At 42.2% G+C, this 1,153,433-nt stretch overlaps 3 protein-coding genes and 1 long non-coding RNA gene across 6 annotated transcripts; all 4 read right to left on the bottom strand.

The window, feature by feature from the left end:
* Positions 1-238,357: 238,357 nt before the first annotated feature.
* On the bottom strand, positions 238,358-850,922 carry LOC126458115 (uncharacterized). The gene is made up of 3 exons (XR_007585578.1): positions 850,856-850,922; positions 578,152-578,212; positions 238,358-238,420 (listed from the first exon to the last, which is right to left on the bottom strand). It is a non-coding gene; the product is annotated as an uncharacterized LOC126458115 (long non-coding RNA).
* A 46,071-nt stretch (positions 850,923-896,993) lies between these two features.
* Positions 896,994-922,093, bottom strand: LOC126458114 (NFU1 iron-sulfur cluster scaffold homolog, mitochondrial-like). The gene is made up of 7 exons (XM_050094945.1): positions 921,937-922,093; positions 921,645-921,804; positions 917,735-917,869; positions 915,630-915,747; positions 904,306-904,409; positions 901,319-901,435; positions 896,994-898,029 (listed from the first exon to the last, which is right to left on the bottom strand). The coding sequence occupies exons 1-7, from the start codon at positions 922,008-922,010 to the stop codon at positions 897,922-897,924; spliced, it is 816 nt and encodes a 271-aa protein (XP_049950902.1). The 5' UTR covers positions 922,011-922,093; the 3' UTR covers positions 896,994-897,921.
* A 29,700-nt stretch (positions 922,094-951,793) lies between these two features.
* LOC126458113 (uncharacterized) lies at positions 951,794-964,887 on the bottom strand. 2 transcript variants are annotated; one of them, XR_007585577.1, is made up of 3 exons: positions 964,194-964,887; positions 955,237-955,451; positions 951,794-951,944 (listed from the first exon to the last, which is right to left on the bottom strand). XR_007585577.1 is itself a non-coding variant. In XM_050094944.1 (2 exons), the coding sequence occupies exons 1-2, from the start codon at positions 964,479-964,481 to the stop codon at positions 960,278-960,280; spliced, it is 354 nt and encodes a 117-aa protein (XP_049950901.1). In that variant the 5' UTR covers positions 964,482-964,885; the 3' UTR covers positions 959,968-960,277. The 2 variants fall into 2 exon arrangements, 1 of the variants encoding a protein (XP_049950901.1); XM_050094944.1 differs by lacking the exons at positions 951,794-951,944; positions 955,237-955,451 and adding an exon at positions 959,968-960,343 and having other exon boundaries at positions 964,194-964,885.
* Positions 964,888-971,285: 6,398 nt separating this feature from the next.
* Positions 971,286-1,133,179, bottom strand: LOC126458112 (uncharacterized). 2 transcript variants are annotated; one of them, XM_050094941.1, is made up of 8 exons: positions 1,132,832-1,133,179; positions 1,117,276-1,117,327; positions 1,100,499-1,100,630; positions 1,089,624-1,089,854; positions 1,083,346-1,083,651; positions 1,028,222-1,028,332; positions 983,781-983,923; positions 971,286-972,993 (listed from the first exon to the last, which is right to left on the bottom strand). In XM_050094941.1, the coding sequence occupies exons 1-8, from the start codon at positions 1,132,970-1,132,972 to the stop codon at positions 972,259-972,261; spliced, it is 1,851 nt and encodes a 616-aa protein (XP_049950898.1). In that variant the 5' UTR covers positions 1,132,973-1,133,179; the 3' UTR covers positions 971,286-972,258. The 2 variants fall into 2 exon arrangements, with proteins under 2 accessions (XP_049950898.1, XP_049950899.1); XM_050094942.1 differs by having other exon boundaries at positions 1,083,346-1,083,648.
* Positions 1,133,180-1,153,433: the final 20,254 nt, after the last annotated feature.

Here is a 1,153,433-nt window from a genome sequence, read left to right as displayed (position 1 = left end):
AAAAGAGTTTTTATGCGGAGTACAGCTTTTGATTAGTCCCTTGTTGTGTTTTGAAAATAATAACAAATATACTTATCTAAATAATGTTCTTTCTGCGCATTGTCTTTCACATACAAATAATTCATAACATTTGCAGTACCGTAAAAGAAACAGTTTTCTGCATCTGTATTTCTTGGTATGGCGCTTACAAAGCTTTGAATATATGTCAAGGTGTCAGTGGGCTTCACGACAATAATATAAACAGTAATCTTGGCCACCCAGGTATATCTGTTAATTAAAATTTTTGTGCCGACAAGATTTACTGAAATCCATCTCCTGCATAGGGAAATGCAGGTGCGAAAACTGTACGACAGTTTAAATTGTGCCTCGTATTAACGCTTACAATATGTATATTTCTTATTCGTTTATCGCCAGGAGAAACTTTATATTTGCTGCATATTAACAACAAAGTGTTTGATCATGCAATGGACACTTTGACGAACGGTGTTGACTTCCTACGTGACGTATGGTTTTCTTGTCATAGTCAATGGTGTTGGACATAATTTCTTTCCTGCGCGAGACATAGTAAGGGACTCTACAGAGCTGAGTTAAAGTTCTCTTACGTAAAGTCCTTCGAGCGATTGTTGAGAGACAAAAGTCGTGAGATACCATCCAATACCGTGTCGGATATCTTTCGGTCCGACGTAGTGCAGCACCTCGACGTGGCGTGGACTGAATAAGTCGTTGGAGCCCTACTGCCTCTGCATTCATCCGTAACTGCGAAAGTATTTCTGTTGCACGATTTCATGCCCACACTGACTTCTCTATTATATCCCATAAATGTTCTATGGGGTTCATTTCGTGAGATTGTAACGCTACCGCCCTGCTCGGACGTACGTTAGCTCTGTAAAGCCTGTACTGTAATAAGTTCACGGGCTTCACCTTATAAACAAGGATTGTAGTACATTAGTTGACCGCGTGTACCTAATAGAAGCAAGATCGGACTTATATTCAGTCAATAACTACAGTGATGCATCAAGCAAATGTAAAGTATAATTACTCTTTCGCATGGACAAGAAGTACACACAGTAGATGCTAACAACGATTAATAATTCGGTCGCCTGCCTACTTAGGCAATGAGTAAGTTTTTCCTTGTACAAGTGGGTGCTTGTACAAGCATAGTAACACGTAGTAATGATGCGTTATATGGCAAAATTTGGAACCAGAAAAATCCACTGAACTAAAGTTTTCTCTTTTTGTACTAATTTGGACGAGCTAAATTTACACAACACCACACAGTAATGATTACTACGAACTGCATTTTGTATGTTGAGCAGATTGAAATCGGGCATAGATTGCCCTAGCATCGACTATCTTGAAAGTACACACACAATGTCACTATTAAGGATGGAAAAACACTAATACACTTAGGATTAATATAGAATTTAGCTTTACAGGTCAAATCTGGTCAGTACACATCAAGGTTTGAACGAATGGACAAGAGCAAAGGGGGGGGGGGGGGGGGCCCTGAAACTATTATGGTCGTTAATTAAGTACTGAAGGCAAATTAACACTCAAAATTATCAATCTATGGATAACTACTCTTTTGTCTTACTTCTGAATAATTTAACTGTCATTATTTCTGTCTCAAATTAATTAAATAACATCGCTAACTCAATTAAAAAAAAACTCTCTTTCAATTTAGTCATACTTTTGTTCTTTACCAACATTTGCAATAACACACAAAACTTTAGAATCCTTTATGGCATAGATTAATCTGCTGATAATTTTCATTAACACTAATATTAAACTTTCAGTTCAGGATACTCGGATTGCACAGTACGAGGTAAGGATCCTGTCTAGGTCAGTGATCAGGATCAGTAATGGCTAAGGCAATTCTGGTAAAAGTCACGTTATTATTGAACAGTTAGAAACAGTTTCGACACTGGTCCACACAGATACACTTCTAAAGATGAAATAAATGTTTGACCTGTGCAAGTCGGTGCGGCGGTTGGCGGGCAGCGAGATAGCGGGCAGCACGGCACACATACAAGCACGGCGAAGGCCCACACAACATCGGCACTTTCCATCTTCTTAGCGTCGTAATCTTTCCAATTTTGTGCCTCAGAATATAGCCATGCCAAGTAGTCGTCGGAATCGGTTCATCCGAGGCTCAATGGAATCCACTTTTCCTGGGTAGCCTCCTCGGTACAGTACATGTACTTCCGACTGTAGCTCGCCTCCCACTGTTATACTGTGCCCGTTGTGCCGAACCGCGCCAGTGTGCGTTTTCCCGCCTCGCCTGCCTCCACCTTTTCCCGCTCCCCTACAGGTAGGGTATTCACCACAGGTTTTCTACTACACATATCCTAATGCATTACCTACGTATGGACCAAGTGTATAAATTACAATTTTCACATCTTACAAGAGTTTTAACATTAAATACACTTTCCTTTGATTACCACATTATTTGAAATCTAACATAAATAATAATATTCATTTCAAAAGTTGCTCACAGTCTCTTAAACATAACGATACAAACCGAGAAAAAAGTTCAAAACATTGCTTACATCAATTTATCTAAATTCATAAAGAAAAAAATTATTATATGTACAGTTGTCGTTACACATGCCCCTGTTTCCAGAAAATTTTCTTATGTCCAAATTTTATGGGAACACTAAATCTTACAATTATACAGTGGTTCCGAATCTTTACTTAATTATCCAAAAAGATTTACACTACATATTTCCTTTTACTCACTGTATATAGGTTTACACTTTTTTAAAACATCAAGAATAATTACTTGTCATTTACTCAAGTGCCTTTTGCACAGTCCAATTTCCCATCATAACATCACTAAAATAGCAATTTAATCATTTTTTCTAAATTTCTCAAAGAAATAATTTAAAATTCTGGAATACAAACATTTAACTACAAAAACAATTGCATATTTTGTATACACTATAATTTGTCGCTGCTTGCTTTGAATAGCAGTCCATTTCCTTACTTACTAAACAAAACACACACACATATATTCAGAAAATTAACTACACATATTTGCTGCCTATTATGCGGATTTGGGCAGTCCTTTTCACTTCATATTGTCACATCTCCTGGATCACATTCACAATTTTCCATCGATTATTTATCTGCCCTCATTGGTATTTGGCAGTCCTTCATATTATGGTTCATACACTGCCCATTTTCATTTTTGACAGTCCCATCTTTTATCTGGCTGATAGCATTTATCCTTTCTTTTCAGTCCTTTTCTCCATACATTTTTACAGTTACAGTACAATTGGTAATCTGAAACTCACATAACTACATTAGCACACTTTCAAGGGTATACAGACATTTACAAAGATTAGATACATTTAGAATAACTTGGGTTCAGCATAAGATACAGCACATTTACTCGTTCGTAGGAACATACAGTTTCAGGTCCACAATATTTCTTACACCTAAAGGTCTTTTGGATTTTGGGTAGATCAGGTAGTAAGCATTGTCGTGTGGAATATTCTGTATTATATATGGTCCATTATAAATATATTTAAATTTTGAAATTTCATGGTTTAGTTCACTAGACTTTTCGTGGGTTTTTAAAAGAACATAATCTCCAATTTTAAATTTTGAAACTTTTAAATTTTTTTTGTGTCTTTTAGATCTAGATTCAGCTTTTTGTTTTGCCCTTTTTATCACCAATTCTTTCTTTTGATCCAATCCCAAACTTGTACAAGGTGGAAACTCTAGTTTTTCTTCAATTAAACTTTAACTACTGCTGCCTAACAAAATTTCTTCCGTTGGGAACCCAGTAGATTCATGATGTAGGGTGTTCATGACAGTCTCAAAATCCGATATAAACCTGCCCCAGGCTCTAAATCATGCCCCTTCCTGTCTTTTCCACAACGCACCTTGGTCGACTGTGACATCGTCCCAAGATACGTTCCTGACCTGTGAACCAATTATATCTGGCGGTTTTTTCGGTTTCTGGAGTTCAAAGTCTTTGCTTACTTGAACTCGTTGCAAAATAAACATTGAGTCGTCCGGCGGCTCTTTCTTTCTTTGTTCAGTCTCAACATCTGGATTTTGTTTTGATACGTCGTCATCGTTAGGTACAATATCGCAATTAACTGCATCCCCTTTATTTTCACTGATTTTCTCATACCCTCTTTCAGTAAAAGTATATTCATTTTCCTCTACACCTGAAAACTCATCTTCACTAGAGTCATCACTACTCTCTTCCTCAACATCAGATTCACTTAAGTACGCTACTTTTGCACAATAGGGAGCGTTAGTACATTCATTTTCGTCTGTACTTGCGTATCTTTCATCACCTGAACTATCGTCGGAATCCGACCATTCCGGATCGCTTTCAGGTTCTAACATAAAAGCTTTTCTGAAACAGGCACTAAGTTCTTCCTCTGTATTGTCGTCAGGCTTGGATTTTAATTCAATCTCCTCTTTTGGCAAAACGGCCTCATCATCAGCTTTATTTACATCTACTGTGACTTCATATTTAGTGTAATCCTCGTGGACTTTAATTACTTTCAGATAATCATCTATCCCTTCTCCACGGTGCCTCTCGGTAGCAGCTTGTACTATTGGCGGACTGTTAGCAGAAGTTATTTCTTCGTCAATGCTGAGGATTTCATCTTCCAAATCCTTCCTATCATTAATCTGCGTCCTATTGGCGGCACGCGTACTTCGCGCGCCGCTATTTATTCTCCCCTCTTCAAATTTGGGCCATGTCACTTTATGGACGTCCCTACTATCTCTCTTTCCACCAACTAATCTCTTCGCCTCATACTCCCTTTTAAAATCCTCCCACTCACATTGCTTTAGGCCCTTGTACAGATAGTCGATCTGCACACGCCAATCAGTTACTTCTGCTAATTCATTATCGCCTTTTATCTTATCGCAAACACTGCTAACCGCACCTCTCTGTGTATTCACAGTTTCATTTATTGTTTCCTTTGCCACGGAATTATCACTCGTAAAATTTTCCTCAGCTCTTACGGCTACGTTCGTACCTACTGCTGCCGTATTGCTAGCGGCTTCTTTCCGAACAGATGTTCTGCTAGGCTGGGCCGTTGCCCTCTGATGCTCTACTCGCCTGTTAACATGTAGCGCTCTGTGCGTCAGAGATGACTCATTCTGGCTCGCACCTGACGCTTGTTTCGCTACACCACTTTGCGGCGTTCCATGTCCGACCCTAGCCTGTCTCATTACATTACGGTCGGTCCGGTATCTTTTCTTAAGTCGGGGCCGGTATGTATTGTCCGCTTCCGTTTGGCCCGCAACGTTCGCGAAAATTAGTTTCCCGTGTCGTTATTATTTTGCGCGGTATACCCTCTACCGCGACCTGGATTATTTCCTCTGCCTCTTCCTCTCTGTATTACATTGACGCGAAATCTATCGCCGTCGTTTCTTTCGTCATTGTTTCGGTTATTACGGTTACCAAAATTTAGATAATTGGCACGACTTTCGCGCCAATGGTCTTCGTCTTCGACCCTTTCTAGAAATGCTTGGAAGCTGCGATGATTGCTTCCTACATACCTCTTTGAATCCTCCGGAAGCTTTTTATATAGTTCCCAGATAATTTCCGAATCTGATCTTGTACCTCTTAAGTGTGTCAATTTTCGGTACCAATACTCACAGAAATCTTTCAAAGAATTTCTGCCCCGGTTATCATGCTGTTTGGCCATCATAAACTCGCGCCATAAATGGCCCTGCTATTGTTCAGACCAATATTCTTCCGTAAATCTTTGCCTAAATTCTTTGAACGTCATTCGTTCGGTATTTAAATTTATTCCCCAGCACTTAGCATCACCCGCTAAGGCGCTAATTACAACGTTTATCTTTTCCTGATCAGACAAGTGCTCAGGAAATACTCTCTCGCAATTTTTAATAAAATCTAACGGATGCCACGCGTTATGTTTCTTGGCTGAATCGAAGCGTTCCTCGCCTTCTAATAGCTTCGTAATTGGTGTGCCATTACAGACAACACCAGGCTTATCTTTAATTTTGCTCTCCAGATCGAAAATTCTGCCTTGAACTTTCGTAGTATTTTGTTCACAATTTTGAACACATCCGGATACTTTTTTACTTAAATCCCTTTCAGTGTCTAAAACTACCTTTTTCAATTGTGATATCCCGTGTTGACATTCGTTTACGATCTCACTTTTAAGACCGAAAACTTTTTCGTCTACCGTAGTTTCAACCAGAGGTTCTACTTTCTCTTGAATGTTGAGAATTTCAACATCAAATCTACTATTAATGTTACCAATTTCCTCCTGCATAATGTCCATATTTTTGTTAGTAACATCAATTTCAAATTTCAGAGTATTTACCACAGAACTTAAATTACCCCCTTTTTGTTCTACCTGTTCTATTTGTTTACTAATTTTGATTCCCTGTCCTTCGACCTGTGCTTTAATTTGATCCACCTGTGTTTTGAGCTGCTCGTCAACGTGTGTTTTGAGCTGATTAACCTGATTGCCGACTTGTTTTTGAAGTTGCTCATTTTGTGTTTTGAGTTGCTCGTCAACGTGTGTTTTGAGCTGATTAACCTGACTACCGACTTGTTTTTGAAGCTGATCATTCTGTGTTTTGATCTGCTCACTCTGTCCTGAAATTTGTTTGGTTAATTGTTCAAATAAATCGTTTATGCTTAAAATTTTCACACTGTTTTGTTCTACGGAATCGGTGTGTTCCGATCCTACTTCAAAAGTTTCTTTCGGTTCTTTCTTTATCTGTGGAGAATCAAACACGTCAGTGGATTCATTCACATACCCACTATCATCTACAAAGCCACCCTCTGCTTCCTGTTTTGTCCCTTGCTGTGTTCGAGGCGATCTCAACCTTTCAATCTGTTCATTGACGTGTTCGTGGTATTGTAAGTACGCCAATTGTCTTCCGCTAACGCCATCTGTTATCTGGCCGCGTAAACTCCGGCTACTGCCAGCCGCATTCTCCATTTCACTTGGCGCATCTACCCTGCCTACGTTCCTGTCCATATTGAATGCCAACTATACCACACTATTATACTTGAATCACACTGCAGTTTATTTTGCTGAACTTTATTGCAATTCGTGCCACTGAACATCCACTGTTCAATCTTTACGTTAATTTGTAACTGACAACAACTGGATGTCCTGTCACCGGGAAACCACTTGTAACGCTACCGCCCTGCTCGGACGTACGTTAGCTCTATAAAGCCTGTACTGTAATAAGTTCACGGGCTTCACCTTATAAACAAGGACTGTAGTACATTAGTTGACCGCGTGTACCTAATAGAAGCAAGATCGGACTTATATTCAGTCAATAACTACAGTGATGCATCAAGCAAATGTAAAGTATAATTACTCTTTCGCATGGACAAGAAGTACACACAGTAGATGCTAACAACGATTAATAATTCGGTCGCCAGCCTACTTAGGCAATGAGTAAGTTTTTCCTTGTACAAGTGGGTGCATGTCAAGCATAGTAACACGTAGTAATGATGCGTTATATGGCAAAATTTGGAACCAGAAAAATCCACTGAACTAAAGTTTTCTCTTTTTGTACTAATTTGGACGAGCTAAATTTACACAACACCACACAGTAATGATTACTACGAACTGCATTTTGTATGTTGAGCAGATTGAAATCGGGCATAGATTGCCCTAGCATCGACTATCTTGAAAGTACACACACAATGTCACTATTAAGGATGGAAAAACACTAATACACTTAGGATTAATATAGAATTTAGCTTTACAGGTCAAATCTGGTCAGTACACATCAAGGTTTGAACGAATGGACAAGAGCAAAGGGGGGGGGGGGGGGGCCTGAAACTATTATGGTCGTTAATTAAGTACTGAAGACAAATTAACACTCAAAATTATCAATCTATGGATAACTACTCTTTTGTCTTACTTCTGAATAATTTAACTGTCATTATTTCTGTCTCAAATTAATTAAATAACATCGCTAACTCAATTAAAAAAAAAAACTCTCTTTCAATTTAGTCATACTTTTGTTCTTTACCAACATTTGCAATAACACACAATACTTTAGAATCCTTTATGGCATAGATTAATCTGCTGATAATTTTCATTAACACTAATATTAAACTTTCAGTTCAGGATACTAGGATTGCACAGTACGAGGTAAGGATCCTGTCTAGGTCAGTGATCAGGATCAGTAATGGCTATGGCAATTCTGGTAAAAGTCACGTTATTATTGAACAGTTAGAAACAGTTTCGACACTGGTCCACACAGATACACTTCTAAAGATGAAATAAATGTTTGACCTGTGCAAGTCGGTGCGGCGGTTGGCGGGCAGCGAGATAGCGGGCAGCACGGCACACATACAAGCACGGCTAAGGCCCACACAACATCGGCACTTTCCATCTTCTTAGCGTCGTAATCTTTCCAATTTTGTGCCTCAGAATATAGCCATGCCAAGTAGTCGTCGGAATCGGTTCATCCGAGGCTCAATGGAATCCACTTTTCCTGGGTAGCCTCCTCGGTACAGTACGTGTACTTCCGACTGTAGCTCGCCTCCCACTGTTATACTGTGCCCGTTGTGCCGAACCGCGCCAGTGTGCGTTTTCCCGCCTCGCCTGCCTCCACCTTTTCCCGCTCCCCTACAGGTAGGGTATTCACCACAGGTTTTCTACTACACATATCCTAATGCATTACCTACGTATGGACCAAGTGTATAAATTACAATTTTCACATCTTACAAGAGTTTTAACATTGAATACACTTTCCTTTGATTACCACATTATTTGAAATCTAACATAAATAATAATATTCATTTCAAAAGTTGCTCACAGTCTCTTAAACATAACGATACAAACCGAAAAAAAAGTTCAAAACATTGCTCACATCAATTTATCTAAATTCATAAAGAAAAAAAATATATGTACAGTTGTCGTTACAAGATGTGAACAAGTGTGAACAAATCATTTTCCCGAGTTATCCGCAAGGTTCCGCCATGGCAGATCGTTATCCAACAATTCCAGTGTTGTTTGAGAACAAGAAGTCCATAAATGACTGCAAATAGTCTCCAAGTAGAATAACACAACCATATCCAATCAGTGATCGGGGTTCAGTTGGACCAGAGGATTCAGCCCATTCCATGTAAAAACAGCCCACACCATTATGGAGCCACCAACAGCTTGCCTTGTTGACGACTTGGATCCATGGCTTCGTTGGGTCTGCGCCACACTCGAACCATGTCTTCAGCTCTTACCATCTGAAACCGGGAGTCATCTCACCAGGTCACAGTTTTCAGTCGTCTAGGGTGCAAATCCAGGAGAGAGACTGCAGGCGATTTCGTACTGTTATCAAAGGAACTCGCGTCGGTCGCCTGCTGCCATAGCCCATTAACGGCAAATCTCGCCGCACTGTTCTAACAGAAACATTCGTCGTACGTCCCACGTTGATTTCTGCTGTTCTTTCATATAGTGTTTTTCTATGCCAGCACTGACAAACCTACGCAAACGCAACTGGTCGCGGTCGTGAACTGAAGGCCGTCGGCCAATACGTTGTCCGCTGTGAGAGGTAATACCTGGAATTTGGTATTCTCGGTACATTCTTGACACTGTGGATCTCTGTATATTGAATTCCCTAACGATTTCCGAAATAGAATGTCCCGTGCGTCTAGATCCAACTACCGTTCGCGTTCGAAGTATGTAATTCCCTCTGTGCGGACACAATCACGTCGGAAACCTTTTGACATGAATCATCTGAGTAGAAATGTTAACTCCGTCAGTGCACTGCCCTTTTATACCTAGTGTACGCGATACTACCGCCATCTCTATGTGTGCATCCTCAGCGTAGTCAGTGGACTCACGCAGACCGCAGGTCAAATCCTTGCCTGGTCACCCAAAGTAAAGGTTTCCGTTGTTTTCGTAAATCGGTGAAGGTAATCCTAATCCTTCACATTGAAGTGGTAACTTCAGTGTCACGTCTACATCGAAGTCATAAAATTGCCAAGAATAATGCAGGGATGCGTCCTTGATGTTATTCAAACAGTCATCCTGGTTTTGGTGTACGAGATTTAAATGAACTTTGAAGAACCTAGATCTGAATGACCTTTCAGCGTAAAGAACCCATTTGTTCCCAAGCTCCAGTGTATTAACCAATGCGTCATCTAGCTAAAGTTAATGAACAGCTCACATACTACATTTATGCGTCCTCCAGTTGTTTATTATTCTCACCAACCTCATTGTACGGATTTGTGTGTTTCACTCAGGGTGATGAAGAAAATGCTGTAAAGTTCTCATTCTTTGTCCTGTCCGGTACTCTTCCCATTTCTGGTCTTTGCCTTGCCAAGTTAGCTTACTTATGACGCTTGTGAATGTCTCAGCAAACCTCCCACGAAACTCTCTTTCTTCTAACAGATTTTGTTTGCATGTACTTACCTGCCTCGTGTAGCACTTCTTTATTAGCTTTATTTTTTTATCAGTCTAGCTAAATATTGATTCCCCTCATGCTTCTTCGTAGATGATTCGTACTGCCAACTTTCTCCCTTCCTTACAATACTATCTCTCTCAAGTGGAATCACGTACGATTGCAGGTTGTAACCTCCCCACAAAAATTTTACACGACATAAATATTATTTAGGAATGCCAATGGACATTGCGCTAAGTGTAACCTCTCCACTGAAATTTTAAAGACAGAAATAATAAATGAATAGGAGCCAAACGTAACCTCCCTAGCAATTAAATTTAATGACAATAAAAGTGAGAATCGCAATCTGACTCAAGTATAAGTTCTTCATAAAAAATTAAGGTCCATTCAGTGATAAGAAAATCTCAGAAAAATGATAATAATGATTCAATTAAACCGAAATATCGGTCTTTGGCCCTGTGCAAAAAATCAAAATTAAAATTCTTACCTCATTACAACACCTAATCAAATTTCTGCTCTTGTTCTTGCGCACCGCTTGGAGGAACTGCATTGCAAATAATAATATTCACTTTTTTTTTTTTGTAATCTAATTGAAAACTGAAACTTTTGTTTAAGGGAAGTGGAAAGAAATATTTACTTCAATTAAATGAAAATTTTATATAAAAATTGCTTTTGAAATCAAAGTTATTATTGGGGGCACTTGTTGAAAATTGGTTACAATAGTTAAACTTTACATTATCCGATGATTATCTTAATTAACAGTATACCTCATTCAGCATCTTGACCAGTGTTGTCGCCAGACCACATCACGCAATCCCACTGGACTGCTACCACTGACCGAGTGCTCTGCATGACGACTACTAGCGTACTGCACGCGACGACTACTGACAGAGTACTGTACCCAACTAGACAGAGCTACAGACTCGCAACGACTACTGACAGAGTACTGCCCTCAACTAGACAGAGCTACAGACTCGCAACGACTAACAGAGTACTGCCCTCAACTAGACAGAGCTACAGACTCGCAACGACTGACTGACAGACTGAGAACCGCTCGCAACACTCGCGCGGTCAAGCGCATACTCTCTGGTCACAGATGCTACAATGCCTCGCCATCGCTGCTATGTTACATACGTGTTTCAAGGTTCGAATCCTGCCTCGGGCATGGGTGTGTGATGTCCTTAGGTTAGTTAGGTTTAAGTAGTTCTAAGTTCTAGGGGACTGATGACCTCAGAAGTGCCATAGTGTTCAGAGCCATTTTAACCATTTTTTGGAATCACGTAAACTGCATTCTCGAATATACACTGCTGTTCAGAACTTGAGGGCTTTTTAGGGAGAAATTAAGAATAAGATTACTCATTCTTTACTAGGGTGTTCCTTAAGCTGTGAAGGGGCGTCGTGAGTTACGTTTGAATAGCTTAGTCGGTAGAGCAATCGGCCACGAAAGACCAAGTTTCACAGTTCGAGTCTCCGATCAGCGGAGACTGCCAAGAATTTTGAGATTCTACGTTGTGATCAAATTATTTACTTTACAGTTGTGCTGTTTGGCTCAGTTTCATGAATCAGTAATATAAATTCAGTGCTGTGGTGTCACTTCTAAGCACCGGTAATTTTTATCCCTTAATCTACGACATATTAAGCATGCTAAACAATCAAACACAGTGTACAATAATTTGAAAATAATTAAGCGAATTTGATACTGAGGGTGATGTTTCATCATTAAAGTACGCCTACATGAAGTATTTCAAATCTATACCCTGTATTTTCAAAAGGTTTCAAAGGTAAAATTTTACCTTATAACTGAAAAACTAGCGGTGGAAACGCATTAAACATCACACAACATCTGTTCTACTCTCTCGCTATAATATGAGGGGCAGTAAAATGAAAACTGAACACACGACCCAAAGGAACCATTGAATGGTTCCAGTCAGAGGTGATCACCACACACATTAGGACATTTATCCCACTGGGAGATAAGACGATAAATTCCTGTTGTGTAGAACGCGGTCGGCCGCTGACGGACCCACAAGTGCGCCCAATTTTGCATTTCCTCGTCCAGTTGAAACTGAAGTCCACACGTGTCTTTCTTCGGGTCGTCAAAGATGTGAAAACCACACGATGAATGACCCTGGTTGCAGGGACACTGTTGCAGTGTTTCCCAACCAAATCGCCAAAGCATAGCCTTCGGCCGATTGGCAGTGAGGGGCGGGAGTTATAACGAACTCCTTTTTTGACTGGTGGAGCCCTCTGCTCGACAAGTTCCAAGAGCGCGCAACCACAATCAATGCGCAGCGCTATAACAAACACTTTGCAGAAACAGCGATGCGCCATGAAGTGAAAACGCTGAGGAATGCTGTCGGACGGAATCATCCCGTTGCACGATAACGTCCGCCCCCACACAGCCAATCTTCAGCAGTGAAGAAATCACATCCAGATTCGGTACTTCTCAATTGTTAAGTATGACAGTAAATGACAAATATATTTAGAAATAAATGAATAATTTACTCAATTTCGCTCTGCCTGCGTAGTGTAAAAGAATATTTACGAGTAATATATCGATTATTTACCAGTGGTACCTCCGATTCTACCTTCCCATACAGCTATTTCACACCGTTAAATAGTTTGTATCAGCTAAAATGTCTTGAATACATTCAAAAATTTCGACCGATATTCCTTAAGCTTGTATCTTGCTCACTAGTGCGGAAGAGTATCGAATGCCTTCAAGACGTCAAAGATAACGGGATCAACTTGCTTTATGAATTTGATGGGCGAATCAAGTTAGTCGAGTTTCGTAAAGGCACGTCGCTCCATATCGAAGTTGATTTCCATCGAGAAGATAAAAAGGGTTCTATAACTGTGCAACAGACTGACATCAGTGATGTAAACTTATGCGAGCCACTGTCCAACGATTCTTCTTGAAAAGAGAAGTATCTACACATTCTCGCAACACTAACGCTTCGTTGCTTCTGTGTCCAACGATAAGATGCTGTTAAATCGGGTGCAAGTTGCTTCGCACAATCTATACAGAATTGTTCAGGTGTCCCATTGAGTCCTGCCTTTCGTCGATTGAGTGATATTCGCTGTTTTCCTCATCCTTATCATCCATTTCAATAGTGAGAAACGATATATTTGAGCAATGTTTGAGATAACAGAAGCTGCTATGATGTTTCGTAGCCTTCGCTTGACGAGTAATCGTGTAATGCAATCCACGTGACGAAGGCACTGGTAGCATACCTGGTCTGAAACTGTACGTGCGCTCTAACGACGGAGCTGCGAACACACACAACGTCATAAACGGAATGGAGGCTTGCTGCAGCAATCTGAGCTCTCCTGTCTGTCCACGCCTGGGGACACTGAGCGCGGCAAGTGATGGATTGCGCGAGCGCCGGCGCCGAAGCGAAGTAGGAAACCATAAACTAGGGAACCGTCACTTGTACAGTGAAACAGTTGCTCTGCCGAGTCATAGACAAAACTTACCGTAAAATCCTAGAGTACGCAGTATTTGAACAAAAGGCGGTATCCAGATGGCAGCATGTGTAGAAGAGTGTTTTAGGTTGAGCATAATGTGAATGGCCTTTAGGATAGTTCTGCTACTTGCTGAAGTATAACTTAACAAACTGCGCTCGCTCTTCTGGAGGAGTGTGATAGGGATCGTGACGTAAACGTCCTTTCCCTAAGTTAACTTATGTCATTGTTAGATTATGCCATCAAACCGATTCCCTGGTTAGCGCCATTTTTTTCGGATTTGGAATGACCATTCGAGCCGAAGCTACTCAGTGAGCGACCTATTCACTAAATGCAAATTTCATATTCTTTGCCGTGGCTCACCAGCGAGAAGTCCGAGCAACATAAGCGAACTAACACGAAAAAAAGTAATCCAAGTATTGCAAGCAGCTGTTTCGCACAGACGCAGGAGTTTGGTCGAAACCACACGAATAGCCAATAGTGAACAACCAAACACACGGTCGTATCTTTGAAAACTCCGTATTTTCTCCAGGCTTAGCGAATATCGTCGAGCAAATTTGACATGCATTTCTACGTATCCGTCACCTATTGTTAACACGAATCAGGGAGTGTCCTTTGCAGCTGGTCTGCACGCAGCAGCCGGTGGAAAAATTCACAGAATGTTCATTATAAAAAAAGGTATGAAAATATACACTCCTGGAAATTGAAATAAGAACACCGTGAATTCATTGTCCCAGGAAGGGGAAACTTTATTGACACATTCCTGGGGTCAGATACATCACATGATCACACTGACAGAACCACAGCCACATAGACACAGGCAACAGAGCATGCACAATGTCGGCACTAGTACAGTGTATATCCACCTTTCGCAGCAATGCAGACTGCTATTCTCCCATGGAGACGATCGTAGAGATGCTGGATGTAGTCCTGTGGAACGGCTTGCCATGCCATTTCCACCTGGCGCCTCAGTTGGACCAGCGTTCGTGCTGGACGTGCAGACCGCGTGAGACGACGCTTCATCCAGTCCCAAACATGCTCAATGGGGGACAGATCCGGAGATCTTGCTGGCCAGGGTAGTTGACTTACACCTTCTAGAGCACGTTTGGTGGCACGGGATACATGCGGACGTGCATTGTCCTGTTGGAACAGCAAGTTTCCTTGCCGGTCTAGGAATGATAGAACGATGGGTTCGATGACGGTTTGGATGTACCGTGCACTATTCAGTGTCCCCTCGACGATCACCAGTGGTGTACGGCCAGTGTAGGAGATCGCTCCCCACACCATGATGCCGGGTGTTGGCCCTGTGTGCCTCGGTCGTATGCAGTCCTGATTGTGGCGCTCACCTGCACGGCGCCAAACACGCATACGACCATCATTGGCACCAAGGCAGAAGCGACTCTCATCGCTGAAGACGACACGTCTCCATTCGTCCCTCCATTCACGCCTGTCGCGACACCACTGGAGGCGGGCTGCACGATGTTGGGGCGTGAGCGGAAGACGGCCTAACGGTGTGCGGGACCGTAGCCCAGCTTCATGGAGACGGTTGCGAATGGTCCTCGCCGATACCCCAGGAGCAACAGTGTCCCTAATTTGCTGGGAAGTGGCGGTGCAGTCCCCTACGGCACTACGTAGGATCCTACGGTCCTGGCGTGCATCCGTGCGTCGCTGCGGTCCGGTCCCAGGTCGACGGGCACGTGCACCTTCCGCCGACCACTGGCGACAACATCGATGTACTGTGGAGACCTCACGCCCCACGTGTTGAGCAATTCGGCGGTACGTCCACCCGGCCTCCCGCATGCCCACTATACGCCCTCGCTCAAAGTCCGTCAACTGCACATACGGTTCACGTCCACGCTGTCGCGGCATGCTACCAGTGTTAAAGACTGCGATGGAGCTCCGTATGCCACGGCAAACTGGCTGACACTGACGGCGGCGGTGCGCAAATGCTGCGCAGCTAGCGCCATTCGACGGCCAACACCGCGGTTCCTGGTGTGTCCGCTGTGCCGTGCGTGTGATCATTGCTTGTACAGCCCTCTCGCAGTGTCCGGAGCAAGTATGGTGGGTCTGACACACCGGTGTCAATGTGTTCTTTTTTCCATTTCCATAAGTGTATGTATGTATATTGCGAGCCACAGAACACTAGTGATGCTTGTGCAAATATTGCGTTACCTGAAAAATTGTTCGTCAGATTTCGACACCATTCGGCGATACCTCATCCACATGACTACCTTGCAACTCACACTTAAGTGCCTGGCAAAGGGTTCTTCAAACAACTTTCATGCTATTTTTCTACCGTTCCACTCTTTAGCAGCGCGTGGGAAAAAATGAACACTTAAATATTTCTGTGCGAGCTCGATCTCTCTTATTTTATTATTATGATCATTTCTCCCTATATGGGTTGCTGTCAATAAAATACGGTGGAGAAATTTGGTGTGTGAAATTTTGTGAAAAGATCTCGCTGCAACGCAAAAGGCCATTTTAACTAGCTTATTAGATCTTTGGCAAAAATTACCAATTCTGCTTTTTGAATGGTGAGTGAAAGGTCATTCACATATATAAGAAATATGAGAGTAGCCGAAATTGGACCCTTTGGGACTCTATTTGTAATTTCTCCCCAGTCGCTAAAATTTTCTACCCTTCCAACATTGTCTGAATTACTCAGCACAACTTTTTACATTCTCTTTGTTAAGTATAACTTAAACCAGTATTGTGTAAAGCCATCGATTACATAAAACAAGTTTTCCTAAGAGTGTTACATGATACAAGCAATCAGACACCTTGGAAAGATCAAGACCCACCAATTGGTGATATTTGATAATTTAATGTTTGTAATATTTGGTTAGTGAACGTATAAGTGGGATTCTCAGTCGAGCAACCCTACTGGTGTCCAAACTGTGTTCTGCTAAGTAAATTGTTTCTACTTAAATGTGAGACTACTCTGAAGAAACTGGATGATAATTACTTGTCCTCTTGTCATATTTCTTATGCCTGGAAAAATTTCAATTTCCTGTGAACCATTACACATATGACTAAGAACGTTACTTACTAATTTAGAATATATCTTTAAAATTCTATTTGAAATTTAATCAACACCAAATGAACCTTTACTTCTTATTATTTGTATAATTCTATTAATTTGATTGTACACTCCTGGAAATGGAAAAAAGAACACATTGACACCGGTGTGTCAGACCCACCATACTTGCTCCGGACACTGCGAGAGGGCTGTACAAGCAATGATCACACGCACGGCACAGCGGACACACCAGGAACCGCGGTGTTGGCCGTCGAGTGGCGCTAGCTGCGCAGCATTTGTGCACCGCCGCCGTCAGTGTCAGCCAGTTTGCCGTGGCATACGGAGCTCCATCGCAGTCTTTAACACTGGTAGCATGCCGCGACAGCGTGGACGTGAACCGTATGTGCAGTTGACGGACTTTGAGCGAGGGCGTATAGTGGGCATGCGGGAGGCCGGGTGGACGTACCGCCGAATTGCTCAACACGTGGGGCGTGAGGTCTCCACAGTACATCGATGTTGTCGCCAGTGGTCGGCGGAAGGTGCACGTGCCCGTCGACCTGGGACCGGACCGCAGCGACGCACGGATGCACGCCAAGACCGTAGGATCCTACGCAGTGCCGTAGGGGACCGCACCGCCACTTCCCAGCAAATTAGGGACACTGTTGCTCCTGGGGTATCGGCGAGGACCATTCGCAACCGTCTCCATGAAGCTGGGCTACGGTCCCGCACACCGTTAGGCCGTCTTCCGCTCACGCCCCAACACTGTGCAGCCCGCCTCCAGTGGTGTCGCGACAGGCGTGAATGGAGGGACGAATGGAGACGTGTCGTCTTCAGCGATGCGAGTCGCTTCTGCCTTGGTGCCAATGATGGTCGTATGCGTGTTTGGCGCCGTGCAGGTGAGCGCCACAATCAGGACTGCATACGACCGAGGCACACAGGGCCAACACCCGGCATCATGGTGTGGGGAGCGATCTCCTACACTGGCCGTACACCACTGGTGATCGTCGAGGGGACACTGAATAGTGCACGGTACATCCAAACCGTCATCGAACCCATCGTTCTACCATTCCTAGACCGGCAAGGGAACTTGCTGTTCCAACAGGACAATGCACGTCCACATGTATCCCGTGCCACCCAACGTGCTCTAGAAGATGTACGTCAACTACCCTGGCCAGCAAGATCTCCGGACCTGTCCCCCATTGAGCATGTTTGGGACTGGATGAAGCGTCGTCTCACGCGGTCTGCACGTCCAGCACGAACGCTGGTCCAACTGAGGCGCCAGGTGGAAATGGCATGGCAAGCCGTTCCACAGGACTACATCCAGCATCTCTACGATCGTCTCCATGGGAGAATAGCAGCCTGCATTGCTGCGAAAGGTGGATATACACTGTACTAGTGCCGACATTGTGCATGCTCTGTTGCCTGTGTCTATGTGGCTGTGGTTCTGTCAGTGTGATCATGTGATGTATCTGACCCCAGGAATGTGTCAATAAAGTTTCCCCTTCCTGGGACAATGAATTCACGGTGTTCTTATTTCAATTTCCAGGAGTGTAGGATGTTGGTGCTAATTCTACTTCATTAAAGTTTTGTGGTATGACATTTTTAATATATTCTCTTCGTTCAACTGTACGATTTAAATTGGCGATTTATTACAGAATAAAGATGCAACCAATCGCTTTTCTAGGATTCTAATACGATTTATTGTACCACTAACATGTTTTCCAGCCACATGTTACAGTCATGGACCAAATGTAGCTATAGGCTGTAGTGATGGAAGTGGCAAAAATGACGGAAATTTTGTTACCGGTAAAGAAAGGTTTATGAAATGCGTATGTTATTACGTTTTCGGTACTTACAGCGCATGGCAAATACGTTCTCATAATGTATATTATCAGGAAGTACTCGCAGCTTGTGAATTATCAGTCACAGCACTGTCTTTTAGTGTTACTGTTGTGGTGTATTGTACACTGACTTTTTGACCTGTCACATATTTGACAATATACGACATAATTTTAATCTTAAGACCTGCATTATTAATTTCTGTCAGGAAGTAGATATTTTGTCACTTTAATGACTTCCTAAAAATATAACATTAATTTCTTGTAATGTGTAAGTCACGTCGGATCTTGACTTATTGTAGCCTTTATATAAATTTCCCTCTTCGCTTTGCATGAGATTTTCATTCCCTTAACTATCCATGGCTGTCTTGTTTTTAATGGATAGTCTGAATAGCTTTTTAATAATACAACTTCAAAATAGTGACTCAAATTTACTACGGTCTTTCTAGATATTCCTCATCCCAAACCACCTCTTCTGACTTGTTCTTAAACCATTGTATCATGTTCTCATTCATAAGCCTCATTACTTTGTGTGATCCAGCCTCAGAGCTGCAAGGTGCTATATTGTTTATTTCCACTGATCGTGGATCGTGATCAAGCCTTTAACAGTTGGGTACCCATTAATTGTTTCTGCTTCAGCACTCTCTACATAAATATTATCAGTAAGGGTCCTACTGCCTTCATGCACATTAGTTGGAAAACTGACTACTGAAATTAGATTGAAACTCCCTAATAATGATTCCATTTCATTTTTCCTGTTTGTCTCCTTTAAGAACTCTCCACAAAATACTGACTGTTTCTTCTTACCTGACAGGTAGATCAGCAATGCATCTAGATTTCTCGTAAATATCTGAAAGTTTCCTAAATGGTATCTTTAGACTGTTACTACTACCAGAGAAGTATTCTGGAGTAATGGTTCAAATGGCTCTGATCACTGAAGGACTTAACTTCTGAGGTCATCAGTCCTCTATAACTTAGAACTACTTAAACCTAACTACCCTAAGGAAATCACACACATCCGTGCCAGAGGCAGGATTCGAACCTGCGACCGTAGCGGTCGCGCGGTTCCAGACTGTAGCGCCTAGAACCGCGCGGCCACCCCGGCCGGCATTCTGGAGTAATACTTTACAATTACATGCGTCTAAGTTCTGACCTACACAAAAACTAATCTGTGTCCCACGTATTTAAGTTTTCCTTCCATGTGGTTAAATATAGTTCAGAGACACACATAACAACTATTACTTGAGAATTTTACTTATTTTCTGTACATACATCTTGTTTTTCAACCCCTAATGTCCTGATGAAACAAGTTAACTGTATATTTCTGGAAACTGTTCCATATAATACGGTCCTGCTCTGTTCTAATTTCTTCCAAAACTCTCTGCCTTTGACCTGGTTCTACCTTAAAAAAAAAAAAAAAATGTGACCCTTTGACTTGTGTACTTGTGGCCTCCTTACACTTCCTGCAAGATTCTCAGCTAATATACCGTGCCCCCCCCCCCCTCTCCACCCTAATCAAGAGCAGGTCATGATTTGTGTATCCCCATCAATCCAATTACAGCAACAGGCGCGGCTGAGATATGAGACTTTGTTTCCGTCAAAAGCAATCCACAAACTGACACATATGAAACTGGTGTAATTTGTATTCTTCTAGTGGCAAAGAAACTGTGTTAGGGACTCCTTACTAGTTTGGAGGTTGCGGGGAGTGGGTCTGCTTCGCTTCCCTCCACTGTGTTATGACAAATTGCACAGCACTCCCGGAGTTGCGTTGCGGAGGGCATGCAAGTTTAAGCATGCCGCCGGGGACTGCGTGCGGTTTCTCCTGGCAGTCCGAGGTGCCGCAATTCCCGACACATTTGGTCCCCTACATCTCGTGACGATTCACGTATTTAAGGACGGTAAACAACGGAACCGCAAAACTACATACCTACAACCTTAAAGTAGGTCTGTTGCAGAAATACTGAGGACATTCCACGTTCGGTTATAGTTAATTTACTCGTCTACATCTACAATACTACTCTGTAGTTAACAATTAAGCGCCTGGCAGAGAGTTCATCGAACCATTTTCATAGTAATTCTTTACCATTCCACACTCGAAGAGCGCGCGGGAGATACGAACACTTAAATACTTCCGTGTAAGCTCTCATTTCTCGTATTTTATTACGATGATCATTTCTCCCTACGAACGTGAGCGCCAACAAAAAATTTTCACAGTAGGGAGAAAAAAATTGGAAGATTGAAATTTCGTTAAAAAATCCGGTCGCATCGAGAATGCCTTTGTTTTAACGATTGCTACGCCAACTCTCTTCTCTATTTCAAGATAGTACAAAACGAACCATCTTTCCTTCAATTTCTTCGATGTCCTCCGTCAAACCTATCTGGTAAGGATTCCATACCAATAGCAGTACTCTAGCAGAGGAAGGACAAGAGTGGTGTAGGCAGTCTCTTTGGTGGATTTGTTGTGTCTTCTAAATATTATGACATGAAACGCAGTCTTTGGTTCACATTGACCATAACATTATTTATGTGATCGTTCCCATTTAGGTTCTTCTTAATTCCAGAATGAGATTTTCACTCTGCAGCGGAGTGTCCGCTGATATGAAATTTCCTGGCAGATTAAAACTGTGTGGCGGGCCGAGACTCAAAGGTCCCGAGTTCGAGTCTTAGTCCGGCACATACTTTTAATCTGCCACGAAGTTTTCTTTTTAATTGTTATTACTGAGTATTTAGTTGAACTGGCAGCCTTTAGATTTGTGTGGTTTATCGTGTCACCGAAATTTAAATGATTCTCGACAAAAAAAAGCTTTCTCTAGCTACAAATCAGAAAGGATTTACAAAGAAACGCTCGTGTGACACTTAGCTTGCTCTTTTGTCGTACAGTATCCTGCGAACCATGGATGAAGCGCAACGTATGGCTTCCACATTCCTAGATTTCCGGAAACCGTCTGACAGAGCACCACATGGCGGAGTATGACAAAGGTCCGAACATATCGAGTAGGTTCTCAAATATGTGAGCGGTTCTAAGACCTTTGTGTTACTAAAACCCACTACGTTGTCCTGGACGGTGAGTGTTTATCAGACACAAGGCTATCGTCAGGAGAGCCCGAGGGAAGTGTTACAGGACCGCTATTGTTGCCTATAAGCAAAAATTATAGGTTAATCAGCCAATCCTGAACTGTCTGCTGATGACGCTGTGGTGTACTGTTAGTGTCGTCTTTGGTTGACAGAAGGAGGATACAGGATGAATTGCACATAATTTCTATTTAGTATGATGAACAGCAACTTGCTCTAAATGTAAGTCCGTGCAGATGACTTCGACGACGAATCCCGTAATGCGCCAATACGGTATTAGTGAAGTGCTGCTTGGCGCAACCACGTCGTTTAAATATCGAGGCGTAGCGCTTCAAAGCGATGTGTAATGGAAGGACCGCGTAAGATCAGTTGTACGGAAAGTAACTGGTCGACTTTGGTTTGGTGGAAGAGCTCTAGGAAAGTGTAAGTCATCTACAAACGGCACCACGTACGAAGCAGTTCTGTGACCCATTCTCGATTACTACTTGAGTGTGTGGGGATTCTAGCCACGTCATATTAAAGGGAAACAATGGAGAAATTCGTAGGTGTGTTGTTAGATTTGTTGCCGGTAGGTCCGATCAACAAGTGGGAATTACGGAGATGTTTCTTAAACTGAAACGGGAAATACTGGAAAGAAGAAGACTTTGCCTTCGCGAAACGCTAATACGAAAGTTTATAGAATCAGCATTCGTGATAAACTGAATAAGTATACTACCGTCATGAAACATGCTTGTTACTTAGGGGACCTGAACACAAGATAAGACAAGTCACGGCTCGTACGAAAGCGTATAGACAATCGTTTTTCCCTCGCTCCATTTCCTAGTAAAAATTTTGGAATTTTGTAGTAGGTTCCTATGGGACCAAACTGTTGAGGTCATCAGTCCCTAGGCTTACAAAATAGTTAATATAACTTAAACTACCTTACGCCAAGGACAACACACACACACACACACACACACACACACACACACACACACACACACACACACACACACGCCCATGGCCGATGAAGGACTCGAACCTCCGACTGGGGGAGCCGGGCGAATCGTGCCAAGACGCCTGAGAACTCGCGGCTACCCCTTGCGGCCATCCACTAGTGGAACAGAAAAGGGTGTGACTAGCGTACCCTTTGCCATGCACCATATTGCGGCTTTCAGTGTACGTACAGTATGCAGACGGAGATATACTAGTAATTAGCTATATTTTACAAATCGATACTAAATTAGAGGCTACTGGCATTTTCTGTCAGCTGTCCAAAGCCTTTGACTGTGTGAACCACACCATTCTCATAAGTAAATTAGTATATTATGGTGTCACCGGCAATGCTACGAAATGGTTCGAGTCTTATGTATTTAACAGGAAACAAGGGGTGTTGTTGCAAAATACCTGTACAGTAAGCAGTCAGTCTTCATCTGATTGGGAATTAAATACATGTGGTGTTCCTCGAGGTTCCATCTCGAGTCCATTGCTTGTTCTTGTGTACATTAATAACCTCTCATCTGTTACATTTCCAGATTCTAAGTTGATTTTGTTTGCAGACGATACAAACATTGCAATAAGTAACGAGTACATATTTAGAAATAGCTGCTAATCAAATTGTCACTGATATAAAAAAATGGTTTAAAGCTAATTCACTATCAGCAAACTTTGAAAAGACCCACTATATGCAGTTCAGAACCTGTAAGAGATTTCCTTCCAGCACGTGTACAACATATGACGACATGCAGATCGAGGAGGTTGACAGTGTTAAATTTCTGGGATTACAACACAATAAAACATTCAGTTGGGAAGGGCATACTACAGAATTGCTTAAGCACCTAACAAGTCTATATTTGCAGTGAGAATGATGTCAGATGTAGGAAATATAAATATAAAAAACTTGCATATTTTGCTTACTTACATTCTATTATGTCATATAGGATCATATTCTGGGGTAACTCATCAAACTGAGCAATAGTTTTTAGGGTGCAAAAGCGTGCGATAAGAATCATTTGCTACGTAAATTCAAGAACATCATGTAGAAACCCGTTCAAAGAACTTTGTATTCTAACCAATGCTTCTCAGTGTATTTATTCCTTAATGAAATTTGTTGCGAGTAATACATCTCTATTTCCAACCAATATCTCAATACATATTATCAATACCAGGAATAAGAACAATCTACATAAATACCTAAAATCACTTACCTTAGTCCAAAAAGGGGTCCAATATTCAGGAACATATATTTTCAATAAATTGCCAGCAACCATTAAATACTTGGTTTCACTCTATCTCAATTTCTGAAGTTTGTCAGGGCACAATACATGGAGCCAAAGGTTATTCACAATTTGTGCAGAAACCAGATGGCAGTTATAAGAGTCGAGGTGCAAGAAAGGGAAGCGGTGGTTGAGAAGACAGTGAGACAGGGTTCTAGCGTATTCCGGATGTTATTTGATCTGTAAATTGAGCAAGCAGTAAGGGAAACCAAAGAAAAATTTGGAGTAGGAAATAAAATTCAGGGTAAATAAATAAAAACTTGCCGATGGGGGTGTAATTCTCTAAGAGACAGCAAACGACTTGGAAGAGCAGTTAGACGGAAAGGACAGCGTCTTGAAAGGAGAATATAAGATTAACATCAACAAAAGCAAAACACGGATAATTGAATGCTGGCAAATTAAATCAGACGAAGCTGAGGGTGTTTAATTAGGAAATGAGACACTTAAATTGAACAAAATTGGGGATACAAGAAATTTGTGGCACAAATAGACCAAAAGAAGGGATTGGTGACAGGACATATTGCGAGACATCAAGGTATCACCACAATTCAGTATTGGAGGGAAGTGTGTGTGAATGGCGGAGGGGGGGGGGGGGGAGGGCACGGAGGGGAGAATGGGTTAAAAGTCGTAGAGGGAGACCAAGAGGATGTAGGTTGCATTAGTTGTTGGGAAACCACAACAACGACGACAAGTAATTTTATTACCACTGTACGGAAAAAAATGCATTATTCCAAAAGCAAGCTAAAGTTGAGTGAGTCATTATCACAAAGATGAGATGTACGCAGACATGACCCTGCATATTGTAGTAATCCGGATGTCGCTTTTTGGCTGAATAAATGTTAATATTTTTGACCTCATTGGGATGAAGATTGAATGAACTACCTTTGCCAGTAATACAGACACCTAGAGAAATCTGACAAATTCATGTCGTACACCAATCGCTGACACAGAATTGTTTATGAAATCTAAGAGTTGTTCACTTGGTTTAGACAAACATTAATACAACATTATTGTACTTTATGGGCCTAGAGTAGTAATTATGCTTAAAACATCTGCACAAAAGTAGTTAAAGCAATGCCCAACGTGCCAGTGGCCTGTTGTATAGTCTTGTATTAATTTTCCGAGAAAAGCTTCAATACAGTAAAACATTTCTCATTATATAATGGACAATGATAACTCGCTTGACCATGTACTTACAACAAATATTGACTAATGTTTAATCTTGAGTCTGCTTCTACAACGCGGCCACAAACATGTGACAAAAATTGCTATCAGACGGTTTCTTCCTGTCAGACAAAAGTTCTTAAGCACAATTGAACCGTAATTAGCACCGTATTTTTCCCTTTAATAGCAATCTGCCATTTCCGTATAATCGCTAATGTGCTTAATCATTAGTGTATATGGATAACTGAGGGGTCAAAAATCAGGGAAAGTTCACGAATTTATTGCTACTAATCACATTCCAATCGAGTGTGAGTTTCACGTCAGCTGCTCACCTGTTGTTACAGACATGTGTGTACAGCAGCTAGTCACGTGACGCTGGTTTCCGGTACTAAACATCAACGCAACCCGCAGTTTTACTGGCGCTAGACACTCCCTCCAGGGGACAACCTCCGAAGATCCACCTAACGATCAAGAGGAAATATGTCTTACTCATCACAAGCTTAATGAAAAAAAGAAAAAAAGGAAGCACGCCACTTTTGAATTTTGTGTTTACGTTACTCATTATTTGTATTGCGTGAGGATCGGCTGATAAACTTCTCAAACTCTGTGAAGTATTGAGAATTGCATACGGTAATGTCTTTACGATTATGCGTGATGATATTCATATGACCGTGTTTGCGTCCGTTGGCTGCCACGTCTGTTGACTTCTGAACAAAACATTGTGCGAATGGAGACAAGCCACGAGAAACTACGTCTCTTTGCTGATGGAGATGATGCGTTTCGGGACTCGATTATCACCGATGATGAGTCATGGCTGCAAGCTTATGATCCTGAAAGCAAACGAGCCAGCACACTATGGAAATTGCCAGGTTCTCCAACACCAAAAATTGGTGAATGCTGTTCGTCTGCAGGGAAGTGATGGTGATCACATTTTTTTTCGAGTCTCCTGGAAGGATTTACCACCATGCAATTCCCCTTACGCTACTGTTACAGTAGCTCACGAAACGTCAGTATTGGCTGAAAGCACATTGGAAGGAAACAACCAGAACTTTCTCGACTTGGTGGCGACTTCATCACGACAATACACCTCCCCACGTCGTGAATTAAGTCATACAGTTTTTGGCTGAATTCAACATTAGCCTGTGTATTGCATTCCCATTCTAGAGCTGATCTCGCGCCCTATGATTTTTTTTATTCCCATCACTAAAGGCCAACGCTTCAGTGCACATAGGAGAACTCTGAAGTAGTGCTCAATAAAAGTGAGGCGATTCTCGAGGCACGACAAAGAATGTCCTGCACCACGTGTTAAGAGGACTGGCAGAGACGTTATAAGAAGTGCATTCACATAGGAGGGGAGTACTTTGGAAAAATCATGTAAACATTGAAATGGAGTAATAAATGAATGTATAATTCTTTGTATATCAGCTCTCGCAGTATCGAATCCATAGTTCTCGGAGTCGCTAGGGTCATTGGTGATAATCGTCATGACGTTTCACACCTTGGAGGGAGCCGGTGGGGGAGGGGAAGGGCAGCGGGCAGGAAAATGACATAGAAGGATACCTGTGTAACTCCTGAAGCAATTTCTGTCAAACTTGGCATCCATACCAGCTGGTGTCCGGAAAAATTTACTGTCACAGTAATACGCCCCTATAGGTGAGACCGGGGGTGAGAAAGTCTATCACAAAAGCATAACATAGAAACACCTCGAGAAAATTTCAACCAGTTTGGTATATACAAGAGTCATTATTTGTACAGTCACACTGTGAGAATAAGATACGTCTACTAAACATAGCAGTGGCGGTGAGTACGAGATGGGGTGACATGTAAAAATGTTCGAAAACGACCTGTTGGAATTTCTTTCTTGTACTCAGATGATCTGAAACATTTAAATGTATGAAACGTGATTTGTCTCTTATATGTGTTGTTCAATGCGTCAATCAAGTCTAAAGAAAGAATACTGCAGCAAGATAATAATTCTGTCAGCGTGTTTCAGGCCGAAGATAATGGCACACTGACCAGTACAGCATATACATTTAACGTTCTGTCTGGCGTCACATGGTGTACAACAGCGTAGAATGCAGTTGTCAGATCCAAATACATGTGACATACACGTACCCTGACGAAGCCGCGGGAAGAAGGCTAGTTATAAAATAAGTATTTCCAGTCTGTCATTCGTCTACAAAGGGCGACGAAACTTCCGTACATATCCCTTTCTTGTTTGACATGGAATGTGAATAATTCCCTTCATCCGAACTTAGCTTTCTCTAAATCGTGCAGAAAAATAACGTAAATTCCACAGGGCGGCAGACTTCCCAAGCACAGGATTTCTCAAATTTACGAATACCAATGCAGGCCACTATGCCTCTTTGGTTCGGGTATTAAGGTTTGTCGGTCATCTAGTTTGCAGCGGTAACAATATTTTAATGTTTGGTTCCGTGTTCACTCAAAGTAACTTCTGTAAAGAGAACACTGATCGCAACTCCTCAGTTGTGCTGGACTGCTTAGGTGGTGATTCAGCTTTCTGCGATACGAACGGGAATTAAATTTGTAATCCTTTCAAAGAAGGGGGCTGCTGCACAAATCCCAAGACAATCTGCATAAAGGCGGTATCTTCGTCTCGGCTTCTCCGATGGCTCACCAGGATCCGGCAAAGCTCAAACCATTATCGCTGGGGAGCTTTGCAACTCTTCAGAATTTTAATGATGAGAGAAAGGCACGGAAACCAGTTAGTCTTTCATCGGCCGAAGTATTTATTTAGTTGCAATCTCTTTCAGAGTCAGCTCAGATTTAAATGGAGTCCTACGCTGCTCATGTAGATTATGCATCTTTCGTATATTACAAATAATAAAAATAGTACACAAGCTTTCTTAGGCTGCACTTTCTTGGTGTTGATTATTCCTACACTCTATGTTACCCATTTAGAAGTATACAGTGCATAATCAGATGTATATGTACACAACAAAAGCAAAATAAGGAAGCCCAGGAAACACAGTATTTCCTTTAAAAGTGTTCGAAAAAACCTAATACAAAGTTGACAAGAAGAACACTTCATTACCATATATGCTATACATATAAAAAAATCATAAATACACACTCATAGCTATGACAGAAAATCAGTCTAGGAAAAGTTAAATCAACAACGTGAAAACTTCCTGTCAGGAAGGTCGCAGTTCGTAGTAATAGACGGCAAATCATCGAGTAAAACTGAAGTGATATCAGGTGTTCCCCAGGGAAGCGTCCTGGGACCTCTGCTGTTCCTGATCTATATAAATGACCTGGGTGACAATCTGAGCAGTTCTCTTATGTTGTTCGCAGATGATGCTGTAATTTACCGTCTAGTAAGGTCATCCGAAGACCGGTATCAGTTGCAAAGCGATTTAGAAAAGATTGCTGTATGGTGTGGCAGGTGGCAGTTGACGCTAAATAACGAAAAGTGTGAGGTGATGCACATGAGTTCCAAAAGAAATCCGTTGGAATTCGATTACTCGATAAATAGTACAATTCTCAAGGCTGTCAATTCAACTAAGTACCTGGGTGTTAAAATTACGAACAACTTCAGTTGGAAAGACCACATAGGTAATATTGTGGGGAAGGGGAGCCAAAGGTTGCGTTTCATTGGCAGGACACTTAGAAGATGCAACAAGTCCACTAAAGAGACAGCTTACACTACACTCGTACGTCCTCTTTCAGAATACTACTGCGCGGTGTGGGATCCTTACCAGTTGGGATTGACGGAGGACATCGAAAGGGTGCAAAAAAGGGCAGCTTGTTTTGTATTATCACGTAATAGGGGAGAGAGTGTGGCAGATATGATACGCGAGTTGGGATGGAAGTCATTAAAGCAAAGACGTTTTTCGTCGCGGCGAGATCTATTTACGAAATTTCAGTCACCAACTTTCTCTTCCGAATGCGAAAATATTCTCTTGAGCCCAACCTACATAGGTAGGAATGACCATCAAAATAAAATAAGAGAAATCAGAGCTCGAACAGAAAGGTTTAGGTGTTCGTTTTTCCCGCGCTGTTCGGGAGTGGCATGGTAGAGAGATAGTATGATTGTGGTTCGATGAACCCTCTGCCAAGCACTTAAATATGAATTGCAGAGTAATCATGTAGATGTAGATGTAGATATGAATGGTGGGCTCCATGTGGTTCCGAAGCTTTGCAGCGACCGTAAACCGTCAAATCACCAAATAAGCAGCAACCAGTCGCAAACTCGTGTTTCATTTACTCACTTTTGCAAAATCGATTTCAACTGGTTAACAGCCATCATCGGTGCCTTCAACGAATACGTACCCTGAGTAATAACACTGCCCTGAGTAGTAATACTGCTTAAGACAGTATTACTACTCGGGGCACATATTCTTGAAAGTACCGATGATGGCTGTTAATGAATTGAAATCGATTTGCAAAAGTGAGTAAATAAAACATGAGTTTGTGACTGGTTGCTGCTTATTTGGTGATTTTACATAAATTAAAAGTATTCAAACTTTCTGATTCATTAAAACTGTATCCAGGACAGTGATTTGAACCCCGAAACTTGTCCTTCGCAGGCCAGAACTCTCTCCTACTTCATAAACTCTTCTACCTAAGAAGAAAATAACTGCATGGTTCGAGTCCCGGTCCGGCACACATTTCAGCCCGTCAGCAAGTTTCACTGTACTGATACACATGAAAACAATTACAGAATTTGCATGAGAAACATTGCAACGTAAACTTACGACATCTACATCTTACGCATGCAACGAAATTTTATGAGAGACGTTACCATTGTAATAAGGGAATGTGTTAGATAAAGACAAAAGTTACAGTTTTGTGACTTACTGACGACTGTGAAAAATGCTGCACTGGTTATGGCGTGGGGCTGGTCGCAGACTGTATGCTGGATTTGCGCCGTACATGAAGAGAAAATACTGGATGCGTTTCGTTGTGACCTACTGAACCGGCTACTATCGACAGCGTTATGTGATATTAATTGCCCACAGCGATATGCTCAAAAATTTATTGCTTTGAATTCCAGTCCATATTTTGCATGGATTACGCTGTTCTGAGTTACGACTGTTACTAATGGCACGCCGACCGTTAGAGCTGCAACAGCGAAGCCACCCGTTTTCATTCGAGCGGCATTAAGCGACAAGTGGCACAGCTCGCACGTGGGCGTGGTTTGTAAGTTATAAAGTGGCACACCGACCTCACCAAGCCCACCACTACGGGATTAAGCAGTCACAAATCAACAATGTTTCGTCTTTTTTCTTTTTTTTTTTTTTTTTTTTAGTGAACTACACTTTCGCGTCGGTGATTGGTAAGGGGCAAATAATTTAGCGGAGAGAACAAGTTCGCACTTTTGTAACTTCCTAAACGCAATGAAACCACATGTACACTCTTCTTGTACAAAAATCTAGCTGAGTACCCGGTGTTGTCCGGGTATGTATCTATTTCATCTGCTCCTTCCTCTCTATTTGCCCATCTCTTTCCCCATTCTCTCTATCCACCTGCCGCACCCACACTGTCTCTCTCTAACCGTCCCTCCCTCTCTCTGTCAATCTTACCCTCCTCTCTCTCTCTCTCTCTCTCTCTCTCTCTCTCTCTCTCTCTCTCTCTCTCTCTCCGTCCAATTCCTCTTCCATTTCTCTGTTTACTTCTTCCTGTACCCTCCCTGTCCAACTCTACCTCCAGCCTCTGCCTCTGCCATCTCCTTTGCTTTCCTTTCTCTGTTCATTCTCACCTCCTCCTCACTGTGATGATCTCCTCTCCCTTATATCCGTGCCCATGATCTCCTTCCCCCTCTCCGCCTGTTTATGTCCTCTTTCTGTCTGTCCGAGTCTTCCTGCGCCCTTTTCTGTCCACGTTACACCTGCTATCCGGCTAGAGGTTGCTGGTAGTTACCCCACACTATTTTTTCCAGGTACAGCTGTGTACCACGTTAGACTGAAAACGAGCCAGGGAATTAGGTGGAATTTTTTAGCCGCAACTTTGCTTAATGACACAAATACTTCATACACTTTTAATACATTTAATACATATTTGTACACATATTTTATCTGTATCTGTGGCGAATTTCGTCCTGCAGTTTCCATTTCATTCAACTCAATCTCTATGGTGTTGCAATTTCTGAACAATGTGTCGTACAATGGTATTATTTTGCAGGTATATTTTTATACTGTGTGCGAAACTTGTTGCGAATGGAGTTAGTCGCAAAGACGTAATAAATTGAAATGTCGTGCGTGATGCAGCAGATCTTCACGCATCTTGGTGTTTATGGCGTCGTATCTCCTGGACTCTATGTCGTACTATGATATGATGTTGTCAGTGGTTTATGTGGATGCTATGCACAAAACGTGTCGTGAATACAGTAAGTAGTAAAGAAGTAATAAATTAAAACGTCATACCTGAGATGAGGTAGTTTCATTGCGTCAACAGCAAAATGTTGTAAACGATAAACTTTTTTCCTCTAAACATTTCCTGCGGGTTGTCAATGATAAAAGGTTTCGTAACGGTCTGAAATTATGTGTAAAGTTTGTTGCAAGTCACTGAGAGCTGTCATTCTCAAATAATACATGAATAAAGTCTGCGAATTTGCGAGTCGTGAGGCACACTTCTTTTTTCACAACCACCCCCACCAATTCGATAGGTAGATAGTTCTTACCCGCACAGCGGTTCTTTACAGACAGTAAGTGATACGTGTAACAATTTGAATTGACATCGGTCCACTGGTTCAGTTAATGATACGTACATAAATATAAATGTGCATCAATTTTTATAATAGTTGTGGATAAAGGAGTCATTAAACAAAAGATTGGTTCACACACCACTGTGTTTTACTATGTATGGTCCTGTACCTACAACCACATACTGTGTGCATGGCAGAGGGTACTACAAATTAGTGTTTCTTTCCGTGCCGAACGTGTATGGAACGCTGGAGGAATGAATGTTTAAATGTCTCTAGTGACACTGCAATTAGCCCAGTCTTGTGTACGTAGTCCTTACAGAGAACGGTACTTTAAATGCTGTTGGTGTATTCCTAGATTCCGCACATAATACAGCTCTCTGAAATTTTGTAAGTACTCCTTCGTGGGATACGTGGCGCCCATCTTCAAGAACGTCTGTGACACTCTCTCATAGGTGGAACTAACCTATGACTAATCATTCTTCTCTTTTTTGTATACGTTATGATATCGCCTTTTAGTCCTGTTATATATGGGTCACACACACTTGACCAATATTCTAGGGTGCGTTGCACAACTGTTTTGCAAGACGTCTCCTTCGTACAGTAACGTAAGTTTCAAAGCATCCTACAAATTACTTAATTTATAGGCTATTATTTCAGTTACTATAGTACATATTTCAGAATAAAATTCAGTCTTAAGAAATACTGTACATGTAGAACATCATTCTTTGTGAAAAACAGGAAGGAGATTATCAACACTAAAAAAAAAAGAAAAAAAAGACATTTTTCCTCCTGTCCATATACTCGCATTTTTGGGTATTAAGATTCGAACAGACGAAATGATCCGTATAACTGACGACAGTTTCGCTAACCACAATAAACTGAAATGATATGAAAATAAAGAATTTGTATGATTCCTGAGAGTCCAATTACTTCAGTTTGAATGATCAGCTGTATCAATAAGATGAAGATCTTGCTATGGGGAAGTGCCTCGCTGGATTTTTAACTGGCATCTTCAGCAATAATTTTGCAATACTTTTTTTTTAAATTCCCATCCCGCTTTAGCTAACAGAATTTCTTTCAGATGGTTCAAATGGCTCTGAGCACTATGGCACTTAACATCTGAGGTCATCAGTCCCCTAGAACTTAGAACTACATAAACCTAATAACCTAAGGACATCACACTCATCCACGCCCTAAGCAGGATTCGAACCTGCGACCGTACTAGTCGCGCGGTTCCAGACTAAAGCGCCTAGAACCGCTCGGCCATAACGGCCGGCTAAAATTTCTTTCTACAGACTATATGTTGATGATACCATCATTATGTTAAAATGAGGTGTGAGCGACGTCACATCAGTTAGTGAGTCCGTAAACTGCTCGGACCCAAAATTAAATTTACATATGAAACAGAAAATCAGCATAATGAAATTAGCTTTCTGGACCTGAAAGAGCGTTTAGTAGGTTATAAAATTAACTGCGGCATTTACAGGAAACCAAACACAACAGATAACATCATTCAAGCATCTTCTTGTAACCCCTTTAACCACAAATTGGCGTTTTTCACGCTATGATCGGCCGTATTACTGAGCTGTCCATAACCCCGTCTGTTGTTGCTAGCCAACTTAATAATTTAAAATATGCAGCACTCGAAAACGGATGTCAAGCAAGCCTTGTACACAAATCTTATAAAAATAAAACCACCAAGAATATAAATTCCTTTACACTTAATGAAAATGCCTTACTGCTAAGAAATACTCTACAATCCCATTTATAGATGACATTTCATGTCGTACTGATAATTTGTTTAAAAAATATGACATCACTATGTCCTTTAGCACAATTAACATCCCTAAGTGGCCTTTCATACATAATGAGAAACCTACAACTGACAAAGTTCTCAAATCTGGGGAATATAAAATTCAATGTAATATATATCCAAGTTTTCACAAAGGATAGACAGGAAGGGTTTTTAGCTCCCGCTTTCGTGAGCCGTTGCTATACAATGATGGAGAAAATTCGTATAAGTCAACTTTTGCAGAACATTTCAAAATTCCTTGCCTAACATGCAAATTTAGCATGTAGTTGACAAGCGCTGCAAGATGGATCTTTTAGAAGCTTTTGAAATACGTAGAAATTTCTAGCTAAATCCAAAAGATTTGTTGAATGATCAGCTTGCACTGAAAAAACAGTCAATATTCTGATTGTAGGTAAAATGTGAAAATTAGTTCATTCCTTTAACATATTAGATGTGCCAAATATTTTCAAATTTATGATATAAAACTTATATGCAACATAGTTCGACGTTTTATGTTTTTATTTGTTCCTTGTTAGTAGCTCAATAGCTTGTTGTGTGCATAGGTGCGATTCATTTGCTATAAATTGTCAATCTGTGCTTACAGTAATCACATACAACAGGCATTGTTTCGGATATGTCAGGGCATTTTGCTTGTGTGAAGAAGATATTGTCATTTGCGAAAACAATACTTAGTAAGTTTCTCTAATACACTTCTTATACTCTACATAGCTCTATGGCCAAGGACTAATGATTTATAATATCCATAATTTTGCAGGCTTCTTAAGATGACAAATTAATCCGTTGAAATCGACAAGGCGAAATGAAAATTTATATGCGCAACCTACAATTGAATTTTATTCTGAAATATCCTACAAACGAGTCTGCCAACTGTTTTACCTACAGCTGAGACTACGTGATCATACCATTTAATAGCCTTACAAAGTGTTACATCAAAGTTTCTGTACGATTTGATATAGTTCAACTGTGACTCACAGATATTGCAGTCAAAGCAGCATTAGCGTTTTGTGAAGTTCACAGTTTTCGATTTCTGAACGTTTTAAGCTTACAAGCCTTATTTCAGAAAGAATTTAGTTATTAATAACTACATCATCTTCAAAAGTTTGGCGTTCATATTAATACTGTCTGGCAGATCATTAATGTAAAAGGGAATAGAAATGATCTCGAAACACTTCGCAGTGGCATGCCTGAAGTTACTTCTAAATCTGTCGATAACTCTCTTATGTCTTCCCTATCAAGATATACTATATCAAAATCCAAATTTCGTTTGACTGTCCGTTAGCGGGCACTGTATACTTAGGTTCTGGAAACGTTTCTTCTTCGATTTTAGTAGGTATTCGCCATGCAGCTTCGCTACCTTAGTTCCATCAAACTATACACCACGTAATACTCATGACCTGGCGCCCTCTTTTCTCTATGGACATTGTACACAGAAAATTGCTTTGAACCCACTACGGTGTGTACCTGTTAGCTTACAAATTGAACGCAGCCGCTGGGGTGCACAAATCTCGAGATTTGTGCACCCCAGCGGCACTAATATATCACCATACCTATTCTGCATAACAGTATTTTTTGTGGGTGACTTTTCACAGTAAATTCCACCTTTCTCATCATGAAGACTACCCGTTAGCCAATCTCATAAGTTTCATTTTGATCACTTATTCCAATTACGTGTATCATCGCCAACGTTCCTGGCTCAAAAACCACACACTATACTTCATACTTCAGTCCCAGAAGAATACTCGTCATACGACACTATCGGGATTCTTAATTTTATCCCGACTGTCTTATCATTCGCACCCCAATGGATATGAAAGGAATGTTAATACTGCCTTCTAGCTCATTATTATTATTATTTCTCTTTCCTGTCTCAGACGTTATGTCTGGTTAAAAATGGAAAGTGATGCGGACCTTGGTCAAGCGTGACTTCCTTTTAACTGTACGGTATATGATACATTGCATTTAGGAACTTTCAGGTAATTGAACATGTATCAATAATTACAGATTTCTGTAGTTGTATATATATGTTTGGATGTAGCTGTATTGCATTGATGTACTGGTGGATATTGTGTGGTATGACTCCTGTAGTTGATAGTATAATTGGTATAATGTCAACTTCATCCTGATCCCACATGTCCTTGACTTCCTCAGCCAGTTGGATGCATTTTTCAATTTTTTCTCCTGTTTTCTTCTGTATATTTGTTGTATTGGGTATGGATATTTCGATTAGTTGTGTTAATTTCTTCTTTTTATTGGTGAGTATGATGTCAGGTTTGTTATGGGGTGCTGTTTTATGTGTTATAATGGTTCCGTTCCAGTACAATTTTTATTCATCATTCTCCAGTACATTTTGTGGTGCATACTTGTAAGTGGGAACGTGTTGTTTTATTAGTTTATGTTGTTTGGCAAGTTGTTAATGTATTATTTTTGCTACATTGTCATGTCTTCCGGGGTATTCTGTATTTGCTAGTATTGTACATCCGCTTGTGATGTGATCTACTGTTTCTATTTGTTGTTTGCAAGGTCTGCATTTATCTGTTGTGGTATTGGGATCTTTAATAACATGCTTGCTGTAATATCTGGTGTTTATTGTTTGATCCTGTGTTGCAATCATGAATCCTTCCGTCTCACTGTATATATTGCCTTTTCTTAGCAATGTGTTGGATGCGTCTTGATCGATGTGTGGCTGTGTTAGATGATACGGGTGCTTGCCATGTAGTGTTTTCTTTTTCCAATTTACTTTCTTCGTATCTGTTGATGTTATGTGATCTAAAGGGTTGTAGAAATGGTTATGAAACTGCAATGGTGTAGCCGATGTATTTATATGAGTGATTGCTTTGTGTATTTTGCTAGTTTCTGCTCGTTCTAGAAAGAATTTTCTTAAATTTTCTACCTGTCCATAATGTAGGTTTTTTATGTCGATAAATCCCCTTCCTCCTTCCTTTCTGTTTAATGTAATTCTTTCTGTTGCTGAATGTATGTGATGTATTCTATATTTGTGGCATTGTGATCATGTAAGTGTATTGAGTGCTCCATTTCACTACTCCAAATGAGTAGGTCAATATTGGTATAGCATAGGTATTTAAAGCTTGTGTCTTGTTTCTTGCTGTCAATTCTGTTTTCAGTATTTTTGTTAGTCTTTGTCTATATTTTTCTTTTAGTTCTTCATTAATATTTGTATTATCTATTCCTATTTTTTGTCCGTATCCTAGGTATTTATAAGCATCTGTTTTTTCCATCGCTTCTATGTAGTCGCTGTTGTTATCCAATATGTAATCTTCTTGTTTAGTGTGTTTTCCCTTGACTATGCTATTTTTCTTACTTTTGTCTGTTCCAAAAGCCATATTTATATCATTGCTGACTACTTCTTTTATCTTTAGTAATTGGTTGAGTTGTTGATTTGTTGCTGCCAGTAGTTTTAGATCATCCATGTATAGCAGATGTGTGATTTTGTGTGGGTATGTTCCAGTAATATTGTATCCATAATTTGTTTTATTTAGCATGTTGGATAGTGGGTTCAGAGCAAGGCAGAACCAGAAAGGACTCAATGAATCTCCTTAGTATATTCCACGCTTAATCTGTATTGGCTGTGATGTGATATTATTTGAATTTGTTTGGATATTAAGTGTGGTTTTCCAATTTTTCATTACTATGTTTAGGAACTGTATCAGTTCAGGATCTACTTCGTATATTTCCAATATTTGTAGTAACCATGAGTGGGGTACACTATCAAAAGCTTTTTGGTAATCAATGTATGCATAGTGTCGCGACATTTGTTTAGTTTTAGCCTGATATATCACCTCTGCATCTATTATCAGTTGCTCTTTACATCCTCATGATCGTTTGCAACAGCCTTTTTGTTCTTCATTCATAGATTTGTTCTGTGTTGTATGTGTCTTTAATTTCTATGTAATGACTGAAGTTCATATTTTGTATATTGTTGGTAGGCATATTATGGCGCGACATTTTGCTGGGTTTGCTGTGTCTGCTTGATCTTTAGGTTTCAGATAAGTTATTCCATGTGTAAGTGTATCAGAGAATGTGTATGGTTCTGCAGTGTAACTGTTAAATAATTTATTTAGATGTGAATGTGTTGAGGTGAACTTCTTTAGCCATAAATTTGCTATTTTATCTTTTCCAGGGGCTTTCCAATTGTGCATAGAATTAATTGCTCAGGTGATTTCATGTTGCAAAATTATCACTTCAGGCATTTGTGGTATCATCTTGTATGTGTCTGTTTCTGCTTGTATCCACTGTGCATGCCTGTTATATTGTACCGGGTTTGACCATATGTTGCTCCAGAAGTGTTCCATGTCTGTTATGTTTGGTGGGTTGTCTATTTTAATGTGTGAGTTATCTATTGTCTGATAAAATTTATTTTGGTTTCTGTTGAATGTTTGGTTTTGTTTCCTTCTATTTTCACATTTTTTGTATCTTCTAAGTCGTTTGGCCAATCCTTGTAATTTCTGCCCCTTTTCATCTAATTGCTCTATCGCTTCTTGTTGTGATATTTTACCTAACCTTTTTCGTTTTTTGTCTCATATTTCATTTCTTATAAATTGTGTTAGCTGTCCGATGTCTTTTCTCAGTTTTTCTATTCCGATCTGTAGCCTGTGCTGCCATCCTGGTTTTGTGGGTTTCTTCTGTGTGTTGGTTCGTTCTGATCTCTGCCTAGTGTGTATATTTAGTGTAGTGAGTGCTCCTATATAAACCAGTAGTTGTAACTCTTGCATAGTTGTATTTTCATTTATTTTTTTGTGTATGATTGTGTTGATAGCTGTTATTGTTGTTTCGACTTGTGGGTTATTTGGTGGTCTATGCAAGAATGGTCAAATGCAGGGCTTCCCAACGTGTGGTCCGTCGGCTCTTTCTAGGGGGTCCGCGGCCACCTTTCACCAAATATTGTAAAATATTGAGTTAAATTATTGAATAAAAATGTGAAAATCAAATTCATCACTTTTTTTTTCGTGTGAAAAACGTGTACTTTTACTTCAGGTCGTATTCCAAGCAGCCTTTGCGGTTCCTAAGTGAGAACGCATACACAGTTTAGTGCCGGAGAATGCGGCTTCTCTGATCGACTGTTTCGCAACAATACGGGGGTCGTTTGTGCGCCGGCTCACGGCGCTAGATGCGCTGAAACCTTTTACATATGAGCGGAGCGAACTTTGTCGACCAATCACAGCGCTCGCTGGCATGTATGCGGCCCCAGACATCATTAAATGTTAAACTTGCATTGTCAGTGCCATACCTATTTCATAAGTCGATTTTTGATCAGTTTATTACTTCTAACATGGATCGGTGGCTGAAGTCAGGATCATTGAAGAAGGGTGCAGTTTCTCCATCGCCTTCACAACAAGGGAAGTTTCCACTTGAAATGATGATGTTCATATGTGTGTGAAATCTTATGGGACTTAACTGCTAAGGTCATCAGTCCCTAAGGTTACACACTACTTAACGTAAATTATCGTAAAGACAAACACACACACACCCATGCCCGAGGGAGGACTCGAACCACTTGAAATGAATGAAGAGGGAGGACGACCAAAGGAAGAACAATCACAAGAAGCTCCACAGCCGGATTTATTATGTGAAAACGCTGCAAGTACTCCACTGGTTGCAATATCCTGTGGAAGTGGAATAACCAAGAAGCGTAAGAACAACGAAAGCTATTTAGAAATGGGCTTTATGGAGACAAAGGAGGGAAAACTCAGTGTGTAATTTGTGCGCGAGTCCTTCCGAACAGTTCAATGGTTCCAGTTAAATTGCGTCGTCATTTTGAAGGTACTCACCCGGATTTCCAGGCTTAAGACATCGATTTTTTTCAAAAGGAAGAGTGCTCAACTAGCTGCTTCTCAGCATTGCATGAAAACTCATGCAAAAACAATTAATGCATATTCATTAAAAGCTTCTTTCTTGGTTAGTTATCGAGTGGCAAAAACAGGCAAAGCTCATACCATTGCAGAAAATCTCATAAAGCCGTGCGTTAATGATATTGTTTCTTGCTTGCTAGACGAAATGGTAGTAAAACTTGTTTCTTCGATGCCATTATCAAACAATAGTGTCAAGAGACGCATTGTTGACATGTCAAATGATGTAAAAGACACTCTTGTTTCTAGCATCCAGCACAATTCATTTTCTCTGCAGATAGATGAATCCACTGATGTCGCAGGATTAGCGATTTTATTGGCTTTTGTCCGTTATGAATATTCTGGATGTTTTGAGGAGGACCTCTTATTGTGCAGACCACTACCTGCCAACAAAACAGGTGCTGAAATATTCCGTCTATTGGATGATTTTTTAAGGACTAACGAAGTTTCATGGGCTAATTGCATAGATGTGTGTATATGGTGCAAAAGCTATGATGGGTCCTACACTCGGAGCAATAACGAAAATAAAAGAAAACGCCAAGAATTGTAGCAGTAGTCATTGTGCTCTTCACAGATACGCTTTAGTTACGAAACAAATGCCTGTTTCGTTCAAGAAAGTTTTAGACGAATCCATTCAAATCATGAACTACATAAAATCAAGGCCGTTGAAGCCAATACTTTTCACAATACTGAGTGAAGATATGGGAAGCCTTCATCCTTCCTTGCTTCTCCACACAGAAGTGAGGTGGCTCTCACATGGGAATGCACTCTCTCGGTTGTACGAATTAAGATTGGAAGTGTTAGCTTTCCTTTTGGAGCATAACACCAAATTAGCAGACCTTATGACACAAATTGGCAGTGTATTCTTGCCTATTTGTCAGATATTTTCTCCAAAATGAAAGAAGCGAATATTTCAATCCAAGGGCAAAGTGAAACAAAGGTCACTGGTATCGACAAAGTTCGAGCATTCAAGAGGAAAATCAATTTTTGGGCAGAGAGTGTCGAGGAGGGGGAGGTCGAGTATTTTCCTCTTCTCAAGGAGTTTTTAACAACAAAACATTGGCGCTTGGGAGGAATTTGTTTCATCAAATCCTGGAACATCTCCGGAGCTTGATGTCATTGTTGGAGCATTATTTCCCAACAGCTGAAGATGAGAAGCTGCAGAAATACGAATGGGTGGTCAACCCATTCACTGCATCCAAAAAGCCGAACAATCTATTATCAGATGAATATGAGTTGTTGATAGATATTGGCACAGACCGTACCTTGAAATCAAGTTTTGACATTCACAGTTACTCACACTTTTGGATCCATTTGGAAAACAAGAAATACTACCCCCATGTTGAAAAGGCAAAACGTGTACTTCCTCCGTTTGCTACAACATACATGTGTGAATCTGGATTCTCGATCTATGCTGCCCACAAAACTAAGTACCGAAGCTGTCTAGATGCGGAACCAGACATCCGTCTCCAGTTGTCAAGAACTGAACCCAACTTTTCAAAATTGTGTCAGCAGAAGCACCCTCAACCATCACATTAGGATTCCATTATTATTCCTACAGACTCATCTGTAGCAAAGAAGAAAGCATTTTTCTTCGTCGATGCTCAGTTAACATATCTGAAATATAAATCTGTAGCAATTTTGTTTATGCCTTCTATCATTTACAAAATAATTTTTAATTGAATTCTGTTGGCACTGATATTTTTGTTACGAAAATTAAAATGATCTCTGAAGCTAATTTCGTTTCTTTATAATATATTCCGTCCTCTCTGTTAAAAATATGGCCTGCCTATACTTCAATTACAATTACTTGCTATTACTCTGACACTATATTGTGGCAGCTGGTTGCGAGCGTTAACAAATGAGGACTTTTCAAGTGCCACCTTGTAAAAGGTAAACCTCTTCTGCCAGAATTGTTTCCTTTGAGAAAAAAAGTCTTACGTTCTGTGAAATGCTTTGTCTTCTTATATAGAAATAAGAGTGTCTGTTTGTTTGTTTTCCTAACTTGCTTACAATCGAGGCTGACTGCCACGGTATAGTGTCCAAGTATAGTTGAAGTTGTCAGCTGTGGCTAAACTGTTGCCACGCTGCCTGCCAGTTGCCAACTGCCAACTGACAGTACAATGGTGCAACGCCGTCTGCTAGCTGACGGCTATGGACTGACAGCTGCCGTTCAGTAGATACGCAAAGACGTAAAAATAACTAGACTTTCCGAGCTGTTTACATGGGCACGAAAATCGATTGTGGAACTGGAAAACGGCTTCATAAAAGCAGATTTACAGAATCTGACCAACCAAAAGCGGAAGTGGAACATCGGCTTACAAAATCCGGTTTTGGAAACTCATGTAAACTGGGTGAATTTATTCCCACACATTGCACAACAGATGTCACAATAGTCCTTTAAAGGCAATTCCTTGGCCTCTTTTCTTTCGTGATGTGTTTGTATCCCGAATAATGGGTCTGCCAATTTTCTTCACAGCCGTGCGGAATGGCCGCGCAGTCTTAAGGCGCCATGTCGTCGTGGATTGCGCGGCCGCTCCCGCCGGAGGTTCGAGTCCTGTGTGTGTGTGTGTGTGTGTGTGTGTGTATGTGTGTGTGTGTGTGTGTTGTCCTCAGCGGAAGCTAAACTTAGGTTACTGTGTAAGACAAGGGACTGATGATCTCAGCAGTTAAGTCCCATATTTACATTCATTTGAACATTTTTCTTCGGATTTCACGAAAAACCACACACACACACTACTGTTACGAAATTTGCATGCTCCTTACACAACAGTAGCCAAACAGTGGAAGTGAACAGACCACAAGCGGCAGCTTGTCAACAGCGAACAGTTTGGACGTGACGTTGATTGCTCTTGGAGGAAGGTAGCTCCAACGTGTGAAATGTCAATTACCAAGTAATTTTAATTAGGCTGTAGTGTGTTGAACAGAGGGAGTAAATCCACTAGTAAGTGTCTGGACACAGTGGGAATTCAAATTGGATCGTTAATTTCAAGATGTTTTCATTCATCTCTAAACCAAAGACTATTGATACTTCGGTAGGGGGGGGGGGGGGGGAGGGTCATTGGGAACATGGCACTTGCATTAAGCAGCTTTCAGTTCCCATGGGTTTCGCTCTGAAATTTAAAATTACTGTGCTCTTGATTGACTAGAGGTCCGCCATGGATTTTCGACTGAAGAAGGGGTCCGCCAGCTGAAAATGTTGGGAAGCCCTGGTCTAATGTCTGTATTTGTGTCTTTGTATTCTATATATGTCAGCTGAAATTTTTCTTCTATATCTAACATGTGTGTCACTTCATATTCTATTTGTGCTTGTTCTGGTGGCTGTCTTAAGATTTTTTTTTTCTCTGATTGTTTAATTGATGCGTGGTGTTCTTTGTTTGTTTGCTCTGGGATGTTTGAGTCCATTACTGTATTTTCTTCTTCTGATTGCACATTATTTTGTTCCAGTATTTGTTGTACTTGTTGTTTGATGTTTTCTAATTCTGACTGGGGTATCTTGTTATTTTTTATTATTACACAGATCTGATCAGCTAGTCACTGTTCTGTTAAAAATTTTAATTCTGGGTATCTGGTAATAAATTTTGTGTATACTTGTGATCTGTATGCAGTTGTGTTGGTTCCTAAGTTTGTTGCTTGGTAATAACAAAACATGAGGTGTCGGTTAACTTCATCTGACCATCTCATCCTCTGTCTTTGTTTTCCTTCTACAGTGGTTGCAGGAAGCATATCCTGCAAAACACCTCTATTTGGATTTAAATCATTTTCCGTGTGGTTAGCAGTGTCGTTACCATTGTGGACGGGCATAGGGTTCAAGCGTCGTCCCCGACCATGACAGCGCTTGTCCGAGGCTTCATTAGTTCTGTCCTGAACCAACTAATCACACTGAAAGGGGGGTTAGCCCTATTAGTGGTTTGTTCCTTTCATCGCCTTTTACGACTGGCAGAACAAACCGAAGGCCTATTCTTTTCCCGGGCCTCCACGGGGTTTATTATTATTACTACTACTATATGCGGGAATTTAAAGAGATTACACTCATTTACCACGCAGAAACTGAATGAAAGAACGCTGTTTGTTCCTCGCGTCAGTTGATTGCGCAGTGGGCATTTCTAAACTTTGCCAGTGACAGTGTTCGTGTTTTTTCAAGATGCTACTTTACTGCACGGACTTACGATACGTGGCACCTATTAGCCATCGTAAGGCTGTACCTCCTTCACAAGAACTTCTGCAGTCACCTCTACCGGACAGGTGTAAAGGATTCCGTAACCTGTTCGTGCTGCACAGCACCAGATTTATTTATTTTGGGTTATATGAGACCATGCGAACCAAATATACTTGGGCACGGAACGAGTCAGTACACAGTTTACATTCTGATTAGAAAATTTATAATGAAAGACATCACGAATTAATTAAACGCGAATAAACAGAATATCCGAATAAATAATAATTTCAGAGAATAGTTCTCAACTACTATGGGGATCTCTTGTGCGGAGCAGAATGAGTGTGCAACATGGGAAACTTTCAACACTTATCAGAAGACATGGAGTTCATCACTTTTTTTTAGTTTAATGGAAGCCTATTGAAAATAAGGCATGGTTTAAATAACACATTCTTTACATGTCGGCAGTATCAGAGAGTCGGTCTGTGTGAGACGCTGAGGAAGCTGAAGCAGCAATTTACCACCACGTTCTCCTTATAAAATCCAACAGTTACAGAACCTGCTACGGTCGCAGGTTCAAATCCTCTCTTGGGCATGGATGTGTGTGATGTCCTTAGGTTAGTTAGGTTTAACTAGTTCTACGTTCTAGGGGACTGATGACCTCAGATGTTAAGTCCCATAGTGCTCAGACCCATTTGAACCATTTGAAGAGAACCATTATGGATTTTTGTCATATTGCAACCTCCACATCCAGCTGAATTTTTATTGACACGGAGACATTCTCTATCACCACATCGACTATGCCTCAGACATGAGCGCCATTATGTAGGTATTATTATTTACCTTGTGGAAACGATTGTAATACGATAATATTACGCAGCAATTTAATGTAACAACAAATTAGTGTTCTTTACATACGTCTCTCTCAGTAATCTAAAATAACTGTTTTACTGCCAGTCATTGTCTCCTCTAGATGCCCTTAAGAAATTACAGGCTCATCATAAGATGTACCACTTATCTAAATAAATGTTGACCATCTGGAAGGTTTATGAAAGCTCAATAAAAAATAAAATCCTAACAAAGCTGTCGCCTAGTGAATATGTCACTTTACAACAAGTGTACTTCGCGTCTTACACGCTACAGGAGCCAGTTCCCGACAGTTTTATTACACAACTACGATTTCATTTGAATGAACTCCGTAGTGATACCACCTAATAACAAAACTCGGAAAGTATCCCCATATACTCTTCACTAATTACCAAAGGGTGACTACTATTTGGCAAAGTTTCTCTACGTTATACCGAAGAAAGAAAGTAGATTCAGATGTGCGAATTATCTGTTCCAGCGTTCAGCGCACTCGACGTTACCGCTCGCGGCTTTTAAACAGCTAATCTGAGAAATTCACTCGATATTGTCCACGTTTCTGTTTCTTCAGCTTTTCAATGTTTCTCCTGAAATATCCATAACACCTAACAGATGATGATAGAATAGGTGATTCTAATGAGTACGTTCAGGCACTCTCTGGAGTGTAGTCCTCAGGAACCACTTACCAATTATTGTCTTTACTTCTAAGAAGACACAAAATATGTCTATTGTTCGTGTGTTGCTAGACTGAGCAGTACTGAATACGATTTAGCTTCTGCCTCATGAATAGTTGTGCTCCGATTATGTTCGCAACTTCTAACTTATATATGTTTTGCAAGAAAGTACTGTAATGATCTACGTAGCTGAAGTAACAGTAATTTCTCGTCTTCATTTTTAGTTTCCTCGAAAACTTTACTGAAATAATTCTCGTCAAAGCGTTAAAAGACGTTATTTGAACTGACTTTAATGTGGGCACTAGATTGAAAACCATAATGACTACCATGACAAGCGTTTTTTTTTTTTCCTGTAAGTTTTATTTCTTTTAAGATCTAGTTTTGGGCTGTAATTCATTCTCTGGTGCAACGAATTTGCAATCAAATACGTCAACTTTGAATGTAGTGGTTAAAATGAAAGTTGTCTCCACCTAAAGAAGTAAGTTCGTTGTATTATGCAAGTTAAATACATTGGTTTGTAACAGTACATTACATTACTTTATCTGTAATAAGTCATTCTGCACTTTGCAAAATATACTCCTGAAAACTGTACTCAATTTATATTATTCTAGCAGTAGTTATCGAAACTACATCTACAAGGCATCTATTTTGGAATTCATTTTTAAGGGGATTGCTTCTCCTCTTGCAAAACTTTAAAAAAATCTTTTCTTTTCACTTAAAATGTCTACTTTGTTGTAATGTTCATCCCAAGCTGACCACGAACTCTGTTATGGAGTTACAAGGCAATTTGTGAGAAGGTACCTTGTAGAACCATCCACAGCGGGAAAAAATAGTCGACATCACGGCCAATGTGACAGCATATACTTTCAGTGACGGTCTAACAGGCATACGAAAGTGCTCGAACTTGATATCGGACCAGCCTGTTAAAACTTCTGCACAAAAGCCGATGAAAAGCGTATTGAGCGAGCAGAGTAGCTGATGAAACAAACTGACCACCATGTCCATGAAGAAGGTGGACAGGGAGCTGCTTTTGGATCGGTAGGATTGCTGTATGGCCCAGGGATCACTGACTAAAAGTCTGTTTAACTACGAAAAATGCAACTCCAAATTTTAAACGTGTTTTTGTCAAAAATATATTCTTCAAATTCGCGGGGAACATAACTTTTGATCGGAAGTTGATGCTGACATTCTAAACTGAATTCGCTTTCAGTGAAAGTAGCCGTTTTGGAATTTCTTTAGAAGGCTGTTTTCGGTTCACCCTTTTGTCACGATTGTTTTGAGCGAAAGCAATGACATGTTTTTCAACACGTCGTCATTTTGTTGGAACTTAATATTTTTCAATTACTCTAAGTATGCTGATAGAAAATGCATTGAAAAATTACTTACACATATTTATTTTGTTACAGGTCCAATAGGAGAACTTCGAGAATTTACGCCGTTGAGCAATACTCTGGCTGCAAGGTACACTTGCACGTTTTATACATCCACATTCATCTCGTGTAGTCTGTTTTGATTGCGAGGAATGACATATAAATACAAAAACAAAACTGAAGACGATCGCGTTATGTGCAGTCGAAACAAACTGCAAAAGGTGAATGTGGATACATAAAAAAATGCAAATGAGAAAATAATGTGTGTCAATGCAGTGCAGTTGGCTAAAACCTGAATTCCTGTGGAACTAATGTAGAAGCTAAAAATACTGAGTAATTGATTTTAAACATAAGAACTGTTCATAATCTCGTTAAACTGATCTATAAAAAAACAGTTGTTATTGTGACCACTAAAGATGTTTTAAGTGAAGTTAGGAGTGTGGGGTCCAAATAAAACTTTATACAGTCACAAAAGACATTATCTCTCCCATATTACTTGTAAAATAAGAAAACCAAAAGAATTAGTATACATGTATAAATAAAATGAACCTGTCGCACAGAATGAAGACAATGTTGAAGACAAAAAATTTGCCATTATGTGTAGATCCAAGATACAATGCAAAATATTAGAAGAACAATGTCTTTATCAAAATAAAGAATCTGAAACTGTCGCCTCAAAAGACTGTGGTAGGCATATCAACGTAATTTGATTTACAATCAGTCCAGAAAGGAATTACAAATAATCGCATAGAGCTTAGAACGTCTCATTGACGTAGGTAAATTGTCCAAAATTCGGAAAAATAAAACAGTAATGTTGAATAACTAGACACAACGTAGCTGATGAACAAACAGGTGGGGGAAACCGGGGGGGGGGGGGGGGGCGTTACAATATATGCTAAGTCAGATATCTTACATAAGTGTGTTGCCAGTGTCCTAAGTGTTCCTGCCAACAGACAGCTGCTGGCAAAACATTTGGTTTGCCCTCTGTTTGCATTAGCCCCGGCTGACTTGATTTCGTCTTGCTGCCTCGACCAGAAACATCAGCAAACGCGGCGCCCGGTGGCAGCTGTTTGATTCAGTTAACGCCTGCATCGGCGCGTCACTAATTCGCTAGCCAAACAGAAAGGTAATTGCACTTCTCGCCAGCGCTTTTAATTTTGCAACCCGTTGGCTCTTTTGAAAGTCGCCTGCAGCAGAGGCACCACCGGTATATTACACTTGGGAAGAAAAACAGTGTCTAGCGTAACGAATGAAACCAGGATTTTGTCCGAAATTGTTATAAAAAAACTACTGTTTATTTTGACGACAATTGTTTTACACCCCTATGTTTACCTTGTAAACCATGCTGCTTCTCTTAGGTTCTCTGTAATTGTAAATCTTTAACGTTTTTTTTTTTCACTTTTTGTAACGTATTTGCACACGAGCTTCAGGTTAAGCGTTACTTACTTCAATTACTAATGCGTCGCATGCCAGACCAGGGCTTGAATGTCGAACCCTTGCTTTCCGTTAGCTATGCTCTTCCTGACAGAGCCGCGCACTACTTGCGTGTCCTCTAGACATTTCATTGTGTCAGTTCTTCTTAAGTCCACCACCCCGTTTTAATAGGTCAAGAAGTTTGGTAACACCATCGCTCCATAGTTTAATGAAAGAGCTATCGAGTAATCGATAAATTCGTCTATATCTATACTACTATATAAAGACAAGTAGTAGTTTGTTGTTTTACCAAAAATCTCGACAAGTTCTTGACCGATGTACTTCAGATATTTACACTTTACTCTGATAAACGCTCGGGCAGACACAGGCTACACAGCACACACACAAAACAGAAAAGGGAAAAAGATTTGACCAACACTCTCTCAAGGTTATTGACCGAGTTATTTGGAATTTTTACACGACACTCTAAAAAATATTCGGATACATATAGGCTACATATATCTGTAATTTATATTGTGTATAAAAATGTATGTAAAATCTATACTTTTAAATGAAGACAAGTCATAGTTTATATTTGTTACCAAAAGTCTGTACAAGTTCTTGACCGATTTACTTCAAATTAATACATGCTACCGTAATAAACGCTCGGATGGACGTATGCTACATATATTTTTAATATATGTTTTATACAAATATACGCTGTATAAAAGAGCCTCGAAAAGTTCTTGACCAATTTTTTTTCAGTTTCTTACTCAAAACTCCACAAAACGTTCAGACGGACATGGATTACATATTTTGAATACATGATGCGTGTTAGTATCTATATACTATATACAGAGGGTAAATCAATGGCAAAAATCTCCAGAAGTTCTTTACATGTTTGCTTCAAATTTTAACACCATACTCTAATAAAATTTGGACGGCCATAGACTATAATTTTTTTAATTTATGTCGTATATAAATGTATATGAGGTACAATAGGCAACAGGAAAAAATCTCGAAAAGTGCTTGATCGATTTACTTCAAATTTTAGGACAGTACGCTAATAAACAGCCACACCAACGCAGGATATTTTTTAAAACAAAAAAATTGTACAGCTTTTTCCGTTAAAACAGATTGCGAGTGCAAAAAATGTGCTGTGAAAATGTGTGGTCTAGTTTCTTATTCGCAGCTAATTTTAACTGCGACATTAGAGCATTTATAACATTAAAAAAATTGTTTCTCCTACATATATTATTTCTCCCTATGTATAATTTATACCAAATTTGCGTGCATAACAATGCAGTGTTTTGTTTTATTCCTCGCAGTCGATTTTACCAGAAAACAGGAAGATAGTTGTATTAATAACTTATCGGGTTATGATTACAACCCTACGACGAAATCTCAATTGTCTGACACTTTGTAAATCTACCCGTTTGCAGATTAAAACCGTGCCAAATGCTGTCATTGAAGCGACTATGCGCACAGATCCAGCACTTGGAGAGGTCTTTCTCGTACCCCATATACCAATGGTTCCAACCAATTTAACCATTCGTTTCAAACGGCTTCAATTTCCAATCAATACCAATCAACAAGTCTCGAAGTTAGAAAACTGGGGTAAAATAATGTGGACAGAAAGAGGGGAGGAAATGAGCAAAGAGAAGGAGGAGGAGGAGGAGATGAGCACAGAAGGGAGGGAAGGGGAAGACGACAGAGAGAGGGAGGAGGTGGTGACAGACAGAGGAATGTGGGAGGAAGAGGAGATTGACACAAATAGAGGAGCAGAGATTAGGACGTTACGTCCAATTCCCATACATATTTAGCAATTTCCTAGCTTTGTCGGGTTCACTAGTATATGTGTAAAGAAATAGATGCGATCATTTCTGAAGTATGCTGAGCTATAGGAGGTTATGTAGATGACGAGCAACTATACTATAGACAGACAAACAGACAGCTGCCCTGTCAGTGTGTGTGTGTGTGTGTGTGTGTGTGTGTGTGTGTGTGTGAGAGAGAGAGAGAGAGAGAGAGAGAGAGAGAGAGAGAGAGAGAGAGAGAGCGGAGAGAATGAGGAGGGGCGGGAGAGAATGAGGGGGAGGGAGAAACAGCGGGGATGAGGGAGAGGTTGAGGTAGACAGTGAGAATGAGTGAGAAAGAAACACACCGAGCAAGGAAGAGTCAGACATAGGAAGTGAAGGAGTGGCTGAGAGGAAGAGGGAGCGAGGGGAAGGGAGAATGTTCAGAGTCTAGTTGGAGGCCTGTGCCTTCATTAGGATAGTTTCCATCCATGTTTCCAGTATGTGTCACACTAGTTCGAAAAATGATTCGCGGACACTTTGTTTCATGCCTCGTAGACTAGATCACCCAGTCTCAATACGACATGCACCCTGATTCTAATCCACTTGTAGGTTGCTGTCAGTGGTCTTTTCCAAACGAATCTATTACCGTGTGGGTTCAATGTTATGAGACGCGACGACTGCCTGGTGAGATCATACAGCTGTTGAACCGTGGATTTAGGATGGATGAATTTCATATCAGAGCTCAACCATCTCAATGCAGATTTTCCGCAAGTTCGATAAGTTACTTTATGTCCTTAAATAAACCACCACGAATTTCTTCCCCGTAACCTTTCCTACATGACTAGATCTCCTCCTTCAATGATCTCGATTACGATAAGACGTTTAGCTCTAACCTTCCTTTCTGTGATCTACATGTAACCTTCCGTGTACTGTCGTCTTCGCAATGAAATTAGGGCAAGGATTTCTATTCTGCACGACCAGGATCAAAACCAGCTACGCCCACGGCGGGGATTGCTGCGTCAGCGTGATTTAGCGACAGCGGCCACGCATGCCGTATCGACGTTGATGATAACGGGATAATATCTGTCGGTGTCATACAGCCAGAATAGGAGAAGCAACGTCGCACAATCGAACGCACTAATTCATCACCTATAGTGCTACGCCACACTAACGGATCGACGAGGACCGCGCAGTGTGATACCGTTTGTAAAACTGTTTTCTAGCGCAAAAATTGTGCTTCAGTGCTCGTCACACGATGATTGTGTTAAGTGTGTTGTGAATTTTAAACTTATACATATTTGAAAAATAAAAGACCGAAGACCAAATTTATGCTTTCACAAACAAATTTGTTTTTGAAGTCGTCCAAAATCAAAAATCACTGAGGTAGAATAAATGAGTCCAACGAACCTAACTAGGACCAAGTTTTGTAGTAACCAAGTATTTTCAAAGCTAGACTTTTATTTGCAGCGAGACATTGTCAGGATGCTAAATACTAAAAAAGTACAAAAAAACTTTCATACTCTGAAAGTGCAAAACGTGACATATCACATACAAATTTTCAACATAATATTCGAAGATGTCTTCCTCGTATCAGATACCAACGTCTTTTTAGCTACACTGAGGTTAGCAGGGAGATATACGTCCTCAAAACTACAAATAAGGTACCCTCTTCGGTCCTGAGCACATATTAAAAGTGCAGGTGAGTTACGTTTCCGTTAATTGCTATGTGTTACAGCTGGTTAACAATGAATGAACCTCAAAAAAATTCTGAAAGCATAGTGAATTTTCATTATAGACGGTGTACATGACACCTCGTGAATTAAACACGGCAATTATATACACAACTAGGAAGTTTCATGTTAATTATTTCTTTTAAAAAAGCAGTCATACGTATTAATAATATCTATTTTTTCAGAGTGAATCTCTTCCGTTTCCATTCTTACATACGGAAATCGAGAGGTATTGCATTAGGTGAGGTCATTACAAAGTTCTTCAAATCTTCAAATCTTCACCTACTGTTCCATTTTCACTTGTCATCGATAGAAATTTCTTCTGCCGGATGGGTTTCTAAATATCCCATCTCACAGTCACGAAAATTAGTTTGACTTCCAAAAGGTCGTTTTTCTTTTCTGTTCACTAACAGGACACTAACGAGGTGTCTACGAACTACTGGAATGTTTGTATTGCAATTTGTTTGGGCAAAATATTTTTCATGTATATAAACAGACTTTACGATTTTATTGATTTTTATTTGATGACTTATATTGTTAACAAATGGATCCATTACACGGTTATGTAATTCAAACTGTGATATAAGCTTTCGTTATTGTGGATTCATTGCTCTGTAAGAGAACTTTTCTTCTGGCAGGAATGAAAAATAATTGTTATCGATCAACTTCTTAATTTTAACGAAATTTCGTAATTTTAATTTGAAACTTAGCAGCTGAATCTTTAGTAATGTCAATGATGTCATTTTCATTGAAAAATTTATATGTTCGTCCTGTCTACCGATCACAAGGGTATTCCCCTTATTTCCCTCAGTAAAAATGCCGTTACCTATTGTCAATTTATTATTTACATTTTTATATACGAAATCAGTATTTAATTTTGTTTGCTTATTCCTAGTAAGTACTTTAGTCATAATAATATTTCACATACATCAGACTTACTAAGTTTTGTAGATTTGGTTGCAACTTTATCTTTAGATTTTATATTTGTCTGGTTTAACGATGGTATTAAAATATATTTAAGGCCTTTATTCAACAGAGCAGATTCAGCTTTACTAGATGGTATCTCGGTAGTATTAATGCCACTAGGATCAAATTTGTATTCATTATCTGTACATTCTTGGATAGCCTTACTCTGTTTATCAAAGTGTTCAAATGGTTCAAATGGCTCTGAGCACTGTGGGACTTAACATCTGAGGCTATCAGTCCCCTAGACTTAGAACTACTTAAACCTAACTAACCTAAGGACTTCACACACATCCATGCCCGAGGCAGGACTCGAACCTTCGACCACAGCGGTCGCGCGGTTCCAGACTGTAGCACCTAGAACCGCTCGACCACTCCGGCCGGTGATCAAAGTGTTACTTTCCCTATGGTGCCTATCTGCAATAGCATCTCACAAGGATTTATCTTTTCGTCCATAAATTTGAGGAACATAGAAAAAATTTGTGGAGAAACCTCATTACTAAGAAGTAACTGCACGTTATACATTTCTTTATTAAGACTTTTTTTTTTTTTACTTGGAAGCCACTCTAAATTAGGAATTAATTCAATGTATGCTGCTGTCTTGTCGGACATGAAGAGCAACAGGCGAATTTGTCTCAATATTGCCTTTGCATATTTTGGAATCACATGCTGAGCTTTTTAAATCTAATTCATAATGAACTTCACGATTTTCGTCCTGATCCTTCTGAACTATTTAAAATTTCCAAAATCCTAACAAGGCAATACATCGATGCTTTTTGATAATATTATTGATAACACAGAGTGAATTTTTGTAACATACTTTTGCGTTTAATTATTTCTGTCCCAAAAAAAAAGGCTTACTATTAAGTAAATATCCCAACAGTGGGAAATTTTCTAGCTGAAACTTTAGCAGACACTTTTATTAATTACATTGAAAATAAATTCTGTTAAGAAAATCCCGATATTACCAGTAAAATTATTTATTGTTGGAAAGATGTAGCTGATACACTGCTGCTCTATGAAGCTTCAAAAGTTGAAACATGCTTTAACTGAGGTTTTAAGTAATGGTCATCCAAAGCTGTCATTTGATATAAAACATGAACATAGCAAAAACGTTAAATCCCTTGACCTCCCTATCACTAACCTTAATGACAAACAATATTTTTTTTATTTTTAGAAAATCTACTGCAACAGGTGTTGATTTAAATGCTGCATAATGTCATCCACAGAAATACCAAAGAGCATCTTTTTCTCAGCTATTCATAGGATGCTAAAATTCGCACTAGATACAGGTGAAACTCAAAAGAAATTGATATTCTGAAACAGACAGCTAAGGGTAGTCATTGTAAGCAGATGATGTTGATGCAGAGATCAATAAGTAATAACAATGATCTTCAGGATCTCCTGTTACAACTACTTCAAATTTTGTTAAAATGAACTATTTTGGCAATTGTCTCATACAGTAAACAAACTGTTGAAAAATACAGGCACAGATTTATTTACTACAAATGAAATCATCCAAAAGAGACTCAAACATACAGCCAAGATAGAAACTATTGGAACCCTGTTATCAAGAAGTTCTCTGTAACGACTGTGACACATAATATATTCGACACACAGGTCGTAACTTCCTCATCAGTTTCAAAGTGCATGCAACTGATGCTGCTTGTAATAAATCATTGTCTAGTAAGCCCCTGAAACACAACAATCATTCTGAAGGGCCGACCCTAGACAGTTTAAAATTTGTCATAATGCCCCTAAAAATTACCTATTAAGTACATTTGAAGAAACTGGAAGTTATGCACATCCTCTTAAAAACGGTAGGCATTTACCTTAATAAACAAACAACTGGAATTTAGAGAGACACATTTCTACGACCTGCTGGATTATTTTACTACTCTTTCGTTCTTTTATCGCTGTTCTAAACATTTCAAATACTTCGATCATTGTCTCTTTATTTTAAACAATTACTTGTCAGGCATTAAGCCTGTATATTTTATTTTTATCTTATTATATTTTAAACCCTGTTATGTACACTACGGTCAACTTTTTGTTATCTCAGTGCCTAATGTAATAAGTCATATGCTTGTAACTGGGCATATGATCTAATATCTGGCTAAAAGGTAACTTATACAATACTATTCATCCTAACAGCCTCTGTTGTGAATGTCTGGCGCTGATACACTATTGTAATCGAGTTCTAGGCCGACCACTTATGACGCTACAGACGTTAGCCAGCTCATCGAGGTTCTTGTCTCTATGGTGGCCGATGGTGTCCTTTGTCTGTACACCTCCAGTCCATTGATTTTCTTGCCTCCATGGCGACTTATGGCGCCTTTTACTGATACCTCACTGACATGTCATCCATCTTACAACAGAGTTGCTTTATCGATACGCTCCACAACACCTGTCTCCATGACAACTGATGGCATCGTCTACATTCATATTTGTGTCGATCACGGTTCTAGGAATTTGTTGTTACTTCCGTGTGTTGGAAATAGGTGGCAGTTAAGGTTCCTATAACCGACTTTTAGGGGTCGGTTCTGTATTTTTAATTATATTATTTTTACAAATGTAACTAATGTTTATAGCCGTAATCTTAATGTATGTCCTCGAAATTGTTCGTGGCGGCATGTCTGAATAAAATCTGCGTGGTTAACAAGCCGCGTCAGTTTGAATAAAATTCGAAAGAAAATTTTATACGAATTGACGCGGGATGAAAACCGAGAGGTTTTATTCAATTTTGATGCATTTCAACCTGCTATTTTATGATTTCCCTTTTATAATTCACCGAGAGTGATTATTTTATTTTTTAGCCTTGTTGACTTGTTCCATGGTCAGCAGTAACCTATGGGTGGTGCTTCACCTATCGAACGCATAGGAAACACACGCTACTGAGCGTTCGACGAATATATTTCTTCACAATTACTGGCGGAAAAAAAATCGGAACGATAACAATAATTAACGCAGAGTAATGACATTTCGGAAATAGATATGTCTAGGTAACATATTTAAGTGATAAGCCATTGCAGATGTGAAATGTTGGTCATATTAATTGATGTAACTGACAGAATGTTGAATTCAAGCCTGCAGACGAGCGTGCATTGTGTTGTATAGGTGCCTAATGTCGGCTTGAGGGATGGAAAGTCATGCCTGTTGCACTTGGTCCGACAATACCGGGATGGTTAATACCGGTTGCGAATACTGCTGCGGTTGTCGTCCTATGATGTCCCGAGTGTGCTCGATGAGAGACAGGTTTGGTGATCGAACAAGCCCAGGCAACATGTCGACACTCTGCTAGCATGTTGAGTTAAACAGAGGCATGTGGGCGACTGTTATCTTCGTGTAGAACATCTTCTGGATACTTTTCATCAATAGGAAGACAACCGGTCAAATCACCAGATTGAAGTACAAATTTGCAGCGAACGTGCTTCTGCTGTCATATGAAATTGCACCCAACATCAAAACTTCAGGTGTAGGTTCATAGTCTCTAGCATGCGGACAGGTTGGTTGCAGGCCTTAACTCGCCCCCTTCCAACCAATTCACGGCCATCACTGGCACTGATGCACAACCATCTTTCATCAGAAGACACAACTGACTTCCGGACTGGCCTCCAATGAGTTCTCGCTTGGCGCAAATGTAGTCACAAACGGCTGTAGTTTGGGGTTAGTGTAATGCAAGTTATTGGAGCTATTTTTGAATTAACCGTTTTTTATCAGTCCGTTGTGACACTGTGGAGCCAACTGCTGTTCAAATTGCTGATGTAGATGCAGTATACGATGCATCAGAGCCATACGCCAAACACGATGGTCTTTCCTATCGGTATTGCCACGTGGCCGTCCGATGTCCGGTCTTGTTGTGACGGTACATCCTCCCTAAAACCGCTGCCAGCAGCCAAGTGTGTCACTGTGGTGCCACCTACTGCTTAAATTTCTGCTGCACATGCTGTACCACGCGCCAGAGCCAAACTCCAAAAACGGTTGTCTTCCCTCTCGGTAGTGTCACGTGACCGTTCGGCGCCTGGTCCTCTTGCGACTTCACATTCTCATGAGCAGCCGAGTCAACAATCATGTACAGTGGATGCATTCTGCATTATCGACGAAGGAGCATCCAGCTTCTCGTAGCCCTATTACACGATCTCATTCAGATACAGTGAGCTGCTAAGAGTGGTGTCTTTCACGCCTTAAACGCGTTATTGACTATAACTCGCTACGTCCAATCTCAAAAGTAACAAACGCTCACGCTCTTACAATGTGTATTTAAAGCAAAACCTGATTTGTATCCTCATAGTGGCACTAATAGCGCCACTTTTATGCGATTAGTGCGAAATCTGAATAGACATCATCTTTCGGATGCAGAAGCACATCTACCAGCTTTCGTTTATGTCGCAGAACTCTTTCTTGGTCTCGTGATTTTTTTTTCCATCAGTGCATGTTCGTAGTCCATTCGGTGTCTCTTCATACCACCTAACGGTGTAAGGATATGAGTTTGTAATTGTTATTTTTTCTTTTTGTTCCTGAGTCCATCTAAAGAAAATTATTATTTATATTTTAGAAACATACAACGTCTGGTGATGATCGTCAAGTTTGGGTACCATTGAAATAAAGTAACTACAAATATTTCGTGATAAGGACTGATTATCTCATTTAAAGAGCGCAGGAAAATTACCCAATATTGTCTCTATTGTATAAGGCAACACAATTGTTCAGTTCAGGCCGTATTGGAACGAAGTGAATTGATTTTTCATTAACCAAATAGACTGTACCAGCTACAAACACACATTGTCTCGCTTACTCGGCCTAATCCTCCTATACATCTAGCTAATAACCTCTTGTGTTTTTCTTTGGATTCCAAAAGCTACTCTCGAATGGCAGTACCAGACAGAGCTGGAATGTTGGCGTATCAAGTCTCTAAACTGTCTATTACCTTAGTGTAGGCTCTTCCAACACTGCCCCATGGGGTTCGGTCACTGCTGAGTGACCCTCAGTTCACTCGCTGGCAAGCCGCATCTACTATAGGCTCCCTGCCAGGTGGTCCTTTTACATGCATTCTGCCCACGCGCAAACCACGTGACCAAGCTCCACTTAAAACTTCCGGGTTGACAGGTCGTGGTCGATGTATAAAACTCTCCCGGAGACGAAATGTTAGGGGAGAGTTTTATACATCGACCACGACCTGTCAGACAGGAAGTTGTAAGTGAAGACCATACCGGCCGTGAAAGCCTACATTGTATGATCACGTGACCAACCCTTTCTCACTTGCAATTGCTGGTGCGAAAATGTCGCGTATGCCCAGTCACAGCTGTCCAATTGAAGGCTAAGAATTTTATTTACTTTCTTCTCCAACAAATGTGTTTGTGACCAATTCCTGCTGTAACGTGCGGGGAGAAAATTACGTTTAATCATATCAATATCTCGGTATGTTTCTGATCGGTGGGACAGAATCAATGAAGATTCAATCAATTGAAATTGTATCAGTGCTAAACCTGTATTTTAATGAATTTTTAATGACAAATGGAAATTTACGTTACGCTGTAACTGAGTCGGCATGAGCTGATCACTGACAGTTGCAGTGGCCTGGTCACGGCAGCTTCGCGGGTCTACCTCCACCAATAATGTAACGCGATTTGTAAAAGTCTTTATGCCAACGTCTCAGTGTTGTCACAGCTCTGTAGACGACTCTTGTCTTCACCTGCAGCCGTGAGCGCTTCGCAGTTGAAGGCTGGCAACAGCGCTATCAGCTGTCACGGATTTTCTTACGCCGAATCGACTACAGTACTCGAAGCGAGATATACTCCATATGCAGACCAGTCTGTTTAACTATTGAGCCATTGGAGCATGCCCCTATGAAATTTTCATTTCAATTAATTAATTTCATATAAATCGCTTGCACCAAAGTGAGCCGTGGTTCTACACAGACCCCGTTCCTGCAGTGGTGGTACTCTTGAGTACCCATTGGAAAATTGTGGTATTAGGTTCGGAAGTCATTAATGAGAACATCAATGACAGTAAAAATTTCAGTCAGCTATGAGAGAGTGCTAATACCTCCTAATGCGTAAGAAGGCTTCTCATGATAAGCAGAAAATTCGTGTTCCAATCCTGGTCATGTACATATATTCAACTGTAACGGTCTGTTCATTAAACTAAATAAAGTTTTGGAGACGGACCTTCCAATGTCTCTAAAACGTAAGATTTCCAATTAAAGTGTACTACCAGTTTAACGCTGTATAAATGAGATATGGAATTTTAAAGGGAAAATCATTCCAAATTTGACAGCTGCTCAGCGAACAGTCGATGGGTGCATATTTATGATTACAAGACAGGAAAACTAACAAAATCACTACAGGGAAGATTTTAGAGGGAGACGTAGTAATGACTGTAATGAAAATTAAATGGAGGAGGGAGGGACTTGTAACCATCTGAATCGATTTCAGGCACGCCAAGGGAGCTATCTACTGTGTTCCAAGAGAGACCGAAGCTATAACCGAATTGAATGTTGGTAATGAAATGAGGAAAAAATGTAGAAACAACATGGATACGAATAACGAAACACGATAGTGAATGGAAGAGTCCGAAGGAGGCCTTTAACCCATAATGACTATCGAATGAATGACGATGCTGATCATGATGATGACATCAATGTTTATGTTCTTCTCCGGTCTGTTCGTGAATGGAACATGAATGGTTATATAACTGTGCATGTGTTTATCAACCTACTGCTATTTTCAAGTCTGTAGCGGGGCTTTACATAATAGGCTGAATAAATTTGTAGGTCCACTCCAAGCTTAAAAACTGTATCTACTATTTTTTAAATAATTTTTGTCGAGAGTTTAGGCAACCGCTGCTCTTCGTCAGTACAAGAATCCAGCATTCTTTAAATACACTGAAGAGCCAAAGAAACTGGTATACCTGGCTAATATCGTGTAGGGCCCCGGAAAGCACGAAGAAGTGCCGCAACACGACGAGGCATGGACTCGACAAATGTCTGAAGTAATGCTGGAGAGAAGTGACACCACGAATCCTGAAGGGCTGTCCATAAATAAGAATACGAGGCAGTGGAGATCTCTTCTGAACAGCACGTTGCAAGGCATCAATAATGTTCATATCTGGGGAGTTTGGTGGTTAGCGGAAGTGTTGAAGCTGAGAAGAGTGTTTCTGGAGCCACTCTGTAGCAATGCTGGACGTGTGTAATGTCGCATTGTCCTGCTGAAATTGCCCACGTGCTACTTGCTACTGTACAAGTGTTCTGTTGGCAGCGTTTTGTTGGATGAACTTTAGGTGCCTGTATCTCACCTATGAGTCTAGTTATTTCAGTTTATTGAGCTATAAAGAAACATTTCAACTTGGTAAAGCCGTAAACAATTCGTATCCGTCGAAACGACTGAAGGATAGCACTAGGTCCCACCTTAGGGTGTTAGAGGGCCTTTGAGAGTTATTGGCATATCGATCATTTATATAGCCTCTGCAGCTATCACGGCCTGTGAAAATAATATGTAAACAGTTGAACGAGACTTGATAATCCTTGATGCAGCAAGTCTACCTTTCACCTCTGTCGTTTGCTCGGAGCTACTCCAATCAACCCACCAAACGCGTTACAGGGTGTATGTCTCTGATTCATCCCGGAGACTATCTGATGCGTTTTCTTCAAGAATCAGTTCGGCAGCACGTTCATCAGTTAGGTATCTCATTTCTTGTTACTTTCCCGTCTTTGTTAACTAAAAATATATGATTTTTCTGTTCTGTGTAGAGGAATGCTATCCGTGAATAACATGTATTTACAATGCCGGAGTTGGTTTTACAAACTGTGTATTTTAGTTTGATACAGTGGTGAATAATGATTGTTAACGGACGGGTAAGAGGGAGGCAGTAATGGGGTCACAGCTTTCGGTGCTAATGGACAGGTAAGAGGGAGGCAGTAGGGGGTCATAGCGTTCGGGTAAAACAATATTCACAGACTCACCAGCGACAGATTACTGAAGTCACAGAAAGCATTGTTGAGATCTGGTGGACCGGTACCGGAACCCCCCCACCCTTACCTAAATAAATAGTCTCACATTTCATTACTTCAGCTCTTTGTCCGATGGATGCAACTGTAGCGTTACATTACTGAAACGATGTGTAAATTCTGCCGCATATAGGAACAATTCACGTCAAGCATGAACAATAATTTGCGAAGTTCCATATCGAGAATCATACTTTTTCGCTTGTACGTTTAATGTTTCCTCACTGAACTGACCTGAATTTTCCTCGAAAGCTCGGTACACGTGTCTCATTAACATTTCAGATGACCTGTCAGCGAAATGGGTCGCCACCTATTGTTGAAATATTCATACTGTTTGACTTTGTTTCGTTTATTTGCAAGTCATATTCGATACCTTTTGTAACGGGGCTCGGTAGTAGTTACCATTCCTCCCTCCACAGATGTCCTTCCTCCTTTTACTGTACTGCTTTAATTTTTAAGCAGGTGAGTCCTATGGAATTTCTGTCTTTAACGTTAAAACAGTACACAAATAAATAGCACCAAGTGACAATGTTTAATTTTAGTTTTTCCCATTTTGAGAAATCTATTGTTTCCAACAGAAACTCGCGCTTATTTCTTTCGAATGTACTTTCAACATCTCTCAAACTAAACTATCAACGTGATACCTGAGAGCAATATAAATAAAAGTTTGCAACGCTTCGAAATTGTATCATAAGAATGTATCCCGCTAAAGGTGTATCTTGTTGCAAGTATGTGCGTACCAGTCATAACACATGTTCTGGTGTCTCAGAACATGTGCAGTTATTGTAGTACAAAAAGCTGAAGCCAAATAATAAAACCAGCTTCGGAAATTAAATGCCTAAAATACTTCATTTGTCCCGGAAGAGTAGGAAATAATGCAGTACAATGGACAAAAGAAACCTGTGGTCACTCTTTGTACGATGTCAGTAACATTACTCTATTTGCTCGTCAAATTCTGATATATACAGGAGTGTTAATGTTCTTATACTCTCTTACAGAAGAAAACGTACATTTTACCCTGCTTGACATCAAAGTTTAATAACGCATTAGAATTATGCTGTCTTTGCTATGAAAAATTATGTACTTTCTACGCTAAATAATAGGTGCAGTAGGTTGAAGAATAGAAAAGGCCTTAGCCGAAAAAGAAAATTACATTAGCCTGTAGTTTCCTATCTCCAGCAGTTAAATTGTGTTACTGGGAAATGGTGGAAAGGAAGATGACTTTAAAAGGAAATCAAATTACGACTCAGCTACAGTGCAGCACAAATTTCAACTTGTCACTACGTATTCCTTAACTTACAGGTTCCGCACTCATACCATTTCAATTTATTGAATCTTCATTGATTCCAACCCATCGACGAGAAAGCTTCCCAGATAATGGTAAGCTTAAATGTAATTTTCTGACTGGACTCGGTTAGCGTCGTCCGCCTTCATATGACTCGTCATAGTTGCAGAGCAACCAGTCTTAACGGAACTTTCATCTTCACTGTTATATACAGAATCTGGTACTTCCGAAGACAGGTTACTCTGTAGCTACAAGAAATGATATAAATGGTGAGTTTGCAATAGTAACAAAGCAATCGACAGACGGAAAATAAGATTCATCAATAACTCCTTGTGACAAGTATGTCTAGTAACGATAAAATATTCCACTTTTGCAGTCCTTAAACAGAAAGAAGACGGAAGAGATACTGATCGCTACTGACTGACACGTTGCTAAATTTTTAAAATGTTTAAGATACTTAATTTACAGAGTGGAGCCCTGCCACGGTACAAATAACAATGACAATACATTTACAAAATCAAAAACCTGTAAAAAAAGCGAAACAGCAGTAATTTGTATGTTTTGTGACCTATCCTACGTGTGTGAGTGCGCAAATATTGTGTATCAGTTCCAGCCATCAAAGAATACACAAAGAGCACAGAACTAACAGTAAATTTGAAGTACATACGAGAGTTAATTAGAAAGGCATATATATATATATATATATATATATATATATATATATATATATATATATGTGTGTGTGTGTGTGTGTATGTGTGTGTGTGTGTGCAATTTAAATAAAAAACAAAAAAAATTATGGGTCTCTTAATCTACTCAGTTCAGTCAAGTCCATGTTTTGTGTCACTGAAAGAAAGGCAAGTGAGTAGATTTACGACCTTACATTCATTCAATAACGCCAGACTGAATTATGTAGTCAACATTAAAAAAGAAAGATTCACTGTTAAAATCACATCCATTATTGCCTTTTAAGGAAGTGTTTGAAACACATAATTCACACGTCGTCACAATAAATATGGTCTCTCTTGAAAAATTTTAAAGCAGTTGAGTACCCAGCGTTACCTAGGTATATGCATGTATTTCAATTCTATTAGTCATCCTCCTCCTTCCGCCTCTCTATGTCCATCTCCTCCGCCCCTTCCCTCTCTCTTCACGTCCTCCATCCCCCGATTCTCTGGCGTTTTCTCCTGGTGCTCTCTCCCTCACTCTCACTCACTCACTCACTCTCGCTCTCTCTCTCTCTCTCTGCGCCGTACAATGATAAAATTTTGTAGGTACATTCATTAGCATATGTGGATACTGTTTGCTAAATTTGTTGCGAATAGAGTTTGCATCAAAGAAGTAATAATGTCAAACGTCATGCACGACGTGCCAGTTATCTCAGCTTTTATGATGTCATATATCCTGAATTATATGACGTAAAAGATATAGTTTTGTGAACTCTGTGTACAAAATTTATTCCAAAATACTGTTGGTAGTAAAGAAATAGTAAATTAAAACGCCATGCTGGATGTGAAAATGCACAGCTAAAACGTAGTAAGCGAAAAACTTGTTTCCTTTCATCATTACGTGGAGGTACCTGTGAGAAAAAGTTTCATACAGGTTTGAAAATGTGTGTTAAGTGTGATGCATGTCACTAAGTACTATTGTTCTCAAACACCAGATAGATAAAATCTGGTTATTCGCACGTCGTGGCTCACACTTTGTAAGTAGGCTGTTTATGTCTTCTTATTGGCAACGTTACGTAGCGCTCTGTATGAAAATCACTGGCTGTACTGTGTGCAATCTGTGGCTAGTTTGCATTGTTGTCTGCCATTGTAGTGTTGGGCAGCGGCAGCTGGATGTGAACAGCGCGTAGCGTTGCGCAGTTGGAGGTGACATGACGACAGACGATATAATCATAACAGCAGACCTGAATTTCATCAGAACTGGCGGGATTTAAACAGGGCAGGGCCCTCTCGACAAGGTGAATTTGTAGAAGTTAGACCTCCAAATCCCAATAACGACGCGCGCCGACAAAGAAACAGACAATGACTCGCACCGCAGGCAGCCACGTGCGCCGGCTGGCTCAGGGAAAAATTACATAGACGCTAACCTTGAGAAAAATTCCAGTATTCTTTACCGACGTATACCACATGATAATTGCGTCGAAGTTGAAACACTGCGTACTAGGAAGAGTAAAGGTTTACACCACATTTTACATGTAAAACCATTTATTGAGAGAATCTGTTTTTTAACTTAATTTTTGCTACAAAATTTTTCACTTTACATTACTTTGTCAGACTTAGAATCTCTTACCATGCAACAATGTTTGAAGTTAAATATCCAGTCAAGAACCAAGAGAACTTATTTAAACAGAAATTACGAATGCATTGTTATAGTGAACAGACATCACAGTGTTATTGTGTGTGTACATTCTTGCTTGTTAGTTGCATGATTATTTAATAACCATAAGGCTTACATACTTAGAACATTTACCAGTACTGCTAATGAGATTTTAATGCAACATTTTGGGTTACTTGAAAATACATTCTGGATTTAAAGTACTTTCTGTGAGATACCAGATGACACAGTGGTTGGTTTATGTGACAACTACACGATTTTATCACGACGCTACTAATGAGTGACAATATACAATGTTGCTTTTGCAGTGTTTCTGTTTTATTTCTGCACAGTTTTTCTGTATTATTCTGGAAAGTAAAACATGTTTTAGTAGTAACTTTTGTGGTATAGCTACAATGAGACAGCCTTTATCGTAGCACAACAATACGTTACATTATAGTACTTTCTTGATCATGGTAAGGTACGTAATAACTACGGTATCCATACGCAAAGCATTTCACTTTCGTTTATGATGAGGTAAGTATATTGACTTCAGCAGAACTTTGCTTACAGAGGACGATAACTACGACACTTCCACAGAATTATTTTACAGCAAGACGCACATTTAGCACTACAGGACACGCATTTGAGATATTAATTTTGTACTTCAGCCATTTATTTTTCAAGATTTTTGAATTACAAAGAAAGTTTTCCATGATACATTTCATTCCATTGCTGTAATCTGTAACACCTGAGGGTATAATTACATTAATTCTCAGGGGGGTACGCGTTTACTTTGTGTACCATGTGTTTGGCAAGCACAAGGAGCCCTAGCTAATATGGTATTTGTTTATACATCGGTACCATATTTCTCTAACACACAAATTACACAGCTATCTGATCATTTAACTGAGAGATAAACATTTTTTTTACTACATCAGTGACACATGTTTACGCAATTACACAGTTGGATAATTTCATACTTACGAAATTGTATTTTGTCTGTACTTTGTGAACTGTTCGTATTTTTTCGGAACCATTGTGATACTATGAGAGCTCTGAATAATGTATTTGGTATGGGATCATGATTTTAAAGTACATTTGAGTTAGATGACACTATTGAAATGAGCAGAGAATATTTTTTAGGTTTTGACATTATTGCAGAAAGCTACGACGTTTTTGAGATTTGACTGGGGTGTTATGACATTATTACGACGATGATGTGTATTATGATGTAGAGGTATGTTTATGATCAATAAGCTGATGCTATATGAGGAATTTGATTATGCTACGTATTTATTATGATGAAATATTGAAGTGTCGACGAATAAGGTAAGGAATAATGAGTAGTGGTTCGGGACTCTGGTTTGTGAAAAGGGTTGTTGGAAACCAAGAATCATACTTTAAGAGTTATGAAATGTATGTAAATGCGTGAATGTATTACAATGCCAACGAAAATTTTTTGGACACTGTTATATTCATAAGATTTTGTATCTACACATTTGCAACGCAAATTCTCGACCCGTGAAATTTTGTATATGAGACTGCCTCTGTAGTGGAAACTGGTGTTGTAAATATTTTGGTAAGAAAGTTAAGTGACCACCTGCACGTAATGCATCGTGGGCACCCAGCTGGGCGACAGTCGCCTGGAAAAAAGCCATTAGTGTGTGCCTTTCAGAGGCACAGGTGGAGAAAAAGAAAAGGGGGCCATTATCCTCGCTATTGACATTCCTTTGTAGAAAGCATCGCAAATACGACACGCCCAAACTTGAAAACATATCATTACACTGTGGAGCTCTTAATTTACGATATTTACTGAAATGCCTAATGAAATGACGAGAAATATTTTATGTCTATACACCTGATTATGACTACTGTCTTTCTAGTTGAGAGATTTTTTTACTATCTTATGAAATGCCATATGGCTAATGAATGATGTTTCATGCCTTCATTTGTACATATTTGCTCATTTTGTTTAGTACCTAGTTTCTAGCTGCACTTCAGCATTGGTTAAAATAAAATTTTATAGATGTACTAATATAAATATTTTCTGTCTACAGATCGAATAAATAATAATTTTTTTCAAAAAAAATGAGGTAGCACAAAGACATTTACCTTCACAGGAATTTTCAAGTACTTGGTAATTTATTTTGTAGAATAAGTTGTGGTGTACCACTTTAATGACATAGATATTAAGATGTGAATATACATTTCCCTTATCTGCATTGTTGTCTTTAGTGTACTATTTTTTCTGTTTGAGCTTTGTCATTTTTAGGTATAAGTTATTGAATTTGCTGCTGCTGTGTGCCAGGCATAGTTCTACTAAATTTAACTTTGTATTACTCTGTTAAGCCAGTTTTACTACTGATTTATTTTTCTTGTTGCTGCACATTGGCTCATATTAGTTGTAATATTGCATTGCTTGGTAATTTAGATTTACTGTAGCTTGCTTTGCAATTTTCCATTTTTTTTGTCATTGCTGTTTGTGTTAATTGTTTTGTGCTGCTGCATTGCCTCGTCCCTTAGTTTAGCATCTGAGCTCAGTAGATTTAAGTTAGCTTAAGAGGGGGTAGACTATATAAGAAACTGGCTATGGACAATAGGGACAGAATGCATTGAGAAGTCATACGAAAAAGATTTGGGCCAAAATGAGAATTGTACACTGAGAAATAATTATTTTGAAAGAAATATGAATAGAATACAGAAAGCAGGTACAGATAGGACTTTTTGGGAATAATGATGAATGAAGGGAGATCTCTGAGAAGTAAAGAAAGTTTTGTTTGCAAAATACTGCAGTAAAACAAACCCTGTCCTTTCCTTTTGTCTTATCCCTCTATGTGTTTATGTACCCTTGTGTATTTATCTTTTTCCTGTCTTTATGTGTTTAGCTAATAAGATTTATGTTGTAGAATTTTTCAAATACTATATTATTTTCTTTGTAAAGATGTTTAGACATTATTTATTCTGTTTTGTTTTAATGCTCATGTGTGAAGTTGATGTTTCAAAAGTTATTCTGATCTTTTATGTATGAACTTATGTCATAATTCCTGTAACACTGATGTATATGTTATTTCGATTCTTTTGTAAAGCCTGTACTACAAATGTTATCTGTATTGTTACGTTCTTTAATGATATATTTTGTACCTTTGTTATTGTATTCTAATGCTATAATATTGTAATTGACACCAGTTCAGCAAATTGAGTAACTTGTAAGCATTCATTTCACTGCACACATTTCTGTTGGTCATAGTATATGCACAATATGTAAAAAAAAAAAGAGGACTGTTAGTGCTCCCATGTGTGTTGATAAGTCAGCAAGGGACTGGTTAACAGCATTGCTGGTTCTAAGGACAATTCCAAAAACTTTGTGAGTACACAAGTGGTGGTTTATGGACTTGCTATATTCTCTGCATGACTCTTCGATGGTGATTGTGTACCTGCACAGTCGCAACAGTTGGCTGCTGGCCATCTCTACAAGGACTACAGTGGGTTTGCATCTTTGATGACTCACCAATACCATTATTTCTACAAGGACTGCACTGGGTCTGCACCTTTGATGACTCACCAATACCATACTCTCTACCAGGACTACACTGGGTCTGCACCTTTGATGACTCACCAATACCATACTCTCTACCAGGACTACACTGGGTCTGCTCTGTGATGACCTACCTACCAATATTCTTCAACTTCGACTGACTCTGCTGTGGGTTTGCTCTGTTGTGGCCCATTACCTGTCTGCATTTCAAGAGTCAGCACTGTATTTCCATTGGAAGGACAACACTACTTGTTCAATACTGCATGGAAATCCACTACTTCCGTGTGCATTTTCTTCTACTGCTCAGACTTTGAGAAAAACACTGCTATTTTACTGTGATGAACGATCAGGACTGTCTTTATGGACTGTGAGAAAATTTTAGCTTTTGACCAACATTGTATCAATAAGTGTGTGCCTTTGATTTCTTTGTTATTATAATTATGAAAAATTTTATCAAATCATTATTGGCCACTGCCCAAAACAATTTGTAAAATTTTTTGTTGGGGCTGTTTATGTTTTCTTATTGGCAACGTTACGTAGCGCTCTGTATGAAAATCACTGGCTGTGCTGTGTGCAGTCTGTGGCTAGTTTGCATTGTTGTCTGCCATTGTAGTGTTGGGCAGCGGCAGCTGGATGTGAACAGCGCGCAGCGTTGCGCAGTTGGAGGTGAGCCACCAGCAGTGGTGGATGTGGGGAGAGAGATGGCGGAGTTTTGAAATTTGCAAGACTGGATGTCATGAACTGCTATGTATATTATGAGTTTTCAACACTATTAAGGGAAATACATTGTTTGTTCTCTATTAAAATCTTTCATTTGCTAACTATGCCTATCAGTAGTTAGTGCCTTCCGTAGTTTGAATATTTTATTTGGCTGGCTGTAGTGACGCTCGCTGTATTGCAGTAGTTCGAGTAACCAAGATTTTTGTGAGGTAAGTGATTTGTGAAACGTATAGGTTAACGTTAGTCAGGGTCATTCATTTGTAGGGATTTTTGAAAGTCAGATTGCGTTGCGCTAAAAATATTGTGTGTCAGTTTAAACACAGTCATGTATAATTGTTCTAAGGGGACGTTTCAACTTCTTCTCACGCCCGGCCTTACCCATTTGATAGGTAAGTGGTTCGCCCCACAGCGATTTTGTGTGTGTGTGTGTGTGTGTGTGTGTGTGTGTGTGTGTGTGTGTGTCCTTAGGATAATTTAGGTTAAGTAGTGTTTAAGCTTAGGGACTGATGACCTTAGCAGTTAAGTCCCATAAGATTTCACACACATTTGAACATTTTTTTGAAGTGATATGCGTACCACGTCAGGATAAATTCGGAGGAGATATGGAACGTACATACATTCTTATAATATGGCTGCATGAATATCTTTTATGTGCGTGACCCGATTTTAATGAAATATTCTATGCCGTACCACCAGACACGCTGAAGTACCAGCGAAAACTCATAAAAATCCGTCTAATAGTTTTGGAAATCAGCGTGTTGAAAGACAGACAGACACGAGGGTTTTACAGATTTCTTATTATTACTATTATTATTATATATTGTTTGCTGTAATTCGGAAGGAATAAGGCACAATATTAGAACATGGAGAAGACACCCAATAACCTTCTTTTTAACTGACTGTAGACCAAGAAGGATACATACTACTGATACCATGCTCTATGGTCACTCTGTTAATGGTATAGAATATTTGATATACAGGGAAAAGGGACTGCAAATTGTTTAAAAGGAGTCCTTATCAGAAGCTCGTATTTTGAAGAAGTGAGATAAAAAGTCAATAATGCTGCTTTGACGCACGTTTTTAGGAAATGTTTGTTGTGTTTTTAAGGAGACGAAACAGCTAAAATCATCAGTCTCCTATTCATCCCCCCCCCCTCCCCCGCTCCTCCACAACGAATGCAGTGTACCCATTCTATTTGCGTAAGGAGTAGATTGTTTGTATGTATCTAAGGCGGAACAAGGGAACAAGCCCAGTATTCACCTAGTGGGATGGGACATGGGAAACCACCTAAAAACCACATTCAGGCTGGCACGCACACCGACTACTCGTCATTAATCCGGCGGACGGATTAGATCTTGGATCGGCACATCTCCCCATCCCGGGAGCAGTCGCGTTAACACGTAGGCTAACCAGAGCTTCTTTTGCTACTTTTAGAGTCCGATCACTGGTCTGACCATTGTCTATGAGAAGACGCTTCGGATGAAAGAAAAGACGCACACACGTTCTTCGAGATGCCACGGGCTCTTACCACTGAGAGCTCAGACGCAATTCGATTTCAGAAATCTGTAACTAACTTCTGAGCTAGTGAAGGAAACGCTAGTGTAACATCCGTCGTACAGTTTGGGCAATACGCATTGTAGTTACTGCTGCTGGACATTTAAAGATCGATCACATTTTTCTAGCCAGGCTCCTAATCATTTCAACAAGAGGATCTTGTGGAGGAGGAAGAGAAAAAGAAGAAGAAAGTCAAACAATGATCTTCAAACGAAAGAGGTTAAAGTGATAATATCGTGGATAAATACGGAACGAATCCTTTAGCTTAATTCGTCATTTCCTGGTTTGGAACTAAGAAATTATAAATGAGTGACATCATAGAAGAAAAGTTACTAAGAGAATTGAAATACCTCCCGGATATATTTTACACATCGACAACCGACGGATGCGAGCTACAGAGAAGTAGTGTAATCAACATTGATTTGTGATTGTCTATTAAGGAATCTAGAATGGATGATTTAGCGTCTTACATTTCGCAATCCAGTTTGATCGAACACAGGATGTAATGTGTTTTTCTCAAAAAAAGCATTTCTTTACTCGCTTATTTCAATTTTGCTCCTGTCAATGTTGTTTCTATGAAATATACTTAATATAAGCATGGAAAAAGTCTCAAAAATAATTTTCTAGACGGTGCTATACTTCTTCAGGATTTTCGCATTCTCAAAGCGTCCTTTCACTGCTCTTTTTAACCATCGGGGGTAGGGAAAAGTTTTGTGTGGGATATTCGACTAACATTGGGACCAAAGCATCTAAAGTTTATCGTTTGAAGACTAAATAGTGGAATGTCAGCAACTTTTTATTGAGGAAAATTCCAAGAGTGGTCTAGTCCGAAATAGGTCTTTTTTTTCTAATCACTTGGCACAAACTGTGTATAACTTCCACGGTACGGATCCTTACTGACGTATAACAGGATGAAAGGAAAGGCAAACCTACGTTTCTAGCATTTGTAGACTTAGAGAAAGCTTTTGACAATGTTGACTGGAATACTCTCTTTCAAATTCTAAAGGTGGCAGGGGGAAAAAGTCTCAAAAATAATTTTCTAGACGGTGCTATACTTCTTCAGGATTTTCGCATTCTCAAAGCGTCCTTTCACTGCTCTTTTTAACCATCGGGGGTAGGGAAAAGTTTTGTGTGGGATATTCGACTAACATTGGGACCAAAGCATCTAAAGTTTATCGTTTGAAGACTAAATAGTGGAATGTCAGCAACTTTTTATTGAGGAAAATTCCAAGAGTGGTCTAGTCCGAAATAGGTCTTTTTTTTCTAATCACTTGGCACAAACTGTGTATAACTTCCACGGTACGGATCCTTACTGACGTATAACAGGATGAAAGGAAAGGCAAACCTACGTTTCTAGCATTTGTAGACTTAGAGAAAGCTTTTGACAATGTTGACTGGAATACTCTCTTTCAAATTCTAAAGGTGGCAGGGGTAAAATACAGGGAGCGAAAGGCTATTTACAATTTGTACAGAAACCAGATGGCAGTTATAAGAGTCGAGGGGCATGAAATGGAAGCAGTGGTTGGGAAGGGAGTGAGACAGGGTTGTAGCCTGTCCCCGATGTTATTCAATCTGTATATTGAGCAAGCAGTAAAGGAAACAAAAGAAAAATTCGGAGTAGGTATTAAAATCCGTGGAGAAGAAATAAAAACTTCGAGGCTCGCCGATGACATTGTAATTCTATCATAGACAGCAAAGGACTTGAAAGAGTAGTTGAACGGAATGGATAGTGTCTTGAAAGAATGATATAAGATGAACATCAACAAAAGCAAAACGAGGATAATGGAATGTAGTCGAATTAAATAGGGTGATGCTGAGGGAATTAGATTAGGAAGTGAGACACTTAAAGTAGTAAAGGAGTTTTGCTATTTGAGGAGCAAAGTAACTGATGATGGTCGAAGTAGAGAAGATATAAAATGTAGACTGGCAATGGCAAGGAAAGCGTTTCTGAAGAAGAGAAATTTGTTAACATCGAGTATAGATTTAAGTGTCAGGAAGTTGTTTCAGAAAGTATTTGTATGGAGTGTAGCCATGAATGGAAGTGAAACATGGACGATAAATAGTTTGGACAAGAAGAGAATAGAAGCTTTCGAAATGTGGTGCTACAGAAGAATGCTGAAGATTAGATGGGTAGATCACATAACTAATGATGAAGTATTGAATAGAATTGGGGAGAAGAGGAGTATGTGGCACAACTTGACTAGAAGAAGGGATCGGTTGGTAGGACATGTTTTGAGGCATCAAGGGATCACAAATTTAGCGTTGGAGGGCAGCGTGGAGGGTAAAAATCGTAGAGGGAGACCAAGAGATGAATACACTAAGCAGATTCAGTAGGATGTGGGTTGCAGTAGGTACTGGGAGATGAAGAAGCTTGCACAGGATAGGGTAGCATGGAGAGCTGCATCAAACCAGTCTCAGGACTGAAGACCACAACAACAACAACAACAACAACAACAACAACAACAGGATGACAGCTAGTCGTGGGTCACTGAGCCACTGACATCGAAGAACGTAGCGAGCAGAATCCCCTATTACATCGAAAGTTGTGAATATTCTCTTGTTTTCCATTTCGGTCCTTCGATAAGCTCTCATTGAGTAGACTGTTTTTTTTTTAAATACCACAACAGCCTCTAATCATAAACATTTGTTTATTCAGTTACCTTTTACAATCATTATGGTCATCCCAAGATTGTTCTAAAAAGAGAAAACGTGAATATTCATTAAGAAATGTACATAATAATAGGCTGTCGATTATTAGAAGTAAAACTTAAAATACATAGTATGGAATGTTAGTAAACATACCTGTCTTCATGAAGTTAACAGAGCAAGCAAATAAAATATCTAGCTGTAAAGATAATAGTCATATAGAGTAAAATCATGATAATATAGTGAACAGTCATGATCCGTGAGGTCGGGTCGTCGCTGTCGTTCTGTGCTTACAACTACGGTGCTAATAGCTGAGGGGCTGTGGCCGCGGACAGTTTTCAACGGCTTGATATAAAGCCAGAAATATAATCTTAGATATTCTCCATGAAACTACATCGGATATATTAAAATACGCTTTAAGGAAGAGCTAGTTTCAACATGGGTCCAAAAACGTTAGTATAAGCAACGAAAGTTAGCTGCAAATAAATGCCTGTGAAATAAGCGGTATATATAGAGTTGGTGCGTCAGTTCATAGCGTTCTCCGTAAGTTTAATAAACATAACAGATACCGATAACAGTCATCAATAATATATTCTCCTTCACTATTTACAACAGTCTGCTAACGCTGGATAACTTTTCGATTCCACGACTGTAAAAGTCACGTGGTTTTGAGGCGAAGAATTCATTGAGCCATTTTCGGAGCGCATTTTTATCCGGGAAGGAAATTCCTTGAACGAAGTTCAATAGAGAGCGGATAACGTGAACATCTGAGGGCACAAGATCAGGTGCGGAATGACTTCCCCCTGGGCATTGTTTTTTGTTAGTCTAGCAGTATACGGGTGGGCGTAATCGTGGAGTAGCATAACTTCATGCTCCCTTCCTGGTCGTTATTTTTCAACTGCGTGCGCGAGACATCTCAGCTGTTGACAATAAACGTCAGCGATTCGGGGAAGCAATTCGTAGTATCTCACACCGACGCTGCTCCACCAGATGCATGACATTATGTTTTGTGTATGCGCACATTCCTTTCTTTTTTTTAACGTTAGAATAAAGATACCATTTATCGTCACCAGTGACGGTATGAGATAGGAATGGTCGGTGTTGTTCACGAGGAAATTGTTGAAGAGCAATCAGAGATGCACATGGCCACCCACTGACTTTTGTGATTTTGGCTTAGAGCATGAATTAGCCATACACCCGATTGTTAAACCCTACCCATTGCATGCACAGGTCGGACGATGACGTAATGAGCGCAGTTTGTCGCATTTGTCAGTTCTCGAGTACAATGACGTGCGTCATAGTTTACTAAGGCACTTAAACTATCTTAATCAAACAGCGGAAGTCTTCCGTAACATTTCAGAATGATACTTCTTAAAACGAGAAAACCATGTAACGTAGTTAAATTTTGTAGCGGGATGTTATTCCGCTAGACGCCACGGTTTTCGATTTACGCAGGAAAAAGGCGTTTGAAGGTCACTATTATACGTTATTCTTGAATAATTCGAAAACTATGGCTTCTAGAGAAAACATATTCCAGTGCGAAATTTAACTGCATTAAATTTACTACAAAAAGGTCCTGTTCATTTTTCTGTAGGATTAATAGTTTGCATATAGCGAGCGATCTCATATGAAAAACATGCGCGTGGTATTTGAAAATGTTGCGGGTTGCATAAAGCCCATAGGTGGGGGTAGCTGAATCACATGTATCATATAATATTACATCACTTGTACAGTATTTCATTATTCAAACTAGAGACGCTAAAAGCAACGTTAAAATTTTCACTATGGCGCAGCATATTATTCCAGTTGCATATCAAAACTGAATATAAATTCTTTGTCCGTTTCTCTCTTTTCCCACGAGATAAAAAATGTGTAACCTTTTCAATAACCAAAGATACTGTCGATGCAAATAACGAAGAATCTGTTAGACAAGTGCAACAGAACTACGTAAATTTGTTACAATTTGACTTCAGTAAATCTGCGTATTATTTTACCATACCTAGTGTAAAAACATTTCCGTGACTTCCACTATATATTGGACCTCAGAGAGATTTTTTGAGCGACACTACCTGAGGGGAAGAGAAGCGTAAATGGCGAAGCTCTCCACTGTGGAACCTTGTGACCTTTGTGGCATAAGCGTTAGGGTTATGCCCGGCCATCTCTGCTGTAAGAGCCACATAGGAGCAAAGGAGCCAGAGCAAGCCTCAGGAAACGGCTATGTCGCAGGAAAGAGAATGTCGCCCCCAAGGAATGTGCTGTACTTAGGTGGAACGACTCGCTCAGGAGGAAGGGGGCGCGGGGGCTGGCGTAACGGCAGCCTGCCATTGGCTGCCCGGGAAGTTGCGCCACTGGCGGCGACACGTGCGCACAAGTGGCGAACTCGCCGCGCCAGACAACAGAAATCCGTTCCGCGTGTGCGACCTAAAGAAAAGATCCAGTTACAATGTTTTACGTTTATCTTCCTCTTGTTTTCCTTAATGTCTTATCTGGAAACAAGACCGCAGTTACTACACTGCGCATTCTGGTCTGTAAGGGGCACCCACAGAAATGTACCCATTAGGGGGCAAGAGTCTAAACATTTGCCAATTTGACCGTAACTGATTCGGTGAGTCTGTTCCCCAAAAACGAATTCTCACAAGACGATCACAAAACTTACTCTACCTGAAACGATCTCGATGTAGTGTTTTGAAGAAGATTGGTTTGATATCTAAATCGCGTGCAGTAACATATCACTTTGGCGAAGTGATGTGTTGCATAATGTATATAGTAACGTCGAATGATGTTAATTGCCACCATGAAAATATTCTTTCGTTTGAATAGTAGGTTTTTACTTTTATTATGCTTCGGAGATTTATCTCCTTTGCGGATGAGTTCTCAAGTGGCTAGACGCAGTATTTCTGCAAGGCAGGAGGTCGATAACTGCTTTACCGCGCTTCACAGTGTAATGACCGTATCATGTGGGGTTGCCAGAATAAAAAAGGAAAATCATCAAGTATGAATATTAGCTGTAAGTCTTGTAACCTACGTAGAGACGTACAGTGCAAGGCAATTTCGTCAGCCCATTAAGAGGCCACCTACATTGAGAAACTGTCAAATCATGCTCACTGGTTGCGAATCGGAGGAAAAAAGCGTCGCAGTCACGTACCATCTGTAACCATACAGCTTCAAATACCGTATAAAGGAGTCCTCAAACGTCAGGGAAGGCAGAGTTCCAGACCGAGGCTAATTCCAGTGAGCAGAAGAGTTCCAGCGAACAGAAGAATTCCAGGAGCCTTGGATAAACGAGTATAAAGCAGATACTATGTGAATGAGCATTATCTTCAGTCAGGGTTGTTGTACACTAAGAGGGAATTGCAGAGCTTGCCTTTACGTACGTCTGGACTAGGCCTATTGGTTTCGATCGTCCATTTGCCTACATACACCTATCTGTGTATGTTACTTAGGTTGAGGCGAATACTTAAATCGAAGCGTTCGATTAGAACAATAGAATCTGGCACTTTCAAGACTCGTGGTCTGTAGTAGCATACAAAACTGTATATACCTGAGTCTTAACAAAGCTATAGCTTGCGTGGCCATTTGTTCTGGTAATTGATTGGGGAATCTAGTAAGCCTCATCTACGTTTTTGTAGACTAGTGTCGTTCCTTCTCTGCATGTTCTTTGCAAACATGTGAAAAAGCAATAAAAAGCGGACCAGTAAACCAACCCAGAGTGCCGGCCGCTGTGGTCGAGCCGTTCTAGCCGTTTCAGTCCGGAACCGCCCTGCTGCTACGGTCGCAGGTTCGAATCCAGCCTCGAAGATGGATGTGTGTGATGTCCTTATGTTAGTTATGTTTAACTAGTTCTAAGTCTAGGGGACTGATGACCTCAGACGTTAAGTCCCATAGTGCTTAGAGCCATTTTTTGAAACCAACCCAGAGTCTTATCTTCCTATCATTACCATATCTATCTCCGTAGCCTAACATCCAAATAATTTTGCATTGTCAGCAACCACACAGAACTGAAGAATCTCAGCTTGGCCTCGTCGCCATTCCACTCTTGTACGTAGCCGCCCGTGTACCAAGAAACGGAAGCATCAAATCCCGCATCATCTCTGATCTGAGCTTGAACTTCCAAGTAAGTGTGTTGCGACCCACGTCGGGTAACAACAGGGTGGTTTTATACGCAGTCTCGTAACCGCTCAGAAATAGGCCGCGTGTCATAGAGTGTCGTGTACCATGACGTCGTGGGAACAAGAAACGAAGATGACCTGTCATTAAAACTGGAGAGATCTGTCATTCATGTCGTGCCATACAGTGGCTGAGTACTAGAAGTCCACATGGCATGTGGAGCACGTATTGGTCTCACCGCGGTACTCAGCCACACACAATTGATGTCATCAAAGTGTACGGGCCTGAAGATGGCGTTGACGCAATGTGGTTTCTTTTTCATCACAGATCCAGTACTTCTAAACACTGCAACCAATCGGCGTACAGTATTTCGATCAGGCACTGCACCTCGACGTCCAATTCTAAAATTTTGATGGAAAAGACGTTGCACTGTAACTACGGAATCATCATTTCTAAAGTACTGCTCGACAACGAACACACGATGCTCTACGCTCCAACGCTCTATAGCGACTGAAACTGCATTGTATGGGCAGTCTGCCAACATTCATTCAAGGTCAATACCCCTTCTCGTCGCCGCGTACTAGCGGTTCAAAAACATGCGTTTCTTCCGCTCCACCTTACTGATATTCAAAGAATGTATGGGAAGCATCCAAGTATAACAGGTTAGAGGGTTTTACTCAAATGAGCTAATATATTGTGTGTGTGGTAGCAACCTCTCGGCCTCCTCCTTAAGTAAATCTAAGACTACGATACACAGAACGTTTCCTTATTTTAACACTGATGTTCATACTGATACTTTCTCAAATTAAACGCAGTTCCGGGCTACTATATTCTGTCCACAATATCGTTCTAGCTTCTACCAGCCCTTGTGTTCCTGCTTCTCAAACAGGTGAATTCCTTTATCACTTCTAATTATTAAAGTTACGTAATTATTTTTTGGTTTATTTACAGGTATATTTCGTTTTGCCTCCTCTTGCGGCGTCCTGCGATAAAGTGGTGCGGAGATTATCATGTCTGCCAAATCTGTAGAACTAAATGCAAACAATCAAAAAATACGTAATTTTATTTTCAAGGTTATAACTAAACGATTATGGCGCTCCCTCCTTCAGGTATTTATTCTACGTCTTGTTCTCAGTTCACTTCTTAAACGGCAGCGGCTTCAAATGAAACAACTAATCCAGCCGTGTTTGTGTACTGTTCTGCAAGATCTCCTTCCATATTGATATTACGGCTGCTACAACCGAAATGAAAAAATTATTATTTTTATTTCTCATTTAGGTAATGGAAACTTCATCAAGTGTTGTCGAAGTAAGATCATCGTTCTAGAACTTAAGCCTATTTTAAAACGGTTTTATTAGGTCACTTTCTTGTCTTCTTGTCAGTTCGATACAAATCTTGCAACTGATTTTAAGCTAACCTTCAGACTGAAACTTTAAACATAGCTCAGACATGGAAGACAATGTAATATAAACCCTCAGTTGTGTCTGCTGTATGGCAGAGGGGTACTTTGTTTGTCTGTCTGTCTGTTTGGGTACAAATTCTGTAACTTTTTCAAACTAACTTTCGGATGAGCTAGAGACCTGAAACTTTTAACATAGCTCCAATCGGCTTCACAATGCTGTATCAAATCATTTGTCAGGTGTGCGGCGGAGAGTACGTTGCATGCCACTACTGTTTCACCCTTTACCTGTTCCAGTAGCAAGTGTTTCGCGGTAAAAGCTATTGCTGGTAAGCCTGCGTGAGATATTTGTGGGAGAACGCAATATACTGTTTGACTCAGGTGAAGAGAAACTGGAATAAACCTGAAATGAACCAAATGTTTGAAATCGATTGAATTATTTCCACACACAAGGCTAAAGAGATGAAAATAATTATTGAAACAAAAAACTTTTTCATCTTTGTTGATCCATTATGGATCGTGGGACAGCGGCTGGCATGAACCTCTTGATGCAATAATTTACCAGCAGCCGTAGGTATTGTAGAAATGTATTTTATCTTATGCACTTCTATGTGCTACCAGTTTCGGCATTACATTGATGCCATCTTCAGGCCCCACTCGTCATAGACTGTGTCGCCTGGCCACCAAGAGTTGTTGCAGGACGATTTGATTCACGGATCCAGTTATAAGGCTACTTCCGTGTATAGCGATTTTACCACTATGACGAGTGGGGCCTGAAGATGGCATCAATGTAATGCCGAAACTGGTAGCACATAGAAGTTCATAAAATAAAATAAATTTCTACAATACATACGGCTGTTGGTAAATTATTGCATCAAAAACTTTTTAATCGCGCCTTTTTTATTGGTGTTTTTTTTTTTTTTTTTTTTTGCTGTTTGACTTTACAGTTTTGTCATTGGAAGTAGTGAGAGGAGCTGTGGACGTTAGAAAATAGAGTGCCAAATGGAGAAATCAGAAGATTTCCGACATATCTCATGTCTGAGTTCAATAGAGGGGTAGCAGCAGGGGGACAGCCAAAACCATTTGCGCCGTGTATGGGGATAATGCATTGGACAGAGTACGGCAAGAGAATAGTTTCTCGTTTTAAGGAGGATCGTTTTGACAGTGACTCTCCATTTTAAACAACATCTTCGGGGTCTGATACGTATAGTTTCAACACATTAAACCTTAATTATCCATGTCAGCGTTCTCGAGACCTGCAAAATGTGATGAAATGTGAGCATTCCCTTGTGCGAATTTGCTTGCGATGGGGAAGTTTCAAATATCGGGTCTATGGGTACCGCAAGCTCAAACCCAAAATCACCAAAAACTGCGGTTGGCCATACTTACATCTCTGCTTGCTCCTCGTCAATTGGCACGCGAACAACATCCACCATTCCCACCCTGTATCGTTACTAGTAACGAGAAATGGTGCCTTTATGACAGCATAAAGAAAAGAAAACAACGGTTGAGCCAAAACAAAACAGAAACTACGTGTACAAAGATCTGCGGGCATCCACAAAAGATAATGTTATGCTTCTGGTGGAACAGCGACACTGTGGTGTGCTATGAATTGCTTCCCCGAGATGTAACCACCACTGTTATCATTTATTGTCAGCAACTGAGACGTCTTGCAGACACAATCCAACAACAACGACCAGGAAGACTGTGTGAAGTGATGCTACTCGACGATAACGTCCGCCCGCATTCTGCTAGACTCACAAAAAACTTAATACAGGAGATGGGTTGGGAAGTCATTCCGTACCGACCTTATTCGCCTGATCTTGCGCTCTCAGATTTTTACATTTTCCGCTCTCTATCGAATAACCGTCAAGGAACTTCCTTCCCGGATGAATATGCACTCCGAACATGGCTCAACGAGTTCTTCACCTCAAAACCACGTTATTTCTACAGTCGCGGAATAGAAAAGTTACCCCAGCGTTGGCACACTGTTGTATACAGGGTGTTACAAAAAGGTACGGTCAAACTTTCAGGAAACATTCCTCAGACACAAATAAAGAAAAGATGTTATGTGGACATGTGTCCGGAAACGCTTAATTTCCATGTTAGAGCTAATTTTTAGTTTCGTTCTTCCACCTACGCTCAATGGAGCACGTTATCATGATTTCATACGGGATACTTTACCTGTGCTGCTAGAACATGTGCCTTTACAAGCACGACACAACATGTGGTTCATGCACGATGGAGCTCTTGCACATTTCAGTCGAAGTGTTCGTACGCTTCTCAACAACAGATTCGGTGACCGATGGATTGGTAGAGGCGAACCAATTCCATGGCCTCCACGCTCTCCTGACCTTAACCCTTTTGACTTTCATTTATGGGGGCATTTGAAAGCTCTTGTCTATGCAACCACGGTACCGAATGTAGAGACTCTTCGTGCTCGTATTGTGGACGGCTGTGATACAATACGCCATACTCCAGGGCTGCATCAGCGCATCAGGGATTCCATGCGATGGAGGGTGGATGCATGTATCCTCGCTAACGGAGGACATTTTGAACATTTCCTGTAACAAAGTGTTTGAAGTCACGCTGATACGTTCTGTTGCTGTGTTTCCATTCCATGATTAATGTGATTTGAAGAGAAGTAATAAAATGAGCTCTAACATGGAAAGTAAGCGTTTCCGGACACATGTCCACATAACATATTTTCTTTCTTTGTGTGTGACGAATGTTTCCTGAAAGTTTGGCCGTACCTTTTTGTAACACCCTGTATAGTAACTGAAGAAGAATATATTGTTGATGTCTGAAGTTTCTGTTACGTGTACCGGTTGTGTTTATTAGACATATGGAAAAGCGCAACGAACCTATGCACCAACCTAACAATTCAATTTCTGTATGTCCCTAAGTCACGATAAGGCACCGTCTGGAACCAAATCTGTTTCCCTTGGCGAGGCGTGATCACACAGCCGAGTTGTTAATCTGATTGCTCGGGTCTGACATAAAATTTTCGATTAGCGACGACAAGCTCTTGCGTAGCTCTGTTGTCTGTATCAGCCTTCCCCCCCCCCCCCCCCCCCTCCAGTTGATGTAGGAGGGGCTCAACTGATCATTTGGCTGAGGACCCCCGTGCGAACGGGGTGATAGCATACGTAAATGACTTTCCGGTGGTGGTCTCTGACGACACAAGAGCGCAGCTCGAACACCTGTCAACACAGCTACTCACAATCATCAGGCAGTGGTGCAAACATAACCAACTTCAGATGACTCTACACAAAACAATTTATATACTACTCAAAGAAAAACTGCAAAGTAATCCAACCATAAAACTACACGACATTGGCCTACGCTGAGAATGGAAAACACGATGTCTTGGTGCGCAGCTCGACGAACGACTCTCTTTTGACGAGCACATCATGACAAAACGACTGACAGGGCAGCCAAGATCATGCTCAAGTTGGCCACACTCAACATAACACACTACAGGGTACCATGACACAAAAAATGGTTCAAATGGCTCTGAGCACTATGGGACTTAACAGCTATGGTCATCAGTCCCCTAGAACTTAGAACTACTTAAACCTAACTAACCTAAGGACAGCACACAACACCCAGCCATCACGAGGCAGAGAAAATCCCTGACCCCGCCGGGAATCGAACCCGGGAACCCGGGCGTGGGAAGCGAGAACGCTACCGCACGACCACGAGATGCGGGCACCATGACACACACCGAGAACTTACTATCGTGCGCTCTTTGAGTCTGGGTAGTGATCTTTGGTTTGTGGGCGCTCAACTGCGCAGCCATCAGCGCCCGTACAAAGTCCCGATTGTTCCACAGTCCACTTTGTTCCACAGTCCACTTTGTTTCACAGTCCACTCTAGCCACTGCCATAAATGATGATGAAATGTTGAGGACAACACAAACACCCAGTCGCCGGGCAGAGAAAATCCCCAACCCAGCCGGGAATCGACCCCGGAACCCCGTGATCCAGAGGCGGCAACGCTAGCAACTAGACCACGAGCTGCGGACCTCTCAGAGTCTGTGGTCTGTTTTGCAGCCAGTGCATTGGCTCACCGAGTACGTCTGGTGACGAATCGGAACATCGTGCGGCGAGGTCGGAGAAGTGCCCTGGTAAGGCTGTCAGGAGCTTTCAACACCACGTCAGTGGAATCACTCTGCGTGGTGCTTGGAACCTTCGCTATCGACGTAACCATTCGGTTTCTGGCTGTAATGTACTAGCTGTGGAGGGTGAGACAGGAGTAGGTAATCGAGATTACCGGACAGGACATTACCGAGAAGCACCAACTCGTTAAATGGCCGGTCGATACCTGGCATTGGGAATGAAAATTAAACGATAAAGTGCCATAGGGTATATCAGTTTTTCCTGGACATCAGGGAACACCTGAGCCTGAGCCATAGCAATTCCAGCGTGGGTGTGGTTCACTTTCTGACAGATCACGGCCCTTACCCTACGCACTTACACCGCGTAGGCCGCAGCTAGAGTGCTACTTGTACATGTGGAGAACATGGAACCATAGTGCATATGCTTTTTCACTGTCACCGATACAGAGCAGCACACCAGACACACACTCAGTAGAACAATGACATGATACGGGCTTTAAGAGACAAAGACGAATGGGAAATAGTAAAAAAAAATACCTGATGATGTCTCAAGGACATTACATGACGAATACAGACAGACACTGCCGTGTAACAGAACACTGCTACACACACGAAGCATGTACGACAAGAGCTCCAACTCGCGCACCAACACAGATAGCATCACCGAAACACATACTGAATCAAACACATAACACTTTAACACGTACAGTAGAGTGTCCATTATCCGAACGTCGGTCAACCGAACGACCGCTTAACCGAACTGTGTACTCGCTCGCACCTGTTACTATCCCACCCTACCGGTAATCATCTCCCTCACTCCCAAACCAAGTTTCCCACAGTAGTCGCCGCACTGGGCCACCGCTGGCGGAACATTGCTTCTAATGGGGCTTTCACAAGGCGCTCCTGACCGGCCAAGCAGCCAGTCGCTTCGTTTCAACAATCAGCGCAGTTCTGTCGGCTTGGCACTGGCAGTAGTAGTAGCGGCAGTATCAAAGCTGTTCACAGCAACAGCTGCGCCAGCTTAGAGTTGAGGCGTGCCGCTCCGCGCAGTTTGAAGGATTGCGCGCTCCCAAGAAGAGTATTACTTTGTAATACTAAAAGAGATGCCTGTTTTTATGAATAAATTTACTGTACAGTACTTCTTTTTGGCAAATAAACATGTACAGTTTGATTATCCGAACAAACCAGTTTTCCGAACACCCATGTCCCCCAATTACTTCAGAAAATCGACGCTCTACTGTACTTTGTAATACTAGAATAGATGCCTGTTTTTATGAATAAATTTACTGTACAGTACTTCTTTTTGGCAAATAAACATGTACAGTTCGATTATCCGAACAAACCAGTTTTCCGAACACCCATGTCCCCCAATTACTTCGGAAAATCGGCGCTCTACTGTACTACAAACAATCTTACACAACGTCTAAAATAATTAAACTGTATCAGGAAATACAGTTCAATGCAGTCAACTCTGTAAACCTGTTCAAGCTTAAGTACAAACGGCAGGCATATCCATCCCGCCGTCATTATACCGCTGTTGGTATGTTAACATTTGTAACTGAACACTTAGTACATAAGCAACATAACAGGTAAAATTCAAGACACATAATATAGGAAATGAAGGTTAATTACTAACCTCAAGAAATAACATACTTTACTTCCACACACCACTGCATTTTCTGCGATGTACATAATAGTCACAGTGTTTAGAAATATTAATCCGTAAATTAAACTGTAGCGAACCGGGACTGTAAGGCCTGAAGTAGTTCCGAGTCTGTCAGAGCAGGCTGGCTCAGGTAGAATAACATTTCTCTCCATCTCTTACTGTCCAAGCCTCCTTAAAATCTGAATATTTTTTGTGTTTTTTCCTTTAAATTTCTAATGTATTTTTAACTTTTTATTACTTCTATTTTAATTGCTAAAAACAATCATTGCTGTTTGTAATATGGAATATGTTTTGTAATCTACATGAAAAACTGTAAAATGAACGACGTGTTATAAAATGTAAGGCATCATGTCTGTAAATGACCAATAAATCAAATCAAAATCAATCTCGCCCCCCCCCCCCCCCACACACACACAAATGCGCGCTCAAACATAGTCGTAACGAACTGACAAATTGCAGTTGCTGCGCTTATATTTAAATGAAAATAATAACTGACAAAAATATGCTCTGGTATTCGAGCATATGTAATAATGTCAATTTTCGCACCGTGTTTTAAATATTCGCGACACTCGAGCCTGTAATGGAACACCCCGCGGCCGGAGAACCGCCGGCATTTTAAGCGCAACTCGTGAATAAAACAGCGGAGTTTGTTTCAGTTTTACAGTTTTACACCGAAACATGGAGTAGTCCTCGAGTTTGTCGGCCTGTAGGCAGAGAGCGGCGGGTAGCCTTCTATATTATGCATGAGCTCTAAATGTACCCGACATTTAATGTATTTCTGCTCCGCTTGTGCGCATTTATATGAAAAGTTGGGACAGGGCATCATGCAGGCAGGGTCCCGCTGGCGTCACGTTGCGAGCTCTATACAGGCAATGGCCCGCCTAAAGCTGCCGTACAATTGCTTCGAAACACTTCCCAAACTCGTCTTGAATTGCGACCGCAGGCTGTGGGTGGTGTACCAGTATGGCACGCATAGAATTATCTCCTTATATTCTACTGTTTCCGCAGCGAGCGAAATACGATCGCAGCAGAACGCGATCCACCAAACAGTCCCTGGGTTACGGGAAACTGCAAACGTATTCCATTCCACATCGTTTCGCTGCTCTCGGAGGGAACTTATCTGATTTACGTACGTCACTAAATCCTACAAAAGCTAAAATATGCAGCTCGGTCGAAATTCCAGATTAGAGGCAGACCAACATCACAGCATCCGAATTGCAACAAAGGTGGAACAAACTTCAGAGATAACCATTAAACCGTGTATTCAGTTGTAGAAGGAAATATATAACTAAATGTTATTCTTACAGACTGCTCTTATTTTCTATTGCAAGCATATTTACGATATGAGCCTTCACAGTGAATTTTTGCTTCTGGAATAAACGTAAATTAATTCACTACTAATGTTCAATTAAATCTCTTTTGAACAGCTCAAACTACCAAATTACGTACCAATGGGAATTTTTAAACAGTTGGGAATGCAGGATTATTGTAGGTGTGACTTGGAAACATGCTTGTATAATTTGAAATTAATACAAAATTTGCTTCGTGGAATTGGTTTTAATTACGGTTACAGTATATTTCAATAAAAATAACAAAACGGTGTTTTATTTGCTATAGATTTTGCCAGCTGCGTAGCTATTTAATGATTTCTGGGCAAAAATTAGGTTTATAATAAAATATTTTTTAAGTCAGGCGCCGGTCATGAAACAATTATTTTGGTTTTAAAATCGAAACATTGTTTCTTACAAACACTGAGGTGCGGAACTTAGAACAAAAGTAACTTTCGCAAGATTTGCCAAGTAACACAGCTCGATGAAGTTTGTGCCATCTATTAAAAGAACTTATAATATTCGCTTGCTGTGACACAAACTAATATTACGCTATGGGTGGATTTTTAATTTTGACCGTGTCTGTGTCTAGTGGGTGAAGGTTTCTGATAGTAATTTTGAATATATTGTAATTAATAGAAAAACTAAACAGGCTTTTACTTTGGCGATAATGAAAGTAGTAAAGTTCATATACGAATGAAAAATCGAACTTTCGACAGCCCAATTAGGCACATTAATTTGAAATATTGTGTTTAAGAAAATTGAATATTAGTAGTTGAAGTGACTTTGAGATTCCCTTTGAACAGCACACTGGAAACACACGAATACCGTGCTATCTAAGTTGTGGATAGCAGTAGTTACCATTAATGTACAAACCAGTTATCATGGAAAGCAAAATCGTACCCAACTCATAATAATAACAATAATTACAATCAGTATCATTACGTGACTCAGTGTTGAGATGTTACTTCAGGAAGCACCGAACTAAACTTCGACATGAAAATGTTTCTGGCTTAACTAACATAAATACCACAAATAAAATTAAATAATACCATAATCACACTGTTTATACTGCCATTTATAGAAACGTATCAGATTTCTTTAGTAGCCATAATATTCCAGTTATCTTTCTAATTTGACAAAAATGTGGTGGGGGACCCATAAACTGATACTGTATGACTAGTCAAACTCTATGACTTTTTCAGTAGTAAAATTCATTTCAATTACGTTTCAATTTTTTGCCTTACTTGGGAGTAGTTTATGGTTTTAATATTCACGGCAAATTATTCAACACTGAGCTCGATTAACTTTAAAAAAGTCGTTCATGATAGTAATCAAGGTTACATTATGTTTCCAATAAGTATGACACAATTGCCTTTTTATCACCTGTGAAGCAGATATTTTAGACAGCAATATTTACATAGTCTGGCACTGAATTTTTGCACATTTAAAACACAGAAATAACTTACTAGTTTGTTTGAAACAGGATACTCGGTTTTCTGAACACATAGGAGGGGATCCTACATAGGTTCATGATTAGGATAAAAGATACGATTCTAAACACAAGTTTATAACACTTGGATTATTATTGAAAACACTCACACAACTTAACTGGTCCATGCACTGATACATATCTGCATGCATGAAGTTGGTGGCGCAGTGGCGAAGTAGTGGTGGCAAGCGGCGTGGCGGCTTACTGTACTCACGGCTCTTGATGTTTGAATGTTCTTTACAATTTTTTCCTGGCGAGGAATTTTTAGCGTGTTACAGCCATTCCTTATTGCCGAAAGTACCATGCAACAGCCAAACTCACATCCGAGGCAAAAGCCCTTCCAAAACGGCTTCCAAATGCCTCCCTTGGCACCCTCGATTTGTACCATGCAACGCCTAGCCACTGACTGTGTACCGTTCCCACCAATGAGCCGCCCATTTCGACCGCCAAAACCACCTTTTACATCGCTCCAATCCATTTCCGTTGCGGAGGGATTTCTCTACATCTTTTACGTTATACAAGTGTCCTAAGCATGAACCAGTTTCCAATATACAATATTTCCTTTATTAACATACATACGCATAAAATTTCATTATTTTAAAAATTATTTAGTTTCTTCCATACGTACAATAAAAACTTAAAATTTCCTGTTACAAATCAATGACCTTAAGTAATAAAGAACAAACACGTCATAATAACAGGTACACAGTTACATAGTATAAACCTACTTCTAATCGATATAGGTGTTACAAACTGGTACAGTATAGTACAGAAGGTAACTGAAAGAAATACACAATGATACGAAGAGAAATGACACTTTTATTCATAGTTAATAATTACACTGATGTCACCGTAACTTAAGATGTTCCGCTGTACATTGCAAAAGGTGGGTGATAGTACTTAATAGGGTGTGTCATCACCATGAAGGTAACGCATGCTCTGCGACACGCTGCCATGCTGGTCACAAGGCTGACAAGGAGTTCTTGTGGTAGTTGGTGACATTCCTCCACCAGGGCTGTTGACAATTGGTTCGAGCAGACTAGCTGCAATACCTTTGCCCAGCGCATCCAATAAGTCCTTGATGGAAATTAAGTTGAGGGAACGGACAGGCCATTCCATTCGCCGAATATCTTCTCGTTCCACGAGGTCCTACACGTGCACTCTTCGATGCGGTTGCGCACTGTCATCCATAAAAATGATGTTAAGGTGGAATACACTTCTGAAAGGACCACATGAGGAAGGAGTAAAATGTCACAAAAACTTTGCTGGTGAGTGTGCCTCTTTTCAAAAATTTGCGGATCAGACGGCCAAGCAACATTATGCCTCCCCATATCTTAAAACCTGGACCACCATAACGATAATGTTAGACTATGTTCCTAGGTGAATTGCTTGGTCCCATCTCTCGCCATATAATGGTACGTCCAGAAATATTACTCAGGCTGAACCTGTGCTCCGAGTAGAGCGTATTGTCATATCGCTGGCTTGGTTGCGGAGTATTTTTGCGAACGGCTGCATTGCAGATTCGAGCACAGGAAACGGAGCTGGTATGTTGTGGGTAGCTCTGCATGGGAAAGGTATTATTATGGAAGTTCAAGTGTGGCTGCAAGTACTATTATTGTGAAGTAATGAGATATGGAAGTGGATTTAGTGGAAAGTGCGTAAAGAAGTAACTAAGCATGAGCAAAGCCGCCGATAACGTATTTGAGTATCTGCCCGTATGTTTGTCGTACGGTACAAAAAAAAAAAAAAAAAAAAAAAAAAAATGGCTCTGAGCACTATGGGACTTAACTTCTGAGGTCATCAGTCCCCTAGAACTTCGAACTAGCTAAGGACATCACACACATCCATGCCCGAGGCAGGATTCGAACCTGCGACCGTAGCGGTCGCGCGGGTCCAGGCTGTAGTGCACAGAACCGCTCGGCCACCCCGGCGGCGCGTACCGTACAACATCAATCATCCGCGCGGTGTTCGGCCTCCCAGAATGAAACTAATGTGGACCAGTAAGATAGTTTACCACAAAGGAGAGCAGTCAAGCGCCATTGTCTTGTTGCGAGCCTGAGAACATGCGTTCGGTCATCGCGATTCCGCATCATCAACAATCAGCCGCGTCGCGACGGTTACGCGCACTCTCGTACAAGTGACAAATGTGAATTGTAAATTAACTTTTATGAACAGTGTTGTATTATTACAAGTGTCAGGAAGGACTGGTACCAGATATCTGTGTGTACGTGACGAGCGTAAGGACTTTCGTTCGACCATTCGGCTTCCGCATCATCAACAATCCCTGCGTCGTGTCGGTTACGCGTACGCTCATCCAAGTGATAACTGTGGACAGATAATCATCATTGCCTGTGTGTCTATCACCGAAGGTTCGGCCAGCGTAAGACTGTGAAATACGTGTGACGACGTAAAGTACAACAGTGACAGACATCAACATCTTCAAGAATACTGTACAACAATAGGGGAATGATAATTGTGACCTCTCATCAAATTAGCAAGAATGTTAATTGGCATTAATATTTAGTGTGAACAGTGCAGCCTGCGATTTTCTTATCGTCTCAGAATATAAATGTTCATACCAGACGTAGGACACTTGTGTTTAGTATTGACGGGCTCCCCTAAACCCGCCTGCATATTTATGTACATAATTTCAGGCAAACCGGCAACAGTGTGGAACAAAAATAATACGACCGCCGCGGGGGTACCAGGTACGTGGTGTGGACAGGGCGCATGGTAAAACCGAGAACAGTTTAAGGGTTGGGTTGTTTAGGGGAGACGACCAAACACCGCGGTCCTTGGTCTCATCGGAATAGGGAAGGATGGGAAGGAAGTCGACCGTGCCCTTTTCAAAGGAACCATCCCGGAATTTACATGAAGCAATTTAGGGAAATCACGGAAAACCTACATCAGGATGACCGGACGCGGGACTGAACCGTCGTCCACCCGAATGCGAGTCCAGTGTGCTAACCACTGCGCCACCTCGCTCGGCGTTTAAGGGTTCCCCAGCAGTTGCACCCCAGAGCGAGTTACAAGCGTGTGACACCACTTCTCGTTGATCCAGTCCCTATATTATTGGCATCATCGCAGACTGTGTTGCCGATGTACGGATGTCAGCGAAACAGAACATACTGGTAGTCGGGCAACGAGACCACCCCCATGCAGTCACTATGTCACTGTAAAGCGTGAGACTGCCGGCATCATAGTGCTGTTAAATAGGGTTGCAGCTGCTCCCACTGTCTGACGTAGGTCCCTTTTGCTTGTTGCCCAACGTAGCGGTCATCTGATGGTGTAGTTGACAGTGATCGACCACCTCTTCTCCTTAGCTGTGCCTGCGATTTGGGACGCTCCCCATGCACGTGAAGCAATACTGTGAGCAATACCAAACTGCAGGGCTTCAAGCGTCACACTTCGCCGTTCTTTCCCGATAATTTTTTCTCGTTCAGAATGTTGTCTGCGGGCCTTGTTGTAATGAAGAATACCGCCACAGCGCACCGAAACGGCTTGCCGACTGACACACACTTTGTTTTTCCGTTCCTTCAACTGCCTCGTGCTGAGGTACCAGCCCCATATGGCGCTCTAGTGACGATGACCTCACGCCATGTGACGTCCATCTTACTGTTCACGACAAGGAAACATCTGGCTATATGTTCCCGCACTTTCATTCACTTCCATTACTGCGTTATATGACTTTATCTATTTCACTCTCAAGCTTTTCAGAGTAGCGTATATTACAGCATTTTGATTTTACTATACTGATCAGCCACAACATTATGACTACCTACCCAACAGCCGGTATGTCCACCTTTGGTACGGATAACAGTGGCAACGCGTCGTTGAATGGATGCAATGAGGCCTCGGTAGGTCGCTGGAGGGATTTGGCACAGCATCACAGACAAGTCAGTTGTTGTTGTTGTTGTTGTTGTTGGGGTCTTCAGTCCAGAGACTGGTTTGATGCAGCTCTCCACGCTACTCTATCCTGTGCAACCTTCTTCATCTCCCAGTACCTACTGCAACCTACATCCTTCTGGATCTGCTTAGTGTATTCATCTCTTGGTCTCCCTCTACGATTTTTACCCTTCACGCTGACCTCCAGTACTAAATTGGTGATCCCTTGATGCCTCAGAACATGTCCTACCAACCGATCCCTTCTTCTAGTCAAGTTGTGCCACAAACTCCTCTTCTCTCCAATTTTATACAATACCTCCTCATTAGCTATGTGATCCACCCATCTTATCTTCATCATTCTTTTGTAGCACCACATTCCGAAATCTTCTATTCTCTTCTTGCCTAAACTATTTGTCGTCCATGTTTCACTTCCATCCTCCTACACTCCATACAAATACTTTCAGAAACGACTTCCTGACACAAATCTATACTCAAAGTTAACAAATTTCTCTTCTTCCGAAACGTTTTCCTTGCCTTGCCGGTCTACATTTTATATTCTCTCTACTTCGACCATCATCAGTTACTTTTCTCCCCAAATACCAAAACTCATTTACTACTTTAAGTGTCTCACTTCCTAATATAATTCCCTCAGCATCACCTGCCTCAATTCGACTACATTCCACTATCCTCGTTTTGCTTTTGTTGATGTTTATCTTATATCCTCCTTTCAATACACTGCTCTTCCAGGTCCTTTCCCGTCTGTGATAGAATTACAGTGTCATCGGCGAATCTGAATTTCTTCTCCACGGATTTTAATACCCACTTCAAATTTTTCTTTTGTTTCCTTTACTGCTTGCTCAATATACAGATTGAATAACGTCGGGGATAAGCTACTAACCTGTCTCACTCCCTTCCCAATCACTGCTTCCCTATCTTGCCCCTCGACTGTTATACCTGCTATCTGGTTTCTGTAAAAATTGTAAATAGCCTTTCGCTCCGTCTATTTTACCCCTGTCACCTTCAGAATTTGACAGGGAGTATTCCAGTCAGCATTGCCAAAAGCTTTCTCTATACAAACGCTAGAAACGTAGGTTTGGCTTTCCTTAATCAATCTTCTAAGGTAAGTCGTAGGGTCAGTATTGCCTCACGTGTTCCAACATTTCTACGGAATCCAAACTGATCCTCACCGTAAATTCCGGGGAGGGGCCCGGTGAGCTCTCACCCCATGTTCAGTCACATCCTGGATGTGTTCTACCAGGTTCAGATCTGGCGATTTGAGGGCCTAGCGCATCAATTGGAACTCCCCACTGTGTTCCTCGAATCTCTCCAGCACACACGCCGCTGGCCTTTTGACATGGCGCATTATCTTGTTGAAAAATGCCACTGCCGTCGTGAAATATGATCGTCATGAAGCGATGTACGTAGAATGCAACAAGTGTACGATACTCCTCGGCCGTCGTTGTGCCCTGCACTAAGTCCACTGTACCCACAGACGCTGACGTGAATGTTCCCCAGAGCCTAATGGAGCCGCCGCAGTACAGTGTGAAGGAGCTGTTCACCCGGAAGAAGGCGGATTCGCACCCTCCCATCAGCAAGATGAAGAAATTATGGAGATTCATCAGATCATGCAACGCTCTGCCACCGTGCCAACGTCCAGTGCCAACGTCCAGTGGCGATGGTCACATGCCCATTTCAGTCGTAGTTGTACAGGTGATGATGTTCAAAAAATGGTTCAAATGGCTCTGAGCACTATGGGACTTAACTACTTTGGTCATCAGTCCCCTAAAACTTAGAACTAGTTAAACCTAACTAACCTAAGGACACCACACACATCCATGCCCGAGGCAGGATTCGAACCTGCGACCGTAGCGGTCTCGCGGTTCCAGACTGCATATTGATAAAAGGAAATGTTTTAATACAGGATGGTAAAAACCAACTGCGTTCAACAAAAATGTGAACGAATATTCCCTGAAAGGGTTTCCAAGTTCTACAATGGATCGAAGGATGACCTACGCCATATCACATCTATACTCTAGGTTTAAATTAAGTTTCACAAAAGAGAAAACTATCAAAATGGTCTACAGTGACCCTCAATTATCTTTAATTACTTATCTAACTTCTTGTAAATTACAGTGGCTGATGTGGCTTCTCAATAACTATATAACAGAAAAATCATCGCGTTTCAGGTTTTTGCTTCAAGTGGCAAATGTGAACACCATGAGCTTTAATTGACGATCGACACTAGTATTACGCAAAAAGGGGGTGTAACAGATGAGACTTCTGCAGTTCTGAGTGAAGCCTTATGCGCTCAAAAATGCGTCATCGCGTGCGTTCATTACCTTGTCAGTGTTCGTCAGGGGGCGGCGGGCAGCACAGCTCCGTTCAACTCGCCGTCGCGGAAGCAACTCTCCCCTAACTTCTCCTTACTACAATTTACCGAAGTTGGTTTAAAAAAACTATCTGGCTGTGTTTTCATCTGACCAATCAGGGTCTCAATGTTAACCTTAAGCTCCTCCTACAAAAATTCTGTCTATCCAATGAGAAACGTTATACTTTTCGTGGTGGGGCAATGTTTTTAACGTTTGCAACGAAACAGAGACGCGAAAAAGTCTCACGCTAATAACACTTGCAGCTGGTGTGGTCCTTTTAGCGTTATCGTAAGATCTATACTGTTCTTCTCGAGGGCTCTAGCTTTTAACATGTGCTGGGGGGTGGTCCTAGCGGTTAGCTGGAGACGTGGGTGTCCGTCCCTTATCGTAGGGCCTTCAGCTTAACACGGTTCTGCTCTCGGCTTCTGTTCTCGTTTCTCGCCTCGGAACTGCGTCTGTCTCACGGTGGGAAGGTACGACATGCATTTAGGCATTCTTGTGATAGTCTGTGGTATTCCATTTGCTCACTTGTTACTCGTATTACTTTGGTTAATTTAAGGTCACGATTTATTCGGAGCTATGTGACATACTACTGGATTTGCTTATCATGTCAGGGTTTTCATGGAAGGTGTTAATTTGCCTGACACCTTACACCTTTCGCGTGTAATTTGTCGCTAATGACACGTTGGTTGGAAACATTGTGAGAGATACATCAAAAGATTCTCTCTTTCGGTCTTTTTATTTATTCAGTGAAATTAGAAAGCCAAGTGTGACAAGTTTCGAAAATGGTTCTCATCACCAAACGATGCAGCTTTACGATAATACGTAAAAAGGGACGTAGACTGAATTTTATACTATGTGGGTTGCAAACTGCGTAAGAGTTATTCAATTTATTTCCCAACTTTCGAACAGCGGAGCACTTCACTCACACAATAACATCATCATCTCAATGACAATTAAAGACCACTGCTGCTTGAAACAGAGAGAGATCTGCATATGATCAGTACAGCAACCGCCATTGCAGAGAACACACCTACCCTGAGAAAGTTAATCACAACCATTTGTCTGCATAGTAACAGAACACATATGCAAGACCACACCGTGACAAGAACAACTAGGGAAACCACAGGTAAATAAGGGCTCTAAAGCATGTCAGTTCTCAACAACTGTTGCTTTAAAAATGTTTAAGTAAAAAGAAACCTGAAACTGTATTAGGTTACCTGTTTGTTCCATCGCGTAGAGAGCATATAGAAAGCTGAAATTAACATTTTGGAGGAAGGGCATGAAACACCCTGCTAAACCCGCAGGACAGGACAAGTAGTTGGAATTGTGGAAAGGGGCCAAAATGAGCGGCTGTCAGTTACACTCGAACACATATAACTTTATTTATTTGATCAAACATTACAGTACAAATTCTTGAACTTAGTTATCAGCTGAATACGCCACATGCCTTAAGGGCACAACCACTTTAACTTTAAAAAACGGCTAAAAGCAATTAACTCAAAATTCAGACGCCAAAAAGAATATTTAGAAGGCAGAAGGCCACAGGTTAAGTAAGTTCTAGAATTTGGCTAAAGATCCAAAAAATCTAACACTTGAAAAGCAACAACCTTAATTTAAAGACGGCTAAGGCCGATGATTTAAGACTCAAGGTAAAATTAAATAAAAACACAAGGCAGAAGGCCTTATTTTCAGTTAGGCTGAAGGCCGCAAATAGTCTGATGCTCGAAAGACAAATGCCCCATTACTTAAAATTCAATGTAAAATAAATTTGAACAACAAAGCCTTATCTTAAATTAGGCTGAAGGCGCCAAACAATCTAACACTTGACAAGCAAGGAATTTTAATTTTAAAACGGCTGTAGGCCCATAACTAGAAGCAACTAAATAATTTTAGTAAGCAGAAGGCTCAAGGCTTTATCTTTAAACAAAATTTTAATCTGGCTGAAGGCCCAAACAATCTAATACTTGAAAAGCAAGGAACTTTAATTTTAAAGCGGCTGCAGGCCCATGACTTAAAACACCACTAAAAACAATTCAACTTTAATTCAAAACCATTGCATATGAGCCATACAAATACGCACAACAGAAAATAAGAAAACTCAGTGCAGCTAACAGCGCTCAGAAGTTTCGGAGGGGTCCGCCAGCACTTGAAATAGTAACGTTCACTTAAGTGAGACAGGCAGTCGGCCCAGCCATTCTCGATCCGTCGACAACCGAACCAACAGACAGTCAACGGACCCACCGACAAGATAACTTGCGCTCCACTCGACCAGCACACAACCGGGAGTTCAATGCAAACGTAAAAGGCATGGACGCCCACAACCAAGCATACATTAAGCTGTCGAACTACACACCATGCTGGACAGCGACAACACGGTGAGGAAAGGACACTGCCTAAATTTACGTCAACGGCCAGGGTAGGTAACCGGAAAGTTAATGGCCACAAGGCAGAAAATTCCGCTGGTGCACTTCAATTGCAGATAACGAAATACAGTTAGACTCCACCAGACGGTGGCTAAACCTTCGCCAACTCGAACACATACGTTGTTGCTCGCAGGAATGTCCCAACAGCCAACAACGAGAACCAAACGGCACAATGTGAACAGTCTTGACTTGCTGGTAAATTAAATCCAAACTCAACTTTCGTGTCCAGGGTCGGTGAGCCACAGACCTCGTAGCAATGGGAACAGCACCACACACTCCGACACTGCGTAGAGACCGCCAGCGGGCCCGGCCAAACTTCCCCCACGTGGAGATTTCCTCGCTGCTCCATGCCAACCGACCGACACACATCAGTACGGAGACAGCACTAAAATAATTGAGCAGTCGACATCACAAGCTACACACAGTTTCACTAACACTTGCACGAAGGACTAGACAATGCTAACGACTGTGCAATAACAAGGACGAATCACGAGTCGGCACACTCAGGCAACCCATAAGCGATCGCCGGCCAACTTACACATCGTCCGACAAGACGACCGACCGAATACCAACCAAGGTGGTCCGCACTCAAGTGATATGTATCGGCAACCGTCGGGCGAGTCATGGCTGTCTGGATCACACTTCAGCAGCGCCCCGACTGAACTTCTGCCGCGTCCTAAGTCAGACACTGCCAGGTCCGAACTGCACTGCTAGCGCCTCCCAACTCACCGGTAGATCCGAACTAACTAAAAACGCACGACAGCTGGGAAGTAACAGCAGTCAGCAAAGATAATACGCCAGGGCATACATCTTGAAACGTCCCCTTTGAACAATTTATATATGGCTGTGCTTAACCTGACACACAATATTTTGTTAGCGCAACGCAATCTGACTTTCAAAATTCCCTACAAAAGAATGGCCCTGACTAACATTAAACTATACCTTTCACAAATCACTTACCTCACAAAAATCTTCGCTGCTCAAGCTACTGCAATACAGCGAGCGCCACTACTGCTAGCTAAATAAAAGATTCAAACTATGGAAGGCACTAACTACTGATAGGGATAGTTAGCAAATGAAACATATTAATAGAGAACAAACAATGTATTTACCTTGATATCATCATATATAAATATAGCAGTTCATGACAAATTTCAAAACTCCGCCATCTCTCTCTCCACATCCACCACTGCTGGCGGCTCACCTCCAACTGCGCAACGCTACGCGCTGTTCACATCCAGCTGCCTAACACTACAATGGCGAGAATTACAACAATGCAAAGCAGCCACAGACTGCACACAGCACAGCCAGTGATTTTCATATTGAGCGCTACGTAACGTTGCCAATAAGAAAACATAAACAGCCTACTTACATAGAGAAAACATAAACAGCCCACTTACAATCTATAAGCGCCGCTGCTGCCACACACAGGGAGGCAAAGCAGCAACTCACTTACAACAGAAATTGAAACTAACATAACGAGGTGGCAGTATGGTGGTAAAGAAAAGAAAATAAAAAACTAAAAAAAAAAAGTTTGTAAAATAAGAGATGGCGCGAACACGAGCCACGCACGGCTCAGGGTATTCAGTATTAAATACCAACATCCATTTAGTGGTTTATAACATCACCTCTGAGGGGAATAATAAAGTAGACAGGCATTTCGGTGGGTGCATTATTTCGTTGATTTCCTAAAGCAGCCGATAAATAAGTGTATCTTATTTTCTGACGTGGACCATGTCCATTTTAGTAGTTGAAAGGAATGATGACAGTAGGTGAATCATTTGGATTTGGATATGTCCAGTTTCACAGAGCGCTAACTCCAACTCTTGCCCATTAGCACCAGTCATTCGGAGGATCACCTCCAAATATTTGTCTATACTCCACAGTCTAAGTAGTCCTTGCCTGAAATGGTTATTGCTTCTGTACGATTGAAGATAACAAAAACAGATCGAAGTGATGTCACTGAAACATTATTCTGTATACGTCAGTCGCCAGTTTGAGATGAACATAGAACTTTTATTTACCGTGCATGGGTTCTCCGCTTTCGTTTACCGCTAGAGGTACAATGTCAATGGTACTATGAAATATGGTCACTGGCTCATCACTCTTTTTGTCACGTGTTATTCCTGTTTTAGTCTTTAGTTCGCAGACTGGTGAGAAGCAACTCTCCATTCTGCTGTATCCTGTGCAAGCGTCATCATCTCCAAGTAACTACTGCAACCCAAATTTTTCCGAACCTGCTTACCATATTCATCTCTTGGTCTCTCCTCAGATTTCTACTCCCCACACTTCCCTTCAAAACTAAATTTGTGAACCATTTATGCCTCAGAACGTGTTTTGCAAACCAAACCCTTCTTCTAGTCAGGTTATGCCACAAACACACTATGTGATCGAAAGTATCCGGGCACCCCCAAAAAACATACGTTTTTCATATCAGGTACATTGTGCTGCTACCTACTGCCAGGTACTCCATATCAGCGACCTCAGTAGACATCGAGGGAGAGAAGAGTGGGGTGTTCCGCGGAACTCACGGACTTCGAACGTTGTCAGGTGATTGGGTGTCACTTGTGTCATACGTCTGTACGCGCGATTTCCACACTCCTTAACGTCCATAGGTCCACTGTTTCCGATGTGATAGTGAAGTGGAAACGTGAAGGGACACGTAGAGCACAAAAGCGTACAGGCCGACCTCGTCTGTTGACTGACAGGGACTGCCGACAGTTGAAAAGTGTCGTAATGTGTAATAGGCAGACATCTATCCAGACCATCACACTGGAATTCCAAACTGCATCAGGATCCACTGCAAGTACTATGACAGTTAGGTGGGAGGTGAGAAAACTTGGATTTCATGGTCGAGCGGCTGCTCATAAGCCACACGTAACGCCGGTAAATGCCAAAAGACGCCTCGCTTGGTATAAGGAGCGTACGGAGCGTAAACATTGGGCGATTGAACAGCGGAAAAATGTGTGGAGTGACGAATCACAGTGCACAATGTGGCGATTCGGTGGCAGGGTGTGGGTACGGCGAATGTCCGGTCAACGTCATCTGCCAGCACGTGTAGTGCCAACAGTAAAATTCGGATGCGATGGTATTACGGTGTTGTATTTTTCATGGAGTGGGCTTGCGCCCCTTGTTGTTTTGCGTGGCACTATCACAGCACATGTCTACATTGATGTTTTATGCACCTTCTTGCTTCCCACTCTTGAAGAGCAATTCGGGGATGGCGACTGCATCTTTCAACACGATAGAGCTCCTGTTCATAATGAACGGTTTTTGGCGGAGTGGTTACTCGACAATAACATCCCTGTAAAGGACTGGCCTGCACAGAGTCCTAACCTGAATCCTATAGAACACCTTTGGGATGTTTTGGAACGCCGACGTCGTAACATGCCTCACCGACCGACATCGAACCTCTTCTTCGTGCAGCACTCCGTGAAGAATGGGCTATCATGCCCCAAGAAACCCTCCAGCACTTGATTGAACGTATGCCTGCGAGAGTGGCAGCTGTCATCAAGTTTAAGGGTAGGCCAACACCATACTGAATTCCAGCATTCCCGATGGAGGGCGCCACGAACTTGTAAGTCATTTTCAGCCAGGTGTCCGGATACTTTTGATAACATAGTGTATCTTTTCTCCCCAATAATATTCAGTACCTCATCTTTAGTTACGTGATCTACCCATATAATCTTTAGCATCCTTCTATAGCATCACATTTCAAAAGCTCCAATTCTCTTCTTGTCTAAACTGTTTATCGTCCAAGTTTTACTTCCACACTTGTCTACACACTAGATAGATAAATTCAGAAAAAACTTCCATATACTTAAAACTACATTCGGTGTTAACAAATTTATCTTCTTCAGAAACACATTTCTTGCCCTTACCAGTCTACAGATTATTTTCTCTTTACTTCAGCCATCGTTAGTTATTTTGCTGACGAAACCGCAAAGCTCATCTATTATGTAAGTATGCAGGCTTTCGTGGTCGTTGTCACTGAAGTTAAAATCTTCTGTGTTATTAGGCGGCGTCATATTTCCTCTAAAATGATCACCGTTTAGACCCCTCTGCTGGGATCTTCCTCAGGATCTTCCGGTGTCCACTACTGATAGAACACTGTCAGAGGCGAGGGTCGTGTCCTCTTACAAAGGAGAGTTTTCTCGCGTTCGTGCTGGAGAAGTGGTAGTATTGGTTAAAATTATTATGGCTACCATTGGTGGTCCATAGCCATAGGCTAATATTTCCTCACTGATGCAGAAGAAGGGCTGTTGTTAGCTTAAGTCCTGTGGATACTATTGGTGGCATTGGATAGAAAGGCAGTATTCCACAGGGTTATTGGTTGAAATTCCTCCTACTGCTATAAGGGGGTCGTCGTCATTGGCTAGATTCGAAACGGACAGGGCAAAAGAGGGGGAATGTTACAATAATACATACACGGCCACAGTACTATAAGGACACTCTGAAAGTATCTCATAAGGTTTTGGAAACGATCACTGGGCTACGCTACAGATCAGTCTGTCACCACATCCAGTTTTTCTCCAGTAACATTTGTAGGCTTCGCCACTCACGACCAAACTGTAACATTGGCATACGAAACAATACTCTTAGAAATCCTTTCATTTCCCGAGAGAGAGAGAGAGAGAGAGAGAACAAAAAGTAAATAAAAACTACATTAAATACGAAAACCAGGAAGCAACTTAATAAACCATCATAGCTAAATCAACAATCGTCGATCTCACGCCCTCCATGTCGAAAACACAAGCAGCCAATTCGTACTTTTCACTAAAACAAGGCGATTCAGCGATTCTCATTGGCTACGATATACACACATCAAAAAAATGTTTGTATCACCTCGGTTCCGATAGTTCTGGAACCTGTACAGAAAAATGGAATAGAGATCAACATAAACATCATTTCCGCCATTTTTATTGCTCATGAAAACCACAAAATGCATTTTGTACCACCATACAGCGAGACCTTCAGAGGTGGTGATCCAGATTGCTGTACACACCGGTACCTCTAATACCTTGTAACACTGTCCTCTTGCATTGATGCATGCCTGTATTCGTCGTGGCATACTATCCACAAGTTCATCAAGGCACTGTTGGTCCAGACTGTCCTCATCAGCGTTTCGGCGTAGATAGAGTAGTTGGTGGGTGACGTCGTCCATAAACAGTCCTTTTCAATCCACCCCAGGCACGTTCGATAGGGGTCATGTCTAGAGAACATGGAGGTCACTCTAGTCGAGCGATGTCGCTATCCTGAAGGAAGTCATTCAGAAGATGTGCACGATGGGGGCGCGAATTGTCGTCCATGAAGACGAATGCCTCTGCAATATGTTGCCGATATGGTTTCACCATAGGTAGGAGGATGGCATTCACGTATCTACAGCCGTTACGACGCCTTCCATGACCACCACCGGCGTACGTCGGCCCCACATAAAGCCACCCCAGAACATCAGGGAACCTCCACCTTGTTGCACTCGCTGGACAGTGTATCTAAGGCGTTCAGCCTGACCGGGTTGCCTCCAAACACGACTCTGACGATTGCCTGGTTCATGACATATGCGACACTCATCGGTGAAGAGAACGTGATGCCAATCCTGAGCGGTCCATGCAGCATGTTGTTGGGCCCATCTGTACCGCACTGCATGGTATCGTGGTTACAAAGATTAACATCGCCACTGACGCCGAGAGTGAAGTTGCGCATCAAGCAGCCTATTGCACACAGTTTGAGTCGTAAAACTACGTCCTGTGGCTGCACGAAAAGCATTACTCAACATGGCGGCGTTGCTCTCAGGGTTCCTCCGAGCCATAATCCGTAGGTAGCGGTCATCCAATGCAGTAGTAGCCGCGGGCCACCTGAGCGAGGCATGTCATCGACAGTTCCTGTCTCTCTGTATCTCCTCCATGTCCGAACAACATCGCTTTGGGTCACTGCGAGACGCCTGGACACTTCCCTAGTTGAGAGCCCTTCCTGGCACAAAGTAACATTGCGAACACGATCGAACCGCGGTGTTGACCGTCTAGGCATGGTTGAACTACAGTCCCGTCTCATCACCATCTCTTACCAATCCTCAGTCCATATCACTGTCTTACCTCCATCCATACATACATTTCTTCTCATCAACAATCTCCTTTCCCGGTGCAGGTCCTTCTCCAGTTTTAGAGAAAGCGTACAGTGCTCCTTTTTTAATTATTAGTGTCTCTTCTGTCGTGTCCAGTGTTTTTCAAGTGTTTTTGTAGTGTTTAATGTTCTTCAAGTCTTTTTAACTGTGCTTTCTGTCCACATTGTTATCACTGTTTTTGAAATATTTAAGGAGACAGCCTTATTTCTTACATGCTCCCATTAACAGCACCTTTTAAAATAATTTAAAATTCATTACAAATGTGTCTCCTTGATTTGTGTTTAGCGTTTAAGTTGGAGACTAATATCTACTGGCTGAAGTGTGGGTTAACTGCATCGCTGCCAACCCGCTCTCGCCCACATGTGGCGAAGGGGGATGAAATAACACTAAAAGAATAAAAAGCTGAGAAAATAAAACACAAATCCCTCTAGTTCTGCATGTACGCACAGTCCACATTCAGTATCACCTCTAGTTCAACAAACTGACTCTCCAAGAAAATGAGATCCGTCCCGATATTTATACCTCGTATCGACTTTAACTCTTCCCCACCTTGCCTACTCCACATCAGGGCTCATGTCTCCTTTTCGCTTTCCATCTATCCCTATTCATTTTCTCTTGTAACCACTATCCTACCCACACATCATGCTACTACTCACCTTCTACCTTTCCCATCGTCCATATTACCACTATCCTCCTCAACTCCTCATCATAGTTTTCCTATCTATCGGATCCCTATCGTTTTGCACTCACTCCTCAATAATATGGAACATACTCTGTCCTGCAATACTTCCCACACGCCGGCCGGGGTGGCCGAGCGGTTCTAGGCACTGCAGTCTGGAACCGCGCGACCACTACGGTCGCAGGTTCGAATCCTGCCTCGGGCATGGACGTGTGTGACGTCGTTAGGTTAGTTTGGTTTAAGTAGTTCTAAGTTATAGGGGAATGATGACGTCAGAAGTTAAGTTCCATAGTGCTCAGAGCCATTTGAGCCATTTTTGAACTTCCCACACAGTGCAGGTCCTTCAGATTTTCAGGGAAAGTGCAGAGCTTCAGTGCTTTTTCATAGAATCTCACCACGGTGCAGCTGAGTTTTTAAGCTGTAAATATTTGTTGCCCTTTCAGTATTCCATCTGTGACGTTTTTAATTTAAAAATGAAAAACAGTCTTCTTATTTTTCTTTGCTATATTTTTAAGAACGCTCTTCGCTGATGAGCGGCATATTGTAAAGTTGACAGCACACACCCCCTCCCACATAGGACGAAGGGTTGGAAAAACTGTGAAAACTAATTTATTGATAAAGAGATTCTATAAGGTTTCATTTTTATCTACTGGGTCATGAAACACTAAAACGCGAAGGTATGCAAAAGTCCTCCTTAACTTCCGCTTCGAATAACGGGTTTATAGCTACTTAGTGTCCGTCCCGATAGCTGTCAGCGCGACGAATTGCCGTCCTGCGGGCCCGGGTTCGATTCCTGGCTGGGATGGGGATTTTCTCCGCTCAGGCACTGGGTGTTGTGTTGTCTTCATCATCATTTCATCCCCATCAGGCGCGCAGGTGGCACAATATGGCGTCGAATGTAATAAGACCTGCACCAAGGCGCCTGGACCTGCCCCGTAAGGGGCCTCCCGGCCAATGACGCCAGACGTTCATTTCCATAGCTAATTAGTGAAATAATACCAAACTTCGTCCCGCTTGTGACTGGAGATTACTCCGTCGGTTCACTTCATGGCAGACGTGATATTTGAGACGTGTCTTGTCGAGGCGCACCGGAAGCGCTGGAAGCGCGCCACTGCCGTCTCTGCTGCCTCTGTGGCTGTCGCCGAGCGGCGGCCGGCCATATCGGGTTATTACGGGGGTGGTGAGGGCCCTCGGGGGTGGCGGGGGTGGCGAGTGGCCGCCTCCGCAAACAGCCGGCGGGGCGGCCGTGTTTTTGTTCCTGCCTGGACAGCGGCCCTCGTGTCGTGAGAACCGCCAGCCGGGGGCCGGCGCGGCGCTGCGTGTATCTACAGCGAGTCCCACAAACACTCTGCCGAGGGCCCTCCAGCGCCGCGCTGCGCCCACTCCAGCCCGCCCGTCTAGAACAAGGCCGCGGCCACTCGCCACTCGCCATCGCTCAGTCCAATTCTGGCCCTACACTCGGAACCATTGTGCGCCATTAGCAGACCGGCTGGACACGTTCACCCTCACAGTGCGACTGCCGCACATCGGAAAGCAACCGACATCACCACAACTCTCAGACTCACACTAACCAACCCAAATCCTTTATTAATTACACCACTTATGTTTTTATTATGACTACAAGTATCTATATAGACTGTAAATCAACTATTAGCGTTCTTCTTTAATTATATGTGGCGTTAGTTCTTTCGGGCATTTCCGAAAGAAGCGACGCTATTTAGATGCTGAAGTCACTATAAATTACTGACATTAGCTTCTAAATGGGCATCCATTTAAATCTATGGCTAAGTTGGAAGTTTGTGTCAAACTAGGGTCTAGGGGTAGCGTCTTTCATTCATAATCAAAACGTCTTCGGTCCCGGGTTCGATCCCCGCCACTGCCTAAATTTTGATAAATAATCAGCATTGGCGGCCGAAGACTTCCGGCATAAGAAGTCAGCCTCATTCTGCCAACGGCCTTGTCAAAGAGGGCGGAGGAGCGGATAGAGGTTCAGGGCACTCTCTTGTCCTAGAGGTGGGAAATTGCCCCTAAAGGCGGAAGAATCAGCAATGATCAACGACATGAGAATGCAGAAGGCAATGGAAACCATTGCATTAAAGACACGTGTATCCACATGACATGTGGCCTGTAACTGAAGAAGTGTCATGATGATCTCTCCATTGGCAAAAGATTCCGGAATAGTCCCCCATTCGGATCTCCGGGAGGGGACTGCCAACGGGGAGGTTACCATGAGAAAAAGATTGAATAATCAACGAAAGGATAAAGTTCTACGAGTCGGGGCGTGGAATGTCAGAAGCGTGAACGTGGTAGGGAAACTAGAAAATCTGAAAAGGGAAATGCAAAGGCTCAATCTCGATATAGTAGGGGTCAGTGAAGTGAAGTGGAAGGAAGACAAGGATTTCTGGTCAGATGAGTATCGGGAAATATCAACAGCAGCAGAAAATGGTATAACAGGTGTAGGATTCGTTATGAATAGGAAGGTACGGCAGAGGGTGTGTTACTGTAAACAGTTCAGTGACTGGGTTGTTCTAATCATAATCGACAGCAGACCAACACCGACAACGATAGTTCAGGTATACATGCCGACGTCGCAAGCTGAAGATGAACAGATAGAAAAAGTGTATGAGGATATTGAAAGGGTAATGCAGTATGTAAAGGGGGACGAAAATCTAATAGTCATGGACGACTGGAGTGCAGTTGTAGGGGAAGGAGTAGCAGAAAAGGTTACTGGAGAATATGGGCTTGGGACGAGGAATGAAAGAGGAGAAAGACTAATTGAGTTCTGTAACAAGTTTCAGCTAGTAATAGCGAATACCCTGTTCAAGAATCACAAGAGGTATACTTGGAAAAGGCCGGAAGATACGGGAAGATTTCAATTAGATTACATCATGGTCAGACAGAGATTCCGAAATCAGATACTGGATTGTAAGACGTACCGAGGAGCAGATATAGACTCAGATCACAATATAGTAGTGATGAAGAGTAGGCTCAAGTTCAAGACATAAGTCAGGAAGAATCAATACGCAAAGAAGTCGGATACGGAAGTACTAAGGAATGACGAGATACGTTTGAAGTTCTCTAACGCTATAGATACAGCAATAAGGAATAGCGCAGTAGGCAGTACAGTTGAAGAGGAATGGACATCTCTAAAAAGGGCCATCACAGAAGTTGGGAAGGAAAACATAGGCACAAAGAAGGTAGCTACGAAGAAACCATGGGTAACAGAAGAAATACTTCTGTTGATTGATGAAAGGAGGAAGTACAAACATGTTCCGGGAAAATCAGGAATACAGAAATACAAGACGCTGAGGAATGAAATAAATTGGAAGTGCAGGGAAGCTAAGACGAAATGGCTGCAGGAAAAATGAGAAGACATCGAAAAAGATATGATTGTCGGAAGGACAGACTCAGCATACAGGAAAGTCAAAACAGCCTTTGGTGACATTAAAAGCAACGGTGGTAACATTAAGAGTGCAACGGGAATTCCACTGTTAAATGCAGAGGAGAAAGCAGATAGGTGGAAAGAATACATTGAAAGCCTCTATGAGGGTGAAGATTTGTCTGATGTGATAGAAGAAGAAACAGGAGTCGATTTAGAAGAGATAGGGGATCCAGTATTAGAATCGGAATTTAAAAGAGCTTTGGAGGACTTACGGTCAAATAAGGCAGAAGGGATAGATAACATTCCATCAGAATTTCTGAAATCATTGGGGAAAGTGGCAACAAAACGACTATTCACGTTGGTGAGTAGAATATATGCGTCTGGCGACATATCATCTGACTTTCCGAAAAGCATCACCCACACAATTCCGAAAACGGCAAGAGCTGAAAAGTGCGAGAATTATCGCACAATCAGCTTAACAGCTCATACATCGAAGCTGCTTACAATAATAATATACAGAAGAATGGAAAAGAAAATTGAGAATGCGCTAGGTGACGATCAGTTTGGCTTTAGGAAAAGTAAAGGGACGAGAGAGGCAATTCTGACGTTACGGCTAATAATGGAAGCAAGGCTAAAGAAAAATCAAGACACTTCATAGGATTTGTCGACCTGGAAAAAGCGTTCGACAATATAAAATGGTGCAAGCTGTTCGAGATTCTGAAAAAAGTAGGGGTAAGCTATAGTGAGAGACGGGTCATATACAATATGTACAACAACCAAGAGGGAATAATAAGAGTGGACGATCAAGAACGAAGTGCTCGTATTAAGAAGGGCGTAAGACAAGGCTGTAGCCTTTCGCCCCTACTCTTCAGTCTGTACATCGGGGAAGCAATGATGGAAATAAAAGAAAGGTTCATGAGTGGAATTAAAATACAAGGTGAAAGGATATCAATGATACGATTCTCTGATGACATTGCTATCCTGAGTGAAAGTGAAGAAGAATTAAATGATCTACTGAACGGAATGAACAGTCTAATGAGTACACAGTATGGTTTGAGAGTAAATCGGAGAAAGACGAAGGTAATGAGAAGTAGTAGAAATGAGAACAGCGAGAAACTTAACATCAGGATTGATGGTCACGAAGTCAATGGAGTTAAGGAATTCTGCTACCTAGGCAGTAAAATAACCAATGACGGACGGAGCAAGGAGGACATCAATAGGAGACTCGCTATGGCAAAAAAGGCATTTCTGGCCAAGAGACGTCTACTAATATCAAATACCGGCCTTAATTTGAGGAAGAAATTTCTGAGGATGTACGTCTCGAGTACAGTATTGTATGGTAGTGAAACATGGTCTGTGGGAAAACCGGAACAGAAGAGAATCGAAGCATTTGAGATGTGGTGCTATAGACGAATGTTGAAAATTAGGTGGACTGATAAGGTAAGGAATGAGGAGGTTCTACGCAGAATCGGAGAGGAAAGGAATATGTGGAAAACACTGATAAAGAGAAGGGACAGGATGATAGGACATCTGCTAAGACATGAGGGAATGACTTCCATGGTACTAGAAGGAGCTGTAGAGGGCAAAAACTGTAGAGGAAGACAGAGATTGGAATACGTCAAGCAAATAATTGAGGGTGTAGGTTGCAAGTGCTACTCTGAGATGAAGAGGTTAGCACAGGAAAGGAATTCGTGGCGGGCCGCATCAAACCAGTCAGTAGACTGATGACAAAAAAAAGGATTTGAACCCAGGTCTCCTGCTTACTAGACAGATACTGTGACCACTGTGCCATGCGGACGCAGTGGTCATCGCAGCTACAGAGAATACCTTAGCATACTTCTCGTCAGACCCAAATTCTCAACGTATGCACACACAACTAATGTAATGCCCCCTACTCATTATCCTCTATTCGTGGCATTTCGCCGATTCCCATTAAGAATTAAAGCGCTGCGTGCACCCACACTGATGTGATCACTGGTAATCCTCGCTTTAATTAGGTACACTGACGGGAAAAAAAGAAAAACATAGAAGAAGGTGTGCGACATAAACGAATGGTGGTGGGGGTCTTTCCACATCTGAAAGATGGTGTCATACTAATTGTGCGACAATTCTATAAGGTTGCCTCTAGTAGCACCGCTATGAGGATGCAAATCAGGTTTGCTTAAAATACGCGATGTTACGGCCATGAGCGTTAATTAATTTTGAGATCGGACGTGGTGAGTTGGTGTTAGTCAAGAATGTCTTTATAGTGACAAAGACACCATTCTTAACTACTGCCGGCCGGAGTGGCCAAGCGGCTGTGATGTACGGGACAGTGTCCTGGACGAGTGACTGCATGAGGATCCAACGTAAAAAAAAAAAAAAAAAAAAAAAAAAGGGCTCTGAGCACTATGCGACTTAACTTCTGAGGTCATCAGTCGCCTAGAAGCTAGAACTAATTAAACGTAACTAACCTAAGGACATCACACACATCGATGCCCGAGGCAGGATTCGAACTTCCGACCATAGCGGTCGCTCGGCTCCAGACTGTAGCTCCTAGAACCACAGGGCCACTCCGGCCGGCGATATAAGGTCACTTACACAGAATTTCTAGTTTGTGTGATAGTGGCAGCTGGCGGAAAATGTAGAAGAATGTAAGTTAATGAGTGGGCGGGGGGGGGGGGGGGGGGAGGGAGCCTCTGATGCTCGAACGCAGCATTAGTAGTGTACAGCTTCATACAGTCAAGTAAATTAAATATCCAGGCGTACCGTTGCAAAGCGATATGAAATGGAACGAGGTCATAAGAACGGTAGTAGAGAAGATGACTGGTTCATTTCTGTTTACTGGGACAATATTAGAAAAGTATAGCTCATCTACAGGGTGTCCATTGATCGTGACGGGGTCAAATATCTCACGAAATAAGCGTCAAACGAAAAAACTACAAAGAACGAAACTTGTCTAGCTTGAAGGCGGAAAACAGATGGCGCTATGGTTGGCCCGCTAGATGGCGCTGCCAGAGGTCAAACGGATATCAACTGCGTTTTTTAAAATAGGAATCCCAATTTTTTATTACATATTCGTGTAGTACGTAAAGAAATACGAATGGTTTAGTTGAACCACTTTTTTCGCTTTGTGATACATGGCGGTGTAATAGTCACGTAGAAACAGAAAATAAGAACTAGTTTCCCACGACCATCGATTTACCGTTCTGAAGTATCTCCGTTGCGCCAGTCGCCATCTGGAGACTACGCTAACATAAATGCCTCATATCCCACCAGACCCACGCTAAAAGTGCTCCTTTATTTTTTTATTATCGTTTGGCCGTACGTCACGTTCATTCCTCACCAAGGCCAACATATACCATAAATTTGGACGAAATCAGTAATGCCGAGAAGGCGCTTTCTCCTTGTAATTTGTTGCAAATCAAACGAGGAAACACTCTAGAAATACTTTAATACTACTCTAAAGCTGATATTAGTGTTGTGACTTGGCAAGACAGCCAAGCCACTACGAGGTGAAGCCGAAAGGCACCCGTTTAAGCTCACGCAGGATGGCGTGAGGTCTGGAACAGGACAAGTAATGAAGACTAGCAAATAAGGTACGTAGCTTCTGGAATACTTAACTTTAATCCATAATTGGTGAACATCGGTCTGACGGTACATGCATCACAAGATAAATAGCAAATGATAATGGCGCCTTGCTAGGTCGTAGCAAATGACGTAGCTGAAGGCTATGCTAACTATCGTCTTGGCAAATGAGAGCTTATTTGTCAGTGAACCATCGCTAGCAAAGTCGGCTGTACAACTGGGGCGAGTGCTAGGAAGTCTCTCTAGACCTGCCGTGTGGCGGCGCTCGGTCTGCAATCACTGATAGTGGCGACACGCGGGTCCGACGTATACTAACGGACCGCGGCCGATTTAAAGGCTACCACCTAGCAAGTGTGGTGTCTGGTGGTGACACCACATTTAGTACTGATCATTCATTTTTTATTAATTTTATTCTGCCTTAAACGTTTCGACCTTACACCATGCTCAGACGCTCTCCAATAGAATGCATGAAAAGGTATCACTGAAAAAACATTGCTACAGTTACGTAAAATGTACGTCGTAAAAACGGAAGAAGCAAACGCGCAGTAAAAAAATATTGATAAAATTACATAAAATGCACGTCGTGAGAAACAAAGAAAGCTAGAACTTACCAAATACATTTAACACATTTATAAGTAAAACGTGAACTGGACTTGTAAAACATAGATTGAAAGTGTATTGTCCTGACTACATGATAACATTTGAGTGCAAACTAACTAACTGTACACGTCAAAGTACTAGGTAAAGAAGACCGCCAGATGTCAGTACCATATGGCGGTTATGAGAGTCATATGTTCTGAAATCTTCATACATTGTACACTGAAGAGCCAAAGAAACTGACACAACTGCCTAATATCGTGTAGGGACCCTCGAGAACGCAGAAGTGCCGCAACACGACGTGGCATTGACTCGACTAATGTCTGAAGTAGTGCTGGAGAAACTGGCACCATGAATCCTGCAGGGATGTCCATAAATCCGTAAGAGTACGGGGGAGAGGAGATCTCTTCCGAACAGAACGTTGCAAGGCATCCCAGATATGTTCAGTCATGTTCATGTATGGGACGTTTGGTTCAAAATGTTCAAATGTGTGTGAAATCTTATGGGACTTAACTACTAAGGTCAATAGTCCCTAAGCTTACATACTACTTAACCGAAATCATCCTAAGGACAAACACACACACCCATGCCCGAGGGAGGACTCGAACCTCCGACGGGACCAGCCGCACAGTCCATGTCTGCAGCGCCGTAGAGCGCTCGGCTAATCCCACGCGGCGTAATTATTGTATGACAGCGAAACTTGGTACATATTCTAATGCGTTAATGCGGAACCGATTTACGCTGCAAAATTTAGTTCCAATTTTGACCATGCAAGAAAGACACATACAAATATTTGCATATATAATGAATTAGGAACGGGACATGGGTAGAAATGGTGAAAAAGGCATAATGTTGATTTTATCGCTAACCGCGACTTGCACAGTTTGTTCAGTATGAGCACTGGAGAGGTCGACGAAATGCCGCATCCATAAAACGACCTGATCAACAGTTGCTCGCACCAGTTTCGCTGATCGGGTAGAGACCGAATGTGTCCAGTGTAAACGCGTTCTCTTAGACATCCCCAGAGGCAAAACTCACATTAATTCAGATCAGGTGTTCTTGCAGGTTACGCATCTGTAAAATGTGTGGTGATAATACAGTTTTAGAAGGTTTCATTAGGCATGTCCTCCACTGGGCGAGCGAAATGAAGTGTTGCTCCACATCGCACGAAAACAGTTGTTTCCACACAGTTACGCCTCCCCCCCATGAACCATGGACCTTGCCGTTGGTGGGAAGGCTTGCATGCCTCAAAGATAGAGATAGCCGTACCGTAGGTGCAACCACAACGGAGGGGTATCTGTTGAGAGGCCAGACAAACGTGTGGTTCCTGAAGAGGGGCAGCAGCCCTTTCAGTAGTTGCAGGGGCAACAGTCTGGATGATTGACTGATCTGGCCTTGTAACACTAACCAAAACGGCCTTGCTGTGCTGCTACTGCGAACGGCTGAAAGCAAGGGGAAACTACAGCCGTAATTTTTCCCGAGGGCATGCAGCTTTACTGTATGGTTAAATGATGATGGCGTCCTTTTGTGTAAAATATTCCGGAGGTAAAATAGTCCCCCATTCGGATCTCCGGGCGGGAACTACTCAAGAGGACGTCTTTATCAGGAGAAAGAAAACTGGCATTCTACGCATCGGAGCGTGGAATGTCAGATCCCTTAATCGAACAGGTAGGTTAGAAAATTTAAAAAGGGAAATGGATAGGTTAAAGTTAGATATAGTGGGAATTAGTGAAGTTCGATGGCAGGAGGAATAAGACTTCTGGTCAGGTGAATACAGGGTTATAAATACAAAATCAAATAGGGGTAATGCAGGAGTAGGCTTAATAATGAATAAAAAATAGGAGTGCGGGTAAGCTACTAGAAACAGCATAGTGAACATATTATAGTGGCTAAGATAGACACGAAGCCCATGCCTGCTACACTAGTACAAGTTTATATGCCAACTAGTTCTGCAGATGACGAAGAAATTGAAGAAATGTATGATGAGATAAAAGAAATTATTCAGGTAGTGAAGGGAGACGAAAATTTAATAGTCATGGGTGACTGGAATTCGACAGTAGGAAAAGGGAGAGAAGGAAACATAGTAGGTGAATATGGATTGGGGCTAAGAAATGAAAGAGGAAGCCCCCAGAGCATAACTTAATCATAGCTAACACTTGGTTCAAGAATCATAAAAGAAGGTTGTACACATGGAAGAATCCTGGGGATACTAAAAGGTATCAGATAGATTATATAATGGTAAGACAGAGATTTAGGAACCAGGTTTTAAATTGTAGGACATTTCCAGGGGCAGATGTGGACTCTGACCACAATCTATTGGTTATGAACTGTAGATTAAAACTGAAGAAATTGCAAAAAGGTGGGAATTTAAGGAGATGGGACCTGGATAAACTGACTAAACCAGAGGTTGTACAGAGTTTCAGGGACAACATAAGGGAACAAGTGACAGGAATGGGGGAAAGAAATACAGTAGAAGACGAATGGGTAACTTTGAGGGATGATGTAGTGAAGGCAGCAGAGGATCAAGTAGGTAAAAAGACGAGGGCTAGTAGAAATCCTTGGGTAACAGAAGAAATATTGAATTTAATTGATGAAAGGAGAAAATATAAAAATGCAGTAAGTGAAGCAGGCAAAAAGGAATACAAACGTCTCAAAAACGAGATCGACAGGAAGTGCAAAATGGCTAAGCAGGCATGGCTAGAGGACAAATGTAAGGATGTAGAGGATTATCTCACTAGGGGTAAGATAGATACAGCCTACAGGAAAATTAAAGAGACCTTTGGAGAAAAGAGAACCACTTGTATGAATATCAAGAGCTCAGATGGAAACCCAGTTCTAAGCAAAGAGGGGAAAGCAGAAAGGTGGAAGGAGTATATAGAGGGTCTATACAAGGGCGATGTACTTGAGGACAATATTATGGAAATGGTAGAGGATGTAGATGAAGATGAAATGGGAGATACGATACTGCGTGAAGAGTTTGACAGAGCACTGAAAGACCTGAATCGAAACAAGGACCCGGGAGTAGACAACATTCCATTAGAACTACTGACGGCATTGGGAGAGCTAGTCCTGACAAAAATCTACCATCTGGTGAGCAAGATGTACGAGACAGGCGAAATACCCTCAGACTTCAAGAAGAATATAATAATTCCAATCCCAAAGAAAGCAGGTGTTGACAGAAGTGAAAATTACTGAACTATCAGTTTAATAAGCAACAGCTGCAAAATACTAACGCGAATTCTTTACAGACGAATGGAAAAATGGTAGAAGCCGACCTCGGGGAAGATCAGTTTGGATTCCGTAGAAATGTTGGAACACGTGAGGCAATACTGACCTTACGACTTATCTTAGGAGAAAGATTAAGGAAAGGCAAACCTACGTTTCTAGCATTTGTAGACTTAGAGGAAGCTTTTGACAATGTTGACTGGAATACTCTCTTTCAAATTCTAAAGGTGGCAGGGGTAAAATACAGGGATCGAAAGGCTATTTACAATTTGTACAGAAACCAGATGGCAGTTATAAGAGTCGAGAGGCGTGAAAGGGAAGCAGTGGTTGGGAAGGGAGTGAGACAGGGTTGTAGCCTCTCCCCGATGTTATTCAATCTGTATATTGAGCAAGCAGTAAAGAAAACAAAAGAAAAATTCGGAGTAGGTATTAAAATCCAGGAAGAAGACATAAAAACTTTGAGGTTCGCCGATGACATTGTAATTCTGTCAGAGACAGCAAAGGACTTGGAAGAGCAGTTGAACGGAATGGACAGTGTCTTGAAAGGAGGATATAAGATGAACATCAACAAAAGTAAAACGGGGATAATGGAATGTAGTCGAATTAAGTCGGGTGATGCTGAGGGAATTAGATTAGGAAATGAGACACTTAAAGTAGGAAAGGAGTTTTGCTATTTGGGGAGCAAAATAACTGATGATGGTCGAAGCAGAGAGGATATAAAATGTAGATTGGCAATGGCAAGGAAAGAGTTTCTGAAGAAGAGAAATTTGTTGACGTCGACTATAGATTTAAGTGTCAGGAAGTCGTTTCTGAAAGTATTTGTATGGAGTGTAGCCATGTATGGAAGTGAAACATGGACGATAAATAGTTTCGACAAGAAGAGAATAGAAGCTTTCGAAATGTGGTGCTACAGAAAAATGTTGAAGATTAGGTGGGTAGATCACGTAAATAATGAGGAGGTATTGAATAGGATTGGGAAGAAGAGAAGTTTGTGGCACAACTTGACTAGAAGAAGGGATCGGTTGGTAGGACATGTCCTGAGGCATCAAGGGATCACAAATTTAGCATTGGAGGGCAGCGTGGAGGGTAAAAATCGTAGAGGGAGACCAAGAGATGAATACACTAAGCAGATTCAGAAGGATGTAGGTTGCAGTAGGTACTGGGAGATGAAGAAGCTTGCACAGGATAGAGTAGCATGGAGAGCTGCATCAAACCAGTGTCAGGACTGAAGACCACAACAACAACAAAGCTCTTCGAAAGTAGGAATCACATGATGTACAAGGAGGATTCGATAACGCGCAAACATCATGGTACACCTGATAGGCCCTGTGCTTGTATTCTCTTCAAAGAAGAACGGACCGAGAGTAAAAATGTTTGTGAATTCTCACCAGACAGTCACAGGTGGCGAGTACAGTGGGTCTTCGTCCACAACACGGTGTTTAACAGTCCCCAAATTTGCCAGTTCTGTATTTTCACTGCACCCTGTAGCGTAAAAAGTGCCTCGTCATTCCATAGAATATTGCCCGGCAGCGTGTCATGAACTTCGGTCTCTGCCAGAAACCGAAGCGCAAATTCAGAAAGTTATCGCGGATCATGAGGTTTCAGTTGCTGCACTGTCTGGTTTCCTACGAAAATCAGTGTAAAATAGGCCGCAAAACTCTCCGTACTGTGGACCATAGAATGGTCAATTCTCTTGACACTGTACGAGCACTAGCACTTCCAGGAGCGTATGCTGTGTGGTCAGCTACAGCAACAGCAACCTCATCGGTAACTTCCACCGGAACAGAACGTCGCCCTCTCCCTGGTGCCACGCCAAACTGACCCCTGTTTTCTAATTTCATTATCATCTTCTTCAAAACATTTAATGTCATCAGGCCTTTCTTCAGACTTTTCAGTCGGCGATACTCTCTCACTGCAGCACTGTAATTGCTGCCGTTTGCACAAAACAGTTTCACTAACAGTGCACGGTCTCTTTTCTCGGTAGCGATACTGTTCTCTCACGTTACGATTTGTCAAATGACAGCGTAGATGTCATACCATCATACAAACGTATACAGCGCCACATATGCTGCTAGTGGTCACAACTGAAACCAATTTTTTCGCAGAGTAAATTGGTTCCGCAGTGACGCAAGAGCGTATCCACCAAGCTCCGCTGCCAAACGAAAATTCCAGTCCACACTGGACCATCGTGAGTAGCTGCATCTTAATTATAACCACCCAGTATTTCTCTTTATTACGGTATGATCATCACTGAAAACAAAACATTGCTTGGGCTGAAAAAAGATGGCTTCCACTAGCAGAAGAGTTTTGACACAGTATTGAATAAAAAATACAGAACACAATAGAATGTGAACGTGACAAAGGACCAGTAAAGCTATATAATCTCCCACCCAGACAGACAGAGTATAGGCGAAGGAAGGCGTCCGTGTCACGTCTCCGATAATGGCTGTCCCAGGCCACCCGCCTACACGTGGGCGAGAACAGCAAACAACTGGAGGTCTGTTGCAGCTAGGATTTCACTACTAATGGGAGAGAGATGGCTTCCGCGTTCGCTTCCCGTACCGGTGGCACATTCGGCAATTTCTTGATACCCGAGACGCTGAGACCAATGGCGCAGAACTGGGTGTACAAGTTGGTGCACTTTAGTCAAAGCTGCATATTGGACGTTTTATTTCAAAGAAAATTCCGCACTGGCTGTATGAATGATTCTTATTAAATCTGCGACCGGTTTCGCACCACTGATCGGCGCATCCTCAGGCAACCTGTACAAAAAATAATATAATAAGAGCTCATATAAACTATTCGATCGTCCAATTCAGAGGTGTAAATTAAACTTTTAAATAGCCAGTTTTTTTAATGAAACAGGAAAGTACTCACATACGCTATTTTATAACATAGTAATGTTGAACATTGCCCTGTAGCCACTCCCCACCATCCACGTCCAATATACCGTCATCTGGTGAAAACGGTAGTTAAAATTAAAAAATCTTTTTAAAAATTTTTTTAATCATGGGAGCCGCAATGACCTAGAAAGTAAAAATAAAATACGATGTTGATAAATCTCCCCTATCCCCTAAACACGAACGACGAAGAGCAGAACATAAGCACGAACAAACATCGAAATTAGGGCCATGTAAACACATCAGAACATACCGTGCAAGTTGAGAAGAGCCGCGTGGCAGTGGACACGGCCTGACTGACTGACTGACTGACTGACTTGTCGAAACGCGGAAAGCGCTCACGCAGTGGCGCGAGAGTTGCTAGAGGTCGGATGACGTGTACAAGGTGTGAAGAGTGGGGGTTGCTGTACATTTGATAAACAATTCCTTATGTCCATTTTTTAAAAATAGTCTAATACTATACTAGGTGCCCAATATAAATTTTTTTAAATTTTAACTACCGCTCTCACCAGATGACGGTATATTGGACGTGGATGGTGGGGAGTGGCTACAGGGCAATGTTCAACGTTACTATGTTATAAACAGCGTATGTGAGTACTTTCTTGTTTCATTAAAAAAACTGGCTATTTAAAAGTTTAATTTACACCTCAGAATTAGGGGATAGAATACTTTATATGAGCACTTAATATATTATTTTTTGTACAGATTGCCTGAGGATGTTCCGATAAGTGGTGCGAAACCGGTCGCAGATTTAATAAAAATCATTCATACAGCCAGTGCGGAGTTTTCTTTGAAAAAATGTCGTAGTTTGGCTGTGGTTGTCCGCCCTACAAAACAACATATTGGACGTTTCTGTTTAAGGAATCAAATCATTTCCGGATAGGTGACTGGTTAAGACAAAGCACTCGGAATTGCTTGCGTAACTGAGTGCATCAACGCCCAGGATGTATATCTACATTTCTGCCGGCCGGAGTGGCCAAGCGGTTCTAGGCGCTACAGTCTGGAACCGCGCGCGACCGCTACGGTCGCAGGTTCGAATCCTGCCTCGGGTATGGATGTGTGTGATGTCCTTAGGTTAGTTAGGTTTAAGTTGTTCTAAGTTGTAGGGGACTAATGACCTCCGAAGTTAAGTCCCATAGTGCTCAGAGCCATTTGAACCTACATTTCTGTTTGTCTGATTAAATCAAATAAATTTGCGTGGCAACAACTCAGTCAGAGGAATTCTTTTCTGTGATCAAGTTGCCTTGAACCTTCGTTAAGTAACATATGTGCTGGTACCTGATTTCCCACGTCTCAATGTCCGGTGACATTAATGTGACAATCTGTCGAAAGACTGCATAACCACCTTAGGCGGATGGACTGCTGCAAGACGTCCAGCAAGAGAGTCAGTGAGGTTCTGGAAGCTACCGGCATGGATGTGCAGCCATGCAGACTCCAGTGCTGTGGCCAGCTGCGCCAGATTTCTCGCGTATCCACGGATCATACAGCCCGGTCCAGATGGTCCCACATATTGTCGATTAGATTCAAATCCAGGTAGTCTGGCAGCCAGGTGAGTACGGCTAACTCATCCTGGTGCTCTCCGAACCATGGACGTACACTGTAACACGTTTCTCTGTCCTGCTGGTAGATGCGATCGTGCCGAGTGAAAAAAAGACTGCATGTAGGGATGAGCACAGTTCACAAAGACACATGCGTACTTGTGTTGATACATCGTGCCTTCCAGAATGAGGATATCAACTTAGAGCTCCTCACGAAAACATTCCCCAGACCATTAAGCTCCCTCCTCCAGCCTGGACCCTTCCGACGATTGTTGCAAGGTGTTTCAATTTCAGACGTTCCACGCGGTATGCGCCAAGGGCCATCTGTCCGATGGAGCATCAACCGGGATTCATCTGAAAAGGACACCTGTCACCACTCACTGGACGCTCAGTTGAGGTACTGCAGTGCAAATTCCAGGCTTCGTCGCCGCAGTTACCACGGGTGCATCAACTAGGCGCCCGCTACGGCCGTGCATGAGCAACAACGTCCGCTCAACGGTCACTGAGTAGACCCCGTTGGTAACCTATTCGTTCATCTGGGCAGTCAATTACCCAAAAGTTCCACGTCGATTCGCCCGAACACATATCCGTAGCTGTCGTTCTGCCCCATGTTCTGTGGCCCGTGGTGCATCACATTTGCCGGCCGCTGTGCCCGAGTGGTTCTAGGCGCTTCAGTCCGGAACCGAATTCTGCCTCGGGTATGGATGTGTGCGATGTCCTAAGGTTAACTTAGGTTTAAGTAGTTCTATGTCTAGGGAACTGATGACCTCAGATGTTAAGTCCCACAGTTCTTAGAGCCATTTGAACCATTTTTTGCATCACAGTTGCCTCGGCGCTGGCTTTGGAGAGTGCCATTTTGCCAGGTAGTTTATACTGTAACCACGGCGGCGCACGAACAGTTTAGAAACTTTGACGTTTCGGAAGTGCTTCCACCCTTGGCCCGAAAGTCAATATCACGCCCTTCTATACGTGAGACAATTCGCTTCGTTTCCGCATTAGAGCGACTGCACTTTGTTCTGCGTTCCCTTCTACGCGCTTTATATACCCTACACTGTTAGTGCTGCCATCTGTCGTCTGTGAGCGTTTATTGCCCGTTGACGTCGAACATAGACGATGGTCACATTAACGTGACTGGACCGTGTATATTCCAAACGCCGAAGCACTTTGTAATAATAGTTCATTTAACGGAGCCATCTGCAGCGAAACTGAATAAATAAATGTTCATACATTACGTGAACGTTCTGTATAGTTGTAAATAGTAGATTGCGTGACTGATGCTACCATCTGATCCCAGTGACCGTCAATTCATGACGAGTATGCTAAGGGCAGCGTCGATGCACAGCGCTGTTAAAATTGTGCTTCTTCCAGGAACTGACTGACACAGTACCAGTCTTACAGGCACCCACGGCATACCAGAAGTCTGTTAGAGATCAGTGACGCCTCACATGGAGGCGCCAGTGTGATGATTTGCTCTACGGAACACCATGTACAAGTATTTCAACACATATTAGCAAGCTAAACTTTAGACAGAAGCGGAAAATTTTTAGAAACGAACGTTCTTGGCGATTGTGAGTAATTAATCTTGGGGAAGGAAAGCAACATCTGTTAGCAATGGAATTTGGCAAGAAATAATTGTATGTATTGTATTGTATGGTAACCGGGGACCTAGAAACGACGGAGAGGCTCCGTCCCCGCCGCAGCCGCAGTGGTCCACAACCGCACGACGACTACCGCAGTCCACTGCACCCCTCCGCCGCCCCACACCGAACCCAGGGTTATTGTGCGGTTCGGCCCCCATTGGACCCCCCAGGGAACGTCTCACACCAGACGAGCGTAACCCCTATGTTTGCGTGTTAGAGTAATGGTGCTGTACGCGTATGTGGAGAACTTGTTTGTGCAGCAATCGCCGACATAGTGTAAGTGAGGCGGAATAAGGGGAACCAGCCCGCATTCGCCGAGGTAGATGGAAAACCGCCTAAAAACCATCCACAGACTGGCCGGTTCACCGGACCTCGACACAAATCCGCTGGGCGGATTCGTGTCGGGGACCAGGCGCACCTTCCCGCCCAGAAAGAAATAATTAGAATGGCGAGAAGTCGAATCTGAGCTGTATGCCATCCCCATTTTGCTTACCTCGTGTGTGATTTAAAGGAAATAATTTTCCTATGCATTTTATCAAATGCTTGAAAACAATTTTAAATACTGTAATATAACAGGGCGCTGCGAGCTAGTGAACCGCCGGCGATGACACAACACCGAATCGAATGCAGCAGTGCTATCCGCTCTCCGACAGTATCAAAATTTCGATGAAGGAGATACCCTTGTGACATACATTTTGTCTGAGTTGTGAATCTGTAAAGAAGCACAGATTTTTTGATCTGCCATAGTTATTCAGTGTTGCGAAAGCCATCCAAATAATTTTGTGAATAACGAATTTCACGTCCGCCTATGGACGAGCTTGGTACAGATTCTTATTGCAAATGACAGGGAACACTCATTTTAACTAATGAAGAATATACATGGATTAAGGTTAAGGCACATTTCAACTACTTAATTAGGATAACCTGGTCCTCAATATTTCATATACTGCGAACAATCTCTCTGTAAGTCGTGGGAATGTGTGTAGGATCACTGGATAGATCGAACCTGCAGCGAAGTCTTTGCCGTCTTGGGTAACTCATTGTTTAATTTGAATTTCAGTTGAAAGCGCAGCCGGCCTCTAATCTGTCAACCTATGCGCAATAAGTCGCATGAGTACATATGTGGACTTCCGTCTACTTATAAATACGCAAAGAGACTCAGCGTTATCCGCAAGTGCCCAGAGGTAATGCACTGCTAGCAGCTCATAGAATAACTATGCCTAACCGAAGTAAAAATCACTTGCTGTTATTTTGTTAGAACGACTGCGAATAGAAAATAATAAATTCATTTAAATTCACAGAGAATAAAGTTAAACCTACGTTACAGAAGTTTCTGCACCGATGAGTGCTCACTTTTGTGATAGGATTTAATTATATTGATACACGAGGATAATACACTTCGATTTCAGATTTCAACCGTTATTTCCATCACAGTAATGTTCTTTATTTATAATTAATAGAGATAAAATTTTAGCCACCTAATCAGATGTGAGTATATACCCAAAGAGAATGTTGATTAAAACCAAGGGGGAGTGAAATTTCAAGTTCAGAACACAGTGCTGTTACACCTGATGTGTGGCATATCAGTATCTGGTTCGAGGTCGCTAAAGACTTTGGGCATGAAGCAAACGGAAACAGTCAATTGGAGTCATTGCCAAATGACTTCAGGATCGGTCAATATGGCCACTACCCTATAGCCGCAATTGTTTTTCTTCTTTTTCTGACGTGCTTCATGGGCATCACACGATGGTCAACACATCAATCGCCAACCAAAAATGAGATACACCCAAGAGCTGCAGTAAAAGTCCGTTTATAAATGATTCTCGTGTCTCAAAGTAATAACAGACACCTTGCAAATCACCCCTGAAATATCTGTTGATCCAAGCGTATTATTGTCTGCTCTTTTAATCTAGATATTTGAAAAATCAATTGATGAAAGGAAGGAAGAGTAGGGTTTAATATACCATCGTCATCAAGTTCATAGGAGCACAAATTCACATTTGGAAATGAATTTGACCACGTCCTTTCACAGAAATCATCCTGTTTTGTGTTAATTGATTTACGTAAATCACAGAAAACCTGAAACTGGATGCCCAGACAGGATTTAAATTGCAGAGCTCATGAGTACGAGTCCTTTCTTAGCACTGCACCACTTCACACGGTGTAATTAGTGTAATAGGGCCCAAAATAATATACATAATGTGTGTGTCTTCTTTCAGTTTTAGTTTGTGACCGTCCCACAGACTCCCATATATATATAGAAGTAGGCATACCTGGCGGTCAGAAGTGACTGAAACAGTTGGAAAGAAATGAGTCACGAGCTCCAAATGGAATCCCAGTACCTTACTTGCATCTGTAGCGAAACTCTCGCCCAGCGCAAAGTTAGAAGTGCCTGTATATAGGAAGGGCTGAAAGATTAGATTAGATTAGATTAGTACTTGTTCCATAGATCATGAATACGACACTTCGTAACGATGTGGAACGTGTCAGGTTAATAAAAGGTGTCTATACAAGATATTACATTACACAAAATATTACATGACACTTGATATTTTTATTTATTTATTTATTTATTTACTTTGTGGGGATTGGGGAAATTACCCGCTTACTATATCCAAAAATTCATCTAATGAGTAGAATGAGTTGCAATTAAGAAATTCTTTTAATTTCCTTTTAAATGCTATATGGCTATCTGTCAGACTTTTGATGTTATTAGGTAAGTGACTTTTGTGGCAGCATAATTTACCCCCTTCTGAGCCAAAGTTAGATTTAACCTTTCTCCTAGTGTTGTAGCCATGTATACGATATCATTAACGTCGGTTTGCTGCAGAATTCTTGATCATATTCTAAGTTTGAAAATAAGAATTTTGCTTGAGAAAAAATAGCTTTAGTCTACAAATTCGCAAGGATTTAGAAAGCATCACTTGTGCGAAACTCAGCAAGCCCTTTCTCGGATGATATCCTGCGGGCTGTGGATGAAGGGCAACAGGCATATTCCATGTTCCTAGAATTCTGGGAAGCGTTCGATTCAGGGGCCCACTACAGACCGTTAACGAAGGTAATAACAAAAAGAATAGGTTCTCAGATTATTAACCTCCTCGAAGACTTTCTAAAAAATGGAACCCAGTATCCTTCCCCGGATGACGATGCCTCAGCAGAGACAGAAGTATCGTCAAGGGAAGTATGATATGACCGGTCTTGTTCTCTACAGTACATACGCAAATGATCTGATAGACACAAAGAGCCACAGTATGCCACGGTTTCGTGATGAAGCAGTAATATACAGGAAAGTATCGTCGTTGAGTGCCTTCAGAAGGCTAGAGCATAATTTGACAGAATTTTCTGTTTTATTTGATGAATGGCAGCTTGCTCTAAATGTAGAAAAATGTAAGTCAATGCAGATGAGTAGGAAAACAATCCTATAACGTTCGAATGCACTATTAGTGGCGTACTGCTTGAAACAGCCACGTCGATTAAGTATATACGCGTAACATGGCAAAGCGATATGAAATGCAACGGCGATATAAGAAAGGCTTTAGGAAGCCAAATAGGCGACTTTACTGGGCGAATTCTAAGAAGATGTAGCTCACATATCTACATCTACATCTACATGATTACTCTGCAGTTCACATTTAAGTGCTTGGCAGAGGGTTCATCGAAACACAATCATACTATCTCTCTACCATTCCACTCCCGAACAGCGCGCGGGAAAAACGAACGCCTAAACCTTTCTGTTCGAGCTCTGATTTCTCTTATTTTATTTTGATGATCATTCCTACCTATGTAGGTTGGGCTCAACAAAATATTTTCGCATTCGGAAGAGAAAGTTGGTGACTGAAATTTCGTAAATAGATCTCGCCACGACGAAAAACGTCTTTGCTATAATGACTTCCATCCCAACTCGCGTATCGTATCCGCCACACTCTCTCCACTATTACGTGATAATACAAAACGAGCTGCCCTTTTTGCACCCTCTCGATGTCCTCCGTAAATCCCACCTGGTAAGGATCCCACATCGCGCAACAATATTCTAACAGGACAGTGTAGTGTAAGCTGTCTCTTTAGTGAACTTGTTGCATCTTCTAAGTGTCCTGCCAACGAAACGAAACTTTTGGCTCGCCTTCCCCACAATATAATCTATGTGGTCTTTCCAACTGAAGTTGTTCGTAATTTTAACACCCAGGTACTTAATTGAGTTGACAGCCTTGAGTATTGTACTATTTATCGAGTAATCGAATTCCAACGGATTTCTTTTGGAACTCATGTGGATCACCTCACACTTTTCGTTATTTAGCGTCAACTGCCACCCGCCACACCGTACAGCAATCTTTTCTAAATCGCTTTACAACTGATACCGGTCTTCGGATGACCTTACTAGACGGTAAATTACAGCATCATCTGCGAACAACCTAAGAACTGCTCAGATTGTCACCCAGGTCATTTATATAGATCAGGAACAGCAGAGGTCCCATGACGCTTCCCTGGGGAACACCTGATATCACTTCAATTTTACTCAATGATTTGCCCTCTATTACTACGAACTGCGACCTTCCTGACAAGAAATCACGAACCAGTCGCACAACTGAGACGATACCCCGTAGGCCCTCAGCTTGATTAGAAGTCGCTTGTGAGGAACGGTGTCTAAAGCTTTCCGGAAATCTAGAAATACGGAATCAACTTGAGATCCCCTGTCGATAGCGGCCATTACTTCGTGCGAATAAAGAGCTAGCTGCGTTGCACAAGAACGATGTTTTCTGAAACCATGCTGATTACGTATCAATAGATCGTTCCCTTCGAGGTGATTCATAATGTCTGAATACGGTATATGCTCCAAAACCCTACTGCAAACCGACGTCAGTGATATAGGTCTGTAGTTCGGTGGATTACTCCTACTACCCTTCTTAAACACTGGTGCGACCTGCGCAATTTTCCAATCTGTAGGTACAGATCTATCGGTGAGCGATCGGTTGTATATGATTGCTAAGTAGGGAGCTATTGTATCAGCGTAATCTGAAAGGAACCGAATCGGTATACAATCTGGACCTGAAGACTTGCCCATATCAAGCGATTTGAGTTGCTTCGCAATCACTAAGGTATCTACTTCTAAGAAACTCATGCTAGCAGCTGTTCGTGTTTCAAATTCTGGAATATTCCATTCGTCTTCCCTAGTGAAGGAATTTCGGAAAACTGCGTTCAATAACTCCGCTTTAGCGGCACAGTCGTCAGTAACAGTACCATCGGCACTGCGCAGCGAAGGTATTGACTGCGTTTGCCGCTTGTGTACATCACGTACGACCAGAATTTCAGAAGAACTTACATATAAAGGAGAGCTAACATATAGAGACTAGTGCGACCCATTCTTGGGCACTGCTCGAGTCCTTAAGACACCCAATACGTCGGACTAAAGAGACACATCGAAGCAATTCAGAGGCGGACTGCTAGATTTGTTACCGACACGTTCGATCAACACGCGAATGTTACGGAAATGCTCTGTCAATTCAATGGGAATCCCTGGAGTGTCTTCGAGACACACTTTTGAAGAAGTTTAGAGAACCGACATTTGCGACAGACTGCAGAATGGTTCTACTGCCAGTTATGTGCATCTCGAGTAAGAACGACGACAGTAAAAAAGAAGAAATCAGGCGTCGTACGGAGGCATGCCGATAGTCATGTCTGCCTTGCTCCGTTTGGGAGTGGAAATGGAAACAATCGTGAAAATCCGATGAAGCTTTGTACAGATTTGCTGGGCAGTGTCTCTAGAATGCCCACCAATCGTGTTAGTTCGCTCTTTTCAGTTCTGAGCGCACTCAGCACCTAAAGATGCCTAGGAAATAGTGTCTCCCGCCATGTACGAGGACATGGTGAGGGATTTCGCCTGATGACATGCAGTCCACATAACACAACCGTCATACGTTTCCTTGTTCTTGACAATTCTCGGCCGCACTCTGCAGGGCAATGAAGATGCTCCTGCAGCGTTTTCTACGGAAAAGTATTCCCAATAATGCGTCACACAATAAAACAACGCAATAGATGAAATTGCACCTAACCTGAGTCTTGCAAGAGACTGCGAACTAAAAGACCGTTTTTAACAGGTGAAATTGTCGGGAGGAGAACATCACTTACTCTTTGACAGGCTGCTCTAGTCATTTATCGAAGTCACACGCAGGTTATAATTCACCCGGGTAACACTGACGCTACCGGAAGAACCCCCGCTCGACCCCTTCCCCTTTTACAGATTTATTCTTGTTTGTCAAGAAGTTTCTACCAGGGGCATAAAATAGCTGCTGCGCTTCAAAAGCTTGGCGTTTTGCTTCACTTAAGAAAGGAAAACGGCTCTTACAGGCGAATGAATAAGAAATGGCCAACGGCGTGGGATCCATTAGGCTCGGAAATGTATCAGCGGGATATTCATGAGCGTGTTCGCTCGCCTTCGAAGTTTTGCCGCTTCGCAAGTCTCAAACTGTGCTTTTTACGTATGCAGCACCAAGTATAAAAAAAGAACCGAGAAGGTAAGAGATAATACTAACGTTCTATGACCGGAGAGAGCATTACGTATAAGGGCAATAATCATAGCTTACCTCTCAATACTGACCCATAATTTATGCCAGTTAAGCATAACTACGGCAATAAATTAGGAAGAAATAAACCTGGAGATACAGTTGTGTGCCTTCATATACTGTTGTGTGCATAGCGTAAATTTCCAAAATTTTAGGGAAGCATCACTTTTCAGAACTACAACGCAGTGCGCCGTGTTAATTTTGATTTGTAATTTATGGTCAAACTATTGAGGTAAACGCAATATTATCTGCTTTCTTACATTTCAGATGTGTGGTGAGAAAGTCTCACCAGTTATGGCTACCCCACTGCGTGTGTGGCGGTTTCCCCTGGGAAAGCAGGTAAGGGTGGTGTGTGTGTGTGTGTGTGTGTGTGTGTGTGTGTGTTTGTGTGTGTGTTTTTCTTCTGCTACCTTTATTCGTCGCCAACTGTTTGCTAGAGAGAGAACGCTGCTCAAGAGAAGTACACATCCCGTAACCAGTAAAACATTGCCTGTGCGATGCTATTCGCATGCTATTAAATTTTAAAAACAAATTTAATTTTACGAAAGCATTAGGTTGAAATTAATTTTCACCATTGCTACTGAAATATGTAATACTTTTTGTGTATTTTGTGTGTTCCGAGTTGAATGGATTGTTAGGGAGTCTGCGTCGACTGCCAATATATCAGTGACTAATTGATCCTCCAATGCGAACGAATGTGCTATTTCGCAGTTCATACGTGATAGCGAGTAGGCACACAGTGGAAACTAATACGCCATTGGGATCAAAATGAACTGCAGAATAACTATTTTAAAACCGAGAACTGCTCAACGATTTGTTAGATATCGATAAGTATCTGAAATAGATCGGTACACTTACCAGGGACAGCATGCACCCACTTACACTGAATTAATAGTACAACGTAACTTCTGCGCAAATTCCGTGCAATAATGCGATCAATGTAAATACTCGTTGTAAAATGATGTTTCTATTTGATAATGCGTGGCAGCAATTGTATAAGAAGTATCACATGTACCACACTGTAGTGAACATTTACATCTTTCCTGATAAGTCTGTAATTGCTTTTTAAACTGAAATACGTTAAAGCTTTTTTGACTTATTTCCTAGCCATGGATATTATGTCATTTGGTGTCTGTTGAAAGTACGCTGACATATCTTGTTTCCTTGGTAAATACACTCCTGGAAATGGAAAAAAGAACACATTGACACGGGTGTGTCAGACCCACCATACTTGCTCCGGACACTGCGAGAGGGCTGTACAAGCAATGATCACACGCACGGCACAGCGGACACACCAGGAACCTCGGTGTTGGTCGTCGAATGGCGCTAGCTGCGCAGCATTTGTGCACCGCCGCCGTCAGTGTCAGCCAGTTTGCCGTGGCATACGGAGCTCCATCGCAGTCTTTAACACTGGTAGCATGCCGCGACAGCGTGGACGTGAACCGTATGTGCAGTTGACGGACTTTGAGCGAGGGCGTATAGTGGGCATGCGGGAGGCCGGGTGGACGTACCGCCGAATTGCTCAACACGTGGGGCGTGAGGTCTCCACAGTACATCGATGTTGTCGCCAGTGGTCGGCGGAAGGTGCACGTGCCCGTCGACCTGGGACCGGACCGCAGCGACGCACGGATGCACGCCAAGACCGTAGGATCCTACGCAGTGCCGTAGGGGACCGCACCGCCACTTGCCAGCAAATTAGGGACACTGTTGCTCCTGGGGTATCGGCGAGGACCATTCGCAACCGTCTCCATGAAGCTGGGCTACGGTCCCGCACACCGTTAGGCCGTCTTCCGCTCACGCCCCAACATCGTGCAGCCCGCCTCCAGTGGTGTCGCGACAGGCGTGAATGGAGGGACGAATGGAGACGTGTCGTCTTCAGCGATGAGAGTCGCTTCTGCCTTGGTGCCAATGATGGTCGTATGCGTGTTTGGCGCCGTACAGGTGAGCGCCACAATCAGGACTGCATACGACCGAGGCACACAGGGCCAACACCCGGCATCATGGTGTGGGGAGCGATCTCCTACACTGGCCGTACACCACTGGTGATCGTCGAGGGGACACTGAATAGTGCACGGTACATCCAAACCGTCATCGAACCCATCGTTCTACCATTCCTAGACCGGCAAGGGAACTTGCTGTTCCAACAGGACAATGCACGTCCGCATGTATCCCGTGCCACCCAACGTGCTCTAGAAGGCGTAAGTCAACTACCCTGGCCAGCAAGATCTCTGGATCTGTCCCCCATTGAGCATGTTTGGGACTGGATGAAGCGTCGTCTCACGCGGTCTGCACGTCCAGCACGAACGCTGGTCCAACTGAGGCGCCAGGTGGAAATGGCATGGCAAGCCGTTCCACAGGACTACATCCAGCATCTCTACGATCGTCTCCATAGGAGAATAGCAGCCTGCATTGCTGCGAAAGGTGGATATACACTGTACTAGTGCCGACATTGTGCATGCTCTGTTGCCTGTGTCTATGTGCCTGTGGTTCTGTCAGTGTGATCATGTGATGTATCTGACCCCAGGAATGTGTCAATAAAGTTTCCCCTTCCTGGGACAATGAATTCACGGTGTTCTTATTTCAATTTCCAGGAGTGTATTTGTTGTGTGTTCTTGTTTCGTCACATGTTTCGTCTCCTGGAACACGCCCACGCCGTAGATCAATAGGAACGAAACGTGTGTCTAATCTTAATAGTACGTATCCGCTGCCGCTATCTGTTGCGATTAACAGCAACCAGAGAAAGTTATATGATATTCAGTTGTAAGTAATACGTGGATTATCAGTTCACACCCTTGATCACACGATATATTTTCGACACCTTTTCAGAAAACTGGGATATGCCATTCCCTTACTTGAATACGGTGACAACATCATAAAATCTCTTGTTAGTTGTCTGTGCCAGTGCCTAATTAGAAGAAGACGATTACCAAACTACTACCGGTCTACACTCTACAGGGAACTTCAAGTGATACTGATGTTTTTGAAATTCTAAACTTTGTTCCTGTTTTTCTTAAGATAGCAAAATTTTTCTTTGATTCAATTATTCAGGAATCGTATCATTCGAAAAATGTTCAACATGTTTGCAGCTCGAGTCATGAAATACGTCACTGTCTACGTACAACATTCGTATGTGGAATGTCGCTCTGAGTACACTAACTCAATATTTGTTTTCATAATATCAACTATTCATATAGTTAAACATAAATATATTCTATTTATTTAAATTCTTTAAAATGTATTAGGCTCTCAGGTGCAAGTTCGTTTCTCTTGGTACCGCCAACTTTAGACGGAGAAAATGGCAGTTGCAGTGCTACATTTGATAAACAGTGATCGCAAGCAGAACTGCAAGCTTTGAACGAGTTCACCACATGGGAGAAAGCTGTTTGGCTTACAAATAATGAATTAGACGCTAATCTGTAAATATCTTTCCATTTTATTATAAAAACTTGAATGAACTGCTTTAATTGAATGACTTGAATGTGCAAACGATAACCTATATGTGCAAATGGTAACCTATATGTGCAAACGATAACCTATATGTGCAAACGATAACCTATATGTGCAAACGAGAAAATCGTGTAATATTTTAGGACAGGCACTGAACGTGCTTCGTAAATAAGGTGAAACGCGTGAGGGTGCGTAAGTTAAATAAAAATTTAATGTGCAACATGCAGAAGGCGTTATTCTATTAAACTACTTCAATTTATATACAGCTGCTGCGAAATGGCCACCACTAACAACTTATGTTAACACTTGTGTGTTAATATAGAAGTGATGAGAGTTACTATTTAAATAACGTAGTTTGTTAACTCTGATGGTTATAAAAATAAATATATTTATCCAGAGTATCGGTCGTCCAGCTGATAGCGCTTCGCAAGTTCCATCTAGAGACACCTTGCTGGTGATTGTATCTGCCTTAGTTCAGCAGTAGTAATTTTAGCCACATAGATCATTATATAAGCGAGAATATTAAGAGAAACTTTTAAAATAAGGGGGGTAGAGAGTGGTTGGAATTTTTTTACATTAATCAGCGTAAAGTTACCTATAAAACAATGCTTCTGGTTTCTCCATATTACGGCTGGATATCAAGTTATTGTCGATTTCATACTAACGTTATTTGTCGCTGTTCAAATAACTTACATCCGAAACGCCCAGGCACACAACAGATGTGTTGTTGAAGCCGTTAAATTTTTATTTCGAATTGTTTTCAGGGTTCCGTATCTCAGTCGGCATAAATGGAACCCTGAAGGTTCACTTTGTTTGTCTGTTCGCCTGTCTGTCCAATTGCTTAAAACCCTTTTTCTCAGGAAAAGACGCATCAGTTGAAAATTATGCCACGTAATAAAGTATACGGTTCCTTGTCCCAGTAAAACAGTGAAGCTTGTAAGTCAACAGAGTCAAAAGATATCTCCATTTATGTCGCATATTTTGATGCACGCAAACTCACTCATCAAAACCTAGTTGGTACTTGCCATTGACCCAGAATCATGAAATTCGCCAAGAAGCAAGGTTTCGCAGAATAACTACAGGAAAAAAATCCGGATTCGTTAATTCGTAATTATTCCACAAGAGAAAAATAATTTTTGTCATTTGTTATCAGACTATCCGTCCGTGCGTCTGTTAATACTACTTTTTCTCAGGAATTGGTAAATGTATCAGGTTGAAATTTGCGTCACGTACTGGGATGTACAATATTTTAGCAGTGCAAGAAAGTTAAGCTTCTAAGTCAATGCAATTGAAAGATACGGCCATTTATGTCACATATTTTGATATTCGAAAACTCGCTAGTTAAAACTTATAGGGTTCATCCATTGACGTAGTCACGAAATTTGGCTAGAGGAAAGGTTTAATAGTACAAGTAAAGGAAAAGAATCAGAAAATTTTTTACTTGTAGTTACATTAGACGAGAAAGATATTTCTTTTGTGATTTGTTATCCGATTTCAAACTTGAAACTGAAACATTCTCGAAAGTCTTTGATACTGGGAAGATAACAATCCCAGGGATTCCATGTGAATAACAGGCAAAAATCGTTCGGATACTCGAATGGATGAACTGTCTGTATACTCTGAATACATAACTAAGTTTGTACGGAATCTTCAGTGTGGGAATCCTACTCAAACCTGGCCTTTTTTCTCTTCTCTCTCTCTCTCTCTCTCTCTCTCTCTCCCCTTCTTCTTCTTCTTCTTCTTTTTTTTTTTTTTTTTTTTGCAGTTTAATCAAAAATTGCAGACCATAAGGAGCTCCTGATACTGAGTAACGACTGAATCTCTCTGGCCAGAGCCAACCCTATAACCGACACTGCCGTAGTTACGTAGGCACTCTGGCTAACAGTACCACCCTTGAAGCGTGCGGACTATGTCAGTCCAGAGGTGCTTGTGAGTGCCCTTGCCCTTTGCAGCCAGTGACCCTTGACCGACGAACAAATGGCTTGTGGGCAAGACCCGTAAATTTCGCTCTTGTGGGCGGTGGTGTTTAACATGTCCACATACTGAATACCCCGTCTGACAAGAAATAAACATTTTTCGCTTGCTTTATTAACAAGAAACCCTTCGTCGCAGCGTATTAGTGCGCGACTCTTTAAATCATTCGGCTCTGTACCACGTTTAATCACAATCGATCAGCTCAGTGTCAGTAGTCGAGTAGTTGAACTCAGTCGTATTGCTGCGCAAGCTGGTTGGGTTGAGCATAATATCGTCCACGTCCGTAGCTGATGGATCAGCATGTCTGACTGTCATTTGAAGGCTGTGGGTTCAACTCGCGGAGTTGTCAGGGATTTTTTCCTCGATGGCACAAAGTCCACAAAATCTGCTGTGCTGACTAAGGAGCTACGTTGTAAGGTGTCAGGCAAATCCAACACCTTCCATGAAAACCCTGACATGATAAGCAAATCCGGCAGTATGTCACATAGCTCCAAATAAATCCTGACATTAAATTAACCAAAGTAATACGATCAACGAGTGAGCAAATGGAGTACCACAGACTAACACAAGAATGCCTAAATGCATGTCATACCTTCCCACGGTGAGACAGACGCAGTTACGAGGGGAGAAACGAGAGCAGAACCGAGTTAAGCTAGAAGGCCCTACGATAAGGGACGGACACCCACGTCGCCAGCTAACCGCTAGGACCACCCCCCAGCCAGTGTTAAAAGCTAGAGCCCTCCAGAAGAACAGTATAGATCTTACGATAACACTAAAAGGATCACACCAGCTGCAAGTTTTAGCGTGAGACTTTTTCGCGTCTCTGTTACGTTGCAAACTTTAAAAACATTGCCCCACCACGAAAAGTATAACGTTTCTCATTGGATAGACAGAATTTTTGTAGGCAGAGCTTAAGGTTAACAGTGAGACCCTGATTGGTCAGATGAAAACACAGCCAGATAGTTTTTTTAAACCAACTTCGGTAAATTGTAATAAGGAGACGTTAGGAGAGAGTTGCTTCCGAGACGGCGAGGTGAGCGGAGCTGTGCTGCGCGCCGCCCCCTGACGAACACCGACAAGGTAATGAACGCACGCGTTGCCTCATTTTTGAGCGCCTAAGGCTTCACTCAGAACTGCAGAAGTCTCATCTGTTACACCCCCTTTTTACGTAATACTAGTGTCGATCGTCAATTAAATCTCATGGTATTTACATTTGCTACGTGAAGTTAAAATCTGAAACGCGATGATTTTTCTGTTATATAATTATTGAGAAGCCACATCAGCCACTGTAATTTACGACAAGTTAGATAAGTAATTAAAGATAATTGAGGGTCACTGGAGACCATTTTGATAGCTTTCTCTTTTATGAAACGTAACTTAAATCTAGATTATAGATGTGATATGGCATAGGTCATCCTTAGATCCATTGTAGAACTTGGAAACCCATTCAGGGAATATTCGTTCACATTTTTGTTGAACGCAGTTGGTTTTTATCATCCTGTATTAAAATATTTCCTTTTATCAATAGAGGAATTTATAAACAATGTTTTATGAGTATAATAAAATTTCCAATGATAAACTTAACTGCTTTTTCGACGTTATTTTACCAGCTAACTAAAAATAGGAAAGCCTTGAACCCCTTCCACTAAATTTAGTTAGTATTAAGATTCTTTTACAGGGAGTGCAGCGGAGCTGACGGTGAAATCATTAAGTATTTGATTATATCATCGCTAGTCTCACTGAACTCTTCTGAACTCTACATGTCATGTGTGGTCTGGCGTCTCCTTACCAGCAACAGGTCTCAGGTTCAAACTAGCCAATTCCCTAAAAAACACGCTCAGAGCGTCGTTGCGCGAAAGTGGTAGGGAGACACGACATAGAACAGACAGACACCACGCAGAATGTTAGAACGTGAATGAGGAGTGGTGACTCTAAAATCTGGGAAGTCGATAGCAGCCGGGAGAGCAGTGTGCTGACGCCACGCCCCTCCAAACCGCTTAACGATGTCGCCGTCTGGCGTCTCTTAGCACCACTTACACCTAACATCCTCATTTATTTGTTCGATGTATTCCGATTTCTATCCTTCCCTACAGATTTAACCCCCCACAGCTCCCTCTAGGAATTAGAAGTTATTCCCTGATGTCTTAACACGTGTCGTATCATACCTCTGCTTTTTGTTGTCAATGTTTTCCACGAGTTCATCTCCTCGCTAGTTCTGCGAAGAACCTCCTTATTTATCTTATCTTATCAGGGCACCTGATTTTCTCCATCCTTCTATAGCACCACACCCCACACGTATCGATCATATTCTTTTCGGGTTTCCCATAAACCGTCCGCAGCTCGTGGTCGTGCGGTAGCGTTCTCGCTTCCCACGCCCGGGTTCCCGGGTTAGATTCCCGGCGGGGTCAGGGATTTTCTCTGCCTCGTGATGACTGGGTGTTTTGTGCTGTCCTTAGGTTAGTTAGGTTTAAGTAGTTCTAAGTTCTAGGGGACTGATGACCATAGATGTTAAGTCCGATAGTGCTCAGAGCCATCCCATAAACCCACGATCCATTCATTATTGTGGAAGACCAAGAACGAAATGCTCCGATTAAAAAGAGTGTAGTCTTTCGTACCTACTGTTCAATCTTCACATCAAAGAAGCAATGACTGAAATAAAGCAAAACCTAACGAGTGGGATTAAAATACAAAGCGAAAGGATATCAATGATAAGATTCGCTGGCGACGTTCCTATCCCGAATAGAAGTGAAGCAGAATTACAGCATCTGTTGAATGGAATGAACAGTGCAATGAGCACGGAATGTGAACTGAGAGTAAATCGAAGAAAGAGGAAAGTATTGAGAACTAGTAGGAATGAGAACAACGAGAAACTCTGCGTCAGAATAATGGATCACGAAGTACGTGGAGTCAAGGAATCCTGCTACCTAGCCAGCGAAACAACCGAAGACAGACGGAGCAAGGAGGACTTAAAATGCAGATTAGCACCGGAAAAAATGGCAATCCTGGCCAAGAGAATTCTACTAGTATCAAACACAATTTTTTAGTTTGAGGAAGAAATTTTTGAGAATGTACGGTTGGAGCGCAGCATTGTATGGTAGTGAAACTTGGACTCTGGGAAAACCGGAACAGCAGAGAATCGTGCAACAGAACAATGTCGAGAATTGGGTGTACTGATGATAATGAATGAGGACGTTCTCTGCAGAATCAGGGAAGAAGGAAATATATGGGAAACGCTGACAGGAAAATGGGGCAGGACCATAGGACATCTGTTAATACATCAAGGAATAACTTCCATTGTATAGAGCGTAAAAACAGTAGAAAAAGACGGAGATTGGAATACACCCAGTACATAACTGAGGATGTAGTTTGCAATTGCTACTCTGAGGTAAAATGATTGGTGCATAAGAAGAAGTCATAGCGGACCGCTTCAAACCAACCAGGAAAGTGACGTAAAAAAAAAAAAAAAAAAAAAAAAAAAAAAAAAAAAAAAAATTCTGTTCCACAAAACGTACAGTCTCCGGAATTTCTTCCACAAAGTAAGACCTATTCTTGATACTAATAGACTTCTTTTGGACAGGAATGGTATCTCATCTCCGCATGTGCTAGTCTGCTATTTGTGTCCTTGCACCATGGGCCGTGGGTTACTTTTCTGCGTAGGTAGCAGAATTCCATAACTTGATATACTTCGTAATTCCCAGCTCCGATGTTCGGTTTCTCGCTGTCACTGTCCCGATACTTCTCATTAGTTTCGTCTTTCTTCGATTTACTATCAGTCCATATTCGGCACTCATCAGATTGTTCATTTCGTCTAACAGCGGGATAACAATGTCATCAGCGAATCTTATCGCCGATTTCCTTCCACTTTTAATTTTAACCCCACTCTTGAACCTTTCTTTCGTGTCCCTCATTGCTTCTTCAATATATCGTTTCCACCAGGCCATAATAATAATAATAATAATAATATCGACATCTATACACAGATAATTTATTTTGTAAAGAACCCTCAGAGTGCATATCTTACTCGCACAAGGCCGTTTTTTTCCTTTATCTTAATTAAGTAGGAATATAGCCTTTTGATATTATATGAATTGTAAGTAGGCTGTCTAGGTTTTTATGTTGGTAACGCCACGTAGCGCTCTGAATGAAAATCAAATGGCTCAAATGGCTCTGAGCACTATGGGACTCAACTTCTGAGGTCATTAGTCCCCTAGAACTTAGAACTAGTTAAACCTAACTAACCTAAGGACATCACAAACATCCATGCCCGAGGCAGGATTCGAACCTGCGACCGTAGCGGTCTTGCGGTTCCAGACTGCAGCGCCTTTAACCGCACGGCCACTTCGGCCGGCTCTGTATGAAAATCACTGACTGTGCTGTGTGAAGTCTGTGGCTGGTTGGAATAGTTGGAATATTCGCTATTGTAGTGTTGGGCAGTTGGATGTGAGCCGCCAGCAGTGGTGGATGTGGGGAGTGAGATGGCAGAATTTTAAGAGCGGACGATCTGGACGTCTGTCCGCCAGAAAGAGTAAATTTGTAATACTGGATGTCATGAACTGATATATATATATTATGACTTTTGAACACTATCAAGGTAAATACATTGTTTGTCCTCTATAGAAATCTTTCATTTGCTAACTATGCCTATCAGTAGTTAGTGCCTTCAGTAGTTAGAATCTTTTATTTAGCTGGCAGTATGGGCGCTCGCTGTACTGCAGTATTTCGGGTAACGAAGATTTTTGTGAGGTAAGTGATTCATGAAAGGTGTAGGTTATTGTTAGTCAGGGCCATTCTTTTGTAGGTATTATTGGAAGTCAGATTGCGTTGTGCTAAAAATATTGTGTATCAGGTTAAGGATAGTCATTTATAATTTTTCTACGGGGACGTTTCAGAATCTCTCTGAAACATTAGACCTTGAATAGCACTCTCCTCCATGAGGGTAAAAAAGAAGGGAGGTGGCACTATGTCACAAACTTGAAGCCGACGTCAGCCATCTTAACTATCCCTAAACATTAGGTTCACCATTTCACCTATTCATACCCCAATAATTCACCGCTGTGACATTTCCCCGTGACGTCGCTCTGACTGTGTCGGATTACTAGACCAAATACGTATTAAAGAACAGGAAAACGTTCGAAATTGTCTTCCTGACACTATGTTATTCACGTAAGCTCTATAATTTTTAGTATTTAAAACAGCTGTTGCGCGCACACGAGAGAAATAATGAACAAGAAGCACTCGTCAACAGTAGTCTGCTAATGTTTTGCGCTGCTTAAAATGGCGGCAGATCCCGTTCACTCTGGCTTCAAAATAATGTACTGCGTAAGTCTACAGTGCCACCTCCCTTCTTCTTTTTAGCTCCATGTTCATCTCACAAGACTTTCTGCAAACGTTCCGTCATTTTGACGTCAAGTGCTATATCGACAATCGATGCGGCGGACGCCATATTTGTTTTGGCATATTTCTATTCTTTTTATTATAACTTGCAGTGTGCCATTTCAGGGCAATGGTGCAATGAAAATTTATCACGTCACTATTTTCATTAAATATCAATTAATACAGCGTTAACTATATAAGTCTTCAAGAGTTACCACAATAACCGAGACACAGAATAAATTCAGATGACAAAGGGCGTAGTGATAACGTCGTGGTATGTGTGTGTTTGTGTGTGTGTGTGTGTGTGTGTGTGTGTGTGTGTGTGTGTGTGTGTGTGTTGGGGCTTATGGGCGCCCAACGTCGAGGTCATCAGCGCCCTGACACACATTAAAGGGAACGAATTTGGACAGACCTAATAATACTGAAACACACACGCAAAGAAAGCAGAAAAAGAAGGAAAATGCTACATAAGAAAGTAGAACGTAAGGAAAGGGAAAACGTAGCAACAAGAATGCCACAGTAAATTGTCATTGGCTGGCCACTTACGTAAAATATGGGCGAGCTTGTCACACTAAGGAATCCAAGGTTGAAGGTTCATATCCCGCTATATGTTAATATTTCTTTTTTCTCATCTTAGCCTTGTTATCATATTGCGGGTCTTTCTCATGAATTTTTATACATGTATGTTCTGCAGTATTCGATGTTATTTACGCCGGCCGCTGTGGCCGAGCGGTTCTAGGCTCTTCAGTCCGGAACCGCGCTGCTGTTACGGTCGCAGGTTCGAATCCTGCCTCGGGCATCGATGTGTATGATGTCCTTAGGTTAGTTAGGTTTTAGTCGTTCTAAGTATAGGGGACTGATGACCTCAGATGTTAAATCCCATAGTGCTTAGAGCCATTTTTGATGTTATTCACATTTCCGTTGTAACGGTACTTTGACTACCGCGCCTCCACCAGAGCAAAGATGTGATTTACGATCGCGCTTGCAGAAGAGCGCTGCGCCAGCGACAGATTTTCATAAGTAATTTTGATCTTGTTTTACTTTTGCGTAGGTGCTTGTTTTAACAACTAGTTCATTACTCTCTTGGTATCTTGTCTTCATACGTTTAAGACGAGTATTTTTTGGCGCTGATGTTAAAGAACGACTGTAAGTGGAAATTGAAACTATATTATGAAACGAACACACGGCGTCTTCAAGTTATTTCAGTAGTGATTCGCAATGGTGATCGCCAAATTTATAAATTAATCCAGACAGTGAGAACTTCAAGAAATTTTCATCAGACGGAGAACAAGAGGACCAGCGATCAATGATAAAAGGACATCCTACAAGAAAATCAAGAAATATTCCAAATGCAGCCTCGAAGACTATATTATAATAGATACTACGTTTCTGACAGAATTATAAGGTAAATTTCAACTTATTGCTGATGCTACTTCCTTACAGTCGCTTTTGTAGTGTTGCCGACCCGGTCTGCCATTCACGGTCAAATTACAGCACTATCTCAATCAGTAATACGACGTCCGCCTTATCCGTAACTTATTCCATCAAAATTCAAACCCCAATCAGATTTTCTATTTTGTATTTTCACAGCAGTACCCCGAAGAAAGGAAACACTATACCGTCTGACTAGAGAACGAAGGTTGAAATAAGTATTTCGCGATTTCCGAGTGAGTGGTCAGACAGGAGCCTAACAGCTTAAACAGCTGCGAATGAAACGAGGAACAGTAACATGCATATTATTCTATGTCACAAGGTCGATGGCAATTCCTGTTTTTGTTGATATTACGTGTGACGTCAAAATGACGTCACGTTTGCTGAAATTCTTGTGAGAGGAGTGTTACCCTTCTTTAAGAAAACAATTTATCACTGTTGAACTGTTCATAACAATCTGAACGATATTACTGTGGAAGCATTTTCTTGCTTTGTGAGGGACAGAAAGGATACAAGTAATGTTGACAATTGACTGTCATCTGTGAGTCATCTGACTTAGCTCGTCTCAAACATATGGTCCAAAAATTTATTACCTACACCGCTAATTTCATACGATCTTTAACTGTACATTAGTGAATCCGCACAGATCCTTTTGCAAATGTGCCACAAAACGTCGAGCTGAAGTGAACTTTTCTCACACCCTTTCCGCATAACTGAACTTCGATCCGGATACAGAGTCCTTTCAGAGACTTTAATGCGCCTCCGAGCGGCGCGGTGCGACACTCTCCTCGCAATTAATTCGCGGCAGACCTCCAAATGAAGCCGTCTTCCCTCATTCTGTGAATAATTAAACGTTTCCGTGGCAATTCCCGAGCCTTTACCACCCACTCACTTGACATGGCGAGCGTTGCTCACTCCGGAAGCAAATGAGACGTCACTGAAGTTGGACTGGAAAAGCGCGAGAGTGAGCTGTACACTCACAGAGTTACGATGTAAACATTATTAATTACGCCAGCTTTTTACTTCTTGCATGCTGTAAGCGCTTTAAGCAGACACGATTCATTCTTACTGAAGCTTCATTTACAGTCTTCTTTTTAGTTAGTCCAAAGAATGAATCACAAATTCGATCTAACATACAATGCCTGACAAAAGTAGTGAAGTGCCCAGAAGGAGAGCAGGAAACCAAATGAAACTTCACGGGTTAAGAGGGTCTATAGTGTCATTTCAGTGATTACCAATACGATTCAAACTTACCCCACTTATTAGTAAGATGTTGCGCTCCGTCTGCTCTGGATGCAAGCACTGATTCGATTGGGAAGGGTGTCATGAAGCCGTTGTGTGCCCTTCGAAGGCAAGCTGACCTACAACTGCTGTAACTGGTCCTTGCTATACTGGCACTGGGACGGGGTTTCCGTCCGAAATGGTCCAAAACATGTTCAATCAGGGACTGATCTGTGATCACACTAGGTACGGGAATAACTCAACATCAAGCAGACAGTTCTCAGTGACGTGTCCCGTGTGTGGACGTGCATTTTCCTGTTGAAAAACGCAGTACGGTACCGTTGCATGAGAGGTAACACGTGAGGATCCAGGATATTCGTGGAGTACCATTCTGCCCTCAGAGTTCCATTAGTCACCACCAGTGGCACATAAAATAATATCCAATGACTCCCCACGCCATGAAGCCACGAGTACCACCGCTGCGCCTCTCCAAAACATTAGAAAAGTGAGACCTGCCTCCAGATCACCTCTATCTCCATCAACGATGGTCAGCATCGGTAGTTAAAAGCCGTGATTCATCGGCGAACACAATGCGACGCCATTTACCAGCAGCCCATGCTTCTATGTCGCGGCACCACTCTAATCGCAGCCCTTTGTGTTGTAGTATTAACGGCATCCTATTCTTGAGGCAGTAATTCCACAGACCGGCTGCTGCTTATCACCGACCAATAGTGTGGAATGTCGCAGAATTTTGCAGAGTGTGCATTATTTGTTCTCGGATGGCAGACGCCGACGTGAAGGGAGTATGATGTGCTTGATGTACAGTACGCCGATCTTCCCTAGTGGTGGTCAGACGTGGTTGACCGGAAGCTTGGAAGACGAGTATTTCTGCCCTCACGTTCCCGCGCAGTCCAACATCGACCGACTGTCACGTCCTAGAACCAAATAAAACTAGGTATTCTAGATACTGTACGGTTCAACCGGCGGCCCAATGGAGACCAACAGTGAAGTCCCTTTCAGGTAAACGCTGTCTCACAAGAGTATGCGGCATTTCCGCGTCCTCTACGGTGATAAATGATCATCTAACCCTGTTCACGCCCGTTATATTCCCTACAACGCCTGCTAACAACACTAACCACGAATTACATTAATACACTTTGGTGACCGTTCTACCTGGCACGAAGAATTGCAACTATAATCATTTACATAACCGCCGATGGTGCGTACATGTACGAAGTTATGTTGACATCTAATTATGTCTTCTAGATGCTTCACTCATTTTGTCACATAGTTTATATATTTCCACAACTAAGGCTAAGCAGGGACATACACTGTTGTCGAGCAAAGGAGTAGCTCTACAAAGCTTTCCTCTGTGTGTGTGTGTGTGTGTGTGTGTGTGTGTGTGGTTTTTTTTTCTTTCATGAAATAATAAAATAAGATCACTGTCATTACTCTCGACGTCATGTCGCTGTCCGTTAAAGGAATTACTTCAGTCAGCTTCAAATTTTTGTCACCTATGGTGTCATCTTGCACTCACCGACATGCGTACTTATTTACTTCTTGTAAAGTGCATTGTGTTTTTCTGTGTTGTTTGAATTCCCAACAAGTTCCAGCCTTTCATTTTCTCCTACTGTCAATGTAGTCTAGTTGCTGAACAAGGTATAGACAACATTTTGCACAATGTCTTTTATCTGTGATAACTCCAGGTTTTGAAGGGCAAGTGTCTGTCAGAAGCTTCAATAGAAATCTGCTCAATATCTCGACCCTCTCCTTGCTGCAACGTAAGGCAGTCCGTTTAATGATGTGGTTGTACTGTAGCGTTTCTATAATGCTACCTGAAATCAACCAGTTGTCCGATTCTCGATATTCCAGATTTTAAATAATTTTAGTACATTTACGGCAGTAATTCCCGCCATGAAAAATCCCATATAAATTACTTTTAAGCCTGTCGTTTCTGACTTAGTAATTTTTAAAATTTGCGATAGCGTGCAGTTTATGTCACGTTTTAAAACCTTAAAACAACCATATCGGAAAACTATTTTGGCCTACAGACCTTAAATTTGTACCATTATACTAAATTTCTCATAAGCTTTAGGATTTGTGCTAGCAACGTGTATTGATAAAAACGCCTAATTTTCCCAAGCAATCATTTTAAATTCTAAAAATTTAAACACAGAAACTTTTATTATAAAAAATGTATGTATGTCTTATACTACTTGTTAATTTGTATGCCAAGTATTAATGATGGGATGCCAGAGGAAATATATTAAAGTAAATTTTATTTGATTGGTAAATGCACCACCCAGCATGTATTCTACATGGCTTGATTTATTACCAAGTTGTAATGGAAATATTAAGTGGCAAAAACAGTTTTTTTATTCTTTAACAATCAAGTTATTATTAGAATTATACATTTAATTCACATTTAATTTACCCATGTCAATTGTGAAAACATGTTAACATACTCAGTAATAACACATGACCAATACAGACTAAGAAATATTTGCTTAACTGTACCCTTATTTTACAGATACATCAAAAGTAATATCATTAGTTTAACATTGGTGTAGCTTTTACTGCTTAACAAGAGTTATTTGAGAACCTTATAATGAGAAACGTTCTATTTGTCTACAGCATGGGAAACATTACAGTGATCCAATTACAATCATCTTTGAATTTAAGATTACACGCTATTGTCACCTCTTGAAAGACTTGTCACAGATTGTTTAATCAGTAATGACAGTTTATTGACATGTTTTTTGCCAAATCATCTATGAGACGTTTTTGCATCTCTTCATCTGATAGTCTGTATGTTATTCCACTGGCAGCTGTGAGGCTACAAGGTATGAAGTTTTAGCTAGTCATTCGATCTTGTCTTCTTGGGCATTAAAAATGAGCTGGACCACAAGGATACATAAATGAAATGTTTACTTCTCCATCTTCTTCATCTCTTTATAGTTTAGAATCCATTCACCTCAAGTGACAAATACTGCAATTTGTTCAAAAGACATGCTATCTGCTTACGGATCCATTTTAATTTTATGAATATCAGAAATCTTAAAATCAACAACAAATTTTGCCTTATTTTTGGCTCTCTGAAAGAAACAATTGCATCATCCTTCTGAGTTTAAGTGAGTGCTATGGCTTCATAAAATCTTTTTAGAATTCCTTTCTTCTGCTGCATTCTCATCATTTGGCACATACAAAAAAGTAACTGTTTAGTCAATAGCTCTACCCCACTCAAACAACTGAAGGGGATTTAATATTTGGTTTTACAGACTATCTTCGGCTGCAAGTCTTTTTACAAAATAATACCTGGGTTTCATGTGAAGTAGCATGAAAATGCATTTCTGCTTCAATTCCTACAAAATCTTTAACATGATGACACAGGTTAGAAAATATTTTCTGGTTCTTACGAGTGTATTGTGCTAGCGGGTCATTATTCAAACATTTACAAATTTAGTAATGTAGTATAGTGGTGTTTAGTGCTATATATACCAAAGTGTGCTGTAAATTATTGCATTCTGTGTAAAATGCCACCACTACTATTTCAGAAAGGTTGCTTCAAGCATGCATCAGTGAAGGATGACATATGCTTTGTGACTTACAGATGCATGTAGCAACATGATTCTCATCTGACTCCAGTGCTTCACTAATTGTATCTCAACAATTCATCTGTTCTGAAATAAATTACTGTCTAAAAGGAAATAAATATATATTTATTGTGATATGTTGGAAATACCTATTTTCTATTGCACTACAAACGTAAAAACCTAAGTTAAATGTTACATAAAATGAAAGAGACATAATATCACTTAACCATATATGTTAATTGTTGTATGGAATAGTTTACTCCAGTGTTCAAATGATAAAAGAAAGTGTGCTTAATTAGTATGCCACAATTTCTTTTCAACTTTAGTTTCATGAATCAGCCTGTAAACCATGTATTATGGAATACCACCATGAAATTTGGCACACACACTAACATATAATGTATGACTACCATTTTTCAGAATGTGAAAAAATCTACTATTCAAATTTCAATAAATTAAAGAAAAAGATTTGAAAAAATTTAAAAACTTTACAAATATGGCCATGGAAGCAAATATATTCAAAGCTCATAAAAAATTGAATATATGGTCGTATTTCTTTCCTGTAAGTCAAGCAGTTTTTAATTTGTGACTATTTTGATGTTTCAAAATGTGACAAAAGTCGCACAATCTTGATAACTTTAAAAATTAATAAGTCAAAACCGAAATCACCAAAAATATAAATAATTTTGGATGTTACATTATTTTCATAGCTCGAATAAAATGACAATATATTATAAATTCTGAATCATCTGGGTTGAAATTTATTTTTTATATTGGCTAGTTTCACATGGAATGACCCAATTGGTGTATTACATTTTCTCATTCGTGCTTCTTTTTATATCTATCAGGGATGGCAAGAGCAAATATACCTGTTCTGCAGATTCATTTTTATTTGTCATCAACGTCGGAAAAATACCAAAGCATGACACTCGCCCATCTTGTTCTGGTAACAGTCGTAGCAACCGGACGCAAGCTAGAAGCGTGCCCACGTTTGTGAAGTATTTTGCTCCAGATAGCGGTGAGTTGCTAAATAGCGTTAGGTCTTATCTACACGAATTCAAATATAATCTTGTTAAAAATTTGTGTTACGAGCTTATCCAGATGGCATAAACGAGATCTGGAGAGCAGATTGCAGATCACGGAGGATTGAAGCTCGTGATTTCGAGAGAGGAAGAATTTTTTATCGCGTTGTACTTGGTAATGTTGCTAATATTTGCAGCCAGTTTCCTCAGTTCCTAATAGTAAGTTTAATTGTCTTTTAGCAGAAAGATAAGAAAATATCCGTCCTCTGCAGCTGAAATTTATTCTTGAGTATCAGACATGTTCTGCTTACTCATGTTAGGCAGCTGCAGTGGTATAAAACACATATAAATTGTTTATAAAATTTAACAAATATTGAACAACAAATGGCTGGATGAACATGTCACAAAAATGAATGTAAGTAAAAAACACAAACATATAACCGTAAATAAAAATAACTAGATCTAACCAAACTGCCAAAGAATCACTGCAAATCTCACATCCAAACATGTGTAATTCAATAAATTTATATGTGTTTTCGACCACTAAAGATACTTAATATGAATAGGCGAAACATCTCCGGTACTCAAGAATACATTTCAGTTGCACAAGACGAAATTTTTCTCTCCTTATGTTAAAACAAAACTGAAGATACTTGGTAATGTTTTATCTGCTGAGATGGACTGATGGATAAATTGGAGGGTCCAGCTGGCGTGTCCGCAGGCGGCAGCTCCACCCCCCTTCCCGTCGCCCGCTCACCATCCTCCAACGTGGCGGGGGCGGGGGTGGACTCCGTGAAGCGGCCACTTGCGCAGGCGAGCAGCCGAGCCAGTGGCGAGCACAGCTCAGCGCGTTTAGCGGGTCGGCAGTGGGTCAGGCGGCGGCATCGACCCGGTCTCCATGGCGACGGCTGCTGGCTGCTGGGCGCCTAGCCGCGCCGCGCCCCACCCGCCCGGGGCTCTGGCATGGCATCGATCAGCCGCAAAGTGGCGCGCGCCCGCGGACACAGCCCACTCCGGAGGGAAGCGGCGGCCTCACTTGCTGCAAGTCACCTTCGCCAAGCAAACTTCTTGCGTGGGCAGCACACCCGTGGAGACAAAATTTTTCCCACTATAGCTCCAAATTAGCCCTGGCGTGTCATCCTTTTGGAATCTGTGTGTGTCCTGTACAGCTGAACATATACTCCGCAAGCACCTTTAAGGTGTGCAATGGATTACACAATGTGTACATATACGACTTCACCGTGTAGTGGTACCTGGGACGGATCTAGGAGAATACCTAGGTAGGACGAGAGGAGCGTTTGTAGGAAGCCAAGTAGTAGAGTGTGTACGCTTTGCTGATAATTTGGTGGTGTTACCGAAAACCTGTAATGTGCTTAATGTTATTGTCTAAGACATAAATAGGAAATATGAAAAACTGAAAACGAAAATAAATAATAAAAACACCAACAGCATGAATCTGGTGCGGAAAGGAGTGAGAGCCAAAGGTAAGAGAGACGGACAACAAATATAACAGAATCTTCCTGCCAGATTAAAACTATCTGCCAGACCGAGACTCGAACTAGGGACCTTTGCTTTTCGTGGGAAAGTGTTCAGGAGTGCTAGTCTTGCAAATTTCTCAGGATAGCTCCTGTGAAATTTGGAAAGTAGGACGTCAGGAACCGGCGGAAATAAAGCTGTGAGAACGGGTCGTGAATCGTGCTTGGGCAGCTCGGTCGTTGCGCACTTGTCCGTGAAAGGCAAAGGTCCCGTGTTCGAGTTCCGGTGCAGCACACAGTATTAATCTGGCAGGGAGTTTCATATCAGCGCACTCTACATTGCAGAGTGAAAATTTCATTCTAAAAGTAGAACAAGTTTCAAATTTCAGGTGCTTGGAAAATATTGTAAGGGATGGTCTAAAATATGGCGCAGAAATAAGATAGAGAATAATTACAGCTAAAGTAGCATCCAACAAAGAGAAAAAATTTGTACAAGCATCACTGAATGAAAACCGTAGGAAAAGATTAGACACGTGCTGATACAGAGCACATTTTTTAAACCTGGTCATTGTGAAAAGAAGAGGAAAGAAGTCTGAAGAAACTGGAAACGTTGTTGTGGTGGAATGTAGAGGATGTGGACTGGAAAGACAGGATGAGATTCGAGATTTTGAGAAAAGTTGGGGAGAAGAAAGATCTCTAACACAACATGAGAAAAAGAAGGGAAAACTAGGTAGACGCTGATGCATACTCTAGAAAGGTACTGAAGGGATGATAGTGGAGAGAGAGGATAAAGTACCAACTAATGGCCTGTGCCAGGAAGGAAAGGGATGACTAAGCTGATCTGAAGAAGGAAATGTAGGACAGGGAGAGCTGGGCAAGTACCATGCCTGAAGGTTACCGCAAGGCTGAACAACTACTGATTACATAGTACTAATACCTTCTCAGAGCCTCACTATAGAAATAGCGGGATCCGTTATTTGCATACAATTAATAAATCTCATTTATTAAAGTAAATTAAACTAACATAATAGAATCAGTTGATTGTGTTTCCAGCGAAATTCGTTCACAGGTTTTAAGAAGCTGACAGCGGCTTGTGTGCATCCATTGCAAGTATTATGCCAACGTGTTTTAATGGGTTAGGTATGATGGTACGGGTACTTTTTCCACACGTTTGTAATGGTCTTCTGCTCCTTACAAAGATTAGTTGGATCTGAAAGAATGAGCTAACAAAATAGTGATTACTATTAAGCCTGGGGTGAGATCGAATCCGATTTAGCCTGTATGCCCGCAGTGTAATTACATCTTGTGTTTTATCATGGCCGCGAAGAAAAGACAGAAATTTTATTAAGTAACATTGTTAAAAAACGCACAGGCGTGGTGTTGGGAATACACCATGCGTGTAAAGCAGAGCGGGTGGAAAGTGTAGCATACGTAACAGTGTTCTCACACAAAGGCGAAAGCGGTGCGTTCACAACCACTGCAGAGCAATATCATGTCTGCATGCAATGGCTATAACGGCGGCCAGACAGCCGAGGCAAAGACTAAACGGTAACACCGTCGCCCGTGTTTGAGAATCATTTCAATCGACGTTAGACGTTACCAGACTCTAGCGAAGAGTCAGGAGAAAGCGACACTACGAGAGAAACTCTTCGAAGAGCCATGAAAAGCCAGTATACCAGCAGCCAACTCAGGGAGCTAAGTCGCTCAGTGCCACGAGTTAGAAAGCAATCATTACCAGAAAGCAGTCGAAGCAGTTAAGAGTGAACGAGTCGTCAGGAGTTTTTGCCACAATCAAGCCTCGAAGTCACTACAGAGTTACACTTCGATGCTGCTGCAGTAAAACTACGAGAAGACTGTACGTATTCATGGGAGGACAACTGACTTTCTCATAAGTATCCAGCAACAGTTATTATCTTGAGTTTTCTACCTGATAGTAGGGAACAAATTCCGTTTCGACACAGAAGGGGACTTACAGTCACACAATGTGGACCCGTTTGTGCTATTCAAGAGGAATAGAACATACACTGGCTCAATATTTCAATTTCACAGTTGTCTCTCATCATCAGTTATAAATCTAGCACAGTAACACATACTTCCCACATAACTGTAATCCATGTACTCCAAGCAATAAAACTTGACACACAAGCTGTCAAGTAGTTTACATTGGTGTTTCCCTTTTCAAAGGAACCATTACGTTATTTGCTTTACGTGGTATGGAAAAACCAGGAGAAATCTAAATAGAGATGGCAGGAAGGAGTTCTAAACCCAGTCCTCTCGACTGAAAGTGCAATGTCTTATCAAAGTGCCACTTCACTCACATCAAGAGGTATGATTTCTAGTAATACCTGCTACTAGACTGTCAGCCAGTTTAGGTTTGATATTTACACGTACATAGTGAGTCAGTAATCATCTAATTACCGCCATTTAGTGAAGTTAGTCAAAGAGACAGATAGTAAGTATGTTCGTTCAAACACAAACAGTACTGCAAGTGAACCCTATTAGCTAACTTCATCAATTGTGAAGGAAACTGAACCGGAATGTGACAGTGAAATGTGTGGACACTGCTGAGACACTAATAACGTAGTGGATAAAGTGCAGGGATAGGAAACTGCCGACTAATGCTATGGCTGGCTGGACAACTGAAGCATCAGAGACGAGATAGTATGGGCAACGTAATGGGCACTTCCAGACTAGAGATAACGAATCCAGAGACGACGCCTCGCGCCCTCGACTCTGCTCGGCTATCGAGGGGCTAATGCTCACAGCTTAATTTCCGTTCCACGTCCGCGAAGCGCTGGTACAAAACTTCTTCACGGTTAAAAGTAAATCGCTGTGGAGCAAGGCTGCAGCACTGCAGACTTACAGGAGCTAAAAAAAGGCAATGCCTATTTTGTGGCAGCAGATGTAATCACACTTTCGCTACTTGAACACAATGGTCAGAGGAAGATTAGAGTTCAAAGCCGCGTCGACGACGACGTCATTAGAGATGCGCGGATTAACAAAGGGCCAGTAAACCCCGATTTTTTATGGAATCGAATTCCCATATGTAAAACAGCCTCAAATTTCTTATTACTTAAAAATGAGTTAACGTCTTAAATACTGCTGTTTAAGCATGTCAGCGAGAAAGCTTTGAAATTACCCTTCAAGTTTGTTGGAGGTTCCTCTGCGCTCCCATTATCAAACAATAGATGAATATAGCGTGGGCAATTTGCGCTCTATTTGAAGCATAGCCAGCTTTTATGTGCCGCAATGTTAATGACGTCGTATATCCTGATCTCTATTTTGTACAATGACATAATTTTCCCTGTACTTTCGGTGACATATGTAGATACTGTCGGCAATGTGTGTTGCTAACAGATAGGTTGGTTGTTTGGTTCGTTTAATGTTTAAAGAGACAAAACTACGAGGTTATCCGTCGTTCTTACTTGTAACAGACAACAGAATTACACACCAAAGAAGGGCCTAGTGTGTGAAACCCAATGAAAGAAAACGCCAAGATCTGGCGAAGGTCAACAAAGCCTAGAGAAAGGAACAAGGATGAAGGGGGAAAGAAAGAAAGGCTGGCGAGGTGCCCGTCCAGGGAGCAGCTGGAGGATCTCAAAGGCAGAAACTGCGATGGGGGACATACCCCCGCCACTTACCAGAGGCACCCGACCCAACAATACCCAGGAAACACAAGTGACATAGACAGCGCGAGAGAAGCACAAGAAAACAGAGGAAGAACACCAAGTCAAACAGAATACGTGTCTTGCGTGATGAAATTTATTGTGTCATTGTAATGGAGAGCTGATTTTTCACGCACCTAAATGTTTATGACATTATACCGCCTGTACACTGACACAATTTTGCAGTTACATTCACTGGTATATGTACATATCATCTGAAAACTGTATAGCGAATAGAGTGGGTAGTAAAGAAGTAATAAATTAAATTATACTCCAGTCAATGAGATTCCAGGCCGAAGACGAGTCTGGAGATGTCCCGGATAGGCAACTGGACAGTATTTGGCACGATATCGCTCAGGAGGACATCCAGTAACTCTGTCAATCAGTGCCAGCCCAGTAAATGCTTGCGGAAGGGCCAGATATGAACCAACACGTTACTAAATTTAAGAAACTCTTTTTCTTGAATGAATCATCTAGCTTTTCTGAAACTGTAATCGTTTGTATGTCCAAACAATTTACATGTACATCGCGTCTGTCGAGTTACGACCCATTCAGATAATTCCTTCGTGGTGATTCTTTTTTTCTCCTCTGAATCTACAGAAATCTACTGCATTTTGTACGTGGGAATAATGTCATCACCGGCAGCGGTGGCCGAGCGGTTCTAGGCGCTCAGTCCGGAACCGCGAGACTGCTGCGGTCGCAGGTTCGAATCGTACCTCGGGCATGGATGTGTGTGATGTCCTTAGGTTAGTTAGGTTTAAGTAGTTCTAAGTTCTGGGGGAATGATGACCTCAGATGTTAAGTCCCACAGTGCTCAGAGCCATTTGAACCTATAATGTCATCTGCTGAACTAATAGCAAACTCTAAATTTTGGTATTTGTAGGCAGAAAGCGCCGATACCGAACTTCTCGACTATGCATGCAAACACCGTGTTTAGGGTTCAGGTCAAACGAAAAGTTGCAACGACTGTCTAGAAGAAGCGCTGCCATCAAAAACACCACTTGTTCCATACCAGACAAACGCAGCAAGGGTACTCTGGCGCTGATCTGTTGTAGTAGTCGATCGAACATTGGGCAGGTCGTACTTGGACTGCTGCGGCAGACCACGGAATTCTGACGAACAGACGGGATACTAAGCCGAATGTTACACAGGAAGGCGGCGAGCTAAGTTGGGTATTCAGGTGGTCGGTGGAGAATCCTACTGGCCGCGACCGCAATTGCCGGCTTAAAGCATAGCAGTTCGCGGCAGACGGACCCCGGAGATCATCCAAATCTCGGTCGGTTCGATTGGGTTTCAGAGAACGGAATGGAACGGACCGCCACAACATTCCACATTTCGCATTGCGGCATTCACACTGACAGCGGAAGTGAGAGCGTTATCAAGGTCAAGGACTCACACAGGGGAAACTCCCCATTGCAACCCCTTCAGATTTTGTGGTAATGGCACTCATTGGACAGCCCGTGAAAAAAACATAGATCAAGCATGAAAGCAGGAAGAGGGTGTACCGAATTGTGGAAAAAAGCAAAACAAAAACAGTGAACGGTCTAAGAACAAGAACTGCAACATGGAGCAGCCTGTAAGAGTAACTGCCAAGCGGGCGAGCCTTGTCCAAGGCTCCGTCGTGCCAGATTTTTTTTTTTTTTTATTTTTCGCCGCATTCAAATTAGTGTCTGTTCTGTGTAATGGTGCAACGTCCGTTTGCAATAGCGAGGTGTAAGGAAAGACCCTATAGTAAAAGCTGATACTGCACAGCTACTGGCTTTCGAATGGGAATCGCAAACGTTTGATGACAAGAGGACAAGTCAACAGAATCCTCCACCGGGAAACACGTCTAGGGTGTCATACATGGCATTAGTGACATTACGTGTGTCATATGAATCTCCTATCGAAGCACCTAATTTGTACGCTTGGTGAGTGAGTGACGTACTCCTCGCCCTACTTAGGGGTGATCACTCTCAAGGAAACGATGAAAACGTAATAATTTGTCACATAAGCTGCAACAAATCAACGCAACAGTTTCACAATCGCACAGTTTCTCTGTGCTCTGTCAAAACATATGTTTTTAACATTTCTGAAGTTGCGATCCGTTTTGGAAGTATTGACTCTTGAATCCCTTTGCTGTAAAATGGTTCGCACCATTTTCAAATGATTCAAATGGCTCTGAGCACTATGGGACTTAACATCTGTGGTCATCAGTCCCCAAGAACTTATAACTACTTAAACCTAACTAACCTAAGGAAATCGAGGTACGATTCGAACCTGCGACCGTAGCACTCGCGCGGTTCCGGACTGAAGCGCCTAGAACCGCTCGGCCACCGCGGCCGGCTCGCACCATTTTATTCGTTGTTTTCACTTCTGTGTGAAGCCTATGTGGTATCTCGCCTGCTCTCACTATTCACCACATTTACTTGCGATGGTAATTTATTCTTACCACTTGACTCATATTCTGTACCCAATGTATAGTATGACAACTGCGAAGACTTCAGAAAGCGAACAAACATTTCAATGACTGGACGGACAGTTCGAAATGTTGTGAATAAATAAACAAATAAAAACAATCGGCACGAGGGAGATTTGAAAACGGTTCGTCAATTTGGCAGTCCAACATCGAGACCACTTAACCACGATGCCATTGCTCTTCCACTTCGCTCGATGTTGCACTTGTTAAGCTTGGACCTGTAATTGTTTCTATTTTGCTTCCATTTTTACAGTTCATTACACTTTCTTCCTGTTTTCATGCTTGATCTGTGTTCAGTTTTTGACACGGTATCCACTGGGCTATGTTACCAATAAATCTGAGGGGGAGCGATGGGCCGCTTCCCTTGTCGAGAAGAGAGTTTTAACGCTGACATTGGTGGAGAGAGAATGCTCTCATCTCCTAACCTCGGAATTTAACCTCTTCTCACCGCTCCAACACATGTCATAGCAGTGTATTTTGTACTTTTTGTATTCTTAATCCATATATTATAGTTTGCTTTTGCTTCGTGACACTTCATGAACGTTACACGAGGAACGTAGAAATATCGAAGAGAGAAAAATATTGAAGTTAATATCTTCTGGGTTATTAGGCCGCCTCATGTTTCTTCTAAAATGGTCGACGCTTTGACCCCTCTTCTGGGATCTTCCTCAGGATCTTTTGGTGTCCACTACTGCCAGAACACGCCAGTGTTCTAATAGTAGTGGGCACCAAAAGATCCTGAGGAAGATCCCAGAGGAGGAGTCGAAACGTCGAACATTTTAGAAGAAACATGACGCTGCCTAAGAACCAAGAAGATTTTAACTTCAGTGACAACGGCCACGAAAGCCTGCCGACATACATAGAGAAAAATATCTTACGTTTACGCTATCTCGACAAAGAAAAAGCCAGCATTGTACACTGAAAAGAACAATTCAATCAAACAGTTTTCAATTTCATGAAACCGTTTTTATTAAAAGCTACTTTTAGCAGTTCCGTTGAAGGCGTAAAATACTGTTCTTTGACGTTGTTTCATATTTAGAAAAAAGAAAATCGACAAGGCAAAAACACTCTAAGTATTCTGTTCTATTTTTTTGTGTGTTTGAATGTATATATTTTCACAATTAAATGAATTCCGATTTTTGAAAAGCGCGGACGTGTTTTTAGGGTTCTGTACCTCAATCGGTAAGAACGGAGCCTTTATAGGATCGCTTGTCGATGTGTGTCCCCTCTACCTCAGCAACACGTAGACGCATTAAGTTGTAATGTGTCACACACAAAGGCCTGTGGGTCCTCGGCGGTGTAAACTTTCTAAGCCACTGCAATCAAAATATACGGTCAATTACGTCACGTACTATGCTACTCGCAGTCTGACTCATCAAAACATATAGGGTACTTCCTGCTGACCTTGAATCATGAAATTTGGCAAAAAGCAAGCTTTCGCAGTACAAGAAAATGGGGAAAAATCAGAAAATTATTAATTTTTAATTACTACACACGAAAAAATATACCTTTTGTCATTTGTTATCCAACTGTCAGTCTGTCCCTGTCTCAAGTCTCTTTTTCTTAGGAATTACAATCGAAAATGCCAAAGTACACAATGTATTTAAACACAAGTACCGATAACGATAAGAGAGGCAAAAATCGTAGATATTCTTGATTCCCATGATGGATGAACTGCCTACATGTATAACAAAGTTTGTACGGAACCCTCAACGCGCGAGTCCTTCTAGCACCCCGCCCGGTATTTGCCTACTCTTTCGCTTCACAGTAGTTTCGAAAGTTTACCATTCAACGTTTGCTTCCGTTTTCAAAAATGGTTCAAATGGCTCTCAGCACTATGGGACTTAACAGCTAAGGTCATCAGTCCCCCAAAACTTAGAACTACTTAGCCGGCCGGGGTGGCCGAGCGGTTCTAGGCGCTACAGTCTGGAACAGCGCGACCGCTACGGTCGCAGGTTCGAATCCTGCCTCGGGCATGGGTGTGTGTGATGTATTAGGTTAGTTAGGTTTAAGTAGTTCTAAGTTCTAGGGGACTGATGACATCAGATGTTAAGTCCCATAGTGCTCAGAGCCATTTGAACCATCTTGAACTACTTAAACCTAACTAACCTAAGGATATAACACACATCCATGCCCGAGGCAGGATTCGAACCTGCGACCGTAGCGGTCTTGCGGTTCCAGACTGACGCGCCTAGAACCGCTCGGCCACCCCGGGCGGCCTTCCGTTTTCAATTTTGGTTTGGCCATTCATAAATTTCATCACTGTCAGCTCCTTATCAAACATTTTGCATAGCGGATGGTGTCTGATAAGCTAATTTTCACCATTAGGTGCAGTGGAGTTTTGCTGAAATTCTGTGTAGTGCGAGCGCACCACAATTTGGCGCTGACGTTGGTTTCTTCCCCGCTGACACGCAGTGTGAATCAACCGACCATGAAAGGTAAACTGTGATAAGAAACGTAGTATGAAGGACTTCAAACACGGCTGCACATCAAGTTCCATCGAATAACAAGGACTTCAATTCTCATTTTTAACATAGCTGAAGATGACATATCGAGGAAAGAAGGCCGATAAGAAAATTTAGCAGCGAGAAGATACTGCGTGTGTACTGTAGATGCACAATTTTTGGGACAGGAGCTTGTAACCTCCCCCCTCACTTATCGACCTTAATGACAGTGAAAAATTAAACCGCGTGTACCTAATGGAAATTTGGGAAAAGCAATCGTCACCGAAGTTAATCTATCGGTAAAGAGGGAGGAAAGGGTTACATCTAAATGAAAGGAAAAATGCAAATGAAACTGGTGGAAATTAATTTTGAAAAGGGGTAAAGTTAATAAAGAAAGTAAATGTGCGGCCGTTACGTTAGCAATTAACTAGCGGTAATTAGATATTTGAGATTTGGGGAAATCACGGTCGCCAGTCCTAAGGACAATTACTATAGTAACTGAAAAAGAAAGGTTATTACACATATAATTAACACTAGAAGCGTGGCAACTGAAGGTTGACACGTATAGTGTGAAAACTGAAAGTTTGTCAGAAGTAATAAATTTCGCTACACTCTGACTTTATTTAGCAAAAGAATTAATAAAACTGGAAAATCGAAAGTTAATTTAGTGACTGAAGTTAATAGTGAGCTTTCTTTCTGAAGCACATCGACATTAAGTAAAATAAGGTTAGTCTTGGACTACCTCAACAATCATTTCAAAAGCTACTTGAATCTACGCAATTCAGAAATAAGAGAATTAACTTTGAACTTGAATTAAATGATTCTGAACAATTAACAATAGTAAAATTTAGTACGTACCAAGCTGAGCTGCAGTCACAGGTAACTAAAATACGGTAACAAAACTCGCACTCTTAATTCGTGCTTGTGCAATCTAAATATTGTAGCCAGCTGAACTTTGAAATTAAAGCAGTGAAATCGAATGATGCTGGCGTTTGAATTTCAACGACCCTCGGGCTCATTTCGGAAAAGGAAGGGACCCTGCTTGGCAATGCAATTGGGACAATGAGCAACAAAGGTTCATGCTAAGTTGCTGTAATTTTGCGAGGCAAATGGAACAATTTGAAAAGCTGAGGTCTGCCATACAGTTCTGAAACTTTACGTGCTTTTAGTCTTCCTTGTTGGTTGATTGAAGGTTTGAAGCCGTCGATCGAGGAGGTGGCGACAGTCACTCATTGTCGGCCGTCGCTGTTGCAGAAGCTGGATGTTGGCGCGCCTTCTTCTCGACACGGTCACCAGGCGAAACGGGCTCTTGATGTGCGCCAGCTAATGCTTCCCGTCCGCGACACCATGTCAGAAACTATCATCGCGAGTCGAGCGCAATTACATGCTGCCAAACCCCGAAAGCGCGGCAACTCGCGGGAGCGTCACACAACACCTGCTCCACTCGCTACTCCCGCCAGACTCTCCCTGCCCGCGCCCCACGCGGCAGAGTTAACACTCCCAAAGATCCTACACACTTTGATTCTTCACACGACCTATCGATGTAATCGTTCGATAGCAGTTTTCCCTAGGCAAGACCCAGCGTAAAAATACAAATAATCTTTACACAACAAACCAATTATACATCGACATAAGTGCATAAATATATATATCCAAACAGTAAAGCAATTACAATATATAAAGAGACAGAAATGTCATATCTTGAGGTAACAAACAAGGAAAAAAATAATAGTACAATAGATGGAAATAGGGGGATATGCATTTCCGGCGTTACACGTGCCCCACATTGTCTGAGGATGTTCGTGTAACGTAAACAGACTCAGAAAATGTCCCAAAAAAGAAACAGCGGAAATGCATATGCCCAAAACATCAACAAAATTTAGCATTCATCTAATTAACCATAAATCAATTTTTAGACCATAATAACTGAGTGGAGACACTCCTAATCTTATTCCACTCTGTCATCTTGCACAAAAGAAAACAGGTTGACAACATATTAAAATTCATAGAAGATACAGAAAATGGTTTAGCTATTCCAAAATCGTCAAAATTCCTAACAGTATCAAGAAATGGAATACTATTTACAAAATTAATCAGAGTACATGGTCATAAAAACAGGTAGATCAAAATACGCAAATTAATAATTAATTACATAGAATACACATTTTTACATAACCCTTTCATAATTAATATTCTCGTCATGGGAGTCCATTAAACGCTAAACAAGAAAATAACACACATCAGATCGAAAAAAACATAAATATTGACAGTAGAATTCTTTCAGCTGTCCAGGAAGAAAAACTATTCCGCCTTTCGTACCCGCAAGTACAAAGAATGCCGACAGCGGCCCAAGAGCCGTCAGCGGCTCGCCTCGCCAGTATTGTTGCGCCCGCGTGTGCGGCACGCTTGATCTCACTCGCCCTGTGTAACGGCATTTCCAGAACGTCCGTTTCACTGAATTCTTTCGGAAAAACTCACTCCCGAGTAATCTCAAGGAGTCCATAAACACTATCACAGTGGATAACTCAACACTGTCCATCATCACACATGTACAAGCCTGAAACTTAAAACAGCGTCTAAGTACATCGGCAATGACTAGTAAAACACATATTCATGGGATCTCACAGCTAGTTACAAAATCATATTTACATTGCTTAATCTACTGTGACTCAGCTGAAAACTTAAACTAGCAGCTTGGATTTTTAAATTGATTAATATTCAGTAACTCTTAAATCATTTAATCAACATAAATTACTTATTAATTACAACTTCTTTAATGTCCTCTTGGTCAGGCAAAAGCATAGCAATCTAGCAAACCTTAAATCTTACACTCTATATTTACATATTGTACAAATTACGCATTGTGTGGTATTAATCGATTCTAGGTTGGTACAATTTCAAGTCTACTATATTCCGTATACCTAATCGTTTTCCAGAGCTTGGATACTCTAAGCAACAAGCATTTGTGTGAGGTATACCAATGACTTTATATGGTCCATTATAAACAAACTTAAATTTAGAGATTTCATTGTCTATCTCGCTCGATTTCTCATGAGCTTTTACAAGTACTAAGTCTCCGATTGCAAACTTAGCAAAACGCGCTTTAGCGTCATGACGCCGTATGCGAGCATCGGCTTTCAGCTTCATTACTTCTCGCAAACGATCCTTTTTCACACCAATACTAATGTCAATCCGTGGAGGGAATTTGATTATCTCTTCCAATTCACTTTCTACACCTTTGTCAGTGCCGAAATTCCTCATGTTACGGCAGTTCAAACTCATTCCTACGTCAATGTCATCCGGCCAGTTAACAATGTGTATAGGCTGGTATTGCCTACGCACACCGTCTCCTGCCTCGTCAAAACTAACTACTATTGTTTTATCTTGTGACGTACACGTCAAAGTTTTGCTTTCGCAATTAATCACTGCACGGTACTTTAATAGCCAATCTAACCCGATAATTACTTCCGTAGTCAAGTCTGGCACGACGACAAACTCTTGTTCAAATCTTGCCCCACATATCTCGCAGTGGACAAAAATCTGTTTTGTGACCGGTTTACTGGCCTTCCCAGTAGCACCGATAATTTTCACTCCTGTTACTGGCATAACTACGATGCCAGGTCTATCTTTCAGTAACTCAAATATTTTCCCAGATACAGCACTCAATTCTGCACCGGTGTCAATCAATACGTTTAGTTGTAGGTCGTGCATATTAACAGACACTACTATCTGTCTACACTTGTCCTCGACTGTTTCTTTATTTTCCCAAAGTAAATCCTCGTCTATATCCAGGTCATTCCAGAAAAAACCATCCGGCTTTGGTCCTAAATCCGGTTTATCTGGCGGCTTTTTCAGCCTCTGTTCACATACAGTTTTAATTTCAACACGTCTGTCCTGAGGCTTAGTCTGTAGCTTCGCCTCCAATACCGAAACCTTTTCCTGTAACTCGTCAACTAGTGAGTGTTGCTTTGCTATCAATTCACTAATTGTCTCCTTCGTTGATTCCTCTTTAGCCAGATTGATCTCATCTGCCAATCTACCTGGAGGAATATGCCCAGTAGTATCTGCAATTACTTCCTCTAGATCTGCGCAACCCACACTGTTATCGTCTGACTGTATAATGTCAGCTCTAACCTCATACACGCTGTAATCTATGTGCTTTTCTACCAATTGTGTCCGGCTATCACTAAAATTTTCGTAATCTTTCTCCTTAATACTCTCGCAATGTTTAAACTGGAGGTTTGCGTCGGATGGGTCGGCTACTTCTACCACTATAACTTTCGGTAAAGTCTGCCGGTTAGGGCCAGAACTTTCCGTTACTACTTCAACATTCAACTCCTGCGGGACGAAACACGACGCATCTTGCTCGTGCTCCCCGTTAACATCAACTATTTCTAGTAAAGTCTGCCGGTTAGGGCCAGAACTTTCTATCACTTCACAATCACTATCTTCATGCGGGACGAGACGCGGCAAATACTGCCCGCGCTCCCCATAAACACTTCTCCCGTACAGGCCCCTATAATCTCTTAGTTCGTCGTATAAGCGACCGAACTGCCTTAACCAGACCTCATCCCTCTCTGCATCCCCTCGCTCGATGACGGACGTTTTATCCGACATCTGATCTTCTTTCAACACTTGCGAATCATTCTTAAACTCAATCTCCAGTTCCACTGTGGGTGTTACAGCTGCCACTTTATAATCTATTTCCGGAACACTACTTACATTGTTCTCACTAACAGTGAATGTATTTTCTACTGCCGTGTATACAGCTGATCTACTACTTGTGGGCGCACTCCTTTCTCCTAACACTGGCACACTCTCCCGCCGTTGATTATTCCATACGGAATTTTCATAACGACGACACCTCAGTTTTCTCCTGTTATTGGGCCGCCAAAATTTCTCCACGCCCGGTCGGCCCCTCACCGGCGCGGCTAATGGTTTCCCTGTCTCGTCCCAGCCGATCTACTCCCCGAATGCTGCTGAGGCGGCTTACCGCACCCTCTGGCGTTATTACTACCCTGTGAAGCCCGTATCACGTTAGTGTGATACTGGTTTCCGTCATTCCTGTTATTATTTGCATTGTACCGATTGTTATTACGGTCCGAACCACTATTCTTATTGCTGCCAAAGTTACGGTATGCATTATTCCCATGGTTATCGTTGTTGTGGTTGCTGTGGTACCCGTTGTTGTTACCACGGCCTCTACCACTGTCGCGATTATTGCGCCAATTGTCCTCGTCCTCAACTCTTTCCAGGAAATCATTGATTGTCCTGTAATTGCTTCCTACGTATCGTTTTGTATCATCTGGAAGCTTCTTGTAGAGTTCCCAGACTATTTCGGATTCCGAGCGGCGATCACGCAAATATTCCAACTTGCGGATCCAGCCCTCACAAAACTCCTTCATCGAGCCGCGCGAATTCGCATCGAAAGGCCTCGATACGACAAATTCGCGCCAGACACCTTGCTGTTTCTGCTCTGACCAGTATTCAGCCAGAAACAAATTTTTAAACTCGTCAAAAGTCAGGTTCGTAATGTTGAGGTTTAAGCCCCAACGCTTGGCATCACCAGCCAACACATCAATAACCGCATTAATTTTTCTCTCATTAGTCCATGATTTGGGTAAAACTCTTTCACAATTTTTAATGAAATCCGTCGCATGTATACCGCCTTTTTTCAAGGGGTCGAACCGCTCCTCTTTCGTCAACAATTCCGACCTACGTGCACAGATTGGCACATAGCTCTGTTTTTCGTCAAGTTTCCTTTCTAATTCCGACACTCTCGTAATTACTTGGCAAGTGGTTGTCGCAAGCGTTTCTACTTCCTTTTTTTGTTCTTCGCAGGTATTAGCCTGCTTCGTCACTTTGGTACCTACTTCGGATACTAAAGCCTTTAAAGTTTCCACCTTCTTTTGATCCTCTTTTTTCACTAATTGAATTTGTTCCGTCACCTTATTCTCGATGATCGGAGCAGCTGCTTCTCCTACACTTTTTTCGATTCTGCTAATTTCGGAATTAAAATGCATATTTATGCTCGCAATTTCCGCCTGAACGCCTATCATTTCCTGTTTAAGATTACCGATTTCGGTATTAATTACAACAATATCTTCTTTGATTTTATCAACTTTTGTGTTAACAACTCCAACATTGTTGTTAACAACGTTAATAGCTTTGTTCTGATTGTCTAGCATTCGTTCAAATTTTTCAGAGTGAGCTTCTTGCTTGGCAGCCCGAGCTTCTTGCTTGGCAGCCTGATCTTCTTGCTTGACCGATTGACTCTTGATTTCGTTAATCAAAACATTCAATAAATCAGTTAAATTCCCGGAAACTACCGGTTTTACTTCCGCAGCGGCTTCCTCTTTAATTGTCCCCCCGTATTCTTCATCAAGGGATTCAGATTCGATTTTCACTTCCGATTCCGAAACAAGTTCTAAAGTTTGGAATTCCATTTCTGCTCTTTGTTGCGTTTCGGCGGTCGCGTCTTTCATGCTAGCCGCCTGCCCCTGAACAATGGGTACCGCGGTGCGCGTTTCCCACTGTTCGACCGATTGTTCCGTATCTAAGTCTACCAAATTTTGGTAATTGTTGCCTTCACTCATTTTAATAATTTTCAATATAACTGCCAAATCTCAAATCTAATTAGGATTCCTCACACTAATATTCTCGCCGAAGTATCGACCATTTCGTAACCAGTACTTTGTTACGAGATTTGCACAATGCAAAATTCGTGTCCAGAACAACCTCAAATCTGAAGATTGACCTGTCACGGTCGCCACGTGTAACCTCCCCCCTCACTTATCGACCTTAATGACAGTGAAAAATTAAACCGCGTGTACCTAATGGAAATTTGGGAAAAGCAATCGTCACCGAAGTTAATCTATCGGTAAAGAGGGAGGAAAGGGTTACATCTAAATGAAAGGAAAAATGCAAATGAAACTGGTGGAAATTAATTTTGAAAAGGGGTAAAGTTAATAAAGAAAGTAAATGTGCGGCCGTTACGTTAGCAATTAACTAGCGGTAATTAGATATTTGAGATTTGGGGAAATCACGGTCGCCAGTCCTAAGGACAATTACTATAGTAACTGAAAAAGAAAGGTTATTACACATATAATTAACACTAGAAGCGTGGCAACTGAAGGTTGACACGTATAGTGTGAAAACTGAAAGTTTGTCAGAAGTAATAAATTTCGCTACACTCTGACTTTATTTAGCAAAAGAATTAATAAAACTGGAAAATCGAAAGTTAATTTAGTGACTGAAGTTAATAGTGAGCTTTCTTTCTGAAGCACATCGACATTAAGTAAAATAAGGTTAGTCTTGGACTACCTCAACAATCATTTCAAAAGCTACTTGAATCTACGCAATTCAGAAATAAGAGAATTAACTTTGAACTTGAATTAAATGATTCTGAACAATTAACAATAGTAAAATTTAGTACGTACCAAGCTGAGCTGCAGTCACAGGTAACTAAAATACGGTAACAAAACTCGCACTCTTAATTCGTGCTTGTGCAATCTAAATATTGTAGCCAGCTGAACTTTGAAATTAAAGCAGTGAAATCGAATGATGCTGGCGTTTGAATTTCAACGACCCTCGGGCTCATTTCGGAAAAGGAAGGGACCCTGCTTGGCAATGCAATTGGGACAATGAGCAACAAAGGTTCATGCTAAGTTGCTGTAATTTTGCGAGGCAAATGGAACAATTTGAAAAGCTGAGGTCTGCCATACAGTTCTGAAACTTTACGTGCTTTTAGTCTTCCTTGTTGGTTGATTGAAGGTTTGAAGCCGTCGATCGAGGAGGTGGCGACAGTCACTCATTGTCGGCCGTCGCTGTTGCAGAAGCTGGATGTTGGCGCGCCTTCTTCTCGACACGGTCACCAGGCGAAACGGGCTCTTGATGTGCGCCAGCTAATGCTTCCCGTCCGCGACACCATGTCAGAAACTATCATCGCGAGTCGAGCGCAATTACATGCTGCCAAACCCCGAAAGCGCGGCAACTCGCGGGAGCGTCACACAACACCTGCTCCACTCGCTACTCCCGCCAGACTCTCCCTGCCCGCGCCCCACGCGGCAGAGTTAACACTCCCAAAGATCCTACACACTTTGATTCTTCACACGACCTATCGATGTAATCGTTCGATAGCAGTTTTCCCTAGGCAAGACCCAGCGTAAAAATACAAATAATCTTTACACAACAAACCAATTATACATCGACATAAGTGCATAAATATATATATCCAAACAGTAAAGCAATTACAATATATAAAGAGACAGAAATGTCATATCTTGAGGTAACAAACAAGGAAAAAAATAATAGTACAATAGATGGAAATAGGGGGATATGCATTTCCGGCGTTACAAGCTATTTTCCACAAATCACAAAAAAATGACGCCTCAGTACCGTGAAGACATCTCGGATATATTTTATCAGACTGACAAAACCAGACACAAATCTAGGCGTTCGGTTCCAGAAGTAAGGGGGAGGGGAGGGATACTACGTTCTTGATACAGGGTGATCTTTCAGAATTGTTGCATCTTCGGCTTTTCTGTCGAGAGAAAGGATGTGCCAGGAGGATAGTGATGCCTACAACAATCTCTGAGATAACAATCTCCTTCAGCATACAGGCTAATTTTTATTGTCAATGTTTCCCAAATGTAACTACGGTAGCAAGCCTCCCTGCCTTCGCATATATAGAATTATGTATTTACGGACAGATGACTTGTCTAGCTTAGCAGTAATACATTATACGCACATATGTTCCTCGTGAATGTCTCTCTGTTAGTAAGAACGGTATCAAAACCTCTACAATAGTTTCCAAAATTATTCTTCACATACAGACAGAAAATCACGGATGAAGACGTTAATTTATAAGGTGTAGTGACGGTTTTCATGTGTCACAAATGACTAGGATTTTAATAGCAACATCACATTTTTGAAATGGTTTAGTAAGAATATTTATTTACAGCAGTGCTCAATAATCACTGTAACACAAATTCTAAAAGACTGTAGAACCGAGTAACTCATCATTCTAACAGCATCTGACCGAGAAGTGCATTGCCATGTCATCGGGTTAGCAGTTATAGTAGCAACAAACTCTCGCAACTTTGCCAAATTCAGTATTTTCAATAACACTACGATTGTGACGACAAGTCGCAGATTATAGCTAGGGAAGCGTTTAACTTGGGGACTGCTTCAGCGTACTTTATTTGCCTATTCTACCTCTCAAATTGTCAAGGCGTCGTATTTGTCTACAGCAATAGGCAGGGTGTGGCCGACTTGTGAACGCGCTCCTCTTCCCCGCTGTAACACTTTCTGCTGGCGGTCAGGTCGCAAGAAACTATTCAGTGTTAAGCATGCATGCATGCATGCATGCATGCATACATATATACATACATACATATCCGGTGGTGACAGGCCCTGCAGACCAAGCGCTTCTTCCACGAATTTCCTGCATTCCTTTCTGTTTTGTGCTCGGTTCCTCCAGGTGCCTTCGATCCCCAGGCCTGCCGGATCCTTCGCCAGGTCGTCCATCCAACACTGTCTTGGTCGACCTATGCGGCGTCTGGTATTTATTTTCCCCTCAAATACTTTCTTCACCTGTCTTTCTTCTGGCTTACGGGCTACATGACCTGCCCACTGGATTCTTTTGCTCTTCAATTTCTGTAGTATTATCGGTTGTTGCATCAAGAGGTACATTTCCGAATTTTTTTCTCCTTCTCCATTCTCTTTATCTAATATCTGTCCCCACATGCTTTCCATTATTCGTCTCTCAAACATTAATAGTTTTTCCTTTTCTCGTTTAGTCACGCTCCAGGTCTCTGAACCATACATGACTGCTGCACATATCACTGTCTTATGTATTCTCATCATAATATTCGCTGATACTGACCTGGGTGTCTCCCTGAGCGAATACGTGCATTTCACCCTCACTGCTGTTGTTTCCTTGACATCTATTTTTACGCTGTTGTTGCTCATAAACCAAGCATTTGAACTAGAGAACTCTCTTGAACCTAATGCTGTCTATCTCGAAAAGTTCTTCCTGCTCTTCTCTTCTGACTAATTACATGAACTCCGTTTTGTCTCAGTTCATATTTATCCCAAACTCCCGGGCGTAGTTGTCCATTTCCTGGTACCTTTCTCTCAACTATCGGTCTCATTCAGTTAGCAGTACTTTATCATCTGCATATGCGAGGAAATTGAAATTGCCATACTTCTGTACTCCAGTTCATTCCTGTTCCCTTCATTCCCTTACTAATTTATCTAAGATGACACTGAACCGAACACATGAGAGAATGTCCGCTTGTCTGAGACCTGTCTCAGTCTCTGACATTTCTGACGTGACCCCTCGGAAACGGACTTGAAAATCGGCGAACGAACTATTGATACCTTTATATTCCCAGTGTTTATCAAACATTTGTCTAAGGGTGAAAATGTGATCCATTGTTCATCCGTTTGTTCGAAAGCCAGCTTGGTATTCCTGTATGTTTTTGTAAGAGTGGATGTAATTTTCTAAAGATAATGATAAAGAGTAGCTTGTAGGTTACATTCAGCAAGCCGATGCCTCTACAGTCACCACATTCCATTTTGCTTCTCTTCTTGTTTATAGGGCATATTATGCCCAGTATCAATTCTTCTGGCGATGTTCCATTTTTGCATATCAGATGGGTCAGTTTATACATTTCTAAGTGCAAGTTCTCACCTCCCTCTTCGATTAACCCTCCTATTATTACGTCTTCCTCTGTGACTTGTTGCTGACTCTTATGATTGCAATCACCATATCTTTCTCAGTCACTTCCCATTATTCTTTATTCTTCCTTTTCTCCGTGGTGTCTGCAGGGAGCATATCATCTTGTTAAATATTGCTTGTAATTTTCCACAATTATTGCCATATCAGAGGTCCTTATTTCACATGCTATTTTATTCTCGGAAAGTTGGCTGCCACATTTAGAAATAACTACGAGGTGTGTTCAACTTTTGCTTCTTGCACAATATTTTAAGTACTGTCCCCTTCAAAATAGTCCCCTGTACTGGCAATACACCGTTCCCATCGTTTCCTCCCGCTCTGGAATGCCTTCTGGAAAACATTTTGTGGGACGCGCGCGCAGGATTCTCCTCGCATTATTCTGCATCTCCCCTACGGTTTGGAAACGACGTTCTTTCAACGTCTTTTTCAGTGTGGGAAACAGGAAAAAGTCTGCTGGGGCTAGGTATGGAGAATACGGTGGACGGAACACAACGGAAATGGGGTGTTTTGCTAGATAGGTGCAGACAAGGAGTGACTCATGAGCTGGCGCATTCTCACGATGCAACATCCAACTCTGATTTTCCTTCGCATAGCTTCCCTCATGCGCACTATGATTCCTGGTCGACTTCCTTGGTCTGACCACCTGGCACGAATTCATGAAGTATAATGCCTTTGTAGCGAAAAAAAAAACACAATCAGCATCACCTTCATCTTTGACCGACTTATGCTTGCTTTTTTTGGACGAGGTGACCCTTTCTCCACCCACTTCGTTTCAGCATGATAGCCGTACACTCATGTCTCGTCGGCTGTTATGATGTTCTTAAGAAAGTTTTCATTGTCATTAACAGCGGCAAGCAGTTCCTGGCACATTTCAACACCAGTCTGTTTCTGATCCTCAGTCAACAAACGCGGTATGAATTTTGCACTGACACAACGTATCTCAAGCTTCTCACTCAAAAATTTATAGCATGATACTATGCTAAAGCCCACCTCCTCTAAGCAACTTCCCAAACAGTTAAACGACGATTTTCGCGAATCACAGCACGAACGCTATCTACACGGCATCATCTGTTGATGTGGAAGGACGACCATACTTGTAATCGTCAGAAATTCTGTTGAAAACGGTTAAACCGTTCGTAGCACTGCGTGCGACTCATACAGTCCTCCGTGTATGCTTGGCTAGCATTTGAAAGGCCTCTGTGAAAGTTTTGCCAAACGTTTGTCGTAGAACTTCACACACACACACACACACACACACACACACACACACACGTTGTTCTTCAAGCTCCTTCATTGCACTAATCCCACGAGCAGGCTGTACATGCGTTTACTTCAGCGTCTGTGGTTGGCTTGCTAATTGTTCGAGCGACACGAGGCAAATGTCAGTTTGTTGTCTAAGCCTGCCGCTAGGTGCGCTCAGTAGCCGCAGCGCGCTCTCTCCTGTTTGGCGCGCTACTTCACAAGTTCAGGTTCTTTTTGAACGCACCTCGTATACACTGATCGAAGGTATACGGATACCTATTAGTGGACATTAATATGGGGGGTGTTGATCCTTCATCTTTATGACAGCTTGAATGTTGGTGACACTTTCAGCAAAGTATCTGAATACCTCTGGAGGAATGGCAGCCCATCCTTCCTCAAAAGCCGTGAACAACGAAGTAGTGGTGTTGCACGCTAGGGTCGGGAACAAAGTCGACATTCTAACTCATGCGAGAGCTGTTCACTGGGGTCAAGTCGGGACTTCAGGCAACCAGTCCATTTCAGAAATGTATCTGTCAACAAATCGTTGCCTTATGTATGCCGTTTTATGGCATGGCGGATTGTAACACTGCCTTACGTACGCTGCTTTATGGCATGGTGCACTGTTATAATGATACAACGATCGTATCCGCACTGTCCGTCAACTGTACGTTGTACACAATGCTGTAATGTATCTTCCTATCCTTGAGCACAATAAGGGGACTTCACCCTAAGCACGTAAAACTCTCCCACACCGCCACATCACTGAGCCGTGAGTGGCTCATGTTCGTGTCATCTATTATTTAACATCTTGTTTTTACCGTACTGCCGCCTCGACATTTTAATTTCAATTACTGGTGTTACTGAATTGCTGTTTTGTCTGCCTGTGAGTGGCAGTAGCAGCGCGTATCGATATTAGCCCTGCCGTATTATCTTTGCTGCATGGTTATTACTTCCCCGTCGTCGTGTGTCGTCAGGGAGATCGCATCTGGCAGTCGTTGAGTTCGAACGAAGCAGAGTGCAGTCGGGACGTAGCAGCAGTCGGGGATGGAGCGCTAGGGAGGCGTGTCGTTCAGTTGGCCGCCTCTTTTGGGTGACGTGTGTTTGGTCTTTTCACCGTTTCTGGGGCCTCGTCACTGGGTCACCTTGCTGGACGTGCCTCGGTTCCTTCTTGTGCGGAGACGCCGTGGCCTATGCGCAAGAGTTACCTCTGCATGATTGGGTCCGAGTCAGTGTGCCCGGATAGCCGTGTCCCCCAGTTCCCGACGGACAGCCGACACACATGATTTGAGTGCGAACGACCTTGGTTGGTTGTTGGTCGGTTGTCTGGTCAGACGACGTGTGTTTCGTCACCGACCGTCCTTCGGGTTTGTGTGTGTGTCCGACGGTGATTTGTTCCAGTTGTTCATCAGTGATTCGTTTTACGAGTGTTCGAGTTTCTTGTGGATGTGTTTCGTGCAACACTGTGTACCCTTTGTCAGTTCAACTGATCAATGCTTTAAATGCTGTAATGCTATCTGCGTATTGCAGTAGCCAGTTGGTCGGCTGCGACAGAGCAGCGAATGAGTGTTTTCTTACCGTGTAGCTCCACAGCCGTTGCGATGTTCATGTATGTCAGTAGTTATTGTGCCTTGGCTTATTAACACACCTATGTTTGAAGACGAGTGTTACTGGTCTCTTCGCCTCGCTGGCATTTTGGTTGTAGTGTCTTTGGTCTGGTGACCGGAATCACGTAGTCGGCTGGTTCGTCGGCTGTCTGTTGGTTGGGTTGCCTTCCGATTAAGAGATTGTTGGTCGGCCTGCCTGTCTCGCCTAAACGGGCGTTAGTGTTACAATTCCAGGCCGACCCTTGGAAACTTCTGAGCGTCGCTCCGTTGTGTGTTACACAGTAACTTCCCTGTTTGAGTTTTAGTTATTTGGTTCATGTGTGGCCTTCAGAGATTTTTAATATATCCTGAATTAATGTTCCTGCGTTTCCCTTAAGGTATACGATTGTGATGTCTTGTATGGGACCTTCAGCCGAATTTCCTTCAATTGTTTTAAGATAAGGCCTTCTGCCGTTTAACTGAAACACTTCTTATTGCTTAATATGCGGCCTCCAGCCGAATACCATTAAAATGAAAGTACTTAGGCCTTCAGCCTGTTTGGATTGAAGATTTAGAAAATATTTTTAGGTCACGCCTGCAGAAAAAACCTGTATGTCAATTTCTTACTTAGGATTTTGAGTGTGGCCTTCAGCCGATCTAATCAAAGGAGGTCGATTAAAACTTTGAGTGTTTTCCATTCTTGTTGTAATATTATGTGTATGGACAAATAAAGTTTGTATCTTGAGTGTAACTGACAGCAACTCATTTTGGCCCCTTTCCACAACCTAATTCGCTCTGGTCTGCTAGCTTAGGCGTTTCAATCACCTCTTCCGTATTTCACCATCAGCACTACACATGAAGCCAGACAATGTTCCCCAGGTCGGATAGCTGTTGGGTATAGAGTAATTGATCACTCCAAATCATTCGTTTCCTATTATCATCTGTCCCTTGGCATCACTCTTTGCACTATTTCAAGTGTCGCTTAGCTGTCAGACCACTGTACCCCCCCCCCCCCCCCCTTTTTAGCTCGCTGCACACACTCATTCCGCTAGATAGTCTGCTGGTATTACTTTGGAATTTACGAGTGAACGCTTCCACTGATTTCTTGCGTTATTTTAGAACTACCACCCGTAATGCTCAACGGTCCCTGTCCGTCAATAGATGACGCCTGCCTTGGATTAGCAGCGGTTGCTACTTTGCGTTTCCGCTTCAAAACAACAATAACAACAACAACAACAACAACAACACCCGTCCTAGGAACCTTTCGAAGGCCTTGAAATGTCCCCGCTGGGTTTGTTACTAAGATGGCGACATCCAACGACTAGCCCACGTTCAAAGTCTCTGACACCTCCTAGCCGACCTATTCCACTGTTAGTGCTACTCTGCTGACAATACTTCCCGTCCTGCTTTTTTACTGGCGATATTTTTCGCAATATCTAGTGGCCAATTTCACATTACAAAGGGGTTCCCGGATGCTTTTGATCAGATTCTGTATGTAAAAATGGAAACAAACGTTTTAGAATGTTGTTAATTTATTCAAAGTGTATGCTTGTTCGCAGATATTTTGAAGTTGATTCATATTTGAAATGTTACACACGAGTGATTGTTTTGTGTTTTTATATTATAATAAACTGCACGTAATAAAATCATTGCCGAATGACATACTAGCGATATTACAGTAAGTTAATGAAAACTGTCACGTTCCTTATTCACTGTTCAGTTCTCTACTTTCGAGAAGATAAACATATCTATTCATCGCATTTTCACACAAATACTCTGCAACGATACATTGCACAATTCTGGACTACATAAAAATCTGTAATAACAATTGGTCTGCTTTACAATTGTAACCGCTCTCTAAAGAGTGGTTATACAAAAACGAGTATTAGATTAAATTCTTTAATACGAAATGACCTAAGAGCCAAAAAACGGTAGTAGCATTTCGAAGTAATAGTTAGCTAAAATTTTTACAAAGAGTAGATATTCGAAATAGAATAACGCAACGTAGTACAAAGGAAATCCAAGGAAGACTTAACAGAGCTGCGTTTTGGTTTGAACGTAATACATAAACCAATGCGCAGCGTTGTTAGGTCTCCTCAGTTTTTGTTTCCAGCGGCGGCGAGAGTGTTCGCAGTTCTTCCGTGGCAGTCGGAATTTTGGGATTAGAAGCCTAATTAAATTGCATTCTTAGAACTGGATTAGACATTGGAGTGGTGAAGAACAGATTATTTTTGGATAAATTCAGAGACGGAGTCAATTAGAAGTGATTGGATGTACAAACATTGATATTCAAGTGAATGGTGATTGTAAGTGTTAAACGAAACGCTACGATCGTATACTTACGATTGTGAAGAGATTGACAACACGCCAACTTTTATGTTGAATTAGGACTTTATTCGCTGTATGCGAATTATTAAACAGTATTGGGACCGAAAATAGTTTGGGCCTTATCACACTAGTATCTTTGCCGTTCGTTGTCAAGACGATTCCGCTAAAAAACGAGAAGTGAAAAATTGTGTCCGTTAAAAGACTAAACTTGTGCTGAACAGACATTGAAAGAATTGGAACCCATAAGTAATATCGTGTCGTGAGAATTGAGAAGCGTAGACATTGTAACGCCCAGAGACATATTTATAATTTATCGGACATTAATTGCAAAGGACAATTTCATGGGAAAGTATATCTTTGCTGATAGGTACACGAAGGAATGTAGTACTGACTGACTGTTATCATACCGAAACAATACACACTAGGAACAACTGTCCTTTCATTGATCCCCCAGTGCCATCTCTCATTAATTTAAGAACTTAATTGTGTCAATAAAACAGAAATATACGAGACGTTCCCAGTGTTTACTAAATTCCATAATCAGCTAGTACATAGACAATAATATCTGTGAACATTCAAGGGTTGTTGAAGGACGCTGATCAACTTTTTACAAACATATTTAATAGGATTCAACGATACATACAGGCTGCTAAAGTAACTACATAAATTATCTCAAGGAAACAAATTAGTAAAAATAGACTGGAACTCAATTGATATCTTACTCCAGAGTAATAAAAAACAAAACTGTCTTTGGATCCGTCGTGGTTGAAAGTGTATGAATTAGTGTCTCTGGAAAAAACGATCAAATTTCAAGTGCTAGTTCACAAGACTAGACTCACAACGTGATTCAGAGACGTTTTATGCCCGACCCAAACGGCAGGGAATGGTTCGTAACTAGCCGGGACAATATATACACAAACTTTTGAGATCAGCTCCGCTAGGTGTGCGGGCATACAATGAAGTGTTATAATGAAACATGTTTAGTAAATGAAAATTTGGAAAGAAGTCGCTGTTTAAATAGTGAGATGGTGTTTAATATTTGGTGAGACAAAAGGAGCATTAATTCTAAATCATTCATCAGTAATGAGATCAATAGTTTGTATAAAAAGAAAGTAAAAACAGAAGCAGCAGTAATAGCTGAAGAAACGAGACCTTTCGAGATTCAGTACTTGCACCAAATTAGTGCGACTCGTATTATGCTCTCCATACGTCTCTTGAGAACCCTAGGCACACTGACACTCGTTTTGTTGCTGCACGTTTGCTAACTTTTATTATATTTTTTACCTTTTTTTATTCGTAACTGGCAGAGAAACTTTTCCGAGAACTCTGCAAAACTCTTTACCGGTTTTTGCTACACTTCCGCAGGACGTTAGGCTACTAAAAGTTTTCCTCCAGTCTCTTCTTCGAATGTGAAAGTCAGAAGTGCCTGTCGAATCCATTCTTGATCGGAAAACACGATGGTTTTTCTGCCAGAGCTGCTGTGTCACAAGACGAGCCGGTCGGTGATTTTTTGACGAATTTTTCATTTGACACCAAGTAAATATCGGCGAGCGCAGATTTTCTCCTAATATGATCAGCTGTTTCGCTACTGACCACGTCATTTCATTTGAAAATGAGTACTGCTTGTTGGTACTAGTTCAATTAACAGTAAAAACACCAATCCTAAATAAAATGTCTCACAATAACTGCTATGGAGATTTGGTATAAATGAGCAACAAAGAAGTGCCTTACTATGATATATCACAGACCTGTGTCACGAAATAAGAACGCTGCTTCCTTCAAATTTCTTTTAGAACCTGAAACGTCCCCTTTAAAAAATTATGAATGACAGCGCTGGAAAAACTCTTACATTATTTGATTTTCAAACAACTGAGCAAAACGCAACGTACTGAATTTTCTCTTTACTTATTCTGATCATCACTAAACTGAAACACAATATTTTTGCGCAACGCAATCTGACTTTGAAAAGAAAGGCCCTAACTAACAATAATCTATACCTTTCTTGAATCACTTACCCCACAAAAATCTTCGTTACTCAAATTACTGCAATACAACGAGCGCGAATACTGCCAGCTGAATAAAAGATTCTAACTACTGAAGGCACTAACTGCTGATAGGTATAGTTAGCAAATGAAATATTTCTATAGAGAACAAACAATGTATTTACGTTAATAGTGTTCAAAAATCATATATATATGACATCCATCTTTACAAATTTCTTTTTCCTGGCGGACACACGTCCAGATCGTCCGCTTATAGTAACTTCTCAAAACTCTGGCATCTCTCTCTCTCTACATCCACCACTGCTGGCGGCTCACCTCCAACTGCGGAACGCTACGCGCTGTTCCCATCCAACTGCCCAACACTACAATAGCAAATGTTCCAACAATGCCAACCAGCCACACACACACTGCACACATCACAGTAGGTGATTTTCATTTCGTGGCGTTACCAACATAAAAACCTAAAAAGCCTACTTACAAAGCCAGCACAATTTAATTTACATTCGTTACCATGTACGACAGATATTTGCTGAAAACCCGCCCCCCCTCCCACCCCAGATTTAAAAACGTATTACATCTAACGGAACATTGAGCAACCTCTTTACCGCCATAATAGTTATTTAAAAGACTTCATTGCTTTATGTACTTGTATCTGTTTTTGATGGCTTATATGTAAACAAAAGGATTTTTGAAAGGTGTGTAGATATCTCGCGAAATAACCTGACAGCAGATGGCAAATTTGGCCAAAATCTTCATAATTAAACAATCATATAAAAATAGACGGTCCAGTCATATTAATGCGACCACCTATCGGTCGAGGATCCATGGCACGAACATCCAGATAGCAGTGACCGCAGAGATTCTCGACTAGGTTTCAATCCGGGGAGTTTGATGCCCAGAGAAGTACTATGAGCTCGTCGTAGTGCTCTTTGAGCTACGCACGTGCACTGGAAGGTGTGCGACACGTTTTACTGTCCTCCTGGTAGATGCCTCAGTGGCAACGACAAAATTAATTTCATCTACGGCTGGACGTGATCCCCAAGGATATACGTATACTTTTGTTGATCCACAGTGCCTTCTAGAATGCCACGAAAGCATTGCCGTATCCATAAAGTTCCCTCTTCAGCGTGGATTCTTCCGACAACTGTTTCAGGGCCGTACTCGCCAATGGGCGTCTATCCAAAGGAGCATAAAACGTGATTCATCTAAAAGCCACCTGTCGTCCCCCAGTGGACGTCTAGTTCTGCTATTGGCGTGGAAATTATAGCAGTCGTCGCTGATGAACACTAGTCTTCATGGGCGTCTGAACCAGCAGCCTGCTGCAGAGACCCATTCGCAGCAATGTTTATTGAACAGTTGTTGAGGAGACACTGTTGGTTTGCTCTTTGTTCATTTGGGCCGTCAGTTGCTCACGTCTATTGTACGTCTATTCGGCCGAACACATCTCCGCAGCCATCGTTCACACTTGTCACATGTGGCCAGTGGTGCACCACAGTTGCCTTGGCGATAATTTTGGATAGTGCCATTTTGCCATGCACGGTGTACTTTAGCTACAGCGGCACACGAATAGTTCACTACCTTTGTCGATTCGTTAAGCTGCCACCCATGGCCCGAAAGCTAATCTTGATGCCCCTTTGGAAGTCAGATAAATCCTTCCGTTTCCGCGTTACGAAATGTAGTGCACCATTTTCCACATCCTCCAACACTCTTTTTTATAACTTCCACTGTAAAAGCGGCTACCTGCCGTCTGTGACTGGTTGTTCCACGTTGACATCGAACATAGGTTGTTGTCATATTACCGTGACTAGGCCATATGTACGCTTTACCATTGGGTTTTATGTAACCCGAAAAGCCTTGAAATACTACAAACAATATTTTCATATTCTTTCGCTCGCTATGCACAAACTGTTGGTTCTACAGAAATTATGAGCAGAACCTTTTTGCAGGAAATTTAATGTAGTTAAATTTTGCACCAGAGTACGTTTTCGCTAAGAGCCGTACTTTCCAAATTATTCAAGGAAAGCATTTAAAAGTTACCTTCAAGCACGTTTTTCTTAAATAACTCTAGAACCGCGATCTCTAGCGAATATGTATCCCAGTGAAAAGTGTAACTACTTCAAATTTCCTACAAAAAAGTTCTGCTCATTTTTTCCGTAGCGTTAACAGTTTGCGCACAGCGAGCCTGAAAATATGAAAATCTCGCGCGTGGTTCTTTCAGGGATTGCGGGTTGCATAAAACCAATCGGTAAGGACAGATGAATCCCCTGTGTGAATGCTACGTCGCACCATTATCCAGACACGAAAAATCAGTCAATAGGATGGAAAACGGCGGTGCTCCTTCAAAGGAAACATCCGGGCATTTGCCCGAAGCGATTTAGGGAAATAACGGAAGAATTAAACCTGGATGGCCGGACGCGGATCCGAACCGTTGTCGTCCCGAATGCGAGTCCAGTGTGCTAACCACTGCGCCAACTCGCTCGCGTTAACCGTTTCAGGAGGAGCGATGTTAATCACTTGAAAGTTGAGGAAGTTACCTAGCACTTAACATGAGGGATAGTGTCATACAGGTTGAATTATCACATTGAAAAATTAATGCTGCGACCATGAAATTTGTTGATACTGTTAATGCTCCTCTACATATTCACATTATTCCACACGATGAAGGACTTGGCAAGTGTCTTGGCTGTAGAAGTATGTACTTTGACTGTTGAGGATACGTTCTACTTCGAAAATCACCTTGTCACCATTCTCGAAATACCTGCCATGGAGGTGTTCCACAAAGTTTGATCATGGGCCCCCATGTTCTTGATATATGTGAATGACCTTCCTTGTTATGTGAGACAAGATGCTGAACTGACACTGTTTGCTGATGATAGAAGCATAATTATTAATCCGGTAAAAGAAAGTCCGATAGAAAATGATACAAATAAGGTCGTTGGAAAAGTTATTAATTGGTTTTCTGCGAATGGGCTTGCTCTGAACTTTGGAAAAAACAGTACATCCAATTTTCTGCTGCAAAAAGTATAATTCCTTCAGTAAACATAACACATCGAAAGAAGTCAGTAGGCAGGGTAGAAAATACTAAGTTTTTGGGTGTACATATAGATGAGAATATTAATTGGAAAATTCATTTTTGGACCTCCTAAAGCGACTAGGTTCAGCAACTTTTGGAATCAAAATAATTGCCAATATTGAGGATGTAGAAATTAGTAAGCTAACATACTTTGCATACTTCAACTCTCTGAATAATATTCTGGGGCAACTCAACGCTTCGGCAAAAGGTATTCACTGCTCAAAAGAAAGTGGGGTTCATAGTCGCACATCTTGTAGGCATCTGTTTAAAAGGTTACTGCTTCACAGTACATTTACTCAGTAATGAAATATTTTCTCAACAACCTGGACCAGTTTAAAACCAACAGCGACATTCATGATTACAATTCCAGAAAAAATAAAGACCTACACTATCCTTCACTTAACCTATCTTTGGCACAGAAAGGGGTAAAATATGTTGCTATGAAACTTTTTATAAATTATCGGATGAAATAAAATGTCTGACAGACAGCAGTAATAGTTTCAAAATCAAATTGAAATCATACCTCCTTGACAACTCCTTCTATACCATAGATGAATTCTTGAATGTGAGTAAATCTGGGGATATAATATATGCATTTTGTGCCATTTAAGGGAATGGGATAGGTAATAGAAATATTTAGGTATAACACTATAATATAAAAAAAGAAACCTCGTTTCCTGTGCGAATTTCTTGTGCGTTTGACTCGTTTCACATCATAACGGTTTTTCCGTGCTATTGGTCAATGGAACACGTAACTAAGTAACTAGCAATGGTTTCTCCACCTGAGGAAAGAGGAAGTAGTCGCCGGGTACTACTTAAAGAGGGTGATGGGGTGAATTTGATTGCTCAAAGAAAATATGGAAACACCAAAACACAACACATTACCAGTGTTAATACAGTGTAGGAAACCCGATGGCATTCAGAACAGCTTGCAGTCATCTTACAATGTTTAATATAATGGAATCTTATATCATTCTTCCTGCAAAATAGTGGCAACTTCAAGTAAGGATGATGGGCGTGGATATCGATAACGCAACCTTCTCTCCAAATTAGACAACAAAGGCTCAATAATATTCAGATCTGGTGGTGGTGGAGACCAGAGGGATGCGAAAATCCATCCATTTCATCGTTGTGATCACAAAGCTAGTCCTGGACGAATCGGCCAGTCTGAACAAGTACCCTGTTGTCTTGAAACACAGCATCACGACTGAGGAACAAAGACTGTACCGTGGGATGGACCTGATCAGCCAAAATAGTGACATAATCCTTGGAAGTGATGCGAGCTTGCAAGCTAACCAGGGAGCCCATGGAATATCACGATGAGGCTGCCCCAAATCATCATCGAACCTCCGCCATTTTCCTCTCTTGACTCGGCCACAAAAGGGAATCAGTTCGATAGCCACATAGTCCAGACGTTACAGCTCCGGCACCATGTTTTCCTATTACCAGAATTTGCATCACTGATGAGTCGCTTTGCAGTTCTAGCTCACCCTGCAATTCACTGCCTATGGAGTACACTTCGTGTTTTTTTCGTTCTGACATGGTTCGCTAGTGCGACATTGATCTGCAGTGACATTTTCTGTGGAAGAGGCTTAACCCATGACAAGACCTGACTTAAGGGAGAATACCATACTACTACTACTTGCTGCTGTCGTCCCCTTTTTTTCATTACAATCGTCTTTCATGGCCGTCTGTCACAATCACTCAACACATACCTTCGTCCGCGATGTGACTTAGCGGATTACGTTTTCCCGCTTTCCCGTATGCGGTGTAAATCTTCGATAAGATGCTTCTTGACACTTTGGTTCCCTTGGCTAGGCAAGCACCCACCATACTTGTGCCAACAATTTGCACACGTTCGAATTCACATACCTCCAACATAATGCACTCACAAGTACACAGAACACTTCTCTTACCACAACTGGCACTTGCAGCTTATTGAGGAGACTGAATAGGTCCCGTTCGTGGTCAAATGCAAGAATGCAAACTGCAGGCGTGACTAGTATCTGCATTTATGTAAAAAAAAAAAAAAAAAAAAAAGATTCAAATGTGTGTGAAATCTTATGGGACTTAACTGCTAAGGTCATCAGTCCCTAAGCTTACACACTACTTAACCTAAACTATCCTAAGGACAAACACACACACCCATGCCCGAGGGCCCGAGGGAGGACTCGAACTTCCGCCGGGCATTTATATTCATACACGCATTTCTAGCGGTTTTACACTATTTTACCCAACCTCTGTATCTACCGCGGTAGATATACCTACGACACAGCTATTACTAGAAGTCTGTGGTACTTACTTCTTTATGACTAGGGTACGACCAGTATCTATAAAATTACAATATGCAATTTAAAAACAGTGCACCTCGTTTTATGATGGCTCTGACTGTAGCTTATCGGTATAGTCAATATGCAGATAGGCACCCGAAGTTGTAACTGGTGGCTCTGAGCACTGTGGGAGTTAACAGCTATGGTCATCAGTCCCCTAGAACTTAGAACTACTCAAACCTAACTAACCTAAGGACAGCACACAACACCCAGCCATCACGAGGCAGAGAAAATCTCGGACCCCGCCGGGAATCGAACCCGGGAACCCGGGCGTGGGAAGCGAGAACGCTACCGCACAACCACGAGATGCGGGCTTGTAACTGGTAAGATGTGTAATTTCGACACCAGTACTAAAGGTCAATAAAATACCGTCATTGTCTCTTGTTAGCAAGGACACATATGTGAAAGGATGTCTACGATGTTAGTAGTCCGCGGTGAAGTGAAATGTCTATCTGCGCTGTAAGCCGACTCCATGGAAGAATTACGTCCGTGGTCATCGTTCTCACTTCTAATGCCTGCACCTCCCTATACGCCTCCAAATCAATGTAAGTTCTACCCCTAATGACATCGTCGTAGAGGGCACGCTAAATTTTAATCTACCTCCTAGCGGTAACAATATGATCCACTATCTGATAAGTGAGACCCTTTTGGAGACATAGCCTCGATATTCTTCCCTCCGAGTTGACAACTAAAAGGACGTGCGGTCTGAAGGAGGCGGCTTTCTAGAGAAGAGGATTCGGTTGCAAGAGGGGTCCTTTTTCTCTCTGAGTGCTGGGTCTTGTATCGAAGGAAACTTCTAGCGCCTTTAGACCACACGCGGGGTTCTGTTTTGTTATACGCGGCATCCAAGTTCTCTGCTGCATATCTTGCCACGTGAAACTACCAGACAGAACTTTTCATATTTCCGTTCTCGAAGGAAATGGGTTGGGAAGGCTCTTTTGGAAGATGTAGTGTGACATACCAAACGAGTCAACCCGTACAGAGAGGGGAGGTTTTCGTAATATTGTAAAGCTAGCCGTCACAATTTTATATACTTATAACTAAGGGGGTCAGAGTTAATGGTTTTTCATTACTGTGTATAAAACAAACTTGAATTTAAATTGTATGAAACACACTTTCACTTACCTGATATCATGAGTAACCACACACTATTTTTCTACACGGTGTAACAGAATTACAGGCTCACCATTTCGAAACCTCATAATTGTCTCCCGTTGAAGTTCGGTTCAAAAGTGGCTGCAGTCTTCCTCTGTACTGGTGCAAAAGCGTAGCCCCATGAGCTTCACACTCAGGCTGGACGACGCTTCAAAACACCAAGGTGTCGACACATGCAAAAAAAGAGGCCAGAGCTCAGACATTCATGTTACATGTAAATAAATGTAAATGTCTTGTGACTAGGGCCTTCCGTCCGGTAGACAGTTGCCGGGTGCAAGTCTTTCGCTTTGACGCCACTTCGGCGACTTGCGTGTCGATGGGAATGGAATGATGATCAGGACAACACAACACCCAGTCCCTGAGCGGAGAAACCTTAGGGTTGACATTCTGTCGCGCAGAACACTCAGCTGCGGGGGGGGGGCGGACATGTTACATGTTAAGTGGCCTAATGACGTCCCACTGGCACCAAATTCCACCAAAATTCTGCCCAACGCCGCCATGCACGTGTCACATGATGAAAATGTCGCCATACCGCCGTACTCACAGTTCACCCCTTCGTTTAATGGCTCTGCGATGCATATTAGAACCGCGACTCCCAGCTTTTTCTTCGAGTGGCCGAGAAAAACCTTTCAGGATCAACACGAAAAGGTCTCAGGTGATGGCATAAAGGGCGTCGATAAAATCACCCCCTTCCTTGGGACATCGATTTCTGCACACATTTCGCGGTCGAAAACGACAGTTTGCAGAGCGATTAGCAACATGCAAACGTTCTTGACAATCTTTGATATCGCTGGTTTCTCCCTGACTCTTTTACCCTTCTCTACGGACATCGTGGGCTAACAACCCCTTCCAATCTTACCTCATCCATTTACAGAACAGTGAGACCACAATTTTTGCTCTGGTTTACAGGGTGGAACCACTAGGAACTGTTCAACACCATGCGACGAAATATGAACGTGATCCAAAACAGCACCTGGGTTGTTATTCTTTCTCAGTGCTCAAAAAATGGCTCTGAGCACTATGGGACTTAACAGCTATGGTCATCAGTCCCCTAGAACTTAGAACTACTTAAACCTAACTAACCTAAGGACAGCACACAACACCCAGCCATCACGAGGCAGAGAAAATCCCTGACCCCGCCGTGAATCGAACCCGGGAACCCGGGCATAGGAAGCGAGAACGCTACCGCACGACCACGAGATGCGGGCCTTTCTCAGTGCTGCTGTGTCACGCCCTCCTGTAGTGTGGTTACGGAGGGGTCAAACATTGAAATATACGTGAATGAAACGGCTAACGTTCCGTCTAAGACCCCCAATTTGGCAATAACTTTAATAGCATCCCCGAACCCTCACGGACACACACACACTTATTGGGAATTTTAAAGACGGGCCTTTCCACAGAAAATCTTCAAAGAAATACTAGACTCTTCCAGGAAGGCAAGTGGCACACTTGGTTGATTAGCTACAGGAGCCTAGCACTACTAAGGAAGTCTTTTCCGTGACTGCACGTTTTTAAAATTCTCAATAAGTTGGCGTTCATTTCACGGAGATTACTGCATTACTGCGGGGTCTTCAGGGACCCTTCACCGTTTCATGTGTCAACGTCGCACCCCTCGGCAATCACGACACAGGAGGATGTGAAACAGGAGCACTGAAAAGCAAAAGAACCCTGTGGTGCTTCTGATCACGTCCAAATTTTGTCGAATGCTTCTGAACGATCTGTGGTGGTTCACAATGTACAAAAGAGTAAGAACTGCAGGTGCAATGCACTACAAAAGTGTGCGATCACGTTCAAAGGGGTTACTAGAATACTATATCCTTATTGAAGGATTGAAGTCTCACGGTGACGTCCACAGCATCAAAGATTATCAAGAATGTCTTCCTGTTGCTCATCACACAGCAGACTTTCGTTTTAGACGACGAAATGTGTGAGATTAAATGTCCTAGGCAAAAGGGAGGATTTATTGACCATCTCTATCCCACTAGCCGAGGCCTTTGTGTCGATTCTGATCGGGGGTGGGTCTGAAATGTTTTCCTCGGCCGTTCATAAGAGAATCGCGCGATTTGACGCTGGGAGCCGCGGTTCTGATCCCCATCGCAGAGCCGTGAAAGGAAGGGGTGAACTGTGAGTAAGAAGCCGTGTGACAGCTTTCCCATCGTGCAACACATCCACGGCGGCGTTGGGCAGAATTATGGTGAAATTTGGTGCCAATGGGGTTCGCAGTGAAATTACTAGATGAAGCTGGAGACCACTCTTGTAATTTCTCAGAACAGTTAAAATAAAGATATAAAAATGGTCTAAATTAAAACCTTATAGAGTCGCGAAAGACAGTATAACCTTCGTTTTACTTGTAACCACCGCAACTGCGGGAGTATGGGGTCGAAAACAAAAGAAAACTGTTTATTTACTGTATTTTCCCACTGCGTTCTTTATGTACCTAGTATTACGAGTATTTAGCTCGAGCTACACGACAAAGTACTTACTCTGCTGCTTTGATTGTTACAGATGCATATTAAGCTAGATCATCATATGTAACGTGTGTTGAGTCATAAACTAAGGGATCACAAATACAGTGAGCGAATATTTGCAAACTAACTGCGAAAAAAACATTTAATTGTAAACGTCATTTTGCGTTTAAAATGCACCCACTCGCACAGGGGTGTTTAATTTGTACTTTATATCACATAAACAATGATTTGCTTGTAATTTTTGGAACATATTTAATTCTTTAATTTTTCCGCTTTTCTAGAACTACATCTACTTACGTACTCCGCAAGCCACCGCACGACGCGTGGCTGAGGGCATCCTGTACCATTACCAGCCGTTTCCTTTCCTGTTCCACTCGTCCACTCGCAGACAGAGGGTGTAAAAATCGATTGTCTATATGAATATACTAATTCCAGTTTCTCTACTCTTATATCGTGGTAGTTACACGAAATGTATGTTGGTGGCAGTAGAATCGTTCTGCAGTCAGCTGCAAACGCCGGTTCTCTATTCTCGATAGTTCATACAATGTAAGCTTTCACAGTTGGTACTGATATCGCTTGAAACTTTTGGGCTATTAGGCCGTGGTTGATGTGTAAAACTTTCTCCTAACGTTTCCTCTCCGACTGCCGGAGACATCTTCAGAGGTCAGCCGTTTTAGGTAAAATGGCTAACCTCTGAAGATGTCTCCCGCAATCGGAGAGGAAACGTTAGGAGAAAGTTTTATACATCGACCATGGCCTAATAACCTGGAAGTTTTAAGTGGTTTCTCAACAGTGTACTTCAACAAGTGTGTCGCCTTCCCTCCAGGGATTCCAATATGAGTTCCCGAAGCATGTCTGTAATACTTGCCCGTTGTTCGAACCTACCGGTAACAAATCTAGCAGTCTTCGAGTAATTCGAACCGGCGCGGATCGCAAGCACTCGAGCACTACTCAAGAATGGATAGCGCTAATGTCTTATATATGGTCTCCTTTACAAATGAACCATACTTTCCCAAAATCCTTCCAAAGAACAAAGTCGACCATTTTCCTTCCCTACGACAATCCTTGCATGCTTGTCCCATGTCATATCGCTTTGCTAAATAAAGCCTAGATATTTAATCGACGTGGCTGTATCAAGTAGCAGACAACTGACGCTGTGTTCGAACATTACAGTTTTTTTTCATAATCATCTGCATTAACTTACATTTTTATACATTTAGAGCCAGCAGCCATTTATCACACCAACTAGAAATTTTGTCTAAGTAATCTCGTATCCTACAGTCTCTCTTCGACAAAACCGCAGATTACTGCTCACCCTGTACGCATTTCATTTATCTATAAAGAAAATAATAGCGTTCCTATCAAATTTCCAGGGGGCACTCCAGAGGACACCCTCCTCTGTGATGAACTCTCGCCGCCGATGACAACGCTCTGGGTTCTGTTGCTTAAGAAGTCTTCGAGCCACTCACATATTTGGGAAGCTATTCCGTATGCTCGTACTTCCATTAACAATCTGCAGTGGCGCATCGTGTCAAATGCTATTGCCTTGGTTTTACTCGAAATCAGAATATGTTCAATAATTCTGCAGCAAACTGATGTTAAGGCTGTTGGTGTGTAATCTTGCGGGTCTGTTGCTCTTTTATTATATACAGGGGCCACCTTCGCTTTTTTCCAGTCACTTTGGACTTTGCGCTGGGCGAGATATTAGCGATAAATGCAAGCTAAGTAAGATACGAATGTTGTTGAGTACCACTAGTAAAATCGAACTGGGATTCCATGCGGACATGACGACTTGTTTATTTCCTATTCCTTCACTTGTTTCTCTGCTCCATGGATACCAATTACTGTGTCCTCCATACTGCAGACTGTATGATGGTCAAACGATAACATGTTTCTATGATTCTCCTGCAGTACTCTTTGTAAAATGGAACTGGGATTCAATCCGAACCAGAGACTTGTTTGTTTTCAACATTTTTTAGTTGTATATCTACGCCGGGGATGTCTGTTAATATGTCCTCAGTACTGGAGTCTGTGCGACCCGAACAGATATGTTTGTACGATTCTTCTACGTGCACGATTTTCAAACGCGAAATAACCGTTTGCTATCTTCTGCGGCCACGAGTGGCTGGATAGAAGCCTAAGATACGCTTGGTGATATCTCGGGTTCTCTGAGAGATCTTTTGTTGATGTACGGCGGTGGCAGTTGTTGTATGCTTTACGCATAGATCGTTTTATAGACTAACTTTTGCCCTTCGTCAGTTGAGCGTTGTCTTTTGAACCGAGAGTGCAACAGCTCTGGTTTCAACATTTATCGAATTTCGTTGTTAAACCACGGTGGGTCTTTCCCGACCTTAAGTCACGTACGCGGTATATTCTTCTCCAGATCACGGTTTATAATTCGTTTAAACACTACACACAGTTTCTCTACGGGCATCATACTGGAAGTAAGTGATGTCAGTTCATTGTCTAAGTGGCATGAAAACAATTGTTTATCGGCTCTTTCTAGCAGAAATACTCTTCTTGTCTTAGTGATTGATTTGTTAATTTTAGTAACCATAGTCGCTGTGATGACATCATGATCAGTAATACTGTTTCTGTACTGACGACGTCCATAAGGTTAGGTCTTTTGTAATTCACCACGAAAGTATGTAACTCTGACGCATATGGTTTCGTGGAGGAACCACGAATCCTTTCAGCGGGTTTCCACGCTGCGTATCAACATAGGAATTATACGTATCAACATTTATTGCAAGCATGACTTTGTAATGGTATTCAGTAAGATGGGAACCGTTCAGAAGCCTTGTCCCGTTCTGGAAGTAGTTTTTATGTAATTATTAGCAGTTACAAATTGAAAAAAAAATTGCTTGCATTATTTACTCTACTTGCTCATAAGACAACCTGCTAATTTAGGATATTGTATATACATGGATCAGAGACCAAGTTTCAAACAGTGGCAATGCCCCATTTCTTCATTAGCACTCGTCAGATGTTAGATAAGGTTCTAAAGAAATGTTTGATTGAATATGTAACAGCTACGACTTTCCTACAGACGAACTAGGTCTGCTTGTCTGGATAGAATGGGTCGTGAGGGGTACCGAGGGCAACGTTCACGGTCACCTTATCACACTGAATGTTTTGTTCTTCTTTTTATGATGGTTTCTGATAGTCTCCATGTGCGTGACTCCTCTTCCAACAACTTCAGTTAAACTGCGTCACCGTACAGTATCATCAAAGAATGTTCAAGACATACTTGCAAAGGTATGACATTACTGTGCTTACTGTCTGGATATTTGTCGTGCGTCCGGTTGACGGCGAATTGAATAGGGATTCTGAATTGTACAAGGAATTCCAAAGTTGTATGTGTTTGCATGTAAGAGATTTACCTTTAAAAAATCACATGGCTTTTGAACCGTAATTTATCTCTGGAGGAGGTAGTATGTCGGCTCTTTATTGTGCCCGTGCTTTGCCGCGTTGCTATTGGTCGCGATAGCCTATTTAGGCGTGCCGAACGATTCGAATGAGAGATGGTGCGGCCGAAGTTCCGCTGGTTACCGAGCGAGGGCAGTGACGACCCTGTCAGTCGTCTTTGCAGTACTGGTCGTGTTGAAGTCGGTGGTGGGCCGTGCGACTCGAAGATTGTTTTGGCCGAGTACAGAAGCAACGTTCGTGAGTGGACGATGTGCCGTGAGACTAGTAGGGGAACTGGGGATTTGGTACCTCTGGGGGACAGTATAGCCCTGCAGAGGCCAGAATACAGCCGTCTGCATCCATCACCTTGCCAAGACTCCTGTCTGCTGCTGCCACCTTCAGCTATGTTAATGCAGGTGGGTGAGCTGCTTGCTCATCCAGGAGCATTCCTGTACGATTAACTGTTGGGTGGCTCTTCACGACTTTCGCATTGAGCTGTGGTACCTCAAGTGTGCTGTCACGTTTTGTGTGTGGGAGTTCTTCGCGCTGTATGTACCGTTTTGCTTACAAGTACTACTTTTATCTATTGCGTAGTTTACTGACCCTCACTTACGAAAGCTGTGCAAATTGTTCAAATTGTATAGAGCTTGTGTCCAGCGAATTTTGCTGGAGTAGTGTCTGTTTATCTGAAGCCCAATGCCTGCAAGTTATGTAAGTGCGACTGTGTAAAGTCTGTTACATTCTTTGAAATATGTAGTATTGAATAGCAGCGTGTGTAGTCTTAATTGTAAGTCAGTCAAATTGCTGGTAACTTGATTACGCACTGCTCACCTCTGCACAACTGTGTGCACAAGCAGCTCAAACTATACAATCTGTTTTAGTTGCAATTTTAAAGGTGTAATGTTAGCTTAACCCTATAATGAACTGTTGTTTTACTGCTTTGTGCCCCGCTAGAGTATTTTAATAAGCCGCTTCCTTAAATCATTAGATGGTTAAAGTGGAAATGAAAATGTCTTAATGCACTTTACAGTACTGCAACTTGCTTTAACAACTTTAGCCTTTTTGACTGTTTGCAGGGCTGTATACCAGTATCTGATTTAACTTCTTGCATGCGAAAGGTTAGCTGGCATCACGCTTGGCGTAAAACGCACCATGTTCTAATACCATGTTTAGTGTGTTATGGAAGGAACTTGTTTTCTAAACTGGCTGGGCTGCGCCTCACGTGTTGCAATCTGGCCAGTACAACTATTGGGACTACGACTGCAGAAGGTTGCTAAGTTTGAGCAGTACTGTAATTGATGCCTGTATTCTACCATAAGAAATATTTTGTGATTTAAAACTGTAGCTTGTAAATAATGTTTTTTGGTGTTTTAAACTATTCAAAAGATTACAAACTTTTTTGTAGCCGCCACGCTTGTTAGTTCTCTGTGAAATAATATTGTCTAAAGTATTTGCATTGCACAAGTAGGATATCTGTAAAGTCTTTTCTTAAAACTTCTGTTTTTTTTAAAAAAAAGCTATTTTGCAACCAGGTTTTGTCACACAAAAGCTTAAGTTCGAATCAAAATTAAGATATATACTCTTAAACATTATGCTTGTTGCTTTGAGAGATTGTACGGCACTCTCACTTCTGATACGGCATCATGCTGCTCAATGTTCTTAGGGAAGATAAGCTTTATTACTTGGTTGCTATACTGGATACAATCTGACTTTATTCATATGATGAAATGGTTGGCAGTAGTTAACGCTCCCGCTTGTGTGCTCTAGTTAAGGAATAGCGGTAAGCTTTACCTGTTTTCAAAGGAGGAGGGTGCCGAATTAATTGACTGCAGTAAAAGCGTAGGGTGGCTGAGGGACGAGGAGAGCGTTTTTTCTGTGGAACCTGGCTGAAAAAAAGTTTGTGGCCTGCCATGTCCCTCGGTCTCATTGTGCAGACACATTGGGTGCCGCCGGTCGGTCGGTGGCCGCATCCAGGTAGGTTGACTAGCGCCGAGGAGCCACTGCAACTATGAGCAGAGCATTTATGACCGGCAATAAGGCAGAGGATGGGCTCTTGTTAGGTAGGAAGCCAATAGGCGGCTGTGAGTTTTTGCGAATTTCCGTGGGACAGCACAGTGGCGCCCAGGCGTCCAGACTCTGCTACAAAACATATTTGTGAAGGCACGAGGCTTTTAGCGAGTTTGTGGCCTTTCTTTGGAAAGTTTGAAATGACGCAACAGGAGAGATAATGATCTTTTTATGGAAGGCTGTGGTTCCATCCATGAGATGCTTTTAGCAAAGACACGGCGTAAACGTGTGGGAAAGAGGCCACAAAGCTGAATCATTTTCCTTTTTTCCCAATTAATTTTTAAAGTCGCTGGTCGGTCAAATCTGTGTATGCAAAGCAGGGGGCAGTCTCGCAGCATCAAATGCCGAGCTCCAGATCGTGACTGACTTCGGTTAAAATGGGTATAATCTAAGCATGTAAATGTGCTATCCTACCGAGCTGGCGAGGAAAACTGAGAGAAAGAGAAGAGTCACTGTTGTACTGGCACTTCACTAGCAAAGAACGGTAAGACTTGTGTCCTTTGCTAGTGTGCCACTTACAGCCTGAGCCAGTCACCATCTGAACTGTCAGAGGTACTGCTTCTTGCATCACACAAACGAGCGATGCGTGGGTGTACTTATTTGTTTTGAGTCGGCTGTCTAAACATGTGACATATTCCATCATGCATAGTCGTGTCACAGAGTCAAATTGGTTTGGCAGATCAGCAAACGGGTCCATCTGCATAATGAGGTCCACCGGGGTTTCAGAGGCTGCATTCAAAATCAGCCGAACGCTGCCGGCACGGTAGCTCAGCGTGTTCGGCCAGAGAGCCGGTTGGCCCATGTAATAAAAAACTGAGTGGAAGGATCAACTACCGAACTTGAACAGGATGTCTTGCGACGTCCGCAACGTTCGAACACGACGATCAACAATGAACAAAATGCAAAAAAAACAAACAAAAAACAAAAAAAAACACGAGGCCGCGTATTTGCATACTTCCGGGCGCGCGCTTTTAATAATAGATTGTCACTGTCCATGACTTCAGTCGGCGACTGCGTCCTGCTGTCCCGCCCTCACATGCAGAAGGGTAAAGTATTCGCTGCTACGGCGTAGGACTCCAATATATGCTTCTCCGCGCCCTGTTCTTTGGAACATGTTTTTCTTTATGGAACAGTACAGCACAGATGCTTGATAGTAGCGTAGTTTTTGGGCCATACCACGGATTCACATTTATGAAGTCAGACAAAGCGATTAGTTCTGGTGTATTGATCCCCAGCTGATCAATCTGTTGACCATAGACCCATATTATTGAAAGCGTTTATCAAATAAAAAATGTTTGTATGGCATTTCCTTAGCTGTCTTTTGTCATATGATGTTAAGAATGAATAAATCAATTGTTATTTAGACCATATCTCCCTCCAGTGCTCTAATTAACATTGCCTTTGCCATATTTATTAAAGTCTTGATTGCAACTGAAAGAGTTGAACCTTGCACCTTTGCTGGAATTTTCTGAATTTTTGAACCTAAATATCATTGTGTGTGTGTGCTATTGCCACTGTTGGTTTTTTCGATGCCTGGTGAATATAGATTGTCGTTGAGAATTCTCTGTGGACTTGGTTCTTTCCTCCACACAACCTTGATATCTGCTAACAACATTCCAGCTCTTTTGCAAATAAAAGCTTTCTATGCCTAAATTAAAATTCACTCCAAGTTTCTACCTTCATTGATGTAGCTCATACAGTCTTGTTCAACTGGCTGAATATTTTCGAAAACACTTACTAGAGATAAGTAGCTCCAATCATTCTTTCAATGGATTGCGACATTATTCATTACAAAGTATATAAGACCATGAACCTAGCAGCAGGGAATGCAAACATCAAACGTTTTAGAGGTCTTCAGTATTCATTTCTGCCGCATAGGCTCGAGAACTGATATGTAAAGCGTAGATAGAATAATTACACTTGAATACATCATGGGAGTGAACAGTGATCAATGTTGTTGCAAATGTTTATTATCAAAAACAGTCTTGATCACAAATTATTTATTCCGGTGACTGTTTCGACAACAACTGTCTTCATCTTCAGACCAAAGAGCAAGAACCTGGTTACTACTGATTTACCACCAGAAGGAGGTTCTTACTCATTGGTCTGAAGATGAAGACAGTTGTTGTCGAAACAGTCACCGGAATAAATAATTTGTGATCAAGACTTTTTGATACTAAATATAAGTAGATAGAAGATCTGAACTGCCGGCCGGAGTGACCGAGCGGTTCCATGCGCTTCAGTCTGGAACCGCGCGATCTCTACGGTCGCAGGTTCAAATCCTGCCTCGGGCATGGGTGTGTGTGATGTCATTAGGTTAGTTAGGTTTGAGTAGTTCTACGTTCCAGAGGACTGATGACAGATGTTAAGTCCCATAGTGGTCAGAGCCATTTGAACCATTTGAATAGCTGAACTGTTAGTCTATGAGCCTTCTGCGCTGGATCAGAGTGTAGCAAAAGTCACTCATCACGATTCCGCATTAGTTGGTCAAGGTTCTGCCTCTTGAAAAAAAAGTAAAAAAACTTCCACACCTGCCAGTTCCCAATTTCTTAAAGGACCAAACCAAGAAAAAACATTAAAGGTAGTCCCTATTTGATCACGGTGAGCGCCAGAGTATTTTGGTATCCTGTACGCCCCCACGGGCTGATTGATGGTGGCAGCTGTCGCCTTCTGTCTGTCCCACTGCCCGTCAGTAGACAGAGATCAGTCTTCGTCACCCTTCAGTGCTGAGTAGGTTGACAGGCGCGCTGTCGGCTTCCGGGCCAAACCACACGACCTCATCTTGTAGACGCCACCCATGAAACCTTAAGAAATTAATAACATAGCAAACAACTGTGGAAACTTACTACTATGTATAACGGTAAACAAAAACGACAATGACCAGTTAGGCACGGAAGCTCTTCTTTCTGATGTATATTAAAAACCATTGGGATTCGGCTACTGTGAGCTGCTTTGAACTAAAGCGCTAATCTGATAGTAACTATCTATTTGTGATTACATTCCTTCTAGCTCACACATTAATATATAGTTCCTGTAGGTAAATATAATGTACCAGCCGGCCGGTGTGGCAGTGCGGTTCTGGGCGCTTCAGTCTGGAACCGCGTGACCGCTACGGTCGCAGGTTCGAATCCTGCCTCGGGCATGGATGTGTGTGATGTTCTTAGGTTAGTTAGGTTTAAGTAGTTCTAAGTTCTAGGGGACTGCTGACCACAGATGTTAAGTCCCATAGTGCCCAGAGCCATATAATGTACCTCCCATATTTACAAACGGTGAATCTGAAAGATCATTAATTTTAACACAGATCTGTGTAAATAATAATGTATTTTTATGTAAAATCTATGAGAAGTGATATTATAAAACAAATTATCTGGTCCTTTTGACATGTTGCTGGTACAATAGCTTATGACACCGTTTTTGCGTGTTCAGATTCCTTCAATTGTGCTTATAATTTAACACTGTTTTAATAAATTCTTTAGTTTAGGTCTTTTGGATAAGATTTACTGTGTAACAGTAAAATGTGTAACACTAACTGATGCCACCACCACGTATGCATAACTGTAAAAGATTGAACACTGTTTTTATTTATACCTTCCTTATTTGTTCATATCCGTAAGTTATTTAAAAGTCTTAAATAATAATTTTATTATTTCTCCATGCAGTGCGAAGCTATGTAACTATATCGTATTCTCACGGAGAAACTCTTAGTCAATATCAAAACCTGGTCATTGTAATTAAATTTGTTCAACTGGTTGGCTGTTTTTATCCTCCATCAACAATTAAAGGCGCTTGCTGAACGTCCGTCATGTTCAAGACTGTATATACAGTAATAAATAAAATGATAGAACATGCAAATTGTAAAATAAAGTTGATATATTTCATCAACGCATCACACATCTAAAGAGCTCTGTGTACAGGTATGTACTTCAGTGCTCTTTAGTAACTGTTTACAGCGCCTCATTATGAATTCGACCTCTGATATGGATAGTCCTCCTAGCACTATGTGTATATGTAAGTTTTAACTTAATTTTGTTGGTATGTATTTTATTATTGGCACACATGTAAAGCTTATACAACTGTGCATAAAGTCAGAATGCATGTTACCTTATTGTACCTGTTGTGTGTGCATATGTACCACTTGAGCCTTCAGTGTAGTGCGACGGAAGCGACTCGTTGTGGCGTTGACTCAACGGCATACCGAAAGCGTTTGAGATGCGTCCTGAACCCCTACCATTTTAGTGCCGGCCCCAACTCGTGGAAAATGACAGGAGCTATACACATCAAAAAAAGGTTTGCATCACCCCAGTTCCCAGAACTCGGGAAGATTGACGTTGACTGTGGAAACTATATCACAGGCACAGTCCCTTTGACTATTCAGAGATGTCACTAAACCCGCCCAAATATGTAAACAACCATGCATGAGCAGCGCCTATTACACGGAGGGGGTCCGACAGCCAATCAGTTCTAGTCATTCCACAAGATAGGAGGTACACGGCTCGTGTTGTCTGTAGTTCAACCACGACTAGACGGTCAATAGCGCAATTCGATCGTTTCCGCATTGTGCCAGGAAGGGCTCTAAACAAGGGAAGTGTCCAGGCGTCTCAGAGTGAAGACAAGCGATGTTGTTCGGACATGGAGAATATACAAAGAGATAGGAACTGTCGGTGGCAAGCCCCGTTCAGGCCGCCCACGGGCTACTACTGCAGTGGGATGACGGCTACCTATTGATTATGCCTCGGAGGAACCCTGACAGTAACGCCACCATGTTGAATAATGCTTATCGTGCAGCGACAGGACGTCATCTTACGACTCAAACTGTGCGCAATAGGCTGCCTGACGAGCAACTTCACTCCCGACGTCCATGGCGAGGTCCATCTTCGCAACCGCGACACCATGCAGCGCGGTACAGATGGGCCTAACAACATGCCGAATGGACCGCACACGATTGGCATTACGTTCCCTTCATCGATGGGTGTCGCATATGCCTTCAACCAGACAATCGTCGGAGTCGTGTTTGGAGGCAACCCGGTCAGGCTGAACGCCTTAGACACACTGTCCAGCGAGTGCAGCGAGGTGGAGGTTCCCTGCTGTTTTGGGATGGGCGACGTACGCCGTTGGCAGTCATGGAGGGTACCGTAACGGCTGCACGATACGTGAATGCCATCCTACGACCCATAGTGCAGCCATGTTGTTGTGGTCTTCAGTCCTGAGACTGGTTTGATGCAGCTCTCCATGCTACTCTATCCTGTGCAAGCTTTTTCATCTCCCAGTACCTACTGCAACCTACATCCCTCTGAATCTGCTTAGTGTATTCATCTCTTGGTCTCCCTCTACGATTTTTACCCTCCACGCTGCCCTCCAATACTAAATTGGTGATCCCTTGATTCCTCAGAACATGTCCTACCAACCGATCCCTTCTTCTGGTCAAGTTGTGCCACAAACTTCTCTTCTCCCCAATCCTATTCAATACTTCCTCATTAGTTATGTGATCTACCCATCTAATATTCAGCATTCTTCTGTAGCACCACATTTCGAAAGCTTCTATTCTCTTCTTGTCCAAACTATTTATTGATCATGTTTCACTTCCATACATGGGTACACTCCATGGCTACTTTCAGAAATGACTTCCTGACACTTAAATCAATACTGGATGTTAACAAATTTCTCTTCTTCAGAAACGCTTTCCTTGCCATTGCCAGCCTACATTTTATATCCTCTCTACTTCGACCATCACTAGTTATTTTGCTCCCCAAATAGCAAAACTCCTTTACTACTTTAAGTGCCTAATTTCCTAATCTAATTCCCTCAGCATCACCCGACTTAATTAGACTACATTCCATTATTCTTGTTTTGCTTTTGTTGATGTTCATCTTACATCCTCCTTTCAAGACACTGTCCATTCCGTTCAACTGCTCTTCCAAGTCCTTCGCTGTCTCTGACAGAATTACAATGTCATCGGCGAAGCTCAAAGTTTTTATTTCTTCTCCATGAATTTTAATACCTACTCCGAATTTTTCTTTTGTTTCCTTTACTGCTTGTTCAATATACAGATTGAACAACATCAGGGAGAGGCTACAACCCTGTCTTACTCCCTTCCCAACCACTGCTTCCCTTTCATGTCCCTCGACTCTTATAACTGCCATCTGGTTTCTGTACAAATTGTAAATAGCCTTTCGCTCCCTGTATTTTACCCCTGCCACCTTTAGAATTTGAAAGAGAGTATTCCAGTCAACATTGTCAAAAGCTTTCTCTAAGTCTACAAATGGTAGAAACGTAGGTTTGCCTTTCCTCAGTCTCTCTTCTAAGATAAGTCGTAAGGTCAGTATTGCCTCACGTGTTCCAGTGTTTCTACGGAATCCAAACTGATCTTCCCCGAGGTTGGCTTCTACTAGTTTTTCTATTCGTCAGTAAAGAATTCGTGTTAGTATTTTGCAGCTGTGACTTATTAAACTGATAGTTCGGTAATTTTCACATCTGTCAACACCTGCTTTCTTTGGGATTGGAATTATTATATTCTTCTTGAAGTCTGAGGGTATTTCGCCTGTTTCATACATCTTGCTCACCAGATGGTAGAATTTGTCAGGACTGGCTCTCCGAAGGCCGTCAGTAGTTCCAATGGAATGTTGTCTACTCCGGGGGCCTTGTTTCGACTCAGGTCTGTCAGTGCTCTGTCAAACTCTTCACGCAGTATCATATCTCCCATTTCATCTTCATCTACATCCTCTACCATTTCCATAATATTGTCCTCAAGTACATCGTCCTTGTATAGACCCTCTATATACTCCTTCCACCTTTCTGCTTTCCCTTCTTTGCTTAAAACTGGGTTTCCATCTGATCTCTTGATATTCATACAAGTCGTTCTCTTATCTCCAAAGGTCTCTTTAATTTTCCTGTAGGCAGTATCTATCTTACCCCTAGTGAGATAGGCCTCTACATCCTTATATTTGTCCTCTAGCCATCTCTGCTTAGCCATTTTGCACTTCCTGTCGATCTCATTTTTGAGACGTTTGAATTCCTTTTTGCCTGCTTCATTTACTGCATTTTTATATTTTCTCCTTTCATCAATTAAATTCAATATTTCTTCTGTTACCCAAGGATTTTTACTAGCCCTCGTCTTTTTACCTACTTGATCCTCTGCTGCCTTCGCTACTTCATCCCTCAAAGCTACCCATTCTTCTTCTACTGTATTTCTTTCCGCCATTCCTGTCAATTGTTCCCTTATGCTCTCCCTGAAACTCTGTACAACCTCTGGTTCTTTCAGTTTATCCAGGTCACATCTCCTTAAATTCCCACCTTTTTGCAGTTTCTTCAGTTTTAATCTACAGGTCATAACCAATAGATTGTGGTCAGAGTCCACATCTGCCCCTGGATATGTCTTACAATTTAAACCTGGTTCCTAAATCTCTGTCTTACCATTATGTAATCTATCTGATACCTTTTAGTGTCTCCAGGGTTCTTCCATGTATACAACCTTCTTTCATGATTCTTAAACCAAGTGTTAGTTATGATTATGTTGTGCTCTGTGCAAAATTCTACCAGGCCGCTTCCTCTTTCATTTCTGTCCCCCAATCCATATTCACCTACTATGTTTCCTTCTCTCCCTTTTCCTACACTCGAATTCCAGTCACCCATGACTATTAAATTTTCGTCTCCCTTCACAATCTGAATAATTTCTTTTATTTCATCATACATTTCTCAATTTCTTCGTCATCTGCAGAGCCAGTTGGCATATAAACTTGTACTACTGTAGTAGGTGTGGGCTTCGTATCTATCTTGGCCACAACAATGCGTTCACTATGCTGTTTGTAGCAGCTTACCCGCATTCCTATTTTCCTATTCATTATTAAACCTACTCCTGCAATACCCCTATTTGATTTTGTGTTTATAACCCTGTAGTCACCTGACCAGAAGTCTTGTTTCTCATGCCGCCGAACTTCACTAATTTCTACTATATCTAACTTCAACCTATCCATTTCCCTTTTTAAATTTTCTAACCTACCTGCCCGATTAAGGGATCTGACATTCCACGCTCCGATCCGTAGAACGCCTGTTTTCTTTCTCCTGATAACGACATCCTCTTGAGTAGTCCCCGCCCGGAGATCCGAATGGGGGACTATTTTACCTCCGGAATATTTTACCCAAGAGGACGCCATCATCATTTAATCATACAGTAAAGCTGCATGCCCTCGGGAAAAATTACGGCTTTAGTTTCCCCTTGCTTTCAGCCGTTCGCAGTACCAGCACAGCAAGGCCGTTTTGGTTATTGTTACAAGGCCAGATCAGTCAATCATCCAGACTGTTGCCCTTGCAACTACTGAAAAGGCTGTTGCCCCTTTTCAGGAACCACACGTTTGTCTGCCCTCTCAACAGATACCCCTCATTTATGGTCGCACTTACGGTACGGCTATCTGTATCGCTGAGGCACGCAAGCCTCCCCACCAACGGCAAGGTCCATGGTTCATGGGGGGGAGTGCAGCCATATCAGCAACATATTCGCGAGGCATTCGTCTTCATGGACGACAATTCGAGCCCCTATCGTGCACATTTTGTGAATGACTTCCTTCAGGATAACGACATCGCTCGACTAAAGTGGCCAGCATGTTCTCCAGACATTAACCCTATCGAACATGCATCGGGTAGACAGAAAAGGACTGTTTATGGACGACGTGACCCACCAACCACTCTGAGGGATCTACGCCGAATCGCCGTTGAGGAATGGGACAATCTGGACCAACAATGCCTTGATGAACTTGTGGATGGTATACCATGCCGAATACAGGCATGTATCAATGCAAGAGGACGTGCTACTAGGTATTAGATGTACCGGTGGTTACAGCAATCAGGACTACTACCTCTACAGATCTCGCTGTATGGTGGTAAAACATGCAATTTGTGATTTTCATGAGCAATAAAAAGCGCGGAAATTATGTTTATGTTGATATCTAGTCCAATTTTCTGTATAGGTTCCGGAACTCTCGGAACCGAGGTGATGCAAAACTTTTTTTGATATGTATAAAGTCAGCATATGTCACTTGACTACTTCCCTAGGGTGCTCATTACGGCTTATAGCTACACAATCGGTTATATACACATCTGATAGATACAGACCACCACAAGGTCCATGGCGGAGGCTATCCTGTACCACTCATAGTCATTCTCTTTTTCTCTTCCGCTCGCAAATATAGCGAGGCAAAACAGATGTCTACGTGATCCCGTACGAGCTCTGATTATTCTCGCCTTGTCGGCACCGTCCTTGTTCGGGATGCATGCTGGTGGCAGTGGAATCAGTCCGCAGTCTGTCGCAAATGCTGATTCTCTAAACTGTTTCAGTAGTATTTGTTTTGTAAATGAAAAACACCTTCTCTTGCTGCACTGTCTTTTAATCCGGCCTGGTGAGAATCTCAAAGTACTCAATATTGGGTCGCACTAGTCCTCTACAAGTGATCTCCTTTGTAGATGAGCTACACTTCCCTACAATTCTTCTATAAAACCAGAGAATCATCCGCGCTCGTCCCATTTCATGTATCTTTGCAACGTTACGCCCAGACACTTAATCGGCGAGACTGTGCCAAGCAACACACCACTTACCACTGTATTCGAACATTACAGGATTGTTACTCCAACTCATCTGCATTAACTTAGATTTTTTTGTTCAAATGTTCAAATGAGTGTGAAATCTTACAGGACTTGACTGCCAAGGTCATCAGTCCCTAAGCTTACACACTACTTAACCTAAACTATCCTAAGGACAAACACACATATACCCATGCCCGAGAGAGGACTCGAACCTCCGCCGGGATCAGCCGTACAATCCATGACTGCAGCGCCTTAGACCGCTAGGCTAATCCCGCGCGGCTTAGATTTTTTCTCACACTCAATAGAAATTATGTCGGTTTATCCTGTATTCTCCTACAGTCATTCAAAGATCACACTCCCGTACACTACGGCGTTATCAGCAAACAGTGTCAAATTGCTGCTCATCTATCAGTTAGAGTTTGTAAGTATGTAGAGAAGAAAAACGGTTCTGTCACACTTGCATGTGATACTCCCGACGGTACGTCTCCGATGAGCACTCTCCATCCAGAGCAATGTACTGCGTTCTACTACTTAAAAAGCGGTCGAGCCACTCACATATCTAAGAACTACGACACAGGAGGTAGTGAAACAGGAGCACTGAACGAGCGTAAGCAGCCTTTACTGTTTCAGATCACGTTCAAATTTCGTCAAATGGTTTTGAACTGTCCCCAGTGGTTCTACCCACTACACCACAGCTAAAATTGCGGTCGCATTCCACTCTAAAGGCGTGAGACGATGTTCACTGAGATCGCTAACCTACAATGTCCTTAAAGAAGGGTTGAAGCGTCAGAGAGATAGTCGCGGTGTCAAAGGTTGTTAAGAACGTCTTCCTGTTGGTCATCGCACAGCGAACTGTCGTTTCCGACCGCGAAATGCGTGGGAACCATTGCCCCAAGGGAGGAAGTGGTCACGTTGACGCCCTTCATGGCACCTCCTGGAGCCTTCTCCTATCCATTCTGAGCGGCGCTGTGTCTAAAATTCTTTCCTCAGCCTCTCGTAAGAAACCCGAGAGATTTCAACATGTGGCGGCGCCGTTCTTATTTCCATTGCAGAAGCGTGTTGGAGCGGCTGGGACGACCTCCCCAACGTGTGACACACCTACGACAGCGTTGGGGCGGAATTGTGGAGAAATCTAGTGCCAATGTGGCACCAATACCCCACCTTCACCGTCACATGGACTTCTGAGCTCTGGCCTTTTTTCGCTTGTGTCGATGCCTTGTTGCTGGAAGCATCGTCCAGCCTGCAGGACGCCATGCTTTTGGATCATTACAAAGGAAGGTTGCTGGCACCGCTGTTGCGCCTTATAAAACAAAAAGAACGCCGACGTTTTATTAGGACACTGTTTCTTATGATGTATCTCAGGGAGGGGATCGAAATTCTCAGAAAACCACACGTAAATAGACATTAAGACTTCAGATTTCTACACTTTTCGATTCACCTTTTCCTCCCGATTAAAAGCCTCTTACAGCGTGTGAGCGTTCGTTTCTTATACTGACGCCAGCCTTCATACGAAACTCTTGCGGAGACGTAATCTGGAAGTTAAACGGGAGACAAGAAGGAAAAGCCTTATAAAACAGTACGTTCCGTGCGTTACAATTATAAATACTCGACATTTCATAAATTCACTCTTTTGACACGGCAGCGATGATTTTAAGCAACAAATGGATACAAAATGAACCGTTAAAATCTGTAGAAACGAACATTTTATACCACTTGCAGTAAAATAATGCTAAAATGTGTTGCTGTTCGACAGATTTGAGCGACTCTGTGCGTCATTAACATTTTTATTCTGATCTCATTTCTTTTGAACTTAACTGTCAGCTTATGGTTCAATCAAACTGCTTCAGTTAATGCAGCACTTTTTACTAGCAGACTGGTGCTGCTAACGAAATCTTCATGTGTCCAACTGAATGGAAATGAAAATAAGCTAGATGTTCCAGCTAATTTACCAACTCAATAAAACGTTTTACGTAAATATTCAGTTAATTATCTACCATCCTGTTATACTTACAGTAGAATAAATCGGAAATATGTAATGAAATAAATTATGCTTCAATTCAAGTAACTAATTCATTTTCCAGGAGCTATTCGTTCACGTAAAAACACATACACGCCCTATTTCACATGAATGAAACATCGTAATGTAGCTACGCAATTTCTAATTATATTTTCAGAATTTACTTAAGCGAACCACACACATTTGCGTTTTTCAGCACTTCGTTAAATGAATTTTGCCATTGTACGTCAAGAAATTAAGAGAAGCAGCAAGGGTAAGAAGTTCGGTGTTAGCGTTCCGTCGACGACGAGATCATTAGAGCTGCACATACCTACACGAATGAATAGCAGATGGGTAGTAAAGACGCGGTAATGAACAAATTTGACCTAACACGTAATGTATGACGAAGCACGTGCGCTGTAAGTACACACGTTTCCTTGATATACACTATCTATTCACAGTAATAAAACCACTTGTCAAAAGCCTGAGCAACAACGTTTTGCAGCGCGTATCGGTGCGAGACGTGCAGGAAAAGCGTCAATGACGTTACGGAAGGTAGCGACAGGGAAGTGAAGCCGTGCTGACCCCAGTGTGCCGTGCCAGCTGCGATAAGTTTCATAGCTGAGGATCCATAGGGCGTGCAGCCCGATGAAGACAGTCCCGCAAATTCTCGATTGACTTTCAATCTCAGGTGTTTCGTGGCCAGTTGAGTATGGTAAACTAATACTGGTGTTCTTCGAGCTAAGTGACATGTCGCATTGTCCTGCTGGTAGATGCCATCGTGCCAAGCAGAAACAAACTGCATGTAGGGTTATACATGGTCTCCAAGAATATGGACATTGAGCCGTGCTGCGACTCGCGTTGGTGCAGTGTGTAGGTTTCTGCCAGACCGTATCGTTTAGTTGGCATGGTTGCGTTGATTGTCTTCTTCTCGTGTTTACTGGCGCCACTCGGATTCGTAAGCGTTGACTGTCCGCTAGTGGAAGCAGCGGCGCTTATCGATATGTAGTTGTGCTGCCCTATCTTTGGGGCGACCTCGTGCTTCTTCCGTGTGGTGTGAGTGGAGAGTGGGAAGTTCCGTTGGGGACGCAGGAGCAGCGAGGTCCACACAGAGCGACGACACGCCAGGACAGCTGGCGGCGTGTATAGACTGCCGGATCGAAGGTCAGTGGTCACGAGGGTGCACGACCTCGTCGAAACCGGATCCTGCATGTTTACATTGAGTGCATTGCAATTCGCGTAGAGGAACCTCCGCCACTGTGAAATCTCGCGACTCTCCAGTGACTTGGGTTCGTGTTGCTGCTCGTAGTGTCGCCGAGGCGAAAAGCAGCGAGTGGAGTACCTGGGGAAGGCGGATCTGATTAGCCTTCCTCAGTCTCTAATTACTATTTACTCTTTTCAGCTTCTTACAGTGTTAAGATCAACCAGCGATATTTTTCTGTCTAGTGGCCGCTAACGCCCCAGTTACCTGCCCTGGCGGTTAGTGTATGTAACGGCAGTGTACGTTTCCTCGCCTTGCCGCTGCTGTCCAGTGAGGTGAGTAAGTTTGACAGCTTCCTGATTGTAGGTTGGGTGGCGTTCTTCTGCCTTAGTGGTAGTCATTCCCTCTTGTTCTGGGCGCCCTAAGCATAGTATTCTGTGAGCAGAGCCCAGACCGCCGGTTCCGGCTTCGGCGTAATTTTACATCCTGCATTGGTTTGTTGGATGTCAGGTAGCCTCACCAAGATTATAATTAGTCGCTAGTTAGACTGCCACGAGTCCGAGTTACCATCTTGTGATCTGAATGCAACTCTTTGCTGCCTTTCTCTTCGCTCGCGAAAGTGTTTTTGGTGTGACCTACTCAGAAGTCGATACCTGGAGCACCGACTGTCACTGGCCATTGTGTTTTATTTTATTGTTGTATTGTTAAGTTACCATCATTTGTCTCACCTGTTTGGTGATCTGTTGTTTTTTTTAATTAACTTTTGCTATGCCATTCGCCATTTGACAGTATATTTGTTAAAAACTTTTGTAATTTGCAATTTAGGCGTTAAAGGCCTTCAGCCGTGATTCTGGATACTTGCTTTAAAATTCCGATTGCGACCACACTACCTTGTTTTCAAAAATTATTTGCTGTCTGTTTTATGTATTTGGTAAATTTTAAATAATTGCCATTTTTCGCGTTAAAGGCCTTCAGTGATTACGTGCCTTAACAGTCTGATTGTGACCTCACTGGCTTGTTTTCAAAAATTATTTATTAAAATAAATGAGTGAAATTGTAAAGAAAACCAACAGTAATTGATTCGGGCCCCGTCCACAATCGTAACCCAATTCTGCCTTCCTTAATTACCAGGTTTCAGACACGTTTGTGCTGATCCAGTGTGTCTTACAGAATAACAAGATAACCCAGGAAATGACACGAATACATTCCCCAGATCATTTCCCGTCCTCTTCCGATCTGAACTCCACCGACGATTATTGCAGAGTGTCTCCTTTTACATGTTTCACGCTCTAACGCCAACAGCCATTTGCCGATAGAACATAAAAGGTAATTCTTCTGAATAGATCACCTGTCGCCACACAGTGGACGCTCAGTTGCGATACTGGCGTGTAAATTCCAGCCTTCGTCGTCGTTGAACAATGACTGCATGAACCAGGCCCCTACTGCGGAGGTGCATACGTAGCAACGTTCGCTTAACGGTAGCTGAGGAGACACTGTTGATAGCCCTTTGGTTTATCTGGACAGTCACTTAATACCTGCACGTCTATTCATTATCTCCGCATCTGTCGTTCAACTTTGTCATTCCAAGGCCCGTGCCGCACCACAGTTGCCTCCGCGCCGACTGCGAATTGCACCATTTTCCCCATTTGTCACGGACAGTATAGTTTAACTACGGCGGCACGCGAACTGTTTACGAAGTTAGCCGTTACGGAAATGCTTGCACCCTTGTCTCTGAAGACAGTGATATGCTCTTTTGGACGTCAGATAAATCGTTACGTTTCCAAGAGTATCTGCCAAGAAATTTAAGAAACTTTCCGTTGAGGTGTAAGTAGACTTTTTTCCCTTCTTGTTGTTACATGCTTGTCATGTAGTATGAGCTGCCCGGTGGTCTAACAGCGATACAGAAGTCACGCTCTACAACCAGTTTCAAACTACTGGATATTCCCAAAAGATTGATCCGATTCAACTTTGGTTCCAGTTGTAAGTGGTTGGGCTCTTCTTAGACGGACTGCTTGATTGTTCGCTCATTCGTTCATTCATTACTCAATATGAATCGACTCCAGATGGCGATAACACTGTAGCAGAGGGCACTTCATGTTCTCCGTTTCTACAGATGCACCTCTGTGTCGAAAGCACGGCTTGTATTTAGACTAGAGTACGGCACTGTACCTCCAACAGAGTAAGGGGCGTATGGATCTCGCACTGCACGATTTGCCTTTTTTTGTGAGAATGGAGCGCTGCAGTGCATGGAGTAATTCTAGTGTTTAGTGTATCTGGGATTGTAAAAAAGTTAGGATCCTTAGACGCCAGAATGACATCTGGCACAGACGGTATCCCCTTTGTTGACTATGATACAAATATAGCACCATTCGTATCCGTCATCTGTCAGAGATCATTGGAACAGCGGAAACTTCCAAGGGACTGGAAGAAGACCCAGGTCATAGCAATCTATAAAAAGGGCAGAAAATCGGAAGCACATAATTACCGGCCAATTTCACTGACATTGATTTGTTGTAGAATCATGGAACATATTTTGTGTTCAGACATAATGACCTTTCTAGACTCTGGGAAGTTCATCTGCAGAAACCAGCACGGTTTTACGAAACAGCGGTCATGCGAGACACAGCTGGCCCTCTTTGTGAATGATTTACAACAGGCTCTAGATACCGGCTCCCAGGTTGATGCCATATTTCTCGACTTTCGAAAGGCTTTGGACTTAGTTCCGCACTGTCGCTTGCTACAAAAAGTGCGCGCTTACGGTCTATCCAATGACATACGCAGTTGGATATAAAGTTTTCTAACAGACAGGGAGCAGTATGTCGTCCTGAACGGGGTAACTTCAACAGAAACAAGAGTAACTTCAGGTGTGCCCCAGGGCAGCGTAATAGGTCCTCTGCTTTTTACGATTTACATAAACTATCTGGTTGATGGTATTGACAGCGGCCTTAGACTGTTTGCCGATGATGCTGTAGTCGACAGGAAAGTAGTATCACACGAAAGTTGTGAACAATTCAATGAGGATTTGCAGAAAATAAATGCGTGGTGTAAAGACTGGCAGTTATCTCTCACTATTAGTAAGTGTACCCTACTGCGTATAACAAGGCGAAAATTCCCATTAATGTATGAGTACAAAATAAATTATCAGTCTTTGGAAACGGTAACATCAGTCAAGTATCTCGGTGTGACTATTGGAAATGATCTCAAATGGAATGATCAGATTACACAAGTAACGGGTAAGGCGATCTCTACATTGCGGTTTATTAATAGAATCCTGAAGCGGTGCAGTTCTTCAACAAAGGAAATAGCTTACAATACGTTAGTTCGTCCAGTCTGAGAGTATTGTTCGTCGGTATGGGACCCTTACCAGTTGGGTCTGATTCAAGAAATTGAGAAGGTCCAAAGAAGAGCGGCAAGATTCGTGACTGGTACATTTAGCCACCGCGAGAGTGTTACAAATCTCATAGAAAGTTTGAAGTGGGACACACTTGCAGGCAGACGACGCGCTAAACAGAAGGGGCTGCTCACTAAATTCCGAAATCCCATCTTCACTGAGCATGTAGAGCATATATTATTACCACCAACTTTCAAATCGCGTAATGATCATCATTCAAAGATAAGAGAAATAAAAGCTCGTACTGAGGCGTTCAGACAGTCGTTTTTCCCTCGCCCGATCCGAGAATGGAACAAAGGGGGGGGGGGGGGGAGGAATATGACTACGGTTTGGCGCGAATTGTGCCCTGCGCCCCACACCGCTTGGTGGCTAGCGGAGTATGTATGTAGATGTAGACATGCTCTCAAAAGTAAGAGACGAGTTTTCATATCGGCTGCATATCAGTTGTGTGTGTATTGCAATACACATTGAGCATTTGTGAAAGATACATGAAAACCTTGATCATAAACGTTATCGTACAGAGTTCTCCTTCACTGATGAGCCAAAACATTATGACCACTGCCCACTGTGACGTTGAATTCTTCCTGGTGGTGTTGCGGGCACGTGACACAGTAAAGGAAGAATGTAAATAGAAGAGAGACGAATGGTCAGTCATTATAGCGAAGAGACGGGCCGCAAATGCGGAAATCCACTGATGTAAGTGGTTTTGACAAAGGGCACACTGTTGTAGCACTGCGGCTGGAAACGAAAACGGCGATCCTGGTCGCCTGTTGGCGTACTGCTATCGTGAGCACCTATGGAAAGTGGTCGAATGACAGTGAAATAACAAGCAGGCCGTATGGTCTTGCACGACCACGTCTCATTACAAAAAAAAAAATTACAAAACGTAGAGTTCTGTGCAGATCCGACGACCGAGTGGTGCAGTGCTGGAGCAGGCACAAGCCTTTCGGAGCACACCGTTCAAAGCCCATGGTTGAATATGGAACTCCAAATCATACGACCCGTACGCGTTGACACAACGACACCGTCAGTTATGATTGCAGTGGTCACAGCATCACTGAGTTTTCGCTGTGTTTCAATAGAGATGTGTCACCTTTCGCAATACACTAACTTTTCTCTGGGACGTTTGTTTCGAATTGTCAGCAGGTCAGTTAACAAACACATTATAAAGGTTTGGGTAAAAATTCATTTTGACGACAATAAAATACATTTGTGAATTAAGGATTGTCATGACTTTCTCAACTGATGTATGTGTATTCGGCCGCTCTAGGAGAGAACTTCTCAAATGAAATCTGGCACTTCCGTGGCAGGCCTTTCAGATCAGGGAACCTGCACATACAATGCATTCATTCAAAATCACAGTCTACATAAAGAGCAGAGCGTACTTTAATATTGTCTATGTTTGGGATTAATTTTATAAAACAAAATGTTATCTTTTATAGTAATGGGGGTATTCTGAATTAAAAAGTGAACGTTAGATTTTAATTGACAACTCCCTTTAGATGAGAATTGGTCAGGTTTTGCCGGACCAATTTCCTCCGTTTTGAGACTACTTAATAAATGGGCGTGGCGAAATTTCCTGATTTATACCATTTTAAATTGTTCAATAAAATCTGCTTTACTTGTTTCTTTGGAGTTTGGGCGATCGGTTCCAGCCACTTCGCGACCTGGCAGGCCGAATCCCGAAATTAGGGAAGGATCGGACAGCGGCCGGGAAATTTGGAGCGACATTGGCCACTTCGCGACTTGGCCAGCCAGTTCCCCCTTTGGCCATAACATACACATACATCTATCGGCACCGGCGCCTATCACTTTGACGATCTGTAGGATCGTTGGATGAAGTTTCTGGACATGGGCTGCTATGTAAAACTTCATCTACTACGTCGCCTGAACAATCTCTAGAAGTGAACATGAATTGTAAAACAACCTGTATACAAACTCGCAGCTGCTGCCTTTCACTTGTCGCTCTCTGTGCCTCTGTTTCCTTTCTTGTTCCTCATTGTCCCTGCCCGTTTCTCGGCTCTACGGCTCGCACTTTCGCCCACACTCCCCTCTCACTTTCTCCCTCCCGCTGCCACGCCGGGAAGTTTGCTCCCCGAGGATAACCAGCCGCTTGAGGGCTTCCGCGGCCAGACAAAGAGGCGCACACAATGGCCGACGTGACGTCAGCGGACACGCGTGGGCGGCCTTGCGTGATAACTTGCCGACACCGGCCGCTCCGGCCGATCAGCTTCCTGCGGTGCTTCAGCTCGTGTATTCTATATCGGCAACCAAATATGCCACCACAAAGGAAAGCCATTTTCCACTGGTAAGTCTGTAACACGGACAAATCGCAAGCTAACCACAACATTACGTAATTATTCTCTCTACTGTTCACGAAGTACTACTTCGCATTATGTTTCAGGCTTTCCTACTCATTTCTCTTTTCCTCCTCCGTTCATTTCCAGCGTAACTTTCGAGATGTACCTTGCATTATCACAATTCGCAGATTTCTACCTGTGCCAAACTTTTCAAACTCTCGTATTACAACAGTTACTATCATAGCCTGAGGCAAAGACGGTTAAGAAGTCATTCTTTTCATTGGTCACCTTTCCACTAGCCACACACAAATGATACTAAATTCTATTCACGACAATGTGATTGACATGTGTAATCACACCTCCATACTCATAAAGAGGGACACTTACTTGTCAATCACATCGCTATTACGGGCAGCATGGGGTTCACGCCTGAGCCTCTGGACGTGCGCTAGCAGTGCATGTCGGGTGTTTAAAGCGTCAACTTCGCGTCTCAATATCTCGGGATGTAATGGGAATATTGCGATGCAATCAACGCCATTGTGTATGTGCTTTGTCATGCTATGGATTGCTGAAGAAAAAATATAGGAGGTCCATTTAAAAAAACATAAGTTTGTGTTAAAAAACACATATGCTTTTGTTTTAGAATGTTTCCAAGTATGTACATTCGTGGGCCCCAGCCCTACATTGATACCGGTGAAAGTCGTTTTCCAATAGCTGTTATTGTTCCAGAGATATTTTGGGTGGACAAGATAGCTGGGACTACCTGTCTATGGGGAGTTAGAATTTTGTGTCCGACCAGAAATCAAACATAGATGCCCCAACTTCGATAGCATCGTGCCACGAAATACGATATTCATAGTGAAAAATGAACATTTCGAAGGCTGCATTTTTAACCTCGCTGTCATAAGGTGGTGTTTGATCCGACACGTCGTATTTGTTTTCGTTTGCACAGGAAACAGCGCTGGTGTTACGGGACTGCGACCTTGAATTACCCTATCAGGCAGTAGTTCGCAAATTAGCGGTGAGGAAAGACAAGCCATTGGCCTTGCCCCATAATTTAAATATTATTAGGGCAGACACTACCCCGGGGTCGGTTACGACATCCTCGTGTGATGCCCATTATCATTTTCCATCATGTTGCAAAAGCCTAAAGAGCTATTTCTTGATTATTTAACGTTGTTTTGCAGTTTACTGTGGCGGAATATCAACTGTTTACTAGGGAAGACGATATTCGTCAACAACTGTTACCGCAATAGACAGAAGATATCGACGACGAAAGCTGAAGGATCCACGACTGGTATAGTGAAACGAGTGATGTGATCTTACACAATGATAAGGATGTGGATGACACTGATTCACTCTCTGATAAAGTTAGGTCAGATTTTTTTGTAGGTGAGACTATTTCCATGACTAACATGGGAAATACATAACTTGGGCGAGATTTCGAAACTATTCGGTCAGAGAAGCGTGTTATATGTATATTTTAACGTATTCCACGATAAAACATAATTACACATCTGCCAGCTAGGGCAAAAGGCCCTGTCAAAGAGAGTAAAATACTTTCGCTATTTATTACTCATGGGATAATCGACCTGTTGTTGAAATACATCAACGAAGAAATTGACCGTATAGCAGAAAAATACAAGTCAACACAATGGTACATCGGTAGAATTGATTCAACAGAGGTCAGAGCTGTTATAGGCCTGTTGTTCATATTTGGGGTAGCGGACATGTTTTCTCGCATTTACTGTCCGCCTTTTGTTTCGATGCACGATGGCAAAAAATAGATTTGAATTTTTACTGAGTGCAGTCCGTTTTCATACAAAAACTACAAGGGATCTTAGAAAAGAAAACGATAGACGCTTTTGAGCTTTCGCTTTTTGTATTTATATATCCCAAAAAACAGATAAATATGACGTCAAGATGATTTCAATGTGTGATTCGTGAACTTTTTCCTATCTGAAGACAAATAAAACTGTAATCACCATATCATCCATGAATTCTACTGGCGAAATTGACCAAATCAGCTAAAAACCTGCTGTAGTTGAATTCTGCAATTTGACTAAAGGAGATGTGGATGTTTTCGATAAGATGCAAAATCCGTCAAAAGAATGACAGATCGGTGACCTATGAGGTACTTCTATGGAATTTCAGATGTAGCGGCAGTAAATTAGTAAGTAATCTACAATTAAGAAGGCCACAAGAATGTAAAAGGGACAACTGTCGGGCCGAATTTTTGAAGGAGCTTGTTTTTGCAATGGTTACACCAGACATGAAATGGTTGAAATGGCTCTGAGCACTATGGGACTTAACAGCTATGGTCATCAGTCCCCTAGAACTTAGAACTACTTAAACCTAACTAACCTAAGGACATCACACAACACTAGACATGAAGAACAAGGTGACTTTTCCCCCCATTAGTAAAAGATTGAGAGAAGAAACATGTAACATAGTAGAAATAGAAATTCCAAATATGCACCATCCCTAACTCATTCCACATCGGCAAGGCCAGGAGGATGTTGTTTTCTGTGGATGGAAAAAGAATCAAAGAATATAAAAATTGTTTAGCTAACCAGCCGCTAAAAGTCACCTTTTGCAACAAAAGTGTTAAGAACAACCGTCACCCTATGTATCTCGGAATGACACTGAATCGTTCACCGGCCGCAGTGGCCGAGCGGTCCTAGGCGCTTCAGTCTGGAGCCGCGTGAACGCTACGGTCGCAGGTTCGAATCTTGCCTCGGGCATGGATGTATGTGATGTCCTTAGGTTAGTTAGGTTTAAGTACTTCTACGTTCTAGGGGACTGATGACCTCAGACGTTAAGTCCCACAGTTCTCAGAGCCATTTGAACGATTTGAACACTGAATCGTTCACTATCATTCAGCGCTCACCTCACGTCACTTCCAGAAAAGTATAGATACAACATTATCCAGATATCAGCTGGAGCTCCAGCTGACACTCTCCGTACAGCGTCCTTGTGTCTTGCACATTCTGTGGCTGAATACTGCGCACCAGTATGGTACAAGAATGTGCTGTCAGTAAGGTGAATGTGCTTTTAAACGACTACGTGAGAATCATAAGGGGCACATTGAGATCAGCTCCTGTACCTTGGCTGTCTGCTCTCAGTAACAATGCTCCACCGCACTTGATATGACAAGGGGCAGTGATCTGTGAATGGGAAATGATTAATAACTTAGAGTTTTCCCAAAGGCTACCTGTCCAGGAAATTGTGCTCAGTCCACCTAACGTGCGCTCGAGTCAGGGAAACCATTCTCAGCAACTCATGAGATCCAGCCACTGAAGATCGAAGATGTGTGGAAGAAGATCAACATCAGCATACGTCAACATGACCTCGAAGCCCCCACACGTGTATCACGCTTGCAACTGCCTGTAGCGGCCTGATGTCAATAGAATCCGATGTAGACACGGAAGAACTGAGCCCTCCATGTACAAATGGGGACACTGTGACTCACGATGATGTAACGGTGAAGCTTCAGAGCTGACCATTGACCATATTGTAGAGGAATTCCAAAGAGATGTTTCAGTGGAGACTGGAACGGTATCTTCAGTGTCTCTCCAATGACACTGGATGGATAAACTCTCTTGATATCACTCTGCAAGGTCAACTCTGAGCTCTTGCATATTCCTTTTGTATTTAACTGTGTAAATTTTGCTATTGTGGGGTCACCACTATTCCTAATAGTAACTCCACGTATAAATCCCTCAGTATACATCAGTCAGAGAGTGTTTTTTTTTATTCTGCCCCAGTACTATGAAGTTAAACGAAACTAAGATGCATGATACGCAATCTCGGTTCATAGGAAGTCAGAGCTACAATACAGAGTATACGGTTCATTTATTTCACTTGAAGTTCCGACTAGAAGCCACGCCTCCATGTGGCGTTGCTAGAAGTAGCCTGAGAATACATGTCGGGAACCATAACTTGGCTGTGCGGCCGTGGGCTCAAGTCGGAAGCATGAAGGTGGCCCGGCCATATCAGCGCCTCCAGACACAATGCGCACCCGGACTCAGGTCCAAAACAAAGCTCGCTTCCCGAGTTTACTATAAGGAAATGCCCAAACTGGAAGACTGTCAGACGCTTAGGCGGCTTGAGAGAGCAGGTTGTCCCAAAAACATATGATTTAGCCACACGAAACCAGAATTTGGGGATTTTGCTGCATGCAACGGAAGCTTCCAATTCTTTAACAACAACCAACAGATGAGCAGAGAGCGCTGGAGATAGAGGGAAACGAAAATAGCTATAACGGAGAGAACTGGTGCTAGGGAGGGAAGTACATGTTAGCCGCGCAGGATTAGCCGAGCTGTCTAGGGCGCTGCAGTCATGGGCTGTGCGGATGGTCCCGGCGGAGGTTCAAGTCCTCCCTCGCGCCTGGGTGTATGTGTTTGTCCTTAGGATAATTTAGGTTAAGTGGTGTGTAAGCTTAGGGACTGATGACCTTAACAGTTAAGTCCCATAAGATTTCACACACATTTGAACTTTTTTTTTTTAAGTACATGTTATAACTTGAAACGAATCGCACCACTGACTGGAGACAGCAATGTTGAAGTTGAGTGGACATTTCCTCTCCCTGAAAAACTAGTCGTTAACCACAATATACTAAAGTACACGAAGGAGAATTTATAAAAGCAACAACAATTATGATTCGTTAACTGTACCCCACGTAACTTGAGGGGCAGATCGCCCCCACGAACCGAACCGAAAAGGTAAATCTCGTAAATTTAGAAATGACTCTTGTTGCTGCCGTCGGGTAAGACTTACGTTGCTGACCTCGCCCGAGAAGCGCCGATCTGCGACACCTGCCGTGCAGCCCTCGCGTTGTCGTAAGTTCAGATCAGACGGCATAACGCTTCACAACTTGCAGCAATCCCATGCTTCCGAATTTCAACAGATAGCAAAATGAGAGCAAACGATCAACAATTAGCGTGTAGGGAATTTTACTGGCAAGCAATGTTCAACAAGCTTCACTTATTCCAAATGGTTCAAATGGCTCTGAGCACTATGGGACTTAACATCTGAGGTCATCAGTCACCTAGAACTTAGAACCACTTAAACCTAACCAACCTAAGGACAGCACACACATCCATGCCAGAGGCAGGTTTCGAACCTGCGACCGTAGCGGTCACGCGGTTCCAGAATGAAGCGCCTAGAACCGCTCGGCCACACCGGCCGGCTCACTTATTCCAGATTAGTATTCAGATTCAGAATTGCTTTGATAATGACTCGATTTCAACTGCAGTTTGTTCAAAGCATTTTCATCACATTCATCGCTGAGTAGCGCATTAGATTCGATTATTTGCTTTCCACTGTTTTCAACGTCAATCGGATATGCCCATTTAACTTTATAGTCAGACAGTGTTTGATTTACTCTGAAGTCAGACTGAACTTCATGAATCTTTAACCTTTCAGTGTTAGATTGGACATCAGCAACCATTAATTATAAATTAAGGTCAGATTGCGTATTACGTGCCCTAACCCTTATGCCAAGCACATCTGAATACTCTGATAGCCTACAGTCTAGAGCCGCGCGACTGCTACGGTCGCAGGTTCGAATCCTGCCACGGGCATGGATGTGTGTGATGTAGTTAGGTTAGTTAGGTTTAAGTAGTTCTAAGTTCTATGGAACTGATGACCTCAGAAGTTAAGTGCCATAGTGCTCAGAGCCATTTTGAACCCTGATAGTAATATTTTAGGCAATTATCTTCTTGAATGAAATTAATGAATAAATTATATGTCAATTTAAAACCATTCTCCCATTCATTTACCTTCAAGCCACCCTACACTGTGAATTGTATGCCTACATCCATACGATTACTGATCGTAAAATTATTAAAGTTGTAGGTTATTTTGGGGCATACATGGTGCGGAACTCAGTGCACTGAAATGTAACCTGTGGAAGCACCATAGCCCTAACAGGGCTGTTTATCGACTCCAACTGAGCTTGGATAGAGAGACTCATACATCATTCTCAACCCTACACGAGAGTTCATCAGTCTTAGTGGCTGCCAGTCATCGACAATCCAGGACCAGAGGTTCTCAATGAGTGACAGATCTGGAGAACGTGCTAGCCAGGGCAACAGTCAATCACCATTCTCGCCAGAGATAGATCAAAACAGCGCAAGTAACGGGCATTCTTGTTGAAAGATAAGGTCTTGGAGTCCTCTTAGACTGTGCACAGACACCGAAATTACGCAACTCATCATAATTGTAACGGCTGAAGCACGAATTGCTGGCAATGCTACCCAAAGGTGACCACGTAGCGAATCCAATGGAGCCCAATATCGTCACGCCTATATGACACCGATGATTGCAATCTGTCGCCCTTCGTTTTCCTCAGAGTCTCGACACATGGATACGTCCTTCGTGATGCTGCACCCGGAGGAAGGGCTGGTATGAAACCCCACATGGGGCCAGTCATGTATCCAGTGTTGTTGTTGGTGCACGACCATAGTCACTTCTTTAGCTGCTGCCGCGTTAAGGAAAGACGCTACAATGGTCACCATTCTGACAGTCCTCCAGACGTCAGCACACCGTCGGTGTGGGTACTTGTAATGCTGGAAATATACTCGTTCCCTGGCACAAGGTATAGGATGTGGCTGCATAATCATTCAGTCGCGTGGGGTCGCTGATATCGCGCATAGCATTGGGTATGACTCTCCTGATCCCATAAGCCCCATATTCGCATGGCAATCATAGAATCCAGACGAACGGAAGCAGCAGTATTGCGTAACGATGTACAGCAGAGTAAACAGATTACGATCCTGCCGTATTCGAAAACCGCACTTAGAACAACCTCCATGCACAACAAAGTGCGCTGAGCGAAGGGCAACGAAACAATTTTGTCTGAAACTTTCTGGCAGATTAAAACTGAGTGGCGGACCGATACTCGAACTCGGGACCTGTGAGGACGGGTCGTAAGTCGTGCTTGGGTAGCTCAGATGTCCGCGAAAGGCAAAGGTCCCGAGTTCGAGTCTCGGTCCGGCACACAGTTTTAATCTGCCAGAAAGTTTCATATCCGCGCACACTCCGCTGCAGAGGGAAAATCTCATTCTGGAAATTTTGTCTGAACCAGCAATGTGTTGTCGTATATGCCATAGACTGCCGGCCATCCTGCTTTACCTAGCAGATCACCACATTCTGAGATGGGGCGTGGATGTCCTACAACTCCAACTTCTCGTCTACGCATTATTTCACTAAGTTCTACAGATTCCGACGATAGTAGCGTGCGAATACCCATCAGTTCCGCTGTTTTCGAGATGTTCGTTTCCAGACGTTGGAGCATAATTGTACCCCCTCCCATTTATGGTCACTATCGTCGCTAGCGTGCTTCACCTTCCTTCCTACGCACCTTATATATTGGGTGTTTAATAATAAACTTTCACTACTTGAGAGGGCCCCCATGAAACACGAATGATCGTAGGACAATGAAACTTTAAGGAAACACTTGTAAGGACATGCGCAAGAGAAATAACAAATAAACCATTTAAAGAAATACATCTGAATTTCCACATGAGATGGTCCAAATCCGGTGATTTGGTGGTTAAGCAGTTTGGAACACTTTGCTTCAGCCAGCCGGCGTGGCCGAACAGTTCTATACGCTACAGTCTGGAACAAAGCGACCGCTACGGTCGCAGTTTCGAATCCTGCCTCGGGCATGGATGTGTGTGATGTCCTTAGGTTAGATAGGTTTAAGTAGTTCTAAGTCTATGGGACTGATGACCTCAGAAGTTAAGTCCAATAGTGCTCAGAGCCATTTCAACTCTGCTTCATCTCTCCACAAAATGCACCAAGGCCACATGTCGTTAACTTCAACCCTTGCAAGAAACGTAAGAGCGAAGTCCATTCCAATGTGTGTGTCACGTGACAAATGTGGGTGAGTAATATGAAGTTTGTAAGGATACTATTTCACAACTGTTCGCAGCGTTTTTCGAACAGCTGACAATGGAATGCTCAGCTGTTGTGACAGCTGTTGTTTCCAGCAGTCTCAGCCATGGCAACAACAACATCTTCAACAATTTGTGGCCCAATTAGTCGTCGGCCTCTTCCAGCATCATACCCAATCATTGGCCGAATATTCTAAACTCGATAACAACCAAGATCATCAGATATGAACCGTCTCAAGCAGAAAATAAAATTTGTTTCTTTCAGTGGTTTACTCGTCATTCCTCTTCGGCATATCCTTACAAATGTTTCCACAATGTTTCATTGTCCTACGATCACTCGTTTTTCATGGGAGCCTGTCAAGTGGAGAAGGTTAATTATAATCAACCTGTACATTTCTTACTGCGTCACGTATCCGCTATTTCACCATACGGAATTTAGTGTCATGGTCGGTAGTGGTCACAATACTTTTGGTTGTCATTATATAAGTCGGTTTCTCGCGGATAAATAACACAATTCAGTTGTTTGAATGAGAACGCCACACGCCAAAGCTCATTACGTGAATGAGGATTGTAAAAAAAGGGGTGTAGCTGCCGTAAATTTTTGCGGAACTTACGTTAATCAAGCGTAATACCTAGCGTCAATAAGAACAACTTACGAACATTAAAACAAGAAATTTGTTTAGCTACAAATGATCCCCCTCTCAGGCTACTTCTAGAGGTCACCAACAATCATACTTGAAAGCACGATGCCTTACAAGACCACCCGCCTGCACGAGTTTCAAGACTGCTGATCGTTTTGGTTGGCTGGTGGTTGACACCATCTTGTGATGCATTCAGGCTGGGCAGCCAAATTCATAAAATATGTTCAAATAATATCGCAAGATATGCAACTGAATCGAATAAACAGGTTAGTATCACGATCGAGATGTCTTTTCAGTTTTGCTACCAAAGACATGTTTGCAACTGCTGCAACGTAAGTCCACTTCAACCTTCCTAGTTTAGCCTTGGTACCATCTACATGGCCCACATTTCCCTCAGTTAGCTAATTAACTACTCACTGATGCTACAGGATGCGTCCTATCAACCTATCCATTCTTTTAGTCAAGTTGTGCCACGAAGCTCCTTCCTCAGTTCGATTCACTAACTCTTCATTAGTTACGCTATCTAACACTCATGCGTTCAACTTTAGTCCGTAATATTACATTTTTTCACTACCAATCCGATCCGTAAGTATTACTGAGTAATTTGGATAGAAGTTTCAATTTGGATATAGTTTGGAGCCCCCTAGAAATTTATTGTGGCTATACAAGGCTCTCGATTAGGGAAAACGCAAACAGTTCTGTCCGTTATTATCTTATCATGTGACGAACAATATGGTAGAAAGAGACTGACAAATGTGACGGTGGTAAGGAAAGGTGGGGAGACCGGGTGGGGGGGGGAGAAAATGGTTCAAATGGCTCTGAGCACTATGGGACTCAACTGCTGAGGTCATTAGTCCCCTAGAACTTAGAACTAGTTAAACCTAACTAACCTAAGGACATCACAAACATCCATGCCCGAGGCAGGATTCGAACCTGCGACCGTAGGGGTCTTGCGGTTCCAAACTGCAGCGCCATTAACCGCACGGCCACTTCGGCCGGCAGGGGGGGGGGGGGAGAGTGGGGAGGGAGAGGAGGAGTGGGGAGGGAGAGGAGGAGTGGGGAGGGAGAGGAGGAGTGGGGAGGGAGAGGAGGAGTGGGGAGGGAGGGAGGGAGGTAGAGAGAACGGACTGAATGGTGAAGGTGTAAGAAATCTTATCCTAAAATCGTTCGCCATGGTTGGCCTTCTTTCAGGCGATATCATCCTCGGTAAACGGATGAAATGAATTTACCATCCCTTAAAATGGTGACGGTACGCTATGGGGCGTGAGTTAGATTCCCATTCAAAGAGAGTTTTGTTATCCTTGTGTGTTTCTTTATTCCTGCTCCTCCCTTTTTTATAACAGCTGTCATTTGGCTTCATTATGTTGTTCGCAACATAGATGACAGAGAAATGACACTCATGTTATTTAATATTCAGTATTCCATACAGGCATACTAATGTATTTATCATGATATGAATTACAATTCCAGAGTGATAGTCGTCAAGGAAACACTGTTGAATTGTTATTGTGTCACCAGCACTCTTTGAAGGACATCTAACCATGTAAGTAGGCTGTTTAGGTTTTTTTATTGGTAACGCCACCTCTGTATGAAAATCACTGGCTGTGCTGTGTGCAGTCTGTGGCTGCTTTGCATTGTTGTAATACTCGCCATTGTAGTGTTAGGCAGCTGGCTGTGAACAGCGCGTAGCGTTGCGCAGTTGGAGGTGAGCCGCCAGCAGTGGTGGATGTGGGGAGAGAGATGGCAGAGTTTTGTAATTTGTCATGAACTGCTATATTTATATATGATGATATCAAGGTAAATACATTGTTTGTTCTCTATTAATATCTTTCATTTGCTAACTATCCCTATCAGTAGTTAGTGCCTTCCATAGTTTGAATCTTTTATTTAGCTGGCAGTAGTGGCGCTCGCTGTATTGCAGTAGCTTGAGCAGCGAAGATTTTTGTGAGGTAAGTGATTTGTGAAAGGTATAGTTTAATGTTAGTCAGGGCCATTCTTTCGTAGGGATTTTTGAAAGTCAGATTGCGTTGCGCTAAAAATATTGTGTGTCAGTTTAAGCACAGTCCTGTATAATTGTTCAAAGGGGACGTTTCATATGGCGACCCTGCCAGGATACCTCACTGGAATCTTCTGATTTTTTTTCTTGTAGTTTGTGTAATTAGTGTAGCTATTGTTTATTGCTAGCGCGTAATTATAGAGAGAATTTCCTTTGTAGTTGTAGTTTTTCATTGTTGTACAGTAAAACAGTTGTGGCATGCATGTAGATTTGCACCAAGTATTTCGCAGCTGCGCTGGCAATTAAGTAGACATTATTTCCATTGCTATGTTATTTTATTTTGCTCTTCAAATTGCGCTTTTCTGTGTTATCGTGTGAAATACTGTGACAATAATGGCGTGTGAAAAACGTAATACTAGGCTCCAAAGTAAACTGAGAAATGACAGTGAAGACGAAGACAGTGTGTTAGCGCCGCAGAGTAATGAATTAACTAATGTTCAAAGTAGTAATTTGGTAATTGCGCATAGGGAAATGGAGCGGGCGGCAAACAATGGTGTAGACAGTGAAACAGGTAGTGAACAGGGAAGCGTTATCGATCGATTGGTCGGCAACAGCTCGCCTCAGGAATCGGGAATGACAGAACACAATATTGCAAATACTGCAGACTCAGGTTTTGCGTTCCCACCGTTTTCTCAAATGAGTCAAGACACATTTTCCACTTGTCAAAATGTGAATGTTTCCGGTGCAAATTCACTGCCGAAAAGCACTGAGGAACATGTTTCAGACACCAATGCATTGTTATTACAGTTAATACAACAAATGGGACAAACACAGCAAAAGCTTCAAAAGTTAGACTCAATGGAACAAAATCTCAAAAAGTTAGACACTACACTTGAACAAACACGTGAAGATTTAACCACTGAGTTACATAACATCGAATCGAAATGTCAAAAGGTCTGTAATGACGTAAAAACACAAATTTGTGAGCATTTCCAACCTATTTTTTCGCGTCATGAAAATGTATTACAGAATCACGAAGCAGCCATAAAAGAACTGCAGACTATTGTTCATGAAAATCATTAGAACTTGCAAGCTAAAATTGACTCAGTTGCATCTACCGATTCGGCTACGCAACTTGCAAGAACTCAGGAAAACTTAAAGGACACAGTAGATACCCTGAAAATTGGTTCAGAAAGACACATGGAGGAAATAAGTACACTATCGGAGAAAGTACAAGGTAGATGATGATCTGAATGACACAAGACCCGTAGCCTTCACTGACACAGAAGAGTATGAACAAATAAGAAAATTCAAACAAAATCAAAATCTACATCTACATCTACATCTATACTCCGCGAGCCACCTTACGGTGTGTGGCGGAGGGTACTTATTGTACCACTATCTGATCCCCCTTTCCCTGTTCCATTCACGAATTGTGCGTGGGAAGAACGACTGCTTGTAAGTCTCCGTATTTGCTCTAATTTCTCGGATCTTTTCGTTGTGATCATTACGCGAGATATATGTGGGCGGTAGTAATATGTTGCCCATCTCTTCCCGGAATGTGCTCTCTCGTAATTTCGATAATAAACCTCTCCGTATTGCGTAACGCCTTTCTTGAAGTGTCCGCCACTGGAGCTTGTTCAGCATCTCCGTAACGCTCTCGCGCTGACTAAATGTCCCCATGACGAATCGCGCTGCTTTTCGCTGGATCATGTCTATCTCTTCCATTAATCCAACCTAGTAAGGGTCCCATACTGATGAGCAATACTCAAGAATCGGACGAACAAGCGTTTTGTAAGCTACTTCTTTCGTCGATGAGTCACATTTTCTTAGAATTCTTCCTATGAATCTCAACCTGGCGCCTGCTTTTCCCACTATTTGTTTTATGTGATCATTCCACTTCAGATCGCTCCGGATAGTAACTCCTAAGTATTTTACGGTCGTTACCGCTTTCAATGATTTACCACCTATGGCATAATCGTACTGGAATGGATTTCTGCCCCTATGTATGCGCATTATATTACATTTATCTACGTTTAGGGAAAGCTGCCAGCTGTCGCACCATGCATTAATCCTCTGCAGGTCCTCCTGGAGTACGTACGAGTCTTCCGATGTTGCTACTTTCTTGTAGACAACCGTGTCATCTGCAAATAGCCTCACGGAGCTACCGATGTTGTCAACTAAGTCATTTATGTATATTGTAAACAATAAAAGTCCTATCACGCTTCCCTGCGGTACTCCCGAAATTACCTCTACATCTGCAGATTTTGAACCGTTAAGAATGACATGTTGTGTTCTTTCTTCTAGGAAATCCTGAATCCAATCACAAACCTGGTCCGATATTCCGTAAGCTCGTATTTTTTTCACTAAACGTAAGTGCGGAACCGTATCAAATGCCTTCCTGAAGTCCAGGAATACGGCATCAATCTGCTCACCAGTGTCTACGGCACTGTGAATTTCTCGGGCAAATAGGGCGAGCTGAGTTTCACATGATCTCTGTTTGCGGAATCCATGTTGGTTATGATGAAGGAGATTTGTGTTATCTAAGAACGTCATAATACGAGAACACAAAACATGTTCCATTATTCTACAACAGATTGACATAAGCGAAATAGGCCTATAATTATTCGCATCTGATTTATGACCCTTCTTGAAAATGGGAACGACCTGCGCTTTCTTCCAGTCGCTAGGTACTTTACGTTCTTCCAGCGATCTACGATAAATTGCTGATAGAAAGGGGGCAAGTTCTTTAGCATAATCACTGTAGAATCTTAAGGGTATCTCGTCTGGTCCGGATGCTTTTCCGCTACTAAGTGATAGCAGTTGTTTTTCAATTCCGATATCGTTTATTTCAATATTTTCCATTTTGGCGTCCGTGCGACGGCTGAAGTCAGGGACCGTGTTACGATTTTCCGCAGTGAAACAGTTTCGGAACACTGAATTCAGTATTTCTGCCTTTCTTCGGTCGTCCTCTGTTTCGGTGCCATCGTGGTCAACGAGTGACTGAATAGGGGATTTAGATCCGCTTACCGATTTTACATATGACCAAAACTTTTTAGGGTTCTTGTTTAGATTGTTTGCCAATGTTTTATGTTCGATCTCGTTGAATGCTTCTCTCATTGCTCTCTTTACGCTCTTTTTCGCTTCGTTCAGCTTTTCCTTATCAGCTATGATTCGACTACTCTTAAACCTATGATGAAGCTTTCTTTGTTTCCGTAGTACCTTTCGTACATGATTGTTATACCACGGTGGATCTTTCCCCTCGCTTTGGACCTTAGTCGGTACGAACTTATCTAAGGCGTACTGGACGATGTTTCTGAATTTTTTCCATTTTTGTTCCACATCCTCTTCCTCAGAAATGAACGTTTGATGGTGGTCACTCAGATATTCTGCGATTTGTGCCCTATCACTCTTGTTAAGCAAATATATTTTCCTTCCTTTCTTGGCATTTCTTATTACACTTGTAGTCATTGATGCAACCACTGACTTATGATCACTGATACCCTCTTCTACATTCACGGAGTCGAAAAGTTCCGGTCTATTTGTTGCTATGAGGTCTAAAACGTTAGCTTCACGAGTTGGTTGTCTAACTATCTGCTCGAAGTAATTCTCGGACAAGGCAGTCAGGATAACGTCACAAGAGTCTCTGTCCATGGCTCCAGTTCTGATTGTGTGACTATCCCATTCTATACCAGGTAGATTGAAGTCTCCCCCTATTACAATAGTATGATCACGAAACTTCTTCACGACGTTCTGCAGGTTCTCTCTGAGGCGCTCAACTACTACGGTTGCTGATGCAGGTGGTCTATAGAAGCATCCGACTATCATATCTGACCCACCTTTGATACTTAGCTTAACCCAAATTATTTCACATTCGCATTCGCTAATAACTTCACTGGATATTATTGAATTCTTTACTGCTATAAATACTCCTCCACCATTGGCGTTTATCCTATCCTTGCGGTATATATTCCATTCTGTGTCTAGGATTTCGTTACTGTTCACTTCCGGTTTTAACCAACTTTCCGTTCCTAATACTATATGCGCACTATTTCCTTCAATAAGAGATACTAATTCAGGAACCTTGCCCTGGATACTCCTGCAGTTTACCAATATTACGTTAACTTTTCCTGTTTTTGGTCTCTGAGGACGGACGTTCTTTATCAACGATGATAATGTCCTCTCTGGTAAGCCGTCAGGTATTTTATCGTTTCGCCCAAGGGGGGGGGTCCCTCTAACCTAAAAAACCCCCGTGTGCACGCCACACGTACTCTGCTACCCTAGTAGCTGCTTCCGGTGTGTAGTGCACGCCTGACCTGTCTAGGGGGGCCCTACAGTTCTCCACCCAATAACGGAGGTCGATGAATTTGCAACCATTATAGTCGCAGAGTCGTCTGAGCCTCTGGTTTAGACCCTCCCAAATCAATACACAGTACAAAAGAGAAATCCGGGAAGTACAAGATCAGTTGACGCAGGTAATACAAGAATTACGTATTTCAGAGGACACTCGCGCTCCAATATGGGAAGAGGGACATAGAAATACGGAACAACCACAAAATAATAACACATGACACTTCGGAAATTATGAAAGAAATTGGCAAGGCGCATTGGATTTTGAGATGGAACCGCCGAAACGAAGTAACAATGACCGACATGCGACTCGCCGACATGACGATTTTGATTATAAGCTGTTCATTACTACACGTAAATTCAAAACATTTAAGAATTCTGGCAACGACATTCATCCACAAGCATGGCTCCATCAATTCTCTCATTGTTTTCCTCCCAACTGGTCGTTAGAACACAGATTAGAATTCATGTGTGGCTATTTAGAGAATGAACCAGCTGTAAGAATGCGATCGGTCATTCACGATTGCCACAGTGAAGGAGAATTTTACCATGCCTTCCTCTCAGCGTATTGGTCTCAAGCCACACAAGACCGAGTAAAACATGGTATCATAATGATGAAACATTTCGAACAATCTGAATTCTCCAGTCTTGTGAAATATTTTGAAGACATGTTGCACAAGAATCAGTACCTGTCAAACCCATACAGCCCCTCAGAACTCATCCGCATTTGCTTAATCAAATTACCTGAACATTTACGACATATTATTTTAGCAGGACGTTGCAAAGACGACATTGAAGCTTTTCAGGGACTGTTACAAGAACTGGAAAGTGACACTGACAATCGTGGAACACAGGAGCACAACAATTACAGATCACATCAGTCGCAATTCCGCGATGAAAGAAATAATAACTGGACGCGACAAGGCTATTCTCACAACACAAATCGTGACCGAAACAGACACCACCCGTATTACAACCGTTGGCAGAGTAGTAATAGTTACAGAGAAAGATCGCACTTCCGTAACTATGAATATGACAGAGATAACCATAGGAACAGACAATATGGAACCAAAACAATTATCATCACGGGAGACAGAATAACTTCAGACGCAATAGTTCAGTGCGCAGCTACGATTCAGGAAGAAATTCTCCACCACATGACCGACAAGAAAGAAATTATGAAATCCACCGACATGACGACAGACGAGATAATCATAACGACAGACCTGAATTTCATCAGAACTGGCGGGATTCAAACAGAGCAGGGCACTTTCGACAACGTGAATTTGTAGAAGTTAGGTCTCCTAATCCCAATAACGACGCGCGCCAACAAAGAGACAGACAATGACTCGCACAGCAGGCAGCCGCGTGCGCCAGGTGGCTCAGAGAAAAATAACGTAGACGCTAACCTTGAGAAAAATTCCAGTATTCTTTACCGACGTATACCGCCTGACAATTGCATTCAAGTTCAAACTCTGAGTACTATGAAGAGTAAAGGTTTGCACCACACTTCACATGTAAAACCGTTTATTGAAAGATAATCTGCTTTTTAACTTTGTCTTTGCCATATAACTTTTCACTTTACATTACTAGTATGCTGTGTCAGACTTAAGAAACTGTTAACATACAACAATGTTTGAAGTTAAATATCCAGTTTAGAACCTAGGGAAATTTTTAAACAGAAATTACGAATGCATTGTTATAGTGAACAGACGTCACAGTGTTATTGTGTGTGTACATTCTTGCTTGTTAGTTGCATGATTATGGAACGACTATAAGGCTTACATACTTAGGACACATACTGGTACTGCTAATGAGATTTTAATGCAACATTTTGGTTTACTTGAAAATACATTCTGGGTTTAAAGTACTTTCTGTGAGATACCAGAGGACACAGTGGTTAGTTTATGTGACAGCTACACAATGTTATCACGACGCTACTAATGAGTGACAATTTACAATGTTGCTTTTGCAGTGTATCTGTTTTATATCTGCACAGTTTTCTGAATTCTTCTAGGAAGAAAAACATGTTTTAGTAGTAACTTTTGTGGTGTAGCAACAATGAGACAGCCTTTTTCGTGGCATAACAATACGTTACTGTACAGTACTTTCTTCACCATGGCAATAAGCGTAATAACTAAGATATCTAAACGCAAAGCATTTCACTTTTGTGTATCATGAGGTAAGTACATTGACTTTAGCAGAACTTTGCTTACAGAGGACGATAACTACGACAGTTCCACAGAATTATCTTACAGCAAGACGCGCATTTAGCGCTACAGGACACGCATTTGAGTGATTAATCTTATACTTAAAACACTTATTTTTAAAGATTTTTTAATTACAAAGAAAGTTTTCTGTGATACATTTCATCCCATTGCTGTAATTTGTAACACCTGAGGGTATAATTACATTTATCCTCAGGGGGGTACACGCTTACTTTGTGTACCATGTGTGTGGCAACCACAAGGAACCCTAGCTAATATGGTATTTGCTTATACAACTTTACACATCGGTACCATATTTCTCTAACACACAAATTACACAGCTATCTGATCATGTAACTGAGAGAGACAAACATTTATTTTACTGTATCAGTGACAGATGTTTACGTAATTACACAGTTGGATAACTTCACACTGATGAAATTGTATTTTTGTCTGTACTGTGTGAACTGTTCATATTTTTCGGAACCATTGTGATAGTATGAGAGCTTTGAATGATGTATTTGGTATGAGATCATGATTTTTAAAGTACGTTTGAGGCAGCTGACACTTTTGACATGAGCAGAGAATTTTTTTAGGCTTAGAAATTATTGGAGGAAGTTACGACGATTTTGAGATTTGACTGAGGTGTTATGATGTTATTATTACGAAGACGATGTGTATTATGTTGTTGAGGAATGTTTATTATGCTACGTATTTCTCATGATGAAATATTGAAGAAGTGTCGACGAATATGTATATGTATAATGAGGTAAGGAATAATGAGTAGTGTTTAGGGACTCTGATTTGTGGAAAAGGATGTTGGAAACCAAGAATCGTACTTTAAGAGTTATGAAATGTGCGTAAATGCGTGACTGTATCACAATGCAGACGAATATTTTATTTGGACACTTATATTTATAGAATTTTCTTTCTACAGATTTGCAACGCTAATTCTTGACCTGTGAAATATTTTTATGTGAGACTGTCACTGTAGCAGAAACTGCTGTCGTAAATATTTCCGTAAGAAAGTTAAGTGACCACCTGCACGTAATGCGTCGTGGGCACCCAGCTGTGTCGGACGCCTGGAGAGAGGGCCATTGGCGCGTGCCTTTCAGAGCACAGGAAGGAAAAAAAAAAAAGGGAGGCCATTATCCTGGCCATTGTCATTCCTTTAGAGAAAGCATCGCAAATTCGACACGCTAATTACTTGGAAACATATCGTACTTTCTGATATTTACTGAAATGCCTACTAAAATGACAAGAAATATTTTTACATCTGCACACCTGATTATGACAAGCGTCTTTCTATGAGAGTTGAGAGAATTTCTACTAACTTATGAAATGTCACATGACTACTGAATGATATTTTTATGCTTTGCTTTTCATAGTTGCTTATTTCATTTGATATCTGGTTTCCAGCTGTGTTGCAGCATTGCTTTTATAAAATGAAATGCATTTGCTAATGTGAACACTTTCTGTCAACAGATCTATTAAATAATTATTTTATGATCCACATTCTTTAAAAAAGGAGCACTTGGAAAGGAAAGAACAATAAGAAGGAACTAGTAACAGTAACACATAATTTTCTTTTCAAGTACATGGTAATATTTTTTTTACAATAAGTTGTTGTGGTGCACCACTTTAATTACACAGACATTAAGATGTGAATATACATTTCCCTTATCTGCATTGTTGTTTTTACTGTAATATTTTTTCTGCTTGAGCTATGTCATGTTTACGTATAAGTTACTGCTGTTTGCCAGGCATAGTGTTACTGAATTTGACTTTGTGTTACTCTGCTAAGCCAGTTTTACTACTCATTTATTTTTATTGTTGCTGCACATTGGCTCATATTAGTTGTAATTTTGCATTTTATCTGTTAATTTAGATTTGCTGCTGCTTGCTTTGCAAATTGGCATTTTTTTTGTCATTGCTGTTTGTGATAATTTGTTATCTGATGCTGCATTGCCTCGTCCCTTAGTTTAGCATCTGAGCTCAGTAGATTTAAGTTAGCTTAAGAGGGGTAGCCTATAAGAGAATGAGTTGCGATGAATTTGAAGAAATGCACTGAGAGGCTATACGAGAAAAGTACAGAAAGCAGGTATAGATAGGACTTTTGGAAATAATGAAGAACGAAGGGAGATCTCCGAGAAGTAAAGAAAGTTTTGTTTGCAAAATACTGCAGTAAAACAAACCCTGTCCTTTCCTTGTATTATTCCGCTATATGTTTGTGTACCCTTGGGTATTTATGTTTTTCCTGTATTTATATGTTTATCTGATAAGACTTATATTGTAGAATTTTTCTAATACTAAGCTACATTCACTATGATGAGGAATACTGTTATCCTCAAATATAATTTGCATTAATAATATGTTATTTACCTTGTAAATATGCTTAGACATTATTTATTCTGTTTTGTTTTAATGCTCATGTGTAAAGTTGATGTTCCAAAAGTTATTCTGATATTTTATGTATGTACTCATGTCATAATTCCTGTAACACTGACGTATATGTCTATTTCTATTCTTTTGTAACGCCTGTTTTACTACAAATGTTATCTGTATTGTTATGTTTTTAATGATGTATTTTGTACCTTTGTAATTGTATTCTCGTGTTATAAAATTGTAATTGACACCAGTTCATCTTATTATTAACTTGTAAGTTACATTTCACTGCACACGTTTCTGTTGGTCATAGTATATGGACAATATGTGAGATGTAGGGACTGTTAGTGTTTGCACGTGTGTTAATAATTCAGCAAGGGACTGGATAACAGCATTGTTGGTTCTAAGGACAATTCCAAAAACTTTGTGAGTGCACAAGTGGTGGTTTATGGACTTGCTATATTCTCCGCAAGACTCTTCGATGGTGAATGTGCACCTGCACAATCGCAACAGATGGCTGCTGGCCATCTCTACAAGGACTACAGTGGGTCTGCATCTTTGATGGCCCACCAATTGCTACAAGGACTGCAGTGGGTCTGCACCTCTGGTGGCCCACCAATACCATTATTTCTACAAGGACTGCAGTGGGTCTACACCTCTGGTGGCCCACCAATACCGTAATCTCTACCAGGACTACAGTGGGTCTGTTCTGTGATGACCTACCTACCAATATTCTTCAAAACGTCGAATGACTCTGCTGTGGGTTTGCTATGTTGTGGCCCATTACCTGTCTGCATGTCAAAAGTCAGCACTGTCTTTCCGTTGGAAGGACAACACTACTTCTTCAAGACTGCATGGAAATCCACTACTTCCGTGTGCATTTTCTTCTACTGGTCAGACTTTGAGAAAAACACTACTATTTTACTGTGATGAATGATCAGGACTGTCTTTATGGACTGTGAGAAAATTTTAGCTTTTGACCAACATTGTATCAATAAGTGTGTGTATTTGATATGTTTGTTATTGTAATTATGAAAAATTTTATCAAATCATTATTGGCCACTGCCCAAAAATATTTTGAAAAATTTTTTGTGGGGATCATGGGGGCTATGTAAGTAGGCTGTTTAGGTTTTTTTATTGGTAACGCCACCTCTGTATGAAAATCACTGGCTGTGCTGTGTGCAGTCTGTGGCTGCTTTGCATTGTTGTAATACTCGCCATTGTAGTGTTAGGCAGCTGGCTGTGAACAGCGCGTAGCGTTGCGCAGTTGGAGGTGAGCCGCCAGCAGTGGTGGATGTGGGGAGAGAGATGGCAGAGTTTTGTAATTTGTCATGAACTGCTATATTTATATACGATGATATCAAGGTAAATACATTGTTTGTTCTCTATTAATATCTTTCATTTGCTAACTATCCCTATCAGTAGTTAGTGCCTTCCATAGTTTGAATCTTTTATTTAGCTGGCAGCAGTGGCGCTCGCTGTATTGCAGTAGCTTGAGCAGCGAAGATTTTTGTGAGGTAAGTGATTTGTGAAAGGTATAGTTTAATGTTAGTCAGGGCCATTCTTTCGTAGGGATTTTTGAAAGTCAGATTGCGTTGCGCTAAAACTATTGTGTGTCAGTTTAAGCACAGTCCTGTATAATTGTTCAAAGGGGACGTTTCAACCACAATGAATTTTAGTTTTCAAAATGGTACTGTAATATAAAATGTATTCCCCTTACTATCCGTGGTTGCTATATGTAGGAAATAATGTTGTACGCTGTAGTCTTCGACGTAGCTGATTTACTGGGCATTCAAGTCGTACTCAGCATGCCAGTTAACACTTAGTCACACCCCAGCTTGATAACCAGTGCCTTCTGCACTATGATGATACTGGCAGTGCCGCTTCCACCGCGTTCTGAGCCCTTGAGATTACCATGTTCGCCTGTCATTGACGTCAGTCTTCACCACTTCTTCATCTGTTACCTTGGAAAGGGGCCCTTGAAGGGTACTATCATTAAGAACCTAATGAACGTAGATTTTTTTTGTCATTCCTCCGCCTCCTCCTTTTAATTGGGATTGGGGCTTGCCATATTGGGACGTCTAACCGAAATTCATTGATATTTATCTTTTTTTCGGTTTCATATACCAAAGCATTTTAATGCCAACATAAATAAAAGAAATTATAAACGTGGGTAAATTTGTCACGTCGGCTTTGTACTTAATGACGAGATACCAGCGTGAACAGCTTTGAGCCTTCTTGGTTTTGCAGTATGGGTGATCCATCCTGAGAAACTAGCTCTTGCACGATACATATCTAGCGTGGAAACACCACAGTTTGTTTGTGAAAGTGGATGGGCGCAAAGTATACAAGTAAGCTCTGTTATCGATCATTGGAGTTGAGTGGAGGAAATAACGAAGAAGATCGAAAGTGGATTGCTAGTCAAGGAAGATACTTTTATGTCGTCTCGTTGTCTCTGTAGAGCTGTACAACAGGAAGCAAGGAGAGGATGTTCGACAGCCGGTATCCTGTTTCTATAACCTAAACTACACGCATATATTAACTGGGTTCTTTCTTCATAAGGATAGAAAATTACTTAACTCAAGATGGTCATTGTGGTACAAGCTCTCTGTAATAGTCTACATTAGCCGCCATGTACTCTCTTCTGGTCACTAAGTGTTGCTTGTCTCTGAGCTAGCGGTGAAGCTAACTGCTACTGCGACTCCCACTCGACAGCGACTGATTACAGACTGGAAGTGACTCAGTGCGACAGACCATGACAGACTGGCCCTCCAGTCTGCAGCGGTGATCTAAATCCTGGGGGCTGAGAGGGCGTTGGCGGCGCGTTTTCTGAGAGTCTGTCGTTGGCCTCTATCGATCTTGTCGCAACCTCTTTGCTGTCTGGTGTGCTGGCGCCAGCTTACGCCAGCACAGATGCGTTTCCTTCCAGAACGTATTTTCCCTCTGCAGTAGAGTGTGTGTTGACTTAAAACTTCCTAGTAGGAAATTTGCGCTGCTCCAGGACTCAAACCCAGGCCCTTTGCTTTTCTCGGCAATTCGTGCTTATAACGTTATACGAACACTTTTCTATGTTCACTGAGACTTGAGGTCCTGCAATTTATGGTCCATGTTCACTGGCACATAATCGAACATACCCAATTCTGTATGGAGAGCCCACTTATACATATATAACATCGAAAGCCGCAGAACATACTTCTGTTGAATTAAAGCTCCAAAATCTTTTGGAAGAAATGAAGGTGAATAAAAATTGTGGAAGCAGGGTGTGAACTCGCATTTTTTCAGTTCACAACCATGTCTTTAGCCATTATAGGTCTTTCTTTACTGAACTAAATATCATTTATTGTGCTCAATACAGCGAACTACAACGTTAGAGAAATATTGGGGTAACAACTTATTAACAAATTCTTCACATTTTTACATTAGCAAGAAATCAATTAACTTTCACTCTGGAAGGAATTAATCATTTAAAAGATACAAATCAGTGTCCATTCTGTATCCATGAGGATATAATATTTTGTTAAACAACATATTTAATCTTAACCACTTCATGCTGAACATTTTCACTGTGCTGTGTCGATGTACTGTTTGAACTGATTTTAGATGTACATTAGAGAAATTAAACAGCAGAACTGATAAAATGAAACATAACATATGGTTTTTTTCTAAAATAAGAATTTCACTTCTATTACAAGAATGTGAACATACGACACTGCAAATCACATACATTAAATGAATCTACACTACCTGCTCAACACTGTCCAGACCCCCTCCCCCCACGTAAAGTGGAATTGACGACTAGATGTCATGTGAAGCGAACCTGCCTATTTTTAAAAAAGTGTGTGTGTGGGGGGGGGGAGTTCAGTGACTTCGAATGTGGACTAGTCACTTGATGTCACCTGAATAATAAATCCATCAGGAATATTTCAACCCAACAACAGCTACCCATGTCCTGCTGATCTGATTGTCAAGCGTAAGGCGAAGGAACAACTAACACGAAACCAAGATGAGGCAGGCCTCATGTAATGTGGGCTGGGACAGTGGAGCATTCCAGAGCGTCGTTGTAAAAAATCGCATGAGATCAGCTGAAGGAATCACTTTTGACTCTTCATCAAAAACAATGGGGAACAATGGTCGAGTAGTTCCTGTAGGCAATGCTAAGCGATGCTTGATGATGTGTAAAGAGCGACGACACTGGACAGTGGATGACTGGGAGTCATTTGGAGTGATGATATCACGCATTACCCTGTGGCAGTCCGATGGAAGGGGATGAGTTTGACGACTGCCTGAAGAACGTTACCCACCATCATGTGTGGTGACAACAGTAAAGTTGGGAGGAGATGGTGTTACAGTGTGGGAGTGTTGCTCATGCTTAGTATATGGTCCTATTATTCTGATGAAGAAAACGGTAAATGGGGAAGGATATTGACAATTTGTACAGCAGGGTGTACTGTGTACAGTGGAGGAACAGTTCGGGAATGGTGATTGCTTCTATTACCATGAGAATGTACCCTGTCATAAAGCAGCATGATTGAGCTCTGAGGCAATGGTATGGACAATGTTGTTATGGTCTTCAATCCGAAGACTCGTTTGATGCAGCTCTCCATGCTACTCTAACCTATGCAAGCATCTTCATCTCCGAATAACTCTGAATCTGTTTACTGTACCCATCTCTTGGACCCCCTCTACAATTTTTACACCCCACACCTTGCTCCACTACTGAACTGGTGTTACTTTGATGTCTCAGGAGGTATCCTGTCAACCGATCCCTTATTTTAGTCCTGATGCTCCGCAAATTTCTTGTCTGCTCAATCCCGTTCAGTTTCTCCTCATTAGTTAAGCGATCTGCCCATCTAATTAATCTGCTCAGTAACACTGTATTTCAAAAGCATCTATTCTCTTCTTGCTGAAACTGTGTATCAGGCATGTTTCTCTTCCATACAAGGCTAAACTCGAGACAAATATCTTCAGCAAAATCTTCGTAACACTTAAATCTATATTCGAAGTTAAAGAACTTCTCTTCTTCAGAAACGCTTTTCTTGCCATTAGCAGTCTACATTTTATATCCTCGCAACTTGGGCCACCATCAGTAATTTGGCTGCACAAACAGCAGAACTCGTCTTCTACTTTAAGCCTGTGGCTTACTAATATAATTCTATCATCATCGCTTGATTTAATTCGTTTACATTCTATCATCCTGGTTTTGCTTTGGCTGATGTACATCTTATGTCTTCCTTTAAAAACGTTGTCCATTCCATTCAACTGCTCTTACATGACCTTCGCTGTCTCTGGCAGAAATGCAATGTCAAAAGCAAACCTCAGAATTTTTACTTCTTATCCCTGAACTTCAATTCCTACTACCCATATTTCTTTGGTTTCCTTTACTGCTTGCTCAATGTACAGATTGAATAACATCAGGGATAGGCTACATAACCTCCCTTCTCAGCCACTTCTTTCCTTTCATGCCCCTCGGCTCTTGTAACTGCCGTCTGGATTCTTTACGAGTTATAAATACCCCTTCACTCCCTGTATTGTACCATATGAAAGACAGTGTTACAGTGAACATTGTCAAAAGCTTTGTCTAAGTCTACAAGTGCTGTAAACGTGGGTTTGCCTTTCCTTAACCTATCTTTTAAGTTAAGTCGTAAATATTGCCTCAGTTCTTGAAGAAGAATGGGCTGCCATTCCTGCACAGGCACCGGGACGCCTCACTAGAAGTGTTCTCAGCAGAGTTCGAACCGTCTCCGTATTAAGGTCCACTAATAGGTGTTCAGATACTTTTGATTAGATAGTGTATATTAAGTCAATCTGTATGTTTTATCTTTCGATATTTTAAGGGTTTTAATCAAAGATTTGTCATTACCTGCTTGAGAGACAGACAGTGATCTGAAAGGTCACGTTCTGTCTTTAACGTTAGAGGTTGCTCCACTTTGTAAAATTCCACGTCGTGGTGTCCCAAAACTCGGTCATCTCCATATTCACATATGCCTTCAGGTCGCGGGAGAGGGACGAAATACTGTACACCACCATTCAGTTTGTTCGTCGACCACCCGTCCCTACCCCGTGCCTTGTGTGAGTAGGAGCTCTTAGGCGGGTCTCCCTTGGTCTCGTCCACACGCGCGTCGCCGCGGAGCCGTCGTGTGTGGCAGCCTGGAGCGGGGATTAACGGCGAGGCGGACACCTGTTGCAGCTGCGGGCCGTGCATTATTTGTAGCGCCCCAGGCAGGGCAGGCGGAAGCGGTGGAGGAGGAAGGGAGGAGGGAGGAGCCCAAGGCGCCTCTGAGGAACGCTCGGGTCGCGCCCCACCAGAGCCACAAGGCTTGAGAGGCACACCCAGTTCAGGCCGGCTCGGCGTGGTTCTGCCTTAGTGTGACACCACGGTGACGGCCCGACCGCACTGGGACACACGGGTCTGCGGGTGTAAGACGCCAGGAGAGAAACCAGAGAAATTTCACTCAGTATCGAAATAGGCGTACAGGAGGCACTGGGTGGATGTAATTAAAGTGTGGCTACTCAAAGAAGTCCAGAGTCGACGTAATTATCGTATGGCAGCGAAACTGGATACATATTCCAACGTGACAGTGTGGAACCGATTTACGCTGGAAAAAATTTGTTCAGATTTTGGCCACCAGGTGCAAATCCATCGCTTTGCGTGCAAGTAAGACGTATAGAAATGTTGCGAGGTGCCGGGGCTAGCAGTGTATTAAGCACTAAATTCTTCTCGAATCTTCGTATGGAAATGATGCTCTAAGCCCCCCCTTTTCTACCTCCGACTTTTGCTGTTGCACATGGATTAAGAACAAATGCGAACTGACTGTAATCGACCCTGCAAGCGGAGTAAAAACGAGTTTGGCACCTGCAATAATTTAATTGGATAGAAAGTAATTAGATAAAGGAAAGTTTCATTAACATAGTGAGAAATGAAAGGGTTGCTCTACCGATTAACACAATGAAAATTCTGTCCAAAATAACAATTTGATTTACTGTGACTAAACTCAAAATAATAAACAAAACACATGAAACATTTACAATACATCAAATTGGATACTCAAATAAATGCTGTGAAGGTGAAGTTGTCCATAAACTAGATTGTGACATTTATGACCAAGTGGTATGTGGAGCCAATTCCTCGCAACTCAAATCTTAGGAGAAACACCCAACCAACCCAACATTAATCGCTGCTACAGTAGTGATAACTCAGGCAATGCTCTGCTGAGCTCTGATTATCACCTAGCAAAATTCCCTGATTTGCCAGTGCTGCAGATGTACATTACCAAGCTGTCTTCTTAACTGCAAGGACACGATCTGGCATACCGGAGGCATTGGCTGGTTACTTCGACATCCCATTGTGGTGGTGATAATGTTGTGAGTATAGCCCGAAACAAATTCTCCTGGTCTGGTTGTTTCAGAGTAAAGACTTCCTAGCAACACAAATACGCCTCTGAGGGAGACGAAGACGGCTCGCTACACAATCACTGACGGTACAGTGAGTGATTTTAACGAGAAAAGTCACACAGTAACTCCGGTACAGTCAACTTTAGCCAAAACTACTCAAGACGGACAACATAGGCCGCTTGTACGTAGAACGCTCAATTGCCAGCTGTACTCGGAAAGTTACGTTGAAGTCGAAACTTCAACAACTTTGGCAAACAGTTACCATTAAATGAAAGTATATTAGACAGCCAATGGAAAGCAGGCTGCCCAGAGCAGCGAGAGTTCAGTCTTGTAACCTACTCCGACTGAAAGGCGAGAGCCGACCCTCTCAAGAGCACCCATACAAGCCGAACACACAACATTCCCACCTCCATGACAGTGGTCATGGTTAAACGTTCCAATCAGCAACTCGAAAACCGGCGGAAAATTCCCCTCTATTGCCGACGCAGTATTATTCCTCCAATGGAGATACTTGGCGCCAATTTCTGCGCCGATTTTGCTACGTCACGGAGCTATTCTCTGAGCAGAAAATGCGGGAATTTGCCCGCCAAGACTGCCTGGGAACACAAGTCATTCCCACGCCTAGCTGGTAGCCCGCCAGAAACTGTTTTCACTAAGTTTCTGCGAAGTAACAGAATCTCTAGCCCAGCCGCTCCGTCAGGCCCCTGTGGGCGTGTCGCCCCCGCTCTTATGACAATGTCGGCGTCTAGAAAGCATCCATTCGACTCCCTCACACCGGTCGGCTTAACTCTTTCAAGATCAGCAGAACCCACCTGTCACTGGACCATCCAGGTGACCAGAAGCATTGCATGGGAAGTCCGTGTGTGAAGGAATAGTAACTTTTCACTGCATGCAATTAGAGAGGAAAATCGAATTCCTCGGAGTAAGATAGAAATATGAGAGGGGGCTCATGCCACCTCTCAATGTTTCTATGTTTAATGGAGCAGAAACAGGAAATGGGCAGAAAAGTCAAACGAATGGGAAAGGCATATTCTTGATTCATTATTAATTTTCCAATGACACGACTTGTTCAATATGACCACCGGAGACGTCATAGAGATGATGTACAGCACCACATATGCACCTGGTGGCCAAAACTTGAACTAATTATTTTTTTCCAGTGTAAATGTGTTCTGCATTAACGCATTAGCCAATCTACCAAGTTTCGCTGCCAAACTATAATTAAAGCCTAACTGCCTAAAAGTTAATTATAACCACCCGGTACTAGCTGTGCTTTGTATGTGATGTCGAAATAAAACTAGGATGTGGAAGAAGATGTAGCTCTGGGTATATTCCTACATTCCTGACCGTGACATAAAGGGGTTATTTAACGAATTATTTCACACACTGTACAACGATGTAAGAAATTAATGTGGTAAAATTTTTCGCTTATGTGAGACTGTCGGTAGTTTAATTCCAAGAGTTATTGGAGAGACGCTTAGATGAACTGAATAAAAATGACACTTTTAACGAAAATCAGCTTTTTTGCTGTGCTTTCTACAACTGCAGATGTAAGTGTAACGTAGACACAGTAGTGATTTTTCAGTTTTTATTTCAAAAGCATTCTATAATAAATACAAATTCTATAATAAACATATTTGAGACAAGAAGCACGCCTCATTTGTTTGCACATCTCATTTCTCAAGATAATTTTCTTACATCTGATGTATCGGATCAATTAGCAACACTCGCTACAGCATGAGACATAATTGCGCCATTTTGGTCTGGAAGTACGTTTTCAGACAAAGTCTCATATCCCAGATAGTAATGAGCTTGGTCTGTGTTACGACGTTCTTATTATTGGAGTGGCACACTAGGAACGAATTGTGAGGAAATTGAGGGACGATAATATCCACCTTATCCAAATGGTCATTGTGCTCAAACTGCGTTGTTATGAGAAGTTTGAATCCGACTGTAATGAGCAGGGACGTATTCTTCGAACTCAGCTTAGTTTATTACGCTCGTGATTCTAGTTTTAGCGGTCATTTCCTTTTCTTCGGGAAATCTTTGAAGTGTGTTTCGGAGAAGCAGTAAAAACATTTTGTCTTCTTCCTCTTATGCTTACCGCTCACGTAATTCCCTCTGCGGTAAACTTGCATTAAGCACCTTAGTTAACGGCCATCATCAACTTCTTTCTGTCTATTTTTTATTTCTTCGTAATGCAGCCACATGAGATACGTCTGTTTTTTCGTCTTCGCGATCATCATCGATTTGTTTTTGTTCTCTTACGCCGGCAACGGTCTGGTGAAACGACACGTAATTGAAACACGTGTATTCACTCTTCCATATCGATGCGCGGATTCTGACTTTAAGGATTTCCTGCGGTGTAGTTCGCAGCCAAAATAACACCGATGACCGTTCTTCCTCGTCTGTAACAAATAATGATTGCATTGGGTACTGAGGAAGAGGAGGGCGATCTGTGCTTGCAGTGAGAGACAGATCTGCAGAGTGTTTTGTTAAACATGATCACTTACAAAATACTCATGTTCACTGAAATGAAGTAAAACAAATAAATGTTTTTAAAACACGTATCTCTTGTTTTCCAAAGTCGATAGTTTTTTTTCTTTATTTTTCAAAAATTTACAGAATTTGTTCCCAACACTTTTTATTCCTGCAGTCCGCGGTTTGAATAGTATTTGGTGAAAGTTCACAGAAAGCAGCGATTTCCGAAACCGATTCCTTTCCATCCTGAACTAGTGCACTATTTGATACGGTAACAGGACAGACTCGGTAATTGTGTCAAATTTCTCGCCTCATGTGAATCTCGCAGTTAAAATTCTCCGTGTTAAAGCTATTCACATGACACATGGAATTCGAAGAAAAGTAGTGCCCGGTGTTCCTGCTGGCGTACAGGTGCGAGAGTCGCCATAAGCGGCAGTGTGGTCCAATGGCAGCGCTGCGGTGTTGGCAGACCTGCCGGCAGAATGTCGCAGCGGCAGCTCTGCTGACAGAGTCGTCACACTCAGGTAGACTCCACGTGCGGAAGACTCCATTGCGTCCCATTCACTGCGTCTGGCATTTCTGCTAACAGAACCTTCGGTGGCATCCCAGTGCGGTAGGGCTCATCCATTGTTGATCCAAACATTTCGGTTTAATTACACTTTTGAGGCGTGTCTACTTCGCTACATATTTACTCAGACAGCTTCAGAAGTGATCTCGTTCCACTGAGTGCATTCCAGCAGTAGCCTGACAAAGAAAATCACTTTGTATCAAGCAAGGGACCGACGCGTCCCTACCCAGCAAACGTAACCTCTTACTCAAGGAGGTGGTATCACCAAGTTAACTAACACGGATCAAAATGAAAAGTATTACACCATGGACACCTTGACCTAACAATATCAGACTAATACTGAAGTCTTTACAGTTACAATTTCATCTTTATGTGAGTTTATTTTCAGTGGATAAAAATGCCATTCCTACAGATGAAGAATGGGGTTAACACATGACGGAGCACTAGCGTTAGCTGAGCTTTTTAGGTTGCGTTTGATATACAACTTGAGCAGAGGATGCGCAGTTTATCGCCACATTGCGGACTTCGAAAATGGTCAAGTCAGTGGTATGGGAGATGGGATGGAATCGTGTGACTAGGGCCTCCCGTCGGGTAGACCGTTCGCCGGGTGCAAGTCTTTCGATTTGACGCCACTTCGGCGACTTGCGCGTCGATGGGGATTAAATGATGATGATTAAGACAACACAACACCCAGTCCCTGAGCGGAGAAAATCTCCGACCCAGCCGGGAATCGAACCCGGGCCCTTAGGATTGACATTCTGTCGCTCTGACCACTCAGCTACCGGGGGAGGGAAGTGGTATGGAAGATAGAGGAGTAACACACGGACAGATTGCACGGACATCTGGATGCTGCTGAATAAGTGGTGGCGAGACACACACAAACGCGCGCACACACACACACACACACACACACACACACACACACACACGCACAGGATAATTCTGTGGCAACAAGAGTAGTCCTTCCAGAAGGACTATACCACGTGAAGATCGTAGGACTTTTCCACTGTCTCTGACAAAAAGAGAGAGTGCAACAGCTGATACCTGGGCAGACGCTATAGAGTGTCACCACAAACCTGCGGAAACAGATTACCATATGCTGCTTCAGATCTCTAGTATCATACATCGTTTACCATTAACACCATGCCACAGAGAACAGAAGCTTGCACGCTGTGAGGCCAGAGCGAAGAGGAACACTGAGTGGCATTTTGCAGTGTTCAGCAATGAATTTACCAGCAGTTTAAAACTGTGAGCCGAACCTGGACTCCAACTTGAGACCTTGCCTTTCGCGGGTAAGTGCTCTACCGACTGAAGTATCCAAGCAGGACTCACGACCCGCCGTCACAGCTACCACAGTCAAACTTCCTACCTTCAAAACGTCACCGCAGTTCTACTGCATTCCTTGCGGGATTAGCGCACCTGGAGGTACTAAACGTAGGAGAATAAGTACTGGTGGGAACAGAGCTGCCAGGGCTGGTGTGAATCGACTTTGCATAGTTCAGCGACGAGAGCACTTGCCCGCCAAAGGCAAAGGGACTCTGTTCGGCACACAGTTTTAATCTGCCAGGAAGTTTCGAAATAAGCGCATCCTGTGCTGCGTAGTGAAAATTCATTCTGCAGTCAGTTTGTGTAGGCCAGACCAACGCCTGCATGTCCGTAATCGATCTTGTGAAAGTTCACAGGAAACAGCGAATTTCAAAACCCATACCTCTCCACTCCTGGCGGTGATCTATTTGATATGACTTACTGACTGCTGAAGGGAGACGGATACTTGCCAGTGTGTGCAATAATGATAGCCCTATTGCCATACCATGATACCAAATGCCGTTTTCCAGTAGGATAATGCAAGAACTCACACTGCAGTTCACATCACAGGTGCCTTGAGGAATGTATGGATCTCTGAGTGGCCTGGAAGGTGTGCTGATTTGTCATCCATAGAGCATGGCTGGGATGTGATGCGAAGACATATTCTTTCATACCAGGTGCCTGCCAGCAGTCTTCAAGAACTGACAGCATGGCAAAAAATTTGCCAATGTGACATTCGTAGGTTTGTTTTTCTTTCGTGCCACAAAGAATACACAAGAGTATTCTTGTCCATGTTTGCACATTGATCAAGCGATGTAGTCAATTATGACTGCAGTGGGCATGGTGTGGTATCACGCATTGGTACCGCCCCACTGGCGTTCTACAGTTAGTAACAGAATTGCAAGTTTCTGTTCAGTGTCAATAGTGGTCATGCGGGATCCGGCGGATCCAATGGAGAACGCCCACAGCCTTGCTCCCAGCGGCTCTGGACCACGAGCGCCCTCTGCTGCCACAAATAGGATGGGTGGCAGCAGGCACTTAGCCCACCCACACTCAGAGCCACTTCGCCATGACACCATCGATGGTGCCTACTACAGCGGGCCTCATTGTCGTTGACATTGTGAGAGCTGGGCTCATGGAGAAACACAAGCTAAGTAAATCTTCTGTTTACTGAGCTACCTTGTTCGGTCATCATTTCTGCTCCAGTACAGCTTTCCTGCGACGATAGTTGTCGCACCACTCTGAGGCCCATCTCTCGTTACTGTTGTGTACCAAGCCGTATACAAAACATGGGATCATGGAGACTGGACCCTGAATTAGAGCAAACGAATCGTCTGCTCGCATGAATCACGCTGCTTTTTACACCAGGGCGATAGTCATGTGCGGACAGATCGCCATCCAGGAGGACCTCTACTGGAGACACATACTGCCCAGGGGGAAAAGACCGATAGTGTGAGAATTACGGTGGACATTTACCTGGGCTTCCCTGGACTTCTTGTATTAATCGAGGCCAAGACGACACCTGCGGACTATGTGACACCAACATTGGTTGATGACTTTCCCGATGGTGGTAGTAGTGAACACCTGGTCACCAGATTCGTCTGATCTGAGCTAGACACTATCAGGCGCTAGTTTCAAGCCCACAAACAATCGGCCCCTAATCAACAAGAATTACGTGACCTGAACGTGTATATCTGGTAAAATCTACTAAGGACTTGTCAAAACTATACCACTCAGAAGGGCTGCTGTATTTCGTTCCAAAGATGAACCAGCGCGCTATTAAGAAGGTGCTCATATTGTCTTTAGGTCGTCACTGTAAGTTACAGTGCGAAAAATTACGTTGTTTTCTTTTCGACGCTTCATCTGTTAATTGTGATCTTGCTTTACTTTCGTTAGAGGGAGTTTTGCAGGTAATTAAATGTTGCGAAACAGTACACCACCAGTAACTTACTTTATGAGAATAAACTTACAGTGGAATGTAAGAGAACCCTGCCAGTAATAGACACAGTCACATGACTAACCAGCTCACCTGTAATTTTTTTACTGGAAAATAGAAGAAAACGAAATGAAACAGTAAATATTAAATGGAAATTGCAGAATTTTTTTGGATCTAATGCCATGTGAAGTATTTATGTCTTTTACGGTACGAATTGATGAACAAATGCCTTCTAAATTAAATAAAGGATGTTACACGTTCCGAACTTCTTTATTTTTAATAATGTTTTTAAAGATGATTGCTTACATTATCAAGGTGTTGTTTTCATATGAGCAGAATTAATTAAGAACAATGCTTTACACGCTGCACCACTTGTAAACTTACAGTTGAGGCAAATTGTAGCACAAACTGCCTGTACACATGAAGTGCATTATAACAACGGTAACGAACTAATGAAGCTGGCCTATTGGTAACAATTAGTTCGTGAAGGCAGCAAAAGGAATAATGGCGGGTGAAAGGACGCAGACAATATCGATGTCTATCATCGGTATCCCACACTGTCTGTGCTACAGCTCATGCTATCCGGAAGCATCTATGCTTTCAGAGAGAATCTGGCATCTGGCTAGGCGATGTATTTGTAATTAGAGGTTTGAGACGACTTACCTTTGTAGGCGCAGGAGACAGGCAACTCAGCAACTACCGACATCGTTGTTTCAGTCACTGATCTGCGAACAGAAAAATGGAGTTACTGTAGCACATAATATTGTTTCTAAGTCAACAACATCATAAAGATAAGGAGCTAATCTCCTTTTATGGCTCGACACGACAGAATCTAGAACACTCACTTTACTAAAGAAGCATTTGGCCCAAGTATTACTGTGCACCTATTTTCCTATCTCAAGCTGTGTACTTACGCTGCGGCGTGACAAAATTAATCATCTATGGTCAAGTCAATGACAGTGTATGCACAGATAAACACAAATGTGCTTTTATGCTCCCGCGGGAAGCACAACGATGAAGCCCTTGCGCAGAGCCGGCCGCTGTGGACGAGGGGTTCAATGCCTTTTAGTCCCGAATTGAGCTACTGCTACGGTCACAGGTTCGAATCCTGCATCGGGCATTGATGTGTGTGGTGTCCTTAGGTTAGTTAGGTTTAGGTAGTTCTGTGTCTAGGGGACTGACGACCTCAGAGGTTAAGACCCATAGTGAACCATTTTGAACCTTGCGCAGATTCTCAGAAAAGAGACGCAGTTTTTTTTTTTTAATACACACTGGTGTCCAAAATTGAAGCAACAAACCACTATTTCCCCGTCCTGTGTCTAATTCACTATATAATCATACAAACTGTAGACAGATGTCCGTACGATCGCGTCCCTCAGGGAAGGTGGCATTGTGGTAACGGACAGCCACGCATGCGATGACGTCAAGGCACCTGTCACATGGGGATAGTGTTTGGCGGGTAGTCAAATATCATCAACAGCTGTGTACACAGTCACAGACGGTGCAGTATGACATAGAAAAGACGCCTACCAGGCTCTCTGCGGTGGAGGGGAATGGAAGCAGGACCGTCACAAACTAATGTGCCCCGATTGCTTAATGTGACTCGTCCTGCTGGTTTTCAGCTGTGGCGGCAATTTATAGAGGCCGAAATTGTATTCGCAAGACCAGGACGGGGTCGACCACATGTAACTCAGAAAGAGAGAACCGTTATTTGGCTGTAAGTGCACGGCGCTGCCACCTTAGTACTGCACGGCAACTGGCATCTGACATCGCAGCATCAACTTCACGTGTTGTAGTGAGGCAAATGATGTACAGAATGTTTCGGCAGAGTGGTCCTTATTGTTGGAGACCTGCTGCACGTGTACTTCTGACGAGTCTTCACAGAGGTGAAGGTCCTGGATGGTCGAATATATTGTTCTTTTCACAGATGAGTCCCGATTTGGTCTGGACAATGATTCTCGGCGGATTCACATCTGGAGGGAACGTGCAACCACTGTGAAAAGGGACTGATATCGAGATGGTCCCTATCGGTGTGGGCAAGAATTATGTTGACCACTCGGACATCTCTTCACGAAATTGTACGGTTAAATCGCCAAGGTATACCTGCTGTGAGGCATCGTGACGAGATCTTGGGACCTGATGTGCGGTGTTGCGAGGTGCTGTGGCCGCAGACTTCATATTGCTGGACGATAATGCTCGACCTCATGATGCAAGCGTGATTCATGTTTTCTTGGAAACGGAAGATATTGCACACATGGCACTAGGGACAGGGGATGCATCACGTTAGTATCCACCAATCACTCTCGAAGACTTTCCAGGAGCACCGCAGGAAGAACGGGCGTTATCGCCTCAACGCGAGATTGATGGCGTCATTCACAGCATGTCCCGTCGTTTTTCACGCCTGTAATGCTGCCAGAGGTCGTCACATCCCATACTGAACGCATTAAGCAGATGTCGTAATGTGTGTGTAAATCCGTTAAGTTGGAAGAAAAAGAGCATTTTTGTCTACCGTTACGCATGATGCAGTTGTTTACGTTCTGTATTCATTACATTGTTTCTACTTTACTATCACAAAATTTCTGGTTGTTGCTTTAATTTTGCACACTAGTGTGTAAGTGGACAGAAAAAAGAAATACAGTAGCGCGTTAACTGAGCTGTGTTGTGCACCAGCCGCAGGCCGCGTGCGTCCACTATTCCGACGCATCCGCATTGCAGGGTTGCCTACTCGTCGCCCGCAAGTGTACTCGTCTCTCTTCCGGAGATTGTGTATTCATACAAGACGGGCATCACACGTCACAACACGGTGCTGTACACAAATAGCATGTTTATAAGCGGAAAAATTCGAATATGCTCCTGTTTATTTAAAATACTCTGAATGAAAACTGGGATACCAGCTGCCTCATTCTATCTTCCTCAGCGGCTTTAAAAATTGTCCCAAAAACTTTTGCATGCGAACATATCCGCGCTCTCCACTCCTACTAGCCTTACCACTTCACTCAATCTACCCAACTCAATTTCATCATTTCTCTGTGTCTCTCTAACTGTCATCGTCTCCTGTGTCAAAGGCACAGTCTCCTTCGTTCTGTACTACTACTATAGTCTCATCTCGTTCTCACTGTCTCCCTCTTTCTCTTACTGCTAATACCTCATCCCTACCTTCATACTGCGCTGTGTGTCCTCATTGTTACTATCTATCTCTTCCTCGTTTTCATTGTCATATACTCTGTCTCTCACTATCACTGACTCTCTCTCTCCCCCCCCCCCCCTCTCCCTCCCTCACGCTCCCTCCTTCATTCTTTTCCTAGCACTGTTACGTTAACACACACAGAGTCATTGTCTCCTCTTCACTTTTTCTTAATTGCCACTGCCCTGTACTATTCTCTCTCAGCATAGAAAATATGTTGCCTGCCAAAAATTTTTAAAGTGCTGAGGGAGGTACATCGAGGCAGCAACTACCCCACTTTTCCGCCAGTGTCTTTTAAATAAACAGGAACATATTCGCATTTTTTTGAGGTCTGATAGAAGCATTTTTCCGCTGGTTCCCTTCTTTTTCCGGCTGCAGCACGGCACGTAATTCACATTGAAAGAAATACATTTTTCAGTAAAAGTAGTTTACTTATGCCATACTGGGTAACGCAAAACTTATTCTGCACTTTAGACCGTATTTTATGTGGAATAACTTTTGCATGTTGTACTACAAAATGAGAGTCCGAAGTGATATAGCAGACACTCTGCAACATATTTTCCGTGCTAAGACACTTTATAAACTACGTTTTGCTTCACACTGGATTTTACGAAGTGGAATTTTACGTGTACGAGTTTGGTAAAGTTGATCCTCTGTACTTCGGAAACGGATAAAGATATGAAGAAAATTTTCAAATCTATTCGAGATCGGAATCTTCGAAATATATCGTACAAAATACAGCTGTGCATAGCCCTCTCAGAATCCGCGGCAGAGCTTTGGTACCCAAAAACCAAGTTTTGGGGTGTTTGTCGATAACGGAGATTGAAACGTCCCCTTTTAAACAATTATACAGATGACTGTGCTTAACCTGACACACAATATTTTTAGCGCAACGCAATCTGACTTTCAAAATTCCCTACAAAAGAATGGCCCTGACTAACATTAAACTATACCTTTCACAAATCACTTACAAAAATCTTCGCTGCTCAAGCTACTGCAATACAGCGAGTGCCACTACTGCCAGCTAAATAAAAGATTCAAACTACGGAAGGCACTAACTACTGATAGGGATAGTTAGCAAATGAAAGATATTAATAGAGAACAAACAATGTATTTACCTTGATATCATCATATATAAATATAGCAGTTCATGACAAATTTCAAAACTCCGCCATCTCTCTCCCCACATCCACCACTGCTGGCGGCTCACCTCCAACTGCGCAACGCTACGCGCTGTTCACATCCAGCTGCCTAACACTACAATGGCGAGTATTACAACAATGCAAAGCGGCCACAGACTGCACACAGCACAGCCAGTGATTTTCATACAGAGGTGGCGTTACCAATAAAAAAACCTAAACAGCCTACTTACAAGATGTCTCTTGTAGGTAAATACCTAAAGAACATACAGGTAAAATCTGAGCAATTTTCTGCGGGTATTTCTTATTCAGATTTCACCTCATACCTGACTATACTTGTAGAAGTAAATTTTTAACCTATCTTCGAAACGGTATCAGAAAATTTTTCGTCCGCTAGTGACGGTGAAAATACAGTAAAAATAATCTTTTGTGAGCCCGGAGAAACCGCCCATGAACGAATGGTACATCCGTAAGTCGTATCAAGCCCTCCGTAGACAACACAAAATGCAAGAAGAACCAACCGACTTGCTCAATTTCCAAAGCAGGAGGATATGTGTAATATTCATCCTTTGACCCGTACAGGAGGATAGTTACACTACGGTGATCATTCCATTAGGTACAAAACTGGTCTCCAGCCCAAAGGCTATGCAAAACACTTGACCCTAAGTAGTCAATGCATGTTATCGAAATGGTGAGAGTTAGATGAAAAGGGGAAGCACATTTCAGAGTCAAACTTATCACATAAACTGCCTCTTCCATCAACTATGCTATTCGAATGTGGGTAAAAAAAGCAAACGAAGTGATCGAGAAAAAAAGGTATGTGTAAAACCTTCCGGATTTCAGACCTATGAAAAAAGTCTCAGCTGTTCAACAGACGATGATCTGAAGTATATGCTAGATAACTTTTCCTACGCTTTGCAATGAACGACACGTTGGTGAAGGGAAGGACTTACTAACACCCTAGTTTTCACCCTTAGTCACTTCAGACTGTGTAGTCTCCTAATTCAGAGAATATGCTCAGGAATCTTGAAGAAAATGACGCCCAAAATGAACAACATGTACATCAGTGACAAGATGCACTCCCACTTCTCTGGTTTCGTCAATGAACAAAACATGTACTGAGTGGGAAAAACCTTTGTTCACAGAAGGAGCCTTTTCTTGCTCATAACGTCAAAGTATGGTGCCCAGAGTTCAGGTGACTAGCACGACTGATCCACTTCGTTTCGCAAATTAGACTGGTAATTAGGCTTAGCAATACGTTGAAATGGTGCATAACTTTCTCAGATCTCAATTTGCCCTTTTACCGGTCAATGATCCTACAATATTCTTATGGGAGTATGCGACAAGCTGTCCGAAAGAACATGCGTGAATTCTATGAGTGCTTTGCTTCTAGTCGTGTCATTTCTCATAGTGGGGTTATCTTGGGGCCCCCTCGCTTTTCCGACATGACTCTCTGCGACCTTTTACAAGCGGTTACCGGGAAACAAAAATGTTTCATGCCGATGCACCCATAACAATCCGAACCGTAGAAGAGCCTATTCGGGACAAGATTATGGCAGTACCTGTCAGCATTGTACGAAATGTCGCTCTAAACTTAAAGTTCAGTCTCTAACAATATTTACTTACAATGGAGGACATTTGCCAGACATAATATTCAGATAATTACTTTCTTCGTACTGTACCGCTAAAGGCCCTTCTTGTGCTTTAAATTTGTTTGTAATGAAATATTTAAAAAATAATTCCACAAAGTACAATTAGTTCTTGAAATGTTCCCGTTTCGTTGAAACGCTCTAGTTCCCAAGTAATGTTAACAGTCACGCTTTGCATTACGTCTAAATTTTTCGGTGAACGGACGGACGTCTAAAGGGTAAATACAGTCGCATAGATAGACAGATAGATAGATCGACAGACGGATAGAGAGACAGAGAGAGACAGAGAGAGAGAGAGAGAGAGAGAGAGAGAGAGAGAGAGAGAGAGAGAGAGAGAGAGAGAGAGAGAGAGAGAGGGGGGGGGTGGCGGGGGGGGGGGGGGAGGAGGACAGAGAGGGAGGGAATTACGGGGTAGTGGCGATATATATGAGTGTACCGAGAAAACTATTTCAGAGTCACATTGACTGCATAGCCATATCATCTTATTACTAGTTTCCATCCCATAATAGCAGTAACTCGTGGGTGTCATAGTAATATGGTACAGTGATTAATAAAGTCACTGACAAAACTAATAAAATGCTTTAAGTTTATTTCCATTAGGGAAATCACTGTTCATGAAGATGTTGTTGATGCAATCGTTTGGGTAGCCAGTTAACGAACGTAATGGCGTACTACGACAATGTGACAGATGCGGGCACAAAATCGGTTATTGTCCCTCAGATTCACACTGCCTGACAAAAAAAGTAAAGCACCCAGAAGAGTGGAGGCTATGTGATGTTACGTCGCTCATTACAGAGTCGAGTCAAATTAACGTAGAACTTGGCAGTATGAGCGCACTTATCATTATGACATTCTGCTCCCTCTGGCCTAGATCCTTGCGCTGATTCGCTTGAGAAGAGTGTCATAATTCCGTTCTATTCTTTACTCAGGCAAGATGTCTCACACCTGGTGTAACTGGCCCTTGATACTCTGCATTCAGACACTCGGACGAAGTTGGCATAAGAGTTGGTCTTTGCGTGCAGATTTTATTGAAACCATAACAAAGGGAAGGAGAACACATCGAGACTAAATAATAGCTAAAGAATTACAACCTACACACACACACACACACACACACACACACACACACACACACACACACGCGCGCGCGCGCGCGCACACACAAATTAGCGAGCGCGCGGAACGACCAAAACGGTATAGAACTATATACAGATACCACAACACATACAAAAGACGAATGAAAAACACAGAGCGACAGTTAGCAAAAAAAAATGGTTCAAATGGCTCTGAGCACTATGGGACTTAACATCTGTGGTCATCAGTCCCCTAGAACTTAGAACTACTTAAACCTAACTAACCTAAGGACATCACACACATCCATGCCCGAGGCAGGATTCGAACCTGCAACCGTAGCAGTCGCGCGGTTCCGGACTGAGCGCCTTAACCGCGAGACCACCGCGGCCGGTGACAGTTAGCAACATTATATACAATGAACAAACCAAACCAAAACACAGCGAACGCTCAAAATCGATCATCTAGTGTACACACACTATGTGTAAGTACACCTCCAAGACGCCACATATGCATTAATACAACCACAGATCGTAGAAACAAATAGTAAATTAACCTAGCGAAACATGTGCAACAAAGAAACAGTTTCTCACCTAAGAAAAAAATTGCTACAAAAAATTACGATGGAGTGCTGAAAAGTGCTGCCTCCGAATTTTTTTATTCTGTTCTCAGTATCGGTTGACGTATTACCTGTCGTGCATGTTACTCGGGCGACTTTCTTGCGTCTCTGACTCAAGTTGCAATCCTCTGCTGCTAGAGGGCTCCGAACTATAGCATGTGTCATGGCCGTGTGTAACGTAGCTGTGTCGGCACGTGAGAACCAGCGTACTGTAATCGAGTTTCGAATTCTAAGAGTTCTTCCACACATGGGGCACCCTCTCCTTGAGCATGACACTGCCAGACCACGTGCAAGTTCTGTGACATCTGAAACAATCCGACGCCTTGGGCTCACTATTTTGATCACCCTCCATACAGTTTTGGCTTGGCCCCATCCAGTTTTTATCTGTTTCCAAGACTTAAAGAATACATTCTAGGGCTTCACTTTGATAGTGATGAAACGGTGCAAGCAGAGGTGGTGATGTGTCTCCATTAACTTAGGAAACATTTGCAAGGACGGGTATCAACAAACCGGACTCTCGTTGGGAGAAGTGTCTTCGTCGCCATGCTGATTATGTTGAGAAATAAATATGAAAACATGAAGATGTAGAATGTTAATAAAGTTTATTTTATTTAAAGGCCGCGCGGGATTAGCCGAGCGGTCTAGGGCGCTGCAGCCATGGACTGTGCGGCTGGTCCCGGCGGAGGTTCGAGTCCTCCCTCGGGCATGGGTGTGTGTGTGTGTGTGTGTTTGTCCTTAGGATAATTTCGGTTAAGTAGTGTGTAAGCTTAGGGACTATGACCTTAGCAGATTAAGATTTCACACACATTTGAACATTTATTTAAAGCAAATGAGGATAATGGAATGTAGTCGAATTAAGTCGGGTGGTGCTGAGGGAATTAGATTAGGAACTGAGACACTTAAAGTAGTAAAGGAGTTTTGCTATTTGGGGAGCAAAATAACTGATGATGGTCGAAGTAGAGAGGATATAAAATGTAGACTGGCAATGGCAAGGAAAGCGTTTCTGAAGAAGAGAAATTTGTTAACATCGAGTATAAAGTGTCAAGAAGTCGTTCCTGAAAGTATTTGTATGGAGTTTAGCCATGTATGGAACTGAAACATGGACGATAAATAGTTTGGACAAGAAGAGAATAGAAGCTTTCGAAATGTGGTGCTACAGAAGAATGCTGATGATTAGATGGGTAGATCACACAACTAATGAGGAGGTATTGTACAGAAATGGGGAGAAGAGGAGTTTGTGGCACAACTTGACAAGAAGAAGGGACCGGTTGGTAGGACATGTTCTGAGGCATCAAGGGATCACAAATTTAGCATTGGAGGTCGGCGTGGAGGGTAGAAATCGTAAAAGGAGACCAAGAGATGAATACACTAAGCAGATTCAGAATGATGTAGGTTGCAGTAAGTACTGGGAGATGAAGAAGCTTGCACAGGATAGAGTAGCATGGAGAGCTGCATCAAACCAGTCTCAGGACTGAAGACCACAACAACAATTATTTAAAAAGCTTTGTCCGCAGCTCGTGGTCGTGCGGTAGCGTTCTCGCTTCCCGCGCCCGTGTTCCCGGGTTCGATTCACGGCGGGGTCAGGGATTTTCTCTGCCTCGTGATGACTGGGTGTTGTGTGATGTCCTTAGGTTAGTTAGGTTTAAGTAGTTCTAGGTTCTAGGGGACTGATGACCATAGATGTTAAGTCCCATAGTGCTCAGAGCCATTTAAAAAGCTTTAAGAGTTTACATATAAAAATTCGGGGGCATTACTTTTCAGCACTGCCTCGTTTAATGTGGTAGTAAATATGGTGGTGTTTCATAACGCAATCATTATAAACATAAACAAACAGGTATTACAGAGCACTGAATATCTTTCACAAATAAAAAAGAAGCGAAACGCATATGGTACAATGCGTTGTTTAAGACTGTATAACTTTCAAATACTCCCGCTTCCCGGCACGCACACAAACTGAAGAGAGGGAGCTGTCATCAGTCCCAGTTATAATTATAAAATCGCATGCCATTTTCGTTCCATTAGAACAATAGCTAAGAGAAAGTAGTTCGTTCACAACTAAGAGGGCTGGCTGTTGTGGTCCACGGACGGGCCGCACTATGGACTTTGAGGACGACGTCCTTCTTCACATACAGGACCCGACGTCGAGCACTGGGAACCCTGCCCATGCCATTGACTGCTGTGGAGCACGCAGGTCAGATAACATTGACTGTGCTAGGTGTGTGCTGTGAAGCTGGAGATCTGAAAGTGATCCGGTCATCAAACGAATTTTACTCCTAAACAGTAAATTTACGGACATAGGTTTATCTACTAAGGCCTCTGTACAAAACTGTAGAAGCCTGTAATAGTAATTGTGAACCACACTATACAATGAAACACACTAGTCAACGTAAGACTCTTTCTTGATTGTATTAAATATTTAAGCGTCATCTTATAAGGTCACCGGGAGCTGGTACACTGGTGTGTATGATCAAACAAATGACCACCTCTTTGTGACCCGCTGCTCGCGCCGAGAAGGTGCCACAGAGTGCATTTTGTTGTTGTGATCATGACATTTAGTGAGACGGGATTTTGCGCAGCTCCACCTGGGTGGCCGATACCGAGGGAGCCAGTCAGCATGTGCAACCGCCCACACCTTGGGAGCCTCAAAGAAAGGTCACCCCCCGTCAATAGGTCATATTGCGCGCAACCTGCCACAAGGGTCGACGCGTAGAGATAGGGAACTCTCGATGGTTGCAGTCGTGTATTGATTACGGTAAGTCCTCTCCGGCAGATCGTCCTCTGAATATCGCTTTGTTGGTACAGTAATTCGTGAAACAACCACCCCGTTAAAAATAGGAAATACGGAGTGTCCACAGGAAACCTTACTGATTTCCAAGAGCAATCAGAACAAATAAAACCTTGAGATACAGATATTTGCGGTGGGCGGCATCATGTAAAGCGACTCAAGAAGTTTTTTGTAGATTTTGTTTCTAAAAGTTGCCTTTTGTCTCGTTTCAGGCTCTACGTAATTATCAATGAATACACCTCAAGAGAGAGCCCAATTAGTGGTGTAGTACGCATAAATAAAGTCAGCCATGCAGTCCAAAGAAATTTTCGACGTGAATTTCAAAAACAGAACCGCCAGGCATAAAATGACAGTTAGAATATGGCAAAAAGCATCCATCTGATGAAATGGTATAGGAGATCAGAGAGACTTTCCAAAGATGCCTATCGAAGTCAGTTCGCCGATTATCACAAGAGCTAAACGACGCTGACGCAACAGTTCACAAAGTGCTGCATATATTACATCGCTTCCACGCTTACAGAGTTAGAATTACGCAAGTATAGAAGCGAAACGACTTGTTTCGCCATGAACTTCCTATTGAGGAAATATCGTTTTCTTCGATGGAGCTGCCTTCCACGCATGTAGCTTCGGAAAACTTCCGTGCGCTCATGAAAACATTTTGATTCATCGATAAAACAGTAACGGTTTATATGGACATCCTTGAATGTTTTCAGTCCCCCCTCTCCCTCCCTCCCCCCTTCCCCCCTCCCCCCCCTCCCCCCTCCCCCGCCCTCACCGGCGTCTTCCTCCACATCCAAATGCGATCTTATAATGACGAGGTGTAACACCGCACTGGCGTTTACATATTCGTGACTTCCTGCACCGAACATTTTCAGAGCGACAGATAGGACGTGACTGACCAACTAAGCGGCCATCGTGATCTTCGGAGGGCTGGCTCTGAGCACTATGGGACTTAACATCTATGGTCATCAGTCCCCTAGAACTTAGAACTACTTAAACCTAACTAACCTAAGGACAGCACACAACACCCAGCCATCACGAGGCAGAGAAAATCCCTGACCCCGCCGGGAATCGAACCCGGGAACCCGGGTGTGGGAAGCGAGAACGCTACCGCACGACCACGAGATGCGGGCCTGATCTTCGGACTTAAACCCTCTGGATTTCTTCGTATGGGGTTAGGTGAAAGACACTGTGTATGCCTCGCTTGTAAAGGACCTTGGAGATCCCCATAGAATAACTGGGAAACGCAATAGCCTTCATCGCCTCAGCAAGCTTGTGTAGATATGAGTTCAGACTTCAGACAGAGTAGCGCCTAAAATTTTTACAAGCTACGACAAAATGTAAAATGTATATTTATTTTTTTGCACATACCCTTTTGAGTAACTTTTTTTTAAATTACATTTGGAATTCAGGCAGGTTTCGTATGAACACACTGTATTTACGCTACATTTTCCATTAAAAGATATGCTTTGTAAGCTTCCACCCTCTTTCGCCATATTTCAATGGTCATAAGAGGTTTCAGATTAAATTACGGGCAATCGGATATTATTTAGCAGCTGAGTGAAAAACTGGTTCACAGATAAGCACAGGAAGGTTAATAGCTACGACTGTGTACCTGATACCAAATCCTTGCCACTGTTCGAGTTCAATGCAGTTTAGTTTTACTGAATTTCACAATTCCAGTATGCCCATGGTTTGTATTCAATCATTCTGATAAGCAGAACTTATATTTTTGCTGTTTATTACACAACAACTTCCATCTAACAATAGCTCCTTCCGCTCTAGCACTCAGCATCGCCTTTCCCATACTATTTCACTCGGATTAGTGGCATTCTGGAAATTTCCCAATGAAAATTACTGAAGCTTGGATGAAATCTAGTACAGGACATTTACTGATTCGCATTACCCGCTTGCGACTGTTGTTCTTAAACAGTTTAGCTACTGAAATCTGAACGTACCTTAAACATCTTCATACTCGCGTCTCCCCTGGATTTGTTAATTAATATCCTCCTTTTGACCACTCTTCCACTCCTTGCCTCCCGTTGACGTTTATCTCACTTTAGGTATTCACTACACTTTAATATATGTTTGTTTCACTCAAGTCTGCCTACCGAACCTCACGACGCAACGACCTACCTTATTCGACTACTCACTTTCAGGCTACTTGAAAAATCACACGAACTCGAATGGTAGAACTCGAATTGCCAGCACGATAATGCCCAACGAACTTTCGTCTCGCAAATAACTGGCATCCTGAAAATATATTGCTCTTACAGTCAGAAATAAAATACGTATTTTTGTGTTAGCAGAAGAGCCAACACCGTGTTCGAGTAGAGGCCGAAATGCACGCGTTTAGCTCACGGCTCTGAGCACTATGGGACTTAACTGCTGTGGTCATCAGTCCCCTAGAACTTAGAACTACTTAAACCAAACTAACCTAAAGACATCACACACACCCATGCCCTAGGCAGGATTCGAACCTGCGACCGTTTTAGCTCACGCAAGCTGGCGTGAGGAGGGAAGAAATATACTGACGTGAGGTCTGGAACATGACAAGGAATGAGAATTCAGAAATCGGACGTATTTAGTTTGATACTTAACTTTAATCCATTAATGATGAACGTACATGACGGTACATGATTCACAATATTATCTGTTCAGAATAAATTCTTGAAGATAGTAATCATACTAACTGAATATGGCGCCTTGCTAGGTCGTAGCAAATGACGTAGCTGAAGGCTATGCTAAAATGTCGTCTCTGCAAATGAGAGCGTATATAGACAGTGAACCATCGCTAGCAAAGTCGGCTGTACAACTGGGGCGAGTGCTAGGGAGTCTCTCTAGGCTAGACCTGCCGTGTGGCGGCGCTCGGTCTGCAATCACTGATAGTGGCGACACGCGGGTCCGACGTATACTAACGGACCGCGGCCGATTTAAAGGCTACCACCTAGCAAGTGTGGTGTCTGGCGGTGTCACCACATTTATCAAGTTTTTTTTCCATAGAAGGTTAAAGAAAACGGTGAGTCTAGCACGTACTACTGAGGAAGAACTTGGAGCGGTCACAATTTGTACATTTACTTAATTGTGTTTTACTGATGTGGGGTAATCTAAATCCACCTTGGAGGCTCCACCTTTAGATTCATCCTGGACAACGCGAATGAGAGCACTGGTGTTTCTCGTAGAATCCTTTATTATTTTACGTTTGGTTCCGGTAGTCATAACATTATGCACCCCTGACACTTTCTGTGTGTCTTCGAAGGAAATTACAGCACATGTTAACATACAGTAGTATCAGACAGCAACCGGTAGCTTCGAACTAATTTTATATTATTGGCTAGCGCAGTATTTATCGACGCGCCACGTTCATTTATGTGCATTACTATCTCTATGCGACTCATCAGCGCTACACATGTACCTCACATCAAACAATACATATAAATTACATTTTTAATTTCAATTGGCTGAGACAAACACAAATCTCTGACATATTTTATGACAATGACGATACCTTTCCCTGTACATAAAACTTTTATGCGGGTGATCGAAAATTTCATATTTTAACAGCTGTTGCGAAAGTATTACTGGTTTCATTGTCTAAGAGATAACTTCATACATGAGTAATATTAGTTATCAGTTATACTGGTAGTCGTGCACGCTATTCTATTAAATGACTTTTTTCCCAAGTTTTTACTGCAACTGACACTTTTTAACTCGTTATATTTACATCACAGAGAAATCGCTTCCACAATTTTTGCTATTTTCAAATGGTCCTGTAATAATGTTATATCTGTGTTAATGTTTGTGTGATATATTTTTAAATACAGTATAATGTAAAGCTATATGGCTTATGTTACTAGTTATTTGTTTTCAGTCTCAAGCGTTACGACTTTGATTACAACACTGCAACCTGGAGAGTCACTTTGATTAACACATAGTTTCTACATCTACATCTACATCTAAATGGATGCTGTACAAATCACATTTAAGAGCCTGGCAGAGGTTTCATCAAACCACCCTCACAATTCTCTAATATTCCAATCTCGTATAGAGCTCTGAAAGAACGAACACCTATATATTTCCGTACGAGCTCTCATTTCAGTTATTTTATCGTGGTGATCGTTTCTTTCTGTGTAGGTCGGTGTCAGCAAAATATCTTCGCATTCGGAGGAGAAAGTTGGTGATTGGAATTTCGTCGCAACGAAAAACGCCTTTCTTTTAATGATGTCCAGCCCAAATCCTGTATCATTTCTGTGACACACTCTCCCATATTTCGCGATAATACAAAACATACTGCAATTCTTTGAACTTTTTCGATGTACACCGTCAGTCCTATCTCATAAGGATTGTAAGTAGGCTGTTTAGGTTTTTATATTGGTAACGCCACGTAGCGCTCTGAAAATCACTGGCTGTGCTGTGTGCTGTCTGTGGGTGGTTTGCATTGTTGTTGGCTATTGTAGTGTTGGGCTGTTGGTTGTTAGCAGCGCGTAGCGTTGCGCAGTTGGAGGTGAGCCGCCAACAGTGGTGGATGTGGGGAGTGAGATGGCGGAGATTTGGACAGAGACAGTAAATTTGTAAGACTGGATCCCATGAACTGATATATATATTATGACTTTTGAACACTATCGAGGAAAATACATTGTTTTGTTCTCTATCAAAATCTTTCATTTGCTAACTATACCTATCAGTAGTTAGTGCCTTCAGTAGTTTGAATCTTTTATTTAGCTAGCAGTAGTGGCGCTCGCTGTATTGCAGTGGTTCGAGTAACAAAGATTTTTGTGAGGTAAGTGATTTGTGAAAGGTAAAGGTCAATGTTAGTCAGGGCCATTTTTTGTAGGGATTTTTGAAAGTCAGATTGCGTTGCGCCAAAAAATATTGTGTGTCAGTTTAAGCACAGTCATGTACAATTTTTCTAAGGGGACGTTTCAGGATCCCATACCGCACAGTAGTATTCTGAAAGAGGACAGACAAGCGTAGTGTAGGCAGTCTCCTTAGTAGATCTGTTACATTTTACAAGTCTTTGGTTAGCCTTTCCCACAGCATTTTCTATATGTTCCTTCCAATTTAAGTTATCCGTAATTGTAATACCTAGGTATTTAGTTGAATTTACAGCTTTTAGATTAGACTGATTTGTCGGGTAACCGATGTCTAACGAATTCCTTTTAGCACCCATGTGGATGACCGCACATTTTTCGTTATTTAAGGTCAACTGCCAATTTTCGCACCATTCATATATCTTTTCTAAATGGTTTTGCAATTTGTTTTGATCTTCTTATGAGTTTATTAGTCGATAAAAGAAAGCGACATATGCAAACAACCTAAGACGGCTGCTCAGATTGTCTCCCAAATCGTTTATATAGATAAGGAAGAGCAAAGGGCCTATAACACTACCTTGGGGAACTCCAGGAACCACTTCTGCTTCACTCGATGACATTCCGTCAATTACTACGATCTGTGACCTCGCTGACAGGAAATCACAAATCAAGTCACACAACGGAGACGTTATTCCATAAGCAAGCAATTTCACTACAAGCCGGTTGTGTGGTACAGTGTCAAAAGTCTTCCGGAAATCCAAAAATACGGAATCGATCTGCAATCCCTTGTCAATAGCACTCAACGCTTCATGTGAATAAAGAGCTAGTTGTGTTTAACAGAAACGATGTTTTCTAAACCCATGTTGACTGTGTGTCAATAAACAGTTTTCTTCGAGGTAATTCATAATCTTCGAACACAATATATGTTCTAACATCCTGCTGCATATCGACGTTAACGATATGGGCCTGTAATTTAGTGGATTACTCCTACTACCTTTCTTGAAGATTGGTGTGACCCGTCCAACTTTCCAGTCTTTGGGTACGGATCTTTCGTCGAGCAAACGGATGTATATGACGGTTAAGTATGGAGCAGCATACTCCAAAAGGAACCTAACTGGTGTACAGTCTGGACCAGAAGACTTGCTTTTATTAAGTGATTTAAGTTGCTTCACATCTCGAAGGAGCCGGACGCGGTGGCCGAGCGGTTCTAGGCGCTTCAGTCCGGAGCCGCAGGACTGCTACGGTCGCAGGTTCGAAACCTGCCTCGGGCATGTATGTGTGTGATGTCCTTAGGTTAGTTAGGTTTAAGTAGTTCTGAGTTCTAGGGGACTGATGACCTCAGATGTTCACAGTGCTCAGAGCCATTTTTGAACTCCTACGAGGATAATTACTTCTACGTTACTCATGTTGGCAGCTGTTCTCGATTCGAATTCTGGAATATTCACTTAGTCTTCTTCTGTGAAGGCATTTCGGAAGACTGTGTTTAGTAACTCTGCTTTGGCAGCACTGTCTTCCATAGTACCTCCATTGCTACCCCGCAGAGAAGGCATTGATTGTTTCTTGTCGCTAACATACTTCACATACGACCAGAATCTCTTTGGACTTTCTGACAGGTTTCCAGAAAAAGTTTCGTTGTGGAAACTGTTATAAGCATCTCGCATTGAAGTCCGCGCTAAATTTCGAGCTTCTGTAAAAGATCGCCAATCTTGGAAATTTTGCGTCTGTTTAAATTTGGCATGTTTGTTTCGTCGTTTCTGCAACAGTGTTCTAACCCGATTTGTGTACGAAGGAGGATCAGCTCCGCCGTTTGTTAATTTATTTGGTATAAATCTCTCAATTGCTGTCGATTCTATTTCTTTTACTTCGAGCCACATTTGGTTTACGCTTATTTTATTAATTTGCAATGAGGGGAGATTGTCTCTCAGAAAGGCGTCAAGTGAATTTTTATCTGCTTTTTGAATAGGTATATTTTTCGCTTAATTTTGGAGGATTTGGGGATTACAATACTCAATCTCGCTACGACAACCCTGTGTTCACTAATCCCTGTGTCGGTTTTGATGCTCGTTATTAACTCAGTATTATTTGTTGCTAAAAGGTCAAGGGTATTTTAACAACCGTTTACAACTCGCGTGTGCACATGAAATAACTGCTCGAAATAATTATCAGAGAATGCGTTTAGCACAATTTCGGATGATATTTTATGCGTACGTCCGGACTTAAACACGTATTTTCGCCAACATATCGAGGGTAAATTAAAGTCTCCACCAACTACACTACCGGCCATGAAAATTGTTACACCAAGAACAAATGCAGATGATAAACGGGTATTCATTGGACAAATATATTATACTGGAACTGACATGTGATTTCATTTTCACGCAATTTGGGTGCACAGATCTTGAGAAATCAGTACACAGAACAACCACCTCTGGCCGTAATAACGATCTTGATACGCTTGGGCATTGAGTCAAACTGAGCTTGGATGGCGTGTACAGGTGCAGCTGCCCGTGCAGCTTCAACACGATACCACAGTTCATCAAGAGTAGTGACTGGCGTATTGTGACGAGCCAGTTGCTCGGCCACCATTGACCAGACGTTTTCAATTGGTGAGAGATCTGGAGAATGTGCTGGCCAGGGCAGCAGTCGAACATTTTCTGTATCCAGAACGGCCCGTACAGGACCTACAACATGCGGTCGTGCATTATCCTGCTGAAATGTAAGGTTTCGCAGGGATCGAATGAAGGGTAGAGCCACGGGACGTAACGCATCTGAAATGTAACGTCCACTGTACAAAGTGCCGTCAATGCGAACAAGAGGTGACCGAGACGTGTAACCAATGGCACCCCATACCATCACGCCGGGTGATACGCCAGTATGGCGATGACGAATACTCGCTTTCAATGTGCGTTCACCGCTATGTGGCCAAACACGGATGCGTCCATCACGATGCTGTAAACAGAACCTGGATTCATCCGAAAGAATGACGTTTTGCCATTCGTGCACCCAGGTTCGTCGTTGAGTACACCATCGCAGGCGCTCCTGTCTGTGATGCAGCGTCAAGGGTATCCGCAGCCATGGTCTCCGAGCTGATAGTCCATGCTGCTGCAAACGTCGTCGAACTGTTCGTGCAGATGGTTGTTGTCTTGCAAACGTCCCCATCTGTTGACTCAGGGATCGAGTCTTTTCTGCACGATCCGCTACAGCCATGCGGATAAGATGCCTCTCATCTCAACTGCTAGTGACACGAGGCCGTTGGGATCCAGCACGTCGTTCCGTATTACCCTCCTGAACCCACCGATTCCATATTCTGCTAACAGTCATTGGATCCCGACCAACGCGAGCAGCAATGTCGCGATACGATAAACCGCAATCGCGATAGGCTACAATCCGACCTTTATCAAAGTCGGAAACGTGATGGTACGCATTTCTCCTCCTTACACAAGGTATCACACCAACATTTCACCAGGCAACGCCGGTCAACTGCTGTTTGTGTATGAGAAATCTGTTGGAAACTTTCTTCATGTCAGCACGTGTGTAGGTGTCGCCACCGGCGCCAACCTTGTGTGAATGCACTGAAAAGCTATTCATTTGCATACCACAGCATCTTCTCCGTGTCGGTTAAATTTCGCGTCTGTAGCACGTCACCTTCGTGGTGTAGCAATTTCAATGGCCAGTAGTGTATGTTCAGAATAGAGATTATGTGAATGACATGCGCTAGAAAGAGTCAATGACACCCAAACTGGTTATATACGATGTGATTCTGAGTTAGCATGCTTCACTACTCTTTTTTTGCTGCAGACACTTCCTGTATTTTTGCTTATTGTAATGTTACTATTGTTGTTTTACACAAAATGTCTTAATCTTGCTAATAGATACAATATCTTCCGTAGAGGACTGTTTTAAAGTCGTCGAAAACTTGATCAAGGTTTAATAAGCCTGTATTTTGCAACTGGTTGGCTGTTATTTCTAATGCAATGAAGTTCTGACGTCCGTTTTCTTGTATTTTCGAGCCCCCCTTAATGTTACCTTTCAACAAGATATTATTAGACCGTATATTTCCCATGCTCCCCTGTCCTAAAGAACGGATTAGACCGTTGGTCTGGATGTTACGTACTCCAGATCTCTGATTCACTTGAAACATTTCATCATGTGTTGCTGAGATACATTCCACCATTCACCACTAACTACGACTGACGAATTCTGCCACAGATTTGAAGCAGCATGAAGCGAGTCGTGGGGGTCTCCAGTCCGATGAGTGGTTTGATGCTTCTTGCTTCTGAATCTGCCTGCTCTATTCATCTCTTGGTCTGCGATGTTTACTGTCCGTACTTCCTTCGAGTAGTAAATTGGAGAGCCTTTGATGCCTCAGAAAGTGTCCTGTCAACCGATCCCCTCTTCTAGTGACGTTGTGCCTCAAATTTCTTTTCTCCCCGATTCTGTTCAGTACCTCCTCATTAATTATGTGTTCTACCCATCTAACCTTCAGCATTCTTCTGTAGCATCACATTTACAAGATTTTATTCTCTTCTTGTCTAAACTGTTTATCGTCCATGTTTCACTTCCATACGAGTACTTTCAGAAAAGACTTCCCAATATTTAAATCTGTATTCGATGTTAACAAATTTCTCTCCATTAGAAACGATTTTATTGCAGTTATCAGTCTAAGTTTTATATCCCATCTACTTTGGCCATCATCAGCTACTTTGCTGCGCAATTATGAAAACTCATTTACTAACCTGAGTGTGTCGTTTCCTAATCTAGTTCTCTCAGCATCACTTGATTTAATTCGATTACATTCCATTATTCTTCTTTCGCTTTTGTCTATGTTCGTTTCACATCCTCCATTCACGACACTGTCCACTGCTGTTCAACTGCTTTTCCAAGTCCTTTGCTGTCTTTGACTGAATTGCAATGTCATGGACAAAACTTAATTTCTTCTCCCTGGACTTCAATTCCTACTCCAAATTTTTCTTGGTTTTCCTTTACTGATGGTCAGTGTACAGATCGATTAACAACGGGGATAGACTACACCCCAGTCTGACTCCATTTTCAATCACTGCTTCCTTTTCATGCCCCTCGACTATTATAACTGCCGTCTGGTTACTGTACAACTTGTAAATAGATTTTCGCTTACTGTTTTCTTAACCCCGCCACCTTTAGAATTTCATAAACAGTATCCCAGTCAACGTAATGAACAGCTTTCTCTAAGTCTACAAATGCTATAAATGTAGGTTTGCCTTTCATTAATCTGTCTTCTGAGATACGTCATAGGGTCAGTATTGCCTCGGGCGTTCCAATATTTTTACGGAATCCAAACTGATCTTCCCCGAGGTCAGATTCTACCAGTTTTTTTTCCATTTTTCTGTACGGAATTTGTGTTAGTATTTTGCAACCACGACTTATTAAACGGATAATTCGTTAATATTCACACCTGCCACCACCTGCTTCCTTTGGAATTGGAAGTGTTGTTATATTCATACTGAAATCTGAGAGTATCTCGCCTTTCTCATACATCTTGAACAGGAGATGGATAGTTTCGTCACGGCCGGTTGTCCCAGGGCTATCAGTAGTTCTGATGGTATGTAGTCTGCTCCAGGTGGCTTGTTTCGACTTAGATTTTTGAGAGCTTTGTCAAATAATTCTCGCAGTATCATACCTCCCAGCTCATACTTATCCTCATCTTTCCTCTTCTCTTTCTATAATATTGCCATCGAGTTCATCTCCCTTGTGCCGACCATAGTGGCTGAGCGGTTCTAGGCGCTACAGTTTGGAACCGCGCGACTGCTACGGTCGCAGGTTCGAATCCTGCCTCTTCACAGTGATCTCGTCGATCGCCGATCGTTGCGAAGCAGCTGTCGTTGTTAGAGGACTGGGCATTGCATACATGTTCGCAACCCTAGCAACAGACATCCGTCAGCCTATCATGGGTACAGTCGGAATGCATGCGGACTGCACGGATTCAAGTGGGAGAAAATTGTTGCTGCGAAACTAGATGAGGACGGAAATGATACTGCAAATATCACTGTTTTACCTACTTTCTATTAGTTGTAGTGGTGCCGTTTTTGCTAGAATGTGATCTTTTAAAACTTGAACTATCTCTAACAGCCAAATTCTCTGCACCCTGGCAAGAAGTCTTTCACCTGAATGGATTCCGGAAACAGCTTTATTTGTTCCTGAGACCCAGAAAATATTATATAAAGGCTCCCAGGTATATGCCATGTTCCTTGACTTCCGGAAGGCGTTCGATACAGTTCCGCACTGTCGCCTGATAAACAAAGTAAGAACCTACGGAATATCAGACCAGCTGTATGGCTGGATTGAAGAGTTTTTAGCAAACAGAACACAGCATGTTGTTCTCAATGGAGAGACGCCTACAGACGTTAAAGTAACCTCTCGCGTGCTACAGGGGAGTGTTATGGGACCAATGCTTTTCACAATATACATAAATGACCTAGCAGATAGTGTCGCAAGTTCCATGTAGTATACAGAGAAGTTGCAGCATTAGAAAATTGTAGCGAAATGCAGGAAGATCTGCAGCGGATAGGCACTTGGTGCAGGGAGTGGCAACTGACCCTTAACATAGACAAATGTAATGTATTGCGAATACATAGAAAGAAGGATCCTTTATTGTATGATTATATGATAGCGGAACAAACACTGGTAGCAGTTACTTCTGTAAAATATCTGGGAGTGTGTGTGTGGAACGATTTGAAGTGAAATGATCATATAAAATTAATTGTTGGTAAGGTGAGTACCAGGTTGAGATTCATTGGGAGAGTCCTTAGAAAATGTAGTCCATCAACAAAGGAGGTGGCTTACAAAACACTCGTTCGACCTATACGTGAGTATTGCTCATCAGCGTGGGATCCGTACCGGATCGTGTTGACGCAGGAGATAGAGAAGATCCAAAGAACAGTGGCGCGTTTCGTCACAGGGTTATTTGGTAACCGTGATAGCGTTACGGAGATGTTTACAAACTCAAGTGGCGGACTCATCAAGAGAGGCGCTCTGCATCGCGGTGTGGCTTGCTGTCCAGGTTTCGAGAGGGTGCGTTTCTGGATGAGGTATCGAATATATTGCTTCCCCATACTTATAGCTCCCGAGGAGATCACGAATGTAAAATTAGAGAGATTCGAGAGCGCACGGAGGCTTTCCGGCAGTCGTTCTTCCCGCGAACCATACGCGACTGGAACAGGAAAGGGAGGTAATGACAGTGGCAGGTAAAGTGCCCTCCACCACACACCGTTGGGTGGCTTGCGGAGTATAAATGTAGATGTAGATGTGAATGCACAATCCTGAGTCAGTAACAGCAGACTAACTATATTCTGTTATTTCAGACGGTTAACTGTAATTACTGCTTTACTGTATAGCAGGTATCTGATAGCAGTGTAGCTACGTTCACACAAGTTGCCTGCCAATCTAGTACCGCTGTGTGATTATCTTTGCGATGTCGCCGTGTGCGTGGTGAAAATATATCGCGTTGAGAGCCAGCTGCGAGCACGCACGGCTCTTAAGGCGGCCGCACACATAACTACATGCTTGACAGGCATGCATGCACAAGCATGCTTGCCCAAGTACGCTTGATGGTGTGGAGAGTAAATCTGCGCAAGCATCGGGATTGCACAAGCACCTTGATGCTTGATCGAATTTCTATTATGATGCTTGTGCAAGAGTTCAAGTCGTACCAAGCATGTGCACCAAGGTTTGGGAGGCTTCTGCAAGTATTTGTCTGTGATTTCATTTCATGTAATTTTTATTTAGTCCTGTGAAATTACATTCTGTACAAAAATTGTACTGTAATGGATAACAACTAGAAGAATACTTTATTACACGAAGAAAAAGAGAAGAAAATCAGATGCGCGACGAATTTGTGCATGCATGCTAAGCAAGCGTGCGCATGCACGTTTGTTAATCATATACTGAAGAGACCATACTGAACGCACGTTGTAACCTGTGACCATATCCTATCAATCGTGCCAGAGCCACCGTTATCGTGTAACTGATCGTTCGTACCCTTTTAATGCAGCCACGCCACATTCCGACAGCTCACAGTCCCGTCTTTTCACCTGGTGGCATAAAGTGGAACTATTATTTTATTCAGCATACTTTGCGAGAAACCGATTAATTTAACATAACTACAATGCTTCAGTATCCTGCGATGTCTACAACCCGCACTGCAGCACACGGAACACTGTCAGTTTAATTATAACTACCAAGTAGTACGCCAAGGAGCTGCGGTTCTTGAGCGTCTAAGATAGTCGATGGTGTGTCGCTGAACACATTGTCGTGATCATCTTCGTCCGACAGTTTGAACGATACCTGTCTGGAAACAGTTCTCAATTTTTTAGATACTGTAGTGTGCGTGTTACATACTATATGGTGCACTGACGTAATAGATTGAACGCACTGCGCCGCAAGATTGTGTGTTTCCTCTGATGTGCGTCGTATTGCTCTGTGTTCTGCGTCTACATCTACATGGATATCCTGAAAACCACTCTTAAGTGTCTGCCAGAAGGTTCATCCGACCACCTTCTCAATAATTCTCTCTTGTTCTAATCTCCAACAGCGCGCGGAAAAGACGAACACCTACATAGTTTCATACGAGCTCTGATTTCCCTTTTTTTGTTGTGACGATCATTTCACTAATGTAGGTTGGCGCGAACAAAATATTTTCCCATTCGGAGGAGAAATTTGTTGACTGAAATTTCATGAGAAGATTCCGCCTCAACGAAAAACGCCTTTGTTTTAATAACGTCCATTCCACATCCTGTATAATGTCACTGACGATCTCTCCCCTATTTCGCGATTGTACATGTTACGGCGTAAACTCAAGAAACGGCACGACAGTGGGAACGGCAGGGAAGAGAAGGCTGTGAGAAGAGGTCAGCCAGTCGCACGCTGACCTGACCTCCCTCTAGGACGACAACGCGACAGCTGCGGCTGCCATGTGTAAAGGACATAAGCGCCACGACCGACAGGTAGCGGCACACTTCAATAGCAGCTTCAATATCAGCGAGTTCAATAGCAGGGTCAACGCTGGTCACTTCACTTGTTCTCTCTATGGAGCACAGATTTGGGATTGTCTATAATGACGAAGACTCATTATTTCATACACTACTGGCCATTAAAATCGCTACACCCCGAAGATGACGTGCTACAGACGCGAAATTTAACCGACACGAAGAAGATGCTGCGATATGCAAATCATTAGCTTTTCAGAGCATTCACACAAGGTTGGCGCCAGTGGCGACACCTACAACGTGCTAACATGAGGAAAGTTTCCAACCAATTTCTCATACACAAACAGCAGTTGACCGGCGTTGCCTGGTGAAACGTTGTTGTGATGCCTCCTGTAAGGAGGAGAAATGCGTACCATCACGTTCCCGACTTTGATAAAGTTCGGATTGTAGATTATCGCGATTGCGGTTTGTCGTATAGCGAAACTGCTGCTCGCGTTGGTCGAGATCCAATGACTGTTAGCAGTATATGGAATCGGTGGGTTCAGGAGGGTAATACGAAACGCCGTGCTGGATCCCAACGGCCTCGTATCACTAGCAGTCGAGATGACAGGCATCTTATCCACATGGCTGTAACGGATCGTGGAGTCACGTCTCGATCCCTGAGTCAACAGATGGGGACGTTTGCAAGACAACAGCCATCTGCACGAACAGTTCGACGACGTTTGCAGCAGCATGGACTATCAGCTCAGAGACCATGGCTGCGGTTACCCTTGACGCTGCATCACAGACAGGAGCGCCTGCGATGGTGTACTCATCGACGAACCTGGGTGCACGAATGGCAAAACGTCATTTTTTTCGGATGAATCCACGTTTTGTTTACAGCATCATGATGGTCGCATCCGTGTTCGGCGACATCGCGGTGAACGCAAATTGTAAGTGTGTATTCGTCGTCGCCATACTGGCGTATCACCCGGCTGGATGGTATGGGGTGCCATTGGTTACACGTCTCGGTCACCTCTTGTTCGGACTGACGGTACTTTGAACAGTGGACGTTACATTTCAGATGTGTTACGACCCGTGGCTCTACCCTTCATTCGATCCCTGCGAAACCCTACATTTCAGCAGGATAATGCACGACCGCATGTTGCAGGTCCTGTACGGTCCTTTCTGGATACAGAAAATGTTCGACTGCTGCCCCGGCCAGCACATTCTCCAGATCTCTCACCAATTGAAAACGTCTGGCCAATGGTGGCCGAGCAACTGGCTCGTCACAATACGCCAGTCACTAGTCTTGATGAACTGTGGTATCGTGTTGAAGCTGCATGGGCAGCTGTACCTGTAGACGCCATCAAAGCTCTGTTTGACTCAGTGCCGAGGCCTATCAAGGGCGTTATTAAGGCCAGCGGTGGTTGTTCTGGGGACTGATTTCTCAGGATCTGTGCACCCAAATTGCGTGAAAATGAAATCACATGTCAGTTCTAGTATAATATATTCGTCCAATGAATACCCGTTTATCATCTGCGTGTCTTCTTGGTGTAGCAATTTTAATGGCCAGTAGTGTATGTCGCCCTTTGCTTGCTACACTTCTGTGTATTTGTCAAAGTTAAGTAATGTAATTTTTTTTTCGTAATAAAACTCATTAATACGACTTCTTTGATTGATTGTCTAGCAAACTGAATATGAAGGCTTCCTAGACACTACAATGTAAAGCATGCTTCTCTTCTTTGAACTTTCTTGATGTACTCCGTTAGTGCTATTTGGTAAGAATTCAGACCACTCAGCAGTAATCCAAAAGCGGACCGACATGCGTAACGATGGCAGTCTCTTTAGTGGATCTGTTGCACCTTCTAAGTGTTCTGACAATAAATCGCAGTCTTAGGTTTGCCTTCCCCAGAACGTTTTATACGTTTTCTTTCAAATTAAAGTTGTTCGTAATTGTCATTTCTAGGTATTTAGTTGAATCTACCACCTTTAGATTTGACTGATTTGTTGTGTAACCGAAGTTTAACAAATTCCTTATGTCGATGACCACACATTTTTCGTTATTTTGAGTCAATTGCCAATTTTCGTACTTCACAGATATGTTTTCTAAACCGTTTTGCGATTTGTTTTGACCTTCTGATGACTTAACCAAGTGGTAAACTACAGTCAATCTGCAAACAACCTAAGACGGCTGCTTAGATTGTTTCCTAAATCGTTTATATAGATAAGGAACAGCAGAGGTCCTATAACACTACTCTTGTTTCAAACAGTTTCTGATGCTGTTGAGCAACACTCATACAATAGTTTTTTGAAGGAACACCCCGCCATTTGACGGTTTTATTGTTTATTTCAGTACAGCTCAGGTTTAGGCCTATTATGATATTTTCAAGTATTTTATTTTATGTCTTTAGCATATAGTGTAGGACACTTCTGTTTTACTCGATGACCTTCCATCAGTCACTACGAATTGTGAGTTCTCTGACAGGAGATCACGAATCCAGTCACATAACTGAGACGATATTCCATAAGCACGCAATTTCACTACAAGACACTTGTGCAGTGCAGTGTCAAAGGCCTTTTGGAAATCTAGAAATACAGAATCAATTTGAAATCTCTTGTCAATATCACTGAACACTTCGTGTGAGTAAAGAGCTAGTTGTGTTTCACAAGAACGATGTTTTCTAAATCACCGGCCAGGGTGGCCTAGCGGTTCTAGGCGCTACAGTCTGGAACCGCGCGACTGCTACGGTCGCAGGTTCGAATCCTGCCTCGGGCATGGATGTGTGTGATGTCCTTAGGTTAGTGAGGTTTAAGTAGTTCCAAGTTCTAGGGGACTGATGACCTCAGAAGTTAAGTCTCATAGTGCTCAGAGCCATTTGAACCATTTTCTGAATCCGTGTTGACTGTGTGTCAACAGACCGTTCTCTTGGAGGTAATTAATAATGTTCGAACACAATATATACACAGAAACAAAGTGTGGTGTGCGTACTGTAAGACCTTCAGTACACACACCATCAGATTATTTGACTTGTCGCTCTAACGAAGTAGGCGAGTGTCAGCAATATGTCTCGTGGTCTTATCGTGGCGGGTTTATCTTCTGCCGTTAGGTCAGACGATAGAAATGCCACTGGCACGTTTAGAGTAGCAGATTGACGGTGAGCAACTTTAAACAGGACTTGATTAATTTTCACACACATTTATTAAAATAATAACAAGCATAAAAATTACTTAAATTGGTTCTGGATGCTATTTACAATTAACAATCTGAAGTCCCTTTGGTATTGGTACGTTAATCGTATTCTCACATACATCTCTGATACTTGACAAAAGTGTCTATACATTTATCTTCATGGCTATGTACAGGAATATGGTAATCTTATTAGGCGCAGACTGAAACTTGACTATAGACTGGTACAGACAAATGTAGAACTCGTACAGACTGGTACAGACTAATGCAGACTGGAACAAACAAATGCAGACTGACTAATCGGAGGTCTGTACACTCGTTATAATACCTTGGGCGTTCATGTATCACTGCGCGAGTGTGATCCGCGAGGAGAAAAGGTTCTACGTTAGCAGCAATCTCGGAGTGCGGAGACGGACGAGCGCCGCGCCTGCGCTTTTGTGCTTAGCGGGGCGCGCTCTAGTGGGAAAGTTGTGTACGCGCTGACTACGCGGAACTATGTACACAACACGAAGATAAAGGAGGTAACCAAATAAATTGTAATTATATTGCCCTGGAACGAATCATCAAAGAACAAATTCATTACATCAAAGCGTTCAGATAATATCCCTGAACAACTCCCGACATTTTTTTTAGTGACGTTGGGTTAAGACTGTGCGCCCTTGGTTCAATATTATAGGGTTGCGGCCATGTTACAGTTCTGTGCGACACCATCACTACATCCGGCAGAACTATTCGCCATGATACTCATGGTCTGTGGGGTGCTTGGTTGCGATTTCCGCGTCTCCTGTTTGATTAACAAAGTGCAGAGGTCGTGGCATTCTGTGCGCACCCGTGTAGTCTACTGTTTTTGTTGAGGTGGCGCTCTGTGGCGGGACCGGAGCGAGCACTACGCGCACGCAGTATGTGGCCGCGCGCAGCCCCGCATTGCCGCACAGCAGGTAGCGCGCGCGCAGCCCGTCAAAGCGGCCGGCCTCAATGAGCGCTTAATTCCAGCTTTGTGCACGGAGCGCCTGAAAAATTACCCAGCCTCGCGAACACAACACAATATACAGTGCCCTGCCGAACCGGAGGCATTAGCACGGCGCGTGCAACTAGCGCGCACGGTAAACGTTTCATCTGCACAAAAAGCAGGGAACGCGCGCCCTGGGCGTGTTTGTAGCTTGATTTGTCCGCTGAACTCTCTAAATACATAATCCACCTAAAAAGCTGCAACTGGAATTCGTGTCGAATAGGAATATATATCGTCCCGCGCATTGCTACTGTTCATTTCTTTTTCTGCCTAATTATCAACCTTCTCTTTTTCCGATGTGTGATGTAATATTTACCAGTAGATTACAGCCAAGTGCCGCTAACACACAACTCTCAACATTTCATCTAAATAATAAGATGACCAACACTGAGCTCAATGAAAGAAATCATTTTTTGTCCCAACAACTATACATTTTTATTTTTGCTGTGTTGAGAGTGTATTTGGTTTTGTGTGCAACTGAGGCGTCCTTTTTTGGGTAATGCACCCTTGTCACCATTCACTACCAGACGCTATCTTAACTTGATGTTTATTCACTTTATCTGTGGTCAAAAAATAATACAGTAGATATACACGTAACACATAACTACAGCCTGATGTTCTTTGACGAACGTGTAATTTCTACTTTTTCCAATACCGGAATTTTATCTCTGAACTGTGTTTGACCTGTCTATTATGTATATTGATGGAAAGGTGTTCCCTTGTGTGGGTCTTGTTCTAACTGAACTTGTATTAATCATTTCATATTAAGTCTGTACATATAACCACACGTCGATTGTGTAACCGCCAGCCGCGGTGGTCTCGCGGTTCTAGGCGCGCAGTCCGGAACCGCGCGACTGCTACGGTCGCAGGTTCGAATCCTGCCTCGGGCATGGGTGGGTGTGATGTCCTTAGGTTAGTTAGGTTTAAGTAGTTCTAAGTTCTAGGGGACTTATGACCTAAGATGTTGAGTCCCATAGTGCTCAGAGCCATTTGAACCATTTGATTGTGTAACCCTACTATAGTGGAAATTTGTTGAAACAATCGTCGTGACAATTAGACACATTTTATACTTCATTTTGCCGTATTTGGCAGAGATGTATCTTAGAGTGGTGTTCAGTTGATCTGGTGGAAGAGACCAAACAGCAAGGTCATTGGTCTCATCGGATTCGGAATGGATGGGGAAGGAAGTCGGCCGTGTCCTTGCAAAGGAACCATCCCCGCATTTGCCTGAAGGAATTTAGGGAAATCACGGAAAACCTAAATCAGGATGGCCGGACCCGGGATTGAACCGTCGTCCTCCCGAATGCGAGTCCAGTGCTAACCACTGCGCCATGTATTTTAGACCAATTGTTGTATATTGCGTCAGTACTAAGATACCTCTAAATTTTTGTACCCACTTTCGTGTTGTAAGATTGTAGGAAATCACATACTTGTGTTATTCTTGTCTTGTACCTTGCAGTATCTCCTGTCAAGAGAGTAGCCAGTACCGAAACCGATAGAGAATATACATCTGCATCTGCGCTGATTACTCTGCAACTCACAATTAAGTGCCTTGCAGACGGTTCATCGAACCGCCTTCAAGCTACTTCTCTATCGTTCGACTCTGGAACACCGCACGGGAATAACGAACATTTTAATCTATCGTGAATGTTCTGATTTCTCTTATTTTACTATGATGATCATTGTTCCATTCGTACGTGAACACCAAAAAAATGTTTTCACACCGTGAGGACACAGTTGGTGACGGAAATTTCATGAGAACATCCCGCCGCAATTAAAATCGCCTTGCCGGCCCGTGTGGCCGAGCGGTTCTAGGCGCTTCAGTCTGGAACCGCACGACCGCTACGGTCGCAGGTTCGAATCCTGCCTCGGGCATGGATGTGTGTGATGTCCTTAGGTTAGTTAGGTTTAAGTAGTTCTAAGTTGTAGGGGACTGATGACGTCAGATGTTAAGTCCCATAGTGCTCAGAGCCATTTTTTTAAAATCGCCTTTTCTTTAACGATTGCCACCCCAATTCGCGTATCATATCTGCGACACTTTCTCCCTTTTTTTGTGACGATACAAAACGAGTTTCCCTTTTTTGAACATTTTCGATGTCCTCTGTGAACCCTACCTGACACGCATAGCACATCGCACAGCAATACTCCAATTGAGGGTGGACAAACGTAGTGTAAGCAGTCTCTTTAGCAGACCTGTTATATTTTGTAAGTGCCCTGCCAGTAAATCGCCGTCTTTAGTTTGCTTTACCCACAACATTACCTATGTGATCGTTCCAGTTTAAGTTACTTGTAATCGTAGTCCCTACGTATTCAGCTGAATTTACAGTCATTACATTTGTGTGTTTTATACCGTAACAGAAATGTAGTGGATTCCGTTCACTAATCATGTGGATCACTTCACACTTTTAATTATTTATATTGAATTGCCACTTCTCGCACAATACAGATATCTTATCGAAATTATTTTGCAATTTGTTTTGGTCATTGGATGACTTTATAAGACGGTAAATGACATCTGTAAACAATCTAACAGGGCTGCTCAAACTATCTCCTAAAGCGTTTATGTATATTAGCAACAACAGAGAACCCATACCAAATCCTTTCGGAACGTGAGACATTACTTACGTTTTATTCGATGACTTTCTGTCACTTACTACGAACCGTGGCCTTTCTGAAAGGAAATCACGAATCCAGTCACACAATGAGGCGATACATCGTAGATATGCAATTTGATTAGAAGATTCTTGTGAGAAACTGTGTCAAAAGCCTCCTGGAAATCTAAAAACATGTAATCAATCTGACATCCCCTGTCGACAGCCCTCATTACTTCGTGAGAATAAAGAGCTAGATTTCTTTCATGGGAACGATATTTTCTGTATCTGTGTTGCCTGTTTGTCAGTAAATCGTTTTCTGCGAGGTGTAACCCATAACGTTCGAAAGCAATAAATGTTACCAAACCCTACTGAAAATCGACGATAGCTATATGGGTCTGTAATTCAGCTGATTACTCATATTTCCCTTCTTGGGTATTGGTGTGAATTGAACAACTTCCTAGTCTTCGGGTGCGGATCTTACGACGAGCGAGCGGTTGTATACGATTGCTAAGTATGTTGCTAGTGTATCAGCACACTCTGAAAGTAACCTCACTGGTATTCAGACTGGACCGGGAGCATTGCCTTTATTAAGTAATTTAAGCTCCTTCGCTACATATAGGATATCTACTTACAAGTTACGCATGTTGCCAATTGTTCTTGGTCCCAATTAAGCAGTATTTACTTCATTTTCTTTGTTGAAGGAATTTCGGAAAACCATGTTTAGTAACTCTGCTTCAGTGGCACTGTCATCCATAACAGAACCATTGCTATCGTGCAATGAGGGTATTGATTGTGACTTTCCGCTGGTATACTTTCAATACGATCAGAATTCTTTGAATTTGCTTCCAGATTTCGAGACAGAGACTATTAAAAGCATCTCGCATTGACGTTCGCTTCCGTAAAACTTTGCCAATCTCGGAAGTTCTGCCTTATTTGAAATTAGCATGCGTTTTCGTTACTTCTGCGAGAGTGTTCTGACCTGTTTTGTGTACCATGGGGTTCAGCAGCATCTCTTCTTAGCTTACGTGATAAATAGCTCTGAACTACCGTCAATACTTTTTCTTTGAATTTAAACGAGATCTGGTCCATACTTAGATAATCAGACTGGAAGGAGTCGAGACTGCTTCTTAGGAAGGTGTCAAGCGAATTTTCAGTTGCCTTTTTAGAAAGATGTATTTTGCGTTTATTTCTGGTGGATGTTGATATTACGATGTTCAGTCTCGATAAAGCAAACTTGAGATCACTAATCCCTGTATCCGTCATGATGGACCCTATTTGCTCAGGATTGTTTGTTGTAAAGAGGTCGAGTGTGTTTTTGCAACCACTTCCACTCCGAGTGAGTTCCTGAACTAATTGTTCAAAATAATTATCCGAGAACATACCGACATTAAACATGTATTTTCGCCAACATATTGGGGTTTGATTGAAATCACCACCAATTATAACTGTATGTGTGGAATACATGTTTGAAATGAGACTCCAGTTTTCTCTGAACCATACTTAAATCACCTGAGTCGGGAGGTCGGTAAAAGAACTCAATTATTAATTTGTTTCGGTTTTCAATGTAACCTCCACCCATACAAACTCACAGGAACTGTGTACTTCAGTTTCACTACAAGGTAAACTACTTTAGACAACAACAGCCACTCCATCACTAACCGTATTTAATCTATTATTTCTGAACACGGTTTTGTCCTTTGTAAAAATTTCGGGTGAATTTATTTCCGGGTTTACCCAACTTTCCGTACCTATAATGACATGACTTTCAGTGCTTTCTGTTAGCGCTTGAAGATCAGATACTTTTCCAACACAGTTATGACAATTTACAAACACAATACCGATTATTTCTATGTCTTCCTTCCTGTGTTTGTCCTGCGCCCTTTTAGACTGACGTCCTTTCTGTAGTTTCCCGAGACCTTCTAACGTAAGTAGTCGCCAAGTCCATTCCACTCAGCCCCCACTACCCGTGTAGCCGCTTACTGTTTGTAGTGGACGCCTCATCTACTAATTAGTACCCGGAAACCCACCATCTTATAGCGCAGGTCGAGGAATATGCCGCCTACACGGTCCCAGAACCGCCTGAGCCTCTGATTCAGACCCTCCACACAGCTCTGTACCGAAGGACCACAGTCAGTTCTGTCGACGATGCTATAGATGGTGATATCCCTTCATCTCGCGAGAAAGACTGGCAGTCTTTATCGTTCCAGCAGCCAGCCGAAACCAGAGAGAATCTCTTCCAGTACAAAGCAACACGCATGGCTGGTACCGACAAGAGCCACCAACTACAGCTGGTTGCACACTGTGATCTTCATGGCATCGGAAAGCCGTCTTTCCGCATCTGAAATGGCTCATCCCGGTATGCCGGTATGAACACAGATTTCATACTGGATTCCTTCCCCTCCTCGGCAGTCATAACCCTAAAGGGCCCCATTACGACCCTAACATTGGAGCTCCCAGCTACCAGTAATCCCAGCCTCTGTGAATGCCGAGACCTTCCGGGCCGAGAAGCTTCCTCTGGAACAAGGCTAGCGACAGTATCTGGCTTAGGGACTTCATCAGCCAGAGACGGCGCTTAAAAACTGTTTGTCAGTCAAACTAGAGTGGTCCTCCGGTCGGCTCTCCAGAAAGTCTTTCGCCACCTGCCATGCCTTGGAGCGTCCTCCCATCGACCACGGGCGAGAGATCAACTTCAGTTTGGGCATTTCTCGGGGTAATCACAGTAGTTGACCGATCGGGGGACACGTGGGACGTGCTGGACGCTCCACAGATCCCCACGTCCGTCGCTCCACAGTGACGTCCACTGGCATCAGCCTCAAGCTGTGTGACCGAAGCCAATACGGCCTTGAGCTGTACGCGAAGAGTCACCAACTCAGCTCGCATATAAACACAGCAAATACCGTTCTTATCCATACCAAGGATGGTAAAACTGTACACTACACAGTTATGAAACGGAAGACTGCCTAGTAAGCACAAGAACATGCAAGAAATTAAAGAAACTAAACTAATAGTATCCAAAAAGGTAACTGAAAATATAATTCGCAAACGAACTGTGTACTCGCCTTTATCTGCAGGAGGAACACCTTGACGGTATAACCCACTAAACAAAACGGTACAGCTGTTGGCACAAAAATGATGTTTTCCAAATATTTATCAGCTGTAGATAACCACTTAAAGGAAGCCTTTAAAAATTCCTCTGTTCAACTTAAACCAAGATTACTGAGACATAGCAGAAACACAAAATATCTTCCGGTCACGCTTGGCAGAACGCTCAGTTACAGACAACATCCATTAAGACTAGTTGCCAAATTATAAACTCGAAATAACATCCTCCAGAAATTCTGTGGCAATCATGTGGCTCAACCACACCAACACTCCGTACTTCAGCTCTAGGATTGGTGTATCCTGTTGTGGAGTATTGCTCGCCAGTCTGGATTAATAGTGCTCACATAAAACTTGCTGACACAAAGTTCAACCATACCACGCGTCTTATAACCCGAATCATGAGGACCACACCTACTTCCTTGCCACCTGTACTTATGTACCTAGCGTGCTATTGTATGTGATGGAGACACTTAACATTTGTAATGTCATCTCTCTTGGACGCCTATGTGCTACTCGCGACAATTTTTAAGGCCTCCGTGTTACAGGCAACTATTAATATCACCATTGTGTGCCTTGTTGATGTAACCTGTATGTGTCCTAAGATCCGATGATAGCGGCTTTAATTTCGCAGAAACCGGTAATCATGGAATAAGAAGAATCCATGCCATCTTGGCTACCAGTTTATTGTGTTACAAGCATCTAGATCGCTCCCACATGAGCACAATGTGCTCCCCACAAAATTTACAAACAGATCCCCGACGAATCTCACTTTACAAAGAACCATAAGGAAAACGGTAACTTCCCTGGCGTAGTCTGCTAGATCCTTTCTGCCACAACATGTACTTGGTTGTATGAATGCCATTCCACTCCAGCTCACACAAACTCAAAGAAATGTCACAGTCTACCTTGAAACAACGGGAAACTATGGTCTCTAGCGCAGTCCGACACTACTGCAGCACTGTCCACTAGTCTTACACGCCGGCTATGCACCAACAAGGTACACCCATACGAAGTCTGCCACTATAAACAACACTAAAATGCAGTGAGCGGTTAGATTCGTAGAAACCGTATAAAGTAATCAGTCTACTGACGACGTGCACTGATACAGTCAGTCCCTACATAAAATCTCAAGAACACATTTCATAGCCATATCCGTAAACGCAATTAAAATACGCTCTACAGGCGCACTCTCTTTGAGTGGTAAGTAGTACAGCCACGTTAAATCACAGTACCTGGTTTTATTTGAAGTGGACACGCATCACGGTCAGAATTCACTGTGTGCGTCACATTCGATTACACACATTATATCACTACCCTAAATCCAGGCTGCCCCGCCTCCAGTATCCACGATTCAGCAGGTGGACGCGGCCCGTCTATTAAAAAACTGCACCCAGTACTTGCGGCAATGCTCCTCCAGAGCGAGTGAGTAACCGCCTTTTCTCGTTGCTTCATGCGGCGTGGCACAGAATATTACATGTCCCCAATGCGGCCAGATAAACATTTCTGCAACCACAGAGAGCATACCAAAAAGCACCAGGAGGAGAAGCCAACCTCTGTCTTACAAATAGAATATAAGACCTGTTAATCACACATTATTGGGAGTCATGGGTGTGTTGCACAGCATGCCAGACAACATGCGTGCCGGGTGAGGGGCCCAAGTCCTGTCCGAGACTCGGTCAGTATCGGCTTCTTACGTTCCTCTTCGGAAGTACCCGGTACAGCGCGACATTTCATTCTGTACATATATCAAGATGATATCTGTTCTTTCGGACATGTCCGAAAGAACAAATACCATCGGTGACCATGCAGCTCGTTATAATGAAAGTACAATGAAATGAATACGGGCGTTGACGTAAGTCAGCGGTGACGGTTGAAAATGTGTGCCCTGACCGGGACTCGAACCCGGGATCTCCTGATTACATGGCAGACGCTCTATCCATCTGAGCCACCGAGGGCACAGAGCATAGAGCGCCTGCAGGGACTTATCTCTGGCACGCCTACCGTGAGACCCACATTCGCAACTCATTGTCCCGCACTATATTCATAGTGCCCCTGCCCATTATACTCACTGCTCGCGGCTTTACTGCCGATTCCCGTAAGACTTCAGGCACTGTTTGTGCATCCGCACCGAAGAAGATGGTCAAACGCTGGTGAGCCTATATAAAGGCTTACCGGCCATTGTCCATCGCCTTCTGTGCGGATGCAGAAGAAGATGGTCAAACGCTGGTGAGCCTTATCACCGGCCAGTGTCCATCTTCTTCTGTGCGGATGCACAAACAGTGCCCGAAGTCTTACGGGAATGGGCAGTAAAGCCGCGAGTAATGAGTTTAATGGGCAGGGGCACTAAATATAGTGCGGGACAGTACGTTGCGAACGTGGGTCTCACGGGACGCGTGCCAGAGTGTGTTCGGTCAGAGGGCTGCGTGCTCACTGTTATAAAAAAAAAAAACTGAGTTGAAGAATCAACGACCAACTTGAACGGGTATCTTATGACGTCCGCCCAGACCAAACGCAACGAACTACGAGGCCTGTTCAGAAAGTAAGCTCCGATTGATTGCCAAATTGAAACCACAGTGAACATCAGAAATGTTTTACTTGTAACAATTAGCTACACCTTTCAGCTACTTCTCTACGTAGTCGCCGTTCTGACTTAGACTTTTGTCATAGCGTTGTACCAACTTTTCAATAGCCTCATCATAGAAGGCAGCCGCCAGTGCTTTCCGCCAATTCTCCACCCTGGCCTACACCTCGTTGTCTGTGTCGAAATGTTGTCTTCAAAGACAGTGGTTCATGTGACCAGAGATGAAACTCAGGGGTAGACAATTGCGGACTGTATTGTGGGTAATCTCACATTTCCATTTGAAAACTATGCAGGAGCAGCTTCATTGCCCCTGCAGAATGCGGCTGAGAATTGTCTTGAAGAAGAAACAGCACGACAGTTATGTAATGTTAGCTGCATAGCTTCAGGCCAAATTTCTCACCAGGCCCTCGTACTTGGCGGCAGACACTATTTTCTAGACATCTTTACGCACTCACTGCGAGCTCAGAAATGAGAAGAGCGACGTGATGCTAACTGGGGTTATACTAGAGACACTACCCAACACATCTGTGCAAAGCTTTATCGGATTTTCATAGTCGTTTCCATTTCGCGACCGATCGGAGCTTACTTTCTGAACGCCCCTCGTATGTCGAAAAGAAAAAAAAAGCGTGCGTTGTTTCTGTTTACAATGTATGGATCGAGAGCAGCTGAGCCGGCATGGTAGCTCAGCGTGTTCGGTCAGAGAGCTGGTTGGCCTCTGTAATAAAAAAAAATTGAGTGGAAGGATCAACAAAACGAACTTTAACGGATGTCATGTGACGTCCCTAAGGACCAAACATGATCAACAACAAAAATGCGAAAAAAAAGAAAAAAAATGGATAGGGCGCCTGCCATGTAAGCACGAGATCCCGGGTTCGAGTCCCGGTCGGGGCACACATTTTCAACCGTCGCCGTTGACATGTCAACGCCTGTGTGCAGTTAAGGGTATTCATTTCACTGTAATTTCATTTCATCCTGTATTGCGGTGTGGCATTTTTCGGTCGGCAGAACTCTCCTCAGTTCGGCAGAATAGTGGTGATAGCGCTGTTTATCCTTCGTTGTTTGTTCGCGATTTGAAAGACCTTCGAGTACAGTCCTTAGTATTTTATACATTAAAATTTGACAGGCGCCTTCAGTTGTTTATTATGAAGGGCTGGCGACAGAAATGGTATACGGTCTCTCTCTCTCTCTCTCTCTCTCTCTCTCTCTATCTCTCTTTCTCTTATGAAACGTCCCCTTTGAACAATTATACAGGACTGTGCTTAGCCTGACACACAATATTTTTAGCGCAACGCAATCTGACTTTCAAAACTCCCTACTAAAGAATGGCCCTGACAAACATTAAACTATACCTTTCACAAATCACTTACCTCACAAAAATCTTCGCTGCTCAAGCTACTGCAATACAGCGAGCGCCACTACTGCCAGCTAAATAAAAGATTCAAACTACTGAAGGCACTAACTACTGATAGGGATAGTTAGCAAATGAAAGATATTAATAGAGAACAAACAATGTATTTACCTTAATATCATCACAAGTCATAATATATATATCAGTTCATGACAAATTTCAAAACTCCGCCATCTCTCTCCCCACATCCACCACTGCTGGCGGCTCACCTCCAACTGCGCAACGCTACGCGCTGTTCACAGCCAGCTGCCTAACACTACAATGGCGAGTATTACAACAATGCAAAGCAGCCACAGACTGCACACAGCACAGCCAGTGATTGTCATACAGAGGTGGCGTTACCAATAAAAAACCTAAACAGCCTACTTACATAGAGAAAACATGAAAACATAAACAGCCTACTTACATAGAGAAAACATAAACAGCCTACTTACATAGCCCCCATGCTCCCCACAAAAATTTTGACAAATGGTGTTGGGCACTGGCCAATACAGATTTGACAAAAATTTTTCACAATTACAGTAACAATGATATAAAATGCACACACTTATTAATATTATGTAGGTCAAAAGATCAAAATTTCTCACAGTCCATAAAGACAGTCCACATTGTTCATCACAGTAAAAATGCAGATTTTTTCTCAAAGTCCAAGCAGTAAAAGAAAATGCACACGGAAGTAGTGGATTTCCATGCAGTCTTGAAGAAGTAGTGTTGTCCTTCCAATGGAAAGACAGTGCTGACTCTTGATATGCATACAGGTAATGGGCCACAACAGAGCAAACCCACAGCAGAGTCAGTCGAAATTTTGAAGAGTATTGGTAGGTAGGTCATCACAGAGCAGACCCACTGTAGTCCTGGTAGAGATTACGGTATTGGTGGGCCATCAGAGGCGCAGACCCACTGCAGTCCTTGTAGAAATAATGGTACTGATGGATCATCAAAGATGTAGACCCACTGTAGTCCTTGTAGAGATAATGGTATTGGTGGGCCACCAGAGGTGCAGACCCACTGTAGTCCTTGTAGAGATGACCAGCAGCCATCTGTTGCGATTGCGCAGGTGCACATTCACCATCGAAGAGTCTTGCGCAGAATATAGCAAGTCCATAAACCACCACTTGTGCACTCACAAAGTTTCTGGAATTGTCCTTAGAACCAGCAATGCTGTTATCCAGTCCCTTGCTGAATTATAAACACACGTGCAAACACTAACAGTCCCTACTTCTCACATATTGTCCATATACTATGACCAACAGAAACGTGTGCAGTGAAATGTAACTTAATTGGAAGAACTGGTAACAATTACAATTTGATAACATAAAAATACAATAACAAAGGTACAAAATACATCATTAAAAACATAATAATACAGATAACATCTGTAGTACAGGCTTTACAAAAGAATCGAACTAACATATACATCAGTGGAATTATGACATGAGTACATACATAAAAGATCACAATAATTTTTGAAACATCAACTTCACACATGAGCATTAAACAGAATAAATAATGTGTAAGCATATTTATAAGGTAAATAACATATTATTAATGCCAATTATATTCGAGGATAACAGTATTCCTCATCATAGTGAATGTAGCTTAATGTTAAAAGAAGAAAAAATTCTATGAAACTACACAGAGACAGGAAGAAAACAAATACTCAAGGGTACACAAACACATAGTTGGATAACACCAATAGGAAAGGACAGGGTTCGTTTTCAGTGTAACATTTGGTACTGCAGTCCAACCCAAAACTTCATATATCTTTCCTCTTATTTCATCCTTTGTTTCCACCAAAAAAAATTCTAACTAAGCATGCTTTCTGTGTTTATATGTTCACACATCTCTTACCTCATTTTTATTTTCCATTATCTTACCTCATCATTTATTTCCAAGAAAATCCTACCTAAAATACTTTTTTTTTTTCTTTTTTTTTTTTTTGGCCAAACCATTTTCTTATAGCGTCTAAATGCATTTCTTCCAATTCATCATAGTTAGTTTCTTATATAGTCTACCCCTCTTAAGCTAACTTAAATCTACTGAGCTCAGATGCTAAACTAAGGGACGAGGCAATGCAGCAGCACATAAAACAATTAATATAAACAGCAATGAAAAAAAAATGCCAATTTGCAAAGCTAGCAGCATAAATGAGCAAAAGTCAAATTCAATAACACTATGCCTGGCAAACAGCAGCAACTTATACCTAAACATGACATAGCGCAAGCAGAAAAAATATTACACTAAACAACAATGCAGATAAGGGAAATGTATATTCACATCTTAATGTCTATGTAATTAAAGTGGTGCACCACAACAACTGATTGTAAAAAGAAATATTACCATGTACTTGAAAAGAAAATTATGTGTTACTGTTACTAGATCCTTCTTATTGTTCTTTCCTTTCCAAGTGCTCCTTTTTTAAAGAATGTGGATCATAAAATAATTATTTAATAGATCTGTTGACAGAAAGTGTTCACATTAGCAAATGCATTTTATTTTATAAAAGCAATGCTGCAACACAGCTGGAAAACAGGTGTCAAATGAAATAAGCAACTATGAAAAGCAAAGCATAAAAATATCATTCAGTAGTCATGTGACATTTCATAAGTTAGTAGCTCTCAACTCTCGTAGAAAGACGCTTGTCGTAATCAGGTGTGCAGATGTACGAATATTTCCCATCAATTCATAAGCATTTCAGTAATTAGCACAAAGTGCGAGTAATCATATGTTTTCAAGTAACGAGGGTGTCGCATTAGCGATGAAAGGCACACCCTAATGGCTTGTTCTCCAGGTGTTTGACACGTCCCACGTCCCCCTTTTTTTTTCTACCTGTGCCGCTGAAAAGGGCTCGCAATAATGGCTTTTTCTCCAGGCGTCTGACACAGCTGGGTGCCCGCGACGCATTACGTGCAGGTGGTCACTTAACTTTCGTACGGAAATATTTACGACAGCAGTTTCTGCTACCGTTGCAGTCACATTTAAAAATATTTCACAGGTCAAGAATTAGCGTTGCAAATCTGTAGAAACAAAATCCTATAAATATAAGTGTCCAAAAAAAAATATTCGTCAGCATTGTGATACAGTCACACATTTCATAACTCTTAAAGTACGTTTCTTGGTTTCCAACATCCTTTTCATAAATCAGAGTCCCTAAACACTACTCATTATTCCTTACCTCATTATACATATACATATTCGTCGACACTTCTTCAATATTTCATCGTGAGAAATACGTAGCATAATAAACATTCCTCAACAACATAATACACATCGTCGTCGTACTAATAACATCATAACACTTCAGTCAAATCTCAAAATCGTCGTAGCTTCCTCCAATAATTAAAAAAAATTCTCTGCTCATGTCAAAAGTGTCATCTGCCTCAAACGTACTTTAAAAATCATAATCCCTTTACCAAATACATCATTCAAAGCTCTCATAGTATCACAATGGTTCCGAAAAAATATGAACAGTTTACAATGCACAGACAAAATACAGTTTCATAAGTGTGAAGTTATCCAGCTGTGTAATTACGTAAACATCTGTCACTGACGTAGTAAAAAAATGTTTATCTCTCAGTTAAATGATCAGATAGCTGTGTAATTTGTGTGTTAGAGAAATATGGTACCGATGTGTAAAGTTGTATAAGCAAATACCATATTAGCTAGGGTTCCTTGTGGTTGCCACACACATGGTACACAAAGTAGGCGTGTACCCCCCTGAGGATAAATGTAATTATGCCCTCAGGTGTTACAAATTACAGCAATGGAATGAAATGTCTCACGGAAAACTTTCTTTGTAATTCAAAAATCTTTAAAAATAAATGTTTTAAGTATAAAATTGATCACTGAAATGCGTGTCCTGTAGCGCTAAATGTGCATCTTGTTGTAAGATAATCTGTGTGGAAGTGTCGTAGTTATTTTCCTCCGAAAGCTAAGTTCTGCAGAAGCCAATGTACTTACCTCATGATAAACAAAAGTGAAATGCTTTGCGTAGAGATATCTTAGTTATTACGCTTATTGTTGTGATGATGAAAGTACTGTGCTGTAACGTATTGTTGTGCTATGGAAAAGGCTGTCTCCTTGTAGCTATACCACAAAAGTTACTAATAAAACATGTTTTGATTTCCAGAAGAATTCAGAAAACTGTGCAGATATAAAACAGATACACCGCAAAAGCAACATTGTAAATTGTCACTCATTAGTAGCGTCGTGATAAAAATCGTGTAGCTGTCACATAAACTAACCTCTGTGTCATCTGGTATCTCTCCGAAAGCACTTTAAATTCAGAATGTATTTTCAAATAAACCAAAATGTTGCATTAAAATCTCATTAGCAGTACTGGTAAATGTTCTAAGTATGTGAGCCTTATAGTCGTTACGTAATCGTGCAACAAACAAGCAAGAATGTACACACACAATAACACTGTGACGTCTGTTTACTATAACAATGCATTCGTCATTTCTGTTTAAATAAGTTCTCTTGGTTCTTGATTGGATATTTAACTTCAAACATTGTTGCATGGTAACAGTTTCTAAAGCATACTAGTAACGTGAAGTGAAACGTTTTATGGCAAAGACAAAGTTAAAAGGCAGATTATCTGTCAATAAATGGTTTTACATGTGAAATGTGGTGTAAACCTTTACTCTTCCTAGTACGCAGAGTTTCAACTTCAACGCAATTATCATGTGGTATACGTCGGATTCTGTAAGGTCCATTGTAAACTAGAAAGAATTTGTGACTCAAGTGTTTCTTCTTATGTGACAATGAATGAGCTTTAATGAGAACTTTCTGACCAATATACAACTTCTTTGCATTTGCTTTACCGTGTAGTTTTCTCCTTTTGTCTGCTGCAGATTTTATATTTTTAAGAGCCAAATCAATTATGTCTTTGTGTCGAAGTTTACGTGTATTTGGGAAAGGTACAAGCTCTCTGATTCTGTTCGGTGGTTCTTCATTCTTTAGTACAAGAGTAGGTGGTAAAGCAGTGGAATCATGAGGCATTTCATTCAGCACATTTTGAAATAAGTGTAAATATCTGTCCCAATGCTGATGCTTTCTGTGACAATAAAGTCTGCAAAGCTTATTGATTTCTTTCATAATCCGTTCAGACGGGTTACAATGTGGTGAGTACAATGAAATAAAAACAGGTTTGATTTTATGGTTGCGAAGCATGCGTGACCAAACAGCAGATCTGAATTGAGGTCCGTTATCTGAAATGACTTTGCTAACGTGTCCAACTTCACGTAAGAAATTTTTAACAAAGGCGTTGGATACAGACCGTCCAGTGGCTTTACGTAACGGTGTGAAAGAAACAAATTTTGAAGTAAGTTCAACAGCGACTAGAACGTACGAAAATCCATTAGATGTTCTGACAAGCGGTCCCAAGAGATCAACAGCCGCAAATTCTTTTAATTTAGAAGGAATAATAGGAAACAACGGAGCACGATGTGAGACAGTGGATGGTTTCGCCTTTTGACAAAGTTTACAAACAGACAAGACTCTTCGAATTCGCTTTTCCATATTGTTAAAATAACAAGTCGTTCGAAGAATATGATAACATTTTCGTGCGCCAAAATGTGCGTAGCTGAAATGAATGTACCAAATGAGCTTATTAACAAAATCGTCAGGAATGCAAAGTACCCATAGCTTGTCATCAACAGTGCAGCGTTTGAAGAGTATGTTGTTTCTAACCAGGTAATAATGCCGAATCTGTGTGTGTGTCTTTTCATGCCATTTGCTCTTGATGTCTTTCCAAATCGGATCTTTATCTTGTTCATGAGCAATGTCCTTTAAAGATGTGGTGATGAAGTTTTCAAAGGCGACTTTCTGAATGTAAAGAATACTGAAATTTTTCTCGAGGTTGCCTTCTGTGGTACTTTTCTCAAGCCCAGCCGGTGCGCGTGACAATGCGTCCGCAACAATGTTCTCCTTGCCGGGAATGTAGACTATTGTGAAGCGGAATTCTTGCAGAAACAATGCCCAACGTTTTAACCTGTCATGATTTAATTTTGAAGACATAAGAAATTGTAATGCACGATGATCACTGTACACTTTTACGTGCTTACCAGAAAGAAAGAAACGGAATTTGTTAAATGCCCAAACGATAGCTAAAGCTTCTAATTCAGTAACGGAATAATTTTTTTCAGATTTTGTTAGCACTCGGCTAGCAAAAGCAATGGTTTTCTGAATGGTAGTGTCATTTTCTATGCCTTCTTGAAATAAATGGGCACCAAGACCGACTTTAGAAGAATCCGTGCTAAGGCAGAAATCTTGTGACAGATCTGGATGAGCTAAGATTGGCGCGTGAAGTAAAGCTTCTTTCAAAGAATTGAATTCCAACTGTGCTTGTTCGTCCCAGTTCCAAATAGTATTTTTTCCAGTGAGAGAACAAAGTTTTGGTGTAACAAGAATTTGCATATTCAGAAAACGACGGTAAAAATTTACGAGACCTAGAAAACTGCGGACTTGTCTTTTTGTGGATGGCACTGGAATGGCTCTGATTGCTTCTAACTTTTCAGGATCCGGCTGAATCCCTTCAGAAGAAATAATATGTCCCAAAAACTTCACCTTTGTCCGACCGAATTCAGACTTTTCCAAGTTAACTGTAATTCCAGATTCTGCAAAATTACGTAACAAACTGTTGAGGATGCAATTATGTTGTTCCCATGAAGCTTCTGCTATCAGAATATCGTCTACATATAAGGTGATGTGACGTTTTAAGAATTCAGGTAATATGGAATTTAGCCCGCGAATGAATGCTGCTGAAGAAATGTTCAAACCAAAAGGAAGTTTCCGAAACTGATAACAAACGCCGAAACAAAGGAAAGCTGTATATTTTCTACATTCTGGATGAAGTTCGATCTGATAAAAGCTGGATCTGAGATCAATGGAAGACAACACTTTTACACCATTAAAATTTTGAAGAAGTTCTTCCATCGTCTGCGGCCTGTCTGTTTCAGGAATAATGATAGTATTGATTTGTCTCGAATCTAAGACAAGTCTGATCGATCCATTTTTCTTCTCAACAACATGTAACGGATTGTTGTATGAGCTTACTGCAGGCTCAATAATGCCCTCGTCAAGCATAGATTGTATTTCTGTTCTAACACGGTCCCTATAATGTGCTGGAATTACGTATGGTCTAACACAAAATTTAGTATGCTCACGAACACGAAATTGGTATTGAAATCCCTTGATTGTTCCTGTTTTATGAGTAAAAACTGTGGAATGTGCTTGTAAAATCTCAAAAAGGTCCTGCCTATCAGTGTCATTACAATTCTCAATTGTTTGAATTTTATTCTGAATTAACTCATTAATTTCAAACGCGCCGTCGATATCATCCCTGTCAGTACTTGCAGGGTGATTGTTAGTGTCTAGTTCCGTAGAAAACTCCGAACTGTTGTCTAACAGAAGGTAAAGCCGATTAATTTCCTCGTCGTGGTTTGAGAGCCAATCTTCAAATTTCAAAGCTACTGACTTACCTTCTTTTTCTAAAGTTATTTCAGCATCGTGAAAGTTTAAGATTGCTTTGTATTCATTCAAAAAGTCTACTCCCAGTATAATTTCCGTCGACAATAATGGAACAATAAGGAAGTTCGTAGAGAAGCTGTGGCTTTGACAAAAGAATTCTAAGTTGGTTTGTTGGCGTACATCTACACTTTTTCCAAAGATTGCACCTTGTAATTTAATCTTACGTAACGGAAGTGTGGGGCAATCGTTCGATTTGTTGCATTTGCTAAAGGCTGTTTCACTGATTACTGAAATGGGACTGCCAGAGTCAAGTACTGCCGTAAATTTTATGTCATTTACTGTAATGTGAATCACAGGATATGCAATGTTGTTATGTTTTATGTCGTGTTCCTGGAGTAAGATGTCCCTAATGTCTTCCATTTTTACGTAATTACTAGCTACGGCAGCTGCGTCGTCAGTTTCATAAGTATGTTTTGTGGCTGCCAGCGGTGTGAGTCATTGCCTATTGTCTCTTTGTTGGCGCGCGTCGTTATTGGGGTTTGGAGACCTAACTTCTACAAATTCACCGTGACGGGAGGGCCCTGCTCTGTTTGAATCCCGCCAGTTCTGATGCAATTCAGGTCTGTCGTTACGATCATATCGTCTGTCGTCATGTCGGTAGATTCCATAGTTTCTTTCTTGTCGGTCACATGGTGGAGAATTTCTCCCTGAATCGTAACTGCGCGCTGGTCCATTGCGTCTAAAGTTATTCTGTCTCCCTTGATAGTATTTATTTTGGTTCCCATATTGTCTGTTTCTCTGATTGTCTCTGTGATAGTCATTACCACGGAGAGGTGATCTTTCCCTGTAGTTATTACTACTCTGCCAACGGTTGTCATACGGGTGGTGTCTATTTTGGTCACGATTTGTGTTGTGAGAATAGCCTTGTCGTGTCCAGTTATTACTTCTTTCATCGCGGATTTGCGACGGATGTGACCTGTAATTGTTGTGTTCCTGGTTTCGCGTTCCGCAATTGTCAGTGTCAATTTCTAATTCTTGTAACAGTCCCTGAAAAGCTTCAATGTCGTCTTTGCAACGTCCTGCTAAAATAATATGTCGTAAATGTTCAGGCAGTTTGATTAAGCAAATGCGGATGAGTTCTGAGGGGCTGTATGGGTTTGACAGGTATTGATTCTTGTGCAACATGTCTTCAAAATATTTCACAAGACTGGAAAATTCAGATTGTTCGAAGTGTTTCATCATTATGATGTTATGTTTTACACGGTCTTGTGTAGCTTGAGACCAATATGCTGAGAGGAAGGCATGGTAAAATTCTCCTTCACTGTGGCAATCGTGAATGACCGATCGCATTCTTACAGCTGGTTCATTCTCCAAGTAGCCACACATAAATTCTAATCTGTGTTCCAACGACCAGTTGGGAGGAAAACAATGAGAGAATTGATGGAGCCATGCTTGTGGATGAATGTCGTTGCCAGAATTCTTAAATGTTTTGAATTTACGTGTAGTAATGAACAGCTTATAGTCAAAATCATCATGTCGGCGAGTAGCATATCGGTCATTGTTACGTCGTGTCGGCGGTTCCATATCGAAATTCGGTGCACATTGCCAGTTTCTTTCATAACTTCCGAAATGCCCTGTGTTATTATTTTGCGTCTTTTCCGTATTTCTAAGTCCCTCTTCCCGTGTTGGAGCGCGAGTGTCCTCTGAAATACGTAATTCTTGTATTACCTGTGTCAGCTGATCTTGTACTTCCCGGATTTCTCTTTGGTGTTGTGTATTAATTTGATTCTGATTTTGTTTGAATTTTCTTATTTGTTCATACTCTTCTGTGTCAGTGAAGGCTACAGGTGTTGTGTCATTCAGATCATCATCTACCTTTGTAGATAAGTTAGTGAACTGATCAGAAAGTTCGGCTACTTTATCCGATAGTGTACTTATTTCCTCAGTGTGTTTTTCTGAACCAAGTTTCAGAGTGTCCATTTGTGTTGAAATCGAATCTACTGTGTCCTTTAAGTTATCCTGAGTTTTTGCAAGTTGCGTAACCGAATCCGTAGATGCAACTGAGTCAAATTTAGCTTGCAAGGTCTCATGATTTTCATGAACAATAATTTGCAGTTCTTTTATGGCTGCTTCGTGATTCTGTAATGCATTTTCATGCCGCGAAAAAATAGGTTGGAAATGCTCACAAATTTGTGTTTTTACGTCATTACAGACTTTTTGACATTTCGTTTCAATGTGATGTAACTCAGTAGTTAAATCTTCACGCGTTTGTTCAAGAGTTTGTTCCAATGAGTCTAACTTTTGAAGCTGTTGCTGTGTTTGTCTCTGATTTTGTTCCATTGTGTCTAACTGTTGCTGTGTTTGTCTCTGGTGTTGTTCCATTGTGTCTAACTTTTCAAGCTTTTGCTGTGTTTGTCTCTGATTTTGTTCCATTTGTTGCATTAATTGCAATAATAATGTATTAGTGTCTGGAATCTGTTTCTCTACGCTTTTCGGCAGTGCATTTGCACCGGCAACATTCACATTTTGACAAGCAGAAAATGCGTCTTGACTTATTTGAGAAAACGGTGATAACCCAAAACCTGAATCTACAGTATTTGCGAAATTGTGTCCTGTCATTTCGGATTCCTGAGGCGAGCTGTTGCCGACCGATCGATCGATAATGCTTCCCTGTTCACTACCTGTTTCACTGTCTACACCATTGTTTGCAGCCCGCTCCATTTCCCTATTCACAATTACCAAATTACTACTTTGAACATCAGTTAATTCATTACTCTGCGGCGCTAACACACTGCCTTCGTCTTCACTGTCATTTCTCAGTTTACTTTGGAGCCTAGTATTACGTTTTTCACACGCCATTATTGTCACAGTATTTCACACGACAAGACAGAAAAACACAATTTGAAGAGCAAAAATAAGAGAACACATTAACATAGCACTGAAAATAATATCTAGTTAATTGCAGCTGCGAAATACTTGGTGCAAATCTACATGCATGCCACAACTGTTTTACTGTACAATAATGAAAGACTGCAACTACAAAGGAGATTCTCTCTACAATTACGCGCTAGCAATAAACAAAAGCTACACCAATTACACAAACTACAAGAAAAAAATCAGAAGATTCCAGTGAGGTATCCTCGGCTAAGGGTCGACATATGAAACGTCCCCTTTGAACAATTATACAGGACTGTGCTTAACCTGACACACAATATTTTTAGCGCAACGCAATCTGACTTTCAAAACTCCCTACTAAAGAATGGCCCTGACAAACATTAAACTATACCTTTCACAAATCACTTACCTCACAAAAATCTTCGCTGCTCAAGCTACTGCAATACAGCGAGCGCCGCTACTGCCAGCTAAATAAAAGATTCAAACTACTGAAGGCACTAACTACTGATAGGGATAGTTAGCAAATGAAAGATATTAATAGAGAACAAACAATGTATTTACCTTAATATCATCACAAGTCATAATATATATATCAGTTCATGACAAATTTCAAAACTCCGCCATCTCTCTCCCCACATCCACCACTGCTGGCGGCTCACCTCCAACTGCGCAACGCTACGCGCTGTTCACAGCCAGCTGCCTAACACTACAATGGCGAGTATTACAACAATGCAAAGCAGCCACAGACTGCACACAGCACAGCCAGTGATTGTCATACAGAGGTGGCGTTACCAATAAAAAACCTAAACAGCCTACTTACATAGAGAAAACATGAAAACATAAACAGCCTACTTACATAGAGAAAACATAAACAGCCTACTTACACTCTCTCTCTTTACCTCTGACATTGCCAAAACCGTACATTAATGTGACGACATAAAGGGTAGGGAAAAAGAAGTTGGAAGAAGAAGAAGAAGTAGTTCATCACTCTCTGGGTTAGATAGTGCTTGCCACAAATATTCAGACTTGATAGCTTCAAAGCCTGACTCATCATGAAATTATCCACCAATGCAATAAAAAGAGTGCACAGGCTGTGGCAGTGAATTTGTTTTGTTTGCGTTTGTAACATATAAACGTTCGTACAAAGTTATGGTTGTGAATAGATGTATCTTGAGAGTCTACATGTGTGAACACTTCGCTAATTGTATGTATTTAACACGTAACAGTTAATTAACTACTACATAAATTCTGTAAAATGAAACAACCAGATAAAACCGTCCAGGTAATTCGACGATGAAATACTGCACGCGTAGCACAGGGATTTTGCGCTTGGCGTCGACAGGGACAGTAATTGGAAAATCAGCAATGCGTGCGGGTGCGTGTTTACGCAGCGTGTTGCGCAGACGGCAATAACGAGGTCTGCCGCGCCGGGCAGGGGGAGAGCGCCACAGGCGAGGCAAAGAGGTAAACAAGCCCAGAAGCCTGCAGGCGGTTGCGAGTGCGGTGCTGCTGCTCAAGGGACGTCAGACCACCATTTCTGAGCGTCCAACACAGAGTGACTTTAAGATGTCTGCAGAAACTGAAATAATTTCCAGAAAACGCCGAAAGAAATCGAAAACTTACGAGTACATACCTTTATTTCGAAACATGGTGATTACGGACCTGTCGCCTCTTGTCCATAACTCACAAATAATAAATCGTAAGAATACAAAGCTAATTACTTTATATGTAAAATGAAGACGTTGTCAAGATTTCATGGCGGTAATTCGTCCAAGCGAAGGACCTTGCACGAGCAATTCAGTAGTGAATCAAGTAAAGGCGGGTCGCAGTTTTTCTAAAACTGTGCTTCCTCCGACAATGGTTGGAACAGCAACTTCGCAATTGTCGTCGAACGAGTTGTAACTTTACATGTAGGTAGATCAGCTAATCGGCCACCTACAGTTTTTTGTGAAGTTGTGCCAGTATCACATACAGGGAAACGTCAAGGAAGGGGCGCTAAAGATACACTACTGGCCATTGCAATTGCCACACCATGAAGATGACGTGCTACAGACGCGAAATTTAGTCGACAGAAAGAAGATACTGCGATATGCAAATGATTAGCTTTTCAGAGCATTCACACAAAGTTGGCACCGGTGGCGACATCTACTACGTGCTGACATGAGGAAAGTTTCCAACCGATTTCTCATACACAAACAGCAGTTGCCCGGCGTCGCCTGGTGAAACGTTGTTGTGATGCCTCCTGTAAGGAGGAGAAATGCGTACCATCACGTTTCCGACTTTGATAAAGGTCGGATTGTAGCCTATCGCGATTGCGGTTTATCGTATCGCGACATTGCTGCTCGCGTGGTCGAGATTCAATGACTGTTAGCAGAATATGGAATCCGTGGGTTGAGGAGGGTAATACGGAAAGCCGTGCTGGATCGCAACGACCTCGTATCACTAGCAGTCAAGATGACAGGCATCTTATCCGCATGGCTGTAACGGAATATGCAGCCACGTCTCGATCCGTGAGTCAACAGATGGGGACGTTTGCAACACAACAACCATCTGCACGAACAGTTCGACGACGTTTGCAGCAGCATGGATTATCAGCTCGGAGAACATGGCTGCGGTTACCCTTGACGCTGGATCACAGACAGGAGCGCCTGCGATGGTGTACTCATCGACGAACCTGGGTGCACGAATGGCAAAACGTCATTTTTTCGGATGAATCCAGGTTCTGTTTACAGCATCATGATGGTCGCATCCGTGTTTGGCGACATCGCGGTGAACGCACATTGGAAGCGTGTATTCGTCATCGCCATACTGGCGTATCACGCAGTGTGATGGTATGGGGTGCCATTGGTTACATGTCTCGGTCACCTGTAGTTCGGATTGACGGCACTTTGAACAGTGGACGTTACATTTCAGATGTGTTACGACCCGTGGCTCTACCCTTCATTCGATCCCTGCGAAACCCTACATTTCAGCAGGATACTGCACGACCGCATGTTGCAGGTCCTGTACGGGCCTTTGTGGATACAGAAAATGTTCGACTGCTGCGCTGGCCAGCACATTCTCCACTTCTCTCACCAATTGAAAACGTCTGGTCAATGGTGGCCGAGCAACTGGCTCGTCACAATACGCCAGTTACTGCTCTTGATGAACTGTGGTATCGTGTTGAAGCTGCATGGGCAGCTGTACCTGTACCTGTACACGCCATCCAAGCTCTGTTTGACTCAATGCCCAGGCGTATCTAGGCCGTTATTACGGCCAGAGGTGGTTGTTCTGGGTACTGATTTCTCAGGATCTATGCACCCAAATTGCGTGAAAATGTAATCACGTGTCAGTTCTAGTATAATATATTTGTCAAATGAATATCCGTTTATGATCTGCATTTCTTCTTGGTGTAGCAATTTTAATGGCCAGTAGTATATCTTTAGCTACCTTTACTTTTACTTTTCTCGTAGTGTATGTGTTAACTATCTAATGTGGCAGACAGGCACGTGTAAAGTACGATGAAGCGGACGCGCGTGTTACATTGGACAGTACAGCTAGTCGATAACTCGATACAGTCGAGTCGACTGACGAAAGAAACGAACGAATAGCGTGCGGGCTCACTGGCGTGGCCGGCGCGGGTGGAAATGCGGGTGGCCCCGAAAGGGGGGGGAGGAGGCGGGAGGGGGGGTCGGATCGCCCCCTGTGCCCCCATATTTATCCGCCTCTGAGAGGTGCGGCCCCAGGATACAGACCGAATCGTAGCCGGTGGGTCGCCGTGCGTCAGCAAAGGATCGGATGTGGGTTAACCCCAGTGCGGGTAATTTTGGCAACGGACGGTCACTTAGGAGGACAGACAATGCTCCAAGAAATGATGGAGTATCAAACAAGCTGAAAGATACCTCCATACAGCTCTCTGTGAATCTATATAACAGTTTAAACCCAATATTGATGCAAACCTGAATACACCACCGATGTTGGAAACTATAGAATTTAATACTTCGGAATTGTTGTAACTGCGACCAGAACGGCGGCGGGGTAGCAATGACGGAAGGTGCGGCGGGACCCGCGGAGAGGCCCGCGAACAACAACACAACGGAAGAGGACGGACACGACCAACGTAGGACAGAACGAAGACAACAAGCCGGAACAACACAGTCGCAAGGAAACAAATACATCCACTCGTACACGAGCCAGGGAGTAAGCAGTCTAGCGGAAAGCGAGGTGTAAACCAACGTAAGCGAGATTAGACTGACTGGCTGAGCTTTCTTTTTCCTTTTTTTTCCTTTATTGAATTTCGATCCCCCCCGAAGGGGGCGGGCTCGCAGCAGCTTAGTACGCTGCTCTGCAGCCTACAGACTTTTTAAAACGCAAGAAGAAGATAAGAAACAATAAAAACAGGCTATAAAACGGTGACTTAAATTGTAAAACGGCGGAAAATTGTGGAAAGTTAAAGCAAAGGGTTGGCAATGCTAATAAACTACACAGGAGGCAGACAGGTAACATAATACAAAGCCAATTAAAAAACATGGCGACAGTCTGGTTTCTGTTCGCAAGAGATATAAAAATCACACCCAGCAGCAGTATGATGTCCGTTCGCAACACTTCGGAAAAGACACACAACACTGAACACTCGCTGTAAACGCTGCACTAAAATGTCGGCACAAAGATGACACACCATAGCCAAGGGCAGATTGGGGGGGGGGGGGCTGGACAGATGAGGGGGATAACAAGCAGGGAGGAGAGGAAAAACGAAAGGGGGGGGGGGACCAAACGAGGGAGAGGACTCATAAACGGGGGGGGGGGGGGGGACCAAACGAGGGAGAGGACTCATAAGGGGGGGAGGGGCAGGGCAGACGCGAGAGGGAATGGGAAAAGGCAGAGGAGGGAAATGCAAAAGGACTTGGGGGAGAGAATGGGGGCAGAGAGGGTAGGTGGGGAAAAAAGAGGATGGAAGGGGGGGAAGAGGGAGCACAGGGAAAGGACAGAGGAAAGGAGGGGGGTGAGGATCAGAGTTGATAGGAGGGATCAATGGAGGGAGAGAGGCCATGATCCGGGAATGGGAGTTGGTGGAGGCCACCTTGGGAAAGGAGATGAAGGGTACTGGCTGAGCGAGAGGCCGGCGTCTCAGTACGCTCTCGGGGGCGCCGCTATTGGCCGCTCGGACCACGTGTTCCACCGTGGCGCCCCCACACTAAAAGCTGGCCAGAGGCGTGCGCCGCCACAGCGGTGGTGCAGAGACCCCTATGGGTCTTCGACATCCATGACGTCTGGCGCGGATTCAAATTCCGCGGCGGGCGGTACCAAAGGAATGAATAAACATTGGCACAATGAATGCCCGAATTAACAACTTTCTGTTGCTTCTTGCTATTTCTGCTGGCGGTATCTCAGATGATAGCGTTGCACTATAGCGGCCATTCACCACGCAGAATAAATTACCTATATGGCTGTCACACACATGTTACCAGAGGCACGTCTACCCTCTTCCAGCAATTAACATGAAGTGTCCACTATGTATTTTTATCTATTTTATTTATTGTTTTACGACGTCTTTTATATCTTTCTCATTACGGAAATGATTGTCAGAACATTGTATCCTGCACAGTAAAAGAAATCAGCGTCAATATCTCACATACTGCCATACTTGAGTAGTTATTCGACGAACAGGTAACAATTTTGCCAGTAATTTTATTTAAATGTTGATTGCTAATGCTATTAAAAATTGTGCTAATTTAAAAGTGGTCACTTGTATGTCTTAGTGGATGTCACAGTTGAAGAGACAACCAAAAGACACTTCTGTCAAGAAGGCATAAATAACTGTATAAACAAAATTTAATCATATTTCATTGTAGTTTATAGTGAGCGCCCTTGCACAAGAATATTAGCTTATTTATTTATGAACAAACCTCTGTTTCTAATTATTGTAAATTATAGAATTGTGACATCATGTTTAAAAAATGGCTCTGAGCACTATGGGACTCAACTGCTGTGGTCATAAGTCCCCTAGAACTTAGAACTACTTAAACCTAACTAACCTAAGGACATCACACACATCCATGCCCGAGGCAGGATTCGAACCTGCGACCGTAGCGGTCGTGCGGTTCCAGACTGTAGCGCCTTTAACCGCTCGGCCACTCCGGCCGGCGACATCATGTTTAAAATATTTCTTTGTTTACATATTGTTGTATTATATTAGTTTAGTTTGGAAAGCGACCAAGTGAGTCAGATCATGTCTGCAGAAAGTAAGAAAAATGTACTTTTCATCGAGATGGCCTTTAGCCAACCGAATAGCCGACCGTAACACAACACTGCGGGAGTCAGGTGGAGGTTGGGACTTTTCAAGTGAACATCTTAAGGGAGCGACTGTGGACACTTCATGCTGATTGCTGGAAGAGGGTAGACGTGCCTCTGGTAACATGTGTGACACAGCCATATAGGTAACTTATTCTGGGTGGTGAATGGCCGCTACATTACTCTAATTTTGGAGGAGACAAACATAGGAATCACACAGCCAGCCGTTTGCAAATATCTGTTTGGTACACTGACGTAGGTTTTGACATCTCTAAGGGTGTCTTAACCAGTGTGAAATTTTGAGAAACCGTAAAACTGCATTACGAGAATGTGCTCTTGAGCATATCTGCTCTTGACTCTGTGTATTCCATTCCGTACTGCCATTTTATGGTTTCTCAAAATTTCACTGTGATGAGGACATCCTTAGAGGTGTCGAGACCTAGGTCATCGTATCAATCAGTTATTTGCAACCGTCTGGCTGTGCGATTCCTATGTTCAGACTTATACACGGTCGCTGAGAAATATGCATGTTTAAAATTATTTTGAGTGGAGTTTACATTTCGACAGTTTTGAATCTGCTCCGAGTAAGTCTCTTAAGGTGTTCCGCTTTTGTTAAGGAACTGACAACAGACAGGGCATGAGTTACTGTTCTTTGTATTACATGACTCAATTTGTGAATCATCGTGATGAACTCTGAACTGTATTGACCTGATGAATATTTCACGTATTTTGATCGCAAAATGGGCTTAGTTTTCGCTTATCTTCGATGACTATTTAGTTTGGGGATTTTGCTACCATTCTCGTAACGCTCTCAACCTAGCTTTATTGCATATGATAAGGGTATTTTCTGTCTGTATCGTAACTGAATATCGTAGACCACTTACCGTTTACTTGGGATATCCTGTCTTGAATAAACATTATTCATCATAATTTTTCATTGTCTAAATTACTTACAGACATTAGAATAGAAACTTGGTTATTATATTATTCAATTATCTTTCTTTTGTATTTCTGTGTAATTCATTGATTCGCAATTATAGCCAAAGCATAGACTATTTGACTGCAGGATCACAGCTAAAGGTTATTATTTGCAGCGAACTAGCTGCCGGGCATGAAAGTAGACGCGTGCGGTTCAACACAATGACTATAGCGAGTTTATTATCCTTAAACAGAGCCGTGCATAGCCCAAGTACCTAAGGTACGAGTAACTACAAGTAAAGAAAGCTCTGGTTTGCTCGTATGGTCTACTACAGCAGTAACTGTAAGGTGCCGTCGCAGAGTGACACACAATTTTACTTGTGCGTATCCTGTGTGTTGTCAACACGAACCAGAGTGTTTCTCTCGTGTCTGCTTATTCCGGTATCAGTGCGGAGGTACTTGTTCCAACCTCCAGGTGATTTCTGAAGGTAATGATCAAAAATTTTAACGTTAATTATTGACTAAAACACTGTCCAAACAAAAGAGTGCATGAAGAATTTTGGTCTACAAATTATCTGTACGTTCTGCAGGTAGTATTTCTTTACTAATCGAGAAGTCACTCTGTGTTATCCCACATGGTCTCTGAGGTAAGAAAGCTACATGGGAAAGGCGAAAGAATATACGGGGTGGTAGGAAAAATTCTGAAAAGCTTTAAAGGGTGTCGCAGGGTAGATTTTGCTGAGAAATAATGGTTACGAATAACATTCGATGTGTTGCGCCGCTTTCTAAATAGTTAGCATTGAAGTTAGCCAATCAGGCCGTTGTATGCGCAAATTCAAGCGACTCGCCAGACACGGATATAACTAGTGTCGGTTGTTCTCATTGCGTAGAAAACAGCGCATGAGACTGCAAAGCCCGTGGCTCGGGTTCGATCCTTACTACCGTCCCACGTCCAGTTGTATTGCTCTCTTGTTTTGTTTTAGGAAACAAAACGAAGCACATGTTTGGCACACAGTCTGGCGAGCTGCTCGAATCTGCGCGAATAACATCCTGACTGGCTAACTTCAATACTAATTAACTTGGAAACGCAGCACCGTACCGAATTTTTTTCTGAACAATTATTTCTCAGGGCAACCTGCTCTGCAACACCCTTACAAGCTTTTCAGACTGTTTCTGACTAACATATATATGTTTAATCATACTGACAATATAGGTGTTTTAATTGAAAATGGAGGACGGCTTCAAGACATGTTAAACAGAATAGACGAAATAATGGGAAAAGAAAATAACTTGAAAATATATGAACATAAAACAAAGGTGGTGGTTTGTGACACTGGAGGGTAAGTCAGTGCTCCAATACATGTATGTGACCTGCCACCGCAACAAGTTGACGTTCAAATGGCTCTGAGCACTTTGGGACTTAACTTCTGAGGTCATCAGTCCCCTAGAACTTGGAACTACTTAAACCTAACTAATCTAAGGACATCACAAATATCCATGCCCGAGGCAGGATTCGAACCTGCGACCGTAGCGGTCGCGCGGTTCCGGACTGAAGGATCTAGAACCGCTCGGTCACAACGGCCGGCTGAAAAAGATTTATGAAAGCATCTATTTGAAGTATGAGTGTGAGAAACGGAACCTGGTCTTAGACAAGGAGAAAACTTATTTCTTTTGAGATGTGGTGTGACAGGTGCATCCTGAAAGTCAAATGGGCCGCAAAAGACGAATTTCTTATGAGTGGGGCAGAACGTAACTTTTTGTAACATTAATGTAAAAAAGAGGGGTTCGCATTATTGGTCATCTACTGAGGCAGGATAGGCTGCTAAAAACAATAATACAGGGATATGCCAGTGAAAAAAGGACTAGTGGACAACATCTAAAGTACATAAATGAAATTGTAGAAGATGCCTCCTGCTACTGCTACACAGGGATAAAAAGAGAGAAGAAAACCCGACGACTGGAGGTCTGTTCCCAATCAAACTCCTGTGAAATCCTCATATTAGTTTCTAAAGAAAGAAAGTAAAGACAGGTGGAAAAAATGAGGGAACGTAAAATATTGTCTTTATCGACTGATGCCTACCACAATCATCAGTGTTACTCATACAAGACGTTTACGATAATAAGTAAAATTGGCAGCTTAATGTTCTTACATGTGCTATAGGGAAATTCGAGGGTTGTCCAGAAAGTAAGTTCCGATCGCTCGCGAAATGGAAACCACACTGAAAACCAGAAACGTTTTATTTGCAACAGTTAGGTACACCTTTCACCTACTTCTCTAGATAGTCGCCGCTCCAACTTCGAGTGATGTCGTAGTGTTGTATCAACTTTCCTATGTCCTCGTCATAGAAAGTAGCCGCCTGTCCTTTCAGCCAGTTATCTGCACTGGTCTGCAGCTCGTTGTCTGTGGAAAAATTTTGTCTTCATAGCCAGCCGTTCTTGTGAGCAGAGATGAGACTCAGGGGGGGCCAATTACGGACTGTACTGTGGATGATCAAACATTTCTCATCGGAAACGCTGCAGGAGCTTCTCCATTTCCCCTGCAGTGTGCAGCCGAGAATTGGCATGAAGAAGGAACTGCTAGACAGTTGTGTTATGTGGGCTGCATGACACAGACGAAATCTCTAAGCAGGCCCTCATACTTACCGGGAGACGCTATTCCCTACGCATTTTTAAGTGCTCACTGTTCACTCAAAACTGAACAGAGCGACGCGACACGATCGACGGGCATACTAGAGACACTGCCCAACACATCTGTGCAAAGCTTTACCGAATTTTACCAGTGGTTTCCATTTCGCTACCGATAGGAACTTACTTTCTGGACAACCCTCATACACAGCGGCTTGTAGAATAAGATTTGTGAATTTTTTCGCCCCTGAAGCAATCCTGAGAATATATGCGAGAATCCTGGGTGGTCTCAACGCTTTGTATAAGAGATGGCTCAAGACCCCCTAGTGGGCTGCTGGTTCGCAGAAATATTGTGGCCACAAACTGACCAGTTTTCGTTGTGTGCTAGTCTGCACAGGCCTTGGAAGTTAGAGCAGAGGGACCACAAGTCCCTTGAGTATTGCTAGTTTAACAAATCTGCATTTATTGTCGGCCTTTGCAAACACGCAACACCGATATTTTTCCCTTTTCAGTGTGGGAAGGTTCCAGAATCTAACGTCCGGATGATGTCAGCCGATTAGACGCTTCATCAGCGTAGGTTGGGGCTGTGGTGTGGATGTCTGAACCAATGAACGGCGACGCAGCACAAATAGTGAACCAGTATCTTGCCAGTTTATGGGCATATGTGAAGCGATAGTCAAGAAGTTTCGGCAGGCTTCCCCTGCATTTTAGCGTGTTCAGATTATTGGTTATCTACTGAGATAGGACAGGCTGTTAAAAACAATAATACGGGGATAAGCCAGTGAAAAGAAGACCTCCCCCTCCAGGCAATTGTTTTCTGGGAGTGGTGACGAACGTTAGTAAGATTGAGACGGTATGGGGACAGAGGCGCCTCGTTCTAACCTGGCGCAGTTCTCGCTGAATCGTTCGAGTAAGTGTCGCGTTTAAGCACTAGCGCTGCCTTTGCTCTGAGCAGCTCGTAACTATCGAGGTCATTCCCGCAACTTTTGTTGCTTTTTCAGTATTGTTACTTATTTTGGATCTTCAGACCGGGTTTAACTTCCGTTGGCGACCTGCACAGATTTTGGAAGCCCAGTCGCCGTTCCATAGCAATATTCTGCTCAATTAGAAGCATCCACCACTCTACCACTCTCTGGCAGAACAATCTGTCCCAAGTGAGCTTCAATCAGGCAATCATTTATTGTACTTCTGAGGACAACAAGAAGCATTTCGTTGTGGAATCTAATTTCTTACAGTTCTACACAGAGACAATTTGTTTCTCATTAGAGCATCAAATAAGCAACTGTTCGCAGTTTCATTTTGAGTGAACATTTATCTAATTATGATAAACTTTGAAGAAAATAAACTCGTAGCTTAAAAGAATAAGTCTGGATTCCTTTTCTCCAGTCTTACAACAAATTAGATCAGACGACTCACATATAATAAATGGGATCAATTTCTTCTATATAGCTAACATGTGCATTCACTGTGAGGTCGTTCCATTGTAAAGCAGGAGCCGCTACTTGGAGCAATATACAGGGTGTAACAAAAATGTAAGGCACAAATTGCAGGGCACATATCTCACACGTAGACGAAGAAATTGTGTTATGTGAACATGGGTCTGGAAACGCTTTGTTTCTATGTTACAACTCATTTTCTCCAACTCATTAATCATGGGAAATACACACGAATAGAACGCACCAGCATACAACATGCAACTCTTTCTCACAGGAGATGTTCAATATGACCTCTGTGGGCACTGATATATGCATCAACCAGCCAATGTAGTGAGTCTCGGATGCCCTGATGTATCCCTGGAGTATTGCGAAGGTTTCGCAGGCTTCCATAACACGGGCGCGTAGACTCTGAACATCTCGTGCTGGTGTTCCATACACAAGAACTTTCAAATTCCCCCACAAATAAAAGTCCAGTGAGTTTAGGTACAGAAAGCGTGGAGGCCAAGCAATTGGTCCATCTCTACTTATCCATCTGTCACCGAATCTGTTATTTAGAAGCCGACGGACATTAACACTAAAGTGAGGAGGTGCTCCATCAAGTACATGTTTTGTCGCATAGCTAAAGGCACATCTGCTAACACATCAGGTAGAATATTCCCTACGAAATTATGATAACCTCGTCCGTTGAGCCTGGATGGAACAAAGTGAGACCCTACAGAACATTCAACAACAAAGACGGTCCAAAAATTGACAGAAAATGATAGTTGATGACTTGCTTCAAGAACTGCGCGAGGATAGACATCTGCCCACCCTGCAGATAGTCATGTGTTCAACATTGAATGTTACAGCTACATGTCTTGTACTGACAATAGGGTCGTTGTCAACTGCATTAAGAACTGTCTCCTCCCGTCGCGGTGTTCTCGTTCTTCTAAGCCTCGTCTGCTCCCAGATATCAGGCTTAAGGGGGGACGTTGATGAAACCGACCAAAAATGTCAATTTTCGATTTATTTTTTTATTTGTTAGTACAACTCAAGGACAATAAGTTCCCAAAGTTTCAATGTTGAAATTGCATCCGAAGTGCCTGAAAATTAATTAAAAGTGTGACGCGGCCTCCGTGCCACGTCCCCTTTTTGAAGCAGCACTTCAATACCAGCTCAGTGAACAACGATTCTGTGTATTACTTTCAACCAAACGTGTGCGGGATACGTCCAGAAGGCCGTGATACATGCTCTTTGGTTTTATAGATCATCTTTGACTCTGTTCCGTTTTCTATAAACTATATGGAAACGATGCCCTAAAAACACATTTGCATTTGCTACAGTTTTCAGAATTGCAATTTATAATGCAGTTATTGTATTCAATGACGGGAACGTCGGGAGGATGGAGGTATTAGAAAGAATGGGCTTCAAGATAGGAAATTTTACTCAAGGCATCATGAGAGAAATAGATTTACAGCGCGTCTCTGCAGCTGAAAAGTCAGTTGAAGATCTGGTAAAGGAATGAAGACAGACAACAAGAAACCAGAGGAGAAGCCTCGAAGGGAAACACGACCCAGAGAACAAATGTGGTGCCTTCTGAAGAAGTGACATAAGGAAAATGTTAGGTTGAACTTTAAATTGCGTTTCCTGAAAAGTTTGTTTTTTAAAGTTTATGTACCTTTTCTTCAGTTTCTATGAATGCTAGAATTGTGAAATTTTGTACACATATTTCTGTAAACCTAATAAACGTCTCAAGAGTAAATTTTGAAATTCTGATTGCAAGCTGAGATATGGGGAAAAATGCTTGGAATTTTACATGAATTTAAAATTGTAATTGTGGAATTATAATTAAAAATTATGAAAATTCTCCTATTTGATCTTTCCAAAAACCTCGTGAGACAAGCTTACAGCATATAAAGAGATGAAACAGAGAAATTTTTGTAGAAATCTCTTGAATACTTTCTCAGAAAAAGGAATTTATATGTAAATGTGTTACTTTCATGTAGAGCGTAATACAAAATTTCATTGCCATATCTCCAAAACTGTGGATTTCGTGCATTTTTCAAACAGTGTGTGTTTTTCATCAACGTCCCCCCTTAAATGCCCGTTGTTCCCTGAAATGACGATCAGTGGCTTCAAACGTTTTCCTGTCGGCTCACCTTTGTCCTGGAAATCTCTCCCGGTACAAACGTTGAGATTGAGCGCCACTGACCTCAGGTAAACCATTCATCAAATGGGCATCTGATATCTCTCCATTTGAGTACACTGCCATTGCAAGAGCCTAGTATGTGAAAACCTACGTAGTAACCCGTGTGTTCGCAACGCTCGTATTGGTCGCTGCAACAGTTGCTGTTGCCCGTAAACAAGCAGTGACGTACGTCGCATGGCAAAAGGGACATGTAATGCAAAACACTGGCGGTGAAGACGCTACGAAGAGTGGATGTTCCCCATGATTATAACGTTCTGTTCTTGTGGTTCCCATGATTAATGGGTTGGAGAAAATGAGCTGTAACATGGGAACAAAGCGCTTCCTGTTTCTTGATAAACATATAACATAATTTCTTCGTCCACATGCGAGGAATGTGTCATGTAATCTGTGCCGTACATTGTCGTTACACTCCGTATGTATGGTACGAAATTTAATTAATTTACATGCCTCACTGCTCTCACTTATACAGGGTAACTCAAAAGTAGGGGAAATTTTGGTAGCGTTATGGCAACAATACAACATGGAGCAATGGAACGGAATGCAGTGTGCTTTTGCGGTAAAAGCCTATTACAAAAATGGATGGGTGGAGGCTGCGCGTCGAGAATTTCGGCGTCGTTTCAACATAGGACTGCATCATCGTGGTCCATCAGCGCACACGATCAATAGCTACGTTCGCAATTTTGAAGCAACGGTTTCTGCACTGAAGAAGCAACCTGCAAGGAGACCCACGACTGCTCTGCCAACTGCTTTCATAAAACGCCTACAACGCTCTCTTCGACATCACGTAAAGTCTCGACAGATGCAGTGTTCGAGTGTTCAGGGAGTGCTCAGCGAAAACTGAAAGTGGATTTAAAGTTCCACTCGCACAAGCTGCAGTTCTTTCAATAACTTCTGGTGTGCTAACAAGCAGACAGTATGCCGAACGCATGTTAGCAAAAGCGCACGACGACGACAAATTCTTTAACAACCTGTGGATGACGGACGAAGCTCACTTCCACCTCAGTGGCTTTGTCAATGGACACAATTTTCGCGATTGGTCTCAGTAAACTCCACATCAGCTAAATGAGCGTCTACTGTTCAGCAGCATGGTGCACCATGTCATCGAGTGGTGTTCTAGGCCCCCACTTTTTTGAAGATGATGATGGGCGCACAACCACTGTAACATCTATTCGGTATGTTGCCATGATTAAAAGTTCTGCAGTGAATGAACTGCCCCATTTTTCTGCAAACAGTTTCAACATAACGGAGCAACGGCACATACTGTGCGGATATTGATGGGAGCCGTGCGACGATTGTTTGGTAAGCGTGGCATTTCAGTGTACGGTGACACTGCGTGGCCCCCAAGATATCGCCTAACCCGACACCATGCGACTTTTTTTTTTTCTGTGGGGTCACCTTACGAGCGCGGTTTACCGTACTCGACATGCTATCACCGAAGAACTTACAGCAAGAATACGAGATGAAATCTCCAGAATTCCTATTGAAATGTTAGGTCAAGCGATGCATAATGTCCCAATCATGCTGCAGCAATGCCTTCGTCCAGGGGGTCATACCGTGAGCTATACACCGAGGTAAATAAATATGTGTGAAGTAACTGTTGTAAGTAGGCTGTTGGCTGTGCTGTGTGCAGTCTGTGGCTGGTTTGCATTGTTGTTCGCTATTGTAGTGTTGGGCAGCTGGATGTTAACAGCGCGTAGCGTTGCGCAGTTGGAGGTGAGCCACCAGCAGTGGTGGATGTGGGGAGAGAAATGGTGGAGTTTTGAGAGCGGATGATCTGGACGTGTGTCCATCAGAGACAGTAAATTTGTAAGGCTGGATGTCATGAACTGCCATGAACTGCTATATATTATGACTTTTAAACACTATTAAGGTAAATACATTGTTTGTTCTTTATCAAAATCTTTCATTTGCTAACTATGCCTATCAGTAGTTAGTCCCTTCAGTAGTTAGAATCTTTTATTTAGCTGGCAGTAGTGGCGCTCGCTATATTGCAGTAGTTCGAGTAACGAAGATTTTTGTGACGTAAGTGATTTGTGAAAGGTATAGTTTAATGTTAGTCAGGCCCATAGGGATTATTGAAAGTCAGATTGCGTTGCGCTAAAAATATTGTGTGTCAGTTTAAGCACAGTCATTTATAATTTTTCTAAAGGGACGTTACATATGTCGACCCTTAGCCGAGGATACCTCACTGGAATCTTCTAATTTTTTCTTGTAGTTTCTGTAATTAGAGTAGCTATTGTTTATTGCTAGCGCGTAATTATAGAGAGAATTTCCTTTGTAGTTGTAGTTTGTCATTGTTGTACAGTAAAACAGTTGTGGCATGCATGTAGATTTGCACCAAGTAGAGGTATTTCGCAGCTGCGCTTGCAATTAACGAGATATTATTTTCAATGCTATGTTAATGTGTTTTCTTATTTTGCTCTTCAAATTGTGCTTTTCTGTGTTGTCGTGTGAAATATTGTGACAATAATGGGATGCGAAAAACGTAATACTAGGCTCCAAAGTGAACTGAGAATGACAGTGAAGACGAAAGCAGTGTGTTACCGCCACCGTGTAATGAATTAACTAATGTTCAAACTAGTAATTTGGTAGTTGTGCATAGGGAAATGGAGCGGGCTGCAAATAATAGTGTAGACAGTGAAACAATTAGTGAACAGGGAAGCATTATCGATCGATCGGTCGGCAACAGCTCGCCTCCGGATTCCGAAATGACAGGACACAATCTCGCAAATACTGTAGATTCAGGTTTTGGGTCCTCACCGTTTTCTCAAATAAGTCAAGACACATTTTCAGCTTGTCAAAATGTGAATGTTGCCGGTGCAAATTCACTGCCGAAAAGCACTGAAGAACATGTTTCAGACACCAGTGCATTGTTATTACAATTAATACAACAAATGGGACAAAAGCTTCAAAAGTTAGACACGATGGAACAAAATCAGAGACAAACACAGGCAACAGCCTACTTACACTGTGTTCATCGATTGATCTCCATTCCAGTGTTTCCCTTTCTTTTGAGTCACCCTGTATTTAAGAACTTTGGAATCAAAGAGCAGTTACTGTTATTAGTAATTTTCTGGTTCAAGGCAATATAAGGCTTACACCAGGTTCGATATTGTTTGTGTGTTGAGCACTAAAGTGCGGCAGGCAAACAGCACTCTCCACTGCTGATAGCAACGATGCTCACACAGTACATATTTCAAAGATATTCCATCGCCTGTTCCAAAATCTATTGTTTGTAGCTCGAAGAAGTTCTGAATTGAATTAACGGGTCATTGCAGCTCAAAGTGTGCATTCTGTAAACTTTCCATTAGCGCGCTGCAGGCAGAGAATACGCAGGACAGTAGAAACGTTGGGAAAGTGCAGTGATGTAAAAGGGTACTGTGTCGGAAACACAGGCCCTTTTTTCGTCGAACGGACAGAGTGTTTGTGTGCCAATCCGAGAGGTTTCCTCCTCTCTCACACAGAGCAGCAAATATTTGGAAGACGTATCGGTATGTGCAGCGGCCACTTGGCCAGCAGCCGGAGCTGATGACGGCGAGAGGGTCGCAGCGGGGCAGAGCTGTTTGTGACGCTGTGGGCAGAGCAGAGTGCCGTCACTAATTACCTGCCGTGGGAGGAAGGGGAAGGCGCAGGTAAACAGGAATGTTTGCGGTGGCCGTAAACAGAGGAACGGCGCACAGAGCGGTTGCGAAGCGAGCCAGCGGGCGGTCAGCCGGCAGCAGACTCCGGGAGCGCGCAAACCAGTTGTGGCACGGCGCGCCTGCTCTGCTTTTAATTAGACTACCCGTGGAACACCTGTGCTGGTTGGGCAACGGCGCTGTTCGGCGAATGTATGCCAGGCGCGCACGGTACCACCGGGGCACGCCGCGAGCTCAGCGCGTTGGAAGGCGAACCACAAGTAGAGATGGCAACAGTATACCAATATATCGAGATACCATAAATATTGATATTTTGTATAAATAAGTCAATACGTTCGCGATATTCCTATTGCTGTGGTTTCAGTCCACAGTTTGATGCAGATGCCCGCACTGGTCTCTCCTCTGCAAGCATCTTCCTCTCAACTACTGCAGTCTACATACAGTCGAAGCTGCTTACTGTATACAGGCCTCACTCACCCCATAAATTTTTTACGATCCCCACTTCACTCCAACTGACGATTTCTTGAAGCCTCAGTATGTGTCATATAAGCCATTCCAATCATTTTAGACGAGTTATATCACATTTTTATTTTCTCGACAATTCGCTTCTGTCTATATTCATTAGATATTCATTCTACTAACTAGTCATCAACATTATTCCTTAGCACCACTTCTCAAGAGCTTGTACACGTTGTATGTACTGTTTATCGTAAACGTATCGTCGATGTCGATGGTACACATGCATTTTCCTAATACATCGAGCTTCCATAACTCTATTGACTATGTGCTTTTACTGGCTATTAGATGTAAGTAACGACTATTTTTCATACACCACGTCAAATGTCGTCGCCGTCGTCGTTCCTTCTGGAGTCTGTCTTACGCTGATCTCCACGCTATTCTATCCTGTTCAAGTCTCCTCATCTCTGCATTACTACAGCAACACCCATCCACTTGAAACTGCTTCTCCGATTCAGCACTTAGTCCCCCTACAGTTTTTAAGCCCTCAACAATACCCCTCTATGTCACCACAGTAACGAATCACTGATCCATCACCGTTCGTTATGAACATATCCTTCATTTTACTTAATTTCGGCGAACTATTTTCTCTTTCTTACTTGCAGCAATAATGATTTGATGAAATTAAGCTACTCTATACATTTTGTTTCATTTGTAAACAATAAATATCCATTTTTTAATGAAAACTAAATAAATTTCTCGACAAAGCTGATGTATAAATGTGAATAGGGTGACTCGAGTTTGGCACTTGGAAAAAAAAGAAGCCTGCCGAAGTGGCCGTGCGGTTCTAGTCGCTGCAGTCTGGAACCGCGAGACCGCGAGCCCGCTACGGTCGCAGGTTCGAATCCTGCCTCGGGCATGGATGTGTGTGATGTCCTTAGGTTAGTTAGATTTAACTAGTTCTAAGTTCTAGGGGACTAATGACCTCAGAAGTTGAGTCCCATAGTGCTCACAACCATTTGAACCATTTGAACTTGGAAAAAGGAAAACAAAGTTACCTTTCTTGATGTATCGAGTATCTGATACATCGGTAACACTGCTGATGTTGTTGTAGCACAACTTACACCCAAATATCCAATGTCACACACTCAGATCTGTATCAAACGTATGTCAATAGAATATCAACCAAAACTCCGATTTAGTTCATACTATGTGCTCGTGTCCAGCAGAACGGGAGTAAAAGCTAATTAAAAGTAACATCAAATTTAGGAAGATCATGAAAAGCATTATTATGTATAGCTTTCTTGGTGAAATTGAGGGAGCGTTGGATCTTCGAGCAAAGGGTCCTCAGTTCAAATCCCAGTGACGACCTTTTTCTTTACTTTATTATACGTGAAAGCGTTATATGCGACAACATGTTTATGACATGTAAAAGGGCTGTTTGAAGTTTACATCAATTTTCTCTTAGCAGTCTGCTTTCGCTTTGTTTCTTTGAAAGTTGTAATTGTATAGTGTACATCTGTAGTTTCACAGGATATACAATCAGAAGAGAAAAACAAAGCAACAATTTCATCACACATGCAGAAGTAGTAATAGTAATAGTAATAGTAATAATAATAATAATAATAGTGTACCCCACTCATGGTTACTACAAATATTGGAAATATACAAAGTAGATCCTAAATTGATACAGTTCCTAAACATAGTAATGAAAAATTGGAAAACCACACTTAATATGCAAACAAATTCAAATAATATCACATCACAGCCAATACAGATTAAGCGTGGAATATACCAAGGAGACTCATTAAGTCCTTTCTGGTTCTGCCTTGCTCTGAACCCACTATCCAACATGCTAAATAATACAAATTATGGATACAATATTACTGGAACATACCCACACAAAATCACACATTTGCTATACATGGATGATCTAAAACTACTGGCAGCAACAAATCAACAACTCAACCAATTACTAAAGATAACAGAAGGATTCAGCAATGATATATATTGGAACAGACAAATGTAAGAAAAATAGCATAGTCAAGGGAAAACACACTAAACAAGAAGATTACATATTGGATAACCACAGCGACTGCATAGAAGCGATGGAAAAAACGGATGCCTATAAATATCTAGGATACAGACAAAAAATAGGAATAAATAATACAAATATTAAAGAAGAACTAAAAGAAAAATATAGACAAAGACTAACAAAAATACTGAAAACAGAATTGACAGCAAGAAACAAGACAAAAGCTATAAATACTTATGCCATACCAATATTGACCTACTCATTTGGAGTAGTGAAATGGAGTAACACAGACCTAGAAGCACTCTATACACTTACACGATCACAATGCCACAAATATAGAATACATCACATACATTCAGCAACAGAAAGATTCACATTAAGCAGAAAGGAAGGAGGAAAGGGATTTATCGACATAAAAAACCTACATTATGGACAGGTAGACAATTTAAGAAAATTCTTTCTAGAACGAGCAGAAACTAGCAAAATACACAAGGCAATCACTCATATAAATACATCGGCTACACCACTGCAATTTCATAACCACTTCTACAACCCTTTAGATCACATAACATCAACAGATACAAAGAAAGTAAATTGGAAAAAGAAAACACTTCATGGCAAGCACCCGTATCATCTAACACAGCCACACACCGATGAAGACGCATCCAACACATGGCTAAGAAAAGGCAATATATACAGTGAGACAGAAGGATTCATGATTGCAATACAGGATCAAACAATAAACACCAGGTATTACAGCAAGCATATTATTAAAGATCCCAATACCACAACGGATAAATGCAGACTTTGTAAACAACAAATAGAAACAGTAGATCACATCACAAGCGGATGTACAATACTAGCAAATACAAAATTCACCAGAAGACATGACAATGTACCAAAAATAATACATCAAAAACTTGCCATACAACATAAACTAATAAAACAACACGTTCCCACATACAAGTATACACCACAAAATGTACTGGAGAATGATGAATACAAATTATACTGGAACAGAACCATTATAATAGATAAAACAACGCCACATAACAAACCTGACATCATACTCACCAATAAAAAGAAGAAATTAACACAACTAATCGAAATATCCATACCCAACACAACAAATATACAAAAGAAAACAGGAGAAAAAATTGAAAAATACATCCAACTGGCTGAGGAAGTCAAAGACACGTGGCATCAGGATAAAGTTGACATCATACCAATTATACTATCAACTACAGGAGTCATACCACACAATATCCACCAGTACATCAATGCAATACAGCTACATCCAAACATATATATACAACTACAGAAATCCGTAATTATTGATACATGTTCAATTACCCGAAAGTTCCTAAATGCAATATAACATATACCGTACAGTTAAAAGGAAGTGACGCTTGATCAAGGTCCGCGTCACTCCATTTTTAACCGGACTTAACGTCTGAGAAAGTGAAGGAAATAATAATAATAAACAAATAATAAGCTCAATAATAAGTACATAACGTTCAATCAACGAAGCAAAAGAAGACTGTCAAAAGAATGTTGCTACAAAATCCAAAAAAGCCCTTCTAGGTGTCAGGAACATGTTTCCCTATGTAACAATTTCAAGCACGAACAGTTAAAAAACAAATTGTCACCAGTGCGGTTTGAACGCTGGACCTTCGTTACAAGGATCGCACGCTCTACCAAATCGCCCCTCAGAGATTTACGAGACAATCGCTGACATATACGGTTTCCCTTTCCTCCGTAGTTCTGGTGTTACTTTTAATTACCGTTTATGAATGTTCTGCTGGAGTATGTAACACCATACATCTAATGCTCTACTGATTTATTTTGCTTTTGTTTTATTTAATGTCACATCGTTGAGCTTCTGTAAATCTTGTTTGGTTGAATCGATAACACTAAATTGTATACTCCTTTCTTTGTTAAAACTTTGATGTCATGATTTGATTCTATGCAATGTAGTATATCTGTCATTTAAATTCTTTGTCTCGTTTGGAGGGAACAAAAACTTACTTTATACATTTGGAATTTGTTTAAATAATTTTTTGTAGAACTACCAATATATGCAAATGTTCTGTTTTATTGAAAATGTTTGTTTGCTGTTATGTAAATTGCTGACCTTCACTTAGGGTTCTTAGTTTGTATGTAAAAGGTGTAGTGGTTCCCCTCGGGAACGGAACTGTGTGGCGCGCGCAAATTGTGGTTGGTCTAGGTAGAAAAGGTGGAACAAGACTCAGTCGGGGACGAGCTACCAAACCGTGCACTGTCATGTAAAAGTGGCATATTGTCCTGGTTCCGAGAGAGGTTTTTTCTGCTACTTTCCAATGCCTCGGATGGATGGATAAATAGCTGGAACGATTCTGGAATTGGTATTCATCCTCGTCACCAAGAAGGGCCAAAGTCCAGCAATCCTGTCTGCAAATCCGCCTACCAACATGCAGTTGCCACCACATTGCGCAATCACTGTAAAGGAGTACTATAATAATGTACAGTGAAGGATCAGCTTATTGGGCGATTTAGTGTGCAGAAATATAAGGTAACTTATAACTGAATTTATGTACCTACCTTGATTTTTTCCTATCACAACACCTCTCAGGTTCCTCTCCATTTGAATTATGATTATCGAGTGTCCTATTTTGTGAAAAAAAATGAAAGCCTCGAAGTTAGACAGTTAATTACATAATGTTATTTGATCTTTGATTAGAAGGGCATATTCAGATTTAATGTGGATTTAGTGAAATTGTGGGAGGCAGTAAATGTAGTTTTGTGAAGTTTCAAAGTCACCTATTTAATCATTTACTTGAAAGTAAAATTTGCTGTTCCTTTTATAAATTAAAGTTCTTAAAATTGAGGTTTATAAAGTTTTGCTTAGAGTAGTAAACTCTAAAAGGTGAGTCAGTTTCTTGCAATTTTGTCAACATTGTGTTTCACTGTAGTAAAAGTGGAAAACTGCAATAGTAGAAAATTATATGTTCATGATTGCTAAGTGTTTATCTCTCTTGTGTATTGGCAGTGCATATTAATAATATAACAGGATCCACAGTTTGTCTATTATGCTGAAGATAGGTAACAAGTAACGGGAAGACCACTAATTATGAGAACCATAATTTCTTTATTCAAACGATAGTGAGAAGCAACATGTTAGTGGATTCCAATTAACTTTCATTTTAAATAGTAAAGTATTTAACTGAGAAGGACTTAACCTATGTCCCCTTTATGATCCTGCAGTGAATGTTAATAGTAATGTTATAAAGACCGTTCAGTTTGAACAAGCCCTGAAAGTAATATGTGTTTCGGTATCTGTTATACTTTTGCAAATAGTTTGTGCTGCTCTAGCTGTTAGCTTCAATCTTATCGTAAACATATGTATGTGTCAGAGTTCACTGCACTCGCGTGTGACAAAGTATAGGTTGCGTTTATCCATTAAAGTTACTCATACCTACTTTCTTAAATGAGAACGTTAATCTTTCTCTTGCCTAATTAGGCTGGTGACCGTTTTCCTTATTCTTTAAACAGTATAGCTAGCCAAAAATATTGTTTGTTACTATCCGGATATTTACGTAATTCTGACTTTCATTTCCGATAAGCCATTTCCGTTAGGTACAACTCGGTCAACATAACAAAATTCCTCTCAGAGGGTAACACTGCTCTGTTGCGTTATACCATAACTGCTTTAACAAGATAGTTTTATTTCACAACCCGTCTCCTGCTTTAAGGTTATGGTATAGCTGTAGCAGATGGAAGTCTTATAAGTACAGTACACAACACGAATTAAATCGGTGTTTTGGTTGATACTCTATCGACATACATCGTTTGGTACCGATTGTCTGACATCTGGACGTTTGGGTGTCAGTTTCTAAAGAAACTTCAAGTACATCTTCATTATTAGAAACTGTGTTAGCACCATGGAATATAAGTTACTTAAACTTCACGCTTTATTAAAACTGTGTGCCTGAGTTGGCTTCCGAGTCAAAACCATGCGTTTCGCAGGTTATTCTCTTGCCGGTGAGGCTACCTAGGGACAACGTAAGAGAGTCATCCTCAATTTCAAGACTGTCAGCGCTTCTCGCCAGCTTCCAACCCTCTCACACGCTCTCCCGCTTACCTGCAGACCTATCGAACAAATTGAAAACAGCTCACTCCCGGCTTCGCGTGAAAGGTTCACTGTCGAAACAATCACGGGCTACAGATAAGCTATTTCTACGAAATATTTCTTCCAGGATCGCTGATCCTGCAAGATTTGCGGGAGGGTTTCGGGAGACATGTACTACCATGAAGGCATCTTCTGAATAATGTCTGGATATCTGAGCCGAAATGAACATTTCCCGCGAAAATGCGGTCCTTGACACTATGATGATTCTTAACCTATGTTTACATTTCCAGAAAGTGAGAAAAAACTTAAAAAGCGCACTGGCCATTGCAGAGAGGTATTATCGGCTGATTGCTTAATTGTGTATTTTCTGTTGCTCACCCATGTCGTTGATGCCGTTTTATGTATAGTCGCTGCTTGGACTCCAACCGGAATGTTAACTAGTTGGTGTCACGCTGCTGTTAATAGCTCGACATCGCATCTACTGCTGTGCCCTTCGACGTTCACTTGTTTCTGCTATGCCCTTCGACGTTCACTTACACTGATATTCCGTGAAACGTACATTCTCTCAGCACTGCCCAGCTCCGTTGGATGTGACGGCCAGCTAGATCTTAATAAATTGAGCACCAGCACTACCCTTTTTTAAACTTAAGCCTGTGCCACGGTTTATTATGTTTCTGAGCATATTTATTTCGACAGAGTCCTGAGTTACGCTATCCCATAAGTTTGCGTTTGTGCCCCGATCCCTTCGCGTATTTCATTTCCTGATAATACAGCTGGCAGCGCTCGGTGGATGTTACAGTCGGGTGTGCCGCTTATGTTCCTTGAACCTCTCCTCGACTGTTTTAATAGTCTGTCCCATATAACATAAACCACATTACATAATAAATTGTGACTTTTGCAGACCTAGATCCTGTTTAGCATTATTAACGAAAGAAAGTGCTCTGGATGTCACGTTCCCGTTTGAGTCTATCGATTTTTCCGGATACAGGCTGGATAAGGCAGATAAAAGGGACTCTGGATTTCTCTTTTGCTTTTCCAACTTTACCTCTTGCCGAATTTGACTGAAACGTCCGCTCAATTTGTCGATCTGAGGATCCTTTCCTTCGCAACACTAATTTTATTTTTACTCATCAGTCTTCTGACTGGTTTTATGCAACCCACACGAATTCCTCTCCTCTAACATTCTCTTCATCTCAGAGTAGCACTTGCAAACTACGTTCTTAATTATTTGTCGAATGTATTCCAATCTCTGTCTTCCTCTACAGTTTATGCCCTATACAGCTCCCTCTATTACCATGGAAGTCATTCTCTCACGTCTTACAGATGTCCTATCATCCAGTCCCTTCTCCTTATCAGTGTTTTCCATATATTTCTTTCCTCTCCGATTCTGCGCAGAATCTCATTCCTTACTTTATCAGTCCACTTAATTTTCAACATCCGTCTGTAGCACCACATCATAAATGCTTCGATTCTCTTCTGTTCCGGTTTTCCCACAGTCCATGATTCACTATCATACAATGCTGTGCTCCTTAACTTCACCTACTTCGTGAACACCACTCCTGATGTTAAGTTTCTTTGTAGTTCTTCTTCGCTTCCACTCGGGATAGCAATGTCATCAGCGAATCGTATCATTGATATCCTTTCACCCTGAATTTTAATCTCATTCCTGAATCTTTCTTTTATTTCCATCATTCCTTATTCGATGTACAGATTGAAGAGTAGGGGCGAAAGACTACATCCCTGTCGTACACCCTTTCCAATCTGAGCACTTCCTTACTGGTCGTCCACTCTTATTATTTCCTCTTGGCTCTTATACATATAGTACATAACACGTCTCTCCGTATAGCTTACGCCTATTTTTCTCATAATTTTGGACATCTTGCACCATTTTACATTGTCGAACGCTTTTTCCAGGTCGACAAAACCTGTGAATGTGTCATTTTTCTCAAGTCTTGCTTCCATCATCAACCGCTATGGCAGAATTGCCTCTCTGGTGCCTTTACCTTTCCTAAAGCCAAACTGATCGTCATCTAACGCAGCCTCGGTTTTCTTTTCTATTCTTCTGTATATTATTCTTGGCAGCTAATTGGATGCATGAGCTGTTAATCTGACTGTGCGATAATTCTCGCACTTGTCAGCTCTTGCAGTCTTCGGAATTGTGTGGATGATATTTTTCCGAAATTTAGATGGTATGTCACCAGGCTCATACATTCTACAGACGAACGTGAATAGTCGTTTTGTTGCCACTTTTTTTTAGAAATTCTGATGGGATGTTATCTATCCCACCTGGCTTATTTGATCTTAAGTTCTGCAAAGCTCTCTTAAATTCTAATACTGGATCCCCTATCTCTTTTTCTATCACATCAGACAAATCTTCCCCCTCATAGAGGCTTTCAACGTACTGTTTTCACCTATCCGCTCTCTCATCTTCATTTTATAGCGGACTTCCCATGTTATCACCCTGGCTTATAATTCCACCAAAGGTTGTTTAGACTTTCCTACAAGCTGAGTCTGTCCTTCCGACAATCATTTCTTTTTCGATTTCTTCACGTTTTTCCTGCAGCCATTTCTTCTTAGCTTCCCTGCACTTCCTATTTATTTGATTCCTCAGCGACTTATGTTTCTGCATTCCTGAACTTCCCTGAACATTTTTGTAGTGCTTTATTTCATCCATTAGATGAAGTATTTCTTCTGTTACCCATGGTTTCTTGGCAATTACCTTCTTTGTACGTATGTTTTTCTTTCCATCTTCCGTGATTACACTTTTTAGAGATATCCATTCCTCTACTATTATACTGCTTACTGGGCTATTCCTTATTGATGCATCTATAGCCTTAGAGAACTTCAAGCGTGTCTCGTCATTCCTTATGACTTCCGTATCCCACTTCTTTGCGTATTGATTCTTCCCGACTAATCATTTAAACTTCAACCTACTCTTCATCAATACTAAATTGTGATATGAGCCTGTATCTGCTCCTGTGTAAGCCTTACAATCCAGGATCTGATGTCGGAATATCTGCCTGACGATGATGTAATCTAAGAGAAATCTTCCCTTATCACCCGGCCTTTTCCAAGTATACCTCCTCCTCTTGTGATTCGTGAACAGAGTATTCGCTGTTACTAGCTGAAACTCTTTACAGAACTCAGTTAGTCTTTCTCCTCTCTCCTTCCTTGTCCCAAGCCCATATCCTCCTATAACGTTTTCCTCTATTCCTTCCCCTACAACTGAATTCCAGTCTCCCATGACTATTAGATTTTCATCTTCACTTTCAGTATCCACATATACTGTCTCTCTCTCTCTCTCTTCATCTTCAGCTTGAGACGTCGGCATGACTCCCTGAACTATCGTCGTCGATGTTGCTTTGTTGTAGATTATGATGAAAACAACCATATCACTGAACAGTTCACAGAAACACACTCTCTGCCCTACCTTCCCATTCATAACGAATCCTGCTCCCATTATGCCAGAAATTCTTGTATCCTTGATTTCGCCGACCCCTACTATATCCAAATTGACCCTTTGCATTTTCCTTTTCAGATTTTCTATATTCCCTACCACGTTCAAGCTTCTGACATTCCACGCCCCTACTCGTACAAAGTTATCCTATCGTTGGCTATTCAATGTTTTTCTCATAGTCACCTCCCCCTTGGCAGTCCCCTCCTGGAGATCCGAATGGAAGACTATTCCGGAATCTTTTTCCAATGGTGAGATCATCATGACACTTTTCAATTACAGCCTACATGTCCTGTGAATACACGTTATGTGTCTTTAATACAGTGGCTTCAATTGCCTTCTGCATCCTTCTGCCGATGGTCATTACTGATTCTTCCGCCTTGAAGGGCAGTTTCCTACCCCAATGACAAGAGAGTGCCCTGAACCTCTGTCCGCTCCAGTATGAGCCCACTGATGAGTACGACGTTGCACACCTCTTACATAATGCATGAACTGCTTCGGTATGGAAAGTTATCATATGACCACTGCAAGCTCTCGTGTAAAAAGCTGCTACACAACTGTTGTAGCTGGTCCTTGATAACCTAGTTACTGAATCTGTGATGGAGCTGATGTCCGAGCTGGTTCCAAACACTTTTTATCAGGAATGATCTGAGACTATTGCTGTCCATGAGAGTATCCCAGCCTCACACAGAGAGCTCGTAGAGATGCGTGCCATATGTGGACGAGCATTGTCCTGTTGAAAAATGGCACCATGGTATTTCGCCTGAGAGTTAACTCATGAGGACGGAGGATATCCGTGACATACAATTATGCTGTCACAGTTCTCTCAATCAGTACCAGTCGAGACATGATGTCATATCAAATGGATCCATATCATGATGCAAAGAGCAACGTCGTCGTTCTATCCGAAACATGAGAAAAATGGGACCTCTTCTTAGGTCAGTTCCATACTCGCCGAGGACGGACGTCTTTGGTAATGTGGATCTCCAGTTCACTGCAGAGCACAAAGCAGTACTATTCCTCAGCAGTCCATGTTCCCCAGTCACGTCGTCTGTGTTGTAGTGTTAACTTCAGCATATGCATGGGACAGCAATTCCCATGTCCGGTTGCTGCTAGAGCTGGTGCGGGATGACACAGAATGTTGCCAGTGGCCTATTACTTGTTCTCGGATGGCAGGTATATATGTAAAGGGGTTACTATATGCTTGATGCACAGTACTGATGTACTGTTTGTTGCGTTTACTTAAACTTTTGTCTTGACTTTTTTTGGTTTCATAAACATTTTATTTTTATCTGTTATTTTTTATGTTGTCACTTCATTTACGGTCACGTTCCATGACCTTGTAGATATGCTCCTCAATTTGGTCCTACGAACATGTAAATAAATATATACAGTGATCCTTCCTTGTGGTGATTAAACTTTTTCGACCGAAATCTTCACGAAGATTATGTCTGCCCTCATGTTCCATATAGTTCAACACTGGACCACTGTGACACCCGAATGTACCAAAGATCTGGATATTGCACGATTCGACCGGCCCGCAAAATGGCGTCCCTTCCAGACTCTGTCATGTTCTGATAGTGCTGACTCACACAAGTATGCACCATGTCTGTGTCCTCGACAGTTATTACTCAACATTAGAGGCTGTTCACGAGCCCTAGATATCCAACCAGGCTTTGTAACAAGACTGAACACAAAAAACGATAATACGCTTTGGTGTTCGTTCTACCTGTCGTAGAGAAATGCATTTCTAATCATTTACATGCCCAGTGATGGTGCGTGAGGGTACGAAATAAAACTGACGTCCCACCATGTCTTCTGGGTGCTTCATTTTCTCTTTCTTTTCAGGCAGTGTATTTGAGCATAGTATAACCCGTATATAATAAGCTGCAACAGCAGTACAGTTATGCAGAACATAGTCGATTGTTGTGAACTGTTTGTGATCTGCATCGTCTCTATATGCTTGGGTTGCCTAGTTCTAGTGGAGGACACAGGTGCGAATGCTATAATGCTCGCTCAGTACAGGTGGCGCGAGCTGCCGGCTACTGTGCCGAACACATCCTGCAACCCCCTCTCCCCCTCCCCAATCACAGCCGCCTATCCTCCTCTTCCACGAGGACACACACTGTCCTCGTCTCCCTAACCCCTTTCTCTCTCTTCCACGCAGCGTTGCAGAAGCCGGAGCCGACCATAAGGGACGCAAATGCTTGCCGGTGCGGCACCGGAATTCGCAATTAGCCGATGACATGCGGCCATTGTCGGGGGGAGAGGAGAGGCGCGTAGAACGAAGGTAGATAATGGAAAGGGGATCTGTGAGGGAGGGAGGCGGCGGTGGAATGGTTTCCCACTGCTCTGTCCTCAGCCTGAGATGTAATCCTGCGGACTATATACCTGCATTCCGCGGCAGCGCCGTTGCGGCGGATAATACACTTTGTTTTGGCGCACGGTGGCTCTGGCATTCAGTGTACAGAAACACCTTGCGCTGTTGCTGATATGCACTGTGGGCTGGACCGCACAATAACCCTGGGTTCGGTGTGGGGCGGCGGTTGGGTGGGTCGACTGCTGTGGCCTGTTGTGGGGTTGTGAACCACTGAGGGCTACGGCGGGACGAAGCCTCTCCGTCGTTTCTAGATCCCCGGTTCAGTATATACAATACACAATGTAGTAATTTATTGATCTAGGAATTAGGACGTGAATTGTTTTCTATGCTACTAATATTGTACGAACAAATAAAACTACGTTTTTCCAAATTAAATCCACTGAAGATGCTTTACTGCAAATCATGAACTACGTCAGGAGCAAATAAAGTACACTGCAGCCGAAAATGCAACTTGTTTTATGTTCAGTCATGCATTTCTCACGGTTTTTTCTTACTTTTGTGCAACATTTGTACGGCCGTACGACTAGACTAGCATACCAGCAACTTTGTTTAGGGCGCTGATGACCACGCTGTTTAGCGCCCGTAAACCTAAAACACACACACACAACTTTGTTTATGTACCAATGCGCAGATTTATGAATAAAATCAAAATGGTTCGAATGTCTCTGAACATTATGGGACTTAACTTCTGAGGTCATCAGTCCCCTAGAAAATAGAACTACTTAAACCTAACTAACCTAAGGACATCACACACTTCCATGCCCGAGGCACGATTCGAACCTGCGACCGTAGCGGCAGCGACAACGTTAGGTAACAGAACATCACCACCATAAAAATTAAACAATGTGAACAGCGAACACCAGGAAAATTCTCAAGAGACGTGAGTGGTATCTGCGTCTGGAGCGATATGTTGTGGCATTGGTGGGTTCACATAATGATTTAAGTAATCTGTTTACTACCAATGTAAATATTACATGTGGGTCATTTGTTTGTTCGTGTGTGTGGGAGAGAGAGAGAGAGAGAGAGAGAGAGAGAGAGATAGAGAGAGAGAGAGATATTTGATATCTGTTTTAATTTGCACCGTATCATGTAACGGAGGCTATATGAGTGTATCGTGTCCAGACTCCATAAAGAAAAAAAACAAAAGAGGAAAGATCACGTGTAGCCCATGACAGCACTCCCCTTGTAAAGATTAGTACTTACAATTCACTGTACAGTCTAAGTACTGCAGTTCCTTGTCGGAGATCCCTTGTGGCAGACCTTTTCACCCCGTCATACATAAAACTGTGTCCGCATTTACGTTTGCTTCAAGAAAAATAGAAAACTGGAAGTTGAGTCACGTGCTATGCTCCTGAAAAACTGTCTTTACGTGAAACTAGCAAAGCTGCATCAATATTGAAGTAGTTTTTCGGATAAACTTTTATTTTTTGCATAAAAAGTTAAAAACACAGATTTTGAATTCACGTTTTTTCTTGCTATGCAGTTGTTCGCAAACGATTGCAGAGAAACTCAGCAAGAATTCGATTGTTTGGCATATTGTGGTGTTACATAGCAGCTCGATCATGAAGTGGTTATCTATTCGTTATTGCTCGTGAGTATTACGAAACTTTGAAGTTAAGTAACTGTTGTTCGAAGAATTTGATGGGAATTGTGATTGCAATCTTAGGAACCAGAAACTGGCAGTCTAAGATGGCTGTCTCTCTACGAAATGCGTCCACAAGCCATCCGTAGAAATCTTCCCAAAACTTCTGTAATCATCCACAAAGGATTTACGAATACCATTCCAACCCCTATTTTTAAGAAGATCATGCCCGTATCTGTTTCCTTGCTTAAGCAGCTCCACGAACATACATCAGCAGTGCTGCTACTTTTCTGTTGGTTCAGTTTGGGTTACACATTGCTGCAAATGAACTGTAGCTAATGCATTGAAATATTTTCTTTTCTTTATGACTGTGAAAGGCGTTTACCTCTTTCTCTTCTGTGGCGCTTGTTTACCACTCTTACGTATTATTTCAAAATGTCCGAGCAGATAATGTTTGGATACATTATGGCGCATCCACACTGAGTACGCCCTAGATAACATGTTCCACCAGTTGTCGATACATCAAAGGAAGCCGATCATTTGCAAACGCTCACTTTAATTGGGTATGGCCGCCCTCTATCATTGCCAGATGCGGAAGTTAACATGCGAAAGCCGTGAAGGTATGGGATAAACGCCATTAAAAAAGATTTTCGTTTAAATAGTGTTTAATGTTTGCTCTCTGCTCTCATGTTATCGTACGTTTACGGAATCTAAAGTTCGTAGGTGCTAGTGGCAGAGGATTTGTAATACACAATGTGTGTGTGTGTGTGTGTGTGTGTGTGTGTGTGTGTGTGTGTGCGCGCGCATGTGTTCAAATCGTTCAAATCGTTCAAATGGCTCTGAGCACTATGGGACTTCACTTCTGAGGTCATCAGTCCCCTCGAACTTAGAACTATTTAAACCTAACTAACCGAAGGACATCACACACATCCATGCCAGAGGCAGGATTCGAACCTGCGATCGTAGCAGCGGCGTGGTTTCGGACTGAAGCGCCGAAAACCGCTCGGCCACAACGGCCGGCCACCATGAGCATGTCTAGTTTTTCTGCATTGGTAAATCCCATCGTCCTCTCTGGACCTACTGTTTTGACTGGCATACACTAAAAACTCTTCAAGATACGGTATCTCGTAAACGAATCGCACTATAATCTTGCAACAAACACCAACGACATTCTAATTTACCCTACTTTTAGTTTATTAATATCAGTAGCCATTGTTCCACTATAAAGTGTATGTTTGCACAAAATGTGTTTTCTAAGTATTGTTACAATCTGTTTATCTCCTAACAATACGAGCCCCTGGCTACGAATCTATTCTGTGAGAAGCACACATCAATAGCACTTTCTATTTGCGCGATATTTACGGTGCCCGTTTCAGGCCATTCACCTTGGATAAGTAAGTCAGCCACGAACTGATTCTGTTAGGGTTTCGTGTAGTCATAGCTAATACTTTCAGTTTAAATGTAAGCTCGTTGCCTTTTCGAAACTATCACGGTTCTTGTATAGAGTGCGTTAAGTTACACGCTGGGCACGGAATGAAAAAGGAGTCCGGACCTGTTGCTCTCCTATTGCTTAACAACCTTTCACTTTCTGTAATGGATACAGCACCACAGCGTATTCGCCCAGGACACAGATTGGACTTGAGAAAATCCGATTTCGCTGGGCACAATAAGTATGTCAAGAGGATCCTCGAGCCCAAGATAAAAAATGGGGAGACAGCGGGGATTATAGCAGTATTATAAATGTCGTTGAAACTCTATTGAAGGAAATGTAAAAGAAAAGAAACCGTCCTTCAAAGCAGAAGCTATCTGCGAGAAGTTTATTCCCGAGCGTCAGGTAGCTGTGTCCCATAAATAGCAATCTCTTGGAGTACATAATATCATTAAACTATATATTCCAGACTTTCATTCTGGCTACACGAAAATAAATGCTGAGTAACGGAAAGAAGTGCAAATAACAAATTTTTCCCTTCAGTTGTAGATTCTACTAGTATACAGTATATCAAATTGTTCCTCCAGTACAGTGATGCAGTTTTTAAATTAATTGACAGTTAGTTTTTGGGTTACCACTAGATAAAAGTCTTTACAATCAATAAATCAGTGTTGGCCGAACTGCAAAATTCCACACCCTTCGTGTACAACAGAAGTAATCTCTCTTTTCAAAGAAATGAAACGTAATGACTGTACAAACGATTGTAGCATAAGTCTTCTACACACTGGCTACAAATTGTACTCAAAGATACCCAATAACCGCATTAAGAATATCACAGAAGCTATTATTTCTGAAGAACAAAATTGATTTAGATCAGACCGTTCATGCATAGACAATATGTCTGTAATTAAAAACACCCAGGGAAAACACAGAGAATTTAATACGGACACCCATATGGCCTTTATCGATCATGAGAAGGCCATTGACCGTGTGAGCCGTGATACCCTACAGAAGATTATATCTGAATGTGGATATACATATGATCTAATAGAGGTAGTAGAGTTTTTACGAAACTACGCGCATTGTAATAAACTCATGCAGGAATCGTTTAGAAAAAAATAATTATTTACCGCCGGTTCTGGGCGCTTCTGGGCGGTTCTGGGCGCTTCAGTCTGGAACCGCGTGATCGCTACGGTCGCAGGTTCGAATCCTGCCTCGGGCATTGATGTGTGTGATGTCCTTAGGTCAGTTAGGTTTAAGTTGTTCTAAGTTCTAGGGGACTGATGACCTCAGAAGTTAAGTCCCATAGTGCTCAGAGCCATTTGAACCAATTATTAACCAAGGTGTTAGAGAAGGATGTGGATTATCACCTATTCTTTTTAATATCTACATTGACTTCATTCTTCTCAAATGGAAATGGAAGATACCAGAACAGAATTAAATATTTTCAGCATGAATGAAAAAAATCGAAACTATCGTGAAGATTGGAAACAACAGTTCATGAGTGGGAAAGGAGATACTCCAAGACCCAGAAAAAGGTGGGAATGATTTTGTTTGAGAATTCGGGACAGGCAATAGCCTAATTCTTGAAAGAAAGATGATGATGATGATGATGATAATTTTAGATTTATTTAGTAAGTTTTACTGTGACATATATGTAAAGAAGCGCCTGATGTTAAGCAATATATGCTCGAAATGAAAGGTAAGGTATTAATTTAAAATAATGTGACTGGAAGCAACGCAAAGCAAATACTTTAAGGCTACAGAAGTTCAGAAATGGCCAATTTCTGTGTCAGGATCACATAGGTTTACAGAGAATGGTTTTTACTTAGAGTGTCATGTTCGGTGTTATAGTGTAACGTTGTGTATCTGGTGGTTTGTCAAAGATTGTACAAACACATTGAATCCGGCGGTTTACTAAAGTATGTCGATGTTCTGACAGCATATACGAGTAAAATTTTGACTCATACGCAAAACTTCGGTCCTGTACTGTCAATCAACTTTATGCAACTGACATTTCCATATTCATGTACAAATTCAAATGAATACTTCCTTCGTAAATAAAATAAAATTCTGTAATATAGCGTTAGTGAGAGAAATTTTGAATTTTGGTTTTTGTTATTAGTAGATGTGGCATAATCCGTTTTGTACTATTAAGTCGTTGAATTAAAACTGATTTGATTACTATACTGAAACGTAAACGTATGCGAGTTATTATGACTATAATGTTCGTCAAAACAAAATATGTAAAAAGAAATCAGGAATAACAACTGCAGAAAAATGAAAATTATTAATTCAAAATAATTTGCTATAATAAAATAACATAACTGTAATCAAAATCTACATATATTTTAGATTAATCTTTCTGTAAAGCCTTGAATTTATCAATACTCGCAAGGCGCAAGCCGGCACAACCTACTACTTGAAGAGGGCTTACAGTGTAAAAATGTGAGCCAGAGCTCATGGTTTATTTCCTTAATGTAGGGCTTAAAGTAAAAATTGTCTTAACTGGAAATGTGAAATTATTCGAGCACCAGATGTTGTAACTTTTGGCTGAATATTTTTCAGAAGAAACGAAATTTGAAGATTTCCGTAACATATATATTAATTTAAAAAATACAATTAGATCCTGTTTTTTCCCATTTTTGCATCTTTAGATAGTTACTGGGAAAATGGAGAAAATTGAACGTTTGTTTCGAGAATGTAGGTGATAGAATGATTGTAGAAGAGCGATCAAAAAGTTTCCGTTTGAGGATATTATTGCAGCGGATGTGCAACGTAGCGCGACTGCGATCGGGTATATAAGCACTGACATGTAGGTAAGAGATTATTTTAGCATTCGTGTGTTTCCGACGTGCGTGCAGTAAATGCGAAAACGCGAACTAGGTCAACGTTATTACCAAATACGTCGAAACGGGACCAACGTGCTGCTTTTGATTTCTTGGCTCCCGAAGTACAGACACCGGTGGAGAATGAAGACTGTGTACGGGGCAACATCTCTGTCGAAAACCATTGTTGTAGAGTAGAGCACCGAGGGGGGATGCAGCTTCATGATGACGCGCTTCCCGACACCGAAAGTGACGTAAGCCAGATATTGTGCCAACTCCAGTGGTACATACTCGAACATTTGTGTACGGGGCAGCATCTCTGTCGAAAACCATTGTTGTAGAGTAGAGCACCGAGGGGGGATGCAGCTTCATGATGACGCGCTTCCCGACACCGAAAGTGACGTAATCCAGATATTGTGCCAACTCCAGTGGTACACACTCGAACACTCGCCTTATGGTCCTGATCTCTCTCTTCAGTGCCTTAAAAATGGACTTGAAGGGCCGACGACTCCTGTCTGACGAGGATGTGCAGCAGGCAGTTACGGAGTTCTTCAAGCAGCAGGACACGCTGTTTTATCAAACGGGTATCTCCAATCTGGTATATCGCTGTGTGATTGTCTCAATGCTAATGGCGATTTTGCCTAATTGGCATACCGATTGTGGACTGTACAGCCTGCGAATGGAAACTTTTTGATCGCCCCTTATACACTCCTGGAAATGGAAAAAAGAACACATCGACACCGGTGTGTCAGACCCACCATACTTGCTCCGGACACTGCGAGAGGGCTGTACAAGCAATGATCACACGCACGGCACAGCGGACACACCAGGAACCGCGGTGTTGGCCGTCAAATGGCGCTAGCTGCGCAGCATTTGTGCAACGCCGCCGTCAGTGTCAGCCAGTTTGCCGTGGCATACGGAGCTCCATCGCAGTCTTTAACACTGGTAGCATGCCGCTACAGCGTGGACGTGAACCGTATGTGCAGTTGACGGACTTTGAGCGAGGGCGTATAGTGGGCATGCGGGAGGCTGGGTGGACGTACCGCCGAATTGCTCAGCACGTGGGGTGTGAGGTCTCCACAGTACATCGATGTTGTCGCCAGTGGTTGGCGGAAGGTGCACGTGCCCGTCGACCTGGGACCGGACCGCAGCGACGCACGGATGCACGCCAAGACCGTAGGATCCTACGCAGTGCCGTAGGGGACCGCACCGCCACTTCCCAGCAAATTAGGGACACTGTTGCTCCTGGGGTATCGGCGAGGACCATTCGCAACCGTCTCCATGAAGCTGGGCTACGGTCCCGCACACCGTTAGGCCGTCTTCCGCTCACGCCCCAACATTGTGCAGCCCGCCTCCAGTGGTGTCGCGACAGGCGTGAATGGAGGGACGAATGGAGACGTGTCGTCTTCAGCAATGAGAGTCGCTTCTGCCTTGGTGCCAATGATGGTCGTATGCGTGTTTGGCGCCGTGCAGGTGAGCGCCACAATCAGGACTGCATACGACCGAGGCACACAGGGCCAGCACCCGGCATCATGGTGTGGGGAGCGATCTCCTACACTGGCCGTACACCACTGGTGATCGTCGAGGGGACACTGAATAGTGCACGGTACATCCAAACCGTCATCGAACCCATCGTTCTACCATTCCTAGACCGGCAAGGGAACTTGCTGTTCCAACAGGACAATGCACGTCCGCATGTATCCCGTGCCACCCAACGTGCTCTAGAAGGTGTAAGTCAACTACCCTGGCCAGCAAGATCTCCGGATCTGTCCCCCATTGAGCATGTTTGGGACTGGATGAAGCGTCGTCTCACGCGGACTGCACGTCCAGCACGAACGCTGGTCCAACTGAGGCGCCAGGTGGAAATAGCATGGCAAGCCGTTCCACAGGACTACATCCAGCATCTCTACGATCGTCTCCATGGGAGAATAGCAGCCTGCACTGCTGCGAAAGGTGGATATACACTGTACTAGTGCCGACATTGTGCATGCTCTGTTGCCTGTGTCTATGTGCCTGTGGTTCTGTCAGTGTGATCATGTGATGTATCTGACCCCAGGAATGTGTCAATAAAGTTTCCCCTTCCTGGGACAATGAATTCCCGGTGTTCTTATTTCAATTTCCAGGAGTGTATTTTAACCTGAAGGAGTATTTTACTGGTATCCACCAAAATCAAATGAGAAGTTATGTGTCATTGCAGTGTATGTTCAAATGGCATATTTCGTGACCTATTAACATAAAACGATATTTTTGCCTTTGGATCGTCTTGTATGTTGGCATCAGTATACCTCGAAACGCAGAGTGCTAGTAAGTATGCAAGAAGGTGAGTCAGACCTGAGTAGAATCTGCTTGGTGGATCGGTGATCGTTGGTCTTATACAGGGGCCAACTTCAAAGTGGTTTTAGGCGGTTTTCCAAACTCGTTTAGGCAAATGCTGGGCTGGTCCCAATCTCTCCATCACAGAAACTATGATCCACAAATAGCTAAAACACGATCACACACGGAACTAAGTTTGCACGATTCACAGACAGGGAGTGCAGACGAGCACACGATTCCTCGCCCTTAGGTTACCTGACGACTGTGGACACAAGAACGGCATGCAGCCACAAATTTAAAAATAATATAAATGTGGCAAATGAAAAAAAGAAAAGACGAGAACCGACTCCCGTACGACGAGATGAACGCTGAGAGAGAGAGAGAGAGAGAGAGAGAGAGAGAGAGAGAGAGAGAGAGAACTGTTCCTTTTTAATACGGTACGTATTTACCTTTATTTTTTGTACTGTTACTGTTTGAGCGACTATCTATCTGGTCCTGAAGTGGCTTTCGGTATTTGTAATAGGCCTACGTTCATTTCTCCACAACTCTGTTATCATACGTCGAACGGGCATTTCAGTACGCATCTGTTGCTCATCATTGTTACGTTTCACGTTGATAGATCTTTAGAAAGTCGTTCACAACAATTTAAATTCAAACGCAGGTGGTGCGCTTTTAAATGTATTTTTTTTTTTTTTTTATTTCAGTTTGCACAGCAGTGCGAATTAACTACCACGCGATACAACAGAAGATATTTATCTATACACATGACTGACAAGCCGATTTACGCACGTAAATATCGCAGTCAATTTTTCTCTGAATGATACAAAATTGAAAGCGGAGTTTCCGATGGGTAGAACGTGGATGTGCGACCCAGAAAAACTTAATGAACATCGGCAGAGACGACGTACGGCTGAAGGCTTCAATGAAAGTCCTTGAATTAAATACTGTGCCAGACTAATTTGAATTTGTTTTGTGAATTGAACTCGTATAATTACACTTTCAACCACTTTCTCTATGTAACGAGAACATGTTCCTTTGGCATTGGAAGTCGCACAGGACAGCTACATGAAACGGAAGGAATATGACTAGAGCTTGATCTTCTCTGCCGGCTTGCAACTTTTCCAACTTGACAGCATGGGCTAAGGCAGTCCTCATATGAAAGTAGAATATTACACTGCGCTTTATCGTATTTGTAACTGTGGGAATGGAGCCTTCGTTTCCTTTTACAATTATTTCAGACATAGCGTGGAACGGTATTGCAGAATCGTGGAGTTTTGTGCCCTATACCATGCATTTAAAGGTATGGTTCTAATCTTAACCCATGTGGACCTACCGGGAGGTTGGATGACGGTATAAGTACATTAACGATGGGTAGTCAGTGACCACACAGAAACTATTAAGTGACGGAAACATTTCACTCAGTGCTCTGCATTTACATATACTGTCTGATTCATGTGGTCGTAATACATCAAAAAGAAAGCCTATTGTCACGGAATCTGCTTACAGAACAGCTCTTCAGCCTACCATCAGAGAATTAATAGGAATTATTTTCTAAGAAACAAATACTATTACATATACTGAATCTAAGGAGAGCACTAAACTGAAGTCAGTCCACGTGTTTTTCCATTCTGACGATTTTTACAAAAGTTGCGTGAAACTCTTAACCCTGTCCAAAGGCCCTGGCGTTATCGGGAATCGAACCTGTGTCCTCTGGGTGGTAGGCAGCCGCGCTGACCACTCAGCTAGTAAGGCAGACTGACAATCCTAAAGCATGTACACAAAAATAACCTGAATGAAAGTGACCTTTAACCCTGGAACGATCGACGCAGATGGATTTCTATCTGCTTTACTATACGTGACACCTATAACTGCCAAGTTATCGTGTATAGCGAGGTGACAGAATTCATGGGATAGCCATACGCAGATAAACAGCTGGCGGCAGAATCGCTTACGCAGGTATAAAAGGGCAATACATTGGAGGATTCACGTGAAAGGATTTCCGAAGTGATTATGACTGTACGACGGGAGCTAACAGTCTTTGAACGCGGAATCGTGGTTAGAGCTGGACGCATGGGACATTACATTTCGGTAATCGTTAGGGAATTCATCTTCCGAGATCGACAGTGTCAAGATTGTACCGAGAATACCAGATTTCAGGCATCACCTCTTACCATGGAGAACGCAGTGGCCGACGTACTCCACTAAACGACCAAGAGCAGTGACGTTTGCGTACAGTTGCCGGTGCTAACAGACAGCTTACACTGCATGAAATCATCTCAGAATTCAATGTAGGACGTAGGGCGAAATTTGTCGTTAATGGGCTACGGCAGCAGATGACCAACCCGAGTGCCTTTGCTAAAAGAAATTACGTCGGCTGCCGCGTCTCCTCTGGTCTCAAGAGTCCCGATTTCACTTGGTAAGAGCTGATAACAGGGTTCGAGTGTGGTTGTCAACAAGGTGCTGTGTAAACTCGTGGAGGCACCATAATAGTGTGTGCTGTGTTTACATGGAATGGACTGGATCCTCTGATCCAACTGAACAGACATTGACGGGAAACTTGGAGACCATTTGCTGCTATGTCCTTCGTGTTCCCGAGCAACGCAAGTATTTTTATGGACGACATAGCGCCATGTCAGAGGGGGCCACAATTGTTCACGGTTGGTCTGGGGAACATTCTGGACATTTATAACGAATGGTTTGGTCACGCAGGTCGCCCGACATGAATCCGGTCGATCATTTATGGGACACCATCGAGAGGTCGATCCGTGCACAAAATCCTGCACCGGCAAATGTTTCGCAATTATGGACGGATATAAAGGCAGCATGGCTCAATATTTCTGCTGGGGATTTCCAACTACTTGTGGAGTCCATGGCTCGTCGCACTGCTGAGCTACGCCAGGAAAAAGGAGATTCATCACGATGTTAGGAGGTGTCCTATTAATTTCTACACCTCATTTTATGTACCACATAGTATTTCGTCTTAACAAATTTTAAAAATAAATAATGAGGACATTCGTGACTCTTAACACCCACAGAAGACAACAAAATCTGTTTACGGGGCTTACAACCTCATATTATCCTACACCTATGAATGTCACACGGTGTGAACTCAATCAGCTCCCGGAAGGCGAATGTCCGATCACGCTGCTTACCCACTCAGACGCGCGATTCCTTTAAGAAGTTAGTGCTTCCTAGTGATGGTTCAAATGGCTCTGAGCACTATGCGACTTTACTTCTGAGGTCATCAGTCACCTAGAACTTAGAACTAATTAAACCTAACTAACCTAAGGACATCACACACATCCATGCCCGAGGCAGGATTCGAACCTGCGACCGTAGCGGTCGCTCGGCTCCAGACTGCAGCGCCTAGAACCGCACGGCCGCTTCCTAGTGACAAACTATATACATTGTCTTACAAACGGCTTGTCCCGGCGGAGGTTCGAGTCCTCCCTCGGGCATGGATGTGTGTGTTTGTCCTTAGGATAATTTAGGTTAAGTAGGGTGTAAGCTCTGGGACTGATGACCTTAGCAGTTAAGTCCCATAAGATTTCACACACATTTTTTTTTGTCTAATAAAAAAGTTAATCACCCATAAGACATGGTGGGATGTCAATATAACCTCATAAACGTACACACAGTTGGCGGGTATGCAAATGTGTAGTTACAATTCTCTGTAACAGGCAGAACGACCACCAGAGTTGCTGGTGTTGAGCATTGTTACCATGGGTGGTAGGCTATACTACTGTAAGGGGTGTGATCAGCAGCAGACATTGGATGATCATTGTCAAGGACACGGATACGCCGCGTACTTAATGTGACACAGCGTAATCGGCATCTGCCAGAATTTGAAAGCGGCCTCAATTGGTCGGATGCAATATATAGGTTCGTGGGGCATTATGCTGTGACACCGGTGCCATCTGTGTTGTACGGAAACGGGAGGCCAGGTACATTCGTCGTCAATGTTCCGATCGGCTACATCTGACCACCACAAGGTATGATTTCGGTATTGTGCACCAAGCATATCGTAACCATTTCACATCTGCGCCCGCCATCCCGGAGAAAGTAATGGACCCCCTGCAACGTCGTGTCTCTTCCCGCGCCATCGGTCGATGGCTAGCAGCAGCTGTAGAAGGGAATTAGCATCCCGTGTATAGGCTGCCGTTAACACAACGGAAACGGCTGCGCACAGAGTGTTTCCGTGACTGGGAATGCTGCTGATGAATGGCATCGCATTGTTTTCAGCGACGAATCGCGGACTGCACTGTCCTCGATGACCAACGTCGGCGCTTATTGCGGCCACCTTGACAGACGTCCCATTTTTCCCGTTTTGGAGAGGCACGGCAGTGTGACTCCTGGCACTTCAGAACATGGCTATTGGTGATTAGGTAAGTCTGTCGACAAAAATGTACGTCACGGATATCCTCTCACGCGACAGGATCGTGATGCCATTTTTCAGCAGGACAACGTTCGTCCACATATGTCATATGCCTACCCGATTCTGAGGTAAGTCAGTGGCCATAAAGATACCCAAACACGTCCGCGATGTACCATATATGGGACCTGTTCGAATAACTTCATCCCAGTGCCAGCATCCAGGTTTGCAAGGGCGAGCTACAACAGTTGTGGACCAGATTGCCTCAGGAGAGGATACCACGTCTTTTTGTAACCGTCCCCAATCGAATCACTGTATACATTCAGGCCAGAGGATGTGCAACGTCATAGTGGTAAGTGACTTCGTACTGCCCAGTTCTTCGTAAATGTGACTCGAGTTTGTAACCACTGAAATAACATCTCATACCCTCTCAACCAGTGAAGTTTCGTATCGTTTTCTCCTCCCCTTCTACGTACTTTACTTTTCTTGTCACGCAGTGTACTTGAGGCATCACTTAGCGAGGAAATAACCTATTAAGCATCAGTTTATGTGTGTTGTAAGCATTTGTGAAGCGATGAAAGGAGTGAAGAATAGACTGGACCCCATACACTACAATTTTCTCATAAGATTCCTTATTTCGATCTTAGGTAAAAAAGAATTTGACTTGTTTATCTGAACGTGTAAGTAATTTTTCACAGTCGCACAGGGGAAAGTGTTGTATCAGGAGGCTAACGTACCAAGAAAAATGTTACCTATTTATTTAAACTGATCCAGTTAGGGCCATCAGCCATTTCTTACATCAGGCTAGGGTTTCACACATAAGCAATTTGTTTTATATCATAGTTACCTAAGAAACAACAATTTTAATGTGACTAATAGTATTACAGTGATTTTAGCGCCTATAAAGACAATGTGAGTTCTCAGTACTGACTACGAATTAACAAAGTTAATACTGACAGTAGTTGTACTACTGCTGGTGCTGCCGCTAATAATAATAATAATAATAATAACTCGTAGTAGTAGTAGTCGTCATGACCATAATAATAATAATGATAGTGGTAGATCCTGTTTTCTGGTCGGTGACCAGTGACCCATTTTAGAATCGCGTGAAGAAACGCGCGCTAGAGACCACCGAAGCAGTTTACGTCATTTTCTACAGTTTTTTGCTGTTGAGTAGTTTTGTTTAGCGTTTTTCATATCTATACTTTTAAGTGCTATGTAATATATTAAATCTACTTGGAAAAAGATTGTTAGTTCTTTAGCTACGTAATTTTATGATTAGAAAAACTCTGTATATTTTTGAAACCAGTTACATACTTCGTTGCTCGTGCACCATGTTGTCCCCTGAAACAGAAGTAGGTCTTCTACAACGGAAAATGCGACATTTGCTGATTAACTAAGTTTCTTTAATGACTTAACAATTTTATCTGCCTTGTAACTAGAAACTTGTGTTGGTTTTCAATAGTTTCTACTTCAATTTGTATTTAACATGTAAATGCTTTTTAATAAAACTGGTAAGTAATTTGATTCACTTATTGATTGACGTAACAATCTAGTGAACACAGTATTAACAAAACTTTCTCGACTGCAACCCTTTTAAATTTCAATGGAATATTTATTGTTAGATACATGATCATGTTGTACACTGTAAATTTTTTCACGTTTGGAATAATTTTTGCGATTTCAAAAAAGACTGCAGTATCAATCGGTTAGCCGCAGGGAGTGGAGGCGTTTTTAGAGGAGCCATGTCACTGATTGCGCGGCCTCTCTCGCCGGAGGTTCGAGTCCCCCATAGGGGGCGCGCGCGTGTGTGTGTGTGTGTATGTGTGTGTGTGTGTGTGTGTGTGTGTGTGTGTGTGAGTATGTGTGTTTGTGTGTGTGTGTGTGTTGTTCTTAGCATAAGTTAATTTAAGTAGTGTGTAAATCTAGAGACGGATGACCTCAGCAGTTTGGTCCCTTAAGAATTCACACACATTTCAACATTTCATCAATTTGTTAATACCATCATGGTATAAGAAAGATTATTAAATTTCTGTGACAGGGATGGCTGGAGGCGAAGAGTGCCCCAAGATGCAATACACTGCCCTACATTAAACAACAGTGAGATTAGAAAGGTGCAGGTAACAATAGATGTTTAAATCCGAAGGTACGCATAAAATATCATCCGAATCTGTGCTAAACGCATTCTCTGAAAACTACTAAGAAAAGTTAGTTCATGAAGCCACTCGAACAGTAAACGGTTGCAACAAATGATCCTGTGGAATAACGAGCATCAAAACGGATACACGGATTAGCGAACAGTTGTCGTCGAGAGACTGAACATTGTAACTCCAAAATCTTCCAAAAATAAATGAAAAATATACCTATTCAAAGACGCAGATATAAATTCACTTGACGCCTTCCTGAGCGACAATCGTCACTCCTCCCAAATTAACAATGTAAGCGTAGAAGTATTTCATGATTTTTGTTGGCTCTGTGTATGTTTTCGCGAAAATATAAAAGGAGCTTCATTTCTTTGAATTTTTTCGATCTATTCCGTTAGTCGTACCTGGTAAGGATCCCATAGCGCGCAGCGGCGTTCTACTACAAGGCAGATGAGCGTAGTGTACTTAGTCTATTTCACATATTTGTTGCATCTTCTGAGTGTTCTTCAAATAAAAAGTAGTCTTTGGTTCGCATTCTTCATAACACTTTGTGTGTGACGATTGTAATTAAAGCTGTTCATAATTGCAATCTATAGGTACTTAGATGAAGTGACACTATTTAATTTTGTCTGACTTATCGTGTAGCAGAAATTTAACAGAAACGAGTTTTCATGTTGAGGCTGTCGCACATTTTATTATTTAGATTGAATTTCCATTTTTTGCATCATGCAGATATCTTGTATAAATCATTTTGCATTTTGTACTGGGCTTCTGATATCCACTAGATGGTAAACGACAATATCATCTACAGTCAATCGAACAGGGCTTCTCAGATTGTCTCCTAAATCATTTATATGAATCAGGTACAGCAGGTCTGTAACACTTCCTTGGGGAACCCCAAACACCACTAATGACTTCCCGACAATTACCGCTAACTCTGACCTTTCTGACAGGATATCACAATTCCAGTAGCAAAATTGAGGCGATACTCCATACGCACGCAATCTGATGAGAAGCTGCTCTTGAGAAACAGTGTCATAAATTGTACGGAATTCTAAAAACATGCCATGAACTTAAGGTCCACTGTCGATAACAATGCTTACTCCGTGTAAATACACTACTGGCCATAAAAATTGCTACACCAAGTAAAAATGCAGATGATAAACGGGTATTCATTCGACAAATATATTATACTAGAACTGACATGTGTTTACATTTTTACACAATTTGGGTGCATAGATCCCGAGAAATCAGTACTCAGAACAACCACCACTGGCCTTAATAATGCCCTTGATACGCCTCGGCACTGAGTCAAACAGAGCTTGGATGGCGTGTACAGGTACAGGTACAAATGCCCATGCAGCTTCAACACGATACCACAGTTCATCAAGACTAGTGACTGGCGTATTGTGACGAGCCAGTTGCTCAGCCACCATTGACCAGACGTTTTCAGTTGGTGAGAGATCTGGAAAATGTCCTGGCCAGGGCAGCAGTCGAACATTTTCTGTATCCAGAAAGACCTGTACAGGACCTGCAACATGCGGTCGTGCATTAACCTGATGAAGTAGGGTTTCGCAGGGTTCGGATGAAGGGTAGAGCCACGGGTCGTAACACATCTGAAATGTAACGTCCACTGTTCAAAGTTCCGTCAATGCGAACAAGAAGTGACCGAGACGTGTAACCAATGGCACCACATACAATCATGCCGGGTGATAGACCAGTATTGCGATTACGAATACAAGCTTCCAATGTGCGTTCACCGTGATGTCGCCAAACACGGATGCGACCATCATGATGCTGTAAACAGAACCTGGATTCATCCGAAAAAATGACGTCTTGCCATTCGTGCACCCAGGTTCGTCGTTGAGTACACCATCGCAGGCGCTCCTGTCTATGATGCAGCGTCAAGGATAACCGCAGCCGTGGTCTCCGAGCTGATAGCCGATGTTGCTGCAAACGTCGTCGGACTGTTCGTGCAGATGGTTGTTGTCTTGCAAACGTCCCCATCTGCTGACTCAGGGATCGAGACGTGGCTGCACGATCCTTTACAGCCATGCGCATAAGATGTCTGTCATCTCGACTGCTAGTGAGACGAGGCTGTTGGGATCCAGCACGGCGTTCCGTATTACCCTCCTGAACCCATCGATTCCATATTCTGCTTACAGTCATTGGATCTCGACCAACGCGAGCAGCAATGTAGCGATAAGATAAACCGCAATCGCGATAGGCAACGCCGGTCAACTGCTGTTTGTGTATTAGAAATCGGTTGGAAACTTTCCTCATGTCAGCACGTAGTAGATGTCGCCACCGGCGCCAACCTTGTGTGAATGCTCTAAAAAGCTAATCATTTGCATATCACAGTATCTCCCTGCTGTCGGTTAAACTACGCGTTTGTAGCACGTCATCTTCGTGGTGTAGCAATTTTAATGGCCAGTAGTATAGAATGCCATATGTGGCTCACAGGAATGATATTTTCTGACTCCGTGCTGTTTGTGTGTCAACAGATCGTTTACTTCGAGGTGTATCATGATGGTGGAAAACAATTTATGTTCCAAAACAGCACCGAATGGATGATTTAATTACGTGTTATAAATGGACCACTACATTACTGGCTGTTAGGGGATGCACGGACGCCTGCTGCCATTGCCCCTGTTAAGCATTTCCGTCACTGGTACAGCGTCGTTGGGCCTTTGGCAGTCGGAAGAGCGGCTAGGTGGGTCGGCTGTAGGGCTCTCGAAGAGGGCGATATCAGAGCGGCAGGAAGGCAGGGAGTCGTTACAGCGAAGCTCTCCACGCCGTCTGCCTAAACAAAACTTTGCTGAGGAATGGGGGGCGGGTGGGGGTGGCGTGGAATCTGCTGGAGGGCGCTACAGTCGAGAGCCCCGCCGTCAAAGGCTTGCGCTGGCGCCAGTGATTCACGCGCGCGCGGCCCACACAATACGAGCCGGGACGTGACGTGACACTAACAAATGACGGCGTTGTTCCTGCACAGCTGCTACGCGGGACGAGCCTTCGCAACCAGCCCCGCAGCTGCAGCACGTTTTGGCAGTGTAGCGGGGACTTCTATGGGATTCGAGAGGACGTGCAGAAAACACTGCCAACTGCTGGACTCGCTGGTCAATTAAACATCACCAATCACTATGTACATACCATTTTTTAGGGTTCCGTGCTTCAACCTGTAAAAACGGAAACCTTATATGATCGATTTAATGCCCGTGTGACTGTCTCTCCGACTGTTAAGAATTCTCTTCCTAAGGAACGAATAGACGTATCAAATTGAACTTGGTGTCACTTATTAAGGTCTGTGGCCGGTTGGCGGTGTTAAAATCTTAAGCTTCTAAGTCACTTCAATCAATGGACACAGCCATTCATGTCACATATTTTGGTACTCGAAAACTCACTCATCAAAAGCTAGAGGTGGTTCCTCGTTGACCTAGAATTTGGCAACAAGCAAGATTACATGGTACAAATAAAGGAAAAAAAATCAGAATATTGTTAATTTGTAATTTTTTAGCCACCTGTGTGTCTGTTCGTCTGTTAAGACCGCTTTTTCTCTCGCACAGTTTGGCTTATCAAGTGTCTATGGTCCCGTGGCGGTGTAGGGAAGCAGCCTACTCACGCCGTATAAAATTCACATCAGTCTTTCCATTGTGTGCCAGCCAGTCCGCTGTAACTATCTCTGACGTCATAAATGTTGCGCAATACTTTAAAAATCAAGTAAATAACCTGAAACGTTTCTAGCATGTCAGGAGTAATACTAAATCAATATGTGTTGAGTATCAGTTCAATAACTTTAACCATTTTTGAAATTTGGACGTTTTTCTATAAAAATCATTGACGCAACAGAAAAGAGCTAGAAACTTAAAAATTTATATTTAGATTCCTTTTTCATAATAATTTAGTAGAAACAGTATTCTGGATATCACAAATTAAAATTTTAGTTGAAATTCATGATTTTCTGATTTTTGTCTTAGAAATTAAGGAAGCAAGATAGATTAAGTAGATGAATAAATAAAGCTAGGATGTTTAAATTTAAGTGGAACGGAGATCCGCTATAATCATAAAGATGTGAGAAGTTTCAACTGAATAACTATAAAACTATAGCGATAGCGTATCTCCAAAGGGCAACTTCAGAGCTCGTCCACTGCGTGTAGTGTAATTAAATTAATTCTTTCGCCCAAAATATTTGACTTAGCCACGTCAGACTTTTATTATGATTACTTACCTGTGTGCTGATTGCACATTTAAATTGAGAGCTTCATTGGCCATCAGCAAAGAAAGCAACGATTTATTCGATAACTTAAAGTGGTGCATTACTAGCCCAGCGGCTAGTCGGGAGAGCGGATTTGATCAGGCGTTCCCTTAGCCGTCCGCACCGCGGCTTTATATATAAGAACGCTGCATGAGAAAGAAAGGCCCCAGTTCTCTCCAGACGCTGATTAGCGCACCACCTGTGCCGGGAGTCGCGTCGCGTCGGTATCATTGCTATAAACAGCCTCGGATGCCGTAATAAGTTACTAGGGATACGCGTAACCATGAAATCGTTTTCGAGTGAAGTGTTAATTCTGGGATGACTTTAATCACCTATCTATCCCGAGCCAGCACAGTGCGACAGCGTACTTGGTAACTGTGGGACGGCCATCGACTTGTGCCAACAACTTCAATGTAAGACGAGGACCCACAGTCCAATATACTTTTAATTTTGTTTTACTCTATGGACTTCCCAACTATTTGTGATGATATTTTGTCTTTTTAGTCCGTTTAATTTCATGACATAGACTTTACAACCTGATGATGAGAGCATTGTCTCTTGAAACGCGTTGTTAAAATCTATGTATAAGAATCGCGGTTGAATGCTAACAGTGATAACCAGTAATTGGCCCTTAATTTATCGAAGGCAATCTAAATGGTGCAAGGTTAATGTTTTGCCGGACGCGGTGGTCTCGCGGTTAAGGCGCTCAGTCCGGAACCGCGCGACTGCTACGGTCGCAGGTTCGAATCCTGCCTCCGGCATGGATGTGTGTGATGTCCTTAGGTTGGTTAGGTTTAAGTAGTTCTAAGCTCTAGGGGACTAATGACCACAGAAGTTAAGTCCAATAGTGCTCAGAGCCATTTTGTTAATAATGTTTTACCTATTCTACTACAAGATGTTTTACTTCATGACAGAATGGCGATGTACATGATGGATGTCCGGCACATAGCACGCGTGCAGTTGAAGTGGTATTAACTAGAATATTTAATGCCAGGTGGATTGGTCGTAGAAGCATCATACCATGGCGTGCACGTTCACCAGAACTTACATCTCTGGACTTCTTTCTTTGGCGAAAACTGAAAGATATTTGTTATCATGATCCACCGACAACGCCTGAAAACATGCGTCAGCGCATTGTCAATGCATGCGTGACAGTTACTGAAGGCGATGTACTCGCTGTTGAGAGGAATTTCGTTACGCGTATTGCCAAATGCACTGAAGTTGAAGGACATCATTTTGAGCATTTATTATATTAATGAGGTTATTCTGGTTGCGCAGTAACAGCATGCGTTCTCATAATTTATGTTAAGGTCACAAAAGTTTGTTAGAATAAAATTACAAGGAAATGAATACCCCTGGCTGCATACAGGCGTTGATATAAGTCAATGGGGACAGATGTGTGCCCCGGCAGAGACTCGAACCCGGGATCTCCTGCTTACATGGCAGACGCTCTATCCGCCTGACCCACCGAGAACACATAGGATAGTGCGACTGCAGGGACTTATCTCTGGCACGCTTCACGTGAGACCCACATTCGCAACTTATTGTTCCTCACTATATTCGTAGTGCCCCAGCCTATTATACTCATTAGTCGTAAGAGTTCGGGCACATGTCCTAAAGAACAGGTACCATCTTCATATACATATATATTTAAGGCTCACCGGCTATTTTACTGTGTTTTTCCAAACAGGTACCGTTAACCTGGTGCGTCGGTGGATTCATTAACCTCAATGCTCAATGTGATTTTGTCTGATCGGAATACCGATTCTGGACCGTATCGCCTTCGGACAGTAGCTTTTCGATCGCCCCTTATACCATTCAACTGGAGTTGCGCAGTATCAAAACTACGGCTCGTTACTTGTGGTACACTACATATGCTACATAGTAAATGGTAGAATTACCGGTGGTATTGGTAGCACTGGTAGGGAAATAAACTTAAATGAATGAGCAACGTAGAAAATGGGAGACGGTGACTTCTCTTTCCTTTTGGTTTGTTTGGTTGTTTGATTTCCACATAACTGGAACAGCATATCATTCAGTGTTAGTCTATTGTGTATTTTATATCTTCACAGAATATAAATTGCATTTTATAAGTAGTAAAGATTAATTGATCACTTAACTTCTGAGCCGTTATTTAACAAAGGCAATTACTTTTGATGCGAGTACATTTTATTTTGCGTCGTCTCGTTGTCGTTTTAGGCTTGTACCATAGGAAGCAAGGACAGGATGTTGGTTGGTGGCCGATATCCTCTTCCTATAACGCAAATTGCACGCATGAATTAAGAATAGAAAATTACTTAACCAAGATAGTCGAAGTGCTGTTGTACAAGCTCTCCGTAAGAGACCACGTTAGCCTTGTGTGTATTTAACCAGACACCTAGATATTTCAGAGAGGCTTCGATCCGCTGTATCCCTCAATGGTTCACAACCCCACAACAGGTCACAGCAGTCCACCCACTCCACCGCCATCCCACACCGAACCCAGAGTTATTGTGCGGTTCAACCCTTAAGTGCCCCCCGCCCCGCGTCTCATACCACGCGAGTGTAACACAAAATGTTTGCACGGTAGATTAATTACAGTGTACGCGTACATGGAGACAGTGTTTCCGCAGCAATCGCCGACGTAGTAAGGTGGAATAAGGGGAACCAGTCTGCATTCGCCGAGACGGATGGAAATCCGCCTTAAAACTATCCACAGGGTGGTCGGCACACCGGACCTCGACACTAATCCGCCCGGCGGGACCATCACGCCTTCCTGCTCGGGATGCAGCGCGTTAGACCGCGCGGCTAGTCCGGCAGTCACATTAGCCTTGCTACTGGTGAAGTACAAGTACCCTATGTACACTATTCTGGTCACTATGTGCTGCCTGCGGCTTTCTGTGACTACAGATGACTGGGCTGCGACAGATGTCTCGGTGACTCATCGGATGAAGGCCATCCAGTCCACAGCGGCGATCTAAATACTGGGGGCCGAGAGGGCGTTGGCGGCAAGTTTCTTGCGACTCTGCCTTTGGCCTCTGTCGATCTTCTCGCAACCTCTTTGCCGCATCGGGTGCTGGTGCCAGCTTATACCAGCACAGTTTACATGCACAAACATAAAAAATACATAATAATTCTTTTTAACTCAATACAACGTTCTTCATTATGGTCAAACGTTACGGAGATGACAGATAAACTCCAGTGGAAGACTCTGCAAAAGAGACGCTTAGTATCTCGGTACGGGCTTTTGTTGAAGTTTGAGAACATTCCTTCACCAAGGAGTCAAGCAGTATATTGCTCCCTCCTACGTATATCTTGCAAAGAGACCATGAGGGTAAAATCAGTGAGATTAGAGCCCAAACAGAGGCAAACCGACGATCTTCCTTTCCACGAACAATACGAGACTGGAATAGAAGGGAGAACCGATAGAGGTACTCAAAAAAGGTTCAATTGGCTCTGAGGACTATGGGACTCAACATGTGAGGTCATCAGTCCCCTAGAACTTAGAACTACTTAAACCTAACTAACCTAAGGACATCACATACATCCATGCCCGAGGCAGGATTCGAGCCTGCGACCGTAGCGGTCGCACGGTTCCAGACTGAAGCGCCTAGAACCGCTCGGCCACACTGGCCGGCCGATACAGGTACTCAAGGCACTCTCCGCCACACACCGTCAGGTGGTTTTCGGAGTATGGATGTTGACGTAGACAACAGTTTCCTGTTACTACTGACAAATGAGGAAGTTGTTTATGAATAACAGAAACATATTTTATACAAGTTTGAGGAAGTATTCAAGCGATATTTGATATATATTTTTGCATCTGTTTTTCATTTCATCTTTTTGCTGGGGTAATTTGTTTTTAGCACTATATAATAAATTTATATTGTTCACTACATCATCCCTTTGTTTCGCGTTTACAAATCAACAGCTTTCAAATGAAAAGTTAAACAACGACCGTTTCAGTATTGCTATAAATGCTGTTTATTCTTTAGTAAATGTTCCGTGGATTATCCTTTATATATCCTCACTCCATTTACAAACGGTTTTACCGATTTAGATTTTTAGAGGATTTAGTAAGACTGTGATTGTTATAACACCTTATAATTATGCAAGACATCCAACATATAGATAATGGAGTACTACCTTAAATGAACAGAGGCGCTAGGAAAACAACCAGCTCTACACTTGCTGCCCGCATCTCGTGATCGTGCAGTAGCGTTCTCGCTTCCCACGCCCGGGTTCCCGGGTTCGATTCCCGGCGGGGTCAGCGATTTTCTCTGCCTCGTGATGGCTGGGTGTTGTGTGCTGTCCTTAGGTTAGTTAGGTTTAAGTAGTTCTAAGTTCTAGGGGACTGATGACCATAGATGTTAAGTCCCATAGTGCTCAGAGCCATTTGAACCATTTCTACACTTGCTTATGGTAGTCCACAGCAGCCTTTGGTAGTTTTACAATTCCAGATACGATCGACTGTCACATCCACAGCTTCACGACCATGGTATACGTCAGCAGTGGAGTCTCACATGCATGCATGGGGCAAGCTCTACACAGTCCACAGAGAACCTAGGCGAGCAGTGTGCTCTTTCACGGAGGTGGCCGTATTTTGTCAGGGCAATTTATTATTTGTTGTTGTGTGCTAATCAGCGTACCCGAGAATGGTTGTCGACAACGATCTCTTGGAGTGCCTGGGATAAATTCTTTGTGCCATTACGTGCAGGACACAGAGGGGCTTAACAGTAATGTAACGCACGCGACAGGTCACTCGGTGGAGTGCGAAGCACAGCCGACAAGCGCGCGTATATTCCAAAGCAGCAGCCACTAACCCGGTTCATTTCCTGTATGTGGCGGTGTTTCCGCTGCAGCATTCAATGCGCCCGCGAATAGTTTCCGATGATTGGATGAGCAACGATAACGCTGTATAGCACTGCGCGGGCCGAGCAGTATCGGCGGCGCGTGCAATCCAGCAGTTACGAGCACTCAACAGCGGGCTGCTAAATCCGTCACCGAGCCCGCGCCGCGCGGGCGAGTCTGTGGCGGTGTCATACGCCGCGCGGTACGCTGGGGGAGTCGCTCTCAGCATTCGGAACAGGTGTTCTGTCATTCCGGAATGGGAGCCTGTAACAGTTAAGCAACCTACATTTGTCAGTAAATTGTGTCCATAAATTAGCCTTAAATTTTAATAAGTTTAAATTTAGACTAGATAATAACAACTGATTACCAACAGATGACGAGGTAACTCAAAGTTACTGCTCAAAAGAATAGGGAACATGACTCTGTGCGTCTGCCATACTCAACTGTGCAGTCACTGAGGACTGAGTGAGTTACCAAATTATACCCTTATCTTAATTGATGAAAGCAGAAAATACAAAAATGCAGTAAATGAAGCAGGCAAAAAGGAATACAGACGTCTCAAAAATGAGATCGACAGGAAGTGCAAAATGGCTGAACAGGGATGGCTAGAGGACAAATGTAGAGGCGTATATCACTAGGGGTAAGATAGATACTGCCTACAGGAAAATTGAAGAGACCTTTGGAGAAAAGAGTACCACTTGCATGAATGTCAAGGGCTCAGAGGGAAACCCAGTTCTAAGCAGAGAAGGGAAAGCAGAAGGGTGGAAGGAGTATATAGAGGGTCTATACAAGGGCGATGTTCTTGAGGACAATATCACGGAAATGAGAGAGAATGTAGATGAAGATGAAATGGGAGATATGATACTGCGTGAAGAGTTTGACAGAGCACTGAAAGACCTGAGTCGAAACAAGGCCCCGGGAGTAGACAACATTCCATTAAAACTCTACCATCTGGTGAGCAAGATGTATGAGATAGGCGAAACAGCCTCAGACTTCAAGAAGGATATAATATTCCAATTCCAAAAAAAGCAGGTGTTGACAGACGTGAAAATTACCGAACTATCAGTTTAATAAGTCACAGCTGCAAAATACTAACTCGATCCTTACAGACGAATGGAAAAACTGGTAGAAGCCGACCTCGGGGAAGATCAGTTTGGATTCCGTAGAAATGTTGAAACACGTGAGGCAATACTAACCCTACGACTTATCTTAGAAAATAGATTAAGGAAAGGCAAACATACGTTTCTAGCCTTTGTAAACTTAGAGAAAGCTTTTGACAATATTGACTGGAATACTCTCTTTCAAATTCTGAAAGTGGCAGGGGTAAAATACAGGGAGCCAAATGCTATTTACAATTTGTACAGAAACGAGATGGCAGTTATAAGAGTCGAGGGGCATGAGAGGGAAGCAGTGGTTGGGATGGGAGTAAGACAGGGTTGTAGCCTGTCCCAGATGTTATTCAATCTGTATATTGAACAAGCAGTGAAGGAAACAAAAGAAAAATTCGGAGTAGTTATTAAAGTCCATGGAGAAGAAATAAAAACGTTAAGGTTTGCCGATGAATTGTAATTCTGTCAGAGACAGCAAAGGACTTGGAAGAGCAGTTGAATGGAATGGACAGTGTCTTGAAAGGAGGATATAAGATGAACATCAACAAAAGCAAAACGAGGATAATGGAATGTAGTCGAATTAAGTCGGGTGATGCTGAGGGAATTTGATTAGGAAATGAGACACTTAAAGTAGAAAAGGAGTTTTGCTATTTGGGGAGTAAAATAACTGATGATGGTCGAAGTAGAGAGGATGTAAAATGTAGACTGGCAATGGCAAGGAAAGCGTTTCTGAAGAAGGGAAATTTGTTAACATCGAGTATAGATTTAGGTGTCAGGAAGTTGTTTCTGAAAGTATTTGTATGGAGTGTAGCCATGTATGGAAGTGAAACATGGACGGTAAATAGTTTGGACAAGAAGAGAATAGAATCTTTCGAAATGTGGTGCTACAGAAGAATGCTGAAGATTAGATGGGTAGATCACATAACTAATGAGGAGGTATTGAATAGAATTGGAGAGAAGAGGAGTTTGTGGCACAAATTGACTAGAAGGGATCGATTTGTAGAACATATACTGATGCATCAAGGGATCACCAATTTAGTATTGGAGGGCAGCGCGCAGGGTAAAAATCGTAGAGGGAGATCAAGAGATGGATACACTAAACAGATTCAGAAGGATGTGGGCTGCAGTAGGTACGAGGAGCTTGCACAGGATAGAGTAGCATGGAGAGCTGCATCAAGCCAGTCTCTGGACTGAATACCACAACAACAACAACATCTTTCAAAAATTAAGTGCACAACAAAACAACGTTACATCGTCGATCATTTATATGAAAAGAATTGAAATGTCGGACAGGTGTCGAAACCAAAGTGGAATCTATCAGTAACTGCGTCATCCTGGGTGTTTTTGTTGGCCTTTGAGAGCTTCAAAAAAGCGTTTGGCTTCTGTGAGTGTTTATCACCGCCTGACACATATGTGGCATGCTCCTTTTAAGTCTATGGAGGCTACCTTGAGGTATCCCTTCACATTCTTCAATGAGAGCCATTACAGTTCTTATAGGGTATGTGGTGGAACCGAACGACCACAAACACTTCCTTCAAGCATGTCCCAGGTATTCACAATGAGGTTTAGGTCAGGACTCACCACCAGCTGTTCCGTTCCTTCGTTGTCCAGGCCTCACAAGACTTCCCTGCTGACGTCCTCCCACATAGGCTCAGGCATTAGAAGGAAATCAATGGCGGTCACAGTATGCAGCAGCCACCACACGGTCCAACAGGATCTGTCCGATGACTACCTGGTGGTAAGGAGACCGTGGACGACGGCAAGATCCGTGTGTCTGTTGACACTGGGGTCTCCTCGCAACATCACAAAACCTTAGAAATCTGTCGATTTCTTGGACAACATTCGGCAGGTACCTCTCACCATGGGTCTCTGCAAAAGAAAGCGACCATCACTTTGCATCAGAGAATATCTGAACTTGTCAGTGAATAACACGTTTCGCCAGTTGTCATGGGAACGGTAGAACTGATGGCGAGCTGCAAGACGTTGTCGTCTAAAGCGGAATACTCAGAGAGGAGTCTGGATCGTAACGTCGTATCTCGTAACCTGTTCATTACCGTCTGATCGGACACAGCGGCTCCAGTGGCCCTGCTGATATCGTCTTGCAATGCTCTGGCGGTATGCGTCCGACGCCGCAGCTCATAAATGGTCGGATATCGGGCTTCACGTGGGGTTGTAAAGCGTCGGCGACCTCGTCCAGCTGCGTTGTGCACTGATCCGTCTCCCTGGGTGTCCACAACCTATGGCTGACACATAGAGAGGCATGGGATCTGCAACAACAAGACCGAAAGTCCATCCTTTCCGGGTCAAACAAATCGTCTTTGCAACTTAAACTGCATTAAGATGACCAATTACATATGCTTCGTTAAATATAACGTCCACAAATGACAACTGCCATCTGTGTACCGCACTAGAAAACACTGGGACACTGATACTTACTTCCCGTTGAGGGGTCACCTGGCACTGTAATACATTACACGGCTGATAGATGGAGACTGATTTTAATTGGTGCCTAAACTGAAAACGAAGATCTCAAGTCGTGCAATAAGACCACAGGTACCGCCTGTATCAAATCAGATTTAACATACCAGACGTTGAGACACCCCTAATTTTTTTTAACAGTGTCTTTCTTTCTCAGGTGTTGGAGAGGACGAAAAGTGTGAACGACACAAGAAAAATCTCAGTGTGTAGCCTGATAGATACAAACAAAGTCTGGCACCCAAGTATGAGGACACTTTCGGACACAGCATGGAAGAAACATTTCGGGCTTGGATACGCTATTTACAGGAACAGGTGGTGTTCTTCAAAAACACATGTCGGGCTGCCTGTCTGTTTCAGGCACCAATGTGGATTAGGTACGGCAGTGTTGGTAATGAGTTCGGCAAAATCAGTACTTACGGTAGCCAGATGCCATGATCGGCAATGTGTAAGGTCTTGTATGTTTTTGCCTACAAGCTGCAGCTGCTTCAGGGGCTCAACCCGACGAGCAAACACCACTGTGAACAGTTTTGCAGGGCCAAGACTGATATAAAAGGTGACTTTTCGCAAAAGAGTAGTTTCTCCCTTTCGTCAACTTTTTACGCCATACAAACACCATAAAGTTAGTACACGGAATTTACAGTGTCATGTTGTTCGTTAAATGGAAAGAGACAGAGTTGCGTCAGTGGTTCACTTTCACACAGCGAGTCTTCTGTCAACGCTGAAGTTTCGACAGAATTGTTACAAGAATTCGCTGTGTTACATTTGAAACACCTGCAGACTGACGTCATATTCCTGCAGGAGAGGACAGAGCACATTGGTTAAAATTTTAAGTCTTGTAGATAATTCACTGACACAGTGTGCAAGTGTATTCCGTTCTTTTCCGGTATTGCCCCACTTCTAATTGTCCGTAAATAATTGGGCGGCCCTGTCACTCATCTACCACTTTTTTTGAAACCTGATCACATGCACCGAGTGAGGAGGCGCAGAGGCTACCAAAATGTACTCGCATTTGGTAGGACAGCGATTCAACTCTGCATTTGACCATCCAGATTAACATTTTCTGTGATTTCCCAAACTCGTTCCAAGCAAATTCCGAGAAGTTTCCTTTGAAAGGGCACCTGATTTCCTTCCCAATCTTTGGAACTTTCCGAGCTTGTCTGCCGTCTCTAATGACCTTTGATGTCGACGGATCTTAAAACCCAAACAATCCATCCATCCATCCTTCCTTCCTTCCTTGGTACTCCATTTGATCTCAGGTCATGAAGAATCAGATCTGTACATTCGGGGATCGGGGGTCATTACCGAAGCCCGTCGCAGTATTCTACAGCACGTTATATGCTCGAGCGTTATGACGTTTGCTGAGGAATGGAAGTTTCTCTCAAAAGATTAAAATCGTTTCTCATAAAGAAACCGCTCTCTCTCTCTCTCTCTCTCTCTCTCTCTCTCTCTCTCTCTCTCCCCCCACACACACACACGCAATATATATATATATATGTATATATATACAGGGAGGTCCACTGATCGTGACCGGGCCAAATATCTCACGAAATAAGCTTCAAACGAAAAAACTATAAAGAACGAAACTTGTCTAGCTTGAAGCGGGAAACGGGTCAAACGGATATCAACTCCGTTTTTTAAATAGGAACCCCATTTTTTATTACATATTCGTGTAGTACGTAAAGAAATATAAATGTTTTAGTTGGACCACTTTTTCGCTTTGTGATAGATGGCGCTGTAATAGTCACAAACATATGGCTCACAATTTTAGACCAACAGTTGGTAACAGGTAGGTTTTTTTAAATTAAAATACAGAACTTAGGTACGTTTAAACATTCTATTTCGGTTGTTCCAATGTACCTTTGTGAACTTATCATTTCTGAGAACGCATGCTGTTACAGCGTGATTACCTGTAAGTACCACATTAATGCAATAAATGCTCAAAATGATGTCCGTCAACCTCAATGCATTTAGCAAGACATGTAACGACATTCCTCTCAACAGCGAGTAGTTCGCCTTCCGTAATGTTCGCACATGCATTGACAATGTGCTGACGCATGTTGTGAGGCGTTGTCGGTGGATCACGATGGCAAATATCCTTCAACTTCCCCCACAGAAAGAAATCCGGGGACGTCAGATCCGGTGAACGTGAGGGGCATGTTATGGTGCTTCGACGACCTATCCACCTGTCGTGAAATATGCTATTCAATACTGCTTCAACCGCACGCGAGCTATGTGCCGGACATCCATCATGTTGGAAGTGCATCGCCATTCTGTCATTCAGTGAAACATCTTGTAGTAACATCGGTAGAACATTACGTAGGAAATCAGCATACATTGCACCATTTAGATTGCCGTCGATAAAATGGAGGCCAATTACCCTTCCTCCCATAATGCCGCACCATACATTATCCCGCCAAGGTCGCTGATGTTCCACTTGTCGCAGCCATCGTGGATTTTCTGTTGCACAATAGTGCATATTATACTAGTTTACGTTACCGCTGTTGGTGAATGACGCTTCGTCACTAAATAAAACGCGTGCAAAAAATCTGTCATCATCCCGTAATTTCTATTGTGTCCAGTGGCAGAACTGTACACGACGTTCAAAGTAGTCGCCATGCAATTCCTGGTGCATAGAAATATGGTACGGGTGCAATCGATGTTGATATAGCATTCTCAACACCGATGTTTTTGAGATTCCTCATTCTCGCTCAGTTTGTCTGCTACTGATATGCAGATTAGCTGCGACAGCAGCTAAAACACCTACTTCGGCATCATCATTTGTTGCAGGTCGTGAGTGACGTTTCACATGTGGCTGAACACTTCCTGTTTCCTTAAATAACGTAACTATCCGGCGAAAGGTCCGGACATTTGGATGATGTCGTCAAGGATACCGAGCAGCATACATAGCACACGCCTCTGGGCATCTTGATCACAATAGGCATACATCAACACCATATCGAGAACCACAAACGAAGCAAATACCGTCTGCACTGGCAGAATGTTACGTGATACTACGTACTTATACGTTTGTGACTAATGCAGCGCCATCTGTCACAAAGCGAAAAAAGTGGTCCAACTGAAACATTCATATTTCTTTACGTACTACACGAATATGTAATAAAAATGGGGGCTCCTATTTAAAAAAACGCAGTTGATATCTATTTGACGTATGGCAGCGCCATCTAGCGGGCCAACCATAGCGCCATCTGGTTTCCCCCTTCAAGCTCAACGAGTTTCGTTCTTTGTAGTTTTTTCGTTTGATGCTTATTTCGTGAGATATTTGGCCCGGTCACTATCAATGGACCACCCTTAAGATCTCCACCAGCAGACACAACCACAACAACTTTTCTCCAAACGTGCAAATTTAGCGCTATAATGAACACAAACAAAACAATGAACAAAGAGCAAGCAAATGTTTAAATGTGTGTGAATTCCTAAGGGACCAAACTGCTGAGGTCATCGGTCCCTAGACTTACACACTACTTAAATTAATTTAAATTAACTTATGCTAAGAACACCACACACACCCATGACCGACGGAGGACTCGAATCTCCGGCGGGATGGGCCGTGCAATCCGTGACATGGCGCCTGTAACAGCGCGCCCACGCCCCGCCGGCGAAGAACAACCAAAAAACGTTTGAAAATTAGTGTACATAATACTTATTTGTACATAATACTTATTTGTACATAATACTTGTACTTTGTATATAATACTTTGTACATAATACTTCCTTCCCCCATTCCTGTTAATTTTTCCCTTATGCTCTCCCTGAAACTCTGTACAACCTCTGGTTTAGTCAGTTTATCGAGGTCCTATCTTCCTAAATTCCCACTGGATTAAAAATGTAGGTATAGAACTTACACAATCAGTACTCATGTAGAAGTGTTTTGGAAAACAAGCGAATTCTTTAACTAATTTGCAGATAACACGAGTAGCCGACCTTTAAAAATACACTTTCGCAAGCATTCGACACTAAATAAATACAGTGCTGGCTGATGTTATAGATTTGAGGCATAAAACGGAGAGACAACCATAAACTTTGTATGATGTTTCACAGTAATAAATCCAAGACCACAGAATGTGAGACATACGTGTCGAATGTATGGGTAAATAGAAAGAGAAGTACTTTGTGTTTTGCAGAACATGGAATTCAAAAATCCATATTTAATCGGCAAACACGGAGGAAAACGTCACCAGGAGCTTCCAAACAAAAAGCAAGACTATTATTAATTTATTCAGTATAATCAGTGAAAAAACGTGTCGAAACCTAAACAATTAACTTCCTACTGTCACAGCGCTATGTTTATGTAGGATGACACATTGTCCGTGTGTGTGTGTGTGTGTGTGTGTGTGTGTGTGTGTGTGTGTGTGTGTGTGTGTGTGGACGGGTGAGGACGCGCATTGCTCTTTGAGCTCTACGTTGGGGGTGGGGAGGTAAATTTCATACATTCGGTCTGCACAGATGTTGTAACGAAGTTCCACGTGTGTGCAAACCACACAAATGTTGAGAAGCGGCGCACTGTTTGCTGAGCAAGATATCCAATCAACGGCCATACATGACCTCTCCCCCCCCCCCCCCCCCCTCTTTTGCAACAGCATCACCCGCAGCATCCACCACGTGTCTGTACGTCGGCACAGAGGAAGCGAAGAACGCAGGGCAAATACGGCGTGTGTCGCTTGGAGAGCTGGCACAGACTGTTAATGGAAATGAGTTTACCCTGTAATGCAGCAGTGCGACACGGGCGACGTACAGACGACTGTCCCTAGCAACGCTCAGTAAATCTATTCCTAGTTCTGTGGCCACTGTTGGCGTACAACTAACATTGTGCGCAAAACCAACTCGAGACAGAATCGAATAATACTGATTGCAAGCACGAGACTGAAAAATGACATATCTCAGCATCAAGTACTGTGAGTGAGTGCAAGATTCCACCCCTCCCTCCCACACCGCTAACAAGACAAACAGTTTTCACTGCCTTGCAGATATTTTCAGGGCAAAGGCAATTAGAGGTAAGAACACTCCGTCTTCAGGCCACAAGTGGCCCATCGGGATCATCCGGCCGCCGTGTCACCCTCAGTTGAGGATGCGGATAGGAGGGGCGTGTGGTCAGCACACCGCTCTCCCGGTCGTTATGACGATTTTCTAATTAGAGGTAAGGGATCCAACGAAATCCGATTATTCTGTAACGAGCCACCAGACACAACAGTTCCCTAACACACAAATACTCAGAAAATATTTGTTCACAAACTCCGAAATTCTTGTCTATTAATTTATCTATGCTTTTATTTCACCTGCACTAGGTCCTGTAGGCCCAGTCATGCATCTGACCATACGCACTTAGTGAGTCAATATTACTATTTGTATACTACATTAGCCCTGACAAAACTCTAACATCTGGTGAGCAAGATGTATGAGACAGGCGAAATACCCTCAGACTTCAAGAGAGAATATAATAATTCCAACCCCAAAGAAAGCAGGTGTTGACAGATGTGTAAATTACCGAACTATCAGTTTAATAAGCCACGGCTGCAAAATACTAACACGAATTCTTTACAGACGAATGGAAAAACTGGTAGAAACCGACCTCGCGGAAGATCAGTTTGCATTCCGTGGAAATGTAGGCGGTACTGACCCTACGACTTATCTTAGAAAATAGATTAAGGAAAGGCAAACTTATGTATCTAGCATTTATAGACTTAGAGAAAGCTTTTAACAATGTTGGCTGGAATACTCTCTTTCAAATTCTGAAGGTGGCAGGGGTAAAATACAGGGAGCGAAAGGCTATTTACAATTTGTACAGAAACCAGATGTCAGTTATAAGAGTAGAGGGACATGAAAGGGAAGCACTGGTTGGGAAGGGAATGAGACAGGGTTGTAACCTCCCCCGATGTTATTCGATCTGTATATTGAGCAAGCAGTAAAGGAAACAAAACAAAAATTCGGAATCGGTATTAAAATCCACGGAGAAGAAATTAAAACTTTGAGGTTTGCCGATGACATCGGACCTGGAAGACCAGTTAAACGGAATGGATAGTGTCTTGAAAAGAGGGTATAAGACGAACATCAACAAAAGCAAAACGAGGATAATGGAATGTAGTCGAATTAAATCGGGTGATGCTGAGGGAATTAGATTAGAAAATAAGACAAAGTAGTAAAGGAGTTTTGCTATTTGGGGAGCAAAATAACTGATGATGGTCGAAGTAGAGACTGGCAATGGCAAGGAAGGCGTTTCTGAAGAATAGAAATTTGTTAACATCGAGTATAGATTTAAGTGTCAGGAAGTCGTTTCTGAAAGTATTTATGTGGAGTGTAGCCATGTATGGAAGTGAAATATGGACGATAAATAGTTTAGACAAGAAGAGAATAGAAGCTTTCGAAGTGTGGTGCTACAGAAGAACGCTGAAGATCAAATGGGTCGATCACATAAGTAATGAGGAGGTATTGAATAGAATTGGGGAGAAGAGAAATTTGTGGCACAATTTGACAAGAGAAAGGCCTCGGTTGGTAGGACATGTTCTGAGGCATCAAGACATCACCAATTTAGTATTGGAGGGCAGTGTGGAGGGTAGAAATTGTAGAGGGGGACCAAGAGATGAATACACTAAGCAGATTCAGAAGGATGTAGGGTGCAGTATGTACTGGGAGCTGAAGAAGCTTGCACAGGACAGAGTAGCATGGAGAGCTGCATCAAACCAGTCTCTTGACTGAAGACCAGAGCAACAAAAACTACATTAGCAGTTATGAAAATGGTTGAAACGTCTAATTACTTCACAAATGAGTTAATGTGTTAAATATTGGGCGTCAAGCACGTAAGCGAGAAAAATGTTTGAAATCATGTGGAAAGTTTGTCGAAAGTCGCTAAGTGTTCTCATTATGAAACACTGGATTAATATCGTTTGAGAAATTTTCGCTCCATTTTAATCATTACCTAGTTTTTCATATATCTCAGTGTTTATGATGTCTTATCTCCAGCACTATGTGTCGTGCAATTATATAATTTTACAGGTACATTGATTGGGATACGTGGATACGGTCTACAAAATGTGTTGCGAATATTATTAGTAGTAAAGAAGCAATAAATTAAAACGCCGCGTCTGAACCTGAAGTCGTAGTCCATGAACAGCGCAAATGTTGTAACGATAAACTTTTATCCTTTCATCAGTTTGTGGAGAGTATCAGCGATAAAGTGTTTCGTACAGGTTTGATACAGTTTGTAAAATTTCTCTTGAGCCACTAAGTGGCCTCATCCTCCCATACTGGATAAATAGTAACAGTAAGTAGTCCCATACTCAGCAAATGAGTGTAGGGGAAGCAGATGCAGGAACCCTGCCCAGCTACTTATGGCAAGGTCATACTTGAGGTTGCCTTTCTCCGACCTAATATGAAGTGTCAAGTGTAGATCTGTGTCGTGTGGGTGACTGAGATCATTCTTTTACGGTATGCTGTTGGGTTTCTGATACTATGAACGAAAGAAAGGTACACGGTAAAACTCGTTGCCGGCACGTAGCCCATCCCTCAAATATCCCTCTGAGCTTGGAACTTCTCATCCGACGGACGGATAACCATCAACTGTGTCACACGCCGTCACTTCACAAGACACTGCGGAGAGGTTTGACAGGCAACATATAACTGGTTTCAGGTCACGGTATAGTGACTTAGTATTATGGATGATAATAATAATAATAATAATAATGTGAACACATGAAGAACATTTGGGCTCAGAAAAAACATAAACAATCATCATAGAGGAATTCAAGTTCAAACGCTATCTTTAAATGGGAATAATCGAAAATAATAATAATAATAATAATAATAATAATAATAAGAGAACATTCTCACACAGGGAAGAAAAATCATTCGGAAAATGATTGGATCAAAATTCACGGACGAGGAATGTAGTCTTCACTCCAGGGACACCACAGAGAAGCTCTCCAACATCGCAGTGTACATTAGAAAGAGGCGACTAAAATTTTATGGACACATAAGCAGACTCCCACAGACCACACTCACCAACAGAATCCTCAGGTACATCCAGGGACTCAAGACCACTACATCCTGAATGACAAAAGTCAAAGTTGATCTGAAAAGATCTCAGACAGGTTTAGTGGACGTCATGGACAAAGGAGTCTATAGACACAAGGTATACAAGTGGGAAGTGATGTCAGAGAAAACAGCACCTAAAGCCCGAAGGACAAAGTGGACTGAAGAAAGGAAGAGAGCATTTAGTGAAAGAATGAAGGAGAGCAGGAAGAACAAGTAGTCATAAATGTTTCGCGTGGTCTGATAAAAGGCCTGTAACGTGTGTAATAATAATAATAATAATAATAATAATAATAATGAAAACGGTAGAATGAACAGGGTCCCGTACTTTAAATACTTCGGAGAACTCATCGAACCAACAGACCTTGAAAAAATCTCACAGCAAAATAGCTTCCAAAACGCTAAAAAAGCATCATGGTTAGCCGAAATCCTCTACAATAAAAACTCCATGTCAAGACAAACAAAAATTGGGCTCCACAACACAGTCATGAAACCAACAATCCTCAGCAAGCTATACTCAAGACGGTTACAGGGTACAGTCAATCAAAATAAAAGGAAAATTTTCAAACATAGAAATTGACATTAAGAAAAGGCGAATGAAGTCTTTAGTTCATCTCGACAGAATACCAGAAGACCGGCTGACAAAAAGGATAATAGACTATACAGTATCACTTAAGAACTCAACACCTAGGCTGAACGAAATTCGAAAGGATCTAAATAGCGTAAACATAAGATCAACCGACATTTTAGAAAGAGAGACCCTCTGACACAATATACACAAGTGTAAAGTTACATCAGAGCAACCAAAACAAAAACAGTTCATACCAAAATGGTCGAAAGAACGTAAACAAGCCTGCTCGGAAAGAATGAAAGCCTATTGGAGCAACAAAAAGGACGTAAAGTAAAGTTCATTCACTTATTTGCTTAACGTCTTCCACTTATTAAGGGAGTTCTCCAATAACAACAACAACAATAATAATAATAATGAATACATTAAATTTCAGTCTTCTAAACGCTGTGTTACGCAATTTCTTCATTATGTTCTTGTCGAATGTGAATAATGGTATCTCATAAAAAGGTATGGCACTGGTAGAGAAGGGATCGACGTGAAGAAGTAGTGAGAGGAAGAGCAGGAAATTATAGGTTAAGATTAGCGGATGACATGCAAGGAAGCAAAGAGGAAAGCAAGATCGCAGGGAAGAAATATAGTTGACTATGTTACAGAGTCCTTGTTGGAAAAAAATGAATACAGCGGCGATTCGACGATATGGAAGCTACACCGATGACAACAACAACGTATAATCTACCCTTAAATCCGGTGTTTTTGGATAACACGCAGGGCGCAGGGTAGTCTGTTCCGCATGGTTGAAATTAAGTAGGACATGAAGTCATATATTTAGTGTTATGTGAAGCTACAGGCAAGACTCTGGACTTACTCCGTCTGATAATGCAATTATGGAAAAATCTGAAAATTGAGGTGTGGTATTGACACCAGTGACTAAGAAAAAGATGAAGTAAACACACTTTGTGGAAATCACATCTCCTATCCGGAGTATCCACCCTAATTCTCTAAAGGGAGAACTGATTGATGAGGAACTATCTTACGGTTCACGCCTTATGCAATTCAACAAGAGTGTCACATGTCTAAACTGCTTACCGAACAATCACTTGAAAGCCGGGAACCACCTATGCATCGAATGGTCCTTATTAATTTAAGGTCTAAATACAAAGCCCAAAATTGTCAAATTACTTCCACAAATAACAAAAGATCTCGAGTGTTGGCATGTCATCGTAGATATTTTACATAAATTTTGTGGTGGATGATAGGTCAGATGTGGATAAGCAGAATGCATTACATTACCAGAACTGTCCGAAAACCATCCTAAACAACAAGTTTTTAGATACAATGACATGAGATGGGACATACCTGTTTTTTTTTAAACACGAGCGTTTCCACGGTTGGCGTCAATTTCATTAAAATCCTTCTCGCTGTTCATTCTTATCATTATATGAAACACGTACAAAAGTAAACAAAGTTTAGAGTCTCGAGAAATGCTCAGACGTGACACTTCGCAGCCATCCTCAGAGCGAATGATGGCGTTAAAGATTATGCGGCAGATGTCTCTAGTTCATCTGCTCCCTAGCAACTTAATAGCGTGACAAGCATTTCTGGGTGTCAGGAAATCCAGATCTAGAGACAATGTTCATACTCCATTGCACAGCAATATTAGTTTTCGGTGTGAGGAGTCTCATTTGCAGTCCATTTTGCGTCAGCTGCCAGTCTCACATTGATAATTGGTGAAGCCTGTATTGTTGTCTAGCACCATCGCAGGCCTGTGGAACAATTAGTCTCACAATAGAGCTACTTCATCTTTACATCATCATCTTTACATCATCTATTTAGCACTCGTTTCTGTCACTGGCAAGACTCATTCCTATCAATACAATATCACTTATTCCAGGCTGAAGAGATAGTCGTGTACCCCGTTTAGGCTTCATGAAATTTTAGTTGTGTACGGCGTCCTTGAGATCAGTCAGTAAGCGCCAAACTTGAAAGGGCTGGGATTCAAACTCCTGCCATCCGAGGATTTTTTCTGTCTATCATCGCTATGTTCAGTTCTCTTACAACGCGAAAAATGGCTCGTAGCACCGCGGTTCGAAGACCACATTAAACTGTGGTCCTCCTGTAACTGTCTGGGTAAGTCAGTTCACAGGTTAGGGCCATCTAAGATCATACTACCTTTAATAGAGGCATGATTAATAATGAACTGTGGTGTTCAAACTAATAACCAATTGAAGACCAGTTTACTATAATTGCCGGCCAGAGTGGCCATGCGGTTCTAGGCGCTGCAGTCCGGAAGGTTTAAATAGTTCTAAGTTCTAGGGGACTGATGACCTTAACTGTTAAGTCCCACAGTGCTCACAGCAATTTGAACCATTTTTACTATAATTATATATCCGTTGTTTGTGCGTTGTGGCACTGGGCAACTAGCAGAGCATTTGATTAGCCAGATGTGACAAAGTGACTAAAAATCACGTTCAGACTGGCCGTTGTACCAGACCTCTGACGATCACCTTCGCGTTAGTTGGGTCCACGTCTGACACACGACCCTTTCTAGCGAGTTAGTCCGCTACAAGTTGAGCGATACTGGCGGTCGATCAAGTGGCAGCGTAAAAAATGTTTTGTACAGCGATGCATCACGGTGAAGGTCTTAGCGTTCCAACTATACACTGAGGTGGCAAAATTCATGGAGTAGCTCCCGACATCGTGTCGGACCTGCTCTTTTCCAGCGTAGTGCAGCAGATCGACGTAACGTGGACTCAACAAGTCGTTGGAAGTCCTCTGCGGAAACATTGAGCCGTGCTGCCCCTATATCTGTCCATAAATTGCGAAAGTGTTGCCGGTGCACGAACTGACTTCTCAATTATGTACCATAAATGTTCGACTGTATTCACTTCGGGCGATCTGGGTGGGAAAATCATTCGCTCGAACTTTCTAGAATGTTCTTCAAACCAGTCGCGAACAACTGTGGCCCCGTGACATGACATCGCTGTTCTGGGAACAAGAAGTCCATAAATGCCTGCAAGTGGTCTCCATGTATTCGAACATAACAATTTCCAGTCAATGATCGGTTCAGTTGTACCACAGAACCCACTCCTTTACCGGCCGGGGTGGCCGAGCGGTGCTAGGCGCTACAGTCTGGAACCGCGCGACCGCTACGGGCGCAGGTTCGAATCCTGCCTCGGGCATAGATGTGTGTGATGTCTAGGGGACTCATGACCTTAGAAGTTAAGTCCCATAGTGCTCAGAGCCATTTTAACCTACTCCTATCCACGTAAACATGTCCTACATTGTTAAGGAGCCATCACCAGCTTGCACAGTTCCTTGTTTACAACTTGGGCCCATGGCTTCGTGGGGTGTGCTCCACATTCGAACCCTACCGTCATCTCTTACAAATTGAAATTGGACTCAAGACCAGGCCGCGGTTTTCAAGTCATTCAGGATCCAATCGAAATAATCAACAGCCTAGGATAGGCGCTGCAGGAGAAGTCGTTTTGTTAGCAAAGGCACTCGCGTCGGTCGTCTGTTGCCGTAGCCCATTAAGGCCAAATTTCGTCGCTCTGTTCTAACGGATACGTTCGTGGTACGTCCCACATTGATTTCTGCCGTTGTTTCATGTTGTGTTGCTGGTCTGTTATCACTGAAAACTCTCTTCAAGTGGCGCTACTCTCAGTCGGGCACTGCATTATCCTTGGAGAGAGGTGATGCCTGAAATTTGGCATTCTTTTGAAAATTTATGGTAAGTTCTATGGGACCAAACTACTGAGGTCATCGGTTCCTAGGCCAACACACTACTTACTCTAACTTAAACTAACTTACGCTAAGGACAACACACACACGCATGCCCGATGGAGGACTCGAACCTCCGACGGGGGAGAGTCGCGCAAACCGTGCCAGGACGCCTTAGACCGCGCGGCGCTTTGGCATTCTCGGCACACTTTTGGCACTGTGGTTCTCAGAGTATTGAATCCATAACGATTTCCGAAATTGAATGACCCATGCGTCTGTCTCCGGGTTCAAAGTCTGTTAATTCCGCTGATAAGAGTGCCCCAGCAAATCAACGACGACCGGAAGGGCGTTCCCCGCACCGGAAGCGAGCAATAACTGCGGATCGCGCTCTGTTAAAACTAGAGCGCGATCCGGCGCGGCATAGCGCCAGCGACTAAGTCCCTTTCAAGGTCAACCGCCTTTTCATATGAACCACCAGAGTACAAATAACAGCTCCGCCACTGCACTGCCCGCTGTCCTTTTATTCCTTGTGTATGCGATGCTACCACCACCTGTACATGTGCATATCGCTACCCTGTGTCCTGTGACTTGTCACCTCATTGTAGAGTGTGGTAACTACAATTAAATTTGCGGATGGGGGAGAGATTTGCTTCACGTGCAGAGTATTGTGGCCTCTCTTAGCTGCACGACTCAATACTGCGGTTGAAGATTACGATGATATCCTTTTTGCGATCAATAATCGAAAAGCACTTTGAAAATTAACAGTATGAGTACAAACAGGAGAGATTACTCTTACGTAGTGTAGTCCATAAAATAGGAACATTACACAGAAAGGGAGGTGGGATATATATATATATATATATATATATATATATATATATATATATATATATATATATATATATATGTGTGTGTGTGTGTGTGTGTGTGTGTGAGAGAGAGAGAGAGAGAGAGAGAGAGAGAGAGAGAACCTGAAACTGGAACGGTTCTCCACGTCAGAACGAGAATTTATGGCACGCCATCTTTGCGGCAGACCACAAATCGCTGCTGGCTGTTCTCATAGCAGTTCTCCAAGACTAATGGCCCGCAGTTCTGCGCGTAATGTTCCACCGGATAATGGCCGGTGTTCACGCGAGGGCGGAGGCGAAGTGTGGGCTAAATTCATATGAGACATCACGATAGGAATGGGTCGGTTGGGAAACTGGAAATGCCATTTCAGATTGGTTTCGCATCATTTCTTATCACGTAGTGAAGATGGCGGCTGAGACGTCGAATAACTAATCGTGACGTTCTATGGAGAAAGAAGCTGGCTTTCCTTGTCATGGTTTCTGAGACTGTAGTATTTATTTTTATAAGATGCTTTCATTTTACTGACTAGGCAATCCTTTGCTCATCTCCCTCTGTCCTAATCCATTCTCCTGTTCCTCTTTTGTGTTCTTATATTCCTTTACCTTTCTTCATTTGCTACACTGTTTATTTTACCCTACTCACATCTTAGAAGTTGTAGTAACAGTAAGTCACTTCTTATTGGATCCGCGTTTGAGAAGTCTGCCATGTACAAAAGAACATTAAATTTCCTTAGGATTACGGACAGTAAAAAGAAGCAGTTTCCAGGATGAAGCTCTACAGTAAAAATCGCAATACGCGATGGGTAGTCATAAAATGGAAACTATCACCTCGAAAATATCAAGTTGACCATGAAGCTCGCTGTTGGTGTTATTCCTCCTCTACACATTCACTTTTCAATACGGGACATTTTTGCCAACGATAGATGACACAGTGGAGACGCTGTTTGTCAGTTTATCCTGCTGAACCGAGAGAGGGTACTTCCAGGGTGCATCTCGATAAAGTTTCTTACTTCTTGAATGTTAAATATGAAATTGAGATATATTTGATGTCTTTCTAGAGTCTCGCTATTGGATTCTTAGGGATCTGTTATATTCTTGGCTTGCAAGAAGTCTGAAGTTCCCTTTATCTATGTTTCCCTCTTCATGACTGAAGTTGCATTGCCCTCTCGAATAGGAGCAAGGCGCACCACCACCGATACTGTCCCATGTCCTCACTGGTGCGGACAGCTTTGGAATGTAATCCAGAGCATTGGCATAAATGTTTGGTGATTAGATGTTTGCCACTCCCTCTTCTCACAACACCGGCTAAATACTGGCAGCGAAAATTTCTTACACCACAGGGATCGAACCAGCTACCTTCAAGTCAAGTGCGCTAACTATCACGGTAATGGAATTGGGTACAAAGTACAGAGATACTTATGTTTATCAGCACCTGAGAGTTAGATTGGCAGCTGACCAGAAAGATAAAGACATTCAACGTAAAGTAATGCGCCCAAATCATGAAAACATCTGCATCTACATCATACTCCGCAAGCCATTTAATGGTGTGTGGCGGAGGGTACTTTCGGTACCACTAGCTCACTCCTCCAACCCTGTTCCACTTGCAAATACTGCGTGGGAAGAATGATTGTTGGTAAACCTTTGTATTGCCTCTAATTTCTCGAATTTTCTCCTCGTTCTTAATACGCGAGAAGTATCTGGGGGGGGGGGGGGGGGGATAATACGTTTTCCGACTCCTCCTGAAGAGTGCTGTCACGAAATTTCAATAATAAATCTCTCCGTGATTCACAACACCTCTCTTGTAACGTCTGCCAGTGGAGTTTGTTTAGCACCTGGGTAACGCTCTCTCGCCAGCTAAACGGTCCCGTGACGAAACGCGTCGCTCTTCGCTGGATCTTCTCTATCTCCTCTACCAGTCCTACTTGATAGAGGAGATCCGATATCGGTGGCCTAGCGATGGGAAATCAGTGAATGCAATCACTCACAACCTTCAAGCATCTGGGAGTTTGTCAAGAGTGACTGAAGGCGGCACAACCATATAAATCCAGCGACCGGGAAGGCAGATGTCAGATTCAGATACGTAGATACAATTCTAAAGGAGTACATCTCAGGTAAGAAAGCCGTTGCTCCTGGACTTCGTAGAGATCTAAAGACATAACGCAGAATCCAATGAGTTTAACAGACTAGCTTCCCTGTAATTGATAGAGTTTTATTTTCCTGTCCCGTTCTTTCTTGGATAGGGAAAATTCCAGAAGATATTTGTCACTAGGTATCCCGAAGCTATGCTGAATTTGAAAACGTACTCTTGAATGCTTGGTGCTCCGCGGATTTAAGATACTTACAAAATGATATGTTCTGTACACCATGAGCTCCACTGAAATATTTATTTGGCAAAATCTACTTTCGGTTATAAAACACATCAGTGGCATCTGATACAGAGAACCGAACAACTGTAAGTACAGTTGTTTGTTCTTCCGTATCAGATGCCAATGATGATGGTTATAAAACGGAAATCCGGTTTTGGCACATAAAACATTTCTAGTGCAGCGTGTAGTGTATGGGAGATGTGTGGTGTCACCGCCAGACACCACACTTGCTAGGTGGTAGCTTTAAATCGGCCGCGGTCCATTAGTACATGTCGGACCCGCGTGTCGCCACTGTGTGATCGCAGACCGAGCGCCACCACAAGGCAGGTCTCGAGATACGGACTAGCACTCGCCCCAGTTGTAAGGACGACGTAGCTAGCGATGCACACTGACGAAGCCTCGCTCATTTGCAGAGCAGATAGTTAGAATAGCCTTCAGCTAAGTCAATGGCTACGACCTAGCAAGGCGCCATTAGCAGTATATTGTCTGAAACTAAAGAGTCTCACTTGTATCATCAAGAACGCTGTATACAAAAGATGGATTAAAGTATTCCAGAAGCTACGTACTTTTCATTATAGCATTCATTACGTATCCTGTTTCAGACCTCACGCCATCCTGCTTTAGCTTAGCGTGTGCCTTTCGGCTTCCTCTCATTGTGTCTAGGCTGTCTTGTCTAGACACAACAAGATGTCCTTTTGAAAATATATTCTTTATTTCACCGTCTCAGTTTATAACAATAAATGTTATGGTGCATCTAAATTTTTGTAATATTTGGCTTTAAAATTTTCTTATATTTATATTATATTTTCTGTATAAGCAAAGGAAAGTGTGCTGAACTGAAGTTTGCAGCTCTTTGCATTATATGTGAGTAATGTATGCAAAATACTAGGTAAATTGTTTATTAAGTTAAATAATTTTCCGATGGCATTTTGTATTTAAAAATATTTGTAAGTATAAATTGTTCATGTTGAGTAAATTTGACGATTTAAGAAATGGTCACGCTTAGGAACAATGTAAGAACTAGGTGTTATGTAAAAGCTAGTGTGCTTCTGTTTGAAACTGAAGTGGCTCTGGGGAGCGGTATAGGTGGCAAGGGCGAACTGGCGCGCTACCTAGAGCAAGGGCGGGAAGTAAGTCGCACAGTCTGTACGCAGCAGTGACTGATTCAACAGCTTTGTGGTGCAGGAGAAGCTTTGCCTGCAGATTTGCGCAAAAATGCCTCGGATGAAGACTGATAACGTTTTACGGCATACCTGCGAGTTTTTGGGCTACTGTATGTAAAATTGATGACGCCAAGAAGAGAAATTGAGCCCATACAGTAATATACTTGCAGGCCGTACTGTGGGTAGTGTAGCCGTCATAATTGTTCACCACACCCAAGCCTACAGCCACCACATAAGATTTCTTTTCTGTATTTTACTTTTGTACAAAGCGAATCATTAACTTAAACTGTGTTTTAATAATCATTCTTGAACTTTAAAGAAACCGGTTCACCCTGTTATTTCATCCTAATCATACTCCTATATAGGGTTCCTTCCTGGTGTTTTATTAATACGAGTAACCTGTTTTACAGACTTATGAAGTGCCAAGTTAATGTAAAGAGGCGCTATTAAAATTGTTTTTGTTTTTTCTTAACCATTGCAAAGTGTTATAGTAAAAGAATGTTTACATAAAATTCAGTCAGAATGTAGCTAAGTTACAAGAATCTGTTAAATGACTACACACAGTTAATTTAAGGAGTAATAGCTTTTGAAAGTAAATTCCAGTAAGAAAGGGGTTTTCTTGAAGTGCAATATACAGTATAAAAATGTATGCTTTAGTATCTAACTATTTTAGTATTTAAGTTTGTTGATAATGGAAAGTGCTTTTTTAAAGGTCCCCCCTGGTCAAATTTTTTTAACTTCCTTGAAGTTAGCTAATAGGCTTTCTCTCTTTTAGAAACGTAATGTATAAGGCCGTAGTCCAACATAGTTTAAGTAGAGTAATATTTATTTGAAGAACCAAACTAAACAGTAGCAAGAAAGTGGTGAAAATTCATGGTTCTGCTTTTCCAATACAACACTGTTTCATTGCCTGGATGGGCTGGCGACCATCAGTATACGTTTTAAACCACTAAATAAACTTGGACCTGAGTTGTCCTAGCTTCAGTATAATATTATCCATACTGCGTTTCTGTCTAACCGCGGGGTAAGATCTTAGGGAAAGAAGTGAATAGCCTGATTTACTTATCCATTAGACACAAAACACGGTCAAATTCCGTAAAAAGAGTAACTCTATTGATTAGCTTTTCCTATAAAAAGGACTATCCTTCCATAGTGTACTTTATTTCCAAACTAAAGTAAATTTTAGTAAGAGGGCTATACGTGGCAACATAGAGACAGGCTTTTGTTATTTAGGTAAAAGCATACTAAATTACCATAGTAGTGGTATGGTTATAAGTTGTGCACTTATTTGTATGATTCTTGATTTCGATCAGTATTCGATCATCTTCAGATCTAAAATTAGAACCAAGTGTATAAATAAGTTTCTTTTTCATTTTATTACTTTACAATAGGAAGAACATCACTGATTTTGCGTATCAGAGATCCGATAGAATCTTTGTAGGTTTGTGGAGGTATGTGGCGCTAGATGTTTACGCACAGGTCAAGTAATTAAATAATGGGCCGCTGATATGCATTAACGGTAATGGCGCCCGATGGCGATCCAGATGCATTCCACAGGATTTACATCAGGCGAATTTGGTGGCCGAGACATCAACGTGGCCGGCCGGAGAGGCCGAGCGGTTCTAGGCGCTACAGTCTGGAACAGCGCAACCGCTATGGTCGCAGGTTCGAATCCTGCCTCTTGCATGGATGTGTGTGATGTCCTTAGGTTAGTTAGGTTTAAGTAGTTCTAAGTTCTAGGGGACTGATGACCTCAGAAGTTAAGTCTCATAGTGCTCAGAGCCATTTGAACCATTTTGACATCAACGTGATTACACCGAAATGCTCCTCGAACCACTGTACCACGGTTCTGGCTCCGAGATACGGACATTAACACTGCTGAAAGATGACATCGCCGTCGGGGAAGACATTAGGTACGAAGGTATGCAGGGGCGTCCCAGTTGTCAATAGTCTTCGATTAATACCACAGCTTTACTGAGTTTTCGTAGTTGTTCATTGCGTCATATATAACTGAGGTGACAAAAGCATGGGATACCTCATAGTATCGTTGGCCTCCTTTTCCATGGTGTAGTGCAGCAACTCTATGTGGCATAGACTCAAAAAGTCGTTGGAAGTCATCTGCAGAAAAATTAACCTATGCGTAATTGCGAAGGTGCTGCCAGTGCAGGATTTTGTGCACGATCTGATCTCTCGATTATGTCCCATAAATGTTCGGTGGGATTCATGTCGGGCGATCTGCGTGGCCAGATCATTTTCCCGAATTCTCGAGAATGTTCTCCAAACCAATCGCGAACAACTGTGGCCTGGTGACAAGGCCTATTGTCTTCCATATAAATCCCGTCGCTGTATGGGAACATGAAGTCCCTGAATGGCTGAAAATGGTCTCAAAGTAGCTGAACATAATCATTTCCGGTTTAGCTGGACCAGAGGACCCACTCCATTCATATACCCACAGCTCACACCGTTATGGAGCCAACACTAGCTTGCACAGTGCGTGGTCTGTGCCTTCGTAGTGTGTGTGTGCCAAATGAAACCCGACCATCAGCTCCTATCAAGTGACGAGGCCACGGTTTTCCAGTCGTCTAGGGTCCAACTGATATGATCATGAGCTCAGGAGAGGCGCTGCAGGCGGTGTCGTGCTGTTAGCAAAGACACTTACGTCGGTCGTCTGCTGCCATAGCCCATCAAGGGCAAGTTTTGCCGCACTGTCCCAACGGTTACGCTAACCACTGCATTGCCCGTAGTGAGGCGTAATGACATTTTCGGCACTCTGTTGACATTGTGGATTTCATAATACTGAATTTCCGAAATGGAGTGTCCCATGCGTCTAGCTCCATCTACCATTCCGCGTCCGAAGTATGTTAATTCCCATCGTGCAGCCATGTTGTTGTTGTTGTTGTTGTTGTTGTGGTCTTCAGTCCTGAGACTGGTTTGATGCAGCTCTCCATGCTACTCTATCCTGTGCAAGCTTCTTCATGTCCCACTACCAACTGCAACCTACATCCTTCTAAATATGCTTAGTGTATTCATCTCTTGGTCTCCCTCTACGATTTTTACCCTCCACGCTGCCCTCCAATACTAAATTGGTGATCCCTTGATGCCTCAGAACATGTCCTACCAACCGATCCCTTCTTCTAGTCAGGTTGTACCACAAACTTCTCTTCTCCTCAATCCTATTCAATACTTCCTTATTAGTTACGTGATCTACACATCTAATATTCAGCATTCTTCTGTAGCACCACATTTCAAAAGCTTCTATTCTCTTCTTGTCCAAACTATGTATCATCCATGATTCACATCCATACACTCCATACAAATACTTTCAGAAATGACTTCCTGGCACTTAAATCTATACTCGATATTAACAAATTTCTCTTCTTCAGAAATGCTTTCCTTACCATTGCCGGTCTACATTTTATATCCTCTCTACTTCGACCACCATCAGTTATTTTGCTCCCCAAATAGCAAAACTCCTTTACTACTTTAAGTGTCTCAATTCCTAATCTAATTCCCTCCGCATCACCCGACTTAATTCGACTACATTCCATTATCCTCGTTTTGCTTTTGTTGATGTTCATCTTATATCCTCCTTTCAAGACACTATCCATTCCGTTCAACTGCTCTTCCAAGTCCTTTGCTGTCTCTGACAGAATTACAATGTCATCGGCGAACCTCAAAGTTTTTATTTCTTCTCCATGGATTTTAATAGCTATTCCAAATTTTTCTTTTGTTTCCTTCACTGCTTGTTCAATATACAGATTGAATAACATCGGGGAGAGGCTACAACCCTGTCTCACTCCCTTCCCAACCACTGCTTCCCTTCCACACCCCTCGACTCTTATAACTGCGATATGGTTTCTGTACAAATTGTAAATAGCCTTTCGCTCCCTGTATTTTACCCCTGCCACCTTCAGAATCTGAAAGAGAGTATTCCAGTCAACATTGTCAAAAGCGTTCTCTAAGTCTACAAATGCTATGAACTTAGGTTTGCCTTTCCTTAATCTTTCTTCTAAGATAAGTCGTAGGGTCAGTATTGCCTCATGTGTTCCAACATTTCTATGGAATCCAAACTGATCTTCCCCGAGGTCGGCTTCTACTAGTTTTTTCATTCGTCTGTAAAGAATTCGCGTTAGTATTTTGCAGCTGTGACTTATTAAACTGATAGTTTGGTAATTTTTCACATCTGTCAACACCTGCTTTCTTTGGGATGGGAATTATTATATTCTTCTTGAAGTCTGAGGGTATTTCGCCTGTTTCATACATCTTGCTCACCAGATGGTAGAGTTTTATCAGGACTGGCTCTTCCAAGGCCGTCATTAGTTCCAATTCAATGTTGTCTACTCCGGGGGCCTTGTTTCGACCCAGGTCTTTCAGTGCTCTGTCAAACTCTTCACGCAGTATCGTATCTCCCATTTCATCTTCATCTACATCCTCTTCCATTTCTATAATATTGTCCTGAAGTACATCGCCCTTATATAGACCCTCTATATACTCCTTCCACCTTTCTGCTTTCCCTTCTTTGCCTGGAACTGGGTTTCCATCTGAGCTCTTGATGTTCATACAAGTGGTTCTCTTTCCTCCAAAGGTCTCTTTAATTTTCCTATAGGCACTATCTATCTTACCCCTAGGGAGATAAATCTCTACATCCTTACATTTGTCCTCTAGCCACCCCTGCTTAGCCATTTTGCACTTCCTGTCGATCTCATTTTTGAAACATTTGTATTCCTTTTTGCCTGCTTCATTTACTGCATTTTTATATTTTCTCCTTTCATCAATTAAAATCAAAATTTCTTCTATTACTCAAGGATTTCTACTAGCCCTCGTCTTTTTACCTACTTGATCCTCTGCTGCCTTCACTACTTCATCCCTCAAAGCGACCCATTCTTCTTCTACGGTATTTCTTTCCCCCATTCCTGTCAATTGTTCCCTTCTGCTCTCCCTGAAACTCTGTACAACCTCTGGTTTAGTCAGTTTATCCAGGTCCCATCTCCTTAAATTCCCACCTTTTTGCAGTTTCTTCAGTTTTAATCTACAGGTCATAACCAATAGATTGTGGTCAGAGTCCACATCTGCCCCTGGAAATGTCTTACAATTTAAAACCTGGTTCCTAAATCTCTATCTTTCCATTATATAATCTATCTGATACCTTTTAGTATCTCCAGGCTGCTTCTTTGTATACAGCCTTCTTTTATGATTCTTGAACCAAGTGTTAGCTATGATTAAGTTGTGCTCTGTGCAAAATTCAACCAGACGACTTCCTCTTTCATTTCTTAGCCCCAATCCATATTCACCTACTACGTTTCCTTCTCTCCCTTTTCCTACTACTGCAGCTATAATCACGTTGAAAACCTTTCCACATGCATCACCTGAGTACAGATGACAGCTCTGCCAGTGCCTCTCCCTTTTATACCTTGTATACGCGATGCTACCGGACCTGTGTACTACCGCTATCCCATGACTTTTTGTCTCTCAGTGTATATATCAGTAATCCTGTAAAGATTTCCTTGCGTTACAAGTGAATTTACTTCTGCATATGAAGATCTGTCTGCATTATGAATGACATGCTGTGTTCCGTTTGCTACGAACACTTCGAAGATATTCCGTGCGCTCGTAATATGTTCATTAGGTGACGTTGTGGAAACACTATGAAACATCTTCCGGAGGTCAAGGAAAACCAGCCTGTGGGTCGGTATCTACTGCTGTCTGGGTCTCTGTTTTTGGAACTCTTTCTGATTTCTACCGAGGCCTACTCAAGTGTCATAAAACATGTTACAAAACTATGAAACCGACTGTAGTCAGTGAGATAGGCGAATGGTTTGACGACCTTTCTTGAAAACTGGAATAATCTGCTTGATTGAGTTAGATCTTAAGGGTAATTACACCTAAAAGTACGAGAATAAGCTGAAAGAGTTGTCACGGTAATCTTTAACCGGCGGGTGTTCATTTTAGGGGGGCTAATGCAGTGCAAAACAGGAAATCAAGAGAGCAGAGTTACATAGCCCGATGACATTAATGCCCCCACCGCCTTTTTTGGACGTCAGTGAGCAATAACCACTCACAGACGGTAGGTGGCAGCACTGGCAATGGAAGGTATATAAACCGTGTCGGAGGGACGCTGATACACAGTGCAGTCATTGTCGTAATGCGGAAAACGGAGCGATTTATCTGACATCCATAAGGGAATGATGATTGGCTGTCGGGCCAAGAGTGCAAGCATTCCCGAAACGGTTAAGTTTGTAAACTGTTCGCGTGCCGCCATTGTTAAAGTATGCCGTGCATGGAAAAACAGCGTTATTGAAACCTGGCGCGCAGACAGCCGTATTTCACCATGGGTGAATGACGGCTGTAGAGATGTGTCCGGACAAACAGACGTGAAACTCTTGAAGGAGTGACTGTGCAGATGAACCTGTGGGACACCAACAGGGCGTCCTGAACGACCGTTCAGCGAACATTGCTGCATATGGGCCTCCACAGCAGGCACCCATGTTGTCTGCTGTTCATTGGCTGGAATTCGCACTCCAAAACCGGAACTGGAAGTCCACTGACTGGCGACACGTGGCCTTTTTGAGATGAATCATGTTTTGTGCTCCATTGGGCTGAAAGCAAACAACTTTCAACAGTTATCAAAAGAGACCACGTCAGAGGGGGGAGCGTTTTGGTCTGGGGAATGTTTTCGTGGATTCCTCTGGGTGATCTCGTCATTCTGGAAGGCGCAGTGGGTCAAAACATATATGCATCTATCCTTGGGAACCATATCCACCCCTGCATGTAATTTCTGTTTTCTCGGCACGGTTGCATCTACCAGCAGCACAACGCACCTCACGCATCTCTCAATGTAAATGTGTGTTTTGAAGAGCACGAGGTTGGCTTCACCGTACTCTACTGACCAGAAAATCCGACAGATTTAATTCCAATCTAGAATCGATCCCTCTGTTCGCGCAATGGGTCCTCAGCACTGAAACCTTAGGCAGCTGGCCACGGCACCGGAGTCGTCAGTGGCTCCAAGTACGTGTCGGTACGTTCTAGAACCTCACTGACTGTCTTTCTCGACGTCTGCTCTGCTCTGCAAAATGTGGTTACTTACAAGGGAACCTCCCCATCGCACCCCCCTCAGATTTAGTTGTAAGTTGGCACAGTGGATAGGCCTTGGAAAACTGAACACAGATCAATCGAGAAAACAGGAAGAAGTTGTGTGGAACTATGAAAAAAAAACAAGCAAAATACACAAACTGAGTAGTCCATGCGCAATATAGGCAACATCAAGGATACTGTGAGCTCAGGAGCGCCGTGGTCCTGTGGTTAGCGTGAGCAGCTGCGGAACGAGAGGTCCTTGGTTCCAGTCTTCCCTCGAGTGAAAAGTTTATTTTCGCCAAGTTATGATCTTTCCGTTAGTTCATTGACGTCTCTGTTCACTGTAATAAGTTTAGTGTCTGTGTTTTGCGACCGCACATCAAAACCGTGCGATTAGTAGACGAAAGGACGTGCCTCTCCAATGGGAACCGAAAACATTTGATCGCAAGGTCATAGCTCAAACGATTCCTCCACACTAAAACACGTCTGATATATTCTATACGACACTGGTGACGGCATGTGCGTCACATAACAGGAATAATTTGTCGACCCACCTAACTTGTACACTTGTCGAATGGGTAAAAAGATTCTTCTACCTTGCCGATTTAGGTTTTCTTGTGGATGTGATAATGACTCCCAAAAAAGTGATGAAAACATAAGAGTTTGTCACATAAACTGCAACAAATGAATGCAACAGTTTCACAGTCGCACAGACACTAAACTTATTACAGTGAACAAAGACGTCAATGAACGAACGAACAGATCATAACTTTGCGAAAATAAAGAAAGTAAACTTTTCACTCGAGGGAAGACTTGAACCAAGGACCTCTCGTTGCGCAACTGCTCACGCTGACCACGGCGCTCCGGGGCTCACACTATCCTTCATGTTGCTTATCTTGCGCATGGACTACTCAGTTTGTACATTTTGCTTATTTTTTTCATAGTTCCACACAACTTTTTCCTGTTTTCTCGATTGATCTGCGTCCAGTTTTTCAAGGCCTATCCACTGTGCCAACTTATAACTAAATCTGAGAGGGGTGCGATGGGAAGGTTCCCTTGTTAGCTTTTCGACAGTTGGTTACATAAATGTGAGTGGATTATGTACAATGTCACACGAAGTTATTTGACACCACGTTACAGCCATCTAGTTTGTAGTAACGCCCATGAAGGCTGCGAGTGAAAAAAAAGGCTTACAAATGTTCAGCATATAGATACATTTACAAATTAATTTGCGATGTGAATGTGATATGACTCGTTTCACAGAATTACGATTTACCGTGCAAACGATCTATGGAACACGGAAGTACCTAACTAACTATGTTTTAATTACAGCGTGTACCTAAGCCGGTCTATAGGAGGTGAGAGGGGGCGGCTGCTCTGTGTTTGAAAGGCAAAGGCCGCAGCTCGATGCCAGGGGGCGGGGAACCCGAAGAGCGGGGTTGGAGAGGGGGATGGTGCGGGCCCAATTAGCGGCGGCGTTTAATTAGGCGTGGCGTGGTGCAGCAGGGGGGCTACTTGCCGTCCCCCCCCCCCCCCCTCAACCCTCTGGCCCATTGGCACACTGCACAGAGCGCCAGTCTACCCACAGTCGCGACACACACAAACTCAGTCAGAATCTCTTTTCCTCTCTTTCAAGGCGCTAATCCTGCTGTTTATGTGGCTTATGCGACGTACAACCTTATCTCCAAACTCGACTGCCTACATTCCTTCCCGTGGTGACAAACACTATACCTTCATGTGCATTACTGACGAGCAGAACACGGCAGCTGTCATTACCCGAATTCACAGAAACTTCGCTCAGTGAAAGAGGGGCCAAAGTAAGCGAACACGTGTCTCGGCTTATCCGTAGAAACTCGTCCGCTTCTGGAAAAACGACGGTCAAAGTTTTCGAAGGTACTTTCTACGCGCTTTGCGCCTTTTACATGCAGTAGGCTCAGGCGAAATTGTGACACACTGGTTAGCGTCGCGGCTTCTTAAAATCATGCACCGTGTTCGAAATCCGATGACTACACGATGTTTTCCAGTGTATAATAATACAATGTTGTCTTTATTCTCCTACCACCCGTGTGTCAGATGAGTGGGAAAAAATGAGAAAATTATTTGAAATTGTTTTCGGTGAAATTCCTGTAGGGTATCTTGGTTCACAATCAACTGCACGCGCCGGTTTACGAAAAAGTGATACGTCATGCGTGATCTGTCGCGAAATTATTGCCAACGTGCGAAATCTTCACCAATGTTACCGACGTCTTAGATTCACAAGAAGAAATGTCACTGCGGCGAGCCGGCCGAAGTGGCCGTGCGGTTAAAGGCGCTGCAGTCTGGAACCGCAAGACCACTACGGTCGCAGGTTCGAATCCTGCCTCGGGCATGGATGTTTGTGATGTCCTTAGGTTAGTTAGGTTTAACTAGTTCTAAGTTCTAGGGGACTAATGACCTTAGCAGTTGAGTCTCATAGTGCTCAGAGCCATTTGAACCACTGCGGCGAACCTGCCTTCGAGCAATGATCCCACGAGCATAGCTGTGTTCCGAATGTTTCCACGATCGGTAACAACCAAGGGAAAGCACCAAATCTTCCTGAAGAATAAACATAAGAATAAAAAAATACGGATTGTGTAACAGTTGATATGAGAATGAAATATAAAAATACGATAATTTAAAAAGATTGTAACCTCTCAACATACCATAACGCCCTTGTATCCCCTAACTTGATAAGAAACATTCGTTTAGTAACCTTCCACGGACATGGGTAGATAAAAAAAACGATAAAAATAAAATAAAACAATAATCAGATTTCGAAAACGGCGCGGGAAACTACAAAGCCATAACGCTAAACACTGAGCAACAATTTCGTCCTCGTATACCGTGCAGTAAAAGGCAACATTGACAGTCGTTCTTCCAGAAATGGTCGAACTATCTACGGATAAGCCGAGACACGTATTCGTTTACTTTAACTCCTCTTCCATTGAGCGAAGTTCCTGGGAAATCGGGAGGATACACTTGCTGTGTTCTCCTCGTGGTGGTTGTTAACGACGGATGCATAGGTAGTAATGAGGTACACAAGAGACTATTAAAAATGGTTCTAATGGCTCTAAGCACTATGGGACTTAACATCTGAGGACATCGGTCCCCTAGACGTAGAACTACTTAAACTTAACTAACCTAAGGACATCACACACATCCATGCCCGAGGCAGGATTCGAACCTGCGACCGTAGCAGTCGCGCGGTTCCAGACTGAAGCGCCTAGAACAGCTCGGCCACACCGGTCGGCTTTAAAGTATTTATTCTGTACGTAAGATCAAATGCAACTAGTTAAACACAGATTATAATTAGAAACAATTTGGTATATAGTTAATTAAAATGTACGTTGCAGTATTTGTTATGGAGAATGATGTAGTGGCTAATAGCTGCTTCACGCAATGATTAATCAGATAAACTGTTAACATTGCATTTAGTTTACTACAGTATTAAAATGGTTGTTTTTAAATTTCTTGAAGTCTATCTATTTTCCCGCATAGGCTGCTTTATTTTGAAACAACCCATTTATTTCATGATTCAGCTGTTAGTTAATTTCACCCCTCTACGGCATTTTCAAGCTACCTCTGTTACATGCAACGTAGTGATAATGTGTGCATTTAGCATCATATATACCACAGATCTGTGTTGAGAAAGCAAAGTGTGATAGCGCTCGTAGTAACGATTTCTAACAACCATAGCAGTTGCGGCTACAGCTGTCTCAGACGTGTAGGACATATGTAAAAAGAGGAAAATGAGATCCTTATGTGGAGGGAGGTTGTCAGTACAAGGCATTAAAATACTTTAATTCATTGTTTAAAATGAAACTACACGAAGCGTGGTAAAAAGAATTATAGCTTACGTCAGTTTGAATGTTAATAATGTATGGCGTAAAAATTTGATTTAAGTCGATAAAGCACTATTCGATATTTTTGTTAACAGTATTCCTTGTGTGTCTTAGGCTGTGTGAGTGACGCGGTGTACTGTAAGCAGCAAGAATGGCCCGGTATTTAGATCGGGAAAAGAAGAGATGGTATTTGTGTACGGCCAAGAAGATGGAAACGGTCGACAGGCAGCACGGCTATACCAGAACAAGTATCCTCTCAGACACCAACTAGACCAAACAACTTTTCAAGCAGTTTTTGGGCGTTTGTTTGATCTTGGGTCCTTTCAGACAAGACGGACGTGCTGGGAGGCGGCGGACTGTGCGTACACCAGATCTGGAGGATTCTACAGGATACTGAGACGAGCCCTAGTAGGAGTTCCAGACATGCGGTCCGCCAACATGGTGAAAGTCAAAATTTGATTATGTATATCCCATACGAACGAGTGCATTCTGTCCCATGGAGGCCACCTGAATGCGATGCATCTCAGTTACTTTGTTCAGGCACAATTTGTTGTCGTTGCTCGCGCACAGTCCATTTCCGGACACATGTTCAATCGGTCCCTGCGTTTGTCGGTTTATTAATGTGCATCCTATATGTATATATTAAAAATATGAAGTCTATGTCGACCCAAATGTTTGTTAGACTAACGTGTAAAATTAGTAAATTAAGTACTTTTTCGAGCGTTTTGTTGACACCATTTCCACATTACATATATATTAAAAAACATGTATCCTGCGCCCGTCGGAACGTTTATTGGAGTATCAATTAAGACTCTGAAGTAGATTGGTCGAGAACTTTTCGAGATTTTTGCTAACAATCTTTTCCTTATATATAAGATATGTCCGAACGGTTATTACAGCATCCCATAAAAATTTGAGGTTTTTGATAACATCTTGTCTTCGTAGAGTATTATACAGTGGTAGGAGAGTGGCTAGAGTTTAGTGTAGCGTGTGATAGGGTGGTCTGTGGGGGTGGGGAGGGTAGGAGAGAATTTGAGAAAGGTGACGGGGCAGTGTGCAGGAGGGGGGAGTGAACACAATTTTATGCACTTACCTCAAGACTCCCATGATTATATGTACACCTCTGTTGCAGACCTTATGCAAACCTCGCGAAAGGAAGACGATAGTGCAGTTTCAACCGAGTTAACAACAGACCTGTTTACTAATAGTGAAATAGTGTTACAATCTCATTAGCTCATCAAAAGTTACTGCACTTCTAGAGACGTTCTTCGAAACCCTCGCTATCCGCTGCACCCGATCCTAACTTTACACAGACCATCCGTTACTGCTTCCTGATGCATTTGTGTCTTTCGCAGTATTTGGAGTGGGCTTCTCCCTTCGTCTGGAAACTTTAATATTGTCTCTTAGTCCCAGTCTTTCCACCCGTTTTATTTCTGTTGTTTCCCAGAGTAATATAACAGACACAATACGGTACGCAGGTCTCGGCTGTACAGTTAATATCAGCCAAAGACGGACGAATATCTTCCGTTGTGAAATGTAATTGGCTTTGGGAGGATCACGAGGAACGGAAAATGAAGTAATTGTAATTTTCTGCTGATGTTAGATTATAGCATAGACTTCCAGGGCCATCATACAAACTAAATCTTCCAGTATCTTATCATTTCACTTGGAAAAACCTTTTGCCAATATTTCGACGCTTTCACACTAGTCTTCTTCTAGAGTCGTCTCTTTTTCACTGAGATGAGTTCAAATTATCACCCCAATTTTGAGGAAATCACTTTTCATAGCGACACGATGCGATTTCCTGAAAGGTTTTACTAGACGCACTGTTCTAAACTGTTTGGTATAAATACGAGATTCACTAGTAGTGTAGTGAAATTATCATATACCGGGGCATAGAGGTCTGATTTACAGAAGTTCATAAAACGTAATAGTCTCTTTATCACCAATTTGTCGCTAATCACTGTATCATTAATACTACTCTCTAGTAAACCTACTTTTATAATTACAGAAATATTGCCTGTCAGTGGACAAAAATACATTTTTAGCACAAATATGTTGTTCCATCTGACTCATCGTCAATTATTTGGGATGCTTGTGCTATGGAATTATGTTTTGATTACTGTCTACACATAGTCTCTGTGGTTAGACACTGGACTCGCATTCGGGAGGACGACGGTTCAATCCCGCGGCTGGCCATCCTGATTTAGGTTTTCCGTGATTTACCTAAATCGCTCTAGGCTAATGCCGGGATGGTTCCTTTCAAAGAGCACGGGCGACTTCCTTCCCCATCCTTTCCTAATCCGATGAGGCCGATGACCTCACTGTCTGGTCTCCTTCCCCAAACAAACCAACCCCACGGTCTCTGTACATCTACGTATAAACGCCACAAGCCACCATAGGTTACATGACGGAGGTTATTATGTACTGCTGTTAGTCACTCCCTTTCCTGTTTCACTCGCAAATGGAAGGAAGGAAAACCAATTGTCTATATGCCCATGTATGACTCCAAGACGTTCATTAACCATCCTCACACGAAATTTGCGCTGGCGGCAGTAGTATCGTTCTGCAGCCAGCTTCAAACGCCAGTTGTCTAAATTTCGTCAATACAGTTTCGCGAAAAGAACGTCGTCTTCCCTCCACAAATTCTCATTTAAATGATAATTAAATCAAGACCCTACGCTGTCGACAGGCGTTGATATACATCAACGGGGACAGTTGAAAATGTGTGCCGCAACCGGGACTCGAACCCGGTATCTCCTGCTTACATAGCAGACGCTCTCTCCATCTGAGCCACCGAGGGCACACAGGATAATGCGACTGCGGGAATTTATCCCTTGCACCCTCCCCGTGGGACCCACATTCCCAACTTAATGTCCACACACTATATTCGTAGTGCCCCTGCCCATTACACTCATTACTCGCGGCAGACAATCTTACCGAGTCCCATCAAACTTCGGGCAACACGTGTGCATCCGCACACGTTATCCTTCACTATATGAAGATGGTATCTGTTCTTTCGGACATATCCGAACAGATACCATCTTCATATAATTCCCATTTATGTTCATGGACCATTTCGTAGTACTCGCGTGTTGACCGAACATACTGGTAGCAAATCTAGAGACACTTTTCTGAACTGTCTTCCTTTAATCCGCCTTGAGCGGGTCCCAAATACTCGTGCGGACTGAAGAATGGAATGCACCAGTGTTCTGTACGCGGTCTCCACTGGAGTCGACCATTCGTCTTCCGTTCTGCCGTTCTTATGTGCTCGTTCCATTTCATAGCACTCTGCAACGTTAGAGCTGTATATTTAATAGACGTGGCTGTGTCAAGCAGCATACCACTAATGCACCATTCGATCACTATAGGGTTCTTTTTCCTACTCATCTTCATTAACTTATATTTTCCCATGCAGAGCATGCTGCCATTCATCATACCAAATAGAAATTATGTCCAATTCATCTTAAATTCTCCTACAGTCAGTCAAAAATGACATTTTGTCGTACACTATGGCGTCATCTGTTGCTGACTGCTCCTCACCCCATCCATCAGATCGTCTGTGTGTGTAGAGAACAATACAATCGTATTTCATTTCCCTCGGGCACTGCTGACGATAACTTGGTCTCTGATTAACACTCGCTTTCCAGGGCAACATACTGGTATCTATTACTTGAAACGTTTCTAGCCACTCACATATCTAAGTACATATGTTTGGACGTTCCGTAACGGTCTGCAGTGTGGCATTGTGTCAAACATTTTCCGGATATCTAGGAATATGTGACACGAGCCTCCACTATTGCTGGAACAGTGCACTTTAATTACAAGATAGGGCTTTTTCAACTTCCTGGATACTTTAATGACTATTAAAATGATCTAATACCACTGACGTCTGGCTCGCTCAGACAGCCTACGTATGTTCTCGTATTCGCATACATCTTTGTGTATGGTAAAAAAAATGATTCAAATGGCTGTGAGCACTATGGGACTTAACTTCTGAGGTCATCAGTCCCCTAGAACTTAGAACAACTTAAACGTAACTAACCTAAGGACATCACACAGAGCCACGCCCGAGGCAGGACTCGAACCTGCGACCGTAGCGTTCGGGCGGTTCCAGACTGTAGCGCCTAGAACCGCTCGGCCACCCCGATCAGGCTGTGTATGGTTCACTATAGAAATAAATGTATGAACCTTGTACAGAAGACACGCAATGAAAATAATTTTTCATTACCACACAGAATGGAGTGGATATAATACCATTTTAAATTCTTTGTTTCAAGCAACACACATATGAAGCCACAACAGATTTTTGATCTTCTGCTAGAGCGAAGGAAAGAGGAAAAAGATCATGGAGGAGAAGAGACACTTTCTGTTGTAATTATATCGTACATAAATTGTAACCGCAGATTGCTCAGTATTTCATTTCGTTAACCTCTGTTTGATGTGGTGAAATCACTGAACAAGCCTTAGTTGCTTCAACACACACAAGGCAAAGTAAATTCCAACAGCATGATCAGCTGGGAAGCCCTCAAGAGGGATGTTCAGCCACCTGCTTGTAAATTCTTTCTATTGGAGGCCACTTCGGTGACTTTCCCGCCTTAACATAACCCAGTAAAACACCCAGGAAAATGAGACCTACAGTTTAACACAGAATTCCAACCATGTGCCGCTCCTCATCTATCTTCCCATTAGCGAGAGGTGGAGGCTAGTGTAAAAGCATACTGAAAAATTCTGGTGGTTGACCGTGATTCTATCTCGCAACCTTCAGGTCTCCAACCTTGCACTTAGCGCTTTTTTTTTTCTTTCTTTCTGTCGAATTTTTCGTCGTTTTTCTTCTCAGATTTTGTGGGGATGTCGCATAAACTCTCTCAGACTTGTTCGATCAAAACTTACTCGTTGTTTATTACAGCGAGTGGCCAGCCCTCTGACCAGACATTCAAAGATAGGGTGCCGGCAAACCACTAGAACACTGACTCAGCTAAGACAGATCCTAAGATACTCGAGGTACACTTATCACTAAATTATAACGGACAATGTAGCAAATTTTCTAATGTACACAAGTAACTTTTAGCGTTTATGCCAGGGCTGTCCACCCTCTCTTACAGCAACCAGTCATACACCAGTATCAGGCAGGTGGCCTACACAGCAACGCACTAGCGGCACCCCAGACGACAGCTCGAATGTTCCACGCACACGGCGGGCCAGCAGGTGGCAGCAAGGATGGCCACAAGAGGTCACTGGTGAACTGGCTAGCTTGCTACGAATGTGGGGAATGTATTTGTAATAATCTTTCGGGAAAATACATTGCAGAAAGTTTTTAATTCAAACGTGATGCCGTATCCTGGGGAGCTGGAAGAGATAAAGGTATGCAGCTGAAGTAGCCTGAGCGGTGACAGCTGGATTACAATCAGCTGTCATGGAGTAGGGGCGTGAATGCGGAAATGTGAAAAAGTTAGAATAATGAATTCACAGCTTTAGTTCTCTTGTTGAATTTTATACTGAAAAGATAGATGGTCGAGGTAAAACACACGAAAATGTAGAAGTTTTAAATTTGGCTCAAAGCTATCTACAACTTTCCTCTGCAATGGTGAAAAAGTGTGGCACTCTCCAACGTTATCACTGGGCTCAGCGACGCTTCAGACAGCAAGGTGTTGATACGTGCGATAAAAAGGCCAGAGCTCGGACGTTGATGTGAGTTGAAAGGTGCAGTAATGACGTCATGTTCGCACAAAATTTCACCACAGTTCTGCCGATCGCCACCGTGGACATGCCACACGATGGGAAGGTTGTCGCACCCCCTCTCACCCACGTATCACCCTTTCTTTTGACGCCTCTGCGCTGGAGGTCAGAACCACTATATCCAGCACTGATATCAAGCGGTTTCCTTATCGTGAACAAGATAAACATTTCAGATACAACACCGCTCATAAGGGACATCAAAAGGTCTTAGGAGATGGAATAAAATCCGCCAATGAAATTACCCCTTTTTCCTGGGGTGTCGATAACCCACATATTTCGCACCCGCTATGGATAATTTGCAGTGCTATGAGCAACAGGGCGACGTTCTTCATAACCTTTGACGCTGCTGACACCTTCGGATATTTCAGTCTCTCTCTGAGGACAGGAGGGCCAGCCGGAGTGGCCGTGCGGTTCTAGGTGCTGCAGTCTGGAGCCGAGCGACCGCTACGGTCGCAGGTTCGAATCCTGCCACGTGCATTGATGTGTGTGATGTCCTTAGGTTAGTTAGGTTTCATTAGTTCTAAGTTCTAGGCGACTGATGACCTCAGAAGTTAAGTCGCATAGTGCTCAGAGCCATTTGAACCATTTTTTTCTAAGGACATTGTGGGACCACTGAATGTGGTCGCATCCGTTTCGAATGCCGCACAACCACAATTTTTGCTTTCGTGTACAGGTTGGAACTGCTAGGGACCATTCGAAACCACTCGATGGAATCTAAACGTGATCCGAATCAGCAAACGGTGTTTATGTTTTTTCAGCTCTCATATTTCGCGTCCTCCTGTGGCTTGATCACAGGTGGTGCGACATCGACGCATGCGTGAATACATCTGTATCTACATCTACATGGATACTCTGCAAATCACATTTAAGTGCTTGGCAGAGGGTCCACAGAACCACCTTCACAATACTCTATTATTCCAATCTCGTATAGCGCGCGGAAAGAACGAACACCTATATCGTTCCGTACGAGCTATGATTTCCCATACTTTATCGTGGTGATCGTTTCTCCCTTTGTAGGACGGTGTCAACAAAATATTTGCACATTCGGAGGAGAAAGTTGGTGACTGGAATTTCGTGATAAGATTCCGTCCCAACGGAAAACGCCTTTCTTTTAATGATTTCCAGCCCAAATCCTGTATCATTTCTGTGACACTCTCTTTCCCATATTTCGCGATAGTACAAAACGTGCTGCCCTTCTTTGAACTTTTTCGATGTACTCGTCAGTCCTATCTGGTAAGGATCCCACATCGCGCAGCAGTTGGAAAAAAAGAGGACGGACAAGCTAGTGTAGGCAGTCTCCTTAGTAGGTCTGTTACATTTTCCAAGTGTCCTGCCAATAAAACGCAGTCTTTGGTTAGCCTTCCCCACAACAATTTCTGTGTGTTCCTTCCAATTTTTGTTCGTAGTTGTAATTCCTAGGTATTTAATTGAATTTACGGCCTTTAGATGTGACTGATTTATCGTGTAACCGAAGTTTAACGAATTCCTTTTAGCACTCATGTGGATGACCTCACACTTTTCGTTATTTACGGTCAATAGCCAATTTTCGCACCATTCAGTTATCTTTTCTAAATCGTTTGGCAATTGTTTTGATCTTCTGATGACTTTATTAGTCGATAAACGACAGCATCATCTACAACAACCAAAGACGGCTGCTCATATTGTCTCTCAAATCGTTTATATAGATAAGGAACAGCAAAGGGCCTATAACACTACCTTGGGGAACGCCAGATATCACTTCTCTTATACGGAATCGATCTTAAATCCCTTATCAATAGCACTCAACACTTCACGTGAATAAAGAGCTAGTTGTGTTTCACAGGGACGATATTTTCTATACCCATGTTGGCTGTGTGTCAATAGACCGTTTTCTTCGAGGTAATTCACAATGTTGGAACACAATATATGTTCTAAAATCCTATTGCATATCGACGTTAACGATATGGGCTTGTAATTTAGTGGATTAGTCCTTGAATATTGGTGTGACCTGTGCAACTTTCCAGTCTTTGGGTACGGATCTTCCGTCCAGCGAACGGCTGTATATAATTGTTAAGTGTATGAATCAGCATACTCCGAAAGGAACCTAATTGGTATACAGTCTGTAGCAGAAGACTTGCTTTTATCAAGTGATTTAAGTTGCTTCACTACTCCGAGGATATTTACCTCTACGTTACTCATGTTGGCAGCTGTTCTCGAATCGAATTCTGGAATATTTACTTCTTCTTTTATGAAGGTATTTAGGAAGACTCTGATTTGGCAACACTATCTTCGATAGTATCTCCATCGCTATCGTGCAGAGAAGGCATTGATTGTTTCTTGCTTTTAACATGTTTCACTTATGACCAGAATCTCTTTGGATTTTCTGCCAGGTTTCAAGTTTGGTTTGGAAACTGTCATAGGCATCTCGCATTGAAGTCCGCTCTAAATTTCGAGCTTCTGTAAAAGATCGCCAATCTTGGGGATTTTGCGTCTGTTTAAATTTGGTTTGTTTGTTTCTGCAACAGTGTTCTAACCCGTTTTGTGTACCAAGGAGGATCAGCTCCGTCGTTTGTTAATTTATTTGGTATAAATCTCCCAATTGCTGCCGATACTATTTCTTTGAATTTAAGCCACATCTGTTCTACACTTATATTATTAATTTGGAATGAGTGGAGATTGTCTCTCAGGAAGGCGTCAAGTGAATTTTTATCTACTTTTTTGAATAGGTATATTTTTCGCTTATTTGGGGATTACGGTATTCAATCTCGCTACGACAACCCTGTGTTCACTAATCCCTGAATCGATTTTGATGCTCTTGAATAACTCAGTATTATTTGTTGCTAAGAGGTCAAACGTGTTTTCACAACCGTTTACTATTCCCGTGGGCTCATGGATTAACTGCTCGAAATAATTTTCAGAGAATGCGTTTAGCACAATTTCGGATGATATTTTATGCGTACCTCCGGAATCAAACATGTATTTTCGCCAACATATCGAGAGTAAATTAAAGTCACCACCAACTATTATCGTATGAGTCGGGTACGTGTTTGAAATCAGACTCAAGTTTTCTTTGAACCTTACAGCAACTGTATCATCTGAAGTGGGAGGTCGGTAAAAGGATCCAATTATTATTTTATTCCGGTTGCCAACAATGACCTCTGCCCATACTAACTCACAGGAAGTATCTACTTCAATTTCGTGACAAGTTAAACTACTTCTGACAGTAACAATTTCTTAATGCAATATCACAAACGTTAAGGCATCTGTAAATGTTAATAATTACTTGTGAACATATATTCCCCGTATGGTTTCACTGTCCGCAGTAACACAGCGAAAACCACACTTGGAAACTTTGCGATGGCATGTCTTCGTTACCCGCCCCCTTTCTATATTTTCTTCTACACTGACGGAAAAAAAAATTGCAAAACAAAGGAGGAGTTGTGCGACATACACGAAAGTTGGTAGGAGAGTTTCCACATCTAGCACATGATGTCTATTCAAATTTCGCTCCGGCCACATAAGAGTGGTTTTACGACTATCACGAGGATTCAAATCAAGTTTGCTTTAAATGTACGTTGTAACAATCGTGAGCGTTAGTTACCTTTGAGACTGGACGTTGTGAGTTGTTAGTCAAAAATGCCTTTAAGGCAACGAAGTCTCCAGTATCAGCACCTCACTGAGTTTGAACTAGGTCGTGTAATAGCGCTACTAGAAGTTGGATGTTCCTTCTGCAATAACGCAGAAAGACTTGATAGTAATGTAGCCACCGTACTTGGCTGCTGGAAGCGATGGTCGCGAGAACGTACAGTCGAAACAAGATCGGACCTCGGACGGTGACGTAGAACTACCGAGAGGAAAGACCATCGTGTTTGGCGTTTGGCTCTGGCGCATCGTATGCGGCATCCACATCAGCAATTTTGAACGGCAGTTGGCACCACAGTGACACAACGGACTGATGCAAAACGGTTATTCCGACGACAGATCCGATAGGGATGATCGGTAGCGTGCATTCCACTGACACCAAACCCCTGCCGATTGCGACGACAGTGGAGTTAAGTGAGAGCTCATTGGAGGGTAAGGTGGACGTTTTTTTTATGTTTTGAGATGAAAGCTGGTTCTGTCTCGCTCCATGTTACGGCCGTGTTTTGGTTAGGAGGAGGACAGTTGAATGCCTGCAGCCAACCTGTCTGCGTGCTGGACACACTGGACGTCCGCCTGGAGTTACGGTCCGGGCTGTGATTTCGTAGGGCAGCAGGAGCACTCTTGTGGTTATTCAAAAAAAATGGTTCAAATGGCTCTGAGCGCTATGGGACTCAACTGCTGAGGTCATTAGTCCCCTAGAACTTAGAACTAGTTAAACCTAAAGACATCACAAACATCCATGCCCGAGGCAGGATTCGAACCTGCGACCGTAGCGGTCTTGCGGTTCCAGACTGCAGCGCCTTTAACCGCACGGCCACTTCGGCCGGCCTGTGGTTATTCCATGCACCGTGATTGTGACCTTGCAATGTTAATCACTTAAATTTATTGCTTAGACCGATGTATTCCCGAAATTTCATTATTCTACATTAATTATCTTTCCATGTTGCAATTTCCATTTTCGTCAGTGTATTAGTGTCGTTAATGACATAGTTGGAAAATGAGATGAAATCAGAAAATTAAATAGGTCTATATGCTTCTTTACGTGTACTCATTAAAATTTACAGCGGTTGAAGCAGAATTTTCTCTTCGTTATCTCTTGCTGGCTTTCTATTACGTCCGTACGTCATATATTAGGTCTACAACTTTGCTTCTGCCGTTCTGCAATAAACGGCAGTAGCGTCAAGTGGGGTTCAGGTGCTTGGTCTTAGGTGTAATACAATAAGCTTAGGTATGTGTAAACATATTGCCATAAAAATATTAGTCCATTTGTGATTGCATCGTAATGTTTTTCTCGATTAAGTACATCAACTTACGTATCCATTTCTCGCCATTTGTGGGAAATTTTAATTTTCCGCTTTAACTTGAAGAACTCTGCGGCTGTGGCTCTTAAAATTCTGGGTAAGACCAATGGCGAGGGAACTATTTGTAGAAGAACGTGCAGGGAATGTTTTCAACGCCTTAAGAACGGTGATTTTCATGTCAAGGACCGGCATGTCGGTGGAAGACAGAACGTTTTTGCAGCTACTGAAAGAAACGAAGACAGTCACAGGATATCATTATCGAAAGCAACTGATGCGTTCCAGCTCAGCACTGAGACACAAACGGCCACAGTACAGCGATAGACACGTAAAAGTAATTTCGCAGCAGGTCAGTGCTCGACCCCATATAGCAAAACCCGTCAAAATACAAGTGGAAACGTTTAAATGAGAAGTCCTATCCCACCCGCCGTATTCTCCATACGTTTCTCTCTGTGACTACCACCTTTTTTGATCAGTGGCACACAGTCTGGCTGACCAGCACTTCCTATCATATGAACAAGTGAAGAACTGAATCGATTCATGGATCCCCACAAAAGGCGCCCAGTTCTTCCGCCACAGGATTCGTATGCTATCCGGAAGATGGGAGAATATAGTGGCCAGCGATGGGCAATACTATGAATCATAATTTTTTTGTACGCTTTTCACAATAAAGCCCCGATCTTCGAGAAAAAAAAAAGCAGAACCAAAGTTGTAGACCTAGTAATTAATCGTCATTTATTGTAAAGAGTCGGACGGAGACTGGAAGTAAACGTTGAAACGTATCCCTTACTATTAAAATATGCAAACGGGGGATAGATTAATACAGTTATTTCATTTTAGAGGTAACTCCTTTCCATTAAGGTTTAACTGAACGTCCACTCACAGCTTGTATCTCATAATCAATCAAAAAGAAATAAACGGATAACTACGCTTTACATCTAACTTGTTAACCAAGGAGACAGAACAGAGCTTCTTATTTATTAACGAGGTTTCCAATTCATTCTTTCACAAGTGTACTAGAAAAAAGGGGATGCGACTGCAGTATAGAAATTGTGAATTACTTTTCAACATATGTTCCGAATGATTTATTAAACAATTTGATTGAATGTGGGCCAATTATACACAAGACAGCAGGATCCACAAAATAAAAGGTTGTGTTGTCCTCTACTTTACACGAAGATTCAATGAAATACATAAGGGCACCAAATCGAACAATAACGTAGGTCGGTTGGGAAACCAAGGGGAACAGGAATTAGGAAAACGAATCTAACGCTCGTACACCCGCTCATATCATTATACTAACACACCGAAATAAACCCCGCATTGTTACTACCAAAACTCCTACAAATCACAATAACTACTCGGAGGAGAGTATCATGACTAGAGACGTGAGATAGAACGTGGGCCGATCAACACTTGGTCGCACGTGGCTCAATCCATACAAAGATAAGCCCGAGTTGTAGCTTCGACAAAATGTACAGAAATATAGTAAAAAAATGGAAATGCCGTGTGGCTAGGGCCTCCCGTCGGGTAGACCGTTCGCCTGGAGCAGGTCTTTCGATTTGACGCCACTTCGGCGACCTGCGTGTCGATGGGGATGAAATGATGATGATTAGGACAACAAAACACCCAGTCCCTGAGCGGAGAAAATTTCCGACCCAACCGGGAATCGAACCCGGGCCCTTGGGATTGACAGTCTGTCACGCTGACCACTCAGCTACCGGGGCGGACAGAAATATAGTAAAGCGTACAAGCGATCCAAGAATGTTGCAGACGTGAGCATTTGTTGGAAAAATAATAAAACAACGAACTAAATGCGATCAGGATCCACAAAAACGGAAGTACTCTGAAATGTTCAATTCTTGAATCACAGAATAACATGACTAACAGAATATATATTCCACCCCACAGATTTAAATCACTCCACTGACTGATTTTAAAGATGTAACACACTTTGTTCTGCTCACACGTGGTTGAGAAACCCAAATCGTCGCAATGAAAAGCCTCGATTTCAATAGCAAATTCAGTAGAAATTGGGAATGCTCTTCATACACACTCACGAAGTGAAAGTACACATATTTACTGTAGGTTGACGAAGTATGGGTTCAAACTCTGCCACAGACCAGGTAGCACTGTGGCTGCACAAAGCCACCAACTTCCTAGACCCAAAAAACTCATGAACGATCTAAAATTCAATCTCGCTCCTCTCGTTCTTTTGTTTGATAACCTTACAGTATACACTGAAAACGAATGCCCAGAAAGCTATTGGCTTCTCTCTTGAAAACTCAGATTAATTCGCTTCAGTCACACACCACAGGTTAAACGATGAAACAAGGATAAGGGATGATTCAGGTGCCCACTTATTTGTAACATAATAAAGAAAGGGAAAGATATAGTCATGGTAACGACACACTTCCTTCTGAGAGACTAGTGGCACACAAGCAGCAGATACCCTTGTACAGCGTGAACATTAATAAAACCGACGGACAGCGGTGACGGATTCCGGACTGGGAATGGAGGAAAGGAGGTCCTGTGAACATGCGTACGGAAATGCATCGTTGTCACGGTAGAGGGCGCTGACGATTGAGAGTTTCTCCGACCACGTGCGGTGTCAATGATGCCAGTTCTTGTAAGGGTTGCTTCGTCGGTAAAGAGGACTGATGACAGAAATCCCATAGCTGTGATGGTCTGGTGCAAAAACCATCGACAAAATCCTATCCGTAGAAGGAAATCCGCTTCTGATAACCCTCGCACTCGTTGCAGGTACTAGGGATAGTAGCAATTGTCATGCAGAATACACGCAATCGTACTTTGGTTTGCACCACGTTGGCGGGACACTTGTCTGGAGCTTGTACTACGGTTCATCTCAATATTGTGTAGAACCCAGTCCTCCAAAGCTGGTACACGCACAGCCAGTCGCCTCCCTCCACTTTCGTCTATCTGAGAAAATCTATAATGACAGAAATGGCAAAAAAGAGCTTGAAATGTCGTGTGGTGTGGCTGGTGTCTCTGAGGGTACTTGTTTTGGTATAGCCGTGCTGCCTCTCGACCGTTTCCATCTGCTTCGTCGTACACAGACACCATCTCCGCTTGTACTCGACCTGAATACCGGATCATTCTAATGTTACAATACGCTACGTCAATCACACAGCCTACAGCACACATGGAACACACGGCAAGTGGTCACAGGAACTTTTATTTGTTAGCACAATCTACCGTTGCAACTATCCATTTCTGAGTACGTATTCACAGGACTCTTTTTCCTCAATTTCCAGTCAGCAATCCGTCCCTGCAGTTTTACAGTTTTATTAATGTTCACCCTGTGTAGGTATAAAGATCTCTGTGTCTCTCTGTCTCTCTCTCTCTCTCTCTCTCTCTCTCTCTCTCTCTCTCTCTCTCTCTCTCTCTCTCATTACAGCTGACATATGCAACGTCTACGTTCAGAATGAACTAAACTGCGCCGAGTAATCACTGTTATTTCTATTATGCAGTGAGCGCGGTGCGGTCACGCTGCATATGTACTGTAGACGTGTGTGTGTGTGTGTGTGTGTGTGTATGTGTGTATGTGTGTGTGTGGGTGGGTGGGTGGGTGTGTGGATGGGTGGGTGAGAGAGAGGGGAGCGGGGGAAAAGAAATTAAGGAGAAGAATGAAAGCCCCATTCTCCATCGGACTATAACGGGATGTATTCAGCAGCAGAAAGATTGCAGCCGTCGTGTGGCGTCGACTGCATAAGCGACCTCTTCAGATGAAGCCTCCGAGCGTTACACTTTTATTCTGCTGGTCGCCTTAAAAGCGGACTGCAATTTCCAGAACTTCATGTCGGCATCTTTGTTCGTCGCTTATTCAAGGGAATTGTCCACATATCGGCCAGAAATGATTTAGAGAATCCTACAAACCTTAAATACGGATGACACACGAGTTTCATCCATACTGCTCCCGAAAGCAAGGCCAGTGTTACAATCTTCTAGCACCTAAGAGAGTTCAGAAACCTCGGGATCAATAATAAGAAGGTGACATTAATAAACGTAACAGTCAATCATCAATACGAATTGCACAGTGAAGAAACTGGGAGGTTAACGCTCTTAGCTAGTTTCTCAATTGTGAGAACATCCTTGTCACGTGAAAGATTTTCTGTGGGTATCAGATTCACTTCTTAAATCTCTTACGGTAACTCGTAGACTTTTACGAATAATGAAGTGCCCACTGAAGTTATTTCTAAATTAGCTGAGAAACTGGGTGTTACCCGAGACATCGTGTGCATGGAATTTATTTTTGATTTATAAAGGTTCTTTCTATACTACATTTGAAATAGTATGGTTGCAGACATGAACAAAGAGGTTGTTTGTTTCTCCAACAAGGGCCGTGCGAAAAGCAACTGACACTAAGGTCCACAGTTGCAACACTCAGAGTCTGACACTGTTCTTTGTTTATAATGTAAGGTCATCAGTTTCTGCACATGTGTAAAGTGTAATGGTAAACTGCTAGGAATAAGCGGGATTCGGGTATAAAGCCTTGCTCGCATGCACCACTTCACATCAGAGTTTTAGCTCCTATGATGTTACGTTGGAGAGAAATAACTTTACGCCTCTGTGATCGAAGGGTTCTAAGGCACGAGATAATGTACGGTGCTCACGATCACAGTCACGTAGCACCTCATGTTCGGAAGGAGTCTCCGAAGAGTGAGATAAAGTCTGATGTCTTCGGTCTGCAACAAGTCTCACCTCACGATTTTCATTGGTTTTTTGACAGTACATAGTCTTGTAACTGTTCTGGATGTATTCAGAGCGAATCGACCATTTTACAGGCATTCTTATTCGTAAACAAAAGGAAATTTAAATATAGAAAATAGGTAGCCTAATCACAAGACAAACACAATAAACACGTTTTTCCTACATAAGAATATAAATAAAACGTATCTAAAGAAGTACAGTGATGTCGTTAAGTTTTTAATATATAAGTAGTGCCATAGTCACGGAACGAGCGTAGGGGGAAGCAGATGCGACAATCCTGCACCACCAGTCATGGCAAGATCCTAGTTGAGGATGTTTGTGTTTCCTTCCTCCGATTTGTTCTGTAGCGTTCAGAGTGTATCTGTTTCGTGTGGCTGACAATGATGCTCGCTTGCGTAGTGCAGAGTTGGGTTTGTGTTGTCATGTATGAAGAGAAGGGAGAGGCTAATACTCAGCGTAGGCCCATAGCCTACTGCTTTCGAAAAGCACCAAGGAGGCCAGCGAGATTAACGTCCTCATACGGCTGACGGATCACCACCAACGGTGTCACACTTCATGAGACACTGCAGAGAGGTTTGGAATTTAATCCAGGACATCCGCGCAAAGACTAGTAATCTGAAACTTTTCACCACCATCACTCCTCCTCTTGCCAGCCAAATACTAGCAGAGAAAATTTCATCCACCACCAGGAATCGAATCTGCTTACCACCGAGTCAAGCGACCTCGGCTGTTGATGTGGGTAGGTTTTTACTGCACAAAGCGTATGTCGTAGCAAAGAAAATGTCAGTTTGCAATCGTAAAGGTAAGAGTGCAGCGCTCGCTGAGTTAAAACCACTAAAAGAGCTATTTATTGTTCAGGAGCATCTGTTGGTTCTTCGGTGTAAGATGCCGTGAAGACTGAACATCTGAACAACACTACTGGCCATTAAAATTGCTACATCACGAAGATGACGTGCTACAGACGTGAAATTTAGCCGATAGGAAGAAGATGCTTTGATATGCAAAAGATTAGATTTTCGGAGCATTCACACAAGGTTGGCGCCGGTGGCTACACCTACAACATACTGACATGAGGAAAGTTTCCAGCCAATTTCTCATACACAAACGCAGTTGACCGGCGTTGCCTGGTGAAACGTTGTTGTGATGCCTCGTGTAAGGAGGAGACATGCGTACCATCACGTTTCCGACTTTGATAAAGGTCGGATTGTAGGCTATCGCGATTGCGGTTTATCGTATCGCGACATTGCTGCTCGCGTTGGTCGAGATGCAATGACTGTTAGCAGAATATGGAATCGGTGGGTTCAGGAGTGTAATACGGAACGCCGTGCTGGATCCCAACGGCCTCGTATCACTAGCAGTCGAGATGACAGGCATCTTATGCGCACAGCTGTAACGGATCGTGCAGCCACGTCTCGATCCCTGAGTCAACAAATGGGGACGTTTGCAAGACAACAACCATCTGCACGAACAGTTCGACGACGTTTGCAGCAACATGGACTATCAGCTCGGAGACCATAACTGCGGTTATCCTTGACGCTGCATCACAGACAGGAGCGCCTGCGATGGTGTACTCAACGACGAACCTGGGTGCACGAATGGCAAAACGTCATTTTTTCGGATGAATCCAGGTTCTGTTTACAGCATCATGATGGTAGTATCCGTGTTTGGCGACATCGTGGTGAACGCACATTGGAAGAGTGTATTCGTCATCGCCATACTGGCGTATCACCGGCGTGATGGTATGGGGTGCCATTGGTTACACGTCTCGGTCACCTCTTTTTGGCGTTGACGGCACTTTGAACAGTGGACGTTACATTTCAGATGTGTTACTACCCGTGGCTCTACCCTTCATTCGATCCCTGCGAAACCCTACATTTCAGCAGGTTACTGCACGACCGCATGTTGCAGGTCGTGTACGGCCCTTTCTGGATACAGAAAATGTTCGACTGCTACCCTGGCCAGCACATTCTCCAGATCTCTCACCAATTGAAAACGTCTCGTCAATGGTGACCGAGCAAGTGGCTCGTCACAATACGCCAGTCACTACTATTTATGAACTGTGGTTCAAAATGGTTCAAATGGCTCTGCGCACTATGGGACTCAACTGCTGTGGTCATCAGTCCCCTAGAACTTAAGACTACTTGAACCTAACTAACCTAAGGACATCACACACATCCATGCCCGAGGCAGGATTCGAACCTGCGACCGTAGCAGTCGCACGGTTCCGGACTGCGCGCCTAGAACCGCGAGACCACCGCGGCCGGCTATGAACTGTGGTATAGTGTTGAAACTGCATGGGGAGCTGTACCTGTACAAGCCACCCAAGCTCTGTTTGACTCAATGCCCAGGCGTATAAAGGCCATTATTATGGCCAGAGGTGGTTGTTCTGGGTACTGATTTCTCAGGATCTATGCACCGAAATTGCGTGAAAATGTAATCAAATGGTTCAAATGGCTCTGAGCACTATGCGACTTAACTTCTGAGGTCATCAGTCGCCTAGAACTTAGAACTAATTAAACCTAACTAACCTAAGGACATCACACACATTCATGCCCGAGGCAGGATTCGAATCTGCGACCGTAGCGATCGCTCGATTCCGGACTGTAGCGCCTGGAACCGCACGGCCACTCCGGCCGGCAAAATGTAATCACATGCCAGTTCTAGTATAATATATTTGTCCAATGAATACCCGTTTATCATCTGCATTTCTTCCCGGTATAGCAATTTTAATGGCTAGTAGTGTACTAAACTGAGCAGAATACTTTAGTTAAAAATTTAAATTACGATATATTTTTTCTCGTTTTTCGAATTTGATGAAATTAAGCATCTACGTACCCCCTCCTCTCCCCCCCCCCCCCCTCGAGCTAATCTCAAGCTACTTGCGAAAACTACATGAAAATTTGTCTGGTAGTTTTGTAAATTAGGGTGTTCAAACAGACATGACGGTTTTGCAGTTTTATTATTAGTTTTAGTAAAGGAAATAATATTAGTCGTTGTATGATTAAACATTTCAACGAAGCGACAGCTGTTGATGAAAGGATATCTTGGAATGGTTTTAAAGTCCTTGCGCACGTAGTGTTTGTTTGCAATATACCACGCGCAACTGTATACAAGAGTCACCTTAATAAGTTATAATTTTCTTTTCCTTTTACGAAAATTCGATCTATTCTCCTTACTTCAAATCATTATATGCTGTACGTATAAAGAAAAAGATGTATGGTAGCATATATCGACTTTGATTTCTCGAAAAGAAAAGTTTAACGACGTAAATGTAGCACTTGGCAGATCTTATAGCTGTGTAAAAGATATCGTACAGCAAAATACTCATGGATTCACATAAAATATTCTTTAATAGAACCTGAAAATAAATAAATTACCGTAGGTAATTTTTATGAAAACTTGTATGTTAACTTAAAGACGGGGCTCCCATTACAGAGGGAACGACGGTGCATGCTGCTATCATAGAACCACTTCTTCTCCATCCCTCAAATATCATTCGATCAGAAAAATCTCAATCAGAAAGAGACAGGGTATCTGTAGTATATTAAATTAAAAGCACATTGCGGGTCACACAAGATAGGTCGGTCACATTTAAGGCACTTTATATTCGTCCCTCCAATGTTACTACATTAGAATGGACTCTTATACATTACGGTAAAGAAGATCTCTATGGCAAAATAGTCATTAAAAAATTTAGAAAAAGAATCAGTCAGCTGTCTGCCACTTCGCTACCGACACGTCTGCTCTTTGGAAAGTGCTTGGAAATTAACTGTGATTCGAGTATGAGCTGTGCAAGGACATCAAGGGAAATACCAGTGGCAATGTTACTTTCTGTGGCATAGAAAACAAGGCAGCTCTTCCCAGGCACGCTATCTTCTGCCTATTCAGTCTCTTCTGGAAACATTGTGCTCTTCGTGCTTTCTTGCCAGGGTTAACAAAGATCCTCGAAATGCTCACACGCAAAATTAATTTGAATTCACTACATCTATTATGAATATGATATTACTAAGCGCAACGCTTTGTTTACTACGGGAATCACACACGGGGTTTGCAACTGACGCCGTACACAGCACAAAACACATTGTCCGCTGTCTTCCTCTAGGCTTGTTGCGGAACAGGTGTTTATCTAAGGCTTACAATACACCGATATTGGCCTGCAGTGGTCCAATTAAGCCTAGCTTGTCTACCAACTGTCAAGTGTAATACAGCATTATTCAAATAAATTGTCTGTCATATAACACCAATGCAAGCTTTATTGTTTGTGTCTGTAGCTCGGTTTTGTGCCAAAAATCTTTTAGTATTTCGAATTTAATCTGTGCGTAGCATGAAGGGGAAGACTTCCATTCTTCACAGCATTCATTTCAAGGCATATCCTCCGTATCGGTAGTCATCTGAGGACGGCCTTCATCATTCCGACTGTACTTACAATTCGACTATGTGCCTACTTAGCGGTGCGATTAACGGCAAGGCGTTCTTCTATTCTGCAGATGCTATGTTGTGAACACGCTAGAGGGCTAGACAGCTGATTGTAGGCCAAACCCTATGTCTTGTGCGTGTAAGTTAAAGAACAGAGCTGTTTTGCTACGCATGACGATTGTCATCCCACGGGATGTTGGTTTAGCGTAATAAGATCACCGCCGTCGAAAACAGTAATTCTATATGAACACTTGTTTCAACGTTCTAAACTATCAAATTTTAGCTAATATGTGTTGATTTCTGCCTTGAAAATGTCAGAAATACAATACAATGCTGAAAATAAATAGAAAAATTAGATTTTCGGCATTTTGTAAGAAAGTAATCGAAAGTGAATCCTATAATAGAGAATTCAATATATGGTATAGCAATGGAAACAAAAGTCGATTTTCATCTTTTACGACATTTTGTGACTCATGGCTGTGGGCTAAAACAGAAAGTGAAAGGGAATCTTACCCAAGAAATAAGGAACGTGAGAAAAGATATCAAAATGTTGGAGGAGAAAATGAAATGCAGTTCAAAAGATTTTAAGGAAAAGAAGGAAAAACTCGAGTATAGAGTGGATTGAGGACACAAATAGCCGTAACATGGATGCAACCACAACGGAAGGGTATCTGTCGATAGGCCTGACTAAGATACGGACCTTGAAGAGGGGCAGCAGCCATTTCGTAGTTCCAAGGGCAGGATGACTAACTGACCTAAGCATCCAACATTAGCCAACAATGATATGGTATGTTGATACTGCGAAGGGCTCAAAGCAAGAAGGAAAATTACGCCTGCTACTTTTCTCGAGCGCATGCAGCTCTATTTTACAGCATCCTGTTGGGTAAAATATGTTGTCTTGAGAAAAGAAAAAAAACTTGGCCTCTACCGGATGGAGTAACATAGGAAATATTTAAGAAAAATTGAAGTTCTGTGCACGATTAGGCGGAATGACCCATTACTGTTTTATTACACGATGACTGGGCAGTCACGACAAACAGTCACATCATTTAAAGTCTGAGAGTATAGCTGCAGAGTGATTTGTGATGGAATGATACGCTACTAACTGCTAAGTCCTCAGAAGTACACTCACGCACCAAAGAAACTGACACAGGCATGTGTATTCAAATACATAGATATGTACACAGACAAAAAACGGCGCTGCGATCGGCAACGACTATGTAATACAAGTGTATGCCGTAGTTGTTAGAGCAGTTACTGCTGCTACAATTGCAAGTTACCAAGATTTAAGTGAGTTTCAACGTGGTGTTACAGTCGGCGCACGAGCCATGGGACACAGCATTTCCGGGGTAGCAGTGTAGTCGGTATTTTCCCGTACAACCATTTCACGAGTGTACCGTAAATATCATCAATCCGGTAAAACATCAAATCTCCGATATCGCTGCAGCCGGAAAAAGATTCTGCAAGAACGGGACCAACGACGACTGAAGAGAATCGTTCAACGTGACAGAAGTGCAAACTTTCCGCAAATTGCTGCAGATTTCAATGCTGGGCCATCAACAATTGTCAGCGTACGAACCATAACCATTCAACGAAACATGGTCGGTATGTGACTTCAGAGCCGAAGACCCACTCGTGTACCCTTGATGAGTGTACGACACAAAGCTTTACGGCTCTTCTGGGCTCGTCAACACCGACATTGGACTGTTGATGACTGGAAACAAGTTGCCTGGTCGGACGAGTCTCGTTTCAAATTGTACCGAGCGGATGGACGTGTACGGGTATGGAGACAACCTCATGAATCCATGGACCATGCTTGTCAGCAAGATACTGTTCAAGCTGATGGAGGCTCTGTAATGGTGAGGGGCGTGTGCAGTTGGAGTAATATGGGACCTCTGATACGTCTAGATACGTCTCCGACAGGTGTCACGTACGTAAGATGTTGTCTGATCACCTGCATCCATTCATGTCCACTGTGCATTCCGACGGACTTAGGCAATTCCAGCAGGACAATGCGACACCTCACACGACCAGAATTGCTGCAGGGTGGCTCCAGGAATTCTCTTGTGGACACCAAACTCCCCAGACATTACCATTACTGAAAATATCTGGAATCTCTTGCAACATGCTGTTCAGAAGAGATCTCCACCCCCTTCGTGCTCTTACGGATTTATGGACGGCCCTGCAGGATTCATGGTGTCAGTCCCCTCCAGCACTACTTCAGACATTAGTCGAATCCATGCCACGTCGTATTGCGGTACTTCTACGTGCTCACGGTAGCCCTACACGATATTATGTGGATATACCAGTTTCTTTGGCTCTTCAATGTATATAGCTTTATTACTCAGAACGCAAATACAATTACACAGTGCAGTTCATACAGTACGTATTATCTTGTTGTGACTAACGCACGCACAAGCTGGAAAAGGTGCCCAGGCAGCCAAGACCAATAGAACTTTATTATTAGAGAGAAATGCACAATAACGAGAGTAGCAGAGACATCTACGCAGTGAAGACAAACGTAATGATCGTCGTGATCTGCTGAAACAAAGTAACCAATACGATAATGTTCTGGAAGGTGCAGACTGAGCACTCAGTCTGTCACGATTGGGAAACACTGTCGCAGGAACGGTCGGTGTAAGCAGCGTTGGCGATTTCGAAGGTTTCTATTACGTGTGCTGCACCTGAAGGAATATAATCACAGCACTTCCGAAGTCAAAACGTCGATGTCCAGGCTGGGGCCTTCACTGATTGACGAGGCCCTGGTTGGCGTTCTATAAGGCCACCCGGCGGAGGAATGCTGGGAAATAGCCTCGTGTCACGTGGTTCGCGGATGCGACCTAGTGCCGGCTCATTGGATGACTTGCAGGTATCCTGACAAGGTGGCAACCTGCAATACTGTGTTGTGTGGCCTGTGGCTGAATCGTAATGCACCATCCGCACGCCATACTATATCCTGGCAAATCGTCCAAGAACAAGTCCCTAAACACTGCCAAAGTAGTCGTAAAAAAGCTACCGGCGGCAGCGCTGAGAGCTGCATTCGTTGGCTGTACCGGAGCGATCTCGCAGGCAATAAATGACGCAACGTGCACGCCGGCGCGGCGGCGTCGTGGCAGCGAACTTTCCGTCTTGCCGTGTCCTGCAGCGTCCTGCTCACGTGGTGCCACATTTGACCTCGACCGGGGTGCGACACTGACACGCCGGACCTCGCTTTCCAGATCCGCGTCGTCTTCAGATATATAAAAAAAAAAAAAAAAAAAAAAAAAGGGAAGGGCCTAGAAAGGAAGGAGGGAACGAAATGAAACTTCGCTGCTTGAGAGCGTATGTGATGTTATTTCAGTGATTACAAAAGCGAGCCAAATTTACAAAGAACTTTACAGTACAAGCTCACTTTCCACTATTACTTTTATTCACTACTGAAGAAATTAATTTATTTTCAATTTTTTGTTTTATTTATTTATTTATTTATTTATTGCTGTTTCGTCCGTCACCGTTGCATTAATTTACAATTGTAGCTGCAGTGGTTACCAGTTTCGGGGTGACACGCCTATTCTCAAACCACCACATGTACGACTAGCTACGGTTAATAACAATGTGTGTGGTGTGAGAACGGGCGTGTCAGTCCGAAACAGGTAACCTTTGAAGCAAAAATTATATATTAATGGAACAGAGACGGACGAAATAAAAAAATCATTCCTTCACAAATGTTCTCTGTAGGATGTATCTGTGGATCCTGCTGGCCATGAGATTAACTCAGTATCACGTAAACTGTTCAGAGATACCTTGCATGTGTGGACGAGCATTATCCTGTTGAAAATTGACACCACGATACTGCCACACGAGAGATGACACGTAAGGACGCAGGATGTCGATGACATTCCGTTGGGTTGTCACAGTTCCCTCACTCACTATCACCCGTGACCTGAAGTCAAACCTAACAGCTCCCCACACCACGACGGCTGTGCCTCTCCAGAACATTGTAAGAACTGAACCTCTTTCCGGATCCCCGCGGTCTCGCCGATGATCATCATCCAGGGTACTACAGAACCACGATTCATCACTGAATACGACGCGACGCCGTTCATCAGCAGCCTACGCTTACCTTTCACGGCACTATACCAAACGCAGCCATTTGTTTTGTAGTGTTACCAACAGCCTCTGAATGGGCTTCTGTTAATCTCTGATCAATAGTGCGGGATGAGGGATGACACAGAATGTTGTAGGAGGTCCATAAATTATTTTCCAATGGCGAGAGCAGATGTGAAGCGGTTACGTTGTGCTCGGTGGACAATACAGCGATCCTCCGTCGTGGTAGTGAGACGTGGTCGACCGGTACTTTGACGATGAGAACGTCTGCTCTCACGTACCCATGCTACCGAACATAGGTCACTGCCACTACCGTATGCCCCACGAAACTGATATTGTACGGCTAAAAGAGGTGACCAAATGGAGAGGCACAATGACGCCCCTTTTAAACTTTATCATGTGCTGATAAAGCTGTCTCATACGAGTACGCGCCATTTGCGTGTCCTCCACAGTGATTATTCAGTAAATGACGCTGTTCATGGCCCTTATATACCCTCCAAGGCCTGTCAGCAACGCTAAACATGTACGTTTACGAACACTTCACTAACATCCGACAATTTCTTCTGGGTGCTGCATTGGTGCATTTTTTTGTCAGACACTGTAATTCAAAAAAATAAAACCAATCGTAGGAACGTCAGATGACCGACTGAGATTCATTGGAAGAAACCTCATGATATGTAAATCATAATGATGAGGGCTTACAGAACCCTCTACTAATGCATTACGACTACACAACTTCAGAACGATCACTGGAAGCAGGCACAACAGTAAAATACATGGGAGTATGCGCACAGAGAAATTTTAGAGTGGAACAACTAAGTAAAAACTAATCGCAGGTAATGCGGAAACCAGACAGATTCATTGGAGGAAACTTCAAGAATTGTGATCCATCCACGAAGGAGGTAGCGTACACGACCCTCGCTGAACATAGCTCGTTAGTCTGGAATCTGGCTGGAGGCCGAAGATTTCCTAGCGATTGGAAGAAAGCGTATGTTACACCGGTTCTCAAGAAGGATCCAGGCTAGGCTCACGAAGTTATGACGTATAATGCTGTCGTTGGTATGATGTAAAATTATGGAACGCGTGTTATGCTGTCGTATTACGAGATTCCTACAGAGACAAAATCTGCACCTTAGGCATCAACATGGGTTCCGAAAACAACGACTATAAGAAACACAGCTTAATATGTTCGTCCACAAGACCCAGAAAGCAGTAGATACCGGCGCCCAGGTTGATTCCGTTTTGCTTTATTTTCGGAAGGCGTTCGAAAGGAACGCCGCCTACTGGGCAAACTAATAGCGTTCGGAATATCAGACCAACTGTGTGACTGGGCTGAAGCGTTTCTAGTGCGTGCCCCTTGCCTCTGTTAAAATTGTTGCTGTTTATTTTAATCTCGAGGGTCTCCTTAATAACGAAATCCCAATGTGGTGACGCATGATTCAAAATCCTCGTGTTCACAAATTATACGTTACATTTTCCAGGCAACGTTCATCTACGACCCACTTCTCAGTCGTTTGTTTAATAAGTCGCGTTTGCTCAAAAAAAAATGGTTCAAATGGCTCTGAGCACTATGGGACTTCACTTCTGAGGTCATCAGTCCCCTACAACTTAGAACTACTTAAACCTAACTAACCTAAGGACATCACACACATCCATGCCCGAGGCAGGATTCGAACCTGCGACCGTAGCAGCGCGTTTGCTCAACCCGACACTCAGCTACAGTGTATATACACTGAAGACCCATAGAAACTGATAACCGGCATAATATCTTGTAGGCCCCCGAGAGCACGCAGAAGTGCCGCAGCACAACGTGGATAGATTCGACTTACGTCTGAAGTAGTGCTGGAGGGAAATGACACCATGAATCCTGCAGTACTGTCCATAAATCCGTGAGAGTACGAGGGGGTGGAGATCTCTTCTGAGCAACATACACTCCTGGAAATGGAAAAAACAACACATTGACACCGGTGTGTCAGACCCACCATACTTGCTCCGGACACTGCGAGAGGGGTATACAAGCAATGATCACACGCACGGCACAGCGGACACACCAGGAACCGCGGTGTTGGCCGTCGAATGGCGCTAGCTGCGCAGCATTTGTGCACCGCCGCCGTCAGTGTCAGCCAGTTTGCCGTGGCATACGGAGCTCCATCGCAGTCTTTAACACTGGTAGCATGCCGCGACAGCGTGGACGTGAACCGTATTGTGCAGTTGACGGACTTTGAGCGAGGGCGTATTGTGGGCATGCGGGAGGCTGGGTGGACGTACCGCCGAATTGCTCAACACGTGGGGCGTGAGGTCTGCACAGTACATCGATGTTGTCGCCAGTGGTCGGCGGAAGGTGCACGTGCCCGTCGACCTGGGACTGGACCGCAGCGACGCACGGATGCACGCCAAGACCGTAGGATCCTACGCAGTGCCGTAGGGGACCGCACCGCCACTTCCCAGCAAATTAGGGACACTGTTGCTCCTGGGGTATCGGCGAGGACCATTCGCAACCGTCTCTATGAAGCTGGGCTACGGTCCCGCACACCGTTAGGCCGTCTTCCGCTCACGCCCCAACATCGTGCAGCCCGCCTCCAGTGGTGTCGCGACAGGCGTGAATGGAGGGACGAATGGAGACGTGTCGTCTTCAGCGATGAGAGTCGCTTCTGCCTTGGTGCCAATGATGGTCGTATACGTGTTTGGCGCCGTGCAGGTGAGCGCCACAATCAGGACTGCATACGACCGAGGCACACAGGGCCAACACCCGGCATCATGGTGTGGGGAGCGATCTCCTACACTGGCCGTACACCACTGGTGATCGTCGAGGGGACACTGAATAGTGCACGGTACATCCAAACCGTCATCGAACCCATCGTTCTACCATTCCTAGACCGGCAAGGGAACTTGCTGTTCCAACAGGACAATGCACGTCCGCATGTATCCCGTGCCACCCAACGTGCTCTAGAAGGTGTAAGTCAACTACCCTGGCCAACAAGATCTCCGGATCTGTCCCCCATTGAGCATGTTTGGGACTGGATGAAGCGTCGTCTCACGCGGTCTGCACGTCCAGCACGAACGCTGGTCCAACTGAGGCGCCAGGTGGAAATGGCATGGCAAGCCGTTCCACAGGACTACATCCAGCATCTCTACGATCGTCTCCATGGGAGAATAGCAGCCTGCATTGCTGCGAAAGGTGGATATACACTGTACTAGTGCCGACATTGTGCATGCTCTGTTGCCTGTGTCTATGTGCCTGTGGTTCTGTCAGTGTGATCATGTGATGTATCTGACCCCAGGAATGTGTCAATAAAGTTTCCCCTTCCTAGGACAATGAATTCACGGTGTTCTTATTTCAATTTCCAGGAGTGTATTTCAAGGCATCCCATATATGCTCAATAATGGGCATGTCTGGGGAGTCTGGTGGCCAGCCGAAATGTTTAAACTCAGAAGAGTGTTTGTGGGGCCACTCTGTAGCAACGCTGGACGGGTAGGATGTCGCATTGTCCTGCTGGAATTGCTCAAGTCCGTCGGAATGCACAATGGAGATGAACGGGTGTAGGTCATCAGACAGGATGCTTACGTACGTGTAACTTGTCATTGTCTTATCTAGACATAGCAGGGCTTCCACATCACTCCAATTGGAAACGCCCCACACCATTACAGAGCCTCCACCAGCTTGAACAGTACCCTACTGACATGCAGGTTCCATAGACTCATGAGTCTGTCCGCTCCATACGATTTGAAAAGAGACTCGTGCGACAAGGAAACGTGTTTCCAGTCATCATCAGTTAAATGTCGGTGCTGTCGGGCCCAAACGAGGCATAAAGCCTCGTACCGTGAAGTCATCAACGTTACACGAGTGGGCCTTCGGCTCCGAAAGCCTGTATCGATGATGTTTCGTTAAATGGTTCGCACGCTAACACTTGTTGATGGCCCAGCATTGAAGTCTGCAGCAATCTGCAGCATGGTTGCACTTCTGTCACGTTGAACGATTCTCTTCAGTCGTCGTTGGTCCAGTTCTTGCAGGATCTTTTTCTGGCCGCAGCGATGTCGGAGAGTTTATGTTTAACCGCTCTCTTGTTGATTCTAGGATGATTCAACTTTGACTGCTAGAAGGTCCAGATATGTATTTTAGCAATATTTGAAGACCTAACAAATGCGTTTTTCTGGAAATTCTCAATGATCATACAATCCCAGATCAGAACAATGATATGGTAGAAATAAGTTTTGACTTGGTGTTCACGATCCACATTTTTTTAAACTTCTGGTAAATTCACATACACTTCTTCTTAATTGACACATCACCAAGAAAACAGTTTTGTATCAATCTTCATATATTTATTTTCCACTTTAACCAAACACAAGACTTGACTGTTCTTTTACAAAGCGAAATAACAAGTTAATTTCTGCAAAGTGAAATAAAGCCTGCTCTGTGCGCATTCGCGCCAAAACGGTTACAAGTAAGTCAAAGATTATGACAGTCTCACAGAAATGAATACACACAAGAACCATATCACTAATCTATCGATACATAGGGGTGCCAATACATTAATAGAACCAAATGTGAATATTATCACAAAAATATGTCTGTTACTTCGCAGAAAAGTAGTACCATATTAGTGGTATCGAGAACTGGGGTTGGAGTGCTGTAATGATCACGTAAATAAAGAACCATTACACCGGATTCCTGATATTAGCGGTACACTCGTGAAATGGTCGTAAGGGGAAATCCCCAATTCATCGCTAGCGCGGAGATGCTGTGTCCCATGGCTCGTGCAACGACCGTAACACCACGTTCAAACTCACTTAAATCTTGATAACCTGCCATTGTAGCAGCAGTGACCGATTTATCAACTGCGCCAAACACTTTTTATATAGGTGTTGCCGACCGCAACGCGGTATTCTGCATGTTTAAATCTCTCTGTATTTGAATACGCATTGCCTATACCAGTTTCCTTAGCGCGTCAGTGTAGTTTGACCTATATAGATGCAGCTGCATTCGCAGGAGATACCATACACACCGGATACCGGAGCATCTCATGCTGGTGGCGGGTCGAAACACTGGATCATGTCTCTGCAATACGCGTCCTATCTCGCTGCTCGTTCCCCAAGCATGCAGCCGCCTTGGCCTCTTCCGCAGCTCTACAATCCACAAGGCGACCTTCGTCGGTGTCGTCCGAAAGAGGTTGCAGTGTCTCCATTGCTATAACCATTCTCTCAGAACGAGCGTCTCAAATCCTGCAGTTCAGACTGGAGGTGGTCGTCTTCGGAAATATTCTTCCGTTTATGTACTAAGGTATTCATGACCGCTTTATTGTGTACAGGGTAACGAAAACTATCATCGTTCATATATCGATCAGTGTACATTGGTTTGCTGTAAACTGAATTTCCAAGCCGACCTCCTGCTTTTCGCTCAACTAAAACATCGAAGTATGGTAACTTGCCATCCCTCTCCATTTCGTTAGTAAATTTAATGTTGGGATGAGCACCGTTCTTGTGATCGACGAACTGTTGCAATGGATTTTCACCGTGAGGGCATTTCAGGAAGGCGTCATCAACGTACCTAAGGAAGCAAGACGGATACAACGCCGCAGAGTTCACAAGTCACCGCCAGACGAGGGACAAAGTGGTTTGAAGAAAGAAACAGTATCTGCGGAGAAAAATGTGACCTCGGAAATACCAAAGACTGGAACACAGTAGCTCTGTGTGACCTGATAGGGTCCAATCACACGTATTAAATAAATAAATGACGTAGTAGATAACATCGGAAGTTCAATGAGTCTTTTCGTCGAGGATTTTGTTACATACCAAAAAGTCTCAACGCTACAAAATTGCAGCAAAGTGCAGGAAGACCAACAGAGGATAGATGCTTGCTGTTGGGATTGGCAGCTGACCCTCAACATAATAAATGTAGCTTATTGGGCGTATGTAGGCATCAAAAACCATTATTGATACTTCCACGATTGACGATTGCAGAAAAATCACTTGCAACATATTCATAAAATGTACTCAAGAACGAATTATCCGAATGGGACGGTGTTCGATAAACTGACGGACATGCACTGACGAACAAACAGTTATTCGCTTTGAAATTGATTGATAGAGTTGTTGGATGTCCTTCTGGGTGACCCTGTGCCAAATCCTACGCAATTTGCACGTTAGGTCTTGAGAATGACAAGATGATGTAGAACCCTTCCTGTAACACCATAAAACTCCAAAAGTTAGCAATTGGGGAGAGATTCGGCGACCTTTCTGGTGAATGTAGGGTTTGGCAAGCACGAAGACAAGCAATAGAAACTCTCACCATGTGCGGGTGGGTATTATGTTGCTAAAATGTATTTCCGGGATGGTTTGCCATGGATGATAACGAAACGGTGCGCAGAATATCGTCGACTTGCCGCTATATTGTAAGGGTACCGTAGATAAGAACATAAAGGTTTTCTGCTATGAAAGGAAATGGCACCCCAGACCATCACTCCTGACTGTCGGGCCGTATGGTGAGCAAAAGTAGGGTTGGTATCCAGCTTCCGTTTGGGGCGTCTCCAACCACGTCTTTGTTGGTCATCTGGGCACAGTTTGAAGCAAGATTTATCACTAAGGACAACTCCACTGCAGTGAATGAGATTCCAGACCGAAGAGGTGTCTGGAGACGCCCTGGACAGACCTGACTGTCACCCACCATATGGCCCAACATGATCTGTGGTACTATTTTATTTCATGGCAGGATCGTTTTGGTTGTCATCCACGACACCCTTACAACACAGCCGTACGTCGATGGTATTCTATACTTTGTTTTGTGGACCTTCGTAGCAAGCCATCCTGGGTTTGGATTTTAGCAAATTAATGTCCGCCCACATGGTGAGTCTTTCTACTGCTTGTCTTAGTGCGTGCTGAAATCTATCTTAACCAGCAAGGTCTCCGGATCCCTCCACAGTTCGGAACGTTTGGAGCATTACGGGCAGGGTCCTTCAAACAGCTCGGTATCTTGACGACCTAACGCGCCAGTTGGACCGAATGTGGAACAGTACCATCAAGATGACAACCAACAACCCTATCAATCAGTGCTTAGCCAAATAACTGCTTGCATAAGAGAGAGAAGTAGACCAACGCGCTACTCACATTTTCAATTTGTCAAGCTCTTACTCTTCAATAAATCATCAAATTTTTCAAAAGAATTGTAATTATTTGATTGTGTGTACAGGTGCGTCGCATATACGGATTTCTGTCCTATTCATCCCCCCCCCGCCCCCTCTCTCTCTCTAATTGAACAAAACCTGAGGAAATGTCCACCCACAAAGGAGGTAGATCAAAAACCCTCCTTCGACCAATACTTGGGTATTGCTTGTCAATCTGGTATCCGTACCATAGAGGGCTGATAGAGGAAACAGAGAAGATACAAAGAAGAGCAGCGCGTTTCGTCATGCGTTGGTGTGTTAAGCAAAAAGTGACACGGAGATTCCCGGCCAGCTGCAGTGCCAGGCTCTGCTAGAGGGGTGTTGTACGTCACGTTGTGGCTTACTGTGAAAATTCCAAGAGCAGAGGCTCCTACAATAGTCAATCAAAAATTTTGCTCCTACTCTGCACACTTTGTGAAAAGACCCTGAAGGTAAAATTAGGATTCGAACTCAAATGGCCGTTCTCCCAGCAAACTACTCGCGGTTGAATCAGGAAAGGAAGGTAGGTATAGTGTTCTGCACCACACATCCTCAGATGGTTTGAGCTGTGGATATCAGGATGAGCAAGGCCGAGAGTGATCAGTATGCTGTTTCGATATGAAAACGGAAACGCGATATAATATCTTTGCCCTTTGCTAAGCAACCGCCCTTTCGTGTCCCACCAGGAGGCAAGCGCCCTCCATGCTGCGCTAACTTAACGCCGGTCCGCCTGAGCTGGCTCTCAGTCGATTACCGCCGATAACTCGAAGATGCCCGTCCAATGGCAAGTGTGTGCAGTTGTGTCGGAGATGGACGTTATGGGCAACCGTAGAAATGGAATATCACTTTGAACGAGAGTGTGTGTTGCTGTCCTGTCAGCTTGGATGATAGAGAAGCACGGAACTCGGATTTGGTGGAAGATACGTTTAATAATTCGTGTGTTATACAGCAGCTACAAAAATCACAGGCAAAATAAGATTACTGAATGATTGATGTTCTTGTTTGATAAGTGCCCTAATGTGCAGATTGCACGAGTTGCTATTCAGAGCTATCAGGAGTGCTGTGCAGTAGCGTTCTTTATACACACATCGAAGTTTTGCATCACCCCAGTTCGTAGAACTTCTAAAGATAGACGTTGACTGTGGATATTTTATCACAGACGCAGTTGCTTTCACTGTTCAGAGATATCACTATAGCCGCCCAAAGATGTAAACAGCCATGCATAAGCAGCGCCTATTAGACGTAGGGGGTCCGACAGCCGATCAGTTGCAGTCATTCCACCAGGAATGAGGTACACGGCTCCTACTGTCTGTAGTTCAGCCATGCCTAGACGGTTAATACCGCGGTTCGATCGTGTCAGCATTGTTACTTTGTGCCAGGAAGGGCTCTCAACAAGGGAAGTACCCAGGCGTCTCGGAGTGAACAAAAGCGATGTTGTTCGGACATGGAGGAATAACAGAGAGACAGGAACTGTCGAAGAAACGTCTCGCTCAGGCCGCCCAAGGGCTACTACTGCAGTGGATCACCACTGCCTACGGATTATGGCTCGAAGGAATCCAGACAGCAACGCCACCATGTTGAATAATGCTTTTTGTGCAGCCACAGGACGTATCGTTACGATTCAAACTGTGCGCAATAGGCTGCAAGATGTGGAACTTCACTCCCGACGTCCATGGCGAGGTCCATCTTTGCAACCATGACACCATGCAGTGCTTTACAGATGGCCCAACAACATGCCGAATGGACCGCTCAGGATTGGCATCACGTTCTCTTCACCAAAGAGTGTCTCATATGCCTTCAACCAGACAATCGTCGGAGACGTGTTTGGAGGCAACACGGTCAGGCTGAATGGCTTAAACACATCGTCCACCCAGTGCAGCAAGGTGGAGGTTGACTGCTGTTTTGGGGGGCCGACAAAAGCCGCTGGTGGTCATGGAAGGTCCGTAACGGCTGTGCGATTCATGATTGCCATCCTCCGACCGATAGTGCAACCACATCGGCACCGTATTGGAGAGGCATTCGTCTTCATGGAAGACAATTCGCACCCCCATCGTGCACATCTGATGACTGACTTCCTTCAGAATAACGACATCGCCCGACTACAGTGGCCAGCATGTTCTCCAGACATGAACCCGATCGAAAATGCCTGGGAGAGATTGAAAAGGGCTGTTTATGGACGACGTGACCCACCAACCACTCTGAGGAAATTACGCCGAATCGCCGTTGAGGAGTGGGACAATCTGGACCAACAGTGCTTTGATGAACTTAGGGATAGTATGACACGACGAATACAGGCATGCACCGATGCAAGAGGACGTGCTATTGGGTATTAGTGGTACCGGTGTGTACAGCAATCTGGACCACCCCCTCTGAAGGTCTCGCTGTATGGTGGTACAACATGCAATGTGTGTTTTTCATGAGCAGTAAAAAGTGCGCAAATGAGTTTGTGTTGAACTCTATTCCAATCTTCTGTAGAGGTTCCGGAACTCTTGGAACCGAGGTGAGGCAAACTTTCTTTGATGTGTGTACTATGTGCTTTAGTCTTAAGTTAACGTAGGTGTTATTCAAAGATTTTTATCCTCTGGATTAACATACGTAGTAAGACACTCTATAGTATAGTTACTGCACTCTATTAGCTATAAGCTCTATTGATAATTTATGTTTATTATCTGAGTTGGCCTTGTAATTTATTATGTACTCAGGATTAACCTAAGTTCACTGTACTACGTTTTAGCTGAAGCACCGTTAGCATTCTCGTCCAATTTATTTTTAATCCGTTATGGAACTAGCCTTCGTTCAGTATTTTTTGTGTTGGTTTTGTGTAATTTATTTTTGTACTAAGGGTTGATTTTACTGGTTGTTGCTGTAGTCAGGTGTGCATTGTTCTGTAAATTTTATTTATACGCACGTTACCGTTGTCCATTTATTTCACACGTTTTTATAGCGGCTTGTTGCCTGTTCTGTCCGGATATATAATTATTTATTGAAGGTGGATGCATCTGTTACCTGAAATAATTTTCTCTGTGTTCTAGGAATACACGAGCTGCTACTGTGCTTTATTTAAGTTGTACTAAAACACAACCACCAAACTGGGATGAAGCTCTACCAAATGCTGTGATTTGCCATTACAACATAAGTTGTTCAATTTCTAATTCCAAATCTGCACTGTTGCTTTGGATATATTCATTTGAGTTTCTCAAACTTAACGTGTTAAAGCAGTACATAATAACTATTTGGGGTTCCTTTTGAAATAAATTTGCCTTTTTTCAGTTTAAGTGTTACGTTCTTTCTGACCTGGATTCTTACCAATCTCTTGCTCAAGTATTTCGTTGATACACCAAGAAGTATTCCAGTCAACAGTGTATTTGAAGCTCCTGCTTTCCAAGAGAGGGGGTACTCGTCAGTATTTATATGGTACTGTTTGCCTCTTACGTCACACAATGTCGAAACACGGAAGTGAAAACGTATCTGTTGCTTGTATCAGAATATAATCTCTCTCCAGCTCGTAGCTGACAGTTATTTCCCTCTTCCGAATGTTGGAGTACAAACAAAACAGAAATGAAAACTTATTGTTACGTGCGACAGGGATCCAGTGTCTATGTTACATAAATTCAGCGTGCGCTCAACAACACTGCTCCTCACACTCACACACACACACACACACACACACACACACACACACACACAAGTCCCTCATGAAGTGCAGCACCTCTGCTGTTCCACATACGCCAAGTGCCAGAGGCATTGGCTACTCGACGCGGCAGCCGTGGAATGCTCTCGCCACGTACATACACGCACACACACGCACACACACTTCTGCTGCTGCTGCTGCTGCTGCTGTGCGTGCGCCCGGCTTTTTTTAGAGGTACGCGTCACGCAGCGTGCTGGATTCACGCCGGCGCTCCTTTTGATGTCAATGGGACGCGTGCGGTGCAGCTGCGTGGGCAAACCGGCACTCGTCCGCTCGATACTTCGACGAGGAGAGAGCTGCCTACCGGCTCAGTGATACACCTGTCACTTCTTTCGTGTTGTGTCCACTGTCCACGAACAATTACAAAAAAGTAATCATTGCTCTCGTTTTAATCTCAAAACCAGGCACTAAATACCGATGGGATGAGATGACTGAAAAGATGCAGTATATCGTCGACGACGAGTGGTGGAAGGTGATATAACACGAACCTGCCGTGTAACACGCTAAAGTCACCCTCTGAGAGGATTCTGAAGTTCCAACGCGCGTGTATCTAATGAACAAGGGTATCGGACTATAATTTCGAATCTGGTGAAATAACAGAAAAACGGGCTTTAATGTTGGGAGTTAACGAAAGTGGCAAAAACAGAAATGAATAAAAAATGAACGGTCGCCAGCCCAATTAGTACATTAACTTGGAAATATACATTTGAGAAAATTAAATATTGGTTGTTGAAGTTACTTACGTTGAGATTTACCTTTGAATAGCAAACAGGATAGAAACTAATACAGTGCACTCTGTACCGTGTGTTGTAGCAGTTACCAAAAGCACACACACCAGTAAATTACGAGGAGAAAATTTGGACCAAACTCATATTAATGACAGCCACACTCGAGAGCATTACCTATTCAAATACTGAAATGTCACTGATGAAGTGCAGAACTAAATTTGGACATGAGAGGCTTCTATCTTGACTGACAAGAAAAACACAAATAAAGATGAATAACATCATAAATACACGGTTTAAGTTGTTCTATATACAGCAGTTTTCCTTAATAACGGTAATACTTCATACACTCGAGGTATGAATTAAAAAATGCTTTCAGTCACAACTTTTCGTGTGTTATTCAGTACACGATGCATTTCGGACCCTGTGGGTCCATCTTCATGTGTAATTCGTCTTAATACATGCTTCATTTGTTCTCTTGAATGAGGTGAAATGCTTATTCCTGTCACGAAAAGGTTTGATGTTAAGTTACGAATTTCGTAAGTCAATCGCGGAAAATATGTGCAAAAATTTTATTTGGCAAGTTTACACTGTTCATCTTTCCCGCTATTTCGCACGTATTTTGAGCGTTTGACTTACGAAATTCGTAACCTAAGATCAAACAGGAATATGTATTTCATCTCATTCAAGATAACAAATAAAGCATGTATTAAAACGAATTACTCCTGAAGATGGACCCACAGGGCCCGAAATGCATCGTGTACTGAATAACACACGAAAAGTTGTGACTGAAGGCGTTTTTTAATTCATGCCTCGAGTGTATTGGGTACAGTCACGTTTAAAGCTGCAAAATATGGATAAAATTAAGAAGTTTACTTCAATTTTTTCCCTAATAGGTGGAGAATATGATGGGGACCCATGAACTAGTATGGTTTCACTAGTCAAAACTCTTTGATTACTACAATAGTAAAGACTAACTCTAAAAGCTAATCATTCCCTTCACTTGGAGTAGTTCATAAGTTACTTTGCAAGACAATAAAATACACCACTGTGTTTAATTAACTTCAAAAAAGGAACCTTTCGTGATGGGTGTCAAAAATACACCTTCTTTAAATCGTGCATAATTTTTCTTCTTGCAATACTGTCTTAAATCTGTTCATTAAAGATTTATATGTACTTGAACGTAGATTACCTGTGAAGCAGGTATTCTTTGCAATAAGGTTTACACAATCTAGCACTGTAATCCTAAAATGTATTTTATAATAAACTAAGAATAATTTAGCAAAAGCCTATCTAACTTCAGTTTTGTGGCTTTAGCTTTAACTTTTACTACTGCTTTTACTTTAGACAAAAAATCACTTTTAAACACATGAGTGCAAGAATTGTTCATTTAAATCAGGATACTCGGTTTTAGTAACACTTAGGTGAGGACCCTGCATAGGTTAGTGATCAGGATTGAGAATATGATTGCAGATACGAATATATGTTTTAAGCGATTATTATTGACACAACACACAAATTAACTGATCCATACCCATATACATTACTTAACTGAATGTATGAATTTTGTGAAGCAGTGGAGGCAGGCGACATGGCGGCTAACTGTACTCAGGGCTCTTGATGTACGAAATCTCTATAAAATCTCTTCTTGGCGTCGGATTTTCAAAGTATTAGAGCTATTCCATTATGCCGTGATCACCAAATAATAGCCAGATCCACATCCGAGACAAATCCATTATAATGCAGCTTAGAATTGCCTCTCTTAGCACTGTCGAAGTGTACCGTGTTAGGGATAGCCAAACACTGCGTGTCGTGCACGCAAAGGAGCTGCTCAGTTCGATCATCAAACCCACCTTTTACATCGCGCCATGCCACTTCCGTTGCGGAGGGACTTCCCTACAGCGTTTACATGTTACAAAATACAAGTGCCCTAAGCATGAACCAGCTTTTAACGAACATTTTCTTTTTATAAACATATTCATATTATAATAATTTACCATTTCAACATATTCTTTTGCTTTTTTCATATATACATTACAAAACTCTATTTTCTTGCCACAGATCAAGGAGTTAAAAACAACACGGAATACATACTTCATAACTTGCAGATACTCAGTTACATATTTTAAACCTTCTTCTAATCGATGTATGTGTTATACATGCCCCATGTTTTATTGAGGTATCCGACAGGGATACATCAGTGAAACATCAATAACACTTCAAACAGTGTTGGGCGATTTTTTTTTTTTTTTTGCAAATATATTAAACAACATACACTTCATATAACTGTTTATACAAAACACTGTTTCATCAATTACTAAAACATGAATTTTTTTTTACATTCAGAACATATATACTATTGTATACATGTGTCCTTGATGTGAAAAAATATATGTATAGGAATTTACATATTGCTTACATTACACAGCTTACATTACACAGCCGGCCGATGAGGCCGAGCGGTTCCAGGCGCTTCAGTCTCTAACCGCGTGACCGCTATGGTCGCAGGTTCGAATCCTGCCTCGGGCATGGATGTGTGTGATGTTCTTAGGTTAGTTAGGCTTAAGTAGTTCTAAGTTCTAGGGGACATAACCACAGATGTTAAGTCCCATAGTACTCAGAGCCATTTGAACCACTTTACATTACACATGGTTAGTCCATACCTGTATGATCATTAAAAAACTATGTTTTTTCTCCTTTAAATATTCATGTAGTTCATCATGAAAAAGATAACACTCAATACATTACATAAACTTTTCATCACTGCCCCTTCAACATTCTTGGCAGTTCTCCTGATTATGCTATAAGTATTCAATCGATACAGTCATTATGTATGTCACAGCCTGGAGCTTACATATAATTTGTATATCCAATTATATAACACAGAATTTGAAACTTACAGACATGTATCAGTAGTCTCATTATAGAAAAGTTTTTCCCAACATATGAACTCTTGACAACACAACATCATGAACAAGAAAATATAGAGTAAAATACTATTACATCAATTTCGTATACACTTTTTAATGTTGCCCCTCATCACTCATTTCTGTTGACGTAATGTTTTAAATGTACAATGTTACGAACACCTAATGGATTCTTTGACTTAGGGTAAACAAGATAATAAGCGTTAGTGTGCGGAGTTCCTTGCACTTCAAAAGGACCATTACAAATATATTTGAACTTAGAAATTTCTTGGTTTATTTCACTAGATTTTTCGTTAGTTTTTATGAGAACAAAATCCCCAATTTTGAATTTGGTCACTTTAAGGCCCATATCGTGCCTCTTAGACCTGGCTTCCGCTTTTTCTTTCATTATTTTTCTTACTACGTCTTTTTTCTCCTTCAGTTCTAGTTTTGCATAGGGTGGAAACTGTAGGGTTTCTTCAATTATACTTTTGCTCTAATGATTAAGTAGAATTTCCTCGGGTGTAAATCCTGTAGTTTCATGGTGGAGTGTATTCATTACGATTTCAAAGTCTGCAATAAATCTGCCCCATGCCTTATGATTGTGGCAGCAGTAAGTTCGACACAATCTACCTAGTTCACGCATAAAGGCTGCACCGGATTACTTGCAGGATGCTATGCCGAAATATATTTCACTTGAATGCCATTCTGTTCCATCCCTTCCTTCCCTATTTTTGAAATGAATTGAGGTCGATTATCTGATAGTACTGCCTTTGGTTTTCCTATTGCATTGAAATATTCAGTCATTCTATTAAATACTGCTTTTGCGGTAGCTTTCCTAATGGGAAAGAGTTTGATAAACTTTGAAAATACTTCTAACATCACTAAAATATAGGTACAATTTCCGGAAGTTTTCGGGAGAGGCCCGTACAAATTCACTGATAAAAAGTCAAGAGTATCCTTCCAGTACATTGTTTTGCATGTTATCTTGGTTGGTTCGATTTGTGTCCTTAGTTCTCTGGCAAATATCACATGACGTCATTCGATCTGTTACTTTCTTTGTTGCACTGATATTTACTGTTATTACGTCAGAAAGTTTTTCGATACACTTTTTCGGACCACAGTGTTCTAAGGCGAGGTGAAAATAGTGCATTACTTCCTTCTCAGACTGAGATGACCAGCACACTTTCCACTCCTCTCTACTCACATCTTTTCGTTTGTATAGGATATCTTTTAAGATCTTATAATACTTACTAATTTGAGGATATTTGGTATTATTAACTAACTTAGTTAACTAACCTCCATTCTTCATCTTGATTTTGGTAGTACCGCATATTTTTGCAAATTTGTTCGATTTTCCTTTTTTCCTGTACCTCTTTGATAAATCTCACATGGAATGTTCCATCTTTGTTATTTTCCTTTGGCACATCGTCTATCCATTCAGGTAGTCAGGATAGAGCATCTACTACATGATTCTCTCTTCTTTTAACATAGAAAATTTCGTAGTCAAACTGCAGGAGGTAAAGTGCCCAACGGCTTAATCTGCCGGTAAATAAGCGGAAGTCTTTAAGAAATGTCAACGCTTTGTGATCAGTATGTACAGTTGTTTTATACCCTCACAAATAATTTTGTAACTTTTTCAAACCCCATATGATGGCTAGAGCTTCATTTTCTGAAATCGTGTAATTTCTTCCGTACTTAGTTCGAGTTCGACTAGCGAAAGCTGTTGTTCTACGTCTTGGTTCTATTGTATCTATGTTTTCTTGGAAAATTTATACGCCGATTCCATATGCACTGCGATCAGTACTCATATGAAATGGTTCACTCAAAACAGGACGATGCAATATATTGCTCCTTATTAATTCATTTTACAAATTTTCAAAATCTTGTTGGCATTCCTGTGTCCAAACGAATGCACTATTTTTCTTAAGTAACCCATTTAAATGAGGACTATTAAATGCTTGTCCCTTCAGAAATTTGCGGTAAAATCCGCAGAGACCGAGATACGCTTTTAACTGCTTTCGGTTCTTAGGTGGTGGGCATCTTTCAATGACATTTAACTTCTCTGTGTCCTTTCCAACCCAAGAAGTGGTAGTAGTATGTCCCAAGAATTTTATTTCCTGTCTTACGAATTCGCAAATCTTCAGTTCTAGTGTTATCCCTCCTGCTTGAAGAGCAGAAAAGATTTTGTCTAATAATTCGCAGTGTTCTGTCCAATTTTCCGTGGCGATCAACAAGTCGTCCATGTATATGGTCAACCTGGCAATTAGTTCCCTTCCTAACACCGAATCTAATGCCCTAATAAAGAGTGAGACGGATGTATTAAGACCAAAAGGAACAACTTTATATTGGTAACATTTTTCCGCAAATAGAAATACGGTGTACTTTCAGCAGCTCGGCGGTATTCCAGTACCATCCGAAAGTGAGATGAAAATAAAGATAGCCTAGCTGGAGTAAATATCATTCACATTCACGTGAAGCACAAAGAAAGTAAATCGCGAACACTAGAACAGTAATTTGAAGCTCCATTCACCCAGTTCATCTCTACACCATTTATTCCATGCATTAAACTCTCCAGACACTCATCCGCCTTGCTCCTGCATGTTAGCTAGTGTCATTTATCCCACTTCTCTTACACGATCGCCACTACCGTTTCCTGTCCTCTGCAGTCCATCAAACTATGCCCATCGTTCATTTGTTATATGTTCCCGTGCTGTACGTCCAAATGCAATCTAATTTTGTTTTCATTACAATCATAGTCACATCTTCCACTACTGTCTGACCGGTGATGCTTTCTTTTATTAATTTCCCATTCGCCCTTAGTAATTCACATCGCTGAGCGCCCGTCAGTGTTTAAATGCTTTTGAATTACGAGGTCCATGTCCCACTGCCATCAGTAAAAACACGTAGATTGTAAACTTACCCTTTCCGATAAACTGTAATCATCGTATTCACACTTCTGGACAGTTACAAAAAGACAAAAGGTCATCTTTACTCATATTATTATTAATCCTTCCATCTCACTGTATATATTGCCTTTCCTTAGCCCTGTGTTGGATACGTCTTGATCGATGTGTGGCTGTGTTAGATGATACGGGTGCTTGCCATGTAGTGTTTTCTTTTTCCAATTAACTTTCTTCGTATCTGTTGAGTTTATGTGATCTAAAGGGTTCTAGAAGTGGTTATGAAATTGCAATGATGTAGCCGATGTATTTATATGAGTGACTGCTTTGTGTATTTTGCTAGTTTCTGCTCGTTCTATAAAGAATTTTCTTAAATTGTCTACCTGTCCAGAATGTAGGTTTTTTATGTCGATAAATCCCCTTCCTCCTTCCTTTCCACTTAATGTGAATCTTTCTGTTGCTGAATGTATGTGATGTATTCTATATTTGTGGCATTGTGATCGTGTAAGTGTATTGAGGGCTTCTAGGTCTGTGTTACTCCATTTCACTACTCCAAATGAGTAGGTCAATATTGGTATAGCATAAGTATTTATAGCTTTTGTCTTGTTTCTTGCTTTCAATTCTGTTTTCAGTATTTTTGTTAGTCTTTGTCTATATTTTTCTTTTAGTTCTTCTTTAATATTTGTATTATCTATTCCTATTTTTTGTCTGTACCCTAGATATTTATGGCATCTGTTTTTTCCATCGCTTCTATGCAGTCACTGCGGTTATCCAATATGTAATCTTCTTGTTTAGTATGTTTTCCCTTTACTATGCTATTTTTCTTACATTTGTCTGTTCCGAAAGCCGTATTTATATCATTGCTAAATACTTCTGTTATCTTCAGTAATTGGTTGAGTTGTTGATTTGTTGCTGCCAGTAGTTTTAGATCATCTATGTATAGCAAATGTGTGATTTTGTGTTGGCATGTTCCAGTAATATTATATCCATAATTTGTATTATTTAGCATGTTGGATAGTGGGTTCAGAGCAAGACAGAACCAGAAAGGACTTAATGAGTCTCCTTGGTATATTCCACGCTTAATCTGTATTGGCTGTGATGTGATATTATTTGAATTTGTTTGGATATTAAGTGTGGTTTTCCAATTTTTCATTACTATGTTTAGGAACTGCATCAATTTAGGATCTACTTTGTATATTTCCAATATTTGTAGTAACCATGAGTGGGGTACACTATCAAAAGCTTTTTGGTAATAAATGTATGCGTAGTGTAGCGACCTTTGTTTAGTTTTAGCTTGATATGTCACTTCTCCATCTATTATCAGTTGCTCTTTACATCCTCGTGCTCCTTTGCAACAGCCTTTTTGTTCTTCATTTATAATTTTGTTCTGTGTTGTATGTGTCATTAATTTCTGTGTAATGACTGAAGTTAATATTTTGTATATTGTTGGTAGGCATGTTATGGGGCGATATTTAGCTGTGTTTGCTGTGTCTACTTGATCTTTAGGTTTCAGGTAGGTTACTGCATGTGTAAGTGTATCAGGGAATGTGTATGGGTCTGCAATTTAACTATTAAATAATTTAGTTAGATGTGAATGTGTTGAGGTGAACTTCTTTAGCCAGAAATTTGCTATTTTATCTTTTCCAGGGGCTTTCCAATTGTGCGTAGAATAAATTGCTCGGGTGACTTCATGTTGCAAAATTACCACTTGAGGTATTTGTGGTATCATCTTGTATGTGTCTGTTTCTACTTGTATCCACCGTGCATGTCTGTTATGTTGTACCGGGTTTGACCATATGTTGCTCCAGAAGTGTTCCATGTCTGTTATGTTTGGTGGATTGTCTATTTTAATGTGTGTGTTATCTATTGTCTGGTAAAATCTCTTTTGGTTTGTGTTGAATGTTTGGTTTTGTTTCCTTCTATTTTCACTTTTTTGTATCTTCTAAGTCGTTTGGCCAATGCTTGTAATTTTTGCTTCATTTCATCTAATTGCTCTATCGCTTCTTGTTGTGAGATTTTACCTAACCTTTTTCGTTTTTTGTGTGATATTTCATTTCTTATAAATTGTGTTAGCTGTCCGATGTCTTTTCTAAGTTTTTCTATTCTGATCTGTAGCTTGTGTTGCCATGCTGGTTTTGTGGGTTTCTTCTGTGTGTGGTTGGTTATGATCTCTGCCTAGTGTGTATATTTAGTGTATTATTATTATCATTATTATTTTATTCGTTTCTATCCAACCGTTGCCCTCAACTGCACTAAATACCGTATGCTTTTATTTAAACTTTCCATACTGTTGGCCATGGAATGGACAATTCTCCTGGCACTGCTGGAGCACTAGCATTATCCGGAACACGTGCTGCATAGTCACTCACAGCAACAGGAACCTCGTCAATAACTTCTACCGGGATAGGAAGCCTTCCTCTCCCTGGTGCCACACTAAGCTTACCCGTGCTTTCGAATTTCATTCTCATCGTCTTTCAACAGTTTAATGACATCGCGCATCTCCTCAAGCCTTCCAGTCGGCGATACTCTCTCACTGCGGCACTGTAACTGCTGCCGGTCACATGAAACAGTTTCACTAATAGCGCACGGGCTCTCTTCCTGATAATCACAGTGTCACTCACGTTATGGCTCGTCAAATGACAGCGAGGATGTCATACGAACAGTGTACAGCCCCAGATTTGCATCCGATGGCCACAATCGGAACCAATTTGTTTTCCCTTGTAAATCGTTTCCGCATTAACGGATTAGCATATCCATCAAGTTTTGCTGCCGTGCTATAATTACAGCTCACTCTGGATCTCCGTGAGCAGCTGCACTTTAATTATAACCATCCGGTACATAATTTCGTAAATTCCTTCTTTACCTTCTAAATGACGAAACCATTATAAAAATCACCAGACCCTGTCAGTTAACTACGGAAGATGCCTTTATTCCACCATGTTTATATAATGCCGCAAATTAAAAAATGGTTCAAATGGCTCTGAGCACTATGGGACTTAACACCTATGGTCATCAGTCCTCTAGAACTTAGAACTACTTGAACCTAACTAACCTAAGGACATCACACAACACCCAGTCATCACGAGGCAGAGGAAGTCCCTGACCCCGCCGGGAATCGAACCCGAGAACCCGGGTGCGGGAAGCGAGAACGCTACCGCACGACCACGAGCTGCGGATCCGCAAAGTAAAAATCCACCATCCTCAAGAACGTGGTCATTTCACTGACAAGTGACGTGGCAAGTAGTTCATCTTTATGAGAGTATATAGCGACAAATTCAGAACACACGTCACAGTAAAGGGGACCTAAAGAGTCGCTACAATATACAATGTACCCTGGTGGCGTCGCAGCCGTGTTCACCGCATGCAAACGATCGTACAAGACGTCAAATGGCATCCTGTAATCGATTGTCCCAAGCATCTTGCACCTTTTGCTGCTGTTCAGCTACGGTTCTTGCAGGAGCCGGCAAGGAGTAAGTTCCTGTTTCACCGTGTCGCATACGTGTTCAGGTGGCGAGAAATCTGGTCACCTGGCCTGGCCAGGGCAGTTACACACCATGAAGAGCATGTAACGTCCCGGCAGCCTACTGCGGACACACTGTCCTGCTGAAAAAGGGAAGAAAAAGAGAGGAAAAGAAAACGGGCCTGACGAATAAATAGCAGTTGCACGAGGATAACAGCCTGTGCAATGTAGGTATCTTTTTTTTTTCATTTTCCTCTCCTAGGAATGGAGCGTGCTGTTCGAGATCCAGCTTATACACATATACATGTTTCTGTTACTGAGCGTGTGCAACGTTTTTGACTCGTGCAAGGCAGAGGGCACTTGTTACTTCATTCCCCAGAGACCCCACCACACATACGCCAGGAAGCCTGGAGCGGGACCCTGTGTCGTGGGCGAATGCACTCCAGAACAGGCCACCCACCAGGTCACTCGCACGCATACAGAACGTGCTCTCGTCACTGAAGACAACTGAGCGCCATTCCAGTCTCCAGTCGACTCTTTCACGAAGCCAGTGTAGTCATACTTGTCGGTATTGTGTCCGATTGTTAGCCTGGACTGAGATAGACACGCGATCCTAGTCTCCCTGCAAGGGCAGATTGCCAATGGTCCTTGTTGACACAGCAGGTGCTACATGTGCCCGGATATCTTCCATCTCCCAAGGGTGATATTCGGTCGGTCACCGCTGTCGGCACGATACGTCGATATTGTTGTGCGTCCATACTACACGGACGTCCCAAACCTGGTCGACGGTTGTATGTAAGTTTCACAGGTCACAGTTGAAAGTAGTGACACACAGCGATATACTGTGCCGAACGCGTGAGCGCAGTCTGTCGATACGTCCACGCAGGTTCCTCTCGGACCCGTCCAAATGGCTGAAGTTGTTCAATAGAAGTACGTATATTGAGGTGGGGCATTGTTGTGTTCTAGAATAAATGTAGAAAACACTGTTCCAGCTCTAAACTCAGCACAGTTACTGCCTGCAGAGTCAAAAGAGAAGTTGCGCAGACAGGTCTCCTGACTGCCATCTGACCGCTGGTGATCATGACAAATCAATGACTAACACTACAACTGCTGAGTATCCATATACTATAGCGTGGTGTCACTGAACACTGTTCTTCAGTGTGTTGCATTTCTTTCTTCCGGCTATGCATATCACATCACTGACCAGTTCCGCCCTTTCGCTGTTTGTAAATTTCTGTGACTCTGTGACTACAATATCAGAGGGACAGTAAACAGGTAAGTCAACATTGGTAAACATCATTTTGAATGTATATTACAACTCTTGTTTAGTTGTTAAGATAGAGCTTGTGATTTAATGGTCACATTTAAAACCTGTTTCGTCCTATGTGGGGACAGACACTTCTTCCCACACATATTCGCTCTTGCACATCAAAACCTGCTTCCAAGTACACTTTACGCAACGCATCATGTACAGAAAGGCACTGCCAACACCTGGCTTAGTAAACCTTGAAAATTCACTTAAGGGCACAACGTGTCCTTTTGCTTCTTCATACACAAACTTACCTGTTACAGAAACGGGGGAAACATTCACTATCAAAAATGCTTCAAATGGCTCCAAGCACTATGGGACCTAACATCTGAGGTCATCAGTCCCCTAGACTTAGAACTACTCAAACCTGACTAACCTAAGGACATCACACACATCCATGCCCCAGGCAGGATTCGAACCTGCGACCGTAGCAGCAGTGTGGTTCCGGACTGAAACGCCTAGAACCGCTCGTCCACAGCGGCCGGCCATTCACTATCCAAGGATGGTATTTAGACATACCATTTTGCTGCGAGACAGAGTTTATCGATGGAGCGAACTATAGTCATGTAACCACAGTATTGTGTACTTGGGGTTAATTCTTAATTAAAAAAGCACCTGGTGGACTTCGTACTTGCTTACAACCTTTACTAGCATAATCAATTATTCCCAGTTACATAGATGCTTGGAGGCGTTATTAAACTTTGTTAAAAATTCAATTGTTTGTTTTACGCCATTGCTAAAAATTCTCTCTACAGTATAATTCATCTATATCTTCTTCTATCTACGATACTAATTAATCTGTAAAACTGTCATATTTTTCTGATTTAACACGCTTCTCCAAAGCTACTACACGAATTTTCGTGGTGTTTTCACAGGTAACTTGAGCAAAGCTTGGGAAACCGTGTAGAATTTATTTCATCAACATCAGATCACAAAAAAGTGTTCGTAATTGAACGTTTATTCATATTAATATTATAAATGAGAAAGTAACTCTGTTACGTTTTCACGGCCAACCTGCTGAATAGGTTCCGATGAAATTTGGTATGGAGATAGCTTGAACCCTGAGAAAGAAGACAGGCCACATTAGAAAGGCTGTAGCACAAGGTGCTTTATTGATTTGATGAGTATTACGCGAATTAGCGAAAAGTTATTTACACTTTGGAAAAGATGTTTAGCCTTTGACTTTTGATCTTTATCATATTTGTGGAAATCCATTTATTGGTCGATTTGCGCCGCGTGATATGATTTAAAGTAACGAATACAAGGTTTATGTAACCTTCGGCGTTTTTAATCCATTTTAGCGTGCCCAAATGTATTTGTCACGAACATTTCTATAGTTGTTGCGGATTAATGGAATGAGTGCCTTTAATAAAATAAACTCTGTACAATGTAATAACTAGTGAAAAAGAAAGTCAATGGACCTGGAATGTAAGACTTAATTCTACGAAATGTTACATTGGAGAAAAGCAGTGACAGTAGGGACTTGAGATAATGTGCTACGAAACAGTATACTTATTACTGTGACTCTTACAGTTTAGTAATATAGAAGCGCCATTGTGGCAGCATCTCTCTCCTTGACATTCTGTCTCCGGGGCTCTTTCTTTGAATCTGTCGTTGTTGTAAGATCGCACTGCGTCTTCCAGATCTGTAAAAAAAATTTGTTCAAATGGCTCTGAGCACTATGGGACTTAACATCTGAGGTCATCAGTCCCCTAAAACTTAGAACTACTTAAACCTAACTAACCTAAGGACATCACACACATCCATGCCCGAGGCAGGATTCGAACCTGCGACCGTAGCGGTCTCGCGGTTCCAGACAGACGTGCCTAGAACCGCTCGGCCACACCGGCCGGCCAGATCTGTACAACAGTACAATGTGTTATTAATTGCGAAATAGATTTTTAACTTAAACTATTATTTAATGCTTTCATTTTATGGTTTTAATCGCCCTGTGTCAAATAACGAAGCATTTATAGCAACTCTAAGCACGCTGGGCAGTCGAGACAACGTAGCATCGCTAGAGCTACAAGACAGCTGCCATTACGCGGCAAATTTGAACTGTAATACATCACGTTGAAGCGAACACATCAACGGGTACACAAGCAATGCGCGTGCAATGGATGTTGCTTCCAGCACCATCTGGTGTGTTCTGCATGAGCAACAACTACGTCCGTACCACCTCCTAAGAATAAAGTCACTAATGACTGCCAATTTTGCAATACGCATTGAGGACATACTCAGTGTCTGCACCGCTGCATCATCGAGCTCCTAGTACTTCCATGGCACAAACAGCCATGTCTGGATAGACTTAAACCCACATGCCACGCATGTCCAGGGCTTCCTACAAAGTTCTGGTATCAATGCGTGGGCAGGAATTCTGGATGGTCATGTAACTGGACCGTACATACTTCCGGGGTCGAATGAAGAGTTTAGTTTATGAAAGTCCTGTAGAGACAGAAGAAAATGTGGTAGCAGAGACACCAGGTGTGATACAGCGTGTGTACCGCATCATCTTTTGTACGTACAACGTGTGCATCGAAGTTGGTGTCACCCCGTTTTAACTGTGAACAACAGCGTTGGTGAAAATTGATCAAGTTTCCTTTTTATTTACTTGGTTACTAATGAGTGGGATTGTAAAACAAGTGACGTACTGGGTCACGCCTAGTAAATTACTTGTAAAAGTGGTCGCGTTACCAACATGTTTCCAAATGACTGTAGCACAGAAACGATACGTTTCGGACATGGATTCCAACTCAAGATGTTATGTACTCAGTCCTCTCGCAAAGTCCTAGAAGTTTGTAAGTGGAATTTTAGAGCACCCTGTGTAAAGCTTCATTTGAACAAAATAAAAAGTCGAGTTCGTTGAAGAAAACGCCACTGAGAAATTAAATGGGGGATTTGCAGTTCATTTGTGAAGTTTAACTGAATCTATTATTAATAAAATACAGGCACTGTGTTGTTGCCTTTTTTAAGTAAATAATTGTAAGACTTAAGACGGAAAAGAAAATATTTCTCCTCGCGTACTTCAAACTGAGTAATTAGGTGCTTTTGTAATTTCCCACCAGTCCCGTTAACCTTAAATAATCAAACCCATAAAACAAAATCATCACATATTTCAAATTGAGATGTTAGGGCTGTTATAATTTGCCTCCACACCCTCCAACAATGTCGTAAACCATAAGTAATGAAATTCATAGAGTTTCAAGTGTGTTGTTTTTCTTTTCACTCTACAATCCATAAGCACCGATTTTTATGTTTCCCACGATGAAATTCCCATCTCGTGTAACTGTTTCCATTTCGGGATTCATCCCCAATGCAGTGCAGAAGTGCTAACGAGAACTGCCTCCTACAGACAAGTACCTCAGGCACTAGCCAGCTCGGCAGTATGATAGGCACTGTTACAGGCTGTAACCGATATCCTGAAACTGCCATCACACTCTGAGTAAATAAACTCCTTTTGTAACCCAGTTGCGCTCTGTACTCCTATTTGCCAGCAACAGAGATTTCGTAAGCCACAGTGTGCCAGTGCGCTGCTACCGTAATGGGCCGTAAGACGCGGCCCGGTGTCTCGGGAGGCACAACCGCGGTCGTCGTAACGCGACGCAAGAGCGGCGGGCGACTGCGCAAAGCGGCGCGGTCGAGCCGCGAGGTGTCCCCGACTGGGCCAGTCAGCCAGCCGGCCGCGGCGGGCAGTAATTGGGGCCGCACCCGCTTTAATTAGGGCAGAGCTCCAGGCGCAGTCATTAGCTGCCGGTGCACTCCGGGCTACGGCACGCCGCTACTGCCCTACTGTCTCGCCACGGTGCTCCGCGACCAATCACTCGCTCCTGAGGCCCACCTCCACAGCGTCCCAATCAGCGACTACGAGCTCGTGGCATATCCACCGACAGCGTGTATATACGAGGTGCGACAATAAAGTAATGAGACTGATATGAAAAAAAATGTTGCCTACCGTTTTAGCTATAGTGTTGTCTCCTTCAAAGAGTTCCCTTCCACACACTTTTTCCAGCCCTTCTGCCACTGATGGTAACATTTCTGGAACTCATCTTCTGTAATATCCTCCAAGACCCTCGTTACAGTTTTTTTGACATCTTGTGTTGCTTGAAAATGGTGTCCTTTGATCGCCGTTTTGACTCTTGGAAATAGAAAAAAGTCGCACGGAGCGATATCTGGTGAATAAGGTGGCTGTGGTAGTACTGAAATTTGTTTTGAGGTTAAAAATTGCTGTACTGAGAGAGCAGAATAGGATGGCGCATTATCGTGATGCAGAATCCAAATCTTTCTCATACCAAGATCTTCAGTTATTATTAGACGAACCGTTTCTCGATTGATGTTCAGTTCTTCTCCAATCATTTTCACGGATAATCTTCGATCAGATCGTACGAGTCCACGCACCCTGGCCAAGTTGACAACCGTCCGTGAGGTTGATGGTCGTCCACTGCGGTCTTCATCTTCAACATTCGTTCTGCCTTCACTAAACATTTTAAGCCAACGAAAAACTTGAGCTCTTGACATAACCTCCTCTCCAAAAGCCTTCTGAAGCTTACCGTAAGTTGTCGTCGCGTTTTCACCCAATTTTACGCAAAAAGAAATGGCATACCGTTGCGTTATTATGCGCTTCCATTTCCGTGATGAGAGACACAAACTTATTACAACACAACTCACGACTGAGCAGTTGCACGAATGTACCGCTTGGACTAGAAGCAGCTCATAGACCGAGGTCAAAGATATTGTGCCTATGCAAGCCTGCAGGGTTGCCACATCTTGCAAAGAAAATCAGTCTCATTACTTTATTGTCGCACCTCGTATATATATATATATTTTCTCTGTGAATAAAAAAAGTGTCGAGTATTTACGACATAAAATGTGTGCCTCGTTGCGTGCTATCATTTACAAAAAACCTCTTTTTCATGTCTCGAATCGTTTATGAGATGTGACTATTTTTATGACCCATGATGTGCAAGGGCGTGCACGGACACGTCACGCGAGACCGTCCTTCGGATAGAAATCCCAATAACTTGAGAACAAATAAATATATTCTACTGTTTTCAATTTTTAATGAAACTTCGATATCTTATCTACATTTCATTACCTCAACGTATGAGATAAAATCAACCATATGCAATACTTACACAATGCGTTTTTACCCTTCATGCAATGTTTTAATTAATTTGATGTAGCGCAGTAAAAGGATAATGAAAAGAAATTCAGTTTTTTATCGTCTGTAGATATCAGACAGCAAGCTGCGCAAAAATCATTTTCAACCAATAGTTTTCAAAAATCTTATGCCAGAATGTCGACTCTTGGCTCAGGGACTAGCATTTGACGAGCAGTGCAGCCATAACAAAAGCCACGTCAGTACGAAATGCAAAGAGAACCTCTGTAGCAGTGAAAGTGTTACTCTGTACCCACTTCAGTGTGTTGTTTGTTTTTCTGTCTGCATCTAACCGTCTTTGCGCAAATGGTTCAAATGGTTCAAATGGCTCTGAGCACTATGGGACTTAACATCTATGGTCATCAGTCCCCTAGAACTCAGAACTACTTAAACCTAACTAACCTAAGGACAGCAAACAACACCCAGTCATCACATTTGCGCAAATACATCACATAATTTACTATCTGACGTTTTCGGCACAGTCGTTACTGCACCCTTGTCATTGTAGACTAACTATTTTGCATCCACACATACATATTTCAACACCTGACCTGCTGCCCAGCGTAAAATAGGCATTAATGGCCTACTCTTGCGACATTTACTTGAAGATACTAACCAACCTATAAACGTACTACCCCTAATCGCTATAGTCCCAGGAAGAATATTGAATATACAGGGATATGAAAGGAACGCTTATTTGAAGGAAAAAATTTCATACGGAAGTATGTCTTATTCCAAAGAGTTCCAATACATAGTATATTATTTATTGCACATTTTTGGGGGCTAGTAACGCTCACATATTTGCCTTACCCGGCTAAGCTCTTTGACGTTTTATTCCAGCCCAACATACCATATTACCTTAATCCTCTTCGGTCAGGACGTATTTCTGCCGTAGGAATAAGAGACCGACCAAGATGCCGCAGTGGTTAGCACACTGGACTCGCATTCTGGACGGCGACAGTTCAAACTCGCGTCCGACCATCGAGATTTAGGTTTTCCCTGATTTCCCTAAACCACTACAGGGAAATGCCTGGATGGTTCCTTTGGATTGGCACGGCCGATTTCCTTCCCCATCCTTGATAACATCCGCGCTTGTGCTCTGTCTCCAATGACCTCGATGTCGACGGGACGTTAAACCAAATCTCTCTCTTCTTCCTTATTTTATTTATTGTTTCCTTAGGAACAAGAGTGGGCCCAAAATTGAACCATGTTGGGACTCTGTGTGATTTTCTACATTTCTGACACTGTTTTAATTACTCAGCACAACTTTTTGTATTCTGTTTGTCAAGTAAGATTCAAACCAGGGGTATGTAAAGATACGTTTTCCATAAATATTTTCTGTCTCGGAAACCGTTCGGAATAAAGCGTATGTCCATATGAAGATCTTTGCTTCATCTATGCGTTTCTCACATATTTCTGAATATCGACTATTCCTCCTGGGACACACTGTTTAGGGTGTCAAGAAACTATGTACACAAAATTTTACATTGTTTACAGGCGCAGATATACACTCCTCTACCAAGGAATCCATGAAGTTTTGACGTTAGTGATGTTCACAGACAGTGTTGAAGCTATGGAGTGATTGATACTGTTTTAGAGATGTAACTGAAAGTATCATTCATTTGCATTAATCCACAACAACTATCTCCATGCTGATGCTTTCCTAACACGCTCGAAACAAGCAGGTATGGCGGAGGATACTTCCGGTACTACTAACTGATCCCTCCCACCCTGTTCCACTTGTGAATGGCGCGTGGGAAGAATGATTGTCGGTAAACATCTTTATTAGCTCCAGTTCTAAGAAATTTCCCGTCGTCGTCATTTCGCGATACGTATGTGTGTGTGTGTGTGTGTGTGTGTGTGTGTGTGTGTGTGTGTGTGTGTGTGTTTGGGGGGGGGGGGGAGTAGTATTTTGTTCGAGTCTTCCCGGAAAGTGCTCCCTCGACGTTTTAACAGTAAACCACTCCATGATGAACAACACCTCTCTTGCAACGTCTGACAATGGAGTCTGTTGAGCATCTCGGTAACACTCTTCACCGGCTAAACGATCCCGTGGCGAAGCGTGCCTCTCTCTCTCTCTCTCTCTCTCTCTCTCTCTCCCTATCAATCCTACCTGGTAAGAGTACGACACTGATGAACAATACAGGTACATTAATTCATAATACCTACAGAGGTGATTGTAGCGTTAATTTGTAGGGTAATACATCAAGTTTTGCCTCGAGTAGTTCGCTAGTGCCGAAACGCACCGCAAGGAGCGCTAGCGGCAGTTGCGTTATGGATGGCTGCCTTCTCTGGACCTGAGCGTCCTAGCTGTGTGTTTTGGTTTGAGGAATCGAAGTCGGCGACAACAGTTCAGCGTAATTTCCGCACCAAGTACGCTAAAGATCCTCCTAGTACGCCTACAATTTATGAGTGGCATAAATGTTTTGTAGAAACAGGGACGTCCAAGCAGACCTGACGACGTCGTTGAGCGAGTGAGACAACCACCAACGATATAGTTTATTTGAATATGTTACAACAATTTTTGATACCACAGATCGCTGAGGATGACCAAGAACGAAATGCAGGATGGTGCATCACCCTGCTAACTGGCTGACGTCCGGGATTTTCTCAGTGACCTCTTTCCAGCTCAATGGATTGGCCATGATGCGCCAATTGCATGGCCCCCACGTTCCCCAGAGCTGACACCACACGATTTTTTTTAATGGTGTTCATCAAGGATATCGTGTTTGCTCCTCCTGTGCCGGCTTCTGTACCCGAACTGAAAACAAAAACTTACGCCGCCACTGAGCAAGTTACACTTGCATTGCTTCAACTAGTTTGGGAAGAAATTGACTTCAGATGCGATGTGTGCAGGATAACCAACGGAAGCCACAAACAAGATTTTTAGTTTAAGGTAAAAAAAAAATTTGATGTGTTTACCTACAAACTAACACTAAACCCAGCTCTGTATCTTGTATCAACAAATTTATATGAATTTTTAAAGTTGGAAAGTCCTGTTTGAAACATCCTGTAATGAAAAGTCGGTCTAACGAGTGCCTTATACGCCTCTTCCTTCGTGGATGAATTACATTTCCTTAAAATTCTTCCTGTAAATTTCAGTGAAGCGTCTGCTTTTTCTACTATTTGTTTTATTTGGTCATTCCACCTGCTCCAGATAGTTACTCCAAGATATTTTACGACAGATACTGCTTCCAGTAGTTTCTCATCAATAGTGTAGTTGTACAGTAGTGGCTTTATTTTCCTTTGCGTAGTATGCGCAATAAGAATATGTTACTTTTCATGACGCTCAGAGACAAATGCCAGAGCCTGCACCCTTCATCAATCCTCTGCAGGTCATTCTGCCATTCAGTCTCCTCTTCTGGCGTTGGTACTTTGTTAAAGACAACGGCATCACCTGCAAATTGTCTTAAAGAGCATCCAACGCTTTCTACTAAACGATACATTATAGATAATAACGGTCCTACAGCACTTCCTAGGGGTTCTCCGCGAATCACCTTTATATATGTCAATCTTGTTCCGTTAAGACTGACGTGTTGAGTTCTATCGGAAAGGAAATTTTGAAAGCAGTCGTACATATGGTCCAATAATCGGTAAGCTTGTATTTTTGTTTTCTTTTTCCAGTAAACGGTAGTGCGCGACGATGTCAAAGGTCTCCCTGACGTCAAGCTACACGGCGGCAACCACAGCGCCGTTATCCACAGCTTTATAAAACTCGGAGGAACAGAGTGAGCTGAGTTTCGCAGTTTATCTGTTTCCGGAATCCATGTTGGTTTTTATAGAGGAGACTTTCATTTCCAAAAACGTCGTAATTCTTGAGTATAAAACATGTTCCATAATTTCACAACAGTGACATAACATGTTTTGTGTACGAGAGCTTTCATCAACTAATTCTGCAGAGCGTGATATTAGAGCACTGCTCATCTTAATCTTTACTCTTGCTTATCCCAGCCACAATAGGCCAAAATACCTCGATTCTGATAATTAGTTTTACTTAAAAGAGGATGTTTTCATTACTATCGAAACATATCTGTTAATTGTCAATAAGCAATCTTGGCAGTGTGGGCTAACTGAGCCGGCCGGAGTGACCGAGCGGTTCTAGGCGCTACAGTCTGGAACCGCGCGACCACTACGGTCGCAGGTTCGAATACTGCCTCGGGCAAGGGTGTGTGTCATGTCCTTAGGTTTAGGTAGTTCTAAGTTCTAGGTGACTGATGACCCCGGAAGTTAAGTCCCATAGTGCTCAGATCCATTTCAACCATTTGAAGCTAACTGAAGTGTATCTGTTGTTGGGGAGGGGGGGGGGGGGGGGAGGGACTATGAATGTAAGAGCTACCTTAGTATGGTAAACCAATTAAAACGCTGTCTGTTATTTGGGTAATAAAGTTCTACGAAACGAAATTGTCAGAGAAACATGTCCTCCATATATAAGCATTGCTTATGGCCCTGATTAATCCACGATCAAGAGTGAGAGAGGTTACTACAATATAAATAATAGCAGAAGGAATTCAGTTGCTGCACATTTATGTCATTTAATTTACGGACATTGAGGAAAACTAAACGTGACGAAAGTCTTCGTTCAAAATTAACAAAATACATACGAAGCATTAAACTGTCTCAGTTACACATAACTCACGCACGACTGGACGGCAACGTACTGGGAAACGTAGGATAAACTTCAGGGATCGCGACTGAATTGGCTTTCAACGATGCAGGAGAAATATTTGTTTTGCCATGGTACAAGGAGGGGTGGTAGTCAAACGTGCACAGGAACTAAAATGTGCACTTCACAAGTTAACGAGGAAGATTCACTGTCATGAGTATCAACTCCCAAAACGCGAAAGAATTGAAATAATGTAAATAAAAGTCATGAACACGGCGTTCAGTAAAATTCAACATTACCCTGACGCTCCTAGAATTCTGTAGGAGCCAGTCTGAGTTCAATTCAATCACCGAAGCGTGAACATATATCAGCCCTTACAGCACCAGAATTGTTACTCCACGGCCACGAAAAACTCAGCTTCTCTTAGCAGTCTGCATCTCGCCAAAGATGGAGCCTCAATCTATACTTCGCCAGCCTTGGAGCCTGAATGCATTCTGCAGCAATATCGAAACCTGAATACCCTCTAAACTTTTCGTTTGTCTAATTATGGCGTCCCATTGAAAAAAAAAAGATACAGCCAAAACACACGTCAGCTAACCAGGTTTCGTGTTTATTAGTTGATCTACGAGAGAAAGAAAATTTGTCGTCAGAACCGCCCTCCTCTCTTCTTGCAGTAGCCTAATATGTGAAGTTAGAAATCGTTACGAGAGTTAGGGACTATCTGGTCTCCGACACATTTTAAAGACCCACTGTTGATAAACTTAACACACCATGAGATTGCTATGAAATCAGTTACTAACTACATCATACAAACAATTCACAATGAAAATGAGAAGAAAGGAACACTGCCTACGTTAAATTAAATTGGAATCAAAATAAACTGGTGCTTTGTTGGATAAGTTCGTCTTCGAACACAAGAAAACCGACAGACTGACAATAAGTACATAACATGATAGATAGTTAATCAGCAGAAGTATGATGTCCGTGAAAGGGTAATGAATTAAGGCTGCACATTTCCTCGATGAAGTGAATAAACCCAACGAATCTAAATTTTATTGCGCAGTGGTTGGTTGTCCGAACTAAAATGAAAAGAATCTACCTTGGTAATTGGAATCTAACGGTACTGTAGCCTCGGAATATCCTTATAAAATGGTACACTTCCACCTAAAGAGTCTGTGCTGCACAATATTCTCAGTAATCTCTTGTGTCCATTGACTTGGAGATGTGGATCAACACTTGATCTGCATCAGTCCAGAATCTGCGGACCACGCGAAGTCGTCAGTACAACCTGACAGCGGTGAACACCAGAATTATGGCCTCCTCAGCGATCGAACACTTGAAGTCGCGTCTAAGACGACCGATCCAAGACCGTAAGCGATCATGTGTCTCTGCACCAGACTCCCCCGTTTGCGCTGGCATGGTAGCACGCACCAGTCACACAAAATGTTATTTACTTCCGTCCTATGGTGTGAAACTGGACAATCAACTAGTGGGCCAATCTGGACACATTCTCCTAGCAGAGTTTGTCGTGGAAATTCCTGTCTGACGTCAAGAGGCAATAGGCATCAGACCGTTGTTTATCCAACTTAGAATTTCCAACACACCAAGTGAACGGGACGGGAACTCCACTTGGTGCCGTTCTCATAGCATCAGGCCTAGCCTCTTCAAGAATGGTGAGTTCTCTCCAGATGTTATCCGGTCCCGTGTGTCTACTACCTGCGTAAGCCAGGGACATGATCCTCTGAGTGGCGAGCGGACTGCCCCGTATTTCCAGTGTTGTGTGCGTCGGTCGTTCTCCAACTCCTGAGGAAACGCACTGCAATGTTCCCCCGAGTTCCCTTGGCCGAAGCGACATAAGTTCTGACAGGCAACTCCTGCCTTTTTATCAAGAACAATTCTGAGAATCAAGTACGGTAGTCAAAGTCAAATGAAGTGATAAGGAAGATGTGCAGCGCATATCTCCAGTCATGCCAAGAAGCAAATAGTGTTAGCTTGTTAATAAACGGAGTCAAGTCAGACGGCTTTTAATCTTTCGTTCTAATGATTTCCAAAACAGTCTGCGGCATCACACTAGAGGCCCTTCAGAGCTGTTCCCTCGTCGTTAGCCAACGAGACAAGAGGATATACTCGCATCTGAGGCTTCCATTCGGAATAATTTCGAAGGATCTGAACTAGACCACTAAAAAGCGCGCGCAGTCCCACAGTGCAAAGTAACCGCCGCTGGAGCCGGTGATGTCATCATGGGCAGTACTCTAGCGTCAATCAGAAGGCTGTCTTCTCTACCTCATTTCTGCGAAATGTTAGTATGACGGACCCCTGTCTGGCCCAAATGGAGCGCGTTTGCGACCATCACACGCATTGTCGCCTGCATACATTTCGTGAAAGATTTCAGAAAAATTGGATCATTCACTCAAGAGAAAGATTTTCGGAAATGAGCAAGTCTATAACGTGTTGGTACACCTGTGTCCCACATCCAAGCAATTATCCGGATTGGTATCTATTGGCAGAGTTATTGAAAGTAATCTTGAGGGACAACGTGCCAAATTCTGTCCGATTGGCAAGATAGATCAAAACCCTGAGCTGGTTTTGAGGGCCCTGCCGAAAATGCTCCAAACGTCCTCAACTGGGGACTGATGCGATGATCTTGCTGGCAAAGGTAGAGTTTGGCAACCACGAAGACAGGTAGGAGAAACTCCATCCGTGAGCAGACGATCATTATCTTGCTCAGATGTAAGACCAGGATGGCTTGACACGAAGGGCAACAAAACGTGGCGTAGAATATCGCTGTTCTTTAAGGATGCCGCAGATGCCAACTAAAGAGGTCCTACTATGACTAGGCACGCCACACCACCACTCATGGTTGTCGGGCCTTATGACTGGCGACAATGAGAGTGGTATCCCGATGCTGTCTGCGGCGTCTCCAGACGCGTCTACTAGACTCATCGCGGCTCAGTTTAAAGGGGGATACATCACTGAAAACATTTCTACCCTGGTCAGTAAGATCCCGGCCGAACAAGTGTCTGGAGACACCTCGTACAGCGGTGGGGTACCAATCTGACTGTCGCCCGCCATACGGCCTGACAACCATGAGTGATGGTCTCGGATGCCATTTCATTTCATAGCAGGTTATCATCCGCGGCGCCCCTGCAGCACAGCGTTAGGTAGACGATATAAGCTCCGTTTTCTTGCCCTTCGTGCCAAGCCATCCTGGCACTGCATTTCAATGAGGTAATGGCCAGCTCGCAACAGCCAGAGTTTCTATTGCTTGTCTTCGTTCTTGCCAAACCTTAACTTGACCAGTGAGGTCGCCGGATCTCTCCCCAGCTGAAGCATTCTGGACGGGGTCCATCAACTATCTCTGGATTTTGACTATCAATCGCGTTAATCTGACAGAATTTGGAACATTATGCCACAGGAGTACCTCCAACAAATTTATCAATAAACGCCAAGCCGAATAACCACTTGTATAAGGGCCAGAGGTGGACCAATGCGTTAGTGACATGCTCAATTAGCAAGCTCCTTGTTTTAAGTAAATGATTGAGTTTTCCTGAAATTGTAATCATTTGTTTGTTTGTACATGTGCATCACAACTACCTACACTGTAGCGCTAAGAAACTGGTATACGCAAGCGTATTCAAATACAGAGATTTGTGAACAGGCAGGATACGGCGATAAGGTCGCAAACACCTACGTAAGACAACAAGTGCCTGTCGCAGTTGTCAGATCGATTACTGCTGCTACAATGGTAGGTTTTCAAGATTTATGTGAGTTTGAAAGTCGTGTTTTATTCGGCGCACGAGCGATGGGACACAGAATCTCCGAGATAGCAATGAAGTAGGGACTTCCCCGTACGACAATTTCACGAGTGTGCCGTGAATATCAGGAATCCGGTAAACATCAAATCTCTGACATCGCTGGGGCCGGAAAAAGATCCTGCAAGAATGGGACCAACGACGACTGAAGAGAATCGTTCAACGTGACAGAAGTGCAACCATTGTGCAAATTGCTGCAGATTTCAATGCCTGGCCATCAACAAGTGTGAGCGTGCGAACCATTCAGAGGAACATAATCGATATGGACTTTCAGAGCCGAAGGCCCACTAGTGTTCTCTTCATTACTACACAATAAAAAGCTTTACACCTTGCTTCGGTCCGTCAACACCGACATTTGACTGTTCATAACTGGAAACATGTTGACTGGTCGTACGAGTCTCGTTTCAAATTGTATCGAGTGGATGGACGTGTACGGGTATAGAGACAACCTCATGGGTCCATGGACCCTGCATGTCAGCAGCGACATGTTCAAGCTAGTGGAAGCTCTGTGATAGTGTGAGGCGCGTGCAGTTGGAGTCATACGGGACTCTGATACGTCAAGATACGACTCTGAAAGATGATACGTTCTTAAGCGTCCTATCTGATCTCCTTCATCCACTCATGTCCATTGTGCATTTCGACGCCCCACACGTTCAGAGTTGCTACAGAGTGGCTCCAGGAACACTCTTCTGAGTTTGAATCCTTCCGCTGGCCACTAGACTCCCCAGACATGAACATTATTGAACATATCTGGGACGCCTTGCAACGTGCTGTTCAGAAGAGATCTCTAACCCCTCGTACTCTTACGGATTTATGGAGAGCCCTGCAGGATTCATTATGTCAGTCCCCTCCAGCACTACTTCAGGCATTAGTCGAGTCCATGCCACGTCGTTTTGTGACACTTCTGCGTGCATGCGGCGGCCCTACACGACATTAAGCAGGTGTACCAGTTTCTTTGGCTCTTCAGTGTACCTCCGTTCCACTCAGATAATTTCTTATTGGTGAGTCGTTTTTTTATTTTCATATATATGGAACTTTAGATGATCTGGCGCTCAGGGGTAGATGGACAAGTCTACAACTGCTCAATAGGAAGCTCTTGGCTGCTAGAAGTCCCCGTCATAGGGTGAAAAATGGAACCACCACAGAATTATAAAGAATGGGGGGGGGGGGGGGGCGTCTTTCAATTAATTCTGGCAATCGCAACATATATATGAAGTGAACAGGTCTGATGTCTCCACGATTGGCGAAAAGAAGTTTGGCAGATCGGAATCCGTTTATCTACTAACTGGGAAAACCTGCCAAGCAGTACATCTGATTTCTTCCATTTATATCTGCAGACTTGATTATACCATGAGGACCACCGTATGTACGACATAGACAGCTTCCATAATACTTTGCCTAGGCAAAATCCAGTTCCATTTTCGTAATACTCCGATCAAACTGAATCGTTTGGTAATAATCTGGATAAGATTGTTTCATTTTTATTTTGTCATTTTTCTAGTGATTTTTCATGTTTTTACCTTTTCATCACCTTCCTACCCGTGTCAAAAGATATGATACGAAGATTACTCGCTTGCGAATTGGACCAGCAGTTTGTGAAGGATTCCCAGAGTCGTTATAAATGCACCGAATAACCATTATAATTAGCCATCTACATAAATTAAATTAACATGATTCTTAATTTTACTCGTAAGACTTCATAATTGTGACGTAGGGCTTGTGTGGCTCTATGGAAATGCAACTGGCCACGAGAATAAAATCAGCAACCGCAGCTGAAAGGGGGCGCGTGGCCAGTTGCGAGTCTTGACACGTCTCAGCGAGAACAACCACCGGACACTTTGCCGGCCAGAGATGAGTTTCCAAGATGGTGCTGCATTTTTTGCCACAGATGAAAGAGAGAACACTGAGGCAGTAACAGTTTTCAACGCATCGATCATTGTTATCGTTCATGTAAAGAACGAGACTAAAAGACATTATGATTTAAGTAATAAAACACTGCACCACTTACAGTTTTTATGCATAGCACAACACATTTCTGGAATTAATTTTAATACTCAAGTGCAAATATTTATATTGGTATTTAGTTTTTTGTTACTCATTTTTGTATACATGAAAAAATTATCTGTTACTGTCTTTTATTATTTAATATCATGAATGACACAGCTGCAGATTTTCAAGAAACAACGATTACGATGAATGAAACAAAAAATTAATATTTTCTGCTAGTTATTCAGAGAGTTAAAAGTAAAAACCATCTCAGTCAGCATTTGAAGCTGTGAGCATGCAATCCAGGGAAGCCAATAACCACACGATAAGTATGTACATGGGGGTTGTGGATTTGGAAATCTACGTTACAAGTGGAGGATCGAATTAATGCCATATAATGAACAAGTACCGAGTCGTTATAATTAATGTGCAGTTACTCACAGAGGTCCAATGTGGGATGTAATTATCGTATGGCAGCGAAACCTGATAGATTTCTATTGCGTTAATGCGGAAACGTTTTACCATGGAAAAAAAATAGTTCCAATTTTGGCCAACAGGTCAAGTCTGGTGCTGTGAATGAAAGAAAGAGGTATATAAATTTTTTTATGTGTAATGGATTGGGAACGGGATACGGTCAGAAAAGGTCAAACAAGTGAGAAAAAAATAATGTTGGTTCTTACTACTAACCGTCACGTACACAATTGTTTAATATGAGTTCAGGAGACGTCTGCGAGACGCTGTACAGTGCCAGATTTGCACTTTGTGGCCAAATTTGAAACTATTATTTTACTCCAGTGTGAATGGGTTCCGCATTAACACAGTAGCATATCTACCAAGTTTCGCTGCCATACAGTAATTGTAGTCCACAGTGGACCTCCGTGAGTAGCTGCACTTTAATTATAACCACCCGGTAGATCTCAAGATGGAACAACATTCGTGCCCGTTTGCAATGTTGGTCACAGCAGATGGCAGGACTTTTGGTAACTACAGCAGGGCTCGGGGTTCCATCGTGCGGTTCCTTATAACGTGGAGCCTGGCCACAATTGCGGAATATCGCGGCAGGAGCAGCCACTTGCTGCAACTCCCCCACCCATCGCCACCCCTTATCTCCCCCTCCCCCTCACTGCAGAGATGCGCCGGCTAGCCGGGAAATGAAGCCGGCGGCTGGGCTGGCGCTGTATATTTCTCTGCGGAAACTCCGCCAATATTTCAGCATCCGCCGGCCAGCTCCACGCGCTGGGAAATGAAGCCACCGTGGTGGCTTCTCCCCTCCCAGCTGGACGATCCAAACTCGGTTACGTCTGCTGCCAGGATAACGCAACATCTGCACGAGAGCACCAGCAGAGGCGCTGCCAATACCTCGCGAACAACACCAGAGTCAAACCACTTGGCACCGGCGACATACTTCATAACATGAATTTTCTTTGATTTCCCTTAACACGTCGGAACTGGGAGTGCAAATTCCATCTGTCAGAGGAAATAAATGGACTACGTAAAACATTTTGCCCTGACAGTGATATAGTGCAGCTTTTCCTTTTGGACATAAATGTCAGCTTTATCTCGATGGAGTTCTTTTTTTTAATTTATACAATGTGTAGGTTCCAGCTATGAAGTATGATTCTGGAAAATGTGCAAAATACTCATCCACTATTTTATGAAATTATGTTACTGGTTTGAACCGGACTAAACGTTCATTGTCAGACCAAAAGATAAAATGTTCGTATTATTCGTCAGTCTAACACATGGTACGTAAAATACATGACACACGGAATAACAGTGGTCTGTTCTCAGCGACAAGAGGGGTTTTTCGTCTTCGTTTTAATGATAACGACAAGCAACACGAAAACCGACTTCAGTATAAACAAATCATCAGTTCAAGAAGAAGCGATGAAGGATCTTGCCAAAACATCTTTAATAATTTCGTTGTGTTAATCACCGAAATGTAATCTATTTATCATTTGAGTAAAGAATTAGAACTCATGTGTTCCGTTTCTCATTTTATCAAAATTTTTAGCATTTGGTACAATTTCCTTACTTCATTCGGTTTTTAACTGGTCATATGGCGACCGTCAATACTTCGTTTTTATTCTCTCCGTTCTGCAATATCAAGTGCAGCAGGAGGACTCTCTTAGTTGGTGATAAGGCATCGTCCTAAAGGGGTTATGTCTACCGTGCTGCATATGAGTACGAGAATTTATTCAGCTCATTATTTTGTAATACTGACTATATTTTATATGTCAACTTATAAGACAGTTGGATACAGATTGGTTGGTTTTGGGGGAGGGGACCATCGGAAGGACAAAGCGAAAAAAGTGGCCAACTAAAAAAAAAATGGTTCAAATGGCTCTGAGCACTATGGGACTCAACTGCTGTGGTCATAAGTCCCCTAGAACTACTTAAACCTAACTAACCTAAGGACATCACACACATCCATGCCCGAGGCAGGATTCGAACCTGCGGCCGTAGCGGTCGTGCGGTTCCAGACTGTAGCGCCTTTAACCGCTCAGCCACTCCGGCCGGCCAGGCCAACTAAAACATTCATATTTCTTTACGTGCTACACGAATATGTAATACAAAATGGGGGTTCCTATTTTAAAAAAACGCATTTGATACTCGTTTGACCTATGGCAGGACAAACATAGCACCATCTGGTTTCCCCCTTCAAGCTAGAGAAGTTTCGTTCTTTGTAGCTTTTTCGTTTGACGCTTATTTCGTGAGATATTTGGCCCGGTCACGATCAATGGACCACCCTGTATACATTGAAGTAACTTGTCTCGTGAGGAATGTTAGAGAATAACGTGTGTATTAGTAATTTCGTCAGCGGGATTGAGAAAGTTTGAGGCTGCTTTCCGACTGGCTGTGATGTTTCTTTGCCAGTCAGGAATTATCAATTCGCGCGGGTTTTGGGAACCAGAAACTTCTTTTGTGTAGAGAGATGAGTAGAGTCGGGCCTTGGATCTCAGAGATCAGACCGTTGATGATTATTAATATTGTGATATTTCGGTACTAAAATGTTTGAAAAGTGCCGTAAAATGTGGAAGAGATTTAAATTTAATTCACGGCGTTAAATTTAGAACTTTTGGTGATATTTTAAATAACTAAATTCGGCGTGGCGAGTTGCTTTCTCGCGAACATGAACATTTTTTTACGTGAAATTGATTACATCAACACTTCTACGAGCTATCCTAAAAAAAAAAAAAACAATTCGTTCGTAAACGTTCGGTAAAGGATAATTAATAATTACCGTAAAATGGCTACGATTACGAATGATATGTGCGTGTGGACTTTTCAGAGTTTCTACAGCTTAGAACAAAGCTTGCTAGTAATTGCTGTATGCAAGATTATCGGAATAGAGTGAAATTATACACTTATAAGTACTTTCATTTAACTATCATTAACCTTCCTCCGACAGAACAATCTTTAGCGCAGAGTGTGGATACTAGGTGTGTAGCTGTTTTTTCTACAGCTTTTTACGGCTTTTCTGTACCTTCAAGGAGGTATGCGTGTGAGAAGAGATTTACCACAAGGTGCGTGGAACAGCAGTAAAGCACCGCACCGCCGCAACTGCAGTACATTTTTACATGGAATGCTTAACTTGTTCGGGCAGTGCTTGCTTGTATGAAACACAGAGTTAAATCAACTCCATCCCTTAGCCTTGCATTCCGCCGACACTTTCAACTCGTTCCGCTAAGAGAGTTAGTAACATTACGGCAAATAACGTCACGTGTATTTGCTGGCGATGAAGTTGCTGGCGGAGTTGAGTACTCTCTCTCAGCAGAGGGGCTGCATTAGAACTGGCTTGGTAACGCACCCACGAGCTGCCTGCGGTGGCAAATCAAGTTAAGCAGCGTTATAATAGGGAGCTGGTCTCAGAATTAGATTACTCGCGCATCTCCATGTTACATGGCGCTGCAAATGTCGTTAAGTGCACATACTCGAGGTACGAGGGCAAACATGAAATGTGTGTTACGGTCTGTTATCCGATTACGTTGTTTTTCAGGCTCTGGTGGACCAAAACACTATAGAGTTGAATCAACTACCACGCATATGGCAGTTCTGTTTAAAAGCACATTCATGTCATTAATAGTTGTATTGGAGATGTGTAGCACAAGGGAACACGAAATGAATGGTGGAAAACTACACACAATGTTAAATCAGAAACATGTTCAATGGACGAGCAAACAAATACGTCATACGACTATTAGTAAAATGGTAGACTTGTACTGCTGTACATATGTCAGATAAGAATTGTAACTAAGCTACGAAGAACACACAAGTATTTTTAACTGACGTCATGGTCGCCTATAATCGCCAAAATAACTTGTTCATAAATTCATTATTGTAATTACGGTCGTGTAGCCTTTATGACGTGGAGTACAGCAAAAATCATGTTTTGGTACATCTCAAAAAACAGATCGTAATTTGTACAGTAGTCTACTTGTTGATAGTCACACGGCCAAAAATGCTGTAACTGTTTTTATGAATAAATAATTTCTACACTCAAAGACGACCTTGACGTAATTTAAAAAAATTACATTAGTGCAGTCGCCAGCAGTGAAAAGTTAAAGATAAAAGTTTATTCCATCATGAAAATTGTTTTTATTGCTCTTCTCCTGATAAACTGAATTAGAAAGAAGTGGTGTGTTTGGGAGAGAGAGAGAGAGAGAGAGAGAGAGAGAGAGAGAGAGAGAGAGAGAGAGGGAGAGGGAGAGAGAGAGAGAGACTGTATTTCGTTGTGACTTCTAAGGTCCCTGTAAATGAGCATATTTATTTGTTAAAATCGCCCTTATCTAACCCCGGATGTGTCAAACAAGTCTGTACACGTACCAAAGATTGATTCTGGAATCTGAATCAAGTTGGAATGGCTACAAATTCAGATAAAGCATTTCTGTCATTGACTTTGGCACTGTGTTTAAGGAAGAAGGAAAGAATCCCAGACGCTGGCCCATGGAATGGTTTAAAATGAAAGATAAATATTTACATGAAAACCTGTTAAATGAAATGTTACAACACACTGATTACGACAACTTTCTGCGGATGGACAGTGAAACTTTTAATAGCTTGTTTACAGTTACTTCACCCTCATACTGAAAAGGGAGTATGCGAAAATTTATTCTGTTCTACTGGCTCCTCTAATAACAATTCTTTAAAATATCGCAATGTGGAAACATATACACTATCCGTCAATTATTTCATTGCACTCCCTCTTGTATGTTAGACGTAGAATGCTGATTATCCTCTTAATCTCTTCTTGCGTAATATATGGCTGAGAAAGATGCGACATTTTGTTATCATTTTGGTAACTGACATCGCTATTTTGTTTTTATTTTTTATCTGCGCGGCTGGTCCCGGCAGAGGTTCGACTCTTTCCTCGGGCATGGGTGTTTTTCCTTAGGATAATTTAGGTTAAGTAGTTTGTAAGCTTAGAGACTGATGACCTTAGCAGTTAAGTCCCATAATATTTCACACACATTTGATTTTTTTATCATCATAGTTTCCATAGTTTTGGAAACTCACAATATAGTGAGATAAATTGTAAAATCTATTTTTCAGTTTACATATGTGGCGAAACATCGACACAAGCAACATCCGCAACCTTGCCAAACTTTCTGTCAATGAAAATTTCTGGCAAATACGTCAGACACGCTTTATGTTTAACAAACACGTCAAACAGCGCAGTACACGGCGAAATGTTGGGCAAACACAGTAAAGTTAGACAAACTGCTTGATCGTATAAGCTGGAAAAGAAGTTGTGATAAGGTCTTATGGGACCAAACTGCTGTCATCGGTCCCTAAGCCTACACACTACTTAAACTAACTGAAACTAACTTACGCTATGAACAACACGCACATCCGTGCCCGAGGGAGGACTCGAACCTCCGACGAGGAGAGCCGCACGGACCGTGACAAGGCGCGGCTATCCCGCGCGGCGTATAAGTTGTCCTTTACTGTTTGCTGGCGCCCAAAATGAGCAAGACACGTTATACCAGGGCAACTTTGTGGTGCAAGGATCTAGGGCGCGCGACGCATTGAAAATTCATGCTAGCACTGGACAAAATTCAAATGCCCCTAAGCACTATGGGACTTAACATCTAAGGTCATCAGTCCCCTAGACTTAGAACTACTTAAACCTAACTAACCTAAGGACATCACACACAGCCATGTCCGAGGCAGGATTCGAACCTGCGACCGTAGCAGCAGCGAGGTTCCAGACTGAAGCACCTGGAACCGCTCGGCCACAGCGGCCGGCAGCACTGGACATTTCACCATGCCGAGGCTGTACCGGAAGTGTCTCGATTCGAGGAACACCACTGCCACAAGACTGAGCTGCCGCTTGCGACAGCGTGTTGATGAAATGATTCAAGCTTACTATCCTAGATCACAACAGTGGATAGACTGGACACAGTGCAGTAATACACTCGCCAGTTCAATAACGCGTAACATCATCTGATGAGCAGCCAACCCTAGATACTGTGTACCGGACTAGGATTGCTCTCATTCTCAAATACTGGACTGATGAAGTACGTGTATTTGCGCTCTGTCAGTCGCATTGCCACAAGCCAAACACACGGATTCTAACTGTAATATTTGTCTTATTTGTCAAACGTTTGACATAAGATTGCATTCTCAATGAGAAAATTATGACCATTTTAAACTTTTAAATTTGGTCAATAATTGTGCAAGGTAGTGGGAATCAATTTTTTGAACACGGCCAGCCCAACTGGCCGAGTGGTTCTAGGTGCTACAGTCTGGAGAGCCACGCGACCTCTACCGTCGCAGGTTCGAATCCTGCTCGGGATGTGTGTGATGTCCTTAGGTTAGTTAGGTTTAAGTACACTCCTGGAAATGGAAAAAAGAACACATTGACACCGGTGTGTCAGACCTACCATACTTGCTCCGGACACTGCGAGAGGGCTGTACAAGCAATGATCACACGCACGGCACAGCGGACACACCAGGAACCGCGGTGTTGGCCGTCGAATGGCTCTAGCTGCGCAGCATTTGTGCACCGCCGCCGTCAGTGTCAGCCAGTCTGCCGTGGCATACGGAGCTCCATCGCAGTCTTTAACACTGGTAGCATGCCGCGACAGCGTGGACGTGAACCGTATGTGCAGTTGACGGACTTTGAGCGAGGGCGTATAGTGGGCATGCGGGAGGCCGGGTGGACGTACCGCCGAATTGCTCAACACGTGGGGCGTGAGGTCTCCACAGTACATCGATGTTGTCGCCAGTGGTCGGCGGAAGGTGCACGTGCCCGTCGACCTGGGACCGGACCGCAGCGACGCACGGATGCACGCCAAGACCGTAGGATCCTACGCAGTGCCGTAGGGGACCGCACCGCCACTTCCCAGCAAATTAGGGACACTGTTGTTCCTGGGGTATCGGCGAGGACCATTCGCAACCGTCTCTATGAAGCTGGGCTACGGTCCCGCGCACCGTTAGGCCGTCTTCCGCTCACGCCCCAACATCGTGCAGCCCGCCTCCAGTGGTGTCGCGACAGGCGTGAATGGAGGGACGAATGGAGACGTGTCGTCTTCAGCAATGAGAGTCGCTTCTGCCTTGGTGCCAATGATGGTCGTATGCGTGTTTGGCGCCGTGCAGGTGAGCGCCACAATCAGGACTGCATACGACCGAGGCACACAGGGCCAACACCCGGCATCATGGTGTGGGGAGCGATCTCCTACACTGGCCGTACACCACTGGTGATCGTCGAGGGGACACTGAATAGTGCACGGTACATCCAAACCGTCATCGAACCCATCGTTCTACCATTCCTAGACCGGCAAGGGAACTTGCTGTTCCAACAGGACAATGCACGTCCGCATGTGTCCCTTGCCACCCAACGTGCTCTAGAAGGTGTACGTCAACTACCCTGGCCAGCAAGATCTCCGGATCTGTCCCCCATTGAGCATGTTTGGGACTGGATGAAGCGTCGTCTCACGCGGTCTGCACGTCCAGCACGAACGCTGGTCCAACTGAGGCGCCAGGTGGAAATGGCATGGCAAGCCGTTCCACAGGACTGCATCCAGCATCTCTACGATCGTCTCCATGGGAGAATAGCAGCCTGCATTGCTGCGAAAGGTGGATATTCACTGTGCTAGTGCCGACATTGTGTATGCTCTGTTGCCTGTGTCTATGTGCCTGTGGTTCTGTCAGTGTGATCATGTGATGTATCTGACCCCAGGAATGTGTCAATAAAGTTTCCCCTTCCTGGGACAATGAATTCAAGGTGTTCTTATTTCAATTTCCAGGAGTGTAGTTCTAAGTTCTAGGGGACTGATGACCTCAGCAGTTAAGTCCCATAGTGCTCAGAACACGGATGCCGTTAGATCAGAGGTGGCCAAGGTCTCGTCTCGCGGGCCGTGCCCGAGTGCCAAAGCACTCAGCCTCGCTTCACATTTCCCGCGCCGCCATCACGCCACGCTGTCTGAGTGTGAGGCGGGGGAAGAGGGAACAGCAGCGAAAGCGCCGCATGTAAATGGCAGTGCAGTGGTATTGTATACGACTCGGTTTCATATTTCACATTTCTCAACAACGTAGATCACAGGTTTTCAGTGTTAATTAATTATTTTTGGCGCGCTGAAGACATAATTTCTGATACAAACTGACGGCACACGGAGAGATGCTGACAATTTCACAGACTTTCGCACTCAGTTTACTCACTTAGTTTCATAATCAAAACATGGTCCTTCAGACAGATATGTCAATCGAAATACTGTAGCACTTCTGCAGCCTCATTATGGAGACTTGGAAAATATACCTGAGTAAAGTTATGTAGACATCCTGGACAGTTTTAACGTAAAAAGATTTGTCAGTGAAACTGGATTTACCTTGGAGGTCAATCAGCTTAGTTTTCACATGCACTTGGGCGCTTTGAGCTGAAACGCAAACGGTCTCGAAAACAGCTCAGAAAGAGATGTACGACTGACATTATCCTAAAAGTCTCTATAAAACTATTCTTTTGATCCTTGCGAGGCTACCATCGATTTGTCAAACTTCGTGTTTTTTTTTTACGCAGTGAATTTAGGGAAGTGGACTGTCTTTGTCAGAATGTGGCCCTTCTATAACGCGATTTTTCTTTAAAATTCATCCGCATCATATCAGAAGGAAGTTACCTTGAAATGTTTTACTGTGGGCAGTGTGCAGTCACATCCACTTAAGATACGAAGTCTGCAATCCATTCTGGACGTTCTAATTTTCGTTCCTGCACTGTTTTTTCCACCATTAATTCAACAATAGTGAGTTTTAAATCGGAAAATCTTTCCAAGCGTGCCACTTGACTTAACCAATGTACAGGGTGACCACAAAGTCTTGCCCTGATTATAAAAATTTATAACAGAATAATCGTTTGGCATAATAAGTTACATTTGTTGCTGTTACATAGGTTACTGTTACTAGTTGTTGTGACCAATAGATGGCGCTAGTGCTCCACAACACCAATGCGGTCTGTTAAGTGACGTTAGTTGCTGGCGAAATGGCGACGAAGCAGGAGAAAGCGCAATGTGTGCTTTGGTTTCACGAAACGACATCGCCCATCAGGCTTCTTATGGACGCAGCCCTGCTAACGTTAAACCAGTAAAGCGATGGTATGCAAAGTGTAAGGAAACAGGCAGCATTGAAGATCGTCCTCGAAGTGGCAGGCCTCGTGTGAGTGATGCAACTGTTGATCGTGTTCGGCAATCGTTTCAACGGAGTCCGTCTAAATCAACTCGTCAAGCATCACGTGTACTTCAAATACCGCAAGCTCTTCATGAAAGGCTTAGGTTGCATGCTTACAAAATGCAAATCGTGCAGGCCTTGCAACCAAATGATTTGCTGAACCGTGCTGAATTTCAACTGAGATTCTCAACAGGATTGATGGCGCTAACGATTACTTAAATCGCATATGCTTTACCGATAAATCCACCTTTCATGTCAGTGGAATGGTAAATAGGCATAATGTCCGTATATGGGGCTCAGAGTCTTCACATGCTACTGTACAGTTACAGCGAGACAGCGAAAAAGTGAATGTTTCGTGAGGCCTCAAGAATAACATGGTTTTTTGGACCGTTTTTCTTCGCGGAAAAATTCATTACCGCTAACATTTACTTAGACGTTTTGCAGCAGTTCATTGCCGCACAGTTAGAAGAATATCAACCATGGATACTTTTCCAGCAAGATGGAGTATCCCCCCCACCCCCCACCTCCTTAATTATGACAGGCAGAGAAACCTTCTGTTCAACTGAAACGTTCCATATCACTTGGACGTGTCGTATTCATGATCTATTGAACAAGTATTAACATAATCTAATCTAATCTATACAAAGTCTGCATACTCTTAGTTCATATCCACTGAAAACTGTTGAACCTGACAATGGAATGTCCGCAGCTCGTGGTCGTGTTGTAGCGTAATCGCTTCCCGCACCCGGGTTCCAGGGTTCGATTCCCTGCGGGGTCAGGGATTTTCTCTGCCTCGTGATGACTGGGTGTTGTGTGATGTCCTTAGGTTAGTTAGGTTTAAGTAGTTCTAAGTTCTAGGGGACTGATGACCATAGATGTTAAGTCCCATAGTGCTCAGAGCCATTTGACAATGGAATATTGTGTGCGACTTCAGGAATTTTACTATTCACATCACCAATTTCTTCAAGTGCTCCATAATTGTAAATTTAGTAAAATTCCACTTTTTTAAATTCTCTCTGCTTGGTACTGTAATGTCGTTTTGTACCAGGCTAGCAGTACCTATCGCTTATGCAAATTGTGAATTCTCATCCCTCTCTTCTGTCATTCCCATTCATTTTAAAAGATTGTGACGACGAATCGCTAGATTGTCTTTTTTTGCGCAGACAGCCAATGGATCTGTAAACGTCCTCCATATCACGAACAAAGAGCAAGGGGTAAATAGCCCTGACGCCACGATTCTGTCGAACTGAGAGAGTCGTGCCTATGGAATAATGCCACGCCTCAGTACTATAATCCGTTCATCATAAGAATAAACCTGATGTAAACAAACACAAACGCGACGATTAGTCAGAAGCCATAGCACACATACATTGGTGGTGTTACGCTCTTGGATGTAGGTCCTACTTACGAATTAGATATATTATTACCAAGTTACGTTAAATGAAACTTTAAGATATTCAAATATATTAACTGCCATCAACGCTTTTCTTAATCACGCTTTAGCAATGTAGTTTTTATTTCAAAAATCGTGTACAGCCACATCCTTTGCACTGTTGTGATCTGATTGTCGTTCTGTTAATACGCAGCACGAAAATAACTGAGTCTGCTTACTGTTCTGTAGTGAAACGCGCGTGTGGAACATAGTTAAAAAGTGCCCAGAAATAGGTTGTTCTTCATGCTTTTGATAAATTTACAGAGATAATCGGCTTTGACGTTCTCAGAGGGACTGTATTAGCTACAGTTGCGATTGAAATACGAGGTCGATGCATTTCGGAAATGGTAGCGTGGTAGACTTATACACTAACTCTAGTTCACGATACGCTGGTTCAAATCTCACTTCAGTCATTCTTTTGTCTCGTTCAATCTGAAGTACCTACATCTTGTACTTGTAAAATTCATCATCATTTTTATGAACAATGCAAGTCTTCTTATTTCTAAATACATACTGCACGCGAAACTCCTGTTTCCATTTCGAACACAAATTCATAACTATCGAAATTTTATGAAAGACTGTTAAAGGCTGCTTAAATTAAGAAAACTTAACAATTTAACTTCTTATGGCAAAAATGAAAATTCAAATACTCTTTATTTGAACTATGTCCATTGTTTTATACCACAAATGTAGCTAAGTGTTGTAGAAACCTAAAAAACAATCAGTTTCACACCATCGAACACATTGTACAAATTCTGCATTTTTACGTTTGCCACTTTACCATTACAATATGAACCCAACAGCACTGATCTGGAGCCAAGATAAGGGATTTGGCCCGAGAAATGACAGCTACTGGTACTAAAGTACGCAGTTTTTTCACATGTCACTGCCGAACGCTGGTGGAATATAGAACGGCACGTCTTAAAAGAAGAGGGGAAGTTGGCTTCGTGGATCCCACTACTGATCGTGTCGTTATCAACGTAGCGGATAACAGTTCCAGAACTGAATGTATATCTCGGATTTGGATAAGGAAGAAGCTAAGGTAAATGAAGAGGAGATGGATAGATGGAGATAAGGAGTACTATGTTAGGTGAGAACGAGAGCATTTTATATTCTCCGTCTGATCACTTAAGATGCGCGCGATGGTGCAGGGGTTTTGTCGATTATTATTTCATGCTGTGATTCTGCTGTTTCACCCGGCGTATTTCTTGCTCAAACAGTCCACGGGTGTACTGCCAGTCCATAGTGTCCAACGGGCACAATATTTCGGCGATCAGACATGTTGCCATCGTCAGGTGCGCTGACGAACTGAGCTCCTGAGGGTGGGCGGCCGTCTTAAATCCCCTTCCCCTACGAGGCGTTCTCTCCACGGTACGCGCCAGAGGCCGCGCGTCGGCGGTGGCTGAGACGCTGGCGTCGGTGTCTGTGGTGGCGTCGGTGTAATTGCCTCGTCCGACCTGGTCGCTCGTTCGTTTTCTTTGCTGAGCGTCTTTTTAATTAGACTCAATGCTGCTTCCCATGCCTTGTTATAGCCGCAATCTCGTTTGACGAGTTCGTCCATGGTACAAATTTTGATAGCCTCTCTAACGACGCTGTCCCAGTATTTAGACGCCTGTGCCAAGACCCTGGTATGTTGGTAGTCCAGTTCGTGATTTTCGGACAAACAGTGCTGTACGACTGCCGACTTGTTGGGATACCTAAGACGAGTGTGCCTCTGTTCTGGAGAAGGGAGTTATTTTGCTCCAACACCTAGGTTCACGCCGGTATCTGTCATCGTCAGTGCAGTTGTACAGGTTACTGTGTGACTACCACCTGAAACAGCTGAAGAAGTACTCCGGGAAGCCTCTCTGCTCGTTCGTCTGTCTGAAACGACTGATCACATAAATGCCCAAAAAGGGCTGCAAATGTTGTGCGATGTGGTTGGTGTCTGTGAGGGTACTTGTTTTCGTACAGCCGTGCTGCCTCTCGACCGTTTCCGTCTACTTGGCCGTACACTAACACCATCCCGGCTTGTTCCTGATATGAATACCGGGCCATTCTACCGCTTACAGTACGCCGAGTCAATCACACAGCCTGCAACACACAAGGAACACACGGCACGAGGTCAGAGGAACTGTCATTCATCAGCGCCATCTACAATGGCAACCATGTGTTTATCGCTACATTTTTATAGCACATTTCTTCATTTCAAGTCAGGAATCCGTCCATGCAGTTTCTTGGTTTTATGTGTGTGTGAAATATTATGGGACTTAACTGCTAAGGTCATGAGTCCCTAATCTTACACACTACTTATCCTAAATTATCCTAAGGACAAACACACACACCCATGCCCAAGGGAGGACTCGAACCTCCGCCGGGACCAGCCGCACAGTCCATGACTGCAGTGCCCTAGACCGCTCGGCTAATCCCGCGCGGCTTCTCGGTTTTATTTATGTTCACCCTGTAAATTCGATGTTGACAAATAACTCATTTTCAGAAGCTAGTGTTGCTATCGGCAGTATGCATTTGATATGATCTTTACTTCGGTTGTCGTCAGTTACTTTCATAATTGACGACTTGATGTCCGATAGTAGTGTGATCACTTTTCATAAGTTATAGCGAATAATGGCACTCTCTGGGTCGCATTTTATATTTACCTCCTCCCCTCTCCATGCATCCCTTTCCTCTCCCTGTCCCTCTCTAACTCTCCCTCTGACCCTCTACCACCTCATCAACCTCATTCCTCCATCCACACCCCTCTTCCTTCACCCACCTTCTTCTTATATATACACGATGAGTCGCTAACTGCTGCTACCAAGAAGAACTCCAAAAGTATCATAGGAGCTGAAAAGTTTTTAGGACAAATGTTGCATGGGACAACTGGGGCCACAATATGACGTTGGTTTTTTGTTGCTAGGTGGGGTGGCGTCAGAGATATGAAGGTCATCTTTGTTTTCTTAAAAGAGATGTTATAGTTTGGTACTTATTTTCCGATAGCGGCTATCGAGACGTGTAACAGTATGGTCTTTGAAGGTAAACGAATGTCAGAAAGGTGGCACGAACGTCCATTTACAGAAGGTGTTCGAAGTGATGTCCACTGGCATCAATGCAGTGCTGTAATATTCTTATCATAGATTGAGTGTTATTCCTTATCATATCGGTGCTTATCGAGGCACATTCTCTGACAATTCTCTCTCGCATATCTTCAGGTGTAGTTGGAACGTCTTTATAAACAAAGTCTTTTACGAATCCCCACAAGAAAAAGTCCAGAGCCGTCAAGCCTGGCGAACGAACCGGCCCGACACATCTCCTCCGCGTCAAATCCAACAGTTTGGGAACTGTCTCTGCAACTCATTTCTAGCCATCAGAGAAAAATATGCCGGACACCCATCGTGTTGGTACCACACTCTTCCAATCGCAGACATAATGTTTCTTGCAGGAATGTGGTGTACTTCTACCATTAAGATTTTCTTCGATGAAATAGGGACCTATAATTCTGTCCTCCAGAATCCCACACGACACATTCATCGACCACGGTTTTGGTGTGCAACTTGCCGCAGCCAACATGGATTTTCAGTTACCCAATAATGCATGTTATGTAAATTAACATTTCCATGGTTCGTGAATGTAGCCTCGTCAGTAAATAAAATCAAATCAGTAAATGTGGCATCCCTCTGAATCTGAAGTTGAGCCACTCGGCAGAATTCATTGCGACGCATACAATCTGTACTAGTTAATTCTTGCTGAGACTGATATGGTAAGGATGATATTTATGGCGATGCACAACACGAACAAAACTACTCTGGCTCATGACAGATTGCCTTGCGATTTGACGCGAACTAACACAAGGATCTCGAACCACGGTGGCAAAAGTACGAATTTCCGTTTCCTCGTGAGTAACTTTCCTTTGCCGGATATGTTTCCGATGCGTTAAAGATCCATTTGTTCTCAATTTATCATACACATATTTAAATGTACGACGTGTAGGGCGAGTACGTAGAGGATATCTTTCAGCGTGTAAGTCTCTAGCTCTCACTGACTTTCGTTGGCATTCTCCGTAAATGAGAAGCATATCGACTTGTTCTTCGAATGAATACATCATTCACGATACTCGTCTTATTACTGCTGTATTGCGAAACCGTCGAATGGTGTTTACACGTCAGTGGCACGTTAAATGGATACGCCGTATTCGGCGAATATTTACTATTTGCACAATATACGAGAGATAATTGTCAGAGCATGTGTTTCGATAAGTGCCGACGCGATATGGAATACCACTCAGTCCATGATAAGAAGATTGCAGCACCGCAATGACACCAATGGTCATCACTTTGAACACCTTCTGTAAATGGACGTTCATACCACCTTTTTGACCTTCGTTGACCTTCAAAGACCTTACTGTTATACATCATTGGATTCGTCTCAATAGCCGCTATCAGAAAATAAGTACCAAACTATAGCATCCCATATGAAAAACGAAGCTTACCTTCATATCCCTGAAGCGACCCCATCTAGCAACAAAAACCAACGTCATATTATGGCCCCTGTTGTCCCATGTAACTTTTGTCTCACAAACTTTTCAGTTACTATCATACTTTCGGAGTTATTCTAAGTGGTAATAGTTAGTGACTCACCCTGCCCCCTCCCTTAATACTGAGCCTCTTCTCCCCTCTGACGATCTCCTCATCCCCTTCTCTCTGACCACCACCACCACCACCACCACCACCACCACCACCACCACCACCACCACCCACTCTCTGTCCATATGTTACTCTCCTTTTCGATGTCTGCATACTCCTTATCTCCATCTATCCATCTCCTCTTCATTTACCTCTTAGTCCATCTCCGTCTCGACCCCTTTGTCCCCAACTCCTTCTTTCCCTCCAACTGTATATCTTCTCCTGTCCCCTCTCTCTTTGCCCATCCCCACTTCCCCATCTCTCCATCTTTCGTCCCCTTTCTCCCTCTCTCTGTCCATCCCTTCTGTCCATGAACTCTTGCACCACTCTTATCCACACCCGTCTGGACCACTCTCTGCTCATCGCCTCCTCTACCCGTATCGACTTCCCGCAGTGATGCTATCTACATGATTAGCTCATGTGAAGCAGCTTGTTAAAGTAGACCAGTACTAGTCCTGAAGCATGCCTATCGTGCAGGGGAGCGTATATTTCAGGCACTGAAAAACAGCTTCCTGCTCATGACATTCAGTCTGTCCTGCAAAGAATGTAGGTTGATCCTATTCCCACAAAAGAAACCTATCGTACAGGCAGCCGATATAGCAGGGGCTGAAGAAACACCTGTTAGCCAATACCATCATTCCTACAGGATCTAGGTGGTTAGAAATCCCACAGTACTGATACTCCTTGGTCCAGCTGTTGTTGTGTCGGATTTGTTCGAAATCGATCCAGGCGTTTGGTAGGGGATCCCAGACATATACAAATGCATTCTGCTTTCTCTGTATGTAACAGATATATACAACACAACAAAGATTAACATGTGTTTCTGAGGCAGGAGATCGGTCAGTTGTAAGGGAGAAGGGGCGGTAGGAATAACGAAGACTATAGAAGGCGTAAGAGGAAAGAGAAGCAAGTGTTCCAGACGAGATTTGGTCCCTGCCGGTGTGGCCATCCAGTGCCGTTCCGCTGCTCTCCACTTTGCAGTCGCCAATGGCTGGTGGCCAGTAACCAGTATCCAGTAGCCACCCCCGGTGTGTCCCGGGCTGGCGGCGGGACCCAGGGGCGGCAATCGATACAGGCGGGTCTGCCGCTGCCGCTGCCGCCGCCTGCTCCCTCGGCTTGTGCCCCCGCCGCCTCCACCTCGCCGCCCACGCTGCATTATTCAGACCCCCGGCCCGGCCCGACGTGGTCCACGTGGCCAGTCCAGTCCAGTCCCAGTGCCAGGTCGGCCGCGTCCCGCCTGCTCCATTCTTTAACAGAACGGCCTGCAGCCAGGCGGACAGTCTAGCATAAAAACAGCGAGGCTGGCCGAGTCCACCCGAGGGAGTTGCTTCCAGCCCGTGGGCGGCTGCTGCCGTCCGTCTTTTGTGGGCCCTCGGCGTCTCAGTCAGACACCGATACAGTAAACAGCCAGGCCGGGCACCGACGCAATGAATGCCGACAGGCGGAATACCGGCACGCTGAGAAACTAACGTACAGTGGACAGTTCCAGTGGGATGGGTCGCGTTTCAGAAGGATGTCTCAAGGACAAACGTTTAACTTCCATCCATATCGAGCGTTTTATTTTTTTTATTTTTTTGGCAAGGCAGTGGAGGAATGTGGTCGTCAGTGTACTCACCGGTTTCATGGGACCCACAACGATTTTCCCCACCGGTTCCAATTTCACCATCTCAGAGTAGCACTTGCTAACATACCTACATCCACATCCACACGAATATTCTGTTGTTCACAATTAAATGCCTTATCTATGTGTTATTTCAAATTAAGTTACACGTAATTGTAATCCCTAAATATTTAGTTGCATACATAGCCTTAAATTTGTTTATCTTGTAACCGAAATTAAGCAGATTGATTTTAATACCCATGAAGATCACTTCACATTTTTAGAGTCAACTGCCATTTTTCGCACCATACGGATACAGTGTCTAAATCATTTTTCAATTGGCTTTTATCATCTGATGTCTTTACGAGACGGTAAATGACAGTCGGCCGCTATGACAGAGCGGTTCTAGGCGCTTCAGTCCGGAACCGCGCTGTTGCTACGGTCGCAGGTTCGAATCCAGCCTCGGGCATGGCTGTGTGTGATGTCCTTACGTTAGTTAGGTTTAAGAAGTTCTAGGCCTAGGGGACTCATGACCTCAGATGTTAAGTCCCATAGTGCTTAGAGCCATTTGAACCATTTTTGGTAAATGACAGCATCATCTACGAACAGTCTAAGAGGGCTGCTCGGATTATCTCATATATCGTTTATATAGATCAGGAAAGCAGGGTGCCTATAAGACTTCTTGCGGCGACTTCTCCGTATGGACCAATTTAACTGTCGTTTGTGAGAAAGTGCGTCCAAAGCCTTCCGAAAATCTAAAAATATGGAATCAATTTGACATACCATGCCGATAGTACTCATTACTTCTTATGAATAAAGAACAAGTTATGTACCACAAGAACGATGTGCTCTGAATCTGTTTTGTGTATTTACCAATAAATCTTTTTTTTATGATGGGGTAATTCATAATGTCCGAACACTGTGTGTTTCAAAATCTTACTGAAAATCGACATCAATGATATTGGCTTGTAATTCAGTGGATACTCCTGTTTCGTTTGTTGAGTATTGTGACGTGCGCAACTTTCCAGTCGTTAGGTACAGATCTTTCATCGGGCGAGCGGTTTTGTATGATTGCTAAGGAAGGGGCTATTGTAACAGTATACTCTGGGAGGAATCTAGCTGGTATACTATCTGGACCGGAAGCCTTGCGTATATTAAATGATTTAAGCTGCTTCGCTACACTGAGGATATCTGCTTCTAAGTTACTCATGCTGAAAGTTGTTCTTGAGTGGAACTCTGGAATTTTTACTTCCTCTTCCGTGGTGAAGGAATTTCGGAAAACAGTGTATAGTAACTCCGCCGTAGTGGCACTGTCGTCAGTAACATTATCGTTGCTGTCGCGCAGTGAAGGTAGCGATTGTGCCTTGTCGGTGGTGTCCCTTCGTTCAGCCAGAACCGCTCGGGGTTTTCTGCCGGGTTCCAGAGGGAGTTTCCTTGTGGAAACTAATAAAAGCATCTGGCATTGAAGTCCGTGCGAAGTTTCGTGCTTCAGTAAAACATCGCCTGTTTTGGAGATTCTTTTAAAGTTGATATGCTTTTTTCGTTGCACCCGCAACAGTCCTCTAATCCCATGTACGTTTCCCCCTATGTCTCAGCACCCGTACTTCCATTCCAAATTCTAATTATCACCTCGATAAAATGAAGTTACGTAATTAATTTTTTGTGTGTTTGCTGGTACATCCCTGCAGCGCTGGTGCATACTGCAATCCCCGCGTCAGGAAACCGTAGCACGACGATAGAGGAGGCAAGACAACGTGGCACAGCTCGTAGTTGAAGCGTAGATGAGCTAGAGTGCCTCATTTCATGACACACAGACTTATTGGAATTTTCTGGGTCAATATGATAACAGTAACCCTTTTGTAAAAGAGTCTGTATTGACTGTTTGCGAAAAATTCCGTAATTTCTTTATTAACCACACGGCATCTTAGGTCAACGAATGAGTTACCCTCTTCCTATACTCAGATATCAACTTATGTCTGAATTTTACAGCATAACCAAGAATCTGCTGTAGTCATCTTTATGTGCATTTCACCTATTTATTAATGTAACAACAAAATTAAGAGAGAATCCAAATATAACACAAAAAGTAAATTAGTCAGTTACACATTTTAAGCGAAAAGAACATGAAACTTTTGGGACACGATGGTGTCGTTACTGAGTTTTTGAAGATGATAGATTGCATTTCAGTCGCTTAACTTGTCATATTTATACATAAAATCTTTATCCCTGCTATTATGGTTAGCTAATTAACAAAGAACACGACTGCAAAAAAAAATTATTGAGGAGATAGTTTGTGTTTTGTACTACGCCATACTGTAAAGCGTCCCTAGGGGAGTTAGTTAAGTGAAATTGTACAAAAAGTGTATCAAGTAAAGGTAATTTCTTCAGTCGGTGGAACATAATACTATGACAAACAAATAAGCTAATTCATCACGTGTGCTCCACAATCAAATCTATGGTGAACAATACGTCAGCAAGGCTTTTTTCCTATTTATCGTGAGTAGGTGGAGAGTTTTCACCGTGACAATGAATGTCGACGACTGTAATTTTGTCAATGGGTAGCTACAAATTGCCCATCTGTCCCATTCCTACTCTTCAGGATCTAAACCACAAACGTGTGTGAGGACAACAAAACCAGCCCTAACTTATTGGATGTGAGATACCTTCGTACAACATTGTGTAAAAGCGTTAGAGCTATGTTCGACGTAACAACTAAAATTTTACTTGGATCTTTGTTTGTGCAGCTTACAGCTTTTGGAGTGGTACATCCAAACTAATATTTGTGCATCTTTAACTTTTATTGCTTGTCCTCAGCTGCGTGTAATGTTATGTTGGTGATTATGACTATGGATCCGTCTAGTTACAACTATATAACACTAATTTTTCGTGCCGTAAGCGTTTCAAATGGTTCAAATGGCTCTGAGCACTATGGGACTCAACTGCTGAGGTCATCAGTCCCCTAGAACTTAGAACTACTTAAACCTAACTAACCTAAGGACATCACACACATCCATGCCCGAGGCAGGATTCGAACCTGCGACCGTAGCGGTCTCACGGTTCCAGACTGTAGCGCCTAGAACCGCACGGCCACGCCGGCCGGCGTAAGCGGTTCGCCATTATTATTTGAAACACATCTCCAGCGGCAAATTTTATACATGCTGCTCTACATCTGTTATTTTTTCGTTGTTTCGGCTGTTCTGATGCTTACTGCCAAACGAAGTTTCATTGGCACAGCATTAGGAAATGAACACTCATTTGCTTCACGTTCTGTCTTCGATGTTGTTGCTAAAAACCCGAAAAATAGGACATGCAGAGCATCATCTACAAAGTTTTCCACCGCCGGTACCTTTCAAATAATAAAGGCTGGTCCTTAACGACATAAATGTTGATGGGAGATTAGGGTTTAATCTGCTTTCTTCCTTCCTTCAAACAAACTCGAAACGCGGATGGAACGGAAAATTCGTTTTATTCAGTAAGAAATATGCGGAGGCTCTGTGATAAATGTATAAGAAAAGGCCACGCGCAGAATCGTGGTTAGGTGAGGGGGGAGGGAGTCTTGGTGCTCGGTTCCTATTTGAGCTAGGAACATAGGATAAAAAGTTCTTGGTTTATCCCGGAACATTGGTCATTTCTATAGCCATTCGAATATTTGTCTTACTGTAGCTACGTTACAGTATATTAAGCAAGGTTTGAAAGACAAACCGGAGCTGGTTTCCAGGCGAATTGTGCGAATCGATTAATTCCTTTTACAGAAGGTATTAACTGAGCTGAAATGAGTGCTCAGTTAAAGTCACCACTTGTATGTGCACCTTTCGGATTTTACGAGCACAAACGATCACCCTGTTTCGAATTTTATGTGCAAAAACAGTCATCTTTAAATAATTTCCGGACTGGAGCGACATTGATGGTTCAAATTTGCTCCACTGGTATGTCGGATCTTGGTCTTAGACCATAAATACTTATTACAATGCTCAAAATATCCACAGATATTAATATTAAATACTGTTCGAAGTTTACGATCATAATGTATGTAAATAGTTTATGTCACGTAGATAAATTCAGGATTTGAGCATGTTACGTAAATAAACTCACTTAAAAGCTTACTATATCGCAGGCTGACAAATCGTACAACAAATAATAAACTACTGAAAAGCTACCATCTTGTTATTATCCCTTATCATTGTTGTCATAGTTTATCTAAAGTATGCAATGGTAAAAATTGAAAATTAAAAAACCAACGCTAGAAAAACTCCCGTGAATAATTTTTGCCCGATATGTTGGAACAACCAGTTCGAATTAAGTACGAGTATGACTGGCTGAAACAAGCAGAAGAACTGAGAAACAATGTATGCACGACAAAATGATATCAACTTCTCCGTCCTATACAAAAATTGACTAACTTGAGCTTTCTTTGTCCGAAAATAAATTTTGTACAAGATAGCACCGTAGTTTATGAAGAAAACACAGTAAAACATTTTCTGTTGGTTGGAAATAATTTAACCTTATTCTGACAATTATTTTTATATTAATTTTCGGGTTACCTTAATGTTCTGCATGGTCATCGATAAAGCTTCAAATGCTCGGTCGAACAGTATATCCTTTTGTACAGAGCTGGGCTTTATTCTGGTTTGGAACATGCATTACTGTGCACGTCCAAATATTTTTCGATGATTTTAAGCCACTGGTGAATAAATATTTAATGTATGAACAATGAAACAATGATCACCTACAATAAACATCTTTTTGAATTATATCAAAATATCGCTCTTAAAGTGCAACGCATTTCTACAAAACGCAGTTTCATGTGCAAACGCGTGATTATTCGCACATAAAACCCGAACGAGGAAAGATTTTAGCAAATGCATCTTATAATATATACTTTATCATCATCCGTAGGACTTTAACCGTGTCACCAATTGCGATTCGAGTAAAACCGGATTTTACGTGCATTTTATGTGCCACTTAAGACCGCTGTATAGTAGCAACGGATAAAGCTTTCACAAAACAACTGTATGACCGTTAATTACGTAAATTTGTCTACCGTCAAACAAAATTTGAGAAATTTGAAAGATAGAAGTGAGGCGCGTAAAAAAAATACACAAAAAAGTTTTATTTGCATATAAAATCTGAATTAAGCTAGATTTTTCAATTTTATCCTAAGAATGCATTTTATATTTATTTGATTCCCTTTTAAATCGTTTCCACGCATTGATTTCACGTAAGAGCGAATTTTACGTGCTACATTTACCTTGACTTTAAATCATCGTATCTCGACCACGGATACAGATCATTGGATAAAAAAATTCGTTTCAACTTTATCCATTTATCTGTCTTCCTGCAAAGTTTGAACAGATTGTACGAGTTTAAAGTAAAGTATAGGCTGCCTTAAAAAAAAAAAAAAAAAAAAAAAAAAAAAACTCACAGAAAAAATGTTTTTGCACGTAACAATCAAACTCAGCAATTTTTCTTTCAAACGGTTTTTTCATACGTTAGTGTACCTAGTCTCATGTATATATGAATAAAATATGTGAAACCATAAAAGAAACAAAAATTAACCAAATATCAAAAAATTCAAAATATAAAACAAAATAATAAATAAGAATATGAAAAAATTTAAAAATAAAACAAAAACCTCCCATTGGTAGGTGACCTTGATATGGCGGTGAGGGCTTGTGTGCTCTGAAGACGCAGTTGGCTATACTGGACAGGTTTAACCATACCAGGCACGTAGCCGTAGAGGAGCCAGAGTAACTATGTCCAACTCAACCAACATGTCTCGAAAGACAGTTTAAAACTTATACCGAATCAGTCGTCGCCTGAGTCAACAACAATCAGAGTGAATTATGATGGGCTCATTGAATTAAAACTCAAATATCTCCTTAAAGGTTTAAACATGGCTGCGTTGTCAGCGACCGTTACAAGGTAAAATTAAAGCAATTGCATCAGAGTCTGGTGCTACCGCAGCTAGACATGTGGTGCCGTCCTTAGTGGCCTGCCTCTATGGGTTCTATTTTAATATTTCGTGACTAAAGTGTTATGGCTTCACAGTTATTTTATACGTCACATGCCAGTTTTAAATGTTTTATTTCTGATGAAGGCACAGTTACAAGTGGCCGAAACCTAGGTCAAAAAGACTTCATTTTCGCGACCGGCGGTTGAAATTTCTTTAATTTCATGTATCTCCACTATATACACTCTTACCATTATGCTGTTTTCGTCATTATTACTGTCAGAAGATACTGCATCAATTATCAGATTTTCCCACTAATTACTTTTCTCATTCATTATGCTTAATTGTTTAATCATCAGCTTGAGTGTATGCAGTGCTACGACAACACATTGCCAGGTCTCATACAGCAAACAATCACTTTTGCAGTTACCCGTATTTATTGGCCAGCAAACATTTATATCACTTAAATTATCAGATGCTTGTGTCTAGGAAAAATTAAAAATCTACAAAATAATAAATGAAGCAGAAAGAGCTGACACCTGAAGTCCCAGAAGTTCTGTCACAGGATTCAATTAGTGATACTCGATAATAACGCGGGTAAGTTCACAGTGTTCCACACGACCTAAGTAGGGTCACGATAGATTTCCAGAGGATTTGTTTCCTAGTCCATCACCTGTAGTCGAGCACTGCTGACACAGTGAAAGTCCCGTGGCAGTACGGTAGGGCTAGACGACAAATTCAGCAGAGTCTAGCAGAGCTAAGCGAAGCGATGTTACACTCAGAGAGTCCAGCGGCAGTGCCGGTGAGAAGCTGGTAGCGTAGCATAACTGTCGATGACCTGCTTAAGATGGCTGCCGGAAGAGAAACTGACTTCCGTTTGAACTATGCGGCCGATTGTACAGCTAGCTTCGTCGTTCTGCAGGCGGTCGACATGTGTGACCTGCAGTCACGTGGTGTAGTTACCGACACTTTTAGTAGAGCCGGTAAATCTATAATGTCCATGGTCTCTGCAATCGATATGTACTCGTCCACCAATGTCCAACATATAATACGATCTAATATACCTTTACTAAATAACTCCCATCAGATTTCCTCCTTACCCCAAAATTTTAGCTAAACGTTTTGTCAACAATAATAGTGCCAGAACGAAAAAAGGCGAATGTGTCCTGGGCAGAGTTAGGTATGTAAAAGAAGGGAGCTTGCTTTTCGACGTATCTGGCAGCTTCAGAGACATTTAAATCAAAACTATTTTACATATTCGCAGTTGAAATTTCATTATTTCACATGGTCGTACATTTACATGTTTTAAAATACATTCGTTTTGGATGGAAATATAACCTAACGAAATCAACCATTTTGTTATCAACTTTTGTTTTAAGGAATTGTTAACTGCAACTGCTATTAATCTGATGTTCGCGTTAATGTATATAACGAAATTTGTCATGAAGTACTGTTTCGCTAGTAATGCTACTACGGACTAGGGACAGATGTGCAAATGACAGCTACTAATTGTTACCTCATGAACAGGTGCGTTTCCATCCATTCATTTCATCCCGTCACCTGTCACAGACCACAAATCATTTTAATTGACTGGCGAGAGCAGGTGCGCCCTGCTAAACAAATACAAAACCATAAAGCATTGTCCCCACGTTCAGACTGCGCCACCCGCAAAGTAATGAAATTACACTACTTGCTCATGTGGATGTCAGGTAACTGCCATGAAACGAATGCAGAAATGTACTCGTTTGCAGAAAAAATGTTACAAATCAGTACATATGCCTCATAGCCTTTTAATTGCATGTCTAGAGACTGTTAAACCTTTTTACAACTACGAATAACGTTACTATCAGTATTAAAAGGGAAGAATACACGAATCCAGTAATGGGTAAGGGAAGGAGAAGACGCAGTATATCTGTTAAGGAAAGCGTATTCAAGAGTTCTGCTCCACTAATTATCGAATCAGTTTGACAGCAGCTGTCGCAAACATGTGATGACACACAGCATGCCCGGAAAGCAAGAGAACTGAGTCTCTGACGTTCAGACAACTCTTATTTCGATAAAGCTACCATCACTACGTTCAGGGACAAGGTTTGGTAGTACATCGCATGCTCTTTTTTGTGAGTCGGCTGAAAACTCCTAATGTCGTGTTAATGAGTTTCTGTATTACGAATCCCACAAGATGTGAGCTGAGAAACGTATCGGGCTGCCTCTTGCATAGGGAAACGCACCGTTCCGGATTTTTAACAAAACCAAAACTGTAACTCTTCAGGCTTCCCCGACGGATATGTTGTAAATAGTCTTCACGGGTGTGCCGCCGGATGATGTTGTGCAAACCCCACAATATTTCCTCGGAGCAACTGTTCCACATCATCAGGTGGGTGGACCTCGCTGGTGGCTAGGTACGACTGACAAGATCCGCATTTTTTTTTTTTTTTTCTTTATTGTGATTTTAACACCTTATACAAAGGCGGGCTGGCAGCAGCACAATACGCCGCTCTTCAGCCTTGAGTGTGACAACAAGTAGTACATAAAGGTGGCACAGAATAGACAGTAAAAACGGTGGGCAAAAAATGTAGACACTAAAAATCGATAAAACATGTAGCCGTTCACGCTAGACGAGAAACATCACTAACACTGGGCGACACGATGCACAGAACATGGATGATGGCGACGGCACGTGAACGGTGGGGGCGTGACGGCGAACAACACTACACACAAACGAAGGCACACACACGAAACACTGACGGTGATGATCCCCGGCGCGCGAATGTTCACTGAGCGTGTACGAGTCCGGGGACCTGCCAAGAGAGGAGGTGGAGGAGGAGGAATGGGAAGGGGAATGGGAGAGGGGGGAGCAGAGATGCCATGGGCAGAGGAGAGAGGGGGAGGGAGGAAGGAGGAGGGAAGCCCGGTGGAGAGGGGAGGAGGGAGGGGGGAAAGGAAAGAGGAGGGAAGGGCAGGGAGGGAGGGAGGGTGCCTAAAGGAGAGGACATAGGAGGTGGGGGGGAGGATCAAAGTTGATAGGAGGGGTAGATGGAGGGGACGAGGACATCATCAGGGAGGGGGAGCTGGCGGAAGCCACCTTGGGAGAGGGTAAGGAGGGTGGAGAGATGGAGACCGGGTGGGACGTGGGAATACAGGCGCGGCAGCGGGCGGGGGTGGGAGAGGATCGGGGAAACGAGCGGGTGAGGAGGATCAAGTTTACGTGAGGTGTACAGGAGACGTATCCTTTCAAGGAAAAGGAGGAGGTGGGGAAAGGGGATGAGATCATACAGGATCCGGGTGGGGGAGGGGAGACGGATGCGATAGGCAAGGCGGAGAGCATGGCGTTCCAGGATTTGGAGGGATTTATAGAAGGTAGGGGGGGCGGAGATCCACGCTGGATGGGCGTAACAAAGGATAGGGCGGATGAGGGATTTATAGGTGTGGAGGATTGTGGAGGGGTCCAGACCCCACGTGCGGCCGGAAAGGAGCTTGAGGAGACGGAGTCGGGAACGTGCCTTGGCTTGGATCATCTGGAGATGGGGAGTCCAGGAGAGGCGACGGTCGAGGGTGACGCCAAGGTACTTAAGGGTGGGAGTGAGGGCGATAGGACGGCCATAGACGGTGAGATAGAAATCAAGGAGGCGGAAGGAAGGGGTGGTTTTGCCTACAATGATCGCCTGGGTTTTGGAGGGATTGACCTTGAGCAACCACTGGTTGCACCAAGCGGTGAACCGGTCAAGATGGGATTGGAGAAGGCGTTGGGAGCGTTGCAGGGTGGGGGCAAGGGCGAGGAAGGCGGTGTCATCGGCAAACTGGAGGAGGTGGACGGGGGGCGACGGCGGCGGCATGTCCGCCGTGTACAAAAGGTACAGAAGGGGGGAGAGGACGGAGCCTTGGGGCACACCGGCGGAGGGGAAAAAGGTGTAGGAATCGGTGTTATGGATGGTGACATAGGAAGGACGGCAGGAGAGAAAGGAACCGATCAGACGGACGTAGTTAATGGGAAGGGCAAAGGTTTGGAGCTTGAAGAGGAGACCGGAATGCCAGACGCGGTCATAAGCGCGTTCGAGGTCAAGGGAGAGGAAGATGGCGGAGCGACGGGAATTAAGCTGTTCGGAAAGGAGATGAGTGAGGTGAAGGAGAAGATCGTCGGAAGAGAAGGATGGCCGAAAGCCACACTGGGTGACGGGAAGGAGGCGGTGCTGGCGGAGATGCTGGTGGATGCGGCGGGTGAGGATAGATTCCAGGACCTTGCTGAAGACCGAGGTAAGGCTGATGGGACGGTAGGAGGAGACGGCGGACGGCGGTTTGCCAGGTTTAAGGAACATGAGGATACGGGAGGTTTTCCACAGGTCGGGGTAGCAACCGGTGGACAGGACTACATTGTAGAGCCTGGCCAGGGTGGAGAGGAAAGAGACAGGAGCTTCACGAAGGTGACGGTAGGTGGCACGATCGTGACCAGGAGCGGTGTTGCGTTTGGTGCAGAGTGTATCAATGAGATCCTGTGTAGTGATAGGGGTATTGAGTTCCGTGTGTGTAATGTTGTCCAAGTACTGGAAACCAGGAGCGAGGGGAGGGACAGAGGTGTCAGTTCGATCGCGGATATCCAGGAAGAGGGAGTAATCGAACTGGGGATCGTCGGGGATGGAGAAAACATCAGAGAGGTAGGAGGCAAAGTGATTGGCCTTACTAAGGGTGTCAGGGAAGGGGTGATCATCGTGGAGAAGAGGATAGTAGGGGGAGGGTTTAGTTCCGGTAAGGCGACGGAAGGCTGACCAGAACTTGGACGAGTTGATTGGTAGGGTTGCATTTAAACGGGTGCATGTCTGTCGCCAGTCCCGGCGTTTCTTAGCCGCGAGCAAATTTCGAACGTGTCGCTGAAGTTGCCGGTGGCGTCGTAGTGTGTCCGGGTCACGCGTGCGGAGGAAGGCACGGTAGAGACGACGGGATTCACGGAGGAGGAGAACGGCCTGTGGGGGTAAGGTAGGACGGTGGGGGTGGATGGCGACAGTAGGAACGTGGGCCTCCACGGCCTCAGACAAGGTCTGCTGGAGAAAGGAGGCGGCATGGGTGACATCGTCAGGGTGGTGGTAGGTGAGAGGGTGGCTATTGACCTGGGTGGAAAGGGTATCCCGGTAGGCATTCCAGTCGGCTCGGGAATAGTCGTGGACATACTTAGGGGGAGGAGCAGTACGAGGGTCGGGGCGAGGGCGACGACCGTCTGAAATGGTGAGGAGGACAGGGAGATGGTCGCTACCAATAGGCTCCAGGACATCCACCGTTATGCGGCCAAGGAGGTTGGGGGAGGATAGGACAACATCAGGAGTGGAGTTGGATTCGGGACGGGTGTGCTGGGGGATGGGAATGAGGTCGCCTTGAAGGGAGGAGAGGAACCGATGCCACCGCCGTAACTGGGCGGCGGAATGACTATGGATGTTGAGGTCGGCGGCGATCACGTAGGAGGAGAAGGTACGGTCAATGTGGGAGAGGAAGTCGAAGGGAAGAGGAGCGTTGGGGCGAACATAGATGGTGGCGCAGGTAATGGTAAGGCCGGGGAAGAAGACACTAAGAATCAGGTGTTCGGTGGGGTCGGGAAGGAGAGGTTGGAGCCGAACGGGGATCTGGCGGTGGTGCCCAATGGCAACTCCGCCACGCGCAATCGGGAGGGGATTATCGGAGCGGTGGAGGAGGTAGGGCGAAGTGTGGACTGTGTGGTGGGGTTGCAGGAAGGTTTCATTGAGGAGGAAGGCATCCACGCGGTGGGTGGCAAGGGTGTGCATGAACAGGTTTTTGTTGGCGGGAAGGGAGCGTATGTTGTTGAAAAGGATACGTTGCTGTCGCGCCATGACTGGGATTTAAACGAGGGTGTCAAGACGGGAGAAGGTGAAATGGGCCTGGTTGTTGGAGTAGGTGGCGTACATCTTGAGTTGGAAGATGGAACGGGCAGCAAGGGAGATCTGCTGGAGGGTGTGAGGGCGCTGAAAGGGATGAACATTCTGGAGGACGATGGTGAGGAACCTGATGATGTCCTCAGCGGTGGGTGGGGGACGAAGGGAATTGCCAGGAGGGGTGGGGGCGTCCAGAGGACGGACAGGTACGGTGAGTTCAGGAGTGGTTGGAGGGGGTCAGGCTTTACATTTTTGGGAGTAGGTGGGATGAGGGAGATTGCAGGTATTACAGGAGGGAGGGGATTGGAGGTTAGGGCACTGCCGGAGGAAGTGCGCCTGCCGACAATGCGGGCAGGTGGGGGCCTCGCGGCACTCAGCTGTGGGGTGCGCATTATAGCGCAGACACCTCTGGCAGCGCAGGGATTGAGGAGGGGAACGGGAAGGGTCGACCTTGTACCGCTGGTGGAAGAGGAGGGCACCCTCCTTCAGGAGATGGTCAATGGAGGGGGTGTCCTCAGAGAAAACCCGCATAAGGCGGGTAGGGCCGGCCGAGTTGAAAATGCGGCGGACCGCCCGCACCTCCAGCATGGGATGGGCCTGGAGCTCCGCCAACACCTCCTCCTCCGTGATCGACGGACTGAGCCGCGTGATCACGGCGGTGAGGGTCGGCGGGCGACGCGGGGGTTGGGGTTGGCGGGTAGGAGATGGAGAAGGAGCAGGGGTAAGGGAGACGTTGGGACCAAAACGGGTGATGGGGAGACGGGAGAGGATGTCAGTATGGAGGGTTGGGCTGGGGGAGGAGATGAGAACAGAATCTCGGCGAGGAGTGAGGAGGGAGATGGGGGCACCAGGACAATGCTGGCGAAGGAAGAGGGTGAGGTTCCGGGCTTCAAGGAGAGAGGGATCAGGACGGGAGAGGAGGTAGCGGTAGGAGGAAGGGGGAGAGGAGGAGGATGAGGGGGCAGGGACAGGCGGGGAGACTTCCATGGCATCATGGGTGGGGGAAGGAGGACGAGGCGCAGCCTTTTTGGAAGCAGAGGAAGCAGGGGTGCCACCGGGGCGCTCGACGGCGGTGGAGGAGGTGTGGGGGATGGGAACAATGGGAATGTGGCGGGGAGGGGCAGGTCCCGGGGCCGGAGTCGGCGCCGGAGATGGTGACGGTGACGGTGAAGGCGAAGGCGACGGCGACGATGACGACGACGGCGGCAGTGGCGGCGGTGAAGGCGAAGGTGACGGGGAGAGCTGGGCGTGGGCAGTGGCCCGACGGGCCATCACCCGAGCCGGAGCTGCAGTGACAGGCTGGGGGAGTGGGGGGAAGGGATCAGAACGAGAGGAGCGGGAGGAAGAAGCAGGAGAGGGGGCGACAAAGATAGAGGGTGAAGGGAGAGTGAGGAGGGGTGGAATGGAAGGAGGGGGGTGGGACTGGGCACACCAAGTTATAGTGGTGGAGGCGGCGGAAGGGGAGGTATAGACAATGGCGGTGGTGGTAGTAGTGACAGTGGTGGTGGGGGCGGACATGACGGGAGAGAGAAACAAGAACGAACAGAACGAAGAGGAGAAGACAGAAACTGGGGACAGACAAAGACGAAGACGGATGAAGACGGCCGTAGACCAGGGTCAGGACGGCAGCGATGGTGGCGACCAGGCGGCACCGGATGGCGGCGGCGGCGGCGGCGGGCACCGGCGAGTCCCGGCAGGCGGCGGCGTCGGCGGCGATCAGCAGGCGGCGGCGTCGGCGGCGGCGGTGGCGGTGGCGGCGGCGGCGGCGGTGAGCACCGGCAGGCGGCGACCAGGCGGGGGCGGCGAGCCCCGGCAGGCGGCGACGGCGGCGGCGGCGGCGGTGAGCACCGGCAGGCGGCGACCAGGCGGGGGCGGCGAGCCCCGGCAGGCGGCGACGGCGGCGGCTGCGAGGACCGGAAGGCGGCGACCAAGCGGCGGCGGCGAGCACCGGCAGGCAGTATGGACGGCAAGCAGACGACACGGCAGGGATCTTCCACGTCGAAGATACACCCTGAGAGTAGCCCAGGCAGTGCGAGTCCTCGATGAGGAAGTGAGGGAATCCAACCCTCGAATGTGCAAGATCCGCATGTCGGCGCCGCTGTATATAGAGCACGCGTGTGAAGATTGCGCAGGCGCGGGAACCACGCATGCGCAAAAATTTGCAGATAGATGGCGCCAGACTCAAACGCCCTCTGCCGGGAAACGCAGAGCGGCCGTTCTGCGCGTACGCTGACGCTGTGTTTACTAACATGCTGCCAAAGTTATGACAGATCTATTATCGAAAGCTTTTTGCTTTCTCGTCGTGATTTAACAGCGGCCAATGCAGGGTTCTAGGCTGTACTCAATTGAAATCCCGCATCCCTGTTGATAAGGTTATCAGCTGTACGGATATGTATTGCTTCCTTAATGACGCAATCCCAGAAAGAGGATGCTCGGGATAAAACTTCCGTCTTTTCATAAATCATGTGATGTCCTGTGTTCAGACAGTGTTCTGCAATTGCCGACTTCTCCGGTTGGCGTAGGCAGAACACTGCGCTGCTACTCTGAGCATCCGCACTACCATGTCCTTATTCCAGTTAGGAAGATCCACTTCCCACAACAAAGGCCCAGGACCGGAGTCCAAGTCACAGTTCACATACAGTGTCTCTGTTCTGAACTCCAACTTCCTCCACATCTCCAAGGTATGTATCCCGTTCTCTAACGTCTCATGCTATCTTTCGGACCAAAAGTCTCTATTGACCCCACGGTTTTTCGCCATCTGTTCCTGTCAATTCTCGAGGCATTTCTGGGTTGAGAACTGGTATATATTGATGCCTTTATAGTCGATAGACCAAACGGTTTCGCCTATACACATGCGAGGTGCGGCGAACTATGCACCCTTCTAAACGAATGCGGTGTATTCACTGCAGAATTGGTCGTAATCGCTTGATTGTTTCCAAACATTCTGACATTTTTATGACTTTAAGACTGCATGATTTAGTTGCCCTCATGGTGCGACAGGGTGCCCAGTTACTACTGAAAATAGGTAAGTACGCATGCAGCCCTGTGAACACAGCTGCTGGCATCTTGCAGTATGGGAGTATCACAGCATACTCACCATGAAGATGTAGAAGAGAGGGTAAAAGCTGGTCACCGAGTGCGTTGAATTAAATTTTGTGTTTCGTCTTCATGGTAACCTGAATACGTAGGCCCAACTCATTATTCAAAAAACACTCAAAATATGACAGAAATATCTCTTTGCCTAAACTCCACACACTGCGGATAAACGCCTTGTTGGGCCGACACTCATTCGACACCTTGCATTTTAAATCAGACAAAATCGCGATGCGAAGGACCACATTACAGGATTCTAGTCTGCTGCTGTCCAGTTTCTGTGTTGTTTGTCCCACCGAAGAAGCGCAGCATTATGAACATACCTCTGTGAACAATGGCCTTTTCCGGGATACTGGAATACAAAGGTCCATTGTATGCATTTCTTTTCGCAATGTTCATTAACAAACTCATTGATATGGATCTGTACATATCCTATTGGGTTTTACAGTTATCATAAGCAACGACATCTCCAGTCCTTATTGCTTAGGATCTTTTTACGACCACTGTTCCTGCAGCGTGTTACATAGCTGGCAGTGGGACGCCATTCTTTTGTAGACATGTTGCAAAGTCAGCATTGATACACCAACATATTGTGCAAGGAGAGTGTGCCCAAGGGCACGCCCAAACACAACAGTTCCACTGTGTCACGTCAACACGTCGATCCATCTTCCTGAGCTGATTTCATGCAGTCAACTCGTGAACACGCCTTAATTACGTCGCCATTCGAGGGTCACATCACCACTTGGTATGAGCCCTGCATCATCTACAGCGCTCCAAAGCGTTTGTTTAGGGGATGACTAAGATTTCGTCGTGGAAGCTTCACCAGAATAACTAATGAAACAGTAAGCACAGAACGGTATTTGCAAGGCTCTCTACGTCTGACCATCACACTACCGTAAAGCTGTGGGACTCGGTCTGGCACGAAGCCCCAGCGAACAATTCATTTAGCGACACTAATTCCGGCGGCGGCGACTTTCGAGTTAGGTGGCAGCCATTAGCGCCGTAAAGCAAGTTAAGCGCCGTAACTCGGCTCTTTACGAGCCGCGTGAGCCGCACATCAGAGAGAGTCGGGCGCCGCCTTTATCGCCAGATCGAATTACCACCCACGGTTGAGGCGGTGGGTCTGCAAGCAGTGACAGCTGGCAGAAACAACCTAACAGTCGGTGCAGTCCTCACACTTGTAACGAAGAGGGTGATATATCATACACTGTGATACAGAAAGATTATTCATTCCAGGATCAAACAAAGGAAGTCACAGTTTGATAACAATGCACAACCATCGGCAACTGAAGTAGAAACGCTTGCCTGCCAGCGAGTAGCACTAACGACTGTGGCACAGCAACATCTGTGGGACACTGAACGCATTGGAGAGCCATCCAGTGTCATGAGTATCATAAATAAGATTTAACTACGCCGTCAACTCGATGGCGTCCATTATTTTGTTGATAGCCTTGAGGTAAGATGATCTGTAGTCCATCATGTCCGAGCGCTGTTTCTGAAACCATTCCAATACCATTCGATGATTTTGGGGTGGTGCATTGCCTTGGTGGCAGTACATGTTGCCTGTGGTTTGTTGTAGTTGAACAAATGGATTCATTTGGTTCGGTTGTAGGAAAGTAACATGGCGGCACATCATTTGCTGGACATGGCAGTGGGCAACATCGTTGGCTATTGTGAGCGACGCAGCTGGTTTCCAGTATCTCCGGTGGACAGGCACTCTTGTAAAGTGCGGAAATGAGAAATTGGTTTTTCAGTAATAAATCTAAATGGTTTATCGACCGGGATATCGAGGCTTGCTAAAGAGTTTAGGACTTCCCATGACGGCAGGTGTGTTCCAATATCTGATGAAAATACAATTCTGGAAGTCCTATTAGGATTGGATTGGACTGCTGGGGTTAAAGTGACCATCCTATGCATTTCGAACTAGGAAGAGTCCTCAGAGAGGAAGGACACAGAATACAAATCTTAAGGAAACCGATTGCAAACAAGAATCATTAAAACCAAGAGATAGAAACAAGCAGGCGTGAAAGAGGGGTAAGAATATGAGGGTGGGTGAGTTGTTCCACCCAGAAAGCAGTTGGAGGTCCCCAGGACAAGTTACGTGATGGGAGACGCACCCTCTGCATCTGACTGCTGTTTCTTCAGCCTCCAAAATTAGTGGCACAAGCAAGTTGATAAGGTGTCAGGAAAGGGAACGACGACGACGAGACAGTAAACCAATAACAGATGAAAAAAATAAGAATAATTAAAAAGGCATAAAGCGCGAGAGCAGGGCCAGAACACCGAGTAATGGCAGCCAACGGCCGCCTGAGAAGCTGCAGGTGATGGAGTATTCCTCCAATCCCTCAAACGACTGAAGAGAGGAACAGAAACCATCTTCATGGTTGAAACTTGAAACCAGCTCAGCTGCTTTGGCGTCGCCCACTGGCACCAGAGGCAGGGAGTCAGGAAGGTTTCGCCATATTGTGGCCAAAACAGGGCATCCAGATGGATGTGGGCCACCATTAGGTGCGCGCCACACCAACAGTGGGGTATATTCCAACGTCATAAGATGTGGACATGGGTTATCAAACTGTCGCCAGTGTGAAGCCATCAGAGAACGATAGATTCCCTGTGAGAAGCATGAAGGCTGAAGGGAAGACTGTCACATAGCCATAATCCTCCTTACTGGTCACAGTTTGTTCAGCAAAACCATGGCATGCCAATCCTTGTTCCTAAACTCCAACAGCTGACGACATAGAGTAGACCAAAGGTCCGCTTCCAGTATCCCTATCTCCAAAGTCGGTATTGGCGATCAGGAATACCCACAGTGGAGAAACAACAGCGAATGCAAAAATCATCAGCATGAAGGAAGAGTGATACTGCAGGCCACACATCTGCAGCTATATAACACACAGCCACATAGCCACTCAAAACAGAGCCCTGTAGGAACCCATTCTCTTGTGTATGGGTGTTCTGGAGAGAGCACCAATTTGAACCTGGAATGTATGGTGTAACGAGAAGTTCAAAGCAAAAATCAGGGGCGGACCATGGAGACCCAGCTCGTGTAAGATAACGAGGATGTGATAACGCTGTGCAGTATCATTAGCCTTTTGCAAGTCGAAGAAGACAGCGATAAGGTGTTGACGCTGGGTAAAAGCTGACTGTATGACAAACACCAAATGGTTCAAATGGCTCTGAGCACTATGGGACTCAACTGCTGTGGTCATAAGTCCCCTAAAACTTAGAACTACTTAAACCTAACTAACCTAAGGACATCACACACATCCATGCCCGAGGCAGGATTCGAACCTACGAACGTAGCGGTCGTGCGGTTCCAGACTGTAGCGCCTTTAACCAGACAAACACCAGGTAGACCAAATTGCCAGCAGTAAAATGGCACTGGTGAGAACCGCGTTGGGATTGAGCCAAGAGAACCCAAACTCACGATACCAACACAGCTGCCAGCTCACCACACATTTGAGCAACTTGCAGAGAACATTAGTGAGACTAATTGGGCGACAGCTGTCCACCTCAAGGAGCTGTTTATCCAGTTTCAGTACTAGTTCTATCATCCTTTCTGACAACTCATACGAGAACTCACCCCCTCACTAGACACTGCAGAAAATCCACTGCAGTGGAAATCCACTGGTGGATGTTTAAGCATCTGGCTGTGGGCTTGGCACGGTCCTGGAGGCACGTGAGGAAAAAAGGCTATGGCGCTTAGTAATTCCCACACACTAAACAGAGCATTATATAGTTGTAGGCGATGTCTAATGAAAGGTAAGTGAATTCTCTCCAGCCACTGTTTGAAGTCGCAAAATGCAGGCCAATAATTTTCACATGCAGAGGCTCAAGCAAAATGAAGAGCAAAATGTTTGGCGATAGCATATCGGTCGGTGAAGAGAACATGATACACGGAAATACAAGCTACACCTATGGAGTTCTGGTGTCTGTACAGGTGTCAAACACTTTCCTAAACCTATGAAGGATCGGACACTGTCCACTGTTTGTAACATAGCATTCCCGGCATTCCTGTGTCTTTCATTTTATAAGGTAGTGGACTCACGGAGGGAACTGTTTAAAGATTATGAGATTCTCCATTGATGAATGGAGCTTTTGGCAGAAGAGAGTCTGTCTGTGATTTCTTAATGGCCATAGTGATTTCTGAAGTCCATCAAGGCTCTATCTTCTGAGGGCAGGAGAAAGGGTGGGGAAGGAGGGGGGGGGGGTTGTGATCCTGAGGAATAGGGGGTCACCGGGTCTGCTGCTGATAGAATGGTTGTGGCTGTGCTCTGCCAGCTGCACTGTTAGATCCACATGGTGGGGTACCAAAGAGATGGCAGAGGCAAAGGCATCCCAGTCAGCACTGCTGAGAGCTCATTTGAATGGATTGGGACAAAGAAAAATGATAATTGTCACATAAGTTACCATAGTCTCCCCAATAGATCAAGACTGCAAATGGAAAGATATATACGTCCACATTGAAGTGTGTGGGGAAACCTGTATTCAAGAGACATGAGTTGTGTTGTGCGAGCGATGTTTCGATAAACATACTGTGGTTAGTGGTTGCAGCTCCAACCCACAAAGGGTTGTGAGCACTGACGTGCTCAAAATGAGGAAGGGTAATGGAAGCTGAGAAATCAGTCCAGACAACACAGTCTGAGACACTTCACTATCACGAGGGAGATACAGATTTCAAATGGTAAAATCCACAGATATCTCCACATGAACAGCCACACTCTCCAAAATGGCATCAAGTACTGAGGACCTGGCGGGGAATTATTAAACTTCAATTTACAGTGATGCTTTTATTGAAGGATGTTTGTGCCAATCACTTGAATGGGGATGGATCAGTTATGCTATACAACTTCGGGAGTTAATTCATATTAATTACTTTCGTCATTTACAAAAATTTCAGTGAATTACAATGACGCAGACTATTTAAGATAATGGACGCAACTGCAGCGCTTGTAGCCAACAGAAGTAAAACCATTACACGCACCAACTGTAGAAATAGAGGTACGTTACAGTTCGCCCTGGATATATCTTTTCCTTTGCTTGGCCAGGTCAGTTTGTCCGAATCGAATTATTTGTTGACAACTTGTTTGTGTTACGATCTCTCTTCTGACGCAAAGAACACACGTTTACCTAAAAAGGCCCCTCTAAAAGCATTTCCGAGTATCGCCTAGTCTGCAGGTATCTGTCTCAGAATCTGCACTTCGCCCAAGCTTGCGCATCCTGCAGGGTCATAAAGTTTTACGGTCCGTGGGCGGAGCTCTGGCTCTTCTCTCTCGCTGACCTGTAGACCGACAACAGCACTGAGGTCCCTCCAACAACTTCAGCAGAGCTTTTAGAAGTGCCTTGGGTGTCGTTACGTGGCGAGTTGCTTCTTTTCCTAATATCGGGTCCCCACTTCTGTTCAGACACACCCTTCGTTTAGTTGCCTTTCAGTGTTTCCAACGTTCGCTGCAACAATTAATTGACCGAAACTCTCATCTCGAGTTTGTTGTTTGACTTTATGCAGTGTCTTTTTACCAAGTCATGATGATTCTCAACGTTGTCCGACGTCTCTCACCTCCCACAAAGGAAATGCGTGTACCTGGTGCAGTAAATGTTATTAAAACAGCAATTAATATACGATCAGAAAGTATAACTTTAGACCAGACACCTCTACTTGTTTGATCTGCTCCCATTACAGCCCTACTTCTTCTTTCACTTCCAGTTTTAGCAGGAGCAATTACCATATTATTAACAGACCGAAACCTAAACACATCATTCTTCGACCCTGCAGAAGTAGGAGACCCAATTCTATATCAACATTTATTTTGATTCTTTGGACACCCAGAGGTTTATATTTTAATTTAATGGCAGGAATTTTCACCAAAACTCAAACGCTTCCATCGGATTGCCGCAGGGTATATCGTGATTCATCACTCCATCTTACTCTTTTCTAGTCATCCACTCTCCTTTGGCGGCGATCCTCGTACCACCTCAAGCATCGCCTATCACTGGCTACATAAAGTTTTGGCTTATGAGGAGCTGCTCTAGCATTATGCCCCAAGATCTGTATCGGGAGCCCTAATCGATAATCAGAGCACTCCCCACAGGAGCATCTGAATTTACTTACAGGTGTTGCGCAACGGATACTTTAATCAATTGAATTCATTAAAAAGGCGTCTCCCTAGAAAACGTGAAACATGAGTGCTCTCACTTAAAAGATGATAAAAATAGGAATTCATCAAACTACTGAAAGGAATACTGGTCACTATAAAGCCCTATTCACTGTAACTGTTCGCAGCTCGTGGTCGTGTGGTAGCGTTCTCGCTTCCCGCGCCCGGGTTCCCGGGTTCGATTCCCGGCGGGGTCAGGGATTTTCTCTGCCTCGTGATGACTGGGTGTTGTGTGCTATCCTTAGGTTAGTTAGGTTTAAGTAGTTCTATGTTCTAGGGGACTGATGACCATAGATGTTAAGTCCCATAGTGCTCAGAGCCATTTGAACCATTTGAATCACTGTAACTCCCTGTAGATTCCAAGTTAAACACAAACGGAGACAGACAGGAAACTGTTGCATTACTTAATTATTAACACAGGTTGTAATGGAACCAGAACATCCACATGAAACTATGGAACTTCCGTAGTTTTAGATACTGACATACCGGCACTGCTTGTAATTTCTGTCTTTAGACAATAATATATTTACCTGCTGCTTAGGGGAAGTTTAATGAGAAATACAAATACAAGATCGCAAAAAAAGCGAAATAGATTGTTTAGAATGTAGTGTTCGTTTCATACCATACCTGGTATCACTGAGGCCACAATAACCGCCGGCCGCTGTGGCCGAGCGGTTCTAGGCGCTTCAGTTTAAAAACCGCGTGACTGCTACGGTCGCAGGTTCGAATCCTGCCTCGGGCATGGATGTGTGTGACGTCCTTAGGTTAGTTAGGTTTAAGTAGTTCTAAGTTCTAGGGGATTGATGACCACAGATGTTAAGTCCCATAGTGCTCAGAGCCATTTGAACCATTTTTGAACCACAATAACCTCTAAATGTATTTTGAGATTTCACTTCCACTTCGTATTTTGTGTAAGTACGTTAGGCCGTTATAGCAATAGGTAAATAACAATTCAAGGTGACAATGACACATATGTTTGTCGTTTCGGCAAGTATATTCGTTTAGAAAAGTGAACTTGTACGAGGGGCAGAGATAATGCACTATCCCAACAGTGAATTATTATCTGTGACAATGATGCATAAAAATTATCCAGTTAATAAGTACTTTAAAAGAAATAAAATGGTATTTGTAATAAGGTAATATGAAAAGGGAGTCTCTTATGCGTGATTAGTAAGTTACCTTCGGAAAATATAGGTATGAAGCTGGTCATCCATGATGCCCTTTTATATTAAAATTTTCCGAAACCATTAGCGTTAAGTTAGTACGCAGTGTCAGAAGCCGATTAAAAAACCGTTCTAACGATACTTTATTCATCCCTTCACGACGAGTAGGTGTTGAGAAAAGGGGATGTTGACGTGAGATATAAAATGTCAGTAACTTGACAAAGATCAGGTGACTCGCCTGAGATGAATAGATTAAAGTCAACGTAACATTCTTTTGGAACAACAAAGTTTGCGGAAGTTTCGCTGTGATTGCGAAATGATAATCAGAGAGGAAAGAAAGAACTACAAGAAGAATCATGTATACACTACTATCTTCCTGAGCACGTGTTGAGATCGTAATTGCTAATAAACGTACTTGAATTAAAAATGTGAAAGATTTCATGTCAACCAGAAATATTTACATACACAACTTAGTCTGCGAACACTGCAGCTGGTCAGCATATTTAACGTTAGAGGTACATGTGGGAGGCTGCAGTAATGGCTGCCAAATTCTGAGTCATCCGACCTGCACTGAGGGCTGCTCTCTCTGCCCTCTCTCAGCTGAAGTGTTCCCTGGCAAGTCTCAGATGGAAGTAATTTATACGAACTGATTCCAGCAAAAAGCAGAATTTTGTGCGTGATTCTGGTCACTAATTACTGATTCTTGCGAGCGCCGACCAATCAGATCCTTTCTAATAAGGCAACAGTCTATCTTCCGTACTCAATTTTAACACAATTAACCAATCGTAGATGTTTTTAGTGTTGGAGCTCAGAAAGAGGCAATTTCTCACTCCCACTAGCTGTCCTACTCCGTGTTTCAGCCAATTAAGCCTTCATCATAAACACACAATCGAGTTATGTTTTCCACTCGAGAACTTATTTATATTATCCCATGGTAGCTGCCTTACTGTTTCTTAGCGGAGTCAACAACAATTCAGTTAACTTGGCGTCAGCCTGACGGCTACGGATGCCGTGCCATCGAGCACAAAAGAAACGGACGTTCTGCCCTCTCTCTCTCCACTTCACAGAATGGCCTAGTTGCCCCCCAGCCCCCCCACCCCCCACAATACGGGCTTCCTGCAGGGTGCCGTGCACTGTCATTCTGCGCGCACTTTCTTTGTTAGTTAGCGATGCACCTCCTTGGTGCCAGCAGACATGCTGTGATAAAACAGCACGCAGTACACTGATCAACCAGAATATTATAACCACCTACCGTATAGTCGGTACGTCCACTTTTGGCATGGATAACAGTGGCAACGGGTCTTGGCATGCCATGGTAGGTTGCCGGAGCGAGTTGGGACCACATCAGTACACACAAGTCACGTAAGTCTCGTAAATTCCGGGGAGCAGGGCGAAGAGCTCTGACAAATTCAATCACATCCAGATGTATTCGATCGGATTCGGATCTGGCGAGTTTGGCAGGAGGGGGGCCTTGGGGGGGGGGGAAGCAGAACATCAATTGGAACTCACCACTTCGTTCCACGAACCACTCCATCACACTTCTGGCCATGTGACATGGCGTATTATCTTGTTTAAAAAGGTTATTGTCCTCGAAACATGATCGTCATGAAGGGGTACACGTGGTCTGCACTTCTTGGCCGTCATGGTGCCTCGAACGAAGTCCACTGGGCCCATGGAAGTCCACTGGGCCCATATGAATGTTCTCCAAAAGGAGCTGTACCTTTGAAGACGACAGGTTCGCAACCTTCCATCGGTATGATTCATAAGACCGTGCTACCGCTCTGCCTCTGGGCCAACGTCCAATGCCCATTTCAGTCGTAGCTGCCGATTTCGTGCTGTCAACTTTGCCACATACATGGATCGTCGGCTGGGGAGGCCCATAATTATGAGTGTTCGGCGTACTGTGTGTTCACACACGTTTTAACTACGTCCAGCATTAAAGTCTGATGTTAGTTCCACCAGAGCTCGCCACCTGTCCTGTTTTATAAGTCTGCCAGCCTACGACGACAGACATCTGTAGTGAGGGGTGGCCACCCAACGCAATGACGTCTGGATGTGGTTCCACCTCGGTTTCGCCACGTGTTGAAGACACTCACCACAGCACTCCTCGTACACCCGACAACTTGTGCAGTTTCCGAAATGCTCGTGCGAAGCTCTCAGACTCTGCCCTCGGTCAGACTCATATAGATCACGCGCCTTTACCATTGTACATAAGCAGAGCACGCTTAATGATAGTACATGCACCGAGCGTATGAAACTTCCTGGCAGATTAAAACTGTGTGCCGGACCGAGACTCGAACTCGGAACCTTTGTCTTTCGCGGGCAAGTGCTCTACCAACTGAGCTACCCAAGCACGACTCACGACCCGTCCTCACAGCTTTAATTCTGCCAGTACCTCGTCTCCTACCTTCCAAACTTCACAGAAGCTCTTCTGCGAACCATGCAGAGCTAGCACTGGAAGAAAGGATATTGCGGAGACATGGCTTAGCCAAAGCCTAGGGGATGTTTCTAGAATGAGATTTTCACTCTGCAGCGGAGTGTGCATTGATATGAAACTTCCTGGCAGATTAAAATGTGTGTCGGACCGAGACTCGAAATCGGGACCTTTGCCTTTCTCGGGCAAGTGCTCTACCAACTGAGCTACCCCAACACGACTTACGACCCGTCCTCAGCTTTAATTCCGCTTTAATTCTGCACCGAGCGTATGTCTGACTACCAATCACTCCCCGCCAGATGACGCTGCTATTGCCGGGAGTGGTTTATATCGATAGTCGATCGGTGGTCATAATGTTCTGGTTGGTGAGTGTGGCTTTCCATCTTTAGGACGCAATCACGGATGTATGGCGCCTCTCCGGCAGAGCTTAGCCCTTAAGCAACATACTGGGCCCAGCTTTTACCTGACACCTCCTTCCCGTATCATGGTGGTGGTGAGTGTCCTCTGAAGAGGATTGTGGTCCCCGTAATGGCGTGAAACTGACTTCCACTATCCTGCCCCGCTGGCCTCTGCTCTACGGATGGTCAACAGGATTCCCGACTACGCGTTCATACAATCTGCCAGAATAAGAAATTAATATTTAGTAGTTAAATATGGCAATCACTGACATTAACTTTAACCGTACTCATACTCTTATTTCTAGTTGTGAATTAATTTAGATTGGCTGGGTTTATCAGTTGAATGGATATTAATTATGGTACGTGGCAGATTTGACAAAAAAGGTCGTGTAATGCTGCACACAGTCATTGTGCTAGCTGGACTACTGGTAGCACTTTGAAACTCATGAGTGACTCCTTCCGCTCATTTCACGCGATTTTTACAAGCCACCTCCACAAAACTGAACGGTGGGTGTAGGAGAGTACATGATGTTTCTCCGGTCTTAGTTTAACTGTTGTTGCTTCTTCCAATTTACTTTTGACAGTCACATAATGAATAGTCAACTTCGGGAGCTTTGGAAGGTTTTAAATGTCCCTGATGGATTTGTTACAAGTCGACGTTCGAAATCTTTGATCTGTCCTGACTAATCCATTCTACTGTTACTGCTTCTCTACTTATAACACAGTGCTCCAGGCCACATTTCATACTGACGGGTCCACGTCTCGTGATGTCCACTAGTCAGCCCCACATAGCATGGGGTTGCGCGGATAATTTTCGTCAAATAATGAGTTTGAAAGTGAAATTCTATTAGCGAGTTTCCATTAGTCTGTTTTTCAGACTTTATAGCGATGACAATAAATGAGTAGAGGTGCGGGCATGACAGCAAACTACAGTTGGAAAACGTGTTGATCAGGTAAAGTGAGTATTTGAAACTCGTCCAGAAATTGTCTGCAATTTTCCCAGTTCCGTTGACATGATCGCGTGTCCAATATACGATAAGAGCTTGAATTTTGGACGAGATATCCGAGTGGCGCTGTAAAATATATAAACAGGATGATTCGACAGAGTATAAAATCTGCATGCATTTCAGTGCTAAACATTCGATGGCTTCCAGTTCGGAAGGTAGCAGCAGCAGACAATTTAGCACAACGTAGTGTTCGCTCAATTTCCCGTGTTGATTTAAACTCCACGGGCTGCAGGTCATATGTGAACTGGAGGAGGAGCACCACTGTTTGTGATACGCAATGAGTAAACAAATGAATAGAGATGTAAATGAGCGTAGTGGGTTTATGCACAAGCTGCAGCCAACAGACACGGCCCATTTACATCTCACTCGTTACATAAGCAAATAGAACTATGGTTAGTGGGCCACATAATAACTTGAATGTAGTTCATGATTGGCTTTCGCACAGCTATAACCTGACGACGATTCGGAAACGCTACCATACCTTTTTACTTCAGAAATAAACGTTTGGGAATTGAGATTCTCATTTCGTATAAAGTATGTTAAGATGCTTAAATCTGTGATGGGACCTAAATTTCAAAATATTTAGTCACAAAATCGAACGTGTATATACGCTGACGGAAATGCAAGGGCTACAGCATGAAGCACCACTGCCATACTTATCAGCCTTCGAGGAAAGGTTCTTTGATTCTTTCCTAACCGTGCTAATCCAGCTTACAATCGGTCCCTGACCGACGAGCCAAACTCGAGATCTTCCCAAACAATTGCTTTGTAGACAGCGTACTTTGTAAGTGAAACACTCGTCCTTTGGATTCTTCCAGTAAATCTGTGTCTGGAATATGGCTTCGCCATAGTTACACTGATGTGGTCTTTCGGCCCTCAATCGTTTCGGACAGAAACTCTTATCACTTGAAGGCTGAGTCTGCTTTCAGGGAGCAATCGCCGAACGCGTAGTAAAATGAAATCAGATACTTAGGCTTCTTGCATTACTCGTGACATAGGCCAGGTTCAAACAGGTAGTGTTAAATGTTAGCCAGAAGGCTTGTGTGGTGTAGTGTACTTGGTTTGCGGGCCACTGCGTAGAGCTGTGAATCAATTTCAAAGAACAGCATTAAGTAACAGAATATCATCACTTTCATATCACTTACGTGATGTAAGCAGTGCACAGCAGGGAAGTTGTATGAAGGCACGAATATTACAACGAAGAGCCAAAGAAACTGCCTAATTTCGTCTCCGCAAGCGCGCAGAAGTGCTGCAACACGTCGTGGCATGGATTTGATAATTTCTGAAGTAGTGCTGGAGGGAACGGATACCACGAATCATTCAGGGCTGTCCAAAAATCCGTAAGAAGACGAGGGGTTAGATATCTCTTCTGAACAGCACGTTGCAAGGCATCCCAGATATGCTCAATAAAGTTCATGTTTGGGGAGTTTGGCGGCCAGTGAAAGTGTTTAAACTCAGGAGAGTGTTCCTGCAGCCACACTGTAGCAATTCTAGACTTGTAGAGTGTCGCACTTGCCTGCTGGAATTGCCCAAATCCGTCGGAATGCACAATGGACATGAATGGATGCAGGTGATCAGACAGGGAGCTTACGACGAATCACCTGTCAGAGTCGTATCCAGTCGTATCAGAGGTCCCACATCACTGTAACTGCACATGCCTCAAACCATTACAGAGCCTGCGCCAGCTGGAACAGTCCCAAGCTGACATGCAGGGTCCATGGATTCATGAGGTTGTCTTCATACCCGCACACGTCTATCCGCTCGATACAATCTGAAACGAGACTCGTCCGACCAGGCAACATCTTTCCAGTCATCAACAGTTCAATGTTGGTGTTGACGGATCCAGGCGAGAGGTAAAGCTTTGTCTCGTGCAGTGTACACGAGTAGGCCTTCGGCTCCGAAAGCCCATATCGATGATGTTTCGTTGAATGGTTCGCGCGCTGACACTTGTTGATGGCCCATGATTGAAATCTGCAGCAGTTTGCGGAAGAGTTGCATGCTGTATCCAATCGCTCGTGCACCAACACCATTCAAACTCATTTAAATCTTGATAACCATTGTAGCAGCAGTAACCGTTCTAACAACTGCTCTGGACACTTGTCTTATACAGGCGTTCCGACCGCAGCGCCATACTCCACTTGTTTACATATCTCTTTGTTTAAATACGCATGCCTGTATCAGTTTCTTTGGCGCTTCAGTGTATGTGTCATATACTGAATTGGCGTTGGAGTGACATCCCCAGCCAATTGTTGGAGCACATTATGACGTAACTAATATGTTAACAACAAATGTGAATACTGTATGCAAATAATGCGTGTGTGTGTGGGGGGGGGGGGGGGGTGCTCGATTCAGTATGTACTAGGGGGTGACTGAGTGGCACAAATAAAAAAAAATAAAAACAAACATGCCTGCTGTACAAGTTTAGCTCGTGTTATAACACTCCTCATGTGCAGATCAGTATGCACTGTGCTGCCTTGTTGATGCTCATCGCCTCAATTCTTTGGCGCACACTCACTAGAGCAGACTTCTTCGCCATGCCACGCGAAGAATCGCGTCTGCATCTATGTGTGATTCAAGAAAGGCAGAAAGCTGTTGGCTGAGTCGTCTGCTGCGACGCTGAAAGAACGTACTTTATGTGAGGCAAACAAAGTTCGTGCAGTAGTTTTTCGGAAAACGTTTTGCTTGCAACATAAAAAAAAAAACCACGTAGTTTGTATTCGCTTGTTTTTCCCTTTGCTACTGTTCTCAGGCGATTGCAGGAAACTACTGGTTAAATATATATGATTATTTCAAACTCTAAGTCTTACATCACAGCCTTATGATGAGGTGGTTATCTTTTTGCTATTAGCCATATTTATTACGATGCCTCAAAATCGAGTAACTCACTGCCTGTTTTTCGAATAATTTCCAGTGAAGTAAGAGTGCGAATAGCGATGGCTAATTTGAGAGAAGCAGAAAGTGGTAGTCTGCAACTGTCGTCATATTTATAAATGCGTATCTCCAAATAATTGGGACAGAGTGGAAAAAGTGACCCAGCCGGGATTCGATCCCATATACTTTCCAGCCACATACTTTAGCGCTGGATTATAACACCAGGTGCAAATTAGATCCCACTTGCTGTGTTCACGACGCACAGTTTTGTTGGCTGTTTGCTACGTGGCAATGATATCGTTTTCACAACTTAACTTTAGTTCATCACAATTCAGACAATTTGTACGAAATATTCATAAATCATATACGAATAAGTTTTAATTAATACCTAAAGAAATAAAGTAATCTAATTTTTTGTTTAGTTTTTTGCAGTTAAATGTCTGCAGTCATGATACACACTAAAAACCCAGCATTATAATGCAGCATCGTATAACGAAGGGGTTGGGTGGCACAGACGGTTCCAATCTCGTCAGACAAGCCTGAGGAAGAACGAAAGGACAAACAATTTCTCTGTGAATACTCAGAAATCGCAAAAGAAGTTGAAGGCCTTGCGCTCGGAGACCGACACATTACAATTAAGGCGATGTGATAAAAGTGAAAATCAGTGTACTTTCAGCATGTTACACTACATTTTGAGCATGTCAAAAGTCGCCGCTCGGTGGGTTACGTGACTGGTCATACCAGTTCAAAAAGCAAGCCGAACCGAGACAGCAGTGAAATAGTTCCAGTTGTGTCATGCCAGTCTAAATGACTTCTTTAGCCTCCTAATCACCACCGACGGGAACTGAATGTATGAGTGCGACATAAAAGACGGAAGCAAACATTGGAAACATGTGGATTCACCAACGCCGAGAAAGACGAAAAGCTGAACCAGATTTGGCCTGTTAACGCTGAATAGTTTTTAGGAGTGCCATGCTGTTCTGCTATTAGATTATGCTTCTAAATGATAAACCGTCCCCTGCACATACCGAATGGTTGTAATTAAACTGACGGTGTTTCGAGTGCTGCAATGCAAGGATCTTAGCTACGTTCATTAATCGATGTGCTCGTAGAGTGTGCTGAAAAAAAAAATAGTTCCACGAGGTGAAAAATACTAGGTAGCGTGTTGCTCCAACGTAGTTTGAATTGCGCGCCAAAAAGAAGACAACCAATCAGAGACTGTGCTCGACATCTATTGAGCAGCCCAGAGAGCGTCCCAGCGTGCCCCAGAGAGCATCCCAGAGTGCCCCAGAGAGCTAAAACACCAAGAAGAATCGCTTCTCGGCTTTTGGCAATATCAATGTGTAGTATTTGTGGCCCTGAAAAGGGCCGATTTTGAGAACTGCTTTCAATGATGTGGGGGTAAGAAGAGGGGAGGAACGATGAAACACGTGATAACGGCGGTTCTGGCACGTTAATTAGGATATGTCATAAGTTACAACAAGTTTTCAGTATGGTCTCCCAACTCAAAACGTGCTGCATCCGTAACACAGCATCGTCGGCAGTTGCTCACAGCATGTCCTGTGAAATGAGAGTGGTATGCCATGGTACGCTTTCCTTCAGATCAGGAAGAGTCCGGATACATCCCTGATAGAATCGATTTTTCAGATATCCCCACAGCTTGATGTCACATGGATTTAGGTTGAGGGATCTGGAAGGCCACACATCTCGAAACAGCCTAGAGGTCATGTGGTCGTTACGGAAAGTTTCTCGAAGGAAATCTTTCACCTGGCAAGCGACATGAGGGGTCGCTCCAATTTGCATGAAAATAATGGTGTGGACATAGTTGTGTTTTTGGTGCACATTCTGAATCTTAAAGGGATACTAGTCCAAAATGTACCGCATAATCGTTTGAACTGTTAACCAGAGAGAGAATTACCGTAAAACAGCTCGAGCACTAATGCAGAATTTGAATTGTGTGTTGCACGGTCGGCTATAGCTACAGCAACGCAGCACTGCCTAAGTAAGCTGTTTATTCGACTTATTGACATGGAGCCTCTTCGCAGCTGTTTCTGTCGTCCATATTCCCGCAATGCATGGCTGCTATTGCTGCCGTTCTGATTAAAAATAACTTTACCAGCAGTGGACGGTCTTTATTCTCAATAGACATTGCATTTCGTACGGAAACCTTCAACCTTCTTAACAAAAGAAATCAACTCGTGTAGCCAAGTGGCGAACACCATACTGACGACAAAATACGAGACATTCCACATTTTGACTGCTTGCAGCACCGTACTTTCATATAGTAGCAAAAGATGGAACTATTATTTTATCAGCAAACTGCGAGCACATCGGTTAATGAACGTATCTACTATGTTTCAACATCCTGCAATGTATACAACCCACAGTGCAACATTCGGAACATCGTCAGTTTAGTTATAACCAACCATACAATGAAGGCTTTCACGACCGTATGTTATAGTTCCTGATGAGTCTTTAAGACTGTATGCACGAGGCCAAAGAAACTTTTCGGTTCTCGACGTTTCGTCCAGAGTTGTGCTGGACATCATCTTCGAGGGTGCTCCTGACGACGCTGAATCTTGCTGGCTGAGTAGTCGGAGAGTGCGACTTAAATAGTGTGTAAAAGGTGTAGTTGAGTTAACAGATGATCAGTAGAGATACTTTTCGTCAGTGATAAACTTAACTATCGATTGTTTCCTGTCAAGGATAAAAACTTATCTATCGATTCTGCAGTGGGATTGTCCATATATCATTGAGTTTTGTGGAAACAAGAAACTATGTCGATGGTATCTGTTTGTTGATGATACATTCGAGCTGTGGTCACATGCTATAAAATCTTTAGAAGCATTCTTTTGTTATTTGAATGGTATAAATCCAAAAATCCAGTTTACCATGAAGCTGGAGAAAGACAACGCAATATCCTTCTTGGAAGTTTTAGTTATGAGACAGGTTGATGGAAGACCGAAACGTAAGGTATTTGGAAAGTAAGCAAAGGGTCAGATATCTGCGTAAGAACTCCAACCATCATCCGCAACAAAAGAGATTTGCCATTAAAAGTGCTATTGACACAGCCAAAAGATTTTGCGCACTGGAAAACCTGGACGCCGTATTAAAACATCTGAAGCCGGTATTCGAGAAGAATGACTATTCAGTCAAAGTAGTAAATAGTGTTCTGCGACCGAATAATAGTAGGAAAAAGGACAACGATAAAAGACAGCGATGGAAGAACATGCTTTCTCTCCTTTTCATGGAAATAGTAACTGATCAAGTCAGCAAGATTTTACAGAAACATTACGTCAGGTTTGTTTATAGAAGCTAAGAAAAATACGTCATCTATAAAGGACAACCCTTTTCTCTGTCAATAAGGGGAATACACAAGATTCTATGTACTTGTGGAAAGGTTCTCATGGGAGCTACCAAGATAAGCTTGAAGACGAGACTGAAAGGACATAAAAGTTTTTGCCCACTGGGGAAAACACAAAAATCTGCTGTACAAATCATGCTCTGCAGTACACAGCTATGAAGAGAATGCACCGATATATATGTTCATAGTGATAATTTTAAAATAAAAGCAGAAGCCGTGAAACTAGATGATATGGGCACTGGCTATGCAGAATCGATGGATAAGTTTTTACCTTCTGACAAACATTATCTGCGCTGATCACGTGTAAACTCGACAATGCCCACTTAACACAGTATTTATGTCCTTCTCCGACGTCCTACTCACCGTTGCAAGGAGCACCTCCAAAGAATGTCCAGCACAGTTCTGGACGAAACGTCGGTAACCGAAAATTTCCTTCGACCACAGCCATAGAGCCCGAAAGCCGCATCAGTAATTAATTATAACAACCCGTTACCACCGAAATTTCCTGATAAAGTTACAGAAGGCTGTCAAGACGAAGCGCCGTTGTAATTTCTCCGTGGGGATGTTCTGCTACTTGACAACGCAACAGCGCATTTTTCCCAGGGCACTATTACCTGCCACTATCAAATTTGGTCTCACCGTCTTTATTCTCCTAACGTGGTATCCTGCGGCTTCTTCCTGTTTTCCTGGAGAATTGCGTGGAAGGCATTTTGAGAACGACGACAAGATTGTTTTCAAATTTGAACTAACCCTAGACAGTAAAACTGTAGACTATTGCAATGTCATCTGTCATAGGACAAAATGTATAGCACTGAAGGGTGAATTTATGGAGGAGGAGATAATACCGTCGCCAAATTTCGTGTACGCAGCTAGATTTTTTCGAAGTGGTAACTAAAACATAATAAACAATCTTCGTATCTATGTACGTTGAGGTTCAGGTGCCATACCTTGCACCAGGAACTGATAGTCTTTCTGCATCTCGTAACAGATTTCTAACTTCATAATTATTCGCCTTCAGTGCTGAGTGCAACGTGTCACTGACCAGACTCCGACAATACTCTTCGATAACAAGAACGAAAGAAATATGCAAAACGTTACCTTATAGTACTTCAGTGGAAGGGGCTACGGTGCTGAAGAGGAGGGTAAGACGTATGCACACGTCAGACCAACACCTGCGGCTGGTTTCGTGCTAGATCAGAGTTTTCCTTCCTTTTTTGCCAGGGGACAGGGGCCGTGACGGAAATCTCATTCCAGCGAGAGTGCTGGTCCAGCAAGAGAGAGAGAAAGAGAAAGAGACAGAAAGGGGTGGCGAGGGGGAGGGGGGGGGGGGAATGTCTGCTGAGAGGATGAAGGTCAGAACGGAGGACGCTGTCGCCGTTTCAGCTTTCTTCCCGTCCATCCACTTCGTCTGAGTTTCGTAACGGAGGACCTGTTATCTGTTCCTTTGTCGCTTTTCCTCCTCCATGGCTAGATAAGGAGACGGCACACCTATCTCCCCGCAGACGACCTTCGATTTTTATACGAAAATTAAACTTGCTCCTTGAGCTCGACCTAAAAGCTCCTGCACAGCGAACCATATCAAACCTCTCAGGCCGCTGTTTAATTTAATTAAAGTAGGCAGCCCGGTGTTTCGTAGGATAGGCTCATAACGTAACACTTGAAATCTGATAACCGCAAAAGTTATTCCACAGCAGCTGTAAACTCTCAAGGAGCCTCAATTAAGGAAAAATTCTAAAAAAGAGGTTGAGTGAATGTGTCATTAACTTTTAACGTCTATGCTGTCTTCAGATACCTCGCCGCACGTTAAACCTCGGCCTTGATTCAACAATTGTAACCGTACAAAAGTTTGAATTGACCGTAGAATCATATCGATACTCGGAAGAATAAGCAAAACAAATTGTTCCGATCGAGCCACCGTGCACGTAGAGTTCATCAACCACATTAATCACAGAGTAGAACATTCGTCCCGGCCTATAAAAGAAGACAAAATGTTAGTCTCGTATTAGGTAACTGCCGGATCGTCCACTGCAAGGTCCTACAATCTGTCTAACGCATTGGCGATAACAACGCCCTGAATGTAATAGTAATATAAATATAGCTCAAGTCAGCAGATAACAACACCGAAATCTGATAATTAGAACAGAATAAACACTGATGAACCAAAACATTGTCACCTGTTCAATATCAAGTCCATGAAACTCTCTATCGCAATACCGCAGTGATTGTGTTTGGTTTCGACAAATATTTGTTATGTTTCCGGAGATATGTAGCAACGTAGTATGTTACACACAGGTAACGCAATCCTAGTAAATTACAGGCCGCTGGTTGTGGGTATGGAGGTGTTCTTTGACGAATGAAAACCAACTGGTCCCGTTTCTAGGGTTCCGTATCTTAATCGGTAGAAATTAAACTCTTACAGGATCGCTTTTTGTCCGTCTGTCCGTCTGTTTGTCTATCTGCCTGTCCGATTGTTAAGAACGCTGTTTTGTTAGCCACAGCTAGACGTTTCAAGTTCAAATTTACGTCGCATTCTAAGATTTATAGGCCCTTAGTGGCGTAGAAACGTTAAGTTTCAAAGTCACTTGACTCAAAACATACGGCCCTTTATCTCACATATTCTGATACTCGAAAACTGGCTCATCAAAACCTTTTGGTAGTTCCCATTGACCAAGAATCATGAAATTCGGCAAGATGCAAGGTTTCACAGTAGAAGTAAGTAAAAAATCCGAAACTTGTTAAATTGTAATTATATCACGTCAAAATATATTTTGCCATTTGAACATACATTACATTCATCATCCGTCAAAAGTGTAACAACCACTACTGCATGAAACCAATAAAATTTAAGCTGTAGTCATATTTTGGTAAGTAAATGCAAATGTTTTATTAACTATTCTCTCTCTACATATATAAACTGAAGTTCTCTGCTAGCTTCCTTTTGTATGTCCAGGCTAGCCTGAGGAACTGTCTTAGGAATTTTGATACGATCTTCGAATTCCTGGGATTGATATCTTGCCAATATCGACATCGATAACAGGCAAAAAACTGCTGAGATTCTCGATTACCAGGGCGGGCGATTTTTTATTTTTCCATCCGTCTCTCTGCCCGTCTATTAAGATTCCTTTTTCTCGGAAACGGGTAGGTGTATCAAGTAATGATTTGTGTCACAACTACGATCTACAGTCCCCTGGAGGTATAAAACATTTAAGATTGTAAATCAATGCTGTCAAAAGATACTAAAACTTATGACGCAAATTTCACGGTGCTAGCAAGGGAAAAACCTGAAAATTTTTAAGGTTTAATTATATCTAAAGAAATATCTTTTTGCCATCAGAACTTAAAATGCATTCATCATCGGTCAACAGCATAATACACTGAAGCGCCACAGAAACTGGTATAGACATGCCTATTCGAATACAGAGATTTGTAGACAGGCAGAATACGGTGTTACGGTCGCCAACGCCTATATAAGACAGCAAGTGTCTGGTGCAGTTATTAGATAGGTACTGAGGTTATAGTGGCAGTTTATCAAGATTTAAGTGATCTTGAATGTGGTTTTATAGTTGGCGCGCGAGCTATGGGACACAGCATCTCAGAGGTAGAGATGTAATGAATTTTCCCGTATGACCATTTAACGAGAAGGCCCACTCGTGTACCCCTGATGACTGCACGACACAAAGCTTTACGCCTCGCCTGCACCTGTCAACACCGACATTGGACTGTTTATGACTGGAAACATGTTGCTGGTCGGGCGAGTCTCGCTTCAAATTGTATCGAGAGTGTGGATGTGTAGGGGTATGGAGACAACCTCATGAATCCATAGACTCTACACGTCAGCAGGGGACTGTTCAAGCTGGTAGAGCCTCTGTAACGGTGTGGGGCATGTGCGGTTGGACTGATATGGGACCCCTGATACGTCTACATACGTCTCTGAGATGTGACACGTGTCTGATCACCTGCATCCATTCATGTCTATTGTGCATTCCGACGGACTTGGGCAATTCCAGCAGGACAATGTGACATGCTACACGTCCAGAATTGTTACAGAGTGGTTCCAGGAACATTCTTCTGAGTTTAAACACTTCCGCTGGCCACCAAACTCCCCAGGCACGAACATCATTGAGCATATCTGCGATGCCTTGCAAGGTGTTGTTCAGAAGACATCTCCACGGCGTCGTACTCTTACGGATTTACGGACAGGCCTGCAGGATTCATGGTGTCAGGTCCCTCCAGCACTACTTCAGACATTAGTCGAGTTCCTGCTACGTCGTGTTGCGGGACTTCTGGGTTCTCGCGGGGCGCAACACGATATTAGGCAGGTGTACCTCTTTCTTTGGCTCTGGAGTGTGGATTAATGTTACTGCATTCAAACAAGTTGTAGTTACATCTTAGTAAGTAAATGAAATTTTTTTATTGTTTGTCTGTCTCTACATACATACAGGATGCTCAGAAAGTCTGAGAAGCTTGAAAGCATATTGCAGGATACGTTGTGCTGAGAAATCTGAGATATAATTGAAGGGGTTGGAGAGATATAGTCATAAGCCACATTCAGCTACTTTTGAGATACAGCTATTTTAAAGTTTCATGGCAGTATAAAATGTTAAACAGAAAATAGACACTTTTTTGCTTTTAATTATACTTTAATACATTGGAAATCTTGTGTAAAAGACACGATCTGCTTCCTGTTACGTAATTTTAATTTGAGAGCCATTTTAATTACGATGTGGTCGAATATGGCTCATGACTGTGTCTCCCTGAAAATAATTTAGAACATAAAATACGTTTTTAAGTTTTATTTTGAAAATTATATAACAAATAGTAATTTTTAACAAATTTTACACTTTCACATATACACATACATAACATATAAGTCAATCAAATACTTTATTTTACACAGTAAATGTGAAATCAAAGAAATTCTTCTACATCATCATCGTTCACATTATTTCTAGCTGCAGGTATGTGTATCATAAGAGACAGTATGTCATCAATCTTTTTCTGATTAATTTGAATTGGTTTTCCATATTTCATTGACAGCCGAAATAGACATGGTTCGGCAGATGTTCCTTTCCTCTTGCTACGTACATCCACCGTCATGAAGGTTCCTTTATGTGAGTAGCAGCGCTTCACTCTTAGCGTGAAGGATCAACACCACCTAGACTACCGGCCTGCGCGCACACTTGTGATGTCACATGCTGATGGTGGGGTCTGTATCGGAACGCTCCTGTTAAGCACTCTGCAGCTATACGAACTTTACGAGATTTAGAGCTGAGACCGCATAGCGATACTCGTGCTTTCTTCTCCTACATGTCCTTGTAATGAAAGTATGGAGACTTATATCACTGCGTAAAGTAACTGAACAAAACTGCCTTATGTTATTTCAAGATGTAAAATTATTTTTACGATTTGCCTTAAATACACGTTTCTAGGCTTGAATACAAAATGTAACTTTAAATTCTGTCTTTTACCTCAGGAGCTACGCTTTCTTGCAGTAAAAAATCGGCAATATGCAACAACAAGCAGACGTTTTCGGTTTTAAATAAAGCAGCTGGAGCTCCTACAGAATTTAAGAATTTGTTTCCCTGGTTATTTTCGTAAATTTTCCTCTCCACTTCAAAATTTTCTGATCTCACACGAAACTCAAATCGTTGGACGAAATGGAGCACCTCCTGACATAATGTTTAATAAATCAAAAAACCCGAAAAATATTTTATTTCCCTGTTTCTCCAGAACTTTAGAACCTTAAACATGAAAAGATTGTTTCTCCTATACCCTTGATTGAAATTCGTGTCACAGAGTGCGGTTAATTTAATCATAATGCACTTAACTCGAACTTCTGCTTTCTGTACTGCTTAATCTGTCGAACACTAAATTCAAAAGCAATTTTCTAAGGTAGTTTACTCAAATTGAAATTATTTCCGAATAGCTGTATAAAACTGAACAAAATCATTCTGTAGCTCTTCCAAATAAAAATACTGGAAACTCAATAATCTGATAGGAATGATAAGGAATACTAAACATTTTCGAGTCACACTAATTAATATAACTATTCTGTGCAAATATGAGAGACATTTCACAGCCAGCTTCGTATTAATCTCGCAGCAATGGTCCAGAATTAAGAAACAAATGATACTGGTACGTGATACATAACTACTTTTAAAAACAATTGGCAAATGTGGTGCATGGAAACAAATAACACGCTAGAAATTTTTTTGTCGTTTACTTATCCTTGAATGATGTGTAGACACAAATTCCTGTCTGGGAATATCTGCAATCCAGCGATTTCTCAATTTCACACATTTGGGAAATCGAAACATGTTCACTTTCATGCCTTTTTGGGATTTATAATTTCCCTGGCAAAAGGGAACGCAGCGCTTGTATCCCATACTTCGAAGAACTGTAGGCGAATACTGTATGAAACACATGTAACTTTCACGTGTCACACACTTTCAACACAACATACACGCCAACAGGGCTGCCGACTGAAGAAAAGATTGCCAACAGTTTGTGACGTCACGTGCCAATATGGCATCTGTGCGTAGGCCTTGTATCTAGAAGACTTTGGAAGGATCCGTATACTCAAACATCAATTGAGTCGCTTTACTAAAACTAATGGGATCTCCAGATCTGAATAGAGTGGATATCGAGATTAATGACTTCAGATCGCCCAAGTTTCTGAAGTCTTGTCTGTGCCTTTTTGGACCAGTAGATTTGACTACTACTGCCCATTCATTTGGCATGTATACTATTGGACTTGGAAGAGCAGTTGAACGGAATGGATGGTGTCTTGAAGGGAGGATATAAGATGAACATCAACAAAAGCAAAACGAGGATAATGGAATGTAGTCGAGTTAAGTCGGGTGATGCTGAGGGTATTAGATTAGGAAATGAGACACTTAAAGTAGTAAAGGAGTTTTGCTATTTGGGGAGCAAAATAACTGATGATGGACGAAGTAGAGAGGATATAAAATGTAGACTGGCAATGGCAAGGAAAGCGTTTCTGAAGAAGAGAAATTTGTTAACATCGAGTATAGATTTAAGTGTCAGGAAGTTATTTCTGAAAGTATTTGTATGGAGTGTAGCCATGTATGGAAGTGAAACATGGACGGTAAATAGTTTGGACAAGAAGAGAATAGAAGCTTTTGAAATGTGGTGCTACAGAAGAATGCTGAAGATTAGATGGGTAGATCACATAACTAATGAGGAAGTATTGAATAGGATTGGGGAGAAGAGAAGTTTGTGGCACAACTTGACCAGAAGAAGGGATCGGTTGGTAGGACATGTTCTGAGGCATCAAGGGATCACCAATTTAGTATTGGAGGGCAGCGTGGAGGGTAAAAATCATAGGGGGAGACCAAGAGATGAATACACTAAGCAGATTCAGAAGGATGTAGGTTGCAGTAGGTACTGGGAGATGAAGAAGCTTGCACAGGATAGAGTAGCATGGAGAGCTGCATCAAACCAGTCTCAGGACTGAAGACCACAACACAACAACACTATTGGACGTCTGTTTCTCGCATAAATTTCAATGCGACTGATATCATGATTGCAAGGAAGTCTAGCATGACCTCCCATAGGGAAATACTGCTGCACAGATTCAAATCTTTTGGTGGCAAAGAGAGTCCTTTCCAGGGCAATAAGAGACCAATTCTTTGCCTGGCCCTCAGAGTTATCTCTGATTATGTGGAGATTTTTGGCTTGAGTGTTAGTTATCTCCAAGTATTTTAATGAATAGCTCCCAACTTCATCTGAACCCCTTCCTCCATTCTTCTCACTCCACAGAAACATGTATCCCTTATTTGACCCACAATCATGGATACCGTAGTTATACGTCCATACCTTTCCCTTGCAGAATGCTGGGACAACTGTTAGTTTTGGTGTGGGAAACGTTTGTTGCATGTCCATTGCTATTATGTGGTGCTCTTTCAGAGTCTCCTTAGCCAGAGAGGTTAAAGACACGATCATATCTTGCCCGCTATCGGCCTTTCTTAGATGTAACTCATGTTGGTTTTTTCCTTTGTGTTGTTCCTTCTCCACATAATTCTGGGGTTGTTAGAAAGGCATCATATGTTGAATAGCTGTCGCTTTTCGGCTGTTTGAAGCCTGTGTTAAATTCGGACACAAAAATTGCCCTTAATTTGCTTTGTGATACCGTAGGGACACCCTTTTCCTTGCAGTATTCAGAGTATTTGTCCCGAAATAAGGATACAATTGTGAGATCACATCCAAAATATACTTTGTTGAGGTTCTGCTTCCTGCTCTAGTGACTGTTATATTTTGGTATAGCATTGAGGAAGTCTCTGACACCTTTCACAGTTTCGTCTTGAAATTTATGTGGATGGGTGCCATGTTTGCCTGAAAGAAAAGAGCACATGAGTTGATACATTACTTCATGTTATTATTATATTTCAACATTATTTTATTTGGTTAAGATGGATACCTTACAGTAAAAAGTAATATACAAACCTCTTCCATCTTCTTTTGGAACTGCGCGAACCAACTTCATTTGTTGTTGCAAATTCCTCACTCTTCTTGTATGGTTCTGTAAGCCATGAACCCTGAGGAAAGCTTGCATACAAATCATGACTTCCATTTCTTTTACTTTCACATTGTATGAAAATGTCACAGCTCTGGATGAAATTTGCTCTGTAGCCTTTTTTGGATAGCTGTGAAAGAAAGAAATGTGAAGCACAACAAGATAAATTTGTGACAATTGGTCCATTCGTGTTTAAAAATGTGAAATGAAGCTTCTCTTTTTTGGTACCATTTTCATACAACACATTATGTAAGTATTCTGTGCATTAAAGGTTCCTATGTCCCAAAACGAGTGGAAAATATTTTCTTCTTCTCCAAGTAGTTTCGTAAAGTACTTATGTGAACGACCGCAGGAACTTGCCAAAGATGCTGCTTGAACAGTATTGTTAGTTTTAGAAGACACATACTGCGGACCCACGTTACATCGACGTCTGGCCTCATTTTTTTTCCTCTTATCAATATTACTCTTTCTTTTTCTTGAAGAGCTTGGTTTCTGGGGTGACTTCATTTGCTCTACGTATTTCAAGGTGTAATATGAATAGAAAAATAGTCACAGAACTTCCGTGAGATATAGTCACAAGCCACACATATCCTTATATGCCGCTGAAACGGTAATGATAATACAAATATTCTTACAAGTTTGTAGCTGTGAATACTATATTATTACCACAACCAGTGGTCATTACAATTAAGATCTGAAGGTTCCTCATTAACACAAAAGATGGCGATCAACAGTGAGAGCAATGTTATGAGAAACAAAGTCACAAGCCACTGAACAATGATCACTAGTAAATATTTTGGTATACTTCTGAGCTAGTACTGTTGCTTGATGGACACCAAGACTCACCACCATCACTGTCAAAATGATCAGAATCCTCATTTACACTACCGTTACTGGCATATACGCCTAGAATGTGCGAAGCACTTTCAGGTGTACATGAGTATTCAGCCATTTCGATGTGGCTTGTGACTATGCATCTCCTGAAAAAGACACCAGGTGACAGAGTATAGAACTACACTATTTCGTCACCTGCCAGCTGTTGGAGAAAGACCGGAGCTTCCTCAATCCAAGATGAGGAGGGCATCGTAAAGAATGTCATAGCGTGAATATCTCAATTTCTACAGAAGTGTGGCTTATGACTAAATCTCTCCAACCCCTTCAATTGTCAAGAAAAAAATCCGTTATTTTGAGTCGTTTTCCACTTAATTGGCATCGAAGTAAGCCCGTCAGGCCGTTGCAGCTGACAATTCAAGCTCCCCGACAGACACTGTGTCGCGGAACGTTTTATTCGTTTGATTTCCTAAAACCAAACAAGAAAGCGATATCAAGATTTTGATATGGGACGGTAGTAAGAATGGAACTCGAGCGGAAGGCTGAGAAGTATCGTGTGCTGTCATCTTACACTACGAGAACAACTGGCATTAATTTTATATGGCGGCCCGCTTGAATTTGCGCGCGCAGCGGCCCGATTGGCTTACTTCACAAGCTTTTCAGGCTGTTTGTGACCACACTGCATTATCTGAAGTCCCCTGCTAGCTTCTTCTTGTATGTTCGCGTAGTCTTGGGAACTAATGTAGAGATTTTGATACGGGTTTGGAATTCCCTTGATCGTATCGACGACGATAACAGGTAAAAACTGTTTGGATTCTCGATTCCCAGGATGGATGAACTATCTATATACATCATCAAGTTTGTACGGAACCTCATTGCAGGAGTCGTACTCGCCCTTGGACAGTTTTTACCAGTAGGTCGCTTTTTGTACACTCCGCCACTTCGTATTATATAAAATACGTCGATTACACTATCGTACATCAAAGTTTTGTGCGTTATTACAGAAAACTGAGTGCCAGGATAATACCATCCCCGTCTATAACACATTTTCTGTAAGAAATGTAATATTAACTATAATGACCGCATGAAATACATGACAGATACACTAGTGTCGACTGCTGTTACACTGTCTTGACAGTCCACACTAGCAAATCTTGTTCCGCGTACTCTGCAGCATATAATTTCCTGCGTTCTCCTAGCGTCGAAAGCCACTGGTAGCGTAGGTTATTTGAGAACAAGATTCCCGAGTGCACACCTAGATTTACATGTCAGCTCTCGAAAGCGAAACATGTTCACCAGACAGTACTGAGGGACGAAGCTGTCTTTCTTTCCCTCTACGAGACCATTTCAGACAGGCGCATTAGTCACCAGACTCCTTTAAATTAAAGATCTCATTTGGGTAAATTAAGAAAGTCATTATAAACGTCATCAATATCAGTTACACGAGACACTAGCTTCAAATTTCCTGCTACTTCTTTCTCACGTTCTCCACCGACGTTCATTCAAAGATTTTCTTGACGTTTCACCAGAACGAGTGACTGACTTGTCAAAAATTTAACAATTTTTGAGAATGTCCGCCATTCGTGTTGGTGGAACGCCAGAAAAATCATCAAACAAACGTCGTCCCAAGAATACGTCAACAAGTGAGCACGAAAGCCTCGACAGTTTTGTACAAATTTCACAATTGGCTTCCACCGCCGTCAGTCCCACGCTGTAAGTGGAACCATTCAATTACTGAAAGATTTCGTAGCGACACACAGTACAACGCAATAGGCGACAGGAAGAATCGCAACATCTATGATGCGTTATTTTTCTGGCCTAAGATGTGTTTATTCTTTATTTCATATTTTGAGGTATTTTTAGCTCGTACCTCTGTGGCTGGTGATGCGTCGCGATGTGGAACGGACGTAACTGATGCCCAGTTGACTGTTAGCAACAGAGATAGGCCTATTTATTATTTTGTAAGTTACTAATATGATGTTTAATTACGAGGACTATGGGTCCTGTTTGCTGCATCATCAGTTCGACAGACAATTACCATACTAATCGTAATAATTAATTCATGGAACAGAAATAATGAGGATGTGAATGGGCAGTTTAATGAAAATAATATTGACAATAACAATAATAATTTTTGTTGAAGTTGTCACCAATGACTTATTTACTCTCTTCAGACAGTGAAATAGTAAGGGCTATTACGATCTAGCTAGCAAGTTTATCAAATTATATGACACAAAATGGCTGACTTTGTCTCTCTCTATCTAATACACCCGCTGAATGTAAGCTTCCAATACCAGAGTGAGCGTTTAAGTCAAATGTTCAGTAGAAAGAAGCCGTGACATAATTGAACGGGTAGCGATATAAAATACGGGTGTTTACCCTCACTGACAGATAGAGTCTGCACAATAATTACTCGGGAACGCCAACATCGATTAATTCTTACGTGATCTTACAGTAATCATTTCTGTTTATGGAGAGATGGAGAGAGAGAGAGAGAGAGAGAGAGAGAGAGAGAGAGAGAGAGAGAGAGAGAAGCTATTAAGATTCGTTGTGCATTTAATGGACTGCAAAGCATCGACACAGTCATCAACGAATAACAGCAACCGATATGTTCCTGAGTGCCAATTAACATTTCTAATCAATGGAGATTAGTCTGCCGGAGTGGCTGTTGCAAGGCAAACGTACCAGGTGGCCGTAATGCTCAGAATGGAATTCGCCCTTTGTGGAGGGTAAACAGCACTTAGCCGTGATAGATGGATCGTCTGTATAATTGCCTAGTGTGTTCCAATAGGTGATCAATGCGTTAAGCGTGCGAGAAACCCCTTTATGGTCGTTGGATGCGGGAAGTGAGGGGACAGAGACATGGAGAGTGTAGGGGGATTTGGAGCGCTTACAGCTATTCGCACAATGAGAGCAGTAATTTTCGATTACGTGCGACATTTTAAAAATACGCGTAAATGCCACTATTATATTAACATAGATGTAGTTTTACAGCCTTCGTACGTTCTCGCATGTTAAATTGAGTATCCACCGAATCCACTGCGTGGAAAGGATAGGACTACATATCAAATAGACATAAGAATCGGATGCGAGGAACATTCTTATAATAAGAAGCCTGTGGTACGTCTTCTTAGCAGCAGACGTGCTCGGGAAAGTTGTACTAGATGGATGGTGGAAAAGACAAACTGCAATGATTCGCTGCGAAGAGAAATTTTCAATTGTTCTGCTGAATTTAAATATTAATATGCTGTTGTGGAGAGAGTGCCAACACATTCGCACAAGTAATAAAAAACAGATATCCCACAGTGTCAACCACGGGACTTTTTAAAACAACATATTTACGAAACCAAAGTGCGCAACAGAATTAAAGGGTGATTTTTTCGAAACCAAGTAATTTTCCTCCCATTGCGATGCGTAAGTTTGAAACTGAAATCAAATGAGGCTACAACCTTCCTCCGTGATGGTGCACACGCGTGCCGGTCTATGACATCACACTCGGACTCGACTACGTTTCAAAGGTGTCGACAAATGCGAAGAAAAGGCTGCAGCTCAGAAATTTACGTGAATTGTGAGATGGGTTTGTGATGTCCCATTGGCACCAAATTTCACCACAATTCTGCACAACCTCGTTGTGGACTCGTTTCTCGGTGGGAGGCTTGTCACACACCGTCTTACCCACTTTTCACCTCCTCTTACGACGCCTCTGCGGAAAGCATTTCAGACACACCGCCGCTCCGAATGGACACAAAAGGCGTCAGGAGGTGGCACAAAGGGCACCATTGAAACCACCTCTTTCCTTGGGACGCTGATTGACACACATTTGATGGTCTCAAACGACAATTTCAATACGATGGGCAACAGGAACACGCTCTCGACAATCTTTGACATCCTCCTGAAGTTTCAGTCCTTCTCGATCGTGGGCTAGCAACCCAACTGAACGCGATCTCACGCGTTTGGAGTGCAGTGTGCCTGCAGTTTTTGCTCTGGTGTACAGGGTGGAACCACTGGCAACAGTTCGAAACCATTCGACGAAATCTGAAAGAGGGCCGAAGCAGCACTGGGTTCTTATGCTTTTTCAGTGCTCCTGTTTTCACCAAGCAGCATCAGCGGAACAAGTCAAGACGCCCATAGGCACAATTAACAACAAATGCTTATCAAAATCAACTAAATATGTTATGTTAAATAAAAGCAAACCAGCTGTCGTTAGTAAATATTTGTAATGTAACAATACGCAAAAATGCATCACGATAAGGAAATATAAAATAACAAATACAATGCCTGAATACAGGACTAATCTCAGCTCTATTGACAAAATTTCGATGGTTGTTCTGGAATAATTTCTCAGTATTTTGGTGTAAGGGACCCGTGGTTGCTTAGAGAGCAACTGTATTTTGTTTGTTTTCTTACTTCCTTTTATAGCTGTAACTGCATTGCACTAAAAATATCAGCACTATAATGTAAATGTAGACGGTAACCACTGTCTTCTTTGGAAACAAACTTGTTCGATTCGCCCCGTTACTTCCGGTTGATAGCAGGAATACCCACTTCAGGCTTTGCCTCCAAAGCTTGAATTCAGTACTGCTCCGTTCTGTCTCGGGTTTGTTTACCCGGCAGTGTCAACTGTACGTCAACATTGATACACAGCTGTATGGATACATTTCATCTATATCTACATACACACTCCACAAGCCACAGAATGGTACACACCTGAGAGTACCTTGTATTGTCACTACTCATTTCCTTCCTGATCCACTCGCAAATGCACCGATGGAAGAAAGACTGTCTGTATGCCTTCACACGAATCCTAATTTATGTTATCTCCACAGTCCTTACTCGAAAAATACGGTGGAGGCAGTAGGGTCGTTATGCAATCAAATTCTTCGCGAAAAGAACGTCGTCTTTCCTCCAGAGACCGAGCGAGGTGGCGCAATGGTTAGCTCACTGGACTCTCATTCGAGAGGACGACGATTCAATCGCGCGCCCGGCTATCATGATTTATGTTTTCCGTGATTTCCCCAAATCGCTCCAGGCAAATGCAGGGATGGTTCCTATCAAAGGGCACGGCCGACTTCCTTCCCCGTCCTTCCCCAATCCGATGAGACCGATGACGTCGCTGACTGGTCTCCACCCCCAAAACAACCCACCCCTCCTCTTCAGAAACTTCACGAAACGTCTTCATAATACCAGCTTGTTGATCGAGCCTACTGCCTCTAAATTGCGTCGATGCCTTCCTTTAATCCTTACTGGTTGAAATCCCAAACACTCGAGGAGTACTCAAGAATCGGTTTACACTATTCTTCCACATGGTGTCTTCTCTACGAGTGAACGACACTTTCACAAAATTCACGTAATAAACCTAAGTCGAGCACTGGTCTTGCCTACTACCATCCATTTGTGCTCGTTCCATTTCGTGTAGCTTTGCAACATTACACCTACATTTTGAGTCGAAGCGACTGTGTCAACCAGCACACTACTAATGTAGTATTCGATTATGACGGGATTGTTTCTCCTACTCGTCTGCGTTAAATTACTTCTTTCTGCATTTAGAGCAAGCTGCAAGCTGTCATTCATCACATCAACTAGAAATGTTGTCTAAGTTATCTTGTATCCTCCTACAGTCATCAACTACGACACCTTACCGTACACCACAGCCTCATCAGCAAACAGCCATAGACTGCTGTGTCAGGTTATTTATGTATACAGAGAATAAGAGCACCCGTACCACACTTCCCTGCGGCACTTCTGACGATACCCTTGTCTCTGATGAAGACTCGCCGTCTAGGACAATGTACTGGCTTCTCTGACTATCTGGGGAACCTATGCCGTATGCTCGTATTTCCGTTGTCTGTAGTGGCGCACGTGTCGAACACTTTTCGAAGATCTGGAAATATGGAATCTCCCTGTTTCCCTTCGTCCATGGGTGGCAGGGTATCGCGCGTAGGATTTGTGGACAGAAGCTTTCCCGTCTCAAAGAAATCTTTTATTACAAAGTGTTTACCGATGAAGAGTTCGAAAATAAACGCCTAGTGTATGGATTCACCGACTTCAATGGAAGAGCGTCTCAATGACGCTAAGTTAAGCTGTTCCCCCCAGTGACAGAAAGCACATCACACTGCTTTTACATCTCTACGTAGACGAATACGGGAAACCGTTTTATCTTGTGCCTTTCGGCAATAGCATGATAAAAGCTATTTACTGTTGTTTATGTATTTTCACAGAAATAACGGTAACTGGAGTAACAAAACGAACAAATCATAATTACATTATCACTATGTAACGAGCCACTGAAGACCACAGACCACTGATACCAAAACACCCAGAAAATATGCCTGAACAACCTCCAACCTGGAGTTCAGGTTCACCCTGCACAAACTTGTGACAAATTAAATTAGAGGCAGTTGCCGTGTTACAGAACGGCTAAAGGGATAGTTTGGTGTGCGACGAAACTAGGACATCATCAGACATTGCAGAGGTCTTCGAGATGTCAGTTGGACGCAGGATGGACAACACTTGCAGTATCAATGCAGCTGCCAGCGGTCAGATCTTACGTGGCCCATTCATTGAACACCCGGTCTCCGACGTCGAATAGGCACTGAGCTTTTCTAATGCCACCATTTACCGCGACTAAGTCTTTACTGGGATACATGGTACTGACAAACTACAAAGAGCAACAATGTGTTGATGAAGGATTAAAAGCCGATTATTAGGAAATGCAACAGTGAATCGGTGGGTCACAGTGCATCAGGTAACTTTCCGATTCAACTCTGTATAACAATGGCCACACCATACACAACCACTCTCTCGCTGTGAGGTACAGGAGCCATTATTTCATCTGTGCGCCGCCGCTGACAGCTGATTCAAGTAGTGCTGATATTCTCATTTGTGGTGTGGAGTGGGGGAGGAAAAATGTCGTTGCTCGGGCGGTGAGGAGGTAGGGAGAAGGGTTATTACACGCTTGATATGTCTGCAAGAGTCTCCTAACAACGAGCTATTCGAGCACCATCTGTCCTATGAGTTCCATATATGTTTCTTCGACTGCAACACTCGGCAGACAACGTGACCTGCAGCAAGTATGGGTACAGCAACTGGATTCTCGTACTTCCATGTTTCATTAAAAGAAGAATTTTTAGATCACTGGAAAGTTCCACATCCCGAAAGGTATTTCGAATATTTTAAGGACACTACACTACCATTGTATGGTACAAGACTCTCTGTGTGCTCACCACACTCCCGCATCAGTCCTTTTCAAAAAATCAAGGACGTCACCAAGCTGCATGTGGGTGCCTTGGACACAAGAGCAGCGTCCTTAAGTTTTGGGATGTGGAAGAATGGTCATCAATCATAGATCATGATGTCACGACCAGTTCTGATCTGTAAGACTTCGCTGTCGTTTCGAATAATTGTGACATTACTGTGACGTATCACTATGCGACACGAAGTCGTTTTTTGTACACTACTTTGAAGATACATTTTTGGACACTGGAGAAGTATACCCGAAGAGGATGCCGCGCGACCTCCTAGTACAATAGCTGGGCCGCGGTATTGTCTCGGATCTCCTTATTCGGGAATTAGACTATGGCACAGCCAGCGTTGGTACGAGTGGTGAACATTGAATGGCGTTCCCTCCTTGCCACTCCCTGGTCATGACACCATAATCTATGATTGGTGACCATTCTTCCACATCCCAAATTTTAAGGACACTGCTCGTGTGTTCAAGGCATCCACATGCAGCTTGGTGACGTCTTTGATTTGTTGAAAAGCACTGATGCCTGGAGTGTGGTGACCACACAGGGAGTTTTGTACCATACAATAGTAGTGTAGTTTCCTTGAAACCGTCGAAATACCGCTCGGGATGTGTAACTTTCCAGTGATCTAAAAATTAGAGTAAACATTTCCAATGTATTGTTCCACTGGGAGCATGGTGCTCACGGACCGATCAATCAAAGAAACACTTCTTCAGCCTAGTGCAAACCTTGTACGCAAAGAATGGATGGTTTTCTGTCGTTTCCCCGATTTTTCGTAAATTTAGTTACACTTTTCGTCCGTCTGTTGGAAGTAGTTGGAGACGTCCTTCCAAAGCTGAATTTTTGAAAGGTTGTAAGTTGGGCAGGAGGAAGTAATTTTTGGGGGTTCAGGAATGAACGAAAAAAGAACAACGAGAGATTCGGGGACGGAGCGTAGGTGGAGACGGGAGCTGACGGCCATCTGGAGCTCCTTGGCACACTCTGCTGATTTTGAGGAGACGATTGTTTTCACTAACTGCGATAACACGATTCTTAGCCTGAGCAACTCGCTTCTCCTATGCTTCTGGTACGCAGCTCGCTGATTCAATTCGAATTTGTATTTTGTTTAGATAATTTTGTATCTGTGAGCTACACTGATAAGAATATATTCGTGCTTTTTCGCAATGCTGACTTCATTTCATTTGGTACCTCTCACAGTGTTAGCGTTAATTTTTGTCGACCTAATTTATAGTTGAATTAATCTTAATTCTTTGATTAACGTTTGAGGAACTTAAGAGTAAACATAATTCTGGTAAAAGCAGAAATGACTTCCATTTCAAGATCCTAAAATTGTCCTACGTCGTTTTCTGGTTAGGCACCCCATTAAATACAACTGTATATACAAGCAAGTTGTGCTTTCCTTTAATGCCGCTATCCTTGCATGCAGTGGCCAAGTACGAGGATAACTTATCTGTTATTTTGAGGAGTATTGCACACACTCGGATTGAGTGGAACGATCTTGCTCAATAGCACTTACAAGACTTTGAAACTTTCACAACGCAAAAAGTAATGCCACTCACTATGCTATTCACTACTAGATAAGTGTTTACAATTCAATGGCTCACGAGGGTGTGGTCACTGAACCTTATTATAAACGCGACATGGCAGCATGCCAGCTGTACACATATGAAAAGCGAGTACTAAATGGCAGATAATATATTGTTTCCGGACTCTGACAGTTTTTTCTTTTCTGTGTCTACCGTGTATGCCAAGGAAAGAGGTTTCCACCAGCCTGGAGCTAATGGGCCGGTCTTTCCAATAACCCCTTAAATGAAAAATGCTCTGGGCGCTCAAGTCCGGATCAGGATCGGGTGATCTCCTCATGACCACCGCTGTTTTCCGACGCCCATTTCAGACAATTTGTTAATGTTCTCGCAGGCGGCACTACTTAACAGTCGCTCTCCAACCAAGAGGAGGAAATGGCCAATGCAAATGCCTACATTATGATCCAGGTTCAGATTGGCTGGAAGGTCCAAATGTTAAATAATTTCGTTTAGCAGCCATCGTGAAGGTATGAGTCGTGTGCCCTTTGGGGCCGAGATGGTGCTCTAAAGTGTATTGCTGAAGTCAGTAGTTGCTGATTTAGAGTGATCAGCCAAGCTGTTTTTCCCCGTACGGAAGTCTGCAAGTATTGAAGTGCGTTCACGCTAGCCGGTGTGGTTTTCTGCTTAAGTTGTTTTCAGTGTCTAGATGACAGTACATGAGAGAGCATGTACCCATTAGACAGGGCCCTGACATCAGTTGGCAGAGCCAGAAGCTAGATGGACGGTATACACTGAACGATATGGAGATAGCGAGGTTTAATTGAAGCAAGAAGGTCTCATTGGTTTCCGAGGATAATGAACATTGTGTTTTTGTGAGACATTCCCTTTAGTGGCATTGAACTGTATTTCTGCTTCGCTACTTGGAAATTGGGGAGGGGGGGGGGGGACGAAGTTTATAGTAACCTGTTGTACGCGGTCCATTAAACAGTAAACGGTGAACGCAGTCCAGTCCAGTCACTGGATCCCGAAATAGCGCTATTAATATTACTGACGGTCTAGTGAGAGAAGTTTAACCCTGACCCGCAGGTCACAGCGAGGCTGCCAACCCTTACTGGGACTGATTTTACCAATGGAGCGGTGCAGAGAATTAATCCGGGTACACCAGTAAACGTTTCTGATTAAATCCGTGATGTAGTACGACGCTTAATTTGTCCTCCGTACCACACGTTGCTAAGTGTGTGTGACTTCTGCCTGCGGTCGCGAGTGTGATTTCCCATGAGGCAACGGAAGCTCCGAAACATGGACGAAGGATACCATTCAAGGGTTGCTACAACTTGTCAAGATCATCTAACGAGAACAGAGTACTCTCAATGCTGTTTCTCAACTACACTGATGTGCAAAACTTCAGGGCAAAAGTATTTTTCGGATGATGTGTCACTGACGAACAACATAGCTCGACGAGACGTGGACCATACATAGAAAGAACTGTAACAGTGTAGCACAGATGATAACTGAAAAAAATACGAAATGAGATGAACAGTAATGACGCTTTTACTCAAAGACAATAATTACATTGAAGTGACCGCGATACGCAATGGTCCCCTCGACATTACAAAAGGTGGAACATGGTTCTTAACAGGGTGTGTGGTCACCCCAGACAGAGATGCAGACTCCGCAACGTGCTCGCATGCTGACCACAAGGTAGGCAAGGAGTGCTTGTTGTAAGGCGTTCCATACTTCCACCAGCGCAGACGATAACTGGCAGATGGTCATTGGCGTATATGGACATGTTGCACGACGTCTCCCCAACGCATTCCGAACGTGCTCGGTGGGAAAAGTAGGGGGTATAGCGTCCCCACCGAAATAATAATAATAATAATAAAAGACTTAAAAACAGTATTTTTAAAGAAAAGACATTTAAAATTTGTATAATAAGTGGACACTAGCCGCTGAGGCGAACATAAATTTTTCTCTGTATTGTAATAATTTCTCTGTGTAAGTTTCGAGGGCAAAGAAATATAACAAAATGATCTAAAGAGACGACAAGATACGCTCTTTTGTTAATTTTTTAGTCGTCTTCACTTCTTCTCTTGTCTTGGTTGCGTGTAGACGGACATCTTGAGAGTGCTGGAAAATGTAAGCATATTTGTACTAATTAAGCAAATAATATATTGATTTAATATTATTGTTCACTTTTAATTTGTAAGAGGTGATCCCGATTTCATGTCCACCTTCCTTTGAATTAACCTGCATTCGAATAATTTACAGTTCAACAATCGCAGCGGCCGATGCAGCCAACGACGCCATTACGTGGCGATATTAACTTATAAAATTTAGCGGAAGCGAAATACTCGCCCGCTATTAACATAATATACATTTTTCTCCACAGCAGCCCGACGTTGCAGAAAATACGTAGCTTTAAGATTCTTATATTCAGTACCACAGCCGAGAGCCAGAGCCAGGACTCCGACTACAATGCAGTGGTTAACGGAGGTAAGATGAAACACTCTCGCGCGTGTGTGGGCCGCAATTATAATGAATAACTAAAGGATTTTTGCTTTAAAGTGAAATGACTATCCGAGGAAATTAATATGAAAAGTTTATTCCATTGTTCAACTTATATGCTCATGTTTTAAGATTCAGTGAGTGTAATGTTCATTAACGTAACAAATAATTTATACTGAAGATTAATATTGTTAAAAAAAAGGGAGAACTTCACAAAAGCTTTTGATTGTAAATCAAAATAAAATGAAATATCATTTTTATTAAGGCCCATCACGTAAGTCGGCAACAATCAAAATACACTCCTGGAAATTGAAATAAGAACACCGTGAATTCATTGTCCCAAGAAGGGTAAACTTTATTGACACATTCCTGGGGTCAGATACATCACATGATCACACTGACAGAACCACAGGCACATAGACACAGGCAACAGAGCATGCACAATGTCGGCACTAGTACAGTGTATATCCACCTTTCGCAGCAATGCAGGCTGCTATTCTCCCATGGAGACGATCGTAGAGATGCTGGATGTAGTCCTGTGGAACGGCTTGCCATGCCATTTCCACCTGGCGCCTCAGTTGGACCAGCGTTCGTGCTGGACGTGCAGACCGCGTGAGACGACGCTTCATCCAGTCCCAAACATGCTCAATGGGGGACAGATCCGGAGATCTTGCTGGCCAGGGTAGTTGACTTACACCTTCTAGAGCACGTTGGGTGGCACGGGATACATGCGGACGTGCATTGTCCAGTTGGAACAGCAAGTTCCCTTGCCGGTCTAGGAATGGTAGAACGATGGGTTCAATGACGGTTTGGATGTACCGTGCACTATTCAGTGTCCCCTCGACGATCACCAGTGGTGTACGGCCAGTGTAGGAGATCGCTCCCCACACCATGATGCCGGGTGTTGGCCCTGTGTGCCTCGGTCGTATGCAGTCCTGATTGTGGCGCTCACCTGCACGGCGCCAAACACGCATACGACCATCATTGGCACCAAGGCAGAAGTGACTCTCATCGCTGAAGACGACACGTCTCCATTCGTCCCTCCATTCACGTCTGTCGCGACACCACTGGAGGCGGGCTGCACGATGTTGGGGCGTGAGCGGAAGACGGCCTAACGGTGTGCGGGACCGTAGCCCAGCGTCATGGAGACGGTTGCGAATGGTCCTCGCCGATACCCCAGGAGCAACAGTGTCCCTAATTTGCTGGGAAGTGGCGGTGCGGTCCCCTACGGCACTGCGTAGGATCCTACGGTCTTGGCGTGCATCTGTGCGTCGCTATGGTACGGTCCCAGGTCGACGGGCACGTGCACCTTCCGCCGACCACTGGCGACAACATCGATGTACTGTGGAGAGCTCCCGCCCCACGTGTTGAGCAATGCGGCGGTACGTCCACCCGGCCTCCCGCATGCCCACTATATGCCCTCGCTCAAAGGCCGTCAACTGCACATACGGTTCACGTCCACGCTGTCGCGGCATGCTACCAGTGTTAAAGACTGCGATGGAGCTCCGTATGCCACGGAAAACTGGCTGACACTGACGGCGGCGGTGCACAAATTCTGCGCAGCTAGCGCCATTCGACGGCCAACACCGCGGTTCCTGGTGTGTCCGCTGTGCCGTGCGTGTGATCATTGCTTGTACAGCCCTCTCGCAGTGTCCGGAGCAAGTATGGTGGGTCTGACACACCGGTGTCAATGTGTTCTTTTTTCCATTTCCAGGAGTGTAATAATATATTAAATTACGACGGCCGACGGACGCGAGAGGGGAACGAGTGGGCCAGTCCATTTGGCGAAAATCCTCTCTTTCCAGGAATCCTTCCAGCTACGCTGTGGGAAACGGTAACCCATTGTCACCGTTAAAAATGAAGTCAGGGCCGAATGCATCCTTGAGAAGATGCACACGGGAGAGGAGTACAGTCTACAATAACGCTGACCGGTGAGAGGACCGAGTTCAGAGATTTGGGGGTCAGTACGCCCATGCACGTTCCACAGTGTTCCCAGATGCATTAGGTGTTCCTATCTCTCACTCACATGATACTTCTGGTGGTCCAAGTGTAATAATGTTGGGAGGCACAATGTTGTGAAGGGGTAGTGGCCTCCAAATCTTTTTTATCCTTTTTTATCACGACACTGTACTCCTTCCCTGCGTTCGTCTCTACAGCGGTGCATCTGATCCTGGCTTCATTTGTAAGAGGTTTTATTCCATGGGGAAACATATGTGACCTCTATGGGGATCCAGCGACTTTATTTCCTTCAAGTACTATAGTGTACAGCAATCAGTCGCAAATTACGTTTAAATAACTAATTGCGACTGATTGCTGTACCCTTTATTGCTTCATTTTTAAGGACGACAATCCGCAGTCGAATCGAAGTGGACATGTGGAGGAGCTCCAGAAACTAAAGACATGTGACGAATGAGCTGCCCTGCCGTTACCCCGACTTGAATCTCGTCGAGCACGTAGGGGATGCTTTTGGCAGATGCATTGCAGCCCATGCACATACTCTTAATAAACCAAAACATTATGACCAGTGCCCATCGTGAGGTTGGATGCCGTCTAGTGGCGTTGCGGGCAAATGACGCGTTAGCAAAGGTACGTAAGCGGAGCGGACACCGACAGGGAATCACCCCAGGGAAGACATGGACTGCAGATGGGGAAGTCCATAGAGATAAGAGACTTTGAAAAATGGCATATTATTATTATACAGAGCCGGTGACGAGTATCTCGAAAACGACGAAGCTGGACTAATGTTCATGTGCTACTGTCGTGAGCATCTAGGGAAAGAGGTAGGACAGTGAAACTACCACTAGATACTAAATGATTGGACGTCCACGACTCTTCACAAAACGTAGGGTTCGGAGGCTTGTCTGTTCTGCAAAATAGGTTCAAATGGCTCTGAGCACTATGCGACAACTTCTGAGGTCATCAGTCGCCTAGAACTTAGAACTAATTAAACCTAACTAACTTAAGGACATCACACACATCCATGCCGGAGGCAGGATTCGAACCTGCGACCGGAGCGTTCGCTCGGTTCCAGACTGTAGCGCCTAGAACCGCACGGCCACTCCGGCCGGCTCTGGAAAATAGGATAGATGGTGATCTGTGGCATATCTGCCGGAAGAGCACAATGCTGGTGCACGCACAAGTGTTTCGAAGCGCACCATTCATCGTAAGCTGGTGAACATGGAGCTCCACAGCAGATTACCGCTACGCGATCAGATGTTGACCCAACGTCATCGTCAATTAAGAGTGTAGTTGGCACGGGACCATCGAGATTCTACCTCGATCAATGGAAATGTGTCAGCTCTTCGGCTGAATCACCTGTTTGCTACACTAGGTCTATGGTCGTCTGCACAAACGCCGTCATCGAGATGAACGGCAGCTCGAAACGTGCAGTACGCCACGGACGCAGCCGGATGAGAGCAGCAGTATGCTTTGGGACACATTCTCCTGCGGTTACATGGGACCTGTGGTAGTGATCGAAAACACGCTGACAGCTGCAAACCACCTGCATCCCTTCGTGCTTGATGTCTTTCTCGAAGGTCATTCATATTTCAGCAGTGTAATTGTCCGTGTCTCTGAGAAAGAACCGTGCTGAGGTGGTTTGAGCAGCATTATAATGAACTCATGTTGAAGCCTCGCCGACCAAATTCGCTTGATGTAAATCCCATGGACCCTTATGGGTCGCTATCGGGCGCAATCACCGGTCCATTATTTACGCGAATTACATGACCTCTCCGTTGACATCTAACGTCGCATACCTCCACACACCTACCAACGAACTGTTGGATCACTGATACGCAGAATTAGTGATGTATTTTGTTCCGAAGACGGACAAACAAGCTGTTAAGCAGGTGGTCGTAATGTTTTGGCTCGTCAGTGTATACGAACTGCCAACCAGCAGCTGGCATGCACGCTGGTGGAGCGATAAAACGTCCTACCAGAAGAACTCCTTTCCTACCGCGTGGCCAGCATGGGAGCACGTTGCAGAGATGCATTACCGTCCGTGGTTATCACACACCATACCGTGCCCCTTGTAATGTCCACGTGGCCATCATGTATGGCGGTGACTTCAGTGTAATTATTGACGCGAAACGGAGGGGTGTTGTAGTAAAAACCAAGGAAAAGTACAAATTTATCATACAGCGCTATAAAACACGTCGCTTCTTTTCGTCTCATTGTGTATTTCTTTCAGTTATCTTCTGTTATATACCGTAACAGTTCTTTCTTTGTATGTCGAAGCTACATCGAAGCATGCTACTTGGCATTGACACGTTAGGCGAAAGTTACTCTCGTCATTATGTTTTGCACATCTGAGTAATAGAAGGTGCACAGGGTCTGTCACAATTAGTAGTGAAAACTGACATGAGTGAAGGTGTACGATAGCAGAAGCGAAAAAATTTCCGTAAACTTGGGTTTGCAAACGAGCCCAAATGTAATGTTACGACCCGCAACTGACTTCAATATGAAATCTTGCCCTAGTTACTAAAAATGGATCTTAAATGTAATCAGTGAAGTCTCAATGTGTTTGAACATGACGGAACAGTAGATACTGGAGTTGTAAAACTACTTTAGGCTACCGCCGACTACCTTAAGTAAGCGTAGTTTTCCTAGCAGGTTTGGTCAGTTAAGGTTGTACCTGCGTTAGTCGTACATAACGTGTGTTACATATACCTCAAGCGTTACCCCATAACGATCGCTTTCTCTACGTACGCTATCAGTGTCTTAGCAGGTTCCGTTAGAAATCAGAAGCACCAAATCCTCTACAAACTGAGTGAGGATATATAAAGGGCCGGTTAAGCTGTGGAACGTTTTTGTTTTACGTAGCTATCCTTCCGTCTGTCACCTAACAGTATTTATAGGAAACTTGAAATGGTTAATGTTTCATTTAACTTTTATCCAAAAATTGTTGATTTTTAATTCGAAACAGATAGATGTTGTAGTAAAAGCAACGGAAAAGTACAAATTTATCATAGAGTGCTAGAAAACGCAACTGCCTCCAAAAAAGGAAAATTAGAAAATGAAAAATATAAAATACCTCAAAAATTGCTTCAAAATTTCAGCAAACTTATGCAAACCATGTGTAAGTTATTCATAAATAAATTTCGCGTTTGTCAACAATAACACGAAACGCTTGCCTCTGATCTTGATGAAGAACGTTCTGCTGCGTAAAAAATAACAACAAAAATTATATATATTTTTATGTTTATACATGTAAACTGTACTGGTATCGAAAGTAATTGCTTTGGTTACATAAAAACCGCAGAAGTTACGCGATCAACTAATTTTTATTACTTATAAAATGCAGTACATATTCCGGAAGGATATGAGCGGTTCTAATTACATGCACAATAATTTACCAACCAAACGAAAAAAAAGGAAAGAAAATTCTTCGGTTCCCTCTACCTCTCTTATACAACATTTGTGTTTCTTTCCCTACCAGTGCTACCAACACTACTTGTGTTACTGCCATTTACTAACCCATTTATGGACAGTACCAAAGCTACCGAACCATAGCTTTCGTAGACCGCAACTCTAGTAGACATTTATTCTTTCACTCTTTCGCTGACTAGCACGAGTAGCAGACGTAGGTGTAGACAGGACACAACAAATTTTCAATAGGAAATTGAAAAAGAATGTAGGAAAATCATCGAAAAGGAAGAAAGTTTTGTTGTTAGGCAGTTCTCATGCCAGAGGTGTAGGCCAACTTCTGCAGGAGGAATTAGGACCAGAATACCAGGTCACAATTTTTTTCAAACCAAGTGCTAGTCTGGATCAGGTGACAGAGGATTTAGGTTCACTCTGCAAAGGATTTACCAGGGAAGACACCGTGGTTATTGTGGGAGGGCCAGGGAACAGCATCGACAGAGATCCTGGGTACAGTATAGTGTGTGACCTGGTAAAGATTGCGTCGGCATCGAGACACACCAATGTTGAATTTGTATCTGTCCTGAGACGCCATGACCGGCCTCATTTGAACTCTTCTGTTGGGAGAGTTAATTTGGAGTTGGAACTCCTGCTTGGGTCGGGTGCGGGGGCTCATATTGGTGTGGTTCCTGTTGATTCTCTCAGTAGGTGGGACTATACCAGGCACGGCCTACATCTCAACAGGAAAGGGAAGGGGAAACTGGCTGGGGTAATAGCAGGATATTTAAGGGGGCGAGGCACTGCCATGAATGGTAAAATACCAGTGGTTACAGGTGTTGGAGCAGCACCTTTTTTAGGATAGGTCAGACAGAAAGATGTCAAGTTCAACGAGAGGTCAGGATTGAAACAAATCTTCAGTTTAGGAAAGAAATTAAACAGCACAATTCTAGCACATTGGACCACCAATCACAGTTGTCAATTATAAATTTTCACCAATCACCAGAAATTTTATCTCCACCAAGTTGTATCTCAGTCCTAGGTAATTGCATTGATGAATTAAAGTCACCCAACCCAGTTGACATAACCTGCCTCTCTGAACACCATGTGACCACTGGTATAGGAACTAGGCCTAAGCACAATGAGAAACTCAGACGGGAGAGTACTGCAAATGTTAGAATAAGGAAAGCTTCTCATAAAAGTATAATTAAAAATAATGCAAGTATATTTCATCAAAATATTGGGAGTTTAAAGAATAAAATAGATGAGTTTCTGGTTTGTTTAGAAGATTTAGAAGCTGAGGATGAAACAGATATACTATGCCTGTCTGAGCATCACATTGTTACTGATATGGATAAGGTAAATGTAAGTGGATATAAGCTCTCTGCACACGTAATGAGGAAAATATGGAGACAGGAGGAGTTGCCATACATGTCAAAAGTTATCATTGTGCAAAAAGTATAGAAACTAAAAAGTTTTGTGTAGAGAAACATATAGAAGCATGTGCCTGTGAGCTTAAATTAAATAAAGGCACATTTATAATTGTAACTGTATATAGGTCCCCATCAGGAAATTTTCATCTATTTCTGAAAAATTTGGACTCCTTATTGTGCTATCTGTCAGACAGGGGGAAGCAAATTATTATTTGTGGGGGCTTCAATGTAGATTCTCTGAAAGAGGGTAATAGGAAAAATGACCTTGAAGTATTACTCGGTTCTTTCAATTTGACACCCGTTATTGATTTTCCTGCTCGGGTGGTAAAGGATAGCAGCTCACTGGTAGATAACTTATTTATAGACCAAGATAAGTTTAACCAGATAAATGCTCAGCCTGTTGAGAATGGTCTTTCTGATCATGGTGCACAGCTAGTTACAATATATGACATAGCTCCATTCAGCAGTACTAAACAGTCCTCAAAAGTAGTACGTTCAGTCAACGATTTAAAAATTGCAAATTTCAGGGAAAGCCTACAGCAGTTAGACTGGGATGAGGTGTACCGTGAACCTGATGCCAATTTAAAATATAATTTATTTCATGACATTTTTGTAAATGCATTTGAAAACTGCTTCCCCAAGAAAATTGTTAAATATACTCGTAAGAAACCTTGTAACAAACCATGGCTTAATAAGGGTATAAAAATATCTTGTAACCGGAAAAGGGAAATGTATCTGACAGCAAGAAGGAGTAGTGACCCAGAAACTATCAAACATTATACGAACTACTGTGTTATATTAAGAAAAGTTATTAAAAAATCCAGAAGTATGTGTATCATGTCTGAAATCAGGAACTCTGATAATAAAATTAAAACAATTTGGAATATTATTAAAAGAGAAACAGGTCGACCAAGAGCACAGGAAGACAGTATTACCATCAAATTGAATGAAAACTTTAGGAACAAAAAGCCAGAAGTTGAAAATATTTTTAATAATCATTTTCTAAATGTTGTGGATATAGTAGGATCCAGGTGTTCATTAGAAGATGCTAGGCTGTTAATGGAAGAGGCCATACCTATGCAATTTGATACAATTGAAATCTCACCCACTTCTCCCTCTGAAATTAGGAAAATAATAAACTTGCTTGAAAGCAAAAACTCACGTGGAATTGATGGCATTTCCAGCAAAATACTAAAAGCTTGTTCTCAACAGATAAGTAAGATTCTCAGCCACCTGTGTAATAGCTCTCTGGAACATGGCATTTTCCCTGATACACTGAAATATGCTATTGTTATACCATTGCATAAAAAGGGGGATAGATCAGATGTCAACAATTACCATCCAATCTCCCTTCTAACAGCTTTATCCAAAATTTTTGAGAAAGTAATGTATTCAAGAGTAGCTTCACATATCTGTAAAAATGAAGTACCAACAAAATGTCAGTTTGGTTTCCAGAAAGGTTTTTCAACAGAAAATGCCATATATGCTTTCACCAATGACATTTTGAATGATCTGAATAGCCGAACACCATCCATTGGGATTTTTTTGTGATCTCTCAAAGGCTTTTGATTGTGTAAATCATGAAATTCTGCTAGACAAGCTCGAGTATTGTGGTATGAGTGGGACAGTGGACAAATGGTTTAATTCGTACCTAACTGGAAAGGTGCAGAAAGTTGAAATAAGCAGTTCTCATAATATGCAAAGATCAGCACTTTCCTCAAACTGGGGAACTATCAAGAATGGGGTTCCACAAGGGTCAGTCTTGGGTCCTTTGTTGTTCTTAATATATATTAATGACTTGCCATTCTATATTCATGAAGAGGCAAAGTTAGTTCTCTTAGCTGATGATATAAGTATAGTAATGACATCTGACAAACAAGAATTAACTGATGAAATTCTCAATACTGTCTTTCAGAAAATTACTAAGTGGTTTCTTGTAAACGGACAGTACATACAGTTCCGTACAGTGAATGGTATGACGCCATTAATAAATATAGACCTTAATCAGAAGCATATAGCTAAGGTAGAATATTCCAAATTTTTAGGTGTGTCCATTGATGAGAGATTAAATTGGAAGAAACACATTGATGATCTGCTGAAACGTTTGAGTTCAGCTACTTATGTAATAAGGGTCATTGCAAATTTTGGTGATAAACATCTTAGTAAATTAGCTTACTACGCCTATTTTCACTCATTGCTTTCATATGGCATCATATTTTGGAGTAATTCATCACTGAGGAATGAAGTATTTATTGCACAAAAGCGTGTAACCAGAATTTTAGCTGGAGTCCACCCAAGATCACCCTGCAGACATTTATTTAAGGATCTAGGGATATTCACAGTAGCTTCTCAGTATATATACTCTCTTATGAAATTTGTTATTAACAACCAAACCCAATTCAAAAGTAATAGCAGTGTGCATAACTACAATACAAGGAGAAAGGATGATCTTCACTATTCAAGATTAAATCTAACTTTGGCACAGAAAGGGGTGAATTATACTGCCACTAAAGTCTTTGGTCACTTACCAAATAGTATCAAAAGTCTGGCAGATAACCAACAAGTATTTAAGACGAAATTAAAAGAATTTCTGAATGACAACTCCTTCTACTCCATAGAGGAATTTTTAGATATAAATTAAGAAAAAAAGGAAAAAATATAAAAAAATAAAAACTAAAAAAATAAAAAATAAAAAAGTTGTTATATTAACTTAAATATGTTGTTAAATTAACTTAATTATGTCATGTATTGGAAAATTTGACTCGTTCCACATCCTTACGAAATATCGTATTCATGATCCATGTAACTAGTATTAATCTAATCTAATCTAGCAAAAACTGTTACTACTGTGTTGCTACGCATTGTGTCTTACAGAATACGTACCTGCTAGGCTCGTTAACTGTGCCTTACATTAGTATTAGAAACAGATGTAGTTTCATTGTCCTACAATGAGACAGTGGGAAACTCTCGGCGAAAGGACCTCTTCCGGATAGCACCGTACCAAACTCGCAGCGTCCAATACAATGGGACTCAGCGGCCGGACTTTTAGCCGGACACTGCTGGAGTGGGCTGGAATCGCATTACAGCCAGAGTGCGAGTGCTGGGATGGACGGAGGAATCACGGCTGAAAGGTTGGTAGCAGTGAGGGGGTGTGGCGCGCCTCATGCATTTTCATGGGGCCGCCTACAGGCCCGGAGAGCCTCTAATGGAATTTCCGCAACCCGCAGTCGTTAGGCAGAGCCGCCCACCAGCACGCATCTTCCGTGGCTTGCTTTACATTTTTTCCAGTACGTCGGCGGAACATCCGTATTGCGTCCTGCCGCGGAGATACGTCACGTTGAGCACGATGCTGGATACCGGCTGCATTAGCTCCATTCGTCATTACTGTCAAAGTCGTGGCAGTGTGAGAAGGCCGAAACAGCCAGAAATCTCATGCAGGTACTGCATAAATTTTCTTTCCACTCGCCATGCGTCTTCGATAGTTCTGCCTCTTACGCAGAAGATCTCGCACCGTCGTAGGCGCCGGCCGGTGTGGCCGTGCGGTTAAAGGCGCTTCAGCCTAGAACCGCGTGACCGCTACGGTCGCAGGTTCGAATCCTGCCTCGGGCATGGATGTGTGTGATGTCCTTAGGTTAGTTAGGTTTAATTAGTTCTAAGTTCTAGGCGACTGATGACCTCAGTTGAGTCGCATAGTGCTCAGAGCCATTTGAACCGTCGTAGGCGTGTTGATACCACTCAACTATAACTAGAATCGCTACGAGTTCAAATACTTTCTGGCTAATGGTAATGCATTTTAAATAATTTTTTGAGGCTGTCATGATATTTTTAGGGTTCTATACCTCAATCGGTTAAAACGAAATCCTTATACCATCACTTTGTTGTCGGTCTGTCTGCATGTCTGTCTGTCTTTCTGTCCGACTGTTAAAAAACCCTTTTCTCAGGAATTAATAGAGCATCTGTATGTCCCTTGGCGGGGTTTCTAAGTCAAATCAGTCAAAATATATGGGCATTTGTGTCACATATTTTGATGCTTGCAAATTCATGTACCAAAACCAACTGGGTACTTCCCGTTGACCCAGCAGCATGACATTTAGCAAAAAGCATTTTATCACAATACAATCAAAGGAAAAAATTCCGAAAACTGTCAATCTATAATTACACAACTGGCCATTAAAATTGCTACACCGAGAAGAAATGCAGATGATAAACGGGTATTCATTGGACAAATATATTATACTAGAACTGATATGTGATTACATTTTCACGCAATTTGTGTGTATAGATAGAGTATTTACTGGCGTATTGTGACGAGCCAGTTGCTCGGCCACCATTTACCAAACGTTTTCAATTGGTGAGAGATCTGGAGAATGTGCTGGCCACGGAGCAGTCGATCATTTTCTGTATCCAGAAAGGCCCGTACAGGACCTGCAACATGTGGTCGTGCATTATCCTGCTGAAATGTAGGATTTCGCAGGGGTCGAATGAAGGGTAGAGCCACGGGTCGTAACACATCTGAAATGTAACGGCCACTGTTCAAAGTGCCGTCAATGCGAACAAGAGGTGAACGAGACGTGTAACCAATGGCACCCCATAGCATCACGCCGGGTGATACGCCAGTATGGCGATGACGAATACACGCTTCCAATGTGCGTTCACCACGATGTCTCCAAACACGGATGCGACCATCATGATGCTGTAAACAGAACCTGGATTCATCCGAAAAAATGACGTTTTGCCATTCGTGCACCCAGTTTCGTCGTTGATTACACCATCGCAGGCGCTCCTGTCTGTGATGCCGCGTCAAGGGTAGCCGCAGCCATGGTCTCCGAGCTGATAGACCACGCTGCTGCAGACGTCGTCGAACTGTTCATGCAGATGGTTGTTGTCTTGCAAACGTCCCCATCTGTTGACTCAAGGATCGAGACGTGGCTGCACGATCTGTTACAGCCATGCGGATAAGATGCCTGTCATCTCGACTCCTAGTGATACGAGGCCGTTGGGATCCAGCACGGCGTTCCGTACTACCCTCCTGAACCCACTGATTCCATATTCTGCTAACAGTCATTGGATCTGGACCAACGCGAGCAGCAATGTCGCGATACGATAAACCGCAATCGCGATAGTCTACAATCCGACCTTTATCAAAGTCGGAAACGTGATGGTGCGCATTTCTCTTCCTTACACGAGGCATCACAACGACGTTTCACCAGGCAACGTCGGTCAACTGCTGTTTGTGTATGAGAAATCGGTTGGAAACTTTCCTCATGTCAGCACGTTATAGGTGTCGCCTCCGGCGCCAAACTTGTGTGAATGCTCTGAAAAGCTAATCATTTGCATATCATAGCATCTTCTTCCTGTCGGTTAAATTTCGCGTCTGTAGCACGTCATCTTCGTGGTGTAGCAATTTTAATGGCCAGTAGTGTACCACGCTGGAATAACTGCCTCCAAGTAAACCAATATTGCATTTCACATTCACCAGATCCCATAAGAGGGACAATTAGCCAGAAACACCACATAACAGCACACGATGCATGCCTCAACAAATCAGTTTTTAGAGCTGAGGTGGTAGTTATTAAATTTAAATGTGGAAGTGTTATTCGTTTTAATATCTAATTAAATTAAATTCAATATCTTTTCATCATAACCCATTCGGTGTCAAATATGACAGAGGATTCTCCCATTGCCATTTGTTTATTTCTTACTTTTATTTTTCATTCGATATGATTACATATGGCAGGCAGATGGAGCTTTAGATCTGTCGCAGAGCCTAAATATTTCAAGCGAGATCGTTGGTAGCAGAAATACTAATGGGGATAGTATCTGGAAGAGGGGTTTCGCGTTAGGAGTTCTGTAATTGGAGGTACATCGAAGGGAATTAACAGTTATTTGTCTTATAAACAAGGAGAGTCTCCCTAAACCTCATTCACAACCAGGAAATTAAATTTTTCATTTACGAAGGCGTGTTGATATATAAAGTCTCCGATTTTGTATGTGAAAACGCTTAAATCGTCTTAAAGAAAACAAACCTTATTAATATTCTATATATTTATTATTCATGTTTACGTATTGATTTCTCGACATCGTCACCCTGTCGACGAACACATTTTTCCCAACGACAGATCTATTTATTGATAACGTCACTGTAGAATGTTTGACTCCGTTGACGGAGCCGCAACCTCAATTCCGCTTTCACCGCTTCATAACTATCAAAGTGAAGTCTTCGAAGGTGTTCTCTAAGTTATGGAAACAGATGAAAATCTAATGGAGCCAAGTCGGGACTGAATGGAGAGTGACTGATGTCAGTGAACCCAAGGCGTAGGAATGCTGCATGTGTGTCCGAACTCATCGAAATCGTGCTCTCAGTTCTCTGAGGATCTCGCATTACCGTATAGAGTTTATGGTGGGGCCTTTACGCATGAATTCCAAATGCACCCCATCTTGAATATCCCAGAACACTGTCTGAATGACTTAGTCTCCTGATGGCATGATCTTCAACTTTTTGACGTCGGTGGTACTTTGTGGTAAAATTCCATTGATGCTTTCTTGTTTTCAGGGTCGTATCTTCGTTCACGAGTTTCATTACACTTCGGATTTCAATTGGAAGCACGTATCCTGTGGAGAGAAACTCGATTACAGAACTTAGAGAACACCTTCGAAGACGTAGTTACGTTACACACAACCACATTACACGCTATAATTGGAGCCCTCTGGCTGCAGTGGGTTGCAACTGGCGTCAGTTCAGCGGGAAAGTCGACCGAGTAATAAGCATGACATGTAATACCTCACCCGCTATTGAGAACAGAATAAAAAATTAAGAGGCATTACTTTTCAGCACACCCTTGTGTATGAATGAGGTGCTGGATATAATCTTTATTGTCAGCCTCCCCTCAATCTATGTTGTTGTCCACAAGAAAGTGATTACTTAGACTTCAGGAATGCAGAGAGAGAATTTGCTTCACGGAGGAAATTACTCAAAATTTCGAGAGTCTGCATCCCAGAACTTGCCTAGAAACACATTCCTTCCTATACAAAAATTGCAGCTCGACATTTCTTCCTACGTCCCATTCTTGGATGGGAAAGGAACCGGTGGGGGAGGGGGGGATACTGTTTCAGTCTGTAGAGTCCACCATAAAACGTATGGTATCTTGTAGACAGCAGATGTAGTTATATATAATAGCTTACTACACTATCAGTTCGTTCGTTACTGTGATTTTTAACGTCCACGATAAAGCTAATCAAGCATCCAACAGCTATTTTGCTGAAATTAGGTACCCCACTGTTTCATGACGTATAAGAAGTCATAAACCTAAACTATAGCCTATTTCGTAAAAATTTCTCTTTCGAAAATACCGTTTCTTTACTTCAACCAAGAATATACTTTGTGCAAGTGATACCCTATTGCTCTTTAATACTTTAAGAAAGTCATGTTTTAGGAACCACCGAGAACTGGTAATGAAACAAACATTAAATTCTGCCAGTCTACAGCAAACATTATATTCTGTCGTCTACAGCAATATGCTTACGATGTGTTTAAACAGAGCAGTTCATACAGTAATTCGTAAGCTGTAACAAATAGACGTGTGACTACAGAATATCATGCAACATATAAAACAAAACCAAATGTGGAACTATTTACGCCACCCAATATTGCGGATGAGAGCAAACATTAAACAAAGTACGAGCAACATATTTACAAAGCAATTCAGAGTGCAATACACACAAGAAGATCGTAATCAGGAACATAATTTCCACTTAATAACAGCCACATAGTCTAAAATGCAATATTGGATTTTACAAATAAATATGCGTTACCTCTAGACTGTCAGACTCATCCATAAAGTACAAATCAAAATATTATCAGTTACTACTCAAATTTCGTAAAGCATAATAGAGGCTATCGCGCCGTATTTTCCCGAATTCGAAGTTCATTGCCGCGCGGGATTATCCGAGCGGTCTAGGGCGCTGCAGTCATGGACTGTGCGGCTGATCACGGCGGAGATTCGAGTCCTCCCTCGGGCATGGGTGTGTGTGTTTATCCTTAGGATGATTTAGGTTAAGTGGTGTGTAAGCTTAGGGACTGATGACCTTAGCAGGTAAGTCCCATAAAATTTCACACACATTTGAACATTTTCTAAGTTCATTGTCAGGCCACTCGGAACTCTCCCGTTTCCGTATTGTAACATCGACATTGCACTTGTTTAATTTGGTGCTCTGTGACCGGGAGTACCACCGAGCAAGGGAGCGGGTTGGATTCGACCGCTCGCGTGGATAGTACTGGTCTACTCGGCTGCCGAAAAAAAGTATTTGCTGGATTGTGGAAGTACGGAAGACTCGGTGTTGTTCACTATAGAGCAGTCTGTTCCTGTCGGTTACTAGAAAGCATGAAATGGAACAGCGTCTGGAGCCTTGAAATTCGGTTGCCGTACAGTTCTTCCCTAACTTCCTTGTGCAAGTTGTCGTTAACTGTGTCCCGTACACGATTAGTATTGTCCTTACAGGAGAAAGTAACAGTGTTTGCTTTGTACACAGCTTTTGGTCTGTGCTATTGCGTGGTAGTTAAGCATTCTATTATAAATCTCTCCTGTTTCAGGGTAAGTGATTGCAATCATTTAGTGCGGTTATACAGTAGTACTCAGTGAACCACTGAGTTACTTTATTGTATTGGTTGCAAGACAATGTGAGCTCGTCTAATTAAAGCAGAGTCTTGGTGTATGTGGGGTGCCTTTGATTTAGTGTTCTTTCTGATTCCTTTTGTAACGATTGAGTTGTGAAAGTTGCTTATCCTTCTTAATTCTTTTGCCGTAGCCCCGCTTTGAGTACAAGGACTAAACTTAGATCGAGAAGCATTTGAAAACGTTTTCTGATATTGTTATAATCCGAAATAGTTATAGTATTCACTACGCCTCGTTATATTTCTGAATTTTTTTCTCATTGTATTATTTGCTAGCTGTTGACACTATTAGTTATTGCAAGCTTTTATACACCTGCTCTCACGGCTTCAGTGGTGATTTGGTCTGGGTGCAGTAAATTTATTTTGAACTTTGCGTGCTCTTTTAAGTTGTACTTATTTCGTGGGTTATTGCAGTGTAATTTTATTACACTATTTGTTTTAATATTATGCTTGGCATCCTTGGTGCGTGTTACCTGATTCTGAATTTTAAATTATTTATTGCAGTGGTTTTGTATCTTGCCCTGATTGAGAGCTATCAGTCTGTTACTGAATGTAAGACTGGTAACTCCAAATTTCGTCGCAAGAATTTTAATTGAGCCCTAGCATCAGAATTCGCTGGACTACGCAACTGCCGCGCCCGTTCATTGTAGCGCTGCGGGCCTCCGAGCACCAGGAAAAAAGTATAAGCTACCCACGACGGCGCAGGAGCGAGACGTTATGAGGGTTCTGGAATCTAGGCGCAGGGATGCTGCTGGAAAAAAAAAATCAACAGTAATGTGCAGTCTGCGAGGGCAAATGTGACTTAGGAACATGCGACTGGATTAGTCTCAAGCCCTGAAGGCTGGGGGAAACAAAAGTAGTGCAAACTGGAGAAAAAATACGTTTCTGAGGAGATAGTATGGTTGTAAAATTATTTACCAGATAATTTGTACTGCAGGAACCTGGTTATAGCATTATCGTATCAAATTTGTATATATCAGGGAAAATGATGTCTCACACCACAAGCGGCAAAAAAGTGATAAATAGATGTTACAGGCCTTTGTTCGAGGCAAAACATGACGGACGATGGCTGAGGATAGATCTGTACCTGATGAAAATACCACCTCGGTGGTGCAATAAGCTCTCTGGCCGTCTTTCTCATGATGTCAAACTCTGATAGAAGAGTCGCGAATAAAGTAACTTTAACTGGTGTTCCGAAGTTTGTCTGTGACAATACCTGTAGTCTTAAGTGAACGAAGTTCATGTCACGCCGCTACCTCATCTCTCACATCGTTGATAGTAAGTAGGGCGATGCTTACTATCGTGTTCTTAACTTTCTCGTTGCTTTAAATATTTGCTAATGGTCATTTTCGTTGAGACTGGGGGAACCAATTTCAGTCGTCATAAAGAATATGGTGCATAGTTGCCAAGTAGATTCAGAACCGTACTGGCCTTTTCTTTTGAATGTCCTACCTGACTACAGTATTATTACGATTGCAGAAGTGAGTCGCCAGTCAGCTCAATGTGGAAGTGTTTCTTGTCTATTGGAATTAACGTCTGCTGTATAGGCTCCGGGAATTCTGCTGTATGAAAATTGTTTCTTTGTGTTTGTGTTGTTACTACCGTACACCAAACTATTTGGAGGATCTAGAGCCTCAACTCTATAGTGTGTTTTTACCAGAGTAGCGTATTATTTATTTGATGGTATACGACCCTATTCCTGAGTTGTGTCGGGTTAATGCAAAGAGTAACTAAACTACAAAATGACTGAAACCCATGTAAGGGCAGGGCAGGTAAGGTTTAACAGGCAGAGAACGTGTGGATGGACTCTGATAATACAGAATTATCAACTGAACATGTGCCACTGTTTTTACTCCACTTACGGGTGGAGACAATGCGCTTCAACACACGCTGCCTGTTATTCATTCTAAACTGATGCACTGATTAATCGTGACTATACAGCCTGAGACGTTTTAAAGTAGGGCGGTGCTAAATTAATGCTCTAAATAACAATGTATCAGAAGGTTTAATGTTGTAGAGTCATTTAGTTTTTAAGAAATAAACAACATTGCCATGGCTACTCATGTTCGTAGCGACTCAGAACGAAGTACAGAGGAGTCATATTATTCATAACAGCTACTTGTCTAACAAAAAAGCCTGAGTTGCAACAGTTTATTGACACCTGTCAGCAATATTTCTGGCTGCGAGGACACAAAGGGCTAGCGGCGCTTCACCCGCAATCTACGTCTCCGGTAACAGAGGAAAGGCGCCAGCACTCCATTATTTACTGTACCGTATGGCTGAAGTGAAAGGGAAACTGCTGTAGCGCTGCGGTGTATGCTGCACGTTCCTGCAGGTAGCGCCCATAAAAATACGCGGAGAGCCACCAGAAATCCCCCACAGGGTGTTGGGTGACGCAAAGAGTTGCTGGCATGTCCGTGGCCTGCGCTTCAACTAGTGTTAGCCTGAGTGCTGTGCTGCACCAGTGGTGACAGCAGGTGAGTGCAGATTTTCTCGCTGTAATGACACCAAGGTGCTATGCAGGTAACATGCTGAAACAGTGAACTCTGCGGTACTGCACAGACTCAGGCAGCAAGGGGGAACGCAGGTTTCCACATTGACTTTGGCAAGGACACGTGATTGGAAGCGGCTCATGTGTCCAAAAAGAGTACTGGACATTTTTTAACGAATTTATTCTCAGTCTCGCAGCTCTACCACGACGACAGGGCTGTGCCAAATGGGGTCGCCAAACGGACACAGCAGCAGAATTCACTGGTTTGGTGCCACAGGAGGGTAATAGCTCTTCGCACTAGGCTCAAAATGGCTCTGAGCACTATGAGACTTAACATCTGAGATCATCAATCCTCCATAACTTGCAACTACTTAAACCCAACTAACCTAAGGACATCACACACATCCATGCCCGAGGAAGGATTCGAACCTGCGACCGTAGCGGTCTCGTGGTTCAAGACTGTAGCGCCTAGAACCGCTCGGCCACCTCGGTCGGCCAAACAATTGAAAGAAATTCATTTTTATTTCTACATAAGAGGGTTCAAAAATCCCGTGATCCTGGTGGTTACGCAGGTTGGAACGATCGGCCAATGACTCTGTTTGCCCCTGGGAGAGTCCTACGGCCAAATTCGTCACAAATTATTAAAGAAGTTACTGTTGCCCTGCCTAAGAATGCTGGGCGCAAGGTGCGATCTTCAAGCAGTGCATGAGCTGCGTCACAACAGCTGAACATTCCATCATCCACCGACCGAAATGCGCTGCGAACATCTGGTATCCGTACAAATTTCACATTACTCATCGTTTCCCATGTGACGCAAACATTAGAGTAGACTTTGGTTTTAGGTTTCTTGCAAGGGTTGAAACTGACGACATGCTATGTTGGAATATTTTGTGGAGTCGTGAAGCACACTTTATATTCACTAGGGCAGTGGGCATTCACAACTGTCGCATTTGTGGATCGTCACCCCCAACAACAAGTTCCTCTGCATGGCGAACATGTCAGTGTGTAGTGCGGCTTTACAGCACAGTCCAAGATCAGTCCATTTTTCTTCGAGGAAATCGGAATCAAAGGACAAAGGACATACTGCTCTACGGGAGAGAGGTGTTTTGGAACCAAAGATTTTGATGCACGATGGAGCTCCATCTCACATTGCTTCAACTGCGTTACGACCAAGACCATCAGATTTGAACCTTGACAAGTGGAAATTAAAGTGTGTTTCTTTCAATTGTTTATCAGTTGTTTCCCTTCCGCGTGCCCTAACAAATGTTTCCACAAAATTTCATTGTTCTAAGAGCACTCGTTTTTCATGTGGTCATCTCAGGCGGCGGACGTTTAATTATAACCACCCTGCATAAACACACATTTCGTTATGTCTTTGTATTGTTGTTTGCTTCTCATCTAATTTTTTATACTTTCTATGCTATGTACTTCTCTAGATGTTGGTTCACCCGCACACTCTCAGACGGAGGCAGCCTGCAGGGGGAATTTAAACATCTCTGTTTTGTATTAATGGAAAACCGATAAACAGATAAGCAGGGTCCTGCAGAGGGATAAACGGCGATTCAATGAAGAGGCTGGAACTTGAAGGCGATAGCTTTCATTTCTCCGCTAGAATTGGTAGAGTATTGAGGAAAAATGAAAAACATCAAGCTGATGATCTTCGGCCCTTTTGGCTCTTCTAGCCTCAGGCAAAATCGATCTCGTGTGCTATTTAAAGTAGGGGTTCAGAGAACTCCGTACGAATATGGAAGGTCTTACACTGAGTAAACAACGAACTAATTAAGACGCACCAGTGGCAGGCTCGTCTTCTTAAGGCGAACAAATCAACTGCTGCAGGACATTAACAGTCAACAGATGTAATATAATGAAACAAAATTTATAGCCCTACATCCAACATTATGGATATCACTATCTACGAATTGATGGAAAGTCGGCAGCAGTCACACGAAAAATGACATCAAGAAATGTTTCAAAAGGTGTAAAGAACGAATGCAGACATGTGTGACTCAAATTGATTCTACCTGGAAGGCGACCAGCATTAATTGAACATATTTGATAAATACAATTACCAGAGGAAAATTGCTCCTATCGGAGCACAAAAAAGACTAATATGCTCTTGTTTAAAAGTTGGAAATTGGGGTACCAGTTGCCTCATTCTACCTTCCTCAGCACATTATAAAATTTTTCCCAAAAATTTCGCCATTCGAACGTATTCGCGCTCTTTTTAACATGCTTCTCACCTCTCACGGCCACAAGCTTCCCTAACTAACTCGCTCACACTCACTGCAAGTCACTCATGTCCATCCTCTTCCATTTGGCCATTCTTACGCATTCAGTTCAACTCACTGTCATCATCCCTTTGTGTCTCTCTAACTGCCACTGTCTCACAGCCACAGTCTCCTTTGTTCTGTCCTACTATTACGGTCTCCTCTCACTGCCACTATTTCCCTCTTGCTTTCCACTCATTAGTTTCTTCCCACCGCTGCTGTCTCTTCTCATTGTCTCTCTTCATCGTTGTCACTGTCATAAACTCTGTGTCTCACAATTACAGGTTTCACCAACTTCTGCTTCTCAGTCTCTTCATACCTCTCCCAAATTCTTTTCCTACCACTATTCTATCACTATTAACTACTTTCCAGTACCACTGTGTCCCTCACTTTCTCTCACACTGCCATTGTCTCCTTCGCTCTTTCTATACCACATCCACTGTCTACTATCTTTTAGTATTTGTTACTTTTCCGTGTCTTTCCTACTGCAACTATCTCCTCGTCTCTCCACATAATGAAGAGCGACTGTGTTGACAGGCTAAAAAAGATGTTGAAGAAGGTAGAATGAGGCAGCTGGTACCCCAGTCAGAGTCTTTTAAACAGAAGCATATTCGCATTTACGTGCTCCAAAATTAGCATTTTTCCGCTGGTTCCGTTCTTTTCCCTGCCACAGCATGGCATGTGACTCATGTGAATATAACTTTATGAGTTAGTAAAATTTTGAGTGCTTCAGTACTACAACGTGGGGTTCCCAGAGCTCTTCTGATGATAACGGAGACACTTTACAGCATATTTCTCCGCGCTACGTCACTTTATAAACTACGTATTTCGCCTCATGCGAGATTTTACGTGCGTATTTTACGGTGTACATGTAAGGTAACTTTGAATCTCTGCAACTCGGAAATGTTTTAATATAATGAAAGTTTCAAGGTTGTTCGAGATCTGAGCACTATGGGACTTAAAATCTGACGTCATCAGTCCCCTAGAACTTAGAACTACTTAAACCTAACTAACCTAAGGACATCACACACATCAATGCCCAAGGCAGGATTCGAACCTGCGACCGTAGCGGTCGCGCGGTTCAGACTAAAGCGCCTAGAACCGCGCGGCCACAGAGGCCGGCCCATCTGGGAATCCGTGGCACAATTTTTGGAACGCAAAAATAAGAGGAACTCTTTTTTGGAGGTTATTTAAGGAACAGCCCATGTGCTAATAACTTTGAACCTCTTTATCTCGGAAACGGATAAAGATACCACGAAAATTTTCAAAACTGTTTGTGATAGGAATCTTAGGAATACATGGTAAAAGTATCAGCCACTTGCTGCGCATATCCGCCTTGGCATCCGCAGCTCCTATTTGGTAAGAAAAAATAGTGAAAAACCTTTTCCGGTGTTTTCTGCGGAACTTCCCAGGAACTAATGGCTTCTTCATTAACCTGCTAAGGCCAACTGTCGACCACACAAAATCCAGAAAGAATGAAACGGCTTGCTCCATTTGTCTAAATGCGACGAAGTGTGTAATTTTCATACTTTGACCCTGTACTGTAGGAAAGTGAAACCGAGGTAGTCTTTGAAAACTTCTGTTGGCTATACAAATCTGTGATGTACTATCCTGACCCTCGCTCGGTCGCCGACCGAAGATCACTTTGGTTTCTAAGCTTTCCATCTACTGAGTTGGGCTAGTAATACAAACCCACATCTCTACGAGTTCTGGACTTACTGGAGGCGTATTTGAAATACAAGGTGCGATCACGAAGTTTACATTTGAAGGCGTTGCTGCAACGTAACGCGACTCTGATGTGGGTAAATAAGCACCGACATGTAGGCAAGGGATCAGTGTGGCGTTCCTGTCTTTCCAACATGGGTGATGTAAATACAGAAACGTGAACTATGGTAACGTTATTACCAAACGCGTCCAAACTGGAGCAATGTGCTGTTATTATTTTCTTGGCTGCCGAAGGACAAACAACGTGCCGAAAATCACCGTTGTGGAATGGTATGCCAAATTCTTTGTTCTGTGTTCTGTGCGCGCGTTGCCGCAGGCGACGAAAGCTGGTGCCGTCACTGACAACCGTAGCTGAAAGTGTCGACGATGCAGCGGTGTCGTCTATCGTCCCAAGAAGTTCAACAGCCAGCCATCTGCTGGAAAAGTGATGCTAACCTGTTCCTTGCTTACCCGGACCTACTGCTTATTGATTACAAGGAACCTGGTGTCGCCATCATTGTGGATTGGTACTGTGCAACGATGGAGACATTACGTCGTGAAACTAACGCGAAACGTCCGGTAAAACCGCAGTAAGAGGTACTGCTGCTTCATGATAACGCATATCCCCATATAACAAATGTTACGCAGAAGTTACGAAAACTCAATTGGGAGACACTCGAGTTCACGCCGTATATTCCTGACCAAATACACTAATTTACATGACAGAATGTATTGCTAGAGTTTCAAAGTTCACATTACACTTTCTTAGCTCAGCTACTCTCTGCCTTGCTTGCACGGTCGTGATTTTGAAGAAGCACTGAAATCTTAGTAACTTCACTATTTTCACCTGTCCTTAACGACTGTGCTAAGAAGCATGAACAGGTTCAGTGAGACATCATCCGGTGCGAAGACGATGACACAGCAAGTGATTCAACTCTATCTCGTTATTCAATTATACTCAAAAAATTATTCTAAAATGATGATTTGACTGTGTAACAATAGCTTGGCACTGATACGTTTCGCCACATTATTTCATGCATTTCTGAACTATACTTTAGTAATAATTAAGTAATAAATATGTGGCTTGGGGTTAACTTCTCCATCTTCTATCAAGGCAGCCAATCAGAGTACGAGACTATTCACTTAGCGCAATTTCTCACAAGTTTACTCGTAGTACTAGCTGTTTTTCGTACCTCACTCCACTTCATGTATCAGCTACTGCAATTTGTGAAGCGTGGGGATAAATCTTTCGTCTCGCAGACCAGGAACGTCACAACCTCTACCAGTGACGTGCTCCACCTCTATTTCATCAGTGTACAGTGTGCGCTGAAAGTCTCGAAAGGGTTATACACGTGAACAAACTTTTTATGTCACATTAGTTTCCACTGAATTTTCACGGACTTAAAGACCAAGAATAGTCAGTATCCCGGCCTTCCTCTGTCAGAAACTGAAAGGAAAGAAAGGTGAAACGAAAGAAAGGAGAAACGAGTAAATAGAAACGTTATTCACAGTTGTATCCACTTAGTGAGTTTCGTCCGAAGGTGCACTAGTTTTTATCGGTTGTACGTGATCGAGCGGGTTTCATTAAGTAACTACTTAGCATTTCTAGGGTAGAAAACAAATCCGGAGAAGTAACAGACGTGCTATCGTAAAATCGGGTCTTCAAGTTCCCAGAACATTAGTATCATATGCCTCATTACGGATTATTAACCGACTGTGTGACGTTACTAAATCGTTCTACATACAGACGTATACACCACAAAGCGCTGTTATGTAGTATATGAAGGAGTGTATTTCCCATTGTACCAGAAATTAAGGTTTCCCGCCGTTCCGTTCGTGCACGGAGCGCAAAAACAATGGCTACTTAAACGCCTTTGTACTGGCTGTAATTATTCTGATCCTGCATTCGCGGCCCACACGGGGGCGATGGAAAGGGCAGTTGTGGTGTATTCCAGAACTTCCCACTTAATACTGGAACTTGAAACTTTACAACAGGCTTTCGTGGGACTGTTGGCGTTCGTCTTCTAGCATATGTGAGTACAGCTTTTTCTTATTTCACTAACTCCTACAGGTCAAACATAAATGTAACCGTTGTTGCTTACCTTTCTTTGTGTACTTTTAAAAGCTCCTGTTATTCTTATACGGTCCAGTCACATTAATGTGACCACTGCCTGTGGGTGGTTCAAATGGCTCTGAGCACTATGGGACTTAACATCTGAGGTCATCAGTCCCCTAGAACTTAGAACTACTTAAACCTAACTAACCTAAGGACATCACACAGTTACATGCCCGAGGCAGGATTCGAAACTGCGACCGTAGCGGTCGCGCGGTTCCAGTCTGTAGCGCCTAGAACCGCTCGGTCACCACGCCTGTGGTTGACGTCAACGTTTAATAATTACTCAAAGACGGCAGGTGGCAGCACAAGCAGTGGAGGGTTTATAAAGTGTGTTTGTGGAACGCGGAAAACAGTGCAGTCGTTGTCGTATTGTGGAAACGGAGCGATTTATATGACGCCCAACAGGACATGGTCATTAGTTTTCTGGCCCAGGCTGGAAGCATTTGCGAAACGGCTAAGTCTTTAAACTGTTGGTATGTCGCCGAGTTTAAAGTGCACCGTGCACAGCAAAATGGCGCCAAACAATAGCCACGCCGATGCAACTGTGGTGCACCACTGGCCATAGATGACAGCGGCGAACGACGGCTGTGACGATGTGCACGGGCAAATAGAAGTTCAGTTGTTGCGCAGCTGACTGCCCCGGTGAACAAAGGGTCCATCAACAGTGTCTCCTCAACGGCCGTTCAGCTAATGTCGCTGTGTAAAGGCTTCCGCAGCAGGCTCCTGGTTCGTGCACCGATGCTTACTACTGATCATCGCCAAAGAAGGCTGGAATTTGCACGCCAGGCCGGCCGCTGTGGCCGAGCGGTTCTAGGCGCTGCAGCCCGGAACCGCGCTGCTGCTACGGTCGCAGGTTCGAATCCTGCCTCGGGCATGGATGTGTGTGATGTCCTTAGGTTAGTCAGGTTTAAGTCGTTCTAAATCTAGGGGACTGATGACCTCAGATGTTAAGTCCCATAGTGCTTACACCCATTTGAACCATTTGCACGCCAGTACCGAAATTGGACGTCCATTAAGCGGCGACTGGTGGTGTTTTCAGATGAATCGCGTTTTGTGCTCCATCGGGCAAATGGCTGTTGGCGTGTACGGAGTGAAACGTCTGCGAAATGTTTTTGAGGTATTCCCTGGGTGATCTCGCCATTCTGGAAGGCACAGTAGATCAACACGAGTGTGCATCTAATCTTGAGGACCATCCCTCTCCCCCCTACCTCCCCCTCCCTTCCCCGGCCCTTCCCCTTGAATGCAGTTTGTTCTCCCTCGGCACGATAACATCTATCAGCAACACAATGCAAATTGTCACTTAGCTCGCTGTGTACGTGCGCAATTCGGGGAGCACCACGATGCTTTTATCCTACTCCCTTGGCTACTAAACTCTCCCCTGATTTAAACCCATTTGTGGTACCATTTCAATCGCGCTGTTCGCGCCATGGATCTTCAGCCGAGAAAAGTAGCGCAGCTGGTCACGGCGCTTGAGTCGCCATGGCTCCACATCCCAGTCAGCACTTTCCAGAACCTCACTGACTCTCCCTCCTGCACGTCTCACAGCGGCCCACGCTGCAAAATGTGGTTATTCAGTCCTTTGACGGGTGGTCCAGTACCGTGACTGGACAGTGTATGTACACTCATGCTCATAAATTAAGGATAATGCTGATACATGGTGAAACAACGCTCTGGTGGGCGGTTTGCGAGTTTAAATCACTTCGGGGTATGACCATGCGGTGTATTTGACATGCGGTTGTCGCACTGTGGAGCGGCAGCAGTCCACATACACAGAGGTGTGTTGGTGAATGTCAGAGTACGGTGCAGCGAGTAAGTGTGCACACGTTTTAAGACGTGTTAATGGTGACTGTGTGTTGAAAATGGCTCAAAGAACACATATTGATGACGTTATGAGGGGTAGAATACTAGAGCGACCGTAGGCTGGTCAAACACAGCAGGTCGTAGCATGGGCCCTCCGTGTGCCACAAAGTGTGAGCTCAAGATTACGGCAACGATTCCAGCAGAGAGGAAACGTGTCCAGCCGCTACAGTACGGGACGTCCACAGTGTACAACATCGCAAGAAGACCGATATCTCACCATCAGTTCCCGCAGACGGCCACGGAGTACTGCAGGTAGCCTTGCTCGGGAGCTTTCCGCAGCCACTGGAACAGTTGTCTCCAGACACACAGTCTACAGACGACTGAACAGACGTGGTTTATTCGCCCGGAGACCTGCAAGGTGCATTCCGCTGATCCACTGACCCCTGGTCACAGAAGAGCCCGTAAACCCTGGTGTCAAGAACACAGTACATGGTCATTGGCGCAGTGGTCCCAGGTTATGTTCACGGACGAGTCCAGGCATAGTGTGAACAGTGATTCTCGCCGGGATTACATCTAGCATGACAAAGGAACCAGATACCAACCCCTTAATGTCCTTGAAAGGGACCTGTATGGAGTTCGTGGTTTGATGGTGTGGGGTGGGATTAGGATTGGTGCACGTACACCCCTGCATGTTCTTGACAGAGGAAATGTAATAGGTCAGGTGTGTCAGGACGTCATTTTGCATCAGTATGTCCGCCTTTCCAGAGATGCAGTGGGTTCCACCTTCCTCCTGATGGATGAGATGCCATCGAGGTGAGTACCTCGAAACAGAAGATATCAGGCGAATGGAGTGGCCTACCTGTTCTCCAGACCTAAACCCAATCGAGCTCGTCTGGGATGCTCGACGCTGCAAGTCTTCAAACCCCTAGGACACTTCAGGAGCTCCGACAGGCACTGGTGCAAGAATGGGAGGCTATACCCCAGCAGCTGCTCGACCACCTGGTCCAGAGTATGCCAACCCGTTTTGTGGCCTGTGTATGTGTGCATGGTGCTCATATCCCATATTAATGTCGGGGTACATGCGCAGGAAACAGTGGCGTTTTGTAACACATGTGTTTCGCGACGGTTTTCTCAACTTATCACCAACACCGTGGACTTACAGATCTGTGTCGTGTGTGTTCCCTATATCTCTATGCTATTAGTGCCAGTTTTGTGTAGTGCCACGTTGTGTGGCACCACATTCTATAATTATCCTTAATTTATGAGCATGAGTGTAGTATGTCTGCCACACACTTCTGCAATATTCTATGGCGGGTGGAAGGAGTGTTTTGTGAGCAATCTTCTGTGTAGATTGACTGCATTTTCCCAGTATCCTGCCAATGGATCCCAGTCTGACACCTTCTGTACCTACACTGAGACCACACGTTCGTTTCATATCATAGCCTCACACACTGTTACCCTCAGATAACTGTATGAGTTGAGCCTTTGCAACGGTGACTCATTGATATTGCAGTCACAAGATGCTACAGTCCTGGCTTTTGTGAAAAGTACAATGTTACATTTGTTCTAAGATTCTGCAACTGTAGGTTCTCTATGATACTGGACGATAGTTTTGTACATCACCTTCACTACCCTTCATGTAGATTGTTGTGAGCAGTGCTTTGTTCCAGCTACTGGGCACGGTATTTTCGTTAGCCGGATCTACAGTATGTTATGTTTCAGACAGAGGCTACCTCAGATGCAAATTCGGTAAACTATCTGACACTAATTCCTTTGGGCTTCGAAGCTGTTCAGTTTTAATTATTTCAGCTATTTCTCGACTCCAATGACAATAACAACTGTATCATTCATCTTTGCAGATTGGACCGTTCACCTGCATCTTTATTTACAAAAGAACATTTGTAAACGAAATTCAGCATTTTTCTTTGTTACGCTGAATTTCAGCACATATCCTATCCTTGAAATCTCAATACTAACTTCGGTTCGGTTGATAGCCTTTACCTTCTAGAAGGTTCTGCTATGGTACTCAATGAAGCCTTCACGCATTGGCAGACGTGTTTCATTTAGCATTTCTCTATCTGCTTTACAGTTATTATTCACGTGCATGCAATCTGGTCAGATTTTATGAATGCTGATAGGTCTTTAAATAGTTGCACTCAACAATTTCCTCTGCACAGCACAATACAAAGCCACGGAGACACACTTTTTAACGCTCGACTGAATATGGAGACAACTGTAAAAATATAGATGATTTGAAGACTCCCGCATTCATAAAAATATAATTTACGATCGTTTTCGCTCCTGAACAAACAAAAAACTGTTAACTGTCGGTCGATATTATTTCATAATAAACAAAAGCTCAACGGTAAATCCGTGGATATACAGCAAACAGCCGTTCACCATTTTGAGGAAGAAAATGTTTAAGCTTACACGATAACGAGATAATACACTCAGTCGCAACTATTTAAAAAATTAAAATATTATTTTCTTATTCCTATTATCTTAAGTAGGTCACTCCTTAAGGTTAGGGATAACGAATTATACGCTGCCGTACTTCAGCCGACAGGAAGAATGATTTCTCGAAACTTCTACTCAAGTTTGTTTGTCTTCCATCTCCCCCTCGTACAATATTCAGCTTCTAAAAGGTGAAACAGGTTCCTTTCAGCATGAAGTCTATGTTGACTCGTATCGAAGCAAACAAACTTCTCCGCTCGTTAAATAGTTCCACCTTATGGATCGTCGAATGCAGCCCTCAGTTCTGTGACGTTAGAAAGGGGCGTCGTCTTACAACGAACACAGAGCTCCTCGTTTTAACGCTCCATATCTCGGAAAATGAAACTTTCTGTTTGTATTCTATGAATGAGCCCTTATTTCTGTCGACCTTGCGCCATGGCTCTGAACCCTTATACGCTAGCACAGAGTTTTGCGTCAAATCTGTGTAAATGGTGTACAAGAGGACTGTGACAATAGCAGTGCAGGATCAGATACGCTCTACTAACCTTGAAGAAATCATTACGTAGTTTTTACTGGAGACAACGAGCAGAACAATAGTACAGCACATGCTGTTTCTTTTTAAATTTCGAAACCTTATATAATATCTTACTTAAATATCATCAAGCTTCCGGAAAGTCATAGTGTAGCAACTGAAGCAATGAAAGAAACTGACAAGCAACGAACAAACATGAAGCGACTATTTTAACAATGGTTGATTTCAGAAAGGAATTTGATTTATTATATTACTTATGGAAATCAGTTGATTGAGTAATGTTCATTTGTTCAAAACCTCGTTGGCCAAACTGGAAGAAACCAATCTCTTTCTGTACGCCTTTCTTGGGTGACATTTTCTAAATCGCAGTTGAAGAGCAGAGATCTCCTTCATTCACTTTTGTCGTGATTTTAAAAGTTCAGATACCTGTCTAGTGAACTTCACTTTGGAGGTGGTGTTGGTCATGGTTTGTATGGAGATTTTTATATTGCACTAACTGGTAAAAAACAGTTGTACTATATAAAGAACATTGTAACACCGACAAACACAACCCATCGACATTTGCTACACATTTAAGAGCTGAAAAGCATGAAGTAAACAAAACTGAAAATAGTGTTAGGCCCTACTATTCTATACAAAGCAGAAAGAGCCAGAATTTTTTTCTTATTATGCTAAAGATGCCCATTTTATTTTAAGTGAATAACTTGTACTGAAGAAACAAAAAGTATATTGTAAATTTTGGTGATATTTTATTACAAAGATAATGCTAGCTATAAAATCAGTTCTTTGCTTTTTATTTCATATGTATTCTTTGGTTAATTGTGTAAGTGACACGCTATGCATCTACCTTTGCATAACAAAAAATGTTATTTATAAATATAGATTTTGACAGTTGATTCATGACGTGTATTTAAGACCACCTATTAACAAGAATTTCTAAATCTTGCTTGTATTTTACTACAATTATTAAACATTTTTGCATGAAAATTACCTTGTATCCATCACGTAGGACAACAGATACTGGAAAATCTTATCTAACCGAAACCAATCGTACAGTTAAATTATGTAGCAGTTCCGTCTGTTACAATATTCGTTTCGACTATCGATCAGTTGAGTCGTAAGTATTCCTGAAATCTACACTGGTCACCACAGATTCATGATATACTCAGCACATAATCGTCCTTTCCCGAGACCCTCTCGGAACTCCCACATCTGTGATTCGATTGGTTGTTCCGCCCTGTTCTGCAGAGCTTTTGAGAAGATCTTCAAAGTTGCTGGTAGGAGAGAGATGCCACTTTCTTTAGATATATTTTACTTAGATTTCTTAAAGTTTCTATATTGTTTGCATATTTTAGATGAAGTAATAATAGGCCACACGAACCAAAAGTGGAACTGTTATTCTTGCTACTGCGTATTCAAAATGCATGGAATGAGATTTCACGATCGTTGCCTTCTTTGTCAGTTCTGTCATTAATGGAATCTACGGCGCGTCATTGTTATCTAGACAAAAACCATAAGATTCTTTCGGCATGTAAATTAAATAAGTTTACGGATAACATTAGAAACTTGTTAGGAAACAGAGACGGATTAGCAGATGATCAGAGCCTCGTACAGGGACCAGCAGATGATTAACCGTCAACATATGTTCTGTAAGACGTGTAAACAGATTAAAGAACAGGACAACGTGTGCATAATCACTGGAATGAGTGATCGCCTTCTGATACTTATGAGTTTCTGTCGCGAGAGATTTAACGTGGGAGAGCCACCTAAATGTACCCACAGACGCCGGTGTCACATATATATGTGTCGGAAGATTCTAAGGCAATTTAATTCAGGCACGAGGAAGTAGTTTACAAACAATGCAAATAAATAAATAATATTTTCTTTGCGGTGTTCAATCTGAAGACGGGTTTGATGCAGCTCTTCATGCTGCTCTGTCCTTAGCAAGCTGTTTCATTTCTGAATAACTACATCAATCCAATTATTCTGAGTCTACTTACTTTATCTCCCTCTACAATTTTTCCGGCGGAGTGGCCGAGCGGTTCTAGGCGCTACAGTATGGAATCGCGCGACCACTACGGTCGCAGGTTCGAATCCTGCCTCGGGCATGGAAGTGTGTGATGTCCTTAGGTTAGTTAGGTTCAAGTAGTTCTAAGTTCTAGGGGACTGATGACCTCAGAAGTTAAGTCCCATAGTGCTCAGAGCCTCTACAATTTTTACCCCACACACTTCCGTCCAGTACCAAACTGGTGATCCCTTGATGTCTCAGAATTATCCTATCAACCGATCCACAAGTTATGTCGTATATTTCTTGTCTTCCCATTTCTGTTCAGTACCTCCTAATCTTCAGCATTCTTCTGTAGCACTACATTTCGAAAGCTTCTATTCTATTGTTGTCGAAACTAGTTACTGTGTATGTTTCACTTCCATACATGGCTACACTCCAAGCAAGTATCTATAGAAAAGACTTCCTAACACCTAAGTCTATATTCAATGTTGACAGATTCCTCTTCAAAAACGCTTCTCTTGCCATTGCCAGTCTACATTGCCGGCCGAAGTGGCCGTGCGGTTAAAGGCGCTGCAGTCTAGACCCGCAAGACCGCTACGGTCGCGGGTTCGAATCCTGCCTCGGGCATGGATGTTTGTGATGTCCTTAGGTTAGTTGGGTTTAACTAGTTCTAAGTTCTAGGGGACTAATGACCTCAGCAGTTGAGTCCCATAGTGCTTAGAGCCATTTGAACCATTTGAACCAGTCCACACTTTATATCCTCTTTACTTCAACCATCATCAGTTATTTTGCTGCGTCTAGTACTGTAAGTGATCCGTTTCCTAATCTAGTTCCGTGAGCACCACCTGATTTAGTTCTGCTGCATTCCATTATCCTTGTTTTACTTTTGTTAATGTTCATATTACATCCTCCTTTCAAGACTCTGTTTATTCCGGAATTTCTTCTAAGTCATTTGCTACCTCTGACAAAATTACAATGTCGTCGGTAAACAACAAAATTTTTCTTTCTTCTCCATGAACCTCAATTGCGACTCCAAACCTTTCTTTGGTTTCCTGTACCGCTTTCTCAGTGTACATACTGACTAATATTGGGGGCAGGCTACAACCCTGTCTCACTCCCTTCGCAACCACTGCCTCCCTTTCATGCCCCTGTCCCTTATAACTGCCGTCTGTTTTTTGCACAAGTTGTAGATAACTTTTCGCTCTTTGTATTTTACCCCTCTTACTTTCATAATTTCAAAGAGAGTGTTGCAGTCAACATTGTCAAAAGCTTTCTCTATGCCTATAATAATAATAATAATAGCATTAACAACAATAATAATAATAAGTAAACAAATTCTTGAGTGTTGTTTGTTATTCTGGAGCCATTGCCAAGCAGGATTAGCGTAAGAGAGAAAAAAGATTTGAATAAGGGCTGCAAATTCCGCTACGAGTTTCTTTACCCAACGTAAGGGTTGCTCAACTAACAACAGTGAGAGATGTTGCATCGCGCGGAGTCTTATGAAATCCCGTTCCAGAAGAATCGAGAAACTTACTACTGCTTCCAGTGTAACCCGACAGTACAAAAAGTTTCGGGAATGGATTAACAAAAAATAGAGAAAAGTTAAGATGGTGGTTTTAATGTTTCAGGTGTTCTGCTTAGTCTCGCCCACTTGAGTATAGCCGTAAGAAACTGACAGAGAAGTCCTTGTTGGGATGTTGTGCAACTAACGCATCACATTGATTTTAATGTTATGTCGCAAAAGCATTGACTCCTCTCGTGAATGTCTGCACTTTGTCGTTTTGTGGTAGGTTCGCACCGGAAAAACCAAGTCCATTACCCGTGACGATTTTTTGCCGATAATAATTATCCGAGTTCTGTACTTCAATTAAATCATGGCTCGCTTCCACGCATCATTGTTTTTGTTCGGGAATCAAAGTGTGTGGGACAAGCTTTACACAAGCCTTTCTCTTCTACAAAACATCCTGGAGCAAAGAATTAGACATGTTGGTCCATTTGACACAATAACGTCGATAGGCTATGGTCGCAGTTACAATGGCTGCTCACAACTGACTGGTCGAATACACGTCTGTTGTTTCCATTTGTTAGTTCACGCTGCCACCGTAGTTACTGCGCTGATGTCGCTTATAAGCCAAGCATAATATCAGTCTCGGAACTTTTGGGACGGGCGGTGTGTATTGCATGTAATGACTACTTAGTTCTATAACGAAGTGAACCAGTGTGATTCGCCAGCTATCTCTCAGCGAGATACACCAACGAGCAGACTTCGGATCAGAGAAGCAATTGTAGAAGCACGTATTCTCAAGAGTTCCCCGGGTTGAGTACGGGGTCCAACATTTATCAATGATGCTTCACCAGACTGCATGACTTTTATACGTTCCGTTTTCTTCATCTTATGTTTACTTACTGATACCCCCAACATCTCTCTTCTTATGTTACATGCCTCTCAGCATTGGCTAACTGCAGTACAAAATCCTGACTAATGCCTATGCATCTGACTGAACTTTCCTCCATTCCTTCTTCACTTCTGTCGTATGACCGGCAATTGTAGCGTGTATAACAGGCGAAAAGACTTATTATTGTTCCGTCACACGACTGGTGATCACTAACTAGAAGCAGTCACAACCATTTAATGGTTCAAATATGTTAATTATTCTATCTGTATGATGGTGATTGTGATTGCAATTGTATTTGCTTATCTGGATCGTGGACGTTTAATTATTCGGTATCAGACGCTTGACAATGGCTTTTTCGTAAAGGCAATGTTACTCGTAGTTGACCGTGAAATAAAACTGAATAATCGGACTTCGTAATAAATCGTTTCCAAAGACTGCTGCGGTAGGTGCGGACTCATAATCTAAATCTCAATATTACAATAAATTGCCAGCCATGCCAATACGTCGTACAGAAGTGATTGTCTACTAAACATAAAAAAGTCACACAGTTAGTTAAATCAGATATATTCAATGAATAAGCCTACAGTTCATAATCCTACTTATTTTTATAAATATAAATTCTTTACAGAATCGAGTGCCTAGTGTGGTTGCAACTCGCAGTATTCTTCTATAACATGAAATATGGCGGTGTGCCAGACAATAAAATAAAATACGTGCTTCTCGCACCACTTCAACCAGAGCTCTCTTTTCTTAATCAAACACAAGAGTAACGTAATTGTGCTTTTGTTTTATCAGCGACACAGCGCTGCAGTTGTGTGCCATAGGCTTTATTTATTTGTCACTGATTATTTATTTAATTAGTATTTCGCGTTTCCGAGGAAACTCACGCTCGGCATGCAAATGTGCCTTTATAAGCACTATGGGACTTAGCATCTGAGGTCATCAGTCCCATAGAACTTAGAACTACTTAAACCTAACTAACCTAAGGACATCACACACATCCATGCCCGAGGCAGGATTCGAACCTTCGACCGTAGCAGTCGCACGGTTCCAGACTGAAGCGCCTAGAAGCACTCGGCCAGAGCGGCCGGCGAACACTTTAATATCTTGAGTCCGGAGCGATCCAAAATGGCAGGATTATATAAAACGAACCGTTTGGAAAAGCAGATACTAGGCTGTCGTTCACTGTAGGGTCATGGGGAGATGTAATTCACCCACAAAGGAGATAATTTGCAAAAACGTCGTTTATCATTTCTTGAGCACCGCTCATCTTTCTGGAATCTTCACCAGGCATTATTAATCAAGAATAAAGAGGAGATCCTATGATCAACAATGTGCTTCATTATGGGTTTGAAGACAACGTGCGAAAGTGTTACGGATATTCTCAACAAAAGTCAGTGGCAGGCGCTACAAGAAATTCGTGGTGCATCAGAGAAAAGTTGGTTGTTAAAATCCAGAAATTCAAAAAATGGTTCAAATGGCTCTGAGCACTATGCGACTTAACTTCTGAGGTCATCAGTCGCCTAGAACTTAGAACTAATTAAACATAACTAACCTAAGGACATCACACACATCCATGCCCGAGGCAGGATTCGAACCTGCGACCGTAGCGGTCACGCGGTTTCAGACTGAAGCGCCTTTAACCGACCGGCCCAGAAATTCTGAGAGTATTTCTTTGTATTATAAATTGATGTTCTCTACAGCGCTTTTCCGTCTGTATGTGAAGCCTAATCTGAGGAACTAGTCTACGGGTTTTTATACGGCCTTCACTCTTAGGCTGATTCACGAGGAAGGATTGTGTAATACCTTATAGCTCACCTGGGCCACAATGGAAGAACACATTTTTGGGCCGCAGGTAATATACTTAACACTAACAACAAAAGCTGGGCAAAAAAAAGAGTTATGAACCAATGAGAGAATAGCATCGTGTGGTGGAAGTTTTATATTGAAAATATTTAATGTATCGTAACTTTATGTACACGGAATTTTATGGATTTCTTTTAAACTGATCATGTGATAGGTGTTCACTTCTTGGGCCGCATTGCTTCTTGCTTTAAGTCGCATGTGGCCCGCGCGCCGCACGTTGAACACCCCTGGTGTAAAGAATTAATCATCGTTACGCCAGACTTGTTGTCCGGCCGTAGGTGCTTACCGTTAGGCCTACTCGTACGAAGTAGGGATATGTCGCTAATACGATCTAATGAGACTCAACAACACACTGGTTCCTCCCATGCACGTAATGTTATAAAATACTCGCAACGGGAAAATGATATCTACGAAGAACAGACGTTCTTCCTTTGTAAATTTCCCGAATTAAACGGGAAAGGGGGAAAAACAACATCGGTATATGAAGAAGCCTTTGCCGCCCGCTGCCAGGTGACCTGCAGAATATAATAGACATAGATGTAAGTGTGTTGCGTTTGTGCTAGGCAGGAATAAAACCATATGTGTTACCATAATAGCTAGCTATGCTTTTCTAGGATTAACATAATTCAGTTGTTGTTCCTTTACAATGGATGTAGTTACCTGTTTCAAAGAGAAATATGCAAGCTTTTAAAAAAGCGCATTTATTTCGTGAAATTAAGAGTACGAGATGCAGGTGAAAACATATTTCACATTTTTGAAATGGCAGTGTTTGCGAGATGTAATATCGCTATCTCTCTCTCAAACTGTAAATATGATACGCAAATTCCCTCATGAAGTGATCGTTCAGTAACACTGCTATGTAGATTACCATCGCCAGTGGCTGCTTTCATTCAACTGTTTGTTCTTCGCCTTTTCAATGTAGTAGTATTGAGCGTTCCAAAAGTTGAAAGCTTGCAAGCTGTCTGCACGAGATAGTAATCTCTTTAAGGTGAATTTTCCGTCAGTAAAAATGTTGAGCCCTAGGCAGAGTCGCAGCCTCAGGTAGCCAAACCGACATTTGCAGGCAGTCTTGTTTTCCCTGCCCTTACTCTCCAGGCGGGACATGGGACGCTAGTGTTTCTGTCGAGAAAAAAAAAAAACAGAATTCTTTGCATAAAGGTTTTAGTAAGATAAGAGATGTTTAGACAGGTGTGGTTTTCCACAGATCGTGTGGATTGTCATTACAACGCTCGGAATAACGTTCGTTCAAATTAAGAATCTAGCTTCCTGACTGCGTCAAATTGTTACTTTCTGGAATGTCCACGATTTTTCGCTGAGCCTACGTGAAAAGCATCGGATAGGCCCTTTTGCGAATTGTGTCATGTAGTGGGAGAGATATTCTGCCTTCCTCCACACCTAAGAGCCTTATTGGTTCAGTGTAGAGAAAATCTACGAGAGTAGGACATTGTTTAACATCTTCACTTGAGTTTTATGGGTCGGTGCTCAGAATTTTTGGCACAAGTGTACAGGTAAGTTCCTGCTATGACGAATAACACCGAAGTTCCATACGTACGAGAAGGAGGAAAATTCAGTCTAGGGAGAGTAGCGACTTTACTGTAGGCTTTTGCACAATAATGCATTCGCTGCAGGATTTGGAAGAGTTGCATCACTTGAGATTTTTGCATAGTTAAGATGATGATCATGGTTTATGAAGCGCCCACCATCTTGGTCATCAGCGTCAGTACAAGTTCCCAGTCTTTGCAGTTCCAATCGCACCACTTCCAGAATGATGAGCATAGTTAAGATTTCAGGTTAGGATAGGAGATGTGTCTGTTGAGATGAGCCTTGCTGCCAATAGACGGATGTCTGTATTTAAGCTTTAAGTACAAACAGAGGGCTGAAATCACGTTCTCCAGCCACTGCTGCTGCCGGCTGCCGCATTCACGTTCCGCATGTTTGGTTAGATGAGCCATCGTCGCACCCGAAGACATCATTCGGATGCGAAGTTAATTCACTTACTTCCGGATCCGAGTATCTGAATTTAAAGACACGCATCCAGCTTGTGGCTCTCAGCGCCCATTTTGGCAATCTTATGACGTTCGCTGCTATGAAAAGCATGCAAGTGCAGCAGAGACGCCGGCCGCTGTGGCCGAGCGGTTCTAGGCGCTTCAGTCCGGAACCGCGCTGCTACGGTCGCAGGTTCGAATCCTGCCTCGGGCAGGTGATGCCCTTAGGTTAGTCAGCTTTAAATAGCTCTAAGTCTAGAGGACAGATGATCTAAAATGTTAAGTCCCGTAGTGCTTAGAGCCATTTGAACCATTTTGAGCAGCAGAGACGGATGGTGTCACTCTAGGAAAGATATGCTCTGCAAATGGAAATCCATTGAGATAAGCGACTTTGACAAAGGTCAGATTATTGTTAGACAGAACTTACGAACGAGTATCTCAAAAATGGCAGGGCTGGTCAAATGTTCATTTGCTACTGTTGTGAGCATCTACGGAAAAAGGTACGACAGTGAAACTGCCACTAGAAACTACGTGGTTGAACATCGACGACTCTTCACAGAAAGTGAGGTTCGGAGGCATATCTGCTCTGTAAAAATGTAAATATCGCATGACTAGGGCCTCCCGTCGGGTAGACCGTTCGCCGGGTGCAAGTCTTTCGATTTGACGCCACTTCGGTGACTTTCGCGTCGATGGGGATGAAATGATGATGATTTGGACAACGAAACACCCAGTTCCTGAGCGGAGAAAATCTCCGACCCAACCGGGAAGCCGGGAATCGAACCCGGGCCCTTAGGACTGAGAGTCTGTCGCGCTGACCGATCTGCTCTATGAAGTAGGATAGATGGTGATCTGCGGTATCTATGCCGAAAGGGCACAATGTTGGTGCACGCACAGGTGTTTCGTAGCACACCGTTCATCGTACATCGTACATCGTTGAATATGAGACTCCACAATACACCACTCCAACGTGCTCACATGCTCAACCAACGACATCCCCAGCTAAAATTGCAGGGAGCACGAAACCATCGGGATTCGAATGTCGATCAATGTAAACGTGCCAGCGTTTCGGGTGAATCATATTTTTGCTACAACAGGTTGATGTTCGTCTCCACAAACGCCGTCATCGAGGTGAAAGGCGACTCAAAAAGTGCTGTGCGCCACGGACGCAGGCTGGTGGGAGCAGTTATTATATTATGGGAGGCATTCTCCTGCGCTTGCATGAAACCTGTGGTAGTAAGAGAAGAAACGCTGACAGCTGCGAACCGGTTGCATCCCTTCATGCTTGCTCTCTTCCACGACGGCGATGTACGTTTCAGCAATATAATTATCGGTGTCTTGGGTCCATAATCGTACTAAAGTGGTTTTCGGAGCGTTAAAGTGAACTCACGTTCATGTCTCGGCGACCAAATTCGCCTGATGTAAATTCTACGGAACCCTCTGGGGCGCCATCACCGCGTACGCAATGCAGCGGTCCGTTATTTACGCGAATTACGTGACCTGTGCGTAGACATAACTCCACAAACGCACCAACTAACTGTTGTATCTGTGATACACAGAATCACTGCCGTATTTCGTTCCAAAGATGGAGAAACAAGCTGTTAAGCGGGTGGTTGTAATGTTTTGGCTCAAATGTGTACATCACGTTGATAGATCATAAATCTGATTTGCATAGTGACCATCAGTGTTCATTCATAGCTAGAAGATCCCTCCTGCCATTAACATAGCTACGTGAGCGGTGTGGTAGTTATAAATTAATTTGCAGGATCTTCTGGGGTTGCTCCTCACTCTGTTGGTCACCAGAGTTTTGTATTGTGGATCACAGGGGTATGCTTCAACCAAACACGACAGCCCACAAATGGCACAAAGAAGCCTAATGAAATTTCCTTTTAGTAGCAGGAAGTCTTTTCAATATTTACCTAAATTAGTTAAAAAATTATTTCCTCTCCATGTTTACGAGATGTTGAATTTACATTTAGATTTTTTTTTTTTTTGCACCACTGCTAAAATTTTGAAAGTAATTTTTCATATGTTGAGTTCGCACTAAGTAGCCAACGAGTATTGCACACACTTAATCGCCGGACGTACAAAATCGAGAAACCTAGGAAAGACGACAGTATGTGATGGTTCAGTAGAAGTGATTCAAGGTGGAGAAAACGTATTACGAAAAGCACAACAAAATTATTTACAGGATGTTTAAGGATGAAGAAAATTCCCCAAAATAGAAACAATGCCGTACAATGTCTAGCAACTGTCTGGCACCCAAAATTTTAGAAATTAAATGCGGATAAATGGAGAAAGTTTCTGATTTCAAATATTTAGGCGAAACAGTTCTAAAAACTGGCTGTAACTGACTGGTTATGCAATAGTTTTCACTAAAAAAACAAAAAAAAGGAAAACGAAGCTGTTTTTCAGTCTGAAACACGCTTTAGAAATAGGTAGACACCGAACAGCCCAAATGAAAAAACGAATAGTAATCGTGGAAATGCACTGAAGAAGGTACATACAGACTACAAGCGAACAAGGAAATTCAGAAATATACGAACAGTTAGCCGGAAATGAAATAAAATAGCTGAAATTACAATGAGAATATTGAAGGAATGGAACCAATCAAATTACCGAGACAAGTTGCAGAATTCTGCAAAAGCTGTAATCGAGTCAGTGATATGGCTCGCGCCAATAAGGAAAGACACGAAAGGAGTAGGAGTAACATCGCATGAAAAACATGATAGAAAAAATTATGCGCGGAAAATTCACAAATGGACGGTTGACCAGGAAATAAAAAGAATAAAGAAAAGAAAATCCAGTAATGCTGGAGCTTCTTGATATGAAGATAGGCGAAGCAGTGTGCGACAATACAAATAATATTGGTACAAACAAACATTAAAACAAAATACTCTTTGTTGCTCATAAAGTGGACCACTAGGGCCAATAGGGAATAACAAATAAGCCTAGAAAAATCTCTAAGATAGGTGGCAAGGTAAATTCGTGTGGTATCACTGGCTGGCAGTCTGTCAAGTGGGATTCTTAAAATAAGTCATTTTCCTGGATAGATTCTACATTGATTTTGAAATACACAGTTTATTTCGTTACTACATTGTAGCTAAAAGCGGCTGTGGATCCGTAAATCAAACATTATTGAAACCCAGAGGAGGCCTCGATACAGTACTGAATGTCATGATGGTAGTAGTGGTGGTGGTGGTGGTGGTGGTGGTGGTGGTGTTATTACTATTATTATTGCGAATCTTGAAAAATACGGCAAATGGATAATACTGTTCATGTTCTAATCTCGGACGCAAAAAGAGTCGACACCAATAACTTCGATAAGAACAGGAGGAAGGAAGGCAGAGAGAGTCCAATGCCAGAAAACCATTTCGGAAGCAAGCTCTTTTGTACTCGCCAGCTCGTTGTTACACAAAGCAAGCACTCTTTTTGTCTGAACGATGTAATTCGTTTAGCGACAGTAGCGTAATGTTTGTGAAAACAGCCATCGACAAGCCGAGAGTAGTGCAATAGCTCCGCAGGTAAGCCGTGTGTGTGTGTGTGTGTGTGTGTGTGTGTGTGTGTGTGTTTAAGCTAAAAGCGAAAAGAAACGGCGGCACGGAAGTCGCTTTTGTTCGCCCTCGGTCGCTCAGTGGTGTGGTAGGGGGCAGGCGGTCAGCACCGACTTCACCTTTTTGCGCGCTCCGCTGCTGAAACATTAATTACGCACGGTCGGCATCCTTTGTTTTGCTGCGTGCCTTTCTTGTCGGCGCCGCCGGTAGCTGCGGATCGGGCTCGCTATCCCCCTCACCTACCCCACACCTCACCTCACCCCTTAACGCCCCCAACCCACAGCCCACGCACACAGCGATACAGGGGCGCGACCGTAATCAGCTACAACGAACTCGGCACAAACACACGGACAGAGAAGGCATACCGTTTGTCTCCTCAGAAAACAGTGCATTTATCATACTGCTCTTCCAAACTACCAGTCGATTGCAAGAGTTCAGAGGCCACTTTAAAGTGGCTGGCGTTTGACAGGTGGCGGTCTGCCAACGCACAAATGGTGGCCTAGCACTGTCGGCACCCACTGTGTTGCCACTTTCGCTGCGCAAAGCGTTGTTCCTGCCAGTTATCGAGTAGGAAACGGTTCCGCAAACGAAACTGTTCACTTAGTGAAGAAATATGAGAGAGGCACTAGGTATCTGCACTCGTATAGTAGGTGAATTTCATAATTTTCACTTTATTTTGGGCGTATGTATGTACCGGGTGATCAAAAAGTCAGTATAAATTAGAAAACTTAATAAACCACGGAATAATGTAGATAGATAGGTAAAAATTAACACACATGCTTGGAATGGCATGGGGTTTTATTAGAGAAAAAAAAACAAAGTTCACAAAATGTCCGACAGATGGCGCTGGACAGCAAAACGTCAGTGACTTCGCGTGACAATCGTGTATAAAAGAAGCTGTAATGAGAGGGAGAGAATCAGATGCGCCAGCAGTCGCAGCATGTTGATGTTACCTGAAAAGGCGCTTTTAGTGAAGCTGTATTATCAGAATGGGGAATGTGCTAGTTCAGCGTTACGATCCTATCGCCATAGGAAGGGGATTCGAACGGGTAAAGGTCCGTTGACAAATGCAGCTATGGCGACAATGATTTCGAAGTTCGAAGCCACGGGTTGTTTAGGCGATAGACCGAGCGCAAGGCGTAATGCTACTGAGACAGTTCAGGAAGAAACGGAGACTGTAGCGGGTTCGTCTATGCACGGGGAAGTCAGCGCTCGTGCAGTCGCACGTCGCACCGGCATTCCGTACACTACTGTTTGGTTGGCACTTAGGCGTACCCTTCGATGCTTTCCGTAAAAAATCCATCGGCATCATGAACAGTTACCCGGCGATTTAGTGAAGCGGAGGGCATTTGCGGTGTGGGCGTTTCAAAAGATGGCGGAAGATGACGATTGGTTGAGTAACGTGTTTTGGACCGACGGAGCTCATTTAACGCTCCGAGGGGCTGTCAACGCCCGCAACTGCAGAAATGGGCAACCGAAGATCCTAGAACTGTCGTGGGAATTCCACTGCACGGCGAGAAAGTCACGGTATGGGTTGGATTTACCACACCTGCCGTTATCGGGCCTTTTTTCTTCGAGGAGATGCGTGATTCTGGTTTTGTAACTGCTACCGTGACGGGTGAGAGGTACGTCGATATGTTACAGAATCGCATCATCCCCAGCCTGGCTGATAAACACTTGCTGGAACGTAAGATGTTTATGCAGGATGGCCTTCCACCCCATATTGCTAGACGCGTGAAAGATCTCTTGCGCGCGTCGTTTGGTGATGATCGTGTGCTCAGCCGCCACTTTCGTCATGCTTGGCCTCACAGGTCCCCAGACCTCAGTCCGTGCGATTATTGGCTTTGGGGTTACCTGAAGTCGCAACTGTATCGTGATCGACCGACATCTCCAGGGATGCTGAAAGACAACACCCGACGCCAGTGCCTCACCATAACTCCGGACACGCTTTACAGTGTTGTTCACAACATTATTCCTCGACTACAGCTATTGTTGAGGAATGATGGTGGACATATTGAGCATTTCCTGTAAAGAACATCATCTAAGCTTTGTCTTACTTTGTTATGCTAATTATTGCTATTCTGATCAGATGAAGCGCCATCTGTCAGACATTTTTTGAACTTTTGTATTTTTTTGGTTCTAATAAAACCTCATGGCATTCCAAGCATGTGTGTCAATTTGTACCTCTCTATCTACATTTTTCTGTGATTTATTCAGTTTTCAAATTTATCCTGTCTTTTTGATCAATCGTTATTTTACGGGTAAATTTAACTATACCTCCAAAAACCACCCACCGCCAATCATTGCTTTTGTGTGTGGTGCTACACATGGTTACCACACTGTGCACCCCATGGTGGTTGCGCTGTGCTAACTTACGCCTGCTGAGATAGGTGTGTCTGACGTGTTCGCCGTCAAATCGCGTTGGTCACCAGGACACCTTCCATTTCTTTCGCATCGACGTATTTCTCAAGGAAAGGACACTCGAGATGGTTCTATAATGTTTTTCGAGCTTTTACCAACATTCTCTAAAGTTCAAGAATGTTTTCTAACGTTCGACAATATTCTCGAATATTCTAGAACGCAATTTGGAAATACCACGTATCGCACTGATCCGCTCTGTGGCAAAATCAAGCAACACATTTGTGGAATGTAAAAAAACCGAACAACAACTCATTAAAAAGTGCTTATAAGAAGCAACGACGGAAAAGAGTAATGGTTGTATGAGCGAACAATTTTAGCAAATAACAAATGACGTAGTGCAACGAACATAGAATACGATACCAGAGGAAGGAAAAAATGTTTACAATCATGAGAGTAATGTCGAACCAATGCGAATGCGTAAATTTCTGTTGCGAACAGAACTCCTAAATTTGTTCAATGTTCCCGGTATGCTCTCACAGAAAAATTCTGGGCAACCTCACACAGTTTAATCAAAAAAGGAAAAGGCAAGTCGGTGCTCAGGTCACGAATTCCATTGCTTTCAACTAACTTCCCATTCACCTTTAAAAGTATTCAGTTTCAGGTAAGGTTAGCGTACAGCGACAATCAACAGAAGGTAAGGAAAACATTTCCATATCGCGGAGTGAATGTAAAAGATTTCTGTATCTCTCGTGGGTGTAGCGCGTTCATTTTCGTACCCGAAAGCAAAACACCAAACACAGTTCATAAGAAGTTACTTTGAATAAGTTCCGTTATATTCCAACCTGGACGTTCGTTTGTTTAATTTACTTTCAACAATTCAACAAGGTAGATATGCTGCTACGTAAATGGGCTGCTTACTTTTAATTTTTTTCAATTCAGAAAGGAAATTGACATGAAGACCAAATAAACGCGTATTTTCAGCTAGTATTGACGAAATTGCAGAAATAACGGTGTGTTAGAAATATTATAGTAGCAACTTGGGAAATATCCGTGGCCGAGCGTGGTATTTCGATAAACAAGGAAAGAAAAACTGTATCGCTGATTGTCAATTCAACAGTTTTCGAGCTAACACGTAATACATTTGAAGCTGTTACTCGAACGGAAAATTTTACCCGTTGAAAAAGAATTTACGTGAGTCCGTTCCCAACTAGAACTAAGCATATATTTTTGACGTGTTTAGAAATACTATAGAGTTTTATATAACACGGGAACATCAGTTATTTTGATATTCTTTTTTTGAATTCAGGTATTTTGATATCCTTTATTTTCTACGAGGCAGAGAAATTTTGAATATTTCATTTACGAAAGAGTCTCAAATGTGTTTCTCAACGTTAATTTACAATAAAGAGCTGTGTAACTGTATAAGTGAGTCCTAATGTTAAGTGCATGCTATAAAGATTTATCAGTCATCCCGCCTACGACGTCCTACAGCTGTAGCGATGGGTGGCTGCTCAATCCCAAGAAGTCTGGACGTGATTTGACTTTCGTCTCGCAGCGTGTTAGAGACACACACTACAGCAGTCCGCGAACACCCGACAGGTCGTGGAGTTCGCGAAATGCTCGTGTCAAGCCTCTGGGCCATCACAATCTGTTGTGAGCGTGTGGGTGCTATTCTGTCATTCTGCTCAACGGATTAATCTGAGATGCACCCTTTACCCTGTGGCTCCTGCAAGACTCAATTTCCACTCCCACACTACTACAGAAATAAGACAGACGCTCCTAACTTTCTAAAAAGAAATGCCTGAAAAACTTTCAGCAATAAATATATTCTGGAGTCGTCCGCTGTAAGGAAATGACACAACATTCACAAAATTTCTTACGTAACTAGTGGGATACTTGAGTACTGGAGTAGTGCTAGTTAGTGTAAGAAAAACATGAAACTAACGAAAATTATTATTTTTATTGCAAAAATTCTGAGAAATTACAATGGCACTTTTAGTTATGAACTGAACAAGTTATTTCTGGGTTCTTTTTGGAATTTGAAGTTACCTCTCAAGTATAGGATTCGCTAATGAAATTTCTATACAAAGTTTAAGATTGTTATTGACTTCGAAGAATGGCTGAGAGCCGCACCTACTCAACTTGAATAATTATGTTGCAGTATTAATTAGAATGTTGCGGTATGATCGACGCTGTGGCATGTGGAATGCAGTGAAGTGTAATGTTGTGGAGGAAATATGGGGCTTGCAAGAGCTGTAGTGCACAATACCATAAGCTGCGATGACTGCTGTCTGCGCCTCTCACTGATGACAAATAAGATAACTCTCGTTCTATCTGGATTGACCTTCGCCAATGAAACTCTCCCTACGCCTTGATGAAGTCAAGGACTCCTATTCGCCCCTAGTCTAACTATTGGCGTGGTACACCGGTCAGATAACCAGTCCACCGCGATGCCACTCAAAAATTCGCTTGCAGGAGTTTAACTATTACTCTGTCCGTTCACACCGCACAATAAGTGTGGCGGCCAACACAGTAAACAACACTTAATCGCAAGGACTCAATATAGAGTCGCACTACGATTCGCTCTCGAGAGAGTTGCTCTCCCAGTGAAGTACTGAGGAGAGACTTGTTCCTCTCTCTTTGAGTACACGTACGAGCGCGCACGCTCTCGTAATGTGTTCTCGCTCCTAGAGCGACCACGGAATGGCCCCTCTCCACGCCAGACGTGAAAGGATATCTCTTTCGTTCTCTTCCATTACTCCTTCAGCTCCAGGCGTCAGAAATATCATCTGCCAATCAGCATTGCTCTTCTAAAACGGGAGAATGACGTTTCGTTTAAGGCGACCAATCCGGAAATCTGTAGCATCAGCGTTTGGCGTTTGCTGTCTCCCTATGAAAATCTCTGAAACTGCATGCTATGTTCTAAAGAATGCGTAGGCTGGGCGCTCCCACACAATGTAGCAGAATTTGCTTTTAAGCCGAACATGGGGTCGTTCTTCCTTTCACTCGGGCAAATGCTGTCTGCTCTATGGGCGGTCACCAGCCGACATAGATAGGCTGAGTCATCGTCTGAAGGGACCGGCCCCCCAGCGTGCGGTTTGCGTCTCCCGAACTAAAAGGCCCTGCGACCGTCGTGTCTTGAATGTTTGTGTGTGTGTGTGTGTGTGTGTGTGTGTGTGTGTGTGTGTGTGTGTGTGTGTGTACGCCAGCCTCGAGTCTTTCAATCTCGGTGCGCATTTGCGATTTATTAGTTATTTGCATATCGTTTACATGAATTCATACAACATTGACTTTATCTTAACGAGTTAGGGTTCGAATGAAGCGTCTTGATGTGTGGAATATGATTGTGAGGGCAGAATATGTAAGAAATGAAGGTCAGGAGACCACGACGTCTTACACTGTCTTTGCTCAAACTCAGATACATCGCGCGCTTTCCCCATCCTACACATGTACAGCACGCTCACTGATACTACATACACCTTGCGTGTATGTGACTTACTTTCCTCACCAGGTGACGGTACTGTCACGGGTTTATATCGATAGTAAGTTGGTGGTCCTTATGTTCTGGCTGTTCAGTAAATAATTGCAGTGTTTGTGAGAGGGCAATGTTCTGGCTTCTACATGCAAAAAATCTTTGACGTATTCACACATTTTAGAGCCTATTCCGTTTACCCGAACAGTGGTTGACAGTGTTGTACAGTGTCGCACGTCTTCGAGAAACCTACAGGTGCAGAATGTGCTTCCATGTATCGAAAGATATCGTGTGTGAAAAGAGGTAACACGGGTAGCAGCACGTGCTCTTTGGAAGGAAAAAAAAAAGGATATTTGCATGATAACGTCATGTAGTGATGCTGTTGCCACGAATGATCAGTATCAGGAGACACATTCCGGATGGCTTATGTAAGAACGACTAGTTACAAATTATGCAACGTATGCTACAAAAGGCAGAAGCCATGTGACTCATTACTCTGTTATTGCTTTGAATGTTCAACAGAGGGAACTCGCGACTGGCGAACGATAAACGGAGGCTGAATGCGGGAGTCAGCCATAAAAGGACGCTGTTAAACGAAAGCAGAGGCTCGGCAGCGCTACTGGGTGGGGATAGTAGAGAGAGAGAGAGAGAGAGAGAGAGAGAGAGAGAGAACTGGGCTGTCCTTTGAAGTTAAATATTAACCGCCGCACTGTAATTACCGGGGCAGTGGAAAGGCGCACAGGGTCACACAGAAAATTAACAATCGCGTCGCCTCGCGTAGCAGCGAGAGCAGTCGGCGCAGGTAATCAGCCAGCCGGCGGTGATTGAGTTACCTGGCGTTACCTCGCGGGGCTCGCACCGCTTGCTCCCACTGACATTCGCTCTCACGGAACACGCCACATTTGCTGCGACACCGCGCAAGTCGCGGCTTTGTCACGCTAAAGCCAAGTTAACATCCCTTTGCTCGTGAGCCGCTCGACGTAATCTTACGAAGTACAGTTCGCATAACGTAATCAGACCGCACCTGCGCAGATGGTGTGGTAAGGGAGGGGACAACGGTAGTGGCGAGGGCTCTCTTGTAAATGTGCCACCGCACGGAAGGGGAGGCGCATTTCAACAAGTAAAGCCTATGCACTAACTCGTGTCTCGCGTAGCTCGTTAAGATACAGCTGGCGCGTCTGCAAAATACCTCGTTAGAAGCTTCAGTAAAGCAGCCGCCCCTTCAGAACGTAAGGATAGACTCACCCGGCGCGCATAACGAGATCGTATTGCTACAAGGTACAATGTTATGAAAGATGTACCACGAAAGAGTAATGTAAATTGCTCACATATTGATATTCATACAGGTATAGACGGAAAATACAAATATGTAAACTTTGGCGGTCAGCGGGTGAATGCGTGCTCCTGCAGTGCAGGATACAATCGACATGTCGATACTGAGCCGTGCACGGCTAGCGTTTATCCCATTTATTGTTTGTCATCTTCTACTGCCGCCTCGTTTTCTTATTCCATTTAATGGCGTCACTAACTTCCTGCCTTGCTTGCCCGTGAGTGGCAGCAGCAGCACGTATCGATAACTGCATTGTCGTACCATCTCTGGAGCGACCGATAGTATTTCCGGGTCGTCGTGTGTCTGGCAGTGAGCTGGTGACGGACCAGCAGTGCAGACGGGACGCGGCAGAAGTGAAGTCGGGGGAGGGAGCGCCGGTGAGGCACCGACAGCCAATCCTCGCTAACAGCTGGCGACACACATGAACTGTCCAACGGAGGGAGATTGGAGCGGGATAACCGTTGGTTGGTCGTTCGGTTGGTCGTCTCATCGGCCGATTCTTGGTCCTTTCACCGTTTCCGGGCCTGGGCAGTCGGTCAGTTGGCGTGGAGCAGCGAGGAAATCTCCACGGCGCGTGGTTTGGCCGGGCCCGCTGGCAGCCTCTGTGCAGTGTCGGAGTGTGTGGTGCTGTTCCCATTGCTAAGAGGTTCGTGGCTCACCGATCCTGGACATGACGGTTCACATTGTGTCGTTTGGAGTTCGTTGTCGGCGGTTGGGATATTCCTGCGAGCAGCAACGTGTGTTTTCAAGTTGACAAATTTTAGCCATCCTCCAGTGGAGTTCAACTGTACTTGTTTATTTGAACTTCAGTGCACCAGCGGAATCTTCTGCCTTGTGGCCGTTAACGTTCCAGCTACCTGCCTTGGCTGTTGACGTAAATTCAGGCACTGCATTTTCCTCATCATGTTGTCGCTGTCCAGCATGGCGTGTAGTTTGACAGCTCAATGTATAATTGGTTTTGGGCGCCAGAAGCTTCTATGTTGTTACATTGAACTCCCTGTTGTGTGCTGGTCGGGTGAAGCGGAGGTTATTTTGTCAGTGGGTCTGTTGACTGTCTGGCGGTTGGGTTGTCATCGGATCGACAATGGTTGGGTCGACTGCCTGTCTCACCTAAGCGAGCGTTAGTGTTTGAATTCCAGGCCAACCCTCGGAACTTCTGAGCGCCCTTTGGTTTACTGCCTTAGGCTTTGCCTTTTAAATTTCTGATTTTGGTTGAGCTTTAAGTTTTTAAATTATAGTGGTCTTGCCCTTAAGGCATGAGATTGTATGGCGCGTTGAGCCGCTAATTAAGTTCCAAAACTAAAGCTGTGTTTTTTTGATTTTTCTTGGCTCTTGTAATGTTTGATCAAATAAAATGTTGTATGTTCGAGTGTTACTGACAGCCGCTTATTTTGACGCCTTTCCACAACTTAAACTACCTGTCCTGTCCCGCGGCTTTAGTAGGGCGTCTCAGATATCCGGGCATAAATTCGTTGCTAATTTCATTCCGTGTACTCAGTTGGACAGTAACTGTGCCTTGCAGACAGATGTGTGAACAATATACGCAGATGTCAGCATTTTGAGAGAGTACGTGTAGTTTGGCTCAAAGAAGCCGGTTGGAGTAATCGGCAAATTGCTCGACGTTTGAATAGGAGCGATGCTACTATTCGACGATGATGGCAGGAACGTATGCACCAAGGCCAAATACAGAGTCCAGAAGGATGCGGTTGATCTAGAGACGCGACAGAGCATCAGGAACGACCAGCTGTCAGAGACGCACTCAGAACCACGGATTCATCGTTATCTTCGATCCGACGTGCAACTGGTGTTTCAGTGAGGTAACGGGCAAATTGCGGCGCCCTGGAAATATTCTAAGTTCAGAACTGGCGGCCACCGCTCGGACCGCGCGGTAGGGCACGTGGCCAATCGAGCACGTGACTGGGAATTCCTTGGTGACGCTGTGCGCCGGGAGGGCCAAAAATGGCAGATATTTCACAGTTCGTATAGAAATTAATAGTAGCCAGATGAATCATGATACCTCAAAATGAAACGTGTACATTACTATTATTTGCACGACAATTCTGATGGTGGAATCAGATTTTCAATATCTTTATTAGTTTAAAGTTTAATATCTGACGGTAAATTACGCAAGTAAGACCCAGTAACGAATTTCCAAAATGTAAACTCTTCATCCGATTTCGTCGATCGACGTGTCTTTAGAAAGCTATTAGTGTAAACCTAAAATGGTATAAATTACATGCCTGTATCTTGAATAGTACATGAGTTATTGGAGGTCAAAGTGGCTTATTACTATCGATTCCGTCAGGCCGTAAGAACTCCACAGTTACACGAAAAAAATGGTAGCAGCATACTTATAAATATATTTATTCATCTATGTCTTTGTTTATATCCGGTGTATACTATTCATGAAGAAATTGGTTAAATACTTACTGTGTTTCAGAAAGCACAGAGACATTAGGCTACTGGCCTATCTTTTGTTCTATTCCTTTGATATATGTTTATTCAATTTGTTTATGTATCTAATAATGTGTGACAGAGCGGGTTTATGGTCCAGCTGTAGGTATATTTATTTAATTTCAAGTTATTTAAATGTAAATCCAGTATTTCGTATGTGTTTAAATATGCTCGTGAATGTACGTTGGCTTGGAGACAGGGCGGGAGCGCTCTAGCCAATCACAGCGATCGTTGTAAAAAGGACACTTGGAGAGACTGTATGGAAGTTGGGGGGGGGGGGGGAGCATTGTTCCCGGAGAGGACACGAGGCAGTTCTGGCCAGTGCGTCGAAGGGGAGGTGCTGGAAGCGACGGCGCGACGGACGCGGAGTAGGCGGAAAGACTTGGACAGTGGAGCAGTTTGCGCGTGGTCGCGGAGGATAGAAATATTTCGGAGTGCCGACCTGTGCTCTTGTGTGATTTCCGTGGCTTCTACAGTAAAGTCGTAATATGCGTTCAAAAGTAAATATCTCGCGAACTATGTTGTTCATAACTAATTACGCGAAGCAGGAATCTTTTGTTTACCTGTAATTGAATTTATATTTCATTTAATTCCTGGACCATCGACACCAATAAGTGTTTTGCAGAAATATAGCGCAATCTCAAAAGTACTTCTGCTATCGTAATCATCATTTAAAGTCGTTAAGATAGTACCTGCAGATTTTATTTAATTGCAATCTTTCATTTACAAATTTGTATGTTACTTTCATAATTCGGAATTGCCGAGTGATAGAAACCTTCGACCATTCGATTCACATGTGTATTCTTATCGATCGTATAGTGTGACTCAGCAGTATTTGGCATGTAATACGGCAACTATGTATCCCAGCCCCTAGACAACAAAACCAGCCGAAACTTTTAACATTTCAACTCTGAGTCGGAGGGAACGAGGTTGAGGGCGACTTATTTCATTTTCTATTGGAAAGCCCGCAACAAGAACCACTAACTGAGGGATGACAGCAAGAGTGCTCACGGTTCCCCTTGCACCGACAACCATTACCTCTGTACAACTACAAACCCGTTTGCAGTGCTGTCGGGCACATTCAGCCTGGAATCTCATTGACTACAGTAGAATCGTCTTTAGCGATGAATCCCGCTTCGGACTGAGTCCCGATCACCAATGAAATGTGTCTGGAGACGCCCCGGACAGCGGTCGGCAACCATATTGACTGTCGACCACTACACTGCTCGACAACCAGAGTGATGGTCTGGGGTTCCATTTCATTTCATGCCAGGACCCCTTTGGTTGTCATCCGCGGCACCCTCGCAACATAGCGGTATGTTGATGATATTCTATGGCCCTTTTTGTTACCCTTCGTCACAAGCCACTCTGGGCTTACATTTCAGCAAGATAATGCCCGTCCGCTCACGTCAAGACTTTCCGCTACTTTCCTTCGTGCTTGCCGAACTCTACGTCGGCCAGCAAGTTCACCGAATCTCGCCTAATTGAGAACGTTTGGAGCGTTATGGGCAGGGCGCTCCAACCAGCATTCCCAGATTTAACTCCTTTAAGCTCAGTTACCGGTTATTTCATTTTTGTTCAGGTTCATATAATTGAATTTCTCGCAGAGCGCTTCTGTACCACACCGTAAATTGTCTATCAGCTAATATTGTGGTATCTACGCAGTATTTCATCTTTATCATATCGAAATCAGAAGATAATATCACAATATCAGTTTATATCGTACATTATCTGTACTGCTATTTACATTTTGACAAAATAATCTAAAAAAAAGTGTGTTTACTGCTTGTTATCATGATATGTTGTTGTTCCCTGTTACCAGTTACTACGTGTTTTGTAGGAACATCCACAGATTTGCTTTAATCTAAAAATGTACCACTTACGTAACACAGTTCTCCACCACTTACGTAACACAGTTCTCCATGCGTGATTATTGTAGTTGATTTCGTCTCTCCACGTAAGTCTGTTCTGTACCAGCCACTTCATCTCTTCATAGTTACGAATATTGCAACATACTATAATGTATCTTGACTTATCTCTGTCTGCAAAACTAGAGCGCCAAATTGTTACGTTCAATGATTTTGAGGTCTCTTTGCCGCTACTCGTATTCATTAGCTGACTTCATGAATTAATAAAATGGATTAACACGCATGAAAAGGGCCATTTGCCCTAGTGCCATTTTGTCTTCTGCTTATTTTGTCGTTACTGCTCGACTCGATAAGATACGAATATTGTAATTGCTACAAGGTGATAAAATGTCAGTAAATTGAACTTTGTTGTGACCATGTACATAATTTAATTAACCTGATTACGATATTAGTCAAACTGATAACGAAATAATGATTTCTATACTGGTGAAAATCGAAAGATAAAAAACAAATGACGCTACAGTGTGTTGCGCGTGTAATTCTGTCCGGTGGTACTTAGTTTTGAGGGTAATTAATTATCGTTTTCTTCAATCGACGTAAAACCTGTACTGCGGATACGAGTTTTCGCCAGATATTATCTTACTCGCGAATAACGTCAGATTTATTAGGATGAATTTACACCAGATAGGACGAACAGGCTATAGTATCACATATTCTGTTAGATTAATGCATACGCACAGTATCCTACGTAAACATGCGACAGCTTGCTCAACTTCTTACTGGTTGCCCAGTCTACTCATCATATCTTCAGTGTCCTTCCATAGCACCATGCTGAGTTTGTCGTCTACTTTTATTTATTTACTTAGTGCTTTCGCCTACCATGATTACTGCTTCAAGCCTCTCTTACATATAACCAGGCATCTTTAGATTGTTGGTATTATAATATTTGTAGTACATAAACATTACATAATAATAATAGTAATAATAATAATAATAATAATAAAGGCAGAGATGAATATACAGAATTTTCTGTTTGTGAGTCTTATTAACACTGTGTTGGGAAGTAACCTCGTTACCGTGTTCTTGAATGTATTTACATTTAATAGAAATTAATGGCAGCAGTACAGAAGTAATCAAATGTGGAGAACACATTGACTTGTGAGAGCTAAAACTACAAACTCTGTCGCTTTCTAGAACTCTGTTCTTTTGTCACATTCCAGGGGAGCTGTTAATGGGGCAGAGGTGTTCCCAGTTGGGAATATATGAGAGTGGGCGTCCATTTTCGGCATTAGCCTTACTACCAAAGGAAATCTCACGAAAACCTTGGTCAGAACCGATGGATGGCTACTTTCTTTAAAATTTAATTCTGCTGCTATATTTCCCAGATAAAAAACCTAACGTCGTAGGGAAACTATGTCAGCAGAGCAGACACGAATGTGTACTCATTAGACAGGCGACACTGACCGCAAGTGGAGAAATCTACTGACAAAAGCGACTTTCACAAAGGGCAGATTGAAACGGTCAGGAGAATAGGCATGAGCATCTCGGAAATGGTCAATTTGGTCGGCTGTTCGCATGCTACTGTCGTGAGCATCTACGGGAAGTAGTTAGGAGACGCTGAAACCACGAGTAGGCGAGCGGGAGTTGGATGTCCACGTTTCATCACAGAACATAGAGTCAGAGACTTGCCTGCTCCGTGAAGCAGGACAGGAGGCGATTTGTGGCAGACCTGACCGCGCCACGGACACAGGTAGGTGGGAGTGTCATCGTGTTATAGGGGGCATTCACTTCGGTTTCCATGAGACTAGTGCTATAATCGAAGGCACCACGACAGCTGTGGCCTAGTTGAACACTACTGCGAACCACTTGCATCCTTCCATGCTTCATATCTCCCCTATGGCGATGACATCTTTCGGCAGAATAAGTGTCCGTGTCAAAAAGCCAAAATCTTGCAAGAGTTATTTGAGGATCATGCTAGTGAACTCACTTGAATGACTTGGTTACCGGATTCGCCTGATCTAAATCCGATGGAACACATTTGAGACTCCATCGGACGCCAGCTCCACAAACTCCGGGCCGTAATCTAAGGGAACTGCGTGATTTGTGCCTGGACATTTGTGCTGTACACTTCCGGAAACCTAGCAAGGACTTGTCGAATTAATGCCATGGAGAATCGCGGCTATACTGTGTTCCATGGTTCGACCAAAGCCATATTGAACACGGCGCCATAATTTTTTGGCTCATTATTCTACCGTGAGGTTATAATCCAAGTGCAGCTACTCACGGAAATCCCGTGCGGGCTGTAATTATCGTATGGCAGCGAAACTTGGTAGATATGCCAATGCGTTAATGCTGTACTGATTTACGTTGGAAAAAAGTTCTTTACAATTTTGGTCACCAGGTGCATCTCGTCGAAGCCTCTGGTGATCATATTCAGCAAATTGTGTAAGCAGCAGTTAAAAATAAAATCAACATTATGCCTTTCTATTTTGGCCTTTTCTGTCAGCGGCGCTTTCATAATGCGTTACATATGGAAATATTTCTACACGTCTTTTTTGCAGTCACAGCGTCAGATTCGTACCTGGTCACCATAATTGAAACTAATTTTTTTTACCACGTAAACTGGTACTGCATTTACGCATTACACTATCTACCAAGTTTCGCTGCCACACGATAATCACAGCCCACACTCGACCTCTGAGAGTAGTTGCGTTTCAGTTATCACGCCCCCCTCCCCCCCCCCCCCCCCCCAGTAGGTACTTTACATCGTATCTTCATTAAGTCAATAAACACCGTCTTCATATGGAACGCCTGCGAGACATGCGAACGGCATAACGTATGCAGAAGTAATGCGACGCTAAACAAGATCTGGAACAACAAAATGAAACAGCTTGCATTACTAAGGAATGATTCCACCCGGTCAGGTGGCTGGTCAGCGCATTTGACTGCCATGCAGCGGGGCCATGATTGATTCCTGTCCGTATCTGAGATTTTCTCCGCTCTGAAACCGGGTGTTGTGTTGTCTTCACCATCATTTCATCATCATCAACACGCAAGTCGCCCAGTGTGACGTCAACTGAAATGACTGTTAAGTCGGCGACCGAACTTTCCCAGATGGAAACTACCGGCCAGCAACGCCCTACGATCGTTTCGTTTCATTTCACTAACGAATTACTTGTCGTAAAACAAAGTGTGTGCTTGTTATTCGACGTTTTACTGTACCCTTTCAACTTTCATTTTATTGCTTGCCACAGGGTCCACAACCACAACGACGTCTTTCCATTTTTCTTGCGATTTAAAATTCTAAATCATTTGCTGTTATTTGATGAAGTAAAACTTCCCTTTATTTCGTTGACATTACAATATAGTTTCGTCAATGAAGGCACTTTCAAATGAACATAGGTTATATTTCTCACAAAAATAAAAAATGCATTAAGATATGTACTGCGGTATAGTCCGAAGAACGAGATCCCACGTCGAAGTTGGTACCACACAATGTAGCCTGAAGCAAGGACAGTCGCTGGCTGACACAGCAGTGAATGGGAGACGCCGACATATACACGTCCTCAAGAGGTTCCGTACCCTACCGCTGCTGGATGCTTGTTTGCGTCAGATTGCACCGCCGCTCAGCCCGTTTGTGAATCATCGATTACGCCGACAGCATCGTCTTACCTCAGAGCCAGCAGCGCGAGTTGTATTAAAAGCCACATTGTCTATCGAAGTTTATAGTCAATACCACGGTAAAATGTAACTATCATTCTGTATCGAACCAAATGATAAGTTTTACGGTTTAGCGAGAGTAACTTATACATAGTGGCATTCCTGTAGACCTTTGTTGCTTCCAGATTAAGTACTCACTCTTCTTGAACTTACAATAAAGTGGTCTGATATGTTGTGTATGTTATAGTATTGCTCTGCTCCTCCAAAAGTCCATCTGGAATTACTACAACGGCCGGCCGAAGTGGCCGTGCGGTTAAAGGCGCTGCAGTCTGGAACCGCAAGACCGCTATGGTCCCAGGTTCGAATCCTGCCTCGGGCATGGATGTTTGTGATGTCCTTAGGTTGGTTAGGTTTAACTAGTTCTAAGTTCTAGGGGACTAATGACCTCAGCAGTTGAGTCCCATAGTGCTCAGAGCCATTTGAACCATTTTTTTTACTACAACGCCACCACATGTACAGTCCATTAAATTTGCCAAATTTTGGTCAGGCTCTAAAACTGCATAATTTTTTTTTTCTTGTCTCATTGGCAACGGATCTTAAATTTGGTACACTCAAGTTCTTGAGTCCCTGCTGAAATTAAAAACGCAAATCCAGTGCAGACTCAAAAAAAATTGTATGAAGGGCTGTTTTGAAGAGAAGCACTAAAAACTGACTACCCTCGTTAAGAACACTAATGCGCACAGTCTACTTCACTTCTTTCGTGTAACACCTCTTGCGTCATATTTTTCAATGGAGGACACTATCATCTCCGTGCGCAATTTAAATCGCAGAAAGAGGAGCTCACTAATACGAAACGACGAATACTTAAGTATTTCAGACGACGTACGCTATGGAGAACTGTTATCTGGGCCTCTGATACTTATTACTATCTCCGATGACACCATGACAATGATGGGCCGTGTGAATAGCATTACTGGCCTCAAAATGGTTCAGAGCACTATGGGACTTAACATCTATGGTCATCAGTCCCCTAGAACTTAGAACTACTTAAACCCTACTAGCCTAAGGACATCACACAACACCCAGTCATCACGAGGCAGAGAAAATCCCTGACCCCGCCGGGATACTGGCCTCCTGAAAGCCCATCGGAAGAAAGATTTCTACAAGGATAGTCGTTCCTTTCCCACGGCTCGAGTCTTCCAATTGCGTGAACTTGATGGAGGCTTACTTCTGATTTTCTCGTCTTATATTCAGAATGTCATCTTTGTCGGAAATATCTGGTATGTTCGTGACAGCCAGCACAGCTCGTATGTCATCAGCTCCAAGTACATTTTGACTCGTGTTACCTAAGAGTTGAAAGGAGTCTTTCCATCAAGTCCACATCTTTTCACCATTTACACATAAATTTTAATTTGTTCGTCCTCTATCCCTGGACTCTGTCAAAAGTCGATCACAGTCGTTGTCAGATCTCTGGAACGACAGGATGTCACACAGTGAAAAGGCAATCTTTGGCCCCCTTACCCGTGTTTGTACGTACAGCCCCACCGGCCGGAAACTAACTGTGGTCCGTTTCTTGTGTCCAGCTACATCTAGCAGAGAGGGAGTCGGGTTCTACTGAGTAAGTATACAGTAATGTCTCGAGGTACTATCTTTTATAACTTGCTGCTGTAAGCAGGAGATTCCGGGATCGAGTCCCCGTCGAGGCACACATTTTCAGCTGTCCCCATCAAGGTATATCAACAACACCTGTTGGCAGCTGAGTGTTTCAACTGATTGTCACATATTGTTTATCAGTCGCGGTTTTTGTTCATTCTTTTCACTTCAGGACACGAAATCTGTGTGTGTGTGTGTGTGTGTGTGTGTGTGTGTGTGTGTGTGAGTGAGAGAGAGAGAGAGAGAGATTGAGAGAGAGAGGTTCAAAAATGGTTCAAATGACTCTGAGCACTATGGGACTTAACTTCCGAGTCATCAGTCCCCTAAAACTTAGAACTACTTAAATCTAACTAACCTAAGGACATCACACACATCTATGCCCGAGGCAGGATTCGAACCTGCGACCGTAGCGGTCGCGCGGTTCCAGACTGTACAGCCTAGAACCGCTTGGCGAAGAGAGAGAGATTCATGTATTTATGTATGTATGAAATTTTGGATTTCATGTTCTTTTTTTAAAAAAATGTTTCATGTTCTACTGAAGGTGAATCATACTTAACAAGCTACTGGTCATGGCTACAGATTGGGCTTGGCTCAATTCGTGTCTTATAATTCCTGTTATTATTTACTTCGGAAAGCTTTCCTTTCCTTTCAGTATCCCAGTTCATAAAATATATGTTGCATTTCTTCACGCTTTCTGATTTTTATTGTGGGCAACTGGCCCCATTACGTAAATGCCAGAATAACCCACCTGTACTACGAACCCACTGCCTCTTTTTTTTCATGGGATTAGCTTTTACGCGTTTCATCCATGCACCTAAGTAGTAAAGTACAAGTGTTTCAGAGTGAATAGGTATTTCGTGACTTCCAATGATGCATTCCCTACATTTAAATCGGTAAAATGCATTCAAAGGCCACATAAGGAGCAGCTCGAACCAGCATCCTCTGTTTTATAAGACAGTGTAGCTAACCGAAGCTTACGCAAGGAATCGATGAAAATTCTTCGAAATAAAGGTAGGTAGGTAGGTAGGTTGGTTGGTTGGTTTATTGCATAAATGGACGAAACTACTAAATTCATCAGTCCCCAAATTATGAAGTTGATGAGTTGTAAACGAGTGAATTACTTGTGTATTACGAATAGGTTCGTGAAATAAGGCAAACAAAAGACAAAAGGAGCAGCTAAGAGTATAAGAAACTCTGAATGAGGAGATGATATACTCGGCGTCTTTTCCGGTTTCTCGAGCTAACGCGCCAGGTGCAGCCTGAGTAAACTTCAGTTAGGCCACCCGCCGCACACTTGTACTGGTTGGGCTGCAGCCAGCGGCGTGGTGAGGCGCGCAGTGCAGCAGAGCTGAGCTATCGCACTTCTCTTCCCCATTGTCGCTTCCTTCCAGCCATCCTTCCTGGATTGCTTCCTTCGCACTTCCTCCGCGCTCTCTTCGCCAACGCCGCCGGCAGTCGAACCCATCCTTTACCTCCCCTTCCCCCGTTCCCGGGGCCTTCCAAACGGCGGCTGCTGGCAGCCCTAATAACTCTTCCTGAGCCGTTGTTCCTACTGGCTCAGGCGCTTTCATTGCAACTTCTAAATGCTTTTAATGCCAGCCCATTTATTTCCTCTTACTCGATTAATACTTTATCTGTGCTGCTTGAATATTATTTATTGCGCCACAGAACGCGATGTAATTAATTTGGACTGGTCCGCTATTGTTAATGCCAACGCGTCCTGTAATAGGGGGCATTACTGCTGGAGATAAACACTTTACGCCATAAGGGTAAGGGTGGAGGTAGAAAAAAATCTCAGGCAAAGCTAGCAAGAATACGCCATCTAATGAGCGGCTAACTGGGCCCAACTTATGCTTTCAAATATAAGCGCATTTACCAGTGCAAAGCGAAATTTAGGTGAGGACCCGCCTGTCGTTTGGAGGTCATTGTGGTCATGACTGCCCTCACCCCTCCATTTGTATACTTTTTTGCCCGCATCTCGTGGTCGTGCGGTAGCGTTCTCGCTTCCCACGCCCGGGTTCCCGGGTTCTATTCCCGGCGGGGTCAGGGATTTTCTCTGCCTCGTGATGGCTGGGTGTTGCGTGATGTCCTTAGGTTAGTTAGATTTAAGTAGTTCTAAGTTCTGGGGGACTGATGACCATAGATGTTAAGTCCCATTTGAACCATTTTTTGTATACTTTTCAGTTAGCATTTATATTTTTACATACAGTAATTTCCAAGTTTCTTAGACAATCTACTCGCTTGCGTAACTATAGCCTGCAGGCTTGTGTTCACAATCCTAGTCCTCAGTCATGCTGATAATGGCGAATGCACGCTTCAATTTAGTGAGCTATACTATGTACTATACAATAACGTAGATAAATTACAAGGACTATTAGCTTGTAGCATTTGTATGTTCTACTGTTAGTGTTATTAAAACATAGGCAATTGCGATACATTAAAAGAGCGACTGATGGTTTATTATATTTTGCAGGTAAGGGCACAGTAAGTAAGAAACTCTAACCACCCCCCACCACCACATGCCCTAAACCTAAAGACCCATGTCTCAAAATCAAACGATATGTGTCCAATATGACATCATATAGACAATTTAAAAGCACAAACCTTCTCAATAGATCCTTTAAGTACCATAAACAATTTATTTGTCCAAGTCGTCAGTCTAAAATTACGAAAATAGCTGATGTTATCAAATTTGGACTGGACAGTGTTACATATATATTTATTTTTAAGAGGTTTTCTTAGGTTGGTTTCTTCTCTGTCTGTATGTCTGTCTGTATGGTACAAATTTTAATTTTAAATTATCTTCCCCATGTGTTAGAGACATGAAATTTTAAACGTAGCTCAGAACTAGATGGCAATGCAATATTAATTCGCTTAATTGTCGGTCTGTTGGATAGGGGTGAAATTGAGAAAGGGTTCAACACCTGAAAACTCGGTCGCTTTGCACGACCGGCGTGTTTGCAGGTAGTATTGGAATTCATTACAGATGATATACAAGCGAATAGGCACAGCTGAGCAGGAAGAGGGGGAAAAGGAGATGGACAGAGGGAGGGGGTGAAGGTATGTGTGCCGTATATGTAACATATACAGGCACAGGTGAAACTGCCGGTAAAAGTCTAATGCAGATATAAATATTTATTTAAATATAAATAAAATTTTAATGTAACACATTTTTAAATTGGACTATAAATATATAATATATTAAATATACTAAAAGTATATAATAGTTTCTCCTTCCTACGGATTGCTAATCGCATAGAGATAGAGGTGAAAATATGTGAGTGTGAATTTCTGTAGATAGTAGTATTCATGAGAACAAATGTTCAGCACGTCCAATACATAACTGATGCATGAATTGTTCTCCTCCTAACTATTATGTATGGCATGTGCTACCACGTTTTTCATTATAAATCTTATAAGTATTTTCATAGCTGCTAAAAATTCACGATCATATATTTTCGGGACTATCTATTGGGTTTAGGAGTCCTTGTGGGGCTAGAAAAAAAACTATTTTACACTTTTTTGTCCGATTTAAAAACGTGTATATCAAATATTTATTTTTATTTCAATAATTATTAATGGACACAGCCGTACAGTTAAATTTTTGAAGAACAACGCAAGACGACAGAAAAGTTTCTGTCAGAAAATCTCTTCGTTTCCTTTTGCAATATTAACTGTTTTCATCTTCGCCCATCAAGCGAGTAAAAAATAAAATACAGAACGAGATTTTACCAACAGATCTGAATAAATTACGTAATGAGTACAGTGATATTCCTACTATATCTCAAAATTCATCGATACCGCCGAAAACGGCCGGCTAAAATTTTGTGACTGTGCTACAGAGAAAAAAAAGTTTGGGTTGTTTCAAATGATTAGGAATGATAATATATGCTTCTGTCGTAATTATGTAACGCATAATGAAAGTGCTTCCGGTGTGTGTGGAAAATAGCCACATAAGTGTTGTGTAATAATGCTGTTAAATATTTTCTGTTATTTGTGACTTTCGTCATGCACTTAATCAGTGTTCGAACGAGTGATGGACATGGCAATCAGCGAGAATTGCTACTATTTTTATTAATGAACGGTAATTTGTAATTCCTTATACAACTACAAATTCGGTAACCAAATAGTCATTAACTGGTGGATAAAAACTTGATTTTGAATAATACCGACATGTCAGCAACTTTCTGTGATATACTCTGTACACACATTATTAAGTACAAATGCGACGCCACTCAACTGTTCGTTAGAAATTTGCAACGAATACCTAAAAATGACCTTGAAGAATGACGTAGTGCTAGGGTGTTGGTGAGCGTAATTTGTGAAAGACTCGTATTCGTGAATATCTTGTGTAGTAAGCAATTAACAGTTTTACATACACACAAGCGCGCGCGCGCGCGTTGAGTTTTCAATATCATGAACAAGTTTAAAAAATACAACAGAATATGTAACGTTCAGATATTGAAAAATGACGTATTCGCTAGGGATTTCAATTGAGTTGGTGGACAGTCATGTTGGATTCACTGGCTAAGTTTATTTCGTAATGCGGATATTTATCCAGTGCGAAAGTATACTACTTTATCTGTGTCTTTGTTTAGAGTTCAGTCTAAAGTCGATAAAATGGTCGTTTAAACAACAGAAAGCTCAACATCACGTTGACAATGACGTCGTTGATGATGGAGAGTTAGCTGATATACGCAATGCTAGAGGAAGAAAGCAGAATCTGAAACCTACCCGTCCGAAAATCGATCTCAATCACATGACACAAAGACGCTTCCCGCTAAAAATCACTGGCGTCTGCTGCATCCTCTTTCTGAGTGGATCAGACTACATGAAGCATTTCTATAAATATGGCGAAGTAATTTACATACGAGTATACTTACTGCGAGTGAAACAATCATAACTGTGGAAACTGGTCTATCGCAACATTTCCCTGTGTTTCCCATCCTAATTTATGCCAGTAAATAGGTTACAATATTATTTCGTCGCAGAAACAAGTTTCAGCTCTGACTGTGTGTCAGTTGGCTTGTGAGGCTAGATTTACGTAAATATAAATACCCATATTAGAGCTGAATGATATGACTCATTTTAAATGAAACTGCAGATTAAATCCAATCAGATTAGTAGTGGTAAATTTCAAATATACCTGATTTGGACTTTCCTTAGAAATATTCTTTAACAATACAGATGACATAAATTATCACTCCTACATGCCCCGCAAGAAGTCGTTAACTGGCGTTTAGCGTCTAAGGAATGGTGATGTCTCGCCACACGAGTTTAATTAAATTTCTGGCAGACTGGAACTGTCTAGAGGGCCAAACCGTCGCTTTTACTGGGCAGGGTTCTGACAGACAGAGATTTGCATGTTCGACACAGGGCACGCCTCGGTAGGAATTCCCATATGTCGGTTAACATTGTGATGCCATGTGTCTCCGCAATAATCACAGGACTTAACAGATTTAGGCTCTTCCCAGTAGAATATTTTAGTAACACTGTATACGTCACAACCATCAAACACAGGACGACATGGGAGGCGTATAATAAAGCAAAATACATTTAGTCGTCTTCAGAGTAATCTCCTGCTGCCACAAGCCCACCAGAAACACATGTTACTGAACTGAAGAATTATATCAGTGTTACAGCTTCCATTACAAATCATCAGTATAATGGGAAATCCATAATTGGGAGAGGAATGAGGCAGAGACAGTGCACAGCACCAGAAGCATTCTCACTAGCTCTAGACCGAGGTCTAAAACACGCCATAATATGTATCAGTTAAATATACCTGAACCACATTAGTTTTTCTGATGTCATTCTAATGTTTGCCTTCAGCGTAGAACAAGTTCAGAACTAGTGGGAGAATTTAATAGTAAAGGTTGAAAGTAGGAAAGATGAAAAATAACTACATTAAAATTAAAATAAAGTATTGCCAAAAAATTGGAAAAATTGTAAGAAAATTAGCTCTGGATCTATAGATAAAAGTGATGAGTTACAGTATTTAGTACACTCGAAAATAAATAATGCATGTACAAGGAAAGAAATAACGTAGCAGAAAATATATCCTGCAACGCTTCCTGAAAACTAAATGTTGTTGACAAAATAATCCGAATGCATGTGTGAAACGAGTGTTGGAGTTTATTAATAGTTTTTTATACAACAGTGAACATGAATTTCAGTGCAAGAGTCACTAAAAAACTGAGGTTTCCTCAGCAGGCAATGGAGAGATGACGTTGATATTTACTGCAAGAGAGAAATACAAATCAATAGATCAGGAAACAATTTGAAGAGGAGGTTGTAGCTATGACTGAGATGAAAATTAAGTTAAGATGCGTGAAAAACACATTTATGTAAATGGACAAAAAGTGGACAAGACAGTTCTTTGATGGATTCCAATATATAAGGCCTAGATGACGAGCTAAAGGAAAGTGGGAAGAGAATGTTTGAAAATATATGGGAGTAATGTAAACTGAGGTGACGAAAGTTATGGAACAGCAATATGTACATATATACTGATGCCCGTAGTATAGCGTAGAGACGGTATAAAAGGCCTGTGAAGTGGGGGAGCTGTCTTTTGTATGCAGATGATTCATGTGAAAAGATTTCCGACATGATTATGGCGGCACGACGGAAATTAACAAACTTCGAAAGCGGAATGGTTGTTGCATAGGCCATCCCATTTCGGAAATCGTTAAGGAATTTAATGTGACGAGATCCACAGTGTCAATAGTGTGCCAAGAATACTATATTTAAGGTGTTAGCTCTCACCGCGGACAATGCAGTGGTCAACATCCTTCACTCAACGACCGAGAGCAGCGGTGATTGCGGAAGAGTTGTCAGTGCTAACAGACAAGTAACACTCTGTTAAATAACCGTAGAAACCAATGTGGGACGTAGGACGAAAGTGTCCGTTACGACAGTGCTGCGAAGTTGGGCGTTAATGGGCTATGGGAGCAGACGACCGACGCGATTGGCTTTGCTAACCTCAACATTGCCTGCAGCGCGTCTCCTGGTCTCGTGACCATATCGACTGGATACTGGACGACTGGAAAACTATGACCTGGTCATATGAGCCCCGATTTAATTTCCTAACAGCTGACTGCAGGGTTCCAGTGTGACGTATACCCCACGAAGCCATGGACCTAAGCTGTCAACAAGTCACTGTTCAAGCTGTTGGTTGCTATATAGTGGTATGCGATGTTTACATGAAATGAAATGGGTCCTCTGGTCCAACTAAACAAATCCTTGTTAGGAAAGAGTTATATTCGGCTATTTGGACACCATTTTCAGCCATTCATGGACTTCGTCTTTCCAAACAACGACGAAATTTTTGTGGATAGCAATGCGCCATGTCACTGGCCCACAACTCAGGGATATTAAAAAAGAAGAAACAGATTCCATACTATTATTTCTTCCAAACTACAAAAGATAGAAACACAATTCCAACGTTCATAGAAAGAAAAAGATCTAGTTTTTATGCATTCAATGCGAACATAGTATGTTAGATAATAAATATCAAAACGGATGCTCATTTCCTGCCACACACGAAGCAGCTGGTTTCTCGTTATCGAATTCACAGCTTGAACAATGCAATGTCGCAGACTTTCAAGGGGATGAAAACGGGGTCTTTTACGTAAACATACAGATAAGAGGCACAAGGTGTGAGATCTGGAGACGCTGAAGGCCACCAAGGATGAGGTTTATCTTCTGCTGCTCCTCTTCCAATCCAACGTCCCAGACCTCCCACCTTATTACTTTTACCTGTGGGGTTACGTAAAAGACCGCGTTTTATCCCCACTATGCTGACACTCTTGGAAGTCTGCGACATCGCATTGTTCAAGCTGTGAATTCGATAACGAGAAACCAGCTGCTTCGTGTATGGCAGGAAATGAGCATCCGTTTTGATATTTATTGTCCAACATATTATGTTCGGATTGAATGCATAAAAATTAGAACTTTTTCTTTCTATGAACGTTGTAATTGTGTTTCTATCTTTTGTAGTTTGGAAGCAATAATACTTTGGAATCTGTTTCTTCTTTTTTAATAGCCATGTATTTCGCGACTGGGTTGAAGAACACTGGCTAGTTCGAAGGCATGATTTGGCCACCCAAGTCTCCCGACATTTATGGGATATAATCGAGAGGTCAGTCCTTGCACAAAGGTCTGCATCAGCGACACTTCCGCGATTACGGACAACTATAGACACAGCATGGCTCAATATTTCTGCAGGGGACTTCCAAAGATTTCTTGAGTCCATTCCACGTCGAGTAAAAGGAGGTCCGACACAATCTACATCTGCATGACTACTTTGCAATTCACATTTAAGTGCTTCGCAGAGGGTTCATCGAACCACAATCATACTATCTCTCTACCATTCCATTCCCGAACAGAGCGCGGGAAAAACGAACACCTAAACCTTTCTGTTCGAGCTCTGATTTCTCTTATTTTATTTTGATAATCATTCCTACCTATGTAGGTTGGGCTCAACAAAACATTTTCGCATTCGGAGGAGAATGTTGGTGACTGAAATTTCGTAAATAGATCTCGCCGCGACGAAAAACATCTTTGCTTTAATGACTTCCATCCCAACTCGCGTATCATATCTGCCACACTCTCTCCCCTATTACGTGATAATACAAAACGAGCTGCCCTTTTTTGCACCCTTTCGATGTCCTCCGTCAATCCCACCTGGTAAGAATCCCACACTGCGCAGCAATATTCTAACAGAGGACGAACGAGTGTAGTGTAAGCTGTCTCTTTAGTGGACTTGTTGCATCTTCTAAGTGTCCTGCCAATGAAACGCAACCTTTGGCTCGCCTTCCCCACAATGTTATCTATGTGGTCTTTCCAACTGAAGTTGTTCGTAATTTTAACACCCAGGTACTTAGTTGAATTGACAGCCTTGAGAATTGTACTATTTATCGAGTAATCGAATTCCAACGTTTTTCTTTTGGAACTCATGTGGATCACCTCACATTTATTAGGAGGAATCCCATAACTTTTGTCACCTCAGTGTATACGCAAATAGATGAAGACCATGGTCCACGGTTAAGTCTTAAAGTGTTCTTTATCTTGGAGTTTCAACATTTTACCTAGGCATGGCCTACACCTAAACAGGATTGGGAAGGGAAGATTGGTACAGCTGGTTCATGAAGGTATAGGGCGTGGATCTCGGGCTACACATGGTCAAATACCTGTTGTCATGGGTAGAAAAAGAAAGTCTCTTTTAGGATAAATCCAGACAACGGGTTCCCCTGCCTAAAGAGCATCTCCAGCAATTTAAAAAATACTGAAACAATCACTCACAAGTTTTAACACTCCAAACACACATGCAGAGGAAGCAAATGAAACTCTCAATGAAGATTACGACTACTTGGCTATTTGGAAGTAGCCAATGGCGGAAATTCAAATTGTGAACCTTCGTGTCCTTCTTGAAGATACTGACTCCACAGTAAATGTTACGGATAAAGACCATGCATGTGTAATGTCTGTCATATTCTTGTACATGCAGCAATGATACACTTAGAAATTCTGTTTGTGCTTCGTGACGACTACATTCTGTATTTTTCTTCTTACACACACTGTTCATCTGCACGTTCAGATGAAATATAATTACTGGGCACTACACTAGCCTGACGCAGTTTAGTAACGACACAAAGAAACACTCTTGGATCTGATAGTCTGTGGTTAGGGAATCATCTACTCTATTGCCTCAGAGTCTTTCCTGGTGGCATGCCTGAATAAAATCTAACAGCGCACGCTGCTCAGTGTCCTGGCTTGTGCGCTAATAACCCCGCCGGATATCTTGCCGGTCTTTTGGTGGGTGAACTGATTGCACTAACAATGGGTCTGGGAGGACTCAAGGCATGTGGCATTAATTTCGTCACCACTTCATCTAAGATATCGGAGTCCTTAAACTAACATACAATTGTTGGCGCATCGAGGAAAATAAAGATAGCCCAATAAACATAACGATTAGTCTGGATGTAGTGTCACTTTTTTTACGGGGGTACCGTACAAGACAGGCTGGATCATTTGGCCCAGCTTCTCGTCCTCAAGTTGCTCCGTCATGCTCTAACGACGATGTAATTTCTTTACCGCGACTAATAATACGAGATGACGGATGACACAGTGACAGGATCCCCACTGTATCCGGCAGTCACGAACTTCTTCATGGGGTACTTTAAACAGTAAGCTCTAAACCCTGTGATGTTGCTTTCGTCTTGCTTCCTACGGTACGCTGACGACACATTCTTGGTGCACCCCGCCAGTTCGTCGATAACATAAGCGGTGTCCCTCCCAACATTTAATTTACTATGGAGCTGAAGAGATGGCAAGCTACCGTTCTTTGAGGCTTTAGTTGAGCGGAAGGAGGCAGCCAGCTTGGTCATTCAGTGTACAGGAAAGCAACACACACTGACCGGTAACTGAATGCAAGTAGCGTTTTTGAAGACGACCTCCTACAGTTTGAATTGTAGCATTTGAGACGAGTGTTTAGAAGAAATGGTTACGGCAAGGGAGCCATTTCAAACGCTTTCCATTGCCACTGACTAAAGATGCCTCGTGAACCGGCGGAAGATGGTTCAAATGGCTCTAAGCACTATGGGACTTAACATATGAGGTCATCAGTCCCCTAGACTTAGAACTACTTAAACCTAACTAACTTAAGGACATCACATACATCCATGCCCGATGCAGGATTCGAACCTGCCATCGTAGCAGCAGCGCGGTTCCGGACTGAAGCGCCTACAACCGCTCGGCCATAGGGACCAGCCGGGCGGAAGAAGCAAAGCGGTCTGCATCTGGGCAACGAACAGCAAGACAGGATGTGTGCTGTAGAGACATACACCAGCGTCCCAGCCCTCCAAGATATGAGATATAGTATATCCAGTTAAAGACGGATTACCTCGTTGAGTGTCCTGTGTGTATGAAGTACCTACGAATGTGGCAGAATTTATAAGTGTACAGTGTAGAATCAGTATACCAGTCAGGCAAAAATCGCCTTGAGCATTGAAGCAATCATCCCACCGACTCACCAGGTTTAAGATACCCGCTTGGTAAAACAATGTGTCCTCTCACTTGAGGAAGTCCGGAACTATCTATTGCATATCCTCATCAGACACGATTCGTCGACCTTTCAAGGCTTTTTTTTATGGACCGATGGCGTGATAATCACACGGGGAACGATCAATACTACAATGCGGGCGGTTGACTGTGTGAGTCGAGTTAGCGCAACTCTGTATTGCGATATTTGCGATATTGGTACAGGCGTTACTATGAAGCAGCACCTCTGCTTGCCGTAGTTTTCCAGGCCGTGTCGCCTGAAAAGCACGCCATAATTTCTCCAGCGCTTTGATGTACCGTTCTCCAGCCTTGGAGACACGCGGTTCCTTGAAATCAACAAGAAAAGGGGCCCCAGTAACCGAAGAACGGGGTATCACTTTTCTAGCAGATAGCTGGCTCTCGAGCAATCCACAACGATGGTTTTCGACAGACATGTTGTCCCATACACATTCTTCATACTCTGAAGGATGTTTACCAGGTTTTGTCCTTCAGCAGCCACGAAAACAGTCCTGTTTAGACCCATTTTGTAATAACGTCGCACATTGTCAACGTTTCCTTATTTATCGCACTCAAGTCGCTAAGACAGGAATGCCACACAAATTCCTTGTTTACGTGTCGGTGCTTGTAAACCCTCATCAGAGTCGCACTACGTTGCTTATATGCTGCGGCAATGACCTCAAACGGAAACTTTTTGATCACCCCCTTATATATACACCCTATATAGGTCAAACTATTTGCACTGTTGCTTAGCAATGTGCTCAGTATACGCGAAATATTAAACAAAGGGAGCTTAAGAAGCTGAACATCGCCTGGAAAACCGACATAAAATACAATTTCAAAAGACGAGAGTCTCGACTCAAGCGACATCGTATTGTGATTTCGTTGTAAAGGAGGCGGCCATTATCAGAATAAACCGCTGCAGTTTAGCAGAGGTAAGGGTACCTCCTTGGCAGGGCATGGGAACGGTCTTTGGATAACGAGCGAAAGCAAAGATGGAAGGCTGACGCTTTTAGTGAGGCGGGAGCGATAGTTTCAAATGTGGCGCCGTCCCCTCGCGCCACCTGACGTCACGCATTCTCGTGAGGGGACGGAGCTTGTGTGGGCTGCCCTACGGACCTTCCCGCACATGCGTCAATTCGACCCTCTCCAGAAGTTTCCATCGCGCCTGTATAGCCGGAGCTCCATGCCAGCCCCAGTAGACAGTGGTTTTACTCCTGACGACGATAGTGGAGACAGTTGTCGAAATCTTGAGTGGTTTATTAGAAGTCACGCGGGTTGAAAATCTAGAAGATTTTATTTATCTACCACATAATCTACAAGCAGCAGCAGCGTCTGTGTGAAAATACTTCGCACAAATACCATCTCAACATACTCAGCATCTGTAAATACTTGTTGCACGCCTAAAAGATACAGTAAATTTGGTCAACATATCACAGTCACAGCTGGAAAATTCTATTACGTAATCTGAAGCACGTCTTCACAACTTGAACTTCAACACAAAAACGACAGTCGATAAATAAATCTATAGCAAGAGTATCAATAGCCGAAATGAAAACTTATCTCTGTAACCATCTGTATCTCGATAATCACATGGTTCTCAACCTTTTTGCGATTGTGATTCCCCTGATCAACCAGGTTATTTCCGAGGTTCTCCTGTAGTATACCTTGTAAAAACAGGAACAATCAACAAAAAATGTTATGATAAAATATAACTCACCTCACTGTGACACTCGACCTTGCTGCCAGGAATTATAAAATTATGGAACCAAATTAGATACAATTACCCTCACTCCTTTCTCCATACAAAGTCTTGATCTGTACTTGGTTTTAGAGACAGCCACAGCTGGAAAACTACTCTCGAAAAGACAGGAGATTGCAAAACTAATTAATACCTTCAGTGCTTTCTTGCTCAAGCTTAGAACTTTTCTTACTGACTACCAAAATGTTGACAATCTCACTGATGAAAATTTCGATTTTAATGAAGAATCTGATGAAAGTTCTACAACCTCGTCCTCTTCTGCAGTACTGAACTTAGAAGGAGAATCATTACTGAAGGGATTTCGAACACCCTCAAACCTATCACAGTTTTCAGGGAAGTATTTTTCAGGATGCGCACGAAGTTCAGATAAATGACTACGATTATAGAAAAAATATCTGCTGTAACGCCTATCTCATTGTCATTTATAAAATGCTGCAAATATTTTGCTGCTTGGTAAGCTACAGTGTAAGGACGCAAGAAGAGCTTTATTCGAGATTTTCGCCTGCTTAGAAAATGATTTTGCTCTTTCATTTGACTCAATACTCTAGAAAAATGTTCTCTTAGTTTGACTGAATCGTTCTTATGAACATCATCTAAATGATGCGTTAATTTGGTAGGTAACATTCATGCAACAGAAAGTACTTTCAAATAAAAAACACGCTGTGGATACTCTCCGTGGTTCACAGCAGTGCACGCTAAACTAAGTATCTGCGTTCCCTACCTTCATTGCCATTTTCCTTGTTGTCCTCAGTGTGTTCTCGCTTTTTACTTTCGCTTCAGAAGCTTACAGACCTTTCCACAGTTTATCGCCCTTAGCAACTGTATAACAAAAGTCACACTTTAGTGAAAACTTGATGAAAAAGAAGCACAACAATCACTGCTAGTGGTAAGCGTAACGCGCGGTAGTCCAGCTCCAAGTTTGTAACTACTTACGCAGGCTGGGCAATATCTAAAATACAATTTCTCCGAGGCCACACCGAATGACACCAGAAATAAAATTTGCCACAACTGTGTTCTTCGCCACCAGCTACGAGACAAATCCACGGAGGGCCGAACGCAGGGCGCCGCGGCGCACAGGTTCAACACCCCCGCTATAATCAATAAAAACTGCCTACATGATATGTTGTAGTTGTTGTTGTGGTGTTCAGTCCAGAGACTGGTTTGATGCAGCTCTCCATGCTACACTATCCTGTGCAAGCTTCTTCATCTCCCAGTACCTACTGCAACCTACATCCTTCTGAATCTGCTTAGTGTATTCATCCCTTGGTCTCCCTCTACGATTTTTACCGTCCACTCTGCCCTCCAATACTATATTGGTGATTCCTTGATGCCTCGGAATATGCCCTACCAACCGAACCCTTCCTCTAGTCAAGTTGGGCCACAAATTTCTCTTCTCTCCAATTCTATTCAATACCTACCCATCTAATCTTCAGCATTCTTCTGTGGCACCACATTTCGAAAGCTTCTATTCTCTTCTTGTCTAAACTATTTATCGTCCACGTCTCACTTCCATACATGGCTACACGCCATACAAATACTTTCAAATGGTTCAAATTGCATTGAGCACTATGAGACTTAACTGCTGTGGTCATCAGTCCCCTAGAACTTAGAACTACTTAAACCTAAGCAACCTAAGGACATCACACACATCCATGCCCGAGGCAGGATTCGAACCTGCGACCGTAGCGGGCGCGCGGTTCCAGACTGTAGCGCCTAGAACCGCTCGGCCACACCGGCCAGCTAAATACTTTCAGAAACGACTTCCTGACACACAAATCTATACTGGATGTTAACAAATTTCTCTTCTTCAGAAACGCTTTCCTTGCCATTGTCAGTCTACATTTTATATCCTCTCTACATCGACCATCGTCAGTTATTTTGCTCCCCAAATAGCAAAACTCATTTACTACTTCAAGTGTCTCATTTCCTAATATAATTCCCACAGCATCGCCTGATTTAATCTGACTGTATTCAATTATCCTACTTTTGCTTTTGTTGATGTTCATCTTATATCCTCCTTTCAAGGCACTGTCCATTCCATTCGACTGCTCTTCCAAGTCCTTTGCTGTCTCTGACAGAATTACAATGTCATCGGCGAACCTCCTCAAAGTTCTTATTTCTTCTCCATGGATTTTAATTCCTACTCCGAATTTTTCTTTTGTTTCCTCTATTGCTTGCTCAGTATACAGATTGAATAACATCGGGGAGAGGCTACAACCCTGTCTCACTCCTTTCCCAACCACTGCTCCCCTTTCACGCCTCTCGTCTCTTATAACTGCCATCTGGTTTCTGTACAAATTGTAAATAGCCTTTCGCTCCCTGAATTTTACCCCTGCCACCTCCAGAATTTGAAGGAGAGTATTCCAGTCAATACTGTCAAAAGCTTTCTCTACGTCTACAAATGCTAGAAACGTAGGCTTGCCTTTCCTTAATCTATTTTCTAAGATAAGTCGTAGAGTCAGTATTGTCTCACGTATTCCAACATTTCTACGGAATTCAAATTGATCTTCCCCAAGGTCGGCTTCTACCAGTTTTTCCATTCGTTTGTAAAGAATTCGTGTTAGTATTTTGCAGCCGTGGCTTATTAACTGATAGTTCGGTACTATATGATATATGGAATGTTTAACTAGAATTGGTCTACACTGTCACTCCCTAAAATATTTACTATTTCTCTTCGAACATCCTGTATCACTTGCTGTAAATTAACTCCCAGAGAGTCTGAACCACAACTTACGTCACGTCTACCTTGCACACTGGCCTGTTAGCCCCGCTAGCACGTCACAGCTGTCACGATCCTCCTTCCGCCAGAAGCGGTCGCTGCGCTGCCCGCGGCACGCTCGTTTTTCAATTAGCTGCATTCCGGGTTCCCAACCGCAGTGCGTCCAACCGCCACTCTCGGTGACACTGCGTCATGAATTCATACAGCTGTTCCCTTTGAGGGAAACTCTTTGATGTTTACTGCCCTCTTTGAACACGTCTCATTCATTGCTCCAACTACGAAAAGAAGCAATGTTCGTTAGGAAGAAAACACAGTTGGGAAATTATTTCTGCTCTGTTATTTACGCATTTTGGGCAAAGGAAGATAATCTCGTGTGTGGTCCTCACGAAGAATGTCCAAGTGCTGTTGCGCAGTTTGGTGCGTAAGAGTGAATACAGCGACTAAAAGGACACAGAGAATACCAAAAGGCGAGTAATACGTACCAGGTCGCACTAAATCTGCCGTAATGTAGAGTCTGTGGAGTAGGACCTTTTAATGCTGTTAGCTTGCCATAACGTGCCTCTGACAGTCTATATGTCAGCCCGTGTCCCATTTCCGTAATATTTGGACCCTGCGGCTTTGTTAGCAGAATTCTGAAATGGTCTGAACTGTCACTGAATCGGTACATAAGTCACAGCATTCGCTGCCTAATATCTTCCGAAACGCTACGGATAAAAACGGGATTTTCCAGGGCTCATACCTCGGGTTCTATTGGTGAAAGAAATGGAGGTCACGTGTTTTGGATAGTCCTTGGGGTGCGGACCATTTGTATACGAAACAGAAGAATTGTCTTACTTTAACTGACCTACAGTCCAGGGCCAAAACTTTGAATATTACACGCTTACACTAGGTTAGGGTTGGGAGTTGGGTTGTTTTGGTGGAGGAGACCAAACAGCGAGGTCATCGGTCTCTTCGGATTAGGGAAGGATGATGGGGAAGGAATTCGGCCATGCCCTTTCAAAGGGAAATCACGGAAGATCTAAATCAGAATGGCCGGACGCGGGATTGAACCGTCGTCCTCCCGAATGCGAGTCCAGTGTGCTAACCACTGCGCCACCTCTCTCGGTCTCAGCTTAGGCAAACAGAGCAAATGGATTGCTCCTTTTTACATTAGATGCTATCTACGGGGCACATTAAGAGACTTATGGAATCACTATTTACCTCACGGGTGGTTCCTGAGAAAACGCGAGACACATGGAGTTTTGGCACCACTAGCATTCTTAACATCCCGGTCTTGAACAACCTTGAAAGTTTTCTTGACATTTTCATCCATTTTCGAGACAGAGAGGTTAAAAATTACTCTACTTGTGTATGAAAAAACGCACGTAGAATCCGGTATGAGGCGAAAAACGTTATTGCTAAAGTGTTTCCGTTATGATTAGAAGGGTCCTGGAAACACCACGTTGTTGTAGTGCTCAAGCATTTGTAAAATTTTTGTGTACATGAAATGCGGTATGAGATGTAAAATAAGTTTTCCGCCATCCCAATTTCACATAATTATCAAAATTTTACTCACACCTGAAGTTAGTTTCGTGTAAGTGACATGCGCTGCTGCGTCAAGGAAATGAAGGAAACAAACGGAAAAATGCTCCTATGGCAGTAGTAGTTGTATAGAAGGAATGAGACAATGGTAGGGAGAGAGAGAAAGAGAGGGACACAGTGGCACTGAAACATAGCTGACAGTGACAGATCAGTACTAGGAAATGAGTGAAGGAGGCAGTGCCAGTTGGAGAGGAATAAAGAGAAGGAGAAAGTGGAAGTGGGCGAGAGCCAGTGATAAAGAGGAACAGGGTCTATGATATTGACAGCGAGGAAGAGAACGATAGTGATGGAGAAGGAATGACTGAAATAGTAGCACTATGAGAGAGAAAGATGGAGACAGTGATAGTGAGAGGAGACAGTAGTAGTAGTAGTAGTAGTAGGAGGAGGAGGAGGAGGAGGACAGAATGAAGGAGATTTGCTGTGAGACGGGGGACAGTTACAGTAAGATACAAAGAGATAATGACTATTAGTTGGGCTGAATAAATGAGAGAGAGAATGGCAAGTAGGTATGAGTGACTTACGGCTATGGACTAGTATGTGTGACTGAGTTATAAGTAGCGGAGCTTGGGGGAGTGAGAGATGAGTTGCATATTAAAAAAGAGCGCGTATACGTTCGCATTGCAAAATTTTTGTTAAAATTTTTGAAGGTGCTGAGGTAGGTAGAGTGAGGTAGATGGTACCCGACTTTCAGTCAAAGTCTTTTAATCAACAGGAGCCTTTTCTTGGGTTCCACTCATTTCTCCGCTGGTCATACTGCTTAGCTAACAGTGTACACAAGAAAGATAACTATTTTCTCGTTTAGCAGCATTAATGCAACGAGCAGAAGGACGTTATTGTAGCACCACATCAACTACCATTCTGCCTTGTCAACCCGACTCTTTACAAGTGCTAAGTTCACGGTGTTAAAGTAGAAAACAATTTACGGCTTTAATTTGTCGACTCCAGCAGACGTATGGACTACATAGAAGTAACGCTTTCTACGCATGTATACCGGTTCAACATATAAGTCTTTGTTTTCCTCCATAGTTCGGATATTAGATGACGATTGTAATCAATAGCGAACGATCTGGGTGATAACAGAAGCTGAGAAACCACTTACCTGGTGTGTTCCTGCTGCTCTTCAGACGTCGACGTTGTGGGGAGCGTCGTATACCAACATCCTGAAGCAGGAGAAATATTTTAATACCACTGTTTATAGCTTTGTATGCTAAACATAGAAAATAACAGGCTGCACGCTACGAGTGCGGGTGAGAAACGCAACTGTTTTGGCCAAACTTGACTGTTACGCAAGCCCTGAATATCTCGTGTGCACGAAGAGGAGTCCCATAACTTCAGAAAACGAGTGAGTTGAAATAAAAATATTCCATCCAATAACTACAGACAGCAATAATTGGTTTACTCGAAGTTGACGTACGTCCATCTACAACATCAGGACATGAGTACGGAGAACATCATCACATGTACAAAACCGTTACAACTTATATGTCATGAAAATTATAAATAAATGCCGTTGTTTGCAGATGTACTGATGAAGGAAATAAACCCGAAATAAGCTTATATACAAAAAAAATATCAAGCAGCATACTGTCAACCAATTCACTGCGTAAAACAAGATTGGTAGCTGTTAAATCTGTAACAAGGTTTAAATTTTTCGTACTCTTAAAACCTGTTATTCAATCACTGTCTTTACATTGAAAAGCCATACACCGCATCTAGAAAGAAGAAGGAAGAGTGACTGTGGTTCAATATCCCACCTATGGAAAGGTATTTAGTGGCCGAGCTGGAGTTCGAATTGGGGCAGGAAATTAGTCGAATCCTTTTGAACGCTACAATTCTACCATTTGCCTTGAGTGATTTCGAGAAACCTGCCGGACTAGCACTACCGCAAGAAATGGTATTGAGAGGAAATGGCTTAGTCACAGCCTAGAGAATTTTTTACAGAATGAATTTTCATTCTGCACCTGCGTGGGTACTAATGTTAAAATTTTTGACAGACCAAAACAATCCATCACGCCATCTGACCGCAGTATTCTTTCTCCCAGAAGTGCTAGTCCCTAATAGTATGCAGAAGCAACTCTGTGAATTATGGAAGATAGAAGAAGATATATTGATGAAGGAAAAAATGAGAGCTCTTCATGAGTCGTGCTTGGACAGCTAAGTCGATAAAGCATTAGACTATGAAAGTCTCAAGTTGTGGGTTCGAGTTCCGGACTGTTACATACATTATTAATCTGTCAGGAAGTTTCAAATTACTCAAGTTCTTCACTAGAGCTAGGTTTATGTCCCAATAGATGGGCTGACCTCAGACGCCTCAGTTATAATGTAAAACATAAATAACACAAGGCTTAGCCATTTCACATGGCGCACTGTAAAGAATGATGGGTTAGAGTTCGTATCTTTACTTCATTTTAATTGGTTGCCTGTCGTTCACAAAACCTGAGAAGTAGATTTTGCGGTATTTAGTACCCGCCTCCACGCCGTACATGGTAGCAGCCACTCAAGAAATATTTTAGAGAATTGGTTTAAAAAAATTATTTCAAAGGCCCAGTCAAATCTTTATAAGTCTACTGCCAGAGCAACTTACGCTGTGCCTACGTGACACAAGTTGCCTGTCTTTCAAAACAGAGGCAGTTCTGTCCAGTTAAAGCTGCTGACAGGACACGCCTTGAGCCCTCTGCTGAAACTTCTAGCGAATTCACGCCATTGGTTTTAGCCAATAGCGTGGGTGGGATACAGGTCACGTGTGTGGACGCTGGAGTGTCCTGCGGTGCAGAACACAGTTGCCTCTCTCTCTTGTAATCCAGACTTCGAGCAGAACAGACGTCTTCTTGGAAGGCATAGCCTCTGGCTCTGCTTTTGACGACCGGCCACCAAATTAAGTTAACATGAACCGCTTCCCCTTCCGTTGTCCATTTCAGTTAATTGTTCGACCTCCTAGGCTGGCCTAAACCTGGTAACTTCCCATCCTAGGCGCACCCCTTGTACACCGTACATTGAAATACATCCTCTTTATTGTACCTAATTTCCTGTTTTGTCATTTAACGGCAGCCCTGGATGCCCACTCTTAATCATGACCGCTCGACTTCCTGCACCCTGTCGTCACGAGGCATATGTAACAACCTTCACTCCCCCTTCTCCCTGCCCACGTACACATTTACAACGAATCGTAAGGTGGCTTGCGATGAGCAGATGAGGGTGTAGATTTGGTGTGTCACCTAAGTATCAGCAAAAGGAGGTAGACATTATACCGTTTCTCACTATTTACTTTAAATTAGCACGAATTTGTCATCGAATGAATTAAGAGAGAACTGTGAACGGAAGAGAGCTGTACACAACATTTACAACCTTTCTCTTTGGACAGTAAATGAGCAAATTGTTCCACCTGGTTACAGGGGAGCAAGCCACATGACGTCGCCCTCTTCCGAGGCCAATCACTTGCAGTGTCTCGATCTGTAACGTGTTCACCACCATATATGGGGTATCTTTTACTGGAAAATGTAGCTACTTGAATGTAACACGCAGGTCTCTGGCGTGGTAGAGATCCTGATAATTAACATGACTTGCCCTTACCGCCCAGTTAAAATGGTGGGCTACATATACATTCAGCTTCAAGGATTTGAACAACCATCTCGTTCAGCAGCCCAGTTGCAGAACAAAGCTTTTATACGATGTTTCAGATAAGGCGTTTTACTGATTTTTTACAAAAGAATAAGTGAAAATAATATTTATTTAGATAGTTAAATGTAAGAAACGTTCCGATTTATATGGAAATATGCAGCCGTTTAGTTTATTTAGTCATTTTCCAGAAACTTACAGCAAAGAGTTACCATTTTTAAATGAAAAACTATTTTTTTCTATTGGGTAGCTGATGTACAGGGTGATTATAACTAAACTTTCAAACCGCTTTAGAAATAACACCACTTGTCAGAATGACGTCAAATTGCAACGGAATATTATCGGAGAAGGGGGAAAACGCATGGCAGAAGAAGAATAAATGGTTACAAAATGTAGCAACAGATGGCGCTGTAAGCATCATAATTTAATAGTAGTCGACTAAAAATGACAAATGAATCATGCAACAATGCCTAAGGTGTACGTTTGACGTTAAACAAACTGTACTACACAGTGTGTATGGGTAGATAAGTGTGATACTCTCACTTACGTAAGCCCGTCCACCACGGCAGTCATATCACATAGTATGGGAAAAATCGGTTTTTAACTGGCCTGAGGCCAAAAACCGCATCACTCAAAATCAAATCGGATTATTAATTTCCGTGTGACTGGCGTAAAACATGTTCAATATGTTGTTCAAATGGCTCTGAGCACTATGGAACTCAACTTCTGAGGTCATTAGTCCCCTACAACTTAGAACTAGTTAAACCTAACTAACCTAAACACATCACACACATCCATGCCCGAGGCAGGATTCGAACCTGCGACCGTAGCGGTCACGCGGTTCGAGACTGCAACGCCTAGAACCGTCAATACGTTGTCCAGCATTTTCTGCAACAAGTTGATATCGAGAAACAGCATGTTCCACAACTGATCGAAGTGTTTCCGGTGTCACGTTCAGAATGTGTTGCGCGATGCGTGCCTTCAACGCAGCTAAGTTTGCAGTCGGAACACTGAACACAACATCTTTCAGGTAGCCCCACCGCCAGAAATCACACGGATTAAGATCAGGCGTTCGGGACGACCATGCTGAAGGGGAATGCCGGCTGATAATTCTAGCATTTCCGAAATGGCCCTTCAGCAGCTGCTTAACTGGATATGCAATGTGCGGAGGTGCGCCATCTTGCATAAAAATTATCCCACCCACACATCCACGCTGTTGGAGGGCTGAAATGACGTCATTGCGCAAATGACACTCATAGCGCTTAACAGTGACGGTACAGGTAACAGGACCGGAAGCACCTGTCTCTTCGAAAAAGTATGACCCTATGATAAATGCTGCCGTAAACCCGCACCGCCGGCCGGGGTGGCCGAGCGGTTCTAGGCGCTACAGTCTGGAACCGCGAGACCGCTACGGTCGCAGGTTCGAATCCTGCTTCGGGCATGGATGTGTGTGATGTCCTTAGGTTAGTTGTGTTTAAGTAGTTGTAAGTTCTAGGGGACTGATGACCTGAGAAGTTAAGTCCCATAGTGCTCAGAGCCATTTTTTGACACCGGCACCAAATAGTGACTGTTTCGGGATGAAGTGGTACTGGTTGATTTGTGTATGGATTTTCCGTTGCCCATATTCAATAATTCTGTGTGTTGACATATCCTGTCAGATGACAGTGGGATTCACATCTGTCCACAAAATCTTCCACGGGCAATCATTGTCCATTTCCATGCGAGCAAGAAATTGTATAGCAAAGGTGTCTCTTCCTGGCAAGTCAACAGGAAGCAACTCGTGGACGTGAGTAATTTTGAAGGGATAGCAAAGAAGGATGTTTCGTAGGATTTTACGCACCATGCTCACCGGTATGTCCAATGTACTGGCCATTCTCCGTGCAATACACGTTTGCACACCAACACTCGTCTCCTCTTGCATTGCTGTGGGCGCTGCTTCCTCTGACGTCGAAAGAATTCGTTTCCTCCCTCTACCAGGTTGCACCTCAAAAGAACTCGTCTTTTCGATTTTCCGAATCATTTGTCCAGACCTATGACAGTCATCGGACCAACGCCTTTTTTCAAACCCTTCATTGTCCGGAACTTCTGCAGAGCGACGTGTGCGCAGTCATCATTCTTGTAATACAGCTTTACAAGCAGAGCTTTACCCGGCATTGAGACATGGCGAACGCTGAAGACGCGAAAGGAGGAAAAGCCGTGTACCCGGGGTTTTTATACAATCTTCAGTGTGTCGTGCGTATGACAGGTGTTTTCATTTACGTATTCTGACACACACAGCGCCATCTATTGATCAATTTTCACACTATTTGTTTTCTTCTGCCATACGTTTTCCCCCTTATGCGATAACATAACATTGCCATTTGACGTCATTCTGACCAGTGGCGTTATTTCTAAATCGGTTTGAAAGTTTAACTTTAATTGTTATCACCCTGTATTTAAATCGAGTACAAATAAATGTCAATGAAATGTTTAACTGTTTCAGTTTGGGAGCTAGAAGTGTTCAAAATTTTACGTGAGGCTGTAACGATCTGTACGTAATTGGCTGTGTTTAGATGGATATTCTAGAGACGGAACGTTCAATTAAGTGAGGAGTACAAATATCCATCTGAATAGAGTCAGTCGTATAGAGCATGTCGCATTCACCCCTAAATCCTCGAATGTCACTAGCTTCCTAACCGAAATTGATAGAAATTTCATCGAAATAGATTTGTGCACAGTTAGTTTAAAAACATCAGCTATTTGATAGAAAAATGAAGTGCATTCAAAAAGTATAACTCGTTGCAGTAACCCATTGAAAAATAAGTAAGTTTAAAAAAAACATGTTCATGATCCTGCGTAACGAGTAAAATTCTTTGCGATTACCAATACAAATGAATATGTAACCATAAGAACAACATTATGCTGTATACTCGCCAACAGCTACAATTCTAAAATGAGCTCACAGAGCACAGTCTGCATAATTATTAATACGTGACGACTGGCACTGCGGATTATGTACTTCCATTGGACGTTTGCAATGACAATGTATATGACTCTCATCCTGTAATTGCAACTAATCTGAAAACAATCGCAGGCTTATGTTGGAAAGAAAAACATCAGCTACGGTCGTGTAAAATTTTAGCTCTGGTGCTTCAGTAGTGTACCAATAATTGACTCACATTCTCACATATAAAGTTCATCCATATATGGAGCCCCTTGAGCTTTTACGGTCAAAATTATTAACATGATAGTCGATCATCATTTAGGTAGTAAGTAACTTATGAATTCTGACAACAACTTAAGTTGGTAGCAGCTAATCCAAGAAACGACCGCTAGTCTCAAGTGCATGAGTTACTACGATCCGTAAAATATTTCCGCACCTCCTCAATAATCCCTTCTGTCTTTTGAACCTTGGTGCAGGTAGCTCCTCTTCGGATTTTATTGGCATTTCAGTCGCAAATAAATTTATACAGCTCGTTAGAAAAGAATCTGAGTGAAATCCGGCGATTACTATGGTGATGGAGCACGATCCTCACTTTCAGTCCAATAATGATGGTGTCTGTTGTTCAGACGCTCACTGACATTAATAGAAAAGTTGTAGGGTGCGCCGGCGTGTTTAAATCACATCCTCTCGTGAATAACAACATGTGTAGTGTGCATCAACTATGAGAGCAGGTGTCGAATGAACGCCAGCTAACGTGCACCAACAGGGTGGTAGAAAATACAGCCCTACTAATTGATCTCGTAACATACCAGCTCAAAGTTGACAGAGACTCGTTGCCGCTGATCTGAGACGAGTCTGGCGTGTGGATTTTTCTCATCCCGGACATGACTTTTGCGACCGTTGAAAATACAATCAGTGTTGAAAGAGTCTTTATCCTTGAGGAGTACTACCAGTGGGAAGCTTCACACGGTAGTACTGCTCTGGTTTATCCACCGACAGGGTTCAACTCCAGCTCCCAAAAAGTCTGTCCGCATTACTTGCATACACAGTTTTTAGCAAGGGTGTTTTTGGCGCCCCACCAGTACTCTCTGCAATTTATTCTTGGAGGTCTGCATTTCACTGTCAAGCTGGCGGGTAATTATTGAACCCTCTGCCACGCAGTCTAGCGCCAGCTCCTCCAATTTTACTCCGTGAATATCTCTGTTTGTCGAGTACATGACCATCTCTCTGCGAATTGTGTGATCCAGCTTCTTTTAGGTTTCTGCAAACGGTGATAATATTCGTCCAGTTAGGACAAGGTCTGTTTACATTGTACATTCTTTGTATTTTCCGACCACTGCTACGTCACACATTAAACGCACGTCTGCAGATTTCTGTAAGGAGTAATGTTCCAACATCGACTGGATTCGTGTTTTCCTGACCGAAAGGCCATTTTTTTTGTTTTGAGAATGCAAAGTGGTTCAAATGGCTCTGAGCACTATGGGACTTAGCTTCTGAGGTCATCAGTCCCCTAGAACTTTTTTGTCATCAGTCTACTGACTGGTTTGATGCGGCCCGCCACGAATTCCTTTCCTGTGCTAACCTCTTCATCTCAGAGTAGCACTTGCAACCAACGTCCTCCATTATTTGCTTGACGTATTCCAATCTCTGTCTTCCTCTACAGTTTTTGCCCTCTACAGCTCCCTCTAGTACCATGGAAGTCACTCCCTCATGTCTTAGCAGATGTCCTATCATCCTGTCCCTTCTCCTTATCAGTGTTTTCCACATATTCCTTTCCTCTCCGATTCTGCGTAGAGCCTCCTCATTCCTTACCTTATCAGTCCACCTAATTTTCAACACTCGTCTATAGCACCACATCTCAAATGCTTCGATTCTCTTCTGTTCCGGTTTTCCCACAGACTATGTTTCACTACCATACAATGCTGTACTCCAGACGTACATCCTCAGAAATTTCTTCCTCAAATTAAGGCCGGTATTTGATATTAGTAGACTTCTCTTGGCCAGAAATGCCTTTTTTGCCATAGCGAGTCTGCTTTTGATGTCCTCCTTGCTCCGTCCGTCATTGGTTATTTTACTGCCTAGGTAGCAGAATTCTTTAACTTCATTGACTTCGTGACCATCAATTCTGATGTTAAGTTTCTCGCTGTTCTCATTTCTACTACTTCTCATTACCTTCGTCTTTCTCCGATTTACTCTCAAACCATACTGTGTACTCATTAGACTGTTCATTCCGTTCAGCAGATCATTTAATTCTTCTTCACTTTCACTCAGGATAGCAATGTCATCAGCGAATCGTATCATTGATATCCTTTCACCTTGTATTTTAATTCCACTCCTGAACCTTTCTTTTATTTCCATCATTGCTTCCTCGATGTACAGATTGAAGAGTAGGGGCGAAAGGCTACAGCCTTGTCTTACACCCTTCTTAATACGAACACTTCGTTCTTGGTCGTCCACTCTTATTATTCCCTCTTGGTTGTTGTACATATTGTATATGACCCGTCTCTCCCTATAGCTTACCCCTACTTTTTTCAGAATCTCGAACAGCTTGCACCATTTTATATTGTCGAACGCTTTTTCCAGGTCGACAAATCCTATGAAAGTGTCTTGATTTTTCTTTAGCCTTGCTTCCATTATTAGCCGTAACGTCAGAATTGCCTCTCTCGTCCCTTTACTTTTCCTAAAGCCAAACTGATCGTCACCTAGCGCATTCTGAATTTTCTTTTCCATTCTTCTGTATATTATTCTTGTAAGCAGCTTCAATGTATGAGCTGTTAAGCTGATTGTGTGATAATTCTCGCACTTGTCAGCTCTTGCCGTCTTCGGAATTGTGTGGATGATGCTTTTCCGAAAGTCAGATGGTATATCGCCAGACTCACATATTCTACACACCAACGTGAATAGTCGTTTTGTTGCCACTTCCCCCAATGATTTTAGAAATTCTGATGGAATGTTATCTATCCCTTCTGCCTTATTTGACCGTAAGTCCTCCAAAGCTCTTTTAAATTCCGATTCTAATACTGGATCCCCTATCTCTTCTAAATCGACTCCTGTTTCTTCTTCTATCACATCCGCCAAATCTTCACCCTCATACAGGCTTTCAATGTATTCTTTCCACCTATCTGCTCTCTCCTCTGCATTTAACAGTGGAATTCCCGTTGCACTCTTAATGTTACCACCGTTGCTTTTAATGTCACCAACGGTTGTTTTGACTTTCCTGTATGCTGAGTCTGTCCTTCCGACAATCATATCTTTTTCGATGTCTTCACATTTTTCCTGCAGCCATTTCGTCTTAGCTTCTCTGCACTTCCTATTTATTTCATTCCTCAGCGACTTGTATTTCTGTATTCCTGATTTTCCCGGAACATGTTTGTACTTCCTCCTTTCATCAATCAACTGAAGTATTTCTTCTGTTACCCATGGTTTCTTCGCAGCTACCTTCTTTGCACCTATGTTTTCCTTCCCAACTTCTGTGATGGCCCTTTTTAGAGATGTCCATTCCTCTTCAACTGTACTGCCTAATGCGCTATTCCTTATTGCTGTATCCATAGCGTTAGAGAACTTCAAACGTATCTCGTCATTCCCTAGTACTTCCGTATCCCACTTCTTTGCGTATTGATTCTTCCTGACTAATGTCTTGAACTTCAGCCTACTCTTCATCACTACTATATTGTGATCTGAGTCTATATCTGCTCCTAGATACGCCTTACAATCCAGTATCTGATTTCGGAATCTCTGTCTGACCATGATGTAATCTAATTGAAATCTTCCCGTATCTCCCGGCCTTTTCCAAGTATACCTCCTCCTCTTGTGATTCTTTGACAGGGTATTCACTATTACTAGCTGAAACTTGTTACAGAACTCAATTAGTCTTTCTCCTCTTTCATTCCTTGTCCCAAGACCATATTCTCCTGTAACCTTTTCTTCTACTCCTTCCCCTACAACTGCATTCCAGTCGCCCATGACTATTAGACTTTCGTCCCCCTTTACATACTGCATTACCCTTTCAATATCCTCATACACTTTATCTGTTCATCTTCAGCTTGCGACGTCGGCATGTATACCTGAACTATCGTTGTCGGTGTTGGTCTGCTGTCGATTCTGATTAGAACAACCCAGTCGCTGAACTGTTCACAGTAACACACCCTCTGCCCTACCTTCCTATTCATAACGAATCCTACACCTGTTATACCATTTTCTACTGCTGTTGATATTACCCGATACTCATCTGACCAGAAATCCTTGTCTTCCTTCCACTTCACTTCACTGACCCCTACTATATCTAGATTGAGCCTTTGAATTTCCCTTTTCAGATTTTCTAGTTTCCCTACCACGTTCAAGCTTCTGACATTCCACGCCCCGACTCGTAGAACGTTATCCTTTCGTTGATTATTCAATCTTTTTCTCATGGTAACCTCCCCCTTGGCAGTCTCCTCCCGGAGATCCGAATGGGGGACTATTCCGGAATCTTTTTCCAATGGAGAGATCATCATGACACTTCTTCAAATACAAGCCACATGTCCTGTGGATACACGTTACGTGTCGTTAATACAGTGGTTTCCATTGCCTTCTGCATCCTCATATCGTTGATAATTGCTGATTCTTCCGCCTTTAGGGGCAATTTCCCACCCCTTGGACAAGAGAGTGCCCTGAACCTCTATCCGCTCCTCCGCCCTCTTTGACAAGACCGTTGGCAGAATGAGGCTGACTTCTTATGCCGGAAATCTTCGGCCGCCAATGCTGATTATTTATCAAAATTTAGGCAGTGGCGGGGATCGAACCCGGAACCGAAGACGTTTTGATTACGAATCAAAGACGCTACCCCTAGACCACGGGTCTTGACGAAAGGCCATAGCTCTTAGTAATCGCCGAGAAGTAATCCAGTGAAACAGAAGTAATATAGGGGGGTTCGCCAAGTAAGTATTCTAGGTCGTCTGCTGTTCTTAACCTGTATGTACGATTTAGGTGAGGATCTGAGCAGACCTTGTAGATTGTTTCAATATAATGCTGTCGTTTCCCTTCTATTAAAATCGTGAGACGATCGAAGCGAATTACGCTATGCCATTTGAGAGTGGAAAGATCGAGAAACAATCAGAAATTGGTTCTAAAGAAACTGTACCAAACACTGAACTGCGAACTGCAGAGTACCCATGTAGATGTAGATGCTAGGCTGCGTGGAGACACTTTGCATACGATTATGTATCACACGTCAAGGGAGCCCCACCAACGAATACTGCGACGGGTTACTGTTTTTTATAAAAGATAAACATTTTACTAACACATGCTTCATACAGTTGTGTTGAATATCTCGTACCACTTGAAATATTTATTTCTGACTTTGGGTAATCATCTCAAAATTATCAGTTTAGGACTGTCTACCATCTCTCCTTCACCGAGCAAAGGCAGTAGTGGATCTGAAAATCTGCTCTCAGAGGATTACCTCTTGTCTTAGAGTTGCTGCATGGCACACGGCAGTTTGCATACTTTTTTCTGTAGTTGGCGGCGGCACAATGTCAATGGCTGTCGTTTTAAAATGGTAGACAATTTATAAACGGCAATAGGCCCTTCTTGGTACCAGACACATTAGCTACTTTCGTCCACTTACTTACACATCGACACCACGTTATTTCTAGATGCAGTGGAACCGAAAATCAATGAAAAAATTTCGGAAGTTGTCCAGGAATATTTTATGAGTACTTAGCCTGAGCGGATAGTAGTTACTGATGGCTCGTTCCACACTCGAAGTGTAATTATGTTTTAACCGCTTTGTTATCGCAGTTAACTTGGTTTCTGTCAGAACACCGTCACAATAGCGAAATACTTGTGATATGCAGCCACCAAAACGAACGACACAAAACACAGGCTAGATCAGAAGCCATCATATGCGAAAGTATTGTGATGTGGTTGCTGTCGTTGCGGGAACACCTCAGCACTGCGACCTTACGCCGCTCTTCCACTGCATTCACTGCAACCGTACTTGAGGTTCAAATCGCATATTCTTTATCAGAAAATCTGTCCCTACCGCTGTACGAGCACCATCAATTTACAACTAACACTGCCAGTAACACAAAAAAGAAACATAACTGAACAGTATTGAATGCAGGCTTCAATTCTAACAGCAAAGGGGCCGTTATAGTTGTCTACAGCAACTACATTGTGTGATTGAAATAAGTTTGTTTCCAAACAGGACGCACGGCTCATACAGTCATATTTTGCACAGTTGTGAAGATTTTTTCAGTGTAATATAAAGATAAATGGTGGTAAGGAACCAAACGAAATGCAATTACTGTCTAAGGAGCCACTGGGGATCACTTGCCTTATGCAAAAATTTTTGGTAAAAATCCCTGAACAACCTCAGAAATTTTGTCGATAATTGGGACACTACGTTCCCTCTCCTACATGAATTTAACAACACGTTCTCATGTAATTCTTTTTGAACAGAAGGCAGATCATATTAGAAAACTGGGCCCAGTAACACAATGCGTGGTCTTTTTTAATAAAAAAATAAATGAATAACTGCGTCCTTTAAGATATCTTTTGTATGCTGACCTGCAGCTGCAATTTGTATATAATGCAGTGTAATAAAATTACAATAGTCCACCAGAGCTGCTTTTTTTATATCTTTTTGATTTATTGTCACCGGTTTCAAGTATAGTTCATTTTTCGTTAGTACGCAATAAGATGGTTATAATGACAACGTGCAAATATAACAATACAAAACTACACCCCATTTCAAAAATAGCATTTACGAACATACTGCATTCCGATTCAAAATGAGCCACGTTCGAAACCGGTAGCAATAAATAGGAAAGATACAAAAAATCAGCTCTGGTGGACTATCATTACACTGCACTTTACAAAATGTGTCCGTGGTGAAATTTCTCCTACGGAAATTAAGCCGTAATACAAAACATATTTCTGTGCCTAACGCTTCGTCCCCTAATAGTGGAGATATCATCAGAGACTTCAAAGACTCACACAGCAATTACAGTCTCAAAGAAGCTCACAAGTGGACTGTACGAACTTCCCCACACCGATTTGATTCATATTGACAGAGTGTATAGGGTACGACTAGGACTTCAACATTTCTCAACAGAAAGGCGGAACTCTCAACCGTTTTCGAGAGGTATTCAAGAAATCTACAGCTGAGTGAGTAAATGGATAGTTTCACAAGCGCGACATATCTGGCTGGAATCTGCTATCGGTCTGTTTTTTATTCCCACGTTATTCTGACAACGTGCGGTATTAGTCCTTCGCAAATGAAACCACCTCCGCTGCTGCAGCTCTGCAAAATTCATTTTTACATGCGAGTGAAGTACGATATAAAACTACCAAAAAACAGTGTATGCGCTATCGAACAGAATAGAGACGTAGTTTTTCGAGAAGACTTCATAAAAATTCAGTCATCTGTATCAATATCAGCGAATATTAATAAGCTTCAATATGTGTGCTATGCCGCTAAATTTTCTAATGACAGAGAACCGTTTATGAATATAAACCAAATTTGTTTTGCTATAGACAAATTGAAAAATCATGTCCATGCAAGGCGATCATTGAACGTCCTGTAGTGGCACTGTTTTCCGTGTCTCGACAATCAGTATCATCCTGATTCCTGCAGTGCTACATAGGTTACATATTTTACTTGTCACAAATGTAGATTCAATAATATAAACAAAATGACTATACCGATTTGATCGAAACCTCTCATGTATCCTTTTTTATTTCCACTCTCCTTACGAAAAAGTTTTTCTCCTTTTTTTTCAGGATAAATATTATTTAATAATAGATGACTCACTAAATACTGACAACTTGCACGGTCATAGTAAGTCTGTTGTTAGAACTATGTGGGAATAAAAGAAGTGCTAGCAGGATCCCGAGACCTCGCGCTTATGAAACTAAGTGCTTACACCCTCCGCCGCGGACTGCTTGAATATATGCGATCATACAAAGTATGTAAGCATGTCTAAGATTTTCAGACGCTATTTTCTCGAAAACGGTTGAGAGTTGCGTCTGATTCTTTGTATATTCGAAGTCGTAGTCGTGCCCTACACACTCTTTTAATGTGAATAATATCTGTGAGGAGAGGTCCGTAAGGCCTCCTTGTCAGCAAGCAAAACTGTTTATACATATCCTCGCTACGGTTGGGTCGTGACGACATAAAACTGCTGCCTACGATCTCAGAAGTGTGGATAATGGTGAAGAACTGCCATTGTTTAGCCTATTTAGCACGAAGGCCCGCAACTAGACTAACTTCAATCCTTATTTTCTGTTAAAAATTGTTTTGTGTTTCTGAATTTCTATGGCCCCTCCGTACTTCCTAGCGCAGTAATAACTAGAAATTTAGTGATCTTATCGGAAAACGAATTTGTTGGTTTCCCAGACCACAGTGCATGATCCGAAGCTGCTGGTTTATCCCTGTGTCACAGATGACAATATCTCAGATGTTCCTTAAGCGAGGCGGTAATTCTTGTTTTTATAGTTACTACGTACACTTGGTCGCACGTGCAAAGAGGGATTATATATTCCTTGGTGTGGCAAATACAGGGCTTAGGATCTTTGCAACGAATAAATATTCACGCACCTTCCTCGTTCGGTGAAACACTTTGGCTACTCGTGCCTTTTTATCATTCAGCAGTCTGTGACTCTTTTTAGAAACGGCAGGAAAAGTGATACTCGTATGGATTCGCAAACCACCTAGTTACAACTGACAACGATAAAACGAAAATGTCGTCAAGCGAAATGCCGTTTCTTGGTACACTCGATGCAAATTCTGATATAGTTTCAGACACAGAGAGCTACAATGTATCTGACATACTTCGGTCAAGAATTACATTTGAAATAAATTCGTGGTGGAGGAACACCATGCACATTCCGTCTGCTGACTATGATGGCGACTCTAGAGGCAAGACGCACTAGCAGCTTCCGTCACATCCCTAAGGAGAGTCTGGCCCTTTTTTGCAAGCGCGAAAGTAATTTCCCTCCGAGGCGGACCTCTCGGTGACAAGAGGTATTGCAGCCTTCGACGATAAGGTCGTGACAGTTCACACGGCGAGAAAATTCATACACACAAGCAGATGCCGCGTAGCAAGCGAGGATATAAAGGACTCAATATCAGCCATGTTTGCTTACGGCGTGTGACGGTTGTTTACGCTACTGACGTGTGCTCGGCACTTTCATTTAATAATATTGCCGTAGACATAATTTTGGGGAGGGAATCCGCTCTGCTTCGTGAGGAGAACCGGGAAGCTTCGCGTCAAAACCGAGCAGCAACGCACATTTCTCAAAGTTGCCCATAATCAAAACATTTGAATCAGTAGATACTGTATGTTGCAAAGCCCAACCTGATTCCATTCGTTAACGTATGGATATATAAAGGACCGAATGGAACTAAAAATAAAACGAGTAAACTTCACCGCGCAATAAAGGAAGTGGCAGCATTATTCACCACTGAGTCAGTAAATTTTAATGAAGAATAGTTAAAGCCATATTTCTCCTAGTTTTGTAGCTATGTATATCGCTATTCCTACCGAACTCTCTTGGTTTAGGTAGAGAAAACATTTTAAACATTTTTCTACAGTACGACCCTTCCTTTCTTGTTGTTGAGTTCAGATAGGATATAATTCCGTATTACACTACTGGGTCAAGACCTTTCGAAAACTCGCTCGTATTTGCTTAAGAACCACCTGTCACGCTTCAAATTACAAATATTTTTCCCGCTCCTAAATATTGATCATGTAAAAATCGTGAAGATACGTCTTCAACTATGATAGCTCGCACGGAGCCGTACCAGTTGTCGAATGGACAAAGGATTGGGAGGAAGAAGCTGTAATAACAGTACACCCTAATAAAAGAAGAATAGGAAGCAGCATTAGGGTTTTAATGTCAGCTCGACGACAAATTTATTAGAGGTGAAACACAAAGGACGGGGAAGCAAATCGACAGTGCCCCATTAAAAGGAATCATTCCTATGTTAAAAATACTTCAAATGGCTCTGAGCACTACAGGACTTAACTGCTGTGGTCATCAGCCCCCTAGAACTTAGAACTACTTAAACCTAACTAACCTAAGGACATCACACACATCCATGCCCGAGGCAGGATTCGAAACTGCGACCGTAGCGGCCGCGCGGTTACAGACTGAAGCGCCTAGAACCGCTCGGCCACACCGACCGGCTCATCCCAATGTTAACCTAAGATCCTAGATACTTCGTTGGGATTCTAAACTTGTGCTAACCATTGTATCACCAATTATAGTGAGAGGCATCCACTGCGACACACTTCATTGTGATTCGCAGGGTATGCAGTAAATGTAGACGTAGGATTTTGAATTCGAAAAGGCCAGTCGCCAAATTTAATCCATCAAAGGTTCAATAGCAGCTTAGAAAAAGAAAGAGGAAGATAGTACAGCCTGAGTAAAATAACTTTGTGAATTGATATATTGCGTTGACAGGGAGCAGTGTGCAACCAGCCGCAGTTGAGAAGGCTCTGTACGCACCTATAGAGTAGGCAACACGGCAAGCAAGTGCCCCTAGAAGAGAACTGCAGCTGACAACTCCTGCCACGTGAGTCGCTGAAATGTCCACCGCGAAGTTATTGTAATTGAAGCAAGCTGCGACCACATTTAAGGAACGATTCCGCCAATCACGTTAACTGGTGTAGGTGAACAATGAAAAACTTAAATTATAATGGTTATATAGGAGATATGAACTCTACTCCTTCCACGCGTTAGTTCAGCTTCGTAACCACTGCGACAGTTTGGCCGATATTCATCTCCCAGATTCCCTTGCCTTTCGTCATCACATAAGCGCTGATGTCTCACTAGGTTTGCTAGTTAACATGGACGATGACCCTCAACACGTATAAATGTTTCGTACTGCGCATAAATAATCAGAAAGACGAATTATTGGTCGGTTAAACGGTAAGCAATAACTCAGAGGAAGCCACCGTTAAAAATGTGGGTATGCGTGTCCAGAGCAATATAAAGTGGAATGACCACAAGCCAGTCGCAGGAAACGCTGACAGATCCACTGTGAGAATCCTAATGAAGAGTAATACACTCACGGAAGCACTAACTTACAAAATTAGCCTCAGACCTTTTCTTGAGCGTTGTTCGTCGTGAAGCCTCGTAGACATAATATATGAGACAGAGGTGAACCAAGAAGGAGCGGCACGTTTCATCACGGGTTCGTTCAGTAAGTGTGAGAGCGCCACGGAGTTGCTCATCGAACACCAGTGCAGATGCTACAAGAGCGGCTTAGTACGTCTCGAAGAGGGTTATCGTTAAAATTCCAAGTCAAGCTACGTGCACGTATTCCTGCCCCCCTCCGACCTGCGCACACACAAACATCACAGGTAACAAGTATGACGAGAAAATCAGAGAATCCGAGCTTATGCGGAGTCTTACGTAAAGCAATTTCCCTGATTACCATACGTGAATGGAGCAGGAAATGATAAACGGTACATGAAGTATCCCCTTCCACACAATTTAACGTGGTTTGTGCAGAACAGGACGTCCGCTAAGTCCCACAATCATTTCAAAACACTGTAATTTGAAAAGTATTAGAGACAGAGCAACGTAGTTTGTAGTAAACGTTTAGCATCTCTCAATTTTTTTTTCTGTTAGGCTAGATCTTGAGTGTGAGCCCCCATGTCACTCGTAGAACATCAATACCATACACGACTGAATATTGCATCAGCAACAGTTCGTCATTACAGTATCAATAGCATTACTTCACTGATTTGTGAACGAAGGGTAGAAATGTTACTGACTGGTATCGCGTAGCTGCGATCATTGACGTCACAACATAAAAAGAAGTCTAATCTCGTGACATCGGTAGAGCGCTGTAACCATGCGATGGCATCATCGCGACCCATCCTCCAATCACGAAAAGTTTAATTCAGCACTTACCACACGTTTTTAACTCCAACACCTTGGCCCACCTTCATCGTCGAAGATGACGGAAGACTTCAGCTCTTCGATGTGTGGTAGCAGGACCCGTTCAAGCATGCCCTGGTAAGCATTTCTAGTTATGGTTTTCTCTGTGAAGCAAAATGCGCCTACCACCTTCACCCTATCGTGCACTTGCAGCGCCGAACGTTAGACTTCAGGCTACCACGGGTTTCTTCACGGGTGTTACGTGAATTATCAGAGCCTCGTGTTGTAGCGGTTCGAATGTCCAGAAATGTGGAATACGCACTTTTTCAGGTAGTAATTGTCGGCATCTTTGGAGGGCAGCATGCAGGCGGTGCACGCGAATGCTTAACTGCATAGTACTATAGTTTGGCTTCAGTTCTTGGACAGTTTGCACTTTGTACGCAAAAAGGCGTAAACATATACCTTACAATTTATCGTCAATTGATCTTGCTTCATGCAATTCGCCTAGTACACGACGAATTGACTTTTTGGGGCTGCGGTGTAATGCAGCTTGCACTCTGTCAACATGTGCCCGAGACACTGGGACGTCCATCACGAGGGAAGTCTTTGATGCTGCCTGTCTCTCTCTCTGCAGTTTTTGAACCAGCTCATTATGCTTGCTTTTGCAGGTGATGCTCTGCTATTTTGACGTCGATAGTTTCGCAGTACCGTTACTACAAACTGCAACGTCTCTCATCATAGTTGAACACTCCAAGTCAACTCTTCAACAAAAAAATTTCCGAGAGCTGCTGAACTTTTTTCAACAAATCACGCGTCTCCATCTGTAATACACCGCTGAAAAAAAATCGCAATACCAAGGAGGAGTTCTGTGATATAAACGAATGTTGATAGCTGTGTTTCTACATCTGAAAGACGGTGTTTATTGAGTTTCGCGCTACTATGAGGATGCAAATCAGGTTTGCTTCACACACCTGCTGTAACGACCGTGAGCAATACTTACCTTTGAGGTTGAATGAGGTGAACTGATGTTAGTCAAGAGTGCCTTTAAGGCGACAAAAGACCCAATTATCAACAATAAGTTTTTACGAGGTTATGTACTAGAGCTACGAAAAGTTGAATGTTCCTTCTGCGACGCGTCAGAAAGACTTGCCAGGAACGTAACCACTGTGTGTGACTGCTGGAGGCGGTGACCTCGAGAATGTACGATAGCACGAAGACCGGGCTCCAGATGGCTAGGTGGCACTCCCGAGAGGAAAGACCATCGCGTTCGGCATATGGCTCTGGCCCATCGTACTGCATCTGCAGCAGCGGTCTGGGCAGCAGTTGGCACCACAGTGACAACGAACTGTTACAAATCGGTTCCTTCAAGGACAGCTCCGAGCCAGACGCATTCCACTGACCCCAAGCCACCGCCGTTTGCTACTTCAGTTGTGTCAAGCGAGAGCTCATTTGATGGCAGGGTGGAGGTCCGTCGTGTTTTCTGATGAAAGCTGGTTCTTTCTCGGTGCCGGTGATGGCCGTCTGTTGGTGAGAAGAAGATCATTTGAGGGCCTGCAACCAACCTGTCTGAGTACTAGACACACTGGACCTACATCTGGAGTTATGGTCTAGGGTGCGATTTCGCATTTTATCCCACGCACCCTGACCGCAAATTAGTACGTCAGTGTAGTGATTCGACCTGTTGTGCTGTCAATCAAGAACAGCATTACAAAGGGTGTTTTCCAACAGGATGAGATTCGCCCTCATACAGTTTTTGTAGTCCAACATGCCCTAGAGACTGTCTACATTCTGCCCTATCCTGCTCCATCACCAGACCTGTCTCCAATCGAGCACATAGGGCCATCATCGGACGACGACTCCAGCATCGTCCACGAACAGCATTAACTTTCCCTGTATTGACCGACCAATTGCAAGAGGCACGAAATTCCACCGCACAAACTGACAAGTGGCACCTGTACAACACAAGGCAAGCACGTTTGCGTATTTGCATGCAGCCTTCTGGCGGTAACACCTGATAATTAATGAACCATCATTTCAGATTTGCAAAGGTATATCTCGTGCTTAAATTCACCTCCTGTCCTCTTGCAATGTTAATCAGTTAAATGTGTTACCTAGAGAAATGTGTTCCCAAAATTTCATTACACTACATAAATTATTTTTTAGTGCAGCAATTTTTTTCTATCAGTGAAGTTTCCAAATGACGATCTTCTGAAATGATATCATGGCTTTATGGACCATGTCTAAATGTAGATGCAAATTAGTTTCATCGCTAACGACATCGATATTTACGAAACGTAAAAAATTAGTCTTAGTTTACTTATTGTCACTCAGTGACGTAAAAAATCACATGGAGGAATATATTAACACTTGCACGAAAACATGAGCCTTAACGCAGTGCCTGTGATGAAGTAACCACTGTGAATCCTTTTTATCCTTCCCCTAGTAATCTCGTAAACTGGCAAACACCCTCAATTTGCACATAATAAGCTTCAGATAACGCACACTGAAACTGCACTAGCTAAAAAAAACGAAAAAGGGACATTTAGGGTTTCCGATACTAAGCTGAGATCCGATAGCTTCATTGCTGGTTCGCAGCGCGCTTGAAATTTTTATCGGTAATCCGTTTTCATCAGGCGCCCCGAGTGTACATAATCGGCTCAGATGGTGTAAAGAGCGCTGATTAACTGCCTCTGGCATTGTCAACACGCTAATCACTTCGACAAAATGCCCCACTCCTCATCCGTCGCTAAGAGTGGCATTCCCTCCTCACGACCCGCCCTGGTAAACTGTTGCTGTTGTTTCCCGTCTCGATTTTTTTATAAGCAACTCCGTAACTCCGTTTTTCTTTGAGATACCACTCGCAGGCCGCACAAAACTAGTAAATCACCCTATAGCAATCTTACTCTCTGCACACCTCAGATGTTAAACATGATGTAAAATAACTACGTATAAAATTTTTAGAGAGTTTAGGCCAGATAAAAAAAAAACACTTTTTTATGTGACAAAAATGTCACAGGTTTACCGTTTCCTCTAACAGTCCATGAAGGTTTTGAAGCTAAAGGCTTTTGAAAACGGTGTTCAAACTGCCGTGAGATGAATGTTGTTTTAGAGATGTTGCTCAGAATTTCGTTACTTTATATTAATTCGCAATTGGTATCTGCGTTATCTGTAATACAAACACCTAAACCGTTTAGTGTCACCAAGCTGCAACTGCAGTTTTCCTATCTACCATTTTACAGGGGCAACACGAATTTGATTTTCAGTATTTTATGGTATCACTGAAAGAATTAAAAAAAAAATCGCTGTCATAATCTATCTATTTAGAGGTAAAATATTATGCTAAAGGTTTAACACAATAAGACAAGCATTACATTTAAAAACTGTGTGAACTCTTATGTCGTAAGGCAGTGTAACTTACGGCGCGTAAATTACCCAGACTACATTCACCCAGTATTTGAAAATGAGACCACTTAGCAACTTCCAACAAACTTTAAACATATTTCAAATATTTTCTAAACCTTTTCGAGCTTACATTCTCAACGTCAAATATTTAACACTTTAAATAATTTGTAAAGTAATCAGAAGTTTGAAGCTGTTTTATATATAAATGCTACATTCTTGAAAGAATCTGGAGTTTACTGGTGATTGTCTAACAAGCTCAAAACGGACAGACACTTCTGAGGAACTGATTGCTTGTTTGTCTGAAGCTGCACGTGTTAAGATAATCATTTGCACGCAGGTGCCTGATGTGCCTTAATGTACACGGGTGTCATTTTCAGAAATACCTGTAAAATAATTTTCGTCGCACGGCAGTTTCAAAACCTTTTGTGAAGATCATTACCGTCACAGCCTTTATCGATCCCTGGGAGGGGGGAGGAACGGTGCCACATTAACATTTTTATCGCGTGACCTGAAGTGTTTGCACTTAAAGAATGCATAGGTCTAGCCCATTGAACCATCATATTAAGTGGCCCACTCACCTGAGAAATGTGTCCTTGGGGCAACTGGATCTCCCACGTATCTCGCACATTACTACTAGAATGGGTGTGTAATATCGGTCGTAGGCGTAATCAGAGGCAAATCGTAGTGCTTTCGTAAAATTCCTACTATAACCAGCTGTAAAGTGAAGGCCGCATACGAATTTCACGCTATCGTGGTGACCGCAGTGTGTCTGCTTGCATTGCTGAGAGGCATAGTAAACAATCACTAAGTGTTGATGTCTTGTGGTTGACTGTTTTTCCTTTTTTTTCCTTTATTGTATTTCAATGCCCCACATGGGGGGGGGGAGGGGGGGGCTGGCAGCATCGTAGGCGCCACTCTTCAGCCCAGGGAGAGACACTAAGTTCAGAACATGTAAAAAACAACAGAAGGGAGGAAATACGGAGAAACAGACATATAAAAGGGGAAACATAATGGAAGACAGCGTAAAAACAAGGGGGAACTGTACACAAAAAAATGGTTCAAATGGTTCTGAGCACTATGGGACTTAACATCTACGGTCATCAGTCCCCTAGAACTTAAAACTACTTAAACCTAACTAACCTAAGGACATCACACAACACCCAGTGATCACGAGACTGTACACAATAAAACCACACACTGACGATTACAAGAAGGCGAAATATGGACGGCATAGCACATATCAATCACTGACAGGAACACTACGTACAAGTCCAACACACGATTAAAATCGCAGCTCTTGACGTCACGGGAGAACAGCACCAAACACAACACTGACGTAGCTGGCACACTGATGACGATGACCAAACTGAGAGGCTCTGCCGGTGGGATGTCAAAGCGGGAGAAGGGAAGATGGAGGGGAGGGGGTGAGACCTGCGGGGAGCGAACCGAAGGGGGCCGGGGAGGGAAGTATGGTTGACTGGATGAAGCACGTGATTTCAGGTCTTATGCAACGAAGCCTATGCGTTTCACAGCAGCTAAATTATAGAGATTTAAGAGCTCTAGGATTGGAAATTTCATGTACCATACGGCAGCCACATAAAACGCGTTCACATCTAAAGAACAATGCGCAAGACTACTTCGAAGAACAACGGGAAGAAGAGATTTCCTGCACTGGACGGATGTCCACCGAAAAGATGTTGAACGTATTTGACCAGGTTCAAACTTTATGAGTTTGCTTACGCAGTGTGGCTTCAATAATCGTGCCCGGACTTTTAATGACTGTTTTCAGTATTTATTTTACAGCACTTTACTAAATGTACGTCAGACATGTTCCTTCTATTTCTGCCAGGAACTTCGCGAATATCTTCTCATTTATATACTGTGACACCTGCATTGTATAAATTGGTTTAATATATTTCGAGGATGATTTCGTTCACAGAAGTTTGATCACGCTTAACATTGTGGTACTTGAAAACGGCCAAAGGCCGAAATCATAATTGCACAGTAGAATAACCAATGCATGCCATCAAATGACGGAACTTTAATTTAACAGTCCCCGTCGAATTATGAACAGTGCTGACGACAGCTCCAACTTTTCTTTGATTCCATACGACAATGTTTAGACATTCTAAATGCGCCATATTACGCTTTACAACATACCAAAGATTGGAAGCAATGATTGTGTGTATTGCTTTCATTGTAATCACTTGTCTGTTGTATCTGATATATAGTACAGATATCCTTCTTTCTACTTCACAGTCGTCAGAATACTTTAATATAGCAAGGGGACCACACGGCAATCGATTTTTGTAATTGCTTTATATTTACGGTACGTGCAGTTCACAACTCAAACATACCTCTCCGAAAGCAGTTGCATGCAACTCTCAAAAGTACTCGAGAAAGTCAACTTTAAAGTGTTCCGACAATTTTTAATATCCTAACCAGGGGTCTCCAAACTACGACCCGCGGGCCAACACTGGCCCGGGAACACCATCAATCCGGCCCACGGTAACAGGTCAGACATGCGTGGTATCTAGCGGACCGTAATTTTTTTTTTTTTTTTTTATTACGGTCGAACCTTGCTTATCGAGCATCTCTCATAACGAGCGATTCGCACAACGAGTAGAAGAAAATTTAAGATACTGACTCGCTTAACGAACGATATTCCACATTTCAGTAAATACCTTCCGGCCTGGATCGGTGTCTTTGGCCATTCTAAATGAACACTAAGTCACACATTCTCCTATAAACTGGCGCGCTGTAGAGTAGAAGCTCCGACAACGCTGTGTACAGTCAGCTGTACTAGTCGCAACGCGCCTCGCGCCGCAGTAGTTGTCGGCAGTACCACGGCTCGGGTATCCACGACGATCTTGCAGATTCTCTGCAACGATGTAGCAAGAGCTATTCTTCACTGGCGAAAGGTAACTCTTGCCCTTGCAGCGTCTGTCTGTGAATTCCATTGCCGATTTGTGGTCGTTAAAATACCTATTCATTTAGGATGCCCGTAAGGTAGTATCTATGCACGCTACGCATTTCACTAAAGATAATGCTATGTCCCTTTTTCGACAAATTTTTAAGCAAGATATAAGTAAATATCTTCATTTTATTTTATTTCATGACCGGTTAAGATATATATTAACTGACTTATTTAATGTAACCGAACATTTTAATCGTAATTAATTATAAGAGATCTCCTGAAAATTTATCGTACCTGAGTGACATACACAGGAAATTCACACAAAGAAACTGAGCATTGTAATTATGATTAATGACATTTGTGTAGCTATAATTTCCTACGTACAGCTGTTTGCAACTGCAGATCAAGTTTGCTAGAGGACATTATCAGCAGTGACTTCAAATTTTCATCAGTTAGCTTGGATCTTTTTGTATATTTCATTTTGGAGATCATTTATTTTCACAGAGATAAGTAGTACCGAAAGAGGAAAAAAAGCGCGAGAAAATTTATGCAAATGGTCAAACTGTGTGAGTGGGAGACTCATATAAAATTCCAGCAATGATTAATTTAAATATTTATTTTAATAAAAATCGCTACATTATAAATCAACAATTTCCATCTGAAGCTCATGGGGTCGATATCGGCGTTAAAAGGATTTTGAAAAATTTTGATGTCGTTTGCATGTGTTCAAATGGTTCAAATGGGTCTGAGCACTATGGGACTTAACTGCTGAGATCATCGGTCCCCTAGAACTTAGAACTACTTAAACCTATCTAACCTAAGGACATCACACACATCCATGCCCGAGGCAGGATTCGAACCTGCGACCGTAGCGGTCGCGCGGTTCCAGACTGTAGCGCCTAGAACCGCTCTGCCGTTTGCAGCTGTATCAACATTTAAAAAACTATACTCGAAATTTATTTTTAAGGCATTCGAAGTTTCAATTGTGTAACGTCCTGGAAATGGAGTCTCTGACTGCTAAGTGAACGTTTCGCTTGTATTAATTTGCGTGAAACATTTTTAGATCAGTTGAGAGTGAAACGAAACAACTTTTTGTCGAAAGGATTTCATATCTGCTTACAAACCAGGCAGTAGCAGCTTTTCTTTTTCTAATTTCATATTAAGATCATTCACGTGGTTAGCTAAATCTGCATAAAACGATAATTTGCGTAACTATTCACTGTTTTGTATCTTAGCCAGAGGACGACGATTCCTATCATTCAAGAAAATTTAAATTGTTGTTTGGAGCTAAAAAACTCGCATCAGAACTTTTGCACAGCTGAACCAGCGTTCTGCTGTATAATACGGTAAGTCATTATTTTCAATCTTTTTTAAAAACAAGCGGAATTGACGATGGTTCAGAGCATGTGACCTTAGGTTATAAGCAGCTGACATAACTGACTTCAAAACTTCTGACACATCCAAACATTTTCGCACAAAGATTGTTGATGAATGATGTAATGTACACTCAATGGTTTTGATCCACCGTAATTTTCAACTGCCTTTGACAGGAGACCAACGTCACCTTAATTTTTTCCACACGTGTTTTTGCCACCATGAGTTGTGATACATCTTAAGTTTTTTCCCCTGAAGAGTGTTCCTCTGAACAGAATTTACTACTCCTTTAAAAATTTCTTGTACCGTGGCCGTTTATGAACGTCAAGAAGCCTTTCACACAATTCATAATTTTTTTTTCATTCCTCGAATGAAAATTATCTCCTGTCCAGCCCCTGAAACATCTGTTGACTCATTCATAGGCGAAGAGAACCACTCTATCTAGTTATCTCATAAAACTGAGTTAATATATTTTCATAAATATTATTTACTCTTCGGGTCATAGTGTTTGCTGAAATGGCCGGCCGAAGTGGCCCTGCGGTTAAAGGCGCTGCAGTCTGGAACCGCAAGACCGCTACGGTCGCAGGTTCGAATCCTGCCTCGGGCATGGATGTTTGTGATGTCCTTAGGTTAGTTAGGTTTAACTAGTTCTAAGTTCTAGGGGACTAATGGCCTCAGCAGTTGAGTCCCATAGTGCTCAGAGCCATTTTTTTGTTTGCTGAAAAACTGACGTTTTTCAATAAATTAGATTTTTCTGGACACATTTCTTCAACTGCTGCAATCATCCAATACTTTATTAATTCGCCGTCAGTAAACGGTTTTCCGTTTTTTGCTATTGAGTGAGCCTTACAGAAACTAGCACGAGTTGCTGCTTCTTGTTCAGCGTTTACTGTACTTGGTACTTCTTGTTCAACATGTACTTTCTTAAACAACGTTTTCTGAGATTTCAGACCCGCGTTTGAAAAACCCATGTCTTGGCTTCCGGTAGACTTGGAATAACTCTGAGAATTTTTAGTCTCATAATAACGCCTTATATAGTATTTTTTTGCGAAATGGTATTGTTTTATTGCAGATTATACACATTGCCTATTTCCTGATTCGTTCACGAAATATTTATGTCCCCATTTCTCTTTAAAATCTCTGTACTCACTCTCTAGCTTCCAGCCTTTTTTTTTTTTTTGTATTAACACTAATCCACGCAAAAGGCACAAAAGGGATATAACTGCAAATCAAAATGAAGGCAGTTAATAGTATTAAGAGTCTGTTATCGTCCATTTGTCACATGATGCATTCGTACCTTATGTATATTCCCATCCAGGAAGGACGTATTTATTGAGAGTCGAAGGCTTCGTATTGGCGAATAAATGCTAAATATCAGTGCCTGTGCTGTTATGAATTACAATGCAATGTCTCTTCTGAAACACATGCATGCATGTCCGAAGAAACATTGCATCGTACTTCTTAATGACGAAGGCACTGATATTTCGTAAAACGTGGGCTATAGCTTGGTCTTGACTTGTAACTTAATGGAAGTGCCAGTGCAGCCCTTACATTACAATGATTGGAGATTCTGTGCTAAACTAAGGCGTTTTCGTTTCCGGTAAGCAGTGTAGCTATATGGTAGAGTGTCTGCCTGGTGTGTCGGGCCCCGGCATCTAATTGTGGCGCAACCAGAGTTTCAAAAAAAATATGCATCTTCTATGAGCATTTATGTGAAGCATTAAATACAAAAAGACAGAAACAAATATAATTTGTAAGTTTTTTAATTACAGAATCTTGACTATCCATCTTTTATAAATGATCGGTGATCCACAATGTTGGTTCGCAATGAAAAAGGGATATTTGTGTGCAATGTACAATTCGATATAAGAAAACCTGCATTTTTTCATAAAATGACTACTAGATGTGTTCATTAGCACATACTTGATGAATTTTATATTTAAATGACCTACTCGTACTCAACGAAAAAGGTAATGAAAAAAAAGGAGACGATCTATGGTCTACCAGTTCTCGTGTGCTTTATATATTGCAAGCTTCGGGGAAATGCTCCTAGAATATGCGCCTTTGTTTAGTAATTTGATTCCACCGGGAGTTGAACAAAGGCCCTCCACACAGGGAGCGAGCACTCCACCACAGTTCCACATTGCTCATCGAAAACTACGTACCTTATCTTAGCATATTAAACATTTTTGTCGAGTATTTTTGAGAGTTGCGTCGAACTGCTTTGAGAGAGGTATATTTGAGTTCTGAACTCACGAACCATAAATACCACAAATTGCAAAAATCATAGATTGTCGTGTAATCCTCTTCTAAGTCATCTGGTAAGTGCCTACTTTTCGTTGCTTTGTAGTCCTGTACTCATTGGAGTCTGGCGACATACCATCTGACTTTCGGAAAAATATCATCCACAGAAAACTTACAAGTGCGAGAATTATCGCACAATCAGCTTAACAGCTCATGCATCCAAGTTGTTGACGAGAATAACATACAGAAGCATTAGGACATTGTTTATGTAAAACAGTTCTGAAGACGTTCATGATAGACCGGAACCGGTAATCTGCTAACAAAATGTTTGTGACCACAGACGTTAAGTAAAGGAAATTTGACATACAAAAAAAAATGGAAAAGAAAATTGAGGATGTGCTAGACGACGATCAGTTCGGCTTTAGAAAAGGTAAAGGCACCAGAGAGACAATTCTAACCCTGAGGTTGATAATGGAAGCTAGATTAAAGAAAAATCAAGGCTCGTTCATAGGATTTGCAGAGCTGGAAAATGCGTCTGACAATGTAAAATGGTGCAAGATGTTCGAAATTGTGAGAGAAATAGGGGTAAGCTACAGGAAGAGAGGACAATATGTTCAAGAGCCAAGAGGAAATAAAAGTGGAAGACCGAGAACAAAGTGCTTGGATTAAAACCGGTTTAAGACAGGGATGTAGTCTTTCCCTCTTACTGTTCAATCCGTATGTCGAAGAAGCAATGATGGAAATAAAAGAAAGACTCAGGAGTGGAATTAAAATTCGAAGTGAATTTATGTCAACGATACGATTCGCTGATGACATTGCTATCCTTAGAGAAAGTGAAGAAAAATCACTTGATATGCTCAATGGTATGAACAAGAGTACGGAATATGGAGTGAGAATAAATCGAAGCCAGCCGGAGTGGCCGAGGGGTTCTAGGCGCTTCAGTCTGGAACCGCACGACCGCTACGGTCGCAGGTTCGAATCCTGCCTCGGGCATGGATCTGTGTGATGTCTTTAGGTTAGTTAGGTTTAAGTAGTTCTAAGTTCTAGGGGACTGATGACTTTAAAGGTTAAGTCCCATAGTGATCAGAGCCATTTGAACCAACCAATAAATCGAAGAAAGAGGAAAGGAATGAGAAGTAGCAGAAATGAGAACAGCGAGAAACTTAACATCAGGTCTGATGCTCACGAAGTAGATGAAATTAAGTAATTTTGCTACCTAGGCAGCAAAGTAACCAATGATGGACGGAGCAAGGAGCACATCAAAAGCAGACTAGCACTGGCAAAAAAGGGCATTCCTGGCCAAGAGAAGTCTACTAGTATCACACTTAGGCCTTAATTTGAGGAATAAATTTCTGAGAATGTACGTCTGGACCACAGTATTGTATGGTAGTGAAACATGGACTGTGGGAAAACCGGAACACAAGAGAATCGAAGCATTTGAGATGTGGTGCTGCAGGCCAACGCTAAAAATTAGATGGATTGATAAGGTAAGGAAAGAGGAGGTTCTGCGCAAAATCGGAGAGGAAAGAATTTGTTAGAAACACTGAGAAGGAGGAGGGGCTGGATGCTAGGATGTCTATTAATACATCAGGGAATGACTTCCATGGTACTAGACGGAGCTGCAGAGAGCAAAAACTGTAGAGGAAGAGAGAGATTGGAATATGACCAGCAAATAATTGAGGACGTAAGTTGCAAGTGCAACTCTGAGATGAAGGTAGAGGAGATGAATTCGTGGCGGGTCGCATCAAAACAGTCAGAAGACTGATGACATCCCCCCCCCCCCCCCCAAAAACAATCTCCGTGGAATATGAGAAAGGAAGAATGATTAGAGTATAACGCACCGTCGACGATGGGGTTTCTCTGAGGTGCAGTGTAGGAACCAGCCCAGCATTTGCCAAAACTCGCCTGAAACTACACTCAGGCAGGCCGTTGTACCAAGATCGTTAATCCATTGCGTGGATTCGATCTGGGCCTGTCTCACTGCCTTGTCTTGCAAATTAGCACGCTTCGCGTTACGGAGGTACGTGATAAATTGTTATATGAAACTAATTCAAGATGGCCGGACGATCATCGAAAGTGCTGGCATCTGAGCTGTACCACCTCCCTCTGCGGAATTTACCGGAGTGTAATCGCCTGGGAAAAATTGTACTGTTTCATTTTTGCCAGTTATCATTTTTCCAGGTATTTTATGTCCTCTGTATTTTCTGCAATCGTACTTAACATGATTTTTGAAAGCTAAATCGAAAGATAGATAGTTCATTACTGAAATACACCCTAAGACAAAAAAAGACGCACGACGAAGGAGTTATGTAAATTTGTCACAAACTGATATTCTTACAGATGTCGATGAGAAATGAAAAATTGTAAACCTTGGCGGTCGATGGATGAAGGTGTGACGCTGCAGCGCAGTTTCATAGCACAGCTGGCAAGGGTAGGGCACATGTCGAAACCAGGGCATAAAGTCTTCGTGAATATCATTGTGTATACTCAGCTGAACAGTTACTACACGTCACAGACCAATGCATGAACAATATATACCGATGTCAGCATTTGAGAGGGGAGGTGCAGCTGAAAGAGGCCGATGCTCGTAAGCGTATTGTCATATCGCTGGCTTAGTTGTGGAGAATCTTTGCGGGCAGCCGCGTGTGTAGAGAGCCCAGCGCGGGACACGGTACTGTTATGTTGTTTAGTATGTAGCTCTGCAAGTGAGAGGCTTTTTCTAGTATTCAGGTTGAAGTGTTGCTACAAGTGCTGTTATAGTAAAGTGATGAAATATAGAAGTGATTCAGAGGAAAATGCGTCAAGAAGTAATGAAAAAATGAGCAGTGCCGTCGATAACGTATTTATGTTTCCTCTCGTTGCGTGTCGCACAGCATCGATCATACGCACAGTGTTCGGTCTCCCAGAATGAACCAATGTCAATCAGTAAAAATTAGTCACCATAAAAGAGTGCAGTCAAGTGCCAGTGTCTTGTAACAAGCGTGAGGACGTGCGTTCGATCATCGCGTTTCCGCATTATCAACAATCAACCGCGCCGCGACGGTTACGCGCACGCTCTTACAAGTGAGAACTGAGAACTGAAAAATTAACTTTACGAACAGTGTTATATCATTACTAGTGACAAGGAGGACTGACTATTACCAGGTATCCGTATGTGTGACGAGCTTAAGAACTTTCGTTCGATCATTCGGCTTCCGCATCATCAACAACCACCCGCGACGTGTCGGTTGCGCGTACGCTCGTCCGAATGATATTTTTGGACTGTTAATCATCAAGATTGTTAATTGGGATAACATTTACGATTTAGAGTGTAGAAAGTGCAACCTGTGGTTTCCATATCGTCTCAGAATATATATGTTCATACCATACTTAGGACAGTGTTGCGTTTTAACAATGAGTGACTCCCCTAAACCCGCTTGCATATTTCGGTAGATAATTTCAGGCAAGCCAACAGCAGTGTGGAGCAGAACAGTACGACCGCCGCGGGATTATCAGGTACGTGGTGTGGACAGGGCGCACGGTCAAGGAAAGCAACGGTCACGAAACGAGAAGACAGTTTAAAGTACCCCACCCATTTGTACTTCCGGGCGTGTTACAGGAGTAATCGTCGAATAGCTCGACGTATAAGCAGTAGCGATGCCACTATTCGATTGTGTTGGCAGGAATGGGTGAACGATGGCCCAACAGGCCGAACACAGCGTCAAGAAGGAAGAGGTCGACCTAGCTCACGGTTCCCCTTGCGCCGACTACCAGTCACCTCTGTACATCAACGAGCCCATTTGCAGTGGTATCGGTCACATTAGGCCTGGAGTCTGTCTTTAGCGATGACTCCCGCTTCGAACTGAGCCTCAATGACTGGCGAAGATGTGTCTGGGGACGTCACAGACAGTGTCGCCCGTTATACTGCCCGACAACCAGGAGTGACGGTCTAGAGTTTCATTACATTTCAGTTCATGTCTTAGCAGGATCCCTTGGGCTGCCATCCACAGCACCCTGATAGTACAGCGGTACATCGACGATATCCTACAAACCGTTTTGTTGCCCTTCATGGCAAGCCGTCTAGGGCCTATATTTCAGCAAGACAACGCACGCCCGCACACGGCGAGAATTTCTATTGCTCGTCTTCGTGCATTCCAAACCATACCTTGAAAAGCAAGGTCACTGGATCTCTCCTCAATATTCCTGACTGAGAACGTTTCCAGAATTATGGGCACTACCCTCCACCCAGCCCGGCATTTTGAGGATCTAACGCATCAGATGGACAGAATTTGGCATGATATCCATCAGGTGGACATCCAAGAACTCCATCAATCAGTGCCAAGCCTAATAACAGCTTACATCAGGGTCAGAAGCGGACCAATGCGTTACTGAACTGCTCAATTTATGAAGTCCTTGCTCTTGAATGAATAATCCAATTTTTCTGAAACTGTATTCATTTATTTGTTTGTGCACGTACTGTACATTGATCTACCGATTTCTGTCCCATTAGGATCATTCTTTCGAGGTGTGTTGATTCTTTTTATTTTTTTCTTTGAGCGTAAAACAGGAACTAGATGGAGTCATGTACACCATTACACTATTTATTACTTACACAACCGTGTCAAACGTTTTAAACCTTGAATGCTCCTCCACGTATAGCAGTAGGTTTTTTACCCACTTTCATCTACAGTCGTTTCCACACTACTGTCAATGTCCTGTTGCAAAAGAAAGTATGTAACACGCGTGATCCCTAATGTCTGCAAACGTCTGCAGTACTGGGGTGAATGTAGCCTACCCAAACATCCAAGGCGACACATTTATCTTTCCTTGCCGAGAACAGTATCTCTACATAAAAGTAGATGTTTAGCTGCTTTCAAGAGACCATGTGGACCTCGAGTCAGACTTTCCACATTGTAAAATTCAAGTGCCAGCACCTGGGGCTAAACTCAGAGTAGATAATCGTGGCTCGTTAATGTCTTCCTTTAAATGAGAAACTGCACGTTGCGTTGTTCCAAACAATTGCACTCAGTTTTCGACCAGGTAAGAACAGACAATCATTTATGTCTGTCGTATTATTCGAAACAAAATGCCAGCTTTGAAATCACATCAGATTGTAAAAGCAAGCGAATGATTACTATATACAGCGATACTATCTACTTCTGTTCTCAGAGTTAATCCGTCATAAATTTGTAGTGTAAAGATTAATTTTGTATCGATTAATTTTGTAGAAATTAACATGTATTTTTCAAGGCAAATTAGCGTACATTAGAGTACATCAGACACATCTTCCTTAGGCTGATTTTCAAAAACTTTTTTTTCCGCTGTGAAGCTTAAGTTCGGTGATGTGTTACTACGCACCATCCACGTATTCTTACATGAATCCTTCAAAAAATGGCTCTGAGCACTATGGGACTTAACATCTGAGGTCATCAGTCCCCAAGAACTTAGCCCTACTTAAACCTAACCAACCTAAGGACATCACCCACATCCATGCCCGAGACAGGATTCGAACCTGCGACCGTAGCGGTCGCGCGGTTCCATACTGAAGCTCCTAGAACCGCTCGGCCACAGCTGCCGGCTGAATCCTTCACTTTCCTCATTTTAAAATCTGCAGTCTTATTTGCTTTTGAAACCAAGTCCGAAGGTTTATTGCTGTACACTGCTACATATTTCGTCGTATTGTATTGGAGATTTACACGGTCGTACATCTCGCGACTTACTGCTGTCCAACAGCGTACCCTCCACTGCATATAATTCCTCGAACACGAAAGGCAAAAAGACAAAGCGCAGAACCATCTGGGGAGAGAGTTTAGTACAAACAAAAGAAGCTTTTATCAGGCATATTCACTCCAGAACCAGCTCTTGTAATAGGTTCCGTGCTGAGACAACTAACCATTGGTTTTGACATTTTAACTTATACAGACTACGGAATATATTACAGTGAACACTGGACATGTAAATGAACTGAAAAAATTTGTGACGTCTTGAGGCATAACAGAAACTCAGAAACAGTCCAGTCGTTTTCTTCATTGTGTGACAAGTTAAAGTTCTATATCACGGAAACGAAGTTTTCTGCAGACGCTTTAGATATTATTCCACGTTTCACACTGCTACAGCGAGGCAGGCTGCCTAGTGTCACAGATCTACACAACATGAGACCTAGCTTCGCTTCGGCGTTCGCAGTGCTGCAGCAGCATCGAATGAGAACGCTTGCGAACTCCAAAAATTAATATACGACTCGGCTCCACTCAGCACTGAATAGGCCGCTTGGCATTAGTCTAAACCACTAACTTATCTTGTTTACAAGAGGAAAGAGATTATGTAAATCATATACAGTGATACAATAACACTGTCTGCGGATAACTAACATATTTTCCTGAATAGATGAATACTTCCCGCTAAAGCTACACAGAGGGCTATTGTCGTAGCTACAAAACTGACTCATAAGTAGGGGTCGGCGAAGGTAAGTGCATATGTTGAGGTATCGCATATTCTAAGTTTGATTAAATTCAAACACAAGGACATAAATACAGTAAAACAAAGGAGTTTACGAGTATATAGCAGACAGTGTTTTCTAGCAGCTCATATGAAACTAATTGTTAGCAGACTGTGGTGAATAGAAAAAAAAACTTTCTGTCATCAGACTAACCCGTATATATTATAAAAGTGGATGTATGTAATTAATTATGTTCTACATCTCCTTCTATACCACTGGAACTATTTCAACAAAACATGGTGCACTTATCACGTACTGTCTGGAAAGAAATACCGTGGGGGTAAGAACCACCTGCCTCTCAAGGGAGTTGGGGTGGAAGCGAAAAAGAAATGTAGCTCACGACGCCCAGAAAGCCAGAATGTATTCATTCAATGTTGGAGAATGAGAGGACTTAGTCATTTGCAACAAACTTTACACATAATTTCGAACCTTTACGAGACTTTACCTAGATGACACTCCCGTAAAATTATGAAGGAGGAAAGTTTATCGGTTACTACATTTTCGCTTTTCCCACAGTACAACTGCCGCATTAGTTATGACTCTTTTTTTTTTTTTTTTTTTTTTGCAGACAGCATTCATATACTCACTGAACGTAATTGAAAAATCATATATGATTGCACGACACAAAGTTCAAGTTTATATGACGTCAAAACACTGAGTGAAAAACTTCCGCATCATGCATCACATTTTAATTTATTACTTCTTTACCACTAACCCTGCTAGTAACGCATTTCGCTGACAGTATCCACATATAACACTAGATGTACCTGCAAAATTATGTCATTGTACAACACATAGTACCGGAGATATGACGTCAAAAACAAAAATCTGCGTGAAAATGAAACTGCAGGTCGAAATTCGCTAGAGATACAAGTGAAATATGTCAACAAATATGTGTGAAATGTGTTAAATGTAAGTCAAATAGTTGTGACATGTGCGTAGACTTGCGAAGGCGCATACAAGAAGCTCCTTCTAAATCGTTGGATCGATTTCAAACATGTTAGTTACTATCTGAGGAGAAATGCTGTGTGGTTGAGAATCAGTAAGCTCCTTTTGGGGTGGAAGTGACATCGTGGTGAGGGAACAGTGGAGAAGGAGATGGACCATCACAGAAGAGTAAGGAGGAGATGGACACAGAGATGAGGAATGGGAGCCGCACAGAGGGGTATTGAGCAGATGGACAGAGAGAGGCGGGGAAGGAGCAGATGGACAGAGATGGAAGCAGGAGGGGATTGACACAGAGAGGGGCAGGAGGATATTGATGGACAGAGAGAGAGAGAGAGAGAGAGAGAGAGAGAGAGAGAGAGAGATTGAGAGAGAGAGAGAGAGAGAGTAGAAGATGGACAGAGGGTGGGAGAAGACGCAGATGGACAGAGGGGGAGATAGAGAGGGGAGAGGAGGAGGCAGATGAAGAGAGGGAAGAGATAGATGGGGAGAGAGGGGAGGAGCAGATGTGCAGAGGGGGAAAGAGCAAATGAACAGAGGCGGAAGGAGCAAATGGGCAGATGGGAAAAGGGCATATGGGCAGAGAGAAGAGGGAGGAGCAGATGGACGGAGAGAGAGGTGAGAGGCAGATGGACAGAGAGAGGGGCGAGGGGCAAGTGGACAGAGAGAAGGGCATAGCAGATGGATAGAGAGGGGGATAGGAGGAGATTAACGAAGAGTGAGAGGTGGAGGAGGTGGACAAAGAGGGAGGGAAGGAGGAAATCGACAGAAATGGGGTGGAGGGACAGGAAGAGATCGACACAGAGAGGGGGGGGGGGGGGAAGCAGAAGATGGACTAATGGAAAACAGGAATAAATGCATATCCGGGGAACGCCACTTAGTGAGCTAATTGTTACTAAACTGAACTCTGGAACTTTCTTCCGTGAGCCATTCAGTTTTAGAATGCCCCTTTTCACAAAGGATATATGTGAATATCTTTACAAACCGTCAGTGGCAGGAGTATCTACTTTACAAAGCTACAATTGGCACAGCACAGTTACACTACTTTCTCTAGCTTTTACACAAAAATCGTTGCGTTTTATGTTTTTTTTTAAGTATTTCTGTTACATAAACGACAACATTTACTTTGAAAATCATTAAAAATCATAAAATCTTTAGTATTACTCGAAATTAGAATGACATTAAATTTGGTTTTCTAGGGAGAATATTTAATCGAATTACCATTTAAATGAGCGGTGTACAAATATGAGAAGTTGCTAATTTTGATCAAATTATTTTACCGAAAGTTATGAAACTACATATTTATTAGACTACATTCTTCTGAGGTCTTCCCATCGCTCAAAACCGATAACAAGAGAATTGGTGGGTTAAAGCTGTGATGGTACAGTAGGCTGCTGAAAATCTAGTGCACATATGAAGGGCTTATTTCAATAGTGGTACAAGTTCATTTTTGTTCATATTGAGATACAGAGTCCTAAAGTTAAATGAGCGCTGAAATATCTGCAGTTGAGATATTCAAGAATATGGCTTCTTGCTAGTGATACACCTTCGTTTCTGTTTGTTTGGCTCATTAATTTCAGAAGCATTATAGACAGAAAAGTGGAGGTAATGGATTTGTACCACTATTGAAATAAGCCCTTCACATATGAGTTTCTCCGCAGAAACGACGAACGAAAGAATATTTGAAAAATATAGACTAAAAGAAGGGATAGAATGATGTGTGTTTTGTTTAGTGCATCAAAGAGTATCTTTTACGGCACTAGATAGGTGTGTAGAGGGTGAAGCCAAGGGGGGGAGAGAGAGAGAGAGAGAGAGAGAGAGAGAGAGAGAGAGAGAGAGAGAGAAAGAGATTGCAGTACATCCAGCAAGTAACTTACGACTTTGGGTGTAAGAAGTATACATGAAAAGACTGGCACAGAAGAGGGAATCACGGTGTGCAGCGTCTAACCGATTATAAGGCTGATTCTCACACACACGACAGTGGGCAAACCACACTATCAACGTCTCAGTTTCAAAATCAACTCCATATAATCGAAGAGATCAAGGGAGAATTTTGGTGGCAGTATGCAAGACGGCCATGGTGAACTACTGGATTATTGGAGTGACTAGGCCCACTGTGAGGCCGGAGTACACTTACTAGCACGTGCATGTTAAATATTTTTGACGGGCAATGGAGGATGTTTCCCATGATCTTTCGACGTAAGTACGTAACCAGCAGTACCGAACCGCAGCTGATGCTGAATTCGCCCCACTAGTCAGACCGACACTCGACCCGACCACGTGCAAGGCAGACATCCAATTGGCGCGCCTTGGGACAGCGGCGGCGGACGCGGCTAGTGTTAAGCATCGGGTGTGGTCGAGCCAATCAGAAACACCCCTGGGACGGCAAACATGAGCCGGCGGTGGCAGCGGACCGCAAACAGAGCCTGTTTACTCAGCTCGCCCCGGTTCGCCTGGACGCGGTATCGGTTTCCTCGGCAGTGATAGCGGCCCGGCAGCGACGCCACAAATCTCCCACCCTCTGCGTGGGCGCCCGCCGGGATTTATGGAGCGGGCGCTGGAGGCGCCGGAAGCACTGGAGGCGGTCTGATAATCCGCTGCGGAGACGAAACCTGCGGGGTCGCGCCGCGGAGGACTCCAGCAACCGCGAAGATTTATGGCGGCGCAATCTGAGTAAACACCCCAAGGCAGGCACTACTCCATTAGCGGGAGGCGCTTGTTTGCATAATTGGCTCCACCGTCTTACGACGTGACCTCGGCTACTGTGCAACTGTTTCAGTCAGGTCGTTACAACTTCATATAACAGTGAGATACGCCTCTGACAGGCGTATCCTACTGTACCGCCAAACATGAAAAATTATGATTTCAAGGATTAATTTACCGCTACTAAAACAATGAACGGCTATTGAACATAGTTTTGGCCGATCAATACTTATCTGGTTATCAGCTGTGTGGGAGAGTAGTCTTGAAGCTATAAACAAAAATCTAATGGTGTAAGGCCTGACGCTCTTGATGGCCTGTTAATTGTACTATCGTAGGCAATCCAGCGATTAGGCTAAGTATGGTGAAGATGTTCCCCCGTTCGTCTGGTAAAATGTGTAGGGGCTCTGTCATACGAATAGGCAACAACAGGCTCTAAAATAACTGGACTTATTAATTTGTTACTGATCATGTCGCGGCAACCATGAATCGGCAAACGACGAAGTTGGAAACTGGTTTCCACTATAGCGTGTGGATTTCCCTACCTTCGATAACTGTGATATGTTGTTGACGCCATTCCGTTTAAAGTTGGTCTCGTCAATAATTAATATTAATGAAAGCAAATGACGATTGTTATTTTCTTTGATCACAAGTTTTCTGACTGCTTTGATGCAGCCCGCCACTAATTCATCTCCTGTGCCAACCCTTTCATCTCAAAGTAGCAATTGCAGCCTAAGTTCTCAATTATTTGCTTGATGTATCCCAATCTCTGTCTTCCTATACAATGCTTACTCTTTACAGCTTCCTCTAGTATCCTTAACAGATATCCTATCATCCTGTCCCTTCTTCGTCAGTTCTGCGGAGAACCTCCTCATTCCTTACCTTACCACTCCACCAAATTTTCAACATTCTTCTGTAGCACTACATCTCAAATGCTTCGACTGTCTTGTGTTCCGTTTTTCTCACAGTCCATGCCTCTCTGTCATACAATTCCGTGCTCCAAACGTACATTCTCAGAAATTTCTTCCTCAAATTAAGACATATGTTTGAGACTAGTAGACTTCTCCTGGCCAGGAATGCACTTCTTGCCAATGCAAGTCTGCTTTTTATATCCTCTTTGCTCCCCTCCATCATGCGATGTATTACTGCTTGGTAGCGGAATTATTTAACTTCATCTACTTTGTGATCACCAATTATGGTAAGTTTCTCGCTGTTCTCGTCTCTACTACGTACTCATTCGACTGTTCATTCCATTCAACAGATCCTTTAATTCTTCTTCACTTCACTGGGGATATCAGCGAATCTTAACATTGATATCCTTCCACCATGCATTTTAATCCCTTTCTGGAACCTTTCCTTTATTTTCGTTACTGCTTTTTCGACGTAGAACTTGAACAGCAGGAGCGAAAGACTACATCCCAGTCTTACACCCGTTTTAATCCAAGCACTTCGTTCTTGGTCTTCCACTCTTATTGTTCCCTCTTGGTTCTTGTACATGTTGTATATTACCCTTCTTTCCCTACAATTACCCTTATTTTTCTCAGAATTTCCAACATCTTGCACCATTTTACAAAGTCAGACAATTTTTCCAGGCCAAAAAGTTCTATGAATGATTCTTTTTTTTTTTCAGTCTTGCTTCCATTATCAACGGCAACGTCAGAACTGCCTCTATGGCGCCTTTAGTTTTCCTAAAGCGAAACCGATCCTCATCTTACAGATCCTCAGTTTTCTTTTCCTTTCTTTTATTTTAACCAGTGCCAAAATTCAAGTCGTGTGGCATCGTCACCCGTATGTAGGATGTGGAAACGTTTTACGTGAAATGGGTACAAACTTTCCGCGTGTAATGTTCACCATGGTATGTCTACGCTGCATCATTTCAACAATGTGTTGCTGTCACTGCACAGGTTGTTGAACTACGTTACGAAAAAAATGTGAAATTGGTAGAATATGGTACCTGTTTCGTGCAGTGTGCTGGAAATTCTGGTAAACACTCTGCACTGAGGAATTAAAGGTGTCGGACAGCGCCGATGGTATTCTTCGACAGTAGCTGGAGCACTCCCATCACAGAACCAGTAAGCATACATCATGTCTGCGTATTCTTCATTAGTCTAAATGTGTGGCATTTTAACCAGTGCGAGTACAAATACAGTTAACCAGTGTTTCGCTCTGATACACTCTGAATCACCTGCAATATTTCACTCATAACACATCATGAACATCTATTCCTCCAACGGCCTACTTAGAAGCAGAAAGAAATCCCAAGCACACAGGTTGAAAGCAACGAGATAGGTTGGGCTAGAATAGGTCAAAGAGTTTGGGTAGGTAAGACATATATGTGCGAGCCACTAGCCCAAAAACAGATGTACATTAATTGTAATCTGACACGGAAACAATTCGGAATAGTTTCAAATGAGAGTTCTCTTCATAGCCATAGGTTTTTCTTCCTATTCTTCCTATCTAAGCAATTTTAACTTAGTATTGTTATTTTTGACATTATCTCTTAACAGTGCAAATATAATCACTAAATATGAGTATTTTTTTCATAATTTGGTCTCTTCAGCCAGAATCGTGAGGCATGTTCGCGTATCGTTAAACACAGTGGGCGTACGCTCATCATCACCGTTAGGGGACGTACGGTATGCTCCACTTGAACGTAATGTTTCGCTGCACACAGTACACCTCCATGGAAGGTGTAACTTGCGTGATCTTCTGGACCAAGATGCTGCAACTGTTCCTCACTAGTGATACAGATATGCTATTATGATATAACTTCTAGCCCAGTAGACAGGCGAAATCTTCTATGCCCAATCCTTGCGAGCTTGCTTAAGGAATTGACAGGCAGTTCCGAAGACTCGACGCCCAGCTCCCATCGCCAACACCACAGGCAGTGTCCAGTAGCCCACAGAAATTGGACACAGTCTCAAGGGGACGAACTGGAAATTCGAAATCTAGCGAAACACACCAAACTGACATTACAGTATTTCCGTGCCTGGATGATGATAAAAATTCCATCCTTAAGCCAGTTTGTTATCAATATGAAAAAACGTCATTGCTATATATGAAGAATGGTGTGAATACATGGTGGCTGTTTGGGGTGCCTGACGTCTCTGGAACTTTTCAGGTGGAGATCGCAACATGACATGTTTGGAGGACGTACATGTGCAGCCTATGGCCATCTTTTGGGATTCGAGAAATGTCGCGTTACTGGAGCATCACGTCGACAGACCACGTACACATTAGGCTGTAGTACGATGACTGCAGAGTGAGTGCTGACGAGTCAGGCTCAAATCAACAGTGTGGCTACAAGAATCGGCCCCAGTCGTTCCCGAAGGACTACATGATGGTATTTTTCCACTGACTGACGAACAGACGGATTACGATGGCTGAAATCCTTGCAGAGGTTAAAGGCCGTGTGTCACCACGAATTGCCATGAATGCACTACTGTAGGCTGGGATAAGAGCACGTGTTGTAATGCCTTGTTTACCGCTAGCATCATACCACAAGAAAGGTATACTTGCATGGTGAGTCTGACTCAGTTGCAACATAAAGTAGCAACGTGTAGTGTTTGGCGACAAATCTCGCTCTGTTTCTGGTGGTCAGATCAACACCAAAGTTTCCATACAATAACTGATATAAGATCATGTTGTGGCAACAATGGCAGATCAGACTTCGCAACCTGTCGAAGTGTGTGCTGTGAACAGGGGAGCTGCCTATGAAAACCTGCAACCAGGTGCTACAATACCGATGAGACATTTATGTATGTTTGCTGGTGGGGATATTCAGCCAACAAATAAATAATTGTCAAAATTCATGGTGAACCTTCCGCTGTACTTTATTTTTCAGAATTCGTTTCCCTACTAGTTACGGTGAAATAACCATTATCAAGCATAAGCTGGCATGAACGTATGGAAAATTTTACTTTAATAACAGTATTTTGCTCTTTTGAACCCACCGTAGTAGAAAAAACGTTTTCAACAATAATAGCTGTGTATGACACAGTTGTCGTCGTGAACTTTGCTTCTACACGAAAACTATTGTACATAGCTACTATTGTTAAAAACGTTTTTCCTACTACAGTGGGTTCAAGAGAGCAAATAAGTCTCATTAGAATATAAATGTCCAGCTGTTCATGCCAACTTATGCTTGATAATGGCCATTCGACCGAAACTAATAGCAAAGCGAATTGTGCAAAATAAAGGACATCTGAAAAATCACAATGAATTTTCTGTCGACACGGTTTGCTGCAGTAACACCGTCCGCTACAGCGGTGGGCTAAGTTTCCATATGTAACAGTTTCTGGAGTCGCCTAAATGACGAGAGACGGATTCGTGAAACAACATAGATTGCCTGAGCGACCGTAAGTATTCGCCATTCGGCATTTGGTAGCATTTGTACAGTGACTGGTTCTGGAACTTCCGACTACAGTAGATGCTGTGGCAATCTCCACACCATCCGTCGCTCCAGTGTAGGGCCAAATAGCTACAGCTTTGCCGCAGGGTCATCAGGTAGCCACTGGTCTACAAGCCACTGCTAGACCTGATGGTTCTGGATTACATCCTGGTGTCACCAAATGGGTATCTGTAGTTGGGTGCCTTCGTCCGGCACTCTGAGCAGTCTCCATGGCTCTGGGGTCGGCACAAGGTATCTGCATGCCTGACCTGCTGCGTAGGCTCGCTGGCTTAAGGGGCTCCGGAAAGGCTCAAAATCATGAAAAGTTCAATTTTTACTTTTTTGCGTTTTCTGAATCTGCAGACTATTACCTTTTAATAGATATATAATTTATTCAATTCCGAAGACTACAACAATTTTTAAATTGTTTTTGAAATGTGTTCTACATGGGCGTGACCCACTGTGGCGCTGTTAAACTGCTGTCAAATGGTGGTATTATTAACGTGCGTGTTCATCAGGTACATTTTAGTGATGTGAGATAAAGTATATGTTGTGGCTAACCTGTGATGGTTCAATATATATCGCTGGTGTGATTGTCGATTGTTTCATGTTTATTTACTCTGTCGTTATCTCGAAAATATTCGTAATTAATTCTGTTTCTTGAGTCTCTGTTTTGTTGAAGTATAATAATGAGTAAAAGTAAATTTATTAGAAATCCTCTGAAGGCTTTTAAGAAAAGGAGAAATGTTGGAAAGCCAAAGGTATGTGTTATTACTGTAAACAATAAAGACGATAACCAAGTGAGTGAACCTAACCTCTCAAGTATACCTGCCCATAGCAGTCAAAGTGGGAAAGAAAATACTTCACAGAAGAAGCTTGGTTCAATGAGTGAAAACTATGAATGTTTTATGGGCGAATCGGATGTGAATGAAATATTTGATATGTCGGTTCTCAAAGGAATTTTTTCAAACTGTGTAAGATGTATTCATTGTAGTGAAGTTGGTCTGGAACTCTCCATAATAAAGCACGTAGGACTTGCTAGTGAAATACAACTGAAATGTGTAAGTGTTCATACATGACCACCTTTTGGAACAGTGTTGCAGTAACTGCAACTGAAGAAAATGGTAGCAAAATCTACGAACACAACAACGAGCGATGCTTGCTTTAGACAAGGAACGCCTTCGGGCTGCAGACAGGGCCGTAAAGAGTCTAGAAATACAAGCAAGAGTAAACAGGAGGAGGAACAAGAGGAAGCTGGAGGAGGAGTTTGCAGAGGATGAAGATAATCCATCCTATGGACCAGGAATGCACTAAAAAGTTAATCCAATCTTTGTCTCTCGATTCCCAAAACTTTTATTTTCTCATACTAATTACATGCTTTCTAAGGATCTTCCAAACGTATTTGTTTCAAACTTTCAGTAAATGTTACACAGTACCTTCTGCATAATTTAACACAGCCTTTTTCCAAAAAACTGTATATATTTGAATATATAAATAAAAATTGCAAAAAATGTTGTGCATTTTCATTACAATTGAAAAAAAATCATCTTTAATAACTGAACTAGAATTTTGTAAAATCCCTGTGTTAAGTTGTAGCCCATATTCCAATAAATAATCTGTAAAAAGTTCAACTTCCTACCTCAAATACTTTGTGAGGAAAGATGTAATTTATAAGCGTTATTTTAACATTGCAAGTATAGGGCGTTCCGGAGCCCCTTAAGGGACGCCCATCCTGCGTCAGCATGTGCACGTTGCCGGCCACAGCTCTACCACTGAGGTAGTACCTGCTGGCAAATACATACACCAGCTGCCGCAGGGTCATGTACGCAACAGAAGAGTTATGCTAAGATAGCATCCAACCGCCTCGATGGCCACGTAGGCAGAGAGACGACAACAACCATCTCTTGTGGGATAAAGAATGTTAAAACTGGATGAGCTGTTCTGATTCTGAACTCGCTGTGGTAGTATTAAACAGAACATGCTATTCTGGGACAGAAGCGGCCAACCTGGCTTATAGTGGTATGCATTTCCGACACCATTACAGTCATCTCAACTAGGGATTCTCGACACCCGTTCCTCCACAAATCTTGAAATCACGGTGTGGGGAGCTATAAGCTAACAGTACAGGCATAGAGAAAAGTTGAAAGTGATTACTGTTAATGAAGTAAACGATCCACGCAGTGGACACCAAATTAAAATGTTACTCCTTATGTTTCTGATCTATACTGCCATAAAAATGCGAAGGAACTGTCAATCAGAACTCAGGGAGAAGTTGTAGTCTAATTCACAATCGATTTATTGATCTTAAACAAGACAACCAAATTATTAAGGAAACATCGTACAAAAAACATTTCTTTAACAAAAGCCTTACTAAAATTGGATCCATGGAGGACAATGTGGTCTGCTGGGGATCGACACACGACACTAACCAGAACACTACTCGCTCTATCTCGCTTCATACACGTGAATCCAGGTTATGTCATCAAAGTACGCCACCACCAAGCATCTATATTCTACCATACAAAAAAAGGAAAAATATGGTTCGAAAGAACAGGGTGCTGAAAAATAGATATTATAGCTCTACGTCACAGCAGCAAATACTTTACCATCTTACTGGTCAAGGCAGCACACTATGATGCGTTTGGCGACTGAAGTCATGGACGGCGGCAATCTGTTATTAAATGCGCGTTCCCAAAAAATGCAAGTACGCGGTTTCACGTTCGGTTGATTCAGAATTCAGGTACTTCCCTAAGAGCCTCTGAAACCCCGACGGATTCCAGTGTGCAGGTGGCCCTGTTTGTTGGTCTGCCAAACCAATATGACTCCGTGCCACGACTGTGCGTGTCGGAATATGTCAAATGTTTAGGCGGCCGACTCAAGAAAAATAAGTACACCCACGCGACACTCGTTGTGACCGTGATGATATAAGCAGTACCTCTGACGGTTCAGAAGGTGACTGGCACAGGCTCTAAGTCGCACATTAGCAAAGGACACAAGTCTCACCATATAGGTAGAGACCCGCAGTTCTTTACTAGCGAAGCGCCAGTACAAGAGACTTGTACAAGAGTGACGATCTCCCTTTCTCTGTGTTACCTCCTCAGCTCGATTCCAAAAATACATTTCTCTTTTTTGACTTCCCCCAATTTCGCACAAGCCAATCACGAGCTGGAGCCCGGCATTCTAAGCTCAGCAAATGGTCTTTGCACTGCAAACCAATTTGACCAATCAGAGACTTAAAGTTAATTGGCAGAAAACGGAAAAAAATTCAGTTTCGCGGTCTCTTTCCCACACGTTTTCCGTGTCTGTTGCTAACACAATACAGGGTGGAAGCACAGCCCTCCATAAACAGCTTGTTATCTCCCCTGTTGCGTCCATTTCGAAGTTTGCAAAGAACGGCCATAAACTCGCATTGACTGGACGTCTGGCGCCAAAGCTTAATGTGTTTCTGCACAATGCGACCGTGGCACGCCCCGTCTGGAAACGTTTCTTCACCGTTCTCCAGAAAAAACGCCCCACCAACACCGTGCTTTTACTGCAGCCGCTTAAGTCGGCACCCTGTTCCTTTGAACGCAGGTAAAGCTTACCGTATTTCTTTCCCTAGAGCACGCAAACAAGACCATTAACTGCTGCCCACCATTTCATCACACTGTATGAAGTCAAACTGCCGTAGATCGTATTCCCTACACCGAATCAGAAGTGAGAGTGCCCTGCAATCTCTCATAGCAACTGGTATTTCAGATGGCTCTCGTGGTTATCCCACGCACCCTGACTGCAAATTTGTGTGTCATTTTGGTGATTCGATTTGTTGTGTTGCCATTCATCAACAAAATTTCAAGGAGGCGGTTTCCAACAGGATAATACTCGCCCACATACCACTGATGTAACCCAAAAAGCTCTACAGGTTGTCGACATGTTGCTTTGACTTACTCGATCATGAGATGTCCCCCCAATCGAGAACATATGGGATATCATCGGACGACAACTCCAACGTCATCCACAAACAGCTTTAACCGTCCCTGTACTGACCGACCACGTGCAAACTGACACGCAGCACATGTACATCACAATACATACACGTTTCCATGCTTGCATTCAACATTCTGGCGGTTACACATGTTATTAATGTACCAGTGTTTCACATTTGTAATGGCTTATCTCATGCTTACATTGTCCGCCGCTCGTGGTCTCGCGGTTGCGTTCTCGCTTCCCGAGCACGGGGTCCCGGGTCCGATTCCCGGCGGGGACAGGGATTTTCACCTGCCTCGAGATGAATGGGTGTTTGTGTTGTCTTCATCATCATCCAGGAAAGTGGCGGCATTGGGCTGAGCAAAGGTTGGGAAATTGTACGGGCGCTGATGACCGCGCAGTTCAGCGCCCCACAAAACCGAACGTCATCATCATCATCATCATCATGCTTAGATCTGTGCTCTTGCAATGTTCATCACTTAAATATGTCACCTATACTAATCTATTTATGGAATTTCACTACTCTACATTAATTATTTTTTGGTGCTGTGACTTTTTCCGTCAGTCTAATGGTTCAAATGGCTCTGAGCACTATGCGACTTAACTTCTGAGGTCATCAGTCGCCTAGAACTTAGAACTACTTAAACCTAACTAACCTAAGGACATCACACACATCCATGCCCGAGGCAGGATTCGAACCTGCGACCGTAACGGTCGCTCGGCTCCAGACTGTAGCGCCTAGAACCGCACGGCCACTCCGGCCGGCTCCGTCAGTCTATACGTATGTATATGATTTACGTCTTCCTCTTCAACACAGTGTCACAGAAGTGAGAGGACGACTCAGATTTCCCGTTCGCAGCTGAGCCAACGGTATATTTTTCCCTTGTTGCGCAGAAAGCTCTCCACACTTTGTCCCACTCTCCCCTAACGAGATGCTTGATATAATTAGACCCAGAAGGAGGCCGCTGCAGTCGTGGCCGAAACGTTGGCTTTTCTATAGCAGCAGTAGTTTTTACATTATGACGCGGTACCAAACCCAGAAAACTTTTATGTCGAGATGCTTGATGTCACGGATGAAGTCTCTCACTGTTACTAGTTCGTTTTCTCTTTTACCATAATAAACACCTTTTGTCGCAAGAGCGTCATTTATTTCACTCACTGGTATGTCGGTATAAGCTTTTATGCATTAAATTTCGATGTGATGTTCCTTTCGCTTCAGTTCACACATTTTGATCACTATCAGATAGGTTCTTGGATGATATGAGTGACCTTCCTCAAGTTGTAACCAAGATTATCACATATTTAGAGTTGGGCAAAATGATGGCATAATTTTTTATTGACGAATGGGCATACTTTGTAGCTTCTATGTTGCCAGTAAGCTCAGTACTCATGAAAGTGTCGTCACTATTCAATTTTCGTAAGGTTTTATACTGTCGCACTTGCTCCTGAATCGCACATCCAGCGCTATTCGCAATCTTTAACCCGATCATGTATGTTGATGCAGCTAGCGGATACCCAGTTAGTACTAAGGTATTCCACAGAATAACAAGAGATACACACTTGCCTCCAAATAAGACACGTCATTAAACTTCATTGAAAGTGGCCGATGCTGTACACCTCTTCGCACTGACTGTTTATTACCCTACACCAGTAAAAAGCGCTGTATACTTACAGCTCTGCTATCGAAGCATCACTGCACGGCACTAGAGCATCCCTGGCAGTGACGCAGCGTCGTGAAGGAAGCATTCAAATGAACGACGTAGTCAGATGTGTATGTAATAGGCTGTAAAGATGCCTTGCATGTCGCGAGTGGTCGTCAACCAGCGATAAACGTTGCGTAAGTCATTATAACCCAGAGTAGACGCGAAAGGGTGCCGTATACACTCCTCTACGTGTTAGATGAGAGGCCAATGGTCGTTGTTCGTCCATGTGGATTGCAATATTGTGATTTTGTAGCTAGTACCGTACACAGTGCTCCTGTAAATGACGTGTGTGTCAAAGAGGTGCGATAGTGACTATCACAATCGTAAATTTGACAGTAGACTATGAAACTTAATGCTAGAACTGAGTGCCAGACTCCTCGTCCGGAAGCCAGAAACGGGCCTTACAGCTTCATACCGAGAAGTGACACAACACGCGTCACTGCTGTGAGTAATCCACTGTAAGCCTCCACAGACTGTAGACGTCTGTTCTGTTGCAGAATGGTTTGATGGTGGAACAAGACTTAGGGATACTGGCTACTGTAAAAAAAAAATAAAAAAAAGGGAAATAGAATCCAAGTGGTAGTGTGTACAGATAATTCGTCCATTACAGTAATCGAGAATCTCCACGATTTTTAGCTGTTATCGATGTCGAATGTCGATACTGGCAACATATCGGTCCTAGGAATTCAAAAATATTCCCCAACGTTTTAATTTTAAGTTTTAACTTAAAATTTTTTGTTTGATTTTGCAATTGCTATTATAATTTTTCCATTTACTTTATTTATTTTGCGCTTATATTAACATTCGGTCGTAACTGGCAACACCAACTTTCTCAATTTTTTTTTTTAAATTCGGTATTGAATCAAGTTTGAGTTAACTTATTCAATATTTAAAAACCAGTGAGCTTAATTTTTTGCGACCCAGGTTTGCTTTAAATACACGCTATGACGATCTAGAGTGTTAGTTACCTTTTAGATTGAATGTGGGAAGTTGACGTTACTCAAGAATACCGTTAAGGCGACAAAGACGCTATTAAAAACACCTCACTAGTTCGAACGAGGTGGTGCGCTAGTATTTCGTAGGCAAATGGATTTTTTTGTAAATTCAGTAAAGGCGCAGTTGAGCGATGAAGTCTGGGGCCGCTCGCAGTGTGTGTGGTAATAGTCGGCAGCCAGTAGGTCAGGCAGGGTAAACAGGGCGCGGAGCTGCTGCAGCGTATTGCACGTGCAATTTATTTGGAGTGGAGCAACAGCGAGGCAAGGAACTGCAGAGTTGCTTTAAGTTATTGCGATGTATGAGCCGAGACAGTAGGCCAGATCCTGGAGGGGCGATGTGTAAGCTGACGTATGGGAATTTACCCCTGTCTCTCTCTGACACTACGTCAGAAGCGAGGGGAAAAGCAGTATAAATAGTTCGGCACTTTTAGCTTGAGGGGTGTGCGAGGTCAGCCGAGAGTTGGGTTAGTCCTGTGCTGGTCTATGCTTATAGGGGCCAGTCTGGCAGCGATGTTGTAAATATTCTGTGTAAACCTGTACTTTGTTTCTATGTACTTGTTCGGGCTGTATTCCGCCTCCGGGGACACAACACCGTGGCGAGACGGAATGGCAGCCGGGTACTTGGAGATTGCGCGGTCTGCCTGAAGGAGGGCAGTGACAGCGGTCTGCAGTGGGTCCAGGACTGGCCACGTTCGCTTTCCACCTGGTGTACTGGGGTCTGGGCGAGGCGTACGGTGCGGGAGGTGCAGCACCGCTGAAACAGCGTTAGGGACAGCAGCGGGTCTCCCCATACGGCAAGCACCACTAGCGACAAGTTGCGGCACGGCGTCCAGGAGGGTGCGGGTACGAGTCCGGTCCTGAACTGGGAGCAGCAGTGGCCAAGAGCCACAGGTGACCAGAACTACCACGTTTATCCCATGGTCGAACAGAGGAGGCCAAATGGGTCAGGAGGCAGTGGAGACCAGAGACTGAAACAGTCTCCGGAATCGCAGGCAGTAGAGCGGCGCCTTGGTGAGTGGTGAGTGGGCGAGCACGGCTGACTTCCATCGTTGGGAGGCCTTGATGACCGCATCATTGGTATCGGCAGTCCAGGAGTGCTGAGACAGCCGGACTCGCAGGACAGAGCTCGGGTTTTGCGCTGACATTACACTTCTGTAAACTAGCTGAATAAAGGAATACTTCCGAATACCGCTGTGCACTGCCCCTTGACTCTATTGAACTTGCTCAGCCTCCTGACGAGAAAAGGCGCCGTGGGCCCCAGGTTCAGCTCTGCCAACTGGAGTCCCGGGTGCGACCATCGATGGTCCGCAACAGAGGTTACGCAATAGGGTTACAAGAAGCTGGATGTTCATTCTGCGATACTGCAGAAAGACTCGGGAGGAACGTCGCCACTGTACATGGTTCCTGGCAGCGGTTGTCACGAGAGTGTACGGTCGCAAGAAGACTGGGCTCTGGACGGCCACGTGGCTTTACCGAGATATGAGACCATAATGTTCGGCGTATTCCTCTGTCACATCGTACTTCATCTCCAGCAGCAGTTGACACCACTGTGACAACGAAATATTGAAAATCAGCTCCCAGTCACAGGCCCTGTAACGTTTATTCCATTGACCGCAAACCATTGCCTTTTGCGATCTAAGTGATGTCCAGTGAGAGGTCATTGGAGGACACGGTGGAGGTGTATTGTGTTGTCTGATGAAAGCTGGCTCCGCCTCGGTGCCAATGATGGCCGTGTATTGGTTAGGAGGAGGCCAGTTGAGGGTCTGCAACCAACCTGTCTGCCTGCTAGACACACAGGACCTACACCTGCAGTTAAGGTCTAGGGTGCGATTTTGTATGAGACTCTCGTGGTTATTCCACGCCCCCTGATTACAAATTTGTACCTCAATTTGGTAATTCTGCCTGCTGTGCTGCTATTCATGAACAGCATTCATGAAGAGCTCACCCACATACCGACGTTGTAACCCAACATCCTCTCCAGAGTGTCAACATGTTGTCCTTCTTGGCTAACAGATCTGACTCCAGCCGAGCACAGATGGGACGTCATTGTACAACTCCAGCTTCATCCACAAACAGCATTAAATGCCCCTATATTGACCGAAAAAGTGCAACAGGCATGGAATTCCATCCCAGAAACCTGATATCCGGCATCTGTAACACAATGCCTGTGCATTTGCATGCTTGCATTCAGCATTCTGGCGCTTACATTGGTTATTACTGTACCACCATTTCACATTTGCAATGGCTTATCACGTGCTTACATTAACCGGTAATCTTGCAATATTAATCACTTACATATATTAGCGACACAAATGTATTCCTAAAATTTCATTACTCTACATTAATTATTTTTTGGTGCTGCGATTTTTCCGTCAGTGTATATGTTGAATTCTCCTACAATAATCAGACGAGAAATGTAAGTGTTCCCGTTGTTTTCGTGCATCTTAGTGTGTGTGCGTTCTACAGCAACGTTGGTTAGACACTGTGGCGACCTCTAAAGAGCGATGAACTGGGCCTTGAACATTTCAGAATATACACGCTCATCATGTCCATTTGCAACACACGGTTATTTAAGCAATACCTTTTCTGTGATCATCTGTCACAAGCATATTTTGGATGATGATCTACGAACGCAAGAGACCCCCAACCTGGATTTCAATTATTTACCGCCGGACACTCTAACTGCATGCCTTACCAAAACCATCAAGTTGAAAAGTGTCGCTACAAGATCCCCATGTTTTAACGAACAGTGTGGTATGAGAAGAAAGAATGATAGGATTTATAATGATGTCTGCCAAAAGGATCAGAGTTCAGTATGTGATATAAATTTCAACTTAATATGTCAGCCCATTCCCGTGCACACAGACAGAGACAAATGGACAAAACATGATCCTGTAAGTGTTTCGTTTTTACTGACTTAAGTACGGAACCATAAAAACAACTTTCATTGAACAAGTTGTCATTGAGTTGATCTGCAACGGAGGCCGCGTCATTCGAAATTGTGAAACAGGGAGGTAGCGTCGAGAGGGAGGTAGCAAAGGCAGCCTCAAGTTCTGTCATGCACTTGTGGAAAAATATCTAGCATGTTTAGCAACGGATACTGGCCGTTACTTAGTGGCAGGTTTCGAGCTGTGAACTGGGAAGCAACCTCCACGGGTCTGCTCAACGGCGACCAAGCTCTTTAAACGCGACAGCACCGTGATAAAATCGTAGGATATAGTGGCTACAGTGAAATGGCAGATGGGAACAGCAGAAATCCGGGGAGATGTTATGGGCAGCGTCAGCACAAGGTCACTGGAAGCTCAGGTGAGATCTCGAACACACCATGCGTCCTTCATCACGGACACCACGCCATAGACAAAAGCGACTTGCACGATGTACGGCAAGAATTAAGGGGGCCACTGAGTGGCATTTCGTGGTTTTCAACGACGGGTCTCACTTATCTTTGTGGCTGACACAACATCGTCAATCTATTCTTACAAGGGAATGACACCATCAGAGCCCCGTCCCCTCAATTTTAGTGGAAAGATGACGCAGTGGAAAGCACTTCAAAAACTTCACCCAAGTGAAGTATGAGAACAGGAAGAAGGTGTACTGAACTTTGAAAAAGAAGAACAATCGAAACAGTGGTCGGTCCAAGTACAAGATGCCCAACATCGAGCTACAGTCAGGAACCGCGCGACCGCTACGGTCGCAGGTTCGAATCCTGCCTCGGGCATGGATGTGTGTGATGTCCTTAGGTTAGTTAGGTTTAAGTAGTTCTAAGTTCTAGGGGGCTGATGACCTTAGAAGTTATCCCATAGTGCTCAGGGCCATTTGAACCATTTTGAACCCAACATCGAGCGAACTTGAATAGCCACGAAGTCATACACACATCAAAAAAGTTTTGCATCACCCCACTTCCCAGAATTCCTCAAGACAGACGTTGACTGTTGGATATTGTAACACAGACACAGTCCTTTGACTGTTCAGAGATGTCACTAAACCTGTCCAAAGATGTAAACAACTATGCATGAGCGAGGCCTATTAGACGGAGGGGGTCCGACAGCCGATCAGTTCCAGTCATTCCACCAGGAAGGAGGTACACGGCTCGTGTTGTCTGTAGTTCAACCATGCCTAGACAATCAACTCCGAGGTTCGATCGCGTCGGTATTGTTACTGTGTGCCAGGAAGGGCTCTCAACAAGGGAAGTGCCCAGGCGTCTCGGAGTAAACCAAAGCGATGTTGTTCGGTTATGGAGAAGGTACATAGACTCAGGAACTGTCGATGACATGCCTCGCTCAGGCCACCCAAGGGCTGCTACTACTAAACCGCTAACTACGGATTATAGCTCGGAGGAACCCTGACAGCAACTCCACCGTGTTGAATAATGCTCTTCGTGCAGCCACAGGACGTCGTGTTACGACCCACACTGTGCGCAATAGGCTGCATGATGCGCAGCTTCACACCCCACGTCCATGACGAAGTCCAATTTTGCAACCACGATACCATGCAGCGTGGTACAGATGGGCTCAACAACAAGCCGAATGGACCGCTCAGGATTGGCATCACGTTCTCTTTACCTATGAGTGTCGCATATGTCTTGAACCAATCGTCGGAGAAGTGTTAGGAGGCAACCCGGTCAGGCTGAATGCCTTAGACACACTGTCCACCGAGCGCAGCAATAAATGGAATAAATGGAAATACTGTGAAACTTGGTTTTCTCCCACAATGTAAAATGTTTATATAACGTACGAGAAAACAGACCGCCGATATTTCGATGGATGTGCACCACGTCATTTTCAAGGGAGACAAGCAACGAGAGAGTGCTGTGAAAGTAAATTTAAACCCTCTGTACCCGGGGCTATGCTAACAATAAAGAAATATGGATATGCAGAAATACAACACCAACACACACACACACACACACACACACACACACACACACACACACACACACACCCACACACACACAAAAAAAAAAAATGGTTCAAATGGCTCTGAGCACTATGGGACTTAACATCTACGGTCATCAGTCCCCTAGAACTTAGAACTACTTAAACCTAACTAACCTAAGGACAGCACACAACACCCAGCCATCACGAGGCAGAGAAAATCCCTGACCCCGCCGGGAAGCGAACCCGGGAACCCAGGCGTGGGAAGCGAGAACGCTACCGCACGTCCACGAGATGCGGGCTACACACACACACACACACACACACACACACACACACACACAACTACTGACGCCATACAACCAAATGTTAAAGTCAGAAGTGATCGATGGTAAATACTGATTACCGGCGGGTGAGCAAGTAACATTACCTCAGTTCCACTCGCTAGATACTTGTTACAAGCCGCGGAGCGGCACTAGCGGCGCTAGTCGCGACTAGCGAGTCCAGCGATATCTATTACGGATTATAGATCACGAATGGCCAGCGCGAATATGTCAAAGTGTTTGCTTAAAAATAATGATAAACATTGAGTAGCAAATGACGGATGATGGTCATTCTTATGTACGTGATAAGCATGAATGAAGAATGGCTGAAAATACGAGAGGCGTTTAGTAAGTGTTGCAACACATTTTTCTGAAAGCAAGATGGTGTTATTCAGGATTCCAGTGCATCATATTACTCCCCGCTCTTTTGGCTACAAAACTCTATTTTTCAAGATGATCTCCGTTCAGTGCTACAGCTTTGCGCCACCTTACTGGGAGAGCCTGTATGCCCATTCTACTCTTGGATGTCGGAGCCATATCAGTAACCCCCTCCCCCCATCATCGACGTGGAGTGCATCCTTTATTGAGCCAAACAGGTGGTCCTTCGTTGCTCTTTACGGTCCCCTGTTACGTGACGAGGAACCAAGTGGACACACACCTCTGAGTACACCAGCTGGTGGACGAGTGTGTCAGCATCACCAACAGAGACGTTCAGCCGAATAGCGAGGTACTGGATTGTGATCCGTCGACACCTCCGATGAGAGTGTCCACACGTTCAAACATTGCAGCTGTCACAGCTGTGTGCGGCTGGCAGCACGTGGCAGATCGGACAGGTTTGCGCGACCTCGTTGCGAGTATGGCAGACGCCTCGCCCAGCGACTCACTGTGCTTTTGTTCACTGCCAGGTCTTCGTGGACATTCTGCAAGCCACTATGAATATCTGCGATGCTTTCCTTTTCCAGCAAAAGAAACTCAACGGCAGCTGGTTGAAACGCACCTCTGTTACAGACGCCATTTTGACTCCAACGTATAGCGCCACCACCTATTGCCGACCGGAGTGGCCGTGCGGTTCTAGGCGCTACAGTCTGGAGCCGAACGACCGCTACGGTCGCAGGTTCGAATTCTGTCTCCGGCATGGATGTGTGTGATGTCCTTATGTTAGTTAGGTTTAATTAGTTCTAAGTTCAAGGGGACTGATGACCTCAGATGGTAAGTCCCATAGTGCTCAGAGCCATTTGAACCAAAATAATTAGTCCGCCGAGTTTAGATCCAGCGACCCTTCGGTTTGCAGGCATGCGCTTTAACGCTGTGCAATAATTTAAGCAAATACAAGGCGAACCGTTTTTCCGACTTTATTCCCGGCTGTAACAAACGCGAGGGCAGCAAAAGAACGGAAAAAGAACGCGATGTCAGAAGAGACGTGGCACGGCGCGTCGCTGCTACATGGACTTCAGATGGAATAATTCAGAGCTTTATCGCGGCGACGAGTGCGGGCTCTTGTCTGTTGCCAGTTTCCTGAAAATAGCCAACAGAAATTTATGCTCTGGGAATAGGGCAGTACATAAGTTACGTAATGGAGGCGCTAGAGACAACTACTTTGTTGCGAGATGCATTCGAAGAGGATCTGCATCTTCTCATACAATGCAGGAAAAATGTCGTTTCGCCGAAGAACACTATTTTTGTCCAATTCCTGTCGTGATCAGTTGATTCTGAGACACGCAAATGTGTCATAAAGAATTTGCAGAAAATATACTAAATAAGTTGATAAAAAGTAAATTTGTTGTTTCATACCAAGAATTCAGTCTAAAATCTACCATTACTTTTACGACAAACATAAAACGCTCAATAAGCACTTCAAAATGCCGGTCCCATAAATCCTTCTCAGAGTATGATTTCTTTCTCTCTCTCTCGATGAGATAAGAGTAGTTTTGAAGCTTATTAATCAAATTCTTTAGGTGACGATAAAAGTGCATTCTTCGCTGATCCAGCTGCTGCTTATAAACTGTCCAAACATAAAGGGCTCATTCCTCGCCCGATTGGTGCCAAAAGTGCAATTGTTTTTTTATAAACGTTTGGCTGTCTGCAGCTCCCAGTTCTGTCACTTTCATTGCTGCTCCTAGCCCTGAATGCACCATAAATTTGGACGAAGTCGGTTATGACGAGTAGCCGTGGTCCCCTTGTGAGTCAGACTCATAAGAGTGATGAAAACAACGCTGTGTCACCGAGTTAATCGTCCTTTTACCTAACGCAGGTGGGATTCAAACAGGATTGATGGTATTCGACGGAAAAACTATGTGAAGTGGTGAAGCGTTTCTTATTCTCTTTTTCGTCCTGCATTTTAGGATCTGTAAAGTACCATCTTAGCTTGCTTAAGGCGGGTATCTAGCGTATCCCACGCACTTTCGGCACCTCGTACATTAGCCACACCAACAGAACCCTGAAGAACCGTTGTACAGAGCATACGTTCCTCACAAGCTTACGGCAACCAAGGAAATCTACAGTGCAGCGGTACCGCTCTTGGTATGAAGTACAACCTTACAGAGATTCTAGTGTGAACTTCCAGCTGCTTCAAGTGAGCGGTCGCCTCGACCTCTCCGGCTATCCGAGCTCGCTTCCAGGACCACCCAAAACCTTCATATGTTACCGAATGTTCTCGTCTTGCACGCGCACAATCGCTGCGATTCCCGCACAGGAAGAGACTTACATATTATTATTGTGGTTCTTGCCTAGGCTTGTAGATACTATTTACAGTGTCTGTGTTTAAAGGTCTACTATCCAGTGTCCTTAAGGCAAGCATGGATGTCTGAAGGACATTGCATAATAGTTTGTTAAACGCAAACTCTGCAAATAGTGTTATAAATGGAGACGGAGGTTTTTGTTTAAGTCCTGCTTGGAATTATTCTCTTTGCTTCGTCAAACAACAGTGGAACTGAGGTAATGTTACTTGCTCACCCGACAGTAATCAGTATTTACCATCGATCACTTCTGACATTAACATTTGGTTGTATGGCGTCACTAGTTGTTTACTGTGTGTGTGTGTGTGTGTGTGTGTGTGTGTGTGTGTGTGTGTGTGTGTGTGTGTTGTATTTCTGCATATCCATATTACTTTATTGTTGGCATAGCCCCGGGAACAGAGGGTTTAAATTTACTTTCACATCTCTCTCTCTCGTTGCATGTCAGCCTTGAAAATGACGTGGTGCACATCCGTCGAAATATCGGCGGTCTGTTTTCTCGTACATTATATAAACATTTTACATTGTGGGAGAAAATCAAGTTTCACAGTGTTTATATTAAAAAACTAAAAACCTGCCTCGATTGCGAAAAAAGCACCTAGTGTTAACCCAGGTTTCGGCGTAGATAACTACACCTTCTTCAGAACAGCAATAAAACTCACAAGTGCCTAAGAAGACCTTTGTTACTGATTAAAAGAACACCATAGCTATACATTTATAAACGAAAAAGAAAAGGAAACACAAACAGTACTTATGTACAAAGTAGGGATTTTGACTTTGTACATATGTACTGTTTGTGTTTCCTTTTCTTTTTCGTTTATAAATGTATAGCTATGGTGTTCTTTTAATCAGTAACAAAGGTCTTCTTAGGCACTTGTGAGTTTTATTGCTGTTCTGAAGAAGGTGTAGTTATCTACGCCGAAACCTGGGTTAACACTAGGTGCTTTTTTCGCAATCGAGGCAGGTTTTTAGTTTTTTAATATATTAACCAACGACTGCTGACGCGCTGCGATGTTGAAGGTTCTTCACAGTGTTTCCATTTATTACCACATTCTGCCGAGAATTTAACTTCACTTCGACGTTTACAGAATGTCTTTCGTTGTTCAGTGCAGTAGGTCAAGTATAGTGTTTAGACGTAGAAGCCGGCCAGGTTGGCCGAGTGGTTCTAGGCGCTACAGTCTGGAACCGCACGACCGCTACGGTCGCAGGTTCGAATCCTGCCTCGGGCATGGGTGTGTGTGATGTCCTTAGGTTAGTTATGTTTAAGTAGTTCTAAGTTCTAGGGGAGTGATGACTTCAGAAGTTAAGTCCCATAGTGCTCAGAGCCATTTTTAGACGTTGAATAGGTATGGGTATCGAAGCACTCTGCTTCCTGTGACATTCCACCACATCGTCTAACACTAACAAGGGAGCCTCCCCACCGCACTCCCCTCAGATTTAGTGGTGTGGTGTCAACGTTCGATACCATACTTGTTAGAGTTTGCAGATATCGACCGCGGTCCGTAACAGATATCGCTGGACTCGATAGTCGCGACTAGCGCCGCTAGTGCTGCTCCGCGGCTTGTAACAAGTATCTAGCGAGCTCACGTCCACTCTTGCTCGGCACGTCAACTAGGAATGTAGCATAGCCTTCAGCTGATAGGAAGCAACCTCTAACAAGGCGCTTAGTCAAGTATGACGTAAGTAATGCCTCTCTAGATATCTCTGTAATTATATGTATGCACCATATGAAGCAGCCTGTAACACAAGTTAAGTACAATATGTATTATTTTTTGCCAACAACTACTAATTATTTCAGTCTTTGCAGATACAGACTACGCAGCCAGCTGCTTACCGACTTCACTGCCAAACTTGCATTATATCTTTCTATTTAGCATTGGCCACCTGTCATCGTAACAACTGACGATGAGAATCAAACAAGTGGTAAACTGGCGCAGTGGATAGGCCCTCAAAAACTTAACGCAGATTAAGTATTCAAACAGGACGCATGTGTACTGAAATGTGGAAAAGAAGCAAAATAGAAACAGAGAACGTTCCGAGCTCAAGATGTGCAACATCGAGCAAATAGCAAGAACCACGGCGTCGACTGCAAAGCGGGAGATTCGAGTTCAAATCTGACACGTGCTCCCCCACCCCCTTTTTTTTACTAAGCTATGCACTTTCCGTCCAGTAATTGACGTGTCTGTTCTACTTCGGTAGTCTTGGCGACTGCCATACTACACTCAGGTTATAGAATATGAGTCATGTGGTAAACTTACTACCTTCGCAGATAAACGTGATGAATAGTGAGACCAGACGAGATGCCACATAGACCTACCGCAAAAATGAAAATAACGAATAAACGGGTGTAAACTAAGTTACAACAAAGGCATTCAAGAGTCAAATTTTCCAAAACTGAGCGCTAGTGTCATAACGTGTGGAACTTAGGTAGAGCACCGGTAACATCATATGGACATACGTTCGAGGGTTAGTCGGAGATTGCTCACATCATTAATATGTTACAGCAAAGTGACCAATGGCTGGGTGTGCTTGCCTAACAGCAGAACGTCAGCAAAGAGAATTTCAGTCATGTTAAACAAAAATCGCTAACCATTAAATTCCAGTGATAACACACCTCATGGAATACTGTAGAGTAAGCAAGTTACAAGGAGAAGAGCCCTGTTGTGTGCTCTACTACGGCATCTAATCCTTCAAGACGTTTAACACTATAAACACGCCGAGGTGACTGAAGTGATGGGAAATCGATATGGCCGGCCGCGGTTGTCTCGCGGTTAAGGCGCTCAGTCCGGAACCGCGCGACTGCTACGGTCGCAGGTTCGAATCCTGCCTCGGGCTTGGATGTGTGTGATGTCCTTAGGTTGGTTAGGTTTAAGTAGTTCTAAGTTCTAGGGGACTGATGACCACAGAAGTTAAGTCCCATAGTGCTCAGAGCCATTTGAACCATTTTTGAAATCGATATGCACATAAACAGAATGGCGACAGTACTGCGTACACAAGGTATAAAAGGGCAGTGCAGAGGCGGAGCATTCATGTGCACTCAGGTGATTCGTGTGAAAAGACTTCCGGCGTGATTATGGTCGCACGATGGGAATTAACACGGTTTCAACGCGGAATGGCATTTGGGGCTACACGCATGGGACACTCTACTGCGAAAATCGTAAGGGAATTGAACATTCCGAGATCTATAGTGTCAGGAGTGCGCCGAGAACACCAAATTTTAGGCATTACCTCTCACCATGGACAACGCAGAGGCCGACGGCCTTCACTTAACGACCGAGAGAAGCGGCGTTTGCGGAGAGTTGTCAGTGTTAACAGAAAAGCACCGCTGCGCGAAATAACCGCAGGAATCAATGTGGGACGAACGAAGAACTCATTCGTTAGGAAAGTGCGGCGAAATTTGGCGTTAATGGGCTACGGCAGCAGACGACGGTCGCGAGTGCCTTTGCTAACAGCACGACATCGCCTGCAGCGCCTCTCCTGGACTCGTGACCATATCGGTTAGATCCTAGACGACTAGGAAACTGTGGCCTGGTCACAAAAGTCCTGATTTCAGTTGGTAAGAGCTGGTACAAGGGTTCGCGTATGGCGCAGACCCCTTGAAGCCATGGACCCAAGTTATCAACAAATCAGTGGGCAAGCTAGTGGTGACTCAGTAATGGTATGTGCTGTGCTTACATGGAATGGACTGGGTGCCCTGGTCCAACTCAACCGATCATTGACTGGAAATGGTTATGTTCGGCTTCATGGAGACCAGTTGCAGCCATTCATGGACTTCATGTTCCCAAACAACGATTGCATATTTACAGATGAAAATTCGCCATGGCACCAGGTCACAATTGTTCACGATTGATTTGAAGACCATTTTGGACAATTCGAGCGAATGATTTGGCCACCTAGATCACCTGACACGAATGCCACGGAACATTTATAGGACGTAATCGATAGCCCAGTTCTTCCACAGAATCCTGCACTAAGCTGGGAAAAAGGTTCCACACGATGCTGGGTGGTACCCCATGACTTTTGTATTGCGTGTTATGTGCGTCAGTGATGCCTCCGGCCCATGCACTTATTTCGTCGCAACTACATGGGATACCTTATACAAGAAATGTGTTGTTATTCGTTTTTATTTATTTGAATTTGCTCATATTTATTATACAGCCACTCACATTATTCCAAGGATATTTTACGTAACACTTTACGTGTTATAACACAAATTATGTTTAAATAGTTGCACTATATCTACAAATGTACTTAGCTAGTATTATGTACTATAGTATTTCTGTACAGAAATTGATAGCTAATTTGTGGTAACACCTCGGGGTATTAGTGAAAGTCTTAGAATTGCTTTTCGGAGCTGTCACGCAGCATGTATCTTAAAAAAGGCCCAAATTTCCCGATGCTATTGTATGATGTTTCATTCCCCTTGATTCAATGCAGATGGCGACGAGATGACCCATGGTTGAATCTCATTTTTAATAACAAAGTCATGTATTCTGTTTTCTGCGAATCATGCAAACCAAAGCTTCCGTGAAACACTTGGTATGGCTTTATTTAACTACTACAGCTTATAATTTTGGATGGTTTCACATGAAATTGCATTCCTGAATGTCTCATGTTTTTAATGCTTATTTTCATTAGAATGTTTAACAATTTCAGCTTATATTAAGCGTAGTGTTCAATACTGCATTTGCCAATTCATCTACATGTTCATTAAATGCCACTCCTGAGATCATTGCCTTTAAAAATAGTGTGTGTGATCAAAAGTATTGTTAATAAACCCAAACCTCAAGATAATTCACTGCTTCACCAAAGTGTTTGTACATTCTGAGTGCCAATACCTGTTAGTCTGCGAAAAGCCAACTGAGACTGAACGCATTTCTCTACCAAAGCTACTGGATCTTTACCAGCTGGACTGCTGACAGGCACATTGCTTCCCAATGAGCTCAGCTACAAAATTAACAACTCTCACGCAACGGATTTAATGATACCGAAGTGTGCGGTCCTGGTAACTCCGTAAAATCATCAGTATACTGGATGGAAAAGATGTTCACTAACTACTAAATTAAGATCTTGGTCCAACTAAATTCAAAATGTATTCCAATCGTATTCTGAGTACATGGGTCAATCAGTGACATACCATTAGATTTAATTCAGCACACTATAAACGAAACATATAATAAAAACAAGTTATTGGGATATACTAACATTAATTAACTTAGCAAAGTTTTGAAAAAAAAGAGGGATGGTGATCAAGAGTAATCAGAATCCTAGAATATTAATTGTATGAAACATAGACGTGGTATACGAAGAGTGATTGTCAGATCATATCAAATAATGAAGAGAAAATATGCAGCTACACGTGCTTCATTGGTATGGAAGATGTTTAAGAATTTTTTTGATTCTGATGAAAATCGTTTTAACAACCATCTGGTAAGCGCATTAACTGCTGATAATCCTTTATTCCAACATTTTATGCGACCGATTCCACGATATTGTAATCGCATCTTCAGGTGAAAATTCTACAAGAACATACGATATGGATTAGGAGCAAATTAGTATTACCAAAACTTGGGGTACCCAAAGCAGGAAAAGAGGGAGTGAAATATTCATATAGCTAATTTAACATTAGGCCATTGAAATAGCACCGTCTCCCAATGGTCGGATGGCACTTTTCATTAGCATTGTCAGTTAAAATGGATGTTGAGTAATACAGAAAGAGAAACCAAGAATTAATGACTTGACCGTGTAAGTTTTTTAATATGTACCAACTAAGCTGTGCAAGCCCGCACCGTAAAATCAAAGTTGGAATTTTGCTTGCTGCTGAATTGCGTCCTTCTGCTTCCCGAAAAGAGAAGTGTACTGCTCAAAACCAGCCTGAAAAAGAAGTTAACAGCTCGAAGCCTCAAAAAGAAGTTAACAGCTCGAAGCATGAAAAAGAAGTGTAGAGAAAAATCACGTCCCCTGTCCCTGCTCTGCACTGAAAAACGCTCTGAACTGCACTGGTCAATGGCATAACTGTTAAGCTACTGTTATTCTCCTGCCAAAGAACGGTGTAAAGAGCGTTCTACAGTCAGCCGGCTTTCCGTCTTCACTGCTTCGATAACATTCTGGACCATCGACCTACGTCCGCGATTCTCTGTTTTAGCCCACCAACCCGCAGTCCTCCCACGGTCACCTCAAGACAGACAGCTCCAAACTTTGACTTCTAACAGTATTTTTAAGAGTGTCCAGTAAGTTTCTTTCTACAACGTTATTGAAAGTAATCTTTCGTCCCACTAGGGCTTGGAATCAGGGGAAGACAACACACTTTCACCTGGTGGCGAAAAGATGCATGAAATAAATGTGAGTAGCTTGACTTTCTTTATGTCCAGCAAGGAGATAAGAATCAGCTCAGGTAATTCCCTTGCCCAACATGCATCCCAAGAAGTCACCAGCCTTTGCACGATACTAAGTGCAGTGTGCTTTGACGCACCAGGGCCTATTGCAAAAATGGCCAATTATTTGCTACAGGTGAGTCAGCATTGTTCATTACTTTAAGGTTCTAGTTGGATTCGTCTACTGCACTGAATTTCTACGGCTCATAAATTTTGTAGCGGCCGCCAGATGGGTGCTGAACAGAACAATACTCGGCAGCTAAGCTGGACCGCGGGGCCAGAACTATAACGGGCACTCAAGAAATGTCCGTTCGAAGGCTTTACACTCCATAATTAGAAGAACTCATGCCACCGACACGCCAGGTTGAAGATACCCGTTTGTTAAAACTCTGTTCTGCTGCGTAAGTCCTTAACTACCTGCTGCACATTCTTGTCCGACAGGAATCGTCGACCTTTCGACGCCTTTTTTAAGTGATCGAAGGCGTGATAATCGCATAGGGAGAGATAAGGAGTATAGGGCGGGTGCTAGAGTGTCTCCCACTTGACTTGAAGTGTCTTCTGAGTTACGACATCCGGGATACGGGGACGTGTGTTATGAAGCTGGCACGGAAATTGGTGCACCGTTCCACAACAGTATTTTCGACAGCCATGCTGCCCCATACACATTCTTTGTTCTCCGATGGGCGTCTACTGGTGTTTTCCCTACGGCAGTCATTGAAAGATTTACAGCACGTTGGTCCTGTTTGACGCATTTTGTAATATCGTCGCCATGGTTCATTCTTCCGCATTTACCGCACGCACTTCGGAAAAACACGAATTCCACGCTATTCCCTTACCTACAAGTCGATCCTTACTTGCATCGGAGTCACGCTACATTGAACATATGCCACAGCAACGCCCTCAAGCGGACACTTTTTTATCGCCCCATATATTACCCCTCCACTCGTCGGCGAGGGGGGCTCACTAGCCTGTCTCTGTCCCTTGGGAGTCTCACCGCGGGAAAAAAATGTCCAACACTACGCATGTAAAGATTCCCAATCAAATCAGGTATGGTTAGTACCTAGAAAAAGCTGGCATGACCGTTACAATTGCTGATATCATGATATTTCTGTAGTTAGTATTGAAAGGTATGTGCTAAGGTCTGACCAGGGTAGATGTAAAGTCGATAGTTGCCAACCGCAAGGTGGAATGAGTATAACATCTTTGATGGTTAAGGGAGCCGGGCAGCCGGGCGCGCGCAGTAAAAACTCGGTCGTCGCAGCCAGGTGCCTGGAGGAAGCAGACATGAGGTGGCAGCTTTAAGGTAGGATTCGCGCTACGCAGTTTTCAGGTTGTATACTGAGCAAACTTTCGCACGTCAATGGGAGAAGCTATAAAATGATTTCAAAATGGTTTTTGTTAGATAATGTTCAGAGTTAGGATTTGAGAGAGAGAGAGAGAACATTGTGTTTAAATCTAACAGCCTGAGTCATAATCCACCTTCTTTGCTTGTATCGAATATGAAAAAGAGTAGTAAAGTAAAGTACCCCCCCAAATGCCAGAACGTACAGAACATGAGGCCTCTATGAAATATACATGTGCAGTTAATGGTTTGAAATCGATTTTGGTATAACTGAAGTTATCAGAGCTAAGTTATTTCAAATAAATAATTTTATGCCACTTCACAACTGGCATTATTCAAGTCAAGATATAATTTCATTAAGTAAACATCAAGGCCAAAAGTTAATTTTTCAGTACCATCTTAGTGCCATTTCACAAACGGTATTATTCTCTTAAACTTGATTGCTGAGTCAAATACATGTTTCATTACTGCAAAATGGAGGAGTGCACGAAACAAGTTCGCAGACGCAGTCAGATGCGGGTTTGTTGAATAATTATTTGGGGAACAATTTTATCTTTGATTCTTCCACTAATTAAAAAGGAAGCAATTTTGGGTTAGATACTTTCACTCTTAAAGATAATTTGGACGTGATGCTTTCAGTATCAAATTAGAGTAATCAGTCGAAAGATGGACTGACGCCTCTCAAACGTTTGCTGAATTGTTAGTTATTACTCCATAGTCAGCTACCATTCTATTTTTATTCGCTTTCCATTATTTTAGTTAGTTTGGATATTGTACGTCACTTCCTACAGTCTCATTCTATTCGTGCAGTAGTGTACTTCACGATTCATCACGGAAAAAAATTCTCACATTCAGATAGCCTCGTCTTCGACATTCACCTCCCTAACGCCTTCCTAACGCCTTCCCACACCGCCATTTCCTGCTGGACACGGGACACACGCCCTGGCCTTTGTGCTTAAGGAACTCGTTCACAAAAATCGAATACAACCAGTTGCCATTCAACAGCAGTAACCTCGGTACTACACATTTCATACATATTATACGTACAACTCCAAATTTAGCAATAAGTTAAAAATTATATTTAATTATATTTAACCGACTGTATCAAGTATCACACTGTTAATACTGTATTCGAGCATTATGGGTTTGTTTTTACTACACATTTGCTTTAATTTGCATTTCTATACATTTAGAGCCATCTGCCTTTCATCATACCAAATAGCAATTTTGCCAAAGTCAGTTTGTGTCCTCCTTCAGTCACTCAACGACCACATCTTCCCATATACCACAGCATCATCAGCAAACAGCCACAGACTGCTGATCACCCTACCCGCCAGATCATCTACGTGTATAGAAAGTAACAGCAGTCCTATCACACTTCCATGGGGCACTCGAGACTGTACGCATATCTCTGACGAACACTTCCAGTCGAGAACGACATACTAGTTTCTGCTATTTAAGAACCTGGTAACCTCTTTCGTATGCTTGTACCTCCGGTAACAGTCGGTAGTGTGGCATCGTGTCAAGTGCTTTACGGAAATCTAGGAATATGGAATTGGCCCGTTGCCCTTCATCCATGGCTCTCAGAATCTCATGTGAGAAAAGGGCAAGCTGAGTTTCGTAAGAGCTATACTGTCTAAATCCGTACTGATTTGTGGGCAGAATATTATGTTCGAACTGAGAATTTGTTTAATGATTCTGCAGCAGACCACTGTTAAAGATACTGGTCTTCTCTTTTACCCTTCTCATATACAGGAGTCATCTGCGCTTTTTTTTATAGTCACTTGGGATTTTGCCCTGGACGATAGATTGGCGGTAACTGCAAGCTAAGTAAGGGGCTAATGCTGTAAACCCCAATTGGGATTCCATCAGGACCTGGCAACTTGCTTTCAACTCTTTCAGTTGTTTCCCTACACCAGCGATGCTTATTATGATGTCTTCCATAATGGAGTCAATGCTGGGTTCAAACGACGGTATTTTTGTACGATTCTCCTGCGTAAACGATTTCTTAAATGCGAAATTGAGAACTTCGGCTTTACTTTCATCTGCTGCCACACCAGACTGGTTAACGATGACTGTATCTTAGACCTAGTTAGCAGTTTTAAGTAGGACCAGAATTTTCTCAGGTCCTCCGCAACATGTATTGCTAAGGTATGACGGTGGTAGTAGTTGTATGATTAGCGCATCTATCCTCTTACAGACACACGAATTTCTATTAACTTTTGCCTGTCGTCACTTGCGAGATCCCTTTGGAACCGAAGGTGCGACAGTCTTTGCTTTCTCAGCACTTTTCGAATTTTGTTATTAAATCACGGTGGGTCTTTTCCTTACTTAATCCATTTACTAGGTACAAACGTCTCCAGAGTATGATTTACAGTCCGTTTAAACTTTGGCTCTAATTCCTCTTTGTCCATCGTACTGGAACTAAATAATGTCAATTCATTGTCTAAGGGGGATGCTAAAACTGACTGACTGCTCTTTCTATCACTTACAGTTTGCAATCTCTCTCCCCCCCCCCCCCCCTACTTCCTTCTCCAATCTATTGTCCACCTTAAACGATGCCCAGTCCAAGTAATTAATAAGCAAAGTCTTTTATGAAGATTTGAGAGGAGCGAAGATTACAATAAACTTTCAGATTTACTTAGCTTGTCATGTTGAGATGGCTCCAGTTCTTCTAGTCTAGGAGTCTGATTCTCGATACTGAAAATCTAACATGAGGTCCTCATGGTTGCTTTGATCTAAATAAATTTGAAATGTGTTATTTGCAGCATTTTTTTACTTAAATTTATATTCTCACACTTTAGTATACCAGCAGTATTATTTTCACATTAGCAAAGACGAAATTGCATCGTTCGATCACAAATACAAATATACAAAAATACTTCCGATGACATCAGAGGAAAGCTTACGATTCTCACTCTCTGCGGAAAAAAACAATATTGCAAAGGTTTCCAATTTTTCTTAACAAATGGATTTCTACTAGTTTCTGTTATATTATGAATTTCGATTATTATTTCATAAATGAATCCAGAAATAAATATAGTAAACAGTACAGGATTGCGTAACTAATTACAGAAATTTTAAGTGTGCTAATAATTCGTAATTTCAAATGTTCCTAGAAAAATAATTTTAACTGTACATTCAGAACTAGTACTTATCGATTATAACATCGAAATTAATGTTTTATAAAGTAATTCCTTTTCATAAATTTTAACTTCAAATACTGTATATAAAATTATATGAAAGTTTTCAGAAAAGCAACAGAGAAAATATTGACCTGTACAAAATCCGAAAAATAATACTGGTTTCGACAGCTACTGTTGAGGGGAAGTAATGCTAGAAGAGGATGTCCCGTTACAAGTTACAACGGTGAAATGTGTGCCATTATACTTAAAAACTATTTACTGATACGTAAGAACAGGAATCAATTTCAGTAGACTCGTAGAAAATCTTGCATACGTCCTCTTGAACATCGGATACTACAGCAGGCACCCAGTTTGTAGCACCTCATATAACTGAAATGCTGCTGATAAATGGTTCTAAAGTCCTTGGCTAGCGTATTTAACAGCGCAACGTGTCCTTTCACTTCCACATAAGTGAACATAGTCTAAGCAAGGAATTGGAAAACATCTGTCAACAGCAATTAAGTTAATAGCGCCATACACAATGCATGCCTGCATACAGTATGTGATGTGCAAAACTGTATATGCAGATTTTCGACGTTTGTGTAGGAACAAGTCTCTGTTCCCACGATTCGATAAAGAGTATTTAAGGGGCTCCGGAACGCCCTATACTTGTAATTTATAAGCGTTATTTTAACATTGCATCTTTCCTCACAAAGTATTTGAGGTAGGAGTTGAACTTTTTACAGATTATTTATTGGAACATGGGCTACAACTGAACACAGGGATTCTACAAAATTTTAGTTCAGTTATTAAAGATGGTTTTTTTCAATTGTAATGAAAATTCACAACATTTTTTTGCAATTTTTTATTTATATATTCAAAAATATACAGTTTTTTGGAAAAAGGCTGTTTAAATTATGCAGAAGGTACTGTGTAACATTTACTGAAAGTTTGAAACAAATATGTTTGGAAGATCCTTAGAAAGCATGTAATTAGTATGAGAAAATAAAAGTTTTGGGAATCGAGCGACAAAGATTGGATTAACTTTTTAGTGCATTCCAGGTCCATAGGATGGATTATCTTCATCCTCTGCAAACTCCTCCTCCAGCTTCCTCTTGTTCCTCCTCCTGTTTACTCTTGCTTGTATTTCTAGACTCTTTACAGCCCTGTCTGCAGCCCGAAGGCGTTCCTTGTCTAAAGCAAGCATCACTCGTTGTTGTGTTCGTAGATTTTGCTACCATTTTCTTCAGTTGCAGTTACTGCAACACTGTTCCAAAAGGGTGGTCACGTATGAACACTTATCACATTTCAGTTGTATTTCACTAGCAAGTCCTACGTGCTTTATTATGGAGTGTTCCAGACCAACTTCACTACAATGAATACATCTTACACAGTTTGAAAAAATTCCTTTGAGAACCGACATATCAAATATTTCATTCACATCCGATTCGCCCACAAAACATTCATAGTTTTCACTCATTGAACCAAGCTTCTTCTGTGAAGTATTTTCTTTCCCACTTTGACTGCTATGGGCAGGTGTACTTGAGAGGTTAGGTTCACTCACTTGGTTATCGTCTTTATTGTTTACAGTAATAACACATACCTTTGGCTTTCCAAATTTCTCCTTTTCTTAAAAGCCTTCAGAGGATTTCTAATAACTTTACTTTTACTCATTATTATACTACAACAAAACAGAGACTCAAGAAACAGAATTAATTACGAATATTTTCGAGATAACGACAGAGTAAATAAACATGAAACAATCGACAATCACACCAGTGATATATATTGAACCATCACAGGTTAGCCACAACACATACTTTATCTCACATCACTAAAATGTACCTGATGAACACGGACGTTAATAACACCATTTGACAGCAGTTTAACAGCGCCACAGTGGGTCACGCCCATGTAGAACACATTTCAAAAACAATTTAAAAATAGTTGTAGTCTTCGGAATTGAATATATTATATATCTATTAAAAGGTAATAGTCTGCAGATTCAGAAAACGCAAAAAAGTAAAAATTGAACTTTTCATGATTTTGAGCCTTTCCGGAGCCCCTTAAACACATGTGTTCCGAAATTCCCGTTACAAGCTTCTAGGACTTGTAGAGGGGAGTCAGCACATTCTATTCTGAACACAAACCCATGTTCGGAAACTCACGGTGCCCGTTCTACGACGGTTTTCATTCAGATGTTTACCTCATCCACTTCTGCTTGAGGAATTGAATTAGGAGTGAAGCAGTACAACTGTTGTGTAACAATTCGAAAGGAAACATGCCGGTAAGGAAACATCAGTTTATCACTTATGCACGTTTGTTTGTATTAAAACTTTAACACGTGTGCACATAATTCCAAAACAAAAAAGAACTTAGCATACTTTACGTATGTACGGAGATGTTACATCAGGTAGGCGTCTGACACAGTACACCTACCCTATTGCATACCAAGAGAAGCAGCTCTGAGACTTTCCTCTTTCTTCAGCAGACGTGGACATGGAACATATCTGAAATGAAATCGTCGTAGACCTCTACAAGTCCTAGAAGTTTGTAACGGAAATTTTCAAACACCTCGTTTAGCTGTTCGAAGAGATTTCGGAATTGCAGCCGGTCGTCGTAAACTTCGTTCCGTAAGTTCCGCGGAGGGCCCCAGTCTGCTCTCTCACGATGTCTAATGACTACTGAGGTCGCTGATATGGAGTACCTGGCAGTAGGTGTCAGCACAGTGCACCTAATATGAAAAACGTATGTTCTTGGGGGTGTCCTGATACTTTTGATCACATGGTGTATATAAGTCGGGGACAGGACAGCACGAGTCAGCAAGACTTCAAAAGCCTCTCCTGCGACTCACCCTGTCGAATAGAATTGCTCTCGAAGTCCATAGTCAGAACAAACGCCGCTGCCAGAAATCATTGTCGGCTTTTCTCCCGGACACACTCGCCGGTTGATGTCCAGGGATATTATCTTCCGCAGCAGCACAGACTGTTTACCATCACCGATGTTATTCTGAAAAGGTCGTTCCGGCTTTTTCGGCGAAAGCTCTAAGTGCTGTCTTACTGAACCTTAACAGGGACAGTCCTCATCCTCCAAATCAGACATAACGCCCACGAACTTAACGGCCAGCGAGTGATCATTTACTAGCTTAGCATCCAACAAGTACTCACTACCGACTTGGCTCCAGGCAGCGTTTCTCTCTCTCTCTCTCTCTCTCTCTCTCTCTCCCGGTAAGCCAGAGTCTCCGACCAACGCCCCTGCTCTCAGTACTCGTCTACCCTTGTTGAGATTCACAGTTATTTTGTACGTACTGTGTTACGCTTATTACTGTATCTTGACTTCTAACTCCTTACCGTCGAAGACGTTTTTTGTCCAATAAACCTGTTATATGTAACGGCATTTACAACTTACATGCTATAGCGATGCTAAAACGTGTTTTTTTTTATCTTGTATTACCTTCTTGAGATTTGATATTGGAAGAATCTGGAAATGTCCATTGGCGGGAAGTTGCAGCTAATGTACTTCATCATATACTATAGTTCATCTGTATAATAATTTATCACAGTTTAGTATGGACATAATAAATGGTTTTAGCATTCACATATTACGTTGAGATGGTGAGCCCATATGTGAGTGAACTATTTAATAATAATAATAATGTTGTTTTTGTTGTTATTGTTGACATAGTCATCCTATGAGATTACAGAACGTAGCTATACCGGCTGAACCAGAGCCCTATCTACAAAATTTTCGTAGGTTGCTTAGGTATATTTTCTGCGTATTTTGGCATAAGGACGCCGTATCTCCGGAGGCTAGTTACAGAGTAATTGCATTTCGTTTGATTTCTTGCCCTTATTTATCTTTCTCTCTGTATTGTACAGCAACTACCTGCACAGTACTGTAAATGTCGACGGTATGACCTTTGTGTCCTGTTCGGAAACACTTGTTCCATTCACTCAAAATATTTGTAGATAACAGAGAAGCACATTTTACTCTTCAATATATCAATACTGCCTTCAGTACTGCTTCGTCTTGTCACGGCTTTTTTTTTTCTTTTTTGCTGAGTTAGTTGTTCGTTAGCAGTGATACAAAGCAGTACAGATAGATTTGCTGAGGGACAGTATGCTGAAATGCACGTCCTGTATGGGTTCACTGAATGTCACGGAAAAGCGGCGTAACTACAGAGTACTGGTATGTCCCCCCATCGAAGTTATTTTACCGAAAATTAAGGTAGTTGGGGTGATACTGAATAATTCATAATTTCATCATTACCATGTAACGAGCCACAGGAGAGCACGGGTCTCTTATACAAAAATACTCAGAAAATGTGCCTCAATAACGTCCGAAATTTTTGAAGTTGATTTCTGGTTCACGCTGTATACATACAAAATGGAACTGAAGGTTAACTTTCATATTTCACAACCAGACAGCATTTCCTATAATTCTTTCAGACATCTTTAAAAGGATACAGTGGGCAGCTATTCACAACTTACATACTGGAGCCAGTTTCAAGAGGACCTGATGACGTTGTTCAGCGGATTTCTCCAATCCCAGCCAATTATGACAGATTATGCGTGGTCTGAAATCTAGCATCTTAAGTCTGTACCTCGTGGATACTGACGTCTCCACGTACATGGATGGACGTAAGCATGTGGAGAATAATATCAGCAGCGACAAAGTAACACAACAGTTGAACTATTGAAGTCTCTCAATCAGAACAGAGGAGATAAGTGGCATCCACCACACCTGGGGTGAATTTTTCGTATTCCTTCCGTGAATCTTGCACCTGGCAGTGAACAAAAGCACGGTGAGTCGTTGAGCGAGGCGTCTGTCACTATCACAACAAGGACGCGCAAACCTGTTCTATTTCCCGACTGCGAGCCGGTCGCAGACAGCTGCGACTCCTGCAGTACTGGAAATTGCAGACAATCTCACTCAAGGTATTCGGCGAATCACAATCAAAAACTCCCCTTCTCAACTGGACATCTATGTTGATAGCGCTGAAACACTCGTCCACCAGTTGGGGATACTCAAACGTGTGTGACCACTGGATTCCTCACCGCCAAACGGAACACCATAAAGAGCAATGAATGACCATCTGTGAGGAATTGTTTCTGCGTTAGAAGGCTAATCGTGACGATTTTTTGTCGACTTTCGTCACAGGCGATGATATATGGCTCGATCACTTCGAGCCCAAAACAAAACGGCAGTGCATGGAGTGGCACCACATTCCTCCGAAGTAAAAGTTCAAAGTCCGACCCTCAGCTCGTGAAGTCATGGCAACGGTCTTCTGGAACTATGAAGGGGTTATTCTGTTTCGTGTTCTCCCTCACGGTGCGACGACCAACTCTGAAGTGAATTCTGCTACCTTCAGAAGGTTAAAGAAACGACTTCAGCGTGTTCGTCACCACAAAAATGCAAACGAAATTCTCCCTCTCCATTATAGTGGAAGGCATCACACAACTCTGCACACCCGAGAGGATCTCAAGAAAATTCATTGGACTGTTCTCCTTCATCCACCATATAGCGCGGATCTCGCACCTTCAGAATTCCATCATTTTGGCTCAATGAAGGAGCAGTCCACGGGAAAAAGTACATGGTTTATTGGGATGTTATTGATGCAGCAAGACGTAGAGTGGTACCACGTGGTCATGCAAGCTCTTCCAGTAAGACGGCGAAAGGCGGTGGCTTTAAATGGAGATTATATAGTAAAATACGGTTTGTAGCCAAAACAGTGGGGAATAATATGGTGCATTGGAATCGTAAATAAAACCAACCTGCTTTCAAAGAAAAATCTTGTTGCATCATTAATTGAACGCTAAAGCAGTTGCTGCCTTACTTGTGCAGCCCTGTACTTGCCATTGTCCAAACGGCGACGATGTGGCTACAATGGAAAAGCATTAAAATATGCAATTCTCCGTGCAGTCGTCATCTCGTAACATAAATCAGGTACGGGATGTCTGGATGTGTACACTGTGAGGATACATGTGTGTGTATGTGTGTGTGGGTGTGTGTATGTGTGTGTTGGGGGGGGGGTGGAGAGGGAGAGGGAGAGGGAGGGGGAGAGAGAGAGAGAGAGAGAGAGAGAGAGAGAGAGAGAGAGAGAGAAATTGAACGATAGAGATATGAGGGGTGTGCGATCGCACGCACACGGGGGGACGCAGGCGTAGAGGATAAACACTGTTAACATATATGACAGTTTTCATCTCCAGGGTTCACCTTACAGCCCCCTCCATCAGGTGATGGGGCCCCTGTGGAGCATTCACGAATTTCGCCAGTGATTACCGAGCTGCGCGACGTCACAGAAACGTTCTGTCCTCGCACAATTTATTCGCCAGGCGCGCCCTCGGGGAGGTGCGGGAGAGATAAAGGGCAGAAAACCGGCGGAGGCGGGTCCCACTAAATCCCGGCTGATTGAGCGCCTCCCAGCGGGCAGCGGCGCGGCAGATAGTCCGGACTCCGCCTCGCGGCCGGCGCACGGCTCCGCCCTGGCCCAGCCACAGTCGGAGGAATTTAATTACATCGCCTGCCATCGGCAGGCGCGGCGCCACTGTCGCCGACCGGCTGAACTTGCTGGAAGTCACCCGCTAACACGCAGCATATTCCCAGTAACGGACCTCACAATTCTGCGCCAGGTCACCTCGATCCGTGCATACTCGCCCGTCCTATACCGCAAAATGATGTGTTTATTTTATATGTATTCAGTCGGTTCCTGGAAGAATGGCGAATATCTCATGCGCTGGTTAATTTTCACCCGAAAATTTACGCACACATGCGTCCAGTTTTCAGTGAATTTGGAGCTCCGATTGACTGAAAAATAACAGCAGCTCACAAATAACGCGATGAAAAACTTGATGATCCATAAAAGTGATAATTTATATTAAATGGTGTAGGTGAAGAGTCGGCATTCAAAACAGCTTCCATTTGTCTCGGAACGGATAAATACAGGTCCTGTACGGATTTAAAGGGACCCTTATAGCATTCTTTCTGCAAAGTAGCGCAAGTTCAGGCAACGATGATGGAGTTGCATAGCGATCATGCTTCCTTCTTTCCAAAGTAGTGTTACACAACAGAAATGTATTACAGCCAAATGTAAAATTTTCTCAAAGTGCTCTCCAGATAGCTCCAAACCAGGTCAAGTCAGGCCAACATCCCGTGTGGCCATCAGAAAGACAAAGAGACAAAAATCCGAGATTGTGGAAAGCATAAAAAAACTGAAGATATCGCCTCACCTCGCATTGCAAAAAAGCGCAGGTGACTCCTGTAAAAGAACGGGCCCACAGAATTACACACCAATATCCCTAAGTTCGGTTTATACAGAATCCTTGAACAAATTCTCAGTTCGAATATAATAAACTTCTTTGAGTCTGAGAAGCTTGTGTCCACGAATCAGAATGGTTTTAGAACGAATCGCTCGCGCTGAACTCAGCTTGCCCTTTTATCACATGATACACTGCGAACTATGGATGAACAGCAACAGGCAGATTCCACATTTATAGATTTTCAGAAGCCATTTGACGGGGTACCCCTTGCAGGCTGTTAACGAAGGTATGAGCATATGGAATAAGTTCACAGATACGTGAGCGACCCGAAGACTTCTTAACTAATAGAACTCAATATGTGGTCCTCGACGCCGAGTGTCCATTAGAGACATGGGTATCGTCAGGAGTGCCCCAGCGAAGTGTGATAGGACCGCTGTTGTTTCCCGTATGCATAAATGATTTGGCGGACAGGGTGGGCAGCAATCTGATGTTGTTTGCTGATGGCTCTGAGCACTATGGGACAACATCTGAGATCAGTCCCCTAGAACTTAGAACTACTTAAACCTAACTAACCTAAGGACATTACGCACATCCATGCCCGAGGCAGGATTCGAACCTGCGACCGTAGCGGTCGCTCGTGTTTGCTGATGGTGTTGTGGTAAACGGCGAGGTGTCGAAGTTGAGTGTAGGAAGATATAAAATTACTTAGACAAATTTTATAGTCTATGTGATGAATGACAGCTAGTTCTAAATGTGGAAAAATTTAAGTTAATGCGTGTGAGTAGGAAGAACATACCTGTAATGTTCGGACACATCATTAGCAGTGTAATGTTTGGCACAAATATATCTGGGCGTAACGTTGCAAAACGGTATGAAATGGAACGAGCGTGTAAGAACTGTAGTACGGAAGGCGACTGGTCAACTTCGGTTTATTGGGAGAATTTTAGGAAAGTGCGACCTATTCTTGGATACTGCTCGAGCGTTTGGGACACGTATCAGGTAGGATATCGAAGCATTTCAAAGGTGGCCTGCTCGATCTGTTACCGCTAGGTTCGAACAACACGCAAGACATCTACATCTACATCCATACTCCGCAATCCACCATACGGTGCGTGGCGGAGGGTACCTCGTACCACAACTAGCACCTTCTCTCCCTGTTCCACTCCCAAACAGAACGAGGGAAAAATGACTGCCTATATGCCTCTGTACTAGCCCTAATCTCTCTTATCTTTGTGGTCTTTCCGCGAAATGTAAGTTGGCGGCAGTAAAATTGTACTGCATTCAGCCTCAAATGCTGGTTCTCTAAATTTCCTCAGTAGCTATTCACGAAAAGAAAGTCTCCTTTCCTCCAGAGACTCCCACCCGAGTTCCTGAAGCATTTCCGTAACACTCGCGTGATAATCAAACTTACCAGTAACAAATCTAGCAACCCGCCTTTGAATTACTTCTATGTCCTCCTTCAATCCGACCTGTAGGGATCCGAAACGCTCGAGCAGTACTCAAGAATAGGTCGTATTAGTGTTTTATAAGCTCTCCAGATGATACCCTTACCTCCGATGAACACTCACCATCGAGGACAACGTACTGGGTTCTATTACTTAAGAAGTACAAGACTTACGAAGATGCTTCGGAAACTCAGATGGGAACTCCTGATGTGAAGGCGACATTCTTTCAGAAAATTAGAGCATCGGCATTTGAAGCTGACTGCCCAATGATCCTACTGCCGCCAATATACATTGTTGTTTGGGGGAGGAGACCAGACAGCGAGGTCATCGGTCTCATAGGATTAGGGAAGGAAGTCGGCCATGCCCCTTCAAAGGAACCATCCCGGCATTTGCCTGGAGCGATTTAGGGAAATCACGGAAAACCTAAATCAGGATGGCCCGACGCAGGATTGAACCGTCGTCCTCCCGAAAGCGCATAAGGACCACGAAGATAAGATACGAGAAATTGCGGCTCGTAACGAGGTATATAGATAGTGCTTTTTCCCTTGCTCAATTTGCAAGTGGAACAGGAAAGGAAATGACTAGTAGCGGTATAGGGTACCCTCCGCCGCGCACTGTATGGTGGCTTGCGGAGTATCTGTGTGGAAGTAGATGCAAAAGTCAGAAGCTCAACGTCAACAAGCGTGGTCTGGTAAAACACATTCTCCGTCCTGGTCACCCATGCCAGTCGTATGATGCAGCCGTTGGCCCACGAGGCCTGCCACTCGCCCAACACCGTAACTACGTGAGCGGATGCTGAGAGCTATGTGCGCCGGGATTCGCTCAGATAGCGTCAGCAAGTTCCAAGGCCAACCGCAGCCGGTCTGGAGGCCGACACACAGGAGAATATACTATATGACTGTAAAATCCAACGAAATAATTTTTTCTTCCGCTAATGATGTACCATTTGCGCGAAGCGCGCCGACTGCCGTGCTCCACTACACTCTACTTCCGCCATCTCTGTAACAGTAGATGTCTCGATCCGAAACCCTTCGGTAGACCACGGCGGATAAATAGTACTGAGATCTGGTGGCTGTGATGGCGAGGAGAGATGCGAGAATTCGTCCTCGTGCTCACAAAACCAGTCCTGGACGACGTGAGCTGTGAACAGGGCACTTTCATGTTCGAACACATCACCACCAGTGGGGATAAAAAAAAAAGATAAACAAACTCCTCCCGAACAGGCCGTGAAGGCCCAACGGTACTGACAGGTCGCCGTGTCATCCTCAGCCCTTTGGCGTCACTGAATGCGGATATGGAAGGGCATGTGGTCACCACACGGCTCTCCCGGCCGTATGTCTAGCTCCTCAGTTTGCCTCACAAGGGCTGAGTGCACCCCCTTGCCAACAGCGCTCGCCAGACCGAATGGTCACCCATCCAAGTGCTAGCCCAGCCCGACAGCGCTGAACTTCGGTGATCTGACGGGAACCGGTGTTACCACTGCGGCAAGGCCCTTGACCCAGTGGGGACCTGATCAGCCCAAATGGCCACATGATCCTTACCTTCCAGAGTAACCATAGGGCCCAAGGAATACCACGACATGGCTGCACAAGTCATCGCGAATAACCGCAGTGTGTCATTCTAGTGACGTAAACTTTCCCAAAGCTGGAAACCGTCTGAAACAAGACTCATCCAAGCAAACGACTTTCTTCCATTAAAGCTTTCAGGGATAGGTTTTCCTGTGTCGGGCACTAATGAATGGCTTTGGAATTCCACCTCGCTCTTCAGTTCCCTGCTTGTGAAGCTCCCTCTGTGTTAATTTAGTGCTAAAGGGTTCGCGAGTGTGACATTCATTTCTGCATTGATTTATGGAGCTGACGTCCTCTTATTTTTCGTCGCAATCCTCTTCAATGACCGTCTGTCACCAGCATTCATCACACTCTTTCGTTGGCGTTGTAACTTAGCGGATGATGTTGTCCCGCTTTGTTCGTATGCGGTATAAATCTTCGATGCACTTCCTCTTGAACCACAGAACACTTCGGCTACCTTGGTTACGGAAGCATCCACCATACGAACACCAGCAGTTTTTCCATGTTCGATTTCACTTATCTCCGTCACAGTGCAGTCACAAGTACACAGAACACTGCTCTCACAACGACTGACACTAGCGACGTATTGGAGACATGGCACAGGTGTCGCTATTGGTTAAGAACAGCAGTGCAATGTCCACACTTGGCTGCAATCTATATTTATGATGAAGCATGCATTTCTTGCTGCGTTTCAATATTTTTGCACAGCCCCTGTACACACAGGGTTGCCATTTCTACTATTATATAAAGATGTTACATTTTTGTCTGTACTCTGACGTTTTTAGTGCTTGTAATAATGCAAGCATTCAGTTTTCGGGTGTAGTCTCAGTTAACTTTGAGCGAGGCAGGTCTTGCAATCGGGTGAAGGACGCTTCAAATCTCCGCCTCGCCGTCCTAATTTAGGTTTTCTGTGACTTCCTAAAGCGGCCTAAGACAAGTGTCTGGCCGGCCGTGGTGGCCGAACGGTTCTAGGCGCTTCAGTCTGGAACCGGGCGACCGCTACGGTCGCAGGTTCCAATCCTGCCTCGGGCATGGATGTGTGTGATGTCCTTAGGTTAGTTAGATTTAAGTAGTTCTAAGCTCTAGGGGACTGATGATCTCAGATGTTAAGTCCCATAGTGCTCAGAGCCATTTAAACCACTTTTGAACAAGTGTCGAGATGGTTCTTGCGAAAGGACACTGCCGAATACATCCGCCAATCTGAGTTTGTGCTACATCTCTGAGGACCTCGTCGTCGATGGGACGTCAAACCCCTATCTTCCATCCTTCGTCTACTTTATAGGTCAGAGTCGATAGTGTTCCTCACCTGCTGCAGCGTGACGTGCCGCGCATTGAAACACTGTGCATTACTTCATCTACATCTACATCCATACTCCGCAAGCCACCCGACGGCGCGTGGCGGAGGGTACCTTGAGTACCTCTATCGGTTCTCCCCCCTATTCCACTCTCGTATTGTCCGTGGAAAGAAGGATTGTCGGTATGCCTCTGTGTGGGCTCTAATCTCTCTGATTTTATCCTCATGGTCTCTTCGCGAGATATACGTAGGAGGGAACAATATACTGCTTGACTCTTCGGTGAAGGTATGTTCTCGAAACTTTGACAAAAGCCCGCACCGAGCTACTGAGCGTCTCTCCTGCAGAATCTTCCACTGGAGTTTATCTATCATCTCCGTAACGCTTTCGCGATTACTAAATGATCCTGTAACGAAGCGCGCTGCTCTCCGTTGGATCTTCTCTATCTCTTCTATCAACCCTATCTGGTACGGATCCCACACTGCTGAGCAGTATTCAAGCAGTGGGCGAACAAGCGTACTGTAACCTACTTCCTTTGTTTTCGGATTGCATTTCCTTAGGATTCTTCCAATGAATCTCAGTCTGGCATCTGCTTTACCGATGATCAACATTATATGATCATTCCATTTTAAATCACTCCTAATGCGTACTCCCAGATAATTTATGGTATTAACTGCTTCCAGTTGCTGACCTGCTATTTTGTAGCTAAATGATAAAGGATCTATCTTTCTGTGTATTCGCAGCACATTACACTTGTCTACATTGAGATTCAATTGCCATTCCCTGCACCATGCGTCAATTCGCTGCAGATCCTCCTGCATTTCAGTACAATTTTCCATTGTTACAACCTCTCGATACACCACAGCATCATCCGCAAAAAGCCTCAGTGAACTTCCGATGTCATCCACAAGGTCATTTATGTATATTGTGAATAGCAACGGTCCTATGACACTCCCCTGTAGCACACCTGAAATCACTCTTACTTCGGAAGACTTCTCTCCATTTAGAATGACATGCTGCGTCCTGTTATCTAGGAACTCCTCAATCCAATCACACAATTGGTCTGATAGTCCATATGCTCTTACTTTGTTCATTAAACGACTGTGGGGAACTGTATCGAACGCCTTGCGGAAGTCAAGAAACACGGCATCTACCTCTGAACCCGTATCTATGGCCCTCTGAGTCTCGTGGACGAATAGCGCGAGCTGGGTTTCACATGACCGTCTTTTTTGAAACCCATGCTGATTCCTACAGAGTAGATTTCTAGTCTCCAGAAAAGTCATTATACTCGAACACAATACTTCAAGCAGATGCTCCTTCACTGTACGCTGGACGCATTCTCATCTGAGCTCTGTAACTCCAAAGCATCGCGTAATTTACCGTGGAATGAAAGGTCCTAATAGCTTCTCTTACATCTCATCAGGTTCTACCAAAATTTCGTAAAGTAACTGATATGATACTGAGCAACTCATCCTTGCGTCATGACTTAAATTTTGTTTCTCTGAACGGATCATAACGTTCTTCAGTTTAATTTAGCTCAATAACTACAATCGACACAGGATCCTAAATTGATTCTGTATTTCTGGATTTCCAGAAGGCTTTGGACAACGTTCCTCATATGCGACTTCTAAACAAACTGCTGGCCTATGAAGTTTCGTTCAGTTGTACGACTGGATTCTTAATTTCAGGTCGTAAAGGTCACAGTACTTAGTAACAGACGGAAAGTCATCGAGTAAAATACGAAATAATCTCAGCAGCCTTCTTAGAGTATTTGTAGATGATGCCTTTACCATCTAGTAAGTCATCCGAAAGTCAAACAAATTGTAGCATGTTTTAGACACGATACTTGTATGATTCGAAGGGTGGCAATTAACCCTAAATAATGAAAATTGTGAGGTCATCGACATAAGTACTAAAAGGTATCTGTTAAATTTCGGTTACACGATAAATTACAAAAATCTGAAGACTGACAATTCAACTACGTACTTGGGGATTACAGTTGTGAAGAAGGCAAACCAAAGAATGCGTTTTATTGGCAGGACACTCAGAAGATGCAACAGGTCTACTAAAGAGACTGCCTACACTATGCTTGCCGTCCTCTGCTAGAGTAGTGCTGTGCAGTATGGCATCCTCACCAGAAAGGATTGACGGATGGCATTAAAAAAGCTCATAATATGGCAACTCTTTTTGTATTATTGTGAAATATGCGGGAGAGAGTCACGGATATGATACACGAGTTGTGGTATCAGTCACTAAGACGTAGGGGTTTTTAGTTCTGGCAGGTTCTTTTCACGAAATTTCAATCATCGACTTTCTCCGCTGAATGCGAAAATTAGTTGGTTGGTTCAAATGGCTCTGAGCACTATGGGACTTAACGTCTACGGTCATCAGTCCCCTATAACTTAGACCTAACTAACCTAAGGCCATCACACAACACCCAGTCATCACGAGGCAGAGAAAATCCCTGACCCTGCCCGGAATCGAACCCGGGAACCCGGGCGCGGGAAGCGAGAGCGCTACCGCACGACCACGAGCTGCGGACAAAATTAGTTGTTGGTGAAATTATATTCGTAATAAAGTAAGAGAAAATAGAACTCTCACGGAAACATGTAAGTGTTCGTCTTTCCAACCTGCTATTCGAGAGATGAATGGTCGAGAAAGAGTCTGAAAGCAGTTCTATCAACCCTCTGCCGGGAACTTAAGTCTGAACTGTAGAGTAGGCATTTAGATGTAGACTGGTAGTGTCTACATTATATCAAATATATTTAATAGAATTCTGAAATTATAAAATTAAAGTTACTTGGATCAAACGACTTATTGTAGGTAACAACATGATCTCGTTGAAATTACGGTAGAGAGGAATATATACCTTAACGTTGGTGACACGTGTTAAGTCGCCATATACTGGATATACTAGGCGGCAATTTTTATGAACGCCGTTAGCAGCGAAAAGCAGTAAAAAAACGTATTGCGTTTTTTACGTGTTTATATAAATCACATTACTGTGAAGCCCTTTGTAAATTTGCTAAAATGAGGCGTAATTGTTCGTCAGTTAATAATTTACCAATTACAGTTCATCAGTCAGAAGTGATGTTATGCGATGTATAAACTTATTAATATTTCAATGCTCTTTTATTGACTGTGTATGCTTCACTTGTAATGCATAATTTATACAGATTTATTTATCAGTTGAACATCTATTCATAACATTAATTTAATCTTAATCAGCACTCCACGCATGCAGCAGTGACTGCACCTATTAACGAATAATAATCCAGCACTTTTATATGTCACGTACAAGGTAGCCACTACGTACATAGCTGCATCTCTGTGATCTGATACAGGCTGACCCAGATACTAAAGACAGAAGTTGTATGGGTAATATCCGATAAGAGCATAGAGGAAATGCCAAACCTTTAGGTTCCAAATTAGACAAATTAGGACCAGAAACGGAATGCTTTGAGATAAGAAACTAATGAAAAGAAATGTATATTAGTTTTTATTGGCAATGCAATTGACAGCACGTACAAACAACTAAAGCTCATAGCATGTTTGAAGCAATACCTGTCAGTCTAAATACATATACACTACCCGACAAAACACAATAATGACCCACAATTAGAGAAAGAAAAGAAATGAAATGAAACTTCACAGGTTGAGGAGGTGTGTGATGTTACTGCAGTGATTACCAAAACGAGTCAAATTTACGAAGAACTTCGTAGTATGAACTCACTCAACATTATGACGTTGCATCCGACCTTGCCTGGATTCACCCACTGATTTGGTTGTGAACGGTGTCAGCAAGCCGCTGAATCCTCTGCCAGCTGTTGTAACTGGCCCTTCATATCCTGGATGCTGACACTGCGACGGAGTTGACGCCCGAACTGATCCCACGTATCTTCTATCGGAAGCACATCTGAGTATCTCGCTGGCCATAAAAATACCTCAACACCACACAGACAGTTCTTGAAGCTACGTGGCATGTGTGGATGAGTGTTGTCCTGTTGTAAATGGTGCCACAATACTTTCGCCTGAAAAATAGACGTAAGAACACCAAAAAATTCCCCATGACGCACCGTTGTGCCTCACGATGCCATCAGTACCTACTACCCGGGACCTTAAATCATACCAGAAGAATCCCCATACCATGTCACCAGCTGTGCCTCTCCAAAACATCGAAAGAATTGGACCTCTCCCCAGGTCGCCGCCATACTCGCCAGCGATTGTCATTCGGAGTAATTGCACAATTGTGATTCATCACTGAACACAGTGCGTCGCCAACCATCAGCATCCCATTCTTCCAGGTGCCGGCACCACCTTCAAATGCTACCGTTTGTATTGTTTGTGTTGTGGTGTTAACGGGAACCTACGCACGGAACGGTAATTTCCTGCTGCTAGTCACCGACCAATGGTGCGATATTATGCAGAATGTTGCGTGCAGTTATTCCTCGCACTGGGGTAGCAGGTGGCAATGTGGGCCTGGTGGACAACACGGCGACCCTCTCTTGTGGTTGCCAGGTTAATGACCGGAATCTTGACGAGTATGCTTGCCCTCACGTTCCCATGCAGAGGAAAATCGGCGTCTGTCACATCCGAATGCCCCACAAACCTGTATATCGGACGATCCGACCACCCGGCCCAATGGAGAGAAACAATAAGGCCTCTTTGAAGCTCTGTCAGATGGTAACAAGGACGTCTCACACGAGTACACAGCATCTCCGTTTCCATCACAGTGGTCCCTCAATGTCTGACGCTATTCATGCCTTATGTATACCCTGCCAGGCCTGATATCAACACTAAACACGAACGTAAGTAATATCCAGAAGCGAGCGATGTAGCGCACTGTTCAGCACCTCGGACTTGCATTCGGGAGGCGGACGGAATAAATCCGCGTCCAGCCATCCTGGTTTAGGTTTTCAATGGTTTTCTCAAATCATACCAGGAAAATAACAGGATGGTTCCTACGAAAGACCGCTGCCGGTTTCCTTCCCCGTCCTTTCTTAATTCGAGTTTGTTCTCCGACTGTAATGACCACGTTGTCGACAGGTCGTTAAACTCTGGTCTTCCTTCAATCCTTCCTTTCTTCCTGATGCGAATGCGAACTGGTGGCCGATCTACCAGTCACCGAGACCTGCAGCTCTAATCATTTAAATACCTGTCGCTGGTGGGTACGTGTACGAAGCTACATTGACATCCGACCGTGTCTTCTGACAGCTTCACATTTTCTTTCTTTTTTTTTTTTTCTTTGGGCAGCATATTGCAACACAATCTTCAGTCACAAGCGAACTCGGGTTTGAAAAATCAGTCGACCCCACTGCATTCAGCCATTTATGACAGAGCCGAAATTATCACTCCTCTAATATTCTGCACCCGTAACGTTCTAAGCGTACATTTGACAGGTAAGTTGGCCGGCGCACACTGATGAATCTTGTCCCACATGATCCAACATCGTATCCCCAAATCGTGCAGCGTGAATAGTTCTTTGCCAAGACATTTGCCCAGCGTTGTACGGCTGAAGGACAAAGTTTCTCCTTAGGCTGATAAATTTGCTCAGCATGATGACTGCTGCGAAACTTTCCCCTGAACATGCCCCAAGGAACATTGCATCGCTCTTCTTAATAACACAGACACTGCAATATTGTATTTATGCGACGATAGTAGGAGGTGACTTCCAGTTAAAATGTCCTCCCTTGTACGGGAATCACATAATATGTGTATGAGTGCAGGTTGTAACACAGGAACAAAGACATATGGAAGTCTGGGGTTGGCCGTGAATCGTGCATGGATAGCCACAGCCCTCAACGCGACCGCTCCCGTAAAACGAAAAATCCGGGTTCGAGTCCCGACCGACACATAATTTCACTGTCGTCACTCCCTTACGCAGCTGATGGTTGTTCGTATTCGCAGCTGCGAATATATTTCATAAAGGCTGTAGTTGCCGCAGTGCCTGTTCGTTCGGAAATGCATGCATGCATGCCCGAAGGAACATTGCATCGTTCTCCTTAACAACACAGGCGCTGCACTATCATAGCTCAGAAAAGGCCCAACTTTAAGTGAAAATTCCGGAATTAATTTTCACTCTGGAGTGGAATGTGTGTTGACTTGAAACTTGCTGGCAGATAAATCTATACACCGCCACGGTACTCGAACCTTTTGCGGACAAATGCTCTACTGGCGCAACTCACGAGCCACCCACACAACATGCAGTTGTTGGAGTTTGTTTGATTCGATGGAAGTGGGGTGTATTGCCTGTCACTGTTTCCCTATCAGCAGATAAAAACACTTTCTTTCGTTCTTTCTCGGGCCTTTGTCCCGCTCTAACGCGGGGTCGGCTTTGTTATTACGGATTTGGCAGTGTTAATGGCAGAGGGCGGCTGGATGCCCTTCCTGCCCCCACCCCAAACCCCCTGGGACGCAATTAGTATACCACAGCTGTCTGCGTCTAGTGTAACTCATGAAATAGTGCGAACGTTATCAAATGGCTGTGAGGCGTGTAACTGAGGCGGAACTTGGGGACCATCCCGGTATTCACCTAGCTGGATGTGAAAAACCGTCTAAAAACCACATCCAGGCTGGCCGGCAAACCGGCCCTCGTCGTTAATCCGCCGGGCGGATTCGATCCGGGGCCGGCACGCCTACCCGAGTCCAGGAAGCAGTACATTAGCGCTCTCGGCTACCCTGGCAGGTCCAGCAGATAAAAACACTCTCATGTGCTAATGTTCTGTTCTCTGGGGTCATCAGCCTTCTTCTCCAACAGCAGGTGCTTCTATAGCCGGTATTAATAACTTAATTGATGGGGGACGTGGTGAAAACTACAGACCAGTAAAAGAACTGAATTGAAAATAAATATGTTTGCGACAAAAACACAATTGAGGGAGTTTTGTCACAAAGATAGGAACCAAGCGATCTCACAATTTTGGGGTGTATGGAGAGCTGCTGTCTTGCTGTAGTGCAAGATGGATGTACATGGATAACATTGAGAAACAAATAAGAAACTACAATAACTCTTCCAGTACCTAAAGAGAGTGGCAATCGGGAGAACTGAGATGAATTCTGGGAAGTGAAAAATCATGAAAGAAATTTTCTAGCTGCGAGGAGTCACTTAATATGAACACGAATACTGTAGCAACACGGCAAAGCTTACCGTGTTGGCATCAATGGAATCGTAGTGCCAGTTGCTTGCGGTGCATTCAGCGTAATTCCACGCTGTGACCGAAGTTGTCACGAGCATTCTACCATGAAATACCTTAAATGAAGCTGACTGAGTCTACACATGGTTGCTTCCAAAGTCATGGAAGCCAACACATGACAATGAAACGGGGGCAACTGCCACATTACTACTAGTACTGAAGTGAAACCGACCAAAACCTGCAACGGAATGAGGCCCAGAGATTGTCTCTCCGTGCTTCGACACAGTACAACAGTCTGCGTTCTCCGATAGAGAAAGGTTCCTGTAACCGACTTGACTGGGGATGGCAGTGAAACGGCTCTTCCTACTTTCAGCTGGTGGCCCATCTCGCTCTCCTCCTCGCTTATCGGTGTGGCTGCAGATTGAATATGAAGGTAGTGGACCTCAATTGTTTCAGAGAGTCACGGTCTTTTGAATTTTCTGAATTAACTCATTGGCTAACATGAACGTTACACGAACCCCAATATTCATTGTTCCCCACTCAAGCGAACCATCGGTAGTTTCAATTGGTCGAGGAAAACTGCTTCTAATGCATAAATTAAATAATTTATTTCATTGACTTTTTAATAAATTGATTTATAGGTCCATGTCCACCATCACTGAACTCATGATTACTTAAGCAGTCTGACTCTGCGGTTGGAAACATGATATCAGTTTACTTGTGCTCTATTTCGTTTTAAGTAGAATCGAATACACAGCTGCTAAGGCTTTTCCACGTGTTTCATTACAGAAAAGTCTTCAGTTTATAAACTTTAATACCGCCAAGTGCAGGCAGACAGAATTTTGTGAATTAACTGGTTGGTTAACATGTACATTACACCACCCCCACCATTCGTTTAGCCCTACTCAGGCGAGACATCGGTAGTTCCAGCTGGTTGGGGAAAACTGCTATAAATGCCCAGACAGCTGGTTCGGTAGAGCAATAGCCCGTGATAGACGAAGGTTCCGGGATTGATTCCAGGTCTGGCACACACTTTTAATGGGGCACGAAATTTGAACTTAGGTGCCATATTTAAAACATAATGTGAACTAGGTTTTGTGAGGTGTATGCGACGGGCGCTTCACTAAGTAATGCAATACTTTTTTCCGGGCAACTTCGGTTGAAAAAAATGTAGAATTTACTGAGGGACATCGTAGAACTCTTCAGCTCCTGTACAGTTTCATGAAGTTCCCATATCCGGCGGCGTTATAGGTAGCGTTCAATATGGCGTGTGTAACGGAGGTGCGTTCCAATCAGAACCATTCATTAAGTTTCTTTTGGGGGAAAATCAAAGCATCCCAAATATCCATGCTTGCAGAATGTCTACGGAGACTTAGCAGTGACCAAAAGCACGCTAAGTCGTTGAGCGAGGCGTCTGTTATCATCGTAACAGGGTCGAACAAACCAGTCTGATTTCCTGCGTGCTGGCCGGTTGCGCACAGCGATGACTCCTGCAATGTTGAAACGTGCAAATAAGTCTGATTCAAGGTAACTGATCGTCTCTGTTGGTAGTGCTGAGACTCACGTCCACTAGTTGGGGTACTCAAAGGTGTACGACCGCTGCGTTCCTCGCTGCCTAATAGAAGATAATAAAGACCACTGAAGGACCATCTGTGCGAAATTGCTTGCGTGTTACTAGGCTGATAGTGACAACATTTTGTCGAACATCGTCACAGGTGATGAAACACTGGTTTATCACTTCGAAGCGGGAACTCAACGGCAGGACAAAGAGTGGCGCCACACCACCTCTCCTTCGAAGAAAAAGTTCAAAGTCGCAGACTCAGCCAGTAAAGTCATGGTGCAGGTCTTCTGGGACTCCCAAGAGGTTTATTCTGTTTCATGTCATCCTCCATGAAGCAACGATCAAGTCTGAAGTGTGTTATGCTACCAAGGGGAAATTGAAGAGACGATTTTGGTGTCTTCGTCGCCACAAAAATGCAAACTAACTTCTCCTGTTCCATGACAATGCCAAGAACTGTAGCAAGTGCGTGCACCTGAGAGGGGCTCGTAAAACTTCATCCGAATGTTCTTCCTCATCCATCCTACAGCCCAGATCTCGCACCTATCAACTTGCATGTGTGCGGCCCAATGAAGGATGCACTCCACGGGAATCAGTACTTGAATGATGAGCAGGTTATTGACGCAGAAATACATCGGCTCCGACGTCGACCAGTGGAGTGGTACCAAGCGCGGGTACAGCCCCGCCCGGTAATGTGGCCTAAGGTCGTCGCAATGAACGGAGATTATGTTGAAAAATAGGGTTTTGTAGCCAGAGTACTGGGGATCAGTGTGGTGTATTGGAATCCTGAATAAAACGATCCTGCTATCAGAAAAAAATGAGCTGTATTAATTATTGAATGCTCCTAGTGTGAAGTAAACACGTGTTCAAGCTGCTCGCAGTCGTTGTCGGGGGTAGGCAAGATTTTAGTAAACAAGAAGAGGCTATCGAGAGAATAGCAAAACATTTTGAACTTCTCTAGACTCCCTGTCTTCGCAAAAGCAAGTGGGTGAAGCGCAACTGTTACGAATCCTTGCACAGAGCCCGTACAGTAGGAGCGAGATGAAAGAGCAGCCGTATTAGTCCTCAGACAATCGGACAGCTCCGCCCCTTACGTGTCGGCGGCAGGTAGATTAGCCGACACCCGTCATAGCGGACCGGTGCGGGGCGTGATGGCAAGCAGTTGCGCGGGCAGCGGCAGCGGCAGGCGCCGGCGCTGCGAGTGTCGGTACGGTAATCCGCGGCGGGTGTGCCCTTTGTCCGCTTTATCTGGCGCGCCGCTTTGTGCGCTCCCGGCGGCTATCGCGGCCGCCACGCCGGGCTGGACGCCGCTCGGCACGTCGGCGGCGCTGGTGCGTGCACGCACTGCGTGCAACGCCCACGCAAACATCGGCCGCCGCCAGTTGCGGCACACACGCGGCGCGCTTTCCTAGCTGGTCTCACCGGCAGGCAGTGTAGCACTTCCTTTCTAAAAAGGATGCCAAATACCAGCTGCTGTCCACTTTTGAAAACATATTGCTTAAATATCGAAATTAGTCGGCCAAATACACTACTGGCCATTAAAATTGCCACACCACGAAGATGACGTGCTACAGACGCGAAATTTAACCGACAGGAAGAAGATGCTGTGACATGCAAATGATCAGCTTTTCAGAGCATTCACACAAGGTTGGTGCCGGTGCCGACACCTACAACGTGCTGACATGGGGAAAGTTTCCAACTGATTTCTCATACACAAACAGCAGTTGACCGGCGTTGCCTGGTGAAACGTTGTTGTGATGCCTCGTGTAAGGAGGGGAAATGCATACTATCAGGTTTCCGACTTTGATAAAGGTCGCATTGTAGCCTATCGCGATTGCTGTTTATCGTAACGCGACAATGATGCTCGCGTTGGTCGAGATCCAATGACTATTAGCAGAATATGAAATCGGTGGGTTCAGGAGGATAATACGGAACGCAGTGCTGGATCCCAACTGCCTCGTATCACTAGCAGTGGAAATGACAGGCATCTTATCCGCATGGCTGTAGCGGATCGTGCGGCCTCATCTCGATCCCTGAATCAACAGATGAGGACGTTTGCAAGACAACAGCCATCTGCACGAACAGTTAAACGAAGTTTGCGCAGCATGCACTATCAGCTCGGACACCATGGCTGCGGTTACCCTTGACGCTGCATCACAGACAGGAGCGCCTGCGATGGTGTACTCAACGACGAACCTGTGTGCACGAACGCCAGAACTTCATTTTTTCGGATGAATCCGGGTTCTGTTTACAGCATCATGATGGTCACATCCGTGTCTGGCGACATCGCGGTGAACGCACATTGGAAGCGTGTATTCGTCATCGCCATACTGGCGTATCACCCGGCGTGATGGTATGCGGTGCCATTGGTTATACGTATCGGCCACCTCTTGTAACGTCCACTGTTCAAAGTGCTGTCAGTGCGAACATTTCAGATGCGTTACGACCCGTGGCTCTACCCTTCATTCGATTCCTGCGAAACCCTACATTTCAGCAGGATAATGCACGACCGCATGTTCCAGGTCCTGTACGGGCTTTCTGGATACAAAAAATGTTCGACTGCTGCACTGACCGGCACATTCTGCAGATCTCTCATGAGCTGAAAACGTCTGGTCAATGGTGGCCGAGCAACTTGCTCGTCACAATAGGCCAGTCACTACTCTTGATGAACTGTGGTGTGGTGTTGAAGCTGCATGGGCAGCTGTACCTGTACACGCCATCCAAGCTGTGTTTGATTCAGTGGTTGTTCTCGGTACTGATTTCTCAGGATCTATGCATCCAAACTGCGTGAAAATGTAATCACATGTCAGTTCTAGTATAATATATTTGTCTAATGAATACCCGTTTATCATCTGCATTTCTACTTGGTGTAGCAATTTTAATGGCCAGTAGTGTATATACGGGGTGTCCCAGGAGTAGAGTTACACTCAAACAAAACTGCTGTTCTGTGGTTTTGCTACACTACATAAATGACGTAGCAAACGGTAATATTACGGGTTGTATTTGTAAGGAGTCCGCAGCTCGTGGTCTCGCCGTAGAGTTCTCGCTTCCCGAGCACGGGGTCCCGGGTTCGATTCCCGGCGGGGTCAGGGATTTTCACCTGCCCCGAGATGAGTGGGTGGTGTGGTTTTGTGTTGTCTTCATCATCATCATTCATCCCCATTACGATCGGGGGAAGGCAACGGCAAACCACCTCCAGTAGGGCGGGTCTCCCTCATCGTTCCCCTACGCTCTGTCAAGAAGCATGGGACTTCATTTCCATTTGGGGAGAAAGAAACACAAATCGACGTGTACGAGAGGAACTGGGAATCGAAGACAGACTCTCTCTCTCTCTCTCTCTCTCTCTCTCTCTCTCTCTCTCTCTCTCTCTCTCTCTCTCTCTCTCTCTCTCCCCTCTCTCTTTCTTTTTCTGCGCGTAATTAGAAGCGTAAATCGTCCACTGTTCGTCCATTGTGTATCTTATATCCTTAGAGAACATAAGCTACATTTTGAAAGTAAAACAAATTAGTTCATCATGTAACTTCTGCACTTATATGCAACCAAATCAATTTTTTTCATGTAAGTACAATGTACCTGCATAAACATAAAAATATATACAATTATTATTGTTATTTTATACCTAATGGAACGTTCGACGTTATGATCAAAGGCAAGACTTACTTGCCATTATTGATAAATACTAAAGCTGTTTATGAATAACAAATCGTTCAAACGGCTCTGAGCACTATGGGACTTAACATCTTAGGTCATCAGTCCCCTAGATCTAAAACTATTTAAACCTAACTAACCTAAGGACAGCACACACATCCATGGCCGAGGCAGGATTCGAACCTGCGACCGTAGCAGCAGCGCGGTTCCGGACTGAAGCGCCTAAAACCGCTCGGTCACAACAGTCAGCTATGAAAAACAGAAACATATTTCATGTAAGTTCGACGAAGCAGTAAGCGGTGTTTGCCGTATTTTTGTTTTGTGGCTTTTATTTTACCTTTTTCTTGAGGTAATTGCGTTATCCAGCGCTATATTATAAATCTGTATTGTTTCCTTTATTTCTGCTACAACATTCCTCTGTTTGAAGTTACATCTCAACAGTTTCCGGATAGAGCTTTAGTTCAACACTGGCAATTTCAGTTTTTCTGTAAGTACTGTTTATTTTTAAGTAACATACATGAGAGTAACTATGTAGGATAACAATGTTCCGTAGTTCAAATGGCTCTGAGCACTATGGGACTCAACTGCTGAGGTCATTAGTCCCCTAGAACTTAGAACTAGTTAAACCTAAATAACCTAAGGACATCACAAACATCCATGCCCGAGGCAGAATTCGAACCTGCGACCGTAGCGGTCTTGCGGTTCCAGACTGCAGCGCCTTTAATCGCACGGCCACTTCAATGTTCCGTAGTTACCTTGTCCTTTATATACCCCCACTCAGTGTATAGACGGTTCACCGATTCCGTTTTTTATGGGAATCTACTAAGACACTGATCGCATAAATAATGAAAGCGATCGTTAAAAGGTAACGCCCGATTGGTATTCAACACATCTAGCACAGGTCACGTGGGTGAGATCTTAACTCATCGAGTCTACCAGGAAAACTACCGCAGTCTACATTTGTTTATGGTAGTCTATGGTAGCCTACAGTATTTTTACATCTGTACTCAGAAGTAATGGTTAATATTCAGGGATATGACAGAAACGTTCATTTGTTCATTTGACGCAAAAAACTTCATGTGAACTTATACCCCACTCCCAATGGTTTCCGAGACACAGAATGTTTAATGTAATTGTGAATATCAATGAAATTCGCCAACAGCCTTGTAAATGAGATATTATTCTATTTTATTTTGACTACCAGTTTCGATATTCCACTGTACCGTTTTCAGACTCCATATGCATCTCTCAAAATAAACGATATTGTCATACAGTGCCACATACTCCTGAATGTCGTGAATTGAAATCGTTTCACAACTGCTTCATTCGAACACTTTATAGCAAGTCAACGAGTGAAGCACTTGTTAAACGGTTTGAATTCACGACATCCAGGAAAACATGGCACTCTATGACAGTATCATTTATTTTGCACATAGGGCCTGAACATGGCATAGCAAAATGCCGAAACTAGTGGTCAAAATAAAATAAAGCAACATCTCAGTTACACGGCTGTTGGCGAATTTAATTGATACTGACAATTAATGGACCAGCTGATGTCCCCTGTGCATGATGGATCAACAGAGATTGAAAGTTTAACGTATGTTTATTTCTGGACTAGTGGCGCGCACGTATGTCTCTCGTACACACAAAATCTTTGACATTGAATTCCAGCCCAAGCTATCTCGCTGTTTTCAGCTTCATTGCTCTGGATGTCTTTCTGCCATTAAATTAGCCTGTTGAATGTGCAGCCATGCGTGGTGTGTTGTGAGTGAAGTAGAGCGAGGAATTGAGGGCGTATCAGATAGAAGCATCGATTAACCCTGCTTATACACACGCTGGCTACAATGCCTCACATCGTCACTAATGAGGAATATTCAGATATGATAAATTTTTATGGCTTCTGCGATAGTAGTGCTCCCCCTGCTCAAAGAATCCCGTCAGTGCTTTCCGACGCGTCGAATTGTTTACCGTACAGCGTTTTACCAGAGTTCTCAGGACGTTGCGCGAAACTGGTTTTCTTGTAAGTTCCCATTTTTCTTCTGGACGTGTAGTGTGAAGGATCAGCAACACGTTGTTGAAACGGTGCAGTGCACTGCCAGCACGGGGTGACACTCTCTTCGTATCAGTGTCTTACCAACGAGTGTATGGCGGGGCAGTACATGTGGAACTTTTGTACCCGTATCACATAGAGCATGTCCTCAATCCCACAAGACTTGCATTTTGTCACTGGTTAAATGACAATCGTTATTCGCTTGTGTTACTACTATTCACTGATGAAGCTACGTTTACATGGAATGGAAACAACAGCGCATGTAATAATCGACGGTCGCAGGAAAATGCATACGCTTCAAATGTGCGTTCCTGTCATATCCCTGAATATGGACCGTCCCTCCTGGAACGCCCTGTACATTAATCGCAAACTGCCGAAGCAGCTACTCACCCCTCAACTCTCCACCATTTCTGCTATCATTGTGCGTAGTGTGACACTGAAAGCGTATGACCGAGTAAGCGAACACACAATGCTAGTCGGGCAAGGGACATACTAACTGGATAGTCTGTCTGCATCAATTATCGCAGCCGACCAGAGAAGCTATGATCGAATCCTACGTAACGTTTGGACTCCAAGGATTTAACGCGTCTTTATCTGTGTACAACTACAGCCAGCGCACGCTTTTCATTCGCGGTATGTGTGTATTTGTAATCACGCAGCGTGAGGAAGCCAGTGCAGCAAGATGTAAGATTGAAATCAATGCGTACATATCGCAAAAAAGGAGTATTTTAGAAGCTATCTAAGGAATAAATGTCTACCGGCTGACGACGAAAATGGCTAGTGTACTGGATATGTATGTTGCATAAGCTGCGCTACTTTACTATGCTTAGAGTCGGGAAGAACTCACAAAAGGAAACTTAGTTGTAAGAAATCCCATACTAAGACAATTCCTTCATGGATAGTGGAAGTAATAAAAATTGTGTAACAGAAAAAAGTGTTCGAATGTGTGCTGAAGAAATTAAAGATCTTAACGCTGTTTGTCGTGAAGGTTTCAAAAAAAGTTGGCCAACAATGAATAGCTCTAGGTGTACATTATGGAGAAGTCATAATCTGAGATAGCATGCCAGGTTTCCTATTATAGGTAAACATATCAAAGAACACACTGATGCAGTTCGAAACAATAACAGGAACAATAAATACTGAAAAATTCATTGTATGTTGCATGAATAGAAGTGGCCTCTGATCGTCTTTGAAACAAGAAGTGTGCGTTCCTCAGAACAGTTCGTCCACTCTAGTAGTCTTTACGCTCAGTACAGCAAGGTTGCTGCTTTACTGACGGAAAACAATTGCTCTTACAGATTTCACAGATATGGTAACAAGCTAGCACGAAGAATTGTGGACTCCCTGAAACCACTGAAAAAGCTGAGTTAGGAAAAAGAACTTACAGTCAAGTCAGGCAATTCTCTGGTTTCAGTAACTTCAACAAATCTGCGGTGTCAGTGGCAATGACTATGCGGTGAGTTTAATTAGTGCAGTTAGTACGGTTTCATTTTGATGGAAGAAAAGGGTATATTTATAATGATATGGTGTTATTGATGTATATCGATAGATATGTGTTGTTAATAGGAACTATAAGGGATGAAAAACCGAGCTACGCCTTTATCAAGTGAGAAGGTTGCATTCCTTCGAAGCATAAAACTACTACGTTGCTTTGGTTGTCTTTCTGTGTTATGAATACGGTTGATACAAATGGGAAGAAGGACATTTTTAGCAGTGTGCGACAAATGGGTGCAAATTACCCAGATACAACATGCAATCGCTAACGTAATTATTTTGTACAGTTAGTGCACAGTCTCCTATAGCCAAACAGAATTACTATACTGAAGTGACAAAAGTCATTGGATGGCGATATGTACATACACAGAGGCTCCACAACTGTGTGGGCTGTGTTTACCGGGAACTGAACCGATCATTAACGGGAAATGGTTGTGTCCGGCTACTTGGAGTCCATTGCAGGCATTCATGGACTTCGTGTTCCCAAACAACGATGCGCCAAGTCCCCGGATCCCAAATGTTCATGATTGGTTTGAAGAACATTCTGGACAGTTCGAGCGATTGATCTGCCAACGTAGATCGCCCTACATGAAACCCATCGAACATTTATGGGACATAACCGAGAGCTCAGCCCGTGGACAAAGTCCTACGCCGGCAACACTTTCGCAATTGTGGACGACTTTAGGGGTAGCATGACTCAATATTCCTGCAGGATGAGTCCATGACACATCGGGTTGTTGCACTACTCAGGGCGAACGGTCTGACGTGATACTGGGAGGTATCTCATGGCTTTTGTCACCTCGGTGTGTAATTCTTATAATACTTCATCATAGTGAAACACTCATTTTTCGGATATACCTGCATAATTTCCCCATAAGTCTGAATTACTTCCCTCTTTTTTTTTAACATAGAACTTTCAAGCACAGTTTTATCGCCACCTAGAAAGCGAGATCGTTTTAAGGAATTTAAGAATAACAAATCTTCCGCAGCAGATGAAGTACATCTTTACATTTTAATGCACATCAGCGGTAATGCTGGCATCTTAAAGCGGTGGAGCAGACCAGGCTCGGCTGCAGTTGCAAGACGTTTTTCATGTGTCCCATCAACATTGGTATGTTAATAACAAATCGCCAAAGCCCATCAAATCCAGAATGCATCAGTGATCTACTACTCATTAACAGTAACTACAGATTTTATTCTCACGCAAGTGTAAAAGTTACTGCCATAAATGCATCATTCGTTTTCTTTACAAAGATGGTCGTCTTCTAGATTTCAGGGATAGTATTTATTTTAGAGTGTACGTTGTTTCCTATTAATGAAAGGTAGAATAAACCTTCTGTTTCAAAATGAGTATTATCTTTTTTCTGTAATCCTACGAAAATATCAAGTTTTTTCCAAGTGCAGAGTTATGTTAACTGTGACCTGTAAGTGCTCTTGGGGGGGGGGGGGGGAGGGAGGGAGGGAGGGAGAGAGGGAGAGAGGGAGATAGGGGGGAGGGAGGGAGAGAGAGAGAGAGAGAGAGAGAGAGAGAGAGAGAGAGAGAGAGAGAGAGCGGAGGAACTGATCGAATGATATAACAACACGCAGCCTATCCACTGATCCAGAGAAATGTACTTCGGAAGAAACATTTAACGTCTGTAGCAGGCTCCCGCTAAGAAAATATTTTGTAAAATTCGAACACTAACGAGATGAAATATGTGTTAATGTACTTCCGGAGGTTGCGACACGACAAAATTGTAACCTCCAAAGCAACGCCGAGCATGAATCACTGAAGTATGGAGTGAACAGTCTTTAAATCGTAGGCACCCAAGCAGAAAACACTATTCAAAATTCAGCCACTGAGACGGTAAATTGGGAATGAAGTCGTATTAAAAATTCGATCATTTGCGCCGCAGAGAACTGATCATTTCGGGTTGCATTAGGCCCTATGGCACGAAAATAATTAACACTGCAAAGAACGCAAACAACGGGAAGTAACGAAACAAGAAAAACAGTAGCTAATTCGTAAAGTACAAAACTTGAGGACGAAAGTAAGTTTTGGATGATGTGTCACTGCCAAGTAACATAGCTCGAACATAGCTTGAATCGTACATAAAGAGAACTGCTGCTATATAGTACAGAAGTGAACTGAGAGAAGTACACAATGAGACGAACGTGAGTGGCATTACCATTCAGAGATAATAATTATAATGAATTCACCGCTATTAATGTTTCTCTCGACATTACAAGAAGCGGGACAACGTTCTTAATAGGATGTATGACCATCACGGACGGCATTACTTGCTGTGTAACGAGCTCCCAGGCCACACACAAGGTTGGTAAGGAGTTTCAGTGGTAGAGCGTTCCATTCCTCCACTAGTGCGGTTGCTAACTGCTGGTTTGTTGTTGGTGCAAGTCGACGAGTTGCAATACGTCTCCCCATCGCATCCCATGCGTTAGCTGTGGGATTTATGTTGTGGACTGACCGGTCCAATCGCCAAATTTCCTCTGGTTCCAAGAACTCCTCTACGTACGCTGTTGGACGCGGCCGCACATTGTCATCTATAAAAAAGAAATCAGGGCAGAATGCACCCGGAAAAGACGCGTAAAGAGTATAGTATCACAGTAGCTCTGACGGATGAGTGCATTGTTTTTGGAGAAGTTTAGCTCCATATGACCATGCAACATTGTACCACCTCACTCCATAACAACTTGACCACCAAAACGTTCACGTTTCACAATATTAGACTTAATCTCATATGGCGAGGTGGGAACACGTTATTCACGCAGGAACATTGTCGAATAACATTTTCTTGCGGGCCCAAGTGTTATGATGTGGAGAGAAATAAAGTTCCATTGGCGTACAGACTTGCAGTACACTCATCTGTCAACGTCACTGTGACACTGCAACCCTCCATGCCATAACCCTGGATCTTCCTGAGTGAATTACGTATTCCCACTTCACCATATGAAGTTACGTCCAGCACTGACGAACATGAAATTTTGGTGGTCTAGGTGTTACGGCGTGAGGAGGCATAATGTCGCGTGGTCGTACTGACCTAAATTTCGCTGAAAACAATACACCCAGCCGTCAATGTCATGTCGATACTGTATTACTTCCCCATGTGCACTTTTCGGAGATGCATTCAGCCCTGACATTTTTTGTGGATGGTAAAGCGCGACCGTATCCAATAGTGCAGGCGGAGGAGCTCTTGGAACGAGAGGATATTCGGCAATTGGACGCGGTGGGGAGATGTATGGCAGCACGTCCACATGCATCAACGACACTAGTGGAGGAATGGAACGTTCTACCCCTGAAACTAATTACCAACATTGTGCCCAGCCTGGCACCACGTTACACAGCAAGTAATTCCTTCCCCGCTGATCACAGGAGCTATTATGAACCATGTAATGTCCAGGGAACCATCATTAATTGCGGTGAATTCAGTGTACTTATTGTCTCTGAATGATGCCGCCATTTCTCTTCGTCTCATTGTGTACTTATTTCAGCTGCCTTCTGTACTCTAAAGTAGTAGTTGTTCGTATGTATCATCCAAGTTACATCAAGCTATGTTACTTGGCAGGCAAAACTTATTTTCGGTCTTAAGTTCAGCACACCAATGTAGTACTGTAAGACAACATGCTGAAAAATTATGGCTATGATTTTTTTTATGTGGAAACTCTACAAATTTTTTAAATCATACCAACGTTATTAATATTCTACATCTCCATTCTTCATGTCTATATCTTTATTTCTCAACGTAGTCACCCTGTCGACGAACATATTTCGACCAGCGAGAGACCAGTTTGTTGACGCCGTCACTGTAGAATCTTTGACTTCGTTGATGGAGGCACAACCTCACTTCTGCTATCACCGCTTCATCACTATCAAAGTAGCCGGCCGCGGTGGCCGAGCGGTTCTAGGCGCTTCAGTTTGGAACCGCGCGACAGCTACGGTCGCAGGTTCGAATCCTGCCTCCGCCATGGAAGTGTGTGATGTCCTTAGGTTAATTAGGCTGAATTCTAGGGGACTGATGACCTCAGATGTTAAGTCCCATAGTGCTCAGAGCCATTTCAACCATTTCACTATCAAAGTGAAGTCCTCAAAGGTGTTCTTTAAGCTTTGTAAACAGATCGGATGGACCAAATCTGGACTGTACAGAGGATGGTCGAGGACAGTGAACCAAGGCTCGGGATCATTGGATCATTGCATGTGCCGCAGCGCTCGTGTGTCATGCTGAGTGAGACGGTGCTCCATGTATGGGCGAGCCCTTCGAATTCGATGTTCAGTTTCTGAGGGTCTCCCAGGACCTTTCAGTGGTTACGGCGGTGCCATCAGGCATGAATTCCAAGTTCACCACACCTTGATCATCCCAGAACAGTATGAGCATGACTTTGCGTCACGATCGCTATAATCGCTATGGGAGCGATGTGTAGGGGATAGTAGTATTTTCCCAGGGTCACCATTTAAAGCCAGTCTTTGAAACTTCACAATTTTGCAAGAAGGCTTTGGCGCATTAGTTTACGTCTATCTTCAGGAGCCTGCCATTTCAGTTCTTTCAACATCTCTGTGATACGCTCGCGCTCATGAAACAAACCTGTGATCACTCGTACTGATCTTCTCTGCATACGCTGAATAACCCCTGTTAGTCCTACTTGGTGCGTGTCCCACAGAGCTGAGCAGAACACCGGGATGGATTGCACAGTTGATTTGTAAGCAATCTTCTCTGCAGACTGATTGCATTACCTAGCACTCTACCAACAAAGCAAAGCTGCTCCAGTTCATGCCTTTACGAAAAGTTAGATACAGCTATACTTTTATTGGACCTATGGCAACTGTGACTCCTAGGCTACTACTTTTTATAGCGTGAAGAGTACAACTCTATATTTCTGAACATTTTAAAAAAATGGCTCTGAACGCTATGGGACTTAACATCTGAGGTCGTCAGTCCCCTAAAACTTAGAACTACTTAAACTAACTAACCTAAGGACATGACACGCATCCATGCCCGAGGCAGGATTCGAACCTGCGACCGTAGCTGTCGCGCGGTTCCTAACTGAAGCGCCTAGAACCGCTCGGAAACATCGGCCGGCTCTGAAAATTTAAAGCAAGCTGCCACTCTTTTTAGCGTTTTGAAATCTTATCAAGATCTGACAATATTTGTGCAGTTTTTTGAGACTGTACTTCGTTATACATAATGCATCATCTGCGATATGTCTGAGGTTACTTTTAATACTGTCTGCAAGGTCTATAATATACAACATGAACAGCAAGGCACCAACTTACTTCCCTGGTGCACAGCTATATGTCGATGGCTCTCCATCCAATGTAACTTGCAGCATCCTCCGTACCAACAAATCTTCAATCCAGTCACAGATTTCGCTTGATACTGCATACGATCACATATACTTCTGATAAGAAATGTTGTTGTGGTACAGAATCAAATGCTTGTTTTGGAAATCGAGTAATGCTGCATATACGTGATTGCCTTGATCCAAGTCTTTTTCAGTTTCGTGTGAGTTGGGTTTCACATAACCTGAATTTCCAGAATCGTTGCTAGTTGGCATCGAGGAGCTCTTTTTATTTAAGCTGTCTTTATAGGTTTAATCTCAGAATACGTTCTAAGATTCTACAATAAATTGATGTCATGGATATTGGAAGGTAATTTTTTGAGTCACCTCTGCTACCCTTCTCGTAGACGGGTGTGGCCTGTGCTTTCTTCCAGCTAATCGGCACGTCATTTTTTGTGGGATCTACGGTAGATAATAGTTAAAAGAGGGGCCAACTTAGTGTAAAATCTGGTAGGGATTCCATCGTATCCTGCAGCATTGTTCGACTTTAGCGGTTTCAGCTGTTTATCAGCACTACTGACATTAATATTTAGTTCATTAATTTTTTCATTGTGACGAGAACTAGATTGGGGAAATAATCCTGGGCTTTCCTTTGTAATGGACGCTGGAAAACAGACTTTAGCATTTGTGCTTTTGCTTTGCTACTCTCAGTTTTGGGTCCCGTTAATGTTATGCGACCTAATCAGCCGCCTAGTTTTGGTACAAGATAAGACTAATTTGTAGCACGGCTGACCACTAGCGGGCCTAGAGTAAAGGATACGCCGCAATCAGCCCGTCTAGTTGACCGTTTCCGATCAGCGTTACTGGAAACGGGAAAATCCCACTATAGGGGAACTTGGACAAGGCGTCGATCGCTTAAAAGGCCGGCTGTGCCCAAGCAATGGTGGGCTTTGAGACAAACTGAAAAACGGCTTCTTACAGCTCTATGAGAGTCTGTAATAATTCAAATCAAGTACTAAAGCAAATCTGAATACATCTGCCATCTCATATAAACGAGGCGCATCCAGTGACACAACAGTATTTCAATAAATTTAAAACCGCAGAAGTTAATATTTCCAGTGAATAAACATTTACACTACCAACCTCTGAATTAACCATTTTAATTGCTTCATGCGATTTCAACAAACGGTGTGTCACACAGCATTACAGCTATCATCCCTGAAATCTATGTATCTGCATCTATTTTATTTATTCATTTATGAAGCCTTTTATATCTGTTTCATTACACAAATGTTTGTCAAAACATCATATCCTCCACATCTGTACAGCTAATGAATCCAGCATCAATACCTCATATTTATATTTATTTACTACAGTTGATAAGGGTATCTTCTGTCTGATTTTTAACAGAATGTCATAGGACCACTTCCCGATTATTTGAGATGTCTTTTCTTGAATAAGCATTTTTCAAACTAACTCTCTGTATGTAGTCTAAATCAATTGCAGACGGTAGAACAGAACCCTCTTTGTTAAATTAATCATTTATCTTTCATTCTATATTTCTGTGTGATGTATTAATACACAATTCACGCCAATGCGTAGACTATTTGACTGCAGGATCACAGCCACAAGTTATTATTTGCAGCGAATTAGCTGTAAGTAATGAAAACAACATACGAGGCTCGAGCCTATGACTAAATCGAGCTATTCTTTCTAAACAGGGCCGTGCATAGCCCCAGTTCCTGAAGTACGAGTAACCGCAGGTAAAGACGCAACTGGTTTGCTCCTATGGCGCGCTATTAGTAAGAACAACTACTCAGCAGTAACTGTTGGCTATCGCCGCACTGATTTGACCGTGACTGACTGGATACCGACTGTAGTGGCGCTAACAGCCTTTACATACGACCACAATTTGTTAGGGTTTTGTGAAACATCATTCGATAATCTTCTGCTACGGTGGTCATTGAAGGCTCCACGTACTGCTCCAAGATGAGTTTCATTCACGACCTCTATCTATAGTTCTAGGCTTTGTTTGATGCTTACTAGGCAGTCGTCTCTGTATCTTTATAAGTTACTTTACAGTTCCTGTATTTTCTGTGTGGTTTGACAAGTTCTTAGGTTCTGGAGCAAGTACGGTTATTCTTATGGATTTTACTGATGTAAGTTCTCTTTTGTTTATTCCTAGACAGTACAATCTGTGATTGTTCTATAACTTAACTAAGCAACATTCTTTTATAGTGCAAACATACGTTTGAAAATCGCTTCACAACCGAAGCGATGTAGTAACTAAAGCAAAATAAATGATGTCTTACGTTATCCAGTGACAGCTAGTATGATAAAACAGTAATATTCTGAAAATCTGAGGTGGTTCTGGGCCCTGTTACAACCAAATAACCTTACGGTTATATTGAGTATAGGAAGGACTGCAACGAAAGGGAGACCGATAACGAAACACGGAAGTATCGACGTACGCAAGTGCATAACCTCAGAGAAGTTTAATCCTTCACGAGAATAAAGTACAGTCATGTTTGTTCCCGTTTTGAATGACACACTGTTATGTCCAAAGCAGGATTATAGCCATTGCTATACTCATATTTTATCTCATAAATACATAGACAGGACCCAAATTTACTGCAAGCGTATTTTTCCCGGACATTTCGTAGGTGCAGACCTAAGCACTTATGCAGAAAAATCGAAGGTCATTCATACCGCAAGGATGATCAGTGGTACCATCTCGCAAAGAGGCTGTGTCCATGAGGATTATGATATGACGATGATGATGATGAATTTCAGGCACACGAAAGCGAGAATTTCAGCGTCCGCGAAAGTGCTCCGCCAACCTGATAACCATCTACACAATAAGAGTATTCCGTATTCATAGATATCAAACCACAGTACGCACTGAAAAAACAGCAGCTATTAATTATTGAGTAAAAGATATTTAAAATATAAGTCAGTCTGGAAAAACATTCTACTTTAAAATGTTAACGGGCAATCTATGTAACTTTGGAAATACATTTGTTAGAAGAAAAATAGAATTTGTGTCTTCTCATAGTTAGCACATTAAAACGACAGACACGTTTATTAAGCTATCTTCTTTTAAATGTTATCTGCTTTCATTTGCTCAGGTTTCCAGGTGCAAAAACAGTATTACAGAGAGGTTTCAATGGCTCTTATTCACCTTAGCCACGTTTCGGAAACCGATCTGGCCGTAAAGTTACTACACAATCTCTCCTCACTGCTTCTAGAGGCTATTAATACGCATTGTATCGGCAAAACTGAAATCTCAGGACACAGTTGATGAAGTTTTTCGCATAAATAAACAGGAGCACGCGGCGAATTAAGTTTACATTTTAACTGCTCGTTTACGGCACCGTCAACAACGAGCGTGCCCACATTCGGATTAAACCTGAACGCGGAAGGAAATCGGCCTTAGAGTTTCTCACAAAACCATTCCCGCATTTATCACAGTTGATTAACTGAAACTATGGATAAACCTAAATGAGAATTAACCTCGATCACCTCCTCCCTCCCTCCACTATCCCTCTCATACACTAGTCCAGTGTCTTACGAACTCCTGGACACGACGTGACCACAAATACATCAGTAACGCGACGTTAACGAAATCAGTTCAGCTCCAGTTAGTGTACATCACATTGTTAAAAAATGGCCTTGATAAGTGCCCAGCAGAGAATGGCGTCTCCCGACTAGGAATACACGTACCCTAGTTCATTGTACACATTATCTTGGCTCTGAGCACTATGGGACTCAACTGCTGAGGTCATTAGTCCCCTAGAACTTAGAACTAGTTAAACCTAACTAACCTAAGGACATCACAAACATCCATGGCCGAGGCAGGATTCGAACCTGCGACCGTAGCGGTCTTGCGGTTCCAGACTGAAGCGCCTTTAACCGCACGGCCACTTCGGCCGGCTGTACACATTATCTCTGACAGATTTAAAAGTAGATTTATTGTCGCTGGCCAACCACATAGCTATTAAGCCAATATTTCTGTAACTTTTTTTTCTCTGGGCCCCATTTCGCGAGGAAAAATTGAAATTGTTCAGCCTCCCCCCCCCCCCCCCTCCAATCCTTCTTTAGCAATAAAAAGTCTTTTTTTATTTTGTTTCATTGTTTGTGCCACCTATTTCAGTATAGAAGGATTTTAAGCAACCTAAACCAAAGCTACAAGAATTATTATAACGAAAATACGCAAGAAATTGTATATCTTTATCGTATTTTCGTTTATTCAAAAACTATGAAATGAAAAACACAAGTGTTTGCAATCCAACAAACAAGGAACGCAAGAGCATTAGAAATTTAAATTACAAAATTCGATGTGATGGGTGAGCTTTCTTTTGACAAAAAAAAAATTGTCAAAACGTGGTGTAATGGCAGAAACAGCCACTCGAAAATTTTTGCTTACTTTTAACTTTGAGCGGTATTTCGACTTCATAGCTGCCAAAGCTAAATAGCCAGTTTGCACAAGTGTGTTGTTGCAACAGCAATCACGCGCTTCGTTGCATTTTGGGTCAACATTAGAAATTTATTGCTAGCATATACACAAAACTCCAACAAAGATCCTTTAGCGAATTTACTCTGCAGTGAAGTATCACAAGCGAGATCAGTAAGTTGTTCTCGCTCTTTTATATTTAGACATGATGGTCCAAGAGCATTTTAGTGGATTTTTAATCCAAATAAATTCATCAAAATGATCGCTGAAATACTTTCGCAAGTGAAATTTTAGTGTTGTAAGATGATAAACAAGGCAGGCTTTTATTTCCATTGGAATTATCGGATTATCTGTGTACAGTGACACTAGAGTTGGAAACGTATCTAGCATGCCAATTTCCATTCGGTTTTACTACAGCTCTAATTCATTTTTTCATTCCTAGATAGTACAGTCGCCTGATAACCATGAAGTGAAGTATTAAGAATATTTTTATTTTCTTAAAAATGTCAGTGAGGTAAGCCATTTTCACCGAAAATCTCTGTTGCTAAAACAATCTGCCAGAGAGTGACTCTTCCTCCTTAACAAATAAAATCTCATACCTCAGTTCAAACATTCTCTTTACTACTTTACCCCTTGAAGCCATCGAGTATTACTAAAAGAGAGCGATTGTGTTCATCGCCCTCTCTTCATAGAACTCTTTAAAAATCCTTGAATTTACAGATTTTGCCTTAATTATGTTTCCATTACCCTTTGTCCTTCATGAAGGACAGTCTAAGTTCTTTAGCAGCCAGTGCCTCCAGATGTATCATGCAATGAGTCCGTGCTGCGGCAGGAGCTACATCTTAAACTTCAGCACGCAATCCACCATTAATTCTGGACGCTGAGAGACTCCATTTGCGCATGCTCTCGTGCACTTGTTCCACGATATCGCGATTTGATTTTAAAAAGTATTGATCGTGTCAGAAACGCTTTGAGCTTTAGCAGTTTTCTGCGTCGACTCGTAGAAAAGCAATTCCTCTCGAATGTTAAACTCATCAACGAAACGAACTTAAGCAACAAAATGAGTTTTTTTTAAGAATATCAGCCGCTTTGTTCACTGAAGTGCAAAATAGTTGTTACGCAGTTCATCAATTAACTGCTCTAGTGAATCATCAGAAACGTCTAAAATCCTTGTACGCACTGTGCCATTAGACACAGGAATACTCTTCAACGGTGAGTCGCCAAACAGAGCTGATACCATATCAATCGCTGCTGGTAAGGCCAGAGTTTCTGCAACCTTGTGTGGTTTCTTGCATTTAGCATTCCTGTGTGAAATCTGGTGAAAGTTTAAAAGAACCTTAGGAGCGGCATTCGTCATTTTAGCAAAGTTCTACTGGGTAAGCAATAAAACGTTTCTACATTACATCCATACTCCGCAAGCCACCTGACGGTGTGTGGCGGGGGGTACTTTGTGTACCTCTATCGGTTCTCCCTTCTATTCCAGTTTCGTATTGTTCGTGGAAAGAAAGACTGTCGGTATGCCTCTAATCACTCCTAATGCCTACTCTCAGATAATGTATGGAATTAACTGCTTCCAGTTGCTGACCTGCTATATTGTAGCTAAATGATAAACCATCTTTCTTTCTATGTATTCGCAGTACATTACACTTGTATACATTGAGATTCAATTGCCATTCCCTGCACCATGCGTCAATTCGTTGCAGATCCTCCTGCATTTCAGTAAAATTTTTCCATTTAGTTTCTAGACAAAAAATTCTTTTGATTTTTCCAGTTAATTCATGATGTTTGTTTGCATGATTTCTCTTTAACATGTTAGACGTTATACTATCAGCAGCTAAAATGGTTAAACAAATTACAAACTGCGGATCCTCTTCACCATTGATTGGAATTTTCACGAAGCCTTGGAATAAACAGTTCTCATCATACTTTCTCGTTTTCGCCGTTGGAGTATCTCGCTGCTCTCGAATTAACCTTGGTAATATGTGGGGGCGCGGTCACACGTTTCCTAGCCTGTTACGACTACGCCGCAGAAGTTTTGTTGGAGAGCCCTTACACAGCCTCCACACACTCTCCGTCTCTCCCCATGCGATTTCCATTTTTAGAGCCATGAAAAAACTCATTCGACGCCGTCGATTTGTTTCGGATGAAGAATTGCACGGCTGGGTGCAACCATGGTTCCGCAGGCAACGACAACAGTTTTCCTTAAAGGCACTGACCGCCTTGTCTTACACTGTATTGACAGTTACTGCGATTATTTGTGAAGTAATAAACAGGTTACTTACTTTTTTTTCCATTTGCCTCATTTCCATATGGTTGCTCTTCATATTATTCTGCGTATAGAGTGGTCATTTGAAAGTACTTTCCCATTTGTTTTTACTTTTTCATTTGGTGTTCACTCCCCACTTTGTAAACTTTATTACTTTGGATTTTACTTATTTTCTGATCGTAAAATGATTTTTTCGGGCTCTTACTCCGCCCATGACAGCACCTCTTCCCACAAGCGTCCAGCCACATCCACGCCGCCGGTTGAAAGCCAAACTTGCATTAACTCTCCAGTCTGTCCATTGCCTTCTGTCAGCCATCTTACTCCGTGGATTCCCTATCCACCAGTTGCGGAGGGTGCGTTGTCTCCTGCTGGTTACCAGACAGCTCCAGTTGCTACCTCCTCGGGTGCTATGCTCGCCTGTGCGAGGTGTCGCTCGTGCCGCGTCACCGGCCAACGCGTTTAGTTGAGCCTGTCTGTAATAAGCCTTCTGGACAAAAAATTAGTCACCCCAGTGCGCACTCACAAATGAATCGTCGAGATTCAACAGATGACACAGCGCTCGAATCACGTGCCGAACCGCGCGCTCACTGTCTCTACATGGACATAAGTCAGTAGCGATCCGGCACGTGCTCATACAGTCACACCAGTAGTGGAATGTCAATTATGACGATACGAACGAAAGGAAAACAAAGCACTGAGTCCCCAAGCAGAGAAAATCTCCGACTCCGCCTGCAATCGAGCCCGAGCACCTTCGTTTGGCAATGCGCCGCTCTGACCGCGCAGCTACTGAGGCGGACGTGTAGAATGTTGCTGGATTTGTTGGTGATCCACGGCGGACTTTTCAACGTGTCTAAAGACAGTGGCGTAACACTCGCGACCGCTAACCACGTCGTCAGATTGTGGTCGGAAAAAGATTCTGACTGGGAGGGAGCGGAGACAGTTTAAAGGCCTGTGAATCAAAATAGTTTCCAAACTCGACAGGAATTGCTAAAGGCAGTGAATGAAGGTCAATCCTCATTCCTTAGCGAGAGGATATTGCGACGGGAACTGTATGCAATGAACATTTGGCATCGGTCACCTCGCAGTAGACTATTCCTCACACAAAGACGACAACACCAGAGTTCATCGGGCTGGAAGAATATGCGACTGGTTTTCTGAACACCCCCCCATGCTTTTACATCTCGACTGGCCTGCAAAATCACCTGATTTGAATCCCATGGAAAATCTGTGGGACATGTTGGAACAGCAGGTAGAACACCGACTTCAGCACCCCCGGGCCCCGCTAAGTGGAGGAACCTCGCTATGAAATCCTCATCGAGATGTTTATCGATGCGACGTGCCTGCACGATATCGTGGACTCACTTCCTAACCGAATCCAGGAGCTTATCATGTCCAGAGGCGGAATTACGCGGTATTAAATTACGCTTGGAATAATTTCTCCAGTGGTGGCAAATTTTTTGTTCGGTGACCTTATCTCAGCTGCAGGTTACTTAAACGAAGTAATTCAAATCCTCGGTTCGGCAGTCTGTATTTCGGTTTTCCATCGTTTCCCTGAGTCGCTTAAGGCCGATAAAAGAATGCCTTTGGAAAGTTACGGGTACATTTCGTACGCCATATTTCCAAAATCGAGCTTCTATTCGTTGTCTGATGGCATCGTCGCAGTCCTTGCCAGATATTTGGGTGTTGTTTCTCAGGGTATCGCCAGCAATGTCAAGGCGGAAGACACCAGTCTTTTACGCGATAAACTTCTTACAAGTACATTGCTCGATCGAACCATGAAATATTCATTTGTTCTTTGTCTCAAGTTACTCAATACTGGATTCTAAAGGTGTGTCCTGGGTGTGTAAAATACACACATCAAAAAAAGTTTTGCACCACCCCAGTTCCCTGAAGACAGACGTTCACTATGGATATACTATCTCAGACAAAGTCCCTTTGACTGGTCAGAGATGTCACTAAACTCGAGAGGTCAGGTCATTCACAAAATCCTGCACCGGCAACACTGTCGCTATTATGGACAGCTGTAGAGGCAGCGTGGCACAGTATTTCTGCAGGGGACTTCCGACTTGTTGACTCCATGCCGCGTCGAGTTGCTGCACAACACCGGCCAAAAGGAGGTCCGACACAATGTTAGGAGGCATCGCATGACATTCGTCGCGTCAGTGTATAACGCAGAATGTGCATTCTTTGGCATAAAAACATCATTTTCACGTAAAATAACTTGTAAACTAGTAGAAGTAGACGAAGATATCTTTCTGTAAATGTGTATATTCCACCGTGTTCGAAATTGAATAGCGTAATTCTATCGTAATATAATAATTTCAAATGCATTAGAAGAAAATGAGGAAGTGATATTTATGTAAGGATATGAATGGTTTGTTCAAATGTTTTGCAGATGAAAGCGATTTGCCCGATTTTAGTTAGTTAAACTGTATACATATCAAATTTGATGAGAGATCCAAAACATACCATTTTCTTCTTTTACACTTAAAAAATATAACAAAAATAGTAAATTATAAAAACAAGAAGCTACACGAAGCTACACCAAGCAATGATTTGTCTGTTTCATTTCCATATGTGGTCTCGAAACGATCTGCCCTTTAAGTCAATTTTCTTTGTAACTCAACATGAACTTCCCAACTGGCTTTTCCATATGCAGTTACAGCGGCTTAATGACTGTGCCGTGTCGGTTCTTCACATTTATAGTTCATTTCGAAGGGATAAGTCAATACACAAAGACACATTTGGGAAAGAACACGGAAATTTCCATAGCGATACACGTTTCTCATGTTCTTGCTTCACACAAGATGATGATAGTATTACAAAGCATGTAACGCCGGAAATGCATATCCTCCTATTTCCATCTATTGTACTATATCGTGATGACTGGGTGTTGTGTGATGTCCTTAGGTTAGTTAGGTTTAAGTAGTTCTAAGTTCTAGGGGACTGATGACCATAGATGTTAAGTCCCATAGTGCTCAGAGCCATTTGAACCATTTTTGTACTATAAATTTTTTTCCTTATTTTGCAATTGTTTTATTATATATGCATTTATGTCGATGTATAATTGGTTTGTTTTATAAATATTATTTGTATTTTTACGCTGGGTCTGGCCTAGGGAAAACTATGCTATCGAACGATTACATCGATAGGTCGTGTGGAGAACCAAAGTGTTTAGGATCTTTGGTAGTGAACTCTGCCGCGTGGAGCGCGGGCAGAGAGAGTCTGGCGGGAGTAGGGCAGTGGAGCAGGTGTGTTGTGTGACGCTCCCGCGAGTTGCTGCGCTTTCGGGGTTTGGCAGCATGTAATTGCGCTCGACTTGCTATGTTAGTTTCTGACACGGTGTCGCGGACGGGAAGCGTTGGCTGGCACACATCAAGAGCCCGTTTCGGCTGGAGACCCTGTCGAGAAGAAGGCGCGCCAACATCCAGCTTCTGCAACAGCGACGGCCGACAATGAGTGACTGTCGCCACCTCCACGACCGACGACTTCAAACCTTCAATCAACCAATAGGGAAGACTGGAAGCACGTAAAGTTTTAGAACTTTATGGCAGACCTCAGCTTTAGAAATGGATACATTTGCCCCACAAAATTACAGCAACTTAACATGAACATTTGTTGCTCATTGTCCCAATTGCATTACCAAGCAGGGTCCCTTCCATTTCTGGAATGAGCCCGAGTGTCGTTGAAATTCAGACGCCAGCATTAAAGTAATATCATTCGATTTCACTGCTTTAATTTCAAGTTCAGTTAAGGTATTCATAGCTGGCTACAATATTCAGATTACACAAGCACAAATTAAGAGTGCGAGTTTTGTTACCATATTTTAACTTACCTGTGACTGCAGCTCAGCTTGGTACATACTACATTTTACTATTGTTAATCGTTCAGAATCATTTAATTCAAGTTCAAAGTTAAATCTCTTATTTCTAAACTGCATAGCTTCAAGTAGCTTTTGAAATGATTGTTGATGTAGCCCAAGACTAACCCTATTTTACTGAATTTCGTAGTGCTTCAGAAACAAAGTTCAATATTAATTTCAGTCACTAAATTAACTTTCAGTTTTCTGGTTTTATTAATTATTTTGCTAAATTAAGTCAGAGTGTAGCGAAATTTATTACTTCTGATAAACATTCAGTTTTCACACAGCAGGTGTCAACCTTCAGTTGCCACGCTTTTAGTGCTAATTATATGTGCAATAACCTTTCTTTTTCAGTTATTATAGTAGTTGTCCCTAGGACTGGCGACCGTAATTTTCCCCAAATCTCAAATATCTAATTAACGCCAATTAATTGTTAACGTGACGACAGCACATTTACTTTCTTTAATAATTTTACCCTTTTCTCAAAATTAATTTCCACCAATTTCATTTGCATTTTTCCTTTCATTTAGATGTAACGCTTTCCTCCCTCTTTACCGACAGATTAACTTCGGTGACGATTGCTTTTCCCAAATTTCCATTAGGTACACGCGGTTTAATTTTTCACTGTCATTAAGGTCGATAAGTGAGGGGTAGGTTACAAGCATCATACCTGAAGTATTGTACAGACCGTTGTTGTTCCGGATTCGTGCAGCGAATAGCGAAAGTTCATTGTACGGTAATCAATTTGTTATTTGCCGTGTTCATTTGTGTCGAAAACTATACACAGGACAATGAACAGCTTTCCTTAGTTAGGATCTGTATTAAGTGTGCACCTATATTTTCTTCCTCAGGCCTACAACATAAAATCTGCAGATCACATTCTCGGATGGAGCCTTTCCAGGGGAAAACCAGAGCCTTATGATTCGAACTCTGATGGAAAGGAGGTGTACTGTTTCGTAAAAGTTAAAGAACTAATTACAAATGAGTTAAGGAAGCTTATATTTTCTGTCTCTCTCTTAAGTCCTCAAGTCGACCGCTTTAAAGACGAGTTAAATAAAGGTGAAACTCTTTTTTGACATCTGTTGCTTGCTTTTGCGTTTTACATTAAAAAAAGGGCGATGAGAGTAATAAAAAAACTCTCAACTGATTAAAAGTGTAAAGAGAGGGCAGACCAAGGGTAAAATTAGCAGACGGCACTGCACCTCTGGGTGGCAATAAGAACGACTTGAAAGAGGTGGTTAATAGAAAGGCCAGGCTGCTCAGCACGCAATTCACCTTAAGGCGAAAGGAGTCAAGGACGAAAGTGAGACAGAATTACTACTTGTTGACTCTGATAATTGAAGTACGTAATTTTGTTGGAAGTTAAGAAACCCATGAATATAGATATCATGACCATAAGACACGAGCGATGAAATAGAGACGTAACAGGCAACAAAGACAACAAAACAGTAGGTTTACGATGTATTGATAATTTAAGAATGAACAGTAAAAAGAGAGCTACAGCAGTGTTTAGGTGAACAATGGCATATCGTCCTTTAGATAAAAATGCTGCTACGATTAAAAGCGCACAAAGCAGCGTATTTTACGCTAGAATGTTTCTCTAGATTTTCCATATCTACTGCATACACGACTATTTCGATAATTTTCCTCGTCATCTGTCTGAATTTGTACTAATATTCCATTACTCAAGAAAAAACAAGACATGGACGTAATATTCCAGAATATTTACTATTATTTTATGTCTCAAACCGGCTTCCAGCCGTTACGGCATCACCAGATATGAGCCGCGCGGGGTAGTAGGGATCAAAACGAGAAAAAAAGTCCAGTAAACAAGTGCTCTTCCAATGCATACCTTAAGAGCTACGACCACTTGTTCATCTTCGCTGCTTTCGAATACAACTCTTCTAATGAACAACTTTGAACGTATGCGTTTTAGAGCACATGTTTACGGGACATTTTTCTTGTTTTGGTCCATACTACCATTTCCCAAAGTATGGAAAGCGAAGAGCTTGCATTAAAAGACATTTATTTCACAGTACTGAAGATGAGCTGTTCATAGCTCTTAAGATACGCGTTTTAGAACCCATCTTTGGTTGATTTTTTTGTTTCAAATTTTCATTCCTGTCTTATACCTGAATACTGACCATCACTTCTGAAACACCCTGTATTTAACGTTAAAAAATTTCTCTTCTTCTCTTGCCATTGCCAGTCTACATTTTATATCCGCTCTACTTCGGGCATCATCAGTTATTTTGCTGCACAAATAGCAGAACTCATCTACTATTTTAAGTGTCCCGTTTCCTAATCTAATTCCCTTAGCTTCTCCTGATTTAATCTGACTGCATTCCATAATCCTTGTTTTACTTTTGATGATGTTCATGTTATATCCTACTTTCAAGACAGTCGTCCATTCCAATCAACTGCTTCTTGTAGTCCTTTGCTGTCTCTGAGAGAACTACAATGTCATCGGCAAACCTCAAGGTTTTATTTCTTCTTCCTGAACTTTAATTCCTCCTCCAAATTTTCTTTGGTTCCCTTTACTATTTGCTCAATATACATATTGAATGACATCGGGGATAGGTTACAACCCTGTCTCACTCCCTTCTCAACCACTGCTTCCCTTTCATGCCCCTCGACTCATATAGCTGCCATCCGGTTTCTGTGCAAGTTGTAAATAGCCTTTCGCTCCCTGTATTTTACCCCTGCTACCTAAAGAATTTCAAAGAGAGTATTCCAGTCAACATTGTCAAAAGCTTTCTCTAAGTCTGCAAATGCTGTAAATGTAGGTTTGCCTTCCTGAGACTATCTTCTAAGAAAATTCGTAGGGTCAGTATTCAAATGGTTCAAATGGCTCTGAGCATTATGCGACTTAACTTCTGAGGTCATCAGTCGCCTAGAAGTTAGAACTAATTAAACCTAACTAACCTAAGGACATCACACACATCCATGCCCGAGGCAGTATTCGAACCTGCGACCGTAGCGGTCGCTCGGTTCCAGACTGTAGCGCCTAGAACCGCACGGCCACTCCGGCCGGCGGGGTCAGTATTGCCTCACGTGTTCGTACATTTCTCCGGAATCCAAATTGATCTACCAGTTTTTCCGCTCTTCTGTAAGGAATTCGTATTAGCATTTTGCAACTATGGCTTATTAAAATTATAGTAATTTTCACACCTGTCGCCAACTGCTTTCTTTGGAATTATTATATTCTTCTTGAAGTCTGAGGGTATTCTGCCTGTCTCATACATCTTGCATACCACTTGGAAGAGTTTTTCCATGGGTGGTTCTCCCAAGGCTATCAGCAGTCCTGACGGAGTATCGTCTACTCCTGAAGCCTTCTTTCGACTTAGATCTTTCAGAGCTGTATCAAATTATTTTCACAGTATCAAATCCTCCATCTCATCCTCATCTACGTCCTCTTCCCCCTCTGTAATATTTCCTTCTTCTTCCTTGTATAGTCCTTCCACCCTTCAGATTTCCGTCTTTGCTTAGGACTGGTTTTCCATCTAAGCGCTTGATCCGCATACACCAGCTTCTCTTTTTCCCAAAACCCTCTTTAATTTTCCTGTAGGCAGTATCTATTTTTTCCCTAGTGAAATATGCTTTTAATTCTTTATTTTTGTTCTCTAGCAATGCCTGATTAGCCATTTTGTACTTCCTGTCAATCTCATTTTTTAAACGTTTGTTCCCTTTTGCCTGCCTATTTACTGCATTTTTATATTTTCTCCCTTCATTAATTAAATATCTCTTGTGTTATCCAAGGATTTTAAGTAGGCGCTGTCATTTTACCTATTTGATCCTCTGCTGCCCTCACTATTTCTTCTCTGAAAGCTACCCATTCGTTTTCTGCTGTATTCCTTTCCTCTGTTCTTGTCAACCGTTACCTAATGCTCCCTTCAAAATTTTCAGTGATCGCTGGTTCCTTCAACTTACCCAGGTCCCTTCACCTTAGTTCCCCACCTTTTTGCAGTTTCTTCAGTTTTAATCTACAGTACATAATTAATAAATTGTGGTCGGAGTCCACAGCTGTCACTGGAAATGTCTTACAATTTAAAATCTGGTTCCTAAATCTCTGTCTAAACAATATATAATCAATCTGAACTCTTCCGGCGTCTCCAAGTCTCTTCCACGTATAAAACCTTCTTTCATGATTCTTAAACCAAGTGGTAGCTATGATTAAATTATGTTCTTTGCAAAATTGTACCATTTGGCTTCCTCTTTCATTACTTTCCCCCAGTCCTTATTCACGCACTATTTTTCCTTCTCTTCGTTTTCCTACTATCGAATTCCAGTCCCCCATCACAATTAAATTTTCGTCTCCCTTAACTATCTGCATAATTTCTTTTATCTCGTCATACACTACTTCAATCTTTTCATCAGCTGAGGAGCAAGTTGGCATGAAATTTGTACTACAGTGGTAGGCGTGGGCTTCGTATCTATCTACGCTTCGATAATGTGTTCACTATGCTGTTCATAGTAGCTTACCCACATTCCTATTTTCTTATTAATTATTAAAACCATTCCTGCATTACCTCTATTTGATTTTGTGTTTATAATCCTGTATTCACCTGACCAGAAGTCCTGTTTATCCTGCCACCGAACTTCACTAATTCCCATTATACCTAACGTTAACCTATCCATTTCCCATTTTAAATTTTGTACTCCACCTGCCCGATTAAAGGATCTAACATTCCACGTTTCGATCGATAGAACGCCAGTTTTGTTTCCTCTGATAACGATATCCTACTGCGTAGTCCCCGCCCAGAGATCCGAATAGGGAACTATTTTACTCTGGAATATGTTATCCAAGTGGAACCATGAAGTAAAGCTGCAAGCCGTCGGAAAAATTTACAGCTATAGTTTCCCCCTGCTTTCAGCCGTTCTCAGTACCAGTACAGCAGGGCCGTTTTGGTTGATATCCCCTTCAGTCTCTACGTAGCACACATGCAACGTCGAAATTTTATTTTTTCTAGCTCAGAAAATAAACCAAACTTGGTATGCCTACTTGTAACATATAGTTTACACCGTGTGCTTTCACTGTATCACTTGTTTTCCGTCTCTGCATGTTCCCAGTAGGCTGCGTCATATTTTTAAAGAAAGGTGTTCATCGCAGTGTCAGTACGTCTTCGAAAATGGGGGTAATTTCTGTTTGTTTTTAGTAATTTTGGACTAGACTGCGTTTAGACCCTGCCATAATATGCTAACAGACCCTACACCACCGACTAAGTGATCATCACAACAACATAACGATATAGTGTTTTCGATATACAGTAGCTCTGGGGCTACATTTGGCATCTACAGGGCTATTACAAATGATTGATGCGATTTCATAAATTCACTGTAGCTCGATTCATTGACATATGGTCACGACACACTACAGATACGTAGAAAAACTCGAAGTTTTGTTTGGCTGAAGCCGCACTTCAGGTTTCTGCCGCCAGAGCGCTCGAGAGCGCAGTGAGACAAAATGGCGACAGGAGCCGAGAAAGCGTATGTCGTGCTTGAAATGCACTCACTTCAGTCAGTCATAAGAGTGCAACGACACTTCAGGACGAATTTCAACAAAGACCCACCAACTGCTAACTCTATTCGGCGATGGTATGCGCAGTTTAAAGCTTCTGGATGCCTCTGTAAGGGGAAATCAACGGGTCGGCCTGCAGTGAGCGAAGAAACGGTTGAACGCGTGCGGGCAAGTTTCACGCGTAGCCCGCGGAAGTCGACGAATAAAGCAAGCAGGGAGCTAAACGTACCACAGCCGATGGTTTGGAAAATCTTACGGAAAAGGCTAAAGCAGGAGCCTTACCGCTTACAATTGCTACAAGCCCTGACACACGATGACAAAGTCAAACGCTTTGAATTTTCGGCGCAGTTGCAACAGCTCATGGAAAAGGATGCGTTCAGTGCGAAACTTGTTTTCAGTGATGAAGCAACATTTTTTCTTAATGGTGAAGTGAACAGACACAATGTGCGAATCTGGGCGGTAGAGAATCCTCACGCATTCGTGCAGCAAATTCGCAATTTACCAAAAGTTAACATGTTTTGTGCAATCTTACGGTTTAAAGTTTACGGCCCTTTTTTCTTCTGCGAAAAATACGTTACAGGACTCGTGTATCTGGACATGCTGGAAAATTGGCTCATGCCACAACTGGAGACCGACAGCGCCGACTTCATCTTTCAACAGGATGGTGCTCCACCGCACTTCCATAATGATGTTCGGCATTTCTTAAACAGGAGATTGGAAAACCGATGGATCGGTCGTGGTGGAGATCATGATCAGCAATTCATGTCATGGCCTCCACGCTCTCCCGACTTAACCCCATGCGATTTCTTTCTGTGGGGTTATGTGAAAGATTCAGTGTTTAAACCTCCTCTACCAAGAAACGTGCCAGAACTGCGAGCTCGCATCAACAATGCTTTCGAACTCATTGATGGGGACATGCTGCGCCGAGTGTGGGAGGAACTTGATTATCGGCTTGATGTCTGCCGAATCACTAAAGGGGCACATATCGAACATTTGTGAATGCCTAAAAAAACTTTTTGAGTTTTTGTATGTGTGTGCAAAGCATTGTGAAAATATCTCAAATAATAAAGTTATTCTAGAGTTGTGAAATCGCTTCAATCATTTGTAATAACCCTGTACTTATATTTCCACTTTTTCGTAACTTTTAGGAGTTTAATATTGAATTTTTAGAATATTCTATATTTTTTAATTATTTTCTGAGATAAATATTAGTAGTATTCACTTTGAATATGTTCTAAAATTTATATGAAAAACACAAACTTTTTTATTTCAGTATTCCAAACTTATTTTGCCCAATGACAATGTATTGAACAACAATATAAACTTTTCAGTTACAAAATCTAACTCAGGACTGAGGAGGCTATTAAAAGGTCAGATCAGTGTATCATCCAGACTTATGCCCCTGTAACTATTGAAAAGGCTGCTGCCCCTCTACTGGAACCACATGTTTGTCTGGCCTCTCAACCGACACCCATCAGATGCGGTTACACCAATGGTACGGCTATTTATATCGCTGAGGCACGCAACCCATCCAACCGACGGCAAGGTCCATGGTTCATGGGCGGAGGGGAGGCGGGGAATGAAGATATACTAAATCGAACTGAGGAGAAAATAAATTTTCAGCAAAGAAAGAAGGGATACGTCAAAAGGACACTATTTGGTAATGGAAGGAAAGTGTTAGGGATAATAATTATAGAGGGAGTCCAAAACATGAAAACATTAACCAAGCTTAAGATGATTAGGTTACAGTAGCTATGACGAGATGAGAGGCTTGTGCAGGATAGACTAGAATGGAGATGTATCAAAAAAGTTTTCCGATTAAGATCGTCGAAAATAAAGTAACACAGTAGTAGTAGTAGTAGTAGTAGTAGTAGTAGGAGTAGTAGTAACTCTCTGAAAGTGATGTCAGTCTCGTCCAGGCTTCGCAACAGTTCGAGCTTCATAGCAGAGTTAGTTTGAAGTTTTCGTTAATTTGTGCCACTTATTTGATGGCGTACATTGACTGCATTTGAAAATGAAACCTGTCACGATGTACGTCACGTCGCGCAGTCCCACATAACAAGAAATATGGGTAGATGTACTGTATCACCTGCAAAGACATATTAAGGAGCAGGCGACTACGAGATTAGAACGAGTCTAGCGGCTGACTCGGTGGGATCCTACGTACAGTGTGTGTGTGTGTGTCGGAGCGTCCCCCTCCCAGTACGAAATGGACTGAATGCCGTGGGTCGTAGCACTTCCTCCAAACAGTAACACGACAGTGCAGGGATCACTGCCGCCATCTGCAGGCCAGCGAGGGACGTTACGTGTTACGGTGCCCTCACGAAGGAAAGGAAAGGCACGCTGAAGTGTCAAGGAAACGACGAAGGAGAGAAAACGGAAAGGAAGGAACGGGAGGAGCAGGAATACTGCAATCCACGTACTGCCATGCCAGTCACGCGTTGGTCCTTTAGGAATTCCGACAGGTGTGTTAGCCGCCAATGACCTCTGAGACCCTGCTCTGCGTCCCTAACCAATTTATTGCTCACCCCCACCATCCAAGCAGCCGTCGCCCCTCCCCTCCTCCTCTACATCAGAGAGGCAACACAGAAAAACATGCTGTTTCCTTCTTTCTCGTCAAGGCAAAGTAACTCGTGCCGTCCATACACAAACGTTTCAACAAGTTAAGAAGGGAAACTCCCTATCGCATCTCCTCAGATTTAATAGTAAGATGGCTCAGTGGATAGCCGCTCGAAAACTGAACGCAGATGAAGCATGAAAACAGGAAGAAGGTGTAGTGAACTGTGAAGAAAGAAGCAAAATAGAAATAGTGAACGGTCTACCTCAAGATGTGTAACATCGAGCGACTTGCAATAATCACGGCTTCGTGGTTGCATGGTCACGGTGGGATGTACGATGGGGATTTTCCCTCGTTAGAATGGGACCAAAAATTCTTTAAAACTGGGATGCAATTGTGCTAGACTGACTGACTACACTACGTATCTCCGTCCTCTTTTGGGTCACTGCTACTTGATGTGGGATCCTTACCAGCTAGGATTAACGGAGTACATCGAGAAAGTTCAGAGTAGGGCAGCATGTTTTGTACTATAGAGAAATAGTGGAGAGAGTGTCACGAACCTGATACAGGATTTGGGGTGGACATCGTTAGAGGAAAGATGTTTCTCATTGCGGCGGCATCTTCTCACGACATTTCAATCAGCAACTTTCTCCTCCGAATGAGAAAATATTTTGTTGACGCTGACGTACGTAGGGAGAAACGACAGTCAAAATAAGGGAAATCAGGGCTCGCACGGAAAGATACAGATGTTCGTTTTTTTTGCGCGCTGTTCCAGACTGAAATAACAGAGAATTTTTGTGGAGGTGGTTCGATCAACCGTCTGCCAGTCACTTAGCAGAGTAGCCACGTAGATGTAGATGTTGTACTTTACCCAGAAAGGTTTCTTTTTGTCTGTACGGTATTAAGGGCTATTTATTTATTTCCATCTAATTCTAGTATTGTCTCAAGCAGGGAAGATCAGTACAAAATTGCAACACTTCATTAAAATACGCTCGCACAAGCAGTATTATTTCATCTTTCTCATTAACTACAAAGTTTACAGTTTCTCTTGCAGTTTTGTTCCTGAAAATGACAACATACAGTTCGTGCTCCACCCCAAATTGTCTTCCTATTCTTCTACCTCCAGTACCATGGATAGTTGTCAGTGTAACACAAATACAGCACACAGGCTTTTCACAATGTCATTTTTTTTGTTTTTTTTTTTTGTTTTCGGCACTTTCTCAACTTCACAACGAATTTATGTAATGTCTATAGTCCACAGTATATATATATATATATATATATATATATATATATATATATATATATATATATATATATCTGTGTGTGTGTGTGTGTGTGTGTGTGTGTGTGTGAGAGAGAGAGAGAGAGAGAGAGAGAGAGAGAGAGAGAGAGAGAGACGCTGTATTATTTATTACCTGCGAATCTGCAGCAACTGCTGTCGTACTTTTAGTATCTGATTTATTCTTTACCTCTAGCTTCGAGATTTAAAGTTAAACAACCAAATACCTTCTATAGAATGTTTGAACAATGGTGATAAAAAGTTAAGTGTTTTACAAGTACAAACAACACTGAGAACATTCGAATATGATGAGTATGAAGTACGAAGAGATGGAATCATTTCAACCTGTCCATATTTTCAACGTTTCGCTGCGATATTGTCATCTTGGAAGACGAAATCCCCTGTTGGGAATAATGGTCGAGGTGTCACCAAAAATGGCTTCAGAAGAGTTACGTATTACTTTTCCTTGTGGTGTAACCGCAGTAACCACAATGAAACGTGACATGTCTGCCAAATCATTGCAGAATTCCAGTATGCGTCCCCTGAGACTCTAAACAAATAGACATGCCCTGCTGCAGAAAACAACGCGAAAGTAGATCCAGTGGGCCACATTACACTAAGGTTATGAAACTTATGGGACACCTCCAGTTGTGTCGGACCGCCTTTTGCCCGGCGTTGGGCAGCAACTCGACGCGGCATGGACTCAACACGTGGATGGAATTCAAATGCTTCAAATGGCTCTGAGTACTATGGGACAGCCGGCCGGGGTGACAGAGCTGTGCGAAGGTATTGCGGGTGCAGGATTTTATGCAAGAACTGAGCTATGGATTACGTCTCATGAACGTTCAGTGGATACATGTCGAGCAGTCTGGAAGGCCAAATCATTAGTTCGAATTGTCCGGAATGTTCTCCAGAACCAATCGTGAACAATTGCTGCCCGGCGACATGACGCACTGTCATCCATAAAAATTGCATAATTGTTTGGCAACATGAAGTCGAGGAACGGCTACAAATTGTCTCCAAGTAGCCGAACATAATCATTTTCAGTCAATGACCGGTTCAGTTGGACCAGAGGACCCATTTCATTCAGTGTGAACACAGCACACTCCTCTATGGAGTCGCCACCGGCTTGCATAGTGCCTTGTTGACAACCTGCATCCATGGTTTCGCGGGGTCTGCGCCACACTCGAACCCTAGCATCAACTCTTATCAACTAAAATTAGGACTCATCTGACCAGGCCACAGTTTTCCAGTCGTCTATGGTCCACCGGGTATGGTCACCAAGCCGAGGAGAGGCGCTACAGGCGATCTCGTGCTGTTAGCAAAGGCACTCGCTGTCGGTCGTTTGTGCCATAACCCATTAACGCCAAATTTCGTCGCACTCTCTTAATGTATATGTTCCTCGTACGACCCACATTCACTTCTGCTGTTATTTCACGCATTGTTGCTTGTCTGTTAATACTGACAACTCTAGGATAACACCGCTGCTCTCTGTAATAGTGTGAAGACCGACGGCCATTGCCTAGTTTCAGGTGGGCGATAATGCCTGAAATTTGGTATTCTCGGCACACTATTTACCTTCTGGAACTCCGAATACTAAAATCACTAACGATTTCTAAAGTGAAATGTCCAGTCTGTCTAGCTCTGCCTACCTTTCCGTGTTCAATGTTAATTTCCGACGTGCGGCCGTAACCAAATTGGAATGTCTTTTTCGTGAATCACCCGAGTACAAAGGACAGTTCCGGCAATGCACTGCCATTTTATACCTTGTCTACGTGATACTACGCCCATCTGTATATGTGCATATCCTAATCCAATGGCTTTTGTTACCCCAGTGTACAGTCTCAATTGGTAGTCCAGATGATGCACTCCCCTAAGAATGTTTTACTATAAATTAATCAACAGCTGATATTTCGTGATTGTTCTATTTGCGCAGTTCACGTTCTATTGGCTTCCTTGACACTGAACTTTAGAAGCATATTAAACTCGTAAGTTACTTCGGTGACAGTGCACTCCTTATCGCGAATAAAGTGCTCGTTGGTGTCTATTTTCTCTATCAATACGGTTAGACTTCCTTCCGATAATTTTCCTGCTAATATATTATACATAAGAGGCTTCGTATCATTTGACCCATATAATGCGTTGACATTTAAATTTCAGAGGGGTTAACATGTTAAGAAATCTGTTAAGATACACATCTGAAATAAAGTTAATCCAGGAGATAGTTACCTACAGGCTGCTGGAATCATGTTTGACATTAACGGCAGGTAGACAGCAGTGCAGTTTTATACATTTATCTCGTAAACGGACAACACAGATCAGAGCGGTTCGGAAAGATATCTTCTGAGGTCGTATTTAAGAAAGCATTTCGCCAGTCATCTGAATGATTCAGGGAGTTTGCAGAAAACGTAAAATAAGATAGCGTGTGCTTCGGACAGCTCTCTAAAATCTGACTACGTTTATTTACTAATCAGTCAGATCGCTCCTCAGTAGCAATTTTCTTTTCTTTCACTCATTCAGTATCGTTAGTTGCAGACGAAATATTTCTTTCTGTCTGTACTACGCAAACAATCATAGCACATCGACAAGTCGAACAGTATCTGATTTACAGAACTATATGTGGGACACTCATTTATCTCCGTAGCCGTAACAAAACTCTGCATTTGTCGGGCTGTCGTTAGGGTCGCTCGTACTTCCCCCCTAAAGCACAGTGTTTATCGGTTGCCAGGTCTGTCTGCAATTTTTCGTCCGTAGGTACCCAACGCACCTCAGGACAGATACGTGACGGAAATGAAAGTAAAAAATGGAGGTACGGGCGTGCTGCAGGCTTATCTGTCTGGCACAGAGCCCTGATCACCTCTTTGTGAGGACCACAATATACGTAAATCTTGTGGACAGAGACAGCCGTAAACTACACGCGATACCATCTTTCCATCGCACACGACTTCCCTTCACACCTCACACAATGGGAACAGAATCAATGTTTTCTCTCCAGAAGAATTTGGACACTACGTCACGACTGAACAATTTAACATTCACAGAAAAGATAATTTACTAGACGACGTTCATTACAGCATCGACACGTCCTATATGTCGGTAAACTACGTAAAACAGCCAACAATGTTTAAGTTCCACTTTTTTTTTTTTAAATTGGACACATTCGTGGTTGTCGCATAGCAATCTAGAGTAACGAAAATTTATTATTATTGAAGGTATTTCCAATCTGTCTTTGCTACTACAAGAAAATGCTTACTTTTATCACTAAACGTCTTTCGTTTTATTGAGATAAAACATGACTGGTCTGTAATGAAACGTATTTACAATTTGGCTTGCTTTCTAGATAGAAAAAAAAAACAGTTCTCAGTGCAGAAACGCGTCCCAAAACTAAACCAATACTAAACAGATACCAACAACCGGGCGTTCACCCGCTCAGCTACAGAGACTGTGACTACATCTAGAATGCGATGTTTGACAGGACATTTGACCCAAGACAAAAAAATTGCTCTGAGCACTATGGGACTTAACTTCTGAGGTCATCAGTCCCCTAGAACTATTTAAACCTAACTAACCTAAGGATATCACACACATCCATGCCCGAGGCAGGATTCGAACCTGCGACCGTAGCGGTCGCGCGGTTCCAGACTGTAGCGCCTAGAACCGCTTGGCCACTCCGGCCGGCCGACCGAAGACATAAATAACACATCGTATCATGAAAGTATAGTGCAAACCATTCAACATTTGTAGAACACTTTAACCCCTGCGCAGGTATCTGACTTAGTGCTGCTGAGTCTGGTTGCTCTTCCAAACAACTGTCCATATAAGCAAACCAGTTGGTTTTTCAGTTATGGTTACTCGTACTTTAGGCACTGGGGTACGCACGTCGCTTTTTAAAAAGGCTAGCCCGATACAGTCATAGGGTCGAACCGTGCACGTCTGCTTTCATGCGCCGCAGCCAGTTTGCTGCAAATAATAACTTATAGCTGTGATCCTGCAGCCAAATAGTCTATGCATTGGCTAGAATTGCGAATTAACACTTTACACATAAATATAAAACAGAAGATAAATGATTCATTGCATGACAAGGGTTATATTATAACGTCTTCAATTGATTTAGACGACAGAGGGTTAAGCTGAATAATGTTTATTGAAGAAAGGACATCTCAAATAAGCGGAAAGCGGTGCTTCGATATTTAGTTAAAATGCAGACAGAAAATACCCTTATGAATTCAGTGAAGTTACGTTGAGAGCTTTATGAGAATGGCAGCAAAATTCCCAAATTAAATATTCATCAAAGACTCGCGAAAACTAAGTGCATTTCGTGATCACAATACAGGAAACATTCTCCAGCGCAACATAGTTTACTCTGTCTACGCGCAGTTCCGTATTACAAGTGGAAAGTTAGTCCAACTCTGGAGCACATTCAGCCCTCTCGAATTATGAAGTCCCTTCAGAAGTATGATAGCGGCCGTTCACCATCCAGACTCAATCACCTAATCAACTGAATCACGCACGTTACCATAGTCGCGTCTGCCTCCTTCCAATCTCGACATACAGTGTATAGAATTGGTCCCTTAAGCTCTCCACTCGAAAATTCCAGTCTCCACTTGACTCCAGCAGTGTTCCACCACTGTCCAACTCCCATTGGCTGAAGGTTATGCCCACAAGAATTACATCGCTCTCAGGCTTTACAGACTTTCCCGAATTAAACTAATATATCATAAGAATATTCAAATAAAAGAAATGTTATAAACATTCTGTTATATTCAGACCATTAAAAATATGTGTAAATAAAAAGTCGGTTCATAAATAAATAAGCCACCATTCTTGCGCAAGTGCGTTTGTGTTAAGTAACAACGAATTGTTGTTAAAAATATTTTTTTCTGTCTGTCTGTTCCGTAAAAGTTTTCATTCGATTTCAAACTAACTTCCCGATACGCTAGAGTGTTTAAACTACCAACATAGCTCACAACTGGATGGCAGTGCAGTATTAACTCGCTTACCCGTCTGATGTGTGGCGGAGGGTATTTTGTGAACCACTGCTAGTTCCGCCGTTTCCTCTTCCAATCGCAAATGTTTCACATTAAGAACGGTAGCTGGTAAGCCGCCGAGTGAACTTGAATCTCTTTAATTTTTACCTTCTCTGTGTTTTCGTGAGATACACGTAGGAGGAAGCAATATATTGGTTGACTCAGGTGAAGAGAAACTGAAATAAACTTGAAATTTATCACATGTCACACCAAAATTTTCGAGATCGATTCAAAAATTTGGCATACGCAAGACTAAAAACCAGAAAACAATTATTTAAATAAAAAAACGTTTTAATATAATAATTCTTTTTAAAATGGACTAGAAGGTATAAAATAATTTCTCCTAGTCCCATACAGATCCCTATCTTCATACAGACTGCCCTGAAAATTTGTGCTTGTGAACTTTTAATAGTTATAACAATACATAAACATTTAAAACGAAAAACGTAAGGCGCATGCAACAGATGATAGCAAGGAGTGTAGAGAGTAGCTGTTATTCAGAAACAAATCACGTAATCGTTTACATAATTTCCAGTGCAATAAAAATTATTTGTGACTTAGGTAAACTATTCATGCATCAACAATTATCTACTGGATGCTCCCCATGTTTTTCGTGGTAGATTTTTGCAAGTATTGTCATAGATATTAAAAATCCGTAACATAGATTTTCAGGACTATCTGTATGGGTTGGAAATCTCTATGAGACAAGGAGAAATTATTTCATACTTTCTTGCCTGTTTTAAAAAACGTGTTACATTAAAAAGTTTTTGATCTCAATAATTTACAGTTATTCCAGTTGCGAGTGGCACAGGGCAAAGCATGATTTTTCGAAATGTCTTTTCCACATATCGCAGCTTTCCATGAGCTTTCTTTCCGATCATTGCTTTATCGGGAAAAACAGCTTCCGATATCTCCGCTATCTTTTTTCCTCCTCTGATAATACGTCCCAGTTCTCCACTGTCATTTTCCTTCACTTTCCCCTTCTTCTCCCCCTCTCCATAATCATAATAATCATCGTCGTCATCATCATGATCATCATCATCCTCATCATCCTAGGGACCGCCGTTGTCGTTGCCGTCTTGTTACACAATTACAATACTGATTCAGTGATGTTATCTTCGTCCTAGTTATGCGAAGCAACGCGTGGTCACTATTTGCCGTAGAGTACTACTTCTGTTCTCCAGTATCTGACGCAAAGTGATTCCAGTACCATATTTGGAGGTAAGTTTATTACACTACACCGCATGACGACCCTCATGTCACCCACGTATGATATGAGCCATGTAAAACTTTGGATTGAATAGTGTCTCAGCAACTTCAAACTACCCAGTGTGGTCGTCCTCTGAAGAGGCTAACTAGTCATTAAGTATTACATTGCTATTTTCGGCTTTATTGACTGTAATCACTTAACGGCCTGTGTAGTTCGCCAACGATTCGTCGTATCGCAGTATGTACGGGAGATGATTCGATGGCCATAGACCCAGTGGTGGGGAAGTCCTACTGGAAATATTTCATGCGCCGCTGGAGCTAATGTAAGTGGCCGGACTGCGGCCGTAAAAGCGATGTGCGCCCAGCAACCAGATACATATTCAGCTGAGAAATGTGGGGATCAATGAACCGAACGCTCTATGCCGCCCACATAGGACGGCGCGGACGCAGCTGGGGAGCAGCTAATCTTGCGTATAACGCGGAAATGATGGCGGCATCAGTATGCGGGCCACGGTCGCATCTGCCACCCACCCACCTCTGCCTCTCTCTCTCTCTCTCTCTCTCTCTCTCTCTCTCTCTCTCTCTCTCTCTGTCTCTCGAAGTAGAGGACGCTGCTCTAGTCTGACGATATGCAGGGCGCATCTCGCGTGCTTATGCAAAGCGGCGCCCTTCAAGCATGGAGCCATCTCTCATCCACTTCCTCAGCTAACTACCTAGCGTCGGTTGGAGCATCCGAGTCCTGCTTTCTGGTACAGCAAGCAGCGTACCAATGTTCTGTAATCAACACTTCACAAATGAAAGTCAAGTTGTATTCTAGTTCAAGAGATTACTATTTTTATTGGTGCTCAGAATCTCTCCTATTAGCCTATTTTTAATCACAAAGACTGATTCATCCTCAAAGAACAGTAGTTCAGTTAAGCACTGATTCAATTCATGTGCCAGAATGTTCTGCAGGAACCCGCTAGCAAGACTCGGACTGACTTACAATTTGCAACTGACAACTTCTGCTCTCGTGCATGATTACTTAAGCCCGCGTCTCTCTTCCGAGAGGTACTACCGCTCCATGAGGGGAGGGGGGGCTTTTCGTAAGAAGCTAGATGTTCGCGCGCAGCGATATTCCCGTTCCGAAAAACGTCTGCGATACTTCTGGTGCCAACTATCACAAATTTTTCTTGTATGTTATCTCAGTACACCACAATCGACATTTCCAACGAGTTCGTATATTTCAAGAAACGTTGTAAGAATTTTATTGTGGAGAAAAGACAATATTTAGTCTCATTTTTTGTCTCCAATCAGCCGCTTCTTTTTTTTTTTAACTGGTTTCGAAGCTACAGGGTTCGACACGTAAAACCGACCCATCAAGTCAACACGTGGACATAAAATGAAATGAAATGCTGTTGCGGTCTTCAGTCTGGAGACTGGTTTGATGCAGCTCTCCATGCTACTCTATCCTGTGCAAGCTGCTTCATCTCTCAGTACCTACTGCAACTTACATCCTTCTCAATTTGCTTCTTGTATTCATCTCTTTGTCTCCCTCTATGATTTTTACCCACCACGCTGCCCTCTAGTGCTAACTTGGTGATCCCTAAACGCCTCAGAACATGTCCTTCCAACCGATCCCTTCTTCTAGTCATATTGTATCACAAATTTCTCTTCTCACCAATTCTATTCAGTACCTCTTCATTAGTTACGTGATCTACCCATCTAATCTTCAGTATTCTTCTGTAGCACCACATTTCGAAAGCTTCTATTCCCTTCTTGTCTAAACTATTTACCGTCCATGTTTCACTTCCATACATGGCTACACTCCATACAAATACTTTTAGAAAAAACTTCCTGACACTTAAATCTATACTCGATTTTAACAAATTTCTCTTCTTCAGAAACGCTTTTCTTGCCACTGCCAGTCTACATTTTATATCCTCTCTACTTCGACCATCATCAATTATTTTGCTCCCTAAATAGTAAAACACGTCTACTACTTTAAGTGTCTCATTACCTAATATAATTCCCACAGCATCACCTGATTTAATTTGACCATATTCCATTATCCTTCTTTTGCTTTTGTTGATGCTCATCTTATATCCTCCTTTCAAGACATTGCCCATTCCGTTCAACTGCTCTTCCAAGTCCTTTGCTGTCTCTGACAGAACTGCAATGTAATCGGCAAACCTCAAAGTTTTTATTTGTTCTCCATGGGTTTTAATTCCTACTCCAAATTTTTGTTTTGTTTCCTTTACTGCTTGCTCAATATACAGATTGAATAACATCGGGGATAGGCTACAACCCTGTCTCACTCCCTTCCCAACCACTGCTTCCCTTTCATGTCCCTCGACTCTTATAACTGCCATCTGCTTTCTGTACAAATTGTAAATAGCCTTTCGCTCCCTGTATTTTACCCCTGCCACCTTCAGAATTTGAAAGAGAGTATTCCAATCAACACTGTCAAAAGCAATCTCTAAGTCTACAAATGCTAGAAACGTAGGTTTACCTTCCGTTAATCTATCTTCTAAGGTAAGTCGCAGCTTCAGTGTTGCCTCACGTGTTCCAACATTTCTACGGAATCCAAACTGATCTTCCCCTAGGTCGACGTCTACGAGTTTTTCCATTCGTCTGTAAACGATTGCCGGCCGCGGTGGCCGAGCTGTTCTAGGGGCTTCAGTCCGGAACCACACGGCTGTTACGGTCGCAGATCCGAATCCTACCTCGGGCATGAATGTGTGTGGTGTCCTTAGGTTAGTTAGATTTACTTAGTTCTAAGTCTAGGGGACTGATGACCTCAGATGTTAAGTGCCATAGTGCTTAGAGCCATTTGAACCATTTGTAAAGGATTCGTTTAAGTACGAGTAATTTGCAGCCGTGAATTATTAAACTGATAGTTCGGTTTTTTTCATACCTATCAAATCTTAAGTGTTGAATATGACTACTCACTCTGCGCAGTACGTGTTGAAAGCGTCCTCCGCCCACTTCAGCACCTATGTGAGCACGCTTGAGGTGATTCATATGTACCCTTGTCAGTTCTTGGGTGGTGACGCTATTGATGATACCCTGGATCCTGGTCTCCAGTTCAACTGTGTGGGGATTTGTTTCGTATACTGTTCCCTTTAACAGTCCCCAAATGCGACAGTCCCACGTGGACAAGTCTGGTGACCGAAGAGGCCACAAACCTTTGCTGATTGTCCTCTCTGGTGAAAACATCTGACGCACACAGGACAATGATGCAGCTGATGTCTGTCGTGTTGCACCAACCTGCTGAAAGTAACATCACTGAAGCTTCACTTCTGTCAAGTTTTATTCAAACTACTCCAGGATTCCCAAATACACGTCACTGCACATTGTCGTCTCAAAGAATAAGGGCCCCATAAAGCGTGTGAGGGAAATGTCACACAAAACAGCAATCTTCTCGACATACAAAGCTACATGGTGGATCGCGTATGAATTTTCTGTCGACCAAAACCGGTTGTTTTTGGAATTTATGTACCCAGACAGGTGGAACCTTGCCTCGTCACTCATGAAGAGCCTTAGTGGGTCCAACACACCACTGGCAACATTTCTCAAGAGCCGTGAACATAAATGCACTCTCTTTTGCAGGACTGGCTCCTTAAGTTCTCGCCCAACACTTATTCGGTACGGTTTTAACTTCCGTCCCCTTAAACCATATCTGCAACTTCTCTCACTCGCATGTACCTGTAAATTCAATCTCCTGGTTGACTTACGAGGACTGCTTGTTATTATCTCCTTCACCTGCCTCTTTAATTCAGTTGTGCAGACAGGTGGTGGTCTGTTGTTGGGACCATTTTGAACCGATCCTGTACGTTGCCATTTTTCAATCAATTCCTGTGTGGTGCTTTTTGCTGGCACAGATCGTCCAGCAAATTTCTCCTGAAATAAATACCAAACAGACGTGCACGAACTAACCATTTCCTCTGATGTACCGACGCTGCGAGGAACTTGGTTGTTGTGTAAGGCAGCTGCAGCCGCAGCCAGTGAAACTTGTCGAAACTAGTTGAGAAAAAGACCTCGTTGAGTGAGGTGTGTGTGTGTGTGTGTGTGTGTGTGTGTGTGTGTGTGTGTGTGTGTGTGTGAGAGAGAGAGAGAGAGAGAGAGAGAGAGAGAGAGAGAGAGAGAGAGAACGCCGTATTCGTTACCCGAACGTTTCTCCTTCTCCGTTGTTATTGACGCGCGCACTGGAACATTATCGTTGCGTACGACGGACCAGTTTTACTTGTTGTTCCCTGTATAATGCTTCATTTTCCGGCACTTTAGCTCGGTAATACATGTCGTACACTTCCGTAAGTATGGTTATCTTAATCCAGCAACCACTCCGAGGATGCTGGATCACGTTAAGCTATACCACTAATCTAAGACAAGTCGACGTTTAAGGCTGTTACCAAAAATTTCGAAAAGTTCTTGACCTATTTACTTCAAATTTTTCTCCATAGCTATTCTGAAAATTACGATTGACATAAGGTACACGTTTTAACATACATAAATATAAACTAAATGTATAAAGCCGAAACGTTACCAGCAATGTCAACAAGCTCATGACCACACATTTTAAAAATAATGTACAGGTTTTCCGTTAAAACCGACTGCGAGAACGAAAATATTAGTGTGTGCTGTGAAAATGTGCGGTACCGTTTCCTTTCTTGCAGTCCGTTTTAATTACGATAACACATTTTAAGGAGATGTTGAAAGTTATACACACATTAATGTGCTGTTTAGTTATCCCTCTCTGATTCCGTTTTAAGAGAAAACAGCAAAGTTGTATTTTTGGCTAATTTTACACCACCACAAATTCGCAGATTAAAAGTATGCGAAGAACTGTCATTGAAACTACTATCCTCACAGATCCAGTAGCTGGAGAGGCTTGTCTCGTAACCCGTTTACCAATGATCTCAAACGATTCACCCATTCGTTTTAGGCGACTTCAGTTCCTAATCAAGTTTTCGTTTCCAATTACGATAAAGAAGGTTCAGGGTAAGAGAGACGGGCGCTATGAAATGCACAGAGAGGGGGTGGGGGGAGAGGGGAAGGAGATTAGGATGTATACCCAGTCCCCATGCTATTTACTGATTGCGAAGCGTTATCGGTTTCGCTAATGGGACATGCTTGCGGAAGTATACGACATCGATTGACAAGCTGAAATGCCTCAGTATGAAGCTTCAGAGGTTCGAAGTCGACTCCAAGCTGTCGCGGATACACATGGGTGGGAGGGGGGAGGCGTCGCTCCACAACCCCCCCCCCTCCCCCTTCTCATTGGGGGGCCGGCAGCATTGCCACTCGCGCGTTTTGCTGAATAAAATATTTATCATTTAAAATTCAACATACTTTCTCTCTCACAGCTACTGAAACAAGAGGATAATGATCTGGCACATAAATTGAATCAGTGCTTAACTAAACTACCGTTCTTTGAAGAAGAATCACTCTTTGTGATTAAAAAGAGGCTAATAGGAGAGATTCTTCAATACAAGCAGAGGAGAATAAACGCCCTTAATGATGGTGATTCTGTTATACAAGCTTAGTCTGTTTGTGCTATATCTGACTATCCTACTTTGCACACGCTGTACAAAATATTTGCTTGTCTACCTGCATCCATCGCAACAGTAGGAAGAAGTTTTTGAACACTGCGGCGTATAAGGCTATGGCTGAGATCGACAATGAGGGAGGATCGACTTAATGGCTTAGCTCTGTTAAAACACTCACCCTGACATTGATTGTCCTATTAACGAAATAATTAACAAATTTTCCAGGAAGAACAGGCGCACAGAATTCATTATTTAAGGAAGAGAACCACAACTGTAAGTTTTTTCTACCATAAAATGGCATTGTTTTGTATATGTGCATGATCAGTTTAAATAAAATTTTCTTAAACTTTGCCTGTGATCTGATTATTTTTTATTACAGTAAAAGTAAAGGTAGTTCAAGATGTCTTTCGCGCCCATTCCTTGAGGTTTTTCTGTATCCGCCACTGACTGCAAGTAGACAAAAAGTAAAAAACACAGCCTGATTGGATATGAGAAGTAAGATAATAAATAATAATCTTTACTCTCCATGATAAATTATTTAACAGCTAATGTCCCCAGATTTTCCATCACTGTTGTTGTTTTCGTGGTCTTCAGTCCTGACACTGGTTTGATGCAGCTCTCCATCCTACTCTATTATGTATAAGCATCTTCATCTCCTAGTACTTACTGCAACCTACATCCTTCTGAATCTGCTTAGTGTATTCATCTCTTGGTCTCCATCTACGATTTTTACCCTCCATGCTGTCCTCCAATGCTAAATTTGTGATCCCTTGATGCCTCAGAACATGTCCTACCAACCGGTCCGTTCTTCTAGTCAAGTTGTGCCACAAGCTCCTCTTCTCCCCACTTCTATTCCATACCTCCTCATTAGTTATGTGATCTACCCATCTAATCTTCAGTATTCTTCTGTAGTACCACATTTCAAAAGCTTCTATTCTTTTCTTGTCCAAACTATTTATCGTCCATGTTTCACTTCCATACATGGCTACACTCCATACAAATACTTTCAGAAACGACTTCCTGACACTTAAGTCTATACTCGATGTTAACAAATTTCTCTTCTTCAGAAACGCTTTCCTTGCCATTGCCAGTCTAAATTTTATATCCTCTCTACTTCGACCATCATCAGTTATTTTGCTCCCCAAATAGCAAAACTCATTTACCACTTTAAGTGTCTCATTTCCTAATCTAATTTCCTCAGAATCCCCCGACTTCATTCGACTACATTCCATTATCCTCGTTTTGCTTTTGTTGTTCCATCACTATGGAACCAATAAGGACCTTATAAGAAGGATAGTAAACAATAAAGTTTCACGTCCAAACAACTACATTGGTATGCTTGATATTCCGCCACCGCCGGAGCGTCCGATAGTTACATGCAATTCTTAATTTTAAAATCGACTGCCCTCCTCTTGCCAAAAACAACAGCAATGCTAACGAGACTCGTATGTGCTGCCTGTCTGTGACTCATTAATACCTTAATTTTGTATCTATTCGTGTTTTGATTGTTTAAACACCGTGCTTCTGACTTGGCCATTTGCCAGTTTGTGTGTTGATGTTGATGATGTTTGGTTTGTGGGGCGCTCAACTGCGCGGTCATTACCGCCTGTACAAAGTCACAATTTTTTCACAGTCCAGTTTTTTACTCAGTCCAATCTAGCCACTGTCACGAATGATGATGATCGAATGAAGAAGACAACACAAACACCCAATCCCTGCGAAGAGAAAATCCCCACCCAGGCTGGGAATCGAACCTGGGACCCCCGTGATCCAGAGGCAGCAACGATAGCCAATAGCCCATAGTGTGAAAAATGACTACCATGAGTCGCATCTTGGCCGGTGTATCGGGTCAAAACTGTGGCACGTGCTTATGGGCTAGTCCTAGCTCCCCATCCGGTTTCACAAGCTGATGCGCTGTGCGTTTAAGTTCACACACGAGCACATGATATCTCTAAACTATGCAGTTAGAGCCGATATCACACTTGTATGCCGGCGATAATATGTTTTATCTGTTAGGTCCCTTATCGCAACTGCAATTAACGTAATTTAAGGCTAAATAAGCGGGAACGCGGTATCACTTTTTGCAATTAGCTGAATATGTTGCTCATCGACATTTGTTGTATGTTGTAGTTCGATATGCAGCCTAAGGCTATGGTTGTTAAAACATTCAACCCGGAACGGATGAGGGGGGGGGGAAGGGGAAGAGAGGGGGGGGAGAGGGGGGAGAGGGGTGTGTTGGAGGACAAACGATTTAACTTTTATTCATTAAAATCAAGAATCAATGTTATTGCGTTGCATATATTGGATGCATACGTAAATGAACTACCATTCAGTAACAACGTGCCGTTTCGACTTTCCCAACGACTTCATAAAATTTTCCACGATCTGCCATGACCAGAAACTGTAGAAGTGTCCATCCTCACAGTTTGTATTTTTCGTAAAAAAAAGAAAAGAAGAAAAATCGTGATTTCTGAGTTTTTCTCAAGAATCTCTCCTCTTTATAAGCCACCTTAAGTCAACCCTATACCACACCTAATGCAAAACAACCAGACGACATGCTCAATTTTCGCGGGCTGGGGAAAGTGTGTAATGATTAAATTTTGACCCTGTACTGTAAGATAGCTGCAGTACGCCAGTTTTTCTGATAGCTGTGCAAATGATCGCTAGGCCGATGGCTATCCAAAACAGTTGACTCATTTTGTGATCAATATGACCAGAGATATGACCTACTGAAAAATCCTGTTTTCGCGCGCTGCTTTTTGGAGTGTATATGTATACTGCACTGTCAGGCATGGACCGACTGCATCTGTGAAGACATCTAGTGTTTAATAAGAATTTACATTTGTTTATATTCTATCTCCAATGTTCCCCGAATTCTGTTATGTTTAAGTCACGTCAAACTGTCAATAAAATAACAATAAAATTGAGTTGCTGTATTTGTAGATGGGACCAATCACACATCTTGCCACGGGCCCAGTCCTGACCCTCCAGCGGCTTTGCCGATGCTACGTCGAAGAAGGCTGGAATGTCGCAACTGTATGTCCACTGAGTGGTGACAGATGGCCTTTTCAGATTAATAATGTTTTATGCTCTGTCGTCCGAAAATAAAGCAAACATCCTCCAACAATACTCGGACAGGTCCAGGTCAAAGGAGGTAGCGTTATGGTCTGGGAAATGTTCCCGTGGCATTCTCTGGTACTCTCATCGTTGTAAATATGGTATAATGGATCAAAACTAGTACGCATTTATCCATGGGGACCACACCCACCCCTACATGCAGTCTCCTTTCCTCGGCACTATGCCATCTACCAGCAGGATAACGCAAAGTGTCACAAAGCTCGCAGTGTTCGTGCTGGGCTCGAAGAGCATCAGGATGAGATTACCGTAGTATACTGGCCACCAAAATCCAGTCGAGAATCTGCCGGATCCCCTCGATCGGACTGTTGGTACCATGGATCCTCAGCCGAGAAAACCGGCGCAGTTTAGCCGCGGCGCTGGAGTCTACATGCCTCGTCGTGCCTGTCGGTAGCTTCCACAGCCCCTCTGCCTCTCTTCCCGTACGTCCTCGCTGCAGAAGGTGGCTATTGAGGCTTTTGACAGGTGGTCACGTTAACGTGACTGGACAGTGTAATAATCAATGCCGGCATGGAGAGTGAAAATGAATATGCAGCACATGACGACAGTGACATGGAAACTGACACGGAGCATGGAACTGGAACAGATTACAGTGAAATAGGTACAGCTGATAAAGAAGATGGCGTGTGCTCTTTGTGTGATGGATCATCCACTCCGTAACTCTAATCACCAATTTAGTTCAGTTTTCGTTGCATAACTATAGATGTACCGCCCTTCCTTCTCTCCGCATCCCGCCTGATTGTAAACGATCTCCGTTTTATGAACAGCGGTGGGAGTTGCATAGAGCAGTGTCACAGCAAACAGCAACAAGGACTGTCGTTACAACTCTGTATGCTTCAAAATTTCTCCTCTTTTTCTTTCTGGATCATAAAGCTAGGTTGCAGGCGGTAATATGTTTCTCGACTGGTATTCAAACGCGGTTTCAAGGAATTTTTAAAGTAAGGATTTCCGTGACGCACTATGTCTTTCTTGTAGCGTCTCCTGCGGTGAAGCGCTCAGCTATTGTTTGAATATTCCGCATCGTATCTGTTAATCCAACTTGGTGTTCCAAATCGACAACCAACACTCGATATTTGGAGGGCAAAAGATGTAGCTAATGACCTGCTGCTGCCGAGTCCATTACCTCACCCAACTTCAGATAACATTTCTCCTCAGACCGAGCGAAGCCATTGGCCTCGCGTTCGCGGAGAACGTTATTCCGACCCTCACCCAGCCATCCACATTATGTTTTCCTAGGTTTCTTTCCCGAGATTTCCGAAAACCACATAAGGCGAATGTCGTTACGATTCCCTTGAATAGGACTAGGCCACTTTCGTGTCCCATCCTACGCCGATCAGAGCATATGACTCATTTCTACTGACCCAGTCGTCCAAGAGACGTACTACAGTACTTTTCCCTTAATTTTTACGTTTCTGTTGCGTATTCCCTAATTTTGATTTTCAGCAAGTTGCTTTTCTCCATTTTACTCCTCTTTATCACATTCTTTTGCTTGTAAAAACAGCATTATTTCACGTGTACTGATTTCACCGAGTTTTCTTCCTCGTTTTTCATGACACACACACACACAATAACATTGGAAATTTACAGTATGCATTGTTTTTAACCTACAAAACTGGAAGGTAAAAACATAAAATTTACACTCTATTTACATAAAACACGGTCCTACAGCAATGAACAATGAAGGACTACATTACAATTAATTATTCGCATTACGTAACCAGTGACCAGGAAGTTATATTATTATCCAGTCCTCATACTTTACAAAGTATAAAAAAAAACTGAAACATTAATATTAATTTCTCTAAATTAGGCCTTTTAAAGTGTAAGGAAGTAAAATGCAGAAATCTTCTCTGAGAAGTAGTAATTAGTCTCATTAGGTGAAGAGGAAACCATTACCTTGCTGCTGGACAACTAGCTCCCTCAATGAAAACTTTAAATTCACAACAGATGATATTAAATTACAAGCATATCTCTAATGATATTACCGGAAAGTTATCACATCTACAATTCTGTAGAGTGTCAACACTAAGTCAGTATAGAAGATCAGGCAGATTCAGAACCTGTGACACTGGGAAAGAAATAGATATCTGTAACCTAAGAAGTACGAGAGCTTGCTGAAAAGAGATTCCTCCGGATTTTTTGTTCTGTTCTCAATGTCCGTTGAGGTATTAAATGTCGTTCGTATTTCTCGATCGACTATCCCATCTCAGTGACGCAGTTTCAACCCTCTGCCGCTAGAGAGCTCCGAATTGTAGCGTGTATCATGTCGGTGTGTAATGTAACTAAGTCTGCCTGCGAGAAATAGAACACTGTAATCTAGTTTCTAAGCGCATGGAACGTGCCTCCAACTAAAATCCATAGAATAATGAAAGCTATGATCTTTGTTTCGACATCAGTAATGTGCGACGTTGCATTGTTCGTGCCTGTAGTGACTGAAACGGTGGTGTTAACCTCAACGTGTGTGACAGAGCTCGTAGCGGACGACCGCGTACGGCAACCGGCGAGAATCATCGGAATAGGGTTGATAAACTCATCAGAGAAAGTCCGCGGATAGCGAAGCTCTCGGGTAAGTAGGGCATATAACGACAGAGTGGACAGCCCATCATTGCAAAACGCGGTACAGAAAACTTCGTCCGAGGTGGATGCCTCGAATGCGCGCACCTCCTTACTTTGCCTCACTCGACTTAGGAAAAAATGGAAAACCAATGTCTACGGCGAACAGTTGAACTCTCTTCCTCCCAGGTAGATGTCCAGCGTCTTTACAGCTTCCTGCCCAGTAGGAGTACGCAGAATGAGAGGTGGGCATAGAGAGCGATGTATACTGTAAAGTAGTAATATGCTTTCTCCTGCTGCTTCTTCTTCTTCTTCTTCTTCTTCTTCTTCAAAACGACTGTCGCCTTCCTGAGAACGATTCTTGTAATGTTCTGATACTACTACTACTATGGTTATTATTATTATTATTATTATTATTGCTGTTGCCATTTTAACGTCTTCTGATGTCTCGCCAATTTTACTTAATTGGTTAGGAGTACTGTTGCACCACACCCTCGTCTGCTACACTGAACTGTCTGGCGCCAGTGCAGCAAAATGATGTCATAGGGAGAGATGTGCTGTCTCGTGGTGGTAATGCAGTATGAAGTAAGAAGACTAACTCACGGTGCAACAATGGCATTCAGGGAGCTGACGAATTGAATCAGCTAGTCAGCACCTCTGAAGAGTGGAGAAAGGCAACACTACAGCTCCATTTATGATCCTTCACGGTCTAACTAAATAGGAAAAGCAGATGGAATGAGGTCATCACTAAACAATGGCGGCACCCAACTGCTACGGCCTGTTGTATCTTCCAGGCGGAGGGGCTACTGCTGGAGAAGTATTGGCCGGCCGTTTCTTATAAATAACAGCCCCCACAAAAAAATAAATAAATAATTATCAACCCAACCCACATTATGAGATGTACTCAATTGTTCTCAGATTCTCACCAATGTTCTCTTACACGACCATCTGAGTTATACATGTGATGCCAACCACTACTGTGTTCATCTGCTGCTGACTTCAAGCCAGATGGAAGCAGAGCCAGATGGAGTATCCAGTCATCCACTAAAGAATTCGTCTCCAGTAGCGCCATGCAGCTGGCTATGCTGGCGTCTGTATGCAGACATCTCAGCTCCTTCACATGATGGGCCTAACTACTTCCTGCTGGCAGCCACCTGTATAGTGAAATGCCTGTTCGAGATCAGGACAGAGACAGCCTGATCAGTGCCCAGCGTGGACACACGCTTTCTATGTTGATCATGCTGGGAGCTATGATGTGAGTTCTGTCCTTCCCTGTGGTGTGCTGTATTCTGCAGCTCATTGAGGGGTCTGCAGCCTGGATGGGGCTATCATACATCGGCCATGACCCCCTGTCTCTGAAAGCTATGGACTCACTGCCGGTGATGCAACTTAGGCACACTGCTGTCCAGGCATACCTGCTGAAGACGGCTCATTGAGCTGTGCAGCATACTACGTCATCTCAGGATCGATGACCAGACCTCTGTACCTAACATGAACAGAAGTCTATGTCTACCAGGAATGTCTTAGTAGCAGCCTATCCCACCACCACCACCACCACCACCACCACCACCCTCAACTCACATAGTGGTGAAGGAAGCGGCGTCAATTCCTAACCTTCGCATAGCTGTTTCCCCTGCCATAGCAGACGTCACACCCACGGCCTCTACAGTATTAAAACCATGACAGAGCTACTGTGAAAGACAGAACTTCTGAAGTACTAAGTGTGACCTGCAGCGCCCATCTGCAACTAAGAGCTACGATACCAGCTGATGGCAGTTACTGAAAATCTAAAGGGAGGCTTTACAACAATTAAGTGAAGTGTTGCTTTTAACTGAATTACACAGCGATGACGTTTCTGCTCTTTAAGATGTAAGGGGCGAACAAAAAGTTTCTGTTCGAAGGCCCTACAGTCCAGAATCGGTATGCCAATCAGGTATAATCGCCGTGAACTTTGAGGCAATCTTCCCACCGACGCTCCAAGCTGAAGATTTCCTCTTGGTAAAATATGTGCCCTGCTGCATCAATACGTCTGTAACTGCCTGCTGCACATCCTCTTCCGACAGGAATCGCCGACCCTTCAAGGCCTTTTTAAGGGCCGAGCAGTGGCGGTTCGTCTTCTTTTTTTTTCTAGGAGGATCACAGGAAGATTGACAACAAAGTTCTATTCAACTAACATAAAAAGAATAAAAATGAATAAACAATGGCTATGCCGAAAGACGCTTACCTTACAATGAATGTTTGTAAGAAAAATGCACGCTGCTCCCCGTAAGAGCAGAGAATCTGTCAGCGACGGATTCACTGAAGTCTACGATGCTGCGTACCAAGGACTTCTCGATGGAGAGCGTTGCTTGTGCTGTTAGCCCCTCCTGATTCACAGTACTCCGCAGAAAAGTATTTACTCTCTTTGGGCCAGAGAAAGATCGCTCCGCCTCAGACATTGTCATCGGTATGGAAAAAATCATTGCAGGTGCTTCCTTGTTTCATTAAAAGTCTCCTGCAAATTATTTTCTGGCAGGAATTGCAGAAGTAGAACAGCACCATACGAGTTATAAACTCATTCCTCGTGTATAGTATCTGAATCTCCGTTTACAGCCTACTTCATTCAAGGAAGGGATGTATTTCAGAAGACCTCTGAAGCAGCGGTTGCGAAAATTAGCTTGTTTATAGAACAAACTTTTCAGAATTAAATAAAGTTGCAGTGACGAGATACCCAATGAAGTCAAATCGTTCAACAACTTGAGTGATAATTGTATCACACACTTATTTTGCTTCTTGGAATTTCGTTTTCCTGCCTTTCCACAAGATACAGCAACTCTCTGCACGTGGGAATCGTCTCAATGTAGCTACCTCGGATATCCTGTATGGCTCTTTCCAAATGTTCTACCGCTTGTTGTACACTCAGTGGGTCAACAGTTTGGTTTTGTAATTAATTGTACCATACGTTAACGTATGGCATAATATGGCTGAATACAGACATACACAACTGGAATGCTGGATGCTCTAATTTCATGGTGTACGCTCTCGCTTGAGCAGTTTAGTAGTTTGCCGAAATATAAGCTCAATTTGCTCAAGGCACTATACAAGCGGCTCTATATTTTCGTACACAACTTGCATAGTTCTTGATTTAGAATTCAATCTCGTGTTGGAAACATGATGGACTTTCCGGTTCACTATGTCAGTTAACATCGCTGTACGCTGGGGCGAATTATGAAGAAGAAAAAAATAGGTATCTCAGTAAGGTCAGCAAAAATATAAGGAAACAGGTAGATTGCTACTCACCATAAAGATGAAACGTTGAGTAGCATACAGGCCCAATGAATAGACTATTGCACATTTAACATTCGCCCAAAGCCTTCTTCAGAAAAGCAAACACACACACACACACACACACACACACAGTTTCATTCACGTAAGTAAGCACACCTGATTCATACTTGATGCAATCACTGGCATTCCAATCCCATCTGCCAGTGATAGCGTTCATGTGTGCGTGAGGTGTGCTTGCTTGTCTGAATGAATGTGTATATTTCCTTTCGGGAAAAGGCATTTGAGAATATGCAGGAGCGACACGAATGTGTACAATCGCTGAAGACTGTATCAGGTAGAAAAGTGCATCAGAGGCCTTTATCCAGCAGTGGAGAGAGAGAGAGAGAGAGAGAGAGAGAGAGAGAGAGAGTGTGTGTGTGTGAATTCCTAACGGACCAAACTGCTGACGTCATCGGTCCCCAGCAGTGAAATCAAACAGTTGATGACTATGAATTAAAAGTTAAGTTTCGTAATAAGCGCCATCTTTAAGACGTTTTATATATGATTTGGTTTTGATTTAGTTTTTGAGGGGGGAAACCGTTACCTATTTCGAATGTCAGACGACTTGCATGCTTTCATCACAACACATTTACATTATTTTAGGAGTTGCCCTAGCACCAACAAAAAGTCTTCGTTTGAAAAGTATGACAATGATGGTTCAGCTAAAACCTCAATTTAGAATGCATCTTACATGAAATTATAGTCGGGAACATCACCGTTCTCTGACGAATAACACTCATATAGTTCATTATGTTTTCACATACACTGACAATGGTCTTCGCTACTATCCAAGTTCGTTGGGTAATAACACTAATTATCAAGACTCACCACAAGTTTTGTTTCGGCTGTATCAGACGCAAACAAATGCAGAGCAGTTACATGGTACATGAAAGACAAAGATGCAGTGATACAGAAAAAAGACAGCGCACTTTACGAGGAGGAGGCGTATATTACTGTCAAGTTAATTTCAAACATATTTTACATTAAGTATAGGGAACTATACAGACAGAAATACAAGTAAAAATCCATGCGGAGTTTTAGGATATTACTAACTTATTTTAGAAAACAGAATATAAGCGAACATATAAAGTAACAGATGTCATTTTAATACTGTTGTCAATTGTACCTTACAAATTTATTAATTTGTTGATTACAGAGTGACATGCAATATTGCAACATTAGTAACTTGATCAGCAGACCGGTGAAGAAAGTACTGCCTGAAAGTACCCGAACCGGCAGTTGAGGCCGAGCGGTTCTAGGAGCTTCAGTCTGGAACAGTGCGACTGCTGCGGTCGCAGGATCGAATCCTGCCTCGGGCATCGGTGTGTGTGATGTCCTTAGTTTAGTTAGGTTTAACTAGTTCTACGTTCTAGGGGACTGATGACCTCAGATGTAAACTGCTCAGAGACATTTTTTTGAAAGTACCCGAGTAATTTTCAGGAAAAGTGCTTTTCTGGACAGTATTATTCAAGCAGGAAATGTGGGTTTGCAGTAATAAGCACTGCACAGTAGAGGACTTGCCACAGTCAGCCAGTGGCGCCAAATCAGCAATCACTTTTCTCACCACAAGCGAGAGGGTGCTGGAAACACGAAAAGGAGGCCTCAGCCAGCGCCACAAAGGCGCTGAAAACACCAAAGGGGGACGCAGCTAGCGGTACTAAGAGTCTGAAACCACCAAATGGGGCCGTAGCTGTTGCCATTAAGGCGCTGAAAATATAGAAGGGACTTCAGCCATCGCCACCAAGCCACTGAAAATTCCAAATTGTGCCACAACTAGCGCCAAAAGTGTCTATAGCATAACGCCTGGAATGACTGTATGCAGCATTATTGAGAGTAGGGAGAAGCAGAATAAGCAGAACACCTGGTCTGTATGAACCCAGCCAGGGTGGAGATTCAGAGGGGGCCACGAAAGCTTAAAAAATAAAAAAATAAAGAAAGGTAGTTTAGAATCAACTGGAATACCTATGACCTAGATAGTGTCGGAAGTTCTATGCGGCTTTCGGCGGATGATGCTGTAGTACACAGAGAAGTTGCAACATTAGAAAATTGCAGCGAAATACAGGAAGATCTGCAGCGGATAGGCACTTGGTGCAGGGAGTGGTAACTGACCCTTAACATAGACAAATGTAATGTATTGCGAATACATAGAAAGAAGGATCCTTTATTGTATGATTATATGATAGCGGAACCAACACTGGTAGCAGTTACTTCTGTAAAATCTCTGGGACTATCCGTGCGGGACGATCTGAAGTGGAATGATCATATAAAATTAATTGTTGGTGAGGCGGGTACCAGGTTGAGATTCATTGGGAGAGTCCTTAGAAAATGTAGTCCATCAACAAAGGAGGTGGCTTACAAAACACTCGTTCGACCTATACTTGAGTATTGCTCATCAGTGTGGGATCCGTACCAGACCGGGTTGACGGAGGAGATAGAGAAGATCCAAAGAAGAGCGGCGCGTTTCGTCACAGGGTTATTTGGTAAGCGTGATAGCGTTAAGGAGATGTTTAGCAGACCCAAGTGGCAGACTCTGCAAGAGAGGCGCTCTGCATCGCGGTGTAGCTTACTGTCCAGGTTTCGAGAGGGTGCGTTTCTGGATGAGGTATCGAATATATTTCTTCCCCCTACTTATACCTCCAGAAGAGATCACGAATGTAAAATTAGAGCGATTAGAGCGCGCACGGAGGCTTTCCGGCAGTCATTCTTCCCACGAACCATACGCGACTGGTACAGGAAAGGAAGGTAATGACAGTGGCACGTAAAGTGCCCTCCGCCACACACCGTTGGGTGGCTTGCGGAGTATAAATGTAGATGTAGATGTAGATGAAGAGGTGTTTCGGTCCTCCTTCCCCTTGTGTTGCTATCTTCCGCCTACATGAAAAAGCCTTTCTCTTGGTGCATAACTGTAAATGCTAACTGCTGTCACAGTCTCTTTTTGTCCACACAGCATCATAAAGGAATGACCACTATCGAACAGACGTCCATCGATAATATTATTTATGTGGTAACAAGTGCACTCCTCATCTACACAGCTCGCTCACGTTCGACAATGGAACTCTTGCTGCTGCTTCTCTACGGTATTTCTGTATCTCAATAGTCAACAAGCAGATGTAGAACCAAAAATGCTATTTGACTGAATGCTTCAATTTTTGTCGATTTACGTTCATGTAGGAGGAGTGAAGTGAGACACTATGGTTGAAGAAGCAAGTAAAAAATGTAGAGGAGACATTTAATTTACTTTTCTCTGCTCCCAAATTCTTCTGTGCAAAAAAAAAAAAAAAAAAAAAAAAAAAAAATAATAATAATAAATCAATAAAAGAATAAGCCCTCTGCACCCTAATAACAATACTGTAGGAGTTGTTAGTACTTATGCCTATAAACATTCTAAACTCTGTCCATCTAAGTTGAGTCCCCATGTAAAGAAACATGTCCTCTGCCACTGGTTATGGTCTGTGATATGTACAGTGAATTTGTTTCGCTAAACGCAAAGCGTCATAAAAAAAGAACAGCTTTCATTGGAGTGCTTGGCAACTGACAGAGGAGTTCCTCCTGTACAGTTGTAATCACACGAAAATGATATAAAGGTAGAGACTGGAGGTGGAGAAATTTTAGTGCAATTGGTGCTGTGAGTCATTAAAAATATTACTGACTGCTGCTGATGCCTTATGCCCAAAGAAAAGTGTTTGACACCGTAACAAGAACACTGTTCAAGTAAATTGATATTTTCTTAACTTTAAATATTTCAGTTCTTTTCTATTTCAACTTACAAGGAGCAAATAATAACAGTCCTTTATTACACTTCATATTAAAAACAGTGTACAGTAGATGCCACAAACAATAAGGCAAAGGTTTTTTTTTGCTTTCAGTTTTTAGATAGTTGATACAATTTGCAACTTACTTGTTACAACAACGTAATTTGTTGTGTGCAATACTTTTCATCAATATGGTTCATTTAAGTAATTTTTTTCACTACGCCGTAATTTTCATTAACGTTGCTTACAAAATCATGAAATCTGCTAAAACGTTTAGAGAAAAATTATATAAAGGCTGTTTTATGGGGGAGAGGAGGGTGGGGGTGGGAGGGGGGGAAGGGGAAGGGGTGCAACTAGCATTCCTGCCCAGGGCGCAACATCACCTCGATTTGTTCCGAGCGATGTCGACTGCACAGGCGGGAGCTGGTGGAAGTGTCGTGGTTGGTGTGGTTCCTGGTGCCTACAGAGCTCTCGTGGTTGAACATGCACAGTGTCTGTCTCTTGTGCTGAATGTCTGGTACTTAAGGTTCCGCAAGTGAAACAAGCCTATTTAACTGACAGTCGTTTACTCTGAATTCACTGAGTATGTCATTCGGCAGTTCTAACGTGAAATGATTATGTACTTGTGTTCACTTACCGTATTTTGTAGTACTCTTTGGTAATGTTTCTTGATGCATTTAGAAGACATTGCTCTTCTTGGTAAGATTATTTCAACGCCTGAATTTTAGTCTGAGTATACTTTCTCCTTGTTTTAGTATTATTATTTTCTTTTAATGCTTGGCACCTTTCTTGTGTATAAGTGAATTCTGGTTACGACTCAATTTTGCTTTTCTATTAGAGTTGTGCCAGCCCAACAGCTGGAAATTTTTCCTTACCATGTACGTTTCTTAACCACATACGTTTCTATGTTATTTTGTAAACTAAATTCGTAATTTTTGTCCCTACATGCCTGTTTAGCCGCTAATGATGCTGCTTCAATAACGTCAATCAAAACCCATTTGTTGCTGATAGCTGCTATGCACTATCAACACACTGTGTATAGTCGGCATTTGCTGAATTACTGAGAGCACAGGGTGTTCACTTCTAAAACACTTATTTCTGTCTAAGACACGCAACCAACGCATCTCATTTGATACCTCAAGCGCTATTTGGACTATCCTAACCTTTTGCTTGTGATTCCACGTGTCCTAAAACGCAGAACACATCGCTATAAACTTATCCGATCACGGAGAGAGAGAGAGAGAGAGAGAGAGAGAGAGAGAGAGAGATAGAGAGAGAGAGAGAGAGAGAACATCCCTAAAACCTTTTCCCCATCGTACAGGAAAAAAAAGAGCGGTGAGAAATGTGCTTACCTGTTTCGACAGCAAAACCCATTTTCCGCACCATCAGCTTCGACGACACAGGTGAGCGCGGTCGGACCGTGCGCAGAGTGGCGAACACGCCAAAGGCCGGATCCCCAGCCGCGGGTCGGCGTACAGCTGCACTTGTCGCGCCGAATAAACCCGGAAGCCCGCGGCGTCGCGAAAAAACAAAACAATGGTCCGACGTCACAAAAACGTCCCCTCCCGCCACCCCTCTTTCACCACCCTACCCTGCGCCGGGCATTTATAAATTTTGCCAATCGCATTGTCAGAGCTTTGCTTTTGGTAACGATATTTCCGTATAAATGCTTTTTAATTATCCGCTAAACTGCACAAAAAGGACGGTTTATCGCTCTGTGATGGCCCGGCACGGAATTTGCTATATTCGCGCTAAATTAAAATAACGACCTGCCGGCGACACAGAAAATATTCCAGCGGCGCGCACAATGTAACTCAGAGCTGTAGGGATAGCAGAAGATTTCACTGTACTTGCTTAAGCTCTCCCAAATCCCAGCAAAATATGTTACATACTGTCGCAAACGAAAATTTTCAGCTACAGTGATAATATCCAGTAATCGTACATTTAAAATCTGTAAAGATTTTTCTGGGTCCTTCACGTCCGGGTCTTGAATAGTCGTAAGTGGGAGAGAAGTGAGGTGAGATGAGACAGCTCAAGCTCCCTTATTTTGTCGCCAGCCATTGTCAGTAGCGTGTTGTCTGTGGAACGGAAAGTCGTCCACATAAACTCTCTAGGGAGACCCACAGGAGTCAGTCCTGAAAGCGCTATGATTATTGTTCTGTGTCAGTAACATTCGTCGTTTCTGCCCCGTAAGTATATTTAAGGCTGATGAACTCCATCTTCACGGAAGTGCCGATAGCCTGTCTTCAGAGAGACACAAAATCTCTGACTTAAGCTGAATGGAAACAAGTTTCGAGCAATTTTATTTATCATCAGAAGTTAATTATTCGTGGAGTCCGTGAACAATAGTCCACTATTCTTCTCGATGGTACTCCAACACAGTATCAGAAAACTGTATTTATTTAGATGTAACATGGATGAGTAGTTCAAGTGATCGGACAATACTACCTCTACGTACAGGAAGTCTTCCCCTCGTGTCTATGCTCTCCAGAGGTCGCGGAACATTTTAACACAGGAAGTCAATCGTAAACTTAAAATTTTGTATTTGTGGGGATCCACAGCCTCCAGATGTTTAATAAACGTAAACGTGGTCAGTGGTACGCTGTAATGCGATTTTGATTTAATCGTGCGATTACATAAAAATCGCATTACAGGCAATTATGGACCATTTTTAAGTTTATTAAATTGTAAACTTGTACAGTCACTCTTTCTGCCTAAGCTCCGCTAGTACGATGTAATCAAGACGCCCCAAGTGGTGAAAATTCTACACATTTTAAGCATGTGCGCCTATGTCCACAACATGCATCTGTTTCGCCATGCCATTGCCTCATACGCCCATGTATTATGATTGCAATCGAACAAGTTGTGTGCTTACCATAACGCTATGTCTGCTATATCAGTTGTTCAGTATTCGTGGAACTATAGCGCGAAGGGAGGAAGGCGGTATTGACGTAATGTAACAGCAGCGCCGTCATTTTTAAAGAACGCAACTAGCAGTACCGAGCAAGGTGGCGAAGAGATTAGCACACTGGACTCGTATTCGGGAAGACGACGTTTGAAACCCGCGTCTGGCCATCCTGTTTTAGGTTTTCCGAAATTTCCCTAAATCGCCTCACACAAATGCCGGGATGGTTCCTTTGAAGAAGCACGGCAGACTTCCCTCCCCATTCTTCCCTAATCCGATGTGACCGATGACATCGCTGTTTGGTCCCTTCCCCCCAAATCAACCAACCAACTGCCGGCCGAAGTGGCCGCGCGGTTCTGGCGCTGCAGTCTGGAACCGCGAGACCGCTACGGTCGCAGGTTCGAATCCTGCCTCGGGCATGGATGTGTGTGATGTCCTTAGGTTAATTAGGTTTAACTAGTTCTAAGTTCTAGGGGACTAATGACCTCAGCAGTTGAGTCCCATAGTGCTCAGAGCCATTTGAACCAACCAACTTGCAAATTCATACTCGTATTCTCTCTGCTTTTCAATAAATGGGGAATGCTGCTACCGCTGCAGATGCCGCTCCTTCGTCCGGCTCAGTGCGTCAGCGGGGTGTCAAGCACACAAGCGTTGTACCTGCATTCAGTCGCTGATTTCTGGAGTGCATCTGATGGCTATGCATGTAGCGGTCAATGCCACAATGGCATGGATCCAAGGCGTCTCCTCAGCCTCAGATGAATATCTAGTACGTATATACTAGCTATAATCACTAAAATACTTCTTTTTCTCAATCTCTTGATGTTTGGTCATTTCCCTCGTTAAAACAGTGCAGCAAATGCTCTCTTGTTCTCTTAGTTACTCTTTTTCATCTTTTCGTTTCTGAATCAACCAAGCCAGTATTTCTCCTCTGTTCTCCACTTGTATCCTAAAATCCTCTTCTTCGCATTTTCGCTCCTCTCTTCTCTCTCCCTCACTGATTAACTGCTTTGGCCCACAGTCAATTTACCTGCCTGTAGATCTCGTTATCCCACATTTCACGAACAAATCTACTCTGTGCTTTTTGTTGTCTTTTTCAAATTTCATCTCGTACAATACACATTAGTTTTCCTTTATTCCTTACACAAACACGTTTCAACACTTATGAGTCACCTTAAGTGAGCCTCATTTTATTTCTGTAAACTACTACAAAAACTTTTTGTTGCTTCTCCATAGTTGCAATTCGTATTCCCCTGGTCAGTGTTTGTGTGTATCACATGTCTTTGCCTATATTAAATTGCTTATACAAGTCTGAAAACGTTATCGGAATGTTTTTGTAGCATGTGTGAGTGGGACACGGTTAGCAACCCGGTGTTTAGTTGGTTTGATGTGGGAAACAGCCTAAAAGCTGCATCCAGTGTTGTCAGCTCATCAGCCCTCATTGTTATCCCACGAGGTAAATTCTATCCAGGTCTGGAGCGCCTTCCCGAATACATGGACGCGTTAATGCAATCTCCTATCTGGGGAATTTGGTGGAATTCCAGGTAGGTTAGTGGACTCAGTTCGTTATGCTGGATACTCACATACACATTGTGACATATTTTAAGAAGGTCATTGAATCTAGCTTTAATGCATCTGCGTGTTTTTATTCGTAAACTGCACTGTGCATCATGCAGATAGGGACCAACTTGCGCCTATACTGGTGACTAGAGACCCGGCCAAGGGGAGCTATTTTTGATGTATACTGAATGTGACATGCTACAGCGACGCGTTGGCAACAAAAACCAAAAACAAAATTAATAAAATGGAGGAGAAAGGAGTGGGAGAGGTACTCTTGGTAAAATTCATAAACTAAACCAATCGTGACGATGCTAACAAAGTCCTGGGCACACACGAAGAATAGAAAAATAAACTTAGTTTTTATGTGGACATGGAGAATGAGATTTATAGGGATACTAAAGTAAGTCGTGGACAGGACAAGAAGTGCGCAATTTATAATTTTAAGGCTTACTTTTGTTTTGACAAGAACGTAGGCAATTTGGCACTAGGAAGACGTAGCTTAAATAAACATCGAGAATATTCTGTATTCACTCGGTGCAACACGTATCAGTAGGCAATACATGCAACAGTGCTTATAGTATTAAAATCTTTTCATAAATCTTTAGAAAGGGCGTTCGTCGCATCGCCTACCTGAGTGTCCAATGCCGCTATCTTCTCTAAAGCCAGACACGGTACAACGCGTGCTGTCAAAACGGACTCGCGAATCAAACTGAGTCGTGGACTGGAGGTGTGTCTCATCTGAGGCTGAGGAAACCGCCTTGGATCCAAGCCACGGTGGCACTGCTACATGCAAAGTCATCAAATGCACTCCAGAGGCCAGCGACCAAATACAGGTACAATGTTTGTATACTTGACAGCCCGCTGACGCACTGAGCCGCAGGAAGGAGCAGTATCTGCAGCAACAGCAGCATTCCCGATTCATGCCAAAGCAGAGAGAATATGAGTATAATATTGCGAGTTGGTTGATTTGGTGAAAGGGACCAAACAGCGATGTCATCGGTCACGTCGTATTAGGGAAGTATGGGGAAGGAAATCGGCCGTGCCTTTTCAAAGCAACAATCCGGGCATTTGTGTGAAGCGATTTAGGGAAATCTCGGAAAATCTAAAACAGGATGGCCCGACGCGGGTTTCAAACGTCGTCTTCCGTAATGCGAGTCCAGTGTGATAACCACTCCGGCCACTCGATCGGTATTGCGAGTTGCTTACTTTAAAATTCAAGGCGCTGCAGTTACATTAGGCCAATACAGCCTTCCTTTCTTCGCCCTGTAGTTCCACTAGCACGACGAGTCTGAAAACTGTGGCTCAGCAGTCCTTTCCTAGTCGTCGACCCGCTCTGTCCTACTGAAGTGTGCAGGGGTTTAAGACTAGTCGTAAGCTAGTACACAAAGTGAGTGCACATACATGCTATTGTGAAGTACCACTGACGAGTCGAAATGACCGATTTTCTGGATCAGATGGTCTATAACGAAGCTATTATTTGTGAGACTGCATGCAATGTATACAACTCCAAATGTGTTCCTTTACAGGAAGAGTGTGTCTGGAATTAGTTTCATGCTGTAGTCTAGTACTTTTTCTGACGAAAAACATACAAATTTCGTCCACTGCGAACGAAGTCGTTATACTCTCGTTTAATCCACCTCCACCATGAAAAACATGTGTTTCATCAAACGAAAATTGGGCACGGAGCAACGTTATTGTTATGTCCCTGCTACCAAAACGCGCGCTGTTTCTGTATTTTTATCGTCACTGCAACTTGCATTAATGGATAACAGCGAATCGTGTAGTTTGTCATTCATTTCTGTAACTTTTTCAAACACTGCTGTGAATTTTATTTTGGTAATTAATCACAGTTTAGAGAATAAACTTCATTCTTGTGCCATGTTTAGTCGTACTGTTGTCACAGAATCAGTAACGTGTGTGTCCATCAAGTAAATTATTATACATTCTCCGAATACAGATTAAATACTGAAATAAATTTACGACAGTCCTCAAAAAACTTTTTTACATGATCTCTCTCTCTCTCTCTCTCTCTCTCTCTCTCTGTCTCTCTCTCTCTCTCTCACACACACACACACACACACACACACACACACACACACACACACACACATATACATACACAATTTAAATGTATGTACAAACAAACATTCACTGATAACAGATCAGTCAGAAACGTAAATACTATAATCTCAATAAAACTGATCAATATCATACCACACAAACTCCTTGTGTATTGTTCAGCAGATAATAAATACAACCCACTGAAGAGGGAGAACTACAACCCATTATTGCACATCAGTCGCTGTAATGGTATATAATAATCGTCACGGCCAACGGGTGCGCATGTAGAGGCGGTGTCCCGATTCCGCGGCTACAGCTGCGACCTCGTGTACGCGTTATCATTTCCACGGGGGACGAGTCGACTTGTACGTGACAACAGACTCAAGTGACGAGTTCTCAGTAACCTGGTCAGCTGTGGAGACTCGCGAGTAGATCCTCTGAGCACACGGAGAGAGCGCGTTCGGAGATGACGTCATAGGATTCGCTGGCGAATTGAAAGTGAGTATACAGAGCTCATTTTTGATCTCTAATATCAAGGTGCATCAAGTACTCCCCTTCTTCCGAGCTACTTCAAGCAACCCTGAGAGCACCAAGCATTCTTATTAATTTGTGTAAATAACTGTTCATGAAGTTATACTGATTAAATGTTGTATGTCAATCTAAATTTTCTGCAAAACTACATCCATAAAAAATTTTTGATCTAGCACTAAATCTAGGCCGTCAATGGCTACGTGAAAATAATCGTAGGGAAACTTCACAGCACACAGCAAATGCAATATACACAACTGTCTGTTCACTTCTAGGAGTTCACTATACGACGTTCCCTGTCCAAGTCAGCCCTGAACAATGATCTATAACCAAGTGGGTGAAAGCGGCTCTTCTGTCTTCCAAGTAGGCTTCCGTCCGTTGTCGTCCGGTCATTGGTGGATTGTACTCGGCTGGCAACTGTCCGAGGCGAAGTCGACAGCTTCATCCGCAGCGCCGTCCGTGGTGTTGGTGGAACTTGCGCAAGTGGCGAGTCTATGGCTCTGGCATCAGCTAGCATCTTTGCGCCTGTGGTGCTGTTGCCCTGGCTGTGTCTTGTTTGGACGACACAGCACATAGGACGATGTGAGTGTTATTCCCTTTAGGTAATAGATAACACCACAGCAAAGAAATTAAGAAAAGGAAAATCTCTGTGTTTTGGACAAGGTACAGTCTTTAAAAACGGGGGGAATGCGCAACAGGAGCTTCAGATCTAAGCAAGATGACTTATTTTTTTCTTTTATAGCTATTGCTGTCTCCACTATTTACATAAAACTGTACAAGTGTCAGATTCCGTAGTAGATATGAGACCTCTCATACGTCTCATGGGTAACTGCAGCATAAAACGCCTGGTTAAATGAAACGCAGGGTTTCACTTTACCGCCGTTATATTGACAAGACAAATGAGTAAACAGAACGTTAGCTGGAAAATCCCATGTTTTAAGTTTTAAGACTGATACATAATTTGTAACGAAAACACATTATTAGACATGACGTTCATATGCTGCTTCTAATTCCATTATTTGAAATGCACAGCCCGAAAAAAATGTAAACAAACCAGAAGACATGGTCAGACATCAACCTAACTTCGTACATGTACACACGATAGGTGGAAACTTAAATGATTTTAGTTGAAATTCTATGTCACAGGTAGAACAGTCATCGCTTTTTACCCGGCCCGGCAGCATATACAAGGTGTGTGAACCGCGTCAGATGTTGAGTGATCTCTATCATGGGTACGGAGACACAGTGTACATCCGTGAGAAAGCGTTATCAGAACCCTACGGAGTTTTGAAAGACGTCTCATTCATAAACATTGGACAGATCCGTTCATAAAAGTAATGACCTTGCAACTACAGCTTTACATAAGGGATGGGAAATTTGAAAATTTGTTCGTTGCAGAACAAGAAGACGAAGTGGTAGCATACCTGACATCAGTGAAGTGCAGACTCTTTAGTCAAACGATGAAACATCTCATTGTCAGATCGTTAGCCTAGGGACAAGCACAAAAAAATGGCTTACCGCACAGATTAAACCCAGAAAATAGTCTAGCTGGGCAGTACTGGGTAACAGGTTTTATTTATTTATTTATTTTTTTCACCAAGGGGGCTTAACTTCTGAGGTCATCAGTCCCTTAGAACTTAGAACTACTTAAACCTAACTAACCTAATGACATCACACACATCCATGCCCGAGGCAGGATTCGAACCTGCGACCGTAGCGGTCGTGCGGTTCCAGACTGAAGCGCCTAGAACCGCTCGGCCACTCCGGCCGGCCAGGTTTTATTATTAGGCATCTTACGTTGTCTATTCCCAGTCCAGAAAATATATCTGGGGCACGAGCGATGGTATTCAATAAGTAACAGTAACTTGGTATTAAGCACTAACAATCATCACACATTTTCAAAATTACATTACAATATTTATTTACTCTTAACGATTTCTTTGAAGATTCCATATCCTTTAGCCTAAATCGTACGTTACACATTTTATGTCTTAGTTTTAAACATGATATTCTCAATAATTTCAGAGTTTATGTAATTATTTTCACAAAAATTGTCTTATCCCATTATGCTCCGTGGGTGCGGCAGAGCGGGAAATATGCAAACATGTCTTCCAAGAAAGGTAAAAAATACGTAACACACAGTTTTAAGTGATTCGCAAGAAAGGTACATTTGGTTATACTACAAGGTGATGTTTTATACCTTTAAGACTTATTTTATCGTGTTCCTCTATTTTACAAAAAATTTTAAACACTATGTATCACGTACCACTCCGATTGCCCCTTCTTCGGCCTAAAATTAGTAGTACTTAGGTGGCTAAGCAAGAGTAGTTAAAAATATTTTTATCCACATCCCCATATTAAAAATAAAAAGATTAGGCGTTTATACTATCATTTTACTTACTTTTTTCAATTTAGTAGCAGTCGTTGTCACAATTTTGGGGTACGATTCATATCCTTAATTTTCTCGTTTAACGTTTCCTTATTGTTAAACCTGGGCTAAGTTTCATGCGTTTTCAGCCACTGACAATTCCTCCAGCTATCTCCCGCTTCCCATGATGCTCGTTCAAAGAATTCGTTGCCCCCTCTTGAAGCGAGAGAAGGGTCTTCATTTTTAATGAGTGCTTGCAGGGTGAATATTCCTCGTTAACTCAAGAGGTCGCTGCTCAGTAACTCACAAATTCCGTGACGAAAAAGCACCGGCAACTTTCGAGAGGCTTTGATGGTACTTCGTAAGATGTTCGTCCAAAAAGCAACAGCTGCTTCTAACAATTTTGTCCACAAGTTTATTACCTCATATTTCAGATCAGCCCTACCCGTACTTAATATTCTTTGTAGAAGAGATAATTATGAGTAAAGGTTCAAAGAGTTCAGCTATGATTTTCCTTTTAAGATGTATACTCGAGACTTAATAAAAGACTTAAATAATTGCGAATTGGGACGCACCTTCCATAAAAGAAAGCTATATTCGATAAGAAACGCACAGCAGTCACACAAAAATCTGCATTAATGGAGTCGTTGATGTAAGTGATGGTACTGATTCGTTAATATTTGTTAATAGTAGATGAATGCACGCCCATTGACCTCAGTCCATTAAAGTATTAATTGGTAAAATTCCATAGTGTAAGTTTTAGCATAAATATCTGCGTTTGAAACAATTTCTCAAATGATGAGCGATGGATAACACATGTAGCCATTATTTTGGAGGCGGTGATGATATAGTTGACGTCATTGAATTTAAGGACCACTCGCAAGGATAATAATGATGTAAAGGTATCAGTCGAGTCGAATAGTATCCTTAAGTGTATCGCTGTCTTTCCAGCACTGCTGACGTGTTTTTAGTCTTTGCAGTATGAACTGCACAGGTACGTTTCTGTGAATTAGAGAGGGAGTAAGCTGTCATTTTGCGATATCAGTTAATATTGGCAGTAATTAATAACTTAATTACTTACACTGTTATTAGTTGGTGGAGATCATACCGTTCATATGCCAAATTTGATTTCATTGTTTTGAAATTAATTTGCTGTATACGGTGTTTTCCTGTTAAAACTAAAGAGAAACAACAAACTGATGTTTCTAGCAGTATGTGCGTGAAGATCTATCAACTGTGCGTTTTTACACGACTTATTTAAATAAAACCTTGGGATATAAAAACATCGTCATTACGTAATCTTACTACTAAATGTGTAGTGAGTAGAGATGAACATATCGCTAGCTATTATCCGTCAGAGTCTAGTATATTAGTATATATAATTGAAATGTTCAAATGTTTGTGACTTCCTACGGGACCAAACTGCTGAGGTCATCGGTCCCTAGACTTACGCACTACTTAAACTAATTTACGCTAAGAGCAACCCACACACCCATGCCCGAGGGAGGAATCGAACCTCCGGCTGGAGGGGCCGCACAAACCGTGACATGGCGCCTCAAACCGGGCGGCCACACAGTGCGGTGTATGAACAGTACTGCAGTTCTTAATAACTGGGTTGAATTTGTATATCCGTCACATAAAATAATGTTCACCTTTGTTGTCATGTTCAGTAAGAAAAAACTTTATCGTAAATCGCATTTCAAGCTTTTGAGGTACTTGGATCTCTATTACGAAGAAAATGAGTAAAATTATACGGAGAATCGGAAATTGCGCAGAATCTTAGGAGAAGCACTGTCATGTTACATCTCAGTGCATGTGAATCCACATTTGCAAAATAAGGTAATTACGAGACTAATTCTACCACAAGCGTCATTAATATGCGGACATTGGAAAAAGAAAATGAAGTCCTATATCTACTAAAATTTCAAGTGGTATTTTTTTCTGACTGATGACTGTTAATTTCTCCACGTCGACGGTAAAAGGTTGAACAGCGTAACTTGGGAACTGTGAAAACATTGAAATTCGTTTACTTCCGAAGAACCACAAATCGGTTGTGCAACCGATTTCACGAATACTGCTGTCTCCGCGGAATTCACGGCTAGCTCCATTTATACCAGAATTCATCGTGAACCTTACTTTCTAGTATCGTTATCCCACATGAACAAGAGTTGTTAACGGAAGAGAACTAGAATCCAGTTGCATTGTCCTGCTGCTAGATGTCATAATGGCGATGAGAAAACAAACTGCACCTAGGGGTGGATATGGTCTTCAAGGATAGATGCATGGTTGTGTTGATCCACTGTACCTTCCAGAATGACGAGAACACTCAGGGAATGCCACTAAAACATTCCTCCTGGCTGCAGGGTGCTTGCTTTCAGATGATTCGTGCCTTACACGTCACGGGTTATCTGTCCAATGGACCATAACACATGATTCATCTGAAAAGGTCACATGTCGCTACTCAGTTGACGTCCAGTTGCGATATTGGCGTGCGAATTGCAACCTTTGTCACCCATGAATAGCAGTTAGTGTGGATGCATGAACTAGCGCCTGTAGCGGAGGCACATACGCAGTAATATTCGGAGCGGGTGCTGACACACTGTTGGTACTCAGTTGCCTTGTTGGGGTGGGCAGTTGCACTTCTACTTGCCTGCACACTTCTTTGCAGCAGTCGCTCAGCCCCGTCATCTGTGGCCCGTGGTGCACCTCAGTTGCCTCGGCGCCAGTTTCGGATAGCGCCATTTTGCTAAACACAGTGTACTACATCCACAGCTGCGTACAAAATGTTTACAAACTTAGTCGGTTCGGAAATGCTTTCTCCCTTGGCCCGCGAGCCAGTGATCACGCCTTTTCGGACGTCAGATATTTCGCTCCGTTTCCGCATTACGACAACGACAACGCTTTTTTCTGTATCCTCCCGACACACTTTACATACCTTCTACCGCGAGTTCTGCCATTTGCCCTGTGTGAGTTGTTGCACGTTGACACTGAACATATGTAGTGGTCACATTAATGTGATTGAGTCGTTTATGATGACAGCATAGAGATGAGCATACAATAAGTGCGTTTGAGATTGCGTTACATTTGCCTTGACTGTGCACATCTTGAAGCACACACATATCTGTGATCATATTTCCTCTTCCTGAAATATGGAAACGAATTATGATGCATAGATAAACAAGATAGGATTAGCTCACTATCAGAACTTCCTGATCAATCTAATTTTTTTCCTGTTGGAAGAAGTAGGAACCGGTTTGAACTTGGTTCAGCAAGATGGTGTATTACGAAAGCAGAACGCCCACTGAGAGTAGCATGTCATTCTTGCTGGACCATCACAGACGCTACCGTCATAATCGTCGTCATCGTTCAGTGCTTTCACCTTTTTGGACACAAAATGTAAGTTTGACATGCAGTACCTACTACTACTACTACTACTACTACTACTACTAACAATAATAATAATAAATTTATATACACTCCTGGAAATGGAAAAAAGAACACATTGACACCGATGTGTCAGACCCACCATACTTGCTCCGGACACTGCGAGAGGGCTGTACAAGCAATGATCACACGCACGGCACAGCGGACACACCAGGAACCGCGGTGTTGGCCGTCGAATGGCGCTAGCTGCGCAGCATTTGTGCACCGCCGCCGTCAGTGTCAGCCAGTTTGCCGTGGCATACGGAGCTCCATCGCAGTCTTTAACACTGGTAGCATGCCGCGACAGCGTGGACGTGAACCGTATGTGCAGTTGACGGACTTTGAGCGAGGGCGTATAGTGGGCATGCGGGAGGCCGGGTGGACGTACCGCCGAATTGCTCAACACGTGGGGCGTGAGGTCTCCACAGTACATCGATGTTGTCGCCAGTGGTCGGCGGAAGGTGCACGTGCCCGTCGACCTGGGACCGGACCGCAGCGACGCACGGATGCACGTCAAGACCGTAGGATCCTACGCAGTGCCGTAGGGGACCGCACCGCCACTTCCCAGCAAATTAGGGACACTGTTGCTCCTGGGGTATCGGCGAGGACCATTCGCAACCGTCTCCATGAAGCTGGGCTACGGTCCCGCACACCGTTAGGCCGTCTTCCGCTCACGCCCCAACATCGTGCAGCCCGCCTCCAGTGGTGTCGCGACAGGCGTGAATGGAGGGACGAATGGAGACGTGTCGTCTTCAGCGATGAGAGTCGCTTCTGCCTTGGTGCCAATGATGGTCGTATGCGTGTTTGGCGTCGTGCAGGTGAGCGCCACAATCAAGACTGCATACGACCGAGGCACACAGGGCCAACACCCGGCATCATGGTGTGGGGAGCGATCTCCTACACTGGTCGTACACCACTGGTGATCGTCGAGGGGACACTGAATAGTGCACGGTACATCCAAACCGTCATCGAAACCATCGTTCTACCATTCCTAGACCGGCAAGGGAACTTGCTGTTCCAACAGGACAATGCACGTCCGCATGTATCCCGTGCCACCCAACGTGCTCTAGAAGGTGTAAGTCAACTACCCTGGCCAGCAACATCTCCGGATCTGTCCCCCATTGAGCATGTTTGGGACTGGATGAAGAGTCGTCTCACGCGGTCTGCACGTCCAGCACGAACGCTGGTCCAACTGAGGCGCCAGGTGGAAATGGCATGGCAAGCCGTTCCACAGGACTACATCCAGCATCTCTACGATCGTCTCCATGGGAGAATAGCAGCCTGCATTGCTGCGAAAGGTGGATATACACTGTACTAGTGCCGACATTGTGCATGCTCTGTTGCCTGTGTCTATGTGCCTGTGGTTCTGTCAGTGTGATCATGTGATGTATCTGACCCCAGGAATGTGTCAATAAAGTTTCCCCTTCCTGGGACAATGAATTCACGATGTTCTTATTTCAATTTCCAGGAGTGTATTTTTACCAGCTTATTGTCGTAAATCAAGAAAGCTGTTACTCTTCTGGTATGTACCAAAAGACTATCGACAGTGGATTAGGGAAAGGGGCGCACAGCATTCAGCCCAAGATGCATCAACACCGAATTTGGAGCGGCACTTCCGATTCGTCTAAGGGGATGCAAAATATATCGATGGTACAGATTCTCGACTGTCAGGGATGATGAACTTGACTTTTTTTTTTCAGCGGCACCATGTGCATCACATGCAGTGGAAGAATGAACAATATATAGTTAATTTTGGATATAGTTAAACAAACAAACGTAATTTTTTTGTATATAAATGTATGTTTCTACTTGTAAAGTATCGTGCAGTGTAACTATAGGAGATATTAATGTTCCCACTCTTAAAGATCATTGGTATAGCTTTGTGCGTAATTTGCAAGAGTGTTTAGCCACCACATACAAAATCATTGCTTTTGGCTATGATCTACACACTTTATTAGAAGTGAAGGGGAAAACAATACACTCGTTCAAGGGGGAGTGCTTGACAAATTCTGAATAATTTGTTGCTTTTGAGTTGTATGATAAGCATGAATGTATTTATTACACAGAAGTGTTTCTTTTTCAGTATAACAAACTGGTTAATTGTTGCATTAAGGATATATTATTCACATTATATACTGATTATCCACGAAATGAAATTCATTGTCATTTATATTTTATTTACGCAGTTACAGCTAACAAAACGTGTTTAGCTGGTGGAGCTGTCTCATATTTATTCAAATTGTGATAACCTACTGCTTCAATAGATGATTATCTAAAAAGTGTGGGAGATAAAATTATGATATGTGTTAAATTCTTATGTTTCCACTGCATGACAGCATAAATTGTCAAAGTAACGTATTGCAGTATAAGGATGATACCTCATTAAAGTAATGGCATGCAGAAATGGAACTACTGTTATGTCTAAAAACTTCATTTTTATGCAACTGAAGAGAAGCTTACATTATTTGACAGCTTCATTGTGTTTGGTTGGAGAGGAGAGGAGAGGAGAGGAGAGAGGAGTGGAGGGAAGTTGAGGATGACATTAACAAGAGTCTGGTTTTTGACATTAGTTGTGGGCGGCATGTGATGGACATATGTAGATCTTCAGCAGATGGTTGAAGGTCAAAGTGTGTCAGCTTGCCCACAAATACTCTACTGTTATGTACTGTTAAAGTGGTAAGTGAAATGGAGTAACTACTGAACAAATTGGAACATTTTTAACTTGTGGTGAGTACAGAAGAACTATCACAAATTTTATCACTCTACGTGGAAACTGTCATTTGGCGAGGATGGCACATCATGCTTACTATCGCCACATCTTGGTAAAGTTTACGGCCATTGGAAGTGCATTTTACGATCAGTTGAAATGCATAACGAAATTAAATGACACGTGCAAAAACTATACCTCAGGGAAATGATGACGTTACAGTGTTAACTGTCTAATAAAAAATCCTGATGTCTCCTAAATACGATCATACGCATTAAAAATGCTTGCAGAGACGCTGACCAGAAAATACTACCTCTTTATCAGGAATACTTCATACAAAGGGTCAAAAAATACACTACAGTTGAAAGTCATCGCTCTAGTTGTGTTTTGGTGTAACTGCTAATACAGCACCTACTCTAAGCCTTGTAAGAACTGAGTTTGACTATAAATATGAAAAACGGTATTTTTTCTCTGCAAAACGATTAGGCTATTAAATATAGGAGTTGTCACTATTAAAAAATGCAGTTTCTACCTCACTGACAACAGTGCCACCTAGTAGCAAGTGGGGACTACGGTGTTATAAGCTTCTGTCATTTGTTCATATTTGGTCTTTACTGTTCTTGTGATATGCATAGCTCTCGAGATGTTTCGATGCCTCAATTGACAGGACTTATTAAATGACGTCATTTTCAGCTTTTGGCTGCAGGTGTTTTTATTGTGCTATTGCAACTTCGATCTATCTGTCATTGTCAGGCAAAAGACTCATCGTCAAATTACGGCATAGAAGAATGTTCTCGCAGGGCTGTGTCACCTTTGATAGCTCAAGTTTTTTCATCCTGCACACAAATAGCACAACTTCAGGCATCATGTTACTAGTTTGACCCACGAACGCTGTTGACTCTATTACTATCAAGGGTGACACAGTCCTACGAGGCATCTGATACGAACGTCGGTATTCGGTAGGACGTTCTGCAGTCGTTACAATTTTCAGGAGTTAAAAATTTTCCTGTGTATTAGAGCTTCGATCAGCGAACTCTATCAAGATGCTTTCAACTTCATCCAATACATCATTTTTTAGTGATTCGGATCGCTGGGCAGAGATTACTCAGAAGAATGTTGTCTTAACCCTTTCCACTAGATTTTTTCACCCTGTACTGCAAATGCCCTCGTAATATTTACACTGAACATAAACTCCATTGCATATGATGCCAAGACTAAATGTAAAATAAAGAATGAAATAAATTACACATACACTGTAACACTGATCTTGTCGTGTTTTGTCTTTCATTAAGTGTTTTACGTCACTTAGGCTTGGACTTAATGTTCCTTAAAGATGTTCTTTCCGGAGCATTCACCGGATGGAGTCTTGGTTTTCTGGAACATGTGGTGCACTTATTGACAGATTCCCTTCTACCACCCTTACTTTCCTATTACTACGAACAGCGTAGTCCTTACTTTTATTCTTTTCATTGGGGTAAACGAAGGGTGGCTGCTTTGGTAGTCTCTCCTCATCGTCGGAAGTATGTGGTCTTCCCCTCTGTCTTCCCTTTGTGTACCGTACATTTTAAACCAGAGCTCCTAGAAATGACACACTGCATCTCTTCTGGCTCAACTTGGGTTTTTGGTTGGAAGTAGTATCCACATTGTACAGAATGGACTACTGCCATTTTTATGTTACTGCTGTCATCGCAGAAAATCACTCATGTCACTTAAATTTTCATCCAGTATATCCAATATTACTCTAGGATTATCACGCAAATTCGCCATTTTTGTTGTTACGTTACCGGAAACCGCATTCGGAGTGAAATAGAATCGCGAAAACAAAACAACAGCGTTATGCGTTCGACACATGCGTTTCCTCGTAGTTATATCGTTTGCGGACGCTCGTCAGTACACCTCAGTACAAGATATTTGGCGGAGTTTGTGTCTGCCGACTCCCGAAATGCGAGTCTACTGCGATATTTACGCGATCGGAGCTGCCCCGCTGGTTGACTGCTAAGGGTTAAGCAAAAAACAACTGCAGTTGCCTTCAGATCGAATTGTGCAATCTTCCAGCCGTTAATCTGATGTGCTCGTGTTGGAAAAAAAAGTATGGTGAGACGAGATAAATTACCCATTACGTGACGGAAGCCGAAAATTTTATTAGTTGGGACCTGGAGTTCGATAGCAGGAAAAGGAAAAGAAAGAAATATAACAGGAGATGGACTTGATGACAGGGGAGACAGCCTGATAGCATAATTTATGGAGAGCATTTTACTCATTACAAAATCTGTATTTAAGGATCGTGAAAGATGATTGATTGTATTAGTACAAGAGATATCGGGACACCGGAACGTTTCATACAGCTTGTCTTATTGTAAGGCAAAGATTGCGACACCAGATTTTTAACTGCAAAAGATTTTCAGGAGTAGATAGACTCTGAATATGTTTATTATTAAATGCAGATTGAAGCCGAAGAAACTGTAAAAAGGCAGGGATTAAGGTGATGGGGCGTGGATAAGTTGAAAGAACCTCTGGTTGCAGATAGTTTCAAAGAGAGCATTAGTTAACGATTGACTTAAAAGTACACTTTAGGAGATAAAAGGGTAGCGTTGAGAGATGAAACAGTGTAGGCAGCAGAAAACAAATAGAAACATCCTGAGGCATCGAGGAATAGTAAATTGGTAATAGAAGGAAGTCGGTGGATTGGGGGATCAAGAAATTTAGAGAAAGACCAATGCTTGTTTACAGTACACAAATTCCATAGGAAAATGAAGAGACTAGCACAGAATAGACTATGCTTGAGATCCACATGTTCCAAACGTACTCATGACTTAAGAGACTCGCAGTAGATGTGCCAAGAACTAACTCACCTAGATAAATCAACGGTTGTTGAGTATGTGCAAGTACTATAAAAACTGATCATCAGGATTTGGCAGATATCTTAGAAATTGCCAACACTATGTGCCAGCTGCTTACATTGATCTCGCGGCATATGGCCATACGGTATCTGCACTTCCGCGGAAAAACCGGTTATTTTCGTAATTAAACTAATACTGGATTCTAGTTCTCTTCCGTTAACAACTCTTGTTCATGTGGGATAACGATACTAGAAAGTAAGGTTCACGATGAATTCTGGTATAAATGGAGCTAACCGTGAATTCCGCGGAGACAGCAGTATTCGTGAAATCGGTTGCACAACCGATTTGTGGTTCTTCGGAAGTAAACGAATTTCAATGTTTTCACAGTTCCCAAGTTACGCTGTTCAACCTTTTACCGTCGACGTGGAGAAATTAACAGTCATCAGTCAGAAAAAAATACCACTTCTCACACAGTTCGCAATGTACATGTGTGGTTCTAAGAGCACCAGGATGACTTTATGGTACTCGCACTGCCACTAAACTCCCCGCATTTAAACTTAATCGAGAATCTGAGGGACCACCTGCACCGGGCGGTGCGCGCCATGGATCCTCAACCGAGAAACCTGGCTTATCTGATCTCGACCCTGGAGTCAGCTTGGCTCTCCTGTCGGTACCTTCCAGAAACTCACTGACACACTACACGCGTGTGTCGCGCTGCGAAAGGCAGTTATTCAGGCTTTTGACATTTCACATTAAGGTGACGGTACAGCGTATTTCTCTTCCGCATTTCAAAGAACATGAAACAATATCTAGGAGACATGCAGATTCAAGGAACTCGAAAGCAAGTGTTGTTGGTTGGTTGGTTTAAAGAGAGAGAAGGGACCAAACTACGAGGTCATCGGTCCCTCGTTCCTAATAAAACAATGCCACAAGGGTGAGAATAAAACGGATGAAACATGTAATACAAAACGGAAAGAAAGAAAAAGCCACAAGAATGAAGGGAAGGCCAAAAGAGGACAAGAAAACAAGAGAGAGACGCTAGAAACAGAAGGGAATAAAACATGAAAGCAGATTACAGTGGCTGGCCAACCACGAGAATAAAAATGGAAATCCAGCCACTCTGCAACACATTAAAACCTCCACCCTAAAAGCACGACGGTGGAGGACACCGAGTGACAAAGGACATGCGGTAAAACCTACATAGGAGTATAAAACCCACTCTCACGGATAAAACGTAAAACTAAAGCTGGTGTGGGGGCACTGTCGCCCAACACCGAAGGCAGGGTGTTGGGAAAGTCAAACGTCTGCCGCAGAGCGGCTAAAAGTGGGCAGTCTAGCAAGAGGTGGACGACTGTCATTTGGAAGCCACAGCGACACTGAGGTGGGTCCTCGCAACGGAGGAGGTAACCATGCGCTAGCCACGTATGGCCAATGCGGAGCCGGCAGAGGACAACTGATTCCCTCCGAGAGGCGTGCATGGAAGACTTCCACACATTCATTGTCTCCTTAATGACACGCAGTTTGTTGTGCGTGCTGTTATGCCATTCCGTCTCCCAAAGCCGGAAAACCCTGCGTGTAAGAAAGAACGTAGGTCAGCTTCGGACATGCCTATCTCCAGAAGCTGTTTCCGCGTCACCTGTTTGGCCAGCCTGACGGCCGAAACCAAGTGTGTCTTTCTGCATCTCTGTGCTACATGGTTATTACATTGTTTGCAATAACTACATTTTAGCAGTAAAAAATTAAATTCCGCTGTTTAATTCAAGAGCGGGAGCGCATTGTAAGCCGAACTGTCGCTTCTCAGCTGTCAACCCAGCTCCAAGCAGGCGCCGGCCTCCTCCCAAGAGGTAAGACTAGGTGTTCTCAGCAGAGTGGCGCCTTACATGGCCATTCTGTTAAGCGCCAGCCTTCTGTCAAGGTCAGACAGTAGTAGCGTGGCGCCCACTGAAGACGCCTTGCTAAAACGTCAAATACGTCTAGTTGCAAAAATAAAACAAAATGTTCACGTGTGGCGTGCAAAAGGTGTCCTCGCGTAAACTAGTGCAATTTATATACCCATCTGCTCTGAGATCTTTGATTAACTGTGCTGTGAGAGTTGTAATTCGTTAAAACGAAACAGAACGGGATGTAAAAAAGTGTTACAAAGTATTTCATTCACGTGAAACATTAAAAAGGCGTAATTTCATTCACACTGACTGTTAAGAGACTGGTTCACTGACACAGTCGTAAAGAAACAGAATGCCTCGGAACCGGTCGGAATTTCATTCACACCTTCAAACTACATTGTGATGTAGCACGTTGCAATGCATAGATGTGCCCAGGTATCCAAAAGAACAATGTCATAAACAAGTGTCATACAACACAGTGTCATAAACAAGTACAACAGAAAACCTCCTTCCGAAGTAATCTCGCTAAAGATAATCCCGATCTGATAACGCTTGACACCAAACTCAGTGACAGTTTCTTAAATGTGCGAACCACACTGTTATGCTAATTTAGCCAATGTGTTAACTACACTGTCCGTCCCAACTCAAGTAGCACGGAACATCCGTACGTGGGCGTAGTCCATGGTTGAAGCACTAGCGAAGACTCGGCGGTTTGGGCACTGTATGGAAGCCGTTAGGCTCCGTCTGGTATGTCCTGCATTCCAATGAACCCAACATTGATTCTGAAGCTTGCGCGGTCGGCTCCCGGCCAAGAGAACCGTAGCTGTGAACTCCCAATATGGCTGACGGGCAAGCGGCCAGGCAGCATCCTGTAAGGCCACCCGGCGGAAGAATACCAGGAAATCATGGCAGTCTAGCATAAGCACACCAGACAAAAAAATTAACCAGCAAGCATTCTGATACCGATTCTAGCATTGACAATAACCTCAATTCAGTACAGAAGAGTTTACAGACAGATGAATATACTCGTTGATCATTAGCTCCCGTACATTTATCAGATTTCGGTAATGTTTATCGCTAAGTTTCTCTTGCTGTTCGAAATAGTCCCAGACATTTTCTGTTAGGTTGTGGTGGTTGCTGTTGTTGTTGTTGTTGTTGTTGTTGTTGTTTTTGTTGTCGTATTCAGTCCAGATACTGGTTTGATGCAGCTCTCCATGCTACTCTATCCTGTGCAAGCCTCTTCATCTCCGAGTAACTGCTGCAACTTACATCCTTCTTAATCTGCTTAGGTATTCGTCTCTTGGTCTCCCTCTACGATTTTTTAACCTCCACACTTCTTTCCAATACTAAATTGATGATCCCTTGATGCCTCAAAACGTGTCCTACCAAACGATCCCTTCTTATCCCTTCTTCCAGTCAAGTTGTGCCAGAAATTCCTCTTCTCCCCAATTCCACAGTAAAGCTGCACGCCCTCGGGAAAAATTACGGTTGTAGTTCCCCTTGCTTTCAATCGTTCCAGTGCCAGCACAACAAGGCCGTTTTGGTTGATGTTACAATTCCAGATCAGTTAATCATCCAGACTGCTGCCCCTGCAACTACTGAAAAGGCTGCTGCCCCTCTTCAGGAACCACGAGTTTGTCTGGCCTCTCAAGAGATATTCCTCTGTTGTGGCTACACCTACGGTACGGCTATTTGTATCACTGAGTCAAGCAAGCCTCCCCACCAACGGCAAGGTCCATGGTTCATGGGGGAAGGCTGCGGTAAGATGATTTAGCTGGCGCGTCGAGTTGCTATAGGGTGGATTAGTATACGTCAAAACAGGAACGCATGCCTGTAGCCAAATGAATACGGCTTGGAAGAGGGGAGTATCCACTGCAAACTCATCAGGAAGATGCAGAAGAATGGACACGATTGGGTAGCCGTGTATATTGCTATAGAGAACAACACCAAAAGCCTAGCAGAACTACCTACAGACTCAACTACACCCTTGAGAAACCGTCCGTTAAACGCTGTAAACCCCTCATTGCGCTATCTCTACTCATATATAATTTGAAGAGAGTTAAAATAGCGAATCGTTGGACCACACTACACGCCTCCAGTCAGCTGTAGCCCAGTTTCTGCCTTTGGGCCATCGAAGTGTGCATGTGCACAATGAGAAATGTCCTTATGTAAGGAACCCGGCTGCAAATTCCATTGCATGCAATTCGCTTCGCAATCCTCAATTTGAAACTGGTTGACATGGACATGTATTCACTCACAGCAATGATGTTATTGACAGTTCGTGTGACACTCGTCTCTGTTATCCCTGTTACTACCTGTTCACGGCCACTGCTTTCATGTCGTGTTACATGGCTGTGAGTGGTACACTGCTCCTCGTAGACACGTTAGACAGACTGTGTCGATACACCAACAAATCGGGAAGTTTCATTCGGTGTCTGATCATGGACTCTCCCAAACACAGTGGTTTCTTCCTGCCATTCTTTCGCATCTCCACATCGACCCGTCTCACTGCACTGATTCCATGCAGCCGACTGAAACAGACACACGTCTCCATTGCCATGATTAACGGTAGGGGACCACACAATCTCCTGGTACCAGTTGTACAACTTCTATAGTGCTCCAAAGCGACAAGTGTTCCCTTTGAGATAGGTGAGTAATAATTTGTCTTGTGAGCTTGACTGTGAGAGTGGTATGACACATCTGTCACTACTAAATTTTAATCATTGATACACTGCCGGAAGAAAAGCTAGTACACCCTTTTAGAGGTTTGCAAATCAGTCAAGATTTAGTGCCGAAGCAGTGCATATAGAGTACATGAAATATGTAGAGATCAATAGCAAAAGCGGTTCTATGTTGAAACACCCATATTAGTACGTGGTGTAGCCTCCATCGGCGGAAATGCAGGCGCTGGCTCTGGCATCGAGTTGATCGTACAGATGGTGAATACTGTCTTGGGACACATTGTAATATGCCTGCTCGACCTGTTCACCTAGTTCTGTTTGACTTGTTGGCTGAGGAGGCTCTCAAGTCATTTCTCGTCCCATCGTACCCCACATGCCCCGATTGGAGACAGACAAGTCTGGAGATCATGCTGGCCAGGGAGGATGCTGCACGTCTTGCCGAGCAAGTTGACCTTCACAGACAGTATGTGGGCAAGCATACTGAAACAACACGTCACCTTCCCATTGCAATAACGGCAAAATAACGCGTCTAACAACATTCTGCATGTATCGATCGCCAATTAGCGTCCGCTCCAGAAACACCAAAGTTTAACATGAGCTGTAGCTTACCACACCCCAAACCATAAGGTCTGGGGGGCGGCCAGTGTATCTTTCACGAATGCACCCTACGAGACAGCGATCACCGTGTGTATGTCGTACCTGTAAACGACTATCACTTGCGTGCACGCAGAATCTGCTTTCATCGCTGAAGACCACGGCGCGTCATTCCATTTTCCAACTGATACTCTGACGGCACTAGTCGACCTGTGCACGTCAATAGTGTGGGACGAATGAAAGATGTGGTAGGCATATACGTGCCCGTAGTTCCACTGCTAACAATCGGTTCGCTACAGTTCGTGTTGACACGTCTGGGTTCACAAGGTCTGTTAATTGTGGAGTGGTAGCTGTACGATTTCCACTGCTGCCCTTACAATACGACGATCTTGGCCGGTGTCTGTGCTGTGTGGACGTCCAGAACCTCATCTACAGGTGTGAAAATATCCACGTGACCACTGATACCAGCATCGTTGCACAGCTGTTGCAGTACGTCCAGCTTTTGTGGCAGTTCTCCGATAGGACTATACCGCCACTCGAAAGGCCACAATTTGACTGCATTCAGCATCGCACACGTGGTTGTAGGAAGCCCGAGTGCGTGTCGGTGGCATGGTTACATGCTTGCTTCACACGTCTGCACCACACTCAGCCTTCTGGCTGTGAGCATTCCGTATCAAATTAGAGACATAGATGTAGCTCTGGTAGTTATACCATTTCGCAATCTGTTGGTGGACGACGTTGAAACAGAAATCGACGCCTTCTTTCAAGGTGTTTTTTCCGGCAGTCTATCAGGTCCGCAGCATTCAGGAAAGCAGCTCCTTTGTTTAGCTTACTTCTTCGTACGTGGAAGATCTCAACACACGGTTGTGCGACTCCTGAGACATCGATAACAGGGCGAAGCCGGCAGGACGGGCACCACGTCCCGGCTGGGCTTTACACGCCTCCAGAGAAACATATCTGCCGGGAGGCACGTTTTATAGCGGCAGGACTCCACGCGGGAGGCTCCACACGCGGCCCCCACTGTCAGCTGGAATAAATCCTCCGGCTACAGCTGCCCTGCTGCACCAGCCTCCAGATCCCTTAATCTGCTGAAAAACCGCGGGGAAAACCCTGTCGTGTCCTCCTCCGGCGCACCTCGGAAAATCATATGTTACTGTTCCCTTATTACCATACGGAGTTTCGTAACTTTTGTCCTCCGTAACAGGTCCAAAGAAGAGAAGAGCAATGATAAATACTTCATTGATATGAATATGGACGACGCTTACGAAATCAATTCAAAATGAGACCTGAAAAAATTATTTTTATTTATATGTTCCACAGTTGCTAAGAATTTGTTGAAGGCTGTAACCACTGTTACTCGAGGGCTGTTGCCAGAACCTTATTATTATTCATTACAGGCCTGTTTCAGCTGTTGTCCCGAAGTTAAGTGATATACATGGTGATTATAATCAAAGTTCCAGTTTCAAAATGCTGTAAAAAGGGAGGCACTGCTCAGAATGTCGTCAAATTTGAACGGAATATTGTCAAAGACGGTGGAAATGTTATGGAAAGAAAAGAATTAACGACAATTTTACCACTAGATGGCACTGTAAGCGGCAGAATATGCAAAACAGAAGACACATGGTACATGGCTGTTCCTCAGTTTGCGTCTGAGACACCCAGCATGACCGACCGGAACGCGCGCTGCTCGTAAAGCTCCTTTACAGGAAGGGTGATTGCAGTTAGATTAGATTAAATGTACTTTTAGTTCCAATTGATCCATAGTGAGGAGGTCCCTCTGGGATGTGTAGCATGTCAGACAACAATAATACACATTAAACATTTACAAAACAAGAACAGATATGCTAATGTACTTTCCACAGATCCCAAATGAAAGTGCTCTTTGGGATGTGGAATCGGTAACAGGACCTTAAGCATATTTAAATTTAAAATGGTATAAAACTTGTCACCAGGTAATAAATGTTCAGTACACTTAGGTACATATAATTCTTAGGCTATTGTAGGCACGCAACAAATAAAAACAAATAAAATGTGTCGGCAATGATCTGTACATCCATTTGTAAGAGTTTAGGTGAAGAAGTTTCGTGATCATACTATTGTAATAGGGGGAGACTTCAATCTACCAGGTATAGAATGGGATAGTCACACAATCAGAACTGGGGCCAGGGACAGAGACTCTTGTGACATTATCCTGACTGCCTTGTCCGAGAATTACTTCGAGCAGATAGTTAGAGAACCAACTCGTGAAGCTAACGTTTTAGACCTCATAGCAACAAATAGACCGGAACTTTTCGACTCCGTGAATGTAGAAGAGGGTATCAGTGATCATAAGTCAGTGGTTGCATCAATGACTACAAGTGTAATAAGAAATGCCAAGAAAGGAAGGAAAATATATTTGCTTAACAAGAGTGATAGGGCACAAATCGCAGAATATCTGAGTGACCACCATCAAACGTTCATTTCTGAGGAAGAGGATGTGGAACAAAAATGGAAAAAATTCAGAAACATCGTCCAGTACGCCTTAGATAAGTTCGTACCGACTAAGGTCCAAAGCGAGGGGAAAGATCCACCGTGGTATAACAATCATGTACGAAAGGTACTACGGAAACAAAGAAAGCTTCATCATAGGTTTAAGAGTAGTCGAATCATAGCTGATAAGGAAAAGCTGAACGAAGCGAAAAAGAGCGTAAAGAGAGCAATGAGAGAAGCATTCAACGAATTCGAACATAAAACATTGGCAAACAATCTAAACAAGAACCCTAAAAAGTTTTGGTCATATGTAAAATCGGTAAGCGGATCTAAATCCCCTATTCAGTCACTCGTTGACCACGATGGCACCGAAACAGAGGACGACCGAAGAAAGGCAGAAATACTGAATTCAGTGTTCCGAAACTGTTTCACTGCGGAAAATCGTAACACGGTCCCTGACTTCAGCCGTCGCACGGACGCCAAAATGGAAAATATTGAAATAAACGATATCGGAATTGAAAAACAACTGCTATCACTTAGTAGCGGAAAAGCATCCGGACCAGACGAGATACCCTTAAGATTCTACAGTGATTATGCTAAAGAACTTGCCCCCTTTCTATCAGCAATTTATCGTAGATCGCTGGAAGAACGTAAAGTACCTAGCGACTGGAGGAAAGCGCAGGTCGTTCCCATTTTCAAGAAGGGTCATAAATCAGATGCGAATAATTATAGGCCTATTTCGCTTACGTCAATCTGTTGTAGAATAATGGAACATGTTTTGTGTTCTCGTATTATGACATTCTTAGATAATACAAATCTCCTTCATCATAACCAACATGGATTCCGCAAACAGAGATCATGTGAAACTCAGCTCGCCCTATTTGCCCAAGAAATTCACAGTGCCGTAGACACTGTCGAGCAGATTGATGCCGTATTCCTGGACTTCAGGAAGGCATTTGATACGGTTCCGCACTTACGTTTAGTGAAAAAAATACGAGCTTACGGAATATCGGACCAGGTTTGTGATTGGATTCAGGATTTCCTAGAAGAAAGAACACAACATGTCATTCTTAACGGTTCAAAATCTGCAGATGTAGAGGTAATTTCGGGAGTACCGCAGGGAAGCGTGATAGGACCTTTATTGTTTACAATATACATAAATGACTTAGTTGACAACATCGGTAGCTCCGTGAGGCTATTTGCAGATGACACGGTTGTCTACAAGAAAGTAGCAACATCAGAAGACTCGTACGTACTCCAGGAGGACCTGCAGAGTATTAATGCATGGTGCGACAGCTGGCAGCTTTCCCTAAACGTAGATAAATGTAATATAATGCGCATACATAGGGGCAGAAATCCATTCCAGTACGATTATGCCATAGGTGGTAAATCATTGGAAGCGGTAACGACCGTAAAATACTTAGGAGTTACTATCCGGAGCGATCTGAAGTGGAATGATCACATAAAACAAATAGTGGGAAAAGCAGGCGCCAGGTTGAGATTCATAGGAAGAATTCTAAGAAAATGTGACTCATAGACGAAAGAAGTAGCTTACAAAACGCTTGTTCGTCCGATTCTTGAGTATTGCTCATCAGTATGGGACCCTTACCAGGTTGGATTAATAGAAGAGATAGACATGATCCAGCGAAAAGCAGCGCGATTCGTCATGGGGACATTTAGTCAGCGCGAGAGCGTTACGGAGATGCTGAACAAGCTCCAGTGGCGGACACTTCAAGAAAGGCGTTACGCAATACGGAGAGGTTTATTATCGAAATTACGAGAGAGCACATTCCGGGAAGAGATGGGCAACATATTACTACCGCCCACATATATCTCGCGTAATGATCACAACGAAAAGATCCGAGAAATTAGAGCAAATACGGAGACTTACAAGCAGTCGTTCTTCCCACGCACAATTCGTGAATGGAACAGGGAAGGGGGGATCAGATAGTGGTACAATAAGTACCCTCCGCCACACACCGTAAGGTGGCTCGCGGAGTATAGATGTAGATGTAGATGTAGATGTAAAACCAAGGACTTGTCACATCAGCAATATCAATCACTTGTTAAGATCTACATGCCGACTCAACTGAGAACCACAATTTATTGCAACTGGTCGGATGTCTTACTCACCTGGTGTTCTGTAACAGTTACTGAAGTGCAGTCATGTTCAAAACATTGAGAAGTCAGATTGCACGCAATATTCACATTTTGTGATATTATTAATAACATATACGCATCAGACGGTTCTGCTAAGAAATTCATCAATGGTGTAGAAAAGTTGGACGCCAATAAATCTTTCAGACTCTTCTCAGAATAAGCTTTATTATTAGTTGAACTTTTATGGCTGCTTGCATGTTACTGCAAATGTGTGTTGCCGAATAGTGGACACATTTCTAAACCAAATTACGTGACTTTAAATCTATTTGAAAGTAATTCTTATTTCTAGTATTGATTCCATGAGCTGACCTGTTTGTTTGAAAAAAATATATATTTTTAATGACAAATTTTATTAAGGTATAAATATATTGGGAAGCAGTAGTTATACACACAGTTCTGTAAACAGCCCTCTGCAGGGCGTCTTGAGTTCAGTCCACAAATAATTCGTATTGCACGTTTTTGGGCTCGGAAAACTTTAGCTTAGTTTGATGAGTAACACCAGAAAATAAATCTGTGTGACGTTATGGAATGAAAGTAAGAACGTTATGCTAGCTTTTACTTTTTTATATCATCTATGTATGACAACATTCACATAGCAAAAAAGAATTTGTGTAGGCACTTCAGCAGTTCTGTGGTACGCTCCTTCCAGTTAAATTTCTTATCAGGCTGTAATCCCAAGAATTTAACACTGTCAACTACTTCCGTCTGACTGTCGACATATTTTAGGCATACACTTGCAGAAAGTCTTTCATAAATTCTGAACTGCATGTAGTACGTTTTCTTCAAGGTTTAGTAAAAGAGAATTGGCTAGGAACAGTTTATTAATGTCCATGAAAATTTCATTAGCCGACCTTCCTAAGGCTATATTTGATTTACTATTTATTGCACTTTCTGTGTCATCTGCAAACAAAACAAACTTCACATGTGGCAATGTTACTGATGAAAGGTCACTTACATACACAATGAAAAGTAAGGGCCCTAAGCTGGAGCCTTGGGGGACACCACATGTCACTGGTTTCCAGCTGGATGATGCCTGAGACCTTAATAACTTCTCTTTCTTACTGGTCAGAGATATAGGATTTGAACCATTTTGCAATATTTCCTGTCACACCATAACATTGTAATTTGCTTAAACCTTCGGCAGGAGCGTCTATTGTCACACGAACAGGTGCGCGTTGTAAAATTCACAACAAAGACATTTGTCAATAAAAATAAGCCTGTGCTGAACAAAGTATTATATTTATTGAAGAAAGCACGTCACATCCATTATCTTAACATTTATAACAAAAGTTTTTGTTCTTTTAGTTATTTTAATAACAGTTTAGATAGTTATTCTGACATTCGTTCACTTTCATAACAGCTTTCACAGAGAGTTAGTTTGTAAGTGCGCTGTAAACAATCAAAGTTATTACATGTATAACGTTTAATTGATGTGGATGAATTTTTTGACGCCAGAAGGTATTTTGCTGGAGGATCAGGGTGCTGATTTTGGAAGTCGATGCTTCACCACGAAACTGTGAAAGAAATACGGTGAGACTGGCTGGCAGCTACTTGCGTTGGGCTCTAGACACGGGTTGTTCTTTCATAAGACCTTTCGAAAACTTCTTGCGATAAATACGTCTTCGTGAAATTATCTCTAGTTTTGTGAAGGAAAACAATATTTGTGAATTAATTCAGCAATCTTCAAAAAAATGAAAAAGATGGCCATTGTCCATCTTCTTGTAATTCATGAAACTGGGTAACACGCACACATTTTATCTAAAATGTCATTTCCACTTTTTGTTATACTGTAGTCAGATATGATTTCAGGTTTGTATGTTTCTTCATGAACTGTCGCCGTGTCATGCATGGGAGACAAAAATATGACAGCACGGTTTTTATGAGGAACATATGAAACTAAGGTCTTAGCCTGCTGAAATCCAAACACAGCACTTCCAGTTTCTCTTATTTTGTTTGGGAGGAATTCCGGAGGACTTTCACGTCTGTTCTTCCTGTTTGAACCAACGCAAATGATTTTCTTCTGCAGGAAGTATTCAGAAAGAAGGTAGCTTGTGTGCCAATGGTCAGTTGTAATGTTTCTGTTAGCTTTCATTACAGGCACCACAAATCTTTTAACTATGTCCTCAGGAGCATTAGATACCCGATATTGTCCTTTGGGTTACGTGCCACAGAAAAGCTCCAGCTTATTTCAATAAAATGTTTACGCATCACATATTGCAAACATTTTTACTCCATATTTAGTTAATTTACTGCATATGTTCTGAATCCATCCAAAGCGGCCTCTGAAAGTGAGAAGCATTTCACCTATTGTGGTGAATTCACTCAGGCTGTAATAACTCCGACAACAGCAAAAGCGTCCAATACTACACGCACTGCAGACAACTTATCCGTTTTTCTCCTGTCGTTCCTGGTTTACATGCCATCAAACTGCATACAGCGTGGAAGAAACAGAAACCTTTGGTAACTTCTGCGCCCCTAAGCAACTTCATTCTTGTTCCATCTGCCGCCCAGAGCTCCAGTACATGAGCTCGATGGCCTTTTCTTGTTCCAATCAACAAAAGAATCTCAAACGCAGCCATTATTTCGTGTCTTGATGTCATTCTATTATCTATATTGCAGGAGAATTGATGTGACGCGCTGCCTATTTGTATACGTATTTGTGTAGTTTATGGTTTTATCAATAATGTCAAGCTCAATTATTTTCAGAAAAGCACTAACTTCATCAGTTACATCCATCACAGTTCTCTTTGGACCAGGTAGAATTTGCAAAATGTTTTTTCTGTTGGTTTTTGGGGTTTTAGCACACTTGCTTTTACACCAACGCAAAGCTTTGTCTTTTCTAATAAAAATTTCCCGCACATCCGCTGTCTCTTCTAGACCCTCACCATCCTCACCTTCAAGTTCAGATTCTATGCCATAATCGTCAAAGTAAAGGAAATGAATAAATTCAGGTGCCAGTATAACCTAAATAAACGTTTATATTTCAGTAAACAAATTGCGAAAGCTATCCAAAGGAACTGAAGCCGCCTCAGCATCGTCGGGAAAACATCGACAATGGAATACACGGAAATTGTGGCGCAACAGATCAAAGTTAAAGGCATCGATTAGGTATAAAAACCACGGCGCCCGATCGAGAGTTAAAAGGATATTGTGATTTACACGGTCAAATTCCTTTGATAGATCTCAAAATATACCAAATGGCTCAAATGGCTCTGAGCACTATCGGACTTAACATCTGAGGTCATCAGTCCCCTAGAGCTTAGAACTACTAACCTAAGGACATCGCACACATTCATGCCCAAGGCAGGATTCGAACCTGCGACCGTAGCGGTCGCACGGTTCCAGACTGAAGCGCCTAGAACCGCTCGGCCAAAATATATATCACTAGCCTGTAATTTATTGCCTAACGAACTGCGTACATTCTGTTGTGACCAGATGGTTAACAAGACGACTGCGTATTGTCTTTTCCAATATTTTTTAGAGTACGGTCAAAAATGAAATTGGTTAGAAGTCTGATGGTATTTATTTATCTCCTTTCTTATAAAAAGACTTAACTTCAGCGTATTTCAGCCTTTCAGAAAATATTCCACTAATAAGAGATTGGTTACACAAGTAACACAAAACGTCACCACACTCAGAGGCACACTGTTTAATCAACTTTGTTGATATGGCCACTAGAATTTTTTGACTGTAAGGGTTTTATGGTGAACATTACTTCTACTGGTGTGAGGGTCATACATTACTGTAGTTATTTGTAGTGATTGGTCTGAGAGCTTCCATGGCAGCACTACTGAGCCTAACAACCCCATATTTTCAGTAACAGTTATGAAGTTTTTACTGGAAAGTTCAGCAACATTACGCGCATCTGTTACCTGTGTATTATTTACTCTTAATGCTGTTTGCTCCTCATCATCTCTGGTTCGATTGGTCTTTTCCTTCAACATATCCCATTTTGTCTTGATTTTGTTAGTTGATGTGACTATCCTTTTCTGATAATGCATTTGCTTTGTTGTCTGTATTACTATCTTCAATATTTTGCGTTATGTTTTGTAATGATCTATAGCATTTACATCACAGTGAATTGACGCATGGTGCAGGGAGTGGCAATTGAATCTCAATGTAGACAAGTGTAATGTGCTGCGAATACACAGAAAGATAGATCCTTTATCATTTAGCTACAATATAGCAGGTCAGCAACTGGAAGCAGTTAATACCATAAATTATCTGGGAGACCGCATTAGGAGTGATTTAAAATGTAATGATCATATAAAGTTGATCGCCGGTAAAGCAGATGCCAGACTGAGATTCATTGCAAGAATCCTAAGGAAATGCAATCCGAAAACAAAGGAAGTAGTTTACAGTACGCTTGTTCGCCCACTGCTTGAATACTGCTCAGCAGTGTGGGATCCGTACCAGATAGGGTTGAGAGAAGAGATAGAGAAGATCCAACGGAGAGCAGAGCGCTTCGTTACAGGATCATTTAATATTCGCGAAAGCGTTACGGAGATGATAGATAAACTCCAGTGGAAGACTCTGCAGGAGAGACGCTCAGTAGCTCGGTACGGGCTTTTGTTAAAGTTTCGAGAACATACCTTCACCGAAGAGTCAAGCAGTATATTGCTCCCTCCCACGTATATCTCGCGAAGAGACCATGAGGATAAAATCAGAGAGATTAGAGCCCACACAGAGGCATACCGACAATCCTTCTTTCCACGAACAATACGAGACTGGAATAGAAGGGACAACCGACAGAGGTACTCAGGGTACCCTCCGCCACACACCGTAGGTGGCTTGCGGAGTATGGACGTAGATGTAGATCACAGCTGTTTCTGAATGATATAGTTTCCTTTTTGTCTTGCAGGATACCTTTATTCCCTGAATAATCCATGGCATTTTTATATATATTTTGGTCTAATCAGGGTTATCTTTAGGAGAAAACAGTTTTCAAATAGGTTAAGGACACTATTAATAAAACAACTGTGTTTCTCATTCATGCTATGGATATTGTACACATCACTCCAATTTATGTTTTTTAGAATTTTCATAAAACAATCAGTTTTTGGCTTACTGATCACACTCTTGAACTCAGATTTAGCAGATTTTATGTCATGGTCAGTATTAACATTGCATGTCATGGTTTTACAACATAATTTTGTTCATTAGATATTTCTATAAAGATACTATCACTGGTCATCTTTGAGTCCTTAGCTACTCTAGTTGAAAAGTTAACAGTATGAATTAAGCTGAATGACAATGACTGCAACAAGTTCTGACTGGAACAGTTTTTAAGAAAATCAACATTAACACCACCAGCAACCACTAATTATTTCTTTTTATTTGTCAAAGCTCTGCAGAAGTCGTGGACACTCAAGCGTATTAGAAAATGGTCCAACGTCTCCCAAAGGTCTGGAGAAAATGAGTAAGAAATTCGAAAAGACAGGTTCTTTTGACGTTGCATGTGATGATGGAGGAAAATAACTGATTTGACATCAGTAGGAGATGTGACTACAGCATTTCCGGAGGGATCGATCAGTGGTGTGCGAACATACAGTGCACTTGGAATTGCCTGAGCATTGATATGCCTGTCATCACGGTCCATAAATTCCTACGAAACATCCTGCATTGCTACCCATACAGAAATACCAATCTTCACGAGTTGCTTCATGCTGAACTGCCAGTAATAAAAACATTTACTCTAGACTTTTTTGCCCGCATGAAAATGAACTACGAATGTCCATGGACCATTCTGTCGACGGTCGAAGCCAATGTCTGTCTCCAAGGATATGTCAGTACACAGAACTGCAGAACACTGGCAACGGAAAATTCTAAAATGGAATGACCATATAAAATTTATCGGCGGTAAAGCAGATGCCAGACTGAGATTCATTGGAAGAATCCGAAGGAAATGCAGTCCGAAAACAAAGGAATAGGTTACAGCACACTTGAAACTTCCCGCAGATTAAAACTGTGTGCCGCACCGAAACTCGAACTCGGGACCTTTGCCTTTCGCGGGCAAGTGCTCTACCATCTGAGCGACCCAAGCACGATTGCCCTGTCCTCACAGCTTTACTTCTGCCAGTACCGCATCTCCTACCTTCCAAACTTTACAGAAGCTCTCCTGCGAACCTTGCAGAACTAGCACTCCTGAAAGAAAGGATATTGCGGAGACATGGCTTAGCCACAGCCTGAGGGATCTTTCAAGAATGAGATATTCACTCTGCAGCGGAGTGTGCGCTGATATGAAACTTGTTCGCCCGCTGCCCACTGCTTGAATACTGCTCACCGGTGTGGGATCCGTACCAAATAGGGTTGATAGAAGAGAGAGAGAGAAGATGGAACGGAGAGCAGCGCGCTTCTTTACAGCATCATTTAGTAATCGCGAAAGCGTTACGGAGATGATAGATAGACTCCAGTGGAAGACTCTGCAAGAGAGACGCTCAGTAGCTCGGTACGGGCTTTTGTTGAAGTTGCCGGCCGGAGTGGCCGTGCGGTTCTGGACGCTACAGTCTGGAACCGGGCGACCGCTACGGTCGCAGGTTCGAATCCTGCCTCGGGCATGGATGTGTGTGATGTCCTTAGGTTAGTTAGGTTTAATTAGTTCTAGGCGACTGATGACCTCAGAAGTTAAGTCGCACAGTGCTCAGAGCCATTTTTTGTTGAAGTTTCGAAAACATACCTTCACCGAGGGGTCAAGCAGTATATTGCTCCCTCCTACGTATATGGATAAAATCAGAGAGATCAGAGCCCACACAGATGCATACCGACAATCTTCCTTTCCACGTACAATACCAGACTGCAACAGAAGGGAGAACCGATAGAGGTACGTACTCAAGGTACCCTGCGCCACACACCGTCCGGTGGCTTGCGGAGTGTAGATATGAGGCTACACCGCCCTAACGGATGCGTTCGTCGTACGTCCCACATTGATTTATGTGTTTATTTCGCGCAGTGCTCCTTGTCTGTTAGTACTGACAACTGTTCCGTAATCGCTGCTGCTCTCGGTCACTGAGTGAAGGATGCAGGCTACTGCGTTGTCCTTGGTGAGAGCTAACGTCTGAAACGTGGTATTCTCCGCTCACTCCTGACACTGTGGATCTCGGAATACTGAATTCCCTAACAATTTCCGAGATGGAAAGTCCCATACGTCTAGCTCCCAACTACCACTCCGCGTTCAGAGTCTGTTAATTCCGTTCGTGAGGACATTATCACGTCAGAAACGTTTTCATTTGAATTACTGAAGTTCAAATGACAGCTCCGCCAATGCATTGCCCTTTCATACCTTCTGTACGCGACACTATACCGCTATCCCATGACTTATGTCGCCTCAGTGAATTTCAAGAATTACCACTTCCCTCTGCCTTTTTGGTTGCAGGTTTGCGCCTTCAGAGCTAGCATATTTCTTATTTAGACTGCTTTCGTTTGTGGATGCTGAACCGCCAGTATTTACTATACAGGCAAGGACTGGAGTAGAAAGAAACACGATGAGCACCTTGTGTGTGACTAAAGTGCTGTTTGTATCTTTTATTCTTTGAGCAAAGCCGTGCTATAAAGATTGAATTTAGGTCCTCCCATCTGATGCTGTCTATCTGTGTAACGATCGTTAATTTGGATTTAGTCCCCAATATGGGGCAGCATTCCGAGTTAGCAGTACATGCCCGAGTTATATTAAGTGTATTTCTAAAAGGCAAGTAGGGTACAGATTTAAATGCCAAATGATCTGATGGCTGTCTTGTGTGCAATCATTCACTTAATCTTTTTAATTGTGTACTTCCTGTTTAAAGGCACTTGTATAGTTATGAGAGTTTAATCCTTTAAAGTGTTTATGTTCTTTCCAATATTCACGTATTAAATTGTCACTTAAAAAAAAGTAACTATTAGATTAGGACGTGAAAGGCCCTTACATTAGTTTTGTGTTGTCATCTCATAGCTATTAAATTTTACCCTGTATTTGTTTTATATTACCTGACCTGAGCCATATCTGGGCTAAACTGGTCACCTTATGTCAACACCAAATTAATAGTTAAAGGTATTTCTTCCGTTTCCTTGGGTTGTAATTAATATTTCCAGTGTTTTCACTGTTTAAATTTTGTTAAAATTAATTCTGTTAGTGCCATTGTATTCAAAAATTTGTGGGTGTAAGCTTCAAAAATGTCCTTAAGCGTTTGATAACTTTAACGATTACATTCATTGTCGCATTAATTAAATACCTTACGATCAGTTCTATAGTTCAGGCTGTCAATGCTAAAATGCCGCTGAGGTGAATATATGTTCTTAAAAGCTTTTCTTATATTGGTTCAGCACATTACGCCCCTCTCAGCTCCAAGCTCCCTACCATTTCAGACTGATAGTTGGACAGCTGAACTCCGAAACTGAGCGAGTACTAGTCTAATGTCGAGGGTTGCATACACTGCAAATCAAGGCCCCACTTCTGTATCGGTGCTATACCGGCTTCTTTGCTTCCCGCTATAATTCCGCGAGTACAATTAGTCTGTGAATGGTGGTGGTGCAGGTGTTTCCCCCCAATCGACTCGACCCCTCTTACTGCAACGTGCAGTAGTCAGAGACTAGCATTGACGTACTGCACAAACGAGTACACGAGCTTACTGTTGTAAATCGGCGCTGATAGGTCGAATCTGACCAACTCTCGGGAAAGTGTAAAGTGCGGCTACCGAAACTCCTGCCCACTATCCAGGACACCGCAGTGAAACCCGATTACAGAAATCAGAATTATTTTCTCCGCTGCCGTTTTCATTCTTAGCCCCTAACCAAGAGTTTATTAACCAAAGGAACGCCTTGGAGGAAAAAAAAAATGGTTCAAATGGCTCTGAGCACTATGGGACTCAACTGCTGTGGTCATAAGTCCCCTAGAACTTAGAACTACTTAAACCTAACTAACCTAAGGACAGCACACAACACCCAGCCATCACGAGGCAGAGAAAATCCCTGACCCCGCCGGGAATCGAACCCGGGAACCCGGGCGTGGGAAGCGAGAACGCTACCGCACGACCACGAGATGCGGGCGCCTTGGAGGAGTTCCTTCATACGCACAGGGTAGATATTGCTCTCATTACAGAACCCCACCTTGAACTAAACACTCCCCTTAAAAACTGCAACTGCACAACCGTCAGAACCGACAGGCCAAACAAACCTGGAGGTGGGACGGCTGATCTCGTCAAAAATAGATTCACCCATCGCCAAGTACAAGTACCAGGATCGCGCAGGGCTGAAGCCACCGCCATAGAAGTCAAAATAGGAGGCTGACATGCATATCGCGGCAGTCTACAAACCGCCAAGGAAGCCCAATCTCGGGACGACTTGGATGCACTATTCAACCTGGCTGACACCGTTATACTAGGTGGTGACTTCAACTCTAAACATGGCGACTGGCACTGCCGAGCCACGAACACAAATGGCAGGATTCTACGCCCATACCTGAATGCACGCAGAAATATTGTAGTAATAGCACCAGACGTTCCGACCCATTACCTATACTACTCTAATCATAGGCCAGACATCTTAGATATTTATCTCTTTAAAAACATCTGACTCCAGGCATCGATCAGCTTCATCAGTGACATGGATTCTGATCACAAGCCAGTGATCCTCAACCTGCGAAGTGACCCCATAAGACAACTGGACACACGAACCATAAGGACGTCTCACACCAACTGGAAGAGATATACTAGCTTGAAAGAACAGGAAACACCCCCAATAGCCCTCCTCCAATCTAGAAGGGATGTCAGCAGGGCTATAGGCGAAATAATCAATGTCATAACAGAGTGTGGCAAGAAGGCCACAGTAACTATCACCCACACAACTTCCCGAACTGAGCTCCCCGAACACATGCAAGACCTCCTACCAAAGAAGAAACATTACAAGCATAGGTGGCAGAACTATAGAGACCCTGCCGACAGGGTGCAAATGTACCGACTAACTAGGACGGTCAAACGGGAACTCCAGATACACAGAGGTGACTGCTAGGAAGCTCTGCTAACAGACATGGAGAACACATCTGACAAGTTCTGGAGGGTCATCTAAACTCGCTCCAGCACTCCACGACACGAATGGCATCGTATAAGAGCCAGAAGAAAGGGCAGAGGGCATGGCCGACTCCCTGGAACTACAGTTCAGAATTTCTAGTACAAATGACTAGGGGAGCGATGACCATGAGGAGCAGGTGATCACTCGAGTCAACAGGATTCTCAGAGCACCATGCACAACCTCCTTTAGACCAGTAGAAGCGGAGGAAGTCAGCATGATAATCAAAATGATAGGCAACAGGGAAGCTGCAGGCCCCTGGAAATGAGCACGTACCAGGAGCTGACAGCTCGATCTAACAGATAAAGGCTGGAGTGCCACAAGGCTCCATAATGTGCCTAGTCCTCTTCTCTGTTTATACTAATGACATACCGCTGCAAAGAGGAGGTAAAGTCTCCCTCCTCGCTGATGACACAGTGGACCAAACCTCCACTTTACAGCAAGAAAACTACAAGAACACCTTGAGATCATATAGAAGTGGGCCAACCTCTGAAAGGTCACAATTAACAGCATCGAAACTTTAAGTCATCATGTTCACGCATCTAAGGATGAGTCCAAACGTTATTATTAATTTTATTGATGTAGATTTAGTCTGGAAAGATAACATTAAGTACTTAAGAATAGTCTTTGACAAATGGCTGACCTTTAAGCAGCATATCACTCAAACATGCAACAATGGCTCCCAGTCTATATATCAATTGTCTCCTCTACTGAAAGGGAATGGCTTAACAATTCGCTCTAAACTTAAGATGGACAAGACAATAGTCTTACCGGTCGGAACTCTGGTCAGTGGCCAGCGATTCGAACTTAAAGTAAGTCCGATCAGTCCATAAAAGATTCCTCCGACTGGCAACGAATGCACCCCTTTATCAGTCAAACAGAGTCCTATAAACCTCACAAATTTCCCCCTCATCAATGACATCATCAAAAAATATTCGAATCATTCTTCAGAAAAGCCGCAACCTCCCAATATCCCCACATCCGCAACACACATAGCACCCCAGAGCACACCACAACCAAGTTCCCGAAAATTACGATCACACGCCAATTCCACCTCTAAACAGTCAACACCCCACTAAAGTTACACAACAAAATAGACTTACGACGCCATCAAACCATCAGTTTCGTTCCACAAAAATATCAGACAGAAGGCAGGAGCTAAATTAAGTCTCGGTGCCAGAACCCATCCGACAACTCCACAGTAAAGCGCAATCTGACACGGGGGCTATGCAAGTCTCCACCATGTTATGGGCCAACAAGCAGCCGACGCCGGTCTGGGCAGCAATCAGCACCAGACTAGGTTGGCTCCGAGCACTATGGGACTCAACTTATGAGGTCATTAGTCCCCTAGAACTTAGAACTAGTTAAACCTAACTAACCTAAGGACATCACACACATCCATGCCCGAAGCAGGATTCGAACCTGCGACCGTCGCGACGAGACTAGGCCACGGGATTAAGTCCGCACCCGTGGACCTCGAGCCGTGCAATGGATGAGCCCTCTCCAGGCCCTGTAACAGTAGCTTAACTTCTTCCTTGGAGGACAGCAGTTCCCGACCGGGGCGGTACGACCGTACTGGAGCGATGTACTTTTGCAGTACCAGTGGACCTCTATGCGAATCCGGTCAGACCTTCGTGTTGCTGGCACTACTCGCTCACGTCCGCACAGTGCTAACAAGGGCACACGATGATGAGTGAAGTAAACAGTACCACCAAAGCAGGACGCGGACGTCACACGACCAGCGCGCCCACATGGCCTTCCGCAGCTGACGGTGCAGCCGGCAGATCACGCGTCTACGGGTGGCAGATCCTCCGTGTCGCAGCACTTCAATCGTTGTGGCGCAACTCTGAATAAAGATGTTTTACCTTGCAGCCGAGTTTTCCTGCCCACCACCGCCGCCTCAACATCCTGCCACTCCATCACCACTACACGACAGCAGTCGCAGTGAGATCGGGTCGCTGTGGAATCCGAAACACATTCTGCCACTGCACCACAACTTCACAGTAGCACCCCCACTGAGTTCCTGTTCTTGGTTCTCACCAAGAAGAAGGCTCTGTAGTAATGATCGTACAATCTCCTCCCATGACATTGTAGGAGTCTGGTCTTTTGTTTTTAAGCTGCTGAGCACATTTTCCGTACCATATTTTGGCCGGATTATCTTTCTCATTACGGCCCAGGCATCATTCTGATCGCAGTCGGTGACCCTTTTTTCCAGGTCTCCTCTTTGGCTTTGGCAGTTTCCTTACTGTTCTTGTTTTTCATTCTACTGTAGGTTTTTTTTGCTTCTTCTAGATCAGTTTCATTATTGAAACTTCCTGGCAGATTAAAACTTTGTGATGGACCGAGACTCGAACTCGGGACTTTTGCCTTTCGCGGGCAAATTCTCTATCATCTGAGCTACCCAAACACGACTCACGCCCCGTCCTCACAGCTTTACTTCTGCCAGTACCTCGTCTCCTACCTTCCAAACTTTATAGCTCTCCTGCGAACCTTGCAGAACTAGCACTCCTGAAAGAAAAGATATTGCGGAGACATGGCTTAGCCACAGCCTAGGGGATGTTTCCAGAATGGTATTTTCACTCTGCAGAGGAGTGTGCGCTGATATGAAACTTCCTGGCAGATTAAAACTGTGTGCCGGACCGAGACGAACTCGGGACCTTTGCCTTCGGCGGGTAAGTGCTCCACCATCTGAGCTACCCAAGCATTATTATTTTTACGTGCACGTTGCAGTCTTCGTCGTGCTGACATGGTGTCACTTCGCAGGTCAGCAAGTGTTGCGTTCCACCGTGTCACTGGATTCTGTACCCGTATTCTCTTTCTCATCGACCGGCTGCAGCTCAAAGCCAGTAAAAAGCTGATAAAAATTTAGAGAGAGAAGTGTTTGTTATTTTCTGAAATATTACTTTTACTTCAGCACGGTACAGCATAAACCGCCAGCAAGGCGCAGGGAAACCATCATAGTAGACAAGATTAATCGAGCCCTGTTGCACACTGGAGGTAGAGCAAAGCAGAGTAGAGCTGTCTGTGGCGTACTGTCAGCCACAGCCGTATGTCCGACGCAGGAAATCGGCAGCAGCGATACAACGACCCCATAATTAACCGACTTCAAGCGATTTGCTGCGAGTGGCGAAATTCATTTAGCGCCTTCCGTAATTACGGTTGTAACTGGGGGGGTCCGCAGCGCCGGAACTCATAGGCTGAAATTGGGAGGTGGGCAGACGGAAGGGTCGCTCGCTTAACGAGGACCAGGTCGCGCTGTCCGCTAACGCGCCGCGGCCATTAGCGGGCCGTCGATAGCTCATGGTGAGGGGTGAAGAGGGGGGAGGGGGCGGCTGAAATTAGCGCCGTGCACTGGCCGACCCGCCACACCGCCGCCGACCGCGTCCCAGCTTCGATTATTGGCTGCGCCACCGCGTTGCTAGCGCGATCTGTGGCGGAAATCGTAAAACTGTATCGTCAGAGAATACTGTTATGTGTGTCACAGGGCGCCTCCAGCACCGCACCACGCCCTGTAGCTGTCACAATCATGGTAGATGTGGAGACGTCAGGCGCTAATAGGTTCACGGAGCGAAATAAGTAATATTACTTAGACTTCGCCAGAATATGATGACAGTGACACACACCGAAACGTCGCGGAATTTGAACGCAGCCATCCTGATGGAAGCCCGAGAAGATTTCATCATTATTTAGACGTTTTTATGTACACCACCAGAAGGCTGATAAAATACTTTTCGTGTTGTAACGAGCTTTGACAATATTTCATTATCTGGGAGACATGGATGTAATAGTGATAAGAGCATACAAATTTATGCAGGGATAGACATTTATAATTCTACAAACATATCATTAAATACTTTGCCGTGATCTCAGACAATTTAAAAATTTAATTAACTATCAGATCAAAAAGATAATTTACTTGAGGATGTGCCTCGCCTCGCCAAAGTACATGACTAATAAGACAGGCAACAGGATATTTGGACACTATAACGCTACTTTAAAATGGAGGCCACTCATCATTTGGGCAACCAGCCAGAACACAGACACTAGGCACCAAGACACTGAGAGGAGGAGGTCAAGTAAGACGGAGGAAATATCCCACTGACGCACATAATCAACGACAAAAGAACCAATGTAACGTTAATGCAGTCACATATAGGTGCAATTCTCCGGAAGAGGAGGTTTAACTGGGCAACGCAGCATCATTGTTTGTGATATGGAAAAATTCTTAGTAAATTAATCCAGGCAGTACTGAGGTCACACGGGAAAGCCGTGTGGAACCAGATCAGCTATGACGGATAAAAGGGGACCATAATCAGTTCCCTAATCAGTTGACGTAAGCAGCAGTCAGCGTGCGGAGTGACGAGGACAAAAGTTTCAAGTACGACAAGTCGATGTTAAGAATCTGAGGACGCGTAACAACTGCGAGATAAGTAGTTAGCGTCCATTTATTGGAATGCCTGTCTCTGCCTCAATGAGTAATACTTCAGGATTCCAGTAAATGACAGGACGAAGTTATAACTGACGACTTGTCTCCTCTAAGTGGCTGTATAGTATATTAATACTGAAAAGGGTCCAGGGCGGGCAATTTTTAGCAGGACGTGTGTGACTAAGAGAACTCATCCCTGATTCATTTCGACAGTTGACTGACTGTATAGAAAAGGGAAAGTAGATCTGACACCACAGGTACTCTAATTCTCTATAATATCACTTGTATCTAACAGCTCAATAAAAGTGTTACACGAAAGTAATAATTTGCAACTTCTGCAGAATCTATCTACAACACTACTCTTTTATAGTCGACAATATTGACGTTATGAAACTCTTAATCAACCAAAGAGATTCTTTTTCCTTATCTCCGGTATAAAGGTTGTGGAGGGTGAATCCTGTTCCAGAATAGCACCTCGATGTCGCCAACGTCCTGATTGTGCCACGCCGTTAACACCAATCTATGTTCGTGAAACGCACCACCTGTGCTGGGACGCGACAACTTAATTTAGAATTTTAAAATGTATTTCATATGTACGTAATTTTAAAACGTTATTTGCTTGTTTACCTTATTTTAAAATTATGGGCATGTGAAAAAAAAGTACGCCATGTATTTATAGGGTTTTATTTTTAACAATGCACCGGAAAAGTATCGTTAGGATTGCAACTCTTTCTCTCTTACTGTAAACATCTCAACGACCTGTGTTCTACTTTCACATTTTACGAATAACTCATTGAAATATTGTTGTGATATTTGTCATATTTCATGGTTTTTGCGAGGACGCTCGCGTCTAGCACAAAGAGTAGGGAAAGAGAAAAATGTGTGAAATCTTATGGGACTTAACTGCTAAGGTCGTCAGTCCCTAAGGGAAAGAGAAGTACACTTGGTTCTGTGTATATAAACTCCCTGACTTCCCATTTTATGTTTATTTGAGAATGCACATACACTTGTCCACCAAATGCCGCCTGTAGGCATGAACCATATGCACGTTAATAGCACTTCACTAAGCTCAAAATTAAACATAGCTAAAATATTTCTACTTGTTTCAGATCCTGATACAAACTTTTTTTCCTCTATTGCAGCATCTGAAGACGGACTTGTAGGCTGAAACAAGTTATGATTGTGTCATAAAAAAGTTATTGTGTCAAAAATAAAACCTTAAATCAGTCAAACACTCTCCCCGAATGGAATAACGTTTTTCCTAAAACATATTTTATATCTCTTTCCCACTGGAATACACTGAGATTTGCCGATGGCACACTCTTTGGTGTTTCGGAGACAGTATGGATAAAACACTGGCAACGAAAGGTTATTTACAACTCGTCAGAAACCAGACTGCAGTTGTAAAAGTAAAAGGAAATGGAAGAAAGTCCGTAGTTGAGGACACTGTAGAACAGTATTGTAGCCTATCCATGATGTTACTAAATCTGTACATTGAGCAAGCTGTAACTGATACCAAGCAGAAATTTGGAAACAACAATTAAGTATAACGGAGAGGAAATAAATACTTTGAGATTTGCCGATGGCATTGTAATTCCGTCATAGAACTCGAGTGACTTAGAAGAACAATTGAAAGGAATGGATATCTTGAAGAGAGGTTTTAAGATGAACACCATCAAAAATACTGTTGTAACTAATACTTCAGGTGTTACATTAGAACCAGTAACAGATTGTATATATACTAGGCGCTTTATTTCTTTATCTTTCATGCGGGGCGCTCTGGGTAGCCGCGCGGTCTCAGGCACCTTGTCATGGTCAGCGCGGCTCCCCCCGTAGGAGGTTCGAGTCCTCCCTCTAGCATGGGTGTGTGTGTTGTCCTTAGCGTAAGTTAGTTTAAGTTGGATTAAGTAGTATTAAGCTTAGGGACCGATGACCTAAGCAGTTTGGTGTCTTAAGACCTTACCACAAATTTCCAAAATTTCTTTCATGCGGTGTTACAATGAAACTGGAAAACCATAGTTAGCTTACACCATGTGAGTACAGTTATTTCACAATATATTGCAGTACAGATTTTGAAACCTAAAGGTGTTATGTGAAGAAGAAGAAGAAAAGTATTTTGGATTGCCTGTATGGGCCACCTAAATTACTGTACAACTTAATGCGGAATGGAAGTAGTAGCTACAGTTTTGAAGAAAATAGTATCATACAGAGCTCATACTTGCAGGTCTTACAGTCTAGCTGATTCGTAGGTCACACATCATGTATCGTGTTACACATAGAAATGTAACTTCATTGTCACATTAACACCACAAAAAATATATGTCAAACATCCTCCAGGGCATATTAGTCAGATTAAAAATTAATATTTGAGTTAGGAGATTATTAACAGGAGGAACATAATAATTTAAACTAACATAAAAAATTATGCGGAATATACTAAGTTGAAGTCCTAGTCCATTGTACATACATAAAACATCCAAATTCCATACCTCTCTTATATGGTGGTATCGTGCTGTAAGATAAACAGCGCATAAATCTTTCTAGTGCATTAAGCACATAGTTTTATCTTCTCCTTTTTTTAAATTATGCAGTTATGGAAGGTAAGTTGCTCAATTATTGGCAGTAAAAATACAAGGAGATTGAAACCAATTGGAGGAAGGAGGGAGGGGATATTGCAGAAAAGAAAAGTGCTAACATTTATGCAAGTACTACACAGTTCTATCAAATCTGTAATATTTATGACCAGAGGTGGTCTAATTCCAGTTATGATTAACCCCGCTGATTAAGATGACAATGTTAATGACTGACATTCATAAATCGTACTGTTAGCAATAAAATGAATTAGTAAAAACATGGTATCTTGAACATGATCGCTGCTACAGTAGATGCATAGTGTTGGCGTTGTCATATATGGTTCAAATGGCTCTGAGCACTATGCGATTTAACTTCTCAGGTCATCAGTCGCCTAGAACTTAGAACTAACTAACCTAAGGACATCACACACATCCATGCCCGAGGCAGGATTCGAACCTGCGACCGCAGCGGTCGTTCGGCTCCAGTCTGTAGCGCCTAGAACGGCACGGCCACTCCGGCCGGCTGTCATAAATATTATCAGACGATAATATGTTACCAGATACAGTTCTTATTTTCGCAGTAACACACTGGCTGTGTTATAAGCGTGAATCATACAATACGATATCTATCAATATGAGTACACGATTGGTTTTAGCAGGCATGATTCGTACGACTCGCAAATGTAATTGGTATTTCTTTTGCTAGGAAGCATTGCTATGTGTTGTGTAGGATGTACAGCTATGTATTATGTCCTGGCCTGCGAGAATGTGACGTTTTTTCGAAACCGAATACAGCACACTTGGTGTTTGTGTACATAAAAATGTTTTGTAAGAGTTGTCAAACATTAACTAATGGAGATTTTATAGATACTACTTGTTTCTTTTTATTGTTCATCCAAACACTGATATATATTGCTTCCCGTTGTAATTATAATTGAATTCGAAGCAACAAGGCTCCATCTTCAGGCACAGAACGCAGAAATCCATGAAGAGTATGTCCACCGAACGTAAGGCAGCTCATCCATCCATCAACACGTATGACAGGTGCAACAAGAACCTGTCAGTTGAGGTGCTTCCATATCTGTTAATGGATGGATGAGCTGCCTCACGCTCAGATGATATAGTAGTAATGGAGTAGGAATAATTTGAGAGATTACTGCATGTTCGTAAACACACAGTTCAGTTTCCTTATTAGAGGGAGAAACACAAAGTAACTTGCTGAGTTTACATGTACATAACCTAAACGCACACATTTATAAGTAACAACACACTTATGTTATCCCCCCTCCCACAACACACTTTCTCTCTCTCTCTCTCTCTCTCTCTCTCTCTCTCTCTCTCACACACACACACACACACACACACCAGAAAAGCAAATATGAGTACCAAGGTCGAGTCTGGCTTGCAGGGATCCTCGGATAACCCAATTCTTAAGATGACTGCTCAAAAAACAAAAAAACATAGGCGGTCCGCTTCGTGTTCCAGTTTGGCACATATTCTCATCTTACGTTAATTGCAGGGTGAGTAGGGGGGGGGGCGGGGAGGGGACCAGTAAGGAAAGGGAATGAATTCACGATCTCAGCTGCATAGGCACTCTAATGCAGAGTCAGGGGTGATGAGTGAAGATGTGAGTTGGACCGGGATTCGAACCTGGGATCTCCGGCTTAGTAGGCAGCTGCGTTAACTACTGCGCCATCCGGACACAGGTTTATCGTAACTGCGCGGACCAACTTCGGAACGCCCTTCGGCAGTGCCACATTACCACCTAGCGTCATCTACCCGCTGTACCCTTTTCTCGCTGTTTTGACATTCCTGCAGAAGGTCGAACGTGATTGTGCATTCGCACCGAAGGTGATGGATTCATAGCCCGCCGAGGCGACTCAGTTATATGAAGTCATGTTGTCTGTTCTTTCGGACATGGACAGGGACTGCGAATGTGAATGCATGGCGCTAGGTGAGAACCGAGATAGTCCGCGCAATTGTGATAAACACAGTGTCCGGGTCCGGGTGGTGGCACTGGTGATGATGGTGGTGTTTGGTTTGTGGGGCGCTCAACTGCGCGGTCATCAGCGCCTGTACAAAGTCCCAATTTTTTCACAGTCCAGTTTTTCACCGGCAATCGAGGGTGAAGGTTTGACAATGGCAGCCACTTGTGCTGGCGAAACGTCAGTAAAATCATTACATGAACGTCGGCCGAAGAACCCGAGACAAAAGCCAACAGGCAGTTGTGGCCACGAAAGCCTTAACAATTATTTTTTTTCACAATCCAATCTAGCCACCGTCACGTATGATGAGGATGATGACGAAATGATGAGGACAACACAAACACCCAGTCCCCGGGCAAAGAAAATCCCAAACTCAGCCGGGAATCGAACACGGGACCCGGTGATCAAGAGGTAGCAACGCTAGCGACTAGATCACGAGCTGCGGACGTGGCGCAGTGGTTGATGCAACTGCCCCCCACCAAGTTGGAGATCCCAGGTTCGAATCCCAGTCCAGCACACATTTTCACTCGTCGTCACTGGCTGCACACAAAAATCCGGATGCAGCTGACATCATTAATTCCTTCCCTTACCTTATTTTCTTTCTTTTCTCCGTCCCCCACCTCCCACCCGCAACCTTCAGTTTACATAATACGAGAGTCGTTCAATAAGTAATGCCCCACATTCTTTCCTCAAAACATATGTATTGTTAAGAGTCAGAATTTGATGATCATATACATCAGCAAGTCTTGTCCATGTCCTATTTTTCTACGCAGTCTGCATCACGTTCTATGGCTGGCAACCAACGTTGTTGAAGAGCATGGTAAAAGCTCTTGTCCTGTAGTAGCAGCCATGTTTTCGTTGCATGACAGACTCTCTCATCATCTTCAAAGTGTGTTCCCGTACAGAATCTTTAAGCGGCCCAAAGAGATGGAAGTCCGGGGATGCCAGGTCTGGACTGTAGGGTGGATGAGGCAGTGATGACCAACCCAATTTGGCGATGTGTTTCCAGGTTCTCAGATCTGTGTGTGGGCGTGCATTATCATGCTGGAGCAAGATTTCTGCTGGATTCTTGTCCGATCGAACACGTCGGAAACGGTTCTTGAGTACGCCCATGAACTGATGGTGACCCTCTTAGAATCACATCCACGAGAATGACGCCATCACAATCCCAGAACACTGTCACCATGAATTTTCCGACAGAGGGGGTTGTCTTGTCTTTGTGGTGAATGAGGATGATGCCACTCCATGGACTGCCTTTTTGTTTCCAGCGCAGAGTGGTGCACCCAGGTTTAGTCCCCCGTAACGATCCGTCGGTCTCAAAACGCTCCAACAATTCAGATGGCATGGCCTTTCTTTGAATCTTGTGGTCCGCTGTGAGTATTCGTGGAACCCATCGTGAGCACCTCTTTGAATATCCGAGAGTCTCGATCATTGCAGACGCACTTCCAATACTGACTCTGCCATCTGCCAGAACGGTTCGAAACTGCACCGGCGCACATAACGAACATCAAATTTGAAACACCAACAAGGACGTTTGTCAAGTGTTAGTGGCTCTTTAAAAAAAAAAAAAAGTGGGGCGTTACTTATTGAACGACTCTCGTATGCATCACAACTACGGATTCCGCGTGGTATCCGTTCTTTCAGATGTGTCGAAAAGAACAGACACCACGCATTTATATAATATTCTGATCTGTCAGTATATATTCATTACAATGTAAGTTTGACGTAATGGTTCAAATGGCTCTGAGCACTATGGGACTTAGCTTCTGAGGTCATCAGTCCCCTAGAACTTAGAACTACTTAAACCTAACTAACCTAAGGATATCACACACATCCATGCCCGAGGCAGGATTCGAACCTACGACCGTAGCGGTCACGCGGTTCCAGACTGTAGCGCCTAGAACCGCTCGACCACCTCGGCGGCAAGTTTGACGTATGTGAATGCTATGCACTGCTGCCATTTCAGGTCATTTAATCTTCATTTATTTGTCATAGGTCCATTTATTTCATTTCTGTATATGTAATACATTACACAATTGTAACAGGAAAAGAAAACACGAAAAACAGCGTAAATAGTGTAATATCTGAAGACGTATCTCATTCGAATAAAACTGAAGAGTGGAGAGTGTGTGACCCAGAAAGTAATCTAGAAGCACTAATCACACACATTTACGCTGCAGAGTTTAAGTGCACTTAAATAACATGTCTAGATGCGTTAGTAAACAGTTGGAAGCGAGTGGCCATTGTCATCAGAGAGTCTACTGTGGCGATTCGCAAGATATTGCAGAGCAACCACTCAGTAAGGTGAGGGAGTTAAGAGTAACAGACATCTTTGGCCAAATGCCGACTGGACGAAATGACACATCTTTGTATTCCTACTTGTTTTTTTTCTAAACACACAAAACAATTTCCCCTCATAAAGGTTAATAGTAGCGCAATATCACTTGGATAAGGACCACTTCAAGGACGGGAGAATAACGGTTTGATTCATTTCGAACAGAGCGAACGAATCTGTTTTTAAGAAATGGAAGCAATATATGAGCAACCATAATATGAAGCACAACCTGAAAGTAACTACAGGCATTCAACTGTTTTAGAACTCTTAGTATTCAAATGGTTCAAATGGCTCTGAGCGCTATGGGACTTAACATCTGAGGTCATCAGTCCCCTAGAACTTAGAACTACTTAAACCTGACTAACCTAAGGACATCACACACGTCCATGCCCGAGGCAGGATTCGAACCTGCGACCGTAGCGGTCGCGCGGTTCCAGACTGTAGCGCCTAGAACCGATCGGCCACACCGGCCGGCCTTAGTATTCATCTCTATGTAAGCTGAAGTCGCTTGCTCACTCTCCGTCTGTATATGCAGGGTAATCTTAGGAACTGGTGTATGGAATATGGTCCGATATTTGACTATCAGATACACTGATTCTCGTGGAAGGTTTTTGCGTATAATATTTATAAATATTCCGTACAAACTGTACGTTTGAAGATCAGTAAAAGTTAAGTTGTGAAAACGATGCCATTGCCGCGTAGTCAACAGCCGCCGTAACTCGAGAGAGTAAGCTGTTCCTCGAGAACGCACAAGCTGGATTTAATTTGCATCTGGCCTGGTTGCCTAGCGACGGCTTATGGTAGCTCAGCCGGCTGCCCATTGTAATAAAAAATAAAACGAGTGAAATATTCAACGATGGACTCGAATAGGTATCATGTAATATCCGCCCAGCCAAATGAGGAGAACAGTAACGACGAAAATGAAGAAAAAAGCGGTAGAGCGTGCGGCTGGAAACCGAAAGGTTGTGAGATCGAATCGTGACTTTTTTTTTCAGTCTGCCTTTTATCCTAGCATCCAGCTCTCAATGGTGTGGAGGTACGCTTTTCGAAGTATGATAATTTCAGACTGCCAGGCGTTGCTTTCCTCAGATTAACAATCACAATTCACAGTCTTAATCCGCTGCAAATTCTTCGAACAATAAGCACTGAGTTACACAGCTGTGAAGTATCGTAATATCGTAATAAATATGACCAATAATGAAAAAGGTAATCACCTCTTCATCAGGTTGTGATGTGAGACTTACAACTTGAAATGAGAGAATATTTATAACCAGTAGTTTCCCTGCAGTCGTTCGAGAATAACTGACTATCAAAAATAAATGCAATCCAAACTATGTGGTGTTTTATTTTTTATGCTACAAGTAAAACGTTTTCAGAAAAACTACTTCAGAAACTTTGCTTCGGTTACATACAGTAAGTTCTTCCAGCAACGTAGCGGATGACTCAACCTTCAGCTTTCGCCATTCCTCTAATCAAACCTGTACGGGGACACGAATATTTACGTGGCACAGAGAAGAAGTCCGCCGTAAAGGGTCCACGACAAACAATTGCGGCGATGAGTCTCAACAATGCATCACAGTGGGTGCTAAACTTCACAAGAGGAGCGCTGTAACGCGTGCTAAACATATGTTTGTTCTTATTTTTTCTTTTATTCGTGCCACCTTAGCCAGCCTCCGTTACATACTGAATCACTCACATACGCATACACTCTTGATTCGCATTCAGCATTTACATTGGTTGTAAGCTTATTACTTAAATCACGATGTGCTCCCACATTGCCATGAGGTATCACATCAAATCCCAGTTCAATACGGAACATTCATGCCTCCGAACAGCTTCCCTGCCGTTCGCTGCTTGTATAACGTAAGTTACATGAAAGTGATCATATTCAATTACTTAACGTAGTTCTCTGAAATTTATTCATAACTCCACCCAGTGGCCCAATAATAAAGTAGGCTAGGCCACTGAAGTCGCCTGGTCGTACACTTAATGCTAAGATGGACCTCGTTGCTAGTGTTGTATATTTACGATCTGACAGACAATACTAACAGCAACCACAGATGGAGTTTCCTTTAATGAAGCAATATCTTTAAAAAAAGTTTCTCAAATATCCACTCAAATATTAATACAAATTTCGGATTGTTTCAACGATTGGCAAATTGCGTTAAATGTTCATAATTGTAAATAAAAAATTGTAATACCTTGTGACTACAATATCAGTGAGTCTCCACTGGAACAGCCAAGTTTCACAAATACCTTGGTGTAACAAAAACAAAACACTCGGTGAAGAAATACCTTGTACGATTCAAAAGACAGATGCTACAATTATTTTTATGTTGCACTTGTTCAAAACTACGAATATTAATCAGTAGCTAAAAAGGCATGATACGACAGAATGAGGTACATTAATACGTCACGACGAGGTGTTTAGAGACGGAGCACAAACTCAGGTTGGGGAAGGATGCGGAATCGAAATCAGTCGCATCCTTTTCGAAGTAATTATCCTAGAATTTGTCTCAATAAATTTGGGGATACGACGGAAAGCTTAAACCTGGATGGCCAGAGGATTTTAAGTACCATCCTCCATAATGCGAGCTCAGTGTGTTGATCTACGTCTGATTTCGTTCGACCATCAGTATGTTGCTATTTTGTTTGAGTCATTAGTCTTCTGACTGATTTGATGTGACCCATCACAAATTCCTCTCCTGTGCCAACCTCTTTATCTCAGACTAGCACTTACAACCTACGTCCTCAATTATTTGATACATGTATTTCAATCTCTGTTTTCCTCTACAGTTTTTACTCTCTGCAGCTCCCTCTAGTACCACAGAAGTTATTCCGTGATGCATTAAGAGACTTCCTACTATGCTGTCCCTTCTTTTTTTCAGTGTTTTTCTAATATTCCTTTCCTCGTCGATTCTCCAGGAAACCTCCTCATTCCTTATCTGATCAGCCCACCTAATTTTCAACATTCTTCTGTAGTACCACATCTCAAATGGTTCGATTCTCTCCCCTTCCGGTTTCCCCAAAGTCCCTGTTTAACTACCATACACTGCTGTGCTCCAAACGTACATTCTGAGAAATTTCTTCCTCAAATTAAGACCTGTATTTGATACTAGTACATTTCCCTTGGGCAGGAATGCCTGTTTTTACACTGCTTGTCGGCCTTCTGTGTCGTCCTTGCTCCGCCCTTCATGGGTTATTTTGCTGCCTAAGTTGCAGAATTCCTTAACTTCATCTACTTCGTGATCACCAATCCTGATGTTAAGTTTCTCGCTGTTCCCAATTCTGCTACTTCTCATTACTTTCATCTTTCTTCAGTTCACTCCCAATCCCTATTCCGTAATCATTAGACTGCCCACTCGATTCAGAAGATCCTGTAATTCTTCTTCACTTTCACTAAAGATAGCAATGACAACATCAGCGAATCGTATCATTCATATCATTTCACCTTGAATCTTAACCCCACTCCTGAACCTTTCTTTTATTTCCGTCATTGCTTCTTCGATTTATAGATTGAGCAGGAGGGGCTAAAGACTACATCCCTGTCTTACAGCCTACATAATCCGAGCACTTCATTCCTGCTCTTCCATTCTTATTCCCTCTTGGCTCTTGCGCACATTGTAAATTACTCGTCTCTCCCTATAGCTTACTCCTATTTTCCTCAGATTTTTGAATGTTTTGCACCATTTGCCATTGCCGAACGCTTTCTCCAGGTCAACAAATCCTATGAACAAGTCTCGATTTTTCTTTAGTCTTGTCGGCAGCCTCTCTGCTGCCTTTACCTTTCCTGTGCCAAACCGATCGTCATCTAATGCATCCTCAATTTTCTTTTCCATTCTTCTGTATATTATTCTCGTCAGCACTTTAAATGCTTGAGCTGTTAGGCTGATTGTGCGACAATTCTCACATTTGTCTTCTCTTGCTGTCTTCGGAATTCTGTTGTTGGTTTTTTTCTAAAGTCAGACTCAGAGTCATACATTCTGCACAACAACGTGAATAGTGGTTTTGTTGACACTTCCCCAATAGATTCTGATGGATGTTATCTATCCCTTCTGCCTTTTTCGAACTTAGGTGCTACAAAACTCTCTCAATTTCTCATTCTAATATTGGATCCCCTATCTTTTCCCAGTCGAATATACACAGGCGATTGGTGGCATTGTGTGGAGAGTGTGCACCGTCATGGAAAGTGCTCTTGAAACACAACTCTCGTCCCCTTACGAGTCGAAAACTACGTCTCCGGTCGGTGAAATGGGATTCCAGGTACTGCCCACCGTATTATCCTGACTTGGCCCCTTCCGATTATCACCCATTTTGGGCTACGAAGAAACCTGTGCAAAGACATCATACTGCAGAATTCCAGGGGTTGCATGCATCTGTCTTCCGGTGGATGCGACGCACTCCAGAAAAATGATTCGATAAGGTCCTGCAGAAGCTACAGGGGCCAAGTCAGTGAGTGTGGCAGTACCTGGAACGCCATTTCAGCGATGGTAATCGTTCTTTTCCCCCCTCGTATGAGGTCGAGATATGTTGTGTTTCAAGGTCGCTTTCCGACACGGTGCCTTCTCTCTACACACTGTCATTAATCGCTTGTGAATATCCGCAGTGTTTGCAGCCCCCTTCCACAGAAACCGCGTGGTACAGAGCTGTCCTTGATCACACTCCGTGTTGACCGCTCTCGTAATGACAGCAGTTGGAAAATTGGACTGTTCTGTGCAAGGGATTACACTTCTAGTGATTCTCTCGCCCCCCTACGGTTAGACCAAACTCCTACATATCTGCAACTCTAATGATGAGTAAAATGGCGCATCGTGGATGATGGGAAAAAATAAAATGCATGTCAATATGGAACGCCCCTCGCATACTGCTGGTTGCCATCAACTGGTGCAATCCCAACAGTGTTGTTGTTATCACCGCTACGCTCCTGTGATGTGACAGAAAATTCGTCTCTGCTATTTGTAACAAAACTGACAGTTTATTCACGTAAAATTCTCCATATTCAAACTGAAAGACTTTTCTCAGCAATAGCCGCAACGATATTCCATACTACCAGAACCACAACATTTACGACTTCAGTTCAAACAAGCGTACCACAGACCAAAGAGGAGTATGGGCCGATTAGAAACTTCCTGGCAGCTTGAAACTGTGTGACGGAAATTTGAGCCCTCTGCCTTTCGCGGGAAAGTGCTCTACGGACTGAGCAAGGCAAGCGCGAAATTTGGGATGTAGGAGATGAGGTATTGTGAGGACGGGTTGATAGTCGTCCTTGGATAGTTCAGTCGGTAGGGCACTTGCGCGAGAAAAGCAAGAGTCTCAGGTTATAGCAGCGGTCACGCACACAGTTTTAATCTTCCAGGAGGTTCAGGCATCAAATTACAGCTTTAGAAAGAGAAAATACCAAACCAGTTATGTCTCATCTACAATGCTGTAATTTCGCCTTACATACGTTACAGTTGAGAAACTCATATTTCGAGACTGAACTGATACGTTTTTACATGTATTACTTTTGCATTCGATATAAAGCTACAAGGAATGGAACTTTGCAATATTTGCAAAAGTTATACATTTACACATTTATGCTTCGAAGTTGTCAGCCGCTGTGGCCGAGTGGTTCTAGGCGCTTCAGTCCGGAACCGCGCTGCTGCTATGGTCGCCGGTTCGAATACTGCCTCGGGCATGGATGTGTGTGATGTCCTTAGGTTAGTTCGGTTTAAGTAGTTCTAAGTCTAGGGGACTGATGACCTCAGATGTTAAGTCCAATAGTGCTTAGAGTCATTTGCGCTTCGAAGTTCCTGGAGCATGCATCTGTATCTCGTAGTGATCCCGTCTTAATCCACTGAGAACTCCTTGCAGGGGCCAGGATGCTACCTGCGCAACGCATCCGCAGTTCAGGAAGAGCAACTGAACATGCAACGCACCAGCCCGAATTTGTACAATCGTCTCTCACCCAGTGGCTGGATTTTGGAAAACCCTTTTTTAGTGGGTACGCAAATAACACAAAAAATACGACTTTCAAATCGTATGTTTCTACGACGAATGGTTTAGGTTGAGAACTGTAGGTAAGTTGGTCCTTTGTATACAGGGTGTCCCACTTATACTGACCACTCCCAAATAACTTTTCGTCCAGAACCATAATAAAAATATATCAAGCATACTTTAAGTACCAAAGTGCCATAAATAAACAGGATCGCAATTCTTGCATATTTGTTTCTTACGAAGGCGGTTGACTCATTGACCTGTTGCATTTTCCTTGTAGCTCCATTTGTTTACTATAGATTCCAAAAAATGGTTCAAATGGCTCTGAGCACTACGGGACTTAACATCTGAGGTCATCAGTCCCCTTGAACTTAGAACTACTTAAACCTGACTAACCTAAGGTCATCACACACATCCATGCCCGAGGCAGGATTCGAACCTGCGACCGTAGCGGTCGCGCGGTTCCAGACTGAAGCACCTAGAACCGCTCGGCCACACCGGCCTGCTGTAGATTCCACCGAGTGGACGAGTTACATCACCCCCCGAGGGCATGCACTGTTTACTAGTACCAGGGAGTCAAAGTTAATTTGGTGTTACGTTTCTAATGTGTTTACGTGAACGGTACAAATGGTTCAAATGGCTCTGAGCACTATGGGACTCAACTGCTGAAGTCATTAGTCCCCTAGTACTTAGAACTAGTTAAACCTAACTAACCTAAGGACACCACAAACATCCATGCCCGAGGCAGAATTCGAACCTGCGACCGTAGCGGTCTTGCGGTTCCAGACTGCAGCGTCTTTAACCGCACGGCCACTTCGGCCGGCCTGAACGGTACACTGTTATATGCTTCTGATGACGTCTTGAAAAAAGAAGATGGATTAACGGAGGCATACATATTATAAAAATGGATCTACGTATATGTGTTTATTAATATATGTTCCCCATCTCCTCCTCTAACCACTGGATCGATTTCAACCGAACTTTGTACACAAACCACTTACTGTCTGGAAAGAAACTTTGTGGGGGTAAAAACGACTTACTCATCAAAGAGGTGGGGACGGGCGTGAAAAAGCAGCGCAGCTCATGAAGCGAAAATAGCCTGATTACATTGCTCCAGCATTTGAGAATGATCATACTTAGTGACTTTCAAAGAACTTCACACTTAATTTCAAACCCTTACAAAACTTTTTCTCGTTGACTACCCCCAAAAAATGATGAAAAGAAAGAAGTTGTTCACTTACTGCAGTTCCGCTGTTCTCACAGTAAAACTGCCGCATCAGGCATGACATTTATATTTGTTACTTCTTTACTATTAAATGTATTGACAACACATTTTGCATACAATACTAACATATACTGCTGTATTTACCTGCAAGATTATACAATTCTACGACGCATAGTTCAGGAGTATGAGGTCCTTGAGGAACTGCCACGTCATGTGTGACGTTTAGATCTATTACTTTTTTCTTAAAAACTCTATTTGCAACAGATTTCTCCGGCAGTTCCCACACATGCCGCTAAATGTACCTCCAAAATTACATCATTCTATGACAAATAGTTCAGGAGATGAGACATCATAAACAGTGAGATGCCTGAAAAAGTGTTTCATCATGCGCGAGATTTAAATTTGTTACTTCTTTTCTACTAACCCAATTCGCGATACACTTCTCATATGGTAGCCATATGGCACTGAATGTACTTACAAAATTATATCACTGTACGATGTGTCGTTCAAGAGATGTCATAAACACTCAGCTGCCTGAAACCAGTTCTGTAGGGCAAAATTCGCAAGAGATACAGGTGAACTACATTTACAAATATGTGTGAAATATATTAAATACACGTAAGAAATGTCTATGATATCTGTGTACGTGGACAAATCCACGGATAAGGAAATGTGGAAATTTGTGGAAAGTTCCTATGGGACCAAACTGCTGAGATCATTGGTCCCTAGGCTTATACACTGGTTAACCTAACTTAAACTAACTTACGCTAAGGACAACACACACTCCCATGCCCGAGGAAGGACTCGAACCTCCGATGGAGGGCGGCCACACGGACCGTGGCAAGGTGCCGTCGGCTACGCCTCGTGGCCCACGGATAAGAAGCTCCTCCTAAAACACTGGATGGATTTCCACTAAACTTGGTACAGACACTACTTACGGACTTCCAGAATGGTGGATTAATTGCAGGACATCAACATGTGTTCAGCAGTTCGATACAGAAACAGCCGAAGTTTTAAGATTCACTTTTTATTTTATAGATAAGGACTAGTTTCGGCTAACCTGAACCCGTAAGAAAGACTTGGAGGTATTGAGGAGGAAATAGAGGGGCAGGAGAAGATGGAGATACGTGGGGGAGTAGCAGATGGAGAGAGACCGGGGGGAGTAAGAGATGGATACAGAGTGAGAGGAGATGGACAGGAAGATGGGAAGGAGCATATAGACTACCAGGAGAATATAGTAGATACATACCGAGGCAACACCAGGGCCTCAGCAAGGGTGCTATTTAAGAAAGACGTACTGCTGTTCATATCGTTGTAACAAATAAAATTACAAGCACGACAATAATGCTAGTTTTAATGTCCCAGTGGTAACCAAACAATATTTGCTTGATGCATTTTTCATTTTGCTTCTGGACAAGAAGTTATTTGGGATAGTTAACAAGGTTAGGACACCCTTTATATTCCACACTCTGGTATTTAATGAGCGAAAGATTGACAGTAATTGTTTGCTGTGACTGTGGTAATATTACCCACTAATATTACAACAACACCCAAATGCTTATCACCGCACGAAACTTATGCTGTTCGCATCGCACATTGTACACACACGTCTCCTCTTCTACCGCCTGTCAGTATTCCGTTACCTATACATCTAAATACATACTCTGCAAGCCACCACACTGTACATGGCGAAGGGTTCTTTGTACAACTACTAGTAATTTCCTTTCCTGTTCCACTGGCAAATGGAGCGAGGGAAAAACGACCATCTATATGGCTCCGTACGAGCCTTAATTTCTCTTATCTTGTCTTCAAGGTAGTTACGTAAAATACACGTTGGCTGCGCTAGAATCGTTCTGTAGTCAGCTTCGAATGCAGGTTCTCTAAATTTTCTCAGTAATGTTCCGCGAAAAGAACGTTGTCTTACCTCCAGGAATTCACACTGAATTCACGAAGCATGTCGTTAGTACTCATGTGCTTACCGAACTTATGGGTAACAAATCTAGCGGCTCACCTCTGAATTGCTTCGATGTGTTCCTGTAATCTGCTCTCGAGTAGTACTCAAGAATGTGTGGCACTAGTGCCCTATACACGATTCCTTTGGTAGGTGAGCTACACTTACCTAGAGCTTTCCCAATAAATCGCAGTTGACTGGACACCTTCCCTACTACCCAAGTTAAGTGCCTCTTTCATTTCACATCGCTTTGCAACCTTAAGCCTGGACATATAAACGACGTGACTGTGCCAAGCAGCACACCACTAATAATGTATGTAAACATTATAGGATTGTTTTTCCTACTCATCTGCATTAACTTACATTTCTCTACAATTAGGTCATGCTGCCTTTCATCACACCAATTACAAATTCTGTTTACATGATCTTGTACCCTCCTACAGCCACTCAACGGCGATACTTTTCCGGATACTTCACCATCATCAACAAACAATTAACAATTGTTAGTCTTACATTAGTAAATCGGTTACCACTGTTATAATTTATACCCAATATTTAATTACCATTGCTCTTTGAGGCAGGGAAAATAAGACTTTTGACAACACTATACATATTCCATCATTTTTCGGAAGTGCATCCGGGATATTACTCACTTGTGTACCATACTTCGGGTAATTATCTGTCATCCGTCCTTAGCGTGAATGCTTGCAAGATTTTTAACGTACTTTACACTGTGGAGAAAACGTGCATGCGTCAGATATAATACTGTTGGTAACAAAAGGGCCAGTCATACATAAAACGATACTCCTCTAAGAATAAAACAAAACAAGCCCAGAATTAGAGAATCCACAGGGCTTACGAACTATTTGGTTTATTATTTTGGATGGCACTTGTAATGGCAGACAGTGAAGGCTTAGAACAATACTTTCTTTGGGAGTGCAGACATGAAATGGAATTTTCATTATTTATCGAGCTGCAAACATTCATCTTGGCTTAGGGGGTCGTCCGCTAATTCTATTTCCTACTGAGATTCAGTGGTGAAGGAAGCTGTGGAAATACACTTATTTCAAGCCACTCACCTTGAAACGGCTGAAAGCTTGTCAGTCTAATATCGTTACACGAGTCAATAATATCTGGGATGCACTCCTCAAAAATGATGGAACATTCGATCCGCTGTAAAAACTTCAAGTAAGATTTTACATCATTGTGTCACTACGACTATAAAGGAGGACTCGACTGTAATGTGAGACCGTTAACCGAGATAGCTAGAGTCCTGAGCTTTAATTGACATTACTCGTATATGCAGTCTAAGGTGATACACCGAAAGACAGGTGAGCTAGGTTTATCAGGTTACCAGAGCTTTTGAGTCCAACGGACAAGATATTACTTATCTCTTGAAACAACAAGCTGATCGCTTTGTAGTGCTTAGCATTGTGTAGAACTAGTAGTGACAGATCTTTGCCCCTCCCACCTCCTCCCCCCAAATCGGTCGTCATGGTAGTGAAGCGGTATGTATGTGCCCAGTTGGTTACTGGAATCAGCCCAGTCAGATGGGTCAACATGGAGATGTGACAGAATGTCAGGCAAGAGCTATAATGTTTGGGCGTACTCGTGACCACACTGTGAATGAAATTTCATGATTTGTTGGTGTATCAGTGCAGTTTGTCCAGCGTGTGTACAAGGGCGGGTGTACCACTCACAGCCATGTAAGGTGGCGTAATAACAGGAGGACAGGGAGATCATAACCGTAAGGGATCGGGGAAGAGTGGGATCGTAAAACTGCCTTAGCCTATTGTAGATTGTCGTAAGCAAGCGTCGACTACGGTAGTTTTCCTACCAGCCTTGGTCAGTTAAGAACATAACTGCATCACCTGAATGTTGTGTGTGTTGCATACATATCGGGCTTTACCTCATTTCGATTGTTCTGTTTACGCATGCGATCAATGTGCCACTTGGAAACTGAGTGAACATACACAAAGGATTGCGTAACCTATGGAACGTTTCTGTTCTACATACACTATGTGATCAAAACTATCCGTACACCCACAGAAACATAAATTTCCAATATTAGGTGCATTGTGTTGCCATCTGCTGCCAGGTACTCCATATCAGCGACCTCAGTAGTCATTAGACATCGTGAGAGAACAGAATGGGGTGCTCCACGGAACTCACGGACTTCGAAGTAGTCAGGTGATTGGGTGTCACTTGTGTTATTGATCTGCACGCGTTATTTCCACACTCCTAAACATCCCTAGGCCCACTGTATACAATGTGATAGTGAAGTGGAAACATGAAGGGACACGTACAGCACAAAAGCGTACAGGCCGACGTCGTCTGTTGGCTGTCAGAGACCGCCGACAGTTGAAGATGGTCGTAATGTGTAATAGGCAGACATCTATCCAGACGTTCACACAGGAAATCCAAACTGCATCGGATCCACTGCAATTACTATGACAGTTAGGCAGGAAATGAGGAAACTTGGATTTCATGGTCGAGCGGCTGCTCATAAGCCACACATCACGCCGGTAAATGCCAAACGACGCCTCGCTTGGTGTAAGGAGCGTAAACATTGGGCGATTGAAAAGTGGAGAAACTTTGTGTGGAGTGACGAATCACGGTACACAACGTGGCGATCCGATTGCAGGGTGTGTGTATGGCGAATGCCCGGTGAACGTCATCTGCCAGCGTGTGCAGGTCCAACAGTAAAATTCCGTGGCGGTAGTGTTATGGTGTGGTCGTGTTTTTCATGGAGGGGGCTTACACCCCTTGTTGTTTTGTGTGGAACTATCACAACAAAGGCTTACATTGATTTTTTAAGCACCTTCTTGCATCACACTGCATCACTTGTCAATGTGGACGGCACTCTTGGTGCTACGACATCTTCTGCGAAGGGTAAAAAGAACGAAGTAAGAGGAGTTGGTAAAACTACTCAATTTGTTCTTATTCATGGACCTACTTTATTTTGTGGTGCGAAGTTAAATTTTTCTTTAATGAAAGTTTCTTCTTCTTCCAGTTTGGGTAACGGATGGCTAACTGTAGCTTTCGTTGCTTGTAATGATGCAGGAAGAGCCGGGGATGGCGATGCATCTTTCAACACGATCGAGCACCTGTTCATAATGCACGGCCTGTAGCGGAGTGGTTACATGACAATAACATCCCTGTAATGGACTGTCCTGCACAGAGTCATGCCCTGAATCCTATAGAACACCTTTGGGGTGTTTTGGAACGCCGATTTCGTGACAGGCCTCACCGATCGACATCGATACCTCTCCTCTGTGCAGCACTCCGTGAATAATGGGTTGCCATTCCCCCGGAAACCTTCCAGCACCTGACTGAACGTATTCCTGCGAGAGTAGAAACTGTCATCAAGGCTAAAGGTGGGTGAACACCATATTGAAATCCAGCATTAAAGGTGGAGGGCGCCACGAATTTGTAAGTCATTTTCAGCCAGGTATCCGGATACTTTTGATCACATAGAGTAGTTATTCTGTCTGTTGTTGTTGTTGTTGTTCTTCTTCTTCTTCTTCTTCTTCTTCTTCTTCTCCTCCTCTTCCTCCTCCTCCTCAGCGATCAGGGGCCCTGTAGACCACGCGCTGCGTCAAGTACCTGCATCAACCGCCTTCTATCTCTCGCCCGTCACTCTCCACCCTGCGGAAATTCCTAATGCTGCGATGTCGTTCACTATGTCATCTTTCCACCTTGTACGAGGTCGGTCCAATGGTCTTGTTGCCTGGAGAGTTCCTTCAAATGGTTTTTTGGTGATTCTGTCGTTTTCCATCGTATCCACATGTCCAGCCCATTATAGTCTCCTACTTTTTAATTTCTGGATGATAGTGGGTTGCTTCATTAACAGATAAATTTCATTGTTCTTTCGAATTCTCCATACGCCATTCTCCAGCACAGGCACACATATTTTTTCTCGATACTTTTCTTTCGAAAACATTCAGTTTTTCTCTTTCATTCTTTGTAAACGTCCAGCTTTCAGAACAGTACAGTACTATGGGACAGACGATAGGATTGTGTATCTTCATCGTCGTGGTGATTGACAAAGCTTTACTTTTGAGTGGGTTGCTTAGTGATAACAGACATCTGGACCCTGAGATTATTCTTTCGTTTATATCCATTGTTATGATATTTTTACTGTTGAAACGTGATCCAAGATATTTAAACTGAAGAACTTTTCTGCATTTAGAATGTTGGTCTGTTTCAAAGTAAGGATTTGGGTTTATGACTAGACCTATTTCCATATATTCGGTTTTCTCTTGGTTAATAAAATTCCCCATTTTGCTGGCACTGTGCCTGAGAGATCTGTACATGTCTTTCAGTTGTTCTTCAGTTTCACTCAGCAACACTATATCATCTGGAAAGCCAGGAGTTTTACTTCACTGTGTTCGAATCGGAGACCATTGTATAGATGAAAATTCCTCTCCCGAACCACTTTATCTAACGCAAGGTTGAAGAGGACACATGAAAGAGCGTCTCCTTGTCGTAAGACTGTTTTAATTTGAAAGACGGGTGATATGGATCCTCTGAACTTCACTGCTGCCTGGGAGCCATCCATGCACAGTTGTATCATCCTAATGATTTTACTGGGTATACTAAATTCTTGTAACGTGATGTAGAGGCTACTTCTGTGGATGCTGTCATAGGCTCGCAGGAAGTCAATGAAGAGACAGTGGACGTTTTTGCTGAATTCCCAGTATTTCTCGAAGATTTGTCGTACAGTAAACAAATTATCAGTTGTAGAACTGTTTGTTCCAAATCCAGCCTGGTAATCTTGAATAATGTTTTCTGCGTAAGGTTTAAGGTTTTCCAGGATGATCATTGACAGGATTTTGTATGTTATGTTCAGCAAACTGATTCCTCTGTAATTTCACATTCTATTCTGTTTCTGTTCGTGTCTGTTACTAAAAAAGTAAACAGTATTTATAGCAAAACTGAAACTGTCAGTTTTTAAATCAGGTTTTGTTCGTAAAGTCTTGATGCGTAACGTGAAACAGGGATGTTGTAAAAATAAAAAAAATAGATTTATTGATAGCGCTAAAAAACGCAATTTTGTCAAGAAAAAGATAAGATTTAAGAGAAAAAGGCAAAACGAAAACGTATCGAACGTCACTTTCATACTTCGTCACGCTTACATAAAATATATTTCTGTTATTCATATTCTTGCCTCTGATCGTGATGATGAACGTTCCACTGAGTTTCTTCTCTATTATACAGGGTGATTCAAAAAGAATACTACAACTTTAGGAATTTAAAACTCTGCAACGACAAAAGGCAGAGCTAAGCACTATCCGTCGGCGAATTAAGGGAGCTATAAAGTTTCATTTAGTTGTACATTTGTTCGCTTGAGGCGCTGTTGACTAGGCGTCAGCGTCAGTTGATGCTAAGATGGCGACCGCTCAACAGAAAGCTTTTTGTGTTATTGAGTACGGCAGAAGTGAATCGACGACAGTTGTTCAGCGTGCATTTCGAACGAAGTATGGTGTTAAACCTCCTGATAGGTGGTGTATTAAACGTTGGTATAAACAGTTTACAGAAAATGGGTGTTTGTGCAAACGGAAAAGTTCTGGACGGCCGAGAACGAGTGATGAAAATGTAGCACGCATCCAGCAAGCATTTGTTAGCAGCCCAGGAAAATCGACTCGCAGAGCTAGCAGAGAGCTGCAAATTCCACAATCAACTGTATGGAGAGTCCTATGAAAAAGGTTAGTTATGAAACCTTATCCCGAGGCGATGGATCGGCCGCCAGGCAGCCCGTGACAGAGCACTTCATCACTGGCCTCCAAGAAGCTCTAATCTTACCCCCTGCGATTTTTTCTTGTGGGGGTATGTTAAGGATATGGTGTTTCGGCCACCTCTCCCAGCCACCATTGATGATTTTAAACGAGAAATAACAGCAGCTATCCAAACTGTTACGCCTGATATGCTACAGAGAGTGTGGAACGAGTTGGAGTATCGGGTTGATATTGCTCCAGTGTCTGGAGGGGGCCATATTGAACATCTCTGAACTTGTTTTTGAGTGAAAAAAAACCTTTTTAAATACTCTTTGTAAATACACATTTTTAAAGTTGTGGTATTCTTTTTGAATCACCCTGTATTTCATTCGCTAACAGTGCCACCAATACTACTGCTAATCCTACTAATCACTACGTCATTTATGTTCTATACCGAAAGTACTGAACCATAGTTTCTGTAGAATGGAACTCTAAGACACGTGTGTCATTCCTCGCCAATGACATTCCTGTCGTCAGTGAATGCAAACCGATCTCAGGCAGTTTTTTTGTGAACATTGAGAAGGGAACTACAGGCAATGGCCATTTGTAGTCAAGTACCTCGCAAAAGGCTTTCTAAATCATAATGAAATAGTTTTGTCACTTGTTATTATTTCGTGGTTATTATAGTTTTAACACTGGGTGCCGGCCCCGGTGGCCGATCAGTTCTAGGCTCGAACCGCGTGACTGCTACGGTCGCAGGTTCGAATCCTGCCTCGGGTATGGATGTGTGTTATGTCCTCAGGTTAGTTAGGTTTAAGTAGTTCTAAGTTCTAGGGGACTGATGACCACAGATGTTAAGTCCCACAGTGCTCAGAGCCATTTGAACCATTTTTAACGTTGGGTCGTGTTCTAGCTTCAACTGACCATTTCTTGGGATACTGGCCTTTCTTCGTGGCACACTTCTTGTGGGAAGGGTGAATCGATGGTGACGGGAGGGAAGAAGAAAGAAACAGTGGGAGGGAGGGAGGGAGAGAGGATGGGTTGGGAAGGAGTGGGGGATGGGGAAAGAGAGGCAGGAAGGAGGGAGACAAGGAGGAAAATTGGAAAAATAGAGGCGGGGGGGACTGGAGAGAGAGAGAGAGAGAGAGAGAGAGAGAGAGAGAGAGAGAGAGAGAGAGAGGAGGGAGGGAGGGAGACGTTGGTGCAAGTGGCACCGTGGAGTACTTACCATCTCCAAGCAAGAGGCACGAGCAGGCTGGTATCGCACGTACAACGAGGGAGGCGCAGGAGGGTGCGGCGCTGCCTAAATGAATGCCCGCGGAACTGTACAGGCGCCGGGTGGGCTAATTAAGGGCTTAGGCCAGGTGTGCATTCGACGGCGCCAGAGAAAGTGGTGCCCGTGCACGTTGCACACTCCTGCCTCCAACTTTACGACTCGCGCACGAGGCTAGCGCCCCGTATTTCTGCAGTTTCGCATCAGATCAGGTACGTGTTACGGTCTCGACGTAAATGTTACACATAAATGTGAAAGGAAGTAAATTAATTAAGGAACGTCAACTCATTAGATGTGTTCTGAATTCAGCCTGCTAAATTAATGCCACACGTGCCAGCTTGGATGAAATTTATACCTCTGCCTCAGGGAAATTACGTCGACTGCACAACAACGGGTGAAAGTCACAGGATAAAAAAAAAACTATTATTGAAGCATAATTTAATTTCTACACCTCGATCAGAATACTAGAGTGACTGACTGCGAAACACAGGTGGCGAGGTCGGTTCGCCGGTGTATGTGACCGCAGGACGGCTGTAGCAGAAACAGCTGAGGAGTTCCTTGGACTACCTACATTCTCATGCCACACTTAGTGCGCGGTATTGAATTCGCTTTATAGAATCGCTATATCCTTGTGGCTTAAAAACGCACTCCTGTCTATAAAATGATTCCGTGCTCCTATGATTTGTACATATGAACCATAGTAACAGGTAGCGTACTGTTGTTACAATAATCGGAATAAATCACTTTCAGTGATACGAAAGGGGTGCTAAAATGGATCTGAATCGTTCATGTAAATACAATAATAACACTAAAATAATATAAACGCTTGAGTACTTACCAATCACTGTAGACTGTAATACTTATACAGAGGAGTGTTCCTTAATAATGAGTTCTAATTTATTGCGTAAATGAAGTACACACCATTCATTCAAAAATACGAAATACAAACACAAAAATAAAGATGTATAATGGCAAAAGGTTAACGTCACTTAGTTCAAAATCACTTTCTTCGATGACACTGTCGTTATCTAAGCTGTAGTTTGTGGAAGAATCACTGGAATTGTCCACGGACAATTATATTTTCATTATTACTTTCTACACTCACTCCATTTTTCCGTGGTTCCTTAACAATCGTTTCTGTGTGGTGTATAACATTGCTCCACTTTTCTGGTATTACTTGAGTCACTGCTTTCTGTAACAGTCTTTGCCGGCCTAGGTGGCCGCGCGGTTCTAGGCGCTACAGCCTGGAACCGCACGACCGCTACGGTCGCAGGTTCGAATCCTGCCTCGGGCATGGATGTGTGTGATGTCCTTAGGTCAGTTAGGTTTAAGTAGTTCTAAGTTCTAGGGGACTGACGACCTCAGAAGTTGAGTCCCATAGTGCTCAGAGCCATTTGAACCATTTTTGTAACAGTCTTTGATTTTCTGCCACAGTGGAGCTTTTGTCATTTTTTGCCACGAGATGTTTAATCAGTGTCCAATTCATTTCGATGGCAGTGGTACGCTGGTAGCAGCCATTCAACAATGTCAGCTTGTTTCGTTGCCATAGTTGGAACTTTAATAACTGAATGGTATGGAGTATAATCCACTACAGTGACAGAATGTCGACTTAAGTTTTCCAATAGTTTCCCCTTTAACCACTTCAGGAAACTATCGTGGTTCATCCCTTCGTGGTAGTCGCTAGGTTTTCTCCATTTGTAAACGAGGAGATAATTATATATGAAGCCAGATGCAGTTCCACGTCATCTCGTTGGGATCGTGTGTTCTGGCGGTGGTCCGTGTCTTCCCAAAAGACTATTTTGACGCCGTAACTCAACGTCTTCATCAGGTGTTCCCTGATACGAAGAAAGCCCTCACTGGCTGAGCCAGAAACACACCCTGCAGTTCTGGAGCATGAATATCTTATGGGGAGTCATCTATCACCAAGTTATCGGAAGTTCTTTATGAACAAGTAAATGGTGAACTAGACACACTAATTTTTTCTAACATGCACTGATAGAGCTGCTAGAGGATTTTACAGCCTTCAAAGATCTTGTCGGGAAGAAGCGGACCATCGGTAGAACACTGGATCTCAACAAGATGACAACAAATCGCTGAGTAAGTCTAAGACATTACATTTTGAAATATATTCCACCTTTTTGAAATACCCTGCGTAACAAACCTTTTTGGAGAAAAATATTGAGTTTTGAGTCTTTTCAGCGGTACTACTTCCCATTTTCCCGTTTGATACACTGAAATTCAGTTCGTTTTCTCAATTTTCCAATGTATTTAAGCTCCATCATTTTATCTAGATCTGCATTTACATCTACTTGATTACCCTGTTATTCACAATACAGTGCCTGGCGCAGGGTTCATGGAACAACCCTCAAGCTATTTCTTTACCGTTCCACTCTCTAACAGAGCGCGGGAAAAAACTCTTAAATCTTTACGTGTGAGCTCCGATTTCTCTTGTTTCATTATGATGATCACTTCCCTCTATGTAGGTGGACGCCAACAAAATATGTTCACAGTCTGAGGAGAAAGATGGTGACAAATTCTTGATAATGTCCTTAGGCAACGAAGAACACCTTTATTTTAATGATTTTCACCCCAATTCGCATATCGTATCCGTGGGACCCTCTTTCCCATTTCGCGATAATATGAAACGAGCTGTCCTCCTTTGAAACTTTCCGATGTCCTGCATCAGTCCTATCAGATGCGGATCTCACAGCGCACAGCCATTCTCCAAAAGAATTCAAACAAACGTAGCATAAGCAGTTTCTTTAGTAGACCTGTTGAATTTTCTGAGCGTTCAGCCAACAGATTGCACTCTTTACTTTGCTTCCCCCCCACAACATTATCCATGTAACCGTCCCAATTTAAAATTTATGAATAACTGTAACTCCCAAGTATTTTGCTGAGTTTACAGCCTTTAGATTTGTGTGATTTATCGTATAACCGAAATTTAGTGGATTCCTTTTAGCACTCATGTGGATAGCTTCGCACTTGTCGTTCTTTAGTATTAACTGCCACTTTTCGCACCATACAGATATCCTGTCTAAATCATTTTGCAATTCGTTTTGATCATCTGGTGACTTTACAAGACGGTAGATGACAGCATCATCTCCAAACAATTAAGAGGACTGCTCAGATTGTCTTCTAAATCGTTTATGTAGATCAGGAACAGCAGAGGGCGCCTAACAGTTCCTTGGGGAATGCCATACATTTCTTCTGTTTTACCCAATGACTTGTCAGTTAAGACGAACTGTGACCTTCCTGACAGGAAATCACGAATCCAGTAGCAACGTTGAGACGATAATCCGTTGGCACGCAATTTCATTACAAGTCGCTCGTTTACCCGAACCGGTTTTTCCAAGTTGAGGATCAGTTATTAGGAAGGAAAATTCGATATAAAAACACTTTTTTCCGTGACTCCTAAATCTCTACAAAATTACCAGCGAATAAGCCAATAGCCAGTTGTCTGGCAAAGAAACTTAGGCGTGATTAAATAATTTATGCAAGCAATTAGGAATAGTACGATTTTTCTGTCACCATTACGCACCCACAACCTTCGGTATGGCGGACCTCAAGATGACGAATTGAGCTTGTAAAAGTTCCAACATGAACCAGACCTTTTCGTTTTCTCGCAGGGCTCCTAGCCCCCATTACCTCTGACAATAAATGTGTGGCAACAAATGAGAACTTATAAGTAAATCTGGTACAACTGCAGCCCACAATGTAATAGAGAATCGTTGCTAGTTATCTACGCCAGCGTGGCACATGGGCTCTCAGCAGTCCAGACATGATTACTGCAGTAAATGAGAACGCAATACATCGACAATGGCGCAACTCGCGCAGCGGACGACTTGTAGGGAGCTGGACAGTACCAGCGTACACTGCGTAACTATTACAAGTGCAGCGCTGTTACACGTCACACGTCTCTACGCCACTGCCGGTGCATAGTTCGGTTATAGAATCTGACCGGCATTTTGTTGACAATACGTTTCGCATATTATCGCTGTGACAACAACTACTCACAGCGAAAGGTGTATTAATTCACTTTTCATATGAATAGAACAGCGCCCCCCCCCCCCCCCCCCCCCCGTAATTGTGATGCTTCAAGTTTAGGTAAAAATCTAATGCAATATTATGTCTTTGAAACTAAATCGTCTCGTTTGCATTCGGTGACTCGTTTCTTATACCACCTCCTAAAAACAAATCCTGCATACAGAGCAGTTTTTCTCAGAGCTTCTTTCGTAGCTTTTAAGCCAGTCCTGTGTGACTAACTATGAAGTTACCGCACATGCTTTTTTGAGTAAAATGGCGGGAGAGGGGAGAGACTGCCTTCAAATTATGTAGTTTTTCCGTGAATACTTGTAAAAAGGCAGACAATTTTTGAATTGTAATCATGCAAAGTAACAGTTATAAAACACGATTTCAAACAATGGTTCAAATGGCTCTGAACACTATGGGACTTAACATCTGAGGCCATCAGTCCCCTAGACTTAGAGCTACTTAAATCTGACTAACCTATGGACGTCACACACACCCATGCCCGAGGCAGGATTCGAACCTGCGACCGTAGCAGCAGCGCAGTTCCGGACTGAAGCGCCTAGAACCGCTCGGTCTCAACGGCCGACCGCGGCTTAAATGCGTAAAGTTGCTTATTCATAAAAGAAGTTCTTCAGATAGCAGCAGTCAGCCCATGTGGACTTTATCTGAACTTGACAACCAGTTTTCATTGAATATGTTGCACAATAATATACACGGTGTACCAGAAATGTAGCGACAAACTTCGAGGGGTTTTAGATGTTGTCGTTAGGAACAAATTGAGGATAGGAATCCGTGTCCGGAAACGTCATCCAATGGGGTACAGAGCGTCGAAGTTACAGACGGCAGCGCCTGCCGCGTAGACCACCCCTTTGGCAGCAAACGTGACTTCGCACGTTGATGGACTGTAGGCGAAACGTCTCACAGTGTTGTTTGTAATTCAGTAATCGCGACTTACTGCCACGATTGTCAGTGGAGAAGATTGAGCTGGCTGCTGCGTAGAAAGGTCTTGTCTCATATGAATGCGATCCTCTGTTGTCTCTATGAATGGCGGATTCAGAAACGGGCTTCCATCAGCAGTTTATTTCTCTCCCGCACACAGAAAAATACTGGAAATTTTAGAGGATCCCAGAAGAAAAATAAACTGCGGATGGAAACATCTGGCCGCAACCGTCATCTACCATGGCAACAGAGCATCACATTTGAAGCAGACGAATCCTGTCTATGCAGTAGCCATCTCCATCTTCTTAACTGGCTTTCGTGACAATCACTCGTGTTCACTGAATAGCAAACACCATTGCGAGATGTTCTACCCATGGTCCGTCGGCGTACAACGTCACGTTTGCTGCCGAAGGGGTGACCTAGTAGCAGGCGGCGGCATCTGTAGCTTCAACACTCTATAGCGTCGTTGGATGACGTTCTCGAAACGGGTTCCTATCCTCTGTTTGTTCCTCAAGATATCCTATACAACCCTCAAAGTTTTGTCAGTGTAGTTTTGTATCACCCCACATATACAACACAGGGTCGCAAAATAAATAAATAAATAAATAAATAAATAAATAAATAAATAAATAAATGGTTCAAATGGCTCTGATCACTATGGGACAACTTCTGAGGTCATCAGTCTCCTAGAACTTAGAACTACTTAAGCCTAACTAACCTAAGCACATCACACACTCCATGCCCGAGGCAGGATTCGAACCTGCGACCGTAGCAGTCACGCGGTTCCAGACTGAAGCGCCTAGAACCGCACGGCCACACCGGCCGGCCAGGGTCGTCAGGAACAGTCTAAAGAACTTGTGAGGGTGTCGCAGCGTAGGTTGTGCTGAGAAATAACTGTAAAAAAATTAATTCGATATATTGCACCGTTTCCAAGTAAATTAGCGTTGGAGTTAGCCAATCAGGCCGTTGCCCACGCAAATTCAAGCGGCCTGCCAGAGAAAATCTCGACAAACGTGTTCTTCGTTTGGCTTCCTAAAACCGAATACGTCGGCGATACAATCATTGGACATGGGACTGTAGGAAAGATCGAACCTGATCCACAAGCTGAGCAGTATCGTGCGGTATCGTATGAGCTGTGAGAACCACTGACACTAATTGTCTGGTGGGCCGCTTGAATTTGCGCGCCTGACGGTCTGATTGGCTAACTTCAACGCTAATTAACTCGGAAACGGTGCAACGTATCAAATTTTTTCTTAACGATTATTTCTCAGCCCAGTCAATTCTGCGGCAGCCTTAAAAGTTTTTCAGACCACCCTGAATGAACTTCAGTGTTGAATACATTTACCACTAACATGATTTTGCGATTGTAAAAGTAGCACTTGCTGTTATAATTACATGTGTCCAGCGAATAAAAAACTGTGCCGTAAGAACCAAAACTTAGCCAAACAATGTACTAATATGTGTAGAGTTGTAAATTATATGAAGTACTACTTTCACAATCGCCATCTCCTCGGTACGCCCCTGGCCGCCCAGTAGTCACAGGTAACACATCAGGTGTGTCGGTTTTTCTCTGTTGTTGAGTGGTATTTAAGATAGGTAAATAAATTAGTGAAATCAATGTGAAGTGAAGTAGAAACTAGAAAATAAATGAAAAACTTAGTTTAGTTTAGAAGAATTACACACTGGCAAAACAGCGGGCAGAGCAGCAGAGGCAATGACCGTGAAATCAGCACGTTCAGGAGAAACCATCGCCCTCCCCACATAAGTGGAAGCTGTCGATTCAGCCGACTGGCTCACGTGTTTCTCAATTGTCACATGTGATCAAAGGTCCTCGCCTACATTCCAAGAGCCAATGACCGACGTTAAGAAGATTCTTCAAGAAGCTTTTCAACGTGACAGAAGAGTCAATGACCGTGAAGTCGTTCACCTACAGTGAACTGAAGTAAATAAATACGCGAGACGCAGTGGGGCCCGACAGTAGTAGTTTTCAGTTCAGTTTCAGTTCCGGCACAGTCAGTCGGTGCTGAAGACCGTCATGCCGGAAGAGACTGCATCGTACACAGAAGCACCAAGTCCGCCGCTGTAATGGAATAGCAAGCAGCAGTCTCGCCGCCAGAAGACAGAAGTTAGAAGGTATTTGAAGACTGATTTTTGCGTACCCGGGTGACTCGTGAGGACGGGAAGGAGACGGCCTCACATCAGCAGTCACCTGCGAGCTGGTGATGAAGATCTGACAACCGAGGACTGGCAAGCTGGAGTCCGTTGTTCGAGTCCGGGAACTGGCCTTTCCCCGCCGCGCCACTCCGCTGGCCGACGCACAACACTGACAGACGCTGCCGCATAGAGAAGAGAAACATTGGGACGCCACATCCAAGGTATCACCATCCGATTCACGACTTCGTTCTCAATAATTAAGAGGGCCACCTCACGAGCCGCGTCTCCAGTCAATTGGGCGAAACAGCGACACGAGATGTACACGGCCAGGCGTAGTCAGACGCTGCCGCTCACACAGCAGAAGGCTTCGCAAACGACACAGCTCCCGCTCTCCCAGCCAGAACAATCCAGTAAGGAAACCATCGTACAAATCTTCAATAAAAGTTATCTTATGTAAAAATGCTGTTTCATTCTACCTCATACCCGAGCCAAGGAAGAACCCACCCTGCCCACGTGTTGTAAAGAGAGAAAAAGTAATTTATTTAGTGTTTTTCACCCTTTCATAATGCTTTAGAATCAAATGCTCATCCTGACAATTGACTAGCATCAAAAGAGGTTACTCAGTTACACTATGAAGTGTCATGTGTCTTCTGGTGTTTCTCCCCCCCCCCCCCCTCATCTGATTTCGACGTCAGGATACCCGCGCAATTTTTACCACAGTCTGTAAGATCGCCTGCATTGAGGAGAGCAGCCAGCCTGCCGCATATGTGGCTGCCAGAGCAGAGTGGAAATGGTACGCACGTTCGCGAGGCGCAGCGATGTGGCAGGGTGCAGAGAGCAAGCGGGCGGGGCCGTGCGGGTCACTCTCAGGTGGCCACAAAGCGGAGCGGCGGCAGCCATTCCGGAGGGCGGCAGTTTGCCGAGGCGCCACTAGAGGCGCCACTAGCGGCCGACGGCCAGGGTGCCAAATGCCGCGTGGGATTACACACGTGTACCTGACCTGCTGCCGCTTAACGCGTTGCTGCACAAATTTGCGAGGGTACTTCAGCGTCGCTCTGCTTAACAAACCGCAAGATTACGGTGCGATGAAAAAAAAAGAAAAAAAACGAAAAGAGAAAAAGAGATACAGAAAAAAATCCTCTCACCTCCCCTCTCTCTCTCTCTCTCTCTCTCTCTCTCTCTCTCTCTCTCTATCTATCTCAAAGCTTTCTGCTACGGCACTACACGAGGTACCAATTGTACTAAAATTTGCAACATTCTAGCACTCACACAGTGAATTGCAAGGCCCGAAAATTTGCTACAAATACGAATGTGTGGATTGTTTGCTCTTTCACTCACACAGCATTTAAATGGCGGGGAAGGATTTTTCGATCCAGAACACGCTGATATAATCCGATTCTATTCGAAAATGCTCTGAATATTTGTAGAATGCTTCCGAATGTTCGAGTAACTCAAGGTCTATTTAGACCTGGGGATTCTTCAAGAACACTGTACATAAATGTTGTGGAACAGAATATAACGCTGTATCCTACAACTTCCCGTCACTCAGAAGACGTAAAGCTCAGTTCCGTCTGATTAGCTTAAAACGCCGCTGAAAAAGTGGAGAGAAAGCACAAGGCGACTCGCACAAATGGAACATAACATTTCTAATTTCTAGACGTGCCAACTTCAAAATATATAATTCTACGTTTAGAGAGAGGTATATATTTTCAATATTCAGTGCATAAATGTACAAGAGTATTAATGCAATCTCGAATGAAAGCACAGGGGTACAAACTGGTTACAAGAATTTAAACAGAAGAACAATGAAAATATTGCTACATTAATTAGAAACGGTCGAAGCGATGTTGTTGTTGTTGTTGTTGTTGTTGTTGTGGTCTTCAGACCAGAGACTGGTTTGTTGCAGCTCTCCATGCTACTCCATCATGTGCAAGCTTCTTCATGTCCCAGTACCTACTGCAACGTACATCCTTCTGAATCAGCTTAGTGTATTCATCTCTTGGTCTCCCTCTACGATTTTTACCCTCCACGCTGCCCTCCAATACTAAATTGGTGATCCCTTGATGCCACAGAATATGTCCTACCAACCGATCCCTTCTTCTAGTCAAGTTGTGCCACAAATTTCTCTTCTCTCCAATTCTATTCAATACCTCCTCGTTAGTTATGTGATCTACCCATCTAATCTTCAGCATTCTTCAGTAGCACCACACTTCGACAGGTTTCATTCTCTTCTTGTCCAAACTATTTATCGTCCATGTTTCACTTTCATACATGGCTACACTCCATGCAAATATTTTCAGAAAAGACTTCCTGACAAATATATATTCTATGTTAACAAATTTCTCTTCTTCAGAAACGCTTTCCTTGCCATTGCCAGTCTACATTTTATATCCTCTCTACTTCGACCATCATCAGTTATTTTGCTCCCCAAATAGCAATCATCATTTACTACTTTAAGTGTCTCATTTCCTAATCTAATTCCCTCAGCATCACCCGATTTAATTCGGCTACATTCCATTATCCTCGTTTTGCTTTTGTTGAAGTTCATCTTATATCCTCATTTGAAGACACTGTCCATTCCGTTCAACTGCTCTTCCAGGTCCTTTGCTGTCTCTGACAGAATTACAATGTTATCGGCGAATCTCAAAGTTTTTATTTCCATGGATTTTAATTCCTACTCCGAATTTTTCTTTTGTTTCCTTTACTGCTTGCTCAATATACAGATTGAATAACATCGGGGATAAGCTACAAACCTGTCTGACTCCCTTCCCAACCACTGCTTTCCTTTCATGACCTTCGACTCTTATAACTGCCATCTGGTGTCTGTATAAACTGTAAATAGCCTTTTGCTTCCTGTATTTTACCCATGCCACCTTCAGAATTTGAAAGAGAGTATTCCAGTGAACATTGTCAAAAGCTTTATCTAAGTCTACGAATGGTAGAAACGTCGGTTTGCCTTTTCTTAACCTGTCTTCTAAGGTACATCGTAGGGTCAGTATTGCCTCGAAGTGATAGAAGACGTTAAAATAATATTGTTACATTTTTCCTTACTGGCAGATAGCAAATAAAAAAAAATTAAAATTTTGTATCTCCACGGCAAAAACTTCTCTGATTTTCGTAATGACCAGTGTCCGCTTCCCTTACGCACAAAAAGACGAGAAATATTCGAAGAAACTGACTGAGCAAAGCTGATCAGCATCAGCTTTTTGGGAATAACAATTGAAAAATCACGAAAAATAATTATAAATAATGAGATATCAAAATTAAAATGCGGGCGCATTGGTTGAAAATACTTATTTACAATATGACCTTATATAGTTCACTGATTACAAAATTGTGATTGGGACTTAAGAAAGTTAACTTCCGGAAGGTCAGTACCTGGTAACAACTCACAGTTCAAACGTCATTTGAAGAACGTTACCAGTCTGATGATGATTATGGTTATGGTGGTCATCATCATCATGATCATCATCATCATCGTCATCGTCGTAGTCGACGACGGATTGGCACTATATATGCTTATCCTGAAGAAGGCAGATAACTGTTCATCTACATCTTATGAGATGCGACTCAATTAGTGTTCTTCAACACATAACCGAATATGGACTTCTGTTAAATTTACATATGGTAATTTAATTTACATCAAACCTTATTCACTGAAAACAATGAAAAGAATTGATAGATGGAGCAAAATCACGCAGACAACAATGCGCTTCCAAGGCTGAGGGTACGCAATAAAATATATATAGAGACTGACGGCAAAACCCCAACTCCAAGAAGAAGCTGGTAGGTTTGTTTCTACGTCTAAAAGACGTGACAGTCGCGTAAGAGTGGCACTAGTAAGGCCACTATTAGGATGAAATTCAGGTTTGATTTAAATGCGCGCTGTAACGGTCGTGAGTGTTTGTTACATTTCAGATACGACGTAGTAAGTTGATGTTAATCAAGAACGCCTTTAAGAAGACGAAGACGCCATTATCAGCAGCTCACTGAGTTTAAACGTGGCCGTGTAACAGGGATACGAGTAGGTAGTTGTTCTTTCCGCGATATTACCGAAAGACATGCCAAGAACGTAGCCACTGTACACGGCTGCGGGCAGCGGTGGTCACGGGAAGGTACACTCGCAAGAAGACAGTGCTTCGGATAGTGGCTACCGAGACCATTGCCTTCCGCGTGTGGCTCTGGCGCATCGCACTGTGTCTGCAGCAGCAATTAGAGTAGCAGTTGCACCTCACTGCCACAACCAACTATTGCGTATTGGTTACTTCAAGGAAAGCTCCGAGCCAGATGCCCTGTAGCGTGCATCCCACTGACCCTAAACATCGTCGTTCCTGACTCCAGTGATGTCAGGCGAGAACTCGTTGGAGGACGGAGTGGAGATCTGTTGTGTTTTCTGATGAAAGCCATACAGAAGATACCGTCGCCGTGCAAGACAGACAATATACAAAACAATTGAAGACGTGGAAATGACCACATCTGCCGCCGACAAGAAGAAGAATACCATCAAATCTGTCGCTGCACACTCTCTATTGGATGGACCTGCAGTCTTTTGTGGTTGCAGACTGAACTTCAGCATCGACATCAATGATTCGTTTACCCATGGTAACGGATGGTTAACAGTCGCTGTTGTACGTGGTGGTACAGGCGTACCCAATGTATCCGGACTGGAAAGCTTCGTTGATCGTGACATCATAGCCTATCGAACATATCATGTCACCGAAAATGCAAATAAAGACTTTGGCAAATCAACATATATGTCACCCTCACCCTTTTCCTTGTATACACGTAGTAGACGTAAGATATCAGTTAATGAAACTGTTTTTATATGGATTAAAGGTAAAGGTACTTGTGAATATGTTAAATTTGTAGGAGATTGTACATTGTATTTTCACAAATAAATTGATCTGTAGCGTAGCTTAAAAACGGACAAGGGTACATCTAGGATCTGTCGACATAGAGTATGCAACAGCATGTTACGTCAGCTCTCTGAGCGCTTGACCTTTGACCCCGCCGATGAGGCGGCGTTACGCAATCTTGGCAGCGCGCCAGCCCTGACTGACTGACAAATGTGCTGGTTAGGAGGAGATCAGTTGATGGCCTACAAACCAGTCTGTCTGTGGCCTAGGAAAGTGGACCTGCGTCTATTGTTATGGCCTGGTGTGCGATTTCGTATGACAGCCGGAGCACTCTAGCGGTTATCCCACACACTCTGACTGCCAGTTCTTACGTCAGTCCAGTGATTCGACCATTGCGCTGCAATTTATGAACAGCATTCCCGGTGGTGTTTTCCAACAGGATAACTCTCGCCCACATACCGCTTCTGCGTCCCAAGATACTCTACAGAGTGGTGACATGTTGACTTTGTTTGCTCTATCGCTGGATCCGTCTGCAATCGAGCTTCTATTGGAACGTCATCTGACTACAGCTCCAGCACTAACTGCAAGGTACCATCGAAGACTGCACCCAGAGATGAATGTTTTCGTCGCCTAGAGCAACGCCTTCGGGAAACCGTTTGTCTTCGTCCGTAAGTAATGGACAGAGGTCGTCCAAGGATTAGACGAGCTCCACAAACAGAGGACTGTTCACCAGGCACGTCGACGAAGCACCCCAGATATCTCACAGAGTCGTTATTGGAATGTTGGGCCATGAAGGACTGCAACCATATAATTATACGTTAACTCAAAACCAGCGGCCAGAAGTCTGCATTCGACGAATACAGTTTTGTGAATGGCTTCTGCACCAAGATAACGAACATTTACTGAATAACGTGATATGGACTGATGAATCTTGCTTCACTCGTGAAGGTACTTTCACCCTCTACAATAACCATTATTGACCTGAACACAACCATGTGTCACTCTCGAACGCGGCTCTGGCATAGCTTGTGGACTAGAATCGTGGGAGGAGTGTTAGTGGGCTCTTACCTACAGCTGGACAGGTTGAATCGTACGTTTCTTTGTAATACTTTGCCTGACGCTTTAGAAATCGTTCCACCTGCCGTTCGGGACAGCTATGGTTTCAGCATGATAGTGCGCCGTCACTCTTCCGAATGAATGTGGGTAACAATTTAAATGAAGCGTTTCCAGGAAAATGGATTGGGCTTGGAGGTCCTATGTTCTGGACTCCACTCTTCCTGGATTTTAATCTATTAGATTTTATTTGTGGCGACACTTAAAGGAACAAATTTACAGTTCTCCACCAATGGATGTACACGATCTAATAGCTCAGGTGTATGTCCCTTCGGCAATGGTGGATGCGAATGTGTTGCATAGGGTCAAGCAAAGTATCAACCCGCGAATGGCGAACTGTTTGCAAATGAGAGAACAGCTTAATCATCATCTATAAAGTAAACGTTGCTCTTACCTGTATACAGGGTGTCCCATTTATCTTGATCACCCTAAATAACTGTTCGTCCAGATGCAAATTACAAAATGTTTCAAGCAAATGTTATCTAACCGTCAGGAGGACATCAATCAACATGATTGCCTTCGCTGTAGCTTCGTTTTTTACGAACATATGAGCAGCGGTATGACTTTTTTAAATGGCACCCTGTATTTTTTATTCGGTAATTCATTTCCCCTCCTAAAGATCTACTCAAAAATTTATCACAGGGTACCATTCACAGAAGCACAACATTATTAATTATATAACACAACACTGACGTTGACGCTCCCAGCGCTTAATGCAGGTACTCGGGGTAATGGAACACATCCACGTGCTGACGCTGACAGAGGACAAATGTAAACACAAGTAGAATGCACACCCGTCATTCCGTCAACCATCGTCAGTTGAAGATTCGTGTGAGTAGAATGTACAACAACGAAGAAAAGGTGGAAATGCTACTCATCTATGTGGAATGTAAGTTAGCAGAACAGTAATTGCAATACTGTTTCCTTGTGTACGGGTACATTTAGTACAGTAGTTTAGTCCTTTTAAATACTGTTGTGTAGAGTAGGCATACAGTAAAGGCTGTCTTACCTACAAACTGCATCGTCATAACGTTTCTTTTATTGTTGTTGAAGGTAGGCGAAATGCTACGCAGGCAGCGGAACTGTACAGAGAGCGATATCTTGACAAGAACGCACTTTCCCGACGGATGTTTTCTCGTCTTGTTGCAATGCTTCAGGGAACGGGAAGTTCCAACCCACGACAAAGCAATCGTCGTAGCACTCGCACAGACGAAGCTTCCGAAGTTACTGTTATCACTTCCGTTACAACGAATCCACATGTGAGCACACGACAGCTTGAACACGAGATTGGCATTCCTGAAACCAGTGTACATCGTATTCTTACACATCACTGGTTCCATCCTTACCATGTACACCTACATCAAGAATTGCAGAATCGTGTACAGTTCTGTCAGTGGGCACAGCAGCAAATCCTCGCCAACCCGAACTACTTCTCCGATGTTCTATTTACCAATGAATGATCCTTCTCAAACAAAGGACAGCTAAATACAAGGAACATGCATTATTTATCCAGCGACAACCCACGATGGCTTAGACAGGTGGAACATCAGCGTCAATGGAGAGTTAACGTCTGGTGTGGGATGCTTGGTACTACAATTATTGTCCCTCATTTCATCGACGGTAGTCTAAACGACACAGCGTATGTCAACTTTCTCAGACGAATTCTTCCTCCTCTTCTGGATGAAGTTCCTCTAAGAACCAGAATGCTTATGTGGTATCAACACGATGGTTTCCAGCACATAATGCCTTGCGTGCACATCTACATGTACATCTACATGATTACTCTGAAATTCACATTTAAGTGCTTGGCAGAGGGTTCATCGAACCACAATCATACTATCTCTCTACCATTCCACTCCCGAACAGAGCGCGGGAAAAACGAACACCTAAACCTTTCTGTTCGAGCTCTGATTTTTCTTATTTTATTTTGATGATCATTCCTACCTATGTAGGTTGGGCTCAACAAAATATTTTCGCATTCGGAAAAGAAAGTTGGTGACTGAAATTTCGTAAATAGATCTCGCCGCGACGAAAAACGTCTTTGCTTTAATGACTTCCATCCCAACTCGCGTATCACATCTGCCACACTCTCTCCCCTATTACGTGAATTACGTGCACGTCGAGTTCTGAACCGAAGGTATCCTGCCAGATGGATTGGTCGAGGAGGAACAGTTACTTGGCCTGGTGGGTCTCCTGATTTAAATCCTCTGGACTTTTTTCTTTGGGGATGCATTAAAGACGTTGTCTATCGCAATATTCCAACAACTCCACAGGACATGCAGGAACGAATCGTGCTTGTAATTCTCTTCAGCGGGCAACACTGGAAGCAGTAAATATTTCTTTCAGTCAACGAGTGCACCAGTGTATCGGGTCACCACTTTGAGCAGCTTTGAATTTTCTACGGCTAGGCAATGCTACAGTAGAGTCAAAGTCAATTTTGTGTTATGTTCTTACTTGGTTTTCATTCGTTTTCTGACAACTCCAGCAAGTGAACGAGTTTGTGATCCTGGGCTCAAAGTCAATGTTGTGTTATGTAATAAATAACGTTGCGTTTCAGTGCACGGTACACTGTGATACATTTCTGAATAGGTCTTTAGGAGAGGAAATGAATTACCGCATAAAAAATACAGGGCTGGACAAAAGTTATTTAGGATGGTCAGGATAAATGGGACAACCTGTATACTGTATAATCCTTGGCGTGAAATGTAGAGAATGGAATTATAGTGCGTACGATAATATGCAATCTATCGTAGCCTACCTATTGTGTTTTTTGTACCTCATTGCATCCAGACGATGTTACTGCATCCACTAATATTTTCTATTAATTTTGTTTGTGTCATGGACGAAGCAAAGTGGTCGTTTACGTCTTTAAGAACATATTATGTCTTGCATTTAAATAAAGGTAACAGTAGCAGAAATAAATACACAAGATACGGCAATGTGGAGCTGTAAGCTGTGTGCAATTTGATGCTTTAACTAAAAAAAAATGAGCGAACGCGACTCGAATATCGTTAAGTAGACACATCCATTACCCCCTGCATCGCCTCGTCACACTGAGCTAGAGGCACACCTCCGCCACAGCGCATAGTTCATGCTCTATGTTAGATCATTGTGTCGTTTTTCAAATCGCATTTCTGTTACAGTTATTGGTGGGAGTAGGTAGATGAGGAATCGCATGCCGACCGCCAAGTGCGGCATTTTGCCTTCACCCTGTACACAGGGCGTTTCAGATCACACCAACAAACATCGAGAGATGTAGAACGTGTCTTGAGGAACAAATGATGACAGAAATCCGTGTCTGGAAACGTAATGCAACGATGCTACAGAGCGTCTAACTTACATTGAGGCGACAAAAGCGATATGCACATGTACAGATGGCAGTAGTATCGCGTACACAAGGTATAAAAAGGCCATTGCTTTGGTGGAGTTGTCGTTTGTACTCAGGTGATTCATGTGAAAAGGTTTCCGGCGTGATTATGGTCCGACGACGGGAATTAAAAGACTTCGAAGGCGGAGTAGTAGTTTGAGCTACACACAAGGGACATTCCATTTCGGAAATCGATAGGGAATTCGATATTCAGAGATCCACAGAGTCAAGAGTGTGCCGAGAATACCACATTTCAGGCATTACCTCTCACCACGGACAACACAATGGCGGACGGCCTTTGTGTAGAGTTGTCAGTGCTAAAAGACAGGCAACATTGCATGAAACAACCACACAAATTAATTGGGAGGTATGACGAACGCATATGTTAGGAGAGGGCGACGAAATTTGGTGTTAATTGGCTGTGGCAGCAGACGACCGATGCGCGTACCTTTGCTAACAGGAGTGCTTCTCCAAAGCTCGTGATCAGGTCGGATGGACCCTAAACGACTGGAAAACCGTGGCCTGGTCGGACGAGTCGCGATATCAGTTTATAAGAGCTGATGGTAGGATTCGAGTGTGGCCCACATCCCATGAACCCATGGACCCAAGTTATCAACAAGGCACTGTGGCAACTGGTGGTGGCTCTATAATGGTGTTGGCCGTGTTTAGATGGAACGGAGTGGGTCCTGAGTTCCAACTCAACAGACCACTGACTCTAAATGGTTATGTTCGGCTACTTAGAGACCATCTGCAGCTATTCACGGGCTGCATATTCCCAAACGACGACGGGATTTTTACAGGTGACAATGCGCCATGTCACAGGGCCGCAATTGTTCGCGATTGGTTTTTAGAACATTCTGGAGAGTTCAGGCGAATGATTTGGCTACCCAGGTCGCCAGATCGCCCGATAATCGAGAGGTCAATTCGTGCACAAAATTGTGGACGGCTGTAGATGCAGCGTGGCTCAGGATTTATGTAGGGGACCGCCAGCGACTTGTTGAGTCCACCACACGTCGGGCTGCTGCACTGCGCCGGGCAAAAGGAGGTGCGACACAAAATTAGGAGGAATCCCATGAGTTTTGCCACTTTAGTGTACATGCACCGGTGACTGATACGTGTGTATATAAAGAGTGATATCGTGATGATTTTACTAACTTTCAGGTACGATAGAGATTGACAAATGTATCAATTTGGGATAAGGAACCCTGGTCCGCAAACAAACAGATCGTAATTTCATCAGCGAAAATCGCTCTGAAACCTCTGACAGTGGACTAAATGTACCGGTACTGTTGTTGCTGTGATTGTAGGGGGGGAGGGGGGGGGTAGCTTTCAGAAGATTAAAATGGTTCTAAGTACTATGGGACTTAACATCGGAGGTCATCAGTCCCCTAGACTTCGAACTACTTAAACCTAACTTAAACTAAGGACATCACACACATCCGTGCCCGAGGCAGGATTCGAACCTGCGACCGTAGCAGCAGTGCGGTTCCGGACTGAAGCGCCTAAAACCGCTCGGCCACAGCGACCGGTGCTTTCAAAGCAGGTAGTATGGACCAAAACAAGAAAAACAGTGTATATGGGCTTCAGAACGCATACCTAAGGATCTATGAACACTTATTCATCTTCGATAATGTGAAACACTTCTCTATTGAACTAGTGGTCACAGCACTTATTGTTTACTCGACTTTTTTTTCTTTTTTGGTCCATGCTACGATCTCTGAAAGTTGCCTCTCTTAAAATCTTAGCAACAACAGTTCCAGTACATGCATTCCGCTGTCAGAGACATCAGAACGCATTTGGTTTATAATTTCCGACTCGTTAGTTTCCGAACCTGGGTCGCTTACCTCAAATTGATACATTTACCCTTCTCCACCACCCTTGAACGTTTGTAAATGGGATCTCCCTGTATATCCACACACACACAGTCGATGGCGTCTATAAACTCAAAGCCAAACAAAACGAGGACAGAAACTCAAGTCCGGAAACGTTATCCAATGAAGCTATAGAATTTCGAATTTAACAGGGGCCGGAGCCTGCTGATACGCCTCCCCTCCGGCAGCAGCCGTGACGTTGTATGTGAGCAGACCGTGCGAGGTCGAGACCTGTGGATTTTTATAATTGGCGATTCTCACGATCACCAACGGAGCAGAGGGAGCCAGTTGTTGTGTAGGCAGGCATTGTCTCCCATGAATGTGATGCTCTGTCGGCGTGTTGGCTGACGGTGTCGGACACGAGCTTCTGTCCGCAGTGCATTGTCTCCCGGAACCCTCCATACAACCTCCGATGTTCTGCAGTATAATAGACAAGATATAACAGAAAGAGAACGACAGTGTCAAAAATGCGGGGGTGAACGGCGGCCTACGCAGCAGCCATCGCCGTCTAATCCGCTGGATTGTGCAGCAACAGGCCGCATTACACGAATAACGGCGGACATTCCGAGATGTCGGCGTCTTTATTGAATTTAAAGAACAAGAACCCTGAATGCAAGGAAGCGGGAAGGGGCCATATGTGAAAATGGTGTGGCAGACATCAGACAACAGGATCCAAAGAACGTACATTACTGTTTATTCCGTTGGTACAGGAAATAAAATACATTGTACAAAGTAAACAACCTGTGAAACAAACGTTAAAAACTGAATGTTAAGTTGCGATTGGCACTCCCCGTAATAATGCTTTCACCAGTTAAGAATTACACACAATCAGAGCTTGTTCTGAAAATGCCCACTTCGAGCGACGCAATGTGGGTGACATCTGCTCGTCATTGACTGCCGCACTCGCTCACAGGCACCGGGAACGGTGCGAACAGCCTCACGCACTGCGTATAGCCTCGCCACTACGTCTCCCAATGACTGCATCGTGGTTTCCTACACCACATTCCTTATAAGGTCCCACAGGAATAAATCGAGAGGAATGAGGTAGCGCGATCGAAGTAGCTACGTTACAGAGCCACCTTCACCAATAGCAATCCCCAAACATCCGTCCGATATGGGTTCTGCCTGTTCGACTGACATGTGTGGGTGCCGCATCGTTCTGAAACCACTTACGTCGACGGACTACAAGTGGGCAGTCAGAGTTGGCCTGGTGCTGGACAAGATTCAGTCCCTGCTGCGGCCCTGTGTGACGTCGCAATTTCTCCAATTGGCAGTGGAGAGTCTGCACTTTTCCGCTGCGGGCTTCTTTGAGTTTGATTTGCGTTTATCTGTTGCCCTTCTTGCTACGAGTATCACATATTTTATAATACTTGTACAGCTTCGCAGTTAAGATAACAAATACATTGTTCACTAGCTTTCTTTCACACTAATAGTCACCCACTCAGAGATATTTTGTAACAGCTCCTGTGGCTGCACAGTTTGCTATGAAATGCAATTAAGCTTCTTCACAGTATTAAAATAAAAATTAATAGAACTCGCCTAGATCACTTATCTTCCTATATAGACCAGATAATAAATTTTCCTGTTATGCAATGTACACCTGAAACAGATGTGCATTTACCATTCAATTCAAATTCTACAAATTACGCGCAAATTTCTCGAAAACACTTTTGCAGAAAGTTTTTCTGTACGTATTGTTGATTATTATGTCTGTACATCTTCCAGTTCTTACTGTTTCATACTGTTAAGAGTATAGTCAAAACTACATTAAAAAGCCAGGCTTCCTTAGATATCTTAGTTACCAATAATAACAGTATTACTTATACATCAAAATAACAGTTACTTATCACACTATTTTTGTTGTTGGAATTTTGGCTTCTGTATTTTGAATCGTTAAATGGGATGCACAGGGTGTAACAGGCGTAAGTGCAGAGACAATGAAGCACCAAAGAAATTCCAACTCGTATAGGCATGCATATTCAAGTACGGGGGTATGTACACAGGAAGAATACGTCGCTGAGGTCGGCAACGCCTATATAAGACAAAAAGTGTCTGATGCCGTTGCTAGATGTTTACTGTTGCTACAATGGCAAGTTACCAAGATTTAAGTGAGTTTGAACGTGGTGTTATAGCCGACGCACGAGCGATGGGACACAGCAACTCCGAGGTGGCGATGAAGCGGGGATTTTCCCGTACGACCATTTCACGAGTCTACCGTCAATATCAGGAATCCCACAAAACATCAAATCTCCGACATCGCTGTGGCCGGATAGATCCTGCAAGTATGGGACCAACGATGACTGAAGAGAATCGTTCAACGTGACAGAAATGCAACCCTTCCGCACATTGCTGCAGATTTCAGTGCTAGGCCATCAACAAGTGGCAGCGTGCCAACCATTCAACGAATCATCATCGATATAGGCTTTCGGAGCCGAAGGCGTCCAGTAATTCAGGCAGCACAACCCGGATGAACGTTGTACAGCTGTCGCCAGTGAGTCGATGGGAAACTTGTACAGGCCAATCAAGTAATCATCGAGCATGCCAGTCGATACATTGAAGGTCAATTTTTCCTGATGACCTCGTTCTCTTCGAGATAGTTCATAGTGCTCAAAACACAATGTATGTTCCAAAATCCGGTTGCATGTCGACGTTATGATATGGGCCTCGAATTTAGTGGATTACATCTAATGATTTTATTAAATATTGGTGTGACCTGTGAAACTTTCCAGCCTTTTGGCACGAATCTTTCGTCAAGCGAGCGGTTGAATATGTTTGTTCAATAGAGCGCTATTGCATAAGCATACTCTGTTGTTGTTGTCTTCATTCCAGAGACTGGTTTGATGCAGCTCTCCATGCTACTCTATTATGTGTAAGCTTCTTCACCTCCGAGTAACTACTGCAACCTACAATCTTCTGAATCTGTTTAGTGTATTCGTGCCTCGGTCTCCCTCTACGATTTTTACCCTCCGCGCTTCCCTCGAATACTAAATTCGTGATCCCTTGATGCCTCAGAACATGTCCTATCAACCGATCCCTTCTTCTAGTCAAGTTGTGCCACAAACTCCTCTTCTCCCCAATTCTATTCAGTACCTCCTCATTAGTTATGTGATCTACCCATCTAATCTTCAGCATTCTTCTGTAGCACCACATTTCGAAAGCTTCTATTCTCTTCTTGTCTGAACTGTTTATCGTCCATGATTAATACCCATGCATGGCTACACTCCATACAAATATTTTGAGAAAAGACATCCTGACACTTAAATCCAAACTCGATGTTAACAAATTTGTTTTCTGCAGAAACGCTTTTCTTGCCATTACCAGTCTACATTTAATATCCTTCTTACTTCGACCATCGTGAGTTATTTTGTTCCCCAAATAGCAAAACTTCTCTACTAATTTAAATGTCTTATTTCCTAATCTAATTCCCTCAGTTATCACCTGATTTAATTCGACTACTTTCCATTATCCTCGTTTTGCTTTTGTTGATGTTCATCTTATATCATCCTTTCAAGACACTGTCCATTCCGTTCAACTGCTCTTCCAGGTCCTTTGCTGTCTGACAGAATTACAATGTCATCGACGAACCTCCTGTATCTCTAGGAAATTTCGCCCTGCAGTTTTATTTGCACGCAGCTTAATGTTTATGACGTAGTATTCCCTGCAGTACGTGTCGTAAAATGATACATTTTTGTAGATACATTCAGTGGCATATGTAGATACTGTCTGTGAAATGTGTTCCGGATAGAGTTAGTGATTTAAAAAAGCAATAAATTAAAACATCATGCAAGATTTGGGAGTTTTTTCACGAATCTCAGCGTTTATGACGTCATATCTCCTAAACTATGCGCCTCAGAGTGATATAATGTTTGTACCTTTATTGGTACATGTGATTACTGTGTGCAAAATGAGTCGCGAATGTAGTTTGTATAAAAAAAGTAGTAAATTAAGTAGTAGTAATGCCTCATGCAGCACTTTTACTTAATTAATAATGAAAATGCAGAAAGCGATAAACTTTCTTTCTTTCAACATTTTGTACAGGTTTGAAATTGTGTATAAAGTTGGTTGCAAGTCACTAAGCACTCTCATTCCCAAATTCTGGATGAATAAAACGTGGAAATTCTCGCGTCGTCGGCTACAGTGCTTTTTCCCACGCGCCCCCACGCCTTCGACAGATAGCTTTTCTTACCCTCACAGCGACTCTTTCCAGACAGTGACATCTGTACGAAGTTTGGTTGAATTCTGTCAAGTTGTGACAAACATACTTCCATTTTTATAATATGAATGGATTACATAATTGGAGAGTTCAGAGTTTGCCCAGCTACCTCGTACCAACTACGGACACAACAGAAAATCACTCATTACACTATGTTCATAACGCCACAGAAAGAGTAACGATTCTGAAATTTATATATCTAAATAAATATTCATTCCACTAATTATTTTGTAGGCAACAGAGAAAAACAGGCTTTCTGAAACACACTGTTTAGAGTGCGTATGAGAAAATGATACCGACACACTTGTTTATCAAATGTGGGTATGACAAAACGGTACCATCGCACATCAGGGTTGCAAATATGGGTGTGTGAGAACGATACCGACACACTTCGGAAGGTTGCAGAGAGTGCGCCGAGGAAGAAAGTGCGGGTAGGGAGTCACCTCCGGAGATATGTAAACGTTGCAAATGGTGATTGCTCAGGTAGTTTCACTTGCACTCCAACTGCTACCAACGTGATGCGAACGTGAATGCACTTACTGATCGTATCTGTGATCTGTGCAAACCAATGGGCAGACTCCTCCGGAAGCCCTCTCACGTGCACTGCCTGTCACCGATGGTGGTGGAACCACATCACCCAATGAGTATTGGTCCAGAAACCGACGGCGCCTGGGGATCTGACGCTCCAGGCTGACGTACTCGATAAAGAGTCCTGAATGCCCTGAATGGTCCTAGTCCACGGATACCAGAAGGCAGAATTCAAAATAGTCACACACCAAAAACGAAGACGCAGCCGGGAAGTGACGTGTTACAGATTTATCGAGAAGTGTTTCATATGTGTTGCGCTAATTACGATCCTAAGTTGGTGATACTCTTCTTTGCATATACTTATTACTTTATTTATACACTGTGACAGGTCATGGCGTACCTCCTAATATAGTGTTATAGTGGTATAGACTCAACAAGCTGTTTGGAAGCCTCCTGCAGAAATAATGAGCCACGCTGCCTCTATAGCCATCCACAACTGCCAAAGCGTGTCAGGTGCAGGATTTTGTGCATGAACTTACCTTAGATTACGCCCCATAAACATTCGATAGGATGCATACCGAGCGATCTGGCTTGCCAAATCATTCGCTCAAACGGTCCAGATTGTTCTTCACAATAGAGGCTTTCTTTTTTTCGTTACCTGAAGTCCATGAATAGTTGCAAATGGCTTCCAAGTAGCCGAACATCCAGAGAATCCTGTCCGTTCCATCTAAACACGACCCACACCATTACGAAGCCAATACCAGCGTGCACAGTGCCTTGTTGACGACTTTGGTCCATGGCTTGGTGGGGTCTAATCCACACTCGAACACTACCGTCAGCTCTTACCAACCGAAATTGGGACTCATCTGAGCAGGACACGGTTTTCCAAGACGATATTGCCACGAGTCCAGGAGAGGCATTGCAAGCTATGTCGTGCTGTTACCAAAGGCACTCGCGTCGGTCGTCTGCTGCCATAGCCCATTAACTCTAGATTTCGCCGGACTGTTCTAACGGATACGTTCTTCGTACGTCTCACATTCATTTCTCCTGTTATTTCACGCAGTGTTGCTTGTCTGTTACCACTGACTCCTCTACGCTAACATCGCTCCTCTTGGTCATTAAGTGAAGGCCGTCGGCCACTGCATTGTGCATGGTGAGAGTTAATGCCTGAGATGTGTTATCCTCTTGACACTGTGGATCGCAGAATATTGAATTTTGTAGCAATTCCCGAAATCGGATGTCCAATCCCTCTAGCTTGTAGTGGTACTTGAATTACGTAACCATTACGGCACCTCAACTCAACCTCTCGATACCAGCGATATTGTACTGTGTTTCTGTTAACTACTTAACATATTTCTGAGACAATATTCAGATTTGATTTCATTTGTGATACACCGATATGTTTATATTGCAATGATATTATTCGTATGTATATTCTTTCTTTTGTCACTATGATCTTTGACGTAATTGTAACTCTTGATTTTTGGGCGCGTAAGCAGTAGTTAGAGAGTCGGACCTCGAAAACGTCAAGTCTTGGACGTCATGTTGGAAAGACGCATATTGTAGTCAGCTTATAAAATGTGAACTTTAACTGTGAGGAAAATGTTTTCAACTGTGTTTTGTATTGTGAAGTGATGTTTTGTGTGTTACGTGATATTGCAACGAAACCAATAAAAAGGAAGTGCTGATTATTTCTTTTTACATCACCATTGTCCTGCAAAAGTGTAATCTTCAGGAATGGTTTGTGAAGCGCATCTACAAAACTTTTGAATATAGCAGATGAAAACCTAGGCCTCTTTGCATCCGAGCTTGGAATCATCACCACCGAGATTTTCGACGATTGAGCCATGATTTTACAACGAGACCAGCGTGGGAAACACGAAAAGATGAGTACCTAGTTTGTTCTTTATTTCATGAAATTTATTCTTTGTTGTTGTTGTTGTGGTCTTCAGTCCTGAGACTGGTTTGATGCAGCTCTCCATGCTACTCTATCCTGTGCAAGCCTTTTCATCTCCCAGTACCTACTGCAACCTACATCCTTCTGAATCTGCTTAGTGTATTCATCTCGTGGTCTCCCTCTACGATTTTTACCCTCCACGCTGCCCTCCAATACTAAATTGGTGATCCCTTGATGCCTCAGAACATGCCCTACCAACCGATCCCTTCTTCTGGTCAAGTTGTGCCACAAACTTCTCTTCTCCCCAATCCTATTCAATACTTCCTCATTAGTTACATGATCTACCCATCTAATCTTCAGCATTCTTCTGTAGCACCACATTTCGAAAGCTTCTATTCTCTTCTTGTCTAAACTATTTATCGTCCATGTTTCACTTCCATACATGGATACACTCCATACGAATACTTTCAGAAATGACTTCCTGACACTTAAATCAATACTGGATGTTAACAAATTTCTCTTCTTCAGAAACGCTTTCCTTGCCATTGCCAGCCTACATTTTATATCCTCTCTACTTCGACCATCATTAGTTATTTTGCTCCCCAAATAGCAAAACTCCTTTACTACTTTAAGTGCCTCATTTCCTAATCTAATTCCCTCAGCATCACCCGACTTAATTAGACTACATTCCATTATCCTTGTTTTGCTTTTGTTGATGTTCATCTTATATCCTCCTTTCAAGACACTGTCCATTCCATTCAACTGCTCTTCCAAGTCCTTTGCTGTCTCTGACAGAATTACAATGTCATCGGCGAACCTCAAAGTTTTTATTTCTTCTCCATGAATTTTAATACCTACTCCGAATTTTTCTTTTGTTTCCTTTACTGCTTGCTCAATATACAGATTGAACAACATCGGGGAGAGGCTACAACCCTGTCTTACTCCCTTCCCAACCACTGCTTCCCTTTCATATCCCTCGACTCTTATAACTGCCATCTGGTTTCTGTACAAATTGTAAATAGCCTTTCGCTCCCTGTATTTTACCCCTGCCACCTTTAGAATTTGAAAGAGAGTATTCCAGTCAACATTGTCAAAAGCTTTCTCTAAGTCTACAAATGCTAGAAACGTAGGTTTGCCTTTCCTTAATCTTTCTTCTAAGATAAGTCGTAAGGTCAGTATTGCCTCACGTGTTCCAGTGTTTCTACGGAATCCAAACTGATCTTCCCCGAGGTTGGCTTCTACTAGTTTTTCCATTCGTCTGTAAAGAATTCGTGTTAGTATTTTGCAGCTGTGACTTATTAAGCTGATAGTTCGGTAATTTTCACATCTGTCAACACCTGCTTTCTTTGGGATTGGAATTATTATATTCTTCTTGAAGTCTGAGGGTATATCGCCTGTTTCATACATCTTGCTCACCAGATGGTAGAGTTTTGTCAGGACTGGCTCTCCCACGGCCGTCAGTAGTTCCAATGGAATATTGTCTACTCCGGGGGCCTTGTTTCGACTCAGGTCTTTCAGTGCTCTGTCAAACTCTTCACGCAGTATCGTATCTCCCATTTCATCTTCATCTACATCCTCTTCCATTTCCATAATATTGTCCTCAAGTACATCGCCCTTGTATAGACCCTCTATATACTCCTTCCACCTTTCTGCTTTCCCTTCCTTGCTTAGCACTGGGTTTCCATCTGAGCTCTTGATATTCATACAAGTCGTTCTCTTATCTCCAAAGGTCTCTTTAATTTTCCTGTAGGCGGTATCTATCTTACCCCTAGTGAGATAGGCCTCTACATCCTTACATTTGTCCTCTAGCCATCCCTCCTTAGCCATTTTGCACTTCCTGTCGATCTCATTTTTGAGACGTTTGTATTCCTTTTTGCCTGTTTCACTTACTGCATTTTTATATTTTCTCCTTTCATCAATTAAATTCAATATTTCTTCTGTTACCCAAGGATTTCTACTAGCCCTCGTCTTTTTACCTACTTGATCCTCTGCTGCCTTCACTACTTCATCCCTCAAAGCTACCCATTCTTCTTCTACTGTATTTATTTCCCCCATTCCTGTCAATTGCTCCCTTATGCTCTCCCTGAATCTCTGTACAACCTCTGGTTCTTTTAGTTTATTCAGGTCCCATCTCCTTAAATTCCCACCTTTTTGCAGTTTCTTCAGTTTTAATCTACAGGTCATAACCAATAGATTGTGGTCAGAGTCCACATCTGCCCCTGGAAATGTCTTACAATTTAAAACCTGGTTCCTAAATCTCTGTCTTACCATTATATAATCTATCTGATACCTTTTAGTATCTCCAGGGTTCTTCCATGTATACAACCTTCTTTCATGATTCTTAAACCAAGTGTTAGTTATGATTATGTTGTGCTCTGTGCAAAATTCTACCAGGCGGCTTCCTCTTTCATTTCTGTCCCCCAATCCATATTCACCTACTATGTTTCCTTCTCTCCCTTTTCCTACACTCGAATTCCAGTCACCCATGACTATTAAATTTTCGTCTCCCTTCACAATCTGAATAATTTCTTTTATTTCATCATACATTTCTTCAATTTCTTCGTCATCTGCAGAGCTAGTTGGCATATAAACTTGTACTACTGTAGTAGGTGTGGGCTTCGTATCTATCTTGGCCACAATAATGCGTTCACTATGCTGTTTGTAGTAGCTTACCCGCATTCCTGTTTTCCTATTCATTATTAAACCTACTCCTGCATTCCCCCTATTTGATTTTGTGTTTATAACCCTGTAGTCACCTGACCAGAAGTCTTGTTCCTCCTGCCACCGAACTTCACTAATTCCCACTATATCTAACTTCAACCTATCCATTTCCCTTTTTAAATTTTCTAACCTACCTGCCCGATTAAGGGATCTGACATTCCACGCTCCGATCCGTAGAACACCAGTTTTCTTTCTCCTGATAATGACATCCTCTTGAGTAGTCCCCGCCCGGAGATCCGAATGGGGGACTATTTTACCTCCGGAATATTTTACCCAAGAGGACGCCATCATCATGTAATCATACAGTAAAGCTGCATGCCCTCGGGAAAAATTTATTCTTTATTACATTTTATTTATTCTTTATTACATTTATTCTTTATTACATGAAACGACTTTATTAACTGTGCTCTAATGACACCTGCCACATAATAACTTTGTTGTTGCCCGAAAATGCAGTATTTAGCAGCGTGAGCAACACCACAATCATTATTAAATTTTGACCTTTGTTGTGGTAGGGTTGTTAGAAGCTCCAACTACCATTCTGAATTCGAAGTCTGTTAATTCCAGTCGTGCGACCAAAATCACGTCAAGTGGCAGCTCCACCCATGCACTGCCCTTTTATGTCCTGTGAACGCGATATTACCGCCATATGTAAATGTGCATATCGCTACCCCATGACTTTTGTCAGTGTAATGTAGCCTGCGATTAGTTCACAAGTTCCGTTTTCATAACATGGTGTCCAACAGAGCTTACATCACAAATAAATGAATGATTTCAGTAGGTACTGCGACACCAAGACCACTAAAATAGTTTCCATTATTTGCTCGTTGTGTTTTCGTCTTTGGTTAATTGCTAACAGAAACAATGTGGTGCATAAGAACAGAGGACAATGAATGTGATGGAGCACCTAAACTGGGTGCTGTAGACATTCAAATAATCAATCATTGTCATTCACAATTAATCAAAATTGTTTCGAAAGTATCTTTAAAATTCAAGACGAAAACAAGCTATGAAATCAAACGCTCGCTTTAACAAAATTCTGTAGGAAGTCTACCGAAATATTCACTTGTCAATACAGCTAATTTTTTAACATTGTTCCAGTAAATGTGAAATACGTCGAAAGAAGAAGTTGAGGAAGAAGTGAGAAAAGATGCAATAGCTCTCAAAGTTTTTAATTAACTTCGCGACAGTTGTCAAATGTTCATTAATGATTCATTACAAATTATTACATATGCAACAATTTTACGCTTCTCGACAGGTTAATTACAAGTCAAATCTGGGAGAGTAGCTGATAATAAACAAAACTTAGAATTTTATTAAACTTCTAACTCCCAACTGGTAGATAAATTCTATCACCGATTCTGTGTTAGTAACAGATAAATAGAACGGAATTCATGTTTCAAACACTGTAAACCAGTTCTTTATTTTGGTTGTTGCGTGTACTGCTTTTCTCAGAGATGCGTAAACACAGTGAAAGACAGGCAGATACCTTTATATCGACAGCAACACCACCACGTTCACGCACGCAGAAAGCGATCTGCTTTCTTTTTTTTTTTTGTTTTTTGTGGCGCGTACGCTAAAAGCAGTAATGAGAGAGGTGTAGATAGTTATCTCAATGGAATTATGCAGCACAAGTAGCACTCCTGCAAAAAGGGGCGAAAGATCGCTTCCTGTAACATCTAGAGCGGCCAATCAGCCCAATTAATTTGTTGATCAGAAAACAAGAGTATGCCGTGTCGTAATTCAACTCCTTTACTCTGACTGTGTCACAACAGCTCTGTGCCCCGACCTGGAGGAAAAATTAACCATCTTCAGAATTCGATCGACAAAACTATTTTTTGTGAAGAAGGAATGGGAGTTGGGGTGGGTGGAGGGGAGAGGGGGTGTTGCTTGCGTCCACTCTCTAATTTGCGTTCGGTCTCCTATGGCAGAAAGGCATGAAATACTTTTTATGATTAGCAGACCCTTTGACGGCGACATTAAATTCAAAGGGACGTTTGCCTGACTTCACGCTAATATAAATTTGTGACTGTGGTACTTTATAGAAAAATAGGAAAAGAAATTCTAAAGGTACTGCGCGATGAATCAAACTGACTTTATAACACTATCGCCTGTAATTACAAAAAATTGACTTTATATTCTGGATCTGATAATTAAGAGTGTTAGATGTTACGTAAAATTATTTATTGGAATTCCGTCTTCGGAGGTAAAGTTACAATAAAACTGGGGTCAAATTATGTTTGGTTGGATCTCAGTCAACAATTTAAATACTACTGGTAACTTTCATTTGCTTTAAAACTGCTAAATAGCTACGTCCCAGAGCTGGCATGGAAACAATTCGTTTGGCATTTTACTGACCGTGAAAAGAAATGAAGTTTCCTTTCGGAACGAGTGCACTCAGAAAAGTTATCGGACGTCGAGAAAAATAAATCACTGCAGGTTCTAATGAATGCAATACCCAAATAGTAATTACACACAAAATGCCTTTTGAAATAATCGCAACCGAACAAAAAGCTTCCATATTTAAGTATCTCACTTGCACCGAATGAAATTTATCTTTTGTTTTTATCCAAAATGAAAGAGGTTCTTCAAATGACATAATCTTAATGCAACAAAACACATTCTACGCTCTTAACGGACATTCGGGCTACACAAGCAAACCAGACTCACATTTAATAATACAGCTCAGCGCCAGTGATCAAGAAAGACCTAATTCCAAAAAAATGTTCAAATGTGTGTGAATTCCTAAGGGATCAAACTACTGAGGTCATCGGTCCCTAGACTTACACACTGCTTAAACTAACGTATGCTAACAACAACACACACACACCCATGGCCGAGGGAGGACTCGAACCTCCGGCGTGAGGGGCCGCGCAATCCGTGACATGGTGCCTCTAACCACGCGGGCTAACTCCAAACAAGATTTAATCGTCTATGAGACTTAATCGCAAGAGATTGTTCCATTATATTTATAATGGCTTCATAGACATTAGTATCTATGTTTTTCAATAGATACTAATTACAAGGTTCACGTATCGCTATCTTTCGCAGACGAAAAATTTTCAGAAAATTAAGTATAGTTTTATTGCGCGTACGGCTATAAGGGATACTACAGAACCATAGAAACTGTCATTCATTTGGATAAAAGGGGGAAATCTTTAATTATGGCTATGACGCCACAGCCTTGTAGACAGTAAAGGTACTGAAGATACAACCGTAGTCTTTCACTTTTTCATTTAGTGAAGAAGCTTTGTGATCGGAGAGAAAGTCTTCTGGGACTTGAAAGAATGATTCAGTGTAATGGCCAGTCAACTTAACAGTGCAAATGTATCAATAATTAACAAAAGTAACACGAAAGAAATTAATAATGGCGGAAAGGAAAATAACGGGTCGATAAAACATTAAGATTAATAGAGGTGAAAGAAATATCCAATAAAGTAAGAGAAAACTGGAAAAGACATCTGAAATATTTGAAGGATATTAAGAAGAAGTGAAAAGGCAAGGTACTAAATGAAAATATACTGGAAAGAAAACACTACGAAAAACACGAGATTATTAAAAAACTAACGATATTATTTTTACTCGACAATGAAGCAGACTTGCGACATGCATGTGATATTGTCACAACCCCTGCCATAACTAAATAGTTTCACACTTTTAAGAGGGCTATTTGAAAAGTAACGTCCGATCTGTTGCGTAAAATCAAAAATGTTTTATTTTCAACAATTTGCTACACCCTGCAGCTGCTTATCTACATAGTCGCCTCTCCGAGTGTGACAATTGTCGTAGCCAGCACCTTCGTCATAGAAGGCAGCCGCCTATACTTTCTGCCAATTCTCTATGCTGACCTGCAGCTTGTTGTCTGTGCCTAAATTTTGTTTTCAAAGCCAGTGGTTCATGTTAGCAGAGATAAAAATCGAATTGATTTGTAAGGTGGTTGATCAAACGCTTCCCATCGAGAACGCTGCAGGAGCGCCCCTGATCGCCCCTGCGATGTGCAGCTGAGAATTGTCAGGAGGAAGGAAATTCATGACAGTTACGTTGTATGGACTGCAATAAATCGGGCGAAATCTCTCACAGGCACTCGTATTTGGTGGGAGATATTATTTTCTAGGCATCTTTACGTGCTCACTGTGCGCTCAGAACTGAAAAGAGCGACGTGACGCGATGGATGGGGATCCTAGAGATACTGTCCAACACATCTACACAAAGCTTCATAGGATTTGCACTGTGGTTTCCATTTCGTTATCGTTCGGACCTTACTTTCTGAATAGCCCTCGTAGTTCCTGGTTTACTTCCCGACAGCACGCTTTTTGACTGAACGGTGGTTCAAATGGCTCTGAGCACTATGGGACTCAACTTCTGTGGTCATAAGTCCCCTAGAACTTAGAACTACTTAAACCTAACTAACCTAGGGACAGCACACAACACCCAGCCATCACGAGGCAGAGAAAATCTCTGACCCCGCCGGGAATCGAACCCGGGAACCCAGGCGTGGGAAGCGAGAACGCTACCGCACGACCACGAGATGCGGGCGACTGAACGGTGGTACAGTATTCGTAGCGTTTTGTACAACACCTGTTTTATGGGAGTAACATTGTTAATGACATTTTCGTTGGAAGTAGAATAAACATGTGATGACTGAAAATCAGAAGCAACATCGAGCGAACGTGTGCAAGGAACCCCTGTATCAAGCCTATGAAGACGAACCATTCAACAAGCTGTTATCACAGGAGGCGAATTTTGGATTTGTAAATGCCACACTGAGACAAACTTCCAGTCATCAAGTGGACTGTGACAGGATTTCCATATCCAAGAAGAGCAGCTCAGTCTCGATACAATATCAGTGTGATGCATGCTGACAGTTCACATTCTTTTTGGCACTTGAATGACACATTTCAAATTTCTGCCTCAACAGCAAGACCGTCATCACAATGCAAGCGTTTTGAGAAAGTTGCGCAATAAAATTCACAAATACAACTGATGGTGCTTTCATCACGTAACTCACTAGTCCGTTTAGATTTATCAGTTCGCGGATTTTGTGCCGGGATTCGGGTAATGACGAGGGCGTGCTGGAAAGCAATGGCTTTGAATTTGTTATGTAAAAACTCTTAAAAGCTTTTTAAATAAAACAAACGATATTAACATTCTACATCGTTATTCTTCATTTCTTCGTGTTTGCAGCCCTCTGACGCTGTGTAACGTATCTGTGCTGGTCCGTGAGAAACAGTGTGCTGTAATCGAGTTCGGATACGAAGAGTTCGTGCACACATGCAGCACCCTCTCCTTCAGCATGATAATGCCAGACCATACACCAGCGCTCCATCTGCAGTAATCCGACGCTTTTGGCTCACTGTCATCTATCATCGCCACACATTCCCGACTTCGATCCATCCGATGGAATGCACAATGTACAAGAATGGATGCAGGTGATCAGACAGGAAGCTTACGTACGGGTCACCTGTCAGATTCGTATCTAGTCGTATCAGGGGTCCCATGTAACATATCACTCCAACTGCACACGCCGCAGACCATCACAGAGCCTCCGCCAGCTTGAACAGTCCCCTGCCGACAAGCAACGTCCATAGACTCACGAGGTTGTCTCCACACCAGTACACGTCCATCCGCTCGATACAATTTGAAGCGAGACTCGTCTGACCAGGCAACATGGTTGGTTGGTTTAAAAGGGTCGGGAGGGGGAGGGGGGAGGGCAGAAAGAGACCAAACTGGTCGGTCCCTTGTTCCCAGTAAAATAATTACACAAGGGAAAGAAGAAAACAAAGGAGACGTACAGCACAGTAACAGGAGAAAGGAAGAACCAGAAGAACGACAGAAGGACAACCAACACTACTATTGAAAAACAGGAAAAGAAAACCACAGAGAGAAGCAAGAAACAGGTAGAAGGGGTAAAAACAAGCGAGCAGATGACCGTGGCTGGCCGACCATGAGAATAAAAAGGAAAAGCCAGCCACTCTGCGAAACATTAAAACATCCATCCTAAAAGCATTAGACTGGAGAACACAAAGGGACAAAGACAGGAGCTAAAACTTATATAGAATGATAAAACACACCGTCACGTATAAAATGCAAAATTAAATTAGCCGAAGAGGCGTTGTCAGCTAAAATTAATGGCAACGAGTCCGGTAACTGAAGAGTCCGTCGCAGGGCAGTCAAAGGAGGACAGCTCACCAAGATATGGGCCACTGTCAGCCAGGCGCCGCACCGACACTGAGGTGGGTCATAACGGCACAGGAAGTAGCCGTGTGTCACCCAAGCGTGGCCAATGCGGAGTCGGCAGAGAAACACAGAGTCCCTGCGTGAAGGACTGCCACACACTCGTAGTCTCCTTAATGGCACGCAGTTTGTTGTGCGTGCTGAGGTTATGCCATTTCGTCTCCAAAAGCCGCAAAACCTTGCGGCGTAGTACTGAATGCAGGTCAGTTGCAGAAAAGCCGATCTCCATAAGCGATTTCCACGTAACCCGTTTGGCCAGGCTGTTGGCAAGTTCGTTGCCTGGGATTCCGACGTGACCTGGGGTCCAGACAAACACCACTGAACGACTGGACCGTTCCAGGGCATAGACAGTCTCGTGGATGGTCGCTACCAAAGGATGACGAGGGTAGCACTGGTCGATAGCTTGTAGGCTGCTGAAGGAGTCAGTACACAGAACAAACGACTCCACAAGGCATGAATGGATGTGCTCGAGAGCACGAGATATAGCCACCAGCTCGACAGTGAAAACACTGCAGCCATCGGACAAGGAATGTTGTTCAATAGGTCCTCCATGGACACACGCGAAGCCGACTTCAGCATCAGCCATCGAGCCATCAGTGTAAACCACTTCGTGGCCTCGGTACATGCCAAGAATCGAGAGGAAGTGGCAGCGGAGACCCGCGAGGTTAACTGAGTCCTTAGAGCCAGGGCCATGTGAAAGGTCCAGGTGAAGCCGCGGCCTACTTGTACACCATAGAGGTGTGCGTGAATGGACCTCAATTATAGGTGGTAAAGGCAAGGAATCCAGTTCGAAATGAAGGGATTGGACACGAACTGCAATTGGAAGCCCTCACCTGGGCCGCCGATGCGGGAGATGAGCCGCCGTGGGTGGGAAAATGAGACGGTGATTCGGATGCGCAAGAGAACAACGAACTTGTGCAACGTAACTGGTCAGCAGTCATGCACGCCTAACCTGCAATGGAGGGACTCCGACTTCCACCAGGACGTTGGTCACTGGACTCGTCCTAAAAGTTCCTGTCGCTAGACGAACGCCACAGTGGTGCACTGGGTCGAGTAAACGCAACGCTTTGGATGCGAACCATAAACCAGACTCCCATAGTCAAGGCGGGATTGAACAAGGGCTCTGTGGAGCTGCAGCAGCGTAGAGCGATCTGCACCCCAGTTGGTGTTGCTCAGGCAGCAGAGGGCACTGAGATGCTGCCAGCACTTCCGCTTAAGCTGACGATGGTGAGGAAGCCAAGTCCATCGAGCGTCGAAAACCAGTCCTAAGAATCGATATGTCTCCACTACGGTGAGTGGATCGCCATTTAGATAAAGTTCTGGTTCCGGATGAACGGTACTACGCCAACAGAAGTTGAAACACCCCCGTTTGTATAACTTACCGAAGCCGCCAAACAATTATTATGATTATATGACCGTGTGCTTAATGGAAGAAAGGCTATCGGTTTTTCTGCTGGTTTCGGGGGTATTTCAACAGAGTGCGGCTGTTCTGAGATTAAGTACTGGAAATGATAGAAAGTTTGTCTATTATTAAGGACCAAAAAGGTTGCGATTTACAAACTGATATATATATTTCCTACTAACACACAAATGCTAAGGCAGTTGCTACCTTCGCCTTACACGTCTCATTACGGTTATATCTCTTATTGGTTGCTGACTTTTAGATATTTCGTCACACACAATGATGATGGTTAACATCCACAACAATGCTCACTGCAATCCATGGTTGTTGCTGGTCGACGCGAAACACGAAATTCGGCACTTGTCACTTTTGCTGTCATATCACTCGCGAATCGGTATCGATGAGGGTCCACCCCACGACGATCAGTGGGACGCGCTCACTCGTCATACTCCGGTGAATTTACTCGACCACCATTCTTGCCCGTCTCTCCAGTACCACTTCTCACTCGACACTCTCTAGTACTACTCCGCACTTGACACTCGCCTCACTGCCTACTGCAGCGCGCAACAATCGACTCCTGTCTTCTATCGACCTGGGCGTCGGATACTAGCATCCATGTATCCACGTTCGTGGGATCATGGATCCCTTACAAAGTGCATAACACACGACTTTGCGGCCGAACGCAGGAAATTCTGAGCTAGAGCCCATGACTGCGCCTTGTGGATAGCTCCTTGTAGGCGTCACTCAGCTATACCAGTACTGGTGGAGCAGTACGAAATGCAGAAGTCGTTTGCATACGGAGAGGGTTAGACGGACGGCCCTGCTGCTGCTACTTGTGAGGGTATTGGTGCGTATTATCTGTAAGTGGTTGTTCTTTGGAGGGCGACAATTACCAATGGCGCAGGAAGTCGCAAGCAGAGGCAGTTGTTGAGAGGCTATGGAAGGTGTAGGCTGCGTGAGCCAAAGGCGGTTGCGTAGCGAAGGATGTATCTCTATGTTTAATAGTAGTGGCACACAGTTTGAATAATAGTGTGTTTATGTTTGCGCAGTGTGATAAAGGAAATAAATTAAATTTACCACTTCTCAATGCGTCTCCATCAGTTAGTACCACACCATTGCATTTAACAATGAACGAAGTCTCGATATAAACGGTCAACTACAACAAGAGGATGGTAACATATAATCATTAATTAACCCATATAATCTCCAAGGAGTAGGGAGCTTATACGCTGCTAGACCATTACTGGACACTAAAAAGAGATAGACACTCAATATAGAGCCCTGCGGGACCCTATTCTCCTGGATATGGGGGGGTGGGGGAGGGGGACTATGGGAGGCACCAACTTCGGCACGGAAAGTACGAAGCAACAGGAAATTTTGGATACAAATCGAGAGCGTGCCTCAGAGACCCCAGTCGTGTAATGTGGCAAGGATATGATGTCACCAGGTGGTGTCATACGCTTTTTGTAAATCAAAAAAGACGGCAACCAGGTGTTGCCGTCTGGAAAAGGCTATTCGGATGGCAGACTCGAGGGACACAAGATTATCAGTGGTAGAGCGACCATGGAGGAAGCCGCCCTGACATGGAGCCAGTAGGCCACGTGACTTCAAGACCCAATCCAACCGCCGACACACCATACGTTCCAGCAGCTTACAAAGAATGTTGTGAGGCTGGCGGGCCGATAGCTATCCACATCAAGCGGGTTTTTACCGTGTTTGAGCACCGGAATGATGGTGCTCTCCCGTCATTGCGGTGGAAAGTAGCCGTCGCACCTGATCGAGTTGAAGATGAGTGGGAGATGTCACTTGTAGTGAGATAAGAGATGTTTAATCATCTCACTGTGTATCCGATCTGGCCCAGGAGCCGTGTCAAGGCAGTGTGCAAGGGCACTGACGAACTCCCACTCTGTAAATGGGGCGTTATAGGATTCACTGTGGCGTGTAGTGAACGAGAGGACTTTCTCTTCCAGCCGCCGTTTGAGAGTGTGAAAGGCTGGGGGGGGGGGGGGGGGGGGTAATTCTCCAACGCAGAGGCTCGAGCATAGTGCTCAGAAAAGTGCTCGGCAAACGCGTTTGCATCGGTACATAACACGCCATTTATGTTAACACCGGGAACACCTGTTGGGGTCTTGTACACGAAAACACGTTTGATCTTTGCCCAGACTTTGGAAGGTGACATATGGCACCCAATGGTCGAGACATATCTCTCCCAACACTTCAGCTTCCGTTGTTTGATACGTTGGCGGACGCGGGAACGGAACCGTTTAAACTTTAAAGGCTATGAGGTGCTCCAGGGAAGGGTGCCGCTTATGCTACCGTAGAGCTCGCCGACGCTCCTTAATTTCTTCAGCGACTTCCAGCAACCACCGAGGGATCGTGTTTCCTGTCACAGAAACGATTTTGTAGTCACCTGCTCAACCATCACATCGATGTTACCGTGTGGGGCGGATTCAATGGTGACAGCAGAGCTGAAAGTTTCCCAGTCCGCCTTGTTTAAAGCTCATCTGGGCAGGCGTCTGTGGGCCTGACGCTGGGGCAGTGGCAAGAAGATGGGGAAGTGGTCACTACCACACAGGTCGTCATGTGCTCTTCAGTGGATAAATGAAAGAAGTCCTGGGCTGCAAATTGATAAATCAATGGCCGAGTAACTACCATGAGCCATACTGAAATGTGTGTTGGTCCAGTATTTAAGAGGCAGAGATCGAACCGAGACAGCGAAGTTTCGACATCTCGGCCTCGACCTGTAAGCATGGTGCCACCCCACAAGGGGTTATTGGCGTTAAAAGTTCCCAGAAGTAGGAAAGGTTTAGGGAGTTGATGAATCAGTGCAGTTAATACATTCAGGGATACTGCGCCATCTGGAGGAAGTTATTTCCTGCGTCGCCTTTATTCTGACAGCCACAGCTTCAAAAGGGGTTTGAAGGGACACAGTTTCACTACAGCCTGAGTTTAGGACACAAACGCAAACTCCACCTAACACTCGATTATAGTTTCTATGGTTCTGTAGTATCCCTTATAGCCGTGGAGGGCAGAGGTCCGCACTGCCAGGAAGCAGGTTTCCTGTAGGGCAATGTAGAAAGCAGGTGTAAAGCTTATCAGTTGGGGACCTTCTTTTTGGATTTCTCTCGCTGCTCCTTGGGTTTCCCTGGCTGGGAGGGCTTCACTGATTCAGTCTCAGTGATTGGGGAGGACCGTGAAGCCCTGTGACCAGCTATCTGTGGTTGCTTCAGCCACTAGTGGGTGTCAGCTTTGCTAATGATAGCAAGCTTGCAAGGGAGTGACCCAAGGGACCCCTTCCTAGTGAGAAGAGCCGAAGAAGATTTACACTTCTCTGGCTCAGAAGTGGGGGGGGGGGGGGGGTGGGAAATCCCAAAGTAGGTGGTGTGGGAGCAACATGGAGGGAAGTGCCCCCCAACCATCAAGGGGGCAGATGTAGTCTTCCGGTTCTGAGAGGCGACAAGAATGTGAGGAACTGTTAGGGCGACAACTGTTCTGGTAGTGGCGGCGTAAGAGGAGGGCATAGCCACAGGATGTAGGTGCTCAAATTTCCTCTTAGCCTCAGTGTAGGTCGGTCGGTCCAAGTTCTTATATTCCATGATTTTCCTCTCTTCCTGTAATATCCTGCAGTCTGGTGAGCAAGGTGAATGACGCTCTCCGCAGTTCACACAGATTCGAGGTGGGGCACATGGAGTATTAGGATGTGATGGTCGTCCACAATCTTGGCATGTGACCCTGGAAGTACAGTGGAAAGACATATGGCCGAACTTCCAGCACTTAAAGCACCGCATCGGGGGAGGGATATATGGCTTGACGTCACAGTGGTAGACCATCACCTTGACCTTTTCGGGCAATGCATCACTCTCAAGGGCCAAGATGAAGGCACCGGGGGCAACTTGATTATCCCTTGGACCCCAATGGACGCTCTGGGCGAAATGAACACCTTGCCGCTCTAAATTGGCGTGCAACTCGTCGTCAGACTGAAAAAGGAGGTCCCAGTGGAATATAATACCCTGGACCATATTTAAGCTCCTATGGGGCGTGATAATAACAGAAACATCCCCCCACTTGTCACAAGCCAGTAACGCCCGTGACTGGGCAGAGGATGCTGTTTTTATCAAGATTGACCCACAGCACATTTTGGACAAGCCCTCCACCTCCCTGAACTTGTCCTCGAAACTTCCACAAAAAACTGAGGCTTCATGGACATAAAAGATTACCCTTCAACTCTCATACATATCAGGTACCAGGGCGAATAAGCTTCACTGCCATCCATGCTCTGGGGTCCGTCCCATGGTGTGCCAGGGAGGGGAACGATTTGGTGTCATATTTCTTAGCATTGGAGTTAGACTTTGCCCACTTAGAGACTGAGATGACGTACTTCAATTCATGGCATGTCATCTGCCCTGATGCCACACACACTGATCAGCGGCCTTCCTCACGGATGCCACCCAGCCTCAGCAAGGGCCACCTGGCAGGATGGCCATTGACAGGAGTCCTGATGCCCCAGCGAGATGGGCATCTACTCCATGGCATACGTAGGGAGTTAACAGCAGAGCGATCCCTGTGTTGTTGGGGGCTGCAACCAACAGTGTACATAGCGGTCCCAACACAACAGACTTGCTACCATGCTGGGTATCAGGTGCAATCAAGCAAATTCGTCCATTATCATCGTCAACGTAGTAAAAGATACTGCACAGTTGATGGAAAAATACGCACCCAGGAGGGTGACCTCACCCAACAGTTGGAGAATGAGCAGAAGTGCAGATTCACATCGACGAGGGATGCGATAGGTCTCAGCACATGATGGACACGATGCACCATGTAAAGCGTCCTTCCCCAATTGGCTCGCTCTTTGGGAAAATTTTGAAAAATGGAGGTCAAACCCTACAGAGAACTATCACATAAAGGACGAAACGAGTGAGACTCCTTTTAGTCGCCTCTTACGACAAGAAGGAATACCTCGGGCGTATTCTACCCCACGGATCTGCATGGGGTAAGCAACATGTTTCCAGTCATCAACAGTCCAATGTCGGTGTTGACGGGCCCAGGCGAAGCGTAAAGCTTTGTGTCGTGAAGTAATCAAGTGTACACGAGTGGGCCTTCGGCTCCGAAAACCCATATCGATTATATTTCTTTGATTGGTTCCCACTCTGACACTTGTTGATGGCCCAGCATTGAAATCTGCTGCAACTTTCGGAAGGGTTGCACTTCTATCACGTTGAACGATTCTCTTCAATCGTCGTTGGTCCCGTTCTTGCAGGTTCTTTTTCCGGTCGCAGCGATGTCGGAGATTTGATGTTTTACCGGATTACTGATATTCACGGTACACTCGTGAAATGGTCGTATGGGGAAATCCCCGCTTCATCGCTACCTCGGAGATGCTGTGTCCCATCGTTCGTGCGTCGACTATAACGCCACATTCAAACTCACTCATGGCTTGATAACTGGCCATTGCAGCAGCAGTAACCGATCTAACAACTGCGCCAGACACTTGTCTTATATGGGCGTTGCCGACCACAGTGCCGTATTCTGCCTGTTTACATACCTTTTTATTGGAATACATATGCCTGTACGAGTTTCTTTGGCACTTCAGTGTAGTTGAGTTTCACCAGGAGAGTCTCTCATTAACTGGTTCATCGATCTGCGCATTTGATTGGAACGTGAAGCCAAAAATGGTTAAAAATTGTGCTCAAAATTATTAATTGAAGTGCATTTATGCACTTATGCTGTACAGCCGTTTATACACATGTTGTACAACCGCCGAGAGTTCATGGACTGTAACAGTTAAACTTAAACTTCAATTGTGCCTAATACAAATTCCCGGAAACATCTGCCGCGGCGCGTGGACAATCCGTGATTAAATCATTACGCCACGAACAGTCAAGCAGTAGACTGGATTGAGTGGTTGGGGAAGTGCTCCAAATTGATGCGTAAAAAGCGGTGTGTGAACAGTGGAGTCCTGTGAAGCAATTATCTGTGAATATTTTGGAAGATTCATTACAACTGTGTCACATTAATCGGTAGTATAACATCCACTAATTCCCACCGTATTCAACCTTATATTAAGCAAACATTTCATCTTAGTTGCCGTAAAGGTGCTACGGTGGAAGACTCAGTTTCATACTGTTTGCTATAGAAGGGATAACACTTTAAACGAAACATGGACTAAATTTCAACGACGAATAAAAATAGTTTTTTGAAGAAAATTCAATTTTTTCTCTTAACAGAATTCATATTGCTAGAAGAAGGAACAGTTTAGTGCGGTATCTTGTAAGGCGTATAAGCCGAGTTAACTGGCAGTCGGAGAAATAAACACTGAAACGCATAAAACTGGCTATTAAGTATGCTAAATGCAATGGGTAAGTACAGATAAATAAGACAGCAGGAGATGAGAATGCCTACATTTACGTCTACATGACTACTCTTTAATTAATATTTAAGTGTTTCGCAAAGGGTTCATAGAACTACTTGCAGACTAATGCTTGACCGTTCCATTAACGAAAAGCACGTGGAACAAATGAACACTGCGTGGGTGTACTGAAAAATAACGTCGCAGATTTTTGTACGTAAAAACTGTTAAAAATTTTAAATAAAACAAACGCTGTTAACATTCTACCTCTTTTTTTCATACGTACAAAATTCTCAACACAGTCACCCCGATAACAAACACATTTCTCCCAATGAGAGACCAGTTTGTTGATACCGTCACTGTAGACTGTTTGCCGGCCGTTGTGACCAAGCGGTTCTAGGCGCTTCAGTCCGGAGCCACGCGGCTGCTACGGTCGCCGGTTCGAATCCTGGCTCGGGCATGGATGTGTGTGATGTCCTTAGGTTAGTTAGGTTTAAGTAGTTCTAAGCTCAGGGGACTGGTGACCTGACATGTTAAGTCCCATAGTGCTTAGAGCCATTTGAACCATTTGTAGATGTTTACTTTGTTGGCGGAGTCCCAACCTCACCTCTGCACCCACCATTTCATAGCTGTCAAAGTGAGGTTCTCGAAGGTTTCCTATAAGCTTTGGAAACAAGTGAAAATCGAATGGAACCAAGCCGGCAACACTTCAAATTTGAAACTTTATTACAGCACTCTGTCCCTCACCCACCGACATGCATGGTCCAGTCACATTAATGGGACTCCCGCTTGTGTTCGACGTGAACTGGTAATAACCACACACACACACGGCAGCTCTAACAGTAGAGGATATGTAACACGTGTCTGGAGGACGAACAAAAGAGTGCAGTCGTCATAAAGCGGAAACGCAGTGGTTTACCTGGCATCCAGAAGGGCATGATCACTGACTTTCGGCCTAAGTGCGGAGTCATCTCCGAAAAAGCTCTCTGTGAACTCTTCCGAGCCGTCATTGTTCAAATATACCGTGCACAGCAAAATGGCGCTGTGCTAAACCGGTTCCGAAGCAACTGTGGTGTACGGTAGGACATAAATGATAGGGATGAACGACCGGTGCGGAGATGTGTGCGGGCGAATAGACGTTCAACTGTTGAACAACTACCCGCCCAGATGGACAAAGGGGCTACCAAACAGTGTCTCCTCAAAAACCGTTCGGCGATCGTTGCTGCGTCTTGGTTCATGCACCCATGCTGAGTGCCGTTCATTGGCGACGAAGGCTGGAATTTGCACACTACTACAGGAACTGGATGTCCACTGAGTGGCGATAGGTGACCTTTTCAGATGAATATCGTTTTATGCTCTATCAGACCGTTGGTGTGTGTGGCGTAAAAAGTTTGAACGCAAAGAGGGAGCTTTATGGCCTGTGGAATGTTTTCGTGGCATTCCCTGGCTGATCTAGTCATTCCGGAATGCGCAGTGGACCAACACATGTATGCATCTATCCTTAGGGACCATGACCACCCCTGCACGCAGTTTATTTCTCCTCGGAACGATGGCGTCTACCAGCACGACAATGCAACGTGTCACACAGGTACATGCGTGGTTTAAAGAGCACCAGGATGAATTTACCGTACCCGCCTTGCCACCAAACTCCTCGGATTTAAAACCCAATCGAAAATCTGTGGCACCACCTCGATCGGGCTGTTCGCGCCATGGATCCTCAACCCAGAAAAAAGCGCAGCTGGCCACGGCAATGGAATCAGCACGGTTCCACATCACCGACGGTACCTTCTAGAGCCTCACTGACCCTCTTCCTGCATGTCTTGCAGCGGTCCGCCCTGCACAAGGTGGTCGTTCACACTTTTGAGAGCTGGTGACATTAACGTAACTGGACAGTGTAGTTACATTACTCACTGCCAATGTAAACGCTACCGTTCGAAGCCCTCTCGTGGCAGCGGGTTGCAACCTGCGTCACCGAAGGGGGAAATCGATCTAGTAATAAGCATGACATGTAACACCTCAACCGATTATGGTAACAGAATAAAAAATTCGGATGCTTTATTTTCCAGCTCGTGAATCTTTCCGCGCATTATGTTTAGTTTAGTAATGTCATGTTTCGTAGATCATTTTCACGATTATTTTAACGATATGATGTGGAACAAGTTAGATTATAAGATATATACAGGGTGTTACAAAAAGGTACGGCCAAACTTTCAGGGAACATTCCTCACATACAAATAAAGAAAAGATGTTATGTGGACATGTATCCGGAAACGCTTAATTTCCATGTTAGAGCTCATTTTATTACTTCTCTTCAAATCACATTAATCATGGAATGGAAACACACAGCAACAGAACATACCAGCGTGACGTCAAACACTTTGTTACAGGAAATGTTCAAAATGTCCTCCGTTAGCGAGGATACATACGAGCACGAAGAGTCTCTACATTTGGTACCGGGGTTGCGCAGACAAGAGCTTTCAAATGCCCCCATAAATGAAAGTCAAGAGGGTTGAGGTCAGGAGAGCGTGGAGGCCATGGAATTGGTCCGCCTCTACCAGTCCATCGGTCACCGAATCTGTTGTTGAGAAGCGTACGAACACTTCGACTGAAATGTGCAGGAGCTCCATCGTGCATGAACCACATGTTGTGTCGTATTTGTAAAGGCACATGTTCTAGCAGCACAGGTAGAGTATCTCGTACGAAATCATGGCGGTGAATCGAGGAAGTACAGTACATACTGACTAAACTAAATTAAGCTCTAACATGGAAATTAAGCGTTTCCGGACACATGTCCACATAACATCTTTCCTTTATTTGTGTGAGGAATGTTTCCTGAAAGTTTGTTGGCCGTATATATATATATATATGAATAGTGCTAATATTAATATTACTGAAATTTTTAGTTCTACACATCTAACTACATTTAGAGGTACAATTTTTCAGTTTCATCATACGGCAGCTAGGTCCTGTATAATTTCATTTAAGTGGTGGAGAAGATGGGTCGGGACCCAATTGACCCTCCTCCTCCTCCCCTTCCCCCCTCCTTCGGCTACGTTCTTGTTTCACCCACTCACCACTGAAGCCATGACCAGTGGTAAATACATCCAGGCAAGGGATGCTTACTCTCTTTCAGGTGTTTAGTAAATTTCACTTCAGTTGGGTCTTTTCTTTCGGTGTTTACTAGGACTATTCTCCTTTCCGGGTTAAGATTTTCAAGTTGTGTGGGTATAAAAGAAGAAGATATAATCCTGTAAATATTTTTCACTGCAGTGTCAAACCACCTTTACGGGCGTAAGTGAGCCCGATGTGCAGACATGTTGAGAGCGAGGTAGCGTAGCACAGAAAGTGAAGCCTGTAAGATTGTGTGGGTCACCCCATAAGGAATTGTCAAGTTCAAAAAGTAAATTGTTTTCTATCTTAACCTTCTGTTTCAAGGGCCCCCAGTGACTGTAGCTGGTAAGTTATCATCCAAATGTCTTGTCTAGGTAGTTTAGAAAATGCTTGTCACTTACCTGTATTAACGTTTCTTAATTATTACTACCAGTTTCGGTAGTATACCATGTTATTGGTATGAAAAAAGCTAATATATCTCACATATCATTACAGTTATTACATTTAGGTAGGTTGGTGAATCTGTTTGTGGTGTAGATCGATCTAGGGTGATGCTTAACTTCGGTACATCTTCTTCATTTTACAGATGGAATGTTGTCACCTATGTCTCACAAGTTAGACAGAGATTCTGCTGATTGTCTTTGTAATAGTCCCAGAGACTGTTGGTGACATCCTATAGAGGCCTCCCTACGTCATTAAGTTTTTCGAATAATAACTGTCACTGGACATAGTCATATGTTCTTACAGTATGTGCATGGTTTTTACACATTTAACAACACTGAATTCATGTACAAATTAAGCAAAGAAGGTTGTAGGAGTTGCAGCTACGTAGCACAGCTTAGGAAGCTTGATTTGCTTTTCACTTGACTGATTCCCATGTGTAAAAGACACATGCTGTCATGGAAACTACACAATATTTCAATGAAGCAGCTGTTCGTATTCTTCTGGTGCAACTACATGGAGAGTGAATATATATGTTACTTTGCCGAACAAATTCAGTATGACGAGGAGGTGGGTAGTCCACACACAACGATGTGACTGTGCAGATGTCTGTATGTGCGACAGACTGCTTCAAATCTCATGTGTCTTATTACACAATTTCAGTCTACTGCGACCTGTCAGTCTAGGAAAGAAATTTAGTAGCAAGTGGCCATTTTCATCCGAACTATATTTTCAGTTAAGGACGCTAAATCATAATGGAGGAAAATCTTCTGTGGTCTGTATTTGAAAAAAATCAAATGCTATCAAAGCGTCAGAGGTGGGAGGAATGATCTAAATTATCAAGACAATGGCTTTATAAGTGATGGTAGTTTCCACATATTTATTTCACGGGTTACAGCAAAAACCCAATGAGCAACATAGTTATTTGTGAATGGACATTGTAACTGCTAATTCAAACTTTGCAAATACAGTTATAATTTTTTGTAAACTATACAAAATAAATGATATCTCTATGAGCCAGTATTGATATGAATGTTAATCTTTGATTGTAATAGTTATAATATATTTGTGCTACATGCCTGTTAACTGATGTATGTCTGTAACAGAGTTGTTCTCTTGATCTTCAGTCTTGCATTGATGGGCATAAGGAGGTTTGATTCTACACATCTTCATTGCACTCACATTATGATACATTCATGAAACTTCTTTGTAGAAGGGTAAGTATTGTCAGACGGAATGTGTTTTGTGAAGTGTGAGACGTATTTCATTTCTCTTATTTTATTACAATCGTCATTTGTTTCTATATAAGTAGGAGTCAAAAGAAAATCTTTTCGTGTTCGGATCAGAATCCTAAGCAGTGTTCCTTCGGACATGCATGCATCGTAATTTGAAATAACACAGGCACTGCAATATCATACTTATTCGCCGACACCTGGCAAGCGACTTTCAAGTAAAGTGTCTCTCCTGTACGAGAATATATATAATGGATGTACGAACGACATATGGAAGTTTGGGTCTGGCCGTGAGTCGCGTTCACATAGCCTAATGGCAAGGCGACCGCACGCGATAAGCAGGAAATGCGGGTTCGAGTCCCGATCCGACACAAATTTTCATTGTCGTGATTCCACTACACGGCTGATGATTGTCCATATTCGCAACTGCGAATAGATTTCATGTATTTCATAACGAATGTAGTGGCCCAGCGCTTGTTCCTTCCGACATGTATGCATGTCCCAAGGAACATTGCATCGAAATTCGGGACAACATAGGTATGGCAAGGTTGTATTCATCCGCCCACATTGGACAAGCGACTTTCAAATAAAATGACTCCACTGTACGGAAATATACATAATGGATGTACGAGTGCGGGTTATACACGTACGGTTGAGGACATATGAAAGTATGGATCTCGCGGTGAGTCGTGCTCGGATATCCGGATAGTAAGGCGACCGCTTGTGACAAGCGAGAAATCCAAGACAGAGCTCCGGTCCGGCCCAAATTTTCACTGCCATTTCGTTATACAGCTGGCAGTTGTCCATATTCGCCACTGCGAATCCATTTAATGCAGTACAATGAAGGTACTGCATCTTGCCGCTGGTATATGTTACATACTACCGGAGCATCTTCGATTTTCTTCCAGGTTTTGAGAGAGTTTTGTTGTGGAAACTATTAAAAGCAACTCGCATTGAATTTCACACGAAGTTTCGAACATCTGTAAACAGTTACCTGTCTTGGCGAAAGCGTAGAGGGAGTTACGAAACGCTTAACGGTGGAAGCAGATTTGTTGGCCGTAAGTGGTTTCACGCATTTTGATCCACTACTAATACTACCACCAGCAACTCGGTGATAGTATTGCTATCGATATGATCTTTGTACAGTTCCCGAAGAACTGTCAGTGATATCACCTGCATGTCGTGGGAAAGCGTTCCTATACCGAAAATGTCTTTCCACTCTCTTCGTTTTAGTGTGTGAAAAGATCCACTTACTGACACTCTTATTTCACATGGAATAAATATTGTAGCCAAAGACTCGAAATTTACGACACAATACGAGAAGTTCTGGAACAGCCCCTCTCTAGGACCACGCCCACGAGAATGCTACCGGCATTTTCCGCTTTTTGTATCTCATCCCGCGGTTAGTTGGGAAGGCTCTGTAAACGACGTGTTTCCGGACGAACTGTAATTAAATTCAGTTTTTTGTTGGCGAGAGATGAAAGTAAATAATAAAACGCATGTCATGAAAATTAAAAAGCTTATCTCGCAAAAATCCCTTTCATTCGGTCATATCTGTCACGTATCTATTGCATTGCGTCACAAAATTATTTGCTTCTCTCACGTTAAGCTGTGTGCACCATAAGCGAATCAAAGTTGGCAATCACTTGCGTTTAAACTGACGAAAAAATCATTTTGGTGAAGAACTGGGCGAACATATGGACTTATATTGTTATGGTGCAAGCGTTTTCGTATTGCTCGACTTAGCCCGATCATATTAGAGCAGTGGTTGTCGAACTTGTACTCAGGAGCCAATACCGACATTGTGGGGCGAACCCTCGGCCGCGTACGTACCGATCTCATTAGTATTGGTAACGTAACCTACCTACCTACCTACCATCCAACCAAACAACCAAAGCCCCGACTAGACCAGTTGCGAGAAGTTGGTCGTCGGTCCTAAAGTACTCGTCGTTGAAAGTCGATAATATTCGGAAAAATTCTTGTCGACTGTTCTCTGTTTCAGCTTTTGCGTGGATGATTTGAGTGGATGATTAACTGATTAATAACAGTAATTGTACTTAAATTAATTACGCAATATGAGAGAATATCACAATCAGGCCGTCACTGGCCGTTTGTGAGGGACTTCCAGTGTCATTTGGATGCACTGAACTATCTGTATAATTACCCTTCAACGTAATTTAAAATTAGATCATACCTAACTTAAATCATCTGACACGTCGTACGGCTTTCCTGACGCCATTCGAATGACGCCACTAGCTATTACAACGAAATTTGCACGTCTTACCTTAAGGTGGGTCCTGGCAGCAGCACTTACGCGGCTGGCGGTTGTGGTGAAGGTCTCTGCAGACGCTTCAGCAGACGACACGTGTGCTTATGTTGGCGAAGTGGCGCTGTATTGCTTTTGCCTATGGCAGTGCTTCGCAACCTGTACGTATTTACCCCCTGAGGTACAAAATGAAATTGTCTGGGGAGGTAAAAGCTAAAGGGTTTGATTGTGTTTCTGTCACCAAAATAGATTACGTTTGAAAGGTCATTACTCTTATCACTTCTTTTCGTAAGACTGTAATATAGATAAATTATTTTTCAAATACTAGCGTTAGGTGCGACAATGTGGTGGGCTCACATAGCCCACCCATTACACACATACTTTGCACTTTGCACCACCCGTCGATGACATTAAAATTGAGACATACACATCATATAAGCTTAAATATTTCATGAGAATGCCTTCTGCCAGTTGTAGGTACTTCTTGCAATGGAGGAGGAATTGCTTCATTGCTCACTTCGCAACAGATAAACGAAGCAATTGTCAATACAACACTGTACTATTATTATTAATATTATTATAATATTTATAATATAATTATTATAATATTATTATCATTATTATTATGTCTTTCTTGTCTCAGACGTTATGTCTGGTTAAAAATGGAAGGTGACGTGGACCTTGATCAAGCGTGACTTCCTTTTAACTGTATGGTATATGTTACATTGCATTTAGGAACTTTCGGGTAACTGAACAAGTGTCAATAATTACAGATTTCTGTAGTTGTATATATACGTTTGGATGTAGCTGTATTGCGTTGATGTACTGGTGGATATTGCGTGGTATGACTCCTGTAGTTGATAGTATAATTGGCATAATGTCAACTTTATCCTGATGCCACATGTCTTTGACTTCCTCAGCCAGTTGGATGTATTTTTCAATTTTTTCTCCTGTTTTCTTTTTTATTTGTTGTATTGGGTATGGATATTTCGATTAGTTGTGTTAATTTCTTCTTTTTATTGGTGAGTATGATGTCAGGTTTGTTATGTGGTGTTGTTTTATCTGTTATAATGGTTCTGTTCCAGTATAATTTATAATTTATATTCATCATTCTCCAGTACATTTTGTGGTGCATACTTGTATGTGGGAACATGTTGTTTTATAAGTTTATGTTGTAAGGCAAGCTGTTGATGTATTATTTTTGCTACATTGTCATGTCTTCTGGGGTATTCTGTATTTGATAGTATTGTACATCCGCTTGTGATGTGATCTACTGTTTCTATTTGTTGTTTGCAAAGTCTGCATTTATCTGTTGTGGTATTGGGATCTTTAATAATATGCTTGCTGTAATATCTGGTGTTTATTGTTTGATCCTGTATTGCAATCATGAATCCTTCCGTCTCACTGTATATATTGCCTTTTCTTAGCCATGTGTTGGATGCGTCTTGATCGATGTGTGACTGTGTTAGATGATACGGGTGCTTACCATGTAGTGTTTTCTTTTTCCAATTTACTTTCTTCGTATCTGTTGATGTTATGTGATCTAAAGGGTTGTAGAAGTGGTTATGAAATTGCAGTGGTGTAGCCGATGTATTTATATGAGTGATTGCTTTGTGTATTTTGCTAGTTTCTGCTCGTTCTATATAGAATTTTCTTAAAATGTCTACCTGTCCATAATGTAGGTTTTTTATGTCGATAAATCCCCTTCCTCCTTCCTTTCTGCTTAATGTGAATCTTTCAGTTGCTGAATGTATGTGATGTATTCTAAATTTGTGGCATTGTGATCGTGTAAGTGTATTGAGTGCTCCATTTCACTACTCCAAATGAGTAGGTCAATATTGGTATAGCATAAGTATTTATAGCTTTTGTCTTGCTTCTTGCTGTCAATTCTGTTTTCAGTATTTTTGTTAGTCTTTGTCTATATTTTTCTTTTAGTTCTCCTTTAATATTTGTATTATCTATTCCTAGTTTTTGTCTGTATCCTAGATATTTATAGGCATCTGTTTTTTCCATCGCTTCTATGCAATCGCTGTGGTTATCCAATATGTAATCTTCTTGTTTAGTGTGTTTTCTCTTGACTATGCCATTTTTCTTACATTTGTCTGTTCCAAAAGCCATATTTATATCATTGCTGAATACTTCTGTTATCTTTAGTAATTGGTTGAGTTGTTGATCTGTTGCTGCCAGTAGTTTTAGATCATCCATGTATAGCAGATGTGTGATTTTGTGTGGGTATGTTCCAGTAATATTGTATCCATAATTTGTATTATTTAGCATGTCGGATGGTGGGTTCAGAGCAAGGCAGAACCAGAAAGGACTTAATGAGTCTCCTTGGTATATTCCACGCTTAATCTGTATTGGCTGTGATGTGATATTATTTGAATTTGTTTGGATATTAAATGTGGTTTTCCAATTTTTCATTACTATGTTTAGGAACTGTATCAATTTAGGATCTACTTTGTATATTTCCAATATTTGTAGTAACCATGAGTGGGGTACACTATCAAAAGCTTTTTGGTAATCAATGTATGCATAGTGTAGCGACCTTTGTTTAGTTTTAGCTTGATATGTCACCTCTGCATCTATTATCAGTTTCTCTTTACATCCTCGTGCTCCTTTGCAACAGCCTTTTTGTTCTTCAATTATAATTTTGTTCTGTGTTGTATGTGTTATTAATTTCTGTGTAATGACTGAAGTTAATATATTGTATATTGTTGGTAGGTATGTTATGTGGCGATATTTAGCTGGGTTTGCTGTGTCTGCTTGATCTTTAGGTTTCAGATAAGTTATTCCATGTGTAAGTGTATCAGGGAATGTGTATGGGTCTGCAATGTAACTGTTAAATAATTTAGTTAGATGTGAATGTGTTGAGGTGAATTTCTTTAGCCAGAAATTTGCTATTTTATCTTTTCCAGGGGCTTTCAAATTGTGAGTAGAATTAATTGCTTGGGTGACTTCATGTTGCAAAATTATCATCTGTTTCTGCTTGTATCCACCGTGCATGCCTGTTGTGTTGTACCGGGTTTGACCATATGTTGCTCCAGAAGTGTTCCATGTCTGTTATTATTATTATTATTATTATTATTATTATTACTGGCGGCAGTGACCAGGCATAAATGGCTGCCATCGTGTAGTCTTCCATTTTCTGCCACTCCAGAAGTAAGGCGTCCACCAGTCAAGTGATTTAGAAATAATAAGCGCAGTGCACGTATTTTAACTTGGTTAATTTTAAAAAGACAGTGCATGGTACGGAAGAATCATGTGTCACTAGGGAGAAAGTGTTGAAAAGGTATCATGTTTTGTAAAATGTGTCTACCCTCAGTGCAGATACTCAGTTTCTCTTTCTCATAAGGCATTATAGGTAGAAATAGAGATGCACCGAGAATTATACCACTCAGAAAAAAACCTGTCTCATTGACTAATTAGTTCGTGGTTTACATCTACAAAATCTAAATATCATTTAAGACTGAAGTCGAAAACTGTGATTATTGTTCCGCATCAGCTCTAGAATACTTCAGGACATGGGAAACGTTGTGCAAGACTGGGACTCGAATCTGAATTTCCCGCTTGTCGCAAGCAGCCGCCTAAATCACTTCGGCTATCCGGACACGCTTACAGGAGCGGCCAAAATCTCCATTTCTCCTAGAAGTCTGCTCGGATAGCTGAAGTAGTCAAGGCGACCGCTCACGACAAGCGAGAAATGAGGGTTCAAGTCACAGACCCGCACAAATTTTCATTTGTCGCGAAATATTCTACAGCTGATGAGGAACCGGAATCGCAGATTGCGAGTTCATTTTTGATTGAACGCGGCTGTTGACCGTCAATGCAGTATCTCAGACATTGCACTGCAGTAAATGTCATTTATATTTCGTCGTTTTAAAATTAAAAACCTTCAAAGATAATTCTGATCACACTTAGGAGTAATGATCTCAGAAAGGTTGGGAACTACTGCCACTGGCCTAGGCTGAAGGTGGCAACACTGACTCAGGGTGGCAACAGCGTACTTCAGTCGTTCATTGCATCAGTCTTTTATTATTGTTTATGTTCTCTTCGTCTTCTTCTTCTTTTTCTTCTTCTTCTTCTTCTGCCAGTCATGGTTTAGGCCTAAGGCATGTTCCGGTCCCGCTTTCTCTTCCTCGACATATTGCTTATGTTCAGAATGATGATAAACGTTATTTGAAATTTTTGTTATTCTATTATAAAGTTAAAAGATCACCTCAAACATAGGCATGAAGCCATGACTCTACAAACCTCGACAACAAATGTCTACAACGTATATATATATACTCAGAGGTTGTGTATTTTGGAATCTACATAGTAAGTGGGGACTCGAATTAATGCCATTTAAAATAAAACTGCATGTAGTTCTCACACTTCTTGATTTGTTCATTTCATTGTTCACTCCATTTTGACGTTTTATCTAGCTTCACCGAAACGATGACTTTGGTAGTTGTCAACCTACGTATTCTAAAACTTGATGAGGAGGAAGTCGCTGGTACTATCTGTTGAACTAATGGGTGTACCGTAAGTTGAGAAACAGAAAAGACAAAGAAGGAAGAAAGGGAGATTAAGGTTTAACGTACCATCGACATACGGGTCATTGGAGACGGAGCACAAGCTAGCAGTGTCCTTCCAAAGGCACCATCCAAAGTATTTGCCTCGAGCGGTTTATGGAAATCACGGAAAAACAAATCTGGGGTGCCGGACGCAAAATTTGAACCGTCGTCCTCCCGAGTGCGAGTCAGTGTGCTAACACAGAAAATAACCGAGAACATCACAGTTTTTTCCACGTACATTTAAAATGTATGTGGAGGAAGTAATCACGGGAATGGAAGAATACTTCAGAACAGAAAAAGAAGTGCTAAAGGAAAATACACAAACAATTTTGTGATAACCAGACGGCATTGCTCCTTTGGCCAAATTAATAAATATTTTTAAAAATTGAATAGAAGGAACAGATAACCTAATACGGAAATGCTCCATCCGCTTTCATATTCTGCTGTCAGCTCCATTTGCATTTTCTTTACTGGGCGATGTCACCCACTTTGTCATTTTGACGATATCTGTCGTTTCAGCGTTCATGCGACCGCCTCAAGGAACATCTGCCGAACAATCTTTTTGATGAAAATTTTGCAGAACGAGAATTCGGCGAAATTATTTCTGCAATTTAAATAATGTTAGAAATATGTGGGTAGTAGTTCTTCCCGTCACCAATCATAAGGTTCGTTGAAGCAGTAACAAAGCAGACGGGAACTATGGGAAGGAAACTTTGGTTTTAACGTCCCATTGACGACGAAACAACTACAATCAGAACAGAATCTCCTATTTGACGCAGACAAATCACGATATCCTACCTTTCTTTTTCAAACGTGACATTCAAGCGTTCACCTTACGTTATTAAAGAAAACCACGTCGTTCTGACTTTCTAACCGTTTCTTCCATTTCGAACAATTCATTCTTCTTAACGTGATTATAAAAGGTAACTCTGCGTTTGCGCATTGTGTAAGTAATATTGTCCCTTTTAGAACATATCTCTTGTTCCGATTTTTTAAATTTGTAGTTTAGACTTAGTAGATTGCACACCATCTTTCTTTACTTTCTAATACAGTACCGTTATTAGAGATCTCTCAAAGATAGTGAGAAGCTCGGGTGCAGATAGAAAACGTTGATTTAATGATACTGAATTAGGTATTTATGGATAAGCACTTCTTGTTGTATATATTTTGTGTGGCCTGGAAAATTATCTCCTTTTTCTGGCTCTTTCTTTTTAGGCGGCTTTATTGTTTGTACTAGCTGCGCTCGCGTATCAGTAGTTCTTTTACGAGTGATGAGTAAGCAAGCTAGCAATTTATGCTCACCTGGGTACACAATGGTGTGTGTGTGTGTGTGTGTGTGTGTGTGTGTGTGTATGTATGTGCGCGTGCGCTAGTATGTAATGCCAGTGTATAGCTACATAATGAATGTATTTCTGTTACTGTATTTTGCCGTATGGCGAGTCTTAGTATAAATATATTAAAAACTACAATAAATTTCCTGTCTCATCAATTATTTATTGCAGAATCTTAACACAGTTCTACAAACAACGTTTTCGATCTTACTTCTTTCAAAGGACGCAGAGATCTTACGGGATGGATATTCGTGAGCACAAAGCGTAGAGCCGGCCGGTGTGGCCGTGCGGTTAAAGGCGCTTCAGTCTGGAACCTCCGTGACCGCTACGGTCGCAGGTTCGAATCCTGCCTCGGGCATGGATGTGTGTGATGTCCTTAGGTTAAGTTAGGTTTAATTAGTTCTAAGTTCTAGGCTACTGATGACCTCAGAAGTTAAGTCGCATAGTGCTCAGAGCCATTTTGAACAAAGCGTAGATTTGTCTATGGGATAAACATGCTTTTTTTTTTTTTTTTTTTTTTGTAAGTTCAAATCTGCAACTTTGAGTATTGCCTTTGGGCTTTAATCATAGTAATTTCAGAAGAGATTTTTAACTGAAATTGCAATCTTTTAAACTGAAAATGCAAGTCCGTCGGAATGATTGGGATTCGTGGAATCTGAACACTTCCTCCTTTCGCTGCGCCACTAGTTGCACATGTAACAGCGCTAACGATATTTCATTCCAGATGTGTAATTCGTACGTTTGTACCGTAACACATGGTGGTCGCTTCAAGATTTCGTATTAACGGGACCGGAGCACCGGAATCAGTTATATACACGTTCTGCATCCAAGTTCCGGCGGATCTGAAATTTCTCTGAGGTTTGTTGGGTTCGAGCAACTTTTGCAGCTCGAACTCCCTTAGAACTATGCGCTAAATCAAACTTTCGTTTGCAACGAAAATTGTAACTAAATAATATTATTAAAAGTCTCTGAAGTAATTAGTTTTAAACACAGTTGTCGGGCTCATGATCGGATTTTATTACAGTGTCTCCCAACGATTTCGCCGCAAGAATTTCCCAGCTTCGGCAAGAAGTTCTTTTCAAAATTTCATAAACCGCGCACAAAAATCATCATTGGAATTGCACTGTTGCACAATATTCTATAAACACTCCGAGTCTTCGACTTCCGCGTTAGCGTTGACTGCATCCCACTCACGTACCCCATATTCAAGCGTATTAACAATCCCCTAAAAAAAAAAGACAAGAACGCAACTTAAAAAGAAGATGGAAAGTTTGTTTTACAATTTTTTAACATGGTTTATGTTCACTAGTGTATTAAAAGATGTTCCGGTCCTTACTTCAACTTCTCATGTGTTGAAATTTTTTTTTTTTTAACTTTCTAAACTATCTGGTGCTCTTCCTCTGACTTCACGCTATCTCCATGTCAAATTTTATCAAAATCGGTTCATCAACTTAGTCTTGAAAACTTAAGACAGATAATCTTGAACATGGTTAGAAAAAAGATACGGATGCAGAGTCGCATTTTCCAGTAACACAGTTTACAGAAAAATCTAATTCACAATTTGTAATCTTCGATTACTCCTTTGCACAATTCAGGGGTCTAAAATATAAACGGTGACATTTGTCCAGTTTATTACATACCACAGACTGGAAGAACCATCAGCACAGATGAAAAGACCATTTCTGAGGAAGAAAGGGTACTACTATGCGCATTTCGTCCTTTGCGGATTATTACAGGCCACAAACCGAAGGGAGACGATGAAGTTACTATCCTCTATAGCTAAAGAAAGGTTATAGGTTCGATATTCTTGAAAATCTGGAAATTTTTAAGCGTAAATCCGTTAATGATAGTCTCATTCTTAATAAACATTACAATTACGTTATAAAAATTTACTTAAGGGATTCAAAGAGTTATTGGCAACTTTTTGACATACTGTAGCCTTTGGCTGAAGGTTTGTGCACAAAGTTCTCAAACATCATTTTCCTCCGCTTTTAGTTGTCGTTATTGTATTTCATGCTACTTCTGTTGATTTCGAGTCCTTCAATTATTTATGCACTGGACAGATGGCGTGTTTAAGTTTGCAGTATTTCAAGTGTATTTCATTTACTACCACTTTTTATACGTCTGTATTGTCTGACTCCTGTAATAACTATTTTCGTTATTCCTACTCTGTTAATTCTTTTCACTTTGAGCACTTTAATGCTGTCTACATTGGACAGATGGTTTGTATCAACTGCTGTTTCACTTTATCAACGTATTCTGCATATTTTATTTATTAGCTACTTTTATACTTCTGTTATTAAGCCTGCTCTGTTGTAATAACTATTTTCATTTACTACGTAACTGTTTTCTTCATTTGTGCCTCTCTACGCTATTCGCGCCCCATAGGCGGCACGCACTGCGCTTTTCCCACGTACCGGCGTAATCAGTTCACAAACAAATGCTTCAAATGGCTCTGAGCACTATGGAACTTAACTGCAGTGGTCATCAGTCCCCTAGAACTTCTTAAACCTAACTAACCTAAGGACATTACACACATCCATGCCCGAGGCAGGATTCGAACCTGCGACCGTAGCAGTAGCGCGGTTCCGGACTGAAGCGCCTAGAACCGCTCGGCCACCCCGGCCGGCAATTCACAAACCTTTCAGTCTCATGTCAGTTCTAGCTGCTTGCTATGCTTGTGGTTTTAATGTTCGCTTCACAAGATAACTTTTACTTGTTTGACTTGACCATTTCAGCTCAGATGGTTTCGTCATGTCTCCATGCAATGTGAATCTCTGTAAGTAATACCTGTTCTGTTTTTAATACTTCTTGGGCTATTTAAGGTTTTTGATATGACAGTTATTCTTCTACGTCGATTAAAAATTTTCATAGGTAACTAAAACTTTTTCTGATAAATTGGTTTATGCCAAATTCTGATGGGCAGCCATCGGTACCACAAGGCAGCTAAAACGACTTTCAAATAACGTAGCAAGACACTGAGATACAAAGAGAGTTACTTTCAGTGGTAACGGACAGAACGTTCTACGTCGCCTTCCCACGGAAAGAGTGGGCCAAGTCCAAGGTTTGCTTTAACTGTTTGTGAAACAGCTGTTATATCAATTGGGTTGCGGCTGAAAACGTGATGGACTGAGTTTCTTACTCTTTGTTGTTTTTTATAGTCAAAGTTTTCAGTTTGAAAGGTGATAGTAGTGTCGTCCCCTTGGGATCTTTAAATGTGTTGTCACAAGATGAAGGGGAGAAGACACCTGTCAATCAGGTAAAAAGAGAAAAAGTTATGATAAAATGAATAATATTGTAGATCAATACATTATGAGTTTGGCAGTGACTGCAAATGCTCATAGTTTGTGTGTTTGAAACAAATCAATCCGACGAAAGAGGACATCTTATCAATTAGTTAGGTGTCTGGAATGACAAATGTTCCTATATAACCAGCTTAGTTTCATGACATTAATTGCTCGTAGAAGGCCTGTGCATGACGATTCCAATGCAGAGATTGCGCTTTACGATAAACTGTAAGAATCAAACAAAATGACACTGTAAGTGAAACTCCTGCTTGTCGAAAGGTCTTCACTGTTTTGCATGGGATTACCGTCTTTCTGTTTCAACACTCTTCAAATGTCCAACAGTGATGCAACATTTTGTACTTACACTGAAGTTTTAGGAAATAAAGGAGAGAAGAAAGTTGTTATTTTTTTCACCATTATGTGAGTGAAATAGCTGACCCAAAACTAAGGGTTCTTGAAATATTCTGTGATTAATGCTCAGGACAGAAGAAGAACTATACAGCGTTCATATACCACAGGTATCTCGTGCATACCATTAAGAGATTAGATAGCGTCAAAATAGTATTTCCAGTAAAAGGACATTCTAATATGTAATGTGATAAAAGCTTTGGTTTGACAAAAAAGAAAGTTCCTGCAGAGTTAACAAAATGATTTTGAAGCAGCAAGAGTGAATGTAATGCCTCACAAATTAATTCCTGTTCAAAAAGAAAGTATACGAGAGTGAACGACCTTTTTAAAAGCATGTTACAATTAAAAGTGGTTGTGAACGAAAATAAGCAGTTCAAATATAGGTTTGCTTACATTGGAGAGTGAACACCACTACGTTTGGAACATTCTGTTGGCCTACAAGTAGACGTCGAGCCTGAGTGTCAACAACAGTGACCTGAAGATTCTTGTGGCCTCATCGTGCATACAATAGTGTTCTGTAATATGAAGTTTTTGAAAGATAAATCACGCCTGCTTTGAAAAAGCTAATCCTGGGGGCATATTTTCAGACTTCCTGCCAATATCTTATAAAAAAATATGCAGGCTTTCAAGAACTTCAACAGTTTTCTCATCAATGCTCGAGAAACTTTTATTTCAGTCTACCACATAGCGAATCAAAATGCAAGACCAACAAATAGAAACTTTCAACGCTAAAGAACACGTAGATACGACGAAAGCTATTACTAGGTTCTTTTTCTAGTAAAGATGTATCCCTTTTGTATGTATTGTCTTTTTTATTATGCAGTTTCAAATGTCTTTTTTCCTGATGTACATCCTCTAAAACCATTAAATTTGGCATTATAATTATACTGGTTGCACTTGATTTGAGTGTTTTGCGTATTTTTTGTAATCTTGAAAGTTTAAATCTCCTCTCCTGATAAATGTACAAAATGTCACTTACCTAGTTTTTTTCCGTCTGCTCTATATATTTTATTTCTCAAGTCAACATCGCTTTTTATCAACACTTACCAATGGCACAGGGATGATTGAGATATCGTTAGAAACGTTCTTAAACAGGCTTCTGACACTGCATACCGATTCTGTGCTAAAACTTACTATTTGTAGCAAATTTTAACATAAAAGTGACGTTTAATTATCTTAGGCAAAAGAGCTTCGTGGATGCCTACCTTCACACCTATTAATTACGAAGGTAACATATTAATCGCGAGTAAAATACGCCCTTTTCATTTTATCTTATTACAAATGCCATTTATTTGTTTTAAAATATTATCAACTGGATAATTTGTATACAGCGTCATAGATAATAACCGTAGCCACTACCGTAGGCCACTGCCTCTTCCCGTCGTACAAAGTGACTTTTCTACACAAATAAACTATCCGAAATGATAAACATATTTCTCTTTGTTGCCTTTAATTATGATTTACCTAGTATTACTACGGCCTAACGTGCTTACATAAAGTATGAAATGCAATTAAAATCTCAAAATACACTTAGAGTTTATTGCGGCATTAGTGGTATACGTCGTAAGAAGCGAAAACTACGTTGTAACCTATACACTTCGCACTTATTTACTTTTTTGCATTTTATCTCATTAAACTTCTCTTAAACAACAGTTAAATGAAAATATTACGGTCGAAAGTAGAAAATTACAAGCAACTGATGACAGTGAATTATTGTCATAAGCAGTAAATTACATTTCTTTATTGTGACTGTGGAGCTGCCCTGCAAACAATAAATCACATTGTTGGTGAATGCCCGAAACGAGCCTTCGTGGGATCAATAAATGACATCCACCACGTATCACCTGAAGGGCTCAAGCGGATCAACAGACTGGACTTAAAAATCTAAGAACTTCTGTAATGTGTACATAATTTAGCATAATACTTTGGACATTTGATTCTGTACCTGTATTTTGCTTGTCATTTCTTATACTGTATACTCTTAAAATTATATATTTTGATCCAAGCTCTGTATCATCATACGATAAATAAAAATTTCTTTATTTCTTTTATTTTGTGTTTGTATTTGCTCTTTAATTATTAACGATTGTCAACAACAAGGTGGTAGAAATGCTACTGTTATAAACAATAAATGAAAAGTTTACGATGCCGAGGATACCAATTGATATAAAATGCATGACAGACAACAAAGTAAAACTTGAAAACAAACTCAAAGTTGCTCTTGGCAACTCTTTCTATTCTGTAGAATAACTTCTGTTACTGTAATGTGGTGGGTAAAGCATACTATTTCACAACATCTGTACAGCTTTTTTCATTTTGGAAAAAGCAACTTAGAAATGTTCAGAATGTTACCACATGTACAAATTAATCTGCGATGTGAATGATAAATGACTTATTGTGATCCATCGCGCAAAATGATACAAGGAACATGAAGCTAACTAAATACAACACTAGATGCTGTCAGAAGCGACGCTCCTAAAAGGGCGACTGCAACTAAAATACCTGCTCAGAGAGAAGGCCGGCATTCCCGTAACTACCCTCATCCCAACTAAAATACTTATTCCAAATAATGTCATTATTTAAAACAACAGAAGAGCGAAAGTTTCGCACGGATTTCCTGGTCCTTCATTTTGTAAAGTAACAGACAGAGTTACTTTCGCATTTATAATATTGCTACGGACTGCTAAAATATTAGGGATCTATGGCACATTAACAATTAAAAGTAGGGTGATAGTAGGTTATATACGGGGAGGAAGGAGGCGTGGTGCTCCAAAATCGAACCCAGGACCTGACCTGGGAAGATGTTGGGTGTAGGTTGGAGAAGATTTTGGGAAGACAGGGAAGAGATGAGAAAATACAAAAATTTAGTCGACAGAGTGATAAATTAAAAATATACCTCGTTAGGAAATTTTATCTGCTGTGACGGAACTAGGCAGTTTTCTTTCCCCGAAGCTGCTGTTATTACACGCCCGGATTCGAGACTTGACGCACAGCAGCTGAGATGGGAATGGCGTAGGCAAGGCCTGTGGAAAACTGCTCCATATGGCATCGGCGGATCCCAGCGTCGACGGCCTGGTCGATACAGCCGGAGCGAGTTGGCGCGCGGCCGACGCCCCCCTGCTGCCTCCGGCAGCGACGCCTCGCGAGATCACCGCCAGGACACGCCTACCGGCTGCCGCGGCCGCTGGCACTGTCAGTGGGGCACACCCCGCACCCCACCACCCCCTCCGCCGACTTAACACTGCCTCCCTTGGGGCACCTGCGCCGCTGTTCGAACAAAGGATAACAGGAATACGTGTGGGCCATCAGGTGGGACGATAATACACATTAGTCTGATATGATGCATCTTACGGCACACAATAATAGCCTGGAATTTTCGTTCTTAAAATGACTGTCAAAACTTTTTTTTTTTTTTTTTTTTTTTTTTTACGGCATTGTTATAGGTTGTTACCTACAAACAACTGAACGGCAAATTACGCCACATCTTGATGGAGTTTTATTTCAATACGTCTCGTCATTTTTCGAGCCATCTGACAGTACGACCTGGTGCTCGTATAAAACAAACATAGTATTCCCGGCGATCCTGTGTGACCCTACGAAGCTCGGAGCTGTACTCCTGCTGCTAAGTTCAGAAAAATACATTTTTCCTTCACTTAAATGTTCCAGTGAACGGATCGCAGTAGTACAGCTAATTGCTAAATGCACGTAACCAAAAAATCTCTAGCTATAAGTTGAATGAAAACTTAGAACAACAGTATTTCTACATGCGACCAATGAAACTTATAAAGTTTTATCTGAGCCCGTCAGTCCCCACGACATACCTGGAATATGCAAGTAGGAAATGAAATTTCAGCTTCGCATTTCAAGAAATCAGCGTAAGATCACTCTTACACCAACAACGCACCTCTCCCCAGACGCGCGAAACAGGCAACTAGTCGTAATACATCGATGTTTACGGTTTTTCAGCTTCAGAAATCGTCTCTCAGCTCCAAGACTTAAATTAATAGCCGCTTTCCGAGGAGGTTTCAAACAAAACTAGCTGTCTATACGAAACAGTCTGTAACAGCAGCAACCATAACGCTACTTTCAAGAAGCAGAATCAAACGTGAAAAAGAAATAATTGCGACAGAAAAGTGACATGACAACATATAGTTGAAGTGCGCAATTTATAATTTTAAGGCTTACTTTTGTGTTGACAAGAACGTAGGCAATTTGGCACTAGGAAGACGTAGCTTAAATAAACATCGAGAATATTCTGTATTCACTCGGTGCAACACGTATCAGTAGGCAATACATGCAACAGTGCTCATAGTATTAAAATCTTTTCATAAATCTTTAGAAAGGGCGGTCGTCGCATCGCCTACCTGAGTGTCCAATGCCGCTATCTTCTCTAAAGCCAGACACGGCAGAACGCGTGCGGTCAAAACGGACTCGCGAATCAAACTGGCGGCCACTGGACCGCCGCTCGTTCGCGAGGCCGCCGCCGTGCGGCAGCACATTCGCCAGGACGACGGCAGCGACTGTCCTGCCTCGGTGCGGTATCTCTCGTAAATGCTGTATCCGTGGCTTAGCCGTCTTCGGGAATTGATCTGTTGTGATAGCCAATTCACTGGGGATAAAATAAAATGTGAGACCCCCGGATAAAACTGCAGTGTGTTTCCACCGATTCTGAAATGTAGAACTGTGCGGTTCACAAAATGCAAAAAAGTACTAATCCTACGACTACAATATTATATTTGGAATTAGTCTACTCACACAAATACGTTGGTATAACAATTTATGTGAGGTGTGAAATGGAATGATCACATAGGCTCAACCAAAGGTAAAACAGGTGGCAGATTTCGGTTAATTGGTAGGATGCTGGGGAAATGCAGTCGGTCTTCAAAGGAGATTACTTACATGTCAACTGCGCCAACCATCCTAGAATATTGCTGAAGTTTTGGAATCCATACCAAAATCATAAACAGGTGACACTGAAGGTATACTAAGAAAAGTAGCATGAATGGTCACAGAATTGTTTTAGGCGCGAAAGAACGCTATAGAATTAGTGAAAAACTTATCTCGCGGAAAAAGACTCGAAGTTTCAAGAACCAGTATTGGGCGAGGAATCTAGGAACACAATGCAACCATGTACTCATCGCGAAGGCAAGAGGCATTTAACAAATCATTCTTCTCACTCTGGGAATTATGAATGTAAGACGTAGATGATTTTCAGCCGTTAATTGTGATAACCATCTCGAGTTTTGACGTTTCCTCGCTATGGGTACCAGAGTTTGGTTGTGTCAGCCAGTAGCAACGGATGTATAGTCTAAGATCAATAACGGTACTTGTTGTCCACTGTATGCTTTGCTGAGCCTTTTGGCACCGTATTGTGTGAATAATTACGGTTAATAGCAAGGTTTATGGTTTGAATATTGGCTCGTCGGCCCGAAACCGGTAAGCCCTACGTCTGAGTTTTATATCAATGCAGCTGAGACGGACGAAATAAAAAATTACACAATTTCCTCATTTCAGACTTTTTCGATTTCCATAGCAACTATCAAAGTGATACTAACAGCTGCAATTAGATCGTATTCTATTTGTGCAATAATTTCCCAAATACGCCTTGTCGTTCCCATACTCTACCTCATTGTTTCATTCAGTGTTTGCAACAGATCGCATAATGAAGAAACATCATTCAATATCATCATTAATTTTAACCTTACAGTCAAACGCAAGTCAAACATGCAAATTAAAATTATATATACGGTGCAATACACAACCAAAAATAGCCGGACACCATTATGTAATGCGGAATTGACCACCAGATGTCACGAGAGGCAGACCCGTCCATGTAAAAGTAGGCGAGGAGTATTATAGACAAGCAGTTAACAGCAGAATGGATCCCTCGGAGGGAGGGGGGGGGGGGGGGGGGGGTTAGAGACTTCGAACGTGGACTAGACACTGGATGTCACCTGAATAACAAACACAGCAGAGACATTCCAACCCTTCTAAATACGTCCAAGTCGACTGTTGGTGGTATAATTGTGGTGTGGAAGCGTAGAGGTACAACCACTGCTAAACCAAGACCAAGAAGATCTCGTGTAATGACGGACAGGCATCGCCGAGTATTGCGAAGTGCGGTTGTAAAAGAAAGCATCAGATCAGATAAAGGAATCACTTATGAGTTCCAATGTGCAGCTAGTGCAATGACTGTGCTTAGGGAGTTAGAAAGCTTGCGGTAGAATGGTCGAGCAGTTCCTCGCACTTCTGTAATCATTACTAAGCGACACTTGAGGTGCTGTGAAGTCCGGCGCCTCTGGACACTGGATGACTTGAAACGAGTGATCTAGAATGATGAATCACGCTATACCCCGTGGCAACAAGATGTAAGGGGCTGGTTTTGGAAAGTGCCTGGTAAAAGTTTCCTACCATCACGTGTAGTGCCAACATTGGAGCCGCGTGATCTGAAGCGCCTTGCCACGGTTCGCGCCCCCCCCCCCCCCCCCCACCTCCCCCCCCCCCCCCCCCCCCCCGGCAAAGCTTGCTCCCTCGGGCAGCCACGTCTCGATCCCTGAGTCAACAGATGGGGACGTTTGCAAGACAACAACCATCTGCACGAACAGTTCGACGACGTTTGCAGCAGCATGAACTATCAGCTCGGAGACCACGGCTGCGGTTACCCTTGACGCTGCATCACAGACAGGAGCGCCTGCGATGGTGTACTCAACGACGAACCTGGGTGCACGAATGGCTAAACGTCATTTTTTCGGATTAATCCAGGTTCTGTTTACAGCATCATGATGGTCACATCCGTGTTTGGCGACATCGCGGTGAACGCTCATTGGAAGCGTGCATTCGTCATCGCCATACTGGCGTATCACCCGGCGTGATGGTATGGGGTGCCATTAGTTACGCGTCTCGGTCACCTCTTGTTCGCGTTGACGGCACTTTGAACAGTGGACGTTACATTTCAGATGTGTTACGACCCTTGGCTCTACCTTTCATTCGATCTCTGCGAAACCCTACATTTCAGCAGGATAATGCACGACCGCATGTTGAAGGTCCTGTACGGTTCTTTCTGGATACAGAAAATGATCGACTGCTGCTCTGGCCAGCACATTCTCCAGATCTCTCGCCAATTGAAAACGTCTGGTCAATGGTGGCCGAGCAACTGGCTCGTCACAATAACCCAGTCACTACTCTTGATGAACTGTGGTATCGCGTTGAAGCTGCATGTACAGCTGTACCTGTACACACCATCCAAGCTCTGTTTGAGTGAATGCCCAGGCGTATCAGGGCCGTTACTACGGCCAGAGGTGGTTGTTCTGGGTACTGATTTCTCAGGATCTATGGACAAAAATTGCGTTAAAATGAAATCGCATGTCAGTTCTAGTATAATATATTTGTCCGATGAATACCCTATATCATCTGCATTTCTTCTTTTAATGGCCAGTAGTGCATTACCGTTCTAGTATCCTATTGCAGAACGCACAGTAATTTATAGATTCCGTGAACTGAGATAGAAATATTAATTACAGTGAGTCTTATTAAGGGATACAGTACGAACATATCGGTACATTCCCCTCTCTGAGCAGACGTCTGAAAGACGTTCTTTCTTTCACACGACAACGTCTTCGTAATACACGTTTTTAAAACCGTAAAACTTTAGCTTGGCTTCATACGTTACCCCAAAACATAAATTCGGAAGAGTAAGCTCAGACTGCTTGCAAAAGTTGCAACTACATATAATGAAAAAAAGTGCACAAACATTCAGTCAGATCTTCGGATTTAAAAGTGGTCCAAAGATTGGCAACTTGAAGTACTCATAAATTTCAAATTGTACACTTGCTATGACAACAATATCAGTAAGTTCGCAACTGGATGCTATAAAAATTGTCTTAATTCAGCCTATCTAGCATAAAAATTACTGATAAGCACCAGATAGACATAAATGAAGTGTCAACCAGTATTAAATAAAGTATTAAACGATAAAAGTTTCCCTGCAGATAACATGTGTATATTTCCTTACCCAAGATTGGCTGTCAGTTAGTTCCTATTGACAATAACCGCTAGGAAAACCAAAATTAGAAGTGTCGAATCTTTAAACTTTTATTATTTTCGTAGAACTAAAAATTATTTCTTCACTGTGGTTTTTTCACACCACTATTCTCTCAAGACTTTTTTTATTAATACAAACGGTTTTAAAACTTTAAAAAGCTAATATATTTCCACAGATTTCTAAAATTATTAAAATTACGATAAAAATTGATGTATTTCAAAAAACTGCGGTAAACCGGGAAGACTTGCATTGGAACGGATAAATTGGGAGAGAGAAGCTTAAGTGATTCTGGTGATATAAGATGTTGAGTGCTAATGGAGGAGGGGGTTAGTATTTATAGAGGGGTAGCATTTTTACTGAGGGTGGGTGGATGGGAAACATGAGATTGGGGCTGGCTGTAACTAGCGAGCCGGGCTATGGCTATGAGAATGAGAGAGTAGGAGAAGAGAAAGGAGGAGGAAAACCTGCGTGTCGCAGGATAGGAAGTCGGTTAGATCTGACGGGAAATGTAAAAGTCAGGGCGCATTTCATAGTCTGGAATAGATAGGCAGTAACAACTGTGTAGGGAGAACATCTGTAGAGAGCGTAGATGAAGGGTTTGTGGTATCGAGCGCTGTCGATACCAATCGCGCAGGCCGACGCTTAGAAGCTGGCAGCAGCCCATGTGACTGCGCCTCCAATCTGCGTCCAGCTCTGAGACACACCTTCCTCAGCATGTGCAACCAGCGCCAGCAAGGAGCTGAGTTAAAAGAACGCCGCACCGACCTCTAGTATGTCTGTTAGATGAGTTCTGAATGTCTAGTCGGAGCGTTGTCACACAGCCTCTGTTTGTTATTGGGGATCCATCTCAAGGACTCGCTTTGGATTCTGCCCTGGACTTGCTATTACTCAAGTTCAGTAAAAGAAGTTATCAAACACTACGTGTGCTCCTCATTATTTTGCTCTCTGTCTTAGAACCCACCAACTCGCTGGCTTACATCACCGACATGAACCAACAGGACTGGTAGAACATGTTAGTATAGGTGCTTCAGGATACCAGTATTCGAAATTGGAGGAAGGACAGTGGGGTTGTTGGAGTTGAATTTGCGCAACATAAAAGTTATATGAATAGGTGTTCAGTGATTGTGAAGAGAGAGCCAAGCTATATTGGCATAGAAGGGGACACGACAGGTCAAGAGTGCGTAGATGTGCACGATGGAGAAGTGGTTGGTAGATTTTGTCTGTTGTGTGCTTTTTCTTAGAAGGTGTTGCTTCCATGTTAGTTTAGTTCGAGTGTCAGCGTTAGATACTTCAGTGTTGTAGTTAATCAGAAGGGACGGCCACAACTCGCTAGCAAGAAGTCACAGAGATGGAATCCGCTGGTTGCTCGTCCTATAGTTATGCCAGTGGCTTTTTCTGGTCGATGAGGCAGCAGCGTCTAGAATCTTCCGGAAGAAACCTGAAATGATGCAAGCACGGAAAGGTGAGTTGTCATTTCTGGCAGCTCTGGTTTACCGTGGGACCAAGCAGCGGTATTGGCCGCTGACCAGTCTGCTGCACTTTCAAACACACGAGCCGCCACGTTTCCTACAGCCGTCACTGCGGCTTGAGAGCAGTTCCACGAACTACTACCCCACTGTCAATGAGGTGCAAGCATTCCATCTCCAGAGCTCCAGCGGTGAGTGTACTTAAGTTCGAACATTCATGCACAAAACACATTTTGTGCATCTGCCAGATCAAAAACATCGGAACCACGCCATTCCACTTTAGCCGTAGTGTAAATGAGTTAGGTCATATAACTCTGCCATGCTGTTAGTAAAACAGCTACAATGCCCACTAGATGTGCTATCGGCTAACCGGAGAACAGCAAATCTAGTGGGCAATTTGGCCCAAAGTATAGCTGTTTTACTAACAGCATGCCAGAGTCGCAGGACCTAATTCATTTACACTGTGGCTAAAGCAGTGGCGACCCTGCCAGGATTCAAACAACTTTCATAGTGGCCAAGGCTCAACACCTTCTAAATAGACATTGTGTTGAAGAGCGACAGATTTATAGATCTTTTGAATCTATATATGTTTCAGCATTCCAAGCTACTGCTAGCAACTGATGGTGTCACAACAACAACAAAGTTATGTATTAGTGTTACTGTTTGATACTAGATGCACAATAAATTAATATCTGAATCCTTTACACATGAGCAGCATATGCTCCCCAATCCACTAAAGAACCACACAACATGCAAAAGGAAGTCACAACAAAAGTAACGCCAAGTGACTTCATTGGTCGGTGCCACATTTGAAATTGCCTCTTTTCATATAACTTTTCTTCTACTGCTGCCACTGAGGCTGGAGGAAGAAGGCTTTTGGCTGTATTACATCAATATTTCTGTTTGCTGTTTACTTATTCAACATAAACATAAAATTATTAAATCGAAAAATTATTAAGGTAGTAAACATCAATGTATTTTTATACTCAACGCTCATTTCAGCAAATACGGTACAAAACCGTGAGCGCGCCTTTCTTTGCGTCCACACACCTTCACAGCTGCCAGGAGGAGGCAAATTACATCTGCTCTCGTCATTCAGTTTGATATAACTGAAAATGAGATGGCAACAGAGATGAAACTGCTCAAGTTAGCACTTAATCGATAATAAAGAATACTTATGAGGAAAATACGTGGTGTACGAGACACAAAACCACAAAACTAAACGGAAAGAGATCTCGCAGCGAGAGATGTTTATATGTAGAATCTCCTGCCTATCTATAGCGTCAAGCATCCATCTTTGTTTCCGCACAGAGAAAAAACCCGCCTCCATGTCCCACCTGACGTCACTCGGCGCAGGGCCGGGAACTGCCAGAAGCTGCCCAACTCACCTTCATGCGCATGCATCACTTCGGCCCTTTTGCGGAAGAACTCAAACGCAGCTGATAGAAGCAGAACACCATACTACCCCAACAGTCAGTAGTTGTAGGATTTCACTAAGCGAATTACGCGGCTTCAACATCTGAGAAGATCTTATTCAGTCATTTCGCTGTGAATGACATCAAGAACACGTATCCCTATGAGCGTAACGGGCGCACACTGGCAACAGATATGAGAGGTATCGGGAATTTCTAGACGTACTCGGTTCGCTCGAGATGCCATTCTTCCTTTTCTCGTCCTTTATGTGTGCGCTGTGGATGTAGACTGCAGTAATTGTTCACGGATAAAGAGCCTTCAACAGGATAAAACAGCGTGAACAGCTACAGTAAAACTGGATTAACACTGAAGACCACAACAACAACAACAACCCGTATCCGCATCCGTCGCACTCTTCATTGTTGCCAGCACACCTTTTATTGGACACATTACCGCTAGGTTTCGTGTATTTTCTGGGTCAAGGAGATACCGTAAATTACGGTCAGTAATATAGTTCTAAATCTGCAGGTCGTATGTAGTTGGAAGGAAAGCATCGGACAGTTTCTGCTATACAGACGACCAGCAGTACACGGTTTAACGTCATCTCGCTGGCGGCAAGAAGACCAAGGCGGCGTAAAATAAATAAATTTTCTGGATAATAAACAAGACAGAAACATACCGTAACGTACTTCATTGCGTCGTCGTTGTTGTCATTGTTGTTGTCATGGTCTTCTTTACGAAGAATGCTTTGACACTAATCTATCCACTGCAAGTGTATTCATTTTGCACCACTGCTACTATCTCCACTAGCAAATTTAAGGTTTCTTGATGCTTCAAAACGTCTCCTATCAACTGACCCGTTCTTTTAGTCGCGTTGCGCCATAATTTTCCTTCATGCGATTTCAATTCAGTACTTCTTCATTACCTATGAAATCTATCCATTTAAACTTCAGCATTCTCTGCAGCACCACGTTTCAACAGTTTCTGCTCTTTTCTTAGTTCTTGTGTCTACTGTCTACGTTTTATTTCTGTGCAAGGCTACAATCTAATAAAATATTTTCAGAATACCATTACCAAGATTTAAGAATATGTTAGATGTTGTCAAATATCTTTTTCAGAAACATTCTTCTTTTTATTGCCAGTCTGCATGTTGTATCAGTAGGGGGACAACCTATGTGCCACCCCACTCTCCACTGTTGCCAAATATATTCAAGATGGCGGCGATGACGTCATCCAAGAGGGCGGCATGTAGACTTGGTAACATCGCATGACGTCATCCAAGATGGCGGCTTTTGGCGGGAAAATAGGCCAATTGTGCTATGTCCACTAACCTAAGCCTCCAGAAGGAAAAATGGCGGGAAGTTTGAATTCCAAGAGGATAATGCATGCAAAGACCATACTTGTCTTTTTATTATTATTCATTATTATTTATTAACATTCATTATCATTCATTGTCATTTATTGTCATTCATTATCGTTTATTATCATTCATAATCATTTATTATTATAGGCCTACCTCCACTAGAAAATTGCGCCAAATTCAAATTCCAACACGATATTCTCTCGAAAACTGTATTTCTATTCATTATTATCATTTATTATTTATTCAAGATGTCCGATTTTCTCGGTGAGAAAGCCATTCTCCTTACATCCATAACAAAAATCTATCACAAGTTCAAATCCCAACACCATAATTGATCACATGTACAAGCTTTCTCCGTCACTTATCTTTTTTCACTGGTGGCCTATCATAATTACGTCAAATAATAAACTGCACTTATAGTAATGTAATTCACGTCCTTTGATTTCGCAGGGGGGAAGGGACTGAAGACTTTATTTCAAGCAGTACAGTCATCACTTGTTCGCCAAGACAGTCAGCTCACACATCTTTTATATCGCAGTGCGATCACCACGACAGCCGCGCTCCAACTGAATTAGTTCAAATCCTCGCCACACCATGGCCAGCGTGTGGAGACACTGCCTACGCCTGTCACGTGAGGCGGCCGGCCACTAGCGCGGGGGGCGAGCCCAGCGATCGCTCCCATGTCGTAAACATGTTTCCGCTGGACACACTGGAACTTGCCGAGTTTGACGTCACAGCGGCCCCTTGTCCGCTCACCATGTGTATTCGTCGCCTCTGCACGTTTCCCACCAAAATTGTCTGCCTCGGAGCTGAATCACACAACGGTCGACCATTCGCTGCCAAAGTGCTTTCCTCGGCACGTTCAAACCTGTCGATGCCAACCGCTCACCGTCCACCATGTGTCCCTGTGCGAGCGAGAACGCAGTGGTACACTTTTGGCGGCAAAAGTTTGCTCGACAGTGTAATCCGCCATGACTATATAACAGCACGTTTGGACCGCACTAGAACGCCCACTAATTGACTCGCTCACGCACGCACGTAATAACTGTACAATCGCTATGCCGCCACCCCGCTTACGTCACACACCCTCCATACACGCGACGGACATAGCCTTCTGTAAATACCTGGAAAATGACTCTTTATTTCAGACATTACGGTCACGCAGGTGTGTCCCAATTGACTTCTCCATGCTCACACAGTGAAACTCCAGAGCGCAGCTGACGCACGCGCGACCGGCTGAGCCCGCTCCATTGGCAGCTCCCTAGCTGGCTGACGTCAAGCGACCAGCAGTGCCCGCACACCCCCACGGCCAGCGTGCCAGGTAGGCGGAGAGCGGAGCCTCAGGGTCCTCCCACAAATGGCCAGCCGCGCTCGCCTCAGTGTCCGACTACGTAAACATATTTCCGTGCCCGCGAGCACTTAACGCTGGACAGGATGGAACCTCTCGACCGCGTGCCGGACACAGGATACGTTAGGCGCCAGAGTTTGACCGACAGTGGAATCCACCATGACCGTATAACAGCGCGTTTGCTCGTTGCGAGAACGCCCGCTAATTCACTCTCACCACCCCACTATATTAAATAATTGAATTTACAATTTCATATACGTATGCAAACGTGTTCAACTCCCTAATTTCAACTACTTTTCGAGGACCAGACCGTCACCTCCTGCTCCTAGGAACCAGCGCCATGTTTGAAATCTGCCAGTAAACAAAGCTCACTTGCGCTTCCGCCACCAACCTATGAAAATTGTATCAAACTAAGCCAACAGCACTCAACCTCTTCCTACACGTTTATGGTAAACGGACTCACCCTGCACTAGGTCCGTGGATGGAGGAACGAATTTACTTTATTTAGGAATGGAGTATATGTATCACACCGACATATCCCACATCATACAGACCTGCAAAACACTACTACATAACTCATTTATAATGTTCTAGACACACGCTTGCTAATTGTAAACAGTTAAAAATAACTCATAGCACAGATTACAGACATGCGAACTGCTCGTAAATAATGCAAAACATTTACGTCCAAATAGCCAAACAACCGCTAATTTTCCGCAATAATTTCAGTGCATTGGCTGATGGAAGGAGGAACGAGTGTACTTTATTTATTTGGGACAAATCTTTTTGAAACTTTTGCTTCTCATAGGTTTCGATATGTAAGGCTGACCTAAGGCATGTTCTGAACTCCAGTAGTGCACTACACTTGGCAACACAACCACACCCATCAAGATATTCATTCCACTCCAGACCTGTGACTCCTCTACAGATAAATTTGTCCAGTTATTTGTCGACTCACTCACAGTCTGACCAGATTGCAATTTTTTGCGCAAAAACCACTCAGACTGCGCTGTGCTCCCGGGGAAGTGAGGGAGGGCTGCACTCTGTTTATTTGGAGCCCTTCTATTTAGTCGTGGAGTATATTTGTCACAAAACACCCGCACTGATCCGGCTGTGGTCATCTGACACAGGCCACAAACACGTAAACAACTCCTAATTTTTAACCACACAATAGCAAACAGCTCTTAAATAATGCAGTACACAATATCAGCAGACAAGCTCTGTACTCTTAAACTCTCCAAATAATGCACCGCACGGTGCACACACATGCTCGCAAAATAGTGCAACAGACGCGCCCAAACACCCTCAGCTGCCAAACCGACCGAAAGTCTCTGCTCGGCCTCCCCCAAACATGACCTCTACACAGTCGCATTCGCACCTAACACCGGAGAAATTGATATTGCCTATGCGCCTTAGATTACGCTCCAAGGCAGATTGCGCTTTCTCACCGAGAAAATCGGACATCTTGAATAAATAATAAATGATAATAATAAATATAAGTACAGTTTTCGAGAGAATATCGTGTTGGAATTTGATTTTGGTGCAATTTTCTAGTGGAGGTAGGCCTATAATAATAAATGATAATGGATAATAATAAATGATAATGAATGATAATAAATAACAATGAATGATAATGAATGTTAATATATAATAATGAATAATAATAAACAATAGTAAGGTTTTGCAGCCATTATCGTGTTGGAATTTGAATTTGGAGGGAATTTTCTAGTGGAGGCAGGTCAATAATAATAAATAATAATAAATAATAATAAATGATAATAAATAATAATAAATAATAATGAATGTTAACGAATGATAATCAATAATAGTAAAAAGACAAGTACAGTCTTTGCATGCATTATCCTCTTGGAATTCAAACTTACCGCCATTTTTCCTTCTGGAGGGTTAGGTTAGTAGACGTAGCACAATTGGGCTATTTTCCCGCCAAAATTCAAAATTCCCGCCATTTTTTCTTGAGGTTAGGTTAGTGGACATAGCACAATTGGCCTATTTTCACGCCAAAAGCCGCCATCTTGGATGACGTCGTGTGATGTTTCCAAGTCTACATGCCGCCATCTTGGATGACGTCATCGCCGCCATCTTGAATAAATTTGGCAACAGTGGAAAGTGGGGTGGCACATAGGTTTGCCCCCCTACTTGTATCCTCTCTACTTTGGTCATAGCACATACTTTGCAGCCTGATTAGCAAACAAATATGTTACTTGGAGTATTTTACTTCCCAAATTAGTGTCCTAAGCAGTGACCCATTTAATCGCTTACATTCCTTTAGCCTTGTCTCATTTGTTTTGATATTTGTGTTATAACTTTTCTTCAAGACTTTACCATTCTGTTTAACTGATATCCCAAATCCTTTGCTGTGTGAGACATCATTACAATATCACCGACCAACTTCAGAGTTCTTATTTCTTCTCCCTGAACTTTCATTTACTTTCCAAATTTCTCCTTCGTTTCCTTTTCTGCTTGTTAAATATACAGATTCAATAACTTCGGAGATAAAGTACAACCGTTTCTCACTTCCTTCTCAACCACCATTCCCTTTCATGTCCATTGACTCTTCTAACAGCAGCCTGGTTTTTGTACAAGTTGCAGATAAGCTATTGGGCTTTGTATTTTATCCCTCCTATCATCATAATTTCAAGAGACGGTATTCTAGTCAACAGTGTCATTAAGCTTCCACTAAATCTACAAATGCTACACTGAAGAGCCAAAAAAAGTGGTACACCTGCCTGATTTGGTGTAGGGCCCCCGCGAGCACGCAGACGCGCCGCAACACGACGTGGCATGGACTCGACTTACGTCTGAAGTAGTGCTGGAGGGAATTGACACCATGAATACTGAAGAGCTGTCCCTAAAACCGTAAGAGTACGAGTGGGTTGAGATCTCTTCTGAATAGCACGTTGCAAGGCATCCCAGATATGCTCAATAATGTTCATGTCTAAAGGCCCTTTGCTGTTCCTTATCTATATAAACGATTTGGGAGACAATCTGTGCAGCCGTCTTAGGTTGTTTGCAGATGGCGCTGTCGCTTATCGACTAATAAAGTCATCAGAAGATCAAAACAAATTTGCAAAAAGATTTAGAAAAGATATCTGAATGTTGCGAAAATAACGAAAAGCGTGAGGTCGTCCACATCAATGCTAAAAGGAATTCGCTAAACTTCGGTTACGCGATAAATCAGTCACATCTAAAGGCCGTAAATTCAATTAAATACCGAGGAGTTACAATTACGAGCAACTTAAATTGGAACACATACAAAATGTTGTGGGGAAGGCTAACCAAAGACTGCGTTTTATTGGCAGGACACTTAGAAAATGTAACAGACCTACTAAGGAGACTGCCTACACTACGCTTGTCCGTCCTCTTTTAGACTATTGCTGCGCAGTGTGAGATCCTTACCAGATAGGACTGACGGAGTGTATCGAAAAAGTTCAAAAAAGGGCAGCACGTTTTGTATTATCGGGAAATATGAGTGTGTCACTGAAATGATACAGGATTTGGGCTAGACATCATTAAAAGAAAGGCGTTTTTCGTTGCGGCGGAATCTTCTCACAAAATTCCAATCACCAACTTCCTCCTCCGAATGTGAAAATAGTTTGTTGACACAGACCTGAATACGGAGAAACGATCACCATGATGAAATAAGGGAAATCAGAGCTCGTAGGGAAAGATAAAGGTGTTCATTCTTCCCGCGCGTATACGAGATTGGAATAATAGAGAATTGTGAAGGTGGTTCGATGAACCCTTTGCCAGACACTTAAATGTGATTTGCAGAGTATCAGTCTGTATGTAGATGTAGATAAGTCCAACTAATTTTCAACATTCGTCTGTAGCACCACATCTGGAATGCTTCGATTCTCTTCTGTTTTCTATTTTCCCACAGTCCACGTTTCACCACCATACAATGCTGCTCTCCAAATGTACATTCTCAGAAATTTCTTCCTCAAATTAAGGCCGATATTTGATATTAGTAGGCTTCTCTTGGGCAGCAATGCCCTTTTTTCCAGTGCGCGTCTGCTTTTGATGTCTCCTTGCTCCATCTGTCATTGATTATTTTGCTACGTAGGTAGTAGAATTCCTTAACTTCATCTACTTCGTTACCATCAATTCTGGTGTTAAGTTTCTCGGTGTTCTCACTTCTGCTACTTCTCACTACTTTCTTCTTTCTTCGATTTACTCTCAGTCCATATTCTGTACTCATTACACTGTTCATTTCATTCAGACGGTCATGTAGTTCTTCCGTTTCACTCAGATTAGCAATGTTATCAGCGAATCGTATCATTGATATCCTTTCACCTTGAATTTTAATTCCACTCCTGAACCTTTCTTTTATTTCCATCATTGCTTCTTCGATGTACAGATTGAACAGTAGAGGCTAAAGACTATATCCCTGCCTTACACTCTTTTTAACCCGAGCACTTCGTTCTAGGTCTTCCGCTCTTATTGTTCACTCTTGGTTCTTCTATGTATTGTATATTACCTGCCTTTCCCTACAATTATCCCTATTTTTCTCAGAAGCCTGCGCCATTCTACATCGTCGAACGCTTTTCCAGGTCGACAAGTCCAATAAATGTGTCTTGATTTTTCTGCAGTCTTGCTTCCATATCAACCGCAACGTCAAAATTGCCTCTCTGGTGGCTTTACCTTTCCTAAAGCCAAAACTGATCGTCATCTAACTCATCCTCAGTTTTCTTTTCCATTTTTCATTATATTATTCTTTTAAGTAACTTTGATGCATGATTTGTTAAGGTGTTTGTGAGATAATTCGCTCACTTGTCAGCTCTTGCAGTCTTCGGAATTGTTTGGACGATATTTTCCCGAAAGTCAGATCGTACGTCTACAGACTCATTTTATGGGCTAAAATAACTAAATACGAATTATTCTCTATTGTGATAAGCACTACCATGATCATTCAATAATTACTATGCAAAATAACAATAACAATATTCAATTATAAAGCGAACGAACCACATCCATGTATTCTGGAGGTCACGATCTGCTGCACACTGTTACACTGACTTGCTGATATTTCATAGTAATGGCCTACAGTTGGCGGCACTTGGGGCCGATTAAAAGGTAAACATTCACAGGCGTGTACCTTAGGTTAGCATTGGAAAAAAACACATCTGTTGCAGCTAAAATACAGTAAAAGTTTATGTACACAACAGTAGCCAAAGGGTTTGCAGTTTCAATGGGCTCTGTACAGCTAGTCTGCTAGGTTAGCAATGGGGTCCCCACTGAGTCTCTTATTAGCTGAAATGTTTAAAGATAATTTTGAGAGCTTCTTAGTTCTAAAATGCAATATTGGACTAGGTACTTGGATGACGTACTGTACTTGTATGCAGGTACCACCAGACAATTACATAAATTTTTTCAAAATTTGAATTCACACTACAATAAAATCAAGTTTACGGTGGAGTTGGAAGGAGATTCTATCAACTTTTTAGACCTCACCATTGATGTCAGTAAGCAACAACATTGATTTAAGAACGAAGTAGCTCCAAAAGACACAGTAAATACCCACTGTCACAGACATGCAGGCTTCCACTCCATGGTGTACCGACTACTATCTACACCACGAACTAAACCAGATTTTGAAAATGAATTGAAAGTAATTAAAGAAATAGCACACAGCAATGGTTTTAGTCCTACCCTAATTGACAACATACTCATCAAAAAGAAGAGATAGATGATAACAGCACTCCTTTATCCACCTCAGACAGCACAAAATCACAGTGACAACAAATGGGCTCCCATTGTATTTTTAGGTAGGGCTTCAAAGGTTCCTGCCAAGAAACTAAAATCCAGGAAATATACTCCAGCTTTTTACACTAGGAATACTGTTGCGCACCTTCTGTTCAACAGTAAATGTAAGATTCCACCTTTATAATGGAGTGGAATTTATAGAATTTCCTGCACTCTGTGTGGAAATTTATATGTAGGTCAATCACGTAGGGCTATAAGTACTAGACTGACTGAGTACGAAAGGAGTTGGAGAGTGAAAAAGAAAGATTTCACCTTTGCTGAACATGCCCTGAATAAATGTAACTCATATAATGTGAAATGTGACGTTCTCCACAAAGGAACTAAGACAGAAAGCAACAATTACTTGAAATTCTGGCCATTAGTAAATTACCAGTCAAAGAATCCTGACCTGGTCCTTAATGACCAAACATAGTTTCATTACTCGGCCTTATTAAAATAGCAGCAGGCAGTTATTAATTCTCCCACTATTAGCTAATAATCTTGTTATAACTGTTCCATTTCCACATTCCGTAGACTTCTTTCTTCCCTCCTTCCCCCTTTTTTCGGTCTGTTTATCACATTCACCGTTTTGTCCATATGACATAGTAGTGTGTGCCATTACTCTCTTGTACAACATATTTGGCTTATACATTCATACAGTTTTAATATTTGAATATGGTGTACTAAAGGATTTATTTGATCAGATTTTCTTTAAGTATTACGTTGTGCGTGTGTTTTGTATCGATATCTTTGTACAACAACCTTTGTACATCTGTGAACTCTCGCTGAAGTTGTGTGAACAATGTGTTGAGTATTAAGTTATCTGAAGCCGTACTGCGTATTCAAGTTATTAAAAGTACTTTATTATTTAACTTAGTGGCTGGATGCCCTTCCTAACGCCACGGTCGTCAGGGCAAGATAGGGGAAAGAGGTCACGAGCGCCATCTTTCTATGTACCGTGAAATATTGTTCTGTGTGTTATCGTGCTTTAACTGTGTACATTTCCTATTCTCTGAGGTGGAATGTATTTACGTAAATGAGACTGTGGGAAACTGCCGAAAAGCCACACTAAGGCTGTCTTCGGTCGTTAATCCACCGCGGGAATTAGATCGGGGTCTGGCCCACCTCCCTTCTCCCAAGTTGAGAGTGCTGCGCATTGCGTTATCCACCAGCAGGTCAAATAAAAGCTTTACGGTTTACTTTAATTCCTGATGCTGGTACAACTAATCCTTTCATTTTATTGACTCCATATGCTGCACTCTAGTGCATTGTTTTAATGAATCTAATTGCCATTTGCCTCAGTTGAGTGTATTATTTCTAATTATATAATTAATGTATGCACGCGCTGAGCAACATAACAAAACCACCACGACACAAATGGCTTTGCCAGATTCGCTTTAGCAATGAACACCACATTACAAATACACTGACGGAAAAAAATTCGTAACACCATGAAGAAGCTGTACGAGATAAAGGGAAGTTCGTAGGCGTGTTTCTATAACTGAAAGATGATGTCTATTAAAATTTCACTCCAGTTGCATAAAACGCGCTAGTAGCGCCACTATGACGCTGCAAGTCGTGTTTGCTTTAAACACACGCTGTTTTCTCTATATCGTATGTGTTCGCATGGGGTTGGGGAGGTGAACGAGCTGACGAAAGAGGGCGGTTGCACCCTCCTGGAATATGAAATATAGAATTTTTATTCATTTTACAATTATAGCTCGTTTCTAGGAATGATTGGATTTCTGTAAAACCGTAGATTAAGCGTATCCAAATGAAACGGGAAGTATTGTGACTTTAGAAATCACTACATAATTTGGGTGGGTTGGTTATGATGCTGTTCACGAAAAATCATTGTTTCCTTGGAGCGGCGATATTTTCTTACTGTCTTCTAGTCAAGACGATTGCGAATCTTTACAGAAAATGGAAGACATAGAATACTCCAGCTTTTCTATTTCATTTACTCGCACAGTCTTTGGTGAGCCGCAGAAAAGAACCGGTTCTACACACAATGCTGAGACCGACGCCAATTGCCAAGACGTGTAGACCTCTTTCAGCAACGGTACATAATCTTAGCTGTTGTACTCGTATTAACCTGTCCAATACCCATTCCAGATTCCCACAAAGACACTCCCTTCCTCTGCTGCACAACTTAATCACAGTTGTAGCTTATCATTTGCCCGTGGACGAACGAAACCCGTGTGGGTTTGCTGAGACTACATACGCCCGGACTAGTGTTTTAGCAGCACGTGACTATCTGCTCGGCAACAATTCCGGCCAAACATCGATGAGACGATTCAGCTATCCAGCCGGATTCCCCGCAGTGTATAGATGTCTACAGTCGCAGGTTCAAATCCTGCCTCGGGCATGGATGTGTGTGACGTCCTTAGATTAGTTAGGTTTAAGTAGTTCTAAGTTCTATGGGACTGATGACCTCAGATGTTAAGTCCCATAGTGCTCAGAGCCATTTGAACCATTTGTGTAGATGATCACTGTGTATGTTGGTATCATCGCTATAACCATGACTGTTCATCTGTGGACCAGCCTGTTTCATCTGATACAGAAACACACTACAAGACTGTATAGTAGCGCCGACTGTTACATAACAACTTATTTTATGTCACAATTGCTTCAACCTTGGGTTGATTTTCAAGTGACGAGGTGTCTGATTCACATAACTGTGAATGTCAGAGACGTAGCATGACATTCGTCAACTCATAAATTTGATAACGATGGCTCAAACCATCAGGTTTAGAACCTTAAAGTCAATGTCAAAAGTACCAAGCACCATTGAGATGTGGCTCCAACAGAGTGTGAGTCATTTCACAAACTACGGCCGTAGGCAGCTTACAACAGCTTATAAGTTGTTTACGGTTACAGATTCACAAGTGTCCACATCCATAACCAGGAATGAGCTGATGGCGTGCTCGGAGCATTGGTTAACCAGCCAGAAAAAAACGCGACTACGACTCGCGCTTTGTATAAATTTAATTGTGTATATAACCAATTCATTCACAGCAGAAATCGAGAACCTCGACAATTTATTCCTGTTATTGACACATACTGGCAAGATATCAGCCCCAGAATTCCAAGAATTTCTAGAATGTTTTAATTTTAAGTTTGAAGTCGGATAACAAAAGGCAAAAGAAATTGTCTCTCATGTGATATATATTTATAAAATAACAATTTTCTGGTTTTTTCCTTAATTTGTGCTGTGAAACCTTGCTTCTTACCAAATATTATGATTCTGTATCAACAGCAACTACCCTATATGTATTGATGTGTGAGTTTGCGAGTACGACAGTAAGTGACATAAATGGCCGGATCTTTTGATGACTTTCTTACACCACAAAGAGATCATAAACCTTAGTATGTGACAAATTTCGCCGAGTCGCTGCACGGTTTGAAGTGCCATGTCACAGATTGCGCTTGGACAAAGAGTTTATAGATAGCCCAACAACACGGACAGGTACCCGCATGCATCCTTCCTCCATCATCCTACGCAAAAGAAATCGGCCCAGCAAACTTTAACTGAGAGAGCCTAGGGATCTGCGATGAACACAGTCTCAAAGCTGAACTATAGAACCTCAGGTCCGTTTTTGGAAAAAAATTGCTACATAAAACCATGGCGCCAGAGGAGGAGGGCAATAGGGAAATGTAGAACGAAGCACGGAACACCGTCCTGCTACCATGCGTACAAGGCGTTACTGAACGTCTGGGCAAAATTCTCCGTCAACTGACAAGTTTCCTGCCGCCGGAGTTTATGAAATCAGGGTCGAATGTGGACTGGTGCATGTAGGTGAGACTGGGCGTCCAATAAGCACAAGGTTATCTGAACACGAGAGATACGTCCGTCTCAAACAATACAAGTCAGCAATGGCAGAACAGCAGGAACAGTGCAGGATGAAGATCGAATTTTGAAAAGCCCCGAGTACTGGCGAAACAGCCGTTTAATTTGAGGAGGAAGATTAGAGAAGGTATAGAAATTGTTAAGCGACACGACAACATGGACAGAGAAGACGGGTACCGACTTCCAGCTGCCAGCAGTAACAGCTTTGCGGAAGGACAGCTCAGGTAAAGCAACAGGCGCGCGGTAAGCCACAGCGGCGGAGGGTATACAGAGCGCTGACGCGCCCTGGTCGATACTAGGCAGGTAGTAAACAGCGCTACGCTGCAGTCGCCGCTCAGTTTCCTGTTCGCCGATTTCCAACAATGGCAAGCAATAAAGTAAACTCCAATGGAAATCGCCTATTTCCGCCAATGAAAACACGCAGTGCAAAGAGCAATAAAAGAACACCTAATACCCTTGCTCCTCATCCTCATATCCAATGACAGCACTCCTTCATAGTATATAAGTAACCAAACTAGTGCTCATTCAGCAGTTAGCAATACACCCTGAGGAAGGCGTCTTGCAATAGTCGCCGAAACATCGGAATTTTATAACTGGCAACGCGGCCTCAAACCCAGATGAATTTTATTGACTGTTCTAATTACCATCTCGAAAAGACCAAGCTGCCACTAAGAAACCAGATATTGACGTTAGTCCTCCCCTATATATTCATCCTTGAATGCGACACATTTTCCCAAAGATGAGTGACTTGATGGACACACTGGTAATAGAAGTCTAAATTTTGGTTGTTCGGAAAATGTTCCACGTCGAAAATCGTCTCGTCGATATTCTGGAAACATCTGTCATGCCACGGTTTCTTCATCAGGGGAAAGAGGAAGAAGACACTGAGTATCAGCTCAGGAGAATACGAAATGGGGACAAATGTGATAGCTCGAAGAGGCAGCACGAGTGACTGTGGAAATTAAATGAGCATATGGCATCGTTGGCCGGGAGGCCCCAGTCGGGGAAATTCGGCCGCCAAGTGCAAGTCTTACTTCATTCGACTCCACAAAATGGTTCAGATGGCTCTGAGCACTATGGGACTTAACTTCGGAGGTCATCAGTCCCCTAGAACTTGGAATTACTTAAGCGGCTCTAGGCGTTTCAGCCTGAAACCGCGCGATCGCTACGGTCGCAGGTTCGAATCTTGCCTCGGACATAGATGTGTGTGCTGTCATTAGGTTCGTTAGGTTTAAGTAGTTTTTAAGTTCTAGGGGACTGATGACCTCAGATGTTAAGTCCCATAGTGCTCAGAGCCATTTGAACCACCCCGGCCGGCTCGACGCCACATTGGGCGACTTACGCGCCGGTGATGAGGATGGAATGGTGATGAGGACAACACAACACCCAATCCATGAGCGGGAAAATCTCTAACTCGGCCGGGAATCGAACCCGGGCCCGCTTGCATTGGAGGCGAGCACGTTACCACTCTGCTAAGCATGCCGACCCGAGTGGCTGTACCCTGAGCAGAATGAGTTCCAAAGTTGTCGTGTAGCAGAAACATCTCTTGGTCAGCTACCTGCAACGCTTCGTCTTGGCAGCCTCCTACAAGCTCGTCGAGAGATTTCTGTATTACGTTTCAGCGACGGCTTAACACATATGAGCATAATTTGTTAGAAACACACTATGGGAACCCCAAAAGACACCCAGCATCATCTTTCCCGATGATGGTTGGGTCTTAGCGTTTTCGGAGATGGTGAGTCCACGTGTTTCCACTGCTTGCTTCCCTCCTTTGCTTTGTGGCTGTAGCGATACACCCAACACTGGTCCACGGTGATTAGGCGGCTAAACAAGTCTTCTGGCCTGGACTGGTGCAGTCTTAACATACCCGCGGCTGTCTTGGCTCGGTACTTTCCTGAAATTTTTCTGGTGGGCGTCAGCCATTGTGTTCCAGATATCGTACAAGATGTTGAAAACCCATCAATGACTGATTTTAGCTTTTCATCAACCGCCTCTATTGTGACGAGTACGTCTACGAGTGCCACGGCTTTCACTTCTCTTCCGATTCCGGTTTCATCATAGAGAGACGATCTGCCAAATTGTTGTTCGTCGTCCAGACATCTATATCTACATCATACTCTGCAAGTCGCCTAACGGCGTGTGGCGGAGGGTACATTTGGTACCACAAACTGATTGCCACCTTCACTGTTCCTCTAGCGAATGGAGCGTTGGAAGAATGATTGCTCGTAAGCCTACGTATTGTCTCTAATTTCTCGAATTTTCTCGTCGCGGTCATTTCGCGAGATATATGTGTGAGGACATAATATGTTGTCCCATGATTCCCGGAAAGAGCTCTCCCGAAATTTCACTAATAAACCTCTCCGTGACGCACAACGCCTCTCTTGTAGCGTCTGCCACTGGGGTGTGTTGAGCGCCTCTGTAACGCTCTCGCGCTGAACCCGTGACGAATTGTGCCGCTCTTCGTTGGATCTTTTCTGCCTCTTCTGTCAGTCCTACCTGGTAAGGATCCCACATTGATGAACAGTACTCAATAATCGGTCAACAAGAGAACTAGAAGCCACTTTTTTCGTGGATGAGCTACATTTTCTTAGTATCCTTCCTATGAATGTCAGTATAACATCTGCTTTTCTACTACTTGTTTTATATGGTCATTCCACTTCACGTCGTTCTGCATAGCTACTCCTAGATATTTTCCCGTAGATACCGTTTCCAGCAGTTCGTCATCAATAGTGTAGTTGTACAGTAGTGGACTTCTTTTGATATCTATGGGCAATATGTTACATTTGTTTACGTTCAGGGTGATCTATAGACCTCCCTGCAAATCGATACAGTCTTCCAGCGTTGCTGCTTTCTGTAGACGGCCACATCATCTGCGAACAGTCTTAAAGAGCTTCCGATGCTTTCTACTAGATTATTTATACTCTTTGTAACCAGTACGGTCCTATTACAGTTCCTTTGTGTACTCCGGAAATTACCTGTACCATCGCCGATTTTGTTCCGGTAAGGGCGGCGGGTTGAGTTCTGTCCTCAAGGAAGCCTTCAGTCCAGTCGCAAATCTAGTCCGGTAAGCGATAAACTCGTATTTTTTTCATTAACCAGCAACGCGGGACGGTGTCAGATTCCTTTCTGAAGTCAAGGAACACTGCGTTAACCTCAGCGCCATTGTCTACGGTGCTGTGGATCTCGTGGAGGAACAGTGCGAGCTCAGTTACGGACTTCTGTTCGCGGAATCCATATTGATTTTCACGGGATAGATTTTCGTTTTCCAAAAACGCCGTAATTCTTCAGCTTAAAAAATGCTCCGTAATTCTACAACAGATTGACGTCAACGATATAGGCCTATTATTATGTGCATCTGTCCTACGGCCCTGCTTGAGAACTGGAATGACCCGCTCTTTTTTCCAGCGCTAAGTACCCTCCGTTGTTCCAACGGTCTACGATAAACTGCTGCTAGGAGAGAAGCAAGTTCTTGTGCATAAGCGTTTTAGGATCTTATAGGAATCTCATATGGTCCTGATGTTTTTCCACTACTGAGCGATTGTAGTTGCTTTTCTATTTCGCGATCGGTTATCTGAGTATCTGCCGTTCCGGTGTTCGTACGATGACTGAAAGTAGGTAACGTGTTGCGATCTTCCGCGGTGTAACAATTTCGGAAGACCGAATTCACCATTTCGGCCTTCCCTCTTTCCGTCTCAGTGGCAGTAAGGTGTCTGAGTGAATGAACAGAGGATTTCGAACCACTTGATGGTTTTACGTAAGATCATTAAGTAGGGTTTTTAGTCAATTCGGCTGATAAAATTTTACTTTCTAAGTCATTGAACGCTTGCCTCATTGCTCTCCTTTCGCTCATTTTCGGTTCGTTCAGATTTCGTTTGTTAGCCAGATTTTGAGTTCTCTTGAATCTGTAATGAAGCTCTCTTTTTTACGTAGCTGTTTTCTAACATGACTATTAAACCACGGTGGGTCTTTCCCATCCGTTTAAGACCTTGCTCGGAACATACTTGTCTAAGACAGACGTTAAAGTAACCTCTGGCGTGCCACAGGGGAGTGTTATGGGACCATTGCTTTTCACAATATATATAAATGACTTAGTAGATAGTGTCGGAAGTTCCATGCGGCTTTTCGCGGATGATGCTGTAGTATACAGAGAAGTTGCTGCATTAGAAAATTGTAGCGAAATACAGGAAGATCTGCAGCGGATAGGCACTTGGTGCAGGGAGTGGCAACTGACCCTTAACATAGACAAATGTAATGTATTGCGAATACATAGAAAGAAGGATCCTTTATTGTATGATTATATGATAGCGGAACAAACACTGGTAGCAGTTACTTCTGTAAAATATCTGGGAGTATGCGTACGGAACGATTTGAAGTGGAATGATCATATAAAATTAATTGTTGGTAAGGCGGGTACCAGGTTGAGATTCATTGGGAGAGTGCTTAGAAAATGTAGTCCATCAACAAAGGAGGTGGCTTACAAAACACTCGTTCGACCTATACTTGAGTATTGCTCATCAGTGTGGGATCCGTACCAGGTCGGGTTGACGGAGGAGATAGAGAAGATCCAAAGAAGAGCGGCGCGTTTCGTCACCGGGTTATTTGGTAACCGTGATAGCGTTACGGAGATGTTTAATAAACTCAAGTGGCAGACTCTGCAAGAGAGGCGCTCTGCATCGCGGTGTAGCTTGCTCGCCAGGTTTCGAGAGGGTGCGTTTCTGGATGAGGTATCGAATATATTGCTTCCCCCTACTTATACTTCCCGAGGAGATCACGAATGTAAAATTAGAGAGATTAGAGCGCGTACGGAGGCTTTCAGACAGTCGTTCTTCCCGCGAACCATACGCGACTGGAACAGGAAAGGGAGGTAATGACAGTGGCACTTAAAGTGCCCTCCGCCACACACCGTTGGGTGGCTTGCGGAGTATCAATGTAGATGTAGATGTAGATGTAGAAGACATATTGAACGATGCTTTCGATTTTTTTCCATTTGTGCTACCCATCTTAGTAATCATGAACGAACATTTGGTGTTGACTATTTAGATATTCTACAATTCGTATCCTGTTAGACTCGTCTGACCACGCTGGAAGCGTCTACGCCGCTGTGTCATATGATTGTGCCCTGTTGCCGTAAACTCCCGCCAACTCAGCATTATTTGTTGCATTGTCGTTCCCCTTCAAATGCAGAAAACGAATTACCGCACGATACTCCATTTCAGCAATGGGCTGCGGCATTTTGCTTTGGCCCTTTTAGCAGTGTACGGCGGTGCTATGCAACGGGGATTCCGAAGTTTATCAAGACTACAGATGTACCTGCAAACAAACAAAAAATTAATTTCGTCACCTCATTTTTAGATTCGATAATTCAAACTTAATGACTAACCATGAAAAACTAAACTACACCCGAACAGGCCATGAAGGCCCATCGGTACCGACCGGTCGCCGTGTCATCCTCAGCCCATAGGCGTCACTGGATGCTGATATGGAGGGGCAAGTCGTCTGCACACCGCTCTCCCGGCTGTATGTCGGTGTACAGTGACTACCTATAGACAGACAATTTACACCAAAGTGCACTGTCTAATACAGACGTCGAAACAAAAATGCTAACATTAAGTGATCTGACCGCAAACTGTAATCAAATCCGGTATGCTTTACATGCAACAGTATTGCATCTGTTTGTTTCAAGAGATGAAGAGTCAAAACTCAGAAAAAATATTGGCGCTAGTTGTCCTGCATGCATTGTGGAGCAGAGGTAAAATGGAAATGAGCGTTTGGCGTCATTGGCCGGGAGGCCCCTTAACGGGGCAGGACCGGCCACCTTGGTGCAGGTCTTATTACATTCGACGCCACATTGGGCGACCTGCGCGCCAGATGTGGATGAAATGATGATGAAGACAACACCACACCCAGTCCCTGAGCGGAGAAAATCCCCGACCCAGCCGGGAATCGAACCCGGGCCCCTTAGGAGGGCAGTCCGTCACGCTGACGTTTTTTTTTTTTTCCTTCATTTTGTTCGGTTTTGTTCGTTGCGTTTGGTCTGGGCGGCCGTCAAAAGACATCCGTTCAAGTTGATCATTGAATTCTCTTACTCAGTTTTTTTTATTATTATTACAGAGGGCGAGCAGCCCTCTGACCGAACACGCTGAGCTACCGTGCCTGCGCCATTAGCTATCGGGGCGGACGAAGTAATTCGCAATGTTCGAACACAATATATGTTCCAAAAATCCTGCTACATATCGACGTTAATGACATGGTTTTTTTAGTTTTGTACGTTACTGTCCGTTGTATTTGGTCGTAGCGGACGTCACATGACATCCGTAGAAGTTTGTTTGCCGGCCGGAATGGCAGTGCGGTTCCAGGCGCTACAGTCTGGAGCCGAGCGACCGCTACGGTCGCTGGTTCGAATCCTGCCTCGGGCATGGATGTGTGTGATGTCCTTAGGTTAGTTAGGTTTAATTAGTTCTAAGTTCTAGGCGACTGATGACCTCACAAGGGAACCTCCCCATCGCACCCCCCTCAGATTTAGTTATAAGTTGGCACAGTGGATAGGCCTTGAAAAACTGAACACAGATCGATCGAGAAAACAGGAAGAAGTTGTGTGGAACTATGAAAAAATAAGCAAAATGTACAAACTGAGTAGTCCATGCGCAAGATAGGCAGTCTGTGGACTGAGTAAATTTTCTCTGGTTCGTTTATTGGGATTTGGGCATTTTGTTTGTTGGGCTTGGGATAAAGCTCTAATGGAGGCATGTCTGTAAACAAAATGTGCATCCTTTTCTTCTTCCCTTCGGGATTGACATCACAGATGACTTCCGATATTCATCCACAAAAAGCCTGATCATCAACAATTTTTTTTGACAGCATGTATTTTGTTAGCTGGACAGAAGCTTGTTTTCGCCAGGACTGTCTAATGAACAAAATCTTTTACAGTTGTCCTACGAATGGTCTTTTATCTTTGCTGGTAATCATCCGAGAAATTCAGACGTTTGGCAACTGCACGAGTACCGACGCCAATTTTATCCTTTACCATCCTTAGGTCTGATTTTGTTTGTAGTGTTTGGTGCGAGTTTCGTTGATCGTCCAACTCTGTTGGTGTCACTAACATTACTGTCGCCTCTATTAACTCGAAGTCTAAGGGTTTTCCGCTCAACGCCCAATGTTTGAGCAATTTTGGTACTAGACATTCCTCTGGCATGGAAGCCTTGAATCTGGGAACGAACATGTTCACTTTTCGGTTCCACTGTTTAGAGACATCCTTGAAAAAGACAAAAGCTTGGATAATTATAGAGCAATTTACAGACAAAGTTAGAAATTAATTTAAATAAGCAATGTGGAAATCGACTAAATTGAATAAAATCAAACTTTTACAAGACTCTTTTTTTTTAAATATCCCTAATTAAAATTTAGCTATAAAATTAAATATTTTTCCGATCTTTCATTAGGTGAAAACATACGAATATCATACATAAAAAGTATTGAATGACAAATTTTCATTAACCAACCAAGTATGTGTGTGTTATATTTATGAATATTATCTGAGTAGAACAACACTCGCAGACAACACTGTGTGAATTTATTACAATTCATCAAGTAACAGAGACCAGCATTAAGTTCATACAGACAGTACCATCTGTTGGTGTAAAGTGGCACTATCTCTACAGAGCGTTAACCCTCGATGGCTCTTTTATTATAAAAAACGGAGAAACATTTCTTCATCTTGTAGAAGAGCTGAACAAATGAAATCAGCTTGAAGTCAGCATTATAGAAAGGAAAGAGGAAGTAAATCAAGACGAGTTGGAAAATGTGGTACTGTGAGAAGAATTAGTAGTGACAGACGTCATTGTCTACATGGCCGCTAGAACGCGCTGCACTCTCGAGGTATCCCTGAGATGCTTGGGATAGCCAGGAATGACCAAATTATTCCACCTTGTGAGCAGGATGTGGAAGACAACAGAAATACCCTCACACATGAAGAATTATAACAATTCAAAAAAAGGAAAGTACTGACAGGTGTGAATACTATCGAACTCTCAGTTTAATAAACCATGCTTGCAAAATATTGACGAATTATTTACACAAAAAGTGGTATGCCTCCCATCCCCCACACGGATCCTCTACGACCTGATTCCTTTCCCCCATCTGTTCCTATCCCTCGAACATATCTGCACACTCTACTCCTTCCGCCGCCTTGATCCCCCTCATCCCCTGGTTCCTCCTCTCCTCTCCAACCCCCACCCTCTACCACGCCTTCACTGTTGTGTCCCCCTACCCTCCATCTCTACACCCTGCATCTCCTTTCCCAAGGTGGCTTCTGTCAACTCCCCCTCCTGGATGATGCCCCCTCTTCCGCCAGTTATCCCTCCTATCGACTCTGTTCCTCACCTCCCCCTCCTTTCCTCTGTCCTTTCCTCGGGCTCCTTCTCCCCCCCCCCCTTCCATGCTGTTTTTTCCCCGCCTACCCCCTCTCTGCCTCCTTTCTCCCCCCCCCCACCGAGTCCGTTTGCACTCCCCTCCTCTGCCTTTCCCCACTCCCTCTCGCATGTGCTGCCCAGCCATCCCCCCTCTTATGAGTTCTCGTCCTCCGTCGACTCCTTCCCCCCGCTCCCCCCCACCTCGTTTTTCTTCTCCTTCCCCCTTTTCTTCCCCATCATCTGTCCAGGTTCCGCCCATCTACCCTCGGCTCTCGTGCCAACTTTTTAGTGCAGTGTTCAAGTGAGTGTTCAGCGTTGTGTATCTTTTCCAAGGTGTTGCGAACAGAAATCATGCTGTTGCTGGGTGTGATTTTTATATCTCTGGCTAACAGAAACCAGACTGTCGCTGTGTTTTTTAATTGTCTGTCTATTATATTACCCATCTGCTTCCTGTGTGTTTTATTAGCATCGCCAACCCTTTGTTTTATGTTTTAAGTTCAACAATTTTCCGACATTTTACCATTTAAGTCACTGATTTTTTCGCCTTCTTTTATTATTTATTATCTTCATTTTAAAAAAAATAATCTGCAGGCTGAAGAGCGGCGTACTAAGCTGCTGCCAGCCCGCCCCCTTCGAGGGGAATCGAATCTCAATAAAGGAAAAAAAATAAATAAAAAGTGGTAGAGGCCGATCTGGCAAAAGACCTCGTTTATTTCGAGGGAAAAATTTGGAAATTTGTGGTAAGGTCTTATGAGACCAAACTCCTGAGGTCAATCGGTACCTAAGCTTACGCACTACTTAATCTGACTTAAACTAACTTACGATAAGGACAACACACACACCCATGCCCTAGGGAGGACTCGAACACCCGACGGCGAGAGCCGCGCGGGTCGGTACAAGACGCCTCAAACCGCGCGTCCACCCCGCGTATTTCGAGGGATACGTAGGAACAAGCGAGGTAGTTCTGACCTTACGACTGATCTTAGAAGATCTACTGAAGGAATGAAAACCTACCCTCCACGGCGACAGGTGAGAATACTTAATGCACCCAGAAAACACCGTCAAACATGATCGCCTCCGTGGTCCATGTGTTATGGTGTGGGGGAGGCGTAATGTTTCATGGGCAAACCGACTTCCAAATCTTTCAGCACGGCACACTCACCTGTCAACGTTATTGTGACGCTGTACTCCTTACCCATATGAGCCTTTTCAAGCATGCATTCGGCCCTGACTTCATTTCTATGGATTACAGTTCTTTACCACACCTAACAGTGATATTGGATGAGCTCTTGGAACCAGAGGATATTCTTGTGTTCTTGGCGTGATCAGTCTGGGGGCGATCTGCAATGTATAAACTGGAAAAAACTTGGCAAGCCAAGATCACTAAAAAGGCCATTTTATTGCATAACCAATTTCGACAGAGCTACGCTGTCGCCATCGGATTTATACTTTTGAATTTTTAGAACATACACTTACACTAATAATATGCTGTAAAAATTCATAAGCAAAAGATCCGATGATGGCAGAATAGTTCTGTCGAAACCAGTTTCCAATAAAATGCTTTTGTAGCATTCTTGGCTTGTAAAGTTTTCTTCAGTTACCAGAGGATATTTGGTGAATGGACTGACCTACCCGTTAGCTCCGTTTTAAATCTTTGCGAGCACCTCCGGGATGCGTTGCGGAGGCGTACTGTAGCACCCCCACAAGCACCAACGACCATCCTACAGTTGTCAATGGCATTGGTGGAGGAATGGATCACCATTCCACGAGAACTCCTTACTAGTCTTGTGGTGCACTTTGCAGAACAAGCACTGCCGTCTATGGTGATCACACACCCTATCAACAACCGCGTCCTGATTTTTGTAACGTGCAGGGCACCAATACAAAACGCGCTGACTTCAGCGTAATTACTGTCCGTGAATAAAAGCATCATTTCTGTTCGTTTCACTGCGTATTTCTTTCAGTTCCGTTCAGTACTATGCTGCAGCAGTTCTTCCTATATATGGTCCAAGAATCATCAAGCTACGTTACTTGCCAGTTGCACACGATGCGAAAGTTACTTTTCCGTAAGTTTTGCGCACCTGCGTATTTCTATGTGCACTCAAATCAATAATTTACTTTTTTTTAATTACCTTGATTACTTTCAAGCAACAATAATTTTCTTTTTCAGAGGTATCCCCTACGCTGTTCGCTGTTCACTTTGATGCCGCATTTGTCCAGCTCACCAACAATCATTCTCTAGTGACTGGAACAGGAAAAGATGGAAGTGAGAGTGGTGAGCAAAGTACCTTACGGCACACACCATAAGGTGGCTTGCAGAGTACAGTGTAAGTGTAGATGTATCCCAAGAGCAATATCCTTGACTACAAAGGTAAGCCTGCAAAGCTATTTCAATGTTTGGTTCAGTATATGTGTGCAAAAGTCTTTTGTTTTCTTTTTTCTCTTTGTTGTTATGAAACACAAAGTCACATCAAAGTACGGGTTAAAAAGATTTTTATCTGCTTAACTCCATGTAGAAATGAGATACTGAATTTAACTGACGAAAGCAGAAAATATAAGAACGCTGCAAATGAAGCAGGCGAAAGACAATACAAACGTCTAAAAATGAGACTGACAGGAAGTACAAAATGGCTAAGCACGAATGGCTTAGAGAGCAAATGTAAGCATTTATAAGCATGTACCGCTAGTAGATATCACCTATAGCAAAGTTAAAGAGGCCTTTGGAGAAAAGAGAAGCAGCGGTATGAATATCAAAAGTGAAGAAGGGAAAGCTGAAAGGTGGGAGCAGTACATAGAGGGTCTAACAAGAGAGATGAACTTGAAGGCAATAGTGTAGAAATGGAAGAGGACGTACATGAAAATGAGACGGGAGATATAATACTGTGAGAAGAATATGGTATGACACTAAAAGACCTAAGTCGAAACAAGACCCTAGGAGTAGACGACATTCCGTCAGAACTACTTATAGCCGTGGGAGAAACAGCCATGACAAAACTCTTGCATCTCGTGAGCAAGACGTATGAGACAGGCTATATACCCTCAGACTTCAAGAAGAATGTAGTAATTCCAGTTCCAAAGAAAGTAGGTGCTGACAAGTGTGAAAATTACCGAGGAATCAGTTTAATAAGTCATGGCTAAAAAACATTAACACAAATTCTTTACAGACGAATGGAAAAACTGGTAAAAGCTGACCTCGGGGAAGATCAGTTTGGATTCCGCAGAAATATTGGAGCACGTAACGATATACTGACCGTACGACTTATCTTAGAATATAGGTTAAGGAAAGGCAAATCTACCTTTCTATCATTTGTAGACAGAGAAAGTTTTTGACAATATTGACTGGAATATTCTCTTTCAACTTCTGAAGGTGGCAGGGGTAAAATACAGGGAGCGAAAGGCTATTTACAATTTGTACAGAAATCAGAGGGCAGTTATATGAGTCGAGGGGCACGAAAGGGAAGCAGTCGTTGAGAAGGGAGTGAGACAGGGTTGTATCCTATCCCCGATGTTGTTCAGTCTGTATATTGAGCAAGCAGTAAAGGAAGCCAAAGAAAAATTTGGCGTGGAAAATTAAGTTCAGGGAGAAAAATAAAAACTTTGAGCTTTGCCAATGGCATTGTAATTTTGACAGAGTGTCCGGCTGCTTAGCTGCGTGGTAACGTCCTTGCCTCCCATTCAGCGGGCCGGATTCGATTCCCGATCGGGTTAGAGATTTTGTCCGCTCGTGGAGTGGGTGTTGTGTTGTCCTCATCATTGCTTCATCCTCATCACCGGCACGCAAGTCGCCCAATGTGGCGTCGACTGAAATACGACTTGCACTCAGCGTTCGGCTACCCCGGAAGGGGCCTCCCGGCCAACAATGCCATACGCAAATTTCATTTCTGTCAGAGACAGCAAAGGACTTGGAAGAGCAGTTGAACGAAATGGACAATGTCTTGAAAGGAGGATATAATATGAACATGAACAAAAGCAAAACAAGGATAAGGGAATGTACTCGTATTAAATTAGACGATGCTGAGAGAATTAGATTAGGAAATGAGACACTTAAAGTAGTAAATGAGTTTTGCTCTTTGGGAAGTTAAATAACTGATGGTAACCGAAGTGGAGAGGGTGTAAAATGTAGACTGGCAATAGCGAGAAAAGCGTTTCTGAAGAAGAGAAGTTTGTTAACACCGAACAGAGACTTAAGTGCTAAGGAAATCTCTTCTGAAGGTTTTTGTATGCATGGAAGTGAAACATGGACGATAATCCGTTGAGAAAAGAAAAAATAAATAAACTTTTGAAATGTTGTGCTACAAAAGAATGATGAAAATTGGATGGGTAGGAAATATGAATAATGAGGAGGCACTTAAAAGAGTTTGGAGAAAAGAAATTTATGGCGCAATCTGACTAGAAGGGATCGGTTGATAGGACACATTCTGGGACACCAGTGGATCACCAATTTAGTATTGGAGGGAAGTACGGGGAGGGGGGAGTAAAAATCGGAGAGAGAGATCAGGAGATAAACAGAGTAAGCAGAATCAGCGTATAATACGTAATTATAATTTCACCAGCTATTTTGCGGTGTAGACGCAGGATGCGCAGTCCTGGAAGACAGTACGGCAAGCGGAAGAGGCTTATACCCAGTAATAATGAAAGTACACTGTTCTAGAAAGCATAGCTGCTGTTAACGCCTCTTTTTATAATTTACTTAGCAGTCCTCTGACGCGACGACGTTTGGATCAAAATGTTACGACTTAAATTAGACTTGCAGGGACAATACATGTATTTTATTTACTTTTCAGAGGTTTTTGCGTTTTCAAAAATTTTAATTTAAGTTTTACACTGAAGTGCAAAAGAAACTGGTATATCCGAGCGTATTCAAATACAGATATATGTAAACAGGCAGATCACGGCGCTGCGGTCGGCAACTCCTATATAAGACAGTTGTGTGGCGCAGTTGTTAGATCGGTTACTGCTGCTACAATGGCAGGTTATCAAGATTTAAGTTAGTTTGAACATGGTGTTACAGTCGGCGCACGAGCGATGGAATACAGTATCTCCGAGGTAGTGATGAAGTTGGGACTAACCCGTACGACCGTTTCACGAGTGTACCGTGAATATCAGGAATCCGTTAAAACATCTCCGACATCGCTACGGCTGGAAAAAAAAATCCTGCAAGAACGGGATCCAAAGACGACTGAAGAGAATCGTTCAACGAGACGGAAGTGCAACTCTTCCGCAAACTGCTACAGATTTCAATGTTGGGCCCTCAACAAGAGTGAGCATGCGAACCATTCAACGAAACATCATCAATTGGCCTTTCAGAGCCGAAGGCCCTTCATGCCTGCACGACAAAAAGCTTTATGCCTCGCCTGTGCCCGTCAACACAGACATTGACTGTTGATGACTGGAAACAAGTTCTCTGTCGGACGAGTTTCGTTTCAAATTGTATCGAGCGGATGGACGTGTACGGGTATGGAGACAACCTCATGAATCCACGGACTCTGCATGTCAGCTGACGACTGTTCAAGCTGGTGGATGCTCTGTAATGGTGTGGGGCGTGTGCACTTGGAGTGATATGGGACCCCTGGTACGTCTAGAGGCGACTCTGACAGGTGACATCCTGTCTGATCACCTGTACCATTCATGTCCATTGTGCATTCCGACGGACTTGGGCAACTCCAGCAGGACAATGCGACACCCCACACGTCCATAATTGCTACAGGGTGGCTCCAGGAATGCTCTTCTGAGTTTAAACACTTCAGCTGCCCACCAAACTCCCCAGGCTTTAACATTATTGAGCAAATCTATGCCGCCTTGCAACGTACTGTTTAGAACAGATCTCCACCCACTCGTATGCTTACGGATTTATGGATAGCCATGCAGAATTCATAGTGCCAGTTCCCTCCAATTAGTCGAGTCTATGCCACGTCGTGTTGCGGCACTTCTGGGTGTTCGCGGGGGCCCTACACGATATTAGGCACGTGTACCAATTTCTTTGGCCTTTCAGTGTAGTTGTGTAGTTATTTCATTAACAGTTTACTATATTGCCAGTAACTTTATTCAAATGTTGACTGCAAGTGCTGTTATAAAACTATTCTACTTTAAAAGTGATCATTCGCATGAGTTAGCAGACACCACCACTGGAAAGAGAACCAAAAGACGTCTCTGACAACAAGGTATAAAGAATTGTTTAAACAATATTTAAGGATAAATCGTTATCATTTAATGTGAGCACACTTGCGCAAGAACTTCGTTTATTAACAAACCTTTATTTGTAATTATTGTGAATGATCTGAATGTGACTGAGAATTTATAGCCATTTCTTTTTTTAAATATGGTTGTAGTATATTAGTTTAGTCCTGAAAGTGGTGAAGTTGAGTCAAAGATGGCTGTAGAACTTGTTAAGAACAATGCATTTTTGATGGGAAAGGCCTTCAGTAGCGGAAATCTATGGGAGTCAAGAGGAGACTGGAGCCTTTTCCGAATGAAGAGCTCAAGGCAATGATTCCAGAAACCTGATTGATCGTTTTGGAAGAAGGCAGACTTGCTTGTGTACCGAATAATACATGATCGAGTGGGTGATAGATTCTGTGCGGTGAACAGCTGCTAGGAGACTTTTAGCTACTAAGGACACTTTGTGTGGAGATCTGGTGGAAAACATATCTGCCTGAGGTAAATTGCGATATTCAGCCATGTTGGTGACAGATCCCGGGAAGTGAACGGCCACTACAATGTTCTAACTTTCGAAGGGACTTTATATTTCTAGAGTTCGGAATGTGTTACTATTCTTTGTATCGTGAGAGTTAATTCGTGAGTCATCATGTCAACTCTGAACTATTTTGAGTTGGTGAATGTTTTGTGTATAGTGAGTACGAAATAGACTTAGCTTTCACTTATCTTTGATGACTATTTACTTTAAATATTTTGCTGCCATTCTCAAAGCAAAATGGCAGCATTCGATCAAGGTATTTTTTGTCTGTATTTCAAACGAATATCATAGGACCACTTCCCATTTATTTGAGATATCCTTTCTTGAATAAGCATTATTCAACATAATTCTCTGTTGTTTACATACAATAGAACCCTTGTTATTAAATTATTCGTCTAACTTATTTTTTGTATTTCTGTGTACTTTACTAACATGCAATTCTAGCACATGCATACACTATTTCACTGCAGGATCACAGCTACATTTTACTATTTGCAGCGAATTACCTGCAGGGCATTAAAGGAGACGTGCATGTCTTGACCGTGTGACTACATCGAGCAGTTCATTTTAAATATACCTGTGCAAGGCCCATGTACTTAAAGAATGAGTAACCACAGATAAAGACAAAACTACTTTGCTCATATGAGATGTGGTTTTGAAGAGCCACTGAACTAGCAGTAACCGTTGGGTACTATCACAACTAGGGTGAGCTCGTCCACGATATGAATTAATCCCTTTAGGATTGAATGAATCTAATTTCTTTAGAATTGCAGTTGTAATTCTAATGCGTTACAACATTCTTGGACCCAGGTCCCAAATTTATTGCATGATAGATAGTTTGCGCGGGGGACTCCAAGCATAAGATTTTGTAGCAGTCACGCGCGTGAGGATCGGTAACAGAAGTTGGATGTGGGGAAGTTGGAACTTCAAGAAACAGGAAATCTACATAGAGGCGTACGAAGTTCCAGCCTGGACTGGCCAGCAGTAGCGGGGACTTCGACAGCAGTGCGAGCGGCAACAGCGGCCACGGCAACGCCGGTTACCGGCAGCGACTTCCAATTCATTAGCGCCAGCATTGGCACCAGCAGCATTTACACATCTGGCAGCAGCAGCACAACTGAAGTAGCTATCATGAGCGCTAAGTTAAGTACCTGCACCGATAGCGTTAATATGTGTGGACCTGCAGGTCATCGTCTGTGATGGAGCCTACAATGAATGAACAATGACCCAGTCAGAGTGCATCTGGTAGACTCCGGATTTCTGTAGTTCTAGATCATGCTTGACATTACCAAGCAGTGCCTGTGTCTTAATTGGTGGGCGGAAGACAGTGTTCGCTTGATGTTTTTGAAGAATTCAACCTATCTTTCCTGATAAAGTGACACAGAACGGAATAAATGCTATTCCCCATCCCGCTGAGGTTTCCTGTTCCCGGGAACTGTGAGTGGAAAGCTGCGACCGAGAACGACGGGAACGGGACCAAGGCTCGAACGACACCTGTCGACGTGCAGTTGCGGGAACGAGACCGACTGTTTCCCGTTCCTGGGAACTATAAGTGGAAAGCCGCGACCAAAGTGAACTATGAAAGACCATTCCTTAGAGTTCATTCATCGCTCATTCTGTTCATCTTGATGAACCGTTCCTTTGGACCCGCTAGTTCGCAATCGACCCATCTCTAGAAGACACGCTGACAGCTGTGAACCACCTGCATCCCTTCATGCTTTATGTCTTCCCCAAAGGCAATGTCATCTTTCAGCAGTATAACTGTCCATGTATCGTGGCCAGAAATGTGCTACAGTGATATGAGGGGCAATATAGTGAACTCATGTTGGTGTCTTGGTGATCAAATTCATCTGATGTAAATCCTATGGACCCCATCTGAGTCACTATCGGGCAACATCACTGTGTGTGTTAATGAGTGCCCCGTTATTTATGGGAATTGCGTGACTTGTGCATAGACATATAATGCAACATACCTCCAAAATTATCAGCAAACTCTTGGATGCACTATACACAGAATCAGTGATGTATTTCATTCCGAATACAAACAAGCAAGCTATTAAGCAGTTGGTCAAATGTTTTGGCTCGTCAATGCATATAAAATGTTTGTTAATGCTGTGTGCCTTATGGCTTTTTTATCGTAATTTGAACAGGCTCTACTGACCACCACCATGCTCTCAACTCAATCAATTACCATTGGATATTCTTTCACCCACAATGTGCTTCAAATGTGTTAACGTAACATGAATTTTTTTCAATACCCATCAGTTTCCACTCTGAGGTCACCTTGTAATTTACAAAAGGAAGACTGGATGCAATCTCCCATGTATCTTAATCGTGAATGATGGGCAGTTACAGTTTAATGTGCCATCAACATCAAGCTCACAAGAAAAGCGCCACACATCCAGACCGTTTCGAACAAGAATAGAGTCGGAAACCAGATCATAACCTTACGTCAGAACTATTTCAGCATCAATCTGCAGTGATTCATTGTGGAACCACAGAAACTGGATGGCTCTGAGGCTGCCTCTTAACCACTGACGCAATCGACTTCTTTGATCGGTTAAATCAGAGATCAACAGTAGTCCCTTGAACAAAGCTATGGCGAGCATCTTTCCTAGTGATCTAGATGATTAGCTACCACGTCACTGACAGTGAGCCGTGGTGCGCCTTTTCTGGCACACCAGCTCTTTGGCAGGGGGGGGGGGGGGGGGGGGGGGGATAGAATTGTCTTCCTTTCAGTATGTGTCACTCCTTAATTGGTCATTTGTTGTTTAGTAAGAATTTATGGTTATTGTGATTTCATTGCATTTTCTGTTGTTCTCTGGTAACTGCTGTTCGACATGGTCTCAAGGGGGTGTCCCGGAATTGGTTATCTCAAGAAGGAGTTCTTGCAGTATGAATTGAGGATTCGTGAACAACCTGTAATGGGCAGCGCTTCGGAGCTGGCAGCTAAGTTGCGCGCGGCCTTGGATCTACCGATATCCTTCACGGCGGGTATGACTGACGAGGTAGGTGACGCCCTGTAATTTATTTTGAGCGCCGTTCTTGAGATAGACCAGAACCTTGCCATTTTAAAGGATAGCCAGCCAACACATAGGCAAATATCTCGTATACAGGCTCAGTTAGCTCATTAGTCAAACTAGAACCGCGGCCTTAAGTTTAAATATGGAAGGCGCTAGTTCGGAACAAGAGGACATTGGTAGGCGCCCAGCGGCACTCAGGTTTGTGACGTAAAGAATCACGGTCAGGCAGCCTTCGACAGGTTTGCTAAACTGCCCAATCCCATTATGTGTTTATTTACTGGATTGTCGGAATTATCTGTCGATAATTTGAGTCAGGTTCAAGAGCTTTTGTGGTTATTAGCCAAGTTGGAGGTTCAGGTTGATACCTTGCGTGTCCCGTAATTCTCTCCTTACTGTATTCCTTAACTAATGGAGTGTTAAATGTATTATTTTCAGAAGTTTTGATGCGTCAGCAGTCTATTAAATATCTGAGGACTTTAATTATAGCTACGAAATTGTCAGCACGAGTGCGAATCGAACTCGAGCGCAAGTTTTTATGGCACGTGCAGGGTTCTGCCGAAACATTAGAACAATATGTGGAGAGAGTCCGTAACGCAATGTTGGCTCTGGATATGTCTATGGCTGAGTCCGGTGTCGTATCTAACATTCTTGAGGCGATGCGCCCTGATGATCGGTCACGGCTAGTTTTTGCTAGCAGGTCGGCTAGCTTTTCGGAGCTGGACCAAGAATTGGAGTCAATCCAGGCCCAAGCGTTTGCTGATTCCCAGCGTAGTACTAATTATAGCACAGGGACAGTATCTTTAGTTCCAGGGAATAGCAAATTACGCACTGGGGCTGTTGTGCAGGCTAGAAAGCATTGTTTTCGCTGTGGCGACACTGATCACTTAGTGCGCAATTGTCCTGTTCCTAAGAGATCGCAGGCAAACATCTGATACCATAGGAAGAGAGGGGGTAGGAATCGAAGTTACCCTTCTGATGTGAACGTATCTGCGCTCCAGGTAGGCCCCCTCTCCCCTACGATTGTACTCGCGTGGGAACTGAGCCCCTTTGTGGACTGCTTGATTCCGGAAGTTCGGTTTCCTCGATTGACCATAAATGGTATTTGGAATTTCGTCGATTGAATAGGTTATCTGTTGCGAGGCCTACCTGGCAGAATTGTCGCGCTGCGAATGGGGAAGAATTGCCCGTGGTGGAGGAAGTGCAGGGTAGCCTATCAATCAGTGATTTTACGAGGCCAGTCACCTTGTTGGTAGTTAAGCACACTGGATTGGTATTAGACTACGCTAATCGCACATTAAGCTTTAAGTTCAGGCTGGGAGAAAAGATAGCGCTGTGTGCATGTGATCGTTCTAACTTGGTTAGTATGGTCAGCAATAAAGCCAACAGGTTTGAGGTTAGTCACCTTCCTGATGATCGCGCGGTTCGGTTAATAGAATTGTTAGATGAGTTACCTGACGTGCTTTCTGAGAAACTTGGTGTAACTGTCCTTATTGAATGTCACATTCATTTGTATGATGGCCTACCGGTTCGGTAGTCGCCTTATAGACTTTCCCTTCCCAAAGTGAGAATCCTAAAGCAAAAACTGGATACTATGTTGCAAAATGGCGTTACCAGACCGTCAAACTCATCTTACGCTTCACCAATATTTATTGTTCCTAAAGCCGGTGGTAAAGATCATAGACCTGTAGTTGATTACCGGTTATTGAATAAGAAGGTTGTGTTGGAATCTGTTCCCTTACCCAATATTCATAATTGTTTTATGTGGTTTTCCAGGGCAAGATGGTTCACTGTTCTTGATCTTAATCACGCTTATCATTAGATTGCCCTTCGTGAGGAATCAAAACATGTTACCACATTCTGCACGGACTGGAATCTCTTTGAATTTAACAGAGTTCCGTTTGGTTTGGCTACTGGGGCCGCAGTATTGTCGCGCTTGTTGGACTGTGTTTTGGGAGATTTAAAACTTAAGTATGTAAACAACTATCTGGATGATGATGTGGTGTATAGCCGAACCTTCGATGAACATCTTCCCCATCTTGAGCAGGTGTCGCATAGATTTCGTTCTGCTGGATTGACCGTTAAGCCAGCCAAGATTACTCTTGCTAGACACCAAGTTTCCTTTTTAGGCCATCTTGTCTCAAGGGACAGAGTCAGAATTGATCAAGAGCGGACCAGTGGGATTAAGAAATTTCCGCCCCCACAGACAAAGAAGCAGGTGGCGCGTTTTATTGGCATGGCGAATTATTTTCATAGGTCCATCCCTAATTTCGCACAGTTGACTGCCCCTCTTAATGACTTGCGAAAGAACGGCCAAGAGTTTACCTGGGAAGACAGCCAACAAAGTGCTTTCGGGGCGATTAAGACCGCCATTGTGGTCCCTCCCGTTTTGGCAGTTCCTGATTTCCAGAAACGTTTTGTAGTCCAAACCGATGCTTCCAATGCTGGGATAGCAGCCGTGCCTCTTCAAGAAGATCAGGGCGTGAAGCGCCCCCTTGCCTTTGCTTCAAGGAAGCTCACCGACCACCTCAGAGTTAAATTATTCTGTTTATGAGTGTGAGTCTCTTGCAGTGCTCTTCGCCTTGGAGAAATTTCGATTTTATTTAGAACATAGGGAGTTCGGCCTTAAAACTGACAATCAAACACTGAGTTGGGTCCTAGCTCGATCTTGAAAGACCGGAAGGATTGCTAGGTGGATGGTCCGTATATCCACCTTTCCTTTTAATGTGCGTCATATTAAAGGCTCCGACAATCAGGTAGCTGACGTCCTAAGTAGAATGTTTAGTGAAGACTTTGAATCTCAACCAAGGGGAGAGCATGACTCGTGAAGTCATGTGGTGAATAGTGTCCTCACAGAGATCCCTCTATTATTCATTGACCTTAAAACCAAGTAGAATGAGGATCCGTATTTGGGTCCGATCAAGCGGATAGTCACTGCTGGCGAAGGCCTGCCCAGTTACTCCTTAAGGAATGGGGTACTCTGTAAAGAGGTTGGTAAGCTTGGAGATGTTAGGGTTTGCTTACCACTTGATTTAGTTTCACCTCTCTTTCAGTATTTCCATAATCCTGTACTAGGAGGGCATCTCGGCCTCTATAAAACTTTGTCCAAGGTGTGGACCCATGTGACGGGGCTTTCTCTGTACCACGATGTGCGGCAGCTCATCAGCCAGTGTGACAACTGTAGAACGAGTAAGGCCAGTTCTCATGCCCCTTTGTGCCTACTTCAATCTCAAAGACAGCAGTGACTGATGGATAAGATGTTTATTGACTTTGTAGGACTTATGCCTAGGACTAAGGCAGGGTACCATTATACCTTCATCGCTGTAGATGATTTTTCGCATTTTGCATGGTTGCACTGCAAGTATAGCCATACATCATCTGACTCATATTTTTTCATGGTTTGGACCCCTGAAACAACTTGTGATAATGCGCCTGCCATTGTATTGAGAGTTTAAACACTTTTGCTACCGTAGTGGTTCAAAATGGTTCAAATGGCTCTGAGCACTATGGGACTTAACATCTATGGTCATCAGTCCCCTAGAACTTAGAACTACTTAAACCTAACTAACCTAAGGACAGCACACAACACCCAGCCATCACAAGGCAGAGAAAATCCCTGACCCCACCGGGAATCGAACCCGGGAACCCGGGCGTGGGAAGCGAGAACGCTACCGCACAACCACGAGATGCGGGCTACCGTAGTGGAATCAGGCATATTACGACTACCCCTTTCTATCTGCAGGCATCCTTGGCAGAAAAGGTTAACCGTAACCTAAAGGCAGCACTTATAATTTACCATACCAAATCCCCCAGTAGCAGGGATACTACACTCCTGTGGTTAAATTCCACATTCAACACGGCCCAGCATGAAACTTCTAAGGCAGTTCCCGTTGAGTTAATGTTGCCATATCCGGTCAATTTGTCTCTCTCCAATCTTTGGCAGATCAATGACTTGTTGCCGTTTTCCATTAATCCGGATACCCTAAGGGAAAATTGGCAGTGTGATCGAAACAACATGGAGTTAGCCTGTCGGTAAATCGAACTTTATAACCAGGGCAGAAGCTTTTTTCAGGTAAAACTGGAGATAAGGTGTTTATTAAGAACATCGCTGGTCGGAATGCTCGTGGTATGGGAACTCGTAAATTTGTACAGTGTTACTTGGGACCGTATGTCATCACCAGGGTCTTACGTCATGTTAATTTGTTAGTTAAGGAGCATGCACTGGGCAAGATTTTCAGAGTGCACCTTAGTCAAATCAAGCCTGTTAGATAAGTCTCCTTCCCTTCTTTCAGTTGTAGTAAGACAAAAAGGTGGGCTGGTCAGGTTTCAGCAGGGGAGGTTAAGCTGTGGTGTGCCTTTTCTGGCACACAAGCTCTTTGGTACGACACTATCAATTACCTGGCTGTACTAGGATCTTTGACATTGTTGTATCTTGGGGGTGTTTCACGCTTGCGGCGGTCGGTTGGACTCGCTACGAGGCGCAAGGACGTGCTTGCATGGATGAAAGAGGAAAGAACGCGTACTCGGCCACCAGTGGCACGGCGGGTCAACATCGTAAGCCAGTTGCGAGTTTGTGGTGGACCTGCCTGATGTCAACTCTGAGCACTGTTCATCAGATTGCTTTGGTGCCTGTTTTCTTGGATAGAACCATCCCTGAAGACCATCTCGAACAAAGCTCTCCATCGAAGATGTAAAGTGATTTTTGTGCCTTCGTTTTGTTGAATGATTTGCGTTGCAGTGAGTGCACTTGTTGCTTGGTTGCACTAATGTACGTATTGTTGAAGTAAGATCAGATGGCAGAGTGTGTAACCGCATGAAGACCAGCAGTTACTATTTCTTTAAAAAAATCCGCTGCTTGGATTACTATTAGGAAGCTTTTTAGCTCAAAGTTTTTTTTTTTGGCAATGACCTGTATTCTGTAGAGCTAGTCATTTTTAAGTAGTTCCTTTACATATGTGCATTTATTTGAAAGCACTCACTCACTTTTTAGTAATGGCCCATATTCTGTAAAAGGCAATCATTTGTACGCAGAACTTAATACGCACACATTTATATGAATGCACTTATTCAGTATTAGTAAAAGTGCAATTGATTTTTCATTTATTGGTAATGTTTATTGATCTCCTGACTTAGATGTTTGATTGGTGTTTGCTGTGCCTTCTACAGTCTGTTTGTGTTCCAGTTTCCTGCGAGTTGGGGTGTGTGGGAGCGGTGCCACATTCTGCTTCGGTGCACAGAAACTCTGATGTGCCGTCTAATGGGAAGTGATTCCCAGTTGGGCCCCGGCGTTTAGGTGTTGTTTTGGAGGGGTCATCTGCTGCTTCCAGGACTTTTAAGTTAAGCCACCTTTTGCCCAGCGCAGCCTGGCGTCACTGCCCAGTGTGTGTGTGTGTGTGTGTGTGTGTGTGTGTGTGTTTTAGACTGCTTGTGTTATTTAGATTCTTAACGAACTGATGTGCGTTTCACAGATCACCTTCATATTGCAAATTATTGCCCCTTTTAAATAAATTATCTGTGCCACATTTCATAAGCTCACTTTCTGATTGTAATTTATTGTTCCTTTCAGTATTGAAATCTCTGTGGCTCATCTTTTTAAGTCAGTTTGTGATTTTAATTTGCTACCTTGCTTGATATTTGGGTATTGTCTTAAAGATGGCCACGTGTTGATTGTATCTTAGCTGTTTTATAAATATTGTCTCTGAATAAACTGTTAATTTATTGATTTGGTAGTTGTGTTTAAGGAGTGACATTATAGAGGCCTTGACCTTCCACGCTAAGTGTACCCCTCATCCCGACTTCATAAGTCACAGATAGTTTTCCTCAAATTTCAATTATGAATAATTGACGAGTATACAGTGGTAGTTGCAAACCTTGCAATACCGGTACTAGAACCCAGATTTTCACTTATTGTCACCTATAGCATTAAGCTATTGGAGCACGCTTCCAGGCTTGACCTTTACTGAAACCAATGTCTTCCCATATTTCACATAAATAATTCAGTCTCAGAATCTCATGACGGTTTCTTATATTATTAAATACAATCAAAATATTAAGTTGCGATTTTTAACTGGTCTCGTGAATGGACACACTTCCATTCCAGATTTTATTCAGACCTATGACGGCTAGTGAAAGCCTTTTTGGGTGCTAATAGAAACCAGTCTCCCCAAATTCAAAACAATACTGAACTGTTCATTGACCATTCACATGTACAGTGGATTCTTGTTAGTATGTTTTTAAAAGGGCCACAGACTTTGAACATCATGATTAAGAAAACGTACCACCAAAAAATACCCAGTTAGGTAAAGTTTGATTTTTTTTTGGCAGTGAAAATGCGTAACTGAAAGGCACAGTTCGGGTTACATGCGACCTCATAACGACACACTTCCTGACATGGTACATAAATAATTTATAATTCTAAAGATGCATTTTTGAGAACACATTCTTAATATCATGCACAGAAACTCAAAACTATGCATTAGTGTATGACAAACAAAAATATTTTAAATACAGTGACATTGGCAACATTAAAGCTGCCAGATGTTTACACCTAAGCCAACAGCTAATTGGAATGCAGTACATTGTGACATGAGAGCATAGCCTCTAGCCTCCAAAATACAATCTCTTATTTTAGGGACATATCTCAGAGACTCAGATACCAACATTTAATTTCAATTCGAGTCGATTTTTTATATGTGACTATGTACCTATCTTTACAGTGTTAATCACATTAACATCCAATTACAGTTTTACGGTGTATGATAATACCAATACACATGTGCAAATTGTAAAGCATAACATTATGTATAAATAAGCCACCTAGTTTATAGAAGGATACCACCACCTAAAACAATTTCAGTGAATAATATGAACCTGGCATGTGATGATTTTATTTATTCACAAAGTGGGGCAGAGTTTACACAGATGTTCTTAATATAAAGGAACATTGTTCATCACTTTTCCCATTACTGAATCACTACCAATAATATAAATTGTCATTGCTAAAGCCGTTCGTATACTGTACATGTTAACCTAACTACACTACAATGCGTAGTCCTGTGTTCACAGGCATTTGAAGAACATGTCAATCATTTCTTGTTTCTTCTGTCCGAATTTTAATATTGTATTGTCGATCTTCGTTAATTCATTCAGCACTACTTCATGAACTTCAAAGCTTAATACATAATGTTTAATTGTGTCCATGTCTTCTGTTGCTTTCGATACTGTAGGAACTGGCAAAGGATCTGTTTCACCCTTGTCTTTACTTTCTTGTTCCTCTGACATCTGCCCCTCGAACACTTCATCAGTTATCATGGACTGTCAAACAGTAACATCTTCATCACACTCAACATAAGCATTGAAGATAAGGCAAGCAGTATTTTTATCTTGCTCTATTATTTGCTGTCATTACTCAGTTGCAATTCCATTGTTTTCTGACGTGATGTTTTCTTCTGCAATTTCATTATTTTCTGATGTGATCTCTCTCTCGTAAGTGCCAGTATCCAATTAAAGCCAGCCTTCTGAAAACAATCTGATACTGTGCTTTCCTGCACGGAATCCCACACACATCTTACAAAATATATAGCATCAAATAATGTCACTTTTCTTGCTGTACTGTGAAGACAGTCCAGCATCTTATGTACAAGAATTTGTCTGTATTTTTGTTTCATACATTTTATAATGAGTAAGTCAAGTGGCTGAAGATGGCTTGTACAATTGACACGAAAAAACATTGATTATGAATATATGACATGTCCTGAGGATGTGCTTCACAATAGGCAATAATGACGATGATTTTCCGGTTCCCGACACCCAACCTCGTATCCCAAGCACGCAAATATTCTTCAAATATACTTGCCGTTACGCATGCTTTTGTATTAGATGTATATCTGCATAGGAATATCCGCACATTTTTGGAACATCGTGAACTTTTTGCCTTACCAAGTACTGGTGGCATCAACTTTTCTGTTTCACTTTCATTGCAACATAACCGAATGTTCTGCTGTCATTTTTCTCCTCTGAACTCGAGGGTTTTGTCAGGCAGGTGAAAAAATAGGCCCGTTTCATCAGCATTAAAAATATCGTTGAGACTACCCCTCAATGATAGATGGAAGAGTATGTTTCAATGACTCAACAGTTTCAATATCACGTTTCCAGCCTCACCTGGAACACATTTACACACTAAATTGTGTCGGCTCTTAAAACTTTTGAGCCAACCATTGGATGCTTTGAAATTTTTGAGTCCCAACTTTCGTGCCAAATATGTATCTGCAGCAACAAACCACAACACTATTAACAGTAATGTTTGCTACATAAGCTTGCTTAAACAATGTCAGTAGGACACTTTCCCAGTTCTGGAAACTAACCATCACACACGTTTTCTTTTGCTGTTTCCTCCTTCCAGACACACAGCTTCAATTACTTTTTGCTTGCTCTCTATCACCTTTACTGGCGATGGAGGAATGTTCAGTTTTCATGCATTTTCAACAAGATTAATGTGTGGATTTTTGTCCACTTCCTGTACAATATTCCACTTTTCTTCATTACTGAACTGCTTCACTACCTTCTTATCCATGACATAGCAGTACACTTTTTGACACACACACACACACACACACACACACACACACACACACACACACAAAACAGGCAAAGAAAGATCAGTGACTGAGTTACATGTGGTCTATCAATTATGTTTTGCTGCTACAACATTGCTCCTGCCTCTGATCAGCAATTGTCGATAGGTTGCAAGTCATCAGAGCTACTGCCAACCTATACAGACTACAGTACAGTAGTGTACTATGCTGTATTTCAGTGTGTCAAAGTCAAACTGGTCATTTCTACTACAGCTTATGATGTGCACAGTTGCCGGCACTGAGAAATACCGCCAAATTTGAAAGCGCTAAGTGGGAAGAGAGAAAATATAAACGAGTTCTGTTAAATGCATTAAATGCAACTGGGATTGGAACTTTCAAAAATGGACATATTACGCAGAAAAATATGGTAAAGATACTACCAAGATTCCACTGTACATGTAGCATCAGCCATCAGTCAACTAAATTTCCTGCTTAACATATTCTGAATCTTTTCAAAAACTCTTTCAGCATTTGTATCTCAGATTTTAAAAATTACATAGATGTAGATTTCATGTAGTATATTTACAAATATTTATCATACAAAACAAATACTTTATACATTAATAAAAAGAAAAGCTATCAGTCTTATTTAGGTTTCACACATAGGCAATGAAAATGTTCAAACCATGTATTATTCAAAAAACACAGGAACCAGTGAAGACAGATATATGTCTCTTCATTTAAGCCTTTTCCATTTGGTACATCTTACTTAATTACATCATCCTGTACAGTGTGTACAGTTTACAGACTAATCCAGAGTGTAGACACTTAAGAAATGAAAATTGCTATCACAAACCGTAACATGATTTTAATCTTATTTAATTAGAAAATGAAATAAATATCCTTATTTTTTCTTTGTTTGTATTCTCTTTGCATAAGAGAAAATGTCAGATTTAATGTATCCAGACATTCACTAGAATGACAAAAAGTAATACTACTGATGTATGACAAAATGCAATATTACTGCTGACCTATTCCTGTAATTTCTGTATGCACCAATGCTTTATAACTATCTGGCAGCATATAGTGACAAGGAACCCAATCGCAAGTAAAAGGCACGGGCCTCATTATAGTGATTAGAATATGAAATAGCTTCAAAAGAAACCCGCTGCAGAATATGTGGTGAAATGATTAACAGCATACATAATAAACAGTATGAGATTGGATGCAGTTGTAATTTACAAAATGGATTTCCATTAAGGAGGAAGTAATAATAAGTTACATGCACAGAGAGATAAAAAAATCTAGTTATTTTTGTTTTTTTCTACACATCTTTAAATCATATAAGCAAATTTCAGTTCGAAAATGTATCACTCAACAATACAAAATGTCATGTTAGTGAATACATGACACAGTTGCTATAGATTCTCTTATGTACAGTGACACGTAAACTTATTTACAAAAAATAAATAACTAGTAAAAACTCATTTCCTAATTCTTATTTTCTGTTTCTTTAGCACCAATCTTCTTTTCGAATTCTTCAAATTCTTTCTTTGTCATTATCTCAATCTCATCTTCCACCTGCTCAACACCAAGTACCTAGAAATATTATAAGGTTTTATCATATTTTCACAAATTTCATGTTATACTAAACATAAGAAGTGAAAAAAAATGAAGTCTAAGGAGGAGCTAGACATTTCCCTAACCTCGAACCTATTTAACACCATGTCTTGAACAATTTGTAACATTTAAGTCACAAAATCCCATCCATCCCTGACTTTTACAGACATAATTATTCAATCTCATTATTACATACATGTAAAAGAACTAATTAAAAAAAATATGAAGTAAAAATATCTATATTCAAAAAGTTGTTTTCTGTACACATGGAACAGAAATCATAAATAGTTTGTCAGCTTCTTCATATTCACATCAGTCATGAACATATTTATTGAAAATATACTGCTATATTCCTAGCAACAAAAACTACTATGCACAGTATTAGTGTTATGTTTACCAAACAAATCAAAATATAAGCACTGTTGCGTGTGCAGAGCTATTGTACAGAACAATTTGCAGTACAAACAATATAAAGACCGTTGGATTTATCACATATCATTGTATCAGAGATAAGTGTACACTGAATAAGGATAAGACAGTAGTAATGAACTTAGTGTAAAATTATAATGAGCTACAGAAAAAGTGAAACTGTAACAAATTTCTGAGCTATTTGTGGCAAATTTCAGTTATTTACAGTGCAATAATTTTTATGCCAATCTCGGAGTTACTTTTTTCACCAAATTAGGTACTACTTTTTCTGCCAACTTTGGCATTATTTGCTGATGATTTTTTTCTTCAAGTATTTTTTATTTTCCCTTATTTTTATTGTTTTGCAATGTTGAAAATAAAAACATAACAATCAATTACAACTGCTGACATCACATTCATTTCCATAACTGGAAAAAAATTTAAACTTATTAAATATTACCAATTAAAGAAAAACAATACACAAAGAAATGCTGTTGAAAATTTTTCAAAATAAAGCAATGTCATAACTCTGAAGTTTTTTTTCTACAGCATTATGCTGCTGATCTGGGTCAATACTTCATAATAGTGTAAAAACAACCACATGGAAGCCAAACCTTCTTTAGCACAATGCCATACATTTGACAAAGTCCATATTTTTTGGTTGGATGCAAAGTTGCTTTCAGCTAAATCCTAAAGGCAGTTGCACCCCTTCTGAATATTTACAATGCAGAGACCTGCCACTCCTAGCACACATAAGTAATAGGCTCTCTGCCACCTCATCATTAACAGGATGCTGTAGATCATCATCCTAGGGTTGAAACAAGAATCTAGGCCCTAGGACTGCACACATCTGTGCCCATAAAAGTTCAGTCTAATTTGGAGATATGATCTAGTGTACCTAAATGTTCCTTCATCTCTGTTTATTATATTTATCTCTTCATATTTTTCATCAAAACCTTACTGGCTTCATATCGAAGATTCATTTCCCACAATAATGAACCCATCTTCAAGTTGTTTTAATTTGGAATAGAAGTGGAAGTTCTAGCTTCCAACATCACAGTTCCCAACAAATTCGAACAAAAGTTAAGTATTCTGGTGAAATCTTTAATGTGGTTCATCAGTTGAACTGCATATTTTTCTAGTGTGCAGGTTCAAAAACAAAAACCGCCACGATGTACAAACAGTTGAGTGAAGATGGCATCTGCTCTGTTCGCTTCTCTCAGCCAGCCATGACATAGGGCACATTAAGTTATGGAAACGACAAACCAACAAAACTTTTTATATCAATATTTACTCAATATTATTTTCACTATTTTCTGGCGTGAAGTTTATGGTGACAGTCAGATGAGTGGCCTACCTAACCGAACAAGTGTCCAACTGATTTACATGCCTGAATAGCTGAAGTGTGGTAGTTGGTGGTTTTTGTATATATACTTGCGTAGTACAAAAAATGCAGTTTAATCAATGCACTGCATTGAAGATATCACTGAATTCATGACTTTTTGATGTTATTTGTTGTGCAAAAGTGTCAAGAAAGGCGATATTATGGATGTAATGTATCAGAACGAAGTTCACGTGCTATAGGTTATTTTTGACTCGCATTACTATCTTGAGCTTCAGTTGTCTTGTATCAGACTGTGATTCAAATTGCCCATCAAACTGCAGTATCAATAAAAAGTCTGAGATACTGTGGCTTCCAAGTAGATACTGTGCATCGTAGCTTCACAGACAGTGCAAGCCAAGAGTACAGCAGGTGTGCCCTCTGGTGGAGATCCCCACTTAAATATGCACTTGCCATCAGATACTGTCACTTGTCTGTATCACTTGAAGCCTTCAAGCAGCACCATTTGATACAGTGTTTGACTGTTGTGCGAGTTATAGTTTCTCTTTCAGTGCGCGCGCACACACACACACACACACACACACACACACACACACACACACACACTGCTATGTGGAGGATGTGTGTTTCATTCTCGGTACTGCCACAGATTTTTTCTTAGTGGAAGGACTGGAATGGGGTCCATGCAGCATTGTGTTGCCATCTGAGGAGCTACTTGAATGAGAAGCAGCAGCAGTAAGATTTGCTAAACTGACAATTGCTCAGAGAGAAATGTGTTGATCCAACGTCCCTCTATATTGCACACAGACCATGCCACTGACTGGAGATGACACGGCAGTCAGTCATTCATACATATTAGTGGGAAATGTAATAAAGTGGAATAGATTGTGGCAGAAATGTTTCATATAAGATGGCTGCTTTGAAAACAATAGATACAACACCATACTTGGTAAACTTTTCTTGGCTGAAGATTAATTGGTTGCCTGTTTTGTGAACATAATTAATTTTGTAAATTTCTATGTTGTTTATTTACTATACTATTCAGCAGAAGTTGTATATCACTCAGAACACAGAGATGCAGTGAGCGGAGGAACCAACAGCATTTCCGAATGTCCAGTAATGATTAAGTTCACGTACTGAATGGCTCGCTAGAAACAGAATCCACAACAAAGCGAAAGGTAAGCACAAAAGACCTGTACAGAGTGAACACTGAAAGGGAGGAAACTGCTCCTCAATCAAAAGTCAAACACTAAATCAAATGGTGCAGTATGAAGGCTTCAAGTAATAAATGGCAAATATCAGTATGTGATTGGGAGTGCATATTTAACAACTGAAACACATTCAGTATAATTCCTGTCCTAAGCAACTAAATCTTTTGAAGGGGGGGGGGGGGGGGGGGGGCAAGAGGCGGAACAGAAGGAATTGAAAGTAGTAGCAAAAAATTATAGCGAATTGTTAGTAGTTTTCAGTTCATAGCTTTTAAGCCTGCATTCATATATGCTGGGTGTATAAACTCACCTCTGGTATGTAGAACTGTAACATATTCTGAACACCATTTCGCAAAGTAACAGAGGAACTCGGACAACCAGTGCATGATCCTTGCATCTTCAGCTTCACAATTCCGTCCTCAAATCCCTGCAACAAAATAAATGAAACTTAACTAGATTCTTTAAGAGCATGAAACACAGTATCTGATGCTTGCACATGAGATACAAATACTCTATGCATCAGCCGTGCTGCAGAGGGCTTTATTAATATTAGCTGTACTAGGAAATGTATCTCCAGACAGTACATAGGCCTACAGGGAAACAAATATTTGTTTAAGTGAATTAAATATATCTGCACTTCATCATTACAACATATTGCTATTACAATACAGATTCATCATATTTCAATCATTTGTCAATAATGACTGATCTCTGACATTTATTTTGTAGGATTGATTCCCACCGAAACAAATGTTGATGTGGCAAGTCCAATGAGATTTTTCAAACTAATACTTCTATACAATATGAGCAGCTGCAGTACTCACAGACTGCCAATGAAATCACTACATCCCCGAGTGTAATAGACAATTTTACTGAGTGCCTTAAAAAGAAATCTTAGTCCTTGAAAATCTATAGGTTATTTGTTAACTGGCAGGAAATAAATCTTTTATTCTGGTAAGGGATGAGATCAGAAATAATTGGCAGTATCTGCCACAAAAACCGGAATACAATAGTATCAATTTTCTGCTCTGCTTCTTTGTACAGGAGTTGTATCTTATGGCAAACCATCACGATTTACATCAGTGATATCCATATCATCAGGTACATAAGATAAATCTTTAGTAAATTGTAGGACCTGGTACTCACAATGAAGTTGACACAGGTACAAAAGCACACTACTGCAGTTTCATTGCTGCCCATCAGCAGATAATATTTAAACGTGTGAGGTTGAGCACTAACAGGTAGTAATTTGATGCTACACAACTCTATGTCCTTGTGCAGAGGGTTACAGTTCATGGCTGAATGGAACATTTTGCTTCCACTTATTTACACTGTCTTGAAAGCCTCTTCCATCATTCCTCACAGCTTCAGGAATTCTGCCTATCTTACAGTGGACAAAAAGCTACAAATAGTGAAAACACAGTTTTCTTTTTTTCTCTCCTCTCAAAGGCCAACAAGTACATTGTTCCACAGTCATATCACTAGAATCAAATAATTTGACCATACTTCTAAAGCCACACAGAACAAATCAAATGAGATTACTGCATAATAGCTGCAAAACAAAGAGTAGGGTTACAGATGGAGAGATGGAAATGAAATGTGTTTGGCTGTCGAGAACAATGTGTGAAGCCTTCAACATCTACCATAACAGAATAATTGTCAAATGACATTTCACAAAATCGAACAAAATTCTTGTTGTCTCTTAAGGCCAAATTTAGTGTACAGACCCTAGCAAATGAGAAAGGAAATGAAATTGGGGGTTGCAAAGCAAAAGCTGAAATGTTAACTCCATTTTTGAATGTTCCTTTACAAAGGAAAACCCAAATAAGTGTTAGTGTCAGTGGTGTTGAGAAGCAGCTGCAATCGTTAAAACTGAACAAAGCTCCAGTCCCAAATGGAATTCCTGTCAGGTTCTATACTGAATTTGTGGTTGGGTTAGCCCTTCTTCTAACTATAATCTATGACAAGTCCCTAGAACAAAACACAGTGTCCAGTTCTTGGGAAAAGGCACAGGTCACACCCATCCAATATCCTGACATCAATTCGTTGTAGAATCTTAAAACGTATTCTGAGCTCGAACATAATGAGGTACCTTGAACAGAACGACCTCTTCAATGCCAACTAGCATGGATTTCGAACTCACTTATTATGTGAAACCCAACTCACTTTTATCACATGACATACTGAATGCTTTGGATAAAGGCAGTGTTTCTTGATTTTCGAAAAGCACCTGTGTTTATTTTCAAAAGTACTATCATATGGGGTATCAAGTGAAATCTGTAACTGGGTTGAGGACTTTATGGTAGTGAGGACACAACATGTTATCTTGGATGGAGAGTCATCGTAAGATGTAGAAGTAACTTTGGATTTGCCCCAAGGAAGTGTGTTGGGACCCTTGCTGTTCCTGTTGTATATTAATGACCTTGCAGAAAACATTAATAGTAAAATCAGGCTTTTTGCAGATGATTCAGGTATCTACAGTGAAGTACCATCTGAGAGAAGCCACATAAGCGTTCAGTCAGATCTTGATAAGATTTCAAAGTGGTACAGAGATTGGCAATTTGGTCTAAATATTCATATATGTAAAATTTTGCACTTCACAAAATGAAAAAAATGTAGTAGCCTATGACTATAAAATCGGCCAACTGTTACAAATACCTGGGTGTAACAATTTGTGGGGATATAAAATGGAATGATCATATAGGTTCAGTCTTGGGTATAGCAGGTGGCAGACTATGGTTTAATGGTAGAATACTGGGAAGTGTAATCAACCTACACAAAAGAGATTGCTTTGAAATCACTCGTGCAACCCATCCTAGAATATTGTTCAAACGTGTGGAACCTGTACCAATAGGTCTAACAGTGGATTTTGAATATATACAGAGAAAGGTAGCCCGAGTGGTCACAGGTTTGTATAATCCATGGGAGAGTGTTACAGAGATACTGAAGGAACTGAACTGGCAGGCTCTTGAAGACAGATGTAAACTGTCCTGAGAAAGACTATTAGCAAAGTTTCAAGAACCAGCTTTAAATGATTACCCTAGGGATATACTACAACCACCTATGTATCACTCACACAGGGACCGTGAGGACAAGCAATGTCTTCCACATCTTCACTCTGAAGTTAGTCTGATTATTAACACGTTCTAGTCCGAATCAATGATCCAGATCGCGACCTAGTTAATATAACTGTTGAATGAGTTTACCAATTAACAAAAACTAATAGTAGTAAAAAGTCTAGATTATCAAATGTTCCTCTTACACCATCCAGGCAGAACTGAAGCTAATTTTTCTCACCATAAAAACAATATCTCCACCATCTTCCTGCACAGTAGGGCGAATTCTTGTATCCAACAGTTCTTTAATCATCTGAACTGTCTCGTCATCATCATCAGATATCTCTGAAAAGGAGAACAAATTACTGAATTACAATCCAAAAACTGAAACACTAATTCAATATGAGATGTATACAACCAATGTTTAAAACTGAATTAAATAGTGCATGAGAAAAAGGCATTCACCATTGTGGCTGCAGCAGAGAAAATGAGCAGGACAAGTGATTTAATATACTGAGCCAATGATTCTGAACTTTCTACAGTGAATTGAAAAAAAAAAAAAAATTGTGAAATACACACAGTGATGTAGCGGTAAGACACTGAACACATACTGTGTAAAACGGCAGTTCAAATCCCTACCCAGTTTTTGATATTTATGTTTTCCATGATTGTCCTGTCTCACTCCATGCAAATGCAAAGACAATTCCTTTCAAAGGACATGGCCAATTTCCTTCCCTATCTTTCCCCCAGTCCAAACTTCCATAAATCAAACTGTCAGGCAGGACATGCCTCAGAACTTGACACCTCCTCTTTATAATTTTTATTAATGATCTGTAAATGACATTCAAATGAGTCTATCAGTTATTCTTGCAGAAGGTAGCTGTATTCTTTGTGCTAATCACTCTAGTCAAGAGCTACAGAGCAGTATACCATCAAAAACCACATCATCATGAACTGGTTGGAAGAAACGCAAGGTTGGTTCAAATGGCTCTGAGCACTATGGGACTCAACTTCTGAGGTCATTAGTCCCCTAGAACTTAGAACAACTAAAACCTAACTAACCTAAGGACATCACACACATCCATGCCCGAGGCAGGATTCGAACCTGCGACCGTAGCGGTCTCGCGGTTCTAAACTGCAGCGCCCAGAACCGCGCGGCCACTTCAGCCGGCAAAGAAACGCTAGGTTTTAACATTCAGTTGACAAGGAGGAAATTTAGATACATGCCACATGCTATCTCTGAAGAAGAATGAGGAAGAAAATTGGTCCTGCCCTTCCAAAGGCACCATTCCAGTACTCACCCTCAGTGGTTCGGGACACCACAAAGAACATTAAACTGGATGACTGGTCAAGGCTTTGAATCACTGTCCCTTATATGAATCCAGTGTCTTGCCACTACACAACCTGTCTCAATGTGAATGGTTGACAACAATCTGTCTGTTGAAAGTGTTATGACTGACATTGCTACCTTATAAAACATAAATCATTAAGTTCCTTACAGTATGAATACATCTAAACTGAAACAGTTTTTGTTAACTCAACCTTTCCATTCAATTGATGAGCTTATAAACAAGAGTTTACCAGTTATCTGATATCATGCACAGCTTATGTTTATGAACTGTTGTTAAAGTACTGAGTATATGTGACCATTGTCATTTAAGGACTAGCCCGGTTTGTTAACTTTATTATCATAATTGTTATTCTGTACTATCACATTTATTGTCTGGTTGTTAATGCTTATGAATTTTTTGTCATGTAACACATCATCATCTTCTGTGGAAGTCAACTGTGGATGTTTATTATAAATGTTGGTACATAACTAAATACATATAAAATTTTGACATATCCCACAGTCATGATCAAAAATGTTTTATGGATCATAAAAATGCATCCAACACACAAATAAAATACTGTGGAACACTAACAGGGAACTCTTAACTGACAGGTTAAGTAGTATGCACAATTCATTTCAAGTACCTGAATACTTTAGGAGTAGGAAGACCACTCACCGAAAACTAGAAGCACTGAGTCATAGACAGGGGCACACAAAAAGGAAAGAAAACTTTCTAGCTTTTGGAATAAAATTTTTCCTAACCTACAGTGCACACATGTTCTACAAATTCTGTAACTGAATAGAAGCAGTGGCTTAATATGAATGACATTCGTGTTCTACAGAACAATGAGAATGGTGAAAGAATTGTTACCTTATGTGACAGACTAAAGAGTCTTTAGAGTCTTTACAATATTGTACAAGTATATTGCACTATTTGTAGTGGAAGTTTTGAAAGGTGAGCCATGGCTGGCCATGAAACTTCTCTTTTTGCCTTTTATCATATGCTGACGGATATTTAAATTTTTACTTTGATTTCTTAAGTTCTCTCTCACAAGTCTGGCCTTGGAAACCAGCTTGTGGTATGTATGTGTGTGTGTGTGTGTGTGTGTGTGTGTGTTTCTACTTTAGAAGAGATGACTCTGTGGCTGAAAGCTCAAATGTATAGCAGTCTTTTTATTGTGCCTGTCTGCTACTCAACATCTCCTCTATATGGTGAGGAACAACGTCTCCTTTGCATAATACTGCCGTTATTATATCCTGGGTTTTCCATTGTTTGATATTTATAAGTTTCTAGTATCTAGTATATACATACATAGAAGTGAGAGAACCAATAATTTTCAAAATGGGGACTGCAAGAATCTGTTTCTCAAGCATGTTGCAGTTCTTTTCTGAGAAAATGACTGAACGGGCTATCCTGAGCTCGGTGCTTGCCCATCGGCACCAGCAATGAGACAGCAGCAGGATCCCTGTAGTGAAGTCTCGTGGAGGGGACAGAGTGCAGAGCAGCCACGTATCTGGGCTGTCAGACAGAGCACAGAGGTTCATGGCCTGGCAATGGTAGCAATGGCAGCACCATTGGTGCGGTGCTGATCAGTACATATTGGACTCGTACTATGGTCCAGTTGTTCGACAATGACGGGCTGGTCCTGGGGACGCTGGGGAGGGGAGGGTAATGCAACAGCTGGGCACTGTCTACTCAGAAAGAGATCTGTTTCTGTGTCACATACGGTATGGAACAGGGTCAGTGACGGAGATCCATCTGCAATCACGTGGCAGTGGGTCAAACTGCAGAACCATCCTGAAGTCGGGCAATATCCCATGCCATTGAAAATGCGGGAGTCTAACGACACAGTAGCAGGCACATGGTGACAAGTGCTTCTGTCAGTAGGATACCAGCCATGGCTGCTAGCGCTCTACATACAGCAATGGCACTGCCATGGTTTCGGCCACTAAACCTCTGATGCCATATATCTGGAGCTTCTTCAACAGTATGTTGAGGTCCACGATGTCGAAGGCGTTACTTAAGTCTTAAGAAAATGCCAGTCATGTCTTGTTTTTAATCCGATGTTTCTAGGGAATTTGGTATAAAATCACAGATGGCACTACTTGTCAATTTATTTTTCCTGAACTCATGCTTAGTGTCAGTCTTATAAACAGGAACCACTTTTGCAATTTTTAGACAGTTTGGAAATGTGCCTGTCAGAAAAGAAGAGTTGACAATACCTGCAACAGGCACTGAAATGTTCGTAACACGTTGCTTTATGATATAATTTGGAATACCATCAATTCCCAATGATACTTTCTTAAAAAAACAGACTGAAGAGGTACAAGGGTATAGTTCATTTTTCTGTTTGTTTGTAATACCTCTTTTATGGCTGATATTAAATTATGCAAAGTAGCACATAAAAAGATTTGCAGTATGTTTAGGATCAATAACTGCCTTGTTCTCATGGTTGAAAGTAACATTTTCCATTTAGGGCAAACTTTATTTGCTTCCTTCCTTATTACCAGACTGCTTCGATTTTGCTCGAACAGTCCACAGGTGTACTGCCGGTCCATAGTGTCCAACAAAAACAATATTTCGGCGATCAGACATGTCGCCATTGTCAGGTGCGCTGACAAACTGAGCTCCTGAGAGTGGATGGCTGTCTTAAATCCCCTCCCCCTGCAATGCGTTCTCTATGCAGTCCATGCCTGCGGCCATGCGTCGGCAGTCGCTGAGATGCTGCCGTCAGCGTCTGTGGTGGCGTTGGTGTAATTGCCTGTCCGCCCTGGACACTCATTTGTTTTCTTTGCTGAGCATCTTTCTAATTAGACTCAATGCTGGTTCCCATGCCTTGCTGAGGTTCGAGATTGCAGCTATAACTTCAGCAAGGCATGGGAACCAGCACCGAGTCTAATTAAAATACGCTCAGCATAGAAAATGAATGTGCGCCCAGGATGGACGATTCAATTACACCGACACCACTACAGGCGCAGACCGCGAAGAGCATGCCTTGCAGGGGGAGAGGATTTAAGACGGCTGCCCACCCTCAGGAGCTCTGTTCCTCAGCACAACTGATGATGGCGACATGTGTGATCGCCGAAATATTGTGCCCATTGGACACTGTGGACCAGCAGTACACCTGTGGACTTTTCGAGCAAGAAATACACTGGGAGAAACTGAAGAATCACATGCTTTGATTTTATTTTTCGACTGTTCTGAACATATAATTAGCCATTTTTTGGTCTGGCATATAAATCTTCTGCCCATCTGAATGTAACTGTTCCTGGGAGTATCATTTTTTCTGTATTTGAACAAGTCTCTTTTCCTCACACTTGAGATTTTTATGTGTGATGTTAACCATTTCTCTCTCTCTCTCTCTCTCTCCCTCTCTCTCTCTCTCTCTCTCTCTTTCGAGTTTGGTGTCTTATTATTTGTGTTTTGAGACGGAATGCTGCTTCAAAAGTAATTGAAAATGCTAGAGAACTTGTCAAACTTTCCGTTGATGTCATCTATTTGGAAAACTACTTCCCAACCTTCCCCTGATAGTAGGGAAATGAATGTTTCTATACTATGTGTTTTCATATATTCTGAGTAGAATGTCTGACTCAGAAGTAGTAGTTGAACAGCAATCATGTCCAATTAATTTGATATTTATGGATTCACTATTTAGAGAAATTAAGAAATATCAAGATAATGATATAGATATTCATGCCATTAAAGAAAGGTGAGGTGGCAGAACCACATTCTCTGAATCAAGAGGTTTCGTTCTGTACAGATCAATAAGATAATACATCAAAAATCGTAGTACCTCAAGATCTGATTCCATACAAATTTTTCCACAAGTCAACAGTCAGAGAACATTTAGCAGTCTTAAAAGATAGAAACAGAATAAGAGAAAGCCTTATATGATGAAACTTTGACACTGATACACTATGTGATCAAAAATATCTGGACACCCCCAAAAACATACATTTTTCAAATTAGGTGCATTGTGCTGCCACACACTCCGTATCAGTGACCTCAGTAGTCATTACACATTGTGAGAGAGCAGAATGGGGTGCTCCGCGGAACTCACAGACTTTGAACTTGGTCAGATGATGGGTGTCACTTGTGTCATATGTCTGTAAGAGAGATTTCTACACTCCTGAACATCCCTAGGTCCCCAGTTTCCGATACGATAGTGAATTGGGAACGTGAAGGGACACGTACAGCACAAAAGCATACAGTCCGACCTCATCTGTTGACTGACAGATGCCACCGACAGTTGAAGAGGGTCGTAATGTGTAACAGGCAGACCAGACCATCAAACAGGAATTCCAAACTGCATCACAATCCACTGCAAGTACTATGACAGTTAGACAGGAGATGAGATAACTTGGATGTCATGGTTGAGTGTCTGCTCATAAGCCACACATCATGCCAGTAAATGCCTAATGACACCTCGCTTTTTGTAAGGAGTGTAAACTATGGACAATTGAACAGTGGAAAAATGTTGTGTGGAAAGACGAATCATGGTACACAATGTGGTGATACGATGGCAAGGTGTGGGTATGGCGAATGCCTGCTGAATGTCATCTGCCAGCGTGTGTAGTGCCAACAGTAAAATCCAGAGGTGGTAGTACTATGGTGTGGTCGTGTTTGTCATGGAGGGGGGCTTCCACCCCTTGTTGTTTTGTGTGACACTATCACAGCACAGTTCTACATTGATGTTTTAAGCACCTTCTTGCTCCCCACTGTTGAACATCACTTAGGGAATGGCGATTTCATCTTTCAACACGATCGAGCACCTGTTCATAATGCACGGCCTGTGGCGGAGTGGTTACATGACAATAACATCCCTGTAATGGAATGGCCTGCACAGAGTCCTGACCTGAATCCTACAGAACACCTTTGGGATGTTTTGGAACACCGACTTCTTGCCAGGTCTCGTGGACAGACATTGATACCTCTCCTCAGTGCGGCACTCCGTGAAGGATGGGCTGCCATTTGCCAAGAGACCTTCCAGCACCTGACTGAATGTATGCCTGCGAGAGTGCAAGCTGTCATCAAGGCTAAGGGTGGGCCAACAGCTTATTGAATTCTAGCATTACTGATGGAGGGCACCTCAAACTTGTAAGTCATTTTCAGCCAGGTGTCCAGATACTTTTGATCACATAGTGTATAATGAACAGAATATCAGTTTGTAAAGTGTGTGCCAACAGAAAACTAGCACAGAATTCCAAAGTATGATTCTTGGGATCTAAACCTGTAGAAAATATATGAATAAAATATACTGACTACAGGCCACTTTCGAGACCTAAAATGGGTAATTGTTATATTTTAGTCTGTGTTGATGCCTTTTTGTGTTTCACTTGGTTCTATCCTACAAGCTTTTACCTCGTTTCAGTGCAACATGGGAGATAGTAGCTCTATTTACTCCAGTCACGTTATTGTTGTTTGATTCCTAGTGAAAGCATACTTTTAAGAGCCTAGCTTTCCCAGGTCGGAACAGTAAGTGATTAAGTTATTAAGTAATATCTGTATGAAATGCTTATTTGTTCATCAGCTGTTTTTATTTTAAGCCAAAATATGAACCAGTTTCAATCATGAACCATTTTCATAGATAAGGGTTAAAATGGTTTAAGCCACCACATTACATTTATAATGTAATGTACAATGTAATGTCGTGGCTTAAACCATTTTAACCCTCATCCATCAAGATGGTCCACGACTAAAACCAGTTGATATTTGGGTTTAAAATAAAAACAGCTGATGGTCAAATGTGCACTTTATACATCACTTGTCAGCTGTTGATAGTCAACTTCCAAAAATGTTTAAGTAATATCTGTTTTTTTAGCATCCCGCTTTCAGGAATCTGCTACATGGTAGGTTAATGATCTGGCATTCCCAGGGAGGGGCGGAGGGGGTAGTGAGACAGTAATGTGTCACTTAGCAACACATTCTAGCTGTCAGGAGGATCTTCAGCTCTGTGCAGTGGCACCACCTGTAAGTGTTGCTGTGAAGAGTGGCCAGGGGCCAGGGAGTCTGTTTTGAGCCTACTACCAGGAAAATAATGGCAGTACTTGTAAACTGGTGGCCACAGTTGCAAGAAGTGTTCTGCAATAGTGATCTGACTCTTGGCCACATTTTCTGCAGCACTGTATGCACTGTAGATAAGTACAGTATGATACCTTTGAGTATTATATGAGTAAAGCTGAAATTCCAGAATGGGAAAATCTTTTGTGAATGAACACACAGCATTCCAAGGATTACGAAACACAAGCAGTACATTTCTTCTGTTACCTAACATGGCTTGTTTACTCTAGACTGTGTTCAAGTCTACTCCCTCTCCGAGATTGTAGATTTCATACTGATTGGTTTGATGTTTCCTTTCCGAACTCGTGTGGTCTGGCTTAAATAAGGAAATCTGATCAGAGCTTGCAGGCAGTGCCTCTAGTTTGGTCGTGGCTATTACTGACTTAACTAATTAAGTCCTGATGTAAGGTTTACCCTGGTGCTTGCTGTGTTAAATTAATTCAATATTGTTGACCACAGTGGTAGCCAGGAAGTGATATGTAAAAGATTTGTATTTAATATATTTCAGAAAGTATCTTGCAGTGGTTAGTAGCTTAGTCTCATAATTCTGAATCTATCTGGTCGCCTTCAGGCTCTAAAATGCAAGTGAAGCTCCTCATGATAGTAATCTTACGAGGTGTTATTTTAAGTTATTTTAGTGATATGTTTAATAGTGAGTCTTGGTCTGGCCGAGTTTGATTTTAAGGCATGCTCTCCCGTATAAAATAATTATTTTGTGGGTTATGGTTTGCAGATTTGTTAAGGTATTCTGAGGAATTTGACTGAGTTGGGACTGGGTTATAAAATCCGTATCTGGGGCAGGGCTGGAAGGAAGTTAACAGACACAAGTGCAGGTAAGTTGGATAAGAACTGTAACCTTCTGTTTTGATCAAGGCTTAAGCTGTTTATTTGTATGATTACCAGAGTAACTAGCAGTGAACAAAAGTATTGACGACTTGTAATCTGCAGAAGCTAACTCCGTTTATGTAGCTATCAGTACTACTGAATGTATTACTGTACTAACGTATAATGTTTTGATGTATCTCAGGGCAAGTAAATTTTCTTTCTCAAAGTTTTTATTGATAAACTACTTGTGTTTAATTAATAAATGGTTGAGCTGTTGTTCTGCACTTTAATAACAAAGACCTTGCTCCACTACTCCCTGTGGTATACTGTTACTAACAAGGGAACCTCCCCATCGCACCCCCCTCAGATTTAGTTATAAGTTGGCACAGTGGATAGGCCTTGAAAAACTGAAAACAGATCAATTGAGAAAACAGGAAGAAGTTGTGTAGAACTGTGAAAAAATAAGCAAAGTATACAAACTGAGTAGTTTATGGGAAGATAGGCAATGTCAAGGACACTGGGAACGCTGGAGCGCCGTGGTCTCGTGGTAACGTGAGCAGCTGCGGAACGAAAGGTCCTTGGTTCAAATCTTCCATCCAGTAAAAAGTTTAATTTTTTATTTTCAGTTTATGTGACAAACTCTTATGTTTTCATCACTTTTTGGGAGTGATTATCACATCCACAAGAAAACCTAAATCGGGCAAGGTAGAAGAATCTTTTTACCCCTTCGTCAAGTGTACAAGTTAGGTGGGTCGACAACATATTCCTGTCATGTGACGCACATGCCGTCATCAGTGTCGTATAGAATATATCAGATGTGTTTTCCTGTGCAGGAATCGGTTGACCTACGACCTTGCGATCAAATGTTTTCGGTTCCCATTGGAGAGGCACGTCCTTTCGTCTACTAATCACACAGTTTTGCCGTGCGGTCGCAAAACACAGACACTAAACTTATTACAGTGAACAGAGACGTCAATGAACGAACGGACAGATAATAACTATGCAAAAATAAAGAAAATAAATTTTCACTCGAGGGAAGACTTGAACCAAGGACCTCTCGTTTAGCAGCTGCTCACGCTACCACGACGCTTCTCAGCTCACTTTGTCCATGATGTTGCATATGCGGCCCGTGGACTACTCAGTTTGTATATTTTGCTTACATTTTCACAGTTCCACACAACTTCTTCCTGTTTTCTCAGTTGATCTGTGTTCAGTTTATCAAGGCCTATCCACTGTGCCAACTTATAACTAAATCTGAGGGGGGTGCGATGGGGAGGTTCCCTTGTAAGCTGAAAGTGTCTGTAAGGTTCAGCACTAGCTCTTTCTTCCTCCTAGTTCACAGAAAGTGGATATTGAAGTTACCACAGAACACTATTGATTTCTTGTCTAGATGAAACCCATTTAGGAGATTTAAGAGTTTATTTTGGAGTGAGTCAAAATTTTCATTTGAGGAGCGATACACACATGTAACAATTATACTTTAATCATTAACTTCAATGAGTAATAGCTTAAAGCCCCTTTCTGCACTGAGATGCTTTGTGAGGCACAGACCACTGAAAAATGTGGTTCAGTCTTTAGCAAACTCTCTAGTCTGAAACTCTGTGACTGAATATTTTTATGGCTAATGGAAAGAATTTTGTTGCTGTCATTTATCTGACTTTTACCAGTACCGATTTTTAAATTACTATTTAAATTTCCTACAGGCATTTTTATTACAGCACTTACAAAAAATCATCTGTGTAGGTATTTGGCGGCAACTGCTATGTATCTAAGAGACCATAGTTGCATTGGTGACTGGAGAAGATACTGTAGTGAAGCCATTTTTTTGTTACTGTGTGTTTTATACAGTGTCTCACGTTTCTTGATAACATATTTTTTCCCCCATCACAAGCTGCTTTTCTTGCCAATTTAAGTGATAGTCCTCTACCAAAGAGATCAATAACTTCTAATCTTTTTGTGGAAAATATTTTTGCAGTATGTATCTCTGTTCCATCACGATCACAGAGGCAGGTCTTACCAGTGTGGAATGGTCATTAACAGAATATTTGTACAAATCAGGTGCCCTAAACACTAATTCATCAGTGGCTAATGCAGTCTCATTTCTCAATGTATCAATTGCTCCTCCACATAACACATCAAAGTCATTGTGAGTTAAATAATTGATTTCGGGAGTGTTTCCCTATTTCAGACAAGGGAGCACCAGGTTTAACAAATTTTATTGCTTTTCCAGCCACTGTTTCACTAATCTGAGCAGCAACCCCATGACTGTCACTGTAAGCGCACACAATAAACATTTTTTTTTTTTTTTTTTTTTTTTTTTTTTTTTTTTTTTTTTTTTTTAGTATTTTGAAACTCTACAGTTGTACACTGTTATGGCTTTCAGAAGAAGTGAAAAGTAGTTGTGTATCTTCTTTAAGAAATGGGGCATCATACTTCAATTCTGAAAGTCAGTATGTTTGAAAGAATTACTGAAGACACCCTATTTTCTTTTTTCCCTCTGCTGGTTACCTGATTTTGTTACCTTATTGGCACTGTTTTTGAGATTAGCACTGGTACTGTTTATTATTTCCACTGAATGTAAGCCAGAATTTATTAGATTTTCCTGGCACATAGTACACTCTTTGGACTGTTGCAGCTTTTTGTATTTGTCGTTCCACATTACTATATGTTTAGGTAATACAGAAATTTCTGTTTGCAGCATTTCAAACACAATCTTTCTTTCTTTTTGTTAGCGTATATTTTCATACACATTGTCTCTCTCCTGGAATTCTGCCTCAATACTTTGTCAATCTTAAAACAGAAAATAGATATTTGATCCTCATACATAGCCACAGTCTTAGTAGGCTGGTACATTTCAAAACTGTTACGAGTAATATTTCTAAAACTATTAATCTCATTTTTCACATTAAAATTCAAATTAAACCACATGGTGATTATGTCTCATAAGTTAGTCACACCTTTCTGTAGATGATCAGTTTGTGTACTGAGTCACTAAGCTTCATCAGGTAGCTCTTTACACATTAGTGACAGCTCACACTTTCAGCCACAGTCTTCACGTTCACTCTTTTGTCACATTTTCACTGCAGCAGATGATGCACGTCCAGTATGCCAGTAGTTTTGAATGTTCCTTCACTGAAGAATCCATTTTTTCACAACAAAAATAGAAAACACTGCTACATATCACACAGATAATGCCAATCTTAACTGTTTTGTTGCACTTTGGATTTTTTTTTATCAGTTAGAGATGAACTTTTGTTGGAGTTTACACAACTTACACTAGTTACCACCATCTTGTTAACACATAATAAAAGATTTCTGTACATCAATAATCAGTTAATGAGCTTACGTGTATCTGCTGGACCTTGCTCATCTGTGATGATAGGCAGTCCACTAGCAAAGAAATCCATTATAGTTGCAAAGATTTCTGGCTTCAGTATTTTCCACTCCACTGAATCATCATCAACCTGCACACAAGTTCCATTTAGTTATTTACTGCCTGTCTGTGAGATGCAGTTAATGTGTAATAGTGCAATGCAATGTAACCTCACTTCTCAAATTTAAGAAAATGTATATATCAACATAACATTTCAATTCATGATTCTCAAAATGTCTTTCTCATAGAAATAGTGGATGCACAATTAACATTCTTTTTCAGGAAGTAATCTACTATGTCACTTATTTTAAAATAGTACATCATACAAGAAATAACAGCTTGAAAGGACTGTAGAATATGTTACTGCACGTGAACAGTCATATTTCTTGGTCTCTGAATTCTCACATCAGTGTTTATCTTCGCTGTCTGTTAAGCAATAACCACAATACAGTTACAGTAAGATCACTAATAAGAGAAAAACTCATACAAAAATAATCAAACATATTCAGTGACTTATGTACACCTGTCACATAATGGTCAAAACTGTTCAGTAAGACTAAAAAACAGGGTTAAAAGCTACGTATTGGACCACCCCTCCATTCTTCAATATGGTGTGGACGTAAACATTAGGCTTCACTACCTGTCAATGTGTTATCACAACCACATTTTCTGCTTCCACATTTGTTGGCTTCACCTACTCATGAACTGCCATCTTCCAACCTAATCTAGACTTCAGGCTGTGCTACAGACCAGTCACAACATCACAACATCCCCGATTTCAGGGAAGGGGGCAGTCCATCATGTGAGGGGGGAGCGGGGCAGTGGTCCATCACGTAGTTTTGGTCAAAAACAGTATTTGCATCAAAATAAAAATTAACTTGAGAGAATGATAAAATTAAGGAAGAGATGGTTCGGCAGTAATTACCTTCAGAAGGCGGAAAGTGCCAGACATTTTACGCTTTCACGGACAGTACATTGGTAAGCACTCTACCAGCATCAGTCCAGAGAATATGAGAACACAGTGAGAAGTACAGATGGATGAGAGGAAGATAAATGAAACTAATTAAGTCCTGGGAGGAAAAGGAAATGGTAAAAGAAAAAAAGGTAAAACAGGGGGGAGAGGTGTAAAAAGCAATAAAGAACATAACTGAATAACAACTAATAATCATGGAAAAATAAGGATGATCGTAGAAAAGGAAGGGGGATCTTTCATGTTATTCTGTCATAAGGGGACATATATTTCTAAGTAAATACACAAAGAGTATTTTAAACAGTAATACTGTTATATCAATAACTGTTAACCGTGGTTGAAATTTAGGGAGAGTTTACTCAATTATAGTTTAAAAAATAAAATTAGCAGTAAATAACTGTCACTAGCCCAGATAACATTGATATTGCAGTGATGAACTGCCTCCTCAGCAGTTACATGAAGCAAAGTTACATGAAGCTGTCATAACAAACAAATTTCAAAGGTAGATTTTCTTTTCTTGTTGTGGGCAATACAAATTAGTTTTAATTACTAGAAGCAATTGAATCTTTATATCAGCCAGTAGCCCTACATATTTATGTATGAGAAGCTATCTAGAATGGATTGGTTGGTTGGTTTGTGGGATTAAAGGGACCAGACTATATCTAGAATGGACCCGCCCTTTATATGCTGAAAAGAATTGTCCTCATTATTTGCAAAGAAAATGGTATGCACTGCTGGTCCCAGAAAAGGCCCAATGGAATAATAAAACAGCTTTCACAGGCTTTGCAATTTAAAAAAATTTCTACACAAGTTTCAACGTAAGAAGTCCTGTGTCTAGCATTACTATGAGCTATAACACTGAGATACAATTTCCATAATACATATATTTTTTCTTATTCTGCAAACATCCAAGATAACGAATCACAAAACCCAACTCCTTCAGTGATTTGTGGGAGAGTTTGAGAAATTAAATCTGACTGAGAACCATGACTATCACCAATTTCTCCATCTTATGTAAATTAAAGGTTTAGAAAGTCTCCATCAATAAGATTAAACATGTATGTATATACACATATTAATAAAATATACCGAAAAACTGTGAAAGTACCTTGGTAACTGTGATGAAATCTGGCCCATAGAACACTGACTTAACTCCTTCAATGCGAAACAACAAGCGTCCAAGTGGTGAACAGTGAGCTGACTGCCCATTTGGGAAGTCCCTAGTCTGACCTGGCCCCAAAACCTAAAAAGTACAAACAACACTCAGTAAGAAGTTCTGCGAAATGAAATGCTTCATTTGCATAAGTTGGAAATATCTCATCATGTCATAGTTTTTATTGGAATTCAAGCAACAATGAATAACAGTAAAATTCTAATCTAATTAAAGTTATATGTTTAAAATCAATGTATACACCATCATGCCAGTACAGAGCTGCCACAATCACTAACAGCTACTACATGGTTAAGGGGTAATGGGTTGCCCCTGTGAATTAAACATTAAGAAAGAATTAATAAATTGTAGTAATGAACTAGATCTACGATTTCTGTGCAGTGAGATACATTTTGAAGCCACAGGTGTATAACTGGATCATTTAAAAATTGCTATTTTATCTCTTTATAGATTACCAGACGGAAGTCCACTAATATCTTTAGAAAAACTTGAGACTTTACTAATTTCTTTCTTAGTCCTCAGTGGAAGAAATATAGTATAGTGATTGGTGGTGACATCAATGCCGCATTTGATGTAAACAAAGATATGCACACCATAAATGAATTTAAAAACCAGTTACTACAATTCAACTTCATTTTTACAAACTGCAAACCCACAAGACAGTCCTCTTATCTCGACAACATACTTACAAATGTCAATGGAGAGTTACTGTCTTCAGATGCAGCTGGCTTTGATTTCTCGGACCATGACTCAGTTTGGGTAAAAATAGGTACAGGTAGGTCTAATATGGACTATAAGGAGTTTAAAGAGCCTAAAATAGTCATTACAAGGCCAATAACGCAAGAAAAATTGTCTAATTTCATGGTCTCACTCAGTAATTATGACTGGTCACATATGTATAACAATAATGTCCAGGGCTCTGCCAATACATTGTTCGATAGATTTTTTCATTCTTTCTTAAATATATTCGAGACCAATTGCCCTCGAGACAAATGTAAAATTAACCCTAAAAGTAACGGTAATAGACATAGGGATAAGAATCCATGGTATACCGCTGAACTAGCCAATGTGAAAAGGAGGTGGTTGTTGTATAGGGATTCTTACAGACTTCAGAAAACTGATATGGCTAAACAAAGGTATTCAAGAGCATGAAAGGAATATAAGTATGCTTTAAATGAGGCCAAAAAACAACAAACATAACCTAGGCAGCATTGAGTCATCAAAAAATAAATGCAAAAAAGCATGGACTATAATAAATTCAGTGGCCAAATGCAAGCAGAAAGCTGAGGTAGAAATTTCAGCAGATGAATTTAATAACTACTGTATAATATCTGTTAACTAAATTAGGGAAAGCATTTGGAGGCCACAAGAAACTGTAGCTGATCTCATTAAATATCATAATGTAGACTACACCCTGAAAGATAAATTCCTTTTAATAGAGGTCACACCAGACGATGTACTAACTATTGTAAATAATTTTAGGCCCTCTAATAGTGAAGACATATATGGTATTTCTTGTCATATGTTAAAAAAGATAACTGGGCCCATAGTATATCCTCTTACTAAATGTAGGTATAAACAGATGTCTAATTGAAGGAGTATTCCCAGACGTATTAAAATTATCCAGGGTAGTGCCCATTGCCCATTTACGAGAAAGGAGACAAAAATTTCCCATCTAGCTATCGCCAAATATTCGGACACCTATTTTATCTAAAGTAACTGAAGTTAAGTGTGGTGTGCCACAAGGCTCAGTATTAGGACCTCTGCTATTTATCCTAATGACAAACGATCTACCATCTTACCTAAATACTCACTCCATTCTCTATGCAGATGATACCACTTTTCTCAATATCAGCTCAGACATGGATATGCTCCAAACTGCGGCAAATGACACAATATCACAAGCATCAGTCTGGTTTCGAGCTAATGGGTTCCTGCTTAATGAGAGTAAAATTCAAAAGATTGTATTTAGTTTAAGAGATCTGCCTGTGGCAGACTTCATGGATAGTGTTAAGTCCTTAGGTATTGTTATAGATAGTAAATTAACTTGGAAGCCACATATTTAATACATTAGTGCAAGGCTGTCTAGAGTGGTGTATTTGTTAAGGAATTTAAAAAAACCATGTACCTGCAGCCTATGTAAGATCGGACTATTTTGCTTTTTTCAAAGCATTATATCTTATGGTTTTTAATATGGGGCAATAGCTAACACCTTCAGGACATTTTGGTACTTCAGAAGAAATTAGAATTATCACAAACAGTGATAAACTGGCCCACTGCAAACAACTGCTTATAAACTTAAAAATATTACCTGTTATAAACATGTATATTTACACTGCCCTACTGCATATAAAGAGCAGTGTAGAAGAGATGTATACTCTCATGCAACCAGAAATAGTAGCCATCTTGACATACCTTACGACAGATTATACAAGTCACTGAACAGCTACGAAGTGGTAGGTATGAAGATGTTTAACAAACTGCCACTAGAATGGGTAGAAGCTACATTTGATTTATTTAAAGACAAATTATTCAGTTGGTTAGCTGCAAATCCTTGCTACTCACTTCAGGCATTTTCTGATCATCATAGTGGTACCGGTTTGGAGAGTACAGCATAATTTCTTTGACAGAGTAATTTATGATGCAATGTTTTTCATATTATTTGATTTTAAATATTGTATTTTATGGAAAACCAATAGTGACACATTGACCTTCAATCCCTTGTATATATGCTGTATAACTTGTATATATACAACTTGACTTTGTCAATTGCTGTAATAGCTAAACGACAATACAATTTCATTCCATTCAATTCAATTAAACATGTCTGCTGTGTCAGTGAAAATCAAACAAATTGCAGTTAGGGCTCAGTATTCCAATAATAACTGTCCTGAGCTCTAACACATCCGAACTGACACCTTGTTGTGGCACAGTGACAATTAATGTCAGTTTTTGCACATTACGAGCTATGATTGTAGGAACGTGGTTCAAAGATGTTCACAATGCATTTTCCATAGGAGCCGGCTTAGTCATTTTAACTTTTACAATAAGTGGAAATCACCATAACATGATTTACGTTCTGTCATAATAGCAACAAGTTACATCAGTGTCACACTGAGCTGTATTGTGAAGGTAACCTGTGACACAGTGCACCACTATGTCATCTACTTGCCTAATTTTTGTAAATCATTTTAACACTAATGGACACATTTTTCCATTTCTTTGCATATGACAAACCCTTGGTCCAAGAGAGTCAGTCAGCTCAACAGAAGGCTGTCCAATGTGAAATGTCTAAGGAGAGTGGCAACATTGAAAACAAAGATAAATGAAAACACTACAATATGGACCTTGGTCTACAACAGAGATAAATTTGTTACCGTAATCAGTCACATGGGGGTGGTGTGGAGTTGGCTTAGGTTGGGTATAGGGCAGTGTGGAGGGGAAGGGGGGAGTAAGGCACTATCAAGCTCTAACAAATAAATTACAAAATACGGAAGAGGGGTCCACTACAAAACTTTTCTCGGCATTCACATTTATTAGTTCAGAAAACTCTCACGAAATTATCACCTTCCAAACTAAAACACCTTGGATTACACTGTAGAAAAGTCTGTCACCACAACCACGATTTGGGGGGGTTAGGGGGCTAAAATACCACACTTTCGCCCAATAGCGACCTATGGTTTTGAGATTTTAAATGCTAAAGTATTTAACGATAAACTATCGTTCTCGCTTAAATCTGTAATTCCGAAAAGTCTGTCCAGTCATAGGCTTTATACACAAGCCAGAGAAAAATAGTGAACCATTCTAGTCTGTTATTAGAAGTACATTTATAAGGTTAGCCACTTACCTCCACACCCGGTAAAAATTTCAGACAATTTGGATTCGGCGTTTCCTGAGTCTGTATGAACATTGTTCTCCTTGGTTGTATGTAGGTGAGATACAATTTATTCCCACCATACTTAAATAAGCGGTTTGAGAACGTTCTTGTGCCAATGTCTGTCAGCACCCTGTATATATAATATACTATTTACTAGCAATTGATCAAGCATAAGGAGATGTCATAACAGAGAAGATGACAACGTACGTCCGTATAACAGGGCGCTTTACTGATTACCTTGATGATTTCAATTTAGTATTACCTCAAATTCTGCGCTGAAGTGATCGAAAATAATCGGCGGCACGCAATACCAAATTTCAAAACCCTGTTTGCCATTTTCACAAATTATGCAACAGTCAGCTGTTTGCCAAACTTAACGATTGCCAACATCAAACGTAACCCATCTGAACAAAGGGTGACCAACATCGGAAAATACAGATGCAAATTTGCTTGGAAATCAGAAACTGACGAGGAGAAATCGACTGGAGTAGATCTCGATACTCAGTCCTAGCTTTCACGTCTTGCAACAATTAGGACCCAAGGCAATAATACTTTAAGTCAGGAGATCAAGTATTGCAGTACTTATACTGTGAGGTAAACGTTATGCAGAGAATATCTCTCCCACGTTTCGTAGTTTCTATACGACATATATAAATAACAGCAGCAAAATTATAATGAGTGCATATGTAAATAATCTGAATCTTAATGCTCGCCAGATACTTGCCCATAATCTCATTTCCGAATTCACCTTGCAGTTTTAGTTTTTCCAGTGAAAGATGCGTTAAGTATGGCGAGAACGCAAATATTATACTACGCTGCTAGTCACTTGTAACAAGTTTTATCAGCTTTAAACCTAACCCAGAACTGGGGCTGAGCTACAGACCAGTTGGTGGTCATCGCAACTAGTCTTTCAGGGAGTGTGTAACTGGTGTAACGTAATATTTGCGGCAGTTCCCAAAAGATGTTGCTTGACGATATTTAGTCTAATTTTAAATCACCAAGAACACACGCCACTTGGCCTGCTTAAGAGTTCTTTATTGACTTTTTGCTTAGAAGCCATCTCAGAATCATCACATCTTTGCTACCAAAGAATAAACAAAAAATTTCTTAAAGATATTACATCATGTTATCAGTAATGAACTATTAACGGTCTTGGCAACTTCATAAAATATAAAAATTCCATTTAGATTCATCACTGTTGCCTTTACAAGTGCATAATATCAAACTCTTATTTAGTCGACTCTAATATCCTCTCGTAAATATATATTACGGGTCACATAAGGACTCACTAACTGCGATATGACAATATTGGCGTGACGCCCTGCTGCCAAGTTAATAGCTTGAGAACTCGTACTGTGGAATCGATCCCATGTTCTGAGATTTGGAAGTACTCAGACGTGGACCGCAAACGTTGTGCTCATATCCATACTGAAGTTTGTTACGGTTCAAGTGTCTTGCCAGTCTTAGGGTCGCAGCAATAGTGTACCCAGAATCTGAGATAGAGGGAGGGGGACGGCAAACCAAATTAGGTAGGCCAGTTATTCAAAAACAATCTTAATTGCATTTATTATTATTATACTGCCAACCGGTTTCAACCCAACGTAGGGGCCATCTTCTGGGCGTTTACACCATTGGTCGACTGCTGGTGGTGTCACGGTTTCCTGCCGTCATGTAGGCTAGACAGGAGTGACAGCAACAGCAGTCGACCAATGGTGTAAACGCCCAGAGGATGACCCATACGTTGGGTTGAAACCGGTTGGCGGTATAATAATAATAAATGCGATTAAGACTGTTTTTGAATAATTGATTAATCGTACTAATCGCTGCCTCATCTCCACAACCATGTTGTCCAAAAATCAAATTAGGTACGCCCTACGCCCATGCCTAGTAGACTTTGGTGATATTGTGCTAAAAAAGTCCTGCTGCCCTGGATTTTGAGGCCCAGAACGCTCTGAGCAGGTCAAACCAGAACGACAGGAAACAAATAGTAGGCTTACGGTTCAACAATTGATCTAATGTTCTGAACGATACCAAGTGTGTGCCACAAGGTTCTGTTTTTGTGTCATTATTATTTATAATCCATGTAAATGACTTATTCAGTTTTATGTTGTCTAATTGTTAGTCCATACTATATGCAGATGACACCACACTGCTTACAGTAGGCATGGATGTAAAAATAATAAAACATAGAATTAGGGACCATTTCAGAGAGGCCAGTGTCTGGTTTGTAATGAATAAACTGCGTGTTAATCTTGAAAAATGTAAACATTCTCTTTGGTTTATGCGCCACACTAAAGATGATAACAATATCTTTGCTACTGCTAAACTTTTTGGGATCTGTGTACAAAATTAATATGGAGAAGCCAAACAAAATATATGTTACAGAGGTATGATATGTTACATATTTATTAAGTATAGTTACATTTTGTATTAGTGATACCAAATTGCTCAATGAATACACAACCTTTTTCCATAACCTATTTCATAAATGAGTTCCTTCATAGAGCAGCTTCTCAGGAGCAAAATAAAAGGGTTAAATCCCTCTTTCTCCTCCCTCACTTGAGGCATATAAAGGAAAAACAACAGAACCATAAACTCTGACAGTCTGTTCACCAACATGACATACGTCAAAAACAAAATATTTACATCTTGATTGTGATATTTAAGAAAACTATGGGTTTTGTTTGGGTGAAATGTCTTGTCTGCCTCAATGAAGCAGGTAGCAGTATCTTATGTCCAGCCACAAGGAGGGCGCTACTCTGGAGGTAAAATAGCCCTCCATTTGGACCTCCAGGCTGGGACTACATAGGAGGATGTAATCATCAGGACCACCAAAGTCAGTATTCTATGGAAGAAGAGTGGATTGTTAGATCCCTTAAATGCATGGATAGGTTAGGGAATTTAGTCAGATATATGAATAGGTTGGAGTTAGATATAGTGGGAAATGTTGGAAGCCATGGCAGAAAGAACAGGACCTCTTGGTAGGAGTGTCCCAGGGAGGTGTATTAGGACTGCTGTTATTTTCCATACATGTAAATAATCTGGCAGATGGGGTAGGCAGCAGTCTGCAGCTGTTCGCTGATGATGCTGTGGTGCATGGGAAAGTGTCCTCATTGAGTGACTGTAGGAGGATACAAGATGAATTAGACTAAATTTATAGTTGGTGTGATGAATGGTAGCCAGTTTTAAATGTAGAAAAATGTAGGTTAATGCCCAAGAGTAGGCCCCTGATATTCAAGTATAACATTAGAAGTCTGCTACTCAACACAGTCATGTCACTAAAATATCTAGGCATAACAGTGCAATGTGTTATTAAATGGTATGAGAATATAAGGATTGTGGCAGGGAAGGTGAATGTTCAACTTCAGTTTATTAGGAGAATTTTATGGAAGTGCAGTTCATCTGTAAAGGAGAATGCATATAGATCACTAGTGCAATCCATTGTTGAGTACTATTCAAGAGTTTGGAATCCACACTAGGTCAGATTACTGGAAGACATTGAAGCAGTTCAGAGATGGGCTGCTAGATTTGTACAATGTACATTTTACATTAGGACCATGAAGATAAGGTTAGAGAAATTAGGGCTCATATGGAGGCATACAGACTATCATTTTTCCCTCACCCTGTTTGCAAGTGGAACAGGAAAGAAAGTAACTAGTGGTGGTATAGGGTATCCTCCACCACATACCACACTGTGGCTTGTGGAGTATGTATGTAGATGTAGATGTAAAATAAAATGCAGTAGTAGTTGTAATAATGAATAAGAAATTAGCAATGTAGGTAAGCTTCTATTAACAACAGACTTATCGCATTACCATAGTGAACATAGACACAAAGCCAATACTCACCACATCAGTAAAAGTTAATATGCCAACTAGTTCCATAGATGATAAAGGTGGAAGGGACGCATAATGAGATAGAAGAAATTATACAGATAATTAAGGGAGACAAAAATCTCAGTGTGATAGGAGACTAGAATTCAGTAGTAGGAAAAGGTAGACAAGAAAAACATAATAGCAGAACATGGACAGGGGGAAGTGAATCAAAGAGGAACCCATCTAGAAGAATTTTCCACAGAGCATAATTTAATCATTGCTAATATTTGGTTTAAAAATCATAAAAGAAAGTTGTATACATTGGAGAGACCTAGAGAGATATGAATGCTTCAAATATACTACATAATGATAAGATAGAGATTTTGAAACCAGATATTTAACTGCAAAACATCTCCAGAGACAGATGTGGACTCAGATCATAATTTATCAGCTATGAACTGCAGAAAGATAGGCAGTTAAGGCATGAGACCTGGGCAAATTGAAAGAACCAGAGCTTTTTGAGAGTTTTAAAGAGAGCACTTGGCAATGATTGACTAAAACAGGAGTAGGGAATGGGAATGAAGATGAATGTGTGGATTAATGAAAGTAGAAAAAAGATGAAACAGGCAAAAGACCAAGTCCAGTCAATATCCTTAGATAACAAACAAGATATCACCCTAACTCACGTAAAAATAAAATATAAAAATGCAGCAAATGATGATGAAAAAGGGAATACAGACGTTTAAAAATGAGACTGACAGAAAATTCAAAGTGGGAAAGCAGGGATGGCTAGATGAGAAATGCTACGGTGTAGAGATATGTGTAACTAGCGCAAAGATAGATGCCATCTATAGGAAAATTCAAGAGAAATTTGGAGAAAAAGAGAAGCAATTCTAGAATATAAAAAGTTCAGTTAAAAAAAAAAATAGAATGGAAAACTGAAAGGTGGAAGAAATATATAGAAAGATTATATAAGGGAAATAAATTTGAAGAAAATATAGAAAGGGAAGACAAAATAGATGAAGATGACATGAGAGATATCATATTGTGAGAAGAATTCATGACTTCAAGAAGAATGTAACCATAGTGACTGTGATTTGATGAAAGATCAAAAATGACCCAAGAAACCAATTAGAGCTGGCCGACTGGCCTAGAGTTGTCAACAGTGGAACAGTCAGTACAAACAGAAGACAACAATGAGGAAAATGGACAGTGGAGATGGCATTAAAAAACAAACAAGTCCAGTGGGAAACCATTAATAGCGAAAGGGGGACCAAGGAACAGTTGTGTGTTATGGCTAGTGATACAACAGCAAGTGAGTACACCGATGAAAGCACGGCCACCGTGTAGCAGAACTTATATAGTACTACTATGAGCACTAATTGGTCAGCAAGAGAGCTGAGACACTGTGACTGGGCAAGACCAGCACTGCAGCATGGCGATGTTTGCACTCACAGTTATGCCTAGTGGCCGTGGTTGAGATCCATGCCTTCTGGCAGGCCTTCATAGTCTCTGGACCAAGATACAAGAGTACCAATTCCAAAAAGGCAGAACCTTCAACAAACCCCCCTCATAGCCAACAAACCTAGCCTAGCCACCCTACTCAATCTCCCCATCCCAGCACATACCCCACACAGACCAAATCTCAACTATAACCATAGTCAAATGCCACATATCACCAGTCCCAATTCAGTTCTAAACCTCTCATCCAGATCCCTCTCTCCTCCAGAGACATCTGTTCTATCAAAAGGCTTAACCTTTAGTCCCACGCCTAAATTCAACCACACTGCCGTGGTTAAAGATCTCCTCTCATTCACCCGGAACCTCAACTGGAAATATCACTTCACTACCCAAACACAGCCCACAAATACTAGACCCAGTGTTGAACCCTGTCTAGAACAGTTCCGACCGCCTTCTCAAAGGGATCCTCCTCCCCTCCCCCAAAACCATCCCTTGCAGACATTTCAGGAATTCCTCACATCCAGTGTTGCCTCCCAGTCCTTCTTGAAGAACATCCTGACAACCTCCAACATCACCCCAGCTGAATCCCGTGCCATTAAGGAGCTGAAAATAGACCGCTCTATTGTCATCCTCCTGGCGGATAAAGGCTCCACAACTGTCGTACTTGACCGTGTGGAGTATGTGGCAGAAGGACTGCGTCAACTCTCCGACACCTCACTTACAAAGCTGTTACCCAGGATCCCATTCCCTCCATCCAGACTGAGCTGCAGAAAATCATAAAAATCCAAGGTCCCTCACTAGGCCTCACAACGGCTTCCATAGACTTACTCACTCCACCTGAGCCACGTACCCCTACCTTCTACCTATTACCCAAAATCCACAAAGAGAACCATCCTGGCCGTCCCATTGTGGCAGGCTTCAAAGCCCCAACAGAACGTATCTCAGCTCTGGTAGACCAACACCTCCAACCTATCACCCGCAGACTCCCATCCTACATCAAAGACACAAACCACTTCCTAGAACGCCTCAAATCCATTCCCACTCCTCTCCCACCTGAAACCTTTCTTGTCACCATAGATGCTACATCCCTTTACACAAACATCCCACATACCCATGGTCTCTCTGCCCTTGAGCACTACCTCTCCCAATGCCCACCCGAAGATCTTCCAAAAACCTCGTTCCTTATCACACTTACCAACTTCATCCTCACCCATAATTATTTCACTTTTGAAGGCCAGACCTACAAACAAATCAGGGGAACGGCCATGGGAACCAGGATGGCTCCGTCCTATGCCAACCTCTTCATGGGCCGCATGGAGGAGGCTTTCCTGAAGACCCAGCAGCTGCTTCCCCTGGCCTGGTGTAGGTTTATAGATGACATCTTTGTGGTCTGGACTCATGGTGAAGAAACACTCCTTAATTTCCTCCATAACCTCAACTCCTTTTCGAATCTGAATTTCACCTGGTCCTTCTCCAAAACCCAAGCCACCTTCCTGGATGTTGACCTTCATCTTGTTGAAGCTCACATCCACACCTCTGTCCATATCAAACCCACAAACAAACAACAGTACCTTCACTTTGATAGCTGCCATCCATTCCACATCAAACGCTCCCTTCCCTACAGCCTAGGTATTCGTGGCAAACGTATCTGCTCCAGTGACGAATCCCTCAACAATTACACCAATAACCTAACCAGTGCTTTCCTCCCCCGCAACTATCCTGCAGACCTTGTCCACAAACAGATCTCCCGAGCAATACATTCCTCCCCGTCCAACAACAATGTTCCTATCCCCAGACCACACAGAAGCATCCCCCTTGTCACCCAATATTATCCTGGCCTCGAAAACATCAACAAATTACTCCGCCAGGGATATGACTTTCTCAAGTCAACCCCTGAAATGAGATCATCCCTTGACAAAATTCTCCCCACACCACCCAGAGTTGCCTTTCGCCACCCCCCTAACCTCTGTAACATCCTTGTTAAACCCTACAATATTCCCAGACTACCTTCTCTACCCAGCGGTTCCTATCCCTGTAACCAACCCCGCTGCAAAACCTGCCCCATGCATCCCCCCACAACCACCTACTCCAGCCCCGGTGGAATACCCCTGTGGGAGGAGTGGGAAGGATAGTGGGCAGGACATTTCTCATTTCAGGGCAAGGTGAGAGATAGTTGAAACCCAGGAGGAAAATATAATTCAGTTGCTCCAGTCCTGGGTGGTACCGAGTTACTAGGGCAATACTCCTCTGTGACCAAGCGGTAGGACTTTGGGAGGTAGTGGAAAATGGAAAGATAAGACACAAGAGATTTGTTTTTGTACAAGGTTAGGAGGATAATTATGGTCTGTGAAGGCTTCAGTGAGACCCTAGGTATATTTTGAAAGGGACTGCTTGTCACTGCAGATGCAACAACCACAGGTGGCTAGGCTGTATGGAAGGGACTTCTTGGTATGAAACAGGTGACAGCTATCGAAGTGATGGTGGTCAGTAGGCTTGATACGGACAGAGGTACTGATGTAGCCATCTTTGAGATGGAGGTCAACACCTAGGAAGGTGGCTTGTTGGGTTGAGTAAATCCAAGTGAAGCAAATGGGGGAGAAGCTGTTGAGGTTATGGAGGAATGTGGATAGGGTGTCCTCACCCTCGATCCAGATTGCAAAGATGTCATCAGTGAATCTGAACCAGGTGAGGGGTTTAGGATTCTGGGTGTTTAGGAAGGAATCCTCTAGATAGCCCATGTATAGGTTGGCATAGGATGGTGCCATGTGGATGCCTATAGCCATACCCCAAATTTGTTTGCAGGTAATGTCTTCAAAGGACAAGTAATTGTGGGTGAGGATATAGTTGGTCATGGCGACTAGGGAGGAGGTTGTTGGTTTGGAATCTGTCGGGCGTTGTGAAAGGTAGTGTTCAGTAGTGGTAAGGCCATGGGCATTAGGGATATTAGTGTAAAGAGAGATTGCATTAATAGTGACGAGCAGGCCACTGTGTGGTAAAGAGACATGAACTGTGGAGAGTCAGTGGAGGAAATGGTTGGTATCTTTTATATAGGAGGGTAGGTTCCAGGTAACAGGTTGAAGGTGTTGGCCTACAAGAGCAAAGATTCTCTCAGTGGGAGCACAGTAAATGGCCACAATGGGATGTCCTGAGTGGTCGGGTTTATGGACTTTACAAAGCATGTAGAAGGTAGGAGTGTGGTGAGAGGTAAAGTTGAGGAGAGAGATCGACTCTGGAGAGAGGTTCTGGGATGGGCCTAAGGATTTGAAGAGTGACTGGAGATCCTGCTGGATTTCTGGAATGGGGTCACTGTGGCAAGGTTTGTAGGTGGAAGTATCTGACAGCTGGTGGAGTCCTTCTGTCAGGTAATCCTTGTGGTTTGAAACAACAGTGGTGGAGCCTTTGTCCACAGGTAGGATTATAAGGTCGAGATCAATTTTTAGATGGTGGACTGCGGTATTAATTAATGGTATTTCATTTATGCTGTACATGGATGTGATGCATATTATGTATTGTATGGTGGATAAACCATATTTTTATCAGTAATAGTAAATGTCTACTAACAATGTTGTTCTGATATCTATTTCACAGTGTATTTACATATTCATACTTGTATGTGTATACATACACAAAATAACATAATCAACTGAATTTCTTTGCTTAAAGATGGATAATAAATAAAATAATTAGCAACAGTTATTTTATAGTATGACACTGCTCTACAACTGAACTGCTCATATAGTTTAATGCAGTGTGTATTTGGTTTACATGGCACATATGTGAGCCAGATTTCGATCAAATTTACATGACAGTCTGTCCTGGCACACTGGCCAACTTGAGCGTGATTTTGATGCAGTTTACCACACTCTTTTTAGACAGATGCTGATTTGGTTCCCAATCTCTGTGTCATGGAATGCAATACACAAACTGTTAAAATATGATAACACACAGGACAAAGTTGATACTATTCACAGAGAGAAGACACACCTAACTTCCCTCCCTTAGATAAACCTAGGGCTGTGGCAACAGGAAGGACTTTTGATTCTAAATTAAAATAAAATAAATTTGCCAAATCATGTCAAACAGGAGACCCCCTATGAAGAAATAAATACTAAGAACGAGAGTGAGGGAGCCACTGCTCTAGACTCAGAAAACATTTTTGTTAACTGTAAAGGAAGCTTATGAGAATGTGGTCCAAATTACATAGTTACCGAAGCAGCTGTTCTGCATCTAGATCTATACTTTGAAAGTAGGTTGTGGTATGTTATAATTAAATAGGTGTATAGTGGTAAGAAATGTACTGTGACTCCTTATGAACTTGAAAAAGGCATTTTCATAACTTTGTTTAACTCTGAATGTTCTGTGGAAGATGTAGATGTCGGTAGTGATTACTCTGGTATTGGTATTTTAATGTACTCTCAGCAGGTGACTTTTGTGGCTAATTGTGATGAGGAGGGGAGACACCTCCTGTGTCAGTAGTGGTGGAAGTGTGTGACACCCATGTGAGTGGTGTTAGCACTAATGATTTAGTGGCTGAAGCTGATACACTTAATTTAGGAGAGCTGAATGGCTGAATGGCATGGTTTATGTTGAAGTAATTGATCATGATCGGGCCAGTGTTGAGGCTGAGGAGAATCAACTTGTTCCAATTGACATTAGTCATATTTTGTGTGAATGACAGGACATTAGAGCACAGCATTGTGAGGTAAATAAGAACATTTAAGAGGTGTTGATAAGGATGAGTCAGATTCCAGTTCAGATAAGATAGTTTATTGATCATTCTCAGCCAGATTTTACTTGCAACACTAAGGAGTACACCTATTAAAATCCAATTTGTAAGTCCGATCAAGCATTAGAAGTTATTCATGACACAAGCACATAGGTACCACTTTGCCCTATGCATCTATATAATGATAATGAGAATCATTTGCAGAGAGATTTATATTTTGAAGACATAGAGCATGATTTGCTTAGAGAAACTAATATTAACAAACAGCAGGATTTATGTGGCAGTTCATACATCAAATTCAGAGTTGGTGATTAGCATCGTTATTGTTTGAGTGACACAAGTAGTGCAATTTCTATTAATTCTGAAAAATTCGGGAATAGAGTTAAGTAGAGTTCTGAGTACATTGTATTTCCTATAACAGGAGTTAGGATTAAAGGTGCTACAGGTAAGTTTAGTAAAGTTGTAAACAAACAAGCTTTAATCAGATATCATGTTGACAATGCCGTTTTTGAGCAAGTACACTTAGTGTCAGTGATCTGAATAAGGAGATATTGCTAGGCAAAGACTGGATATTGAAAAACAATGTAGCAGTTGACTGGATAAAGTTCAGAGTAAATTTTTCTAATGCCAGTACACATTTTTCTGGTTATATTAGGTTACACTTAAGTGACATAGGTAGAAAGATGATAATGATGATGATGATGATGATGATGATAGTGATGATGATGATTTATCTAGTAATGATACAACTGATAGGGATTTTGACCAACCTATTACTGACAAACTGGAGATGATAAATCAGAACCAGAAGAAGTATTGAGATCCTATAAAGATATATTTAGTGAGAAGCCAGGTAGAGTTAAGAACTATGCATCCAAGGCTTAAAGAGCACCAGCCTTTCTTTATAAAACTGTACTCAGTTCCTATTTGTAAAAGACAGGTCATGGAGAGAGAGATTTGGAGAAGATGCAAAAGTGGAGGATTATTGAAAGGAGTACTAGCCAACACAACAACCCTCAGGAGGGTGTACAATCTTTGTGTTGTAATGTAAAGTTTAACAAATACATTTCAGAACGACACAATACATATAAGTCACAGAGTAAATTGACAAGCAAGACATGGGTACACGTTAGCATTTGAATGAGCACTGAGTCCCAGTCTAGCGACTGCTGCTCGGCTGGCCGCTTAGGTGGCGCAGCTGCTGCATGGCTGGCAGACAGCGCCGCACATAGAGGACGCGTGTAATTGCGCGGCGGCGCTTTGAATGATCGGCGAGTCACAACACTTTTCCCCCCTTTGAAATTGTTGCACTGGTCTTGATGGAGGTGTCGTGGAGATGGCTAACGTCCATAGGTGTTGTTTGACTCGCCGTAAAGTCTCGAGGAGGAGGCTTCCCGTACGGACGGAAGTGTCCCCGATGATAACGGGTCGAGATGACAGGAGACGTAGGGGTCGAATCTGCCCCATGCACCAATCTGCCCGTTGCGCCAAGTCCAGTTGATATGACAGGAGACATGGGCGATGTGTCGGCGTCCGTTGGAGGAGGAGGCGAGTAGATTTGCTCTGACAGAGGATGGTCATCCGGTTCCTGCATGGGCACGTCTCCTGGTGGCGTCAGTTCTTGTGCTGGCATTGCGATGACGGTGAGAGGGCTGCATTGTGAGTATTGAGATACGCCAAGATCCCGAGCATCAGGTAGAGCCAAAGGTGGTGTAGCGGCATTCGGAACAGGCATTGCTGGCACACAAGGCCGAAGCTGGTCCGTCTGGATTTCATACAGGCGTCTGTCACAGTGTCTTAAGATGCGGCTCGGGCTCCATTTTGGCTGCCTGCCATATCCCCGTACCCAGACGAGGTCGTTGGCGGTGAACTGGCCAAGTGAAGGCACCTGCGGCCGTGAGGTGGAAGGCCGCAGAAGATGAAGTAGCGTGCGGGGCTGTCGGCCATGTAAGAGCTCAGCCGAGCTGTGGTCGCCATGAGGGTGAAACGGTAAGACGACAGAAACTGGAGAAGCGCATCATCAGCAGGAGAAGAAGTCAGAAATTTCTGCATCTGAGCCTTAAATGTGCGGACCAGTTGTTCAGCCTCACCATTGGATTGTGGATGGAACGGCGGGGCCGTGAAATGCATAACGCCTTGACGAGCACAAAAATCTGCAAATTCAGAAGAGGAAAATTGTGGATCATTATCAGTAACAAGAGTAGAGGGGAGGCCTACCAAAGAAAAAAATGCAGCGAGAGCACTGGTGGTTGCCGCGGTGGTAGGCGACGTGCAACGGACAATGAAAGGAAAGTTAGAGTAAGCGTCAATTACGAGGAGCCAATAAGTACCTAAAAAGGGTCCCGCAAAGTCAGCATGAATGTGCTCCCAGGGCTTCTCAGGCGAAGGCCACGGTGACAAAGATGACTTTGGGGCAGCGGCCTGTGACGCACAAGGGCCGCAGGCAGCGACCATGTGTGCTATTTCAGAGTCGATGCCAGGCCAGTACACATGAGGGCGCGCAAGAGATTTTGTGTGAGGCACACCCCAGTGCCCTTGGTGAAGGAGGCGCAAGACCGAAGCACGCAAAGACGCAGGTACCACAACACGCGGTGAAGCATTGTCAGTGGAGAGGAGGATAACACCATCCCTAGCCGTGAGGTGGTAGCGCAAAGCGTAGTAGTTCCGCAACGGATCAGAAGTCTTAGCGGACGGGCGATCTTGCCAACCCTTCTGAATACAGCGTAAAACCCGGGAGAGGGCAGGGTCAGAACCCGTAGCAGCCGCCAGCCAGTCCCCAGTGATGGGGAACCCGTCCACAACCCGCTGCTCGGCAACATCCAGGTGGAAACACAAAAGTTCGTCCCTATCGAACGCCTGATTAGGACCCATGGGAAGGCGAGACAGAGCATTAGCATTTGCATGTTGAGCCGTTGGCCAGAAATGAATCTCATAATTGAAATGAGACAAGTAAAGAGCCCAACGCTGGAGGCGGTGTGCAGCCTTGTCGGGAAGTGACGTAGATGGATGAAACAAGGAAACAAGTGGTTTGTGATCTGTAGCAAGATGAAATTTTGAGCCATAGAAAAAAACACCAAACTTATGAAGAGCATAAATAATGGCCAAAGCTTCTTTCTCAATTTGAGAATACTTTTGTTGGGCATCCGTAAGCGTTTTGGAGGCATAAGCAATGGGTCGTTCCGAACCATCAGAAAAACGGTGCGCAAGGACTGCACCAACCCCGTATTGCGAGGCGTCTGTGGCAAGAACAAGATGTTGGCCAGGTCGATAAGTAGCCAGGCACGGGGCCTGTTTCAGCATAGTCTTCAATTTCTGGAAAACCGCTTCGCATGACGCGGACCAGTGAAAAGGCACGTTTTTATGCAACAGGCGATACAATGGCTGAGCCACTGAAGCCGCAGACGGTAAAAACTTGTGATAGTATGCTATTTTCCCCAAGAAGGCCTGCAGTTCCTTAACAGATGTAGGGCGTGGAAGGGCATCGATCGCAGTGACAGTTTGCCGAAGTGGACGAATACCATCCCGAGAGAGTTGAAACCCCAAGTACGTGATAGATGCCTGAAAAAATTGCGATTTCTGAAGATTACACTTAAGACCGGCAGTCTGTAAGACATGAAAAAGTGTGCGGGGTTTTGAAGATGTTTTTCAGTGTTGGAGCCAGTGACAACAATGTCGTCCATGTAATTGATACACCCAGGGACAGGGAGCAATAATTGTTCCAAGAATCGCTGAAAGAGATCAGGGGCACTAGCAACCATGAATGGCAAGCGTTGGTATTGATAGAGGCCGAAAGGCGTGTTAAGGACCAGAAACTGCCGGGAAGCAGCGTCGAGAGGAAGTTGATGATAAGCTTCTGACAGGTCAATTTTAGAAAAATATTGGCCTCCAGCAAGTTTAATGAACAGTTCTTCAGGACGGGGCATAGGGTAAGTGTCGATGAGGCATTGAGCATTTAAAGTGACTTTGAAATCACCACAGAGACGAATATCACCATTTGGCTTAGCAACGACAACGACAGGAGAGGGCCACTCACTGGAAGTGACAGGAAGCAAGACCCCTGAAGTAGTGAGATGATCCAACTCCCATTTTACCCAATCACGAAGGGCCACAGGAATGGGCCGAGCCCGAAAAAAACTTAGGCCGAGCAGTGGGTTTGAGCGTGATATGAGCTTCAAAGCCGTTTGCACGGCCTAACCCAGGAGAAAAAAGGGATGAAAATGTCGTCGACAAGGAATCCAGTTGAGCATAAGGAATAGCATCAGAGACAATATTGACAGAGTCATCTATGGAGAACCCAAAAACGCGAAAGGCATCGAAACCAAAAAGATTTTCTGCATTGCTCTGGTCGACCACAAATATGCGAACAGTGCGAACGACGGATTTGTAAGATACCTCAGCATTAAACTGTCCCAAGAGAGAATTCTTCTGTTTATTGTACATCTGTAATTGCCGAGTGACAGGTGACAGGAGTGGAGAACCCAACTGAAGATACGTCTGAGAATTAATGATAGTGGCAGCAGAACCGGCATCCACTTGCATGTGAACATCTCGACCAAGGATTTGGACAGTGAGGAATAACTTCCCTGAAAGGGAAGAAGTGCAATTGACAGACAACACAGAATCAGAATCAGTGTCATGTTCATGAACATCATGTATGTGGTCGGATTTGCAAACAGAAGACACATGACCTTTCTTTTTGCAATTGTGACACACAGCCCAACGCTGGGGACAATTCTCACGTTAATGTTTCGGACATGAAGGAAGTTGGCAGGGGTTTTGCTGCAGTTTCTTAGCGGGTTGTTTACGGCTAGGCCGAGGCTGCGTGTGGGAGTGCACTGCGGCCACGTCGGCCAGCGGGGACGCGCCGCACGCGTCGTCAACAGTGCACAGAGGTTGTATTTACCCAACATCACCCCACGCCTCTATTTGCACCCCAGCAGCACGAGAAATTTGAAAAGACTGCACAATGGAGAGAACTTCATCTAGAGTCGGATTCGCCAACTGAAGGGCACGTTGCCGAACTTCTTTATCAGGTGCCGACCGGATAATAGCATCCCGTACCATGGAATCGGCATAGGATTCTTTGTGAATGTCAGTAACAAATTGACACTTTCGACTGAGGCTGTGAAGTTCAGCAGCCCAAGTGCGATAGGATTGATGTGGCTGTTTTTGACAACGATAAAAGGCAACACAAGAGGCTACCACATGCGTATGCTTTTGAAAATAGACAGACAGAAGTGAACACATTTCAGCAAAGGACAAAGATGCAGGATCCATCAAAGGTGCCAATTGCGACAACAACCAATACATTTGAGGTGAAATCCAGGAAAGGAACAGAGACTTACATGGTTGTTTGTCCATGACATGAAATGCCAAGAAGGGCTGTCGAAGACGTTTTTCATAATCAGACCAGTCTTCTGCCGCCTCGTCGTAAGGAGGAAAAGGAGGTACAGTCAACGACAAGAAACGCCCCGCATTTGACGCCGCGACGAAATCGCAAATCGCCGCTGTTAGAAGCGTTTGCTGTTCAAGGAGATTTTGCAATAGTTGCTCGACAGTTGCCATGGAACCCTGTGGGTCAACAGTGAAAAGGAAAAACCCACTACCTCGTTGCCAATTGTTATAACATCCAGTTTAACAAATATATTTCAGAACGGCACAACACATATAAGTCACAGAGTAAGTTGACAAGCAAGACATGTGTACATGTTAGCATTCGAATGAGCACTGAGTCCCAGTCTAGCGGTCGCTGCTCGGCTGGTCGCTTAGGTGGCGCAGCTGCTGCATGGCTGGCAGACAGTGCCGCACGTAGAGGACGTGCGTAATTGCGCAGCGGCGCTTTGAATGATCGGCGATTCACAACACTTTGTGTTCCATGCATGTGGCAATTGCAAGGTCCCTTGCTAGTGTGGTATTTGCTTCTGCTGTTTTACACATCAGCACCACATTCTTGTCACACAAATCTACAGATTTACCTTACTAAACTGGGTGATATATCCATTGAAAGATTGAAATTTAATTGTACAACAATGGAGTGATAATTGAGTTGATCGCTTATTTATTTATACAGTGACTGTGAGATTTCATCAGTAACTTGCACCCTCAGAGGGAAGGACACTCTTTGTTCATTTTGCTTGTGGCAAATGCGAGGTCCGTAGCTAAAGTCCGGATCATGTAGGGAGATGGCCCAATTTTGAGCCATTCTGCCCCCTCCATTAGCTGCTGGCAGCCAATAATATTCATTCTCTATCCGAGCTGCTAGCAGTGAGTTAGGCTGCATTCACAGTGGTACATGCTACTGTCTTCAGACATTGTCCCAGAGGTCGCCTGATAACATCGTCCAACAGCATGGTCATAGTGCATCTGATATCCATCATCAGTTTTTGGCAGGGTCAAGGAAGTTAGGTTATGTTACATCAGAATCTATTTTATGTATGAAGTATGTTGGATTTTAACCTCTTAGGGTGGGTACCACAATGCCTCTGTGCTTGGATATAAGTGCTGCATAGTGGTTTCCGTTATTAAAGAGAATGCGAATGAGCTTTCCTCTCTTGTTAAGAACATGGCTAGTACTGTACATTACGTCCTCAGTAATCGGAATAACCAGACAAGTTTCACAAGTATATATGATGACAGGAGAAACATACTGTTATACACTCAAAATAATCCACAGTGACCTTGCAAAGCAAATTATAAACACTCTGTTTCACTGTACTTATTCAAAGTTGTGCAGACATACATCAGTTAACCTGCAATGATTGTTATTTAGCACATGAGTGCAAGACAAGCCTAAGGTTGTGCATGAGATACTCTGAAAACCTCAAGCACTTAATGGTGGAAATACATACCGTACACCACATTTGCAAACCTTTTCATATTAATAGAATCATTATCCTACTGGTATAAAATGCTAATAAGCGGTAGTGATAATAAAAGAACCAGTACAGTAGCTATAAGCATATAAGGTACATCATCCTTTTCACTTGAACAAATGATTTTTTGAGGTTATAATCTATGCCTAATATTTCCAGTAAAGATTTTGCGTATTTGAGGTTTCGATTGAATCTGCGATTTCAGTCCACAGATTCCAAACTATAACCCGATTATGATATTTTCATCCTCAAGATGCCACAAACTCACTCTTTCTTGGACTAAACTCATCAGTTTCTCATGCTCCATATTTCATGTGTGAGAATGTTTGTCAATTTGACTCAAGAAAACAAACTGATTTGAATTTCATCGATTGTCATTGGAAGCCTATACATACTGGATCAGCTATAGTGTGACCACACATCTAGTGGCATACTGATTTGAAAAGATGGGCCTTCTCCGGCCGATGTCGGTCGTCGATGTAATCCACCGATATCGGAGCCACTGTGACCACAGCCTTACAGCTAGATGGTGAAAATCTCACTCCTGCATGCTGCACTGTTGCTGTATATCACTACAACCAAATTATTCATTCAACTGTCAGCTGTTTCTTCTTTTTCTTTTTTCCTTGTACCAATATAGCTATGAACGTATCTGTAAATGTTTTAGTGCAATTAAAAAAAAGTCATGTGACAGCATAAACATGAAGTGCTTCACATGCAGGGGAGGGGTATTATTTACCACATTTATAAATTTCTAAAACTTTAATTTGAAAGCAGGTCTCCTACTGTTGACATTTGAAGGTGCAAGAACAAACTACAGAAGCATGAGAATTGTAAACAAAAGTGTCAGAGCTGTAGAAAATGTTGGTTTAGTGTCACCTGGAAAGCATCAAAATCGCAAGAAACCTGTAACACAAATGGATGGTTTTAACAATGATATTTTAAAGTGTTCCATGTGAATGGTAAATGCCCAAAGTCACAAAAAATAGTTATGGTTGTGCATGAGAAAATTGGTTTTAGATGTAGCACTTTGTCAATGTAAAAGAATGTTAAAAGACGTTGGTTCCAGATATGTTAAGATTGAACCTGTTTTTAGCTAAAGAAGTTACACAGATGCACCATGAACTGCATCCCATATAAAGAATCATGATAAAAGAGAAAGAGGTAGTTCAACTGTGTATTACCTTTCTGAAACATGGGTTGATCAGAATCATTCTAGGAAGACCTGCTGGAAAATGAGTGACTGTGCTGGTGGTTTTAAAGTTTCTACAGTAATAGGTATTCTGCATGCTGGCTCTTCTTCTGGTTTTGTTCCTGAGAGTAAACAGCAATGACTACCATTCGGAAATGAACGGTCAGATTCGTGACAGGGTTCACAATTCTTGTCATACTTTGCTTCAAAGTCAGTTATTGTAACATGCCATGCCAGTTATAATTCAGCTGTTATAGAGAAAACACCAAATGCAAACACCAGAAAAACAGACATTTTTCCCTGGCTTAAAAATAAAAATATTTTGTACAGTATAAACCGGACTTGTGCCGATCTCCTGCAGTGCAGATTGTTATTTATACAAATCACATGACAGGATGTACAAACTTGACTTCCTTGCTCAGGTATGGGGTCATACAGTTTTAAATTTATCCACATATCACTGTCAGTATAACCCTACGGTATTAATTTGGGCATAGGATAAAGGCTGTGTGGGAGAAAAAAAGAAGGAAAAAAAAAAGCAATCAAGATAATAGACACTGAATCACTTGTGCATCAGGCAATAGACAACATCGCCCCTTTTCTGTGGGTACAGTCTGTGCAGCATGCTGAAAAGCTTCAGAAAGAAGAATTGGACACGAAAGTGATGATGGATGTGAGCCTTGAACCTATCATTATACATTTACAATCAGATGGTTCAAACACAGACTCAAATAGCAGTGATGATGCTATTATGATGTAGACTTCGGAACAAATTAAAGTAATAATATTTCTTAGTTTTAAGGACTCGTGGTTTAAAAATGTGTTTGTCAACATATCAGTTGCATACATAGTAATGAGAACTTCCTAGCCTTTATTGATTAGGAATTTGTATCCTATGAGTTATGCAGACTATAATGTTCAACATATTGTCCAAGGAGAAGTTAAGCTTCTCCTAGCATGTTGTATACTCTAATAACACATGAGAATGTGACCAGACAAATTCGCCAGAACTACGATATTTATGCAGGTAAATCCCTGTCATTTTCAAGGCACAAACTGGAAAATGCGTTACAATGACTGTAACTGTTCCTTGCCAAGATATAAGTGGTTTTCAGTGTTGATGGTCAGCAATTCCTTGAGTTACTCGCAGGTGATAGTTAATTGTTTGCTTGTTCAATGATTATAAATCCAGTCTCTCACTTTAATGTCAAACGCATTAGTTTACAATCATAATACTTACTAACAGCAAACAATATGAAAACACACTGTTAATTTTGAAGACACACATTCACACATACACCTTATAAAGATTTTTAAAAATTCTATTTAATAGAAACAGTCATCAAGCAAATACAATCATTTCGGTTCGTGCTCGAAGTTAATTTTGATGTGTATTAAACTTTTGCTTCTGAAACAGTTTAAGTCACAATAAATGACAATTATTGCAAGCAGTTTCAATGCTCTTGTTGTTAGACAGTTGTCATTTTGAGAAAAATTGTACTTCACATCTTCACAAAGCTTTGTCAGCTGTTTTCGCCTCCTGACATCATGCGGATTAAAGCTGTGGAGCAGTGAATGGAACATTGTCAAGATGTGAATTAATATTTCTCTCATGATGTTTGATCGAAATCAGTTTTAAAATTTATTATTCCCCTTATAGTTTTGAATGTATAGTACAATGTACTATAGGCAAATGAACCTGTTTATTGTCCGCAGCATCACAGTTTGGAATTGTGGACTTTGTTTATCTACTCTGTGCTGCCACACATGTGCAATTTTTGGTTGGTTTGGGGAAGGAGACCAGACAGCGTGGTCATCGGTCTCATCGGATTAGGGAAGGATGGGGAAGGAAGTCGGCCGTGCCCTTTCAGAGGAACCATCCCGGCATTTGCCTGGAGTGATTTAGGGAAATCACGGAAAACCTAAATCAGGATGGCCGGACGCGGGATTGAACCGTCGTCCTTCCGAATGCGAGTCCAGTGTCTAACCACTGCGCCACCTCGCTCGGTCATGCGCAATTCTCATCCCTCTGCGCTTCCACAGTGCTCCACCTCTATGCGCAGAAGTGCCATCCAATGTGATGCGGGGTATAGTGTGGTATTTGATTCTACAGTTTTACACATCAATACCACATTCCTTTTACACGAGATTACACAAATCTTTCCTTATGATTCTGGATATTATGGATTTTGTCAGTAGAACTGTGGAGGATTTGATAACTGAGCTTACCTTATACTTGTTACATAATCATTGGGAATATACCCATATACATGAATATAATACTCCTGAGAGGTACTTATGCTTTGATAATGGTTATGATTGACACATGCTTATTATCCTTTTTCACTAATATGCCTTTATGCTTTTCACGTACATGAATACAATACTTTTGAATGACTGTTATGATGCTTATATTGACAGTCATTATACACCTGATACACTTCTCATACAGAATGTTATGCTTACTGGATGATGCCTTGACAAGGAGGTAATGAACCATATTTATTATTCTGTAGATTTTGATGCAATCGTGCTTTGTGGTCTGACTTTATGAAGTATTTGATGGGATTCTGTCATTCTATTGAATTCTCATGATGAGGATATGAATGTAATGATTTTGTTTCTATAACTGACTCCATCACTCGGCTGAGTGTTTGGTAGTGTGTTCACTGATTTGACCTTTATGCTTGCAGGTTTCTGCACTGTGCTTGTGTGACAACAGAAAATGTACCTAATTATTCTCCGACTTGATCTTTGTGTTTTGCGTCTTTCTGTTTTGTCCTTGTGCGACAATAAATAATTCACTTAATTACATTATATTTCATTCTTTATTTTCATTTTTATCAGTGTTTGCCCATGACTCTATGAACTTGCCCAACTGTGTATGATATTTAGATCTATTGGACTAGGCACTTATATACTCTTGGATCTTTCTTGTTTTCTTGTATTTAATGGTACTTTTGTCTAACTTGAATTTCTTCTTGTTTCTGGCTTTGGTGCATGAAGCCTTTTAGATTTCAAACATGTTGTGTGTGGTTGATGAACCTTGGGTGTTTGTTCACTAATACTACTCTGTATAGTGAAAATAAGATTTAGGGAGATGGTATTTTTGGTATTTTGAGTTGATATTTGATGTGACATTCTTCAAATGAACTGTTGATGATATCTGGAACTGATTGTTCCATATACTAATGGAAAATCCAGAATGGAATGTAACAATGCCAGAGAAGGAAAGTTGCTACTCACCATATAGCAGAGATGCTGAGTAGCGATAGGCACAATAAAAAGATTCACACACTCATAGCTTTTGGCCATTAAGGCCTTTGTCAGCTGTAGACACACATACACACATGCACTCATGCAAATGCAAATTGCACACACGTCTACAGTCTCAGAGAGCTGAAACTATACTCTCTGAGACTGCAGATGTGTGTGCAAGTTGCATTTGCGTGAGTGTGTGTGTGCGCGTGTATGTTTGTGTGCCTACGGCTGACAAAGGGCTTAATGCCGAAAGCTATGATGTGTGTGAATCTTTTTATTGTGCCTATCGGAACTCAGCATCTATGCTATATGGCGAGTAGCAAGTTTCCTTCTCTGGTATCGTTCCATATACTGATGTATATGCTTTAGTCCTTCTTGACTCCTGGTATCTTGTTTTGTAATTTTGACTTTTATGCTTGTATCTTATGCTATGTATAATGACTGTGATAGTGGCGTGAACTTGATGTTCAACCTTATGGTTTTTTATGTCTAGAATTTTGGTTTTCTTCTTGTGTAGACACAGAGAGTATTTAAGTTTGTTTTCAATTTTCAGTAGCATGTTAGGGTTAGTCTGTTTAAACTCCATCTTGTAGTATTACCATGTTAATCTTATATTACACAACCTCTTATGCTAGTTTTTTTGTAAGCCATTGTTTGTAGCTGTATGACAACACCTACACACCTACATCTGGGGAGCACCTTTATTGACGTTGGGGGGGGGGGGAGGGAGGGAGGGGGGGGGCGCGTATTCAGGAAAATATATGGGGATTCTGTCTTCTATTTTTTTGCATTGGTAACATGCAGAAAGTTTTTTTCTATCTTTTATACTATGTCATCCATATGATGATCACCTAATGGGTTTCTCTCTTTTTCTTATGCATATGTTTGTATCAGTGAAATCCCTCTCATTGTTATTGTTATTGTCATTGTGGTCTTCAGTCCAGAGACTGGTTTGATGCAGCTCTCCGTGCCACTCTATCCTGTGCAAGCCTAGTCATCTCTGAATAACTACTGCAACATACATTCTTCTGAATCTGCTTAGTGTATTTATCTCTTGGTCACCCTCTACAATTTTTATCCTCCACGCTTCCCTCCAATACTAAATTGGTGATCCCTTGATGCCTCAGAACGTGTCCTACCAACCAGTCCCTTCTTCTAGTCAAGTTGTGCCACAAATTCCTGTTCTCCCCAATTCTATTCACTACCTCTTCATTAGTTACCCATCTTATCTTCAGCATTCTTCTGCAGCACCACATTTTGAAAGCTTCTATCCTCTTCTTGTCTAAACTATTTATAGCCCATGTTTCACTTCTATACATGGCTACATTCCACACAAAGAGTTTCAGAAATGACTTCCTGACACATAAATCTATACTCGATGTTAATAAATTTCTGTTCTTCAGAAACACCTCCCTTGCCATAGCCAGTCTACATTTTATATCCTCTTTACTTTGCCATCATCAGTTATTTTGCTCCCCAAATAGTAAAACTCATCTACTACTTTAAGTGTCTCACTTCCTAATCTAATTCCCACAGCATCTCCTGATTTAATTTGACTATATTCCATTATCCTCATGTTGCTTTCAAGACACTGTCCATCCTGTTCAGCTGCTCTTCCAGGCCCTTTTCTGTCTCTGACTGAATTACAATGCTGTCAGTAAACCTCAAGATTTTTATTTCTTCTCCATGGAATTTAATTCCTACTCCAAATTTTTCTTTTGCTTCCTTTATTGCTTGCTCTGTATGCAGATTGAATAACATCAAGGGATAGGCTACAACACTATCTCACTCCCTTCTCAACCACTGCTTCCCTTTCATGCCCCTCAACTCTTATAACTGCCATCTGGTTTCTGAACAAATTGTAAATAGCCTTTTGCTCCCTGTATTTGACCCCTGCCACCATCAGAATTTGAGAGACAGTATTCCCAGGATAGATACAAGTTCTGGAAATCAGGGAATTTCATATGTGTCAGGGTAAACAGGGAAATTCGGGGAGGGGGGGGGGGGGGGAGGAAAGGAAAAATCTCATTTTTGTCTCAGTATATGAAATGGTTTGTTTACTGAGATGTCATGCACCGTCACTGGTTGGGTGCAGCTGAGTACATGCACTGCTTCCCTACTCCCTCATTCTTATTGCTTCTCCCATTTCTACCATACTCGTAATCTTGCTGTCAGTGCTGCCACCACTTCTTGCTGCTAACCTAGCAGCTGCTGACGAGAGGCAGGCAGGCATGAGGAGTAGTTTGTTTGGATCTGATTCTCAGAGACTGTTGATGCAGCGGCTGGAGATATGGTCATATGTGCACGAGTTGTCTCTTAGTGATTGTGTGAATGTGTATGTGCTTTCATTTTCTGACAAAGGCTATGGCCAAAAATTTAGTTGTGAGAATGTGATTGTCTTTGCTACATGCCTGTCTGTGGCTCAGCAATTATCTTTATGGGGAGTCGCTACCTATCCTCTTTAGTTTTGATTATCAGAGTATTCCCACAAGTTATCTGTTGCATGGATTGATCACTGCAGTCTCATTTCATCAACATGGTGTCTGTGACAACATGGTGTCTGTGACACGTGAATAGCTGGCCACACGAGTGGATTTCAAAACAGGCCAAAAACAATTTTTGTGGTTATCTCTAATGGATCGGGCCTGCCGATCTGAAGCCCATTGTTTCCCACTAATGTGCAGGCCCTGCCCGTTGGATCTAGTCTCACTAGTCTCACCGATCTACCCGCAAGTCAGGTCTGTTTGTGTGTGGCATACTGCAGTGGATTTTCATGGTTTATCCATGGATCCAGGATGCAGTGCTTTTCGGCAAGCCAGAGAGTGATGGATTTCAGAACTGTGACTGTCTCACTGCAAGTCCATTGTACAGTGCAGAGTTTTACAGACATTTTATTTATTCTAGTACATTTTGACACTTCGAAAGTAGTTTATATATATTAGAAAGCACGGATGATAAAAAGAAGTAAATTTTGGCGGTTGCTGGGAGTTTGTACACTATGTACTCGTGTATTTCTTAATAGAAAAATCGCACAATACTTGTAAAGTAATAGACATAACACAGTGAGTAATAACTGACAATAACAAACATAATAGAACCAACATTTTATTGGCAGTCACCTATAGTGTTGGTTTACACAGCTCTTCCCCACTTTATGCATATCTTTGAAGAGGCCCACTTTTTTTTTTGTTGCTGTTGTTGTTGTTGTTGTTGTTGTTGTTGTGGTCTTCAGTCCTGAGACTGGTTTGATGCAGTCTCCATGCTACATTATCCTGTGCAAGCTTCTTCATCTCCCAGTACCTACTGCAGCCTACCTCCTTCTGAATCTGCTTAGTGTATTCATCACTTGGCCTCCCTCTTCGATTTTTACCCTCCACGCTGCCCTCCAATACTAAATTGGTGATCCCTTGATGTCTCAGAACATGTCCTACAAACTGATCCCTTCTTCTAGTCAAGTTGTGCCACAAGCTCCTCTTCTCCCTAATTCTATTCAATACCTCCTCATTAGTTATTTGATCTACCCATTTAATCTTCAGCATTCTTCTGTAGCACCACATTTCGAAAGCTTCTATTCTCTTTTTGTCTAAACTATTTATCATCCTCGTTTCACTTCCATACATGGCTACACTCCATACAAATACTTTCAGAAACGACTTCCTGACACTTAAATCTATGCTCAATGTTAACAAATTTCTCTTCTCCAGAAACACTTTCCTTGCCACTGCCAGTCTACATTTTATATCCTCCCTACTTCGACCATCATCAGTTATTTTGCTCCCCGAATAGCTAAACTCCTTTACTACTTTAAGTGTCTCATTTCCTAATCTAATTCCCTCAGCATCACCCAACTTAATTCAACTACATTCCATTATCCTCGTTTCGCTTTTGTTGATGTTCATCCTATACCCTCCTTTCAAGACACTGTCCATTCCGTTCAACTGCTCTTCCAAGTCTTTTGCTGTCTCTGACAGAATTACAATGTCATTGGCGAACCTCAAAGTTTTTATTTCTTCTCCATGGACTTTAACACCTACTACCAACTTTTCTTTTGTTTCCTTTATTGCTTGCTCAATATACAGATTGAATAGCATCGGGGAGAGGCTACAACCCTGTCTCACTCGCTTCCCAACCACTGCTTCCCTTTCACGTCCCTCGACTCTTATAACTGCCATCTGGTTTCTGTACAAACTGTAAATAGCATTTTGCTCCCTGTGTTTTACCCCTGCCACCTTCAGAATTTCAAAGAGAGCTTTCTCTAAGTCTACAAATGCTAGAAATGTAGGTTTGCCTTTCTTAATCTTTCTTCTAAGATAAGTCGTAGGGTCAGTATTGCCTCACGTGTCCCAACATTTCTACAGAATCCAAACTGATCTTCACCGAGGTCGGCATCTACCAGTTTTTCCATTTGTCTGTAAAGAATTCGCAGTAGTATTTTGCAGTTGTAACTTATTAAACTGATAGTTCGGTAATTTTCATATCTGTCAACACCTGCTTTCTTTGGGATTGGAATTATTATATTCTTCTTGAAGTCTGAGGGTATTTCGCCTGTTTCATATATCTTGCTCACCAGATGGTAGAGTTTTGTCAGGACTGGCTCTCCCAAGGCTGTCAGTAGTTCTAATGGAATGTTTGTCTACTCCCGGGGCCTTGTTTCAACTCAAGTCTTTCAGTGCTCTGTCAAACTCTTCACGCAGTATCATATCTCCCATTTCATCTTCATCTACCTCCTCTTCCATTTCCATAATATTGTCCTCAAGTACATCACCCCTGTATAGTCCCTCTACATACTCCTTCCACCTTTCTGCTTTCCCTTCTTTGCTTAGAACTGGGTTTCCATCTGAGCTCCTGATATTCATGCAAGGGGTTCTCTTTTCTCCAAAGGTCTCTTTAATTTTCCTGTAGGCAGTATCTATCTTACCCCTCATGAGATAAGCCTCTACATCCTTACATTTGTACTCTAGCCATCCCTGTTTAGCCATTTTGCACTTCCTGTCGATCTCATTTTTGAGACGTTTGTATTTCTTTCTGCCTGTTTCACTTACTGCATTTTTGTACTTTCTCCTTTCATCAATTAAATTCAGTATCTCTTCTGTTACCCAATGATTTCTACTAGCCCTCGTCTTTTTACCTACTTCATCCTCTGCTGCCTTCACTACTTCATCCCTCAGAGCTACCCATTCTTCTTCTACTGTATTTCTTTCCCCCATTCCTGTCAATTGTTCTCTTATGCTCTCCCTGAAACGCTGTACAACCTCTGGTTTAGTCAGTTTATCCAGGTCCCATCTCCTTAAATTCCCACCTTTTTGCACTTTCTTCAGTTTTAATCTACAGTTCATAACCAATAGAGTGTGGTCAGAGTCCACATCTGCCCCTGGAAATGACTTACAATTTAGAATCTGGTTCCTAAATCTCTGTCTTATCATTATATAATCTATCTGAAACCTTCTAGTATCTCCAGGGTTATTCCATGTATACAACCTTCTTTCATGATTCTTGAACCAAGTGTTAGCTATGATTAAGTTATGCTCTGTGCAAAATTCTATTAGGCGACTTCCTCTTTCATTTCTTAGCCCCAATCCATATTCACCTAGTATGTTTCCTTCTCTTCCTTTTCCTCCTGTCGAATTCCAGTCACCCATGACTATTAAATTTTCATCTCCCTTCACTACCTGAATAATTTCTTTCATCTCATCATACATTTCATCAATTTCTTCATCATCTGCAGAGCTAGTTGGCATATAAACTTGTACTACTGTAGTAGGCTTGGGCTTTGTGTCTATCTTTGCCACAATAATGCGTTCGCTATGCTGTTTGTAGTAGCTTACCCGCAGTCCTATTTTTTTTATTCATTATTAAACCTACTCCTGCATTACCCCTATTTGATTTTGTATATATAACTCTGTAGTCACCTCACCAAAAGTCTTGTTTCTCCTGCCACCGAGCTTCACTAATTCCCACTATATCTAACTTTAACTTATCCATTTCCCTTTTTAAATTCTCTAACCTACCTGCCTGATTAAGGGATCCGACATTCCACGTTCCAATCCGTAGAACGCCAGTTTTCTTTCTCTTGATAACGACGTCCTCTTGAGTAGTCCCCGCCCGGAGATCCGAATGGGGGACTATTTTACCTCCGGAATATTTTACCCAAGAGGATGCCATCATCATTTAATCATACAGTAAAGCTGCATGCCCTTGGGAAAAATTACGGCTGTAGTTTCCCCTTGCTTTCAGCCGTTCGCAGTACCACAACGGCAAGGCTGTTTTGGTTAGTGTTACAGGGCCAGATCAGTCAATCATCCAGACTGTTGCCCCTGCAACAACTGAAAAGGCTGCTGCCCCTGTTCAGGAACCACACGTTTGTCTGGCCTCTCAACAGATACCCCTCTGTTGTGGTTGCACCTATGGTACGGCTATCTGTATCACTGAGGCATGCAAGCCTCCCCACCAATGGCAAGGTCCATGGTTCATGGAGGTTATTTCTGAACATCAGTGGTCTTAACGAAACATATATACCATGTGGTTTGCTTTCTCCATCTAAACACAGTTCATTACAAAAGATGTTGATGTTAGTACTTAAGATTTTTCTTCACATGTTTAGAAATACAGAAGCCCTTACATTTTACTTAACCCTGAGCTCTTGATATTTGTCAGGGAAAAATGCAACAAATTTTCTGGAAATCAGGGAAATATCAAGGACTTTCAGGTGGGAAACTTATGACAACCCTGATTCCAGTCAACATTGTCAAAAGCTCTCTCTATGTGTACAAATGCTATAAATATAGATTTGCCTTTTCTTAACCTATCTAGTAAAATAAGTCGTAGGGTCAATATTGCCTCACGTGTTCCAATATTTCTACAGAATCCAAACTGATCTTCCCCGAGGTAGGCTAATACCAGTTTTTCCATTCTTTGGGACTGGAATTATTATATTCTAATATTATGAAAAGGAAAGTTGCTACTCACCATATAGCAGAGATGCTGAGTCGCTGATATGCACGAAACTGCAGTCCTGTGTGTGAGTTGCGTTTGGTTTGCGTGTGTGCATATGTGTGTCTAGGGTTGACAAAGGCCTTTTGGGCCAAAAGCTTTAATTGTGACAGTCTTTTTGCTATGCATATCTGCGACTCAGTATCTCCGCTATATGGTGAGCAGCATCTTTCCTTCTCATAACAGTGTTACATTCCATCCTGGATTTAATTATTATATTCTTGTAGAAGTCTGAGGCTATTTCGCCTGCCTCATACATGTTGCTCACCAGATGGAAGAGTTTTGTCATGACTGGCTCTCCCAGAGCTATCAGTAGTTCTAAAGGAATGTTGTCTACTCCCGGAGCCTTGTTTCAATTCGTGTCTTTCAGTGCAGTATCGTATCTCCCATTTCATCTTCATCTATGTCGTCTTTTATTTTCTTAATATTGCTCTCGAGTACATTGCCCTTGGATAGACCCCCTCTCATTGCCTGTGTCATATGTTGACTACAGCCTGAAACTTCAGGAATAGTCCTGGGAGCAAATCTGCAACTTTATTACCTTTGAATTCTGGGTTGCCACAGTTTCTGAAAATAAGGGTATTTCAAACATGTCAGAAAAATCAGGGAAATATCAGGGGAATTTGAAGAAGCACTGGAAAAATCTTGTTTTTGTCACTGTAGATGAAATGGTTTGTGTACTGATGTGCCATGCATCGTCGCTTGTTGGGTGCAGCTGAGTACATTCGCCGCTTCCCTACTCCCCTCATTACTACTGCTTCTCCCCTTCCTACCACTCCCCTCAGATTGCAGTCAGTGCTGCCACCACTTTTTGCCACTGGGCTAGCAGCTGTCGATGAGAGGCAGGGAGGCATGAGGAGTGGTTTGGTTGGATCTGATTCTTGGAGACTGTAGACGCAGCGGCCAGAGATTGCGGTCGTGTGTACATGAATTGTGTCTGAGTGATTGTGTGAATGTGTGTGTGCTCTTGTTTTCTGACAAAAGCTATGGCTGAAAATTTAATTGCGAGAGTGTGATTGTCATTTCTGTGTGGTTGTCTGCAGGTCAGCAATCATCTGTACAGTGAGTTGCTACCCATCCTCATTATTATTGACTCTCAGAGTATTTGAACAACTTATCTTTTGCATGGATTGGTCTCATTTCATTTTTTTTTAATCTACAAATTCCATAGATCCTGTTATGTGTATGACGCTAGGATGTAGAACGACTTGAATAATGTATGTTCACATGCTGTCTGTGGCTCGTGAATAGCTGGTTACAGATTGGATTTCCGTAACATTGCAAAACTGCAGGCCGTTTCTGCGGGTATGTGTAATGGACTGGGCCTGCTGATCTGAAGCCATTCAGTTCCCTCCAATGTGCAGGCCCTGCCCTCGGGTCAGGTCTCAGCAATCTGCCTGCAGGCTGCGTCTGTTTGTGTGTAGCGTAATGCAGTGGATTTTCGTGGTTTATCCATGGATCCAGGACTGTGGTTCTCCTCAGCAGGATGGAGGCCATGGGCGATGGATTTCAGGAATTGCGACTGTCTATTCTATTTATTTATTTATTTATTTATTCCGTGTGATCTGATGGTACACAGTGTGTTGCAGATGTCAGAAAATATCATTTAACATTGTTAACATATATTAACATAGGCCTATGGTATCCTAATGTATTATATTGCTCAATGTTTTCAATTTAACACGAACAGCAAGATTACTGTCCTAAGTATTCATTTACAGAGTAAAAACAGTGACACAACAAATATGACTTCATGACACAACAAATATGACTGCAAGTACATTGTACAGCATTATATTTTATACACATTTTATTTGTTCTAGTGCAGTTTGGCGCTTCAAAAGTAGTTTATATGTTAGAAACTATGGACAATAAGAAGAAGAAAACTGTCAGTTGCTGGTGGTTTGTACGCTATGTACTCATATATTTCTCGAAAGTAAAATCTCACGTTACCTGTAAAATAATAGACATTGCTCAGTGGGTAATAATCAACAATAATGAAGATAGCAGAACCAACATTTTATTGGTGGTCACCTACAGTGTTGGTTTACACATTTCTTCCCCACATTATAAACTTCTTTCAAGAGGCCTACTTTTTTCTGAGGTTATTTCTGAAACCAGTGAAGGTATTTTAAATCTGTCTTGCGACTCCAAGGGAATGCATATTTTTGTCACCAAATGTGTTTCATTTTTATTGAAATAAAGTAACATCAGTGGTCTTAATGATATACTGTTTGGCTTCCGCAACTTCACATACAGAGCTTGATTTTGCTGTAGATTAGTTCTCACTGCTTCATGCAATTTAGAATTCTTTTATTTATGTGCTGTAATTAATAAAACATAATTTTGTTGGCTTCCCCAGGGAGTTGTATTAATATAAAGCTCTTGGTCTGCTAGTCAGACAATGTTGCTAGTTACATCAAAACTTTTGATGACTTGACCTGGATGTAAACCTAAGAAATTTGGCAAAGAAAAGTGATTAAACAAAAGCCACAAACGTAAACCTATGGAGCCACGTATATACCATGCTGATTCTAAAGAGTGGAAAAAAAAGGCCAGCCCAAAATGTGGTTTTGGAATTTCTGTGACAACAAATCTACTTGTGGATCAACTACTGTAAAATGAACAACTGTGTACATATTTTCAGCCAGCTGGAGAGTGCCACTCACTACACATTTAAACATGAACATGAGTTCATAACGTGCTCAGTGAGGAGAGGACAGTCACCAATAGCAGTAAAATATACTGGCCTTTAAGACCACCTGATTGTTCTGCTTGTGGTTTTACCTGTGTGGCAAGTTGAATTGTCAAGTGTACTCAGATAATCCCTGCGCACTCAAAAAGCTATGGCGGAACAGTGAAAATGCTATTGCTGCTGTTACTCAGTTAGAGCTTTTGTGTGTTGATAGACAGCATACATTGTGATCTCAGCAGAGGCCATTTACAGCACTGTCCATGAAGAGCAATTCTCCCTGACTTAACTTATTTCCTGCCAGTCTGATATACACATTTCCCAGCCAGTTTTCTCTTGACCACTGCACATGTCATATGAGTGCATCATGTCTGCTGAAAACATTATAATGTAAGTCAACTGTGAAGTCAGAGTAAAGCTGTGTATATAGATGATCCCCCCTTTTTTATTTTCATATAAGTTCCAATACAAGTGAGAGCCAAACTTGCTATTGAACTGGTTGGTATATGTTCTTTGCTGTAACTGGAACAAACCAGGATATGACAACATTCTGCTTCTGACTGATGGATTATAGAACAAATGTAACAGTTCAGAAAATATTCACTTGGTTCCTAGACTAAACTCCTCTCTCTCTCTCTCTCTCTCTCTCTCTCTCTCATTTTCTCTCTCTCTGGTATCTGGCAATTGTCGTTGTGATGCTGTGAACTTTTCTTTACATACTGTGATAATTCCGCCATTAAAAAAGCTTTTTTTTTCTTTTCTTTAATTATTCAACATCTACATACAAATTTTGTAGTAAGTCCTGCATCAAAAGTTTTTTTTTTCATTATTCAATATCTACATACAAACTCTGGAAACCACTCTCAAGTGTATGGCAGGTGATAAGTGCAGCATCATCTGTTATGCTTTCTTCCCATACCAGTTGCATATGGAGTTAAGGAAGGATTACTACTTAAATGACTCTGGCTGTGCTGTAACTAGTCTAATCTTACTTTCACAGTCCCTACAGCACTGATACACTGAGAGATGAATATTTCTCAACTCCTGACTTAATATTGGATATAACACTGTATAATAAACATTTTTGAATTAATCGATGTCTGTCTTCAAGCATTTGCCAATTCAGGCTTTTTGTGACAGAAAGAATAAAGGTAACCATCCACTGTAGAGTTGCAGTGGTGTAAAGTCAATGCCAGGTATGCAGTATTTGACAATGAGTGAAATTACAAAGATGTGTGTGTATGTATGACCCCTCCCCCCATGTGCGTGCGTGCTTGCATGCGTGGGAGCTCTTCCAATGCACCAATTTGCAGTGCGTGCACGGGGGCACACACGCATGCCCACCCACATGCATGCATGCACCCACCCACATGCCCACTCATGCAGCTGCAAATTGGTGTGTTGGATGAGCTTCCGAGAGTCTCGAACCTGTGATACCTCTACCTGATTACTACCCTCTCCCATGGATCCTGTACCCTCCGCAGAAAGTACAGGACCTGTTATACTCATCCACTTGAGTGCAAGTGACGTGTCAATTGTAGATCTAGGCATCCTACACTGGGTGGATGGGAACCAGGGAGGACTCAGGGTGCTGCACCGATCCCCCTAATCAACAAGTTTGAGGTGCTGTCTTTCACTGAAGCTGAAACAGAACCAGTGGGACTCACTTCACCTGTTTTGTACAGTGTCAGGAGGAGGCAAAAGCAAAAGTGTAGGGGTTTATAAATCGTCAGCAGTTCAAACATATGGCAAATGATGGTGACCCTTAGGTAAATGGCAAAAAGGGACGGGAGAGGACACCAGGTGCCCTCAGTGTGTATGCCAGGGGGCCTCATTCAACATGCTGCAGAGGCTACTCCAGCAGCCATTGAGGGAAAATAGTGCACCCAACTGCAGATTGTGTTGCACGTTGGAATAATTGATGCCTGTCATTTGGGCTCTGAGGCCATTTTTGGGTCACTCCAGTGACTAGCAGAGAAGGTTGAGAAGACCAGCCTTGCACATGGAGTTTCAATGAAGCTCACAATTTGCAGCATTGTCCCTAGAACTAATTGTGCCCTTTGGTTCTGAGTCAAGGAGGAGGACTGAACCAGAGACTTCAAAGGTGCTGTAACAAGCTATGCTGTGACTCCTTGGACTTGCACCATAGGGTTGAGAACTGTAGGGTCCCTGGGTCAGGTGTGCACTACACATCAGAGGCTGCTACTCAGGTAGCTGACTATGTATGGGTTGCAGACAAAGGTTTTTAGGTTAGGTGACTCTCCATCCAATCCAGATAATCATAGCTGTATAAAATACCACCTTTAAATGTCAGAGAGGAGAGAAGCATTTTAATTATCACTAATGTTGAATGAGAATAAATTACATGGTTTCTGTAGTTCTATCTATTATTGGACAATTGTAATAATGAATTATCAGTCGTACCAATGGATCAACTTGGGACATTACTTATTGAACGACTGTCATAGTTTGGGCCTCCACCATTCACCACTACAAAGACAAATGAAAACCAGAAAATTTCTTTCACAGTTAATAAAAGTTCACATATCTTACCTTAGCTGCTGCATATGATTATTCAACTTTGGTATCCTTAGGCATTGTTGCTTCAGGAAGTCCCAGTGTTTGAAGTTGCTGATGTACTAATTTTTTAAATAAAACATGGCGTATATCACTTTTCTTGATTTTTATTATGAGCAATTTGGATTTACATTGAAGATGTATACATTTCTTGTCTGACAGCCTCCAAAAGTGTCTCTCACAAACAGCTTCTGAAAGACAAAAATGCAGACTCACTGACTGACTGACTCTCTCCCTGCCTCTTTTGCGTACCAATTTCTTACTGATTCTCTTCGACTTACTCTATCCCTCGTGGCTCATGCACCATTTTTTTAAATACAGGGTTATTACAAATGATTGAAGCGATTTCACAGCTCTACAATAACTTTATTATTTGAGATATTTTCACAATGCTTTGCACACACATACAAAAGCTCAAAAAGGTTTTTCAGGCATTCACAAATGTTCGATATGTGCCCCTTTAGTGATTTGGCAGACATCAAGCCGATAATCAAGTTCCTCCCACACTCGGCGCAGCATGTCCCCATCAATGAGTTCGAAAGCATTGTTGATGCGAGCTCCCAGTTCTGGCACGTTTCTTGGTAGAGGAGGTTTAAACACTGAATCTTTCACATAACCCCACAGAAAGAAATCGCATGGGGTTAAGTCGGGAGAGCGTGGAGGCCATGACATGAATTGCTGATCGTGATCTCCACCACGACCGATCCATCGGTTTTCCAATCTCCTGTTTAAGAAATGCCGAACATCGTGATGGAAGTGCGGTGGAGCACCATCCTGTTGAAAGATGAAGTCGGCGCTGTCGGTCTCCAGTTGTGGCATGAGCCAATTTTCCAGTATGTCCAGATACACGTGTCCTGTAACGTTTTTTTCGCAGAAGAAAAAGGGGCCGTAAAATTTAAACCGTGAGATTGCACAAAACATGTTAACTTTTGGTGAATCGCGAATTTGCTGCACGAATGCGTGAGGATTCTCTACCGCCCAGATTCACACATTGTGTCTGTTCACTTCACCGTTAAGAAAAAATGTTGCTTCATCACTTAAAACAAGTTTCGCACTGAACGCATCCTCTTTCATGAGCTGTTGCAACTGCGCCGAAAATTCAAAGCGTTTGACTTTGTCATCGTGTGTCAGGGCTTGTAGCAATTGTAAGCGGTAAGGCTCCTGCTTTAGCCTTTTCCGTAAGATTTTCCAAACCGTCGGCTGTGGTACGTTTAGCTCCCTGCTTGCTTTATTCGTCGACTTCCGCGGGCTACGCGTGAAACTTGCCCGCACGCGTTCAACCGTTTCTTCGCTCACTGCAGGCTGACCCGTTGATTTCCCCTTACAGAGGCATCCAGAAGCTTTAAACTGCGCATACCATCGCCGAATGGAGTTAGCAGTTGGTGGATCTTTGTTGAACTTCGTCCTGAAGTGTCGTTGCACTGTTATGACTGACTGATGTGAGTGAATTTCAAGCATGACATACGCTTTCTCGGCTCCTGTCGTCATTTTGTCTCACTGCGCTCTTGAGCGCTCTGGTGGCAGAAACCTGAAGTGCGGCTTCAGCCGAACAAAACTTTATAAGTTTTTATACGTATCTGTAGTGTGTCGTGACCATATGTCAATGAATGGAGCTACAGTGAATTTGTCAAATCGCTTCAATCATTTGTAATAGCCCTGTATAAAACTGATCAATCGAATGCACTGTTAAATGTAAGATTTACAAATTAACAATTAAAGACATTAGAAGTTTTTCATTACCTACATCAAAAAATGGGCCACATACTGTCCTACGTGTTCTGATGTGCATTCTGGAAGAGTTTACTTCATTTCATACACAATTTGAATTAATTTTACAGTACAACAATTTAAATTACATTTTAGTTAATTATTAACTTTGAATAAAATATTGTTAAGGGTATTTTGGACAGCTCTCAAGTAGTGCTATCATTTTAAATAACCATAATGAATAAACATCATAGCTTTTCAGAAATAGGGAAGTAAATTTTCATGGCTGCACAGTTCATATCACAAAATTTCAAAGTAGGGTTATTAACAAATGGCTTATCCCTTTAGTTGCTGATATAAATCGAGTAACACATTAATGTGAAATTTGATCTGAGGTAGTAAACTCATGTGTACTAATTTTTTAAAGGGCAGTTTACTGCTGGAACTGCGTATAGACATAACAGTGTAAAGTCCAGAAAGCTAGAAATTCAAGCTAAAATGACCTCTTCAGAGAATGTTTGATGCGAGGAAGCAATTTCAGATACGGCTGGGAAGGTTGTCCCATTTCAGTACCCCCTCAAGAGGTTTTCCTCACCAAAAGTTAGTGAAATGCTCTTCTACTATCCTGGAAGTGGAATGTAGACAATTTGGAAAAAGAATTACAAGCCAGTACCCAGAGGTAAATTATCGAATACAAAAATAGTGAGATTCAGGTGGTGTCAAGCACCAAAAACATTAAATCATTAAATTATATAAAAGAAATCATGGGTACTAAGTGTAACACACAAAACATATAAAATTATACAGGTATAGCTTTAATAGTGTGTAACACTTTATAGACAAACACACATGGCTCTGAGCACTATGGGACTTAACAGCTGTGGTCATCAGTCCCCTAGAACTTAGAACTACTTAAACCTAACCAACCTAAGGACATCACACACATCCATGCCTGAGGCAGGATTCGAACCTGCGACCGTAGCAATCGCGCGGTTCCGGACTGCGCGCCTAGAACCGCGAGACCACCGCGGCCGGCATAGACAAACAATCTGCAATACAAAAATGTACTGTGGTATGAGAATTCAATTACAACAAAACATCCTAAATAGCACATATGAGACACACCCATGGTGTGAATCAAAATGAAGTCCAAAATAGGTAACATAAGATTCCCACCTAAGATATAGAAAACACATTTTTACATTCATCTTGAATTTTCATTTCCTTATGTAAGTTATTTCTTCTGGTGGGATCTCCACCCTATACAGTCCAATGTGGAACTTCAGGCAACACTGTCTTTTCAGTACCTGATACCACACACAGTATAAGTTTGCATCCTAATGGATGAGATATCACATACAATAAACAAAAGTTTCAGTAATTTATGTACATTCATGATATTGTTTTTCTATCTAACTCACTTCTCACTTCAAAAAGTAGTTCTTGAAATAGGTCATATCACCACAATACTAGGCAGAACACATAGTAAAAATAATATATAAGAAATAGTAAGATATTGACTTAGAAAAGTGTAACCATCATATTACACATTTCATTAGTATCCTAAAATTGGATGATTTTCCTTCCCCTGTACACACAGAATCTCAGAGGCAATGGATAAGTCTAGTATGAAAGCAAACAGGTAAATCAGCATCCACTTCACAGTAATCCAAACAGGAAACTTCCATGAGACAGAACACTTACTCAGCCTGACACCTACATAATATCTCAAGTGTGACTCTAACCCAATAATATATGTATGTGTAATATCAAAAATCATACATAATGATTGTGTATTAAGTGCCCAGATCAAAATTATCATCTTTGTGTTATAGGAGTACAGTCTCAATGTACATTTAATCATCTTCAATCTGTATCACAGGATCCACAGCATCATCATCTTGATGTTTCTTGAAAAATACATATTTTTAGAAGAAAGGCTGTATGACATAGCAGTAAACTTAGCTTTAAATTCCAAATTTTCCATACAGCACTTAGGATCAAGAAAGCTCATACATATTATAGTATAGAAGTGAGAGTTCCTTGACCTAGTCTTGGCCAGGTGTGTCATTCAGTTAGCATGTAATTAATCAGTTAGTTAGTTAAACAAGCAAAAATCATCACAAACGGTATTCACAAAATAAATGAGCGTAACGCATTAGCACTTAGTCTAAATGGGTCATGAAAAATCAGATAAGTATATATAATTCCAGGGTTGCCACAAGTTTCCCAAAGTGAAATTCCCTGATTTCCAGACAAGTTTCAATATTTTTCCCTTACAAATTTTGAGATCTCGAGGGTAAGTTAAGACAGAAGTTGACAGTCTGTCTTTGCAACTACAGTATAGGAAACAATAGTACAAATAAGGAGAAAATATCTTTTTTCTAAATTAAAAAACCACCACTTGCAAGAAGATAGCATTTCCTGCTGTGAGCAAAAATCTTAAGTACTAACTTCAACATCTTTTGTAATGAACTGTTTTTAGATGGAGAAAGCAAGCCAAACTGTATATCATTAAGACCACTGATGTTACTTTATTTCAATAAAGATGAAACACATTTGGTGACAAAAATATGCATTCCCTTGGAGTCGCAAGACAGATTTAAAATACCTTCACTGGTTTCAGAAATAACCTCAGAAAAAAGTAGGCCTCTTGAAAGAAGTTTATAATGTGGGGAAGAAATGTGTAAACTAACACTGTAGGTGACCACCAATAAAATGTTGGTTCTGCTATCTTCATTATTGTTGATTATTACCCACTGTGCAATGTCTATTATTTTACAGGTAACGTGAGATTTTACTTTTGAGAAATATATGAGTACATAGTGTACAAACTGCCAGCAACTGACAGTTTTCTTCTTCTTATTGTCCATAGTTTCTAACATATAAACTACTTTTGCAGTGCCAAACTGTACTAGAACAAATAAAATGTCTATAAAATACCATGCTGTACAATGTACTTGCAGTGAGACAGTTGCAATTCCTGATATCCATCACCCATGGTCTCTGGCCTGCTGAGGAGCACCACAGTCCTGGATCCATGGACAAACCACGAAAATCCACTGCATTACGTTACACACAAACAGATGCAGCCTGCAGGCAGATTGCTGAGACCTGACCCAAGGGGCAGGGCCTGCACATTAGAGGGAACTGAATGGCTTCAGATCGGCTGGCCCAGTCCATTACACATACCCGCAGAAACGGCCTGCAGTTTTGCAATGTTACGGAAATCCAATCTGTGGCCAGCTATTCACGAGCCACAGACAGCATATTGATGAAATGAGACCAATCCATGCAACAGGTAAGTTGTTCAAATACTCTGAGACTCAATAATAATGAGGATGGGTAGCAACTCACCGCACAGATGATTGCTGACCTGCAGACAACCACACAGAAAAGAAAATCACACTCTCGCAATTAAATTTTCAGCCATAGCTTTTGTCAGAAAACAAGAGCACACACATATTCACACAATCACTCAGACACAATTCATGTACACACGACCGCAATCTCTGGCTGTCCCTCCCTCTCCTGTATACTTATGATATGACTCCCAATGACTTCTCCCTCTTTCCTCAGATGAAGAAACAATTACATAGGAGATATTTACAGGATGACACCGCGGTGATTTTCAGTGTACTTTTCCTGATCAGCCAAAATGCAGACTATTACCAACATGGTCTTTGCCAAATCACCCATCACTGGGAAAAATGTATTGAAGAGTACATATGTCAGAAAGAAGTAACACCATCAGCAAGTTCTGTGGTTGTAGCTTGATTTTTTTCAGTCCATTAATTATAATTTAACGTCTACCCTTCATAAACATTAATGGCCATACACTAAACAAATATTTTATGTATGAAATTAAGTAGGACTTTGCTAACTAACAAGCTAAAATCGAGTCAACATGTACATGTAGTCAAATTAATCAGGAAATGCAATCAGTATGTTAGTTCTCTCATTGAGTTGGCATGAGAGGCGGGTGTTATTTTGTATGCTTTAACTCCCTGTTGTCTTACTGATTTATCCTTTTGTCAATGCATCTACTGTGGGTAGTACACTCACTCAGCAAAAGCAAGAAAAAGGAATGTTGTGCAAAGTAAGTAATGAGACAAGCAGTACAGTCCATTGAGAACTGCCATCTGTTGTTCCAACTACTGTTCCCTGTTAATCTTTGAAAAATATTTTTCAGGCATTTGATACCAACTTCAATATAAAACTGCCTCTAATCATTTTCTAATTTCATCCAATAATTTTCTATTATGTCTTTTTGTATCTCCAGAATACAGCAAAATACTCCCTTGGTTCTACCCATCATCCATTTGCTGGCTATGTGATCCACCCATTTCATTGTCATTGCAGTCATAATTAATTCCACTATGGTCTGTTCCCTGACCAATTTGTTTGTTTTCCTCTCTCTTCTATTAACTACCTAAATACGTCTTGCCATTGGTCACATAGCTGAACATTAGCTTTGAATGGGTTTCACACTATTGTCTGTGTGTCATGGCCAGAAGCTGAAACTAGTAATACACTCTGATAGTGAACTTTCTGTTCTAGGCACAATTGAGTCTCCATTCTGAACACTTTACTATGTAACTAAAGTACTCCAAGCTATTTTTACTCTTCTATTTATTTCTTTTGCTTTCAATCTAGTCTTTATCTACAACTGCCCTAAGAATAAAAACTCACTAACTATTTCTATGACTTCATTCTACAATTGTACTTTTTGTACAACTGAGGAAACTGCAGTTTCTTTCAAAGTGGCACCTTCTCTGCTAATCTTGTTGTACTACAACCACATCTATGTAGATACTCCGCAAGCCACTGTACGGTGCATAGCGGAGGGTACCCTGTAACACTACTTTCCCCTCCTGGTCTCCTTGCAAATAAAGTGAGGGAAAAATGACTGTCTGTATGCCTCCGTATGAGCCCTAATTTCTCATATCTAATCTTCGTAGTCCTTACATGTGATTTATGTTGGTGGCAGCAGAGATGTTTGGCAGTCAGCTTCTAATGCCAGTTCTCTAAATTTTGTCAATAGTGTTTCTCGAAAAGAACATTGCCTTCCCTCCAGGGATTCCATTTGAGTTCCTGAAGCATCTGTGTAACACTTACATGTTGTTTGAATCTACCAGTAACAAATCTAGCCACTGGCCTCTGAACTGCTTTGATGTCTTCCTTCAATCCGACATGGTACAGATCCTAAACACTCGAGTAGTACTCAAGAATAGGTCACCCAAGTGTCCTATATGAGGTTTCCTTTACAAGTCAACCACTCTTTCCTAAAATTCTCCCAATAAACTGGAGTCATCCATTTGCCTCCTGTACCACAGTTTTCACATACTTGTTCCACCTCATATCATTTTGCAACATTACATCCAGACATTTAACCCTTTGTCTTACAGTTTAAGTTCCGTTAGCGTGAGCCTTAAGTGGCTGCAAGGTACAGATGCGCCTTACGATTCCCAGAGCTTACACACGCTAAGGCTGTGGTGCACTACTCCTGGTGGCATCCGAAGTCATGCAGACGCCCTCGGGATTTGTAAGTACATGTGTGAGATACCAGTAACGTGACATTTCTACAGGTATCATAAATAATGACGATTAGTTGCCCATTGGAAACGAAACATTCATTGTCTCAAATGCAACAATATGTTCACAAACGTTTTATTTCCCTTTATAAGCAAACATACATTGATGAAATACATCTTAATAATAATATTCACAACAATGCAATGATCTAAGACTGTATAATATTTTGTTCAAAACATTCTGGGACCTGTTACATTAGTACGTTGGCAAACATATTTTCAAACTCAATGTCTTCACAATGACGTGTACACGAATTTAATAGTCTTTGATTGTATGACATCGTTCAAAACAATCTGTCACATGTAATGCAACCCAGCACTTTTTGCATTCCCACCTTGTTTTGCTGCACACTACACAAGCTCTCACAGGATTTACTTTTGTTGGTGTTGGATCAACACATTTGGGGAAATGCGCCCAATGTTACACATGCAGTCTTTGTGGTATATCGCCGGATGCTAATCGTCCCATTCGATTATATTCCGGTAAAGGTATAGTTTTCAACAATGATTCTGCAATGTGAATCCTATATTGTGGGTAGCTCTGTTGTTTGCCGCAATGTATTTTGTAATACAAAATGTACGTGTTAAATAAAGCAACATTAAATAGGTAAAAGAATATCTTGCGGTATCCTTTCATATATTTTCTCATCACAGGGAAGCATGCGAGCATCTGATCTTGGCGATCAATTCCAATAATGCCTCTATTGTATTCGATGACACATTTCGGTTTCCACGACACATTGCGGAGAGGTGTGTCTGTGACAATCATTTCTGCTGTTGTATGTTTTGTGGAAAGCATGTAAACATCTCATTTATCTTTCCATTTAAGTGCCAATATTCCATTACAACTCCTCACTGTATATTCTCTCTTCTTTAATTTTGCCTTTAGGAAGACTGTGGGCATATTTTTTCTGTTTGAGCACACTGTTCCAATCACATTAGTTTTATTGGTGAGGAGAGTTTTGAAATGTTTTGGTGAAGAAAACCAGTTATCTAAATACGGAGTATGCCATTTGTGTAATACCGACTGTGGTAGTTCTAGAACTACACTTTCAAAGGCACTACCACTAGCACCACGTTTGTTACTACCCGTGTATATCTTAAAATCATAGCAGTATCCTGAACTTGACTCAAACAATTTATAAATTTTAATACCAAATCTCACTCTTTTTGATGGGTTAAATTGTTTGTAGGATAAGCGCCCCTTAAATTTCATTAATGATTCATCAATGGCAATATTCTCTTGCACTGTGTACACTTCCTTGCATTTTTGATTGAACATATCTATGACTGGTCTTAGTTTGTACAGCTTACCTGTGTTGTTAGCTAAACTGTTATTCGCTAGATGCAGAAATCTACTAATGTGCAGAAGTCTCCTGAATGGTACCGTCTTCCTAAATATTGGCGTTTCTGTAACGGTTTCCTTACTTCAGCCATGATCATACATAGCGCAATGTATATTTTTATTTCATCACAGCCGATAGGAGACCACTTTTGGTCTATTTTTCATCTCTTCTGTTCATTGTTGAGTATGTCTTGTGCATATCTATTTGTCTCACTTACGATGTTTTCCCATAATGTACTATTAAATATTAAATAGAGAACGTCTAATTCTATTATGCTTGTACTCACATGCTGTAAAGCTGCTTCCTTTATTCCGCAAAGTTCCATATATGTCCAGATTGTTGGTTCATTGTCTTCCTTTTGCCACATCCACGACTCAGATTGTTGCTGGTAGGTTTGCTCTTCTTCGTCAGTATCATCTTCAGTCACGAGCCACTTACACCGTTTTCGTGCAGGAGGTAAAACATTGATACCACTGTCACTGCCGCTGTCAAAATATCCTGCAAAATCATTGTTGGCTATGCCACCACATGTCTCCCTTTCCTCATGAACACGTTTGCTACACATCAGGAACATTGTGAAAGTATTTTATGATTAACCATTAATACCATACATTTTCTGACTTTCTTTTTCTGAATATGCTATTTGATAAGCTACATTTATTTCTCAGTCATTAGTATCAACTTTTAATGTATACTGTAAAATGTATTTTGCAATGCATTCCAACGTTTATTACATCAATTTACATTTATTGCATTACATAAATGTATTACATAAATGTGACACAAGAATTGAAATTGGAGAACAAGAGCCATAACACGAAGTATATGATATATATACAAACATATGCATGCATGCTTGTGCGAGCGCACGCACACACGCACACACACACACACACACACACACACACACAGGGAGAGTGGGAGAGGGGGAGAGGGAGAGAGGGGGAGAGGGAGAGAGGGGGAGAGGGAGAGAGGAGGAGAGAGGGGGAGAGGGGAGGGGGGAGGGGGAGGAGGGGGGAGGGGGGAGGGGGAGGAGGGGGAGGGGGGAGGGGGAAGGAGGGAGGGAGGGAGGTGGAGGAGGGAGAGAGAGAGAGGGAGAGGGAGGGAGAGGGGGGGGGGAGAGAGAGAGAGAGAGAGAGAGAGAGAGAGAGAGAGAGAGAGAGAGATTAAAAATCTAAGTCAGACAAACATATCAACCTTAACATTACTGACAAAAATCTGAGCACCATATAGAACAACATCTTGCAACCAACCTACGTATCTGAAATACAATGCCAATGCGTTAATCTTCAGTCATAAGCTCCACTCACGTATCAGTCAGTATTACACAAATGAGAGAAGAGAAAAATATGGAAAATAAAATTCTCATCCATTTTCACCCAGTAGCACCCGAAGCCAATGTATACAGTAAAACATATTCTGCAAACAAAGTAAGTATTAAAAACATAATTGTCTTGCACAGAATTTTATATAACATCAAACACAATACAAACATCTATTATTAACAGTGGTGCAATTCATCAGATATAGAATATCTTAACAGTGCTGGTGCAGTTGTACTTAAATGTTTTGTCAATCATCTAATGCTAACTGAGCAAAGTAAACACTTACAAAAAAGAAACAAAAACAGTAAATGAAACAACTATTTCTAGAATATAATGTGACAGCATAACTTCAACATTATTAATAACATATATAGTGTGATAAACTCTCTCAGTACAATAAGACAGTTTTAAAGCTTTTTGAAGCAATTACAAAACATAACATTATGATTATGACAGATCTAGTAACACAAGCAGAGTTAAAAGACCATTCAGTCATAGACAGCTATATTGTAAAGCTTTAAGTATTCAAGCCTTTAATTTACTCCCTCTACATACTAGAACAACAGACAATAACAACAGACAATATACATATGACATCAACAAAATATTTTTAAACTACAGTTGCACTACATAGACCAGTCATGAGGCATGTAACATTAATTTATCAGTTTGTCTAGGCACTTATAATAACAAAATTTTTCTAGAAGCATTACAAAGAAGCGTCAAATTTTATGTAACGCAATTTGAGTAAGTGATAACTACAGTCAGTAAACTTTTTCTTTGGGCTCACATGGAGTGTCACGCAAGAAGTAGAGAGACAGAGACTGCTATGAGAAGGAGGAAGTCCCCGCCTTCTTCACACATTACACCCACTAACACTTAGGCTTAGGGGCTTCATACTGATCATCTACTGTCATCATTGTTAACAAGCTTTCTTTTTAAGAAGGAATTGTAGGCAGTGCCCGTAATGGAGCTATAATCGCCAAATGTACATTTGTAGCATCTGTAGATTTAGAGATAGCTTTTGACAATGTTCACTGGAATACACACTTTGAAATTCTAAGGTAATCAATAATAATTTACAGAGAGTGAAAGTTGTCTACAATTTCTACAGAAACCAGACTGCAGTTATGAGATTCTTACATGGAGACCCCCCAACACAACACAGAAAAATGAAACACAGAACTCAATATCGACTACTACAGTGCCACTGCACACAGTGTTATTTGATAACAAAGATTGGGAGGGTTGGACACAAAAAAAATAGTGCCTCAAAGTCTTCCAAAATCTACCAATTCTTAATTATGGAGACACAATCTGTCCCAATTAGATCACTGTCTGGGATACATCAATAAGTAAGTCATAGATAAAGTTCTCCCTTTTCTGTTGTAACAATTGCTTATTATGAAAATAACTTATCTTACAGAATACAGAGAGAACATTACACTCTGAAAAATAAATGCATTATAGATTTGTAAAATCTAAGCATTCTAACCATAAAAATAGTCACAAATGATTGTATCAGGTATACTGTCATGTTTGGCAAATGTAGAATTGGGTTAATGCCGAGGTGGGAAAAAAGTTACTCTGTTACAGCACTGTTGGGTACGGCACCCTGAGATGTAAGTTGGGACACCTAATTGGAAAGGTTTTCTTTCTTCACACACAATGGCACTTTTCCTTTGTAAAGTACGAGTGCGGTGTCTCAAGTGTATTAGTGGAGTGTAGGTGACTTTGATGAGTGCATTTATAATGTAGTGTAATGTCTGTGTTGCTTTTGTTGTTGTTGTTGTTGGTGGTGGTGGTGGTGATGGTGGTGGTGACAGAGAATGGGGAAGATGAAACCCTCTGCCAGGAAACTATGCTAGTAACATCAACAGGACAGGAAAAGTTGAAGTCCCCAGTTATGTAGTTACAAGCCACTGTAATTCAGTTCTATTCCTTGTAATATAAAGAGGTGAAATAAATAAGCAAAAGTAGGCCCCATGGTTTGCAGAAGACTGTGTAAACATTCAAAACACAGAAACAGAGCAAAAGGGAAACATTAGCTGTTGTTTCTCTTGATCTCTTATTACGTATGATGTATTTAGCCACATGAAACCTCATCCTATTTCTGTTCTTTTCTCTTTCCACTCTTCTTGATATTTCAAAAAGAAACCTACTCATATGGAAATTACAAACAAACTGTAATCCTTCTGTGGGATTGGCAAGCAGATCACAATACATACATTTTATTACTGTGTTATCTTTTATCCAAACATGAAGCTTTCCATGTTACTTTCTTTTGCTCTTTTTCTGATACTTCTATGAATTAGTTGTTTGTATGAACTCTCCACTACATCAGAAAACACAAAAAATAGATATTAATGTAACAAAACAATTTTCACCAGTCCCAAATGCTTCATACTTTGACACATTTCCCATGCTATGGTATGCAACTACTGCAGAAAATATATAATTGAAAACATGCCACTTATCAATATACAGTACTAGTCAATGGAATATAGTTACAAAAATCACCAACTCTATTACAAAATTTATGCATAACATAGATATTCTATAGCACCATAAACTAGATTAGTAAAAGAAATGAGCACGATATGTAAACAGTCTTTATAACAAAGGAGATTTCTTCAATTGAGAGTTTTGAGAGGCATTTCACTGGAAGTATTGTGCCTGAATATCTAGCACCCACTCTGAAGATAAGGTATTTGGAATCAAATATATGAAAGTATTCTAACACCTTTTCTCAGGCTTCATGAAATTTTAAACCAACTGCCACAGATCAATAACTTCTTGTCACAACATTCAGACAGTCTTCTGGCCATCTTCATGTGTATTCAAAATATTGTGGCAAGAAATTATTGACATCTGGCAGTTCACCTGACATTTCATGGAACGACCTGCACTGTCTGTCCAGAAAGTTCCAAGACTGATCTTATTCCCACCAGTTACAAGAAGAAGTATCTCCTTCTTCTTCTTCTTCTTCTTCCTTTTTTTAAAGTAATTAATGAACTTTTAAGTCTGAATTCTTTATTTGCTTTCACTTCTCTCCTTCTATTAGAGATCCAACTGAAGAGTAAGTATCTAGCCTCATGTATGCACTTAAAAAAGCCACTGCAATGTATATATTAAATACAAATACAAATTTTTGCTCAGCATTCTTGAGATCACTGACTTCATCCTCTACTTTTTTGCAGCATTCTTATTTACGTAACAATATTAAGTAAAAAGATATGCATTTTATCTTCATAACTGTTCCCAAGACAATTAGTCCATCTAAGGATATACTTTCAAAAAGTCAGGAAAGCATTTCATCAGAGCCTATGTTCATTAACACTGAGCTTTACAAAAAAAACTCATAATGTTTCACAGAAGAAACATGTTTGTGATCTTCTGCAGTTATCTTGTGAATGAGCAACACTCACTCATAATCAGAGTTAGTGTTCAAACATAACTAGGCAATTCCAGTAGTAAGTGAAATCTAATACATTCAAATAATGAGATAAAATTTCACAGAGAGGCTAAAACACTAGTGGCAGTGTTTTTGTGGCAGCTAATGCCGACTCTACCACACTTCACTTATTCAGAACATTATGAAAAGCCAGTCTGCTTTTTGTGTCTGAAATGTTGGCTGTTTTGTTATTAGTGAAATACTTAATTTTCCTGAGGATTTGTGCAATAAAATATAAATTAACAATACCTGCTGTGCCTTCATCAACTGCACAAATCGAAGTGATGAAACAACACATTTTTCATCTTACAACTAAACACATTAGTATAAAAATAAAATCTGACACATATTTTTAATGTTAATTAAAGAGTCATTGACTATATCGGAATTGGAATTATGCTTAAGATATTTGCAGGAAAGTAATCTGGTTTTTAATAATTACAGATTTCCTTTAAACAACAAGGAGCTTGCAAAAATATGGGCTGTAACTATGAAATGAGACTAATGGTTTCTACTATAGCCAATTATCTCTGCTCAACTCATTTTGAAGAAAAATACACATATCAGACAAATGGGCAAAGGTATGTTTTGCACAAGTCAAGACCAACTATTAACTATTCCACCACATAAAAAAATCTTATAACCACTAGCCAGAAAGCAAGTTTTCGACAATTTGCAAGACAATGGTATTAATGAAGCATCAGTAGCACAGAGTAAGTCTATAATTTAATTTTATTCCATGTTCTTATTACATTAACAATATAATGAAAATGATAGTTGGTACTCACCATATTGTGGATATGCTGGGTCGCAGAAAGGCACAACAAAAAGACTGTTGGAAAGTAAGCTTTCAGCCAACAAGGCCTTTGTCGAAAGTACACAACATACAAACATGCACATCCTTGGGCAAACGTAACTCGCACACACATGACCACAGTGTCTGGCAGCTAGAGCCAGAGACTGTGGTCATGTGTGAGTGAGTTGTGTTTGTGTGACGGTGTGCTTGTTGTCTGCTTTTGACAAAGGCCTTTATGGCTGAAAGCTAACTTTCTGATAGTCATTTTGGTGCCTTTCTGCAACTCAGCACCTCCACTACATGGTGAGTAGCAACTATCCTTTTCATTATATTATTACCTTCCATCCTGTATTTTCCTTTGTTTTCTTATTACACTGATACAGATGATTTCTATTTTTTTATGTAGAAAAATTATTATTAAAGCCTTATGGTGGAAGTTAATTCTTTCCGTGCCCAGTACAACTGTTCATGAACAGTGACCACCTTCTTTACAACAACTGAATTTGGCGAAGAAACTGATAATGTGAAACTTACAAAACAGCTGCTCAAGTATTATTTTATCTGCAGAATAGATAATTTATGTGAATCTGAAACGTTTGAGCAAAGAGGCAAGGTTTTAAGATAAGTATATACCAAGCCTATCGGAATGTGAAAACGCAATGTTAATAAAAATATTGTAAAAATGAAATGCCCATGAAAACATTGCAAAAATGAAATGCCCATGAAAACATTGCAAAAATGAAATGCCCATAAAACATTGTAAAAATGTAATGCCCATAAAATAATCATAAAAATGGAATTCCAACTAAACATTTAAAAAATGAAACATCATTAAATTGTTTTGTCATCTTATAAGTCATTATTATTATTATTATTATTATTATTATTTAACTTTCTTGTATTAGTTACTTGTAACATGTATTTTTTTTAAAATATTCTCTTCTATAATGGACTGGTTTTTGTGGCTCATGCTTAAAATACCAACAAAAGTACAGAATTTCTGTGCCAATCACCATAAAACATTTCAAAGTTTACACCATAATCTTCAGGTGGTATCTGTTCAAATGGCACTGATTTATGTTCAGCTTGTGAACAATGAGTACAGTTATTATGGTAGGACAAACATGATGTTTTCAGTCATCTTGCAGCTTTATAAGCACAGAAAAGATTCCACATTTTAACTAAAACTTTCCTTGTTGTAGCCAATATACACGGAAATCGTCACTGTTTATAGTTTTTTGAGATAAAATGACACTAGTGTACACTGTTTCAACTTAGTTGAAGGCAATTTCAAGGGCACATCGCACAGCATTAACATCCCTGACCGAAAAAGTGGTAGACGGGGTTTCAATTTGTTTCACACATGGTGGACATATGGCCACTCTATGAAAGTTTATCTTGTTGATTCAAACATACAGTAGACTCTGAAACTATACTTCTCATAAAAATGTTGATCATTATATTAATGACAAAAAAAGAAGATTAAAATCAACTGAATAGAGCAAGAACAGCTTCTGAGGCAGCACATGTATATCTATCTCAGGAGCCCACAAGGGCGGGCAAGTGAGGGCATTTGTCACTGCCCCCCTCCCGGAATCAGGAGTATACATGTTTTATTCATATATTGAGTGAATAACCACCAGTTCTCTAGGATATAATTAGTTTTTTTTGTGTCACCTCCAAAAATTAATTCCTGTGGCAGGATATGTCCTGCAATTGACCAACTCATCTATATTAAAAAATGACAATTTTACAGTCTTGTAAGCACCCCCCCCCCCCCCCCCCCCAAGGAAAATTTCTGTGGATGCCAATGACTGTGGTACTTAAAATCAACATCAGAGGAAACAGTTCAATGTGTCAGTACAAAGGCAGATTCCTCACAGCTAATCGGTTACAATTATTTCTTGGTGACATGAAGAAAATACCTACTATCAAACTTAATGTGCATTGTGGTGTTCTGATTTACATGAGATTCTATATCTGGATCAGAATGCCAGTGTGATCTGGCAGTCGAGCACAACAGAGTGATATTTGGGCAGATATTGTCAGTTCACGATGACTTGTGCATAAAATATCATAGCTGTAGCAGCCACTGTGTGGTTCTGAACTGTGTATGTTAACACAGCTCAAATTAATGAACAGTATTGAACCCGCTTTGCAGGATTGTAAGTGACTCAGCACTTTTCTGCATGCTCTTGCTGGTAGTTGAATGCATCAGTTGTATTAAATTAAATTCCTACACAGAAAAAATAAGTTCATAGTAGAAACAAATCTTACAATTATGTTGTCAGCCACAAGCATAATCTGTAATTGATGGCACCTGCGCAATATGATTATAGTGGAACGAGTACATGATGTGATATACCTCATTCTCTGATTGGTTATTGCTATGGCATCTGTCCAGGTAGCAACTTACTGTCAAACACTGTTATCCTGATCTAGGTATGCTAGTGTGCTAGGTAGCTAGTGTGAGCATTGCACTATTCTTAATTATTAGTCACACTGGCAGTGAAGCTCTTTAAATTATCCCTTCTTATGTAGTGAAATCCTTTCTTTTTGGTTATACTAAGTACCATATCGATATCTGTCACCCTGTCCAAAGGGTATACGACAAAATGTTTGGAGTTATGAAACGTAAGTGGAAAAAGCCATCTGTTGCCAAGTGATAAAATAAACTATTGATGAAGGAAATTTTGTGCCAGGGGAAGAGTGGGACAAGGGAGATACTACTATCCTACAAGAGAATAAACAATGGCAAAAAAATGGCACATTTAAATCAGAGGACAAAATCGTGTAAAAGATCCTGCATATCCTCTTCCTGCACTTCTTGTTGCTCATCTGGCTCCTTTTCCTCATCATCAGACTTCAGTAGGTTAAGTTCATCAATGCATCCAGGAAACGCCTTATTAGTGACAATCTGCCTCTGTCCAGGAAGCTCACCAGTGGATTTCTCAAGGCTAATTTCCATCTGAAGTGGAGATTTTTGTTTTACTGGAATTTCCAATTTAGATAAATTTGAATGCTCTGGACATGGTCGTTCCCAGGGAGAGAGGGACCCTGGTGCGGGTGGCCGTTCCCTTAGATCTCGCTCTGCTGCCTTCATGGCAGCCCACACTCGAGTGTGGGCTTCTGCTCTATTACGTTCTGCTCCAGGAGGTGGTGGCAAGCATGGAAGAACTGTACCAACACCGCGCAGTGCTCGCAGCATGGGTTTCAGTTTTGCGGGCAAGCAGTAGGTACGAAAAGTGCGGATTTCTGGTGGCAAATGCTGGACAGTAGTGCCAGGTGGTAGGCAAACTACAACGCAAGGTCGTCGTCTAGCTAGACAAGGTGCTAGTAACTGCATCGACAAAAGGTCCGGATCAACTAATGATTCCCCTGCTCCATGTTCCAGGTTGAACGCCGGATGTAGACAGCCAAATTTATCAGGAATCCCTGGAGGAGGTGGTGAAGCAACCATCAGAACATAATCTGCAATTTCCAAGGAAGTGGTGTACCAGCGGACGGGATCCTGCACAAAATCACAGACATTTCAGTTCACTGATTTATTTAAACATATAATACGAAGATAAAATGCACCAAATCTCACAGCAAGCTATGCAATATTACTTGCTTCAACAACTATTTTCACATACTTCCAACTTCAAATCCAATAGCCAGTGTGAGCATTGCACTATTCTTAATTATTAGTCACACTTACATCTGCTACTTTATTTCCAATCTTAACGACATAACATGAGGACTCTATATGAACTTGAAAGCTGGCATGAGTTGCACAATATTCACTAGACATGCCTTCTTGAGGCAGTGTGGCACTGTTGTATTTTGATGATCTGATGAGGTGAACTGACTTATCCAACCAGTTATACAAGAACCTACAGTTAAATATGGGACTTATAACACAGTTCAAAAAAGTTTTCATCATGTCTAGCTTCACCTTTGCCAGACATGAAAGTTGTATTAAGCTGAACAAAAAAATCAGAGAGCACACAATGGATTAAATGATGGACTACTGCATTTGTAATCTGCTCATAAGCTTCCTTTAAAAATGATAGGTTATGAGAATAAAGCACAAAATTAAGACAATTGTGGCAGAAAGCGAAATTTCATATTACGGGTATGATTATTATATCTATGAAAGCTGGACAGGCATAACTGATTGCTATTATAATGGAAACACCAAGTTAGAACAACAACAATATAAGGAACAGGATAGATTGCTACTCGCCCTAAAGATGACCCTCGAGTTGCAGACAAGCACAACACACATACTCACACTAGTAAGTACACCTTATGCACACTTGGCTGCCACCACCGGCACCTCTGGCGAAATGTGAGTGTCATGTGAATAGCAATCTGGAGTGGGATGTTGAAGGGAGAGGGATAGCAGGATATGGGTGGAGGAAGAGAAGAGTGCTGTCTGGCACGGCGTGCAAGGACTAGAGACTGCCAGGCACAGTGTCAGGAGATGGGGTTTGGGGGAGGGGAGGAAAAGGGGGGAGCAAAAATGGAGGAGGGCAAATAAGGAGAAGGGTGGAAGAGAAAGGGAGCGCAAGAGGAGGAGAGTGCAAGAGGAGGAGAGCGCAGAAGGAGGAGAGCGGAAGAGGGGGAGAGGAGGAGAGCGCAGAAGGAGGAGAGCGGAAGAGGGGGAGAGGAGGAGAGCGGAAGAGGGGAAGAGCCGAAAAGGAGAGGTGCAGAAAAGAAAAGCAGCAGGGAAGCGAAAAGAATGGGCAAGTACATTGGCAGAGAGCGGCACACAAAGGGGATGAGGGAATGTGAGAGGGGAGGAGATGATGGGACAAGGGGCAGAAACTATTGGGTGAGGTGTGGGGCAGTAGGTTACCGTAGGCTGAGGCCAGGATAATTTCAGCAGCAGTGAATGTCTCGTAAGGATAACTCCCTTCTGTGTAGTTCAGAGAACCTGGTGGTGGAGGGGAGGATCCAGATGGCTTGGGTTGTAATGCAGCCATTGAAATCAAGCATGCTGTGTCTGCAGCATGTTTGTCGCAGGGTGATCTACTTTGCTTTCGACCACAGTTTGGCACTGCCCCTTCATCCTGATGGACAACTGGTTGGTAGTCATTCCAATATAAAAAGCTTTGCAGTAGTTGCAGCAGAGCTGGTGCATAACATGGCTGCTTTCACAGGTGGCCCGGCCTTTGTTGGGGTGAGTAAGCCTGTGAAAGGACTGGCATAGGAAGTACTGGATGAGTAGATTGGGCAGGTCTTGAACCTAGGTCTTCCACAGAGATATGATGCCTGTGGAAAGGGACTGGATTGGGAATGGCATAGGGATGGGCTAAGGCGTTTTGGAGGTTGGGTGGATAATGGAACACCACTTTATGAGGGGTGGGAAGGATCTTTGGTACGATGTCCCTCATATCGGGGCATTATGAGAGGTAATCAAAGACCTGATAAAGGATGTGGTGCAGTTGTTTCAGTCCAGGATGGTACTGGGTGATGATGAGAGCATTCTTTTGCAACCGGCTCACCCAAGAGCACAACATGCTTGATATCAATGGCTGCTTCACAACCTGGGCCATCTAGGAGGAGTCAACTACAGAAGAGTGCTCTTTTCGTCACTCTACCACCGCAGAATGGAACAACTGAACCACATCCTTTGTCATGGCTCTGATTATTCTCATCATGGCCTGACATGAGGGACATCCTACCCAAGATCCTTCCCATCCCTTCAGAAATGGTGTTCTGTCACCCACCAGACCTCCACAACATCCTACTCAATCACTATGCCACTTCCAATCCCAATCCCTTGCCTCACGGACCATATCCCTGTAGAACACCTAGGTGCAAGACTTGTCCAATCCACACACCAAGCACTTCCTATTGCAGTCCTGTCACAGACTTACCTTACCCCAACAAAGGACAGGCCACCTGAGAAGGGAGCCACGTTGTGTCGCAGCCGTGCTGCAACCATTGCACAGCTTTTTATATTGGTACGACTACCAACCAGCTGTCCTCCACAATGAACAGCAACCGCCAAACTGTGGCCAAAAGCAAAGTAGACCACTCTGTGGCAAAACATGCTGCAGAACATAACATCCTTGATGACAATCCAGGCAATCTGGACCCTCCCCTCCAACACCAGATTTTCTGAACTACACAGATGGAAGTTATTTTGTGGACTGGCAAGACAGCCAATCCACTGTGATGGGTAGCCGAAAGGCACGCGTTTAAGCTCACGCAGGCTGGCGTGAGGTCTGGAACAGTTAAAGGAGGTGAGGCTAGTAAAAAAAGGTACGTGGCTTCTGGCATACTTAACTTTAATCCATAATTGGTGAACATCGGTCTGAGGGTACATGCATCACAAGATAAATAGCAAATGATAATGGCGCCTTGCTAGGTTGTAGCAAATGACGTAGCTGAAGGCTATGCTAACTATCGTCTCGGCAATTGAGAGCGTAATTTGTCAGTGAACCATCGCTAGCAAAGTCGGCTGTACAACTGGGACGAGTGCTAGGAAATCTCTCTAGACCTGCCGTGTGGCGGCACTCGGTCTGCAATCACTGATAGTGGCGACACGCAGGTCCGACGTATACTAGCGGACCGCGGCCGATTTAAAGGCTACCACTCAGCAAGTGTGGTGTCTGGCGGTGACACCACAAGTTATCCTTACAATACATTCTCTGCTCCCGATATTATGCTGGCCTCAACCTATGGTAACCTACTACCCCCACACCCCTCATTCAACAGTTTACACCCCCTTCATCATATCACCTTCTCCTATCTCACATTTCCTCATCCTCTGTGTGTGCCACCCTCTCCCAATTTACCTGTCTGTCCTTTCAGCTTCCCTGCTTTTCCACTCCTTTCCTTCTCTGCTCTGCTCATTTTCCCCTCCCCTCCCCTTTTTTCTGCCCCTACACCCCATGCCCTGATGCTGTGCCTGGCAGTCTCTAGTACCTGCATGCCCTGCCAGGCAGTGCTCTTCTGTCACCCCCCCCCCCAGCCCCCCCCCCCCAACCCCACACCGTACGCTGCTATCCCTATCCCTACCCCTTCCCCTTCCCCGCCCCACTCCAGCACTCCAGGTTGCTGTTCGCGTGAAATTTGCATTCTGGTTCAAGCTGCCACTGGTGAGGCTGAGGATGCCTGAGGTGTGCTTCCTTGAGTGAGTGTGCGTAAGTTTTCTTTGCTGAGGACGCCTCTGGCTGATAGCTGCATGTGTATCAGTCTTTTTGTTGTGCCTGTCTGCAACTCAACAGGTCATCTTAATGGTAAGTAGCAATCTCCCTATTCCTTATATGGCTTATTATTATATTAATTATGACAATGATGATGATGATTTGTGGTGGAAAGTAGAAAACAGCAAGTTCATAAGGGTCCTTGCATTAAAGATATACTGATGAAAATTGTGAAAATCTATAGAAAACTGTAACATAAAATGGAACCAAGTTTCAGCCCCCCACAAGAATCGTAAGGCAACCCCAACATGATGAGCTTCAGAAAAGCCCGTAATAAAATCCCAATGAGACACAGCAGAATAATTAGATAAAACAACAGACAAAATACTTGTCAAGGCATGGTTAAAAAAGGGACACATAACTGCAGCTGGATAACTGCTTATTATTTATAAGTATCCCAGTCACTCTGTGACACATTAATATCTGACACCCAATATTCTGAGAAGAATTCTCGACACCACACAAAATCTTAAAACACAAATAACACTCATCTTGTTATCATTTAAAATAGAGGGCAGATCCTGTAGGAGATCCAGTTCAACCTAAAGGTTGCTATAAAAAACACACCCAGTTAAAATATGTCGTACTGACAGCTGTGTCCCATGTCTCTGTCATACTGGAGTCTCCTCTCAATGTTAGAGGAAGCCTTGTGTCAATGGGCAATGCCCCGTTCTGAGCCCATTGTGGACAGATGTAGGTAAACCAAGGTCGCACTGAAGTTTTTATGGAGCATAGTTTATTATTTCTCATTTCCGGCCGCTGAGCCTACCACCAATACATGGCCTTCCTGGTCACAAATGAAGTGACAGCTTGCAGGGTATACCGGATCTTTTACGTTGGGATAAATTTATTTTATTTTTTGTTAGATGTTTTCATTAAATAGCTGAATAAATTGTAATTAGGAACAATTTAATTAAGCAGAGTAGAGAAGATAAAGTCAAAGAGATGTTCATTGGGCGTACATTGTCGTAATGTAACGTCATTGCATTGTTCGGTTGTTAAAACAAGTCGTTTGTGTTTCGTTCTACTGTTCGGTCGTGCGTGTATCTGAAAGGAATTAATTCGGGGACTATAATAAACTTTCACATAATAGTTATGATTCAATGTTCCGGCAAAAGGGGTTAACGTCGGTGTTAATTTGAATTTGGGTGACAGGATTAGTTTTGACAGATACGTGAAAACAGACGTAACGGAGATTGTTCGCATATCATCCTTGAACGTGACTTTTTATTTAATTAACGGCTGCGGGCTTATTAAAAGCTATTATCTCATGATTAGGATCAATCCCTCTTTCCTCCTAGATAGTGATCGTTCATTAACATTTATGTCATAAGAAAAAGGATTATTAATAAAAGTGATGTTAAATGACAATTACGTGTTATTCCGTTAGTGTGGAACCAACGTAATATCTCTGAAATGACATTGATATATAATTTGTGTTAAATACTGAACTAAGATAGGAAGTAAATTGAAATTAGTGAACATTTGATACTGAGACTATAGAAGCAGAAGCGCTAAAAGTTTTTCTTCTCTAAAATGGCAAAATAGATACGAACTTTCACTCAATAGTCGACATTATGTATTGCAAGGACATTAGCATTTCATACTTATTTTGATGACGCGCAGTTAAACAAAGGAACGTTGAGTCTCTGTATGAGTAGTAAAATTAAATCTAAAAACATAATTAATAACGGCGAAGTCCGCTTTAACAAACTGTATTGCATGTCGTCATTGAGCAATAACTGCTCAACCCTGGAGACTTGTGTGGTGAAATTAGAAGTCGGGCATATAAAACAAACTTAAAAATCCATTCAAGCTACAGTGGAGCCGGCACAACACGACGTGGGCAGTTATAGATGGCGCCCACAAGCTAACAACAGGTCTCGTGCATTAGGCCCCTGTTGACAGCCTAATACCCTTGTGGTGGACTACATCCAGCATTTTGAGGTATGGAGGCTTTGCTGGCCCACAAATCTGGCATCCATATTCAAACCAGGGTTTCACAAAGGCCTTATAAAGTTTGAACAGATGTGCCCTGTCAGCTCCCCAAGATCTATAACTGATACATTTAAGGATGCTTAAGGCCTTGAGACACCTCAGTTTCAATTCTTTAAGGTGTGGCACTCATGTTAACTTATCATCAAAAGCAAGGCCCAGATACTTCACCTTTTCCTTAAAAGTGAGAATGGTGTCCTCCAGTTTTAATACAGATAAATTAAACAGACAGCAGAAACAATTGCAATCAACACAAACTGTTTTCTCCGAAGAGAATGTAAAAACCTGTAGTGTAAGATCACTCATCCAACTGCCTGATCGTCATTCGCAATTGCCGAGTAGCCCTTGCGAGGCAGGAGGATGCACAGAAGAAGGAGAAGTCATCCACAAACAAGGAACATAGTACAGGATGTTGCACTGTGGATGTAATACTGTTTATTGCAAAGGCGAAGATTAGAGATTAGATTAGATTAGATTAGATTAGTACTTGTTCCATGGATCATGAATACGACACTTCATAATGATGTGGAACTTGTCAGGTTAATAAAAGGTGTCTATAGAAGATATTACATTACACAAAATATTACATAACACTTAATTTTCTCTCTCTCTCTCTCTCTCTCTCTCTCTCTCTCTCTTTGCTGTGACACTGAAAGCACTCCCTTAAGGGATACCCTTCTCCTGCTTAACATGGTCAGACAGAACATTCCCAACATTGTATCTAAAGTATCTGTCCGAGAGAAAGGATTGTATGAGGGTGGGTAGGCATCTACAGAGCCCCCAGTGATACAGTTGCAATACAATATTTCACCTCCAGGTAGTATCGTAGGCCTTTTCTAATTGAAGAAAACACTGATAAGGTGTTGCTTATGAAGGAACACTTGAATTGCTGCTTTGAGCAGGGTCAGATTATCGAGTGTGGATTGATATCTCTTGAACCCACACTGAGAGTGACTGAGTAGGGACCTGGTTTTGAGAACACACACAAGGTGCCGATTGACCATATACTCCAGTGTGTTTCCTACACAGCTTGTCAGGCTAATAGTAAGATAACTACTGGAGTCTGTCCGATCCTTCACTGGTTTTAAAATTGGGATTGAAATACATCCTTCCCGTGAGTTGGGAAATTCATCCATCATCCAACTGTTTCAACAGGCTGTAGGTTATCAGGTGGTTTCACAGGGCTGTATCATAAGCTACTGACAATGCAGCGTACAGCTCCCACAGAGAGAAAGGCTGGTTGTATTCCTCCATGTTGGTGGAACGGAAATCAAAATCAGCCTTCTCCTGTGTCTCTCAATATCAACGGGAAGTAGGATCCTGGCTAGAATCAGTCATAAGGGACTTATATGATTCACCCATTGTCTGAGATATGTCTCTCAGCAATGTTACAAGAGACCCCTGGTCGAGAGTTGCACCTTGAGATTCTCCTGAAAGCTTCCCATACTTTACTTGTGGATGTGGACCTATTGATGGAATTCAGGAACTCTTGCCAAAACATCTGCTTTCTTTCCCAAATTACTTGCCTCGCCTTTGCATACACCATCCGAAAGTTTGCAAGATTCTCATCTGTAGGGCATTGATTCAATTTGTGCATAGCCACCCTCCTACGCCCAATTTCAGAAATATACTCACGACATCATTCCACCAAGGGATAGGTCACCTCCTAGGCATTTCCATTGACTTGGGATGGATATATCAGCAGCACAGTGAATCACAGCTGTAATGCAATCCATCCAGTCTGGACGCCATCACACTGCTTGAAAACTGCTAACTGCCTGCAAAGCATCCAGTTAGCCTTTCTGAACAACCATTTTGGTGGCTTCCTTTTGAGATCTGCTCCATCAGCAGATGGATCCAGATAGGGTAGTGGTCACTATCATGAAGCTCACTGTTCACTGCCCTCTGAGTAGTGTGTGCAACGGCAGGCAAGCAGAAGGTGAGGTCTACGGTTGGAGATGAACCAGTAGTGGTGCTAAAATTTGTAGCTTGACCCATGTTCATCAGTATGACATCTATTGCGTGTATCAGATCCTCAAGTACCTGATCCTTGGGGCAAGTGGTATTAGAACCCCATAGTGCACCGTGTGCATTGAAGTCCCCTAAAAGGAGAAAGGGAAGGGATAGTTCATGAAGAAGATGAAAGAGGATCCCACTGTCAAGAGGCTCATGGGTTGGTAGGTACATAAAGCACACCGTTATGACAACATGGGCCACTATTCAAACGGGAACCACTTTTAGTATTGTGGTTAAGGAAACAGGTGAGGAGTGAAAAGTGTTCTTGATGAACACTGCAACCCCACGTTTCACCCTGTCACCAGTAAGATCGTCTTTTCTGTGAAGGTGATAGCCTCCAAATACAGGTGTGTCATTCTATTTAAAACAAGTCTCTTGAAGACACAGGCAACAGGGTCTGCCCCGTACAAGGAGTCTCAGTTCCTCCAGATGAGTCCTATATCCATTTATCCTCCATTGGAGTAAGGGAGCCAATTCACCAACGTGGTCTAGATTTACCCCTGTCCTTGCAATGATGTCATAAAGCGCTTGTAGAGGGAGGTGGGGTGGAGGGGCTGACTGAGTCTGGTAATGAGGCATAAAAATCCATTATGTCCGATGGTGACTGGGACAGCTGTCGACCTGAATGCTGAGATCCTTTCCCTGCTCCCTTTCCCAGCAGGGATGAGGGGGAAACAAGGAGGTGAGAGCCACTTTTCCTTGAAGAAAGTGGGTGTTGAGAGGCACTGCACTTTTGGGATGCCTTTGGGATGCTCACTGCGAAAGCATTACTGGTCTCTTCCATCATAGCTGCCTCAATCACTATGTCTTTAACTTTGCTTTAGTACATGCTGGTACAACTGCTGGTGGTGGATAATGGTGTGCCGGATGTCATTTGCGTTGAAGAGTCAGGGGGTTTCATCACCTCGTACTCCTTTTTGGCTTCTGCTTAGGAGATCTGATTGGTTACTTTTATTTCCTGAATTTTATGTTCCTCTGCAAAAACAGGGCCATCTCGGCTCCAGACTGGGTGGCTCCCAGAGCAGTTAATGCAGACTGCTGGAGATGGACAGTCAGTCTCAGCTTCATGTGCTGGCTTTCCACACTTCCCCCACATTGCTTTGCCTCTGCAACTCAGCACTGTATGAACAAAACACTGGCATTTCAAGCACCACATAAGGTTAGGTACATAGAGCTAACCCTAAGTCAGAGGAAACCTGCCATGATGTGTTCAGGTAGCGTAGGAGTCACAATGAAGGAGGCAGTCTTATCAATTTCTTCATTATTCTTGTGTGTCCTTTGCTCCACGTCTACTATCCCCTGTGATGCCCATTCTTGTTTGAGTTTGGCAATGTCGATTTATATAATATCACGGCAGGTGACCACCTTTGCCGGAGTTAAGGGAATTATGCAACTCAACAGTGATGTCATACTCACCCAATTTTTGTGTCTTCCTAAGTAGTGCCATCTGCTTTGCCTGGTTAGTCTTCACCAGCAAGGCACCATTTCACACTCACTTAATATACTTTAGGGTACTAGCAAGCCCTTCTAACCCTTTATGGATATAGAAGGGGGACACTTTTTCAAACATCTCCTCCTTCCTCTTGATCACTACAAAGCCATTCTGATTCATGACTCCTTGAGCCACTTTACTAACAACAAAATGATTATCAGGCAGACTAGCCTCCCTCATTCTTTTTGAAGAATGGGTGTGAATACTCCCAGGCAGTACACCCTGCCCACTGGGAGGAGAAGAAGATTTGGAGGATTCCATCTCAGTCCCACGAGCAGCTAGCAAAATAAGGGTCCATTCAGACGGAGATCCATGCGCCTGAGTAAGCCTCATACAACTGAGGTGCGGCTGGTTTCCCGGAGGTTGCCCGCTAACGACTGTTCCACCTCAACAGCCGTACGTCTCATCAGCTTGCAGCACACCTTGAGATTGAGAGGTATTTTTTTTAATATTATTATTAAAAAAATAGAGGTCTATTCCATCCTGAGGATCTGGGTGCTAAAGCTAAGATCCCCATTCCCTGTGACACACAAGGTTCCTCCGCCATGTCATAAGGTGGTCGCTGAAGCATGCTCAGAACTTATGGTGACAGAGGAATGGCAGTGCTTCGCAGTTCCCAGTTCAGGAACTCTGGGTTCACCAAGCCCATACTCACCGAATGAGAACTGAGCCCCTGAGGGTATTATATTATGACAATGATAAGAACCACTAAAATCAATCATACTTTTGTCAAACAAACAATTGATTTGGATGTAACTATGATCTAAGCCAACCTTTAAGTGGCAGCAATTTATCATCTGAAAGCTTCATGTTACTACAGAAAAGAGTGCTTTTTCAAACAATTTATGAAATACAAATGTGCCTTATAATTCAAAACAATGTACAGAACACATTCTGCAGTTTTTTTTCTGTTGTAAATGTAAGTTGTGCATATTTTACAACATATATTTGTTTGATAAGTCGAAAACCAGTTGACAAAATAAATAAATATTGTAGATATACTATTTAATCAATCTGTGTTTGAGTAATTCATTGACACTCAAACCATATGAACTGTTAATTCAACAAAAATATTGTTAATTTTTTTTTCAGTTTCACCCATTCAATGGCTGCAGTAGAACCAATTATTGCAAATGTAGAAATTACTAGCAAACAGGAACATGCAGTTAACAGTGTTAATGTAAAAACTGATGGCAGACATAATAATGCTGTCGAGAATGTGAGCACATGGTATTTCAAAATGACCTAAGGCCAAAATTGTACAACAGTGCATAAATGAACTAGAAATTAAACAGTTGCATGTGGCAATGAGTTATTTAAGAAACTAGTTACAAAGTAAGGTAACTACCAACAACTCAAAAATTGTGCTAAAATGCCATCCTGGAAAAAGTACTATTCAAAATTTATTTTAAATATTTCAAACAGTTTTTAACTAAAGCATAAAATAACACAAATCAACAGAAATTTATACTATTTCTGATGACTTCACTACCAATGAAATATTACGCATTTCACAAGAACAGAAATGAAAGGAAATGATTGAATAATGACAAGGAGGTGATGACATACTGTATCACTCAACATTTCACTTACTGGATCTGGGCTGACTTTTATATCATCCAAATCAAAAAGTACATTCATACGACAATGCTCTCGTAGGAAGTTGACCAATTCTCGAACAGCTTTCACATGGGCACCTCTTGATGGGGAATACATAACCAATACATTCGGTTTACCTGAAACAAAATTGTTGTAAATTGGTTTTTGTCAATAATAAGAGAGTAAATGAAGCTTCATGTTGCATATAATTTACTTCTAACAAATAATTAGTTCATTCAATACTGATTGGCACTCCCTCTACAACTCCTGTACAGTAGAAGTTTGTAATGTGTCTCAAGGTAAGCATGAGACAAACTACAGTGCTGTTTACTGCCACCAGATGGTGTTGCTGCTTCCCATAGGTGACACATTGCAGCAACATTTGTTCTGGCTCATGAATATGTGATAAGACAACGTGGAAGCAGACAAGCACAGGTAACAGTGGACAGTATGGTTTCTCTGGAGGGAAGGCATGACTGCTTCAGACATCCACAAGAGTTTAGTAGCCATGTGTGGGGACACAGCACTAAGTTGGAGATCAGTGTTGATGTCTGTCCAGTGTTTCAATGACTTGTAATGGAGCACAGGTGAACCACATTTGATGAACTAGAGAAGGCATCAGGTCCATCATGGGGAGAACTCCACATCATCATCCATTAAAATTTGAGGATGAAGAAGGTATGTACACAATGGGTGCCCCAATCCCTCATGACTGTGCAGAAACAGAAGCTTGTGGAGATATGCCAACATTTAGTGCAACAGCAGAGTGCAGAACCTGTGGAGTTCGTTGAGTGTCTGGTCACCATTGACAAGTCATGGTTCTTCCACGAGACTCTAGAAAAGAAATGTTAGTCTGTAGAGTGGAAGCATACTGACATTCGCCAGACCATTGCCACCATACGTAAATTATGGTTTAGGGTTTACTGTGCTGCCATATGCTCCATATTTGCTGGATCTGGCTCCTAGCAGCTATGCTCTATTCAGCGCAATTAAAGAGGTCATGTGGAGTAAGAAGTTCATCACCAATGACAAATTTCATGCAAAATGTGGCAACTGCCAGAATGATGGCAAAAGTGGGGAATATCTGTGATATAATCCTTATTCATTTTTTCAATAAAGGGTTCCCATGAACAGAAAAAAATTGTAGTGCCAGTTGTGTTTAAGAGCCCCAAGTACATTCCTCTTCCTAAGGCAGTACTGAAGGCATGCAAGTTTATAACTGATACTAAGCTATTTTTTAATCCTATTTGCAGATGGAAATCAGTTGAAGTCATACATCACGTGACAGATTACTTCTTATCTTTCTAAAGACTTGTAGCCACTTGAAGAATAATTTCCAAAAGCACTATGAACTAATTTATCTAATTTTAAATATTCATAAAATTACAGCATTTCAAATTGGTGCCTATAGTTCTTTCTCAGAGGAGATGTAGCATGATAAACAACTATATCGATGAGCAACTCGTAATCATGGATGAACGTCACCACTACCACTCACTGATAAGTTCTTTTATGACTTGACAACATCAATTATATTGTTTGTCGTGTCCTTCAGTTCAAATGCTACAGCCAGTCTGCATTTTATATCCTTTCTGCCATCATCAGTTATTTGCTGCCCAAATAGCGAAAACTCATTTACTACTTTTAGTGCATCATTTCCCAATCTCACTTGATTTAATTTAACTACATTCCATTACCCTTGTTTTATTTTTATAGATCATCACCTTATAATCACTTTTCAAGACACTATCCATTCCAGTTAGCTGCTCTTCCAAGTCTTTAGCTGTCTCTGACAGAATTACAATATCACTGGTATTTGCAAAGCTTTTAATTCTTCTCCCTGAACTTCATTTCCATTTCTAAATTTCTCCTAGGTTTGCTCATTGCACAAATTAAATAACATTGAGAACATGGCTTCCCTTTCATGTCCTTTGATTCTTATAATTACAATCTGATTTCTGTACAAGTTATAAATTAATTTTTAGTCCATGTTTTATATTCTTGCTACTGTCAAAATTTCAAAGAGTGTATTCATTTACTACAGGATCCTTGCTTGGACTCAGGTCTTTCTTCCAACTCACCTTTGTCTATTTCCTCTTCCCCTTCCATAATATTACCTTCAAATTCATTTCCCTTTTTATCCCTTCAACGTATTCTTCTCATCTTTCATATTTCCCTTCTTTAATGGCTTGGCAGTTGGGCTCTTGATATTCATACACTGCTCCTCTCTTCTTCAAAGGTCTAAATTATTTTCTGATAGGTAGTTTCCAGCTTTCACCTAGTTTTATAAGGCTTCTACAGCCTTGCATTAGTTTTTGAGACATTCCTGCTCAGCCATTTCTCACTTTCTACCAATCTCATTTTTCAGACCTCTGTATTCCCTTTCCCCTGCTTCATTTTATTTTCTCCTTTCATGAACTGAACTCAGTATCTCCTGTGTTATCCAAGAATTTCTACTGGGCCTTCTCTTTATGCGTTGCTGTTCCTCTGCTGCTTTCACTATTTCATCTCTTTAATCTTTTTCTGCGCCTTCCACTTTATAGTCATAAAACAGCATGGAGTTTAATTCATGCACTGGCATCCTGTTGCAACATCTCAGTACCTCTGCTTTAGGTCAGAAAACTCTTTGGTTGAGATAGTTCAATATCTGTGGCTACAGAGAACAGAAAAAAATGGTGCTCTCTCACACCACTGAGTTTACAAGCTCTGCCGATGTGAAACGAAATAATTTTGAGTGTTTTTGATTTTTATAATCTGGTTTTGTATTGTTTTACTTAAAGTGAACTGCTATTTCTAATGCAAAGTAAATAATACTATCAGATATGATGAACACATCCTTATAGGACTCAGAAGTGACTTGTGTTTCATACATAAACGAAAACAAGAAAAAAGCAGAATCAAAATCTTTCCATTTAAGGGTGTTCCTGTGGCATATATGCAATGTAGCATGACTCCAATGAGGGTATATAAGAACTGAGATGTAGACAAGGGATTAGTGTGGAATCCGTGTCTTTCGATGTGCACGGGTTAAATGCGGGAATACAAACTACGGCAACATCGTTACCAAACGTGTCCACACAGGACCAATGTTCTATCATTCTTTTCTTGGCTGCCAAAGGATAAACATCAGTAGACACACATCAAAGCATGAAGAATGTGTATGGGACAAATTGTCGAAGACCACCATGTGGAAAGTGCACCATGTTCTGTGCTGATAGATGCACGACCCCATATCGTAAATGTCGTAACACAGAAGTTAGACCAACTCAAGTGAGACAAACTCGAGCACACGCCCTATAACCCTGATCTCTACAATGAGATTATCACTCCTTCAGTCCCTTAAAAAAGGCCTTGAAGTGTCTGCAATACCTGTCAGACAAGGAGGTGCAACAGGTGGTTACGGACTTCTTCACACATCAGGTCACAGTGTTTTACCAAATGGGTGCTTCAACATATTCCATTGATTGGACGACTGCCTCAATGCTCACAGAGATTTTGCCTAGTTGGTATAATGATTCCGGACTGTACAGCCTTTGGACAGAAACTTTTTTACTGTCCCTTACATACATATTACATTGCGCTACTCTACTTTTAGTTGTATTTGTAATATTATCACCAAATATTAAATCATTTGGTACAGTTTTTGATACTTTGGCCAGAAAAGGGTTTACGTCACCCATTTGTCTTCTAGTGTACTCCTTTCCCCTGGTTTCAGTCAACTGTTGTGTTAAGTCCCCTCTAAAACTATCTATAACATCTGTTTCTTTTGATTCACCACATCCCATCTCCTTAATTTTCAACCTTTCTGCTAGTTCTTCAGTTTCAATCTGCAGTTCATAAGCAATAAATTATAATCAGAGTCAAGATAAACCCCTGGAAACATTTTGCTGTTTAAAATCTGATTTTTACACCTCTGTCTTACTGTTAGGTAATCTATCTGAAACCTTCTAGTGTCTCAAAGTATCATCTACACACACAAACTTCTTTCACAATCCTTCAACAGAGTTTCAGCAATGGTTAAATTATGCTCTGTCAGAATTCTACCAGGCAGCTTTCTCTTTCATTCCTTTCCCGCAGTCCATGTTCTACTATTATTTTTCCTTCTCGTCCTTTTCCTATTATTGAGTTCCAGTCACTCCTCACCATTAAATTTTGATTTTGTATTTATAACCTCATGTTCATCCTGTCACCATATTTCATAAATTCCCTGTTACAACTGAGTTCAACTTTTCACTTTTTAAATTTTCTACCCCAACTACCTAATTAAGGGATCTAACATTACTTGCATGACCTGTAGAATATCAGTTTTGTTTTTCCTGATGATGACATCCTCCAGAGGACTCCTCTACTGGAGATCAGGATGGGGCACTATTTTGCCTCTGGAATATTATACCCAGGGAGGTGCCAGTACGGTGGGGGTATGGAACAGTGAAGTGCTGCTGGGGAGTGAAAAGGGACAAGGTGGAGAGAGGGCAGGGCGGCTACGTGCAGTTGGGAGGCTAGACGGAGGGCAGAGGAGAGGTGGGGGTAGTGGAAAAGGACAGAAGTAAAAAGACTGGGTGCGATGATGGAATGAGAGCTGTGTAGTGCTGGAATGGGAACAGGGAAGGGGGGCTGGATGGGTGAAGACAATGACTAACAAAGGTTGAGGCCAGGAGGGTTACGGGAACATAGGATATATTGCATGGAAAGTTCGCACCTGCGCAATTCAGAGAAGATGATGATGGTGGGAAGGATCTGTATGGCACAGGCTGTGAAGCAGTCACTGAAATAAAGGATGTCACGTTGGGCAGCATGCTCAGCAACAGGGTGGTCCACTTGTTTCTTGGCCACGTCTTCTCGGTTGCCATTCATGCGGACAGACAGCTTGTTGGTTGTCATGCTCACATAGAATGTGGCACAGCAAGCAGCTGAGCTTGTACATCACAAGACTTGTTTCACAGTAGTTCTGCCTTTGATGGGATAGGTGATGTTTGTGACCGGACTGGAGTAGGTGATGATGGGAGGATGTATGGTATGGGTCTTGCATCTAGGTCTATTACAGAGATATGAGCCACGAGGTAAGGGATTGGAAGCAGGGGTTGTGTAGGGATGGACGAGTATATTGTGTCAGTTTGGTGGATGGGGTGGGAAGGATAGTGGGCAGGACATTTCTCATTTCAGGGCATGACGAGAGGTAGTTGAAACCCTGGTAGAGAATGTAATTCAGTTGCTCCAGTCCTGGGTAGTGCCGAGTTACGAGGGGAATGCTCCTCTGTGGCCGGGCGTTGAGATTTTAGGAGGTGGTGGAAGACTGGAAAAATAAGGCATGGGAGATTTGTTTTTGTACAAGGTTGGGAGAATAATTACAGTCTGAGAAGGGTTCAGAGAGACTCTCGGTATATTTCGTTTCGAGAGGGACTGCTCGTCACTTCAGATGTGATGACCATTGGTGACTAGGCTGTATGAAAGGGACTTCTTGGTATGGAATGGTTGGCAGCTGTCAATGTGGAGGTATTGCTGGTGGTTAGCAGGTTTGATATGGACAGAGATTCCGATGTAGTGATCTTTGGAGGTCAACATTTACACAGGTGGCTTTTTGGGTTGGAGTAGGACCAGGTGAAGCAAATGGGGTAGATGCTGTTGAGGTTCTGGAGGAATATGTATAGGGTGTACTCACCCTCAATCCAGATTGCAAAGATGTCATCAATGAATTTGAACCAGATGAGGGGTTTAGGATTCTGGCCGTTTAAGAAGGATTCCTCTAGATGGCCCATGAAGAGGTTGACAAAGGATGATGCCTTGCAGGTACCCCGGGTTTGTTTGTAGGTAATGCATTGAAGGCATAGGGTGGGGGGACGGGACATAACACAGCTTTAAGCAAACGGGGGGCAGCAGCAATGTTTTATTAAAAAAATGGAAAATCCAGGACTGAATGTAACAATATTATGAAAAGCAAAGTTACAATTCACCATATAGTGGAGATGCTGAATTGCAGACAGGCATAAATTAACAAAAAGCCAGTAAGACCTCTCCCTTGCCCTCCGTCTAGCCTCCCAAATGCACATAGCTGCCCTACCCCCTCTCCACCTTGTCCCTGCACACTCCCCAGCAGCAATTCACTGTCCTGTGCTATGGCACCTACCTGCTCGTGCTCTGAAATGAGAAATGTCCTGCCCACTATCCTTCCACCCCTCCCACAGTGGTATTCCACAGCCCACTGAACCTACACAATATACTTGCCCATCCCTACACAACCCCTGCCCCCTGCCCCCTGCCTCCAACCCCTTACCTCATGGGTCATATCCCTGTAATAGACCTAGATGCAAGACCTCTACCACACATCCTCCTCCCACCACCACCACCACCACCACCACCACCACCACCTACCCCAGCCCAGTCACAAACATCACTTATCCCATCAAAGGCAGGGCTGCCAGTGAAATGAGTCTACAAGCTCAGCTGCAACCACTGATCTGCATTCTATGTGGGCATGGCAACCAACATGCTGTCTGTCCGCATGAATGGCCACTGACATACTATCGCCAAGAAACAAGTGGACCACCCTGTTGTTGAGCACGCTGCCCAACATCACATCCTTCATTTCAATGACTGTTTCACATCTTGTACCATATGGATCCTTACCACCAGCACCAGCTTTTCTGAATTGTGCAGGTGGGAACTTTCCCTGCAATATATCCTACATTCCCCTAACCCTCCTGGGCTCAACGCTGGTTAGTCATAGTCCTCACCCATCCAGCCCCTTCCCTATTCCCATTCCAGCGCTACACAGCTCTCATTCCACCATTGCACCCAGTCTTTTTACTTCTCTCCTTCACCACTACTCCCTGTCCCCCCACCTCTCCCCTGCCCTCTCTCTAACCTCCCGACTGCACACAGCTGCCCTGCCCTCTCTTCACATCGTACCTGCGCACTCCCCAGCAGCACTTAACGGCCCCCACCCCCACCCTACTATCTGTCCCCCTCCCTGCCCCAGCCTCCTCCTTACCCCCACCCAGTTGCACTCACATCATGCACTGGTGCTGCAGCTCGCAGTGTAGCTCCAGTTGCCAGAGACAACAGCTGTGTGTGTGAGAGATGCATTTGTGTGCGCGCTTGTGCGTGTGTGTATTAGTCTGTCACCTCTTTTCTTTTTTTATGAAGGTCATACTGGCTGAAAGTTAATTTGTGACAGTCTTTTTGTAGTGCCTACCTGTGACTCAGCATCTCTGTTATATGGTGAGCAGCACCTTTCTTTTTCATAATATTGTTATTAAAGAATAAAAAAAGAGAAATACAATGAGAATGGTGTGCATGTTAACAGATTTCTCAATTGTCTCAGTTTTGCTTTTTCCCTCTCCCAAACATGCTTTGTTCATGATGTCTGTATCATTAAATTACACAAATCCCGGTTTGTAAGTATCATTACCCAGTCACCATCTGTCTCTTCATAGCCAGAGATTTGTTTCATAACACTGATCAGACAACAAGGAGTATCACATTCCTCAGTTATGGTACCTACAAAGCCATTTTTCAGCAGAAGATTTTGTCTTTTTGTTTGTAAGTGAGCCATTTTCGCTAGCTTCACATTGTCCAAAACCCTATGAACACCATTGACTGCAATGGGTAAGTTCAGTGATTTCTAAACACTGGGATGTAGGAACCTTCTCGCACAAGCTGTTTCATGATGTTTGACTGGCAATGTTGTTTCATGGCCGTGGTTAGACCTTGGGCCACTGGCAGTATGAGTGATGTAACACAAGGTGGAAGGTAGCACATAAAAGTCATTGTGTCATCTGAAGCAAACACAAGATGTGTTGTGGAATAACAGAACATCTCTTTAAGGTAAACCTATCCCTCCAAATATGTATGCACCGCAGGAACAAACATAAAATGAAACAGTTGCCGAAGACAGTAATGTACAGGGTGATTATAATCAAAGTTAAACTATCGAACTGCTGTAGAAATAACACCAGTGGTCTGAATGACATCAAATTGCAATGGAATATTATCAGACTAGGGTGAAAATGTATGGCAAAAAAAAAAAAAAAAAAAAAAAAAAAAAAAAAAAAAAAAAAAAAAAAAAAAAAGTAAGTTACAAAATGTAGCAACAGAGAGTGATGTAAGCATCAGAATTTAATAGTAGTAGACTACAAATGACAAATAAATCATACAACAATCCCTGAGGTGTATGTTTGACATTGACTAAACTATACTACTCAGTGTACATGGGTGTACAGGTGTGATACTGTCAGTTTCATAATCCCATCCACCACAGCAAGATCACATCACATCGGATGGGAAAAATCAGTTTTTTGTTGTCCTGAGGCCAAAAACCACATAAAAAGCATCGGTCACATGGGTTTTTAATTGTCCTGAGGTCGAAACTGTATGAAAAGCATCAATCACATTGGTTTTAATTGTCCTGAGGCTAAAAACTGCATAAAGAGCATCAGTCAAAATCAAATTGGATAATTAATTTCCGTATGAATGGCGCAAAACATGTTCAACATGCTGTCCACACTTTTCTGCAACAAGTTGAAATCGAGAAACAGCAAGTTCCACAACTGATCAAAGTGTTTCTGGGGTCACGTTCAGAATGTGTTGCACAATGTATGCCTTCAGTGCAGCTAAGTTTGCAATCGGAACACTGAATAGAACATCTTTCAGACAGCCCCACAGCCAGAAGTCACATGGATTAAGATGAGGTGATCAGGACGGACAGACTGTAGGGAAATGGCAGCTGATAATTCTAACATTTCAGAAATGGTGCTTCAGCAGCTGTATAACTGAATTTGCAATGTGCACAAGTGCACCATCTTGCATAAAAATGATCCCATCCACACTGTTAGAGAGCTGGAATGACATGGTTGGGCAAAAGACACTCATAGCATTTACCAGTGACTGTACAGATAACAGGACTGGAAGGCACCTGTCTCTTCAAAAAAATATGGCCCTCTGATAAATGATGTCGTAAACCTGCACCACACAGTGACATATTCAGGATGAAGTGGCACTGGTTGATTTGCGTGTGGATTTTCCATTGCTCATATTCAACAATTCTGTATGTTGACATATACTGTCAGATGGAAGGGGGCTTCGTCTGTCCACAAAATCTTCCATAGCCAATCATTGTCCACTTCCATGCGAGCAACAAATTCTAAAGCAAAGGTCTCTCTTGCTGGCAGATCAACAAGAAGCAACTCATGCACATGGGTAATTTTGAATGGATAGCAAAGAAGGGTATTTTGTAGGATTTTACACACTGTGCTCACGGGTATGTCCAATGTTCAGGCAATTCGCCATGCACTAAATGTTTGCACACCACCACACAACCCCTCTTGCACTGCTGGGGCCACTGCCGCCGCCAGCAATTCATTTACTCCCTCTATCAGGTTGCACACCAAAAGAAACTGTCTTTTAAAATTTCTGAATAATTTTCTCCAGACCCATGGAAGTCGTCAGACCAATGCCTTTTTTCAAATCCTTCAGTGTCCGGAACTTCTGCAGAGTGACTTTTGCACAGTCATCATTCTCGTAATACAGCTTTCCAAGCAGAGCGCGATCCTGCATTGAGGCTGTCATGGCGAACGTCACAGATGTGAAAGGAGGGAAAGCCATGTACCCGGTGTATCTATACCAACTTCAATTGGTCGTGCGCATGGCAGGTGTTTTCTTTTTCGTATTCTAACACATACTGCACCATCTACTAATCAATTTTCACACTATTCTTTTTTCTTCTGTTATACTTCTCCCCCTTCTCCGATAAATATTCTGTTGAAATTTGACATCATTCTGACCAGTGGTGTTATTTCTACAGCATTTTGAAAGTTTATGTTAAATTATAATCACCCTATACATAGGGGCTTCTTTCTTATATATGTATTAAAATGGTAACTTATTATTTCTTTGAATTCATGTGCTTTTTTTATTTACCAATAATGACTGGCAGCAATTTCTGTTCACCAACTGAATTTGTGCAGAAAACAACATTTAGCTTTCTTTACTAGACTCATGCCTGGTAGAGTACGTTTCAGTCTGAGAGGCTAAATTTAGTATGAGCATGCCCTTCCAGGACAGTCCAGATTCATCGGTGTTGTAAATCTGCTCCGACAGAAAACTGTTCTGTTCAATGTAATCATATAATTCATCACAGAAAGCATCAGTTAGGTCATTGTTAGGACTAAGTTTCTTGCCCTGGACAACAATTTTTTGAATTCCATAGTAATGAAGCATTAAATGTTCCTTCAATCTTCAGGGCTTCATGTAGCTATTGTGTTTCCCCTACTAACGATGGACCTGATATTGGAACTCTTTCTGATGGAATCAGTGCAGTGCTTCATCTAGTTTTGTCAAGCTGACTTCTTCAGATACTTATGCTGAGATAATATGTCTTGGCTTACAGCTCTGGTTGCAAGATTTAACACCTTTTAATATAATCCATTATGGAGTTGAGGTAGCAGTTGTCGTTATACTGGTTATCACTGTTAGCATTCAACCGCGATTCTTATACACATATTTTAACAACCCGTTTCAAGAGACAATGCTCTCATCATCAGGTTTTAAAGTCTATATCATGAAATTAAACGGACTAAAAAGACAAAATACCATCACAAATAGTTGGGAAGTCCATAGAGTAAAACAGAATTAAAAGTATATTGGACTGTGGGTCCTTGTCTTACATTGAAGTTGTTGACACAAGTCGATGGCCGTCCCATAGCTACCAAGTATGCTGTCGCACTGTGCCGGCTCGGGAGCTGTTGTGGACTGACGTGCCTAGGTGTTGCGGCATGGTTACAGCCGTGTGCTTGACGGTAACGCTATGCTATTGGGCGCCTTATTTCCTTATTGCATTGGTCTGCCATCGTTAGCCTCTCGCAACTCCGTCAGTGACATGCTACAAGTTTAAAGTCGCATACCTACCCCAAAATAATTCTAAAAACCCGCTAAAAAATCTCATTTCTTTAAAATTATCTTGTGCATTTAGAATATTGCTTTGTTTCTTTTCATGGATAGCTATCTTGAATTCCTCTAGTAAATCAAGTTTCCTCCCTTTCTTTTCTACATGCAATATTTCTACGTTATCTTCTATGCTATTAAGGGGATGGCCTGTTTCATATATATGTTTCACAACAGCTGATTTGTCATAATTTCCTAACCTGAACGCATCTTTATTTTCTTTATACCGGGTCACGAATGATCTTCCTGTCTGCCCTATATATTTTGCATCACAAGTTTAGGGTAGGTATGCGACTTTAAACCTGTGGCATGTCACTGACGGAGTTGCGAGAGGCTAGCGATGGCAGACCAATGCAATAAGGAAATAAGGCGCCCAATAGCATAGCATTACCGTCAAGCACACGGCTGTAACCACGCCACAACACCTAGGCACGTCAGTCCACAACAGCTCCCAAGCCGGCACAGTGCGACAGCATACTTGGTAGCTATGGGACAGCCATCGACTTGTGTCAACAACTTCAATGTAAGACGAGGACCCACAGTCCAATATACTTTTAATTCTGTTTTACTCTATGGACTTCCCAACTATTTGTGATGGTATTTTGTCTTTTTAGTCCGTTTAATTTCATGATATAGACTTTAAAACCTGATGATGAGAGCATTGTCTCTTGAAACGCGTTGTTAAAATATATTTTGTGCAGTTAGAGCACCCATGTCACTGTTGGGATGTCAGTTTTGGGAGGCAGATGGTGCTATTAATGCTGATGCTGTGTGTAAGAGGTTGCTTCCAACCTGTGTTGCATGGCAGAGGGTGTTTCATACTGATGTTATGTGACAGGGGGAGTTTCATACCAGGGCTGCCTGCAGGTTATCATGTGGGTATGGGCACAACTTTTTTCCCTATGCATGTGATTTTAAAATTTTGAGAGCACTGTTATTTGATCATCATTTTATACGTATATTAGTAAAACCTATTTTTATATTCTCAGATTTTACACCTTACCACCATTTATATTATTTTCTTTTGGTTTCATCATAAGCCCTGTTCCATCAATAAACTGTTTTCCTGCCATTAAAAATTATTTGAGAACATAAAAATATTTTTTATGTATACTTTACATAATAATCATTAATTATGCTGAGAATGCAACAGGATTTAAATTAACCGTTCGGAAAAAAACTGGTCATTACATTCAACTCTGTAAAGTTGGTTTAATTTACTTTCATTGCAGTGAAAGTGTCAGTGAACGCAAGTAAAAATAGTTTTCTGAAATTATGATGTTAACTAACTGGAAATGACTGTTTCCAGTAATATCACCCCACTCTGAAGTATGTACATCCCGAGTGGGCCTTCACTGTCTCAGACAAGGTACGAAGCTGCAGGTGCTATAGAACACAGCCTTGCAATCATTATACGATCTGTACTTAAATTAGATTTGTGAGTTGCCTGCAAAGTGGGCATTCCATCCTTCTTCCAACAATACAAGGTGCTCATCTTTCCTGTAGAATGTCTATAAACCAGCACATTCGGAACCTCGGGACGTGTAACAGGAATGAAGCCTGGAAAAACAGGCCGCCCTTGTAGCTGCTAAAGTGACCGTTCGTTTCTAAGTCTTTTCCATTACAACTGGCACAAAAAAAGACTGAATAACCAATAAAGGGATAACATTCTATGTGTCGGAGCATGGGATGTTAGAAGTCAGAAGTAGTAAGTAAGCTATGCAACATTCTATGCATCGGTACATGGGTTGTTAGAGGTCTGAAATAGTAGGAAAGCTAGAAAACCTGAAAAGGAAAATGCAGGATTCAATATAAATGTAGTAGGGGTCAGTGTAGTAAAATGGATAGATGATAAGTATTTCTAGTTAGACAAAGACAAGGTAATATCAATACCAGCAGAAAATTGTATAACTGGAGTAAGACTCACTATGTATAGAAAGGTAGGACAAAGAGTGAGTACTGTGAACTGTTCAGTGACAGGGTTAGTCTCATCAGATTCAACACCAAGCCAATGCCAACAATGATAGTTCAGGTACACATAACCACATTGCAGGCCAAAGATGAAGAGGTGGAGAAAGTATATAAGGATACTGCACAGGGTGAAAATCTAAAACCAAAGGGGGATTGGAACGCTGTCATAGGAGTAGGTAAATAAGAAAGGGCTGTGGAATAATATGGACTTAACAATAGAAATGAGACAGCAGAAAGACTAACTGAATTCTGCAATAAATTTCAATTGGTAATAGTAAATACTCTATTCAAGAATCACAAGAGGAGGAGGTATACTTGGAAAAGACCCGGGACATGGGATTCCAGCTGCATTAACCATGGTCAGAGAGAAATTCCAAAATCAAATACCAGCTTGTAAGGTGAATCCAGTAGCACACATAGGATCAGATCACAATTTAGTAATGATGAAGAGTGGACTGCAGTTACAGGGAATCACCCAGAAGAATCAGTGTGGAAGGGAGTGGGAAACCGAATTACAGAGGAATGATGAGACATGCTTGAAGTTGATTAAGGATGCAGATACAGTGATAAGAAATACCACAGTTGACAGTTCAGTTAAAGAGGAGTGTACATCTCTAAAAAGAGCAATTACAGATTTCGGACAGACAAACACATGTACAAAGAAGGTAACTGCAAAGAAACCTTGAGTAGCGGAAGAAATACTTCAAATGATTGAAGGAAGTACAACAATGTTCAGGGAAAGACAAGAATACAGCAACATATAAGGTGCAATCAAAGAGTTTCCATTGTAAGGTCGTACAGCAGTCCAGAATCAGTACACCAACCAGGTAAAATGGTCTTGAGCATTGAGGGAATCATCTCACTGAAGCACAAAGGTCAAAATACCCATTTGGTAAAATAACGTGTCTTGCTGCGTAAAGATGTCTGTAATTGCCTGGTGCACATTCCCATCCGACAGGTATCATTGACCCTTTTTGGTGGACAGACAGCATTTTAATTGCATGGGGAGAGTTTACATATCATTAGCCACCTGCTTGTCCATAATGGATGAGGCTGTCCTCTCAAATCGACTGGAGTCTTATGTCAAATCCTGACCAGCACAGAACTTGGTGCACCAGTTCATAACAGTGACTTTCGAAAGACTTGCTGTCCCATATACATTCATTCTCCAACAGATGTTTACTGGGTTTTGTCCTTTGGTAGCCAGTATGTTGGTCCTGTTTAGACACATCTGGTAATAACATGACCGTAGTCCCTGTTTCCACATTTACCGCTTATATGTCGAAAAGACGCGAATGCCACACTAATCTCTTGCCTATATGTTGGTGCTCACACACACACACACACACACATACACACACACACACACACACACACACACACACACACACACACACACATTGAAGTTGTGCCTTGTTGCATACGCTCTGCAGCAAATCACTTAGGAACAAAATAAATAGGGAGCATATGGCAGCCAATGAGAAATGGCTGCAGGGAAAATGTGAAGAAATTGAAGAGAAAAGAAAAAAATAAGATCATCAGAAGGATTGACTCAGCATGTAGGACAGTCACAACAACCTCTAGTGAAATTAAAAGCAGGTGGTGATATTAAGAGTACAATGGGACTCCTGCTGTTGAAAGTGGAGGAGAGAGGGGACAGAAGGAAAGGATATAGAGAAGACTTTTATGAGGAGGAGGAGGACTTGTCTGATAACTTGACAGAAGAAGAAGCTGGATCGATAAGGTAGGCAAAAGTGAGTCGCAGCATAAAAGAGCTACAGAAGGCATGAGATCAAATAATGTGTGAGGGATAAATAACATTCCATCGGAATTTTTAAAATCATTTGAAGAAGTAGCAACAAAACGACTATTCATCTTGGTGGGTGGAACCTATGAGACAGGCAAATTACTATCAGACCTTTGGAAAAATATTATCCACATTATTATGAAGATATCAAGGGCAGGTAGTGTGAGAACTATTGAAAAATCAGCATAACAGCTCATGCATCCAAGCTGCTGGCAAAAAAGTATATAGAAGAACGGAAATGAAAACTGAGAACCTCTTAGATGATGACTAGTTTTGCTTTAGGGAAGATAAAATCACCAGAAAGGCCATTCTGACATTGTGCTAGATAATTCAGCAAGACTGACAAAAAATCAAGACATTTTCACAAATATACAATATGTGCAAGACCCAAAAGGAAAGGTTGCCAAGTTTCGCCTCCACTGTTCAATCTACACATTAAAGAAGCATTGACAAAAGTAACAGACAGGGTCCAAAGTAGGATTAAAATTCAGGGTGAAAGGATATCGATGGTAAGATTTGTTGACAACGTTGCTACCCTCAGCAAAGATGAAGAAGTCTTACAAGCTCTTTTGAACTGAATGAAATGTCTAATAAACACAGAATATGGACTGAGGGTAAACTGAAGAAAGACAAAAGTAATGAGAAGTAGCAGAAATGAGAATAATGAGAAACTTAAGATCAATATTAGTGATCACAAAATAGACAAAGCTAAGGGATTCTGCTACCTTGGAACCCACGAGCAAGGAAGACACAAAAAGCAGAAGAGTACAAGCAAAGAGGACACTGCATATCACGAGAAGTCTACTGGTGTCAAACATTGGTCTTAATTTGGGTATGAAATTTCTGAGAATGTAGATTTGGAGCACAGCATTGTGTGATAGTGAATCACTAACAGTGGGAAAACCAGAACAGATGAGCTGTGGTGCTACAGAAGAGCACTGAAAATCAGGTGGACTTCTAAGAGAAGGGAAGAGAAGGTTCTCCGCAGAATCAATGAAGAAAGGAACACATGGAAAACACTGATAAGAAGGAGGGATGAGATGATAGGATGTGTTAAGACATCACGAAATAACCTCCATTGTGCTAGAGAGACTGTAAAGGGCAAAATCTGCAGAGAAATGCAGAGACTGGAACATAACAAACATATAAATTAGGATGTAGGGTAGAACTGCTACTCTTAAATGAAGAGGCTAGTGCAGAAGAGGAATTTATGGTAGGTTGCATCAAATTAATCAGCAGACTGATACATCACAACAAATCCAACCTGTCACATCCAAACCATCATTATTTCACTAATCATCTCTCCCTAACCAAGTACTGGCATATCATACTGTTCAGTGCCTGAATAGTTAACATTATTCTCTGGTGTGCAATATTGAACTAAATGCCAACTGGCAATAGGCATTTGATGTTTATGAAGATGTGCACACCTAGTGAAGCGGGAACTTTCTGGTAGTTTTTTCATTCTCTACAAAGGCAAATTTTGCAGATGGAATTCTCAACATGGATATCATTCTTAATGGGACCATGTGTGCAAATATAGTAGATTTTGAAACTTCCTGGTAGATTAAAACTGTGTGCCAGACCAAGACTCAAACTCAGGGACTTATTTTGTTACTCTGTCAATAGCTCAATCTAATGGTGCCTTTCTAAAGCTGTACTGGGGTCAGAAGACACGTCACCTTCCAAACCATCTGTCACCCTGATGCTATCAATAATACTTCCTACCGTAACAATGTTCTTGTAAAGTTTTCTTTCCAGAATTCTCTTGATGCAGTGGATCAGCTATGCAGTGCACCACTTTTGCCATGTGGCTCTTCCATCTGCAAACGGTCAAGGGCCAGAAGAGAGCTTTGTGGTATTTGAGCTATGAAATGATGTAGCTGCCTTTTAAAGAACCCTTCTGCTTTTTGTTGTTCTGTAACAATTACAGCACTGGGTGAACCGATCGCTTATTAATCAAAACAACATGTCTGAACTGAATCTCAGAATGGAACAGAAGAGAATGACATTCCTCTTCAGCTTCTTTCAACTGTTTCTGGGCATTGTCATTGTAGACAGCACCTCTTGTTCTCTGCTTTGCAAAACACTGCCAATCGATGACACCAAAACATAAGTGATCCCTTCACGGCAGAAAGAGATACCCAATTGCCATCATGCCGCGCTGACATTCAACACTCACGTGTCCCCTTCCAACTCTGTACATTTATCAAATCAGGGTGACATAGTGTAAAGTTCTCTAGATGTAAACTATCTAAACATTTTTACATGAACACCTTTCACCTGATTGTGAGGAAGGGTGGAACAACTTCTTACACCACAGATCCCTCACTAAGAAGGAAGATGTCATGGAAAATAACTTACTAATTACAGTCCTTTTATAACCTTTAACTTTTGTTAACATATCATCATGATTAAACTTAAGATCTATTAAAATCAAACTCAGTTTTATTCTTTCACAGTACAGTGCATGTATATTTCTTACTTCTGTCTTTTCACTTTTTGATTAATATCTTCAACAATGACTGCATTTCCCTTTGATTATGACTTCAGTATGTATTTATGCTTATTTAGTTAAAAGATAAAGTGTCTTTTTCATTATCTCATATCATTAACATTTATAGTTTTCTTAACCATTATTCCTATCTAACTACTTTGTAACTACACTGTTAGATTTTCATAAATACAGAAAAGAGATTTGCCCTAAGTGACCGGGCTTGATCATTATGTCATTACTTTTATTCAAAGGTAATTTGCATCTCACTGTTTGTAAATCATTGTCTACAACAGTACAAGGTTCTAAAATCTACAGAGCTAGAGAAGGTTCATGTCTTTAACTAACGTAAGTAGTTACATGCTGACATTTTCCTCTTCACAACTTTCCACTAATTCAAATCTCAAATTTGTGATAAGTCAACACATACGAAAACAAATATTAAAATCATTACCCAGGTATGTCTACTTCCTTCTGACTATTTTGAAGAACACTACATTAATTTGACTAGCAGTCACATTACAGTTTACCACCTTTGTAAAAACTGCACTTACACCTTATACCTCAGGCAGATACTGTGTACATACATCGTCGTCTTTGTGATGCGGGTGTCCCCTCTCCTTACTCCTATACATAAAAGAAACGGTACAGATCATTCCTTCCATGGATTCACCTGACCAAGTGTTAGACCATCCTTTCCCTGGGTTCACCTATCCTTTATCTCTCCCGTACCTATAAAAAACTGGATTCACCTCATCTTAATAATCTGAAATTGTGTGCACATTTCAAATGTGTATTCCCTAAACTGCACTCCTGTCTCTATACTTGTCTTTAATAACTATTTGTTAGAACCTATTTACTGTTGCTAGAATATACTATTTTCTTCATTCTTTATTACTACCACAATTATAATCCTTACATTTGAAAAACAAGGCAAAAATATATTACATATGATTGTGATCCAGTGTACGAGTATTGGTTGTCTCTTTTCCATTTATGCACACTCATATTTGCTACATTTATTGCATCATACATTACTAATTCCTGTTGAGATACTTGCAACTTTGCTTTTAATTTTTCTTTATAATTTTTAATAATTATAGGATACATAACCTTTTCTTTTTAGCTCTATAATCCTCTCACTTTACATTAAAAGATGAAATATGTCATTAACCATTGCAATCTTCTAACATTTAGGCACTAGTGCACTCTCATAAGAGGTAATTATAATTAACAAGTCACTGGTGCTCTATTATCATGCATGATATGAATGCCATCTACTGTGGCACCAGAAGAACAGTTCATGTTCCATGCTATTTCATTTTCATGTACATGTTAGCACATTACCTTCTGCTTTAGGAGCAGTACTAGCACCCTTCCTCTACCCTCATTCAAGTGAAGTTACTAATACATGCTTCATACCACCATACTAACGATTTTCTTATGTACTTTGTGACACAAAAAAATACATCATTTGAATATATTTCCACACTGTTGGAAACATTGCTGCACATTGTACAGTATAGTCATAATGTACTGCAATACTGGTAGACTTACTGTACCTCTCCTATAGCAGATACATAAAACTATCCATTTGGTACAATAGGAAAGAAAAGGTAGAAAATGCGACATACAAACATACTGAATCACCTCTTCTATATTCCATTTATGTAGATAAACTTAGTAACAGTATCTTATTATCGGTTAATTTCATTCAGTTTACAGTAAAATCTCTTGTTGTTTTTAGTTTCAGTAATGCTGCAAGTCCACATAAAGGTTACTTTATACATCACTACTTAAAATCTACAACAGTTATGACATTTCTTTAATATCCATCCCCAATAAAGCGAATACCAAATTAAAATGCCGTAACACCTTAGCATTTTTGATAAAAGTTGTCCAATGTTGAGCCTGTGCTCTATTTCTGAATAGTGCTTATATTTAACACTAAACTTTCTGCTACAGCAAATGAAAACAAATGACCACCTAACATAATTCTTTTCATGTAAGTATTAATAGGTATTAAAATAACGCTAAATGCACATGAGGTAAGTAACTTCAATAACGAAAATTATGTAAGTCTCTATAATCAATTCCTGGGAAAAACCAAATTCTCTTCCATTCTAATATGGTTTATTTGAGTAATACTGCATCCATAATGATTATATGTGTACTAAATAGGAGGTCACATGACGAACACTAGGATTTGGACTGTAAATATAGCCTACATTAAATCTTTATCTTCCATTGGCTAGCAAACAATACAGTTCTCATTGTTAGATACAGTACACCTATCTGATGTAGGATACCTGATACAGTACAGAGTCATCTACCAATAACTCCTACTCACTTAATAAAGAATAAATGACTTGGAAATTTATGTAATTTGTATTCAGAACTTAATTATCCACATAAATATTCATTCATACTCATATGCTTACTGCAACAGAACTTAAAATTAGTACATACTTTAATATCTCCACTCACAGTTCTATTTTTCTAAAGCTTCCTTTAAATATTGATTTCCATTTGCAAATTATACCCACAAAGCTTAAATTCAGTAGCCCTATACCTAGGGTTATTTTTACTAGTAAGCTTCCTTCTACGTGTGTTCAAATCAAAATTCATTTCCGTACTTATGTATTCATTGCAGCATAAACAATTCTCATAATGAGGTTTACAACAGCAGTACAATAACAGGTCAAGAAGTTGTTCAATTCTGTTATTGCTTTTGACCTGCAAGGCTGACTCTACAGTACGCATACAAATATTTTCTGGAATAAAAACTTCTCAGGTTTGCTGCTGGGTCACACTGTGTAAATTTCACAATATTTCCTCAAAACAACTATTTAACACCTCTAGCAAGTAGGTATAGCTTGTGGACACACTGTGGCAGTCTCCTCATGGAGGTTACATTCTGGAAGTCGCACGAGCATGATGAAATTGCGTCCAGAACAATAACAGTAGAATGTTGAGAGTCTATATTGGGAACAAAGGTGTGGCTTTCTGCATATACCAATGCTGATGCAGAGCATTTTTTTAGTAAAGTACCAGTCCTCAACTACGTTGTGTTGGTGTCATTATAGGAAATTCTTGTTTTTCTCATTGTGATCTGATAACAGTGAATGAAAGGTTCACTGCTGTATTTAATTGGAATACCAAATCAATACTGATAAAGGTAAATCTCTATCACTTCTTTTTATAAAATAGTCCCAAAAGAACAAAACTGACAATATAACCTTGGTCCTCTCATATATCATGTGATGACCAGTACAAATACAACACTTTGTTACTAGAGATCTGTCCATTTGGAACTCGCACGTATGACAATGATGTTGATAATAGTCTTGTATCTGCCCCATGTATGGCAAATATTTTGGTGTTTCAAAATGAATATGGTGGTTTTAAGGCTTTGTAGCATTTATTACATTCAACTTACATTTATAAATAATACATCAAATGAAAGAGCAACTCAAACTGTTTTTCTTACAAGTCTTCAATGAGAGCAGTATTTGTCACGTGGTGCACATAAAGTTGATAAGTGAGTTCATCCCAAATCTTAAGCAGTGTGTCTAGAGTAATTGCAACACCATTTCAGTCCTGTTTCTTAAGTCAGGTAGAGCAGCTCTATGAAACACCAAAGGTAAAAATCACATGGCATCAGAATAGATGAATGTGGGGGCCATGCAAAACAAGTTTAGGCCCTTCCAGCCAATCCAGTGGTCAGGACAACAACATTTAAACAATCGTGTACTGACTTATGCCAGTAAGATGCGGGACCATCTTGCTGCTAAATTAAGTTCTGTGGTTCAGCTTCTTCCAGTTCATGAAAAGAACCATAATTCTAGCATGTCAAGATAAGAAATACCAGCTGCAGTTGCTTCACTTAATAAGAGTGGCTCACTAACTTTCCATCAACCTAAGGCACGAGAAACATTCAATTAGGAGGATCTCATTGCAACTGTACCATCTCATCTCACGAAGATTTTCTGATCCCCAGATGTGTACATTATGCCGATCCCCAGATGTGCACATTATGCCACACAAATGTCACTGAAATTGCTAATTTGTGACTAGCCTTCCAATATGATTTTTTAGGGTTAGGTGTGAAAGCTCTCTCTGTTGTTCAACAAGTTCTTCAGTCACTCTTGGTCATCCCCTACTCTTCCCTTTGCAAAGACAACTGGTGTCTTCAAACTCATGATACCACCTACAGATACTATTTTTACTATTCAGTCATTGCAAACTGTAAAACATGAAGAGCTTTCTGTTCACTAGTGGCCATCCTTGCTACTAGTGCTTTCTAACATAAGACACAGGAAGCAGCGCATGAGCACAGGTACACAAACAAAATTGAGTTGCTCTTCCCTTTGCTATATTATTTACTATTCTAAGTTGAATGTAACATTGCTACAAACTCTTAAGGCCTTGATATTCATTTTGAAAAACCCAGTACGACATTCAACATTGATACATAATTTTGTCAACACCTTGTTTCGTAAGGCTCGTATCATCTTTCATACAGCCCATTATGTTCCTCAGTTTCACTGGTGGGTGAAATACACATCTTATGTTTTGTCTGTAAAATATTTTTCCAATTCTAGATGAATTACAATTGAAGCATGGTGGGAAGGCCATGACAGTGAGTGCCTCAACTCAGCCCCGGATATACGATATTTCTGAATTGGGGCAAAGACTCAATAGTGGTTGCCCCCTCCCCCCTTCCCCCCCTCCACCACCATCAAGTGTTTAAGATTGAATGCCAAAAATTTAAAAATAAAATTGATTTTTCAAAAATATGTTCCTTTGTAGCGAACATCTCTGTGAAGAGCTTGATAAGTAAAACATCTATGTTCAAGGAAATGTAAGACATGTTTTTTGGCCTTAATTATGCCAAAGCACAGTGCCACACCTCTTTACACAGCACGCTTCTATCGCATATCATTATTTTCTAATGGAAGCCATCAAACCCATATTCAGCACAGTGGAAATTAAATTGTCCTGCAGTGCCTCTCCTGCTCCTAATCAGATGGTTTGACCCCCCTTACAAAAAATTCACAATTGATTGTGGTTGAGATTACTTGCGACTGTGAGAATAAGAACTCATCAGAAAATTTGCTCTCTTTATTGACTATTAGCTAATAACTTTCTCTTTTATGTGACATAAAATTAAATATAGGAAACACAAAACCAGACAATGGGAAATTCAGGATGGAATGTAACAGTACCAGAGAAGGAAAGTTGCTACTCACCATATAGCGGAGATGCTGAGTCGCGATAGGCACAATAAAAAGATTCACACAATCATAGCTTTCGACCATTAAAGTCTTTGTCAGCAGTAGACACACATTTACACGCGCGTGCGCGCGCGCCCACACACACACACACACACACACACACACACACACACACACACACACACACACACACACACCCGTGCGCGCGCAAACGCAGCTTGCACACACGTCTTCAGTCTCAGAGAGCTGAAACTACACTGCAAGCAGCAGCACCAGTGCATGATGGGGGTAAGGAGGAGGGTGGGGGGGGGGGGGCAGGGGTAGTACGGTGGGAGTGGCGGACAGTGAAGCATTGCAGTTTAGATGGAGGGCAGGACAGAAGGTGCGGAGGAGGGAGGGGGTAAGTAGCGGAAAGGAGAGAAATAAAAATAAAAAGAAATTAAAAGACTGGGTGTGGTGGTGAAATGATGGCTGTGTAGTGCTGGAATGGGAACAGGGAGGGGGCTGCATGGGTGAGGACAGTGACTAACGAAAGTTTAGGCAAGGAGCATTACGGGAACGTAGGATGTATTTCACGGAAAGTTCCCACCTACGCAATTCAGAAAAGCTGGTGTTGGTGGGAAGGATCCTTATGGCACAGGATATGAAGCAGTCATTGAGATGAGGGGTATCATGATTGGCAGCGTGTTCAGCAACAGGATGGTCCACTTGTTTTTTGGTCACAGTTTGTTGGTGGCCGTTCATGTGGACAGACAGCTTGTTGGTTGTCATGCCTACATAGAATGCAGCACAGTGGTTGCAGCTTAGCTTGTAAATCACATGACTGGTCTCACAAGTAGCCCTGCCTTTGATGGTATAGGTGATGTTAGTGACCGGATTGGAGTAGGTGGTGGTAGTAGGATAAATGGGACAGGTCTTGCATCTAGGTCTATTACAGGGGTATGAGCCATGAGGTAAGGAATTGGGAGCAAGGGTTGTGTAAGGATGGACGAGTATATTGTGTAGGTTCAGTGGACGGCGGAATACGGGTGGGTAGGGCATTTCTCATTTCAGGGCACGACGAGAGGTAATCGATGTGGTGTCACCGCCAGACACCGCACTTGCTAGGTGGTAGCCTTTAAATCGGCCGCGGTCCATTAGTATACGCCGGACCCGCGTGTCGCCACTGTCAGTGATAGCAGAATGAGCGCCACCACACGGCAGGTCTAGAGAGACGTACTAGCACTCGCCCCAGTTGTACAGCCGACTTTGCAAGGAAAGGTTCACTGACAAATACGCTCTCATTTGCCGAGACGATAGTTAGCATAGCCTTCAGCTACATTTGCTACGACCTAGCAAGGCGCCGTATTCAATTGATAATTAATATTATGAAGCATGTACCGTAACGAGAGATGTTCTACAATTGTGGATTAAAGTTAAGTATTACATCATCTACGTACTTTATTTACAATTCTCAAGATATTGTCCTGTTCCAGACCTCACGCCAGTCAGCGTGTAATTAAACGCATGCAGTTCGGCCTCCTCTAGAAACACAGTGTTGGCTCTTCTGCCAACACTACAATCGAAACCCTGGCGGAGAATGTAATTCAGCTGCTCCAGTACCAGATGGTACTGAGTTATGAGGGGAATGCTCCTCTGTGTCCGGACTGTGGGACTTTGGGAGATGGTGGGAGACTGGAAAGATAAGGCAAGGGAAATGTGTTTTTGTACAAGGATGGGAGGATAATTACAGTCCGTGAAGGCTTCAGTGAGACTCTCGGTATATTTAGAGAGGGACTGCTTGTCACTGCAGATGCGATGACCACGGGTGGCTATGCTGTACGGAAGGGACTTCTTGGTATGGAATGGCTGGCAACTGTCGAAGTGGAGGTATTGCTGGTGGTTAGTAGGTTTGATACGGACGGAGGTACTGATGTAGCCATCTCTGAGGTGGAGGTCAACATCTAGAAAGGTGGCTTGTTGGGTTGAGTAGGACCAACTGAAGCAAATGGGGGAGAAGTTGTTGAGGTTCTGGAGGAATGTGAATAAGGTGTCCTCACCTTCAATCCAGATAGAAAAGATGTCATCAACGAACCTGAACCAGGTGAGGAGTTTAGGATTCTGGGTTTTTAGGAAGGATTCCTCTATATGGCCCATGCTGAAAGCTATGATTGTGTGAATCTTTTTATTAAGCCTATCGCGACACAGCATCTCCACTATATGGTGAGTACCAACTTTCCTTCTCTGGTATTCAAACATAAAACCAGTGAAGACAAGAAGAGACAAGCAAGACTATACATCTCTTCAATCCTTAGACCCCAGTATTTTTTTTTCTCTCTACTCTTGCTACAGCTTTACATGGCGTGCTTTCCTTGCTGCAAAAGAATCTATTACACCACCAAAGTTGGTCAAAAGTTTTGTTACATGAAAAGTCAAGATGTTGTCTAACACCAAAAAAGCTGTTAATATGAATAGTACAAACAACTGGTGTGGTTTCTCATTTTGATTGCATCTATTTTGTTACTTTCTCCTAGATAAAGCAAAATAGGCCTTCCTAATATTGTACCATTTGTAACGCACCCCAAATAAGCGAGACTGTTTTGGCACAAGTGGTCATTTTTGTCTACCTCATTTACATAAATAATACAACAGAATTTAATTCATGACATACCAAGGCTGGCTAAAAGCAGAAAGTTTTGTTAGGAAATAGTTTCACATTTCACTCATGTGCTCCCGTTTCTCAACCATGAGATAAAAAAGAAGCTGTAGTACAAAATTTTTATATAAATTTGTAATCATCACATACTTCGATATAATTCATGTGAATGTCTCTGTTTCTTCTCCTTCCTCATTCTAAAAAACAATCTCGTCATCACTATTTCTATAACTATTCCTGCCATTGTCAAAATTTATTCTCCGGTTAACCTCACTAACCCTGTCAGAATCATCAGTTCAGTTATCCCGTGTTTATTCTCCAGTTAGGCATCATTACATTTCCGTACAATGCGTTTTCCCTGGTGTTCCAGAACAGAACTTAAAGCGGCTGCTAACCAGGTACCACACAACTGGCTCTTAGTAGTGTAGCGATCTGGCAAAAATTTCCTGTAAAAATTTCGTTTTCTTGTATACGCCTAGAAGATAAGACATAATCTTTCTTACATTTTATCCCTGTTAGTCATTTATTTCCACTCTGGTAGTCTGAATCTATGGATTTTGCTAATAATTATAACAACACTTATCGTTCACACACCCAACCAACCACATAAACAAACAGAAATTGGCATTCACCCTTTCCAGTTTGCTCGGCTCAGCCCATGTAGTTCCGTCCCTTTTTGTCTGCAGGAAATTTTTTTATTTTTAGATGCAATGGGGATTCCCCTGGCAGAGACATCACGTGCACTATGCACGCATTCAAAAGTCAACTTATTATCTGTTCAGAAATCAACTTAGAAAGTGTTCAAGAATGTTTAAAAACCAGTAGGGATGCATTTCAAAACCATATGAATAATCAATAGACTAACATGCACTGGATGCTAGGCGCTTTGTGAAACTAGGTTTTTTTTCTTCAAGAATATGAATTTTGGGACCCCTGAAGTTGGTGCCTGGGGCAGACACCCTGGTTTACCCCCTCCTAGATCTGGGCCAGCCTCCATTTTTTAATTTTGTTTTCTGTGCTGAATTTGGCTTAGCTGGAATGCACAATGAATTTGTTTTCCTGTACAGCCATTCAACTGAAAAACTGTCCTCTGGTGCTGAGGGTCACACAACAAGCTATCAGGATAAGAAACAAGTAGCGTTTTCAGAGCCAGAGAGCACAACACAGCAATACATTGTGCAAAGTGGTCACACTTTGTATTACGCAAATACAGACTAGTAAGAGTCTGCTTGCAGTACAGGCTATGCTTAACATTATGCAGCTGCAGTGATACTCAATTTTCTTGCTGGGTGAATAGCATTTCTATCAATAAATGATATGATGAGTACTCAGCTATGTCATTGCTGCAACAGGTTGAGATGAGCTGAAGCAGGAAGACAGAGGCTAAAATATTAACTGGTGGAAGGATAATTCATCCTGAAGACTGTCAATTTATCCTTAAGATTGTGGAATGTGCATATGAGGAAACCTACTTTATCACAGGGTCCAAAATTAGTTGTGTATCCAAATGAGAAATAGTTTAAATATGGGTATGCATATATATTCATGTGTGGTACTGTGATCTGCCAAAAATGTGCAGATGACTTTGACAAGGAAATCAACTATAAAAGCTGAAACACGATTCAAAGTAAGTCTCTGCTATTTATGAAATAGATCAATGAGAATAAAAAAAGGAAGAGACACTGTTGTGAGAAAGATTAATTTGATGTTCTGGCAATTATCCAATTCAGCACAAGAGAAACCACAGGATTGGATATCTTATTTACACACTCAGCCACACAGCTGGTGTGGAGAATTTGGTGTTTATGGGGATCAAGCCAGACAGCACATAAGGTTTAATCTCATCTAGCTACTGCTGCAACAATACTACTAAGGAATCCCATGTCTTTAGGGGTCAAAACTATTTGACTTTACCAGGTGTGGTCAACTTATGTAGTGCTTGAGTCATTGTGTCTGGGACCTGTTCCCTGCATTGCTCAATCACTAGTAGTCAGCTGTGCGTGTGTGTGTGTGTGTGTGTGTTAATTTATTTATTAATTTACACATCTGGCTTTGCAGGGACAAATTGAGGAGCCAGTCTTCATGGTCGTGAAACAAGTCAATACATTAAACTGCATCAGAAAATTTCATAATAAATGAAATAAAATTTACAAATCCTATGCATGTAACAAGCTGCTGAGTATATATTAGCATAATCAATAATATAACACAGGAATTACGTTAAATTTTTTACTAGAAATCCCCTGGCAGAATAGACTGATTGAGCCATGAGAAAATTCTTTAATTGTCACTTGAAAGTGCAATGATTAGTACTAAGGATTTTTAATTCTCACCATAGCTTATTGAAAAAGGATGGAGCAGAACACTTTATCTTTCTGCACAAGAGTTTGTGGATTCAATACGTTGTATCAACCATGATTAACACCATCTTTGGACTCTTATTGCTCTACCGAGCCTCCATGTTAGTTTTTAGTCTGCTCTGTATCTCCAGCTGTGTACACGTTTATGACTAACTACGAAATATATCTCTATGTGGAATTTAATGGAGATAGTTATTGCATTCGACCAATAATCGTATCCTGCTTCCATACTGTTGACCCCGAAGTTTCTACGTCTTCTGCGACTTTCACGCCGGGTGTTGTAAATCAACAGGTTATGTGTGCGATGCCATGGCTACCTCACCCAACACTTTGTTCGAAGATTTGGAGGCCCAATCTTTTGCAAATGGCCGGCTCCCCACTAATCGACAGTGATTTGCAACCTCCAACCAAGTTAACCTCAAACTTTGTTGCTCTACAACAGTCAAGTGCTACACCGTTAACTCTAACAACGGACTCAGGTTTCGTGTCGCCGGACTGTGCTCGCCAACATGTGAAATGTGAAGTGGATAATTTTCAGAACTGAGTAACTACCGATCGATCATGTAATGTTCAAAGTGATCTACATTCACACACGTACTTTGACTGTCAATGGGCTGCAACATCAGTTACAGTCGTGCCATGTGCAATGCCACCATTTTAACAAAACGCACATGCTATCAACCTATTCCGGCTTTGCCTCATTCACAAACTAACGATGGAAATTTTCATGCAGCAAATTCCCTTTTCTCACCCACCAGGCCCGTTGCTCAGTTTTTCGACCACTTGGGCTCGAGCACATCTTACGGCGCCTCGCCTTCCAAAAACGTTTTACCACAATAATGTGGTCTTCAGCAAGTTTCACAGGTAATTTATAGTCCAACCACATGGTGCGTGTTCCCGATGTGCACAGAAGACTTACACTGCTGTTGCACGAAGTGCCAACCCCGCCACCCCCCCTCCCACACACACGGGGAGCCCCGATTCCGACTGTTCAGCCGCTCGCCTCTCCCACAGTTCCGCCTGTGTCTGCCGCACCAGCCTTCCACATCATTTTCGAGGTGGACAGTTTCAAATCTGTACCTCTAGCCTCCGGTCCAGTTTATGGGACCACTACACATGTTGCGCAACCACTCGTTCCCACGGTACCGACCGCGCCAGCCGCGTCGTGTTTTCCGACACGTCAAGGACAATGCAACCCGCTGTTGCTTCGGACGTGCTTGCCAATAATACACCTACGCCTATGGTGATGGGCTGCAGTACGGCCCCACTTACCATGGACCAGCAGGCCTTCCAAGATACACTGAAGCCACTTTCATCCCCCTCCCCCATCTCTCTGCCGAAGCTGCTCCCTTTATACGAGGACAACCCCGTATCATGGTTTGTGCTTGTGGAGCATCTGTTCGAGTTAATCGTGTGTCCAACTACACTCTAAATTCCTATGTCTCGTCATGCACCTATATGATCACTTGAACTTAATTTGTGATCTTCTCCTCTTGCCACCGCCTCCACCGAAGTATGAGTTTGCAAAGAAAACAATATTGGACTGACTTGCCTGCGCACCACAAGAATTAATCATCAAGATCTTGTATGAGGAGCACCTGGGGGACCGAACTCCGTCACCACTCTGGTGCCGCCTTCGATTACTTGTGAGTGAACACACAATGCCGGACGTTACTCTGTGGGCAGTATGGTCCACCAAGTTACCTACCGACCTAAAGATTCACCTGGTACCGCACTCCTTTGAGTCAATCGGCTCTCATCTTCTTATCGCAGACCAGCTGTATGCACAACACCAACCAGCACACAACTCACCACTGGCTGGCACAACTGCTCCTGTTTAACGGCCGTCTGCGGGCAGAGGCAGGGCTCGCTCCACCTCCACGCCATCTACACCGCCTGGCAGTATCTGCTCACTCTCTCCTACATCTGAGCACTCAAGAATCGCCCACATACCATACGTGCCAGTATACATTCCAGAACAAATCAGTGAGGACAAGCTGCCTCCATTGCTGCAGTCACCGCCACCACCACGTCCAGCTCATCCGGTATTGTTGGTACCACAAGATTTTTGGCGATGATGCCAAGAAGTGTCGATTACCTTGCCAGCACCCAAACGCTGACCCCAAGATCTAGAAGACGCTAAGTCCTGTGGGGAACCTCACAGACATCCTCACACATTGCACTCTGTCCACTCATCCACCCAGCCAAGCAGTCGTTTATACGTGACCGACATTTCGTCACAGCTCGTCTTCCTAGTCGACACAGGCGCTGACATGTCTATCATACCCACATAGTTGGCTCCTCCCGCCTTTTCACCGATGAGGTCACTTAAACGAGCTGTCAAAGCATCAACGTTACAAACCTCAGGCTCTGTCAAAGTTACGGTGCACCTAAATCCTTCTCTGTGTTTTCCGTGGACTTTCTACATTGCCGACGTCAATGAACCAAGTCTTGGTATGGATTTTTTATCACATTACAAACTCTCTCCGAACATCGTTCAGGACTCAGTGTTACATCATCCCACTAACACTCAGATACTGTGCTCCCGCAGTTAGGTTCCATGTTCTGTTTCTCTTGCAACATGTGAGTTAGTAAGCGAGTGCTCCGCCCTTGCGGGCGAAATTGTGACCTGCGTTACTAACCTACTGCCAGGATACGACTTGGCAGCACAACTCCGCTGGGAAAACAACGAGCTGAAACAACGAATAGCACACACTTACAACGAGCTCGTTGCGGCTCGTACCTTGCTGCAGAAACTGCAGTACACAATGCTGCCACCTAATCGTGTTTCTCCAGCAGACACCAGATCGGACACTCAGCAGGTTAGTCCAAAAACATTAATTGCATGTGACGATTTGTGACCGGTAGACACCGCACCCCCGACGTGCTTGCCACATTTAGTGCCTTGTGTTTCAAAGAGTGCTTCTAATGACAGTCGCGCACGTGATACAACCACGCCCACCAAGCAGGCAGCCGCCCCGTCATGTTGATAAACATTCCTCCTCTCCCACGTGGAAGCCACATGACTCGGCGGCCATCGCTATTCCCTGCACGAAGCCAAAGCCTGTCTCATCCTCGCCAGTTACCCAAGGCAAGGCTGACAACAGACAGTCGCTGCGCGCCCTGACCCACTCCATGTTGTATGCGCAGCTGACCTCTCTGAACAAGCGCACACCACGCTCACGAAATAGGCATGTGACTTTCGTGCTGCCTTTTCCCACTTGCGCTAACAGTTACGCCTCGTCGCACCCCACTGTAATGGATCTGGGAGATGTTATTTTTTTACCGTATTTGTCAATACCAAATTGTAAATGTTTTCTTATATTTTTGTCAGAATTTATTATAATTTGTCTTATTATATGTTAATTTACTTCTGTTTTTGAGCGTTTTAGAAAATGTATCGAAGAATAGCAAAGAGACTGATAACAAGTGGAAACTTGTGAATTGTGTAAAAGATCGTTGACGTTGGAGTCGTCTTTGACTATAGTCAGTCGGCAGCTAACTCTTGGTGTGTGTTGACGGAAGAACAATGTGAAGGTCGCAGTCATAAATAATTTTGAATTATGTTACTATTATTTTTGTATTAACTAAAAAGAAGAAACTACATTTGAAGAAACTGTATTTGAAACACCAAAATGAGAGAAACACGTTGAACCACGTCATTTCTGCAGCTGACATATATGCATTGTGGAATCATACTTAGACAACTGAAGCCAAGACTAATATCGCCTTGCAAGCATCTAACGGAAAAGGTACTGTCACGAAATATGGCAAATTTAAGTAAATAAAAAATAGTGACCATATTTTCAACTTGTGTCGTAGCCGGGAAGCCGTATTTCACCACTCATCCAAAAACTTCATGTCAGGACATTGCTCAGTCTCGTATGCAGTTCTCAGTTTCTTCCATCACTGATGCAATGACACACAAGATAGTTACCACTGCCGGCCCTCCTATTAAGCACAAGGCTAGATGCCTTAACCCCATTAATTGTGCATGGCCTGGCAGCAAATTAATGAACTTTTGGAGGCACGTATCCTGCAACTGTCGGACAGCAACAGGTCTTCACCGATTCACCTCGTCACCAAATATGACGGTTCTTTCCAAATGTGCGGCATCTACAGACACTGAAACGCTCGTACCATTATGGACAATTACCCAGTGCCGAACATAAAACGATTTCACTCATATGTTATCGGGCGCCACAATCTTCAGTGTTGTTGTTGTTGTTGTGGTCTTCAGTCCTGAGACTGGTTTGATGCAGCTCTCCACGCTACTCTATCCTGTGCAAGCTTCTTCATCTCCCAGTACCTACTGCAACCTACATCCTTGGTTGGTTGGTTGTTTCGAGAAAGGAGACCAGACAGCGAGGTCATCGGTCTCATCGGATTAGGGAAGGACGGGGAAGGAAGTCGGCCGTGCCCTTTGAAAGGAACCATCCCGGCATTTGCCTGGAGCGATTTAGGGAAATCACGGAAAACCTAAATCAGGATGGCCGGACACGGGATTGAACCGTCGTCCTCCCGAATGCGAGTACCTACATCCTTCTGTATCTGCTTAGTGTATTTATCTCTTGGTCTCCCTCTACGATTTTTACCCTCCACGCTGCCCTCCAATACTAAATTGGTGATCCCTTGATGCCTCAGAACATGTCCTACCAACCGATCCCTTCTTCTGGTCAAATTGTGCCACAAACTTCTCTTCTCCCCAATCCTATTCAATACTTCCTCATTAGTTATGTGATCTACCCATCTAACCTTCAGCATTCTTCTGTAGCACCACATTTCGAAAGCTTCTATTCTCTTCTTGTCCAAACTGTTAATCGTCCATGTTTCACTTCCATACATGGCAACACTCCATACAAATACTTTCAGAAATGACTTCCTGACACTTAAATCTATACTCGATCTTAACAAATTTCTCTTCTTCAGAAACGCTTTCCTTGCCATTGCCAGTCTACATTTTATATCCTCTCTACTTTGACCATCATCAGTTATTTTGCTCCCCAAATAGCAAAACTCCTTTACTACTTTAAGTGTCTCATTTCCTAATCTAATTCCCTCAGCATCACCCGACTTAATTCGACTACATTCCATTATCCTCGTTTTGCTTTCGTTGATGTTCATCTTATATCCTCCTTTCAAGACGCTGTCCATTCCATTCAACTGCTCTTCCGAGTCCTTTGCTGTCTCTGACAGAATTACAATGTCATCGGCAAACCTCAAAATTTTTATTTCTTCTCCATGGATTTTAATACCTACTCCGAATTTTTCTTTTGTTTCCTTTATTGCTTGCTCAATATACAGATTCAATAACATCGGGGATAGGCTACAACCCTGTCTCACTCCCTTCCCAACCACTGCTTCCCTTTCATACCCCTCGACTCTTTATAACTGCCATCTGGTTTCTGTACAAATTGTAACTAGCCTTTCGCTCCCTGTATTTTACCCCTGCCACCTTCAGAATTTGAAAGATAGTATTCCAGTCAACATTGTCAAAAGCTTTCTCTAAGTCTACAAATGCTAGAAACGTAGGTTTGCCTTCCCTTAATCTTTCTTCTAAGATAAGTCGTAAGGTTAGTATTGCCTCACGTGCTCCAGTATTTCTACGGAATCCAAACTGATCTTCCCCGAGGTCGGCTTCTACTAGTTTTTCCATTCGTCTGTAAAGAATTCGTGTTAGTACTTTGCAGCTGTGGCTTATTAAACTGACTGTTCGGTAATTTTCACATCTGTCAACACCTGCTTTCTTTGGGATTGGAATTATTATATTCTTCTTGAAGTCTGAGGGTATTTCGCCTGTTTCATAAATCTTGCTCACCAGATGGTAGAGTTTTGTCTGGACTGGCTCTCCCAAGGCCGTCAGTAGTTCCAATGGAATGTTGTCTATTCCGGGGGCCTTGTTTCGACTCAGGTCTTTCAGTGCCCTGTCAAACTCTTCACGCAGTATCGTATCTCCCATTTCATCTTCATCTACATCCTCTTCCATTTCCATAATATTGTCCTCAAGTACATCGCCCTTGTATAGACCCTCTATATACTCCTTCCACCTTTCTGCTTTCCTTTCTTTGCTTATAACTGGGTTTCCATCTGAGCTCTTGATGTTCATACAAGTGGTTCTCTTATCTCCAAAGGTCTCTCTAATTTTCCTGTAGGCAGTATCTATCTTACCCCTAGTGAGATAAGCCTCTACATCCTTACATTTGTCCTCTAGCCATCCCTGCTTAGCCATTTTGCACTTCCTGTCGATCTCATTTTTGAGACGTTTGTATTCCTTTTTGCCTGCTTCATTTACTGCATTTTTATATTTTCTCCTTTCATCAATTAAATTCAATATTTCTTCTGTTACCCAAGGATTTCTACTAGCCCTTGTCTTTTTACCTACTTGATCCTCTGCTGCCTTCACTACTTCATCCCTCAAAGCTACCCATTCTTCTTCTACTGTATTTATTTTCCCCATTCCTGTCAATTGTTCCCTTATGCTCTCCCTGAAACTCTCTACAACCTCTGGTTCTTTCAGTTTATCCAGGTCCCATCTCCTTAAGTTCCCACCTTTTAGCAGTTTCTTCAGTTTTAATCTACAGGTCATAACCAATAGATTGTGGTCAGAGTCCACATCTGCCCCTGGAAATGTCTTACAATTTAAAACCTGGTTCCTAAATCTCTGTCTTACCATTGTATAATCTATCTGATACCGTTTAGTATCTCCAGGGTTATTCCATGAATACAACCTTGTTTCATGATTCTTAAACCAAGTGTTAGCTATGATTAAGTTATGCTCTGTGCAAAATTCTACCAGACGGCTTCCTCTTTCATTTCTCTCCCCCAATCCATATTCACCCACTACGTTTCCTTCTCTCCCTTTTCCTACTCTCGAATTCCAGTCACCCATGACTATTAAATTTTCGTCACCCTTCACTATTTGAATAATTTCTTTTATCTCATCATACTTTTCTTCAATTTCTTCATCATCTGCAGAGCTAGTTGGCATATAAACTTGTACTACTGTAGTAGGTGTGGGCGTCGTATCTATCTTGGGCACAATAATGCGTTCACTATGCTGTTTGTAGTAGCTTGCCCGCATTCCTATTTTCCTATTCATTATTAAACCTACTCCTGCATTACCCCTATTTGATTTTGTGTTTATAACCCTGTAGTCACCTGACCAGAAGTCTGTTCCTCCTGCCACCGAACTTCACTAATTCCCACTATATCTAACTTTAACCTATCCATTTCCCTTTTTACATTTTCTAACCTACCTGCCCGATTAAGTGATCTGTCATTCCAAGCTCCGATCCGTAGAATGCCAGTTTTCTTTCTCCTGATAACGACGTCCTCTTGAGTAGTCCCTGCCCGGAGATCTGAATGGGGGACTATATTACCTCCGGAATATTTTACCCAAGAGGATGCCATCATCATTTAACCATACAGTAAAGCTGCATGCCCTCGGGAAAAATTACGGCTGTAGTTTCCCGTTGTTTTCAGCCGTTTGCAGTACCAGCACAGCAAGGCCGTTTTGGTTAGTGTTACAAGGCCAGATCAGTCAATCATCCAGACTGTTGCCCCTGCAACTACTGAAAAGGCTGCTGACCCTCTTCAGGAACCACATGTTTCTCTGGCCTCTCAACAGACACCCCTCTGTTGTGGTTGCACCTACGGTACGGCCAACTGTATCGCTGAGGCACGCAAGCCTCCCCACCAACGGCAAGGTCCATGGTTCATGCGGGAGGGGGGGGGGGCTGAAACAGTATATCAAATTGTCAAATTTTAATTGAAATGAAAAAATTATCTGCAAGATGAGTGCTGCGACTATTGACGCTGGATCAAGTAGCATGAAAATGGACATATCGGAACAATGTTTGGCCCATTTTAGGAGAAACGAACAAGATTTTTTGCATCGGTTTGTGACCGCAGATGAAACTTGGGTGTACTACTATACCCCAGAGACAAAACAACAGTCACAGCAGTGGAAACCTGCTGATTCTCCGGCACCAAAGAAAGCAAAGACAATTCCTTCAGTGGGAAAGGTCATGGCATCAGCATTCTGGAATGCGAAGGGGATTCTGTTTGTAGATTATCTCCCCACTGGACAAACAATTACTGGAAAATATGATGCTAATTTCCTGGACACATTGCAATAAAAGATACGTAAAAAAAGGCCAGGTTAAGCAATGAAGAAAGTCATCATCCATCAAGACAATGTGCACCCACACACGTGCCGTCGCCCTGGCAAAAGTACACGAACTAGGTATGAATTGTTGCCAGACCCACCTCATTCATCTGCTATGGCTCCGTCAGACTTCCATCTCTTCCCAAAACTGAATATTTTTCTTGGTGGATGAAGATTCACTTCAAATGAACAGTTGATGCCGGAGTTGACAACTATTTTGCAGGCCTGGAGGAAACTCATTTTTGAGATGGGATCAAGGCACTAGAACATCGTTGGAGCAAGTGCATTAATCTACAAGGAGACTACATTGAAAAATAAAAAAAGTTTCAATGATGTAAGTACTTTTTTTTTCTATTCTGTTCCGAGAACTTTTCTAACCACCTTGTATATCTCATTCCAGGTAAACCCATAGTGACTGCCATTTTGAACTGGTGAAATGAACTAGTATCAGCAATGACATCCTTTTATCATCTGTGGTCACTGGCATTCTGAATTAATTTACTCACTGCACTAAATTCTTCAAAACTGTACCTAGCATCATCCAACTGTACCTAGCATATGGTGGATAAATAAATTGACAGTGCCAGAAAATGACAATCTCTTTTATCTTTGGTTGTTTTCAGGCTCGACTAGGGTCATTAGCATGTTGTATAGAGTGAGTCACATAAGACATAACACCCCTTTTATTTCAGGAACAGTTACAACGATAGAACACAGTTTTTGGCAAATTTTAGAGTTCGAGGGGCATGTATGTTTTTGTTTGGTTAATGTTTTTAGTGCTAATATCAGTGGAGATATTGAAGCTAGTATTTTTTAAATGGAAGTGTATACTTTTGATAACTGTATTTGATAGCTCTTGAGAAGACAATTATGTTTGTTAATGTTGACATTGAAATCCGCTGTAAAAAAAAAAATTAAAGAAATATCCTAGAATTGAGAGCATCATGGCCGTAAATGGCATTTGCAGTGCAAACAATGCCAAGCAGGCATCTCGGACTAGGCTGTGTAGTTTTATACCACAAGGCAGGTCTGTGCTACAAGAATAAAGCTTTATTTCCCCTTCAACCAACTTACGACTTAGATGCAGGTTCACCTATGAATGTTTTATACATAAGTATTGCACAGGCTACAATCTAGCATATAACAAAGGACTCAGGAAAACTACATTTGTGTATCCACCCAGGTGTGAACTGAAACAGAGAAATCAACTTGTAACACTGAAAATGCGGATAAAATACCCTCTGCACCATCCAAAATTTTCACTGTTTAGTATCTGTTGATAATTTGCACTGTGCTTTTGGTTCTGAGCTGTAAGCTATTACAGAAAGTATATTTAATACGTAATCGATGTATTAGTATATTTATTTTTGACTGTATATGATTGATTGTAACTATAATGAAAATACTGTAAACTGCTGGGTAACAGCCAAGGGAACTTTATTGAAATTTATCGATAGCAATGACAAAACGGTAGTAGCTGTGCCATTGTTTATCTTTGCATATGGAAAGTCTCTGTCGCATTGTGAGCAGAGAGTAAGCAGAGCAGCTTGAGTCATGAAAGAGTGCAAAAGTGTTTGTTGGGCACTCCTGCCATCGCAGTGAGCAGCTATGACCGTGCTAATGTAGACGTGCCTGATTTGTTAACTCACGAGTATTGAGAGCACGGTAGGATTGGTTGGTTGGTTGTTTTGGGGAAGGAGACCAGACAGCGAGGTCATCGGTCTCATCGGATTAGGGAAGGACGGGGAAGGAAGTCGGCCGTGCCCTTTGAAAGGAACCATCCCGGCATTTGCCTGGAGCGATTTAGGGAAATCACGGAAAACCTAAATCAGGATGGGCGGACGCGGGATTGAACCGTCGTCCTCCCGAAGCACGGTAGGAATCGACAGGCGGAGGAAGCTGCAATTCCAACTATAGCCTGTCCCGCAATTATCCGTGGCTCTGGAGACAACTCAGGGTTCTCATCAAACTGCACCAGCAGCAACCACGGCAGCTCAGCATTGTCGTCAGCTACATTCTTCATTGTCCACACAGCTACAACACCGTAAGACTGTTAAGTGAAAAATTATGAATTACCTTGGCATTGCCTAGTAACATTTCTCTCACACAGTGTGAATAACTTGAATAATAACTTGAAATCATTAAAACTTGTAGGGTGCCTGTGTTGTCATTGTCCTCAGACATTATTACCGAGCAGGGTATCTTTCCTTTCCATACAATCACCGAGTGTCATAATAATGCGAAAACTGATTAAATATTTACTACCAATTTTGTGTGTTTGCTAATGACCAGTTTCAGTCTAAATTTTCTGCCTCAGTGACTGTTCATTCTTGTGTCACATGATGGAGGCTACTCAAAGTAAAGTAAAATTTCACTGGAAAAACTAATAACTAAAAATACAGCACAAATAAAGAGTGTGCAATTTCATTTATTCTGTATGTAGCTTAGCGAGTGACTTCTGCTGTCTTGGAATGTACACTCCTGGAAATTGAAATAAGAACACAGTGAATTCATTGTCCCAGGAAGGGGAAACTTTATTGACACATTCCTGGGGTCAGATACATCACATGATCACACTGACAGAACCACAGGCACATAGACACAGGCAACAGAGCATGCACAATGTCGGCACTAGTACAGTGTATATCCACCTTTCGCAGCAATGCAGGCTGCTATTCTCCCATGGAGACGATCGTAGAGATGCTGGATGTAGTCCTGTGGAATGGCTTGCCATGCCATTTCCACCTGGCGCCTCAGTTGGACCAGCATTCGTGCTGGACGTGCAGACCGCGTGAGACGACGCTTCATCCAGTCCCAAACATGCTCAATGGGGGACAGATCCGGAGATCTTGCTGGCCAGGGTAGTTGACTTACACCTTCTAGAGCACGTTGGGTGGCACGGGATACATGCGGACGTGCATTGTCCTGTTGGAACAGCAAGTTCCCTTGCCGGTCTAGGAATGGTAGAACGATGGGTTCGATGACGGTTTGGATGTACCGTGCACTATTCAGTGTCCCCTCGACGATCACCAGTGGTGTACGGCCAATGTAGGAGATCGCTCCCCACACCATGATGCCGGGTGTTGGCCCTGTGTGCCTCGGTCGTATGCAGTCCTGATTGTGGCGCTCACCTGCACGGCGCCAAACACGCATACGACCATCATTGGCACCAAGGCAGAAGCGACTCTCATCGCTGAAGACGACACGTCTCCATTCACGCCTGTCGCGACACCATTGGAGGAGGGCTGCACGATGTTGGGGCGTGAGCGGAAGACGGCCTAACGGTGTGCGGGACCGTAGCCCAGCTTCATGGAGACGGTTGCGAATGGTCCTCGCCAATACCCCAGGAGCAACAGTGTCCCTAATTTGCTGGGAAGTGGCGGTGCGGTCCCCTACGGCACTGCGTAGGATCCTACGGTCTTGGCGTGCATCCGTGCGTCGCTGCGGTCCGGTCCCAGGTCGACGGGCACGTGCACCTTCCGCCGACCACTGGCGACAACATCGATGTACTGTGGAGACCTCACGCCCCACGTGTTGAGCAATTCGGCGGTACGTCCACCCGGCCTCCCGCATGCCCACTATACGCCCTCGCTCAAAGTCCGTCAACTGCACATACGGTTCACGTCCACGCTGTCGCGGCATGCTACCAGTGTTAAAGACTGCGATGGAGCTCCGTATGCCACGGCAAACTGGCTGACACTGACGGCGGCGGTGCACAAATGCTGCGCAGCTAGCGCCATTCGACGGCCAACACCGCGGTCCCTGGTGTGTCCGCTGTGCCGTGCATGTGATCATTGCTTGTACAGCCCTCTCGCAGTGTCCGGAGCAAGTATGGTGGGTCTGACACACCGGTGTCAATGTGTTCTTTTTTCCATTTCCAGGAGTGTATTTTATTATTGTTATTTTAAAAGTAAAATCAATTGCTCCCTTGCTTAAAGTAAATTCAATTCAATCTCCCAATAACTCTCTTGCCTTTTTCTAAATTTTGCATTACTTTACACTGAGGTTACTGAAAGTTATTTTTTTTTATATAAGAAAGTTTAAGCTAAGCCAGTCATTTATTTAACCAATAATTTTGTTTAACATTACTTTCAAATTTTAGTATTTCAGAATAAGTAACTGCAAACTCAGTGCTCTCTGGTTGATTTATTTTCTCATGATATGTTGTGCTGTGGAAAAGCTGACAACCTTCTGTTGCCACACCAGTGATTATTTGCTTAAACTTCTTTGCCACTACCTTTCTCAAGATTCTGGAGATTCATTGCCCTAGTGGGCTGGCAGCCATTTAATTATCCCTTCTTTTTAGTTAATCAGTGTTTTCTTTGTGTTATCACTGATTTTTGTAGTAAATATTACATGGTACCCTTTTCCTCCTGCATAGCTCATGAGCAGTTGCACTATATTTCAAAATTATCATCAGTATTTACCTTAAGCTCAGAATAGATTCTTCCTTCAGAAGAGTCTGTTGTACACTTTCCTTCCAACTAAGCAGTGTTATTTTCCTCTGGTAACGATAGCCTTACTCACTGTAAAATTTCTTCAGGCATATGCAATCATGATCAGTTACCTTGCAATCCAGTACGTTGACTAGGAAGGGGGAGGTTACAAATTGTTCATTCTTCATTAATAAAGAGGTGTTATACACTGCAAAAAGCAACTGCTGTGTTAAATACCTAACTGTTAGATGGAAGATTTGACCTCTCTTTTCCTGTATGCGACTGTGTGTTCTTACACATAAAATACATGCTGTCGAACAACTGTCTCTATCTACACCGCTCTGAATTACATCATACGTGATGCATTCATTGAACTGAACATTTTATTAATAATACTTCTGTGATGACATGTACACCACAAAATAAATATTCTTCTTAATGAAACATCATTTCATATTGAATGTAAGTGCATAGTAACAGTGTTACCAGCTATGCGCAATACACGCTGTTGACTTATTTGACATTGACATGCAATTTCGCACAAATATAAATGAAATAAACAAATTACTAACAACGATTTGATAAGCATCCAAATCATATAACATAAACGTTGTCTTCCAAAAAATTACTTTATCCTTTATTTCAGCACGTGTTCAAACTGTTGGCCATGGACTTGAAGGAACATTTGCAATTGCCATTTGAAGGCACAATGAACAAATGTAATTTCAGTGGATGATATGGAAGCGCATGCACTGGCGATTCGACGACAGATATCATCTGGTGTAGTTGGGGCTTCTTCATAGACTGCATCTTCAAATGTGCCCCAAAGAAAGAAATCGAGACGAGTCAAATTGGTGGAACTCACAGATCATTTGCCAATAGAATTTTGTCTTATTCAACGTCCAGGAAAGTTCTCATACAATATTTGAATTTCAAGATGGGATGAGTGAGCTGGACAACCATTGTGTTTCAGCCACTTACACTGTCTAATATCTGGTGGTACCTCTTCTTGAAGAACCAGCAGACTGTTTGTAAGAAAGGGTGCATACAAATGTCCATTTACAATTCCTGCAATGAAATAAAGTACCACAATGCAATTTTCTATGATGCTGCACCATAAGTTGGCCATTGATGTTGCACCTGACAAAATCGGCGTGGATTTTTGTCTACCCAATAGTGCATATTACGCAGATCAGCATGGTTCATACATGTTGCTTCATGGATAAAGAGCACACATTGGAAAAATGTAGAGTTGTCTCTCAGTTGCTGAAGGGCAAACTGACAAAATTCTGTACAATGTTCAAAATCAGTCATCGAGTGCCTGATGTAGTGATAGATGATAGGGATGAAAACTCTGTCAATGCATGATGTGAATAACACTCATCTGGCTGATTCCACATTCCTTGGCAGTATGTTTCTTACCATTGCGCAGATTCATTATCGTGATAGCCATAACAGCTTCTTCGTGCTCTCTGTCACTTGTAATCACCTTTCTTATTCTCCTTTTGATGTTCAAGCAGGTTGTCCGCACTAGTATCTTAATAATTCGTGCAATTGCCTGGCATGGTGGACACTCACAGCCCAGATAGATAACCCTACATTGCTGTGCTGTTTTTATGGCATTTCTTTTACATTCACCATATATAAACAGTACATCCAACTTCTCTTCATTGACGCACGTCTGCATGCAATGAATGTTGAATCAGAAGTGAGCAGCTTGCAGTGCAGACAGTTAAAAGGCAAATGTACTGACATTCTGACACAGCGAAGCACAAGAGGTCTGCTTGGTGGTGTTTCCACCACTAATGCTGATTCTAGCTAACATGCTCTCAAATTCTAGGACATTCCATGAATTATTTTTATGACTGGTTTCAATGTCAACATTACCAAATGCCATATCACTGTAATTGTCTTATCAAGAGCTACTGAATTGTTTCAGTATTTCCATTGATACCAGTGCTTTTCAGAGAAAAACATGTCCCTTGAAGCTCTAACATCTGATGAAAACTGCACATTCCTCACACACAAAGAAAGAAAATATGTTATGTGGACATGTGTCCGGAAACGCTTACTTTCCATGTTAGAGCTCATTTTACTACTTCTCTCCAAATCACATTAATCATGGAATGGGAACACACAGCAACAGAACGTACCAGCGTGACTTCAAACACTTTGTTACAGGAAATGTTCAAAATGTCCTCCATTAGCGAGGATACATGCATCCACCCTCCGTCACATGGAATCCTTGATGCGCTGATGCAGCCCTGGAGAATGGCGTATTGTATCACAGCCATCCACAATACGAGCATGAAGAGTCTCTACATTTGGTACCGAGGATGCGTAGACAAGAGCTTTCAAATGCTCCCATAAATGAAAGTCAAGAGGGTTGAGGTCAGGAGAGCGTGGAGGCCATGGAATTGCTCCGCCTCTACAAATCCATTGGTCACCGAATCTGTAGTTGAGAAGCGTACGAACACTTCGACTGAAATGTGCAGGAGCTCCACCGAATCTGTAGTTGAGAAGCGTACGAACACTTCGACTGAAATGTGCAGGAGCTCCATCGTGCATGAACCACAAGTTGTGTCGTACTTGTAAAGGCACATGTTCTAGCAGCACAGGTAGAGTATCCCGATTGAAATCATGATAACATGCTCCATTGAGCGTATGTGGAAGAACATGGGGGCCAATCAAGACATCACCAACAATGCCTGCCCCAACGTTCACAGAAAATCTGTGTTGATGACGTGATTGCACAACTGCGTGCTGATTCTCGTCAGCCCACACATGTTGATTGTGAAAATTTACCATTTGATCACGTTGGAATGAAGCCTCATCCGTAAAGAGAACATTTGCACTGAAATGAGGATTGACACATTGTTGGATGAACCATTCACAGAATTGTACCCATGGAGGCCAATCGGCTGCTGATAGTGCCTGCACACGCTGTACATGGTACGGAAACAACTGGTTCTCCCATAGCACTCTCCATACAGTGACGTGGTCAACATTACCTTGTACAGCAGCAACTTCTCTGACGCTGACATTAGGGTTATCATCAACTGCATGAAGAATTGCCTCGTCCATCGCAGGTGTCCTCGTCATTCTAGGTCTTTCCCAGTCGCGAGTCATAGGCTGGAATGTTCTGTGCTCCCTAAGACGCCAATCAATTGCTTCGAACGTCTTCCTGTCGGGACACCTTCGTTCTGGAAATCTGTCTCGATACGAACGTCTTCCTGTCGGGACACCTTCGTTCTGGAAATCTGTCTCGATACGAACGTCTTCCTGTCGGGACACCTTCGTTCTGGAAATCTGTCTCGATACAAACGTACCGCGCCACGGCTATTGCCCCGTGCTAATCCATAAATCAAATGGGCATCTGCAGACTCCGCATTTGTAAACATTGCACTGACTGCAAAACCACGTTCGTGATGAACACTATCCTGTTGATGCTACAAACTGATGTGCTTGATGCTAGTACTGCAAAGCAATGAGTCGCATGTCAACACAAGCATCGAAGTCAACATTAAACTTCCTTCAATTGGTCCAACTGGCGGGGAATTGAGGAATTACAGTACATACTGACGAAACTAAAATGAGCTCTAACATGGAAATTAAGCATTTCCGGACACATGTCCACATAACATCTTTTCTTCATTTGTGTGTGAGGAATGTTTCCTGAAAGTTTGGCCGTACCTTTTTGTAACACCCTGTATACATTACCTTTTCAAGATGGCTAAGTTTATAATGAACTATTATTTGCACTACTGATGCAGGCCATGTCATACATCATAACGAACATTAACAGCACGTAAAATTTCCCCAGTGATGGATGCAGAAATATCGTGTGTAGTGACTATAGTATCCTGTTTCTTGTCTATGGAAATTTGAAAAATTGCATGTTTGCCATCAGTTGTATAAATTAATTATTTATTTTCTACTAGTTTTGCTTGTCATGGTCATTTTCACAGGAAGAGAAAAGGATGTGCACTATATAGATTTGCAGTTAAACTTTCCTTTGCATATATATCTTATGTGCATCCTTTTTTCCCTGGGAAGATGGCTGGTATGATGAAAACTGTTAGAAGACAAATAATAAATTTTTACAGCTGATCGCAAGCACGCTGTTCTTCACAGTCTTGACAGGTGTATCAAGTAACCTCATTAAATTGTCTGGAAATGTTTTATTAATCGGCTAAATCTTGGAAGTGAGATAAGTGAACATTCACTCAGAGCAACGGTTGGATACATAACTGATATATTGAGCTTTGAATCAAGAGACAAAGTACTTCCGTTTTAGATCAATAAATCACATCACACAATATTGTAGTCTTTTATTCCAATCAGAGCTGTGTAAAATATTTGTAAAACAAAGCAGGAGAAAAGAAATTACCTGAAAATGCACGGTACCACTGAGCTGTCATCCACAAAATAATCAGTACCACAACAGACTGCAGGAATAGAATACTCAGGCTGATATACTGCAGCAAACGGGAGACAGGAGCTGCAACAAACAAATTTCCACATTACAAAGATGTACCTCAAAATGCATGCAGTTCAAAAGCATTTTACTTTCAACTGCAAGTATAGAAAAATTAACAAGAAAAAAAAACATTGCTGATTAAATTATCCATCTCTATATATAATTAAAATACCTGAGTTTATGGAAGAATCAATGGGATATGACCCATCATCTACAATGGGAACTACACTCCTGGAAATTGAAATAAGAACACCGTGAATTCATTGTCCCAGGAAGGGGAAACTTTATTGACACATTCCTGGGGTCAGATACATCACATGATCACACTGACAGAACCACAGGCACATAGACACAGGCAACAGAGCATGCACAATGTCGGCACTAGTACAGTGTATATCCACCTTTCGCAGCAATGCAGGCTGCTATTCTCCCATGGAGACGGTCGTAGAGATGCTGGATGTAGTCCTGTGGAACTGCTTGCCATGCCATTTCCACCTGGCGCCTCAGTTGGACCAGCGTTCGTGCTGGACGTGCAGACCGCGTGAGACGACGCTTCATTCAGTCCCAAACATGCTCAATGGGGGACAGATCCGGAGATCTTGCTGGCCAGGGTAGTTGACTTACACCTTCTAGAGCACGTTGGGTGGCACGGGATACATGCGGACGTGCATTGTCCTGTTGGAACAGCAAGTTCCCTTGCCGGTCTAGGAATAGTAGAACGATGGGTTCGATGACGGTTTGGATGTACCGTGCACTATTCAGTGTCCGCTCGACGATCACCAGTGGTGTACGGCCAGTGTAGGAGATCGCTCCCCACACCATGATGCCGGGTGTTGGCCCTGTGTGCCTCGGTCGTATGCAGTCCTGATTGTGGCGCTCACCTGCACGGCGCCAAACACGCATACGACCAACATTGGCACCAAGGCAGAAGCGACTCTCATCGCTGAAGACAACACGTCTCCATTCGTCCCTCCATTCACGCCTGTCGCGACACCACTGGAGGCGGGCTGCACGATGTTGGGGCGTGAGCGGAAGACGGCCTAACGGTGTGCGGGACCGTAGCCCAGCTTCATGGAGACGGTTGCGAATGGTCCTCGCCGATACCCCAGGAGCAACAGCGTCCCTAATTTGCTGGGAAGTGGCGGTGCGGTCCCCTACGGCACTGCGTAGGATCCTACGGTCTTGGCGTGCATCCGTGCGTCGCTGCGGTCCGGTCCCAGGTCGACGGGCACGTGCACCTTCCGCCGACCACTGGCGACAACATCGATGTACTGTGGAGACCTCACGCCCCACGTGTTGAGCAATTCGGCGGTACGTCCACCCGGCCTCCCGCATGCCCACTATACGCCCTCGCTCAAAGTCCGTCAACTGCACATACGGTTCACGTCCACGCTGTCGCGGCATGCTACTAGTGTTAAAGACTGCGATGGATCTCCGTATGCCACGGCAAACTGGCTGACACTGACGGCGGCGGTGCACAAATGCTGCGCAGCTAGCTCTATTCGACGGCCAACACCGTGGTTCCTGGTGTGTCCGCTGTGCCGTGCGTGTGATCATTGCTTGTACAGCCCTCTCGCAGTGTCCGGAGCAAGTATGGTGGGTCTGACACACCGGTGTCAATGTGTTCTTCTTTCCATTTCCAGGAGTGTATATTTTAATTCCAAGAACCAAACACTGTTACTAATTTTGTATTAAGGTACACAGAGTGCTCTAATAGGGCAATGTACAATACACTCCTTTTTAAACCTATGTGAGTCATATCTTAAGTGCTATTGTTAGGAAAAAAGTTATGAAGTTAATTGTCATTACTATATAACTGGCATCCTGTTTGCAGACAATTTCCCCCGGTGCATTATGTATGTCTTAATACAGGCATGATCAACTGGTTTACAGACAGCTACAGTGTTGGAGTGAGATCACACCACATTTGGCACATCAGGTTACTATGAAAGGTCACCAAACCTTTAACAGGAGGCAAGACATGGACATCAATTCATTTGATTGTGTGTGCCCAATAGATAGAATGCTTCATCTCGAACGTGATGCTGGCACTGGCCTTTGCACATACCTCTATTTAAAGGGTTTTCTAGAAGTATCTGTACTTGAGCAAAAATGCTTACACCAGAATATAGTCAACTAGAGTGGGCAACACTACGTTGGCAACTGGGGTCACCATCAACTACACGGGCTTGTAACACAGTGGATAAAGGAACCAATGAGCAGCTGTGCCATCTACAGTCACCAGTTTGCCTTGCAGTACAAAAGCCATCACTTTGTGTACACGTGTGTGTGTGTGTGTGTGTGTGTGTGTGTGTGTGTGTGTGTGTGTGTTTTTGTTTGATACAGCTTAAGATTTCAAACAAGAGTAGACAATACATGATATTTTCTGAGTTAGTCAATACATTGTATATTTTATTGTTTTATACTTATGTTTGTGTTTATTTCTCTAAAAATATTTGGAATAATTGAATACCCTTTAAATAACAAATTAGCTACAATATTTCATCTGCAAAATTAATGACCAGAAAGTTCTACAAAAAACACACCATAATAATGTGACCAATTATTGAAATTAAATAGTTCAATACATAATAATATTTGACATGGTTTGTAAGACTGTTGGTTGTATGAAATAATGTAACTTAAGCATTAAACCTTCTATAAATGGCGGAAATTAAAATAATTGAGACGTTCATCAGCGATTTGCATATTTCAAAAGTAACTGTTCAAAATCATTATTTTATGTAATGTTGTATGAAAAACAAATGGTATAAGAAAACAAACTGTGTCAAATATTTCTCATTATCATAACATTCACTGTTACACTCAAGTCTTTGCGACTGTGTAACTTTTCATTGTAACTTTACAAAAGTATCAATGCTAATAATAAATTTGTCAGCATGGATTTTCATGTTTTTATATAAGGGACAGTGCAAGATAGTTGTCAAGAGAGATGATGTGGTGGCTGTTAAGATGATATAAACATTTGAAATGAAAAATGAAAAAAAAAAAAATGCAAACAGCAAAATTTGTATGGATATGTTTCTGAAGATTGGGACAGCACAAGTTTTCACAAGCTCAAAATCAGCATTTCATTCTGTAGTCTGAAACTATGACCTGGACCTCTTGTTAAAAAAGATGCCAAGTCCACTTCAACTGATAAATATTATTAAAAAATTCAATATACCTCTTGTCATAACAAAATGTGAATAATATGATAACTCTAGTTAATCTGCAACACATTTGCAGTTACATACACTGAGGTGACACAGGTCATGGGATAGCTCTGTGCACATATACAGATGGCTGTAGTATTGTGTACACAAGGTGTAATAGGGCACTGCATTGGTGGAGCTGTCATTAGTACTCAGGTGATTCATGCAAAACGGTTTCCAGCATGAATGTGGCTGCACGATCAGAATTAACAGGCTTTGAAAGGGTAGTGGTAGTTGGACCTAGATGCATTTTTGGAAGCCGTTACGGAATTCAATATCCCGAGAACCACAGTGTGCTGAGAGTACCAAAGTTCAGCCATTACCTCTGACCAAGGACAATGCAGTGGCCAAAGGCCTTCACCTCATGCCCAAGAGCAGTGGCATTTGCGTATAGTTACGAGAGCTAATAGACAAGCAACAATGAGTGAAATAAATGCAGAAATCAATGGGGTACACGTGGGATATGTATCTGTTGGGATAATGGGCTATGGCACCAGATAACAGATGTGAGTGTCTTTGCTAAAAGAACGGCATCACTTGCAGCTGCTCTCCCGGGCTTGTGACAATATCGGCTGGATCCAAGATGACTGCAAAACTGGGGCTGGGTCAGATTCAGGAATCCAGCTGGTAAGAACTGATGGCAGTGTTCAAGTGTGGCACAGACCCCACGAAGCTACAGGCCCAAGTTGTCAACAAGGCACTGTGCAAGCTGCTGGTGGCTCCATAATGGTGTGGGCTGTGTTTACATGGAATTGAATGGGTCCTCTAGTCCAACGGAACCAATCACTCACTGGAAATGGTTATGTTTTGCTACCTGAAGACCATGTTCCCAAACAACAACAGAATTTTTATAGATGACAATGTGCCTTGTCACCAGGCCACAACTGTTTGCAACTGGTTTGAAGAACATTCTGGACAATTTGAGTGAATGATTTGGCCACCAAGATCACCCAGCATGAATACCATCGAATATTTATAGGACATAATCGAGAGGTCAGTTTGTGAACCCAAGTCCTGCATAAGCAACACTTTCACAGTTATGGATGGCTATAGAGGAGCATGGCTCAACATTTCTGCAGGGGACTTCGAACAACTTGTTGAGTCCATGCCACATCAAATTCCTGTACTACACCGTGCAAAAGGAGGTCGGACATGATGTTTAGGAGGTATCCAATGACTTTAGTCACCTCATTGTATGTGACTGTGGACTGAAGGAGTTACATTTGAGTGTTCATCACATGTCACTCATAGGACAAATGATCAGGTAAGTTGGACCATCACCAGTAGTTGGGAAAACCACAGAAGAAAAAACTCAATTGATCTGTTGAGTCATTTACACCTTAGTAGACACCGTCAAGAACCAAATGAGGCAATACTTCCTGCTTGCTAAAAGGGCATCTTTGGAACAGGCTTTTGCCTACTGCACCCCACAGAAGAGAATGCACCACTCCAATGCTCCACAAATATGGTAGAATTCCTACAGGAACAATCTGTGGATATAAAAGAGGTTGTGTAGTTCCTCTCTGGTCACCTGACCTTAATCTCATTAAGAACTTGGATCAAACTGCAACCAGCATCTCTGATTTGTAGACACTAATTGAATGGTCATGAATCAGTATGGCTTCCAATTGGTTTGGTGTCTTCCAGAAAACATGTGATAATATGTTGCCACTATCTACATGGATGAAAGGGATTGCTATAAATGGCACAAAGAAAAAACGACTGTGTATGAGCTCTGATTCCTCTTGTCTTGTTTTCATGGTTATTAAATGAGCTGTATGTTGGTGGCTGTAGAATCATTATGCAGACTGGCACAAACACCGATTCTTTACACTTCACCAGTAATGTTTCACAAAAAGAACATCCTTTTCCCTTCTGGGATTACCATTTTAATTCACAGTGCAATTCCATAACACCTAACCTACTGGTAGCTAACCCAGCATCTTCAATGTCTTTCTTTAATCCAACCCGACAGCAATACCAAGCACTCTAACAGTGCTCAAGTATGGATCACGCAAGAGTTCTGTACACAGTGTCCTTTACACATGAGCTACATTTTCCTAGAACTCTCCCGCTACCTCAAAATCAGTCAGCCACCTTTCCTGTAGCCAACCTTATGTGCTCATTCCATATCATGTCATTGTCACATTCCATCTAGATATTTAATCAACACGACTTAGTCACATATCACACCGTTAATACTGTATAATAACATTACAGGATTGTTTTTCCTACTCATCTGCATTAACATTTTTTTCACGTTTAGGGCAAGCTGCCATTCATCACACCAAATAGGAACTCTGTCTAGGTCATCCAGTATCCTTCTACATTTTCCTGCACACTACAGCATATTCAGAAAACAGTCATAGACTGCTACTCCATCCATCAGATGCTTAATGTACATCAAAAACAACAGCAGTCCTATCACACTCCCATGTGGTACTGTTGATGATACATCTGTCTCTGATGAGGCCTCACTATCTAGAACAGCATACTGAATTATATTATTTAAAAAGTCTTCAAGCCACTCACATATCTGAGAAACTATTCTGTATGCTTGGATTTTTGTTAACAATCTGCAGTGTGTCACTGTGTGAAATGCTTCCCAGAAACCTAGGAATATGAATTCTGCCCATCAACCTTCATTTATGGTTCACAGGATATCTTGCAAGGAAAGGGTACACTAACTTTTGCACAAGCACTGCTTTCTAAATCCATGTTGATCTGTGGACTGAAGCTTTTTTCTCTCTCCATGAAATTTATTATATTCTGATTCAGAATATGCTCCAGAATTCCATGGTAACCTGTCTTTTAGGATATTGATCTGTAATTTTGTCAGTCAGCTCTTTCACCCTTCTCATGTGTGGTGTCATTTCCACTTTTTTCCTGTCACCTGGGACTTTTCAGCGGGCAAGACATCCACAATAAATGCAAGCTAAGTAAGGGGTCAATGACAAAGAGCACTCTCTGCAAGACGAAACTGGGATTCCATCTGGACCTGGTGACATATTTATTTTCAACTATTTCAGTTGTTCCTATAGGCCAGGGATGCCTATTTGTGTGTCCTCTGCATGGAAGTTTGTGCACTTGTTGAACAATGGATGTGTAACAATCTTCCTGCATGAATGATTTTTTTTTTTTTTAAATGCAAAATTTAAAACGTTGGCTATTCTTTTCCCGTTATCTATTGCTGCACCAGACTGGGTGATAACTGACTGAATAGCAGCCTTCTATCCACTTAACAGTTTTATGTAGGAACAGAATTTTCTAGGATTCCTGGCAAGATCTTCCACTTATATATGACACATGCAGTGGGACACAGTGGTGAGCATCTCCGGCTGGCATGCTGCAGGTCACCAGTTCCAATGCAACTACCTAACTTGATCTATTTAGTATTTATCATTTCTGGAAGGTTCTTGAAATACTTCCTGTTTTTATATTCTCAAAGATTTGATGGTTGTATAAATAGCTGCTCTATCCATCTAGGACAGGGGCGGGCAGAAATCCTGCATGTGTGCAATGCACTTGCACGTGTGCAGTTAACAGGTGTTCTGCGTGCACACAGGGGCAAGCTGGCCACCCGCTTCTCTCCACTCCCCACCATACCGTCTCTCCGCTTCTTCCTCTGTAATGTGTTTTGTTTCCTGGCCTGTTTTATTGAATGAAGGAATAAGGTTAGTAGGAGTGCTTGAAAGAAATCATGGTTTGAAAGAGTACCTATTACCTACGATACGTTTTATTTAATTATCACAGGTGGAGTTTACAATACATTTAATGTCTGGAACAAAATTTCTACATACAGACAAACGCAAACAGTTACGTAAATTTTCATTACTGATGTTTGCTCTTAACCGAGACTTATTAATTTTCATAACAGAAAAAGTCTCTCACAAACGTATGTCGAGCCAAACATTGATATCATCTTCGCGGCTTCACAACGGAGACGAGGAAACTCTTGCTGTGGAAAGTCGTGATAAAAATCTATTAAACGTCTTGCCAAAAGGAACTTGTCTCTCAGACAAGAATTATGCTGTAGAATCTACAGTGCAGATCTATTAATTCCATTTGCAAACTGGGATGAATATCATCTACAGAAACAGCAAATTGTCTCGAGAACTATTCAAAACCTTGGGATAAGTGTGATATATCCCCAAATCGCTTGAGAAATTCCTCTTTTATTGCACTAAGTACGGGAACATATTGAAATTTATTATAATGGCGTTCAATATTAAACTCCCGCTGACCAGCGAGAACACTGTCACATATTATACATTTCGAATTTTCACGTTTTTGCACAAAGAAAAAATGATTCTCCCATTCCTTTTTAAAAGATAGCAAATCTCCTCTGCTTCCTTGATTCACTCTGCATTTTCTGGTACTTGAAATACAATGTTCACTACGTGGTGGTCACTTCACTTCAACGTCCGCAGCTTAGCCTAGTACTACACTGCCGTAACCCGCCGGCTGTCGTCACTGGCCCGTTTGATGATAGCACGCGAGCAGCACACGTGCAGCGCTGTGTGCTCATGAGCTGCGTGCTACGTTTGCCCGCTCCTGATCTAGGAGGTCATTTCTGTTCTGGCTATACATCAGCATCAATGATAAATGTGCTTTCATTTCTAAGTGTTGTACTTCACTTATGACTTTGCATTCAGATTTAGACTAACTGGCTTGTGATTTTGAAGTGACACTGTTCGGTGGAGAAGCCAGTTATTTCAAAACATATACATCACTGTGGTTTGAACACAAACGCAATTGCCTGTACAGACAGGAACCGGAAAACAAGTAGTAAATCACTCCAAAGATCCCTATTTTGGGGAGGTGGATGGATTTTAAAACATCAGCAAGTCAGATGCACATCAGGCATCCATCACTGTTTCCCAGAGACTCTGGTCAGGACCTGACAAAATGGCTGAAAGGATTCAACCGAGATGCCAAATAAAACAGGTGGGATAATATGATGTGTTCAGCAAATGCATACTTTTCCTTTGAGAGCACAGTGGTTTGAGAACAGTGAAAAGAAGCTCAATAACTGTGACAAATTCCAGGCCACACTCAAGAAAACACTTGGTCAAAATTAACAGCACGCCCACTTAGCAGGAGAAAAATTTAAGAACAGTGCCTGGCATCATGGCAAAATGACATAGTCAAACATACAGAATGTTTTGACCCTTTACAATGTTGTGAATCCGAATACAAACAGACACTGACAAAATCTCACCTGATGAAAGGAGTCACTGAAGACAGTTGCAAATCTCTTCCAGTAAAGGCTGCTACAACAACAGAAGAATTCATCTAGTGGTGCCAGCACATTGAGGAAATCACAGATACAAGTCGGACTAAAGAGACACGATTGACTGCGAAATGTGGTCCCTACAAAATCTGTGGAAGACCACCATGATCTCACTTCAATGACATGCCAGACTGCTGGACACAATTTTCACCAATCTCAACCACCAGGTGAATGATCCCTGAAGAATGAAGTCAGACTTACGTCACCTCCATCAAACAGCAAAAAGAATCCAATCAATTCAATTACAACTAACTCCTCCACCAAGTAAAATGTCCCAAAGAAGAGCTCACATTTGGCGAAAGGTGTGCAAAAAGCCAATCTGTTTTCACTGTGGATATCCTGGCTACCTTGTATGGTACTGCAAAGAAAGAAGACAAGTATTCAATGACTATTATGCCACAAGAAGCCAACTGTCACAACAGTTCCATTCATGTCAGTCAAATTCAAACACATACACTGAGGTGACAAAGTCATGGGAGAGTGATATGCACTCATATAGACGGCTGTATTATTGCATACACAAGGTATATAAGAGTAGTGCATTGGCGGAGCTGTCATTTGTACTCATGTGTTTCATGTGAAAGGATGCCTAACATGATTATGGCTGCACAACGAGAATTAACAGACTTTGAATGTGGGATGGTAGTTGGAGTAAGACGCATGGGACATCCCAATTGGGAAATCATTAAGGAATTCAATATTGCAAGATCCACAGTGTGAAGAGTGTTCTGAGGATACCACATTTCAGGCATTACCTTTCACTACGGACAATGCAGTGGCCAATGGCTTTCACTTAATGACCGACAGCAGCGGCATTTGTGTAGAGTTGTCAGTGCTAATAATAGACAAGCAACACTGAGGGAAATAATTACAGAAATAATGTGGGACACATGGCAAATGTATTTGTCAAGACAGCAGAGCAAAATTTTTGTGTTAATGGGCTATGGCAGTAGACAACTGATGTGAATGTCTTTGCCAACAGCACGACATCGCTTAAAGTAGCTCTCCTGGGTTCATGACAATATCAGCTGGATCTTAGATGACTGGAAAACTGTGGCTAGGTCAGATGAGTCCTGATTTCAGCTGGTAAGAGCTGATGATAGGGTTCAAGTAGGGCACAACCCCACAAAGCCATGGACCCAAGTTGTCCATAAGGCACTGTGGAAGCAGCTGGTGGCTCCATAATGGTGTGGGCTGTGTTTACATGAAATGAACTGGATCCTCTGGTGCAACCGAACTGATCACTGACTGGAAATGGTTCTGTTGGGCTACTTGGAGACCATTTGCAGCCATCACGGACTTCACGTTCTCAAGCAATGGCGAAATTTTTATGGATAACAATGGGCTACATCACCAGGCCACAATTGTTCTTAATTGGCTTGAAGAATATTTTGGACAGTTCGAGACAATTGTTTGGCCACCCAGATCACCCAACATGGATCCCATCGAACATTTGTTGGACATAATCAAGAGGTCAGTTCATACACAAAATCCTGTACCAGCAAGACTTTCGGAATTATGGATGGGTATAGAGGCAGGATGGCTCAATATTTCTGCAGGGGTCCCAATGACTCACTGAGTTCATGCCACAGTGGCTGCACTATGCTGGGTAAAAGGAGGTCTGAAACAATATTCCAAGGTATCCTATGACTTTTGTTATCTCAGTGTATAATCGGCCTGTGGACAAAGCCATTCCCCGCTGCCCTACTGAGGTGTCAGCCACTCACCTAGCTTCCAAATTCAAATAATCTAAGCAAGACAGCCATCGATGGAATCCTCCATGGATGACAGTTACCAAGATGACAGGGAACCTCGCTGTTATCATCAATGGCCAACCAATCCAGGCACTGCACTGATCGATTTGGGGAACCTTTTTTTTCTGTACTGCTGAATGCTTATCTTCGCCCTCTAAAGAAGGTTATGTTCTGTGATACAAAAGTAATTGTGCTGAAGATCACAAATGGGAAATACGTCCAGCCAAAAGGAACTATCACTGACAGAACATTGCCCATTGTAACTGTCATTCTAACACTTAACGTACGGCTGAATTAACGTTAGAATGCTTGCAGGAAAAGGGAACGTGTCGTGGACATAATGTTATGCCATGCCAGTTATGATTTTCCATGGTGCTGAACACATTTTTACAGCTCTCAGAATCATTTGAGAGTTCTGGAGGCTTCATAGATGACAATAGTGGTATCACTTGAACAATTCAACATTTTTGAAACCTTTGTTATTGTCATTTGCTTCACAGACATTAAGTGATGTTCGAGTTCTGTTTCGTGAATTTTGTGTGCTTTTGGGTTGATTTTGTGTTCAAAATGTGCAGTGAAGGATTGGATTAGATTAGATTAGATTAGTTTTTCGTTCCATAGATCCATGTTGAGGAGATCCTCATGGATGTGGAACATGTCACTTTTTTTTTTTTTAAGCTGAAATAACAAGACTAATACTATGAATATATACAACACATCATTTGTTTCTATTAAAAAATTCGGCAATGGAGTAGAAGGAGTTGGCCACTAGTAAATCTTTCAGGCTCCTTTTAAACTGATCTTTATTTGTAACTAAATTTTTTATGTTTGCTGGCAAATTATTGAAGATGAGTGTTCTTGAGTAGTGGACCCCCTTTTGAACTAAAGTAAGTGCTTTTAAGTCCTTGTGCAGATCATTTTTGTTCCTGGTATTGTATGTATGAACTGAGCTGTTTGTTGGAAAAAGAGATATATTATTTAGGACAAATTTCATTAAGGAGTAAATATACTGAAAGGCAGTAGTTAGTATACCCAGTTCTTTGAAGAGGTTTCTACAAGACGTGCGTGAGTTTACTCCACAAATAATACATATTACACGCTTTTGGACTCTGAAAACTTTTGTTTGACTTGAAGAGTTACCCCAAAATATTATACCATATGACATTATGGAATGAAAGTAGTCAAAGTATGCAAGCTTTTTCACTTTTATGTCGCCTATGTCTGCTAACACTCGAATTGCAAATACAGATTTGTTAAGGCGTTTCTGCAGTTCTGTGGTGTGCTCCTCCCAACTGAATTTATTATCAAGTTGTAATCCCAGGAATTTAAGACTGTCAACCTCTTCTATCTGCTCTTCTTCGTACTTTATGCATATGCTGGGTGGAAACCTCTTACAGGTTCTGAATTGCATATAGTGAGTCTTTTCGAAGTTTAATGTCAGTGAGTTGGCTTTAAACCATTTATTAATATCCATGAAAATATCATTAGCAGATCTTCCTAGAACTACACTCGACATACTATTTATTGCAATACTTGTGTCATCTGCAAACAAAATGAACTCTGCTTCTGGCAGTGTAACTGATGAGAGATCATTAATGTACACAAGAAAAAGCAACGGCCCTAAGATGGATCCTTGTGGGACACCAAATGTAATTTCTTCCCATTCTGATGATGAGTGATGACTTAATTCACTAGTCCCTTGCACTGACACCCTTTGTTTCCTGTTAGCGAGGTATGACTTGAACCATTTTGCAGCACTGCCCTGACACCATAGAATTCTAATTTATTCAAAAGGATGTTGTAGTTTACACAATCGAATGCCCTTGACAAATCACAGAAAATACCTGCTGCTTGTAACTTGTTATTTAATGAATTAAGTACATTTTCACTGTAGGTATAAATAGCCTTTTCGATATCAGAACCCTTCAGAAATCCAAACTGTGTTCTTGATAATATGTTATTTGTGGTCAGATGGTTGAGAAGCTCCCTGTACATTACTTTTTCTAAAATTTTTGAGAATGCTGGCAAAAGTGAAATCGGTCTGTAGTTTGATGGCATCTCTTTATCCCCTTTCTTGAATAGAGGCTTAACATCTGCATATTTCAGCCAGTCAGGAAATGTCCCAGTTATAATTGACTGGTTACACAAGTAACTTAGAATTGTACTAAACTCACAAGAACATGCCTTAATTAACTTTGTTGATATTTCATCGTAACCACTAGAATGCTTTGTTTTTAAAGATTTTATTATGGAAGTTATTTCTTTTGGTGAAGTGAGTGACATATTCATGTACCTGAAGCTATTTGTAAAGGCTATTTTCAGATATTCAAGGGCATTATTTACTGATCCTGACAACCCCATTCTATCAGTAACGGATATAAAGTACTTGTTAAATAGATTTGCCACACTATGCCCATCGGTTACTAATGTATCATCTACCCTTAGTGCTATTTGCTCCTGTTCCTTTCTGGTTCTACCAGTCTCCTCTTTCACTATATCCCATACTGTTTTTATTTTGTTCCCTCACATTGCTATCTTCTTCTCGTAGTGTATTTGTTTAGATGTCTGAATTACTTTCTTTAATATTTTACAGTATTCCTTGTATTTAGCTAAATCATCAGCATTGGAGCTATTCTTGGTCGACAGATACATTTTCCTTTTTGTCTTACAGGAAACCTTTATTCCTTGTGTGATCCATGGTTTTATTATAGACTTCTGTTTAATTTGAGTAACTTTTAGAGGAAAACAGTTTTCAAACATGGTACTGACATTGTTCATGAATGTGTTATATTTTTCATTCATGTCATGAGCACTATAAACATCTTTCCAGTTCATATCTTTGAGCAGTTTTCTAAAACACTCAATTTTTGGTTGATTGAATACTCTCCTGTATTCAGATTTAGCAGTCTTGATAATCTGCTTAAAATTTACATCTAAAACAAGGAGCTGCATGTCACGATCTGATAGTCCATTTATTACAGGTTTTATGATATGATTTTGTTCCTTTGATTTGTCTATAAAAATGTTATCAATGGCTGTCCTTGAGGATTTAGTGATCCTAGTTGGAAAGTTTACAGTGAGTGTTAGATTGAAAGACAACATTACTAACTGCAGTAAATGTTTACTGGAAGATTGAATTAGAAAATCTGTATTAAAGTCACCAGCAATCAAAATTTCTTTGTTTCTTAATGTAAAATAACCCAAAAGAGCTTCTAGATGATTTATGAATAGATTATAATTTCCTGCAGGTGCTCGGTAAATACACTCCTGGAAATTGAAATAAGAACACCGTGAATTCATTGTCCCAGGAAGGGGAAACTTTATTGACACATTCCTGGGGTCAGATACATCACATGATCACACTGACAGAACCACAGGCACATAGACACAGGCAACAGAGCATGAACAATGTCGGCACTAGTACAGTGTATATCCACCTTTCGCAGCAATGCAGGCTGCTATTCTCCCATGGAGACGATCGTAGAGATGCTGGATGTAGTTCTGTGGAACGGCTTGCCATGCCATTTCCACCTGGCGCCTCAGTTGGACCAGCGTTCGTGCTGGACGTGCAGACCGCGTGAGACGACGCTTCATCCAGTCCCAAACATGCTCAATGGGGGACAGATCCGGAGATCTTGCTGGCCAGGGTAGTTGACTCACACCTTCTAGAGCACGTTGGGTGGCACGGGATACATGCGGACGTGCATTGTCCTGTTGGAACAGCAAGTTCCCTTGCCGGTCTAGGAATGGTAGAACGATGGGTTCGATGACGGTTTGGATGTACCGTGCACTATTCAGTGTCCCCTCGACGATCACCAGTGGTGTACGGCCAGTGTCGGAGATCGCTCCCCACACCATGATGCCGGGTGTTGGCCCTGTGTGCCTCGGTCGTATGCAGTCCTGATTGTGGCGCTCACCTGCACGGCGCCAAACAAGCATACGACCATCATTGGCACCAAGGCAGAAGCGACTTTCATCGCTGAAGACGACACGTCTCCATTCGTCCCTCCATTCACGCCTGTCGCGACACCACTGGAGGCGGGCTGCACGATGTTGGGGCGTGAGCGGAAGACGGCCTAACGGTGTGCGGGACCGTAGCCCAGCTTCATGGAGACGGTTGCGAATGGTCCTCGCCGATACCCCAGGAGCAACAGTGTCCCTAATTTGCTGGGAAGTGGCGGTGCGGTCCCCTACGGCACTGCGTAGGATCCTACGGTCTTGGCGTGCATCCGTGCGTCGCTGCAGTCCGGTCCCAGGTCGACAGGCACGTGCACCTTCCGCCGACCACTGGCGACAACATCGATGTACTGTGGAGACCTCACACCCCACGTGTTGAGCAATTCGGCGGTACGTCCACCCGGCCTCCCGCATGCCCACTGTACGCCCTCGCTCAAAGTCCGTCAACTGCACATACGGTTCATGTCCACGCTGTCGCGGCATGCTACCAGTGTTAAAGACTGCGATGGAGCTCCGTATGCCAAGGCAAACTGGCTGACACTGACGGCGGCGGTGCACAAATGCTGCGCAGCTAGCGCCATTCGACAGCCAACACCGCGGTTCCTGGTGTGTCCGCTGTGCCGTGCGTGTGATCATTGCTTGTACAGCCCTCTCGCAGTGTCCGGAGCAAGTATGGTGGGTCTGACACACCGGTGTCAATGTGTTCTTTTTTCCATTTCCAGGAGTGTAGTTACTATTATATAGGATCTGTTATGGAACTCTACTTCTGTTGCACATGCTTCTAGATGCTGCTCTAAACAGAATTTATTAATGTCAATGTTCTTGAATTTATGGCAGTTTTTAATAAATGTGGCAACTCCTCCTCCATCCATATCTACTCTGCAGAAGGAGGAAGCTAGCTTAAATCCTGAAATGTCTAACATATCTATACCAGTGGTCACTTGATGTTCAGAGAGGCAGATTATGTCAAATTGGTTAGATGAATTCATTTCATTGATACAAATGAGTAGTTCATCAACTTTATTTCTGAGTCCCGGAATGTTCTGGTGTAATAAAGGTAACTGATACTGCATACTAATGGGATTATAACTGCTTTGGTGAAGATGAACTGGCAGTTTCTGATTACTTTCTGTTAAACATTGTTTAAATGGAGGCTGTATGCTAAAATCTGACTCCTGTTCATCTGTTTTCTCAAGCTGAGTGTGTCTGCCAATCTATCTTAAAACTCGTTTTCTATCCTCCTTCCCTATCCTAAAAAAGGCATCCCTCTGACACCTGTGACCACTGGTATTTTACCACTTGTGACAGTGTCCCCCTTAAGTTTTCTGCAATCAAGCCATACAGTTTTCCCTTCCCTTTCCTATTGAGGTGAAGGCCATGCCTAGTGTAGTCCCACCTATCAATAGCATCCACAGGAATCAAACCAATATTGGACCCTATATCTGTCCTAAGCAGCCACTCCAACTCCAAGTTCACCCTCCCTACAGAAGAGATCAAATGAGGCTGATTGTGGCGTCTCAACACAGACACAAGGGGAGAAATGATTGGAGAAAATGATTAACAAAGCCCTTTACAAGTTTACGCATGACGAAATCGAAGTATTTGATGATTATTCAGATTACACGTCATCTGAAAATTGTAGTAATTCTAGACTTTTTGATGATGAATAGCTGCATACATTTATCATATTATTTTCACACATCAAGTTGCTACGCAAGATACATCAGGAACTGAATGCAAGTGTAACGTAGTGTTGGGCTGTGTTTCTCTACATGTTTCAATTTGCATCACACCGCACTCCACTATGAATGCAAAATTTTGCTTTTATCTTTCATTTTGTGTGTTTGCTTTGATGTAGATTGGCTCTAAAAGGAATATAAACAAAAAGATCGTGTATTTTCTTACATATCTGAATATAAGAATTGCTTTTCAATAGTTTTTCTTAGATAATTACTATTAACTTGACGTTTCATTTGTTTATTCAAGATCTAACACTACCAGTACCAAATTTGTGAATTTAAAGGAGAATATCTAATAAACCTAAAACTGTTTTGAAATTCCAACTATATATTTGTACACATGACAAATGAGTCACATATTTTAGCCAAGCCATAGTTAATAGTGGCTACCTAAGAGACCAGAACTGTAAGTGTTGAGAGAATTTAGTCATGATGTCACTTCTCAATGGCACTTCTTGTAGGCATCCTCAGCAATCATAGAATGTAGAAAGTCCGAGCTTCAGATTGATGAGGCCTTTCCAACAAGTAGACATATCAAAGATTGCTCTGGGTGATCACATCTCTCTGAAGACACGTTATTCTGCCTTCATCAATTACACGAGTTCCAGTTGTCAGTCTAGATGCATAGTTAAACTGTTAAGCTTTTGTTGATTGCAGAAGGCTGCTCAGAGTCACAAAATACACCTAAACATCAGCAATGATCATACATGTTGTTACTGGTCATGGAGAACTTTGGATTACTAATTGTCTTGAGCAGCAGCAGTTCGTCCCTAAGGATATGTTTGTCGGGACAGCTGCACCCATCCAACAAGGGCAGCTTACTGTCACTGACAAAGAATTGTGCTGCTTTACCACAACAGACAACACATGGGAGGAAGCTACAATCAAATTACCAATAGGATCAGGCCTGAGTGAGGAACAACACTGGCGAGTAATAGGTGTTGTGCATCAGTTTTTGAATGCTTTCAAATTCAGAGTGGAGAAAAGACAGTCCAAGTGGCTCATGATACAACATCTTATCAACACTGGCGATCATTCATCAATCAGCCAGTGCTAATACAGATTTTCGTCAAATGAACATACAGATTTTCGTCAAATGAACAAACACATACTCCAGGAGGAAGTGGAAAAGATGCTGCAAGATGACATAATTGAACCTTTTGAGAGTCCTTGGTCCTCTCTGGTGGTCTCTGTGAAGAAGGATGCAAATGCCACTTCTGCATTGACTCTCAATGACTGAACAAAATCACAAGGAAAGATGTCTACTCACTGCTGTGAACTGCTGACATCCTGGGCTGTTTGAAAGGAGCAAAGTATTTCTCAACTATAGACATGCAGACAGTCTATTAACAAATCGAGTTTGATGAGACTGACCGTGAAAAGACTGCCTTCACAATTCCTGATGGCTTCTATGAGTTCAACATTATGGCGTTTGGACTCTCTAACACTCTAACCATCTTTAAACATGTGATGAACACTGTTTCTTTGCTATCTGGATGAAGTTTTTCCTAATACACCTGAAGAACATCTAAACTGACTGACAACTGTGTTGAAGCATGTTTGCACTGCAGGTCTCTACATGAATCCAAAAAAGTGTTCATCACCCCAGAAATAAATGCATCACAATGCATCAATCCAGGGAACATAAGAGCAGCCACAGACTTTCAATCTCCTCAGCACACAAGTTTTCTCAGAATGTCTTGTACTATCGGTGATTCACGAAGGACTTCTGTACCAGAACTACCACAGGGAGATGCCAGAGTTTCCTGGAATGAGGCACGGGAAAGATTCTTCCTCGTCCTTATGGAAGTGCTAACATTTTATCCAGTTCTAGCATTGTTAGATGAGAATGCTGAGACAGAACTTCATATGAACACTAGGAGTTTTGGGGTAAGGGCAGTTCTAGTACAAATTCAGAAAGGTCCTGAGAAAGTGAGAGCGTATGCTGCCAGAGTACTCCCGAAGTCAAAGAAGAGCTACTATACAACTGAGACTGAGTGCCTTGTAGTTGTTTGGGTGATCAATAAGTTCCAGCCCTATTTACTTGACTTACAACTCACTCTCTATGCTGACTGATTACATTGAAGGATCTGTTGGGTCGATTGGTGAGATAAGCACTGAACCCTCACGAGTATATCACAAGGGTGAACAAAAACTGATACAAACACAAGGAAACTGACTGCCTTAGGGAATCCTTTGGTGGAACCAGCACCATGGATGATATCTCAGTCATCAATGCATTAAATGACATTGCTTCTGAATAGAAGGAAGATTCAGCAATACTGAAAACTACAGAAGCATTGAAGAATGTGTGATCAACTGAAGGAGGATTCCATTAGTAAATGGAACATTGTGTAGAAGTAACTATGATCTTATGGCGTGGAAATGGTTGCTCATCATTCCAGCTCATCTACGGCCCGTGATTGTGAAGTATTTTCATGATGTCCCCGCATCTGGTCATCTGGGGGTTCATGAAGACTCTAGGCCAAATCAGATACAGTTGCCACTGTCCAGGTTTCTACCAACCCTTTAGACACTATGAGAGTCAATAACATAGCAATTAGCTCTGGGATATCTTGTACCACTTGCAGCAGTACTGAATTGGAATAACCTCTTGGGGAGGCTTCCGAAGTTGACAAATGGGAAATGATGGATAACAGTTTGCACCGACTCGCCAGCTATATTGTCTCCAAAATTGTGCCGACTGCCGAAGCTCCAGAAATCACAAAGTTCCTTGTGGAAGATGTTATTCTGAGGAAAGAAGCACTCTGTATGATGATCTAAGATTGCGGAAAAGTTTTCCAGTCGATGCTAGTATCAAAGGTAATTTCACACAGTGACAGAACCCGCTGGATGACAACTACCTATCATCCCGTAGAAGACTTTAATAAGACATTGGCAGACATGTTCTCTTTGTGTGCATCTACACTCCTGGAAATTGAAATAAGAACACCGTGAATTCATTGTCCCAGGAAGGGGAAACTTTAGTGACACATTCCTGGGGTCAGATACATCACATGATCACACTGACAGAACCACAGGCACATAGACACAGGCAACAGAGCATGCACAATGTCAGCACTAGTACAGTGTATATCCACCTTTCGCAGCAATGCAGGCTGCTATTCTCCCATGGAGACGATCATAGAGATGCTGGATGTAGTCCTGTGGAACGGCTTGCCATGCCATTTCCACCTGGCGCCTCAGTTGGACCAGCGTTCGTGCTGGACGTGCAGACCGCGTGAGACGACGCTTCATCCAGTCCCAAACATGCTCAATGGGGGACAGATCTGGAGATCTTGCTGTCCAGGGTAGTTGACTTACACCTTCTAGGGCCGTTGGGTGGCACGGGATACATGCGGACGTGCATTGTCCTGTTGGAACAGCAAGTTCCCTTGCCGGTCTAGGAATGGTAGAACGATGGGTTCGATGACGGTTTGGACGTACCGTGCACTATTCAGTGTCCCCTCGACGATCACCAGTGGTGTACGGCCAGTGTAGGAGATCGCTCCCCACACCATGATGCCGGGTGTTGGCCCTGTGTGCCTCGGTCGTATGCAGTCGTGATTGTGGTGCTCACCTGCACAGCGCCAAACAAGCATACGACCATCATTGGCACCAAGGCAGAAGCGACTCTCATCGCTGAAGACGACACGTCTCCATTCGTCCCTACATTCACGCCTGTCGTGACACCACTGGAGGCGGGCTGCACGATGTTGGGGCGTGAGCGGAAGACGGCCTAACGGTGTGCGGGACCGTAGCCCAGCTTCATGGAGACGGTTGCGAATGGTCCTCGCCGATACCCCAGGAGCAACAGCGTCCCTAATTTGCTGGGAAGTGGCGGTGCGGTCCCCTACGGCACTGCGTAGGTTCCTACGGTCTTGGTGTGCATCCGTGCGTCGCTGCAGTCCGGTCCCAGGTCGACGGGCACGTGCACCTTCCGCCGACCACTGGCGACAACATCGATGTACTGTGGAGACCTCACACCCCACGGGTTGAGCAATTCGGCGGTACGTCCACCCGGCCTCCCGCATGCCCACTATACGTCCTTGCTCAAAGTCCGTCAACTGCACATACGGTTCACGTCCACGCTGTCGCGGCATGCTACCAGTGTTTAAGACTGCGATGGAGCTCCGTATGCCACGACAAACTGGCTGACACTGACGGCGGCGGTGCACAAATGCTGCGCAGCTAGCGCCATTCGACGGCCAACACCGCGGTTCCTGGTGTGTCCGCTGTGCCGTGCATGTGATCATTGCTTGTACAGCCCTCTCGCAGTGTCCGGAGCAAGTATGGTGGGTCTGACACACCGGTGTCAATGTGTTCTTTTTTCCATTTCCAGGAGTGTATTTCAAAGAGAGAGACTGGCGAACAGTACGGCCAGTTGCAAAATTAGCTTCCAATACATGAAACGAGAAACTACAGGCTTCACACCATTTTTTTTTCTCTGCTCCATTTTGAGGCCAAAATGACTATAGATACACTGTTCCTGAGTCAACTGCATGATATTTACGATGACTTCATGAAGCACATCATCAGCAGTGAGGAAGCAAGGCAGCTGGGTCACATACAGACCACAAACACACAGTGGAAAGAACGAGAGCACTACAAAGCCAGCAAGATACAGTCCAAGAGACATAGTATGGATTTTTCCACCTTTGTAGAAAGTGGCCCTAACTGAAAACTTACTTAATTGTTACCTTGGGCCCTATCATATACTTTTATCCTCCATTGCTTGCTGGAAGTTTAGGATTATGACCATCCATCAGGAAGACAGAAGTGCTGACATACCCTCCACGTCCTCTGTATGAAGACATACTGCAGTCCAGAGGGCAAATCAATGATGGGAGGTTCAAGGAGACCTAAGGTCCACTCAATAATCACAAAGATCTGACAGGGGGGGGGCTACCTTCAATGCTCATCATGGTGCCGAGGATGTAACAGCATGACCACAATTCGAGGATCGAGGATTCGTCAGCGTTGATTTCAGTTCTAAGCATCGAACTTCACTGATGACCCCAGCCTCGAAAGTGCACTTGGCTGTGGTTATGACATGACAATATGATGACGGAAGTTGCTGACTGCTTCACGCATAAATTTTTTTTATAGGTGTACAACCTTCTATCTTCTACTTGATGACAGTTCTGTGTCCTTTTTTGAACCAAGAGTGCAGCTATCTCTGTTAATTTAACATTATTTTCTGAATGTTGTTGCTACATCATGGTGTTTTTTCTGTTCTTAATCCACTCAATAGCACATACTTCTGCAGAACCTAATTTACAATCAGTTCAAACTTTGCCCATAATTCCTCTAAGTCCATCATATTAGAACTAAATAATGCCTGTTCACTGTCTACCCATTCATTGTCTAAGTAGGAGGCAAATAACTGCTTATCTGTTCTTTCCAGTGCAAAAACTCTCCTATCTTTCTTGATAGGTTTATTAACTTTTGTAACCATCATACTGTGATTGCTAATCCCTGTCTCTATACTGACACTGTTGATAATGTGAGGTCTATTTGTAGATATGAGCTCTAAAATATTTCCATTTGTCGAACTATTTGATCAAGCCAGTTTTCAGAGAATGTGTTCAGAACTACTTCACAAGACTGTGTCTGTACAATTTGCAATGAATCCATAGATGTTATCATATTTAAACTTGGCAGGTTACGGGCACCTCCAACTATTATTGTATGATCGAGGTACTTCAGCACTATTGACGATGGACATTCTGACATCCCTTGAATCATTTTAAAACTGAAAATTCAAAGGATTTTTGAGCTTGCTGCCAGCTGTCCATGATATTTTGACTGGGACCTGCCTGTAATCTTCAGCTGAGCCATAGATGACTGAAGAGGACTTCCCCTGCCCCACAGTTTGATAGCACACAGTGTGTATTCCACACAGGCTTTGAGATAGCGGTGGCAGACTGCCAGCTGGGTAATGTGGTCAGCTTGCCACTACTATCTTAACATGTGTGCAAATAAATTGTGGGACACGTAAAGTCCTCTTCAGTCCTCATTTAAAAAAGTGACGGGCAGGTTGTAACACTTATAGCTAATTGGCCCAGTGTAAACTGCAATTCTGTGCAATATGGGAAAAATTCTAGTGATACAGCCTATTGCATCATGTTATTGCAAGCTAAAGTGCGGGTTTCATGTGAAGACTGTTCTCTCACCTTTCATTTGTTGGTCATAGCATGGTCTTATGTGGCAGTGTTGCCTTTCCTGGCCTCTGATTGGCCAGAACTGAGAGACAGACTCCTCAGAACAGTTTGGAGGCATCAGTCACCACTAATGATCTTTAGTGAGGAGTCACTACGGACAGCCCTTGAAAGGAAGTTTGTGGTCTGAGCAGAAGTGCTAATGACATTTATTTTTAACACAGCATTATTCAGCTTTAACTGCAATTCAGTAAGTTCATGGCTTGTGCTCATACAATATGATTGAATGAATATATGTGAATGTAAAGCATTTTCAATATGCATATGATATAGTGCAATAGTTCACTGCAGTTGTGATTGTCTCAGGAGTCGTCTAATTCCTAAAGCAGATTCACAGAGCTATATCATCAATACAACTGCAACTGTGCAAGATACGTGAGATGAGGAATACTTTAGAAGACCAGTCCCTGCTCTAGACATGTACCTCATGTGTACATGTCCAATTGCAACTCACGTGTGAAGTGCTAAGTTGGTAATACCAGCCACAATCTCATGCTCTTGAAATGCTGCACACAGCATCCCTGGTGGGAATGATTTTGTGTGTCTGTAACTGTTACAGTTTGTGTTCAGAGGGATAAATGAACAGTGAGTTGGTACAAACTGTAACACTGTACAAACAGTGACTTTGTCACCTTGAATGGTATGAAGTGTCTCATTGATCAATAATAAAAGTGTGGACTGTGGAACACTGATGTTTAGTGAATCTGCAGCTTGGCATCAGTGACAATTTTAACTGTTGTTCAAAATTACACAATAACATGGTGAATAGTGAGAGTATGACAGTGTAAATTTTGGTAATGAATGATAAGCACTGATTTTTATTTATTTATTTACAATGCAGCCCTCCTCAAATGCAATGCGAGGCAGTGAACTGGGAGTAGGGCATGATCAGCATGTAACCGCCTCAGCAATATACCAAGGTTAATTATTACTTTTCTACATCCATAAACAGCGTGTTAGTCCATCTCAAGAAAGATACCATGGTAAATATGAGATTAGTATATGTTTGCACCATACAGCAATAGTCCTACTAGCTAACTGAATAGCATGTGCCTGAAATGTGTGCTCTTCCAAGATCAAGCATCCAGCAGCAATTATTGTGACTAACTGCCAACTTTAATTCACTGCATACCTTTTGTAATGAATATAGTTTTGTAAAAATTGCAAGGTGTGTTCAAAAAGTAGTGAAACACATCTTTTTTTCTGAAAGCAGGTTGGTTTTATTCAGGATTCCAATACACCACATTATTCCCCACTCTTTTCGCTACAGTACCCTATTTCTCAACATAATCTCCATTCAATGCAACAGCCTTATGCCGCCTTAATGGGAGGGCCTGTAAACCTGCAAAGTATCACTCTACTGGTCAGCGTCGGAGCCAACATCTGGCTGCATCAGTAACATCCCCATCATCCACATACTCCTTCCTTTGGACTGCATCCTTCACTGGGTCCTACAGATGTAAGTCCGAAGGTACGAAATCTATGTGGTTGGGTGGATGAGGAACAACTGTCCAGTGAAGTTTTGTGAGCTCCTCTTGGATGCGCAGACTTGTGTGCAGACTTGCATTGTCACAGAGAAGAAGTTCGTTTGCACTTCTGGGGCGATTAACTCGCTAAGTCATTTCTTCAATTTCCGGAGGGTAGCACAATACACTTCACATTTCATTGTTGCACTAGGATAGGGACATCAAACAGAATAACCCCCTCAGAGTCCAAGAAGACTGTCACCATGACTTTACTGGCTGAGGGTGCAGGTTTGAACTACTTCTTCAAAGGAGAAGTGGTATGGTGCCACTCCATGGATTCCCATTCTGTTTCTGGTTTGAAATGGTGAAACAACATTTCTTCAGCTGTGATGATGTTCAGCAAAAAGTTGTCATGATCAGCCTCATAAACCATAAGCAGTACTGTACAGATGGTCCCCTGTTGCTCTTTATGGTCTTCTGTTAGGCAGCAAGGACCTCATCGAACACACTCCTTTGAGCACGACAACTTGTGGTCGAGTGTCAGCACTACAAACAGAAATGCCCAGTTGAGCAGCTATGTGTTTGATTGTGATATGTCGATCACCTCAAATGAGAGTGTCCACCCACTCCAACATTGCAGGAGTCACAGTTGCGTGCGGCCAGCTGGCACACGCGAGATTGGAGAAGTCTGTGCGACCTTGTTGCAATGATGACAGGTGCCTTTCTCAATGATTTACCATGCTTTTGTTGACTGCCAGGTCTCTGTAAACATTCTGCAAGCCCCTGGAAATATATGCGATGCTCCAGTTTTCCACCAAAAGAAACTCAGTGACAGCTCTCTGCTTGAACTGCAACTAAATTACAGACACCATTTTGAAGGCTACATACACTGCTGTCACCAATCGGAACATCATGAAACTAGAGGGGCTGAATGAGGAATATTCCTCAATGTCCCATGACAAATTCCACATTTTTTCAACCAAAATTGGTCGAGCGAAAAAATTTGTTGCATTACTTGAGCACCTCCCGTATTACCTGCAAAGTTGTATTTATTACTAGTGAAGTATTTAGTAATTAATCAATATGAGTATGGGAAAACAGTCAAATAATATGTTCAAGTTAAAGTGTTTATTTAGGGAGATAACAGTGCTCATACAGAAACCTGAGAAACCACAAGATGAGAATTGTCTCATTAACTCATCTTTTTCATAGAGTTCTTTGTGAGAAAGGATAGTGAGCAGCCGTGTACCCATTATATGAAGAAAGCCTCTAATTTACAGTTAGATAAAATGCAACACTGGAGCTGCCAAGTACAGCATGTGGTAAAAGTATGTCAGTATTATGCATAATGTTTGCCAAATATTCTAGAGTGATTTAATAGCCAGTTGCATTAATGATTAAGTGGAAATCAAGAAGTGGCTTAGTCTGGTTGTTGGCTAACTGTGCATCTTACATGAAATCTTACCTACTGGATGGAAATGAATATCTAAATTGCTGCAGTTGCTGGAATTAGGTAGCAATGGCTCTGGAGGTGTGAGACTGTTCATTAAAGTGACAGCTGTAGTCAAGTACTCTTATAACAAGTGTTGTATTAAACAGTACATACGTTCTCAGGGTGCTGCTATGTGAAGTTTGGGTGAACTTATCAAAATAATTACTTACACGAAAAGTGGTTTTGTCGTTACAATTTTTGAATTCTCTGTGTATTCAATGCACTAAAGTAATTTGCGTTTCCTGTTCTATTTGTTAATGCGGGTACCAGGCAAATTAATACATCATCACATGCCGAGTCAGGTAATTCCATTTGATTACACATTTACAAAACCAGCTTTCTGTCAAAATTATATGGCATGCAGTGAAAATAACAACTTCAACTACCACAGGTGACTGACTACATTAATTACTCTTCAAAGAGTGAATGTTCAAAGCCTATGTATCAGTGAAACATTTCTGTTAACTTATGTTTCCTAAAATAATTATTCAAAAGTGTTAAAAACAAACATATAAGTATTGATTCTGAACTTCACACAAAGTTTTCAACCACAACCTTCCTTAGCAAAAGAGGAACATACACCATTCCAGCCTGAGCTGCATGAGTTGGCAGCCATGTGTGTGTGAGGTGTGCTTGCTTGTGTGTATGAATGGTGTGTCTTTCTCTTTTGCTGATGAAGGCTATGGCTGAAAGGTTTGTGTAAGTGTCTTTTAATTGTGTCTATCTGCAACTTAATGTGTCTTTTTGACTTGATTATATACTTATGACCTCTAACATATGTTTAAAATAGTTAATGAGCACATTTTCAGAGCTTCTCACAGAGATAAGGTGGTAGATATAAAGTAAGAATTTATCACCTATTCAGAGAAATATTTCAAAGTAGTTATACAGTATATCCACATAGTTTCATAGTAAAATTTAACAATATTCAAGAACATAGTTTAAATTTGTTTCAAAGAATAAATATGATAATTCATTCCATCACATAATAATTCCGAAGAGAGTTGTTATAAGCCGACAATGGAGTTTATGTTTTTGTTCCCTTTTTCCAAATCTTTTCAACTGTCTTTGAGAATTTCCAACATTCAAGAAACACAATGGAGGGAGTGCATAAAAAATTTATGGTTAGTTGTATAAAGTTGTGCAGTACTGCTGAAATCAGGGTGTATACACGGACAAGAAAAAAAAATTCTCGGATTTTTCCCGGATCTCCCGGTTAAAAATGCACTTTTTCCCACACGGAAATACACTTCTTTCAAGGTGAAAATACACTTTATCCATGATAAGCGACCATATAGTTTCCCTCAGAGCAGTAAAAACATCAATCCTTTCAATGGTAAAGGTTTTATAAACCAGCATGGAATTTCCCAGCACTTTAGAAAATGAAACTTTCATATTAAGATATGCTGCATATCTTTGTATTACAAAAGTGTTAATTTGAATTCCACCAAACACAGCATGTTAATTTTCAAAGCATTGAAATAAGAGATTGCAATGCGCTTTTGTAAGTCAGTCATAGCTCATGTCATGTGCTTTCACTAGCCAATGACAGCAGATATTCAGAGCATAGGACGTGATGTAGTCAGCCAATAGCAACACCACTGTTAAGTAGCATGAACATACAAATAACAAAGTTAATAGTTTAAATTAATGTAAATAGTGTGGTTACAAGAAAAACTAAGCCTTCACAAATATTATTGATCTTGAAGATCAATAAACTACAAGAAAAGCTAAGCTTTCACATATAATATTGGTCTTTTCAGTGTGCGTTACACTTTAAGAGACAATACACAAATGTGCCAGTAAAATGACATTAATGTCTGATCTTCTGGGCTCGAAATTATTCCAAGTGGTTAGTACTCAAAGTGTTAGTTTTAAATGAGAGTCAAATGCTCTTTAATTTAGGAAATTCATTGCACATTCTCACATGTAACATAATTCATCGTGGGTAGAAGGAAATTTCCTTTGAAAATAATGCTTTTCAAAGAACCATTCATGATACTTTGCAGCTACAATGACACAGGAAGTCCACATGTTTGTATACATATAGCACTAAGAGTTCTTACATGATATCATAAAGGAAATAGGACATCAGAGGATACACCAAGATCATAGGAATTTCGTACCACACTAAATTCATAATTTGGATTGCATATGCCCAGATTTACAATGAAGTAGGCCTCAACCTGATATAAGCTTTTCAGTGCACTTTTCTGGATACAAATTTTCTTGGAGTATCAGTACTGTCTTGTCTCATGTTTAGCTCTTTATTATGGCATAATGCCATACATGCCACAATATGAAAATGTGTGCTTGAAATTCGGTGAACTGTTGAAACTAGCCAATAGTGTGGAATGAAACTTTTCTTTTCTGATCTCTTCCACATCTGGGAGAAAGATTAATAAAAGCCACATTTATTTAGCCACCGACAAATACAACTTCGTTCTTGTGCAATGCGATTAATGCTTGACTGCCAAAAATGTGGAAATCAAATAAAATTAGAAAACTGAAACTAATAACATACTTTAGCCTTCTGCAATTACGTGAATGTATTTTAATTCACTTGACAGCTCCCAGTCACAAAAAACCGTTTTTTTTTTTTCACTTGATGTGTGAACTGTAAACGAAGACAAAGCAGCAAAATCACTAAACACAAACACAGGTCTTTATCTCCCTCCCCCTACAACCCAGACTGCTCTGTGAATGGGCGAATCTGGCAGCTTAGGCGTGCTACAAAAAATTTTCTAAGTAGCAAGACTGCTTCTTCCTACTGCTATAGCCACACTTCAAATAGCCGGAAGTGGAAGGTACTGCTCATATGCAACTCAACTGTGCATGCACATGAGCCTACTGGCAACTGCTCAAAACGAACTTAATGTAAACCTTTAGAATGTCATGCTCATCAGAACTAGTTTGCTGTTATGGAGTATTTTATTGTCTTCATCTTTAAGCCTTTGACACATTTTGCTTTGGGCAGGTTCTCTTGTGTGCACTGTGTTTTCATGTTGTAAATGGCACATTTCCTTTGCAACTTAAGTTTTAATTTGGTTTAATTCCGTTCTTACATTTTATTGCTGCAGTATTATTCTGCAGAAGCAGGATAGACTAAAATTCTTTGTTAGACTATCAGATTTTACCAATCACAATTAATAAAATTTAACTCAAGACTAAAAAATGAAAAATTCCTGGAATCCTACAAAATTCCGGGTTTTTCCCAGAGCATATACTCTAACGTTCTGATGACTTATTACAGTGAGAGTGTGGATCTAGGTTATATTGGCTTATTCCCCCAAACCACCTTCCACTTATCCACCTCTTTATGAGGTGACTTACTTGCAATTTGCAGCCACTCCTCTTTACTGAATAGCCGAGTGCTGGAAACCCTATTCACTTCTTCTCTGTGTCAAATTACACTAGGTGCAGGGATTTTTTAGACTCTTTGTACTTATGACCCCCGAGCCCCCATGAACCATGGACCTTGCCGTTGGTGGGGAGGTTTGTGTGCCTCAACGATACAGATAGCCATACCGTAGGTGCAACCACAAAGGAGGGGTATCTGTTGAGAGGCCAGACAAACGTGTGGTTCCTGAAGAGGGGCAGCAGCCTTTTCAGTACTTGCAGGGGCAACAGTCTGGATGATTGACTGATCTGGCCCTGTAACACTAACCAAAATGGCCTTGCTGTTCTGGTACTGCGAACGGCTGAAAGCAAGGGGAAACTAAAGCCGTAATTTTTCCCGAGGGCATGCAGCTTTACTGTATGATTAAATGATGATGGCGTCCTCTTGGGTAAAATATTCCGGAGGTAAAATAGTCCCCCATTCAGATCTCCGGGCGGAGACTACTCAAGAGGATGTCGTTATCAGGAGAAAGAAAACTGGCATTCTACGGATCGGAGCGTGGAATGTCAGATCCCTTAATCGGGCAGGTAGGTTAGAAAATTTAAAAAGGGAAATGGATAGGTTAAAGTTAGATATAGTGGGAATTAGTGAAGTTCGGTCGCAGGAGGAACAAGACTTTTGGTCAGATGAATACAGGGTTATAAATACAACATCAAATAGGGGTAATGCAGGAGTAGGTTTAATAATGAATAAAAAAATAGGAGTACGGGTAAGCTACTACAAACAGCATAGTGAACGCATTATTGTGGCCAAGATAGACACGAAGCCCATGCCTACTACAGTAGTACAAGTTTATATGCCAACTAGCTCTGCAGATGATGAAGAAATTGATGAAATGTATGACGAGATAAAAGAAATTATTCAGGTAGTGAAGGGAAACGAAAATTTAATAGTCAGGGTGACTGGAATTCAAGAGTAGGAAAAGGGAGAGAGGGAAACATAGTAGGTGAATATGGATTGGGGCTGAGAAATGAAAGATAAAGCCGCCTGGTAGAATTTTGCGCAGAGCATAACTTAATCATAGCTAACACTTGGTTTAAGAATCATGAAAGAAGGTTGTATACATCGAAGAACCCTGGAAATACTAAAAGGTATCAGATAGAGTAGATAATGGTAAGACAAAGATTTAGGAACCAGGTTTCAAATTGTAAAACATTTCCAGGGGCAGATGTGGACTCTGACCACAATCTATTGCTTACGAACTGTAGATTAAAACTGAAGAAAGTGCAAAAAGGTGGGAATTTAAGGAGATGGGACCTGGATAAACTGACTAAACCAGAGGTTGTACAGAGCTTCATGCAGAGCATTATGGAACAATTGACAGGAATGGGGAAAAGAAATACAGTAGAAGAAGAATGGGTAGCTTTGAGGGATGAAGTAGTGAAGGCAGCAGAGGATGAAGTAGGTAAAAAGACGAGGGCTAGTAGAAACCCTTGGGTAACAGAAGAAATAGTGAATTTAATTGATGAAAGCAGAAAATATAAAAATGCAGTATATGAAGCGGGCAAAAAGGAATACAAACATCTCAAAAATGAGATCGACAGGAAGTGCAAAATGGCTAAGCAGGGATGGCTAGAGGACAAATGTAAGGATGTAGAGGCTTATCTCACTAGGGGCAAGATAGATACTGCCTACACGAAAATTAAAGAGACCTTTGGAGAAAGATATAAATCTATTTTAAACTTCACATTCATTCTTTAATATACCATTTACTACTTAGCATCCTCCTCTACTTATCAACTTCCATATTTTCAATAGATACTATGTCTACATTAATTTATGTCCCACTATCCTTCAATTCATCAGAGTACTTATTAAGCTGATGTTTCTTAATGATCAACATGACTAATTCTACTCCTATTTTCGTTTTCTTCTTTGCTCAAGCCTCTCTCTTATTTATCCATCACTCATTAATACTTTATAGTTGTTTGTTATGGATGTGCACCTCTTTTTATGTATATTTGATGTAGAACCATCATAGCTTCCTATATATGTGCGCATATTTCAATATGTACACACATTTTCCCTACAACACCTGGCGGTTCTCACATCGTGACAGGCTTCCTCTTATGTGATTTAATGTTTGTTTAGAAATATATATTTGTGTATATGTGTGTGTGTGTGTGTGTGTGTGTGTGTGTGTGTGTGTGTGTGTAGTCTGATTCTTCAGCCTTCTTATTGAAGATAAGACTTAGGTTTTTAGTAACCATGGAAATAAAAAAGGACTTCAGCGATGGAAGTTTGTGAATATGGAAAGAGGGAAAAAATAGACAGGTCCTCAAATGAGAAGTAAGAAAGGAAAAAACAGATATGGATGCTAGGATCGAAGAAGAGAAAGAAGATAGCCCCAAAGACAGGGAACCCTTCCCACCTCCATTCCCTAGTATCCCTACCCCTCAGGTACTTGAGTGAGACACTGGAGGTGGTTTGGTGTTAAATCCTCTCCTACAGAACGGACTTGTCCCACCTTCACCCATTGAGGTCCCTGAAGAAAATCCTAGCAACCCTATGGAAACATCAAATGGTGAAAAATCAGGCACACTTATCTCACTAGGGGCAAGATAGATACTGCCTACACGAAAATTAAAGAGACCTTTGGAGAAAGGAGAACCACTTGCATGAATATCAAGAGCTTTGATGGAAACCCAGTTCTAAGCAAAGAAGGGAAAGCAGAAAGGTGGAAGGAGTATATAGAGGGTCTATACAAGGGTGATGTACTTGAGGACAATATTATGGAAATGGAAGAGGAAATGGGAGATATGATACTGTGTGAAGAGTTTGACAGAGCACTGAAACACCTGAGTCGAAACAAGGCCCCCAGAGTAGACAACATTCCATTAGAACTACTGACAGCCTTGGGAGACCCAGTCCTGACAAAACTCTACCATCTGGTGAGCAAGATATGAGACAGACGAAATACCCTCAGGCTTCAAGAAGAATATAATAATTCCAATCCCAAAGAAAGCAGGTGTTGACAGATGTGAAAATTGCCGAATTGACAGTTTAATAAGTCACAGCTGCAAAACACTAACGCGAATTCTTTACAGACGAATGGAAAAACTGATAGAAGCTGACCACGATGAAGATCAGTTTGGATTCCGTAGAAATGTTGGAACACGAGAGGCAATACTGACCCTATGACTTATCTTAGAAGAAACATTAAGGAAAGGCAAACCTACGTTTCTAGCATTTGTAGACTTAGAGAAAGCTTTTGACAATTTTGATTGGAATACTCTCTTTCAAATTCTGAAGGCTGCAGGGGTAAAATACAGGGAGCGAAAGGCTATTTACAAGTTGTACAGAAAGCAGATGGCAGTTATAAGAGTCGAGGGGCATGAAAGGGAAGCAGTGGTTGGGAAGGGAGTGAGACAGGGTTGTAGCCTATCCCCGATGTTATTCAATCTGTATATTGAGCAAGCAATAAAGGAAACTAAAGAAAAATTCAGAGTAGGTATTAAAATCCATGGAGAAGAAATAAAAATTTTGAGGTTCGCCGATGACATTGTAATTCTGTAAGAGACAGCAAAGGACTCGGAAGAGCAGTTGAATGGAATGGATAGCGTCTTGAAAGGAGGATATAAGATGAACATCAACAAAAGCAAAACAAGGATAATGGAATGTAGTCAAATTAAGTCAGGTGATACTGAGGGAATTAGATTAGGAAATGAGACACTTAAAGTAGTAACTGAGTTTTGCTATTTGGGGAGCAAAATAACTGATGATGGTCAAAGTAGAGAGGATATAAAATGTAGACTGGCAATGGCAAGGAAAGCGTTTCTGAAGAAGAAAAATTTGTTAGCATCGAGTATAGATTTAAATGTCAGGAAGTCGTTTCTGAAATTATTTGTATGGAGTGTAGCCATGTATGAAAGTGAAACGTGGACGATAAATAGTTTAGACAAGAAGAGAATAGAAGCTTTCAAAATGTGGTGCTACAGAAGGATGCTGAAGATTAGATGTATAGATCACGTAACTAATGAGGAGGTACTGAATAGAATTGGGGAGAAGAGAAGTTTGTGGCACAACTTGAGTAGAAGAAGGGATCGGTTGGTAGGACATGTTCTGAGGCATCAAGGGATCACCAATTCAGTATTGGAGGGCAGAGTGGAGGGTAAAAATCGTAGAAGAGATGAATACACTAAGCAGATTCAGAAGGATGTAGGCTGCAGTAGGTACTGGGAGATGAAGAAGCTTGCACAGGATAGAGTAGCATGGAGAGCTGCATCAAACCAGTCTCAGGACTGAAGACCACGACCACAACAACAACAACAACAACAACAACAACTACTACTACTACTACTTATGAAATAAGGAGGCATACAAACTTTAATTTTTGTCAACTAACAAAGTATTTGACCTCCATACACAATAAAAATTTCACTTTCCAGTGAATATGCAACTTCCTGCAAGTCTCTCATACACTCGGACATTAGAAACAAATTGAGTTACAGTTAAAAGAAAGATGGCTTGGATACCATGACCTTTCTTAACATGAATCATAAAATGAGTCTTGCCTCTAACAAAGTTGCGTCAAGAGTCTACAAGAGTACTTTTTGCAACTGTTCTTGTTTTAATAACAATAGTCAATGACAACATAAGCACAGAGCTGCAAATAAACTCCATGGTTCTTCCTTACACACTCACTAAAACATCTATGGATTGCCCGACAGGTACTTGTCGGTGCCGTCCGACCGCTGTGTCTACTTTCTTCATGCAACAGATTTTAAACTTGCACACACAAACATGTAATGTGCAGTAGGTAGGATTTTACCATCCCACACTCATATCCAGAATATCGTGTGTTCAAGATGGTAGAAGGCTAAGTGGTTCTAGAATTTACACAGAAATTCTCAAATCACTACATATCCCCCGCCCCCTCAGATCCAACATCCCACCCCCTCAGATCGAACATGCGATATTTTATACATAACCATTATGCAAATAATACCACTCATAATAACATTTCATATCTTAACAGTATACATTTCTTACATATGTTTATATACATATCTTGCCTTTCCATAACAATTCTCTGCCCTCTCTTGAGCAATCTTTCGCTTATTGTTTCTCTATTCTTTCTTATTTTACTTTGTTATTAAGATATGAGCATTTACTCATGGTTTTAGTCAGCTTTACTAAAATTTAGGAATTGTGAGGACTCTTTTTCTTTTCTTTATTTTTTTTTTTTTTTTTTTTCAAGCGTAAACTTCAGGTGTTTATAACACATGATTAAACTATTTTCTATTATTATCTTTTGTACTACCTGTTTGCTAGTATGTACCGTTTTCATTATTTGTAGCTTGGAGGAACTCTGGACAAAATGAAAGTGTTCTTTTGACTCTCATTTAGTTCCACGAAACATAATAATGCTAGTCGTTCACAGAATTCACACTCCCCAGAATAATCCCTATAAAACATGTGACTTTGTCACGATAATGTTCCCTTTCCTAGTATCAGCACCTATTCCTTGTTTGTGGGTTGAACTTATGAGAGTACTACTTCTTTCCCTTCTGGTAGCTACGCCCCTTACAAAACATCCCTATTTTTTAGGCCACAAATCATCCTATCTCCACGTAGGTACGCCTGCCCTTTATACTTAGTGAATACCGGGTACACCCCCCTTATCCTTTCTGATTAGGTCTCACGGTTCATTACCCAAGTATATATTTATATGTATACCATAATTAAGTATCTTCTGGTAAAGATATAAATCTATTTTAAACTTCACATTCATTCTTTAATATACCATTTACTACTTAGCATCCTCCTCTACTTATCAACTTCCATATTTTCAATAGATACTATGTCTACATTAATTTATGTCCCACTATCCTTCAATTCATCAGAGTACTTATTAAGCTGATGTTTCTTAATGATCAACATGACTAATTCTACTCCTATTTTCGTTTTCTTCTTTGCTCAAGCCTCTCTCTTATTTATCCATCACTCATTAATACTTTATAGTTGTTTGTTATGGATGTGCACCTCTTTTTATGTATATTTGATGTAGAACCATCATAGCTTCCTATATATGTGCGCATATTTCAATATGTACACACATTTTCCCTACAACACCTGGCGGTTCTCACATCGTGACAGGCTTCCTCTTATGTGATTTAATGTTTGTTTAGAAATATATATTTGTGTATATGTGTGTGTGTGTGTGTGTGTGTGTGTGTGTGTGTGTGTGTGTGTAGTCTGATTCTTCAGCCTTCTTATTGAAGATAAGACTTAGGTTTTTAGTAACCATGGAAATAAAAAAGGACTTCAGCGATGGAAGTTTGTGAATATGGAAAGAGGGAAAAAATAGACAGGTCCTCAAATGAGAAGTAAGAAAGGAAAAAACAGATATGGATGCTAGGATCGAAGAAGAGAAAGAAGATAGCCCCAAAGACAGGGAACCCTTCCCACCTCCATTCCCTAGTATCCCTACCCCTCAGGTACTTGAGTGAGACACTGGAGGTGGTTTGGTGTTAAATCCTCTCCTACAGAACGGACTTGTCCCACCTTCACCCATTGAGGTCCCTGAAGAAAATCCTAGCAACCCTATGGAAACATCAAATGGTGAAAAATCAGGCACACTTGTTTGTGAGGGTTGTTTGAAAGGTGTGATGTGTGTTTTGTGTTAATCATAATTTATCTGTTCTTGTAAATCGTGTTTTTAGCTACAATAGCCACCCCTTTTAAAATTTATACAAACCCTCCCATTTATATCACATCTCATAAAAGGTATAAAATACTCTATACAAAATAGAAAATCTATACACTATGGTAAAACAGTTGTTCAGCAGGTCACATCGTATCATATTTTCCACAAATATAATGCTCTATTTAGTTTATTTCGACTAGATATCACTTTTTTTCTGTGGCTCTCTTTAGTTGTTCTCCATTTCATAGTCATATCCAGTTTTCTACCAAGGGAACCTCCCCATCGCCCCCCCCCCCCCCCCCCCCCTCAGATTTAGTTATAAGTTGGCACAGTGGATAGACCTTGAAAAACTGAACACAAATTAATCGAGAAAATGGGAAGAAGTGGTGTGGAACTATGAAAAAAATAACCAAAATATACAAACTGGGTGATTCATGCGCAAAAGCACCGTGGTCCCGTGGTTAGCGTGAGCAGTTGCGGAACACGAGGTCTTTGGTTCAAGTCTTCCCTCAAGTGAAAAGTTTACTTTCTTTATTCTCTCAAAGTTATGATCTGTCCGTTCGTTCATTGGCGTCTCTGTTCACTGTAATAAGTTTAGTGTCTGTGTTTTGCGGCCGCACCGCAAAACCGTGTGATTAGTAGACGAAAGGACGTGCCTCTCCAATGGGAACCAAAAACATTTGATCGCAAGGTCATAGGTCAACCGATTCCTCCACAGGAAAACACGTCTGATATATTCTATATGACACTGGTGAAGGCATGAACGTCACATGACAGGAATATGTTGTCGACCCACCTAAGTTGTACACTTGGCGAATGGGTAAAAAGATTCTTCTACCTTGCCCAATTTAGGTTTTCTTGTGGATGTGATGATCATAAATTAAATAAAATAAATTAAACTTTTCACTCGAGGGAAGACTTGAACCAAGGACCTCTCAGTCCGCAGCTGCTCACGCTAACCACGACGCTCCTGAGCTCACACTGTTCTACCTATCTTGCACATGGACTACTCAGTTTGTATATTTTGCTTATTTTTTTCATAGTTCCACACAACTTCTTCCTGTTTTCTCGATTGATCTGTTTTTCAAGGCTTATCCACTGTGCCAACTTATAACTAAATCTGAGGGGGGTGCGATGGGGAGGTTCCCTTGTAAGCAGTAAGATTACAGAATATTTCTAGATTTTAAAGGAATTTGATGCAGGACACTATTTGGAAAAAAAGCATCGAAAACAACTTGGGATCCGACGGTCGTTACTCCGCCCGTTAACTTAGATGTTAACGTCCCTGGGGGATATACAATTTTACATCCTTTACATTGTATTTACCCTTCTCTAATCCAGTTGTGAGATCTACTAAAAATAATGTCTTAGAATGGACTGCCATTTGTACCCGGTATGGTCCCTCATATTTTTGGAAAAACTTATGAGTCTCTTTCTTCAGAGTCGACCTGGGAAGATGATGATTTATAAGAACCAGGTCATCGACTTGGTACTGAGGTTCGCAGCCTTTTCGTTATGCTTACTTACTATTTGTACCACCTTTTCAATTAAATTTTTAGAACCTATTTCCTGATTTACTTCGATATTGACACTAGGTTTTTCAGGCCAATTAACACACTTAATTAGAGGTTCCCCTACAAAAGGTTTGCCTATAACTTCTAAAGATGTCAACACAGTCGATTAATGGGGTAATTCATTTACGATAAGTTTAAAGTCCCTAATTTTTGTTGTCCACGACGTATGTTTTTCATGGCAGTAGCACAACATAATTTTCCAATTTCCTTAATTACTCACTCACATGGATTTGATGACGGGTTATAATCGGATATTAACACTTGTCGAATACCTTCCCACGCTAGGAATTCTCTAAATTCGTTACTCACAAGTTGTGGTCCATTATCCGTAAGAAACCGTTTTGGTTTACCTACTCCTAGAAATCAAAGATGCTATTTTATGCCCTAGTTTATTGAAATAATAAAACTTATTCATATGGGATATACATTTTTTGATTCCAAAATGTCCACATCCTGTGTGAACATGCCATACAAGTTCGTCTTCCATTACCTTCGGAACACATAAGCGCCACCACTCTGATGTTACGCTGTCTCTCCAAAACAAGTTATGAGCTATAATTTTCCATTTTCCTAATTGATTAGGAGCTAACGAATTCTGGATACACATAGAAAATATTTCTGTGAAATAAGGATCATGGTGGATATTCCCTGTTATTCTTTTAGCCATTTCCTTTACAATGATGTTCGAATATTCTGCCGACATAAAATTAATGGCAAAAATAATGCCGAGCCATTCCGTCCATTTTAATTCTTCCATTCCTATGGGTAGCCTCGATAAAGCATCAGGTACAATATTTTCAGAATCTTTTACATATCGTATCTTAATATCGTATTCCTGCAGGAAAAGCACCCATCTCATCAACCTACTGTTTAGTAATCGCCTACTCATCAGAAAGGATAAAGCTTGATGATCTGTATAAATATGGATTTCTGATCCCCATACTAGTGTTTGAAATTTTTGAATACTCCACACAATTGCCAATAGTTCCTTTCCAGTAGCTGTGTAATTTAGTTCGTGCTTATTTAGGCTATGTCTAGCAAAAGCTATGGTTCTGTGTTCTACATCACTTGGATCCCATTCTCCTTGGAAAAGTTCAGCAGCAACACCGTAATCAGATGCATCTGTTGAAAGTTTAAATGGTTCACCCATAACTGGATGATGTAATATGGGTGACTCAACAAGCGCTCTTTTAATGTTTTCAAACACATCATTTACACCTCGGTCCCAAGTCCACAGTACTCCCTTTCTTAATAAATGTAAAATTCTCAGGTCACTTAACTCTTGCCCTCGTACATACCATTGATAGTATCCGGCCATACCTTTAAATCCTTTTAATTGTTTTACATTTCCAGGATGCAGACATTCTTTGATAGCTTTTATGCATTCAGAGTCCGGTCTAATTCCCTTTACCCCTATAATATGACCTAAGAACTTAAGTTCTTGGCACGTAAAAAATGATTTTGACAGCTTCACCGTAATACCTTTCTCTCTAAATTTTTTTCAGAGTCTTGCACAAAGTTAGACAATGTTCCTCCCAAGTAGCTGATACAATTAGCATATCTTCTACGTATATTATCAAATCCTTCAACAAGTCTCTCCCTAGTGCTTCATCTAATGCACGTATAAATACGGACACAGAGATACCACGTCCGAATGGCAATACATTGAAATGATATGATTTCCCATCAAACAAAATGGTGGTATACTTTTTGGATTCTGGATGTAATTTTATCTGCCAATATCCTGTGGTCAAGTCCATTGTGGTAAAGAATCTTGCCTTTTCAAATTTGGATAACACTGGAACTTCATTCTATAATATTAGTATCAATAACTTTGTTAATCTCATCCCAAACTGTTTCCTTCAAACTCACTGGTACTGGATATGATTTGCAAAAGAATGGAATGTTATCTTTGATTTTGAACTTACAGATATAGTCGCTGATATTATATGACCAATCGAAAAACACCACTTCATACTCCATTAAAGTTTTATATAAATCTCATATTAGTTGATTGGTTAATATTAGGGATTCATTAGCTTTGTCTTGTTGTATCAGTTCGACATGTTCCTTGATCCACATTATCAATTTTTGGTGATAATTGAGCTGTAGCTGTTAATTGCAGACACCGACACTCAGTTGTTTGTCCCTCAATGTGACCATTTGTCACAAATGGTGCCCAGCATCTACTATCTCCTGTACCAAAACAAAGATGATGTTCGTCAAAGTTTAAGATGACTTTAAACTCTAACAACCAATCTAAGCCGAACAGTACATCTCTATCCATATCCTCTACCATTAATACCATTTGATGAAATAACATATTTCCAATACTGCAGTTCACTTGAGTTTCGCATTTTACAAGTTTACTTTTTGTTCTTGTTATCCTGATTAAGTATACTCCAGTCACTCGCAATAACAGTAAGTGCTGTTTATTCTGTAGCGAGTTAAAAAATGTGTTTGAGATGAGTGATACCTCACTTCCCGAATCTATAAATATGTTAACCTCAGAATTTTCCACTGTCCCTGCTATCTTAGGTTGTGTGTTTTTAGTGGCTAAGCTCGGTTCTTCAAGCAGCAACCATTCCTTTGTGGATATTTTGTGTGTAAAGTTAACATACTTATACGGAATAAGGCATCCTAATGTATCTCCACGACCTGGGCCCCGGCCCTGGATCCAGGTAGAACAGCGTTTTCCACATTACTACAAATTATGGGTTGGTTACCGAAACGAGATACTACATTTCGATTCTGCGTTTTATGGTTACTCGGTACAAATTCTTGAGAAGCTACCGGACCTAAATTTGAATGTGGATGCTTCTTTCGATAATTGTCGTTACAACTTTTCTTATTGTACTGGTGTACTTTTGCTAATTTTGCCTCATGCTTTTTGCAATTCTTTCTGGTATTTCTTTTATAGTTTGAACTTTCACCTTGGTGTAAAGTTTCGTTGCGGTCCTTATTTATTGCATCAAGTGTGTCAACAAAAGACAACAACTCTAGTATCGTTTTCCAACCACTACATAAGATGTCTTTTTGGCAATCTTCTAATTAAAATATGTACTAATCCTTCTTCTTCCATTGGCTTATCTAAATACTTTGCTCATGTTAAATGCCAATCGAAATATTTCCTCATAGTACCCCAAGTATTATTACAATATTGTCATGTAGAAGAAGGTGTAATTAGATGAATGATGAACACTAACTTAACTTAACAAAGGTTTATTCAGCACTTGCTCATACAAGAGCGCAGAGCGAACTACCTCCAGCCAGAACACATACAGTATATATACAGGTACAGAACATTCCAGTACAATGATTCTTGACATTTGTGGATACTTCTAGAATGTCCTTGAACCAAATATAGAAATTAAAATCTTACAGCTCAGGTGAGTTTTGAACTCACGACCCTCCATGCAACAGTGTAGTATCATAACCACTACACCACAGTGACAGTGCTACAGCTTCTTCTGCGACACTGCTCCCTCCTGAAGGGAACAGCGTCTCACATCTCAGTGTTACGTCCTCCTAGTCCGGGAACGAGTCATCGGTCCTGCGTACTCCGACTCCCAATGACTGATGTTTGCCCTGGAGGTGATCTTCGTAGAACTTCCTTTGCCGCTACACTCTTCGTCACCTTTCCACTTGTTGCCCGTTGCTGGAGCTTCGAATTTACCCTGGGTTGCAGGATTGTTATACGGCTTCATTTGAAGGACGTGGACCAATCCCTGATCTCTTGTCTTGCGTAAGGGTAGAAATCTTCAACTTCATCAGTAACATCAGAAAACTGTCTTACAACCTTATAAGGTCCAAAGTAGTGCCTGAGGGGCTTCTCAAAGAGACCAACCTTCCGAACAAGAGTGAAGATCCAGAAGAGGCTGGTAGACAACAAAGCAGTGGCTCACGTCACCCCTTCGGCGATCATTTTCTTGAGCCTGCAGCATGTGGAGTCGAGCTAACTGTCGAGCTTCCTCAGCTCTGGTTAACACCTGGCCAATGTAGTTGTCATCCACATCATCAGGATGTAACAGAAACACAGTGTCCATCATCGTAGTCACTTCACGCCCATGCATTAGAAAAAATGGTGTACATCCTGTGGCGTCTTGTTTGGCGGTGTTGTAGGCAAATGTCAGGAAAGGTAGCACCTCATCCCAGTTGCTCTGCTCAACATTGACGAACATAGATAGCATGTCAGCTAAGATCTTATTAAGGCGTTCAGTAAGCCCATTAGTTTGCGGATGGTAGGCAGTCGTCATGTGATGTTGCACCGATGGTTTATCTCTGTCACAAGATTCGATTGAAAAACTTTCCCTCGACCCATAATTAACGAACTTGGGGTACCGTGTTTTAATACAATGTCTTCCACGATGAATTTGGCTATGTCAAATGCTTCGGCTGTTTCCACGGCTTTTGTAATGGCATAGCGTGTCAGATAATCAGAGCAAACAATAATCCATCTATTGCCACTATCAGATGTTGGAAATCATCCGAGGAGGTCAATCTCAACAGGCTGGAAAGGCATTTTGGCTGGTGAAACTGGTATGAGTCGGTCAGGTGGTTTCTGAGGAACTGCCCTTCTCCTCTGGCACTCTCAAGAGTGCGACACACAGTTACAGACACTCCTAAATAAACCTGTCCCGAAAAATCTCTAGCAGATCCTATCGCATGTCTTAATACATTCTAAATGTCTGGCCTCAGGTGAGTTATATAATTTTTGTATAACATCTAAGCTAATGTGTTTAGGAATTGCTGGTAGCCACCTCTTTCCAAATGGATCAAAGTTTTTCTTGCAAAGTAATCCATTAACTACCTTAAATTGTCCTTTCACATCCTCTGACCGATTTAAGTCAAGCATAACTTGAGATATCTTGGTGTCCTCCTCCTGCTCAGCAAAGAGATCCTGGAGTGCAGCAAGGTAGTCACCATCTTCATCAAAATCTTGATGGTCTTGTACAGAGTTTCTTGAGATAGTCGGCATCTTGGTGTTTTCTTCCACTTTTGTACACTATGGTAATGTCATCCTCTTGAAGATGTAGTGCCCACCTCATGAGTCATCCTGTTGGATCCTTGAGACATGCCAAGCAACAAAGTGAATGAAGGTCTGTAACAACTGTGAATGGCCTTCCATAGAGATACTGTCAAAATCTGCATATGGCCCAGATAACAGCAAGACATTCTCTTTCTGTAGTTGAATAGTTTCTCTCGGCTTTTGGAGGTTTCCTGAAAGCACAGGCTGCACCTTCTCTTTTCCATCTGAAATTTGCACAAGAACAGCACCAGCCCCATACCCACTGGGATCTGTGTGTAGTTCTGTAGGTGATCTCTCATCATACAGGCCAAGTACAGGGTCAGTCATCAGAGCTTTTTGCAGCACATCGAAAGAATCTTGTTGAGCACCACCCCAGATAAATTTAGCACCACCCCAGATAAATTTAGCATCGGCTTTTAACAACTCGTGGAGTGGCCTGGCTTTGATACAAAAGTCTTTAATAAAACGAAGGTAATAAGAACATAATCCAAGGAAGCTTCTCACATCTCTAATACTTTTAGGAATAAGAAATTCCATTGTAGATCTCACCTTTTCTGGGTCTGGCCGCACATCTTCGTTTGATACAAGGTGTCCAAGTATTTTGATTTCTTTTGCTCCAAAGAGACACTTTTATGGATTAAGTTTCAGTCCGCCTTGTTGGATACACTTAAGAACAGTCCTCAAGTCTTTTGATGTGTTCATCAAATGTGTCTGAGAACACTATAAAGTCATCTAAATAACAAAGACATATCGTCATCTTCAGGTGACTTAGAAGATCATCCATCATCCATTCAAAAGTTGCTGGTGCATTACACAAAGCAAACGGCATTACCTTAAACTCATACAGGCCCTCAGGCGTGACGAATGCAGTTCTCACATGATCAGCCTCATCTACTTCGATTTGCCAGTATCCCGAGTACATGTCCATGGTTGAGAAAAAATTGGCCCCCTTCAGACAATCGAGTGTACCATCAAAAAAGCACCAACTGCCATCCTTCGTCCTGACGAGAACCACTGGTGACGACCATGGGCTCTGTGAGGGCTGAATGATGTCATTCTTCATCATTTTCTCTACCTTGTCACGAATTATTCGACGTTCTGTTGTTGACACACGGTATGCTCTCTGGCTTATTGGTTGATGATCTCCAGTGCCAATCCGGTGCTTCACTGTTGATTTGTCTAATTTGCTCTTCACCTGTGGATCGAAGCATTCAGAGAACTCTTGAAGAATGGCAAGTAGCTTCTTCGGTTGTTCCTTAGTGAGGTCTGGTGATAGTCGAGCTAGGAGATCTTGTCTCGTAGTGGTAGTGCTAATTTCGCCCACAGACTCGGCATGGGAGGTTTCTATGACACTCAGCTGTTCTGTAATTGATGGGTCAGTGTTTGCTATGCACATGCGTCTTGGAAGGATCTGCGGTTCTCGGCGACAGTCGACTATCCACAGTTCACCGAATCCATTCTTGAACGACATGACAGAGGCTGGGATGACCAAGTTATTCTTCAGTGGTATGCTTCTCTAACATTTCACTACGAGATCCATGGGTTGATGCATGGCATGACACATGACAGTTACCTTTCTAGCTTTTACTGCAGGAATTATCACTTGATCCAGCACACATAGTCTCCACACACTCGGATGCACATCTTCCTCTCCACAGTATCTCATCTCGTCTAGCATAATCTTCGAGTGACCACAATCTATAATTGCCTGAGAAGCTTTCAAAAAGTCTCGTCTGAGAATTACTTCATGACTACACTCATGTAAGACGATGAATTCTAAGGGCTGAGTATGGCCACTTATACCCACATGAATGACACATCTTCCTGTAGGTTTTACATATTTCCCATTAGCCACCTTCAGCAGAGATGTTTTGTTGTCGATGAATACAGTTTTCGGCAACTGGCAACAGTACTCCTCCAAAATGACTGAATATGACGCTCTGGAGTCCACAAGAGCTTGGGCTGGTTGGCCATCCATGAGGATATAGACGTAGTTTCCTATCATTTTTGTAGTGGTCGATGGCGGAGGATTTTTCTCTTCAGCGGCCTCACCTCCAAGGAAGGTCGCACCCTTCAGTTTCCCAGGTTGTGGCAGCTAGGTGATCGGCTGCTTGCAGCGATGGTGCCCTACATCGTCCTGCACCCACATCTTCTTGTTCATCTTCGTCATCCCAGAGTTGGCATCAACTAAGATCGGTCTGCCGTCTTCTGGTGCAGGCGTCATCAAATATCTACCACTTTTCTCAACAATAGTGCACCACATGTCCCAGTCGTCCGCAGTGGAAACATACTGGATGGTTATCCTGAGTCCTCCAGACGTCACTCTTCCTTGGTGTCCAAACAGGTTCCTCATGTGGCATTGTAGGAACATAACTTTGCCTGGGTCTCGACTTTTTTACTGTTTTAAAGGGAAATGAAGGACGATAGACTGGGTTCAATGTCTGTTCCATTTCCTCCCTTATGACTTCTTCGAGCATCTCAGCTTTTTGCTCACTGTGCAATCCAAGTGCCTTCTGAACTTCCTCTCTCATTATCTGACGAAGAACACTCGTGAAATCAGTTTCTTCCTCCACCACAGTCATTGACACTACGTTTGGCAGCCATTCAAACTTCTTGCATGTAATTCTTTTTTAATGCATTGTCTCGATATACTGGCATCATTTTATGAATTTGTCGGCTGGCGAAACCTCCTCCAGAAGTAGGGCTTGATACATGTCCTCAGCAACACGCTTCATGAGATGTGCAACCTTCTCTCCCTCCTTCATTCTAGGATCCACTATTTTACACAGCTCCAAGACGACCTGAATGTGGCATGCTGTAGTTTCTCCTGGACACTCTGCCCTGCACTTTAATTTATCTTCAGCCATGCACTTCTGTTGTCATGTGTCGCTGAAATACTTGTGCAGTTCCGCCTGGAATACTTCACAGCTTGTGAACTTCTCCTTGTTTTTCTCATACCATTGCTTGGCAGTGCCCTCCAAGTAGAAAAATATGTTAGCCAAACACAAGGTGCCATCCCATTTGTTAAATTTGGCTATATGCTTCAACCACTTGTTTTGACCTTGGCCTTCATCACCAGAGAACCCGGAAAGATGTCTCATGTGGCGGCACATAGTTGCTGTCATCGTAACGTCGTCGTCTTCTTCTGTCTCCGATAGATTGCGATCTATTGAATATGGGTCAAACTTGGGTTTCTCACCATGTAAACGGCGGCTCTATCACAGTCCGATGGGAGTCACTGTGTCGTCGATAATTTCCGCCATCACAAGTTCCAATACCCGGCACCTCCACCAGAATGATGTCAAATAGAAGAAGGCGTAATTAGATGAATGATGAACATTAACTTCACTTAAAGAAGGTTTATTCAGCACTTGCACATACAAGAGTACGGAGCAACCTACCTCCAGCCAGAACACATACGATATATATACAGTTCCAGTACAATGATTCTTGATATATGTGGATATTTCTAGAATGTCCTCGAACCGAATATAGAAATTAAAATTCTACAGTTCAGGTGAGTTTTGAACTCGTGACCCTCCATGCAACAGTTTAGTGTCATAACCACTACACCACGGTGCTACTCACCTTCTTCTGCGACAATATTTTGGGTCCCACAGATCTGATATTAACTTTCTTGAGCACTGGCATCAGTACTTCTGTTTAAAATTCTTTTGAAAGTCTTCACAAGAGGAAAAATTCTCAATATTTAATGTTCCACATTCTGAGGCTTCCCCTAGAAGGTACCCCACAGCAAATTCGATCTGGTTGGAATCTTCCCAATTTTTTGGCAAAGCTTGGTTAAATCTTTTTAAGAAGTGAGTCAAATGTACATCTCCGTCTGGCTTAAATTTAGGGAATTGTCTAGATAACCCTGAATTAGCTCCCCATTGCAAATCAGTCACCGCTTCACTAGTTAACACAACATTAGGTGAATTTACAATTTTTTCTACTTTGTCTTGGATAAGCTTAATTTCTCTCTACAGGTTGTCCATACCCCTCCTGGTATCATTAAGTTCGGAAGAAGGAATAGGCAATACATTCCCGCATGTTATTCTCTCGGTAACCTTTCGATCTATAATTTCTCCAAATTGTTCCTCCACACTAATTACATTTATAATATTGGAGATAGCTATTTTCTCTTGACACCTGTAATTTGCAACTGAATAATTGACATTAATTCATTATGCTTATCTACACTCTCTTTCGAAGTATTCATTCCCTGTCTTACATCATTATATTTAATATTGTACACATTTTCGAAAGATCCTAACTTTTCAATAAGTTCTGATTCTACATTATTAAGTTTGTTCTCAATGTCACGTTCTAACATTTTCGATAAATCTTGAAAAGTGTCATTCTGTTTCTGACTATGGTTCTACATCTACATCTACATCTACATCTACATATATACTCCGCAATCCACCATACGGTGCGTGGTGGAGGGTACCTCGTACCACAACTAGCATCTTCTCTCCCTGTTCCACTCCCAAACAGAACGAGGGAAAAATGACTGCCTATATGCCTCTGTATGAGCTCTAATCTCTCTTATCTCATCTTTGTGGTCTTTCCGCAAAATATAAGTTGGTGGCAGTAAAACTGTACTGCAGTCAGCCTCAAACACTGGTTCTCTAAATTTCCTCAGTAGCAATTCACGAAAAGAACGCCTCCTTTCCTCCAGAGACTCCCACCCAAGTTCCTGAAGCATTTCCGTAACACTCGCGTGATGATCAGACCTACCAGTAACAAATCTAGCAGCCCGCCTCTGAATTGCTTCTATGTCCTCCCTCAATCCGACCTGATATGGATCCCAAACGCTTGAGCAGTACTGAAGAATAGGTCGTATTAGTGTTTTATAAGTGGTCTCCTTTACAGATGAACCACATCTTCCCAAAATTCTACCAATGAACCGAAGACAACTATCTGCCTTCCCCACAACTGCCATTACATGCTTGTCCCACTTCATATCGCTCTGCAATGCTACACCCAAATATTTAATCGATGTGACTGTGTCAAGTGCTGCACTACTAATGGGGTATTCAAACATTACGGGATTCTTTTTCCTATTCATCTGCATTAATTTACATTTATCTATATTTAGAGTTAGCTGCCATTCTTTAAACCAATCACAAATCCTGTTCAAGTCATCTTGTATCCTCCTACAGTCACTCAACAATGACACCTTCCCATACACCACAGCATCGTCAGCAAACAGCCGCACATTGCAATCCACCCTATCCAAAAGATCATTTATGTAGATAGAAAACAACAGCGCACCTACCACACTTCCCTGGGGCACTCCAGATGATACCCTCACCTCCGATGAACATTCACCATCGAGGACAACATACTGGGTTCTATTACTTAAGAAGTCTTCGAGCCACTCACATACTTGGGAACCAATCCCATACGCTCATACCTTAGTTAGGAGTCTGCAGTGGGGCACCGAGTCAAACGCTTTCCGGAAGTCAAGGAATATGGCATCTGTCTGATACCCTTCATCCATGGTTCGCAAGATATCATGTGAAAAAAGGGCGAGTTGCATTTCGCAGGAGTGATGCTTTCTAAAGCCGTGCTGATGCATGGACAGCAACTTCTCTGTCTCAAGGAAATTCATTATATTCGAACTGAGAATATGTTCGAGAATCCTGCAACAAACCAATGCTAAGGATATTGGTCTGTAATTTTGAGGATCCATTCGTCTACCCTTCTTATATACAGGTGTCACCTGCGCTTTTTTCCAGTCGCTCGGGACTTTACGTTGGGCAAGAGATTCGCAATAAATGCAAGCTAAGTAAGGAGCCAATGCAGTAGAGTACTCTCTGCAAAACCGAACTGGAATCTCATCAGGACCTGGCAATTTATTTATTTTCAACCCATTCAGCTGCTTCACAACCCCAGGGATGTTTATCACTATGTCCTCCATACGGGAATCTGTACGAGACTCAAACGGTGGTATGTTTGTACGATCCTCCTGCATGAAAGATTTCTCAAATGCTAAATTTAAAATTTCAGCTTTCGTTTTGCTGTCTTCCGTTGCCAGGCCAGACTGATCAGTGAGTGACTGGATGGAAGCCTTCGACCCGCTTACCTATTTTACGTAAGACCAGAATTTCCTTTGGTTTTCAGCAAGATCTTTTGTTAAGGTATGACGGTGGTAGTGGTTGTATGCTTCACGCATCACTCTTTACAGCAGCACGAATCTCTACTAACTTTTGCCTGTCCTCATTCTCCCAATCTTTCTTGTACCACGAGTGCAGTTGTCTTTGCTTCCTGAGCATTCTCCGAATTGCGCTGTTAAACCACGGTGGGTCTTTTCCGTCCCCACTTTTTAGGCACATACTTCTCCAATGCGTGGTTTACAATGTGTTTAAAATTTGCCCATAATTCTTCCACATCCATCGTACCGGAAGTAAATGAAGTCGATAGTCGATTCATTTATTAAGTGGGATGCTAACAACTGCTTATCTGCTCTTTCTAGTAAGAATACTCTCCTAGCCTTCTTGACTGACTTTTTAACTTTCGTAACCATAGTCGTAATGCCAACATCATGATCACTAATCCCTGTCTCAACACTGACACCGTCGATGAGGTCTGGTCTGTTAATGGCTACCAGATCTAAAATATTTCCATTACGCGTTGGTTGTCGATTTAGCTGCTCGACAGTTTTCGGATAATGTGTTCAAAAGTAATTCACACGACGGCTTGTCTGTACCACCTGTAATGAATCCATAGACATCCCAGTCTATACTAGGTAGGTTGAAGTCGCCTCCGACTAATATGGCATGATCTGGGTACTTCTGCGATACAGAGTGTAGACTCCCTTTGAATGATTCTAGAACTGTCATGGTGGAACCTGGTGGCCGATAATAACACCCACCAATTAACTTTATTTCTCCTAGCCCTGTTAAACATGTCCAGATAACTTCACAATCACACTCAACTTCGACCTCAGTAGACACAATATTTTTGTCAACTGCAATGAAAATTCCACCTCCTACGGTGTCTAATCTGTCTTTCCGATACATGTTCCAACCCTCACTAAATATTTCAGAACTTCCTATCTCAGGGTTCAGCCAGGTCTCAGTCCCGAGAATAATTTGCGTGCCACACGCTTCCTGGAGGGCAGTAAATTCAGGAACTTTATTCCGAACACTCTGAAAATTTACTGCTAATATCTTGATAGCTGAAGTGTGTTTACACTGAGCATGTCCTGATTTCCCTGCCTGCACGTCTACTGGTGAGTGTTCATCAGGACACCTCGCACTACCGACTAGCCTATAAAACCCCCATGTGCATGCCACAAGTACTCTGCTATCCGAGTAGCTGCTTCCTTTGTGTAGTGCACCCCTGACCTATCTAGGGGCATCCTAAAATTCCCCACCCAATAGTGCAAGTCTAGAAATCTGCAGCCAAGACCATCACAGAGTCAACGAAGCCTCTGGTTGAGACCCTCCACTCGGCTCCAAACCAAAGGACGCTGATCCACTCTGGGAACGATGCTGCCAATAGAGAGCTCTTGCTTGCACCCCACGTGCGAGGCCAGCAGTCTTCACCAAATTCACCAGCCATCTGTACGAACTGAGGATCGCCTCAGAACCCAAGCGACAGCCATCATTGGTGCCGACGTGAGCAACTACTTGCGGACGACTGCACCCCGTATGCTCGATAGCCGCAGGCAAGGCCGCCTCCACATTTTGGATGAGGCCCCCCCGCAGACAAACCGAGTGCACGTTGGAATTCTTTCCAGCCCTGTATGCTATTTCCCTAAGGGGCTCCATCACCCGCCTAATGTTGGAGCTCCCAATAACCAGCAAGCTTTTGCCCATGTGTGCCTGCTTGGGCCCTGCTGAAGGAGCGGCCACCTGCCCACTGACAGGATGAACGGGCGAGGCCAGCCGGCCAGCCTCCACATTGACCCTCCGCCTCAAGCAACACGAACGCGTTGCAGTCCGCCACTCACCCTGAGGTGAGGGTGGCCCCAATGTGCTGGGTACACTAGACGGTGCCTCGGTGGCTGTGTCAGCGGACGCAGCAAGTGACACCTGGGGTGTCTCAAGCGACGCGCCAGACCCTCCGCCGTCGCTACACCTCGAAGCAGCAGCCTGAAGGTGGCTGACCATGGCCAACAGCACGCTCAGCTGCTCGCGAACCGTGGCCAGTTCCTCCTGTGCCCGCACACAGCACGCACACACCCTATCCATCCTACTGCTAATATCTGGGCGTATAGAGTTGCAACAAATAAAACAGCGATATGCGACTGCACAGTTGCATCACCAGCGCCAGATTGAGCTGCGATATTAGTTACAAACTAAGTAATCAGATGACCATGACTACGCCACTATACAGATATTACAATGCGATCCTACCAGTCTTAGTACAAATGACAACCGCCTACACGATGTTACACTCTACCGTTATTAAAATTTGATACTACCCCTTTCTAATTTGAAAATACGCAAAGATCCGAAGAACTGCACCACACAAGCAGACAAACACACAAAGTAATTCGAATTAAACCTGCGGAACAAATACGAAAAAATGAATATACGACTAGTTTCTGCTACTGCTGCTCGCACACGTCACTCTGCAAGCACAGGTGAAACTGCACTGGCCTCTGTCTGCTGCTAACTGACTCTGCGAAATAAACAGAAAGCACTGGCTGTCCAAAACAAGCAACTCGCTAACGACTCCGCGAACTTATACTTTACAGCTATCAATAAGCAATATAACTCCTCTCAAATAAGAGAATAAGCAAGGATTTTATGTAATTAAATATGCAAGCGCACAAACACTTGGAAAGAAATTAAGAATAAAACTACAAAACAAATACGAAAGCTAAATACGCGACTCCCTACTGCACTGCTGCTGCACTGCTGCTGCACTTTTACACATATGATTTAAATTCTCTACTTTATTACTTATGGCATCGAATTCAATCTTCAAAGCACCCATGCCTTCGCTTACATTACTACATTCCTTGCTTTCAGAGTCGACTTTGGCGTTTAACAAACCTAAATTTGTCATTTGAGTATTTAATTGAGAATTTACTAAGTCTAGTTCTTTACTTAGAGTCGCACTCTGAGCATTTAATTGAGGATTTAATGAGTTTAACTTAAGACTCTGGGCTTTGATTAAATTTATCAACTCAGCCCAGTCAGGCACTTCTTTGCAAATCTTCATGGCCATAGCTGGGTCTGGAGTTTCCCCAACCTGTTGTATATTTTCCATACTTTCATATGCCTTAGCTCTTGTAAGCATTTAAAACTAACTTTAAATATGATAATTACACAACAACAGTTCACTAACAGTATCTTGTACCACTTTATGCTAAAGTAATCAAGTTTTGTTTTACGCTGACCCAGCGTAGAATTCTCGTTGCGTGGGTGAGCGGATTTGGAAGCAGGTCAGCACTGGTGAACAGCAGCTGGTGTTGGTGGCGTCGGATGTATGTTGGTTTCCACGTCTGCATCCCTGCGACGTGTTTGAGAGCTGTATATTCCCCGCAATGGATCTTCTTAGCTGAAGCATTTTATGCGTACTACTTCTTAGACAAATATATTGATATCTTCTTTACTACATTTATCATTGTGAATTTTTCACTTCTTCAATGTTTACCCATTTAAATTTTGCTGCACTGGATACTTGAACATATTCCAATGTATTGGAGTAATTCCCTTGTATTATTATGTTTGGTTATTATGGCAACTCATAACAGCTTCTCTCAGTTTTGACTTAATGTTTTCTTGGTCCTTTCACATAGGTCTCCACATTCTAATGTTCTGACGAATTAAAGTGTGAGTATGGATCTGAGTTATATTGGCTTATTCCCCCAAAACATCTTCCACTTCTTTATGAGGTGACTTACTTGTAATTTGCAGCCACTCTTCTTAACTGAATAGCCGGCTGCTGGAAACCCTCTTCACTTCCTCTCTGTGTCAAATTACACTAGGTACAGGAATTTTTAGACTCTTTCTACTTATGAAATAAGTAGACAAACAAACTTAACTTTTCGTCAACTAACTAAGTATTTGACCTCCATACACAATAAAAATTTCACTTTCCAATGAATACCGTATTTACTCGAATCTAAGCCGCACTTTTTTTCCGGTTTTTGTAATCCAAAAAACCGCCTGCGGCTTAGAATCGAGTGCAAAGTAAGCGGAAGTTCTGAAAAATGTTGGTAGGTGCCGCCACAACTAACTTCAGCCGTCGAATATATACAGGCATGCTTTGCAGGCACAAAGATAAATACTGGCGCCAAAACCTCTGCGCCAGTAAATAAATTTCAAAAAAGTTGGAATACGAGCTTTTTTTCTCCGCCCCGAATTTCGACCATTGCTTTTTCATACATTATCCAACGAAATAAATACAAATTCCGTATTGTTAATCTTCGAATGTAGCAGCTTTTCAATGTACTACGAAAATCCGACTGGCAAGACTGTCTGCGATGTTTGTCAGTACGGCCAATTCTACGTTCTGAATTTTTTCCTACCTGTGAGAAGAGTTGGTTGTTAACGGGAACTTTTATGAATTGTGAATCACATGCAGTATTCTCTTCACCATAAGAATAATACGAATATAAACATTTTGCCATGTATTCTTTAGTGTTTGCTGCTATCTCATTTAAATCCTGCCTGCCTAATAAACTACGAAACTAGAGTGAGAACAGCAAACGCAGGAGTATACACATATCATGTCATGTTTATATTCGTATTATTCTTATGCCTAATAGAGATACAGTCAGAAATGAAGCACGGAAATTGACTAGATTTTTAAATCTAAGATGACTCTAATTTCTGTGCAGAAAGTAATGTACTAAAGAGGAGTCTGCAAAGATTTTCAAACGGAGAAAAATTTTCACTAAACTCTCATTCAGAACATCTTCTATCATACGCAGTTTATTATGTGGTTCTTGTTGATCATTATCAAACCAAGCAGCAGTGTAAATAACAACAAATAGCAGTCTCTTGCCATTGTTTCGCAACTGAGACAATTCCTTTCTCTTTTTTTTGTAAGCAGCGGTAGCACGCACAAAAGCAAACCATGCCGCGAGTGGCGACAGGTCGTAAACACTCATTATCAGAATGCGACAAACAATGCATGACACAGTACAGTAATGCATTTTCAGCTTAGAGTGACGTAAACATCTATAACAAAGAGAACGGCACTTATCAGATCAAAGAAAAATAAGGAATCAATTCAAACCAGACGAAGCACGTGAAAAACGAAGGGTACCCGTATAAATACGGACGGAGCGCCTGACGCATAGCAACGGCTACCTGGTAAAGCTTAACTACTAAGCTTACGTCTCGAACCAAACTACTGTAGCTGTATCGTCATTCATTCGACCTAAATTGTGTCTCATATTACTATGGACCAACTTTGTTTCGATTTGGAGGTGCGGCCTAAAACTTTTCTCTCTCCTTGAATTTCGAGTCTCAAATTTCAGGTGCGGCTTAGATTCGGGAAATTTTTTTTTTTCCTTTATTTCGAGTCTCATTTTTCAGGTGCGACTTCGAGTGCGGCTTAGATTCGAGTAAATATGGTATGTAACTTCCTGCAAGTCTCTCATACACTCGGACATTAGAAACAAATTGAGTTACAGTTAAAAGAAAGTTGGCTTGGATACCATGACCTCTCTTAACATGAATCATAAAATGAGTCTTGCCTCTAACAAAGTTGCGTCAAGAGTCTACAAGAGTACTTTTTGCAACTGTTTTTGTTTTAATAACAATAGTCACTGGCACAATAAGCACAGAGCTGCATATAAACTCCTGGTTCTTCCTTACACACTCACTAAAACATCTATGGATTGCCCGACGGGTACTTGTCGGAGCCGTCCGACTGCTGTGTCTACTTTCTTCACATGACAGATTTTAAACCTGCACACGCAAACATGTGACATGCAGTAGGTAGGATTCTACCATCCCACACTCATATCCAGAATATCATGTGTTTGAGATGGTAGAAGGCTGAGTGGTTCTAGAATTCACACAGAAATTCTCGAATCACTACAATACACCCTGTAAAAGCCTACTACAGCATAGTCTACTGCATCACATGATCACGAGCTAAGGTGTGGGTTTTCATGTGAAGACTATTTTCTGACGACTCAATGGTTGGTCACAGTGTGGCCTTATAAGATAGCATTCCCTTTCCTAGCCTCTAACTGGCCACAACTAAGAGACAGAGACTCCACTGCAGCTTTACAACAGTTCTGTGATGTCAGTCACCGCTAACAGTCTTTAGTGATGAGTCACTGGGGGGAGTCACTGCGTGGAAGTTTGTGGTATGAGCAGAAGTGTGTTCACTGCTAATAATATTTAGTTTTACTACAGTATTATTAAGCTTTGATTACAATTCAGTGAATTCGTAGCTTGTATTCAGATGATAAGGTAGAACACATATATGTGAATATAACATAATGCAATAGTGCATATAACATAATGCAAGAGTTCGCTGTCATTAATTTGGAAGTTCATAGCAAGGGGCATTGTGATTGCATCAAGTGCATGAGTTCACTGTCATTAATTTGGAAGTACAAAGTAAGGTGTATTGTGATTGTATCAGGCATCATGTTAAATGTGTGTCAAACATCTCAACATTAAATTCCTGATGACCATTAAAAAATTACACACTCATTATTGCAAAACAGACCTGCACATTCCTATAACAGATTCACAGACCTGAATAATAAACAAAACCATGACTGTGCAAGATCTTCTGTGAGAGGGGACAGCCTTAGATGACACCAGGTGATCAAACATAGCTCTGGCGACATGTGCCTGATGTATATGTATCCATGAGAAAACCCCATGCGAACTGTTTGGTTGTTACAACAACCCACACTCTCATGTTCTTGAGATTTGCATGGTGCCCAGTTGAAATATAATGGACTTTAATTTATGATGACTGGCAGTAAATTGGAAACTTCTTTGAACATTACATCAGAACTAGGTTGCTTGTAAAAACATTCAATGATTAATGTGAGTTCACCTAAGCCAGCTGCTCAGTTCCAGATAACTTCACAATAAGACTTAATTTTGACCATGATATGCATAATGTTTTTGGCAATTGCATTGAACACTTCTCCCTCCCCCCCCCCCCCCCTTCCCCCCATGACGTTCGATGTCTAACTTGCCATTTCCAGGAACATTCCATGACTTGAGTGTGGCAGCATTAGCACTGCAAGGAGATGAGAAAATTTTCAGAACAAAGATGCACAGAATAATAAGTTCTTACCTATTTTGACAGTTGCTGTACTGGGATCGTCACAATCTTGCTGTGGTGCACACTTCGTAATTTCAAAAATATAATAACCTGGGAAGTGCATTGTATCATACTTCATTTCCATTCCCAAGTCAGCAATACTGCTGTCATTGTCAGAGAAAAACTTTTCCTTCTGTTTTATTTTACCATCTCTCCTCACAACCACTTCATATTTTGCAGGCTCTTCACTAAAGGGATGATGCCAATGAGCTATCAGCAATGGCAACTGCCATTCAATGTACACAAATTTATTTTTCCACTTTGGTGTAAAGCGCACTGCTGAAATAAGAATATTAAATCAATTTGTACTCTATTCCTGCACACAGAGGGAAGGTGTTAGCAACGGACATACAATTGCACAATTATTCTTGCAATGACAAAAATACCCTTATGTTTTACTTCTGACATAGTTAATGTTACAGTCTTACACTTTAAAACAAGTAATGACAAATGAATACAAACATATCATCAGGAAAATTATCTTTTAAGTACAGTGGACTCAAAAAATGAAATTATAAAGCTACTTCAAAGTGATACTGAAACACTAAAAACAGAATTATTCACTATAAAGAAAGAAACCGATAGATTAATATGTGAAAAGCAGCCCTGAAATACAACAAATGGAAAAGCAAGACGGCGAAAACACATGTGCCCCTACGACCACTAAAAACAACACATACAGCATTTCCGATGTCATGATAAACTTAGCAAGCCAAAAATCTGTAGATAAATACAAATGGAAGACAGAGACACACTATAAAAGTAAAGAATACACCACAGCTGTGCAAAGGGATGAAAATGAGTTTCTAATAATTGGCGACTCACTGCTGAAAAATATTGCTGTCCCCAACTGCAAAATCGACATCAAACTGCGAATTAGAATGAAAAAAATCAACAATTTTTTTAAAAAATGGTAAATTCAAAGCAAACAAATACAAAACCAGATTCTGGAACCAAGGTTAATTACAGTTGTATCTTTATACATGGAACAAATTCATTAAGAAGCAGAAGTGACAAAGGAATTATTAACGAAACAAAAAATGTGATTTATTCAGCAAGACGTATCTATGCGGGATCCTGGCTGATACTTGGCAGAATCATAAAAAGATCAGTGAGTGACAAATATATCTCTAAAAAAAAATTATGCTGCCAAAGTACAGTGTGATCATCTTGGTGCTGTTTTCATAGATCCAAACAAATTTCTGAGTGAAAACTGCCTCGGAAAGGATGGCATGCATTTAAACAGTTAAGGGTCTGTAACACTCAACAGAATGTTTACAGGTGTCCGCAAAATGACCAGAAGAAAGGGAAACTAATATGGCCTGATGGGGGTGAAAAAGCAAAATATAAGCACCGCACGAAAAAGGAGGAACTACAGAATATGCTCTCAGAATGCAGCCCACAACATGTAAGTCAACAAAAGAAAAATTACATAAAAGTACTACATCAGAATATTCAATACGACGGTAACAAGAAACTAGAAGCAGAAGTGAAATACAACCAGACATACTATCAGACATGTATCAGTGAACATGCTCTAACTGAAACCCAGATACCTAACTTGACAATAAAGGACTGTATCTTATCTAGTTGCTTCTGTAGAACTTAACATAAGGGTGGTGGAGCTTCCATATATATTGAAACAGGAAAACTCCTAAAGACAGCAAACAGTAAAGGTGTGAGATGACCTATATAGAAAAAGACTTTGAAATTACTGGTGTAGTGACTGATGACTTTCGATTGTTTTGTGTGTACAGGTCACCAAGCGGCAAGATTAGCATCTTTCTGAAAAAAATGGTCAACTTACTAAGAAGAAATATGAAGAAAAACATTCTTATATGTGGAGACTTCAATACTGACATGGGAAAAGAATCAGAACCAAGATAATATTTTGAAGAATTGTTAATACAACACAATATGGAGGCAACAATATATGGACCAACAAGAGTGACTTCTCAAAGCCAGACAGTTATTGACAACATCATTACTAATGTTAATAGGTGTAACTATGAGTCACATGCAGTCCAAACAGAAATATCTTATCATCATAGACAGCTGATCTGCTTCTGCATAAGTAAGGACATAATATCTGACTCAAAACAAACAACCAAAGCAGTTAGGAACATCAGTAACAAAATATTAACACATTTAGAACAATATGAAGCAGGGACAACTGGAATGAAGCCCTACAGATGCAGAATGTAAATGAAAAATATGATTAATTTATTACAAAAATTAAACACCATTTTAATGTAGAATTCCACAAAACAAAGACATAAAAAAAAGATGCAGGATCAGACAAAGTGGATTACTAGTAAGGTAACAGAACAGCGAAGGAAGCTGCAGGATCTGAGATGGAGGGGTGAAGATGAAAATTACAAAATGCTGGCAAAGGAAGTATAGAAAAATGATAGGAGAGGCAAAATCAAGAGCAATATATGCTACCTTACTAAACTCAAGAAACAAGACAAAGGCAGCCTGGAATGCAATTAATGGTGAAAGACAGGAACAACCTGGACCAAACAAAGAAAAAGATATCAGGTCAATGAAAATAAACAACACAGTGATTACAGATGGTAGATAAATAGCTAACATAATCAATGATAACTATATACATGTGGTAGAGAACTTAAAATTAGAAAGAAATAGTCCACAATAAAGCAAGTAAGTGAGCAAATAATATCAGCTCTCTCAGAGAGAGAATTTTTCCAGTAAAACTGAAGATAAGCCAGGTGGTACCACTGTACAAGAAAGGTGATAAGGACAACCCCAACAACTACAAGCCAGTTTCACTGATATCAGGTTTCTCAAAAATCCTAGAAATGCTTGTGTATGATAGATTACTTGATTGTCTGGACAAATAAAACGTTCTCATACCATCACAGCACGGTTTTAGAAAGAGTAGATCTACGGAATCAGCAATTGCCAATCTGACAGGATACATTATACAGTGCTTAGATGAAAAACATGTTGTATCTGCAATGTTTCTGGATCTCTCCAAAGCATTCAACACTACTGACCATGAAATACTGATAAGAAGATTGGAAAACTATGGTACCCGAGGGCAAGCAGCTCCATCATATTTATAATGAGGCAGCTACCACAGTATGCAGACAAACTGCTTCTGTGCACAATATACCATGGGCTCTTCAAACCATAGCTGCAGCACGGAGTGGTAGTGTGGGGAAACTCAAACATTCAAGAAATAAAAAGGGTGTTCACATTACAAAAAAAAAGTAAGAATCATATTAAGAAGAAAGACTTCTGAAACACACAGAAATTGCTTCAAATGACTAGGCATCTTAACTTTTTCCTCCTGGTTCATGTATAAAACTGTACTAAGTGTCACAAAAGGTAGTGCAGATGGGTTACAAATGCTAGTGTACACACCCACAACACATGGAGGAAGAATGACACACAAAGCATACTCCACTGATTGACAATGTTTGAAAGAGAACCCCAGTATTCAGGTATCAAATTACTAAGAAGTCTGCCTCAAAAAACTGTGTGATAATGTACAAGACACTAAGTTTTCAAAGAACCTAATTTAAAAGACTATCTGGTGGAAAAAGAATTTTACAGTGTTGATGAGTACTGCTCAAATTAAATTTGTAAATATTGTTGATTATAATCAATGATGTTAGAACAGTTAGGAAGTATGTGATAATGAAGGTTTTTGTGTTTCTGACATGTCTTAGATTACATCTACAATTGCTGGACACCATTTAATACAGGATCAAATAAAATTCAATTCATATTTACATCCTTCTCCTATACCTGCTATCTTAAATTTAAGTAATACTTTTCTTACAAAATTTGTGTGAAGCATGTGCAAATGAGGAAAGCTGCCCACCAATTCCGAAAGATACATCAATTCATGATTCTTAACCTTGACAACAGAAATGCCACAAAGCAAAAACTACCAGCACTCTCATCTACATCTGCAACAGTAAGAACTATGCTTTTCAACTTGTGGTAGGTAAAGCTGCAGTTATTAGCTTCAAATATAGTTTCAGAGAAATGAGTGGTAAATAATTGAAAAATATACTTCTAAAAAGATATACAAAGAAAGCCTTTGGTCGTCTAAAATGGAAGGACTGACTGAAGGAACTGAAGAAAGCACAGCTAGGCTACAAAGATCACAGACCAGTACACAACATGCAGAAAACAGTTGTTACTGGTGGACCAACAACATCGGAAGCAGTACAGATTCAGGTACGAGCCTGGCAAGGATGGATGTTACGAGTAATTAGTTTCAACCTATTGAAAGCGATGGCACTTAAAAAACTCAGAGAATGCTTAAGAGATGTAATACCACATGAAAAAGGACAGCTGCCTTGTAAGTTCCCAATAACAGAGCAGCATGCAGCCATATTTCATCGCAAGCTGAAGAAATTATGTCAAATTCTGACAACAATATAACCACTTAATATACTACATATTTTTAAAAAATTGGGCCTATCTGAGAATAGATATTCAATGTAACAATAAAAGAGTTCAAAAGTTATGGTACACAATATACAAACTTACAGTGCAAAAAATTGATAAGTGTAACATCTGATTGCCAATACTTTCTGAATCACTACTTTAATTGTTCAGTATTTATATCAGAGTGTGATCATAAATTATTAATTATCAATGTCTCAAAAAATAAGTTAATGTAATTTTGCCAACTTGCAACCAAGCTATCACCTTCCAGATTAGCCTAGACTTCTGTTACAGCAGAGATCAAGCTGTCACCACAACTTTTGTTTCAAAACTACAGAAAAAAAATGATGCTGCTATGGTGGCAATTGAAGGTAATGTCAGATGACCTAACATAACAATAAACACCTGTGAATGACACTAAATGACTCCAATGTTGGTACTTAAAATACATTGCTTCTCATTGGTTACCTACAATTATCCTCCTACAGGATATACAAATACACAGTATACCAATCCGTGTACTGCATAGGAAATAGCCTTGGCTGACTCTACTGCTGTACTTGGCATAAGCCACTTACTTGTGTACACTTGGACACATTTGTTCCACAATAGTTTTAACACAGCATAAATATCTCAAAGAATTGCATTTTTAACCATCAGCTGCAGAAATAAACCTTTATTCTCAATATTATTTACCAATTTCAGAATAAAGATTTATTTGTACAGCAAATGGTTCAAAATGCAGTTCTTTAAGTATCTGACAGTTTTAGAATACCACTTCACTAAAATATTAACATTTTTTTCAATTACTGCTGATAGTAAGGACAGATTTATAATTTTATTATATACAGTTTTTTGTTACACTAACCCAAAAATTAAAAACTTTTCCATCTGATCTACAACTACATAAACATATATGTACATATATATGTATACAGTAAATCTAATACATTACATACAATGCAGTGCACAGCAGAGGGCATTTCCCATTGGCCATTGTACCACATATTATAATTTCTTCCTGTAGAGGATGCAGGAAGAATTACTGTTTAAGTGTGTCTGTGCATGACCTTTCTGTGGTTTGTCAGGTGCACAATTTTTTACATTTCTGCACATTCAAAACAAATTGCCAAACTTTGGAGCTATCTGAAGTTTCTTTGCACTGGATATTGAAAAGCCACTATCTCCTTGCACCCAATATCACAACTGGCAGTACAATTGTTATTTTTGTACCTTCTTGGAGGTTTCTTGTTCCTGAAAGCCTGTTACAGTATACGTGCACTGATCAATATACGCTTTATAGTGCCGACAAAGAATTACTGTAGTTAAAATGTTGTTGCAGAGACCCTCCACTCAGAAATGAAATGACAGCTAAGTATGATGTGTAACTTAATTGTGGGACCATATTCAAAAGTGTTTTTGAGTTACTATACATTTAAAATTTTTCAGAACTTTTTTTTCATTACAAGGTTCTGTGTTCTCTCAACCTATGCCACCACAGCTATTTAATCGAGAGTAGCAGACGAAAAGTTTGTTCGAAAGTATCATGGTAAAAGTCTGATTTTGTAGTAGTCAGAAACTTACTGCAGTTTCTTTATCCACTAACTACACTGATCAGCAACACAAATACTGTGAGTAATGAACCCAGTAACTGAGTAACACGTACCTCTTATTTTGTCAAACACAAAGAGTTTAAATATTACAAAATATTGGTTATTCAGAAAATAACCAAACCACCAACAGAAAAATATTTAGCCAAGAAACTCACTCAAGCAATAAGTACAGTGACTACCAAAGAAGAATAAAAAGGTATAATAGCATACACCTGTCTATTGGTGAGTCCAGCCTGAAGGTAAATCTACCAAATTCATCCTGTGTTCCATGAGATGCATGGTATTCTAACATGATGTTTTGGTCAGTCATATTGGGACTGAGGAGTCGGCAACTGTAAAACAACTCCTTAATATTGAACCTCTTTGCTGCTCTCTTACTCAGTTCTATTGTTCGGCAAAGAGACCAACTCCTCTCCATGCCACTCAGACGAAACTGCAGTTCTGCGAAAATAAAAATGTGTCATTAGAAATAGAATAACCCTGTCAGTGATGTATTACATCTCAGATGGTTTACTGAAATATAAAAATTAAGATTTAAACAACATTCATGTATATATAAATAATTCATTTTGGTGAGTGGAAGATCTGTTTCTCTTCACTCTGATTCTGTTTTGTATTTGTAAGACCATCTTAACACACAGTTAACAGGAGTCTACTGTGTATATTTTACACCCTAAATCAAATAATGCTTCAGTATAGCCATTTAAGTGTATACAGTGCCAGGAAATTATAGCCATAACACCATCAGTTCAAGATACAAAGAGTTTGTAAAATCTGAGGATACAGTGAGAATATGAATCATTTCAGATGATTGTAGAAGTTCTGCTGGAATTCAGTCTGTAGACTGATAACTGCCCTCCATCTAAGAAGACATACTTTGCTGGAGAAGTTACTGAAGTCTTGAAAGTTAGAATCATAACAGAACAAGCAAGGGGATAAACTGTGTTGCTATTTGGCATGGTCAAAGTAGTTATTTGTGGATCATAATGCATACCTCATTCTCTTACAGTTGGAGGAGTAAACATAACAATTCATCAAATAGTTGAAGTGCCACTGGTGAGTGGCTTTACTCCTCATATTAATTATAATCCACCATGGGTTTTTCATTCCAGTATATCTTACAGTTTCCATTTGTCATCTGTATGACTGAGTATTTGTTTTCTCTCTCGTTTTCTGTACCCTCTACATTTATCTCTTCAATACAGGACTGCTAGCAAAAGCATACAAAGTATATACTGTTATTATGAGCATATGCTCTGCTATCATCACAAGAAGTTCATCTAGCAGTTGATGTTGGAGTGAATGGGCATAGTTAAGTCATACCATACATCAATAATAAATTTATGGTACATTTCGCATTATATACTGAATAAGATGTTGTTATGTTCTCTATGTAACAGCAGGAATAGTTCACATAATTTTCATTTATTTTATTTTCAGAGTTAAGTAACACACACACACACACACACACACACACACACACACACACACAGGCTAGTGTGATTATTCTAATCGTTTTGTTTGTCTAATCACCACTCACCATTTAAATGTCATTGTCTCTCCTCATTTTTATTTGTGAACAATGTGTATTTAGCTAACATTCTCTTGTCAGAAAAGAAATTAATGAATCTTCCATCATGTATCATTGCAAGCAGCACTCCTTCCCATCTTCACTGCACCAGCTTGCAGTCACTATCATTTGACGGAGATGAAGGTACTTACAAACATGTTTGCATACTTTATTCATTGCTTAGCTACGGAGTATTAACTTTTCAGCCGTTATGTATTATATCAAGTTTGTTTTGCCACTCTGTGGTGAAAGCAAATGTTGTAAATGGTAACGAACATCACTGAAGTCAGTTCTTCAAAACACTATTTAGTTAGTTAAGTAATATAAAAAATGTGACAATGCAAAAGAGCATAAATTATTATGGAAAAGATAGATTGTTACCTTATAGAGGAGACATTGAGTCATAGACTGGCATAACAAAAATACTGCTACAAATTTGAGCTTGCAGCCAAAAGGTCTTCTTCTAAAGTAGAAAACACACACACACACACACACACACACACACACACACTCATTCAGTCACAACTCACACACACAACTGCTGTGCACGGCCAATGAGGCCAGCCTCAGTGGTCTTTTGGCTGAAAGCTCAAATGTATAGCAGTCTTTTTGCTGTGCGTGTCTGTGACTCAACATCTACTCTTTATGGTGAGTAGCAGTCTGTCCTTTTCATAATACTTTCATCATTCCATCCTAGATTTTCCATTGTTCAAAATAGTTTAAGGTAAAACATAATGTTAAGTACAGACAATTCCCTTTAGAGCCTTTAAATTTCAGGGACAAAATTGGTGCTCAATATTTAGCTTTCATACTTTTGCAACAGCAAAAACTCCTTTAAGTTCTTGACATCTTACAAGAAACACAAAGAAAGAAAAAAGACTAAACGCCCATTGACGACACTGTTCATGACAGGGCACATGCTCAGACTGAATAAGGATGGGGAAGGAATTTGGGTGTGCTCATTTAATCTCAGCATTTGCCTTACGTGACCTTACGTGAAACTAAGGATCATCTGAACCTATATTAACCTCCCTCCTGAACGTGCGTCCAGTGTCTAAGCCATTGCCCATCTCATTTTGTAAGAAAGTAGAGAAGATCTTTAATTCAATTGGCAATTAAGAAAAAAAAAAGCATATGTGTATTCAAAGTTACCCATGACACACATGCACTTACAAATTAGCTTGCAGTCACTGAGAATGAACATTATAGTGACAGATGGAAATGTGTAATGAATAAGTTTTATATGCCATGTAACAATTACATTAATATATTTCTAACTGAGTCGACTCCAAAATGCTCAACATGTTTTGTGTTGAATATTAATTATATCATTACTAAAGTAGCAGATAGTAAACACACAAATTATTTAATGAGATGCTGATTAAATTATGTGGAAGTTGGATCTGAAATACAAAGTGATCATTCTGAGATCGAGTTAATAACCTTTTTAACACACCTGATTAGTCTGTAACAGGACGATTACAATATCATGCAGACAGCAGCCATTTCTACGACACACGTACTTTCTACAAATCGGACAAAACAGAAAGGTAAAATAATGTGATACATTGGTTGTTCCTCAAACTGGTTCATTGAAGATGGTTCTAGCGATAACTGCAGTTGGAAAACCTACTGCATACAGACTAATCATATTCTGCCTCAAGATTTTACATATATCACTGAACGGGAATTCTCTGTCATGGGATGACAATGTTCCAGCAGTATCTGCAGAATATACACTTAATGACAAGCATTTTGTGTCATCTGAATCCTGACAATGTAGTAAATATTAATAATTCATTCTTTTTTTATGTGTTGGACCAAAATAAAGTTATATTTATGTTGGATCTAGGAGAGCTGACTCCCAAAGCCACAGAAATCACAATATGAATAGTAAAATCTGACATAGTTAGGATAAGTTGCTCACTAGGTATTTTATTATGCCAAGGAAACAGTGCTGTGATTTCAGGTCTTCAGCTGTAGTAAAAATGTTATAGGACATTAAGATAATACTGCCACCTTGCAAATTACTGATAAATTATAAAAGGGATACCTCTGCAATTAAACAGGTAACTCCAAACTCAATTTAAGAAGGACCCGCCTTCCACGAGAAGATAGGAAGTGAAGATTTTCCTTCCCTTCATAGGAGTTTGATCAGCAAGAGTTTGTGTTTGGAATGAAGACTTCTTTTTTCTCAAAAACAATTATTTCCTTTTCATCATTGTTCCCTTTTAGAGATCAGCACTTGTCCCTGTTTCCCAGTGTAAAATGATATGTTATCTCATCTGACAGTGAAATATGAGTGTGGCAAAGGGTAGACATGGCGTGCTCCAGCCAACGTAAATGAACCAGTGCAGATGGATAATGTGGAGAGATTGACAGCTATCAGAAGTTGCAGTTTCACCACATATCTACCAAGCTGTGAGTTGTTAGTATGGATAATAATGGTGCTTTAGTTGAAAACTTGAAAATGGGGGAATTCCATAGTCCCTAAGATAATAACGACAACAAAGAAACTGAACATAACAGATATTTAATAATCGAGACCATTCTCCAAAAGAGAAATCAAAGCCTGAATTAATTAGAAATGCACCCATTTTGTCAAAAGAAAGGTTAATAACTTACAGCAAACTGACTTTTATTAAATTTACATCTATGAAAATTAATGACAGCTAAATTGGATCATGATTTAATCAATTAATTGTTGAAGCTATCCAATATCTCACTGCAGTATTGTGAAGTAAACATTTTTCCTTTTCTTATTAAGTCTGTTAGTATGGCATCCTCTGTGTCTCAAAAATTTGTAACTACCATTTTTCCAGTTGATTGTACAGTCTTTGCTGTCTTTGAAGCGGATTCACCACAAGTAACCCATTGTTTTGATTCTTGTTGAACTTCTGGAGAATTCAGTTCTCATTGCTGATGAAAACTCAATGTAAAAATTTGTTTAGATCTCTCTTAAATTGTTTCAAACACAGCTTCAAAGTTGAAAGCCACATCCACTCGCTGTTCACGATCACCTACTGTCGCACTGGGTGGGGATGTGGATGTGCCAGCATATGCATGTACACATGCATTCTGAATACGAAACAAATTTAAGATATGTTACCAAGTTCAATTAGTAGTTTGCGTGGCTGTCTATTACTCAGCATCTCTGTTATGTGCTGAGTAGTTACCTTTACTCAATCCAATGTTTATAACCAGCCCTGGAATTTCTGGTAGCATATTAGTTTTAACTTTAATCAGTCAACCAGCATGTAAACATATCACTGTAATTATAATTCAATATAAACTTTCTTTGGACAAAATCAATTACATTCATAAATGTTTGAAAACGGATAGAACAACTGCATTTTATTCTGTTATTTTCTGCTAAGTGACATAAGGTGAATGTAGAAGCACAGTATCCCAACAAAAACAAAAAAATCATCTTAGTAATGCCATGTCTAGATTGTAGTATATGGAGATTGGCAAAGGAAAATGTCCTGACTGCCATTTCTTCCCAAAATGCATTTTCAGTGCTGTTGTGTTCTCAGTATACTGCTGCATGTCCCTAGACTTGATCCAGATGCCAAAGTAAGTAAATGGTGTATGTGATCTGTGCCAAGCTGTGCTTCCCTTTGAGTTCCAAAATTTAAAAGATAAGAGAAGTGACTTTTGTTGACTACAATTCTACCATTTAAAAGCTCAATGCTTATTTCTGTACTGGTATTAACATAAATAATATACGGTGCCTCAGTATTAATGGCACAGTGGAACAATAACTTTCTTCCTGCTATTTTGTTGAAAACTGATGTTGTCGAGATCACTGCTGTGTACAAAACACAAGTTGATTTACGCAAAGAACAAATCAGGACCACCCCCTGTTCATAGAGCTATTTATTTACACAAATAGTGTCATTAATGGTTTTGAATCGACAGATTCATCTTCAGGGAGCTGTTCATGTTACATTTATGTTGCATTTGATGTTTACATTCATTGTGAGAAAAAAAGCCAACAACTAATGTAAACAACTTCAAATGTAATATAAATGAACTTGTTGTCCAAAACTGGTAACAGCACTATTTGTGTACATAAATAGCATTCTTAACAGTAACTTGTTGCTGTTCCCCTCTTTGCACTAATCAACTTGTAAAAACCCTCTGATTGGCACTTAGTGACATTCAGTTTCCTGGTACGGCATTTAGAACGTTCTTATTAAAGTACTTATTTTATAATTTCAACAATGCAAAATCCAGGATGGAATGTAACAATATTATGAAAAGGATAGTTGCTACTCAGCATATAGTGGAGATCCTGAGTTGCAGATAGGCACAACAAAAAGACTGTCAGAAAATGAGCTTTTGGCCAACAGGGCCTTTGTAGGAGACAGGAAACACACACACAGGGAGGGATAGCAGGGTAGTGGTGCTTTTGGGGATGGGGGGGGGGGGAGGGGGGGGCAGTACAATGCTGCTTGAGGGAGCATACAGGGATGAGGTGAAGAGAGGGTAGGGCAGTTTAGTGCACTCAGGAGATTAGACGGAGAGCGAGGGAGGTTTATCAGAGAAGAAGAGAGGTAAAAAACTGTGGTTGCGTCGGTGGAATAGAGGACTGTGTAGTGTTGGAATGGGAACAGAGAAGGGGCTAGAGAGTAAGGACAAAAACTAACAAAGGTTGAGGCTAGGAGGACTACGGGAACGCAGGATATATTGCAGGGAGAGTTCCCACCTGCGCACCTCAGAAAAGCTGGTGTTGGTGGGAAGTACCCAGATGGTACAGGCTGTGAAGCAATCACTGAAATTAAGAACATTGTGTTGGGCAGCAAGCTCAGCAATGGGGTGGTCCAACTGTTTCTTGGTCACAGTTTGTCGGTGGCAATTCATGTAGACAGACAGTTTGTTGGCTGTCATGCCCACATAGAATGCAGCACAGTGGTTTCACAGATAGGCCTGCATTTCATGGGATAGACGATGCTTGTGACCAGATTGGAGTATATGGTGGTGGGAGGATGTATGGGACAGGTCTTGCATCTAGGTCAATTACAGAGATATGAGCCATGAGGCAAGGGGTTAGGAGCAGTTGTTGTGTAGGGACGGATGAGAATATTGTGTAAGTTTGGAGGGCGGCGGAATACCACAGTGGGAGGTGTGGAAAGGATAGTGGATAGGACATTTCTCATTTCAGAGCACTGCAAGAGGTAGTCGAAACCCTGGCAGAGAATGTGATTCAGTTACTCCAGTCCTGGGTGGTACTGAGTGATGAGGGGAAAGCTGCTCTGTAGCCAGACAATGGGACTTTGGGAGCTGGTTGGTGACTGGAGAGATAGGGCATGGGAAGTCTGCTTTTGTACAAGGTTGAGAGAGTAATTATGGTCTGTGAAGGCCCCAATGAGAGCCCCAATGTATTTTGAAAGAGCCTGCTTGTCACAACAGATTCGACGGGCACAGGTGGCTAGGCTTTATGGAAGGGACTTCTTGGCATAAATGGGTGGCAGCTGTTGAACTGGAGGTATTGCTGGTGATTGGTAGCTTTGATATGGATGAAGGTATTGATATAGCCAACTTTGAGGTGGATCAAGTAGTACAAGGCGAAGCAAATGGGGGAAACGGTGTTGAGGTTCTGGAGGAATGTGGACAGGGTGTCCTTGCCCTTGATCCAGATCATGAAGATGTCAGCAATGAAACTGAACCAGGTGAGGGGTTTGGGATTCTAGGTATTTAGAGAGGATTTCTCAAGATGTCCCATGAATAAGTTGGCATAGGATGGTGCCATGCATGTGCCCATAGCCATACCCCAGATTTGTTTCAAAGGAGAAGTATCTGTGGGCGAGGAGATAGCTGGTCATGGAAATTAGGAAGGAGGTTGTAGGTTTGGAAAGGTACTGTTACACAGTTGTAAGGCCAGGGGCATTAGGCATGTTAGTGTAAGGGGAGGTGGCATTAGTAGTGATGAGCAGGGCACCATGTGGTAAAGGAACAGAACTGTGGAGAGTCGGGGAAGGAAATTGTTGGTATCTTTTACATAGGAGGGTAAGTGGCAAGTATTAGGCTAAAGGTGTTGGTCTATGAGAGCAGAGTTTCTATCAGTGGGGGCACAGTAACCAGCCACAATGAGGTGTTATGGGTGGTTGGGTCTATGAACTTTAGGAAGCATGTAGAAGGTGGAAGTGTGGGGAGTGATAGGATTGAGCAGAGAGACTCCGGGAAGAGGTCTTGGGATGGGCCTAATGATTTGAGGAGAGACTGAAGATCCTGCTGGATTTCTGGAATGGGGTCACTGTGGCAGAGTTCGTAGGCAGATGAATTTGACAGCTGGTGGAGTCCTTCCGCCAGGTAGTCCTCGCACTTCAAAAGAACAGCGGTGGAGCCTTTGTCAGCAGGTAGGATTTTAAGGTTGGGATCAGTTTTTAGGTGATGGATTGCAGTTCTTTCTGCAGATGTAAGGTTAGATTGCATGTTGAGGGATTCGGGGCATTATGATGAGGTGAGCTTTGAGGTTAAGAAATTATGTAAAGTTAACGGGGGCTGATGTGGTGGCAGTGGGTGTGGATGACGGTTGGATGGAGGAGTGAACTGAGTCAGGCAGGGTTCAATATTGGTCTTTGGTTGAGTCTGGTTGGTTGGGCTGGTGATGAAAAAGTGTTTCCATTGTAGGGACAGGGAGAAGGAGAGAATGCTGTTAACAAGTCCTGCATGACTGAATTTGGGAGTGGGGTAAAAGGTGAAGCCTTTGGAAAGGCCTGATACTTCTGGGGGGCTAAGGCTTTAGGGCAAAAGGTTCATGACTGTGATTCGGGTCTGTTCAGGTTCTGGATTCTGTATGGTGGTGGGAGTGAGTTTTTGACATTGAGGTAAATGTAGTGGGTCTGAGAGCCAAGGTTTGTCAGCTATGACGGGATGTGGGGGAGGTTTGGAGGTGGTTGTTGTAGAAGTGGTGGACAGTGGTAGTCCAAAACGAGAGCAGAAAGTGAACAAGGTCACCTTTTTTTTTTTTTTTTTTTTTTAATGCTGTGAGGAGCATAATTAAGTGGTATCAGAATTCCCTCTCAGTTTTTTGGATAAGTATCAGTTACATACAAACAGATATAAAATGCTTTCAAATTCTCCTGGCAAATGTCAGATTTGCCACCTGGTATGTTTTCAATTTTTACTGTTTATATATCAACCATCAATATTTTTCATTGTGGTTTGATAGTATAGATTAAAGTGCACTAGTTTGTCCTTGTGAGACTTCCTGGCAGATTAATACTGTGTGTAAGACTGTGAGTTAAACCAGCAACCTTACCTCTCATGGGCAGCGCTCTTACTGAGTTATCCAGGGATGGCTCAACACCTACCCATCCAGTGTCACTACTGCTGGTATCTCATCCTTTCCAAACTTGACAGATGGCCTTCCGTATACAGGACCAGATAGTAAGGAAAATTGCTAGTCTAGCAAAATATACACTACAGCTTATATGGCATTTGGAAAGTGGAAAGAGATACTGGTGTAACTGAAACTGTCAGGAAGGGTCATTAGTTTTGCCTGGATATCTCAGTCAGCAAGCACACTGCAAGTGAAAGACAAGGTTCTGCTTACAAGTCTTGGAGCAGTTTTTGCTCTTTCACTTCTGACTAAGAAACATGACTGAAAGCCATCGCATCCTCCAGACACTCAAAGCTCTAAGCATGACTACTATATATTGAAACATAAGCAACTTACACATATTACTTATTCAAATTCATACAATTATAATTACAATCAATGGGAAGATGCCTAACTCTTGTGACACCACAAGTGCTAATTATAATAATTTTGCTATAATTTTTGTCTTCCTGTTGTCTAAATTTAGCAATGTATTGAGGGAATAGTCTGGTAGATATACAAATATATTTATTGAACTTAATTGTATAATATTGCAAATGCATTAATGAATATTCTTTGGCCAAGAACAGCTATCATGAACTCTGCGCTGTGCTGGAGCTGTCCCATTTGGTCAGTGAGCCAAGGCAATGTGGTGGAAAACAGATATGCAGACTCGCTGATGTTCAAGTCACGTTCATGCCAACCTTTCCTTTTTCCCTCAGTTAAAGAATCAAACTGTATCCAATTTACACCTACACAATGCGGTATCTTGTGTATTTATTTGTGTTACTGTTACCTTTATTTAAACATTAAGGCATAACACAAACTTCCTACACACATAAACAACCACTTTGTTTCGTCCACGACATAAACAAAGCCAACAGAAAATAATAGTGAACACGATATCATCATCTGTATCCAATAAGGTACAAAAAACACCACACATAAGCTACACAAGATTGCACAATACGCTATGCAAAATAATTCCATTCTGTACATTTGATGTTGAGACTTCTCGTCACACAGCTTGTACAGACATGCAGTAGCAATGTTCACTTTACAGATGATGTTCAAAAGTGACCACCTTGCATTTGCAAACACTTAGCCACTCACTTGACTGTACTTTGCTGGACTCTATGCAACACATCTGCACCCACCATTGCCAAAAACGTACGCATGCGATCTATTAGGTTGTTCCCGTACATGGGTGGAGTACTATAAACTTGTTCCTTTAAGTGTACCCACAAATAAAAATCTAGTAGATTAAGCTTTGGGGAACATGGAAGCAAGAACACTGGATCTCCACAGCTACCATATTTCATGGGAAACACTTCATTTAGTTACACATATTTGTTCCAAAATGTGGCAGTGCACCGTCATGCTGGAAATGTAACTGTCACTGAACACCAAGTGGAATATTTTCTAATGTGTCAGGCAAATTATTGCAAAGAAAGATATGATACAGGGGCACATTCAACTTGTCAAGCAATAGGTAGGAAACCAAAAGCACTCCTCCCATGATTCCAGCCCACAAGTTTATTCCAAAACATGCCTCAAAGCCACATTCACAGGTGGCATGTCTGTTGTGTTCCGACCAACCCAGTTTTAGTCATGCACTGCACAAACAGTAGACACATGCATGCAGTTTGATTGATTCCACTGTCATATAATAGGCCACTGTCATTGACAAAATGATCTCCTGCTTTCAAACAATGAGAACTAGGGAACATGCGTCTAAAGAATAAAAATGATCTTGACAAGGATTCAAACCACAGCTCTCCAGTGGATGTGGGTTTGATGTCCTAGCAATCTACTCAGTGAGCTACAATGACTGGTATGATAGTGTGGGCTGATAAATGTTCTTCTGTACATTCCAATGTGCTGTGCAGTGTGACAAGGTTCCCAGGTTCTTGTTTTCATAGACATGTTTTCAAAATGCACCTGATCCGATTTTGCTAGACAAACTTTTGTCTTGAACCTGGTTGAGGGACCATATGTAGACCTCCAAGTGCAGCATATTTTATTCACTCTGCATTACTCCTGTTGTGGATTACTGTCAAACTCGGACAAAGGAATAACTGCTCAAAATGTGACATATTTCTGAAGCCATCCATGCAGTCATTACTACATTTACACACAACACTCCACTAATACTACTACGTTAACTGCATTTCATCAAAATACTCACTTGTCCATTTCACATTGATGAAAGACATATTGAGATTTGAAGAGAAGTTTATTACAACTGGATGCAAACGTACTGAGCCTAATTCCCTTTCATTCATGTTGCCATCAAATTTGAAGGAATCACATTCTGAAACTTCAAAAGAAAAAAAAAGTTTGAGAACAGAGTTAACAACAAAAAAGTAACATGTAGCAAGCAAAAATTCAGTATAAAACTTTCACATCAGTAAAACGTGGAATATTTTAAATGTTTCACATGTGACATATTAAGTAACTTAGATGAAACAGCAGAAATACTCTAAAAACTTCCCAGTAATCCATTAGAAGAGCTTCTGCATAAACTCTCAACCAACAAACAAAAAAGGATGATGATGATAATAATAATAATAATAATAATAATAATAATAATAATAATAGGAGGAATGAACATGGATTCTTTAAGCTACAATGAAAATTATCTTAGGTTTTCTGACATGTTTTACTGCTATAAATATATCCGTATAGCCTTGTCACCAACAAAAGCACCTGATGCACAGACTTGCAGTGACCATGTTGGTACAAATATACACAGGAAAGGATTACTGGTAAAAACTATTGAAAACTCTCTCCTGGGTAACAGAGTTCTAGTCAAGGAGATTGGTAAAGATCATGAAACAGTGCCACAGAGTGACATTTGCATTTATAAATGATAAACTTACCATAAAAAACTTAGAGGTTCTTGCAAGAAAACTGTCAGCAGGAACGCGAATTCATGTTATTGAAAATCAAGGAAATATCTGTGTAACATTAAACTACAGTTTTAATCACTTAAAGCCAATGTTAAAATTGTTAATGAAATCAGATAATCTACAGAATCTTAACCTTCCTTCAAAAAATTATAAATTTACAGAGAAGTATGAAGGACTCACACCGATGAGCCAGAACATTATGACCACTGCCCACCACAAGACTGAATGACACCTGTTGGCATTGTACACACCTTACACTTAAAAGATATTATGTAAGTGTAACATAGCAGAGTGGAGAACATTCTAGCAACAATAGGGCCACAAATGGGTACATCCACTGACATAAACAACTTTGACGAAGTGCAGATAGTTATGGCCTAGTACTTGGGAATGAACATCTAGCAAACAGCAAAGCTATCTGACTGTTTAAATTTTACTGTTCTGAGTACCTGTTGAAAGTGGTTGAAGTACAGTGAACCCACAAGTAGGCTAGAAGGTGGATATTCACACCTCAGCATAGAATGTGGAATTCATAGGATTTTCCACTCTATAAAGCAGGACAGGCAGTGATCTGTGGCAGATATGATAACGGAGTACAATGCTATCACAGGCAAAATTGTTTAGGAGCACACTGTTCAGCACACATTGTTGAACATGGGGTTCCACAGCAGGCAATCCATGCATGTTCCCGTATTATCCCAACAGCACTGTCAATTACTAATGCAGTGAGCATGGGATCATCGAGATTAGACCAAGAATCAATGAAAAAGTGTCACCTGGTTTGATGAACCATGTTTCTTGTTACAGCAGGTTGGTGGTCATGTCTGAATAGGCATTATCTGCTGGCCAGTTTATGGCCCAAGTGACTCAAGATGCCGCTTGGGGCATCAAGCGTGAGAGAGGTATTAGATGTGCCACATCTGTGTGATTTACATTCAGAACATGTCACTATTAGTAGCAAAAACTGACAGGGGTGAAAGTGTACGAGGGAAAGAGAGAAAAGGGGGGAGGAGGGGGTCATCAAATGATAAGTCGCCTATGTGGAAAAATTTTCTCAAACTGGTCCTGGCCATCTAGGCACATGACTACACAGAACATACACTGGACCTGACTGCTGGGACAGTATTATGCTATGGGGGACATTGTCTTTGATTACATGTGAGCTGAGGAAGGAATCAAAGACACCATGACAGCTGTGGAGGATAACTGACTGTACCAGAGGCTACAATCAAGCTTCAGTGGTTTGAAGGATGTGATAGTGATCTCAAGAGTGATGCCTTGGCCATCAAATTCGCCTGATCTGAACACGATGGAACCCATCTGGGATAATATCGAGCACTCTCTTCATAGTAACAAATCACTGGCCTTTAATTTACGAGAATGAAGTCACCTGTGCAGGAACTTGTTGTATCCATGTCATGTAGAATCACTGCTGTGATGTGTTCCAAATGTGAACCAGTACACTATTGAACAGCTGGTCATCGTATTTTGGTCCATCAGTCTGTGGGGGTGAGGAAGGGGGGGGGGGGGGGGCAAATTCATGCTGATCATGGATGACAGACTGCAGTATATTTAGCATACTAAACAATTCGCACCATGGATTACAAAAAACATATTTTACAGTAACAGTAGTAGCAACTTATTTCCATGAAGTGTTGAACAGACTCAATAAAGGGAACAAAGCCATTCAGACTTTTCTACATTTGTTGAAGGCTTTCAGTACTCTTATGGAAATTAGAGACTTCTGGTAACAGAGGAGAAGCACTGAATAGGTTAAATTCTTTTCTTAGTGGTAGAAAATATTACGTTAAACTATATTATAAAAACGAAGAGGAGATCATAATACGGAAATTACCACCGAGGATTCTAAGTTACATGGCGCAGTGGGGAAACAGTTTCGAGCCATTTTGTTTCTTGTGTATATTTATGAATAACACAGCTATCAAACTTGAAGTTAGTGAACTATGCTGATGATGCACCATATATTACATGGGGCTGTACTGATCAGTTAGTAACGCAAATCAATAAACAGAATTTGATCACAGAAAACCTTGTCAGTAATTTCACTTAATAATGATTCAATGATCATGAAGAAATATTTCTTAAATTATAATCCACCCCAAGCGGACATAAATTCTGAATCAATGTTTTTAAGTATACAAGCTGATAAACATAAATTTTAGGTATTGTGGTGGTTGAGCATCTTACATGGAAAAGGCATATGAGCTACATATGTAACAATATTGGTTGCAAGATTTTAATGACTAAATGTTTCTCAACCATAACAACTTCTCCTACCCTTAAACAAACCTACTACAAATTAATTTACTACAATGTGGGACTGAGATTTCTGGCGTCACAACTGCTGTCGATATGGAGGGGTTTTAAGCTTCAGAAGAGAGCAGGTAGAATAATTGTTAACATAGGTAAACAACAATCCTGTAAGGACCATTTCCTTAAGAATAATTTACAAATGGTGTACTCACAGCTTGCTTCCTGATATAAAGCAACTAAATGGAAATCAATTTAACAAGAAATTAAAGCAGATATTAATTAAAAGGTGGTAAAACTCACTCAGATTTTTTTTACTCCACAATTATTAATGTCATTATTATTACCCTTGCAAAACTAGCTTCCTTTACTTTTTATTACAAGACTAGTGCACAAGACCCTCTTTTACATTTAACCATGCATGCTTCACATTTTATCACTATATACATCATGAAACAAGCTACGAAAGGTCTTACATTTAGCACACACTCTAATGCTTAGAAGTTATTACAAAAATTGCATAACTGGAATACTCATTTACTAACACGATGTGTGGAGAACATGGTAACATGTCTAAACATTAAATTAACAACAACATGAAATGATAAGTGCTACTCACCACAAAGTGGGACCATTGAATGCCAGGCAGGCACAATGAAAAAGAATGCTGGATAAAATTCAGCTACTGGACTAAGTTCTTCCTCAAACATGGACAACAAAACTTGCACACATTTACACAAGCACAACTCACACACATAGGGCCAGTAATGATGTGTGTGCTACACCATAAATTTTACATACAACAGGTGTGTAAAAACAAATTATAAGGGCTGAGCAAAAATAAACTGGCCCAGAAATTTTTTACAATAACACTAACTTGATGTTGTTGTTGTTGTTGCTGTTGTTGTGGTCTTCAGTCCAAAGACTGGTTTGATGCAGCTCTCGGTGATACTCTATCCTGTGCAAGCCTGTTAATGTCTGAATAACTACTGCAACCTACATCCCTCTGAATCTGCTTACTGTATTTATCTCTTAGTCTCCCTCTACAATTCGCCCCCCCCCCCTTCTCCTGCCACACACACACACACACACACACACACACACACACACACACACACACACACACACACACACATTCTATTTCCTCCAGCACTAAATTGGTGATCCCTTGATGCCTCAGAACATATCCTACCAATCGATCCTTTCTTTTAATCAGGTTGAACCACAAATTTCTCTTCTCCCCAATTCTATTCAGTACCAATTCATTAGTTATGATATCTACCCATTTTATCTTCAACATTCTTTTGTGGCACCACATTTCAAAAGCTTCTATTCTCTTTTTATTTAACCTTTATCATCCATATTTCACTTCCATACATGGCTATACTCCTAGCAAATAGTTTCAGAAAGGACTTCCTGACACTTGAACCTATACTCAATGTTAACAAATTTCTTTTTTTCACAAATGCTTTTTCTGCCACTGCCAGTCTCCCTACTTTGACCTTCATCAGTTATTTTGCTTCCCTAATACCAAAACTCATTTACTACTGTAAGTGTCTCATTTCCTAATCTTATTCTCTCAGCATCACCTGATTTAATTCAACTGCATTCCATATACTATTTCCATAATACTGCCCTCAAGTACATGTCCCTTGCATAGACTCTCTATATACTCCTTCCATCTTTCTGCTTTCCCTTCTTTGCTTGGGATTGGCTTTCCATCTGAGCTCTTGATATTCATACAGATGGATCTCTTTTCTCCAAAGGTCTCTTTAATTTTCTTCTAGGCAGTATCTGTCTTACCCCTAGTGACATATGCCTTTACACTTTTACATTTGTCCTCCAGCCATTCCTGCTTAGCCATTTTGCACTTCTTGTCGATCTCATTTTTTAGACGTTTGTATTCTCTTTCACCTGCCTCATTTGTTGTATTTTTATATTTTCTCCTTTCATCAATTAAATTCAGTATCTCTTGTGTTACTCACAGATTTCTACTAGCCCTTGTTCTTTTACTTACTTGATCCTCTGCTGCCTTCACTATTTCATCTCTCAAAGCTACTCATTCTTCCTCTACTGTAATCCTTTCCCCTGTTCTTGTCAATCATTCTCCAGTGCGCCCTCTGAAACCCTTTACAACCTCTGATTGTTTCAGTTTATCCAAGTCCCATCTCCTTAAATTCCTGCCTTTTTGCAGCTTATTCAGTTTTAATCTGCAGTTCACAACCAATAAATTGTGGTCAGAGTCCACATCTGCCCCTGGAAATGTCTTAACAATTTGAAATCTGATTTCTAAATCTCTGTCTAACCATAATATAATCAATCTGAAACCTTCCAGTGTCTCCAGATCTCTTCCACATATACAACCTTCTCTCTCATGATTGTTAAACCAAGTTTTAGCTATGATTAAATTATGCTGTGTGAAAAAATTCTATGAGGCAGCTTCCTCTGTCATTCGTTTCCCCTAGTCCATATTCACCTACAACTTTTCCTTCTCTTCCTTTTCCTACAATCAAATTCCAATCCCCCACGACTATTAAATTTTTGGTGCTCATAACTATCTGAATGATTTCTTTTATCTCATCATACATTTCCTCTACCTCCTCCTCACTTGTGGAGCTAGTTGGCATATAAACTTGTACTGCTGTAATGGGTGTGGACTTCATGTCTACCTTGGCTACAAAAATGTATTCACTATGCTGTTCATAGTAGCTTATCCACATTCCTATTTTTTTTATTCATTATTAAACCTATTCCTGCATTACCCCTATTTGATTTTGTATTTGTAACCCTGTATACACTTGACTAGAAGTCCTCTCCCTCCTGCCACCGAACTCTACTAATTTCTGCTTTGCCCAACTTTAACCTATCGATTTTCCTTTTTAAATTTTCTAACCTACCTGCCTGATTAAGGGACCTGACATTCCACACACTGATCCGTAGAACAGCAGTTTTGTTTCTCCTGATAACGTCGACGTCCTGAGTAGCCTCAGCCCAGAGATCCAAAAAGGGGACTATTTTACCTCTGGAATACTTTACCCACGAGGATGCTATCATCATTTAACCATACAGCATGCCCTCAGGAAAAATTATGACTGTAGTTTCCCCTTGCTTTCAGCCATTCACAGTAGCATCAGCATAAGGCCGTTTTGGTTGATGTTACAAGACCAGATCAGTCAGTCATCCGGACTGTTGCCCCTGCAACTGCTAAAAGGCTGCTGCCCCTCTTCAGGAATAACATATTTGTCTGTCCTCTCAACACATACACCTCTGTTGTGGTTGCATGTACGGTATGGCTGTCTGTATCACTGATGCACACAAGCCTCCCCACCAGCGGTAAGGTCCACCGTTCATGGGGGGCAAACTAACATGGTACTGACACTTATTAGTAAACATAATGGGCCTTTTTCACTATACAGCCCATTTCATGGTATTCTGCCACTAAAGTTTTGCTTGCAGACTTTGCTGTAGGTTGAGCCAAAACACTTCCAGTCTTAACACATTCAACGCTGCTATCTCTTCATCTCTGATCGCATAGGTGTACCGGTGATTTTCTACCAGATTTAAAGAATAATCACACAACAGTCAAGCATCTTAGATGCACACATCTAGCATCATTTTAAAACCCATATTTTATAGATTAGGAAATATGCTTGCTTATATATGTATTCACATCAGAAAGAGTTACTCCCCAGGAAAGGTTTTACATTTGCTCACAAAGACTTCAAGCAGACATAAAAACAAACACGAAATTACTTTGCAGATGCCAGCTGTTTTTTGTACTAAAAAAATGTTTACATGTGATGTGTACACAATTTATTTCCAAATGGTAGTCTTGAAAACACTGTGGTACATGAAGTCCAACACTGCAGTGTTTGTCCCCCATCTACTTTCCTTTCTTATCCGCTTTCCAGTCCCTTTATTTCCTTTGTTACAGCAAACTTCACAGTATCATATTATGTTAATTCTGTGGGTGGCACCTTTTCTGGAGAATGGTGGCCAGAATTTCTATTTGGGCTAGTGGTTGGTGTTAATTCCAATGATCAAATTTCTTCTCTTGCTGCTACCAAGTCAATGACAACTTTTTTTAAGCACTCCACCAGACATATATTTTGCTTCGTGACATTCTTGTACAAAATAAAACCATCAACAGCAGATGTTAGGAAATTGTAAAAGCGAAGTTGTTTTTGTCAATTCATTGTTTTGCTTGCGAATGGGTAATAACTGTAAAGTTGATTGACACATTCCACACCAGCTTTGTTCATGTTAAAATCTATGACAATGTTTGGGTTAATTGTTGTTATAAAACCCCCTTTTGAATATATGGGAACTTCTTTGGTTGTCACCTGATATTTTGCAGAGAAGAAATATCCATCATGTTTATTTTTCCATTTGAACACTACAATAGGACCCTTTCTCAAAAATTCATTTTGCTTCAGCTTCCTCGTTATGAAGCTTGCTGGTATGCCCTATCAGTTCTTCATGACAGTTCCAACAACTAGTATCTGATGGTCCTGCCACATGTTCAATAAAGGTACAATTGTTAATCAACTCCTGTTGTATTTAGATGTCAACATATAAACTACTATGGCTATCCTACAGCCAGCAGTCTTGCAGCATGTGGGAACACACATTTCAGTGAATGGAAAACCTGTGCCTGTACTGGATATGGGTGGCATCCACACAGCTGATACATGTTTGCCCCTTTTGGTGTATGGGTATAGTGCTGAATTCTTGGACAAGAAGTTACACACACATTTACTATGAACTGTGCTTTGCATAACACAAGAAAATGAATGTGTGCTGTTTTTTCATGAGCACCACTTTGTGTTACATTCAACTGATCACTAAACATGTCTGCTCCTCTCACTTACTCAAACATAATGACAACAAAACACTCTCAACAGAGCATGTAGGAGATATCCATGTCCAGACATGTGGCAGCAACCAGTTGGTGCATCGAAATCACATTCTTCAACATTTTTTATGGTAGCAGCTCTCCTGTTCATTAAGAAGGATCAATTCAGTATCAGTTTTATAAATATTTTTGGATAAGTTTTATGTTTCCAGAATGAGATTTTCACTCTGCAGCGGAGTGTGCGCTGATATGAAACTTCCAGGCAGATTAAAACTGTGTGCCTGACCGAGACTCGAACTCGGGACCTTTGCCATTCGCGGGCAAGTGCTCTACCAACTGAGCTACCGAAGCACGAATCACGCCCGGTACTCACAGCTTTACTTCTGCCAGTACCTCGTACCTTTGGAAGGTAGGAGACAAGGTACTGGCAGAAGTAAAGCTGTGAGTACCGGGCGTGATTCGTGCTTCGGTAGCTCAGTTGGTAGAGCACTTGCCCGCGAAAGGCAAAGGTCCCGAGTTCGAGTCTCGGTCGGGCACACAGTTTTAATCTGCCAGGAAGTTTCAAGTTTTATGTTGTCTGCCCTGTATAAGTTACAGTTAGGCTGTATAAAAGTTTAAGACTAATATAAATACTGATGATGTTATAATCAATAATGGTGGAACGATAACAGTAGAGTTATTGTGACAATGAATTCATTAGATAACAATTAAATGCCAAGAATGAGTATGGACCGCAGACTATACTGAATACAAAAAATAAAAAATACCATCATGACACGCCAAAGGACAAAATAGAAACTGGAGGAATGAAAGAGGGAGGACAAATGTAAGATGAAGTGAGGAACTGAAAACAAAAAAGGAATTCAGATACAAGAGGAAGTAAATACAACAGGTTAGTACTTTGTTTCTACATGTGTGTGTTTTCTAATGAAATGCTGTTGTCATGATATCAGCTTTCTTCACTACTGTCAATATAGCAACAAAGTAAAGGATGTCCATAAAAAAATGTTATTCTTTTAAATTTTAGTAGTATCAATGGGAAGCATTGGAGGGTGTTGGTACAAGACCACAACTAAAGAGAAACTCAAAGTTTTAGATAAGCACATGCCTGAGAATTGCTGTGTTGTTTTCCCATTCATAACACCCCATACACATAATAGTGACTCCATAGTGTACAGCTTTTTGTGTTCTCCAGTTTGCTAAGAGTGAATCTGTAATTTCAGTTTACTGTGTGTTTTGTTTAAAGTTTAACTGTTATCCCCCAAAGTAGCAAAAACATTTGTCGCTGGTATACAGTCAAGATGTGTGTGTAAGGGGAAAAGCATGTGATGACCAAAAGTGTCTGAGAAGGATGACGACAATGTCAGAGCATCTTACCATTGACATCTTTAGAATTCTGTTTGGAGAGCAAGCCCTGAAGTGAAGCATTGCAGTGGGAGGATAACCTTCTTGACTGCTAGTGTTCAATGATGAGGCAACTTTTCATCTAAGTGGGAAGGTAAATACCCATAATGTTCATACCTGGGGGTCAGATCATTCTCATGAACTTTTACAATATCAAACAGATTCTCCAAAATTAAATTTTTTCTGCACAGTCTCAAATTCAAGTATACAGACCACTGAAACCCCTCTCGCCTCTGCTGAAGCTACCATAAAAGGGGTGGCTTACCTACATATGTTGCAAGTGTGACTCTTTCCACATGTAGAAGGTGAACCCAAAAACTTTATTTGGCGACAACATGAATCCCCTCCCCATTCGAATATCTTTGTAAAAGAGTGGCTGAACATCGAAATCCCTGACCGTTGGATTGGAAATAATGATCAATGGGACAGAGTTTTATTCCACTGGCCTCCACACTCACGTGACATCAGGTCATGGGACTTATTTTTCCTTTGGGGCTTTATGAAAGATTTTGACTACATTCCACCACTATGTACTAATTTACCAGAGTTGAGACACATAACTGATGAGGTTATATCTTCCATCACTCTGAACTTGTTAACCAAAGTGAGGGAAGAATTGGACTTTAGGTTGTATGTATACCGTGTGACTAAAAGTGCACACACTGAACATTTGTAAGAAAAACAAGGCTTGTTTACCATCAATTTGATCTATAATTTGTTGTAAAAAACCAGTCTAAATTAAACTGTTATAATATACATAGAAACTGGGACTTTCTTTTTTGTTTTTTTTTGGACGTCTTGTACTATATACAGGGTGTCCCAGCTATCTTGTCCACCCAAAATATCTCTGGAACAATAACAGCTATTGGAAAACGACTTTCACCGGTATCAATGTAGGGCTGGGGCCCATGAATGTACATATTTGGAAACATTCTAAAACGAAAGCGTATGTGTTTTTTAACACAAATTTATGTTTTTTTTTTAATGGACCTCCTATATTTTATCTTCAGCAATCCATAGCATGACAAAGCACATACACAATGGCGTTGATTGAATCGCAATATTCCCATTACATCCTGAGATATTAAGACGCAAAGTTGATGCTTGATACACCCGACATGCACTGCTAGCGCACGTCCTGAGGCTTGTATCGCAATATTCCCATTACATCCTGAGATATTAAGATGCAAAGTTGACGCTTGAAACGCCCGACATGCGCTGCTAGCGCACGTCCTGAGGCTCAGGCATGAACCCCATGCTGCCCGTAATCGCGATGTGATTGACATGCGTAATCACACTTCCATACTTATCAAGAGGTCCGAAACAAATAATACGGTCTGCTGCCATCCTGCATTAACATCGTACATTTCAGCAGGTATTTATCCCATAGGCTAGGGGTGATGCGGTTCTGTAACAGATCTGTGTACCGCAACGTTAGTCACAAAGTTAACTTTGCTTATCGTTAATCCGTTACTAAAGAGGTAATGCCGTTCAACATTAAAACTTAACTTTACTGTAGATCTAGTGCAAGTGACAGTTAATCATTCACTCGTAATAGTAAACTTCATGTTGATGGTTTTAGTGAAACGAGCAAGTGGACTAAAAGTTTTACCGTTGTTTAGGTAAAAATGTTTTGATTTGGGAAGTTCAGGTAGGACATAGAAGATGAAAGTAAACATGTTTAACCAATTAGTTTTACCATCACATAATTATCAATGTTATGTTTATCTAATGCGTTAAATGACAAATTGTTGCAAACAAATGTTTCTTAACATCATAGGGTAAAATGGCCCTTTGTAGAAACTTCCACTGTGATACTAGCACTACATACCAAACATAGCGTTCACATCTCATACTCAAAGTGATGCTCATTGGCTTGCATACATAGGGTCACTCTGCGGATGAAGGATGCCCTACTTCATGCTACTGTTTCCTCTTTGATGGCTGTACAAGCATCAATAATGTGTTGCCTCATGTCCTCTGGTATTGTTGGTTCATGTTGGTAAACAGCATCCTTCACTGCTCCCCAAAGAAAATAATCCAGCGGTGTAAGGTCCAGAGATCGGGCAGGCCACCTAACTGGGCCACCTTGTCCAATCCACCTACCAGGGAACTTACGGTTCAGAAGTCGTCGTGCTCGTAAGGCATTATGTGCAGGGCATCCGTCATGCTGATACAACATGACCATTCTCCGGTTCAGAGGACAGTGTCCAAGAGAACAGGAAGATTGTGTCGTATAAATCTGGAGTATTGTCTGCCATTTTGGATGCCATTTATAAAGAAAGGTCCGATAATGGTATCGCCAATAATCCCACACCAAACATTAACTTTCCATGGACGTTGATGCTCTACCTAACGGAACCATTTTGGATTGTCTGCAGACCAATAATGCATATCCCTAACATTGACAATTCCTTTGTTGGACAATGATGCCTCATCGGTAAAGAGAACATCTGCAAAAAAATTTGGATTCGTCAGAAGTTTTTGCTGAGCCCACCGACAAAATGTTACCCTATTGCGGAAGTCATTTCCATGAAGATCCTGGTGTAAATGAACATGGTAAGGATGAAATTTATGACGCTTAAGAATACGCTGTGCACTTGATTTCGACACACCAACTTCACGTTCAATTTGACGTGTGCTGATTTGAGGATTCACAGCTATGGTAGCGAGCACAGCAACTTCAGCACATTCATCAGTGCGTGTTCTAGGACGATGTCAAGGTCTTGGGTATAAGCTTCCCATTTCACATAGACGAGATGTGAGATGACCAAACATCCGGCGTGAAGGCGATGGCATGTCAGGGAATCGTTTTCTGTACAGTCGTTCTGCCTGAACAGCATTTTGTCCACCTACAACGGGGTATAGTACAGGTATGTAGAGTAAGGTAGAAAACAGACATATTAACTTAATAATCATAATGTTTGCTAACAGTACTATCAACAAACAAGCAATCTCATAACGTATTTCCCGTCAACGTACATTCTCCATAGATCAGCAGCATTTCTACCATATTTTCATGTGTGTACATTATACTGTACGGTATAAGTTCCACAACACAACGTTTATTCACAATGTGTTCTACCTCCGTGCCGTCACTAGATTACTCTGATGCACGACTACACTGGCAAGCGGTGTACTGCACGCCAAAGCAACAACAAATGGGATGCTCGGAGGGTGGTGGAGTACAGGAGTTTGCATGGGTCACAAATCATAAACAAGGCGAAGTGGTAACTGTGGCAGTAGTGGGAACTACGTTGGACACTTTACTAGGTAGAGCCAGGCCCCGCGCGACAGGCACAATGGGTCATATAACGCATTAGATAAACCTTATTTTGGGTGTGCAGGATAAATAAGACAACCTGACGGGTGTACACCGATCGGTACTGGTTCATATTGTGTACGTAGATACATAAAACGTGCAAGAGGGAAACCATTATGTGCTTATGAGAGTTGATGGAAGCAGACCGTATTATTCGTTTCGGACCTCTTGATAAGTATGGAGGTGGGATTACACATGTTAATCACATTGCGATTACGGGCAGCATGGGGTTCACGCCTGAGCCTCAAGACGTGCGCTAGCAGCGCATGTCGGGTGTTTCAAGCGTCAACTTCGCGTCTCAATATCTCGGGATGTAATGGGAATATTGCGATGCAATCAATGCCATTGTGTATGTGCTTTGTCATGCTATGGATTGCTGAAGAAAAAATATAGGAGGTCCATTTAAAAAAACATAAGTTTGTGTTAAAAAACACATATGCTTTCGTTTTAGAATGTTTCCAAATATGTACATTCATGGGCCCCAGCCCTACATTGATACCTGTGAAAGTCGTTTTCCAATAGCTGTTATTGTTCCAGAGATATTTTGGGTGGACAAGATAGCTGGGACACCCTGTATATAACCATAGAAGGTGAATGTTTCCAGAAAAGGGGTCTGATCAGCTTCCACTGTGCTATGGAAATCATCATGGACCTCTTCACATTTCATTTTAGTGCCAAATTCTTGAACTACATGTTAATGAGCATGATGCACAGCGAATTAGGATAAATGACATAGTGCCCTACAGTGTGGATACACATCAGTGGCAGTCAATCAGAATCATTAATGACTACAAGCAAATGTTTTAACGAGCAGTTTACAAGAAACAACCATTGACAAATCAAGACGAGCAAAAACATCATTTACAACACTAAACAGAGTGTGTTTCAGTGCTGGGAGTCTCATATAAGCCAATAAAGTCTTCATTAATGATTGACAGTAAGAATACAAAAGACACTTGTTTGTGAATCGAAGAATCACTTGTTTCGTCAACCATAATAGAAAAATGTTCAGTCTTCTTGATTGAAGCCAATACCTTTCTCAACACAGACTTTCCTAGTAGATCAATGATCTCATTTTGAATATTGTGGGACATCCACTTATACCTCGAATGCACTAACCAATCTTTAAACTCAGGTATGTCATTCTTTCGGAGTTCCAACAATTGAAAAAAATTGGAGTTTGTGCTCCCTAATTGATAATCCTTGTCAATATAGAAATTGCACAGTAGCAAAAATTGTCTCAAGAGCTAAATGGCCTTTCTTCATATCACTATCTAACTGTTCATTCCACTGAGAGGCCACACTTTGGTTAGTGACAGAATTTAGTTTCAGAACACCTCCTTTGTGTGTAAACGTATTTTCATGAAGACTGAATTCTTCCAAAGCCTTTTCCAGTTAGAAAACCCTATGGAAGTAAATAAACCTACTTTTTCTGAAGAAAATGGCAATAGATTTTTAGCATCTGCCTCTTTGCAGATTTTGCAAAAAACTTTTTCGGTAGATGCTCCATATTCTAGCCGTGTATATTTGACCAACCAAGACTTCTGAAATGATCTTCCCTTACTGGATTGTCCAGGTTTTGGCTGTGAATGGTACTCGCCTGAAGATGACGAAACAATTGACGACACAATACTTGTTGGAGGTTGACTTGCAGTATCATTAACTTCCAAGCATGCCTTTTTGGTAACAAATTTATCCACTGCGAACTTAATTCACAATACACTAAGAGACTAAAGTAAACAAATAAAATATAGTCATATAAAATAGTCCACTAGACACTAAAGCTGGAACACTAAACACATCTGCAGCATGCACTGAACAAAACTATACACACTGAATGACTGCGACAGCAGGGTGGGCTCTATATAGACGCAGCGTCATAATGTCTTGAAGCGTCACGGTGACACGAGGCAGAGGGTTCCAAATGCTTCTGCTCCAGTCCTTTTGATGTTGCTGCAGCCACAGTGCTGGCCTGCCAGCGCCAGACTTTACCCGAAGGTTCGTGCACCGGGAAAAATTCTAAGTGTGCCCGCAGCACCATAACACTATCATGATTCGCACCACTCATTTTCAGTTAACCTGGTTACTACCATAATAATTATTTGATTTTTGAGAGGTCTCGGGCCCGCTCATGCCCCATGGAGCCGGCGCCTGTGTAGAGCACTAAAGATTTGTTGCCATATAATAAATCTGCTACTGTCTGAAATATGTAATGCATCGCTAACTCAAGGCATTTTTCCAGAGATTAAAATATGCCATTGTTAAACCCCTCTTTAAGAAAGATGATAAGAGAGACATCAGTAACTACTGACCTATTTCACTGCTGACATCATTTTCCAAAATTTTTGAGGTGACGTATTCTAGAATAGTATCTCACCTTGGCAACAATAATATCCTCAGCAAATCACAGTTTGAGTTTCAGAAGCGTTGCTCTAATGATAAAGCCATTTACATGTTCACATGCCAGATATTACAAGAGCATTAAACAACAAAATAGCACCGCCAGTAGATGTTTTCTGTGACCTATCCAAGGGATTTGATTGTGTGAATCGTAGCATACTCCTAGACAAATTGAAGTTGTATGGGATTGATGGTATAGCCAACCAATGGATCATGTCATATCTAACCAAAAGAAAGCAGAAAGTTGTACTTAATTCAACCAACAGAATCCAGGGACATAATTCTGACTGGGAAGAAATCATGTATGGGGTTCCCCAAGGCTCAATCTTAGGTCCACTACTGTTTCTCATATGTGTACACGATCTACTGTCTAATGCACCACAAGCAGAATTAGTTCTTTTTTCAGATGACACCAATACTGTAATCACTTCCAGTATACATACAGAAATGGAAGAAATGATGAACAAAGTTCTCAAAAGTATCATTGACTGGTTTTCTGCAAATGGTCTCACCCTGAATTTCACAAAGACACATCATGTTCAGCTCTGCACGTCTGGGGTACAGCACCAGTGATAAGTGTAACACACAGTGATGAAATAAAACATAGGGTGGAAACTTCAAAATTCTTAGGTGTCCATATTGATGAGAATTTAAAGTGGGAAAAACACATTTTGGAACGCCTAAAACAACTTAGTTCAGGCACATTTGCACTTAGAATCATAGCAAATTTTGGGGAGAGAGAAATCAGTAAGTTGACATATTTTGCTTATTTTCATTCAGTAATGTCATAAGGAATAATGTTTTAGGGTAACCAATCTTTAAGAAAGAAGGTCTTCATTGCCCAAAAATGTTCTGTAAGAATAATATGTGGTGCTCACCAGCGATCATCTTGTAGACATCTGTTTACGGAGTTGGGCATTCTGACTACTGCTTCACAGTATATTTATTGCTTCAAGAAGTTTTTGTGAACAATCCACTACAGTTCAAAAGGAACAATGTGGTACATAATTACAATACTAGAAGAAAAAATGACATTCATTACTCAACATTAACATTGTCTTTAGCACAGAAAGGAGTGCACAATGCTGCAACAAAAATTATTGACCACTTACCCAGTAATATAAAATGTCTAACAGGCAGCAAGATAAAATTGAAAAAGTTTCTCCTTGAGAACTCTTCCTATTCTGTAGATGAATTTCTATGTTTGTAATGTGTAAAAGGTGGTAGGAAGGAATTGCTAACTCAATTTGTATATCTTGTTTTCATTTCAGGGGAAAAAAATAAAAAAAGTAATTATATGGTGATGTTTAGAGTACAGACAGACACACAAATTAATTTTCAATATGAATGTAAAATGACTCATTCCATATCACGATGATTTATCACACAAAATCATCCATGGAACATGAAAGTAACTACCTCACTAACTTCAAAAAAAATACACAAGTTCACTTGTATAAAAATGCCTCACGGAAGTACATTTCACCTCCATCCCAATTCCACCCACGGTGGGAAGGAAGATGGTAGGAGGCATTGTTGCAGTTCATATTTATTGCTGTCTGCACTTTTCATAACATAAAACATGTAATCATGTTTATCACATCCCTCACAGAGAGGATTAAAAACTATGCTAAGATATTTATCGTAATTTGTAACACTCTTACATTTCTTTTAACAGCCTTTAATATTCACTGGGAGAGGTACTATACGACATTGACATCATAATCAGCAACTGAACACGCAATTTTACACATTTTTTGTCTTAAAAAGCATATGAATCAGTTATAAACATAAAACATACCATTTCGTATCTTGTAGACAAGACAGTCACTGGAGTTGATATCCATGTTCCCCTGGCACAAAACAGTAAACCAATATTATGAAAGTTTTATTTTACAAAATAAAAACTTACAGATAACAAATGTAAATGTAGGCTACACCATTATTTGCATAGCCAATCTTACCAATAAAGGATGAGATCAATGGGGGAAAACTAGCCATGAATATACTAATGTAGTCCACATAACTATCACAGCTACATTCATTTTATCACTCTTCAGTAAGAATGAGAAAAGTGCAATAAGAGAGGGACATTTATTCGCACTTGGCAATCAGTCAATATTGACAACATTAAAAATATGTATCTGCTGAAAATGGATGTCAGCCATAAGGAATTAGATGACTGTAGTTTCATCAATTACTGCCAGTATAGAATTCAAACCACACAGCTCTGATATTAACATCCATATTTTTCTACTGCTTCACTTGATGATATTGCTCATCAGATTATATCTACTTTCAAAAGAATTCTACTAGTCCTTTTGAAACAAACTAAGCATTAAATGTCTGTATACATCTTCATTTCATAACCCATTTCAAAGCTTCAAATATAGTGTAGCCATGGAGTGAAAAGTGTTACAGTTTCGATTATATCAGACGATGACATCTGCTGAACATTCATTCATGTTTAATATACTGGGTGATTATAATTAAAGTTAAACATTCAAACCACTGTAGAAATAACACCACTGGTAAGAATGACATCAAATTGCAATGGAATATTATTGGAGAAGGGGGAAAACATATGGCAGAAGAAAAATAAATAGGCCTAGTTACAAAATGTAGGAATAGGTGGCGCTGTCAACATCATAATTTAATAGTGATCACTTAAAAATGACAAATGAATCATACAACAATGACTTAGGTGTACGTTTGACATTAAACAAACTGTACTACTCAGTGTGCATGGGTATACAGGTGTGATACTGTTAGTTACGTAAGTCCATCCATCACGACAAGGTCATATCGCATCAAATGAGAAAAACTGGTTTCTAATTGTTCTGAGGCCGAAAACAGTATAAAAAGCATCAATCACATCGGTTTTTAATTGTCCTGAGGCCAAAAATCACATAAAAAGCATCAACCACAACAGTTTTTAAGTGTCGTGAGGCCAAAAACTGTATAAAAAGCATCAATCAAAATCAAATCATATTATTAATTTCCATGTGACTGGCACAAAACACGTTCAATATGCTGTCCAACATTTTCTGCAACAAGTTGAAATTGAGAAACAGCATGTTCCACAATTGATCGAAGTGTTTCCAAGGCCACATTCAGAATATGTTGCGCAATACGTGCCTTCAATGCAACTAAGTTTGCAATCGGAACACTGAACACATCTTTCAGATAGCCCCATCACCAGAAGTCACATGGATCAAGATCAGGTGATCGGGACAGCCAGGCTGTAGGGAAATGCGGCTGATAATTCTAGCCTTTCCGAAATGGCGCTTCAGCAGCTGCTTAACTGTATTTGCAATGTGCGGAGGTGCGCCATATTGCATAAAAATGATCCCACCAATACATCCATGCTGTTGGAGAGCTGAAATGATGTGATTGCACTTACCAGTACACGTAACAGGACCAGAAGTACCTGTCTCTTAGAAAAAATATGGCCCTATGATAAATGATGCCGTAAACCCACACCACACAGTGACCTTTTCGGGATGTAGTAGTACTGGTTGAATTGTGCATGGATTTTCCATTGCCCATATTTGACAATTCTGACATCTGTCCACAAAATCTTCCACGGCCAATCACTGTCCACTTCCCTATGAGCAAGAAATTCTAAAGCAAAGGTCTCTCTTGCTGGCAGGTCAACAGGAACCAACTCGTGCACATTGGTAAGTTTGAATGGATAGCGAAGAAGAATGTTTCGTAGAATTTTACCCACTGTGCTCATGGGTATGTCCAATGTTCGGGCAATTCTCCATGCACTACACGTTTGCACACCACCACTCATGTCCTCCTGCATTACTGTGGCCACTGCTTCCACTGACATCAAATCAACTAATTTCCTCCCTCTACCACATTGCACACCAAAATAACCCATCTTTTTGAATTTCCAAATCATTTTCTCCAGATCCACGGCAGTCATCAGACCAATGCCTCTTTTAAAACTCTTCAGTGTCCGGAACTTCTGCAGAGCGACGGGAGCACTGTCATCATTCTTGTAATACAGCTTTACAAGCAGAACGCGATCCTGCATTGAGACAGTTATAGCGAGCGTTGCAGACACGAAAGGTGGAAAATCCGTATACCCGGCATGTTTATACTGGCTTCAATGGGTCGTGCACATGACAGGTGTTTTCGTTTACATACTCTGAGACATGCAGTGCCATCTATTGATCAATTTTCACACAGTTTCTTTTCTTCTGCCATAAGTTTTTCCCCTTCTCTGATAATATTCCATTGCAATTTGACATCATTCTGACCAATGGTGTCCTTTCTACAGTATCTGAAAGTTTAATTATAATCACCCTGTACTAGGCCTAATATGTTACCTGCAACTCACATACTTAATCGTATATTTTGAAATTTTCCCCTGTGTCTCATTTTTCTGTAGCAGTTAGTCGTGGACATTTTGAAGAAATGTGGTTTCATTTATGAACATTTTTAACAGACAACAAAGGTAAAGTTAATGTTTTCATAACTTCGCCTTTATACAAAGAAAGTCTAAAATGATTATATTGATTCCCATAATGGCATACAACAGCACACTTATGTGTATATTTGTTCACACATCATATCAATGAATAAAACTGAACTGTTCCTCATCTATGTAAATAATCTTCCCTGTAATTAGAATTAGTTCTTTTTGCAGATGATACTATAATTAATCCAAGCATACATACAAAAACAGGAGAAATTGTAAACTATGTTCCTGAAAGTATCATTAACAGGTTTTTTGTGAATGGTTTCACTCTCAGTATCAAAAATTCTGCACATTTAGTGGTACTACACCAATGATAAGTGCAACACATGGTGAGGAAATAATAAATAGGCTAGAAACTTCAAAATGTTAAGGTGTCCATATGATGAGATTTTTACTCCTAAAACATATTAGTTCAGTCACATTTGCACTTAGAATCACTAAAAATCTTGGGGAGGGACAAATCAGTACGCTGACACATTTTGCGTATTTTCATTCAAAATGGAAATATATACTGGAATAATGTTCTGAGGTAACTCATCTTTAAGAAAGAAAGTCTTCATTGCTCAGAAACATGCTACAAGAGTAGTAGGCTATGTGGTGTTCACCTATGATCATCTTCTAGACATCTGTTTAATGGGTTTGGCATTTTGACTACTGTTTCACAGTATATTTATTCCCTTGCGAAGTTTGTTGTAAATAATCCACTGCATTTCAAAAGGATAAATGATGCACACAACTACAACACTGAAGAGAAAATTACATTCATTACTCCTCATTAACGTTGCCTTTAGCACAAAAAGGGGGTGCACAATGCTGCAACAAAAATTTTTGATCACTTACCAGTAATACAGAATGTGTGTGAGACAGAAAAGTAAAAATCTGAAAATTTGAAAAAAGTTTCTCCTTGACAACTCCTCCTATTCTGTAGAAGAATTTCTTTTACTGCATACATACAAACGAGGAAATGGGAATACCAAAGACCCATGTGGGGGACAAAAATGACAACAGGACTCAATTGGACTGCCTAACCTTTGCAAACAACATAGCAATAGTAAGTGAGACGGAAGAAGACGCAAAGACCCAACTCGACAACTTAAGTAAGGTAGCCAAAAAGGTGGGACTGAGGATTGGCTATGACAAGACAAAGACATTAAATACCAGTGCAGACTGGGAAACACCAGAGGGCACTGTGTAAATGGTGGACAGATTTAAATACCTGGGAGAATTTATAACAGGAAGGAACAGGAGCAAGGAGGGAAAAACAGAGAGGATAAATAAGATGAGGTCAGCCTTCTGCTGTGACAAAAGAGATATACAATAAAAAGAATATATCCACAGAGGCAAAGATAAGCCACTACAAGGCAACGGTGAGGAATGCAGTATCATATGCTGCTGAGACAATTGCACTAGGAAAAAATGGGGCAGCACAACTAGAGAAAGAAGAGAGAAAAATACTGATAAAAATACTAGGTCCCAAAAGAGGTGGATGCGAAGACCTGGCGAAGAATTGTACCGGAACATGAGAAAAATACCCAGGGAAATCGGACTCAAAAGGGCAAGGTTTGCTGGACATGTAGCTAGGATGAGTATGGACAGAATGACGAAGACAGTGTGGGAAACAACGGGGAGGACAAGGGGAAAGACAGGAACCAAGTGGGTTGTTGAATATCGGAAGGACTGGTTGGAATTGGGGATCAAGGTCGAAGGAAAGGAAAATTGGAGGAACAAATATACACCGACCAATATGCCAGAGATCAATGACAGAGAAGAATACAGGAAAAGGTTAGAGTGCCACCAGAGGAGCCGACAGGAGAAACAGACAGCCGTAATGGAAGAAGAAGAAGACGATACAAAAGTATTAAAGTCTGCAAACTTTCAGAACTAATGGCACCTACAACTGTCAGAAGCATTGAACGGGAAGAAAGAGGAGTGAAGGAAAAGGACTGGTGAGGTTTAGGAAAAGGGGTAGAGTTTGGAAAAGTCATCTAGGAACCCAGCTCAGGAGAGAATTACAGCACAGGATGAGGAGGAAAGACTTTCCTTCTGATCCCGCCCGATAAGTCTCCCCTACCTGAGGTTTTGGCAACTTTTCTGAACTCTATCCCACCAGTCCTTTTCCTTCACCCCTCTTCCTTCTCCTTCAATACTTCTACCAGAAAAAGGAGCCACCAGTTCCAAAAGCTTGCAAACTGTAACAGCTTTATATGTTTATCATCACACTGCTGCTTGGTGCGTAGATTTTTATATCTAGGCAACTACATTATATTTTCAAAAATTTATTATCTTTGCTGATATAACTAATTACCTTGTACAGCATTCGCTTTTTCTAATATTTACATTGGCTAAAAGGTAAACAGAAGAAAGAGGTACACCCTCGAGTAAAATTAAGTGAAGGAACAGTAGTAAACATTAATTTATACACATTATTAATTTATACACATTATTAATTTATACATGTTATTAATAATAACAACATTATTCTTATTACTCATAAAATAGAAAACTAATTCCAATAGTCCATGTAAAAATTACAACAGTTTGTAAAAGACATAACATAGAATATAAGTTCCAAAATTCAAAGTGATAGTAGTCCAAAATAAATATCACTTCAGATCTGGCAATAGCACAGCCACCAGCATGGCCACACAAGTTGGACAGACTTTGAAAGAGGAGCCAGACGGAGAATGTCTCATAGTGTAGGGTAGGGAAGCCTCAAAGTGTGTAAAGAAGTCAACCTTCCTAAGTAAACCTGCAACAAAAACTCTTGGTCTCCCCCAGGACAGGGTCTGGCTATGTGTCAATAACAAGACACTGTAAGAAGATTATATTGTGTATTACATAACTACAGCAAAAGCCTTGAATAATGAATGGCACACCCAGAACAAGACTTTGGTGTCAAAAGAGGACTAAAGACTTGGCAGAAGAAGCTGGGAATATACAAACTATGTTAATGTCTGCAAAAATGAAAGAAATATTAGAAAAGGCTGTGAAATTTAAGTATAATACTATGCCACTACAAGAAGTGAGTTGGGAATGGAAAGAACACACAGATGATTATGTCTCAATATTTTCTGCTGTATAATGGCATAGTGAGAAGAACAGGATTTATAATTTCAAAACTGATAAGGAAAAGTCATTGGAAATTTTGAACCAATGAATGAAAGACTGAGAATAGACAGGAAAACCACTGAAGGAGTAGAACAGTATACACCCCAACAGAAGAAATAGAATACTGATTTAAAGAGAAGTAGTAATGCACAAAAATACAACCTACTCCTAGTTTTAAGAAACTTACAAATATCCTAAGCCCAGAAATAAGGTTTCTGATAAATGGCAGAAGACCCTTTATATTGGATAAGATAAATAATTGTAAGGTACAAACAGAACAAAAGTAATTAAAATTAGAGAAAAACTAGGAGAAAATAGGAAGGATGGAAAGATTATACCAACATAATGGGTAGGGAAGATTTTTTTTAAGGTGACACAGGAGTACAGACCTTAGGGATTTTGTAACTTTGGGAAAGATGGGAACAAATCTCCAGATGATGTCAAAAGTAGGCATTTTGCCTATACCTTGAAGTGAAAAGAAGATATTGCTCAGTTGTTAATGTGTCCGCCCCCCGTAGCTGAGTGCTCAGCGCGACAGACTGTCACACCTAAGGGCCCGGATTCGATTCCCGGCTGGGTCGGAGATTTTCTCCGCTCAGGGACTGGGTGTTGTGTTGTCCTAATCATCATCCCCATCGACGCGCAAGTCGCCGAAGTGGCGTCAAATCGAAAGACTTGCACCAGGCGAGCGGTCTACCCGACGAGAGGCCCTCGTCACACGACATTATTATTATTATTATTTATAGTTGTTAATGTGGCTATTATTTACTTGTCTATACGACACTGCACATTTTTATACAACAAATGATTGAGAGGATCAATAAAGATATAAAATTATACAGGAACAAAATATATTGAGCAGTATCAAAGGGTCTAAGATGATGGTGAAAGCAATCCCAAGTGGCATGGGGCGTAAGCAGTATTGGGGGTAAGTAGTGTGAGCGTCATCTTAAGGCACACACTGGAATTGATAGTATACAAAATACCTCTATCAATTAGAAATAAAAGCAATACCATCAGGAAGAAAGTTAGGATTTACTAATTAAACATGCTTTTTATTGTGTTGATGAATACCTGAAGGAGATACTGCCATATATTTTCTAATATTAGTATATTAGAATAGACACTGAATCTCTTGTTACTCATGTTACTGTAGTCACTATTCTATGTAGCATAATATGCAAGCTGAACTTTCCTGCATATTTTAATCTATTCAGCTTCTTAGGTTATTGCTGTCAGTATCAAAAAGTATGCTGTTGTCCATAAATATAATGTGTAAAAATGTAATTAATATCAGCTTCATATCACTGTGGTTATATGATATAAGCTTTCTGGGCTTCAAATAAATCAAAGTGGAAAGATAATATGATAAAACTCTCCCACAGACTCAGTTCAGCATTTTTTGCTCTGAGAATCATTTCAAAAGTAAGCTCCTCAGACAGTGCTATAATGGCTTACTTTGGTTACTTCCAATCCTATGTACCTTATGGAATAGTCTTTTGAGCATAGTCCATATCATCAATTCAGGCAGGCTAGGAAAAAATCTTACCTTCATCGTCTCGGATGTTATTGAATTTAGCATATGTTAAAATGAAGGGCTAAGTAAGGAACACGTATATTTTTGTTTTCTCCAAAAAAATTTCTGCTCCAAGATACAGCCCTCCAAAAATGACACTGCGAACACCATTTTGAAGATGCAAATTTTTGAAAAAAATTTAAAATGCTGTATCTCTGGAACAGTTTTAGATATATTTTTTGAAGATAATTGCTTTATGATTACAAAGCAATACTCCATTTGGGCTTCTACTGTAGCGTTCTGAACCAACTTTTTATAATTTATGGAAAAGATTTTTTTTCAAAAATGCCAATCCATAAAATTTTGATTTTTTTCTGTTAATTAGTACCATATAGTTCTACATTCCCTGAAAAGGACAGCTTCCACTTTTTGGTTGAACAGGTTTTATAAACAATTGAAATTTCTGCCATGCATAAAACCTTTTTTATGACCACATTATCACATAACAGGCTCATAAAAATCAAAACCTAGCCTTATTTAACATAATTTTAGTTTTGAAAGATGAGTAAGAGACTCATTTTTCAAGCATTTTAAATGGTTCCAAAATGTAGGTGAAAGGTCCAAAGATTTAAAGGTTTCAATTTATGCAACTTCTGTGCACTCTTGTTTTGTACTGAAATCAGCCAGTCAATGAACTAAATATGTGTTCCACTGCTTCAGTATCTTATCTTGATGTAGAGCGATGCCTTCCTGTTGAACCAATAGGAACTGGAGCACTTACAATCTCCAAAACATTGTGAACAGGAAGTGAGCACTGATGGCATTGTTGCTGTCCTTCAGCTGGAAACCTATATCCAGCAGCTGATCCATGTTGTAGCATAAAGTTCACTACAATTTCGTTTAACTCATAACTGATGTCTATAATCTCTGCAACCCACCAGTCACAGTCATACACACACGCCACAAACATCCTCCTTCTCAGGTTGTGAATCTAAATATTATCGTGCTGTTTCTGAGGTGTTGGCCGAACGAACGAAATTTCTTCTTTCTTACTCTTTAAAGGGCTTGCAATTTTAGTTCACCCATCACTGAGTCCAAAATTGTGTCTTCTGAATTCCTTTCACAGGAGGAGTTTGTTTGGATCATTCTTTTTTTTCTGCTCACAGAATTCTTCAATTCCTCTTTGGACACAAGAATGAGGGCTGTGGACGTGTAAGATTTCACGACTCTCGTAAGATCCTCAGCATTCTGAATCACAGCTGTATTCGGTCAGGAAATTTTATGTTTTGTAGCATGGTGCTTCAACAGGCCTCCTAATCCCATCACAACACCCCCCCCCCCCCTTTCCTGTGACCAGTAGCACTGTATACTCAGTCAGTTAGCACAAGCGACTTACTCAATTAAAACAGCTGGTAATGATTTTTAAAATGACTAGGAGCACCATGAGAAATAATGATGATACAGACCAGTTCTCAGCAGACTCACAGTGAAGCACTAAACATAGTTCTTCAGCCTGTACGCACTCTTTCACTTCTGCAATGTGTTGTTCTTGCAATTTCTTCAGATGTTCGTATGTTACCGCTTTCACTGACCAAGTTCATCAATGAAACTGTCGAAGGCAACAGTTTTCTTAATTAGTTTATTTTCCTCCCACGTTCCATACGTAATTTCCGCAGAGTTATCGTCTACGTTTCCCAGGCCAAGTGTATGTAAAGACAGTCCTCCCTTTCCAGGGCAGTCACCACATTCTTGAAACAAACACGTGTCTCACTTTACGTCACAGACTACTAACGACTTCACACGCCCAACCAAGGCGTCATATGGCACATGCTCCAGTAAGTTCTCAAAGTTACCACACAAAGTTCAAAATTCGTGCAGTAGACACATAAACAGACACCTCTAGGTTAGTGTGGAACTACCCACTTAGGTCATAGTGCATACAATTTTGATCTTCCAATGTGTGAAGTTGTATGGTTGCTCTTATAAATTGCAAAAATTTCTTGAATACTGAGAGTCATGTACCTCTTCACTTTCACAACTTTTTGACCTTCAAAGGTTACAGGTATACCATCTTTTTTGTTGGCACTCTGGTGAGAAAAGTCCCATTTATCTTCCAGATAAAATAAATGCACTATTTGAACTTGATCTGCTTCTACAGGATAACCATAATAGGAGTCTGGGCTTCCAAAGACTCCTTTTACAGACCTCATATTTCTGATTTGTCTAACATGTACTTTGATACTGATGGAACATGGTTCAAAATTGTTTTCTTTGAAAATGTCTCTGGAATAATAGTTAAAACTTGCACCTTTTCACTGTAGGATGGACAATATTCAACAGCTGAATTGTTACTGGTGAATGACATGACAAAGGCGTTGTGGCATGTGACGTCATTAAGGCGCGGAGTTTATGAGTTAGTTGTGTTTGTTGATGTCATCTTGTTGTTTTTGATGGCGCCGTGTGTGTGTGTGTGTGTGTGTGTGTGTGTGTGTGTGTGTGTGTGTGTGTGTGTGTCTCTCTCTCTCTCTCTCTCACAAGGGTGACCGACATACTTTGCAGCGCTGAAATTTTTTGGCGGCAAATAATTTTTTAGTGTCTATTTTTCTCGAGTTGTAATGTTCTGTGTATTTATTGTGCATTGAATGTATTTTAATTTAGTTTTGAATTTTTGAGGTGTTGTGGTTTTGGCTTCATTTTTCCAGTTGTACGTGTTGGTAGGCCAAGGGAAATGACCGATTCTAATTTTCGTACTTTTATATGTAGGTATTGGTGTTATGGTACCATCAGCTGTGGTCACGGAAAATGTCTAATTCCAATTTCTGTAGTTTTAACTATAGGTATTGGTGTTTTGGTATCGTCAGCTGCGGCTGACCTATATAGATCAAGGGAAGCGTTCGATTCCTGTAGATAATTCCCCCCCCCCCCCCCCCCCCCACCCCCAAATCCCTAATTTCCCACAGTTGGCCCATTAGTTTCATTTTATTTTAGGAGGGAGACGTAATTGTCTTATTTATACGTATTGTCATGTTTGTTGTCGTGTGTATGTAATGACACTACAGGCGCCATATCGGAGACACTTAGAATAGTCATTTCCGCCATATTGATGACATCATGGGTCAAAGCAGATGGGTGGAATTCGGCATTGCCCATAGAGCTTCTGACTCGATTTCACTGACCGTGGTTTCATAACAGGCCTAACCCATACCTCAGTGGTTGACTGATTCAGGGTATTTAATTCTTCCTGTATTGAAGCAAAATCTGCTGTTATTCTGTCAAAACATTTAGAACACAAAAAGTCGTCACTGGATACATCTTCACTTTGAAACACAGTCTTCAAATGAGAACACTTATTCCCAACCTGAATGAGGTCTGTTGTCTTACATATGATTCTTTTACGGATATGCAAATAGTCAGCAGACTTCACTCTTCTGTGGCCCCAGTCAGAAGACATTTCACACAGTCCTTTTCACAAAACACACTGTAACTGTACCAATTGGCAAATTCCTCATGGAAACACAGAACTCACTGGATGGTCTCAGATTTCCTACAAAGTTCTTCAGTAAACAAATTAGCACTGAACAACTACAATACAGAAACCTGCAATGAACAACCGCAACAAAGAAACTGACAAGAAACTACAACAAAGTGTAAGAAATATCTGCAACAATGAAAGTGAAAAGAATTAACTGCAACAAAGAAAGTGATCAGAAATAGCTGCAAGAAATACAATAGAAATAAACATTGTAACAAAGAAATTATTAAGAAACAACTTCAGTGAAGACATACATTACCCTAGAAAGTAAAAAAAAAAAAAAAAAAAAAAAAATATCTTTTTTTTAAAATAAAACTTGTCAAAGTGGAAGCTTTCCTTTTCAGGGAATGTAGAACTATGGCACTAATCAACAGAAAAAAACGAAAAATTTTTATGGACTGGCATTTTTGGGAAAAAGAAAAAAAAAACAGAAATTATAAAAAAGTTCAGAATGCTGTAGTAAAAGAACTTTGACAGATAAGTCCTAATGGAGGATTTCTTTGTAATCATAAGGATATATATATATATATATATATATATATAACTGTTCCAGAGATACAGTATTTTAAAATATTTTCCAAAATTCACATCTTCAAAATGGTGTTTGCAGTGTCATCTTTGGTGGCCTGTACCTCGGGGCAGGAATTTTTTTGGAGAAAACAAAAAAATACCTGTTTCTTTTCCGAGACTATGAAGGTAATCCCCCCCACCGGATGTGATACAGATTACGCTTTTGAGGTAAAACTAATAGTCGATTAAATTAAATTTTTATATTACAGAGAAAGTCTATATACAAATCTTGTCACTGCTTAAAAAGTTATGTGTACCTACCAAACCTTCCAACATACATATACAAATGTGAGTGGATGACAAGAGCTGAACTTAGGGACCTGCAAACTAGCAGTGATTACCGCAGTTACAGCACTTGCAAGTGTGGGTCCCTCCATATAAAATGAGCTATTGCTGTTGTGGTCTTCAGTCCAGAGACTGGTTTGATGCAGCTCTCCATGCTACTCTATCTTCTGCAAGCTGCTTCATCTCCCAGTACGTACTACAGCCTACATCCTTCTGAATCTGATTAGTGTATTCATCTCTTGGTCTCCCTCTAAGATTTTTACCCTCCACACTGGCCTCCAATACTAAATTGGTGATCCCTTGATGCCTCAGAATATGCCCTACCAACCAACCCCTTCTTCTAGTCAAGTTGTGCCACAAATTTCTCTCCAATTCTATTCAATACCTCCTCATTAGTTATGTGATCTACCCATCTAATATTCAGCATTCTTCTGTAGCTCCATATTTTGAAAGCTTCTATTCCCTTCTTGTCTGAACTACTGATCATCCATTTCACTTCCGTACATGGCTACACTTCGTACAAATACTTTCAGAAATGGCTTCCTGGCACTTAAATCTATACTCGATGTTAACAAATTTCTCTTCTTCAGAAATGCTTTCCTTGCCATTGCCAGACTACATTTTATATCCTCTTTACTAAGACCATCATCAGTTATTTTGCTCTCCAAATAGCAAAACTCATTTACTACTTTAAGCGTCTCATTTCCTAATCTAATTCCCTCAGCTTCACCCAATTTAATTTGATTACATTCCATTATCCTCGTTTTGCTTTTGTTTATGTTCATCTTATATCCTCCCTTCAAGACACTCTCCATTCCGTTCAACTGCTCTTCCAAGTCCTTTGTTGTCTCTGACAGAATTACATTGTCATCGGGCAACCTCAAAGTTTTTATTTCTCCTCCATGGATTTTAATACCAAATCCGAATTTTTCTTTTGTTTCCTTTAATGGTTGCTCAAGATACAGATTGAATAACATCGGGGATAGGCTATAACCCTGTCTCACTCCCTTCCCAACCATTGCTTCCCTTTCATGCCCCTCGACTCTCATAACTGCCATCTGCTTTCTGTACAAATTGTAAATAGCATTTCGTTCCCTGAAATTATTATATTCTTCTTGAAGTCCGAGGATATTTCACCTGTCTCATACGTCTTGCTCCCTACATGGTAGTTTTGTTAGGCCTGGTTCTCCCAAGGCTGTCAGTAGTTTTAATGGAATGTTGTCTACTTCCGGGGCCTTTCAGTGCTCTGTCAAACTCTTCACGCTGTATCATATCTCCTATTTCATCTTCATCTACATCCTCATCCATTTCCATAATATTGTCCTCAAGAACATCGCTCTTGTACAGACGCTCTATATACTCCTTCCACCTCTCTGCTTTCCCTTCTTTGCTTAGAACTGGCTTTCCATCTGGGCTCTTGATATTCAGGCAAGTGGTTCTCTTTTCTCCAAAAGTCTTTAATTTGCCTGTAGGCAGTATCTATCTTATCCCTAGCGATGTGTGCCTCTACATCCTTACATTTGTCCTCTAGCCATTTTGCACTTCCTGTCGATCTCAGTTTTGAAATGTTTGTATTCCTTTTTGCCTGCTTCATTTACTGCATTTTTGTATTTTCTCTTTTCATCAAGTAAATGCAATATCTCTTCTGTTACCCTAGGATTTCTACTAGCCCTCGTCTTTTTACCTACTTGATCCTATGCTGCCTTCACTACTTCATCCCTCAAAGCTACCCATTCTTCTTCTACTGTAATTCTTTCCCCCATTCTTGTCAATCGTTCCCAAATGCTCTCCCTTAAACTCTATAAAACATCTGGTTCTTTCAGTTTATCCAGGTTCCATCTCCTCAAATTCCCACCTTTCTGCAGTTTTAATCTACAGATCATAACCAACAGATTGTGGTCAGAGTCCACATCTGCCCCTGGATACGTCTTACAATTTAAAACCTGGTTCCTGAATCTCTGTCGTATCATTATGTAATCTATCTGATACCTTTTAGTATCTTCAGGATTCTTCCATGTATACAACCTTCTTTCATTATTCTTGAACCAAGTATTAGCTATGATTAAGTTATGCTCTGTGCAAAATTCTACCCGACGGCTTCCTCTTTCATTTCTTACCCCCAATCCATATTCAACTACTATGTTTCCTTCTCTCCCTTTTCCTACTCTCGAATTCCAGTCACCCATGACTACTAAATTTTCGACTCCCTTCACTACCTGAATAATTTCTTTTATCTCATCATACATTTCATCAATTTGTTCATCATCTGCAGAGCTAGTTGGCATATAAACTTTTACTACTGTAGTATACATGGGCTTCATGTCTATCTTGGCCACAGTAATGCGTTCATTATGCTTACCGGTACTCCTATTTTTTTATTCATTATTAAACCTACTCCTGCATTACCCCTATTTGATGTTGTATTTATAACCCTGTATTCACCTGACCAAAGGTCTTGTTCCTCCTGCCACTGAACTTCACTAATCCCCATTATATCTAACTTTAACCTATCCATTTCCCTTTTTAAATTTTCTAACCTACCTGCCCGATTCAGGGATCTGGCATTCCACGCTCCAATCCGTAGAATGCCAGTTTTCTTTCTCCTGATAACGACGTCCTCTTGAGTAGTCTCCGCTCAGAGATCCAAATGGGGGACTTACCTCCGGAATATTTTACCCAAGAGGACGCCATCATCATTTAATCATACAGTAAAGCTGCATGCCCTCGGGAAAAATTACGGCTTTAGTTTCCCCTTTCTTTCAGCCATTTGCAGTACCAGCACAAAAAGCCCATTTTGGTTAGTGTTACACGGCCAGATCAGTCAATCATCCAGGCTGTTGCCCCTGCAACTACTGAAAAGGCTACTGCCCCTCTTCAGGAACCACATGTTTGTCTGGCCTCTCAACAGATACCTCTCCGTTGTGGTTGCACCTACAGTACAGCTATCTGTGTAGCTGGGGCACGCAAGCCTCCCCACCAACGGCAAGGTCCATGGTTCATTGGGAAGAGGAGGCGGGGCCACTTTGATATCATTTCTTATAATGGACTAGCTGTGATGGATATAGTGTTGGCAGGTGTTTGTTTGTTTGTTTATATTTTTCAGTTTCGTGTTACACTTATATCACTGAACACACTTTATGTGTGTGACATAAGCTCCTTGTATAATGGTACATGTCCCCCCGCCCAAAAAAAAAAAAAAAAAAAAAGAAGCTACGGAAGAGTTAATGCACTGTATTTCAGTTTGGGAGCAGTGGGGTCCGTAGCCTACTCTGTCTGGCTATCCTGACTTGAGTTTTCCATAAATGCGGTGACGGTTCAAATGATAAGGCCATGGCCAACTTTCTGCACTATACTTGCCTAATGCTATCCTAGTCTGTATTTGTTTCATACATGTGTATATTATTTCTGTAATGCATGTGACAAGTTCTATACTATTGTGCTAAGTGGTCAAAGGATGAATACAAAAATAAATAAATGTAGGTACGTAAACTATACCCAACATTCACAAGATAATTTTCATCAAGCTGAAGCAAAAACATTGTATAAAGTATATGTTTTAGTACGCAAGCCTGGAATACAGACAAAGCAGTGAATACCTTCACAATTATTAAAAGATAAAACAACTGTACACTATTCAGAAGAAACTAATAAAACGTCTCTAAACATTCTAGATGGCTGTGTGGTGACCTGCTCTTACTATGTTCGAATTACCACATTCTGGTTACCAAAGGACGACAGCATTTATGTCTATGAAATAACTCAATGTATGATCGACCAGGATGAAATGGCAACCTTATATTTCAATGTATCTGTTTCCTGTACTAATTTGCAAATCGTGTAATTACAATACTCACATGTGTTTCGCCATCAAAATTTATATGGGAAGCACAAGAACACACAGGGCCACTATGGCAGCACGTACTGTAGTCTTCCTGACATAGAACTTCGGATATCAGTGCGAGCAAGAACAGCCAGATGATTGCAGCTTTCTTCATTTTTCCTTGTTTGAAAGGGGTGTCACTTCACTGCTTCAAGTACACAGCTTCATTTCTAGCAAATACGACAGCGCATGGCATGTTGCAGAAAGCAAACTTTCCCTAAACATACATAATTCACTTTCATGTAAATAACTTTAACTGTTCTAATGTTTATAAACGACGAGCACCGAACACTTAATACGCGGTTCGCTGCCACAGTGCGATTTGCCAATGACAGCGACATAAACAATCTCTCAACGTGTAATGTTGCCAACGTTTGAAATAAAATTTGTATTTTGCGGTTCGCAGTAGCAGTGACACTGTTAGAAATAAACTGTGGCCACTAGTAAGGAAAATATTGTTTTGACATATACATAAAAAGATATCAAGTCAGAAGGATCTAGGACTGGCACGATTCTACTACTGCTATATTACGAGCAATGAAACTTGGTTAGGCTGAAATCGATCGAATGGCGCGAACGTATAAAAGGACTACGCTACAAGTCAGTCTGTTAACACAACTTTAATTTGACATTAACATTCTTTGGCATCAACAACTGACAGCATATTATCACCTTTCAACTCAACCTAGATCTTCGGCTACGCTACACGACCTCTTTCAGCCGAACACCAGTTCTACTATATTGGTACTCATTTTGGCGACTCATCTTTACTTATTTATTTATCAGATTCTGTGCGTCCATGCGAAAAAACTATTTGGGACGGAAGGAGGCAGTAGGACCTACATTGTTACAGAATGGCGATTCAAAACTTTATAAACAAAGGATTAGATAATTAATGAAACACGAAGAAACAGAGCATATACGAATAAACGAAGTGTTCTCAACTACCGAAAGGAACTTCTGCACGGAATAGACGAGTGTGCCCTAAGGAAACCTTTCAACTTGGATTTGAATATTTCCGGTTTATCATTAAATTTTTCCAGTTCTCCTGGTAGCCTATTGGAAACGAAAACTTCGGAATAATGCACACATTTCAGTATAATGCTAAAGAAAGTGTTAATAATAACGGACGCCACAATGAAACGTATTGCTTGGCAAACCTGGAAGTTCACGTTACGTTAGGAATTAGAAAATGGGAATAGTGCAATCTGGGTAACAAATCTTTACCGTTGAGTGGCCCTGGTATCGATGCTCAGTCAAGAGGGCGTTGTGGGCCGGTGAACAATGCATTGTTGCCGTGAAGCCGGCTTACAAAAACAATATCTACGTGGCCTCGCAGCATGTTATTTCGTGCTCATTAGAAACTCGTACGTCATTCCCCAGTCCTATCGGCACATGCTATCAAAGTATGTGTACAGAACTCTGAGGTAACGGGTAATACGGTGTGAAAGAGATGTCGAAGAGAAAAACTCATGTGCGCGCCAGAGAATGACGCAGGAGTGGACGAAGTGTTCAGTCGAAGTCCCAGGAGTATTGCATGTAAGCATGCACTGCAAATTGTCGTACTGGATCGCAGTGTACGGCGAACATTGCACAACTAACTGCTACACCACCCACACAAAATTCAGACAATACAAAAAATAAATGCAGACGACCTCCCAATGAGACTATGCTCTTTTCGGGAGTTGTTGGAACTCATGAACGATAACCTAGGCCTGGGCAAAAATCTGGCCATGAGTGGTGAGGACAATTTGTGTGTGTCAAGTTATGTTAACAAGCAGAACTTTAGATGTTGGTCACATGAAAATCCTGAAATGTTTCAAGAAATGCCACTTCACAGCAGAAAGTGGCTGTGTGGTGTGGCATATCGTTATTTGGAACCTGTGATTGTAATACATAATATTAGTGTCACATGTCGAAATGTTTTGTAGAGCGAAAACTTGCTGATCTTCCTATAACTGCGAACACATTCTTCCAACAAGAAGGCGCCAGATGTTACACCTGACAGCATTCCATTAACATACAAAAGAACGCTTACCTGGCCTTTCATCTCCAAGAAAGGGACATTTCATGGCCTTCAAGGTTCCTCATCTTTCAGCAGGTGATTTCTTCCTTTGAGCTCATTTGAAATCTCAGATCTTCCGGTCTGGCCCACCACACACCATCCAGAAAGATCTAATTTAGTAGTAATTTAGTCGAATTCAAATGCTAGTCCTGCAAGATGTGATGTCTAACTTTCGTATGGGACTTGAAATGAGTGTGAAGGAAAATAGTGACCCAAGTGATGTAGTGCAGCAGCAGCAGTACTACTAGTAGTAGTAGTTTTATTTATCTGTAGATCACTTTGACAAGAATATTGGACCTATCTTGGTACTACAAATTAAGAACAACAAACATAATGGAGTTTATACATACTGGAACTTTCATACTTAGATGTCTTCTTTGACAGGGTTGGTATAGGTATTGGATGCGGCCCCATTGTAGGAATCATAGCAGCATTTGCCTGAAGAAATGTAGGAAAACCTAAGCCAGGATGGCCAGATGAAGACAGAAGTTTCCACACTCCAGAATACAAGACAAGTCTGTTTCAAACAATGCTAATTCATTTGGTTTAGCCTATTCCTAATGTACAGTAGTGCATTGCAAATAAGTTTTTTAATAACATAAAAGGCGAGTGTTGCACTTTTATTAATTTCTCACTCCCAGACACTGCAGACACCACACACTGCACAAAGTAACACACATTGTTTCATAATGTAGCACTACACACACTATCACCTGATGTCAGGATCATAGTGACAATGTTTGGTTTTCATTTTGTGTCCTGCAACTGACCGTTTTGTACCCTGAAAAGCTGAGTCAGCAACCTTCTGTAATGACTGATCCCAGAAAGAGAATAACGGGTTATTATCATACAACAAATAGCTTTGGGAGTAAGTTTTTCAAGAAAAATACAAAAAGAAGGAAAAACACGGTGTGAAACTGCGACAGATATATGGAATGATAGATATTTCGCTATTGCTATTGTAATTTATTTGTGTTACATTTTATATCAAACCCATACCTTTGTTATCTAAGTAATCCTTCATGAAATAAAATATACTTTTTAACTTTCTTTTCAAACACTTTGTTTTAGAAATCTCTTTAATCTACCTGGCCAATTTATTGCGTAGTTTTGCTCCTAGGTAGAAAGGGCTGTTTTGACTTTTGTGTTTATTGTCTCTTGGTAAATGTAAATTCAATCTAGATATTGTTCCATGGTCATGGTCAGAGGTGTTTGTGTATTGATTATAATCAATGTTATTTTTGTTGTAACAACTGAGTGGTAAATGTACTCACATAGCCTGGTTAAAGTCCAAGTGTTTTGACCAGATCTACACAATGGGCGCTACTACTATCTTTGCTTATTATTTTCATGGCACTTTTCTGTAGCTTGAAAACTGTATTTCTATTTTGTGCATTTGTTCTCCGGAAAAGAATTTTTCAACTAGGAACTAAGCTGAAAGACAGCGACTGTTTTTTATACACTGATGACAAGACCCTAAGGACTACTGATGAGATTCTGTTTGCAAGGAACTTCCCTCACAACATTCACTATGTGATCGTTCCAGTTCACGTCAATAGTAGTTAAATCACTAAGTATTCACTTGAATCTAACGCCTTCAGATTTGTGTGATTTATCGTGTTACATTGGAGAATTTCTTTTCTATTCATGTGGATGACTTCACACATTTCATTATTTAGAGTCAACTGCCACTTTTCGCCCCACAAAAATATTTCTTCTAAATCGTATTGCAACTGGTTTTTATCATCTGTTACCTTTACAAGACGGTAAATGACAGCATCATCTACAAACAATCCAAGGGAGCTGCTCAGATTATCTCCAAAAACGCTTATGTAGATCAAGAAAAGCAGCGGCTCTATAACACATCTTTGGGGTATGCCAGAAGCTGTTGATCAGAGTTTGGGAACAGATAATGGTCTTATCACATCCAGTGTCAGACTACACATCTAGTGTCATGTTACACACTTGCTCACTGGTGACTCCCACTCTCTCCACACCATTCCCCCCCCCCCCCACCTCAGAAACCTACAGGAATTGGTCAAGGACACCCAGAGGGAAACCACCACCCCCTAATGGGCATTAAGGCTGGTAGTGGTTAAAAGACATAAAATGGTGGGAACCCCGTCCCTCTCCCCCTCAGCCAATGTGAGCACAATACAATGTTGTTGTTGTTGTTGTGGTCTTCAGTCCTGAGACTGATTTGATGCAGCTCTCCATGCTACTCTATCCTGTGCAAGCTTCTTTATCCCCAATACGTGCTGCAGCCTACATCCTTCTGAATCTGTTTAGTGTATTCATCCCTTGCTCTCCCTCTACGATTTTCACGCTCCACGCTGCCCTCCAATACTAAATTGGTGATCCCTTGATGCCTCAGAACATGTCCTACCAACCAATCCCTTCTTCTTGTCGAGTTGTGCCACAAACTCCTCTTCTCCCCAATCCTATTCAATACTTCCTCATTAGTTACGTGATCTACCCATCTAATCTTCAGCATTCTTCTGTATCACCACATTTCAAAGGCTTCTATTCTCTTCTTGTCCAAACTATTCATCGTCCATGTTTCACTTCCATACACGGCTACACTCCATACAAATACTTTCAGAAACGACTTCCTGACATTTAAATATATACTCGATGTTAACAAATTTATCTTCTTCAGAAACGCTTTCCTTGCCATTGCCAGTCTACATTTTATATTATCTCTACTTCGACCATCATCAGTTACTTTGTTCCCCAAATAGCAAAACTCCTTTACTACTTTAAGTGTCTCATTTCCTAATCTAATTCCCTCAGCATCGCCTGACTTAATTCGACTACATTCCATTATCCTCGTTTTGCTTTTGTTGATGTTCATCTTATATCCTCCCTTCAACACACTCTCCATTCCGTTCAACTGCTCTTCCAAGTCCTTTGCTGTCTCTGACAGAATTACAATGTCATCGGCGAACCTCAAAGTTTTCATTTCTTCTCCATGGATCTTAATACCTACTCCGAATTTTTCTTTTGTTTCCTTTACGGTTTGCTCAATATACAATACAATATTGGAAACATAATAGACCAATAGTAATCCAGCTCTCCTTTCCCCTCTTTATTATACCAGGTGATCAAAAAGTCAGTATAAATTTTAAAACGGAATAAATCACGGAATAATGTAGATAGAGAGGTACAAATTGACACACATGCTTGGAATGACATGGGGTTTTATTAGAACAAAAAAAAAAAAAAAAATTACAAACGTTCAAAAAATGTCCGACAGATGGCGCTTCGTCTGATCAGAATAGCAATAATTAGCATAACAAAGTAAGACAAAGCAAAGATGATGTTCTTTACAGAAAATGCTCAATATATCCACCATCATTCCTCAACAAAAGCTGTAGTCGAGGAATAATGTTGTGAACAGCGCTGTAAAGCATGTCCGGAGTTATGGTGAGGCATTGGCGTCGGATGTTGTCTTTCAGCATCCCTAGAGATGTCGGTCGATCGCGATACACTTGGCGACCTCAGGTAACCCCAAAGCCAATAATCGCACGGACTGAGGTCTGGGGACATGGGAGACCAAGCATGACGAAAGTGGCGGCTGAGCGCACGATCATCACCAAACGACGCGCGCAAGAGATCTTTAACGCGTCTAGCAATACTTTTTTTTTTGTTCTAATAAAACCCCATGTCATTCCAAGCATGTGTGTCAATTTTTACCTCTCTATCTTCGTTATTCCGTGGCTTATTAAGTTTTCAAATTTATACTGACTTTTTGATCACCTGGTATTATGAACTCAGCAGCCTGAGTCTCCACCCTCCCCCCCCTTCCCCCCCCCCCATCCCCCCCTATTCAAGGTCTAAGCTTCATAGTGAAGGAATGATGTAGTGCCAGCAGCATCAACAGGAACCAGCCAGTGCCTCCGGGCACAAGAGGAATACGACTGTTTGACGTGAAAGTAAGTATTTAATCCTACTACTACTACTACTACTACTACTAATAATAATAATAATAATGTAATAATTATAGTTATCACAATTGTTATTAACAAATATAATTTCAAATATGTACTTACGCACTGTTATTGTGCCAGCAGGGCAACATCCCCCTGAACTGATGGTAGTGGAATTGTTGGATGAGGGTATCCACATTCTACTGGCCACACTGCCGCAGCAGCAGTAACAGTCTGCAGATCGGCTTCCCAGGGGTAGTGGCAAGGGGAGGGGGCTATAGCCCTCCCCCCCAATGGAGTATCATATTACACTGTTACACTGGATAAAATGACTTCAGAAATCAGCAAAAATATTACTTCAACAGATTCAGTTATTTTTTTAATAATTATGTAGCAATATAGGTTGCAATGTATTTCAAACACATTTTAACAAAAGAATAAGAGCGGCAAATAGCTTACTATCTAAACCAATAAATATCATTTAACTTAAAATGGGCGTCTTATTATTTATTAATATACACTGGATGTATAATAATAACTCTGAGCACTGTGGGACTTAACATCTGAGGTCATCAGTCGCCTAGAACTTAGAACTAATTAAACATAACTAACCTAAGGACATCACACACATCCATGCCCGAGGCAGGATTCGAACCTGCGACCGTAGCGGTCACGCGGTTCCAGACTGAAGCGCCTAGAACCGCACGGCCACACCGGCTGGCTGGATGTATATTAATGTACGAGTACCGTTTCCAATAACCAAGAAAGCTAAATATGCCGGGTATGCCTGCCAACACTCATTTTGCTGACCCCAGACAAAAACTTGAAAATCGCCGGTCATCTGGGTCAAATTGTATTATTTTCCCGCGCACACACATTCTGTAGACACGTTTTTACCCTGAACTCCAAAACAGTTACCAAAAACTACTTTAAGCAACACCAAATTTTACCAGTTTGTCTGTTGAGGACCCCATCTCTCCTTTTGTTAAGCGATATTCCATTTCCCCGCCCCCCTCTGCTCCCTGCCCCCCTTGGCCGACTTCTAGAATCGCCCCTGGGGTTTCCCGATTTATCAGACCTGCCACAGATTGCAGAACACCAGGCGAGTCCCCCATCAAGAGCACTACTGTTCGCAATCACATAACGTTACTGCAAGTGGATCTAGATGAGCAAATATGCGTTTATTACCGGACAATGACTTTGAAATTGAAGCTGAAAAAGCAGAACGCATTGCTGGCAGAGTTCAGTATTAATGGTTCGAGTGGAGATAGTGATGTAGTACAATGGGTTATGTGAAGAATAAGATGACAGGCGAGTATGATCCGTCCCATACACCAATTGATATTCAAAAGTCTCAGTAGTTGATATGTACGACGAGGCCATGTTATAATTAACTTCGTGGGACACAATCATATACTTGAAATATCCAAATGTTGTGAAATTAGTCCGCAGCTCGTGGTCGTGCGGTAGCGTTCTCGCTTCCCACGCCCCGGGTTCGATTCTCGGCGGGGTCAGGGATTTTCTCTGCCTCGTGATGACTGGGTGTTGTGTGATGTCCTTAGGTTAGTTAGGTTTAAGTAGTTCTAAGTTCTAGGGGACTGATGACCATAGCTGTTAAGTCCCATAGTGCTCAGAGCCATTTGAACCATTTTTTTGTTGTGAAATTAGATGATACGTACCGTGCAATATCGATCGCTACAGGGAGTATGTACCATTGGCGGTTGCGTGTAAGAACTGCATACTATGAGTTTGTACACCATTGAGCATAATTAGTGTTACTGGCTGGTTCAAATGGCTCTGAGGGCTATGGGACTTAACATCTGAGGTCATCAGTTCCCTAGAACTTAGAACTACTTAAACCTAAGGACAGGATACACATCCACGCCCGAGGCAGGATTCGAAAATGGTTCAAATGGCTCTGAGCACTATGGGACTTAACATCTGTGGTCATCAGTCCCCTAGAACTTAGAACTACTTAAACCTAAGGACAGTATACACATCCATGCCCGAGGCAGGATTCGAACCTGCGACCGTAGCAGTCGCGCGGTTCCGGACTGAGCGCCTAGAACCGCTAGACTACCGCGGCCGGCGCAGGATTCGAACCTGCGACCGTAGCGGTCGCGCGTTTCGAGACTGAAGCGACTAGAACCGCTCGGTCACACCAGCCGGCAATAGTGTTACTAGGAATAAGTGGAACCATGTGTCAATGCCTGTATACCCCCTGTGCCAGAGGGTATAACTGTAGAGCATGGAAAGACTGTAGAGGATGAGTTGACTGACAGAGTTCCTATGTGGGTGATGCAACCTATCAACTTGAATGCCGTACGGGCTGAGTTTAAGGCCCATAGATGGCACTATTTTCAAAATTTTGTGCTGCTACTATGTATTGTACCTAAAAACTAATAAAGAGCTGTGTGTTTTTGCTAAAGATTTGTTTCAGTCATTGACCCTTACCCATGTTCCATCCATCAGTCTATTAAAATAAATATATAGCTTATTACCAAGAGTCAGAGCACTCAGCCGATCGCAGTACAGCACGTGTCCGAATTATTTAGCGTTGCTATTGAAGTTCCCTGTGCGCTGTCCCCGCCCCACTGATGAGTTTTATTATTTGCTTAGTTCGGCTCTGTCTTAATGTTGACTAAATTCGTCGAGTGAAAGAGGGGACGGCGCAGCTGATGAAGAAAATGTCGCCTATGGCGATCATTCACCAGTTACTGACGCTGTCTGACTGCTTCTGGTAATAACTCTTATTCAGAACTCCATTTTTACAATAGTTACAGCGATTTATTTCTGATACCTATGTACAGTCGGCTCCTGGGGTACCGCCTACTGCGTTACCGGCTGTTAAATTGCTTCTTCCTACTTTCGCTGTTGTACACCAAGTTCCTCATTATTCATTCTTCGTTTTTTTCCTCCGAAGTCCAGCAACCGCCTCGGAGTATCCCGCCGCCGCGACTCTGGACCTCCATGGAGCGACGTCATCAACCTCACTGTGTTTGCTCCATGGCGGCCCGCTACTTGCCGCGTCAACGGAAGTCCGCGCCGGTTGCTGCCTCGGTCTTTGAATTATCTGCGCATATAAAAACCAAATATTTCCGCATTTTTTGCACATAACTAACAAATCCTAACCCCCAACTCAATTTTATCATTTAATTAGAATTTGTGCTAGGCCAGGGGCGATAGATGGCGCATGCAACAGACCACTTGTCGTCTGTTACACCACACCTGCATTTTGCATGGGGGCTTATTTAAATAAATTTGAAGATACTTCTGGATTTTTAGTATGTCCGATTACGCTGTGTCTCGTAATCGGTTGGCCCTGACTATTATTATTACGCAATCTGACTGCTTAGAACAACAACAAAGAATGAAATGAAAATTTTCGTTAACACAATTAATTAATTAAGTCCCCAGCAACTATAAAATCTACGAAACCAAAGCACAAGTATAACTGTTCTGTATGTGGGAGTGTGACTCAACGTACACATCTGGCACGGTTCTTCTCCAACAAGACAAGAATTTTTAAATACCAATTATACTGACGTGATAAAAGAAAATTACAAATACTACAATTGCGTAAGGAAAGCAGAATTAAACTCTAATACAAGAACACAAGCCAGATGCTTTGTTGACTGAACCTGTAATGACGCATTATTTAAAACATGGAATTAATGAAAAAACACGCAATATTTTACCTTCATATATATTGACGAAAAGCACTCTGATCGTTACAGTATTTCCATTAGAATAACATCTGCTATCTCTCCCATCAAATAACTGCATAAAACATGGAACAACACTCTCCACTATCACATCTCACTCCGACTTCACGACAAGCAGTGTCCACCACAACTTCTCGGCAAGAACTGCCTGCCGCTACTTCTCAATAATCACTCTCTGCTACAACATCTCAACACAGACTACCACGAGCTCTGGACAAGCACTGACTTCTACGAGTTCTTAACAGGCACTCTTCTACGAGCTCTCGACAAGCACTGTGGAGGCGGCTTAATAATACTCTTTGGCGCAATCTCTGGCGCAGTGGCTCAGTGTAGCCACCTTTCATATGCCCCTCCTCCACAGGCCAGAATTTGATGGTATTTTTGCCAGCATTGGTGGTGAAAATACCACCAAATTCGTCCAGAAAAGTACAGACAAAAATAAAAGATAATATTAGTACCTAAATATCACATAATTAGTTAAAATTTTGGCTTTGCACTGACCTTTCAATAACCTAGTATATAAAATACAGTAGGCAATACAAATTCTTTTCATACATGTGGCTTTACATAATAGTTCACACAATACACAAAAAATCAGTTTATACAAATGTTCAGATAAAATGCTTTCAATGATTAGTTTATACAAAAAAAAGGACACCAACAGGTGACATCTTTTCAGTAGAAGCAGTCCATCAGTGGCACCCAGTAAAGTTTAGCAGGTACAGACACCAACAAGTGACATCATTTCAGTAGAAGCAGTCCATCAGTTGCACCCAGCAATGTTGAGCAGGTGCAGACACCAACAAGTGACATCATTTCAGCAGAAGTAGTCCATCAGTTGCACTCAGCAATGATGAGCAGGTCCAGACAGCAACAAGTGACATCATTTCAGTAGAAGCAGTCCATCAATTGCACCCACCAATGTTGAGCAGGTGCAGACACCGACAAGTGACTTCGTTTCAGTAGAAGCAGTTCCATCTGTGGCACCTAGCAATGTTGAAGAGGTACACACAGCAACAAGTCACATTAGTTCAGTAGAGGCAATCCATCAGAGGCACCCAGCAATGTTGAGTAGGTGCAGACAGCAACAAGTGACTTCATTTCAATAGAAACAGTTCATCAGTTGCACCCAGCAATGTTGAGCAGGTGCAGACACCAACAAGTGACATCATTTCAGTAGAAGCAGTCCATCAGTTGCACCCAGCAATGTTGAGAGCAGGTGCAGACACCAACAAGTGACATCATTTCAGTAGAAGCAGTCCATCAGTTGCACCCAGCAATGTTGAGCAGGTGCACACAGCAACAAGTCACATTAGTTCAGTAGAAGCAGTCCATCAGTGGCACCCAGCAATGTTGAGTAGGTGCAGCCAGCAACAAGTGACTTCATTTCCATACAAGTAGTCCATCAGTTGCACCTAGCAATGATGAGCAGGTCCAGAGAGCAGTCCATGATATTCACTATCACCGATCACACTGTTCATCAGAGTATATAAGCACAAATTAAACATGTCCTAGTGGCACCAATCATGTAGAAAAAGTACAAGTAACAGTCCATAATATTCACTATCACTGATCACACAGTTCATCAGCAGAAATTAATCATTCCTAAGTGTCACACATTATATTGAAAAAGTGCAGGTAACAGTTCACAATATTTACCTTCACTAATCAAACAGTTCAGGCATGAACAATAGTTTGAATGCACATACAAATTCTTTTACACTAAACATACAAATCATAACAAACACACAAATGATGTCAGATAATTTTTATATTAACTATTACAAATACTCAAATATCAGTAAACCTATAATATTTATGGGTGTCAGTGCAAGCCACTACAAACAAATAAAATAATATTTAGGAGATAGGTGGGTAGGATTAGGAAAGGAAAACACACAAAACACACTCACTCATCTTTCATCCACATTAAGTACTACTGTGTAATTGAATAGTGTTAACTGTGTAATTGCAATTCTGTCAAAATTTGATGTTCATCATGTGTATGAAGTAGTAGTGGCAGCAATATATAACAGTCAATAATAGTTAAGTCAACGTCATAGTCATCATGTCAAGACCAATGTATGCCAAGCCAAATCAAAATGTACTGTTACTGAACAACTGTCAGTGTGTCAAGATATGCAAATACTTCCTCTCTTCAAAAAAAAGTTATATACTGCTTAGTGATTTAACAAAGTGTGTGTGGACAATCTTCCTTCCACTTTAGTGTTCTAGTCTGCTATCTTCATCCTCCTTGTTCCATAAGACCAACAAAAAAAAAAAAAAAATATGCATCTCACTCACTTTACCTCTTATCCACCAAAACTCCAATAATCATCAACTTCACACAATCTCAATAATACCTCAATAATACCTCTTCAATACGTCGATACATATAAACCTTATCATTAATAGCATTTACCTTACCTCTTGTCCACAAAAACTCCAATAATCATCAACTTCATATAATCTCTATACCTCAATAATACCTCTTCAATACGTCGATACATATGAACCTTATTACCAATATCACTTCACTCCCACAACAACTCTTTCCTCTAGTCAGTCTCCTCGAACAAGTACAGATAAAATCCTAGTGCAAACTTCAGTTCATCCTCCCATACAATCTGAAGACACATGCCAACACACAACCTCTGTGTAATCCATCTGACCCAAATCTTCTGCTCATTATGAATTATAAACAAAGAAATGCATACATGACCTCTAACAGACTTAGTTCGAATAACTCTCAGTAATTAAGTACGATTACGGAGTGTGAATAATCATAATATTTCACAGTGTGCACACCACTTCAAGAATTATGGCAAACAGAAGCAAACATGTGGAGTATTTCTTGTGTCAAGTGTCACTTCCTATTTCAATTGCTCACGAAAAATGCAGTATAATAATTGTCAATGGTCTAAACCTATTTTTGGTATGTCATGTCGTTAGCCTCCTTCCTATTAGCATAAATTTATACAGCTTCCATAAAACCTCAGCTCATGTGACTTCAACGAAGTTCTTTGTACCAATGTCGTTCGTCGAATTATAGCAGTTCATTTTCTTATCTTAAAAATATAAGGCACTGAGCGTACGCAAAACAAGCACTAGCGAGTAAATATACCAGTAGAGAACAGAATGTCAACAAGTGGATGCAGCACAATTCTTACAACGAGGCTCTGCCAAGCGAACAATCTATAATTAATCCAATAGTGTGACCTAAACTCTCTGTTTGTACACAGTATATCAGCATTTCTATGCACCAAATTAAAGAGTAGTTATGACAACAAACAGAAATGTATAAATATGCAATCCATACGCTTAGCAGTAAACATATTTCTTACGTAATAAACAGGTCATTAGCATCATATCAGTATAAGCAAATAAATGTTCATATGTCATCTTAATAAGTAAACATGAAGGCGCAAGCAGATAAATGACAAAGTGTAACCTACATACTTAACCACATCCGCACCATAAATCAGGTGACAATTATAATTTAAATAAATAAGCACAGCAGGCACATAATTAAAAAAATATGACATCAGTGAAAAAGCATAGCAGCCAAGCGATGCATAATATATACAAATAACAATCCTGTTCATTAATAAAACATTGACAAAAATCAGTTAACATACGCAAGCACGTCGCTTCACAAGTAATTTCATAGCACATGAAATTTAGCACAAAGTATGAATCACGTAATCGCGAGCAGCAAATTACGTCTAAAGTACGTACCTAAGTGGAAATATGTTACCTGAAAAATGAACTCAATTAATAGTTACCCTTTTTAGTTTATTTGTTTCTTCTTCGAAATTACATTCTTCCTGAAAATTTCTCGATAGCAAGTCGTCTTAACGTCGGACACGCACAGAATTTACCTGAAGTTCTTAAATATTTCATAGAACCGTATCCTGAAAAATACTGAATGTTGATAACATAATTCATCAAGTCACTATAGCTTTATACTGAATTTAATCGGAGAAATTAAACTGTGTATTTGTTTACGGCTGTCAGTGCATTCGCACTGAGCGCTCGATCAGCTGTAGGCGCGTGACGTAGGAAGCAATTGTTCGCGGTCAGCGACTGCCTTGTGCGGCGTGCAGACTTGACTGTTGCTTTGAGTATGTGCCGCCGCCAAAACACAGCGCGGTATCCTTGTATTCTCTGCATGTTTACATGTAGCTGTTAGTTTCTCGCAAGTATGTCATTCTACAAAAAAAATTTTTAAAAGTATATCATTCCACAAAAATTTTGGAAACTACGAACCTCACGTTTTGTGGTAGGAACAGCATAATTACGAATAGCGTCTAATTTCTCTGGATCAGGAAGAATACCTTCTGTAGAAATAATGTGACCGAGAAATTTCACCTGAGAATGACCAAATTCAGATTTTTCTAAGTTCACTGTAATGCCAACTCTTGCAAAAATACGTAATAATGAATCCAAATTTTGTTGTGCTCACTCCAAGAACGTTTAGCAATAAGAATATCGTCAACATATGAAGTAATATTGTCACGAAGATAAACAGGTAAAATTTCATTTAAGCTACGAATGAATGCTGCTGAAGATACAGTAAGTCCACATGGTAATTTCCGAAGTCACTTTTAGGTAAAACAGTCACATCCGGTTATTGTTTACTTACTCACTAGATAGATTGATAGTCGAAGAGTTGGTTTGACAGATGCAAAGAATAGTAAAAGAGTAGGCAGCGGTGCAGAAAACTAAAAGAGAAATAGCACCACTACAGCTCGGGGCCCTATGCTCGCTACGGCACATATTCACTTAGCGTAGTGAATCCCCTGAGGACTTTATAGCCGCACATAATTTCTAGTTTGTGACTTTGTGGCACATCTGGCGGAAGTGCGTACGTAAATTGATCTAACCATGAACATGGATGTATCTCATTCTTAGAATTGCGGAAGATCTTAAATTTCCGAACAGTCAAAAAGTGTTTATAGTCAAAGTTTTCGCCTCGTGGCGACAAAGACCTACCGCGACTGTTCCTGTCCCAATGTCGATTATTGTCAAGTTCGCGCGCCTGGCGCTCTCTTGTCGCATCCCGTAAATGAAACAAATTATTTTCTTCAAACCCCTCTGATATCTGTGATTCCAAATTTCTTTTGCTGTCTTTTCCTACAATTTCGCCTTCGATCTGTTTGATTTGCTTTCGTAATGCCTCAAATTCCCTTTTCACGCGTTCATTAAATTTTCCTTGATTTTCAACAAGTTTATTTATGTTCTGATACTCTTCGGTTTCTGCAAATGGCAATGGTGCTGTATCATCCGAATCTTTGTCCCCATTTAAACTAAGATTTGTCAATTTATCTGAAATCTCCTCAACTCTTTCCGATAAGTCACCTATTTGTTCTTTCTGTTTATTTACGTCTTCCGTAAGTGTCGCGACTCGGGTTTCAGTATTGACACATTTGGTAGTTAACTGTTCATATTGTTGTGTTAGATTATTTAATCTGTCATTTGGTACGGATTCTTCGATTCTCTCAAATATTTCTTCCTTATCTTTTGCACGTTGTAAATTAAACTCTGAAAATTTCTGTACTATCACGCGATCTCTTTCTTCCTGTTCTCTATCCTGTTCCCTTTGTCTGATTTCTACTGCAATTAATCTACTATTGTGAGCATTCAAAATTGGTTGTACTTCTTCTCTGATTTCTTTCTTTAATTCATCTTTCATGTTTTTGAAACATGTCCCTATTCGTGAGTCTAACCGTGTTTCCATTGTTCCCATCTCAGTTTTAATTGTCCCTATCTCTGTTTTTAATTCAGATCCTAACTGTGATCCCAATGAGTCTAACCGTGTTTCCATTGTTCCCCTATCTGTTTTTAATTCAGATCGTAACTGTGATCCCACTGAGTCTAACCGTGATTCCATTGTTCCCATCTGTGTTTTTAATTCAGATCCAAACCGTGTTTCCATTTTTAATATAGCACTCATCAACTGCCCCATTGTAACTGATTCGAAACTCCTTTCGCCCCTAACATTTCCCGCAAAACCAGTTTCCTTCGTCATAGCTGTAAAGCTATCTATGTTCGATACTATTTCAGAATCTTCTATTGTTAATCTCGTATTCTGTGAATTTTCTGATTGAGAAAAATTTTGAAATGGTTCCGGACTATTTTCCCGACTTATTACATTGTTTTCCACTTCATTATTCATCGCACTGTTTTCCTCTGTTGGCGAGTTCGCCATGTTAACAATTTCGTCATTCTCACTATTCATCATTTTTGCCTTTTTCATTGATCGCGTAATCATTTACAAAACATACAAAAAATTCGTCACTGTACGAAAATTACACACGGTGACTCTTTATCTCAACAATACCATTAACATGCAATGACTCCCTCAAACACGATCAATCGAACAATTGAAATAATTGCACTAAATTGTCAAACCCGTCGACAAGAGAACAAATTTAATTCTGAGAAAAAATACCATTAGAAGAATGACAATTACCAAATCTACACATGCAAAATAGACTACAATTACTAACTACAAATTACTACAACAATACTACAGTCTACTATTTTTACAATCAGAAGAATTTCAAGGGACGATCCGAAGCAGCGGTCGCCACGTGCATGGGGGCTTATTTAAATAAATTTGAAGATACTTTTGAATTTTTAGTATGTCCGATTACGCTGTGTCTCGTAATCGGTTGGCCCTGACTATTATTATTACGCAATCTGACTGCTTAGAACAACAACAAAGAATGAAATGAAAATTTTCTTAACACAATTAATTAATTAAGTCCCCAGCAACTATAACATCTACGAAACCAAAGCACAAGTATAACTGTTCTGTATGTGGGAGTGTGACTCAACGTACACATCTGGCACGGTTCTTCTCCAACAAGACAAGAATTTTTAAATACCAATTATACTGACGTGATAAAAGAAAATTACAAATGCTACAATTGCGTAAGGAAAGCAGAATTAAACTCTAATACAAGAACACACGCCAGATGCTTTGTTGACTGAACCTGTAATGACGCATTATTTAAAACATGGAATTAATGAAAAAACACGCAATATTTTACCTTCATATATATTGACGAAAAGCACTCTGATCGTTACAGTATTTCCATTAGAATAACATCTGCTATCTCTCCCATCAAATAACTGCATAAAACATGGAACAACACTCTCCACTATCACATCTCACTCCGACTTCACGACAAGCAGTGTCCACCACAACTTCTCGGCAAGAACTGCCTGCCGCTACTTCTCAATAATCACTCTCTGCTACAACATCTCAACACAGACTACCACGAGCTCTGGACAAGCACTGACTTCTACGAGTTCTTAACAGGCACTCTTCTACGAGCTCTCGACAAGCACTGTGGAGGCGGCTTAATAATACTCTCTGGCGCAATCTCTGGCGCAGTGGCTCAGTGTAGCCACCTTTCAATTTTCATTTTTTATAACTGGGGCACCTGAGTGAGTTGCATAGAGAGAGAAGGCAACTGCGTCTATTTGTTAATAAAAATTACGTTAAGTCATATACTTCGAAATCTATTCGCTAGTAACAATTTAATATTTCGTCATTGGAGATACAAGCAGAGACTACACCCAAGCTGATACGTTAGTACTTCAACCCACCCCAATTTTACATATGTTTCTCCCATTTTCGTATTTTCTCCGTTTTTTCCACAATTTACGTATTTTTTCTGCATTTTTCCAAAATTTCTCTGGACCTATCAGAAATGAGACTCCCCTCCCCTCCCCCCTCGCCACACACAAATGAGACTGACCAGTAGCCGCAGAGCAGCAAAGTTAAATTGTTCCTACATTCAAAGTCACAGCATCTCTCCCGCTTTATGACAAAAAGAAAAAAATGCTATCTGAGAAAAGAGCAGAATTCGCACATTGTCTGCTGATAAACCGCGACTCCAAAGATAACAATTAACCTACCACCATGTGGTTTCAAATTGCGACCATTACATACACACAATGACTGCTGAAAAAAATGGGCTGCACATACCTGATAATAGTACAATTACTTCCATATTTATGATGAGACGTTGCATGTCTCTGCCAAGCCAGTGGCCGCCTCGCCGACACCGCCAATGCAAAGTCTGCAGCAGCCCTGTGAGTAGTGACCATACTGCAGCTGTCCATCACCTCTCTGTATGTGCGGTTGCTAGTCCTGGGGAGCAGTTGTCTCATTGGCTCTAACTAACCACGGGAAAAACAGCTTGCGAAAACGATAAATGGGTGGGAGGGGGCGGGGGGAGGGGGAGGGGGAGGGGGAGGGGGAGGAACCCCGACCTTCATAAGTCATTAGCAGTAATGGTCCAGAATTTCTTCCAGTGGCTCACAACGCGAGCAAAAGCTTTCACTAGAGAACCTGTGCCGCCTCTTACGAGGGCCACCAGATGAAAGAACCTATTCCTCTCGAAAGGCGGTATGAAGACTACATAAAGAAATGTTCTAAAATGACACATAAGAGAAATCAGAGGTCAATAGACATGCTCCTCTCTGTCACCATTATTGTGAGAGGCACAAGGTAGCATACTGAGTATGTTTGTTTTTGGAAGAGAGACATTTTTCTGTGATCCTCTTGCAAACAATAAGTGACCTAGAGTTCAGATGAGCATTTAAAAAACACAATGAATCTGTGTCTAATATATGTTCAGAAATATACACATGTAAGCACTAGATTGCCAGTAAAATTGATTTCTACCGAAGTACTTCTCACGATAATTATAGCCCACATAATCCAATCTCATAGCTGTCTCAGACTATCGATCAAAGCATGTATTTTGATAACACTAGACGAAAACCCTGAACATATTATGTATGTGAAAAATAATTATGGATTCGAAGGCCAATCATAGATGTTTATTCACAACACCATACTGACATTAGCACTGCTTGATGGAACCATAACACTTACGGAAAGGCTATGTTTCTGCCGGTTATAATTGTGAGCGCATAACAAACCATGCATTCCAGTGTTGGTACCATTAGGAAGTGACAAGGGCAGACGAAATGATTTCAGTTATCCATATTACACTCCTGGAAATTGAAATAAGAACACCGTGAATTCATTGTCCCAGGAAGGGGAAACTTTATTGACACATTCCTGGGGTCAGATACATCACATGATCACACTGACAGAACCACAGGCACATAGACACAGGCAACAGAGCATGCACAATGTCGGCACTAGTACAGTGTATATCCACCTTTCGCAGCAATGCAGGCTGCTATTCTCCCATCGAGACGATCGTAGAGATGCTGGATGTAATCCTGTGGAACGGCTTGCCATGCCATTTCCACCTGGCGCCTCAGTTGGACCAGCGTTCGTGCTGGACGTGCAGACCGCGTGAGACGACGCTTCATCCAGTCCCAAACATGCTCAATGGGGGACAGATCCGGAGATCTTGCTGGCCAGGGTAGTTGACTTACACCTTCTAGAGCACGTTGGGAGGCACGGGATACATGCGGACGTGCATTGTCCTGTTGGAACAGCAAGTTCCCTTGCCGGTCTAGGAATGGTAGAACGATGGGTTCGATGACTACATAAAGAAATGTTCTAAAATGACACATAAGAGAAATCAGAGGTCAATAGACATGCTCCTCTCTGTCACCATTATTGTGAGAGGCACAAGGTAGCATACTGAGTATGTTTGTTTTTGGAAGAGAGACATTTTTCTGTGATCCTCTTGCAAACAATAAGTGACCTAGAGTTCAGATGAGCATTTAAAAAACACAATGAATCTGTGTCTAATATATGTTCAGAAATATACACATGTAAGCACTAGATTGCCAGTAAAATTGATTTCTACCGAAGTACTTCTCACGATAATTATAGCCCACATAATCCAATCTCATAGCTGTCTCAGACTATCGATCAAAGCATGTATTTTGATAACACTAGACGAAAACCCTGAACATATTATGTATGTGAAAAATAATTATGGATTCGAAGGCCAATCATAGATGTTTATTCACAACACCATACTGACATTAGCACTGCTTGATGGAACCATAACACTTACGGAAAGGCTATGTTTCTGCCGGTTTGGATGTACCGTGCACTATTCAGTGTCCCCTCGACGATCACCAGTGGTGTACGGCCAGTGTAGGAGATCGCTCCCCACACCATGATGCCGGGTGTTGGCCCTGTGTGCCTCGGTCGTATGCAGTCCTGATTGTGGTGCTCACCTGCACGGCGCCAAACACGCATACGACCATCATTGGCACCAAGGCAGAAGCGACTCTCATCGCTGAAGACGACACGTCTCCATTCGTCCCTCCATTCACGCCTGTCGCGACACCACTGGAGGCGGGCTGCACGATGTTGGGGCGTGAGCGGAAGACGGCCTAACGGTGTGCGGGACCGTAGCCCAGCTTCATGGAGACGGTTGCGAATGTTCCTCGCCGATACCCCAGGAGCAACTGTGTCCCTAATTTGCTGGGAAGTGGCGGTGCGGTCCCCTACGGCACTGCGTAGGATCCTACGGTCTTGGCGTGCATCCGTGCGTCGCTGCGGTCCGGTCCCAGGTCGACGGGTACGTGCACCTTCCGCCGACCACTGGCGACAACATCGATGTACTGTGGAGACCTCACGCCCCACGTGTTGAGCAATTCGGCGGTACGTCCACCCGGCCTCCCGCATGCCCACTATACGCCCTCGCTCAAAGTCCGTCAACTGCACATACGGTTCACGTCCACGCTGTCGCGGCATGCTACCAGTGTTAAAGACTGCGATGAAGCTCCGTATGCCACGGCAAACTGGCTGACACTGACGGCGGCGGTGCACAAATGCTGCGCAGCTAGCGCCATTCGACGGCCAACACCGCGGTTCCTGGTGTGTCCGCTGTGCCGTGC

This window comes from Schistocerca serialis, chromosome 2, assembly GCF_023864345.2.
Source record: "Schistocerca serialis cubense isolate TAMUIC-IGC-003099 chromosome 2, iqSchSeri2.2, whole genome shotgun sequence".
In the NCBI taxonomy this organism is placed as follows: Eukaryota; Metazoa; Arthropoda; class Insecta; order Orthoptera; family Acrididae; genus Schistocerca; species Schistocerca serialis.
This window is presented reverse-complemented; position numbering and strand designations above follow the sequence as displayed.

What these genes read in the sequence shown, in the direction of transcription:
- LOC126458112 (XM_050094941.1), bottom strand. Translation starts at nt 1,132,972, where the DNA reads ATGAAGAAAGCTGCAATCATCTGGCTGTTCTTGCTCGCACTGATATCC. An exon ending in CATCAATGTGAAATGGACAA is followed by an intron (nt 1,089,855 to 1,100,498) that starts GTGAGTATTTTG and finishes TTATTTTCGCAG; the next exon opens with AACTGCAGTTTCGTCTGAGT. An exon ending in TACAGCAACTGTCAAAATAG is followed by an intron (nt 1,028,333 to 1,083,345) that starts GTAAGAACTTAT and finishes TGTTTGTTGCAG; the next exon opens with CTCCTGTCTCCCGTTTGCTG.
- LOC126458114 (XM_050094945.1), bottom strand. Translation starts at nt 922,010, where the DNA reads ATGGCAAACAGGGTTTTGAAATTTGGTATTGCGTGCCGCCGATTATTT. An exon ending in ACTTCAGCGCAGAATTTGAG is followed by an intron (nt 921,805 to 921,936) that starts GTAATACTAAAT and finishes TTATATATACAG; the next exon opens with GGTGCTGACAGACATTGGCA. An exon ending in GTGGAGATATTGTTTTTATG is followed by an intron (nt 901,436 to 904,305) that starts GTGAGAAAAATT and finishes ATTTTGTTGCAG; the next exon opens with GGATTTGAGGACGGAATTGT.
- LOC126458113 (XM_050094944.1), bottom strand. Translation starts at nt 964,481, where the DNA reads ATGTTCCTGATGTGTAGCAAACGTGTTCATGAGGAAAGGGAGACATGT. An exon ending in AGGAAGCAGCTTTACAGCAT is followed by an intron (nt 960,344 to 964,193) that starts GTGAGTACAAGC and finishes GGTTGTCTGCAG; the next exon opens with GTCAGCAATCATCTGTGCGG.